At 45.8% G+C, this 1,153,433-nt stretch overlaps 3 protein-coding genes, 3 long non-coding RNA genes and 9 other non-coding genes across 24 annotated transcripts; 8 read left to right on the forward strand and 7 right to left on the reverse strand.

Moving 5' to 3' along the window:
• Window positions 1-161,994: 161,994 nt before the first annotated feature.
• Window positions 161,995-163,940, reverse strand: LOC114806378. Its single transcript, XR_003754405.2, has 3 exons — window positions 163,849-163,940; window positions 162,975-163,132; window positions 161,995-162,443 (listed from the first exon to the last, which is right to left on the reverse strand). It is a non-coding gene; the product is annotated as an uncharacterized LOC114806378 (long non-coding RNA).
• Window positions 163,941-164,032: 92 nt separating this feature from the next.
• Window positions 164,033-183,822, forward strand: LOC103170045. The gene is made up of 3 exons (XR_485935.3): window positions 164,033-164,116; window positions 171,872-171,995; window positions 183,597-183,822. It is a non-coding gene; the product is annotated as an uncharacterized LOC103170045 (long non-coding RNA).
• Window positions 183,823-191,461: 7,639 nt separating this feature from the next.
• On the reverse strand, window positions 191,462-191,599 carry LOC114806737. The gene has a single exon (XR_003754799.1). It is a non-coding gene; the product is annotated as a small nucleolar RNA SNORA7 (small nucleolar RNA).
• Window positions 191,600-287,607: 96,008 nt separating this feature from the next.
• Window positions 287,608-287,745, forward strand: LOC114806902. Its single transcript, XR_003754955.1, has one exon. It is a non-coding gene; the product is annotated as a small nucleolar RNA SNORA7 (small nucleolar RNA).
• A 60,031-nt stretch (window positions 287,746-347,776) lies between these two features.
• Window positions 347,777-478,908, forward strand: NR3C1 (nuclear receptor subfamily 3 group C member 1). Of its 3 annotated transcripts, none has more exons than XM_029050019.2 (9): window positions 347,777-347,885; window positions 351,916-353,108; window positions 448,095-448,261; window positions 455,171-455,287; window positions 459,739-460,017; window positions 462,026-462,170; window positions 468,830-468,960; window positions 472,337-472,494; window positions 474,389-478,908. In XM_029050019.2, exons 2-9 carry the CDS (start codon window positions 351,928-351,930, stop codon window positions 474,539-474,541), a joined length of 2,331 nt encoding a protein of 776 aa, XP_028905852.1. In that variant the 5' UTR covers window positions 347,777-347,885; window positions 351,916-351,927; the 3' UTR covers window positions 474,542-478,908. The 3 variants fall into 3 exon arrangements, with proteins under 3 accessions (XP_028905852.1, XP_028905854.1, XP_028905853.1); XM_029050021.2 differs by having other exon boundaries at window positions 347,780-347,885; window positions 448,095-448,258; XM_029050020.2 differs by lacking the exon at window positions 347,777-347,885 and adding an exon at window positions 350,110-350,308.
• On the reverse strand, window positions 437,856-437,988 carry LOC114806886. The gene has a single exon (XR_003754941.1). It is a non-coding gene; the product is annotated as a small nucleolar RNA SNORA7 (small nucleolar RNA).
• Window positions 475,085-486,445, reverse strand: LOC107547811. Its single transcript, XR_003754391.2, has 5 exons — window positions 486,299-486,445; window positions 482,515-482,728; window positions 481,310-481,493; window positions 479,669-479,788; window positions 475,085-477,091 (listed from the first exon to the last, which is right to left on the reverse strand). It is a non-coding gene; the product is annotated as an uncharacterized LOC107547811 (long non-coding RNA).
• A 12,395-nt stretch (window positions 486,446-498,840) lies between these two features.
• LOC114806962 lies at window positions 498,841-498,983 on the reverse strand. Its single transcript, XR_003755015.1, has one exon. It is a non-coding gene; the product is annotated as a small nucleolar RNA SNORA7 (small nucleolar RNA).
• Window positions 498,984-500,934: 1,951 nt separating this feature from the next.
• Window positions 500,935-973,228, reverse strand: ARHGAP26 (Rho GTPase activating protein 26). Of its 3 annotated transcripts, XM_029050708.1 has the most exons (23): window positions 972,918-973,071; window positions 845,482-845,577; window positions 841,542-841,603; window positions 838,011-838,082; window positions 828,270-828,371; window positions 817,341-817,451; window positions 810,810-810,914; window positions 809,232-809,361; window positions 806,844-806,944; window positions 796,753-796,847; window positions 770,560-770,638; window positions 716,240-716,276; window positions 692,365-692,430; window positions 690,016-690,090; window positions 676,878-676,965; window positions 673,721-673,779; window positions 671,922-672,027; window positions 616,215-616,374; window positions 600,790-600,928; window positions 579,731-579,884; window positions 522,290-522,400; window positions 512,942-513,033; window positions 500,935-505,470 (listed from the first exon to the last, which is right to left on the reverse strand). In XM_029050708.1, exons 1-23 carry the CDS (start codon window positions 973,069-973,071, stop codon window positions 505,382-505,384), a joined length of 2,283 nt encoding a protein of 760 aa, XP_028906541.1. In that variant the 3' UTR covers window positions 500,935-505,381. The 3 variants fall into 3 exon arrangements, with proteins under 3 accessions (XP_028906541.1, XP_028906542.1, XP_028906545.1); XM_029050712.1 differs by lacking the exon at window positions 522,290-522,400 and having other exon boundaries at window positions 505,382-505,470; XM_029050709.2 differs by lacking the exons at window positions 512,942-513,033; window positions 522,290-522,400 and having other exon boundaries at window positions 972,918-973,228.
• MIR7423 (microRNA mir-7423) lies at window positions 628,957-629,016 on the reverse strand. Its single transcript, NR_127410.1, is given in 1 exon segment — window positions 628,957-629,016. It is a non-coding gene; the product is annotated as a microRNA mir-7423 (primary transcript).
• Window positions 938,645-938,782, forward strand: LOC114806767. Its single transcript, XR_003754829.1, has one exon. It is a non-coding gene; the product is annotated as a small nucleolar RNA SNORA7 (small nucleolar RNA).
• Window positions 973,229-1,016,761: 43,533 nt separating the features above from the next.
• On the forward strand, window positions 1,016,762-1,016,899 carry LOC114806653. The gene has a single exon (XR_003754716.1). It is a non-coding gene; the product is annotated as a small nucleolar RNA SNORA7 (small nucleolar RNA).
• Window positions 1,016,900-1,038,310: 21,411 nt separating this feature from the next.
• On the forward strand, window positions 1,038,311-1,038,448 carry LOC114807193. The gene has a single exon (XR_003755246.1). It is a non-coding gene; the product is annotated as a small nucleolar RNA SNORA7 (small nucleolar RNA).
• Window positions 1,038,449-1,051,917: 13,469 nt separating this feature from the next.
• Window positions 1,051,918-1,120,774, forward strand: FGF1 (fibroblast growth factor 1). 6 transcript variants are annotated; one of them, XM_029051458.2, is made up of 4 exons: window positions 1,051,918-1,052,158; window positions 1,096,262-1,096,464; window positions 1,115,493-1,115,596; window positions 1,117,783-1,120,774. In XM_029051458.2, the coding sequence occupies exons 2-4, from the start codon at window positions 1,096,296-1,096,298 to the stop codon at window positions 1,117,975-1,117,977; spliced, it is 468 nt and encodes a 155-aa protein (XP_028907291.1). In that variant the 5' UTR covers window positions 1,051,918-1,052,158; window positions 1,096,262-1,096,295; the 3' UTR covers window positions 1,117,978-1,120,774. The 6 variants fall into 6 exon arrangements, with proteins under 6 accessions (XP_028907291.1, XP_028907293.1, XP_028907292.1 ...); XM_029051460.2 differs by lacking the exon at window positions 1,051,918-1,052,158 and adding an exon at window positions 1,052,251-1,052,505 and having other exon boundaries at window positions 1,096,262-1,096,425; XM_029051459.2 differs by lacking the exon at window positions 1,051,918-1,052,158 and adding an exon at window positions 1,052,252-1,052,505 and having other exon boundaries at window positions 1,117,786-1,120,774.
• LOC114806689 lies at window positions 1,089,582-1,089,719 on the forward strand. The gene has a single exon (XR_003754751.1). It is a non-coding gene; the product is annotated as a small nucleolar RNA SNORA7 (small nucleolar RNA).
• Window positions 1,120,775-1,153,433: the final 32,659 nt, after the last annotated feature.

Genomic DNA, 1,153,433 nt, shown 5'->3' on the forward strand with positions numbered 1-1,153,433 from the left:
AAGCTGATTATTTGGGAGTGAGTCGAACATACACTGTTAGGAAAAGGACAGTGGAGAGAGGATTCCCAATCAATCAATCGATGATATTTATCGGGTGTTTACTGTGGGCAGAGGACTGTACTATGTGCTTGGGAGATTACCATAGAGTTGGTAGACACGATCTCTGCCTGCAATTAGCTTGTAGTCTAGGAAGGGAGACAGATATTAAAATCAACTACAGGTAGGGGACACAAAGGAGTATAAAAATATGTACCAAAGTGCTGGGGGGTACTTATCAAAGTGGTTTGGAGAAAATACCTCGGTTTTGTGGCACTTTTATTGCCAAGGTGTCCTCACATTAGTGACCTCATTTTTGCCTTCTCACCAACATTGGGAGATAGGTAGAAAAGCCAGAATTACCGGCCCCATTTTTGCAGATGAGGAAACCGAGTTATGGGTAAATCAAGTGACTCTCCCATCGTCACAGAGAAGGTTGGGGCAAAACCTGGACTTAAACCCAGGTCCGCTGGCTAGCCGACAGGTGCTATTCCACTATACCACGCTCCCTTCCCTCTTTCTGCGTGGCTCAGTGGAAAGAGGCCGGGCTTGGGAGTCAGAGGTCATGGGTTCTAATCCCGGCTCCGCCGCTTGTCAGCTCTGTGACTTTGGGCAAGTCACTTAACTTTTCGGTGCCTCAGTTCCCTCATCTGTAAAATGGGGATTAAGAGTGTGAGCCTCATGTGGGACAACCTAATTACCTTGTATCTACCCCAGCGCTTAGAACAGTGCTTGGCCCTTAGTAAGCGCTTAACAAATACCAACATTATCATTATTATTAGTGAGGGAATCCTCATTAGGCTCCCAGCCCCATTTAATAATAATAATAATAATAATAATTGTGTTATTTGTTAAGCATTTACTCTGTGCCAGGCATTATACTAAGCTCTGAAGTAAATATAAGGTAACTGGGTTGGACCCAGTTCCCATGCCAGTTAGGCGTCACAGTCAATCTCCTTTTTCAACATGAGGTAAATGAGGCACAGAGGAAGTGAAATGACTTGCCCAAGGTCACACAGAGACAAGTAGCAGAGCCAGGATTAGAACCCAGGTCCTTCTGACTCCCAGGCCCATGCTGTATCCACTAAGCCTCACTGCTTCTCTTGCCTTCATGTCCCTTCATTTCCTCACATGTCGGCCCCCGCCCTCCCCTTCAAACCCCCAGACTCTCAGCCAAGCACACACAGAACTAGACTGTCTCACGATCTTTCAGCAGAAAGAAAAATGCAGGAGAAACAGAGTGGACTAATGGACAGAGCACAGGCCTAGGAGTCAGAAGGACCTGGGTTCTAATCCCTGCCCCACCACGTGTCGGTTTATGTGATCTAGGGCACGTCATTTGAATTCTCTGTTCCTCAGTTACCTCATCTTTAAAATGGGGACTGAGACCGTGAGTCCCGTGTGGGACATGGAATGTGCCCAATCTTACAAGCTAACCCCAGTGTTTAGTTCAGTGCCTGGCACATAGTAAGAGCTTAACAAATACCATTAGAAAAAAAAAAATGCTGGACCAATCGCCAAGTACATTCATTCATTCAGTAGTATTTATTGAGCACTTACTATGTGCAGAGCACTGTACTAAGCCCTGGGAATATACAATTGGGCAACAGATAGAGACAATCCCTGCCCAATGACGGGCTCACAGTCTAATCGGGGGAGACAGACGGACAAAAACAAGACAGCATAATCACGATAAGTAGAATCAAGGGGATGTACACCTCATCAACAAAATTAATTGGGTAATAAAAATATATACAAATGAGCACAGTGCTGAGGGGAGGGGAAGGGAGGGGAGAGGAGCAGGGGGAAAGGGGCTTAGCTGAAAGGAGGGGAAGCGGGGGAAGGGGGAGAGAGCAGAGGGTGGAGGGGGAGCCGAGAGGGAACAGAGGGAGCAGAGGGGAAAGGGGAAGCTCAGTCTGGGAAGGCCTCTTGGAGGAGGAAGTGTCAACCACCACTAGGATTTAACCAGCCACAAGCCCACGTGGTTATGCATGTCACAGTTTTGGAAATAGCTTCTGTCCTACTCCCCAAAAGTGAGTGACAGCTTAGCCCAGGGGAGCCAACGTCAGGCACATTCCCTTCTTGGGCTTCTAGTCACTCATTCATTCAATCATATTTATTGAGCGCTTACTGTGTGCAGAGCATTACACTAAGTACTTGGGAGAGTCCAGTACGACAATATAACAAACACATTCCCTGCTGGCGCAGGGAAACACTTCTGATCTCCCAGATGCTATATTCTTTCTGAAGACGAACGGAATGCACGCAGAGAGTACCGTACGGAGAAATCCCTAACACGGTCAACCAACAGGATTCCATGAATTCGGCCTTTCCCTCAATAACCGGAACGGCGTGGCCCTCTGTGCTCAAAAAGGCGGAGGGGAGGTGGGCAGCCAGCACTCGAACTGATCCAGAGGGATGTCAGATGTTATGATTCAGGCGGGTCGAGGGCGGTCTCTAAGCGGAGAACCAAACCTGGCCCCAGATGTACGAGCAGATGGGATCCTAAGGATAATTGGACAGATAATACGTGCTCACCATTTCCATCTGTGGGCCGTGAGAGGAGTCAAAGGGAATCTGTATTCTCAGACTCCATCACGCCTCCTTTCTCTGGCTAATGACAAACTCTGTCTGTTGGCCACCGTAGTAGCCTCCAAGAATGTTTTGGGTCGGTGGTCAGGGGGACTCTCTTTCCCTGCTCCTACAAGCTGCCTGCGGGCTTCCGGATGGCCGTCAGCTCATTTGGAAACCTCTTGAACTGTTGGCGAGGCAGGATGGTGTCAGAGTGGCCCTTTAAGGGGAAACAAAGCATTGAAAGAGGTCCATATCGTAACAACGACATCATCATCATCCGCATTCAGGTTACCGTTTGCGGAACGCTTTGCAAATGCTTTGGGAAGTAGATCGCTGTGGGCAGGGAACGTGACTCTTTGTTGTTGTATTGTACTCTGCCAAGCGCTTAGTACAGTGCTCTGCACATAATAAACACTCAATAAATGTGATTAACTGATTGACTACAGTGCACAAAGTTGGCAGAAATGTTCCCTGCCCACACGGAGCTTATCGTAAATCAGAAGACCAGTGTCATTTTTGAAACTGAAAGGGGTCACACACAGACATGAAGAGCAGACAAATGTTTTCGAGACACAGGGAAGGTCAGTCCCGTGGCCTAGTGGATAGAGCACGGGCCTGGGAGTCAGAAGGTCATGAGTTCTAATCCCCAATCGGCCACTTGTCCACTGTGTGACCTTGGGGAAGTCATTTCGTTTCTCTGTGCCTCAGTTACCACATCTGTAAAATGAGGATTAAGACTGTGAGCCCGATGTGGGACAGGGACTATGGCCAACACGATGTGTTTGTATTCCCCCCAGCATTTAGTACAGAGCCTGGCACATAGTAAGTACTTAACAAACACTACAGTTATCATTATTAATATTACGATGTGCAGAGTGGGGAAGTTTTGGGAGACAGCAGTCAATAATAGTGATGCTATTTAAGTGCCTACTATGTGCAAAGCACTGTTCTAAGCGCTGGGGGGGGGGATACAGGGTGATCAGGTTGTTCCAAGTGGGGCTCACAGTCTTCATCCCCATTTTACAGATGAGGTAACTGAGGCACAGAGAAGTTAAGTAACTTGCCCAAAGTCACCCAGCTGACAAGTGGCGGAACCCATGACCTCTGACTCCCCAGTCCGCGCTCTTTCCACTGAGCCACGCTCCTTGAACAGACCAGCCTGGTTAATGGCCCTCAAGAGCTGGGCTGTTCTCCTTGAACGGAGACTTCGGGAAAACTGAAGAACAAGAGGCCGATTAGACACTCAACGGACACTACAGGCGGCGAAGATTTCATCTCAGCCAAGGATAATTTTCCACACACAGTGTGTGGAAGGGAATCTTGGGCATGCAGAGGGCTCGATTAGGAAAGACTTTCTGGAGAAGGTGACTTTCGCAGAGGGTTATCATGAGGGGAGGGAGAGGTTTGGGGAAACTGAGGGACGAGATGCCGGGAGGGGGTGAGGGGAAGAGGAGGGAGCATTTGACCAGCGGTGAGAGAGTAGAGATCGAGGGGCAGTCACGAGGTTGGTTGTGTTGTACGAATCTATAACTGATTTTGGTGCCTTTCCGCTCAGGAGGCTTACGATCTAAGATCTTGAGAGGGGTGAGCATTTTCTTCAAAACCGAACACCGAAGACAAATGTCACTGAGGTTTTGTGAGATGGAGGATTCATTTTGTCCGATCTGACCGCGTGGTCATTCTCCGCTCTGAGTCAAGGAAGTCCTCCCCGTATGGGACACGAGAGGGTAAGTAGCCTTCTTCTGCCTTTCTATTAATAATTGTGGTATTTGTTAAGTTCTTACTAGGTTCCAAGTCTGCACTAAATGCTCAGGTGGAATCAAGATAATCAGGCTGGATACAGTCCCTGTCCCGCATGAGGCTCAAAGTCTAAGGGAAAGGGAGGACAGGCATCGAAACCCCATTTTACAGATGAGGAGTCGGAGGCGCAGAGAAATTCAGAGACTCGGCCAAGGTCACGCAGCAGGCAAGTAGCAAAGCTGGGATTAGAACTCAGGTCCCTTTTAGCTCACAGGCCCAAGCTCTTTCCTATGGGCAATGCTATTTCTCAATTCTCCTCTCCAGCACAGCGGCCTCCTAGCAGGGGGGAGGAGGACACTGACCATGGCTGTGACCAAGGGGAATAAGGGAAACCGAACCGATGACCCCATCCACACCTGGAAGCTGCTTTGTCTCCTTTAAGGAGGTGTCTAGTCCGCCGTTCTTGCCCCCACACTTTGGTCTCCTTGAGTGGCACGGTATAATGGATAGAGCAAGGGCCTGGGAGTCAGAAGGTCATGGGTTCTAATCCCGGCTCCGCCACTTCTCTGCTGTGAGACCTTGGGCAAGTCACTTCATTTCTCTGTGCCTAAGTGACCTCATCTGAAAAATGAGGATTGAGACTGAGCCCCAAGTCAGACAGGGGACTGGGCCCAACTGGATTTGCTAGTATCCACCCCGGTGCTTAGTACAGTGCCTGGCAGATAGTAATTATTCAAGTTTCTTTCCCGACCCCACCAACATCCCATGAGATTGTTCTTTCACTCCTTTTCATTATAAGGCTGGAAACTTCTCCAGGACAAGGGGGCATTCCCCAAGCCCTAATTCAGTGCTCTGCACAATGTGTGGTGCTCAGTAGAGTGCTATGCATACTGTAGGGGATCAGTACAAGGCTCTGCATGCATAGGGAAGCAGTGAGGCCTAGTGGAAAGAGCACTGAGAGTCTGAGGACCTGGGTTCTAATCCACAGCATTTATGTAATTTGATTTATTGATATTGATGTCTGTCTCCCTCGCTCTAGACTACAAGCTTATTGTGGACAGGGAATGTCACCGTTTATTGTCGTATTGTACTTTCCCAAGCACTTAGTACAGTGTTCTGCACACAGTAAGTGCTCGATAAATTTGATCGAATGAATGAATGAACGAATGAATAATCCTGTCTCCACCGCATACCTGGTGTGACCTTGGGCAAATTCTTTCACTTCTCTATGCCCCAGTTACCTCATCTCTAAAGTGGGGATTCAATAACTTTCTCTCTCCTACTTTGACTGTGGGCCCCATGTGGGACAGGCACTGGGTCCTACCTGATTAACTTGTACCTACACCAGGGCTCGGTACAGAGCTTGGCACATAGTAAGCACTTAACAAATACCACAATTATTATTATCATTATTATTCAATAGGTGTTCCTCACAGAGTATTATTTCAGCGCTCTGTGCGCAGTGGCCTTCGGGCAATCCTGTTGAGAAGATCGATACCAATTAGAGGCCGTGAAGGCTATCTCAGCAGAAATATAAATGGAGATACTTCACATCATCTCTTTGGAAACATCTTCTTTGTTGAACCTGGTCTCTGCTTCTTTTCCTGACAGCCTTTTTGGCTGCAAATAAGAGTGAGGCCGGTGGAAACTATGATATCCCTTCTGTAACGTCTCTCTGAGTGATCCCAGGATCTACAGTGATTTTGTAAGCTTCTTGTGGGCAGGGAACATGTCTACTAACTCTTGTATTATACTTTACCAGGCACTTAACAATAATAATAATAATAATAATAATGTTGGTATTTGTTAAGCGCTTACTATGTGCCGAGCACTGTTCTAAGCGCTGGGAATGCTCCGTACACAGTAGGAGCTCAACATCGATTGACTGAGTGATTGGAAGCAACGGTTTACATGTATTCCTTTTGCCTGTACCCCATCTGGTAGGCGAGGACGAGACATCTTATGGCGAATTTGGAGAGATGCGCCTCGGCCGTGAAATGTCAGAAATGACGCTCCCCTTGCCTGACGGCGGAACTAGCTTTTCCTGCTTTGCAGCGACAACAGCTACACAACTTACTGCAACATCAAAGTCCCCAGTGTTTTTTCTGAAGGATGGAAATAAGGAAAATGGGAGGAGGAAAGTCTGTTTGATCTTAGGTATTGGTGGGTATGGGAATTGCAACGCTCTTTTCCTGGTGTACCCATTTGTCTGGTATTAATAATGCTTTCAGTATTCAGCTGTTTGGCGCAGATTTTCTCCAGCTGTTTATTAGGGACCCTGAGAATGTTTCAGAGTTCAAATAAGTGTCATGCTCTTGAAGGTTTTCAGATGGAACTTCTAGACATCCCCCTCTCATCTTGGATTTCTTTGTGCTTTCTAAACCGGCACACCGTCCCGGGAGAAGCAGTGAGGCCTAACGGAGAGAGAGCATGGACCCGAGAGTCAGAAGGACCTGGGTTCTAAACATGGCTCCGCCACTTGTCCATTGTGTGATGCATGGCGAAATGGACAGAGCACAGCCCCGGGAGTCAGAGGGTCACGGGTTCTAATCCCGGGTATGCCACGTGTCTATTTTGAGCAAGTCACTTCGCTTCACTGTGACTCAATTACCTCATCTGTAAAATGGGGATTGAGACTAAGAGCCTCATATGGGACAGGGAGTGGGTCCAACCTGATTTTGTTTGTATCCACCCCGGTGCTTAGTACAGTGCTTGGCACACAGTAAGCACTTAACAAATACCATTGTTATGATCACTGACTTCTCTGTACCTCAGTTTCCTCATCTGTAAAATGAGGATTTAGACTGAAAGCCCCATGTGGGACATGGACTGTGTCCAACCTCCTTGGACCTGACCAACTGTACAGTGCCTGGAGCATAGTAAGCACTTAACAGATACCATTAAAAAAAAAAGTCATGTCACCAAAGGTCTTTTGCACCCCCACAGTGTTTTACCCTCTGTGAGAGTCTCAGCACCTAATGGGAATTGGAAAGCAAAACAAGGAAAAGTGTGAACTCTTCTATTCACTTGGCAACATAAACTTTTCCCCAGGGATCTGTATAGTTAAATAATCTTCAGTTGTTGTCAGAAATCCAACAGTCTGTTTCCAGCTCCTTTGCTTATAAATGTCAGCCCGGCCCCCTAACTTTTCTGAGGCTCAGTTTCCCTGTTTGTCTAGTGGGGTTTGGGCCTTTGTACTTGGAAATGAAAGAAATAGTCATTTAAGCCAAACGATATAAAAAACATGGCAAGGTTTCCTGATAGGGTTACATTCTGGAAATTATGTTAAAGCATTCTTACGGAAAACCAGAATTTAGCCAATCCACCTCCCATCTTAATTCTAGACGTTTTTCGGGCAGCACTGTGGCCTACTGGAATAAGCCTGGGCCTCGGAGTCAGAAGACCTATTCTAACCCCAGCTCCACCACTTGTCCGCTGTGTGACCTTGGGCGAGTCACTGAACTTCTCTGTGCCTCAGTTCCCTCATCTACAAAATGGGGATTCAATACCCGTGCTCCCTTCTACTTAGGATATGAACCCCATCTGGGTCCCGATTATAGTATATCTACCCCAGCACTTAGTACAGAGCTTGAAACGTCCTAAACACTGAAAGAATATTACACTTATTAAATCCTTTTTCCCTCAGGCCCCCTCGTCCATGCTAGCTTCGAGATCGCCTTGCCCGATATTAATCGCTCAATCCGCAGTAGAGAGGATGGAAGCCCAGCTATCAAATCCACCCGAGAAAAGGGGAAAATGTCTGCGGGTTCGGTGCAGATCGGGCCTTATTCACTCATCGGTTTGCCGGTTCCAAAATCAACCAGCAAAAACAGGAAGTGGTAAAATAGCTAAAAGTAGATCCCAAATGTCTTTTTGTCTTAACATGTCCAGTGCTTGGACAAGATGCTCAGCTTCCTCTGAGCCCCCGGGGACAAGGACAGTTGCCAGAGGTGCCGAAAACTTGTCCTCTGACAAGACCACTGGTTGAAAGGGATGGTCTCTCGGGGAATAGCCTACCCAGTGTCCCGAGAGGAACAAGTCCAACTCTAAACGTGGGGTGGGTCAGAGGCTGGCTGTGTAAGAAGGCACTTTCCACGAGCAAGGGGTCGGAGAAGGAAAAGCTGAGAACGAGACACACCGAGAAAGGTCATTTGGGAGGAACAGTGGGTACTAAATGGGGTGCAGTGGGAGAAGAGAGTAGACGAGTACAAGGGAGAGACCCGATTGAGTGCCTTGAGGCTGATACCTTTAAATATCGTCGATCGAAAGGAACTGATCCTACACAGTCGGAAGTTCAGACTTGATGCGTCTAGGAATGGGCCACAAAAAGACATTGTCCTTCCTCTAATCTAACCATGAACTTTGCTTATAGAGCAAATAACGGTAGATAGTAGTGGAAGGACCACGGACCTGGGAGTCAGAGGGACCTGGGTTCTAATCCCGGCTCTGCCACGTGTCCGCTGTGAACTTGGGCAAATCACTTCACTTCTCTGGGCTTCCGTTACCTCATCTGGAAAATGGGGATTAAGACTGAGACTCGTGTGGGATAGGGACTGCGTCCAACCCGGTTAGCTTATTAGTTAACCTGATTAACTTAGATCTACCCCAGCACTTAGTTCTTAGCACCTAGTAAGCACTTAACAAGGACTATTATTATGATTATTAAGACTGCAAGCTCCATGTGGGACAGAGACTTTGTCCAACCTGATTAACTTGTATTCACCCCAGCTCTTAGAACAATGCTTGGCGCCTAATAAGCATTCAACAAGGACCGTAACAAAAATAATGATAATTGCTCTTATAATTATTTTTTTCTAGACTGACAAAAATATACTTCCATTACTATCCAGAATGATGATTATTGATATCTAGGAATCGTGGCTCAGTGGAAAGACCACGGGCTTGGGAGTCAGGGATCATGGATTCGAATCCCGGCCCTGCCACTTGGCAGCTGTGTGACTGTGGGCAAGTCACTTAACTTCTCTGTGCCTCAGTTCCTTCATCTGTAAAATGGGGATTAAGACTGTGAGCCTCACGTGGGACAACCTGATTACCCTGTATCTACCCCAGTGCTTAGAACAGTGCTCTGCACATAGTAAGCGCTTAACAAATACCAACATTATTATTATGATTATTTCCAGTTGAAAGGAGAGTCCAGCAAGCCTCTCTTGCAGAAACCCAAACGAGCAAACTGGTTTTTCACTATATGATAATTACAGAGTGCTCCAGTGGGAGCTTGATAAGTTTCCATTCCATAACAGGACACATTTTCTGTCTTTTCCCTTGAAGCTCTCATCCGGTCAGAGTAATCTGCCTATGAGGAGAAGCAGGGGATGAGATTCTGTTACCCCCCAGAGCAGTTAACCTTCTGCCTGTTGAATGAGATGGCCTCAGGTCAGCTCTCCCTGGAGACCAATTTCAAATTCAATTAGCCCAGAATCGAAAAGCATGTCGCCTGGAGAGCCTGCCAGGCCATGGAGGAGAGAAAAAGGAGTGTGAAACATTTAAAATGATAATACCTAATACTTCAGGGTCCTGGAGAGGGGGCTGTGGTGAGGGTGGTGTTTTAAGTGTCCTGATTTCAGTATTAGCCTGAAGGTGATGATTTTGATTGAATATTTGCCAAGAGCCGCAGCGGCTGCAGGCCTGATGTATATATGAAAAACAAAACAAAATAAAGATTGCTCCTACATTAGAAGACTCCCCCTCCCCAAGAAAGACACACTCTTTCAAAAGAGGTTTTCTCTTTCTCTTTTATCTCCTATTTTCTCTCTCTTCCTTCAAAGTGAAAGTAAGGGAAAGATGGCTGTAGAAGGAGGAGGGGAGAAGAAGAAAAAGGATTTTTACCCACTCGATTCAACCCTCCCTCTGGCACCAACACTTCTAAACATATCTGTAATTTATTTATTTATATTAATGCCTAGCTCCCCCTCTAGACTGTTAGCTGGTTGTGGGCAGGTTAACGTGTCTACCGACTCTGTTATATTGTACTCTCCCAAGCACTTAGTACGGTGCTGTGCACATAATAAATACTCAATAAATACAACTGATTGATTGTTGATTGATTGATTGATCACTGAGGCTGGGGGAGACAGGTGGTCGTTCGCCCGATGACAGTGGCTATTTCCAATATGCCCTAAACAAACGGCGTAGCCTATTGGAAAGGGCTTGAAAGTCAGAGGACCTGCGTTCTGAATCTGACTCTGCCCGTTGCCTGCTGTGTGACTTTGGACAAATCACTTGACTTTTCTGTGCCTCAGTTCCCTCAACTCTAAAATGAAGATTCAAAACCTGCTCTCCCTTCTTTTTAGACAGTGAGTCCCATGTGGGAGAGGAATGGTGCCCGACCTGATTAACTTTAATCTACCCCTTAGTGCTTTGAAGAGTACTTGGCACATAGTAAGAGCTTTACAAATACCATTTAAAAAAAAACCCAATCCAAGTCCAAGGAGGGGTTTTTCCCCTCTGGCCCCAATGTATCTGTGACTGATAATAAAATGATAATTATAATTCTATTTGTTGAGCACTTACGATGTGCCCTGAGTCACCCAGATCAAGCACTCTCTCCTGTTGTCCAGGTCTTCCCAAGCCTTATTAAGGTTCCATCTCCTCCAAGAGGCCTTTCCCAATTAAGCTATCTTTTCCCTGACTCCCTCTCCCTCTGCATCAACTATGAACTTGGATCTGTACCCTTTGGATATTTGACATTCACCCCACCTTCAGCCCCACAACACTTGCGTATATAGCCGTAATTTACATATTTATATTAATGTCTCCTTCCCCCCCGGCGGACTGTAAGCTCCCTGTGGGCAGGGAATGTGTCTACCAACTAACTCTGTTGTACTGTATTCTCCCAAGCACTTAGTAAAGTACCCTGCATGCAGTAAGCACTCAAAAAATACCACCGATTAATGGATTGATTGGGTCCTCAGAACCAGCACAGGCTCACAGGAGGTGAATCAATTAATCAATCATATTTATTAATCACTTACTGTCCCCAAATAGGGAACCAGACCTGACTCATATCCTCCCAAAAGAAGTTCTTCAGGCCTAGACTGCTTTGGCAATGTCACGATACTGGGATAATCATGGAATTTGGGAATGTCAGGGAGTTTAGGAGTGGCTAAAGACTCCCACTCTCCCAGAGATAAATCCCAAAAGCATAGTGGAACCACCATCCATCGTTTGCCATTGTAAGAGCTTAGAAAATACCCTTTCATCAATCAAGCAGTGGTATTTATTGAATACTTACTATACGTAGAGTATTAATAATAATAACGATGGCATTTGTTAAGTGCTTACTACGTGCAAAACATTGTTCTAAGCGCTGGGGAGGATACAAGGTGATCAGGTTGTCCCATATGGGGCTCACAGTCTTAATCCCCATTTTACAGACGGGATAACTGAGGCCCAGAAAAGTTAAGCGACTTGCCCAAAGTCACACAGCTGACAAGTGGTCGAACTGGGATTAGAACCCATGACCTCTGACTCCCAAGACCGGGTTCTTGCCACTGAACCACACTGCTTCTCTTAGTATTCTACTAAGCACTTCAAGGAGTACAGTACAATAGGGTTGGTAGACATGGTTCCTTCCCACAGCAACTTAAGATCTACAGGGGGAGACAACAACATTAAAATAATTTACAGAAAGGGGAAGCAGCAGAGTATAGGGATATGTACATAAGTGCTGTGGGGCTAGAGATAGAGTGAGTATTAAAGTGCTTTAAAGGGTACAAATTCAGGAGCATAGGTAGTAAGCGCTTAACAAATACCATTATTAGTTTTATTATTATTATTAATGTAGAAGGAAAGGCAAATAGAGAGGGGAAATGAGGAGTTAGTCAGGGAAGGCCTCTTGGAGAAGACATGTTTTTAGTAAGTCTTTGAAGATCGAGAGAGTGGTGGTCTTTTGGATATGAAGAGAGAGGGATATTGTACTCTCCCAAGTGCTTAGCACAGTACTCTGCACACAATAAGTGCTCAGTTAATATGAATGATTGATAGGCTACAAGGAGGACATGGGCAAGGAATCAGTAATGAGACAGACAAGATCGAAGTACAGTGAGTGAGTAGGTGTAAGGGGAGCGAAGTGGGAAATCAGCAAGATAAAGTAGGAGGACGAGAGCTGATTGAGTCTCTTAAAGTCAATGGTAAAGGGTTTTGGGGTGACGCAGAGAAGGATGGGCGACTACTGGAGGTTTTTGAGATGTGAACTGAACTTTCCTTTTAGAAAAATGATCCAGACAGCAGGGTGAATTATAGATCATAGAGGGGAGAGACAGGAAGGCAGGATGTCAGTGAGGAGGCTAATGCAGAAGTCAGGGTGGATTATGATAAGTGCTTAGATCAGCATGGTAGCAATATGGTTGGAGAGGAAGGAGTGGATTTTACAAATATTGTGAAGGTAGAAGCAACAGGATGTGGTGACAGACTTAATATCCTGGTGAATCGAGGATAATGCCAAGGTTGTGGGCTTGTGAGCTAGACAGGTCGGTGGCGTTGCCTACAACCCTGCGAAGGATGGGGAAGGACAGAGTTTTCGGTGGGAAGATGAGGAGTTCCGTTTTGGAAATGTTAAGCCTGTGGTGTCAGCAGAACATCCGAGTAAAGAAGTCCAGAAGGCAGGAGGAAATGTGAAACTGCAGAGAAGGAGAGAAGTCGGGGCTAGGGAGGTAGATTTGGAAATCATCCATAAAAAGATTCATTCATTCAATCATATTTTCTGAGCACTTACCTTGTACTATACTAAGTGCTTGGGAGAGTACAATATAACAATAAACAATTGTTGTAGGCAATTCCCTGCCTACAAGAAGCTTACAGTCTAGAGGGGGAGACAGACATTAATGTAAATGAATAAATCGCAAATCTTATGGTAGCTGAAGCCACGGATGCAAATGAGTTCTTCAAGGGACTGGTCTAGGGAGCAAAGGAATTCTCCAAAGGAACGGCGTAGTAAATAGGGAATAGAACGGGAGCCAGAATGAACCTTAGAGATGCAGAAAAGAGTGAAAACTCTCTCTCTTTCTTTCTCTCTCTCCCTCTCCCTCTCTTTTTCTCTTCCTCCCATCGGGTAAACTCCCCCTCAAACCAGTTGAGAGCTGGGAAGTCAGAAGCCCAGTGGGAGTTGGTTAAAAATATGTGGGTAAGGGGAGGAGCTGGCAAATAGATATGACATCTGGCATTTTTGAGTGCCTGCAGTGGCCACCCTAAGGGACAAGTGGGGAAAATGAGGTTCTTTCCCACGTCCTCAAGGGAATCACTGGTTTAGGGGTAGTTGAGAAACTTGCTTTCAAGGTGGGCACACCGGGTATCTGGCATTTCCGTTACCGACTTTCAGAGCTGTTGAACGGGAACAAATGGGACCGATGCCTCGGGGGCTCGGTCCTGTGGGGCGGTGGGAGTTATGGAGAGGAACTACGAAGTAGTTCTACTCCTTTAAACCTTCCCCAACACCATGGTTTGGCCTGGAAGATGCACCAAGCTGCCTGATTAGGCAGACCAGGGGGCTCGACTAAAGCCCTTCATCTGGAACCGGCTCTGAGCAGAGTCACCGGAAGCTTCTCACCCACCGTCTGCCCTCGCCCCTGGGGAGCAAGCCGAGGGACGGTTTGCATAGATCATAGATGAGGCGAGCAAAGGCAGAGCAGGTGTTTGCACCCCAGCATCACCCTGACCACATGGCCCTGGTGGGGGTCGGGTGCTGCCATGGGCAGGGAACGTGTCCCTTTATTGTTATATCGTACTCTCCCGAGTGCTTAGTACAGTGCTTTGCGCTCAGTAAGCTCTCAGTAGAGAAGCAGCGCGGTGTAGCGGATAGAGCACGGGCCTGAGAGTCAGAAGGTCATGGGTTCTAATACCGGCTCCGCCACTTGTCTGCTGAGTGACCTCGGGCAAGTCGCTTCAATTCTCTGAGCCTCAGTTCCCTCATCTGTCAAATGGGGATTGAGACTGTGATTCTGGATCCCGGCGGAAAAACAAGCTAAGGGGTGTAGAACGGACGTATATATGCCGGTGGAGATTAGGATGCCATCACATTGGGCTGCATGCCAAGCAGAATGCATGTAATACCCATGTGTGTCCTTGCTTGGTTTACAGGAGGGCCATCAGTGACCTGCCCAGTGCCGAGGTTTGCTTTGGGCAAGACAAGGGAATAAACCAAATCGGCCCCAGTAGCCAAGGAGGTGAACACGCTTAGAGAGAATGACCGCAGATGTGAAGGAGACTCCCAGCCCTTTCTGTCACCACGCCCCCGGCTCAAATCTTCCCAAATCAGAGAACTTAATGTTGGTATTTGTTAAGCGCTTACTATGTTCTAAGCACTGGGGGTAGATACAGGGTAATCAGGTTGTCCCACGTGAGGCTCACAGTCTTAATCCCCATTTTACAGACGAGGTCACCGAAGCACAGAGAAGCGCCCGCAGTCACACAGCTGACGAGCGTCGGAGCCGGGATTGGAACCCATGACCTCTGACTCCCAAGCCCGTGCTCTTTCCACTGAGCCACGCACCTCTATGTGGATAACTCCCAGTTATACATTACTAACCCCGACCTCTCACTTTCCCTCTAACCTCACTCATCGTCCTGTTTCCGGGATATCTTTACGTGGCTATTCCACCGACACCTCGAGCTCAACATTTTCGAAGCTGAACTCCTCAGCTTACCTCTCAAATCCTCTCCTCATCCATGTTCCCTTTCACAGTTGACTACAGCACCATTTTCTCCTTCTCTAATCCTCATAACCCTGGTGATATCCTTGGCTCCTCCCTCTCTTTCAATCTGCATATCCAGGCGGTCCCCGAAACCCATCAGGTAGTCCTCCACGGCGGTTTCAGACCCACCCCTTCTCACCATCCAAGTGCCCGCTGATCTGGGTGCTTTTATCCCGGCTTGACTACGACCCCGGCCTCCTCCCTGATCTCCGTGCCACCAATCACTCCCCTCTCCAGTCCTTTCTTCACTCCGCTGCCTGAATCGCTTTTTCTAAAACATCTTTCTGCACACATCTCCCCACTCTTCAAGAACCTCCAGTGGCTGCCAGTTTCTCTCAGCATTAAGCTTTAAGTCACTCGGCTCTTTCCTTTCTACTTGTCCGCTTTCTTCTCCCTTTACACGCACTCAGATGCTTAATTTCTCTCAAGCTAAACTACTTGCTACGCGTTGCTCTCTATTCTGATGCCCAACTCTTAGAGAAGCAGTGTGGCTCAGTGACTTTGGGCAAGTCACTTAACTTCTCGGTGCCTCAATTACCTCATCTGTAAAATGGGGATTAAGACTGGGAGCCCCACGTGGACAACCTGATTCCCCTGTGTCTACCCCAGCGCTTAGAACGGTGCTCGGCACATAGTAAGCGCTTAACGAATACCAACGTTATTATCGGTATTATTGTTCTCGCTCTTGCTGTCTCTCTCTCTCACACACGCACACAGACACACTGCCTGGAGTTCCCTCACCCTACGCATGCCAAAGAAAACTGCTCTCTGAAATCACATCTCCTCCAGGAGGCCTTCCTTGATTCATTCAATAGTATTCATTAAGCACTTACTATGTGCAGAGCACTGAACTAAGCGCTTGGAAGGTACAAATCGGTAACAGATAGAGGCAGTCCCTGCCCTTTGACGGGCTTACAGTTGAAGAATCTTACCTCTCCCCATCTCCCCTTCCTTCCCAACTGTCTCCTCGGCATTTCTGCCTCACCTAAGCACTTGGATACCTCTACGTCTCTGTAGTACTCAGGTACTTAATATTTAGACTATTCCTTCTCCCTGTAATTTATTTCAGTCTCTGTATCCTTTGCTAAATTGAAAGCTTCTTGAGGACAGGGATCATGGGCACTGATTTTTATAATAATGATTATTGAAATGTATTCGAATGTTTACTCCGTGCCAAGCTCTGGGCCAGATACAAGATAATCGGGTGAGACAGAGTCCCTATCCCGTACGAAGCCCAAATTATGAGGAGGAGGAAGACGATGAATATGAATGAATGAACAGTTTACAGATGAGGGAACTGAGGCACGACGGAGCTGAGGGATGTGCCTAAAGTCATAGGACAAGCAAATGGCATAGCTGAGATCAGAACCACCGTGCTCTTGTCACTGGACTATGCTTGTGATGTACAACAAATACTCTTGATTGATTGACCGATCGATTAATCGGTCAGGGGATGAGGTCCAGGAGATTGGTTGTATCATCCAAACCAGATCAGGACTGGTTCAGTGCCAGCCAACTCCAATCCCCCAGGTCTTTAGAGCTAGGTTCATCCTTCACAGGGCCTGGGAGACACGTGTCTGCCCCTGGACAGGTCGAGGGTCTCCATGACAACCATGTGAAAGGGTCAGACCCGCATGAATCTAGTTTCCCATTTCCAGCATAATAATAATAATAATAATAATAATAGCATTTCTTAAATATTTACTACACGCCAAACTCTGAGATAGATACAAAATAAGCAGATAGGACACAGTCCCTGTCCCTCATGGGGCTCACAGTAAGAAAGAGAGCAGATATTAAATCCCCATTTCCAAATATAATAATGATAGCATTTCTTAAAAGGTGCCAAGCCCCGGGACAGATACAAGATGATCAGATCAAAAGGACCCTCAGAGTCCCTGCCTCATATAGAACCCAAATTATGAGGAGGAGGGAGAATAGCTCTTTAATCCCCATTTTACGGATGAGGAAACTGAGGCACCGAGAAGTTTTAAGTGACTCGCCCGAGGTCACACAGGAGGCAAGCAGAGGAGTCAGGAGGAGAACCCCGGTCTCTTGACTCCTCATCTCGTGCTCTCTCCGGCAGACCACGCCGCTCCTTGAGACGATTTAGCATCCTGCCGCTTCTAGAGTCACACTGACCTGCTCGCACAATCGAACAGCCACAGGACCTCTTCCAGCGCCCTGAGCCACAGCTCTGCTTGCCCATTTGCATCACCTCAGAGAAACTGCTCCCAGCACCAACCTTTCCGCCCGCAAAGGAGATTTGAGGCAGCTCAGCTGTGGCTAAGCCACTCGGCGCACACGGTATAATTAAACCACCGAACTTGTTCCTACGGCGATAAAACTTTATGCCCAGAAATCAAATACGAGCGGACCCTACACTGAGTCCCAAAGTGAAGCAAAACTGAAAATGTGTTCGGGGTCAAGGAGAGTTCATTTCCCTTTTCTTTTTTGCTTTTTCGGGTTCTGTTTGTGACCGTACAGGGCTGGTCTCTCGCTTGCCTCTGAAGCCGACACACCGAAACCCTCTGAAGCTCTCTTATCGCTGCATTTCTTGCTCTGCCTGTAGATCAGAGAGGCGCAGATGACTTCAGAGGACCCTGGGTAAGCTGACATGCAAATCCAAACCGCACCTCTCCGACTGTACACGATTTTCACACGAACAGGTGTCGCTGCGGTGAACGGAATGAACCACAGATTCTCTGCTGGCAGGGCCGCGACCAGGGAAGCGATGGGGCGGCCGGGGGTGGCGCGGGGAGAGAGGAGAGACGGAACGTAAAAACCGCCAGTTGTAACGTGTGGAAACAGCTCGAGCTTCCTTAACGGGGTAGGCAGTAGGAAAAGGGAAAATATCCTCGGAGAACTCTGTTGGGGCTTGTAGTAATGATGTCGGTGTTCGTTAAGCGCTTACTGTGTGCCGAGCACCGTTCTAGGCGCTGGGGTAGATCCAGGGTCATCAGGTCGTCCCACGTGAGGCTCACAGTGAGTCCCCATTTTACAGAGGAGGTCACTGAGGCACAGAGAAGTGAAGTGACTCGCCCACAGTGGCACAGCTGACGAGCGGCAGGGCCGGGAGTCGGACCCACGACCTCTGACTCCCAGGCCCGGGCTCTTTCCACGGAGCCACGCTGCTTCTTAAGAAAGAAGGGTACGTGTATGTGTATCTATTAGGCAGTAGAACAACCACGGTTCATAGCAGGTGGGTTTTATTCATTCAGTAGTATTTATTGAGCGCTTACTCTGTGCAGAGCACTGTACTAAGCGCTGGGAATGCTCAATTCGGCAACAGAGACGATCCCTGCCCAGCGACGGGCTCACAGTCTAATCGACGGGCTCACGGTCCATTCATTCATTCATTTTTTAATAATAATAATTATTATAATGTGTGTTAAGTACTTACGGAGTTCCAAGTCCTGTACTAAGCGCTGGGGTGGGTACAAGCTAATCAGATTGCACACAGTCCCTGCCCCGCATGGGGCTCACAGTCTAAGCAAGAGGAAGGATTATTTCCTTGGACAAAAAGACCAGGTGGGGAGGCCAAGAGGGCTGAACCTTTATTCATTCATTCATTCATTCATTCATTCAAACATTTGTTGCGCACTTACCGTGTGCAGAACACTGTACTAAACACTTGCGAGAGTACATTACAAAAATAAGCAGACATATTCCCTGCTCACAACAGGATTACAGTGTAGAGATGGTATTTGTTAAGCGCTTCCTATGTGCCAGGCGCTGTTCTAAGCGCTCGGATAGATTAGACTGTATGCCCGTCAAAGGGCAGGACAGTCTCTGTTACCGATTTGTCCATTCCAAGCGCTTAGTACAGTGCTCTGCACATAGTAAGCGCTCAATAAATACTACTGAATGAATGGATGAATGAATGATTGAATACGAGATAATCAGGTTGGATATAGTCCCCGTGCCACATCCCCATTTAATAATAATAATGTTGGTATTTGTTAAGCGCTTACTATGTGCAGAGCACTGTTCTAAGCGCTGGGGTAAACACAGGGGAATCAGGTTGTCCCACGTGGGGCTCACAGTCTTAATCCCCATTTTACAGATGAGGGAACTGAGGCACAGAGAAGTTAATAATAATAATGTTGGTATTTGTTAAGCGCTTACTATGTGCAGAGCACTGTTCTAAGCGCTGGGATAGATACAGGATCATCAGGTTGTCCCACGTGGGGCTCACAGTTTTCATCCCCATTTTCCATATGAGGTAATTGGGGTACAGAGAAGTTAAGTGACTTGCCCACAGACACATAGCTGACAAGTGGCGGAGCAGGGATTCGAACCCATGACCTCTGACTCCCAAGCCTGGGCTCTTTCCACTGAGCCACTCAGGCTTCTTAAGTGACTTGCCCGCAGTCACACAGCTGACAAGTGGCAGAGCTGGGATTTGAACTCATGAGCCCTGACTCCAAAGCCCGTGCTCTTTCCACTGCGCCAGAAGCACAGAGAAGTGAAGTGACTTGCCCAAAGTCACAAAGCAGACAGGTGGGGGTGGGGGAGCGGGGATTAGAATCCAGGTCCTTCTGACTCCCGGGCCCTTGCTCTGTCCACTAGGCCACGCACTACAAGTCATTGTCTCCTCTTCCGCATCCCCGTCCTCCTGTCCCAGGCGGCACCAAGGAGAGGAGGGCGTCCAACTAATAAAAAAAAAAAAAATGATGGTATTTGTTAAGCATCAATATGTGCAAAGCACTGTTCTAAGCGCTGGGGGATACAAGGTGATCAGGTTGTCCCACGTGGGGTCCGCCGTTTTAATCCCCATTTTACAGCTGAGGTAACTGAGGCACAGAGAAGTTAAGTGGCCCGCCCAAAGTCACACAGCTGGCAAGCGGCAGAGCTGGGATTAGAACCCGTGACCTCTGACTCCCAGGCCCGGGCTCTTTCCACTGAGCCATGTTGCTTCTCTATCACACCGCCCCGCCGCTGGCTCTGAAGGCCGATGGGCTGGGCTGAGGCAAAACTTCCTCTTCCCAAATCCTCATCCTCCTGCCCATATTCACACTGACCAAGGGGCCCCAAGATGGTGGGTGACTACTATTTGTCCAGTCATCCTGGATGTACAGGACGAAACTGGCTAACAGGATGGCCGGACAAAATGATATTAATGTCCCACGTGGGGCTCACAGTCTTCATCCCCATTTTACAGATGAGGTCCCTGAGGCCCAGAGAAGTGAAGTGACTCGCCCACAGTCACGCAGCTGACAAGTGGCAGAGCCGGGATTTGAACCCGTGACCTCTGACTCCAAAGCCCGTGCTCTTTCCACTGAGCCACGCTGAAATGAACTCGGCGGGCAGACCCACAGTTTGGGAGAGGGTGGGGCAGAGCTGGCCCACTGAATTTGGGACACCAGGCCTTTTCTTTTTTTTTTTTAATGGTACTGATTAAACGCCTAATATGTGCCAGGCACTGTTCTAAGAGCTGGGGTAGATGCAAAATAATCAGGTTGGACAAAGCCCCTGCCCCACATGGGGGGTCCCGGTCTTAATTCCCATTTTACAGATGACATAACAGAGGCACAGAGAAGTTAAGTGACTTGCCCAGGGTCACACGGTGGACAGGTTCATTCATTCAGTCATATTCATTGAGTGCTCACGGTTTGCAGAGCACTGTACTAAGCACTAGGGAGAGTCTCGCCTTACGCCGTCGAGTCGTTTCCGACCCATAGCGTCACCACGGATCCGTCTCTCCCGGAACACCCCGCTCTCCAACTGCAATTGTTCCGGTAGTGGATCCAGAGAGTTTTCTAGGTAAAAACAGGGAAGTGGTTTGCCATCGCCGTCTTCCATGCGGTGGCCCTCGACTCTCTCCGTTGCCGCAGCTGCCCAGCACGGACGGATCTTGACCCGTGGCAGACTGCCTTCCACTCGCCGGCCGCTGCCCAAGCTAGGCATGGAATGGATAGGCCTCTGCCTGACTGTCCCTCCTGCAGCCGAGACTGGTAGAGCACTGGAAACTCTCCGGGTGCGACCCCGAGAGGGGAGGGAGAGTACATTACAACAATAAACAGACACATTCCCTGCCCACAGTGAGTTTATAGTCTAGAAGGGTGGCAGAATCGGGGCCAGAACCCTGGTCCTTCTGACTCCCGGGCGAATGTTCTATCCACTAACTCTCTCGGAAACACAGAATCTTGAAATCGGGGCGCTAGAAGGAACCTTTTGAGGTCACCTGGACCAGCCCCCTGCCTCGACGCAAGCAACCGACTAACCTAAATCTGCTCTTTTCTTGCAGAACTCCGGGACTCGAGACCCCACCCTCCTTCGGGTCACGTTGGCTCTTTGCACACTAGCATGACCCTGCTGACTCATTTTCAGTATGCGGTTGACTCCGACCCCTGTTTTTCTGCTTCGTGTGTGCCCAGCTCATCTTTCCCTTTCCGCTACCTGCGCTGAACTTTGAAGACGTTCATCCCTCGGTGCCTCTCGTCACATTCGACCGACAGAACCGCTGAGTTCTAGGAAGTGAAATATTGCTATGTGTTTCTTTCAGGCTCTGATGTTTCATGCCCATAAAAGGACGAGTGTGAGCTTTTATTATTATTATGATTTTCAATATTAGTATCGTAATTGTATATTATTGTGTTGGTTAAGCGCCTACTGTGTACTAAGCCCCGCTGTTAGCATTGGGTTAGATGCAAGTTAATCAGTTTGGGCCCAGTCCCTGTTCCACTTCACCCTCCCAGTCCAAGTAGGAAGGAGAACAGGTTTTTGAATCTTTATTTTACAGTTGAGGAAACTGAGGCACCGAGAAGTTTAGTGACTTGCCCGTGGCCACACGGCAAGCAATTGGCAGAGCCATGTTTAGAGCCCAGGTCCTCTGACTCCCAGACCCATGCTATTTTTCCACGAGACCATGCTGCTTCTCAATTATCATCAATCGTAACAATAATAATAAAAGCTCGCACTTATTTTAAACAATAACAGTGATAATAATAATCATATTTTGGTTATTTTAGAGTACTTTAGTTTTTCCAAAGGGCTTTTTCTTTCAGTTATTTCATTTTATCCCCATAATAGCCCTGTCAGGAAAGGAGCAGGAATTATTACCTCCATTTTAGAGATGAGGAAACAGTCCCAGAGTTTTTAAATGATTTGCCCAAGGTCACATAGCAGGCCTATATATCATCAGTTGTATTTATCGAGCTCTTTCTGTGTGCAGAACACTGTACTAAGCACTTGGGAGCATACAACACAACAGAGTTGGCTGCACGTTGGCCGCCCACAATGAGCGGAGAGGCAGGATTTCGGCGATCACTGAATTGCAAACTCCTCGCTATATCGTAAACCCCTTGAGGGCAGGGATCATGTCTACCAACTCGATTGCATCGTACTTCCCCGGGTGCCTAGTGTATAGTGTTCTGCACTCGTAAGTGCTCAAGAAATATCATAGAGTGATTGATCTCTGTCTGATATTTACCTCTGCTGAAAATAGTAGTCTCTCAGACCGATAACTTTCCACTTTGGGTCGGCCAGATCACACACGGAAGGGCCAGAGGAAAGGATGAATGGACCCCTGTGGACCCCTCCCCCATCAACCAATCAATATTATTTATGGAGCACTCACTCTGTACACCACACTATACTAAGCACCTGGGGAGAGGACAGTAGATTTAATAGACACAATCCCTGCGTTTAAGGATCTTATAATCTAAACGGGGAGACGGACACTGAAATAAATTAGAGGTAGGGGAAGTAACGCACTGTAAAGATCAATCAATCGATCATATTTATTGAGTGCTTACTTTGTGCAGAGTACTGTACTAAGTGCTTGGGAGAGTACAATATACCAACATAGCAGACACATTCCCTGTCCGAGATAATAATCAAGATGGCCCCAAGATGGTGGGTGGCTATTGCTGTTCTCTCCCGATGATGATGACGTTGCTAATTCAGATCTTGGGAAAGTGTAAGGTGTTTTGGTGACACATTAGAGGAGGTCGCCCCCCACTTCATTTACCTCATGGAAGCGTCTTAACTCAGTCCTAGGATGTGGAGGAGTGCTCATCCGTTTACCAATGGGAGGGAATAGAGGGAGAATGGATTAAATGAGAAAATTCTACTTTCTTAACCTTATCGTCTCCCCGCCCCACAATCCCGTGGAGTGTTTGTCTTAATAAACAGCAAATGAAATGGTTCCTGAGTATCTGGGGAGGCAAAGGCAGGCTCTGACTGAAAAACACCACCTCGGGAACTCGTTTTTTTTTAAATTGAGAGATCTATTACAGAAAACCCAGGCACAGCTGGAGCTATAGAGCTGTTTGAGCTTTCTCTGGGAACATTAAAAAAAAAAAGGGTCCAGGGAAAACCCTCGCTCGCCAACCCAGAGAGCTTTCTAAGAAAGGCAGAGCAACTGTTCGTCTTGGATTCCTGTGGAATCAAATCTGGAGGGAAGAGGACTCAACCGGAAGCAAGAAGCTTGGCTTCGGTGTCTTCCTCTGATCCTGGGTACCCCGAGACAAGACACTCAAGTTTTTCTCACACCACTTTCCTCAATCGCAGAAGACCGTACCTCCCCCTCCAACCCTGACCCCTAAGATCTGAGAAGGAATATGGCCAGGTGTAAAGAGCGCGTGTCTGGGAGTCATAGGAACTGCTCCACTCCACTGCTTATCCTCTGTATGACCTTGGGCAAGTCAGTAAACACTCCCAGAGCGCACAGTAAGTGCTCAATAAACATGATTGAATGAATGAAACTGATTCTCTTGTACAGTGCACCGCACACAATAAGCGCTCAATAAATGCCACTGAGGATGACGATGCTAATTCAGATCTCGGAACTGGGTAATGCTGCAAGCTTGTTATATATTGTCCTGCAAGCTGTGTGCGAGAGCCATGTGGTTGTTCATATTTAGTCTTTGAGGGAAATAGCACTGCACACAGTAAGAGGGAAATTCCTCTTTCAAGTGCAATAAAAACGAGGGGTTTTCCCCTTTTAAGTGGACTGTGTTGAGGAGAGACGACGTTCCCTGTCTCCTTCCCTCCTCCCAGCATTCCAATTTAAACCTTCAGACAGCCTAACTGGGCCGTCAGCCCCGTAACTCTAGCCTTGCGGCCGACTCCCCTGGACAGTGATCACAGCAGTATGTCGTTAACACCCGGTCTGGCTGACGGGTGGCGGGAACTCCGACCAGATCAAAATAAACACGGTGATGTATAATCGGGCCTAGGTGGCTTGGGCAGGGGGAGAAATGGGTGAGGGGAAGAGTAACTGCAGAAGGGATCTCACAAAGAGGAGGTTGTTCTCGTGGCTAGAGGAAAGCAGGACGGATGGCTGAATTTCAAAGGTTTCCACCCCAGGAGTCGCACCTGAAGACGTGTGAGAATAGGATCAGCAGCTGAACCGTTCACGACCCGTCATGGCTTTATTGATGAAGGAACATGGGCCTGGGAGACAGAGGACCTGAGTTCTAATCCCACCTCTGCCAATTGCTTGCTGTGATCTGGGCAAGTCACAACTTCCCTGGACCTCAGTTTCCTCAGCCGTAAACTGGGAACGAAATACCTGTTCTTCATCCCCTTTAGTCTGTGAGCTCCTTGCGAGACAGAGTCTACGCCCAACCTAATTAACTTGTGCCTCTTCCAGCACTTAGAACAGTGTTTGACATATAGTAAGTGCTTAAATAGTCAGTGCTTAACAAATACCATACAAAAGGGCAGAAGTTCTCTGAAGAAAGAGCTTCAGGAGCTCCTATAGATGGTCACGCATTAACAGAATGTCTTGCCCTCTAGACTGTAAGCTCACTGTGGGCAGGGACCGTGTCTATTTATTGTTATATCGTACTCTCCCAAGTGCTTAATACACTGCTCTGCACATGGTAAGTATTCAGTAAGTAACAGTTGACTAATAGGTGGCTCTGCAGTCCTCCTCACCTTGATTTCCATTTCCAGGAGTCTCTGGACCTTTCCTTCCAGGTTTGGCCGCTTTGGCCTGGGACAGTGGGAAGTTGGATAATAATAATAATGATGATGATGATGGTATTTGTTAAGCGTTTGCTATGTACTAAGCACTGTTCTAAGCCCTGGGGTGGATACAAGGTAATCAGGTTGTCCCACGTGGGGCTCACAGTCTTAATCCCCATTTTACAGACAAGGTTTACTGAGGCACAGAAGTTTAGTGAATTGCCTAAATCACACGGCTGATGAGTGGCGGAGCCGGGGATTAGAACCCACGACCTCTGACTCCCAAGCCCGGGCTCTTTCCACTAAGCCACGCTGCTTCTCTAATGAACGAATAAAGGGGCTGAGGAGGCATACTGAGGTGTTCCAGGCTTGGGGTTACTGGCAAGAGACGAAGAGAGGAACAGAAAGAGACAGAGACATGAAAGCACGGAAAGGTAAAAGGAAGAGAGAGATAATAATAATAATGTTGGTATTTGTTAAGCGCTTACTATGTGCAGAGCACTGTTCTAACCGCTGGGGTAGACACAGGGGAATCAGGTTGTCCCAAGTGGGGCTCACAGTTTTCATCCCCATTTGACAGATGAGGGAACTGAGGCCCAGAGAAGTGAAGTGACTTGCCCACAGTCACACGCTGACAAGTGGCAGAGCTGGGATTCGAACTCATGACCTCTGACTCCAAAGCCCGTGCTCTTTCCACTGAGCCACGCTCAGAGATAGTGAATAAGTGAAATTCAAAAACTCAAACAATCCATGAAAGGACCATGGCCCACCCAAATCCTGCAGGGGAATAACAAGGATATTTCACGTTTAGAAATTTCACTTAGTGTTTCCATCTTCCCCCATTATTACCGTTAATCAAGTTCCAGCTTTCTCCTGTCAGCCCTTTCCCGGAGGCTGTGGCCCGATGGGAATGAAGCGCCAGCTGTGAGAAGAGAAAACTGCACCTCAGAGCAGAGGGCCTGGAGAGGAGTGGAGCTTCTGGGATTTTAGGCTCTTAACTTCTAATTGGCTGAAGTCTTGGGAAGACTAGGGATGGAATGGATGGATCGTGAATGAATGAATCCCATCTCCCCGGGATGGAATGCGATGTCTGGCAGGGAGGCCTGGAATGGGTCACTCCAAAGAAATTTTGCCCTTCTGTTTCTAAAAAGACACCATGGGGAAGGGGGGGTCAAAAACATCCTCCTGTGGGTTTAGGGTTACTGGATTTTGTGGGGTCCCTTCTATGCCACCTGACATAATGCCCTAGCCCTGTGCCGTGACTTGCTATTACTCTGTGACCTTGACCCCTTCTCCTCCCCTCCCTTTCTAACTCTCTCGTGGGGAACTATTCTTGCTAGTCCGAGGCTCTTAGCGCAGTGTTCCACACACAGTTAGATGCTCAATAAATTCGACCGAATCAATAAATACGACTGCATGGAATAGAGGACCTAAAGGCCTTGTGTTAATCCAGCCACAGGCATAAAACGGTTTAGCGCCATCTTCAACCGTTCACTCTCCAATGGCTTCTTCCCCACCGCTTTCAAAACTGTTCATATCTCCCCCATCTAAAAAAACCTCTCCCTTGACCCGAAAGTTATCGCCCCATCTCCCTCCTACCATTCCTCTACAAACTTTCTGAGCGAGTTGTCTACCCCCACTGCCTCGAGTTCATGTTTCTGCACTCCTCAAGAACCTCCAGTCTTGCCCATCCTCCGCAGCATCAAACAGAAACTCCTTATCATTGGCTTTGAAACACTCAATCACTTTGCTCCCTCCTACCTCCCCTTGCTGCTCTCCTACAAGGCAGCCTACAGATTTTGCTCCTCTAATGCCAACCCACTCACAGTACCTCGATCTCATCTGTTTCGCTGCAGACCCCTCACCCACATCCTGCCTCTGGCCTAGAACTCCCTCCCTCTTTCAAGTCCAACTCTCCCCACGTTCAAATCCTTACTGAAGGCAAATCTCTTTCAAGAGGCCTTCCCTGATTAAGTCCTTTCTTCCTTTTCTTCAGCCCCCTCTTGCGTCGCCGACTTGCTCCCTTTCATCATCCCCCCAACCAACCCCTCAGCGCTTATTTATGTATCCATAATTTATTTATATTATTGCCTGTCTCCCCCTCTAGACTGTAAGCTTGTTGTGGACCTGGAATGTGAGTGTCATATTTCGATACCGTACTCTCCCGTGCACTTAGTACAATACTCTGCACGCAGTAAGTGCTCAGTGAGTATGCTTAATTGATTTATTGACTGATAATAAGTACAAAAGTGAACCAGATCTCTTGCCCTATTGAACCAACGTTACTCTATGGGTTCAGTCAATCGATTGCATTTACTGAGCGTTTACTGTGTGCAGAACACTGTACTAAGCATTTGGGAGAATACAATATCACGGAGTCGGTGGGCCCGTTCCCTGACCGCAACGAGCTTACAGTCTGGAGGGATCATGGGTGAGCTTGTGATGTCTGCTGTTCTGTTGAGGAGAGAGGAGCACTAAAAGAGTAGAGGTTTTATGTGAAATCCTCCTTTATCTTCCTATTGACATCGTTCAGCGGGATTATCGTAATTGTGATCGTTGTTAAACACCTAGTATGTTCCAGGCACTATACGAAGCACTGGACAGGTTGGACACAGTCCCTGGCCCATGTGGCACGTCTTAATACCCATTTTACGGATGAGATATGTGAGGCACAGAGAAATTAAGTGACTTGCCCAGGTCACCCAGCAGACAAGACAGAGCCAGGATTAGAACCCAGATTCTCGGATTCCCAGGCCCGCGCTCTATCCACTAGGTCATGCTGCTGCTGCTGCTGATTCATTCATTCGATCACATTTAATGAGCTCTAACTACATGCAAAGCTCTGTTCTAAGCACTTGGGAGAGTACACTACTCCAATAAACAGACACATTCCCTGCCCAAAACGAGCTTAGGGTCTAGGGTCCATCTCACTGAACAGCCGCCGCTGCTTTCTTCCACTCCATCCTTTCAGGGGCCACCCTCCTCACCGGCATCCCCCACCGGGGTCATCACCTGGGTTCCCCACTTCTAGGGCCAACGGTCAGGTTTCCAGCTACGAGACCTTAGCTACTGCTTTGGAGCCGGACCCTCAGCGATGAACTCCCAGGCAAGACCCGAAAGCTCCGGAGCCTGGCTGACCCCGCTCTTCAAAGGAAGTCATTCCCAAGCTTCGTCTAGCAAGCTCCGCTCCAGGAATCCTGTCCCATTTTCCCCCTACACTCGGATGGAAGTGGTCCAAAGCCCGGGAGTCAGAGGATCTGTCTTCTAACCCTGGTTCCACTACTCATCTGCTGCGCGACCTTGGGCAATCCGCTCGACCTTCATGTACCTCAGTTCCCTCAACTGCGAAATGAGGATTCGATATCCGTGCTCTCTCCTCCTTAGACTGCGAGCCCCATGTGAGACTTGATTTTCTTGTCTCTACCCCGGCACTTGGTAATAATAATGTCGGTATCTGTTAAGCGCTTGCTATGTGCAGAGCACCGTTCTAAGCGCTGGGGGAGATACAGGGCAATCAGGGTCGTCCCACGTGAGGCTCACAGTTAATCCCCATTTTACAGATGAGGTCACTGAGGCACAGAGAAGCGAAGCGACTCGCCCACGGGAACACAGCTGACAAGTGGCGGAGCCGGGAGTCCAACTCATGACCTCTGACTCCGAAGCCCAGGCTCTTCTCCACTGAGCCACGCTGCCTCCCGGGTTTGACACATAGGACGGTGCTTGACACATAGTAACAGTGCTTGCCACGTAAGGATGCTCTTTTTTATGGTATCCGTAAAGGGCACACTGTGTGTCAAGCACTGTTCTAAACACTGGGGTAGAATCAAGTTAATCAGGTTGGACACAGTACCTGTTCCACACGGAGCTCCCAGTCTCAGTAGGACAGAGAACGGGTATTGAATCTCCATTTTACGGTTGAGGAAACTGAGGCACAGGGAAGTTAAGCGACTTGACCCAGGTCACACAGCAGGCAAGTGGTGGAGCCAGTTTTAGAATCTAGGTCCTTTGGCTCCCAGGCCCGTGGCTCCACTGGGCCACACCGCTTCCCACCCTGATTAACAAATACCATTACGATTACTATTGTTACTATTACTATGAATATTAAGTCTGTTCCTCCCTGAGGCTGACTGAATTGGTAGATGGCAATCGCCGCCAAGGACACCGAACTCTTCCTGCTAGGCTGGTCAATTGCATATCCCTCATTCACAACCGCAAGTGGGCAGCAGAGCCGTCCCGCCCCGTCCTTCCTCAGGGCTGTATTGAGCGCCCGGGGCTCGGGAAACCAGAAACCTCAACACTACCCGCTCAGACTCACAATCCTCATTCCCTCTGACAGGAATCCCCTTTGGAATCCCACCTGTTCCCTCCCAAATCCCGGTTTGGATCGACGACCTCTGTCTCACTTGTCGGGGGGGGGAGAAAAAAATGGTTTCGATCTAGTCGCAAGAAAGCGGCAGGAGATTCCCAAGTCCGAGAGAAATGAATCCATCGGAGATGATTTATTGAAGTAATTCAGTGGGAAGAGCGTCCGACCTAAACGAGGCTCGATTTCAGGTTTCTCTCGACAAACTCAACACCGCGGTGTCGTCGCTGTCTTCTCCGTCGCGGACAGGAATCTTTGTCTCTGTAACGGCAGGATGGGCCATACCTTCTTCGGAAAAGCTGCCCTAAACGGTGTCCTGCAAACTCAAACCTGATCCACCAGAGGACCATGCTTGACGTGACTTTATCTTGCCAAATGGAAAGGATCTCACCTACTCCAGCCCAGCCTGCACGCTTGGCTCTTCTAGCGCCAGCTTATTCACTGTGCCTCATTCTCATCTAGCGGCCCAGCGGAAAGAGTCCGGGCTCGGGAGTCGGAGGTCGTGGGTTCGAATCCCGGCTCTGCCGCTTGTCAGCCGTGTGACTGTGGGCGAGACACTTCACTTCTCCGGGCCTCAGTTCCCTCATCTGTAAAATGGGGATGAAGACTGTGAGCCCCACGTGGGACGACCTGATTCCCCTGGGTCTACCCCAGCGCTTAGAACGGTGCTCTGCACATAGTAAGCGCTTAACAAATACCAACATTATTATTAACTCCTCCAAGAAACCTTGTCATCTATGCACTTGAGCACACATCCTTTGGACATTTGCTAGTCACCCCACCTTCAGACACCCAGTACTTACGTGCTTATTGGGAATTTCTGTCTGTCTCCCCCTCTAGACAGTAAGCTCCTTGTGGGTAGGGAACATGTCTACCAACTCTGTTGTATTGTACTCTCCCAGGTGCTTAGTACGTGTGTGCTCTGCTCACAATCAATTAATCACTCAACGGTATTTACTGAGCACCTACTATGTGCGGAGTACCGTACTAAGCTCTCGGGAGAAGAGTACACTGCGACAGAATTAGCGAGACACGTTCCCTTAGAGGCAACAGAGAGCTTACAGCTTAAGTAGGAGGGAGAACAAGTATTCAATCCCCATTTTACAGTAGAGGAAACCGAAGCACAGAGAAGTTAGGTCACTTGTCTCAAGTCACACGGCAGGAAAGTAGTGGAGCACACACACCGATCGTGCTCAGTAAATACCATCGATGAATTGATTACCTTCTGGAACATCCTCTCTGTAAGTGAAGGGAAGCTATATCTCATACACATAGATGTATATAATTACAGTGAAATTATAATCACCTCCTTGCAGTTTCTGGCTTGCTACTCTACAGTTCTTTCCCGGAGGTTTAAGAAAGTGACCCCTTGGTCCCCATCATTTTCTTATTTTACCCCGTATTCATTCAGTCAGTCATATTTATTGAGCACCTACGTGTGCGGAGCGCTGTACGAAGAGCTTGGAAAGTACGATTCGGCAACAGACACAACCCCTACCCACAACGGGCTCACAGTCTAGAAGTGGGGAGACAGGCAACATATAATAACGTCATCCATTCATTAATTAACGGCATCGCCAACACCCTTCCATTAGGTATTCCATTCCGGCACAAGCAAGATGGTACGAATCAGACGAGAGAGCCGGCCCTTGCGGGCTAGAGGCCCACGGTGATGGATTGGTTGAGGGACGCCGATAGTTTGGTTAGCTTCTGAGCGACTCTGTAGCAGAAGGTCCTCCAGGAAAATAACGAAAACAATAAACCTTTTCTAGCTCAGGAACGAATCTCCCTCCCCCAACATTTCCCAGAATTCCCATCTTGAGTGATTTTGCTCTACCACCCATTTGGCCGGCCGCCATGAAGATGACGGCATCTTTACCCGCCCCAGGTGAAAGTTTTTGCCAGGCCCCTGCTGCAGATGAAGGCTCTATCCAGAGGGAGACACTCTCAGGTACAGGGAAGGCGGTGGGGGTACGTGGGAGGGGACCGGTTACTAAATCGCAACTTGTCACTCGAATTGCCGAGGATTATCCGGGAGAGAGAAGCAGCCTGGCCTAGTGGATAAAGCGATGACCTGGGAGCCAGAAGGACCTGGGTCGCAATCCTGGCTCCGCCACTTGTCTGCTGAGTGACCTCGGGCAAATCACTTAACTTCCCTCTACCCCAGTTACCTCATCTGTAAAATGGGGATTGATGGTGCCCCCCCTTGTGGGACAGCTAATCCAACCTGATTAGCTTCTATCTCCTCCAGCACATAGCACAGTACTGGGGACACAGTAAGTGTTTAACAGATACATTAAAAAAAAAAGTCAGCCCTTGCTAGCGTGCAGAAGCGGAATTCACGCTTCTTTCTCACTCTTCGGTTTGAATTCCAGAGGCCGCCATCTTTCGGGATCCGTCGTTCAGCGGGGCTTTCTGGCTCGCTCCAAACATTCCCCCGTCGACGCCGGGTGATTTCACAGATTGCATCCGTGTTCTCGGCCTCAAGCTCTACTAAAGAATGTGGTCTGGATGAGTAAACAACTCCTTTAACATGCTGGATTCGCTCCCGCTCCGGCCGGAATTATGACAGCTCACCTTGGCTCCCGCCCCGAGGAGCACCCGGTGTGGAGAAACCGGGGGTGAGGCCACGGCAACCTCTTCCCCGCGTCCGGACGCCTTCATCGCCCTCCCGATTCCCTCTCCTCCTCCCCCTCTCAAGGCGGGAGGAGGCTTTGCCCGGGACGACGGCAGTTGAACTTTTCGAGTGACATTTCGAATCCTTCCCATAGTTGCTCGAGGGGAACAAGGAAAGCAGTCTTCCCCTGAGAGTACACAGTGGCTTGTGTGGCCAACAGAACACCGTAGGAGTCTATGGGTTTAGGTGGGACCGTGCCTTCTGTTCTTTCCCTAAATTGCCCTTTCTCTTTTGTGTCTCTTGCCTCGGCGTGAAGCCCAGCAATGGGTGTCTGGCCTCAGAACGGTTTGCTTCCCCAGTGCATCTTCCAGGCAGGCATCCAAGGGTGGAGTCCATTTTGAGAATCAAGCAGGCTTCATTTTCCCCAGTCTGAGCTTCCTCGGTCTTTTCTCATCCAGAACCTTAGAGCTGCTCTTCTCGCATCATCCGCCCTAACTCAGCCCAACTCCCGTTCTTCCCTGGGCAAGTCCTTCCCACAGATCTCGATTAGACTGTAAGCCCATCAACGGGCAGGGATTGTCTCTTTCTGTTGCCGAACTGTACGTTCCAAGTGCTTAGCACGGTGCTCTGCACATGGTAAGCGCTCAATAGATACTATTGAATGAATGAATGAATGAATGAATGAATGAACGAATCTCGGGCTCCCAGTGGTGAGGAATGGGCACCCAGAAGGCTCCTGGCACCCAGAATGCCAAGGCCTGGATGGCTATACTAATAATAATAATGTTGGTATTTGTTAAGCGCTTACTATGTGCAGAGCACCGTTCTAAGCGCTGGGGTAGATACAGGGTAATCAGGTTGTCCCTCGTGAGGCTCACGGTCTTCATCCCCATTTTACAGACGAGGGAACCGAGGCACGGAGAAATGAAGTGACTTGCCCAGGGTCACACAGCTGCCAAGTGGCAGAGCCGGGAGTCGAACCCATGACCTCTGACTCCCAGGCCCGGGCTCTTTCCTCTGAGCCACGCCACTTCTCTAAAGCTTCTCCGAAGCTGCTATGACCATGAAGATCCGGCCAGGAGAAATAAACATTCCGATTCCCCTTTCCGTGGCCCAAAAATTACTAATACGGTTTAAGGAATAGGAAGTTTAGGCAGCGTAGATCATCAGTGAATACCAAGCAGATGACGCAGAATCATATGTAACTGGAAAAGGAGTTATGAAAGTAACCCCCCTCGGCCCTCTGAGGGTTTAATCCAATAAGAAAAAAGTAGAAAGTAAGAGCCGTGGACTTGACGGCCAGAGAGCATCATGAAAATCTGGAAGTCTTTATCTTTCGGGAGAATTTCGGAGCAGAGGGCGGGACTGTTACCAGAGTTGTGTCATCTTCCAGTGTGGCTCTGGACCCGGAGCCAATTTCCGGCTCCCCCCCGGCACGGCCTCTCTTCCTCAGAGTTGAGCATGGCAGATGCCAATCCGCGGGCCCAAGCTTCCCTTGATATGCCGCTCCTTCCGAGGCTCAGCGGGACGATTCGTTTGAGAAGGAGTCACTCTTCCACCGTACGTTGGCCCCCGTGATGTTCTGGACCCTGAGAAGCAGTGTGGCGTAGTGGAAAGAGCGCAGGCCTGCGAGTCGGAGGACCGGGGTTTGAAGCCCAGCTCTGACGCGTGCCCACCGTATGACCTTGGGGCAAATCACTTCTCTTTGCCTCCGATTCCTCATCAGTTGAATGGGGTTAAATTCCTGTTGCCCCTCCCACTTAAACTGTGAGCCCTGAGTGGGATAGAAACGGTTTCCGATCTGATTTTCCCGTATCCACCCCGGTGCCTGGCGTATAATAATAATAACGGCGGTACTTGTTAAGCGCTTACTATTTGCAAAGCACTGTTCTAAGCGCTGGGGGGATTACGAGCTGTCTCACGTGGGACTCACAGTTTTTAATCCCCATTTGGCAGATGAGGTAACTGAGGCACAGAGTAGTGAAGTGATTTGCCCAAAGTCACACACGGCCGAGCCGGGATTAGAACCCATGACCTCTGTCTCCCAACCCCGGGGTCTTTCCACTGAGCCACTGCATAGAGTAAGTGCTTAACAAATGCCATTATTATTATTATTATCGAAAACTAGGGTGGCCGTTTTTCCAGTTTTACAACAGACAGTCATGTTTTCAGCGGACCTATACCCTAACAGGCACCTACATGTTACTTGACCCTTAGAAACTCAGTTTCCCTCCCCCATCTCCTGACCCTGGATTCCGTGAATCGGACACGGTATCTGGGTTCTTGAGGACCTTATTCAGTCGTATTCATTGAGCACTTACTGTGTGGCAGAGCACTGTACTAAGCACTTGGGAGAGTAAAAAATAACAATAAAGAGACACATCCTCTGCCTACAATGAGCTTAGAGTCCAGGGGAAAGGGGAACGCCATAGCTCTGAAGTATAGGTAGGAAGGCTACAAGGTCCCCTGTGGAAACATTGTGTGTCTGGCCCAGTTCTGGTCAATCAGGCAGATTTCCCCCAAATGGCAGCCATACGGCACAGGGGAAGCAGCGTGGCTCAGTGGAAAGAGCCCGGGCTTGGGAGTCAGAGGTCACGGGTTCGACTCCCGGCTCTGCCGCCTGTCAGCTTGGTGACGGTGGGCAAGTCGCTTCACTCCTCTGTGCCTCAGTTCCCTCATCTGGAAAATGGGGATTAACTGTGAGCCTCCCGTGGGACGACCTGATCACCCTGTGTCTGCCCCAGCGCTTAGAACAGTGCTCTGCACATAGTAAGCGCTTAACAAATACCAACATTATTATTATAGTGTCTAGATACCGGGCCTGGGAGTCAGAAGGTCACGGGTTCTAATCCCTGCCCTGCCACTTGTCTTCTGTGGGACCTCGGGCAGATCATTTAACTTCTCTAGTCCTCCGTACCTTCATCTGTAAAATGGGGATTGGGACCGTGGGCCCCATGTGGGACAGGGACTGTGTCCAACTGTATTTACTTGTATCCACCCCAGCACTTAGCACAGTCCCTGGTACGTAGTAAGCGCTTAAAAAATCCCACAATCGTTATTATTATCCTATGACATCAGCACTTCACGCCACACGCATCTCAGAATGCGTTATTTTTTTTCCCAAAGGCCATCACTGGCCTCTCTAGCGAAGGCTTCAGCAAACCTACCGGGACTTTCTCCGAGTCTCCTCGGTGGGTCGACCAGAAGCCCCGGGAGAGGGGAAGACAACGATGCAAGGTCGCGCTGATGTTGTGATGGTTGGTGGCTGGTGGTGGCTGGTGCTGTAACCCCTCGGAGAGTTGCGGGAGTAAACCGAACCAATACGTCTCTCCTGCCCAAATTCCAACCCACGTGGACGGACTTGCCCGGTCCCCCATTCACAACGGAAGCCGGAATGCCTTTCGGCAGAGATGAAAGACTGAACGCTTACTGATCAAGAGATTCCAACAGCCAACCTTGTAAGAAGAATCTTTAAAACACACTCTGGCGAGGGTCCAGGAATGCTGATTTCTTTTTCTTAATCCATTAAATAAATCCTTTCATAAGATCTGCATTTACTGTAGCTCAGTGGGACAGAAAAAAATTGTGAATCTCAGAGACAACAATCAATGCCACCATTAATTTGGAGGCCTTCTATTTTGGCAGGGATACAAATCTAACACTAATCATTTAAAAGAATTTCGAAGTGATCGGGTCAAAAAAAAAAAAAAAAGGAAAGAATGGAGCAAGCAGAAAACACTCCGTGCAGCCTGATGGTCAAATCTGTTTTGCGACAAGATGTTTAAAAATGTCCAAGACTGAATGTCAACGGAGTGAGAAGACATTTCGGTAACCTTGTCGATAATGCTGGGTTTATATTGCCTTCGAGTAGCAAGACTCGTTTTCTTTGCTGCTTCCTCATTATGTTTCTATTTTCTAGTGCATTCTACTTTAGCCGTGGTGAGCCAAAACAAAACAGAAGGGTCCCGAAACCTCACGTGTTAGAAATCTAAACTCTGAGAATCTGCTTCACCACCGAGGTTCGGCATCCCATGACGGGATTATTCATCCAGGCAAAATCGGTAAGGGTTCATATTTTTCCATTCCATTTTCCTCCATCTAAAATCTAACCAAGTTATACCAAAAGGAAATCAATCAAACAACGGGATTTATTGAGTACTTACTGTGTGCAGAGTACTGTACTAAGCACTTGGGAGAGGACAACAGAGTTCTTAGACACGTTCTTCGCCCGCAATAAGCTTACAGTCTAGACAGACATTTAGATGAATAACGTACTTGGAAGATTTATTTTAGTGTTACTTTTTGGCGGGGGGAGTTGGTTTTTTTATTGCATCTGTCAAGTGTTCACTATGTGCCGGGCACCGGAGTAGATTCAGTGTGTAGTCGGATTGGATGTAGTCCATGCCCCTTATGAGGCTCGCGGTCTTTGCCCGCAGCGTGGCTCAGTGGAAAGAGCCCGGGCTTGGGAGTCAGAGGTCATGGGTTCGAATCCCGGCTCTGCCACTTGTCAGCTGCGTGACCGTGGGCGAGTCACTTCACTTCTCTGTGCCTCTGTGACTACCTCATCTGAAAAATGAGGATGAAGACTGTGAGCCCCACGTGGGACAACCTGATTCCCCCGTGTCTACCCCAGCGCTTAGAACAGTGCTCCGCACACGCTAAGCGCTTAACAAATACCAACGTTATCATTATCCCCATTTTACAGATAAGGAAAGGGAGGCGCAGCGAAGCTAAGGGACTTGCTCACGTTCACATAAGCAGACACGTAGAGGAGCCGGGTTTAGAAAGCAGGTCCTTCTGACTCCCGGGCCCGTGCTCTGACCCCTTGTCCGTGATGCTTCCTTGTCCCCGAAGTCCCTCCTGCCGGGTTTTTGTTTGGATGCTGGTGTTTCCGAAGACGGGTGTGAATGAGCAAAAGGCCTCTGTCGACCGGGTGCGACGAAGCAAAAACTCGAGAAGACTCCATCACAGATTTCCCGGGAGAGCTCAGCCTCTATTCCAACCCTAGCTCCTTCCTCGTCTCCCATTCCCCACTACACCTCAGCTGTGGGTTCAAATCCCGACTCCGCCGCTTGTCAGCTGTGTGACTTTGGGCAAGTCACTTCACTTCTCTGTGCCTCAGTTACCTCATCTGCAAGATGGGGGTTCAAAACTGTGAGCCCCACGTGGGACAACCTGATCACCTTGCATCCCCCCCAGCGCTTAGACCAGTGCTTCGCACATAGTAAGCGCTTAACAAATGCCATCATTATTATCCCACCCATCTTACCTGACTCTACCTACCCTGTAGCCTATGACTGTGGGCAAGTCACTTCACTTCTCGGTGCCTCAGTTACCTCATCTGTAAAACGGGGATGAAGACCGTGAGCCCCACTTGGGACAACCTGATTCCCCTGCGTCTACCCCAGCGCTTAGAACGGTGCTTGGCACGTGGTCAGCGCTTAACAAATACCAACATGATAACATTATATGTTGGGGGATAATGTGGGTAACATCACAGATATTTCCATTTATTTCATGGAGAAACAGTGTTGCCTAGTGGAAAAATCATGGCCTCGGGAGTCAGAAGACCTGGGTTCTAATCCGGCCTTTGTCAGTTGCTTGCTGTGTGAACTTGCGCAAGTCACTTGTCTTCTCTGTGCCTCAGTTTCCTCACTGGTGAAATGGGGATTACCTACTTCTGCTTATTCATTCATTCGTATTTATCGAGCGCTTACTATGTGCAGAGCACCGTACTAAGCGCTTGGAACGTGTGAGCCCCGTGTGGGACGGGGACTGTGTCCATCTGATTAACTTGTATCCACCCCAGCTCTTAGTCCAGTGCCTGACGCATAGTAAACGCTAAACGAACGCCATAAAATCGAATGTCTTGCCGTGCGCTGAGCACTCTTCTCACTGGAGCATGAGGCACAGAGGACTTAAGAGACTCGGCCTCTCCTAGCGAAAACGTTTGTGGTGGAACTAGGATCGAGCCCGTGGTTTTCCTGCCAGATCAGTCCTTCAACCACGCTGCCGAATTCCAGCCCGTGAAGCTCTCGGGTCCGGCCGCGTACCAAGACTTCAGAAGAGGTCACAGTGGCTCCCCGTTCTGGACGCTACCGCGGGAGCCGAGCGGTGCGAGTGTACGGCAAACTGACCTCGGGGAAGAGAGAGGAGAAAGAAGATCGCGCTGATGTCGTGATGGTCGGTGGCTGGTGGTGGCGGGTGCCGTAACCCCTCGGAGAGTTGCGCGAGTAAACCGAACCAATACATCCCTTGGCGTGGCTCCGCGGAAGGAGGGCGGGCTTGGGAGGCGGAGGTCATAGGTTCGAATCCCGCCTCTGCCGCCTGTCGGCTGTGCGGCTGTGGGCGAGTCACTTCACTTCTCTGGGCCTCAGTTACCTCATCTGTAAAATGGGGATGGAGACCGGGAGCCTCACGTGGGACGACCCGATTCCCCTGTATCTCCCCCAGCGCTTAGAACGGTGCTCTGCACGTAGTAAGCGCTTAACCAATGCCGACGTTATCATTATCATTCAAGGCAGTAATGGCGTAGTGAAGAGCAGGATGGCAGAGTGGATAGAGCATGGCCCTGGGAATCAGAAGGTTGTGGGTTCTAACCCCATCTCCACTGCTTGTCTGCTGCGTGACCTTGGGCAAGTCACTTCACTTCATTTTTCAGAATGTAAAATGAGGATTGAGTCTGTGAGCCCCACGTGGCACAGGGACTGTATCCAACCAGATTTGCTTGCATCCACCCCCGCGCTTAGCACGGTGCCTGGCACACAGTAAACGCTTAACAGATACCAATATTATCATTATTTTAACAGCAGCTTTGCCATCAGCCTGCATGTGGCACGTTCCGGTTGTTCCCTCTCCAAGTGGCTCTACGAGAATTTCCCGGATTCGAACGTTCTACAGCCCCCAGGGACCGGGGCCGGGTTAGGGGCGCTGACAGCCGCGAGTGGAAGCAGATTTGGGTTCCCCCGGGTGGGACCGGAAAGAAACGTGAGAGTTTGAGGGGGAAAATCCCCTCCCTTCCACCACTCTCCCAACTGGTCCCAGCAGCTCCTCGGCTTAGAACCGGGGAGCGCAACATGGGAAGGAAGCTCCTAATCTGGCCTAATCCAGCTCATACCGTCCACCAGGATTCTTCCATTCCCTGGGAACCCTAAGGACCCTACTGGAGCAGTTAGCCCAGGTTAATCTGGCTCTGCTAGCATTCCGTGCCGGAGGAAAGCCCGGAGATATGAAACCTGGGAGTCTGCCTCTTTTTAAAGTCACGGACGCACACGACATCACATGTATTATGAATGGCTTGCAGCACTGCAAGATGACATCATATACAACACTTTCCCGAGATCCACGAGAGCCCAAATGAATGCAGAGCATTTTTTCAAGAAAGTCCTTCCGAGGTTTCTGTCTCCCTTTCCAGATCCCTCTGTACGCGGGTGTCGCTTAATTCCGATTCACGAAATCCGACAGCCGGACCAAAACCGTATCTTTCAACTAAAAATAAACAAACATCTACATATGAATGCCTCTTTAACCTTAAATCGAGACTCAAGATGGAAAGGGACTGGGCTCGGGAAATCAGAGTTATAAAGGTACCCCGAGCCGAATCTACTAGCGGACAAGGGAGTGACTACCTGAAAGTTGGACTGTCCAGTTGTCATCTGCACAAATGGCCTTCCGATCTGTAAATCAGTGGCCAATCTGGGGCCAGGTCTATTACAAAGAAACCTAGAAAGCCATGGATTTTTGCCCGGAGCAGTTGTGCCATCAAGCCTAAAGATCAGTCTAGCAGGTAACATCGCCCTTTGCCTATCTAACTTCTAAATTTTGTGCCAGAGGCCTTAATCGCCACCTAACCGACGTGCAGAAAGGAGAGAAGCATACAGTGGTTGTATTTATCGGGGCAGGGCTCTGAACCTGAGTAAAGTTTTCGCAGCGTTCTCCGCTCAAGGCCATCTTGAGACCCGGAATCTGGAAAATGGGGACTTTTCCTGAGTCCCCTTAACATTCCAGAGCGGGTACGCCGGCTTCATCTTCAGCACGGAGACCCCTCTTAACAAATCTCCTCCCATGGAGGGTTCGTGGTTCTTGTCCCACCGTCCTTTTCAAGGAGATTACTTCTGACAGTACATCTCTTGCTTAAAAAGATTCCGCTGCCAAGCGTACGGCTTGGGTGTAGTCAGGTGAAACCACACTGAAATGAACAATTTTGAAACGCAGCCCCCGCTGTACTGATGTAGACCACCTACAGTGGAAAGAGGCCGGGCCTGGGAGTCAGAGGTTCTGAGTTCGCATCCCAGATCCACCGCTTACCCGCCGTGTGACCTTGGGCAAATCGCTGCACTTCTCCCTGGCTCAGTTCTTTCATCTGCAAAGTGGAAACTCAATACCCGTTCTCCCTCCTGCTTAGACCATGAGCCCCATGTGGGACCTGATTATCTTGTATCAACCCCAGCGCTTAGTACAGTACTTACCACATAGTAAGTGCTTAAAAAATTACCAGAATTATTAGAATTATGATTACATTTGAGCCCATTCACTGAAGACAATGATTAGCTATTTTTGGAGGCTCCCGAGGTAAACTCAGCTCCAACGCTCTGTCTTGGACTCCATTGGCAGTCAGGAGCATTAGCACCATGCCCACCAGTCTATAAACTCATTGTGGGCAGAGAATGTGCCTGTTTCTGGCTACACTGTACTCTCCCAAGTGCTTAGTACGGTGCTCTGCGTATAGTGAGTAATGCTTTCGAATCCCGGCTCTGCCACTTGACAGCTGGGTGACCTCGGGCAGGTCACTTCACTTCTCTGGGCCTCAGTTCCCTCATCTGTAAAATGGGGATTCATTCATTCATTCAATAGTATTTATTGAGCGCTTACTACGTGCAGCGCACTGGACTAAGCGCTTGGAGTGTGCAAATCGGTAACAGATAGAGACGGTCCCTGCCCTGAAGACCGTGAGCCTCACGCGGGACAACCTGATTACCCCGTATCCATCCCAGTGCTTAGAGCAGTGCTCTGCACACAGTAAGCGCTTCACAAGTACCAACGTTAATTTACCCATTCAGTGGAAAGGATCCACCTCGTGCCAGTATGGGCAACCTGCACCTCCCAATTCTGTCGAATCCCAAAGAATTCAGGAGGAGAACTGGGTGTCCATTTTGTGTGATGTTTGTTAAGCACTTACTATGTGCCAGGCACTGTACTCAGCGCTGGGGTAGATACACGCTAATCAAATTAGACGCAGTCTGTGTCCGACCGGGGGCTCACAGTCTTAACCTTAGCCGGATCCCGCCTGGGACACAGGCCGCTGCGTTGACCTCGGGCAGCCAAGGGAATCGGTAGGATTGGGAGACGTACTTGGCTTAACGCTCGGCTACTGCTGTCTCCGATATCTCCGAGGAGGCTCCAACCTGCTCCAAGGCTGAATCAGACAGGGGTCTCAGCCAGGCCGTGCTCCCTGTGGACAGAGCACGGGCCTGGGAGTCAGAAGGACCTGGATTCTAATTCGGACACTGCCACTTGTCTGCTGGGTGACCTCGGGCCAGACCCTTCATTTCTCTGTGTCTCAGTTACCTCATCTGAAAATGCACCCGTTCGTGCATTCGTTCAGTCGCATTTATCGGGTGTTCGCTGGATGCAGAGCACTACACTTCGAAGAGTAAAATCTAACAATAAACAGACACGTTTCCTGCCCGCAACGAACTTAGCTTGTATATACCGTAACACTTAATACAGTGCCTGGCCCATAATATACGTTTAGCAAATATAGTTATTAGTAGTGGTAGCATTTCTAATAATAATTGATATCATCTTGCATCTACCCACAGCTCTTAGTACAGTGCCTGGCCCTCAGTCCATGTTTAATAAATACCGCCAGTATTATTATTATCTGATATCTAGCCACAGCACTTAGTGCGGTGCTTGGCCCAGAGTAAGCACTGAACAGATACTCCGATGATTACATCAACGATAATAATTAACAGCGTGGCTCGGAGAAGCGGCGTGGCTCAGTGGAGAGAGCCCGGGCTCGGGAGTCAGAGGTCGTGGGTTCGATTCCCCGCTCTGCCACTTGTCGGCTGGGTGACTGTGGGCGAGTCACTTCACTTCTCTGGGCCTCGGTGACCTCATCTGGAAAATGGGGATCGAGACTGTGAGCCCCCAGGAGGGACAGCCTGAGGACCCTGCATCTCCCCCAGCGCTTAGAACGGTGCTCCGCGCCCAGTAAGCGCTTAACGAATACTGACATTAATAAGGATGGTATTCATTAAGCACTTACTATGGGCCGAGCACCGGTCTAAGCGCTGGGCTAGATACAGGGTGATCACGTTGGCCCACGTGGGCCTCACAGTCTTCTTCATCCTCTTTTAACAGATGAGGCAACTCAGGCCCAGAGAGGTTAAGTGGCTTGCCCAGGGTCACACAGAAGACAAGTGGCAGAGCCGGGATTAGAACCCACGTCCTCTGACTCCCAAGCTCGGGCTCTTTCCACTAAGCCACACCACTTCTCTAGGAAGAGGTATTGGATTTACCCAGTTGTTAGAGGAACCTTAGCAGCTTAGTATGGACAGACTGCTTGCCCGAGAGGATTAAAAAACAAAACACAGCCAGAAACAGCCACAGAACAAGTGTCTTCCTCTCTTGCTTCCTGCAGGAGTCTAAACTAGAAAAGAACGCAACCGGAAGAACCGAGTGGAGAAAGACTCGAAGCAGCGTGGCTTGGCGGAAAGACCCCGGGCTTGAGAGCCAGAGGTCGTGGATTCTAATCCCGGCTCCGCCACTTGTCTGCTGCGTGACCTTGGTCAAGCCATTTAACTTCTCCGCGCCTCAGTTACCTCGCCTGGAAAAGGGGGATCGAGACTGAGAGCCCCATGTGAGGCAACTTGATTACCTCGTATCTACTGTGGCTCAGTGGAAAGAGCCCGGGCTTGGGAGTCAGAGGTCGTGGGTTCTAATCGGGACTCTGCCGCTTATCAGCTGTGTGACTACGGGCAAGTCACTTAACTTCTCTGTGCTTCAGTTGCCTCATCTGGAAAATGGGGATTAAGACTGTGAGCCCCATGTGGGACAACCTGTTTATCTTGTATCTAGCCAGTGCTTAGAACAGTACTTGGCACGTAGTAAGTGCTTAATGAATACCAAAATTATTATTATTATGTGTTTGGCGCATAGTAAGGTCTTCGGCACTTAGAACAGTGCTTGGCACATAGTAAGTGTTTAACAAATCCCATCATCATTAATCTCTATGCAGATTCGAGTTTAGGATGAACACTGCTCCTCAGTGACCTAAAATTAAGTATTTCTAGCGTCCGTTCACTCGGTAGTATTTACTGAGCGCTTACCGTGTGCAGGGCACAGTACTAAGCATTTGGAGAGCACAGTTCCACAACAGATAGAGACAATCCCTATCAAGGAGCGGGCTCCAGTCTAGAAGGGGGAAGACAGACATCGAAACAAGTAAACAGGCATCAGTAGCTTTCCCTGTTCAAATAGTAGTTAAAATAGTAATGGCATTTATTGAGCACCCACTGGGTGCGGTGCACTGAGTCAAACGCTTGGGAAAGGCCTCGTTACCTCCCTCCCCGCCTCCTTTGGAACCTCCCCGGTGCTTTTCCTTTGTTTATGTGTGGGTTTTCGTTTCACAGGGTCTTGCCGCATTTGCTTTCCCCTCTGAAACCTCCGTTCTGCTCCTCAATAGCCAAGCGATCCCGGCTCTACCTCTTTTCTGCTGTGTGACCTTAGGCGAGTCACTTAATTTCTCTGTGCCTTCGTTACCTCATCTGTAAAACCGCGATTAAGACTGTGAGCTCCACGTGGGACCTAGACTGTGTCCAACCTGTCCATCCCGACTCTGCCACTCGTCAGCTGTGTGACTGGGGGCAAGTCACTTCACTTCTCTGGGCCTCAGTTCCCTCATCTGTCAAATGGGGATTAACTGTGAGCCTCACGTGGGACGACCTGATTCCCCTGTGCCTACCCCAGCGCTTAGAACAGTGCCCTGCACATAGTAAGCGCTTAACAAATGCCAACATTATTTTCTGTCTCCCCCCCAGTGCTTAGCGGAGTGCGGGTCCATACCATTCAAATACCATTAGATGTCGTTTTTATAAATGGGTGATTTCTGCCTTTTAGTGTAATTGACCGGAGGCACAGGCTGCCAACTAACCTGAAGCAGCATGGCAGAGTGGTTAGAACACGGGCCTGGGAGTTAGAAGGTCATGGGTTCTAATCCCATCTCCACCACTCCTCTACCGTGTGACCTCGGATAAATCACTTTACTTCTCTGTGCCTCTGTTACCTCATCTGTAAAATGGGGATTGAGACTGTGTGTTCTCTGTGGGACAGGGACTGTGTCCAACCTGATTTGCTTGCATCCACCCCAGCTCTTAATATAGTGCCTGGCATATAGTAAGTGCTGAACGAATATCACTATTATTATTATTATTATTAGCATCCTCCTTGATTGGAACTCTAGTCAGTAGCCCAAACTGTGTCTGGTCTCAGGCCATGGCCGGTTGGGATTTGCTCTCAGGAAGGGTGAAGGAAACGGTTTGTCCTTTCTTACTAACGGAGGGTTGGGTTCTTGCGGCCCTCCCACTGCCTCTGAATTCGGAAGCCCAACTGTCTGGCCACCGTCCCATCACTTGGCAACGTCCTCGTTCCTTGGGGCACAGCCAGGGTCGGGATGACCCGTCTGCCGGAGCCAGGGTCGTTCCAGCGTGCCAGGCCCGGGATGAGGCACCGGGAGGACTGGGAGAGGGAAGTGACCGTGAGGCCGTCTATTTAAAGCCTAGGGCACTGATTTCCCTTCCAAAACAAAGAAGTACGAGGGTTAAAATGGAGCGAAACCTCCGGCTCTTTGGGTGACGCGGGATCTGTCTTGGATTCATTACTGAGCCCAGAGGTGGGTCTCCTGAAACAGTCGCCACCCAGGCAGGGGCCACAGCTCCGAAGCAGCGTGGCCTAGTAGATGGAGAGCGGGCCTGGGAGTCAGAAGGAGCTGTTCTAGTCCCGGCTCTAGCCCCAGGTCTGCTGTGTGACCTTGGGTGAGTCGCTTAACTTCTCTAGGCCTCGGTTGCTTCATCTGTAAAATGGGGGTTCAGATTGGGAGCCCCACGTAGGACAGGGACTGCGTCCAACCCAATTTGCTCCTGTCCACTTCGGCACTTAGAACGGTGCCTGGCGTATACTGAGCAGTTAATAAATACCACGGTTATTGTTATTATGCCAGATGGAAAAAAGCATCGGGCGACAGTGGAAATGCAAGCCCAGAGCCATTTGCACTCCACTGGACTCCACTGACTAGGTCGTGCCCCCCATCTCACCAACCGAACATACGCACACAGTCTTCCAGAACTCCATAGACCTCTCCTTCTCTAGCTAGGAAGGCAGAGAAACACCATGGGCTACTTGAGTTCTTTTCTATTTTTAGGACGCTGGGAAGACTGTGGCTTGCAGTTGCTGTAGCTGTGACTGTAGCCACAGCCAAGACTGTCAGACTCTGAGTTGTGAAGAACCCAGAACACCGTTCCTTTAGCCACAATGCCCCATCCATTGTTGTCATCTTTCGTATTAGTGTAGTTTTGCTATTTCCTTTTTCCCGTCACGTCCGTCTCCTGTCTCTTCTGCCTCACTATATTTCTAACAGTAACGATAATCGTGGCCTTTGTTCGTCACTTACGCTGTTCGAAGTGCTTGGGAAGATACGAGGTAATCAGGTTGAGCACAGAACCTGGCCCACATGGGGCTCACAGTCTTGATCCCCATTTTTACAGATGAAGTAACTGAGGCCCAGAGAAGTGAAGTGACTCACCCAAGGTCACGCAGCAGACAGGTGGCAGAGCGGGGACGAGAACCCACATCCTCTGACTCCCAGGGCCGAGCTCTTTCCGCTAGGCTACGCCCCTTCCAAGATTGGGAGCATCCTTGAGACCAGAATCCATTCCTAATTTTCACCTGCGTGATTTTTCCCCGGGCTCAGTACAGGGCTCTGCATACAGTAGACGCTAAATAATAATAATGATGATGATGGCATTTGTTCAGCGCTTACTATGCGCAAAGCACCGTTCCAAGTGCTGGAGAGGGTACAAGCGTGGCTCGGTGGAAAGAGCACGGGCTTTGGAGTCAGAGGTCATGGGTTCGAATCCCGGCCCTGCCACTTGTCAGCTGTGTGACCGTGGGCGAGTCACTTCACTTCTCGGGGCCTCAGTGACCTCATCTGCAAAATGGGGATGAAGACTGTGAGCCCCACGTGGGACAACCCGATGCCCCTGTGTCTACCCCAGCGCTTAGAACGGTGCTCTGCATACAGTAAGCGCTTAACAAATACCAACTATTATTACAAGGTGATCAGGTTGTTCCACGGGGGGCTCGCAGTCTTCATCCCCATTTTACAGATGCGGTAACTGAGGCACAGAGAAGTTAAGTGACTTGCCCAAAGTCACGCGGCTGCCAAGCGGCTGAGTCGGGATTCGAATCCATGACCCCGACTCCTAAGCTCTTCCCACTGAGCCACGCTGCTTCTCAGTACTACTATTACCGCTAATAATGATATCGGCTAAGCACTCACTATATCCCAAGCACTGAGCTGAGAGTGTGTTCCAACTCTATTGCATTGCACACTCCCAAGCCCATAGTGATAATAATAATAATGTTGGTATTTGTTAAGCGCTTACTATGTGCAGAGCACTGTTCTAAGCGCTGGGGGAGATACGGGGGCATCGGGTCGTCCCACGTGAGGCTCACAGTTAATCCCCATTTTCCAGGTGAGGTAACTGAGGCACAGAGAAGTGAAGTGCCTCGCCCACAGTCACACAGCTGCCACGGGGCAGAGCCGGGAGTCGAACCCATGACCTCTGATGCCCAGGCTCTTTCCACTGAGCCACGCTGCTTCCCCAGTGGAGTACGGAGCTCTGCACGCGGTATCACTTACCGTGATATTTCCCGAGACACTAACTGTAGGCCAAATACTGAACTCCTAACTTGGGTCATTACAACGGGAGTAAGGCACACAGCTCTATCCCGTAGCTCTGTTTTCCAGCTCTCCTGCCCGACCTGCAATCGCCCTTCAGGTTTCTGAAGATTGCCGGGTTTCAACAACGCGGACGTCTTCATCGGTGGCATTTATTCAGCACTTACTGTGAGCAGAGCACTAGGCTGAACACTCGGGAGAGTACGATTCAAGAGAGTCGGTAGACTCGTTCCCTGCTCGCAAGGAATTTACAGTCTCGTCTTAAACTGTGAGCTGTATCACTCATTTCAGAACTGCCTTTTTGAGGAGTAGTCCGCTTTGGTTTTTAACTTCTAGGTATTCCTTCCGCTGGCCCTCTCTGACTTGGGGGCCTAGGAGACCATCATCTGTCCAGTTTTACAATGGCGTTTATTAAATGCTTACGATGTGGCAAACGTTGTTTTAAGCGCTGGGGTGGATTCAAGGCAATCAGGTTGGACCCAGTCTCGTATGTGGCTCAGCGTCTAAGTAAGAGGAAGAAGAGAGATTTAATCCCCATTTTACAGATGAGGAAACTGAGCCGCAGAGATGTTAAGTGACTTGTCCGAGGTCACACGGCACGGAAATGGCCGAGCTGCGTTTAGAACCCAGATCCTTTGACTCCCAGGCCTGTGCTCTTTCTACTAGGTCATGCTGACTGCAAGCCCGTCAAAGGGCAGGGACTGCCTATGTGTTACCGATTTGTACATTCCAAGCGCTTAGTACAGTGCTCTGCACATAGTACGCGCTCAATAAATACTAATGAATGAATGAATGAATGCTGCATCTCATACCAGACATTCCAGTTTTCTGCTGGTCTGCCTTCTGCCAGCCTAGTTGTGTGGCTGTAAAGCAGTGCCCATGCTCACAGGAGAAGAAAATAATAATAATAATAATGTTGGTATTTGTTAAGTGCCGAGCACCGTTCTAAGCGCTGGGGGACATACAGGGTAATCGGGTTGTCCCACGTGGGGCTCACACACTTTTAATCCCCATTTTACAGATGAGGGAACTGAAGCACAGAGAAGTTAAGTGACATGCCCACAGTCACACGGCTGACAGGCGGCAGAGCCGGGAGTCGAACTCATGACCTCTGACTCCGAAACCCGGGCTCTTTCCACCGAGCCAATGATTCTGGAGAAAGGGGAGGGAGTTCTATGGTGCCCCCAGAGAAGAGGCATAGATTGGAGTGGAATTGGGTCAACTTTTCTGAGGGACCTTGGTCGTTTTGGAGAAGCAGATCGGCCTAATGAAAGAGCATGGGCCCAGGACTCAAAGGACCTGTGTTCTAATCCCGGCTCCGCCTCTTGTCTGCTGTGTGACCCTGGGCAGGTCATTTAGCTTCTCTGTGGCTCAGTTCCCTCATCTGAAAAATTGGGATTCGATACTCATTCTCCCTCCCACTTAGACTGTGAACCCCATGAGGGACCAGATTATCCCGTACAATAATAACGATGGCATTTGTTAAGCGCTTATTACGTGCCAAGCAGTGTTCTAAGCGCAGAGGTAGTACCACGTAGGGCTCTCAGTCTTAATCCCCATTTTACAGATGAGGTAACTGAGGCACAGAGAAGTTGAGGGAGTGCTTAGAATTATGCTATAGTGAATGCTATAGAATAATGCTATGGTTCACATAGTAAACGCTCAGTCACTACCGCAATTATTATTATCCACTAGATCGTAAACTCCTTGTGAGCAGGGATCACGTCTACCAACACTATTATACTGTACTCTTCTAAATGCTTAGTACAGTTCCCTGCACACAGTCAGCACTCAATAAATATCACCGACTGATTGACCGATCGATTCTGCTAACCATTCCCAAGGCTGCGCCGCCAGCGAAACGCATGCAGTGTCACGGGCATCTCAGCGTGTGAAATCCTTCAGTGCCGTCACTCTCCCCCTCCGGACTGTGAGCTCATGGTGGGCAGGGAACACATCTACTATTATTAGTATTATTATCATTAGTATTAGTATCAAGTGCCATCGAGTCGTTTCCGATTCATAGCGGCTTCGCGGATATACATTCTCGAGAACATCCATCCCCTTCCATAATCCACAACCTTTCTAATGGTTCTTCCGTTATCGTTGTCACGGTCACTATCCGTCTAGCTGCCGGTCTGCCTCTTCCACCTCTTCCCTGGACTTTTCCTAGCTTTGGTGTCTTCTCCAGAGAATTAGTCCTCCTGATTACGTGCCCAAAATAGGCTAATCTAAGTTCAGTCATTTGGCCTTCCAAAGACCACTTTGGTTTAATTTGCTCTGTTATATTGAATTCTCCCAAGTGCTTGCTACAGGGCTCTTCACGGAGTAAGCACTCAATAAATACGATCGACTGATCGATTGGTCAACCTATGGAGGCCTGGGCTTGTAAATATATTGCCCTATTTATTCTCTTCATCTTGCTTAATTTCCCCCTTCCGGTCCACCACCCGGAGGCCCTCAACTAATTCCTTCTATCGGTAAGCTTCAGCTCAAGATGGGCCCCTGTCCCTGTCGAGCGTTCTGCTTTCTACCCAGGAAATTATCCCTAAAGCGGTCCAAGGCTCAGTTTGACAATCTGTCAACTGCTGAATTGTTTTTCAGCAGGGATCCGGGAACTTAAAGTTTCTTATCAGCCCAGATCCTGACCAAGGGTCCCTTTGGTGAGTTGACCTCATTCACCTTCCCCTCCTGATTTGAGGATTTCCAAAAATTGTCACCCTGATATTTTTCCCTCCTGTCATTTGAACCCTGACGCGTTCTAACTTTTCGTCTCCTCCTCCTTGCCCTTCGTCTCTTCTTCCTTTTCCTCCTCCTCCTCCTCATTAAATAGTTATGGAGCACCCCCTCAATCCACAACACTGTACTTGGAGCTTGGGAGGAACAAGAGTACAATTTGAAATGCAACTGATAAGAGAAAATGTATACCTAAAAGCGCATGAGGAACTGGAATAAATAACCAATATATGCGTGAGCACTAAGCATGACTGTTGGGCTGATATATCCAGGTGCGTTGGGATCAACTAGGAAATGCCTCCTGGGCGAGTTGAAATTTGAGAAGGGCTTTGAAGTGGAGATGGAATGCTTGTCTGGATTTGACAGGGGAGGGAGTTCTATTTGAGGAATAGTGTGTACAATGGGGCAGAGAGGGAGAGTCTCCGTTTCCCGAGTCTCGAGGTATATATAGTCGCTCTTGAGGTATAAGGCAACGCCATCTTCCTTTATCCCATCTGATTCCTCGGACTACCACTGCCCTTCTAGTGTACCTTAGTAATTTAATCATCTCATTTCCATCATCACTGAAGTCCTTTGCTTAGTTCGCTAGTTCCTCCTACTGATTTCCCTGGCTTCTTCGATTCGGTTCAACCCTTCCGAGGTGTCACGGGTTGTCCATTCAGTCGTTATGAACGGTTGTTCCTTTTGATTTTTCCTCCCAGTTTTGTTGCTGTTATCCACTCCAGCGGTCTTACCTTCCATTTGGTTTGCAGCGTGACCTAACGGAAAGAGCCCAGGCCTCGGAATCAAAAGACCTGGATTCTAAATCCCGCATTCATCAGTTGGTGGCTGTATGACCTTGAGCAAGTCCCTTAACTTCTTTGGGACTCTGTTTCCTCATCTGTAAAATGGGGATCCAATACCTGTTCTCCCTCCTACTTAGAGAACCATGTGGGACGGGGACCGTGTCTGACCTGATTAACTTGTATCTACCCCAGGGTTTAGAGCAGTGTTTGGCACATAATAAGTGCTTAACAAGTACCATAACAATAATAGTTATCATTATTTGAAGGCACCTCACCTGAGGGGGAGACTGCATTCATAGGTGCGATGTCTGTGAAAAATCATTTCTTGCCCACTTGCACACTCTGTCCATGAAACGTGGCTGTGCACCAGGAGAAGCAACATGCTTAGCGGATAAAGCGCGGGCCTGGGAGTCGGAAGGACCTGGGTGCTAATCCCGGCTCTGCCACTTATCTGCTGTTTGACCTTGGACAGGTCACTTCACTTCTCTGGGCCTCAGTTTCCTCAATCGGTTAAATACGGATTAAGGGTTTGTCCAACCCGATTAACTTGCATCTAACCCAGCGCGTCCCCTCTGAGTGTTGCGCTTGGAGCGTTTCCGGTACTCCACCAGGCTTGACTAAGGGAGGGAGAGTCAAGCAGAGGCCTACCCATTCCATTCCTAGCTTGGGCAGTGGCTAGCGAGCGGAAGGCCATCTGCTACGAGTCAAAACTCACCCGTGCCGGGCGGCAGCGGCAAGGGAGAGAGTCGAGGGTGGAGACCCCAGTTTACTGTGCGGAAGGAGACGACGGTAAACCACTTCCGCATTTTGATGGAGAAAACTCTATGGATACACTTCCAGAGCGATTACAGATGGAGATAAGGCGTTCTCGGAGAGATGTGTCCGCGGTGTCGCTTTGGGTCGGAAATGACGTGACAGCATAAGACAGGAGAAGGCCCCAGTGCTTAGAACAGTGTTTGACGCATAGAAGGTGCTTCACAAGTACCATAATTATTATTATTATTACTATAATCATCCTGGTCCCTGGCTATTCAGGTAAACATGGCCTAGATACCAAAGGTTAAGAGGGGAAAGGAATGTTCTACCATTATTCACTCTAGAATCTCCCAGATCTATACTAGAAATCTCCCCGCAAGTCTCCCTCCGCCTCAGCTATCTGCCCAGGACAATACAGTCGAGATCATTCGGGGTATTATGACAGAAAGAAAGTCAACAAACATACCTTTCTGAGAAAGAGGGGTCAGGAGGATGAAAGTGTCCTTCTTGGTGGTTTTGGTGGGTTGGTGGTTTTCTGGTTTGGTTTTAAGTGATGAAGGAGAAAGAAAATGTGGGTAAAGTGCTTGATCTTTCTATCAGTAGACTGCATCAGTGGAGCATGCACGCTGTGCGGAGCACCGTATTAAGCTTTTGGAAGAGTACTAGAGGAGAAGAAAACGTAGTCACTGCTACAAAGCATACAGTTTAGGGGAACAAATCTGAAATCAAGGTGGCAACTAAGACAGGAGACTAGAAACTGAAAAGCAGCATGGCCAAGCGGATAGAGCACGGGACTGGGAGTCAGACAGACCTGTATTCTAATCCTGCCTCCACTACTTGCATGTTGTATGACCTTGGGCAAGTCACTTAACTTGCCCGTGCCCCAGTTTCCTCATCTGTAAAATGAGGATTAAGACTGTGAGTCTCATGTGGGACAGGGGACTGTGTCCAACACGACTAGCTCGTATCTACCACAGCGCTTAACAGTGCTTGGCGCCTAATAAGTGTTTAATATATACCATAAAGAAAGGAAGAACGTCACTAAACCCCACAAACATCTGGAAATTCACCCTCAGCATATCTCGAGGGAAAACTACGCAGGCGAAGTAAAACGAGCCTGTAAATGGAAAGAAAGAAAAGTAGAATTAAGTCAATGTAAGATCTTAACACGACGAGAGAAGGCTCAGCATGGATAGAGCGTGGGCCTGGGGGTCAGGAGACCTGGGTTCTAACCCCAGCTCTGTCATTTGACTGCTGTGTGACCTTGGGCAAATCACATCACTCCTCTGAGCCTCAGTCTCCTCATCTGTAAAATGCAGATTTAAGAATGTGAACCCCATGTGGGACATGGACTGTGTCCCACTTGATTATCTTGTATCTACCCCAACGCTTACAACAGTGCCTGCCACATAGTGAGCACTTAAATACCATGCAAAAAAATCAATCATTTGTATTAAGTATTAAGAGCATAGGGAGTAGCTTCGTGGCATAAAGACGAGCAAAGTGAGTGGGCTGGTTTGTAGTGGAGGAGAAATTAGGAAAGGTAGGGAGGAGAAAGCTGATTGAGTTCCTCAAAGCTGATGGTCAGGAGATAATAATAATTATGGTATTTGTTAATAATAATATAATAATAATTATGGCATTTGTTAAGCTCTTACTATGTGCCAAGCACTTTAGTAAGTGCTGGGGTAGGTACCCGGTAATCAGGTTGTCCCACATGGGGCTCACAGTCTTAACTCCCATTTTGACAGATGAGGTAACTGAGGCACAGAGAAGTTAAGTGACTTGCCCAAGGTCACACAGCAGACAAGTGGCAGAGCCAGGATTAGAACCTATGACCTCAGACTCCCAGGCCCGTGCTCTTTCCACTAAAACATGCTGCTTCTAAAGTAAGTTTAGTTTAGTAAGTTAAGTAAGTTTAGTAAGTTAAGTGCTTACTCTGTGTCAGGCACTGTACTAAGCCCTGGGGTGGACAGGAGGAAATCGGATTGGGCACAGTCCCTGTCCCACATGGGGCTCACAGTCTCAATCCTCATTTTACAGATAGGTAACCGAGGCCCAGAGAAGTAAAGTGACTTGCCCAGGATCACACAGCAGACACGTGGCAGACCCGGGATTAGAACCCATGACCTTCTGACTCCCATGGACGAGTAACGAGTAGAGGCTTTTGAGGCATGGGGACGTGCCCAACCTATTTCTTAGAAAAAGGATCGGAGCAGCAGAGTGAAATATGTAATAATAATGTTGGTATTCGTTAAGCGCTTACTAGGTGCCGAGCACTGTTCTAAGCGCTGGGGGAGATACAGGGTCATCAGGTTGTCCCACGTGAGGCTCACCGTCTTCATCCCCATTTTCCAGATGAGGGAACTGAGGCCCAGAGAAGTGAAGTGACTCGCCCACAGTCACACAGCTGACAGGTGGCAGAGCGGGAATTCGAACTCATGACCTCTGACTCCCAAGCCCGGGCTCTTTCCACTGAGCCACGATGTACCAGGAGAGGGGAGAAGCTGGGGGCAGGAAGGTCACCAGGGAGGCTGACGCGTTAGTTGGGGCACAAGAATATAACTACTTGGACTAATAATAATAACGTTGGTATTTGTTAAGCGCTTACTATGTGCAGAGCACTGTTCTAAGCGCTGGGGGAGATACAGGGCAATCAGGTTATCCCCCGTGAGGCTCACAGTCTTAATCCCCATTTTCCAGATGAGGTCACTGAGGCCCAGAGAAGTGAAGTGACTCGCCCACAGGCACCCAGCTGCCAAGTGGCAGAGCAGGGATTCGAACCCATGACCTCTGACCCCCAGGCCGGGGCTCTTTCCACCGAGCCGTGCTGCTTAGGATGACGGCTTGGACTGGATTCTTAGATTTCTCCTTGTGCATGTCATCCGTGCCGTTTTAGGTCTGCGCAAAGAGCTTTATTCAGAGGGAGCAGTAAGCAGGTCAAGGAAGATGCAGGGTGTGCCTGCGTGTGCAAATTGGTGGGTGGGTGGGTGGGTGCGCGCAAATGCGTGTGTGTTTGTGAGGGACCATATCTGAGGCCTTTTTCTGCTATTTCCAATCATCAGCTTCACCGCTCCCGTCTGTGAGAGCCAATAATTGAGAGTCGACTGAGAATTTTACACTGTTGTTTGGGAAATGCGATGATTTGAAACTAAATGGTAGAAACTCAAAAATGGGATGGAATTAAGAACGGTCACATAAAAATGTTGCCTTTATATCATGAAATGTTTTCAAAGAATGTTTATTATGAATGTACTAGTGGGCTTCCTCAGGAAACTCCTTTATAAACAGAAATCTTTGAGGACGAAGCTACTTAGCAGCTTCAGAGGAGGAAGTCTGAGGAGTAGACAGCGGCTCGTACTCTAGTGGAGAGAGAAAATCACTCGCCAAAGATGCCCCAAAAGTACGTTCATAATGATTGGCCAATAGATACCCCGCCGGTGATTTCACCCACGATCTGGAAGGGCAATGCTGGCGGATAATGAATTCATGGAATAAATATCCGAATATTCACAATCAGTGGGTCGTATTTATTGAGTGCTTACTGTTTGCAGAGCACTGTACTGAGCACTTTAGGAGAGGACAATACAACGGAGTCGTTAGACGCATTCCCTTCCCGCAACCAGCTTACACTCTAGAGAAGGTGTAATATCCCAAGGGGCCTGGGAAACAGAAGCTCCACAGCAATACATCTACAGAACGCAAAAGAACTAAATGCTATTATCATTATGGCTGTATTAATATTAATCATGGCATTTAATAGCTTACTATGTGCCGGGGACTGTGCTAAGCGCCGGAGTGGATACAAGCAAATCGAGTTGGACACGGTCTCTGTCCCACATGGGGCTCACAATCTGGATCCCCATTTTACAGATGAGGCACAAGTAAGCGAAGTGAACCGTCCAAGGCGGAGTCGGGATTAGAACTCATGACCTTCTGACTCCCGGGCCCATGTTCTATCCACTACACCACGCTGCTTTAACCAGATATGCTTAGCACTAGGGTGAGTGCAAACTTATAAGATCGGTATTTATTAAGCACTTACTATATGCCAGGCCCTTTACTAAGTGATGGGGTCATTACAAGCGAATCAGGTTGGACCCAGCCAGTCCCACGTAGGGCTCAAACTCCTCATCCCCATTTCACAGATGAGGTAACTGAGGCCCAGAGAAGTTGAGTGACTCGCCCAGTGTCACACAGCAGCCAAGTGGCAGAACGGGGATTAGAACCCAGGTCTGACTCCCAGGCCTGTGCTTCATCCACTAGGCCACTCTGCTTCTCGATTTTTCTGCTGTCGTTCCATTTCAGCCTCGAAAAAAGAACCAGTTCAGAGATATGGCGGGCAGATTCGTTTCAATCATGGCCTCTGACCCTTTGGGGCTCGTTTTCCTCCTCTCCAGTTTTTTGGTCCTTACAGGGTGTTCACTGTGGTCTCCAGGAGGGAAACGGTGACCGGGGGAGAGAGCCCATGTCTAAAAGCACCAAGCGACTTCAGATTCCCTCCAGCATGGCCCTTGGGCTCCGACACCCAGAAATTCAAGCAAGGCCTGAGGGAAAGAGGAGAAGCTCCATCTGACATCCGTGTCGGAGGGGACTGAGGAGAAGAGCGAGAGGCAGGAGGAATCTTAACACGGGCGGAGCGGACGTCTGACTCGCAAGCCGGGGGGAAATACGGCAGGTCGGAAGATAAGCTGGCCGTATCGGCGAGACTCACTTGGGATCCGCGGACACATAGGAACTCATCTGGCAGATGAATATCTTCTAACTGCAGGGGCTCGCCAGCCTGCCAACGGAACCAGAGGTCACCAGTAAGTCACTTTTAATTGGGCTTCTTCTCCGTGACGCTTTTCCCGACACTCTGCTATTCGGCCTACAACGATCAGAGAGTTCATAAAGCAACATAAAACGCCGGTCGGCTCTGTAAGTCATCGAGTTTGGGGTTTGTTTGAGTTTTGTTGCTTTTTTTTTTTTTTTTCCAGGCACATTCTCTGAACACTGTCCAAGTTCTTCGCTTTCATGATGACTGGCGGGGCTGAACTCCCGCGAAGTCATTTTAATAATCTTGGGCTAGGGAGCGCCACTTTTGCATGTTACGCTTAATGAGGTATATCTTACAGATGTGGCAAGAACATTTCAGTATGAGTGGCTCAGGGGAGGAAGTATTGTGGGTTAACAGCCACGTCTGACGTGGCACTCGGGGCTGTTGGCGACAGTTGGGTGGTGGAAGATCCCTGCTAGTCTTTAGAGCCAGTCGACTTGAGGTGCTTTGGCGGGGGAGTGGGTGTGTTTGTGCGGAAGGAGGGTGTTGTCGATATCCTGCTGTGGGTTAATGCTTTTTTCAATGGTCTGTCCGTATTGCATCATTTCTTTTTGTTCACAGGAGGGCTGGAGGGCTCCTAGGGGGATTGGAGAATCATTACCATTCCTATTTGTAAGTTATTGTGTCTCTTGGACGAAAGGGAGCCCAAGGCAAATAAGTGTAAAACAGTTCTCCTTCGGTCCAATAATAAGAATAATTCTGGTATTTGTTAAGCGCTTACTCTGGGCCAAACCCTGTTGTAAGCACCGGGGTACATACGAGGTAATGGGGTTGTCTCACGCGGGGCTCACGGTCAATCTCCATTTTACAGATGAGGTAACTGAGGCACGGAGAAGTTAAGTGGCTCGCCCGAGGTCACACGGCAGCCAAGCGGTGGAGCCGGGATTAGAACCCGCGTCCTCTGACTCCCAAAGCCGGGGTCTTTCCACTGAGCCATGCCGCTTCCCAGATCTCCTTGCCTGCCTTGTTGTCTCCACAGAATCAGTCAGTCGTATTTATTGAGCTGTATTTATTGAGTCGTATTGACTCAATATGTATTGAGTCGTATTTATTGAGTACCTCGTATGTATTGAGCACATTGTATGTACGTATTGAGTCGTATTTATTTTAGAGAAGCAGCGTGGCTCAGTGGAAAGAGCACGGGCTTTGGAGTCAGAGGTCATGGGTTCGAATCCCGGCTCGCCCCCTTGTCAGCTGGGTGACTTTGGGCAAGTCACTTAACTTCTCGGTGCCTCAGTTCCCTCATCTGTAAAATGGGGATTAAGACTGTGAGCCCTACGTGGGACGACCTGATTCCCCTGTGTCTACGCCAGCGCTTAGAACAGTGCTAGGCACATAGTAAGCGCTTAACAAATACATTATTATTGAGCGCTTCCTATATGCCGGACACTGTGCTAAGCACTTAGGAGAATACAGCGTAACAATAAGCAGACACATTCTCTGCCCACAACGGGTTTATAGTCTAGAGGGGGAGACAGACATCAATATGAAAAAAGAAATTACAGATATGTGCATAAGTTCTGTGAGATGACATGAAAGCACTATTTGGCTGATACTTCAGCTCAGACGTCCAAAAAGTAGGAGTCGCTAACTACCCAGCTGGTGGCTGCCTTCTTGCTTTGGTCGGGAGGACATAGCGGTGAACCTAAAGGATAGAGCACAGGCCTGGGAATCAGAGGACCTGCATTCAAATCCCAGCTCCACCACTTACCTCCGTGTGACCTCGGGCAACACACTTAACTTCTCTGTGCCTCAGTTCCTTCATCTGTACGACGGGAATTAAATCCTACTTAGAGTGTGAGTTTCGTGTGGGACAGGGAGAGTGTCCAACCTGATTATCTTATACCTACTCAAATACTGTGCTCTGCATAGAGTAAGCACTTAACAAGTCCCTTTATTTAAAAAAATAAAAAATGAAATCAAGAAGGTAGGATTGTCCAAGAGTTTCGGTTTTACTTTCACTGAATTTTTTATTTATGGTATGATAGTTTGCTCGTCAGTCTACTCCAGTCAGATTCTCTCAGTGAGTAGACCTTCTTGGGTGTGATTTAACTCTCAAGCCCAAGCTGTCAAGGAGCATGATAAAGCCCTCTGAAAGTCTCACGCTCCCTGGGAGAGTTTCAGCTTTTCCAGGAGGACCACAGCCCCATTAATAATAATAATAATAATTTCGGTATTTAAGCGCTTACCATGTGCAGAGCACTGTTCTAAGCGCTGGGGTAGACACAGGGGGATCAGGTTGTCCCACGTGGGGCTCACAGTCTTAATCCCCATTTTCCAGATGAGGGAACTGAGGCACAGAGAAGTGAAGTGACTCGCCCAAGGTCACACAGCTGACAAGTGGCAGAGCCGGGATTCGAACCCATGACGTCTGACTCCAAAGCCCGGGCTCCTTTCACTGAGCCACGCTGCTTCTCTAATGCCATTAAGCCATGGGCGCAAGAAGGTTCGGCTAAAACGCAGGTGACTGCTGGAAGTTCAGAGACTATGGAAAAATATTACCTAAGAGACCCACATCAAACAGGGTCCCAGCAAAAAAATAAGCAGGCAACCGGACGGAAACTGCATGGCTAACTAGCAAGCTAAAAGCACTGTGAAAAGTACTCTGCAGACAGTAAGCGCTCAATAAATAAATAAATGAATGAATGGATGAATGAATGAATGAATGAATGCTCCAAGTGTCCATCGCATGAAAAAGGGCATCCTTTCCAAGATGGAAAGGTCACCCCGGCAAGGAGAAAAGGAAAGAAAAGAAAAGGAAAGATCATAAAAAGTGGCAGCTTCAGTGAAAGGGATCAAAGCGAATGACAAAAATTATTCAGATCTATCAACTGGAAGCTGAAAGGGAATCAGTGGTACCTCTTGAAAATCGTGAGTTCCTTAAGTCTGGGTCTTTACTGAGAAAGATGTTAGGGAGATTCCCAAGCCTTATTTGTTTTTGTGGCGGGCAGGTTAAAGGAACTGGATCAAATTATGGAGATACCACAGGATCCCTTGAGACTAAAATTATGGACTACATGTAAGGAAACTACCAGGACCAGATGGCATTCATCAGAGAGTCCCGACGGAATTCAGAGACGACGTTGCGGGACTCCAGGGAAGAATATGTAACCTGTCTTTTTAAAAATCCACTGGACTGTAGACTGGTGAATTGCCAACATCTCTCTCATCTGTGAAAAAAGGTTCCAAGGTGATCCTGGAAATTAGAGAATTAAAATAAATAATAGAAGTAAGAGAATTTAAATGATCTTTCTAAACGTGAAAACGGAGTAGAATCAACACTTCAATGCAGGATCAGTGATCACGTGGAGAAACTGAACTATGGAGGGAAAGAGAGCATAGTTCATAACTCGACGTAATCCTTGACATCTCCCTCGTTTAACCCACGTATTCATTTGGGAACCAAATCCTGTCTGTTCAACCGTCACGGTATTGTTAAATGTGCCCTTTTCTCTCCATCCAAACTGCTAACGTGTTAATCCAGGCAGTTGATGAGAAGCAGCGTGGTTTAGCAGAAAGAGCCCGGGTTTGGGAGTCAGCGGTCGTGGGTTCCAATCCTGGCTCCACCACTTGTCCGCTGTGTGACTTTGGACAAGTCACTTAACCTCTCTCTGCCTCAGTTACCTCATCTGTAAAATGGAGATTAAAACCGTGAGCCCCACGCGGGACAACCTAATCACCTTGTATCTACCCCAGCATTTAGAACAGTGCTTGGCATATAGTAAGAGCTTAGCAGATGCCATCATCATCATCCCACCTGGATTACTGCATCAGCCTCCTTCCCGACCTCCCTACCTCCTGTCTCCCCCGACGCCGATCCATGCTTAACTCTGCTGCCCGGATCATTTTTCTATATAACCATTCAGTCAGTGTTTTTCCACTCCTCAAGAACTTCCGGCGGTTGCCCAAGACAAGCAGCGTGGCTCATTGGAAAGAGCCCGGGCTTGGGAGTCAGAGTTCATGGGTTCGAATCCCTGCTCTGCCACTTGTCAGCTGTGTGACTGTGGACGAGTCACTTCACTTCTCTGGGCCTCAGTTCCCTCATCTGTAAAATGGGGATTAAGACTGTGAGCCTCACGTGACACAACCTGATTGACCTGTATCCACCCCAGGGCTTAGGACAGTGCTCTGCACATAGTAAGCGCTTAACAAATACCAACATTATTATTATTCTACATCAAAGAGAAACTCCTGGGCATCGGGTTTAAAGCAATCAATCATCTTGCCTCCTCCAGCCTCACCTCCCTGATTTCCTACTACAATCCAGCCCAAACCCTTCTCTTATCTTCTACCAACCTACTCACCATACCTCGATCTCATCTATCTTGCCACCGACCCCTCGTCCAAATCCTGCCTCTGACCTTTTCATTTCTAACCGACAAATGCTCTCCCCACCTTCAAAGCCTTATTAAAAACATATCTCCTCCTAGACGACTTCCTCGACTAAGCATTTATTTCCTTACCTCCCACTTCTTCTGCATCACTCTTAAACAAGGATATGCACCCTTTATTCACCCCTCTCAGCCCCACAGCCCTTTTGTACTTAACCAATATTTATCTATTTATTTATTTATTTGTTTGTTTTATTTATTTGTTTGTTTGTTTATTTATTCATGTATGCCAGTGTCTGTCTCCCCCTCTAGACTGTAGGTTCAGTGTGGAAAGGGAACGTGTCTACCAATTCCATCATGTTGTACTCTCCTAAATGCTTAGCACGATGCTCCGCACGCACACAGCAAGCTCTTACTAAATGCATTCGATTGGTCGGTCAATCTGCTGGAGTCCTTGGAGAGAGGAGATACAATATCAGAGGCATGGCATAGTGAGAGAGCACGGGCCTGCGAGTCAGAAGGTCATGGGTTCTAATCCCGGATCAGCCACTTGTCTGCTGTGTGACCTTGGACAAGTCACTTCAATTCTCTGTGCCTCAGTTCTCTCATTTGTAAAATGGGGATTGAGAATGTAAGCCCCACGTGGGACAGGGACTGTGTCCAATCTGCTCTGCTTGTCTCCACCCCAGTGCTTAGTATAGAGCCTGGCAACAGAGTAAGCGCTTGACTAATACTATAATAATAATTATCATTATTATTATTAGAGACACCGCCCCCTCACCCCCCGCCACCCTGGGTGCTAGTGGTGAGATAATCACTCCCACAATTGTTTGAGCTGGACTCTCGGTCCTGTCCATTCCTGGTCTCAGACAACATCTGAGAGTTTCTGTTAAGGACTGAAAAGGCCCCAAACGGTGACTTTTTAACCTGTCAACCCTTTGAATATTGCCCTCTGTCCTCGTCGCCGCTGAAATTCCCTGTTCGCACTCCCATTCAGAGTGAAAGCTAGCACCCGTGACCAGTAGACATAATATATTTGGATCGTCAAAAAGCCCTTAACAGGTTTCCACACCAAAATGTATGTATGTACGTATACATTTGTACGCATTCTATATCTATATATGTATTTAATCTGACTAATCATGAGTTGGGAGGAATGTTCTGTCATGGATAGAAAACTGGCCACAAGATAGGAAACTTCTCAGAACGGAGGAATGTAAATATGGGGAATCCCCAGAGATCAGTGCTAGGACCAATTTTGTTTAACGTCTTCATAAATTATTTGGAAGAGGGAGTGTGCAGAGAAATCTCAAGGTTTCCAGATGACACTATGCCCTTCTGGGTGGCAAGACGCCATAGAAATGAAATTAGACTCCAGGATAACCTCGTAAAGCTGAGAGAGGTCTGAAAATGACGGAAGAGTTTCCATGTGAGCCGGTGTAAATAATGCACCTTGGGAAAATTAAAGTTGCCACTACGTGATAGTAGGATCAAAGCTAATACTTGCAACACAGGATAATGATCTCGGAGTCACTGTTGCCTGTCATTTGAAGTCACTTGTTCAATACACAACCGCAGCCAAAAAGCCCGGGTGAATTCTGGTTGTCATCAAGAAAAGGACAGGAAATAATACAAAAAGAATAGTCTGTTTCTCTGCAAAACAAGAGAATAGTTCATGACGTTCTGATTGCCACATCATAGGAAAGAGTTGGAAAAAAGATCAGAAAATGGCAGCTAGAACGATCAGGGGAATGGAAAAGCTTTCAGGAGGGGATAGAAAGAGTTAGAATCCCGTCAGGTGATACTCTTTATTAAGCTCTTCATTCTTTCAATAGTATTTATTGAGCGCTTACTATGTGCAGAGCACTGCACTAAGCACTTGGAACGTACAATTCGGCAACAGATAGAGACAGTCCCTGCCCACTGACGGGATAACAGTCTTAATCTATGCAGAGTAATAATAATAATAATAATAATAATAATGTTGGTATTTGTTAAGTGTTTACTATGTGCTGAGCACTGTTCTAAGCGCTGGGGTAGACACAGGGGAATCAGGTTGTCCCACGTGGGGCTCACAGTCTTAATCCCCATTTTACAGATGAGGTAACTGAGGCACCAAGAAGTGAAGTGACTCGCCCAAAGTCACACAGCTGACAAGGGCCCAAGCCGGGATTTGAACCCATGACTTCTGACTCCAGAGCCCGTGCTCTTTCCACTGAGCCACGCTGCTTCTCTTGAGAGAGAACAACAGGGTCAGCTATAGCTCCGTCTGGCCTCAAGGAGCTTACAGTCTAGCAGAAGAGAAGACTCAAGTACTTAGGGGGTTAGAAATGTTGAAAGGACAGTTGGGGGAGGGAGTAATAAAGACAGGAGATTAACGATTTACCAGGGAAGGCCCCAGGAGGAGATGCAGGGTAGAAGACGTCTGAAGATGGGAAGAGCAGTAGTTTGCAGATTTGAAGGAGTAGGGAGTTGTAGGCAGAAGAGACAGCGTGAGCAAGAGGTCGTTGGAGAAAGAAACGAGAACAGGACCAAATGAGTAGGTTAGCTCGAGGGGAGCGAAGCATGATAGCTGCGTTGTAGAGGGAGTGAAGGGAGGATTAGTCAAAGAGAAAGACGTAGGCTGAGAGAGAACATGATTGAAGTCCAGGGTGAATGCAGAATTGTGAAATAAATACCCCAGCACCAAGATGAGGGGGTATCGACTGAAGCTAGAGGTGGGGAGGTTCAAAACAAACCAAAAGAAACCCATCTTGGCAAAGTGGGTGGCAGGCACATGGAATTCATTATTACACAAAAAGTTTTGAACGCCGAAAATGCCGGCACGTTGAAGAGGGGTTGGAAGTAAGATGAAGAACAGTCCAAAACAGGTCATTAGAAGGCATGTAGACAGACACAAGTTTAGGGCGTTAGAAGATCCATCTCTAACCAAAAGTCTGAATGTCAGAAGGGCGACCATTCCTCTAAGTGTCCTGTTCCCTCCGTTGCTAACAGAATGCCAGGCAACATGGACCCGTGTCCTTCTCCAGCAATGGCCTAGCTTATGTTCTTAATTTGCCTAGATCCTTTTAATTATAAATAATGCTATATTTTGTAACTCTTAAGTGAAATAAAATGATTTTAATTTTCTTTCAGCGCTCAGAACATAATGACTTTCTTTAATGGATTCTCTGAACTTTGAATCAATTGTTCATTGTTTCTTTCCAACTGGGCCAACGCCGCCCAGGTCACGATGAGCTCTTTTACTGCTGCTTTGTGTCTTGAAGCGTGGAGAGCGGCTGTTGTTCCTCATTACGGCCATGTCCGCATTGTAACAATCCCAGGTTTTCGTCGAATCGTTTCACAACACGCCTCCTTCGGAAGCCCTCTGCAGCACTAACGATCCCAGGTTTTGGTTGAATCACTTCAGAACGTGCTTTCCTTCAGAATTCCTCTGCAAGTGCCTGTCGTATTTAAAATCCGCAGAACCCAACGGAGTCTTTTTCAACTCAACCATATCTCCCCTGCCTCGGTTTTCCTCTGAACGCTCTTGGGATCCAGGACCCATGCTCTAAAAGGTGACTGCCATTGTCTGCTCAGCTTTCCGTCTTTCCACCCCACAATGTGGCTGACTTCCTTCTTAGTAAGTTCCTCTCCTGGGGATGGTTGTGTTCCCATTTCCTCCAGTGTGTCCTGACTCACCTCGTTTATGGAAGAATACCCGACGCAGCGTGAGGATGCTGAACTCCTATTTCATTTTCAGCAAAAGCTTTGAATCTGGGGAGAGGCTATTAGCTAAGGCACAATTCGCTTGAATGAACAAAACACTCCGATTCTTTTCGCAACCTTGACATTCTCGCTGCAGACAGAAGACTCTGTCCACCTAAGTCTGAACTCTGCCACGACGCCGGTCCTGGGTGCTCCCAGCAAGACACCTGCTGAACCTCACAGATACAGAGCTCACTCCGGGAAGACACACACGTCTCCAAGAGATACCCCGGTTTTTAAACATTTGAGAGATTTAGGCTGCCTTTTCAGCACACCATGAGCTGATTCTTTCAGAATGATGTGTCGAATGAAGCTTTGAATTGTGCCTCAAGGGATTGAAGATTTCCCCTAGCAAGACAAAGCAGCAGGTTTTAATAGAGCCTTCTCGGTTTCGTCTCTTCACCAGCTGGACTTGAGATCGTAGACATGAGTTCCATCCGGCAGGGCCAGAAAGAGTGGGGTACCCTACGTAAGGTAATTTAAACAATCACTCTCCCCACCTTCAAAGACTTACTGAAGGCACGTCTCCTCTGAGAGGCCTTCCCTGACTAAGCCCTCATTTCCTCTTCTCCCATTTTCTTCTTTATGGCCCTTGCAATTGGATTTGCTCCCTCTATTCACGCCTCCCTCAGCCCCACAGCACTTACATCTATATCTGGAATGTATTCATTTCTATTAATGTCTGTCTCTCCCTCTAGACGTCTCCTCCAAGAGGCCTTCCCAGACTGAGCTCCTCTTTTCCCTCTGCCCACTCTACCCCCTCCTTCACCTCTCCGCAGCTAAACCCTCTTCTCCCCCCTTTCCCTCTGCTCCTCCCCCTCTCCCGTCCCCTCCCCTCAGCACTGTACTCGTCCGCTCGACTGTATATATCTTCATTACCCTATTTATTTTGTTAATGAGATGTACATCGCCTTGATTCTATTTATTTGCTATTGTTTTAATGAGATGTTCTTCCCCTCGATTCTATTTATTGCCATTGTTCTTGTCTGTCCGTCTCCCCCGATTAGACTCTAAGCCCGTCAGAGGGCAGGGACTGTCTCTATCTGTTACCGATTTGTCCATTCCAAGTGCTTAGTACAGTGCTCTGCACTTAGTAAGCGCTCAATAAATACTATTGAATGAATGTAAACTCACTGTGGGTGGGAAGTGTATCACCAAATGGTATACTGTAGTCTCTCAAGCGTGGCTCAGTGGAAAGAGCACGGTCCTGGGAGTCAGAGGGCATGTGTTCGAATCCCAGCTCTGCCACTTGTCAGCTGTGTGACTGTGGGCAAGTCACTAAACTTCTCTGTGCCTCAGTTACCTCATCTGTCAAATGGGAATTACCTGTGAGCCTCACGTGGGACAACCTGATTACCCAGTATCTACCCCAGAACTTAGAACAGTGTTCTGCACATAGTAAGTGCTCAACAAATACCAACATTATTATTAGTAGTAGTAGTACAGTGTTTTGCACAAAGTAAACACTCAATAAATGCGATTGACTGATTGATTGGAAGTAGAATTCTTCCACCAGACTCATCCCTGAATGCCTTAGTAACTTTGGGGTCCTCTTTGCAACCCTGGGTTCTGTAGTTCTTCAGGACCTTTCCTTCCCTGTAGTTCTCTCAACAGTCTTTCTGCCAGGCCCGTTTGAAAGTGTTTTGAAGCACATCACTTCGTCTCTGTCCAATATTCCTGACACGGCCGGTGGTGTCGGGTTTCTTCTCCCAGTCTGGAACTAGAAAACAGAGCTGAGAAAAAGCAGCATCAAAAAGCAAAGCAAAATTGTTTTTTATCTTGAAACTACCTCCCCGGAGCTCCTCTGAGCAGGGACTGTAATTTCTTGTTGTCTGCAAATATGTGGCCTATCCCTTGCCATTTCATTCTCTTGAGGGGTCTCACCTTAGAGATGGAAATTCGTTAGAAAGAATAAGTGGAAAAGAAGCCGTGGATGGTCAGAGACAGAATGCCACGTTTTCAATTCACAATTCCTAAATCATTTTTCTGAGGTTTGAAGAATCTCCCGAGAGTCTCTCTGCCACTCTGCAGGGAGGCCGGCATGAGAACTGGATCCATGTTGCCCCGGTCATAACCCGAGTTGGGAGACGTGACCTTCATTCCCGCTTTTGAAAGCTTCACTCCCCCTAATCAGTACTATAAAAACAATGATAATATTGGCACTTAAGTGTTTACTAGGTGCCAGGCATTGGAGCAGATCGATCAATCAATGGCATTTATTGAGCACTTACTATGTGCAGAGCACTGTACTAAATCCTTGGGAGAGTACAACAGAATCAGCAGACGCATTTCCCTGCCCATAATGCGCTTACAGTCTAGCAGGACGAGCAGATATGGGATCATTATTCGATAGTATTTATTGAGCGCTTACTATGTGCAGAGCACTGTACTAAGCGCTTGGAATGTACAAATCGGTGACAGATAGAGACGGTCCCTGCCCTTTGACGGGCTTACAGTCTAATCGTTAGATTGGCTAATGATAGTGGTATTTGTTAAGCGCTTACTACGTACCAGGCACTGAATTACGACCTGGGGTGGTTACAAGGAAAGCAGGTTGGACACAGTCCCTGTCCCACATGGGACTCACAGTCGTAATCCCCATTTTCCAGACGAGATAACTGAGGCCCATAATAGTTAAGTAAGTTGCCCAAGGTCACACAGCAGACAGGTGACAGAGTTGGGATTAGAACCCAGATCCTTCTGACTTCCAGGCCCGTGCTCTATCCATTAGACCAAGCTTCTTCTTTACACTCCACTCCACTCCCACAGCACCTATGTACATATCCTGATTCTTTGCTACTTCCCCTACAGGTAATTTATTTTAATGTCTGTCTCCCCAACTAGTTTATAGACTCCTAGAGGGCAAGGATTAAATCTATCACCTGCATTGGATTGTTCTCTCCAGGGGACTTAGTACTGTGTTCTACACACTGTAAGCACTCAGTGGATGGACTATTACTCTGATGCAATAAATGGAAATTTCTTGCATTCTTATGTTCATTCATTCATTCAGTCATATGTATTAAGCCCTTACTGTGGGCAGAGAACCATTCTAAGCACACGGAAGATTGGTCATAGAACCCCAGACTGGGGCTGGGGAGCGTTCAAGAAAAAACAGGCAGCAGATCAAAAAGCCGTGAACCCCGAGACTGCAGGTGGCAGGTGCAGGTGCCCCCAACCCTGAAACACAGGGGTTGATAGGAGTCCCCAAACCACACTGAGAAATTCCAGGTCCCCTCTCCCCCGAGGTTTAATCAAATGCCTTGGGGTGAGCAGCAGAAATGAGAGCTCATGGGGTTTTAAAATGGTCTGTTCTTCATGTATTAGTCACAGGGCGAGAAGTTGAGGTTGCCATGCTATACAATCTTCCCAACACAAGGCTACAGTCACAACTCATATGCTAAACTGTCTGTTCCCACAACTCTCCAAAGGATGGATCCTATCCCTTTCCTCACGTGTCATCTTTTCTTCTGGCTGATTTTAACTCCTTTACTTCCTATCGCCCCAAACCTCCATTTCCTTCTGAATTTCCACCCCACCTCCCCCTTCCTCCATTTCATTCTGAGCTTCCATCTCCCAAGAGATTAGTTTATTGGTTATGTGGATGCCGTATCCCTTGCAAAAATCTCTCCTCTCTGTCCCAGTGCCAAAGAGCAGTTGATTACTGGGCCAGAAAGACACTGCGAGTGGCATCGATTTAACAATCTCTGTCACCGTTTTTCATCATTTGGAATCATTAACCTGAGCATTTTTCATGTACTCTTCAGTCCTCAGAACAGTATCTGAGATCCAGGAATCTCTATTATTAATTGGGGGATGACTGATGAATGAAGTCATCTCCAAAAAGCTTCTAGCTTAACGCTTGGTCGAGACAGAGAGCAAGAAATCTTGCAGCAGTTACCTGTCTGCCCTGTAATTATTAATTACCGCGGGAATATATATGGATTTCACCCCGTGGTCTTGAAACCATTCACACATTTGTTCCCACAGTATCTCCGGCCAAGTCTGTCGGGGGGCAGCCAGAGGAAATGAGTCCCTTTTAATGTAGACAAGGGGGCCACACATCTAGCTGTATACTGGACAGCCCAGTTTTCAGCTGGTCTTTATCACAGCTCACCTTCCACCTCAGCTCCTCCCTCCAGGTTCTGCAGCTCCAAAGAGGCATCTCTGGTCAAAGGAACTTGGAAGGGAAACGTGATGGCTCTGAAAAAATGGGAAATGTAAATGTTCCTTGTGGCCAGGAAACTCTGTTGTATTCTCCCAAACGCTTAGCACGGTGCTTTACATGCAGTGTGTCAGTAAATCCCATTGATCAATTTAAATCAAGAATCCGAGGTCTTCCCGTCACACAGGGTAAGTTCTAAGAATTTCTGCAAAGAATATTTTTGCACGTACTTATGATGTCATTAATAATAATGTTGGTATTTGTTAAGCGCTTACTATGTGCCGAGCACTGTTCTAAGCACTGGGGTAGATACGGGGTAATCAGGTTGTCCCACGTGAGGCTCACAGTGAATCCCCATTTTACAGATGAGGTAACTGAGGCACAGAGAAGTGAAGTGACTCGCCCACAGTCACACAGCTGACAAGTGGCAGAGCTGGGAGTCGAACTCATGACCTCTGACTCCGAAGCCCAGGCTCTTTCCACTGAGCCACGCTGCTTCCCATGTAACATAACGTGATTATGCATGAGAAGGTTCAGGCCCTAGTGGAAAGAACATGGGCCTGGGAGTCAAAAGACCTGCTTTCTAATGCTGGTTCTGCCACTTGCCAGCTGTGTGACCTTGGGCAATTCGCTTAACTTCTCTGTGCCTCAGTCTTTTCATCTGCAAAAACGGGGATGATATCTCTTCTCCCTTCCTCTTTAGACTGTGAGTCCCCTGTGGGAAAGGGACTGTGTCTGACTTGATAACTTTGAACCTCCCCCAGTGCTTAGAACAGTGCTCTTAGAAGAGTGCTCTTAATAAAGACTATTACTGCTATTACAGTCACTCCTTAAAACGTGGTGATGGGATTAGGGTGTGAGCACTTAACAAATACCATTATCATTATTATTATTATTACATGGCTTTCTCCCCACTCTGCTGCACTATAAGCGGTTTGGAATGAGTGAATAGAGCCCCGCCCTGGGAGTCAGAAGTTCATGGGTTCTAATCCCAGTTTTGCCACATGTCTGCTGTGTGATCTTGGGCAAGTCACTTCACTTCTCTGGGCCTCAGTTACCTCATCTGCAAAATCAGGATTAAGACTGTGAGCCCCACATGGGACATGGACTGTGTCCAACCTGAGGATCAGGGCTTAGTACAGTACCTGGCACATAGTAACTGCTTAACAAGTACCACAATTATTATTATTATTATTATGTACTAATTAAGCTTTAAGGCACTCAGTTCTCCTCCTTCTCACCTAACCCCTCTCCCACTTCCTCCCAGTTCACACACTTGGCTCTTCTAAAACCAACCCACTCACTGTGCCTCACTCTCACCTCTCTTGCCATTGACCCCTTGCTCACACCCCTCTACTCAGGAGATCTAGGTTCTAATTCCGGCCTGGCCACTGGGCTTCTGGGTCACCCTGAGCAAGTTACTTAAACTCTCTGGGCCTCAGTTTCCTCGCCTTTAAAATGGAATAAAATACACGGTCCCCTACCTCTTACACTGTGAGCCCCGTGTGGGTCAGGAACTAGATCTGATTTGATTAATTTATATCCACCCTAACATTCAGCACAGTACTTTTGCATATAACTATTACAATCTACTACAACACTTCACTTCTCTAAAGCTAATGCTAATCTCATTATGCCTCAATCTCAGCTACCTAGCCATGGAACCCTCGCCCATATCCCGCCTCTGGCCTGGAATGCCCTCCCTCCTCAAATCCGACAATTACCGTCCCCCACTTCAAAGACTTAGTGAAGACACATCTCCTCCAAGAGACCTTCCCTAACTAACCCCCCTTTCCTCTTCTCCCATTCCCTTCTGAGCCGCCCTGACTTGCTCCCTTTGTTCCCTCTTCCAGCCCTAGCCCCACTGCACTTATGTACATGTCTGTAATTTATCCATATTAATGTCTGTCTTCCCCCCGCCCCAAACTGTAAGCTCTTTGTGGGCAGAGAATATGTCTGTTTACGGTTGTATTATACTCTCCCAAGGGTTTAGTACAATGATCTGCACAAAGCACTCAGTAAATACAACTGAATGAATGAATAAAACTAACTATACTAGTCCAATGCCTGGCATGAGCTTGACACATAGTAAACACTTGACAAATACCATTATTCATTCATTCAAATAACTATCCATTCATTCATTTTTCTGGAAAAATAGTTCTACAAAGGCCAAGTTTGTGTTCTTCCTGATGTTTTAAATGCTACTAGATGGTTAGAGATTAATTATTTGATAGCGTGACTAGTGTATCCTGAGTATCCACATTAAGTTGACTGGTCTCTAATTATCAGATTCTTCCGTTTCCCCACAACATTTGCCCTTTTCCAGGCCTCAGGGATTTCTCCAGTCTTCCATGAGTTCTCAAAAATAATCGCTAGTGGCTGTGCAATAGCATCCACTAATTCCTTAAGAACCTTAGGATGTGTGCCAGGACCTGTCGATTCTAACGCATCCAGTTTTTTTTTTCTTTTAACTATTTCTTTCCTATTCTAGTTTGGCTTTCCAGCCCCTGATACTTGTTCTGATCTACCACTCACATTTACCTTTTTTTTTCCTGAAGTCAATATTCATTTCAAGAGTGAATCAATGGCATTTCTTGAGGGCAGAGCACTGTACTGTTTAGTAGAGTTCGATATACAGAGTTGGTGCACATGTTCCCTGCCCAGAAGAGTTTATAATCCAGAGGGAGCTGTGAAAAAACACTAAACTCCACTGCCTTTCAGCTGTTATCCACTTTACTTCCTGTTTATTTTGAGTGGGGCTTGGGCAAGAAGTTGAATTTTGAAGTCAGGGGGTATTTACCCTGGAGTTCCTATTTTAGCTTATGTAACTGAGTCTTTTTATAGTACCTGAGGCCACTCTTTCTGTACCTTTCCCATTTAGCCTACAGGAACTTCGAGGGTTGTCGATTTAGGCAGTGTTGCCCTTGTTCTTATTTTATCCCTGCCCTGATGGCATTTGTTTTTGAACCTGCCAGGCTGTCGGTTCAGAGAACAGACATCTTTTGGGTAGCCTTACCTTTAGGCTTCTCTGACATTGAGTCCTCCTACAAGCATCCTAAAAGCCATTTGAAATCGGGGCCCGAGTTCGTTTTCCATCTCCTTTCAAATTCTTTTCTCCCTCCTATAGCCTGTTTTTTTTTTTTTTTAAAAAAAGGTATTTGTTTAGCGCTTACTACGTGCACTCTAAGTGCTGGGGTAGATACAAGATAATCAGGTTGGTCACAGTCCCTGTCCCGAATAGGGCTCACAGTCTAAGTAGGAGGGAGAACAGTTACTAAATCCCCATTATACAGATAGGTAACAGAGCCACAGAGAAGTGAAATGACTTGTCCAAGGTTACACAGCAGACAAGTGGCAGAGCTGGGATTAGAGCTGGGATTAGAGCCTAGGCCCTCTGACTCCCACGCCTGTGCCCTTTCCATTCGACTACACTGCTCTTGAAATTCACCATCTATTTTGATCATTTCAGTTCCACAGTAGGAGAGCCAATTTCACCTCACGGGAAGTGAGAGAACTGAGTCAAACCTCACTGGTTACCCCGACCTGGTGATGGAACTACTCCCCATCATCCTTTCCGGCTCCACCTCCCGCCCCCTTCGAACGTTCCCCCTCCCCACACATACCCCGACCCCGTCACATTTGTAATATTTTTTCCCTCATGGTGGGCAGGGAACTTGCCTACTAACTCTGTAGTATTGTACTCTCCCAAGCGCTTAGTACCATGTTATGCACACACTATAAGCACTCAGAAAATAGTATTGATTGTTGACTGATTGATTTTCCCATTTCTCCCAGCTCTTGCACACCATTCCCTCACTTCCTGCACTCCGAATCCTCCCTCTCATCACTGCCTTCTTTCTTTGCCCTCTCCTACCTCACCTCGTTACTCTTCTTCTACAACTCAGCCCGCAAACTTCACTCCGCTAATGCTAGCTTTCTCACTCTACCTCGATCTCATCTATCTCGCTGCCGACCTATCGCCCACCTCCTGCTTCTATCCTGGAAAAGCCTCCCTACTCATATCAGACAGACAATTACTCTCCCCCATTTCAAAGCCTTACTGAATGCACATCATCCCTGACTAAGCCCTCTTATCCTTTTCTTCAGCTAACTTCTGCATCATCCTGAATTGTTCCTTTTATTCATCCGCTCCAACCCCACCCCACAGCACTTTTGTACATATCTGTAATTCATTTATTTATATTAACATGTCTCCTGCTCTAGACTGTAAGCTTGTTGTGGGCAGGGAATGTGAATGTTTCATTGTTATACTGTACTCTCCCAAGCACTTGATACAGTGCTTTGCACACAATAAGTGCTCGATAAATAGGATTGACTGACTGACTTTGTCTCTGCCACAGCCTCCTTTCTCCTCATCCACCTAGCATCACTTCTTGATTATTATTTTTTTTCCTGTTTCAAGGCTGGGACAACCCCTTCTCCGGCTGCATCCTCGGAATTGTCACTGCTGTGGGAATCGGGCCCTCTGAGAGTGGGGAGGGGGCCGGGGATGGGACTACAGCTACCCTCCCCTTTTCCAGACATCTGATCCCCACACGGGCCCCCAGGGAGGATTAACGCGACCTTTGCTTTCAATAAAGTAAAGGTTGAGTGCACTGTCTCACAACTAGTACTCCTAACAAAGTATCCAGAAGGCCCTAGAACCTTGACTAATTCTTCCTTGACAATAAGAATCAACTCAAGAAGGACCAGTCTCTACCCATTCCACTTCCCGCTGCTGCCCAGATCATTTTTCTACGAAAGTGTTCGGTCCAAGTTTCCCCACTCCTCAAAAGCCTCCAGTGGTCGCCCATCCACCTCCATGTCAAACAGAAACTCTGTATGATTTTTTTATGGTATTTGTTGAGAATTTACTATGTGTCAAACACTATTTTAAGCACTAGGGTAGGTTAGGATAAGGTAGCTTCATTAGGTCAGACATAGTCCCTGTCCCCCATGGACTCACAGACTACGTAGGAGAGGGAACAGGCATCTCCATTTTACAGTTTAGGAATCTGAGGCACAGAGAAGTTTAGTGATTTGCCCAAGGTCACACAGCAAGCAATTGGCAGAGTTGGGATTAGTATCCAGGTCTTTAATAATAATAATGCTGGTATTTGTTAAGCGCTTACTATGTGCCGAGCACTGTTCTAAGCGCTGGGGTAGACACAGGGGAATCAGGTTGTCCCACGTGGGGCTCACAGTCTTAATCCCCATTTTACAGATGAGGGGACTGAGGCACCGAGAGGTTAAGTGACTTGCCCAAAGTCACACAGCTGGCAAGTGGCAGAGCCGGGGTTCGAACCCATGACCTCTCACTCCAAAGCCCGTGCTCTTTCCAGTGAGCCACGCTGTCTTTCTGACTTCCAGGCCTGTGCTTTCTATACCAAGCCATGCTGTTTCTCTACAGTTGGCTTTAAAGCTCCTCTCCTATTTTACCAATCTGATTTCCTACTGCAGCCCAGTCTGCACCCTAAGGTCCTCTCTTGCCAACCTACTCATGGTACCTCGACCTCATGGTATCTACCTACCCAAATCCTCTATCGCAAATCCTGTCTCTGACCTGAACACCCTCCCACTTCATATGTGACAGATGATCACTCTCTCCACCTTCAAAGCCTTATTGAAGGCATATCTCCTCCAAGAGGCCCTCCCCGACTAAGCCCTCATTTCCTCTTCTCCCACTCCCTTCTGGGTTGCCCTGATAACCTGGATTTGCACCCTTTATTCGCCCCTCCCTCAGCCCCACAGCACTTATGTACAAATCCTCAAGCCCCTGCTTTTTCCACTAAGCCACGCCGCCTCCCTAGTTGAATCAAGTGAGCTGCGATGTTAGAAGAAGTGGCTTGGACTCAAGCACATGAAGTTGGAATGGTGAATGCTACAGAGAAAGGTTTCCTTAAAGGGGCATTTTCCCTATCCTAACCCACCCTAGTGCTTAAAATAGTGTTTGACACATAGTAAGCTCTTTATATTAATGTCTCCCTCCTCTCTGGACTGTAAGCTCGTTGTGGGCAGGGAACGTGTCTACCAACTCTGTTATATTGTTCTCTCCGAAGGGCTTAGTACAGTGCTCTGAACATAGCGCACAATATGTACAACTGATTGTTTGGGTGACCTCTGTTCTAGATAGTCTCTTTCTTCACTATGAGAGGTCCTCCATGGAATCCAAAGCCTGTGTGGCCATCTGAGATCAACTAAGGAGCAGATTAACCTAATGAAAAGAACATGGACCTGGCAGTCAGAAAACCTGGGTTCTATTCCCAGCTCTGCCACCTGCCCGCTGGGTGATCTTGAGCAAGTTATTTAACTCCTCTGTGTTTCAGTTTCCTTACCTATAAAATGGGGATTCAATACACATTCTCGTTCTCCCTTTAGACTTGGAGTCCCATGTGGGGCAGGAACTCTGACCGGTCTGGTTGTTTTTACCCCAGTCCTCTATATTGTACTTGGCATACAGTAAGTACATACAAAATATCATTATGATTATCTGGGACCCCACTGCTTTTCCAGAAGGTATGTACGTAGGTAGTTGAGTCTCCCATCACCACAGAGGTCTGCTTGCAACTCTCTTTCTTGAGTTAATTATAGAAGACTTCATCTACCTTCTCACCTACTCATCCTCAAAGGGCTTCTCCCTCCACCCCCAGGCTGACAGCCTTGTCAGTTGAATGGGAATTTCGGATGCATTTTTATGCATTTATTGTATTACTGTGCCCATCAATCATTTCCTTTCTTTCCACCCACTTCCGAGAATTCCTCCTGAGTGACAGTTCTGCCCAAAAAGTAAAACTCAGCAATAGGCTGAGTGTTGTGGGGGCTAAGGGTTTTAATTCTAGCTATCCAGAAAATACCTCTGGAACCATTTTGGCTACTGGAGGACTTTAGAAAATTGAGGAACTCAGATCCGGTACTTCAAACTGGTGATGAAGCCCAGGTGAGGGAGATGATGATGATGTTATTTGTTAAGCACTTACTATGTGCCAAGCACTGTTCTAAGTGTTGGGGTAATAATAATAAATAATGTTGGTATTTGTTAAGCGCTTACTATGTGCAGAGCACTGTTCTAAGTGCTGGGGTAGACACAGGGGAATCAGGTTGTCCCACGTGGGGCTCACAGTCTTAGTCCCCATTTTACAGATGAGGTAACTGAGGCACAGAGAAATTAAGTGACCTGCCCAAAGTCACACGACTGATAAGTGGCAGAGCCGGAATTAAAACCCTCGACCTCTGACTCCCAAGCCCGGGCTGTCTCCACTAAGCCACACTGCTTCTCTGAGTTGACCGGAAGTGTATCGAGTATACTTATTGAGAGTTTACTGTGTGCAGAGCACTGTACTAAGCATTTGGGAGAGTACCCTACAACTGAATTGGCAGACCCATTCCCTGCTCACAGCAAGCTTACAGTCTACCGCAAACTCCGCTCCTCCGCCGCCCACCTCCTCACCGTCCCTCGGTCTGGCCCATCCCGCCGTCGACCCCCGGGCCACGTCCTCCCGCGGTCCTGGAACGCCCTCCCTCCTCACCTTCGACAATCTAATTCTCTTCCCCTCTTCAAATCCCTACTTAAAGCTCACCTCCTCCAAGAGGCCTTCCCAGACTGAGCTCCCCCCTTTTTCCCTCTGCTCCCTCTACCCCCCCTTCACCTCTCCTCAGCTAAACCCTCTTCTCCCCCCTTTCCCTCTGCTCCTCCCCCTCTCCCGTCCCACCCCCTCAGCACTGTACTCGTCCGCTCAACCGTATATATCTTCATCACCCTATTTATTTTGTTTATTTTGTTTAATGAGATGTACATCACCCTGATTCTATTTATTTGCCATTGTTTTTATGATATGTTCTTCCCCTCGACTCTATTTATCGCCATCGTTCTCGTCTGCCCGTCTCCCCCGATCAGACCGTGAGCCCGTCAAAGGGCAGGGACTGTCTCTATCTGTTGCCGACTTGTACATTCGAAGCGCTTAGTCCAGTGTTCTGCACATAGTAAGCGCTCAATAAATACTACTGAATGAACGAATGAATAGAAGGGGAGACAGACATTAAATAAATGCATTGTTACATAGAATATACCGATATGCATATAAGTGCTGTGGGGCGATTACCAGATGCTCAAAAGTCACACATCCAAGGGTGTAGACAGAGCACAGAAGGGAGTGGGAGCTGGGAAAAAGAGGGCTTAATCGGGGAAGGTCTCTTGAAAGAGACGTGACCTTAATAAGCTTTGGAAGATGGGTGAGTGGTGATCTAGCATATTTGGAAGGGGAGGGAGTTCCAGCCCAGAGGGAATTCCAGGTCTTATAGCCAATATGAATTCCTCTGCCCAGCAGAAGGGTTTTATGAGGGGCTCACTAAAAAAGCCATATCCATTGTACTACCCTTCCCGGCTAGACAGGACCACCGAGAGAAGTGAGCCGATATAAGAAATGCTGAGCAGTATTTAATTCGCTGGTTTTCCGGTGACTGCGTTTTTTGACTGATCGATTCTTGGAAAAATCCCCCGTTAAGGAAAACTTGCTCTGTAGCATTCACCATTCCAACTTCGTGTGCTTGAGTCCAAGTCATTTCTTCTAACATCGCAGCTCACTTGATTCAACTAGGGAGGCAGCGTGGCATAGTGGAAAGAGAAGGGGCTTCAGAGTCAGAGGACGTGGGTTCTAATTCCACCTCCGCCATTTATCTGCTGTGTGACCTTGGGCAAGCCACTTAACTTCTCTGTGCCTCAGTTACCTCATCTGTAAAATGGGGATTAAAAGTATGAGCCCCACGTGGCACAACCCGATTATCCTGTATCTACCCCAGCGCCTTGAACAGTGCTCGGCACATAGTAAGCACTTAACAAATACCATAATGTTTAAGCAGCGTGACTCGGTGGAAGGAGCCCAGGCTTGGGAGTCTGAGGTCGTGGGTTCTAATCCCGGCTCCCCCACTTGTCTGCTGTGTGACTTCGGGCAAGTCACTTAACTTCTCTGTCCCTCAGTTATCTCATCTGTAAAATGGGGATGAAGACTGTGAGCCCCACGTGGGACAACCTGATTACTTTATATCTACCCCAGCATTTAGAACAGTGTCTGGCACATACATAGTAAGCGTTTAACAAATATCATCACTATCAGTCAAAAACGCACCCTGAATCCCTACCTACGTTCTAGGCAAAGCGAGTAATGGAAACACATTTTGTGGATGAATGGAGGGTGGTTGATTTGGAGAGTTTGTCGAGGCTCAGCCCCAGGAGTCTTGGGCAGATCCCTGGGAACAAAGAAGGGTCCACAAGAAGGGAACAAGGCCATCCCAGTCTGCCCTGCCTAGGAGCCATCATGAGTCACTATATATATTATAAATGCTTTACTTATTCATATTAATGCCTGACTCCCCCTTTAGACTATAAACTCCCTCTGAAGAGAGAACATTTCCACTAATTCAGTTGTACTGCACTCTCTTAAGCACTTAGGACAGTGCTCGGCACATAGTAAGTGCTCAATAAATACGATTGATCGATTGACTGATTCTCAAAGGTGGAGTCACTCAGCATCACCCCAGCAGACGAGGAATGGTGCTCGTATCTACCACGGCTCTCAGGTCAGCACTTGGCACATAGTAAGCGTGTAACAAATTCCATAATTATTATTATTATTGAAAGGCCTGACACCACACCAATCGCAGAAGTAGAGGGTTTGGGCTCCCTGGGTTTTCGCCGCTTCCCCAGAGTTGCAAGACATTCAGCGACTTGGAACCTTTCTGGGCACACTTCCTCTGAGCATTTTTCATAGAAATCCTGCCCTGTCTTTATTTTTAATTTACCACTCCAACCTCCAACCCAGGGTAGGGTTGGCTAGGATGTTCAAGGACTCCATTCCTAGGGGCATACGTGGCACCAGTTCCACCTGGGCCAGTTCACATTCCATCTATCACCTCGCGGATAAGATGACCACCCGGGACCCTCACAGATACCTGACATGTAGGTGCCCAGAACACCACATGCTTCCTGTCTCTCCCCACTCCAGTCCATATTACACTCTGCTGCCTGGATCATTTTTCTACAGAGCCATTCAGTCCATGTTTTCCCACTCCACAAGAAACTCCAGTGGTTGCCCATCCACCTCCACAGCAAAGAGAAACTCATTACCATCAGCTTTAAAGCACTCGATCACCTTGCTCCTTCCTACCTTACTTTGCTGCTTTACTACTACAACCCAGCCTGCACGCTTTGCTCCTCTAATGCCAACCTACTTACTGTACCTCGATCTCATCCATCTCAGCGGTGACCCCTCAACCGCGTCCTTCCTCTGGTTTGAAACGTGCTTCCTCTTCATACCCAACAGACAATTACTCTCCCCTCCTTCAAAGTCTTATTGAAGGCATATCTCCAAGAGGCCTTCCCTAAATAATTCCTCATTTCCTCTTCCCCAATTCCTTCTGCGTCGCCTTTGCGTCCTTTATTCACCCCTCCTTCAGCCCCACAGCACTTAGGAACATATCCGTAATTTATTTATATGATTGTTTCTCTCCTCTCCTAGACTGTAAGCTTGTGCTGGGCAGGGAACGGGTCTATCAGTTCTGTTATATTGTACTTTTCCAAGCACTTAATACAGAGCTCTGCACACAGTAAGTGCTCAATAAATACAATTGATTGATTGATGCTTTACGTCGGGTGAGCTACAAACCATAATGAGGTCATAGGTAACATTAGGGGGGCATTTTGCTGAGACACCTTGAACCTAGATCATTTATCTAGGGGTATGCCTGACCCCTTCCCCACTTGTTCCTGGTTCCTCTCCCAGGCTTCTCTGAACATGGATGTCATTTCCAAGCCATAAGAGTAAGTTGGGGGGTAGGGAATGTGTCTGTTCGTTGTGGTATTGTACTCTCCCAAGTACTTAGTACAGTGCTCTGCACCCAGTAAGTGTTCAGTATTTGCAATCAAATGAATGAATGGGAAATAAAAATACGGGCGTAAAGGTGTTTGACGCCATATCTGTCCTAAACAGAGGACAGATCAGCTGGAAAGAGAACACACGATACTCACCCCAGCCCCATAGCACTTATCCTTACACTCTACCTTTTCCCCTATCTACATCATTTTAGTGTCTGTCTCCTTCAATTGACAGAAAACTCCTTGTGGGCAGGGAATGGGTTTTACCAGCTCTTTTATGTTGTACTTTGCCAAGCGCTTAGTACAGTGCGCTGCACACAGTAAGCACTCAATAAATGTCATTGACTTACAGATTGTTAGATGGCCAGTCTCATCCTGACACTCTGCCATTACAGAATGAAGAGACCCGGACAAACCGACAGAGCAGAAGCGGTCCAGCCTAACGAGAGCATCGGCCAGAACTCCACCACAAACGTCCGCCATTTGGCTCCGAAAATAGCCATCCGTTCAGATTCCTTGGAAGGATCGTTGGTGTACCAAATTCGCTGTGTGATATTTTGTAAACGTTTTCTTAACAAAAAAAGTAAATCCTATTCTCCCCGTTGTCATGCACATCTGGTTTACCAGCTCTTTCAATGTTGAATCTAAACTGCAGAAAGCATGTCCGCCCTTAAAGAGGCGCTCGGCGTCCAAAACAAGTCTGCAGCAAACTTGCCTGGCCACCTGCCCCTCCTGAAAGGCAGCCAATCACAAGGAGAGGACGGGCTTATTTGTCCAGTACACTGATCGGCCCTGCTGAAAAGCAGCCCTCTTGGCAAGCAATTTACTGATTAGCAACTTCCCCTGTGTGAGGCTTAAAGCAGGTATATCTGGATGAGCTCCAGGCCTAAGGGGGGGCTGAGACCACATCTGTTCCAAGACCCTGCCATGTTTGCGGGGAAGGGAGAATCAGGAAATCTCTCTTGATTTAATTGTAAAAGCAAAGGGAACACCATTCCAAGTGCTAATAAAAGACCATTTGGCTTTGTAAAGGCTCAGAGGGGGTGGCTTGCTGGGCCAACGAGCCTTCTCTTCCTGCTCTCTCAGCACGCAGGCAACAGCTCTTTAAAAGTATGAAGTAAGACCTACAGGTTACTCAGAATAAAAACACGGGTTGGGAGATGTGTCCTAATGAAGACTATAATTAGATTACGGAGACGATTTGGCAAAATTTTCCCAGTCACCTCCTTAGCCTCCCCAAAATGAGTGATTCATTTCTTCCCCGAGACAAGGACGACCTGGCTTTCTTTCCTCCCATTGGCCGTGGCCGGACAGGAAATCTGGTCAGACTCTGATATCGGCTCTTGGGGATATAGGGAAGCCTCTGTGCTTTCAGGAAGGCTGGTAACTGCGTTCTATAGCAACCGACCCTCAGCCCTCTGTCCACGGGTCTTCTGAGGCATTTGAGCCAGTGGAGTCGAATGGTCTGGAATAGGTGGATCTTGCGCAAAGAGAACCAGAATGTCTCCCCAGGTTAGCCCGGGCAGGTGTTGCATGGAGGTGGTGCTCTCTATTCTATTGGAGGGCCAATTTTGGCCTTTCTTCAAGCTGCACTTGGCCTTGACAACCCGCTAGGGTGGCCATCTGTCTCATTTTATACCGGACAGTTCGGTTTCCAGCTGGTCTGACCCCGTCGGATACTATTCCAGCACCGAATGCCTTCGTGTCTGGTATTTTTATTTTCAGCTCCCAGTGCTCCTCTGTCGCGGCTCCTACCACCAAGTTCCAGAGCCGAGGAGAGGCTTGCCGTCGCAGAGGGACCTGGGAGAGGAACTCAAAGCTCTGGAGGAAAGGAGAGGGCTCCCCCCTACAGCGACATTCTCTAGGTCCAGCTGATTACCACAAGGGCTTTATATCTTTTCCTCATGATGACATCGCGTTACATTACATAACCTGCATGATGCGCATAACGGAATGTCCGTCTGCCGCCTCTCGGTCAGCAATTGGGTGTCCGGGATCCCCAAGGGCCATCGCTGGCCACTGCGCCACCACCACCACCAGCTTGATCATAAGAGAAAGACCAGATTTAGGTTTCTTATGTTGTCTCAGCTGGGAGCAGAGAGGGGTGGGGAAGAAGAAGTGGGGAGAAAAAGGGAAATCTCTGTTTTTCTCATTTCAGCATGACAGAACTTTTTTTCTTTTGAAATAAGGTTAAATGTGGCAAAAACCACAACCCCACGCCCACCCCAGTTTGGAAAAAATAAACTGCCCCGTTTTGTCAATGCTGGATTTTTCTCCCCAAAGATTTTCCCCAATATTTTAGAATCAAAAGCGGCTAAGCGTTTTGGTTTTCTTGCCAAATTTAGAGCCGAATGCAAAACACTAGTGATTTGTTTTCTCTTTCACTCGGGCCAAATATGAGCTCTGAACTGACGTATTTTTACATTTTTACATTTTTTTTCTATTTTATTCCCGGGGTAGTCCTAGAACCAGAGGCAAAAATGACTTTGACATAAAAATATCCATTGTTTGCATAGCACAGACTTCTATTTAGTTAGAAAAACATGTTTTCTTGTATTAAATTTCCCTTGAAAAACTATGGTTTAAGTTACAGACAAGCATGTTTCGTTAAGCCCCGCATTTTTAATCAGAAGTGTTCTGGAGGTATCAAAAAAACCACAAAAGCCGTTTAGTGTCCTAGTTGGATGGTCAGGTCTTCTTCCATTTCGCCTAGGTGTCTCTTTCCCGGTGAAGAGGCAATCGGCGAGAGAGGAAAAACAACTGAAGTGGAGAAAACAGAGCGGAGAAAACAGAGTTTGCCTGTTACCAGGGAAATCTACGCAAAAGATTCTATGAGAAGATTCTCAGAGAAGAAATCTATGAGAAGCAGCATGGCTTAATGGAAAGAACATGGGCTTGAGAGTCAGAGGTTGTAGGTTCTAATCCCTGCTCTGCCAGTTGTCAGCTGGGTCACTTTGGGCAAGTCACTTAACTTCTCTGTGCCTCAGTTACCTCATCTGTAAAAGGGATATTAAGACTGCGAGCCCCACCTGGGATAACCTGAAAACCTTGTATCTATCCCAGCACTTAGTACAGTGCTCAGCACATAGTAAGCACTTAACAAATACCATCATTGTTATTATTAGTAGTATTATGCCGTAATACATACTGGCCCAGCTGAATAAGCACTTCAGGTTTTCTTAATAGCCAAAGCAAGTCAGAAATGGTTAAAGAAACTCCTAGATCTTCTGGAAAACTAGTAAGAAGGGTTTCCATTAATCTATATTTATTTCTTGTCTTATAGATCTTATTACAAATGACATTTGCATGATTGAAAACAGGCTATTTCCCAGTAGTTCATTGTTTCTTGTTACTTATTCCCCATCTGAGTGCATTAGCCCTCGGTTTGTGACATCTAAGTCAGGGGCTGTGGAAAGGATTATAATGTCATAGAAGATTGTGGCTTCAGGGTGAGGTTGGGGGAGGGGAACGAACAGTAGGGGCTAAACCGTAAGACACGAAGGTAGAGATGTTCATGGAAATCTCATTAAGCCGGGAAGAAACCGAGCAAGGAAAATGACCCAAAATGATTTCAGAACGATTTCCTAGCTAATCCCTTTTTCCTATTCTCCCACAAGCTTTGAGCTAACACTCGTTTGCCAAGTAAACCGAAATGTGGAATTGTATCAAGGGCTGCTCTTGGAGTAGGAGGACTCTGGATTTAAGAGGCCTAGCAGTACAACCTAGTGGAAAAAAGCCCGGGTCTGGGAGTCATAGCTCCCTCGAGACTGTAAGTTCATTGTGGAAAGGGAACGTGACTAGCAACTCTGCTGTGTTATGCTCTTCCACGTGCTCAGCACAGTGCTCAGCATGCCATAATCGCTCAATAAATACCGCTGATGACACTGATCGTGATTATTATTATGCTGTGTATAATATATATTGGCCCAGCTGAATGTTAGCACTTCTGGTTTTCTCAGTAGCCAAAGCAAGTCAGAAATGGTTAAAGAAACACCTAGATCTCCTGGAAAACCTGTAAGATGGGTTTCCACAGGGCCACTGACACAGACATCCCTGTGCCAATCCGGAAGCCACAGACGTGCGTTACTTGTTTGATGTCGGTTAGATAGCGAGAAGCTATGGTGTTGTGCATAGAGCATGAGCCTGGGAGTCAGAAGAACACGGGTTCTAATCCCAGCTCTGCCCCTTTGCTGTGTGACCGTGGATGTCACTTCAGTTCTCTGTGCCTCAGTTACTTCAGCTGTAAAATGGGGGTTGAAACTGTGAGCCCCATTTGGAACAGGGACTGTGTCCAACGCAATCTGCTTGTATCCACCCCAGAGCTTAATTCAGTGCCTGGCACATAATAAGAGCTAAACAAATACCCCAATTATTAATAATAATGTTGGTATTTGTTAAGCGCTTACTATGTGCCGAGCACTGTTCTAAGCGCTGGGGTAGATACAGGGTCATCAGGTTGTCCCACGTGAGGCTCACAGATAATCCCCATTTTACAGATGAGGTCACTGAGGCCCCGAGAAGCGAATTGACTTGCCCACAGTCACACAGCCGACAAGGGGCAGAGTCGGGATACGAACCCATGACCTCACTTATTATTATATAATGTAGCCCTACTTAATAGCATCAAAAAATCACAAAGAAAGCTTTTTCTACAGAAATCCACATATCCTGAAGTGTGTCGCTGAGGGAAACGCTCGGCCCCTCCTCGTCTCTGGAGCCGTTGCTTTCCCTTCCCAAGTTCCTGTAACGCGGGCACGGCTTCCCAGCCTTGGAACTCGGGTGCAGGAAGAGAGCCACGGGGAGGTGGGGCACTGAGCACTTAAAATGACAAAAATGGACTGAAAGGTGTCCAATGCCTCCTTAATACCGGACAGGGCGGCAGACCAGATGATTTCTGGACAAATGGCCCCCCTGGATGTGAGGACAAAAAGCCAGTCACCTTAGAGCTCTCTTCTTTGGCAATGTGGGAGAGGAGTTAACTGACTCCAGACCGCCTCACTCTAGCAAGACCTTGGGCATCGCTAGGCCCAGTGAGGCATGTCTAACTGATTCAGGGTTATTCTTAGGGAATGTCATTTAACGTACAACATTTTCATTTCCCTCAGTAACTTGGAAAAGTTATCTGAATGCCCATTGTCTTACACAGAGAGAGATCTCCAAGCTAAGAGCTAATAGCATGGAATGCAAGATTAGAATTCCCAGTGGCTGTGACGGATCACTGTTTCAAAGCCAAACAGATTGAACTTCAACCGAAATAAATTTGAGGTTGTACATTTAGAGGGGAAACAATGAATTGCTCAAAATCAAGATAAGAAGTGACTATCTACAAGAAAAGGAGTTGTAATTAAAAAGCTAGCATGGACAGACACAAAGGCCTTATATACAGGAATAGAACACAGAAGAAATCTGCTTTCCTGAATAGATCAGGTATACTAGGAATTTTGATGTCTCCCATAGAGAATGCTGAAAGCCACCTATATCTAGCTTCCTATTGAAAGGAGTCAGTAAGTCAGTCAATTGTATTTATTGAGTGTTTACTGTGTGCAGAGCACTGTACTAAGCACTTGGGAGAATACAACAATAAACAGACATATTCCCTGCCCGCAATGAGCTTACAGTCTAGAGGAGGATACTGGCCCATTGTGGACCATATTCTCCGAAAGCAGAACTGAAGGAAGTCGATTTAAATCGAATTAAATTGCAAAATTGCAGCAGAAGGAATGTAGGTTCGTTCTGAAGAACTTCCTCAAGCTAAAAGTTGTTCAGCAGAAACGGAGGCTTGAAGACACCTACAGAACCGTGCGCTGCACACAGTAAGCACTCAATACATACTAATAACTGATTGACTGATACAGGAGAATGCACGCTCAAACTGACTGAGAGCAGAGAAATGAACTACTTGGCTCTGGAGAGGAATAAGTGCCCAGGGAGAAACTGGGCACCTCTCACCGGGGAAATGTAACCAGGAGGCAGAACCTGCACCTCGTTGCTTTCTCGGTTCGGATCTGCTTCCCTCCATTACTCTCTCACTGCGTGTGTTAGCCTCTAGACTAGATGGGGGTCTTCTCTCCGGTCTCTCCCTGCATCTTACAGAGGTAGAGGGCATGTGGAGCCAGGTGGGATGGGGAACTGTTCCATGTGGAGGATTCAGCTCTTTCCAGGCTCCCATCTCTTCTCCCAATGGTAGTGGATATTCCTTGGGGTGGGGGGGCAGGGAGGGGAGCAGCGGATGGTGTGTGTGTATAATGTTGATATTTGTTAAGCGCTTACTATGTGCAGAGCACTGTTCTAAGTGCTGGGGTGGATACAGGGGAATCAGGTTGTCCCACATGAGGCTCACAGTCTTAATCCCCATTTTACAGATGACGTAACTGAGGCACAGAGAAGTTAAGTGACTTGCCCACAGTCTCACAGCTGACAAGTGGCAGAGCAGGGATTCAAACCCATGACCTCTGACTCCCAAGCCCGGGCTCTTTCCACTGAGCCATGCTGCTTCTCTGATGTTGGGGGGGGGGGGCGGTAACAAACCCACAAGGCATCTTTCTGCAGTCCCTTCTCCCTGTGGAGAAAGTTATAATAATAATAACAATGATGGTACTTGTTAAGCGCTTGCTATGTGCCAAGCACTGGGGTAGATGCAAAGTAATTAGGTTGCCCCACGTTGGCCTCACAGTCTTAATCTCTATTTAACAGATGAGGTAACTGAGCCAAAGAGAAGTTAAGTGGCTTACCCAAAGTCACACAGCTGATAAGTGGCGGAGCGGGGATTAGAACCCACGACCTCTGACTCCCAAGCCCGTGCTCTTTCCATTGAGCCACCCTGCTTCTCTAAAGAAAGTTGTGGCCATAGCGCTGCTCCACCACTCCACTTCCTTCCCTTCTTCCCTCTGAAGCCGTAACCTCTTTCAAGAGGTCTTCCCTGATTTATCTCCTACCACCCTGGCCGTGCCATCCCACCAGCAATATCAAATAATCATACTTATTGAGCACTCACTATGAGAAGAGAACTATACTAAGTACATGAAAGAGTACAATAGTACAGACTTGGTAGAGATATTCCCTGCCCACGGCGAGTTTACGGTTTAGAGGGAGAGACAAACATTAATATAAATAAATACATTATGGTTATGTACCGCTATATCAGCATTAATAATAATAATGTTGGTATTTGTTAATCGCTTACTATGTGCAGAGCACTGTTCTAAGCGCTGGGGTAGACACAGGGGAATCAGGTCGTCCCACGTGGGGCTCACAGTCTTAATCCCCATTTTATAGATGAGGTAACTGAGGCCCAGAGAAGGGAAATGACTTGCCCACAGTCACACAGCTGACAAGTGGCAGAGCCGGGATTCGAACCCATGACCTCTGACTCCAAAGCCCGTGCTCTTTCCACTGAGCCACGCTGCTTCTCTGTGAGTCCCATTAAGATGACTATCCCTGTGTCTGCTTGCTACACCTAGATTGAAGTGATTTTAGATTTACTTTATCACTTTCTCTGTTTTTTCGTGAATTCTGTCTTTGCTACGATTATCTATTGTATAAAGAAAAATCCATGTAACCTCTTTTCTCCTATAGATAGCAAACTCCACTATGAGAGGGACTCATCTTTGACTTCTTCTGTATGACCCCAGGAAGGGATGGTCCCAATTCAAGAGAGTTCCAAAAGACAAACAGAGTCTAAGTCCGCCCTGCCGGTGCCAGAGAGCATCAGTGATCAAAGCAGAGATCAAACATGACTTGGTACGGCACTGAATCCAATTAAAGGCAGGGCTCAGGGACTGAAGAAGACAGAGCGAACTTGGAAAAAGTGCATGGGCCTGGGAGTTGGGAGATCACAGTACTAGTCCCACTTAGCCACTGGCCTACTATGTGTCCTTGGGCCTCAGCTTCCTCATCTGTAAATTGGGGATAAGATGTTTGCTCTCCCTTCCCCTTAAGCTGTGAATGTCGTGTGAAAAAGGGACAGCCCCACACCACTTATGTAAATATCTATGATTTATGTAGACTATAAGCTTATCGTGGGCAGGGAAGGTGTCTGTTTATTGTACTGTACTCTCCCGAGTGCTTAGTCTGCACACAGTAAGTGCTCAGTGAATACGCTTGACTGACTCGCATCGACCCTAGCGCTTAGAGCATAATAAATGCTTAATAAATACCATAATACCTGCGATTACCATTACTGAAGTGTGGTTGTGTCAATTCAGGGGAAGGAGAGTTCAGGTACAAGGAAGACACTGTTGACTCAAGTGAGAGGAAGGAGAAGCAGACGTAGAACAGAAGACGTGAGTCAGAGACACAGTCCGCTGGCTTGGAGAGACGGATGCTAATGATCAGCAAGGAGAGCCCTAATATCACCGGCTCCGGGAAGGAATGGCTGAAGGTGCGAGGGCAACATGGCTCTTCCCGTTTCAGGATGGCACAGCAGGACCAGAATACTGGCAGCCCTCTCATCCAAAGAGGTTAAATTTGACGGGAGGCCTCGGGCCTTCCCTGACTCCTTCTCCCACAGAAGTCTCTTTCCCAGACCTCCCACGGTTACATTCTCGGACCCAAAAGGATGTTACACAATTGTTTTGCAAGGCAAGTCCTTCTCCCAGTCCAGCTTCCGCCTCCGTGAAGTCAGTTCCTCTCATCCCGAGGAAGACGGAGAAGAGACAAGCTGCTGGAAGAAGCTTGGCCTAGTGGATAGAGCACGGGCCTGGTCATCAGAAAGACCTGGGTTCTAATCCCGGCCCCGACGCTTGTCTGCTTTGTCACCTCGGGCAAGTCCCTTAATTTCTCTGTGCCTCAGTTCCCTCAAATGGTGATTAAGACTGTGAGTCCCATGTGGGGCAGAGATTCTGTCCAGCCTGATTAGCTCGTACCTACCCCAGCACTGAGAACACAGTAAGCCCTTCACAAACACTTATACATAGTAAGCATTCAATAAATACGATTGAACGAATGAAAATGCCATCACCATCATTATTATTATAATTATTATCATTATGAAACAGGTCCTCCCAGGTTGTTGTGCCGGAAAGTAGACAGGAGGCCCCTCCAGCGATCCCAGCCTGTGCCTCTCCCACCTCCCGGCTCCGATGCCCAGACTCCGGGGTTCCCTCGGCTCTCTGCAGCCCCTTTTCCATGAGCAGACCTGGACACCAAGCCCAGACAGTCTCAGATGCCTATTCATCTAAAGTTCACTAAGCAATATGTCTGGTGACATCTGAGCTACCTGTTCCAGCTGCCAATTATTTTTAAAATGTCATGATCGCCCAGACTCTCAAATCCCATTACGAAACTTCTCATCCTCTCCTGAGGACCTTTTATCTGGAGCTTCAGATATATATGTTAATGTGTGTATATATATATATATATATATATAATTATAGCATTTATTTAAAATATCATTCTGCCAGTTCCGAGGGATTAAAGGAGACACATCAAGGAAACTTGGAGGAAATGGTGTGCTGGGATTGGGTGATGCGATAAATGCAATTACAAAATGACATGGAGCTGGGAGGGAGAGCGGGTGGGAGAGTGCTCTTCCCTCCCCTTTTTTCCTTCCCATCCCAGTCTCTCCCAATGTCTCCTAGCTCCAAGAGGGCCCCGGAGCTAGGGTGGGATGGAGAGGAATCCCCGCTGCGTCTGCCCTCCCCAGCCCTAGGTCAGATTCCTCCAGGAAGCCGGTTCTCTTCCCTTCGGGCGGCAGGGGGGCGGGACACCAGTACTGAAACATTCTACACAGATGACAACTCTCCTGTTATTAGAAACAGTTACCAGCCGACAACTGAGGATTGTATATTCTGCTTCGCTATGGTTACACATAACTTCAGGGTTGTAACATGAGCCTCTTGGAGCAACAGGAGGCTCTACAGTGATCAGAAATACAGTAAGGAAAAATGTTCGGCTCCAAATTAGCTCTGTGGATTCGGCAACACATTCCCACTAGGCCCGGCTCTCCCGGATTCAACCCATCTTGTTGGACAAATCCACTCTCTTCTCACACGGCTGGTCAGCCCCAACCAGGGGGGACTCCTCGAGAGACTGAGAGGTTCAGGGGTGGTGAGATTGAAAAGGGAATTTCGGGAAGAATCGGTGTGAGACGGGGGTCGTGTCTGAGTTCATTATCCTGTATCGTCTCCAGGTCCAGTGTGGTGCTTAGCACTTAGTAAACACCATAACTCGCATTGTTCTGATGCCGATTCCACTCTGATTTGCTTGGTTGGCACCGGGAATGGAATCTTGACCTCTCCAGGTTAAGGAGGCTCTCTCTGGGAAATGGTGGGGCGTGGGGGAGAAGAAAGATCTGTATCTGAGGGACGGGGGTGGGGGGGGTCATCAGACCAAGAAAAATTAATAACCACTGAGGTATTTGGTAAGTGCCTACTATGTGACATAAACTGTACCAAGCATTGGGATGGAAACAAGATAATCGAGATGGTCACGATCCCTGGCCCTCACAGGCCTAACAGTTTAAGTAGGAGGGAGAACAGGTGCCGAGCCACCATTTTGCAAAGAAACTCGAGCCCAGAGAAGTTAAGGATCTTGCCCAGGTTCACACAGCAGGTAGAGCCGATATTATAACTCAAGTCCTCTGACTCTCAGGCCCATGCTCTTTCCACTATATCCCCCCGATCGTGCTCCCTTTCTGTCTGCAAGGCATTTGCTGATTTTGTCTCTGGGTGTTGCACTGTTCTTTCAACTCTTCAGGTCTGGATTTAAGAGGAGTTGGTTGGGAGTGGTGGGTATTTAATCAGGAACAGGGCTCGGGGGGGGTGGGCGGAAACGCTCACCCAGGTCAAAACCCAAGGCCCTTGAGTGGTACTCTGGCAGTCTTAGGAAGCATGACTCTTCTGCCAGCCTCTTACACCGATCCTTTTAAGGAGCAATGAAGCTGCATATCTCCCAGCTGCGATTCTAGGGATATACTGTCTCCGGGGATTTGGGGCATGGGGGAAAAGAAATGGAAAAGAAAAAGCAGCCCGATGTGACTTACCGAACTAAATTAAAATTTGGAATTAAATAACCAGTGAAGTGAAGGAAAAGCTGACACGGAACGTCTTCCGCTATACGCCCTGCCCAGCTTCTAAGTCAGCACCCTATACCCAGGCAACACTGTGCTTGTGACCCAGCTTGGCATCTCACCAGCCTCCATGACGCCTGCTGTCCTGGTTCTCCATTCCCTATCACAGTTGCCAGAAGGGCACCTCGCCAGGTTGAGCTTCGGACCCTTGCGGGCCAAGCTGGGGGTGAGCTGGGGTACTGCTTGCCCGAAGATAAGCCCCCGGGAACCCCAGTCTGTGGCTTCCCGTTTCCATCCAGATGGGCTCAGCTCAGGTCTGCGAACACCCAGGGGAGTTTGCACGGCCCGATTCACGGGCCCATGGCGCATCTGAAGTCGTGAACCTGGGAAGCTCTAACCCTGATCCCCCTCGATTCCCCTTTATCCCCAGCTCTGTGCCAGGCTGGGGTCAGGTTACCAAGGACTCTGAGTAGAGGATATCTGGAGGCCCCTGGCTTAATTTCTCATCCTCTTCTCCTCCCTCTCTGTAGTATACATATCTCTAGTATCCTGCTTCCACCTGCTTCTCCAGCTGTCCTGGTCTTTTTTGAGAGCAACCTGCAGCCTTGCTGATGGGGGGATAGGGCTGTGTTGGGAGAGGACTGATCTTAGATTATAAACTCTGGGTGAGCAGGGGATGTGTACTTTACTCCTGCAGTGATTTCCCAAAAATCTAGTATAGTGATATCCACCCCTTCGTCAGTTCCGTGGCACCTGATTACTTAGCCATTTTATTAAAATCTCTGTCTTCTCCTCTAGACTGTAAGCTCCTAGTGGGCAGAAACTATGTGTACCAACTCTGTATTTTGCTCCCCCAAGTGCCTAGTATAGTGCTCTGCACACAGAAAGCACTTTATAAATACTACTGATTGATTAATTACTGCAACATTAGTGAGCTCTACTAGGTGCTGAACCCAGATATCAGCCAGTCTCCAAAGGGCCCACATGGAAACCAGCTTATCAGGATTTACCAGTATCCCACTGGGTCGTTGCAGCCCAGCCTGGAAGGTGAGGAAAGGGGGCAGAGTGAAGGAAGTCATCAGGAGGGGTGGTGTGCTTATCTCATTTCATTTCATTCATTTGACCAAGATTTCCTCTCCCCACCCCAGGCTGAGTGATGCACACCTGTCAGTTGAAAGGAACCAAGGAATTTCCTCTCCCCTTCCACCTGCCTTATCTAATCAAGCAGCATGGCCGGGTGGGTTGAGCACAGGCTTGAGAGTCAGAAGAACTGGGTTCTAATCCTGGTTTCACCACAAGTCCGCTGTGTGCCCTTGGGCAAGACAGTTTGCTTCTCAGTGCCTCAGTTACCTCAAATGGGGATTAAGACTGTAAGCCCCATGCGGGACAGGGACTGGGTCCAACCTGTTTAGATCATATCTACCCTAGTGTTTAGTACAGTGCCTGGCACACAGTAAATGCTTAACACACACCATGACAGAGGGCTGTTCCAGAAGCCTGGCAACTCTGTGGGCTCGGGATCCCCCGAGCTGCCTGACCACATAGAGGGTCTTTGCACGAGGGATTCCCCCCCACAGACAACCAAAGAGCCACGGATGGCAGGAACCCTGACAGTGGGCTAGAGGGACTGGTCATCAGTGGGCTACAGATAATAGCTATGTTATCTAAGGCAAAACCTGGAGATAGAACCAGTCAGGTGGCAATTTGAACCAGAGGTGGGCAAAGAAGTAGATTTGGGGGAACATCTAGGTCCTAGGCCATATGTGTGTCCACAGTGCGTATGTAAGTGTGTGTAAGGGACTGCCATAAACTCTCCTATTGGCTGACAAAGGCCGTTCAATCAATCCAACAATCATGTTTATTGGCTGCTTACTGTGGGCCTTCATTCATTCAGTCGTATTTATTGAGCACTTGCTGTGTGCGGAACACTGTACTAAGCTCTTGGGAGTATATTAGAGTATACACAGATACAGAATAACACAGTATAACAGAGTTGGTAGACATGATCCCTGCACACAGCAAGCTTACAGTCTGCCTTGTGAGTACTGTGACAGAAGGAACTGTGCTGTCGCGTACCTGAGACAGGACCCAAAGTAACACAGCTCCAACCTCAGGTTGAAGAACCTCTCAGACATGACGATAATGACCTGAAGCGAGACAGGTGCCTTTTGAGTTTTGACCCTCCATGCGGAGGAAGAAATTTGATTTCCACTTTGCCCAAAGAAGACCTGGATATTAAACTGTAGGAATAGTTCAGTTGCCAATCCAGAGAAGCCTTTGGTGTGCAACACTGAGGGTGCACAAATCAGTCTGTCAATCATATTTATTGAGCACTGACTCTGTGCAGAGCACTGTATTAAGCGGTTGGGAGAATACACTATAAAAGACACATTCCCAAATGGTATGTGGTCTCTCCAGTGGCCCGGGCCCTCAATAGCATGACACGTCTGCTATCGGGGCTGCAGGACGGGGACCCCACTCTGTTATATCCGTGTAGCACGATGACCCGTTGTCAAGGAAACTGAGCTCTTATTAGCCTCCACGGTGTCCTCCAGATGGGATGAAGGATTTTCAAGTCCCATTAACGCAGCTCTAATCTACATGAAGCCCCATTAATTAGTGCAGTTGGAGAAAGTCTCTTAAGGGCGTGGGATCGATCGGCCCACTCCCGGAGACGGCATGAGGATGGTTTCTGAAGGGAATCGACTCCATTGGTGGGGAAGACCGTAAAAGAAATCTCAAGTCGCGACTCCTGTTTGGACACATCTGACGAGGGTGATGCTGATGTTCGACCCAAGGCTGACAGGACTTGATGGAGGCAGTGAAGGACAAATAGTGAGATGAACACTGATCCCAGAGCCAAGCTTCTCCACAAGCAGCATAGCCAAGTGGATAGATCGCTGACCTGGGAGTCAGAAGGACCTGGGTTCTAATCCCCGCTCCTCCACCGGTCTGCTGTGTGACCTTGGTCAAGTCACTTCACTTCTCTGTGCCTCAGTTACCTCATCTGTAAAATGGATTTAAAGACCGTGAACCCCACGTGAGACACGGACTGGATCCAACCTGACTAGCTTGTATTTACCTCAGAACTTAGTACAAAGCCCAGCATATAGTGAGGGCTAAACAAATCCCAGAAGAAAAAAAAAAAAGCAGATATCCAAGAGGGAGGGAGGTGAAGGGAGTAGGTAGATACTCAGGAATCTTTCTTTGGGTCTGCTCGATTGGACAGGGAATGAGTCTATCAGCTCTCTTTTATTATTCTATTCTACTCTCCCAAGAGCTTAGTATAGTGCTCTGCACACGGTAAGCGCTCAGAAAATACAGTTGGTTGATCGATCGATCCATCGATCGCTCTTGGGTTATGTGGGACTGAAGCATCGATAAGTAAACCGTGTCAGGAAAACGTTAAGGATCCCTATCAGCCACTTTCTCAAAAACTGACTCTCGATGTGACGGAGGTTAGCACAGTTGTCAACCCAAAGGGGTTTGAGATGAATCAAACCAGGCGATTCTGAGGGCAACTAGAGGAAAACACCTCTAGGTGGAAACCTCTTCAATAACATCGCTGCAGGCTCAGTCCTGACATCATCACGGTCATCATACTCATCAGTGGCATCTATTGAGCTCCTAATGGGAGCAAGCACTGCCCTGAGCCCTTGGGAAAAGACAAAAGAAGCAAGATATTTATTCCATGTCCTCCAGGATCCTACAATCTAATGAAGGAGACAAGGAGACAATAGATAGGGAGACTGTGGGGCAAGGTGGGGAGAAGGGCAGGCTGCGGTGGAAAAATCCAAGACAGATCCCCAGTTATTTTTTTGGAACTGCACCCTCCATCCAGGTAGTTCTATGAGATGGAAGTAGGATGGAAGTGAAGGCAGCTAGAGGAAAATAGATCTACCTGCCACTGGGGATGGGCAAAGCTTCTATCTAAATATCATTGGTGATGCGCTCTGGAGTCCAGGGAGGACCACTGGCTAATAATTGAAGCAGCGTGGCTCAGCGGAAAGAGCTCGGGCTTGGGAGTCAGAGGTCATGGGTTCTGATCCAGGCTCCGCCGCTTGCCAGCTATGTGACTTTGAGCCAGTCACTTAACTTCTCTGTGCCTCAGTTACCTCATCTGTAAACGGGGATTGAAACTCTGAGCCCCACGTGGGCCAACCTGATCACCTTGTATCCCCCAGCGCTTAGAACAGTGCTTTGCACATAGTAAGCGCTTAACAAATACCACCATTATCATTATTATTAAACTTGACCTCTCGGGCCAATTTGGTTTGGGGCCGGGATCCGCGGGGTTTCAGAATTTTCTACTTTTGACTCCCCCCTTCTCAGTTGATCACTGTGGACAGGGAATGTGTCTACCAAGTCTGTTATATTGTACTTAACACAGTGTTCTGCACACGGAAAGCACTCAATAATTATGATTGATTGTCTAGAGAAATACTTTCTGGGGATATGCCATTGATGGTGATGGTTTCTGAGCAGAGGCTGACTTAAGGTTACTTGTAAGATGGTCTTCCCTGATTAAGCTCTCCTTTTTTCATCCAGTTTGCCTCTCCTTACCCTTCAAAGCCACTTCAGCTCTTCCGTATCATCTTAGCACTTGGGGACTCACCTTCCCTCCCCGCAACCCCCAACTCTTTTATGCATATCTTTAAACCACACTTTCTGCTAAATTGATTATATTGTCTGTCTCCTTGGCTAGATTATGACCTCCGGGGGAATAGGAATCATGTCTATTAACTGTTGTAGCCTCTTAAATGTTAAGAACAATGCACAGAGTAGGTGCTCGGTAAATACTATCTATGGATCCACTGATTGGACAAACCCAGACCCAGGAGGAATCCTGAAAAGAAGCTAACAAGGACAGCATAGACGTTAGCAGCTATTCAGTCAGTTACCCTGGGAAACTCCTGCCGGAGTGCAGTAAAAGTAAGAATAGTCATCGCCCTAGTAGCAGTAATAATAATAATAATAATGATGATGGCATTTGTTAAGCTCTTACTACGTGCCAAGCACTGTTCTAAGTGCTGGGGTAGATACAAGGTAATCAGATTGTCCCATGTGGGGCTCACAATCTCAATCCCCATTTTACAGATGAGAGGACTGAGGCACAGAGAAGTGACTTGTCCAAAGTCACACAGCTAAGCACTGTGATTATTTGTATATATTATTTATTACTCTATTTATTTTGTTAACGATGTGTACATATCTATGATTCTATTTATCTTGATGATATTTACGCCAGACTACTTGCTTTATTTTGTTCTGTTTTGTTTTGTTGTCTGTCTTCCCTGTTTAGACTCTAAACCCACTGTTGGGCAGGGATCGTCTCTATCACTTGGCAAACTGTACACTCCAAGCGCTTAGTACAGTGCTCTGCACATAGTGAGTGATCAGTAAATGAAATTGAATGAATGAAAGTGGCTGCGCCAGATGAGAATCCACGACCTCCGACTCCCAAGCTTCCAGTGGTAACAGTGGAGAAGCAACTTGGTTTAGTGGACAGCACGTGGACCTGGGAGTCAGAACGACCCGGGTTCTAATCCCTGCTCCTCCATTTGTCTGCTGTGTGACCTTGGGCAAGTCACTTTGCTTCTCTGGGCCTCAATTACCTCATTTGAAAAATGGGGATAAGAGTGTGAGCCCTATGTGGGACAGGGACTGTGTCCAACCTGATTAACTTTGTATTTACCCTAGTGCTTAGAACCGTGCTTGGCACCTAGTAAGCCCTTAACAAGTACCATCGTTATTATTAGGTACAGGGGTTATACTAGTAATAGTAGTAATGGAGGTAATAGAAAATGAAACAGTAGCAATAGAAATTAGTAATAGAGATAATATTACTAGTAGCAGTAGTAAATAGTGGGAGGAGGAGGAGGAGGAGAAATCATTAGACTGTAAGCCCGTCATTGGGCAGGGATTGTCTCTATCTGTTGCCGAATTGTATATTCCAAGCGCTTAGTACAGTGCTCTGCACATAGTAAGCGCTCAATAAATGCTATTGAAAAAATACTACTGAATAGTAGTCACAATAGCAGTAGTAGAGTGTCTGGCACACAGTAAGCACTTAAATCCCACAATTATTATCATTAATAATAATAGAAGGATTATTGGTGTTCATCAAGTTTCCGGTGCGTACTTTGTACTCAAACAAGCACCTAGGGAAGTAGAACACAAGAGGCTTTCGAGAAGGTACGTTCCATGGTTCCTGTTGCCGAACTGTACATTCCAAGCGCTTAGTAAGGTGCTCTGCACATGGTAAGCGCTCAGTTAATACTGTTGAATGAATGAATGGTACCATCGCATTACCAAGTGATCACTTGGGCCACAGATAAGTTTTGGAAGTAAAATTATCATGTGTCCTTTCAAACGTGCCGCTTCCCCGTCCACTCTTCATCGCATCCACTGCCCCACTGGGACACTGGCAGGCAGGGAGTGTGCAGGGGGTGTTGACCGGACCACTAGAACTATAATCCATCCCTGCATGAAGGTTCTTCGTTCTGAAATCTTTGTGACTGGACTGGATCTCATTTACGATGGCACACTGTCCATCATCTTCCTTTTTTCTCTCTACTTTTCTCTCTTGCTCTCTCTTTCTCTTTTCTCCAGCCTTTTGCCTCCGGGGACAGCACCAAAGCTCCCGTTTGTCCTTGTCATTTGTTTGAATAGTGGGTGGCTGTCCGTGCAGACAGTTTCATTACCCTGAACGGTCTCATTTTCTGAACGGGCGGCCCGGGGCAACCGACGAGGGCAGCAATTGTAAAAATCAAAATAAATGAATACATGAAAGTGACAGTCTAAATAAATGCAAAAGCCGATAATTAAAATGAGAGAGAAATGCCCAATAGCAGGAGCAGCAGCAATGGTCAACTCAGCCTTTAGCCAGTAAAAATAACATCCTGAGGTCCCCGTTCTCTCTGCGGAAGCAGCCTGGCATAGTGGATAGAGCACGGGCCTGGGAGTCAGAAGGTCATGGGTTCTAATCCTTGCTCTGCCATTTGTCTGCTGTGTGACTTAGGGCAAGTCATTTTACTTCTCTGTGCCTCAGTTACCTCATCTGTAAAATGGGGATTGAGACTGTGAACCTCATGTGGGGCAGGGACCGCTCCAACCCGACTTGACCGTACCTACCCCAGCTCTTAGTAAAGTGCCTGGTACATAATAAGCGCTTAACAAATACCATAATTATTATTATTATTTATAATCATTATTATTAGGTTTGCTCCCATATCCTGCTCAACCCTGAGCCCAATTCATTCCCAACTCACCAAGTTGGGTCAATCCAAAAGCCCCCTCTAGCATTTAGACATTTATCCCCCTCCTCAGTACATATGCATGTGTGCGTGCGCGCACATATTTTTAGTTAGGTGGCTCTATCTATATATGGAACATATTCATGGTATATTTAACTATCTATTTGGCTTCCATTATGTGTAAATATTTTATGTTTGCCGATTAGAATCTTAACCCCTCGTGGGCGGGGAATGTGTCACGTCATTCTGTTGCGTTTTCCTATTTGCTTAGAGAAAGGCAATGCTCTCCTTAATCACTCAATAAATATCATTTCTACTATTGAGTAATCCAGGCTGAGAAATCAAATAGGGGTGTCTTCCAGGGAAGAGATTTGGCTTTGACTCTCCATATTCTGAGTAATAAATGATCCCATATTTTCCCTTTCTTTCGTGGGCATTTACTCCCACAAATACACACATTCCATCCTACCTCTGCACCATACCCCCATCCCTTTTTTTCTCTCAATGAAGTGCTTCTTGAGAACAAAGTCTTCTATCTGGAAAAAGCAATGCACCCAGAATGGCCAGTCCTTAATGAGTTGGAGACATCCTATCCATTGCAAAGGGAAATATTCCTTCCCTTAGTATTTCTGATTTGGGGCATCCAAAATTTCATGACTCTAGGTTTTGTCAAGATCTCTGAGGTGAGATGGGGTTTCTGAAAGGCCCCTTTCTGAGCCTGCCCTGTTTCGGGTGGGTTCAGCAGTAGTACTGGTACTGATTACCTTGCATTTACCTTGCAGAAGGGAGTGGGAGAAGATGGAATGAGGGGTTAGTCAGAGAAGGCCTCTTGAAGGAAATGTCCCTTCAATACGGCTTTGAAGGTGGGGACAGTAATTATCCGTCAGATATAAAGAGGGAGGATGTGCCAGGCTAGAGGCAGGACATGGGCGAGAGGTTGGAGGTGAGATAAACAAGACAGAGGTAGAGTGAGAAGGTTGGCATTAGAGGAGTGAAATGTAAACTGGATTGTAGTAGGAGAGCAGCAAGGTGAGGTAAGAGGGGGCAAGGTGATTGAGTGATTGATTGAGCGATTGAGAGTACAAACAAAAGCCTGCCCAAAAGGAGCTTAATGTTTCCTGGGGAGAGAGAGACATTAAAATCAATTACGGGTATGAGAAATAATAAAGCATGAGGGTCCGAACATAAGAGCTGTGGGACTGGGGTGATTATCAAAGCGCTTAAGAGGTACAGAGTCAAGTCCATAGTTGATGCAGAGGGCAGGGCTGATAGGGGAAATGAGGGCTTGGTCAAGCAAAGCCAGGGCTAGAACCCAGTTCTCCAAAACCAAGCTCTTTCCATAGACCAAACAATGGAGTTGAACTTATAAGAGAAGCAGCAAGGCGTAGTGGATTTGAGAGTCAGAAGGACCCGGGTTCTAATCCCGGCTCTGCCATGGTGTCTGCTGAGTGACCTTGGTGGACAAGTCACTTAACTTCTCTATGCTTCGGCTATCTCATCTGTAAAATGGGTATTAAAACTGTGAGCCCCACGTGGGACAGTGACTGTATCCAACCTGATTACCTTGTACCCACCCAACACTTACTAGACCGCCCGGTACATAGTAGACACTTAGAGAAGCAGTGTGGCCTAGTGGATAAGTCATGAGCCCGGTAGTCAGAAGGTCATGGATTCTAGTATCAGAGTGGCCACTTATGTGCTGTGTGACCTTGGGCAAGTCACTTAACTTCTCTGTGCCTAAATTAGCTCATCTGTACAGTGGGGAGTAAGACTGTGGGCCCCAAGTGGGACACGGACAGTGTCCAACCTGATTAGCTTGTATCTACCCCAGCACTTAGAACAGTACCTGGCACAGAGTATGCTCTTAATAAATACCACAATTATTATTATTAAAAAATACCACAATTATTATTATTACAAGGATTGGTGAAATGTCATGCTAAATTTCATTTGTAAGACAATTACGTCCCCAAATTCATGGGAATTTTTCTCCTTAATTCATTATCCTACCATCTTATTGTCAACATGCCCATTAATAGCTTCTTAGATTATTGCCAGATAACTCAGAATTTTCTGTAACTTTTCTATAAGAGTCTGTAACTAGAAAATTCAGCATTTCTTTGTTCCGTTGCTCACTTTCAGTAACTGGATTGAAGAGAAGAACATTTTCTGCTCCCTCAGTATTCTGCCCAGTTGTTTCTCAGTATTGACTAATATCAGATCAGTTTGCTTTATCACCTTACAGGCTACAAACGGTGGTTAACACGGTCTGGCTATTAACATAAGTGCATGTTTCTAGTTTCCATTTAAAGTCACTCACTGTCCTCTTTTTTTATCTTTCTGGTTGGAGATGATTCAGGCATGACGGTTATTCTTACAGCAATCTCCCTCCCGGCATGTTTGGCTATGCTGAAAGGGAATCTATTTTGTCTCAGAGATTTTTGCTTCTTGCTAACCTAAAACCTGCACAATTCATTCAGTTGTATTTGTTAAGCACTTACTGAGTGCAGAGCACTGTACTAAGCGCTTGGGAAAGTACAAGTCCCTGTCCGCAACGAGTTCGCTGCCTAATTCATAAATAATTCACACTGATGGAGACGTAGTGGAACAGCATCCCTTGCAATGTTGTTGTAAAATTAGAAGGATTAACATGCATAACAATTTTGTTAAAGATTCTTTAAAGCCTATTTTCACACACACACAAGCTTTCTCTCTCTCTCCCTCTCTCCCTCTCATCCATTTCACTTCTCCCAGACCGAATAATTGGACAGCGTGGCTAATTAACAAAAGTCATCATTGTGTTTTCTGTTGTTTCTTTTTTAGGAAACACAGAGTTCCATCCCTGTGCTTTAAGACTGTTTGGAAACAGCTTAGGAAAGAGTGTAACCTGCTCCTTGGGGACAGAAGCTAATGTGTTACAGCTTTCCTCCACCCAAACAGTAAAGGAATTCTCAAACAAAGGGCCAACGGGGCATCACCGACTTCAGTTGGTCTGAATTACTTAGAAATGCTTTGCATTTGGGTTTTTTGTTTGTTTCTTTCTTTCTGGGAGGCTACTTGGTAGCTGTAAGATGCTTCCACATGCCTGTAGCTGAGTAGGAGGAGATTTAAGAACACTGTACTGAATTGAAGGCAGGGGTTTGATCCTGCCAAATGCTCAATGGTAATTTCAAAACTCGGGCCACCGTCCATGCAGTCTGACTCGGCTTCAAAATATCCCTCTGAGGAAAGCAGAAAGCTGGTACTGTACCAAAACATTGGTGTAGCGGGGTTAGGGGGAGGTATTTAAAGGCAGGTAGATAAGACAAATCAAGCATTCAAGTGGCAAATAAACCAAAATAAGAGAAGCACCAAGGCTTAGTGGGTAGACCAGGGGCCTGGGAGTCAAAAGGATGTGGGTTCTAATTCCGGCTCTGCCATATATCTGCTGTGTAACCTGGTCGAGTCACTTTTCTGAGCCTTAGTTACCTCATCTGTGAAAAGGGAATTAAGACTGAGAGCCTCATATGGGATATTATGTTAATGAGATGTACATCACCTTGATTCTATTTATTTGCTATTGTTTTAATGAGATGTTCATCCCCTTGATTGTATTTATTGCTATTGTTCTTGTCTGTCTGTCTCTCCCGATTAGACTGTAAGCCCATCACAGGGCAGGGACTGTCTCTATCTGTTGCCAATTTGTACATTCCAAGTGCTTAGTACAGTGCTCTGCACATAGTAAGCGCTCAATAAATACTATTGAATGAATGAATGATTATGCACTGTGTTCAACCTAATTAGCTTGTATCTACTGCAGAGTTTAGTACGGAAACTGGCATATAGTAAGTGCTTAAATACTTTAAAAATAATTACAATCTCTTGTAATTTTAGAGTGCTTGAATTTTTTCCAAAGCTCTTTCATTAAATCAATAAATCAATCCGTGGTATTTATTAAGAACTTACAGTGTGCAGGGCACTATCCTAAGCACTTGGGCGAGTGCAGTAGAGTTGGTAGACAAACCCAGACTTCAAGGAGCTAACAATCTAATGGGGGACACAGACATCAAAATTAATTACAGGTAAGGGAAACAAGGATATATTCGTAAGCGCTGTAGGGCACCAAAGTGCTTATTTCATGAGACTAAGTACATGGGTGAGGCAGTAGGGAGGGAAACAAAGGGATAGAGATGAGAATTTAGTCAGGGAAGGCTTTCTAAAGGTGGTGTGATTTCTGTAGGGCTCTGAAGATGGTTAAAGTGCTGGTCTATCGGATAGGTAGTGGAAGAGAGTTCCAGGCGGGGGGGAGGGTGTGAGCAAGGTGATCTCGCTTTATCCTCACGGTATTAGAACCTGGGTTCTAATTCTGGCTCCGCCACTTGTCTGCTGTGTGACCTCGGGCAAGTGACTCAACTTCCCTGTGCCTCGGTTACTTCATCTGTAAAATGGGGATTAAGGCTGAGAGCGCTAAGTGGGACAGGGTCTGCGAGCAACCTGACAACCCTCAGTCAGTCAATCGGATTTATTGAGCGCTTACCGTGTGCAGAGCTCTGTACTAAGCACTGGGGAGAGTACAATACCACAATATAACAGACACATTCACTGCCCACACAATGAGGTTATAGTCTATAGGATTTGTACCTTGTATCTATCCCAGTGCTTAGTACAGTTCCTGGCACATAGTAAATGCTTAACAAATACTATTTTTTTAAAAAAGTCCCTATTATAGATGAAAGAATTGAGGCACAGAGAGGTTGAGTGATTTGCCTAAGGACTTGCAGGAGGACAGTGTCTGAGCTAGACTGAGAGCCCGTTGTTGGGTAGGGATTGTCTCTATATGTTGCCGAATTGTACTTTCCAAGCGCTTAGTACAGTGCTCTGCGCACAGTAAGCTCTCAATAAATGAGACCCAGGTCTCATGCTCTGCCCAACGCATTCAACCATCCTGCCTCTCCAATGAGCCTATGTGGCAAACCTCCCCGTGAACCATCCAATCAATCAATGAATAAATAGATCAGTGGTATTTTAGTAGGGCTTTGAAGGTGGGGAGAGTTGTGGGCCTCCCCCCTCCCCACCCCGAGGGGTCCCTCTGTTTGGAAAGCAACAATCACTCAGTTCTCTCTCTTGTGGAGTCATCGCAAACACTGTGGTCAAGGCAGTTTCCCATCTGGAGCAGCAAAATGAAGCCTCCCATGCAACTTCCTTCGGGGAAGGTGTGCGCGTTGTGGGGCTGATCCCGGTCTTGGTACACTTCCCCTTTTTAACATCGCTAAAATCCACCCTTTCCTCTCCATCCAAACTGCTACCATGACATTATGATCACTCATTCTATCCTGCCCGGGTTACTGCATCAGCCTCCTTGCTGACCTCCCAGCCTCCCGTCTCCCCCACTCCAGTCCATACTTCATTCGGCGGCCTAGATCACCTTTCACCCCCTTCCTCAAAAATCTCCAGTGCTTGCTCATCCACATCTGTATCAAACAAAAACTCCTCACCATTGGCTTTAAAGCAGTCCATCACCGTGGCCCCTCTACCTCACTTGGCTTCTCTCCTTTTACAACCCAGCCAGCCTACTTTGCTACTCTGGTACAGTGCTCTGCACACGGTAAGCACTCAATAAATACGACTGAGTGAATTGCGCTAACGTTCTGACTCTGCCTCCATCTCACCTGTCTCACCACCGACCTCTGACCCAAGTCCTGTCTCTGGCCTAGAACGCCCTCCCTCCTCAAATCCGACAATTACTCTCCCTCCCCTTCCCCTTATTGAAGGCACCTCTCCTCCAAGAGGTCTTCCCAGACTAAGCCCCACCTTTCCTCATCTCCCACTCCTTTCTCTGTCATCTCGACTGGCTCCCTTTGCTCTCCTCCCCACCATCCAGCCCCATAGCACTTCTGTATAGATCTGTAATTTTATTCATCTGAATTGATGTCTGTCTCACCCGTCGAGACTGTGAGCTCGTGCGGGCAAGGAATATCACTGTTTATGGTTGTATTGTAATAATAATGTTGGTATTTGTTAAGCGCTTACTATGTGCAGAGCACCGTTCTAAGCGCTGGGGTAGATACAGGGTAATCAGGTTGTCCCACGTGAGGCTCACGGTTAATCCCCATTTTACAGATGAGGTCACTGAGGCAGAGAGAAGTTAAGTGACTTTCCCACAGTCACACAGCTGACGAGTGGCAGAGCCGGGAGTCGAACCCATGACCTCTGACTCCTAAGCCCAGGCTCTTTCCACTGAGCCATGCGGCTTCCCAAGTATTTTCTTTTTATATTATTAAGTATTTTATATTGTACTTCCCCAAGTGCTTAGTACAGTGCTCTGCACACAGTTAGTGCTTAATAAATATGATTGAGTGAATGAACAATGAATGACTCTTACAATCCTCCAAAGCCTCGTCTTCAGCCCACCCCGTTGAGTGACCCCAGCTCTGAGCTCATACTCTCCGGGGAGCAGGAACATGGGTTTGAAACAGTCAACTGCACACATAGCCAGGATCACTGATGGGAACAGCACGGCATAGAGGAGAGCACACGGGCCTGGGAGTCAGAAGTTCACGGGTTCTAATCCCGACTCCGCCACTTGTCTGCCGGGTGACCTTGGGCAAGTCACTTAACTTCTCTGAGCCTCAATTCCCTCATCTGTAAAATGGGGATTAAGACTGTGAGCCCCATGTGAGACAGGGACCGTGTCCAACCCGATTATCTTGCATTTACTCCAGTTCTTAGAGCAGTGCCTGGCACATAGCAAGTGCTTAACAAATACCTTTATCATTATTATTATTATTACTTCTAGCTTGTTCAGCTAGATGCACCCTAAGTAATAATAATAATAATGTTGGTATTTGTTAAGCGCTTACTATGTGCAGAGCACTGTTCTAAGCGCTGGGGTAGACACAGGGGAATCAGGTTGTCCCATGTGGGGCTCACAGTCTTAATCCCCATTTTACAGATGAGGGAACTGAGGCACAGAGAAGTTAAGTGACTTGCCCACAGTCACACAGCTGACAAGTGGCAGAGCTGGGATTCGAACTCATGAGCCCTGACTCCAAAGGCCGTACTCTTTCCACTGCGCCTGCATGTCTTGTGGGAGGGCGGGGGGCTGAACCCGCTGAGCTTTACCATCTACCAAGTCCAGCCCAAGCCCAGGAGACCCTTTGCCTCACCCCCACTCCAAAGGACCCTGAAGGAACCTTTGGTACAGATTTTCCTGGAAGGATTGGAGTAGGTGCTTCAGGATTGTGTTCCAGAGCCCATTTCAACATCCCCTTAGGGCACCCCTTGCCCCTCCGAAACACAACTCGATCCCTCCCAGAACAGTCCAGGATTTCCCCAAAGAGAACAGGAGTGGGATTGTGAGCCTCTAGCAGAACCGAATCCTTTCTCCCACTCCAGAGAGAGAGGTTCAGCCTAACATCCTTTAGCCCCCTATCTCCAGCCCCCAATCAAACGCGGCCGATCGGTGACTTCGATTGATAGGATCTTCCTTTCGACCGGAAGGACAAGTAGCCTTGCCTCCGGACTTAAATGAAATCAGGCTGGGTCCAAAAAAAGTTAGGCAGCCAGTCTTTCTCTGCTCTCTAGGACATTTTTATTTGACTTCGGTGAGAATCTGTGCCTTGCCTGGTTTTGCTTTGCTTTGGCAGATACAAAGGACCTTTTGTAAGCTGAAAGCAGCCTTGCAGACACAAAAATTTGACAGACCTGCAAACATGTTCACCAGTCTGTAAAACGTGCCTGGACTTTACCCACTCTGAGCAATTATTATTATTTATAATCGCTAACATAATGTCATATAAGCCCCAACTTTTTGTCGTACCATATTATAGTGATACAGTGATATATCTAGAGTGATCTAGAAAACCTTTAAATTGAAGACAGTTTCTGCCCAATGGATTTTTCAATCTAAGACTGGAGGAACTCATAAACTCAGAAAAATAACGTTTTAGCCCCAAATCTCCCCTTGCCCATCTCAGTCCAGTGATAGCAAAGCCTCAGATATTCTGAAGAGTTACAAAGTCTCCATCTTGAAGTCACCCAATCTCTCTGTTCCCCAGTTTTGTCATCTGTAAAGAGAGGATTAGCTGCCTGCTCTCCCTCCCCTTTAAATTATGATCTCCATATGAGGCAGGGACTGTGTCTGATATAGTTTATCATATCTACTCCAGGGCTTAGCATGGTGCTTGTAAGTGCATATAGTAAGTGCTTATCCAATACCATAATTATTACAATTATTGTTCCCCCACAGTCCGCACCAGCAGAGGAGTGGGACTGGGGCTCTGTAGTGATGGACAGAATTCCTGCCCGGTCAATCAGTCGGTTGTATTTGCTGAGCACTTATTATGTGAAGAGAACTGTACTAAGTGCTTGGGAGAGTAAAATACAACAAAATCAGCAGACACGTTCCCAGGGCCATAAGCTCCTGGCCCCAGTGGTGTGTCTTGGGGGTGATAGGAGCTCCAAAAGCTGCCCCTGTTTCTCCCATCAATCATTCAATCAACCAATCAATCAATGGCATTTATTGAGGGCTTACTATGTGCAGAGCACAATACTACCTCCGCTCCAAACAAAAACTCCTCACTCTAGGCTTCGAGGCTCTCCATCACCTTGCCCCTTCCTACCTCTCCTCCCTTCTCTCTTTCTACCGCCCACCCCGCACGCTCCGCTCCTCCGCCGCCCACCTCCTCACCGTCCCGAGGTCTCGCCCATCCCGCCGTTGACCGCCGGCCACGTCCTCCCGCGGTCCCGGAACGCCCTCCCTCCTCACCTCCGCCAAACTGATTCTCTTCCCCTCTTCAAAACCCTACTTAAAACTCACCTCCTCCGAGAGGCCTTCCCAGACTGAGCTCCTCTTCTCCCTCTACTCCTTCTACCACCCCCCTCCACCTCTCCGCAGCTTAACCCTCTTTTCCCCTCATTTCCCTCTGCTCCTCCCCCTCCCCCTTCCCATCCCCTCAGCACCGTACTCGTCTGCTCAACTGTTTATATTTTCATTACCCTATTTATTTTGTTAATGAAATGTGCATCGCCTCGATTCTATTTAGTTGCCATCGTTTTTACGAGATGTTCTTCCCCTCGACTCTATTTATTGCCATCGTTCTCGTCTGTCTCCCCCGAATATACTGTAAGCCTGTCAAACGGCAGGGACCGTCTCTATCTGTTGCCGACTTGTTCATTCCAAGAGCTTAGTACAGTGTTCTGCACATAGTAAGCACTCAACAAATACTATTGAATGAATGAATGAATGAATACTAAGTGCTTTCCAAAATACTAAGCTCTGAATGATCAATACAATAGTGTAAGTAGATGGGGAGCTGACAATTGGCCTTATCATTCTGTCTCTTTCTGCTAGTCCTGCCCACCCTTTCCTCAAACCAGTAGGACCAGGCACATCAAAAGGAAAGCCCTCCAAAGTCAAGAAGAGGGTGGCAAAAACCTATATTGCTCATGCACAAATCTTGAAAAACAGCATGGCCTAGTGGAAAGAGCACAGGTCTTGGAACCGGAGGACTTGGATTCTCAACCTGGCTCCACCACTTGCCTATGTGACCTTGGGCAAGTCATTTAACTTCTCTGCCTCAGTTTCCTCCTCTGTAAAAGGAGGATTCAATTCCTCATTCAACTCTAGACTGTGAGGCCATTGTTGGGTAGGGAATGTCTCTGTCTGTTGCCGAATTGTACTTTCCAAGCGCTTAGTACAGTGCTCTGCACACAGTAAGCACTCAAGAAATATGAGTGAAAAGAATGAATTCCTGTTCTCCCTCTTATTTAGACTGTGGGACCTGATTAACTTGAATCTACCCCAGCACTTAGTATAGTTCTTGGAACATAATAAGCATTTAATAAATACCACAGTTTTTATTATTACTGAGACTTGGGAAAGCAGGAGAGCAATTATCCACTTTGATGACCTAATGGTTGATTCCGCCCTAGTGCAACAATAAGACCACTGCAACGGGGTTTTTTAGAAAAATTCTCCAGTGTTAATTTATTAAGTGCTTATTGTCTGCCAGAGCACTGTACTAAGCATTTGGTGGAGTACAATACAATAAAGTTGTAATACCTTCCCACAGTAGGCAACCTTTTAGGCAAAGTAGGCCTAAATGAAAAGCACTTCAACTCAATCTTCCAAGGAAATGGTATTCTGAACTTCAGGACATTCTTTCAACAGATATAGGAGAAAACTAGTCTTCCGATGATCATAATGCATCCTTCTGCAGCATTTCTGAGGGAGTAAATGGTACCGAAATATCTTCTACATCCTTAGGCGGGCATGAATGAAAAGATGGGACCACTGTTTAGAAACTACAACCATTTTCTCTCTAAAGGATATTAAAAGACAGAGAACCCAGATTATAGTTCCAAAACAAAAAATCTAATTTTCAAGTTATTGGTTTTGTCATGCTTTAGAAGGCTGTGGCTGTTGTGAAAGATGAGATTTCACTTTCCTCTACCACGCTGGGCCGGATTCAATAAGATAAGCCAGCAGTAAGCAGCTCATTAACACACAAGCTTCAGGTACCTAAGTGAAATGCTCAATGTAAACCACCCACTGCATCCAGCGCTTAGAAGAAATCAGATAGGTCTGATGAAAATCGAGGAGCAGATCTCAAGGTTGCCTCTCCTTTCCATTTCTTAACGGTTGGTTCTCATGGGATCCTAGATCCATCTGGTCATCCTGTTGTCGATCCAGAGGAAAAGCACTGCCTTGCGAATCAGGAGACCCGGGTTCTAATCCAGAGTCTGGGATGATGCCATCAGAGGGAACCCTCTCTGACCAAAGCATCCTGAAGGATGTTTCCCTGAGACAGAGAGGCCCAGCAGGCATCCTGAGACAGGCAGCGTGGCTCAGTGGAAAGAGCCCGGGTTTGGGAGTCAGCGGTCATGGGTTTGAATCCTGGCTCTGCCACTCGTCAGCTGTGTGACTGGGGGCAAGTCACCTAACTTCTCTGTGCCTCGGTTACCTCCTCCGTAAAATGGGGAGTAACTGTGAGCCTCACGTGGGACAACCCGATTACCCTGTATCTACCTACCCTGTATCTGCACATAATAAGCGCTTAACAAATACCAACATTATTATTATTGACGATTAACGCGAGCCTACGGTGGCTATCGAGACAACCTTCTGGAGGTCGTAACGCAACATCAACAAGAAAGATCATTTCCACTGTAAATGGTTCCTGTACATTAAAATCCTTTACGTGTGCTTCAAAATGTGCTACACCCCTGCCTGCCTCCTCTCTTGTGGCACTCTGCACTCAGTGGGAGCATTCATTCATTCATTCAATCCGTTACTGTGTGCAGAACAACGTACTAAGCACGTGAGAGAGTACAAAATAACTATAAACAGACACATTCCCTGCGCATGACAAACTGACAGGGGCAAGGAAGTGTGAGGGGTCCTTCACAAGTCACTAGCACTAGAATCAATTCCTCCATAGAGGGTTTCTCTTCTGAAATCCCAGGATCAAAGTTCATCCGTCATTCCCAAAGAGAGGTTCTGTCATATCTTTGAGGGGCTCTGAGAGAGTCCCTGTAGCTGGTTGCTCTTCGTATTTTGCTACGAGGAGCCAGAAATGGTGGAGGTGACCAGGCAGGGCCAATGGTTAAGTTGGGTGACAAAGCGGGTGCATCTTGGGACTACCAATTTGTAGGCACCTTATTTTCCAGGGGTCAGCCCTCATGAGATGCAGAATTCCGAAGGGAATAAGCCCTGGTTTAAATGAGCATCCTTCTTATGCAGCCTGCCCCTTACTGAGAAGTGGAAAGTGCATGGACCTGTGAGTCAGAAGAACTGTGTTCATTCATTCGATCGTATTTATTAAGCGCTTATGTATGCTTACTGTACCGAGCACTTGGGAAAGTACAATACAACATTAAACAGCGACAATCCCTGCCAACAATGGGCTCACAGTCTAGATGGGGGGAGACAGACGCTGAAACAAACATCAATACAGATAAAATGACAGATATACACGTAAGTGCTGTGGGGCTGGTAGTGGTGGGGAAGAGCAAAGGGAGCAAGTCAGATTGATGCAGAAGGGAGTGGGAGATGAGGAAAAGTGGGCTTATTCTAGAAAGGCCTTTTGGAGGAGATGTGCCTTCAATAATGCTTTGAAAGGGCGGAAGAGTAATAAGTGGGTTCAAATCCCAGCTCTGAAACTTGCCTGTGTGACACTGGAAAGTCCCTTAACTTCTCTGTGTCCCTGGAGGGGAAAAAACACAGCATTCGCAGCGGCTCTTCTCTTCTCCCACTCCCTTCTGCGTCACCCTGTCTCCCTTTATTCTTCACCCCCCCACCCCAGCCCCACAGCACTTATATACATATCTGTAATGTATTGATTTATAGTCACGCCTGTCTCCCCCCCAGACTGTAAGCTCACTGTGAGCAGGGAATGTGCATGTCATATTGTTATACTGTACTCTCCGAAGGCTTAGTAAAGTACTCTGCACATAGTAGGCACTCAATAAATACGATTGAATGAATAAATGAATGAGGCCTCATACAGCCTGAGGAAAGTTAGTGGCTCTGACTCTGTGGACACTGAATCATGAGGAGAAAATCTGCTCTGCCACAGCTCCTACTGACTTGTTTTATGTTTTTATTGTGTATTTGTCCTTGTCCTTTATTCTGTTTTAAGGTTTTAGTGTTTCATTGCTCATAAGAAGTTTGTATCCAGTCCCCTACAACACACCTATATTCATAGCCTGCGAGCCCCTCAAGGGACAGTGTCCATGTCTAATTCCCACCTGTGTACTCTTTCCCCACACTTAGTACAGTGCTCTGCACACGGTAAGTACCTAATAAGCACTATTATTTCTATTTCTCAGGTGTTTCATCTATAAAATGGGGCTCAGTACCTGCTCTCCTTCCCCATTAGACTGAGCTCCATGTGCAACAGGGACTGAGTTCACCTATCCTGCTTTTATCTCAGAGCTTAGTAGAGTGCTTGGCACATAGAAAGCCCTTTCCAAATACCACAATTATTTTTACAGTCTCCCATTATCCAAGAGAACCCTGGGGTGGGAGATGAGAAGGACTTGTTATTCGGTGACAGAAGTGTCAAATATAGAAGTAGAGGACAGGCCAATATCCCATATTCATTCTCATAACTGAAATACGCCTGCCTCTCATTTTAACAAAGGACGTGACTATAATAAGTACCATAATTATTATTACTTTAGAGGTATTTGAGACTAAAGCTGTCTCCCTCTTCTTGCCTTCCCTTTACTACATCATCATTATTAGTTGTAGTAGTATGGCATTTGTTATATGCTTACTGCGTGTCAAACACTGTTCTAAGCACGGCAGTAGAAACAAGTTAATCGGGTTGGGCACAGTGCCCGTCCCATATGGAGGTCACAGTCTAAGTAAGAAGGAAAATAACTCTTTAATCCTCATTTTACAGGTGAGGAAACTGAGGAACAGAAAAGTAAAGTGACTTGCCCCAGGTCACCCAGCAAGCAGTTGGCAGAATGGGGATTAGCACCCAGGTTCTCTGACTCCTAGGCCCATGCTCTTTCCACTAGGTTACGTGGCTTCTCACTTTACTAAGAGAAAGGGAATTTGGTCATTGACATCATTTAATATGCAGCAATCATGTACCTATTTCATTACAAGCAGAGTATTCCCAACAGATCTGCTTCCCTGGAAGGATCTGTCATGAGTATCATATTCAAATGCAGACTGTAAGGCACTAATCTTCCTTTTTCTAGTACTTTCACTTGGTAGAAAAGTGAAATATAATAATTATTGTGGTATTTATTGTTTACTATGTGTCAGGTATTGTTCTAAACGCTGGGCTCGATGCAAAGTAATGAGGATGGACACAGTCCCTGTCCTACATAATAATAATGTTGGTATTTGTTAAGCGCTTACTATGTGCAGAGCACTGTTCTAAGCGCTGGGGTAGATACAGGGCAATCAGGTCATCCCACGTGAGGCTCACAGTTAATTCCCATTTTACAGATGAGGTAACTGAGGCACAGAGAAGTGAAGTGACTTGCCCACAGTCACACAGCTGACAAGTGGCAGATCCGGGAGTCGAACCCATGACCCCTGACTCCAAAGCCCAGGCTCTTTCCACTGAGCCACGCTGGGGCTCACAGGCTTAATCCCGTCAATGGGCAGGGATTGTATCTATCTGTTGCCGAATTGTCCATTCCAAGTGCTTAGTACAGTGCTCTGCACATAGTAAGCGCTCAATAAATACTACTGAATGAATGAATTTTCAGATGAGGTAACTGAAGCCCAGAGCTGTTAAGTGATTTGCCCAAGGTCACCTAGCAGTCAAGTGACCGGGTACGGATTAGAACCCAGGTCCTCTGACGCCCAGGCCCATGCTCTTTCCACTAGGCCATGCTGCTTCACAACTTCCTGTGTAATCGATCAATAATCAATCATATTTATTGAGTACTTACCGGGTGCACAGTACTGTACTTGGGAGAGTACAATACTCCAGAGTTGGTAGACTCAATCCCTGGTAATGGACACTTCCTTTTCTGAAAGTATGTTACAGAAGGTGTGCTTGCCAAGGAAGAGGAATTTTGGTTTAGTAATGGAGATAACAAAACTTTGGCAAGTGCTAATTTGCTAATTGTTCGCACAAGCATAGTAAGGGAAACAAGTGGTAAACACCAAGTCGAATTCCCTGCATTTTTAACTGGAGTGTTAACACAGTTTGAAGCTCTCATAAGGGGGTGTGTCAGAGAGAGGATAAACTACTGGCATGTGGATTTCTATTTCTCTGCTCTAGGAAAAGTTGGAGTGCTTTGCAAGGGCTTTAAGGCATAATTAACTTCCCCTATAATCCTCCTCTTGAAACTAGATATGCAAAATGGGTCTGCTAGAAGCGTTTATGCTTTCTCCAAAAGCAACTTCTGCTCTAGGGAAGAAAAAATCCTCTGCAAAATTTTGGGAAAGAGAGAAATCATTCTTGAGCTTGGAAATTTTATCCTTGGAACACGAACCCCAAGAAAAACGATTTTAAAAACTGACAGGGAAAGGGGGAGGGAAAGAGGGAAGCTGTCTGCGTTAAGTAGACAGAAATAGATCGAGCTAATGACATTAACCTAATAAAGCGAATGAAAAACCAGTGAGAAGGGGGAATGATCAGTCTACAAATAGCCTCCCTTTGTTCCTACTGAAATCCAATCGTCTTCCACTCCTGCGGGTCTTGGTCACATGCTGTGGGGCCAAGGGCACATTCTAGAAATAGGGGAAGCTGGCAGCAGCGGGGCTTCAGCCAAGTGACTTGAAATGTTAGTCTTTAGTTTTGAGTTCAAGCCCAGCCCCATTTTTGCCTCAGATCCCTTCTTCCAGTTGGTTTTTGAAGGAAAAAAAACCGCGCATTCTGAAGCAACTTAAATTGTATGTTTTTGATCCCCCTCCCAAAGCACCAACAATGCTAGGTAAAAACAAATTTGTTGTCGAAGCAACATCTGGGCCTTTGGGGGAAACTCTGACGTATATGGTAAAGAATTTTTTTGTGCTTAATACTATACTAAGCATCGAGATAGATAAGAGACCCTCAGGTCAGACACAGTCCTTGTCCCACATGGGGCTCACAGTTTAAGTAGGAGGGAGAACAGGTACCGGTTCCCCATTTTGCAGATGAGGAAACTTGAGACCGAGATATGTTTAGTGACTCACTCAAGGTCACGCAGCAGACAAGAGGCAGAGCTGGGATGAGAACCTTTGACTTCCAGTTCTGTGCTCTTTCCAGTGGATCACCCGGCTTTTCAAAAAGGAACAGATCGGGTAGAAAGGACGTCTGTTAAAAACCAAGGCTTCTTCACTCCAGCACTCTGCTTCTCACTGGGGTGGTCGGTCAGTCAGACAACTGTATTTATTGAGTGCTTACTGTTGCAAAGCTCTGTACTAAGCTCTTGGGAGAGTACAATAATAATGATAATGATACTTGTTAAGCATTTACTATGTGCCAGGCACTGTTCAAAGCGCTGGGGTAGATAGGAGATAACTGGGTTGGACACAGTGCCTGTCCCACAAAAGACTCACAGTCTTCATCCCCATTTTACAGATGAGGGAACTGAGGCACAAAGAAGTGAAGTGACTTGTCCGAGGTGGCAGAGCTGGGATTAGAACCCATGACTTTCTGACTCCCAGGACAGTGCTCTATCCACTAGGTCAGGCTGCTTCAACCAACAGGCACATTCCCTGCCCCTAACAAGTGAGCTCCATCTTGGACAGGGACTGCATCCAACCTGATTGGTGTTCTAACCCAGCTCTTAGTGAAGTGCCTGGCACATAGTAAGCACTTAATACCATAAAAAAAAAAACACCCTCATATCCCCAGTTCCCTTTCCCTTCTGCATCACCCTCGCATTCAGATTTGTACGCTTTGTTCATCCGACCTTCAGTCCCTCAAAACTTATGTACGCATGGGAACATGTCTATTAACTGCTATATTGTACTCTCCCAGACACACAGTAAGCACTTCATAAATATGAGTGATTGATTGATAGCTGTAGTTTATTTTAATGTCTGTTTCCCCCTCTAGACTGAAAGCTCCTGTGGGCAGGGAAAATGTCTACCAACTCTGTTACATCGTACTCCGCCAACTCTTCTTACAGTGCTCTGCCCCTAAAAAGTGCTTAATAAATACGATTGTCTGATGCATCTAGTTGTCGAAGTCGAAGAGGACACCAGCGGCGGTGGAGACCTGTCTATGCACGAGGTTGTGGCTGAAAGGGCGGATTCAGGGTCAACACCCCCCTCCCACTCTAATAGAGAGCGCTAGTTGCATTAATAATAATAATAATTGTGGTATTTGTTAAGCACCTACCATGCGCCAAGCACTGTACTAAGCGCTGGAATCGTGTTAGACATAGGCATCAGAGGCTGGTCCCCCACCCGGCCTCTCTCTGTTTTTGACTCAGCCCCCTTACATCCCAGTTTTCACAAACTCTTCATTCTTGGAGAGCAACACCCTCTTCCAATTTCCACCCTCCAGGCTTGTCTGTCTGCCTCAGCATCTCCCAGCCGTCCACTGCTGTGTCACGGTGTTTGAAACGGGGCTTCCCCATGTCTTTAAAATATTTCCATCTCCCCTCCAAGGTGGTGTGTCCCTTCTTTAAGATCCCCTTACTGCAACCGTTTGGTCGTGCTGCAGTCATCCTCTCTGGTCACTCGGACCCCGTAGCAGCGTTCAGTCAATCGCCGTCAGCCATCTAGGCAGGGACCGTCTCTATCCGTTACCGATTTGTCCATTCCAAGCACTTAGTACAGTGCTCTGCACATAGTAAGCGCTCAATAAATAGCACTGAATGAATGAATGAATATTTATTGAGCACATAGTGCATGTAGAATGCTATACTAAGCACTTGGGAGAATATAATCAATCCTATCTACTGAGCACTTATGGTGGGGGGGGGCACCATACTGAGTACTTGGGAGAGTATAAGAAGAATAAGAATAATTGTACTTGGTAAGTGCTTACTATGGAGAAGTAGCGTGGCTCAGTGGAAAGAGCACGGGCTTGGGAGTCAGAGGTCATGGGTTCGAATCCCGGCTCTGCCACTTGTCGGCTGTGTGACTGTGGGCAAGTCACTTCACTTCTCTGGGCCTCAGTTACCTCATCGGTAAAATGGGGATTAAGACTGTGAGCCCCACGTGGGGCAACCTGATTCCCCTGTGTCTACCCCAGCGCTTAGAACAGTGCTCTGCACATAGTAAGCGCTTAACAAATACCAACATTATTATATGCCAAGCACTGTTCTAAGCCTTGAGGTAGATACAAGATAATCAGGTTGTCCCAAGTGGGGCTCACAGTCTTAATCCCCATTTTACAAATTAGATAACTGAGGCACAGAGAAGCAGCGTGGCTCGGTGGAAAGAGCACGGGATTGGGAGTCAGAGATCTTGGGTTCAAATCCCGGCTCCGTCACTTGTCAGTTGTGTGACTGTGGACAAGTCACTTCACATCTCTGTGCCTCAGTTGCCTCATGTGTAAAATGGGGATTAAAACAGTGAGCCCCACATGGGACAACCTGATCACCCTGTATTTATTGAGGTGATCAATAGTATTTATTGAGCGCTTACTATGTGCAGAGCACTGTACTAAGCGCTTGGAATGGACAAATCGGTAACAGATACAGTCCCTGCCCCTTGACCCCAGTGCTTAGAGCAGTGCTCTGCACATAGTAAGCGCTTAACAAATACCAACATTATTATTAAGTGACTTGCCCGGAGTCGCACAGGTGACGGAGCGGAGCCGGGATTAGAACCCACAGTCTCTGACTCCCAAGCCTGTGCTCTTTCCACTAAGCCACGCTGCTTCTCGGCACTGGTGTATCGGAGTTGGTAGACGCGTTCCCTGATCACAACATTGTGTGGCCGGGAGGCCTGCTGTAATGCTGGCAGGCTTGACTGAATGTGGCACTAGAAGGAAGTGTTGGGATGGCATGGGAAGCAGCGTGGCTCAGTGGAAAGTGCCTGGGTTTCAGAGTCAGAGGTCATGAGTTCGACTCCCAGCTCTGCCACCTGTCAGCTGTGTGACTGTGGGCAAGTCACTTCACTTCTCTGGGCCTCAGTGACCTCATCTGTAAAATGGGGATTAAGTGTGAGCCTCACGTGGGACAACCTGATGACCCTGTATCTACCCCAGCGCTTAGAACGGTGCTCTGCACATAGTAAGCGCTTAACAAATACCAACGTTATCATTATTATTATCTCGAAATCAGGTTCATCTTTTCAACCATCTCTTGCTGCTCTAAATGAAGTTGGCCATCAGAGCCAGAAAATGCAAGCTAGTTAGCTATTCTATCAGAAGAAAAACCTTGAACACCAAAGATAAGTCACCCGGTTAAGATGACGGGATCAACACCATCAAACAATGACACAATACAAAGTTTCAGCATCAGTAGTAGATCATGAGGGGCTATTGGAGAGGAGAAGCAGCTTGGCTCAGTGGAAGGAGCCCGGGATTGGGAGTCAGAGGTCGTGGGTTCTAATTCCGGCTCCGCCACTTGTCAGCTGTGACTTTGGGTGAGTCACTTCACTTCTCTGTGCCTCAGTTACCTCATCTGTAAAATGGGCATTAAAACTGTGAGCCCCACGTGGGACAACCTGATCACCCTCTATCCCCCAGCGCTTAGAACGGTGCTTTGCACATAGTAAGCGCTTAACAAATACCACCATGTTAACTTCTCTGTGCCCCAGTTACCTCATCTGTAAAATGGGGACTAAAACTGTGAGCCCTATGTGGGACAACCTGATTATCTTGTATCTACCCCGGTGCTTAGAGCAGTGCTTAGCACATAGCGCTTAACAAATACCAACAGTATTATTATTATCATTGAGCAATGTATAACACTAAGCAATTGGAAAATGCCAGAAAAGTGAAAGCCGCTGCCCCACCCTTGAAGAGCTTCCAGTCTAACAGGAAAGTAGTTATAAATTAAAGGGTAGAAAAATATCCATTTTTCCAAATGATTAGCCTCAAAAGCATGATATGTGCAAATAGAGTCAGTCTCTTTCTATTCTTAAAATTTCTGCTTCAGCATCCTTCATCTTTCTGGACTGCAGAGAAATCGATCATTCAATCAATCAATCAAAGCTATTTATTGAGTGCTTACTATATGCAGAGCACTGTTCTAAATGACTGGGAGAGTGCAATAGAACATAATAAGCAGATATGTTCTCTGCTCGTAGTGAGTTTACGGTCTAGAGGAGGAGACAGACATGAATAGGAATAAATTTATAATGAATGATTTAAAGAGTTGTGGGGTTAGGGGTGGGGTGAACTTCAAATGTCTGTAGGCTACAGAGCCAAGTGCATAGATGACGCAGAAGGGAGAACGAATTGGAGAAAATTGGGCCTAATCAAGGAAGGTCTCATGAAGAAGACATGACCTTAACTATGCTTTGAAGGTGGAGAGAGTGTTAATAATAACAGTAATAATAATTACGGTATTTGTTAAGCGTTTTCTATGTGCCAAGCACTGTTCTAAGCACTGGAGTAGATACAAGATACTCAGGGTGTCCCACGTGGGGCTCACGGTCTTAATCCCCATTTTACAGATGAGGTAACTGAGGAACAGAGAAGTTAAGTGGCTTGTCCAAGGTCACACAGCAGACAAGTGGCAGAGCCAGGATTAGAACTCACGTCCTCTGACTCCCAAGCCTGGGCTCTTTCCACTAAGCCGCGTTGCTGAGTCTGGTGTATATGAAGTGGGAGGGAGTTCCAGGCTAGGGTAGTTAGAAAGACCTGGGTTCTAATCCTACCTCTGCTGCTTATCCGCTGGGTGACCTTGGGCAAGTCACTTCACTTCTCTGTGTCTAGTTGCCTCATCCACCTGATGTGTCCCACCCGATTAGCTTATCTCTATCTCAAGGCTTAGACTAGTGCCTGACAAAGTAAGCACTTAACAGATATCATCATTATTATGACAGAGTGTCACGATGAGACAGCGGTGTTTCAGGCGTAGTGTTGAGCTGGGTTAGACACACTGAGCCCCACTTGAACCCAGGACCCATTTGGAGTTCTACACCTCGTAATCTGGGGGTGGCCTAGAGAGGAAATGCTACCTACAAGGGAAGGCTAAGTTCCAGTGTCCTTTGTCGTACTGGGGCGAGGGTGGCCATTTGCCCCACTTTTAGTCTGTCCCGATGTGATGTGGATATAGCACAGGACGCCCGCCTTTAGATACGGCACTTTTAATTTCCACATGGGCCTCCTTCCAAGATGCTGGCAAGATGAAATGCTTGGAAGTGGTGCCTAGATTCCCAGGGGCCTGAGAGGGGAAGACAAAGGCTCCGAAGTGAGGACGGGGGAGGTTGAGGGTCCCGCTGGTGAAAAGCAGTAGGTTCAAGAGAACTTTTGCCATTTTTTTGTTATGACATCAATACGTTCCCGGTTAATGCGTGGAACGAATGTCACAGGGGCCCGGGTGTCTATGTCCCTAACGGCCATCCCTGGCCACCCCAAGCCAAGCTCAGGTGAAATCTCCAAGCGTAGCAGTGTATAAACTCGCAGGTTTATAGTCATGGAAATTCACACATTACAAGTGGATGGTCTGATGCTTTTGTTTCTCTGCCAGGATTCTTGTTGAGATTTTTTCTGACTCATTCAGGCCAAAGCACACCCTCCCAGACCCTTTGCTCACTTTCCATCAGACATTCAACGGGAAACGCAGTTCTCTTGCCCACAACCCAATCCCAGACCTAAATTCAGGGGGGGCTGGCGTGTGAAACGTTTGGGTCCCCGGGATCCAGTGAGGATAAGCAGCCCTACCTTGGGTAACTGGTGACAATAAACAGGTGAGTTCGGAATAATGGCAATCTTCAAGGGAAAGTTAAGATCTCCTAAATCCATAGCTGCCAGTGAGATATAGAGGCAAGACCAATTTATCACCTAAGTCCCACCCACAGTGAAATTGGTTAGATAACCGGGTCTTCAAGCTCAAAGGCCTAATGAATCACTATTTCTATGTTGAGACCTCCAGGATCACCCAAAGCACCACCTATTATTTCCATCTGCCTCTCATACTGCCCTTAGTTTAATAAGTCAACAGCTTCTCTGAAGAATTCCGGCTTCGTGTGAGATAACAGTATCAGTTTTCTTATTTTGCCAAGTGTTTTGAGGGGTGGTTTCTTCAGTTAGTCCCGCATTTACAGTCAGTGATATTTTGTCAACAAACGTGGTTAAGAATTGCCTTCCGACCCGCTGGCAAACAACACCAACAGTGAAATATGGCTGGGACTTTTTTCTAGAAAAAAATTCCACCACAGGAAGTTGTGTTCAAATTCCTATTCAGATATAAAATTGACTGTCTTGAAGAGTGGGGAATGACCCATATCAGACCCCTGGAAATCCAGAAATTTGATGATTTTGAATAAAACTAAATGTTTTGCATTGAATTCAATTAAACCCTTAAACTGCAATTGACTCATCCCCCAATTAACTTAAATCATTATGAATTCGAGTCACTAGGTAGTTAAACAAAGTTCACGGCAGGGAGGGGAGAGAACTTGAGTGACTGCCATATACAGACCACTGGATTGAATGGATTTTGGATTTGAATTAGAAAAAGCTTTTTCATGCCCTAAGTTCTAACTCCTCCGCATCTAACGGACAGGGAACATTCCACATGGAATGAAGGATTCAACTTTCCAAATGTTCATTCAACCAATCAATCAATAGCATTTATTTAGCACTTACTGTGTGCAGAGCATTCATTCATTCAGTCGAGAGCTTACTGCGTGCAGTGCATTGCTAAGCACTTCAGAGTACAGTCAATCAGTCAAAGATATCTATTTCTCACTTCCTGTGTCTTTCTTTGGGCTAGCACTGTCCTAAGCACTTGTGAGAGTACAAATAATCCATCAGCCGATCAATCAGTGGCATTTATTGAGCACTTACTGTGTGTAGGACTTGGGAGAGTGCATCGCAGTCGGTACGTACGTTTCCTGACCACAGGGAGCTTAAAGTCTAGAGGGGAGGATGGACATTAAAATACATTATGGATATGTACTTAAGTGCTGTGATGCTGAAGGTGGGGGGTGAATATCAAGTGTTTAAATCATACAGATCCAAGTACTTAGGTGATTCGGGAGGGTGAGGAAATAGAGAAAAGGATGCCTTGGAGCAGATGTGATTTTAATAAGGCTTTGAAGGTGGGGAGAGAGACGGTCTGTAGGGTTTGAAGGGGGAGGGCATTTCAAGCCAGAAGGGAGGACATGGGGCGGTGGAGATGTAGACGAGATCCAGGTAGATGAGTAGGTTGGCATTAGGGGAGCCAAATTTGCTGGCTGGTTGGTAGTAGGAAATCAGCAAAGTAAGGTAAGCAGGAGCAAGCTGATTAAGTGCATTAAAGCTGATGGAAGGAGTTTTTGTTTGATGTGGAGATGCATGAGCAACTATTGAAGGTTCTTGAGGAGGGGGGAGATGTGGACTGAATGTTTTTTTAGAAAAATCATTCAGGCAGCAGAGTGAAGTATGGACTGGAAAAGCAGCATGACCTAGTGGCTAAAGCACACGACTGGGAGTCAGAGAACCAGGGGTCTAATCCCAGTTCTACTACTTGTCTGCTGTGTGACCACGGGTGAGTCACTTAACTTCTCTGTGCCTCAGTTTCCTCAACTGTAAAATGGGCGTTTAATACCTATTCTCCTTCCTACTTGACTGTAAGTCCCATGTGGTACAGGGACTGTGTCCCACCTGATTAACTTGTCCACAGCTCTTAGAACAGTGCTTGACACATAGTAAGCACATAAATACCAAAAAACAAAACAAGCAAAAAGCAAGTAACACTTTAGTGTTACAACTCCACCAATGGTGATGGTCTTTTTTTTAATAAAAAAGGTATTTGTTATGTGCTTACTATGTGCCAACCATTGTACTAAGCTCTGGAGTAGATGCAAGGTTGATACAGACCATGGATCTCACAGGGAGCTCACAGGGAGGTCACAGTCTTAATCCCCATTTTCCAGATGAGGTAACTGAGGCACAGAGAAATTAAGTAAATTGCCCAAGGTCACAGAGCGCAAGTGGTAGAGCTGGGATTAGAACCCGGATCCTTTCGACTCCCAGGACTGTGCTCTATCCACTAGGTAGCATCTAGAGAAACCTCTCTCTCTCTCTGGAAAGGAATCCCCCAAGACCAAAGGCCTAAGAACGAAAAACTCTCATGAAAGTACGAAACTAGGAGGATCTGGGCCGGGTGATCTTACTGAATCGACTCCAGAGTAATTAGATATGACTGGAAAAGCAAATAGCCTCTACCTAGCCGTACCTGGTGAGCTTCAGGGAATTACCTCCTCATCTGTGAGCCGGAGTCACTAGATCAAAATAATTACCCAGGGAGTCCCGATTAAGTGTGTTTGTGGAGTCAGAGCCCGGCTCCAGACTCAGGAGTGAAAGAATCCAAAAAGACTTTTCTCTTGGCGACAGGAGTATTAAATAGGAGCACCACAACTTGGATATTATCAGATCTGGTTATCTGAATTAGAAAATAAATACACGCCTCTCGCAAAATAGCAGGCAATTACCAGATGGTCGGTAAACAAGAGCCGTGTTTGGCTGCATTTCCACTCCCCTAAATCAAGCCCGCCTTGGAAACCGGAAAAAGCAAGATGGTGGGATTTTCCACGGTGTCTGAGCAAAGAGTTGTTTTGCTGGATTTGAGTGGTGCTATTTTCCAAACTTCTCACATGTGGTTTTCATAGCTGTCCCAACTAACTCTTCGTGATTGTCTTTGCCCATAGCTGAGTCATATCAATATACCGATTCATCATCCCTCACCGGCTCTTATTAAATCTGCTGGAGAGGCCTGCCAAGAGATAGCATAGCCAATAAAGGACAGCGTACAGGCATTCAGTTATTTGTGTTTATTATTTTTCAAGACTCCCATCGCCTGGGATCTGGCCTGGGTCACCGAAATGAAAATAGTAATCAAATCAGAACTGGACGCAAGCCTCCGGGAAATGTATCTGCTCCAGAATCGTGGCCAGAAAGAAACATACCCCACAGGGAGGATGGCCAAGAGCTTCAAAGACACCCCCAACCCGAGAGCTAGGCGGGGACCACTGGCAGCATTGAGACTCACGTGAATCACGTGTGTTCCTCTGGGTACACGCAACAAAATGATGAGAACATGCACAGCACTCTGTGGTAGTACGCCAGAGTCCTCCAAAACTAGAATGCGTCACTGGGAGGTGGGGGAGAAGGGGCCCGAACCACTCACCACCTAGATATACGCACTGCTTCTAAAGCAAGGATCATAGGGGCAGAATCTGCCATGGAGGGAGGGTAGAAACACAAAGCGGATAGACCAGAAAGAGGTTTGGGGCCATAGCCTTACTATTCAGTCATTCAGTCATTAAATCGTATTTATTGAGCCCTTACTTTGTGCAGGATACTGTACTAGGCACTTGGGAGCATACAATAGAATAATGAACAGACACATTTCCTGTCCACAGCAAGCTAAACAGTTTGTTGCTGACCAAAGGACGGTCCATTATAAAGCCAGATGACTGTCCTCCCTTAATAATAATATTTGTGAAGTGCTTACTATGTGCCAAGAACTGAAGTAGACACAAGATAATCAGGTCAGACACAGTCCCTGATATGAGGCCTTCAGTTGAAGTAGGAGGAAGAACATGTAGTGAATCCCCATTTTACGTGAGGAAAGAGAGGCCCAGAGAATCAGAATGAATTACCCAAGATGACTTACCCATCTTGAGTAAGCGTGCAAGAGGAGGAGCCAGGATTAGAATCCGGGTGCTCTGACTCCCAAGCCTTTGCTCTTTCCACAGAATGTTCTGTTGCAGAGCTACTAGGTCAGGGTGATTGTGGATCTACATCCCAGGCATGTCCTGTTAAAGAAGGATTTCAGGTCTGAGCGCACTAGGAGGTGAATGTGTTTTTCACAATCACCAGTCTGTGAGAGGGAGAATTTGGCCTTTCTCACTTTCACACTCCGATTCCCAGTTTGCTTCAAATGGGTACACGCTCAGTGATGTAATGTTTCTGAGAGAATCTTGAAATGGATGGTTGGATGAGATGGTAGATTTTTTTTTCTTGCGTGAGCATAGACACCATTAGCATCACCTTCCTCTCAAAGACAAATGACTTCCTCCGAATATCTATTTCTAATCCTAGAGGATTTGGCATCAGACTGGATATGGAGGTTGAAAGAGAGTGAAGAGTCAAGGATAATGTTGAAGTGTGGATTCCAGAGATGGGGAATACGATGCTGTTGTCAACTATAATGGGAATGTGAAATGGAGGAGTGGTTCTGAGGAGAAGATGAGGATTCCAGTTTTAGATATATTGAACTTGAGGTGCGCTCACCTATTTCGTTCTGTACTTTTGCTTCATGGAAACAGCATGGGGCCGGGAGTCGGAGGATCTGGGTTCTAATTCCACCTCTGCCACTTGGCTGCTGTGTCACCTAGGGCTAGTCATTTAGAGAACCCCAGACAAAGCCCTTGCATAAAGAATGGACTCTGTATTTATCATGCTGGGCATGCTCTACGCTTACAGTATGTGAGTGTGTGGGTGCTGTGCTGCTTCAGAAATACCAGTCCCCAGAGGACAGGGCCCCTCATTGTCCTGCTGTCCTACGGCAGGAGCTCAGTAAACACTCAGGAAATAATTGGCGCCAGCAATGCCAATTTTGAAATTGCTGTCTCCACTGAAATAAGGGATGTTGTGTGTTTTCCACAACTGTCCTACTCCGGGGGGCTTCCAGGCATTCTCCAGTATCCGGGGGCCTACGCTTCTCCCAGAAAGTAGGACAGGAGGGGCGGAGAAGAGATAGGAGATGGGAGAGGGGATTGAGAGAATAGCGTGGACCAGCCACCAAAACTCACTGTGACTCTCCCCTTGCTTTCCCTTGAGCGAGGCCCCAGAAGTATTACTAAGCCCTGAAGCTCTGTTCCATGTTCCACAGTCCTGGTAATTTGACCGCCCTCCTGGGCAGAGCGCTGGTCAAGCCTGCTAAAATACTCTTGTCAATTTTTGGAAAACCCTGTATTTGGTGTAACCGTTCTGTTGAGTAATATTGGAATTTGGAGTAAAAGTGCATAGGAACCCAGACTACTCAGAAAATCACAAGGTTTTAGGGGCATACATATTATACTAGAGTATTTTCTGAGGTCTGGCTCCTAGGCACTTTTACCCCAAATTGACAAGCTGTGTGTGTGTGTATATATACACATAATGCTCCTAAAATCTTATTTTCTGAATAATCCTGGTTTCTAAGCACTGTATTTATGTGAATATATACAGAATTCTCCTAAACACACACACACACATACACGTACACTCTTGTATATCGATATAGGGAGAGATATAATGTGTAATTCTATTTCTAATCTATGTCTATGGACTCGCATAGTAATTCAGTAGAATTTACTGAGCACCTTCTCTACAGAGAACAGCTTTTAGTATACGAAAAGCATGGAGAGTACAACATAGCACAGTATAATCTTTTCAATCAGTCAGTAGTATTTATTGAATGCTTACTCCCTATTAAGTGCTTGGGAGAGTAAAGTATAGTTAGTAGGCAAGATCCTTAGCTTCAAAGAGTTTACAATCTAGTGAGGGGGACAGGTAGTGAAGTAAATTACAGGTAGGAAGAAATAATAGATTATGTAAGATGTGAACAAAAGTGCTGTGGAAAGTGGTGAGTGCTTAAGTGCTGGATTTTAAGCTCCTTGAGGACAGGACTCTACCAACTCTATCTTATTGTACCCTTCCAAGTATTTAGTACAATTCTCTGCAGTGATTAATGAGGAGGTTAGAAATTAATTGGGAAAAGCCTCCTGGAGATGTGAATTCAAAATGGAGAGAGCAGTTTTCTGCTGGATATGAAGGAAGAGGAAGTTCCAGACAGAAAGAAAGGTGTGAGCAAGGAGTCAGTGGCAGAAGAGAAAAGAACAAGGCAGTGAATAGATTAGCTTTTAGGAATGAAGAGTCAGTGTTGTGGTGTAGTGGGAGAAAAGCAGGAGAGTAGGAGGAAGTGAACTGCTCGAGTGCCTTAAAAGCAACTGTCAAGAGTTTCCGCCTGATGCTGAGAGGAATGGGCAACAATTTGGAAGTTTTTGAGGAGTGGGTAGATGCTGGCAGAATGATGTTTTAGAAAAATGATCTGGGCATCAGAGTGAAGTATGGACCGGAGAGGGGAGAGACAGGAAACAGGGAGGTTTATTGGGATAAGACAAGTGTCTCAAACATCACGGAGGTCATTTTGATGAAGAGGAAGGGGTAGATCCTGGAATGTTGTGGAGGGAGAACTGACAGGATTTGGTGACACACTGAATAAGAGAGTTGTAAAAGAGAGTGGGGTCAAGGACAATGCCAGGTTCAAAGCTTGAGAGGTGAGGAAGATGGTGGTGGTGTCCACTGTGATGGGGAAGTTAGACGGAGGAGAGGATTTGGGAGGGAGGATGAAGACACATTTTGAGCTTGAGGTGCTGATGGTCAACAGTGGAAGTAGGATTTATAAGCACTCTCTAAGTACATAGCACTGTTTTAAAGGCAGGTAAAAATAAATGGGTGTGAATTAGATCCAAGCCCTGGCCCTCAAGAAGCTCAGACTCTAAGAATAAGCGGGGAAGACTGGGCTGGCGCCGGATGCATAAAGAAAGATCACATATGGCTGGCTGTCTTGCAGACTTTTTTGTACACAAGGGCTATTAAAGACTAATTCAGCAGTTCAGTTTCAGACTGGTCTTACTCCTTGTAAAGATGTCCTGGAAGCAAGGGGAAATGCAAAATTGCCAAGGAGAGAGGACAGGGTTAGAGAGATGGATTTGATCATCAACCACATAGAGGAAGAACCTGAAGCTGTATGTTCTGTTTTCCTAGCTTTCCTGCCTTTAATTGTGCATCTTAGGGTCTTTTGGTAATAATAATAATAATGGTGGTATTTGTTAAGCGCTTACTATGTGCAAAGCACTGTTCTAAGGGCTGGGGGAATACAAGGTGATCAGGTTCTCCCACATGGGGCTCACAGTCTTTATTCCCATTTTACAGATGAAGTAACTGAGGCACAGAGAAGTGAAGTGACTTGCCCAAAGTCACACAGCTGTCAAGCGGCAGAGCCGGGATTCGAACCCATGGCCTCTGACTCCCAAGCCCAGGCTCTTTCCACTGAGCCACGCTGCTTCTCTGGTGTATTTATGTACTTTTTTGTACTATTTTGGTATATTTATGTACTTTTGTGTGGATATGGGAGTGTGTTTGGGGGTAGGGATGTCTCTAAATCAGTGAGTGTGTTTCCTATGTGCTTGTCTGTGTTTACTAGTGTGCTTGAATTTCTGTGAGTATGCATGTGCTTCTCTGTGTGTGTGTGTGTGTGTTAGTTTATCTAACTGGTTCCACTGCGACACAACACCACTTATGAATATATCCATCATTTATTTACTTATATTAATGTCTGTCTCCCCCTCTAGACTGTAAGTTTGTTGTGGGCAATCATCTTCTCTAACAACTTGTCTACCAATTATACTGTACCCTCTCTAGCATTTAGTACAATGCTCTGCACACAGTAAGTGCTCCCTGCCTACAGCTGAGTGACTGAGGGAGACCCAAAGTGATCTAGTGAAAAGAGAATGGACCTGGGAGGCAGAAGACCTGTGTTCTAATTCTCTCTCCACCAAATGCCTGCTGTGTGATCTTGGGCAAGTTACTTCACTTTCATGTGCCTCAGTTACCTCATCAGGAACACGGGGATTAAGACCGTGTGACCCGGGTCGGACCTGGACCATGTACAACCTGATTAGCTTATATCTACCCCAGCACTTAGTATAGTGCCTGGCATAAATTTCATGAAAACGACAACAAAAACAGGTATTGAATACCCCTTTTACAGTTGAGGAAATGGAGGCATAGAGAAGTTAAGTGACTTGCCTAAGGTCCCAACGGCAGACAGCTGGCAGAGCCAGGATTAGAACCCATGTCCTCTGATTCCCAGGCCCGTGCTCTCTCCACTAGGCTGTGGTGCACAGCTCGGACAAATTGGATGAGTCAATAATAGGGACACGAGCTCAACGAAACACTTAGAAATGAAGCCCAGAGACAGATGCAAATGAACCGGGCACGAGGACAGCGGCAGAAAGATGCCTGGGGTCCGAGTCGATCAAAAACTGAATACGATTTGGTAATATCAGGCTGTCGTTTAAGACGTCGCCATGCCCCTGGCCTATACTAACTGCATCGGCAGCATGGACGGTTAAGAAGCTGTCTTCAGCTCTACCCTACCTCACCCCAGCTAGACTACAGTCAGCGCCGGGGCTAGAATTCAGGTGATCTGATTCCCAGAGTAGTGCTCGTTGCACCAGACCAGACCAAGAGTTTTAGAAATCATGCTACGCTGAGGGCTCTTCAGCAAATAATAATACACTCAGAATGCCTCTAACATGAGATTAACATTCTTACAAAAATCCGCATTTAGGAAAACTCATGCTATAAGTACTTAGCAGTTTCAACCGGACAAACTTGCACGGAAGAGTCTCTTCTTATTATGTGGCATGCTGAGCCAAGAAGGATCATGCGGTCCGAAGATCATTCCCTCATTTCCGACCAGCACTCTAGCCAAAATAGGTAGTGAAAACATACGTTAGGGCAGAGCCAAGGGTACGATGTATTGCTATACTGCTTTTAAAAACATTTCCAAAGCACTTTCACACTGATTGGCTCATTTCCTCCTCCCACCATCCTCGGGAGGTAGGTATCATCATCTCCATTTTCCAGATGAGGATGCCAAGCCAAGGACCAGGCTGAGGGTCAGCCTTCGTTTAGGAAGCCCAGATGCGGCATGTCCTAGTGGAAAGAGCACAGGCCCGGGAGTCAGAGGACCTGGGTTCTAATCGCAGCTGTTTTTTAAAAAAAATATATTTGTTAAGCACTTACTACGTGCCGGGCACTGTACTGAGCAATGGGGTAGCAGCGTGGCTCAGTGGAAAGAGCCCGGGCGAGGGAGTCAGAGGTCATGGGTTCGAATCCCAGCTCTGCCACTTGTCAGCTGTGTGACTGAGGGCAAGTCACTTCACTTCTCTGGGCCTCAGTTCCCTCATCTGGAAAATGGGGATGAAGACTGTGAGCCTCACGTGGGACAACATCATTCCCGTCTATCTACCCCAGGGCTTAGAACAGGGCTCTGCCCGTAGTAAGCGCTTAACAGACACCAACATTATTATTATTACAAGCTAATCAGGTTTGACATAGTCTATAACCCACATGAGGCTCCCAGTCTTAATCCCCATTTTAAGATGCGGAGACTGAGGCACAGAGAACTTAAGTCACCCACCCAGGGTTATACAGCCGACAAGTGGCAGAGTCAGTATTAGAATCCATATCCTCTTCCTCCCAGGCCCATGTTCTATCCACTAGGCCACACTGCTTCTAAACTGGCTCTTCCAATTGCTTGCTGTGTGATCATAGGCAAATCGCTTAACTTCCCTGTGCCTCAGTTTCCTCACTCTAAATTAGGAATTCAGTGCCTATTTTCCCTCCTGCGGGATCGAGACTGGGTTCAACCCGATACACTTTGTATTCATCCAATCGTATTTCATTCCGTCGTATTTAGTGAGCACCTACCATGTGTGGAGCACTGTACTAAGCGTTTGGGAGAGTACAATACAACAGTAAACAGATATATTCCCTGCCCACATCTAACCTAGAGTTTAGCACAATGCTTGACACATAGTAAGCACTTAAATACAATAATAATGGTAATAATAATAATAATAACAAAGAGAAGTTAAGTGACCTGCACGTGATCAAACAGTAAGCTAGTGGAGGAGGTAGAACTAGAATCCATGTCTTTTGACCCAGACCAATACTTTTTCCCCTAACACAGCTCACTTAATCAATCATATTTATCAATCAACAATATTTATTGAGCACTTATTTTATGCAGAGCACTGTACTAAGTGCTTGGGAGAATACAGAGTTGGTAGATACATCCCTCCCCCAAGGAGCTAGTAGTCTAGAGGGGGGCATAAATATATGAGTTAGAGATATTCATTCAAATGTATTTATTGAGTGCTTACTGTGTGCAATGCACTGTACTAAATGCTTGCACTGTATGTACATAAGTGCTATGGGGCTGACAAAACAATCCAAGTGCAGGGTGGCAGGGAAGCTCTTTTGCTTGACTTCATCAGATTCCAATCAACGTCCCTCTCTCCTCGGCCACCTAATTTGTTCCATTCTCTTTCCACCATCAGCCTCAAGAGGGATCTAACATCTAACCGAGAGCCACACGTACAATCTCGCCCTCATTTCCACTGGAAAGCCTGATCAGTCTCCTCCAATCAACTAGACGCTCCGAAGTCAATCCGTTTCAAGGGAAGAGACACTGGATGAACAGCCCATTATCCACATGCCCCACATTTGGTTGGGTTCCTAATCTGGGGTTCTCGAGAAAACTGGAGGTTTGCTTTTGAATCATTTGTCGTTACCAGTTGGCATCTGATTTTCGTGCATGACAGAAGACGGCTGTTCTCCTGCCACTTATCGAGGCCAACCTCAAACATCTGGTCATTATTATGAGGCCTTGTAGAGACTGTATTTGTGGCTAGAAATTCCATGCCCAGAATTGGAAGAGAAAGTTTCAGACCCTCTCAATCTGTCAGTTTGGGAGCAAACTGATGTGTTGGAAAGTCACCGAGTACCGTCCAACTCGACACGTAGTACGCTTTAGCGGCATCATGCTTGGACTCTGGAACGTAAGGCAAAGAAATCGAACCCCAAACGATCTTAAACTAAGATCTCATGATAATCGAACACTGATGTAGTGTTCACATCACTTCAATGAAGGAGTATCAGAAAAGAATTGGATGGACCCTCCCTTTAAAACCAAACTAGTTTTGGGCCAATTCACACTGAGCTCTGTCTTTGGTTTCTGAAATCTATTCCCCTCTTTCCAACTCCCCCATACTCAGTGTTTAACCGTTTCCAAGAGCAATGTTGTCATTGAATCCCACTCGCTTCTTGCAACTTAGTCCTGTGAGCAGGAAAGTTTTTAAAGATTTCCTTTTTTTCTTTTTTTAATGAATTATACTAAAACCAGAAAGCTAATAGCTCCCTCCGTGCAATTGCTTGGAAAGCAACCATCTATGATCCAACATCTTCTGGCATCCCCAGTTTAACTTGCAAGGGATTTTTTGCCTGGAAGAGATCAGTCTGCATCAGTCCTTAATCACCTGCTTGAACAGAAATACCTGAAATACTTGTTCTCTGATTCCTTTAGACAGTGAGCCCTACGTGGGACAAGGACTGTGTCCAACCTAACTTAGTACGATGCTTGGACATAATAAATGCTTAGCAGATCCTAGCAGTCAATCAATTGATGGAATGTAATGAGCATTTGCTACATACTAAGCACTTGGGAGAGTATATTCCAACAGAATTAACAGACACATTCCCTGCCCAAAATGAGCTTAGAGGTTAGCAGGGAAGACGGACATTGATATGAATAAATAAGCAATTATATTCATTGTGTGCTTACTATGTGCACAGCACTCTACTAAGCACTTGGCAGAGTACAATACAAGAGAATAAGCAGACACTTGCCCTGCCCACAACAAGCTTACGGTCTAGAGGGAGAGACAGCAATTATTCATTCAATTAATATGAATAAAGCAGTAATATACATTATAATTTAAAGATACATTCTCAAGTGCTGGGAGGTTGGAGGTGGAGCAAATATCAAATACAAAGGCCACAGACCCATGTGTATAAATGACACACAATACCACAATTATCATCAATACCACAATTATCATTACTATTACTATTATCATTATTATTGCCCGTTTCCAGGGGATCTGTCTCTCTACACTGCCCTTCCTCTTTTATGTTTGTTTATTTTAGTGGTATTTGTCAAGTACTTACTACGTGCCAGACACTGTACTAAGTGATGGGGTAAGATACAGTATAATCAGGTTGGACACCATCCATGTCCCACATGGGGCGCACTGTCTTTAATCCCCATTTTACAGATGAGGTAGCTGAGGCACAGAGAAGAGAAGTAACTTGACCAAGTCACAGCAGACAAGTGGCAGAGTCGGGATTAGAACCCAGGCCCTCTGACTGTCAGGCCTGTGCTCCTAGCACTAGGCCATGCTGTTTTTCTATTTGCCCTCTGGCTGCCAACTTTTCTCCCCTGCCTCTTCCCCAGGTCTAGACCCATTGTCAAGCAGTCGATCGTATTTACTGAGCACTAATTGCATGCAGAGCACTGACCTACACGCTTAGGAGAATAAAACACAACAGTGTAACAGACACATCCCCCGCCCACCGCTAACTTCAGTCAATCAATCAATTCTATTTAGTGAGCACTTACTATGTGCAGACCACTCTACTAAGCACTTGGGAGAGTGTGACCCAGGTGTAACCCACATTCTTTTTTGTTTCTTCTTCCCTCCCACCCCTCAAGCGGAACAACCCATTACCAGCAAAAAGTAAGACGATGTGCCCGGTTGCCAAGTGAGTGTTTGAAGCCTAGTTTTTGATACTCTTCTAGGTCTCAACAAGCCACTCTGTCCTGATTGTTGCTTCTGCTTGGCTACCATCAAGTCGGGACCGGAGAAAGAAGTGCAGGAGATCTGAGCATCAGGCTACAAAGATCCCCTTCAATTTTTCTGCACTTCCTAATCAAGCTGCCTCTTATCCCACCCTCGTTCTGCTGCTGCTGCTGCTGCTGGCTAATCAGAATGATCCATTCTAAGGTTCCCCTCTCTTCTGCAGAATCAGAAGAGATCAGGGAGAATCAGCTCCACTGAGGGGAGCTTTCAACAGCGAAATAGCCATTTCTTACAATACTTGCCGCGTTATGCCCAGCCGTTCCTACAAGAAGTCTCAGCGTAAACTTGGGAAATGGGAACGAGGGATAGAGGAGACTAAGGTCGTGGGCTGGGGGAGAGTGTGAGCAGAGGAAAGAAATCTATCAATAGTGTTTACTGAGCGCTTACTGTATGAAGAGCTTGGTACTAAGCATTTGGGAAAATGGCCTCGTAGGGAAGCAGCATGGCACAGTGGATAAAACACGCCGCCTGGGAATCAGAAGGACCTGGATTCTAATCCCTGGTCGGCCACTTGTTTGCTGTGTGACCTTGGACAAATGATTTAATTTCTCTGTGCCTCAGTTCCCTTATCAGTAAAATAGGGATTAAGACTGTGAGCCCCATGTGGGACAGAGACTGTGTCCAATCTGATTGATATGTATCTACCCCATTGCTTAGAACGGTGCTTGACATATAGTAAGCATTTAACAAATACCATCATTAATTATTAACAATAAAACAGAGTTGGTAGACATCTCCTGCCCACTGTGAGCTTGCCATCTAGAGAGGGAGATAGACATTAACGTAAATGAATATTTTATAAGTATATACATAAGTGCTGTGGGACTGAGAGTGAGGTGAAATAATAAATGCACTAGGGGTAAAAAAAATCCAAGTTCATAGACATTGCAGGAGGGAGAGGGAGTGGGGAAAAGAAGGCTTAATCGGGGAAGGCCTCTTGGAGGAAGTGTGACTTTAATGAGGCTATGAGGGTGGGGAGAGTGGTGGTCTGCATGTATGGAGGGGGGGAGGAGTTCCAGGCCAGGGGGAGGAAGGAAGGGAATGGAAATCCATCGATCATAGACCACAGAAAACCACAGATTACCCCTCATCTTTTGAACCCAGAACATAGGCAGGCAGAAAGCAGAGTGAGGAGATCAAGCAGAAGGCCTGACAGTGCTGCTGGGCCCGCGGGAAATGAGAATGGAAGAGAAAGCAAGAAGAAATACATTGTCTAAACTTCAAGCTTCAATGGGTGCCTCCTCTTCCTGTTGTGGGCTTGGGTGAACCACAGTTTAGTGCTTGCCCTGCCCACATTCTTCATGATTTTGTAAACTTCAATCATGTCGCTTTAGCCTGTGTCTTTCGAGATTAAAGAGTCATAACTCTTTCAGTATATCCTCCACAAAAAGTGTTTCCTTCCCCTGGCCCATCGTGTCCTTCCTATGATGTGAAACAAAACAGGGACAAACACCCGGTTTAATCTAGTGGCAACCTAAGCTTTTTAATTTTGATTCCCCTTGTAAACGAAATTAGTGCTATTTATTAAGAGCTTACCAGGTGCCTCTCCCTCACGTTTTCCCAGCATCCCCTTGATCTTTTTTGTAGGCTATTACATACCGGACCAATGATTTAAAAGAACAGCCAGCGGTAGCTATGAGTTCTCTTTCCTGGCGCATAACTGACAATTCTACATCATAAACTAGTTTATGTTTGCCTCTCTCTTTAGTGTGAGCTCTTTAGGGGCAGGTAATGCGCCACTTCTTTATTCTGTACTTTTTAAGCTCCTTATATTCAGTCAGTCGTATTTATTGAGCACTTACAGTGTGCAAAGCACCACACTGAACGCTTGGGAGAGTACACTATAACAATAAATAGAATAAATAGAGACATTCCCTGCCCAGAATGAACTTACTGTGCACTTCACCAAGTGGAAGCTCAATAATCAATCAATCAGTGGTATTCATTGAGTGCTTACTACTGGCAGACGACTATCCTAAGGGTTTGGGCAAGTTCAGTAGTGCTTCTTATAGTAGTAACAAGAAAAAGAAGATTAAGAAGAGTAACAGTGCTACTTAAGAGCTTACTAGGTGCCAAGCACTGTAGTAAGCATTGGCATAGATACATAGATCATCAGGTCCCACATGGGACTCAAAGTTAAAGTATTCCCATCAAAACCCCATTTTGCAGATGAGGGAAGTGAAGCACAGAGAAGTTAAGTAATTGCCCAAGGTCAGACAGCAGACAAGTAGGAGGGTCGGAATTAGAACCCAGGTCCTCTGACTTCTAGGCCATTGCTCTTCTATAAATTACGATGAATCAATCAATCAGTTCGTATTTATTAAGTGCTTACTCTGTCCAGAACACTGTAGTAAGTGCTTAGGAGAAGACAATGCAACAGGATTGGTAGACGCATTCCTTGCCCACTACAGACTCACAGTCTAGAGGAATTAAATTAATTACTATTAGATAAATGAAATTACTATTACTCTTTGTCCATCATTAAATAGTTGCATTCTGGATCATTTTTTCCTAGGTACACTTCCTTACATTTGCTCACAATCCTTTTTACTGCCAGCATAATCTTAAAGCAAATGAAACATTAGAAGCTACATTATTCCAGCAGGGAGATTCAGCCTTCAGAATTGCCTCTTCATCAACATTTGGGCTAGTGGAAAGAGCATGGGCATGGGAGTCAGAGGAACTGGGTTCTAATCCCTGCTCTGCCATATGCCTGCTATGTGACCTTGGGAAATTCATTATCAGTTATCAGTTATTTCATCTGTAAAATGGGGATCCAATCCCTGTTTTCCCCCCTATGTGGGATAGGGACTTTAATCCGATTACCTTGTAGCCTCTTCAGAACTTAGAATAGTGCTTGATACATAGTAATCACTTAATTATTACTATTATTATTACTATTCTCAATAATAATAATAGTAATAACAACAATAATTTCCCCTTCACTCTCTCTTTCCCTTTCCTCCCTTCTCCATTTTTACGTGTGGGACCATGAGACACTACAAAAATTATTTTAGCATTTGTTAATCATTTCCTAGGTGAGAAGCACTGTACTAAGCCCTGGGGTAGATGATACAATTAAATCAGACATGGCCCTTGTCCCACATGGTACTCACAATATAAGGAGGGGAGAGAGAACAGATATTCAACCCTCATTTTATAGGTGAGGAAACCAAAGCACAGAGAAGCTGAATTGCACGAGGTCACACAGCAGGCAAGTGGAGGAGCCAGAATTAGAACCCAGTAGTCTCCCCAGTCTGACTACCAGGGCTCTTTCCATTAATAATAATAATAACAATGTTGGTATTTGTTAAGCCCTTACTATGTACAGAGCACAGTTCTAAGCACTGGGGTAGATACAGGGTGATCAGGTTGTCCCAGTTTTAATCCCCATTTTAAGATAAGGTAACTGAGGCACAGAGAAGTTAAGTAACTTGCCCACAGTCACAGAGCTGACAAGTGGCAGAGCCGGGATTCGAACCCATGACCTCTGACTCCCAAGCCCGGTCTCTTTCCACTGAGTCACGCTGCTTCTCTAAGACCATGCTTTTTCAATCAAAGCCAATCCTACACGTAGTCAATATTATAACATGGGGACTGTATTGCCGAAGAACCACGTATTACAGAAAACCTGGATATAGTAATACTAGTAACAGTAACAGTATTTATTAAGAATTCACTTGTAAGCTCACTGTGGGCAGGGAATGTGTCTACCAACTCGACTGTATCTTATCCTCCCAAGTGCTAAGTAAGGGTCTCTACACACCGTAAGCGCTCAGTAAACACCACTGATTGACTGATTCGTAATGAACACCATACTAAGTGCTGGGAAAGAATACACAGGTGGGAATTATACTGGTCCCTGTCCTTTAAGTCTTCATATCTTAACTGTGCACATGCTAAACCATTTTATCCAATACGGTATCACCCTCTAACCAGACAAATGTTGTTGTAAAAACATAAGAAGCAGAGTGCCTAGTGAATAGAGAATGGTCAGGCCTGGGGGTCAGAAGGACCTGGGTTCTAATCCCAGCTCTGCCACTTGTCTGCTGTGTGACCTTGGGCAAGTCACTTCACTACTCTGTGCCTCAGTTACCCCAGAGCTTAGAACAGTGCTTGGCACAGAGTAAGCACTAAAATGCCATTAAAAAAGATTCCTTAATTCAGCAGCCGCGTTCTATCCGAAAAAGTACATAATGAAAACCCATTGACTGTACTTGAAAGTTGAAAACCTTCCTGTGCCAGACTATTTGAAATCCCAAGTCTTTGTAACACACCCCACTGGAAGGGGAAGTGAGAAGCATAAACAGACCTTTTGGTCGACGAAACTACTTGAGTTTCTCTGTAAAGCAACCGGAAGCCAACCCTCATCTGGGAAGTGATCCTGTCTAGTTGGTTAGTTAGAGTCTGAAACCCGATAGCAGGCATTGAGGCCAAAGGATGATTATTTATCCAAGAAAGATTGGGAACCAGATGGAATTAATAAAAGAAATTTTGTCTCTAAAACCTATCACTTGGAAAAAATCATCTCTTATTTATCCGCTGAAACTTTAGGCTGATTGGCTTACCCAAGGATCTTGAGAAATCAGTTAATCTGAGAAGCAGCATGGCTTAGTGGATAGAACACAGACCTGGAAATCAGAAGGACCTGGGTTCTAATCCTGTTCCACCACCTATCTGGTGGGTGACGTTGGGCAAGACACTTAATTTCTGTGTGTCTCAGTTACCTCATCTGTAAAATAGGGATTAAGACTGTGAGCCCCATTGTAACAGGGACTGTGTCCAACCTGATTAACTCGTATTTACCCGAGTGCTTAGTACAGTGCCTGGCATGTAGTAGGCACATAACAAATACCATTAAAAAAGCCTTTTAAAACCAGGAGAAATGTTCATGGTCCAGGACAAGTCCCATGAGGTCCTGTTAGTATAATGCAGGGTGATTGTGAAATGATCTTTAATCTCTAGGATTTGATGGTCACTTAACTTCTCTGTGCCTCAGTTACCTCATTGGTAAAATGGGGATAAGAGTGTGAGTCCCATGCTGGACAGGGACTGTGTCCAACCTGATTAACTTGTACCTAGCCCAGTTCTTAGAACAGTGCTTGATACATAGTAAATGCTTAACAAGTACCGTGATCATTATTATTATGGTCAAGTCGAGATAAACTCAAATATCAGTTTGAAAATAATCTTAGAGAACCACATGCGTATTAAGGCCTCTGATGAAATCTAACTCAGCTAAAAAAAAATGAAGGATGGCCAACTTGTTCTTTTTGTAGTAGTAATAAAAGCATTTATTAAGCACTTACTGTGTGCAGAACACTCTCTCAAGTGCTGGGAGAGAATACACACCTAGGAATCAGAAACCATCCCTGTCCTTTGTCTTTAAAAGATTAAAAAGCAATAGGTTTCCTTCCTATGATTTGCCATTCTATCGTGAGTGTCTAGATTGGCCTAGCTGTCTGCTTGATTGATGGGTGCTGCAGTAATCAATCAAATCGTATCAATTGAGTGTTTACTGGGAGCAAAGCACTGTATTAAGCTCTTGGGAGAGTACAACAGAGTTAGTTGTACTAACTCTTTTCCCCCTTTCCCTCTGCTCCTCCACCTCTCCCTTCCCATCCCCACAGCACCGTACTCGTCCGCTCAACTGTATATATTTCCATTACCTTATTTATTTTGTTAATGAATTGTACACCGCCTCGATTCTATTTAGTCGCCATTGCTTTTACGAGATGTTCTTCCCCTCGACTCTATTTATCCCCATCGTTCTCGTCTGTCCGTCTCCCCCGATCAGACCGTAAGCCCGTCAAACGGCAGGGACCGTCTCTATCTGTTGCCGACTTGTTCATTCCAAGCGCTTAGTACAGTGCTCTGCACATAGTAAGCGCTCAATAAATACTATTGAATAGTAGACATGTTCCCTACCCACCATGAACATGCAGTCCCAGTGGGGAGACAGACATTTATTTAAATAAATTACAAATACGTACATAAGTGCTGTGGGGCTGAGGGCGGGGTGAATATAGGATGCCGTTCAGACTTTGAGCCCATCATTGGGCAGGGATTGTCTCTATCTGTTGCAGAATTCTACATTTCAAGCGCTTAGTACAGTGCTCTGCACCTAATAAGTGCTCAATAAATACTACTGAATGAATGCAAATCCAACTGCAAGTGCAACACAGCAACGGGCGGGAAAAAAGGAAAAAAGCAGTCGTCGTAAAAAGTATTTTTTAACCACCTACCATATGCAGAGTACTGTACTAAGCACTGTGAAAGAATACACACATGGGAACCAGACATGGCCTTTGTCCTTCGGGGGCCTCCCAGTCTAAAAATAAAAAGGGGGAGCGGAAATTGTGTCAGACACATAAGGAGAGGTGAAACAAAACACTTAGAAAATATGAGGATAAAGCAGATATGGGTAGACTGCTGTGGCTTAGAGGAGCTGAATATCAGACCCCTCACAACTCACAACTGCAGCCGGTGACCACTTTAGCAGCAGTCACTACAGTCTTCTAGAGGTCTTCTGGAAGTGGCCTGCTAGAACTGATCTCCTAGGTGATGTGGAAGAAGTGTTCCAGGAGAGGAGGACCTTAGACACCCTGGGAGCCCCAAAATGGACGTAGTTTGGCTGCCTAGTGGAGAGAGAGGCCCAGGGAATGCTCAGCAGAGGCTTAGGTCCATGTGGCTCGGGGTAGACAGGGCACGCTGGAAGCAAGGCCCTGGGAATCGCGATTAGGGGTGCGAAAAGGGTCTGTAGGGTCATGGGATCATCAGGTGGAAAGAGGCGGGAGGAACACTAGGCAGCGGCTAAGATCCATGCGCAGCTACGACGCTCAGCTGCCTGGAGGAACTGGTCGCCCTGCGTTTCCTCACCCTTGAAGGACGGCCGTGACAGCTGTGTAAACTATAAGCTTGTCGTGGGTAGGTAATGTGTCTACCAAGCAGCACGGCCTAGAGGATAGAACACAGGCCTGGGAGTCAAATAATAATAATAATAATGTTGGTATTTGTTAAGCGCTTACTATGTGCAGAGCACTGTTCTAAGCGCTGGGGTGGATACAGGGTAATCAGGCTGTCCCACGTGAGGCTCACAGTCTTTATTCCCATTTTACAGAGGAGGGAACTGAGGCGCAGAGAAGTGAAGTGACTTGCCCACAGTCACACAGCTGACAAGTGGCAGAGCCGGGATTTGAACGCATGACCTCCGACTCCCAAGCCCATGCTCTTCCGACTGAGCCACGCTGCTTAGGACCTGGGTTCTAATCCCAGCTCCACCACTTGTCTACTGTGTGTCCCTGGGCAAGTCACTTAATTTCTCTATGTCTCAGTTACCTCATCTGTAAAGTAGGGATTAAAACCGTGAGACTCACGAGGGACAGGGACTGTATAATAACGTTGGTATTTGTTAAGCGCTTACTAGGTGCAGAGCACTGTTCTAAGCGCTGGGGGAGATACGGGGTAATCAGGTCGTCCCACGTGAGGCTCACGGTTAATCCCCATTTTACAGATGAGGTAACTGAGGCACAGAGAGGCGAAGTGACTTGCCCACAGTCACACAGCTGACAAGTGGCAGAGTCGGGATTCAACCTGAATAGCTTGTATCTACCCCAGTGTTTAGAACAGTGCTCGACATATAGTAAGCGCTATCGTTATTAACTCCATTGCATTGTACTCTTCCAAGCGTTTAGTACAGTGCTCTGCACACAGTACTATTGATTACCGCTGATTGATTGATTGCCAGCAGGGTGGAGATAAAACCTTGAGGGCTGGAAATCTGTAATCTGCTAATCAGGTAGCCCACTGACATTAGGCTTGCTCTGGAGACACAAAGTGGTATATGGGTTCAGAAACATCCGTCTGGTCAATAAAAGGCATCATTAGGTTGGTACTTAATATTAGGTTTGTTCTGCGCTCACTGGAGTCAAAAAAGAATTTTCCCATTAGAAAACTGCTTTCTAAAAATACACCCAGCTCTAGTCATTCAGAGAGAACCATTATTACATTTAAACTTTGAAAATTAGGTGCAATCCATGAGTGGCTTGGGACAGCTCGTGGGTTGATCTTCGCGAAGTAGATTTAGGCCTCGAGATATGAAGTGCTGCGATCACATCTCATTATTTTTCCTGGTCTACCGGGATCCTGAGCAAATCACAACAGAAATGTCACATCTAAAATCAATTCTAAAATGGCCATTTGTTTAATTTTATACCGGGCCATCAGAGTCAGCTAGTTGGTCCCCTGGCTGGCACAGACACACCACCAGACACCAGTGCCCCATAACAACCCAGTCCACCTCTGTCCTCATTCCCGTGTCTTTGGATTGGATGGGCTGGAGAAGGAGTATGGCTTAATGGGGAAAAGTACAAGCCAGGGACTCAGGTGACTTGGTTTCTAATCCCAGCCCTGCCACTTTACCTGCTAGGTTACCTTGGGTAAATCACTGAACTTTTCTGTGCCTCGGTTTCCTCATCTTTAAAAATGGTGACAAGCTACCTGTTCTCCCTCTCCTTTGGCCAGTGAGCATCAAGAAGGACAAGGACTTCTGATCTTATTACTTTACATCTACTCAAGTGCTTGGCACACGGTAGGTACTTGCCTTGTCTTATGCCGTCGAGTAGCCTCCGACCCACAGCGATGCCATGGACGCATCTCTCCCAAAACGCCCCGCCTCCACTTGCGATCATTCTGACGGTGTTTCTATAGAGTATTCTTGATCAAAATATGGATGTGGTTTACCACTGCCTCCTTCCACGCCATCAACTTGACTCTTCGCCCTAGACTCTCTCCCAGGGCGTTGCTGCCCAGCACAGGAGAGTAGACCAGGACGTGGGAGTGGCCATGGTGATGGAAGGAGCAGTGTCATTATGGTTAAAGTGAAAAAAGAAAAAAATTAGATGTTGTGAGGGGACGTGGGAGAGAGAGGAGACAGAGAGGGGGGAAGTGACAGGAACAGAAAAGCTTCTGGGAGCAGGGAAGGGGTGGGTGAGATGAATGAGATGGAGGAGGAGAGGAGGGAGGGTGGGAATGTAGTGACGTGCAGCCACTGGAGGTGACAACAATCAGCCAGCAACTAGAATAAGTCATATCCCTAGGGCCGTTGTACTCTAGTCAATCAAGTAATCAATGGCATTTACTGAGTGCTTACTGTGTGCAGATCACTGTATAAAGCATTTGGGAAAGTACAATACAACATGGTAGACATGTTTCCTGCCCACAAGTAGCTTACAGCTTAGAGGGGGAAACAGACATTAAAGTAAATAAATGAATTTGGATATGTATGTAAGAGCCGTTGGACTGACGGTGGGGTGAATATTGAGTGCTTACAGGGTACAGAGCCAAGTGCACAGGTGATGCAGAAAGAAGAGGGAGTAAGGAGAAAATGGGATGTGCTCAGGAAAGGCCTTTGGAAGAGAAGCAACATGGTCAGAATTGGGGGTATTCCTGAGAACCAAGTGGTTCCGCTTCTAGAAAGTGCTGAGGAAAGAATTAGAGGCGAGTTTGCAAATCACACCCCCTTCCCACACAACTTCTCCTCCCCTAATTCCCTTCCCATCCCTCCTTAAATTTGCACAGCTGCCGAGACACCTTGACACACGCTCCCTCTCACCTCAAAATAGCACTGCCCTTCCTTGAACCTCACTCTCTCTTCCCGCCATTGTCTATTCTCTACAAGTTCCCCTCCTCCCGGCTTCCAATGATGCCACATGGAATCCAATTCGTTTTGTGTCAAGCCATTTAGTTGGTTCGTAGCAAGAGTAAACAGGCTGGGGTTGGGCTGGGGGTGGAGGGGGACAGGGAGTAAGAGGGGTAGGAGTCCCAGACTGAATAGTCAAAGGAGAAACAGCAGCTCCTGCCCAAGGTAATTTTGCGTCAATAGTTGTTGGGAGTCCCCTCAACTGTCATTCACTCATTCCATTGTATTTATTGAGTGCCTACTGTGTGCAGAGACTGTACTAAATGTTTGGGAGGGTACAATATAACAATGAACAGACATGTCCCCTGCCTGTGACGAGTTTACAGTCTAGAGGGAAGACAGACGTAATATAAATAAATTACAGGTATGTACATTAGTGTCGTGGGGCTCGTGGTGTGCCGGGGGTGAAGGAGGATGAATTAGAGAGAGCAAATTAGGGCAACGCCAACTCCAGTGACTCCTCCCTATTGGGTTCCCACGCTGACCTGATGGTTAACTTCCAAGTTATTGGAGACCACTGCATTGTTTCCCTGTCGTTACTCATTTTTTAAAGGTATTTTTTAAGTGCTACTATGTGCCAGGCACTGTATTAAGCACTGGGGTAGATACAAGTTAGTCACGTTGCACACAGTCTGTGTCCCACCTGGAGCTCCCAGGCTTAATCCCAATTTTACAAATGGGGTAACTGAGGCATGGAAAGGTTAAGTGATTTGCCCAAGGTCACCCAGCAAACAAATGCTGGAGAGAGGGTTAGAACCCAGGTCCTTCTGACTGCCAGGTGCTCTATCCACTAGGCCACGTTATGTCCACAGGACCGCTCTGTTCACCAAAACTCCCCTTTTTTCTTCCCAACTTTCCAGCGTTTGATTCCCCCTTGGCCTTTCTTAACTTCCCTCTTAGCAGTTTGAACAGCTTAGCAGTTTATTTGGGCCAATTCCCACGAGTCCTTCTCTCCAAACATATAATACTCCAATTACTCCGGCTCTCCAGTTGAAAATCCTATTTCATATTAAATCTAATCTATGGTTTGGTATTCCTGATTTAATAGATTGGAGCATACTTAAGGAAATCAGATCAAAATACCAGCTTATTAGGTTTCACATCATCAACTCTCTTTCAGCTAGTAATGTGGCAATTAATCCTCCTGAATAAATGAATAGATTATTTGATAGCTTTTGTGCAGTACTAATTCTCTCTTCAGGTAGTCTCGGCCATGAATTCTAGTGAAGGTTCCTGACTCTTCTTCTCTCAAACTCCCTGTTTGTGTGCAAGCCTGGAGGTGTTAGGCACAGATCCCAGTTTGGTTACTAATTCCTCCCGCAAAGGCCTGGGTATAAGCGCTCCGACGTGGGAGGAAGAGGAATCAGGAAATGCCCTCATTCTGCCTGTTGACTCTCTCCCATCAAAGTCTAACCTTCCCTCAACACCATCTTTTTCCTTTCCCACGGTGCATAGCCTTCCTTTCATTAATCAATCAATGGTATTTACTGAGTGCTTACTACGTGCAGAGCACTCTACTAAGCGCTTGGGAGAGTACAACGCAACAGAGTTAGCAGACATATTTCCAGCCCACAACAAGCTTACAGTTTAGAATTACAGTCTAGAGACTCTGTAGAGATAAAATAAACGATTAGAATGCGAAACATGGACACGAAGGAAAAAGTTACCAAAAGGGGAAGATTTGTAATTCTAAACTTAAGTAACATAAAATTTACAAATTAACAATAGAGATAAGATTATAATAATTATAGCATTTGTTCAGCACTCACTATGTGTTAAGCACTGTTCTAATTGCTAGGGTAAATACATGGTAATCAGATCAGACACAGTCCCTGTCCCACATGGGCCTCACATTCCTAATCCTCATTTTATAGACCTTTTCCTGTAGGCGATCTAAACCCCGTGGAAGCACTGGCCTCTTGCAAATAAGGAATCTCTCTCTAGACTGTCAGCTTCCCTCTAGGCTCTAAGATCACTGTGGGCAGAAACATGTCTACTCTCTAGACTGCAAACTCCCACTAGACTGTAAACTCGTTATGGATACAGAATGTGCCTACCGACTCGTTATTTTGCAGGTAAGTACAGTGCTCTGGACAGTAAGCGCTCAATAGATAATCAGCTTTGCTACGTGATTAACTGGTATCTGCTCCAGTGCTTACTATGATGCCTGGCACATAGTAAGCACTTAAAAAATACCTTTAAAAAAATGAGTAATGACAGGGAAACAATGCAGTGGTCTCCAATAACTTGGAAGTTAACCATCAGATCAGCGCGGGAACCCAAGAGGGAGGAATCACTGGAGTTGGCGTTGCCCTAATTGCCTCTCTCTAATTCATCCTCCCTCACCCCCGGCACACCACGAGCCCCACGACACTAATGTACATACCTGTAATTTATTTACATTATGTCTGTCTCCCCTCTAGACTGTAAGCTCATCACAGGCAGGGGACATGTCTGGTCACTGTAATACTGTACACTTCCAAACGCTTAATACAGTGCTCTGCACACAGTAAGTACTCACTAATTGACTGATTGACTCCCCTTTGAAGGACCTAACTGCTAGACAGTGAAATTCCCCAGCCCTCTCATTGCTAAGTAGCAGAACAGCCCACCCCCATCATTTAATCAATCATAGATAACATTTATTAAGCACATAACTAGGGCAGAAGAACCGCAAAGATATAAACACCCCCCTCCCCCCCAAAAAAGGTGGCAGGGGAGTGGTTAGCAGAAGAGAGTACAGGCAGATAGCCCAGATAGACATACAGAAATTAGAGAAGGGATGACTTTTTAGAACAGAATCTTCTAGATGATTGTGACACCAAGAGATAGGATCAAAGACAGGACCAGAGTCTATAGGAAACAATTAGCGTAGTGTAATAAGGGTCCGTCTCACCACTCACGCTACGTGGGACTGTCAGACATCCATTGCTCTTATCAGTCACACTTCTTCATCGGCAGCACCATCTTTGAACCTCAAAAGACAGTTAAGTTGCTATGCTGACACCGAGCTCCTCACGGTCCAGGTCATTTAAGCTGATGTTCTTTCCAATAAAAGCCAGTGAGGATTTTGAATTTGAGTGAGGTAAGATATATAATATATAATCAGACAGGGGAATGCCTGAAACAAAGGCAGCCTTCCCCAGTGGCCAATCCTGCCTAGAGAGAAACAAGTGTTGGTGTGAGATGAAAAATAGCAGAATCCAGATTTTTTTAATGGCGACAGTATTGGCAGTCCAATGGAATTTGCACCTTACAGAACCAGCTGTCAATCAACTAGACGCCCATGACCGGTCAGGAGACTTGGTAAAGATGATCCACAGAAAAACAAAAAAAGCCTATTTCTGTTTCACCTCACCATTAGGGTATTTTGGTCATAAATGTGGCCTTTCGGCTTAAAGACGACGTTACCAAAGGTAAGATTTTATCAGAGTGCCTGATTAGACTGACACACGGCTGACAATATCCCCACATCATACACATTTAAAGGTTATTCTGGGGATTGTGAACTTGCTGACCACAGTGCCGGAACCATTTTTAATTCTGCTTCTGGAATTCTGATCCCCTTGAAGCCCCTACTCTAATTGCTGAACCCCGGGCTGGCTGCCTTCTGCTGTTGTTTCAGTCGTCCATTGCTGTGATGCGTTATTTCAGATTTTGCTAAATTATACATTTGTAATATTTCTCCTGCTTTCCCCGTTCATGGTTTCACTCTTTCAGCCTGGAGTTTTTTTGCATTTTTTGTAAATGATATTTAAGCACTTACTTTGTGCCAGGCACTGTACTGAGCACCTGGGTAGACACAAGCTAATCAGGTTGGACAGAATCCCTGTCCCACACGGTGCTCACAATCTTAATCCCCATTTCACAGATGAGGTAACTGAGGCACAAAGTATTTAAGTGACTTGCCCAAGATCAGACAGCAGGCAAGCGGCGGAGCTGGGGTTAGACCGAGGTCCTTCTGACTCCACTAGGCCACAATGCTTCTCTATAACCACTGAGGGGATGTCCTTCTCTATTCCATTTTCCCTCACATGTCACTCCCCCCTCCCCAGGGAAGATGGGATGTTAATGAGCACTGCTTCGATGCTAGATACGGAACGCATCCCGATGCCTCATTGGTCAAGCATTATACATTAAAGGCTTAAACCAGCCGAGCCCCACGTTAAGCACAGGAAAGAATATTTGGCTCTCAATTCTAACACAGCCCCTGGCCACAGGGGCTTCTGACACAAGAGGGGTGAGAACAGAAACATCAAAAAAGATTTCACAATTCAGAAACAACAGTAATGAATAACAGTTTATAGAGGGGGGCTGGTCCTTTATGGGAGAGTGGAGGAAGTTACGGTCTGACACCATCCCTTGATCCAGGAGCCTGATGGAGTGGAGTTAGGGTCTGGTTGTGCCTTGGCTTCTCCGTTCCACCAATCCTGCTTCTCCATGTGATGTTAAATAGTGTGTCAAGGTGTCATTGGTGGAGGAATGTGTTAGAACCAAATCTCACAGATTTATCAAAGTTAGTGTCTACGATTGCTTTTTAAACTCTCAGTTGTGTTTTGGGTGTTTTTTTAACAGCATTTAATAATAACAATAATTGTGGTATTTATTAAATGCTTACTGTGTGCCAGGCACTGTAATAAGCACTGGGGTGGATACAAGCAAATCAGGTTGGACACGGTCCCTGTCCCCCAAGGGGCTCACAGTCTCAATCCCCATTTTACAGATGAGGGAACTGAGGCCCTGAAAATCCAAGTGGCTTGCCTAAGGTCACACAGCAGACAAATGGTGGAGCTGGGATTAGAACCCATTACCTTCTGACTCCCAGGCCCCTGTGCTGACTCTGAGCTGGCTGTAAGCTCCTTGTGGGCAGAGAATGTGTCTGATTATTATTGTATTGTACTCTCCCGAGCACTTAGTACAGTGCTCTGCACACCTTAAGCTCTCAATAAATACAACTGACTGATTAAAGCGAGTGGGTTTGTGGGTTCTCAGATGCTAAATGTTTGGAGACACTCCCTGGCTGGCTAGTAATGGGCTAGGACAATACTCTTCCTCCCCAAAGATCCCCTAGAGCAAGCTCACACACCATTTCCCGACTTGAGCCAACAAGAAGGAAAGCAAGGCAGTGTGACACTCCCTTGTGAAGTGTCGTTTGGAGGAAAAATGTGGCCAGACTTCACGATTGTTCATTAGGTAATGAGTGGGGGAAATGAACCTTGTTAACAATTCAGCCGCTTTTCCCAGGGAGAGGGGGAAAAAATGGTCCCCATGTGATTCAACCCTGCTGATCCCTCCTAAAGACAATTATAGAATGCAAATATTTATAAATCCCACATTTCATGTGCACTCTTCAAAATGCTGAAAACAAATACTGCATTCCCCACCCAAGACCAACAAAATACTGACCCTTAACTCCACCTCCACCACCTCCTATTTAAAGTAAGAAGAGGGAGGTCTAGGAAAGCTGGATGAATTTCATGCAGATAACTATTTCCATCTGAGGAGGCCGGGTTTCTTAGTGGAAAGAGCATGTCACTGAGAACCATGCCATCCAAACTCTGTTACTGATCACTCATGTGAACTTCAGCAAATCACAACTTCTCTGAGCCTCAAATTACTCATCCATAATATTGGAATAAGATACCTGCCCTGTATGGGACAGGGACTGTGTCTGATGTGATTTATCTGAAGTGAGCAAGTGCCCATTGCTCGGCATTTTGCAAGCACTTGATAAATATCACGTCAAATTAGATTCCTCCCCGACTCTTAATATTAATTGTAAAATAACTTTGTGTCTTTGTTTCTGAACCACTGAGAAAAGTGTATTGGAATTATTTCCTTGGAGGATGTGGGTATGGAACACAGTCCCTTGACCCCCTTCTCCTCCCGGGCTCCCATGTTGTGATGCCTGGCTGGTGTTGGTTCCACTGGAATGAGCCTGCAAAGGTTTTCTCTTTTTTAAAAAAAAAAAAAATGGTATTTGTTAAGCGCTTAATTTGTGCCAGACAATGCTTACGTACTAAGCGCTGGAGTAGATACAAACTAATCAGGTTGGACACAATCCATTTGGGGCTCACAGTCTTAATCCCCATTTTATAGATGAGGTAACTGAGGCACAGAGAAGTGAAGTGACTTGACCAAGGTCACACAGCAGACAGGTGGTGGAGCCGGAATTAGAACCCAGGTCCTCTGACTTCCAGGCCCATGCCCTTTCCAATAGGCCACGCTTAAGCAAGGTCCCATGGCGTGAGGATTGAAGGTGAGTAGAGTACTTGTCTCTCCGATAAGACTGAACATTTTTGTAGAAAAATGATCCGGGCAGCAGAGTGAAGTATGGATTGGAGCGGGGAGAGTCAGGAGGTCGGGACATCAGCAAGAAGGCCGATACAGTCTCAAGGTGGGATAGGATAAATGCCGGGCTTGACGGAGTAGCAGTTTGTATGGAGAGGAACGGGCAGATTTTAATGATGTTGGGAAGGTGGCACCGACAGGATTTAGTGACCGATTAAATATATGGGTTGAATGAGAAAGATGAGTCAAGGATAGCGCCAAAGACTCGTGAGACAGGAAGGATGGTGGCGTTTGTCTACAGTGGTGGATAAATCAGGGGGAGGATAGGGTTTGGGTGGGGAGATGATGAGTTCTCTTTTAATAATAATGTTGGTATTTGTTAAGCGCTTACTATGTGCAGAGCACTGTTCTAAGTGCTGGGGTAGACACAGGGTAATCAGGTTGTCCCATGTGGGGCTCACAGTCTCAATCCCCATTTTACAGATGAGGGAACTGAGGCACCGAGAAGTTAAGTGACCTGCCCACAGTCACACAGCTGACAAGTGGCGGAGCTGGGATTCTGGGATAACGTGTTCTAGACACGTTAAGCTTGAGGTGTCGGCAAGACGTCCGATAAGAGATATATTGAAGAAACCCTGTTTCTGCTTTGGGAATATGAGCAACTCGAGGATAGAGACGGCCAATTTCCCTTCTACTGCAGATTGACTAACGTGGAGACCGGCAGGAGGAGAGCACTGAAACCCAAGGGCTTGTTATCTGATGTGGAGGAAGAGGAGAGGAGGAGGAAGAGGGAAAGATGAGGAGGTGGAGGAGGGGAGGAAGAGGAGGACGGGGAGGCAGGGGAAGGAGAAGGACAGAGAGGAGGAGGAGGAGATGATGGAAACTTTTACTGTCTTAGCAGGCTCCCGGCTGAGTCTGTCAATCTCAGTCCTGGATGAATCTGTAAGCTGTCGAGTCATCTCCGACCCATAGCGACTCCGAGAACACATCTCTCACAGAGTGCCCCACCTCCAACTGCATTCGTTCTGGCAGTGTATCCAAAGAGTTTTCTTGATAAAACTATGCAAGGGGCTTACCACTGTCCTTCTTCTGTGCAGTAAACTTGAATCTCCACCCTTGACTCTCTCCCATGCCGCCGTTGCCCAGCACAAGTGAGCACTGACTTGTAACAGATCGTCTTCCGCTTGCTAATCACTGCCCAAGCTGGGCGCGGAATGGGTATGTGTCTGCTTGACTCTCCTTCCCGTAGCCGAGAGTGGTAGAATACTAAAAACTCTCCAGGTGTGGTCCTGAGATGGTAAGAAGCACGCATACCTGCAAGCAATTGCTGAGTCTTCACTGAATCAGGTGAGAAAATAATAATGTTGGTATTTGTTAAGCGCTTACTGTGTGCAGAGCACTGTTCTAAGCGCTGGGGTAGATACAGGGTAATCAGGTCATCCCACGTGAGACTCACCGTTGATCCCCATTTTACAGATGAGGGAACTGAGGCCCAGAGAAGTGAAGTGACCCACCCACAGTCACACAGCTGTCAAGTGGCAAAGCCAGGATTTGAACCCATGACCTCTGACTCCAAAGCCCTTGCTCTTTCCAGTGAGCCACGCTGCTTCCCTAATGGGGTTGTCACTCCTCCCCGCACCCTGAAAACTAGAGATAATTCAACAGAAAGCCTCTGGGGATCCAGGTGCCCATTAAGTCAAAAAGAGGTGGAGAAATATTTCCTGTATTGAAGAAAATGGCCCAGATACAGGAATTGATGTTTTCTTCACATTCAAATGGAGTCTTCTGATATCTAAAGAAATAGGTGTCAGATCTGAAATCGAATTTGGGGTGAGCCAGGTGACTGGGGTTCAGAGCTGAAACGTGGTTGGCATAACAGAGGTACCTTTGGGGGCCGGAAAGATACGATGGGTACTGAGTGAGGGAGATTATCCAGTTGGTGAGAGGCCACGCGACAATGGGAGGCCTTGGGAGCCTTGCGAGTGGAGCGACTGACTAACCAGCACTGACTCCCCTGGTCAGGAACCACAGCCTATTGGAAGGAGCACAGGCCTGTGAGCCAGAGGACCTGGGTTCTAATCCCACCTCTGCCACTTGTTGGCTGTATGACCTTGGGCAGATCACTTAACTTCTCTGTGCCTCAGTTTCTTCATCTGTATTCCTACTTCCTCCTACCTAGACTGTGAGCCCCGTGTGGAATAGGGACCGTGTCCACACTTGCTTCTACCCCAGGCTTACTTTAGTGCTTGACACATAATAAATGCTTACTAAATGCCACAGATTTTTTAATGATAATAATGGTATTAAGTGTTTACTATGTGCTGAACGAGGAGCAGCCTGGCCTAGTAGAGTGATCACGGGTCTGGGAGTCAGAAGGACCTGGGTTCTAATCCCGACTCGGTCACTTGTCTGCTGTGTGATGTTGGGCAACTCACTCAAAGTCTCTGTGCCTCTGTAAAATGGGGATCAAGATGGGGAGCCCCATTTGGGACAGGGACTGCGTCCGACTTGATGAGCTTGTATCTACCCCAGCGCGTAGTACGGTGTCTGGCAGAGAGTAAGTGCTTAACAAACACCATTTAAAAAATACATATAGTAGATAAAACAGTCCCTGTCCCACATGGGGCTCACAGTCTATGGGGAAGGGAGAACAGGTATTTCATCCCCATTTTTCAGGAGATGTGACTGAGGCACAGAAATGTTAAGTGACATGTCCAAGGTCACGCAACATGCAACAGACAGAGCGGGGGTTAGGGCTCAGGTCTTCTGATTCCCAGGCCTGTGCTCTTTCTCTGCTCTTTTTACACTGCTTCTGGTGCCTGTTTCGAGAGCCCCAGAGAAGAAGCACGGCGTAATGGATAGAGCATAGACCTGGGAGACAGAAGGTCATGGATCTAATCCCTGCTCTGCCATTTGTCTGCAGTTTGACCTTGGGCAAGTCAGTTCACTTCCCTCTCCCTCAGTTACCTCATCTGTAAAATGGGGATTGAGACTGTGAGCCCCACATGGGACAGGGACCCAACCCAGTGTATCCACCCCAGCACTTAGCACTGTGCCTGGCACATAGTAAATGCTTAACAAATACTACAATTATTATTATTATTATTTAGGGAAGCAGCGTGGCTCAGTGGAAAGAGCATGGGCTTCGGAGTCCGAGGTCATGGGTTCGAATGCCGGCTCTGCCACTTGTCAGCTGTGTGACTGTGGGCGAGTCACTTCACTTCTCTGTGCCTCAGTTACCTCATCTCTAAAATGGGGATTAACTGTGAGCCTCATGTGGGACGACCTGATGACCCTGTATCTACCTCAGCGCATAGAACAGTGCTCTGCACATAGTAAGCGCTTAACAAATACCAACATTATTATTATGATGATGATGATGATTTTGATTAAATAGTGTTCTTTCATATCAGACAGAGGAGATGCTTCAGAGGGCCAAGAAAGCATTAAAATATGCAATACAAATACAGTGTACAAACGTGTGATCACTTGAAATGAAAGAGTAATGTTGCTTAAGGAGTCCTGCCTCTCAAAGTCTCTGGCTGTCAAAGAGAGACAGAGAAAAGAGAGCCACACGAGCAGCCAATTGAGACCTTGGAAAGAGTTGCCTTCCCCAAGGAAATCCCTGGCCAAGCTGCTTCGGATCTTGCCAGGCTTTGACTGAGGGTCCGACTGGCTCTACGCGTCATGTGCAAATAAATCAATCGCCCATATGGAAGAACTTGTATCAATCAATCAATCACATTTATTGTGACCGTGGGCAAGTCACTTCACTTCTCTATGCCTCAGTTCCCTCATCTGTAAAATGGGGATTAAAAGTGTGTGAGCCCCACGTGGGACAACCTGATCACCCTGTATCTCCCCCAGAGCTTAGAACGGTGCTCGGCACCTAGTAAGCGCTTAACAAATGCCAACGTTATCATTTATTGAGCGCTTACTTTGTGCAGACCGTGGTCCGAAGTGCTTGGGAGAGAAATAACACAGTATAACAGAGTTGCTAATCAATCAACCACTCAATCTATTTGTTGTGAGTTTACCGTGTGCAGAACACTGTACGAAGTGCTTGGGAGAGTACGACACCATAGGGAGGTAGTCCGTAAATCCTGATGGAACTTGAGGGCTGAGGTAATGAGGAATAGGTCGCGGACAGTGGTAATAAAGAAAGACATAGAGCTGGAGGAAGAAGCACTTTGGCAGGGCCTTTTTAGACTGATTAGAGGGAAAAAAGACTAAACCAGTCAGAGAAACCAGGCATCCACCACACCCAGCGAAACATCCATTATTTCTGTACGTCCAAAGGCAGATACGCTTTAAAATTACCTCCAGAATCAGCATCTCCCCACGCTTTGTCTTTTCATGTTACTTGGTCTTGCAGTCTTTGAATCCCTTTCAGAATAGGCGGTTTCATTTCTGAAACATTAAAGCAATCTTATGTTTTGCATTTGTTTGTTTTTCGCCGAAAACACTCCATAAATCACCCTGTACTTTCTACTCCATTACTATGGAGCTGACACTTGATAAACATAGTTTGCTATTTTATTTTCCTCTCCCATTATTCATCCATCTCTTCTCTACGTATTTTTCTTGCACACAGACCAGAGGGCTAAAAATATGCAGCAGCTGTAGGTGCTGCCAAAATACTTTCAGGATGACTAATCCAGCTTGCCTGGGACCCAAAGAAGTGTGAAGATCCTGAAATAATTTCCTCTGAAATGAATGAACTAATTCATATGAGAAAAAGAAGGAAGGCGGGGAGGAGGGTAGAAGGAGGCAGAGAGGGAGATTTCCCTGCACGTGTCTGAGGGTGCTGAGGAAGACCGTTGATACAACTCCAATCCCAAGGAGGGTGACGTGTGATGGTGCAGGAATTAACGCCAATGTCCAACTGTCCAAACTCCTCATTCTGAACAATCTCGTTTCTCATCACCCAACTGTGGGACTTTTTTCCCCCAAGGCCGATACCCCATCAATCGAGCGGTCAATCAGTGGTACTTCTTGAGCATTTATCGTGTGCAGAGCATTGAATGAAGTGCTTGGGAGCATATTCGTTCATTCGATAGTATTTATTGAGCGCTTACTATGTGCAGAGCACTGTACTAAGCGCTTGGAATATACAATTAGGCAACAGAGTCCCATGTGGGACAGGGACTATGTCCAACCTGATTAACTTCTATCCACCCCGGCGCTTGGCACATAGTGAGTGCTGGGCAATCCCTGCCCGTTGACGGGCTTACAGTCTAATCATAATATGATAGAGTTGTTAGACGTGATCCTTGCCCACATGGAGCTTTTAGACTAGAGTCATCATCCGCAGTAGTATTTTTTGAGCCCTGAATGAGTGTGAAGCAGTTAACTAAACGCTGGGTCACACATGAAGCAAAGCACAAGATCACTCTCTTCCGAGGAGCTTACATCTAATTGGGTGGACTGACTGGCAAAAATGATCTATTAACAATAATGATGATAATGATGGCATTTGTCAAGTGCTTTCTTTATGCCAAGGCACTGTTCTAAGCGCTGGTTTGCGAACAGTGGAAGCGGGATGAAGAACAAGAAAACAACAAGAATGATAATACTTGAGCACTTACTATGTGCCGAGCACTGTTTAAGCTCTGGTAGTTACAAGCTAATCACATTGGACCCATTCCCTGTCCCACATGGGGCTCATAATCATAATCAGAGAAGCAGCGTGGCTCAGTGGAAAGAGCACGGGCTTTGGAGTCCGAGATCATGGGTTCGAATCCCGGCTCTGCCACTTGTCAGCTGTGTGACTGTGGGCAAGTCACTGCACTTCTCTGGGCCTCAGTTACCTCATCTGTAAAATGGGGATTAAGACTGTGAGCCCCACGTGGGACAACTTGATTCCCTTGTGTCTACCCCAGCGCTTCGAACAGTGCTTGGCACATAGTAAGCGCTTAACAAATGCCAACAGTATTATTATTATTATTATTATAATCCCCATTTTACAGATGAGGTGACTGAGGCATAGAGAAATTAAATGACTTGACCAAGGTCACACAGCAGACAAGTGGCAGAGGCGGGTATTTGAATGGTAGTTGCCCAGACCAAGCTAGACCTTCCTCCAGACCATCTTTAGTCTGCTGCTTTCCAGGCGGGCAGGGATTGCCTCGCCGGCTGCTTTAGTGTATCCCAGATTCCCCGGAATCATTCACAAGCAAATCATCTTCTTCAGTGGTTCAGTGGGGCAGGGGGGCTGCTTGAGTGTCTCTCCTCCCAACTCTTCCAAACCTAAATGTTTGAGAAGCAGCATGGGTCAGTCGATAGAGCACAGGCCTGGGAGGCAGAAAGACCTGGGTTCTAATCCCGGCTCTGCCACGTGTCTGCTGTGTGACCTTGGGCAAATCACTTAACTTCTCTGGGCCTCAGTTACCTCATCTCTAAAATGGGAACTAAGAGCGTGAGTCCTATGTGGGACAGGGACTATGTCCAACCTGATTAACTTCTATCCACCCCAGCGCTTGGCACACAGAGAGTGCTTGGCAAGTACCACAATTTACTCTCTGCAGCTAAACCCTCGTCTCCCCCCTTTCCCTCCGCTCCTCCCCCTCTCCCATCCCACCCCCTCAGCACCGTACTCGTCCGCTCGACTGTATAGATCTTCATCACCCTATTTATTTTGTTGACGAGATGTACATCACCCTGATTCTATTTATTTGCTGTTGCTTTAATGAGATGTTCTTCCCCTCGATTCTATTTACTGCCATTGCTCTTGTCTGTCCGTCTCCCCCGATTAGACTGTAAACCCGTCAGAGGGCAGGGACTGTCTCTATCTGTACATTCCAAGCGCTCAGTACAGTGCTCTGCACATAGTTAGCGCTCAATAAATACTATTGAATGAATGAATTACTATTATTAATTATTACGTTCAGGCCTCAAGCCCTGTCCTACCAAGGCCTCCCCAGTCAGGTCCAGGCTTATCAGCCCCAGCCCCGTTCCCATTCTCCCTCCACACCGGATTTCTCAAGGCCCCTCAAGTGTTTGATCGCCTGGGTCAAGAATGAGAAACTCTCCTTGGAAAAACAGAGGGAGGGAAGGGCCTTCTCTCTATGTTTGCTCGGCCAAACAGAGGGCCTTTCTTCTCTCTGGGGACTCCTGCTGCAGTCTTTGAAGGTTTCTACCTCCCTTCACTGCCCACTTCTTTCCATCTCTTCCCAGTGAGACAAAAGTTACGGAGGGTTTTAATGAGTGCAGGCTACCGGGCTATAAATGTGCTTTGAAATGTATCTCACTCTCCAATTCAAAGTCTCTTCCACCAGGACCTAAAAGTTGGTTGAGGGTGGAACGGGGCACTGCTGGGAATTGCGGACATGGAATTTCAAAGGGGGCAAACTCACTCGGCTGAAAGTCAAACCCTAATTTCTGGTTCCTTGGTTCATTTTGGAACCACCATTACTTGAGTGATTGATTGATTAACTCATTGATTGATCACTGGTTTCTGCAGCAGTCAGACTGAGCATAGGACAGTAATTGCCTTTCATAGAACCTAAGACCATCAACAGGACTAATTCAGGTTCCGACCAATAGACTATCAAAATTCACTCTTCCACAGTGCTAACAGGATACGTGGGGCATGAGTTTGGATTTATCCAAACCCTACGGATATTTTACATCTCCTCAAGGAAACTCACAGTGGCTCAGTGGAAAGAGCCCGGACTTGGGAGTCAGAGGTCATGGGTTTGAATCCCGACTCTGCCACTTGTCAGCTGTGTGACTGTGGGCAAGTCACTTCACTTCTCTGTGCCTCAGTTACCTCATCTGTAAAATGGGGATTAACTGTGAGCCCCATAGGGGACAACCCGATTACCCTGTATCCATCCCAGCGCTTAGAACAGTGCTCTGCACATAGCAAGCGCTTAACAAATACCAACATTATTATTACCCCACAATGATGGTGGAGATGTTTCCACTGAATACCAGAGTGAACAGTGACCTTGGGCACTTCACTTAATTTCTCTGTGCCTCAGTTACCTCATCCATAAAATGGAGATTAAGACCGTCATCCCCGTGTGGGGCATGGACTGTGTCCAACCTGATTACTTTGTAAGTGTCCCATTGCTTAGAAAGATGTCTGGCACATAGTAAGCCCTTAACGAACACCATTTTTTAAAAAGAGATGTAGACCTATAGCCCTGAAATGACTGTTTAACCATTATTATTCCTTTTTGTTGGAGCACCAAGAGGCATATTACTATCCTGGCACATTAGACAAACCAGGAAAACTAATCAGCGAGAAGCAGCGTGGCATTATGGAAAGAGCCCGGGTCTGGCAGTCAGAGGTCGTGGGTTCTAATCCCGGCTCTGCCACTTATCAGCTGTGTGACTCTGGGCAAGCCACTTAACTTCTCTGTGCCTCAGTTACCTCATCTGCAAAATGAGGATTAAGACTGTGAGCCTCACACGGGACAACCTGATTACCTTGTATCTGCCCCAGCGCTTAGAACAGTGCTCGACACATAGTAAGCGCTTAATAAATGGCATCATTACCATTATTATTATTATTAATCCATCCACTTGAGGAATTGACTTCCTGTCTCCAGGACTGAGCAAGAGAAAGCACTGGAATCAGAAATCTTGTCTTGGCCCTGAAGCTGACAGACGGATCGCAGGGTCCACAGTGAAACCCAGCATCTGAACACTGAAGGGACCTTACAGAGATTGACAAGAAGGCAGGAGGCAGTGGGGTTTAGCGGAAAGGTCTGCCTGGTGCCTAAGAAAGCAGCGTGCCCTAGTAGATAAAGCCCGGACCTGGGAGTCAAAAGACCTGGGTTCTAATCTCTGCTCCACCGCTTGCCTGCTGTGGGACCTTGGTTAAGTCACTTCATTCATTCATTCAATCGTATTTATTGAGTGCTTACTGTGTGCAGAGCACTGTGCTAAGCACTTGGAAAGTACAATCCAGCAACAAAGAGAGACAATCCCTGCCCACAAAGGGCACCGCTTCTCTGGGCCTCAGTTTCCTCAACTGCAAAATAGGCATTCGTTATCTGTTCTCCCTTCTATTTAGACTGTGAGCCCCATGTGGGACAAGAACTGTATCTTGCCTAATTAACTTGTATCTACCCCAGTGCTTAGAACTGCTCTCGATATATAATAAGTGCTGAACAAATGACATACAAAAAAAATTATAAAAGGCTAGGTTCTGCTTATCAGGGAACCTGGCTTCTAGTCTTAGTCCTGCCACTGGACTGCCGTATGACCTCATACAGGAGGCTTAACCTAACTGGGCCTATTCTTTATAAGGGGGGAAATTACACCCCATTATTGTGTTGGGATCTCGCGGGGGTAGAACGAGATGACTAATCTGAAAGAATTATACAGACTCATGGTATGATCAATCAGGATCTCCTGTATCGAGAAGCCCATTCTAATTCATTCAATCGTATTTATTGAGCACTTACTGTGTGCAGAGCACGGTGGCGGTGGCTACGGTGCTGAGCCCCATGTCAAGGACGAGCTATGCTCTAATATATCCACTTTGAGCCACTTGACGGGAACGTTTGGAACTGTTCCTCCCACTATCGGAATCTCTTATTACCCAAGGTAGGATCGCAGTGTCAATAGAATATTCCCAAATTCCCTAATAGCGGTCTACCCCAAACGCACGCATTATGAGAGAACTGATTAGACGGGAAAAACCATACTTGCGAAAGGATTGAGTGAGACCAATATTCGCAATAACACCCACATACAAAAAGGCACTTGGATTGGTGCCCTTTGAGCATTTGGTACTTGCCCCGCCCCCATCCCCCAGCACTTATATACGTATCTATAAATTATTTATTTATATCAACGTCCGCTTCCCGCTGTAGACTGTGAGCTCATTATGATCAGAGAACGTGTTTATCGACACTGGTGTACTGTACTCTCCCAAGCGCTTAGTTCAGTGATCTGCCCACAGGAAGTACTCAGTAAATATCACTGATTGACTGATTGATTGACTGGCAAATGATTTGACTTCTTTTATAGTTTCAGAATCAAAAAACAACCACGGGCTATTTACTGTGATGCTAGATTTTTGAGACATAAAAAACAAAAATCATAAAAGGCCTGAAAGACTGTCCACCAGGCAATTGAGGTAACAAGAAATCTCCAAGACCTAGAACATGTAGAAAGTGAGAAAACATTTAGAGTCTCAGCCCTGTCCCTTCCGGCCCTCTAACGTCAAAAGCTTTTGAGTGCACAGGGTGCTGTCTCGCTGTCTGCCTGACATTCCTTGTTCACCCAGTGCTTAAAACAGTGCATGGCACATTGTAAAAGCTTAATAAATACCTTTATGGAAAGCAGCATAGTTTAGTGTCAAGAGCACAGGCTTGGGAGGCGCATGACATGGGTTCTAATCCTGGTTCCACCGCCTGTCTGCCGAGTGACCCTGGGCAAGTCATTTTACTGCCCTGGGCCTCAGTTATCTCATCTGTAAAATGGGGCTAAAGACTGTGAGCCCCATGTGGGACAGGGACTGTGTCCAACCTGATTACCTTATATCCACTTCAGAGCTTAAAACAATGCTTGGCACATATTAAGTGCTTAACAAAATCATCATAATAATTATTATTAGCGTAATCCAAGAGACTTCTGCTCTACCCATTTTCAAAGCCCTTCTGAAATCACATCTCTTCTAAGAATCATTCTCGAATTAAATAATCAAATAATCTCCCACCTTATATCCACCAAATGCCCCTTCAGTTTCACTGCATACCTAAGCATTCACGTTCCTCCAAAGCCCACAGTCCCGAGACCACTTATGTACCCAGATTATATACTCTATTACAGCCCTATCTGTAATTTATTAAAGTGTCTGTCTCCCCGCCGGCTAGATTGAGACAATTCTTCTGTACTCTCCCAAGCACTTAGTACAATACTCTATACTCTGTTGGCGCTTAATAAATTCTGTTGATTGATTGTGGAGTCTTGTAGGGCAAATGATCAGGGCAGATTTTTGCTTTTGTTGTGATTAATGTTCAATTTGCATTGTTCAGCCACCAAAGAGACCCATTAAACTATGAGCTATGTCACCCTGGCTCTGTACATCTTCCAAACAGACTAGCAGCCCCAGAAGGCATTTGGAAAAGCAATCTAATGACCACCCACCTGGACATCTTTCCTCTTGGTTAGGGTTGGATCCTCTAACATCCTTGACTTTCCAAGTAGTAAGCAACAAATGTACCCAAGACACTCACTGACTCTATTGATTATTTGAATCCTGCAAAGTTTTCAGCGGGAACAGATTCCATTTGCTTCTCCATCGGATGAGTAGAGAAGTGTTTGCTTTGACTGTTTTGAACTCACCCATCCATTTCAAGACGACCCATTTTCCTGGAGCACAATAATTCTGCATTTTCCCTGTCTATAGCTTTCATGATTTTGAAGACGCCGATCCCATCCCATTCTCAGCCTGAAACTTTTCAGGTTTGCTGATTGTCAGGCTGTCCTTAGAATTGGCTCCATCGCCCTGATCATTTTACTTGCCCTACTCTCTACCCTGTGGCCAGAGAGGAGAGGAGAGGTGGCCATTTGTCCTGTTTAATACTGAACGGTCTGCTTTTCTAGTTCTGCAGCTCAGAAGCAATGCCCTTGTTGAAAAGGACCTGGGAAGGGAACCCAAAGGTGCAAGTTGGAGGGGCTTGCAGTCACTCCAGAGAAACGCTCTCGGTTCGCGTACTCAAGGCAGACTAGTGCATATGACTTCATCACACTGGGCTGTGCGTCCAGCTTAATGCAAGGGATATCACTTGCATCTGTGCTCTGTGAGGGCAAACTCCAGTGATGGTGCAGAACTGAAGCAGGTAACAGTTCTTACCTCTTACCTCTGCCATTATATAACAGCCTTCTGAGTAGAGAACAACTAAAAGGAGCAGGTGGATTCTAACTAAATAACCATCTTTTTTACCAACCCACCGGTCAGGAAGAGAGAAGCCCAATCTTATCCAGGATATGTCTACCCAATGCATCAGCTACTCAGCTCTTTGAAGAGAGTAGAGACCCAGAGGGTTTGTGGGAAAGAATATTCAACCCAGATCTTTCATAAGGGGACGAGAAAGAGGCCAGGAAATTTTAGACTTGAGAAATTTGCCTTTGAAGGAAAACAAGGAACTTAAATGAATAAGGGGTGAGATCACCAAACATCTGGGGATGGCTGAAATATTCCCGCTTTGCCAGAATCGCTTCAGAAATGGCAGATCTTGGCGGAAAACTAAGGAGGAGTTTTGTGCCGGGGATGAGGAACAAAAGGAAACGGCCAAGGCAGTGGACGATTGAGAAAGGACTCAACCCCAGGAGATTTGAGGTCTGAGGGCCCCATCTTGGAGTGAGAGAGAGCTGACGAGTTGAGTGAGGACTATGTGGTGAAGCCAGAGTCTAAGAGATCAGATTCTGTGCTTTTCCCATCTACTAGAAGCCAGTCACAAGATGCAGAGTTGTCTAGTGGAAAGAGCACAGGCCTGCAAGTCAGAGGATCTGGGTTCCAATCCTGAATCTGCACTTTCTTTGCGTGTGACCTGGGGCAAGCGATTTCACTTTTCTGTGCCTCGGTTTCCTCATCTGTACAACGGAGATTCAATATGTACCCCTTTATACTGGGAGTCCTCTGGGGGATGGGCCTGGTGTCTGACCTGATTATCTTGCATCAACCCCAACGCTCGGTATCATACTTGGCTTCTGGAAAGCTCTTAATAATAAGACCATTGTTTTTATTTTTATTTCCAAAGTTTCCCCAAAGTTTCCAAATGTACAGAGAAACCATTTAAAAGCCATTAGCATACGTCACTGACGCAACCATGTTCGATTTGTTTCTCTCTGACTAAAACCATTTTCCCTGGTGCTTTACCCCCATTCTTTCCTCATCCTGCAATCTCCACAGGAAGCAGTGACTCTGTTGATTTTGTTAACAGGGTAAACAAGCATCCTTTAGTGGACAGTTGTAGGGGAATCCCAGTTTTGCTTCCCTTCTCTCAACCCAGCAAGTGAACATGAATTTCACACACAGAGACCTGAGAGAAATGTGCTTTCTAAAGAAGTCAAAAACCATGGGAGGCATGTTGTCTAATCAAAGTGTGGAGTCTCAGACGCCTAAAGCTGGGTGCAAATTGATTGAAAAAAATTCCTGCAGATTCCGAAGGTTATCTATTGAGAGCAACAATTCCATGCCAGGGTTTGGGCAAAATGTTCTTTACGTGTTCAGCCGTCGTGAGTTTGGATAACGTTAGAAAGTTGACAGTGACAACAGCTGGAAAATGTGATCCCAGAGAACCTCCTCAAAGTCCCAAGTACAGATGTAGAGAAGCATCTTGGCCTAGTGGCTAAAGCCCGGGCCGGGGAGTCAGAAGGACCTGGGTTCTAATCCCAGCTCTGCCACCTGTCTGCCCTGTGACCTGGGGCCAGTCACTTCACTTTTCTATGACTCAGTTACCTCATCTATAAAATGGGGATTAAGACTGTGAGTTCCATAAGGGACATGGACTGAGTCCAATCTAATTATCTACCCCAGTGCTTAGAACAGTACCTAGCACAAACTAAGCACTTAACAAATACCACAAAGAGCAAAAAATGTTTCCAAGTGCTTACTACAGTGCTCTACATTAAAGAGATGCTCAGATGATGTTGACACTGATGACGGCGATGAAAATGATGATGATGATGATGATGATGCCAATGATGAAAGAAAAACTGACAGAAAAATTGGAACTTCAGATTCCATTGCAGGTCTACTTTTGATTTATATATATGACTATATATATGTATACATATGTGTGTGTGTGCATATGTATTTTTACGTATACATATATATATGTATATATACAGTATCCGTTAAACATTTACTATGTGTCAAGCACTGTTGTAAGCACTGGGGTAGATACAAAATAATCAGTTAAGTGTTCTAACATTTAAAGTATTAAGGTCTTTTCAGATCTTTTATGGGCACTTTGGAGGCATCCAAATCTCTGAATAGTTGAGGTAATTAATAGTAATGGTGTTCCTTGAGAGCCTACTGGGGCCATGGCACTGTACTAAGAACTTGGAATACTAGTGGTATGTGGCTTAGTGAAGTTGATGAGAAAAGGCAAACACAGACCAAAAAAGTGACTCTTTTTTTTTCCAAGAGGAGGAATTGATTTGGGCCCTGTGGAGAATTTGAAAATAACTGGGCTTAAGATCCTATGAAGTAAAGTTTTATGACTCTTACCACACCCTTCCTTCACCCTGACCCAGCCATCCACAAGCCTTCCGTTTCCCTATCCAGATCTTTTCGTTGTTGTTGTTAAACGCTTGCAATGTGTCTGGCGCTCTTCTCAGCGTTGGGAGGAATACAGAGTAATCAGGTTGGACACAGTCCCCGTCCCACATGGGGCTCACGGGAAATCCCCGTTTTACAGATGAGGTAACTGAGGCCCAGAAAAGCAAAGTGATTTGCCCGAGGTCACACAGTGCCAGAGCCGGGATGAGAACCGAGGTCCTTCTGACTCTTGGGCCTGTGCTCTATCCACTAGGCCCGCCTTCCAGCCTATGTGTACACAGCTCCACATCCCCCAAGGAACGAGACAAGTTGACTCTGCCCTTTGACCTGCAGCACCCGCTGCTCCACTGTGACTAACAAGTGTTGCATTTGCACAGCGGTGACCCAGGAACAAAGAGAGGGAGGCAGGGGCCCGTGAAAGGAAAAGGCATCAGTGTGCCGCGGACATAACGAGGCTCGGAGCACGAGCCAACAGATAGGTTTCACCATGGAGACTAGGTGGCCCGTGCTTAATCTCTTTGCCCTGCTGGAGGGCTGAGCTCATTTGTAAATTGTTTCGTCCCGGCCCTCTGGTTCATTCAGGGAATGGGATCAGAGTGCCGGGATGCCCCTGGAGCATTATCCGGAGGAAATTCATTCCGTCAACATCGTTTTCTCTGTGAATAAGCACCCCTAGGGGGGCGAGGTAACTGAGACAAAGCTTGGTCCACAGTCGTTTTTCGTCCTCGGAGTTTCTTTCTTTCTCTCGTTTCTTTTCAACAGTGCGTCGTCTGGAAAAATGAGAGCCAGGTGGACGAGAAGGTTAGGGACCATTATGTTATAATAATAATAATAGTAATAATGGTACTTCTTAAGCGCTTACTAAGTGCCAAACATGCTCTTGGAGGAGAAGGGAAGAGAGTTACGAGCTCCTTCCCTGATTGGCCAGTAGCTGGGCATCTTTCCAGGTGGGGAGGAAGCCCGCTCACCCTTCGGCCAGCCTCACCTGGGCAGTAGAGACCTTCTTAAGCCCCCAGGGTAATAGCAGGGTGGAAGGAACGGACCAAGACGAATGGGTAAGCTTGAAATGTGCCATCAATCCAACAGCCAAGTGGGTTAGGGGTTAGTGGATTAGAGGTGCAAGCTAAACTGTGTGGGACTCCCAAATCCCAATACTAGAACCAGAATTGTATTTTTGCCATTGCATTATGATTTCTAACTGGCACACTGCCTGCTTCCTTTCAGGCCCCGCCTAATTTCTCTCAAACCCTTATCCAAAGAGCTCATGCTAAATTGCATGAATGAATTACTTCTGCCCTCACCTCTTGGAGTGCCCTTTCGTTGATAGCTTAAAGATGACCGTCATTTCCGAAGTAGTTGTATTTTTTTTTTGCTTTCCAATTCTTTCTTTCTCCCTGTAGTCCTTCCGGGGTTGATTGATTTTCAGACAAGAAAGGACTCTGATCCAGTTTAGAACTGTCTGGAAAATGTAGATGACTGGTTCAACTGAGGTAAGTGGACTTTAAGGAAGGAATTTTCCTACAGGGCCCAAAGTTGCAAGGCAGAAATAGAAATTACAAAAATGTGTAATTAATTTTAGTCTGCCCTCCTTCCCCCATGAGGTTGTAAACTCCTTGAGGGTGTGGGTGTCTTGCTTCTGTAGCACTCTCAAATGCTGAATCTGATTTATTAAGTAGGCTTTTAGTAAATTCCACTGAACAGAAAAATAATAGTACTTGTTAAGCACTCACTATGTGCCTGGCACTGTACTAAGCCCTGGGGTGGATACAAGCAAATTGGGCTGAACACAGTCCCTGTCCCACATCGGGCTCACAGTCTTAATCTCCAGTTTACAGATGAAGTAACTGAGGCCCAGAGAAGTGAAGTGACTTATCCAAGACCACAAGCAGACAAGTGGCAGAGCTGGGATTAGAAATCATATACTTGTGACACCCAGACCGTGCTCCATTCATTAGGCCATGCTGCTTCTCATGATTGCTTGCTTGAGAGCATCCAGCACAAGTTAAAGTGGGTGGGAATTTTAACAAGTAACCAAAAGGAAAGAGAACTCTGGTCCAGAATTAAAAGCAGAGAGAGAAGACTGCTCATAGTCCACCAGGTTAAAGAAATCACCACAAAGACCACGGGGACCCGGCTGTTACCATGGGGACCCAGCTTGGCCTATACTTTTGATACCTGAGGCCAACTATGCGGCCATTTCACCCAGGGACCTGCGTTTCTGGCACAGCTACTTCTCTTTGCAGAGTCATCCGGTGGATTCCCTTAGTGAAGTTGAAACTTCTGACCATCACTATGGAAACGGAGAATTCTTCAGAGCATTGACATCACAGCAGTCCTATAGAGAAGATGGTGGGAAAGGAACGCTTCTACTAGCATTTTGTTTCGTTCGTTATTTTTTTCACGTCTACACTGTGCACGAGTTTCATCACCGTCATCATCAGTGGTATTTGTTGAGCTCTTACTTTACGTATATAACTATACAGAATGCTTGGGAGAGCACAAGACAGTTGGTAAACACATTCATGTGTGGCTCCCTCTTGACTGTGAGTTCGTTGTGGGCAGTAAATGTGTCTGTTTGTTGTTGTATTGTACTCTCCCAAGCGCCTAGTACAGTGCTTTGCACACAGTAAGTGCTTAATAAATATGATTGAAAAAATGAGTTTACAGTCTAGAGGGGAATAGATGCAGGAAAAAGCTCTGCGAGGAGCCCCTTCCCTTCCGTCAAGATAGGCCCTCATCAGATCTTCCTGCTGATGTCACCAGAAATGTGAGCCCATGTGGGAGAGGGACTGTGTCCAACCGGATTTTGCTTGTGTCCACCCCAATGCTCAGTACGGCGCCTGGCACACAGTTAGCACTTAGGCAAATACCAGGAAAGCAAACTAGGTGGCCAACTCTTGCGGACATCCCGACACCCCCCGGGGAGTGGAGGGTGCGGAAGGAGCATTCCTTTAGATATCCTGTCATTCAGAGGAGCCCCTCACCCGATCCCATTAGTAGGGACCCAACCAATCCAAAAGAAGGAATTAAGTCACAAAGAGAGTGTTAATCCACAGGTCAAAAAGGCTCTGCAGACAGGAGCAGCACCACCACCACCGTCGATGGTGTTTACCGAGTGCTCTCTACGAACAGAGCATTGTCCTAAGCACTTGGGGGAGTACAATATAACAGAATTAGCAGACCTGTTCCCTGCCCATACCTAGGTGGTCTCTCTTAACTTTTGCCGGGAGAAAAAAGCAGGGCCTCAGCCAGGATGGTGAGAAAGAAGGGCCCAGGAAGAGAAAAAAAGAAGTGGGCTTTTAATAGCAGACTGTAAGCTCTGTGTGGGCAGAGGTCATGTCTACAAGTTACAGCCTGGTAAAAGTGATAACTGGGTTGACGGGGGTGAGTTTGGCACAGAGCCGGGGAGCGGGATGGGGATGTTGGGACTTAAAAAAAACCCCAGCTGTGCCCCAGACAACCCAGGGAAGTGGGGAGCAGGAGCTCTGACCCCCAATACATTCCCCTGCGATGGCTTTAATCACTGCATGGATAGAATCCCAGGATCAAACCTAAAGAGATCAGAAATACCACAGGACAGAATGGCCCCAACTCAATCCCCAAGGCCATTCCTGAAGTTCAATCTATCCTTGATGCCTTTGGGGGTTATTCCGTGCTGATGAAGTCACAAGGAGAACTAGTAAGAGGGAGAATGGCAATGTGGCCCAGTGGAAATAGCACAGGCCTGGAAATCAGAGGACCTGGGTTCTAATTCTGGCTCTACCACCTGCCTGTGTGACCTTGGGTAAGTTGAGAAGCAGCGTGGCTCAGGGGAAAGAGCCTGGGCTTCGGAGTCAGAGGTCATGAGTTCGACTCCCGGCTCTGCCACTTGTCAGCTGTGTGACTGTGGGCAAGTCACTTCACCTCTCTGTGCCTCAGTTGCCTCATCTGTAAAATGGGGATTGAAAGTGTGTGAGCCCCACGTGGGAGAATCCGATTGCCCTGTATCTCCCCCAGCGCTTAGAACAGTGCTCGGCACGTAGTAAGCGCTTAACAAATACCAACATTATTATTATTATTATTTAATTGCTCTGTACCTCGGTTTCTTCATCTATAAAATTGGGATTCAATAGTTGTCCTCCGTCTTACTTAGACTGTGGGTCCCATGTGAGACAGGAACTTTATCTGACCTGATTATCTTGTATCTACCCAGCATATAGTACACTGCTTGGCACATACTAAGTGTTTTAACAAGAACCTCAATTACAAATAAGTGGGCCTCCAGCAGGGTGGACTGGCTAGGACCTCATACAGTCTTGCAGATGATCAATCTGCTTACATTCATTCATTCATTCAATAGTAATTATTGAGCGCTTACTATGTGCAGAGCACTGTACTAAGCGCTTGGAATGAACAAGTCGGCAACAGATAGAGACGGTCCCTGCCCTCTGACGGGCTCACGGTCTAATCGGGGGAGACGGACGGACGAGAACAGTGGCGATAAATAGAGTCGAGGGGAAGAACGTCTCGTAAGAACAATGGCGACTAAATAGAATCGAGGCGATGTACATTTCATTAACAAAATAAATACGGTGATGAAAATATATACAGTCGAGCGGACGAGTACGGTGCCGAGGGGATGGGAAGGGAGAGGGGGAGGAGCAGAGGGAGTTGGGGGGAAAAGAGGGTTAAGCTGCGGAGAGGTGAAGGGGGGACGGTGGAGGGAGTAGAGGGAGAAGGGGAGCTCAGTCTGGGAAGGCCTCTCGGAGGAGGTGAGTTTTAAGTAGGGTTTCGAGGAGGGGAAGAGAATCAGTTCGGCGGAGGTGAGGAGGGAGGGCGTTCCGGGACCGCGGGAGGACGTGGCCCGGGGGTCGACGGCGGGATAGGCGAGACCGAGGGACGGTGAGGAGGTGGGCGGCAGAGGAGCGGTATGCTTATTGCGTGCAGAGCACTGTACAAAGCACTTGGAGAAATACAGTAGAAATGAATACCCATTTTGAAAAATGTTTTCCAACCCTTGGCTTCACCCCAAACTCCATCCAGGCTTCAGAGCCTGAGTGGCAGATCTTAAAAGAAATCAAATCCACGAGTCCGACTCTCCCCTCCAGTCCCCTAAGGATGCGGCAAAATATCCTTGGGCGTTATTCAGGGACCCGCATCTTCCCTTTGCCCTGGCCTGGCTTTCTAATGGGAGAGGGTGGGTGTCTATTTAAGGGCAGCATCACTGCCTGGACACATTTGCCAACTCCTCCCCTGCCCAACTGGACACCAGAGCCTGACCTGAAGGCGCATCTCCTCCAAAAGGCCTTCCCTGACTTAACCCTCCTTTCCTCTTCTCCCACTCCCTTCTGTGTCACCCTGATATGCTCTCTTTATTCATCCTCCTCCCAGCCCCAAAGCACTTAGGTACATATCTGTAATCTATTTATTTATAATAATAATAATAATAATGTTGGTATTTGTTAAGCGCTTACTATGTGCCGAGCTCCATTCTAAGCGCTGGGGTAGACACAGGGGAATCAGGTTGTCCCACGTGGGGCTCACAGTCTTCATCCCCATTTTCCAGATGAGGTAGCTGAGGCACAGAGAAGTGAAGTGACTTGCCCATAGTCACACAGCTGACAAGTGGCAGAGCTGGGATTCAAACTCATGACCTCTGACTCCAAAGCCCGTGCTCTTTCCACCGAGCCACGCTGCTTCTCCGAATGTCTGTCTCTTCCTCTAGACTGTAAGTTCATTTTAGGCAGGGAATGTGTCTGTTTATTGTTATATTGTACTTTCCCAAGTGCTTAGTACAGTGCTCTGCATACGGTAAGCGCTCAATAAATACGATTGATTGACTGCATGGAGAAAAGAACCAAAGGCACGGAATCACGATGACCCTGCCGAAGGCTGAATCACCAGTGCCCATGCCATGCTGCAACTCCCCTTTGGGCAGGTTATTTGTTCACTCATTCGCTCGAATTTATTGTGTGCTTACTGTATGCGGAGCACTGTACTAAGTACTTGGGGGAGTACAATATAACAATAAACAGACACTCCCCTGCCCACAATGAGCTTACATTCATTCATTCATTCAATAGTATCTATTGAGCGCTTACTATGTGCAGAGCACTGGACTAAGCGCTTGGAATGAGCAAGTCGGCAACAGATAGAGACGGTCCCTGCCGTTTGACGGGCTTACGGTCTAATCTTACAGTATAGAGGACAAGTCTAGAGGGTCCCAAACAGTGCCTACTGCCTAGTAGCACAGCAGCCTTGTAATCCATGTTGGACGGGTATCCCTGGCCCCCAGTAGGCTCACAATCTCACAATTTCAGCAAGAGAGGGACAGACACCAGGAAGGAAACGGCAAGGTAAATACAGCCAGACTCTCTCTTCCCCCTCCTCAGGGAACAGAGTCAAGCTCCCCGCTAAGACACGTTTCCCCCTATCCTGGGCAGTTAACTAACTGCAAGGTCAAGATAGCAACTGTGAAATTACAAATTACAACCGCGTCTAATGCTACACAGGCTTCCCACGAATTTCCAAGCTTGCATGCACCAGATCACGAGGGTGCCGTCGGCCAAGAGAGAACTGCTTTAATTGGTTCTGCGCCCACCACACAACCAACTTTGGAGAAGAGGCACTAAAGCCCCTGTACTAATAATAATGATGGCATTTAAGCGCTTACTATGTGCGAAGAAGCACTGTTCTAAGCGCTGTAGCAATGTTGAACGCGCCTTTCTGGCAAAATCTTAGGAGTCAGAAGGATCTGGGTTCTAAACCCAGCTCGGCCACTTCTCTGCCGTGTGAATTAGGGTAAGTCACTGAACTTCTCTATGCCTCATTTACCTCATCTGTAAAATGGGGATTAAGACTGTGAGTCCCACGTAGGACATGAACTGGGTCCGATCGGATACCTCATATCCAGTCCAGCACGTAGCATAGTGCCTGGCACAAAGTAAGTGCTTAACAAATGCCTTTTTTTTTTAAAAAAAAAAAGCATGTAGGAGATGTGTTCAGTTAGCTAGGACCCAGCAAAAGTCATTTCTTAGTTCATGCACTGATGAGTGGAAAGATACACTAAGCCCTCATTTCCTTTTCTCCCATTGCCTTTTGCATCACCCTAACTTGTTCCCTTTATTCGCCCCCACACACCCAGCCCCACAGCATTTACGTCCATACCCGTAATTTAATTTATTTAATGCCCGTCTCCCTTTCTAGATTGCAAGCTCGTTGTGGGCAGGGAATGTGTCTGTTATATTGTTGCGTGGTCCTCTCCCAAGTGCTTATTCTGTGCACAATAAGTGCTCAATAAATACCATGGATTGATCGATTGATAGAATGAGAGAGTCAGTCACAGTGGCAAGGTAAGAGTGGTGAGCTACCTGCTCCCAAAGATAGAGGTGAGCGAGTTCTCCACGGGGTCCCATCTTCCCTCCAGAACTGACCCCAACAGCCACAATGCCGTAGCCTAGTAATTCTGACCAGGGTCCCGACACCTCGGCACAACTATTTCCTCCCCCAGGAAGGGGGAGAATTTCCTGGATATAAACCCTTCGATCAGCAAACACGCCCAGTTGTTTGTCGAGACGCCCTTCACTCATGAGGCTTTCTGAGAAGCGTAGATGGTTTGGAAACACTTTCAGCTGCAGAGGAGCATTTACTGTAAGTAGCTTCTTCATCCTCCACCAACCACAGAAAAGAGTTGGTAAAGGTCACCCCTCCCCTCCCGAAGAATCGCCGGATCTGGGGCAGGAGATGGTGGCCCACGAGATACGGTGGGTCTTCCCCTCTGAATTTGTCCCTTTGTGAAATGTGGTGACTTTCAAAGGATGAGGCCTGGCTACTTCTCCATAAAGCTGGCTAAAAATACCCGGGTGCAAGGTAAGAGGAAACAAAGATGTGGTTTCTGTTTTTTCCTGTGGCCACGAAGACCCGAGTTCTCCACCTGATCAGATGGGAAAAAGATCAGAAAGACTGAGTAGCGGAGGATTGAAATCAGCTCTCAGAATCACGTCTGTCTTGATTGAAAGTTTCTGAAGTTGGGGATGGCCGCTGAACTGCTGGGCCAAAGGGGGTTTCGGCCCAGAAAATGGAGATGGGGGTGGAAACTCACCTCTGGGGATTTTTTTAATGGTATTTTTAAGTGCTTACTATGTGCCAGGCACTGTACTAAGCAGGTTAGGCACAGTCCATATCCTACTTAGGGCTCACAGTCTTAATCCCCACTTCACAGATGAGGGAAATGAGGCCCAGAGAAGTTAAGTGACCTGCACAAGGTCCCGCAGCTGACAAGTGGCAGAGCCGGAATTAGAACCCAGGTCCTTCTGACTCCCAGGCCTGTGCTCTAGCCACTGTGTCATGCCGCTTCACTAAAAATAATCATCTAATTCTCTAAGAATTTTTAAAAATAAGATCAGCCAATTGTCTGTCCTGGAAATTTAGGTAGTCTCTTGCCTCAGTCAATCAATCAATCAGTGGTATTTATTGAGCCAGGTGTCTGGAGTCAGGGGGCTGGAATGGATGATTCCTAGAGATTCCTCCCAGGTCTGCTTTTTTTCTAGAATTCCCTAAATCATTAGGCAGAACTTTATCTGGGAGCTTCCAGCCGGCCTGATGGATCAGTGTTGGCCAGGGTCAGGGAAGGAATCAATATAAATGGGCTCCCCGGTGCCAGGGTCCCTTGGCTCTCTCACCACCCCTCTGCATTGCAACTTATCACAGAGTCTTCCTCCTCTGGGGTTCAATTTCCCAATGGGGACAAGGAATTCCAAAACGTCAGGATGGGAGAAACCACCCACCTTCATAGCTTGAGATGCCTGAATCTTTCCTGGGGGAACATTGTGGGGATGGAGCAGATTTGTGGCCGAGTGGAAAGAGTACAGGTCTGGGAGTCAGAGGACCTGGGTTCTAATATAAGCTCCGCCACTTGTCTGCTGCCTTGGGCAAGTCATTTAACTTATGTGAGTTTCAGTTTCCTCTTCTGTCAAATGGAAATGAAAAACCTTTTCTCCCTTCTTCTTAAACTGTGGGCCCCCTGTGGGAGAAGGAATTTGTCCAATCTTTCTGTAATGTATCAACCCCGGAGTTAAGTAGAGTAAGAGTTTAATAAGTACCACAATTATTATTCCTGACAGGATTACCTAGGCGGTGCCAGGGGGAGAGAACACCCCATCTGCCAGGGAGAGAAGATACCCCACCTAAATACTGTCAAAATATAGAGAGAGGAGTGGGGCAAGCTGGAGGGCCAGGGACACCCCCTCCTCTTGAGACCCTTATTAAACCCTTTCCACCAAAGAGACTTGTCTCTTGGATCAGTTCTCAGTGACGCTTTCTGATTAGCCAAGTTTCCTGAGGGTGAGTCACTTCTGTGGTTTTCTGAAAAGCGAACCGAGAGCTCAGAACTCTGCAAAACTGGGGCTCACAGTTGTGAAACTGATCCCGGACCACGGCCAGAGATTTGCTAGGAGTTAGTCAGCCAGCAGATGCCTGGCAACCGGAGGCCAGAGATACCTGTACGCATCAACCCATCAGGTTCCCTCTCCCGCCTTTCAGAGTCAGCGGGAGGCACTGTGGGCTCGGGGAAAGAGAACGAATCCAGGAATCATGTGTCCCGGCTTCTAATCCCAGCTTTGCCACCGGCTGCTTCGTGTCCATGGGCAAGTCATTGCATCTCTTGAAGCCTCAGCTTTCCCATCTGTAAAATGGGGCTTTCTTTGTACTTCTCCGATTGTGAGTCCGGTGTGGAACAGAGACTGCGTCTGATATGATTACTTTCATCTATCTCGGTTCTTGGATCAAATAAGCACTAAATATATACCATAATTATAGCCTGACAGAATATCTCCTGTCAGAATCCCCGGGTCCCTTTCCTGACCGGATAGTTGTTCGAAAACAAAACGCAGGTATTTTATTTGTAAATCAGACTGAAATTTGCGTCTTTGGACTTTTCTCTGGGCTTTTCTAGTCCTCTTTAAGCTGGAGAGACCCTTGTGGGCCAGAGACTGGTCATGATTGCCAGAACGGCATTTTCAACTCTTTCCCCTTCTGCTTGAGCGACAGACAGGTCCAGAAGCCTGAATGGGGGCTGTTACCGAATGAGGATAGAGAGGGGTCCGAGACCCAGTAGGGAGCTTGATTTTTCAGCTCCAGTCCTCCCTGTGCAGGCACAAAGGTTGGCTTCTCCCTTTCTAGCACAAAGTCTATATTTGTGTACTCAAACGTGTTTCCTCAGCGGAAAGGAGGGGCACTGCAGACAGAACTTCTGAGCTCCATTAGAGAGGACCAGACGGATCTCCAAGCCCTGGAACTGGGAATTCAAACTGTCCCGCGCAGGGGAAGGGACAAATCGCTCTCAGGTAAGAGGCAGGTTGACAGAATGGAGCCAGAGGAGTAGCCCAGCTGCCTTTTCACAGAGACATGATTTCTCCTTTGCTTCCTCGGCCCACAGACTGACTCTGGTCTCTTCTGTCTCCCTTTTTCTGACATTTAAAGAACCAGAATAAGGCCCGTGGTCCATCCAGCCCAGGGCTCCCTTTCCTCCAGACTTCCTCAAGGACACCAGTTATCATGTTTCCCCTCTCCATCTCTAACTTTCCCTCTAGGGAGGAGACAGGGAACGTGTCTACCGACTCTGTTCCACTCTACTTTCCCAAGTGCTTTTTTGAGCGCTCTCCATGCAGTAAGCGCACAGTAAATACAATCGATCGACTGAGACTAATCGGAAAACCTGTAGCAATGAACTCTGACAAATGAATAGCAACAGCCCAGAGGGGTTTTTTTATGGTACTTAAGCCCTTATTCGGTACCAGGCACTGTACTAAGCACTGGAGTAGATACAAGCTAATCAGGTTGGATACAGTCCCTGACCCACATAGGGCTCACAGTCTTAATCCCCATTCTGCAGATGAGGTAACTGAGGCACAGAGAAGTGGAGTGACTTACCCAAGGTCACACAAAAGACAAGTGGCAGAGTCAGGATTAGAATCCAGTCCTCTGCGTCCCAGGACAGTGCCCTATTAGCTAGACCACACTCCTGCCTGAGGAACACCCCGTCAGTATGCGACGTCCACTGCAGTGCATCACGAGGCTTTCCATTTTGCAGCTAACAATTCTGTAGATGGATAGTCTATTAATAATTCAGAGGTTGCAGGGTCCACGCACTGACCCTCTGCTTTTCTGGTGGATTCCTTTTATTGTTTTCTTTACAATGGGCCGAAGGGAAACTTTGAACTTCCCAAGCATTCTACCAGTTGGAACATTGACCTTCACATGTTGCTTAACCTAACAAGGAAAATTACACAATCATTTACAGTTAGAACCTTATCTCGGCTAGCCCAACGGACAACCTCGAGAATTGCCTTCTGTGAAAATACCCAGATCTCCCTCCCTGTGCCCCTATACAGCTGTCAAAGATCCATGGGAGGAGAAATTCGATCAGGACGATTTGGGGCTCTCACATCTCCCCCTCCGCACCCTTGTGGCTCCCAGCCTCCTTTCCCATCACCAGCCCCTCCCCACTGCTTATTTTCTCCAGAACGTTAAGGCTTCAAGGTGTTTCAGGAAAGTTGCTGTTTCTTCTCATGAACGGTCCACGAGGCGGTCGGTAAGGCCGAAGAAAACAACATGGCAAAGTGGATAGAACTCGGGCCTGGGAGCCAGAAGATCATGGGTTCTAATGTGCTGTGTCGCCTTGGGTAAATCACATCACTTCTCTGTGCCTCAGTTACCTCATTCGAAAAATGGGGATTAAGAGTGTGAGCCCCACGTGGGACAGGGAATTTGTACAAGCTGATTAACTCGTGTACAAGCTGATTAACTCGTATCTACCCCGGAGCTTAGAACAGTGCTTGGCACATAATAAATGCTTAACCAATACCATAGTAATAATGATAAAGCCATCTTCCTAATTAGAAGGGAGCCTAGCTTTCCCATCAAAGGTCAGAGGTGCTCTCGGTACAGCTGGCCCAGGAATCAATCCATCAGTGGTATTTACTGAGTGCTTAATCAATCGATCAGTGGTATTTACTGAGTGCTTACTGTGTGCAGAGCACTGTGCTTGGGAGAGCAAGGTGAGAGGACAGGGACTGGCACTCTTTCTTGGCTTCCGCCTCTCACCTCTGCGATTTTGCTCCTCCCAAGTTCACCTTCAACCCATACCTGACCCTTCCCTCTTCTGACTCTGACCCCCAGCTCACACTGTTCCCATGGTGATTTCTCTCCGTTGAGAACACGAGAAGCAACGTGACCCAGTGGAAAGAGTACAGGACTGGGAGTCAGAACAATGTGCTCTCTAATCCCGGCTCCATCATTTGTCGGCTGTGTGACCTTAGGCAAGTCACTTTACTTCTCTGGGACTCAGTTACCACATCTATAAAATGGAGTTAAGACTGTGAGCCCCATGTGGGACAACCTGATTACCTTGTATCTATCCCGGAGCTTAGAGGTCACACATTCTAACACAATGGGTGAGGTAGCCAGTTGCTTCAGAAGTCTGGGAATTAGCATTCTAAGACCTACAGAAACAGCAGGCTGGACCATTCATTCATTCATTCAATAGTATTTATTGAGCGCTTACTATGTGCAGAGCACTATACCAAGCGCTTGGAATGAACAAGTCGGCAACAGATAGAGACGGTCCCTGCCGTTTGACGGGCTTACGGTCTGATCGGGGGAGACGGACAGACGAGAACGATGGCGATAAATAGAGTCGAGGGGAAGAACATCTCATAAAAACAACGGCGACTAAACAGGATCGAGGCGATGTACATTTCATTAACAAAATAAATAGGGTGATGAAAATATTTACAGTCGAGCGGACGAGTACAGTGCCGAGGGGATGGGAAGGGAGAGGGAAATGGGGGGAAAAGAGGGTTAAGCTCCGGAGAGGTGAAGGGGGGGCGGTAGAGGGAGTAGAGGGAGAAGGGGAGCTCAGTCTGGGAAGGCCTCTTGGAGGAGGTGAGTTTTAAGTAGGGCTTTGAAGAGGGGAAGAGAATCAGTTTGGCGGAGGTGAGGAGGGAGGGCGTTCCGGGACCGCGGGAGGAAGTGGCCCGGGAGTCGACGGCGGGATAGGCGAGACCGAGGGACGGTGAGGAGGTGGGCGGAGGAGGAGCGGAGCGTGCAGGGTGGGTGGTAGAGATAGAGAAGGGAGGAGAGGTAGGAAGGGGCAAGGTGATGGAGAGCCTCGAAGCCTAGAGTGAGGAGTTTTTGTTTGGAGCGGAGGTCGATAGGCAACCACTGGAGGTGTTTAAGAAGGGGAGTGACATGTCCAGTTTGTCTCTGCGGGAAGATGAGCCGGGCAGCGGAGTGAAGAATAGACCGGAGCGGGGCGAGAGAGGAGGAAGGGAGGTCAGAGAGAAGGCCGACACAGTAGTCTAGCCGGGATATAACGAGAGCCCGTAGCGGTAAGGTAGCCGTTTGGGTGGAGAGGAAAGGGCGGATCTTGGCGATATTGTAGAGGTGAAACCGGCAGGTCTCGGTAACGGATAGGATGCGTGGGGTGAACGAGAGAGACGAGTCAAGGATGACACGGAGATTGCGGGCCTGAGAGACCAGAATTTCATTCATTCATTCAATCATATTTATTGAGCACTTACTGTGTGCAAAGCACTGTATTAAGCACTTGGGAGAGTACAATATAACAACGGACACATCCCTGCCCACAATAGCTCACAGTCTAGAGGGGGAGACAGACATTACTATGTATAAATAAATAGATAAATAAGTAGTACAGATATAGAGATATGCGCTTTGGGGATGGGAGGAAGGATGAATGAAGGAGCAAGTAAGAGCAGCGCAGAAGGAGTGGGAGAAGAAGAATTTTAAATCACCTTTGACACATTCTGAAGCTGTTGCCTTCATGTCTCCTCCTAACATTGCCAAACGGCACTCGAGGGCTGGGTGAAGACGCCATAGCAAACCTTCCCCAGCCCATTATGGGATGTGTCAGTGAAGAGGGGAGGGGTAGAGACACGAAATGGTACTGTAAAATTTTATGGCATGGGAGTCTTTGCGAGAACTCTACAGAAACCATCGAGGGGCCCTGCGAGAGCTGTGAAGGAACCCATCCCGGGGATGGAATAATAACAATAACACTTGGCATTTATTTCACTACTCATCTTCTCGGGGCTCCGACCGCCCTGTACTAACCCTCACAGCACTCCTCCGGGACTAGTAGGCAATAATATACCAGTTTTAAAAGAGGATGAGACCAGGACAGAGACATAGAGGCTGAATTTGAATGGAATAGAACTACTGTCGGTGTGAAAATATTTTCCACAATTCATAGGTTTGTTCAGGAAATCACAGAAAATTCTGCCCTAAAGCCAGTTAATTATTACTGGCACTTTTTTGTCACAATTCAGCACTGAAAGATTATTAAGTTTTAGTGTCGGTACCTGCGGACAAGTTCTTTTTCTTTTTTTTTTATGAAGATTTTGTTCTCATTCGTGACTCCTGATTAAGCCAGGAGCCTCTCTGATTGACAGTTGCTGCCTAAGGATACTGGCAACTGCACACATCTTTTCACTTCCCCTAGAGGCTAAGGACTCTGAGGTCATAGCAGGAATTAGAAGAGATAGGTCTAGACTGAGAGCTCGTGGGCAGGGAACGTATCTGTTTATTGCTGTATTGTACTTTCCCACGCACTTAGTACAGTGCTCTGCACACAGTAAACGCTCACTAAATACGACTGAACGAATACAAGCTGGAAAAGTCTCAATCAACACTTACGGATATATCTGGAATTTATTTCTATGAATGTCTGTCTCCCCTTCTGGATTTTAAGCTCACTGTGGGTGGGGAATGAGTCTATTATTACATTGTACTCTCCCAAGCGCTTAGTACAGTGTTCTGCACACGGTAAGTGCTCATTGAATACGACTGACTGATGGACTGAATGACTGAGGTCTGAGAGTCTCTGAGAGTTTCTGGGTTTCTGAGAGACTTTGAGGCTGAAGGCCACGCATATAGGCTAACTGAGATTCTTTAACTTATGAGAAGGAGCATGAAAGGAGCATTAGTCTGTCATCAGAAGTTCCAGGCTCTATTCCAAAGCTGCCCCTAGAATTACTCGTACTCTCCTCGGTACTAAAGAGCCCATCGCTGGGCAGGGATTGTCTCTATCTATTACCGAATTGTACATTCCAAGCGCTTACTACAGTGGACTGCACATAGTAAGCGTTCAGTAAATACTATTGAATGAATATGTACTCAGTGATTTGTTCAGACGACTCTCACTGTAAATATTCTTCTGTATGTCTTCCCTTTCAGAGGGAAAGCTAAAACACAGCTTCTATTACTACTCATATTATTACAGCTACTATTGTTTCTGATGTTCGAGTGGGAACATGTATGACATTTAACCTTTTTGTGCCTCAGTTTCCCCATCTGTAGAGGGAGAATAAGAATATTCATTCCTTCAGTTCTATTTATTAAGTGCTTACCGTGTGCAGAGCACAGTTCAGCTCTTGGGAAAGTAGGATGCAAGATAAATAGTGGCAATCCCCGCCCACAGCGAGCACACAAATGACCTATCCCTACTTCCCAGGGAGGTTGTGAAGATAAAGTGAGGTAATCGGTACGAAAGTGCTTTTGAAAAAGGAAAGCACCGTGCTATGTTAAAATGTTATTAATATTACATCTGCCCCAACCAGGCCTTACAATGATCACAGAGGTGGGAATAAGCCAAATTTCCTCGGTCTGTCTCTGACTCAATGCCAACCAGGTCGAACAGAGTGGACTCCACCTGAAGTCCACAAGACTCTTCAGCCATGCTACTCAGGTGTCACTGAAGTCCCCACCCTTCCGAGGACAAATTCCAGGAAAATCTGCAGAGGAGAATGAATTCACAAATACAGTCATAGAGATGGAGAATGCACAGTAAGACGCAACATGGCCTGGAGGATAGAGCAACTGGCCTGGGAGTACGAAGGACCTGGGTTCTAGTCCCTCCCCTGCCACTTGCCTCGTGTTTCACTTAACTTCTCTATGCCACAGTTTCCTTATCTGTAAAATGGGGATTCATACTGTGAGCCCCATGTGGGACACGGACTGCGTCCAACCTGATCTGCTTGCATCTACTCCAGTATTTAGAGCAATGCCTGGCACATAGTAAGTGCTTAACAAGTACCATTAAAAACTTTGAAATATTGATTGTAATTACACTGGATTGTAAAGTCCTGGTGGATCAGGCCTCTTTGACTCTCTTCTGACTCTTCCTTTTATTTTGTTTGTTTGTCTTTATGGTGCTCACTAAGCACTTCCACTTTACTAAGCACTGGGGTAAATACAAGATAATCAGATCGGACATAGTCCCTGTCCCACTTGGGGTTCATAGTCTAGGAGGGAATATTCTCTCCCAAACACTTAATACAGTGCTCTACCCACAGTAGGCACTCAATAAATATTACTGATCAATTAATGAGAAGCAACATGGCCAAGTGGATGGAGCACAGTTCAGGGAGTTCAGAAGAACGTGGGTTCTAATCCAGGCTCCGCCACTTGTCTCCTATATGACCATGGGCAAGTCACTTAATTCTCTGTGCCTCAGTTATGTCGTCAGTAAAATGGGGATTAATACTATGATCCCCATGTGGGACATTGACTGTGTCCAACCTGATTATCTTGTATCTACCCCAGCACTTAGTATGAATGGCACATAATAAGTCCTTAACAAATACCATAAAATGAAAAAAAAAAAGGTGGATTGATCTCTAACATTTTATTTCTACTTGGTGGGAATGAAAAGCCACCATAACTTAACACTTACTCACTATTAGAAGAGACTTTCTGTTGCTCATCTCTCCAGAGACACTAATGATAATTTTTTTAATGGTACATGGTAAGCAGTTATTATGTGCCAGGCAGAGTAAGTGCTTAACGAATAGCATAAAAAAGTTCTTACTTCGTTCCAGGCATCGCACTAAGCTTTGGGGTAGCTACAAGATAATCAGGTTGGACACAGTCCATGTACCACAGAATAATAATAACTGTGGTATTTGTTAAGTGATTACCATGTTCCAGGCACTGTACTAAGTGCTGAGGTAGATATAAGATACTCAGGTTGGACACAGTCTCTGTATCTTATGATGCTCACAGCCTTAATCCCCATTTTACAGATGAGGTAACTGAGGCACAGAGAAGTGAAGCGATTTGCCCAAGGTCATACAGGAGACAAGTGGTGGAGTCAGAATTAGTACCCAGATCCTCTGACTCCCAGGTCCATGTTTTAGCGACTAGACCACACTGCTTGGCTCACTGTCCTAATCCCCATTTTACAGATGAGGTAACTGAAACAGAGAAGTTAAGGGACTTGCCTAAGGTCACACAGAAGATAAGTGGTGGGGCTGGAATTAGAAGCCAGGTCCTCTGACTCCCAGATCCATATTCTTCACTAGGCCATACTACTTCCCTAATGGCAGTAGCCTCCTTCCTCTCTCTTCTCCCCCATTTTCTTCCCATCTATTAGCTCTTTCCTTTTCTCCATTGTGCCTTCCATCACCTGAGATACACCTACATCTAAAACCACCATATTTTTACATTTGGAGGTGGGGGGAGGTGTAAATTTCATGGGCTGACCCACCTAAATCAGGACATTTGGTCACCTTAGTCTAAATTATCTTGGAGAAGATTCATCCATAGAGAAAGCCAATCTCAAGTCAATTCCTTCTCCTGAGTCTGATTTCCACCTCAACCAATCAGCCCGGTAACACTATGGGAATTATCTAAGCTTTTCGATGTCTATTACCTGAACCGTCCCACCAGGTGGAAGCTTGCCAACTCTTTCCGAGAACAGGGACTTAAGACCTTTCGCTTTGCCAAGGGAGGTTCTGACCCCAGTGAGAAGAACATTTTTAATGTCTCACTGCCGGGACAAAAGAACATGTCTATGGAATAGAACTTAGAGGGTCACCCCTCAGAGGCTGACAGTGAGGAGCAGACTTGTCAGCCAAAAGAAAGTGCGATTCATTTTAATTATTTGGAGTGAGGCAAATCCTCTCAAAAGGGGGCATATTCTAGGGCTCACAAATCCAAATTCCCACCCAGGTATTAGGCAGCAACTGTGAATATATATTGCTGTAGAAACACTCTTGGGAAGTTCTACAGTTTAGAGGTAGGACTTTAAATAAAAACCAATGGATTTCCCAATTTGAACACTTACATAATCTCCCCAAATTCCCTCTTCTTATACCTCGGAAATCCCCTTTGCCATTGGATTGTAAACTCCTTGAGGGTGAGCATCACGTCTTTCATTTCTTGATGTTCTTCAAGCACCTAGCACACTGCTCGGCACATAGTAGGTGCTCGATGAACCCTGATGATGATGATGTAATTTTATTTATTTATATTAACCTCTGTCTCCCCCTCTAGATGTAAGCTCCTTGTGGGAGGGGAATATTTCTGTTATATTGTTATAATACACTCCCCCGAGTGCTTAGTTTATGTTCTGCACCCAATAAGTGCGCAATAAATACGATTGACTGACTAATGGGGATGATAATGACAGTTCTCCCCAAGTGAGCTGCTCAACTTGGGCTTCTTCCACGTATCCAGTGACTATGTAGTTATAGCTTTAACGCTCTCTGTTCATAGGCTGACCCCCTAGAACATCACCTCGTGATCTAGCCACACTCTTTAACCGTCATCATCATCGAATTTATTGAGCACCTTCAGTGTTCAGATCTCTGTTGAGGTACCTTGGGAATGTCCTGTGTATATAAAAGACCTGGTTTCTGCCCTCAAAAAGCTCACTGCACTGGGGAAGACAGGCAGACCCAAACTGCAAATAGACCAAAGGAACGAGATTTTAGACCTCGGGAATGATCAGAAAATGTGTCTAACTCTGTTATACTGTACTCTCCTGAGCACTTAGTACAGTGGCCTGCAAATAGTAAATAGTAAACGGAATCGATCAGCTGATGGAAAATGGGGCAATTAAATGTATCAATAAATCAAAATACAAGTGCTAAGGCTGTCAGATTTAATAATATGAACGAGGAGGTGGAGATGTAGCTGAAAACATATGTCTTCTGGAAGAGCAAATTTCAAAGAGGATTTTGAAGATGGGGAAGGATCTGATCTGGTGGATTTGTCGGAAAAGCATGTTCCATGCAGGGAAGTCAAGACAGAGGTACAATTCGAAGATTAGCGTGGGAGGAGTGAAGAGTGCTGGCTGGGCTGGGGTGAAACAGGAGAAAAGAACGGTTAGGTAAAAAGGAGATCATTGGGGGCGGCCCTTAAATCCAATGATCAGGAGAAGCAGAGTGACCTAGTGAGAAGCAGTGTGGCCTAGTGGATAGAGAGCAGGCCTGGGAGTCAGAAGAACCTGAGTTCTAATTCCATCCCTCCACTTGTCTGCCGTGTGACCTTGGGCAAACCACTTCACTTCTCTTTGCCTCAGTCACCTCATCTGTAAAATGGGGTGAGTCCCTTGGGGACATGGACTCTGCTCAACCTGATTAACTTACATCTACCCCAGTGCTTAGTACAGAGTCTGGCACATAGTAAGCACTTAACAAATACCACTATTATTATTATTGGATGCTGAGAGAAATAGAGAGCCATTAGAGATTTTGAGGAGGGGAGTGAAGTTCTCTGATCCACTTTTTAAGGCAATTCATTCATTCATTCATTCAGTCGTATTTACTGAGTGCTTACTGTGTGCAGAGCACTGTACTGAGCACTTGGAATGTACAATTCGGCAACAGATAGAGCAAATCCCTGCCCAACAACAAGCTCACAGTCTAAAAGGGGGAGACAGACAGCAAAACAAAACAAGTAGTCAGGCATCAATACCATCAAAATAGATAGACTCCTAGATATATACACATCATTAATAAAATAGAGTAATAAATAATATATACAAATATACACGTGTTTTGAGGAGGGGAAGGGGGTAGAGCAGAGAGAGGGAGTAGGGTCAATGGGGAGGGAAGGAGGGGCAGAGGGAAAGGGAGGGCTCAGTTTGGGAAGGCCTCCTGGAGGAGGTGAGCTCTCTCCACATTATTTTCATTACGATTTAGAAACCAAACAATATGGGAGGTGAAAGGCAGAGAGATATCAAAGTTGACAACAAGGTTGCAAGCCTCTAGGACACAAGGAATGTGGAACACCGAGAGGAGGAATCATTTTAGGAAGGAAGATGATGAGTTCAGTTTTTTGACATACTGAGTTTAAGAACCTCTCAGGGTTGCACCTGGAGAGTTTCCAGTACCCTACTAGTCACCACTAAAGGAGGGAGAGTCAAGCAGAGGCAGTGGCTAGCAAGTGGAAGGCAATCCGCAAGTCAAAGCTCCCCGGTGCTGGGCGGCAGCGGCATGGGAGAGAGTCGAGGGCGGAGACTCGTTTATTGTGCGGAAGGAGGCAATGGTAAACCACTTCTGGTTTTTTACCAAGAAAATTATACCAGAACGATTGCAGATGGAAGTGGGGCTTTCTGGGAGAGATGTGTCTATGGTGTCACTATGGGTCGCACACGACTCAACAGTATAAGACGGCAACAACAACAATGAGTTTAAGAAGCTGGTGGATCAACCACGTGGAAACAGCCTAAAGGCTGAAGGAAATGCAAAACTATAAAATGTAGCTGATGAGGGAGATGTGGGAGTCGCTCACATTGGGTTGAAGCCACAATATTCACTCCACCCTTAGGCCCACAGCACTTTCGTGTATAGACACAGTTTATTCATCTATAATCATGATTGTCTCCCCCTCTAGTCTATAAGCTCCTTGTGGACAGGGAACGTGTTTATCAATTCTGTTGGATTGTATTCTCCCAAGCACTCAGTACAGTGGTCTGCGCACAGTAAGCATTTAATAAATATTGACTGATCAATGCAAACGAATAGGCTTCTCAAGAGAATGAGTGTAGAGAGAAAACATTAGAATAAGGGTCCAGAAAGGAGCCTTTGGGGACACCCACAATTGAAAGTTGAGGAGGGAAAAAAGAACTCACAAGGAAGACTCAGAAGAAGGTAAAAGTGGGTGTGTATAAGTAGCCCAGTCAAGGAACTGGCTAAGAATGGGGGCGGGGAGGTGGGTTGATGAGTGAAGCATGTGGCAAGAGAGCTTTTTTTTTTTTGTCTAGGAGAAGCTTGAGCAATCAGTCAATCAACCAATCTATCATTATTTATTGAGTGCTCACTGTGTGCAGAGCACTATACTAAGCGCTCGGGGGAGTACAACACAGCAGCATTAGCAGACACGTTCCCCGCCCGTAACAAATTTACGGTCTAGAGGGGGAGACAGACATCAATATGAATAAATAAGCAATTTATAATATATTACTTAAAGATGTGTACATAAGTGCTATGGGGTTGGGGGTGGAGGGAATATCAGGGGTCTAAAGAGCATGTTTCAAGGGGAGAGAAAGAGATTGGAGATAGCACTAAGAGATTGAGGGTAGAATATATATGCTTGGGTGGGAGTGCTGGTAGGGGGGACTGGAGTCAGTGATACAGCTTGAGGTTGAGATTTTAGAGTCACACTGGAGAACACCCTTTGCAAGAAAGATGGGAAAGAGGAAATTGTGCAAGTGAGGACTGGAGAGATTTATATGGATGGTTGGTAGTGATGGGAGCTTATAGTCTCTCTAGACCGTAAGCTCATCGTGGGCAGGAAATGTATCTGTTGTACTGCTGTGTTTTGCTCTCCCAGGAGCTTAATACAGTGCTGTGCACAGAGTAAGCACTCAGTAAAAACGATTGATTGATTGATTGATTGATTGATTGGATTGGGTGCCAATGACACAGATGGAAGGTGAAATCTTAAAATCAGACTCAAGAATGTCTCTTGTGAGACAGCTGGGAAAGAGTAAATTGTGGGTGTGAGGGCCGGACGGGTTTGGGGAGGCGAGGGTCAAGTTCGTGTCTCTTGCCTACAAAGTATTAACCAGGTCATCAGGAAGGGAGGAAGGAGGTGCCCGGCTGGGAGACTATTTCAAGTCATTTTTCTGATCACAGGAAACAAAAGATCTTTCGAGACAGACCGGATCACTGACTCTTCGTTTAGGTGACTCACAGGATGGTGTCCAAGAGGAGACAGAAATACTCTGACAGTTGAAGACACAGGCCTCTGTAACCCATATTCATGGATCTGTTGCTCCTTGGTCTCGATGAGATAGGGGCACTGGGAAACAAACAGCACCCCAGTGCCTTTGAGCAGGAGAATAAAATGCCCCAAAGGAAACCATGCCAACCTCACTGCCATCCTACTCACTGTACCTCAGTCTCATCTATCTTGCTGCCAACCTCCGGCCTACATCCTGCCTGTGGCCTGAAACGCCCTCCCTCTTCATATCTGACAGATGATCACTCTCCCCACCTTCAAAACTTAATTAAAAGCCCATGTCCAGGAGACCTTCCCTGACTAAGCCCTCATTTCCTCTTCTCCCATTCCCTTCTTGTGTCCCCCTTGTGCTTGGATTGGCTCCCTTTATTCATCCATTCATTCATTCATTCTAATGTATTTATTAAGCACTTACAGTGTGCAGAGCACAGTAGTAAAGTGCTTGGAAAGTACAATTCAGCAATAGAGACAATCCCTGCCCACAACGGGCTTACAGTCTAGAAGGGGGAAGACAGACATCATAAGTAAGCAGGCGTCAATATAAGTAAATAGAATTATAGATATGTATATATATATATATATACATGTGATGCAGGCAGAGAGGGAGGGTAGAGGAAAGGGAGCTAATCAGGGCGACGGGGAGGGGACGGGGATCTGAGGAAAAGGGGGGCTTAGTCTCTGCCCAGGCCCACAGCACTTTCACACATAGCTGCAATCTATTTACTTCTTTATTTAGATTAATATCTGCCTCTCCCTATATTCTGCAAGCTCCCTGTGAACAGGGAACGTGTCTACCAACTCTGTGACACTGTCCTCTCCCAGGAGATTAGTACAGTGCTCTGTACACATTAATACAGTTGACTGATTAATTGATTGATCTGGGGATTCCCCAGCCTGGCAGAGGTTCCACTGAAATCATAGACTGCTTGATTTTTGAGGGGGGCTCCCTCTGTCCCTCTGTCCCAATTGGGACCCCAGTGCCCTATGAAGTAGGTTCTGATTGGTGGCTCAGTGGAAAGAGCCCGGGCTTTGGAGTCAGAGGTCATGGGTTCGAATCCCGGCTCTGCCACTTGTCAGCTGTGTGACTGTGGGCAAGTCATTTCACCTCTCTGTGCCTCATTTACCTCATCTGTAAAATGGGGATTAAGACTGTGAGCCTCACGTGGGACAACCTGATTCCCCTGTGTCTACCCCAACGCTTAGAACAGTGCTCTGCACATAGTAAGCGCTTAAAAAATACCAACATTATCATTATTATTATTATCCTTTCCCCAATACATCTTCAGTTTTTCGCTCGCTTCCTCCTAGTGTCTCTAATTTAGTTTGCGTCCACCTCCCCTGCTAGACGAAAGTATCATATCAGCACACGGGAATATCGTTCTCCAAAGCCGGGCAGTAACTTTAAGTTCTGTCTCTCTCTCTTTTTTTTAGTGGTATTTGTTAAGTGCTTACTACATGCCAAACACTATACTGGGGTATATACAAGCCAATCAGTTTGGACTCAGTCCGTGCTTCACGTGGGGTTCACAGTCTTAATCTCCATTTTGCAGATGAGGGAACTGAGGCACAGAGCAGTGAAATGACTCGCCCAGGGCCACACCGTAGATAAGTGGCAGAGCTGGGATTAGAACCCATGACCTGATTCCCAGGCCCGTGCTCTTATCCACTACACCACACTGGCATTATTCCCCTAGCGGAGTCCCTGGCTCCCAGGAATCTGAAAAAGGCCAGATCCTTTAGCCTAGTGTGGACAGGCTAAGTGGTGAGGATACAGTCCAGACTGGCAGATCCTTGCCAAAATCCATCACCTTTTACATATTCCAGGTGGAAGACAAATCCCCCTGGAATGTCTGAATCCCCGTCTTTCCAAGCAGTCAGTTTGCAGGGAAAATATCCGCTTGTCCCTTAGAGGAGCAGCGTGGCCCAGTGGATAGAGCACAGGCCTGGGAGTCCAAAGGAACTGGATTCTAATCCCGACTCTGGCTTTATCTGTTGTGTGACCTTGGGCAAGTCACTTCACTTCCCTGTGCCTCAGTTCCCTCATCTGTAAAAGGGGGATTAAGAGCGTGAGTCCAAAATGGGACGGGGACCGCGTCTAACCCGACTATCTTGCATCCACCCCAGCACTTAGAACGGAGGCTGGCACATCGTAAGTGCTTAACAATTACCACAGATATTACTGTGGGCTCGATGCGGTTCACTGGTTTTCTGATCCGGGGCCAGAGCAGAGGCAGTAGAGGATGGGTCATTGGGGCTGGATCACTGAACCAGACGCACCTAACTCAGTAGGCAGCCGCTCCGGCTGAGAGAATTTCATCTGCCCCTCCATGGGAGTCGGGGGGCCTCTTCCAGGAGATTGTCCTGATAGCATCATTTCAGCTCCCAGCCTCCGGCCTTCAAAGCCCGAGTGGAACCACAATTGGAGCCTTTCAAAGAGTTATTTGAATAAACAGACTGTCAGTTCTGAGCTATAAATAAACAAACTGCTATCAACTGTCTGGAAAAGGCAGAATGAATGCAGTGGGCAGAAAGGCAGGGGGCCGCAAGCCTTGAAGCCCGAGTTATCCCGACCAGCTGCCCGCCCCAGGGCGTGCACTGCAGAGAGCTGGTGAGGCGGTTGGGCTTGTTATCGTGAGTGGAGAAGCTCACCGGGACATGGCTCGGGGCACCTGAGGGGTCTGTCAGCAAAGAGAAAATGGGAAGGGGAAAGTGAGAGTCAGAGGGGGAACACTCTTTAGCCGGAAATTAGAGCAACACACATCGATTGACAAGGTGTGTGGAGAGAGTCAGGGGGAGAGAAGTGCAGGAAGGGAAGGAGACTGGTCAGTGCAGAGCCTAGGCAGGAGGAGAAGCCAGAGAGGGAGGAACACTGGGCAGGAGGGGAGGCCAAATAGAATTGGAGGCTGGGTAGGAGGGGAGGCTGAGAGAGAGGAGAAAAGCCAGAGAAGAAGGAAGACTGAACGGGCTGGAGAGGAAGAGATGCCCGGTAGGAAGGGAGTCCTGGAAAGAGCGGAGGATAGGCAGGAGGAATGACCAAGTAGAAGTGGAGGCTGGGAAGGAAGGGAAGCTGGGTAGGAGAGAGGTTATGGAGGAAAAGAAGCCGGAGGGGAAGGGAGACTGAGCAGGAGGGGATGCTGTGGAGGAGGAGAGGTTGGATAGAGGGGAATGCTGGGAGGAGCAGAGGATGGTCAGGCGGAAAAACATTATAGAAGTAGAGACTGGGTAGGCAGGGAGGCGGAGCGGTGAGTGAATCGGAGAAGAGAGGAGACTGGACATGAGGAGAGGCCAAGTAGAAGCAGAGCAGGAAAGAGAGGCCAAACTGAAGCAACCCTTCTGGATTCCTTGTCTTTGTTTCCCCACGGTCCAAACCTTCTATAACTCAGGTGGCTATCTCTGACTCACTTTCATCCACGTGCCCGGGAGAACAAGCAAGGCAAGCAAGAGAACAAGCAATTATTCAGGCCCATCTTCAACTCTAAGGCCCTGTCCTATAGGGTTCGTGGTCTAAGTAGGAGGGAGAACAGGCATTGAATCCCCATTTACAGGTGATGAAACTGAGGCACAAAGATATTAAATGGAAAGAAAAGCAATTGCCATTCCCTAAAGGTTCAGAGGGAGGGGCCTCCTCTCATCAGCCCAGAAAAAGGGTTTGAGAGACAGAAAATGCACTTTTTGGTAAATCCTTTTAACTTGCATATTTGCCAAACTCCACAGTGGAGTAGGATATCATTAGAGGCCTTGAAGGCCTTTCTACACTCCAATATAGAAAAATCAATTGATAAATCAGTAGTAGTTATTGAGTACTCTCTACAGAGCACTTGAACTAAGGGCTTGGGAGAGAACAGTAGAGTTAGAAAAGGTGATCCTTGCCTTCACGGAACTTGACATATAACTGGGGAGACAGACACAAGAGTAAATTATAAATTAAAGGAAAACGTGAATAGAAAAATGAATATGTGGAGGGTAATTGTTTAAATCATGGTGGTATCTGTTAAGCGTTTACTATGTACCAAGCACTGTTCTAAGCACTAGGTTAGATACAAGTTAATCAGGTTGGACACAGTCCCTATCCCATATGGGGCTCACAATCTTAATCCCCATTCTACAGATGAGGTAACTGAAGCCCAGAGAAGTTAAGTGACTTGCCCAAAGTCACAGTGCTGATAAGTGGCGGAGCCAGGATTAGAACCCACGACCTCTGACTTCCAAGCCTGTGCTCTTTCCACTAAGCCATGCTGCTTCAGTGAGTAGGAGCGTGGTCTAGTGGAAAGAGCACGGACCAGGGAGTCAGACGACCTGGGTTATAATCTCGGTTCTGCCAGTTCCTTGCTGTGTGACTTTGAACAAGTCACTGAACTACTCTATGCCCCAGTACTCCTACTCTCCCTCCTACTTGGGATAGGAACTATATCCAATACCTAATTGACTTACATCTACCTCAGGACTTAAAACACTTTGGTACCTAGTAAGTGCTTAATAGATGCCATAAAACAAACAAACGGTAAAGCTGGGAGGGCAAGGGGGAAAGGAGAAAGTGGAGGTGGGTCTTATCAGCCCTTCCTCACACCCGAAACCTTTCTAAAAGCCTTCCCTAGTGGAGTTGTGATGATTCTGCCTCCCACTCCTCTTCCAGAAGTAGGGGACTAGGTTGTCCCCTCTTCCTCCTGAGAAAATCCTTCCTCCTACCACTGTTAAAAAGTTTGTTGCTTGTGATACTACTCATTAAGTGCTTACTAGGTGCTAAGCACTTTCTGTGTGCTAAAGCCTTAACTCTGCTAAGGAGCTGAAGAAATGATCCCATAAACAGATTAGACACAGCCTTGTCCCATCTGGGCTTACTATCTAGATGGGAATGAAAAGATTCGGTAGCAGAGGAATGTAAAACAATAATAAATGGCATATGCAACCCTCCAAGATAACAAATTAGTTAAACACTGTTTTGGAGAGGGAATTCCTGAAGTGCCTCTGGGCTTCAGGCAACTGTGTTTTCTGACAAACCACTGTTCAAACGTTGTTATTTTTTTCTTGCACTGGTCCGACAGGAGGCAAGGAGGCTAGAATGGCAGTGGGGAGCTGCAGGAACCCAGAATTCCCTGTCTTATAGGGGGTCCGAGCAATGTGGGTCTCCTCTCGAGGGCCACCCTAATTTCTGAAGGAGTTGGAATGCCCCACTAGCAGCTTGGATGAGAGTTGAGATTAGAGTTACCCAGCCCAGCATTCTCTTCTCTAGCCCGAAAAGTCTTTCCTGGAGGGGAAAATCCTGTGAACTGGGGGAGCTGTGCAGATCACTCTTTCCACCTGGGACAAAGAAGAGGATACGGCATCAGTCCCCAGTGGAGGGAAAGAGGTTAATCTCTCTCCTCTCCCACTACAACCCAGCCTGCCACTTTACTCCGCTAACACCAATTTATTTACTATGCCTCCATCTCGTCTCTCAAGCCATCAACTTCTTGTTCACGTCCTCCCTCCTGCCCGGAACCTCCTCCCCCTTTTTATCCAACAGAGCACCACTGTCCCCACTTCGAAGTCCTACTAAATTCTTATCTATTCCAGGAGGCCTCTCTTGATTAACCTCTCATCTCCCCACTATTCTCCTTCCCTTCTATTTCACTTATGCCCTTGGCTCCGTATCCCCTAAGCACTTTGATATTCGCTTCATTCCCACAGCACTTACTTACAAATCCTTATATTAAGTTGCTTCCCCCTATATCATTAATCTTAATTTCTATCCTCAGGTCTGTATTATAAACTCCTTGAGAGTACAACTCTATTATATTGTACTCTCTCAAGCAATTAGTACAGTGCTCAGCACACAACCCTTATTTCATCTTTTCCCACTCCCTTCCAAGCTGCCCTTGCACTGGATTGGCACCCTTTATTCACCCTACCTCAGGCCCACAGCCCTTATGCCCATATCCATAATTTTATTTATTTATATTCATGTCGGTATCCACCTCGCGACTCTAAGCTCGTGGGCGGTTGTTTACCAACTCTGTTATATTATACTCTTCCAAGTACAGTGCTCTGCACACAGTGAGCACTCAATAAATGCAGTTGATTGATTAAGCCTTGATACATGCAATTGATTGATGATTGACTGAAGGAGGAAAATGACAAGCACTGTCGCTGTCATCGTTTGGTTGGTCGACTGAGTTACGGGACCACTTGCAACTTCAGGAAACAAGGACCATGGGCCAGAAAGTTCAGAGGAGGAGCAAGAAAGCAGTAGCAACAGCAAGGGAGAAGACAAGCTGGTATACAATCATTCCACAGCCTGGAATCACTACAGATAGCTTTATTGCTCTGACACATGGTGAACCAGTAAATGCCCCTGTTGTCAGGTGAAGTCATTCTAGGAAGAACTATTTATCCAGGAAATAACTGTGTGAGCAAAATTGCAGAGTGAAATTCTTGCACTCTGGAAGGGTCGGTGGCCTGGGCTCCCTAAAGCATGGACAGCTTTGTCAATATTTCCCCAGATCCTCCAAATCAGAAAGCAGTGTTATCCTGATGTTTACAGGGTGGACAAACTCCTTCGATGGAAGATCTCATGAGTGGCAGGTTGGAAGGCAGAATTTTCAAGTGAGAGAAGGCCAGTGCATCTTCAGAGTGGGAGGGTAGAGTTCACAAGTCTCCTTAATCATACTTCCCTTAAAGAATTTAAGGAAAAAAGAAGTCTCTCCATATCTGGGTAATACAGAAACAAGTTGAGTCTATACTGACCAAGTAAAGAGGAGAGTCAAGATAATCTTTCCATATGATCACTGGACTCTAACTTCCTTGAGGGCAATGATCATGTTTATTGACTATTGTATTCTTTCCCAAGCACTGGGTGATTTGCACATATTAAGGGCTCAAAAAATAAACTGATTGATTGACTGATAATTACAGCCAAAAAACCTTCTCTTGAGGAGAGAAGACTTGCACTAGCCCGATGGTTCAGATACATTAAAAATGAAATTGGTGAGAGCAATGTATTCCCTCTGGACTTTAAGCACAATCCAAATGCATCTTCTGGGGTCCAGAGTGGGTGATGTTTCCCAGGAAGGTCTCACTCATTCCTCTCTGCCCCCAAATCTCCAGTACCTTCCTGGGGGGTTTCCCCCCTAACTCTCCCTCCAGCAGGGAATGGTGGGAGGGGAGAGGGACTGGATTTTCCTTCAATCCTCCTCAATCTCAAGAGGTGGGAAGGCCCAGGTTTGTTGACTTTGGATGGTACAGAGCTACTGCTCCTGGACTTCTGAATTTCCCGAGGCTGGAAAAATGTGACAGAATGGCACCAGTTCAGAGTGGAAATGGGCTGGACCATCTCCGGGTGGGGGCAGGGGGAGAAATACCTATAGAAATATCTGTAGGCCGGGTAGCACGTATATGATCAGAGCTTTTCGTTCTGGAACTCTGACCTTTTCTGCCCCTAGCCCTCTGCCCCAGCAGGAGAACTCCTGGCTTTCAATCCTGCCAATGTAATTGCCGTAATAGAAGTAGTAGGAATGGTATTTATTAAATACCTATGCTGTGCAGAACACTGTACTTGTGTTGCCTTATGCTGTCGAATCGTGCCCGACCCAAAGCGATGCCGTGGACACATCTCTCCCAGAACGCCCCACCTCCATCCGCAATCGTTCTGGTAATGTATCCATGGAGTTTTCTTGGTAAAAATACAGAAGTGGTTTACCATTGTCTCCTTCCACGCAGTGAACTTGAGTCTCCACCCTCAGCTCTCTCCCGTGCCGCTGCTGCCCAGCGCAGGTGAGTTTTGACTTGTCGCAGATTGCCTTCCGCTCGCTAGCCACTGCCCAAGCTAGGCATAGAATGGATATATCTCTGCTTGACTCTCCCTCCCGGAGTCAAGACTGGTAGAGTACTGGAAACTCTCCAGGTGTGACCCTGAGAAAGTAGAGCACTGTACTAGATGGTGGGAAAATACAATGGTGAGAATCATACATTATCCCTGACAGCCTCGTTGGTACACAACCGAAGAATAATGTTGGCATTCGTTAAGCGCTTACTACGTGCCAAGCACTGTTCTAAGCGCTGGGGTAGACACAGGGAGATCAGGTTGTCCCACGTGGGGCTCACAGTCTTAATCCCCATTTTACAGATGAGGTAACTGAGGCACAGAGACGTTAAGTGACTCGCCCACAGTCACACAGCTGACAAGTGGCAGAGCCGGGATTCGAACCCATGACCTCTGACTCCAAAGCCCGGGCTCTTTCCACTGAGCCACGCTGTTTCTCATAAAAAAGAGGGAAGGGAGGATTGGTAACAGACACATAAGGAAAGAAGAAATCATAAAAATATGACAACGATACACACCAGAGGGACAAAAGCAGTTGCGGCATCGACTATAAGGACAGAGGACAGAGAGTAAAGGGCAGCGTTCCAGCTTTCGCACAGCTCTCTGAATCTGACTTCCAGATTCAATCAGTTGGAGGCAGTGCGATCTTGGGCACATCAGTCAACTTCTCTGTGCCTCAGTATCCTCAACTATAAATTGGGAATTCAGTACCTTCCCTCCTACTTAGACCGAGAGCCCCGTGTGGGATAGGGACTTGTCTGACCTGATTAGTTATTATCTATTCCAGCACTTACAACAGTGCTCGTTAAATAGTAACCTCTTAACTAATAGCATTAAAAAAATCAGTTAATCGAGGGTAATTATTGACGGCTCACTGCACACAAAGCACTGTATTTATTGTATCTGTTGGGAACAACGGCGCGGCGCAGTGGAAAGAGCATGGGCTTGGGAGTCAGAGGTCATGGGTTCTAATCCTGACTCCGCCACGTGTCAGCTCTGTGACTTTGGCAAGTCACTTAACCTCTCTGTGCCTCAGTTCCCTCATCAGTAAAATAGGGATTAAGACTGTGATGAGTCCCATGTGGGACAACCTGATCCCCTTGTATCCCCCCCCAGCGCTTAGAACAGTGCTTTGCACATAGTAAGCGCTTAACAAATACCAACATTAACAGTGCTTTGCACATAGTAAGCGCTTAACAAATACCAGTATTATTATTATTATTATAAACAAAGTATGAGCCCCAATCCTGGGGCTTCAGGAAAGAGATGCAGCATCGAGGAATTGATTATAATACCATGGCTTGCACATCTTAATTTTCCCACTCTCAACCCTGCCCATCTTATTCCTTCTGAGACACAGAATTCAGTATGCTGCTGAGAAGCAACATTGCCTAGTGGTTACAGCACGGGCCTTGCAGTCAAAAGGACCCGGGATCTAATCCCGGCTCCACCGCTTGTCGGCTGTGTGAACTTGGGCAAATCACTTCACCTCTCTGTCCCTCGGTTACCTCATCTGTAAAATGGAGATTCAGGCCGTGAGCCCCATGTGAGACAAGGACTGCGTCCAACCTGATTAGCTTGTATCTACCCCGGTGCTTAGTACAGTGCCTGACACATAGTAAGCACTTAACAAATACCAAACAAAAATATATACGAGCAGGCGGGCAGCGATGCGATACAGTGAGCAGTGGAGGTGCAGTGGTTGCCTATGTTATCCAGACACAGGACTGGGACCAGGTCTCCTGATTCCCACTGCTCTTTCCACTGAGAAGCATCATTCCCTGTCCTCCAGAAACTGACAATCTAACGTCTGAATCGCCAGATCTGGTCCTGGGCGTCGTCATTCTTTTGCATAACTGCCTTTACCCTGTTGATGTACAAATTCATTGGTCTGGAGTGATTGGGAATACACCTTGAGGGAGACGATTCCTCTTATAAGGAATCCTAGTGGAAAGAGCAAGAGTCTAGGAGTCAGAAGACCTGGGTTCTATTCCTGGCTCCGCCACTTATGTGCTAGGTGACCTGGAGGAAGTAATTTCACTTCTCTGGGCCTCAGTTCCCTCATCTGCAAAATAGGAATCCAATACCTGTTCTCCCTCTTACTTGGACTGTGAGTACCACGTGGGACCTTCATTCATTCATTCATGATTATTTTGTATCTACCCCAGGGTTTCAGACAGTGCTTGGCACACAGTGAGCGCTTAACAAATACCACAGACAGTATTCTGACCATCCTCTAAAAGAATCAGAATCGGACCCTGTGGGATCAGAAGGGGGCTGCCCTTGAGAGCGGTAATCTCAACCCAGCTTGGCAGGCCTTCGGGATCAAGACGTCACCTCAGCTGAGAGCTGCGTCTTCTCTCCTTCACCCACCCTTGTGCCCGGCTTTAGCGGGAAGACGCCATCGTGTCCGTGAATAGGAATATTCAGGAATGAGTTGTGTTTACGGCGACCGCACCGTTTACTTTAATTGTCTGTTAGAACAATCTGTGCTCTGGAGGCAAACACGTTGCATAATCACCAGGCAGGAAAAGAAAATGGCATAAATTTGCCTTCTCCTGAAGTAGCAATCAGTGCAGGTGCAACCATCAACCCAAGCCATTCAGTGAGCGGCCCGGTGGGTGTTCCCAAGCCAATCTTCCATCTCTGGCCTTATCTTTTCCTTGCCTTGACAGGCAGGACCCAGGACAGAGACAAGACACACAGATTCACTCATCCGTCAGATTATTCACGGTCCCAGGGATGAAATGGGCATCGGGGATAGTAGTATTCGAATTCAAGTGCCACATAGTAGGCATTTGGGAAGTATAGAATAAAGAAGTGGATAAACCACTGGTGTGGGAGTCAGAAGGACTTTTTTGGCATCAAAGCTCTCCATCACCTTGCCCCCTCCTATCTCACCTCTTTTCTTTCTACTGCCCACCCCTTACGCTCCCCTCCTCTGCCGCTCACCTCCTCATGGTCCCCCGTTCCTGCCTGTCCCGCCATCGACCCCTGGCCCACATCCTACCGTTGTCCTGGAATGCCCTCCCTCCTCACATCTGCCAAACTAACTCTCTTCCCCTCTTCAAAGCCCTACTGAAAGCTCACTTCTCCAGGAGGCCTTCCCAGACTGAGCCCCCCCTTTCCCTCTGCTCCTCCTCCCCTCCCCATTCCCCCCCTCCCGCCCTATGCTCTTCCCCCTTCCCCTCAGCACTGTGCATATTTGAATATATTATTTATTACCCTATTTATTTTGTTAATGACATGTATACTTTTATGATTCTATTTATCTTGATGATGTTGTCTTGTTTTGTTTTGTTCTGTTTTGCTTTGCTCTCTCCCCCATTTAGACTGTGAGCCCGTCACTGGGCAGGGATTGTCTCTATCCGTTGCCGAATTGTACATTCCAAGAGCTTAGTACGGTGCTCTGCACATAGTAAGCGCTCGATAAGTATTACTGAATGAAATGACCTGAGGTATTTGGTTTTTATGGCATTTGTTAAGCACTTACTATGTGCCAAGCACTGTTCTAAGCGCTGGAGTAGATACAAGGTAATCAGGTTGTCCCACGTGAGGCTCACAGTCTTAATCCCCAATTTACAGATGAGGTAACAGAAGCACAGAGAAGTTGAGTGGCTTGCCCAAGGTCACACACAGCAGACAAGTGGCGGAGCGGGGATTAGAACCCAGGTCCTTCTGACTCCCAGGCCCCTGATCTTTCCACTAAGCCATGCTGCTTCTGATCCCAGCTCAGCCACTTGTCTGCTGCATGACCTTAAGCAAATTCATTCATTCATTCATTCAATAGTATTTATTGAGCGCTTACTATGCGCAGAGCACTGTACTAAGCGCTTGGAATGTACAAGTCGGCAACAGATAGAGACAGTCCCTGCCCTATGACAGGCTTACAGTCTAATCGGGGGAGACAGGCAGACATGAACAATTACTTCACATCTCTTGGCCTCAGTTACTTCATCTATAAAATGGGGATTAAAACTATGAACCCCATGAGGGACAGAGACTGTGTCCAAACTGATTAGCTTTCATCTACCCCAGAATTTAGAATAGTGCTTGACACATAGTAAACCCTTATCAAATACTATCATTATTATTATTATTACTCTCTTTCTATAAGGATCTCATACTCACACAGGGAAGCGGGAATGAAAATATTCACAGTCAGAGTTAGTTAAAATAAGTTATGGAGTGTACAGTTGAGCAAATGTACACGAGCGCTGAGTTTAAGTGTAAATTGATTTCTAAGTCGGCTGATGGGTTGATATGGCCCAGGATGTTGGGAGGTTAATCAGGGAAAGCTTGTTGGATGAGGTGAGATTTTAGGAAGGCTCTGAATGTGGGGCGGGTTGTAGTCTGATGGATTTGTAGGCAGGAGAGAAGTCTCATGGTCCCAGGAATGAAATGGGCATCCATAAACTGGGAGACTAGTGTGAGTGTAGGAAAGGAAGCAGGAGAGATGAAAGTGAGGTGTAGGCAAAAAGTTATCTTGGGAGGAATAAAGAATGAGAAGGAGAAGGAATCAGCATGACCTAGTGGGTAGAGCATAGGCCTGGGAGTCTGAGGAATTCAGGTTCTAATCCCAGCTCCACCACTTGTCTGCCGTGTGACCTTGGGCAAGTCACTTCACTTCTAAGTTACCTCATCTGTAAAATGGGGAATAAAAGTGTGAGCCCTATATGGGACAGGAACTGTGTCCAACCTGATTGGCTTGTATCTACCCCAGTGCTTAGTAAAGAGCCTGGCACATAGCAAGCATTTAACAAGTATCATGAAAAATGAAGAGAGCAGGTTGGGGACTAACCGGTGAAGAGAGTTTATATGTAAGATGGGGTAAGCTGGTGAAAAGCTTTGGAGGTGATTGTGAAAAGTTTCTGCTTGATGTGGAGGGAAATGAGAAGCCAGGGGGAAAATAAACAGAAAATGAGATCCGTAACAAACACATTGGCTGAAATGAAGGTTGAGGTGACTGACCATGATTCCCCTCAGACTTTATCATTTATTTACTCCAGCCTTCTGTGAATCATAGCGTAGGCACCGATTTATACTGGCCAGATGCCCCCAGTAGAAGTCACGCTTTACTACTACTTCAGCACTTATCAAGCTGTAGATGCTTAGTCGGTGAGGGTGAGGGTGAGGATCGGGGTGAGGATGAGACTGATGAGGGTGAGGATGATGGTGACAGTGAGGGTGAGGGTAGTACTTCTCGAACACCAGACCTGAGTTCCAAAATCTGCAGTGACAGCTCTGCTTCACAGGACCAGAGGATTTTTGTAGGCACTGAACCCGAAAGCGAAGGGCCTGCTACTCCCAACACACCAGACAGGCCATCTTCAATGGTCCGGAACTTTTTAACCAATAACTTGCCTTTTTAATGCAAAGTCCCTTTCTTGTCCCCAAGAAAGCAGGCTGACCTTCAACTGAGGGGATCGGCCTCTGACCCTTTTTTTATTTAAATAGTATCTGTTAAGCTTTTACTATGTGCCAGGCTGTACTGGGGTAGATACAAACTAATCAGGTTGGACACAGTCCCCGTCCCCCATAGGGTTCCCAGTCTTAATCCCCTTTTTACAGATGAGGTAACCCAGGCACAGAGAAATGACTTGTCCAAGGTAACACAGCCAACAAGTGGTGGAGCCAGGATTAGAAACCGTGCCCTCTGACTTCCAAGCCCATGCTCTTTCTACTAGGCCACACTGCTTCTCATGCTGACTGTCTTCCAAGAGTATTTTGCAGGGTAGCAATAGCCAAGACTGGAAGCCAAAACTAAACAGAAACCTATGTGAAGTTGCTCTCAAGGTCCTCTGGCCCCTGCACAAGGTATCTTGGATTCTAGTATCACCTGTGAGGTTCTGTGTGGCAGAACATCTCCTGTACCTTTCTTCTTCATTCATTCAATTGTATTTATTGAGCGCTTACTGTGTGCAGAGCACTGTACTAAGTGCTCGGGATGTACACTTCGGCAACAGATAGAGATAATCCCTGCCCAGTGACGGGCTCACAGTCTAATAGGGGGAGACTGGCAAAAACAGGACGACATAATCATGATAAGTAGAATCAAGGGGATGTACACCTCATTAGCAAAATAAATAGGGTAATAAAAATATATACAAATGAGCACAGTGCTGAGGGGAGGGGAAAGGAGAGGGGGAGGAGCAGAGGGAAAGGGGCTTTAGCTGAGGGGAGGTGAAAGCGGGAAGGGAGAGGGAGCAGAGGGTGGAGGGGGAGCAGAGAGGGAGCAGAGGGAGCAGAGGGAAAAGGGGAAGCTCGGTCTGGGAAGGCCTCTTCGAGGAGGTGAGCTCTCAGTTTCTTCCAAACACATCCTTAAATAGTGAGCTTTAAGGTGCACAAGTGGAAGAGGATGCACCCAGGAAGAAATCCTCCTAAATAGATCTGGATGGTGATGGGCTCAATCACAAGACAGGAAAAAGATCTTGGTCGCTGTTGACTTACTTGAATTAATTGGTCCAGTGGATGGCAGCAATTAAAATGGTGAACTTGATCCTGTGTGTCATCAGGAAGAAACTAGAAAACCAAAGAAAAAGAATAACTTTACCCTTCTAGTATATCCGGGATAGCTATATTTGAAATATTTTCTGCAGTTCTGTTCCCTGGGTCTCGGGGAAAGTTAGAATTGTGAGGGAAAAGGTCCAGAGAAGGGTAACAGAAATGCCTTACCATCGGCTTTAAAGCACTCCATCAGCTCATCCCTCTCCTACCTCACCACTCTGATTTCCTACAACAACCCAGCCCAAACACTCCGTTCCTACACTGCCAACCTACTCACTATCCCTCGATCTCATCTCTCTCACTTCCCCCCCCTCGTTCCATTGGACATTCACTCTCCCCACCTTCAAAGCCTTATTAGAAGCTCTTCTCCGAGAAACCTGCCCCAACAAAACCCTCATTTCCCCCTCTCCCACTCTCTACTGCATTTTGCACCGATTCACAGCCTTTATTCAGCCCTCCCTCATTTATTCAATAGTATTTATTGAGTGCTACCTATGTGCAGAACACTGTACTAAGCGTGGGGGAGGGGGGAAAATGGGGTCAAGCCACTTTGATGGGAAAAGAACGCGGGAGTGCTTCCTTTGAAAGTGCATTTGATCCAGGTGCAAGGGAGTAGGGTCTTGTCTCTGTCCAGGGACTAATAATAATAATAATGGTGGGATTTGTTAAGAGCTTCCTATGTGCCGGGCGCTGTACTAAGCACTGGGGTGGAGACCAGCAAATTAGGTTCGATGCCCCATGGCGTTTACGTACAACTCCTTAATTGAATTTTTTCATTTATATTATTATCTGTCTCCCCCTCTGGCCTCCAAGCTTGTTGTTGAAACAGGAACATGTCTACCAACTCTGTCATACTGTACCCTCCCAAGCACTTAGTACAGCGGTCTGCACACAGTAAGTGCTCAATAAATATGATTGACTGACTGATAACCTTAGTCATCAGGGGAAGCTTCTTTTGTGAGAATGGAACGGAAAGATTTAGGACTCTTGAATCTGAAAAGACACAGGCTGCGAGGGGGCATAAACGATGTCTACAAAATCATGAAGGTTGTGCATGGAGAAAACACAGATGATCATTCACTAAATCCCACAGCACCAGAAAGAAGGGGCACCCATTGAGGCTTGAAAGCGAGAGGTTCGTAACAAACAAAGGGAAGCATTTATTCCCAGAATGTCTAGCAAGCATATGGAATGTATTACCACAGGAAGTTGTGCCGGCCAAAACTATCAGCAGGTTCAAGAGCGGTTTGATTAAATTCATGGGCGAGCTGTCAATAACAGGCTTTGAGAGGGAAAGCGAATGGTCTAGAAGGTAAAGACTGGAGGTGCTAGTCGGGTCATCCATAACCATTAAGAGAACAATCACCGTACAGTTCCTCTAAACATCTGATTGTCACTGTCAGAAACAGAAAATTGGATCGGATGGCCCAGCGGACTGACTGTGCGATTGTGTTTCCTATGTTCTTATAGTTTTATTTATGTGAATAATGGATGGATGAAGCAGCGTGGCCTGTGAGGAAACAACACGGCCTAGTGGAAAAAGCACAGGCCTGGGAGACAGAGGACCCGGATTCTAATCCTGATTCAGCCACTTTCATTCAATAGTATTTATTGAGCGCTTACTATGTGCAGAGCACTGTACTAAGCGCTTGGGATGAACAAGTTGGCAACAGATACAGTCCCTGCCGTTTGACGGGCTTACAGTCTGCTACGTAACCTTGGGCAAGGCACTTAACTTCTCTGTGCCTCAGTTACCTCATCTGTAAAATGGGGATTGAATCCTCCACCCTCCTACCTAGACTGTGAGCCCCATGTTGCACGGGGACTGTTTCCAATCTGATTATTTTGTATCTACCCCAGCGCTTTGTAGAGCGATTAGCGCATGGTAAGCACTTGACAAGTGGCGTAAACAAAGAGGTGCCTTTAAGTGTGGAAGCAACCTTTGGAGAGGACGTATAGCTCATCCCCTCTCAACACAGCTTTGGGAAGTTGTCCAACCTCTCAGGTTCCTCATTTGTCAAAGAGAGATGAGTCAGTTCCCCCTTGCCAGAGTGGGGTCGTGTGGACTCTTGGGCTAATGCTCGCAGAAGATCATTTTCTTCCCGGAATCGATTTGTTCAACGAGAACCCTGGCAGCCCCTTTTTTTATGGTACTTGTTAAGCACTTACTACGTGACAGGCACTGTACTAAGCACTGGAGTACAGACAAGATAATCAGATTGGACATAGTCCCTGTCCCACACAGGGTTCACAATCTTAATCCCCATTTTACAAAGGAGGTAACTGGGGCACAGAGAAGGGTAGTGACTTTCCTAAGGTCGCAGAACAGCCAAGTGACAGAGTTGGAATTAGAACTCGGGTCCTTCTGACTCCCGGGCCAGTGCTCTCGGCTTTCAGAACCTTTAGGGCCCTTCTGGCTCCAGTGTATGGGGGAATAAACTGATTCTCTCTCCCCACAAGAATCACTCTTCTTTCCCGATGTGGGTGCCATTTCCCAACTTCCCTGGCCTCCTCTCAACAGGGATTTATTTTCCTCTCTGTGTCTCCGGCACAGATCACAGAGGCCGAATGGCCGACTCCGGGCGGGGCCGTGGTTCCCGAGAACGCGGGCGATTGCTCTGTGGGTGGACTAGGCTTTCAAAAAGCAGTGTGGCCTAGTGGACGGAGCACAGGCCTAGGAGTCAGAAGGACCTGGGTTCTAATCCCAGCTCCGCCATTTCTCTGCTGTGTGACCGTGGACGAGTCACTGCACTTCTCGGTGCCTCGGTTCCCTCATCTGTAAAATGAGGATTAAGACTGTGAGCCCCATTTGGGACACAAACTGTGTCCAACTTTATTACCTTGTATCTTCCTCAGCGTTTAGAACAGTGCCTGGCACAAAGTGCTTAACAAATGAATGACTGTTGCTGTTCTGGACTCTCCCAAGCACTTAGTACAGTGTTCTGCACACAGTAAGAGCTTAATAAGTAAGAGTAAGAGCTGCTGAGAAGCAGCGTGGCTCAGTGGAAAGAGCACGAGCTTTGGAGTCAGGGGTCATGAATTCGAATCCCAGCTCTGCCACTTGTCAGCTGTGTGACTGTGGGCAAGTCACTTCACTTCTCTGGGCCTCAGTTCCCTCATCTGGAAAATGGGGATTAAGACTGTGAGCCCCACGTGGGACAACCTGATTCCCCTGCGTCTACCCCAGCGCTTAGAACAGTGCTCTGCACGTAGTAAGCGCTTAACAAATACCAACATTAAATATGACTGGATGAATGAATGAATGAAATACCATAAAGTATATCTCTGTCTCCTTTTCATGGCCATCGCTAAAGGCATGCAGATGGGCTTTGTGTTCAAGCTGGTGTTCCCCAAGCTAGGGTTCTTTGCTCCTCTGGGGCGCGCTCTCTTCACAGAGAGAACACAGTGACCAGCGGAGAACACCAAGAATGCGAGCTGGAAGCCCCTCTACCCCCCAATCCATCATGGCCTCTGCTGCTCGCCAAGCCAAGACAGAGGCCACACTGCGGAGCGGGGAAACGACCACCGCCCACCACCGCTCAGCGCCTCCAATCTAACTCCTGAAAGGTTCTTTCCTCTCTGCTTTAACTCTGACTCTCCCGATCAGCACCAAAAGCCCCCAGGCAGCTCAGCCATGGGTCAGGACGAACAGCCATCTTGACCCAAATGTGCCTCTTCGCTGACACCCCCGAAGACAGAGCCAACATTCATTCAGGCCCAGAAACGCCGTGAATGATTCACGCTCCTCCCGTTAGCATTCAAGGCCAAGAACCCATTTATACGCTACAAGAATATCACCTAAATACCCCGTCCCGCTAACCGGGCATCTGTGTTCGTTTCAGCTTAATCTCGGGAACAGCAATTATTCCTCTCCAGCACCGTTCTGCTTAACGACCTCCTAATGTGCCAGAGATAAATTACTCAATAAACAAATGTTTCAATCCATTGGCAGAGGCCAATAAAGTGTTGCATTACACTCTGGCCCTTCTGCAAGCCCCACATGAAGCAGCTAGCGGAATCTGGCCGGCACCCAACAGCCTAGGACGGAGAAAGCAGTAAATACAGTAAAGTTTAAACCGAAATGATACAGATAGGTCTGGTCCCCGACCACTGACTGGTACAGTGCAGCTAGGAATGCATTTTTGATCATGAACCAGATAACTTGAATAGCTCCAGAATGGAGAAGGGTTGATAAAAGGCACGTGGGGAATAGAGAGCTTAAAATAGCCCGAGATCGCATACCGAGGCCAGATTTGAATTCTAGCTTCACTGGGCCTTCTGTATATCAAACTGGGTCTTGGGAGAAATGGTCAGAGCGCGCTAGCGGGCTCAACCAACCAGTGGATTCGGGGGAAACTTGGTCTTTTCATGACTGTCTTTTGTTCCTGCGACACTGGGGACTCCCGGTTGGACTCTTCGAAGCGCTTGACGCAGTGCTTAGCACTCAGTAGGTGCTCCAGGAATACCACCGGACGATGGATCGAGGGAACTCAGATGGGCAGATAGTTCAGAAAATAATAATTATAATCGCGGTGTTTGTTAAGCATTTACTATATGCCAGGCACTTTACCAAGCACAGGGACGGATACAAGCGAAGCAGGTTTGACACAGTCCCTGTCCCACACGGGGCTCCCGGTCTTAATCCCCATTTTACAGATGAGGGAACTGAGGCACAGAGAAGTGAGGTGACTTACCCAAGATCACACAACAGACAAGTGACGGTGGCAGAATTAGAACCCATGGCCTTCTGACTCCCAGGCCTATGCTCTCTCCACTAGGTCATGCTGCTTCCCATCTGTTTTTACCTAGTAGATCGTTCTTCATCTGCCCAGCAAGTTATGAACCTCCACTGAAATGATGAGTCTTTCAACAGCTGTGCATAGAAGCCATCCTAAGCACACTGGAAGTCGCCATTTTCGATGAAAAGTTCTCTCTCGCCCTCACCTGGATTTCTGGTGAGGGAGGGGTGGGTTGGTGCTAATTTCCAGGTATTCCTTCAAACTTCTCCCGTCAGCTCATCCAAAGCAGTTTCCCAACCCACCCAATGTTCCCGGAGAGAGAGGAGAAAGCCATCCCGGCTGCGGGGGACTGTGGAAACGGCAACCCCGCTCCACCCGATCCCCACGGCCCCTACGACGGCACCAGAGCCCAGTCGATAATCCGGCGTTCCGCTAATGGATGGCCTGAGCCAGAACTCCAGTCTACCCTCAGACTCGTTATTGCCTCTGACATCTTTGACTTGGCAGTAATCTTCCTTAACCTCGTTGAGCTCCGAGTGTTTGACAGGCCCCAGTAAACGCAAGGCTAGTGCAGTGCTTCTGGTATTTCCTGTATATACACAGAGAGAGCGTGTGAGGGAGAGAGCTGACCTTCCTGCCTGCAGATGCTACTTGTCACATGGGTGTGCGCTTGGGCTGAACAGAGGGAGGGAAGTCAGACACCCCCGTCCCCCCCCCCCCCCAGAACAGCCTGGCACAGCGGAAAAGCACGGGACCGGGAGTCGGAACGTTGTGGGTTCTAATTCCCGCTCCACCACTTGTCTGCTGTGTGAACTTGGTCAAGTCACTTCACTTCTCTGGGCCACATCCGTAAAATGGGGAGACTGTGAGCCCCATGTGGGACAGGGACTGTGTCCAACCCGATTTGCTTGTATCCACCCCAGTGCTTAGTACAGTGACTGACACATAGTAAGCGCTTAAATACCACAACCATTATCATAGTAAGCACTCGATAAATCTCACTGATGGACTGACTGCTGTGTTAGTGGTTTGCCTCGTGCTGCTTCCATCCTGATCCGATTCAATTCTTCCCCAGTGGGTGCTCGCTAAGCCGCTCGGTCTCCTGTGGCTGATTCCCGGCAGTCTTCCCTTCCCCAAGTAAGACGGAAGTCCTTCACTTTACCCCGCCGGCAATGACTGGGTCCACCCAGTTGTATGCCTTCGAGCACCTAGGGACGTGCTCTGCCAAATTATTAACCACCACTCAGTCCATGGTTTTACTGAGCACTTATTGTGCTGCAGACACTGTACTAAATTCAGCCCTTCTGGACTCGCAGCCACCCGCAGTACTTAGGTACGTCTCGACATGCCTTCTTTACCGCCCTTATTCATTCACCCGCCCACCTTTAAAAGGTTTTGTTACTACCTCCCCTACTGAAATGCAAGTTCCTTGAGGGTAGGAATGTATTTTGTGTTTCTGTTTGTGCATTTCACCCACGGGTGCTCAATAAATATCGTTACTATTATTACTACCATCTGCTTCTGAGAAGCAGCGTGGGCTAGTGGAAAGACCATGGGCCTGGGAGTCAGAGGATGTGGGTTCCAAACCTGGCCCTGCCACACGTCTGCTGTGAGACCTTGGGCCGATCACTTCACTTCTCTTTGCCTCAGTCACCTCATCTGTAAAATGGAGATTAAGACTGAGAGCCACATGTGACACGGACTAGGTCCAACTTGAATACCTCGTATCTACCCCGGTGCTTAGAATAGTGCTTGGCACATAGTAAGTCCTTAACAGATACCACAGTTAAATGCTCGACACACAGTGAGCACTTAACAGATATTATTATTCATTATGATTACCATTATCACTGTCACCACCATCGCTACTATTACTTCTCTTTCCTACAGTCTTCCCACTGTTTTTCCGGCCATGTAAAAACCAGAAGGCTGTCGGGTTTACATATTTAACACCGAGCAAACTTTTCCAACCTCCATTAGCCTCCAGGAACCACAGATAATAAAATGTCAGGAGCTTTCTCCGAGTTTGCCCGTGTTTATCTGAAAAAGCAGCTGACTGGGAGTAGTAATTAAATTATCACTGAGGCGCGTTGCGGGATTAGATCACTTTAAGGGGCCTCGTTGGAAAGCCGGAGCTCTGCGAACAGAACATGCCGGCGGTTGTCGCGCCGTCCTCACTGGGGACAAGACAATCTGGCGGCGAGGTTGGTGGGGGGGCAAGGACCATTTTGAGGGGAGCTCTTTGTTCCAAGTGGCGGAGACCCAACTCGGACTACTTGGGGCTTCCTCCGACTGAAGTTCAATAACTTGGGCGGAAAGCCTCGGTCACAGGTGGCAAACAATGGAGCCAGCCGGGGATGTCAGGAACTGAGGCCCCACCAGATTGACATCTGGAAACACCCAGAAGGGGCCGTAGTCAGCTCTGCTGACCCAGATAACAGCAGGGACATGGGAAACTCCCCAACTGAAGAAGTAGAGGAGCCATGCGGGTCTTTGAAATAAACAAGAGTTCAGCGTGTATGTATGTGTGTGTTTGTGGTGAGCCCATTGTGGGCAAGGATTGTCTCTGTTGCTGAACTGTACTTTCCAAGTGCTAAGTACAGTGCTCTGCACACAGTAAGAGCTCAGTAAATACCACTGAATGAATGTTTACATATGTAAGAATCTACCAGCTCTGCTTCGCACACACCCAGCTCCCAACTCTACCCAGGGCCCTGGGCAGGCCAGGTCAGCCCGACTCCAACAAGTGCTCCGGTGGGAGGGAAGTCTCTCTGTGTCTTCATTCTATCATTCATTCATTCAACTATATTTATTGAGTGAAAGAGGCCTTCCCAGACTCAGCTCCCCTCCTCCAAGAGGCCTTCCCAGACTGAGCTCCCCTTCTCCCTCTACTCCCTCTACCGCTCCCCCTTCACCTCTCCGCAGCTTAACCCTCAAAATTTTCCCCCCCATTTCCCTCTGCTCCTCCCCCTCTCCCTTCCCATCCCCTCAGCACTGTAATCGTCCGCTCAACTGTATATATTTTCATCACCCTATTTATTTTGTTAATGAAATATACATCGCCTCGATTCTATTTAGTTGCCATTGTTTTTACGAGATGTTCTTCCCCTCGACTCTATTTATTGCCATCGTTCTCGTCTGTCCGTCTACCCCGATTAGACTGTAAGCCCGTCAAACAGCAGGAACTGTCTCTATCTGTTGCCGACTTGTTCACTCCAAGCGCTTAGTACAGTGCTCTGCACATAGTAAGGGCTCAATAAATACTATTGAATGAATTGAGTGCTTACTGTGTGCAGAGCACTATACTAAGTGTTTGGGAGAGCACAATATAACAATAAGCAGACACATTCCCTGCCCACAACAAGCTTACAGTCTAGAGCGGGAGACAGATATTAATGTGTATCGATACATTACAGATGTGGAACAGATGTGGACATAAGTGCCGTGGGCCTGGGGGGGGTGATGAAAAAAGGGAGCAAGTCAGGGCGACGCAGAAGGGGGTGGGAGAAGAGAAAAGGAGGCCTTGGTCAGGGAAGGCCTCTCGTGCCTTCATTAACAGAATGGTCCCCTGGTCCCTCAATCCCGGCTCAATCAAAGGGTAGGCATCTCCAGGACAAAGTTGTTCGGGACTCAAACTGGGTCCTCGTACTGGGATTTGTACCCTTTATTCACCTCTCCTTCAGCCCCACGATATTTATATACATATCTGTTAATGTCTGTCTCCTCCTCCAGGCTGAAAGCTCCTTGTGGGTGCGTAACGTGTCCACCAACACTCTTATATTGTATTCATTCATTCATATTTATTGAGCGCTTACTGTGTGCAGATCACTGTACTAAGCAGTTGGAAAGTACAATTCGGCAACAGATAGACAATCCCTACCCAACAACGGGCTCACAGTCTAGAAGCGGGGAGACAGAAAACAAAACAAAATGAGTAGACAGGCATCAATAGCATCAAAATAAATAGATTTATAGATATATACATATCATTAATACAATTAATGGAATAATATATACATATATACATAAGTGCTGTGGGACAGGGAGAGGGGGTAGAGAAGGAGGAGGAAGTAGGGGCGATGGGGAGGGGAGGAGGAGCCGAGGAAAATGGGGGCTCGGTCTGAGAAGGCCTCCTGGAGGAGGTGAGCTTTCAACAGGGCTTTGAAGGGGGGAAGAGAGCTAGTTTGGCGGATGTGAGGAGGGAGGACATTCCAGGTCAGAGGTAGGACGTGGACCGGGGGTGGACGGTGGGACGGGCGAGAACGAGGCACAGTGAGGAGGTTAGCGGCAGAGGAGCGGAGTGTGCGAGCTGGGCTGAAGAAGGAGAGAAGGGAAGTGAGGTAGGAGGGAGCAAGGTGATAGAGAGCTTTGAAGCTTTAGTGAGGAGTTTTTGTTTCATACAAAGGTTGAGAGGGAACCACTGGAGACTTTTGAGGAGGGGTATACTCCTCCAAGTGCTTACTATGGTGCTCTGCCCACAGTAAATGCTCAATAAATGCGATTGACCGATTGATTGATCAGGGTGTGCGGAGTACTGGTGGGGATCTAGGCTATCAGAAAGCCAAACTCACCTGCGAGAGAGAAACGGAACCGAGATGCCAAGACTCTTAGCTTGGACTCCCCACGGTTAATTACATATTGTGTTTAGTAGGGGCTTATTTGAAGTCGGATATTGTGCTAAGTGCTGGGGAAGATATAAGATGAACTGGTCGGTCACAGCCCCTGCCCACCCGGGACTGCCATTCTACAGGGTAAGGAAAGGTACCTATCACCCCCATTTTATCGATGCGGAAATGGTCGCAATCGGCAGATTCGTTCACAGGATACGGATCTGAGCAAAGACCTTCGTCTTCTTTTTTATGGCATTTGTTAGGACCTTCATCTTCTTTTTTATGACATTTGTTAGGTGCTTACTATGTGCCAGGAGCTGTACTGAGTGCTGGAATGGACACAAGCTAATCAGTCTCTGTCTCATGTGAGGCTCGCGGTCTTAATTCCATTTTACAGATGAGGTAACTGAGGCACAGAGAAGTTAAGTGACTTGCCAAGAGAGGTTCAGTGATGCCTGTGGAGTCCCTCCCATGCCGCTGCTGCCCAGCACAGTGGAGTTTTGATTCGCAGCAGATTGCCTTCCACTCACTAGCCACTGGCCAAGCTAGGAATGGAATGGGTATTCTTCCGCTTGACTGTCCCTCCTTTAGCCAAGACTGGAAAATCTCCATGTGCAATCCTGAGGGGGGAACTAAGAGCTTAAGAAGGCAAAATACAATGGAGTTGGCAGATGTGCTATCTGCACCCGCAGAGTAATAATAATAATAATACTGGGAATAAAGGTATCTGTTAAGCGCTTTCTACATGCCATGACAATCAGGTTTTCCCACATGGGGCTCACAGTCTTAATCCCCAGTCTGAGTAGTAGTGGAGGCAGCAGCAGAAGCACAATATAAGCAGGCCACACTCCGCAGATAACAGGAATAATAATAACTGTGGCATTTGTTAAGCACTTACTATGTTCCAGGCACTGCACTAAGCACTGGGGTGAGCCCCTGTCCTGCATGGGGCTCACGGGCTTAATCCCCATTTTATAGATGAGGAAACTGAGAAAAGAGAAGTTAAGTGATTTGCCCAAGGCCGCACAGCAGACGAGTGGTGGAGGCAGGATCACCTTCTAACCCCAGCTCAGCCACTTGGCTGCTGCATGACCTTGGGCAAGGCACTCAACTTCTTTGTACCTCAGTTACCTTCTCTGTTCCTCAGTTACCTCATCTTTAAAATGGGGATTAAGACTATGAGCCCCATGCGGGACGAGGATGGTTTAACCTGATTAACTTGTATCGAGCCTGGTGCTTAGTATGGTGCCTGGCATATTATTATCATTATTAAGGTATTTGTTAAGCACTTACTCTGTGCCAAGCACTGTCCTAAGCACTGGACTCGATACAGGGTAATCAGGTAGTCCCACGTGGAGTTCACGGTCTTAATCCCCATTTTAAAGATGAGGAAACTGAGGTACAGAGACGTTAAGCAGCTTGCTCGAGGTCACACAGCAGAAAAGTGGAGGAGCCAGGATTAGAACCCACGTCCTCTGACTCCCAAACCCATGCTCTTTCCACTAAGCCACGCTGCTTCTCCAGTAAGTGCTTAACAAATACCATTATTAGTATCAGTCATAGTAGCAATAATAATAAAAATTAGAATAAATACCATCTTTAAAAAAAAAAAAACAGAAAAGATTCAATTCCTGCTCTAAAGGAGCTTGGGTAAAAAGACATTTAACAAGTACAAAAGCAATCTCTCTTGACCAGTGTAATATGAATGAATGAATCAGCCATATTTACTGAGCACTTACTATGTGCAGAGCACTGTATTAAGCACTTGAAAGAGTACGATACAAGAGTGTTGGTAGACATATTCCCTGCCCACATTGAGCTCACAGCTAAACCTTCCGCTGAGGTGTTGCGGGGAATTGTTCAAACATTCCCCAAAAGTAAAATGGCTATTTACTATTTAGTTGCCATTGTTTTTACGAGATGTTCTTCCCCTTGACTCTATTTATTGCCATTGTTTTCGTCTGCCCGTCTCCCCCGATTAGACTGTAAGCCCGTCAGACGGCAGGGACTTCTCTATCTGTTGCCGCCTTGTTCATTCCAAGCGCTTAGTACAGTGCTCTGCACAAAGTAAGCGCTCAATAAATACTACTGAATGAATGAATGAATGAAAATGGCTGAGACTCACAGCTTCTCTGTTCTCATTCATTCGTTCAGTTGTATTTACTGAGCGCTTACTGAGTGCAGAGCACCGAACTAAGCATTTGGAAAGTACAGTTCAGCGATAAAGAGAGCCAATCCCTGCCCACACCGGGCTTAGAGTCTTCCGGCTTCATCCTCTGAAAGGAGAAGGGATCCAACACGCCACGGTAATTAAGACACTCAACACCCCCTTCCTCCCTAACCTCAGTCCCCTCCCACAGCAACCCAGCCTGCACATTTGGCTCCTCGAACACCAATCTACTCACCGTACCTCGATCTTGTCTCTCACCACCGACCCCGTAGCCACTTCCTCCTCTCCCATCTTCAAAGCCCTTCTGAAATCATATTTCCTTCGAGAAGGCTTCCCTGACTAACCTCTCAATTCCCTCTCCCTTCTACATCACTTAAACCCCCGGGTCTAGACCCCTTAAGCACTTTGTTATTCACCCCACCTCCGGACCCACAGTGCTTATGTCAGATCCTTACACTTTGCTCCTTCCCCTATTCGTAATTTATTTTAATGCCTGTCTTCCCCGCTAGATTTTCAACTCCTTGAGGGCAGGAATCGTGCCTATTACCCCTATACTATTAGTAAATGTACCATGGACAGATGTGGTATCCCTGTCTTCGTGGTGGTGCTTTCCAGTGTTTAGAACAGTGCTTGATCCAGAGTAAGTGCTTAACAAATACCATCACTATTATTAAGTGGAAGGGGCCCAAGCCAGGAAGGAATACAGAGGTTTTAAAGGATTTTTGCTAATTTGGAGGGAAAATTGGTTCTGTTTACAAGATCGACCAGAAAGGAGAGAAAAGGAGTCACCATTTGACTTGAAGAAAGCAGTTGGTTTTATTACCCTCCGGACTGTAAGTTCGTTATGGGCAGGGAATGTGTCTACTTATCCTAATAATAATAATAATTATGGTATTTCTTATACTGCGTGTGAGGCATTACTGTATTGTACTCCTCCAAGCACTTAGTACAATGCTCTGCACCTAGTAAATGCTCAATAAATACCACCGATTGACTGACTGATTGATTAGCATGAATTCAGAAGATGGCAAGCCTGTGTGACAGATTTAGGGTGGCCAACAGTGTCCAGATGAATCCAATGACAAGTATGCAGAAGTCCATGTAGCCTCTCACAGAGGAGACCGCTCGTTCAGGCTGGTTTAGTGCCACTGAGGAACCGAAGCAGCGTGGCTCAGTGGAGAGACCACAGGCTTGGGAGTCGGAGGACGTGGGTTCTAATCCTCACTCCGCCATTTACCTCCTGGGTGACCTTGACCAAGTCACTTTAAACGCTCTGTGCCTCAGTTTCCTCAACTGTAAATTAGGGATTAAATACCCATTCTCCCTCCTTCTTAGGCTGCGAGCCCCACGCGAGACAGGGATTGCATCAGGCCTAATTAACTTGTTCCTACCCCAGCGCTTAGAAGAGTGTTGGACAATAGTAAGCGCTTAACAAATACCCTGAAAGAAAGAGATAAAAATGGCAGTGGAGGTTTCTCAGTCCTGTGTTATTTCTAGACCCTGGGGTATGGGATACTAAGAAAGAAATGTATTGCTCTGAAATGTGTAAGGAGGAGTTCAGCGGAGAGGTCAAGCTGCAGTTTCCTGACTCGCATTATGGGACAAATGCCATTCACCAGGGGTCATGTAATGCACGCAACCAGCAACGGTGCAGGCTTATTGCATTCATTCATTCATTCAATAGTATTTATTGAGCGCTTAATATGTGCAGAGCACTGGACTAAGCGCTTGGAATGTACAAATCGGCAACAGATAGAGACAGTCCCTGCCCTTTGACGGGCTCACGGTCTAATCGGGGGAGACGGACAGACGAGAACGATGGCAATAAATAGAATCAAGGGGAAGAACATCTCATTAAAACAATAGCAAATAAATAGAATCAAGGTGATGTACATCTCATTAACAAAATAAATAGGGTAATGAAGATATATACAGTTGAGTGGATGAGTACAGTGCTGGGGGGATGGGATGGAAGAGGGGGAGGAGCAGAGGGAGAGGGGGCGAGAAGAGGGCTTAGCTTCGGAGAGGTGAAGGGGGGGGCGGGTAGAGGGAGCAGAGGGAAAAGGGGAAGCTCAGTCTGGGAAGGCCTCTTGGAGGAGGTGAGCTCTAAGTAGGGTTTTGAAGAGGGGAAGAGAATTAGTTTGGCGGCGGGGGAATCTAGAGTTTCAAGAAGACTTTTGGCAACATTTATCTGGACTTGGCCCAGAACCTGGTACAGGAACATTGCAGCATGGCCTTGTGGAAAGAGCACGGCCCTGGGAGTCAGAGAACCTGGGTTCCAATTTGGCTCTGCCACTTTCCTTCTCTGTGACCTTGGACAAGACACTTTACTTCTTTGTGACTGTGAGCCCCAGGTGGGATAGTGAATGTGTCTGACCTGATGAACTTGTATCTCTCCCAGCATGGCACATAGTAAGTGCTTAACAAATACCACTAATACTAATTTTTATTACATTCAGCATGGTCTAATGGAAAGAGCACAGGTCAGGGAGTCAGAGGACCTAAATTCGAATCCTGGCTTTTCCAGTTGCCTGCTCCGTGACCTTGGGCAAGTCTCTTAACTTCACTGTGCCTGAGTTTTCTCACCTGTAGAATGGAGATAACGATACCTGTTTTCAGTTCAATTCAATCATATTTATGGAGCGCTTACTCTGTGCAGAGCACTGTACTAAGCACTTGGGAGAGTACAACAATAAATAGACACGTTTCCTGCACACAACGAGCTTACAGTCTGTCCCTCTTCCTTAGGCTAATGAGACAGGGGCTGTGTCTTACCTGATTATCTCGTACCTACTCTAGTTCTCAGTAATATTCTTGGCACATAATAAGCATTTAACAAATATGACAACTATTTATCTTTTTTTTTATTTTGGCCAACTGAACATAGAAAAACCATATCATCATCATCATCCTCTACTGAACCTAGTTCTCCTATGAAATGAGGGTCGCTTTCTTGCATGACCACACTTTTAGAAAAACTCAGGCAGTACCATTAGCCCATTTGGATGCTATGCGCTTGCATGTAAGTCATTGCTTCCTCGGCACGTAGTACCCTAACAGGCTCACGTTACTGGATGTATGTTTCCTAATTTCCTAACAATGTTCTAGCTAAAACGCATGGGGGAAAGACATAAGAGCGAGACTGAATGTGTTTGTGTGTGTGTGTGCCAGCCTGCTAGTCTCTATAATGCAACATCAGGTCTCTTTATGGTGTTGAGAACTGCAGTCGAAAGATAAGGGCACCCCTTGTTGAATGTGAGCTAATCAGATATGGAATCAACGTTGTAACAGTAAGCGAAACAAGTCTTCTTGATGAGGGGGAACTCCCAGAAATGGATGTCAGTTACTTTTCTTTTTTTTCTGAATGAAACCTCGCTAGTGTAGTCTTTCGTCAAGATTTCACTTCTCTCAAGGCTTTCAAATCTGCTCAGAGGCATTGGCAAGCATCTAATGACCCTTGGCTTACTCATCAGAACATCCCTCAGGACCCGGGTTCTAACCCCACCTCTTCCACCTGCCTGTTGTGTGACCGTAGGCACGTCAGTTCTCTAAGCCTCACTTTCATCATCTGTATAATGGGGATTAAATCCTCCTCCCTTCTATTTAGACTGTGGACCCCAGCTGGGACAGGGACTACCTCCAACCCAATAACTTTGTATCTACCCCAGTGCTTAGTATAGTGCTCAACAAATAGTAAGCGCTTAACCAGTACATCATTATTATATGAGACCAGTCTCTGGCTGCCTATGTAAGTGGTAGGGAGATCAGCTGTCTCATTGCCATTTTTCAGAGAAGAGTGAAGCAGAGAGGTTAAGTCACTCGGTTCTACCAGTGATGTCGCCTTTGACTTCTAAAGCAATTCCACCATTACCACCTCAGTGCAACGCTTAACATCGAACGTCGTCCTGGAACTCAGTCAGGTTACCACTGTCGATCAAAAGCTTTTCCCTTTAGCACCCAGTCTCCTAGGTTTGCCCTCTTACCAAAGGTATAGGGAGAGTGTTGGCAAGTGGGTACAGCTGAGTCCAAATAAAGGACCCTGGATTAACCCCTGCCGATCTACCTCTGCCGCTGACCCCATTTTCCATTTCCATTCCCTTTCAAGGCACGTTCTCATTGCGACACTGACAGAGAGAAGGTGGAGATTTCCTATTTTTAAGACCCCACTCTGGCAGAGCTCCCCAAGGTAGTTATCTGACACACTTACCATCTGAAGCTGGCCCTGCTCACCAGTGTGACTGAGTACCTTGAATCTGCTTCCTTTAGCGACTAGAACAAGAGTTCTCTGAGAAGGTCTTTCTTAGATGCTTCAAGTGAATCAACCAACCAATGACATTTATTGAGTGCTCACTATGTACAGAGCACTGTACTAACTGCTTGGGAGAGTACAACATATCATCAAAGGTTTTGCTTAGTGCTTACTATGGGCCGAGCACTGTTCTGAGCCCTTGGAAGAGTGCAATATATCAATCAGTGGTATTGAGTGCTTACTTTGTGCAGAGCACTGTTCTTAGCAGTTGGGGGAGTACAATACAATATCAGTGGTATTTATTGAGTGTTTACTACGTGCAGAGCACTGTACTAAGCACTTGGGGGAGGACATTTTCCCTAAGCACTGTTGTGTTGTGATTCTGTACCAACCAAGCTGACACTTGGAGCTTGCCTAAAAATCATTTCACCACTTTTCAAGTGATGCTCCTGAATCTTCTACTTTGACTCAATTGTAATAAACCTTGTCGTAAGACTGTAAGCTGGTTATGGGCCGGGAATGTGTCTTCTAATTCCTTCGCACTGTACTCTCCCAAGCGTTTAGTACAGTGATCTGCACAAAGTAAGCACTCAGAGACGGAGACAATAATGATTGATAAGTTTACAGTCTAGAGATGAGCTTACAGTCTTGAGTTGACTACAGAAGAGTTGACGGGCCTGTTCCCTGTTATATGTTACACTCCCAAGGGCTTCATACAATGCTTTGCACACAGTAAGCGTTCAGTAAATATGATTGAATGAATGAATGAAAATGAGCTTAGAGTCAGGAGGGAGAGGTGCTTCTTAGCAGGTGGAGTTTGGTTTCTGTTTGGTCTTAGACCTGGGTCTGTGTGAGCCCCAGGGTCTTAATGAGACAATTTTTTTTTTCCTTTTCCTTTTTTTCTTTTTTTGACAAGCCAAGAGGCTGCCCAAATTAAATCCTCTGATGGATCGGCTGGGCTGAACGGGTTCATCCAGTTCATCAAATAGACAAGATTGGGTGTCTCACAAGCCTCCCCCTGAACCGAGGCTTTAGTTCTCCTGAAAGAGTTCCTCCACCAAATAAGTTTTTCAAAGTCTCAAGTGTTCTTTTTAAAAAAGTTTTATGGTATTTGTTAAGCACTTACCATGCGGTCAAACACTGTTCAGAGCTCTGGATAGATATATGTTAATTTGGTCAGTCACAGTTCTTGTCTCAAATGGGGCTCACAGTCTAAGAAGAGAGAACAGGTATTGATTCCTGATTTTAGAGTTGAGGAAATAGAGGCACAGAGAATTGAAGTGACTTGCCCAAGGTCATCCAATAAGCAGGTGTCAGACCCAGGTTTAGAACCCAGGTCCTCTGACTCCCAGGCTCTTTCCATTAGATTAGATCATTTCCTTACCCTCCACTCCAAAGTAGAATTTGCCTATTCCTCAAAACAGGCCTTTGGTCGAGCCATTTCCTCCTCTCCATCGTTTGCCTCTTCTCCTCCTCTCGCACATCCCAAGCCTCTTTCCCCTTCCTCTTCTCTGAGGCCTCACTCCCCCATCCAGGAAGCCTTTCTAGACAGATCCTACCTGGCTCCAATCCCTCCAGCCTACTCAGTGACTCTCCTCCGCTCCCATCTAGAGAGAGGATGCTGAAGATTTCTGAGTCGGTGGATGCCCCAGTCTCACACTAATAATAACTGTGGTATTTGTTAAGCACTTACTGTGTGCCGGGTACTGTACTAAGCACTGGAGTGGATACAAGCAAATCGGGTTGGACACGGTCCCTGTCCCACAGGGGGCTCCCAGTCTCAATCCCCATTTTACAGATGAGGTAACCGAGGCACAGAGACTTGAAACGACTTGCCTAAGATCACACAGTAGACGAGTGGAAGAGCCCGGATTAGAACCCTTGACCCTCCGATCCCAGGCCTGTGCTCTATCCACTATGCCACGTTGCTTTTCAGCTACAACGACCGGGGTCTCAGCCCACTAAAGTGCGAATTCTCGATTCTCCCCAGCCTGTGTGTAGGAGGCAGAGGGGCAGGGGGAAGGAGTGGGCTTCCCAGTCCAGCTCCGTAGCTGGCGGAGGAGGGCGTTTCCCTGTCCCTCCTGGCCAGTCAGTCAATCGTATTTATTGAGCGCTTACTGTATACAGAGCACTATACTAAGCGCTTGGGACAGTATGATACAACGATATAACAGACACATTCCCTGACCACAATGAGCTTACAGGCTCAGTAGCTTTTCCTAGTCCGCATCTCTCCTCCTTCCCCATCCCCTCTCCACCTTCTCATTTTCAGCATACTTAAATCAGTCTGCAGAAGTGGGGACCATCGCCTCCCCTGCCCACCCCCTCTGATGGGCTCTTCTTCAAGAGGCCTTCCCTGACTAAGCCCTCCTTTCCTCTTCTCCCTCTTCCTTCTGCATCGCCCTGATCTGCTCCCATCATTCATCCCCCTCTCCCGGCCCCACAACACATTAGCACATATCTATAATTTATCATTTAGATTAACGTCGGTCTCCCCCCCCAGACTGTAAGCTTGTTGCGGGCAGGGAATGCATGGCGCACGGTAAGCACATCACAAATACCATCATTATTATATCACTACACTGTACTCTCCCAAGTGCTTAGAATAGTGTTCTGAACTCACTAAGCGCTCAATAATTACACATGTCACAGTAATGTCACAGCATGTTCTTCCCAAGATTCCCAGCCACTGGAGACATGGCCTGGAGCAATGGATGCAACTGAAGATGGAGCAGGAATGCTGCCCGTGGGGAGGTGTGATTAGGGCGGAGAGGCTGCTTTCGGTGCCTAAATCCCAGGGCCACTCCTCCTCAGCTGTCATCGTCATCATAAATCCCACTTATTGAGCATTTACTGTGTGCAGAGCACTGTAATAAATAAAAATGATTATTATTAGGGTATTTGTTAAGCGCTTACTATGTGCTGAGGACTGTTCTAAGCGCTGGGGTAGATACGGGGGGGTAATCGGGTTGTCCCACGAGGGGCTCACACTTTTAATCCCCATTTTACAGATGAGGTAACTGAGGCACGGAGAGGTTATATGGCTTGCCCAAGGCCACGCAGCAGACAAGTGGCAGAGTCAGGATTAGAACCCACGTCCTCTGACTCCTGTACTAAGCTCTTAGGAGAGTACAACACAACTGAGTTGTTAGAAGCAGCGTGGCTCGGTGGAAAGAGCCTGGGCTTCGGAGTCAGGGGTCATGGGTTTGACTCCCGGCTCTGCCACTTGTCAGCTGTGTGACTGTGGGCAAGTCACTTCACTTCTCTGTGCCTCAGTGACCTCATCTGTAAAATGGGGATGAAGACTGTGAGCCTCATGGGGGACAACCTGATGACCCTGTATCCACCCCAGCACTTAGAACAGTGTTCTGCACATAGTAAGCGCTTAACAAATACCAACATTATTATTAGACAAGCTCCCTACCTATATACCAATCAATCAATGGTATTATTTGAGCCCTTTTTATGTGCAGAGCATTGTACTAAGCACTTGGGAGAGTACTCTTCATCAAAGTTGGCAATCACATTCCCTGCCCTAGGCACCCGATACCAACACTTCCTCCTGTAGGATGTCAAACTGTCTTTAAGGCCCCAATTTTGAATGTGAAATCTTTTGTTCTGCAGGGTTATGGGCTAGTGACAAATATTGAGCTCGAGATTGCTGTCTTTAGTCAAAAAGTGTGTGTATGAGCATGCATTTATGAGTGTGTGTCTGTGTGTGTCTGTGAAAGAGAGAGAGAGAGGCAGAGCCAGCTGACCACAAGCTGGAAGGAAACCAAAGTTATGTACTAATCCGTGCCAGGGAAACCCTCTTTCTCCATAAACCAAAGGTTTTAATAATCGTGGTATGTGGTAAGTGCTTATTGTGTGCCAAGCACTGTACTCACCTATGGAAAACTCAGCCTCCCAGACACAATTCCCAAAGTCTTTAGTAGACAAAGTCACTTCGTTTCACAACATGCAGAGGCTAAAATCATCGCAGTGCATGTGTGCGTGCATGCTTGCGTATGCGTTTGTGCGTGCTCAGAGCAAAAGAAGCCTGCATTTGGGGGTGCAGCTTTCAAAGACTATAAGCTTCTTGAGGACCCTATCAACCCTATTGTAGTATTCTCTCACAAATGCTTAGTACACTGTTTGATGCAAAGTAAGCGCTCAAAAAGAGGCCGCTTGAGTGCACTCAAGTGCTGAAGAAGCAGTGTGGCCAAGTGGCTAGAGCTTGATCGAGCCCCCAAGATCGATTGACCTGAGAGAAGGACCTGTTCTAATCTCAGCTCTGCCACTTGTCAGCTGTGTGACCTTGGGTAAGTCACTTCACTGTGCCTCAGTTACCTCATCTGTAAAATGGGGATTAAGACTGTGACCCCCCCCCCCCATTTGGGGCATTAACTGTGACCGACCTAATTAGAGCAGTGGCTTGCACATCATTATTATTATTATTACTACTGTTAATCGTATTTATTGAGCACTTACCGTGTTCAAAGCACTGCACTGAACAGTGTCCCTGCCCACAACGAGCTCACAGTCTTCAAACTGGTGGCAGTGAGAAGGCAAAGCAAACAAACATATGCACACAAAGGGTTTGGCCTCTGCTCCTAAATTCCCTTTAGACCCCTGAAATTAGCACTTAAAACTGCAATTCTGAAAAGGGTTTTATGACATCATTGAGCTCACATGTTAACGGTGGCAACTTGAAAGAAGAATTAATCAATCCGCCAGGAAGTTAACCCCACAACAGAGCGTTTTGAAAAATTAGCTTCCTCCTCCCCTCTCCCATGACATTGTCACTCCTCAAAGAGGTGTGGAACCTCCTCTTCTCTCCATCCTAACACGAAAGAGGTGATACGTCTTTAAAAAAACTCATTTGCTTACTCTACACCTAGTAAATGTTTAATACTAAAAAAAAAGAAATGTCATTCATTAATTGATTAAACAGCAGCTTTAATTTCCAGCTACAAAATTCCAAACAGAAGGGTTGAAAATCCATTTGTACTGTTAGTTCAGTACAAGTGTGTAGGATGGGGAGAGGGGTTGTTAGTTCACTCTGTGTGTGTGAGAGTGTAGTCATCCCTCATCTTCTCTGAGAGTGAGAGCATCTCCTACTGTGCAAGAAAGGCTGAGAACACTGACGCTCCATTGGTGATCCCGTCCCCGCTGTGTGTGGAAAGATTGACCTTTGCCACCTTGAAGTACTGGTTTTTTTGTTGTTGTTGTTTGGTTTTTTGTTTTGTTTTATTAAGATTGTTGAGGCCCCAAGGGCCTGTTGCTGTTTTCCACTTCGCCTTTTGGCCTCTTGATTTTCCTGAAACGTCTGCTCGCGGAGAACCACCCGTTTCCTGACTGCCGCACTCCAGGACAGAGAGGTTTGGGAGCAAACACCTCCTCCTATCATGAGGTCTGCGGAAACGTGGCACTTGCCTATATGACTCATCTGGCGTTAATCGATGTGAATCTCTACAGTTTCTGGGACGTGACAATTCTTTCCCGCAAGGGCCCTGTCAAGTGATGAAGGATGCTGGTGGGGGCGGAGGCACTGAAGGGGCAAAGGCAGCTGTCACACCCAGAAAAGATGCCAGCCCCAGCCCAGGGCACTTGCGAAAGGCAAGGCATGAGGGTCCCGAAGAGACAACCAGTTGTCGGTCAGTCATATTTATTGAGCACTTACTGTGTACGGACTGCCTGACTGTTTGTTTTGTTGCCTGACTACTTGTTTTGTTTTGTTGTCTGTCTCCCCCTTTTAGACTTTGAGCCCGTTGTTGGGCAGGGATCGTCTCTTTCTGTTGCCCAATTGTCCATTCCAAGTGCTTAGTACGGTGCTCTGCACACAGTAAGCGCTCAACAAATACGAATGAATGAATGAATACAGAACACCGTACAAAGTGCTTGGGAAAATACAATACAGCTATAAGCAGACACATTCCCTGCCCACCACGAGCTCACAGTCAAGAGTGTTGGGCCAGTCTCTGCCCAGCGGAGTGCTTTAGCCTAGGAGAAACTGGCAATGAGGAACCACACCCCCTGCCTCCCTCTAGCCCCCACCAAGGGGTCTCCCCCAGCATTTCCTCTGGATGGTTTCCCTTCTGTGCTTCCCTACAATGGTGTAACCCCCCATTCTAGACTGAAACCTTTTCACAGGTAAGGGAAGTGGCTACTAACTCTGTTGTATTGAATGCTCCCAAGCGCTTAGTACAAAGTAAGTCCTCAAAAGACACCACTGACTGATGGATTCTCTAAGATGGTCTCCCCCTCCACTTCCTTAGGATGGTCTCCCTCCTACTGTTCCCTAAGAAGGTTGTCTCCCCAACCTATCTGCCCATCCATGGCGTAGCGGATAGAGCACGGGCCTGGGAGTCAGAAGGTCATGGGTTCTAATCCCCGCTCTGCCACTTGTCGGCTGTGTGGCCTCGGGCAAGCCACTTCAGTTATCTCTGCCTCAGTTACCTCAATTATAAAATGGGGATGAAGACTGTGAGCCCTGTGAGGGACAGAGGACTGTGTCCAACTCGATTTGCTTGCATCCACCCTCAACGCCTAGTACAGTGCCTGGCACATAGTAAGCATTTAACAAATACCATAATTATCATTATTATATCCTGGTATGTGCATGCATCCTTCCTGCATTATTTATTTATTCATATTAATGTCCGACTTCCCCGTAGACTATTCATTAAGGTCAGGGAACGTGTCTGCTAATTATCTCGTACTCTCCTGAGTGCTTATTACAGTGCTCTTTGCCCACAGCAAGTGCTCAGTAAATGCCATTAATTGATTAGCTGGTCACTGAGCCCACTGGTAGCACAGGGTGAAAGAAAGTGACGGCAATTATCCACTTAGTTCAGTCAACAAAATTCCTGTGTTACCCAGAGGAAGGATTTTTTCCTTCACCATGCTTCCTCCGGATGATCCTGAGTTTCTGTCCCCCTTGAACTTTGTCCAGTATGCCACTCTGCCGGGAGTCTGAGCCAGCCAGGATGGGATGATGCCCACAGTAGGGCCCTGGAAGCATGGCAGCTTCCTAAGGTCCAGGGTGGCAGGAACACCCAAAAACCTCCTAATCCTTTGAAGGAACTAAGACTCTCCTCAATCTTCCACTAAATGCCCACCTGGGTGCAACCGAGACACATTCCGACATCAGATTTCTGGTCTTTCTAATAATCATTCGATCAGCGGAATTTCCCGAGTGCTATGTGCGGAGCACTGTACTGAGCATCCGGGGGAGTACAACAGAGTTGGCAGAAACGTTCCCTGCCTGCAACAAGCTAACAGTCTAGAGGGTGAGTCAGACATAAATAAATAAGGTATAATATATAATTTAAAGATATGTACTTAAAGTGCTGCGGGGTTGAAGGCGGGGTGAATAAAGGTCATTACTCTAGTGGTCTGAGTTGTATTACCGGCCAAGTCTTGGGAAAGTCATGCATACCATCTGAGGAGCATTTTTGTTCCGTTTATTGACAGCAGGGTTCAATAAAATTGAATTACATGTACTTATTAGAAAACTTGCATAGAATTTAAACTGCTCGTTAGTTGGGATCTATTGAACGTGAAACGTTTAACAGCTGGATCTGAGCTCAGACGACCCTTTGCGAATGCTAGAGATTCAAATGGCCATTAGAAACCTGCCCCCCACTTAGGGGTCAGGCAGTTTGAGGCCCCCAGCCCCTGAGAGAGCAGTGGGAAGAACACTCACCCCAAGTTCAAAGATGAAGGGTTATTCAATCGATTGACTGATCAATGGTATTTTTTGAGCGTACTGTATGCATTAAGGGCTTGGAAGAGTGCAGTTGAATAAGTCACATTTCGCTGCATGCTCCAGAACACTTGGTTTAAACCCTGGAGGCAGGAATGCAGGGGATTTGAAGAAAGGTGTATTGTCCTCCCTGCCCCCCATTCTCTTTTCCCTAATGACCTGGCCACATCATTTATTGATAAAATTGAAACCATCAGGCATGCTCTCTAAACTATCCCCTGCTCCTCTCCAACCCCTCCTTCCTCCTGCCCCTTCTCGTCAACTGTTCCATTTTTCTCAGCAGGATCTCAAGAGGAGAACTCCCACCTCCTCTCAAGAGCTACCCCCTCCACCTTCACCTCAGACCCCATTGCTTTGCACCTTATCAAAACACTCGTCCCCTCCCTTCTTCCCTTTCTGATGACCATCTTCAAATATTGTTTCCGATGACTTTCAAACATACTCCCCCTTCTTTAAAAAAGACTTCTTGATACCCCATCTCCCTTGGACCATTCCTCTCCAAACTCTTTGAACATCCCTTGCCTCCATTTCTTCTCCTCCTATTCTCTCCTTGATCCCCTCCAATTATCCAACCAACTACAGTATGCCCAGGGAAACCTTCTTCTCAGATTTCCAGGTATTCTGAGAGAAGAATTATCTAACTAGCAGATCCCAATGGTTTCAGGAAACTACCCTGGTTAACAACAGCCATTTCTGGACCCCAGAAATCTTGAGGGAGAGGTACAAAACTGCCAACCCTCCTTGGCTCCCTAAAGTTAAGACCTGGGCTGGGCCTCAAGCTGATCATTTGGAATAAATGACCCTAAAGGTAGGAAAAATGGATTTGAGAGCAAAGGGATTTTTTAATGACTTTTAAATGGTAGGAATTTGATATTCCCAGCTTTCGATCATTTGGTTGGAGTGTCCTTGCGTGACTTTTTGTGGGGGTAGCAAGGGGGGCTCCTGTATCCTCTGGAGCAGGAGTGAAAGATGGCAACAGGAGACAGTATAGGGAAGAGAAGGAGGGGCCCTGAGGTGGTAATAATAACAATAGTAATGGAACTTGTTAAGTACTTACAATGTGCCAAGCACTGTTCTAAGCACTGAACAAGTTAATCAGGTTGGACACAGCCCCTGTCCCACATGGGGCTCACAGTCTTAATCTCCATTTTACAAATGAGGTAACTGAGGCCCAGAGAAGCTGTGACTTGCCCAAGGTCACAGAGCAGACATGTGGCAGAACTGGGATTAGAACCCAGGTCCCTCTGACTCCCCGAACCATGCTGTATCCAGTAAGCCTCACTGATCCTACCAGGAGCAGATTGGGGGCCAGGATGGGGCAAAGAGTGCTTGAAGGGAGATTCTTAGGGGCAGTAATAAGGCTGATTCTCTTGTGTTCTCGGCCACCTCCCTCCCTGTTTGGTTCATCCTCCCTGAGAGGTCGCGAGGGACAGATAGATAGGGCTCGTCAAGGGAAACTCCTAGGCAGTCATTTCCTTAGTCCTTTAATTAGTCCCAGTCTTCCCCTCAGCATTGAATTGATATCCAGGTGCACATCAAAAGAGATCTCAGACTGTGAGGAGAAATGAAACTAATAAACCTCTGGTCTTGACAAGGTGCAAAAATTCTTCTGATAAAGGGGGTAGTTTATTGTACTAAGAGGACCTGGCTAGAGAAATGGAATTCATGTGGTGGGAACTATTCCACCCCAAACAGAAAACCATAGGATAGTGAAATACAGTTCCAAGGAAACAAGTACAATTCCCAGCGCTTACAGAATGGAAAACTCTTCAGTTCACTTCTCTCCTTGAAGAGTCTGAAAGGAATCTAGGATTGTGTTTCCACGGGGAGGAGTGACACTGCAGAACGTACCATCTGAGGGCTTTGGGAACATATTTCCCAGCATCTTCAGCTCTGGTTTAGACTGAAATCTTTATGGGAAGGGAATGTGCCCATTGTTGTATTCTCCCAAGCCCTTAGTACAGTGTTTTGCCCACAGTACGCACTCAATAAATACAACTGAATGAATAAAGTGAAAAGTTTAGGCCCATCCTCCCCTTCTTGCGACTCACCATCTCACTGTACAGAAGTTTCTTCTCCTTCCACCGGGTTCGCTTGAGTAGCAAAGGGCCATCTTGGGTCTGAAAGTGGGCTATCACTTCTTTAATTTAGTTGTATCGTATTCTCCCAAGTGCTCAGTACCCTCCCCTGTACATCATAAGTACTAAACAAATACAATTGTTTGATTGCATCAGTCAATAAAAGTCTACCCTTCAGCAAGACTATCCTCTGCAGAGGTGCTAGATGAAAGATTATTTGCAGCCAATTCTCAAATGGCTCCTCTTTTGCCACTCATCTAGCTCCACCCCTCCCCCAAGGGCAACAGGTGTAAACCCCACCTGTTCCACCTGTAGGAACCCAGCTTAAAAAGACAGTAGCTGTTCAGGCAACCAGAGTTCAGAGAAAAGTCTTTAAACAGGTGATCATTAATGGAAGCACACTCCCTATCGCTGCTCCAGATAAAACATAGTAAAAACATATGTTATGGGAAAACGGCAGCGTGGCTCAGTGGAAGGAGCCCGGGCTTGGGAGTCAGAGGTCATGGGTTCGAATCCTTCTCTGCCACGTGTCAGCTGTGTGACTGTGGGCAAGTCACTTAACTTCTCTGTGCCTCAGTTACCTCATTTGTAAAATGGGGATTAACTGTGAGCCTCACGTGGGACAACCTGATTACCCTGTATCTACCCCAGCGCTTAGAACAGTGCTCCGCACATAGTAAGCGCTTAACGAATACCAACATTATTATTATTATTCATGGGATCTCGAAGCAGCAGCGAGCATCCGGGGCCCGGTCACCTGCTTTGCTATGTGTTTGTCTCATAATCAATCAATTTATCAATCAGTAGTATTTATTAAGTGCTTACTGTGTGTGGAGCTCTATCCTAAGAGCTTGGGAGAGTATAATATAGCAGAATTCATGGACACATTCCCTGCCCACAAGGAGCTTACAGTCAAGAGGTGATATCAATCAATCAGTCAGTGGAATTTATCAAGCACTCACTACGTGCAGAACACTATACTAAGTACTTGGGAAAATATAATACAACAGAATTAACTGACACATTTCCTGCCAATAATGAGTTTACAGACCAGAGGGAGATACAGCAACTTTCCTTCAAGGGGAAAATTTGCAAACAAAGTGGGAGAGGAGACCAGGCTGGACTGAAGGTAATGGTTCCATGAGGGCGAGAGAGCCTTGGCTGGAAACATGTTGTCAGATATAACACGTCAAATTCTCTATTTCCGGTAGGATGGGGTGATAGGGAGAAACCGCATGGCCTAGTGGAAAGACCATGGGCCTGGTAGTCAAAGAACCTGGATTCTAATCTCTGCTCTGCCACTTGCCTGCCATGTGACCTTAGGTAAATTGCTTAATTTATGTGGGTTCAGCTTCCTCATCTGTAAAATGGGGATTCAATACCTGTTTTTCCTCCTATTTAGAATGTGGGACAGGGTGTGTATCCAGCCTGATTACCTTATATCTACCCCAGTGTTTAATGCATTGCTTGGTACCTAATAAGCACTTAAATGTTATTACAGTTATTCTTTTTGGACACTCAACCCTCCCTGCACCTTGAGGAAGAAGCAGGCTCCAAGACTTGGTCCTAGAACCTCTACTCTTCTCTCTCTACACTCAAGTGGTCAGAGAGCTCAATCAATAAATCAATCAATCAACAGTACTAATTGAGCACTGACTGTATGCAGAAAACTGTACTAAGCGCTTGGGAGAGTCTCCCCTCCTTTGAAGTGAATCTGTGCCGAGGCAGGTTTCCAACAGCTTAATATTCATAATAATAATAATGATGATGGTATTTGTTCAGCGCTTACTCTGTGTCAAACACTGTTTTAAGAGTTGGGGAAGATACAAGCTAATCAGGTTAGACACAGTCCCTGTCCCACCTGGGGCTCACAGCCTTAATCCCCCTTTTTCAGAAGGGGTAACTAAGGCACGGAGAAGTGAAGTGAGTTGCCCAAAGTCACCGAGCAGACAAGTGGTGGAGCTGGAATTAGAACCCAGGTCCTTTTGACTCCCAGGCCCATGCGTTATCCACTAGGCCATGTCCCTCCTTGCCCTGACACCAGGAAGAGCAGAGACAAGCTGCAGTCACCAAGGCCTTCAGTCCCACGCACCTGGAGTGGAACAGATTCCATCAAAGCCGCAAACCCAACTTGAACTCCTTGGGTGTTAAGTTTCAAACTGAACTTATACCTTTGGAGATTCGAGTTCCCTACACTCCGAACAAATCAGAAGATCCTCGTTCAAAGAAAATAAGCTTTCAGGGGCTTTTTAGAGCAACTCACATGGCATGCCGGACCTCTAGTAGTTCTAGCAAAACAGAGACTTGATGAGTTAACTGCAGTTGAATCTACCATATGGCTTGCATTTCCCCTGCAGTACATATGGGTGTATTTAAGGGCAGAAGTGCTTGGGGCGAAATACATTTTGGTCTTTTCAAACCCCACATGTTTGCAAAAATAAAATCACTCGAGTCATTTCACCGAATCCAAAGCATAGCCACTCGGGTCCATTTCTAGAGAAAGGTGGGGCCATCTACACTTCCCAGCTCCAGTCTTTCCCAGCACTAGTGGGAGAGTACAGTAATAATAATAATAACAATAATTGCGATATTTGTTAAGTGCTTACTATGTGTCAGTCACCGTATTAAACGCTAAGGTAGATATAAGCAAATCGGGTTAGACACAGTCCCTATCCTAAATCTCCATTTTACAGATGAGGTAATTGAGTCCCAGAGAAGTGAAATGACTTGCCCGAAGTCACACAGCAGAAAAGTAGTAGAGCTGGGATTAGAAACCAGGTTCTTCTGTCTCCCACAAGCAATGCAAGGGATGAGTCTCACCCTACCTCACTCCCAGTTTCCCAGGTCAGAGGGACATTACACCCCAGTAGCTAGCGATCCTCACGGCAATGACCGGCAGGTGCCCAAGGGCCAGTCAGACCAGGAGCAGCCTGGCGTAGTGGATAGAGCGTGGGCCTGGGAGTCAGAAGGTCATGGGTTCTAATCCCGACTCTGCCACTTGTCTGCTGTGTGACCTTGGGCAAGTCACTTAGCTTCTCTAGGCCTCAGTTACCTTGTCTCTAAAATGGGGAGTGAGACTAAAGAGCCCCACATGGGACAGGGACTGTGTCCAACCCGACTTGCTTGTATCCTCCCCAGTGCCTAGTACAGTACCTGGCACATAATAAACACTGAACATATACCAGTCATTACTATTATTATTATTGTTACCAGAACAGCAGCAGCAGAGGCCGGAAGGGAGCTGGGCAGCCCAGAGACTTTCCCAATTATTACCAATCTTGACCCCTGTCCAACATCCCATTCCCAAAACCCACGGCCATGTCAGGCCGAGGGAATGCCACCCCTTTGCTAAGGGACCCAGCTGGGCTGATTCCTGTGTCACCCACCTCGAGAGGTCGAGTTCTAGGATCCGCCCTGCGAGAGGGGAAGCCTGGAGTCAGAAAGGCAAAATTTATTCTACATGGCGACTTGAACTTCCCTTTCAAGCTGGGCAGCCAAGAGACTTTCCCAATTATTCCCAGTCTTGACCCCTCTCCCACATTCCATTCCAGAAACCCACGGCTGTGGCAGGCCAAGGGAATGCCGGCCCTTTTTTGAGGAACCCGGCTGGGAGGATTCCTGCCAATGAGAAGATTAAGAAAGGGGAGGATGGGGGGCAGATTGGGCCCAGAGGGAAAGTTGGAAGGGTTATCTCTATTGCATCGTACTCTCCCAAGCGCTTAGTACAGTGTTCTCTGCTCATAGTAATCACTCAATAAATACCACTGATTGATGGATTGATCTCAATAATCAAAGAGGGAATCAATCAATCAATGTTGTTTGTTGAATGCTTACTATGTGCAGAGTACTACACTAAGCGCTTGGGAGAGTACGACGCCTCAGAGTTGGCATTCACGTTCCCTGCCCACATTGAACTGACAGTCTAGATGGGGAGACAGATGTTAATGCAAATACCTATTTTCTAACATATCATTTAAAGGATAGGTGCCTAAGTACTGTGGGGTTGAGAGTGAGGTGAATGCCAAAGGTCACAGATCTGAAGTGCATAGACATCCCAGAAGAGAGAGGAGCTGGCACAAAGAGAGATTAATAAGGGAAAACCTCTTGGAGAAGATGAGAATCCCAGAATTAGAAAGGATTTCTGTTGGTTATGCTCCTCTTGGCCACTGGTCCAATGATTTGCCTTATTGGTACTCTCCCTTTAAGGGCACGTTGTCTTGGGGTACTTTCTCAAGGGTTTTGCACATTGCTGTAAACATGATAAGCACCCAGTAAATACCATTGATTGATCTCAAGAAAAAGCATCCGGGAGCATTGTTTCCTTATTTCACACGTAAAGTATCGCCTCTTTTCATCATTTTGGAATTTCAATCAAGAGGTAAAGGAGTTTCTATAATCCAGGAATAGCGAGGAGTGGGGAAGGAAGAGAAGAAGGATGAGAAGCAGCATGGCTTAGTGGATAAAGTATGGTCCCGGGTGTCAGAAGGACCGGTTCTAATCCCAGCTTGTCTGTTGGGTCACCTTGGGCAAGTCATTTCACTTCTCTGGTCTTCAGTTACCTCACCTGTAAAATAGGGATTAAGACCGTGAGCCCTGTCTGGGACATGGACTGCCTTCAACCTGATTAGCTTGTATCCACCCAAGACTTAATACAATGCCTGAAACATAGTAAGTGCTTAACAAATACCATAAAAAAAGCACTTTCCCCCAGATAGTCTCCCTTCCCCATTCGCTAGGAGTGAACCACTCCTGCTGTTTTAGAATACTGCAAAATAATGGCATATAAACCAGGTTTCTGCCCTTGTTCTTGCTAGAGTGCTCTCTGCCTAATTTTATTTCCTAATACTAGTGGTATTTGTTAAGCATTTACTATGTGATTAGCACTGTACTGAAACTGGGATAGATGCAAGATAATAGGGTTCTACATAGGGCTCACAGTCTAAGTAGGAGGGGGATCAGGGATTGAATCCCCGTTTTGTAGATGAGGAAACTGAGACCCAGAAAAGTTAAGTAACTAGCCCAAGATCACTCAGCAGACTAGTGGCAGAGCCAGGTGTAGAACCCAGGTCCTCTGACTCCCAGACCTATGCTATTTCCACTAGGCCACGTTGCTTCTCAGCAGAACAATTTCCTGATTGTCCTTTGGTGGACACAGGGCTATATACAGACTAGAGTACTGCTCAGTTAGGATTCTATTTTTATCCCCTCCATGAGAGTTGTGCAACATTATCTAACCTCTTTGTGGCTTCTCCCAAGAAACCTTTCTGTCTCCCTGACAACCCTTGCCATTGCCTTGGCCATCCTGAGCTTTCCATTTATAAAAAATAATCTGAGGCTCCTTAGGGTCACCTCTCTGGGGTTGATTCTCCAGGGTTGGCTCTCCCAGGTCATCTCTTCAGGGTCAGCTCTCCTGAATGGTCTCCCCCAGATTCTCTCTCCCGGGTCTTCTCTCCCAAGGCATTCTGTACTCTTCCTGCTTGCTCTTATTTGGGAGACTCTTCATCTGTCCGTAGAACAGCAAGGCTCCAACAAACCCTGTGGATGGTTTGGGATTTCCCAAGAGGGCAAATATTCATCAATCAATCAATTGATCGATCAGTTAATCATATTTTTTGAGAGCTTCCTCTGCGCAGAATACTGTATTAAGCACTCAGCAAAGTTGGCAATATAACAGATCCATATATAAATATATGTGTGTATATGTAAATTGTATATATAATGGAGAAGCGACATTGCCTAGTGGAAAGAGCATGAGCCCGGGAGTCAGAGGAACTGGGTTCTAATCCTGGCTCTGCCGCATGCTTGCTCTGTGACCTTGGGCAAATCACTTGACTTCTTCATGCCTCAGTTCTCCTGCTCTCCCGCCTACATAGTCATTCGTTCCTTCATTCATTCAATCATATTTAATGACCATTTACCAGGTGCAGAGCACTACACTAAGCACTTGGGAAAATACAGTATAAAAATAAACAGACACATTCTCTGCCCACAGTGAGCTTGCAGCCTAGAGAGGGAGACAGACATTAATATAAGTAAAGAAATTACAAACACCTATATAGTGCTGTGGGGCTGGGAGTCGGGGATGAATGAATGAAGGGAGCAAGTCAGGGCAATGCGGAAGGGAGAGGGAGGAGAGAAAAGGAGGGCTTAATCAAGAAAGGCCTCTTGGAGGAGTTGACCCTTCAATAAGGCTTTGAAGGGGGAGAGAGTAATTGCCAAATTCGAGGAGGGAGGTAGATTGTGAGCCGCATGTGGGACAGGAACCGTGTCCAAACTAATTCACTTTTACCTACCCCAGCACTTAGAAAAGTGTTTGAAATATAGTAAGGACTTAATAAGTACCATAAAAAAAGAGAGTTGGCTGACACATTGCCTGCCCACAGCAAGCATCTAGAGATGATAGATAGGATTAGTTTGTTGGCCAGGAGGTGTGAATACTTAAAACAGGTGGAGTGGGTCCAGAGTCAAAATGTAACAGGAAAGAATATGGATAGAATTTGGAGGTGAGGGGAATGGGGGAGAGGTGGCAAGTCAGAAGGTTGTGGTTGAACAGTGAGAGGTTGGAGTGGTGCGATCAGAGATGGAGTATTGTCTAGAGACGATTAGATCTACTGTATGTGCTGATGTATGGCTCAAGTGGGTGAAAAAAGAGGTCAGCAAAGGGATATCAAGGTCCAGGGAGTTGGCGTTAGAAGACCGATGTGTATTGGTTGGGATGTAGTAGGTAGTCAGTGAGGTAAGCTAGAAGGAGGACTGCTGATTGAGCTCTTTAAAGCCAATGGTAAAGAGTTTCTGCTTGATGGGGAACAGAGTGAGCTACCACTGGAATTTTTTGAGGAATAGGGAGATGTGTAAAGAACTATTTTTTTAGAAAAACGACCCAAATAGAGTGAAAAAAAGGGCAGGAGTGGGAAGAGAAAGGAGACAGGGCAGTCAGCGAAGAGGCTGATGCAGTAGCAGAGGTAGGATATAAGTGCTTGAACAATCGTGGTAGCAATTTGGATGGAGAAGAAGGAGTGGATTTTAGAGATGTTGTGAAGAAAGAACCGAAAGGATTTGGTGAAAAATTGAATGAGAGATATGAGTCAAGGATAATGCAAAGGCTACTTGCCTTAAAGACAGGAAAAATGGTGGTGGTGGTGTCTACAGAAGGTTAACAAGTGACTCTTGCTCAAGATCATTCAACAGGAAAGTGGTGGAGCAAGGATTAGAACCCAGGTCTTCTGACTCCCAGTGTTGTGTCTTTCCACGAAACCAAGCTTCTTCCCCCAAATTAAGTCACTGGGGACAATGTCGTGGGCAGCTTCTAAGGGGTGAACAGGACCCAGCACAGATTGCAAAGAGAGAGGAGAGAACTGATAGAGAGGAAATGGAGGCAGAGAGTATCTGCACCCCATCATAGGAGTTTTGGTCAGAAACAGGAAGAGCAAAGAGCCAGCAGGATCACAGATGCAATGCGGGATAACTTTTTCAGTAGTAGGACACTCGGGCTTCTTTTAACTCAGAGGGGGAGGATGCAAAGGAGAATGAGTGATTAAAGATAGAAACAACCTAGGTTGAAGGCTTATCGTGGGCAGGGAATGTACGAGAAACAGCGTGGCCTACTGGATAGCGCACAGATCTGGGAGTCTGCAGTATCTGGGGTCTAACCCTGGCTCCGCCACTTGTCTCTTGTGTGACCTTGGGCAAGTCACTTCACTTCTCTGTGCCTCAGTTACCTCATCTGTAAAATAGGGATTAAGAATGTGAGCCCCACTTGGGACATGAACTGGATCCAACCTGATTAGTTTGTATCTATGTCAGTGCTTAGTACAGGGCCTGGCATATAGTAAGCACTGAACAAATACTCTAAAAAAATACTCTAACTCCGTTGTATTGTACTCTCCCAAGTGCTTAGTACAGTGTCATATACACACAGTAAATGCTCAATAAATACCACTGATGATGAAAGAAGAGAGGTAAAGGTGGGAAGGAACAAGTATTTTTTTAAGAGGTGAGAAGGATGGAGCTCCATGGTCCAGATAGAGGAATTTGACTTTAAGAACAGGTGGGCCATCTCCTGATGGGAGAAAGCTGGGAAGGAGAAGAATATGAACATGCTGGGAAAAACACTGTGGAGGAGAAGGGGACCCTTGGGGAAGTTTCGGGCTTGTTTGGGGTTTTTTTGGCATTTGTTAAGCATTTACTATGTGCCAGGAATTGTTTTAAGCAGTGGGGTAGATACAAACTAATCAGGTTGGACATAATCCATGCCCCACATGGGGCTCACAGTCTCAATCCCTATTTTAGAGATGAAGTTTGAATCTGAGAGACTCTAACTTGTCGACAAATTAGTCTGCGAGGTCATGAGAGGCTAGATGGGGAGGAGTAGGGGCACTTGAGGCTTCAGGAGGGAGTTAAAGGTCTAAAATAATTGTTGGGGGGCGTGGGCGATGGAGATGATGAGGGAGGAATAGTAGAGTTGTTGTGCAGAGGAAAGGGCAGAGCTAGAGTATGACAGGGTAAATTTGAAGTGACAGAGGCCAAGATCTCTTTTGGAGTCACACCAACATCCCTCAGCTGCATGAAGGCAGAAGCGGAGGAAGTAGACTAGGGGAGTCAACAAGGACTGGGGTTTGGCAGGGCAACAGAGACAGAGAGGAAAGGGCAAGAGAGAATAAAGTTTACGGCAGAGGGTGGTGTTAGAGGCATGAAAGAAAGGGCTTTTAGAGAGACCAGGAGAGGCACAATACTTTGAGAAAGATGGAGAGAGCCCAGAGACCAGATTTCAGAGATATCTCCGGGAACCAAGGGTCATTTAGGAGGGGAAGACCATACCTTGAAGTGGCAGCTTATGAAGGTATGCTAATTATGGCTTTTATTACCTTCTTGCTAGTTGTCAAGCACTGGGGTAGATCAGACACACTCCTAGTTCCACAAAGGGGTCACAATCTAATAAGTAGGGAGAAAATGAATCTTTTTCCCAGTTTATAGATGAAGAAACTGAGATACAGAAAAGGTGAGTTGCTCTCAGTAGGCCAGGCAGCAGGTCACAGGCAGAGCTGGGACTTGATTTAAGTCATCTCAAGTCATAGAGATGCCATTTATGGCCTTTCGAAATGTACGTTCCATTTCAGCTTTTCATAAGGACTTGAGAATAATAATAACTGTGGTATTTGTGAAGCGCTTACTATGTGCCAGGCACTGTTCTAAGCCCTGGAGTGGATACAAGCAAATCGGGGTGGATCCAGTTCGTGTCCCATGTACTAAACTTGAAGTCACTAGCTCTGAGAGTACGGGTAGTGGAAGCAGCACACTGGAGCCAAAGGGAAATGAGGAAATAGTTGCAAAAACTGTGAAGTGGGGGGAGGGAGAGAAAATTGAAAATGAGCCCAAGGGAGAGTCAGAGTGGTTTCCTGATTGCCAGGCAGAGTCAGCAGAAAGGATCAACATGCTCATTTTTCTTCTGAAAAAGTAAAAATCAGCTACTTGGTCATGGACCTTCTCTGGCTCAATATAAACATATTAATGTAGCCACTTTACCATCTATAGTTGATCTAATAGACGGTCTTGGGTAATTGCGGTAAAAATAGGGTCTCCGATCTGGGTTTGGGGATCAAGTCTCCTTTTATAACCCTATTCCTATGAGAAAATCAGTTCTAGCTTACTGTGGTATTTGTTAAGTGCTTACTTTGTGTCAAACACTGTTCTAGGGCTGGGGTAGGTACAAGTTGACTCAGTTGTCCCGCAGAGCGCTTACAGTCTAAGTAGGAGGGAGAATAGATATCTAATCCCCAATTTACAGTTGAGGAACCTGAGACACAGAGAGGTCAAGTGACTTGTCCAAGAGCACACGGCAAGCATTTGGCAGAGCCAGGATTAGAACCCGGGTGCTCTGACTCTCAGGCCCATGCTTTTTTCCACTAGGATATGTTGCTTCTCTACTGTGTTTCAGTTGAAGATCTGATTTTTCAGGAACCAGGGACTGTCCTGAGGAACCCAGACTTCTTGGTTCCCAGACCCCCTTGCCCTTTCCACTGAACTCTGAGGTCTCTCTAGGCAGAAAGCAGTCATTCAGAGTTGAAGGTGGAGGAGATGGAATTTGTGATAGTAGATGTGGTGCAGGAGCTAATAATAAAGAGGTCCAGAGACGGTTTCGTTTCCTGGGTCGCCGATGGGAGTGGAGAAGCAGCGTGGCTTAGTGGAAAGATCACGGGCTCGGAAGTCGGTGGTCATGAGTTCTAATCCCGTCTCCGCCACCTGTCAGCTGTATAAACTTGGGCAAGACACTTAACTTCTCTGGCCCTCAGTTACCTCAGCTGTAAAATGAGGATGAAGACTGTGAGCCCTCTGTGGGACAATCTGATTACCTTGTATCTACTCCACCGCTTAGAACAGTGCTTGGCACATAGTAAGTGTTTAACAAATACCAACGTTATTATTAGTAGTACTGTTATTAATGGAGGCCAGAAGAGTTGTGTCACAGGCAGAAGCAGGAAGCCGGGGGGCCAGGGGATCATCAGTGTGGATGACTCCAACATAGCGGCCGAGACAGAATTAATAATGGTAATGGTACTTATTAAGCACTTACCATGTTCTAAGCCCTGAACTATGCACTGGGATAGATACAAGATAATTGGGTGAGACTCGGTCCTACATGGAGCTCACACTCTAAGGGGGAGAGAGAAGGAGTATTTCATCCACATTTAACAGATGAGAAAACTGAGACACAGAGAAGCCAAATGACCTAAGGTCACCCAGTAGGAAAATAGCAAAGGTAGGATTAGAACTCAGGTCCTCTGACTCCCGGGCCTGAGCTCTTTCCATTAGGCCACACTGCTTTTTGAGAGGAGATATGAGGAAAAGGTGTCAAAACCATCCAGAAATACAGGGTTGGGTTCTGGTGGTCGGGGATAGGAGAAGCCAAGAAGCAGCATGGCCTAGTGGAAAGTACAAGGGCCTGGGAGTCCGAAGGACCTGGATTCTAGTCCCAGTTCCATCACTTGTCTGCTGTGTGACCTTGGGCATGTCGCTTAACTTCTCTGAACCTCAGTTTTCTCATCTCCAAAATGAGGATTAAGACCTACTGCTTCTCATCTTGACCGTGAGCGCCATGCAGGACAGGGATTTGGTCCAAACTGTTAACTCCGGATCCACCACAGGGCTTAGAACTGTTCTTGGAACATAGTAAGTGCTTCACGAACAGCATTATTATTATTGTGACAAACAAACGCTCAGTAAATACCACTGATTGATTGACCACAGAAGTGGGTGGTAGAGGGAGATGGTGTGGACTTGGAACAACGTTGAAGTGGCAGGGTGGTCCAGAAATGAAATTGGGAAGTGGAGTAGTCTGATTACACCTTTCCCCATGACTTGGGATGAAATAAGGGAGACAATGTCAAAAGAGAGCCAGCTCTCGGTGAGGGTAAGAAGGGAGAGGGAGTGGGTTAGGAACGGTACCAAAATGAAGGGGTGTTTGCCCTTTTTGGACCAGGAGTTCCTCAAGGACAGGGAAACAGTGTTGTGGATGGGTGAATGGTGGTGAAGAAGTGCAGTGGGAAGTAAGGCACAGATGGGAATGACATGTCAGTGGGAAGGGATGGAGATGGGGGTTTTGGACAAGGGCAGTGAGAGAGGAGAATGAGGATATGGAAAGCAGAGGGTCGGGAAGGTGGGCCATGCCTGCTTTTTGCGCGGAATGTAGTATGATGCAGAATGTAAAGACCATGCAGGATTTCAGCAAAATAGACCACCACTCTTCCCATCTTCAAAGCCCTACTAAGAATCATTCCTCCTCCAGGACTCTTTCCCTGACAAACCTCTCATGTCCCACCCTGTTCTCCCTCCCTTCTGCATCCCTAGATCCCTAAGTACTTTGCTTCTCCCCACCCCCAGGCTTCATTTGCACAGCACTTAAACTCTTTATATTCTATTGCTTTCCCTATCTGTAACTGATTTTAATGTTTGTCTCTCCCACTAGACAGTAAGCTCCATGTGGGCAGGAGTGGTCTCTATCAACTCTTATATTTGTCCTCTCCTAAGTGCTTCCCAGAGTGCTCTGGACACAGTAAGTGCTCAATAAATACCTTGATTGATTAATGAATGAGTCTGTTACATGGCCAGAGGTGGTCAAGGAAGCCTTTGTGAATGACCAATCTAGGGGACACAGTACATATTTGTCGGGGACAGGGACAGGGACATGAAAATTAATAGTTGCCCCAGGGGAGGTTAATTTGGCGGAAATTCTGAAGACGTCGTCTGAGGTGAGGAGACAGAGCACATCCACAGAAGCGTCATATCACCAAGACAACGACCTTTCAGAAAAATTGGACTGTACACCCAGACAGATCTGTAATTCTAATTTCTCTGGACTGGAACCGAAACAAAAATGTCATTGTAGGAGCTGAGAGAGGGAGCTGGTGACGAGTTGGAGGAAATGGGTTGAGGAGTTAATGCATTATAACCATTCCTCACCCAAAGAGATCAGTATCCCTTGTGCTGGGTAAGGATAGTATTTCTGACAGTACAGACTATGAAACACCTTGAAACAATTATCAGATCTGCAGAAGCTGCACAGGAGCCTCATAGTTGAAGTGTTAAAACTTCCCCAAATGTCTATTACCGACAGCAGACTGCATTCAGAATCTGAGAAATTGCATTTTAGAATTCTGAAGGTCTTTTTGGAACTTCTGACTACACTCTGCCCAGTTTAAAAAAAAAAAAAAGTTTAAGTTCTTTGACCAAACCAGAGCTCCTAAAGAATCTGCCAGATTTAAAAGGAATACCCTGAGGGGAGGTTCTTTTTAGTAATAGTATCTTAGATATGTTTGGTTGGGGGGTGGGTGTTTTTCGAAGGTGCTTTCCCATCAGTTATCCATTCCATCTTCACAACATCACTGGGATGTATCGAGGGGTAAGGATTATATATCCCTTATATATATATATAAGGGATATATAGAGAAGCAGCATGGCTCAGTGGAAAGAGCACGGGCTTTGGAGTCAGAGGTCATGGGTTCGAATCCTGGCTCAGCCACTTGTCAGCTGTGTGACTTTGGGCAAGTCACTTAACTTCTCCGTGCCTCAGTTACCTCATCTGTAAAATAGGGATTAAGACTGTGAGCCCCACGTGGGACAACCTGATTCCCCTGTGTCTACCCCAGTGCTTAGAACAGTGCTCGGCACATAGTAAGCGCTTAACAAACACCAACATTATTATATCCCACTTTACAAATGAGGACCAGAGAGGTTAAGTAACTGGCCCAAGGTCACCCAGAAGACCAGTGGCTGAGCTGGGATTAGAACTCAGGCATTCGCACTCCCAGAACTGTGCTTGTTCCATTATAGCTCAGTGTCCTGGAAGCAAAGAGGTGACTCTGCGTTTAAAGACCAAAATCCGGTTTAAAAAAAAAAAAAGAAACTTTGCTAGGTTTGCTAAAAAAAACTCCTTTTTTAAACGGTATTTGTTAAGTGCTTATCAGGCACTATACTAAGTGCTGAGGTGGATACAAGGTTAGACACAGTCCATGTCCAACATGGTGCTCACAGTCCTAAACCCCATTTTACAGATGAGGGGACTGAGGCACAGAGAAGTGAAGTGAGTCGCCCAAGGTCACACAGGAGACGAGTGGCCGAGCCGGGATTAGAATCCAGGTCCTTCTGATTGCCAGGCCTGTGCTCTATCCACTAGGCCATGCTGCTTCTCCTTTGCCACATTCTTTGGAATGTAACTAATCTCTGACTACACTCTCTTGGGCAAGGAGCCCCAACTTTAAGATAGATAAATAGATTCGTGGGGGAACATAGCCTGTTTCTCAAGGCTTAGAGAAAACGCTGCGTCTCCTCTCAGCCTCAAGGCCTCTATCAGAGGCAAAAACTTTCACAGGCTCCCTATGTCTGTCCGACATAATCATGAGTCGTCCGAACTTGGGACCTCAGTCACTGACTGGAAAGGTACAAATGGCAATTAGAAAAGATATGCTCAGAAGAAGAGACGCTCTTTTTTGCCTCCCTTTCTGCATTCACTTAGCACATGGAAGTTCATAGTTCTAGTTAACAATGCTTAATTTGTGGTACACCTGCTGAAGGCACTCTGGGCTGAATGAATGGAAGGCAATCAATTGACAATGGGATTATTGAGCTGTCACTGCGAAGGCAAAGCCTCCTTTCAGTCAGCCTCCTCTCTCGACTTCAGCCACAGGGAGAGGAGAATTGGACTCACACAGCATGTTACTTTGTCCCAAATGCCTGCAAGATGGCGAGACTCTGCCTGGAAACAAATTAACCTGTCGGAAACCACATGACATGGACAAGGGATGCCCAGTTCAGAGTGGACAGGGCAAAAGGGGCTGGGGTGAGAGGGTGCGACAGCGAGGAGGGCAGGAAGCCAGCAATTTGAGGCCGAACCCATACTGACCTCCCAGTTTTTGACAAAAATTGGCACTGAATGTCATGTGGATGGGAGCTCCCACTGCAAGCCCTCAATCAGAGCCTATTGGCAAGAGCATGGGCTTGGGAGTCAGAGGATGTGGCTTATAATCCCGGATCTGCACTTGTCTGATGTGTGACCTTGGGCAAGTCACTCGGCTTCTCTGTGCCTCAGTTACCTCACATGTAAAATGGAGATTAAGACGGTGAGCCCCACGTGGGACATCCTGATTACCTTGTATCTACCCCAGCACTTAGACACATAGTAAACATTTAACAAATACCATAATAATAATTATTATTATTCCTCTCTGAGCCCCCTCGTAAGATGGGTCCTTGAAGAAGAATGGGCAAGCTCTTTGTGGGCAGGGAACTTGTGTACAAACTCTTTTTTATTGTACTCTCCCAAGTGCTCAATAAATATAATGAATTAAGTAACTCAGTGCACGGTCATTCCTATAACATGCAACAAATTCTTCCCCTTACCTTCATCACTGAGAAGCGGTGTAGCCTAGGAGAAAGAGTAGGGCCTGGGAATCAGGCAACTTGAATTCTAATCCCGGTTCCATGGCCTACTGTGTGACCTTAGGCAAGTCGCTTCATTTTTCTGTGCTTCAGTTTCCTCATCTATAAGTGGGGATTCAATAACTGTTCTCCCTCCCCCTTAGACTGAACAGCTTGTGGGAGAGGGACTCTACCTGGTCTGATGATGTTGTATCTTACCCTAGTGCTAAGTACAGTGCTTCGCACATAATAAAGAGGTTTACAAATACCATTATCATCATCGTTCTCATCATCATTGCTGCTCACGTCCCCACCGTGGCCTTTTGCTCCGCTACCAGGCACATCTCTCCGGCCTCATGGTAATACCTCTCCCAAAATTCCCTACCCATCCAGTATATCCTTTCATCCATACCCTTCTCCCTCCTCCTTACCACCCAGTGGTGTGACACGGGTGCTGGGAACACCCCCCTCCCACCCACCCCGCGTGTCCAGCCTCCGGTGTCCCCCGAGTTAATCACCCACCCAGCACCTCACTCATGAGCTTTGTACGATAGTCAGGATGGAGAGGCCTGCCCAAAATCATTCCTATAATCAATTGTATCTATTGAGTGCTTACTGTGTAGAGAAGCAGCGTGACTCAGTGGAAAGAGCCCGGACTTGGGAGTCAGAGGTCATGGGTTCGACTCCCCGCTCTGCCACTTGTCAGCTGTGTGACTGTGGGCGAGTCACTTCACTTCTCTGTGCCTCAGTCACCTCATCTGTAAAAAGCGGATTAACTGTGAGCTTCACGCTGGACAACTTGATTACCCTGTACCTACCCCGGCGCTTAGAACAGTGCTCTGCACATAGTAAGCGCTTAACAAATACCAACATTGTTATTGTGTGCCAATTACTGTACTAAGGGCTTGGGAGAGTACAGTACCGCAGAGTTGGTAGACACGTTCCCTGCCCACAGCGAACTTTCAGTCTAGAAGGGGAGGACAGGTAGTAATATAAATAAATACATTAAAGATCTGAATATAAGGGTGTGGGGCTGAGAGAGGGGTGAATAAAGGATGCAAAAGGGGATGCAGAAGGGAGTGGGAGAAGAGGAAATGAGGGATTAGTTGGGGAAGGCCTCTTGGAGGAGCTGTGATTTGAAGAAGGCTTTGAAGGTGGGGAGAGTGATCGTCCATCAGATACGAAGTGGGAGGGAGATCCAGCCCAGAGGTAGGATGTGGATGAGGGGTCGGCAGCCAGAAACACGAGATTGAGGTAGAGAGAGTAAATTGGCATTAGAGGAGCGAAGCGTGCGGCCTGAGATGTAGTAGGGGAAGCAGAGAGGTAAGGCAGGAGAGGACAAAGTAATTGAGTGCTTTAAAAGCAATGGTAAAGAAGTAAAGAGACCAGGTCTCTTCAGAAATGAATAAAAACAGTCTCATCCACATTATGCTGTGCCTCTTTCTGTGCTACAAACACATCATTGGTTATTGTAAGCACAATGACTTTATTTGAAAAACCAGAAAGAAGGTTTATTTTTATCTAAATGATTGGCTAAATTGGTTTATAGAATTCAAAATGCACATCCCTTAAAATAAAGCAGAAACAGCCCTACTGGCTGTAAACCAGGCTATCATTATTAGCGATAATGACTTGTATCGGTAAGGCAACCAATTCCAAGAAGCTCAGAGCCCTGGCACTAGGCACAGGGGCTGGCAGAGACATTCCCCAACCAGAGACGACCAGATAATAATGTTGGTATTTGTTCAGCGCTTACTATGTGCCGAGCACTGTTCTAAGCACTGGGGTAGACAGAGGGGAATCAGGTGGTCCCACGTGGGGCTCACAGTCTTAATCCCCATTTTACAGATGAGGGAACTGAGGCACAGAGAAGTTAAGTGACTCGCCCACAGTCACACAGCCGACAAGTGGCAGAGCTGGGATTCGAACTCATGAGCCCTGACTCCAAAGCCCGTGCTCTTTCCACTGAGCCACGCTGCTTCTCATGATATGTGAGCCATCCAGCCTCTCCCTTACCTCCACCCCCAGTCACACCTTCTCTTGCTCTGAGCAACGTCCCAAATATCCAATTTATTTTTTTTTATGGCATTTGTTAAGTGCTTGCCATGTGCCAAACACTATTCTAAATGCTGGGATAGACACCAGGTAATCAGGTTGTCCCACGTGGGGCTCACAGTCTTAATCGGTCTTATGAGAAGCAGCGTGGTTCAGTGGAAAGAACAAGGGCCTGGGAGTCAGAGGTCGTGGGTTCTAATCCTGGCTCCGCCACTTGTCAGCTGTGTGACTTTGGGCAAGTCACTTCACTTCTCTGTGCCTCAGTTCCCTCAGCTGGAAAATGGGGATTAAGACTGTGAGCCCCGTGTGGGCCAACCTGATTACCTTGTATCTACCCAGAGCTTAGAACAGTGCTTGGCACATAGTAAGCACTTAACAAATACAAAATTATTATCATTATTATTATTATTATTATTATTAATCCCCATTTTACAGTTGAGGTAACTGAGGCATGGAAAGTGAAGTGTCTTGCCAAGGTCACACAGCAGAGAAGAGGCAGAGCAGGGATTGGAACCCATGACCTCTGACTCCCAAGCCCACGCTCTTTCCACTAAACCATGCTACTTCTCATATTGTCTCATTAATTTCTGTCTCCCCCTCTGGATTATAAACTCATTGTGAGCAGGGAGTGTGACTATCTACTCTATTATATTGTCCTCTCCTGAGCGCTTAGTACAGTGCTCTGAACCCAATAAGCTCTCAATAAATATGATGGATTGATGGATTGATTGTCTTCCCCACTCTACTGTAAACTCCTTGAGGGCAGGGTCCATTTCTCATACTTCTTTTGAATGCTCCCACATCTCTCTGCGCTCAGAAGGAACTCAATGACAGAGATGAAAAGCCTTAATCCCCATTTTACAGATGAGGTACCTGAGGCCCAGAGAAGTGAAGTGACTTGTCCAAGGTCACACAGCAGTGACTTGTCCAAGGTCACACAGCAGACAAGTGGCAGAGACGGGATTAGAATCCAGGTCCTTCTGATTCCCAGATCCATCTATCTAGCTCTATCCACTAGCCCGTCTCGTTTATCTCACATTTTGTTTGAAGGAGACCCTGTAATTGAGGAAAGTCCTTTTCAAGAAGCCGTCCTTCATCTGGTGTTGGGACAATATAGTTCTCTGCCATCCTTCTGCAGCTGTCTTCCATTCTGTGAACGCCTCTATCCATTCTGGGCTCCTTCCAGAGATGAGATTCTCTGAATCCTCATCACTGGGTGAGCCATGTTCAAATAGTCTACCTGCACAAAGATCGGGAACTGAGATTTCTCTCCTGACTTTCCCTCTAGCAGTCATTCTAATGACCTTATTTATGTGGAATTTCAGGGAATAAATACGAAGGAGGAGGAGAAATGCACTTTTGAATTTTGAACAGAACATTATGTGTGTATTTGTATATTTTGTTCCATTTGTGCTTGTTGAAGAGCCCTGGTTAAGCTAAGTGGAGACTGAAATAACTGTAATGTTTTCCATTTACGAGGCAGAGCTGCCGTAGCCTGCTCTATAATAACATTTCTTTTCTTTACCATTGAACGCCACTCAGCTTCATTCCAGAGCCCAACTTAGCTCTAGGGATGGTTCTGTTGGTTCTGGCCCAGCTGTCATAGCTACAAAAGATTATTTTTATGTTCTTAGTTTAAAAAAAATCTCTTCTTATTCCTAAGAGATCATGAACAGCTCAGACTCTGCCATCCTGAGTGAGGGGGGATTAATTCATTAATCATGGTACTTGTTAAGCACTTACTATGTACCAAGCACTGCTCTAAGTGCTGGGGTAGATACAAGGTATTCAGATTGGACACAGTCCCTTTCCTACAGGGGACTTACAGTCTTAATCCCCATTTTATAGATGAGGTAACTGAGGCCCAGAGAAGTTAAATGACTTGCCCAAGGTCACACAGCAGGCATGTGGCGGACCCACGATTAGAACCCAGGACCTCTGGCCAATCAGCTATGACAAAGATCACCAGAGTGCCAAAAAGAGGAGCTACCACGAATGCATCTTAGCAAAATTTCATGTTTTATGACACCATGATAATAATTACGGCATTTGTTAAGTACTTACTATGTGTCAAGCACTGTACTAAGTGCTGGGTTAGATACAAGATAATCATGTTGGACACAGTCCCTGTCTCACACGGGGCACACACTCTAAGGATGGAGTTTGATTTAATCCCCCATTTTACAGATGAGGTATCTGAACCCTGAGGTAGTTAAGTGACCTCCCCAGATAACATATATTTGATTTGCCGGGAACAGAATGAAGGGAATCCGTAAATCTGCCTTATGGAACAAATGCGGGCTAGGAAGCCAACGGACGGCATAGTATCTAGTACAACAGTGTTTAGTAGACAGAGAAAGAGAGGGGCTCTTAATGAGCATTAAAACAACCAGAAGAAATTGCAAGGGAGTAATTACATGAGGCCCGGAGAAGATGGAGCAAGCTCTCCTTTCTCACTAATCAGGAGTCCCGCCGCCAAGGCACACAAGACGCCCACATGATCGAGAAGCCAAATGACTCAATTTCAGATTCCAGTATCTAGAAACGGGAGTGGGTGGCCCATTGTATTCTGAGGCAGAGCCAGGGCCTCACCTCCGACAATACCCCTGACCCTATCTTCCGGACGTTCTGGAGTGTATTACTGCTTAGTTCTCTGCTACCATTCTGTGAGAGGAGGGCCCAAGTGAACCTAAAGTTTTACCAGCCTCATTCAATCCCATTCAATTAATCGTATTTATTGAGCATATGCAGAGCACTGTGCTAAGCTTTGGGGAAAGTGCCAAAGAGAGCGAAGATAGAGTTCCTGCCCTCGAGACTACAGTCTAACAGGAGAGAGAGACACAGAATGATTTTCAGAGAGGAGGAAGATATAATAATAATAATGTTGGTATTTGTTAAGCCCTTACTATGTGCAGAGCCCTGTTCTAAGCGCTGGGGTAGATACAGCGTAATCAGGTTGTCCCACGTGAGGCTCACAGTTAATCCCCATTTTACAGATGAGGGAACTGAGGCACAGAGAAGTGAAGTGACTTGCCCAAAGTCACACAGCTGACAAGTGGCAGAGCTGGGATTAGAACCCACGACCTCTGACTCCCAAGCTCAGGCTCTTTCCACTAAGCCATGCTGCTTCCCTTATATGATATGATTCTGGGAGCAGAAAAATTAATCAGAGATCACCTTCTAGTAAAGGATTTTAGGAGAGTTTCGAAGACGAGGAGAACTATGGCCTGGTAAATTTCAAGGGGTAGGGATGTCCAGGCAGAATTAAAGGTGTGAGCGAAGGGTTTGGAGCCCAGAAAGTTAAGAATGAGGCACAGAGAGAAGGCAAGTTTGGAAAAACCTCAGAAGGTGAGCTGGGATGCAGTGAGACAAGAGAGTAGATAAACGAGTGGGAGAGAGTAATCGAGAGGTAATTGGATAGATTATTTGGTAGACTCAATCACTGCAGTTGCCTGAAGGAAAGATTTTTATTCTTAGAAGGATTAGGACCTAATTCTAAAATCGCTGATCTCCGGTCTGAGTCAGGTGTGAAGCTTTTTTGCAGAGTTTTGTAGACTCTTAAAAATATATGGGAATGTATTTAATTTATGTGATGTTCAGTTTATTCACACTGCTTTCTGCTATTTCCTTGTTCATTGGCTCCTGCTCCAACTATCTGTTGTGAACTTGGTCCTGGACTGAAAGATTAATTAATTAATTAATGTTGGTATTTGTTAAGCGCTTACTATGTGCAGAGCACTGTTCTAAGCGCTGGGGTAGACACAGGGGAATCAGGTTGTCCCACGTGGGGCTCACAGTCTTAATCCCCATTTTACAGATGAGGGAACTGAGGCACAGAGAGGTTAAGTGACTTGCCCACAGTCACACAGCTGACAAGTGGCAGAGCTGGGATTCGAACTCATGAGCCCTGACTCCAAAGCCCGTGCTCTTTCCACTGCGCCACGCTGCTTTTGAATTTTATTTCATTTTTATTTTACAGTATTTGTTAAATGTTTACTGTGTATCATTTGCACGAAGTAAATGTCCATCAGTCAGTCAACACTGTATGCTGAGAGCCTGCTACGTGCAGAGCACCATACTCAGAACTTGGGAGAGGACAAGAGAGGTAATGAATACAATTACTTATTTATAGATATTAATGTCTGTCTCCCCCTCCAGATTATAAACTCGTTATGAGCAGGGAACATGCCTGCTAATTTTGTTGTATTGTCCATTCCAAGCGCTTAGTACAGTGCTCTGCACATAGTAAGCGCTCAATAAATACTACTGAATGAATGAATGCTCTCCCAAGTGCTTAGTACACTGCTCTGCCTGTAATAAGTGCTTAATGAATACCAGTGACTGATTAATTGATTGATTTCTCTCCTAGATGAGTTTACAATCTAGTGGGGGGGGGGGGTCAGGGCCACAATAATTTACAGGTGTCGCAGTGTGGCTCAGTGGAAAGAGCACGGGCTTCGGAGTCAGAGGTCATGGGTTCGAATCCCGGCTCTGCCACTTGTCAGCTGTGGGACTGTGGGCAAGTCACTTCACTTCTCTGTGCCTCAGTTACCTCATCTGTCAAATGGGGATTACGACTGTGAGCCCCACGTGGGACAACCTGATTCCCCTGTGTCTACCCCAGCGCTTAGAACAGTGCTCTGCACATAGTAAGCGCTTAACAAATACCAACATTATTATTATTAGTTTGAAAATTGAAGTGTTACTGGTGGTTGTGAGTGTATAAATTCAGAGGAAGCAGCAAAGGTGGTCAGTGGGGCGAAGATGATTTGGGGAGAAGAAAAATGAATCGGGAAAAATCTGGAGGAGGTGGGATTTTAGAAATTTGAAACAGAATTTTAAATAGTAGTATTAAAAGTGAAGCAGCATGGTGCAGTGGAGAGAGCATGGGACCGGGAGTCAAAGACTTCTTGAGTCCTAATCCCTGATTGGCCCTTCGTCTGCTGGATGACCTTAGATGAGTCACTTCACTTCTCTGTTTATTGCTGTATTGTACTCTCCCCAGCGCTTAGTACAGTGCTCTACACACAGTAAGCGCTCAATAAACATGACTGACTGATTGGTTGACTTCTCTGTGCCTAGGTTACCTCATGGGGATTAGGATTGTGAGCCCCATTTGGGACATGACCCGTGTCCCACCTGATTAGCTTGTATCTACCCCAGTGCTTAGTGCAGTGCCTAGCATATAGTAAGCACTTAACAAATACCACAAAAAAATGAAGACAGAACTCCAATATCCTCCTCAGAACTTCCTTTTATTAGATTATTGGCTAATTCCATCTAGCCAATCAATCAATGAATCGTATTTACTGATCATTTACTGTGTGGAGAGCACTGTCCTGAGAGCTGGGGAGAGTACAATACAACAATAAACAGACAGGACAGGTGTCATTTGAACCAGTCAGATCAACATAAACCAGAGACATTTTTAGGAACGAAAGAAACTTGAATATCGACTGATTCAGGAAAACGTTGGTGTTCAGAGCACTGTACTAAGCTCTCGAGAGAGTATAACAACATAACATTATCTAATTGTTTCTCAGCTTCCGAATAGACATAAGAGTCTCAGGGGTCAGAAATTTGGGGCAAGTCTTCGAACCCTGCTTGGTATCCCTGCTCCCGGTTCCCTAAATTTGGAATATTAGTTTCTCCTGTTTCTCCCAGAGGAACGGCAGTGAGACAACCAGAAAGGCAGACTGCTCTGACATCGAGACAGCTTGTAAATCCAATCTTTCAGAGGTCTAGATTGCCTACCCTTCAAGCGCCACTCCTCCCCACACCCACTCACTCATGCGTGCACACACACACCCAGTAATATAAGTTATAATGCAAGAAAAGTGTTGGCTATGTATCGATTGAATTTGGTATGGCTTTCAACTTCATGTAAAGGAATGACTCTGGCAGCCTTTCACACTATAGGTATTTCACTCTTTGACAAAGACAGGTTACATAACTCAGTTAGCGATTAAATTATCCATGAAGTAGCTATTTGGAAAGGGTTGGTTCAAGGTTGTTTCTTCTACGTGAACTTTTGTTTAAACTGATTTGAAGCCATTCTTCTTTAACCTTCCGAGATAAAAGAAGAACAAAAAAAATCATGTTAGATCTTCATTAGACCATGTAAAAAGCACCAGGTAAACTATATTCATTAACCAGCTGACTCCTCGGCCACCTTTGTCAAGTGGGACGCTTTAGAACGTGTGAAATCATTATCGGTTCCATTCCCCTCCGTTATTAAATTTAAGGGGGCCTCCTTTAAATTTGATTTTATCCATTTAATTCAAACAAATTTCTAACTGCAGGCTAGAACGTACTTGATGAAATCTTATTGTTAGCGCAGCAATGGAGATAATCTCATTGTTTTGATTCCCTAATAGAATTGTGCGTTGATTACATGGGCCTGTAATATTCTCCATCTGCACCACCGTTTTCCTGAATCAGCCGATATTCAAGCTTCTTTCATTCCTAAAAATGTCTCTGATTTATGCTGATCTGACTGGTTCAATTTACACCTGTCCTGGGATTGAGCCTGATTCTGCCACCTGTGTATGGTGAGAGCACTCACTGCCTTTGGTGAAACCTGGGACCCCTGATTCAATTTATGTGGGAATTGGGGTGAAGAAGCAGGGGCAGGACTATTTTGGAGCAACAGGGAGTGAGTCCACGGCCTAGTGGAATGAGCACAAGCCTGGGAATCAGAGGTTCTGAGTTCTAATCCCAACTGCTTTGTGACCTTGGGCAAGTCACTTACTTCTCTGTGCCTCAGTTTCCTCATCTATAAAATGTGGATTAAGACTGTGAGGGACTGTGTCCAATCCAACTATCTTGTATCTACCCCACCACTTAGTAATAATAATTATGTCATTTCTTAAGTGCTTACCATGTGCCAGGCACTCAACTGAGCGCTACAGTGCCTGTCACATACTAAGCACTTAAGAAATACCATAATTATTATCGTTAGTGCCCAGAGTCTCACCAAATTGGCATCCAAGGGAAGGAGGTGGCCCCCAAAATACCCTCAGTCAGAAAATGTCAATCAGGCCAGTGGCCGGGCCAGTTAGAACACAAACACACAGGTGTGATCTCAACCTAATGCTTTTCAATGTGTCCATGCTAATTTGTGACAAAAAGAACTTTGGATCCTACCTTTGATGCCCTGTTATACCAAGTAGGGGGTAAAAGGAGAAGCTCTTGAATTCTTGGGAGTTGTAGTTCTGGAGGAGCTGGGAGCATTCATACCTGGACTCCAGCTCTGCCACTGCGCCTTATTCTCTGAACATGGAAACCCAGAATTTCTGGCACCATTCTATACCCGATGGTATCTGGAAATAGAAATCCTAGTGGAGCCAGATTGGTACCCAGGACTTTCTGACTTCCGGATCTGTGCTCTTTCCACTAGACCACGTTGCTTCTCTGCTGTAAATTAGTCCTAAGTGGGCAACAGAGAGGGCATAGATTGGAGTCTAGAAAGCCCAAAAGAAAATCTAGCAACCAGGAAAAGGTGCTGATTCCAGGGAGCCCAGTGCCAGATCAAAGACAGGACCTAAGAGCCTGCACCCTCATTCAAGTTGATTGGGCACTCAGCGTGGGGTTTGCAAAAATGGGCACAAAATGGACTTCTTTACAGGAAATCTCTTCATAAAGATGTCTTTGACGGACATAGGTACGATTAGAGCAAGCCATCTGTGCCATTTACTCGTCTACCTCACTGTGGGTGGGAGGACTCCCAGGAGATAATAATGAGGCTTAATAATTCAAAGGTTACACATCTCCTGTTGAGCTTCAGATGTCAGGTATTTATGTTTTAAAATAGGCAGACAGTATATCTGGTTTGCTGTAGGCTGATCCAGGCAATGATAGAAAAGCATTCCAGGAATTGGAACTGCCCAAGCTAACCCCGTCAGCCAAACTGCCAGCACCAACTACTGTCGGCTCTTTAAAAAAAAAATGGTATTTGTTAAGTGCCTGCAGTGTGTCAAGCACTGTTCTAAGCTCTGGGATAGGTAGAAGATAATCGGGATGGACACAGTCCCTGTCCCATTTGGGGCTCACAGCTTTAATCCATTTTACAGATGAGGTAACTGAGATACAGAGGAAGTGAAATGACTTGCCCAAGGTCACACAGCAGACAAGTGATGGAGTCTGAATTAGAACCCAGGTCCTTCGGCCTCCCAGCTCCATGCTCTGTCCATTAGGCCATGCTGCTTCTCTGAGGAAGGCTCCTTCTCCCTTTAAACGCTTAGATGTGAGTGTTTAGGCTGAAGCATGTTCAGGCTGTGCTCCTTTTAGGCCCCTCTATTTTCTGACACTGATAATGCAGACACCCGAAAATGTTGGGGGAGTTTCACCCCAGAATCCTTTCTCTCCTTCCCCATCCCCCCTCATTTTCCCAACTACAGGAAAGAAGGAGAAAGTGCCCTACCTCATTCATTCATTCATTCAATCGTATTTATTGAGCACTTACCGTGTACGGAGCTCTGTTCTAGGTGCTTAGAAAGTACAATTCAGCAACAGAGAGAGACAATCCCCACCCAACAATGGGCTCCCAGACTGAGGTCTGTCTATTTAGGGGACCCAGATTTAGGGAATATTGAAGCAGAAAGCATGTAACCATTATGCCTTACCTTAGGCAACCTTGCCACAGCCCTTCTGGAGAACTTGTCCTGTTTTCAGACCATGGAAAAGACTACTTCTGAAATCAGAGGAAGTCAGGGCTGCTTAAGGAGAATTAAACGGGGCCTTTCAAATGGTGCTTTTTCCTCATGTTGGGATCCAGGGAGGCACTTAGAGAAAATACGCACTGGTAGTCTCGGGGGGCCAAGTTCATCCCAACTTCAGGCAGAGGCGGCAAACAGGCTAAGGGAAAATTGCAGAGTGAAGGATTGGCCGACTCCAGCCATTTACCTGGGATGACCTAATGCTGGCTCTCCTATACTGTATGGCTCAGTGGAAAGAGCCTGGGCGTCGGAGTCAGAGGTCATGAGTTCGACTCCCGGTTCTGCCACTTGTCAGCTGTGTGACTGTGGGCGAGTCACTTCACTTCTCTGTGCCTCAGTTACCTCATCTGTAAAATGGGGATTAACTGTGAGCCTCACGTGGGACGATCTGATTACCCCGTATCTACCCCAGCACTTAGAACAGTGCTCTGCACATAGTAAGCGCTTAACAAATACCAACACTATTATTATTATTACTACTGCAGCAGTAGGGTTGTACAGCTTGGCCTTGAGACTGAATAAGTTTGTTATGGGCAGGGAACCTGTCTGCTAATTCTGTTGTAGTGTGCTCTCCCAGGTGCTCTTAGTACAGGGCTCTGCGTATAGTAAACGTTCAATAAATAGAATCGATGGATTGATTGAGACCCTAGTAGGAGCCCCGGCACAGAACCTGACTTTTGTACCACCTGAGGGGCATGGCAGAGGATGGGGCGACTCCCCTGGAGATGGAAAGATTGTGTACATTTTATTGTGCACCATGTAACTTTTTTAATGGTATTTGTTAAGCGCTTATTAGGTGCCAGGCACTGTACTAAGCACTGGGATAGATATTCATTCATCCATTCATTCAGTCGTATTTCTTGAGTGCTTACTGTGTGCAGAACACTGTGCTAAGCACTTAGAAAGTACAATGTAGCAATAAAGAGACATTCCCTGCCCACATCGGGCTCACAGTCTAGACAGGGGGAGACAGACATCAATACGACTAAACAGGCAGCAATATAAATGAATAGAATTATAGATATATACATACAGTGAGAAGGTTAGCACAGGAGGAGCAAACTGCAGGCTGGGATGTAGAAGGAGAGAAGGGAAGTGAGGTTAGATGGGGCCAGGTGATGGAGAGCTTTAAAGCCAATAGTGAGGAGTGTTTGTTTGATACGGAGGTGGATAGGCAATCACTGGAGATTTTTGAGGAGGAGGGTGACATGACCTGAACATTTCTATAGAAAGATAATATGGCCTGAAACGGGGAGAGGCAGGAGGTTGGGAGGTCAGAAAGGAGGCTGATGCAGGATTCCAGTCGGGATTGGAAGAGTGATTATACTAAGGTGGTAGCGGGTTTTGGATGGAGAGGAAAGGGTGGATCTTGGCGATGTTGAGAAGGTGAGACCGGCAGGATTTGGTGATGGGTTGGATATATGGGTTGAATGAGAGAACAGAGTCAAGGATGACACCAAGGTTACTTGCTTGTGAGATGGGAAGGATGGTTGTGCCGTCTACAGTGATGGGAAAGTTTGAGAGAGGGCAGGGTTTGGGAGGGAAGATAAGGAGCAAGATACAAACTAATCAGGTTGGATACGGTCCATGTCCCATATGGTGCTCACGGTTTTCATCCCCATTTTACAGATTAGGTAAGTGAGGCACAGAGAAGCTAAGGGACTGGCCCAAGGTCACAGAGCAGACAAGTGGCTGAGCCAGGATTAGAACCCAGGTCCTTCTGAATCCCAGACCCAAACTCTATCCACTAAGCCACGCTGCTTTTATACTTCAGAACTTCTATCTATATCCAACTTCTTAATTCTCTAACTTCTATGCTTCTATAATTTATATGTATATCCAACTTCTAACTTCTATACTCTATCATATAACTCTCTTATATGGTACTTTCCCATGCACTTTAATACTTGGGTTGGACACAGTAAGCACTCAATAAATATGATTGATTTATTGATTGAATGACTGCAGGGTTACAGGGGCAGCGATTCTTTCTCAGGATGGGACAAATACCTGGACCAGGCAGAGATTAGAGAGGGCAGAGTGTTCAGAGGGAGATGGCTAGGGTCACTGCCATAAGACCCACACAAAGCGAGGGCCCACATTTTGGAAACGCAGGAGCCAACCAGTCAACCGCATTTTCTCCTCTCACACACACACACATACACACACATTTACCTCTTCATAACCATTACTCTGGGCCTGAAAATATCCCTACACCTATCCAGAAAAGACCAGGTAAGCTAGATGAAATCAGGTAACGGAAATGTAGAAAACTGAAGTAGCCGCCCTTCCCCCCACGTAACATGGATCATTCCATAAAAGATCAGACTCCGGGAATAATTTTCTGGCTCTTCCTGATGAGAATTTCTGATGGCTTCCTACAGTCTTCCCCTCCTGGCGTACTGCAACCCTGCTTCATCAGGAAATCTTCTCCAGATGGTCCGGTTTCAGAGCCATTATTCAAATGTTACTGTGTCATGCTTGGCAATTAACTGTACTCCCCCTGTTTGGGGAAAGTCTTTCACCGACTTCCTACAGATGCTCTAGGAATGTGGAAAGTTCATTTTTTTCAGGGCAATCGCAGCTCCCGTAATCAGGACCATTTGATTCCCACTGCACCAAAGTGGTCCCCAGCATTCTTCTGGTCTCTGAGCTAAGGAGTTTAACAGACTTCTGTGAGTCACGCATTTCCAGCTCTTTTTCTTGGAAATTCAAGATGGAAAAGCGCCACCCGGTCATCGAGGCCCTCCGTGTGTGCGGAGTGGCCGCGGAATCCAGGGTCCTCCAGTGGTGCTGCCCGGAGCTGAGTTAAACCAGCTGGAGCTCAGAAATTTTTGCCGCTGGCTGGGCTGCAAGTTTAACAACTGCTGAAGCCTTTTTCCTGCTGCACAAATGGCACACGGCCAAAGGAAAGGAGAGAGATGAAGGTAAAGGACTTCCTTTAGAAAAACGGGGCCAGGGGATGACCCGCATCTGGAGCCGATGATGGAATTCCCACAGAGAGTTCAGATCTCAGGCCGAGATGGACCCTTAAGATGGTAGTCGGGATCTTATCAAGGAAGACCAATTCCAGTTAGTCACTAGGGCGAGTCGGAAGGAAAGCAGCAAAACAGTTGGAGCCAGAAGTTCCCTCCGGGTTGAAATTTTGCAGGGCCTGAGAAAAACTGCCTCAACTCTTTCAGATCAATATGGAAAGGTTTAGGGATATGAAGTTTCAATTCGCCACCAGGAGCTGTGGTCTTCATTACTCCGGTATAGAAATGGAACTTCTGCAGGTGGAGATGTTGGCTTAAAGACATGTTAGGCATGTCTTTTTTTTTTTCTCTCATATTTTTGATGGCGTCATTTTTTTTTCCACATTAAGCTGAGCATTTGGTCTTCAGAAAAACAGTGAGGCATGTGTGAAGTATATCTGGGAGGATGTCATCTTAAAAGAAAATGAAAGAGGAAATAGGGGTGACAGAAAGAACAGAAATAGCATCATTAACAAATATTCTACAAGTGCCTTCTGGGTACAAGGCATTGATTCAGTTCCACAGGAAATGTAGCAAGGGGAAGGACGACTCGGGCCTCAGTCTGATAGAGGAGGGGAGATGTCTATGAACGAAATACGTATATATCAAAACCAACATGTCACTGAGCACATAGTTCAATCGTGGTATGGACACATTCACTCCTCAAAACATAGAGAGCTTAGACCATAGACCAATATCTTTTTCTCTCTTCTATCTAGCCTGTAATCTCCATGTGGGACAAGAACTGTGTGCGATCTGCCCATACTGCATTTATACCGGCACTCAGCCCAGTGCTTGTCACAAAGTAAGTGCTTAACAAATACAATTATTAGTAAAATTATTGTAACATAAACATAGGAACATATAGATAAATGTTAGAGGGGAAAGACTGGTGTTGTAGACAGGCCTTTCTTTAGGATATGTGGGAGGCAGCATGGCCTCAATAAAACAGCACGGGAATGAGAGACAGACTGTTTCCTGATCTGCAAAATGGGGGTAAATGGCAATAATAGGGGTATTTGTGAAGAGCTTATTATGTGCCAAGCACTTGTGTAGATAGATGATAATCAGGATGTAAACAGTCTCTGTCCTGCTTGGTACTATGTAGGATAGGGAACAGGTAATTAATTCCCATTTTACAAATGAGCAAACTGAGATACATGGAAGTTAAGTGACTTGTCCAAGGTCACACAGCAAGCAAGTGCAGAGACAGAATTAGAACCCAGATGCTCTGACTCCCAGGCTCGTGCTCCTTCCACTAGGCCATGATGCTCTTCAATCAATCAATCATATTTATTGAGCACTTCCTGTGTGCAGGGCACTAGACTAAGCACTGGATAGCATTACTTTTTTATTTAAGATTCATGTATTTATTTATCTACAGTTATAACGACTATTATTACCTTCCAACTTTTTACTGACAGATCAAAAGAAGTGGAGATATCTGGCATTGGGCAGGATGGTGGCGTGGCATGGCAGCTATTAACATGAGAGCGGCCAGATAGCCTCACAACGGACTCCACATCCAAGCATGCACCACTCTAAAGGAATGACTGCAAACTGGAGAAAAGGAGGTGGTGACACCCCCAAGATTTCCCCCTGGCATTACTTCAGTGAGGGGGCCACCTAAATTTGCAGATATTTTCACTGGCGATTGCGGATGGGATCAATTTTAGCTCCTTTTTACGGCCCACCCGTGAATGTACAGTCGGCAACTCTGCTACTCTCCTTTTCTCTTAGACCGTGAGCCTCGTGTAGGACAGGAACTATATCTGAACTGATTATCTTGTATCTAACCCAGTGCTTAAAATGGCTCTTGGCACATATTAAGTACTTACTAAATGTTATTATCATTGTGATTGTTATTGCCGTTACGATTATGGGTTAAGCCGGATTTTAAATTATGGAATGTACACAAATTTGCTTCGCATGAGACAGTTCTGCTTAAAAGAATGCTAAGGCCTGCCCCCAGTCCTTAACAAGAAATACAGGCCTGGAGTCTCTAACAGGTAAGAAAAATGGGCTGAATGGAGATTTTCCTTCTCTGCCCCAAGGCGGGGAGCAGGAGGAAGAAGGAAGAGGAGGAGGAAACCCTGGGTCACTGGACCCTGAATCATCGAAAGTTGGCAGATAATGTGGAAAGAGCCTAGACTTGGGCATCAGGAGAGCTGGATTCTAAGCATGGCTCTGCCACTTTCCTGCTGTGTGACTTTAGACATGTTTTGGGGGTATTTTATGGTGTTGGTTAAGTGCTCACTATGTATTAAGCACTGTTTTAAGTGCTGGGGTAGATACAAGTTAATCAGGTCAATCAATGGTATTTATAGAATGCTTACTCTGTGCGGACTACTATACTAACTGCTTGGGAGAGAACAATACAGCATAGCTGGTAGACGCATTCCCTGCCTACAACGAGCTTACAGTCTGAGCCTCAGTTTCCTCACCTGTAAAATGGGGATTTAAGTATATCTTCTCCCCCCTCCTTAGACTGTGAGCCCTGTGTGGGACAGGGACCATGTCCATTCTGCTTATAATGTAGCTTCCCCACCACAGTGATTGAAACATAGTAAACGCTTGAGAAATCCCACCGTAATTATTATTAAAATGTAGTTGATATCTGCACAGCTGCACTTTGGGGCTCGCTCCGATTGTTTTCTGGCTTGACCTCCTTTCTAGACCCAAGTCAATTTACCCTCCTATCCCAGTAGAGCCCACACAGTTCCACAACAGTAGTAAATTTAGTAGCAACCAGCCTGTTTCCTGTCAAAATTGCTTTTGTCAACCTTTGTATCAAAAATGTAAGGATTAGGCATCTCAGGGCACCAGTATGAGAACACAGTTGAGTCTGTGTTGCGATCAATAATTTACAGGCCATAGACTGAAAGTTCAAGCTTATTCTTATCAAGGCTGAAGGAATTATCTCAGTTTCTTGGACAAAATTCTTTTTATCCTTCATTTTATAGCGAGGTGGCCTTGTAGGAAATCTGAACAGGAAGTCTTCGACTTAAGACATTTCGAGTTAGGTCAAAAGGTCCTTGCCAGAGACCCTTATTGAATTCATACTGTTTCAGCTTTACAACACGTTGGTTTTGACTTCTCAACACAATTCTCTTTAATGATGTTGACTGAGGTATTTGTTAAGCACTTACTGTGTGCCAGGCACTGTATTAAGCGCTACAGTAGATACGAGATAATGGAGTTGAACACAGTTCCTGTCCCACAGAGGGCTCCCAGTCTCCATCCCCATTTTACGGATGTGATAACTGAGGCACAAAGAAGCCAAGTGACTTGCCCAAGGTCACACAGCAGACAAGTGGCAGAGCCGGGATTAGAACCCAGGTCCTTCTGACTCCCAGGCCTGTACTCTATCCATTAGCCAACACCGCTTTGTCTTTAATGATACTGACTTTTGGGACTGAGGAGAGGTCAGGTGGCTGTGTGGGATTCAAGGAAATAGGGAAAAAACTTAAGAATTTTTTGAGGGTGTGGGGAAAAGTCCATTGTTGGGTAGAGATTGTCTCTATCTGTTGCCAAATTGTACTTTCCAAGTGCTTAGTACAGTGCTCTGCACACAGTAAGCGCTCAATAAGTACAATTGAATGAATGAATGGAAAAGAGGAGGGAAATTATATAAGAGGTCAGGGATAGGCCTGAAAGAGAAAGGCTTGAGAATGTTAGCTAGCGAGGAGGGGTGTGTTATCTGGTTGTCAAGCGGACTATCCAGGGAGAGTCAACCGATCCACGGAACCTCTCTGATGCAATACAAATCAATCAGTCAACCAATCAATAGTATTTATTGAGCACTTACTATCTGCAGAGCACCATACTGAGCTCTTGGGAGAGTACAATCCAACAAAATGAGCAAAAGTGTTCCCTGCCTATAATGAGTTTTACAGTCTAGAGATGAGCTTACAGTCTAGAAACAAGCTCCCAGTTAGTCTAGAGATGTAGTGATGTAGCTGGATTACTCACAGATAATTGTTTGAGTACACGATATTAGGTATTTTTGATAAAAGTAGAATATCCAATCTTGGTTCCCCCATCTACAGCACTGTCCCCATGAGAAAATTGGTTCAGACCTCCATTTCAACTTAAGATGGGGTTTTCATAATTCAGTGGTGTCAGAAGGGTGAGATCTGCCTGCAGCCTGAAATTCTTCTTTTTCAGGGAGACAGTCCTGGGAAATTTGTCTGAAGTTTCTCATCAGTTTGGACCACCAGAATCTGGCCTGACCAAGTTCATCCCTAGCCTCAGGGACAGTAGGGAAACTGGGTGAGCTCTGCCCCTCACTGTCTCCGACAGGATGTGGGCCAGAGGCCCAGCCTTCCGAAGTGGTCCACAATCCCCCGGAACCACCAATGGATCGGGGACAGGAACACAAGCCCTGAAGTGATGATGATGATGATGGTATTTGTTAAGCGCTTATTGAAGTGCTGAAGTGGGTCAAGGAAGGATGGACAGGTAAACCCAAGACACCTCAAACTTTCCAGGGGCAAGTTTTTTAATAGTATTAAGAGTTTATTATGTGCCCGGCACTGTATTAAGCGCTGGGGTAGATACAAGCTAATCAGGTTGGACACAGTCCATGTCCCACATGGGGCTCACAGTCTTAATCCCCATTTTACAGATGAAGTAAGTGAAGCCCAGAGAAGTTAAGTGACTTCCCCAAAATCACACAGAAGACGAGTGGCACAGTCAGGATTAGAACCCAGATCCTTCTGACTTCCAGTCCCGTGCTCTATCCTCTAGGCTGCCCTGTTTCCTGGCTTTAGAATCAGTTCAGGACCTCCCAACCCCTGATTAGTCCAGATTCCACAGAGCTGCCACCAAGGAGCACTGAATCCTGCGAGGCCCCAGACTACATGGGTCAGGCTGCAAAGCAGAGGGTGCTTGGCTGGAAGTGAACGGTGCTCAAGTACGCTGGGAGTAGAACAGCTATTTGATTCTGTCAGTCCCAGGTTCTATTTTGGGAGGGAGAGGAGGAGGACAGAGAGAGGGATGGGGGAGGAAAGAAGAGATGAGGAAAACGAAGGACCACAGGGAAACCAGGTGGAATGGGGGACGGGAGGTTAAAAAGCGTCAGTTGCCAGCACCCCAGTCCTTTAGCTTTAAAGACATAAGTTCTTACTCAGATCTTTGTACTTTGATTATTCCAGTTGCAAAATTGCTTCTATCTATAGATTGTCAAAGCCAGAAGGGGCGAACTGCACTAATTTGAATTTTCTGTGAGGGCAGAAGGGAGGAATGTAAAACCCAGGGTGATTCGAAGTGAGGCCATTACCTAATTTAAAGCTCGGTTCCTGCCAGGAAGGCTCTGCAACATCCCCTTCCTCCTCCACAGCTCCTCTTCGAAATGGTTGCCTCCAATTCTGTTGCATTGTACTCTTCCAAGTGTTTCATACAGTGCTCTGCACACTGCAAGATCTCAATAAATATAATTGATTGATTCATTGAAACAATGGAATCCACAAACACTTCCTGACACATTCCCCGTGTCCAGGACAGGCTGAAGGCCCTCTGAATGCCTGTCTCTGGGAATCAGGGGTTGGGGGGATGGAGAGGAGCTCAGGAAGAGGAAATCGGATGATGGAAATATTTGTTTCTTCCGGATACGGTCTGAATCTGGGATGTTTCTCTCCGAGAGGGGCAGGGCTAGGGGAAATCTCATTTCCGGAGAAGACCGCAAGTTGACGTTGGATCTCTGAAAGAGTTATCACCCTCGACAAACACTCTCCTTGCCTGCCCACTCTGAAGCTTTCCCATGGCACTAGCTCCACAGCTCGCCGAGGTGACCAGTCGCCAAGGTGGATTTCTGGGCTCAGTTTTAAGCCACTTGAAATTGCTGTGGATTCAGAAATTCTGTCCAAAGCTTGGCCTCCAAGAGCCAGAATGGCTCTGCTAATTCTGAAATGGTCACAATATGGTACCAGAAAGACGATACCGGGAAGAGGCATAACACAGTAAGCTGTTGTAGCCAGAACACTGAGAATCTCCCCGTCACTGCCAGCTGACAACCAGGGAAACCAATTTAATCTTTTTTTCTGTTCTCACCCCCGCTTTCCACACTTGTGCCTTGTGCCTTTACTCCACTGTCCTCTCAGCCCCTCTTCCCCAAATTCTGAGCTTACCCCAATTAATTAATGAATTAATTAAGGTCATCTATTAAGAGCTTACTATGTGTCAAGCACTGGGATAGCACTTAACAAGTATGATAAAAAAGGGTTCAGTGCCTTGCCCAAGATTAAGCCGTGAGTCTGCTCTTCCCTGCGGCCATCCCTAGAGAGGTATGGCCTAGACAAATCAGCTAATCTTGGCAGTCTGAACATCAGACTGACCATTAAAAGTGGCCACCCTACTACTATCACCTTGGTCCCCTCACGGGAAAAATGAGTCCTGAAACCTCCTGAGGCTAAAATAGAGCTTTCCCATCTCAAATTTGACCCTCTGTCCATGTGCCCATGGTAATCATTCGATCAATGGTATTCATTGAGTGCTTACTGTATGCACTCCACTAAACTAATTGCTTGGGTGAGGACAATTTAATAGAGTTGGTAGACACAATCCCTGCCCACAAGGAGATTACACTCTAGAGGAGCCAGACTACTTGTTTGGTTTTGTTCGGTTTTGTTTTGCTGTCTGTCTCCCCTGTTTAGACTGTGAGCCCGTCATTGGGCGGAGATTGTCTCTGTTGCCCAATTGTACATCCCAAGAGCTTAGTACAATGCTCTGCACATAGTAAGCGTTCAATAAATACAATTGAATGAATGAATGAATGAATGAATGAAAGGAGGAGCTTTGAGAAGCAGTTTAGAGAAGCGGAATGGTGTAGTGGATAAATCACGGGCTTGGAAGTCAGAAGATCATCGGTTCTAATTCCAACTCTGCCACTTAATAATAATTATAATTATGATATTTATCAAGTGCTTACCACGTGCCAAGCACTGTTCTAAGTGCTGGGGTAGATACAAGGTAATCAGGTTGTCCCACGTGGGACTCACAGTCTTAATTCCCATTTTACAGATGAGGTAACTGAGGCCCAGAGAAGTCAAATGGTTTGCCCAAAGTCCCACAGCAGAGAAATGGCGGAGATGGGATTAGAACCCAAGTCCTCTGATTCCCAAGCCCGTGCTCTTTCCACTAAGCCACACTGCTTGTCTGCTGTGGGACCCTGGGCAGTCACTTCATTTCTCTGGGCCTCAGTTACCTCATCCGTAAAATGGGATTTAGGCTGGGAGCCTCATGTGGGACAGGGAATGTGTCCTACCCGATTTGCTTGTAGCCACCCCAGCACTTAAAGGTACAGTGCCTGACATAGTAAGCACTTAACAAATTCACCAATTATTATTATCATTATTATTAGCTTTGGTAAGATGAGCCTTGACTTTAACAAAAAAGGAAACCATCCTAAGTAGACAGAGCCATGCTCTGAAGGCCTGTGAAAAAAGAAAAAGTTTGCTATAGGCATCTCGACGTCCTTCACGGAGAAACTGTTGGCAACCATTGGTGGGGTGGGCTGAATATGAGCCTTCCTACCACTGAAGTTCATTACATCAGTCATTTCCCTTAAAGCACTTTGGAGTTACATAACTTCTCACATGAATACAGGAAGGGCCCGACCTCTTATTCCATTCAAACGATCTGACTTTTCACCATAACGCCTGAAAAGAAGAACAAGGCTGTGGTGGTTTTCATTCAACTATCCCGTGTAGAGAAGGAAAGATTGACCGCGGTGACACTCTGAGTCGCCACCCGTGGCTCTGGAGGCTGATGGGTGGGACGATCGGATCTAGATAGGTTCCTCTGCCCTCCATTGTACAGTAGATGTAGGGAGGCCAAGTATTCCCCGAGAGGAGAATTTAGTGTCTGGAAGGATGAGATCTGTCAGCACTAGTAGAGCTGGTTCGGTGGGTTCTTCTTGGGTAGATCCTGGGAACTAATATGACTGGGAGCTGTTTATTATCACAAAACAGCCCGACAAGGTACAATGGAGGGGAATGCAGAAGCAGCAGTTTAGGCTGAAATTCAGCAAGAAAAGTAGTAATAGCACTTATTGAGCACCCACTGGGTACAATGTACTGTGCTAAGTGTTCTGGAAAGTACCAAAGAAGCAGAAGACATGATCCCTGCCCACTAGGAGCTTACACTCTAACGGGGATAGACAGAAAAAAAATATCACAAATAGTATGATCAAAATCGCTAACTGAGTAGTCTATTGAACATGTTTATGTACACACAATTGCTAAGAAATACCTCAGTGCTAGAGGTGGCTGTTGGTTTGAATCGCTTGAGTTCCACTGACCACTGAGATCGCAGCTTTGAAGTGTTTCAAAGAAAAACGCTTTGCAAAACCCCAGTGTTCTTAGCATGGTTGTGACATTGGTCTCACAGAGGACTGCTGAAAAAATTCCCAAGGAGGGTTTTAGCTCCAACCAGTTTCAGATACCTGGCTAAAACCCTCCTTGAGAATCTTAAATTATGAAAGGAATTTAGTATGTTTCTCCCATCTAAAGTTTCCCATTCCCCAATGACCTAGTTGGCTCATGTTTTAAGCCAAGAGAGCATAACAAGGTCCAACTCTCTGCCTCCAAGTTCTTTGTAGTTCCTCAGTTATGTTTCTTAAACATTTCTTGTATTAAACACTGGAGGACGAGCTCAGGGAAGGGAACCAAGCACAGTGGCCTACTGTTAGGACCACAGACCCGGGATTCAGGGGACCGGGATTCTAATCCCGGCTCTGCCACTTGTCAGTTGCGTGACCTCAGGCAACTCACTTAACTTCTCTGTGCCTCAGTTTCCTCAGCTGTAAAATGGGGACTAAATCCTCTCCTATCCAGCGTGCCCTGCAGCAGGAGCACAATTTGGAAGTGAATTCTTTACCGTTAGGACCTGGCTGTAGCCAATACTCAAGGGAACACCACAATGACGAATCGATATTTATCCTTACTGCTTCTTTCTTTTGTCCCTCCTGATCCCTACCTCTTACCTTTCCAAAGCTAGAAGGCCCTTCCCTCTTCCACTTAGCTAAATCGTGTCCTTCTCTTCCTTCAAAGGCCTTCTAAAAAGCAACCTCCTCCAGGAGGCATTCCCTGATTAATTGCCTCCAGTGTCCTGGACCAGTCATGTTGAAAACCGCCTCCACACTCATGTGTCACCTATTATTTTTATTTATCCACTTGTATGTGTGGGTGTGGGTGAAGGAATGTAGAAGGACACGAGAACCAGAGATGAGAAAATCTGACTGGTCTAATGCAGAGAAAGGTCCTCAGAGAGTAGGCTGGTCCTCTTTTCTGAGAATCTGTGTGCATGCATTCCCTAACTTTAGTTCTCCACCTCCTCTCTGCTCCAGGCCAGTTCAGTCCTCCTTGGGTTACTGACGTCTAGGAGGGAGCTTCCAAAAACACAGATTTAGTGTGTTTAGCACTACAAGCCTCTTACCAGATAGTAATAATAATAATGGTACTTGTTAAGTGCTTATTATCTTCCAAGCACCATTCTAAGCACTGGGGTAGATACAAGTTAATCAGGTTGGATGCAGTCCCTGTCCCACATGCACTCATTCAATCGTATTTATTGAGTGCTTACTGTGTGCAGAGCACTGTATTAAGCACTTGGAAAGTGCAATTCAGCAACAAATAATGAACAGGAGATGTATCTGCAAGAAACCAGTTTCTCCTTTTTTTTGTCCCTCAAATATTCTCTTTTGAGGCCTTGAAGATCTTAGGTGGCCACATAAACAGGAGAGTTTTTGCAGGAAGCAAAATTCTTTTTCTTGTCTATCCCATATATTATCTTTTCAGGCCTTGAAGGCTTTAGGTACTGAAAATAAAGCATGGGTGGGAGGGGGGTCACACTCTTAATCCCCATTTTACAGATGAGGGAAGAGAGGTCCAGAGAAGTCAAGTGACTTGCCCAAGATCACATAGCAGATATGTGGAGGACGTGGTATTAGAACCCAGCTTCTGGGACTCCCAGGTTCTATCCACTAAGTCACTTAACAAAGTAAGCCACTTCTGATTCTAAAGCAGAAGTTAATAGTGGCCCCTGAGTAAGCTGGTTCTGTCTTTATAGGGAGGCAGCATGGCAAAGTGGATAGAGCACGGGCCTGGGAGTCAGAAGGGCGTGGGTTCTAATCCTGCTCCACCACTTGTCCGCTGTGTGACCTTGGGCAATTCACTTCACTTCTCTGGTCCTCAATTACCTCATCTACAAAATGGGGAAGGAGATAGTGAGCTCCAAATGCGACAAGGACTGTGTCCAACTCGATTTGTTCGTATCCACCTCAGCACCTAGTTCAATGCCTGGCACATAGTAAACGCTTAACAGATATCATTATTATTTATTTATTTAGAAAGAGGTGGGGCAGAGGGCACTGTTCCAACCCTGGCCTGGGCACCCGGGACTTCCCATCACCTTTATCCCCCTGGTCTAAGCTCGTGTACGGTTCCGAAGGAGCAAGGGCCGGGCCAGGGATGAAGCAGGGCCAGGAAGAGCTCACTGTGGCCAGGGAATGTGTCTGTTTTTGGTTTTACTGTACTTTTCCAAATGCTTAGTACAGTGCTCTGCACAAAGTAAGTGCTCAATAAATATGATTGAAAGAAAGAGCCAGAGCCTGTCGGCCTACCTTGCATTGGAGCAGCCATTCTGGTGGGCAAAAGAGGAGGACAATAGAGGTTCCTGGAGTGGGGAATTGGTCAGAGGAGAAAGGGAAGCTGGGTGATGGAAGGTGGGTAGACTAGAAAACTGGAACAGGAAAGAGGGAGAAGATAGTGAGTTATGATTTCCGTCCCTTCCCCCTCCTCATATCCCAAACAAGATTACCCCTCCTAGAATACACACACCCCGAAAGTCACTCAGGGGGACACACCCATGCTTTGGAACACACTCTCCTCTCCCACCTGCCAGATTTCTCTCTCCCACACCCTCAGCTTTCCTCCAAGCTTTCCTGTCTATTTTGCCACATGACAATTAAAGAGGCTGCAATCTTCTAGAAAAAGACCAGAGCAGAGAATCCAGGAGACCAGGATTTTAGCTCCATCTCTATTACCGAATGTGTGACCTTGAGCAAGTCACTTAACTTCTCTGGGCCTCAGTTTCCTCACCTGTAAAAAGGGGAGACTTCTAGCCCCTCTATGCCTCCCAGAGATAGCGAGAGGATACAAGAATCCCAATTCTCCAGTCCTTTTTATTCCCCCCACCCCAGGGGCAAGGAGCAGGTCTACAGAAAGACATGCTGAGACATCATCAGCATCAGAAAATGATGGATTGTGCCATTTATCCCCTACCTCCGCCCCCCTGCAATTCCCTCTCGGTGAATTGTCCTGGATATCAGAAGAGGGAAGGGTTGGGGGAAATGGCCTGGGGGATGGAAGAGGTGTGGCATGTAGCTGGCATGTACATGCAGGCTGGAATTCTGCCACCCACACAGCCAGTTTTGTCTAAATCCAACCTTCCTCTCCCTGGGAGGGAATCCTTAAGAGCATAAGATCATGAGCAATCCCATTTCTGGATCAGGCCCATGGTTCACCCAATCCCGTGCTCTTCTTTCCAGTAAGGACCCGGAGATGTTCAGAAGAACTCCTCGTCAGCCAGCTTCATGGTGAGGGTGGACCACCCAACATACCTAACTTTATACCCTTCTAATTTCTTCTTAGTTTCACCCATTATGAACCTCTCAACCCTTGGCTTTCATAAGAACAAAGAAATATACCTATAGTATGTTAGACTCCTCGGCCTGACTACAAGCATAAGGACCAGGAAACCCTGATTCCAGAGCAGGAGAACTGAAATGCATGGAAATAGCCTCCCATAGTTTTTCCCTCTGCCTTTCCCCACCCTTCTGGGTAGGATTTTAAGCCGGATAATACCTGAGATAGGGACCGGTACTCAGAAATCAATCCAGAGGATTCTGTTCTTGTCACGCTGGATTATATCCCCCAAACGGCTTCATACACTATTTTGCCAAGTTGGGAGTGGAAGTTATTTAGGGCAAAGATGTAAGTGAACCAGCAGATGGGCTCAAGTTGAGGATAAATGAATGAAAAAGCTTCTAATAAAAGCAAAACTTTCCAGAAATGATATCTATCTTCCCCCAGAAGGAAGTTAGCTCCAAATGATTGATCTGAAATTGATTTTTTGAACATTTACAAGAGAGATTATTTTGGACAGCTTTTCCTCATCATTTTCAAAAAGATCCCCTGTGCTCTGGCCCAAAAGATGTGCTTTGTCTCAACGGAACTTTGCTTCATTCAGTTTAATTCATTTAATTTCTACTTGATGACGTCCTTCTGTCTTTTCCTCTCCAACAGCTTAAGCTTCCTGGCAATTTCATAGAGAAAATTAAAGTAATATTCTTTGTGAACTGAAATTGATTTTCCCCAGTTCTCTGTTGTGGACGAAATAATAGCGAAGAGAAATAATAGGCACGGAGACCTTGGATTTCACAGATTCCCTCTTGCTGTCTGGCTTTAAGCCAGTGTTTGCCCCTGTCAATCTCCAGCCTCTGAACAATAATCACTTAACTCCTGTCACTAGCTTGTACAACTTTCCGTTATTGTGGCTGCAAATAGATAGGTTCAAGGGCTGGTAATTAAATCATCCGCTTGTCTTGTCTTCCCTTAAAAATTACTCAGAACCAGAAAACATTTGTACTCCCTGGAAAAATATTACCTGCTACATTTGTCCAAGTCCAGACTTACTTATAAAGGGGTGAAGAGAGGCAACTACGCAGGCAGTTTGGATGTTTAAAAAAATCCTATTTTCACCGGTAATATCCAGATAATGGAAAAACTAGGAATAGGTGGAAAATTGGGCCTAAATTCCCCACTTCCCCTTGATAATATATATCTGACCTATATGTCTTGGGACTACTCTGTGAGCCCCAAGTGGGACAACCTGATTATCTTGTATCTACCCCAGCACTTAGGAGAGTGCTTGGCACATAGTAAGCACTTAACAAATGCCATCATAATTATGATTATTCTGATTATTCTGATAATCAAGTTTGGACCTGATCCCAAATGAGTGTGATGTGCATAATGTTCCCATCCGGATGCATTTGCTCTTCACTCTGGTTTTTGGTTTTTCCTGTTCTTGAGAATTCTTTCAGGATTCAAATGACTATGATAGAAAATACAACTCTTTTAAGGTGACCTGTTTTCCTTTCCACACCACACTCCTTTTTCCCTAGTTCATTCTCCTAAAGTGGTGTGTCTGTTTGTTATAATTACCAGACAAACATTTCTAATTAGCAAAGGGAACAGTTAAACTGAAGGGAAAAAAAAGGAAGTTTCTGCCATCATAGATCCCAAACTACAGGGTTCAACGAAACAGCGGGTAATGTATATTTGTTCTCATTCTGTAGCCCTCTATTTTTTTTTTTTAATGGCATTTGTTAAGTGCTTACTATGTGCCAGGCACTGAACTAAACGCTGGGGAAGATGCAAGATCATCAGGTTGGACACAGTCTATGTCCTATATAGGGCTCACAATCTTAATGCCATTTTATATACAAAGTAACAGAGGCACAGAGAAGTTAAATGACTTGCCCAAGGTCACACAGCTGACAAGTGGTGGAGCTGGGATTAGATTAAACATATTATGCACACGTATAATGATGGTATTTGTGAAGTGCTTGCTATGTGCCAGGCTCTGTATTAAGCACCGGGATGGATACAAGCAAATCAAGTTGGATACAGTCCTTGACCCTTATGGGCTCACAGTCTCATACAGATGAGGTAACTGAGGCACTGAGAAGTGAAGTCAGGCGTTCTAATCCTGGCTCTGCCACTTGTCTGCTGTGTGACCTCGGTCAAGTCACTTCATTCATTCATTCATTCATTCAATAGTATTTATTCATTCATTCATTCATTCATTCAATAGTATTTATTGAGCGCTTACTATGTGCAGAGCACTGTACTAAGCGCTTGGGATGAACAAGTCGGCAACAGATAGAGACAGTCCCTGCCGTTTGACGGGCTTACAGTCTAATCGGGGGAGACGGACAGACAAGAACAATGGCACTAAACAGCGTCAAGGGGAAGAACATCTCGTAAAAACAATGGCAACTAAATAGAATCAAGGCGATGTACAATTCATTAACAAAATAAATAGGGTAACGAAAATATATACAGTTGAGCGGACGGGTACAGTGCTGTGGGGATGGGAAGGGAGAGGTGGAGGAGCAGAGGGAAAAGGGGAAAATGAGGCTTTAGCTGCGGAGAGGTAAAGGGGGGATGGCAGAGGGAGTAGAGGGGGAAGAGGAGCTCAGTCTGGGAAGGCCTCTTGGAGGAGGTGATTTTTAAGTAAGGTTTTGAAGAGGGAAAGAGAATCAGTTTGGCGGAGGTGAGGAGGGAGGGCGTTCCGGGACCGCGGGAGGACGTGACCCGGGGGTCGACGGCGGGATAGGCGAGACCGAGGGACGGCGAGGAGGTGGGCGGCAGAGGAGCGGAGCGTGCGGGGTGGGCGGTAGAAAGAGAGAAGGGAGGAGAGGTAGGAAGGGGCAAGGTGATGGAGAGCCTCGAAGCCTAGAGTGAGGAGTTTTTGTTTGGAGCGGAGGTCGATAGGCAACCACTGGAGTTGTTTAAGAAGGGGAGTGACATGCCCAGATCGTTTCTGCAGGAAGATGAGCCGGGCAGCGGAGTGAAGAATAGACCGGAGCGGGGCGAGAGAGGAGGAAGGGAGGTCAGAGAGAAGGCTGACACAGTAGTCTAGCCGGGATATGACGAGAGCCCGTAATAGTAAGGTAGCCGTTTGGGTGGAGAGGAAAGGGCGGATCTTGGCGATATTGTAGAGGTGAAACCGGCAGGTCTTGGTAACGGATAGGATGTGTGGGGTGAACGAGAGGGACGAGTCAAGGATGACACCGAGATTGCGGGCCTGCGGGACGGGAAGGATGGTCGTGCCATCCACGGTGATGGAGAAGTCTGGGAGCGGACCGGGCTTGGGAGGGAAGATGAGGAGCTCAGTCTTGCTCATGTTGAGTTTTAGGTGGCGGGCCGACATCCAGGCGGAGACGTCCCGGAGGCAGGAGGAGATGCGAGCCTGAAGGGAGGGGGAGAGGACAGGGGCGGAGATGTAGATCTGCGTGTCATCTGCGTAGAGATGGTAGTCAAAGCCGTGAGAGCGAATGAGTTCACCGAGGGAGTGAGTGTAAATGGAGAACAGAAGAGGGCCAAGAACTGACCCTTGAGCGCTTACTATGTGCCGAGCACTGTACTAAGCACTTGGAATGTACAAATCGGTAACAGATAGAGACAGTCCCTGCCCTTTGACGGGCTTACGGTCTAATCGGGGGAGATGGACAGACAAGAACAATAGCAATAAATAGAATCAAGGGGATGAACATCTCATTAAAACAATAGCAAATAAATAGAATCAAGGTGATGTACATCTCATTAACAAAATAAATAGGGTAATGAAAATATATACAGTTGAGCGGACGAGTACAGTGCTGAGGGGAGGGGACGGGAGGAGGGAGGAGCAGAGGGAAAGGGGGGAATTAAGGGTTTAGCTGTGGAGAGGTGAAGGGGGGGTAGAGGGAGCAGAGGGAAATGGGGAGCTCAGTCTGGGAAGGCCTCTTGGAGGAGGTGAGCTTTAAGCAGGGTTTTGAAAAGGGGAAGAGAATTAGTTTGGAGGAGGTGAGCAGAGAGGGTGTTCCAGGACCGCGGGAGGATGTGGCCCACTTTACTTCTCTGGGCTCCAGGTACCTCATCTGTAAAATGGGGATTAAGACTGTGAACCCCAGGTGGGACAGGGACTGGGTCCAACCTGATTTGCTTGTATCCACCCCAGCGCTTAGTACAGTGCCTGGCACACAGTAAGTGCTTAACAAATAACACCACTGTTATTATTATTATAACAAAAGAGTAGGCAGACAGGGGTGTAGCAAGTTGTAAAGTGCACATTTTTTATTATTAATGGTATTTGTTAAGTGCCAGGCACTGACTGATAGAGTACAGTGTTCAAGTCTGTCTGAGATGGCCAAGGCTGAGATCCACAAATTCTGTAGAATTTCTCCCCCATAATAAAACTCTGTCTCTAAAAAGTCCCTTGGAGATTCCTATTAACCAGTCAATCACTCAATCAATCAATGGCATTTACTGAGCACTCAGCACAGTGTTTGGCACACAATAGGCACTTAACAAATCTTAGAATTGTCAGTAATCCCATTTTTCAAACCTCCCCCTACTCACCCAGAATGATAGCCTCATAATGAGATTCTTGCCCTGAACACAGTCTTCTCTAAGAACATGATAATGATTATAGGAATGGTATTTGTCGAGTGCTTACTATATGCCAAGTACTGTGCTAAGTACTCAAGCCATACAGGATAATTGGATTGGACAGAGTCTATGTCCCACAGGAGGACCAAATAGTAAGAGAGAGAGAGAACAGGGTGATTTGGTAAGTGGTTTTTCTCATCCCAAATTGTGCACCATTTACTTTGACTCCAAAGGGTTCATGGGAGGGATTGCCTCTGGGTAATCCTACTGTTTAAACTGAAGCTACACGCAGCTGTCAACTGCTGTCCAAGTAGCACTGTGGTCTAGTTCTCCATCTCTCCTCCTGTCTTGCCCCTATGCTAGGTCTCCTGGACTCTAGGGACAGTCTAGGTAGCTTGCTGGGGACTGAGATGGCCTTTCCTAGTATTGTGCCTGCTGTGCGGGGCAAGAATTCATTCATTCATTCAATAGTATTTATTGAGCACTTACGATGTGCAGACCACTGTTCTAAGTGCTTGAGAAGGGACGAAGACTGAGCTTCTGACAGCTTCATCCTATATCTGAGTTCCAGAGGCCCAAGGCATTCAGCTGCTCCCATGTGGTAATGTGGCCAAAGGGATGAGTTGACTGGAAAATGTCATCCCCAAATCCTTGTTCCCGGTGATAAATGAATTAGAATAACCAGAAGCTTGAAATAACAAATTCATCTTGGTTCCCTCTGCGGAAGTACCAGTAATTCCTCTTTTCACCCCTTCGTTCCATCCTTGCTCTTGGATGTTGCTTTAATTTCTTGATTCATGCTTTCCCAAGCAGGGCACAGTGATCATTGCCGTGAACCTTTGTTTCCTAGACCAAAATGATGTTTGTTTGTTATGTTTTTATAGTATTGGTTAAACACTAACTACGTGCCGGGCACAGTACTAAGCGCTGAGGTGTAGTCCAGCAAATCGGGTAGGACCCGGTCCCCATCCCATGTGGGGCTCACAGTCTCAATCCCCATTTAACAGATGAGGTAACTGAGGTCCGGAGAAGTGACTTGCCCGAGGTCAAACAGCAGGCAAGTGGCAGAGCCAGGAGTAGAATCCATGACCTTCTGACTCCCAGGCCCGTGTTCTATCCACCACACCACCCGTCTCCCCCGATTAGACTGTAAGCCCGTCAAAAAGCAGGGACTGTATCTGTTACCGATCTGTACATTCCAAGCGCTTAGTACAGTGCTCTGCACATAGTAAGCACTCAATAAATACCATTGAATGAACTATTGAATGAATGAATCGCTCTGTGGCTACTGTTCTGCTTCACCTTGTTCTAAAAACAATCCTAACAACACACCTGTGGCTGGTCTGAAGAGTAGACTAATCTTGTCATTACAAAAGACAAGACATCGCAAGTTTCCTGAATCTTGTGCCATATTGTGGTTAAATCTACAGTCTTGTAATAATAATAATCATTATTATTAGTGGTTACCATTACTGCAATGCAAAAGGCTTGTATGCTTTCCATTCAGCTGTAATAAAACATCCCCCCTGAAATGGTACCTTCATTCCACCTTTACTCTTGTACTCCCTTAGCCAGAGCATAAATGATCCATACCAGTATTCACATATTTTTATATACTGAGAAGCCTCAGGATGATTCAATTTTCATTAATAAATTAATGGAATTTACTGAGCACCTACCGAGTCCAAGGTACTGTACCTAGTGCTTGGGAGCGTAGAACAGGAGCAAAATACACATTCCTTGCCTTCCAGAAGCTTATGATCGAATGAGGAAGACAAGCAAATTGTCTGAATGGGAGAACAGGTGGAAGAACAGGGCTGTAGCAAGTAGTAGCGAATTCATTAGTCAAAATTTAAGACAAATGGTGGGAAGGGAATGAGGAGTCTTGTGGTGGTTCACCCAGCTTTACAGAGAACCCTTTGTCTCATCAGCTAGAACTCATAATGATTTAGAGAACACAGGTTCTATTGCAAAAGCTACGGATCGGTTCTAATTCCTACCTATACGCTCTTTCCCAGTGCTTAGTACGGTGCTTTGCACACAGTGAGGGCTTAATAAATATTATTACTACTACTATCATACTACGGTTACAAAAGTAATTCATATGAGAAAATCAGCTAGTAAAAAAAAAGTCGATCTGGAAATCTTTTGTTCTTATTTGCAATCCTGATAGTTAAGTGGCATTGACTTCTATTCAGGTAAAAATGTTCCGTTTCCATTAGAAGAGGTATAATCCTATTTTAAATTCACCCTGCCTTTCTTTCCCCTACACTTTTGGATACAGACTTACAAAGAGGCATGCTTTACGTCAAGAGGCATTCATGTGAATGTTGAAAAACATATTTCCTTCCAAAGTCTTGCCCAATCCATCACGTATGTAATTAAAATGGAAAAACTTATTTCTATCAAAGGAACTGCTCTCTTCAGTGGGTCTCTTGCTACGAAATAGATTTTGATGCTGATATGAAAATGACAGCTTGTGCATATTTAGAATACAAACACCTCTCTTCCCCCACCCGCCCAATCTTGGCAGTCAAAGTGAACGAGAGCTCAAGAGTGGTATAGCAAGTTTTCGCCTAGGAATGAGGTTATTGCTGGGTTATTTGAGACTCCCTACAAAAGCGTGTTGATTCTCAAAACTGGGAAAGAAAAAAAATTGTTTTCTCAGCATGCAAAGTTTCAACCTTAATGGATTATTATTTTGCTTGAGTTATGGCTGGTTGAAAATGTTGAATTTGCTGAGGGAAATAGATTTTCTTCACATTAACTGTAACTGTGCTGGAAGAACGCTAAAGGGATTTGGTTACCAAACAAATAGCAATGCCCAGAACTCATTTATGTTCCCCCAGAGGAAACAGGGCAGGGGTTTTGTTCTCCAAAATTCTCCAAAATATCTCACTCATTTTAGAAACATATTTTATTTGGCATCTGGATGAGTCCACACCAAAAGTACTCTCCATTATCAGTTAGCAACCACTTTGGTAGTAATAGTAGTCGGAGTATTGATTAAATACCTACTGTGTGCAAAGCACTTAGTAAAGTACTGAGAAACAGTTGCCAGATGAGAATTAGACTTAGTCCCTGGCCTTCAAGGGGCTCACAGTCAAGGTAACAGACACATAAAGAAGGATTAAATAATAAGACAAAAAAAAGAACAAGGATAAATGCAAAAAAAAAAAGAAGCAGTAGAGAACTATGATTAGAGAAGGAGAGTTTCAGGCACCTCTGCCTTGCTCTAAACACAATGTCAGTTAGTGGAATTTGGGGAGCTGGAAATTCTGCTTTCTAGCTTTAGAAAGATGTATCTTAAAGTCTCATAAATAGACAGTTGCAGGATTCATGGTTAGAAAAGGGGGGGCTTATAACAGAATAGTCTTCTCCTCTTTAGTGTCCTCGACCATGGGGAAGGTTGGCTTGGAATAGTTACAATCCCCACAGTGGCTAGTTAAGATTCCAGTTCAGTGAACTCATCCTTTTGTATTCCAAGATGGATACAATGGACACAGTGCAGTTTACTGTGAGTGAGGAGGCGGCACTACTGAAAAATGAAAACTTGACAGCTGAGGTTTCCCTGGGCTCCATGGGGGCCTTAACTGATTTTTCCAGAACTGGTTTAACCCAGTTTAACCTTGTAAGAAATTAGTACATTAGACCCTCCGGAACAGTTATGTTGATTTTACAATCACGGGACTGTTCTCTTCACTACTCCTGCCATCATTCCAGGAATCCATCTTTGGATGTGAGTTCCAAAGCCTTACCCAACTAAGAATGTGTGATTTCTCTGGACTGCCTTCAATGCTGAGGGATATTGGTCAGGTCATTTCAGGGAGATGTTTACAACCTGGGTGTTTTGAAGCATTGAAATTCAGCAACCCTTAGTAATTACAGTACTTGTTAAACACTCACTATGTGTCAAGCATTGTTCTAAACCCTGGAGTATATACAAGATAATCAGGTTGGACACAGTCCCTGTCCTACGTGGATCTCACAGTCTAAGTAGGATTTAATCCCAATTTTTGCAATTGAGGAAACTGAGACACAGAGAAGCTAAGTGACTTGCCCAAGGTCACACAGCAGGCAAGTGACGGGGCTGAGATTTGGATCCAGGTCCTCTGACTCCCAGGCCCATGATCTTTCCACCAGGCCAGGCTGCTTCCCCTTCCTAGGGATGTAAAATGGGAACCTCCCACCCAAAGCCCTCCATCCCTGAGGGTGAATCCCAGGAGATGAATAGACCCCCTTGATCATCCAGCGCTTAGAACAGTGCTTGGCACATAGTAAGCACTAAGTGAATATCATCATCATTATTATTATTATCTGAGCAGACATATTGCTGGTAGAGGGTTGGAGAGGATGCGATGGGGCAGATCTCCCACACAGAACACAGTTAAAACTCTCCAAAAAATGCCCTGCATTTCTTGGACATGTGAGCCAGCTGCCAAGGTGCCCTAGTTTCCTGTCCCTCAGTGCAAGATGATCCTTGTCTCCACCTACCGCTTCTTGTCAAACCTCTTGGCTCCCATTGGCAGCTGAAAACTGGGGTGTAGGATGGGCAGAGAGATTATGTATATAAATGGTAGGGGGGCAGAAATGGAGGGTACTTACCTTCATGCCCACCCCTCGCCAATCGTGCACCAGCTTCCCCAGCCCCAAATCCTGGCTTACACCCATGGTAGGCGAGACCTAGTGGAAAGAGGCTCTGCCATTTACCTGCTGTGTGACCTCGGGCAAGTCATTAAAATTCTCTGCATCTCAGTTCCCTCATCGGCAAAAATGAGGATTCAATATTTGTTCTCCCTCCTACTTAGACTGTGAGCCCTTGTGGGACCTGATTATCTTGTATCTACCAAAGAGCGTAGCATAGTGCTAGGCACGTAAGCACTTAACAAATACCATTATTATTATTATTACTATTATTATTACCCATCATTCCTTGATTAGCAGGGGAATCTCAGAGGCCGGATCCCTTGATTTTTTTTTTCCTTTTCCTCCAGCAAGAAGTGGATTAATGAGCTTCTAGTTTGAGTATACAAATAAGCCCTGATTGAGAAGTGTAAACAGTAAAGCCTCATAAACTTTGAGCTGACTTATCTAAACTGTGTTTCTAGATCCTCCCCGGGTCACTCTCCCAGAGACCCAGGTTTGTCTGTGCTTACCGGCCTCGGCCGTTTGAATGTCTGCCAAGGGGAGGGGTGAATCAGCCCTGGCGAAGGGCCAGGCCCGTTTTCTCCTTCCTCTAGAGGAGGTGAGGAGCAGTCTGCTGGCCACAGGTGCGGGGAGCCTGTAGCCTTCTACTGGCCAAACCACACTTCTGGAGAACTTCTGGGTCTGGGACTTCTCTTTATTTCAAGAAGAAATACACGAAGATTTTTCCTGGGTCCAGCTGCCCTCTAGGTTCTAAGCACAGCCGGAGATGTCTTAGAGAATTTAGAAGCACTGAAGTGGCCCACTCACCCCAGAGATTAGACCGTAAGCCCGTCAAACGGCAGGGACCGTCTCTATCTGTTGCCGACTTGTTCATTCCAAGCGCTTAGTACAGTGCTCTGCACATAGTAAGCGCTCAATAAATACTATTGAATAAATAAATACTATTGAATGAGATGCACCGTTAAGACCCCAAGAGCCTCTATTCCACTACTCACTGGTACCCCTCCTGGGAGTGAAATGCTACCCAGGCTGTTTAGCTCCTTGTAAGCAACTCCAGAGAAGCACTGTTGCTTGGTGGATAGTACACAGGCCTGGGAGTCAGAAGGACTCTGCCACTTGTCTCCTGTGTGACCATGGGTAAGTCACTTCGCTTCTCTATTTCTCAGTTACCTCATCTGTAAAACGGGGATTAAGACTGTGAGCACCATGTAGGACAAGAACTATGTCCAACCTGATTGACTTGTATCTTCCCCGGAGCTTAGTACAGTGCCTTGTACACAGTAAGAGCTTTGCCAAGACCATAAAAAAAAATCTCAAGTGAGGGTGGGGGAGAACCGAGGTGACTATGGGTTTGCCAGTTGATTTTATTGATGAGAATAATGCTTTCTGGGACCTATCATCATGGCTGTCTATATGCTATTTCTCCATCTCTGCCACACGAGACAACCTTAAGGACCCTTATGATGGGGAAGAGCCCCACCTCTATCCCACAGGAAACATGCCCTGGAAATTCAATCAATCGATCAATGAAAGTACAGAGGCCGGCCTTGGATTTATGATACAATTGGCTCCTGAGAGCTAGGTTTTAAAGTCGCACCCTTCTAAATCGGCACCAATTTTCTCAAGGGAACAATGCTATAAATAGAGATCGGTTCCTGAATCAAGGTTGGACACCCTATTCTGAGCAAAATTACTCAGAATTATGTACTCAGTCCATTTTAGATGAGTAATATAACTTAACTATTTTGTACTTTTTTTAAGAGTCAGGTGTATTTTTAAGAGTCACAGAGGTCCCACAATAGGGGAGGCAAATTTTACATCAGAAATGGAACAGTAGTGTTGGAGCTCCCTAGTAACCGCCCCCAAGGGGAATCAGGTAAACCCCCACCCCTCCACCCCGGCTTCTTCCTATCCCTTCTTCCCCCTCTTCAAACCTTTTCCCCACCTCCTAAGTGCTTTTAAAAAGGTTTAAAATGATTTAAATGATTCAAAATTGTTCCTTTAGACTGTATGCTCCTATGGGCAAGAAACGTCTACCCAAGCATACTCTCCTAAGTGCTTAGTATACTGCTCTGAGCATATAAGTGCTCCATAAATACCATTGATTGATTGATTGATCGTTTAATCTATTTCCTGGAGGCTCCTATATACACCCCACTACTAGTGCCATCAAGGAGGCAGCATAACCTAGTGGAAAGAGTGCAGGCCTGGGAGTCAGAAAACCTAGATTCTAATCCCTGCTCTGCCATTTGTCCGCTGTGTGACCTTGGACAAGTCACTTCACGTCTCTGTCCCTAAGTTCCCTCAGCTGTGAAATGGGGATTCATTCATTCATTCAATAGTATTTATTGAGCGCTTACTATGTGCAGAGCACTGTACTAAGCGCTTGGAATGGACAAATCGGTAACAGATAGAGACAGTCCCTGCCCTTTGACGGGCTTACGGTCTAATCGGGGGAGACGGACAGACAAGAACAATGGCAATAAATCGAATCAAGGTGATGTACTGTTCCTCATCCTACATAGACTCTGAGCCCCCTATGGGACCTGATTATCTTGTATGTACCCTAGCACTTAGTACAGTGTTTGGCACTTAACAAATACCACACGTTTTAGAGTGCCAGTGCAAGGTGGAGCTGACATTATGTACTGCTAGAACAGGGAATACATTTAGAAACGTTCATCTCAACTTGAAACATCTTAAGTCCAGATCTGCCACTATTAAATAACTCTTTAGAAGTCTGCTGTGCCAGCCTGAACCACAGGCAATCAATCAAAGACTCAGTCAGTCACTCAGTCAATAGTATTTATTGAGTGCTTACTGTGTAAAGAGCACTGTATTAAGTACTTGGGAGAGTGTGATACAACAACAAAAGGAGACATTCCCTGCTCACAACGAGCTTACAGTCTAGAGTCAAAGAATCATATTTATCGAATGCTTACTATGTGCAGAGCACTGTATTAAACACTTTGGAGAGTACAGTACATGCAAAGAACCTCAGCTGTAGCCACTCAGGTGCCTATTGTGATTTTACCGAGCTCTCCCCCTTCCCAACTCTCAAACTCGGGCTCTCTCCCAGCAGATCTTATGATCTTGAACTTTCCACCCAGGCCAATGGAGTAAGGTGAGTGGAGACGGATACGGATTTATAGTGCCTCTATTTTGACCCAGGCTGATCAAAGGGAAGGTCACAGGGCTCTTTCCATGCACCCCCTCATCTGTTTATTGTTTTCTGGCGCCATGTTGGGGACAGACTGAGGCCAGAGATGCTCTTGGTTTACTCTTGAACTTTTGAAGCACAACTTGTTTTCTTTTGCCCCTTTTTAGAGGTTTCTGGAGATGATGTTCTTTTGTCCTTTTTAGAAAAATTGAGGCCTTTGTATGAAAACAAGGTCATTGTTGCTGGAGAGCCCATTCCTCTTTCTTCTTATTTTCCTCCCTGGGACATAGTAATTATTTCTGTAACCACTCATTGTTTGGGCACAAATAGATGCTCATAAGTAGGCATGGCCCGGAAGGTTCAGACAGGAGACAGGCGGGAATCAAGAACAGAGGACTAACCTTGTGGATGCTTTTCTGGGTAGCCTTAGGCAAGTTACCTGCTGGCTCTGGCCCTCTGGGTCAAAGGAATTCCTAAGATTGGACTATACAGGACTATATTGTTTAAAATGTTTTACATCTGCCGCATGGTAAAACACAATGAATAGATCTGGGGAAAGATCCCCTCAGCTCAGAGAACTGTGCCTCAGTTACCTCATCTGTAAAATGGGAATTAAGACTGTGAGTCCCACGTGAGACAACCTGATTCCCCTGTGTCTACCCCAGCGCTTAGAACAGTGCTCTGCACATAGTAAGCGCTTAACAAATACCAACATTATTATTAACAGGGGAGGATTTTTCAAGTTGCCAGTCAGTATCAATCCAAGACCTGATCTGCAGCAGGGAAGACAGGGGAGGTTCCCACCTAGTTTTACTCCCGCCACGTCGTCTCCCTGCTTCTTCTCCGACTATGAGACGGACCAAATTGAATCCAACCGGTTGTCCGGCAAGGGGCTGTCACTGGCCTAGTCTCACTCCGATTCACTTTTCTATCCTTGTTTGGGGGACAGCCTAGAGATTGATCCCTTGGACCTTTCTGAGGGAAGACCAGCCACTCTCAGGGGTCACTGGAGGGCCCTGAGGGGCTTGAATTTGAACCTGGGTCAGCTGTAGACCCCATTAGGGTTTTATTGTTTCATCACTCCTGATTCATTTATTCAATTGTATTTATTGAGTGCTTACTATGTGCAGAGCATTGTACTAAGCGCTTGGATGTGTCTGTCTCTTTTCCTCTCCCTCACTTACATCTGTAGATTGCGAGCCCCTCTAAGGATGAGATCCGTATCTAATCCTCATTTCTGTACTCTTTCCCAGTGGTTAGTACAATACTCCGTAAACTATAGGCTTCATAAAAACTAAGAATATTAATAAGAAGAACTGTGGTATTTGTTAAGTGCTTAGTGTATGCCAGGCACTGCACTAAGTGCTGAGGTGCACACAGATAAATCGGGTTGGACACAGTCTGTCTCAAGTGGGGCTCACAGTCTCAATCCTCATTTTACAGATGAGGTAACTGAGGCACAGAGATATGAAATGACTTGCCCAAAGTCACACAGCGGACAGGTGACAGAACTGGGACCAGATCCCCTGGCTTTCCACAACACCGTGCTGCTTTTCTACTACACTTCCACCACCAATACTATCGTTTAGACTGTGAGCCCGTCATTTAGACTACGAGCCTGTCATTGGGCAGGGATCGTGTCTATCTGTTGACGAATCGTACATTCCAAGCGCTTAACACAGGGCTCTGCACATAGTAAGGCTCAATAAATACTATGGAATGAATGAATGAATACTATTACTACTACTATCTCAGACAAGGAGATAGATGAGATTTAGCCTTTCCAACTGACCAGCGTGGCAGGAGATAGTATAGCTCAGGGTGTGGGGAGGAGCAAGGAAAAGAGGGGCTTCCTCTGTCCTACCTGTCATAGTTGGTCTAGGCTCCAACCCTCATTATGAATATGCCTCTGTCCTGTCATATTTACTCTGATTATAAATTGGTCAGGTTGAGAGTACAGGAAATTCCTCCTACAATGAGTTGGTTCTGTTCCATCGAACCCCTGGGTTATCAAAAGGCTGTCTCAACGGGAAAGAAGGGGTTGGGGGAAGAGGTACGCAAACAGTTGAAATGGTTGTAGAAAATGAAAAACCCTTATTAAGCATCTTTCAAGTTGTCTGAACTTTTCTCTGACACTTATCTGACCCTTATCGGTGGCCGTCAGTAGCACGCAGGGAGCCAATCTGTAATGGCTTAAAGACAGCTTCCAGCAAACGAGGAATTTTAACTATTTGCAATTGGTTCCATCCGTCTTAATAACGAACTGATATCAGGTTTGCCATATGATACTGTCATCTGTTTGAAACAGCATGCCTGGCAGAGCAGCATTGGCTAAAACCAAATCACAGCTGCATTATGGTAACTAGGTCCCTTTTATTCTTCATTGCATTCTAGTCTAATCACACTCTAATAATAATAATTATGGTATCTGTTAAGTGCTTACTGTGGTCCAGGCACTGTACTGAGAGTAATGCAAGGTAATCGGGTTGGACACGGTCCTTGTCTCACTTAGGACTCACAGTCTTAATCCCCATTTTACGGGTAAGGGCACAGAGAAGTGAAGTGACTTACCCAAGGTCACACAGCAGACAAGTGGCAGAACCCCAGATAAGTCACATTCCGGCAGGAATGCATGAAGTCGTAACTAGGGCATCAGAATCAAGGGCACTAACCAAATTTCTGGAGCTGAAATGGCACAGCTACACAGTGGTGTAAGAGCAGCTTCCTCCCCCATCTTCATGACTGTCTTGCCGCCTCTTATTGGCGCTGCAGCTGGGATCTCTCTGGGCTGTTGTAAGAATGGTCACTGCTGCCAGGAAAGACAGAACCCTGCCTAGAAGTAGCATTGAGCAGACTCGGATGAGGGGAATGGGGATGTGGTGTTTACCCAAAGGTGTGGGCACAAGGATCAAACAGAAACTCCTCACTATGGACTTTAAAAGCATTCAGTCACCTTGTCCTCTCCTATCTCACCTCACTGCTCTCCTACTCCAACCCAGCCCGCACGCTTAGCTCCTCTAATACCAACCTACTCTCTGTTACCCCGATCCCACCGATCTCGCAGCTGACCTCTCACCCTCATCTTGCCTCTTCCCTGGAATGCCCTCCCTTTTCATAGCCGACAGATATCACTCTCCCTCCCTTTAAAGCCTTACTGAAGGCACACTTCCTCCAAGAGGCCTTCCCCGATTAGGCTTTCATTTTCTCTTCTCCCACTCCCTTCTGCGTCATCCTTGCGTTTGGATTTATTCACCTCTACCTCAGCCCCACCGCCCTTATGTACATAACCATAATTTATTTATTTATATGAATATCTCTCCCCTCTTCTAGATTGCAAGCTCACCGTGACCAGAGATCGTCTACCAACTCTATTATATCGCACTCTTCCGAGTGCTTGGTACAGTGCTCTGCACACAGTAAATAGTCAGTCAATATGATTGATTGATAATCGATTGAAGGAGGGGCAAACTGAGAAGGGTGGGAACTGGTAAGGAAATGTCTTCACCTCTGGAGTCTTTGCAAAGACTTTGAGAACAGCGGATGAGCCTTGGTCCAAACTAAAACTTTAGGACTGAGAAGCTGCCTGAAGGAACTGAGGCAGTATGACCTAGAGGAAGCAGCCCAGGACTGAGAGTAAGGAGACCCAAGTTCGAGTCTCAGTTCAGCCACAGTCCTGCTGTGAGACCTTGTACAAGTCACCTAATTTCTCTAGGCCTCATTTTCCTCGTCTGTCAAATGGGGATAAGATAGATTGTGTGCCCTGTCTAGGACCGGAACTCTGTCCGATCTCCTAACCTTCTATCTACTCCAGAGCTTGGCACATAGTAAGAATTTAATCAAAGCGATTGTTATTATTTTTCCATTAGTGTTTTTGCCCAGCATCCTCCTCACTCTCTCTTTCCTTCCATTCTTGTTCCTACTAGGTTATAGAGCCCAGCAGGCATGGGTGCAGTACATTACAAAGGGCACAGAAAGGTGTTTTTAAAATTAATAATAACTGTGGTATTTGTTGAAGATTATGTGGCAAGCACTGTACTGAGCAGTGGAGTAGATACAAGAGAGTCAGGTCCCTGGCCCACATGGGGTTCATGATCAAAGAGGAGGGAGTACAGGTGTTGAATCACCAAGAGACGAAGAAAAACTTCCCAGAGAAGTGAAATGACTTGCCCAAGATCATCCAGCAGGAAAGCAGCAGGGCCATGATTTGAACCCAGGTCCTCTGACTCCTAGGCCCTTCGCTCTTTCCACTAGGCCGGAAGCACCCATTTAGGGTTGACACAGCCACAGTGCTGGGCCATAGCTCCATCACCCAGCCGACGTTTGCCTCGTTAGCCACTTCGCCTTTCACCTTAGCCAGCTATTTTTCAGGATTCCATCTGGGCCTGTCCACCCGGCGGAATACTTCACGGATGGCATAACAACAACAGCCATATTCTCCTATTTCTTTTATTAGGAAAACTAGAACTAGAATTCCAGTCTAGTTCTGGGAAGCAGGGTGACCCAGTGGAAAAAGCACAGGCCTGGGAGTCAGAAGACCTGGGTTCTAATCCCAACCGTGCCATTTACCAGCTACATGACCTCGGGCAAGTTACTTAACTTCTCTGAGCCTCAGTTCACTCATCTGCAAAATGGGGATTCAATACCTTCCTCCCTCTATTTTAGAATGTGACTTCCATGTAGGACCTCATTATCTTGTATCTCACTCAGCACTTAGTATACTGAGCATGCCATATATTCATTCATTCATTCATTCGATAGTATTTATTGAGCGCTTACTATGTGCAGAGCACTGTACTAAGCGCTTAGAATGGACAAATCGGTAACAGATAGAGACAGTCCCTGCCCTTTGACGGGCTTACAGTCTAATATAGTAAGTGCTTAACGAAGAGCACAGTAACGATTATTATTAGGTCTCCAGGGCCCCATAATCTTTATCCTTTTATTGGATAGACCAACACCAGGGCTCTTTGCAAATAATTCATTTGATTTTTCCAGTACAGAAACTGCTTACCTTGAGTCAATCACCAGGTCTCCCATGACTCAGTTCCCAGAATGCATCTAGACGAACAAGAGGCAAGAAAGAAAAGGGCAAAGTATTCCTCGACCACATGTGCCCACAAATAAACAATGGGGAAAATGAAATACAGAATATGCGCTCTATAAGCTGAATTGTCTCTAAGTGGAATGTTTTTCAAAGCTTTCTAAAAGGAGTTAGTGAATTAAAAGGTTTATATTAAACTCATGTCATACTTCTTTTTGTTTACAGGAAATTGTTTTAATTTTCCGTGCCCATCTGTTTGATGTTTACTTCACTGTCTGAATTAAAGCTTTGCTCTATCATTCCGTTTTGGTCTCGGTTGCTTGGACAGATAAAAGATTTCTCTATTGATAGTTTATTAGCTGAACTACAATATAGTATTTTCAAAACTGGATTTCTTTTCATTTAAAGATGTGATCCCCTATTTGTAAGAGAGAAAAATATTTTCTAAAAAGAACATCCTGTTCGAAATACATCCCCATCAAAACATCTCTCTGTCCTTGTACTTTCCTACACATCTTCGTCGGTTGTCTAAATATAGAAGGGCTGCCATGTTGGATTGCCGATGGCTTTTCAATAGACCACAAATGGGCCATACCCCGCTGATGGAAGCCGGTTCTGGAGAGTCTCCTGGAAACAGGGCTGGCTTGGAAACTCCAACATCCGCTACAGGCATGAGACAAGATCCTAGGAAGGGCTAGGAGCTAAAGGCTAGAATCGAGACCTCCATTCCAATTCTCTCCCTGGTCTCAATAAATCAATCAATCAGTCGCATTTGTTGAGCACTTATCGTGTGCAGAGTACTGTTCTAAGCGCTTGGTAGAGTACAACATAACAGAGTTGGTAGACACGTTCCCTGATCATAACGCGCTTACAGTCTAGAAGGGGAGACAGGCATTAGTATAAATAAATAAATGACGGACATAATAAATAAATTACGGACAGACCACCAACTTCTCTGCCAACAGCTTCCGCTCCTCACCCAGAGCCGTGAAGGAGGTAGGCCGCAGCTGGGCCAGACTTCCTGGGAAATTTGGCCGAAACTCGGGCTGTGACTTAGCCGTCCGTCAGCTGGACTCCCAGCCCACACAGCAGCTCAGTGTGATATATTGAAATCAGGGCTGTGAAAAATAAATGCCCTTTAAAGGGGCCTTACATTTCGAAACCTAATATGTAGCTCAGTCATATCTGAACATAAGAGCTCCTTTCATTCAGCCGGGTCTTTGGGAAGCCTGAAGAAAAGTCTCCCTCAAGGTGACTCCATGCATCCCATTCCAAGGAGGAGACCAGTGGAAACTCCTGCCAGGATGAGAATCCAATCCTGCCCGAATGGGTAATTGTTTGCAGGCCTCGCCGGCTGGAGAGGAAAGGGGTTTACTGTATCCACTACCTGCTCTACGGTGGTAATAGCAACCTCATCCATCCCTCCACTGTGAAGGATTGCGGGTAGGAGATGGGGGGTGGACTGCAGGAAAATGGAAAAGAAGGGACCTGGGCCAGGAATAAAAAGAAAGGACAGAGGGCTGTTACGAGAAAGGCAGGGGCCAGGGCGGATTTCTCGACCTGTTTCTTCCCACCCTCCAATCTCTGAAGTATCCCTCCATCATCAAAGTTCTACCACTGGGAAGAATGTAGGTCTCAGGGGCTCTGAACTGTGAGGAACCCCGTCTAGGGACTGTTGCTTCAGATCAGACCAGTTTAAACTGCTTGGGACTTCTAGCTATTGTAAGCTATTCTGTCCCTGAACAGCTAAAGTCGATATTTCCCCCCACCCCCGTAGTTTCCCTTCCTTTAACTGAAAGTCTCAAAGGGCAGAAACCAAATGTGTAGACTGATTCCAAGGTACTCTTTGCTGCACCTAGAACAGTGCTCTGCACTCGAAGGGATTTGGAAGAATGATGGATTGGAGAATCCCTGACAGCCCTCACAAACACTGGATGAGGACCAGGAGACCACGATGTGAAGCAGCATGTCCTAGTGGAAAGAGCACAGGACCGGGAGTCAGAGGACCTGGATTCTAATCTCAGTTCTGCCAAGTGCTTGCTGCGTGACCTCGGCAAGTCACATAATTTCTGGGCCTCGGTTTCCTTATCTGCAAAACGAGGATACAATACCTGTTCTCCCTCCCCCGTAGACCGTGAACCCCGTGTTGTATGTGAGACATTGTATTGCAACTAACCCGGCACTGAGCATACTGTTTTGGAACTGGTAAGCACTGAACTACTAGGACATTTTTTACTGTCATGTCACATGTGTTATGGCAGGCATGCAGTGTAATACGATGATGACATACATGGCATTTTGCCAAAGTACTCTTACTGCCCCCAGACCTAGAGTATCTTTCTGGGTGCTTCTCTGACGCTTCAACTTGCTCCAGAATCATTGTATCCCTTTCGCATGTCCATATGGCCTCAGGCACCATTCATTCATTCATTCATTCATTCAATAGTATTTATTGAGCGCTTACTATGTGCAGAGCAGTGTACTAAGCGCTTGGAATGGACAAATCGGTAACAGATAGAGACAGTCCCTGCCCTCTGACGGGCTTACGGTCTAATCGGGGGAGACGGACAGACAAGAACAATAGCAAATAGATAGAAACAAGTTCGATTCACATTCGAGCCATAGAATTTAGCCTCAGGAACTGCAGCTTGGTGAGACTGGCGGCTGAAAATTAAAACACTCATCACCCAGCACCATATCTGAGGCCAGAATAAAATCAGATGATAAAGCAGCATGGCTTAGTGGATGGAGCATGGGCCTAGGAGTCAGAAGATTTGGAGTTCTACTCCCAGCTCCGCCACTTGCCTCCTGTGTGATCTTGGGCAAGTCACTTACCTTCTCTGTGCCTCAGTTACCTCAACTGTAAAATGAGGATGAAGACTGGGATCTCCATGTGGGACAGGGATTGCGTCCAACCTGAATAACTTGTATCTACCCCAGCACTTAGAATAGTGCTTGGCACATAGTAAGCACTTAACAAGTACCATAATTGCTATCATTATGAACAACCCCGTGACGGACAAAGATGATAATGATTAAGATGATGAGGATGGTCACAATGATCACGATCTTGATCGTGATGAAGAACAGGCACAGAGACTTCCAAAATGCAGATTGTTTGGGAGGTTTAGGCAACGGATTGGGACTTCGGCCAGAAGGACAACACTACTCTCCATGTGAGCTGGGAAAATGCGCTAATGTATTTCCATTTTGAGAGATTTGGGAATTGCAGGTTTTTTACTTTTGGCAAATGATATGATATTTTTATGAATGTTGTGGCAGGGCATTGCAGGAGATGGGCATGTAGCACACTGTATTCCACTCCAAACTGACTTCCTCCAACACTCCGGTGCTTTTATATTAGGCATTCTAGCAAAGCTGGGTTCTGAAGCTTAAAGATAACCCATTCTCTGGCAGACATCCTGTAATTAACTGAAGTTTTCATCTCTTCACAGCAAGATTCTGCCGCTCGACACAGAAAAGTTTCCTTTTCTCCACATGTTGTGGCCAGATGTTTCCATAAAATGCAAAGACAAAGTTATTTGTGTGCCCTGGTGAATGTGACTTCATCCTTAATGACTGTCTCCAAGTGCCACCGCCCCTTAAATTAAACCAATTAGTTCTTCTCCAGTTTCTTTATCAAGAATCCTTATTGTCTCCCTTTTCTACCCCTAAGCATTTCAACCATTTGTGCTTGTACCGCTTCCCAAGATTCTAAGATTCTTCTCTGGGCGACCATTGAACACAATTCGGTTATTGTGTATTTTCTGCTAAGTACACCTAAAAAAACATTCAAATTACGTTCTGACAAAGGAAAACTCAGTTATTTTCAGATCAACGGTTGACCCTGCGGCAGCGTTTCTAATTTTCCCTGCATTTTGCTCGATCGAACCGATTACTCTGTGACTGAGTATTGACACCCTGTGACAAACCTGAAGCCCTCTTAGCAGTAAAGATTCATGCCCTTTGATAAAGCTTCGACATAGCAATATCTTAAATTCTGCCCGCACACATTTTCCTGTTTCTGAAACTCTGTATCCTTTCCAGTGATCTCACATTTGCTGCCACTCTGGTTTAACATTGTAAACGGCTGTATAATCTCCATCACCCTCTTGCCCCACTGTCGACTTGACAGTCATACATTCTTCCTTATCAGATCCTCATCCACCCACTCCATCTCAGTTTAGGCATTCTTACCATCAGTGAACCTTTTCTATCATATGCCGATTTTCCCCAAACGTACCCCTGGCCTAACCAGTCTCGAGAGTGGGTGCATAAAAGAACATAGATACCAAAAGGCTCTAATCGTGAATTTTAAGGGAGCCAGAGTTTCCTGAGAACAGGGTCAGAGCCTCACCATTTTTCAAGAATTGATCACCCTCAGCCAATAAGATAGAGATAGGCAAATGAGATGACTGTGATCCACACCTGCACATTTGGCTTCTCTCCCGCCTATCTGCTCGCTGTACCTCGATCTCATCTATCTCACTGCCGACCCTTTGCCCTTGGTCCTCCCTCTGGCCTGTTCTCCCTCCCCCTTCATAATAGACAGGCCACCATTTTCTCCATCTTCAAAGTCTTATTAAAATCATGTGGCCTCCAAGAGGCCTTCACTAACTCACCCCTCATTTCTTCTACTCCCTTTCCTTCCCATGTCGCCAATGCACTTGGATCTGTACCCTTGAAGCACTTGATATTCACCCCACTCTCAGCTCCACAGCACTTATGTTTATACCCAGAATTTATTTTAGTGCCTGTCTCCCCTCTACACTGTAAGCTCCTTGTGGGCGAGGAATGTGTCCACCAACTCTGTTGTACTCTTAACAAATGAGAGTACAGTTTTTTGCACACGGTAAGTGCTCAGAGAATACCACTGATTGAAAAGAATTTGTTACAATTCTCCTTTTGAACTTAGACATGCAGAGGATGGAAGGTTTTTTTTAATGGTATTTTTTACGCGCTTACTATTCTCCCAGCACTGTACTAAGCATTGAGATTGGAGTAGATGCACAACTCCACCAAGAAGCATTCCCTGATTAAACCATCCTCTCCTCTTCTCCCACTCCCTTCTGTGTCGCCCTGACTTATTCCCTTCATTCATCCCTCCCCCAGACCCACAGCACTTATGTATATTTCTTTAATTAATCAATGTATAATAATGTCTGTCTCCCCCTCTAGACTCTGAGCTCACTGTGGGCAGAGAATGCATTTGTTTACTGTTCTATTCTCCCAAGCACTTAGTACAGGGCTTTGCACACAGTAAGGGCTCAATAAATATGATTGAATGAATGAATGAATGCAAGCTAATCAGGTTGGACACAGTCCCTGTCCCTCATGGGGCTCACAGTTTTAATCCCCATTTTGCAGATGAGATAACCGAGGCCCAGAGAAGTTAAGTGATTTGCCTGTGGTCACACAGAAGATAAGTGGTAGAGCTGGGATTAGAACCCAGGTCCTTCTGACTCCCAGGCCTATGCTCTATCCACTAGACCACACTGCTAAGAACAGCTATTTTGGACCCCAGAGTTCTCTGTAACCAGATTAGAGTAAACCCAAAGGTGTCAGAAGGGGCAGTGCCTGAAGTAATAGTAAAAGTAGTAATAAGAATTATGGTATTTGTTAAGCACTTACTATGTGCCAGTAACTGTACTATGCTCTGGAGTTAATACAAGCAAATCGGGCTGGAGCCAGTCCCTGTCCCACACAGCACGATAATAATAATAATAATAATAATGGTATTTGCTATGTGCCAAGCACTGTTCTAAATGCTGGAGTAGATACAAGGTAATCAGGTTGTCCAATGTGGGTCTCACAGTCTTAATCCCCATTTTTCAGATGAGGTAAGTGAGGCAGAGCAAATGGGGCCCACAGTCTCAATCCCCATATTACAGATGAGGTAACATAGGTGCAGAGAAATGATGTGACTTGCCCAAGGTCACACAGCAGACACAGGGCAGAGCTGGGATTCAAACCCAGGTCCTTCTGACTCCCAGGCCCGTGCTCTATCCACTAAGACATGCAAGGCCACTGGCACGCTTGAAAATTCCAGACATTGAGATTCATCTGATATCCCATTGGTGCTGGATATGGAAAATAATGTGATGATATCAAATGTTCCATTTTGTGGAAGTCTTCTGAGGTAACAGCCTGAACTGAGAACATTTCTATAGGAGGGTCCCCACTCTACCTTCTTGCTCCAGAGTGTGCCATTCCTAGGTCCTTTTGAACATAGACACTGCTTATAACCTCTCAGAGTCACATCTGGAGAGTTTCCAGTACTCTACCAGTCTCGAATTTGGGAGGGAGAGTCAAGCAGAGGCCTGTCCATTCCATTCCTAGCTTAGACGATGGCTAGCGCGTGGAAGGCAATCTGCTACATGGCAAAACTCACCTGAGCTGGGCAACAGCAGCACAGGAGAGAGTCGAGGGCGGAGACTCAAGTGTACCGCGCAGAAGGAGGCAATGGTAAACCGTTTCCATATTTTTACCAAGAAAACTCTATGGATCCACTACCAGAAGGATTGCAGATGGAGAGCGGGGTGTTGTGGTAGAATTCATTCAATCGTATTCATTGAGCGCTTACTGTGTGCAGAGCACTGTACTAAGCGCTTGGAATGGACAATTCGGCAACAGAGGGAGACAATCCCTACCCAACAAGGAGCTCACAGTCTAAAAGGGGGGAGACAGACAGCAAAACAAAACAAGAAGACAGGCATCAAAACCAGCAAAATAGATAAATAGAATCATAGATATAATCATTCATTCAATTGTATTTACTGAGCGCTTTTGTGTCCGTGGTGTCACTGTGGGTCGGACACGACTCGACAGCATAAGACACCCACAACAACTGCCTTTAAACTGTGGAAGTCTGAGACAGGAATCAAGGCAGAGGGAGGCTGTACACTTCAAAATAATGGACATAAACATGTTGAGTGCAATATCTGTACCACATAAGGGCAGACCAGCTGAAAACTGGACAACTAATCACCCTCGCTCAAAAACAAATGCCAATGATAATTCATAAAGAGGCAAAGGCTGCTAACATCGGGATTGAGAGAAGGGCACTGATTTTAAAGGGAACTTTCTTTCAGAGCCCTCATCAGTCAGGTTGTCAAGGTAACCTCTCATCATCCTTGGAATAGTATTATATTGACCTATATTGTCTCAAAATAATACATGAAGCTTGATGAATGCTTTCATTCGCCACTGTTAGTCTTCCAATCTAAGGGTTCAGTTTCTGCATTACAGTATTTCAATCAGGGAAGAGTTTTGCTGCAAAAGGAATGACAAGAGTATCATCCCATTTTGATCTCCTTGGGTTCTGAAAGGTTTAGAGCAGCTTTGCTTGAAACCGTGTGTCAGGTTTTGAGTACCTGCATATTATTCCAAGATTTGCCATGGGGAGATGGAACGGCCTCTTCTGAACCTAGACTGAGAATGCTTTATTGCTGTCTTTAATAGGACAGCTTCCAGAAATCCATCTTCAACTAAAGCCTTTTGTCCCAGGAAAAAATGTTTTCCTATCGAATTACCTTCATTTGGTTCTTACTTTCCACCTCCACATCCTCTCAGGCAGGCCTCTGACTGGGAGTAAGGTCAGAACCTGTGATAGAAGTCAATAAGGAAACTATTCCCTTTAAATTTCAGCTTTCGGAATCATAAGACGCAGGACTGGAAGAGAGCTGATCGCACACCTCGGTACAGTCAGGAAAGTCTGACTGTGGAGAAGCAGCAAGGCCTAGAGGATAGAGCGTGGGCCTGGGAGTCAGAAGGGCCTGGGTTCTAATCCTGACTCCGCCACTTGGCAGCAGCAGGAATCACATCGTAAGGGCAACAGCAAGGTAAGAAAGCAGGGCTGGTGGTGGGTGGAAATGCAGAAATGCAACCTGTCAGTCAAGCAATTGTCCCCTAGACCGTGAGCTCATTGTGGGCAGGACTGTGCCTGCTTATTCTTGTATTGTACTCTCCCAAGCACTTAATACAATGTTTTGTACACAGTAAGTGCTTAATCAATATGATTGAATAAATGAATGAATCACTAGATTGTAAGATCCTTAAAGACAAGGAATGTGACTTGTTCCTATCATACGTGCCCAAACTCTTAAGGTAATGTTCTCACTCGGCAGGCATCCAACAAATACTACTGATCAATGGATTTGGATGTGTCCCGTAGTTCCACAATCTGTATGAACGTTGTTATCGTCTTTGCTGATGTTTGCCTTCAGATGTTTGGTCCATCACCAGTTAAAATGGTTATTTCCCCCAGAAAAAAACCTCCCCCAGGGAAAGGGGATCTTATCTTGGAGCAAGTTTTCAGTTCTCCAGCGGTGGAAGGAAAGCAGAAGATGAGAAACAAAGATCGAGCCCCGGGAATTGTGGCCAGCCCAGTGGCTAGTTCGTTCTGGCACCAGGCAGGTGCCAGGAAGAGGATGTTTTGGGTTTTGCCCTTTTAACACCTGGGTATTTTCTTTTTCTCTTGCACAACAGGATTTACAACAAATCCTCCATTTACTGTAAATTTGAAGAGCTGCGAAACATCAGTTTACTCATGTTTTTTCCTCCAGCCGAGAAATGAAATTATGGGTGGCTAGTTGTCCTGATCCGACTCGGTTCGGAAGCACCCAGGTTGGACATGAGTTTGCTGTAAACACATTTGTGCTCAGTAGGACAAATGAAAGCTACATTCTATGATCATAAAGACATCCATTACCGAAAGCCCCACACTGGGCCAGTGCAAGACATCTAATCAGAAGAAATGTCTAGGGAGCTGAAACAGAGCAGACACTCTGCTTTTTTGGCTCCGGTGTGAAGAGTGCTGCTTACTGTATTCTGTTCTAATTAAAGAAGAACCTTTTAGTTCACTTTATTTTATTCCAAGGCCTGAAACCTTGTTTGACCTGTCGACCAGAATGATGTCACTGTTGCATAGAAAATGTCTGCGGAAATGGTACCTGGGAGGTCCAGCAGCTTCCCCGTCCTTCTTACCGGGAAAGTAAAAGCAGGATTAGGGCAAAAAAAAAAAAACATGTCAGATCATGCTTTTTATTGTTCTGAGAAATTTGGGGGCACTGAGCTACTGGAAACCCTAGCACATTCATAGTGATTCCTTGCCAAAACCAGAAAACTAGTGTTATTTTTTACTATAGCCAGAGACCTCTTTGAAAATAATTTATCATTTTTAATCCTTTAAAGTTAAACTTCCACTTCTGGATATCGGGATCCTTTTTTTTTTCTGGATAAGTCTAGCTCATGTTTATTTTTGAAACAATCATGTGAACTGGAATAGTGGGGGAATCAGCTAGCCGTTAACTCTTGGGAAAAAAATGTGGATTGACAATTTCATTCTGTATGAGTTCATCTAAAATCACGTCATCCAACTGAGGCCAGGTCTTTATTGTCAAAGTGAAGTAGAGAATTGAGGATAATAATAACAATCATAATAACAACAATAATAACAATAATAATAATATTTGTTAAGCACTTTAGTATAGGCCAAGCACTGAACTAAGAACTGGAATAGACACAAGATAAAGCTCTTTTTGCATGATAGGATCTCGAAAAAATGTTACTAAGGATAATTAGAATTACAAATACTTTTGAAACTAGAGAACAAAAGACTCATTAGTACACATCTATTTCAAAGAATCCAGCTTCTCGCGGACGCTTTCATAATGTCCTCGGGGGTGACATCTACTAATTCTATCACATTCTCCCAAGCCCTTAGTTGCTTTTCACATAGTGGATGCTCAGTAATCAATCAATCATGTTTATTGCATACTTACTGTGTGCAGAGCACTATACTATACACTTAGGAGAGGGCAATAGAGTTGGTAGACAAGATCCCTGCCTACAGGGAGTTTACAGTCCAAAGGAGGAGAAAGACATTAAAATAACTTGCAGAAAAGGGAAATGGCAGAGTATAAGGATATAAGCATAAGGGTGATGGGATTAAGAACTGGGTGAATATTGAGAGCTTAAGGTGTAAAGATCCAGATTCATAGATGACACAGAAGGGAGAGGGAGTAGGGAAATGAAGACTTAGTCAGGGAAGACCTCTTGGAGGAGCGGTGTCTGTTGGGCATGAAGCGGGAGGGAGTTCCAGGCCACGGGAGAAAACATGGGCAAGAGGTCAGAGAAGAGGAGACCGAGGTACATTGAGTAGGATGGTGTTAGAGGGGCGAAGTGTGCAGACTGGGTTGCGGTAGGAGATGAGCGAGGTAGAGTAGCAGAAGGAGAGCTGACTGCATACCTTAAAGCCCATGTAAGAAGTTTCTGGACGATGCTAGTGTCTGACTGAAATTCCACCCCTAACAAAAGAGATCTCTGGGTATCACCATACACTTGAGCAGCAGCTGTCAATCCGACCAATCAGGACAGCCCCAAGATGATTCAAAACTACAGTTGCAAAAACCCTGACCATTCAACCTCCTCCAGAGAAATTGCAGCTGAACTGAATAACTTGAAACAGAACCCACCATGCAAGTCCTTATTTGCATTTAAAAATAAGGTTGAAAATTTGTGGTTCGTGGAGGTGGGGGGTTTTTCTCCAAATACTTATTTTGCCTCTTTCAGATTAGCTGAATCACTCTGTAGGTGAATGATTTGATCTAAATAACTTTCTCTCTGACCAGAGCAATGGTGAGAATCAGTAGCATCGTACAGAAACCCTTATTTCCTAACCTTCACCAGATGTGTGCTCTCCCCACTAACCAATCAATCGATCATTCGGTGGCATTTATTGATACCTTACAGCAGGCCAAACATTGTACTAAGTGCTAGGGCTAAGCAAGGAATGTGTAAAGGTTCCCCACCTACAGTGATCTTACAATCTGATGCTGGAGACGGAGCAGTACAATCTCTCCCCTCCTCAAGGCTCAGTGTAACCAGCCCTACCAGGAAATGATTCCAGTGCATAAACCATCTTCTGGTCTTAAATGTCCTATGTTTACAGCTGTCTGTTCTTCTGTGTCACATGAAAATGATGTGGATTAGTGTGGAAACTGTTTAAAAATCTAAGAAATGCCAAATCAATAGCCCATCTAGCCCCGTATTCTGTCTCCAACAGTCACGACAGGCTGCTTGCCTTTCTAGACGTTCATCTAGGCAGGACGGTCATAGAAGTAGGATTGCCTAGTGGATAGAGCGTGGGCCTGGGAGTCAGCAGGACCGGGTTCCAATCCCAGTTCTGCTATTTGTCTGCTGTGTGACCTTGGGCAAATAACTTCACTTCTCTGTGACTCAGTTCCCTCAACTGTAAAATGGGGATTAAGACTATGAGCCCCAGGTGGGACAGGGACTGTGTCCAACCCAATTTGCTTGTATCTACCTCAGTGCTTAGTATAGTGCCTGGCACATAGTAAGTGCTTAACAAATATTGTTATTACTATTATCCTTATCTAACAAGCTTATATGTCCCTCGAATAACCAATAGTAGATCTATCAAGGATTACAGTCCAAATCCTTCTTGAAGCTTCCGGCATCCGGAATATTTCCTTCCAACCACCCTAACTTTTCCCCCAATTAACTGCCCGTACACCCCTCCTTTATGCAAACGTTTCTCGGGTCTCTGGCTATGTTCAATCTGAACAATTACCAGTGGAAAGGAATTCTCTTTTGAGAGAAATCATTTTTCTTGACCATTTCAACCTCAAGCTTTTGTCCTTCTTCAGGAGGATGGACTCCATGGGATTCCCTTCACAGGTGCTGGGTACTTCTCTTTAAAGCATCTACGGCCTCGCTCGGAGGGCAGGGGAATTTGACTATTAAATAGCTGTGGGGACACGTGGTGGGGCCTTTCTACTTACAGAGGCATTTTAATTATTAGTTATATAATAAGGTCTTTCAATTATGGTGCACCTTCCCCCAAGGAGCTCAGAGGACTTTACAGACACTGTCTCATTAAGCCCCACAACATGCCTGTCAGGTAGGGTGGGGAGGTGTTATTACCCCGGTTGTACAGATGGGTAAATTGCATCACAGAGAGGTTAAGTAACTTGCCCAAGGTCACTTAAAGGCCATGTCTTCACTAGCAAAGCAAAGCAGACGATGAGGCAATTAGCTGTTAATCTGGGCAAAAACTTGCTTTCCTGCGTTCAGATCCACACAGGATTCTAATCTGGATGAACTAGATCATTGTTTCGGCTCTGAATGCATCCTTAACTCCTGGAGACACAGACCAAAAGCACTGCCAGAATCAGAAATAGAATACAGTTTCCTGAGCTCCAATCCAATGAACTAACTACTCCCTCCTGACTCAAGGCAATGCCCCGCAAGCTTCAGTATAAAAGCAACTTCAAAGAAATCTTCTACATCGTGATTTTCTTTCGCCATGAAAACACAACGCTGGCATTACTTGCCATAAAAAATGAAGTCCTGAAATATCTAGCTCCAGCTCCAGCTAGCCCCACCATGGCCCCAGTGAATTTGACTAAATGAATGGGGAATTTTATATATTAGCAAGAAAATGGGAATTAATGGCCTCCTGGGAAGAATGTTTCTTCATCCTGTATTGTTAAGCAGAGTCCTGAAGAAACACTTTATCTTCCAGTCAATTCATTATCTGGAATTCTGAGCCATTCCTTATCATGTTGTTACATATTTGAGCAGCTATTAATAAGCACGCTAGCTTGGATCATAATGCAGTGCTATTGAACCCACACTTAATCGCCTTTGAGTTTAGTATCTCCCAACCATAGGGAATGCTAAAGTCCACTTCTCCTTTCAATTAATCAATCAATGGCATTTATTGACTCCTTAGCACAGAGCACTGTGCTAGGTACTTGTGAGAGTACAATGAAACAGAATTAGCAGACACGTTTCACACCATCAAGGAAAATAACAACATAGGCCACTGTGGTGGGACTTGGGCCCATAAATAGAACTAAATGGATTTTTCCAGTTCATACACATAGCTTTCACCACAGGCCTGAAGCAGAGTCTGGGGGGCAAGGGAGTTTGGCCAATGAAGGCCCTTGTTCACGTCAGTCATTGAGATGCACATAACGTCACATGTGTTATGTTACGTACACCATGTGCACATTCAAACGGCGAGCCCCGTGCAGGACAGTGACTATTAACTGATTAATTTGTAGCTACCCCAATTCTCAGAGCAGTGCTGGACACATAGTAAGTGCTTAAGAAATATCATTCAAAGAAAATGGGCATCATTTTGCATAAGTTCTTCCAAGTCCATTCATTCATTCAATCGTATTTATCGAGCGCTTACTGAACACAAAGCACTGTATTAAGCGCTTGGGAGAGTACAATGCAACAACAAACAGACATATTCCTCGCCCGTAACAAGCACATAGTCTAGAGGGGCAGACATTAATATACATAAATAAATGAATTATAGATATATACATATATGTTACGGGGATGGGAGGGAGGATGAATGAAGGGAGCAAGTTGGGGCAATGCAGAAGGGAGTGGGAGAAGAGGAGGAAAGGGCTTAGTCAGGGAAGGCTTCTTGGAGGAAATGTGCCTTCAATATTACTTTGAAGTAGGAGAGAGCAATTATCCTTCCTATACAGTGGTCTGCACACAGTAAGCGCTCAATAAATACATTTGAATGAATGAATAAGTCTACCCAAACATACTGTGTTTTTCCAGAAGATCTCTGATCTCCCGTACACTTGCTTCAGAGCCAAAATGTTCCCTTCCCAGGTCTCTATGACACAGGCGCTGTTTCTGACCTGTGGAACTTGAGGCGAAGGAAGACTGGGCCCCTAAAATAAAAGTACGGAAGGCACTGGGATTTTATCTGCACTGGGCTAGGGACTGACTATCTAAAGATTGGACTGTCTGATATAGACCAAGGCAAATGGGCACCCTAGAAAAAGACAAAGAAGCAGTCAGCACTTAGACTGGGATTAAAGATCGAGGAGAAAAAGATCCCACCTGAGAGACGACTTCCGCGCAAAAATGGTTAAGTTGCCTGGGTGGATCAAATTAGGATCAGTATGACTGGGAAAGAAGCTGGATGGGAAGGTTCAATCAATTCATCAGTGGTATTTATTGCATGCTTACCTGTGTGCAATCGATCGATGACATTTATTGAGTGCTTACTGTATGCAGAGCACCGTACTAAGCTCTTTAGAGAGTACAGTATAACAGAGTTGGTAGGAATGGTCCCTGCCCACAATAAGCTCACAGTCTAAAGGGGAAGACAGACATTAATTGTGGATATGTACGTAACAGAGCACTGTACTAAGCTCGTGGTAGAGAACAATACAACTGAGATGGTAAACACATTCCCTGCCACAACAAGTTTATTTGTCTAGAGATTCAAACACTCCCTTTTCTCTTTCCCTCTTCTTCCTCTTCTTTCTTCTCCTCCTCCTTCATTTCCTCTTTCTCCTCTTCCTCCTCCTTATTCTCCTCCGCCTCTCCTTTTCCTCATCCTCTTCCTCCTCCTCCTCACACCTTTCTTTCTTCTCCTCCTTTTTTTTCTCTTCCCCCATCTCCTTTCCCTTTCCCTTTCCTTTCCCTCTTCTCCACTAACCCCCACCCCAACCTCTCCCAGGCATTGATCAGTGTCCCAAAGCTGGGTCCTGGAATCTGCTCATCTCTGGGCTTCCAGAAGAGGCAACACTTTAGTTGAGCCTGAGGATTGTTGCCCTGAGGTTGATATCCTTGTGCTGATCACAGTGCCCGTGTAGTCATACAGGAGAACGTCTGGACCACTGACCCTTTCTCCACCAGTCCCAGTTCTACCGTCGCTTCTATTGGAGGAAATAGGTCCAGATCAGCGGAATACAGATCTAAGCCCCACTGCCATTCCGCTGCCTCCTTGCAAATGTGTCTGCTAATTCTGTTGCATGGTACTCTCCCGAGTGCTTAGTACAGTGCTCCGCACAGAGTAAGCACTCAATAAATACAATAGATTAATTGCAAATGAATGGGAGGGTAAGACATCACCTTTCCAAAGCTTCTGGGTGGATTCTGCCCAGGAAAAAAAAAAATCTTCTCCCGATTCACATGAGGCCTCAGGAAACTACACTAATCTTCACCACCTGGACCCCCACCCCCACCCAGATGCCTGCCCCAGGCTCTCTGCTGCTGACAAGATCCCGAGGGGAATGGGGGCACCCTCACAGGGTAAGTTAGAATATCCTCCTGGCAGGGACTGGCCATAAAGTTTTTAATAAAAGTTTTGTTTTTAAAGCACAGCTTTGATAAACAGACAAATTATCACCTGGGAGCTCAAATCTCAGTCGAAGGGGTCTTTTCTGCTATGATAATAGACTTAATAAACCTTAATGTCTCCTTTGAAGAGCCCCTAAGAGCAGGCTGGGGGGTACTTTGAAAATATGAATCCTGAAATTGCATGTTCCTTGTTGCTGGAGCTAGTTTGTCCCACGCCTGTTACCACTGCTCCAGGGAAAATAGAAAGTCTATAGATTTTTTAAACGACATGAGAAATGGAAATCAAGCAGAATGCCGGATTTTTTTTTCCAGCAGTGGCAGCTTTATAGTAGATATAGAATCAGAAAGGTTTTCAAGTCTATATTTTCATGATCACAATCAAGTAGCTTGTCAATAAGCTTCACTATAGTCACACTTGTAACCAAAACTATGAACAGTTTGCCCCCCACATCAGGCCCATCCATGAAGGAGTGCTAAATTCAGTTTCTGTTATTTTGACTAAATTGCCTTTGGATTTTCTCTAGGATTAGAGAAGCAGTGTGGTCTAGTGGATAGGGCACCAGCTTGGGAGTCAGAAGGACCTAGGTTCTTTTCCTAGCTCTCACTAGTCTGCTGTGTGACTTTGGGCAAGTCACTTAACTTCTCTGTGCCTCAGTTGCCTCATCTGTAAAATGGGGATTCACACTGTTAGTTCCATGTGGGACAGGGAAGGTGCCCAACTTGATTAGCTTTTATCTATCCCGCCGCTATCAATCAGTGTTTGATATATAATAAGCGCTTAACAGATACCATCGTTCTCATCATCATCAGAGAGTTGAGTGCCAAAATTTTAGAAAGATGATCCAGATGGCAGCGTGCAGTCCCAGCTGAATCCTCCATTCCTCAATCAATGGTATTTATTAACTGCACTGTAGCACTGTACTATATGTTTGGGAGAGTACAATAGAGTAGATAGACATGAACCCTGGCCCCAAGGAGCTTACACTCTAGCAGGACTGAAGGGACAGATTTGCAGCAGAGAGATCAGCGATGAAGCTGAGGCAAAAATCTAATCACGAGAAGCAGCATGGCCTAGTAGAAAAAGCACGGGTCTGGAAGTCCGAGGACCTGGATTCAAATCTTGTCTCTGTCACTCGCCTGTTGTGACCTTGAGCAAATCGCATAACTGCTCTGAGCCTCAGCTTCCTCATCTGCAAAATGAGGATTAAAAACCCATTCTTCTTCCCTCCAATCTGCTTCTAATGTATCAACTTCAGCACTAAGTATACTCTCCAACACATAGTAAGTGCTTCTTAACAAATACTACGATTATTAACCATGACATGACGAGACCTTGATTCTGGGGCAGAGTCACCATTTGGATGAATAGCAAGTGGTAAATCTATGAAAATTTTGGAGGAAGAACTGGCAGGATTAAACAATACGAATATGAGGGTTAAAAGACAGCAAGATGTCGAAGGTGTTACCAAGGTTGCAAACTTCTAGGATAAGAAAACAAAAATAATGGTATTTGTTAACCACTTACCATGTGCCAGCCACTGTACTAAGCACTGGGGTGGATACAAGCAAATTGGGTTGGACACAGTCCCATATGGGGCTCACAGTCTCAATCCCCATTTTACAGATGAGGTAACTGAGGCCTAGAGAAGTGAAGTGACTTGTCCAAGGTCACATAGCAGGCAAGCGGCCAAGCTGGGATTAGAAATCATGGCCTTCTGAATCGCAGGCCCTTGCTCTATTCAGTACTCCATGCTGGTGATGTTATCCACAGTGACAGGAAAGTGCAAGGAAGGAGTAGTTTTAGGAAGGAAGATAAGGAGTTCAGTTTGTACTGTGGATTTTGAAGTGATGGCGCAGAATATCAATGGGGAGATGTCCTGGAAGCAAGATGAAATGTGTGATAGATCATCAGAGGTGATGATACAGGTTTGGGAGCCATCCGCAAAGAGGGTGGAACTGGAACTATGTGAGAAAATGTGCTGAGCAAATGAGTATACAGTGAGAAGAATAGAGATCCCTAGAGAGACCCTTGCAGGACACACATGTTTAAGAAACAAAAGGCTGAAGATAAATCAGGGAAGGAGACAACAGAAAAAGAGCAGTCCCAAAAGTATGAGAAGAACCAAGTAAGTACAATGTCAGTGAGCTCAGAGTTGGATATCCTTTCAAGGCAAACGGACTCCTCTAGACTGTAAGCTCACTGTGGTCAGGGAACGTTTCTACCAACTCTGTCATATTGTACTCTCCCAGTAAGTGCTCAATAAATACCATTGATTGATAGAAGTAGTAGGAAGTGGTCGGCAGTGCTGAAGGCAGCTGAAGGTCCAAACCGGTGAAGGACAGAGTAACAATAATAGCATTATTAAGCACTTCTTTTATTCATTCATTCATTCAATAGTATTTATTGAGCGCTTACTATGTGCAGAGCACTGGACTAAGCGCTTGGAATGAACAAGTCGGCAACAGATAGAGACAGTCCCCGCCGTTTGACGGGCTTACAGTCTAATCGGGGGAGACGGACAGACAAGAACAATGGCAATAAATAGAGTCGAGGGGAAGAACATTTCGTAAAAACAATGGCAACTAAATAGAATCAAGGCGATGTACATTTCACTAACAAAATAAAATATATGCTAATAAAAGGTAATCATTTCAGACGGTCTCTGTTCCACACAGCCCAATCTAAGAGGAAAGAGAAGCAGAGAGATTCAGTGACTTACCCAAAGTCACACAGCAGTCCAGAGGCAGAATCAGAGGGAGAACCCAAGTCTCCTGACTCCCAGACCCATGAGCTACGAAGCCCAAGGGAATTGGCTAAAGAATCATTATGTACGGTCTCAGTGGCACAAAGAGGGGTGAAAAACACATTTTAGTTGATTGAAAAGAGAAGTGGAGGAGAGGAAGTAAAGTCAGCTGGCGAATACTTGGACTGTGTCCAACCCAATTTGCTTGTATCCACCCCAGCACTTAATACAGTGCCTGGCACATAGTAAGTGTTTAACAAATGTGAAATGCCATAATTATTATATTTTCCACTCCAGGAGTTTGAACAGGAATAAAAGGAGGGATTTGGGATGGTAACTAGAGAATGTGGTAGATTCCAAAGAAGACTTTTTTTTTTAGTATAGGAGAAACTAAAATAAACTTGAAGATGAAGGGGAAGGAGCCATAAAAGAGTAAGAGGTTGAATATGGCTGCAAGGGAGGGAAGAAGGATGGGAGCAAGTGTTTTTAAGAAAAGATAGAAGAAGGAATCCAGTTTCCATTTAGGAGGGGTGGGAGACTTTCTCTTGAACATCAGCAGGGAAGGAGGAGGAGGAGGAAACGGTGGTAGGAGCACATTGAGGAGATGAGGGAGGTGTTTGGAGACAGGTTTTTATGTTGTTTTTAGAATTTTTATGGCAGTTGTTAAGTGCTCGCTCTGTGCCAGCCCCTGGGGTAGATACAAGATCATCAGATTTTAGACACAGTTCCTATCCCCCATGGGGCTCACAGACTAAGTTGATGGGAAGAAAAATTAATCTCCATTATTCAGATGACGTAACTGAGGCACAGAGAAGTGAAGAGACTTGCCCAAGGTCACACAGCAGACAAGTGGCAGAGCCTGGATTAGAACCCAGGTCCTTTGACTCCCAGGTCCGTGCTCTTTCCACTAGGCCACACTGCTTCTCCATTTCATGCCAGAGGGCTTCTATTTTGCCAATAACAATAATAATAATAATGATGGTATTTGTAAAGTGCTCACTATGTGCCAAGCAACAGTAGCTGGCCAATTCAAAGACAGTTACAGAGGGAGGAGGTGGGGGTACCGAGGGCTCTGAAGCCCCCAAGTGCATCCACCTTCCAAATCATTCGGAAAAAAATCCAGGCTTGCTTCATTGTGTTTCCCAAGGACGACTGCAAATAAGTAGGAATGGGTTCACTCAAATGGAAATGTTGGAAGTGATGAAACTTCTAAGAGCTGCTCAGGGAGACTCATATCATGTCTGTTTTTCTTGGTGTTTCAGACCCCGGGGTGATTAATATCATAAATAAAAGGCTCATGAATAAATTAACTCTATATGAGAGATACTGGCAGCCTTAATTTGTATTCGGAAATGTGCCGGGAAATGGCAAACTGAAAAACTGGCAAACTGTACCCTCTCCCAGCAACTTGGGAAGCAGCATGGCTTAGTGGATAGAGCAAGGGCCTGGGAGTCAGAAGGACCTGGGTTCTAATTCTGGCTCCGCCACTTGCCTGCTGTGGGTGACCTTGGGCAAATCACTTCACTACTCTGTGTCTCAGTTACCTCATCTGTAAAATGGGGATTAAGACTGCGAGCCCTACGTGGGAGATGGAGTATGTCCAATCTTCTATCTACCCCAGCACTTAGGACAATGCCTGGTAGATAGTAAGTGCTCAACAAATGCCATTAAAACCAAACCAAAACAAACCAAAACAAAATAAAACAAAAACCCTATACTACCTTCTCCTGATTTAGGAGGCTTGGGAGCCGCGTGTGTGGGAGGTTTGAGTGAGACAGCTGCCTCATCTCCCAGGACTATAAAAGTGTCAACAACTCAGTACATAAGGTCTGAACAGACTACTTCCTGAATTCTGGGAGAATTTTAGCACTGGAAAGGAGGTCCAGTCCTTTCCCCAGAAAGTTTGGAGTTTGGAGATGAAGGGGGAGAACAAGGAATGAAGGAGTTGGGAGAAGGGAAGCAGCATTGCCTAGTGGATAAAACCTGGCTTCTGATCCCGGTTCCACCATTTGATTTCTGTGTGACCTTGAGCAAGTCACTTGACTTCTCTGTGCCTCATTTTGCTCAACTGCAAAATGGGGATTAATACTGTGAGCCCATGTGGGACAGATATTGTGTCCAACCTGATTAACTTTTATATACCCAGTGCTTAGAATAGGGCTTGACAAGTCATTTGGCCACCCAACATCAGGGATTTTGACATTGGATTCTTCTCCTTCGCCCCCAGCTCTACAGCCTAAGAAAACCCCAGTAAGAAAGCCACCCAACTCTGCTGAACTGTTTGGAGAGGCAGTGGTGACTGCAAGAGGAACAACTGCGAATCTCCTGCCTCCAAACCCTTGCTTGCTCCCTTCTTCCAACCTGGAAATCACTCCCCATTCAGATTTGCCATACCACAGCTCTCCCCATCTTCAAAGGCCTCATGAAATCTCACTTCTTTCATGAGGCTTTCCCTCAATTCATTTGTCTTCTCCCAAGCTATATCCTCCCAAATACCACAACAGCAATTAGGAATCCACACCTGCCAAAAGAACCACTTGTTTTTATAGATTTAGGTACTCTGTGACATATACACATATTTATCCACCACTGATCTACCTTTGTGTCCTCCTTTTCTTCTAATTTGTAATAATTTTACCTCATTCTCTCCCCCATTAGATTGTAAGCTACTTGAGAGTTGGGACTGTCTTCAGTCCCTCTTGTGACTCTCCCAACTACATAGTACAGTGCTATGTACTCAGTAAGTAATCAATGAATGCTGTTGATTGATGGTGTAGTCACAAGTTGGAACACCTTGAGGGCCAGTTTAAATTTGCACACCATCACTGCCCTCCCCTGTGGGCTCAATCCCATCATGTCCTAGGCTTCTCAGAACAGTCAAGTCTGCTTAGTGCAAGGTTAATTTTTTAAAGGATTCACCTGGGGCTCACCTCACCTCAGCTCCAACCCAGTATTGTGGAGAGCAGTCATATAGTCAGGGGTAGTAATATCTATTAGGTCAGTCAATCAGTCAGTCGGTCATATTTATTGAGCACTTATTCTGTGCAGAGCACTGTACTGAGTGCTTGGGAGAGTACAATACAACAATAAGCAGACACATTCCCTGCCCACATGAGCTTACAGTCTAAAGGTACTTACAGTGTGCAGAGGACTGAACTAAGTGCTGGGAAAAGACTCAGGGAGAGTTAGACACTTTCCCTGGCCCCCGATGTCTCGCAGGCTAAAAGTAAGGTGAGAAAGGGTGTGACAACAGATGCCAGAGGAAGATGAAATAATATAAATACAAAACTTAAATGAAAACATCTAAGTGAGGAGTCCATCAAACCTGGTGGTAAAGGGGATCTGTAGGGGCCTTCTAAAATTTGCAGAGGCTACAGGCTACCACTGCTTAAAATTCACTTGACAGTCCTGGGAGAAGAGGCCAAGGGGCAAGGTCAAAGGAAACTCTGCTGCAACTTAATTCCCCCATGGCCCAGCGGGCATAAGGGAAAGCTTGGATTGGAGGCCCTGAATGTCAGGGTGAGAAGGCAGGGAAGCAGATGGCCTAAAGGAAAGAGCACAGGCCTGGGATTCAGAGGACCTGGGTTCTAATCTCAACTTCACTCTTTGCTGTGACCTTGGGCAAGGCATTTCACTTTTCTGTGCCTCAGTTCCCTCAACTATAAAATGGGAACTAAATCCTACTCCCTCCTACTTCATTCAATCATATTTATTGAGCACTTACATGTGCAGGGCACTGTTCTAAGCTTTTGAGATAGTACAATATAACAGTAATAACCACTTAGACTGTGAGCCCCACGTCGGACAAGGAGTGGGTCCAACTTCATTACCCCAGGGCCTAAAACAGTGCTTGGTGCATAGTAAACGCTCTGCCACTAGTCAGCTGTGTGACTGTGGGCAAGTCACTTAACTTCTCTGTGCCTCAGTTACCTCATCTGTAAAATGGGGATTAAGACTGTGAGCCCCACGTGGGACAACCTGATTCCCCTGTGTCTACCCCAGCGCTTAGAACAGTGCTCTGCACATAGTAAGCGCTTAACAAATACCAACATTATTATTATTATTATTAAAACAAGTATTGTTGCTGTTATCATTATCATCATGGCAGGCGTTCCAAGAGTGAAGGAGACTGGTTGAGGGCACGCTGCTTCAGCTTAAAAGGATCCACAGGCTCCAGGACCCTGTCCTGGCAGAGAGAATCTTGGGCCCTGCTAACCTCCAACTCTATGCCCTAAATCCTTGTTATCCCTGACAGGTTCATTCAGGGCCATCCCTAGAGCTCTGGTAGTGGATGAAAAGGATCAGGGATCACTCGCCCTTCTGGACTGGTATGGCCCCGGTATGGGACAGGGTCTGAGTCCGCCCCGAGTGTCTTGCATCTACCCAGGATTTACTACGGTGGTTGGCACATAGTAAACACTTAACAAATACCACAGTTATCATTATTAGCTGCCATTTGGGTGAATTCCTAGCCAATCACAAAACACAGTCCCAAACTTGCACTCTCATTGCCAGAAATCCTTCAGCACACAGTCAGTCTAGTAGGTTTTAGCTTTTCCATGTAGATTTCAATAGAAAGAGACCTATTGAAAATGCCCTTTTAAATGAAGGAAAGGTGGCAATTGAGTTGCTTGACGAAGAAAAAGAGGTGACAGTAGTTGCAAATCCCCGTTTCATTGGGTTGGGCCATTAGGAAAATGCAGATTCTTGTTAATTTTAAATGGTGGCTTTGCCCAAGGAAGACATGGCCCCTACTTGGACCCGTTACAATCCGTCACCTTGAGAGATGCGTGGTCATGATGAAAAAATTACCTCAGGGAGAGATAAGCAGAAAAGTGCCAGCTTTGGGTCTCTCAGGGAATAACGCATTTGGCCTCAAAGTCTAATAGTTTCAGAACTGCCTGGGCATCTATCTACAGATGAGAGAGTCTCAAATATTTCACCTGACTTAGGACAAGCCATCTTCCCTCTTTATTTCTTCACCCGTAAGACGTATGCTCCTCCCTGCTTCCCGGGAAGTTGGCCAGACAGAGGTAATCATGCTGTCTGGGAGAGAGGACTTTGACCTCCTAGATTATGATATTTATTATGTAGCACATCCTATGTGCCAAACACGGGGAACAAGGAACAAGATCATCAGATCCGACACAGTCCTTGTCCCCCACTAAATTGACAGTCTGCAACTTAGGGAGAGCAGTGTCTTGTCCCCATTTAACAGATGAGGGAACTAACACCCAGAGAGGCAATAATAACAATAATAATAATAATGGTATTTGTTAAGTATTTGTTATTCGTTTGGCATTTGTTAATAACAGATAATGGTATTTGTTAAATAAGGGTATTTGTTAGAGAAGCAGCGTGGTTCAGTGGAATGAGCACTGGCTTGGGAGTCAGAGGTCATGGGTTCGAATCCCAGATCTGCCACTTAGCTGTGTGACTGTGGGCAAGTCACTTAACCTATCTGTGCCTCAGTTCCCTCATCTGTAAAATGGGAATTAAGACTGTGAGCCTCACATGGACAACCTGATGACCCTGTATCTCCCCCAGTGCTCAGAACAGTGTTCTGCACATAGTAAGCGCTTAACAAATACCAACATTGTTATTATTATTAAGCCCTTACTACATGCCAAGCACTGTTCTGAGCACTGTGGTAGATACAGCGTAGGCAGGTTGCCCCAGGTGGGGCTCCCAGTCTTAATCCCCATTTTACAGATGAGGGAACTGAGGCACAGAGAGGTGCAGTGGCTCGCCCAAGGTCACACAGCAGACAAGTGGCGGGGTCGGGATTAGAATCCACATCCTCTGACTCCCAAGCCCGTGCCCTTTCCACCAGTGTTACCCAGTCTATCCAGTGGTAGAACTGGAACTGGAAGCTGCGTTGTCCAACTCCCAGCCCTGAACCTTTTCCATTTGGCCACACTGTCTCCTTCACTATGGAAAGTGCACTAGCAAGAGAGATGGATGGAAAGATGATTAAGATTACTGTCCCGTGAAGCCGGAGGAGCCAGTTGGGAAGCAGGGGAGGATGGAATAAAGGAAAAAAAGCAGTTGGCGGCGAGGAAGGCCTTTGCGGGTCTGCCAACCAATGTCAGCCCAGTCAACACATCACTGGCCGACAGGGAGGCCAAGTTAAGAAGCTTCTGAGGAGCAGGCTTCACTGGGATGCCCAATGCATAGGTGCCAAACATCGCAGCCTTTGCAACACTGCACCACTGTTGGAATTTGTGTAAGTTACATAACTCTGCCAAGTAATTTATAACAGCGCTTAGGACTGCATTTTCAACATCCATCAAATATATATGCTGTAATTGGCAATGGCTCCAGGCCTGGGGCCTAGCAGGGCCGTCACTGCGCTGTCTGGATGTCACGACGTCACCTGACTAGGAGCAGGGCAGTGACGGTGGATTCAAAGTGACAACGTATCCAGCTTGGGGACATGCCATCATGCCCTCGGGGTGAAAGGTACAGCCATCTCCAGGCTGCTGCCACCCCAGCAGGGCACCCCAGCAGCCTACTTTTGGCCTGCCACGGCTGGGCCGTACCACTCCAGGATTAGAGGAGGCATATGGTGGAGGGGCACTTAGGCTAGGGGGGGTCAAAAGGGTGGCGGGGATCTGTAGCCAAGAGGCAATACTCCTCTTGGGTTTGAGGAGTTTTGGCAGTGCCATTTTACCCTGGACGCCCTGGCCACCTTCTCTGCTTTGAGCCATGAACCAGGGGACCCCAGGCCCAAGCCGGGAGGCGTCGGGGGGATTGGTTGGCTCCCGGCACTGGAGAAGGCCCCACGTCGATACCTTCTCTAAGTCAAACTGGTTGCTACTCCTACTTCCTCCAGGCCCGGCTTGTTGGGCTAGTCGTGATTTTTCTTCATCCTTTGAGAGGCTTTAATAAGAAGACGAATGATAATAATAATATTTGTTTAATGCTTACTATGGGCCAGGTGCTGCACTAAGTGCTGGGCTTGAGAGAAAATTTTCAGGTTGGACACAGTCCCTATCTAACATGGTGTTCACAGATTAAAAGGAGGAAGAACAGATATTTAGTGTCCATTTGACAGATGAAGAAACTGGGGGCACAGAGAATTTAACTGACTCGCCCGAGAACACAGTGTAGGTGAGGGGTAGACCTTGGTCACCTGACTCCCAGCTCCATGCTCTTTCCACTAGCTGTGTTGTTTCTTCCATGTACTAGGCTTGTTGTTTCTGACAATGTATCACTTATTTCAGTTTGTTACTATGTACTTTTAAAGGAAAAAAATATAATATTTTGTCCACTCATTTTCTCAATGCAAATTATACCATGAGCTCCATGTGGAAGAAGACCTGTGCTTGACCTGATTATCTTATATCTACCTCCCTACCGTATTACAGTACTTGGCACATAATAATCTCTTAATCAATCAGTGGAATTTATTGAGCACTTACTATGTGCAGAGCACTATGTGCAGAGTGCTTGGGAGAATACAAGACAACAGAGCTGGTAGACACGTTCCCTGCCCACAGTGAACTTACAGTCTAGAGGACAAATATCACAATTATTTTTTTTCTCCCTCCCCTATAGTCTGTCTCTGAAACTAGAGCATTTTGCCTACTTTCATCAGTGCACAGGCTCCCACAGTGATGCTTTCCCACTGTTCTAAGCGCTGGAGGGTATACAAGGTGATCAGGTTGTCCCACGTGGGGCTCACAGTCTTAATCCCCACTTTACAGATGAGGTCACTGAGGCACAGAGAACTTAAGTGACTTGCTCAAGGTCACACAGCTGACAAGTGGAGGAGCCAGGATTAGAATCTGTGACCTCTGACTCTCAAGCCCGGGCTCTTTCCACTGAGACACGCTGCTTCTATGCATATGTGCAGTACAACAAAACAACAATCCAGAAGAGAGATACACATATGTGTATAGTATCTGCATGTTTGTTTGTCAGTGTATAGACATATATGCACCCTGAGCTGAAAAAGAGACAAAATATATGTACATGGTCTTGTCCTTCTGGGATGATCCTTTCATCCATTTTTGGGACAGCTCAAGATACTAAAAGTTCTGCCCAAAGGCACGGCTGATTTTAGTTTAGGATTTGGGAGAGAGAAGAGCAGAGGGGCAACCCAGATTAAGCCTCCCTTTTCCTCTACTCCCGCTCCCCTCCCCATCATCCCAACTTGCTCCCTTGGCTCTACCCCCTCCCCACCCCCCAGTACTTGTGTATATATGTACGTATTTATATTTATAATTCTATTTATTTTTATTAATGATGTGTATATATCTATAATTCTATTTATTTACAACAATGCTACTGATATCAAAACAAGTAAATAATAATAATAATAATTTTGGTATTTGTTAAGCGCTTACTATGTGCAGAGCACTGTTCTAAGCGCTGGGGTAGACACAGGGTGATCGGGTTGTCCCACGTGAGGCTCACAGTTAGTCCCCATTTTACAGATGAGGTAACTGAGACCCAGAGAAGTGAAGTGACTTGCCCACAGTCACACAGCTGACAAGTGGCAGAGCCGGAATTCGAACTCATGACCTCTGACTCCCAAGCCCGGGCTCTTTCCACTGAGCCACGCTGCTTCTCAACAGCATCGATGTCTATTTATTGCTATTGTTCTTGTCTGTCCGTCTCCCCCGATTAGACTGTAAGCCCGTCAGAGGGCAGGGACTGTCTCTACGTGTTACCGATTTGTACATTCCAAGTGCTTAGTACAGTGCTCTGCACACAGTAAGCGCTCGATAAATACTATTGAATGAATGAATGAATGATATCTGTCTCCCCCCTTCTAGACTGTGAGCCCGTTGTGGGCAGGGATTGTCTCTATTTGTTCCTGAATTGTGCTTCCCAAGCGCTTAGTACAGTGATCTGCACAGAGTAAGGGCTCAGTAAATACGATTGATTGAATGAATGAATCCTACTCTCCGTAGGACAGGCATTTCATTTGTGCTTCCTGTAGTGGTGATGGACTAGGTGGAGTCAACCACACTCTCATGCCTGAGCTCCGTACAGCCAACAGCCAGTACTGTGAGATGGCTGGCAGGGGTTGCGGGTGCAGTCTCTATGCAGGCTCATAGAAAACCCCGTGTAGGCAATATAAAGGCGTTTACCCTGGAAACAAAGCAATAAAAGATCAAAAGATAATGTCTATCAGAGGGCACTTCAAGGCAACGATTCAGGAGGCACTGAACTGGAACTAGATGTAGTATTTCTGCCTCAAGAACTGTTGAAAGAAAGCCAGTTTTGTGGGTGTTTTTTTTTTTTAAAGTACAACGTAGGCACTAGAAAAGAGTAGTTATTTATTTAGTATTTACAATGTATCAGGTGCTGAGGTAGATGCAAGATAATCAACTCAGACACGGTCCCTTGCCCGGCAAGGGGCTCAAAATCTAAGTGATAGGGAGAACTAGTGTCTTATTCCCAATTTACAGATGAGGAAACTGAGATCCAGAGAGGTTAAATGATTTGCCCAAGCTCACACAGTCAGCTGTGACTGAGCTGGGATGAGAACTTCGGTCTTCTGAGTCCCAGCCCTGTACTCTCTCCACTAGGCTATGCCGCCCCCGATTATCTTTAAGACCACTGAAGGACTGAATAAACAAGTCAGATGTGCAAGAGATGAATCAATCAGTAGTATTTACTGAGTGCTTACAGTGTGCAGAGCACTGTACTAAACAGTTGGGAGAGTGGAATATAACTATATAACAGAGTTGGTAGACACATTCCCTGCAGACAACTAGCTTACAGTGCAGGGGGCCTATTTACTCCACTCAGCTTTGGGTCAGAAGGGAGTTGGTTTGTTTCACATCTTATTCACACACTATAATTGGGATGGTTGGAATTCTCCAAAGGCATAAGCAAACAACCAGGAGAGGTTTGGAGGATTTATTTTCTTATACTTGAGAAGCAGTGTGGACTGGTGGAAAGAGCACTGGGGGGGGGAGTCAGAAAACCTGGGTTTGAATCCCAGCTCTGCCACTTGTCTGCTGTGTGATCTTGGGTAAGTCACCTCACTTCTCTGGGCTCAGTTGCCTCATCTGTAAAATGGGGATTAAGACTGTGAGCCCCATATAGAAGATAGACTGTGTCCAACCTGATTAGCCTGTATCCACCCCAGCGTTTTAAACAGTGGTTGGCACATAAAAAGAGCTTAACCAATACCATCAATAAAAAATAGTCATGAACCTTCATTCATGAATTTTTCCAAACCCTTCTTGAGCTTCTTGATTCTTCCTGATTATACATAGCTTCAATCATTCTTCACAACTCACTGGGCAGGAAATGTTCTTTTTTGTTTGACTTGAACTTCCCACCCTAAAACTTTATTGGTCATCTTTATTTGTTTTGACGCCACACCTCTGCTTTCATCTTTCCAGTCATGGAAAGCAAAGTAGCTGAGCAGAAAGAGCACAGGACTGGTGTCGTCTAGACCGAGATTTGAGGCTCAGCTCTGCCACAGTAGCCAGCTGTGTCACCTTGGGCAAATCGCTTACCCTCTCTGTCTCAATTTCCTTATCTGGAAAATTGGGATAAGATCCCTTCACTTCCAACCTCTTAGACCGTGAGTCAATCAATCCGTCAATGGCATTTATTGAGCGCATACTGTGGGTACAGCCCAGTATAAAACATTTGATCTTGAACACTGTGTGGGACTGTGACTGCCTAAACTCATTATCTTATATCTACCCCAGTACATAGTGCAGTGCTTGGCATATAGTAGCGCTTCTCCTCTCTCAAGTGCTTAGAGCAGTGCTTTGCATGCTCGTTATGGGCAGGGAGCATGTCTGCTAATTCTGTTGAAATGTACTCTAAAAGCCCTTAGTACAGAGCTCTACACATAGTGAGTGTTCAATAAATGTGATGGATTAAGCCCTCAATAAAGATGATTGATTGATGGACAGATACTGTATTTTAAAAATATGCCAATCTTTTCAGCTGTCCTCATGTGAAAACTGATCCGTTCCCTTAAACATCTTGGTCACCTTTCCCTGCCCCTTCTATAGCTCTGCTCTGCTCATCCTAAGCTGCAGTAACTAGAGCTACAAGTATTATTCAGGGGTGGTGAATCCTTCCCTGAGGATGGCATATTCTTTGTGCTTTTAAGCTTTAGCACAGGGCTTGAGTTCTGGCAAAAACCTCCATTAAGGGCAATTTATATTACAGTACCATGTCTATAGCTGTGGGCATCTGCACAGCACTGCAATCTGCCCAGAGAGGTCCAAGTTGTCAGGCAAACAGTCCCCAATTCCCTAATAACTTCTAACCAAAAAATATATAGTGAAAACATGAATAATAGAGGAGTTAAGTGTCCTAGCCAAGTCCTTGTGATAGAGTGCAACAAAGTCCTGATTAGTCACCATGGCCAGAAAGCATTATGGTGTAGTGGATAGAGTATGGGCCTGGGAGTCAGAAGGTCAGGGGTTCTAATTCTAGCTCGACCACTTGTCTGCTGTGTGACCTTGGGTAAGTCACTTCATCACTTCTCTGTGCCGCATTTACCTCATCCCTAAAATGGGGATTGAGACTGTGAGCCCCATGTGGGACTGGGACTGTGTCTAACCTGATTTGTTTGTATCCACCCCAGGCTTAGTACAGTGCCTGCACATAGTGAGCACTTAACAAATGCCTCAGTTATTATTAATCAGCCCCTGCTGTGTCCAGTGTACTACTAAGCTCTCGCGAGAGTACCATAAAGATAATTGACATAACCCCATCTTCGAGGACCTTTAAATCTAACTGAGGAAGACTGAGAGACAGGTATGTGTAATCCTCACCCCTCTTGCGCTAATGTCCACTCAGATGAGAATCATCTGAGAATCAGATGAGAGCCATTAACTTAAGGTCTACAAGGTCCAGTATGTTGACTGGTAAAACACTTAAAGTTGGACTACCCAGAAACAAAGTCAACCCAGGACAGCGCCTCCTAAAATCAGGTGATTCAAAAGGAAAAAAAAGTATCCCTCCATTCCCTGTCTCACAATTCTCTCTGGATTCCATCACTGGTCTTCTCTTTTCTTTTCTCTTATCCCATTGGCCACGTACCTCTTTATCTTTTCCTCTTTTATTTCTCTTCAGTTCACATTTTACATCCCTTTTGCTTTTTGACTCACTTGTTTACAGCAATCAGAGCAAGGGGTGGGTGGAGGCTCAGCTTGCAGAAGATTCAGGAAGTGAATCTTCCACACAGATGAGAGAGAGAGACACACTCAGAGAGAAACAAAAAGTGATACGGCAAGACAGAAAGGGTCAGTTAGTGATGGAGAGGAGAAAAACATGGACACAGTTGCAGAGAGGAAAGTAAAGAAGAAGAGTAAATACTTTTTCTTTGTTCTTTCTCTAGCACTTTTTTCAAGGAAACGGAAGCCCTAGAAAGAACTCTTGGACCTTGTTCTTGGTACCAGATGGCTGCAATCAGTACTGTAGCCTAATGGAAGGGGCACAGAAACTATCATCATCATCATAAAGGTATTTACTGAGAGCCTACTGCCCTGCCACTGTATTAAGTGCTTGGGAGAGTACAATAAAACAGAGTTGGTAGATATATTCCCTGCCCACAATGAGCTTTCAGTCTAGAGGGGAGTTTACAATGAGAGTCAAAACACCTTGGTTTTAATCCTGGCTCTGCCACTTGCCTGCAGAATGAGTTTAGGCCAGTCACTTCTCATGGACTCTTCCCCACTGTTTAAAAACATGTTCACGTGTCCCTTATTCTAAATTACCCACCCCGTGACCCTATGGCTCCTTCGAGTGTCGCCTCGTCTCCCTCTGACTATTCCTCTTCAAATTTTTCGAGCGAGTTGTCTACACCTGCTGACTCCACTTCCTCTCCTCCAATTCTCTCCTTGACCTCTTCCAACTTGGCTTCCACCCCCTTCCCACCACAGAAACTGCCCCCTGTAAGGTCATCAATGACCACCTTCCTGCAAAATACAATACTCCATCCCAATCCTCCTCGACCTCTCAGTTGCCTTCGACACTGTGGGCCACCCCTTTCTCATGGAAACATTCTCTAACTTCGGCTTCCCTGACAGTGTCCTCTCGTGGTTCTCCTCTAGTCTTTATTTTTATAGTATTTGTTAAGCACTTCCTATATGCCAGGCTCTTTTCTAAGCACTTGGGTAGATACAAGTTAATTAGGTTGGATACAGTCCATGTCCCACATGAGGCTCCCTGATTTAATCCCCATTTTACAGATGAGGTAACTGAGGCACAGATAAGTTAATTGACTTGACCAAATGTCACACCTTGGCCAGGCTAATGAGCTTAGTTTACAAATACCGGAGGGACTGGTAGTGAGCGATAGAAAGACCTCCTGGTGTCCATTCATTCATTCAATCATATTTATTGAGAACTTACTGTGTGCAGAGCACTGTACTAAGCACTTGGAAGAGTACAATACGACAATAAACAGACACATTCCCTGCCCACAGTGAGCATACAATCTACTGACCCAGAGTGTTGGGCGAGCAATAAGGCTGAACAATTAGACTGGAATGAGTAAGTTCCGATGGGTCTTGTCATACGATCCTTTCCCCCCCCACCAAATATACCCAACTGAAGGGAAGAGGATCAGGAATTAGCAGGGTGTATTTGGGGAGGGGTCTCCACAAACTCCTGGTTTCCTCTCTCCAGTTGCATAGTCTTTAGAAGTCGTGGACCAGGACTTTAAATCTCAATAAACCTACTTCTTTCTGCTGCCTATAAGCCTAGAGTCTGTGAGTCCATTTCCAACCCTCGAATCCACAAACTCACAAGTTACCCTGAGGCTGGTTCCAGCCAGTGACACCAAGGTCACCCAGCAGAGAAGTGGCTGAACTGAGATTGGAACCCAGGTCCTTCTGACTCCCAGGACCGTGGTCAATCCATTAAGCGATGCTGCTTCTCATTCTCATTCTCGGTCTCTTTCGCAGTCTCTTCCTCTGCCTCTCAGCCTCTACCTGTGAGAGTCCCTCAAGGTTCAGTAAAATAAAAAATAAATAAATAAATGGTGGTATTTGTTAAGCACTTACTATGTGCAAAGCACTGTTCTAAGTGCTGGGGGATACAAGGGGATCAGGTTGTCCCACGTGGGGCTCACAGTTTTAATCTCCATTTTACAGATGAGGTAACTGAGGCACAGAGAAGTTAAGTGACTGGCCAAAGGTCACACAGCTGGCAAGCAGAGGAGCCAGGATTAGAACCCACGACCTCTGACTGCCAAGGCCGGGTTCTTTCCACTGAGCCACGCTGCTTCTCTAGCCACACTACTTCTGGATCTCCTTCTATCGCCCATCTGCATCCACTCCCTTGAAAAGTTCATCCATTCCCATGACTTCAACTACCAGCTCTACATGGTTGATTCCCAAATCTACCTCTCCAGGCCTGACGTCTCTCCTTCTCTGCAGTCTCGTTTTTCCTCCTGCCTTCACAGCATCTCTACTTGGTTGTCCCACCGGCACCTCCAGCTTAACATGTCCAAAACTGAACTCCTCATCTTCGCGCCCATCTTCCTACCCCAGTCTTTCCCATCCCTGTAGACAATACCACTATCCTCCTCGTCCCACAAGCTGGTATCTTTGGCATTATCCGCAAATCATCTCACTCACACAACCCACGTATTCAATCTGGCACCAAATCCTGTTGTTTCTACCCTCACAACATCACTAAAATCCGCCCACTCCTCAACAGCCAAATTGCTGCACACTGATCCAAGTACTTATCATATCTTCCCTTCGCTACTGCAACAGCCTCCTCACTGACCTCTCTGCCTTCTGTCTCTCCTCACTCCAGTCCATGCTTCACTTCGCTGCCCAGATCATTTTTCTAAAAAAAAAACCTTTCAGTCCTTGTCCCACAACAACTCACTTCCAGTAGCTGCCCATCCACCTTCACGTCAAACAGAAATGCCTTATCACCGGTTAAAGCACTTAATCCCACCCCCTCCTACCTTATCTTGCTGATCTCCTCCTACTGCTCAGACCTCACACTTGGCTCCCCTAAAGCCAACTAACTCACTGTACCCCAATTTCATGGATCTTACCATGACCCCTCACCCACATCCTCCTTCTGGCCTGCAACTTCCTCTCCCTTCATATAAGACAGACACCCCCCCCCCATCGTCAAAACTTCATTAAAATAACTCCTCCTCCAAAAGGCCTTCCCCAACTTTACCCTCATCTCCCCTTTTCCTTTGCCCTTCTGTGTTTCTTATGCACTTGGATTGGTACCCTTGAAGCATTTGATAAGCAGCCCATCCTCAGACCCACAGCACCTATGTATATATCCATAACTTATTTTAATTCCTGTCTCCCCCTCTAGACTGTAAGCTCCTTTTGGGCAGGCGACATGTCATACAACTCTGATGTATTGCATTCTCCCAAGAACTCAGTACAATGCTCTGCCCATAGTAAACACTCAATAGTTACCATTGATCCTCTGGGCCTCAGGTTCTTCTTCTGTAAAATGGGCTTTAAATAACATCCTCCCTCATACAATGTGAGCCCCTGGTGTGACAGAGACTGTGTTTGATCTGATTGCATTGTTCGACCTCAGCGTTTATTACAGTGCTTGGCACATAGTAAGCACATAATACCACAGTTATTGCTTTTAAGTTCTAAGTCAGTATCACTGATGATTATCAGGATCAATCTGTTCAGTGCTTAGGCCTTTCCCCAGCTGGCTTTGCTCTTTACTTCATCTTCTCACCTCCCTGCTCCTGATTCACTTTCCACCCTAGACTCTTCCTCCTCTCTCAGGTTTTGTTCCATTAGAGGAGGGAGGCGGAGAACAGGAGGAAAGGAGGAGAATGTGGCTTCGGCTGCCATTTTGGATAAGTTTGGCTTTTCGGTGTTAAAGGTGATGAGAACGAAACAATTCATGTTGGTTTCATTCAATCATTCACTCATTCGATCATATTTATTGAGCACTTACTGTGTACAGAACACTTTACTAGGTGGTTGGGAAAGTACAGTACAGTAATAAACGGTGACATTCCCTACCTGCAATGAGCTTACAGCCGGGGAGATGGACATCAACAAATAAATAAAATTACAGATATGTACATAAGTGCTGTGGGGCTGGGAGGGGGGAAAGAGCAAAGGGAGCAAGTCAGGCCAATGCAGAAGGGAATGGGAGATGAGGAAAAGTGGGGCTTGGTCTGGGAAGGCCTCTTGGAGGAGATGTGCCTTCAATAAGGCATTGAAGGGCACTTTAATACAGCCTTATAAAATGTTGGCCTATCTTCCTAGTAGGACTATCTCCAAAGTGTCAGCTCTAATGACTTTAAGCCTTTCTAAGCAGAATTCCTCTAAAGTAATGCTTTACCTATGACAGAGCACTTCCCTCCCTATGAATAGCAGCATGGCCTAGGAGAAAGAACATAGGCCTGGGAGTCAGAGGACCGGGGCTCTAATCCCTGCACTGCCACTTGTCTGCTTGTCTGCTGTGTGTCCCTGGGCAAGTCTTTTTCCCCATTTTTCAGATGAGGGTACAGAGGTACAGAGAATTGAAGCGTCTTGCCCATGATCACAGAAAAGACAAGTGGTGGAGCGGGGATTAGAACCCAGGTCCTTCTGACTCTCATGCCCGTGCTCTATCCACCAGGCCATGCCGCGTCTCAATTTCAAAGAAAAGGGGGGTAATCCATTCAACGGGACACAGGCTCAGGGTAGGAGAGTAAGGACTGAATGTGAGGCAGAGCAGAAGCCTAAGGGAGGTGAGAGTGGGTATAATTACATAATGTGAACAGGCCCAGCAGGAATTCTGAAAAACACCTGGTCAACGAGGGCAGCCCCCTCTCAGGGTCGCACCTGGAGAGTTTCCACTACTCAGTCTCGACTAGGGAAGGGAGAGTCAAGCAGAGGATTAACCATTCCATTCCTAGCTTGCTCAGAGGCTAGCTGGTGGAAGGCAATCTGCTATAAATTAAAACTTACTTGGGCTGGGCAGCAGTGGCATGGGAGAAAGTTGAGGATGGAGACTCAGGTTTACTGTGCAGAAGAAGGCAACGGTAAGCCCCTTCCGTATTTTTACTAAGAAAACTCTATGGATACAGTACCGGAATGATCGCAGATGGAGAGTGGGTCATTCTGGGAGAGATGTGTCTACGGAGTCACTATGAGTCAGAGACTACTCAACAGCATAAGACAAAGTCAACGTGGGCAGCAGAAACAAGAGTGGCTCCCCAGACAACCATCCACGGCACAGCCTTGGCGCTGTGCTGCTGACCCTTCGGCCATTAATGGGTCCTGCGCAGTAACAAAAAGCCTGTGTGCAAAAACAAAAATCCTTTCTGCATTTTGCAATAATAATAATACTTGCTAGGTGTTTACTACGTGCCCAGCACTTTACTATTACCAATAATAATTGTGGTATTTGTTAAGTGCTTACTGTGTGAGAAGCAGCGTGGCTCAGTGGAAAGAGCCTAGGCTTCGGAGTCAGAGGTCATGAGTTCGACTCCCGGCTCTGCCGCTTGTCAGCTGTGTGACTGTGGGCGAGTCACTTCACTTCTCTGGGCCTCAGTTCCCTCATCTGTAAAATGGGGATTAAAAGTGTGTGAGCCCCACGTGGGACAACCTGATGACCCTGTATCTCCCCCAGCGCTTAGAACAGTGCTCGGCACCTAGTAAGCGCTTAACAAATGCCAACATTATTATTATTATTATTCACTATAGTTAGCACTGGGGTAGATTATAAGCGGGTTGGACACAGTCTCTGTCCCATATAGGGCTCACAGTCTTAATTCCCATTCTACAGATGAGAGAACTGAGGCACAAAGAAGTTAAGTGACTTGTCCAGGGTCACAAAGCAGACAAGTGGTAGAGCTGGGATTAGAACCCAGGCCCTCTGACTCTCAGGTTTGTGCTCTTTCCACTAGGCCATGCTGCTTCTAAGCTGCTTTCCTAAGCACTGGGATAGATAATCAGGTTAGATGCAGTCCCTCTCCACACGAGACTCCCAGCCTAAGCAGGAGGAAGACAGGTATTTAATTCCCATTTTACAGGTGAGGTCACTGAGGCCCAGAGAAGTGAAGTGACTTGTCCAAGGCCACACAGCAGACAAGTGGTGAAATATAATAATATTGGATGAGGCAAATGCAGAAGAGGTGCATGGACAATCAGGCCTTTTGAAGCAGAAACTAAAAACTTTTATAAAGCTAAATTGCAGTTTTTTATCAGAGAACAGTATTTCCTGGGTAGGAGTTTCAGTTACAGCTTAAATTGTGACACATTTGAGATTTGAATCTTTTTTTTATTTCAAGGAATTAGCCATTAGTTAGAAAATGAACTCAATTTTTCCCTAGGTTGGAGGATATAGTAAATCGTTTTTGTCTGCCTCCCTCATTAGATTATAAACTCCTTGAGGAATAGACTGTGCGTTTTGCTTCTGCCGTATTCTTCGAAGAGTTTAGTACGGAGCTCAGCATTCAGCAAATCCTCAGTATCTATCAATGACTGACTTCAAGATTGCATGGGTTAAAGGGATTGAAAACACAAAGATTCACTGAGTTTTAGTTGCTAGCGCCTTTGCTCTAAACAACCCCTTGTCCTGTCTCGTCTTATGTCGTCGAGCCTTTTCCGACCCACAGCGACACCATGGACACATCTCTCCCAGAACGCCCCGCTCTCCATCTGCAATCGTTCTGGTGGTGTATCCATAGAGTTTTCTCGGTGAAAATGCAGAAGTGGTTTACCACCGCTGCCTTCCGCGCAGTAAACTCGAGTCTCTGCCCTCGACTCTCTCCCCTGCCCCTGCTGCCCAGCATGGGTGAGTTTTGACACGTAGCAGATGGCCTTCCACTCGCTAGCCACTGCCCAAGCTAGGAATGGAATGGATAGGCCTCTGCTTGATTTGCTCTTCCACAGCCGAGACGAATAGAGTACTGGAAACTCTCCAGGTGCGACCCTGAGAGGGGAAGCCACCCTTTACGGGTCTGCAGTAGAGCGGTAAATTTGGACCGACTGACATCACAACCAAGAAAGAATGGGGCTATAAGATAGGAAAAAGAAGAGTAGGCACAAGAAATACAAAATAGGAAAATAGCCAAGCTGCTTGCACGAGTAATCCCTGTAAGTGTGTCAGCAAGTATTTACTTATCAACTGGCAAAATTCCAACAACTAGATCATTTAAGTAACGTGGAGGAGCATTAGTGAGTCCAGTCTACCTATGGACATGTATTTAAGTACATCAGAACAAAATGCAGAATAAGAGCTAAAAATAATGGAAAATGCATCCATATTTATTCAGAACACAATAAAAAGACTCAGAGAAGATTATTGGATCGGTCTTGCACTTAGTACAATCAACTGGGATCCTTTTTTATAAACTGCTTATTCACCTTTTGAAATGAAGTATTTGCCTTCTAATGGAAAATCAACATATAGTTATGCTTCATATTTGAAAAAGACACTACTGATGGTGAAGATCATCTTTACAGGCATCTGTGGCTAAGAACAATACACAGGCCCCGCCTCACTGGGCACCCAAAAACTTGTCTCATGCTGTGTTGTTGTGCTTAATTTTTGTAGAGCCTGGCACTGTTTGCTCTTTTCCTTCTTCTGGTGAAGGTTTTGTTCAAAGACAGTTTCTTCCTTCTTGCACACACTAAGCATGCAATAAATACCACTGATTGATTCTGTGAGACATATCTGCAATTTTATGCATTTATATTACTGTCTGTCTTCCTCTCTAGATTGCAAACTCACTGTGAGCAGGGAATGTCTCTCTTACAATAATAATAATGTTGGTATTTGTTAAGCGCTTACTATGTGCAGAGCTGGGGTAGATATAGGGTAATCAGGTTGTCCCACGTGAGGCTCACAGTTAATCCCCATTTTACAGATGAGGTAACTGAGGCACAGAGAAGTTAAGTGACTTGCCCACAATCACACAGCTGACAAGGGGCAGAGCTGGAATTCAAACCCATGACCTCTGACTCCCAAGCCCGGGCTCTTTCCACTGAGCCATGCTGCTTCTCCTATATCTCTTATATTTTCATATTATACTTTCCCAAACACTTACTACAGTGCTCTGCCCAGAGTAAGTGCTCAATAAATACAATTGACTGAGTCACTGACTCTTAATTTTCAGCTGGGATGAAAATTGTGTCCTTAAAACCCTTCTTCTCCCCTCCTTGCTTTCGGTCTCCCAATTTCAGTTCTCCTATTGCCGCTCTTTCCCCTCGCATGCCCCGCCCAAGGAAGCCGAGTTAAGGTGAGCATAGTTTTGATGTTAAAAGACTGACTGCATTCCAGAACTTCATTGTTCATGACCTTGCCTTGCTAATTGATACTGAGTATGGAGTGTGAGAGGTGCTGGTGGAAGAAAGTGAGATGCAGTGCTCGTGTGAGACCCAGGTCTCAAAGCCACAGAGGAGGGTGGACAACGCAAGAGCTCCGTGAACCTTTAATTTGGTCTAGAAGCTGATATCCAGTTGCACCACCCTCTGTTTATGATTATTTTTGTAATCACTATTAAGAATAATGATAATGATGATAATAATTGTATTTGTTATGTGCCAGATACTGTACTAAGTGCTGGGATAGATACAAGAGGATCACATCCCACATGGGACTCGCAGTCTAAGTAGGAGGGTGAACAGGTATTAAATCCCCATTTTATAGATGAGGGAACTGAGGTCCAGAGGAGATAAGTGGATTGCCCAAGGTCACACAGCAGGTAAGAGGTGGAACTAAGATTAGAACCCATGTCCTCTGACTCCCGGGCCTATGCTCTTTCCACTAAGCCAAGCTGCTTCTCAGTCTCCCAAAGGATATGCTGGCCTTTGTGATTGTGGGTTTTTTTCCATTATTGATGAGTGTGTTGCCTAGGAAGCAGAATTCTATAACAGTTTTATAAGAGTTTTTAGCTCTGTGTTGCCAATAAAAAATTGGGGTTACTTGCGTGACTGGCCAGGTGCAAGTTGATACATCACTTAAATTTTCTTTAGACTTACTGCCAACCCCTATCATCTGGCCGATTCCGTGAAGCAGTTTAGAATCAGTTGCATATCTTCCTATCAGTCGATCAATCGATCAATCAAAGGTATTGAGCCCTTGTTGTTTGCGGAGCAGTCTATAAAGTGCTTGGGAGAGTAAAATAGAACAGAGTTGTTTCTAGGTGTTGGCCTCTGAGGCATAGGAATTCTTGAATAACTGTTTCCAGAACTTCGGATGACGCTTTAAGTTCGTTGAGATGGAAGAGTTTCCCAGAGGGGCGGAAGCGTATTCTAACACCTGCCTCCAGGTCTTCTGTCGCATCCTCCAACACGGCTGCATAGAACAGGTTGAACAGGACTGGACCCAGTGCACCTTCTGTTTTACTCAACCAAACAACCTATTGTATTTATTGAGTGCTTACTGTGTGCAGAGCACTGTATTAAGCACGAGGGAGAGTACAACACAACAATAAACTATCACATGCCCCGCTCACAACGAGCTTATTGTCTAGAGGACTGTACTAAGCACTTGAGAGAGTACAATATAACACTATAACAGAGTTGGTAGATACATTCCGTGCTACAGTGAGCTTACAGACTAGACAGGGAGACAGACATTAATATAAATAAATGAATTATGAATATATACATAAGTGCTGTGGGACTGAGGGAGGGATGAATAAAGGAAGCAAATCAGGGTGATGCAGAAGGGAGTGGGAGAAGAGGAAATGAGGGCTTAGTCAGAGAAGACCTCTTGGAGATGTGTCTTCATTAAGGCTTTGAAGGTGGGGAGAGTAATTATCTGTTGGATTCGAAGAGGGAGGGCAATCCAGGTCAGAAACAGGACGGGGAAGAGAGGTCGGCAGTGAGATGGCTGAGATCGACATACTGTGAGTAGGTGTGCGCTAGAGGAGTGAAGTGTGCGGGCTGGGTTGTAGTAATAATGATAATAATGATATATGTTAAGTGCTTACTGTCTTCCTTACTGTATTACTGTCTTCCTCTCTAGATTGTAAACTCACTGTGAGCAGGGAATGTCTCTCTTATAATAATAATGTTGGTATTTGTGAAGCGCTTACTATGTGCAGAGCTGGGGTAGATATAGGGTAATCAGCTGGGGTAGGTATAGGGTAATCAGGTTGTCCCACGTGAGGCTCAGTAAGAAGGGAAGAAGCAGCGTGGCTCAGTGGAAAGAGCCTGGGCTTCGGAGTCAGAGGTCGTGAGTTCGACTCCCGGCTCTGCCGCTTGTCAGCTGTGTGACTGTGGGCAAGTCACTTAACTTCTCTGTGCCTCGGTTCCCTCATCTGTAAAATGGGGATTAAAAGTGTGTGAGCCCCACGTGGGACAACCTGATCTACCCTGTATCTCCCCCAGCGCTTAGAACAGTGCTTGGCACTAGTAAGCGCTTAACAAATACCAACATTATTATTATTATTGTTCTAAGCGCTGGGGTAGATACAAGGTAATCAGGTTGTCCAACGTGGGGCTCACAGTCTTAATCTCCATTTTACAGATAAGGGAAGTGAGGCACAGAGAAGTCAAGTGGCTTGCCCAAAGTCACACAGCAGACAAGTGGTGGAACTGGGATTAGAACCCATGACCTCTGACTCCCAAGCCCGTGCTCTTTCCACTAAGCCACGCTACTTCAAGGAGGAGGAGAGGAGGAGAGTAATGAGGTGAGGGAGGACGGGGCGAGGTGATTGAGTGTTTTAAAACCGACGGTAAGGAGTGTCTGTTCGATGCAGAGGTGGATGGGCAACCACTGGAGGTTCTTGAGAAGTGGAGAAACATAATAATAATAATGTTGGTATTTGTTAAGCGCTTACTATGTTCAGAGCACTGTTCTAAGCGCTGGGGTAGATACAGGGTAATCAGATTGTCCCACACGAGGCTCACAGTCTTAATCCCCATTTTACAGATGAGGTAACTGAGGAACAGAGAAGTTAAGTGACTTGCCCACAGTCACACAGTTGACAAGTGGCAGATCTGGGATTTGAACCCATGACCTCTGACTCCCAAGCCCGGGCTCTTTCCACTGAGCCACGCTGCTTCCCAACATGGACTGAGTGTTTTTGTAAAAAAATAATGAGGAAATTTTCAGACAAGGCACCCTTTCCCAGCCAGTTTTACCATCGCAAAGCAACCTCAGAACCTTGGTGAACATTTCAGAGAAGCCACTGTACTTGCTAGCTTCTACAGAACCGATCTGCTCGTCGTACTAAATGGTTTGGTAAGGTCTGTGATGAAAACTCTGTGGAGAACGTGCTTGCTGTTCCATGCATTTCTGCTGTACCTAACACACAGCAAAGATCGCGTTCCCCATGCGATGCTGTCATCAAAAGCCACGCTGAGACTCTGGGAGCCTCTGACAATATTCTTTAGCAACCGATAGAGGAGGACTCGTGCTAGCAGCGAAGGAGAGCAATGAGGCATCTCGATAATTGCTGTAATCTGATCCCTAATGGAAAAATCTGTATTTCATACTAGGGGCAGAAAAAAAAATCCTTGGTTTAATTATTCTCCATGGAAGCAGAATGTGTGTGTGTGTGTGTGTGTGTGTGTTTGTATTGAATGCCTAGCATATTGTAAAATCGTGCATTTCGGAGCCTGGAAAGATCGGAGGCACACATTCATATAGATCAGGGGTGGGCAGTTATTGGACTGGAGGGACACTTAAGTTTTAGCAAGCTAGTCGAGAGAGAGGTCCGTGTAAAATGCCACCTCTGAGCCCAGTCCTCTGAATTGGACCACCTAAAAACCGTGGGAGGTGACTTCATAGAAATCATGATTCACAACCGAAAGATGTGCAGATGGAACAAGTCAAGAATCAAGTTGTAGTCATTTGGGGAAATGAGTGATTGACAAAATGTATTGGTAAAGAAAGGCTCCATCACCAAGGTGTAAATGAGTCAAGAGTAAGTTGATTAAACACTGTGCTATGGGGGGTTAGGTGAACAAACTCAGTGAAATGGCAGATTGAATGGAATCTCCTCTTGTTTTATGTCGGTAGCGATTCATTCATTGTCGTATTTAATAATAATAATGTTAATAATAATGTTGGTATCTGTTTAGCGCTCACTATGTGCCGCGCACCGTTGTAGACGCAGGGGAATCAGGTTGTCCCACTTAGGGCTCACAGTCAATTCCCATTTTACAGATGAGGTAACTGAGGCACCGAGAAGTGAATTGACTTGCCCAAAGTCACACAGCTGACAAGTGGACGAGCCCGGATTCGAACCCATGACCTCTGACTCCAAAGCCTATGCTCTTTCCACTGATCCACGCTGCTTCTGAGTGCTTACTGTGTGCAGAGCACCGTACTAGGGTCTTGGAAAGTACAATTCATCAGTAAAGAGAGACAGTCCCTGCCCACACCGGGCTTACAGTCTAGAATGAACCAGTCTTGTTCAGTCATGAAAACCTGGGGACCAAGATCCTGCTTGAGGGAACTGATCAAGCAATCAATGATATTAAGAACTTACTGTGTGCGGAGCACTGTGCTAAGTGCTTGGGACTTGATCCCTGCCCACAGAGAGCTTTCAGTTTTCAGGGATGAAAATAATGGTTGTAATTTTACAGTGCTACTCACCCTCTCTCGTCCTCTGTCAGTAATGTTCCGATTAGTTCAATGGGTACAGCAAGTCACTCTGCAGTCAGGGTAGCAAAATGCCAGAATTTTACGCACAGATATCATTTATAGCCAAAGGGACTATAACATAGCGTTGATGCTGTGCTACAGCCCATGGATGTGTTGGAGCAAACAAGAGAAGTGGAGGAAGAATCAATCAATCAGAGGCATTTACTGAGCACTTACTGAGGGCAGGACACTGTACTAAGCATTTGGGAGAGTTGGTAGACACAGTCTCTGCCCACAAGAAGCTTACAACCTAGGAGGGGAGAGAGTCATTAAAAGGAATTACGGATAAAGGAAATAGCAGCATGGCTCAGTGGGAAGAGCACGGGCTTGGGAGTCAGGGGTCTCGGGTTCCAATCCCGCCTCTGCCACTTGTCAGCTGTGTGACTTTGAGCACTTAACTTCTCTGTGCCTCAGTTACCTCATCTGTAAAATGGGGGTGAAGACTGTGAGCCCCACGTGGGACAACCTGATTACCTTGCATCTCCCCCAGCACTTAGAACAGTGCTTGGCACATAGTAAGATCTTAATAAATACCATCATCATCATTATTATTATTAATAGCAGAATGTGAAAGTATGGACGTATATGCTGTGGGGCTGAGGGTTGGTGAATATCAATGGTTAAGGGGTACAGAGCCACGTGCATAGGCAGTGCAGATGGATGGTCCAATGGGAGAAACGAAGCCTTAGTCGGGGAAGGCCTCGAGGGGAATATGTGATTTTAGGAAGGCTTTGAAGGTGGAGCATGTGGTGGTTTCTCAGATATGAAGGAGGAGGGAGTTCCAGGCCAGACAGGGGATGTGAGCAAAGGGTAGGTGGCGAGATAGACAAGATCGAGGTTCAGTGAGTGGGTTGATGTTAGAGGAGCAAAGTTGTGCGGGCTGGGTTTTTACTTGCTCTAGACCATCTCTGGGGCCATAGCACAGCATCGTGGTCCCTTTGGCCATAAATAGGAACTGTGCACAAAATTCCTGCGCTCTGCAACCCTGACTACAGAGTTATTTGCTGTACCTACTGTCCTAGTCAGAACAATCCAGTCTGCACACTTTACTTTTCTAATGCTAACCTTCTCACTGTACCTCGAGCTCATCTATCTCACCGCTGACATCTCGCCCATGTCCTGCCTCTGGCCTGAAACACCATCCCTCCTCACATCCGACAGACGATTACTCTCCTCCCCTTCAAAGCCTTATCTCCTCCAAGAGGTCTCCCCCACCTAAGTCCTCCTTTCCTCTTCTCCCACTCCCTTCTGCGTCACACTGACTTGCTCCCTTTATTCATCACCCCCCCAACGCCACAGCACTTATGCACATATCTGTAATTTATGCCGTTTAATGAATTAATCTGTAATTAATGCCTTTCTCCCTCTCTAGACCGTAAACTCACTATGGGCAGGGGATGTGTCGCTTTATTGTTGTACTCTCCCAAGCGCTTAGCATAGTTCTCTGCACACAGTAAGTGCTCAATAAATATGATTGAGTGAATTGAACGAAAGAATGAACATAACAGAGAAGCAGCGTGGCTCAGTGGAAAGAGTACGGGCTTGGGAGTCAGAGGTCGTGGGTTCGAATCCCAGCTCTGCCACTTGGCAGCTGTGTGACTGTGGGCAAGTCACTTCACTTCTCTGGGCCTCAGTTCCCTCATCTGTCAAATGGGGATTAAGACTGTGAGCCTCACATGGGACAACCTGATAACCCTGTATCTCCCCCAGCGCTTAGAACAGTGCTCTGCACATGGTAAGTGCTTAACAAATACCAACATTATTATTATAACTGGCAAGGGATGAGAGAGTAGTGCTGTTAAAACTACCAGCACAATTATCATCCCAAGTGTCTGGCATTCAGTAAGTGCTCAACTGATAGACTGATCAACTCTGTCAAGCTCGATCTTGGTCCCTAACCTTTCGTGATTCGACCAAGGTTGATCTGTCACCGGGACAAGCATAGAATAGGAGATTCCATTCGATCTCCTATTTCGTAAGCAAACTCTTCCTTGATTTTGTTCACATTTTTCCAAATTTGGGAAGCCCACCACAGTGGAGGAGAATTTGGGGGGGAAGTATATTCAGTGGCATAACTATGGTGAGGCTAGAATGGGGTTCAGAAAGTGGCGCCCAGTTCTGACTGATTTTGCTCTGGGCCTTGGGTAGGAAACCAGTGTGGAGTGTAAAAGCATCCGTGGTTTTCAGTAGCTTCTTAAGAAGGTTATCGATGATGATGTTAACAGAGCTGGCAGAATTTTAATTCAAATGGAAATGACTCAAGATCTAAGCATAACTAATACTTGTTTGACGGTACTTAGATTTAGATAAGAAATCTGTTAAATGTATCTGATTATGTCAGAGTCATGATCAAGAAAAATTTGCAGCAAAGTTTTATGAACACTTTTAAGAGAAGTAGAGTGGTTTAGTGGACAGAGCATGGGCCTGAGAGTCAGAAGACCGGGGTTCTAATCGTGGTTCTTCCCTGTAGCTGCTGTTTGACTCTGGGGAAGTCACAACTTCTCTGTGCCTCAGTTACCTCATCTGCAAAGTGGGGATTAAATCCTACTCCCTCAGACTTAGACTGAGAGCCCTATTGGAGACAGGGATTGTGTCCAACCTGATTGTCTTGTATCTATTCCAGCACTTACAACAGAGCTTGTCAAATAGCAAGCGCTTAACAAACGCCATAAAATAAAATAATAAAAACCTGCTTAGGTTATTTAACCGATGGAGCATCCAATATGGAAGGTCAGTAGAATAGATGTGGTTTGTGGTTAAAGGCAAGAATAATCCAGGAAAATGGATGGAATAGGATTATATATGTATTTGGATCCAGTATAAACAGATGTAACGCAGGTGCCTGAAGAGGATTCTTCACTATTTGGATGTGTTCATTTCTGTGCTGCATAACTCACTGACTCACACCAGAGAAGTGAAATTTGACAAAAATACTAAAATGACTGGCACAAACTCTTTCTCTGGGAAAAAAAAAAGTATGATGACAGTCTGAAGAAATGTTTAGAGAAAACTGCTTGGATGTCTTCATAAAACCATTTAATTTACTATTTTGTGATGATAATTGAAACATTTATCAGTCTAACCCAGAAGATTTTGATAGAAACATTAGATACTAGAGTAGGATGATTAAACAGTTTCAGAACAAATGTAATTTTAAATTTTAAACCTGATTGAATGCTCAATTGTTTCTAAAAAAAATAGCTCAACTACAGTATGCTAAAGCATAAGCAAATAAGTAAAATGGCTCCAAAAAATTATTTGAAAAATAATCAACCATTGCATTCCATGCCAAGCATTTTTGGAGTTTTTCTTGAGAGAGCACAAATTTTCATGTCATCACTCGTGTACTCCACTGTACAAATGCTTGGGGGAGCAAAAGAGAATTAGAAGGCATGCTCCCTGCCCTCAGAGTTCGTACGTTCACGGGGGAGACAGGCACGAAATAATTTACCGAGAGAAGGATGAAGAGATTGGAAGAGTAGATATATAGAGAGGTGTTTAAATAGTAAGCGTATGTAAATTAATATGTAGAAAAATGTGCCAGGTGGTTGCACAATGCTGAACTGGTGCAAAAGTGCTAAGATGGTAAGTCGGGAGGTTAGAACCTGAGAAGAAGAAAAATTAATTGGGAAAAACCTCATGGGATGGTAGAATTTCAGGAGGGTTTTGGAGATCAAAAGAGCTGTGGCCTGGAAGATTTGAACAAGGAGGGAGATCAAGAAAATGAGGAAAGTACATGAGATAAGTTGATTTTGTCCAAGAAGAACAGGATTCATGCCTTTTTTGGAGCAGGAGCACCTAAAAACTGTAAGGCAAGGAACCAGAAGCAAAAACAATTCTTGGTGCTATAAATGATAGTCATAACAACAAAAGGGGATAGTCTTGGTGTGTACACAGTGTGGTCAAGGCAGTGGGTCCCATAATGCTCTTCTCAGCCATAAATGCAAACGTAGAGCAATTTCACCAACAGTAGGGACTTCAAGAGCGAGGAATAACTATATATATATGTATATATATAAATACAGAAGTCTGCCTCCCCCACTCTACACTGCAAGCCCGTTGTGAGCAGGGAATGTGACTGTCTATTGCTGTACTGTACTTTCCCAAGCACTTGGTACAGTGCTCTTTACACAGTAAGTGCACAATAAATACGATTGAATGAATGACTATGTATATAGTTGGCATTCTTATTTGCATATAAGATGTGTAAGTATAAATATACATATTTACACATAAGCTCTCTAAATTATGAAAGAAACATTGAAGATAGCAGTGGGCAACAATTTAACATTCCCAGTTTACACGGGAATGCAAATTCCTGTTAACCAAAGAGAATTACAGAAATGCAGGGAATGCGTCTGTTATTATATCGTACTCTCCCGAGTGCTGAGTATAGTGGTCTGCACTCAGTAAGCACTCAATAAATGCAATTGATTGATTGATTGATCATTAAGTTTAAGATCCTGAAGTATGGACAGTGAAATGTTTATTATTGGCTAGTCGTACCTTACAGTGGCTTATGCAAAAATCAGTCTCTATTTCACCAGTTTTGCACTTGACAGATTTACTTTTTGAAACCAAAGATTCTCAAATACTGTGCAGGATTTACACGTGAGCGGTTGAGAAAAAAAAAACATGCTGTAAATCAAAAAGCTAATCTGTTTGGTTAAGTAATCCTTCAAGAAATGCTCAAGTGTATGTGTAGGGGGCTGGGGACTTTGGGGAGTGGAGGGAGAAGAAAGAAATAACTTAGGTTTCTGCCCACCTCCTCTTTGAGATGGTAAATGTTCCCTGAAATACCTCCTGGAATTCAGAGTCATAAAGAAGTTACACTCTATCTGGACTGTGTTACAATCTTTTTTATTTTTTTGTGAAAGGAAAATTGTTTCTCTGAGTCTTACTGGTGGGTAGGAGCTGGAACACTTTTCCTTTGTTTTCAGGTAGTATGTTGTCTAAATGAATGTTTTCTCTTCTCCTTCTGCCAGCTGGAAGCAGGGGAGTAAAGAAAGGACAAGGAGAGGGGGAGAGGCAGGGTTGCTAGAGAAGTCTGGCTCTTCAAATATTTATTCATTCAAGAGTTTTTACTGAGCTCTTACTGAGTGCAAAGCACTGTACTAAACACTTGGGAGAAAAAAATATAAGAAATAGACACATCCCCTGCCCACAATGAGCTTATGGTCTAGAGGGACTGTGCTTATCAAGGCACCTTCAACTGGTTATCAAAGCACCTTCTACTGGTCACCTCCAGGGTCCCAAAGCTTAATCCTCTAAATCAACAAAAGGAAGAGAGTTAAACTGGCAGAATAGGGCCAGAGAGGGAAGTGAGCAAGGGAAAAGAGAAGCAGCATGGTGTAGTGGATTGATCAGGGGACTAGGAGTCAAAAGGACCTGGGTTCTAATTCTGACTTCCCCACTCGTCTTCTATGTGACCTTGAGCAAATCACTTAGCTTCTCTGTGCCTCAGTTACCCCATCTGTAAAATGGGGATTAAGATAGTGAGCTCCATGTAGGACAGGGACCGTGTCCAACCAGATTAGCTTGTATCTGCCCCAGCATTTAGTAAAGTGCCTGGCACATACTAAATGCTTAATAAATAGTGTTAAAAGAGAGAGAGAGGGAGAGGCTAAACCAGATTGAGACATAGGTGGCCCATGGGTGAGGATGGTTGCCGTCCCTTCTGCCGAATGGACGCTCAGAGATCTGGGGCCCAGAGACAGATGGGGAGGAGCAGTAGCCTCAGATCCAGAGGCTTTTAATTCCATGTACTTTGCTCAAAACCAGACTGTGGCTTCCAGAAGGTATGGGAGAAATAGGGACTTTGGAAAACAGTCCCCTTTCTCCCCACATTAGCTTAGCCCAATGGATAGAGCACAGGCCTGGGAGCCAGAAGGACTTGGGTTCTAACCCCAACTCGGCCACTTCTGGGCCATGTGACCTTGGCCATGTCACTTGACGTCTCTGGGCCTCAGTTACCTCATCTGTAAAATGGGGATTAAGACTGTGAGCCCCATGGGGGAACAGGGACTGTGTCCAACCCAGTTTTCCTTGTATCCACCCCAGTGCTTAGTACCTGGCACAGAGTAACCACTGAACAAATACCATAATTATCATTACCATCATCATCATTATTATTATTACATGTCAAGACTCTACATCTCTCTTAGGAGTGCCTCTGAAGACGTTATGCCACATAAAACACTGCATAAGTATCACGGCACCGTGGGTTGGGTTTACAGCTAAGTATGTTGACTCACAAGCACAGGACATTGCTATAGAGTAACATCTAAGTTTATCTTATTAGGTCGGCAGTAGCCACCTCAGACAATGTCATACTCAACATCTCTATGAGGTCGTAAAACACCTTCAGTTCACTGGGGTTGAAGAAATGCTCACAGCTCCACAGAATCTCCTCAGTGGGAGATATGATGAGAACTGTGGACAGCAGGATTCCCAAGCAGCTGCAGTATGGGGGGGGGGGCTAAGCGGAGGTATATATAACCCTGGAGGGCAGAAAAAAATGTTTTAAAGCCATAGTGAAGCACAGTCTCCAACAATGTGAGAGTAATGGATTGTTGGAAAATGCCACAGTGAAAAGACAAGACTGGTGAACAGAAATCAGGAGAGGGGTTGCGCTATTAGAGCAAAGCCTTCACAAAGATTAGGATGTACAGAAGAGGGAGATTTTGAGAAGTAGCATGGCCTGGTGGATAGAACAGGGGCCTGGAAGTCAGAAAGACCTGGATTCTGATCCCAGCTCAGTCACTTGTCCGCTGTGTGATTTGGGGCAAGTGACTTCACTTCTCTGTGTCTCTGTAAAATGGCGACTGAGATTGTGAGTCCCACGTGGGGTATGGACTATGTCCAATCTGATTAGCTTGTAACTCCACCAGTGTTTAGCACAGTGCCTGGCATGAAGTAAGCACTTAACAAATACCATTTACCAAAAAAAGTTCCAGTGTGGAGCAAGTCTAATAGAACAACAAGGATTCATCTTCATTGGTAAACACTACGGGAGGGTGAGCCAATCTCTCAACCGTCTTCTCAGCCACATTCACGTGCCTGGATAGGACCTCACTAGAAGAACTGTCATCTTTGAATGAGAAGGACAGATACACCTGTGACGGGAATGGGCAGGAGAAGGGAAGAATGAGGTATCCCACAGCTGAAAGTGTTAGCTCCTTGAGGACAGGATCGTTTCGACCAACGCTATCGCACCGTATCCATCAACCATGGAAAATGGCGTTTTCTACTCCTTACGACGTATTATTAGGTTATCTGTCATCTGTAATAGAGGTAGGCAGGAGAAGGAGAGAAGAAGTGAGGCCTAGTGGAAAGAACAAGGGCCTGGGAGTCAGGAGACCTGGGTTCTAATCCCAGATCTGCCTCTTGCCTGCTGTGTGACCTTGGGCAAGTCACTTAAGGTTTCCGTGCCTCAGTTTCCTCATCTGTGAAATGGGGATTCAACGCCTCTTTCGTTTATTCATTCATTCAACCTTATCAAGCGCTTACCATGTGCAAGGCACTGTACTAAGCACTTGAGGGAGTACAAAATAACAATTTCCCCCCCATACTTAGACTATGGGCCCCTGGCAGGATAGGAAAAGGTCCGATCTGATTTTTTTATGGTATTTGTTAAGTGCTTACTATGTGCCAGGCACTATACTAAGTGCTTATGTTGTAACTATCCCAGCACTTAGCACAGTTCTTAGCCCATAGTAAGTACTTCACAAATACCATTAAAAAAAAAGAGCAACGAGCAAGGAATCCAGTAGTAGAGAGTGTAAGCTCCTTGAAGACAGGGATGGTGTCTACCAATTCGATTGTATTCTCCCAAGCATTTAGTACAGGGTTCTGCACACAATAAGCACTCACTAAATTCCTTTGATTGACTGATTGAGTGGAAGAGAAGGGTCAGGAAGAAAATTAGGTATAAATTGAGGAGCAAGAAAATGAAGGGAATAAAATAGGGAAGGGGCATTGCCTGACACCCTTTACAAAATCCACAGCCATTCACTCTGAAAATGCCGGTGTATGTCCTGGCCTTTTTGCTCCTCGGAGATTTAGAGCCCATTTTTTTTGTGAAGTAGGGCGCATCCCTGCTGGTCGGATAACATGAAAATCTTTCCCTAGCCTCCAAGGAAGTGGCCTGAGCCTGCTGATTGCTGGAATGCAGCTTCATTATCTTGATTCGTTTGGAGATTAAAGTAGTGTTGTTAAACCTAATAGCTATGGTATCAATACATAAATTAGAACGTTTTGCAACAGCCATTCAACACAATAAGTGGGGCTTTTATTTATTCAGTTAGGCCTGGCTAGAAAAACTATGCAACTAACATTCACCTTTAAGTTAAATGCCTTTTTTCATTCATTTATAAACTGTTAGTTATTTGGTTCATTTTATTTCAACTCTCAAATTGTTTGCTCATTGTTCAATTTATCCTTTCCTGTCTATCATTGTAATTAACAATGTTCTCAGGTCTTGTATTACAATATGACCATTACCCGTTATAACGTAATGGGAAGCAGCAGGGCGTAATGGATGGAGCACGGGTCAGGGAGTCAGAAGGTCATGGGTTCTAATGATCCATGGGTTCTAATACACTACATAACTGTAATGTATTTATTTTTTATTTGTCTGTCTCCCTCCTCAAGACTGTAAGCTTCTTGTGGGCAGGGAAGGTGCCCATTTATTATTGTATTGTACTTTCCCAAGTGCTTAGTATGGTGCTCTGCACAGAGTAAGCACTCAATAAATACAATTGAATGAATGAATGAATGAATCCTGGCTCTGCCACTTGTCTGCTGTGCTATGTAGGGCAAGTCATTTCACTTCTCTGGGCCTCAGTTACCTCATCTGTAAAACGGGGATTAAGAGTGTGAGCCACAGTTAGGACAGGGACTGTGTTCAACACGATTTGCTTGTATCCACTCCCAGCGTTTAGTACAGTGTTTGGCACGTCGTAAGCACTTAACAAATACCATATTTAAAAAAATAGAGAGCGAGAGACATCAGACAATTACTGAATTCTCTGTTGGTAAGATCAAAGAATATCCTGGATATGGAAGAGGTACCTGATATGCAGCTATGTGCTTTCACTGTCCTTCCACTGTCACTATTGAATAATAATAGTAATAGTAATAATAAATAATAATAATAATAACAACAGTAATAATAATGACCCTTTCAGAAGATGAAAAAGGGTTGCGTTTAATAACAATAATACTACTAATAATGGTATTTGTTAAGCGCTTACTATGTTCCAGGCACTGTTTACTGTCCCTTTAACCTTCTTTTAAATTCTATTTCCTCTTGTAAATTACTTAATTAGATTTTTATTATACTTTTAGTCTGAAGAATTTAAAGCACACTACTGAAAACTCCACTTTCACTCTTAACCTCATAAAGTTGAAGATGGGGGAAGAAGTAAGAGAGCAATGAAAAGAAAAAAAAATGGAAGAGGATTAACGGGGAGGGGGTCAGTGTTAGTGGTGGGCACAAAATGAAGTCCTAAACTTGTAATTTCTTTTAAACTTGTAATAAATTTCTTGACCGGAGGCACTTAACATCTACTTTCTACTTCTCTGGCATTCCTTATCTTGCCTCCATCACGCAGTATAATTCAACAGTTATAATTCAACAGTTATATTACACCCAATATTCCCTGGCTAGACTGTATAACCTTAAGGGCCAATATTCATGTCTACCGATTATATTGTAATCTCTTAAACTTATAGTACAGTGCTCTGCAAACAGTAAGCGTTCAGTAAACATCACTGATTGATTGATATGCTTTCAGTTTGATCCCTTCTGAATAAATACTAGCTTTTTTATCACTCCAAATGAATTTCAATTAAAGTTCAAGTGGCCCATTTAAGATTGTTATCATAGCATTTCAAAAATCCATTTAGTTATAACAAACACTCATTTGCAATAAAGACATAAAAAATAACCTTTCTTACAGAAAACGAGAGAAGGGTAGAGATTTACGGTGTCTTTAAACTAGACAGTTCTAATGTGTCAATTCTCTATAACCCTTCCTTAGAGGAGGGGGGGAAATATTGCCTCTCTGGATAAATAACGGGAATATCAACGCTGTTTTTTTTCACATGATATTTGTTAAGCACTCACTACGTACCAGCCATCGTACTAAGCGCTGGGGTAGATACAAGATGATTCAGGTTGCACACAGTCTAGGTCCTGCAAGGAATTCACAGTCTTAATCCCCATTGTACAGATGAGATAACTGGGGCACAGAGAAGTCAAATGACTCGCCTAAGGTCCCACAGCCAACAAGTGGCAAAGTCAGAATTAGAACCCAGGTCCTCTGACTCCCTGGTCCATGACTCTTTCCACCATGTCATTCTGCCACAGAGCTGCTACAAGAACATTTTAGAGCAGGAGGAAGAGAGATCGGAATGCCACATACAAAACCTTTTTCCTAAAATGTCTTAGTTGTGTTCATTTGCAATTAAGCCCCATGACATCCTGTTTGAGAATCAATCAAAATATCTGAAAGTCACTGCTGAAGCCAATGTCCGCTGAATGAAATACGCTGAACAAAATAAATTTCCCCAAAATTTAACCCTCTGAAAAACCATTGTTAAATTCAGCTTGGAGGGAGGGGATGGTTAGAGAAGTAGCGTGGCTTAGTGGAAAGAGCACGGGCTTGGGGTCCTTGAGTTCTAATCCTGGCTCTGCCACGATTGCTGTGTGACCTTGGGCAAGCCACCTAACTTCCCTGGGCCTCAGTTACCTCATCTGTAAAATGGGGATCAAGACTGTGAGCCCCAGGTGGGACAACCTGATTACCTTGTATGTACCCTAGTGCTTAGAACAGTGCTTGGCACATAGTAAGCGCTTAACAAATACAAAAGTTATTACATAGTTGAAGGTCTAGCCTCAAAGTTGATTTGGGGACCAAAATATCAACAAGTACCTCCTCCTGTCACCAGTTCTGCTGGAAGTCTCTTGGGCACTTACATCTGTTTCACCCGTGATCCATGTTTGGTAAACTTCACCCCTGTGTGAAGTTGCCTTGAATTCATGTTTTAATTGCTCTCTGATTTAGTGTTATTGCTCAAATATTAGAAAACAGCTAGAATGTAGTACCAAAAGTTAGAACTGCACTCTCCAGAACAGTAAGACTGTGAGCCTCATGTGGGACAATCTGATTACCCTGTATCTCCCCCAGCGCTTAGAACAGTGCTCTGCACATAGTAAGCGCTTAGCAAATACCAACGTTATTATTATTATTATTATTGTTTTAACTGCAACATTTGGCCCAGGACTAGAAGTGAAGGGTCCCGATTAGATATTATCTACTGATGATAAGGAGGCAAAGTCCGAAGCAGAACTCCTCCTCTTCTCATCTCAACCCTGTCCTCCCCACACCTTTCCCATCACTGTAGAAAACAACACTATCTTCCCCATCTCAGAAGCCTATAATCTTGGCATTATCCTTGACTCATTGTTCTTATTCAACGCATATGTTCATTCTGTCACCAAATCCTCTTGGTTCTACCTTCGCAGCATCACTAAAACCTGCTCTTTCTTCTCCATTCAAAGTGCTACTGTGCTGATCCAGGCACTTACACATCTTTCCTTGATTAACACTTTATCCTCCTTTAATAATGTTGGTATTTGTTAAGCGCTTACTATGTGCCGAGCACTGTTCTAAGCGCTGGGGTAGACACAGGGGAATCAGGATGTCCCACGTGGGGCTCACAGTCTTCATCCCCATTTTACAGATGAGGGAACTGAGGCCCAGAGAAGTGAAGTGACTTGCCCACAGTCACACAGCTGACAAGTGGCAGAGCTGGGATTCGAACTCATGAGCCCTGACTCCAAAGCCCGTGCTCTTTCCACTGAGTCACGCTGCTTTCCGACCTTCCTGCCTTCTGTCGCTCCCCACTGCGATACTTACCTCACGCTGGTCCTGGATCATTTTTTCTAAAAAAAAAAAAAAAAATGTTCAGTCCATGCTTCCCCAGTCCTCAAGAACATCCAGGGGTTGCCCATCCACCTCCACATCAAAGAGACACTCCTTACCATAGGCTTTAAAGTACTTAATCAGCTCTCCCCCTCCTACCTTACCTCACTGATTTCGTACTGAAATCTAGCCCACGTGCTTTGTTCCTTTAACGCCAACTTACTCACTGTACCTGAATCTCTCCTACCTCACCACTGACCCATTTCTGGCCTGGAACTCCCTCCCCCTTCATAAATGTTAGATTTCCCCACATTCCCCACCTTTAACACCTTATTTAAATCGCACCTCCTCCAAGAAGTCTTCCCCGACTAAGCCCTCATCTCCCTTTCTCCCTCACCCTTTTGGTTCGACTTTGCCTTTTTGATCTGTACTACTCTTTAAGCATTTGATATTCACCCCACCACACTTTTGTACAACTCTGTCATTTATTTTAATATTTGTCTCCCCTTCTAGACTGTAAGCTCCTCATGGGCAGAGAATGTGACTACCAACTCTGTTGTACTCTCCCAAGCGTTCAGTGCAGTGCTCTCATACACAGTAAGTACTCAATAAACATCACTGATTGATCAATTGATTGATGATGAAATCCTGACTGGTGAATAGGGAAAGTCTCTGTAGTAATGCCTATTTTCTGGATATGTGATGGGAAAATATGTCATAAACCACAGATTTAGGATGAATGTCAATCCCACAATTTCTGCCTGTGCTCTAATCAGTTTCATTTGCTCCCATATCCATTTGGATTCTCCAAGAGGGGACAAAAACCCCAAGCTATGGGCCAAGGGGAGTTTCATTTGCTCCCAAATCCATTTGGATTCTCCAAGAGGGCAGAAAAAAGCTCAAGCTACGGGCCAAGGAGAGTTTCATTTGCTCCCAAATCCATTTGGATTCTCCGGGGGGGGGGGGGCAAAACACCCAAGCTATGGGCCAAGGGGAGTTTCATTTGCTCCCAAATCCACTTGGATTCTCCAAGGGGGGGGACAAAAACCCAACCTATGGGCCAAGGGGAGTTTCATTTGCTCCCAAATCCACTTGGATTCTCCAAGGGGGGGGGGGGGGGGGAACCCAAGCTATGGGCCAAGGGGAGTTTCATTTGCTTCCAGATCCATTTGGATTCTCCAAGATGGGGAACAAAAACCCAAGCTACGGGCCAAGGAGAGTTTCATTTGCTCCCAGATCCATTTGGATTCTCCAAGAGGGGAGACAAAAACCCCAAGCTATGGGCCAAGGGGAGTTGTCTTTACCAAGATGGCAAAAGCAGACTGGGAAACTAAGGGGTCGAAGTGACCCTGATCCTTGAAAGGGACGGTTTAGGGCAGGACTTTTCGCTGAGGGAGGGCGGGTCCCAGGTCGGACGAAGCCGGGGGTGGCGCCCCTCCCGCCCTAGGGGAGGCGTCCCCTTTACCAAGATGGCGGGCGAAGGGGCAGGCCCCACTGGGGTTGCCTTTACCAAGATGGCGGCCGGGGACTTCCGGCTTCCTCGCCGAGGGGGCCGAGCTGCGGGTCGCCGCGCGGCCTCCAGGGGGCGCGGCGTCCAGGGGGGCGGGGCCCCGCCGACCTCAGGCTCCGGGCCGGAGAAAGCGGGCGGAGAGGGACCGGACCAAAGCGCCACGGGACCAGCCGATGCATTTGCCCTGCAATTTCCCCGAGGGAAAGACCCGGCTAAAAAGGGAGAGGCTGGGGGGGGGAGGGGGGTAGGACAGCGTTGCATTTCATTCATTAATAATGCTGGTATTTGTTCATAATAATAATGTTGGTATTTGTTAAGCGCTTACTCTGTGCAGAGCACTGATTCTAAGCGCTGGGGGAGATACCTGGGCCTCAGTGACCTCATCTGTCAAATGGGGATGAAGACTGCGAGCCCCACGTGGGACCACCTGATTCCCCTGGGTCTACCCCAACGCTTAGAACGGTGCTCGGCACGTAGTAAGCGCTTAACAAATACCAACGTTACTAGTGTTATTATTATACAGGGTCTCACGTGAGGGTCACGGTTAATCCCCATTTAAAGATGAGGTCACTGAGGCCCAGAGAAGTGAAGTGACTTGCCCACAGTCACCCAGCTGCCAAGCGGCAGAGGCGGGAGTCGAACCCATGACCTCTGACTCCCCAGCCCGGGCTCTTTCCACGCTGCTTAGCACTTCCTATGTGCCGAGCACCGTTCTAAGCGCCGGGGGAGATCCGGGGTCATCAGGTTGTCCCACGTGAGGCTCCCAGGCTTCATCCCCCTTTTCCAGATGAGGTCACCGAGGCCCAGTGAAGCGCCTTGTCCACAGTCACCCCGCTGCCAAGTGACAGGGCCGGGACTCGAACCCATGACCTCTGACTCCCCAGCCCGGGCTCTTTCCACTGAGCCACGCTACTTCTCTAAATAATAATGGGGGTATTCGTTAAGCGCTTACTTTGTGCAGAGCACCGTTCTAAGCGCCGGGGGAGATCCGGGGTCATCAGGTTGTCCCACGTGAGGCTCCCAGTCTTCATCCCCCTTTTCCAGATGAGGTCACTGAGGCCCAGTGAAGCGACTTGCCCAAAGTCACCCAGCTAACAAAGTGGCAGGGCCGGGATTCGAACCCATGACCTCTGACTCCCCAGCCCGGGCTCTTTCCACTGAGCCACGCCGCTTCTCTAAATAATAATGGGGGTATTTGTTAATAATAATAATAATAATGTTGGTATTTGTTAAGCGCTTACTATGTGCCGAGCACTGTTCTAAGCGCTGGGGTAGACATAGGGGAATCAGGTTGTCCCACGTGGGGCTCACAGTCTTAATCCCCATTTTACAGATGAGGGAACTGAGGCACAGAGAAGTTAAGTGACTTGCCCACAGTCACACAGCCGACAAGTGGCAGAGCTGGGATTCGAACTCATGAGTCCTGACTCCAAAGCCCGTGCTCTTTCCACTGAGCCACGCTGCTTCTCCGTGGCTGCTTCCACGCTGCTTCTCTTGTTAAGCGCTTACTATGTGCAGAGCACTGTTCAAAGCGCTGGGGGGGGATACAAGCTGATCAGGATGTCCCACGTGGGGCTCTCAGTTTTCATCCCCATCTTCCAGCTGAGGGAACTGAGGCACAGAGAAGTGAAGGGACTTGGCCAAAGTCACACAGCTGGCAAGCGGCGGAGCCGGGATTAGAATCCGTGACCTCTGACTCCCAAGCCCGGGCTCTTGCCAACTGAGCCGATTCATTCGATAGTATTGACTGGGCGCCTACTGTGTGCAGAGCACTGGACTGAGCGCTTGGAACGGACAAGTCGGCAACGGATCGAGACCATCCCTGCCCAACGACAGGCTCCAGCCTTGCGTTTCATTCACTCATTCAATAGTATTTATTGAGCGCTTACTAGGTGCAGAGCACTGTACTAAGCGCTTGGAATGGACAATTAGGCAACAGATAGAGACCCTCCCTCCCCAACGACGGATTCCCGCGTTACATTTCATTCCTTCAAGAGTATTTATTGAGCGCTTACTAGGTGCAGAGCACTGCGCTAAGCGCTTGGAATGGACAATTCAGCAACAGAGAGAGACCATCCCTGGCCAACGACGGGCTCCAGCCTTGCATTTCTTTCATTCATTCATTCATTCATATTGATTGAGCGCTTAGTCTGTGTGCGGAGCACTGTACTAAGCGCTTGGAATGGACGATTCGGCAACAGAGAGACCATCCCTGCCCCACGACGGGCTCCAGCCTTGCATTTCATTCATTCATTCAATGGTATTTATTGAACGCTTACTATGTGCAGGGCACTGTACTAAGCGCTTGGAATGGCCAATTAGGCAACAGAGACCATCCCTGCCCAACAACGGGCTCCAGCGTTGCATTTCATTCATTCATTCATTCAATAGTATTCATTGAGCGCTTACCATAATGATGTTGGTATTCGTTAAGCGCTTACTCTGTGCCGAGCACCGTTCTAAGCGCTGGGGGAGATACGGGGTCATCAGGTCGTCCCACGTGAGGCTCACAGTTAATCCCCATTTTCCAGATGAGGGAACTGAGGCACCGAGAAGTGAAGTGACTTGCCCACAGTCACACAGCTCACAAGTGGCAGAACCGGGATTCGAACCCAGAGCACCGTACTAAGCGCTCGGAATGGACAATTCGGCAACAGAGGGACGATCCCTGCCCAAAGATGGGCCCCAGCCTTGCATTTCCTTCCTTCCTTCCTTCCGGCGCGGAGAAGTGAAGTGACTTGTCCAAAGTCACACGGCAGACAGGTGGCAGAGTCAGGATTAGAACCCAGGGCCTTCCGACTCCCAAGCCCGACTCTACCCACTAGGCCACGCCGTCCCACCTTCCCCAGCACCGTGGCTTCGTGGAAAGAGCCTGGGCTTGGGAGTCAGAGGTCATGTGTTCGAATCCCAGCTCTGCCACTGAATGGGGGAGATACAAGTTTGTCCTAGGGGGGGCTCACAGTTTTAACTCCCATTTTTCAGATGAGGTAACTGAGGCATAGAGGAAGTGCAGCGACTTACCCAAAGTCACACAGCTGACAAGTGGCCGAGTGGGGGATTAGAACCCGCGACCTCTGACGCCCCAGGCCGTGCACTTTCATTCATTCGATCCTATTTATGCTTTCATTCATTCAATCGTATCGATTGAGAGCTTACTGTGTGCAGAGCACTTGTCAGCTGTGTGACTGTGGGCAAGTCACTTCACTTCTCTGTGCCTCAGTTCCCTCATCTGTAAAATGGGGATGAAGACCGTGAGCCCCACGTGGGACGACCCGATTCCCCCGTGTCTACCCCAGCGCTTAGAACGGTGCTCTGCACATAGTAAGCGCTTAACAGATACCAACATTATTATTATTATCACCGCGCGCCACGCTCTCCGCACGACGCTCTCACTCCGCGCGCGACGTCAGCACTGAGCGCAGCCATTGCACTAAGCGCAACCCTCTCACTCCGCGCAACGTTCTCCCCGCGCACCACACTCTGCGCACAATGTTCTCCCCGCGCTCGACACTCTCCGCACAACGTTATCCCCACGCGCCACACTCTGCACACAACATTCTCCCCGCGCTCAACACTGCGCACAACGTTCTCGCCACGCGCCACACTCTGCGCACAACGTTCTCCCCGCGCGCCACACTCTGCGCACAACGTTCTCGCCACGCGCCACACTCTGCGCACAACGTTCTCCCCGCGCTCGACACTGCGCACAACGTTCTCCCCGCGCGCCACACTCTGCGCACAACGTTCTCGCCACGCGCCACACTCTGCGCACAACGTTCTCCCCGCGCTCGACACTGCGCACAACGTTCTCCCCGCGCGCCACACTCTGCGCACAACGTTCTCGCCACGCGCCACACTCTCCGCACAACGTTCTCCCCGCGCGCAACGTTCTCCCCCCCCCCGCACAAGGTCGCCGCGCGCAACACTCTCCGCACAACGCTATCACCAAGCGCGACGCTCTGTGCACAACCTTCTCCCCGCACGCAACACTCTCCGCACAACATTCAGCCCGCGCGCATCGTGGTCACCGCGCGCAACGCTCTCCGCGCAACGTTCTCCCCGCGCGCAACGTTCTCCCCACGCGCAACAATCTGCGCACGACGTTCTCCCCGTGCGCAACACTCTCTGCATAACGTTATCACCCCGCGCAACGCTCTCGGCACGACGTTCTCACCACGCGCAAAGTCGCCGCGCGCAACGCTCTCCGCGCAACGCTCTCCGCGCAACGTTCTCCCCGCGCGCAACGTGGTCACCGCGCGCAAAGCTCTCCGCGCAACGCTCTCCCCGCGCGCAACACTCTCCGCACAACGTTCTCCCCGCACGTAACGTTCTCGCCGCGCGCAACACTCTCCGCCCAACGTTCTCCCCGCGCTCAACGTTCTCCCCGCGCGCAACACTCTGCGCACAACGTTCTCCCCGCGCGCAACACTCTCTGCACAACGCTATCACCCCGCGCAACGCTCTCGGCACGACGTTCTCACCACGTGCAAAGTCGCCACGCACAACGCTCTCCGCGCAACGTTCTCCCCGCGCACAACGTTCTCCCCGTGCGCAACACTCTCCGCACACCGCTGTCACCAAGCGCGACGCTGTCGGCACAACCTTCTCCCCGCGCACAACACTCTGCGCACAACGTTCTCCCCGCGCGCAACACTCTCTGCACAACGCTATCACCCCGCGCAACGCCCTCGGCACGACGTTCTCACCACGCGCAAAGTCGCCCCGCGCAACGCTCTGTGCACAACGTTCTCCCCGCGCGCAACGTTGTCACCGCGCGCAACACTCTGCGCCCAACGCTATCACCAAGCGCAACGTTGTCACCGCACGCAACGCTCTCCGCACACCGCTATCACCAAGCGCGACGCTCTCTGCACAACCTTCTCCCCGCGCGCAACACTCTCCGCACAACGTTCTCCCCGCGCGCAACGCTCGCACTAACCGCAACGCTCTCCCTCCGCGCGCAACGTCAGCCCAATTGCACTAAGCGCAACCCTCTCACTCCGCGCAACGTTCTCCCCGCGCGCAACACTCTCTGCAAAACGCTATCACCGCGCGCAATCCGCGCAACGTCAGTACTGAGCGCAACCACTGCCCTAAGCGCAACGCTCTCATTGCGCGCAACGTTAGCACTGAGCGCAACGCTCGCACCAAGCGCGACGCTCTCACTCCACGCGCAACTTTAGCACTGTGTGCAACGTTGGCACGGCGCACCACACTCTCCGCACCACGTTATCACCGCGCGCAACGCTCTCCCTGCGCGCAACACTCTCCGCACCACGTTACCACCTCGCGCAACGTTGTCACTGCGCGCAACACCTTTCGCACCACGTTATCACCAGGCGCAACGCTCTCCCTGCGCGCAACACTCTCCGCACCGCGTTATCACCTCGCGCAACGTTGTCACTGCGCGCAACGCTCTCCGCACCACGTTATCACCAGGCGCAACGCTCTCCCTGCACGCAACACTCTCCGCACAACGTTACCATCTCGCGCAACGTTGTCACTGCGCGCAACACTCTCCGTACCACGTTATCACCAGGCGCAACGCTCTCCCTGGGCACAACACTTTCCGCACCACGTTACCACCTCGCGCAACGTTGTCACTGCGCGCAACACCTTTCGCACCACGTTATCGCCAGGCGCAACGCTCTCCCTGCGCGCAACACTCTCCGCACCACGTTAGTCGAATCCCAGCTCTGCCACTTGTCAGCTGTGTGACTGTGGGCAAGTCACTTCACTTCTCTGTGCCTCAGTTCCCTCGAGAAGCAGCGTGGCTCAGTGGAAAGCGCACGGGCTTTGGAGTCAGGGCTCATGAGTTCAAATCCCCTCTCTGCCACTCGTCGGCTGTGTGACTGTGGGCGAGTCACTTCACTTCTCTGGGCCTCAGTGACCTCATCTGTAAAATGGGGATGAAGACTGGGAGCCCCACGTGGGACAACCTGATTCCCCTGTGTTTACCCCAGCGCTCAGAACGGTGCTCTGCACATAGTAAACGCTTAACAAATACCAACATTTTTATTACCACCTCGCGCAACGTTGTCACGGCGCGCAACACCTTCCGCACCACGTTATCACCAGGCGCAACGCTCTCCCTGAGCGCAACACTCTCCGCACCGCAGAGTAAGCGTTTATTACGTGCCAGGCACTGTACTAAGCGCTGGGGTGGATCCAAGCAGATCGCTAGGTCCCAGTCCTTGTCCCACGTGGGGCTCACGATTTTAATCCCCATTTTACAGATGAGGGAACTGAGACCCAAAGGAGAATTATGGTGGCATACGTTGTGCTTACTTTGTGCCAGACACTGTCCTAAACGCTGGGGTGGATCCAAGCAAATCGGGAGGGACCCAGTCCCTGTCCCCGGTGGGGCTCACACTCTCCATCCCCATTTTCCAGATGAGGGAACTGAGACCCAAAGAATCATAATGATAATAATAATTATGATTATGGTATACGTTGGGCACTTACTACGTGCCAGACGCTGAACTAAGCGCCGGGGTGGATCCAAGCAAATAAGGTGGGACCCCCCGTCCCTGTCCCCCGTGGGGCTCACACTCTCCATCCCCATTTTCCAGATGAGGGAACTGAGGCCCGGGGAATCCTAATAATCATTCACTGAGCGCTTACTGTGCGCAGAGCGCTGTACTAAGCGCTTGGAAAGAGAAGCAGCGTGGCTCAGTGGAAAGAGCCCGGGCTGGGGAGTCAGAGGTCGTGGGTTCGAATCTCGGCTCCGCCCCTCGTCTGCCGTGTGACCTTGGGCGAGTCGCTTCACTTCTCTGGGCCTCAGTGACCTCATCTGGAAAATGGGGATGGAGACGGTGAGCCTCACGTGGGACGACCCGATGACCCCGGATCTCCCCCCAGCGCTCAGAACAGTGCTCGGCCCGTCGTAAGCGCTTAACAAATACCAACGTTATTGTTATTATCCTCATTATAATTCGGCAGCAGATAGGGACGATCCCCCGCCCCGCAACGGGTAACGATAACGGCATCACGTTGAGCGCTTCCCATGTGCCAGACACTGAACTGAGCGCCGAGGTGGATCCAAGCAAATCGGGTTGCACCCCGTCCCTGTCCCCCGTGGGGCTCACACTCTCCATCCCCATTTTCCAGATGAGGGAACTGAGGCCCGGAGAATAACGATGATGGCGGTTAAGCATCCCGGCTCTGCCCCTTGTCAGCTGGGTGACCGTGGGCCAGTCACTTCACTTCTCTGGGCCTCAGTTCCCTCATCTGTCAAATGGGGATGAAGACTGGGGGGCCTCACCCACCCGATGACCCCGCGTCTCCCCCAGCGCTTAGAACGGTGCTCGGCCCATAGGAAGCGCTTAACAGATACCAACATTATTATTATTATCATTCTTGTTATCAGGGGTTCGAATCCCGGCTCTGCCCCTTGGCAGCTGGGTGACTGTGGACGAGTCACTTGACTTCTCTGGGCCTCAGTGACCTCATCTGGAAGATGGGGATGAAGACCGGGAGCCTCCCGTGGGACAATCTGAGCCCCCCCGGATCTCCCCCCAGCGCTTAGAGCAGTGCTCGGCACAGAGTAAGCGCTCAGCGACTACCGACATGACTATTAAGCGCTTCCTATGTGCCAGGCACTGTACTGAACGCTGGGGTCGATACGGACCGATCGGGTCGGACACAGTCCCCGTCTCGCGTGGGGCTCACAGTCTCCATCCCCGTTTTACAGATGAAGTAACTGAGACCCAAAGACTAGTAACGATAATAATGATGGTATGTGTCAAGTCGTGGCTCGGTGGCAAGAGCCCGGGCTTGGGAGGCAGAGGTCATGAGTTCGAATCCCGGCTCTGCCCCTTGGCAGCTGGGTGACCGTGGGCGAGTCGCTTCACTTCTCTGGGCCCTCAGTTCCCTCATCTGGAAAATGGGGATTGAAGACTGCGAGCCCCACGTGGGACAACCCGATTCCCCTGCGTCCCCCCCCAGCGCTTAGACCAGTGCTCGGCCCCGAGTGAGCGCTTGACAAATACCAACATCATTAGTAGTAGTAAGCGCTTAACAAATACCAACATTATTATTATTATTATCAAGTGCTGACTCGGGGCCAGACAGTGTCCTAAGCGCTGGGGTGGGGCTCCCGGTGTCCATCCCCATTTTCCAGAGGAGGGAACTGAGGCCCAGCCTGGCCCAGGGCCCCCCAGCGGACGCGTGGCAGAGGCAGGATTAGAACCCGGGACCTGTGACTCCCCAGCCCGGGCTCTTCGCCCTGAGCCACGCTGGTCCTCTGTGTACACACGTGCGCACACGTACACGGGTACACACACGCAGGTGTCCTGTCTGTGCCCTCCCCCCCGCCTCCCGGGGCCGCCTAAGGGCACAGTGCTTGGCGCACCATACTGTTGGTATTTGTTAAGCGCTTCCTAGGTGCCGAGCACTGGTCTAAGCGCTGGGGGAGACACAGGGGAATCGGGTTGTCCCCCGTGGGGCTCCCCGTCTTCATCCCCATTTTCCAGACGAGGTCACTGAGGCCCCCGAGAAGTGAAGTGACTCGCCCACCGTCTCCCAGCTGAGAAGTGGCTGAGCCGGGATTCGAACCCATGACCTCTGACCCCAAAGCCCGGGCTCTTTCCACCGAGCCACGCTGCCTGGGCGCTCAGCCAGCTCTCACGCTCCTGGAGGGCGCAGTGTTTAGCACAGCAGGCTCAGCGGAGCAGCGTGAGGCTGGGTGACTTGGGGCCAGCCTCTTCACTTCTCTGGGCCTCAGTTCCCTCCTCTGGAAAATGGGGATGAAGACGGTGAGCCCCCCGTGGGACCACCGGATGCCCCTGCGTCTCCCCCAGCGCTTAGAACGGTGCTCTGCACACAGTAAGCGCTTCACAAATACCGACATTAGTAGGGAAGCAGCGTGGCTCAGTGGGAAGAGCCCGGGCTGGGGAGTCACAGGTCCTGGGTTCGAATCCCGGCCCTGCCCCTTGGCGGCTGGGTGACTGTGGCCCAGTCTCTTCACTTCTCTGGGCCTCAGTTCCCTCGTCTGTCAAATGGGGATGAAGCCGGTGAGCCTCACGTGGGACAACCTGATGCCCCTGTGTCTCCCCCAGCGCTTAGAACGGTGCTCTGCACATAGTGAGCGCTTAACAAATACCAACATTATTATTATTATTATTATTATACGTGGGTGGGCAGGGCTGATGCTGACGGTGCACACGTGGAGCTGCGCGGGAGCTGGGGACGCCTCCCCCCCCCCCCCCCGTGTGCATGCCTGTGTGCACGTGGAGGGGGGTGTCTAATCCTATCTGTTACCGATTTGTCCATTCCAAGCGCTTAGTCCAGTGCTCTGCACATAGTAAGCGCTCAATAAATACTATTGAATGAATGAATGAATGAATGAATGACTGTGCACGCGGGGAGCTGCGCGGGAGGCGGAGACACCCCTCCCCCCTACCGTGTGCACGCCTGTGTGCACGTGGGTGGGTTTGAGACCCTGACGGTGCACGCGTGGAGCCGCGCGGGAGCCGGAGACACCTCCCCCGCCACCGTGTGCACGCCTGTGTGTACACGTGCGTGTGTGTCACCCTGACGGGGCGGGAGCCGGATACCCCCCCCCCCCACCGTGTTCATGCCTGTGTGTGCACGTGGGTGGGTGTGACCCTGACGGTGCACGCGTGTGGCTGCGAGGGATCCGGGGACCCCCCCCCCCCCCGTGTACATGCGTGTGTGTGCACGTGTGTGTGAGACCCTGACGGGGCGCCCGTGGAGCTGCACGGGAGCCGGAGGACCCCCCCCCCCCGTGTACATGCCTGTGTGTACACGTGTGCGTGTGTCACCCTGACGGGGCGGGAGCCGGAGACACCTCCACCCCCCCGCACACACCGTGTGCAAGCCTGTGTGTGCACGTGAGCGCGTGTGTGTGACCCCGACGGGGCACGCGTGGAGCCGCGCGGGAGGCGGAGACACCTCCCCCCCCATCGTGTGCACGCCTGGGTGCACGTGCGCGTGCGTGTCCGACCCCGACGGGGCACGCGTGGAGCCGGAGACACCTCCCCCCGCCCCCGTGTGCACGCCTGGGTGCACGTGCGTGACCCTGACGGGGCGCGCGTGGGGCTGCAGGGGCGCGCGTGTGCAGGAGCGTGTGCAGGAGCGTGTGTGCATGCGTGGGAGGGGGGTGTGGAGGGAGCAAGCCCCGCCCCCGGGCCCGGGGGGGTCGTGTCCCCGCCCCGGTGCCGCCGGCGCTGCACGGGCGGACGGGCGGGCGGGCGGGCGGTCCTGGCGGCGGGGCCTCCCGCTCCCCCCACACCCCTCCTCTCCTCCTCCTCGTCCTCCTCCTCCTCCTCCTCCTCCTCCATTTTGCTTGGTGTCGCCCGTGTGTCGGTCCCGAGCGTGGCAGCGGGCGGCCGTCGGGGCCGGGCTGCAGCGCGGGGAGCTCGGGCCAAGCCCGGAGGGCGGCGGGGAGGAGGCGGGCCGAGGGAGGGAGGGAGGGAGGCCGGCTTCTCCCTCCCCGCCCCCCCCCCCCAGCCTTTCCACGCCAGGGAGGTCGGGGGGCGCCTGTTTACTTCCCTTTCCCCTCCTGCCGCCGCCGCCGCCGCCGCTGCCGGTCGTGGTGGCCGCCGCCCCGGTGGCCGGTGGCCACCCCCAAGTAGCCGGTCCGGGGGTCCGGTCCGGGGCGGGAGCGGCCGCACCCTGGCCCAGGTAAGGTCGGGGGGGTCCGAAGGGCCGGGGTGGGGGGCCCCGGGCGGGTGGGACCCTCGGGGTGGGGAGCCTCGGGCCGGGCCGGGCCGGGCCGCCCCCCCCAGGACCGGCCCCGGCCCCGGCGCTCTGCCCTCTCCGCCCGCGCCTCCCCGCACCCTTCCCCGACCCACCGGGCCCCGGCCTGCTTCAGGTTTGGGGCTTTAATCGTTCTTACCCTACCCCCCCCCCCTGCATTTTCTATTTCATCACTTTCAGCCCCCCCACCCCCCCGCGTTTTCTATTTGATCACTTTTAGCCCCCCTTCACTTTCGAGATGATCACTTTTAGGCCCCCTGTTTTTCTATTTGATCGCTTTTAGTCCCCCTTCACTTTCTAGGTGATCACTTTTAGCCCCCCTGTTTTTCTATCAGATCACTTTTAGCCCCCCCCCTTCACTTTCTAGATGATCGCTTTTAGCCCTCCTTCACTTTCTAGATGATCACTTTTAGCCCTCCTGTTTTTCTATTTGATCGCTTTTAGCCCCCCTTCACCTTCTAGATAATCGCTTTTAGCCCCGCTTCACTTTCTAGGTGATCGCTTTTAGCCCCCCTGTTTTTCTGTCAGATCACTTTTAGCCCCCCCCCCTTCACTTTCTAGATGATCGCTTTTAGCCCCCCTCCACTTTCTAGATGATCACTTTTAGCCCCCCTGTTTTTCTATTTGATCGCTTTTAGCCCCTCTTCATTTTCTGTACGATCACTTTTAGCCCCCTTCACTTTCTAGATGATCACTTTTAGCCCCCCTGTATTTTCTGTTTGATCGCATTTAGCCCCCCTGCATTTTCTGTTTGATCACTTTTAGCCCCCCTTCATTTTGTGTATGATCACCTTTAGCCCCCCTTCACTTTATTTGACCACTTTTAGCCCCCCTGCATTTTCTATCTGATCACTTTTAGCCCCCCTGCATTTTCTATTTGATCGTTTTTAGCTGCTCTTCATTTTCTGTTTGATCGTTTTTAGCCCCCCTACGTTTTGCATTTGATCACTTTTACTCCCTTCGTTTTGCATTTGATCACTTTTAGCCCCCCATTTTGTACTTGATCACTTTTACCCCCTTCATTTTGCATTTGATCACTTTTGCTCCCCTTTCTTTTTGCATTTGATCCCTTTTAGCCCCCCTCATTTTATATTTGAGCGCTTTTAACCCCCTTCATTTTGTATTTGATCACTTTTAGCCCCCCCCCCTCATTTTTTATTTGATCATTTTCAGGCCCCTTCCCTATCTGATTAGGCCCTTTCATTATTTACTTATTTTTTATCTCCGGCCCCTTCTTTTTTTTTTTTTGCTTTCTTTAGACGGCTTCATTTTTTTATTTAATTTTTTTTAAGGCGGCTTCATTTATTTATTTCTTTAAGCGACTTCGTTTTTTATTTTCTATCTCTCTGGGCGGCTCCGTTTTTTTAAATTTTCTATCTCTTTGGGCGGCTCCGTCCTTTATTTTCTACTTTTTTAGGCGGCTTCGTTTTTGTTTTGTTTTTTGTCATACGTTTCGGGCGGCTTCATTTTTTATTTGGTGTTTTTTAGGCGGCTTGGGTTTCTTTGCCGTCTTTATTTACTTTAAAAGGCAGAGCAGAAAAAGGGTGTCCCAACTCTTGTTTTTCCCAAGTAGTTCCCCGCTTCGTGTCTCCGATCGATTAAAATTCCCGGCGAGGTTAAAACGTGTCTGCATTCTCGGGGCTGGGTTTTTTTTTTTTCTTTTTCCTATTTTTTTTCCTTTTCCCTTTTTTTTCCCCCTTTTCACCCCCCCCCCCCCCCTTCTCCGCCTTCCAGGGGCGAAAGGGGGCTGTGACAGCCTGAAAGTTGCAGACTTCTCAAAGGGGCTGGTGTTATCTTGCAAAAGTGGGCGTGTCAGAGAGAGCTCAACAGGTCTCGGCACATTTCTCCTTTTTTTTAAAAAAAAAAAAAGCACCCAAAAAACGCAATGGTGAGGGTTTCTAGAGGGCAATGTACACTTTGCATTTGATGTGTGTGCTTACTTTAAACTGAAAGAGACGCCTGCGGGGAAGGCTCTTGCAGTAGTTTAGACGCCCAGGATGATTCTGTTGCTGTTGGGGATTTCGATGCGGGTTGAAAAACGGCAACAATTCTAGCTCAAATCCTTCCCCCCGTCGTTTGGTGACTGCGGATTTTTTTTTTTTGCCCCCCCCCCCTTTTCCCCGACTGGCTTGAAAATGGTGACCATTATTGGTTTGCAACTTTGGAAAAGGGAGGATGTTGCTCTCCGACCCGTTTCGTTTTTGCACCGGGGATTGTTTTGGTTTCGGGTTTGAAGGCAGCTGTCAGGAAAGCGGCGTGCAAATTCATCAGGCCTCCCCCCTCCCCCCTTTTGATATTTTGTCTGTATTTGGAGAGCCTTGTCAAGTAAACAGCGGTGAAACGGGGAGGTAAGCTCTATCGGTTGGAGTTTTTTTCAATTATTATATATGCATGTATATTTATAGCGGCTTTTTCTCCGCTCGCTCCCATTTGGGTGCCTTAAAAAAAAGTTCAGGATTTTTAACTTCTTCCATCAGGAAGATCTCCATCTGTTGTGATGGGATTTAATTAAAATAGTTCGACTAGGAATGTCAAACTCTCGCATCTTTCACAAAAGGCTTGATTTAAGAAAAAAATGCGATCGTGACTTGGGGCTGTGCAGATGTCTCTGTGGAGGGCCATAACATGGTTTCTCTGCTGAAGAATGGGGTGGGTGAAGGTTTAAAATCCAATGACTGCTAAAGTGGGTCGTGGCCATCTTAGTGGACACTCCTCTTAATCTGTGTGAGGCTTGACGTTTGAGGCTATTTTCCGTCTTCCTTTGCCCTATCGTCTCGTTATTTTGGTACTCGTTTAAGAGGAGGAAGTTTGAGTCCTTGGGTCGTACCTGAGGTTGTATACTGTTACACGCCGTCATGCAGCCGCGTGCAGCCTAGATTGAAGCTAAATTGATGGCTATGCCTCCCAGAAAGTACACCCACCGAGTGACAATTCAAATACGACACTATAGCGGTGGAACCAGTTAGGTTCTTGAAATCAAGTGTCTCCTTGAAACTTGGTGCGGTAAGGCCTTTCGAATTAGATTATTTTGGGCGCTCCTCAGTGTTTTTGCACCATGTGAGACTACCTAGATATTATATTCAGCCTCCACCGAGAGAATCTTTTCTCTTAAACTCGCCCATCGGTCAGTTGAGAGGATGGCAGACCTAAGGGGTGATTTATTTTCCAAGCGAGAGAGTTGTAGAGTTACACCAGTAGGTAGTAGTCGGATGTTTGAATGTGTGACCGGCCAGTGGGTGGTGAATTTGTGAGGAATTAGCCTCGAGAATTCTGGCCCTGAATTTTCCAAATCTCCTAATGTGCCCTGGCTCTCCATAAAAGTAAAAAGCCCTCTAGACTGTAAGCTCGTTGAGGGCAGGGAACGTGTCCACCGCTTCTGTTCCGTTGTCCTCTCCCGAGTGCTTAGCACAGTGCTCTGCGCCCAGTAAGCCCTTAATGTAAGAATCACTGGTTGAGCAAAATGGTCTGGCAGAATTGAAAAGGGGTGGCGTTCCAGGGATTAGCTTGCCTGTTTTTTCTCTTTTAAAATGTTTGCACTGGCGGCTACGCGAAGCCCCAGCCCCCTCCCCCCCGAAATAATCATTTGCAACTTCTTGAAACACGGGGGTCGTCGTGAGATTTATTTTGATTTTTTGTCAGGGGCCAGGCGAATAGCAAGCGGTGGACTGTTAGCGTTTGATGCGGGAGGCTGGGCCGCTTGGCTGGGTCGTTCCGTTGTGTGCTTCATTAGCAAAAGTAAAGGAAATGACACTTTATCTTCTGTCGAAAAGCTACTCTTCTGATTATGAGGAAACAGATTAGTAGTTCCCTAAAGTGTTTATTGATGTTTGGCTTTAGAGAACAATCGGCCTCACTTCCAGGCGACCTAATCAGATCACCTGAGTTGTTTGGGGTTTTGCAGTTGATTGTGTTGACTCTTTATGGAAGTTATGGTGCTTTGTTTTTGTTTTTGTAGCTTCGTTAGCTAATGGACTCCAAAGAATCATTAAACCCCCCTGGTGGAGAAGAAACCACAAAAAGCGTGCATTGTCGGGACGGAGGAGGAGGAAATGTCATGAACTTCTATACAACCTTAAGGGGTGGAGCTATCGTGAAGGTTTCTGCATCTTCATCCCCACTGGCTGCCGCATCTCAGTCAGAGACCAAGCAGCAGCTGGTTTTGGGTGATTTTTCCAAAGGCTCAGTAAGTAATGCGCCACCCCAGCCGGATCTTTCTAAGGCCGTTTCTCTCTCCATGGGACTCTATATGGGCGAAACAGAAACAAAAGTGATGGGAAATGACCTGGGATTTCCACAGCAGGGCCAAATTGGGGTTTCTTCTGGAGAAACGGACTTCAGACTCCTCGAAGAGAGCATCGCCAGCCTCAATAAGTCGTCCGGCGTGCCGGAGAGCTCTAAGGGTCCGGCGCCCGCTGGGCCCGACAAGGAGTTTCCAACGACGACGGATTGTGATCTTGCTTTAGAGCAGCGGACTTCAGTTCAAGGCCAGACTGGCGCAACCGGTGGCAACGTGAAGCTGTATACCGAAGACCAAAGTACCTTTGATATTCTGCAAGATTTAGAGTTGCCCACCAGGTCGCCCGGCAGGGAGGCCAACGATAGCCCCTGGAGATTAGACCCTCTGCTGGAAGAGGGTGGTTTGCTTTCTCCTTTGGGAGCAGACGATCCATTTCTCTTAGAAGGAAGCGCCAGCGAAGACTGCAAGCCTCTTCTTTTACCGGACACTAAGCCTAAAATCACCGAGCATGGAGAGCTGCTTCTCCCCAGTCCCAGCGTGCAGATGCCTCAAGTGAAAATGGAGAAAGAAGACTTTATTGAACTCTGTACCCCAGGGGTGATAAAACAAGAGAAAGTGGGCACAGTTTACTGCCAAGCCGGCTTTCCCGGGGCGAATATTCTCGGTAACAAAGTATCTGCCATTTCCGTTCATGGTGTCAGTACCTCTGGAGGACAGATGTACCACTATGATTTGAATACTGCGTCCCTTTCTCAGCAGCAGGATCAGAAGCCTATTTTTAATGCCATTCCAACTCTTCCTGGTAGTTCAGAAAGTTGGAATAGATGCCAGGGATCTGGGGATGACAGTTTGACTTCCTTGGGAACTTTAAACTTTGCTGGTCGACCTGTGTTTTCCAACGGCTATTCAAGGTAAGAACAGTGGCTTATATTTCCTAAGGCTCAAACCACCAGCCCACTCTTTTGAGATGTACTCCTTCTTCTCCATTGTGTCCCCAAGGGGCAGTATCTTAATTCTGGCAAATCGGATTGCGATCGATTGTCGCCATGCTGCCTTATCAAGCAGACCGTTTTGTTCTTTAGATGGTGATAGAATTGTTCTTCAGTGAGAGCACCTTTCTGTCTCCCCCCTCCTCCCTGGCTGAGTCGCCTCCCCTCTCTCCAGCCCCAATTTTTCTTCTTAAATGGGTGACCGGCACCCCAAGCGAAGTCACTGAAAGGCAGAAAATCAGGATGCCCTGCAGCCACATGGCTTACAGACTGGATGGTGGTTAAAATTTTTTTAAAGTTGTCGGGCATATTTTGTACTTCAGATGCATTCTGGCGCTGGGCAGATAATACAGGATCAGGCACAGTTCCTGCTCGCCGCAGTCCTCACCATCTATATTAGACGAGGAGGTGGTTCAGGGGGAGGACTCGGTGTTGGCCTGATGCAGAGTGAAATGTTAAAAGATACTGCAGATTTTTCAAGTTATGGTTCATAACTCTGTCCGTGGAGTTTAGAGGCTAAGTCAAACGAATTAGATTGATCGATCCATTTTGGATCGATGGATTGGGTCTGACCTGAACCTGAAATCTGGGGTTTGCTGAAAAGTAATAACTAAGAATAGTTCTCCTAAGACCCGCACACATTCAGGTAGGGACATGGTTTTTTGCTCAATAACTAAATGTAGGAATTTAGAAAAGGCTTGGGTTTATTTTTTAAGGCCAAAGAAAAGTCGTGGTTGTGAATTGGAAGGAGAAATCATTAGCAGTGCCTACGGTAGAGGTAAAGAAAGAGCAGAGCACCTAAATGTTAATGGTTGATTTTTGAGAGCAGGTGTCAAACTCTGTTCTTAATTTTTTTTGGTTTTCATTTTGCTCAGAATTCACTTATTTCAAATCATTTAAGCTTTGTCCTTTTGAAGACGTGTTTCACTCTGCATGAATCGAACCATTGGCCTTCTTGAGATGAGGCCTCAGTGGAAAAAAAATTAGACTTTTAATTCAACCAAGACTTCTTAAAGGTTCAGGTTTTCCTTATTAGAAAATGGAGCCTCTGCACCCCTTTGTCCCTCTGTTTCAGAGGGATTAAATATTCTTTTTCTTTGAAAGGAAACAAACCTTGTTTTTGTTGACCTCTCTGTGCCTCTAGGATCTTACGATGTTTGTTTACCCTAAGTGCTGCATTTAGTTCTGATGATACAATTGCGGTCTGTGTTATCTAGCAAGTAGTTTTGTTTTGAAATAAGATTAAGTTGTTCATTTTAACCTAGCTTATTTTCGTCGTTTATTTTTAATTACGTATGCTTGGTTCTCAGAAGCTGAAAATAATTTGTGGGCTAAGGCATTTCTAGGAAACTATTAGATTGTTTGGGGGAAGCTCTAATAAATGCCCTGGAATAATAACGGACTCTGTAAAACCTAGGAATTTTTAAAGCTTTGGGGCATATGTTCAGCTTTTTGTTTTCTCTTTTCTTGGTTCGGAAAATTGTGTTGAACTAAATTTTTTCATTGAAAACTGGAAGAAAAACGCTATAAAAACTAAATTGTAAAGAACACACGAGCTCCGATCTGAGTAATAATTCTGACTTTAAGTAATCGAGCATCCGTGTTTCTTTAGCAGAATGTTTCTCGCTGGGGTGATCTATACCTGTGATTGTATTCCGTGATGAAAATTAGGATATTTTAGGGCAAATTCTATTTGAGAACCCATTTGATCCTTTTGTAGGAAGATTTTGGTAATTTTGTATCCATCCTACCAGCTTAATGGAATTCAGTCCAATAGATAACTGGAGGAAATTACCCCCAAGGAATAGAAACAAGGGGTTTTCTTTCTCCTGAATTGAATTAGTTTATTGTTTTCAAATGAGCAACATTGAAATGACTTCAGTTTGTGGCTTACAACTCTCCTGCTGTATAGGTTTCTAGCAGCTCTCCAGCTGTAGCTGTAATAGGATTCTAGCCAAATATTAGCCCTGACCATTGACCCTTATAAAACAACTAGTCCTACATAATTATTGAGGTGACAGCTGGGTTATTTGAGGACTGATTTTCCCACCTAATGTCACATTATCAAAAGTCAATAATGCCTATGAGGCCCAGGCGGGATGGATTTTATTAAAATACTACAAGTTATGTACATAGCTGAAGAAAAAAGGGAGGGGCGGGCAGTAAATGGGTAATATTTATCTGAGTAAAAACACACACAGCTACATTAAGAGATTCATCCAAATTTTAATCATAATACTACTAATTATGGTATTTGACACACGCCGTGTACCGGGCACTGTACTAAGCACTGGGGTGGATACAAGTAAATTGGGTTGGACGCAGTCCCTAACCCCCATGGGGCTCACAGTCTCAATCCCCATTTTACAGGTGAGGTAACTGAGGCACAGAGGAGTGAAGTGACTTGGCCAAGGACACACAGCAGACAGGTGGCAGAGCTGGGATTAGAACCCATGACCCGCCGACTCCCAGGCCCGTGCTCTATCCGCTACGCCGTGTTGGTTCTCTACAAATCCTTTGTGATCAAAATAGTGTTTAATGGGGATTATTAGTCCTCTGACTAAGAAAAGGTACAGCAAGCATCTCATTTGAGTGCAAAATATTAATCGCTTTGCTTTGGAGCAGTTGAATTGCTTCTGTTTATTTTGGCATAGGAGTCTCAAATTACTGTTATTGGGGGAGTTGCTAAAGAGAGAAATTCTGAAGAGCAATAAGAATACCTCTAAGTTGGCCCGATTGAATATCAGTTCAAAGATGTGAAACCACCTGCATGTCCTTGCTTCATTAATAGAATCACAGTCAATTGTTTGATTTAGAAATTATTTTGCTCTTGCACAGTTGGTTAGAAAAACTTTAAAAAGAAGGAAATACAGTTTTGAACTTTGAGCCCCTTTAGGCTAGTGATACTGCACCTTAGCTGGGAAATATTAATTGTGAGGAAGAGGAAAGCCAGTATGGGAAGGAAAAGTCATCTCTCTAGCCCTGTCTGATAATGCTTTTTCTGAGTTTTCCTTTGGAGGCAAGGGAGTGATTGAGAATCACTAATAATACGAATACCTGAGACACAGCGTGACCTAGTGGAAAGAATATGGGTCTGGGAGTCAGAGGACATGAGTTTTAATCTCAGCTCTGCCCCATGACTGCTGGATGACCTTGGGCAAGTCACCTAACTGCTCTTTGCCTCGGTTACCTCATCTGTAAAATGGGGATTGTGACTATAAGCCCCATGTGGAATGTGGTCTCTTTTCAACCTGATTAACTTATATCTACTCCAGCACCTTAGTACAGTGCCTGGCACGTTGTAAGTGCTCAACAAATGTCATTTAAAAAAAAAAAGTGTAGTGATTTGTTAGTTTGGTAGTACTTCTACTGGTTGTTCCTGTGCCTGATCTTAAAAGAGGAAGATGTGGAAGAAGCACACACACACCCACTCACCCACCACACACACCGAAGTAGTTCCTGTCAATATGCTTGCATCTCATTAGGCAAATAGAAGGCTTCTGCAAATCCTCTTTAGGTTTTGACAGTCATGAGGTGAAAAGGAAGGGGGGTGGGGTAGGGAGAAAATTAGCCAATACAGTACTTCTAAATGTCTGAACAATAATATATTGTAATTCTTTCATCATGAAATCTATCACAGTTTGTTTTGACTTTTTTTTAATACTCCCCCTAATATTTGCTATTGGATGCCTTTATCATGAGAGATTTGTTTCATGAATCTGCTGATTACCTAGGTAAAGGGGGTGTGTGAGCACAAGAAGGAGGTTGGTTTGGTTTGTTTTTTGGTTATTTTCATGGCAACAGTAAATCTCAAGAGAACTCCCAAGAAGATGATGAGGGAATATTTTAATGTAAAGTAGATCTTCTTCATCTTTTTACTACTTAGGAAATGAAATCTAAAGTAAATTAATTTGTTACGGAGGAAGCAAAAAGCTTGTCTGTCTTCCCCCAGAGCAGAGTCCCTCTTCTGACACAGTTCAACTTTACTCTCCTATTTCAGTTGGTGGGATGTCATGATTATAAGAAAACTTTTAGGATACAAGTTTGTGACGTGGTTATTGGATAGTGTATAGATGGTATTTCTGCTTGTGTGGCTCCTGCTATCCATTGGCTTCAAGGTTTCCATTGGTTCCTTACCTACTCAGTCGATCCCTCTTATTCTGTGCAGTGCACTAGCTTAAGCACTTGGGCAAGTAGAGTTAGTAGTCACAATCTTAGCCCACAGGCACATTACACTGTAGCTAGGGAGACAGAGACAGAAATAAATTGCAGGTAAGAAGGAGCAACAGAGTACAGAATCTGTAGAGAGTTCAGAGTACATAAGTGACGTGTATTTGTGTATGAGGAAGCCTGGGGGAAGAGTACTTAAAGGGTGAGGTTTCAAGTGCTTAGATGATGCAGTAGGGGGAAAAGGAAGTGAGAAATTAGTCAGAGTAGGCTTCCTTGGCGGGGTGAGGGAAAGGGGGATTTGATTTCAGTAGGGCTTTGATAGCCGGGAGTCTGCTGGATGTGAGGTTGATGGCAAGAGAGATAAGAGCCAGCCACACTGAGCAGCTTGGGTAGAAGAACAAAGAGTAGGTTGGATTGTAGTGGGAGAAGAGCAAGGAAATGTAGGGATGAGGGAGCTGAAAGAGTGCCATAATTTCTTTCTCTGCATCTCCCCCTGGGGCTCTTTCCAAACAAATATAACTGCACCTTACTTCAGACTCTCCCACTAAGTGCTTGGGAGAGTATAGTACGACAGAGTTGGTAACAAGTTCCCTGCCCACAACGAGCTTTAAAATCCTCCTAAAAGACACTGTAAAAGGCACTGCTTGATTAATCCCCACTGTCCTGATAGTACCATCCCAACAGCCTCCTAAGGTCTTATCCTGGATGTATGGTGTAGGGTTATGTTTGTATCGGTGAGTAAGGTTTCCCACCATCAGGATGTACTCTTACAATGTTGCTCCTCCTCCCCTCCTCTCCCCCTTTCCCCCCCCCACCGCTCTTTCTTCTTCCCCTCCCCTCAGCACTGTGCTCCTTTGTATATATTATTTATTACCCTATTTATTTTGTTAATGAGGTGTATAGCTCCTCGATTTTATTTATCTTAATGATGTCTTGTTTTGTTCTGTTTTGCTTTGCTGTCTGTCTCCCCCGTTTAGTCTGTGAGCCCATCATTGGGCAGGGATTGTCTCTGTCTGTTGCCGAATTATACATTCCAAGCGCTTAGTGCAGTGCTCTGCATATAGTAAATGTTCAGTAAATACTATTGAATGCATGAATGTTGATGATACGCACAATTAATCTATCAATCTGTAGTATTGAGCACTTATTTATTGGGCTTTCAGATGTGCCCATGTCTCCTCTATCTTAAAAAAAAAAACTCCCGAGACCCCACAGCTCCCTCCAGTTATCTCCTCATCTTCCTCCTGTCATTCCTCTCCAAACTCCCTGAGTGAGTTGTCTAGACCTGCCATCTCAAGTTCCTCTCCAATTCTCTTCTTGACCCCCTCCAATCTGGCTTCCGTCCCCTTCACTCCATAAAAAACACCCTCTCAGAGGTCATGAATGATCTCCTTCTTGCCAGTCCAGTGTCTTCTACTCCCTCCTCATCCTCCTCGACCTCTGAGCTGTCTTTGACACTGTAGACCATCCCCTTCTCCTGGAAACATTACCCAGCCTCGGCTTCACCGACACTGTCCTCTCCTGGTTCTCTTCTGATCTTTCTGGCTGCTCAGTCTCAGTCTCTTTCGTGGACTCCTCTGCCTCCCATTCCCTTCCCTGTGGGTGTCCCTCAAGGTTCAGTTCTGGGTCCCCTTCTATTCTTCATCTACACCCACTCCCTTGGAGAACTCACTCGCTCCCATGACTTCAACTACCACCTCTATGTGAATAAATCCCAAATCTACATCTCCAGCCCTGATCTCTCCACCTCTCTGCAGTTTCATATTTCCTCACACCTTCAAAACATCTCTACTTGGGTGTACTCCTGTCACCTCAAACTTAAAATGTCTAAAACAGAGGTCCTTGTCTTCCCACCCAAATCCTGTCCTCCCCCTGACTTTCCCATCACTGTAGACAGCACCACTATCTTTCCTGCCTCACAAGCCTGTAACCTTGGCATTATCCTTGACTCCTCTCTCTCATTCAACCCACAAATTCACTCTCTCACTAAATCCTATTTGTTCAACCTCCACAGCATTGCTAAACTCCGTCCTCTGGGCTCCATCCAAATGCTGCCACGCTGATCCAAGCACTTAGCCTTTCCCACCTTGATTCCTGTATCAGCCTCCTTGCTGACCTCCCTGCCTCCTGTCTCTCCTCACTCCAGGTGATACTTCATTCTGCTGCCCGGATCATTTTTCTACAAAAACATTCAGTCCAGGTTTCTCCACTCCTCAAAGCACCTTCATCGGTTTCCCATCCACCTCTGCATCAAACAGAAACTCCTCACCATCAGCTTTAAAGCCCTCTATCACCTTGCCCCCTTTTACCTCACCTTGCTACTCTCTTACTACAACCCACCCAGACACTTCTCCTCTAATGCCAACCTACTCACCACCTCATTCTCGTCTATCTCGACACCATCTTCTTGCCCTTGGCCTGCCTCTGGCCTGCAGTGCCCTCCCTCTTAATTTCTGATGGAAATTACTCTCCCCTCATTCAAAGCCTTCTGGAAGGCACATCTCCAAGAAGCCTTCTCCAACTAAGCCCTCTTTTCCTTTCCTTCCACTCCTTTCTGTGTTGACCTGACTTGATCCCTTTATTCATCCCCCTCCCAGTCCCACAGCACTTATATATACATAATTTATATATTTATATTAATTTCAGCCTCCCCCCTAGACTGTAAACTTGCTGTCGGCAGGGAATATGTCTATTACATTGTACTCTTCTTAGGACTCAGTACAGTGTTCTGCCCACAGTAAGTGCTCAAAGCTATACTTGCTTACTTGATTGCTTACCATGTGCCAAGCACTGTACTAAGCACTTGGGAGAGTACAAGCCATCCACCACCTCCCAGACTGCACCTGGGAGTCCACTACTTGGTGTTGCAACAGCAAAGATCCATTAGCGCAGCAAGTCTCCATCTTTGAGTGCAAACAGTCTTCTTAGCTACTCATTCGTGGAGAAGATTTTACCATCAAGAGTGACACTTTAGAAAACAAAGTTCAACTGAATATAAAAAACACATTGCTTTCTTGTTTAATTGCTTCCCCTTTTTTTACCATTTGTACAGAAAATGGATATTTTAGATTCAGTTTGCCTTAAGAGAAGCAGCGTGGTGTAGTGGATAGAGCAAGAGCCAGTGAGGCAGAAAGAATTGGGTTCTAATCCTGGCTCCAGCATTTGTCTGCTCTGTGACTTTGGGCAAGTCACTTAACTTCTCTGTGCCTCAGGTATTTCTTCTGTAAAATGGGGATTAATACTGCGAGCCCCTTGGGGACAGGGACTGTGTGCAACCTGATTAGCTCATATCTTCCCCAGCAGTTAGAACAGTGCCTGGCACCTAGCAAACCCTTAACAAATACTTTTTTTAAAAAAAGAGAATGAGAGAGAGAGAGAGAGAGATTGGGAATGAGAGAGAACTCTGTAGGTTCCCCTAGTGCCAAGTAAGCACTCAAATATTGCCGGTGATAATGATGATTCAGCTTTTATATTACTGGCAAGCTAACTCTTAAGAGCAGAACAAAGATTATGCCTTTACATTCTGCACGTACACCAGTTCAACTCTTGTTCATTTATTTAAAAATCTCTCTGAAAGGCATCTCAAAATTTTTCAAATAATACATACTTCAGCCAATGTTAGAGATAATGTGCATCAGTATGTATGTAGGGAAATAGCCAAAATTGTTGGGACTTTTGTCAGGATTTTGATGAGCCTAGTAGGGTCTGCTCTAATCCATGAGAGTCAGGGTATTTACAGTGGTTAGGAAGGTCTAAATTCACCTGTCTGTAGATGATCAAATTGAATGAAGAAAATCTGAGGAAGGCTATTTGAAATGCTGAATAAACCAATGCAAAGTTTTAAAAATTGTGCTGACTTCTCTCACTCTTGCAGGTAGTCATCCAAGTTTTGTTTAGGAGGCAGGTTATGTCGTTACCCATCATTGTTACCCATCATCATTTGGACCAGATGTATTGTACTGAATTTCTCTTTTACTTTGGGAATCATTTTAAAAGTATCAGTTAATTGTCTTGCCTGTTTTATAAAACCAGTTTTAAAATGAGATTAATGAAAATATTCCCCAAATTACAGGTGAAACCTTAATATAATAAGTAAAGGTTTATGAGACCCTCATTATTATAAGAAAAAACAGACAATCAATTTGATACCATGTATGGAGTGGGGGAAAAAAAAAAACCTGGTTACAGTGAGAGTTGTTTTGATTACAACTTGACTATAATGAGAGAAAATACATACTCTGAGCTTCCCTCTCTCCCAGCTGGTGTAATTCTAGGCAGTTTTCAGTGGCAGATTGTCCTGTTTATTGGGATGATATCTCTGCAGCTACTCCCATCCAAGCAATCAATCAATCTTAATTAAGGAGCCCTTACTGAGTGTAGAGCAGTGTACAGAGTGTTTGGGAGAGTAAAATATAGCAGAGGTGGTGGACATGTTCGCTGCCCATAATGATGTAGTCGTTTTTCTCCCCACTTTCTGTGCTCCTCAGAAAACTGCCCGTATTGCTGCTGTTTTGAAAGTTCCCTTCCCTCACTCATCAGATCCCTGCAGTGAAAACCTGAGCTGTTTGTTGCCGGTGGGGGGAGAGACAGACAGACCCTCTAACCAGGGGCGATTCCCCAGTACTCAGTTTCAACAAGTAGTTGTCCTAGAGGAGGTTCAGTAAGATGAGTTTGCTATCCATTGGGAACCCGTGTTTCAGGAAACACCCAAAATGACAGCAAACTCATCCTCTGTGTCCCTCATTCCAGCTTTTACCCCCAGTCAGTTCTTGGCCACATGCGGTATCCCTTCCAGGTTCCTTTGTTCCCTGCAGAATCCCAAAGAACACAAGCGCCTTTGCCTTCCTACTGTCTCCCCTAAGCGCAGATGGCCCTGGGCTGATCTCCAGTGGGTCGGGTCGTGACAAGGAACCCTTGACCTTCCTGGAGCATCTTCTGGAGATAACTGAGTCCTCACCTTCCTGAAGACTGCCAGGTCCTCTTGGATCCTGCTCCTTATGGCTCCCCAGACTCTGGGCTGGCCTTCCCCAGTCTTGTCCAGGGGTAAATGAGGCTACTCTCCATGTGTTGTGTTGGTTTCAGCGTCTCTGAAACTCATCAGTGCTTATGTCCTGTTGCCTTCTGAGACGGGGTGGTCCATGAGGCTGAGGACCTGTTTGGACTGTGCCATGGAGTCAACCTCCACTTACTCCAAGAACTTAGTACAGGCCTCTGCATACAGTCAGTGCTCAGTAAATATGATTGACTGACTTGACAGATAGAGCCCTATTTGTGAGGGAGATGCAGTCTCTGGCCCAAGGCTGGGATTCTGATGAGCTCTTCTTAGGCCCTTCCTGGTGGTGGTGATACATGGGGATACTGGCAGTCCAGAGTCATAATAATAATAATATATGGTGTTTGCTAAGTGCTGTGTGCCAAGCACTCTACTAAGTAAGGGGGTAGATACAAGCAAATCAGGTTGGACACAGTTCCTATCCCACATGGGGCTCACAGTCTCATTCCCTATTTTACAGATGAGCTAACTGAGGCCCAGAGAAGTGAAGTGACTTGCCCAGGGTCACACAGACAAGTGGAGAAACTGGGATTAGAACCTATGACCTTCTGACTCCCAGGCCCATGCTCTATCCGCTAGGCACAGTAGATGTTAGGAAAACCATCAGTGGTCTTCATTGAGGACTTACTAGGTGCAGAGTACCGTGCATACCCTTGGAAGAGCACACGTTCCCTGCCCATAACGAGTTTAAATCTAGAAGGGACACAGCCTCAATGCCCTTTTCCCATCCTTTCCTTCATCCCCCCTATTTCTTCTCTTCCATTTCTCTCCCCACTCTTCTTTTCTCTTGCCTTTTCTCACCCTTTTTTATCTGCCTCTGTGCCCCCCCCCCCCCATTTAGTCCCACACTCCCTTCAAAACCCTATCCCCTCAGTACTCCTCTTTTAAAGAAAATGCTGGGTTACCATCTTGGTCCTCAGCATGTGTATAACCCTGGATTTACAGGCTCCCTAATCTCTCTGGCTGCCTTTTGGAATTCCCCACATCCCTGGGCTTTTGAACAGGAGTAAATCGGGATAGGAATTACTTCCCTGAAAACCACAAGTTTGAGAGTGGGCCGGCCAAATCAGAGTATATGGTCACCGGGGTAGAATAATACATATTTGTGGAACATTTCAGTAAACTCTTATTTTAACACGTCTCAGGGAATTCTAGAATTGCATCAGTTAGGCTGAAAATTCGTTATTGAAACTGACAGTTTTACTGAAATTTAGTTTAGGTATACATACCAGAAATTTGCTCTTTAAAATGTTCTTGAAAATAAGGTTTTTTATTGTGGTGGTAAAATGAGAGTTGACAGAATGGAAGATTTGTCCAGAAAAATGTTTAAATGCATTTGAAAATATCACTTAGCTATTGACCTTTAGAGGCAAGTTTTAAAAATCAGATTTAGTATTAGTGATGTCTGCATGGGGCACCGTCTAACGTGGAGGTTAAACCCTTTTTTATGGACTTTTTATTCATCTTAATGTGTACCGATACTTCTTCATTAGCCAGTTAGTAAGAGCTAACTAACTCCCTAGTAATTCAGGTTGTAACTAGGAACAGGGGGACTTAGTGGACTAATATTACATCTGCTCCAGCCTTTAGTACATTGACTTGCACATAGTAAACATCAGCGCTTAGTACAGTGCTTGGCACACAGTAAGCACTTAACAAGTACCACCATTATTTAATAAATACCATTTGAGAGTGGTAGTTTGAGGTTGTTCAGTTGAAATGCAGGCATCATGGTTTCGTGCAAAAAGCATGAGTCTTGGAGAGAGGAGGCCTGACCTGGATTCTAGTTCCAGTTTTGTCAGTGGCCTACTATGGGACCGTGAGCAAAGCTTTTAATCAATCTGGGCCTCAGTTTCCTCATCCGTACCTCTCCTTTCTTTCCAGAGATACTGAGAGGATAAAATGACACAATGTGAAAGCATTTTGGAAATACAAAAGTACTGTGAAATAAAAGGTTATGCGAAGTTTGTTTTGTAGGATATTGCATCCCAGTGCAAGCCTTTTTAATTGGCTTACAAGTCTGCCTAGTTGAAAGCTCTTACTTGGAAGGGTCCAGTGGCCAGCGTGCTTGGATTCTGGGGGCTGACTTCCTGAGGTTCACTAAGATAACTAGATTTGCACTTGGGATTGTTCCCTTTATTCACCCCTCCCTCAGCCCCACAGCACTCAAGTCCGTATCCATAATTTATTTAAATTAATGTCTCCCACTAGAATGTAAGTTCGTTGTGGGCAGAGAACGTGTCTGTCAACTCTATTATATTGTACTCTCGCAAGTGCTTAGTACAGTTAATTCATTCATCAGCGTGGCTCAGTGGAAAGAGCACGGGCTTTGGAGTCAGGGCTCATGAGTTCGAATCCCAGCTCTGCCACTTGTCGGCTGTGTGACTGTGGGCAAGTCACTTAACTTCTCTGTGCCTCAGTTCCCTCATCTGTAAAATGGGGATTAAGACTGTGAGCCCCACGTGGGACAACCCGATTCCCCTGTGTCTACCCCAGCGCTTAGAACAGTGCTTGGCACATAGTAAGCGCTTAATAAATACCAACATTTCATCGTATTTATTGAGCGCTTACTGTGTGCTTTGCATAGTAAAATGATTAAAATCCATCAGTAAACGTGATCGATAGATTGAAATGAGAGTACCAGACTGGTGGTAAAAGAGCTGGAATTCCTGTTCCGCATATCAAACTGATTGATTGGGTTTAGGGGTTCTGAAGGATTTTAAGATGGGATAGACTAGTGGTTGGGGGCTATATGACATCTTGTCTGCTCATTTGGTAATCTGGTGCTTCATGTTTGGTCTGCTCTGTGCAGGTACGGATCAGAAGAGTAATTTTTCATCAGAAAATGTATTTTAAAACACCAAGAAACTAAAACTTAGTGGCTTGGGGAATGGCTTTACTTACAAAAAACTATTCAGTCTGTGAATTCAACTTCTTATGTATCAGTTTTCTTCTCTCAAGTACCTTTTAACAGATGTAATTCATAACATTTAAGTTCATGGTCATTGACAGGAATTACAGTTCCACAAAGCGTACCCATTTAAAAGATAAACCCAAGCCTTTTCAAAATGTGACCAAAAAATGACTCTTATCTTGTCTTATGTTATCGAGTTGTCTCCAACGTACAGCGACACCATGAACACATCTCTCCCCACCTCCATCTGCAGTCATTCTGGTACTGTATCCATAGAGTTACTAATATATCGTGGGAATAGATACGAACAGACTAAGGAAGGACTAACTGGGGAAGAGAGAAGAGGGATGGTAGTGAGGGATGCTGGGATACGGTTGTGACAGTTACCAAAACTGGGTTAAATTAAAAAATGTCAAAAACATTCTCTAAATCAGCAGTTTAATCTATCTGTGCCTAAAATGGGGTAAGGTTGGGAGAAAGTTTCAGCAAAAATTATTAATGTATAAAGGGGAAGATGAAGGACGAAAGTGGCTACGTGCCATACACATACTTGTAATTAAGTAGAAGCCTAAAACTACTGTGTCCTTTTCACCAAGTTGTTAAAAGTTCCAAGATGCTTATGCAGCTTCTGAATTTATACTGTGTATTTTTCCAGTACAGTGCAGAGCTTCCACTGGATGCTCAATCAATATTAGTTAAGGACCAAATACATTTCTTTTTTAATTATGTATGCGTAAGATCTTCAGAGAAGTGGAACTGCTGAAAACACTGTAATACGCTTTTGATGCTCTAGTGTTGTCAATTAAAAAATGGGTTGCCTCTAATTTTATCGGTAGGTCAGTTTAATTATCATTAACCTCTTTTCTTCATAAAGGTGTCAATAGAAATCACTTTCAGAAAGTGTTCCTGCTATTCACCGGACATATGTTGAATGTATTTTAATTCCACTTTTTAAAAATGCAAACCACAGAAATGAAATGGGTGCAGCATCTATTGTTTAATGGTCAAGTAGACCTATAGAATCACTCCGTTTTCATTTGACAGAAAAGCAGCATGCGAAGTGACAACAGGAAATTGAATTACAGATTAGTGGGCTTCCATTTTTGTCTTAAAATATTAGTAAGTAAAACACACTCATTTATGTAAGAACAAGCGGCATGGGTAGCAGATGACACTCAGGCTCGCTTGTGCCCCTCTCTCTTCTCTCTCCGCTTCCTGGTCAGTCCTGTTCCTGACCCAGTCCCTGCCCCAAACGAGTGGCTGCAAGAAAGGCAACCTGCGACATGGTGGGCAAAGGAAGGTGGGGCAAAGGAAGGTGGGGCAGAAGGGAACAACTTTGAGAACAACTGGGCATCAGAACTATGGGAAGAGGAGAGGAGGGAAAGAAAGCGAGACCCGTAGAAAATCAAGAATTGAGAGTAATTCTCTTGCAGGCCTTGTGTTTTTATAAGAAAATTAGCCTTTATTCCACTCTGTTTTGTAATTTGTAATGTCTATTTTGAAAGCTCGTATAGTGGCAAAATTTTGAAAGCTGTTGTGACGTGATATCCCATTTAGAAAGTGATTTATTTCTTGCGGATTGGAACGCAAAAGTGACTTGGGACCTTATGAACATCATGTGATGGGCATTACGGCGGTAGCAGATCTCGTTACGGACTTGCCTTTTTAATTTTTTTATTATTCTGGTCAGTCATTCCTTAATTTGAGGTTTTGTGTTTTTTTAATATTTTTGACAGTTCCGTTATTCATCCATGAACGAAACCCTTCCTGTTATTTTTCTTAGAAGAGATGGGAGGAAACAGAGGAGAGCAAAGGGTGTAGCTGGTATAGCATTTGCCACCAGTACCCACGATGAGAGGGGTGTAGACCCAATTTTCCTGCCCCTGCTGACAGCAGGTTTCTGCCACCATCAGAACTTTTTCCTCTCCTCCTTCTCAGACCCATTTTGTAGCTGGGATGCTGCGTCGGTTGACAACTGTAGTAGAAGATGCGAGCTCATCGTAGGCTGGGAGTGTGTCTCTTTGTTGTTGTATTGTACCCACCCAAGTGCTAGTACAGTGCTTTGCACACCGTAAGTGCTCAGTAAATACAGTTGAATAGAAATGAATGTGGGGGCACTCACTCTCCACACTTGCAATGTTTTTCTAAAATCAAATCTTAAAGGATCCTTTCCTAGGCTGTCATCCCTTACTATTCCTGCTCCCTTCAATGCACCTATGTACTTGCATTGTTCCCATTAGGCTTTTGATCTTCACCCCACTCTTGGCCCCATGGCACCTGTGTACATATCCATAATTTAGTTTCATGTCCGTCTCCCCGGCTAGACTGTAAGCTCTTGTAGACAGGGATCATGTCTACCAACTCGGTTCTATTACATTCTTCCCAGCACCCTTTACACAGTAAGTGCTCAATAAATACCACTGAAAGATTGATTGAAAGGTGAAGGTTACTGCACTCCCCAGCATAGGGAAAAGAGGAAAGGAAAGCTGTGTGTTGAGTCATCTGAAAGTTTGCCTTTTTATGGTATTTGTTAAGCACTTACTACGTGCCAGGCACTATACTAAGTGCTGGGGTAGATACAAGACACAGTCCATGCCCTATATGGGACTCATAGTCTTAATCCCCATTTTACAGATGAGGAACCTGAGACACAGAGAAGTTGTGACTTGCCCAAGGTCACACAGCAGACAAGTGGCGGAGCTGGAATTACAACCCACATCCTCTGATTCCCAGGCCCGTGTTCTTTCCACTAGGCCACACTGCTTCTCTAGATGCTCTAGGTTTCTGGAGAAGAGTCCTGAACTGACTTCCATTTTATGTGAGGTCCAGGCCCAGTGAGAATCGGGCCTGACATTTACAAGTCCTTCCATTCTCCCCACCCAAAATTCCATGTAAAGTTGGCCCAAGGAGTTTAAGAAGAGTATCCAGAGAGGGCTGGCTATATAGTCTAGGTTACACCTCCAAATGACTTGTTTCCATCAATAGTGAACCTGCCTTGAGATGGAGCTGAAGGGTTTCTTTAAAGATAAGCTAGAAAGGCTAAAATAGCTGCATGCCGTTATATCGTAATATCCCGAGTGCTTGGTACAATGTTTTGCACACAGTAAGTGCTCTATAAATATGAATGAATGCACGAATGCATTCTGGGATATGCACGTTACCCCTCTTCTTGCCCCACAGCACTTGTGTGTAGATGTACATATTCTGTTTATTTTATTAATGATGTGTGTATATCTATAATTTTATTATACTGATGCTATTGATGCCTGTCTCCTTGTTTTGTTTTGTTCTCTGTCTCCCCCCCTTCTAGACTGTGATTAGGGATTATCTCTATTTGTTGCCGAATTGTACCTTCCAAGCGCTTAGTACAGTGCTTTGCACACAGTAAGTGCTCAATAAATACAATTGAATGAATGAACTCTAGACTAATAACTGTGGTATTAAAGCGCATACTTAATTACAAGATAATCGGATTGGACAGCCGCTGTCCCACATGGGGCTCACAGTCTTTCTTAATCCAGTCCCCCTTTTACAGATGAGAAAACTGGATTAGAACGCAGGTTCTCTGATTCCCAAGCCCCTAACCTTTCCACTAGGCCATGACTGCATGCTCGAAGTTTCTTGCAAGATACTACCATTTTATTCCCTCGCTAAGGAGTAAACCAAATACGGCTTTAAGCAAGCCCAACCTTTTTTTTGTCAAAGGCCGGGAGGATTTTAGCCTGATGCATGAACCACTTACTATACTTTTCTCCTTTTTTCTTGACCCCAGTACCTGAGCTAGTGAAACCTCGGTTCCCCAGATTGACCAGAGGCTTGTGCAGATCTCCAGCTGGGCTGGTTATATGAGGGTTTCCTTCTTCATGCCGTCTTTCTATTGAAATCCACTCCTTGGGTTAGGTTGATCACAGAAATGGATTGTAAAATATCTATCTAACTTGTATTTACAAAAATACGGTAGTATCTAACATGTTCCCACAGGAGCAAATAAAACGTTTCACTTTTGGGTGGGGGAAATAGGTAGTGTACCATTCAGTTCGTAGAACCATGTATTACTTATTCACGGTCGCTGCATAGGACGTGTCTTTGCCAGTATGTAAGGTACTCTTGTGCCTGAGAGGAAAATCTAGCTGAATAGTTCAACAATGCATTTTTTCCCTTTGAGTAATATGCAGGATCCTTTAAAGCTATATTTTTAGCTAATGTGTATCTTATCCTTTAGCAAATGTGATAGCTGTATCCTTTCATCTTCCATTGTTTAATTACCTAATGGAAGGATTTGAGTTACAGTGCAGAACTACTTATTTGTGCAAATTTACACCCTCAGTTGGGTGGCCTGTTTCATAACCTAGAATTTCCTATTATTACTGTAATTAAAACAACTTGTTTTCTCAAGTACTGCTTCATTCTCAACAAAAAAAATAGTTTATGGTAAAGATGGAACCTGATCCACCTTTAGTAACTGGAAGTAGGTGACAAAAATTCAGTTATAAAAAGCTTTCCCTTTGACTCTGCTGCCTTTGATAGGCCTTTAATTACATAAGTTACTGCAGTAGCATTTTTGAAACCTCTAACAAGGTACCTGCTTGAGCGTTTTAGTTTGTCGAATGGTCTTTACCAGGATCGTTACTTTATATTTTCTACTTTGCTTTTAGAGACTTTAAATCTTCCACATAATTTTAACTTAAAAAGTTGGCATTGTCCTCCAACCATTTTTCTTTAACCCAGAAACTCAAGTGAGCAAGATTTAAACTTAAAATAAACAGGCTGTATGACTTTGCATAGAACATTAACTCACTTTTTGCATCATTGCCTGCTTGGTCCCAGCATGAATCCCAAAGGACTTTGAACAGATCCATATCTGTTACGATTGTCTTTTCGAAGCGACATACTTGGTCACGTGGCTAAACCCACTTTTCATAATACTCATGGGCCACTCCCTTTCTTGGCTTCACCCATTCCCCAACCCTTCTCCAGCCATTCCTCCCTGTTGTCTCCCTTTCCTTGGCTGTTTCCTACCACTGCTGCCCCATCCACACCTGCCGCTGATGTTCTATCTTGTAGCCGCCACCTCAGTCATAATCGCCATTATTATCATTGGCATTTTTTGAGCTCCTCCTAGGTGCTTGGAATATTCCAAAGAAGCTTCTGAACTGGACCTTCTTTGAGTTTGACTTCCTGCTGACCCACACTAGCCTATGGGCTTGGGTACCATGAGATCTACTAAGTGGACCAGGCCCATACCAGGATCTTTCCTCTGCTGCTTTTGGAGAGAATCCTTACTAGTGTTGCATGCTGTCTCTAGTCTGACTGCTCTTCCCAAAGTCGGGTCGCAGACCTGAGTGGTGACTACTAGAAAATTTGAGATCGGTTACGTAGTTTTGTAGCTCGTAGCCAACCCCTTACCCGTGTTCTCCCTCTGGCCTGGAACTCCCTCCCTCTTCATAACTGACAGTCCACTGTTCTCCTCACCTTCAAAGTCCTCTAAAAATCACATCTCCTCCAAGAGGTCTTCCCTGATTAAGCCCTCATTTCCTCTACCCCCCCTCCCCTCTGCATTGCCTCTGCATTTAGAGCTCTACCCCTTAAGCACAGGAAAGCAGTATTGCGTAGTGGATAGAAAACAAGCCCAGGAGTCAGAAGGTCATAGGTTCTAATCCTGCCTCCGCCTCCTGTCCTTGGGCAAGTCACTTCACTTCTCTGTGCCTCAGTTACCTCATCTTTAAAATGGGGATTGAAACTGTGAGCCTCATGAGGGACATGGACTATGTCCAACCTAATAGCTTGTATCTACCCTAGTGCTTAATATAGTGTCTGGCACATAGTAAGTGCTTAACAAATACTATTAAAAAAAAAAAACCTCTTGGTATATACCCACCTTCAGTCCCACAGCACTTAAGTACACAACCTTACACTCTGTCATTCCCCCATCTGTAATTCATTGAATGTCTGTCTCTCCCTCTAGCTATAACCACCTTGAGAACAGGGATCATGCTTACTAACTCTTCTGGATTATATTGCCTCAAACCCTTAGTACAGTGGTCTGCCCAAAGTGCTCAATAAATACCTTTGATTAATGGTTAAATCCTTGATGGCTTGTGAGAGGGAAAAGTCAGGCATGTTAGAAGGTACTTCCCCAGTCCTAAAAGTTGATAATGTTACTCCAGGTGTACTTCAGTGGCAGTGATGGAGACTACAAAACTGCATGGCTGTTCTCATTCAGTATTGAATTTCTTATGCTCTTGTAGTTTTAAGATGGTGAGAGGAAAAGAGATCCATTGGTAGATCATAATCTGTTATTGAAGTACTAGGTACAGAGCACTGTACTAAGCACAGGAGAGCGTATAATTTTAAAAGTTTAAGGGGAGAGTATTTTACAGTAAGAGACTTGGATCTCTGGTAAGAAGTACATTATTCTGGGTTCTTCACTTGCCTGTGCATGCAAAAACGTATTTAGGTTTTGACCTAATTTGTTTTAACGTGGAATGATCAGTTTTTCAGAAGTTTGTCAGAGCTGTGCTATATGCTTATTTTTTTAATGAAATACTTGGTCAGACATGCATAATTAGATACCTTTCTTTTTTTTATTTTTAAAAGTGGATGCACTTCATGGAACAATTTTCTTTTTAAAGTTTCCATCCCTACCCATGGTACTTAAGTAATTAGTAGAAAGTATGAGAGTTTCCATTAGGATAATTTGCATTTCCTAGAGTAAACTTATTTTCCCTTGTAGGATGCTACAGGAAAGAAAAGACTTGTATTGGCAGAAAGAGATTTTTATGCATAGTCATATTTATTTGCTAGAGCAGTATTTTGGAGACGTTAGAAAAAAAGCCACTCTCTAATGAAGGAATATAAAAATCCCAAGAGTCTACCCGCCCAGGCATCTAAAAATGTTGTCTTGGCAGATGGGGGACTACGGAAACACAACCTCCCCCCACTCCTCCTCTCACCCTCCACCCTTGGTCCCAACCCTGCTCCCAGGCATCTTTGGAGATTCATCTGCTTATGGACTAGGGAGCAGGCAGCACAGTGGTGTTTAGCAGGTAGCCAGGGCCTTCAGAGATCAGGAAAGAAATGGAGCCACAATATGGGTGACTTTCTCCACTTAGATTGGAGCTCCATGTGGGATAAGTACCTCATTTGCCCTAAGAAATGCTGAGCACACAGTTCCTTTTGCCTGGCAATGGTTTAATAAATGTCCATACTACTTCTACTAGCAGTCCAGGCCTTCTGACCATCTAGCCATAGTGCATGTTGAAAGAGAGGCGGCAGAACCCACCCACTATTACCACCCCCTCTGACTCTCCTCTCTGTGGAGGTAGGGGGAAAATGGGACACTGAGTAACAAAGGTAAAGGGAGGATAGAAAGGAAGAAGGAATTATTGCTACACAACTACTTCATCACCTCCCTTAAATGGACAGACAACTGGTATGTCTGCTAAAAATTTCTGTAGATAAGAGCTCTAATGCAGTGCCTCACAAATATGCACGTGTCTGACTTGACAGACTTATTTTCTTCTAGCTGGAATTAATATTCCATTTCAAATGTTGATCGTGTGCTCTAGCTAGGAGCTCCTCTTCCTTTTCCTCCTCTCCAAGTTATTACTATAACGTGCGCAGAAAAGTCAGTAAGCGCTTAGTACAGTCTGCACACAGTAAATGCTCAATAAATATGATTGAATGAATGAATTTTGGGAGTTAATCATTTATTTATACCTGTGTTGCAATAATGATAAGCTATTTTCCTCATTCTTTTTCCAGTCCTGTTGAGAGAGTAAATACAGAGTATATAAGATAGTATGTCCCTAGACGTACTTTTAGTTCATTTTATTGCCTCTTCTAGGCATAAAAGCAGTTATATTGTATTTGTTCAATTGTACAGTTGATATTTAAATTTTGTCATTTGACTTGGATGTTCTGCGTGAAACTAGCCCTTGCCGATGTGGAAAGAGCAAAAGGCCCCAAATAATGAATGGCTGGAAGATTGAAGTATTTTTACATGAAGGTTAAAGGAGTAACTTTCACTGATCTAATATAGTCTCTCCATTCTGTGGGAGAGTTAGCGTAAATCTGCCTTTTAATGTGCTATTATTCTAACCAAATTTCAGAGGCTCATCAATTCCAACAGGGTACAGTAGCAGTAATGCAGGAAGCAGAGCATAACGATGATTTGGTAGAAAAGATTAACTCAGGTTGGGATGGGCAAAGCTTAGTATGACAGATACAAATCAAAAAGAGGGAGTTTGATGGAAGGACATGGTGGCTAAAGTGGGAAAACCAAATGGGGCCAGTATTGAATAAATTGTTGTGCCGTAGACAGAAGGGAGGAGAGGACCAAGGACAGAGCTCTGGATGTCTTCCAAAGGGAATAGCCACTTTACAAGCTACTGAAAGAATAGTTGGAGAACCAGAAGAGAACAATTTCAAAAGCCATAAAAAATAAAGAACAACCAACGTTGTAAAATGTGGTAGTTGAGAGAAAATGGATTAGAAGTCCTTTAGCCTGTCAGGACTGTCGAAGCCAGTTAAAAAAAAATAAGATTTTTTAAATAAGTGGATGACCAATTAGTTAAGTGCGGGCAGCTAGCCATTGAGAGGATTATATGAATTAAACACCGGGATTCAGGGATAGTCAAAACTTACTTTACTCCATACCTGGGTAGTCAGTGTCTTCATGTAGTCTTTTGACTTACCCTTGAATTGCTGGGAACAGGTGAATGATACTGCAAAATTGTGGGAAGTGGTCGGGATATAGCATCAGCTAAATCTGTTACTTTCTATTGTGATGGGGTTGAAGCAGAAAACATTCTGGGATCTGGCTGTGTTGTGGCATTATTAGTCTGGAACCTGTGAAAGTATGGGTGAGAGGAAAACATGTCCTGGACCAGAAAATGCCTGGGTCCTGCCTCTGGAAGCAAGGCTAGGGATAGAAAGTGGTCTTAAATATGACCACAGAAAGGATAATAATGATGGTATTTGTTAAGCGCTTACGATGTGTCAAGCACTGTTCTAAGTCCTGGGGGAGATATAAGGTTATCAGGGTGTCCCAGGTAGGGCTCACAGTCTTCATCCACATTTTACAGATGAGGTAACTGAAGCCCAGAGAAGTTAAGTGACTTGCCCAAAGTCACTTAACTGTGGCAGAGGCATGATTAGAACCCATAACCTCTGACTCAGTAAGTAATAATAATGATAGTAGTAGTATTTAAGCATTTGCTAGGGGTCAGGCACTGTATTAGGTAACCGAAATAGATATAAAATAATCAGTTCAGACACAGTCCCCGATTAACAGATTAATCACTCTTTTTCAATTCTTGAAGGTCAGTGCACAGTCATTCTTGGAGGAGCAATTTGAATATAGTTCTGTTCACTAATTTAATTTCCTTTTGTTCACTTTAACTATCATGAATTGGATTGCTAACAGTTTTGTAAATTTTTAAATCATTTTCAGCATTTTAAAATCCCAGCTTCATAAACCGTCCATCAGCAAGGATGACTTTAATATGCCCCATCTAACCAAAACCATTTTTCAGGGTGGAAAATGACCCAGGGGCCTGACAGAAGCCCCACAGTAACCAGCCTGGGGTTGTTCTGGTCAGCATTGGACAGGTGGCTGGGTTGTTTCACCCTCTTCGTTCACAGGACAAAAGAGTTTCCCAACCCGAGAAGGAACTGAAAAATGCATTTGTCATGATTTCATTGCATTCTTCCAAACAAGTTTCTTAATTGAGAATCACCCTTTGGCTTTATAATGAACATTTTTAGCTCCTAAAACCTCTATTTAACAGCGAACTTCTTGTCTCCGTAGGGAAACAAATTTTCAGTTCCTTGCCTGATATGTGCTGTACCAGGAAATGATCCCTATTTATTTCTTAATTTGTAAGTCTTAACTCTGTTTTTGACACTTTGAGGATCGCTATGATGAAGGGACTTCCCAGAATGATAATAAATTTTACTTCTTCCGTCCTACCTGTTACAACTGCTGGATAGAGGTTGAGTCTTGAGACCAGCACACTAGTCATTCAGATTAATAATTGGTTTAAAACTGTACTAAACTGTTAGCTCTGTGTATTAGAGCTTGTGATTCCAAAGAAATAGATTGATGAGCAATTTACAAACTCCTTTAAATGATTCATCATTCATGTATATACAGGTAAATTGGTTGAAGATTCACTAGCATCCATATTCTAATATTTTTCATTGTTTTGCTTTCTTCTTATGAATTCACTGCCTGTTGTTGGTAGATAGTTTAGTACTATAATTTTCCTTATTTACTTTTTTCCATTTTTCAGGAAATTTAAGAATTCTGAGAGTTCTTAAATAGTGGTAATATTAATGTAACATGTTCTCTAATATCACTTTGCCCTAATGTCACATTCAAGCTAAGGAAGTTAAGGTAGTAAAGGAAATACACAAAACATAGGAAGAAAGGAGATAATTTGAAGTATAGAAAAACTACCTGTTTAAAAAAGCATATGAATAATGTAAGAGATATTCAATAAAAGATTAGACCTTCAACTTTTTAAAAAATCTACTCATTAAAAAATCAGTTCCTCTACTTTGTTAAAAATATCAACCCACAATTTGTAAACTCCTTGAGGGCAAGAGCATTTCTATTTACTCTGTTGTAATCTCCCAAGTGCTTACTACAGTGTTCTGTACATATTAAACTCTCAGTATCTACCATTGACCGATTGATTGGAACTCCTAGTGGAGTCCTCCCAAGCCAAGTACATTGCTGAAGAGAAAAAATGAGCAAAGAATGTCCAAGTAGTGACCACTCTGCATCTTTTTAAAGTGTTCTTGTCAAGTGAACACATTTTTCAGTTTCCCGCTAATTCCGAGCAAGTGTATTTTTTCCCGTGCTTCTCTTTTCCCACAGTATCAAAGCATTATCCTGGAGGGAGGCAGGAGTGGGTTTCTAGTCCTGACTCTCTTCCAGCATGTTGGTATGTGTGCTTTAGGGTCTCAACCCATCTCAGGGGCCACACTGGTAGGAGGCTTGGGGTGGATAGAGAGTAGCACTCAACCTCTTTCCTCAACCCTTTTCCCCCCTATTCCCCACCCATCTATCCCCAACTATTTTCTGGTCAGCCCTGCCTCTCTATTCTGGGCAGACAAGTCCTAAAATTGACATCAGGAAGCATATGCATGGCCTACTTATTTTTCCATGCCATTTCCAAATTCCTGCCTGAGAACGGAGAGGGATTTGGATGCTGGTGCCAATTTTTAGAATGGATTCAGCCTGCTGGGAACTAGGAACTTCCAGAAGCAGAGAGGAGGAGATGTGAAATTATGAGTGACCTGCTGTGTTGCCTGTGTGTTGCCTGTGAGCCTTTGGTTACACCACATTAGCCAGAAACACCCAGAAAGCTTTAATAAAGTAAGAGTTGATTATTTAAAATAGTTTTCAGCAAAATATCAGTTATAAATACTGTAAAACTCAGCAGTGCTTTCTCAAATATATGTAAAGAAAATATATGTTGCTTTGATGATGTCTTTTTTCTAATAAAGCGTTCACCTAGGCTTTTTAGGTAGCATTTGTAGTTTTGTCTTAATGAGTAATTTATACTAATGCCTGCATGGCTATATTCTCAGAGATTAGATAGTTACTGCATTATTAATCAGGGAAAACACTTTGCTGGTAAGGTGAAACGGACCATTTATACCTTTGCCCAAAGAAGATGGTGTAGCAGTACATAAAAATGCGTACTTTGTACAGCATGCCTTTTAAATTCTTTAAATAAAATTGGAGAAGTCATGAAGTAGAGCTGGGTTGAGTTTTTCTAGACCTGGATGCCACAGTAAATGGTGCCAAATAAAGTGCCTGAAATGGAGTTCAGGAACAGGTGGGCTGACACTGCTCTTAGCTGAAAAGCGCCTGTCAACCCTGAAGGCCTATGGAGAGACTATAGTCAAATATAGCTGTTGAGCTCTTCTGACAGGTTATTTCTTAGGTGCTTTAGGGAGAGCCATGTATTCTTGCTACTGGCTTTTACCTATTTTGATATCACATTGCAAATATTTTTACTTATTGTTTTCCTCCTCCATCTCCCATTCCATCACCATAAAAATTGTGAGGGTGAGGTCTCTGAAGGAGATTAGTGTTAGAGCTTCCAGGTTTCACCACAACTAGTCTGGGTATTCCACAGACCTGGGAGCTGGACTCCTTAGAATTTTAAATGCAACCTTGCCATTGATTATCCACTTTAAGTAAGATAGTTAATCCTCCCATTTCCTTTATTCATTTGTAAAATGTGCCTAGTTTGAGACAATTTAGTCTTGATTTGAAATCTACAAAAGCTCTATGGTAACTAAAGAAGTTTATTTTAAAGAAACTGATAAATTGTTCAATGGATGAAGAAGGAGATCCATGAGAAATTGAAGAGCGGGAAATGGCATATTGAGCTGGGAGGGAATTGAGTGTGAACTAGGTTTGTGAAATTCAAAACACTGTTGACAATGCCCTAGATATCAAGAGCATTCTGTGCAACAATGAAAACGGCACAAAGCGATATCTCCATTGAATACTACAGCCACCTCTCTCTTTGTAGTGTGCAAAAGATGATATGAGTGCAATTATATCATTATTACACAGTCCTTTATTTCTTTTTGTTCTGCAAAGTGGAGAAAATTGAGGCTTTTGTGCTAATTCAGAGTTTCAAGAAGCTTGGTTCAGCAGAAATATAAATTTCTCATCATTGCCTTCAGACTATTAGCTAATCACCTCCCACTGAACCTCAAAAGGAATTTCACTGTCAGCAATGAACATAAAATGCAGGTACACACACACCACACCCCCATGCACATTCCTTTCTTTACTGACTACCTCTTCTGAGTTGAGCACTGGCTATTATGCTTAGAATTCCTTAACTCCCATTCTCTCCTAGACCCCCTCCAGTCTGGCTTCCGTCCCCTCCACTCTACCGAGACTGCTCTCTCTAAGGTCACCCATGACCTCCTTCTTGCCAAATCCAATGGCTCCTACTCCATTCTGATCCTCCTTGACCTCTCTGCTGCCTTTGACACTGTCGACCATCCCCTCCTCCTCCATACCTTATCTCACCTTGGCTTCACGAACTCTGTCCTCTCCTGGTTCTCCTCTTACCTCTCTGGCCCGTCATTCTCGGTCTCCTTTGCTGGAGCCTCCTCCCCCTCCCATCCTTTAACTGTTGGAGTTCCTCAAGGGTAAGTTCTTGGCCCTCTTCTGTTCTCCATTTACACTCACTCCCTCGGTGAACTCATCCGCTCTCACGGCTTTGACTACCGTCTCTACGCAGATGACACGCAGATCTACATCTCCGCCCCTGTCCTCTCCCCCTCCCTTCAGGCTCGCATCTCCTCCCGCCTCTGGGACGTCTCCACCTGGATGTCGGCCCGCCACCTAAAACTCAACATGAGCGAGACTGAGCTCCTCATCTTCCCTCCCAAACCCGGTCCTCTCCCAGACTTCTCTATCACCGTCGATGGCACGACCGTCCTTCCCGTCTCTCGGGCCCGCGATCTCGGTGTCATCCTTGACTCATCTCTCTCGTTCACCCCACGCATCCTATCCGTTACCGAGACCTGCCGGTTTCACCTCTACAATATCGCCAAGATCCACCCTTTCCTCTCCACCCAAACGGCTACCTTACCGTTACGGGCTCTCGTTATATCCCGGCTAGACTACCGTGTCAGCCTTCTCTCTGACCTCCCTTCCTCCTCTCTCGCCCCGCTCCGGTCTGTTCTTCACTCCACTGCCTGGCTCATCTTCCCGCAGAGACGATCTGGGCGTGTCACTCCCCTTCTTAAACAACTCCAGGGGTTGCCTATCGACCTCCGCTCCAAACAAAAACTCCTCACTCTAGGCTTCGAGGCTCTCCATAACCTTGCCCCTTCCTACCTCTCCTCCCTTCTCTCTTTCTACCGCCCACCCCGCACGCTCCGCTCCTCTGCCGCCCACCTCCTCACCGTCCCTCGGTCTCGCCCATCCCGCCGTCGACCCCCGGGTCACGTCCTCCCGCGGTCCCGGAACGCCCTTCCTCCTCACCTCCGCCAAACTGATTCTCTTTCCCTCTTCAAAACCCTACTTAAAACTCACCTCCACCAAGAGGCGTTCCCAGACTGAGCTCCTCTTCTCCCTCTACTCCCTCTGACATCCCCCCTTTACCTCTCCGCAGCTAAACCCTCTTTTTCCCCTTTTCCCTCTGCTCCTCCCCCCTCCCTTCCCATCCCCACAGCACTGTACTCGTCCGCTCAACTGTATATATTTTCGTTACCCTATTTATTTTGTTAATGAATTGTACATCGCCTCGATCCTATTTAGTTGCCATTGTTTTTACGAGATGTTCTTCCCCTCGACTCTATTTATCGCCATTGTTCTCGTCTGTCCGTCTCCCCCGATCAGACCGTAAGCCCGTCAAACGGCAGGGACCGTCTATCTGTTGCCGACTTGTTCATCCCAAGCACTTAGTACAGTGCTCTGCACATAGTAAGCGCTCAATAAATACTATTGAATGAATGAATGAATATGTAAAAGAAAAACAAGACAAACCCAGCAGAGCAGGACCATCGCCACTTGGGCAGAGATGGAAGGGGACCACATCCCCAGCCTTGGAAGTGTTGTGATTGCTTTGTAATCTGGCCCCTTGAGCGTTACAGAACTCCTGCAACTGCTCCTAAGTGGGATTCATTCATTCATTCGGTGTCATATTTATTAGGCACTTACCATGTGCAGAGCACTGTACTAAGCTCTTGGAAAGTACAATCCGGCAACAGATAGAGACAATCCCTACCCAACAACGGGCTCACAGTCTAGAAGGGGGAGACAGACAACAAAACAAGTAGACAGGCATTAATAGCATCAAAATATGGATGGATATATGGTGGATAGACACCCACTTCTTTCCCAGATCAACCATTAGACTTCCTGAGCAGGCTGAGTCCATGGCAGGCCTCCAGGTCACTCCCAGTGGGTTCTGGGGCAAATGGGTGGGAGAAACCCCACTAGTAGACCCTCGATGGGCCAGGGGAAAATAATGGAGCCAACACTTAGGCTCTACTTCCAGGCCTCGAGGTGAAGGCGAGCTAGCTTTGGCTGCCCACCTTGTCCAAATAGTTGTGGTTTCCCCTCCCACCCTCATGAAGCAAGTTGCTGCAATTGAGGGCTCTAGGTCATACATCTCCTCTGTTCCTTCAGTTCACAGCTGCATATCAATCAATCTGTGGTATTAATATTACTACTAGTAACAATAATAATAATGGTATTTGTTAAGGGCTTACTATGTGTCAGGCACGTAGGTAGGGGTGAATACAAACAAATTAGGTTGGGAACAGCCCCTGTCCCATGTGGGGCTCACAGCCTTAATCCCCATTTTACAGAGGAGATAACAGGCCCAGACAAGTGAACTGACTTGCCCAAGGTCACATAGCAGACAAGTGATGGAGAACCCATGACTTTCTGACTCCCAGGCCCATGCTCTATCCATTATGCCATGATGCTGTGTGCTTACTAAGTGCAGAGCACTGTATTAAGTGCTTGGCAAAATACAGTGGAACAGAATTAGCAGATAAGGTTCCTGCCCATAACAAGCTTATAGTTTGGAGGATTTAATCATCAATTTCTTAGTTGAGAGTCCCCAGGCAAGGGGGTTGGCTTACCCAGGGCTCCATTGCTGATTTATTTTGTGACTTTGGGCAAGCTACTTGATCCCACTGAGCCTCAGGGATATCCTTTAGCCTCTTAGGGATATTATGAGGTTAAACAAGATAATAGCCTTGAAAATGCTTTGATCTCTAAGAAGAAAAATGTTAATAAATCCTATTGTTACTGAAGCAATCTGTAATGCTCTATGGAAATGGTTTCTTCTTTTTTTCACTTCCACTGCCTTGGAAATGTCAACAACAAAATCTGTTGCAAATGCACAAAGATGGATGGCTAGTATTGCCAACGCTTATTCAGTAGTATGAATGTTTGAATAAAACTTTCATCAACTTTTGCCAGTCCTGGGAAATTTACTTCTCCAAATTTTTAAGTTTATTGTGAAGTATTTGAGTGAACAATATCTCTAACATTCTGTGAAATATTAGGATTGTTGAAAGTTTTATAGATTGTATTTTCGTCTTCTGAAAGAAACTGAAAAGGAGTACATGGTAACCAAAACAGTCTAAATAAGCTCTTCTGCAAACATCTTGATATTTGGAATGTAGTGGGCATCAAAATGGGATGTTAAAAGAAAAATTAATCAAAATTCTTTTTTACAGTGGAAAATATCAGAACAATGTCAGAGTTGCTTTTTATGAGGCTTTTTTCATTTTTCTTATGGAAGTCATTTAGTGAAAAACAATGAGTGATGCAGGCAGTGTAGAAAATTTGCACAAGTACATGAACTAATTTTATTTGTCATACTTTGAACAAAGCAATAAAACACTACTCACTGTTTAGTTTTTACTTGTAGAGTTCTTTATAATGTAGGGTCAGTTTATTAATTACATAAACACGTTTTTTAATCTGTTATAATGGTGCAAATACAAATATAATAGTCCTTAATTATCTAGCATTCAGACCATCCTTTTCCCCAAACCATAAAAGTAGAAGGATAGGAACACTATTTAAAAGTTATTGGGGTGGCTTTTAAATTTCAGTAAATTCATTACTAGCTGTAACCCTTAGGGGCTAAAAGAGGAGTTCCCTAAAATTCCCAATGATTGCATTTGTTTAGAAGCTGGGGATGAACTCAACATAATTCACTCTAAACTAGCAAACATGTGCTTCATATATGTTGGGAACCAGTTGATGTAGAACAGTATTTTATGTATCTTGCCAAGTTATATGTAGTAGCCATTGCATCTTTGAATCTCTGCTTTGTCTTGTAGTTAAGAGCTTCCATTTTAGAGTAAGAACATTGACAGTAGAGAAACAAGAACAATTCCAGTATATTGGTCCATTATGGAACGATCTGAATTTTAAAGCTGGTTGCTGAAGGAAGTGTAGCAAGAGCTAGGCACATGATGAAAGGGTAGTGAGTCGATCATGATAACAATGAGAGGGACACTTCTTTCCCAGGAGAAGGGAAAATGAGAGTGATATGAAACTTTATGTAATTTATTCATTCATTCAATAGTATTTGAGCACTTACTATGTGCAGAGCACTGTACTAAGCGCTTGGAATGAACAAGTCGGCAACAGATAGAGACAGTCCCTGCTGTTTGATGGGCTTAGGGTTGAAGTGTGTTAGAGGCATGGGTTTGTTGTTATTGATAATAATTTGTGAACTGTAGTTAAACCCTTTAAAACTGCTGCTCTCTATGATGCTGTTTTGGATATACCACAAGTCCAGATTGTTCTCATTGGATCACTTGCTAGGATCTGGTGATGGTGACAGCGGTATTTTTAGACACTCTGTGCCAAGCACTGTACTAAGGATTTGGGTAGATATGGGATAATCAGGTCAGACACAGCCCCTGCCCCTGGTGGAGCTCTCATTGTAATCAATGGTATTTATTGAGCGCTTACTGTTCCAGAGCACTGTTCTAAGCTCTTGGGGAAGTACAATACAACAGAGATGTTAGTAAAGTTTCCTGCCCACAACCAGCTCACAGTCTACAATCTAAGTGAGAGTGTGAACAGGTATTAAACCCCCATTTTACAGGTGAGGAAACCGAAGCAAAGAGAAATTAAGTGATTTGCCCAAGGTCACCTAGCAGACAAGTGGCAGAGCCAGGATTAGCACCCATATCCTCTTCCTCCCAGAATGCCATACTACTGAGTATGTAAGAGATCCTTCCCAAAGGAAACTCATCCGGAGGCCCTTCTTCTCCTTGAAGAGCAAGAAGATGGAGGAGAATGTTGATCAGTAAACCAGTACCCTGGGAAATTCTGATGAAACCCAGGTGTTGGTCAGTGCTCCCATTTCTGTTTTCGGAATGGATTTTATGGAATTTCTAGGCTCTATATAGCACAGTGTGTGAATTGATAATTCTATATTCTACATCAGACAGAAATTGAAAATAAAAGAAACCTTTTAAAAAGCTCCTAAAAAACTCTGCTTGTTGAAAAATACTCATTTGGCTTTTCATTCTGGTAATTACAGGTCATACCCTCTGCTTTTTATAGGGTACTACTAATCCTTTTCTCAGAAAAGCGTCATATTGTTTGATAACCCAGTTAGCTTCACAGTGTAATAGTAGATGCAGAATCCATATGAACTAAATGAATGAATCATCTTTTTTTTTTCCTCCCTTTGGTTTGTTTTTAAAGACAACCACACAAGTGAGCCCATGAGCCAGGCCAGATGCAGATCTGACTGGATTCAAGTTGGACTCACACTTTTTCCACAGCTCTACTCCACGCCCAGTGCTCTTACCGTCTAGGTCAAAAGCGTTGTGACGTTGACTAAGGCTTGCGCCCAGCCATTGTACACCAGTGCATTTGTCCCAGTGGCCTGTAGGTAGTACAAATCCTGGGTCGTGTGTGGCATCACCCGCCTGGATGCGAGTGAGGCCTATTGTCCTAAGGTGCAGTTCTGACCTGACTAGCCCTTGGGTAGGCCAGGACTGACAAATTAATTTTGGCCCATGCAGGCCTTTACCCCCACAGGGCCTTTCAATCTGAAGCTATTTTTTTCTTTCCTTCTTTTCTTCCTTTCTCAGTTCAAGATTACTTAGCTCTAGGAGAAAACTACTAAAAGAGGAAGTTCCTTTATTTCCACTACAAATTTATAATTGGTTATGTTCCACTGATCGCAGAGTACATGCATCGCCTTCTAAAATGTCATAGATGATTATCGGACAGATAGTATCCCCTTTCACTGCGTAGTATATTATTTATTTTTATTCAACTTCCAGCCCCATAAAACAGAAAAGCTAACCAAATTTGTATGGCTTTGTGTATGGTTCACATCAAGGGGTCAAAAAGTGACATACCATGAATATTCTCACATCCATTTAAAAATCTTCCTAACTGCAACATGTTTTTCTTCTTTTCTGTAATATTGCATTTGTTTATTTAGTTCCCTCCGTTTTCACTTAATGGGCCTTAGATTACTTTTGTGTTTTCTAATTTATATGCAATTTTTTTCTTCTTAGAAATGATGGCCTCTCATGGGTTCTTTTACTGAGTGAAGTTGTGGAATCTCTTTCTCTTTAAATCATCTTATTCCTTTAATCCTCTTTTTAAAGATTTAGTCAAGCCTGGATGGACCCAATGATCTCTTAAGATTTATTTCACCCTATGATTCCATTATTTAAAGGGCTTCAATTTAAAGCCTACTTTTTATAATCAATTTTCTCCCACTGACTTTACATTATAAAATCCCATTACAAATTCCTGAGGCCATTTTAGTCACGAAATTGGCCTTTCAAAATCAGAAATATTTTTTGGTGTCTCCCAGCATTTATTTGCTCTACTCAGTGCAGCTTAGTGATCTTAATTAGGCTTGAAAGGATATAGAAGAATTTACCATTAAGTAGAAATGCAGTGAAGAAACAGGATATATAGATGTAGATTACTCTTAGGGATCATAAACCTTATTTTTGTGTAGAAAGAACTGTGCATATCATAGAATTTCCTGTTTTTTTAGTTGGTGATCAAATTTCTGCTGTCTCGACCCTTCCTATCTTTTTAAATAAAACTATATATTTGCTAAATACGATGCATCGTGTTTCAAGTAAGGCAGGTGGGAAGGAGACTGCGGAAGAGCCAGATCAATCAGTAGAACTTATTGTGCACCTCCGGGGAAGGAAATCTCAAGACCGAGGCCTGTCAGTCATTCCATAGATGTAATCTACATCTGTATACCCTGTTTCTTCACTACATTTCTCCTTGATGATTCTTCTATATCCTCTCAATCCTAATTAAGATAATTAAGATGCACTGAGTAGAGCAAATAAATGCTGGGAGACACCAAAAAATATTTCTGATTTTGAAAGGCCAATTGCATGACTAAAAATGGCCTCAGACTCAATCATCACCGTGGACAGGGCACCGCACCAAGTATATAGAAGACAACAGCAGAAGCAAAAGATCTGGACCCTGCCCTCAGGAAGCTTCAAATTTAATGAGTGAAGCTCATGTCCCGAGTGCTGTATTCGGCTTTTGGGAGAGTACCATACAGTAGAGCCTTAAGCTGCAGGTCTTGCCTGAGCTGAACCAAAAGTAGAGTAATGGCCCCAGCTCTGTGCCAAGTCCACTCAATCTGCTTTCCCCGAGCCGCATCCCAACGATTAGGGCTGAGCCTTTGCAGAGTCATGGAGTGCCCCTAAGGTGGATTCAAAGAAAGGGAATTTTCATCTTCTCTTTTAATATGGGGAACTGTCTCATTATAGGACATTTGTAACATAGAGAAAGGATCCCTGTTATGAACAAGTACAGAAAGTGCCACTGATTTTTATTTGGTGGCTCCTTTCCAAAATGCCATTTGATTTACTTGTTTTAGACTTTTATAGTGGTAGTTCAGTTGACAACTCTAGCTTAAGTAATTAATGGGAAGAAGGACTATAATAATGGTGAAAAGCAGGATTTTGCGGTTAACAACCGATAAATCCACTGACAGTTAAACTGTCTGTTTTAAAGTTTTATTTAAAAAACTAAATTAGGAATAGTAGCTTTCATTATATTAGATGACTCTGTTCTGTGGTTTTCCCGTACCAACTGAATGCATCAGAACATCTCTCTTCTCATTATTTTGCCTATTATATATTTGGTAGTGCGTTTTCACTTGTCTACACCATTGTATTGCAAACTCCTGAAGCGTTGGAATGATGATGTGGGTTACGTATGGAGCTGGATATTTAATAGATGGCAGTATGAATAGTGAATTAAATTAGTGAAAAATACTGTGTTTTCTTGTATCAAGTATAAGGTAATATGTGCTTTGCTGATGAAATATACTCAATTCTGGTGTTCTTGCTGAAGGCCAGTTGAAGGGAAACTAACACTATAAGTTTTGACTGATGCCCCATGCAGGTGCACAACTACTTCTTCGAACGCTACATTTATCCAGCTAGATGTGTGTTTTCGCAATAATTTTCCCTGCTCCCCTAATGGGATTCTCTTCAAAATGCATAGTTAAAATACTTGTTATGGGAGAACTGTGGATTTGCAAGTAAATGGATGTGAAAAAGATTTCACTTTAATGGTGTTCTCCTAAATTTTGCCTTCTCCATCCATTTCTATTTCCTGTTACTTCTTGACCTGGCCCAAAATTAATCTGGATGATATTTTGTCAGATACTTGCTAAATGTCAAGCAAAAGGTGGTGGTGTGTTTTAAAGGTCAGTTAAATATGAGGATAGGGTTGTGTGATAAATACTGTAGAATGTGACATGTTATAAGTGATATTGAAAACTAAGATCTTGCCCTCCCAGAGCATACAGTCAGAAAATATACAGTAAAGAAAAAGAACAGAACAATCACATAATTTTTTTGTATTCTTAGTGTTTGGAGTTAGTGATTTAAAAACCAGCAGTGACGCAATTATTGAGAGGGACTCTGAAGACAGTGGGTCAGAGTCCAGGACCCTGCTCTCCAAAGCAGATCCTTGGACAGTTTTGTAGCTCTTCTTTGTACCCAGCTGGACTCTTAAGCAACCGGACTTAAGCCATTTCATAATTAATATCTTGTTTCAGATGCACAGAGTGGGGGAGGGAGGGGAAGCTCAAGCACTGCAGGGAGATTGGGGAGATATTTTTTGAAGCTGTGATGGTACAAGGTGTAAGGGGAAGGATATTTTATAGAGGGCAGGAGTAGGAGGCAGAGAAGGTGAGACTAGGGTGCAGAATAATAACAATAATCATTCATTCTGTAGTATTTATTGAGTGCTTACTGTGTGCAGAGCACTCTACTAAGCACTTGGAAAGTACAGTACAGCAAGACAGATGGGCTTACAGTCTGGGAGGGAGGGGAGAGACAGACATCAAAATAAGTAAACATGCATCAATATAAATAGATAGAATTATAGATATATACAGAAGTGCTGTGGGGCGGGGCGGGGGGGGTAGCAAAGGGAGTGAGTTGAGGTGATGCAGAAGGGAGGGGGAGCTGGTATTAGGCGTTTACTATATGCCAAGCACTGCAGAAGGGGTTACCTGATCACCAGGTGGGGCCACCTGGGAAGGTCAAAGTTCCCATTTTTACTTCTGATAAAGTAAAAATCAACTACCCTGTTGTGGAACCTCTCTGTCTTGTTATAAATCAGCCAGTGGTACTGACTGAGCACTTACTGTGTGAAGAGCACCAAACTAAAAAGCCTTGGAGAGTGAAGTAGATTTAGAAGGCAGGATCTTGCTCTCAAGAGGCTTACATTCTGGTGGGTGAATCAGATACCAAAATAAATTACTGAAGGGAGGAAGACGGTTATGTAGATGTGTTAGTGTTCAGTAGGCATGTAAGAGATGTACCGAAGTACTATAGGAGGCTACGAGTATTTAAGTGCTTAGTGTGACCTTATTACTCATATAATTGAGTACAAAATTCTGGATAATTCTGGTAAAAATAGCATTTTTAACCCTGGTTCAGGAACCAATCTTACATTTTTAACACTGTTCCTGCTAGAAAATTGGTTCCAATTTACAATGTTTTAATAAGACACAGCTTTCAGCTGTCAAACTTGAGAGCTGCCTGAATTTAAGATAGTGGTTTATGTTTTCAAGTATTCTAATATCTTTGAGAGAAAACCCTTGAGAGAAAAGGCATTATTGTTTTTATTTTCTCTAGCCTGACTCTCTCTCCAACCTTCTACCTAAAAATCTTTTGGAAGTAATGGGCTTTATGTTTTTGGAGGTAAATGAATAATTGTAAAAACTTGGGATTGACTTCTACCTAATGAAGCATCTATCAACTTTTACTATTACTTTCTACTTTCATTTAATAATTGGGATTTGCCTGCTGGAGTGTGCCTAGGTTTAGATTCAATCCTAGTTTTTGAGATTGTTGAAACAAAGCTTTGTAGGTTAATTTTTGGATATTTCCTACAAGTTTCACATTTGAATGACATCAAGCAGGCAGTGAACCTAGACACTGTGGAAACATTCAATAGAAGGAAGATGAGGAAGGAGCCCCAGAGGAATTCACAATCTAATGGGAAAGGAATTTCATTTCATTTTTATAACACTCAGGAGTCTAAAAAGGAACTTTAGTTTGATATCTAGACCCAGAGAGGAACATCCTAAACCATCTTCCTGTTCTAAATACTTATTTCCTCTGAATTTACCTGCCCCTGTTAATAGCACCATTATCCTCCTTGTGCTTTGGAATCATCCTTTATGCCTCTCCCTCATGGGCCCTTTTCTCTTCCACGCTCCCCATCCAGTAAGTCACCAAATCTTTAGTAATTTCCATGGATTCACCCCCTTCCTCTCCATTTCCTCCACTACTGCCCTAATCCAGCCCAGAATACCTTTACACTTGGAATACTACAATAGATTCTTGGTTGGTCTCCCTGCTTACAGCCGCATCCATCCTCTAATCTATCCTAAATAGAGCTGAATACATTTAGCTTTCTTAGTCATTGATATGAGCACGTCAGGCCCCTGTTCTGAAACCTGGAGTGTCCCTCAGTTGTGGCTCCCATCAAATAAAAACATCTGACTTTAAGTTTCAAGGTGCTTCAGAAATTGGCTTTTCCTTATCTGCTTGCCTTGAGCTCCCTCTTCAATCATACTTATGCTCTCTACTTCAGCCAAGCTATCCAGCTTGTTCTTCATATGACTCTCTCCCCCCACCCCCCAAAGCAATTCCCTGTACCATACCTTTTCTCTGGAAGGTTCTCTTCACCAAATAATGCCTCCTCCTCCTTTGAGAACTATCAAAAATGGAGTTGACATGCTGTATGAAGCTAGATTAGCCCCACCTGACTCTATTTATGCTGCTCTGTCCAACCCATCTTGTGTGCCTCGTTAGACATAAAATGGCTAAGGAGGCTCACAGCAGGGTCCCAGACTCACTAACAAGATAACAATGCTTGTAGAATCACAACTTTTCTAAGCAGGTTCTGTGAGGCGGAGGTTGTCGTGTCTTTGGCTGTAAAAGGGTCTTGCCTGTAATCTTTACTTTCATTTGGCATTTTGCTCAGCCCCTGCCGGCCTACTTGGCTTGTTGCACTCCTGGTCCCATCAGAATTACGACAGGCAAGTTCTTGGACCTGAATTCTCAGACCGAAGCTCATCCATCATTTCTGACAGGAGAACCCATCATCGGAAGATTGGATTCCACCCTAACTTGGTAGACATTCAGTTTGGTATGAGTTTTGATATATTACATGCAGGAACTCCTCAGACTCAGGATCCAGTTGATTCCTAAAACCTGAGCTTTAGCTTGAAATATTCTGTCTTAACGGGTTTTCTCATATGAGCAATGAAATAAATGGGGAATCGATTCCTGAAGCAAGGTCGGGTATCCTGTTCTTACCAAATGACCTAGAGTTGTGCTCTGTCAGCTGTAGATTTGCCATATAGTCACATTAATGGATCTGTAGTGAGTCAGAGAAGTTCCACAATAGGGTAACTAGCCACTGGGAGTAAAATGGAGATTGGCAGTGAGTAACTTCCCAATCATTCCCCATCCCTGGCCTCTCCTGATCTTCGCCCATCTTTAAACTTTCTCCCTCTTTCCCTCCCACACCATGGCTTTTAGAATTGTTTACTCATTTCACCATGGCTCCTTCTACCCACTCATCTCCAGAGTGAGGTATGTGAAGGAGGATAGTGTTATCAAATGAGAACAAATGTATTGTAAAGCTGAAAGAGAGTGCCAGTGTAGAAAAGGTGTAAATCCTCTTTGCCTTAGACTTGAAATGCCTTAAATCAAGGAATTCCTGTATAATATATTTATTCAGATGTATCAGTTGTCTCATTTTATTTTCTCCAACTAAAGCATATCCACATGTGAATTTCTTTAGATATAGGATTTGAGAGACATTTGACAGGCTTTAAGTTGAGTGGAAGTCTGTTTTTCTGAGGCACTGTAAACTGTTTGTCAGATTCATTCTATTGCTTTGAATTTTTTTTAATATTCAACATATTTTATGAACTTAGTATTAAAGAAAAATTTTGTTTTCTTCTGCCTTGTCGTAGACCTACAAAGCATTTTCACCTGCTTTATCCACTATACCATGTTGCTTCTACACTCCACCCCAGATTAGAAAAAGCCAGGTATCACTTTGGTAGGCAAGTAGTGTAGGTATCAAGTTTTTCATTCTAAATAATTAGTTCCCTTTGTAAGCTAAAGGAAGGTTGCAAACTAGATTTCAATAGGAGGAAACCAAACAACTGTAAAAAACCAAACACCTGTAAAAATCTCTAAATCCTATAGGCTTTAAAATCAGTGAGTCGTGATTTATATGGGTAAACTATGAAACTGAAGTAATTTTATAGAATATTGAAGTGACAAAATCCACAGCTGATGGTCAGGCAGGGACTGTTTAGCAATTGTAATATTATAAAAAAACAAGTTCCCACCCGCATTACTCCTGGTTAAGTAGGTTGGAGGTGGGCAGAACTCTCAGCCCACAGCTTTTGGGTAAGGGGCTGGTCTAGTTGGGTAGAGGATGGGCCTGGAAGTCAGAGAGACCTGGATTGTAGTCCCAGCTCCACCACTTGTCTACTGTGTGACCTTGGGCAAGACACCTCACTTCTCTGTGCCTCAGTTACCTCAACTGTAAAATGGGTGTTGAGACTGTGAGCCCTACGTGAGACAGGGACTGCATCCAATCTGATTAGCTTGCATCTATCCCAGCGCTTAGTGCAGTGCCTGGAACAAAGTAAGCATTTAACAAATGCTGTAAAAGAAAGAAAGAAAAGATTATTGCACTCTGCCCTTGATATTAAAATTTTACCAAATAGACATATGTGGAACTTATCACTGTTCTAGAATCTGGGAACGTTCAGCTCATTAGCTTTCCCCGTCACCCTTTTTGGTGCGGGAAAGATATGCCTTATTTAAAGGGGGGAGTGTGTGATCAATCCTTAAGGTTAACAGAGCTTCAGTTAAGCTGTAAATATAGCTGATATATGGAAGCAACTGGGAGTCCAGAAAATGCCATGGGGAAGAGTTCCCTGAATCTCTTGTTGCCCTACCCAGATTTAAAGAGACAAGAAAATACTACTCAAGATATGCTTTAGGAAGCTAAAATGAAACTTAGTACATAGATATTCAAGGAGAAATAGATCCACAATACTGTGTTTTAATAGGTGATGTCATATGTAATGTTCCCTGGGAATATAATTTGTATTAATAATGATGGTATTTGTTAAGCACTTACTATGTGCCAGTCACTTTTCTAAGCGCTGGGGTAGATGCAAGGTAATCAGGCTGTCCCACGTGGGGCTCACAGTCTTCATCTCCACTTTAAAGATGAGGTAACTGAGACATAGAGAAGTGAAGTGACTTGCCCAAGGACACCCAGCAGAAAAGTGGCAGAGCTGGTTTTAGAACCCAGGTTCTTCTGACTCCTAGGCCTGTGCTCTATCCACTAGGCCATGCTGATTCCCAGTTAAAAATAACAGTTCAAGTCAACCATCAATCCTTTGAGAAATCTCTAACCTGCTTCTTTATCTCTTCAAATTTTAGTATGTAGAAGCATGGAAAAAAGCATCAACAATATTAATTGGCTCCCTATCCCTGTCTTCTTCATAAAATGCTTTGATTACTGTGTCACAAAAGATTCTACAAACACGGGTTAAAATTGGCAATGAAGTTTTGTCTCTAAAATAGAACTTTTATCCACTTTATATTGAGAATATAAAATCTGTGAGATCATGCAGAATGATGTAGTAACTTCAAGAAAGGGAGAAAATGTCCCTTCTCATGTTTCCTTTATATGATTTAATAATATCATGTATATGTATAGTTAGTTTTCCAAAACACTTTCATACCAATTACCTCATTCTTATCCTCCAAACCAACCCTGTGAGGTAGGGAGAGGAAGGTAGTATTGTACCAAAAGGTTCAAAATTAGCACCTTGCAAAACAGCTCATGATCTGCAAAAAATCATTTGCTGTGAGTGACCCAAAAGGCCCTCCTGCTATGTCAGGCCAACATGGTTTGTGCATGCCATGATGATCATTTTTCTTATTTCAGTAAAAAAGCATTCTTCCACCATGACTACAATTTGACAAACTCTAAGGAAGTCTATGGCTACAATGATTTCTCTGATTCAGATTATTTTATTTGATCAATTGTAGCTATCCCAACCTGAAAAAGCAGTGAACACTTAAAAAACCAATTGTTATAAAGCACTTAGCAATTATTAAGGTACAATATCCAGCTCCCCAGAACTGTTGCTTTACCCACTCGGACCACTGGAGGTCTTTCAGAGCTGAAACAAATCAGGAAATTTGGATTAACAAACCAGTCACATGTATGGAATGAGCAAGAAATGGTCTTAATTAGAGGGAGGCAGCCAGGGATAGGGTGCCTCTGGGTTAGAACCAGATTGCAGAAGAATTTAGCAAGCTGGAAGTGCTCTTTCCTGTAATAATAATTATGGCATTTGTTAAGCTCTTACTATGTGCCAAGCACTGTTCTAAGTACTGGGATGGATATAAGAGAATCGGGTTGGACATAGTCTCTGTCCCATATAGGGCTCACACTCTTAATCCTTATTTTCCAGATGAGGGGGCTGAGGGATAGAAAAGTTAAGTGACTTGCCCAAGGTCACACAGCAGACAAGTGGCAGAGCCGGAATTAGAATTCATGACCTCCTGACTCCCAGCCTGTGCTTTATCCACTAGGCCGTGCTGCTTCCTGTAGTTCATCTAAATATTTATTAAGGTTTAGAAAAACCAGTGCACTGAGGGGAGATGCAAAGATATACAGGAAAAGTTCATATTAAAAAAAAAAAACCTCTCATGCTACCTTATAGCTTTCTGTTTTGTTCATGTATCTCGGAAAAAAACCAGAGTTCATTGACCAGAATGGAGTTGGACAAAACAGTCTATTTCAGAAGTACATCATGAGGATGATCAAGATATTTATCCTGAATTCCAAGCTGTTCATAACACCTTTTAACACAGTTCTTATTAGGCCTGATATCATCCTGGTTGGATAGAACAAATATAATAATAATAATAATGTTGGTATTTGTTAAGCGCTTACTATGTGCCAAGCACTGTTCTAAGCGCTGGGGTAGACACGGGATTCAGGATGTCCCACGTGGGGCTCACAGTCTTAATCCCCATTTTACAGATGAGGTAACTGAGGCCCAGAGAAGTTAAGTGACTTGCCCACAGTCACACAGCTGACTGGTGGCAGAGCTGGGATTCAAACTCATGACCTCTGACTCCAAAGCCCGTGCTCTTTCCACTGAGCCACGCTGCTTCTCCCCATCATCACCCCAGTTTTGTATATTGGGAAATGGAGATCAAGAGTGATGAATAAGTAGCCTTAGGCTGTTCAGCAAATCAGAAGAAAAATAGAGAATAGAACCAAGGGTTCCTAACAGTTTAGTCGAGTCCTTCCTCCCTGATGCCCCATTGCCCAAACTGATCTGAAGGTTCTGTAGCAGTAGAGAGCTGGGGGGAGAAAGATAATTTGAAAGTTTTCTGTGAAATTCCCCCTCAGCATGAATAGAAAAGCTCCCTGAAACATGTGTCCAGTTGACATCTAGGTGTATGAATTTGGCAACAGGATACTTTGCCTAGCCAAAAGGAGGAAGCTGTGAATAATCTCAGAATTAAGGCCAAATACAGTAGTGAACCAGTGGGAATAATCCAGATCTCCCATTTTTCAGGTGTGTAAAGTGAGATGGTGGGAGAGAGTAAAAGATACCATCTAGTATCGGAACAGCAAAAGCATTATTAGAGGATCCAGTTTTGGTCTCCACTTTGGAATTAAGATTTTGACGTACTGGAGAGTGCCCAGGGTTGAATAACAGAATTGATTAATACCTGTTCTCCCTCCTACTTAGACTGTGGGACAGAGACTGCATCCAACCTCATTAACTTGTATCTACCCTGTGCTTGAAACAGTTCTTGACACATTGTAAGTGCTTAACAAGTATCACTAAAAACATCTATGAGGTAAGCAGAGTTGGTGTATATAAGGAAACTGTGGCACTGAGAGGTTAAGTGATATGTCCAAGGCTACATTCAGGCCAGTGGTAGAACTGGAAGAGTTGCGACTAGAGTCTACGTCTTCTGACTCGCAGGCCAGTGTTCTTTTCATTGGGCATTTCTGCTTCCCTATAATCAATCAACCAAATTTATTCATTCTTTCAGTCAATCGTATTTATTAAGCACTTACTGTGGGCAGAGCACTGTACTAAGCACTTGAGAGAGTACAATATAAGAGAGTTGGAAGACATGTTTTCTGCCCACAAAGAGCTTACAGACTAGAGGGGGAGGCAGAGATTAATATATACATAAATTACAGATATGTACATAAGGGCTGTGGGGTCAAGGGAGGGGTGAATTAAGAGTGGAACTCCAAGTGCAAGGATGATGCAGCAGGGAGTGGGAGAAGAGGAAATGATGGCTTAGTCAGGGAAAGCATCTTGGAGGAGTTGTGATTTTAATAAGGCTTTGAAGGTGGGGAGAGTGATCATCTGTCGGATATGAAAAGGGAGGGTGCTGCAGGCCAGAGACAGGATGTGGGTGAGAGGTAGGTGGCGAGATAGATGATACAGAGGTACAATAAGTAGGTTGGCATTAGAGGAGAGAAGTATGCAGGCTGGGTTGTAGAAAATCAGGGAGGTAAGGATGGAGGGTGCAAGGTGATTGAATACTTGGAAGGCTGTGGTAAGGAGTTTGATGTAGTGGTGGATGGACAGCCACTGGAAACATGACTGAACGGCTTTGTAGAAAAATGATCCAGGCAGCAGAGGACCAAAGTGGGGAGAGACTGGAGGTAGAGAAGTCAACGAAGAGGCCGATGCAGCATTCCAGCCATGATAAGATAGGTGCTTGATTGGAGAAGAAAGTGTGGATTTTAGCGATGTTTTGAAGGTTGAACCAACAGGATTTGGTGACAGATTGAGTCTGTGGTTTTGCATGGGAGAGATCAGTCGACAATAAGTCAAGGTTACTGGCTTGTGAGACAGAGAGAATGGTGGTGCTCTCTACAGTGATGGGAAAGTCATGGGGAGGACAGAGTTTAAGTGGGAATATGAGCAGTTCTCTTTGGATGTTGTTTGAGGTGTTGTTGGGACAGCCAAGTACAAGTGTCTTAAAGGCAAGAAGCAATACAAAACTGCAGTTGAGAAGGGAGATCAGGGTTGGAGAAGTAATTAAATTTGGGAATCATCCATAGATATGGGAGTTGAAGCCAAGGGAATGAATGAGTTCTTGAAGGGCCTAGGGGTAGATAGAGACTAGAAGGGGACTCGGAACTGAGCCCCAATGGGGCCCCTACAGTTAGGGGATGAAAGGGAGAGGAGGAGCCCGCAAGGGAGACTGAGAAGGAGTAGCCTGAGAGATAGAAGAACCCAGGAGAGGATGGTGTCAGTGAAGCCAAGGTTGGAAAACATTTCCAGGAGAACGTGGTAGTCTCCAGTGACAAAGGCAGCTGAGAGGTAAAGGAGGATTGGGTTGGAGTACAGGCCGTTGGATTTGGCAATAAGGAGATCGTTGGTGACCTTTGAGAGGGCAGTTCCTGTGGAGTGAATGGGGCAGAAGCCAGATAGGAGTGGATCAAGGAGAGAATTACCAATAGAAAAATATTTGGATTCTTTATTGACTTCCTGACTCCAATCTCTGTCCTTTCCAATCCACACTTCATTCTGTTGTCTGGGTAATTTCATTAAATTATCATTGTGAACATGATTCTCTACACCTTGAAAATCTTCAGTTGTTGTCCTTTATTATCCCCTTCAAGCAGAGACCTTGACCTTTGGTTTTCAGGCCCTTCATCAGCCCTCTCTGTGCTGTCAGTTCTTTTCCAGCACTACACCCCAACTCACAGTCTTCACCCCCCCCCCAAGCTAACCCTCTCATTGTGCCTTATTCTCTCTCCCTCCTCTTGTCCCCTGCTCCCACCTTTCCCCCTGCCTGGAATTCCCTCCTCCTTCAAATTCCACCAGACCACAGATCTCCCCTTCTTCATAACCCTTTTGATATCCTAGCTTCTCCACAGGATTTTTCCCAATTAAATTTTCTTTTCTCCAGGTCCTATCATTCCAACTATCACTTCAGCACTAAAGCTCTCACACCTATCTGTAGTACTTTGGTACCTGTCAATGTTACACATTCTTTTAAGGTTAATTTGTTCACTTATTCTCATTTCTATTCTCATTTTCTTCCTATCTGTAAATGATTTTGTGTCTTTCTCTCATGACAGATTGTAAACTCTGACGTCCTGGATTATTTTTTTTTGCCACAGTTGTACTCTCCTAAATGCTTAGTTCAGTGTTCTGTACAATGTTAGGTGCTCAGCAAGTACTGTTGATTGGCAATGAATAATTATATTTGAATACATTTCAATTTTAGACTTAATAAATATGATAAATTTCTGGGAAACATTACAATTTTTGTAAATTAAAACCAATAAATTATCTGAATTGAAATTCTTTAAGTGGCCACCTCTAGAAAATCAGGGTGCATGAAGGATGGGGATCCCCAAGATGAACTCCCCTTTCACAAGCTGTATTCTAATGTTGAGTCTGTAATGGAAACTGCCCATACAATCAGTCAATCAATGATATTATGAGTGCTTACTTTGTGCAGAGCACTATACTAAGCAAGCACTATACTAAGCATGTACTCTCTCAAGAGCCTAGTATAGTGCTTGCACACAGTAAGTGCTCAATAAATATGATTGAATAAATGAACTGAATATGCAGAGTACAATTCAGTTGCTAGATACAAGCCCTACCCTCAATATTTGAGGGCAAGAATTGAGTGCTTACTTTGTGCAAGCTCTCCCAAGCACTTTGTACAATGTATAATACAAGAGAGTTGGTAGATGTGTTCCCTGCCCCAAACGAGCTTACAGTCTAGAGTCAATCAGTAGTCTAAAGTCAATCAATAGTAATAATTAAGAGCCTGCTCTGTACTAAGTGCATAGAATTATACAGTAGACTTGATGGACATGATCCCTGCCCTCCAGGGATTTGCAGTCTATCTGGGAAGGTAGATATTAAGATAAATTACAGATAGTGGAAGCATTAGGTTATGTCCATGAGTGCCGTGGGGGTGGGGTGAGGTGAACATCCGAGCGCTTTCTGGGTGGGACTGTGTTTGGGAGGGAAAATAGAATGGTGCCATGAGAGTTTAGTCAAGGGAAGGTTTCCTGGAGGAGATGGGGAGAGTGCTGGTCTGTTAAAAATGGAGGGGTCTCTGGGAAAGCCCTTTAATCCCTTGCAGTCCGCCATCAGTTCCTGCATCAGTCATGCCTGATACAGATTCAATTTTTGGGTCAGCAACCAACACATTCTAGTTAAAACCAGATTGCAAGAGATTTAATAGAGCCCAGAAGTAGATGATTTCCTCAGTTGAACTCCCTTAAAAGGCTCCCTCTGAGGTTGGAGACACCTGCCCATGCAGTTCAGTCTTGACGTTGAATATAAAAGGTGAACCAATGTACTCTCCAAGGCAGGCCAGATATTTGGCAGCATCAATCAAAATATGGGTGAAAATTTTAAGTGGAAAATATATGCACTCCCTGGTGGGTCATAAAGTATTATGAAAATACTATTTTAGCCAATCAGTAGTAATTATTAAGACTCTACTCTGTATTAAGTGCATAAGCAAGTACAATAGAGTTAATGGGCATGATCCCCACCCTTAATAGTGAATTTGCTAGTAGACTTGTATGGAATATGCCAGAAAATGGCTAACCTGGAGTGGCTCTTTCCTGAAGGACACTAATATCATAATAGGAAGTAGATCGGAGGAAACTCATGAGCGTTGGCTGAATAGGACTATAAACAGGAAAGGAAGCCTCACTGAACCAAGGCATGTAAGTGTTGTTTCATATTGTACATTTGAACTATATCTGACAAGATATATTTCCATGGAATATTCATTTTCTTTGTGTCTACATCACAGCTTTGATGTTTTCATTTACTTTGATCCTCATTTTCAAGAGATGTTAATCTTCCCCTTCTCTACTTCGTAGGATTGGAGGCATGCTAAAGGAGGAAATCTGTCATAATTTACTGGTATAGTTGAAGGATCTTTAACTGAATTTTATATGCATGGCTTTAGCGGTTCTCAAACCTATAACTTTAGCAATATCCTTGACTCTTCCCTCTCTTTCAACCCTCATATTCAGTTTGTCACTAAATCTTGTCGTTTCTTCTTCCAAAATATTTCTAGACTCTGCCCCTTCCTCTGGTGACCACTAGTCTGGGCACTTGTTATATTCTGGCCTGATGACTGCCTCCGAGCTCCTCTATGATTTCCCGGCCTCCAGTTTTCCCCATCTCCCATCCATTCTTTGCTGCCTGTCTAAATTCTTCTTCTCCCCACATATCTCCACTCCTCTGAAAGCCCCAATGTTTTTGTATTGTGTGTGTGTGTGTGTGTGTGTGTGTGTGTATTAGGCATTTGCTATGTGTCAAGCACTGTTGTAAGTACTGAGGTAGATACAAGCCAGTCAGATGGGAAACAGTTTCTGTTCCAAATGAGGCTGACAGTCCAAGTAGGAGGGAGAACAAGTTTGTGTCTGAATCAAACTGAAAGTCTTGACCATTTGCTATAAGGTGGTCACAGCTCTTCTCTCCCTTCCAATTTATCCACTGTATTCTCCCACTACACATACTACATTCCCCTCAAACTTATCTGTCCTCTGTGTCTTGTTTTCATTTTGCCTGTCACCAGCATATTGTTCACAGCCTTCCTCCTACCTGGAAACAACCCCTCACCCCCCCCTTAACATTTGCCAAGCCACATCTCAAAGCATCTGCAAAATCTCTCTGAAATTATATCTCCTCCAAGAAGTCTTCCATGATTGATTTTTAATAATAATAAGGTCTCTTCACCTTCATGTTCTCCAGCAGCTACTTCTGCACCACCCAAGCATGTTATTACTCACAATTCCCGTTAGCCCTTGTGCACATATCTTTATATTCTATTCCTCCTCTTTGTAGTTTTAGTACCTGTCAACCCAGTTAGATTATGTGGTCTTAAATCTAAAGTTATGCTGACTGGTAGTGATTTTTCAACTTTAGTGACAAATTTGTGCCATTTAGGGGAAAGGCAACCTTTGTCTTAAGGAACTTATGGCAGGCTGAACCCAGTTGAACCCAGTTTGAGCTCCTTTCTCTTTTCGGGTCTTCTGCAATGATATTTATAAGTTAACCCTAGACTGTAAACCCATTGAAGGCAGGGGATGTGACTACATACTCTGTTGTATTGTACTCTCCCAAGCGCTTAGTACAGTGCTCTCCACACAGTAAGTGGTCAATAAATGCCATTGATTGCTTGATTCTCCCACTTTCTTGAAAATGAGGCAAGACTTATCAATCCCAGAATTTTAGCTGGTGATAGTATCTTGAAAATCAGACAAATTGTAGTCAGGACTTCTTCCAAGATCCAGTAGTTGTTGATGGATTTATCTCAGTGCAGAAAGGCAGGGGAGCTTGTCTGGAACAATGGGGTCTGTTGGATTTGCAAGGGAAACAGTCCATACAGGTTATTATTATGTTAAAGTGCTTACTATGTGCCAAACACTCTTGTAAGTTCTGAGGTAGATACATGTTAATCAGGTAGGTCACAGTCCTTGTCCCACATGGGACTCACAGTCTAAGTAGGAGGGAGTAGGATTTACTGGTCATTTTAGAGATGGGGTAACTGAGGCACAGAGAATTTAATTGACTTGCCCACAAGTTCACACAAGCGACAAGTGGTGGACTGGAATTAGTACCCAGGTCCTTCTGATTCCCAGGCCCCTGCTCTTTGCCTTAGGCCATGCTGCTTCTTTATAACTAGGTTATATTCCTAATGTGGTTATATTGTGGGGTACTCGTAACCTAGGCAAGGTATCCAACTGTCCCGGTAGTTTTATAACTCAGGGTAATTTTTTTGTTGGGTTTTGTTGGCAAACCTGGGGTTTGCCTGTACCACATTTAGGATGGAAGGCAGGGGTTAGGGGGACGTAGGCTGCCATTTGTTGGAGCCTTCTGTGGTGCTCTTAGCAATGATATGCACTATCAAATTTTATAGTAATCATAATTTGCTGTATTTGTTTAGTGCTTACTAAGTACTATACAAAGCACTGGAGTAGATACAAGACAGTCAGGTCAGACATAGCCCCTGTCCCACATGTAGTTCACAGTGTAAGTAAAGAGACTTTCTCTCACCTACCCCATAATTTTTGATCCAATTCTGGGGTGGGGAAAGATTCATCAGCCACATTCTTGAGGCATACTCATCATTTTTTCTCTCTCAGCCAATGCAGCTTCTCATTTCTAACCTCCCACCTTGCAAAAACATGTATTAAAGAACTCTCGCATTCCATTCTCTACCTCAGTGTTTACAAGCCTTTTTTAGATTGGAGCAACACTGATCCTGCCTGCCAAAGCCTTTGGTTTCCCATCACCTACACAGATGGCTTGGAAAACCGGGACACTGGCCACTTTTCTAGGTGCCCCCACCTTTGGTTTCCCCATGCATGGGTGGTGAAATCAAAGATGACAGTATGATGAAACTTCAGGACACATGTGGACACCCCCCAACATTACTCCGTTTGGGAACTTGCACTGACACAATCTTTTCCATTACAGAATAAAGTCTGCTTTTTTTCCCCTTGGCCCTAGGAGCCCCCTAGAAACAAGATTCAGAAATATTGCTAGTCTCTCTCATTTTCTAAGGGTTTTTTTCATAAGTTTGCAGCTGTTGTTTTTTACCGAACAAATTTGCAAAGCATAAAGTATACAACTCGAGTTGCTGTCACAGTGTTTGATGGGCTTAACGATCCAGTGGCATTGTGGAGTGGAGGGAAGGGAAAGGCGATTTGTAACGGAAATCCCAGGTTAACAAAGCTAAGACGAGTTACAGAACCTCAACTGAGACTTGGACATTGTTACAGCTCAGCTGCAGGCCTTGTAATTTTCATGTATTCCTTTCCCTACAAGAAGGGAAAACCAGCAAGAACGAAACTCTTACAGCTCTCACTCTCAATTAATCAGTGGTATTGACCACTTACTGTAGGCAGAGCACTGTACTCTGGGAGAGTACACTTGGGAGAGTACACTACAAGAGAGTAGGTAGATATTTTCTTTATTTAAGAGTACCATTTAGGTATTGCCTTAAAAAGCACTTCTGTGTTTTAATAATCTGATAGACAACCACTCTCCCCCTGCTGCAGAGCCTTATTGGTGGCACATCTCCTCCAAAAGACCTTCCCAGGATAAGCCACACTTTTCGTCATCTCCTGCTCCCTTCTGCATTGCCGTGACTTGCTCCCTTTCCTCTTCCCCCCCATCCCAGCCCCAAAGCACTTAAGTAGAAATATCTCATTTTATTTATTTGTATTGATGTCTGTCGCCTCCACCTTAGACTGTGAGTTCATTGAAGGGAATGTCACTGTTGATTGTTGTATTGTACTTTCCCAAGCACTTAGTACAGTGCTCTGCACACAGTAAGCACTCACTAAATACGATTGAATGAATGAATCAATAGTTATTATTGAGTGTCCATGTGTGCAGAGCAGTACTTAGGAGAGCAGGCATGATCCCTAAGCACTAAAAGCTTTCAGTCTAGTCAAGGAGACCAACTTAAAAGAATTTAAAAGTGGTAGGGTATGTATATAAATGAACAGTGTGTTCAGAAGTGCAATTAGAAGTAGAGAGAACAAAAATACAATTGGAAAAATATGTGCTGAATGGTTTTGAATGACGAACCTAGCATACGACTGGGGAACGAAGAGGCTGGAAGCAGGGAGGTCAGTGAGGAGGCTGAGACCCCCAACATTGCTCTAATTGGATGCCATGTAAAAATGGTATTTGTTAAACGTTTACTATATACTGTGTGCTGCGGTAGTTATAAAACAACCAGATTGCACACCGTCCCTGTCCCACATGGGGCTCAGAACGGTTACCATGGCTTGCACAACATAGCCCTTACCCTGTCACTTCCAATTGCGATGTTGTATTGGTGACGTATGCACACATTTGTTTTTACTGTGATGCTGTGTGGAAGTGGCAGGGGCCTGGGAATAAGAAAAATTGGGTTCTAATGGCCACTAACCAACTGGGGAGCCTTAAACAATCTCCTCTGCATCTGTGAAGCGGGATCCTGCCTCACAAGGATGTTTTGAACACAAAATGGATCATTTCTTCTTTGCATTCTTCCCACCATTCCCCTTTCCAATTCAGTTACTTCTTTTCATCTTCGCAATTCTAAGCTTACGCCATTTGGTTATAATATTTAAATTCTAAAGTTACTTTGAACTCTTCTCTCTGAGTTCTGCCCGGTAAACCAATCAGTGGTATTTGTTGAGGACTTGCAGGGCAGAGTACTTTACCAAATGGTTGGGAGAGTATAGTATAATAGAGTTGACAGACGTGTACTCTGTGATAAGGAGCTTACTGCCTAAAGTGGGAGACAGACTTTCAAATAAAATAAAGATGAGGGAAATGGCAGAATATAAGGAAATGTTCGTAAGTACATAAACCTAACAAAATACCTAATGGAGGCATTAACTATATTTTTTATAAAATATTAATACATTTTAAGTTGAAATTGTAGACCTTGGGAAATTACAGCACAAAATTTTGATTTAAAAAATTGAGAAAAGTGTGCAGTAAACTAAGTTGCAGCCTATTTTTTTCGATCATACAGAGGGACTTTTTCCTCTTTTTTTTTTTTTTTTCTAGAAGATACTTTGACTCTTATCTGGGTTCATGCATTCTTTCTCAGTAGATATCATTGGTGGACGGGGAGTAAACAACTTACTGTAAATGGGCCCTTTGCCAGCTGGCATCAAACAGCAACAAGCTTGTGACTTGCACTCAAGAGTTAGAAAAATGCCATTTAACTTGTTCATTTCCTTTTCTTTCAAAAACTAAAAAGAAAAATCTGGCTGTCATTCTTAGTTTAAATCATTGCATACTTTTCCTGACACTAATTAGTCTTTAGCACTCCTTAAAGTTTCCTAAATATTTTTGATTAAAACTCACTGATATACGTAAAAGGCCAATTTTGAAGGCAGGTTTTAATAAACTTGTTTTTGTGTATGTTCATGATTGCAATATTTGGGAAGTTTAGGTGGGACACGTGATGTAACTGAGTAAATATTATGCTGGGAATTAGGAGACCTAGGTTTTAGTCATTAGTCTGCCATTGACTTATTAGGTAATTGAACTATTTGGACCTCAGTTTCCTTTTTTGTAAAATGGGGGTTAATCAATCAATGGTATTGATCACTTACTGCATGCAGAGCACTTTACTAAGCACTTGGGAAAGTACAGCAGAGTTAGTTAATAGGATTCCTGCCCACAAAGAGCTTACAGCCTTTAGGAGGAGGTGGGCATTAACATTAATTAGGGATAGGAGAAATAGTAAAGCACAATCAACCAATGATATGACAACATTTACATAAATATTTTGGGGCTGGTGTGAGTATCAAACTGCTTAAGCTGTACACAGCCAAGTTCACATCAATGCAGAGGGGAAAACGGATAAGGAAAATAAAGGGCTTAGTGCTTTCTTCCTTAAAAAGTGATCTGGGGATCATAAATAAGATCATTCTTATTCCCGTAGCACTTAAACCCATATCTTTACATTCTTTTACTTCCTCCTATAGTAATAATAATTATTATGATATTTGTTAAGTGCTTACTATGTGTTATAAGAGCGGGGCTAGTTATAATTTAGGTTAGCGACTTATCTTCCCTGTTAAACAGTAACCTGTTTAAGGGCAAGGATCATGTCTTCTAATTCAGTTATATTCTCCCAAGTGCTTAGTACGTGTATTACACACAGTGTCAATAAATACTATTAATTGATTGCTTATGTAAGGTCTGGGGAAAATTAAAAACACTGTATAGATGCAAGGTGATCTACTGCTATGATTTTTTTCCAACTGTGTTTGTTTAGTGCTTACTCTGTGCCAGACACTGTACTTAAGCGCTGGGGTAGATACAAGCTAATCAGGTTGGACACAGGCCATGGCCCACATGGGGCTCACAGTCTTAATCCCCATTTTGCAGATGAAGTAACAGAGGCTCAGAGAAGCGAAGTGACTTGCCGACAGTCCTGTGCTCTATCCACTTAAAAATAACATATGGTATCAGTAGAGAAAATTACATTTGTTCTGCAGCAGTATCTATGAGCCACTGTTGTTTGTAGAGCATTGTGCTTAGGAGCCTAAAAAACAAGTCAGCGACAGGGAGGGTCCTGTCTTTGAGTACTTTACTGTTCTGGCAGACTAACAGACAAAATAGGAAACATTTAATAAGTAAAAGAATAAGGCCATAATACAAATGCTAAAAATAAAAATAGGTAATTGCATAAATAACAGATTAAGCATATTAGTATTAAAGAGCTGATGGGATGATGAGGGGAAAGGTGAGGACAAAACCAAATATCTGACCTGCAGTTTAGAAAGCTAGTGGGTCTCAGTCCATTTTAAATTGGATTATCATTTCTTTACCTCAAAAAAAAGCCACCAGTGTGTTTCTTGTACTGTTAACTTGTTTTGGTTTTTTTGCATCAGTGATGGGGATACAATCAATATCCAAGAAGATATTAGATTGAACAAACTGGTCTTTGTAAACAGTGTATACAAATATTTAATCATATCGTAATGTGCGTCATAAGAGAAGTCGGTGTCTCCAGGTCCAAATGCTCCTAGTAAATATGCTGAATAGAAATTCTTTAGCTCTTAGCATGAGACAGGTTATTGTGTATTAGCTTTTCTGCCCCATTCTTTAAGGCCCATTCCCTTGCCGGGAAGTTCTCCTTGCTACAGAGCACATAAGTGAAGACTCAGGGAGATAGCTGCAATAAAATTTTTCTTCCAAATCAGAGAGCAGTGGTATTACTTATAGTTTGCTGGAGGCTAAGTAGAGACTGTGGAAACAAATAAGTAACTGTTAGTATTTTATCTTATTTTATTTTTTATTTTGGGGATATTCATTAAGTGCTTACCGTGTTCCAGGCACTGTCCTTAGCGCTGTGGTAGATACAAGCCAATAGATACAAGCCAACCAGGTTGGACACAGTCCTTGTCCCACATGGTGCTAACATCTGAAACCTCATTTTACAGATGAGGGAACTGAGGCCCAGAGAAGTTAAGTGACTTGTCCTAGGTCACCCAGCAGACAAGTGGCAGAGCCAGGATTAGAACCCAGGTTCTTCTGACTACCAAGCCCGTGCTCTGTCCGTTAGGCTTTGCTGCTTTTACTGTTAGTAAAAGCTAATTCCTTTTTAAAAGATACCACCAGATGTGTAATTGTGTAATTACAATGTAGAACTTTTCTTTTAAAGGATTTTTACCACTTGTACCGTTTGTGTTGCTTTCATTGTTAGGGCTGGTTATTAGCGTATTCTGCATTTACTAAGGAAAATAAGTATAGCAGCTAAAATAGAGTAGTGATAATATACTGTTCAAAGAGAAAAAAATTAACTGTTAAACACCTTCCCTCAAATAATTTCTTAAACAAAGATCTATAATTTTGCTTTGTTTAGAAGGAAGTTTAAAGTGGATTACCCATCTATAGCACCTCAGTACACTAACTTTACAGAAATATTAAAGCTTAATGGGTTAAAAGTCACCAAGTAAATATTATTTGATGATAAATTTCAGTTATAAAGTGCAGGAAAGTCTTCCAAAGCGACACCTAAGTAATAATTTACCAGTAATCACCATGCACTGGTAATACGTTATGTCATGCCATTCATGTTAGCAGGCCTAAGTTTCTCAAGGGCAAGGTCTTTGTTTAGCATGTTTTATCTGTTGGGTGCTGAATAAATAACATTTTATGTACTGTAATGTAATTGCAAAATCCTGAATTGTAGCAATAAAAACAAACTTTAAGATATAGGATTAGTCATAACCAAGCTATTACCTAGTTTATGTTAGGTGCCTTTTTTCAATAGTTTAGACTAGCATTAACATCTGACTAAAGAGGTGTTTAAGCCTTTGAAATTGTTCCTTAGTAAATACATTAGCGTTGTAAAGTCACTTCACTCACCTTTTCTAGAAACTATATACAAACACTTTTCCCCCTTAAGCAAATGGGAGCCAGAGTAAAATTTAGCTGAGATGAGGTAGGGACAAAATTGGATCAGATCTTCAAATCGGGTCCCCTTTACTCCCTCCGCCTTCATTCATTCAGTAGTATTTATTGAGCGCTTACTATGTGCAGAGCACTCTACTAAGTGCTCGGAATGTACAAATCGGCAAAAGATACAGTCCCTGCCCATTGACGGGCTTACAGTCTGTTTGGAGGAGAGTGCTCTGCTTAGTATGTGCAGAGCACTGTACTGAGTGCTTGGGAAAGTACAATATAGTAATGCCTTCTTTCTCATTCTCTTGTAACTGCTCATAACAAGAGTGTGGTGGCTAGTATAGTGGAATGATTCAGCTCATAATGCAGAGAAAATGTTTTGCCTGATTTATATTTGCTAAATATATTGAATATTAAAACAGGGTGGGGCTTTTTTTCCATTGAGGCATTAAGCTATGTATCTCATGCCTCAACACTCCATTGGCTGACTCATCTGTCAAATACTGTTATTTGCTTTATAGTCTTAGAAATTCAAGAAATAATGAATATGCACCCAACCTTTGATATTTGATTTAAAATAAGCCCCTTTTTGCCTTAAGCCTGTTAAAATATACTTGATTCTAGGGCATTTTATTTAGAAAATCAGTACTTATGAAATATAGATCTTGCCTTTTATGTGGGGGTAGGGAAGTGGAATACTCCTAATTTCTAGTGTGCCTTGGACAGTGGGATTCATATGAATTTGAATTTCTGGTTGGTAAGGATTGAGTTTGGTGATCAATGAATCAATAGTAATTTTGAGGCTTTATGTTGGACAGAACACTGTTCTAAGTGCTTGGGAGAGTATACATACAACAAAGTTGGTTAGACACGTTCCTTGCTCACAGTTTACAGACTAGAGTGAGACACACATTAAAATAAATTAGGTATATGTAGGCCTGAGAGTTGGATGCTATAAGACTGAGGGTGAAATGCATATCAAGTGTTAGAAGGGTCCTCTAGATCGAAATCTCCTTGTGGGCAGGGAATATATCTGTTTATTGTTATATTGTACTATTCCAATTGTTTAATAGTGCTCTGCATACAGTAAGTGCTCAATAAATACAACTGACTGATTAACAGCAGATCCAAGTGAATAGGTAGGGTGTTAGTCTGTGCCAGGGCCTGTTACTTAACACTGGCCACCATTAATGTGTTTCCGAGTGTTTGACCTTTAAGTGGTACTTCAGTTGGGCTGTCTTTTTTGTTGTTGCTTGTTTCTGTAGAACGGTAGAAGAAAATGGAAATTTGAATAATGAAAGAAGCACAGTCTATGTAATTGCAATGAACTCCTCCCTTTTAATAAGCTTAGTTCGACTCATCTCTCAGGCTTCTACTTAACACATGAGATGGGAAAAGCCGGTTTTCTGAACACACAGTCACCTAAATTGTTGAACCGAATGGAGGCAGTGGAATGGCAAGAGGGGTAACAAGAGGACCCATTAGCAGCTGAACCCAGAACTCTGCAGAGACGTGAAAGGCAAATGGGAAAGCTGCAAAAAGTAGAATTTGACCTTATCATTAAGAGGAGAATTAAGCAATAGAACAGTGAAATAGGGTCACCATTAGAAGAGCTCAGGTGGGAAGGGAGAGGCTACTAAACATGAGACATGAAAAGTTAAAAAAAAATTATTTGGTTATATTAGATAAGAGGGGAACAGAGAAAATACACGAGGCATAAAAAATAAAAAAAATCACTAGTTATATTAGGTAAGGGAGGGCCAGAGAAAATGTTGTCCCCTGATAGGGGGGAAAGCCAAGAGTAACAGATGACTATAAAAAGACTGAGCCTTTTTTTTTCTTAAAACTATTGTTTTCCAAAGAAAGATCAGCAATTGATCAAAGGAAGTATTATTTTTAATGGAAGGGAAGAAAAGAATCAGTTGTGGAATATCTTAGGGAAAATCTGGGTGCATTTAAATCACCAGTTCCTGATGACCTGGATTGTAGGCTATTCGGAGAATCAATCAATGATATGTATTAAGCGCTTGAGAGAGTACAGTACTACAGAGTTCGCAGATGTGTTCCCTTCCCACAATGAGTGTACAGTCTAGAATCAGTGAATGTCATTGCAGAGCCACTAGTAGTTGTTTTTTGTGAACTCATGCTTGGTAGGAGACATCCCTGGGGATTGGAACAAGAAAATTTAATAATAAAATGATGATCTTGATGATCACATGCCTACCTGGGAAATTCAGGGCTGGAAGGGGGAAAATACAGTGAGCTTTTCCTTCTTCATATATTCTTATTGCACTTCAGAGATGTCTGAACTTTTATAGAAGAAAGATATTGATGGTATATTAATAATGCAGAATGTAAAACCCAAACTGGGTAAATGTTTTAGTTCCAAATACAAATCCATGTAAAAGGATATTTAATAAGTGCTTATCGATCCTATAATTCCTTTGATTTTTTTTTTCCCAGTAATTCTTAAAGGGCATCTTGTCAGATCGAGTGAGCGGAACTTCTGACATATTAAATTTGTTTAGGTTATGGAAAATCACTTCTTGGTTTTGTACCTACTGTCTATTTCAGCCGTAGCCAGTACTTTTTTTGTTGTTATGTCATTCCCAGTGCAGGTAGCTTGTGAAGAAGGATGTAGGGTGCTCCAGGGTAACAGCAGCTTTTTGATTCAGTCTCTTTCCCCCAGTTTTAAATTCTGTGGGATTACCTCTGCAGTCCACATTGGTCCTATTTTTAAGCCCTCCTCTCCTGGGCCCTGCTTCCCTGTCAATAGCAGGGGAAGTAGGATAACATACTTCAAGAGGAAGATTAATTTTTTGATAATAATGGTATTTGTTGAGCGCTTACTATATGCCAGGCACTGTACTAAGCCTGGGGTGTATGCAAACAAGTTAGGTTGGACACAGCCCCTGTCCCACGTGAGGCTCATAGTCTCAATCCCCATTTTACAGATGAGGTAACTGAGGCAGAGAGAAGTGAAGTGATATGCCCAAGGTCACACAGCAGGCAAGTGGCAGAGCTGGGATTAGAATTCATGATCTTCTAATTCCCAGGCTCGTGCTCTATCAATTACTCCATGCTTGATGATCCCTTCACCCTTCTGATTATATTTCTACCTGTGTACTTTTTTCTGTCATATCTGTTCTCATAATAATAGTAACAATTTCAGTATTTGTTAAGCCCTCACTGTGTGCCAAGCACTGTAGTAAACACTGGGATAAATACAGGATAATCATGCCTGACACAGTCTCTGTCCCATATGGGGCTCGCAGTCAAAGTAGAAGGATTTAATCCCCATTTTCCAGATGAGGAAAGTGAGGCAGAGAGAAAATAAGTGACTTGCCCAAGGTCACACAGCAGACAAGTGATCGAACTGGGATTTGAACTCAGGTCCTCTGTCTCCTAGGCCCATGCTCTTTCCACTAGGCCAAGTCGCTTCTAATAATTATATTTGCCTTCATTAGTATCTGGAGAAGCATTGTTGCTTATTAGAGCATGGTCCTGGAAGTCTGAAGGACCTGGATTCCAATCCTGGCCCCCGTCACTAATCTGCTCTGTGTCCTTGGGCAAGTCGCTTCACTTCTCTAGGCCTCAGTTATCTCAACTGGAAAATGGAGATTAAGACTATGAGCCCCAGGTGGGAAATGGACAGCTTCCAACCTGATTAGCTTGTATCTACCTCAGCCCTTAGTACAGTTCCTCACCGCATAGTTAAGTGCTTAACAAATGGCATACAAAGAAAAGGTCTAACTGATCAGATTGTAAATTCTGTGAGGTCAGAAGTCCTGTCATTTTCCTTTTTTGGATGTTCCCCAGCACTTAGAACAGTGTTCTGAGCATAGTAGGCATTTAATCAAATATTGCTAATTGAGAAACTGATAGGTATTAGGGAGCCTGGAATTGATCGTCATTCTTCAAATGGGACAGGGACCATATCAGATATGCTTATTTTGTATCTAGCACAGCACATATTAGCACTTTACAAATTCCAAAACTATTTGTGTTGGGTGAATTATCTGCTTGTCATTCTGAACTGAATACTATATATGAGTTTTCTGCAAGGACATATTTTAGTATGGAGATATTAGAACTATGTAGACTGTAAGCTCTGTCTGTAAACTGTAAACTGTAATCTTACTCTAAACTGTAAGGTATATGTCGACCAATTTGGTTGTATTGTACTCTCCCCAGTGCTTGGTACAGTGCTCTGCACACACTAAGCACTCAGCAGATACCACTGATCAAGATTAGAATGGAGTACCAAAACTCAGGACCACTTGTGACTGGAAGTGGGCATATTATAAACTCACCCTGGCATTATTCAATTGCTGGTATCTTCAAGATACCCATACAGTTTTCTTGGATGAAAGAAAATTCAGGCAAGTAACCACTTTCATAATTGCACCTCCCCTACCACCATTCCAGTCCTCAAACCATGCTAGAGCAACGACCCTATGTCCTGTCCAGTGACACGCAACATTTACACCCAGGCTGTTGTGATGGCATCTGGATCCAATTGAGACCTCTCCTCCAGCCTGAACATTTCAAAACCGAGAGCTGGAGAGTATCCAAAGGAAGAAACTGCTTCCTTGTTCCCCATCTACTTGGACTAGAAAGAGCTCCTCCCACATCAGTCAGTCAGCACCTATTTTCTGATCACCTATAGGATTCTACGTACTGTTCTAGGAAGAAATGTATCACTGTTCCAGTGCAACCAGTCCAGACTCTGCAAGGACTAGAGGAAAGAACTACACTTGTACATCTCTAGCTTCAGGCATCCACCTTGTCATTTCTGTATGCTGACAGTTAGCCATGCTTCGGCCAGGGACACTTTCCTTAACACTTTCCCATGACCTCTGACTCCCAATTATTTCGGGACTCGGAAGAGAAGAAAAGCTGTAGAATGGGTCACAATATAAACATATTAAAAGTCAGCCTATAAAGCGTAACTAGAGAGGAGTGAATCACTCCAAAATATTTCACCTTAGAGGAATTTTCATGCAATTAAGGTGATGCTGTTTGTAAAGTTCTTTCGAGCACCTTTGCATGTGTATGTGCATGTGTGCGTATTATTGCTCATTATTAGATGCTGCTATTAACCCTCTTGTGGTTAGTGACCTTTCATATGCCTAGACAGGACTTGAAGTTTGATTGTTTACCACGCCTAGCTTCTAAGTCATCGGCACTCAGGAAGCATAGGAGGAGAGTCTTATCCTGGCACTGGAAGAAAACTTGGTCATCTATTTAGTTCAGGCCAGTCACCTGACCCTCTGTTAGAGTTATTAGTGGCAACGGTGACTCTAAATTGCAAATTCTACTCCCGAGCATTCCTGTCTCAGTCATCGTACATTTTTGTGACCTCCGTACTGTGAGCATCCCCCTCCCTCCTCCTCTATCTCCTCAGCCCTTCCTCCCGCCCACTGCCCTTGACTGCCAAGGATGCACTCTCAGCCTTTCCATCCTCTTAAGACCCAGCTTGGTGGCTGTCACCTCTAACAAGCCTTTCTTGATTAAAGGAGCATGAGAGTCAAAGGAAGAGGTGAATTGAGGATTTTAAAGGATTCCTCATGCTTGTGGACCTGGGATTTTCAGATGTTTAGATCTACTTTTGTTGCCCTTTCCCTCTTCCCTAGCCCCTTTTTTCCTTCAGAAATTGCAAAGGGCAGTTTTATTCTGGAAAATTCTGGGAAGCATAAGCCCACCTACTAGCCTATTCAGAGTAGCCACATCTAATAATAATGGTGGTATGTGTTAAGCACTTACTATGTGCCAGGCACTGTACCGAGCACTGGGGTGGATACAAGCAAGTCGTGTTGGACACAGTCCCTGTCCCACGTGGGGTTCACAGTCTTGATCCCCATTTTACACATGAGATAATTGAGGCACAGAGAAACAAAGTGACTTGCCCAAGGTCACACAGCAGACAGGTGGCAGAGCTAGGATTAGAACACATGACCTTCTGACTCCCAGGCCCGTGCTCTACTATGCCACGCTGCTTCTCACATATCTTTGGTGAGTAGTTAAAAAGGACCACATAAAAGCTTTCCCCTCAGATAATAATAATGGCGGTATTTATTAAGCGCTTACTATGTGCCAAGCACTGTACTAAGCACTGGGGTAGATACCAGGTAATTAGGTTGTCCCACATGGGGCTCACAGTCTTAATCCCCATTTTACAGATGAGGGAACTGAGGCACAAAGAAATGAAGTGACATGCCCCAAATCACACAGCTGACAAGTGGCAGGGGCAGGATTAGAACCTATGACCTCTGACTCCAAAGCCCGTGCTCTTTCCACTATGCCATGCTGCTTTTCAAGGTCCACATTCAACAGAGGCACAAAAAGCAGATGAGGGAACAGTAGGCTCTGCTGTTTCAAAGAGCACATGGTTAAACTCTGCCCCATGAGTATTCTTGTAGTCTATTATTCCCCCTAGCCAATATCTCTTTTAATGTCCGTCTCATCCTGTAGAATATAAACTCCTTGTGGGCAGGGATCACATCTACCAACTCTGTTGTATTGTAGTTTCTCAAGCACTTATTACAGTGCCCCGCACAGCATAGGTGCTCAATAAATACCATCGATTGGTTGATTGAACTCCCATCAGCTGTCTTGCAGCGGCTCCCACTGGTCTCGAGGGGATCAGGTTAGAGAATGCAGGTTGTGAACAGAGAACGTGTCTACCAACTCTTTTTGGTACTCAAAAGCACATATTACAGTGCTCTGCACTCAGTAACTATTCAACAAATGCCATTGATTAGTTAGGACCGCTAATTGAAAAAACGGAAAGACCGCAACTCAAGACCTTTCAAAGTAGAACAAATGACATATTTCTAAGTTTATACTGTATTTCAGCTTTCTAATACATTGGTTTTGACTGTACCACACTAGCTTCCCCTTTATGGAGCGCTTAGTACAGTCCTTGGCACCTAGTGTGTGCTTAACAAATTCCACAATTATTCATATTATGGGTACTGGTCCCAGGGGTGTGGTGATGGAGGGCAGCACACAAGAGCCACAGGAAATGAGAACACAATTGCAAAAGTTACGATGTAGGGGGGAAAAGAAGGGGAAAGTTTAAAGAGAGAAAGATAAAGTGGAAATGGGGGTTGCCTGATCACCTGGCAGAGAAGGAGCTTGGCCTAGTTCATTTGATTGTATTTATTGAGCACTTACTATGTGCAGAGCATTGATAGAGCACGGGCCTGGCAGGACATAGGTTCAAATAGCAGCTCTGCCATTTGTCTGCTGTGTGACCTTGGATAAGTCACTTCACTTCTCTGGACCTCATTTATCTCATCTGCAAAATTAGGGTTACACATGACTGTTACACATTACGCAGGGACTATGTCCAACCTGATTTGCTTGTATCTACCCCAGCACTTAATACAGTACCTGGCACCTGGTAAGTCCTTAACAAATACCATAATTATTATTACCACCAACCAGTCAGCATTTTACTTCTGATGATATAAAAGTAGACTACAGTACCATGGAAGCTCTCAGATCATTTAAAGTCATTAATGTATACAATTCTGCCTAGTTTGGGGGGGAAAAGCATTTCTGACCTTAGTTCAGTTAATCAATCATTGGTATTCACTGACCATGTACTGTGTGCTGAGCACTGTACAAAGCACTTGGGAAAGTACAGAGAGTCGGTAGTCCCTATACCTGCCCACAAGAAGCTTACAGCCTAGCGGGGGAGACAGATATTAAAATCAATTACAGAAACAGATTGTAAGGATAAGTGCTGTGGGACTGAGGGTGGAGTGAATAGCTAATGCTTAAAGGGTACATTACAATGAATTAGATACAGAATTAAAGGATATTCACATAAGTGTTGTGGGGTTGAGGGTGGGGTGAATATCATGTTCAGTCCCCCAATTATAACATTGTGCCATGAGAAAATTGGTTCTGACTTGCAGTATTTCAATTTAAGATGCAGTTTTTAGAGACCAACTGTGTCCAAAAGTCAAGGATTGTCTGGAGTTTGATGTAATTATGAAGTCCTTTAAATATGTGGGAACTAAGGCTTTTGACTCCAGTTTTCCACTGTAGTTGTATTTACCGTATGACCTCAGGCATGTTGCTTTATTTATTCTTTTGCCATTATAGGGAGTGTGTCTGTTTATTGTTATTGTGTACTCTTCCCAGAGCTAGTACAGTGCTCTGCATGCATTAAGTGTGCGATAAATACATTTGAATGAATGAATTATGCCTCATGTCTAAATTAATGAAGGATTAATATTTAAGTATTTGAAAATTTCTGAATTAAAAAGAAGGTCAAATGAGCAGGAGTTCAAGGACTGGAGCTTTTGGGTGGGTGGGGAACCAGAAAGCCCAAGCTGCTAAGTGTTAGCTGCAGGCTGCTTGCCCTTCTCTTCAGTGGTATATCTTTACATTGCCCTCTTCATTCAGCCTTAATCCCCTGCCAGCCAATCCCCAATTACTGAGTTTGCCATCTGCCATTTCTCCTCCCACCACTCCTTCTCCCCGCAACCAACTCATAGCATATATGCAGAATGTGCTACATATGTGCTATTGTAAAATTTAGGGCTTTTTCAGATAATGAAGCAACATGTTGCTTTACAAATTATTATTCATTTGAAAAGGTGATGAAGAGATGCTTGACAATTTAACATGAGTGTATCAATCTGTGTTGAGAAGAAATTTTTTTTTTCTGGCATAACCTCAATTGGGAACAAAGGTTGATGGCTAACTTTATGCATGGCAGTTTCCCGTATTATATATAGCAAGAGGAATTAGTAGACAAACTGCTTGTCTGTACCCATTGAGCAAGGGACAGAAACGTGATGAAGCTTTGTGCTGGAAGTTGTGACTCATTCTAGAATATATTGCTTCCCCATCCTATTGTCATTAAGATGGGCCAATCTCCCATTGTAACATGGTTGAAGTAGAAAAAATCCAGATGGAGACCAGAAGCCAAATTTTCCCTCCTGTTGAGATAGTATTTCCCCACCAGTGATTTGTCTGCCAGGTGTTCAGTAGTCCTGTCACACTACTGGTCAATCAGTCCATCAAACAGTGGTATTTATTGAGTGCTTACTGTGTGCAGAGCACTGTACTAAGTGCTTGGGAGTGTTCAGTACAACAAACTTGGTAGACACCATCCCTACTCACCCAGACTCTTCTCCCATGGTTTTCTTTCAGCCCCTCTGGCTGGCTCTCAGCTTCACCTCCCCCATTTTTCTGGAGAAGGTCCAGAAGGGAAGGGAAAAAGGGAAGGAAAACAAAATTCAAATTATACCTACAGTGATCCAAACTCAGATCCCTATCAAATTATAAACAAGTTTCTTTGATAAAAACAAAACAAGGGTTTTAGCTCAAAAAAGGGTTCTAGAAGAGGATATACTCACAGAACATGGAAAGATCTTAGCCAAGGCTGCATCCTTTGGGGAGGTAACCAGTTTAGGGGTCTAGAGGCAGTAAGAAAGGGGAGAGCAAGTGGTCTCACATTTAATTTTGAAAAGTTCCTACTCCAGAGCGTTTAGCAGGCATAGGCCAGCTGCCTTTTTTTTCCTTATAGAATTTCTTAAGTGTTTATTATGTGCCAGGCACTGTACTAAGTGCTAGTGTAGGTAGGTATAAAGTGGGGCACACTCCATGTCCAATGTGGGACTCACAGTCTTAATCCCCTTTTTACAAATGTGGTAACTAGGGCACAGCAAAGAGAAGTGGGTTGCCTAAGGTCACATAGCAGACAATCCTTCTGATTCCCAGGCCTGTGCTCTATCCATTAGGCCATGCTTCTTCTCTTGGCTTCTGGGAAGTATAGTTCCCTAAGAGTTGGGTTTTTTGGGGTTTTTTTTTACATTCTTTTCCCTGCTTCTCAGTCCCTTAGTTCCATCTCCAAAGAAAGCCTGAACATTTTGAGAACGAATCTTTTGATAGTAGTGTCATTGCCACCAGATGAGAAATGGAGGAAAAGGGGAACAGATTTAAAAGGCAAAGTGAGAAGTTCAGATTTTGCCATATTCAGCGTTAGCTGTTATCGAATGATGTAATTAGATGTCCTGGAAAAGGGAGCAATCACTGACTGGGGAGCAGGTTGAGGCAGTCAGGACCGAAGTAGTCTTCTGCTCAGAGGTGATAGTAGGAACTTTATGAAGTGTTAAACTCAATTAGAGAGGGAGTTCACAGTGATTAAATCAAGAGACCCAGATTCAGATCTTGTAGGCCACCCACCGTTAAAGAGTGAGAGGGAGATCCTTAAGGAAGCCCACAGCTAATGATTTCGATCTCAAGGATAAAAATAATTTGCCAGGTCATTGGGATTAAAGAGGTCAAAAGAGGGAGTATCAAAAGTTAGAACAGAAAGCTGGAGGCTTCAAAGAGGTGGTGTGCACTTCGGGCGAGGCCTTTGGGCAGAATTGTAGATTAAGCAGGCAAATTAAGAATGGCTGTGTTGTTGGCACAGCCCTTGGATTTCTGCCAGGATGTGAGGCAGCAGATTAAGGGGTGATCCAGAGCTGGGCTGGGGCTGGTCAGGTGTGTCGGAGAGCAAGAGAGTCGAGAGAACCGGAGGGCAGGCTTCAGAGTCAAGCCCTCAAGCCTTCAGGGAGGGAGAACCGCTAGTGGATAAAGAGAGGAATTAGAGAGAGAGTCGAGAGAGTAGAGTTATTCCTGGGAGGGTAGAGTAGGCACAAGAGGAGAGGGGTGTCATGACAAGTGAAGGCAGTTCACATGGTGAGTTGAGAGTCCAAGGTGGGGAGGCAGAATTCACAATTTCAGAGGCGGAGCAGAATCTCCTAATAAAGAGGGCCAAGATGTGTCAGTGTTGTTGAGTAGCTGGTGTGTCAGCTGGAGATGGAGAGTTGCAGAACCCAGAGGAAGTGAAGAATCAGGAAATAGACTGAGAGGTATAAGGAGGCTGAGGGTGTTGTCTTAAATCTCTGAGGTTCAGATGGGAAAGAACAGGTAGGGGTGAATACAGTAGAGGAATCAGAGTTGCAGAGGTGAATGGATCTAGGAAGCTGGTGGGGCAGCAATGGGGACATTGGGTTTGAGGTATATAACATCAGCTTTAGACAATGGCATTTCACAGGATGAATGCATGAAAAGGGTGCAGAAGAAACATTGGGGGACAGATTGTAGGTTGCTCCTCCCTCCCCCCTCCAATTCCCATTTTTTCTTCTGTGAGCTGAGTGGTTCAGGGAGGGGAAATCTCTGGAACGAATTGAGGAGTTGAGGGGTGAAGTTTGAGGAGGTGGAATGAAGTGGAAAAACAAGTCCAGGGGATTTTGCCCAAAATGAAGCAGGCTTTCCATAGGGCATGTAGAATGGTTTGACAAAGAAAGTGCATGGTAGTAGAGGAACACAGGGTATTGATGGTGCAGGGAGGTAGAGGTCGGTGGCTTGTGTTTCCACCTTCCCGGCTACACTCCAGCTCTCGCTTTGCACCTTCTAAACAAGCCTCATGAAAATCTTTTTACTCAACTGTTTTGCTTCTGACCAACAGTTTGCTTCACTTCCCCTTCCTGAATCATCCACCCCCCTCTGCTTCACTCAACCGTGCTCCTTCTCCCTTTCACAGTTCCCTTAAAAAGTCACCTTCTCCCTGAGGAATTCCCAAATTAATCCCTCCACCATACCAGATTTAACATACATCCTAGCCACCTTAGCTCTTATGCACTTTAAAAAACCCCAAACACTTAACATTCTTAAATTATATTACTACTAATTAAGCAAGTAAGTAGTAATAGTGTTAAGCCCTTACTGTGTGCTGAGCACTGAACAAAACACTGGGAGAGATGAAATACAGATGGGAATTAGACATGGTCCCTATCCTTTGGGGGACTCAGTAGAAGCAGCATGGCCTAGTGGATAAAGCACTAGTGGGAGTCTGAAGGTCATGGGTTCTAATCCCAGCTCCGCTGCTTGTCTGCTGTGTGACCTTGGGCAAGTCACTTCACTTCTCTGGGCCTCAGTTACCTCACCTGTTAAACAGGGATGAGACTGTGAAATACCATAATTATTATTATTACTATTACTCATTCAGCTGTCTTTTATTTCTGATGATGATCATCTCCTGTCAAGAATGGATGAGCCTCGCTTCTGAGTCTTAGGGAGCGAGAACCTGCCGAAAAAATGTATTAACAGTGCTAGGCCCCTGCAAGGTGTCACTCACACTTTCTCTTTTCTGCCAGTCATGTTCCCTGTGGAGCATGGAGTGCAGTGTGCAAGGAAGCTGTCAGTGGTGCATTCTAAGGCAAACACAAAGGGCTTTATAATGAAGGACCCATTGTCAGCCAAAATGACCCCAGCATTGTTCCATCTTTCTGATGCAGTGCTGAAGCCCCATGAATGTGGTTGTGTTCATAGCTGCTCAAATCCTTGCAGTCCCAAATAGCTAGCTATATTATAAGTTTCTTGCTGGCTGTGTCCACCTACCTAGAACCCTCTCGGTGGTGTTTCAGTCAGAAACCTTCAGGACTAATGGCACAGCTCCAAAAGTTGGAAATGGGTCCAGAACTCGGGTGTTCTGATTCCCAGGCCAGATTTCTGCTGGATCAACAGCAGGGCTCCTTAAATCTTAGAGAAGCAGCGTGGCTCAGAGAAGCAGCGTGGCTCAGTGGAAAGAGCACAGGCTTGGGAGTCAGAGGTCATGGGTTTGAATCCTGGCTCTGCCACTTGTCAGCTGTGTGACTCTGGGCAAGTCACTTAACTTCTCTGTGCCTCAGTTACCTCATCTGTAAAATGGGGATTAAGATTGTGAGCCTCACGTGGGGCAGCCTGATGACGCTGTTACTACCCCAGCGCTTAGAACAGTGCTCTGCACATAGTAAGCGCTTAACAGATACGAACATGAATTAATTAAATCCCCCTTCCTCTTAGCAGCCTTGTATGATTTTTTGTATTTCGTGTCAGCTGTATTGCCTGTAAGACTGTACGGTTTTTGTATTCCCTGTAAGACTGTAAGCTTCTGAGGGCAGATCTCTAAGACTTCTAGGTATTCCCCAAATGCCTATTTCAGTGCTCCTCTCATCATATATGCTCTGTAATACCTATGATGATTATGACCTGAGGGAACCCTGGGTTGTTAGGTCCAGACAGGGGATGTGGGCCATGTGATGGAAAAGTTGGTGATTAGTAGAGCTCTCAGCTTCCTTACTCAGTGTGCAGCTCACTGCTGTGCATGGAAAATCTGGGGCCCCGTACGGTGGAGGGGAGCATTCCTTTCCCCTGCCTGACTTGGTTGGCCCACCTCGGTGTCACTACAGCATGGCATCATGGATAGAGCACAGTCCTGGGAATCAGAAAGTCATGCTTTCTAATCCTGACTCTGCCACTTGTCTGCTGTGTGGCCCTGGGCAAGTCATTTCATTTCTCTGTGCCTCAGTTACCTCATCTGTAAAATGGGGATTGAGACCATGAGCCCCACATGGGACAGGGACTTTGTCCAACATGATTTGCTTGTATTCTCCCCAGTGCTTAGTACAGTGCCCAGAACATATTAAGGGCTTAATAAATACCATCGTCATCATCCTTACGGAGGCTCAGGAGGAGTAGCCACCAGTGAGCACCACCAGTCCCCGAGCCAGCAGAGAGCAAAGATTGGGGCCTCCATCTTGATTCTCCCTTGGCCCTTATACAGCAGAAAGGGCCACAGAGAACAAGCTGCTTCCTGCCTAGGGAGTTGAGGGCGAAGGGACTCTTCTCACCCTCAGAATGACGAATCCAGCCATGGAGGGAGCACCTATTCTCAAGAACCACGTGTGATATCAAGAGGAGCCGTTTTTGGCTCACAACCTGTTTGAAAAGAAACCTCAGAGAGAAGGCCTCAGGCTGTCTGCAAGCAGTGGCCAGAGGGAAAGAGACAGACTGGCTCCCTGATGTCAGTTTTAGGGGCCCGTGGAAGCCATGGGAACAGATTCTGGAAGTAGACAATCAGTCCATCGGTCAGTGGTATTTACTGATCATTTACCATGTGCAGAGCACTGTACTATGCATTTGGGAGAGAACACTACAGTAGAATTGGTAGGCCCGATCCCTGCCCACTGTCAGTGACTATGACTATCCTGTTATTTTCTGGTTATCTCCTTTTTTAATGGCATTATTTAATCTTTTCAGTCTTCAGGTACTTCTGTGATTTGCCTTAAAGCTCACTCCCCATCTGCCAATTCATTAAATGCTCCAAGTTGCATATGAGTAGGCCCTACTGATTTTAACATATCCAGCTTTCTTAAGTACTGATCAGCCATTTTGCTATATAAACTTAGTTTGAATGGCACACACTTTGGTTTTCTGAATGGAGTAGCAGTGATGGTGTTCACTTCTTACGATGCCCAGAGCACTGTACAAGATGCAGAGAGAGAATACACACATGGGAATCAGACATGAGCCCTGTCCCTCGGCGGGGGAACTCACCTAAATTATTTTTTTCAGAAAGAAGGTTAAAAAAGAAGCATTAAAAGTCTTTTAGTTTCAACTGCTATAGGCTCTCCCTTTCTGTATCACAGAGGACCGATATTTTCTTTGGTATGGAAAAATGCTCTACATCTTTTACTACGGTCATTTTGATTCTTTGGTCTTACACAACGTTATCGGTAAGTAAAAGAGATTTATACTAAAAGCCATGTTAGTAACAAGGATCAAATGATGCTCTACAATTATAGCTTCAAAATGGGTGTGAGAGTTTGAAAACTATACCAATGGGAAAAAAGGAGTAAAATTGAGGAAGAAATGTATATCACGTGAAAACACCTTTCATTTTAGTATTCAAGATGGGAGACTAATATATCACTTTTAACATGGTGTCAGCTGAATCCCCTGTGACTCAATTAGCAGTCATGTCATCCTGGACCAATATCAAATGGATTTGGGCCAAGAATCTACGGTTATGAGGCATATTTCTTCCTTCCTCCCTCTAGTCCATTTGCTATGTAGTTGCACTGATTTCGAGGCAAGAAATTTACATTTGATTCCATAGTAGTTTGGTTGGGGGTGCTTAATTGAAAAGTTAAAATGTCTGTAGTAGGCTTAAAAATTCAGATCTGAGGCATAATGTTGCCTTTAAATTCGAATTCCTTTCCAAAAAATGTCCTCTGAAATATTTAATAATTAGAGTCCTGAGCCTTACCTTTGCAATTGTTTTTAAGCATCCTTGTTATATTATTCTTATAATTATACTATAGGTCTGTAAATTTTATTATGTTTATTGTGTGTTATAATTTGTTTTAAGAAAAACTCATGCATTTCTCTTAGTAATTTGTGTAATGAACTACAATTTAATTTTCGTGTGATCACAGTTTTTAAAAGTAGGTTTTTTTAAGTGATGAAAACTTAGATTGCATTTATTCATTAATCAAAAGTGTTGCCTTTAATGATTTTTCTTTGGCTTATTTTCTTTTTAAAAAGTAGTTGTGCTAACAGCCCAGTTACCTTTTTATGTTGAGACTTAGAAAAATTAGCTTTCTTTTTCTTGGTTTTAGACATGTGCTTCTCTAGTGACAGGTTCAAATTAACCAAACATATAATATGTTATAGCAAATATAATATCTCTGACAAATGTATCCCTTTTTTCCTTGAAACATCCCTTCATTTTGTTGCTTCCTGGCTGGCTGATTATCCGGACTTTGAGTTACTGTCTTTCAAATTTTGAAAATATTCTTCAGATCTAAACTACAACAGCCTACTAAAAACATCTGGTGGAAGAGGTCTTTTTGTGAAATCAATTCTGGAATGCTCACATGGTTAGGTGCATTGTACAACAGTTAATTAGGTCTCAAGAATTTATCCCACATTTCCAGCATACCAAGTATATGTAAGAACATATATTTTACAAATAATAGTATGGTATCAGTCACTCCTCTCAGTATCCTGGGAGGTAGACTGGTATTTATGTACGTGTCTTTTGTTTTTGAAGATGATACTATTGATTGATGGCAAGTTCCATGTTTGTGAGTAGCAAAAAACCTCTCCACATTGTGTGAACATAAAGATAGCTCCTTCCTGTGCCAATGTGTTTGACTCTGCATTATGTCTCAGTTTTCGGGTTTGCTTTTTGATATCCCAATCAAATGAATTCTTCAGAAGTGATTTTGGAAAGTGGGGAAATTTGGGAATTGGAAAATCCCTTTCATCCAGGGCCCTTTGACCAAGTTGGATACAAACAAGAAGTCTATTTAAAGTCTCCTGTCCATGTTCTGTGACTTTTGGAATCATATAGAAGGGAGACGGAGAGACAGATATAGCTTTGAGTTCTTTCTCGGCAGAAATGAAAGGAGGCTTGTATATTCCCGTGTATGAACAATCTCCAACTAAAGTCTAAGAACTATGAAAATGATTGCATTTTAAACTGCTTTTTTTCCTTCCCCTCTCATTTCTTGTTAGATTGCAAGCTTCTTGAGGGCAAAGATCAAGTCTGCTTAACTTTTTTTACTCTCCTAAATGCTTAGTTCTGTGCTCAGGTCACAATCAGCTTTCAACAAATTTTATTGATGGATTGCCTTGAAAAGTACTGATTTTGTGCCTGGAACAAGTCTTTCTCACATTCTGTATTTGCTTTAGTGACATAGTCTTAAGGCAGGAATAACCATAATAGCAAAGTTTTCTGCCCTTTCCTGCACAGTCCTTCTAATTATCTTTAGAAAGTGTCTTGAGTCCCAACTGGTAATTTTTCTGGATCGAAGACTTGTCTAGATCAGGCATCAAATTTTTATAATGTATATTTAGGCATCTAAACTCCCTTTACTGTTTATTATATGCGGGAGTTTTATAGTTTAGACCTGGTCTTACAGTTTTCTTGCCCCATCTGTATTTCATTCAGATCTGAAATAGTTTCAGAAATGTTCTTTGTCCTCCAAAAATGATTCTCCTAACTTTTCTACCCCAGTATAACAGTAAGTTTTGAAAATTCCAAGGAATAAAATTAAATGAAGCAGTTAGTTTTGTAAATACAAAAAAAGATCATGTTTCTTTAAAAAGATTTTATTTTGAAAATAATGTTTACAACAGCTTTGGGGTTTTTTTGGTTTTGTAATTAAATGGCTATAACCTAAAAATGCGCTTTGTAATGCTATCACTGTATTCCCAAGTTATATTTTTCTTCTCTGAAGATATATTGCCTTCATAATTATATTCTAAACCAGCCTGGGTTCACCTCTTAGATCATGAAAACATCAATGGGAAAAGGGTGTTACCTTTATGCTATATGGCTAGGTAAAGAGCTTAGAAAGAGTCTGTCATTTATTAAAAACGCCTTTTGTGTCTCGCGCAACGGAGATGCAGACGTTGTTCCAGGACTCAGCAAAATCTGCTGCGGAAAGGGTGCACCGCAATCCATCGTTCCACTGGGCAGGCTCTACGTGTGCCCTGAGTGCTTGCTGTTGGTCACAGGGAGATGGAACAAGAGTGTGGATGGCCCAGTGCAAACCAGAACCACTAGTGTAAAGCAACTCAAGCTTGTGGCCTGCCGGTGGTGGGATGCCTTTATACCTGCCCTCACTTAAAAGGACCTATGGGAGCAGGTGGTTCAGGATTATAATTATTATTACTATTATTATGGTATTTGTTAAGTACTTACTAAGTGCCAGGCACTGTACTAAGCACTAGGGGGATACAAGCAAATTGGGTTGGACACAGCCCTTGTCCCATGTGGGGCTCACAGTCTCAATCCCCATTTTCCAGAGGAGGTAACTGAAGCCCAGAGAAGTGAAGTGACTTGCCCAAGGTCACACAGCAGACAAGTGGCAGGGCTAGGATTAGAACCCATGACCTTCTGACTCCCAGGCCTGTCCTCTATCCACTACACCATACCACTTCTCTAGTGGTCACTAGTTTGCCAAAGAGCGGTGGCATTCAGCAGCACCCTGGAGGTCTGCATGGACCTCTTTAATAGTATTCTGCTTATTCTTGAACGCGGAAGAAGAGAAGATAATGTGTCACCAACACTAAAATGGGCCCAACAGTAGCCCGTGATTAGGGAGCCGTACATTCGTGAGACGTAAACAGATCACAGCCCCAGAGGAAGGAAAGGCCTTTGTGTGTGCTCCCAGTGCAGGTCGGAGTGTTAGATCCCCATTGGCCTTCTTAATCTGTACAAGCACCAAAAGTAAATTTCATTATCAGTGGTGTTTTGTAAGGGTACAAAGTTGGATACAGATCTATAATAACACTGTCGAAATGCCTCTCCATTGATTTCTGCGGTGTGGCGGTACTCTCAAATTTATTAGTTGGGAATTTGAAATAAAAATGAATTCCTACATTCCTGCGGAATGAGGGGAGCTTTCATTTAAAGTTTTCTTCCCTAGGGTAGTTTTCTACCCTATCGCCTTTGAAAACAATTTCAGCAAATATCAAGTGGAGCCTAGTATAGAAGTCTGATCCGAACTTGGGAGACGAAAACCCTTGGAAGTAGTCCAGCCAGTTGGAAATTTGAAGAATGAAGACCCTCAGTGCTGCTGAGTGGAAAAGGATAGGGCCAGTCTCTACTTCCCCATTCCTTGTTTGGAATAGAGCAGACCAGGAAGGTGTAGTGATTGCCAGCCAGAATACCAATTGTCTTTCACGCTGAAACTCAGCTGCCCAGGTCAGTCAATCAGTGGTATTTGTTGAGCGCTTTGCAGAGCACTGAACCACTATACACTATAACAGAATCGTAGACACAATCCTTTGACCATAATGAGCTTCCTTCCCCTCTAGACCCAAAGCTCACTGTGGGCAGAGAATGTATCTGTTATATTGTACTCTTCCGAGGGCTTAGTACAGTGCTGTGCACATAGTAAGCGGTCAATATATATGCTTGAATGAATGATTGAATGAGGGGGAGAACCCCGGCAGAGCACTCTGCGGTCCCTTTTGTGGCTATGTGGCTGTGCCTCCACTTCCTCCCCTTAAAAAGGGAGGTCAGGCCGGTTTGGGTCAGCACTCCTAGACTAAGCCCTTGAATGCTGAAGAGAGAGGCTTGTTTACTTTAATAATGTTGGTATTTGTTAAGCGCTTACTATGTGCCGAGCATTGTTCTAAGCACTGGGGTAGATACAGGGTAACGTTAATCCCCATTTTACAGATGAGGTAACTCAGGCACAGAGAGGTTAAGTGCCTTGCCCACAGTCACACAGCTGACAAGTGGCAGAGCCGGGATTCGAACCCATGACCTCTGACTCCGAAGCCCAGGCTCTTTCCCCTGAGCCACACTGCTTCCCGTGGCACTTTACCAGAGCAGAAACTTGGAGCTTACAGTCTAATGCTGCTTGGTCCAAAGGGGCACAAAAGTGTCTTTCATTTTGAGAGCTCAGTGCAGATATTTATATCTGGTGCATTTCAGGGGACATAATTAGAATTTGTAATTAGGTGCTCTTCGACCATAAATGGTCCATCTTGAAACGGAGCAATTCAGGAGAATGTGTATCCTTCAGGACTTCGGTGGGTTTGCTCTTTTAGGGTGGAGAAAATCTGTTCTCATAGACCTTATTAGTATGCCTAATAAAGGGCTTTGGATGCAAATGTGGGACAGTTTTACCAGAAGTAAAGTCATTTAGACTCTCCTTGACTGCTACAGGATAACTCCTCAAAATGTTTGGTTTGATGTAAGTATCTGAAAATTCCAGTCTTTCCACCCAAATGAAGCAGTAATGCGAATAGTCAATGAGGTGTTTTCAGAATCACCCAAGTCTTATATTTGGAAAGTAAGCCTGAAGAAGGCCAAAGGGGTGAGGGTGTGTGGTGGGGGGGGGAGGGGGAGGGTAGGGGTGTGTGTGTGTGTGTGTGTGTGAGAGAGAGAGAGAGAGAGAGAAACTTTGACATTTATTTGCCATTTGTCTGGGATTATACTAGGTATTCCAGTTCTCAGGTAATCTGTCCCCTGTCCAGTATGTTTATGGTTCCAAACACCTTTATGTTTAATATTTTTATTCTCAGCATCCAGCCTCCCTCCACTTAGGCTCTTGTAGCTGAGTTTTGTAGCTCAGGAGTGGCCCCTGTATTTCAACAGACCTGTTGAAAATGGTATTTATTAAACACCCTGTAACATGTGCCTTCCATCATCTATGCACTTAGATCTGTAACCTTTGGACATTTGATATTCAACCCCACAGCAGTTATATACATATCTTTAAATTACATATTATAAATTACTTATTTCTATTTATGTCGGTCTCCCCCTCTAGACTGTAAGCAAACAGGGAACATGTCAGCTAATTCTGTTGTATTGTACCCTCCCAGGCTCTCCATGTACCATTGATTGACTGATTGATGTGCTGTAGTTGAGTCAAAGTCATCAGGCTGGAAACCATCCTTATCCCACACAAGACTCATTCTAAAAGGGGAGAACAGTTATTTTGTTCCCCTTTTAGAGAAGGAAACAGAGGCATAGAGAAGTCAAGTAACTCACCCAAGGTCACCCAAGAGGCAAGAGGCAAAGCCAGAATTAAAATCCAGGTCTGCCTATTCCAATTCCTGTACTATTTCCACTAGGCCACACAGCCTCTCAGCCTCAACCTTAGAAGAAAATGGAAAGGTTTGGGAACAAGTAGAGGTGGGAAGAAATTTTGGTATCTCCCCAAGAGACGCACTCTAGGATCAGGTAATCTCTTCATAAATTGGCATAATTCTGTTGCCGAATTGTACATTCCAAGCTCTTAGTACAGTGCTCTGCACACAGTAAGCACTCAAAAAATACAATTGAATGAATGAATACATGATGTTGCAGTGCACGACCAATATACGCACATGTAAGATCACAAATATCTCCATGTTAAGTACCCTCCCTAGTTATATGGCAGTCTGCCTCCTAGCAAGCCCCTATACTCAGCCAAGGTTTTCACTCCGTGATGGAGTTGAACGCTCTCATTGACTTCTGCAACATGCTACCTAGGCAGTGATGAAAGGAAACTGACTCAAAAAGGACTGCTTCTTTCCGAGCCAATTTGTAGGGCCCATATGGGATTCGGGATTCAAGCCAGAGTGAAAGTCTATAAACCAGTTGCATTTAATATTCTGTTTGCCTGTGAGTTGTGGATATATCACAGCCTCTATATCCAAATTCCTGATAATTCCGTGAAGGCTTGGGAAGGCAGGCAGTTCACCAGCATCGAAGCAAAACTCATTGCATCTCACTTTCACTGGGCAGAGATTGTGGATGATAGCACGATACCCCTAAAGCAGCATTATGGCGAAGGGGAAAGGACCAAATTTGAACCAGGAGAACAGAAACATTTGAATTTCACAGTAAAGCAAAGCCCACAATGATATAGCCTAGCTGGGACCTACGAAGCCCGGAAACTCCACTGCTGTCGGACTCAGGGTCCTTAGGGAATATTTGTAATTTATGTAGATAACTGTAATTTATTTATATTAATGTCTGTGTGTGCCCCCTCTCCCACCTCCCCAGCTGTAATCTTGTTGTGGGCAGGGAATGTGTCTGTTATATTGTTGTATTGTACTCTCCCAAGGGCTTAGTACAGTGCTCTGCACAGAGTAAGCGTTCACTAAATGCGATTGTATGAATGAATGAACCCCCTGATTCCTCATGCAGCATGCTGTAGTGGATAGAGCATGGGCCTAGGAGTCAGAAGGTCATGGGTTCTAATCCTGGCTCCGTCACTTGTCTGCTGTGTGACCTTGGGCAAGTCCACTTCACTTCTGTGTGCCTCAATTATGCTCATCTGTAAAGTGGGGATTAAAACTGTGACCCCCATGCAAGACCGGAACTATGTCCAACCCAATTTGCTGGTATCCACCCCACAACTTAGTATAGTGCCTGGCAGATAATAAGCGCACTTAATAAATACCATAATTATTATGATTATCATTATTAGTGCAGCTTCCTATTTCTTCTGCCCACATATGGGCATTCATATTTATTTATAACCAGTACTTGGGGGAGTAGACATAGAAAAAGAGGTAACTACGAAGCAGTTTGTCACTGTACTTCTATCAGCCCCCACAGCACGTATGTAACATGTCCTTTTACTTTTTTATTTCCACTAATCATAATTTGTTTTAATGTCTGGCTCCCCCTGTAGGCAGTAAGCTCCTTGTGGGCAGGGATCTCATCTACCAACTTTGTGTGTTGTACTTTCTCAAGAGCTCAGTACAGTTTCTGCAGTGAGTAAGCATTCACTCAGTAAATGATATTTATTGAGCACTTACTAAGCACTTGGGAAAACACGATGCAACAGAGTTAACAGTAAATGCGATTGATTGATGGATTGACTGAGTGCCCTCCACTGAAAGAGGGAACCCTGTCTCCTCCAGTGCTAATGATGATAATAATAATTATGGTATTTAAGCACCCACAGTGTGCCAGGCACTGCAGCAAGTGTTGGGGTGGATACAAGGTAATCAGGTTGGACCCAGTCCCCCATGAGGCTCACAGTCTTAATCCCCACCTTGCAGATGAGGCAACTGAAGCCCGGAGGAGTGAAGTGACTTGCTCAGGGTCACACAGTATACAAGTGGCGGAGACAGGATTAGAGTCCAGGTCCTTCTGACTTCCAGGCCTGTGCGGTATCCACTAAGCAGTGACCAGACTGTTGCCACGCTTTGTAGCCAAGGACTTTTTAAGGAGCAGAGACTGCCCCTTCCAAGTACTGTGTGACTTGGATACCTTTACGAGGGACATTTTTGATTAATGTTAACTTAGTTAACATCTGCCTGACCTCCCTCCTCTTAAAATGCAAGTGCCTTGTGTTTCAGGGTCCCGGGTCCAAATTAATTTTATTTTTATAACTGTAGGGATTAGTACAGCGCTTTGCACATTGTAAACACTCAATAAATGTTAGTGATGATAATACTAATAGCCGTGAACAGTTAGGACACAGCAGCAGAAGGCTGATCATCCTGGCATGTCGCAATTAGAAACGGATGACTCTCAGGGTAAAGCTTTAGAGAAGATCACAACGCAAAAGGGAAATTAAATCAGCTTCGGGCACTTTTGACAACAAATGCAACAGCGCAGCAAAGGACATGCACATATGTACAATTAGTCACGCATTTGTACAGCTACCCTTGCGCACACTGATAAAAATCTTAGCAAATAGCTCATCACTGATCGTAAAGGATGTATTTGTGTTCTCATTCTCACAGGTATGCATGCGCAAGCCCACCCACGCGCACGCACACACACACACACACACACACACACTCAGTTCTTCTGTCATGTGGAGATTGTATTCCTGTCTGTAAATACTTTATATCCTTCTAGACTGTAAGCTCCTTTTGGGCAGGGAATGTGTCTGTTAATTGTTATTTTTATTGTTTATTGTTATTTTATACTCTCCCAAGCGCCTAATAGATTGCTCTATATACAGTAAGCACTCAATAAATACGATTGAAAGAATAGATATCACTCTTCCCTTGACCAGCACCATGCATACGTGCATGCCGTTTCGTTGTCACATCACAATGTAGCCAGACAGATGTTCATTGAGGGAAGAACACTGATTCCTCAACAGTATTCTATCTAAAACGTGATAAAAACAGATTTATAGTAATACATACACAAGTAAATGTGTTGACATATGTTTTATTTTTCTCTCATATACAAATGCATATATGTGTAAATATATACATATATATCTGCTTTTGTGTGTGTGTGTGTGTGTGTGTATAATAATTATGGTGTTTGTTAAGTGCTTACTATGTGCCAGGCACTGTACTAAACGCTGGGGTGGATGCAAGAAAATTGGTTTGGACACATATATATATATATATATATATATATATATATATCTCAGAGCACTGTACTTAGTGCTTGGGAAAGTACAATAAAACAGAGTTGATAGACATGTTCCCTGCCATGTGCCTGATAATTCTCTTGTATTGTACTCACCCAAGCACTCAGAACCGTGCTCTGTGCATAGTAAGCTCTCAATAAATACCATTGATTGGTGCCCAGGAAAAATAAACCACACCCTTTTCCACACTTAAATTAACATCTGACATCCAAACAGGATCACCTAGTCAAAGACTATCCTACTGTCACCTGTACTTGTATATAGTTATAAAGCAGCAATTTTTTTTTTCTCATTTGGGGCCTAGGGCTTCCTCTTTAATTGCTCCCAAAAATCCTATCCACTTTTCCTCTCTATAACCTCATCTGGTAAAAGTTGTCCAAATATCCCTATGGCTGATACAGGGAGACAACTTAATAACGTGACTCTCTCTTCCATTACACAGTATAATCTTGCTAATTTTTAGTCTCTGTAGTGATATGATCTGAGGTCACGTCTGATTTTGATTAACAGGAAATTATATAAAAATGTGAAAAATATAAGCATAAAGTTTTTATAGGGCTCCTAAAATAATTAAGCGTAGTACATTAAAGTTTCTGTTTTTTAATTACTTTTTTGTTGAATAGCTGGAGAAGTAACCTGCCCAGTGTCCAAGGTTTTTGTGATGATTTGGGACCACTTGTCTGCTTTCAGAAAGTTAAACATAGTAGTGGAAAATCATTTCTCTGCAATGAAATAGTGGATTTAGTGTTTTGTGATACTTAGGGAACAAAATTTGATGACGTGATCTTAAAATAACAGTTTTATGATTCATGTTTTGGCAGGTGGTAGATATTTTGTGTTCCGTTTCGAACTACACTTTATTAACATATTGTAACGTTCTACTCGATTATCAAAACACACCTTTTTTTTTTTTTTACTAACTGAACCCCAAGAGAAATTTTGAGAAGACCATTTACTGATAGGTAATCAAGGGCTGAAATGGGATAGTGACAACTCCCAAAAGAACTTAGTATTTAAAATTAAAGTCTTTAACTAAAAGTTGTACGGCCTGTCTGCAAAATGTAAGGGGCAGGTTGTAAGAGGTCAAGTGTGTGTATCTGTCTCGGACTTTGTTAACCTCATTCCGTCTCTGTCATGAAGTCTCTGTGAAGGCCAGGAATCAATTATCATCAGTGGTATTTTTAATCATCAGTGGTATTTTTAATCATCAGTAGTATTTTTAATCATCAGTGGTATTTATTGATGGCTTACTGTGCAGAGCACTGTTCTGTGTGCTTGGAGAGTACAATACTACAGAGGTGGTAGTTATGTTTCTTGCCCACGGAGAGTTTACAGGCTAGAGGGGCCCTTACGGTTTTGTGTCCACAGTTGTTGTCATGGTTCGCTGGCCAAACAAAACCACCACTCTCAAATGTTGTTTTCCCCTGCTTGTGTGCTATGTTTGTCCTATCTATTTGTATGTTTTTTTCAGTGTGACATCATCTCAGTATTTCTGCTGCTGTATTTGCTAGTTGTCCATAAGATTACTTGCTCAGCTATCTTGGTGTTTCCCTTCTCACTGGACAGTGCACAATGTTTTTTTGCAAGGCCTCATGATGACTGATGCTAACATTTGGACATAGAGACTTTGAAGGCAGAAGTTTAATTTCCAGTGTTGAAAAAGCTTCAATTTCTTTTCTTGTCATGGGAAAATTACTTAAATTGAAGGAACTGGGTTTTTTTGGAAACTCTTTGGAAAGAGTTTAGTATACACTTTGAGTTTTTAACATCTGCTGTAATTTTCGCTTAGAAAAATGAAAGATTAAAAGTAAAATAGAATTATTCTAATCTGATAATAAATATTGTAAGGCTGAAGTATGATTCAAATCCCCAGAGCTCTAACTACAGTTGCAGCTGCAACAGCGATTACCCTTTATCCATTCCAAGAAAGCTCTGCCTGTGCCCTTGAAACCTTTACATTCTGGAGAGTATCCAAAAAAAAAATCACATCACTCACTCGCTTTAGATGTTTGTCTTTTCCACTCCTGTGTGATTTCTAAAATGGTAGCAGACGCCATTTTAAAGAAATGTAAACTCATTTTCCTGATATAAGCTCTGAAGCGAACTACAAGACTATAGCTTTTAACTTAAAAAACAAAAAAAGCCCCTCCAGTAAGCCATTTCTGCTGCGGAACATTGCAAACCCAAGAATAAGATGAACTGTTTGATAGCTTAGGCTGGTTGTCCTTAGAGGGTAAATAATATCAAGGAAATACTTCCTATTGAACAGAAAAGAGCAATAAGGCAGATCGAATGTATTGATGAGCAATTACATGGTTCCTCTGTGTGGTCAGTATTGGCTCTGGATTGGAATGATGATCTGAGCAGATACAATTTAAGTATTTATATTGAAAGTAAAAAATTTTTGATACCATTAAGTCGAATCCATATTTCAAAACCATCTGTGCTCAACAGAGAATGCAGTTTCATTTCTAGCCTAGGGGATTTTGGATTTGGAACAATATCATGCCTTTTCTGTGTTCACTTTAATATTGTAAAGTCTTGATGCATATATTTGTAGCGGCATATTTGAATAAATAGCACAGACGCAGTTCTAAAAGTAACTATGGATCCATCAGAATCCTGGGCAGGCACTGGAAAAGAATATTCTACTACTGTAAATTGAACTAGCACCCATCTAAAATAAAAGGGGCCAAAAAAGCGCTTTTAATGTAATTAGCATATATTGAAATGCAGCATATCAGTATGATGTTTGTTATTATTGTAGTGCTTTTTCATTGTAATTAAAAGTCTGTCTACGTAAGGCTACCTCTGCTTCACTAGATGAGAATCATTTCTATTTCCTGTCATTCCCTGTGATCAGCAAAGAAATACCGGATGTCATGCCCTGAATTCCATTTATAATCCTTTCCAACCCTTCCATAATATGTCTCATGTATATGTATATGTGTACATATATAAATAAAACCATCCGTTGAGATGGCTGTTGGGGCCTTCATTACCGTGGCAGCAAAATGATTGGCATAACAGGTAGCTATGAAGCTATGAATCAGCTCCCAACCAAAATGTGCCCTCTTCCCACCCCCACCCACAAACAAACATACAAACTCATTCTCTGGGAGGAATTGGAGAGCTATAGCTGCTTGTGTTTCAGTCAGCGAGTTGCTGCCTCCTTAGATATTCCTTCCCCCAAACCAGAGCAGCAGCACCTAGCCAAGGCAGCCTCTCCCCCGTGGCATTCCCTGGTTGGTTTCAGTTGAGGTGGGGTGGATGAACCAACTCGCCAAGCTGTTGGGTAAGGGAGACCCTTTGGAAATTGGGAAGGACAGCCTGAGAAACACCAAAGGAGCAGGGGAGATGGGGAGAAGGAGAGTGGAATCTGGAGGCATTCTTCTCTCTTGGAGGAAGAGTGGCCCTCTTCCCTCTCCCTTCAGAGAGATGTGGAGGGATAATGGCAGCCGGGGGAAAGGGATAAAAAGTGGGAAAGTGGAAAGTGGCTGGAAGGCAGCTGAAAGAACAGCGCACAGGGACGCAGAGAAGACCAAAGGATTACAGGGAGGGCAAAATACAAAGAAAATTGAGAAGCTGAGGAAGAGAATAGTGAGGGAATACCATGGGTTTTAAGGCACTCAATCAGCTATCCCCTTCCCACCTTACCTCACTAATTTTCTACTACAACCCAGCCCACACATTTGGCTCCTCTAATACCAACCTACTCACTGTACCTCTGTTTCATCTATCTCGCCACCGACCCCTTGCCCACGTCCTCCCTCTAGTCTGGAAATCACACATTCAAAGCAGTATTAAAATCACATCTCCTCGAAGAGGACTTCTCTGACTAAGCCTTCATTTCCCCTGTTCTTCCTCTCTTCTACGTCATGTCCGTGCTCTTTGAACTGTACCCCACCCCATCCTCACTGCGTTTATGTGGACAACCTTATGCTCTCCCATTAATCCTATTTATAATTTATTTTAATGCCTGCCTCCCCCCCAACCTCTAAACTCCTGTGGACAGGAATTGTAGCTACCAACTCAACTTTATTTAGTGCTTAATTCATATCTGTGATTTATTGAATGATTGATTGAGAGGCATGCACAGGGACAAATAAATTGAAAGCCTGGTAAATTGAAATAGAATCAGACAGACTGGACTTGAGGGGCATAGAGGGAGAGAAGAGAGGCAGGGCAGAGCATCAAGGGGAGGATTATCAAGCACTTAGTACTGTGCTCTGCACACAGTAAGTGCTCAATAAATACGACTGAATGAATGATCCAAGGTGTACAAAATCATGACAGCTGTGGCTAGGGAGAAAGTGAGATTGTTCACCAAGCCCCCCCTAGTGAGGGGAATCCTCACTAGGAAGCAGCGTGGCTCAGTGGAAAGAGCACGGGCTTTGGAGTCAGGGCTCATGAGTTCGAATCCCAGCTCTGCCACTTGTCGGCTGTGTGACTGTGGGCAAGTCACTTAACTTCTCTGTGCCTCAGTTCCCTCATCTGTAAAATGGGGATGAAGACTGTGAGCCCCACGTGGGACAACCTGATTCCCCTATGTCTACCCCAGCGCTTAGAACAGTGCTCGGCACATAGTAAGCGCTTAACAAATACCAACATTATTATCCCAACTGAAACCTGAGGGTGGTAAGTTCAAAAGACATGAAAGCAAACAGTATCACAGCAGGTAGTAAGCATATGGAATTCATTACATCAGGAAGTTGTGCAGGCAGAAATACTAGTTAGTTCAAGAAGGGTTTGGGTAAACCCGTAAATGAGCAGTACATATTAGGTTTCTAGAGAGAAAGCTAAGGATATAGAGGGGAAAACTTGGGATATTTTACTGTAAATTCCTAAGCTAGATTGATATCAAAGGGTGGGTGGGTAATATCACTTATTTCCGCTAAGAATCCTGTCGCTACTGTCGGAGACAAATTTCTGAGCTAAATGAATCCTTGATCTGATCCACTGTTGGCATTTCTTAAATTTCTTTCTTCCATAAATAATCACTCTCAGTGGAAGAGAGTATGTGTCATTTGCGATCCACCTAATTATACTGCACATCTTTAATGTGGCCCTTGGTTTCGCCTGACAATCTGATCGTATATTGTTAACCAGGACATTCTTGAGGCACAAAAATCATAATTTTCTGAACTGAAAGGAAGCATCACAGAAACTTTTAATGGGCTCTTCTAGATTACCAATAGGACTTCAATCAATCAATTTTGTTTATTAAGCACTTACTACATGCAGAGCACTGTACTAAGCGCTTGGAAGAGTATAGTACAACATCATTAGCAAATATGTTCCCTGCCCATAATAAGCTTTACAGTTTAGATGGGGAGACAGACACTAATATGAATAAATATGGAGTTTTTAATATATAATTGAGAGATATGTACATTAAGTGCTGTGGTAAGCGCTTAGTACAGTGCTCTTCACACAGTAAGCGCTCATTGAAAATATCAGCAACTAACACTGTCTTCTAACACCTGTGGCAAAAGTGTTAATAGGCCCTATATGATTGGTTAAAAGATATCAAACTTTTCTTTTTGGAAGTTCATGGACTAAGCTGCCAGTGTTAAGGGCCATCTGAAATCATATTTTATCTTATCTTCTACAGGTCTTCCAAGTTAAGTGAGTGTAAAATATGTACAGGTTTGGGCAGTTATTATAGATTAGAATCACCAGGCGCTCAATTAATACGTCCTAGTAAACCTTGCTGAAGTAGGAGATAAGTAGTCTAGTTTCTGATCACCAAAGATGAGGGCTGGAATATAGATAGAGTTAATGGAAACATTGTGATAACCTTTTCCAAAGCGGTGGTGGTTTTTTTTTAACTTAATGTGAAAATTATTCTCTAGTCAGATATCAGACAATCAGTAATCCTTAGGTAATGTGGGGATAAGTAGCCAATCTAGAAAATGTATTCTGCTGGTGTGTGCAGTTCAGAGTTTTCATTGTTCTTATTAATCAAAGATAAGAAAAGACCAGGTGAGTGTGATGGACAGAAGTATAATTTCAAGTTAATAGTGGTTGGAAAATTAAAGTGGATCACTTACATAGTTAGATTTTTTTAAATGATATTTGTTAAGCATTTATTATGTGCCAGGCACTGTATTAAGCACTGAAATAGGTACAAGATAATCATATTGTATGCATTCCATGTCCCACAGAGCTCGCAGGCGTAAAACCCATTCTACAGATGACGTAACTGAGGCACAGAGAAATTAAGCTTTCTCGTTTCAGTTCTTCTGCCCCAAGACAAGCATTCAGTGTTATTTATTGAGTGCTTACTGTAAGCAGAGCACGGCTTGCTGTGGGCAGGGACCATATCTACCAACTCTGTAATGTATTCTTCCAAGTGCTTAGTACAGTGCTCTGCATACAGAAAGCGCTCAAAAAATGCCATTGACTGATTACAAGAAAATAGAGTAGGCAGACATGTTGCCTGCCCATAAGGAACGTACAGACTAGCAGGGAAGACAGACATTTAAATAAATTGCAGGTAGTCACAGTAAGTGTTAAGGGGTACAGATCCAAGTGTCTAGGTGTTGTAGAATAGGGGAGGTGAGAGCCTCTTGGAGGAGATATGGTTTTAATAGGACTTTGAAGAAGGGGAGAGTAGTGGTCTGTCAAATACGAAAGAGGAGGAGGTACCAGGCCAGAAGGAGGATGTGGCCAAGGGGTTGGGAGCTAGAAGGACATGATCAAGGTACAGGGAATAATGCTTTCTTCTACTTAAATCAGAGTGAAGATGATCTTTTTCATCCAGTTGGAACTGTTGCCTTCAGCCTGGAATTTGCAGCACTTTTATTTCCAGGTTATTAATGTAAATTGCCCCTTCTTTCATGGGGGGTAGGGAGGACGGGAGGACTGTAACTTCCTTCATCAAATTAATAGAGTATTAAATTGGGCTCCTGAGCTAACTAGAGTTGTTGCAAGTTCCTCGAAGTGTAATGGCTCTGATGCTTCCGATTAGTAAGAGAGTCTTCCTTTCATTTTATGCACCTCTAAAGCAGGAATGCTGTAAATCTCTCAGAGAAAAATCACTGGGGAGATCCGGGACTTTACAATATAGGGTTCTTAAACTTTAATATCTACTTTTGCTGACTTTATCAGTAAACTACTGATCTACTAGCATTTTTGAACCCCTCCGTAGGACTCGTGTACATTTATTCAAGTATTTTATTTTGACCGCTCTTGTAGATATTTTTCTGTCTTCCCTGTTCAAATATAAGCTGCTTATGGGCAGGGAGCACATCACTTTTTAATTCTGTACTTCCCAATGCCGAGTATAGTACCCTGGACCAAGGAGATATTCTATTAACACTACTTCTACTATTTCTCCTATTACTACACTGTTGATGACCATGAGAAACTGAAGTCTTGGAGAGGCTAATTAAAGATGAAATTAGAATCCTGTAAGGCTAGTATCCCTGCTTAAACTGAATTCAGAATACTGGTAAAAATGATGGTATTTAAGCACTTATTGTGTGTTAAAGCACTGTCCTAAGCCCTAAGGTCTTGTCTTATGCTGTCGAGTTGTCTCCGACCCATGTGACTCCGTGGATATATCTCTCCCAGAATGTCCACTCTCCATTTGCAGCCATTCTGGTAGTATATCCATAGAATTTTCCTGGTAAAAATATGAAAGTGGTTTACCATTGCCTTCTTCCACTCAGTAAAATGGAGTTTCCACTCTCGACTCTCTCCCATATCGCTGCTGCCCAGCACAGGTGAGTTTGGATTTGTAGCAGATTGCCTTCCACTCACTAGCCACTGCCCAAGCTAGGAATGGAAATGCCTCTGCTTGACACTCCCTCCCATATTCGAGACTGGTAGAGTACTGGAAAGTCTCCAGGTGCGATCCTGAGAGGGGAAGCAGTGGGATAGATAAAATCTAATCAGGTTGGACACAGTTGTGTTAGAAAAACAGGGTTTTGGCCATAATGCCTTTTGTACAAATTTAGCAGTTTCCAGTTATACCATTTCTTCCACCCCCCAAAAATCACATCACCCTGGATGTTACCATAGTGCCAGAAATGTAACCCAAGTGTTCCCTCGTGACCTCCCTTGAAGTTTCAGACTCTGAGTAGGAGCAGGCTAAAAATAGCCCACCCTTCCTCCCACTCAGATTCTGGGAATCCTGGGGAAGCCTACTTATGAATATTCTTTTAAGCCTGGAAAAATGCTGCATTGTATCAGAGTTTGGTGGTAAGGAATCATGCCTCGCTTTAAAACAGTTTTGAACACTCAGGTCACTGCATTTACAGCTCTTCACCCAATTCTGTTTTTCCCCCAAGACAGGTATGCTGCTTTTTTCTTTTCCATTTTCCCCATGTCTCTTCAGTTTTAGGTTTTAATAATAATAATAATGTTGGCATTTGTTAAATGCTTAACTATGTGCCGAGCACTGTTCCAATCGCTGGGATAGATACAGGGTAATCAGTTTGTCCCACATGAGGCTCACAGTCTTAATCCCTATTTTACAGATGAGGTAACTGAGGCATCAAGAAGTGAAGTGACCTGCCCAAAGTCACACATCTGACAGGCGGCGGAGTGGGGATTAGAACCCACGACCTCTGACTCCTAAGCCCATGCTCTTTCCACTGAGCCACGCTGCTTAGTTTTCTTCTATGCTCCTTTGGGGCTGCATATATATATATATATACATGAGAAGGAGAGAGCGTGAGAAAAAAACAACAACCAAAAAACACTGAGTGTGACTGTATACCTCTAAGTATCATGAGCAGGCCTGGGAGTCAGTGTTCTGGGTCCTAAGCCTGGCTCTGCCTCCTGCTGGCTATGACACCTCCTTAATTTCCCTATGCTTCAGTTTCCTCCTCTGTAAAATGGAGGTTAAATGCCTGATCTCACCCCAATTTGTAGTAATAATAATAATTATGATATTTGTTAATCACCTACTATGTGCCAAGCACTGTTCTAAACATAGGAGCAGATACAAGGTAAGCGGGTTGTCCCATGTGGGGCTCACAAGCTTAATCCCCATTTTACAGATGAGGAAGCTGAGGCCCAGAGAAGTTAAGTGGCTTGCCCGAGGTCACACAGCAGACCTTGGCGGAGCTGGGATTAGAACCCACAACCTCTGACTACCAAGCCCTTGCTCTTTCCACTAAGGCATTCTGCTTAGTGGAGTTTTTTACTGTAAACTCCATGTGGGATAGGGACTGTCTGATTACCTGATTTCCCTGTATCTCTCCCAAAGCTTAGAACAGTGCTTGGCAGTAGTTAGCACTTAACAAGTACCACAATTATTATCATTATCATTGTTACCATTTTTATTACTATCCCCTCCCATTTCCCAACAGAGAATGTGTGTGTGGGCACAAGCACATGCTCATAAAATTGGGGGGGGGGGGGGGGGGCGGAGGGGAAGGTTCAGCTGAGCCTCAGAGCCCTTGTGTTTCTCCCAATAGTGGAAGGTGAGATGGGGAGAGAATCAAGCCTTCAGATTACCCATGTGGTCTGCCTTAAATAGGGAAGGACCTTCCAACACCTGGAAATACTAACTTCCTCAGAATTCAGAAAAGAATCCCTTTATGTAGTTTCATCGACTGAAAGCGCCTGGAGGGACAGGCCGTGTATACTCCTACCCAGCACTTAGCACAGTGTTCTGCACACAAAGTGTCTAATAAATACTATTGCTGCTAATGACTATTATTATCGCTACTAGTCAGTCGATTGCATTTATTGAGCACTTACTGTGTGCAGAGCACTGTACTAAGCTCTTGGGAGAATACAACTACTCCTATAATGAGGAGGTGTTAGGCTCTTGATGAAATACCATTGATAAACCAGACATTAAGGAAAATTCACATTATAGTACATTATAATGCACTTTAACCAACACCACACCTGTGCATATAACTGTTTCTTCTAACCTCTCATTACATTCTGTTCTGAAAGAGGTCTGTTGTCAGAGGAATGTTCCCCAATTCCAGAAGATCTTTCTGTCGAAAACAGAGTGCAACCATGCATTATAGAAGAATGGCATACCAGTAAGACAGAAAAACACATTCATGAGTTCTAGAATGATGGGGCTTTAAATTGAGATATTTGGTAAAGTTTGATAATACCTATATTTTGGTCACTAGAATATACCTTAATTATTTTCTTCGATATATGGCGGTGGTTTGGGGTAGGTTTTTTTTCTCTTTATGATTTCTCCATTGTGGAGTTTCAGGTAAAGTGTCATAATGTTTCTGAAGACATAGTCTTAGAACATTAAAATAGACCTGGTTAGTTTATATCAATTTCCTAGCCTGGTGAAGGACCGTCTTCAGAACATGAAAAGCAGCGTGGCCTAGTGGATAGAGCATGGGCTTGGGAGTCAGAAGGACGTGGGTTCTAATTCTGGTTCTGCCACTTGTCTGTTGTGTGACCTTGGCCAAGTCACTTCACTTCTCTGTGCCTCAGTTTCCTCATCTGTAAAATGGGGATTAAGATTGTGAGCCCCATGTGGGACAGGGACTGTGTCCAACCCTATTAGCCTGATTTGCAGAGAACAGCGTTCATCATGTAGTAAGCACTTAACAAGTACCATCATTAATTTCACTGGTAGACTTTTATCTGGATCCCAAATCCAAACACATGCTCACATCTTGGCAATTCATGATCAAAAGGTAGGGCTCCTGGATTTGGTGGGGAGATAGATATGTGGTGGCCAGAGCCAGGCTGCAGTAATTCTGCTAAAACTTTCCATTGGCAAAACGGCCATGGAGATCTCGGAACCCAGGGAAAGTTCCTTGCTCTCCTGCAGGGATGCCAGGCTTCTGGATTAAATCCAGTACAATGGATTAAATCAATAGCTCTACATTCTCAAGTTTCAGCCGCGTGCATTTAAGGTTAGGAAAGCACAGTTCTTGCTACTTCCTCATGACAAAGGGCTTATTTTTCAGTAGTAGTTAAATTAATAGGGAAGTGACTGTGACATCACTAAGTGACTCCCAGAGCCCATGCATGCGCCTCCAGAATTACAGCTGAGAAATTCTCTTTAAAATATCTATTTGGCATGTGTCACTTGGACCCCTAACTGTTTTATCTAGAATCCTGGCCCAGCTGAGAATTTAAGGTTGATGAGGTAGGGCTAGGAACTTGTGCCTATTTTATCCAGGCCCTAATACAATTTGAACAATCAATAACTAGAAATGGGGATTCCGATTGAATAGAGACCTGTGCTTGGATAGAATCGGCTCATTGTTGAATGAGGATTTTCTTTGATGCTTTTTTTCCCAGGTCAGTTAATTTTGGATTGCTTAATTAATTATGGTATTTATTAAATCCATCCTATGTGTTAAAGCCCTGTGCTTTAAGGTTAAGGACTGAAGTAGATTCAAAATAATCAGATTGGACACAGTCCCAGTCCCAAATGGGGTCTTCACTCTAAGATATGTAGACAGCAGGTGTCTTTATCCCCATTTTTCAGGTGAGGGAACTGAGGATCGGAGAGGTTAAGTGATTTGCCCAGGGTTCACACAACAAGTAACTAAGATAAAACGTGGGTCCTCTGACTCCCAATGCCATGCTCCTCCCTCTAGACCACTGCTGTCTCCCCTTAGTGTGTCTTTCTCTCTACTTAAACCTATATCATTTCCTCTTCAGCATTTTAATATCACCGACTCATCAATTCACCCATTTGCAATCATTTCTAGTTTAAAGACGCAATCTTACATCTTTCCATTTCTTTCACAGTCTCTCATAGGCCATTATATTCTCCATATATGGATGACAAAATACAATTTTTTCCAATGTCTGTAGTTTCATCTGGCAGTTTTCCATGAAGTCAGTAAATAATGTCCTTATCTGATATAGCTTAGAATGATTGCCTGAAGGGATGCCAGAAGTCTAGGTTAGCTTCCAGACCCTTGACTACTGTTTTAACTGTCCATTTGTTCATTTATTTTTGCCTCAGTATATCCGTCCCTTTTTTTTTGTACTGTTCATTTGCTCTACATAACCATTCACTTCATAATTTTGAAATTTTTTTCTGTCACCTTAAATTTAATTTCTTTCTCAACAAGAATTTTTTTTTCCCAGTAGGGAATCATAAATGGACATGGTTTTGTCTTTGGTTAAAGGAGTGAAATTGCTACTCCTGAAAAAAGAATCTGAACATCTTGCTTTGAATATATTTCTTTTTACCGTAACGTTTGAAGAGTGGCCCCTCTTTTTGCCAGCACACCCAAAAAGGTACATTAGGAATTGTAGTCCACTCTTAAGGTCACACAATCATACATAGCTCTGCCCTAGATTGCACCAGCCATGGTTGAAGGTTAATTTGGTTACCGTGGCATTGAAATTTGCAATTCTATTATTCCTATGGATCCATGCAGAGAGACTCGGTTCATTTCTGACTCTGTCTTCAGGAGACCGTATATAGAATTTCACAGTGAGTTCAGCAAGGGTGATGAAAATAACTTCTGCTGAAGAACAGGGTCTAGGGGAAAAGTGAAGGTTTAGGATAAAAACACTTAAGTGAAAGAAATGAAACGATCAGCCTACTGCTTCTTCCCACTTGTAGCAGCGCTCTCTTACTTTAGGAGAAGTAGTGTGGCATAGTGAAGAGCATGGCCCTGGGAGTTGGAAGGTCATGGGTTCTAGTCTCAGCTTCGCCACTTCTCTTCTGTGTGGCTTTGGACAAGTCATTTCACTTCTCTGGGCCTCAGTTACCTCATCTGTAAAATGGGGATTTAGACTGTGAGCCCCATGCGGAACAGGGACAGTGTCCAACCCGATTTGCTTGTATTCATCCCAATGCTCAGTTTAGTGCCTGGCTCATAATGAGCGCTTAACAAATACCACAGTTGTTATTATTTTCATATCCTATCTTTGCAAATAAGTTTCCCCAGACTCCATGAGGACTTAGGTATAGGATGCAGGCTGCAGATCAGCAGCTGAAAGTCATTAAAAGGTGCCAGGGGAAGGGGGAAGGAAGAGTATCTCCAACTCAAAGCCGGAATTCCCAAGTGGCCTTCGGCAAGCTTGGAAGGAGACGAACCAGTGACTTGGCATCAAGGTGTGAGGTGTCTAGGAGCAGATCTGAAGATGTCTCCCTGGGACTGGACATGTTCCTCTAAAGTCAAATTAGGTGTAATAGGTAGTGATGGTGTCAGAGTTCCTTTTCCTGTGCACTCCTGAAGAACAGCCCCACATAAAGGAAAACCACACTGCAGTACTTGGGTCTTGATCCACGCTTCACCCATGTACACAACCTTTCCTTTCAACTTCCTATCCAGGCAGGCGTACCTGGTCAGGAAAGCGTTCTCTAATTCTTTCCTCAAATTTTGCTCTAACCAGCTAAGTGTAACCACGCTCTCTAGTAGAACTATGTCTGCATCCAGATTCCCTCAAAACACATATTGGTATTCACTTCTGTCTTCCTCTCTAGACTGTAAGCTTGTTGTGGGCAGGGAACGTGTCTACCAACTCTGTTGTATTCTCCACATGCTTAGCACAGCGCTGTGCACATGGTAAGCACTCAGTGCCATTGACTGATCTTGGGAAAAACACTACCTCATTTGGTGAAGGCATACCTCATTGGAGAGTTCAGATGTCTGTAAATAACTCATGTTTTGCCCGGCCTAGACAAAATAATTGAGAGACTAGCTCAGGTGAAACTAAATTGGTTAGACACCCTAACACCTTTGAAATGACCTCGGTAATTTAGAAAATGCTCCTGTGACAGCAGAATGAAACTCAGTGGGGACAAGTGAAAAGGTGTACACTTAGAGACTAGAAGTTAAGACATGTAAGATGAGGCAAGACTGGCTAGGCCTAAATGCAGCAGAAGATAAAATGAGATGATAGAGGCCCACAAACTGAATATGAGAGAGCAGTATAGTAGCATTAATTTGAAAGCTTGAATTGTGCCTGAGAGGGACTGCCTTCAGAGGCAGGTGGTCCTAGGGAGATCCGGACCGGGCCCTTGTTTTCAGGAGTCTACAGTGGTTCGAGCGTCCCTTTCTTTCCAATCGTTTAGTCTGGGTTGATTCCAGGATCATCCCTGCTTCCTACAGGCTTCCTAAAATGAGAACACCTGGTGCCTAGGTCAGATTCCCCTCAGGCCCCGGGAGGAACCCCAAGGCTGCCCCTAAAATTGGGGCACAGAGCCTCCATGCCCTTTAAGGGCACTGTACTGCATAGGGGGCCTACCGCACCATCTTAGGGCTATGCCACCCAATTAAACCACACCACTATGCTTGAGTGATGAAGGAAGGCATTGCAAGGAATGTGTCTGTTATATCGTATTGTACTTTCATAAGAGCTTATAGTACAGTGCGCTGCACATAGTAAGCACTCAATAAATATGATTGATTCCCTCAGGTTCTGAATTGGGGAAGGGGCATGGCAGAGCTGCCCTTCTTTCCTCCCTTTTGGACCACTCGGCTGTAGCTCTTGGAAGAAAATTTGGCTCTCTAACCTTTCATCTTGATAGTTAAGTCCCAGGGAAGAAATTTTTATTTCTGTCAAATAAGCCAAAGCAGTGACCATTGCCTAAGTTAGTCGGCTCATTTTGCAAATAGATCACCAGAGTAGTTATTTTTAAATTCTTATTGAAAATTCTGGAAATGTATGCTTGCCAGTAACAGACACACATTCCCAAATCCATTTGCCCAGAAATCAGAAAACTTCTTTGCGAGTGAATGGAATGTTTTTGAGAAGAGCGGTAGAGGAAAATAAAATTTTACCAAGAGGAATCTTTAGTATATGCATCTACTTTATGTGTTCTTTGTAAATTGTTCAGCGTGGCTCAGTGGAAAGAGCTTGGGCTTTGGAGTCAGAGGTCATAGGTTCGATTCCTGGCTCTGCCACTTGTCAGCTGTGTGACTGTGGGCAAGTCACTTAACTTCTCTGTGCCTCAGTTACCTCATCTGTAAAATGGGGACTAACTGTGAGTCTCACGTGGGACAAGCTGATTACCCTGTATTTACCCCAGCTCTTAGAACAGTGCTCAGCACATAGTAAGCGCTTAACAAATACCAACATTATTATTCACCAAAAGTTATATGTATATACTTTAGAGTGAAAACTTAAAATTAGCAGGGTAGCACCAGCCACATTTTTTAAAGTGCTTTTGGTGTTTGTAGAGTTCTTAATAGAAAAGGATCAAGATTCATAGCTTCATCTTCAAATGGCTTATCATTACTAAAGATTTGAAAAAAACACAGTCATCAATCAGCTTTGGGCTGGGGCATCAGAGGGCTGTTTGAAACTTGCCCCATCCTGTGCTAGGCCCATTTTGAGTTAGGAAATAGTAATAATAATAGTAATTATGGTATTTGTTAAGCACTTGCTACATATCAAGCACTGTTCTAAGTGCTGGGGTAGATATGAGTAATCAGGTTGTTCCACGTGGGGCTCACAGTCTTAATCCCCATTCTACAGATGAGATCACGGAGGCACAGAGAAGTTAAGTGACTTGCCCAAGGTCACGCAGCAGACAAGTGACAGAGCCAGGATAAGAACCCACATCCTCTGACTCCCAAGGCAGTGCTCTTGCCACGAGGCCATGATGCTTCTCATGCTACAGGAACACCTCCTGTCCAGCAGAGTACACCATGCAGGGAGATTAGCTTTCCCTTTCACCAGAAAACCATCCATGGAGGTATAAAATGCATACCTGGACTGTGCTGTCCACCCCAGCTGTAGACCCTCTTGCAGCTCCTAATCCTTCCTTAATTTTTCTAGGTGTTAGGGCTTGGGAGGAGCTGGGTGCAGTGTCTCCGGGAGGCAGGGATGCTGCAAAGTAAAATGAAGCCTTATCAGTACTGAATGGAGTTGCCAGGGTTAACTATAGTTCTTATCCCCTGAAATTAGGTCCTCATCAATTCTGCATATTTCCTGGTTTGGAATGGGATAAATAAAATCAATAAGCAACTGTGGAAGTGCCAGGTCTTCCTGTCCCTTAGGAGGACCAGTGTCGGTGGTGGTGTTCTAGTTACAATTTCATCTAATCAGTCATTTTCTTATTCGGTTCTGTGACTCTCCTGCCCTCTCGCCCAGCCAGTGTAGTTATTTCTTTCATTTGTGTATGAGCTCAGTAAAATTGAAATCTGGGGGAAGTTCAAAATGAAAGAGAAACCATGAAACCTAAAGTAGCTGAACTTAATGACATTTTAAAATGGATAAGCGTTCTTTAAAGGGATACTGCCCCCATTCCCTCTCTCTTGAAATCTGTAATTCCTGTTTCTTTTTCTCTGGAGTGACTCCCTCATAATTCTATCACTGTTCATCTCTTGTTTGCCTCATTCTGTAGTCTTAGCTCTCTTTCTAGATCTGCTCCCGGATACTGCTTCTATTTGGTTAGATCTAATAGTAATAATTGTGGTATGCGAGTGCTTTTTATGTGCTGACCACTGCAGTAAACACTGGGTAATTAAGATGATCAGCTCAGACCCGATGCCTATCCCACATGGGGCTCCCAGTCGAAGGGGGAAAAAGAACAGTTGTTTAATCCACATTTGACAGATAAGGAAACGGGGGCAGAGAGAAGTTAAGTGACTTGCCCAAGGTCACACATCAGGCAAGTAATGAAGCTGGGATTGGAATCCAGGTCCCCTGACTCCCAGTTCTGTGCTATTTCCACTAGGCCATACAGTTTCTCTAGCTCCAATCAGAGCGATACTTCCCCCGAGGGTACCCATATAATCCAGGAGCATCACCAACTCCTCCTATTGAGGGCAGAAGGTTAAAGGAAAATACGGAGCTCTCCTCTAATGATCCTTGACAAAATGATCGCCACATTAGACATGGATGGCTTATAAAGAATTTGCTTGGTTACCCACTTTGTAGATGTATTTTCTGCCTCCGATTACCATCACAAACCAGTATTTATTGAACACCTGCCTCCTGCACTGAATTATACCATGTACAATGGGGAAGATATAATTCTAAACCGTACATAAATATTTGTAAAAGATTACTAAAGGTAACGTGATTACAAGAGCTGGTTGGGCTTTAATCAGGGGACATTAAAGGGGAAATAGGATTATGGTTGGCAAGAGTGTGGAGAATATGGAAGAAGAGGAGTTTGTGATGCAGGACAACTGAGGAATCAGTGGAGGACCTTGAAAAGGATACAGTATTGCCATAGGTATTTTATGTCTTTAATTGTGGTAGCAGCAGGAAAAGAGGACAATGAGAGGGTCAGTGAAAAAGCCAGAAATGTTAGCACACTTACTTTCCTGGCTGAATTCTTTCCTGGATTCCTGGGGCAGGCTGAGCTGTCATGGTGGTTTATCTGCTTGGGGAGGAGGACTCAGAGTAATATAGAACAATATTTTTGTTTCTTCAGATATGGGTCTAAATTAGCTATTTTTATTTGAGGGAATTTTTTTAACAAAAGCCATTCAATTTTTATCACCTATTTAAGTATCTATTCCTCTACATTATCCATTTTTCCTCTCTCCTCTTGTCTGTAAATTATTTTGTGTCTGTCTTCCCTGCTAACTGATAGCTTCCTGAGGGTAGAGATCTTGCCTTCTAATTCTGTGGTCTTCCAAACATTTAGTCCAGTGTTCTGCACAAGGTATGAGTTCAATAAATACTGTGGGTCAATTGATTTATTGATTTACTTGTCCCTTGCAGACTCAGTCATTCAAGCTTAATGGAAGTCAGTGATTTATCTGAGTGTCATTGTTCATTTCCCCACTTTTAACTTGAGAATTAACTTTCAACTTGAAATTCTTTATTTAATTTAGGAGTTGAGAGAGAATGCTAGAGTTCTACTTTTCTATACTTTTAGGTTGAATAAATGAATATATGAACACCTTGGTGTTTAAAGAAGCTGTCTATAATAAACCCTTATCCATCATTGCAAAACAATATCAGGTATCAGGTGACAGTATGTTTCAACACAAATTAAACATCTAACAAAGCCAAAAGAACCCCCAAACTGGTTTATTTTAAATTGTATTTCTGACATAATTAACAATGCTTTCTCCCCCTTCTTAATTTGCTTTTTAGCCCCGGAATGAGACCAGATGTAAGCTCTCCACCATCCAGTTCCTCAACGTCGACGGGACCACCTCCCAAACTCTGCCTGGTTTGCTCTGACGAGGCCTCGGGGTGTCATTACGGAGTCCTGACCTGCGGGAGTTGCAAAGTGTTCTTCAAAAGAGCCGTGGAAGGTAGTATGTGTTTTGAAGAGTTTCATTATGTTTCTGACAATCCACGTGGAGTATTAGGAACCTCTGGGCGATTTACAATTGATGTAGGAGTCATAGACCAGGAAGAGCAAAAGTGACCAAGGATGGGAAGGTAAGATGGGAGGAATTAGAAAGGACTGCAGGGTCAACATCTAGACTTGGCCTACCAGGAAGGGAAATGAAACATGGAGGAGAGAAGGGAAATTTAGTTATAAATCTAAGGGGCAGGAAGTGAGAGCTATTCAATAGAGAATTTTTAGATTTCTTACAGCATCGATAAGAGCGTTGTCAATACAAGGTCATTTTATATTTTATGGTTATGCAAAGAGTTTGCAAATGGCACAGTCGGTACAGATTCCCTAAAGCAGTTGTTTTCCATATAAATACTCTGAGAAGGATTACTGTTTTGACTACAGGTCTGCTTGAGTTTCTTGCATCATTTTATGTTCCTTATCTCCTTTTCCTTGGATTCATTTTTTATGTATTTAAAGTATAAATTAGGAAACTGTCAAGGTAATGTTCAGGTTCCAGATGCCAAGATTGAATCAACATTTAGCAACACTTAGTTGGCGTGATTGTGCAATTTACTAAGTGGACTATAGACTGATCCACTAGCAGGCACTGGGAGTCAGAGGAGTTGGGTTCTAATTCCTGCTCCACCACTTGTCTGCTGTGTGACCTTGGGCAAATCACTTAGCTTCTCTGTGCCTCAGTTTCCTCATCTGTGAAATAGGGATTAATACTGTGAACCCCATGTGGGACAGGGACTGTGTCCAACCTGATTATCATGTATCTACCCTGGTGCTTAGCACGTAGTAAGCACTTAACAAATACCACAGTTATTATTATTGTTAGCAGCCCTCCGGCCTTATAGCAGAAGTGAAGGAAGGTGAGCCTTCAAAGAAGAATTTATGCTTCTCAGCCATCAGTCCTCCCATCACAGATGCAGTGGGAGGAAATCTAGGCTACTTATTTTCCTAAAGAACTTCTCCTTTTTGGTTCCTCACTTCCCTTCCATCCCCATCTTTGTGAAACATGGTAGGCCTTTCAGCGGTATAATAATCATCATGTCAATGCCTTGGTAAGATTTGCAGGACATGTTTCTGACATATTGCTATTTGGAAACAGTAGGATCTGATTTGATTGAGTCAATGCTCAGAGAGAAGCCGTTCCAAGAGAAACCTTTGCATTTGCTGATTCTTCAGCCCAGAGGAACCTGCCGATCACCTTGCCAGCGTGCCAACCCCTCCCCTCCCCTTCCTAACAGAGAATTGCTGTGGGGGCAACAGGAGGGTCTGCAGCTACATGACCCAGCTCCCTTCAGCAGAGTAGGGAAACCCCAACAAAGGTTGGCTTTATGGGAACAGCAGAGTCCTACCTTGCTCTGCTCCTATCTGGAAGGCCAGAAATGGCCTGCTCAAGCCTGCTACACCCAGGACCACCCTGATTTACAAGACTCTGTCCCCATCTGGCAGAAGGGAGGAAGACGGAGGTATCCCCCCCATATCACATCCATGGAGGAAGGAGAAGTGGGGCCAGGATTTTCCAGTAAAAGTATCTAGAAGAGAATGAAATATGCAGCTTTTTCATCTACGTTGAAGGTGATGGGGAGGGTGGTGGCAATGGCGCCTTTTGATTGGTGGGCAGGTCTTAAGGATACTTTAATCAAATATCTCATGCATAATTTTCAGGCTAGATCAATTTAAATATTATTGCTATTTGTGTCCAAAAGTGGAATCCCCAAATTTGAGATAAAAATTTTCCAGTTTACTGGATAAGCAGTTATTTTTTAAAGCTTCATTTTGCCTCATAGGCTGATTTTACCTCAGTTTAGTATAGCTGATTACATTTTTCCAACCATATCAAAACATTCACCATTTTAGGAGTTCAGCCATTCCAGCAAAGAAGAAGGCATTTTTTAAATTTACAATGTTGGAAGCTTGAAGCTACCCTGAAAGTTGTCTCTAACTCAAGGATTTGAAGCCCAGGCCAGACTGACCCCAAAATTCTCACCAGGATGTTCGAAGATGAATGTTGCAGGGGTGGCTTGGCAGGGGGAGAAGTTGGAAGAGGCGAATTTCTCCACCTTCAGCTGGCACTGGCTCGAAGAAACGGAAGGAAGAAAGGGAAATTCCAGGAGTCACATGGAGTCTGATGTGGCCCATGTGAGCCCTGGCTCCTGGGGATTCTTCTGCTCTCCCATGGCTCAATCCAGCCCTGGTTTTAGCCGTGCACACTTGCATAACCAAGCCCAGGAATACCCATAAAGCGAAAGAGCCACAAGATCTTGCAGAAAGAGAAACTTTGTCTTTAAAAAATTCTGGGTGATATATTCTGCTTTGTAAAAGAAAAAAAATTAAAAAGTTACCTCTCTGAGAAGATTTAGTTAATAGAAAAGAGTGTGGCCTAGTGGGAAGCCCAAGGGCCTGGAAGTCAGAGGACTAAGCTCCTCCAATTACCTACCGGGTGATCTAGGGCAAGTCACTTTACTTCTCTGGACCTAACTTCCCTCATCTGCAAAATAGAGATACACTATCTGTTCTCTCTTCTTCTTAGACTGTGAGCCCCATGTGGGACCTAATTATCTTGTATCTACCCCAGCGCTCAGTATAGTGCTTGACACTCAACCGCAATTATTGACAATACCACAATTATTATTATTTTTAGCTATAAAATCAGACCTCCTCCCCTTCTACAAGAGCAGTCATCTCCCTTTTAGCCAACAATTTGGGAAAACTCATTGACTTCATTAGCTTCGACCCCATCTTCAGGGATGACTCCTAAATCTACGTCTCCAGCCCCGACTGCCATCCTTCTGGCCAATCTCGCATTTCTTCCTGCCACATTCAGGACATCTCTACTTCGATGTCCTGCTGACACTTCAAGCTTAACATATCCAAAACAGAACTCTTCATCTTGGCATTACCCTGGCCTCATCCCTTTCATTCAATCTGCATTTTCAGTCTGTCACCAAATCCTTTCAGTTCAGCCTTCACATTGCCTCTAGAGTCTGCCCCTTTCTCTGCATCCAAACTTATACTACCCTGGTCCAAACAGTTGTCCATTAATGTGTCAGCCTCCTACTGATCTCCCTGCTTCCAGCCTCTCCCCTGCTGACGTCCATATTTCATTCTATTACCCAGATCATTTTTCTCAAAAGTCATTCTGTCATGTCTCATACTCCTCAGAAACCTCCAATGATTGCTCATCCATTTCCACATCAAATAGACTGTAGACTATAAGTAAGCTACAGTAAGCTCTAGAATGTAAACTTGTTTTGGAGAGGGAACGTGCCTATCGACTTTGTTGTATTGTAGTTTCTCAAGTGCTTAGTATATCACTCTTTACATAGTAAGTGCTCAGTAACTATGATTAATTGAAACAGAAACTCCTCTCCATCAGCCATAAGGTACTCACAGCTTTCACTCCCTCATACCTATTTTGTTCTCCCACTACAACCCAGCCCACACACTTTGTTCATCTAACACCAACCTACTTAGTCTCTTCTCAGTCTCAGCCTCAGTCTCTTCTCATGCTCCCTTGCTCATGTCCTCCCTCCAGCCTTGGACTCCCTCACCTTTCATATCCACAGACCCTTATTCTCCCCATCTTCAAAGCCCTACTAAAATCATACATCCTTCAAGTGGCCTTTCCTGGCTAATTTCTCTCCACTTTATTCTCCTTCCCTTCTACATTGCCTATGCTCTTGGGCCTGAATCTCCCTTCAAAATCTTACTAAAGAAACATCTCCTCCTGGAGCTCTTCCCTGATTAAGCCCCCCTCTCCCCCAACTCACTTCTGTCTTGCCCGCACTCTCCCTTTGTTTTTCCCCCTTCACAGCCCTTATGTACTTATATCTAATTTATGTAATTTATATTAATGTCTCTCTCCCTGCCTCTAGACTGTAAGCTCATTGTGGGCAGGGAAAGTGTCTGCTTATTGTTGTATCATTCTCTCCCAAGCATTTAGAATAGTGGTCTGCACATAGTAAGTGCTCAAAAAATATAATTTAATGAATGAACTATTACTTCCTCCAACCTGTAATCTTTGCCTGGTTTCCCAGATAGATTGTAAATGACTTGAAGGCAGGAATTGGGTCTCCTAATCCTTCTGTATTTTCCCAGGTACTAATACAGTGCTCTGTGCACAGTTGCCCAGTAAATGCTATTAATTGATGAACTGATTAAATAGCTTTTCCCCATCAGTCAGGACCAGTTGCACCTAAGTAAGGGAGTGAAGAGAGATCTTTTTTCTCTTTCTTGGTTGTGACTTTTCTTCTTTAAAAATATCCTGCTAGACTATCCCTATTCATATCCAGGATCTGTTTTTCATTTGTCTAGTTAGCTCACGAGTTCATTATGTCTAGTTTCAGAGTCCTTTTAAGTCTTCTCTGAAATTGAAGATCTTCCGGGTGTTTTCTTGTAGCTGTAAGCTAGTGCCTTACTGAAAAGTTTGTAAAAAGCACCCAACTTTTTCTTTTGGCTCCAAGATAAAATATCCTTTGAATTCCCTGTAGAATATTTCCAAGACTGAATTTGAAATCATATCTATTCACTTGAAAGAATATGGTCTCCAGCTCTGAAATTATTTGAAATTGGAATAGAAACTCCATAAATCTTTTTCTCATTTATAAGGTGCATTAAGCTGTCTCCTATCCTTCCCCAGGACACCTAGAATGGTCCATTTTTATCAGAACCTGTTGTTTTGGGGTTGAAACCAGGGCAGTCCAGCACTCCCTCTGTAAGGTCTTGGCTAATCGGATGCCTGGAGGGGCCTGGTCAACCTTGAACGACTCATTCATTCAGTCAGACATTCAATCACTTGTATGCATTGAGCAATTACTGTGTTTAGAGCACTGTAATAAGCCCTTAGGAGAGTACAATACAGTAAACAGACACATTCATTCCACAGTGAGCTTGCAGTCTAAAGTGGGGAGACAGGTATTAGTATAAATAAGTACATTACAGATATTAATTACCACTCCCATCTCTCCCAGCTCTAGCAGCTAAAGTCCTGGGTCTTTAGGGCTGGTCCAGTCCCCTGGGTTCCCCTGATGAGGCTCCTCTGGGCATCCTGATACCCAAGCATAAGTCAGGTAGAGGCACACCGGCCACAGAACTACAAGGTGAGAAACGAATAAGCAGTAGGTGCTCAACTCTCCCTTTTCTCCTCCTGTGTTTTCTCCTCACCAGATTGGGCATCTGAAGCATCTTATCCACACCATGAAAATCAGCCATTCGGTTCATTTCTTGAAGAGTGTACTTCATTTGTTAGATATTTATAAATAAACAGTGAAGAGTTATAATGATGCCTAATCAATCATTGGCATTGAGCACTTACTGTATGCAGAACACTGTACTAAGTCTTAATTCCTCACCACCATCTTAAGGCACTCGATCAGCCCTTTCCTTCCTTCCTAAACTTGCTGATCTCCGACAAACCAGTCCCACCCTCCGCTTCTCAAATTCCTATGTACTCTCTGTCTCGCCTATCCTGCCTTCAACCTGTTGCCTACATTCTCCCTCAGGCCTGGAACTCCCTTCCCTTTTGTGTCCAGCAATCCACTACTCTTCCCCATTTTAAAAACCCTCTTAAAATCACCTCTCCTCCAAGAGGCCTTCTCAGAGTGTGCCCTTTAATTCTTTTATAGAGAAGCAGCATGGCATAGTGGATAGCATGGGCCTGGTCATGGGTTCTAATCCCGGCTCTGCCACTTGTCTACTGTGTGCACTTTGGGCAGGTCATTTCACTTCTCTGGGCCTCAGTTACCTCATCTGTAAAATGGGGATTGAGACGGTGAGCCCCACGTGGGACAGGGACTTGGTCCAACCTGATCTGTTTGTATCCACCCCAGCACTCAGTATGGTGTCTGGTACATAATTTAGAGCTTTACAAATACCATTTGTTGTTGTTGTTGTTGTTGTTGTTCTTATCCTCCCTCCCTCTGTGCTAACTATGCACTTGGCTGAGTACCCTCGTGGCGCAGTGGAAAGAGCATGGGCTTTGGAGTCAGGGCTCGTGAGTTCGAATCCCAGCTCTGCCACTTGTCAGCTGTGTGACTGTGGGCAAGTCACTTAACTTCTCTGTGCCTCAGTTCCCTCATCTGTAAAATGGGGATTAAGACTGTGAGCCCCACGTGGGACAACCTGATTCCCCTGTGTTTACCCCAGCGCTTAGAACAGTGCTCTGCACATAGTAAGCGCTTAACAAATACCAACATTATTATTATTATTACCCTGTAAGGCCCTTGATACTCACCCCCGCCCCAAAATACTTCTGTAAATATTACCCTACTCTACTGTTCCCATTAACCCTAACCCATTCTGATGTCAGTTTCCTCCTGTAAACGCTGAGCTCCTTGTGGGCAGTGATCAAGGCCACAAACAGTACCGTGCTCTGCACAGACTAAGCACTCCGTGAATACTGTTGATTGCCGATCAGGCAGCCAATTTTATTGCTCTCCAGGAGATTAGATTAAATATGGCTTTTCTGTCACTTTATTTTAAAAATCAGTGTTGGATTCATTTACAGAGTGTTTTAATGGTGAATATGAATTTCCAGTTTCCCTCCTCTGACTTTAATACTTTGAAACCATGGCTATTTCTGTTTTTCCCTTTCTCAGTATTAACTGAAAGATATATTTTGTGGTCATTGGTTATTTGAAAGGGAATTTTATTTTAAAAACTTTTCAGTATTGTTCCTCTCATGACTAAGAAGAAGTTAGGATGTGTCATTTTACAAAAATGCTTGCTTTCAAGATATTCATTGCTGTATTCAGACCTCAGCATTCTCTGCCCATTTTACCTTTGCCCCAGAGAAATGCCCATAAAGTTTATCTTGAAATATCAGGGAAGAGTTGCAATGTTTTGATTGTACTCTCATTTTTTTCTGTAGGACAACATAACTACCTTTGTGCTGGAAGAAATGATTGTATTATAGATAAAATTCGGAGAAAAAACTGTCCTGCTTGCCGCTATCGAAAATGTCTTCAAGCCGGAATGAATCTAGAAGGTAATGTATAATACTTGAAGAGATTTTTTCCTCTGAATCATAAAAGAGACTCATTTTTGTTTTAGGTTCTAAGCAGGATAATAGCTTGCCAGGGTCAAAATATGTGATTTTAAACTCTGATGTCCATATTTTTATTGAGAAAAAAAGGATTTTTAATTGTTCTTGTTTCCCTACATCAGTCACATCATGTAAAATTTCCACCAGACTGCATAAGATCACAGTTTAATGTAACATGCAATCTTTACCAAATGTTTCACTTTCTATTTTACTTCAGTCCACCTATAAGAACTGAAAGAAAATCTTTAATGCAGCTTTTTTTAATGGTATTTGTTAATCGCTTATTATTTCCCAGACACTGTACTAAACTCTGGGGTAGATACAAGTACATTAGATTGGGCACAGACCATATACCAGATGAGGCTCACTGTCTTAATCCCCATTTTATAGATGAGGTAACTGAGGCATAGAGAAGTTAAGTGACTTGCCCAGTGTCACACAGCAGACAGGTGGCGGGGGCCGGGACTAGAACCCAAGTCCTTCTGACATCCAGAACCTTACTTTATCCAATACCCTATGTGAAAGACACTTTTTGAGGCACTTAACATGGAGAAGATGCTTTGTCCAATTTTTTTTATACCTTGAATGTATTTTTTTCCTCTTTTGCCCACAAAGGAAATCTGTCAAAAAAAGTTTATTCTCAAAATTGAAGAGTTTTTGCAGACTTAAGTGTAAAAGCCGCATTTTGATCTGAATCCTGTCTTTAATATATCCATTTCTCCTATAATGAGAGGATTGCGCTTTTGTAAAACATTGCTGTAAAGAAAATATATGTTTGGTATTTATTTGTAACTGCCAGGCACATGCAAGCAACTGTTTCTTCCAGATCCCCGTCACAGTGTATCCAAATAGGCTCTCCCAATGCAAACAACATTCCCTAATTCCTTTTTAGCATTATGTCCAAAATGCATAGTGAACACATCCAATGTGGATGATTTGAGTGAGTATAAATGTGTCCCTATTAGTAATTCCAGTTTTCATGCTAGGCATATTTGGCACACTGTGATATTTAAATGAAGTGTCAATAAGCCATATGTTTTACATCTATTCTTGTCCCTAATCCCAAGGCATATTTTCTCACTCATTGGTTTTCCTTTGATCTGAGCAGCTTTATGTAATGAAAGTTTCAAAGGAATTGTGTTAAAGACATGGAGTAACACATCAACAGGCAGTCAAGATGTATTTTGTCTTCAATTCTTTGCTACTTTCAAACTTCTGCCATGAGCATAGTTTTTCAGTCTGGTCTTGAGTTTACTGTCAGATTTTATTTTTAAAACAAGAGCTGTAATCTATTAGGTGTAGTGCTTCAAGTAAGTGAAAATATTTACTAGTTTCAAAGATTTATTGAGTAATCTTAGAGTATATGTATTTTCTAACATTTGTGTTAAACTGTTATTTTGTCTTCTTTTGGGGCAGTAGTATTTAAATTTATTTCCCAGTAATGGCAAATCATACACAAAGAAACAATTTCAGATTTTTCTCTGAAAGAACGTACGTGAGGCTACCAGTTATTTTCCATGGAATGGAATGTTTTATTTTTTAAAAAGACAACGGATAGGGTCATGAAATTGCTTAATATAACCCTCTTAGAAAAATCTTGACACGTTATTTGATTCAGTAATAAAAACTATTGATAAAATTAGTATTTGCCCATTTTTATCTTCGAATTTGACAGTTAGAATAAAATAGCAATTGACCTACTCTTTAAGCTCTGCTTAACCTCTACTAGAGAAGTTCAGTGAGGTTTCCAAAGCTTCAGAGAAATCTGTCGTTTTTCCAGGACGCCTCGATCACATCATTCCCTTCTTCCTTAACAAGAAATAAGGTTGCTTTTGAAGAATAATGAGCTTTTACTACCACGTATCTTAGTTGTCAATACTATCTTCTGATTCCTATAACGTGCATGGATAAGATTTTTTTCTACAGAATAAACTTTGCTCTGTATTCAATCATTCTATTCTTAATGAAAATAAAAGAATTGCAGATTTGGCATGTAGTATTTTATCCATGTCTTTTAGGATTTAAATATACTCCCTGGTGCCCTGCAGTTCAGAGGCTGTTTAGTGTTAAATAAAGCCCTGTTTTTAGCGCACACAGGTTGTCAGTACTGGCAGTCGCCTTGGGGGATCAAGAATTAATTATGGAGAATATTGAAGATTCCTGTTTGACTGTAAATAAGCAAGTAAGACAGAAATCATCTATCAATAAGTAGGTTTATTTTACGAAAGAAAACCCAGACAAGGTTGTCTTTTTGCCCTCTCACAGGCAGGTAGGCACCTGAGAAATTGGCCATAGATGACTCCTTTTTCTCCCAGCTTGGGCAGAGTCACACAAACAAGAGCTGAATATGCTCTGTCTCAGCTCCAACTCTTGACAGTGTGGACAGCAGTTGACCTAATGGTTGATGCCACTGGTTCCGGCCGTCTTTGCTTTATTGGTGTAGCATTAACATTGAATTTCATTTACTCTTTCTCTAAATTTTATTGCAGAACTTGAGGGAGCTTTCCCAGGGTGTTCCTTTGGATCGAACCTGACCTTTGTATGGGCAACCGATTCCAAAAATGTTCCTTAAGTTTCTCCCAAGGGGAGTAATCTAATACTGTAGATATTAACAACTCAGTTCAATGCAAGTTCCATAGGAATTTCTCAAAGGAAATTACAGGAAACTCTTTTCTAGCTGCTGCCGTCTGCATTAACATTTCTTTTAATGTTGTAGCTGTCCTTAATATTTAAGTTCCTAATAGAGCTCTACCTGTATGTAGCACTAGACTGTAAGGTCGCTGTGGGTGTGGACTGTGTCTGTTAATTCTTATATTGTGCTCTCCCAAAAGCTTAGTACAGTGCACTGCACACAATAAATGCACAATAAATTCAAATGAATGATTGATTAAATGAATGAATACCAGAAGCAGAGTGATTTAGTGGAAAGAGCACAGGCCTGAGACTAAGGAGACCTGAGTTCTAATCCTGGCTCTTCCACTTCTCTGCTGTGTTACCTTAGGCCAGCCTCTTAACCTCTCTGGGCCTCAGTTCCCTCATCTGTAAAATAGGGACTCAGTCCATGTTTTCCCTTCCCCTTGCAGTGTAAACTCCATATGGGACAGAGACTGACTCAATTACCTTGTATCTACCCCACTGCTAAGTACAGTGAATAACAAATACCACAATTAATATAGTCAGAAATATATCCTTTTTATTATTATTGCTTTCCTCTACTTTGGCGCCATTTTAAGTATTACTTTAAGTTATTTTGATGAGATTTTAAAATGTATTAAAGTGCCTGTTTTTGAACGGATTCATATATCTCACTTTTGAGTGCAAATGTGGATGGAACCTTAAAAGACATCTGTCCAGTCTCCTGTTGACAAACAGGAGAATATTAACCAGGCAGTAGAAGGATTTTCCTTTCTTTTTTTCCTGAAATGCCACTGGCCTTAATAATGTTGGTATTTGTTAAGCGCTTACTATGTGCCAAGCACTGTTCTAAGCACTGGGGTAGACACAGGGGAATCAGGTTGTCCCACGTGGGGCTCACAGTCTTAATCCCCATTTTACAGATGAGATAACTGAGGCACCGAGAAGTTAAGTGACTTACCCACAGTCACACAGCTGACAAGTGGCCGAGCCGGGATTCGAACCCATGACCTCTGACTCCAAAACCCGTGCTCTTTCCACTGAGCCACGCTGCTTCTTGCATTACCTCTGGCATTCTTGGAGTAATAGTACCCCAAAATTTGCATGCCTTTTTCTGGTAAGGGGGCTGCAGGTGTGCCCAAATTAGCTCATGTTAGAGCCCAAGCATAGAACTCTTGGCATAACTGTGAGGTCTCATAATTGGTCAGCTCAGTGACTAGAAGACGCAAACCAGAAGCCCACATAGACAGGGACTGTGTCCGACCTAATTATCTTGTCTCTACCCCGGCACTTAGCACGGTGCTTGATATATAGTAAAAATAATAAATTAGTATGACTGCATGCAGGAACTCGTTACCAAAGGAAGGTTATAGAAGCTCTCCCCTTCTCTAGGGTCTTTCCAGATTTAGAGATGATAATCTTTATGTGAGCACTTAATTGATTGCTAGCAGTGGGAAGACTGGAAAACACCTCTCTCTATGACAGGCATATTTTTTAGAGTTTCTGACTGTGTATTCATGACCATCTCCTAAAGAGATGGTCTTTTTTGTCTCCTCTCCCAAATAATTATCACTCAGGTTAAACATATCACCTGCCTTTAGCCTCAGTTATTAGGAATTTCCAAACAATTGCTGAGTTTTACTAATCCTTAGCACATTGTGTGCGTGTGTGTGTGTCTCTGTGTGCAAAGACAGAGTATGGAATGTCCAATCTATGGTGTTTAAAATGAATTCATTGTGAATTTTCCTTACCATGTGTAGCTCGAAAAACCAAGAAAAAGATCAAAGGAATCCAGCAGGCTGGTGCAACTGCAGGGAGAGAGGCTTCGGAAAGTCCTGTCAACAAAAACTTGGTTCCTGCATCCTTGCCCCAGCTCACCCCTACTCTGGTTTCATTGCTGGAGGTCATTGAGCCAGAAGTGTTGTATTCAGGTTACGACAGTTCCATGCCCGATTCGACTTGGAGGATTATGTCAACGCTCAACATGCTAGGAGGCCGCCAGGTGATTGCCGCCGTAAAATGGGCAAAGGCAATACCAGGTAAGCTAAAGGAAGTAAGTGGAAAATGGAGGTCTTAAGAGTACATATACATCTTCATTAATTCTTTTTTTCAAATAAAATCAGCATCTTTGGAAGTTTCACTCCCTTTGCACTGATTCCATCCATGGCTTTTGACCTTCCTCGAGGAGCATGTTAGAAATTATCCATTTATTTCTCTCCATCCTCCCCCTGGTCACCAAGAGTAGTTCTTCCCCATCTTTTCCATTCCGTGACACACTTGTTCCAAAAGCCAAAACTGAAAGGGGGTTTGGGAGCTTACGCACAGTACTCCCTTTGCCCCCAAGCAAGGGTAAGACTAATTGGGACGAGAAGGAAAAGGACAGGAAGCTGACTCACAGAAGGTTTATGGCAGAAACGAAGACTTAGACAACTGGCTCTACTATCCATCAAAAAGTCATTTGTATTTATTGAGCACTTATTAGGTGCAGAGCACTCTACTAAGTACTTGGGAGAGTGCAGTGCAACAGATTTGTAAGACTTTAAGGGTGAGGTGTCGGTGGCACATCCAAGTAGAGACATCTGGAAGGTAGGAGGAAATGCGAGATATCAGAGAATGAGAAAGGTCAGGGCTGGAGAGGTTAGACTTGGGAATCGGTTAACCCCTTAAGAAAGGTGGTAAAGGTGCCTGGGAATGTACAGAAGCAGGAAGGTAGGGGGTTTGACCCAAGAGAACAGAGGCTAGATGTCTAGCACACGAATCGGCAACCCAAATAGGCCCAGGTTAAAGTTGGTGCAACTTTGAGGGAGCTCCTCCTGCCTTGTGGCAACGTGGCAGAGTGTCTAGGCATTAGGAGCCACTGTGGGACATGTTTACCATGGGGGCACTTGGGAGGCAGTGGTGGGCAAGGTGATTGGATGAAAAATGGAGAATCACTAATCTATACCCTAGAGACCAGGGAAGGAGAAAAGAAGGCAGTGTGGGTATTTCCTCTACTCAATTTGGCTTCTCATTCCTCTTAGACTTTCCCACTTTGACATTGCAGCTTCAAAGTTGGGAGACTCTTCTTTTCCGTAGTTAAGCGCATTTAAAAAATGAGGACAGGAGAGGAAGAGTGGAAATCAACCAAGAATAGAGTCTGTTCTGGAGCAGGGAATAAGGGCATGGGACAGGGAACAAGAAAAGCAGCATGGCCTAGTGGGCGAGCACAGGCCTGGAAGTCAGAAGGACCTGGGTTCTAAATCTGGCTCCGCCACTTGTCTGTTGAATGATCTTGGGCAAGTAACTTCACTTCTCTGTGCCTGTTACCTCATCGGTAAATGGGAATTAAGACTGTGAGCCCCATGTGAGATGGGGGCTGTGTCCAGCTCAGTTTGTTTGTATCCATCCCAGTACAGACTTGCACAAAGAAAGCGCTTAACAAATACCATCATTATTATTATTATCATTATCAAAAGTGTACATTGCTCTTGGGTGCTGACTGATCTCACTTTCCTGACAGGCAGGCTGATTTTGGGGTGGGTTATTCCACCTGCCTCCTAGCACTCAGTAAACATTTTATTTGCAACGTAATTGACAAAAAGGAGTCAATTTGTGTTTTACAAGTGTTGGCTGGTGCCTGCACAAATGAAAATCAAAATGAAAATAAAACCCTGGAAATGCATTTGTTAGCTGAGAATCTATCCTGTCTCAGCTCTAAAACTCTAATGTTTCCTGTGTAGGCTAGGTTTACTCTTCATTTTGGCCTATTCCATTTCATTATTGCAGGATGGCTTATGTCAACCCTCTACCAAAATAATATTATTGAAAAATAAATGAAAACATCTTTGTTTTGACTTGAATGCAACTGACCATTATCGTAAACATTAACCATTTTAAAAGTGTGGAATGAAGATCATTCCCATCCACTTGTGCTTGCCGTGGGTGATACATGGCTTGGCTTTGGCTGCTAAGAGAAATGCCCAGAACCTCTGAAATTGAACCCCGTTGCTCACCACCTAACAGTCCCCTTCTGATTTTTTTTTTCCACTTGGTGGGGCTTTGTTTCAGGTTTCAGAAATTTACACCTGGATGACCAAATGACCCTGCTTCAGTACTCCTGGATGTTCCTGATGGCTTTTGCCCTAGGATGGAGATCATACAAACAATCAAGTGCAAACCTGCTGTGTTTTGCTCCAGATCTGATTATTAACGAGTAAGTAGTATGTGAGTCATTTTCCGTGTATCCAATGGCTATTTTTAGGTGCGTTCCGTCTTATTGATGGAGTACTATTGTGTTGGCTAGCAAGTGAATCCCAGCAGCCCAGAAAATTCAGCAATGCTCAGTTTATATTTCTCTGGCAGGTGATGTGGATGCCTTGGTCAGTCAGCTGCAAATCAGCTGTAAACCTTATAAAGGCACCCTGTACAGTGATGCTTGATGGGGTTTTTAAGGTGTGACTCGAGAGCTTCTCAGTGGTTTGTAGTTGATGGCAGAGAAGGTAACCTGTAGTTATCCTGTTGCCTCTATTACATAGAGAATACTGTACTGGATGGTCTGTTGATGTGACCCAGGCTCCTGGTCCCATGGCTTTGTGGCCTTATGTTCCTCAGGTGCCTGCACTAGCGTGGTCTGACATTTTTATCAACGAAATGGAAGCTGCTCATTGAATCTGTAGGTAACAGGCTGGAAAGGATTCAAATTCCAAATGACTTTATTCAAATGATGTGATGAGACACAATAACTCCAATAGCAACAAATTACAGGGATGAAAAGCGACCTGAGAAAATGCCAGCTGAGGAATGATTTTTGCCTCTTGTCACTGGTTATTTGTGAGCATGAGAGAGGAAGATGCAGGGTGCAGAGCAGACAGCTGAATCAGAGTTATGAAAGTATGGGCAATCTTCAAGGGACTCAGTAGGAACGAGAAATGGAGGATCTGTAAATTAAGTACCATCAGACCCTTTCTGTGCCCAGGATCTGGACTCTACCACAGTAAAAGGAATGCTAAGAATCTGGAATGGTATCAGAGAGAGAAGCAAAAAGCAGTGTAAAGAGTCAGAAAATGTAAATGAGGGAAAGCAAAAGATTATTCATGTGGGGAAGAGAATGTTGAGAAAGGGGCTTTGAAATATGTTAAGGGTTACTGTTCCAACAAGAAGAGGGTGACCACCTTCCAGACCTCTTGCCAGACAAGAGGAAATGGACCCAAATGACAGCAGGTGGCATTCAGTTTAGGTGGGAAGAAGAATTTCGTGCCTTTCCATGGCTAAACAAGAGAAGATCGGGGAATCCCCATATCTGGAGGCTCCGTCTGCCGGGAGAGTGTTCGAAAGGTGAGGTGAGGCAAGGCAAGGAGAGGTCAAGCCTTGCTCAGAGGAAGCACAAGTCCCTGGGCCCTTTGGTGGTGAGAGAATCAAGGGGTAGGGTACATGCCCAGGTAGTGGCTCTGCCTTTGTACTACTCCCTGACTTGTCGAACCCCATTCACGTATTCATTCGATCATATTTTTTAAGTGCTTACTGTGTGCAGAGCACTGTACTAAGCGCTTGGGAAAGTACAACAATAAACAGTGACATTCCCTGCCCACAATAAACTCACAGTCGGGGTAGGTGTGGGCGGGTCAAACATCAATACAAAAAAATAAAATTACAGATATATACCTAAGGGCTGTGGAGCTGGTTTGATGCAAGGAGAGCAAAGGGAGCAAGTCAGGGCGATACAGAAGGGAGTGGAAGATGAGGAAAAGTGCGACTTAGTCTGGGAAGGCCTCTTGGAAGAAATGCGGCGTCAGTAAGGCTTTGAGTGGGGGCAGGGCGGGGGGAGAGTAATCATCTGTCAGATTTGAGGAGGGAGGGCGTTCCAGGCCAGAGCTAGGATTTGTGCCAGGGGCCGGCAGTGAGACAGGTGAGATTGGGACACAGTGAGAAAGCACTAGAGGAGCTAAGTATGTGGACTGGGTTGTAGAAGGAGAGAAAGCGGTGAGGTAGGAGGGTGCTAGGTGACGCACTGCTTTAAAGCCAATGATTAGGAGTTTTTGTTTGATATGGTGGGGGATGGAGATCTCTGAGGAAGGGGGTGACATGTCCTGAACGTTTTTATAGAAAGTTGATCGGGGCAGTGGAGTGAAGTATGGACTGGAGTTGGAAGAGACAGGAGGTTGGGAGGTCAGCAAGGAGGCTGATGTAGAAATGGGATAGATGAGTGATTGTGCCTATTGGTTGCAGGACCCAAGTGATGCCACACCAGCCAGTTCCGCCTTTTGATGGTCAGGGTTGTCCCCCTGAGGCCTAACCACTGAGATCATTGCCCTGATAGACCTACCCTCACACTGGTCCTGGTTCAGGATCTCTCTTCTTTCCTTTCATCCGTGTGATCGTTTATTTCCATCTGGGCTTTTAGTAGAGGGATGTCGGAGCAGGGTGGTGGTTTGTCCATCATCGTCTTCTTTGGATTTGTTTGAGGCAGATGGATAAAGCAGTTTAGCTAAAGAGTGTCAACTCCACTTGGACAAGAGAGTGGTGTTGAAACAAAGATCCAATAGTGCATGAATAGTTTTCATGTTCTTAAAATGTTGATAAAGTTGAAGTCAGTTACATTACCATTCATCAGTGTATTGAATCCAGTATATATAGCTCACCAGTATTTTGAATCCCCGATCTGCCACTTGACAGCTGTGTGCCTGTGGGCAAGTCACTTAACTTCTCTGTGCCTCAGTGACTTCATATGTAAAATGGGGATTAACTGTGAGCCTCACATGGGACAACCTGATTACCCTGTATCTACCCCAGCGCTTACAACAGTGCTCTGCACATAGTAAGCGCTTAACAAATACCAACATTATTGTTATTAGAGTTGAGGCATGTTTTCCCATCCTAGTTAGAGCCAACTATCTCGGGCAGGAGCCAGCCACCCCCTTGACTCCAGTGCTAAGCACATGGGGGCAGAGCTTGGAAGAGTGTTCCATTTTCCAAATTCTGAAGCCAGAATTCCCAACCATTTGGCCTTCATGATAACACCCACAAAAATTAGTGGACATCAACCTAGGCCATGAGCACATCCCACCAGGGAAGGCTGATCAAGCTGGACTTAATTCCAACTAGGACTCTACTGAGGCCTGGGAGCTCATCGTCTTAGAACTGTCCATGATGTAGCTGCCGCCGTTTTGAGATTCTTTGGTGATATGCCTAGCTGAGGCTGCCATGTACCAGTGTCATTCACGCTAGGTGGAAAACCTTAAACTGTGAGATTTTTTTGAGAGCTGGTAGGGGGAAGGGATAGCAGTCAGATCCTTTCCCAGAGTATTCATTCAATAGTATTTATTGAGCACTTACTATGTGCAGAGCACTGTACTAAGCGCTTGGAATGTACAATTTGGCAACAATCCTTCTGCTCGATCTACTCTGGGACTTTCCCCTCTGAGCAGCCCCTCGGAGGTACTCTTGAAAGATCTTCCAAAGAAATGGAAGTCAAGTCCATATCAGCCGTTCTGAATTCAACTGTGTACACTCCTGGGAACATTAGCATTATTCTCAGAAGCCTCTGTTCCCTAGATAGTTGTGAACTCAAGTTCTCACCAGAAAGAGTCCGTTTTTGGTGGCCGTAACCTCTGCATTAATGATCTCCAGACATTGATGACCAGTTGCTTATCCGAGTTTTCTCTTCAAGATGATCTCCAGCCTCTACCTCAGCCAGGAACTCGTTTATCTTGTTTTCTTTTTTCCCCATTCTCAAGTCCCTAAGAAAAACTGCTCTTGAATCCTTTTTGGGAGTGCAGTTCTTTTTTGTTTGGGTCTCTCCAGAGCAATGGGACCCTGCTTTCATGGAAGAGAATCTCACAGAGAGACTGTCGAAGTGCCTTGTTTTGGATATGGACGGGTGGCGGGTCTCCCCCACCCCAGGGGGACCTGTGTTAACCCTCTCCATTGGAGATCGGGCAGTCAGCCTAGAGCAGGGAAGCCACATGGTTTACTCTATTCGGAGGCATCAGATATGGTGTCTCAGAAAGCAAAACATCGGGGAACACTCTCAACTCAGCAGACTCATAGATATCATCAAGAATCATGGAGAGAGTCACGACAAAAAGACTGCCCCTGGTTATGCTCCTTGCCGAGAGTCAGCACAGCTTCAAAAATCTTGGAGAGTCACGACAAAAAGACTACCAATGGTTATTCACCTCACGGAGAGAGTCAGCACAGCACTTTTGACCGATGCCTGTGAAGAAGGCCAAAATTATCTGCCAGTCTATTCTCAGCCTATCGCCTACGCACTCAGTAGTACCCATCAGCAACAGGGACTTTAATGTCGTCTCTGAATTCTGCTTCCTCGCAGTTTCTACTTTTGTCTCTCCGCATCGGTGAAGAAGGCTAGTACATCTTCTGGGAGATTTACTGGCCGAGCAACTGTACCACATTGAAGGTTTACAAAGTAGTAAATCTTCTACGTGGTTGTGAGACCTGGACCTACCACAGAAAGCACATCTGGTTTCTCAGTTTCATCTATGGACTATTTTCAGCAGGAGAGGATCGCCAACAATGAAGCCATGGAATGCAGCTAGTTCACCAGCAATGAACTCATGCTCATTGCAACACAACCTCACTGGGCAAGATGTGAAAGGTAAAGAGAAGCAGCTGCTTTAAAGGCAGTTCCTCACTGCCTCAGACAGAGTGGTATAGGGCATCGGTCGGCTCAGAAACTCACGAGCAGTAGACGACGCATCCTGGAGAAAAGTAATGCTTCAGGAGTAGAGGTTTCACAGCATTAGGGAAACCCGAGACGGAGCAGAGGATGGGAACAGGTGCTGCCAGTGGCAGATGCTTGTGCACAGCAAAGGACACTTTTTAAGTACACACAGTGTGGACTGGAATGGTTTTTGCAGAACTTCCTTGCTCAGTGACAGGCTCTCACCATCTGCAGTGTCATCTTCAAGTGCAAAAGACTAAGCTGTGATGAGATCCCATTCCGAATTCAGCTCCACCTAGAACCCCCTCACCTCTCTTCAGGATGGAGCATCCCTCGAAATGATCACTCTAGCTAAGGACGCACGTTTCACCATGCCTCGAGCAACATCCTGGGAGATACCCAGAATTCCTTCTTTGCAAACTCTAGAACATAAACCATCATTCTTTCTCACTTCCCCATCCCTTTCCTCATCCTTCCCCCCAGTCTCTTAATAATAATAGTAGTAGTATTTAAGCGCTTACTATGTCCCAGGCACCGTACTAAGCACTGGGGTGGATACAGGTAAATCAACTTAGACACAGTCCTTGTCCCACGTGAGGCTCACAGCCTCAATCACCATTTTACAGATTGGGTAACCGAGGCATAGAGGAGTGAAGTGACTTGCCCAAGGTACCACAGCAAACAGTGGCAGAATGGGGAACAGAACCCATGACCTTCTGACTCCCAGTCCCGTGTTGTATCCATTAGGCCATGTGTTTCTCCCTAGAGCATCCCTGGGCCTTCTGTACGCAAAAGAAAATGACATAGTCTTGTTGATTCTTTTTCTTTTTGCTTAAGAAGTCTAGTAGTAGTATTTAAAATAATACGTTCTTTATGCTCATGCTTGTTATATAATCTTCAGGATTATCCTGGTTTCCAGGTTATACAGAAAATACTGAACAGGAAATAAACTCCCTAATAAGCTTTAAAAGAAATTATCCTGCAAAATGATTGCCTCCACTAAGATATGTTCATTATGAAATAACGAAAGAGTTGGTCCACTTTGATCCAGACTGGTTTTTAATAAGTAGAGATTCAAACTTTGGCTGCAGCTGTTTCTTGGAAATACATATTTAAATTCTCGCTCTTCCTGAATTGTTTGTCATCTTCCTGAAAGAGAAATATGAGATTTTTGTTTATTGGGAGTTTTTTTGAGTTCTCGTGTTTCTCTTAAATGGGCATTTTGGGATTGTGTGAAACAGAGAAATGGGATGACTTTTGGAGTGTGATGAAATGCATATTCAGGTTTTATTCCTGTGTCCTTTAGGGTTTGGAGGAATTTAAATGGCTGAGAAAAAGCTACAATGGAAAGAAATGGATAGTGTTTTAAATTAAGAGATTTTTAAAACCCTAATATGTTTTGATGGTCTCAAGAAATACCATTGAGAATTTACTGCCCTTTCCTCAGGCAGGAGGTGGTTATTTAGGAAGTACAAAATAATATCTTTAATGAAGCAAAATGCACTCATCTCCTTCAAATCAGAACCATTTTATTAATGATCTTTGCAAGCTGAGCTCCCGTTTGGGCAGAATTGAATTTCTTTAATGTGGGAGAAAGGGCAGGGGTGGTCACTTCTGTCATCACTGTACACCCAGAGTAAGAGACTCCATATGAGGGTGAATCTTGTTGCCATGGTCCACCAGTCAGTTACCAATGAAATATAAATGATGAGGCCGAATGGAGGGCATCAGAGAAGGTGGGACCTGACATCAACCTAGTACCTTTTCATGCAAGGAACACATAATGAAGCAAGTCCATCAAGTTTAGAGTTGGGACAAAAGTATGTTCATGTGGCCTGAAACTGCCTTATTACAAGAACTATTTCAACAGGAAGTTCCAGAATAATTTTTAAAATGATTAAATTTTGTCTCTCCAGGACCTGTTCGCTTACATATTAGTTGGGTTAAGCTTTCTTCTCGGATTTCTGGGATTTCTGTACAGGTCTGCTTTCAACTTGATTTTTGTTTTTAAAATTTTAACGTGGGACTCACATTCTTCAGAGAATTTTAACTTCCATTTCCAAAATCAAGTAGATTGTTGATGATATGTTTCTTGGTTCTTCCTCCTGGATTTCTTGAGTAAGACCATTTTGGTTGGATTTGTCCTTGTTCCATTCCCTGTGACCCAGAGTGTCATTGTCTGCATTTCACAGGCAGAGAATGAACTTACCCTGCATGTATGACCAATGTAGGCACATGCTTCTGGTGTCCAATGAACTGCAACGGCTCCAGGTTTCATACGAAGAGTATCTCTGCATGAAAACCTTGCTGCTTCTCTCTACAGGTAGGCAACATTTTAATTGTTTAGCTGAAGGAAATGCATTTCTAAAGCTAAGCATCAGTTAGCTCCTGAAATCTCCTGAAAAATTCTAGAGTGTAAAAAAAATAGTACATCTGTTTCACTCTGTAGTAATGGTAAGAGAAAAAAATGATAATTTAGATAAATTGCCCTAATAATAATATCCACAGTTAATAGAAGTACCCTTTTACCATCCATTTTTATAGTTGTAAATGAATTCTGGGTAAAGCTTTTTTTTCTAGTTACAAAGTGGAATGTGTCTGAGATATTGGGCCGTTACGAAAGGTGGCCCTTCACATCCCACCCGATGTGAAGACTGCCTTTTTTCCAGAGAAGGTATCTCCGACTTGTCAAGTGCTATACCCCAGCCAACTCTGAGTACCAATGACCCATTCAAAGATTGGGGAAATGTTGATAGGAGTTTAATTTGGAGGTGGAGGGATGCCAAGAAAAATCTTCAAGCACATTTTTTCAGCAAGAGTCTGCTCAGTCAGCACAGATGGTAGAATTTCCAAGGGAGCTTTACCGGGAGAGCCCTGAGGAAGAGAAAAAGGGAAGAATGAGACATAATCAATTGTATTTTTTGAGGGCTTATTATGTGCAGAGCATTGTACTAAGTGCTTGGGAGAGTACAATATAACAGAGTTGATAGTATCACATTCCCTGCCCACAATGAGTTTATCTAGAGCTCTTTGTTGGTAGGGATTGTGTCTGTTTAATATATTATACTCTCCCAGGTGCTTAGTACAGTGCTTTGCACACGGTAAGTGCTCAGTAAATGTGACTGAATGGAGGACCGGTCATAAGCATCAAATCCCATTTACCATTTGTTGGTTAGGAATATCTGTCTTCTATCTCCAGCCCACACACAATGGGGTCATCTGTAAAATGAGAGCCCAGGTTCTTCTGAGAGCTGGCAGTTCTACTTTTGAACCTCCTCACAACATAGCATGCTAATCCTGTTGGTGTGGTGCGGTTTCAGAATATGTTTCTTGGTTAAATCAGATCCATCCATCGCATCTTCAGAACTCCATCTCATACCCAGACCTCTCAAGTTTCAATCTCCTCTCAAGATTCAATCTCTTACCCCAGGTCACCACCAATTTTCTGCCTGGGGCCCCCTCTCTTTTCCAATTTTCCCATCATGGGTGACAGTTACTGCTATCCTCTCTGACCTTCCCCATGCTTTACAACGTTGGTGCCATTTTTGACCTTCATCTCCCATTTACTCCTGCTCTCTCGGGTGCTCTTCCCCATATCTTCTCTGCTTCCATGTCCTACCAGTTATTTTTTTGTGATATTTGACCACACAAACCCATAACACCCTACTACTGCAGTAAACCCTCCCTTCAACTCCCCAAAGCCAAACCACTGGTTAAGTGATCACCCCTTCCTGTCCTCCCCACTCTGCTTCCCCAACCACACCCCTCCTTCAAGAACCTTCTCTCCCACAGAATCACAACATTCACCTCTGCTCTCTTACCTCTTGTACCCTTAAGTGAAAATGTACATGTTTATCATATTCCTGATGATGTTGTTTTCTTTTCAAATGTATATGCCCGCCTTCTCATTTCCCCCTAACACTGAACACTCCTTGATTAATAAGTAGCTTATGTGTGTCAGTCAATACCATGGATTATGATGCTGTGGGGCTCTCAAGTAGTTTGCATCTTCGGGCTCTAATTCGTATCCATGTATTCATTCATTTAATTGTACTTATTGAGCACTTACTTTATGCAAAGCACTGTTCTCAGCGCTTGGGAGAATACAATATAACAGACACATTCCCTGCCCACAGCGAGATCATAGTCTAGAGGGGCTAACAGACATTAATATAAATAAACAGATAAATTACAGATATATACAGATATATCTGTAAATACCTGTGTGTGTGTGTGTGTGTGTGTGTGTGTATATATATATATATATATATATATATGCTATGGGTGTGAGTGTATTGTACCCTGTTGCATCTGTGGGCAGCGGTACTGGTAGAAATTTAGCAAAAATATGTCCCTTCCATTATGTCAGTAAATAGAAGGCTAATGGTCATGGACTTTTAAAACGAGACAGTCTAGAAACTGTTGACTATCCTAGTGAGCTCATCTATTTACTTAGCTGAAGCACTAAATACAGTAGAAGCATGGTCCAACTCTAGTTGCCCAACAGTATTCTGACTTACATAACTCTGCTATGAGTTGTTCACCTCAGTGTCCTGGCAGAGGTCCCAATATGGCCTTTCTCTTCCCAGCGCTGAAATTAGGACAAACAGTCTTTTGATCAGAAAACATAGGGTCTCTAACTTAGCCGCTTCAAATCTTGGCATTTTCTATGAGTGGCAGCCACTGTGGAAAGGGCGGAAGAGCCAGGACTGGATGGGGTTTGCGCCCCAACTCCTGTAGGCGCCCCCGAATCTACGGCTCAAATCCTTTCCCGGATATACATGCACCGCCCTACCCCCAAGGCCTCCAAGTCAGGCATTTGAGCTACCGATAGAGGAGGTGGCGGCAGCCAGGGAGGCAGGCCAGTCTTCTGCTTATAAAGACCTCTGTTCCCTTGTTGACTGTGGTCACTTGGCTGGTGATTTTAGAGTTTCGGGGCCAGCCTATCACAGTGGCAGTGAGCTCGACCTGCAGAAACATCTCTCTTGAGAGAAATTGAATCAGATTGTTTCATCTCTCAAGTCTTCTCCCCATTCCCCTTTGCAGGCCCTGGGCCTCTGATTGTGACCACCATCAGAGACGCAATGCTGAACCGGATGGACCGTTTGGTCTGGACCGGTGTGACTTGTGCTCTTTTGCGGGGCATATTGATTGTGGCATTAGCAGTGCCTTTGATTTCACACAGTAGCGTTGTTGGAATTGTATTTCCATAAATGTCCCTCTATTACTTTAGGCACTTGGTTTACTGTACTAAGCACTGAAGAAAGGCATGGGCAAGAAATAGCAGCAGCAGGCTCTGTGAATAAAGAACACCAGCAACTGACATAAACGTTCAGGTCCACCACTGCAGAAAAGACGTTCCGAGGCCCGTCGGCACATCCAGCCCACAGTTCTGACAGTTGGCGAGGCAGGCTTCTCCCCACCTCTGCTCTTGGCAGGTGGTGGGGAGGAGGGAGAAGGGGGACAGCAGGGGGCATTCCATGAAACCCGGTACTCCCCCACTGAGGTCATTCTCCAGCAGCAATAGAAGCCACCCCGGGAGCTGAGGAGCCCCAGTTTCCCAGAGCAGCTAGCGAGCCCAACACCCACCCGCACGAGTAAACCAAAGTCTCGCAGTCGATTGTTTCCATCAGGTAGAGCGTGCCTGTGCGTCTGATTTCAGCGTGCAAAATTAACTTAAATTCCATTCATTCTTTCAGTTCCCAAGGAAGGCTTGAAGAGCCAGGCCCTATTTGACGAAATCCGCATGACTTACATCAAAGAGCTGGGAAAGGCCATAGTCAAGAGAGAAGGGAACTCCAGTCAGAACTGGCAGCGATTCTATCACCTGACAAAACTTTTGGACTCCATGCACGATGTAAGTTGGAGTCAATTCTAAGCCCGTGGAAGTGGCTGGGGGACTGGAGAACAGGCCACCTGTAACGCCAGCTAATGTAGACAGAGAGATGGGGAGAACCTCTTCCTTCTCCAAGGGCATTCACAGTTTAGCCCTGATTACATTGTATCTTGGGAACTGGGGTTTCTGCTCTATTTTGCCATATTTCCACATTTATTTTGATGGGTATGTATTTGTGCATATGTGTTTTCAGTATGTGTGGTAGGATATGATTACGTTAGGAATCATCAAAGTGCAATTCGTAACGGATAGAATGGCCTTTCATTTAACATATTACTCTCGTACAATCAAGCAGTATTAATGATAATCATAGTGGTATTTGTTAAGCACTTACTATGTGCCATGCACTGTTCTAAGCACTGGGGTACATACAAGGTTATCAGGTCGGACACAGTCCCTGTCCCACATAATAATAATAACTATTATTATTGTATTTCCGAAGTGCTTACTATGTGCCTGGCACTGTACTAAGCACTGGAGCTCACAGTCTTAATCCCCATTTTACAGATGAGGTAACTGAGGTCGAGAAAACTGACTTCCCCAGGTCACCCAGCAGACATGTGGTGGGGCTGGGATTAGAATCCCTCCTCTGACTCCCAGGCCCATGCTCTTTCCACTAGGCCATGAGGCATTGACCCAAAACCCTCAAAAAGTGCAAAACAAATTGTGTTATAAACTAAACTGAGGACATGTATCAGTGTCAAGGTATTTATTGAGCGCTTACTATTTGTAAAACACTATACTAAGCCCTTGATACTATACTGTGCTTACTATATACTAAATATATACTTATACTATACTAAGCCTTGGAGGAAGCGCAATCTCTGCCTGCAGAGAGTCAGCGGTCTAACAGGGAAGATTAGAGGCAGGATATTTGACTACAAACTCTAAGAACAGTGCAGGGTTGTGAGCTCTTTCCTTCCTTTTGTTAATTTTCCAAGTAGACCTGTCACATTAGTACATTCTTCCTACTACCATTCCTTGTGGATGTTGAATGGTCCCTCGTTTTTATTTCAATATTATTATTTTATTTTTTGGAATGGTATTCGTTAAGTACTTACTGTGTACCAGGCACCGTACTAAGCCCTGAGGTCTTATTCTGTCGAATCGTCGCTGACCCATAGAGATGCCATGGACACATCTCTCCCTGAATGCCCCGCCTCCATCTGCAGTCGGTCTGGTAGTGGATCCGTAGACTTTTCTTGGTCAGAATACAGAAGTGGTTTACTATTGCCTCCTTCAGCGCAGTCAACTTGAGTCTCCGCCCTCGACTCTCTCCCGTGCAGCTACTGCCCAGCACAGGGGAGTTTTGACTTGTAGCAGATTGCCTTCCACTCGCTAGCCACTGCCCGAGCTAGAAGTGGGATGGGTATATCTCTGCATGACTCTTCCTCCTGCAGTCGAGACTGGTAGAGACTGGAAATTCTCCAGGTTTGACCCTGAGGGGGGAAGCGCTGAAGTAGATACGGGCTAATTACATGGACACAGACCATTACCCATGCATGGGGCTCAAAGTTTCTATCCCCATTCTATAGATGAGGTAACTGAGGCCCGGAGGAGTTAAGTGACTTACCCAAAGTCACCCAACAGACAAGCGGTGGAGCTGGGATTAGAACCCAGGACCCTCTGACTCGCAGGCCTTCTCCAAGTCTACCTCTCCAAACAAGTGGAAATGCCGCTTCATTTAAGCATTGAGAGATTCTGTCTAGGAGCTTTCCTTGGTTAGTGGGGCCTCTGCCACCAGCCAGGAGAGGTTGTGAGGTGCTAATTTTTTAGGGTAGGATAAAACACATCACGATTGGTCTCTTGGACAAGCAGTGTTAAGATTAACCATTCTGTTTACCTCTCTTTGCAGGTAGTTGAAAATCTCCTAAGCTATTGCTTCCAAAGTTTTTTGGATAAATCCATGAGTATTGAATTCCCGGAGATGTTAGCCGAAATCATCAGCAATCAGATACCAAAATATTCTAACGGAAACATAAAAAAACTCTTATTTCATCAGAAGTGACCGCCTTAATATGAAAAGGTTGCCTTAAAGAAAGTTGAATTTATAGCTTTTATTGTACAAACGGATTCGCTCATTTCTGTCCTCGCAACGGTGTTTCTTTTGTAATTATGCACTACACGTGGTTTATAGAGGGCCAAGATTCGGGCTCTAACAGCCGTCGATTAGTCACTTCTCAGTGATTGGCAGGGAGTGGGGAGGAGGCGGGAGGGGAGGAAAGTCCTGGGAATTGGCCTGGCCCCCAGGCCTGCCCACGGAACCCCAGCTCCAGGCTCTGAGTGTGGAACCCTCTGCTCGATGGCGTCACGGGCGGCTGGAGAACATTTTCTAGAAAAATTTTTTTTTTTTTGGTCGTGGTTTTTTTTTTCCTTCTCCTGTATAGTTGAGATAGCATTTTGATTTATGCATGTAATCTGAAAAAGAAAAAAAAAGTTTACAAGTCTATATCAGAAAAGGGAAGTTGTGCCTTTTATAGCTATTACTGTCTGGTTTTAGCAATTTCTTTTACCTTTCTATACCGTGAACTGGCTTGGTCATTTTTTTTTCTTACATCATTTTTTGTATTCAAGTTGCCTGTTGTACAGCTGTTTATTTTCAAGGTGGGCAGCTAGCTCCCAGCTTTCCGGAAGGAACTCTAAACATGAATCTCGACGTATCCCGTGTGTGAAAATGGGTCGGTGCTTCTACCGTGATGGCTTTGGGCCGGCAGGCAAAACCACAGCCATCTAACCTGTCGGGAGACTTTGCCAGTCTCTGCCTATTAACTCGACCGAAAAGTCCCATTTTGTATATATCGGCATCAACACACTGAATATACAGGTCTGTGCAATGGAACTATCCCACCTGGCTGCTGGAGCCCAGAGCCGTGGCCAAGCCCCGGGCAGGCGCTCCGTAAGTAGACTTGTTGGTGGTGAATCTCTTCAAAGGACGAGCAAGCACTTAAAGCCCCAGCTGTACCAAGGCCAGCCTTGAGCCGGGTGACTAGGAAGAGCGTTCCGGTTGAGAACGTCCAGCATGACTTCAACGGAGTTATGCTTCCAAGCAGAGAACTTCAGTCTTATTCCATCCTTAAAGGCTCCCAGGCAGAGATCCAGTTGGAAAGGTCCCGCTCGCCCCTGGCACTTGTGGGTGTGACTCTAAAGGCCGTTTCCTCTCGCTAATCCTCCCTCCCCCGCGGTTGGCCCAAGCGATAAAGCAGGTCCCGGCTCCGTCCTCCAGGTCACCGGCTGGAAAGGTGTACCCGTGGTTAGGCGCCCATTTTCACATTCCCATCTGTCACTGATCAGTTCATCTTTCCTGGAGTCCAGGGAAGTTCAGCTACTGAGTTTGTGGTTTGGAATTGTGTCTGACTTCTTGTCTTTGTGAGGCTCCATCTTCTCATCGATTACTCTAAGTGTGCCATATAATTACCATAAGTCTTGTGAATTTCTCCTTGTCACCGTTGATAATTCTATTTTAAACAATTTAGAAGCTGTAGTAGCCCTTTCTGTGTGCACCTTACGACCTTTCTGTCAAGTCAAAACGTACATATTTACTAAAGCCACTCTAAATTTGATTTCTACTCAGTGGCCAAATTATCTGTGTAATAGAAACTGAAAAACAAATCATCTAAATAATATTAAAATATGAAACTTCTAATATATTTTTATATTTAGTTCTAGTTTCAGATATATATCATATTGGTATATTCACTAATCTAGGAAGAAAAGGGAAGGGCTACTGCAGCTTTAAATGCAATTTATTACAATGATTGTAAAATAGCTTGTATAGTGTATAATAAGAATGATTTTTAGATGAGATTGTTTTATCATGACACATGTTATATATTTTTTGTAGGGGGTCAAAGAAATGTGGAAGGACAGCGAGAGGCTAAGATTTTTTGGTTTGTGTGAGCGTTGATCTTGGAAACAAAGTGACCATTCTGGAGAGAGTGTGAAAAAAGGGGTGGCGAGATAGGCTGGGCCTGGCTGCGGTTGCAGGGTTTTGGTCCCCCCTCCTCAGAGCAGTGGGAGGGTCTGCATCCGAGCCCCTACCTGGAGAGCGGAGAGCCCAGCACAAGGTTGCGGGCACCGTCCGGACCCTGGAGTCCCTCTCAACATACAGCAGAGCAAAAACAAACAGCTTGAGAAGTTTGGCAATAAATAAAGCATACAGGTACCAGCAATATGTAAATATGGCACATCCTTTTTTTTTTTCCCCCATAGGTCGTCACAATACACTAATTCCTTTCTGGCATACCGCAGAGAGCTCATTTCCAAGAAAAGGGGCGTGGAGGCTGTGTTAACTTGGAATCTATTTGAATGCTATTCTCATAAAACGTTATCTTCAGGAGTTTGGAGAAACGATCATGTTTAATAAAAAAAAAAAGTAATCATTCTGTTCGCATTTTGAATGATCTCTGAAGGTTAAATTCACTGCAGAGTGCCTAAGATGGGTGTCAGAGTATTTTTTAAGTAGCTGCTGGTAACTCACCTGAAGGGGAGATGATTGTTCCAGGCTTGAGTAGGAGGTACTGTTCAAAGGCTGAAGGGACTCCGTTTCTCCCAAGAGGCTCTAGAAATGTAAATTATTTCTCTTTTAGGTAATGTTACACAATTGGAAATGGGATGTGTCACTTCTTTTCATCCCAGCAATCTCAGCTTGCCAAACCTTTCAGGCATTGGTCGGTAAGATGGGAGCAGAGTCAGGGTCCATCTAAGAGTCCATCTAAGCCTACGGCAAGCCCACAGACCTGTCTCAAAATCCACACGTCCCTTGAGGCCGTTTGCTACGGTGAGGCCCTGTTGCAGTCATGGCCGGGGTAGAAAGTATGAGGTTGGTTGCTCTTTGCAGATGCTCATGGCTCACAGTGAGGGACTGCGCAAGAATGTAGATATTTGAGGCCAACCTTCGCCCCCACCTCTGGGAGATTCGTTTTTGCCAACCCAGTCATTTAGCCCCCGTCCCCTTTTGGATTAGGGGGAGGTAGCCCTCGAGGTAAAGAAATACTCCCAGATAAAGCTGGGAGATTTAGACCACCCACCCCCACCACCACCAAGGCCTTACGTGGGAGGGGCAAGCCAGTAGGGGAGGTGTAACACATGCCGAACATGGGAAATGAGCTGCACGAAACCGCTTAGAGCACCGGACGGTGCTTAAGGTGGGCCGGAGGCTAGGAAGCTGACCCAAAGGCGAGGGCTAACTGACTCCGAGTCTCGAAGGTCAGAAATTTGGGAAATCGGACAACTCTCCCTGCCGTCCCTTCCCGTGGAGCCAAGGGAGAGCGTCCCCAGTGTGAAAGCAATCTGATCGGCACCTGGGAACCTGCCCTCCTTTCTTCCCCTTTCTTTAGGCCAAGCCAGGGAAGCGTGGGAATGTGAATCTATCGTGGCCCCTCACGCATTTGCCACATTGTGCCAAGATCAATGGCTCTTTCCAGTAACGGAATCAGCCCCAGGCCGCCCCGGGTCTCCAACTCCAATCGTTTGCCCCCTCTCCTCCAGACGTGGGATCGTTCACACGCTGAACCGATCCATCACAGGTCAGGAGTAAAAAAATGCGCGGAAACCCAAAGTAGGTTCCCATCGCGCTTAGTCGCCCGGAAGGGCTCTGCCCGCAGGGTCGGGAGTGGTGGGGTTGGCATGTCTAGCCAGGCCTGATTCCAAGGCTGGGCAAGGGGGAAGAGGCTTCAGAACAGGGAACGAGGCAGGGAGTCTGAGTCCTTTTGAAACAGTTTTTCAAAGTGGATCGCACGGTAGCTAAATGGTTCCAAATGCCATCACTTCACCCAGGGTCTGGCCCCAGGTTGGCAAACACTGTTGTGATGATAATGAGAACCAAGTTTTCCGGAAAGGAAAAGAGCCTCTTGACGAGTGCTTGGAATAAGGCTTTTGTTTCCTAATTCAAGGCTGTGTGTGTCTGAAATTACCCCTCCCCCCACACCCCTGGCATAACCTGCTAAGTACGTATAGATTCCAGTGTGTCAATATTCTATTTTGTATATTAAACAAAAGCTATATAATGGGGACAAATCTATATTATACTGTGTATGGCATTATTAAAAAGCTTTTTCATTATTTTTTATCACAGTAATTTTAAAACCGTGTAAAAAATTAAAACCAGTGACTCCTGTTTAAAAAAGAAAAGTTGTAGTTTTTTATTCATGCCGAATAATAACTCTGTAGTAAAAATGTCTTTTCACCTACTCAGTGAAATGTTGGACTGTAAAATCTTGTGTGGAACTGTTTAACTTTTATTTTTCATTTAAATTTGTTGTTCTGGTAATACCAAACCACACATTTGTACAGAATATGCAGTAAATGTTAGTCATTTACAGCAATGCCGAATTATTGGACAGAAATCATATAATAAAAACCTGCTTTTTTATTTAAGCGAGTCATAATGCTTTGCAATGCTCCCATCCCGAAGCTGAAACGGGTGCGTCCACCTCAGATCTAAAAATGACTTTCCAGGGTCAGTGGTGTTTTAGTGGAGAAGGAGTGTAGGGGCAAGTCTTCAGTATGGGACCCCCCCCCCCCCCAGGGGATTCCCATAGGGGAAAAAAAAATCCATAATTCAAGTCCCATCACTCTGCCTTTCAAACAGAATTTACCAGGCACACTGGAGGCCTTACCCCATTTATGCCTTTCTTTTTGGGATAGGGCTCTTTCCCTGGCCAGGTGCAGGGGAGAAGACATTTAATCTGAGAAGAGTAAATGTCTGCTTTGCTAGTGGAAACATTTCTCTTGGAGGAGGCAGCCAGAGAGATGAAACACTAAAAGCAAAGAGGGCAAAACAGACTTTTTGCTTTTCATTAACTCTTACTTCCCCAGGGCTCCACTGTTTCCCCCATGCTCCTTCCCTATGCACGGTCGGTCTGGCAGCAGTTCCCATATCAAACCCACTTTTAAATTACTGAATTCCAGAAACCACCAGTCACTGTCATGAAGTAGAATATAAATCTTTACTAGGAGCTACCAAACTAATGCTACTTAGATCCTAATCTTAACTTTAAAACCAAAGCTCCCAAAGGAGCCTATGATGCTGCAGGTCAGTAAGAATGATCTTAGATAAACAAGACACTAAATAAAAATGCTTCTTATCCACTTCAAATCTGGCCAAAAAACATTCATTATTCTATTAAAAACTCACATTTTCCAGCAGGGACAAAGATCCACAGGCAGAAAATCCTCCAGATGTGCCCATTCATCTACAGTCCAAAGGTGAGGGAGTCTCCTGAGGTTCGGTCTTGAAACGTCACACACTGAGAACCTGTGTGAAGGAATTGATTATACCGAGAGGGAGGTTCTTTCGTCAGAAAACTTCTCCCATTGATGCAGCGGGAAGATTTGGGACTAGAACCCATGATAACCGGATGCCCAGAGCAATGCTCTTTTCACTGAGTCTACAGCGAGCCAGGGCTTTGGCCTCTTTTCTCGGATAACTTCCCAGAGCAACTTCAGAGGTGATCTTGGTCCCGGCTACCCGGTCCCACCAGCTAGAAAGTTCTCTGTTTAAATAGAGTTTAACCTTTAAGCTATGCCCTCCCTGCTACAAGGCGATCCATCTAAATCGCCTTATCAGCATCACTGGGCCACACCAGAGAGCCCTCCCTACCCCCTTGACGGGCCTTGATTCCCTGTCCCAGTTCCTGGCCTGTGCCTCTCTCGAACCAAAATTCCAGCCAGGATGGGTCAGCGAGGGATTCCTGGCCACTAGCGCCTGCACCAACCAAAACTCAGTCATTGCTTGCCACATTTGACTTATGCCCCCCGGTCTGTAAGCAAGGATGGTCTTTGGTATAGATTTCAAGCTCGTTGTGGGCAGACATGTGCCTGTTATAAGGGAAGCAGCAAGGCCTAGTGGCAAGAGCATGGACTTGGGAGTCAGAGGTCATGGGTTCTAATCCCAGTTCGGCCACTTGTCTGTTGTGTGACCTTGGAAAAGTCACTTGACTTCTTTGTGCCTCAGTTACCTCATCTGTAAAATGGGGATTAAGCACGTAAGCCCCATGTGGGACAGGGACTGTGTCCAACCTGATTACCCTGTATCTTCCCTGGTGCTTAGAACGGTGCTTGGCACTTAGTAAGCACTTAACAAATACCATAAAAATTATTATTAAATGGTTATATAATATCTCAAATGTGCTTAGTACAGTGTCCTGCAAATAATAAGTGTTCAGTAAATACAATTGACTGCCTCTGGGCCCAGTCATAGCTTTCCATCCCGAGAAGTCTGGAAATTTGCTCTACTCCTGGTGCTGCTGACCTTTAGTAACTGCTAAGCCTGCCCCAGGTGATGATACGATTTCTCCAGTCAGCTCTAGCCCATCCTGGTCCTGAGGAGCCAAGAGCCACCTCTGGGCATAGCCAAGCCACTATGAAAGAGCACGGGCTTTGGAGTCAGGGCTCATGAGTTCGAATCCCAGCTCTGCCACTTGTCGGCTGTGTGACTGTGGGCGTCACTTAACTTCTCTGTGCCTCAGTTCCCTCATCTGTAAAATGGGGATTAAGACTGTGAGCCCCACGTGGGACAACCTGATTCCTCTATGTCTACCCCAGCGCTTAGAACAGTGCTCGGCACATAGTAAGCGCTTAACAAATACCAACATTATTATTATTATGTTATCCACCTTGCAGCTGTGCCTTTGGTTTATACAAAATGCCTGCACATTTGGCTGGCTAAGCAACTCACAGAAGGTGCACAAAGCACTTCCAAACGCTCCAGAAAAACTCCAGAATGATATTGCGGACAAAATGAATAAGCAAGACCAGAATGACTGTTGAAACTTACTTGGTCACCTTCCATACGGTCTGTGTGGCCTGTGGAAAGGGACAGCAGGAAATTGTGGACTGATTGGTTTTTTCCTGAGGTTTCCCAGTGAAATTAGAGCCCTCCAAGGGACTGTTTGAGGGGAATTTTCTCCTTTTCTGGGGGTGAAAGTCCAAGCAGAAATGCCAACTCCCATCCAGGAGACCTTAAGAAAAAGAGATGAGCAACAAAATGCCTCACATCCAAGGTCTAAAAGTCAAATCGACCAATTGCAAACACTTGACATTTCTCCCAATCTAATTCTGCCTGTCAATGAACGCAAATGTCCCAAACCCTGGGGCAACCATAGTACCGGACCTTTGCCTACTCACAGACTCTCCCTCCCTTGATAGAGACGGGGCAATTAGAAATCGAGCTTGGGTCTTGACAGGTCAGTGACAACCCGAATGCCTCTATGCCCACCTCCCAGCCTCTCCTCCAAGAGGCCTTCCCTATGCCCTCCTTTCCTCTTCCCATTCCCTTATGCGTCTCCCTGACTTTTCTCCCTTTATTCATCTCCCTCCCAGCCCCACAGCACTTATACCCATATCTGTAATTTATTTATAATAATAATAATGTTGGTATTTGTTAAGCGCTTACTATGTGCCGAGCACTGTTCTAAGCGCTGGGGTAGATACAGGGTAATCAGGTTGTCCCACGTGAGGCTCACAGTTAACCCCCATTTTACAGATGAGGTAACTGAGGCACAGAGAAGTTAAGTGACTTGCCCACAGTCACACAGCTGTCAAGTGGCAGAGCCAATTAATGTCTGTCTCCCCCGTCTAGACTGTAAGTTCTTGTGGGCACAGAATGTGTTTATTGTTGTATTGTACTCTGCCATGCTCTTAGTACAGTGCTCTGCACCCAGTAAGCGCTCAGGAAATACGATTGAGCGGCTACACCTTCCAGCCTCCAGAGGTTCAGCACGGCCATGGGGCAGAGGCCGCCACTGCCATTTCAGAAAGGACAGTTCTGCTTGGTGCCTTTGGCTGGACTAAAGGCTTGATGTCTGTCCGCACCCCATCCCGGGGCTAACCGGGGGTTTGAGGGGTGATTGGAAGGTAGAAGGCTTCACACCTTGTTTAGTTTCAGATTCTGCCTCGCTGTGCCGCCTCCACAAAGTGGGTCGGTGGTGAGGGGATGTCACGCCGTCAATCTTGGCGATATGTCCCCGGGCCCGCACTTACCTCTGGCAGCCTGAGGAAAGTCTCTCGGACATCCCCACATCACCCGATGCGAAGGAGGAACAAGCGATTTCTGCTGGGAAAGGGCTCAGGCTTTTCCTTTCAAAGGGAGGCAAGGGAGGAGGGCCCCGGCGTCTTTTCCTGCCTACGCTGGCCCAGGAGGATGTGCAACCCAGGATGTGGTAGGCGGACTGAAGTTGGTTACAACTGGAGTGATCTGAAAGAAGAAACAAAGTCATGGGTTTTAAAGCCCCCAGCACATTCAGGGTTTGACATGTGAATCCATCACCGGCATTCATTGAGCACTTACTGTGTGCTGCACCCTGCACTGTTAGGAAGAGTACAATACAATGGAGTTAGTAGGCATCATTCCTGCCGTCAAGGAGCCTGCGGCCCAGCGGGGATCTCAGCTGGTGGTGTAACTGCTAGTCACTGTCGGAGTGCCAATACAAGTCACACCTTCTGTTTCCCCAAAAGCTTGGCTTGGAGAGCTTGGGCAGGGGGAAAAATCTCTCAGCCGAACCCGGGCATTTCATTCCTTCAAACGTATTTATTGAGCACTTACTGTGTGCAGAGCACTGTACTAAGCGCACTCCAACATGAACCCACTGTACATCCATCTTGGCTCTCTGGCTCCACGGAATGATCAGTCAGTTCATCCCTTGTATTTCCTGAGCGGATAGTGTTTGCGCAGCCCTGTACTAAGGACTTGGGAAAGATCATCACAATAGAGTTGGTGGAATAAACACAGTTGGAGTCAGTCAGTCGCATCTATTGAACGCTTACTGTGTGTACAGCACTGTACTAAGTGTTTAGGAGAGTACACTATAACAATGAACAGGCGCAGTCCTGCCAACAATGAGCTTACAGTCTACAGTTGGAGAAAGTGAGTTGCTGGTCCCAAGTTACGCTGCAAAGTGCAGCCTGCTGAAGTCGCAGGTTTGAGATCCTTTCAGGCAGGAGAGCTGCTTGGTGCCCCACATATGGTGCTTGGCATTCGGATTTTTTATTCAAAATAAGTATTTACCGCAGTGCTCTGCACCCAGTAAATGCTCAATAAATGCCACTGATAAATTGATATTCCCTTTGCAGTAATCCCCCGGGTCACGAGAGTCTGTTGCCCGTGGGGCTTGCCCGTCTTAATACCCATTTTACAGATGAGGTAACTGAAACACAGAGAAGTGAAGTGATTTGCCCAAGGTCTCAAAGCAGACAACTGGTGGAGCTGTAGAGTCCTTCTGACTCCCATTCATGCACTATTCACTTGGCTAATCAAGCAGCATGACTCAGTGGAAAGAGCACGAGTTTGGGAGTCAAAGGATGTGGGTTCTAATCCTGCCTCCATCAATTGTCTGCTGTGTGACTGTGGGCAAGTCACTTCTCTGTGCCTCAGTTACCTCATCTGTAAAATGGGGATTAAGACGGTGAGCCTCATGTGGGACAATCTGATTACCCTGTATACCCCAGCAGTTTAGAGCAGTGCCGAGCACATAGTAAGCGCTTAAAAAATACCATCATTATTATCATTATTTATTTCCTGGGCCTGTCCACCCTGGTCCTCACCTGTCATCAGCTACATGAAATCAGGCTGATTTCCCATCCAGCACCTCAAGGGTTCATGATGCCACCACCTTTATTTGGTTCCTATAGAAACGAAATCTGAGGGTTGTTTGAGATGTCACTCAAATGGAAATGCACACGCTGCAAGCTGGTCCACCCAGGAAAATTTTCGGATAGGTTGGAGGTGGTGCCTAGAAGCAGCACTTTAGCCTACTGTAAAGAGCCCAGGTCTGGGAGTCAGGAAACTTAAATTCTTATCCCATCTCTGCCACCTGCCTGCTGGGTGACCTTGGGCAAGTCACTTGCCTTCTCTGTGACACAGTAAAATGGAGATTCATTACCTTTTCTCCCTCCCCCTTAGGCTATGAGTCCCCTAGGGGGCAGGGACCTTTTCTGATCTGATTGTATCTAACCCAGCACTTAGCTCAGTACTTGCCACCCAGTGAGTACTTAAATACCACAATTATCATAATTATAAACACCATAAATCCAAGTGGGGATGGACAGAGACCCACAGACCTGAACATCCAGAGTGGCAGCTCACGGAGAAAAGTCTGACAAGTAGCAACTCCTGAGTCAAAACCCAGACTGCCCGGTCCGGGATTCTGACACCGAGTGGCCCAGGTTGCTTGGTGGTTGTCTTTCTGAGCATCCATTTGCAAGATCAGGGGCAGATCATTTAACACTTTAAATCCCTAACTTTGCGTCCATGGCCCAGAAATGACCACTCGCCCGTGGATTCATCCCAAATCTTTGGAAGCTGTGGGTAATTCCATCCACCAAATTCCTGTGCTTGCCACCATGACTGGGGGCCTGTTTCCTTGGGATTATCCTTACCTGCTCTACTTGAACTCCAGTGGAAGCCCTAAACTCTGGGGGTCTCCCCTCAGCCCCTGAATCCCAGCTGTCCAGTGTGGCTCTGTTAAAAAAAGCTGGGGAATAGCTGGAACTCACAGATACTACTTCCTATATCTGACCTGGAACGCCATCCCTCCTCATATCCTACAGATAAATGCTCTCTCGCCCTTCAAAGGTGCACTGAAGGCACAACTCCTCCAAGAGGCCTGCCCTAAGTCCCCCTTTCCTGTTCTCCTACTGCCTTCTACATCACCCTGACTTGATCCCTTTATTCATCCCCCAACCCCCAGTCCAATAGCACTTATGTATGTATCTGTCATTTATTTATATTAATGTCCATCTCCCCCTCTAGACTGTAAGCTTATAGTGGGCAGGGAATCTGTCCATTTTTTGTTGTGTTGTACTCTCCCAAGCGCTTAGTACAGTGCTTAGTACACACAGTAAGTGCTTGGTCCCCCTGTCACCCATCCAGAGAGCTTCCTCATAAATGTCTGTGAGCTCGTGACCTCTCCCTGGGGGGGACAGAGGAAGAGCAAGAGGAAGAGGAGGAGAAACAGGAGGAAGGGGAGGAGGTGGGGAGGAGCAGGAGCAGCAGCTGGTGTGTGGAGATGAAGAGCTGTCAGGCCTGCACTCCCAGGTAGGTAAGGACAAAGTCCCCAAGGTCCCACTCACTGACCAAAGAAACTTGTGAAATTCAAGTAAGAGATTATTTTGAAGCCTGGAACTATGCAGAGAAAACGCCCTATGCCACCAACCTCTGCTCCCGAGCCAACCTTCCCCTGCCTCCTTCTCACTCCTCCCTGGCACCCCCCCACACCAGCTGGAGCGGCGACTGTACACAAATCTGCATCTCTGACCCCAAGAATCTGGGAAGGCTGTGGCAGCTTGTGTCTCAGGACAGTGACCCTACAGCTATCTGATAGGTTCTTTGAGCTTGACATTTTTATCAGTGAACTGTAACCTGCTTTGCATTTGGCTTCTTACATACTGTTCTTTTGCTCTGTGTCCTTCCTCCCTTAAACTATGAGCCCCTTGGGCTAATTCCTTAAGTTTCTAGAAGCTTAGTGCAGAGTTGTGCATATAATAACTACTTTAAGCTCAGGGTCCAGCAGTGCCCCGTCTGGAGAACCCTGCAGACAGATAGACCAGCCTGGAGGGCAGAACCCAGGACAGAGACTGCTCTCCTAGAGTGCAGACTTTGTGAAGACCGGGACATAATATGGCAGTCCTGAGGTGGGACAAACCCACTCATACGGTTCATTCAACCGTATTTATTGAGCACTTACTGTGTGCAAAGCACTGTACTAAGCACTTGGGAGAACAAACAGACACACTCCTGTACACAAAGAGCTCAACGACCTCTGCTTACCTGGAGTCCACATAGGAAGGCATGTGTTGGTGCCACATGGGTCTGTTTGGGCACACTGGCTGGCGTGGACAGGACCTAGTCATCAACAGGGTCATCCAAGAATATGACGGGCTGCTCCACGGTCAGAACAATCGCGGGAAAGTTTCAACGAAGCAGCCTGGCATGGTGGGTAGAGCACGGGCCTACAAGTCAGAAGGTCATGGTTCTAATACCTGCTCCGCCACTTGTCTGCTGTGTGACCTTGGCAAATCACTTCACTTCTCTGGGCCTCAGTTCCCTCATCCATAAAATGGGGATTGAGACTGTGAGCTCCATGTGGGACAGGTACTGTCTAACCCGATTTGTTTGTATCCTCACCCCAGCCCTTTGTATAGTGCCTGACACGTAGTAAGCGCTTACAAATGCCATAATTATTATTATTATTGCTAACCAGAAGCTGCAGTGGTCCCAGCCCAGCCTCGCAATGAATGGCTGTATGGTCCCCAAGCTCTTTGGCTGGGGGATTGATGCTGCCTGTCGCTTTGCCCAGCCTTTTTTATTTTTTAAATGGTATCTGCTGAGTGATTACTATGTGCCAGGCACAGTACTAAGCACTAAGATAGATACAAGATAATCAGGTTGGACACAGTCCCTCTCTCACCTGGGGATTCACAGTCTTAATCCCCATTTTACAGATGAGGCAACTGAGGCCCAGAGACATTAAGAGAAGTTAACATCTCTGGGCCTCAGTAACTGCATCTCTAAAATGGGGATTAAGAGTGTGAGCCTCATGTGGGACAGGAACTGTCCAATCTGATAAACTTGTAACTACCCCAGCTCATAAAACAATGTTTGGCATATAGTAAACTCTTAATAAAGTCCATAATTATTAATTATTATTAAGTGGTTTGCCCAAAGTCATACAGCAGACAAGTGGCTGGGCTAAAATGAGAATACAGGTCCTTCTGACTGCTTCTCATGACCTTTTGACGGGGGGCTGCTGCTAAGAGAGAAGGGGCATGGAATGAGGAGGGAGGAGGATTCCTTGCCCAAGAGACCCCTTTCTCCAAAAAGGAATGGCAAAGCAGAGCAGGTGTCCCAGAAGGCTGTGATTTCACATTCTATCTCTCCCAGGCCCACTGTAAGCTCCTGCAACACAGAAATCCAACATTTCAATTCAGAAAAGAGGCAAGGTTACTTTAGATCCCGTTGCCCAACCCAGCAACACCACAGACCTATTAGGTGAACTTAGTGAGCCTCGGTTTCTTCAATTGTAAAATAGGTTAAGGTACTTGCTCTCCCAGCCTCGTATGGGGCAGAGCCTGTGCCTGATCTTATCATTGGGTATCTATCCAGCATGAGCATTAATATTATTATTCGGAGTGGGCATTGCTGGGTGACAGTTGAAGACTTGAGTTGGACCATCCAAGTGGTAGATGAGCCCTTTAGTTCCCAGAGAGCCAAGCCTCCCACTCGAAGCCCTCCTCACACCCACGTGCTCCGGAAGCTGTGGAAAGCCAGAAAGAAAAGGCACCATCCCTAATGAAGGAAATGACCCAAAAGGCACCTTGTTGGCTCAGCCCTCCCCATCCAGCCCGCCCTCCCACCAGGAGCCCCTTGGTCTCGGGGAGGAGAGTGATATTAATGTTGGTATTTGTTGGTATTTGTTAAGCGCTTACTATGTGCAGAGCACTGTTCTAAGCACTGGGGTAGATACAGGGTAATCAGGTTGTCCCACATGAAGCTCACAGTCTTAATCCCCATTTTACAGATGAGGGAACTGAGGCACAGAGAAGTCAAGTAATAATGTTGGTATTTGTTAAGCGCTTACTATGTGCAGAGCACTGTTCTAAGCACTGGGGTAGACACAGGGGAATCAGGTTGTCCCACGTGGGGCTCACAGTCTTAATCCCCATTTTACAGATGAGGGAACTGAGGCACAGAGAAGTTAAGTGACTTGCCCGCAGTCACCCAGCTGACAAGTGGCAGAGCCGGAATTCAAACCCATGACCTCTGACTCCCAAGCCCGTGCTCTTTCCGCTGAGCCACGCTGCTTCTCAAGCAGCGTGATATCTATCTTGATATCTATCCAAACGCTTAGCACAGTGCTTGGCATGCAAGTTAAGCTCTTAATGAATGTAGTAGCTATTCCTGCAGCCCCAGTAAGACCCATCTGAGGATCCTGTTCATCCACTCTGCCTTCCCACTCCCCTGCTGACACAGGACTATCTACTTCAGCCTGGGATTTTTTTTATGGTATTTGTCAAGTCCTTACTGTGTGCCAGGCACTGTACTAAGTGCTGTGGTACTTATGCCGTCTTCAGGTTGGAGACAATTTCCGTCCCACGAGGGGCTCTCGATCTTAATTCCCATTTTACAGATGAGGTAACCGAGGCACAGAGAAGTGACCTGCCCAAGGACACACACAACAAACAAGTGGCAGAACTGCAATTAGAGAGCCCTGGTGGCTCCAGAAACCGGACTTTTGGGTCCACAGCCAAAGCTAGTGGAGAACTGAAGCAAGGGTTTGAGAACTTCAGAGGAAAACCCTTCTCTGAGTGATTCCTTCCACCTAGGCTGCTCATTTCTTAGGTTCTTCCCCTTCCCTAGTGGCATTGCCAGGCTGCAGCCCCTTGCACAATAATCCCCTGGGGGAAGTAGGGGGTTGAAATTTCAGGCTGGGGGTTGTTGTGGTCGGGGGTGAGATTGGGCAGGGCCCTGGCATTGGGACCAAAGGTCCATAGAGCCAAATCTGCCAGGAACAGCTGACAGACAACCTTTGGTGGCCATCTCTTGAGGCCACTGGGGTCAGGAGAGTGAGAGTGTGGATGATTTGAAGCTAGACTTCCTTATCAAAAGCAGTTCTTGAGCAAACACTGCTGGGTCACCACGGGAAAACCCACAGTGAATACAGGCTCCCTGTGGGAAGGTAACATGTCTACCAACTCTGCCTTACTGTACTCTCCCTAGAGTTTGGCACATGTTGATTGATTAATTGAACTAAAAGGTTCAAGGAAGCCTAGTTTAGCCAGCTGAATCAGCCCATTTCCAGAAGCTCTCTCCTCCCTACTGCAACTCAGGAGTCTAAGGAGAAGAACAATGGCAAGAGGGATCAGATAGATATAAGAGGGGCAAAACGAACATTTGCTCAGAAAGATTCTCAAAGGCACGGATATTTTCCACCACGTGCTCAATTTGGTGAAAGAAAAGTTCACAAACTGTAGCTTTGTTCACCCCGGACAAGGAATCCATCCAGAAGTCTCTTCTCTTGGGCTCCAGAAAGACCTAGGCTTCCGTGTGATTAACAGCCCGTTTGAGGTGACGACAAGCTGAAGGGTGCCAGGCTGAGGTGTGAAGCTTCTTAGACAAGCTGTACCTCTAAAACCGAAAAATGGGCAAATGGGTCTTCTGTATCCTCATCTCCTGAGGATTTGTAATTTGAGCTGGCAGAGTCAACATGGGGTTGCGGGTGGGCAAAGGAGAGAGGAGGCAAAGCTTGGGTTGGGCAATGGTGATGTAAGAGGAGGACAGGGATAGGGATGGATGGAAAAGCTGAAGATACACCCTGTTGACCAATTAGGTGGACAGTTCCTGGGTGGACAATGACTAGGGCTGTGAAACTCCAAGCCCCTTATCCTTAGCTGCATAGATCAGTCCTCAGAAAGTTGGAGTTAGTGCGGAGGGTTATTCTTACCCTGGGGCAATTGTTTTTTGGTAATGGTATTTGTTAAGTACTTATTATGTGCCAGGCACTGTATTAAGTGCTGGAATCAATACAAGCTAATCATGTTGAACACTATCCATGTCCTGCCTGGGACTCTCAGAATAAATCCTTATTTTACAGATAAGAGGCCCAGAGAAGTGTAGTGACTTGCCCAAGGTCACACAGCAGACAGGCGGTGGAGCTGGGATCAGAACCTAGCTCCTTGTGACTCTCAGTCTCATTTTCTATCCACTAGGCCACGCTGCCTGCTTCTCGTAGGTTGAAAATGGATCTTTCCCACAAAGAAAATCCTGTCCAAAGACCATCCCCAAACGATACAGGCCTGGCCCCAGACGGCCTGAGAGGCAGAGGAAAATGAAAACCGGGCTTGTTCTGCTCTCCTCAAGACAGGCCACTGAAGACCCAGACTCCTGCCGGAAAATGTCCCCTCCTCCTCGGAAAATGCAGGGCCCAAGCGTTGCTTTGGAAAGCCTCCAGACCCCTGCTGACCCGGGCATGCCAGGGAGTCAGAGGAGGGTCTGTACCCGCCAGGCCCACTGGGTTAGGGTGGAAGCCCTTGGATACCCTCCAAAGCAGGCAGTTGTGGGAATATAGGAAGGATCTCTGTAGGGAGAGAAGGTAGAACACAGATAATAACTGTGGTATTTGTTAAGTGCTTAGTATCTGCCAGGCACTGTACTAAACACTGGGGTGGGTATAAGCAAATCGGGTGGGACACAGTCCCTGTCCCACAGTCTCAATCCCCATTTAACAGATGAGGTAACTGAGGCACAGAGAAGTGAAGTGCTTGCCCAAGGCCACACAAAAAACAAGTGGTGGAGCAAGGATTAGAACCCATGGCCTTCTGACTCCCAGGCCTGTGCTCTACCCACTAGGCCATGCTGAGGTTTCTGGCTGACTTCCAGGTATATGGTGAACACAAGTCAGCCTCCCAAGACCCCCACCGTGGTCCTTGGTCTTCACATGCCCTTGTTGTGATGTGTTGTGCTTCAACACCAGTACATCGACTGCCTTCCGGGACGTCACCGCTGGGGATCCTGCGGTGTTGAGCAGGGCCGAAGGGGACCTCGATGCCACGCTTGAGAAACCGGATGTGCTTTCCGAGCTAATTCAGGGCTCAAAATCATCAAAGAAGACATTAATACAGCTTTCTAGCCTTCCAAGGCGGGTGCCCGTAATTATCCCAAAAGAGTGATGCCCTGGATTCCATTTTCTAGCTCTTTCCTTTCCACTGGGCCATGTGCTGCCTTGGCAGGAGCGAGAAGCTAACCTAGCATTGAGCTCTGGGGGCCACGTGGGGTCAGAAGAAGAGAAGGGAGGCAGCCTGAGGGTTGGGCTCCCCTCACCCCACCCTTTCATCAGCCATTAATTGGGGGGACCCCCACTCTAACAGAGGGAAGGGTGAGCAGAAGCCACTATGTGGCAGTGTAAGAGTTTTTCCATGAGGGCAGTGGTGGCGGAAGTGGTGAGGAGTCTGCAGACTGCCCCTTGTTTAACTGTCACATCTTTAGCTGTTGAAAATTTAGAAATTTTCAACTTCAACTGGTGCGGACAGGGAAAATGTACCAATTCTGTTATATTGCACTCTCCCAAGTGCTTAGTACAATGCTCTGCACACAGCACTCAATAAATACCACCTATTGATTTATTTTCTTGTTGACTGGACTGTAATGATAACAGTGGCATTTATTAAGCACTTCCTTTGCACCATGCAAAACAATGCAGTAGATACAAGATAGTAGATGCAAGATTGGACCTGTCCACTCGGATTCTGTTCTCATGGTTTTGAGTTTCCTCCCATCCAGAGACTTTTTCAGAATGTCCTGGGCCCCCAAATGCCATGGAGGATTTAAGGGAAATTCTCTCTGGGGCCAGCAAGGCGGTCAAATGCCTCCTGATTATCCCTTCCAGCTGAAAATTCCGAGTCAAGTTTCCAAAACCACCTGACGATTGGTTTCCCACTTTCACAGAGTAGTGTTTTCTGACAATACCACATTTCTGGGCCCCTTTCTCTCCTGGACCCAGGGTTCTGCCCACCCACTTGCCTGATGGGAAAGATTTCGTTGTGTGAGAAATAGTGATACAAGAGGGAGATAGGAAGCTGGGGAAGGGCGGCGCATTCATTGCCCCGAAAGTTGCCAACATGTGCCCATCTCGACTCAGGCCCTCCCTGGTCTTCCCTTCCAGGCCTCTCTCAGAAGTCTCTGAGCCTCTGTATAACATCCCTTCTGGTCTACGGTTTACTCTGTCTTGGAGGTCAGTGGACAGGGCACTAAGCAAACTCCTGTTTGGCAGGCCCTAACCAGGGTCAGAGTGGGCTTCATAGCTTCCTCATTTAGGCTAGAGAGGAGCCTTGAGGTAGAAAGTGGGGGACGGGGTGGGGAATCTGCAGATGGGGGGCAATCTCAATCTGCACGTGGATTTCCACCTTTTTGTATGGCACCTAATAAGCGCTTAACAAATGCCATAATTATTATTACTATTCTTATTATTTGCCCCTCCCTCAGCCCCACAGCACTTTTGTTCCTATCCATACTTTTTTTTAATGTCTATCTCCCCCTCTTGACTGTAAGCTCATTGTGGACATGGGACACGTCTACCAACTCTGTTGTAATGCACTCTCTCAAGCACTTAGTACAGTACTCTGAAAACAGTAAGTGCTCAATAAATACGATTGGAGTAAATCTCAAATTTCCGTTAAGTCGCTCGGTCCTAGGAGGCAATGTAGCCGGTGGAAAAAGCACAGGATTGTAGAGTCAGAAGAACTGGGTTCTAATTCCAGCTTCGCCTCTGACCTGCCATGTAACTATAGGCAAGTCATTTAAGCTCTCTGGGCCTCAGTTTCCTCATCTGTAAAATTGGAATAAGCTCTACTTCTCTCTGCTACAGATTGCAAGTTCCGTTAGCGACTGTCAGATCTGTGATCAGATCTGATTATCTCAAGCTGACCCCAGGGCTTAGCTTTGTGCTTGGTTCATAGCAAGCACTTAAATACGTAAACAATTCTAGTAATTAAAGAAGGAAGAGCCTCTCCGATGTCACCAGCAAGCAAGCCTGTCCATATTGCCTGCCTAACCCCGGGAGGCAAAATGAATCTTGACCTGCACATATCCAGATAGTGGAGGTCTCGAAATGCAAACTTCAGCCTGAATGATCTTTCAGACCTCTCAAGACAATGGCTGCCTGGAACAGCTGGATCACTCAACCCCAAGAGCATAATAATACTTATGGTATTCGTTTAGTGCTTACTATGTGGCCAGGCACTGTACTATGCGCTGGAGTAGATACAAGCTAATCGGGTTGGACATAGTCCCAGTCCCAAATAGGACTCAGCGTCTCAATTTCCATTTCACCGATGAGGTAACTGAGGCACTAGGAAGTTAAGTGACTTGCTCAAGGTCACAAAGCAGACAAGTGGTGGAGTCAGTATTAGATCCCAGGTCTCTGACACCCAGCCCGTATTCTTTCCATTAGGCCAAGCGACTTCCAAGGTCAGTCCTCAGAACCTCCTGTCAATTACCAGAAACAGTGACACTCCCACCCTTCAGCTTTTTAGTGTTTTCTTTTGTGGAGAAGCTAACAAGTCCTCTTATTTTGGCACCAATCGACTGACATTCCAGCTGCATCTTTTGGAGAGATGAAGCACCCTGAAGAGCTTCAGTTTCGCAAGAAATCCAGGAACAAAGTAAAGGGTGTTAAAGACCCGAACACACCCAAACTCAGCTGCAGTCTGGCCTGGATGGGCCCTCCTGGGGCCAAACTCCAGCCCCACCTTTTGCCAGGTGGCCAGAGGCTAATAATAATAATAATGATAGTAATGATGGTATTTGTTAAGCGCTTACCATGTGCCAAGCACTGTTCTAAGCATGGAGGTAGATACAAGGTCATCAGGTTGTCCCATGTGGGGTTCACAGTCTTAATCCCCGTTTTACAGATGACTTGACCGAAGTCACACAGCTGACAGGTGGCGGAGCCGGGATTTGAACCCACGACATCTGACTCCCAAGCCCGTGCTCTTTCCACTGTCACGCTGCTTCTTGGCAATTTACCAATTTACCAGCTCCTGGCTGTGGTCATAACAAACCAATGGCCAGAGGGGTGGGCCGGAGGGCGGCATCAGCAGGGATGCTGTGTTTCCAGTCCCATGCAATCTCTGCAGGCCAGCCAGAAGCCCCACATTCCCCGTGGCTACACCCGCCTCCGCTGACCAATCCGACACAATCATCCCGAGGGTCCTGCCGGTCCCGGTGACCCTGCGGGGTCCTCGGCAGTGCCGAACGGGGCCGTGAAAGGCATCAGCCAGGCTGAGGCACGCCTTCTCTTGCCTCCATCCAAACCAATCTGGGCTGGCCTCTGGGCTGGAACTCTGGTCGGACCGCTGCCTGAGCCTGGGGTTTCTGCAGTTGTTTTGTCTTGGAATGAAATCATCTTCACTGAGCTGCTGAAAGACGATCCTTCTCTGCCTCTTTTTCCCTCTTCAGCTGAAACTGCTCAGCTCTTAGACTCCCGTTAAGGAAGCACTGTGAGCTTGGAATCGGTTTCCAGGAGAGTACAGGCTGGGGCCGAGGTTTGGGGCTGGGCCCGGCGAGTGGATGGAGGCTGGTGGAGTGGGTCAATTGGAATGGGGATGCTAGTCCCCCAGGCATCGACCTCCACAGGTGCTCTGATTTCACAGATGCCTCTGGAGCGGCCTCGTGCCCCTCCTCATCACGTGTCTCCACCCTTTCCCCCACTCGGTCTTGGAGAGGACCTGTCAGGAGCTGAGCGAGAGCAGCAGCAGCAACCAAACCAAGTGGGAACACGCTGGCTGTGATTTTGTCCATTTATTCTCCAAGACGCCCTGCGTCCCTCCCTCCCACCACCCCCATACAGCTTCCTGCCCTGCCCCGCTCTCTGCCGCAGCTGCTCTTCATGGGGAGTGGTTCAGAATCTGAAGTTTGGCTAGGTTCCTGCCCTGACTGAGTCGTTTCTTGTTAAATAGATTTACTCTATCGCTGTCCAGAAGAACAGGAGGCCTCATCGCAGATTGAGGTGCGGAGCAGGGGCGTTAGGATTTGGGCTCCACTGTCCTCAGCTGCAGGTCCTTGGTCTGATCCAAGACATCTCAGGCCCGGATAGGTCCTTTTTTATGGTATTTGTTAAACACTTATTGTGGACCAGGTACTGTTCTAAGCACTAGGGTAGATACAAGCTAATCAGGTTGGAAACAGCCCCTGTCCCACATGGGGTTTACAGTCTTAATCCCCATTTTACAGATGAGGTAACAGAGGCACAGAGAAGTGAAGTGATCACTCAGCAGACAAGTGACGGAGCTGGGACTGGAGCCCAGATCCTTCTGACTCCCAGGCCCATGCTCTGTCCACTAATAATAATAATGTTGGTATTTGTTAAGCACTTACTAGGTGCAGAGCACTGTTCTAAGCGTTGGGGGAGATACAGGGTAATCAGGTTGTCCCACGTGAGGCTCACAGTCTTCATCCCCATTTACAGATGAGGGAACTGAGGCCCAGAGAAGTGAAATGACTTGCCCACAGTCACACAGTTGACAAGTGGCAGAGATGGGATTTGAACCCACGATCACTGACTCCCAAGCCTGGGCTCTTTCCACTGAGCCAGGCAGCTTCACGCTTAGCCACACTAGGCCATGCCACTTCTCTAGTTCAAAGCCCTTCCCTAGGCTTTGAACTAGTTCCCCTCCAAGGGCAGAAGGGTGGGTGATGAAGGTCCTCACAGATAGCAGACACCCAAATGCGTGCGACAGACCCAAAAGAGGGCAGACCCAATGTTCCGTGGAAGTTCTCTCAGGGCCGGAGCGCTTCCCCAGAGGAGGGCCCTAGCTTCAGTAGTACTTTCTGAGCCACCACGTCCCTCTCCGGAGTCCCTCTGAACATGCGGGCCCCTTCCGAGCCGCAGAATACAATCTCACACATGAAGGAGTCCGGTACCCTATTGGAAAGGCTGAGAGACGGATGAAGCAGCAGAAAACCAGCCTGTCCGGTATGAAAACAGACCAACGGCCATCGAACCAGGTGGTGATGGTGGTGGGCAGCGGACCGGGACCGAGGGGTGGGAGGGGAAGCTACCGATGAGAGAAAATGGGAGGAAAGAGGGAGAAAGTGCAGGAGAGAAGCAGCAGTGCTTAGTGGTTAGAGCACAGGCCTGGGAGTCAGAAGGACCTGGGTTCTAATCCCAGGCACTGCCACTTGTCTGCTCTGTAACCTTGGGCAAGTCACTTTACTTCTCTGTGCCTCACTTACTTCTTCCATAAAATAGGGATTAAAACTGGGAGCCCCATGTGGACCAGGGACTATATCCAATGTGACAACCTTGTATCTACCCCAGTGCTTAAAACAGTACCTGGGACACGGTAAGTGCTTAACAAATACCATAAAAAAGAAGAGAAAATTTATCCAAACTCCTCATGGTGTTACCCCACGCCTGGGAGAGACTGACGGGCCCGGTAGACAGAGTGGCCAGTGGACCCACTGAGGCCGGTCGTGAATATCCCCACAACCGCACCCCGCGATTCTTTCTGGGAAGCCCATATTCTGCGGGCAGCCTCCCTATGTACCCCTTGACAGGGTTGCTCCAAATGACCCTCCCCTTCAGCTTCAGCCCACGATGCTGCAGGCCAATGCTAAGATCTCCCAGGCTGTTCTCCAGACAGGATGTGCCCCGATCTAGCGATCACCGTACGGAAGATGACCTAAACATTTCCAAGAGACAAAGGGGAGAGACATGGATGGCAGGTAGGCTAATTCCCCACATTACTGCAAGCGGGAAACAGGAACGTGGGCCAGAAGGACATGGGTAGGTCTAGGAATGAAAGGCCCATGAGAGCTACCAGAGAGGGTAAAGTGGAGAAGGTATGTCCCTAATCTCCCTACCCATAAACACTAGGGCAGCCAACATGCTAGTCCTCCAAAGGTCTGGAAGAGTGTGGCCTAGTGGACAGTGCACGGACCTGGGAGTCAGAAGGACATGGGTTCTAATCCCGACTCTGCCATTTGTCTGCTTGTGACCGTGGGTGATTTGTGTGAAGTCACTTAACTTCTCTAGGCCTCAGTTCACTCATCTGTAAAATGGGGAGTAAGACTACCTCATGTGGGATAGGGACTGTGCCCAAACTGATTAACTTGCAATTTACCCTAGCATTTAGTACAATGCCTGGATTATAATATGTGCTTAACAAATACCATTAAAAAAAAAGGGGCCCTCAGGTGCCAGCATCAGAAGTGAACCCTGGCCTGGACAGGCCACAGATGTGACCCGGAGATGGTCAATTTGCATTTTAAGGTTTGAGGAAAAATTTCCTGCATTTAGAGCTGCTGTTGCTATTTCCTCAGTCAATCACGGGGAGGGGCAGCTCCTTTTCGATCAAGCTTAGGTTGCGTGCCGTGATCTTACCTGGGACATCAGGGAGGATGTGAAAGAGTCGATCGCGGAGGGTCCAGAAAGCTTCCTATCTTCCAGCCACCATCCATGCAGTCCTAGCCCTTGCTTGATCAATCTGGGGAGGGTATGGCCTGTTGTCCACACCCAGCCTGGGTGATTTCTTACCTAGGCCGACAGACAAGATGGTCTGTCCATACGCTTGCTCCCTCGCAGGTAGGGATATGGGGGTGGGATGTGCAGGGAGGGGGCCAGAGGATTAGAGGGGTGTGTTGGACAGCAGGGAGCAATGGAGGTACCAGGAGAAGGGTTAAATGAAAGCTTGGGGGATGGGGATAGGGGCTTGGGAAGGGCAGGGCGGGGCCAAGGCGGTGGGGTGTTTAGTTTCTGGTGAAAGTCTGTGACTTGACAGGAGGCCCCAGATAAGAGGGCAACCTACAGTGGTCCAGTGGAGACACCAGTTGGGTTCGTTCTTCCAAAGACCAGGTCTTGGTCTTGGAAGGAGGGAAGCACTTTCTCTTACTAGGCAGAGCTGGAAGAAAAAAGTCAGGCAGTAAAAGTGCGGAAGGCAAACTGATGGGGCAATTCTGAGTCAATGGGGAAAGACAGGGTGATTTCCCCAAAATTATATATATATTTTTAAAAATTACACTTTTTTTTCCAATAGTAAGCCATTTAGAGAGCACAAAAATCTGAAAATCTTCGTACTGGTCTCTAAGTCACCCTGAAGGGGCGCTTGCGGGCTGGTTTTGTGGGTCATTCAATTGTATTTATTGAGTGCTTACTCTGTGCAAAGCACTGTACTAGGAGCTTGTGGTTGAATTCAACACAGTCATGGATGGAAATAGGATTTCTCAATTTAGAAACAGAGCATGTCCTGCCCACGTCCTGATCTAGCCTGGAACAGCCTCTCTCCTCACATCCACAGACATTTACTCTCCCCACTCCCTGCCCCGCAAAGCCTTAATTAAGGCACATCTCCTCCAAGAGGCCTTCCCAGGCTAAGCCCCACTTTTCCTCCTCTCCCACTCCCTTCTGCGTTGCCCTGACTTGCTCCCTTTACTCTTCCCCCCACCCCCAGCCCCACAGCACTTACGTATAAGTCTGTAGCTTTATTTGCATCGATATCTGTCTCCCCTACTCTAGACTGTGAACTCGTTGTGGACAGGGAATATCTACATGAACCAAAACTTGCCCTCCCAGGCCCACAGCACTTACGTACATCTTGTCTAATGCTGTCAAGTCATCTCTGACCCATAGAGACTTAATGAATGCATCTCTCCCAGAACACTCTACCTCCATATGCAATCGTCTGGAAGTGTATCCATGAGTTTTCTTAGTAAAAATAACAGAAGTGGTTTACCATTGCCTTCTTCCACACAGTAAATTTGAGTCTCCGCCCTTGACTCTCTTCCATGCCGCTGCCGCCCAGCACAGGTGAGTTTTGACTTGTAGCAGATGGCCTTCCACTCACTAGCCACTGCCCAAGCTAGGAATGGAATGGAATGGATAGGCCTCTGCTTGACTCTCCCTCCTGTAGTCAAGACTGGTAGAGTACTGGAAACTCTCCAGGTACAATCCTGAGAGGAGAACTTATGCACATATCTATAATTTATTTATTTATACTAATGTCTGTCTCCCCCTTTAGACTGTAAGCTCATTCTGGGCAGGGAATGTCTCTGTTATATTGTGCTTTCCCAAGCGCTCAGTACAGTGCTCTGCACACAGTAAGTGCTCAATAAAAACAACTGGCTGACTGACCAGTCTCTGGCTCCCTCGGTCAAATGGCCAAATGGGAGATACTGGCAAAAATCCTATGCTGAAAGATCATTATGGGAAGGGAATGTGTCTAATTTTCTTGTACTCACCCAAGTGCTTAGTACAGTGCTCTGTACATAGTAAGCACTCAATACATACCACTGAATGATTCCACTCTACACCTTTTCCTCAGGGGCAGCATCATTCCCTGCTTCACACTAGTTTAGAATTGGTATAGACAGGACACAACAGTGAGATTTAGGCATTTAGGTAGAGAAGATATAGGGAGAATGGGATTAGAGAGTTATGTATCTAAAAATAAATCAAATATTTACAAGCTATTATTTTGTTCCCAATAGGGCAATCGTGCTCAGAAGTGGAGCAAAAACATCTCCCGATCCCTCCTGCCTATTTCACCAAAGTCCCAGGGTCCTGCAATGCACCCGAAACCTCAGTGCTCTTATTCTTCACAGAGTGTACCAACAGAATGCAGGGCACCCTACAGGATCACAGAATTAGGCTTAGTCCTGGCTTATCTCTGGGCTGCCCCTTCAAGGGGAAATTAAAATGCAAACCTGTTTTCTCTGTGCAAAATGATTTCCAAAGTCAAATAACAGAAAGCCAAGAACTCGACACTGGCCAGGGAAATGCCAGAGTCCATTTGGGGAACAAGGAGAACCCTCGGTCACAAAGGTCGGGATTCTCCATCAGGGCTGTGATTTACAATAATAATCATAATTATGGGATTTGTTAAGGGCTTACTACGTGCCAGGCACTGTACTAGGGTGGTGTGAGAGGACACACACTTATGGGCCCAAAAGCCTCCGGGGCCTGATCAAGTTGGCATTTTGTGATGCCGGGCAGGACGGGGAGGATGACTGAGAAATAGTTTGGCTTAGTAAAAAGAGCATGGGTTTGGGAGTCAGAGGTTGTGGGTTCTAATCCCAGCTCCGCCACTTGTCAGCTGTGTGACTTCTCTGTGCCTCAATTCCCTCATCTGTAAAATGGGGATTAAGACTGTGAACCCCACGTGGGACAACCTGATTACCTTGTATCAACCCCAGTGCTTAGAACAGTGCTTGGCACATAGTAAGCCCTTAAATACCACCATCATCATCACTATTATTATTATTAATTATAAAAAATGGCATGATCTACCACTTGGGGATTTTCGCTCCTGAGATGGCACCCTCCCCAGACAGAGCCTGGGCAAGGCTGAAACACCTCTCCCTCCCCTCTCCCAATATGCAGAGTCTCCTGCCTCACTCTGGGGCAGGGACTAGGCAAAGAGGGGAATTCCCAAAGTGCCAGGTATTTCCACACTTTCAGCAGCCCTAACTGCTTCTCACCCCCCATGAAGTGCAGGCTCCCCTGGGGCTCCCAAACTGCTGACATCGACCCCTAAAAATCACCCTGGGAACCGGTGCAAGTTTTCTCTCTTGCCACGAGTGGGAGGAGGTGAGGTGCGGATGTATTCAGCATTCATTCATTCTCCAGTTCTCCAAACTATGCTCAATGTTCAGTGAAAAAGGACAACTGCATTCGAACAAAAAATGCCACAAGAATCCATCCTGCCAGTGCCGCCCAGGTTTATGAGCCCCATCCTCCCCTGAATTTGACAGGGGACCACTGAAGACCAGGAAGGAGAGCCAGAAATAACAACTGTGCCTGGAGGACCCGGAACCCCACAGGACCAAGGCAGAGCAGAGCTTCTTGGAGGTGCCCAGAGGTAAAACGTTGCATAGGCAGAAACTTTTGAAGGATCCCACTCCAAGAAACAGGCTTACCACCAAATGGAAAATTCATTTAATTCAAAAATCATACTTCCACTCATTTCACTGGATTGTCACACAAACCAAACCAAAGAACAGAAGCAAAGGTTTCAAGGCCGCTTGGACAAAAATCGCAAAGTTTTTGTAAATGCTGCTGGATAAAGCAATAGCACACTTAAAAAAGGCCCAAACTTGGCAAAACTGTTTTTGCTTGAACCTGGAAAAACAACAATTACACCCTATCCACAGATTATACTTGAATTACTGAATCAGAATCTACACACCAGTCAAGACCAAATACTGGGTTGAAATTTAAAATAGTGCAATATATCGTGAAATTTTGAACATTAAGGTGCCATTTGTAAGTACTTTATTAATATTTATTATACCGCACAGCACTTTAAAACACATTCAGAAGTAGCCTAAATTAGGAATTAAACATGCATGTATTTTGCCGAGAAAATATCGACAGCTCTTTGAATCTGGTCACTTAGCCTTAGACGCTAAGCACGGCTAGTGGGTGTTTCGGAACACGGCTTTTAATAAGGTGACAGAGAACTCGGCTGCAGAGAGCAAATATCGATAAATAAGAACAAAGCGTTTAAAATGGCACTTAATTTACACCGTCAATCATTTTTATAGCTACTCAACTGCCCCTCTCCTTCCTTAAATTCTTCCCCCACAAATCTCAAACTCTATAATGGCTAGACAACGGCAGACTCAAGAATGTCCGTGTTCATGTGAGCACCTATACTTAATGTACAAACACACACACACACACACCACCCACACTCACACATGTACATAGGCCACATGTCTACATCTGCCTGATCTGTTGGTCCCACAGGCTGTGGAGATGCTCTCGGTGTGTGTGCCTAGGATCCCCAGCATTTGACTGCCTGAGGAATAATGGCTTTGGGTCTTCCCTGTGGGGCTGAAAAAGTTCAGTGCCAACGGTGGTCACGGACAGTTAAAACTCCCAGGGATGAATGATGAAGCGTGGCAACCCAAGGGATAAATTCCCAGAAAGTACAGCAGAGCAGAGTGCCACCTTCCTCAACATAAACTAGGAGGGTGAATGTTCCAAACCCTGTTCTCCTGGGCCCTGAAATAATAGCTGAATCATCTTTGTGAATGAATGATCTCTCCACTAACAGACACCCTGATTTAAGAAGTTACTGGGCTTCTCCCATTCCCTGGCATGTGGTAAAGACACTGAGCAACGTTCTTTCCTTGGGGAAAAAGACGCATCGTCCCAATCCACGAGGAAGACCCTTGGACGTGGTGGCAGAGGCAGGGCTTAGGGGTCTCCCCTCATCACGGCTCAATCCTCAACAAGCCTGAAAGGTGCTTAGCTTTCAAACTGCCCCATCATCACCCTTTTGGAAGTTCTTTAGATGAGCCCAAACTGAAAAAAGTCTAAGCCCAACCTCCCTGAGGGACTGATGACAGTCTCCAGGAAGCTAAGCTCTCCAGGTAGCTCAGCCCCCTCCCACCCTGAAAGGCCTGGGTAGATGCCAATCTCACTCAAACACTAAAAAAGAGAGGGAAATTTGGTCAACTCTAGTGTGCTGACTTTAGTGGGAGGTAGGACAGGGTCATTAGGAGGCTGAATACAGCAGAGCTGTTCCCAGGGCTACTGGTTCAACCCTGCGATGGCAAACTTTGAGCGTACAAGTCTTTTTCCGATTCATTTAAGTCCCAGAATCTACCCCTGGGTGGGCATTCCTAGATGGCACACCTTGCCACTTCCCTGGGTGGGCAGGCTCTGGAATTCCTCGGTCCTTCTCCGAGAGCCCGGGGACACCCACCTTGTCATCCTCGGTGACTGCTTACCCCTCTCCTGCAGCTCTTGGTCCTTCTCTTACTCAGAAGTCTTGCCCTCTGCTGCAGCAGTGACTTCCTAAGGCTCTGAGAGACCACGACTGTGGGACTGAAGAATTAGCAAAATAGCATGGAAAATCGGGCACTACGAGAACCATTCTTTCCCTTCGCACCCTGCCCTGCAGTTAAATCGCCCACAGGACTAATGGCTCTCAGGAAAAGGGGGTCTGTGGCGAACCACCCCTACTTCTGGGTACTCGGGGCTCAACAGGCTGGGTGCAGGAGGTGGGGGACGTGGGAAGGAGACCGGACAGAGTGAGAGGTGGGGTGTGGAGAGAAAGAGGGACAGGTAAGATTCCAAGATCCCAAGTTACGGCCTTCACAGTTTCCAGAGGTAAAAGATGACTGGGATCCATAGTTCCTAATCCTATAAAATCCTAGGCAATCAGGTCCCAGGTTCTGAGGGGGAATTCTCTTTGGGTGGAATGGAAGTTTCAGGACTGCAGAGGGAAGAGGAGGGAACGGGGCCAGGCCCGATCCCAGGATGCAGTGGGGAGAAACACTGCAAGAATGAAAATAACTAAAGACTCCAGGCCAACACCCACCCTGGTGCTATCCCATTCTCAGTCCCCAGACTTACAAACTGACCAATTGTGTTCATTCTTTTAACATCCCATCGGCCCGAGTGCCTCCTCCCTCTTCCACCACCGGGGCCCTAGAAGTGCTTTAACAATAAAAGGGAGAACCCCCTTCCACCAGGTAAGGACGTGGAGGAGAGGTGGGAGAAGAGTGAGATGGGACCTCTAAGCCATTCAGTGCTTACCTTCTGCCTCTCACTCGCTCTCTCACCCATCTTGCACCCGCACTCTCTCTCACCGAGCAAGCTGTATAGGAGTTGAGCAGCTAGCTCACTCCAGCCTAGCTAAAAAGTATCAAATATAAAACTTTACCGCATAGCATTTCAGATTTGCCTATTATTTACATGTTAATTCTTCATTAAAGAAGTGTATGGAAATTCAACAACTCTTTCATATATATATATGCGTATCTATAAAATGTTAATTCCCTCAAAAAGATCCCTGGGCACCTGGGATGGCAGAAGGGAAGATCCCCAGATGTCCCTGCAATGGGGGGGGAGCTGGGATTCCACATCCTCAAGTCCTTCTAGGGCAAGAAGGGGGTAAAAAGGAAGCCCTTCCTCCCCCAGGGGTCCAGAGTCCTGAATCCAAAGGTTTGCGGGGTAGCCTCCAGGCCTCCGCCCTTGGTGATTTCAGAATTCCAACTGGCCTCACTGTGGGAACTTCCTTGGTCTGAGTGGCTTGGCCCAGGCACCGCGTGACCCTCTGAAGGGGCCCGCAGGGCAGTGCCAACCCTGACCTGCAACGGCTGAGGACACTGTTGCAGGTTTGGACACCAGGCTGTGGAGGGCTCTTCTTCTACAGTGGGGACAGTGGAGGGCAAGTTGAGAGGGGTCTGCAGGGAAGGAGGAGGAGGAGGCAGGAAGACAGGATGCAATGAGAAGCAGCCAGGTGTGCTTGTTATCTAACAAAAGTGACATCTTCCCAGCAGGGGAGAAAAAAAAAAACGCCACCAGAAGCGCAGACGTTTTTTCTGGCAGCAATACATTCTCAAACGGTAAAAAGGCTTGCTCCAGATATATTTTCCTATTGGCAATGCCCAAGAGCAGAGGGTAGAGAGCCTCTCTGCTGCTCTCACGACCTGTGGAGGCCCTTCAGATTTCAGGCCCCTCCTCTTCCTCTGGCTCCCCATCGCCTGCTCCTTGGCTGTTTTGGCGATTAGGAAACAGACTCGAACCAGAATGGGGGGGGGGGGAGGGGGAAACCAGGTACATGGAGAGAGAGTGCGTTTTTTTCTGTTGTTTTCTTTTGTAGCAGGCCAGGTTGCTGTGGTTACCAGGTGATGGAGGCCCTCGGCCACAGCGGCAGCAGAGAGGTCTCTGCTGTGAGTGCCCGCGTGCGGGAGGAGTGGTCGGAAATCTGCTGAGGATGGGCAAAAAGGTGCCGCAGAGATGGTCAGTGGTTTGATATTATGTAAACAATGCCTTAACCCTTTGTCACCCCTGAGAGGCAATCAGGCAAAATCCTTGTCTGGGAAGCAGGCTGGAGTTGTACAGAGTGGGAAAGGTATGCTGTAAACAAAGCAAAAGACAGGGCTGCCGCTAGAGAGAGGTCCCTGCTGGAAAACCGGACTCGGCCCTAGGTCCTTTGGGGAGCTAGCTCTTCAGGGCGCCCTCTCAACCCTGGCCCCACCCTCGCCCCGAAGGGCCCTCTAATGGCTCCGAGCTGAGATCCAGGCTGCTCTGCCCAATGTGGTGATGAGAAAAAGACTGCCCGTTTTTCCCCAGCATTGCCGAAACGCAGGCGCTACCAACGCCTCCCCGGCCAGTTACAAATCTGCTCCCCACTCACTCCTGCAACCTCGTCATCCACCACCAGAGATGACTTAATGGAGACAGGTAACACCAGAAATCACAGAAACATTCATTTCAACAGGTAGTTGGACAGTACTTCGCCTTGCATTTCCCAGTGGCGAAAAGCAATAATCTACAACACTGATCAGCAGTTGTCATGGATACCATGTAAAGCTCGGGTGGGATCTTCCCGGGGCCCAGAGTTAAAGGAACTCCACGTAGTTTTGAGGGATCAGTCCTGTCTTTCCGTTCAGGGTTCCTTCCAACCAGCCTGGTTCCTGAGACGGATGAACTGCAGAGAAAAGAGAGAAGGCAGGTGACGTCCCCACCCTACGCCCGATGGATGTTTCCTGCAGAGGGCTTCCAACATGGGCTCCCGAGACTCGGCTCCCCGGCCCCCGTGGCTGAGGTTGAGAAAGGAGGCTCTGGGGATGGATACACTTCCCTCTCCACTGGGAGAAAGTCTCAACGGTCATAGCGCCACTAGCCAGCTTTCAGTTTCCCCCTCTAGACTGTAAGCTCATCATGGGCAGGGAACATGTCTACCAACTCTGTTGGACTGTAATCTCCCAAATGCTTAGTACAGTGCTCTGCACCCCGTAGGTGCTCAATAAATACAATTCAATTGAGTGAGGAGGATGTCCGCCTTTCTCCTGATCTGGCCTTGCCTCCCACTCCAACCTCCACACATCCAACCTGCTTTCTGGTTCTTGACATCTAGAGGCTTCTTCTTGGGTCCTCCTCCTCTTCTGCTCCTATACCTTTTTTCCTTCTTTCTCCTAGATACTCAGAGGTCTAAATGTTACCCTCTCCCTCATTCTATGGGGAGACTTCAAATTCCTCCCCATTTGCACCATTATATTCAGCTGCCCTTTGCTGGTTTGGTTGGTTTTGAGTTTTATGAGATGAAAACGCCATTCTATTTGTGACATCACAGCCACTTGGTCTGGAAATCCCTGTGGGGCTGAGAGGGCGATTATATAACCATAGTTGGACACGCCGGGAAGTCAGGGGCGGGGGGAAGGGAGACCTTGGCAGAGACCTCCGGAGGGGCTCTGGGATCGATGCCCTAATTGTATAACAGCCGCTCAGCGGAGGGAAAGAGGGTATTTGATCCTTTTACATTGGGAAAACTCCAGTTTTCTGAGATTGTTTTGAGAGAATAAAGTTTCCCTCATTCCCCTCCCCACCGCATTAAGCGACTTCCTGTGCTTGTTTTAGAAAAACACTTCCGCCACTAAGCTACTGTACAAGTTCTGCTTTGGTCTAGGAGGGAATTAAATGCAAACGTGGAGAAACAAAAAGATAAGGAGCCAGTGGGCAGGTAGAAAAGGCCGGGCCAACTCAGGGCAGAAAATCAAATGTAATAGTCCCAAAACCCCAACCCTTTCTGCAACTCAACGTCTTCCCTCATTTCCCCTTTCTTGGGATTCTGGGGGTGCCAGAGCCCACCTGGACCCCCCAATCAGAGTTGGTTCTATGAAAGTCTCAGCAGGAAGTGGCGTGATTTGGGTGCCAATGTGTGCCTACACAAGGAAATAAGTATAAAAGCCAAAACAGAATCCCCGGTTCTCCCTGGGGCTGGGAAATATTGTGTCTCCTGCTTCAGCCGTGGCACAAACCCAGGCCACTTTATCAGTCAGACAAAAGGGCTGCTTCAACCCTTCTTCCACTTGCCCCCTAAAACGTAACCCTTGCAACTTAACCCAACAATCGAAAATCTCCCCCATTTAGAAAACCGGTCGAACCCTTCAGCAGTCAAAGCCCGCCCAGTCTTCCAAGGCACAAGGAACACCCGCACACTCTCCCAGCTGCCAAACTGTTCTCAGGCTTCAAGCAGGCTCACCTCACCTAACCCCTGGGCTAGCTCAGCCCTGAGCCTGGCCCTCCACACATCCTTCTTTCCCAGATCCAGGCCCTACCTCGGCCCTATACCCAAATTCCGCTTCAGAACACTTCAAACCCACAGAAACACTTCATTCTTCTTCGTTTGATATCAAAATTGGCTTTTCCTGCTTTTGGCCAGGTTTTCATACCTCCATCTCTCAGGGATGGAAACCTGACCAAATGGAGTACTCTGGCATAGGGTCAGCAAGAGGAAGAGCCTTCCGATTGGAAGAGAGGTGAAGTGGCCCTTTGCTGAAGCCTCTGGCCTTTATAACTTGGCTAGAAAATGTGTTGCGCAAAGTAGGGATGAGGGAGCCACCCAACTTAACAAGACAGCTGCAGAAATCCTTACAACCTGAAAAGAAGTCCGATCCTGGGCCAGCCAAAGGCCCCCACAACGATGTAGCTGAAAATTGCTAACTGGGTGGGCTTGGGAAAGTGACTTTCTGTCTCTGGGACCCTGAGTCCCCATCTGAATAATCAGCACTGTTCTTCCTGGCCCTCCAGAGGTGGGCAAGGACACAGTGAGATTCGAGGTGAAAGGGTTTGGGTTTCTTTGGAGGAAAAGTACTTAAGGAATCCAAGGCGCTAGCCACACTGCCATCAGGTGGTACTGACATGATGGCTTTTCTCTTTGACAAGGGGGAAACTGAGGGCCTCTCCTTGGCTTCAAAGTCCTGGAAATAGGCCGCTCAGCTTCAAAGCATTCAATCAGTTCTCCCACACAACCAGTAGGATTTAGCGAGCATTTCCTGCATGCAGAGTACAGTACAACAGTTGAGACATGCGTTTCCTGACCATGAGGAGTATAGTCAGGGATTAACTTGCATCTACCTAGTGCTTAGAGCAGTTCTTGACACATAGTAAGCATTAAATAAATACCACACAAGCTGCAGGGAGGCAGGCATTAAATTATGGCTGTGTACATAAGTGCTGCGGGGCTGACGATGGCGGAATATCAAGTGCTTAAAGGGTTTAGATCCAAGTGCATAGGTGACACAGAAGGGAGAAGGAGTAGGAAAATGAGGGTTTAGTCGGAGAAGGGTTCTTGGAGGAGATGTGGTTTTAGAAGGTTTTTGAGGGTGGGGAAGAGTGGCAAGCTGTAAGGGGAAGGAGTTCCACGCCAGAGGGAGGGCATGGGCAAGGGATTGGCAGCGAGATAGACAAGACTGAGGCACAGTGAGCAGGCTGGCATTCGAGGAGCATAGTGTGCAGACTGGACTGTAGTAGGAAATCAGCGAGGGAAGCTAGGAGGGAGAGCTTCTCTTCATCCCAGGCACAGTCTCTGCTGCTCCTCACCATTACCATACACTAGCTCTCCCCAGACAACACTGTCTCTCCAGGAGAGCACTTAGTCTGGTGCTCTGCATACAGTAAGTGCTCCTTAAAGACTACAGATTGACTATGTGATTAAGGAGGAGGAGGTGGCTCAACTCAACTACAATCCAGATTTAAACAGGGAATTTAGGAAACCAACAAGGGAGTCATGAACACAGACACATACGAAATGGGAGCTGGTCTTCCCAAAATGTTACCCCTTCCTCATGCCCAAAAAATCTTCCAGAAGAGCAGAGATCCAGTACTGCAGGATTGGAGGTCAGGATGGAGGGAGGCTGATCCACACTGCTCTATTGCGGTTCCTGGGGTAAAGGCAGGTTCCTGGGATCCCAACCCGGGAAATGCTCAGGAATCTTTGCCCTCTTCTGGAACAGCGTTAGGGTAGGCTTGGAGGCTTCCGGCCCCGGAAAATCTGGGCGCAGCTGTTTTCTCTTGCTTATTTCCTACAGCAGGAGCCTTCTCATCCTGCTGATTTCAGGACTTGATAAAGCTTCCCAAGGCAATTCTTCTCCTGAACGTCAGATGATGTTTCTGGGTACTTAATAATAATAATAATGTTGGTATTTGTTAAGCGCTTACTATGTGCCGAGCACTGTTCTAAGCGCTGGGGTAGACACAGAGGAATCAGGTTGTCCCACGTGGGGCTCACAGTCTTAATCCCCATTTTACAGATGAGGGAACTGAGGCACAGAGAAGTTAAGTGACTTGCCCACAGTCACACAGCTGACAAGTGGCAGAGCTGGGATTCGAACTCATGAGCCCTGACTCCAAAGCCCGTGTTCTTTCCAATGAGCCACGCTGCTTCTCTAACTGCTTCTAACTGCTTTGCTTAAAGATGACTGGTGTTCCTTAGGAAGAGGACTGTTCCTCCTTCCGGCTGTCAAAGGTACACTTGGGAGAGCCATCCATCAGTTTCCCAGTAGGTTTGGAAAAGCTTGTGCTTTAGTTTCTGAGTATTGCCTATCCACTTCTGCTCTTCAAGAACAAACTGAGGGCTGCAGCTCCAAAGCTGCTGGATAAGGGAAGGGACTTACATCTTCAGGAAAGCCAGTGATTTTCAGATTTGTCATTGGGAAATGAGACTTGCCTCATCCCCACAACCTTAGTTATGTTTCTTTCCTCCTTGGAAAAACAAAAATAAGCCCCCCTCCTCCCCCGCACCACCCACACACCCACACACCCACTCCAAAAAGCCCAAAAAACAGAATTAGGACATTTTCTTCTGAGGGGCCTCCTGATTTTGTTTATCAGTCCAAGAATGCCAATCAAAAGAGTCCTTGCTTAATACCCCCAATGGTAAACTAACGAGGCATGTGTTCGTGTCGTGTCCAGGAAAGAGACTCGGCCTATAACAGTTAATGTTCTTCCCCTTTTCACCTGCTTTTTCCTGGAGGGTGGGGAGGGAGGAAGAGAGGGGGAAGAGAGAAAAGCTGCTGTGGGCCCCATCTGCTCCTGCATCAGATAGAGTGGCGGTATTGTCTCAGTTTCAAAAGTGAATGAAAATCCAGCAAATATGAAATCTTTCCTTGGGGTCCAATTTCTACCCTCTCCTTTCTCTTTGGGAAATCAGAGAAAAATTCCATCAACTAGTTGGTTAACAACAACTTTGGTAATCAAGTCCCACCCCAGCCTAAGCTTGCGAAATTGATAGTAAGACAGTCTTCTGAGCTCAGAAATTAAGTCAACATGGTCCCCTATTTCCCCCTCTTTTAACGTTTTCCAGGATAAGCCGTGGGTTGATGAATTGTGTGTGACAGAAAGGCTGCGGGGACCAAGGGGCCTGCCTGGAACTGGTGGGGGAGGGCAGAGGAAGGCAAAGGAGGCCAGGGAAGGGGAGTCCAATGGCTGGCTGCCTTTCTAGCTTTTCCAGTTGGACTCTGTGTGTGACTTTTATTGCTGAGGTCTCTCCAAATGAGGCTTGTTTTTAGGTCTCTAAATCAAGGTCTCTCTCTCTCTCTCTCTCTCTCTCTCTCTCTCTCACACACACACACACACACACACACACACACACACACAGCCTAGAGGGTGTGCCATGATCCCTATCCCAGGGCAGGTTGCCACTTCAATCCACCCAGTGGAAGGGGTTCTCAGGTAAGCAGGGCACTTTGACAGCATGCTCGCACAGGACCCGACCCAGACACTAAGCCATGTGAGCGGGGATTTGGTACGCTCAGCATTTGGACCTTTACACTACGAATACTCTTGTAAATACCTCAACCTTTTAAATCCTCGAGCTAATCTAGATGGCAGCTCCCTCCTTTTCTCGGATCGGGCCTTTGGGTTGCATGCACAGTTACACATACAGACACACACAATATATATATTGTTAATGGGAAGTATACATATTTTTACTTCCTATTAACACAGGAGCTGCCCCAGAAGTGGCAGCCAGACACTGTTCAGTTGCCAGGCTTCCCTCTTGACTGTAAGCTCACTGTGGGAAGAGAATGTATCTCCCAACTCTGTTCTACTGTGCTCTCCCAAGCGCTTAGTACAGTGTTCTGCACAGCAGTAAGCACTCAATAAATACAATTGATTGACTCCCAGGACCCCTTGGGCAGGCTGATCTCACCTGGAGGTTGGGGCTGGGAGGAGACTGCCAGTTGCCTCAGGGATTTTAAAGGGTGACTGGATAATTGATTTGGGGCTTTGGAACTTCCAGAATGGAAGATAACCACTGCCATCGAAAGCCCAAAGCAAAGTTCTAGGAGCTCGGGCTCTGCACTACTGTGGGATTTCAGTGCCCCAAAGAGGATAGTCAAAGGGAAACCTGCCAACCCATTTGCCAAGGTGGTCATCCCACCGGGCACTGGGCCGAGTCCTTCATCCGGCCCAAAAAGTGTAGTACATCAGGAGTTCTTTCCACACCTAGGAAATCCTCTCATGCCATGCCCCTAGATATAGGTCTAATCTATCTTGAGGTGCCCAGCAGTGGCCGCGGGGTTCTGAGGCTTTGACCACCATCCTTTGGAAGGTGCAAAAGCCAGCTAAAAATCTCTTTCACATCCTCTGAACCCCTTCTTCAAACCCATCAGCTCTATCTTTGACTAGCCCTGCTGCTTCTCTGGTGCTTAAGAGAGTGGGCTCTTTGGTGGTGTGCCCAGGGGTCCTGCTAGTCAGTAACATTTAGCCCTAGGAGCAACATGTGTTTGGTCAGATACACTGCTTGGCCTATCTCCCTCCCTGGTCTGGGTGGGTAGCATGCAAGTATGGCATAGTGGATAGGGCACAGGCCTGGGAGTCAAAAGGTCGTGAGTTTTAATCTCGGCTCCGCCACTGTCTCTGTGTGACCTTGGGCAAGTCACTTCACTTCTCTGTGCCTCAGCTACCTCATCTGGAAAATGGGGATTGAGACTGGGTACCCCTTGAGGGACAGAGACTGTGCCCAACCCGATTCGCTTGTATCCACCCCAGTGTTTAGTACATCGCCTGGCACACAACAAACACTTGAATACCACAATTATTATTCTTATTATTAATTAGGGTAATTATCCTGGGACCACAGGAGGGTGGGTCCCGCTGACAGCTGGAAATGAGACAAAATCAGAAGCTAGAACATGCCCCAGACACTGTCTAGGTTTCCACCTGTTTGTTGGGTTTTCACCCAAGTGGAACTATGAGTCTGTCCCTGCATCTGCCTAACTGCAACGGGGGGGCAAGACTGCTCCACTGACCCCGACAGAGAGCCTGCTTTCCCCCCTGCCCCCTGCCCTTGTCTCCACCCTGCTTTGCTCCTCCCTGAGAACACTCCCCATTCTTCTAATTGCCATGGTATTTCCATTGGCTTTTCAAACAGAATGCGGTGATCTTCTCCTGAGTGACCTCTAGCAAATGCTTGGACACCTAGATTATAGGAAAAAAAGACACAGACCCTGCCCTCGATGAGTCTGCAATCTAATTGAAGAGGTAAGCTGGCATGCAAGCTGGCATGTGAGCCAAATATGCAATAAAGTAGTAAAAGAATACATAAAGCTAAATAGGCATTTCAACAGAGAAATAAAAACCAGATAGGCACATAGGTACTGGGATAACTAACGTGGTAACAGGATCAGGAAACTGCCTCTATTGTCTATTTCCTGGTTCCTTTCTTCTTTCCTCTGCTCTCCAAGTGGCCTAATGGAAAAAGCACGGGCTTCATGGGGCAGAGGATCTGGGTTTTGATCCCAGCTCTGTGATACTGTACAACTCAACTTCTACGTACCTGTTTCCTCCTCTGTAAAATGGGAATTAAATAACCTGTTCTCCCTCCTGCTTCAACTGAGAGCCCCACGTGGGGCAAGGACTGTGTGTGATCTGATTGTACTGATTCCGCCCCAGTGCTTAGTACGGTGCTTGGCACACCATAAGCGTTCAACAAATACCACTAGTTTTCCATTCTGGATCCCTCCACATCCACAGTTCCCTCCCTCAGAGTCATTTTTTCAGCTCTTCATCATGAACAAAAAAGATACAAGCTCCCCTGAAGCCTCTCCACCTCTTCTTTGTGTGGGGCCTTTCGAGACACAGAGTGCTTCTCCATGTTCCCCTTGGACACTCACCATTGTCAAAGACGGTGCCTGCTGTGAAGGACAGCTCCGAGTCGTGTTCTGCCTTGCATGCATACAAGGCTTTTGCTTTCCGGGGTGGTGAGCTGTGTGAAAACAGGAGTTTATTTAGCAGAGTGAAACACCTTTACCCACCAAGATGCTTATTCTCTGCTTTTGCCCCTCCTTGCGAGACACCTCACGCCTCTCTCTTCTATGAAGACTTAAAGAAAATGATCAATCAGTGGTTTTTTATTGAGCGCTTACTATGTGCAGAGCGCCTGAAAAAGTACAATACAACAGAATTAACAGACATGCTCCCTGCCCACAACGCGTTTACAAGTCCAGAGGCAAGACCTAAGGCAAAATGGATGTGTGGATCCCATGAGAAAATTCAGAGGTATTTCTGATAAAGTGATGTGCTCTCAAAGAGATGCTCCATCCCCTGGATCTGTGTTCCTCCTAGAGAAACCCACAGTGCCCAACAGGGTAATCCAGTTGAGAGCTCATAAATGACTTCAATCAATTGTGTTTCTGGAGGAGCTCTTACTGTGTGCAGGGCACTGTACTAAGCGTTTGGGAGAGTACAACACAACAGACACACTCCCTTTCCACAACAAGCTTAGTATAGAGGTCAAACTATGCTGGAGAAGGGGGCTGACCCAGCCCAGTTGCGACATTTGGGAACATACTGTAAGTTAGGACATGTGAGCTTGGGGTAGGCCTTCTCCCTGGTGGAGCAGTAAGTTTAGTGAACAGGACCTAGGCAGCTAAGCAGAACCTCCAGAGGTTGCCCATCCACCTCCATATCAAACAAACTCCTCACCATTAGCTTTAGAGCACTCAATCACCTTGCCCCTTCCTACCTTTCCACTCTGCTGTCCTACTACAACCCAGCATTTTCACTTGGCTCCTCTTACCCTAAGCTACTCGCTGTACCTTGAATCTCGCCTATCGCCTGCTGAACCCTCACCCACGACCTGCCTCTGGACTGGAACGTCCCCCTTCATTTCGACAGACCATCACTCTCCCCACCTTCAAAGCCTTATTAAAAAATCACATCTCCTCCAAAAGGTCTTCCCTGATTGAGGTCTCATTTCCCTGACTCCCCCTCTCTTCTGTGTCACCCTTGCACTTGGATTTGTACCCTTTATTCACCCAAACTCAGCCCCATAGGATTTATGTATATATCATCAATTTACATTAATATCTGTCTCCTCAAGAGCTAGACCTTAAGCTCCTTGTGGTCTTCCAACTTCCAGAGTCTTCCAACTCTTGTTATGCTGTATGCTCCTAAGCACTTAGTATAGTGCTCTGAACACAGTAAGTGCTTAATAAATATGACTGATTGATTCCAGATCCACATTTGGCTGAGGCAGGGAGGAGAGACTAAGTGCTGGGGTAGATACAAGGTAATCAAGTTGGACACAGTCCCTGTCCCACATTCTTAATCCCCATTTTACAAATGAGGTAACTGAGGCACAGAAAAGTAAAATGATTTGCCCAAGGTCGCACTGCAGACAATTGGCGGAGCTGAGATTAGAACCCATATCCTCTGATTCCCAAGCCCGTACTCTTGCCACTAGGCTCTGCACAGAGCAAGAGCTCAATAAATAATAATAATAATGATGATGGTATTTGGTAAGCGCTTACTATGTGCAGTCTAATTGAAGAGGTAAGCTGGCATGCAAGCTGGCATGTGAGCCAAATATGCAATAAAGTAGTAAAAGAATACATAAAGCTAAATAGGCATTTCAACAGAGAAATAAAAACCAGATAGGCACATAGGTACTGGGATAACTAACGTGGTAACAGGATCAGGAAACTGCCTCTATTGTCTATTTCCTGGTTCCTTTCTTCTTTCCTCTGCTCTCCAAGTGGCCTAATGGAAAAAGCACGGGCTTCATGGGGTTCCTGTTTTAAGCATTGGGTAGATACACGGTAATCAGGTTGCCCCACGTCGGGCTCACAGTCAATCCCCATTTTACAGATGAGGTAAATGAGGCACAGAGAAGTTAAGTGACTTGCCCAAAGTCACACAGTTGACAAGTGGCAGAGCTGGAATTAGAACCCATGACCTCTGACTCCCAAGCCTGTGCTCTTAAGGGAAGCCAAAGTAGTGCTGGAATTGGATCCCAGGAGCAGAGGAAAAGCCTGAGCTCTGGGTTCCCTGGATGGAGAAGAGCTTGTTCAGTGCCAGCCATCTGGAACATCTGGATATCCGGCAAGGGAGAAAACTGCTCCTCTGAAGCAGACGGTGATCTATATCTGCAGGGAGTGACCAGTTTCCTACTCCCTTCTCCAAGGCTCAGGCTCCTGGGGCAGCTGAGCCAGATAATTGGGAATGGGATGGAAGGAGGTAGTTCATGTCCCCCTTCTCTGGAGAATACACACAACTCAGCCGCCGGAGACCCAGTCTCCATGTTTTTTCCCCTTAAATGCCCTGAGCCAACTTTCTCTCCATCACCTCCTGTTCTTTCTTATTCTTGTTATATACTCTAGGTTTTAAGCCCATTATGGGCAGGGAATGTGACTGTTTATTGCTGTATTGTACTCTCCAAGCACTTAGTACAGTGTTCTGCACCCAGTAAGTGCTCAATAAATATGACTGACTGACTGAATGAATGCAGCTGTTGTATAAGTGAGATGAAGGAAGGAGGGAAGGGCAAAGCCTAGAAAGCTCAAGTACCAATCTGAAAATAATTCTTCCTTTATCAGGATCCTTTGGTCAGGACAGAAGATTTATGGGACAAGGAGTTAATCACGCCCCATGATCTTTACCAGGGATGGGTCAAGCAGCAGAGAGGTAAATACAAACGGGGAAATTCCTCTGAGTAAGAAAACAGACCCTTTTTTTAAATTTAGGAAAAAGAAAAAGAGAAGGCAAGCAAGTAGTCTGACACAGACAGGGTAATCCGGTTGTGAAAAATGCTGAAGCAGCAAAGAATGGAAACTCCCGGGAAGGTGAAAAAAATATGTCACTCGACCACAAAGCCCCATGTGTAGACAAGTGGATGTAAGGGGGTTCCTCCCTGCTTGGCTAATGCTTTAAATACCAGGTTTCTGGGCTGGCTCCTGGCCCGGGGGAAGGAGGGTGAACAGTGAAACAAAACCAGGACTGTCCTGAATTGTACTCTCAGAAAAGTTACATATTAAACTGATTAAAACAAGAATAAAAAAGAACAGGGGGATAGGAAGGGACAAGGAGAAAGTTGTTTTGGGGCATTTGAGTCAAAAAAAATGAGCAGACTGGGTCTCTACGGTGCTGAGTTGTCTGTATTCCCCAGAGAATGGGACATATACTGCCTCCTTCTTCTCTCCCATGCCTTGATTCTGCCCTTTGGGCCAGAAAGTACCCCTGCCCCCCTCCCCCTCCCCCGACTCCCCCGCAGCCACATACATCAAAGCCAGCCCAAAGCTCTACTTCTTTCTCAGTTGCTCAGAAGGAGCAGATCCCTTGGTGGGCCTATCTTTCATGCCCCCCCTCCTCCTTCCCCCTCAGGGATGGGGCATCTGGAAAGAATGAAACCCCAGGATGTCTCCGGATGGACAATCTATCAATTAATCAATCAAATGTATTTTTTGAGTGATTAGTATTGCAGAGCACTGTACTAAGTGCTTGGGAGAGTGCCTAGTTGTAAGAGCACAGGCTTGGGAGTCAGAGGACGTGGGCTGTAATCCCAACCATCGCTTGTCTGCTGTGTGACCTTGGGCAAGTCACTTCGCTTCCCTCTCTCTCAGATACTTCATCTCTAAAATAGGGATTAAGACTGTGAGCCCCATGTGGGAAAGGGACTGTGTCCAACCTGATTACCTTGGATCTACTCCAGTGCTTAGAACAGTGCTTGGCAAAATAGTAAGCACTTAATACCTATATATATATATATATATATATATATATATATGTATATATATATGTAAAACATTAATATGGTAATAGAGTTAGTAGACATGTTCCCTACCCATAATGAACTGAACAGAGCCTGGTCAATTGTCCACCAGATTCTCTAGTCCAGCTGCCATGAGCAAATCTTCACTAAGTCTGTCCTTCTCCCAAACAGTGGATGTCTGAGGATTTAGGCTATGATTTTATGAGCCCTTGAGAGGGGATTGAGGGATAGGGGGCTTTTCTCTTAGCCCTCCTTTCCTCACTATCCTCTTTGTCCCCACTCCATTGGCTGTCTTGCTCAGCTCCCCTTCCACTCACCCTGGAAGCAGCGTGGCTCAGTGGAAAGAGCCTGGGCTTTGGAGTCAGAGGTCATGGGTTCGACTCCCGGCTCTGCCACTTGTCAGCTGTGTGACTGTGGGCAAGTCACTTAACTTCTCTGTGCCTCAGTTACTTCATCTGTAAAATGGGGATTAACTGTGAGCCTCACGTGGGACAACCTGATTATCCTGTATCTACCCCAGCGCTTAGAAAAGTGCTCTGCACATAGTAAGCGCTTAACAAATACCAACATTTTTATATTATTATGAAAAAGTTTAGTTGGTGCCAGAATGGTAGTGTCCTTCAAAGCCCAGCTGCAGGTCCAAGGACATTAACTGGCCCAGATACTCTTTGGTCCCTCTTTTTCAATTTTTGCCTCTGAGCATGGCAAGAGGCCAAGAAAGCACTGAGTGGAGATTCCCCTCATGTGCCCTCTCAGGGTTTGCAGAATAATACATTTTCCCTCTGTAAACCACACATCCAAGGGGTTCTGGCTAAATTTGCATGATATGCTGACTTGAAAACTTTACCTCTAAACTTTGGGTAACTTTTAGTCACAATGCAGGAGCTATATATGGTAAATGGAGCCTTTTAGGGCAAGGGAAGAACTTGGTGAGTTTGAGCTTTCATTAGATCATACAGTAAAATCTCCCCCTCTAGAGTGTAAGCTCATTTTTGGTTCTTTTAATGGCATTGTTTTTGGTCCTATGTGCCAGGCACTGTACCAAGCACTGGGGTTGATACAAGCTCATCAGGTTGGACACAGTCCCTCTCCCACATGGAGCCCATAGTCTTAATCTCCATTTTACAGATGAGGTAATTGAGGCCCAGAGAACTGAAGTGAGTTGTCCTAGGTTACACAGTAGACAAGCAATGGAGCCGGGATTAGAACCCAGATCCTTCTGACTCAGGCCTGGGCTCTATCCACTGGGCCACACTGCTTCCTGCTGTGGGCAGGGAATGTGTCTACCCACTCTGTTGGATTGTTTTTTTTCCCCAAGTTCTTAGTTCAGTGCTCTGTACGCAGTAAGTGCTCAATAAATATCACTCAATAACTGATTGATTAAACTCCTCCCAGGTTCACCAAATCTCTCCTGAGCATCAGATATTTCCTGATGTTTCTTGAAGTTTAGCGAGCCATATAGGCTAAGATGGTAGAGGGCAGGGAGTGGCAGGGGAGGGAGGGAGGGATGAGGGGAGGATTATTCATATTCCAGGCATCCTAAAGAAAGGAAGGTCATTTAAATAGGATTTGCCTCCTCAAGGGCCAGTCCTATCTACCAGGAGGCCAAAGGTTTTCAGGTAAGCCCTGGGGGAATTCACTGATAGCCATAGGTCACCACTTTTTGGTCACCTGCTGCCATGGCAGCTCTGTAGCATCTTGATTTTTGATCCGATGAGGGACCATCTGCTTGAGGAGTCACTCAGGAGGGCCAACCCCATCAAACTGCCTTTTGGAAGCAACAGCTAATCCAAGGTGGCATCTACCATACAGAGATTGCCAGGCTCATAGATCCAGTGGCCAACCTTTTATTTACGAATTTTTTTAAGCGTTAACTATGTACCTGAACGTGTACTAGAGACACGGGTGGATAGAAGTTAATCAGGTTGGACATAGTCCATTTTCCACTGGGGACTCACAGTCTTGGTCCCCATTTGTCAGATGAAGAAACTGAGGAGCAGAGAAATTAAGAGACTTGCCCAAGGTCCCACAGCAGACAAGTGGAGGAGCTGGGATTTAAATTCAGGTCCTCCTGATTTCCAGGCCTGTGTTCTCTCCACTATGCCACACTATTTCTACCGATGCTAGTCTTTTCCTGGCCAGTTCTAGATTCTCTGACACCACTGTTCCTCATACTATCCCAGATGTCTTCACAATGTTCCTTTTTTTCTCCCTTATTATGCAGATGAGGAAACGAATTAATAATAATTATGGTATTTGTTAAGCGCTTACTATGTACCAGGCACTGTACTAAGTGTTGGGGTGGGTACAAGCAAATTGGGTTGTACACGGTCCCTGTTCCACATGGGGCTCCCAGTCTCAATTCCCATTTTACAGATGAGGTAACTAAGGTCCAGAGAAGTGAAGTGACTTGCCCAAGGTCACACAAAACTGAGTTGTAAGTAGGGAAAGGAACAGCTCCAGGTCACCCAAAGGATCGGGGCAGAGCCAGGACAAGTACCTTCAGCCCCATTTGTCCCCTTAAACTCTGCTGCCTCTCTCTGAGTCAATCAATCAATCGTATTTATTGAGCACTTGCTGTGTGCAGAGCACTGTACAAACACTTGGGAGAGTTAGATATAACAGTGTTAGTAGACACGTTCCCTGGTCACAATGAGATTACAGTCTAGAGTCCTAACTGCTCCACTCAATTAATCAATGGTAGTTATTGATCTCTTTCTGGGTGCAGAGAGGTGTATAAAGTGCTTGGGAGAGAACACACTACAACAGAGTTGGTAGGCATGATTCCCTGTCCACAGGAAGCTTAAAGTCTACGGTGGGGAGACAGACATTAAAATAAATTACAGATAGGGGAAGTAGTAGAGTATAAGGAAATGTGCATAAATGGCTGTAGGGCTGGGGGGAGTATCAAGGTGCTTAAGGGGTACACAGTCAAGGGCATAGTTAACACAGAGGACAGGGCAGACAGAAGAAATGAAGGCTTAGTCAGGGAAGACAGACTAGAAAAGTAGCATGGCCTAGTGGACAAAACGCAGGCCTAAAAGTCAGAAGGACCTGGGTTCCAATCCCAAGCCCGCCACTTGTCTGCTGTTTGATCTTGGGTATGTCACTTCACTTCTGTGTGCCTCACTGGTAGGATGGGGATTAAGACGGTGAGCCCCATGTGGTACATGGACTGTGTCCAGCCTGATTTAGCTTCTACCTACCCCAGCGCTGAGTACAGGGCCTGGAACACAGTAAACATGTTAGTTCTCTGCTGTTGAACACGTCCCTTCCCCATAGGAAGCAGAGATTAAACTGTGAATTCTCCTTACTTTAGTTGAGTGATAACACTGCTTCATAATCTAGCCAGGGCTGTCTTCCAAGGTGTCTGCCTGCCTGGCTTTCAGCTGTTCAGCCGAGGTCTCCCACACCCTGACCCCCACCCCTTCAGTGTAATGATTTTGAAAGGCGCTTAGGGGATCACTTACTTCATTCTTTTAGACCACGACTGTACTGAAAACCCCTTCCAAAGGCTTCGAGCTCATTCCCAGTGAGTTCATCTGGCAGAAAACACTACTGAAGGGGCAGATTGAATCAAAATCCCCCATAGCGTTTCTTAAAGGGGAGAATGTTGGATATGGACCCTGATTCAAGGGATGAGGCTTGTACCTGACCTGAAAAATAGAAAAATGCTGGGTGCCTCAGGATCAGAAGAGGCTCAAGGAAGCTTTAAAAATGGCTTAGGCTCTGCTTCTTTCATCTGCCACGCCCCTTGCGGAGGGCTTCGGCTGGTCGCAACTGTTAAAGGCGAACAAAGAGGATCCTAGTAATTTAAATCCTTTAAAATGAAATGCCACACCCACCAAACATCCCCAGAAGCCGAAGACACAGCACAGAGGGCCTGAGAGGCACTTAGTGTTGCTCAAAGTCTTGTAGCTATGCTATGAGTTTAGATTTATGACTCTTCTGGTTATCCATGGTATGGATTGTCCCAGTGCTCCTGGGGCCATTTGTAGCTGTGGCCGTTTGTTATTATTTACAAAACACTCCCAGTTATCCATGGCACGGATTTTCGAAGTGTTCTGGAGCTGCTCACCTTCTCTTAGAAGCATGCTGCACCAAGAACTGTGGATTCTCAATTGTCCTGTACTTTGGTTAACTTGGCTTAGTGGAAGGAGCCCAGACTTGAGTCAGAGCTCGTGGGTTCTAATCCCGACTCTGCCACTTATCAGCCGTGTGACTTTGGGGAAGTCACTTAAATTATCTGTGCCTCATTTACCTCATCTGGAAAATGGGAATTAAGACCGTGAGCCCCAGCTGGTACAACCTGATAACCTTGTAGCTCCCCCAGCGCTTAGAACAGCGCTTAACAAATACCACTATAATTATTATTATTATTATTTACTCCTCCTAACTCTGAGTGATACTTCAAGGGGAAGCAATTGAATGCTGAGCAAGAGAGAAACAATTAAGGGTGAAAGATACAGGAATCCATGTGTTCATTCAGCTTTTGAGGTAGACTTTCAATCACTTCAGATTTTGGATGATCTATTTTTATAGATTATCCTTGTTCATCTTCCTCTCAATTAGCATGGATAATCTGCACTTATTTGCACTGCACTTATTTGCTAGACTTACATCATTCCTTTCCCTCAAAGATTCACCAAAGATCTCAGATTAACATATTATAGTCAAGGGCCAAGTATTATTGGGCTAATCTGAAAGGGAAAATCTCTCAAATCTCAGTTGGAAAATGAGGGGCCATTTTCATCAGTATTTCCTGCAAGTTGGCGTGACACTGAGTGAATCTAAATTTGGCATGAAACTGGAGAATCCTGGCTGTTGGCCGGCAAGAGGGCAGAGAGCTATCGGATTGAAGATCATTGTGTGTAGCTCCTATCCAAGGAGTCCAAAACACTTTAGACTCAGTATTTTTTCATTCCTCTTGAGTCTCACAATAGGCTGTATACTCCCTAAGGAGAAGGTTTGTAGTTAATCTGTGAATACAACCTTCAAAACTATCTTTGCTCATGGGACACTCCGTAACGGTGTATCCTTTCAATATCAATCATATTTATTTAGTGCTTACTGTGTGCAGAGTACTGTTCTAAGTCTTGAGAGAATACCATATAACAGTAAAACAATTATATTTCCTGTCCACAATGAGCTTACAAAGGCGAAGAGGGAGACGGGAGGGAGAAATGGAGAGCAAGAGAGAGCGAGAGAGAGCAAGAGACTCAGACAGCAAGAGAAGAGGAAAGAAGAAATTTGGAAAAGTATGTTCCCCATTTTATCCATGGAGGAGTTGAGGCCCAGAGATAAAATGCGTATCCCAAAAGAGCTCAGCAAGGTCAAGTCATAAACAAGCCCAAGTTAGGATTTCTGGGAACACATGTCAACTGGAGCCAAATTAAGAAGTGAATAGAAAAGAGGACAAGCAAATTAAAATAGAGCCGTGGCAACAGAAGACCAAACAAACCCTACAACAGACCTGATGGGGGATGAGTCGCTGGACGTAGATGAAGTGGGCATAGGGCTGGATGGCGCGGAGAACATGGGCCAGGATGGTGAGAGGGGTGAAGTTGGGCTTGGATTCTGAGGGCTGCAAGACAGAACCAGAAAACACATCAAAAACATAGGGAAAACACAAAGGTAAGAGACATTCACTTCAAAACAAACGGTGGAGGAAAACTGAGGAAGATTCAAGGGGAGAACACAGATGCAGGGAGGCAATTTTGTTTCCAAATTGACATTTTCCCAAGCTGAGCCATCAGGTCTTCTGGTTAAAACCTGCTCCGTGATTCCTTCATTGACAAATCTGCATTTTGGCCCTATAGGACAAGTACGTATAGGACCGATTACATGAAGTCCTGCTTTGTTGGTTCCCTTCACCTCTGTCACGTCACCAGATGCCGTTGATCATATTTCGGGATAGTAACAGCTCGTAATGTACTGCTCGGTCTTTTCTGTTCTCTTTGGTTGTGTCTGGACACAAACTGCTTTTCTCTGGGCCCTCATCCACAGTCCTGGAAAACAATTTCCTGTTTACATTTCTAACTAAATGGGCTTTGCACATTTAAGCCCAGAGTAATCCTGTGTTGGGAAAATGGCAGGGAAGACTTTCCAGAGCAAACGTGCTTTTGGGAGAGACAGAGAAAACACACCTAGACGGCACCTCACATTTTGCATGCCTGGAAGCTGGTAGATCTCTTAATACTAGATAAGGAGGAGCAGCGAGACCGACCGGAAAGAACACAGGCCTGGGAGACAGAGGACGTGGGTTCTAATACCACCTCCGCCACTTTTCTGTGTCGCCTTAGACAAGTCACTCAGCTTCTCTGGGGCTGTTTCTTTCTCTTTAAAATGAGAATTCAATACCTGTTCTCCCTTCTTCCTGGACTGGGGGACATGTGGGACAGGGATGGTGTCTGACCTGATTCTCTTGGATCTATGCCAAAGTTTGTACACTGCTTGACACACAGTAAGCACTTAACGAAAACCACAATAATTATAATTACTCCCGTCTACTAAGTCAAATCCCCATTATTAAGTTTGTGGATTTATCCACGTCCATTTTCCCTCCTTGTTCCTTTTGGCTGCCCGAACGTTTCGGCCATTTCTCTCCTTATCATCACCTCCATCAAGGGCAAGGCAAACAGGGATGAAATGGGAACCAGTCAATCTGGTTACTGGTTTGGTGGGCAAACTGGTTGCCATTAGTGGCTTACTTAAGACTATTCTATTTATATTTAGTTATATTTAGCTATATTAGCTCTGGTGATGTAAGCACAACATAATAGTAATGAAATAATGGCATTTTTTAAGTGATTACTGTGAGCCAGGCACTCACTGTACTAAGCATTGGAGATCATACAAGCAAATCGGGTTGAACAAAGTCCCTGTCCCATATGGGACTCACAGTCTCAATTTTCCTTTTACAGATGAGGTAACTGAAGCAAGAGAAGTGACTTGCCCAAGGTCACACAGCAGACAAGTGGCAGAGCTGGGATTAGAACCCATGACCTTCTCTCTTTTCCCTATCACCCCTGATAATTTGAAATTAACTGCACCCCCCCAAAAAAAACTGAAAGACAATACTAATAGTAGTAGTCATAATGATAAAAACAATAATAATAATATTTGTTAAGTGCTTACTCATGTGTCAAGCATGAACTAAGTGCTGGGGTAGATTCAGGATAATTAGGTCTCACATGGGGCTCACAGGCTCAGTAGGAAGGAGAACTGGCATTAAATCCCCATTTTGCAGATGAAAGAACTGAGAAACTGAGAAGTGAATTGCACAGTGTTGCACTGCAGGCAAGTATGAAGCCGGGATTAGAACCCAAGTCCATGAGATGTACATCACCCTGATTCTATTTGCTATTGTTTTAATGAGATGCTCTTCCCCTCGATTCTATTTATTGCCATTGTTCTTGTCTTTCTGTCTCCCCTGATTAGACTGTAAGCCCGTCAAAGGGCAGGGACTGTCTCTCTCTGTTACCGATTTGTACATTCCAAGTGCTTAGTACAGTGCTCTGCACAAAGTAAGCGCTCAATATATACTATTGAATGAATGAATAAAAGAACTGACTCCCAGGCCCGTGCTCTTTCCTCTAGGCCACACTGCTCCCATACACAAGTAGTCATAAGCACAACAGCACACTCCAGGTTCTTGGGAAATCCACTGGCACTTTGGGCATTAATGAGGAAGTACCCACTCTTTTGCCAGAGTTTATGGTTGGTGAGTTAAGTCCCAGTATCCTACAGAGCTGAACATGGAGGAAAGCACGTTCGATGGGAACTGTCTTTCTGAGAGGAGTGTAGGGATAGTGAGAAAAGCACTTCTTTGTGGGATTTCTGATTGAGCAAACACAGGCCTCTTATTCTCAGCACATAGCTACGACGACTGGTTTATATCCCCAATACAGGCAAATGATCACGGGGTATCAAAAACCCCTCTGAACAAACCAACTTAACACAGCACACTGAGCTTTCTGGCAAAGTAAAAGACCACGATCTCAACATGCCAATTCTATCCACTACTGATCAAAGCCCAGCAAGAGTTCTTCAGTCCCTTTGGGTGCCAGATCAGACTCTTTACTCATCCAGAGAGTTCTGAAATCTAAAGGCTATTACTTATGTCCCCGAGCCAGAATCCAACATCTCTCTAGGCCTTAAAAAATGTGCAAGAAAAGCAGGAACAAAAATCCCCATTACACAATCATACACAAAAACACACAAGACTTAATGCGTGAAATTGGGTCTTATATAGATGAAACAAATCTGAAATGTCCATTCAGTTACTTCGTCTGTTATTTGAATGCCTTTTTTTATGGTATTTGTTAAGTGCTTACTATGTCCCAGTCACACTTCTAATTAGCTGCATGCTAATCAGGTTGGACCCCACCAGTGTCCCACATGGGGCTCACATTCTTAATCCCCAGTTTATAGATGAGGCAACTGAGGCACAGAGAAATAAAATGACTTGACCAAGGTCACCCAGCAATAAGTGGGCCTGAGTTGGTTGTGGCAGGGGCTTATACCAAAATGAGACTCATTCAACTCCCACCCCACCGTCCCCATCAGGTGCCCTCTCTTTCCCTTCCTATTGTAAGGTTGGCTACGTACCAAAAAAGGTTGCTAAGAGAGACCATGGGATCTCCTTCTTTGAATATCTTTAAAAACAGAATGAAAACCCAAAATCTGGGGTGAGGAGGGCAAAGCCTCACAGGAAATGGGTGTTCTAAAAATATTTCCCAATTCAGGGTATCCCAAAAAAAGTACAATCAATCAACCGATGCACAGCACATGGATAGAGCCAGGGCCTGGGAGTCAGAAGGTCATGGGTTCTACTCCCAGCTCTCCCATTTGCCTGCTGTATGGCCTTGAGCAAGTCACTTCACTTCTCTGTGCCTCGGCTACCTCATCCATAAAGCAGAGATTAAGACTGTGAGCCCCATGTGGGGCAGGGACTGCGTTCAACCTGATTTGCTTGCCCCAGTGCTTAGCACATAGTAAGTGTTTAACAAATACCACAATTATTATTATTATTGTTCACTGAGCACTTACAATGAACAGAACACTGTACAAAGCACTTGGAAGAATACAACAGAATTAGGAGACATGTTCCCTGCTCATAACCAGCCTCCAATCTACAGCTCCCCAAGATATCCTGATTGTTTTCTCCTAAGTGATCCACAAGCTCCGGAAAACCCAGGCGAAACCATTAAAGATTTGCAAACGTGAAGCATGAACCTTTGGCTCTGGTTTGAAGCCCCAAGCGGGCTTTCATGGTTGGCCATCTTGATGTCATAGGGAAAACATCCCATCCCTTGCACCCCGACACACTAACATCTGCAGTGGTTTAAGAAGAAAAGAGAGATAAAAGGAGAAAAAAAGCTTCTGAGGCTTAGAGACGATCCGAGCCTTCAGCTGAGAGGGCGCAGGCAGTTCGCTGACAGGCTTCTCCAGCTGTGCTTGCTGCGCTACCGAGACGAGGGATTTGATCGCTGGGGATATTTGGGTGAGAGGGCCTGGATCTGCTGGGCTGGCAGCAGAACAGCTCACGTGGCTGCCTCCTTTCTGATTACTAACACAGCAGGGCCAGCTTCTGAGAAACTTCTTTCTTTACAAGGAAGAGGATGGAACCATCCAAGTTTACAGTTCTTGGGTTCCCCACAGCACTCTGATGTGCTTCCCTTACCTTCACTTGAATGGTTCTTGCAGTGGTTAAAAAAAAGCCACACATAATCCTAACCCTCCCCACAGTGTTCTCCGTGTCCATTTGGAAGCGATGATTACGGTGATTACTCCCCCGGAGTCCTGGAAGTTGTCTGAAGCAGGGTAGAGGGCAAGGGATTGCAAGACAATACTTGGCAAGGGAGAAGTGGCTGGACAGATGGAAGACGACGTCTTCCTGTGGTCCCTGAGGGCTACATGATGTGATGGAGCTGAGCAGCATAGAATCTACACTCTATCACTACTCGCTAGATGTCCCAGATCCCAAAAGGAAAGGAAATTTATGCCACAGGAAGTTGTGCAGACAGAAAATATCAGCACGCTCAAGAGGGATTTGGGTAGTGGTTCTTGGATGAGTGGTTCCTGAGGAGTGGAAAAGCTAGGGGTGTTAATGGGGAAAGGTTAAGGATGTTAGAGAGCTCACCCCTACTCACGAGAACAGTTTCCCAGGAGGACAACCATCACATGGTTAGCTATTATGTTATTTGTTAAGTGTTTACTATGTGTCAAGCACTGTTCTAAGCGCTGAAGTAGATACGGTGAATCGGGTAGGACACGGTACCTGTCCCACATGGGGTTAAGAGTCTAAGTAGCAGGGAGAGAACAGGTATTGAATCCCCACTTCACAGATGGGGAAACTGACTTACCCAAAGTCACACAGCAGGCTAGTGGCAGAGACAGGATTAGAAGCCAGCTCCTCTGACTCCCAGGCTCGTGTTCCTTCCACTAGGACACACTGCTCAAAGTACGGTTCCTCAAAGCATCCTGTTACCATTTTTGGAGATAGACACTGGATTGGAGGGCCCTTTGGTCTGAGCCAGAAAAGGCATTTCTTGGGTTCTTATAAATGGAATTCCAAGGCACATCGGTTTCCTGTGAAGGTCAGCTTTGGCTTCCATAGTAAATGGGCAGAGTCTAGGGATGGAAAAGGGTCCAATGGATCAGGTGAAAACCTTCTATTTCTGGGAAGTCTTAGGAGTGAGCAATCCCACCCAATTCCCTTTCAGACATCTAAGCAGTCCAGCAGTCCAGTGTGAGGGTTTCCAAGGAAATTTTTGGTCAATATTAAATGCTCATAATAGCATTTGAATTGCTTTTCTTAAAGTCTCTTGATCACATCCCTAGAGAAACAGATCTTCTGCTTAAATGACACATTCCTTCTCTTTAAGACTCAGAAATCCGCTACTAGAGTATCTGTACAGAGTAGCATGCAGAAGTAAGCAAAAATTATAAAATGGCTTCAAATTTTCTTCTGATGCTTTTGTGGTTCCCACTTTCTGAAAGGAAAGGGCATTGCTCTTGTGATATTAGCACTTTCAGAAAGAATAGATTCAGGCTACAACAGTCCAATGCTCCTATTGTAAACCATACAAGCAACATAGCCTAGTGAAAAGGGCATGGGTCTGGGAGTCAGAAGACCTGGGTTCCAACCCTGGCTCCACTGTTTGCTGTGTGAACTTGGGTAAGTCATTACACTTCTCTGTGCCTCAGTCACCTCATCTGCAAAATGGAGATTAATGTTGGGAGCCCCATGTGGGACACGGATTGTGTGCAACCTGATTAGCTAGTATCTATCCCAGCTCTTAGTACAATGACTGGCACACAGTAAGTGCCTAACAAATACCATAAAAACACCGAAATAAAACAAAAAAAATCATTTGAAATGGCCGCAGTGAAAGTCTCATTTGCTGTTGCCACCCTCTTTAAACACCACATTGAACTAAATACCTGGAAAAACATATAATTTGTTTGATCTAGAGGGAAAAAAATGGGAAGAAAGAGAACCCACCCTTATTCTCATATATTATTCCCCAACCGGGCAGGGGAGAGAGATGGAAACATTGAAAGGGAATCAACTTTAGAAATAGCTACCTCAGCACTTCATACGGTGTCTGGCACATAGTAAGTGCTTAACAAATACCATTTAAAAAAAACCCAACAAAAAACCCTTTGATTTTAAAAACTTCGATTTAAAAACTATCACTTGCTGGAAGTCTTTCTGAAGAGCTGTGGGTGAGTGTTCAGGATCTGCAAAAAGGTTGTAGTTGCTGTTCTCTTGGTCTGTTCTGGCTTTGAATGATTGGGAGCCTCCCAACTCCTCCTTCTTGGATACATATTCTCCATTACACCCTGACTTTACATCTACTTGCTGCTCAGCTGGTCCTTTCTGCCTTTTGGCCACACTGAGAGGGTGACTGAATAAATACACAGGCTCTTCTGGGACCCTTTTGAAATTTTTTAAAAAATTATTCCTGTAAAGTGATGGGGGAGCCAGAAGAAAGGGAAGGGGCTTCTTTAATTTGGACAATGAACTGGACCATACTTTACTCCATATGCTGAAAGTAATTAGCCATCTGGTGTCTTCTCCTGTCTACTTTCAGGGAGTACTTCCTGTTTGGACCAGGGAAGGAGAAATGATAGAATTTACTAGGAATCCAAACCATCCACTGCAGAAAACAAAAGAGTGGCTAAAATTAGAAGCAATGGACCAGGATGTTAGCCTTCCGCCTAAGAGCAACCATGAGGCAAGGAAGCAGTTGAATAAGAAGCCCGGAATATTTCACTGTTCTAAGAATTTGCCACCAATTGCATGTGTACTACTTAGGACAGTGCCCAGATGTATTAATAAAGCCAAAGTCAGGCACCTAAAAATAATGCAGGTCTGGGTTAGTTTTCTGGCAGGAATCCAGAAGCTGGGCCAATGCACAACTTTCAATTTTCCCCTCTCTAGCTATAAGTCTCCATTTCATCTGCTTGCCAATGAAACTACACCTCCCTCATTGACTCCTCCACGGACTATTTTAACAGTTCAATCTCTTCTGAAGCTCCCGGTGCCCCCACCTCCATTCTCGAACCCACTATAATTCTGTCAATTATTTTGTTCCTCTCTTCCTGTATCATGGGGCCCATCCCCTCTGGCCTCTGAAATAACACTTATTTTCACCATCTTTATTAATAATAATACTTTTAGTATTTGTTGAGCGCTTACTACATGCCAGGCACTGTACGAAGCACTGGGGTGGATACAAGCAAATTGCTTTGGACACAGTCCCTGTCCCACATGGGACTCACAGTCTCAATGCCCATTTTACAGATGAGGTAACTGAGGCCCAGAGAAGTGAAGCGACCTGCCCAAGGTCATGCAGCAGGCAAATGGGAGAGTCGGAATTAGAACCCATGACCTTTCCGACTCCAAAGCCTGTGCTCTATCCACTACGCCATATTGAGGGTGGGCTCCTTACTTATACCTTCAGCATCTGCTCTCCTCTGGCTCTTTCCCCCCTGCTATCAAACCTACTATAAAGACAGACTTCTCACTCCACCATACTCTAGCTAGCGGTCCATCTCCCCCCTCTAATTCCTGTCCAAGTACCTTGACTGCACCATATGCACCTCCCTAATCGAGTTTTTGCCCCCTTTACTCTACTGAGACTGCACTCAGCCAAGTTTCCAAAACCTCCTCTTGGTCAAGTCAAAAAGACTCTACTCTTTTCTAACCTTACTTAATTATTATGGTATTTGTTAATTAGTACCTGCCAAGCACTGTTCTAAGTAGTTCTAGGGTAGAATCAAGTTAATCAGGTTGGACAGAGTCCCTGTCCCATAAGGGGCTCACAGTCTAAGTGCCTCTGACACTGCTGGGTTCTAATCCCACGTCTGCCATTTGCCTCTCTAGAGGACAAGCCACTCTAAATAATAATAATGATTATGATAGTGGTATTTGTTAAGCACTATGTGCCAGGCACTGTACTAAATTCTGGGGTGGATACAAGCAAATCGGGTTGGACACAGTCCCTGTCCCATATGGGGCTCACAGTCTCAATCCATCCTCATTTTACAGATAAGGCAATGGAGGCACATCAAAGTGAAGTGACTTGTTCAAGGTCACACAGCAGACAAGCAGCAGAGTTGGGATTAGAGCCCATGACCTTCTGACTCCCAGGCCTGTGCTCTAGCCATTAAGCCATGCTGCCCTCCTGTTTCAGCTTGCAAAAATCAGGCCTAAAATTAGGGCAATTATGTGAGTAAATGGGGAAGTTTATTTCTCTCAAATCCTTAATTACTCTAAGGCTTAATCATGTGGGAAAATTTTCTCTGTGATTTTACTTCTGACCCAGCTTTAAAAATGTCTTCTGTTATAATGTTGGTATTTGTTAAGCGCTTACTATGTGCAGAGCACTGTTCTAAGCGCTGGGATAGACACAGCGGAATCAGGTTGTCCCACGTGGGACTCACACTGTTATCTTCAGTCCTTACAGGTTCTCATCTTTATATTACTTCTTAACTTAGACTTGACTTAGCTTGGTCTTGTCACTCAAGAAAGTCTTCAAACTTGGCTTCAAGGTAACATTTACCCCTTGTTCACTTGGTTCTGTGGAGTATATCAACTTTTCTGGAAAATATTTTTAAGTGATTTTCCAGGAATTGCCATCATTGCCACTGGAAAGCAATTTTAACATCTGCAAGAGAAACCTAGTGATGAAAAAATCCTTATGTAAAACTTCATCTCTCCTCCCTAAGCACTATGGTCATTTCTGTACTACAAAGGAAAACAATGTCACCTACTTCTACTAAACTCAGGCTTTAGGTTTTCACCTGCAGAAATTCAAGAAGATTTGGGCCTTCTGGAAGGATGCACTGGTTAATTGGTTAACACACTGGTTAGTTGATTAATGAGACATACTGTAAGTTAATTTTTTTGGGAACGTCTAGCTGCCCTCTTTCTAAAAACTTCAAAGGCGGGATAACCTGCCAGTTGCTAAAGTGGGGTCAAGCACAAGCTTGGACAGAAACCAGGTGTCTGCCTAGAAAGCTGGAAAGCAATTTGTCTGCTGTGTGAACTTTCACAAGTCAATTCACTTCTCTGTGCTTTGGTTACCTCATCTGTAAAAAGGGGATTAAGATTATTCATTCATTCATTCATTCATTCAATAGTATTTATTGAGCGCTTACTATGTGCAGAGCACTGTACTAAGCGCTTGGGATGAACAAGTCGGCAACAGATAGAGACAGTCCCTGCCGTTTGACGGGCTTACAGTCTAATCGGGGGAGACGGACAGACAAGAACAATGGCACTGAACAGTGTCAAGGGGAAGAACATCTCGTAAAAACAATGGCAACTAAATAGAATTGAGGCGATGTACAATTCATTAACAAAATAAATAGGGTAACGAAAATATATACAGTTGAGCGGACGGGTACAGTGCTGTGGGGATGGGAAGGGAGAGGTGGAGGAGCAGAGGGAAAAGGGGAAAATGAGGCTTTAGCTGCGGAGAGGTAAAAGGGGGGATGGCAGAGGGAGTAGAGGGGGAAGAGGAGCTCAGTCTGGGAAGGCCTCTTGGAGGAGGTGATTTTTAAGTAAGGTTTTGAAGAGGGAAAGAGAATCAGTTTGGCGGAGGTGAGGAGGGAGGGCGTTCCAGGACCGCGGGAGGACGTGACCCAGGGGTCGACGGCGGGATAGGCGAGACCGAGGGACGGCGAGGAGGTGGGCGCAGAGGAGCGCAGCGTGCGGGGTGGGCGGTAGAAAGAGAGAAGGGAGGAGAGGTAGGAAGGGGCAAGGTGATGGAGAGCCTTGAAGCCTAGAGTGAGGAGTTCCGCATGTCAGACATGGGCTGTGTCCAATCTGACTATCTTGTATCTATCCCAGCACCCGGTACAGTGATTGGCAAACAGTAAGTGCTTAACAAATACCATTAAAAGCAAACAAACAAAAAAGCAACAGGGGCAGATCAATCCAATTTGGCACCCAGCAGAAAGAGGCAGAAAGGCTCTCTTTGGAAATACCATGATTGGTACGCATCAAGGTAAAGATAAAGGGCCATACACACTGCCAGAGACTCTAGTTTTTAACTAAAAAGATCAGAGGTCAATACCAAGACCTCTGTATTCTATTAGTTGACTTTCCTTCCCAGCAGTATTTAAATTAATCAATATATTTATTGAGTGCTTACCGTTTGCAGAGCACAGTACTAAGTGTTGGGAGAGTACAATACAACAGAGATTGTAGACACTTCCCCTGCCTACAGGGAGCTTACTAGACCATGTAGTTTTCCCCATATGCTGTGTTCCAGCTTTTTATTTGATAAGTATTTACTATGGGCCAGGCACTGTACTGAGTGCTGGGGTAGATATAAATTAGTCAGGATGGACACAGTCCATGTCCCGCGTGGGGCTCATGTCCTTAATCCTTATTTTACAGGTGAAGTAACTGAGGCACAGAGAAGTGAAGTGACTTGCTCAAAGTCACATAGCAGACAAGTGGAGGATCCAGGATTAGAATCCAGGTCCTTCTGACTTCCAGACGTGTGCTCTATCCACTAAACCACCCTGCTTCTCAATACTGGGTTGGAGGGACCATTATCTCCATTATACTTTCCTGAGCACAGAATAAAGGGCTCTGCACACTCTGGATGCTCAATAAATATTGATTGATCAATCAATGGTATTTATTGAGTGATTACTTGGTGCAGAGCAGTGGACTAAGCACTTTGGAGATTACAATATAAATCCCTGTCCTTTAGGAGTTTACGATCTTGTAGGGGAGGCAGACATTAAATTAAATTGCAGATGGGGAAGCGGAAGAGTATAAAAATATGGAAATAAATTCTGTAGAGCTTGGGTGGGATGAGTATTACAGTGCTTGAGAGGTTCTGACCCAAGTGCATAGGTGATGCAGAGGGAGAATGAATAGGGTGGGGGCAACAGTGCTTAGTCGGGGAAGCCTTTTTGGAGGAGACATGACTTTTTTAGGGCTCTGAAGATGGGGAGAGTACTGGTGTGTCAGATGTGAGAGGGGAGGGAGTTCCAGGCCAATGAGAAAATGTGAGCAAGAGGTCAGTGGCAAGAAAGATAAGATCAAGGTACTTTGAGTAGGCTGGCATTAGAAGATTGAAATTTGAGGGTTCGTTTTTAGTAGTAGATCAGTGAGGTTAGGCAGGAGAGGGAGAGCTGAATGATTGCCTTAAAGCTGATAAGGGGCTCCTGTTTGATAGTGGAGAGGGTGGGCAACCACTGGAAGGTTTTGAGGAGTGGGAAGATGTGTGCAGAATGATTTTTTTCAGAAAGATGATCCATGTAGCAGAGTGAAGTATGGACTGGAAGACGGAGAGACAGAAGACAGGGAAGTCGGCGAGAAGCAGTTGCTAATACAGTATTCAAAGCGGGAGGATAAGTGCTTGGATAAAGGTGGTAGCAGTTTGGATGGAGAGGAAAGGACGGATTCTAGTGATTTTTGTGAAGGAAGAACCTACAGAATTAGGTCACAGACTGAATAAGTGGGTTGAATGAGAGAGATGAGTTCAGGATAATGCCCAAGTTATGGGATTGTGTGACAGGGAGGACAGTGCTGTTGTTTACAGTGATGGGAGAGCTGGGGAGAGGAGAGAATTTATGAGAAGAGGAAGGGTTCTGTTTTGGACATATTAATTTTGAGGTATTGGTGGGAAATCATCATCATCATCATGATAGTATTTGGTAAGCACTTAATTATTAATAATTATGGTATATATTAAGCGCTATGTGCCACACACTGTTCTAAGCACTGGGGTAGAAATAAGCAAATCGAGTTGGACACAGTCCCTGTCCCATGAGGGACTCATAACCTCAATCCCCATTTTACAGAGGAGGTACCTGAGGCATAGAGAAGTGAATTGACTTTCCCAAGGTCACACATCAGACAAATGTCAGAGTGGGAATTAGAATCCATGACCTACTGACTCTACTAAGCACTGGGGTAGATACAAAATAATCAGGTCCCACATGGGCTCACAGTCTCATGTAGGAGGGAAAACAGGTATTGAATCCCCATTTTGAAATGACAGAACTGAGACAGAGAAGTGAAGTGACTTGCCCAAGGTCACACATCCGGTAAATGGCAGAGCTGGGTTTCGAACTCAGGTCCTCGGCTCTCAAGCCCAGGCTCTTTCCACTTGGCCATGCTGCTTCTACAACCAAGTAGCGATGCCCTGGAGGCAGGAGGAAATGTGAGACTGCAGAGATTAACCGACCACGGGTCTGACCCAATAATAGCATTGTTTAAATTTTTATGTACTACTTTTTTTTTTTTACTCCAGAGCTTAACACAGTGCCTTGCTCATAGTATTACTGCTTAATAAATACCATTACAGCTATTACTCCTCTTCACCAAAAGTTCAAGCAACTTATTTGCTTTCAGTTTTCTGCTCTTCCAGAGAGCTAGAACCATCTCTTCGTGTGATGCAATGCTGTCATTGGCATTTTGTCAAGCTACCGTGCTGGCTCTGGTTCCCAGCAGCAGGCTGAGCCTCGGTCAGTCACCAGCCAACATCAGTGGCACCATCAAACCCTTAACCAACAAGAGGTTGTCCCCTTTTCTTAATAATAATAGTAATAATAGTAATAATGTTGGTATTTGTTAAGCGCTTACTGTGTGCAGAACAGTGCTCTGTTCTAAGCACTGGGGTAGATACAGAGTAATCAGGTTGTCCCACGTGAGGCTCACAGTTAATTCCCATTTTACAGACGAGGTAACTGAGGCATAGAGTAGTTAAGTGACTTGCCCACAGGCACACAGCTGACAAGTGGCAGAGCTGGGAGTCTAACCCATGACCTCTGGCTCTGAAGCCCAGGGTCTTTCCACTGAGCCACGCTGCTTCCCAAATTCTTAAGGTATCTATTAAGCACTTACTGTGAGCAGGCACTGTCCTAAGCGCTGCGGTAGCTACAGGCTAATGGATTGGACACGGCCCTCGTTCTCCATGGGCCTCACCATCATCCATTCGTTCATTCAATTGTATTTATTGAGTGCTTGCTGTGTGTAGAGCACTGTACTAAGCGTTTGGGACGGGACAATACAAAAATAGACAGACACATTCCCTGTCCACAACTTTAATCCCTATTTTACAGATAAGGTCACTGAGGCCCAGAGAAGTTAAGGGATTTGCCCTAGGTCATCGAGCAGCCAAGTGGTGGAGCTGGGATTAGAACCCAGATCTTTCTGAGTCCCCGCCCTGTGCTCTATCCATTAGGCCATACTGCCTCATGCCCTGGAATCACTTAGGACCACTGAAAGCAATCCAATCGTATTTATTGAGAGTTTACTGTGTGCAGAGCACTGTACTAAGCACTTAGGAGTGCAATATAATAAACAGATTCCCTACCTAAAACAAGCTTACAGACTAGAGGGGGAGATAAACATTAATACAAGTAAATAAATAACAGATATGTAACTAAGTGTTGGGGGGCTGGGAGGGGGGATGAACAAAGGGAGCAAGTCAGGGTGACACAGAAAGTAGTGGGAGATGAGGAAAATTGGGGCTTATCTGGGAAGGCCTCTTGGAGGAGATGTGCCTTCAATAAGGCTTTGAAGCAGGGGAGGGTAATTGTCAGATTTGAGGAGGGATGGCGTTCCAGGTCAGAAACAGGACATGGTCGAGAGGTCGGCAGCGAGACAGGCGAAACTGAGGTACAATGAGAATACAAGCATGAGGAGCGAAGTGGGTGGGCTTGATGGAGGAGGAGGAGGCAAGGTGATTGAGTGCTTTGAAGCCAATAGTGAGGAGTTTTTGTTTGATGCGGACGTGGATGGGCAAATACTGGAGTTTCTTGAGGAGTGGGGAAATGTGTCCTGAATGTTTTTGTGGAAAAATGATCTGGGCAGCAGACTGAAGTATGGACTGGAGTGGGGAGAGACAGGAGGCTGGGAGATCAACAACATGCAAATAAAGCACCACACAAATACCCTGTGGTGGTCTGGGAACACATCTACCAACTCTGCTGTTTTAGACTTATCCAAGTGCTTAGTACAATGCTCAGCACAGAGTAAGTCCTCAACCACTGACTGACTGGCACCCCAGATTCAGGAATTTGCTCTCTGAGGTTGCCCCAGTCAATTGGCACAGGAGTTACTGCCTCAGCAGAAAGAAGAGCTCTCTCCTGGCATCTGCAGGCCCAAGAAAAGCTTTGGGACAAGGGATTTTGCTCTTGGTGGAATGTAATAATGCATACATTTGTACCTGGTTCCTTACTGAAGTTTAATTTCACTGGAGTACCAAGGAGGCTCTCTTCAGTCATAGACAGTGTGGTCCAGTGGATAGAGCATGGGCCAGGGAGTCAAAAGGACCTGGGTTCTACTCCCACCTCTGTCACTTTTCTGCTGTGTACGCTTAGACAAGTCACTTAATTTCTCTATGCCTCAGTGACCTCATCTATAAACTAGGGATTAAGACTGTGAGCCCCATGTGGGATATGGACTGTGTCCTACCTGATTAGCTTGTATCTTCCACAGCACTTAGTACAATGCTTGGCACATAGCAAGCACTTTACAAATACCATAAAAAAACACCTACTAACTCCAACTAGTACTATTACGGTATTTGGTTAGCACATGCTGTGTCAAGCACTGTTCTAAACTCTGTAGTAATAATAATAGTGGCATTGTTAAGTGCTTACTATGTGCCAGGTACTTTATTAAGCTCTGGGGTGAGCTTAATAAAGCTCAAACAAATTGAGTTGGGCACAGTCTCTGTCCCACATGACGCTCACAGTGTCAATCCCCCATTTTACAGATGAGATAACTGAGGCACAGAGAAGTGAAATGACTTTTCAAGGTCACAGAGCAGGCAAGAAGTGGAGCCAGGATTAGAACCCATGACCTCCTGACTCCCAGATCTGTGCTCTATTCTCTAAGCCCTGGGGTAGATACAAGTTAATCAAGTTAGATCCAGTCCCTTTCATACAGGGGGCTCAGAATCTAAGTAGCAAGAAGTAACCAGTTTCTTGCCAAACAGCACTCACCAGCAACACCAGAAGCTACCAGTGTTCCCATGCTGGGCTCCTCCGATAGCTTTTAAAGGACCGTTTTCCTACCCCCCAACACCCAAACAAATTAAGACGACACTTTAGTCTCAAGACTAAAATATAGACTTTTTACCAATCAATTGGTTTTAAACCCAATACAGAGGGTCACCTACAGTTCAGTGTGCCAGGAGGAAGCCATCCAGTAGTACAGTGGGAAAGCTTAAGTAAACCAGAGACCAGCATCTTATTAGTGCACTCGTACAGGTTCAGCTTCTGTAATACACACTGCAGCTCTCTTGTATGCCTTTCCCAGAGCGAGACTCACTGATATATTGTGTTTGGTATTAGGAAAATGGAGGAAAAAAAAACTTTGGTCTCCTTAGGACCCATTGACAACAATATATACCTTCAACCATCCACTACTGTGTGTATGCTCAGAGGGATGACTGCACTGTCATCTTTTGCAAGAAAAGAAATGGAAAAATACCCCTCCCCTCATCAGATTATCCTGAAAATATTGCCCATCATGCCATCTGTTGTGGGAAACCCAAAACCTCTGTCACCTGCAGCACTGTACTCTTGCCAGAGGCCATAATTACCTCTCTGACACTGGAGCAGCAAGGTCACAGTAAAGCCCTCAATCAGCACACACCATAGTAGGAATTCATTCATTTATTCAATCGCTAATTATTGAGTGCCGTGTATAGAGCACTATACTAAGCTCTTGGGAGAGTACAATATAATAATAAATAGGCACATTCCCTTCCCACAAAGAGCTTACAGTCTAGAGGGGGAGGATGCCATCCCAACCTGAAATCACCAGCTCCCTCTGGAACCATGATTACCAACAACGCACCTGCCCGGGTCACTGTTGAAGCTTCTGTTTATAAGGAATCTGGTTGCTTCTTCCTTTTTGAAGGAGCCAAGTTCTGTACATTGTAAACCAAAAATGGATGCACACACTTTTTTTTCTTAGGCTGAAGGCCCATTCTAAAATGTTAATATGAGCCAAAGTTTTCCCTGAGATAAGATTCATACTATTCACTTTATTTGCTGGATTTTCAAAAGGGATGATTTAGACTATTTTACCAATTTCATTTCATGAAAATCTGAAATCTGCACACTTTGGAATCAGAAACTCTAGAACGTTTACCAAAATGGAGTCCACAGTCAATATCCTTCCCATTAAAAATACCTCTTCATGTAACTGATCAAATTTATCAAGTCACCCCTGAGACATCTCTTCTCTAGACTAAACAGTCCCAATTCCTTTAATACCTCTTCCAAAGATTTAGTTTCTAATCCTTTAATCATTTTTGATGCTCTTTCCTGATTTTTCTATATCCCTTTTAAAAGAATACCCTAATATGGCTATCTTCAGAGAAGCAGCATGGCCTAGTGGAAAGAGCACAGGTCTGGACCTCAAAGGACCTTGATTCAAATCTCTGCTCTGCCTTGCGTTTGCTGTGTGATCTTCACCAAGTCGCTTCACTTCTCTGGGCCTTAGTACCCTATAAAAAATGGGTATCCTGTACCTGTTCTCGCTCTCCCATATTGTGAGTCCCTTGTGAGATCGGAACTGTGTCCAACCTGGTTAAGTTATATCTACCCCAGCACTCAAAACAGAGTTTGTCACATAAGTGTTTAACAAATATCATTATTATAAGGGTCTGGACAGTGCAGAAGTTAGTGGAAGATTTACTTCTGAGCCCTTAACATGTCGGGCTGCTTCTAAAACATTATAGGACCATGTTGACAGCTTAAATAATGGCCCTGGATTACCAATTCACCTTCAGTTCGTGATCAACTATGACCTCAGGTTTTCGCCAGCTGCTCAAGAAATACCACTGATTGATGGATTGATTGTTCACGTTGCTGGCCAGCGTTTTCCCATAGCTATTGGCTGTTTTTTGACCTTAATATCTTCCAATTTGTCAAAGTCACTCTGAATTTTATTCCCCCTTCCGAAAGGTCCCATCCCCATTTCCTTGAGTAGTGCCAATTTGATGAACATATTTCTAAGCTGACAAGGTCATTACATATATCAAATAAAGCCAGGCCTAAGATTAAATCCTGCAGGACACCACTCAATTAATCCCACCAGGTAACAACAAGCAATGGGTGCTGTCAGGTTAGAGGCAAGACTCAAGCAAGCTGGGCACCTTCTTAATTATCTATTTTGTTGTTGTTGTTTTTTTGATATTTGGTAAGTGCCTACTATTTGCCAGGCACTGTACTAAGTGCTGGAGTAGATACAAGCTAACTGGGTTGGTTACAGTATATGTAGTCCATGTCCCATATGGGGCTCACAGCTTTAATCCCCATTTTACAGATGAGGTGACTGAAGCACAGAGAAGTTAGGTGACTTGCCCATGGTCACACTGCAGACAAGTGGTGGAGTCAAAATTAGAACCCAGGTCCTCTGATTCCCAGGTCCGTGCTCTTCCTACTAGGCAAAAATACCAGGGTTCCTAGTTTGTCAAGAAGGATATCACAAGGAACAGACTTAAATGTCTTTTAGCCTGTAAACTCGTTTTAGGCAGGGAATGTGCCTGTTGTATTGGCATATTGTACTCTCCCAAAAGCTTAGTACTCTGCACACAAATAAATACAATTGATCAATTTTGAAATGTAGAATTATATCAGTGGCTACTCTCTTCCAGGGTGTCAGACACTTTCATAAAAAGAAATTAAATTTGCCTAGCACTATTATCTCTTCTCAAAGCCATGTTATTGTCCCCCCTAGATGGTATATTTATCCTTATGCCATCAGCAGGAACTTCTGCTGGCCTCCAGTAATTCTTGAAAACAATCTGACCAGAGGTTCCCTAGTGATATCCAATGAATCCTTCAGTATCCTTGCTCCTTTAAATACATCCAGCTTAGTAAAAGATACACTTGCCATTTCTGCCCCTTTTTCCTCCATTCTCCTCACTTTCTGGTCACCCCTGAATACAACAACTGAATCTGTGTTGAATCATTCCTTCCTCCCACATAGGTAAATTGCAGGGGATGGACAATGAGTCAGATAAGTCTGTCCAACGGCATGGCATAGTGGACAGAGCATGGGGTTGGGAGTCAAAAGTTTGTGGGTTATCCCAGCTCTGCCACTTGACTTCTGTGTGACCTTGGGCAATTCACTTTACTTCTGGGCCTCAATTACTTCATTTGGAAAATAGGGATTGAGTCTGTGAGCCCCACGTGGGACAGGGACTGTGTCCAACCTAACTTGCTTGTATCCATTCCAGCGTGCAGTACAGTGTCTGGCACATATTAAGTGCTTTAACAAATACCAAAATTATTATTAACTGCCCTGTGAAAATCTGGGGTCTGGGATCCCATTAGGTGCTTATTTCCTCGGGTAGCGGAATGGCTTCTTGTTCCCTTCAGGCCCAAGTCCCATCCCCTTCATCCTATAGCTATTGACTTCACTTTCCTGATCTTCAAAATCCAACCTTCCTTCTCCAGAAGTATGGAGAGGATCATCTTCCTGAAGAGCCAAGGCCTTCCAGTGATTCTTACCTAATTCCTAGCTAGGGGCAGGTATGAAGCTGTGGTCCTGCTTATGATGACCATTTATCAGCCATTCTTCTGTTCTTCTGAAGGGAAGCCCCTCTTCCTACATCCTGTTAACAACATGCAGTCATCTTGGAGGTCTCCTGGGCAACTGGCTGAACAATTCTGCCACCTCAGAGAGTCAGTTTACCTCCACCTGGTGGGCAACCTACTGTCCCTGGAGGCTACAAACCAGGGCCCTCCCTTTTCTCCTCTGAAATGACCTGGGATCCTCATTTCTTGTAGATCTCCAGTCACTCCCTCCTCCCACCCCTTCTTCAACTCTCCCAATTCTTCCAGCAGTATCTCTAGAGGACATCTTCTGGCTTCTCTCAACATCCACTCCTTCCACCTGCATATCAAATCCTAACCCTTCACACCTTAACAAAGCACTTTCCTCTTCCCTCCTCCTGACCACTATCTTCAATTGTTTGCTCTGCATTGTCTTCTACCCTACTGCTTTTAAATGTCCTCATGTCTCCACTATCCTAAAAACCCCCTCCCTTGACCCCAAGACTCCCTCCAGTTATCACCCCATCTCCCTCCTATCATTCCTCTCCAAACTCCTTGAGCTAGTTGTGTACCCCCACTGTCTCAAGTTCTTCCATTCCAATCTGGCTTCCATCCCCTTCACTCCACAGAAATTGCCCTCTCGAAGGTCACAAGTGATGTCCTTCTTGCCAAATCCAAAGGCCTCTACTCCATTCTAATCCTCCTTGACCACTCATCTGCCTTCAACACTGTTGAACACTCCCTTCTCCTGGAAATATTAACCACCTTGACTTCACTGAAACTGTCCTCTCCTGGTTCTCCTCCTATCTCTCTGGATGCCCATTCTAAGTCTCTTTCATGGGCTCCTCCCCTTCATCCCACCCCTTAACTGTGGGGGCACCTCAAGGTTCAGTTCTGGGTCCCCTTCTATTCTCCATCTACTCCTTTGGAGAACTCTATGTGGATGATTTCCAAATCTACATCTCCAACCCTGATCTCTTGCTCCCTCTCTGCAGTCTTGCATTTCCTCCTGACTTTAAGACATCTCCACATGCATGTTCCACCAACACTTCTAATTTAACATGTCCAAAACAGAACTCCTTATATTCCCACCCAAACTCTGTCCTCCCTGTGATGTTCCCATCACCGTAAACAGCGCCACCATCCTTCCTGTCTCACAAATTAGACTGTAAGCCCGTCAAAGGGAAGGGACTGTCTCTATCTGTTGCTGATTGGTACATTCCAAGTGCTTAGTACAGTGCTCTGCACATAGTAAGCGCTCAATAAATACTATTGAATGAACAAATCTGTAACTTTGGCATTATCCTTGAATCACCTCTCTCATTCAACCCAAATATTCAATCTATCACTAAATCCTGTTGGTTCAAACTTTACTACATCACTTAAATCTGACTTTTCCTTTCTATCCAAACTGCTACCATGTTAATGCAAGCTTATGCTGCCTTGATTACTTTCTTTCCCTATCTTTCCCTACTCCAGTCCATTCTTCATTCTGCTGCCTGGATCATTTTTCTACAAAAACATTCAGTCCATGTGTCCCCACTCCTCAAGAACCTCCAATGGTTGCCCACCCACCTCCACATCGAACAGAAACTCCTTACAATCCACTTTAAAGCACTCAATCACCTTGCCCCCTCCTACCTCACCTCGCTGCTCTCCTACTACAACCCAGCACACACACTTCACTCCTCTAATGCCAACATACTCACTGTACCTCAATCTCATCTACCTTGTTACGGACCTCTCGCCCACATCCTGCCTCTAACCTGGAATGCCCTCTTTCTTCATATCCGACAATTACTCTCCCCCTTTCAAAGCCTTACTGAAGGCACACCTCCTCCAACAGGCCTTCCCTGACTAAGGTCTCATTTCCTCTTCCACTCACACTTCTGCATCACCCTGATTTGCCACCCCTTTATTCACCACCCCCATGCCCCACAGCACTTATGTACATATCTGTAAGTTATTTACATTAATGTCCGTCTCCTCCTCTAGGCTGTAAGTTCATTGTGGGCAGGGAATCCATCTATTAACTCTTTTATAGAGTTATATTGCACTCTACCAAGCACTTAGAACAGTGCTCTGCACACAGTAAGCCCCCAATACAATTGATCGATTGGTCCCAGATGGGAGCAAAGGGCTCCACCAATTGCAAGGATTTAAAATTCATTGTTTACTCAAAAATGATTTTAAGCTGTACAAATTGAGATGCTAAAGGCCACTGATATGTGCCAGAGAAATGTCAGGGGAACAGGTGAAATACAATAATTCACTTGAAGCTTGAGGCTTTATAAGGCTTTTTTGTCTTTCACCACCTTCTTGAATTTCCCCTGATGTGACAGAAGCCATGTGCTATTCTTGGATTGTGAGCCCCCCAGGGACAAGAACCATTTCTAAATCCCATCTGCACAGTCTCTTGTCAGTCAGTCAATTGTATTTATTGAGCGCTTGCTGTGTGCAGAGAATTGTACTAAGTGCTTGGGAGAGTACAATACAACAATAAACAGACACATTCCCTATCCACAATGAGCTTACAGTCTAGAGTGAACTACTAAACACTACTGAACACACTAAGTGCTTAATAAATCTATTACTAGTATTATTATTTGAACTGTTTGAGAAACATCTTCCCCCGATCCTCTATTTCTCACTGAAGCCACTGCTGACCCAACATGATTTTGGGCTCACAAGGAGCTTTATGGGATTGCAACTACCTTGTGATCAGAGAGATACCTATATAAAATACATAATACACCATAGAAAAATAATATTAAAGCCTCAGTTGCTTTGAACTGAGCAAGTTTGAGTAACTAAGGAAAACTGGGCTGCTTAACTGTTAGAACTACATCCTATTTTGCTCGGTCTTCTTAACTTCTATATCAAATAGCCTTAGTCTAGTTAGTCTGGATACCTAGCTCTCTACTGTTCCCCTTCTATTTAGAAAAGCTTCTCCTCTTTGCATGTTGGAGACAGAACTCCTTCCTCCTACCTCTGGGAGTCAGATGAGGTCTGTGGGAGAAATGTTATGCAAAGCAGGCCCAAAGACTCAAAGACACTTGTGTCACATTTAAAATGTTCAAAAAACATCCTGACACCTATGGGCCAAGCGTGAGCTGTATGGTGGCTTTCTTTGGTCTCATTAGAAATGAAGAGCTGAAAAATGTTAGCAGGTCAAGTGCCTTGTAGAGGCAGACAGCTTTACAACTTTTTCGAAACTTGAAAAACGGATTCACTTCAAGCTGTGTTCCAAATTTCAGAGAAGAATGTCAGACATGGGGTTATTTTGTGGACTGAATTGTAACTGGTCATGTAATTTCTTTGCCTGGTAGGTAGTAAGCACTTAACAAATAGCATTAAAAAAAACTCCATCATTTGTAGAAGGGGGAAAAGTGGGGCAAGGATCCCATCTTCTTGGGGTTTGCAAGGAAGGGAGCAGATCAGGAGGAAGCTGCCCCTGGAGGGACTTCCCTCCTCCCCACAATCCACCCACATCACCACTCCTAGCCCCTCTTTAACATCCGGCAACCTGTTAGAATCCTTAAGCCATGGGGACACCTCCCGTGATAAGACTCTCACCGCTTGTCTGCTGGGGATCATTTGTCAGGGAATTGTCCCACTTTCCTAATGCACTTCATGTCTAGGATAAATCAAAAGCAAAGACAATTGGAGTGGCTTGGAATGCTGTGGCCTTGAAAGCTTTCAAGCTTCTGGGCTGTAGTTTAGCCTGAGTCAGCAGGCAGATGGGACTATAAATGTCTGCACTTATATATATATATATATATATTAATGTCTGTCTCCCCCAGTCTAGACTGAAAGCTTGTTATGGGCAGGGAATGTGTCTGTTTATTGTTGTATTGTATTCTCCCAAGTGCTTAGGACAATGCTCTGCACATAGTAATAATAATGTTGGTATTTGTTAAGCGCTTACTATGTGCCGAGCACTGTTCTAAGCGCTGGGGTAGACATAGGGGAATCAGGTTGTCCCACGTGGGGCTCACAGTCTTAATCCCCATTTTACAGATGAGGGAACTGAGGCACAGAGAAGTTAAGTGACTTGCCCACAGTCACACAGCCGTAAGCATTCAATAAATAAGACTGAATGAATGAAATGAATGAATAGCTCTGCTTTGACCCTCTAGACTGTAAGCTCGTTGTGGGCAGAGAATATGTTTGTTCATTGATGTACTGTATTCTCCTAAGCACTTAGTACAGTTCTCTGCACACAACAAGTGCTCAATAAATATGACTAACTAGAAATTCCTCTGTTTTGACAGATGGTTGCTTAAACTTTCCTTCTGTGAGTATGGTCCATGACAACTTGGTGGGTATCAAGGACCCCAGATTGTGCGAGGGGAATAGGGAACAATTTCTGCCCTGGCCAACGAGCTGACCCTGGCCCCTGCTCTTTCTGGCTCCCTGTAAACTGAGGGAGTTCAACTCAACTCTAGACTGCAAAGTCCTTGTGGGCAGGAAACGTGTCTACCAACTCAGTTGCCTTGTACTCTCCCAACAGCTTCATACAGTGCTCTGTATAGAGTAAGTGCTCAATACTAATGATGATGACTTCCAAGGTTGGGGACTGGGCACTCCTTATAGTAGGTTTGAAGTATTATCTAGAATAAGTCATTTTCATATACAATTTTCCCAAATGAAAATTGTTTTTGGCTGGAAGACTCTGAAACAATCAATTCTATTAAGAATTATTGAGGCCAGGTGACCAGAAGAACCGAAAATCCCAAGGAACTCTGGATGTAACTTCCAGCTGCTCCCCCATTTACAATAAGAACAACTGGGATAAAGTAGGGAGGAAAGCACCAGGAGCTCAGAAAATGAGAGGGAATGTAGATTAGTGGGCTGGCCAAACAAAAAAGAGAGCCCAATTAAGACACACAAGACATATCATAAAATTCAAAGGAGAGAGGAAAAAAACCAAATTCTCCAAGTGCCAGGAGCTCTTATTCTCTGCATAATTTCCCCTCTTAGCACTGCCCCGTCAACTGTGTCTCCACACTAGCCTTTTCCAGTCCAGCAGGCCACTCAATTGAAAATTTACAAAGGCAAATTAACCGATACTCAGGATCCACTGCAAGGGCAACCAGACTGGAAGGGTCAAATGACTGCCCAGGCACCACATTCTAGGGTAAAATGGTGGGGTTACAGTGCTAGCTAATTTATGAATTTAATTAAGTGTCAGGGTTTTCTTTCAGCAGAGACAGATTGCAAGGCTCTGATTATGGGGCCAATTTTGCTTTGCACCTTGTAAGAAAAGGCCATTAGCCTTTCACTGAGGAACCATTACGGAATGCAGTGGGGGAAGAGGACATAACCAACAGGATGGTATGGAACATGCAGAAAGGAAAAGGAGATGTTTAGAGTATCTCTGGGAAAGGACAGTAGGCCAGTAGTCTCCATTCAGCCTGACTGGATCTAAACTTTAATCCAGTTCCTGCCGGCAGGCTAGAAATGTCTGCCACTTATTCAAAACAATAATTAGCCACAGAGGGATTTGTCGGGATTACAGAATGCCACCTTTTACTTATAAAGAGAAACTCCAAGTCATTTACAGACATGATCATTACACTTGAGGAGTAGTTTAAAACTTTGGCTGGGATACCTAATTCATTTTTACAACATCCCTCTATAATAGGGTGAGGGGGCAAAGATAAACCTTTGCCCACAAGCATAGCATAGCCTCCTGGCCTGGCTCTTCTGAAGTCTGCCAAATCTTTTGGAAAACACTGGATAATCATTAAAACACTCTTCACCTAGGGATCAATTGTATTTATTGAGTGCTTACTATGTGCAGAGCATTGTACTGAGAGCTTGGGACAGTACAGTATAAAACAATTGAGAAGCAGCATGGCTCAGTGGAAAGAGCACAGGCTTGGGAGTCAGAGGTCATGGGTTCTAATCGCAGCTCAGCTGCCTGTCAGCTGTGTGACTTTGGGCAACTCACTTAACTTCTCTGTGCCTCAGCTACCTCATCTGTAAAAATGGGGATTAAGACTGTGAGCCCCACGTGGTACAACCTGGTCACCTTGTATCCTCCCCAGCGCTTAGAACAGTGCTTTGCACATAGTAAGCTCTTAACAAATGCCACTGTTGTTATTCCCCCATTTAGACTGTGAGCCCGTAATTGAGCAGGGAATGTCTCTGCTGCAGAATTGTACATTCCAAGTGCTTAGTACAGTGCTCTGCACATAGTAAGCGCTCGATAAATACTATTGAATGAATAATGAATGAAAAGAATTAGTAGACATGTTTCCTGCCCATAACGAGCTTACAGTCCAGGCGGGGAGAAAGTCACTAATATAAATAATTTACGGATATGTTCAAATGTGCTGTGGGACTGAGGGAGGGGTGGATAAAGGGAGGAAATCCAAGTGCAAGATTGAAGCACAAGGGAGTGAGAGATAGAGGAAATGAGGGCTTAGTCAGGGAAGGTCTCTTGGAGGAGCTCTGCCTTCTATCAGGCTTTGAAGGCGGAAAGAGTGATTTTCTGTTGCATATGAAAAGGGAGGGCATTCCAGGACAGAGGTAGGAGGTGGGCGAGAAGTTGGCGGTGAGACAGACGAGATCGAGGTACAGCGAGAAAGTTGGCATTAGAGGAGCAAAGTGTGTGGGCTGAGTTGTAGTAGGAGAGCAGTGCGGTAAGGTAGGAAAGAACAGAGCTCTCAATTCTGAGGCCTCAGAACAGAATTGGGAAAACTAAAGGTGCCCTATTATTGACTGGAGAATTATGGGGGGCACCTTGAAGGCAGTTTCCAAGAAACAAGAAAATTGAGTGGTAGGAAACTCTCACATAGAGCATCGGTGTGGCATGGATGCTGAGAATGACTCTAAGAGGGGGCCTTTTCAGGAGATGGCCATAGTTCGATCTGCAAATGTCTCCACCACTGAGCTAAAAATTTTTAGCCCTTGGGCTGATGGTTGGGGGCCATCTGTGATGTCTGTAAACCACTGAATGAATTAACTTGTGTATAGTGTGTTCATCAATGCTGAGTATGAACACATGTATGTATAGGACTGGGCTAAATCTACCGTCGTAGAAGCTGTCAAAATATTGGCAGATAGAACGCTCTTTTATAACCCAAGTGAAATCAAAGGAAACATTATTAAATTTTATTGGACTAAATATGGAAAAAAGTACAACAAATTAAGCTGGGATATTAGATACCCAATGTGTGAGGTGAGTGGATATTGTAAGGACTGAAATGGAGGGGCTTTCTTTCTCTGGAAGGCAAAAATGGACAACTGGCATTTAAAAGTTCACAAACTTTTACTAAAAGATCAATGAAGCCTCTGTAATTAACAATTTGCTCTGGTCCAAGGGATACTTGTTGAGACAGATAATGTAATACTCCTAACTACAGCAGGAATATGTGTACACGCGCGCACACACACCAAAAAACCCCCCAAAAAACCCTCTAACTCCCTTCCCGGTCATCAAACGTCCAATTTTAAATTGCTATTTCCCTGTGCCAGAGGCAGAAACCCCCAAATCCTCCTGAAGGAACATCAAACTCAGTACCTGACACAAGAAGAGGAAGAGAAAGCCAAAACAGTCTTTGAAAATCACAACTGTTCCAAATTGCAGCCATTACACATCTGAAGCAAAAAAAGAATTTGGTCCTGGGAAAATGAGATCCTCCAAATTGCCTCTTCCTCTCTCCCTATTTCCCTGATACCCCAACTCTGCCTTCTCTCTTGCCATTCAAGACTCCCTGGAAGACAGCACCACTGCCCAAAGCTCTCTGCCCTCTGCGCCCTTAGAATTCTGAAGGCAAAATCTGTCTCCCCTGAAATCTAGGGCTCTCCCTATTTGCTGCTGACTATGGCCCACAACTCGAGGAGGTGATGCAGGGCTGTGAGCAGCAATCGGTAGCTGCCAAGAATATGTCGTTGGAAGAGGATACTCATACTCAAGATTTAGCTGCAATAAAACTTACAATTTGAATCCATGGAAACCTTACCCACAAACAAAGATTTGCATGGGTGACATATAAATGAAACCGATCACCAAATTCTGCTTCCCAGGCAGTCCACTGACCAATGATTTGCAGAGAAAGGGAAAAAAATCAGACAAAAGATTAGAATGACTTTTGGCAGACTGCAGTACAGAATGTAAGACTGGGGAGGCAAATTCCAAACTAAGTTGAAAGTCCAGAAGATTTGCTGTGGTGACCAATTTCATTTTTTTAAATGGCATTTGAGAAGCACTTACTATGTGCCAGACACTGTACTAAGTCCTAGGGTAGATACAAGCAAATCAATCATATTTACTGAGTGATTAGTGCATGCTGTAACAAGGGCTTGGGAGAGTACGTTATAACAGAAATATTCCCTGTCCACAACAAGCTTACAGCCTAGAGAGAGATATCAGGAGGCGCGTTTGAAAACAGCCCCAGATAAACCCATTGATGTAGGGAGGGTCTGTCCTTCTCTGCAAACACTAAGGGGAGACTGTTGGTCACACATCAATCTTTCTCAGTCATATCTGCATACAAGGAGAGGATCTAACTGCCAACAGCATCACTTGTAAAAATGAAGAAAACTTATGTGTGTTTGTGTGGGTGCATATATGAAGTGAGAAAAGCAGTGTTGCCTGGTGGAAAGGGCACAGGCCTGGGAGTCAGAGGACCTGGTTTCTAAACCCAGCTCTGCCACTTGTCTGCTGTGTCATCCTGGACAAGTCACTTTACTTCTCTGGACCTCAGTTCCATCATCTGCAAAAGGGGGATTAAGACTGTGAGCTCCATGTGGGACAGGGACTGTGTGCAACTTGAATAGCTTGTATCTATCCAACCCAGAGCTTAATATAGTGCCTGGCACATAGTAAGTGCTGAAGAAAAAAAATACCATTCGAGAGAGAGAGAGAAGGCCTATTGTTTATATACATTGCTGTACTAGGCTCTTTTGAGACTAAAATAAAAATAAAAGACATCTGGTGTTCTTGGGGAGCTCCCCATTAACTGGAGCTTACAATCTGGGATTTCTTTCTCCCTTTCCCTATCAGTAGCTTAATATGATGACTCAACCTATGTTTTTCTCCAGAACAGAGTATTGGCAATGAATATTTGGGGGTGCTGGACGCAGGGCCTACGCTTTCTTGGCTCCCGTGGATTTGCTCAATCAACAGAGCTCTAGATTTATGAACCTCATATGGAGAGCCCTGCCTTTTACCCTGTCCTAAAAAGTTTCCCTTCGGCTGCTCTCTAAAGAAATGGAGATGACTGAATAGGTTTCAAACTTTAAGAAAAGTGGAGGAAAAATGTGAGGCTGGATAAAGAAAATGCAGATGACTTCTTGGCATTCTTAAACTAATCTCTCAGGCTAGGATGAAAAGTTTCAGTCAATAAAAAACTCCCCATCAGTCCCTGGAAATTATTAAGACATCAAAACAATTTATTTTTGCCTACGGTATTGACCAGAGAAAAAAGGAAAGGGCAGACAATCAAATTCTACTATCTCAGGAAAGAAATCCTTGGTTATTGGTTTCCTTGCTGTTATGCATTTTTTTTCCTCCCACCAAGAGGTTCTGTGGGTACAATTAGGTACCAGGATACCATGACCTGATTATGAGCACCAACACGAAACACGATCAAAAGACAACAAGATTATCTTGTAAAATCTGGCTCCCAAGAGTGACTTGCTGAGAGGGAGATACAGCCTGGTGCCCTATACAATGTCACCTTAAGCAACTTAAATGCCTGGACCTACACATTAAACATTTAGCAGTGGATAACAGCCAAAGGCCAGGTGCTTCACTTCCCAGGACAATTAAACCAGCTGAAATGCACTAATGTATCTCAGGGTAACTGACTGGACTAGGGAATGGATTTTTAACCTCTTGGCCTTTCTAAATGAAATCAGTTCCCACTGCATTTGCCTTCTAAAACCCCTGATTTGCAGCATTTGCTACTCTGGAAATATCTTCAAGTTGTACCTGGTGCCCAAAACTTAGAGCAAGCCAAAGGGGGACGTGTCAGCTTCAGGATGGAGTCTTTGGAGGAAAGTGGTTCTCGACGGGGAGTGGAATGTAATCCTGAAAACCTGCCTGAGATATTGAACAGAACAACACAGGAGACTGGGAGAAGTGGTCGGGGGGAAGGAGAGAGGGGCTTATGAGGAATGTAAATTCAAAATATAAAAATTAACTCTATTCTTCCCCACAGGAGATGAGTCTTTTGCAGGGAGGTATGAGTCAATCAATTAATGGTATTTATTGAGCACTGACTTTGTGCAGAGCGCTGTACCAGGCGCTTGGAAGATACAACAGAGTTGGTACACATGGACCTTATGGTCTAGAGGGAGAAGCCTTCCTGACTTCACAACTAGGACATGGAAGTCTTCAGAAAAGTGGTTTCCAAAACATGTTTCTACAACATTTCCTAATCTTGTCTACAGACATTTTGAGGAGCAATCTGGGGCACTGCAGATGGGAGAGAAATGGCACAAACTTCCCTTTAACCAAAAGAGGTAAAGTTGATTCAGATACAACCCTACCTGCTTTATCGTCATCATCAACAATCTTCACTGTTACAGAGCGCTGCACTTTGCACCAGGGGAATCTACACAAGTAGGGTAAATTCCAGGCCCCACCCTTGAGCAGCTTAGGAGAAACCTCATGGAAGAAAGACTTTCCAAGTCAAGTCATTTGTTAAATACAAAGTAATCCTATGATTTCAATTTCCAGACATCTCTTGGAACAAACATCTACTGGCTCAGAATTAAAAGCTACAGCACATTTCCAGCAAGTCCAGCTCTGGGAACAGAGAGCCGTCAGTGAAAGACATAAAACACAGTTCTATCTCTCCATGGGCAGCGCTCAGGACAGTATATCCAATCAGTCAATGGTATTTACTGAGTGCTTATTGTGTGCACAGCACTGAACTGGATGCTTGGGAGAGGGACAATGCAACAGAATTGGTAGACACCATCCCGGTTACAAGGATCAGCCAAAGACACTGAAAGTCATGTGGTCTCAGTGGGCATGGGACTTGCTCGAGAGATTTAAGATGACTGTGCTTGCAACGATGGTGACAATTCTACTCCACAACCCCAAGCCAATATCCCCGGGAAGTGCTCTCAGAGGTGGTCTAGGAAAAATTCAAAGGTAAGCTGAGTTAAAGGTAAACTAGCTCTTCTCTCCCCTCTCAGGGTCACACCTGGAGAGTTTCCAGTACTCTACCAGTCTCAACTATGGGAGGGAGAGTCAAGCAGAGGCCTACCCATTCCAGCTGTAACTTGGGCAGTGGCTACAGGAGACTAGCAGAGTAGAAGGCAATCTGCTAGAAGTCAAAACTCACCTATGCTGGCCAGCAGTGGCATGGGAAAGAGTCGAGGGTGGAGACTCAAGTTCATTGCATGGAAGGCGGCAATGGTAAACCACTTCCGCATTTTTACCAAAAAAACTCTATGGATACACTACCAGAATGAATGCAGATGGAGAGCGGGGTGCTCTGGGAGAGATGTGTCCATGGTGTTGCTATGGGTCGGAAATGACTCGACAAAATAAGCTCTTCTCTTCCTAACCGAGACCCGTCTGAAACTTGGAATTTTTATTTTTTAATAGTACTTGTTAAGCACTGAATATATGCCAGACACTGAACTAAGCGCTGGAGTAAATATGAGCTAATTAGGTTGGACACAGTACCTGTCCCACATAGAGCTCACAGTCTTAATCTCCATTTTACAGATGGGGGAACTGAGGCCCAGAGAAATAAAGTGACTGGCCCAAGGTCATCCAGCTGATAAGTGGCAGAACCAGGATTAGAACTCGGGTCCTTCTGATTCCCAGGCCCATGCTCTATCCACTAGGCCATGCGGCTTCACAATCACAGTTCCCAGCTGAGTGGGTTTTAGGTGATCTGAAAGCTGTTCCAGAAAGGTGTCAGGCTCTGGTAATCACTAATCCTCAAAGAAGATCTCCAAGACTTTTATGCTGCTCCTCTGATAGATTGTTTAGTTAAGTCAAAGTTTAAGCAGATCATTTCCTGCTTCTTTTGGAAGTAAAACCAGGCCACATGGCAGGTCCAGGACTCTAAATTTTCTATGCAGCCATCCTTGAGGATTCATCAAGCCACCTTGAAGCAGAAGTCTGAACAAATCAATCAACTGACTGATTGATTATGCATAGCCTTGAAAACTTGCATTAGAAACCCTGTGATAAAAAAGGCCCAAAATATCCCTCTTCAATGGGAAGAGGATCATTTCCTTCAGCTCTCTCCAGCAATCAAGCAAAGGTATTTATTGAGTCCTCTGCATACAGTAAGTGCTGTACTACGTGCTTAGCAGAGTACAACATAACAGAGTTGGTAGACATGATCCCTGCCCACAAGGAGATTAAAATCTGGTTGGGGCAGACATTAAAATAAATACAGATACGGAAAGCCACAGAGTATGAAAATTTGTTCGTAAAAGTCTTTTTGGGGGGATGACTATCATTTGTTGATTCAATCATATCTCTTGAGCACTTACTGTGTGCAAAGCACTGTACTAAGCGCTTGGGAGAGTATAAGTGCTGGGGAGAAGTAGCATTGTGTAGTGGATAGAGCACAGGCCTGGGTTCTAATTCTGGCTCTGTCACCCGTCTGCTGTGTGATCTTGGGCATGTCACTTCACTTCACTGTGCTTCAGTTACCTCAACTGTAAAATGGAGAGCGAAACTGTGAGCCCCATGTGAGACAGGGACTGTGTCCAACCTAATTTGCTTGTATCCACCCCTAATTTGCTTGTATCCACCCCGGTGTTTAGTTCAATGCCTGGCACATAGTAAGCGATTAACAAATACCACAATCGTGATTATTATTTTTACAATGCAACAACAGACATGTTCCCTGCCCACAACGAGCTCACAGTCTGGAGGATTATCAAAGTGGGCATGTGGGATTATCAAAGTGGGCATGTGTTGCTTGTTGGTATACTTAGCCAGAGGAGAAACCATGAAGAATCTTGGAAACTGGCATACAGTGTGTAGCTGGAATTCAATAACCTGCCTGTCAAGTATAGACTGTAACTTCCCGAGTGAGGCTTTCAAGGTATAGCAGTGCGATAGCTCCGCTTAAACTTCTGTTCATAAATCACAAACTTAATCCAGTTGGCGAACCCTTTCCAATGTCTCTAGAGCTATAGATGACTTCCAGACTTCAGGGCTTCTTGTATTTCTCGAAGGACAAAGGTGGGACCCATCCCTGACTAATGGAAGGTGAAATCAGGCCTGTTAAAATTCTAGTTTCCATGATCAACCACGAGAACAAATGAATAGAACTTCAACAGTGGATGAAAGGGAGGAAAGTAGACTTAAGATGGGGAACTCCTCATACCTCTGTCCAAGAGACTGAAACAGACCAAGAATCAGGAAGAAACCTCAGGCTCACCTATGAAAGTGCCCCTCCAAGCCAGATTGACTCTGGGCACTGAAGGAAACTGACCACTCCCTACGGCAGACTCACAACGCCCATCCAAGTTATAAATATCTCCCACTGATTCAAAGGCCCAAAATACCCCTTCTTTAATGGGAAGCAGATCATTTCCTTCAGCTCTCTCTGGCAACCAAGTAATGGTATTTTTTGTGTGCTTACTCTGTGTAGAGCACTGTGTGCTTGGGAGAGTACAACAATAAGCTTACGATCAAGAGAGGGAGACACGTTAAAATAAATTGCAGATAGGGGAAGCAATAGAGTCTAAAGATACATATGTAAAAGTTCCTTGAGGGTAGGGTATCAAAGAGCTATGGGGTACGGACCCAGGAATAAAAATGATGCAACAGACAGGGATAATAAGGTGGGGATATGAGGGGTTAGTCAATGGAGGCTTCCTGGAGGAGATATCAGTGCTTTGAGGATGGGGAGAATGGTGGTCTGTCAGATATAAAATGGGAGTGAGATCCAAATAGGAGAGAGACTTTGGGCATGGGGTTGAGGGTGAGAGAGACAAGAGTGAGGCCCAGTGAGTAGGTTGGTGACAGGGGAGCAGCGTGGCCTAGGGGAAACAGCTAGGCCTGGGAGTCAGAGGGCCTGGATTGAAATCTCAGCTCTACCACTTACCTGCGAGGTGACCTCAGGCAAGTCACTTAATTTCTCTGTGCCTAAGTTACCTCATCTTATAATGGGGATAAAACACTTGTTCTCCTTTTTTAGATTGTGAGCTCCATGTGGAACAGGAATTGTCTGACCTAATTAACTTGTATCTACTGCAGCACTTATTGCACTGCTGGGCATATAGAAAAGATTTAACAAATAACACAATTATTACTATTTTTAGGAGGGAAGTTTGTGGGCTGGGTTGTAGCGAGAGAGAAGTGAGGTTAGGTAGGAGGGGAGAACTAACTGAATGCCTTAAAACCAATTGTGAGGAGTTTCTGACTGATGTGGAGATGGTGGGCAACCAGTGGAGGCTTTAGAGAAGCAAACGCTAATAGTTTGATACATTTTCTTCTTTTCATATTTCCAAAATTCCCCTCCATGCTTGCATAAAAGTCTGCTAAAGGGCTACAGGAGAACTTGAACTAAGCTCTAAGAGAATCACAGATTCTCCAAGACAGGACTATGTCAGACACATTTTTATCTGCTGTCACCACTGAGCCTCAAAGCAATTTATCTGCAGGCTCTGTTGAGAAGACTGCTTCTACTTCCCTTGAGCTGGTTTTAAAGACCTTTGTCAAATCCCTATGATAGAAATTTTGGGGAGTCTGTTACATGCAAACAAAACCTTGGATGGTTGGATTACAACTTGAGGAAATATTACTGCTAATAACTGTAACAAAAACCACAAAGTCATTTGGGAAACACCAGAAGTCATACTTCATTCCAACAAGCCTGAGAAGAGATGGAATTTTCTGGCAAATTTTCCCTCAAGAAGGAAAAAATCCTTCTATCTTTTTTCTTTTAGCATTTACAAGGTAAAGAGCAAAAGACTACCTATTCTGAGCATGTCGGCTCACCATTTACAGCCTCTCCAGGCTCAATATGAAATGCTCTAAATCAGAGAGGAAAGTATTTAAGTCTGCCTATCTATGCCGACAAGTTTACGCACACATGGAGGGAGCAGTCGCTAGGTACTTATCACTCATCGCTAGGTATTTATCACTCACCTATAAGAACAGCGCTCAGCAGGTGGATATACATTCCAATTTGGGCTTTGCCCCAAAAGAAATATAGATTTACCTGGGCAGAAGACGCTGAGTTAAGGCTAACCCTTGCCATAATCCCATGTAATTCCGCTTTGCCACAGGGCAACCTGGTTGCAAACTACACCTTAGAAAAATCCACATGACCGATTATAATTATAACTTATTTATTTATATTATTATCTATCTACCCCATAGATGATGGTAAGTTCATTGTGGGCAGGGAACATGTCTGCCCACACTGTTGTACTGTATTCTCCCAAGCGCTCAGTACAGTGCACGGCACACAATAAGCTCTCAATAAATACCACTGATTGACTGAGTGATATCCCCAAACGTGGCATTCGCCCCTCATGGAAAACAGTCCCTTGACTGATTTTGAAACAGTTTGGGCAGGTACTAGCCAGAGAAATGAAGGCTCGGAATGAACGTCTGAGTTTGACCCAACCAATTTCCAGAGGCTAGATGTTCAACAAGTGTGGCATATCAGTTTATCTGTTATGTCCTGTCCAGGCTTGCCTCTAATCAGCCACCGATCGGGCTTATCGAAAATGTCCAAGAAACAGACACATCAAAAGGAAATGAAAGAGGGAAGAAAAAATAATCTTTCCTAGGCATTTCAGTGAGTCCTGAAAATGCTAACCTGATTTTAGTTCTTGATGGCAACAGGAAATGAGTATGTTAGTGCTAGCCCAATATACAAGCCCCCAAAAGGATTTGCATGCAAAGTCCTCTTTCAACAATCCTATCATAAATCAGTATGGACCCCCGGGGAACATCTACTCCTGGCTCAATAGCAATTAAAAAGGGGGAGAGACACTAAATTGGAAGCCTTATTCCCAAATCCCAAATTTATCGGGAAATTAGAAATACAATCCTCGGGTCTTGGGCCCAGTCTCATGTCAGGGATTAAACCTGTGCTTTCAAGCATCTGCCATCGTCTTCACTTGGGCAGAAAGCACAGTTCCCACCTGAAATTAACACCTATGATGTGAAAGTTGAAAAAAAAAAAACCAAGAGAAGGAGAGAAACAGCATCAGGAGATGGCATGGGGGTGAAAGGGGAAATTGCTTGCTTGTAAGTGGAATGCTTTAAAGCTCTTCTGGAAAGTTACATCCTGGGGGGGAGGGGGGCGGCAAACCAGCCAGCTCACAGCTAAGGAGAGAGAGGGCCAACTTTCTGTAGAATGGTACAAGCAATTGGAAGAAGAAAGACCAGGTGCTCTGGTGGTAGTGAAACATCCTGGGAATTTTGGTCACTGTAGTATCTATTGGAATTGACAGTTGGAGTTCAAGTCCTCTTGGGAGTCTATGCTACTGTACTCCCCAACCAAGACTGTTCTAGTAGTTTGCTGCAAACAACCCAACTCTCTTGGAGTTCAGCTAGGGGTGGCACAGGAAGGATGAAGCAACAGCATGGGACCTTCCACAGTTTTGGAAGGTTGAGGCGTGGGTAGTTATGGCTGGTCTTAATAGATGGGGAGGAGCATGAAGTTGTTCTGTGTTCCTGACTGTCTTTTTATGTTGTGGTTTTTTGTCCATCTTTCCTTAGTTTCTGTTGCTACTGAGGGCAAGTGTTGCTACTAAGGTCTTATTCTTAGATCACAAGCCCCTTGAGGGCCAGGGATGATTTAATTCTCACCTGGGTACTTTTCCTCAGCACTAGTTTCAGTGCTTTTCACACAGTACTAGGTACAAAAGAAATATATTACTACTACTGTAGTCTGCTGTTTAAATATTGTTTTGACTGTAACTGCCTCACCCCAATACTAATGTCAGCTTTTGGCTATGGTTTCTCAGTTGAATACAGACATTGGGATATTGGACTACTGACCCTGGGAATTGATCTTATGGCCCCAACTCTTAGCAAAGGAAATTGGGAGATTTAGGAATACAGCTGTAATTTAGGATTTGGGATCATTATGGAGGAACTCAAGCTACACTCCACATTCCTCTCAATTCTCCTTCAATCAATCATATTTACTCAGTGCTGTGTTCACAGCACTGTACTAAGCACTTGGGAGAGTACAGTATAACAGATTTGGTAATCACATTCCCTGCCCACAACAAGCTTACATCTAGAGGGTTCAATACTTTTCAGCATCCTGATTGTTGCTACCTCCCTTCTTTGGCCTCCTTAGGCCTCCCTTCTCCTCAATATGTCTCCCACCCCTTTCCTAACTTGCTTTCCTAACTCTGACTCCCTCTTCTTCCATCTCCACATTTCTTACCAGTATCTGGCCATATATGCTGCCAATCACATGTGCTGCTGGAGTGTCAAGGGGTTGAAGAGGACAGGAAGGAAGAGAGAATTAGAGAGTTGTGGAAGAGAGTAATCAATCATTTGCATTTATTGAGTGCTTACTGTGTGCAAAGCACTGTAGCAAGCACTTAGGAGAGTTAAAATAATACTAATTATGGTATTTGTTAAGCACTTACTACATGCCAGGCACTGTACTAAAGGCTGGGGTGGACACAAGCAGATTGGGTTGGACACAGTCCCTGTCCCACCGGTGACTCACAGACTTAATCCCCATTTTCCAGATGAAGTACCTGAGGAACAGAGAAGTTAAGTGACTCGCCCAAGGTGAAACAGCAGACAAGTCAGATCTAGGATTAGAACCCAGGTCCTTCTAATTCCCAGGCCCGTGCTCTATCCCCTAGGTCATGCTGCTTCTTATAATAAAGTTGGTAGACATGTTCCCTGACCACAGTAAGCTTACAGTCTAGATGGGGAGACAGACATTCATATCAATAAAGGATATGTGCGAAAAATACATAAATCGTAAGATAGAGAGGCAGAGAGAGAGATGTGACTTGATTCCACAATTCATCTTCTGCTTCTGGGGTACCTTTTAGCAAGACCATCTGTGGGAATGAAGACTAGCCTTTGCAACTATTCCACAAATAACTCACTTCCTCAAGCTAATAATTTTGAAGTTTGCCATCAACCATCCTCTTACATCAACATCATTAACCACCTCCTATAATTACTGCTTCAACCCCCAGATATCAGTCTCATTCCTAGCTGTTCTTTGATCAGAGTTTAGGGGGCAAGGCTGACTACATCCTCCAAGAAGTATTTTCCTTACTACTCTCTTACCTTCCTGGCATGTTATCCTATCACCACTCAGCGCTTATTTGAATAACTGTTTTCTTAACTATTTCACTGATTACTTTTGTTGTCATCGGATCCCCCATTTATCTATTGTACTTTTGTCATTTGTGCCAGCTGGTCTCCCCCCATAGTTTTTAAGTTCCTCCAGAGCAAGGACTTTGTGCTTATTTTCCACTGAACAGCCAGGCAAATCTACCTGGAACATCTGCCACTTTCCCATTGTGACAGCCAAGGCCCCTGCTCCCAGTAGACCCTAGGCTTGCGGGGCTGTGGAGATTTAAATAGCAGCAGCGTGCAGCCTTTATAAATCTTGGAACCTTGGGAGTCTTTGGAAGCGACCGGCCGCTCGATAACTTGGGTGATAATACCCCAGGGCCCCTACAGGTCCCCTTTACCATTAAACCTGTTGGCCTCTGTACTTCTATGCTGCTTTTTTTATTTACACTATTTCATTTTTCCTTCGGGGTCTGTCAACAAACCATTTTCCACCTTATTGTTAGATTGTGAGTCCCTGGAGGACCAGGGATCAAGTCTAAATCTTACCTGTATACTATTTCCCCAATGCACAGTACAATGCTTTGTGCACTCTGAAGTGCTTAATAAGTATTACTACTTCTACTTTACTTCCATTGTTGCTCCCAAATGCCTAGTTCAGAGCTCTGTATCCAGCAGATGCTCAATCATTGCTGCCGGTGATGATGACTACGATGACGGGGACAATAAAGATACAGAAGATATCTCTCACAGTCCCACAGAGTTTGGGCAAATCAATGTGGAAGACTACAATTTGGGGAGGGAGATCATTCTTCTGTTGTTGCTATATCCAGCCTGATAGATTACTTAGTGGAGATTTTTCCAAAGAGCCTCCAGTGCTGTAGAAACAAAGACTACATTTCTCAAGGTTTGTGATTCCCAAGGTGGAAAATGGGAATCCTTTAAATCTTTTTACATTCTTTCCTTTATTCCTGGCAAACAAAATCTGAGGATTCACTCTTGGTAGTAGCTGGACCTAACAGCATAGGTAGGAAAATGCCAACTCTGAAAAACACCTTTCTGGGGAGAATGTCTGAAGCTACTAAAATGGGTTGCAGGGGAATCTACGGGGAAAGTGTCTACCAACTCTGTCATACTGTTCTCTCCCAAGTGTTCAGTACAGTGCGCTGCTCATAGTAAGCACTCAATAAATACGACTGATTGATTTGATAATGGAAGAAAAGCAAGCAATTTGAAGGAGGGACACTGACGAGAACAACTTTAAGAATGGAGAAGGCTTCGCAATGATGGGGGTAGTGATATACTTTAATAGGTAGGGCAACCAACTCAAAGTATTTAACCGGTTAGCCAAAGCACAGGAACTGAATGTGAGCAACTGAAACCATGTGTACAGAGTAAAAATACAGCAGGGATTTCTGTATCACTCTTTGATCTCCTATTTATCCAGTTTCCTTAATAAGCCCAATGTGGATCTGGCTTATCTCAGCTGTCTCTAAACTGTTCTGGCCCCTCTGATCTCTTAGGCAGTTCCTTAGCTGCTGCTAAAGTGCTATTAGAATACATTCAGACTCCAAAGTAAATATCCCTCTTAAAGGCCTAAGGTGTCATAATGCATTTGATGGTCTTGGGTGTGTCCCGGGTGAAAGGAATATCACTTGTTTTTACACCTATTCTCGCTGCTTTTTACAGAAAAGATAATGAGCATTGAGCGATAAGCAGAACCTTTAAAGGAAGCTGTAATACACTTGACAATGAAAAACACACTTCTTTACTTAGAAAACAAAATTTACCCTGAAAAACAAGCTGTGTTCCAGGGGGTGAGGTTTATCCCACTGGAGGACAGAATTGCAAGGCAAGTGGTGAAAACTCCCTAAGAAGCTATATAAATGGACAATATAAAGCAGGCGGATATGCAACTAGGAATTGACAGACTTGGAAATATGAGACAGATGAAATGATCTGATAAGTTGTTCCCAGTTGCAATTCTTAAATTTTTTTAAAAATTACATTGGTCAAGGAGACAAAACAAACTAAAAAACTAGTTTGCCATAAAGGACAGCTCTACTCCAGATTCAAGAGAGAAATAACCCTCTAGACTGTAAGCTTGTTGTGTGCAGGGCATGAGTCTACCAACTCTGTTGTATTGTGCTCTCCCAAATGCTTAGTATAGTGCTCAGTACACAGTAAGCACTCAATACATTCCATGGACCGACTGAGTGAAAATCACATTGGACACCAACCCTGTCCCACATGGTACTCACTACTTGTGATAGTCTAAGATAGTCTGTGACTCATCTCAAGCTTCATGACAAATTGGCCTATAGAGCTGCAGAGGTGTCCTACTTTATATACGGCTGTGAAACATGGACCTGTGATGGAAGAACCAACCAATTTATTGGGCATTTTACCTCAACATTTTGAACAGTTTAACCAGCATTACCAATATCATAACAGGACAAGATTACCAGCACCAAGTTCCTGGAATACAGGCAGCTAACCATCACTGAGGCAAGGCTCACAGAAACAAAGTTTCGCTTGATAGGCCATATAAGGGGAACAGAGGACATAAGATCATTCTTCACACATCATCCCATACCTCAAAAACCTCTGGCAGTTACTTATTCCTCTCAAACAGGAACTATTAACCATAGCTTTACAGCACTCAAATGACTCTTTCCTTCCAGTTTATCTACTCTCTTCTCTTCTAGTCCCCAGCTTGCACTCTTCGTGCCTCTCAAGTTAATCTACAGACTGCTTCACTCTTGGTTCTCCCAGCACCAACCTCTCATTCACACCCTGCCCCCGGCCTGGCTCTCTTTCCCCTTCATATCCAACAAGCCACAGTTCTTCGAAACCCTTCTGAAATCATATCTCCTGCAGGAGACTTTCCCCAATTAGTTTATTCCCCTATCTACCACTTTAGCACTTCTGTATCACTTTAGCACTTATGTTCACATAATTTACATATCTCACTACTTAAGCACTAGCTCACACATGTCCCCTTTTCCTTCTTCCTATTTGTAAACTATTTTAGTATCTGTCTCCCCAGCTGGAATGTAAACTTCTTGAGGGCAGGACCCTGTCTACTAACGTTACTGTGCAGTTCCAAGTGCTTAGTACGATTCTCTGCACATAATAGCTGCTCAATAAATACAGTTTATTGATCCATCCAAGCTGCAGCTGCATGTGAGTTGAAAGAGGGCGCACTTAAGTAGCATGGACAGAAAAATAAAAAAGACCTAGCAATGCTCAGTCTCCAAAAGCCACCACGTAGCAGTTGGAAAATACTGCAGCAGAGACATTAACCTGGCAAGCAGCAATTAGTAGATGGCTTGCACTCCTTGAGTGGAGACTTTGCAAAGATTAGGACACCGGAGGAAGTACGAAAAACAGAAAATGATTTCTATATAAATCTATCAGCACAGTAAACAGCAATCTTTGCATGCACAAAATTGAAATAGTGTTACTCTCATCAGTCTTTGAAGCCTCACATGGATAGAATTTCACCCCAAGTGGAGCGTTCTTGAAAATCAAAGGGGGGAGGGGGTGTGGGTAAGTGTTGTGGGGGGGTGGGGCGGGCAGCGCGTGCACACACTTTTAATAAAGTTTCCTGTTTAAGGTCCAATTTTGGATTTGAACAATAATTTTGGTCAGAACTAGACATGGATTGTGGACAAAATTTACTCCAGAATTTCCCCCATTAATAACGAAAAAAGCACAGGCAACTACACAGCCCTGAAGGGAATCAGCTGTCAGTTACAGGCACTTTCTCCACCCAACTGTCTCTCATTTCACTTTCCTGACAAAGATTCTGGCTATTCTGTTCCGAGGCAGAGAGAACTACCAATCCCCCAAGGCCTCTTCTTTTCCATTTAAGACTTGAGTTTAATACTTAGGGGAACGAGGGAAACTTCAGTCTAACAGAATACTTGGAATAAGGCTTCCAGTAAGAGATTGTTAAGGAACTTTTACAGTAGCATAATTTGTAAAATGCTGCTGCTTTACAAAAGTGCAAAATTGTTCTATAGAAAATTCTTCCTATTAAGAACCCAAACAACTTATTTTTTGCTTCTTTTGGGTTCTTTCTAACTTGGGTTATTTTTGCCAAACCATGTTCCGAAATCCAAGAGGGAAGATCTGGATCAGAGCATTGGCTCCATCATGATCCAAGCACTTATCCTACCCTACCTTCACTACTGCATCATTCTCTTCCCTGACCTTTCTGCCTCCTATCTCCTCCCATCTCCAGTCCTTACTTCATTCTGCTTCACAGATCATTCTTCTAAAATAATCTTCAGTCCACATCTCCTCACTCCTCAAAAAACTCCAGTGGCTGTCCATCTACTTTGCATCAAAAAGAAATTCCTTACCATCATATTTAAAGCACTCAATCAGCTCTTCCTCTCCTACTTTACCCTGCTGTTCATCTACTACAGCCCATCCCACAGAACTCCGCTCCTCTAACGTCAACCTACTTTCTGTACCTTGACCTCATCTGTCTCATCACCCATCCTTCCCCTCATTCTCCCTCTGGTCTGGAACTCTATCTCCCACATTTGACAGACCACCACTCTTTCACTCACCCTTCTGTGTTGCTTATGCACTTGGATCTGCAACCCTCAAAGACCTGACATTCAACCCACCGCAGCCCACTCAGCACCTTTGTACACATCTTTATACTCTCCTATTTTCCTCACCTAAAATATATTTTAATGTCTCTCTCCCCATTTGGACTATAAGCTCCTTGTGAACAGAGAACATATCTCCCAACTACATTCCTGAAGTCATGTGCTTAGTACAGTGCTCTGCACCATTGACTGATTCCATTGACATCCATTGTCAATACTCATTGTTCAGGGCAAGAGCTGAGGCAGCTCAAAGAGATTCTCCTGCACTCTACAAACTGGTCACCAAAAGCCATTATTGAGCTGTGGGCTCCTGATTTTCCTGGGATCTCCATATTCCTGAAAATACAGGATACAAGATCCAAGAGCCTGGACTGAAAAATCAGGGGAGACCCGACAGTTCAAGATAAAGGGTCACTGATCAGCTTCTGGATGCCTAAGGCCAATGACTGTTTTAAAGGTGCATTTCCTCTCAAAGATTTCTTCCATCTTTGGAGTCAGGGAACAAGTCCTGGCCAACAAGTTTCTTTTTATTCCAGAGAGGAGAATAATGCTGACGTTTAGGAAACCCCCACCCAGAACACAGAGAACACAATTCTCTCAATATTTTTAAGCTACAAAAGCCAGGTACACTGCCTTGTGTGGTGCAAAGTGGTGAAGCTAGAATACAGTGATGATCTGTGGATGTTTGGCTTTATTCAATCCCACAAAGCTGAAACATGTCCTTCACAATAGAGGACAACAGCACTCAGTCAAGAAAAAGAGGGCTGAGGGTACATCAGGGGCAATTCGACCTACTGTGCTGCTTTACCCTGCTGATAATCTCTGTTATTATCTTCTAGACTGTAAACTCATTTTGGGCAGGGAATGTGTCTATTGATTGTTGTATTATACTCTCCCAAGTGCTGAATGCAGCGTTCCACATACAGTAAGCGCTCAGTAAATATGATTGAATGTTATTACCATCCCTAGAGATAACAATTTGACCAAAGCTTCTCTGTGAGGAAGAAATATTTGAGAATATGATTTGTGATCTTCTGTCCATTCCACTGGCAGAGTCAATCGGTCATATCAGTGGCCAGCATACTTGGATGCTCTCTTTATTGGATTAGAGTATCCGGTCTTTCCCATGACTATTTCTTAGCCCTTGATGCCCTGCCAGTTTCCCTTTATGTGCCCCATGACAATTGGACCTCGTCAGTATTGCCATGCGATGACTAAGGACACATTTCCTAGAATTCCTCTTTCACACGAAGGGTCAAGAGGATATGAGTTGGGGGAGTGTCCCATCTCTCCCTCAGTGAAAACAACTTAATCTCCTGGGTATGGGAACACAAGCCTCGTCGTCTTCTGAGGGCCAGTAGTCAGGACCTTTGCAAACTCGGATTCGGGGGAATGGGAAGGGTAAAGAGGGGCCCTGAAGGTTGCCACAGTGATGTAGGCTGGGGTCCACCCTAAAGCCAACCGGGGCCCACAGAGTATAGCAGTTAGAGCTGACCAACTTCTAAATGGTGAAACATTCCCACAAAAAGAGATATCATCCCTTCCTCCAATCTACTCCCATACCGACGACATTTTCAGGAGCATTTCAAAAGTCTCGGGGAACCTACATAATCAGACTGGTTGTGGGGAGGGGATGAGAGGATATATGTGTTTGACTGATTTAAATGTTTTCTGCATGGATAGTTAATAGAAGGAACAGAGAGAACTCTTTCCAGCCACTTCAAACCCTGAATGGTTTCCACAATACCGGGTTCCAGCTGTGGATTTCATCCACTGAGTCATTTTAAAACTAACTGCTGTTAATCTCATTTTTAATCTATCCAATCACAAAATTTCCTGAACCTCGCCTCGACCATCAAGCGTAGTTTATGAAATTACTGAAACATCCCTTTTCCTATTAATGGTGGGCAGGTGGTGTGCCCTGTGATTGTTTGGGTTTATTTAGAAGATTGAGGATGGTAATATGAGTGAGTGCAGGTGTTTTGAATGTGGAGGCTGAGGTTTCCAGGACAACTACTAATTATTATGGAATAACTCTAGCAATGTCATATATACCCACTAAGGACCAGAATTAAGGTTGCCTTTAGGCTGGTCTGAATTCTGCTTCAAAGGGACTGAAGATTGAGGAGCTGAGCAACAGAGAACCACATAAGAAAAGCAGATGAAGTCTAATGGGTGAGGTGGGTGACGGAGAGAAACGTGGCTCAAGTAGGTTGCTCTGTGTCCAACAAACTGAGATAAATTATGAATAGTTGGATGAGGGGCTTGTGGTCTGTGAATAATGGCCCCTATGTCCAATATGGTACTTTTCAAACACTGTTCCTCAGGGCAGGATTTTCCAACTTTAACTTAAGTTTAAGCTTCAAGCAGAAGATGCATCCAAATAGTGAATTCTATTTTTTGTTCATTCCAGCAGTATATTTGCAAGAGACATTATTGAAAGTTGCTTAACAATTATAAAGCAGATTTTCTCTGATACTCAGAGTTATCATGAAACAGACTTGCAGTGTGTGTGTGGTAAGGTTGCATTATTGGGGCAGACTACATCAAAGAGAGAAACATTCTCCACTTCTGCCTCAGCAGGAATAATTCAAATGCTCTCATTTCACCTAAATTCACAAAAACAATTTTTCCCCCCACTCTGTTTTTCCCTGAACAAAATCAATTCAGTCTGATTACCACGAACTGCATAATGAATACTCCTTCATAGGGTTGGAACATAAAGCTCCATTTATGAAAGATGGATGAAGCAAAATGATTAGGGGAGAAGATATTGATAATAAAATATATATTCAATGCTCTCTCTCTCTATATATATATCATATATATTACATATATATGCACACACATTTATCAATCACTCTTGTGCTTCACTGCAAACAAGAGCCCAGAATGATGATTCTATGAACGCTTCATTCTTGAGTCACCTTAGATCTCAGGGATGAAAGGGGCTTCAGTAAATCAAGCATTTTCCTGGCCATCATATGACAAATTGGGACCCATAAAAATGTCACTTGGCACCTACAGCGATTTAGATGTGTATGGCAAATGTCTAAGTAATTACCCAAAAGAAAATTAAGCCCGAAAAGATATGTGATAGATCTTAATGAAGATCACAGATGGGTTACTGGCAAAAATGAGATCAGACTCTAGAACTCCCAACTGAACATTATTGCTTCATGAAGACAGAGGGGATGGGCAACCACTGGAGGTTTTAGAGGAGAGGGTTCACACGGGAAGATTGACATTTTACAAAAATGATCCAGGCAGCATATTGAGGAGCAAAAGAAAGCAAGCCTGACAGTGAGGAGGCTGTAATTAAGCAAGGATTCATTCATTCATTCATATTTGTTGAGTGCTTACTGTATGCAGAGCAGTGTACTAAACACTTAGAATGTACAATCCCTGCCCAGAGCAGTGGCACTTGGATGAAAAGGAAGTGATGGATTCTGGACACGTTCTGGAGGAAGGCCCAGCAGGATTTGGCAAAAGTCTCAAAATGGTAGTTGCCAACTGGGATGGGCAAGTTAGGAAGAGATGATTTTGGAGACAAGATGAGTTCAGTTTTAGACACAGTGACTTGAGGTGCTGGAAGAACACCCATGTAGAGATGTCCTGGAATCAGCAGTTGGTATGAGATTGTGGAGGAAGAAAGGTTGGGGCTAGTAACGTAGACTGGGGAATCAGTTGCGTAGATGTGGAAGTTAAAGTCACAGGAGTAGATGAACTTCTGAAGGTTGGTGAAGCGAAGATGGAGAAAAGAATGGGAGAGGTACAGCCTATACAAGAGGCTGAGAAGGAAGGTAGGAGATCCAGGAGAGGACTGTGTCATAAAAGGCTAGTGTTTCAAGGAGGAGAGGGGTCTACACTGTGAGAGACCACAGTCCGGTTAAGGAGACTTATGACAGATTAAAATATTTTCATTTGGGCAATAGAGATATCTCTGGTAACCTTAGAGAGAGAGAGAGCAATCTCTGGAGTGAAAGGAGCCAAAATTGGATTGTAGGTGGTCCCGGAAGGAGCTGGAGGAGGCAAAGTGGAGCAGCAATTGAATCCAAACCTGTTCAAAAAATTGGAAAGAAATTGGAGAACAGATGAGGTGATTGCTAGAAGGTGCAATGGGGTTTGGAGAGGGGAGATGTAGACATGTTTGAATCAATAGATCATATTTATTGAGGGCTTACTCTGTGCAGAACACTGTACTTAGCACTTAGGAGAGTACAATACAACAGAATTAGCAGACACGTTTGAGGTACAGTAGAAGGAGCCATTAGAGTGTGAATGGTTGAAAATGGTTGTCAGAGAGGGAGAAGAATGGGAGCAAGTGTTTTTTGTAAGGCAAGTAGGGAAAGGGCTTTGAAAAGTGATTCTGAAAGCTGATGGAAGATCTCCTATTGAGAAATGGCTGAGGAGGAAGAGAGCAATGAGGCAGATAGGAGGAGCTGGGAAGAGTTGGGGAAACCAAGCCTGAGAGTTTTGATTTTGTCAACATGGCAGTTAGCAAGGTTATCCAAAGAAACAATTGAGGTTTCCCAGGATGGAATGGAAATTCCACAGGGGACAACTAGATGAGGCTGGGCTCAGGGAGGTGCAGGGGGGAAGGGCCAAGGGATGATGCGAAGGGTGGGGACGGGCTGGATGGGACTGAATTAATGGGGCACGATGTTACGATGTTGGGAGCGGGTGGTGTGGGAAGATGGTGAGAGAGGAAGGGGATGGGGTGTACAGAGCGTGGAGTGGGGAAGCTCCTGGTGAAGTCCCAGTTCTGAGAGGCTTCAGCTTCCAGGCCTGAGAAGCCACAGTTCTCCAAAGCTCTGGAGACTCTGACGTATATGCTCCTGGCAGCAGGGGTGGGCTGAGGGTTGGTGGTGAGGGGGCATGGGAGGGACACGGAGTCCAGGAAAACAACTCCTGATGAGGTTTCAGGCTGGGAGGCTGTGGTGCACTGACTGGGAAGCAGGACTTGAAAATTCTAGGCTTTTATGCATTTTTGTAGAGGGTCAAGAGACTAACTCTAAGTGAGAGCTTCCAAGGGCTTGGGACCACGGGGAGGTCTGAGCTCCATTAGCATCGAGCACACCGCAATCTCTGGCAGCAGAGCACGGTCCAAAGCGGCCCCTCCCAAAGCGGAAGCAGCAGACTGGGAGCTGGCAGGAGGCCTAGCAGCGAACGCCCCCCTAGTCTGCTGACCTTTGGGGCCGTGTCCAAGAAACAACTTTTTCAAGGGGGTGTTTTAATGATTATGTTACACATCCTTACGGCTTCTTTTTTTCTGGGTTTCAATTTATTGTTACTCTTTGTACTTGCATCCTGTGGTGACTGGAACACCCAAGGTACAATTTTGGATGTCTAGCGAATAAACAGATCACCCGTCTTAAGCTTTCCCAAAAACATCAATATCGGGAGCTACTTCCCCAGACAGCTCAGTGCTGGGCAGCGGATACTATGAAGTAGTTTTACAGAGGGTCGGCGTGACGGTGCCCCACCTTAACCTCCTGGGCAGTAGATGTTGAGCATTTGGCAGGGGAATGAAACGAAAGGGCAAGAGCCTAATGCTCCAAGACAGAGACCTAATACACTGGGAGTTTCTGCTCTGAGGAGTGGCATCCCGTCCTGTAAGACCCCGCTGCTTTGGCTTTGGAGAATTTCGTCCTTTCTCTCCTGCAAGTGGATTCAAAGGAGGAGGAGGATTTGGAGGCTTCGAGGCCAGATCTACCCAAACCTTTGAGAAAATATAGAGTGAAAATAGATGTGTTCCTTATCACAGCACTGCACAGCTGAATTCTTAAAAATGATCAAAAATCCAGAGGATTCCAGGGCCTCTCTTGGCTTCCACCACAGATCAACGCTACCACAGTCAACTGCATTCAAAACTACTGCATGGCTAAAGCGATGTGAGCATTTTTGTGAACATTCTAAATGGACTAAATTCAGTTAGTCTGCTGCAAGGGCAAGCTGTGGGCAAGGAACGTGTCTGGCATGTTGTTCTCCCCAAAGTGCTTAGTACAGCGCTCTGCACAGAGTAAGTGCTCAATAAATACGACTGATTGACTGATATGGACCCTGATGATAGGCCTCCCTGGGCCCTCACTGTCCGGTGAACCGCCCCGAAACTGCTCCTGCAGAGACCGAGCGTCACCCTGCTGATGGGAAGAGTAAGGCAGATCAGCGAACATGGACAGTAGGCCCTGCAAAACAAAATCTCCCTCCCAGAATCATCATGAAGAAATTGGAGTGCCGACAATGCATTGGGCACTGGTACAAGACACAGATTGAGACATAATCTCTGCCCCGGGGCTTTGAGAACTAGGGGAAAAATCCTGATTTTTGCTCTTGTTACATGACTGCTGTTCCACAAGCACCATACCTCATGACTGCTCCACCCTTCAGACTCATTCCACATCGAGGCACAGAGTGTATATTTTCTGTCCTTTCCGACTCCTAATGCAATGATTGGATTTAAACCCAAGTCTTGTTGCAATTTGCATCTTTGTTGGTTTCTAGCTAAAAACGGGGGAAGGGGGAATACTTAGAAAAAAATCAGGGAATGCAGACACGTTTTAACACAACTGCTCAAGCAATCAATCAGTGGTATTTATTGAATGTTTACTGTGCAGAGAGCACTGTATTGAGTGCTTGGGAGAGTACAGTACAGCAGACCTTTATTTCCTATAAGCAGCCTGAATCAAAATATTCTGATTCAGGGCTTCAATCTGCACCCCCTGGAAAGACCCCGACAATAGGACAAGCAATGCAACAACTTGCAGGGTGACATGGAGGTGGGGAGTCCCCAGAGGGTCTCCTCGCAAAGCTGGATGGCACATGGTGTTATATGCCCAGCCAACTTCCCAATCAATCTAATCCAATCTGTGCTTCAAATAAGCACGACATCCCTGGCACAGTAAGTTTGAGATCCGGCACAGCCAAGCGCTGACCAGCATGTTTAAGGGGACATATTTGGGGACATAGCTCCCAGACCTCGGGAACAATTTTCGGTCACTGGAATAAACAAACGATCTGATCTGACAATGTGTTTCCTATCCTCACAGTATGCGGTTTCGGGGAGGAGGGAGGATTTTTCAGACAGTGAGCTCACTGTTCCTAAAGAATGGTTTCTTTACATAATAAGGGTGAAAATAATGGCACGTGAAGGGGAAGCATCTTTGGATGCTTGGAACTTTCATTGCGTTGAAGCTCCCGTGTTTCTCTGCCGCCCCCCACCCCACCCTTGCAAGCTCTTCTGGCATGGGAAAAAAATTCCTGCTGACTCATGAAGTAAGAGGGGCTCCTCCAGTGGTTTTTCCATAAAAAAAGAACTGCTAATAACCCAACACATACTTTCAATAAAAAATCTGATTGGTCATCTGGTAGGAATCTGTATCCTGGAGCCAAGTAAAGCGCAGCTGGCTTCCTGATTGGTGAATGTGACTGGCCTGAGAAAGGGAAAATCTGACAACAAGCCAGTCCGGGTAAAAAACATCAGCCACAACAAAACAAGCCCAAAAGGCACCAATTGCCTGGGTTCAGAGGAATTTGGTTGGGTTAGGATTGAGGTGGCTCCCAGGTCAATCAAGGAGGGAGGCTGGATCGCAGGGGTGGGAATGCTATCTGCATGAGCACTGAAAGGTCAGGGGAGAAACATGCAAAGGTTAGGTGAGGCTGAGGAGGGCAGACAAGATGACAACATGTTGTGGCCACACAGAGGGAGGCAGAGGCAGGCAGAAGCAGGGAAAGGGGCGAGAGGATCACACCCTCCCCCAGTGTGAATTTGACCTGAGGCTGGGCCATTTGTGGAGGATGGGGGTTGAGGAGGGGGCGGAATGTCTGGCTCAACCCAGCCTGGGTACCAGAGGGGTTCAAGGCTCTAAACCAACTTCACAGTATCTGGGGCTGGTTTTTGTGAGAGGGTAATGCTTAGTAACTGGGGAAACTTAAAGCATGTCCTGGAATGACTGAATGAGAAGAAACTTCCTGCTAGGAGAAGTTATTAAAAACAGCATGGCCTAATGGAAAGAGCACAGGCCTGGGTTCTAGTCCTGGCTCCACCACTTTCCTGATGCTTGACCTTGGGCAAGTTACATCATTTCTCTGGGCAAGTTACTTCATCCCTTGCTCCAAATGATCTGGCCATCTCCTTTATTAAGAAAATGAACACCATCAGGTGTGAACTCCCTAAATTTTCCCCTGCCCCTCCTCAGTCCCTCCCCCTTCCATCTCCTCTTCAACTCTCCCATCCATCCCAGCAGTATCCCTGGAGGAGGTCTCCTCCCTCCTCTCAAAAGCACACCATCCACCTGGGCATCCAACCCCACTCTTTTGCACCTTATCAAAACTTTCACCCCTTCCCTTCTTCACTCCCTAAGAGCCATCCATTTGTTCTCCAGTAGTTTCTTCTCCGCTGCTTTCAAACATGCCCTCGTCTCCCCTATGCTGAAGAAAACCTTCCCTTGGCCCCATGGCTCCCTCCAGTTACTGTTCCATCTCCATCCCCCCATTCCTCTCCCAACTCCTCGAGCACACTGTCTACACCCGATGTCTCAAATTCCTCTCCTCCAATTCTCTCCTTGATTCCCTCCAATCTGGCTTCCGTTCCCTTCACTTCTCAGAAACCTCCCACTCCTTCTTGGGAGGGCCAATCCAATGGCCTCTACTCCATCTTAATCCTCTTCAACCTCTCAGCTGCCTTCAACACTAGGGACCACCCCCTTCTCCTGGAAACATTATCCAACCTTGTCTTCACTGAGTCTCGTCCTCTCTTGGTTCTTCTATTATCTCTCTGGCTGTTCATTCTCAGTCTCCTCCTCTGCCTCCCACCCTCTAACTGTGGGGGTCCCTCAAGGTTCAGTTCTGGGTCCCCTTCTATTCTCCATCTATACCCACTCCCTTGGAGAACTTACTCCCCTGGCTTCAACTACTACCTCTATGCAGATGGTACCCAAATCTCCATGTCCAGCCCTGATCTCTCTCCCTCTCTCCAGTCTTGCATCTCTTCCTGCCTTCAAGGCAGCTTTACTTTGATTTCCAAACTTAATGGCAATTAAGAGTGTAAGCCCTATGTGGGACAGGGACTGTGTCCAACCCTATTACCTTGTATTTTCCCCAACGCTCAGTAAGTAACTGGCACATAGTAAGCACTTAAAACCACTAAAAAAAAACCCCAAAACTCCAGTAAACAAGCCCACAGAGAAAATGGCAATGGCTATAGAGGGCTGGAGAGCATTACCATGTCCCTCCCTACTCTACACTGCTGACTGAGAAGCCTCCTCCCACAGTGTCCCTTGTAATGTCTATAGGGTGCATTAATTCCTTTCACAACACTGTTAGAGTTGTCCACTGCTCAGGCAACTTCTGTTTGTTTTTCCTCAAGCAGCCCCTCAAAATATGGACAAGCAAGTAGACTGCATGTCACTGTGGATCATGAAAAAGCAGGAGGTAGTACCACAAATTACCTCCTGAGAAGTGTCTCTGGGAGATCTGCCTGGTGGAAATGTATCTGTCTGAGGCCATAACAGCTTTAATGCACCTCTCAAAGCCTATCTGGGCTCTTTGAGCCAAAAAAAGCACCCATGGGATTGAGACTAGAGGGGTTGAAATGTGAGAAACAGACAAAATACCTCTGGGCTCCATAAAGGATGTAAATGGTTCTGGAATGAAAGCAAGACCCACACCAAACCAACAGGTGACAGGAATCCAGTTTTCCAAAGATGGGGCATTGAATCCAACCACAACAAAATGTCATGGATTGTCCCAACCTAAGCAACAAAGGCAACAGGACCTCACTGAGGCAGGGAGAAGGCAAACTCTTTGGAAGCTTCTCTAGGTGATCTCCCTGGAGATTTTATCAGGGAGAAGTTGATGAATTAAGCCTCAGAAGGAGCCAGAGCAGCTCCCAAAAAAGAAGCAAGTTCATTTGAATCAGCTCTTGTTTACCTACCAAATTCCTGTTGCTCTCTGTGGCAGCTCTCTGGCCACTGAGATGTGAGGGGGCTGTTTGGTTTTGGCAGGTCCTGGGAGTATTTGGCAGATACATTAGTTTGATCAACAGAGATGACTTGAAAAATCATGAGAGAGAGCGTGCGAGTGAGCGAGAGAGATTGTGTGTGTGTGTGTGTGTGTGTGTGTGTGTGTGTGTGTGTGTGTGTGTGTGTTCATATGCACCAGTGTGAGGGGAGGAGATGTGTTTTACAGACGGGACTACCTGCCAGTTGAGGTTGGGATCAGTGGGGAAGAGATGGCTAGGTTTCACGGGCCGCGATTTGTTACAGAAAGTCTAGGCCTAGAAACTTTGGCATAGATGGTACATAGTGTAAAGCTCCAAAGTTTCTTCTTCACTAAACAATAGTTCCCGCTTGACCTCCCTGAAGTTGTTTCTTTTCTGCACAACCCCTTTAGGAGTTGAAGAATGTAATTCTTTATCTTGTGGTTTTTACATTTGGCAAATACTCTATCGATCCTGCTTAATCCCATTTCCTCTAGTGGCACCTAAGCTAACAAAAGACTTTCCCTTTGTTTACCTCCTTCCACAAAAATCATTATGTCCAAGGGAGGTACCAGTGACTCAATGGCAACTCTGCAAATCACAGCTGAAAGCCATAATTCTTCTCATCTTCACAGCATTTCCAGATCATGGCCTCAACAGCCCTATTTTTCTGTGGGAGCTGGAGGGACAAGAGAGCCACAGTCTATGTCAGTGTTGGCACCCAGATACGAATGAAGGACTGCATCCTCACTGTCTTTCCTAAGCCATCATCTTCTTTTCCTCACAACCAATAGCACTGGATTTGGTTCTTAGAGAATGAGTTTTGAGTTTTAAAAATAGAGCACAGAGGCTAGATCTTGCCTAGGAGATGCTCTCCTTGGCACTGAACAGACTGAGGAAACTCAGGGGGTGTGATCAACATTCAGAGACCGAGGACTGCAGAATCCAGGTTGACTTGGACCACCCAGACTCAAGAAAACTCTGAGGAGACTAGGGTATTTGTGGGCTCCCCTTAGAGGGAAGGGAGAGAAGAAGAGGCTCGGGCTGAGAAACCCTGAACCAAGTCATAACAGTTTCCACTGTGGGAGACCCAAATCAAGTGGATCCCCAAAGAACTTGGGTCTTAGCATCGGGCCCAGAACACCCACATCTGAGGGACAACTGGCTCACTCACATACAGACTGATTACTTGCTAACCTCCCTTGGGAAGCAGGCTCTTTCTCTGAAGATAGCGTAGAGAAGGATTGTGCAGCACTTAGAACAGTGCTTGGCACATGGTAAGTGTTTAACAAATACCATTATTATTACTATTGTGAAGCAGTGTGGCCTACTGGATGGACCAAGGGCCTGGGAGTCAGAAGGACCTGGGTTCTAATGCCGCCTCTGCCACCTGTCTGCTGTGTGACCTTAGGCAAGTCGCTTCACTTCCCTGTGCCTCAGTTACCTCAGCTGTAAAATGGAGATTTAGATTGTGAGCACCATGTGGGACAGCAACTGTGTCCAACTTGATTAGCTTGGATCTACCCCAGAACTTAGCATAGTGCCTGGCACATAATAAGCCCTTAACAAATACCATTAAAAAAATATGGAGTGGAAGGTCAGAGGGCAAGGAGAGAGGATATAACCATTCCTTCCAATAATCAATAATAATGATGGTATTTGTTGAGCGCTTACTATGGGTTCAGCATTGTTCTAAGCACTGGGCAGATACAAATTAATCAAATTGGACACAGGCCTTTCCCATGAGGGGCTCTCAGCTTAAGTAGGAGGGAGAGCAGGTATTGCTGTTGCCTTTTTGACTTCTCCCAGCTGACTCCAACTAGAGAAATTCCAAAGTCAAATAAACAGGATTTTAATAGGGGTTTATTTTTCCCCAATTCTAAAGCTAGCAACATCTTGGAAATCTAATCCACATTACTAAAGCACCCCACCTCTCCCACCACCCCCCAACCAAGCCACATCCAGACGGATGAGATCAGTGACCTGAGGCTAGTGAAAGGATTAAGGGGCCAGAAGCCTGGATTCAGAAAAGGGTCCTCGCCAACACAAAAGAATACCAATCCATGCCAAACGCACATATGTGAAAAGCAGCCTATATGAGTACAGCATATCTACCATAAAGGGTGAATGTAATACTTGCACCTTTATCCTGAGAGTCTCAAACATGATCAGTCAGCAAGTATATTTTGAGCACCTCTAGAACATAGTATTGTACTAAGAGCTTGAGGGTATTGGTACAAGAAAATTTGATCTTAACCAACAATCTCACAGGGGAGGCAAGACAATTCAATGACAAATATAAAACCTATAAAAAAGACAATAAGAGAGGAAACAGTGGGTCCCAACCTGTTCCACAGGACCGGAAAATGGAAAGAGTTAATCCCATAAAGCTTTCTGGAAGAGGTGACTATTAAGGAGTTTTCTAAATTGACTCATTTTTACGGCATTCTTATTTCAGAGAGGGCAGTGTTTATAGAAGGGCATAACCCAGGGTTACTGCTTACCCAGATGCTTCCAGGAAAGTCTAGGGGAGTTGTATATCAGAAGCGAGAGCTTTGAACTGACATCATCTTTGGCTTCTGAGGATCGCATCACTTTGGGGTTTGCAGGGGAAAAAAAATCCCGTGACCTCTGGGGCAGAGCTAAGCTTCCTAACTGGCGATGTAGTGGGACAATGGCCTCATTCAATACCCTGGCAAACTCTCAGAGGGCCACTCATTAGCAACCCGGACTTGAGACTGGGACAGGAAGGAACCATGGCTACTGTGATCAGGGTGACTTCTCCGCTGCCGGCAGTCTTCTGTGATGCCACCATGCCACCTAAGTCAGCCCACCCTAGCCTTCCAACTCACACTCCGGGGGGAGGGCGGGAAGGGGAGCTGCAGCAATGTCCACCTCCCTCCCCATAACTCCCGACCACCTCCCTCCCCATAACTAAACATGGCCCATCCACCTCCCTCCCCATCACTAACCGCACTGGAAATGGAAATGTTCCTTAGAGAAGCAGCCCGACGTAGTGGGTAGGGCATGGGCCTGGGAGTCAGAAGGTCATGGGCTCTAATCCCAGCTCTGCCATTTGTCTGCTATGTAACTTTGGGCAAGTCATTTTACATCTCTGTGCCTCAGTTACCTCATCTGTACAATGGGGATTGAGACTGTGAGCCCCATATGGGCAAGGGACTGTGTTCAACTCAGTTCGCTTGTATCCACCCCAGTGCCAGTGCAGGGCCTGGTACATAGTGAGCCCTAAAAAATTCATCATTATTATCATTATTATTATTATTATTTTCTCCATGACCATTTTGGTCCTCCAGATGCCTCCTGGATTTGTTAATCAAATTTCCTGTTCTTGGTGGGGTCTACCATTCATCTCAAGTTCTGTAACACCCCAGGCCCTTCAGCAAAAGGGGGACACACTCTTAGAAGGAGCTACGCCATTTGGCCTAGTGGTAAGAGCACGGGTTTGGGAGTCAGAGGCCGTGGGTTCTAATCCCAGCTTCGTCACTTGTCTGCTGTGTGACTTGGGGCAAGTCATTTCATTTCTTTGTGCCTCATTTACTTCATCTGTAAAATGGGGAATAAGACTGAGCTTCATGTGGGACAGGGACTGAGTCCAACCTGATTACCTTGCATCTACTCCAGCACCTGGAACAGTGCTCGTCACATAGTAAGCACTTAATTCCATAATTATGATTATTAGCATCATTGAGAGCCATCTCTGAATTCAGAGAGGAACTGAAATCAAATCTCAAGTGCGCACACACACACAAAATCACAAAATATGCTGGCATCCTTAAAATAATCAATCATATTTAATGTGTGCTTACTGTGTGCAGAGCATTGTACTAAGCGATGGGAGAGTACAATCAAACAGAGTTGGTAGAAATGACAAATTTTCCCCTCATCCCATCACAAGTAAACCTTCTTCTAAAAATACAATTCCTTTTCTCCTCTTGGTCATCAGAACAGCCTTTCTGTTTCACACACTGTACATGCTCAAAGGGCACCCTGCTCCCTGCAGCTGAAAGCCAAGATTAAGGACTATTAGCTGGCATTGACTGGCCCCAAATCAGTGTGTATTAGGCAACAGGGGCTGGAAATTCAACCCCTTGCCAAGAAATTAACAGCTAACCAGGGCCAGACCCAGCAGCTTCTAAAAAAAGAAAACAGAAAGCATGTAGGGGGTGGGGGGAAACTAAAGAGAAATCAAAATGCACTTGAAAGGGTGTTAGACAGTCTAGGCTTGCCTCAGAAATGCAGGCTTTGGGCTTGAGCAGGTTTTGAGTCACAGGCCACCATTCCGGCCACAGAGAAATGGAGGTTGCTTGCTGTCCATATGGCAGGCCAGGTTAATCAGAGTGTGTTCTCTAATCGTCAGTGAGGGAAAACGCACACATCATTTGCCAAGCAAATGGCTAACTAGTTAAACCTTCCGAAGCCGGGGATGAAGGTGCCACGATAGAAACGGCTAAGAGCAACTGATGCCACCATTCACTCCCCCAAACAGAATCCTTACTTAGAATCTTGTATTAATAATAAACCCAGCGACATGGCTCTCGTTCCCCCGGGAAAGGGATTTTGGCGACATCTGCCACGTGAGCCACGTGCTCCCCGGTGTCTCCTGGGCGGCAGATGTCACTTGGCCCATCTGTCAGATCGTCACCTGAGTAGTGACGAGGAGTCGGTCCAGAGCCCCCTCCGGGGTGATGTGGGCGGTGCTGGGAAGTGGGGAGTCGCCCCACAACTCTAAACCAGGGCGCAGCACGCAAGCTCTCGCCAAGGGCTCTGGGACCGGGTTTAATATAGCTCTAGCTGGGAGAAAGGGAGGCAAAGCGGGTGCGTCTTTCCTTTGGGCTTGGGAAAACTGCCATCTGCGAGCCCAGCCAGGCAGGTCACGGAGTCAGCCTTGTTCTACTCCTGCGGGCTCGGTTTGAGGACTCCGCTGACCCCATGAAAGGGTGGCTTGCGGAAGCTCACAGGGGAGCAGGGGATGAAGCCCTCTGGACCCGTCTGGCTGGAGTCGCCCCATTTCTGCAGGGCAGCTGATCAGACCGGGCACTGTCTTTCTGGGCTGTGGGAACCCCATGCTGGAGCCTGGGAAACAACCAAGGAAAATTTCCTCCTCCCATCCCCCCGGGCACTAGTGTGAGAACCCAGCCATCTTGTGGCTTGGGGAGAAGAAGAGGGAAATAATGTCCAGCCCTGGTCTCGCTTCTGGGACTGAAACCCATTAGTAGCACCACACTAATGAGAAGCAGTGCTGCCTAATGGATGGAGCAAGGGCCTGGGAGTCAGAAGCACCTGGGCTCTAATCCCAGCTCTGCCACTTGTCTGTTGGGTGACCTGGGACAAGTTACCTCACTTCTCTGTGCCTCACTTTCCCCATCTGTAAAATGGGGATTAAGACTGTGAACCTGAAGTGGGACATGGACTGTGTCTAACCTTGTATTTACCCCAGTGCTTAGTTCAGTGCCTGGTATCTGGCAAGTGCTTAACAAATACCAAACAAAAACACCAAAAAACACTGCCTCCCCACCACACCTGCCCCCCCGGCCCACCCCACCCCATCCCCCCAGCCTAGGGGAGGGAGAGAGAAATCACATAAACTGGGGTTAGCAGTTACGGAGATAGAGACTGTGCTGCCACAGGATGACCTTCCCCCGATTTTCCTTGACTCTGGAAAAAAAAAAATCATGCTCATTTCCCAGCAGCCCCAAGCCAGCTGCAAGGCTCACCGGAAGCAGCGCAGCAGGATGAGGGCAAGTTCAGAGTTAATTCAATACAGAATGACTTTGACCAAGCAGCCGAACATTCAGAATACAAACCAACTGCCCACGAAAATCAAATGAGGAGTCAAAAAAGCCAACAGGCTCGATAGACCACCCGTTCGGGATGTAGCAAGCTGTGCTCCTTGGGCACAGAGAAAGGGTGAGAACAGCAGCTCCCTAGGCAGGATGGCAGTGGGGCTGGGCATTAGGGGAGGGCATTTAGCATTCTACTTACAGTGAGTTAGGTCTGTTGGGTTTGACTGCTGGCAGGTCGGGGTCACTTGAGGTTAGGTTGGGCTGGAGGGCACTGTTGGAGTTCAGTATGCTGTTGGCATTCGATGAAATGACAGATTCCAGGCTAGAGTCAATGATGCTGTTCCTTTGCTCCTCTGGAAAAAAAAATATTCAAAATGATTCACGTTACCGGGTAAAAGTGAAGAATTGCTATCCTGTCGGCAGTTTCATGGTGCTTGAGCAAATGCAAGACTGAATACTGAGGGTAGGAGGGACTAATGGGAGAAAAACTTTCAGCTTGTTCCTTTCCTCCAAACAGGAGTATTTTCTTCCCCAACCCTACTCTTGGTGCTTGAATAACTCTTCTCAATACACACCATATTCATATTGTCTTGGAACTCCCCTCTTTGGATCAGAAGGGTCCCCTCCCCTGAGTCCTTCAAAACATTTCTTTGGAAATGGCTCCGGATGGTTTTCCTTTAATGGTAGCTAAACTCTTACTATGCATCAAGCACTGTTCTAAGGGCTGGAGTAGATACAAGATAATCAGGTTGGGCACAGTCCTTTTCCCACATGGGGTTCACTATCTAAATTAGAGGGAGGAGGATTTAATCCTCATTTCACGGATGAGGAAACAGGCCCAGAGAAGTTAAGGGATTTGTTCAAGGTTATACGGCAGATAAGTGGCTGAGCCGGGATTAGAACCCAGATCCTCTTACTTCCAGGCCTGTGCTCTTTCCACTAGGCCATGCTTCTTCTCTGGGCTGGGACACAAAGGGTCTTCACCTGGGAATGCTGTCCTTTGCCCCAACTGACTAAGCTATTCCTCCTCTCCATCCCTTCCCTTACCAATCTCCCTTCCCTCCTGCTCCTAGAGCCTCTCTGCTAGCATTACTGGTTTAGACCACACTAGCACTTCCAGTCAGGCTGTCTCCCTCACCCCAGGGCACTGCTTTCCTTGAGTCACCCCTCCTGCCTAACTTCCCCCTAAAACACCTTTCTGTTGAATTTCCAGTGAGTTCCTCAGAAAAGAGGACAGTCATTTTCTGCAGAGAGGAGTTAATATCGCCTGTCCTCAAATCATACGGACCCAATATAGCACTTGAGGCAAATTTCCCAGTTCCAGGCTGAAGGTTTTAATCACAGAATGCTCTGTGATGAGAGTAGCTGGATTTGAGGTTGTTTTGCGTAAGTTTTTCAACTTGACCTTAACTGCAGTCAAATTTATCTCCTGAGTTTTTCCACGAAGCGCTCCTGAATTTCCCCCTTGCCATGAGGTGACAGAATGCTAACCACACAGTTATTACTCAGTGAATTTGGATTCAAGTTTCTGGGAGTCAATTAAGGGCTCAGGAGAGTAATGTCATAGGTCCGGCCTGGCAAATCTTTCCCAGTCTTCCCTTCCGGGACACCTGGGTCACTGTGCCAGCGCCTCATCGATCCCTAAGGCTACTGGTTATGCCTAAGGCTACTGGTTATGCCCAACAGCACAGTGGTTTGGAGAGGTGGCAGGGAGGCCAACGGTGACTCAGTTCCTCATTTGAACCCAACCCTCTGGAGAAGGAGCCATAATCATCAGCCAAGTACGGACCAGGAAAACAAACTGAGACAACAATTCAAGTGAAATCAACTGTAGTACTCCTCTTTCTGAACATGCTCCCCTCCCAAAGTCAATTTATAAAGACCCCAGAAGCCAATTTAGCCCCTAAGTTGGTAAAAAAATATACGGTCTCTGCTGAAATATTTTGAAAGCCCTTACTGTACTCTAGCCTAGAAAAATGCATTGATAAAGTTTCAGGACTGAGGTATTCACTGACAAGTTTGAAAAGTGTTAGGAGAAGTTAAGCAGTTTAAGGACAAAAGCCAACACCATTAGGCAAAGCAGCAGAAGGAACTGTAGAGGCCATCAGGAGATGTATTACAGGGCCTTTACGGAAAGGAAAGTTACTGCTCAGCATGAATTAAGTTTTCCTTCTTATAATGGGGTCTGCCGGAGAAAGAGGAATGAGTCACTGGGGTACCATACAATAGTGGAAGGGGGTTGGCAAGGGGAAAAAATCTGAAGAACTGAGGGCTTTGAGTAACTGAGGAAATTCCCTCCTCCCACCTCTCTACCTTCTGTCTCTTGGGATTGTCTCATTCCCTCTCCCATCCCTCAGCCTTTCCATCCTTCTCTCGATGTGTCACCCAAAAGAGTTTATTTCTCTTTAATGCATGTTCAAGAGTATTTTTCTGTCCCTTGATTTTACTCTAATAGTCTGCTTTTCTTCGTCCAAGCTTGTTTTTGTATTGTACACTTCATGAGGACAGGGATCTTGCTCTTGGCATCCTAACTCCCCATAACCACTTGCTCTCTGCTCAGTAATGCTGTATGACTCCTGAATTTCAAGGAAGACAGATGTCAACTGGCAAAAAGGAAAAATCAAATAGGCCCTTACAAGTTAGATGATTTCAGAGAAAAGGGCAGATTAAGTGGCTGGTGAGGTCCAGAGTATGTGTTTGAAAGAAAAACACAGAGTGAAATGAGAAATGGAGAATTGGGAATTCCTCCAGGCGCCTACTCTAGACTTGAAAAGAGTCAGTAGAAAGTCCCTTCTGAAGAACTGCTAGCTATACCAACTGAGGGTGTGCGCTTCAAGTGTCAAGATGGATTTGGTTCTTTCTTTATGCGGTTGTGTTGGGGCGCTGTGATTTTTTGGAAGAAATAATTCACAGTTTCATTTTCACATGCTGGAAGACCTAACGCTGACAGCAACCAATAGGCAAGGCTGTGAAATGTGATGCAGTGTGCCTGGAAGGAGTTCAGAGAGAACTCAAGGAGGCTTCCCACCATGGAGACTGTTGTCTTTCCAGTTTAGATGAGTATGTCAGCCTTTCCCAAAGTTCTGTTTTAATCTTTTCTCCTCATGAGCTATGCAACAAATACTCAACTGTAGAGATGAAAATGAAGAGAGACTAAAACGAAGGCCAAATAGACCACAATAAAAATTCCACACGTTTGGAGAGTATCTTTGTAGCTGGCCTTAGGATGCCACTTTAGAATGTAAATTTATGTGACTATTCAAGACAGAATCTTGTATGCTTTAGAGAACATTGAACAACATCATCTGCAAGATCAGTCACCTAACATTCTTGATACAATAAATAAGATCCCTGATAACTATAACTCATATTCTCCATCTAAGAGACACAAGCTAGAGAAGACATTAGTCCGTAATCTATTGGTTTTACTGCTTTGTTTTTTAAACACTTAAACACACACACACCCACCCTTTCTCCCCTCCCCCACGGTGCAAACTGCAGAAAGGGGGATTTCTTTCTGTCCTCATTTATCTGGATCAGTTGAAAGTTGCTTGAGGCTGTGCATGTGGGGATCTTTTTCCATGAGACTGCACCCGTGGGCCTTGCTGCTAACTGACCCAGGGCCCGAAAGTTAGTCATTAGTTTGTGAAGTCTTACAACTGGTTTACTGCCATACACTGAGAAGGGAGTAGTGGCAGAAGGTGCCAAAAACATTCATTTTAACTTCCTGGGGACGATCGCCACAATTTCTGTCTGGCCCAGGAGGCTTGTTTTACCCTAGACAGAGTCTGGTCAAAGCTGGACATTTCCACTGGAAAAATCCTCTCAAACACTTGCTAGTTTCAGACTTGGCCCAAGTCTCCCTGAGATTTTCGGAGTCCACTAATGGCTCTGCCTTGTAACCACAGTCCTGGTAACTGCATTAAGGGGCAGAGATTTTTTTTTCCCCTTGCACAAATAGGAGCGGAAAAACATGAACACATGACAGGATCACAGCAACTAAAAAAAGAAAACCACGGAATAATGTGGTTGATACTGCACTTGTTCCGGAGGTTGTCATGGAAATGCAGGAGCTATGCTCCCTCCCTTCCCATATTTAAGGATCAACTCCCTCATGTTCACTCAAACAGCAGACCCTCAGACTGCAACCTGGAAGATGTCTCCAGTTTGGACTGAAATGGGATGGGACAGTGTTCAATCAATCAGTGACATTTATTGTTCTAGGTTCTCCCTCCTATTTAGACTGTGAGCCCCAAGTGGGAAAGGAACTGTGTGCGGTCTGATTAATGATAATAACGATGGTATCTTTAAGCGCTTACTATGTGCCAAGCACTGTTAACTCTTAGAACAGTGCAGCATGGCTTAGTGGACAGAGCATGGGCCTGCGAGTCAGAAGGACCTGGGCTCTAACCCTGGCTCCACCACATGTCTACTGTGTGTACTTGGGCCAGGCACTTCACTTCTTTGGGCCCCAGTTACTTCATCTGTACCACGGGAGCCCCACGTGGGACAGGGACTGTTTTCAACCTAATTTGCATGTGTCCACCCCAGAGCTTGGTTCAGAGTCTGGCGCAAAGTACTTAGGTATTATCATTATTATTATTATTATTAATAACAGTGCTTGACACATGCACTTAAATACTATTATGGTTACAATTTATTGAGCATTTATTGTGTCCAAAACACTGAAGGAAGCACCTGGGGAACGTACAATTCAACAGAAATGGTAGATGCAATCCCGGTCCACAAAGAGCTTACAGCCCACAGGAGGAGACAGACCTTAAAACAGATAAGGGATAGGTCTGAAACAGTTCATTAGCTGCTGCAGAAATGAATGTCACTCTCGCTCATAGATTCATAGAACTAGAAAGAGTGCGGTCATTATTGACCACAGAACAATCTAGGCTCCCACAAGCCCGGAAAAAGTTCTCAACTGGGGTTAGTCACGGTGAGGCTGTATGACGTGCAGAGTGACTTTGGGGAAGCTGTGTGGCCTGGGGATAGAGTCAGAAGGACCTGGGATCTAATCCTGGCTCCGCCACTTGTCTGCTGAGTGACCTTGGGCAAGTTATTTCACTTCTCTGTGCCTCAGATCCCTCATCTGTTAAATGGGGATTAAGACTGTGAGCCCCCTGTAGGACAGGGACTATGTCCAACCTGATAAACTTGTAGCTACCCCAGCACTTAAACAGTGCTCGACACCTAGTAAGCACTTAACAAATACTATTATCATTATTATTAATATTACTTGTAGAACTGATGCTCCAGCTGGGAAATAATATATAGTTCATTCCTGTTCTCCTCCTCTTGCTCCCATTCTCTGTCTAATGCTCCACCCTCAGAGAGATCTCAATAAATACCCCTGGTTGACCACCCCTCAGTCACACAGATAAGCCAAATCCTAATGCTCCAACAGGCCCGTGCACGTCCGAACAAATGCCGACAGCGTGAAGAAAGGTGAATATGAAACATGAACAGCAAACTTGCTTTTGGGGGGTTGTCTTGCCAGTACGACCTTTGGGATTTGGTCACACTCCTACATCAGCCTCCTACCAGGATGAGGTGAGGTGCCAAAAACAAACGCACCTTCATTAAGGACCAGCTTCACCTAGAGAAGCAAGAGAAGAGACACTGGAAACCCTTCCTTTCTTCTCAGATACGAAGCTGTGAGGTGAGGCTGAGAGCACAGTGGGTCTCTTTCAAAGTAATGTGCTCCTTTATTACTTATTAAAAATACCTTAGTTACTCATATTAATGTCTGTCTCCCTGCCTAGACGTTCAAATCACTAGAGACAGGGAAGCGTGTCTGTTAATTCTGTTGTATTGTACTCTCTCAGGGCTTAGTACAGTGCCCTGCACATAGTAAGTGCTCAATAAATATCACTGACTGATTGATAGATTGCTCCAAGCTTTCTGCACGACACAGTAGGAGAGTACAGCACAAAGCCCAGAGGCTCTCCAGGGCAGTGGTGAGGAGATGAACACTTGCTCCTCCTTGCTAGAGAGTTTCACAATGCAGACTGCAATGTCTCACCCTAACGAGATGGGACGATAAAGGGTCAGGATGGCAACCCAATGAATGTTGCAATAAAAAATGATGAGAAGACAACAATCCTCTTAAATTTCCCAACTCTGGGAAACACCCAAGAACATGGGAAGTTTGGAGTCAAAGGTTTTGGGGCCACCCCCAGTAGAAAAAAAACTAAACGCCCCACCCAAACCACCTGCCACTCTCTGAGGCGGCTGGGCCTGTTTGATGAAATCTCTCTCCCGTAATTCTGTCGTAATCTGAAACCCCCACCAAATCTAAAAATAATCCCGATGAAAGGTGCTGTGAATATTCTTCCCACCTTCTTCATGATCATCATATCCCCTTTCCTTTGCAAAGGAAAACTCTCCATGAAAGAGGCAGAAAACCACTCAAATGTCTCCAAGTTGGTGCAAAGGAATGAGATGTGGATCCCAGGAAGGAAACAAGGCCTCAGATGAACATTAATCCCAGACCTTACTGAGAGAGAGATATCTCTGATTTATGTTGGAATGGCAACATAACCTGCTGAATTTCCTTAAGGAGAGTCCAATTCTAGTTTTAATTCCTTCTCAGATCACAACGTACCAGGTTAGACATTCCACAAAACAAGTAGTCAGGCATCAATACCATCAAGATAAATAGAATCAGAGGTATATACCCATCACTAATAAAATACAGTAATAAATAATATATACAATATACACAAGTGCTGTGGGAAGGGGATAGAGCAGAGGGAGGGAGTAGGGGGAATGGGGAGAGGAGGAGGGGCAGAGGGGAAGGGAGGGCTCAGTCTGGGAAGGCCTGCTTCTGTTGTCTTCCCAAGAACTTAGAATGAACTTCGCATTCAGTGGATGCTCAATAAATACCACTGAGGAGGATGACTGGCCTACCTAATATGGCGGGGGGTGGTCCTTATTTTCATCACATTTTACCTTTGCATCTTAGGAGGAAATTACGGGAAAATAAAACTTTATGGGAGTTTGGAGAGTTAATAAATGAAAACAAGTGTCCTACAAATCCCGCGATTTGTCTTGAGAGAAGAACCAGTTATAAACTTATGGCCAGACATCTGGGCCCCAGTTACAAGTAACCTGAATGCAAGATCAAACACTGGTCCTATCTGCCTCCTCAAGAGAGAACCTCAAGAATATACATCCCCTGAACCTTGTTTGAACAGTTGGAACTCAGTTTCCAATGAATAAAAGTCACAGAAGAGGAGAAATATACTAATTGAATTATAATCATTACAGTTGGCCTATCTGGGAGACGGTCCAAATATATTAAATGAACCGAAAGAAAAAATAAAATAAGAGTCATATTTCTTGCAGCCTTTAACACGATCCAGGTCAAACAGAGCCAAACACCTCATCCCCCAATAACGCCATTAACCTCATTCAGTCTGCTTGCACAATAAAGCACTCTGTAGTGTCTTGACCTCTCAAGATCTTTCTGATTTTTCAGCCTTTCCCTTAGACTGTGGAATCTACAAGCTGCAAGGCCAACCAGGGTGCTTTCTTGGTAAACTGTGTACAGCACAGATATTATCTAATGGGACCACAAAGTCCCTGAATTCTCCCTTCAGGCCAGTTGGATTGAGACAAAAGCTCCCAAACTGCAGCTCCCAGGAAACAGTGCTGAAAATAAAAGAACTGTAAACTCGTCCTCTAGACTGTAAGCTCATTGTGGGCAGGGAATGTGCCTGTTTACTGTACTCTCCTGAGGGCTCAGTACAGTGCTCTGCACACAGTAAACATTGAATAAATATGATTGAATGAATGACATTTCTAACTGGAATGCCAGCGGTCCCCCTTCACCCTGGCAGTGGGTAGGTGTTGGGAGCATGTGGAGGGTAATGATAATTATAATAACTGTAGTATTTGTTAAGCGCTTATGTGCTAGGCACTGAACTAAGTGCTGGTGTGCATACAAGGTAATTGGGTTGGCACAGTCTCTGTCCCACATGGGGCTTACAGTCTTAACCCCCATTTTACAAATGAGAAAACTGAAGCAGAGAGAAGTGAAGTGCCTTGCCCCAGCTCACACAGCAGACAAGTGGCAGAGCTGGAAATAGAACCCAGGTCTTTCTGACTCCCAGGCCCGTGCTCTCCACCACGCTGCTCAACCAGAGTATCAACTAAGCCATGCTGCTCCACTAAGCCACTCTGCTCCTATTTATTGTTGTATTGTACTCTCCCAAGCACTTAGTACAGTGCTCTGCACATAGCAAGCACTCAATAAATATGACTGAATGAAGGAATGCTCCAAACATCAACCAGCCACTGAAGACGACACTGGGAATGCAGCCTGGGGCCCTGGGAGAGGTGGGGTTGTGGTTGCTGATGACAGAAAGTCCGAGGGCAGGGGTGGGGAGAGGGCCAGGCAGTGCAGTTCCAGCCTGGTCCTGCCCACGTCAGGGAGTCTTGCTCTGCTCCTCAGATCCGTCCAACCAGATAAGAGGCTTGCTTTCAGCACAGCTCCTAAACCAATGGATTCCCCAGCGCTACGGCATCCTGCTCCATAGGTGTCTGACAAAAACAACCTGAAAACTTCACCTTCCGGATTGGCTGGAAGAAACCCAATAGCACAAAGACCATGTCAATTTTCCTACTCCAAGCTGTTGCGGGTGCCAATAACAGCATGTGTTTGTTTTGCTCTCTCTCACCTGCCTGTCTCCGATAGGGCCATTTCAGAGGAGAAATAATCATCTCCTCTCTTTCCCCAACATGTGGAGGCTTCAGTTGAAAACCTTGTTCCATCTGTTCTCAGGAGCTTATAAGTGGAAGTGATTACCTTGCAGTCCCCAATTTAAAGCTATTTATGAGCCTACATTTCACACCCTGGCTTTAGCTCCAGGTGAAAGGAGTTTGAAATCAAAGCTGTAATGTGGTCCCTGCCAAAGTTACATGTGTAGAATTGATTGATAGAGTAGTCACTCATTAAATTCAGCCCACGTATAACCCACTACCCCTGCAGCACCCTCAAGAGAGGATCCTAAAGTATGATGTTTGGTTCAGATCTGGAAATCATGAAAATGGCATTTTGTATTTGGGGATCTCAACAGAGAGATAATGGAAAGTCACACCAGCAAAAAGCATCCTAGTCACAGACCCATCAAACCAGACAAGAGGCCCTGAAACCCTCATCCTAAGAACTAGTCAAATGGCTGAGCAGATTCAATGCATCTCACTCATTTTGGACTATCCCTGAAGTGCACATCCTTAATGCCTGAGGCTGGAAAAATCAGAAATCCACTTAACCCCAGAAAGAAAAAAGCCAGTCAAGATAGATATTTGCTTGCCTTAAATCCTCTCCCTTCCATTTGCTTGAGTGAAGACACCAAGTGGCCCACAAGCAGGAGATGAAACCCAGAACATGAAATGCAAATGGGCAGGGAAGTTGCAAAGCTGTCCTCTACCAAAACCTGTCACATCCCAGGCTAGATGGATAACAGTGGTACAAAGCTCAGCGACTCTCTTGTTTGCAAAGTCCTCCAGGATGAGCGGAGAAGTGGTCTTGCTGCATTCTCATCTAAGTGGTTTACAATACAGTGGTTGCCAGCCTAAAGGCAAGAACTGGGGAAATGGGGAAGAAGAAGGTGGTCCATTTGGCTCCCACCCCTCTTACAGTAGAATCTCTGATATCCTCCACCAACAAAACCCTCCCAGAACCCCACTCTGCCTCCTTTCTGCACTTATCCCCCAACGAGGAGTTGTAGTGGTGACATGACCCACCGGAACCACCTCCCTCTGCCCCTCCCCTCTGTGCCCAGCCAGGATGAGGTTGGCAGGGCAATGGGATGGAGATGGGAAAGGACACTTGTCTTTACAGAAACATTTTCTCTGTCTCTCCTCAGTCTCTGAGTCCCACTATGATTTCACTGCATCTGAAGACTGGCAGATCCTCCAATCAACCCCATCTTGTCTGCAGGAATCAAAGGTGGTGGCTCACAAGCGTGCCACAAATCAACCCCTTCGACGGGGAGGAGTATGATCAGATATAGGCATCCACGGTGACCCATAATCCAAACAAACATAGGTTACCCAATGCACACTTGTATCATGTACCCCCTGGAGCAGAGATATGCTTGGGTGTAGCATGGAAGACCTGATGCTCTGCCTAAATGACTTACTAAGTGAGAAGTAACATTCCAACTAATACCTACTCTTAGCATCCTCCCCCAATTTTGCCATGATGCAGTGGGGGAAGACAACTAGAACTAGGGGAATATCTGCAGAAACTATGCCATTTAGGAGCTGAGGTTTTGCTATGAACCAGGGGCTCAGCATGAATCCTGAAAACAGCTGCCTAATTTGGGCAGCAAAGACTGCAGTGGCTACCAAGGTAGTAAACTTGGCAACTTCCCGCTGATCTAATGGTGTTGATCTAATGAATGGCACCGGCCCTACGCTGTGGTCACTTTGGCCGTAAACAAGTTCTATATCTAAAATGCCTGCATGTCCTTCACAGTATGCTGCACCCTTGTCTACCTACTCACTTGTTGCACCCACTGCCCCAGTGTGAATGTGACCGGCAGGGATGAACGTGAGTAGAGCTGTGCGAAGTACCAGCACTAAAATCAATTCCTTCATACAGATTCTCAATCTCTAAGTCTTTGTGACTTGATCGGGAATCACCCATCATTTCTGAGGTGGACTCCATCAACTCAGCTTGATTCTGGAAATTATCACTTGATAGGCTTGGTTCAGAATGGTAAAACATACCTGCCTATAAAGACTGGCTGAGAAAAGATAGCTGCTTGGGATAGTTCTCAAAATGTGGGGAAGTAATATCAAATACATCCAGTTTGAGAAAATGTTCCTTGGATTAACTGTTCTTCTTAAGCAAACATGAAATAATTAAAATGATCAAACAACTCCCCTTCTTCCTCACTTAAGATTCCCACTTTTGAACCAATCTTCCTCAAACTCCGAGCCATTCTGTTCTCCAAAACTTGTCACTCGTTCAATCATATTTAGTGAGTGCTTACTGTGTGCAGAGCACTGTACTAAGCGCTTAGGATAGTACAATACAATAATAAACAGACACACTCCCTGCCCACAATGAGCTTCTTTCATCCATGTCGAAACCTTACTCTCTCTGTGCCCGCTGACCCAAGCACTTATCCTATCCTGCCTTCACCACTGCATCCGCCTCTTCACTGACCTCCCGGTCTCCTGTCTCTCCCCATTCCAACCCATACTTCGCTCTGAGGCCCGAATCATTTATCATCAAAAACATTCAGTCCATTCCTCCCCACTCCTCAAGACCCTTAAAGGCTGCCCATCCACCTCCTCATCAAACCAAAACTCCTTACCATCAGCTTTAAAGCACTCAGTTTGCCACTTCCTACCTCACCTCACTAATCTCCTACTACAACCCAGCCCACACACTCCATTCCCCTAGTGCCAGCTTAATCACCGTGCCCCCATCTTGTCTATTTCACCATCAGCCCCTTTCCCATGTTATTCCCCTAGTCTGGAACTCCCTCCCCTTCCTTATTTATCAGACCACCAGTCTCTCCACCTTCAAAGCATTATTAGGGTCACATCTTCTCCAAGAGGCTCTCTCTGATTAAATCCTCTTTTCCTCAGCTCGCTTTCCCTTCTGCATCATCTAAGCATTTGGATCTGTTACCTTTGGACATTTGTTATTCACCCCACCCCCAACTCCACAGAACTCACGTACATATCTTCAAATTATATATTATAAATTATTTATTCATGTTAATGTCTGTCTTCCCCTCTGGACTGTGAACCCTAAGTACAGTTCACTCTCAATGGCACCATCTTCAAGTATGAAGGATGATTTAGAGATATAAAATGCAATGCGATGTACACAGTTGGACATCCTGTCTTATAACCAAAAGAACCCTATATCACGGGGTTGTGTATTTGGAAACTGGCACAAGGAGACATAAGCCCCCCAAACATCAGGAGAAATCCTATTTCATACTGGGCAGAGATGCGTTACGAATTAAACAATACTCTCTGTATGAAAGCCTAGTATGAAATACTAGTCTGGACGCTCCCCACCGCCCCATGCCCTATGCACACAAACCCCCAGTAATCTTCAGAATTTCAGTCCCCAGATGGCAGGGTTGAAGCCCTAATGGTTTTGATATGGTAAATGCCTGGGCACTTTTACCATCAGCACAAGAGACACCTGGTAAATAGTCTTATGCCTTCAAAAGGGAGAGCCACCTGCTAACTTTACGGTGCAAGACTGAGCGTGAAAAGGCTTAGTCACAGCACAGACCACCTGGCTTGAGGATTATAACAACATACAGTTCCACACAATAGAAGAGTCTTTGTTAAGTGCTAACTGTGTGCAGAGCACTGTACTATGTGCTGGCAGAGAAAACACAAGTGGTAAATAGGCAGGGTCCCTGTCCTGTTGCGGGGGGTGCTCACAGTCTAAGAAGCACAGACTTTCTCAACCCATCTCTCCTGCATTTTGGTGGCAGCGTGGATTCTATTCTAGTTTTCCCAGAGCAGAAACAGCTTGGCTTAGGGGATAGAGCATGAGCCTGGGAGTCAAAAGGACCTGGGTTCTAAACCCGGCTCTGCCAACATGTATGCTGTGTCACTCATCTTCTTTATGCCTGTTACCTCATCTGTAAAATGGGGATAAGAATGTGAACCCCATGAGGGACAGGGATTGTGTCCAACTTGATTAACTTGTATCTACCCGAGCGCTTAGAACAGTGATTGGCACATAGTGTTTAACAAGTACCGTAAGTATTAAATCTACTTTGTGTGGGTTTTTTTTTTCTACACTTAAAATATTCTCTACCTGGGAAAGAGGGAAATATCCTGGGCATCTGAGTTCCATTTCCTGTCACCCCCATTATCAGACTGCTGCAAGTCACTCCGCCCTGAATCACATCCGTAAATGGTGACACATGAAACTGCCCTGTGTGCTTAAACAGTTCTCATTTCACATACCATCACCTGCATCTTTCGTCTCCCTACGATAAAGACTAATTCTAAACAAAGATGTTATCGAGCCTCTTAAATTTTCAGTTTCTCTTGATATGCTCCCAACATTTCCATTCTCGGCGATATCAAAGGGTCTAACATTTCAAGGCACAGAAAAATATTAATTATTCAAGGGGTCCTCCGTCCCTCCAGACAAGAACGTGCACTTCATTAAACTTCAGAGGAATTTGTAAGTCCAACCTGTCCCGATTGGCTTCGCTTTGAACAAAACATTAGGTGCCCGTGAATACGTTAGAAATCTGAGAAGTACAACATCGATGTAATGTGATGTGTTCTTCTAGCAGATGGTGAGGCAATGTTGTTCTAAATGTTCTAGGGTACATGTGTTGAGCCCTGTCCTGGGCCCACCAGACGCTCAGTCCTATTAAAAAATAGTAAACAAGATCTGCTTGGGGGCCCTTCCTGGTAGTCAATCTCTGTCTGAGACTGAAGCCAGGGCCACCTTCACGGAGAAGCCAACCCAGATGAGACTTATCACTGGCTGTGTGTTTCGAAAGCCTGCTTTATGCAGCACTGCATGAATCGCTGGCTGTACAAAAGAAGTAAAGGGCAGGGAGCGTGTCTGCTAACTCTCTCCCACGTGCTTAACACAGTGCTCTGCACAAAGGAAGAGCTCAATAAGTATCACTGATGATGGTGATGATGACGAAGTAATCTGTTCCTATGGAACTTTTTGATTTGTCTATCAATTAGTGGTATTCCTTGAACACTTAGTGCGTGTCTTAGTGAATATTAAGACATCCTGGGAAGACAGCATAATTGATAAAAATCAATTTGATAAACTGTATTATTCTAGTGAAACAGAATCAGTAAACAAACATCTGAATATGAGAGAGAACATGCAAGATAACAAGCATGTTGGAGTATGTGAGATGCTGGGGCTGGAGAGGAGAAACTAATTTAAAGAAGGAAATGTCTGAAATCTGGAGATAGTTTTAAAACATGGGTTTCTTATAATCAATAAAAATGATAATAATCATCGTTTTATTAAGTGATTATCATGGGTTAAGCACTAGGGTAGTTACAAGGTTATGAAGTCGGTCAGGGTCCCTGTTCCACACAGAGCTCACTTGCGATCTCATCACCACTTCAGAGATGAGGAAACCGAGGCCAAAGAGTTTAATTGAATTTCCCGAGGTCACACAGCAGGGAGGTGGCAGAGCAAGTGTTCTGACACCCAGTCTGATGCTCTTTGACTAGGCCGGACAAGTGCCTTCGGGGTGCTCCTACTCAAAACCAAGCTCTGAAAAGCAGAGAAAAACTCGCAGTATCTGAAGACTTAATATTTTCATCAACTGAAGCAGCATGGTCTAGTGAAATGAGCCTGGGTCTGGGTGTCTGAAGCACCTGGGTTCTAATCCTGGCACTGCCACTTGTCTGCTGTGTGATCTTGGGCAAGTCACTTCACTGTGCCTCAGTTATCTCATCTGTAAAATGGGTATTAAGACTGTGAGCCCCATGTGAGGCATGAACTGTGTCCAAGTTGATTAGCTTTATCTACCCCAGTGCTTAGTACAGTACCTGGCATATAGTAAGTGATTAACAAATACCATAAAAAAATAAAAGTTACCGCAGAGGTCAGAGCTGAGAGAAAGGGAAAAGCAACCCGACACAATGGCACACCCACTGGGAAACAAATATGGAGGGACTATCCTGCCTTACTTTTTAAAAAAAAAAATCACGGTATTTGATAAGCACTTGCTATGTAACAGACACGGTACTAAGCGCTGGGGTAGATACAAGCTAATCAGGTTGGACACAGTCCATGTCTCACAAGGGGCTCACGATCTATGTCCCCATTTTACAGATATGGGAACTGAGGCACAGAGAAGTGAAGTGACTTGCCCAAGGTCACGCAGCAGACAAGTGGCTGAGCCAGGATCAGAACTGGGTCCTTCTATCTCTCAGGCGTGTGCTCTATCCATTAGACCACGCTGCTTCTCCTCACCTCTTTGCACCGACTCTTCCTCGACACATGGGCCACTGCGGAAATGCCACAGGATATCAAAGATGCAGTCGACTTCAGGTAGAAAGACGAAAGATCAGATCATGGCCATTATCTTGGTATCTCATCTCTCTCCACTGCCTACAAGATTACAGCCAGAGTCCTACTCGATAGGCTAATAAAAAATAACGTGATCCGAGCGCTCCAGGAACCACGATGTGGCTTCAAACCACAATGTGGCACAAGTGACATGATCTTCTCTGTGCATCAGATAGAAGAAAAGGGGCAAGGATTGCACCAAGACCTCCACAGTTTTCACAGACCACATGAAATTATTAGGTACCATCAGTACATCTAGGCTTTGGAAATTAATAAGCAAATTTAGATGGTCTGTAAACTTCATCAAGGGTCTAAGTTCTTGATTATATGGTTGTCTGGGCCAGACTCCCGAGATGGCAGTCGAACATGGTTGCCTAGAGGGTCAGATCCTACACCATTTATTCTCTGAAACCATTCTGGAAAATGCAATAAGAGGTCTGGAATAATAATAAGAGGAATAGCATGGCCTAATGGATAAAGCAAGGGCCTGGGAGTCAGAAGGACCTGGGCTCTAGTCCTGGATCCTTCACTTGTCTGTGATGTGACCCTGGGCAGGTCACTTAATTTCTCTGTGCCTCAGTTCCCTCATCTGTAAAAATGGGGTTTGAGAGTATGAGCCCTCTGTGGGACATGGACTGTGTCCAACCTGATTACCTTGTATCTATCCTAGAACTTAGAACTGTGCCTGGCACATAGTAAGTGCTTAACAAATACATAAAAAAAGAAAGAGGCATTAGAATATACTTCCATACTTCTGAGAATCTCTTCCAACACAACAGACCTAGAGTATAATTGATAACCTAGAGACAGTCATTCAAGAATTACTGAATATAAATGACCACCAACTAGAAGACGTTCAGATGACTGTAAACAGATTAATCGAATCAAGCCGGCGTTACGGTTGAGGATGCCTAAAGAAGACCGAGGTGATGTATTAGTCCACACTGCTGAAGTCAAACCCGGAGATTTATACTAAGCCACACAGAGCTAAACCCTGTTAAAGAAGTCTAATCTAGGCAGCAAATTGACCAAAGAGGTGAAGAAGGCCATGATATCCTCTGGGAAATTGTCAGTATAGTGTCTGGCTCCAAACCAAAGTGAAGGTCTACAGATCCGAAGTGTAGCCCAGCCTTATCAATGACTCTGAAACAGATTCATTCGTTCAATCAAATTTACTGAGCACTTACTGTGTGCAAAGCATTGTACTAAGCCTTCAGGAGACTACATTATAACAATAAACAGACACATTTCCTGCCGAGTCTAGATCCAGTACATTTGACACATCTGGCTCCTTGGGCCGTTCCTTCCACCACATTTATCGCCCATGCTCAATATCAATTGGCAAGACAAAAACCGCAAATGATTTATTATCATTTATTTATATTCATGTCTGTCTCCCCCTTTAGACCGTAAGCCCATTATGGGCAGGGAATGTATCTGTTCTAATGTTATATTCTACTCCCCCTAACACTTAGTTCAGTGCTCTGCATACAGTAAATGCTCAATAAATATGATCGACTATCTGAAGCTCTGGAATGCTCTCAGTCTTTTAGCGGTAATGCTGTGTCACCTTAACAAAGCTGCCCTGGGTGGGACATGTGAGAAAGAAGAACAGCAGGATCCTCAGACAACTGTTGGCTGGAGAGTGGCAATTTGAAAACCCAAAAGCTGGGAGCCAGAGAAAACACTTTAAGGACTGTGTCAGCCTTCTCTCTGACCTCCCTTCCTCCTCTCTCGCCCCGCTCCGGTCTATTCTTCACTCCGCTGCCCGGCTCATCTTCCCGCAGAAACGATCTGGGCATGTCACTCCCCTTCTTAAACAACTCCAGTGGTTGCCTATCGACCTCCGCTCCAAACAAAAACTCCTCACTCTAGGCTTCAAGGCTCTCCATCACCTTGCCCCTTCCTACCTCTCCTCCCTTCTCTCTTTCTACCGCCCACCCTGCACGCTCCGCTCCTCTGCCGCCCACCTCCTCGCCGTCCCTCGGTCTCGCCTATCCCGCCGTCGACCCCCGGGTCACGTCCTCCCGCGGTCCTGGAACGCCCTCCCTCCTCACCTCCGCCAAACTGATTCTCTTTCCCTCTTCAAAACCTTACTTAAAAATCACCTCCTCCAAGAGGCGTTCCCAGATTGAGCTCCTCTTCCCCCTCTACTCCCTCTGCCATCCCCCCTTTACCTCTCCGCAGCTAAAGCCTCATTTTCCCCTTTTCCCTCTGCTCCTCCACCTCTTCCTTCCCATCCCCACAGCACTGTACTCGTCCGCTCAACTGTATATATTTTCGTTACCCTATTTATTTTGTTAATGAATTGTACATCGCCTTGATTCTATTTAGTTGCCATTGTTTTTACGAGATGTTCTTCCCCTTGACGCTGTTTAGTGCCATTGTTCTTGTCTGTCCGTCTCCCCCGATTAGACTGTAAGCCCGTCAAACGGCAGGGACTGTCTCTATCTGTTGCCGACTTGTTCATCCCAAGCGCTTAGTACAGTGCTCTGCACATAGTAAGCGCTCAATAAATACTATTGAATGAATGAATGAATGACACAGAAAACCAAAGCCTTTAGACAATACCGAATTCCAGTTGAAATCTGGGAATTGACAGCTGAGGACGGGCCAGCATGGGGCAATTGCTATCATGAAAGGAATGGCACTTTTTGAGCAAAAGCTTTAGATCTTCACTGGGAAGCAGTTTGGCCTAGAGGAAAGAGCATGGGCCTGGTAAGCCACTTCTCTGCTTTGTTTCCTTGAGCAAGTCACTTAACTTCTCTAGGCTTTAGCTTCCTCATCTGTAAAATGGGAATTAAATCCTAATGCCTTTTACACTGGGAGCCCCATATGGAACGGGGACTGTGTACAACCTGATTATCTTTTATCTACTCCAGTGCTTAGTACAGTGTTTGGGAGGAGACAAGGTCCCGTGAACATCAAACATGAATATACCACAAGGACAGTCTTTTTGTGTGCTCAATGCAGCCGGGACTGGGGATCTCCCATTGGCCTTTTCAACTAAAGATGCGATCACACCTAAAATTCCCCATCAGTGGTGTCTTCTAATATGAAGGATGATATACTGGGTGAACAGCACTGAAACAAGTGCTTGGGAGACTACAATAAAGGTCAAAGACAAGGATCCTCCAATCTAACAGGAAACATACATAAAACAACTCATAAATAAGAGAAGTACATGCTCAAATATTAGGGTATGTACATTTACGTACAAAAGTGTGACAAGACGCAGTGAGCACAAAAATGCTAAGGTGGAGTAAAAGTGCTGAGAGGATGTATCTTGGGCGAATAAAAAACTTTACCAGGAATGGGCTTCTAGAGGAGAAGGGATTTCAGAAGAGCTTTGAGGATTGGGAAAGTTGTGGTCTGGCGGATTTGAAAAGGGAGGGAGTTCCAGGCAGGGGAAAGAGCATAAGCCAGGAGTCCAAGGGGAGAGAGCTGAGAAAGAGGAAAAGAGATGTGAGCTTTGAAGGAAGGCGAGCTGGGGTATCATGGGAACAAGGAGAGAGCTAATGAAGTGCCTTGAAATCAATCTCGGGAAGCAGCGTGGTCTAGTGGATAGCGCACATGGGTCTGGGAGTCAGAAGGTCATGGGTTCTAATCCTCTCTGCTGTACGGCCTTAGGCAAGTCACTTAACTTCTCTGGGACTCAGTTTCCTCTTCTGTAAAATGGGATTAAGACTGTGAATCCAAAGTGGAACAAGAATTGTGTCCAACCTAATTATCTTGTATCTACCCCAGGGCTTAGAACAGTACCTGGTACATAGTATATACTTAATAAATACCATAATTCTTATTAATTTTTAAGAACCTGGGTTCTAATCCCAGTTCCGCCGCTTGACTGTTGTGTGACCTTGGGCAAGTGACTTCACTTCTCTGTGCCTCAATTACCTCATCTGTAAAGTGGGGATTAAGTCTTAGAGTCCCATGGGGGAAATGGATTGTGTCCAACCTGATTACCTTGTTTCTTCCCCAGTGCTTAGAACAATGCCTGGCATCATAAGGACTTAACGAACACCATTAAAAAAAAAGAGTTTCTCTCTGATGTGATACATGCAAATCGTCTTTAAAATGATCACCTAAGCAAGCAGAATGAGGAAGAGAGTGGGAAGGCTAGCGCCTGGGAGGCCAGTGAAGAGGCTGATATAACAGTAAAACAGGGATACAATAGTAATGATAATAATAATTGTGCTATTTGTAAGAATTTACTATATGCTAAGTGCTGGGGTAAGTACAAGATAATCAGTTGGACACAGTCCCCGTCCCACATGAGGCTCACAGATTACATCCCCATTTTACAGATGAGGGAACTGACATTCAGAGAAGTTAAGTGACTTGCCCAGAATCACACAACAGATATGTGGCAGATTAGAACCCACATCCTCTGACTTCCAGACGCGTGCTCTCTCCACTAGGCCACAAGCACCTAGTCCAGAGTGGGGGCCATCTGGATGGAGAAGGAGGAAGGGATGTAGGAAATGTTGAGGAGGAAAGATGATCAGTTGAAAGAGAGCAAAGACCCAAGGGTAATGCCAAGTTAGCAAGCCCTGGAAGCAATGAAAACAGTATTGTTGCCAACTGTACTGGAGACATTAGGTTGAAGAGAGGATCTGGGAAGGAAGAAGAGGAGTTCCGTTTTCAAGTTAAGCGTTAGTAGCAATGAATACATTTATTTTGAGCAACCACCGGGTACAACATACTCTGCTAAGCACTTGGGAAGTAGAAGACAAAAGAGAGATATAGAACAGAGGTCCGAGGAACAGCCAGAGTTAGAGGGTGAAGGATAGAAGAGGATCCAGAAAAAGAGACTGAGAAAAAATAGCCAGAGAAGGAGGAGAAAAACCAGGTGTGAATTATGATGGTATTTTTAAGGGTTTATTATGTTCCAAGCATTGTACTAAGCACTTGGGGAGATACGAGATAATCAGGTCAGAGAAACGGTCCCTCTTCCTCATGGATTCTCACAAATTGGAAGAAAGGACATATATTGAATCCCCCATTTTACAATTGAGGAAACTGAGGCCAAGAGAAGTGAAATGACTTGCCCAAGTTCACACAGAAGGCAAGTGGCAGAGTCGGGATTAATATTTGGGTGCTTTGACTCTCAGGCCAGTGGTTTGACTGGTGAAACCAAGATTAGGTAGCATTTCCCAGAGGAGAGAGTAGTCCAACGTGTTAAAGGCAGCTGAGAGGAGAAGGAAGATTAGTAGGGAGCAGAGCCCAATTAATTTGGTAAGGAAGAGGTCATTAGTGACCTTAGAGAGAACAGTCACCATAGAGCACGGGGGTGGAAACTAGGCTGTAAAGCTGGTAAAGAAGTGGGGGACTCCGGATGGGGGGTGGAGGGGCCTTATCTTTTGGATTTCTCTCTGTCTCTTTCTCTATCACTTTAATATTTGGAGGGATTGTGGGCTGGATTGACATACTTTGTCTCCCCTGCTGAATCCCAGTTGCCTTTGCATATCCTCAGCATTGGTTACCTGAGGTTCTGTTAACATTGCCAAATGATTCCTACTATACAGGGAAGAGTACCACAGCCATATGATCACAAATGTCAAATCAGTGGATCCCAGTGAGATCTCATTATTTAACCTCTCCGCTTGCTGATAAAATCAGGGTAAAAGGCTCACTTCCTGTGCCACAATCTGTACAGGGCATTTTCAGATCTCTAGAAAAAAAGGAGCTGCTAAATGAAGAAGGACCTCTTCAGCACATTTCAGAACTGGAGCCTCATTGTTGTTATTTCTACTTTTGGATGTTAAAAATGAGATCTGAGAATTATATGTAAATGTCTAACTTCCCCATTAGGGTGGAAATACCTTGTCGACAGGGAATGTGTCTCATGCTTCTTTTGGGCTTTTCCATGGGTTTAGGACATGCACTCTACTGCACAATAAATACCATTATTACTTATGACTACCTCCACCTCCAACAAGCAATGTCAGTTGGTGAAAGAGAAACCGGGGTCCTGTCTCCCGGGCCTTTATACAGTTATAATTGAACTTCCTCCACTTTCAAGCAGACTTTGGAACTGAACTAGAAAATGCCATGGTGAAAACGCACTGGGAGTACAGAAGCCCAGTGCCCCAGCAAAAGATGTCAGGTTTCTGTGCCCTCTGAAACATGGCTGGGAGCTGGAAACGCCTTAACAACATGCTGCATGCAAGAGGTGTACTTACGTTTCTCGGTGGACTGGCCCGTGGGAAAAAGCGTTAAGGGCCTTTCACTGCAAGATGGTGGCTTTGAGTCACTGCTTCTCTTCCGAGACAAATGCAGGAGCGCGTTTGTCTGTGGCATCTCGGGCACGGTGTTAAATATCTATAAATGAACAGATAACAAGCAGGTCACACACACTTCCATAAACATGGGAGAAAATTCAGAGCCACTTGGAACATCTAAGAAGTCACCAAGTTATCCAGAGAGCTGGAAAAGAGCTCAAGCACCCTTTCCCTGACCTCCAAGCAGGACCATACAAATTATTTAAGACAGGCCTCAAGGGCGTGGGATCCCACATTCTCTCTCGACAGCTGGTTCCGGTGCTTAGCAACTGGTCACAGATTGTCTATATTTCTCCTGCTGCAATTCAAGTTCATCTGATTTTTATTTTCAGGGAAGGTGAAGAATAACTGATCATCTTTTCTGTAATCACCCTTAAAAAAATCTTAAAGAAATCTAGCAAGCATATCACATATCACCCTGCCATCCTGCCTTCTTGCTCAACATTCCAAATTCCTTGAACCGTTCCTCTGTGAGTTCTATTTTCCATCTCTGGACTCCCTCCAATTTCTCCAAGACTTTCTTAAAACACTGAGCTCAAAATGGAGATATCTTTCAAATAAGAGCCTCACCTGCCACCTTGTTCCTGTCATCAAGAAGTCTTTCTAGAGCTGTGGATGAAGCTGAGGACATGATTCCTCATTTCCTTTACTCCCTCTCCCTTGTGAATCACCCTTGCTTTTGGAATTGTACCCCCTCAGCACTCTAGTGCATATCCACAATTTATTTATATAAATGTCTGTCCCCCCTCTAGTCTGTAAGCTCCTTGTGGGCAGGGAATATGTCTACCAACTTTGTTATATTGTGCTCTCTTAAGCACTCAGTACAGAGCTCTACATACAGTAAGCAGTCAAATGTGATTATTTTCTTTTTTTTTCCAATTAGACTCTCAGTGCTCTCAGGGAATTAGCATGTGGCTATGAAATCAAAATGTACAATCAAGAGGTTTTGGTGTGTTTTTTATTTTTTTTTTAAAGAATGAAATTGTTCAGAAACCCAATCATTTCAGCCAGAGCAGCTGCTTTCCAAAGGTTGGCAGGTCCTCAGATTCCAGTGATGCCCGCCAGCTTGTGAAGTTTATTGAAACTTTCAAACAGCTGTCTGCAAAAGAGTTATCATATTTTTCCTAAGGGGAATGGAATTTTCAACTGGATGAACTGAAGCAGTTACCCCCACCCCCCTTTTCATGGTTTCTACCTAAAAAAGGACTTAAAAATCTCTGTGCTTAAATGGAATTACTGCTTCCCTCTAGCTTAGTTTTTTAGTTCCTGACTAGTTTATATGCATTATGTGCCCCATAATCTAATTCCTGGTGAGAAGTAGGATGGCACAGTGGATAGAGCACAGACCTGTTAATTAGAAGGTCAGGGGTTCTAAACCTGGCTCTGCCACTTGTCTGCTGGGTGACCTTGTGTAAGTCACTTCACTTCTCCGTGCCTCAGTTACCTCATCTGTAAAATGGGGGTTGAGACTGTGAACCCCATATGGAACAGGGACCGTGTCTGATCCAATTTGCTTGTATCCTCCCCAGCGCTTAGTACAGCGTCTGGTACATAGTGAGCTTTTAACACTTACCACAATTATTATCATCATCATTATTATTACTATTATTATTAACTCTTGGACCCTTCATACGAAAGGGAGGCAACTGAGCAGCAGGTCAAAGCCATGGACGAGGGAGTGGTCCCACCTGACATTATTTGGGTGATGCAGGAAGGTGTTCAGTCCTTTTGGGAGGTGTCTCCCATCCCCTCAGTCCGTCTTCCCTGCTGCCTCCTGCACTCCAGAACCCAGGTGGACAGTTGTAGCAGAGGGAAGTGGTGCCCCATTCCAAGGTTTTGTGGGGGGCAAGGGGTTGAGGCTGTGTCTCTGGTACCAGCCCTGATGAGACGGTTGGCCATGGCAGGTTGCCAGATGAGGGGACACAGACTGGGACGGAGAAGCTCCCAAGCACGAGGTGAAAAATTGATTTGACTGATCAACCTAAACCAATAGTATTTATTGAGAGCTTACTGTGTGGAGAGCACTGTACTAAGCGCCGGGGAGAGTATAACAGAGTTGCTAGACATGATCCCAGTCCACAACAAGCTTTCACACACACTGTTGTCTCCTGGCAGAGTTCTCTCCAGAGATTTCCCAGCCTATTCATTTTGGTGTGAGATCAGCATGTAGTCTCTCTGCCTTACCATAAATAGCTGGCGTTGATCGACAGCCTCCTTGTCATTCATTCATTCAATGGGATTTATTGAGCATTTACTCTGTACAAAGCACTGAACTAAACACTTGGGGGAGTACAATATAACAATGAACAGATACATTCCCTGCCCACAATGAGTTTACAGTCTAGAAACGAGAACTAGGTTTGGCCTAGGATACAGAAACCAAAGGAAAACTGTCGGAATTTCTGGGCAATCTGCAAACCCCAGAAACAGCAAGCTGAGCTTCCATTTTCACTGTCAGAGGAATCTGGGTGGGACCGGGATTTTGTCCCATATGATGCCCTTTCATCTACCCCAGTGCTTAATATATAAAGAGAGCACTTGATAAATACCTTAAAAGAACCCAATAAGAGCATGAGACTAAGGGTCAGGAAACCTGATTTCTAATCCCACCTCTGCTGCTGGGTGATCTTGAGCAAGTCAGTTAACCTCTCTGTGCCTCAGTTCCCTCATCTGTAAAATGGTGAGATGATACCTGCTCTACAAAACTCCTAGCTTGCAAGTGCCAAATGGGACCAGAATGATATATCTGGTTATACTGTTTCTGCTCCAGAGCTTAGAACATAGAAGGGACTTAAATACATAACAAATATCCATAAATCAAGATTGCACCATATGGTTTCATGGGACAATTTACTGTGATATACCAAGTTATACCAATTTACTGTGATATACTAAGTGTGGCTATCTCATTTTAAAAAAGAAACTTGATGGAATAAGCATCCTCAGGTAATAAGTTTACATTAAGCAAATGTGGATGGAAAAATCAAATATAGGGACATTAAAGATGAAAGTAACTAACTTCACATGCTTGCCTTTAATCAACAGTGTTCTCAGTGACACCTGTCCTTCCTGGTTATTGAAGGCACAACTCCAAGAGATCTTCCCTAAGCCCTCCTTTCTCTTCTCCCACTCCCTTCTGCATTGCCCTGAGTTGCTCCCACCTCCTAGTCCCACGGCACTTATGTTCATATCTGTAGTTTATTTCCTTATATTAATGTCTATCTCCCCCTCTAGACTGTAAACGTGTTGTGGGCAGGTAATGTGTCAGTTCATTGTGTATTATACTCTCCCAAGAGCTTAGGACAGTGCTCTGCACACAGTAGGCACTCAATAAATACAGTTGATTGACTGGTTCCAACAGAGTGTATGGGTTGAGCAGAAGCACCAGAGGCTCAATTGCATTAAAAGAAGTTTCTCAGTGGGCCAAGGAGGAAATGGAGGCCAGTGCCAGGGACAACAATTTCCAATGCAACTTAAGAACTGGGAGAAAAATGCTTTCATTCTTTCACCACAGAGCAGTTTGCATGCACTCTCTCCTACTTCCTTAGTGAGAGGATCCTCGTCCCTGCAGACCCAGGAGTCCTCTCCAATAACACATGGCTAGTTCCCGGCAACATGGCGGGGTCATGAGGTTTAGCCTGGATTTTGACACTGACTGGCTCCATGACCTTGGATCGGTCCCTGACTCATCCCAACTCTCTGTTTGCTCTTCTGGGAAAACAGGCCTAGAAGAGCTTAGTGCCTGCGAGCAGAGTGCACATTAATTCCTCTCCCCCGCAAAAAAAAAAAAACCCAGGCTAGCAGCTGACAAGGTGTTTGGTATAGAATCTCTACAGAATGTCCATACTTCCTCTCTCTCTCTCAAGCATAAATGCCCATGGCACATGTGGAGGACACAAGTTGAGATGGGCCAGAGCTGAGAGGTTCTAGACTGCCTAGAGATCAAGAAGAAGGTCGTAGGAGGTCATGGGAAACCCGAACTGCAGAATTTTATCAGCTATCTGGTGGCGGCGGCAGCAAGTTATGTTGTCAGTAGTTGAATTGGGTGAGCCAGTTTCCTCCACCTCCCAGAACTCCCACTGTACTCTCTCCCACCCTGCTAATTGCTATGCTGCCAAGAGGAAGATCTGCTACATTGCCAAGAGGAAGACAGAGTGGAGAGGTCGGGAGAGGGATGGGAATCAGTAGACATGGTGGGTTTGGGGAGAAATATCCCAGGAATAAAAGTTTGCAAACAATGAGTGCCCTAGAGCCCACTGCTTTGACAGTGAAAAAAACGGGGCACAGGTTGCCTTTTCAGCGTAGCAAAGATGATGGTGATTGGCTACCAGAAGCTCCTGAGCAGCTTCTGCAAGAGTTTCTGGATAATCAAACAGTTTGGCCTAGTGGAAAGGGCATGGGCTTGGGAGTCAGAGAACCTGGATTCTAATCTTCACTCCGCCACCCGTCTCCTGAGTGACTTTGGACAAGAAACTTAACTTCTTTGTGCTTCAGTTTCCTCAACTGTAAAATGGGATTCAATACCCATTCTCCCTCTTACGTAGACCATGAACCCCATGTGGGACAGGAGCTACTATTGACCTGATAAACTTGTATTTACCCCAGCACTTTGAACAGTGTTTGACACATAGTAAGTGTAAATACAATAAAAACAAATCAATATCCAGCTCCAAAAAGCCCAGGGAAAGATCAGTTGGGAGCCATGGAAAGACCAATCACTCACACTCTGCTCCTTCACCATACCCTCCTTTGCTAGCTCTCTCTCTCTATCCTTACTGTCTCTCCAAATCATAAATGTGGGAAGGGCATTTTATTATTCTCTTACTCTTTTTGAGTGGAGTTTTAATGTAAACTTGATTCTCACTGAGGTCCGGGGTGGGGGGAAGGGGACTTTTTAATATGACTGCCTTATTGAACTATTCTTTAAACCGCTGTAAAATGCACATTAAATATGCCCTGGGGTATTTGCTGAAGACATGTTATTGAGTCCATCCTCTCATTTTCGATGTATTTTAAGATGCTGGGATTTTCCACCCTAGTACCCAGGCAAATGTTTATCAGAATACTTGTGAACTTAGCAACCATATGCCGAGTTTCGAGGACAAACGGTGGTGTGACCCAAAAATGGTACTGCTTTATGTTCTTGTGAAAGTGAATGCATATCTTACAAGCACATGTGTATGGATAACATTTTGTATGTAACACAAATCTATTCCTAAATGCTCCACACTTCCTTTTTTTCCAAGTTCAAAGACACTGTGTATCATGAGGGAACATAGTAAAAAACCAGCTTTAACTGCCTGCCAAACTAGAGAGAAGGCATCAATAACTAGGCCACATAGCTCCCAGTGAAAAAGGTCACAAATCAGTAATAGTTTTGACATCTCTGGATTCATATCAATCATTATTTATTGCACACTTTCTGCAGAGCAAGGCACTAAACACTTGAGTGAGTACAATATAACAGTTGGTAGACACTGTTCCTCTTCACCTCCACAAACTAATTCTCTTCCCCTCTTCAAAACTCTACTTAGAGCTCACCTCCTCCAAGAGGCCTTCCCAGACTGAGCTTCCCCTTTTCCCTCTGCTCTCTCTGCTCCCCCTCTACACCCCCCTTCACCTCCCCTCAGCTAAGCCTTCTTTTCCCCCTTTTCCTCTGCTCCTCCCCCTCTCCCTTCCCCTGCCCTCAGCACTGTGCTCATTCACTCAATTGTATATATTTTCATTACCCTATTTATTTTGTTAATGAGATGTACATCCCCTTGATTCTATTGATTGCTATTGTTTTTGTCTGTCTGTCTGTCTCCCCCCATTAGACTCTAAGCCCATCAATGGGCAGGGACTGTCTGTATCTGTTGCCGATTTGTACATTCCAAGCGCTTTGTACAGTGCTCTGCACATAGTAAGCGCTCAATAAATACTATTGAATGAATGAATGAATGACATGCTCCCTGCCCATAATGAGCTTAAAATCCACATCGGCGGTATCAAGAAAAGAGATGATGCATCAAGAGAATGGTGAAAATTGTGTCGGAGACACAGACACAAGGACCAAAGTCACCTAAGTTTATAATTTTCCATCTGGTGCCCCACTGCTGCATAAGAGCAAGAGGGTTGTGATATGTCTTCCAGACCAATAAGCGTTGCTTGAGCCATTTGTCCAAAATACCAGGTTAAAATAAATGATAGTAGCAAAAGTATTTATCAAGCGCTTACTGTATGCAGAGCACTGCACTCAGCATTGGGAAAAAATATGCAGGTGGGAATTACACATGGTTCCTGTCTCTCTGGAGGCTTACAATGTAGTTATTATTAAGGTCCTTAGGGATTTGGAGGTTTCAGGCCCTCAGTTAACATGTTGAGAAATTGGCCACAGTCTGTCTGGGCTCCTGGCAGCCATGAGGAGAGAGAAAAATGTGAGTCTTTTAGATAGAGAAGGCTTTTGAAGGAGAGTGACTTTTATATGAGATACATAATTAATATCAGTATAATGACAACATCCTCCGAGCCATGTGAAACTAAGGCTGAGTAGTGAATTAAAATGGGACACCTATGTGAAAGTGAACATCTAAAGATATAACAAAACAGTTGTGAACAACATGATCCAAGAGTGAACGGCTAGAGACCACCAGGGCAGAAATACTAGTCTTTTTGATTGGAAGTCTCATAAACAGAGAGAGGCATTGTAAGGAACACTAGTCAAAGCAGTATAGAGGTACATTCATGGGTATGCAATGCAGAATAGAGTACTGGCCACTCTCCAGTCTTTTCAGACACACACACGTTCGTGTGTGCACATAGGACTAAGCCATCTGAGGTGCCATCTTCAAAACTGAAGGGTAACTATACCCATATATAGACACTGCTACTAATCACTGGGTAAGCACTGCATGCTAAAATCCCCTGAATAAAAGTTTCTGATCCCAATTAGTATTTGGGAAGGGTGTCCATAAAAGGGCCTGGAAATCTAAACAGGATTTTATGTACGGATCTATTTGGGGAAGCTTCAAGTTCCTGCACCCACCAAAAAAAAAAAACCAAACAAAAAACCCCACAGTTTCACATGTAAAAAGATTTAAAAACCTTTTACTGATGTCGGAGAGCATCAAAGGAGTCTCACGATTGGGCCCTGGAGGAGAACAAATTGAAAAGAAATCTATAAAGTCGTTCTCATGGGATGTAATGCTTCTCGGGTGCTCTCTTAAAAAAAATAAACCTAATGTCACAGTGACCACAACGTGCTTTACAGCGTCATCTACCTGCAAGGGGTGGGCACTGGGCAATTTTAGCCAGGCAAACTCAGAACTGGTGACTCAGGTCCCAGGAAAGAATCTTAAAGCTACAAAGTAAAAAATGCACCACTAGTGGCTAACTATAACATAATCATGAGCATCATTTACTTTCTGCCTGACAACAATCCTATTACCAGAAGAGTCACTCCAAGTTCCAAGGGAAATGTAACACAATTGCCAAACATCTGTCATTTGCCAGGAACTGTTCAAATCAACTGCTTTTTATTAGGGTATATATATCCAGTAGCAGGCCAAAAAAAAGAGAAAAACCTAGTGTATTTCAACAGCAGAATAGGTGCAATAAACTTTATATACCTGGCAACTTACCAACATCTGTCAAAAGACTTCAGCTAAATCAAATCAGCTCAAATTAACACAAATGTAGTGCAGAGAAATATCATCCTAAGGAGGTTTGGGATTTGGCTTGAACAATGAATGTTAAACCGGTTTTTCTATTGTTGTTATCTTCACCCCAGAAAATTATTTGCTATAAAGTTTGGGGTTTGGTCATAAGGATCAAGTCACTAATTTGTTTAGAGGTCCTCAACTTAGTGGCACAAAACTACTTTAATCTTCACGGCGTTAATGGCTCAAAGGTTATCAGTGTCTACTCCTTTAAGCTGAGTACGCTTAGTTCTGCCAGAACACGTGTTTTCACTATGTGTTTTGGATAAAACATGGTGATAGATTTAGGGGATATTTCCTCAGCCCCAAAGCACTTATGTATTTGTCCCTGAACTCTCCCATTCTCCCTTTGTGCAATTTATTTTAAGTTCAATCTTTTCCTCTAATACTGTAAGCTCCTTGCGGGCAAGGATCATGTCAACCAACTCTGTTATATTGTGTTCTCCCAAGTGCTTAATTCAGTGCCCTGTATATTGTAAGCACTCAATAAATACCACTGATTGAATGTGCATGTGTCTAGCTACATGCAATGAGTACCTCGATGTGAGTTTTCCTTAATGCAGGGCACTGCAAGAATGCAGCCCTCTTGCAATTGCATGTTGAATTCCTATTGACAGACAGGATTAGTAAACCATATGTCCTTTTGTGAAAGCTCGATAGCCACTTTTAAATCAATTCTGGCAAAAGCATGTCCGTGTATACACATACAGCCCTCAACTGATTTAAGCAAGGAAGTAATTTTATGACAAATAAGTCATAGTTGCGACAGATCATCTGTGTCCTTCCCGACACTATTCTGCACTTGAGCTTGCGATGCAAAGGAGATTAAATAACTGCTTGGACTGAAATTTTGAATTCTCCCAACACTGTGAAAGCAAGCAAAAGGGACTTTTCGAAATGGCTCCTCTTTCCCCATCTCTAACTTGCCTATACCCTTGGAAAGCTATTAAAAAAAAATCCCCTTGCCTGAGAGGAAACCAAGGGTATCGTTGAATTGGGCAGAGGTTCTGATCATGGCAGGGTTGTAAATGTTCTACTTTAAGAAGCAGAAAAAAGTAGTTAGCAATAATTCTTTTTCCTGTCTTGCAAATTGGCCTAAATAGATTTCAAGAGAGTGAAAAAAGCTGGGGGACTTCTCTCTCCTCCCTGTGGCCCTGCTACAACTGCAAATCAGAACCTGTTTGCTTGAAGTATCTAATTCAGTTGGCAGCATGGTGATGTACCGAATCCTTGCATCCTAGTTTTGGAAGATATCCTAAACGATCAAATGGGTCAGGACCCCGGCTTCAAGGCTTGTGATTCCCTGAAGTGCCAATGTCTGGTGGAAATACCAGACATTCATTCATTCATTTATTGAGCACTTATGGTGTGCAAAGCACTGTACTGAGTGCTTGATCCACCCTCAGTAGCCTATTCCAGTGTTTTCAAACCCTAAGAGTCAAGATGCTCTTCCTTATTCCAATCCAAAATATTTCCTGCTTTAATGTAAACGCACTTACTCTTACTCAGTTTACTGAGGAATTAACATTCAACATCCTCTCCAAAGAAACCATTCAAATACTTGAAGACCACTTTGAGTCACTCCTTAGCCTTTTCTTCTCATAGAGAAACAATCCCAATTCATCATCAATTGTATTTATCGAGTGCTTACTGTGTGCAGAGCATTGTACTAAACACTTGGAAGAGTACAATACAACAGTGTTGGTAGACTCATTCCTTGCCCACAACAAATTCCTTTAACCTTTCCTCACTGGGCCTAACCCTTGAACATTCTCTGGGCACTCTGTTTCTCTACATCCTCTTCAAAAAAACAGAACCTGAAGGAAATGTCAGAGGCTCTCAAAGATGGTCATTATTTACAATTTTAATAATAATAATAACTTATTATTATTCTGGCACTTGTTAAGCACTTACTATATGCCAAGCACTGTTCTTAGTGCTGGGATAAATACAAGTCAATCAGGTTGGACACAGTCCCCAACCCACAGGGGGCTCACACTCTTAATCCCCATTTTATAGATGCGGTAGCTGAGGCTCAGAGAGATTAAGTGACTTGCCCGAGGTCACACAGCAGACAAGTGGCAGAACCGGAGTTAGAACCCAGGTCCTTCTGACTCCCAAGCCTGTCTATCCACTAAGTCGAAAGATCAGACTGTGAGAATTGTAAGAGTACCTCCCTGTTCTCCACTACTGACAAAATCCTAGTCAGAATCCTTCTGGGCCAAATACTGAATAATATTGTTAACCATTTCCTCTGAGAAGAGCAACATGGTTTCAGACCACAACATAGTACAGCTTCCATGTGCTGAGCAGCAAGTTAGATATGAAGACAGTCATTCAGGAATGGTTACATGGGGATAACTGTGCCTCAAGAAGAATGCAGGGAACTGTGAACTGTTTTAGAGACTCTGGAAAGTGTTTTGGACTAATGACGAGTCTAAATAAAACCAAGGTGGTGCATCAACCTGCAGCAGGGAAGTCTCACACTTAACGCTAAGCTTTAATCGGCAACACAGAACTGACAGCCACCAGTGGAAGTTACTGTTCAATATCATAATGATAAACAAGGAAGTAAAAAACTGAAGAAGGACAGCATATTGTTCTGTCAGATATGAGGGCATTGGGTTTCAGACCAAACTCAAATTCTAGAGTTTAGTGTTGTCCAACCTAAGAAATTACGAGAATGGGACTCACCACAAACTCCAGATCCGGCTCTTTAGAATGCTTCCATCAGCCTCACCAAGAGGTTCTACGTAACTCAAGTGGGAAGATGTGACCACAAACATCTAAATCCATCTACTAACATCAAAACTCTTTCCACATCAATAAAACGTCACTGTTGGAATATGTGAGGAGATAGATGACAACGAGATACCCAAACAACTGTTGTACGGGGAGCTGAAATGGCGCTTCAAAATGCAAGGAGTAGAAAGGGAATATATTAAAATAGTAGTACGTGACAATCTTGGACAACTGTGGCATCACAGCTAAAATGTGAGAGATAACAATGACAGATAAAACAGATTAAAGTAGAGAAGTCAAGAATGGAACAGAAGTTTCAAGAAGACCATAAGGCACAGTGGAAAAAACCAAAGCAGTGCCAGGAAATGCAAAGAGCAAACATGTCAAGGTGTGGTTGGTATTATCCACTGGCCTTTTCAACAACTTTTGCACCCATATATCAACTTTACTGTCTGTGGCATCACCTTTGAATACGCAGGATGAAGGCGTGGGTTGGGGAAAGGGGTGTATATCCCTACCAACCCGCACTCAGAAAACTATACAATCAAAAGTTTTAATCAGTAACATGGAACCTAAGCCGTCCCTAAAGTCTACTACTTGGAAAATTCCCTGTCTAATAATGCCCAAGTAGACGAAGAGGTAGAAAACAGAATCAAAAGGGCAGTATGGCTTTAGGTAGGCTGTTAAACAGAGCCAGGTAATGCCTGGACCTCAGGCTTCATACTTATCTGGTGGGCTATGAAATGACTGTGGAGTTCAACTTTCAGAGAGCACTGAAACTACTATGCATTTGGGAGAGTAAACTGTGGCAGAGTAGTACTCTATAACAGAATAGTACCGTGTGACTTGAGCAATGTTGGTATTTGTTAAGCACTTACTATGTGCCGAGCACTGTTCTAAGCGCTGGGGTAGACACAGGGGAATCAGGATGTCCCACGTGGGGCTCACAGTCTTAATCCCCATTTTACAGATGAGGTAACTGAGGCACACAGAAGTTAAGTGACTTGCCCACAGTCACACAGCTGACAAGTGGCAGAGCTGGGATTCGAACTCATGACCTCTGACTCCAAAGCCCGTGCTCTTTCCACTGAGCCACGCTGCTTCTCTGAGTAGTACAGTACAAAGTAGTGCAGCATGACAGGAGTGAAAAGTAATAATAATGTCGGTATTTGTTAAGCACTTAGTATGTGCAGAGCACTGTTCTAAGCGCTGGGGTAGACACAGGGGAATCAGGTTGTCCCACGTGGGGCTCACAGTCTTAATCCCCATTTTACAGATGAGGTAACTGAGGCACAGAGAAGTGAAGTGACTTGCCCACAGTCGCACAGCTGACAAGTGGCAGAGCTGGGATTCGAACCCATGACCTCTGGCTCCAAAGCCCGGGCTCTTTCCACTGAGCCACGCTGCTTCTCTACGACAAAGTAGTACAGTATGACTAAAGTAGTACAGTTTGACAGTAGTACAGTATGACAATATTCATTCATTCAATTGTATTTATTGAGCGCCTACTATATGCAAGGCACTTTACTAAGCGCTTGGGAGAGTACAATATCACAACAGACACATTCCCTGCCCACAACGAGCTCACAGTCCAGAGGATAGTGCGGTATGGCAGATTAGTACAGTACGCGGCAGAGTAGTACAGTATGGCAAAGTGTATACGGCTAAATTCTATGGCTTTGACCTATTCTTGATCACACATCCTGCACCTGGAGCAGTTTCCCCATTATCATCAGTATTTACTGAATCCTTTACTGTGTCCTAAGCAAAGCAGCATGGCATAGTGGAGACAGCAGAGCCCTGGCAGCCAGAAGGTCATGGGTTCTAATCCTGATTCTGCCACTTGTCTGCTGTGTGACGCTGGGCAAGTCCCTTCACTTCTCGGTGCCTCAGTTACTTCATTTGCAAAATGGGGATTTAAAACTCGTTCCTACCTAGACCTTGAGCCCCTTATGGGACCTGATGATCTCATAGCTACCCAGGCGCTTATTACAGTGCTTGGCTTTGAGTAAGCACTTAGATACCTAGACTAATAACTGTAGTATTTATTAAGTGCTCATTATGTCAAGCACTGCACAGAGTTCCAGAGAAGACACGAGACAACCAGGTCCCGCAATGGGATTCAGTATCTGTTCTCCCTCTTAGACTGTGGATCCCATCGCGGGATTCACAGTCTAGGTAAGAGGGAGAACAGGTACCGAATGCCCATTTTATAGATGAGGAAACTGAGGTACAGAACGGTTAAGCGACGTGCCCAGGGTCACACAGCAGGCATACAGCAGAGACAGGATTAGAACTCAGGTTCCCCGACACCCAGTCCCATGCTCTTTCCACTAGGCCAGACCGCTTCAGGCTTCTTCCCTACCAACTTTGGCGGTATCTGCAAACCTGACCCATATCTTGACCTCTCCTCAGATTTCCAATTAGCCTATCTTATCCCTTTGGTCCAAAAGGTACGAGGTCAGGCTCAATTGGGTTGGATATACGCAGAGGTGTTGGCTGGCCACGTGAGAGGAAATCTGTTGCTAAGTCTCAGAGTTCAGTTTCCATGGCCTTCTCCCATCTTCCCCATCTCCTCCTGAGATCTTTATTCCACAGGCTTGTGCCAATCCTCTCGCTCCTACTTCCCAGGCCCTGTCTGGGGAGATGAATGACAGCGCTTCCCTGCTGCCATGCCACGTGTCGCATGAGGTTGGTGTGCTCGGCTAGCCTGGCCAAGTGCGGGTCTGTGCGTGTAGAATTTGCTGAGCCTTCAATGAAAGGAAATGCGTGTGGGTTCGCTGGAAAAGGAGAGGCTCAGCAAGGGATTTGTACTGATCCTCAGGCACTGTCTGTCTGGAGCTGTGTGTGGATGTTCCAGAGGCTGCAAATAAAGTGGATCGTCTTCATTTAAAAGTCTACAGGCTGGATGTCTTGCGTTAATCCTTGATAAACAGGACTCAGTAAGAGAGCCTGTGGAATTGTGTACTTTGGCTAGTTAGAACATAAGGCTTTTGAAAAAAAAAACAACACTGTAGAAAGATGCTGGATGGGTATAAAGAACAGTGACATTTCTGGCTAACTAGTATGCTTCTGTAGCAAAATGTCAATCGGTGAGGTAAAGCTGCATTTCTAATTATAGACTATTGTGGGTTGATCCTCTAGAGACAGATACAAGGTATGGGCCTGAATTTCAAACTCATCAGCTTGCAGCATTGGGCCCCTACTGATATATGCATTCTCAGTTCGAGACCATGAGAAGAAAGTGAAATCTCGCAAAAAAGTGAACTAAATCACAAACTACCAGTTTCTCTGCTCATTTTTGCAGACATTAACAGGTTGGGCATTCTTGAGACTAAGTTTCCTTCTATGGGTCAAGCTCAGCCTGAAGGACCAAATACATACATAAATTCATTGATTTATTTTATATTAATATTTTATATTAATTGATATGTAGTGCTGGTAGAGAGAATACATCAATATGTAAGTGCAGCCGGTGGCCGAATAAGATCGAGGTGGGATTCTAATAGGGCTTTGACTTTGGGGAGAAGGATGATCTGTTGATTTGGGAGGGAGTTCCAGGACAGGAGACCAGCCGGAGCAAGAGTACTGAGGTGGGAGGGTTGAGAGTGAGGTACAGGTAGGAGGTGAGCTTGGGAGATACAAACAGAGTGAGCCGGAGAGTAGCATTGAAGTTGATCCTGAGTTACTGCTTGATTAGGAGTGAAATGAGAAAGCCTTGGAGGGTTTCGAGAGGAGAGGAGGAGCTATGATTACATTCAGTTGCTACTGAATTTTGCCTCCAGCTAAATGGATAAAGCAAAAGCACCAGTGGCCAGAGAGAAAGGTCAGGAGCGGGGAGGTAAAAATACCTTCCTCTCAACTGACGACCCATCTAGGTTCCTTGAGGGGGGGCAGGCTGGGGAAGCAAAATCGATGAATGGGGGCTTTTGATCCTCCCAGTGCAAAGGTAGTGGAGCTGCTCACCTCTGGAAGTTCCACCACCTCATCCCGGCTCAGATTTCCACATTGAGACATTTCCCCAAAGTTTACCAGCCCACTTAACTGTCACCAACCCCTCCCTGCCATGGCTAATTTGGCATCTACGTTACTCAGGAGCTAATCCACTTCCAAGGCATGAGCAAGATGACTTCTTATTCCTAGTGGAATCTGGCCCAGTTACAAAAGCATAAATCACCCAATGTTTAATTGGTAGTTTCTTAATCTAAGAGAAACTGATGGACAGCATGCCTGTTCTTCGGTATTGCACATGACTGCACTTTTTTCCACCTCTGGGGAAGAGAATTATGCCCTTCTGTGGGAGGCTCTTGGGAACTCATTTGCTTGGATCCACGCCAGCGCTTAGTACAGTGTTTTGCACATAGTAAGTGCTTAACAAATACCATAATAATTATTATTATAATTACTATTAACTCCACTGGCAACTTCATCTTGGTCAAAGTGAGCTTCGGGAGACAAACTACTTTTTAACCCCTTTATCTGAAGGGAAAAGAGAGCTTCCAAAATAAATTACTAGGCTTGGTTCTGCTGGCACTCCATGAGGTAGCTATGTTGCCACAGCAACCCTACAGAGTAAGCTCATTGCCTTCTGGACCACTCAAATTTGAGGTAAGCTACCGTTAGGCATTATTGGTGCAGGTGCTTGTGCCTGGTCTCGTCTTGACATCATGTGGAACGAACCAGCACTTTAGGCTGGGCACTAAAGGAAACACATCGATTTTCATTCTCAGATCCCGGGCATTTTTCTTTTTAGTGGAGGAGAAGCTAATTTCTGACTTTCAGGAGAAGATGAATCACCAACAGACCTGTGAGAGATTGAAACCTAAGCCAATTCCACCCGAAATTAATTTTCTAACGGAAATGAAGTCACACGGACGTTCCGGTTACCTTGTCGTGGTTTTCGATCAGGATCTCAATCACAATATTCTGGAACTTGATATCCATGATGGCTGCCACCGTTTCTTCTTGTGGTCGTAGCAGTGTGGGGCCAAACACCACACCCAAGTTGGCCACGGTCATTAAATTCTGCTTATGGTTATTAGCAACGCTGGGAGGAAAGAAAAAGAAAAATACCGATGAAAACAATAACATCCGGGAGGGAAACTCCCCCTCTCTGCCTTCCCCAATCTTGATTGGCATGAGGATGAAAGCCGGGTTTGCATTAGGACACTTGAACGGCAACCCAGTGCCTAGCCTTTGTATGCGGAATATGATTTTGGCCTCCGTGAGATTAAAGGGTGGGATCTCCATTGTTCCATCTGATTTCAATCATTAAGACTTTAAATTTGTCCCCAAAATATAACTCTGGACTTTTGGACAGTTTTCCTTCCTTCTCCGCAAGAACATGTGACTACTCCTGGAGATTGTTTTTTCTGGAGTTTACGTTCCTGGATTTCATATACATGACTCCCTTCACCTAAGATCGACAGCATTTTGGCCACTGCAAAATGCAAATGCAGCTGATGGAATTTTGGGGGGAAACACACAAAATACATATTCAAGTATACTGAGAATAAATTAAAAAATGCTACAGTGGGTGATTATTATGGGAAAGTTGAAGGTTTAGAAACAAGAGTCAGGAAATACATAATTTTAGGTTCCCACAGCACATAAGCTCCACCACACTGCACACATGGTTTAAATTAAGCTATACATGTAACTGCATAAACAGTAATAAAAGTGAACTACTGTAAATACATATGGTGTGGTGGCATTAATATCACCACATATCTTCGAAGTTTGACACATTCACATTCAGAGTCAGCAGGATCGTACTCTGAGGGATACACATTTTCTGGATAGATGGCCCTTGTTTCTGTCACCCAAAACAGCTACATAAACATTCATCTGGATCCCAAACTGTGCATCCGGCGAAGGGTCTATAAAACTCTCAATTGTTCATGTGCTGGCATTGCCTGTTAAATGTATAAACACCCTATTCGGCCAACAAAGGAAGGTTCTGAGCTCAAGTCATTTGGTATCGAGTTGGGAAAATACCAAAGATTGCCCCAAAGGCCCTGCAGAGATGGAAGAAGGAGGCCTTTCATTACGACAGTACTTTACAATCTTAAATCGGGGAAATCTGAGAAGAACAGCAGGCACTCTGCCCACTTGCTTGGCACCCAGAATTATCTTTACCAGGCATTTGTCCCAGGGTTATAAATCCCCTTTAGCGAAGCATTTCGCCACCCGGTAAAGCTTAGTGCCATCTGCAAATCTGAAGAGCTCATTGTGCACTCCCTTTTCCAGATCATTTATGAAAACGTTAAATGAAACCAGACCTAGCATCAATCCCTGGGGCACCCCACTATTTACACTTTTCCAGGAAGTGGAGTAGCTTCCGTATGAAGAGAGATTGAAAAGATTAGGGCTCCTCAGTCTGGAAAGACCAAGGCTGACAGAGGATATGTTGAAGGGCAAACACAGAATTGTTGTTACCCAAACTACCAGAAGTCATACTGGAAAAAAACATTAACAGATTGGAAAAGAGTGTCCATAAAAGCTTGGCGTTTAGGTTCATATTGGTTATTAGAGGGAAAAGTTTGGGCTATCAGAGGTACCTCCCTAACTGTGGGTTGGAGGTCATAGAGGGCAACTTAGCCCATTGCTCCTCAACTTTCTTTTGGCCCGTTATAGGTGGGTCTACCAGCTTGGATGATCCATTGGCCTGATTTAGTAAGGTGTTTCTTAAAGTCTCATAAAGGCACAGGCGGCAGGTGTGCTTGCCTTGCTTTTCTTAGTTGGGATGGGGTGTTGAGAAAATACCAAAGGACCTCAGGAAGTTAGAATACACCCAGTCAAGTTCTAGATTTTGATTTATGTCTAGTTGCTCTTACTTGCTTAGCACTTGAGTGTATAGTCACTGAAGTTGGGGATACACTGCTAGACATATCATTTGGGCTCTAACCTATTTTGTTTCTTCGTCTTTTCTTCCTTCCAAAAAATCTCATCTTCTACAGGTATAGATTTCTGCCTTGTCCTCTGTAATTACCCTCTATGCTTAGAACATTATTTAGCATACAAAACGTCCTTGAGAAAGGCTGACTAGCATATAGATGATCAAAAATTCAAAATATTTGTATCTATGTAATGTATGGGTCTATGATTTTTGTGGATTTTAAATAAGGACCTCAGTAAATCAGAGGCGCATTCTAAAATCTGCTTGTTACGTGTGCAAAATCATACGGATGGTACTACGTCAGCACAAGTCGGTGAAGGTTCTCTCATACAAAAAAAATATAGTGGAGCCTCTAGGTTTTGGATATTAGTGATTTTAGCTATGCGGGTTTCGATCTTCACCATAGTCTATGCCAAAATGCCAAAATTTTGCTTCTGTTATCAAAATATGCCAATTTGTTCAAAAACCAGAAGCCCTCTGAAACAGGTAGAGTCATGGGTATTTTCAACCTCAGAGCCAAATCCTTGACATTTCTAAAAAAAAAAAAATGATAAAACCACACTTACTTGATTGTCAGAAACCCCAATAAATCAAGGACCAGAGAAGAGTCCTCCTAGAAGTGAATGCAATAGCAGCAGTTCATGGAGCTAATCCATCAGTGGTATTTATTGAATGCTTACTATGTGAGAGCATTGTACTAAGTGTTTGGGAGAGTACATTACCACAGAGTTGGTAGACAGTTCCTTGCTCCAATGAGCTTTCAGTTTAGAGGACTGTTCCAAGTGCTATGAAGAGTACAATCCAATAAAATTGGTAAAAATGGACCCTGGCCTCAAGCAACTTAGAAGCTAATAAGGGAGATGGATGCTAAAATTCATTACAGATCGGGGAAGTGGCAGAGAATAAGGATACTGTTGCCAGCATGGTAGAGTGGATAGAGCATGGGCCTGGGAGTCAGAGGACCTGGGTTTAGGGTTTTGGGTTTAGGGGATCAGGGATTAGAACCCAGGTCCTCTGACTCCCAGGACTGTGCTCTATCCATTGGACCTCACTGCTCCTCTTACCTTATCCTTACCCTACTACTATTAGCCATCGTTCAACGAACCATTTCTTTCCATTTTCTCCTCCTTACTTTTCCCATTTTATCTCATTTGTGCATGTGAAACTTTATAGTGATGGACAGGGCCATCAATCTCCACCTTTCTTCCCTCTGCTTCTCATCACCTCAAATTACTCAATCCTGCGATTTTTCCCAGATGCCAAAAGTGATACAGTATCTTTCTCCCAGATGGTACTGAGAGGCTTCTTTGTCTATCGATTGTTGAGGAATGGATTTCTATCCATTTTTGGTATCTACTGAGCGCTTACTGCATGCGGAGCACTATATTAAGCACTTGGGAGAGCACAATACAATCAAGTATTTGTATTGATGATGGTATCAAGATGGTAGCTTCCCCTTTAGCAATGGTTAGTTTCAATGAACGATACTCTGATTTTCTTACACAGCTGACCAAAGACATTTGTTTTAAAGATATAGTAACAAGAGTTCAGCAACTTTGAAAACAAATGAAGTTACCCAACATAATTAATTTCACTTAATGATCCTTTGTATTTGACTAAACCTTGATTTTTTTTTTGAAAAAACATATTGCTCTAAGTGTTACAGAACCCCAAAAAGAAAACTTGCTCCCTTGATTAAAAATACCATGATCACTCGGTACAACGATGCAATTAATTTCTGTGTCACTTGCTTACTGCTGGGCAACATTTTATAGGTATGTTAATGATCCTAGACTGAATTATTGATGGTTCGAGAAGCACACACAATCCATCACGAGTCAAAATCTTGATGTTGTAGAGTGTTGGTTATTTGTAATGACTTGACAGAATCCGCAGATGCGTGAGAGAGTCAGACACGGCACAGCCGATCTAAGCTGCGTCCAAGTCGGCTGTAGGATGCTGCTTATCAACGAGGTCTTTAAAATGCAGAGAGCTTGCATTCTGTGTCGGTAACTGAGCAGCTCCAGGCTTCCTCCTACAACTCAACATGTCATGTTGAGTCTTGACTCATGTCCCGTGCACAGAAGCTTCTTGTGCATGGCACTTTCCAACCAGGGTGCTTGTGATTCTTGTCTTTCACATTCCAATTTTTCCACATGTACTTTTTCCCTTTAGTTTTCCGGATGACACCCTTCTTCACCAGCTGTCCTGGAAAATCATCCCATCAACTACTTTGAAGGTTTCAAGTGGTGCTTTAAAACTGTGAGCTCCTCAAGGGTCAGGGACCATGTCTAATTCCCACCCGAGTATCCTTTCTCAGTGCTTAGTTCAGTGCTCTTCACACAGTAAGGGCTCAATAAATGCTATTGCTATGACTACAACTCCTACTGCTAACTACTGGGGGACTTCCCCTTTACAGATATCCAGACTTTGAGTGTTGAACTGTCTTTTACGGGCTGACTGTTGAGCCCTTCTGTGTTCTTAAAATCACGGTGGTTCTGTTTTTCTATATAGATGCTCTTGATATTTTTTATGCTATTTGTCAAGCATTTACTGTGTTTCAGGCATTGTACTAAGCTCTGGGATAAACACAAGCTAATCAGGTTGGACACAGTCCATGTCCCATATGGGGCTCACGATCTTAATCTCCATTTAACAGATGAAGTAACTGAGGCCCGAAGAAGTTAAATAACTTGCCCAAGGTCACACAACAGACAAGTGGCAGAGGAGATACGAGAATCCAGGTCCTATTGACTCCCAGGCCCATGCTCTATCCACTACAGCGTGGCTCAGTGGAAAGAGCCCGGGCTTTGGAGTCAGAGGTCATGGGTTCGAATTCCAGCTCAGCCACTTGTCAGCTGAGTGACTGTGGGCAAGTCACTTCACTTCTCTGGGCCTCAGTTACCTCATCTGGAAAATGGGGATTAAAACTGTGAGCCCCATGTGGGACAATCTGATCACCTTCTAACCCCAAGCACTTAACAAATACCACTAGGTCTCCCTGCTTCTCTAGACGGTAAGATCGTTTTGGGCAGGGAATGTGTCTGTTTATTGTTGTACTCTTCCAAGTGCTAAATACAGTACTCTGAATACAGTAAGCACTCAATAAACATGACTGAATGAATTTTTTTTGGAAGAGACCCTATGTCCTGTGATCTGCAATTTGTCAAGGATACAGAAGGAGGACTTTGAGTATGAGAGTGGAGTACAGACATTTCTAGATGGTGAGCTCCTTCGAGGGATGGGGCCTCTGTCTAATTTCCAACTGCGTATTCTGTCCCATCACTTAGTACAGAGCAGAAGCAGCGTGGCTCAGTGGAAAGAACAAGGGCTTACGAGTCAGGGGTCATGGGTTCTAATCCTGGCTCCGCCGACTGTCAGCTGCATGACCTTGGGCAAATCATTTCACTTTTCTGTGCCTCTGTTACCTCATCCGTAAATTGGAGATTAGGAATGTGAGCCCCATGTGGGACAACATGATCACCTTGTATTCCTCCAGCGCTTAGAACAGTACTTTGCACATAGTAAGCACTTAAATACCATCATTATTATTATGATTACTTCTACTTTTACTACCCCAGATTACCACTACCCTACTATACATACTTCTAAAGTCATTGTGGTTTGACCTCTTATGCCAGAGAACAGCTAATCCATGAATCACACAACCCAGGAGAGCAGCCGTTACTGTGTGACCCCTTGACAATCCAATGTGCACCATGGCAAAATAGAGGAAGAAGATAAAGTTTCTCCACCAAGAGCTAAAGTTTTAGGATTAAGAAATCTTGCACCAACTTTTAAAAGAGAGGATACATTTATAAACATGCCTGAAGGCAACCCTGATGGAGAAGGGAGTTTAAAGATAATAATAATGATGATGGCATTTGTTAAGCGCTTACTATGTGCCAAGCACTGTTCTAATGGCTGGGGGAGATACAAGGTAAGCAGGTTGTCCCACATGGGGCTCACAGTCTTAATCCCCATTTTACAGATGAGGTAACTGAGGCACAGAGAAGTTAAGTGACTCGCCCAAAGTCACACAGCTGACAAGTGGAGGAGCTGGGATTAGAACCCATGACCTCTGACTCCCAAGCCAGTACTCTTTCCACTGAGCCACGCTGCTTCAACAAGGTGTGAAGAGATGTTCAGAAAGTGCTGGCCTACCACAGGGAATTTGCTAAATACAAGAAGTAGACTGTTTGATCTAAATTGGACAAATCCTTCATTAAAGTTGAAAACTCAATATCACAATCAGCAGAACTTTCACTCCTGCAGCTTCCTGAAAAGATTTATAAACATTATACAACTCCTCATTTAGCTAATTTTTTTTTGTTATTCTCTGACTGATTTAATGAAGATTAAACAGCAGTTCAGTGGTGCTTAATGCTCAGGCTCAAACTCCATTTTACAGATGAGGGAACTGAGGACCAGAGAAGTGAAGTTACTCACCCAAGGTCACACAGCAGCCAAGTGGTGATGTCAGGATTAGAACCCACAACCTTCAAACTCCCAGGCCTGTGCTCTATCCACTCTGCAATGCCCCTTCTCTGTCCTGCATCTGGGCTGCCGTTTTATCACCCGCTTTATCATAGGTGTGCAGCCCAGAGGATGGAGTGATCGTTCTCATTTCCTGCTCTGCCCACACCCTTTGCTGCGCCAGGTTGGCATGCACTGGTGTGTTACATACCCTTGGCATGACCATTCAATTGAGTCTCTTGCCACATGAAAATGGTCATCTTTGCCACTGTGCAAGTTTGACTGCTATGGAAAGGGCACAGGTGGGCCAATATGTGGTCAGCTCCGCGGCCATCCTAGCAAGATGTCTGGTCAATCACCAGCAAATCTATTTCAGTATCGTTTTAGAGCACTCTAGGATCTTCACCCATAATCCCATCCCAACCTTGGGGAGCTGGTTCCCCTAGAAACCATCCCCCATTCGAGGTAGCTCAACGTTAACCCTTTCCTCCTCTATAATGGGGCTCTAGAAATGCTTTGGAGTAGCACTACATCTATATCTGAACTGTCACTGATGCAAGATGGACAGTAAATGCCAAGAGTTCTTTTCCTTTGGTGATAACAATTCCCCAGGATAAATTATTTCATGCTCTTCAGGTGGCTTCAGTGGACGGCTGCCATTGCAATTTTATGTGGACATCCGGGTGGGTCCAGACTTGCATTATTATTACGCAGTGCTGGACCTCACCTTCCCCTGTCTCTTTCTTTCTCTGTAAAGACAGAGGAGATGCTCCTAGGCTGGAGAATAGGAAGGGGGCAGTTAGAGGTGCTCCTTCGCTAATCTTACAGTTGTGTCTATTTTGCGGACAGCCTGAGAACTTCAGTTTCCTGGCCCGTTCATCTGATTCCTTTGACCAGCTTAAATTCATATTTAAGATATAACGGGAAAAAACCCCAATGCAGCATATTTTGTGTTTTTAGATTATGTATGGGTTGCTTAGATACAGCCCGCCACACGGCAGAACCAGGCGTAACTGGATGATGCTGGGAGGCCCCTTTGCAGAGTAAGCACATCGCATGTCAGGAGCTTAAGTAGTACTTTGCGGGACTGACAAGGAGGGGGAATTGTGGGGCCAGCCGCTGGCTCCTCATTTTAAAACAAACTGCTCCTTTACCTGTGCCACTCCAAACAGCCAGCAGCTTTGGATTTGTTTCCGGGAATGAGTGCCCAGAAAGAGACAGTACATAAACCTGCATACAAACTACGAATCCATCCTGGGAGAAGATGGCGAGGAACCAATGCCTTTCTTGATGAATCCGTCGGGTGCGAAAGCCAATACTGGCAGCACTATCTCCTGGGGAGGGTGCGAAGTGAGGACTCAAAAATCTAAACACTGTCAACTCTGCTCTCTGCCTAAATCACTAAGTTGGCAAAGTACTTTATGCATTAAAGGGGAGGAAAAGAATGCGAAAGAAATGCCTCTGGCTTGGACTTTACTCACTTCTTCCTGTATGTTTGGCAACATGATGGAAGTAATGCAGGATCAAGCAAGTATCTATTTAGGTATTTATTTAGCGCTTACTGCATGCACTCAAGCTGTACTAACAGCATGGAAAAGTGCAACACAACAGCAATGGTAGATGTGATCCCTCCCCCACAAGAAGCTTACAGTCTGTGGAATCTCTGGAATTTAATGAACCTTCATTTATTTCCAAGGGAGCTTAGCAAGCAGCAACTACTTAAAGAAGGAGAGAATGCTGCTGAGTCAAGGAAGAATATTACACCAGAAGAAGGGGACAAAGAGGAGGAGGAGGAGAAGAGATGGAAGAGCCCTCAAAAGAAGATACAGTAAATGCCTTTTTACTTTGCATTCAGAATGGGCAGGGCTTTGATCCAAGGCCCAAACCATTATTATGCTTTATTTGAAGTCTTCCCTGTTTGCAGTGAAAGAGCTACTACTCCCATTTTCCTACTTGACGGCTCCAGCTCGAGAGCCTAAGAGACTCATCCAGTGTTGCCACATAAGGAATCAATCTTCTAGTTGAGCATTCGGTGTGTACAGGTTGAAATGGGATTTATGGAGCTTACAGAAAACCTGGACCCTGTTTTCCAAGGGTTTACAATTCCAGGAGTCAAGATATGTATGTTCATAATATGTGTGTGTACACATGTGTACTTACTAGGTGTCAAGCACTGTTCTAAGAACTGAGGTAGATACAGTTTGGATACAGTCCATATCCCATCTGAAGCTCACAGTCTTAATCCTTATTCTACAGATGGTAACTGAAGCACAGAGAAGTGAAGTTACTTGCCCAAAGTCCCACAGCAGAAAAGAGGCAGAGTTGGGATTAGAACCCAGGTCCTTTGGCCTCCCAGGCCCATGGTCTATCCATTAGGCCATGCTGCTTCCCCTAACTTACTTGAAAAAGATGGAACTGATGGATGAGTGTGTGGATGAAAAGGCCAATGCAGGACCCACAATCTGAACCATTATAAAACCACCAACGAAGGTTATCCGTTGTTGTACTGTAATTTCTTAGTTCTAACATTTGGTGCCGCATTCGCTTTTGTCTTTTTCTTTCATGATCCTTATGAAGTTTTTGTTTGAAGAGGCCATTCTTTCTTGATTGCAGCGTGACTGTGGCAACTGACTTCAAGTTTTCAGCTGGGATGCGGCCCTTAGCACAGATGAAGCTCTTTTCCTAGCACTAAAACACAAGGTCCACAGAGACTTGCTCCCCAAATCAGGAAGGAGTCTGATGGCCTAGGGCCCAGAGGGAGAGCCCTGCTCAACTGGGGGCCCTGAGGGCTTATCATCGACTCCACCTGACTGCTGAATTAGCTCCCTTAGTGATCTTCTGACTGCCGGCATTTATAGCTCTCCCTACTTTACTTCCCTGATCCCCTGCACATTTTGCTCGTCAAATGCAAACCTACTCATTCTATCTCACCCTTGTCTATCTTATTCCAACTCTTTCCTCATGTCCTCCCTCTGGCAAGGAGCTCATTTTGCCCTTCATATCTGACAATCACTCTCCTCCACCTTTAAAGCCCTACTAAAGTCATATCTCCTCCAAGAGGTCTTCCTTAACTAAGCCCTCATTTCATTCATTCATTGTCAGTCAATTGTTTCTAAGTGAGGGCTTACTGTGTGCACAGCAACTGTATAAAGCACTTGGGAAAGTACAATATAACAGACACATTCCCTGGCCACAATGAGCTTACAGTCTAGAGGAGGGGAAAGACATTGATATAAATAAATTACAGATATGTACATTAGTGCTGCGGGGCTGAGAGAGGAGATGAAGTCACCCTCCCTCTTCACTTGGCTACACACTTGTATCTTTACCCCTTAAACATATGATATTCAACCCACCCCTGCAGCATTTGTCCTATATGTAGTTCATTTCAATGTCTGCAGCCCCCTCTGGACTGTAAACTTCTTGTGCACATGGATGTTTTGTACTCACCAAGCATTTAGTACAGTGCTCTGCATACAGCATGTGCTTAATACATTCCACTGACTGATTGTTAGCCCATCCCTCTCTGTATCAAGAAGAAACTCCAGAGCACTGGATTTAAGACACATTTCGGCTCTCTCCCCTCTAGCTGTCCACTCTCTCTTCCACTATACCCCAGTTTGCACTATTCACTTCTCTCAAGCTAATCTCCTCATTGTGCCACAGTGTAGAGAAGCAGTGTGGTTCAGTGGCAAGAGCCCGGGCTGGGGAGTCAGAGGTCATGGGTTCGAATCCTGGCTCTGCCACTTGGCAGCTGTGTGACTGTGGGCAAGTCACTTCACTTCTCTGTGCCTCAGTTCCCTCATCTGGAAAATAGGGATTAACTGAGAGCCTCACATGGGACAACCTGATTACCCTGTATCTACCCCAGAGCTTAGAACAGTGCTCTGCACATAGTAAGCGCTTAACAAATACCACATTATTAATATCTGTTCCACCACTGACCTCTTACTCACACTTTCCTCTCTGCTTGGAACTCCTCTGGTCATATCCAACAGACCACTGCTCTTCCCATTTTCAAAGCCCTTCTGAAATCTCATCAATCAATCAACTGTATTCATTGAGCACTCACTGTGTGCCGAGAACTGTACTAAGAGCTTGGGAGAGTACAACAGGATTAGCAGATTCGTTCCTTGGCCATAATAAGCCAGGATACTTTCCTGATAGGTTTCTAATGTCTCCACCAAAGGCTATTTCAGCACTTCTGCATAGAGATGCTGCATGGCTCAGTGGAAAGAGCCCGGGCTTGGGAACCAGAGGTCATGGATTTGAATCCCAGCTCTGCCCCTTGTCAGCTGTGTGACTGTGGGCAAGTCACTTCACTTCTTTGTGCCTCAGTTACCTCATCTGTAAAATGGGGATTAAGACTGAGAGCCTCACGTGGGACAATGTGATTAACCTGTATCGACCCCAGCGCTTAGAACAGTGCTCTGCATATAGTAAGCGCTTAAATACCAACATTATTATTATTATAACCTAAGCAAATCTAGTCTGTGAGCTTGTTATGAACAGGGGATGTGTCTGTTTATTGTTCTATTGTCCTCTCCCAAGCACTTAATACACTGCTCTGCACCCAGTAAGCGCTCAATAAATAAGATTGAATGAATGAATTAGGTACTCATGACCCTCCCGTAGGACTTATGTATATTATTTTCTACCATTTAGTGCTGTAAGTATCCTATTTCAGAGTGTGTACTGCTAGATTGTAAGTTTCTTGAGGGCACGGATCATTCTAGAAATTTTACTGTCGTTTTCCAAGTTCTTAGTAGAGTGCTCTGGCCATTAGTAGGTGCTCAAAGAAGACCACTTATTGAGCTAAAGGATCAAAATCCCAGCGGAATTGAGTGACTTGATTTATAGTAGCTAAACAACCTAACTTGGGTCTCAGATCACGGCTCCCGAAGACAGCAGACCAGGCCTAACAGAAATCAGGAGGTGGACAAAGAAAAACTAGAAATAATAAAAAGTGAAGTCACCTCAAGGCAGAAGGCATTCTGCTTCTGACGCTGGTAGGTGACAGAAAAACTAGGGAAAATGTCTTCATTGGAGCCAGACTTGGTAAAACTTTGAAAGCAGTGGCACTTGGAGTCTAATCATGCCATTTTACAAACGCCGCGGGGAATACTATAGACAAGAAGAGCTCCTGACTAAATCTCATATCTGAATTGAAATCCTCATACAACTGAAGGCTTGTCTTGCCCTATAGGCTATTGAGAGTGTAGTCACCCATTAACAATGAGAGTATTAAACATTTACACGGCTCTTGGTGTTTTAAAGCATCTTACAAATGTTAATTAGTTAACCCAAACAGTATCCTTCTGAGGCGGGTCAGTATTATTATCCCCATTTTACAGACGAGGAAACAGCGACAAAGGAAAGTCACCCAAGGTTAAGAGACTGGCTCAGAGCCAGCTGGCTTCCCCATCACCACAAAAGCCACAGTCCAGAGGCTGAGCTAGGATTAAGCCACCAGAACTACTGGTCCCTCGGCTAATGGGAAAGCAAAGACTCTCTGACACTTGGGAAAAAATGCAGTTTAAATTAATGATAATGATGGTATTTGTAAAGTGTTAACTATGTGCCAGGCATTGTAATAAGCACTGGGGTAGACATAAGCAAATCATAAGCAGCAGCATGGCTCAGTGGAAAGAGCACGGCCTTTGGAGTCAGAGGTCAATGGTTCGAATCCCTGCTCTGCCACTTGTCAGCTGTGTGACTTCGGGCAAGTCACTTAACTTCTCTGTGCCTCAGTTCCCTCATCTGTAAAATGGGGATTAAAACTGTGAGCCCCATGTGGGACAACCTGATCAGCCTGTATCTCCCTCAGCGCTTAGAAGAGTGCTCTGCACATAGTAAGCGCTTAACAAATACCAACATTATTATTATTATGTTGGACCCAGGCCCTATCTCACGTGGGGCTCACAGTCTCAATCCCATGAGGTAACTGAGGCACAGAGAAGTGAAGAGACCTGCCCAAGATCCCACAGCAGACAGGTGGCAGAGGCAGGATTAGAATCCATGACCTTCTGACTTCGAGGCCCATGCTCTATCGGCTGTGCTGTATTGCTTCTCAAATCCTGCTGATCTGGGTTAAGGAGGGAGGCTGTGGAAACTCTCTTTGCTCAAGATTTTTGAAGGAAAAGTTACCTTAACCAAATAGACCAACAACAACAAAAAAACCCACCAAACCGCCAGCTCATTTAAATGTTTAGCTGTCTTCCTTGGAAGCCAAGAGGAATCAAAGACAATGCAAATGGCATTCTTTTCCACTTGTCCAGCATGTATTGTTAAAGCCTGGACAAGAGGACAAAAATAATCTGCAAGGTCAGTTTGAGTTCTCTTCTGCCACTAGACACACAGATAGAATCTGAGGATGCTGTAAAGCTTTGAGTTGATCAAAATTCATTACCTTTTCTTTATTGCTAATGTGAAAATTCCATAAAACCAAATGGACTGGTTTTAATAAAAGATGAACATACTTCTGCTCTTTGTGGCCCTGGGTCTTTGACTGTCATCTCCTAATTTATTACAAATTTCCAGTAATGAGCAATCAATCAAGTGTATTGAGTGCTTACTGTGTGCAGAGCACTGTGCTAATTGCACCAATCTTTCACAATGTGGCATTCAAACGATCTAGAGAGCTGGATGAAAAACTCCTTGAGAGGGCAGAAACATGCAAGAAACAATCAAAGGGCATTTATTAAGCACTTACTGTGTGCAGAGCACTGTGCTAAACACTTTTTTATGGCATTTGTTAAGCACTTACTATGTGCCGTGCACTGTTCTAAGCACTGGGGTAGATACAAGGTAATCAGGTTGGACACAGCCCATGACCATTATGGGGCTCACAGCCTTAATCCACATTTTACAGATGTGGTAACCGAGGCACAGAGAAATCAAGTGACTTGCCCAAGGTCACACAGCAGACACATGGAGGAGCCAGGACTAGAACCCAGGTCCTTCTGACTCCCAGGCCCTTGTTCTACCCACTAGGCCATGCTGCTACTCTGGGAGAGTTTAAAACAACAGAGTTGGTAAACACATTCCCTGCCCACTGTGAGATTCCCAAGCAGGCCCATTAACGGTCTCCTCCTATCTCTACCTCTGTGAAGAATGAATAGGGATCTCTACTCTCTACCAAGCCATCTTGAAGATTGAAGGAATTTCAACACCAAATAAACATTTCTGGTATGTTCCCCAATGCTTAGTATAGTGCTCTGTCCGCAGTAAGTGCTCAAAAAATACAACTGAAGGAATGGAGATGATTTCATGACCAAAGAGCTACTTGAGTTACTTGCAGCAAAACAAACAACACAACATCAACGCCACGCAGAATTTTGCAAACATGACTAAAGGGATGCTTATCAAAATTTACCCCTAGGGATAGGGAGCAAGCTAAGAAGCAAGCTTGACACAGCTGAAAAGACAAGATAATGCAGTTGGAAACCAAAACAAGGACTTCTAAATATCCTTAAAGAGGTTATATAAGCCATCTCTCCCTGGCTTCAGTTTTTCTACAGATTCTATCCATGGTTTCCACTTGGACTGGATTAGACAAGGGGAATTTCTAGGGCAGTGGGAATCCCTGGTCAAACCACATCTCCAAGCCCAATTAAACCCTCTTTTCCCCTATTCCCTCTCCCTTTTGTGACACCTATGCATTTTGATCTGTACCCTTTAAGCACTTGATATTTACATTACCCTTAGCTCCACATCGCTTATGTACACATCCGCAATTTATTTCTATCAATGTCTGTCTCCCCCTCTAGACGGTAAACTCAATGTGGAATGCATATGTTTATTGTTGTATTGCACTCTCCCAAGCACTTAGTACAGTGCTCTGCACATAAGTGGTCAATTAATACCACTGATTGATTGATTTAATAATAATGTTGGTATTTGTTAAGCGCTTACTATGTGCAGAGCACTGTTCTAAGCGCTGGGGTATACAGGGTAATCTGATTGTCCCATGTGAGGCTCACAGTTTTAATCCCCATTTTACAGATGAGGTAACTGAGGCACAGAGAAATTAAGTGACTTGCCCACAGTCACACAGCTGACAAGTGGCAGAGGTGGGATTCGAACACAAGACCTCTGACTCCCAAGCCCAGGCTCTTTCCACTGAGCCATGCTGCTTCTCTTGATTTGTCACTAGCTGGTTTTAACTTTTTCATTCCACCACTTTCACTAACTCAATTATATTCCTTCTGGTCTCCAACCACCTTGAAGAACCACGGTTTAGTGGATAGAGCACGAGCAAGAAGATCATGAGTTCTAATTCTGGCTCCACCACTTGTCTGCTGTGAGGCCCTGGGCCAGTCACTTCACTTCTCTATGCCTCAGTTTCCTCAACTGCAAAATGGGGATTAAGATTGGACAGGGACTGTGTCCAATCCAGTTTGCCTGTATCCACTCCAGGACTTAATACAGTGTCTGACGCATAATAAGTGCTAAACAAATATCACAATTATTATTATTATTATTAATAACATAAAGTCATTCTGAGGTTGTGCCTCAAATCAGCAGTGTTGTCTAAACTAGAGAAAAGTACAGGAATTCAGAGACAGTCTGAGCCCCATCCTGTTATCAGGATTCATATCAAACTGGGAATATTGAAGGCAAATGTCACATCCTACCTTCTTGACAGCCATGAGCCCTGGATCTACCATGGTCATCATATTCAACTTCTACTGCAACACCACTTACAAGCAATATTTATCAGCAGGTGGCAAGACTGAATCACAGAAAATAAAATCCTGTCATACAGTCAGACTGCCGGCATGGAAGCATGTCACACTGCACCTTCACCGTAAAGGCCATACAAAGAGAATGGAAGACAAGAGGCCCAAACAAATGCTCTACTTGAGCTAAAATGGAGTGACTAAAAATGGTGAAATGCAGAAACCCTTTAAAGGGCCAATGAAACAAAACCTCAAAGATCAGGGCATAGTATTGCACAGGTGGAAACCTCCCTGCCCCCACAGAAGACGATTAAAGTCAGGTTGGTGGACCGAAATCAGAAATGGATGAGAATCTGGGGGCAAAGGGATGGGGGGGGCTCATGACACCAAGAGGGAGAAATGAAAATGATAGGTAACAAATGCAACGATTCAAAGGACAATCTTTACCCATACCCATTGCAGGAGGGATTGACAGCCACGTCGCACCTGCACGTGCTAATGAAAATCATACTTCCAACGGCATCATTTTTTTGCACCTAAAGGACAGGTCCCTATATATCATCTGGATTTCTTGGGCCTTCTGAGTGTGAAGCACTGTTATTCGTTAAGTGCGGGATAGCACTGATGCCAGTGGGAAGAGACACCTGGACTGGAAGTGAGGTGACCTAGGATTTATTCTCCATTCAATCCCCAACTGAAGTCCTGTTTGCATGCCAAGAAATCATAATGCTTATGAACAGCAACTCACACCTATGGGTCACCTTTAACCTCAATTTCTCAAGTTTAACCAACTCCAATTTCAATGTCAAGTAAAATGAGGGACAGGCCAGGGAATTGACTGCTGGGGTCCTCACGTGCTCTTTCTTTTCTCATGAGGTTCTTCAATTATATTTCCACTTGGTCCAAATAAAGTAGAATGTAATGGGAAGAAGAAACTGGGGCTTCGATCCGTGACTTTAAAATCTAAATTCTAAGTGAAGCGAGATCAAAAACCAAACTTCATATTAGACAATTCTTAGTCTTACAGAAGGCAAGCACCTGTCGACAGGGGATTATCTATCACTTAGGCACCCTGACAACTGCTTTCATTAAAACGTCAAGTTCACCTGGGAACGTGGGGAGGACAAGATCCCAAGATCACGGTGCTATCCCTGAATGCCTGTGAAAATCTAATGCAGTTCTAGGGCTGGAGAATTACAGCCTCCACTAACAGCACAATCCCTGAGAAACAATAAGAACTGGAAATGGTGAACCAACACTCAAGAATCCACAGCTTGGATGAGCCCAGGAGCCCAGCTTTCAAATGAAGGTAGATGATTTTGAAATTGTATGATACAGGAATGAGAATTAAGGAATCTTCTTAAACTGACAGAAAAAGTCCTTTAAAACAGAAAGGATCAATCAAAGTGTGGCATTTTCTGATATCAGTGCTCTATGTAAACCATGATTAATGTAAATCGAGATTCCCTTGAAATTGGTAATCACCCTCAGCCCTACAGAACCTATGTACATATCTGAAATTGATTTCAATGTCTGTCTTCTCCTCTAGACTGTAAGCTCCTTGTGGGCTTAGTATCAGCTCTTAGTACAATGCTCTGTATACAGTAAGCTCAGCACATGTGAATATATCTGCAATTTATTTATTTGTGTATATTAATGTCTGTTTCCCCCTCTAGAATGTGAGCTCCTTGTGGGCAGGGAATGTGCTTAGTACAGTACTTTGCACACAGTAAATGCTCAATAAATAATAATAATAATAATAATGTTGGTATTTGTTAAGCGCTTACTATGTGCAGAGCACTGTTCTAAGTGCTAGGGTAGATCCAGGGTAATCAGGTTGTCTCACATGGGGCTCAGTCTTCATCCCCATTTTACAGATGAGGGAACTAAGCCACCGAGAAGTTAAGTGACTTGCCCGAAGTCACACAGCTGAGAAGTGGCAGAGTTGGGATTCAAGCCCATGACCTCTGACTCCCAAGCCCGTGCTCTTTCCACTGAGCCACGCTGCCTCTCAATTAAATACAATTTAATGGATGAATAAGCACTCGATAAATACCACTGATTGATTGATTTCATTAGAGACCTTCATATTAGCCCCATCTAAGGAAGCTATAGGAAAACGACTATTGATTTTTGCCCACGGGGGTGTGGGTGGAGGAGGGGCTCTCTCTGGTCTCTCTGGCTCAAAGTGGGAGTTTACTGTGTCCCACCTTTCACCTTTCAAATGGTAAGACAGAATTTAAAAGTGGGATCATTTTACCTAATCTGGAAAATTTGATCATCTCATGTCTGATTGGGCTGTGCCATAAAATCTCAGTGCTTATACATAGCCGTAAATTCATAAGATAAAGTGAGAATGAGCAAAGAGTGGTCACACATCTTGTCCACTTCCTAGCAGCTTAAATACAAGACGACTGATGTTTCTGAAGATAATTTCCCTGCCGAATAAAACGTGATTTCAGTGTCTTCCTTCAAGAGGTGGGAAAGGTGGTGGGAATGAATGTGTACAAAGGTGGGAAGAGGAACTGGAAAAGAGGCTATGGTGCAGGTGAAATAGATGTTCACCCCTTATTTGCAGGATGTTCACCGTTTGGAGCTTGGGTTACTTTTTGTTGAAAGGCTATAAGCCCACAAACGTACCATGTTGTTTTTCTTAAAAAATAAAGTATACTCAAATATTAAAAATGATAATTATAACAAGAAACCCCACAGGAAGCCTCTGCTGCTTATATGGTGATTACTCCAAACTCTTCTGATTCCTGTATGCCACTGAGCCACACAGCCCCATACAAAACTAGTCCCTGTTGCCATGGTAGCTGTTTTCCCCCTTTTATAAAAGGGCATGCTCCAAGCCATTACAAAAATAAAAAGCTTTTATGTTCCATGACCAGCTTCCCTCTATGTCCTTCCCCTTCTAGCCCAGATATTTTTCTGTGAACAACACACCCAGAACTGAAAAATGGAAATTCTGGCATTTTAATTACAGCATGAGCATAAAAAAATATGACACAGCTTCAAGATGGGGCGAAAACAACTCAAAACAGAGAGAATATGAGAGAGGAAAAAAGAGAGAGCTTGCGTGTGCTCCCTTGAATAAAGCAGAAATTCTACAGAATGGCTGCAGGGCTGATAAAAACTCTAACCTGGCCCAATGGATGCTAAAAGTGAAAACAGAGTGGCTGATGAGGTCCAAGAGCTGGGCCTCCTGAAGGCCAGCTAGGAAGGACAGACTTTTTTATTTTTGTGGGCAGGAACTGTGGCTGTGGCTCTCAGCCCAAGTCCAATGCTTAAATCAGAGGCCAGGCCGCCTCATCACCAGTCAGTGTCAGGCGCATTGCTCCACGTCATATGCCCCGAGACCAGAAAAAGGAGAAACTTTCCACTAGCTTCCAATCAATTATCTTTTCATGAAGCATTTCCCTAATGAGGCTTTACTCTCCATATAATAATAATAATTATTATGGTATTTGTTAAGTGCTGCCTAAGTGCCAGGCACAGTACTAAGCGCTGGGGTGGATACAAGCAAATCAGGTCGGACACAGTCCCTGTCCCACCTGGGGCTCACAATCTCAATCCTCATTTTACAGATGCCCAGAGAAGTGGAGTGACTTGCCCAAAGTCCCACAGCTGATAAGTGACGGAGCTGGAATTAGAACCCACAACCTCTGACTCCCAAACCATGCTGCTTCTCTACCATGCCTTTCTGATTCCCAGGCCCATGCTCTATTCACTACACCATGCTGCTTTTCATATGCACCAGAAGGGCAGACTCCACTAGACTGGAAGCTCATCGTGGGTAGGGAATGCTTCTACCAATTCTATTATACTCAAATGTGGAGTCCAGTGCTCTGTACACAGTAAGAGCTTAATGAATATGATTGATTGACCCAGCACCCATCTCAGCATTACATATAGAGAAGGGTGTGAAGAGGGAGAAGCAGAGATCAATTAAGTTAATCAACAGTATTTCTTGAGCGCTTACTAAGTGCAGACCACTGTACTAAACACTCGGAAGAGTACACTTCAACAAAATTGGCAGACACATTCCCTGACCATAATGAGCTTCCAGTCTAAGGGAGGAGACAGACCCTAACACAGATAATTTGTAACACGCAATTTATAGATACACATAAGTGCTGTGGGGCTGAAAGGGAAGAAAAACTCAACACAGCCAAACCTGAACCATAACCGGAATCCAGTCCAAATGGCAGGTTGTATTTTTAGTCCTTTAATTCACTGGAATAGATAGCGGAGACAGGTTTCATGCCAATCTCAAGGCAGAAGGAGAAAAAGTCGAAAGGTGGAGAGCTATCTGGTCATTATGATAATGACCGGACAGCCAGAACAATCAAAACCCCGATCTAGCCCTGTGAAAATGGCCAAGGATGCCCAGAGGAAGCTCTGTGCCATCAACAGCTGCTACGTGGAGGTGATCCACCAACACCCAAACATCCATGACCATGGCTGAGCAAGTCACTGCAAGATGTTTTCTAAAAGATATCAAGGAAAACAATGGGCACTACAGGCTCGTATAGGCTGCAGTGGGCAACTCTCTTTCATGACCTGAAGAAATGACTAGGTAAAACTTACAGCTAGAGGAAGCAGCAATCTCAGCCCGGCGGAAAACCTAGCTGTAAAGAAGAAAGCAGGTAGGCAGCTTCTATTATGCTGGATTAATTTAGATGGCTAACAGAGGCATCTCATTTTCTAATACTTTTCCTAAAAGGCCCCTAGGGATCGCTGATGTTCCTGGAGGAAACGTAAATTCCTGGGCAATCCCTTTTGGGGTATCAGGGAATTACCCAATTTAGGTTAATAAAGAATATATTTCTTTGTTTAACAAGGAGACAAGTCACCGTCAAAGGAGCCTCTCTCTCATTTTTGGTGCCTGAGTTCTTCCACAATGTTATAGTTCCCTGGGAATGCAACTTTTCCAAAGAACTAAACTCTGGATCATTTTTCAATAGCTAAATTGTATTTATTTACTTTCAATATACCACTCTGAGGGGGAGGGGAGGGGTTAAAACCATAGAAGCATAGTAAACATGGCTTTGTGGGGGGTGAGATATTTTGAAGAACAAGGCAATGTCTCAGCCTTCAAAGAATCTATAATGCTATTGTTGTGGTTCTGAGATGATCAGTCCCTCAATTAGTGGTATTTACTGAGCATTTACTGTGTGCAGAGTACTGTACTAAGCACTTGGGGAGGTACAAGACACCATTCCTGCCCACAACGAGCTTACAATCTTCATGCAACTAACAACACTTTTTATCTAGATGTGCACATGTGGCTAAAACAAGGACAATCCCTTGAACAATCCCTTGTACAGCACATACATGCAGAGATGACTGCTTGCTGCACTGTGGCATCTGCTACTGACAGGGCACAGTGCTGTTTTTGTTTCCCTCTTGTTGCCCTTTTCTCAAGGCCTCTAAGATTCACTCCATTTCTAATGGTTTATGGCAGCTGACCTGACGTCCATATTTCCAGAGCTATGCTATATCACCTGAAGTTTTGCTTCATTGAACATTTTCTCTTTTCATGCAATACGGTCACTTGTTCCAAAGTGATAGCTCTTTACGTGGAAAGGAAGAGGCAGATCCAAGAGAAGTGTAGGATCATTAGATGTGTGTATTATTATATCTATAATTCTATCCAGCACTTAGAACAGTGCTCTGCACATAATAAGCGCTTAACAAATACCAACATGATTTATCTGTTTTGATGTTAATGATGCCTGTCTACTTGTTTTTTGTTGTCTGTCTCCCCCTTCTAGACTGTGAGCCCGTTGTTGGGTAGGGATTGTCTCTGTTGCCTAATTGTACTTTCCAAGCACTTAGTACAGTGCTCTGCACACAGTAAGCACTCAATAAATACAATTGAATGAATGTAGGAAGAACCGGTAGGATTTGGGAGGAGTTTGGATGTGAAAATTGAAAGGCAATCCACTTGTCCATTATGTGACCTTGGGCAAGTCACAACTTCTCTGTAACTCAGTTTCCTCATCTGTAAAAAATGGGTTATGACTGTGAGCCCCATGTACGACATGGACTGTGTCCAACTTAATAATAATAATAATAATGTTGGTATTTGTTAAGCACTTACTATGTGCCGAGCACTGTTCTAAGCGCTGGGGTAGACACAGGGGAATCAGGTTGTCCCACGTGGGGCTCACAGTCTTCATCCCCATTTTACAGATGAGGTAACTGAGGCACTGAGAAGTTGTGACTTGCCCAAAGTCACACAGCTGACAACTTGATTACCTTGTATCTATCCCAGCCTGGCACATAGTAATTTCATGACAAGTACAAAAAAAAAAAATAAGAGTTCTAAGATGACACCGAGGTTTCAGGAAATTTAAGAGTAGAAGATTTGGAGAGAAGATGAGTAGGCAGGGCACAACCAACATTTGGACCAGCTGGGTCTAATGGATGGACAGGAAAGGGTGGATCCTGGAAAAGCTGTGTAGGAGAAACTGACAGAATTTGGGAAAAGACTGTGCATGGGGGTTGATAAAGCCAACCATGAGGACTTCAGCATTGTTGACTGTGATGTGAAAAGACAGATGGAAGGAAGAATTTGGAAGGAAAGACAAGTTCGGTTTTGGATATATTAAGCTTGAGGTCTTGTGGGACAACTGTCTAACGATATCCTGGAAGTAGAAGGAAATGCAAGACTGCAGAGAAGGGAAGCGGTCAAGGCTAGTGATACATGTGGGACTCATCTGCATAAGGGTGGTAGTTTGCCATGGGCACAAAAGGGGTCCACAAAGCAGTGAGGACATATAAGCAGGTTAACAGACTAAAAAAAAGATCTGGAATCTGGAGGATATGTTTTATGATACCCAGCAAATAACTAGGTTACCCAGAGAGACCTCTCTGCTGGAATTCCTGGACCTCAGAAGATGGCTGGATGCCCCTCCTGCTAGTCAAAACCGGGACGGGGGAATCATGCCCCATGAGGGAGTGGGGAGAAAACATGAGCCTACTGACCTCCCCAAATTTTACAGTGTCTGGCAGTTCTCACACACAAGCAGTGAGGTCTCCAAAAGCTCTATCTTCCATGTAATGTTCATATTTTACTGTTGATGCCTTTCACTTTCCAATTTTTCTTGGTGGATTTATATTCTTCCTCTCCTATGAGCCTGCCCTTGTCCATTTAGACTGTGAGCCTCTTGTGAAGGAAGGTCGAAGCCTTAAAAAACTTTGGGTAATTGCTTAGTGTAAATGCTTAATAAATGGCAATACTACTACTACTGATGGTGATCATCATCATCAATCTAAGGATTTTCAGTAATACCCACAGCTAAGGTTAAAAGATTATTTTTCCCAGGAGACCAGAATGTTATTTGAACACCACTTTCTAGATTCTTCATTGAATCCTCAAGTATGGCTGGATAGAATCAGTAAAAAAGACCGAACCCAACATACAGACGATCTGGGCTATGGGTGATGAGGCGAAAAAAGAAAAAGAAGATAATTCTGACATGGAAAACCATATCATTGACAATCTTGATATATTTAGGGCTTAAGCTCTTGATGCATTTTTCAGGCCAGGCACTTTGTTAGGGCCTGCCAAAATGCAGGTCTGCTGATGATGACGCAGACATATCTATGTTCTTTTCTTGCAATTCTCTTTTAGCTGACATGCAAAGGTTATGTGTGCTTAACCCTACTGTTATCTAAAGCTACAAAGGGATTCTAGGATATCATGATGAATGATATCCCCTGCTAGCTGGTTGAGAATGACTCTGGCTAAGATCTTGCTAATAATGAAAAGCAGTGAGATTTTACAATACTTTCCTGAAGGAACCTTCCTCACCTCTCTTCTTGAAGATATGCTAGCATCTTTGGAACCCTGTGGCATTTTCTTTAGACTCTGTTTATGTATCAAAGCAGAACAAGCCTTCCTTGCTCACGGTCCCCAGCAGACACCCCACCAGATCAGTCAATAGCATTTATTGGGCGCCTACAATGTGCTAAGCACTATATCAAGTGATTGTGAGAGTGCACTAGTTGGCTGACACCATTCCTTCTCTCAAGAAGCTTGCAATCTAGAACGGGAGAGAAATTATAAAATTATTTACAAATAGGAAGAAGGAAAAAAGGAGGGCATAGAAATGAGATAGTACTTAAGCAATAGGGTAGATCAACATGCACTGAAGGACGGTAGGTGATTTTGAGTTCACAAAAGCTTAATTAATAACGATAATGATGATACTGACTGTAGTATTTAAACACTTATTATGTGCCAACCACTGAAATAAGTGCTGGGGTTGATAGAGAATCAACAAATAGGATAACACACTTTCCTCCTTCAAAGCCCTACTGAAAGCTAATCTCCTCCAAGAGGCCTTCCCAGACTAAGCCCCCCTTTTCCTCTGCTCTTCCTCCCCTCCCCAATGCTTCGACTCCCTCCCTCTGTTGTACTCTCCCTCCCCGCCCCATAGCACTTGTGCACATATATGTACTTATTTATTATTCTTTTTATTTTATTAATGATGTGCATATATCTATAATTTTATTTATTTATATTGATGCTCTTGATGCCTGTTTACTTGTTTTGTTGCCTGTCTCCCCCTCTTCTAGACTTCTAGAGAAGCAGCGTGGCTCAGTGGAAAGAGCACGGGCTTGGGAGTCAGAGGTTATGGTTTGAATTCCGGCTCTGCCACTTGTCAGCGGTGTGACTTTGGGCAAATCACTTAACTTATCTGGGCCTCAGTTACCTCATCTTTAAAATGGGGATTAAGACTGTGAGCCCCATGTGGGACAACCTGATCACCTTGTGGCCCCCCCAGCGCTTAGAACAGTGCTTTGCACATAGTAAGCGCTTAACAAATACCATCATTATTATTATTAGACTGTGAGCCTGTTGTTGGGTAGGGATTGTCTCTGTTGCTGAATTGTACTTTCCAAGTACCGAGTACAGTGCTCTGCACACAGTAAACACTCAATAAATATGATTGAATGAATGAATGACTCAGTTCCTGCCCCAAATGGGGCTCACAGTAGTTGGCACAGAAGTGTTGATGTGGTAGTTGGAAGAGGTAATTTGGGGAGAAGAAAAATGAATAGGGGAAGGCCACCTGCAAGATAAACTGTAGGTCTGGAGAAATGGAGAGGATGACGATGCTGTCAACTGTGATGGAAAGCCTCCGTGGATGAAGGGAGGGAAAGTGAGTTTTAGATATCTTTAGCAGCATGATCTAGTAGCAAGAGCATGGGCTTGGGAATCAGAGGACCTGGATTCTAATCTTGGCTCTGACATTTGTCTGCTTTGTGATTTTGGGCAAGTCAATTCTCTGTGCCTCCATTACCTCATCTGTAATATGTGGATTAAGACTGTGAGCCTTATGTGGGACATGAACTGTGTCCAACCTAATTATCTTGTATCTAACCCACACTTGGTACAATACCTGGCACATCATAAATGCTTATCAAATACCTTTTTTTTTTTAAAGAAAAAAAAGGACTCTTTAATTGCAGTGGAGGAAAGAGGTTAGGGCCAGCAAGATAGATTTGAGAGTAATCAGCAGAGATGTGTCAGTTGAAGCCATGGGAGCAGATGACTCAATCAGTTAAAGGTATTTATTAAGCACTTCCTGTGTGCAGAACACTGTACAAAGCACTTGGGAGAATACAATGCAACAGAGTTGGCAGACACATTCCCTGCCCACAGACAAACTTCCCAAGGGAATGAATGTAAAGTAAGATAAGAAGAGGACCCAGAACAGAACAGTTGGGGGCTGAGAGGTGGAGCAGAAGCCAGAGAAAAGAGATTGAAGAGGAGGAGCCAGAGAGGTAAAAAGAAAACCAGGAGAGAACTGGGTCGGTAAAACCAGCCATCAGAGGGTGTTTCCCAGAGAGGGGAGGGGTCCATACTGTTCAAGGCAGCCAAGATATCGAGGAGGATTAGGAAAGAGTTATATTTGACAAAGGGAAGGGGGAGAGAGACTGTTGGTGACCTCGGAGAGTGAAATTTCAGCAGAGAGAAAAAAGCAGGAGCCAGATTGAATAAGGTCAAGAAACAAGTTGGAAGAGAGGAAATGGACACAGCAAAGAGCATGTAACCCATTCAAGGAATTTAGACAGGAATGGAATCAGAGAGATGGAGCAATAGCTCATGGGTGCAGCTGCATCCCAAGAGGGTCTTTTAGCAGAGGAGAGACTGTGCTTGCTTGAAAGAAGAAGGGCAGGAGCCATCAGAGTGTGAGTGGTCAAAGGTGGTGGTCAGGGAGGAAAGGAGAGTGGATGAAACTGCCTTTTTAGGTGGTGAAAGCTCTGCCATTATTCAATCAATCAATGGTATTGTGTGAAGGGCACTGTACTAAGCGCTTGGGGGTCTTGATAGACTGTAAACTCACTTGCTAGACTAAGCTCATTATAGGCAGGAAATGGGTCTGCTAATTCTTTAACACCATACTCTCCCAAGCACTTAGTATAGTGTTCTGCACATAGTAAGCACACAATAATAATAATAACAATAATGATGGTATTTGTTCAGCATTTACAATGTGCCAAGAACTGCTCTAAGCACTGGGGTAGATACAAGGTAATCAGGTTGGACACAGTCCCTGTCCCACATGGGGTTTACACAGTCTTAATCCCCATTTCATGAGAGGTAACAGGCACAGAGAAGTTAAGTGACTTGCCCAAGGTCACACAGCAGACTAGTGTCAGAACCAGGACTAGAACCAAATGCCACTGATTGATTGATTGATTGACTGAAGGATCTGGGAGGAGATGTGTTTTTAATATAGTTTTGAAAGTGGGGCGAGTGATTGTCACTGCTTTAATTATGGTGCTGATTTCATTAAATACTGGAGGGAAGGCCTAGTCTTTCTATGGCGGTAAAAGAACTGTTCTTCATAGGGCCACACCCTCAGGGGAGGTGAGCTGGATTAAGCTGTTACCACCTTTTTACCTCTCACCCTTTATTTGGGATGAGGATGTAACTAAATGCATTCTTCCATGAGAATGTGATTTAGCTTTGGTCGGTTCAGTTTTGGGTCCCGTCGGCCATGGCAACCCAGACTTGTTCCACTGATTCTGGATGCCCCAAGTGAGCTGCTAACCATCTATTTTTTTAGGATAATTAGGAACTCAACAGGCCCGCTCTTTGATCTCGTAGCGTCACTCTCATCGAACAATTCTGGAGCTGTCTGCTGAATTACTCATAGTTCTTCCTCCACAACATACCGGAACCCATCCCTTCACCACCATCAATCAATCAAAAGTATTTATTGAGAGCTTATTGTTTGCAGATCACTGTACTAAGAGCTTGGGAGAGTACAATAGAGTTGGTAGATCTGTTTCCTGCCCACAACAAGCTTACAGTTGAGAGGAAATGTGCACCACGTTGACCCAGACCCTTGTCATGTCCTTCCCTACCCTTCAGACTGAGAGCCCCATGTGGGACAGGGACTGTCTGATCAGATTCTATCTACCCCAAAGCTTAGTACATAAGTGCTTTAACAAATATCTCAGTTATTACTAATACCATTATTATTATATCTCAGCTTGAGTACTGCATCAGCCTCCTCGTTCATCTCCCTGACTCCAGTCTCTCCCTTCTCCAGTCCATACTTCACTCTGCTCCCAGATCATTTTGCTAAAACGTTGCTCTGCAGATGTCTCCCCATTCCTCAAAGACCTCCAATGGTTGCCCACTATTTTCCACATCCAAACAGAAACTCCTGACCTCAGGCTGTAAAATGCTACATCAGATCTCCCTTTCTTACTTACCCAGGCTCTCAATCTTCACTCCTCACAAGCTTACCAACTCACTGTGCCTCTGTTTTTCTCTCTCCTGCAGCCAATTTCTTGCTCGCACCCTTCCCTCCACCAACGGAAGCAGCATGATGTAGTGGAAAAAACCCAGGCCTGGGAGTTAGAGGACATGCATTCTAATCCTGGCTCTGCCTCATGTTTGCTGTGTGACCTTGGGCAAGTCACTTCACTTCTCTGGGCCTCAGTTACCTCATCTGTAAAATGAGAATTAAGACTGTGAGACCAATATGGGATAAAAACTATGTACAACCTGATTAAATTGTAACTATCTTAGCGCTTCAGGTAGTGCTTGGCACATAGTAAGCACTTAAAAAATACCACAATTATTATTATTAGAATTCCCTCCAGCTTCACTTCCAACAGGCTGCAGCACTCTCCAATTTCAAAGCCCTTCTGAAAGCCCATACCCTGCAGCTCTTTCCTCCAGCAGTCTCCAGTCTTTCCACTTATATTACCCAACAGCTACTTCAGCCCTTCTGCACCACCTAGCACTTTCATTCCCACAACTTCCATAACATTTAAGTACACAAGCTCCTCTGAGCAGGAATCAGGTTCTCTAATTATTCTGTATTCTCCCAGGTGCTAGGTGCAGTGTTCTGTACACAGTTGGTATGCAATAATTAAGAGAAGAATGAAAAGAGAAGGTTGAGAATCAGCCTGGCCTGGTGGAAGAGCACAGATCCAGGAGCCAGAAGGACCTGGGTTCTAATCCCTGCTCCACCACCTGTCTCCTGTGTGACCTTGGGCAAATACTTCACCACTCTATACCTGTTACCATATCTGTAAAATGGGGGTGAAATCTGTGAGCTCCTTGTGGGACATTCATTCATTCATTCAATAGTATTTATTGAGTGCTTACTATGTGCAGAGCACTGTACTAAGCGCTCGGAATGTACAAATTGGCAACAGATAGAGACAGTCCATGCCCTTTGATGGGCTTACAGTCTAATCGGGGGAGACAGGCAGACAAGAACAATGGCAATAAATAGAGTCAAGGGGAAGAAGATCTCATAAAAAACAATGGCACATAAACAGAATCAGGGTAATGTACATCTCATTAAAAAAAATAAATAGGGTGATGAAGATATATACAGTTGAGCGGATGAGTACAGTGCTGAGGGGGTAGGACGGGAGAGGGGGAGGAGGAGGAGGAGAGGGAAAGGGGGGAGAAGAGGGTTTAGCTGTGGAGAGGTGAATGGGGGGTAGAGGGAGCAGAGGGAAAAAGGGGGAGCTCAGTCTGGGAAGGCCTTTTGGAGGAGGTGAGCTTTAAGTAGGGATTTGAAGAGGGGAAGAGAATTAGATTGTCGGAGGTGAGGAGGGAGGGCATTCCAGGACCGAGGGAGGACGTGGCCCAGGGGTCCACGGCGGGATAGGCGAGACCGAGGGACGGTGAGGAGGTGGGCGGCAGAGGAGCGGAGCGTGCGGGGTGGGCAGTGGAATGAGAGAAGGGAGGAGAGATAGGAAGGGGCAAGGTGATGGACAGCCTTGAAGCCTAGAGTGAGGAGTTTCTGTTTGGAGCGGAGGTTGATAGGCAACCACTGGAGGTGTTTAAGAAGGGGAGTGACATGCCCAGAGCATTTCTGCAGGAAGATGAGCCGGGCAGCGGAGTGAAGAATAGACTGGAGCGGGACGAGAGAGGAGGAAGGGAGATCAGAGAGAAAGCTGACACAGTAGTCTAGCTGGGATATTATGAGAGCCCGTAGCAGTAAGGTAGCCGTTTGGGTGGAGAGGAAAGGGCGGATCCTGGCGATATTATAAAGGGACATGGACTGTGTCCAACCTAATTTGTTTGTGTCTATTCCAGTGCTTAGGACAATATGCGGCACAAATTAAGTGCTTAACAAACAGCATTAAAAAAAACTCTATCTATTGATAAATGCCTCCTGGGTAAGCTTAGCAGGGAGTACAGCACCTTAGAACTTCATCTGCCTTACTCCTGAGGATGCAATGCCATACCCATTGTGTGCTTTTATTGGCTAAATGCTGAAAACTTGAGGTCATTTCTACTGTGCCCAAACTTTAGCAATCCCAGGAGGGGATCCAAAAGAAAAGTGGTCCAGGGCTAACTCTAAAACTCAGCTCATAACTCAGGGCAATCAAATTTTGCTTTAATCGCCACTCAGACCGGCTCAACCAACTTGAGCGAAGCACTCACTGCTGCTGTCTGCTAAACCTGACCATAGACAAACAAGAGGAGACTAGAAAGGACTTTACTCTCTTGGATGCTCCATCTGGCATCGCTCTCTGGCACTAAATTAACTTTTTAAAACAAACAAAACTGGTTAGATACTCTTCCCTTTCTAGTTGCTGAGGGGCAAATTCCTTTGATTCCAAAGAAGGAAAGTTCTTACAGCCCACGTGGCACCAGCTCTGACTCCCAGCAGTGTAAGAATACAGTGCAGTTTTGCAGCCCTTTAGCTGGAATGCGGTTTTAACATTATGAGTGGCTCCTTATTTTCCGTCTTCCAAACTCCCCAATCACCAAAGGACTCTGGGCTCTTCCAGAGCAGGCCCCTTACCATGAATTCTACCCGCCTCTGACAAACATTGTCTCCAAACTCCACAGGAATAAATGGGTTACCTGAATAGAATATCCCTTGGAAACCACTTTCACTGCATGTCTTCCCTCTGGCCTGGAATTTCCTCCCCCTTCATATTCAACACACTACCACTCTCCCCGACCTTCAAAACTTTATTCAAATCATATCTCCTCCACGAGGTCTTCCTGATTAAACCCTCGGTTCCCCAATTCCCTCTCCCTTCTCTGTTGCCTATGCAGTCGAATCTGTACCCTTTAAGCACTTGATATTCACCCTGCCCTCAGTCCCACAGCACTTACGTACATATCCATAAATTATTTTAGTGGTTGTCTCCCCTTCTAGGTTGTAAGCTCCTTGTGGGCAGGGAACAAGTCCAACAACTCTGAGGTATTGCACTCTCCCTTTTAGTACAGTGTTCTGTAGACAATAAGCACTCAATAAATATCATGGATTGATTGCTTACGATTCTAGCTCTTATGGGGAGCAAGCTAGGGTGATCCCACAGCTAGCATCTGCATTGTCAATTCAAACAAAGATATTAATGAATATTTCAGAGGCAGGCGCAGGATCCAAAACTTTAATTTAGTTCAAGGCATTCATCAATGTCTGAGAAACAGAGAGATATGATAATACAACACAGCGATTCTCTTCTGTAAACTGAGTACAGTTGTACAAGGGGAGGGGGAAGAGGTGAGGGGAAAAAGGGAAAAGAAGGGGAAAGAAAGGAGGGGAGGGTGGAAGTAGGGAGGAAAGGGTGAAAGAAGGGAGGAGAGGGGAATGATATTCAAATGAATTTTATCACAGGAGTAAAATATATGTGAGGCCTCTATCTCACCAGCAGCTTCGGGGGAGAAGGGAGCATCATGATTACTGCAAGGGAGATTGGCTCAATCTCGAACTAATAAATCCTAGGGCAATGAGCATTTCACCCCAAAGACTAAAACGTCTTACACAGAGAATCTAGTTTCAGGATTTATGGTTCTTCAAGCTAATTTCAAGCTTCCTCATCACTTTAGAGACCCAGGTGCTTTGGCAAGAGTTGCAAGTATAAAAAAATAAAACCCAAGTCATGGAAATTCTATGGGATTTATTCCCCCTAAGCCAGTAACCGAGACAAACGACGGACAATGAGCTTGTGTCATTTTAGCTGCTTCGGGGAGATTGAAACTACCCCGGTTCTCTGATGGGATGGATCTGGCTTCCATACCCTCATTCCAGATCCTCCTGAGAGAAAACATTATTCCGACAAGATCGGCTCCCTGGGCTCTCACAGTTAACAGGAGCAGCCTCCATCTGGAGCTCCAAATGGCCAATGGCAACAGGAAAAGTCTAGTCTAAAAACAAGAGGGCTGTCTTCTATCTCTAAGTAGATCGCCCACGAGTAACCTAGTAGGCCTCATGAGGTTAAAAGTTCCCTTGCACAACTAGAACAAGTACAGCCAAAATAATTTAAACCTTCTGGGACACCATAAAAAGGAAAAATCTCTCAGCCGCGAAGAGGTCTTTGTCAAACGCATCTGAATTTCAGGGGATTCTCTTTGGAAAGGAAGAATGTAGGACAGGGCTGTCCTTCCATACAAGGCCAAAAAAAATTACCAACAGGCAATTTGTGTGTGTGTGTGTGTGTGTGTGTGTGTGTGTGTGTGTACGGTGGTGGGGGTGGAACTAGAAGGGAGGGTAGGGAAGAGACAAGAAAGAGGAATAATGGAGGGAACTCTCCACTGATTTCTGGATCCCAATCAAGCCTATCCTCAGTGGATAAATCCTGAGCTCAGCACGACATTTGAGAACCCCATGCCTGCCAACTCACTCACTCATTCGACCCAGCCCCCAAGCAGGCTGACTGAGCCTTGAAGTGCTAGTTTCCCCGATCTGGAATACAGACAGAGCCCTGCGTCCTCCTCCATGATTACAATGCTCAAGAAACAACCACCTCCCCGACCCTCTTCCTCCCCTTCGTTTTGACATCAGCCACCTATGATTCTGCCCAAGGGTGAGCTGCTTTTTCCCGCATTCCACATTCACTCCAAGTCAGGTATAGGCAGAGGGGGATGTGGTGCTCCTAGCTGGGCAGAGGCTGGCTTTCTCCCTCTTCATTCTCCTTTTCTTCCTCTAGCCAAATGGCAAGAGATTAAGAAAAATGAAAAAATAAACCCTAAAAACAAAAATGGAGTGGCATGAAGGTTTGGGGGGGGGGTGGCGGAGGGGAAGGTAAGGGAGGGGAGTGGGCATTATCCAGGAATATGGCTGAAATGCGAAATCTCTTGGAGGCTAATAAGCTCTTGCCAGGCTGATCAATCTGTTTCTACTCCAGCCCTTAGTCCAGTGCCTGGCACATAGTGAGTGTTTAATAAATACCCTAAAAACGAAACAAAAATGAGGAGGCTAACTGCTCAAGTTTGGCGGAAAAGTTTGACTTCTAGGAGGCATTTAAGCATTCATTTGAGAAGCTGCCATACTTCTTCCTCTCCAAAATACCAATCAATGCTATTTATTGAATGCTTACTGTGTGCAGAGCACTGCACTAAGCACTTGGGTGAGGACAAGCTACGCAAAATTATGGCTATTCTTTATGCACGATATGGGCCAATAGGCGGAAAATAGTGGACTTCCAAATGGCAGGCTAGTCATGGAAGGACTATGGCAACACCCTCCCCACCCTAGGATTGCTTACACCTACCTAGACTGGACGAAATCTGGAGAACAAATTCTAAGATAATATCCCTTTGGGTGAAGGACTGAACAGACCAGATCCCATTCAGATGGCCCAGTGGGGCTTTACCAGAGTGAAGCCCAAAAGGAAGTGCAGACTATTCAGCATCACTTATTTTGGTGAGCTCTGAGTTGGCGTAGGAACAAAAATAAAAGCTCTTAGCTATAGATATCCAACTGGAGATGTGATCTATGTCCTCTATCCTGCCTTTGAAAAATAATGGCGGAGGGGGAAAAAAGAAATAGAGCATTCAGAAAGGCCTCCTACAAGGAAAAATGATTTGGGATTTCAAAATGAATACCCATCTCTTGTGAACCAAGGAGCATATAGTGTGTAGCTGGATGGCTATGAGTTTGGATTCTGTTCGCAGACTTTGGCAAGGTCTAAAATCCTACACCTCTTTTTTCCTTTCCCTCTTCTCGTCCCCTTCCTCCTCCTCCTTTTTAATATGGTATTTAAGTGCTTACTATGTGTCAAGCATGTTCTATGCACCGTAGTAGATACAAGCTAATCAGGTTGGACACAGTCCCTGTCACACTAAGGGCTCTGGCTATGAAGGAGGGAATAGGATAAAATGCCCATTTTACAGTTGAGGAAATGGAGGCACAGAGAACTTAAGTGACTTGTCCGAAGTCACACGGCAAGCAATTGGCAGGTCTGGGGTTAGAATCCAGGGCCTCTAACGTCCAGGCCTGTACTCTGTCCACTAGACCATGCTGCTTCTCATTGTTCTTCTCCTCCCCTTACATTTTAGCTATTTTCACAGTCTCCCAGGCATCTTTTCTTTGCATTCTTCAATCAATTTGAAGGAGTAACTAGAAACTTTCTTCAGGGAGTAGGGATGAAAAGGCCAGTGAGAGTAAAACACCCATCCTTACACCTCTACTGTGAAGTGAAGAAAGAGTTTCCTGTACATAAATCTTAAGGACTCTGCGCTGAGACTTCTAAGAAGACACCCAACTACTGTTCTTTGTATGGTTGCGACGATGTGGCCAAGATAATCAAGTCACTGTCATCAAGTCGTAAGGCATGAGCTCATCTCTAGGGATAGCTAGTAGAAGTCAAACAAAACACAAAAACAGGCAAACACTCTCAACTTTGGGCCAGTTCTGACCTAGGCCCAGACCCCAGAGACATTCGCAATGAGATCTGCTCCAGCCCAGGATAAATCCTATGAGATCCACCCTGGTAAGTATTGGTAATAGTAATGACACTACTTATTAAGCATTTACTGTGTGCAGAGGACTATACTGAGCGCTGGGAGAGAAGGCACAGGTGAGAATTACACATGGCCCCTGTCCTTCAGGGGCCCACGGTCTAAGAGTATAAGTGGGGAGAAGGGACTGGAGACAGAAGTCAGGAACGATGAAACAGTAAAACATAACCGAGACAAGTACCCAAAATAAAACAACTATGGAGAGCGGGATGCTTTTTTTCTTTTTTCAAAATGGAACATCTTAAACACCACGTGCCAAGCACTGTGCTGAGTGCTGGGGGAGAAACAATCTGCTGTTTGACCTGGGTCAAATCACTTAACTCCTCTGAGCCTCAGTTGCCTCACCTGTAAAATGGGGATTAATACTGTGAGTCCCTTGTGGGACATGGACTGGGTCCAACTGATCAGCTTGTATCTACCCCAGTGCTTAGTAGAATGCCTAGCACATAGTAAGTGCATAACAAATGCCATAAAAAAACAAAAACTCAACAAAAAAAACAATAATAATAATAATAATGTTGGTATTTGTTAAGCGCTTACTATGTGCCGAGCACTGTTCTAAGCGCTAGGGTAGACACAGGGGAATCAGGTTGTTCCACGTGGGGCTCACAGTCTTAATCCCCATTTTACAGATGAGAAGTTAAGTGACTTGCCCAAAGTCACACAGCTGGCAAGTGGCAGAGCCGGGTGTGTCCGACATGGGGCTCCCCATCTATGTAGGAGGGAATGGGATTTAATCCCCATTTTACGGATGATTTAACTGACTCACAGAGAAGTCAAATGACCAGTCCTTCCGCACATGTCCTGCCTCTGGCCTGGAATTCCCTCCCTTTTTCATATCTGACAAATTACTCCCCCAACCTTCACAGCCTTATTGAGGACACATCTTCTCCAAGAAGCCTTCCCTGACTCAGCCCCCCTTTCCCACTCTCTTTTGCATCACCCTGACTTGCTCCCTTTATTCACCATCACCTCCCCAGCTTCACAGCACTTATGTACATATCTGTAATACATCTATTTATATTACTGTCTATCTCCCCTTCTAGACTTTAAGCTCACTGTGGGCAGGGAATGTGTCTTTCTCAGTGTTGTGCCGAGCCCTCCCAAGCACTTAGTACAGTGCTCTGCACACTATAAGCATTCAATAAATACGATCGATTAACTGCCCAAGGTCCCGCAGCAAACAAGTGACAGAGCTTCCAGCTCTAATCTCCCGTTGCGGTCTCCCTCCAGAGGTAGGTGTAAGGCACCAAGACTGAAATCAATACTTGAGACACAAACTCCTGAGTTTGCTCCCCAGATTGCTCCAGCTTCTTTGGGAGCTTCTAACCAGACTGAGGCTTCTGTTCAATATGTGTAGGGGACGTGTCTATCAACTCAGTTATACTGTACGCTCCCAAGTGCATAGTACAGGGCTCTGCACACAGTAAGAGCTCTGAAAATATGACAGATTGATTGATTGGGCCTTTTCCAGACACCTTGGGCCATGCCCACAGAGAAGCAGTGTTAGAGTAGGGAATGGTTAGAGTAGGGTCTGGGAGGCAGAAGGACCTGAGTTCTAATCCCTGTCTATTGTGTGACCTTGGGCCAGTTGCTTAACGTTTTTGTGCCCCGGTTACCTCAACTGTAAAATGGGTATTAAGATTGTGAGTCCCATTTAATTTAATGTTGGTATTTGTTAAGCGCTTACTATGTGCCGAGCACTGTTCTAAGCGCTGGGGTAGACACGGGGAATCAGGTTGTCCCACGTGGGGCTCACAATCTTAATCCCCATTTTACAGATGAGGGAACTAAGGCACCGAGAAGTGAAGTGACTTGCCCACAGTCAAACAGCTGACAAGTGGCCGAGCGGCGATTCGAACCCATGACCTCTGACTCCAAAGCCCGTGCTCTTTCCACTGAGCCACGCTGCTTCTCTGGGACAGGGGCTGTATCTAATCCGATTTCATTGTATCTACCCCCTACTTAGTACAGTGCCTGGTACATAGTAAGCATAACTATGTTATTATTTTTTATTAAGTCCTATCCAGACTGACTATAAGAGAAGAAGAGAGGTGACAGACGAACATGCAGCTGTACTATCCACCTAGTCCCCTTCACGTTTTCTTCTCCAAAAGGCACAGTAACCTTCCTGCTAATCATTTATCAGCAAACACCCCCAACCCTACTCTGCGTCAGCGGAGCAGTGAGCCCATCTCCAAAGCCGGCCAGAAGCGAACCCTGGCCTTCTCCCTTAGCCGGGGTCTCCCTCAGCCAGAGAGAGGAAGGGGAAACACAAGTGCTAACTCCAAGGCACGAACACTTCACATAGGTTTAAAATCTTGTCTGCTTAATCCAGCCTGACAGCTGAGAAGGGTCTGTCCGGGGCCCCAGCAAGACTAACCCGGCTGTGCTTTGTCTTCTCGGTCGCTGCAGGTGGTTTCAGTTAAATGTGATAATCGAATTAGTTGTGCAGCATGGTTTACTCTGAAATCGCAGACTAATCTTCACCAGAAATCTCTCCACTGCTGTGCTGCTCCCACAATAAGACCAAACTGTGCAATACCCGCCTGCCTCAATCTCAAAATGAGATAGAAAGGACTGAGGTTGAGTTAGGGAGGGGAGCGGGAAAGGATGCTTAAAGCTGGGCAGGGGATCATTGGGGGCAGGTAGGAGGAGAACTGAGCAAGGGTAAAAGCTTGTGGAGTCAATTTCTGCCTCTCGCTCACTCACATCTCAAAATGAGAAGTCACTTTGGTGCCCAGCAAGTCAAGGGAAAGCAATTATTTTCACAGCCCCATCCCAGACCATTTACGCTCCATCTTTTCAACTGCACAGGGCTCTCAGTTCTCATGTCACCTGGTTTCATCTGTCTCTTCCTCCCTCCTTAGATTTTTCCTGTTTTACTATTGTTCTTGGTATTAAAGCAGAGGGCAAGGTTGGGAGGTGTAGGGGACGACGCTGAGAGCCTTTCAGTGACAGCTAGCACTCACAAGCAATTTCAACCAATGAATCTTGGCAAAGGTGCTAACTCCATGCGGGTGAGGGGATTGTTGCTTCCTCAGCTGTTTCAGCTGGACTCTCTGCCTTGCTAAGCCGAGATCACTGACCAGTTGGGAGAGGGCCCAATCAGCGTTGAAGAGAATCCGAATGGTGGCCCTCTAGCCTGGTACCTTTTAGAAGCCTGATTTTTCTTACTGGATGAATTTTCCTCTTGAGGATCACTTGGGTCAAACATCTCTGCTCCAGACCCTCTCCCAGCCCTCAGATGGAAGAACAACTTCAACAGCCTAGTTGGGCAGTCCTACTAGACTGACATGAGGCCTATCTCTCGGCCTCACCTGGGAGGTAAAATGGGATAAACTGAACAACTCATCTCTTTGGCAGAAAGGTTTTCATATAAAACCTACAGATAGTTCATTATATTATTACTGTCATTTACCGGGGCGGTCTATCTGGGGCTCCAGAGTGAGAAAGCAGTACAGAGATTTGCCATGCCCAGTCCAACAATTTATAATGATCGCTCACTGTGAGGACAGTGCTGTACTAGGTTCTGTGGGGAGAAGCAAAGGAAGAAGAATCTTAGACCGTGGGTCCCATGGGGCTGGGTCAGTGCTTGATCTGATTATTTTGAATCTACCTCAGTGCCTGGCCAGGAAAATAAAAATAAAATTACAAAAAAATTTTAAAAAAACCTCCAGGGACTTCAAGCCTCCTTGACCCTGCTTATTGATACCTCCTCCCTTCTCCATTTGAACCCTTCTCATAATAGCTCGCTCTAAGGGCAGCTACCATGGATTGGGACATCAGTATGCTAGGAAATGTTTTCCAGAAAGTGAGAGCCTCTAGCTGAACTGAGAGAAGGGCAGAAAGGAAATGCAGGGGGGTCGAGCAGGGAGACTGGGACAGATGCAGTCAGCAGAGCAAGAAATGGCTAGGACAGGAGAGAGTTTTATGCCACATGAGATGCAAAGTGGTCCCCTGATTATATGTAGGGGGGTGAGACACCCATTTTTTTTTGGATGGGGGGGATTTCTAACCTAGGATCTATCATCAATTCTTCATTCATGGCCATGGAAGGTAAAGTCAGCTCACTGGAGTCTTCAGGGCATCCAAAACTCTGTTTGTGGGGTTCAACTTCCTTCTTTACTGAAGCTGCAGGCCGAAAACAAAGTGAATGATTGAAGATTTCCCTCTCCCTTATTTCTGGTGCCCACCCCTTGGCCCACTGAAGGAGAGGCTGATAGGCAGTGAAGTGGCAGTGGGCAGATGGAAGGCGGTGGCAATGTCACAAACTTGATTATAAATCAGTCCCTGGATATCAAGAAGTGACTAACTGCATAAGCCAAAAAGACACCTCTCAACCACCTGCGGGTACATCTCTGGACATTTTTGGCAATTTTGCTGCATTTCCTACACATGGGTTTTGTTTTTTTTTTTTTAATAACCTCCTCCTTATCTCTTCAGTGATAAATCTTTTTCTTTTAATGTATTAAGGTTGTCCAGAATTTCACGGTTGAGTCAGAACTTCAACTTCACTGAAACAGCTACCAGAGTGCCTATTAAAAACCATCAGACACTTTCCTGAGTCATATCAAGAGCCCCATGAATTATATGATGAGGAGGCAAGAGACAGGAAAGAGATGACATCAAATATCTACCCACCGCTCCCTCCCCCTTGCCAGCCATCTTGTTGTGGCTGGGCTGCTGAGTCAGGAAAGAAAAGGCAACAGGGAGAGAGGGGCTGCAAACCTGAGCTGGGTAAATAGCAATGCTACTAGGAAAAAACATTCTCCATCCTGAAAAGGGGGTGTATTCCTGCATGAGGCGAAGAGAGCTTCTACCTTCCGATCGGCAGAGGAGTGGTACAGGGGAGTGGACACTCTAGGTCTCATTCTCTTGGGAAGCATGCCTGGACCTGTCCAAGTAAGGTCAGACAGGCTTGGAAAAAAAAAAATAATTCATTTCCACACAATTAAACCCACTGGGATTCCCAGCTCTGAGGACAAGCCCTGGGGGGAGGCCGAGTGAATGTGGACAGCTACAAGGATGAAAAAAACCCCAATCAGGGCAATTAACTGTTTCCATGAAAACTAAATACTGGCTAAATGGCCCTACAAAATGCATATCTTTTTTAAAAAATGGTATTTGTTAAGTGTGCCAGGCACTGTATTAAGTGCCAAGGTAGATACAAGATCATCAGGTTGGACACAGTCGCTGTCCCACATAGGGCTCACAATCTAATCCCCATTTTGTAAATGAGGTAAATGAGGCACAGAGTTGCAAGATGCCCACATGAGATCATGTAAAGTACATTACTGTGTCCCCAAGATCCAAAAAATGGACCGGAGAATCATAAAAGACTTGCAAAATGGTAAGACTGTAAGCTTGTTGGGGGCAGGGAACATGTCTGCCAAACTCTATTCTAGGAAGCAGCGAGGCTTAGTGGTTACAGCATTGGCCTGGGACTCAGAAGGACCTGGGTTCCAATCCTGACTTCGCCATATGTCAGCTATGTGACCTTGGGCAAGTCACTTTGCTACTCTGTGCTTCAGTTACCTCATCTGTAATATGGGGATTGAGACTGTGAGCCCCACGTGGGACAGGTACTGTGTCCAACCCCATTGGCTTATATCCACCCCAGTGCTTAATACAGTACCTGGCACATAGCAAGTGCTTAACAAATACCACAATTACTATTATTATTGTACTCTTCAAAGCACTTAGTACAATGTTCTACATACAGTAAGGACTCAATAACTATGACTGATTGATTAAAAACCCAACAATTGTTTTTTGGGGGTTTCGTATGGTACTTAAGTGTTCACTATGTGCCAGACGCTGAGCTAAGCACAGAGTTAAATACAAGTTAATCAAATTGGACACAGTCCATGTCCCTCATGAGGCTCAGTCTTAATCCTCATTTTAGTGATGAGGTCACTGAGCCTAAGAGAAGTGACTTGCCCAAAGACACACAGCAAACAAGTGGAGGAGGCAAAATCAGATCCCAGAGAAGTTAACACTATTAACGTACAGGACTAAACAGCAAGAAGGGCATTCATGAGTGAAGAGAAATTATGGATTTAAGCTATTAAATGTTGACATACGTATACACGCCCACACAAAAATGCCCTCACCGAAAGCTCTGCACACCTCGATTTGCTGCTCTCCTGAGTCCGGGCCCTTCAGCACAACTCATTTAACTGCCTGACCAAATCTCTTCCAGTGCGTGCTACTTCTGGTCCCTGACTCCACTCAAAGAACTACTAAGATCCTGCATGCCTCACTACTGTTCCACTGTTTCTTTCCCAGCAGACTGCTACTATGTTGCAATATTTGAGCTTTGCTTTGATGGGGTGACTCCCGTGATGTCAATTCAAAACAGAGCGGCTGTATACCCAAGCACACAGAAGGCCCAAACATTGCTCTTAGCACACACATGACCAACGGGGGAGCTATTGCCAAGGGCTTACAATTCAATCCAGCTACCTGGAAAAGCGCCTAAGAAGAGCATTAAAATGGAGGGATGGCTGCCCTGAGAAGAGTGGGGCTAGCAAGAAGGTCTGGATCCTTTCCCAAACAGCTGATCCAGGGCTGCTACTGCTTTGCTACTGAACCTTGTGGTAGCTTTTTTAGGCTTCCTTTGCAACGTAGAACACACAGAGAAGCAGTGTTGCCTAGTGGAAAGAGCACGGGCCTGGGAGTCTGAGAACCTGAGTTCTAGTTCCAGCTCCTCCACTTGTCTCCTGTGTGACCTTGGGCAAATCATTTCACCTTTCTATGCTTTACAGTTACCTCATCTGCAAAATGAGGATTAAGACTGTGAGCACTTTGTGAGACAGGGACTGTGTCTGATCCTATTATCTTGTATATACCCCAGCATCTAATACAGTGCCTGGCATGCCGTATGCACTTAATAGATACCATTAAAAACAAACCAACACCACCAAAACACACAAACCAAAAAAAAAAAAAAAACCAAACCAAAAAAAAAAAATACAACCTTGCATCCTCAGTGCAGGAGGTGATGTGGGATGCCAGATTTCTGGGGATTTAATAGCCACTCGGGGTTTTGTGGTCAGAGAGTCTCTCCCTGAGAGACTAAGGATGGTTTCACCCATGGCAATTCTCTCTAGTTGGTTGTGGGAAAGAGCCTATTTTTTGCAGCAGGTGTGCTTATCAATCTTCTATCACCAATACCGTAGCAGTCTTAAATTGAGTATAAATGGTACTGGGTTTGTGGGCTGTGAACTCCCATGAACAGGACTGGAAACATGGTTTAAGGTTCTACAATTATCCACGCAGATGAACCAAATAAATCACGATTCGAGAGTTTCTAAACTCAGTCCTTTAGTAGGTATTATACAAGAGATTCTTTACTTTGTAGGAGACTGAAAATCAGAGTCCCAAAACTCAAAGACAAAAATCTAAACATTTGTCTTCTTCCTGGCTTCCTGGGGTACCCTAAATTGAAATTCTCACATGCTCAGTCAGGAAGGAGCTTAGGTCAGGACTGCCACAAAGATTTTCCCCATCTTCAAAGTCCTACTAAAATCACATCTCCTCCAGGAAGCCTTCCCTGATTAACCTCATTTTCCACCCTATCCTCCCTCATTTCTACATTTCCTGGGCAACTCAGGTCCATACCCCTTAAGCGCTCTGATTCTCATCATCCCCCCTTCCCCCCCCCCCCCCCCCGCCCAGCAGTAATATGCACATCCTTATACTCTCCTGCTTCCCCTTTATGTAATTTCATTATCTGTCTCCCCCTACTAGATTGTATTCTCCTTGTGGGCAAGGATCGTATTTACCAACATTACTGTATTCTCCTAAGAGGTAAGAACAATGTTCTGCAAGACTAGCAGCAAAGCCCAAGAAAGCAGAGGATTTGGATTGCCTCGATAAAGTTTGATGGTTTAGAGGGACCAGACCATACTCATGAGCGATGCAAGGGTCAAGCAGAGATGGCTACACTAGCGCCAATGGAGATTCTAATGTAAGTTGAACTAAAGGTGAGGTACAGTCTGGAGAATACTGAGAACACATCTCTCTCTCTCTCTCTCTCTCTCTCTCTCTCTCAGACCAAAGGTTGTTTCCAGACACTGCGGAGTAAAACTAGTTTGAATTAAATGACGCATAACTCAAAAAAAAAAACACAAAAAAGCCAACAAAAAACCAAACAGCACAAACAAACTGCCTGAAATGCAATCAGTTTTACAGCATCAAGAAGCAACAGCCTCCTCCCCCGGCCACACGCCAGGGGCAAGGGGAGGGAAAAAGTCAAAGCGAGCCTTTAAAGCATGGTGCATCCCAGCTCACATTCACAGACAGGTGCGCTGCTGGGAGTGGGAGGGTGGTGGGAGGGAGGAGAGACGCAGACCTCTTAAATAATGGAGCCTTCTGAAAACTCACAGGGAAGTGTGAAGCTTGATGAGGGTACATGACCTGAAATTCGATACGGATTCTTTTCCCAAGCTGGCCCCGGGAAGCCCATCCTCCCACAGCATTGAGAAATGCTGCAGACCTGATGGCCACAGATGAGAAATTTGAATGGAAGAAAGCAAAACGAAAATCCGATGCAAAATCCCTCTAAAAGCCATTAGACATTGCTGATCAGCAAGCTCCTCTGGCTAATGCTCCCTTGGGTAAGAAAATCCCCTCCAGATAGTCTAAGAACACTTGGTTTTTGTTTTACATCATGTGAACTCTGCCATTCTCCCTCCACCCCTACCAGCCCAGGCTCTGGCTTCCTCTCTCCGCCCTTCCCCTTTACCCCCCCGCCACTCACCCATCCCTCTGGCCAGACGAACCGCAATTACCTTGTGAGAAACGCTGCCCGCTGTCCGCAGAAGTCCCACTGACATTGGACCATTACAGCCTGGCAGAACTAGCGGGAAACTAGTCAATTGCAAACTGTCTGGGCTGCAGATAACGATCACCACTACTCCAGTTAGAGTATGCTGCGGGAGACTGCTTCTGCTCCCAGGGCACGGAGGGTGAATCAATTAGCCGCTAGGGTTTGGTCACAGAGATGACATTTCTTGCATGGATTAAAAGAATCGCAGTGAAGTTTGGGAGCATGAGAAAAGCCATGCTGGGCCAACTCCCACAGAGAGGGCATAATGGATGGATGGCCACAGAGAGGATCGAAAGGGAGCAACTAGTGACATCAACACCGCCATCGTCGAGGGCGCTGACGACCATGTACGGCATCCAGAGTACCATGTCGGAAGAATAGGAACACACAACATAAGTCAAAGTCACTGTCCCTGCTCTTTAGAGGCTTAGAATCTAAAGGGAGAGGTGAAAGCAGGCAGGGAACGGGGGAGGAAAGGCCAAAGAAAAGCATAAACGCCGACAGAAGTAGAACCACCTAAAAACAAACAGAACCAAAGCAGAGTGGTTCTAAAATCCTTTAGCACGAACTGCTTGAAATACACTCAGACACAGACTCATTTTTTATACATTTCCTCTTTCAGAAAACAAAATTTGATATAGCTGCCAGGATGAAATTTAGACCCTAGAACAAAACTTTTCAGACTAAGAACGGTTTCTGTGATTTTTCTGAAAATCTTCCGGATACTAAAGTAAGAGTAGGATGTGTCGTTCAGGAAGATTTCCACTTTTGCTAACCCAAAGTGGGGAGCTTGGAGCAGGAGAACCAGAAAGGAAAACAGACCTGCAAGTTCTGCCATCCACGCCATAAGGCCTAAAGAAAATGAGCAGAAGAAACAGGGGTGGAGGTGGCTTTCATTTGACTCTTCTCATTTTCATTACCCAAAGGAGCTAAGTGGTCTCCGTTTCTAAATATGGGATTGTCATCTTGACAAGGCCCTTTTAAATAGATTTTCCTTCAGCCCTGCCAAAAACAGGCTGGAAAAGTTCCTTTTGGATTCTGATGCCTTGTCAGAAAAAACAAACAGAAACCCCAAGCAAACAAGTTAACTACCCTGCCAAGAGCTTTCCCTACCTCCGGAGACCCTCTGGCCATGGCCGAAGCCCGTTGACCCAGTTGGGGGCAGCTCTGTATACTGGTCTAGTGCTCTAGCAACTCTGGAGAGGCTGAGGAGCCTGTCATCACTGAACAGAATGGCCTTTCCATGCTCCCTCTGGCAATGGGGTTCAAAGTAAGTGCCTCCCTCAGATTGCAAGCTGTGGGTGCTTGAGGGCAGACGCTCCCATGCGGCTCCCAGGGGTCTTGGGGAACCACATGATTAATGACTCTGTGACTTCATTCTCCACTCACCCTATTAGTCTACAGGGCACCTCACAGGAGAAGGGAACCCTCTGTTCAACCATGTCGCCCTAAGTATTACAGGCTGCTGATGAAAAAGACAGCTCCACATGATACTCAGAAAGCCTGTCTGCCCCACTAGCTCGAGGGGAAAATCATTTGCATCCTACTGATTGGCCTTCATAAGTGAGGTAAACACACCAATGGAGCCTAGGCTGCTAGTACTGCTGCTCCAAACCCTTCTCTGAGAGCTTCTGAGAACTAGGGTTCCCATGACCAGCCTCAGGAGACATCGCTCCCAACACTACACTCGCATCAGTTCCTTCGTCTTCGCGAGATCATCTGTGATTCTGGGGCTTCCAACTTAGCCCAGGGCTCTGAACTGAACACATGCACAGTGGAAGAACCAGACTGGTAGAGGAAAAGAGATTCCTTTTCCTTCTTCGGGTGCCAATTTGAAACCATCCTTACTGTCCCTTTCATCAACTTTGTCTTCTGGATAAAAGGAAGTTCTCAGCCCTTTTTCAGTGCCAGCCCACCCAGCCCTGTCCAAACTGGTCAGAGACTCCCCCCCACCCCCAAAACCTGCCTGGAGGGCCTAAATTAACAGTGCTCCCACTCAGCATCCTGCCATTAGCCTGGGGGCCAAGGGGACAATTGAGCCCCAGATAAGCACCAGACTGTTGCTGACTCCTCTGGGATATCCATGAGGAAGGGAAGTTGGTGGCCTTTTTTTTGTGGCATTTGTTATGCGCTTACTCTGTGCCAGGAACTGTACTAAGCATGGGGGTAGATACAAGATAATTGAGTTGAACGCAAACTGTGTCCCACATAGGCCTCCCAGTCTTAATTCCCATTTTATGGATGAAGTAACTTGGGCACGCAGAAGTTAGGTGACTTGCCCAAAATCACACAGCAGACAAATCATGGAGTCAGGATTAGAACCCAGGCCTGTGCTCTTTCTGCATCCCCCTTCCTATTATGTCTTGGGTGGCCATCAGCCACACTCTGGGCTCCAAGTCTCAAGCAGCATGGCCTAGTGGATAGAACACGGGCCTGTCAGTCAGAAGGACCTGGGTTCTAATTCTGGCTCCACCACTTGTTCACTGTGTGACCTTGGGCAAGGCGCTTAACTTCTCTGTGCCTCAGTTACCTCAGCTTTAAAATGGGGACTAAGACTGTGAGCTCCACGTGGGACAGGGACTGTGTCCAACCTGATGATCGTGTACCTACCCCAGTGCTTAGCACAGTGCCTGGGACATAGGAAGCACTTAAAACACATACTACAAAAAGAAAATCCCAAGGTCCATGTGAAAGCTTATGACACTATAAGCCACTGAGCTCCCATCACTGAGCTGATCAAACTGGGTTTGCTCTGTTTCCACAGGGGTTTGTAAATCCCTGGAAGAGCAAGTCCCTGCGCGGTGGGAATTCCAGGGAAAGCAGACCATTGACAGCAGATCCTTCCCAACACTAGGAGGGGTTTGCAAGAGACATGACGTGGACACTGAAAGGGAAGTTAAACGCTTTTCCTCACTGAAAGAACCCTGAGGTAGCTTTTCCTTCTCTATTTTTCCAGTTATCTTACAAGGGATATTTCTTTTACAAGGGCTCTGTAAAATTCCAAGTTTATCACCCTACCGGTTGAGTCATTTCTTGATGGTAAGGAAACTGTTGGCTCGTCCAAAAGTCTGAACAATTCGTCACAGTTAAATTTTGGCTGTCAAATACGGGGGACCGGGGAAGAAGGAAAAGGGGAAATGCTGCTGTGTTCAATCAATGTATGGAAATGACATGCACCAGAGCAGAGGCCACTTCTATTTCTCTAATACTTTATCCAGAAACTCCCAGGCCTACCCCTTAAAGGTACAAGGATGCAGCCTGTCAAAGGAGGCCCAGACTTCTTTGATTATTCCTTTCAAAGAAACAGCATGGCCTAGTGGACAGATCTCAGGCCTGGGATTCATTAGGACCTGGATTCTAATCCCACTCTGCCGCTTATCTGTGCAACCTTGGGCCAGGCACTTCACTTCTCTGTGCCTCAGTTACCTTATCTGGAAAATGGGGATGGAGACTGTGAGCCCCATGTGGGACATGGACCATGCCTGACCTGATTACCCCAGGTTATCCCAGTGCCTAAGTTAAAAAACCCAAACAGATCCAACCTCCCAAACTACATTTCCCTTGTTTCTCACATCATTGTCTGACAAAGAGAAAGATGAAATCCTGAGTGATTTACAAAGATGACTGAGCTATACCACCAACCTCCAGCTTCAGGAAAGCAAAGAACATTCTGCCAGTGTGTGTTTGGCAATGAATACAATTTAACCGCTGAGGTTGTTGTGTATTTTTTTATATATTGAAACTCTGCATTGGGACCAATTGTTTGGCCTGCATAACTCCCAATAATCCTTCTACCCTTTCATGGAAAAGCTGGGATGGGTACCAGATGCTTCAAATAAGCGACAGAGACCATATAATGAAACAGGAACGGGGACTTAGCAAGAAGCCTTAACTGGCGTTTCTTCCCCTTCCTGCCCCTCTAGTTTTCATATAAATAGACGTAAAGCTTGGGGACCTAGGACTGGACCCTGGTTTATGTGATGGCCCCATATCCTGAGAAGCAGCATGGCGTAGTGGATAGAGCACTGGCCTAGAAGTCAGAAGGCCATGGCTTCTAATCCCGGCTCTGCCATTTGTCTGCTTTGTTGAGCTTGGGCAAATCAGTTAACTTCTCCGGGCCTCAGTTATCTCCTTGTAAAATGGGGATTGAGACTGTGAGTCCTATACAGGACAGGGACTGTGTCCAATCCGATTTGCTTGTATCCACCCCAGCATTGTGTACAGTGCCTGCGACATGGTAAGTGTTTACCGAATGCCACAATTATTATTATGCTCCGCTCTCCTCTTTCCCATAAGCCCTGATACAAGAAATACCCACCGGAAGCCGTGTCCTTGCCTTAACTGCAAAATTACACTTATGCCAGATAAAATACCCCAGACACTCCCAGGGTACTAAGGAAGGATTGTTTGTGGACACCTGCCAAACTGAAGGTAGGTAATGCATCAAGGAGAGGTAAAGGTTGAACCAAGGACCAGGGCAGAGAAGCTCTTGTCAATGAGATTTCTGCAAGTAGGAGGCATGGCAGAGCCCATGGTGTGAATGAATAGCTTATTAACACAAGAGACAAGGTCTAAATTTTCCTTTGGACAAGTCACACCTGCCACCTATCCCTCAGTTTCTCTTCTTAAAACAGGAGTGATAAATTCCAGCCCCTAGTAAGTGTGGGGAAAAATCGTTGGAAATACTCAGGGAAGAGACTCACCATAAACTGTGGTAGCTACTGGAGTAACTGATCAGAAGCAGCATGGCTCATTGGAAAGAGCACGGGCTTGGGAGTCAGAGGGCATGGGTTCTAATCCCGGATCTGTCACTTGTCTGCTGTGTGACCTAGGGCAAATCACTTAACTTCTCTGTGCCTCAGTTACCTCATCTGTAAAACGGGGATTAAACTGTGAGCCTCACGTGGGACAACCTGATTACCCTGTATCCACCCCAGCGCTTAGAACAGTGCTCAGAACATAGCAAGCGCTTAATAAATACCATAATTACTATGATTATTATTATTGATGTAACAACAAACCAGTTTGAAAGGTAGAAATATGGAAAAATATTAGAAAAACAGAATAGAGTGATATGGAAAATTAAACCTGTCTGCAATGAGAGTTGAGTGTCTCATCTATTCACTTTGCTAACCACCTCTTGTTCTATTTCTTAAATGAGATTTAAGGGCATATTTTTTTCCTCTTTCAGAGTGAACTGTAACCATTGAGCAGCTGCTGTGTGCACAGCACTATGCAAGTATTGCATGACCTCAAAGACTTTTCAAATGCTCATCTTCTGCAAAGAAAAAAACAGAGAAAATCAATTAGTTTGTCTCATCACACTTTGCCCTGCTCCTAAACCAGAGCTCTCCACAGACCTAAATTCTATGGTCTAGTCTGACCCAACCTGGTCCAAGAGCAGGAACCAGGGCTTATATTCGGCCTCAGTTCCTTTTGGACTGGGGATGAGGCCTGATGGGAGATCCCAGTCCAGACAGCCTTTGGGCCACTGAGGCTTTCAAAAATGATTTTTTTGTGTAAATCAATTGTACTTATTGAGCACTTACTGCATGCAGAACACTAAGTATTTGGAAGAACAAAATAGAACAGAGTTTGTAGACCCGTTCCCTGCCCACAGAACTCCTGCTCTCTGGCTTTACTGGCTGATTCCATCTTCTTTCCAATAACTGAATAAAGCACTAAATAAAACCAGAAGGTGCTGAGGGTAGACTCAGAACCATGCCGGACATGTTCCCTGTCCATACGTCCTCCAGACTATGACACCATCACGCCAATCTGTGTGCAGAAAAGTTCATTCATTCATTCAATAATATTTATTGAGCACTTACTATGTGCAGAGCAATGGACTAAGCGCTTGGAATGTACAACTGGGAAACAGATAGAGACAATCCCTGCCCATTGACGGGTTTACAGTCTAACTGGGGGAGACGGACAAAAACAAGACAACTTAATCACAATAAATAGAATTAAGAGGATGTACACCTCATTAACAAAATAAATAGGGTAATAAAAGTCTATACAGATGAGCACAGTGCTTAGGGGAGGGGAAAGGAGAGGGGGAGGAGCAGAGGGAAAGGGGGGAAAGGGGGCTTAGCTGAGGGGAGGTGAAGGGGGGCAGAAAGGGAGCAGAGGAAAAAGGGGAAGCTCAGTCTGGGAAGGCCTCTTGGAGGAGGTGAGCTCTCAGTAGAGCTTTGAAGAGGGGAAGAGAGTTAGTTTGGTGGAGGTGAGGAGGGAGGGCATTCCAGGACAGAGGGAGGATGGGGGCCAGGGGTCGACGGCGGGATAGGCGTGAATGGGGGACGGTGAGGAGGTGGGCGGCAGAGGAGAGGAGGGTGCGGGGTGGGCAGTAGAAAGATAGAAGGGAGGAGAGGTAGGAGGGGGCAAGGTGATGTAGCCTAGGCCTTGTAGCCTAGAGTGAGAAGTTTCTGTTTTGTGCGGAGGTTGATAGGCAACCACCGGAGGATTTTAAGGAGGGGAGTGACATGCCCAGACCGTTTCTGCAGGAAGATGATCAGGGTAGCGGAATGAAGAATAGATCGGAGCGGGGAGAGACAGAAGGAAGGGAGATCAGAGAGAAGGCTGACACATAATCCAGCCGGGATATTATGAGAGCCTGTACCAGTAAGATAGCCGTTTGGATGGAGAGGAAAGGGCGGATCTTGGCGATATTGTAAAGGTGAGACCGGCAGGTACTGGTGATGGATTGGACGTGTAGGGTGAATGAGAGCTGAATCAAGGATGACACCAAGGTTGCGGGCTTGAGAGACGGGAAGGATGGTTGTACCATCCACAGTGACAGGGAAGTCAGGAAGAGGACAGGGCTTGGGAGGGAAGATAAGGAGCTCCAGTTCTACTACAAGCCCAGAGGCCCAAAGGGAAAATGGCATGAAGTGTTGCAATTCAATGGGAAGAGTAAAATAAAAAGGAAACTACAGTTTGAAAGCCTTTTTTTCCTATTTAAGACACTCAAAACTCCCCATTAACTGCCAATTCTCCTCCTGCAGATCAATCTACAGATTGATCCTGTAGATCAATCAGTCAATCAGTGGTATTTACTGAGCACGGACTGTTTGCAGAACACTGTACTAAGTGCATGAGAGAGTACCATTCAGCAGAGTTGGTAAACATGCTCCCTGCCCACAAGGAACTTGCAGTCGGAGGAGAAGACAGACATTAATGTAAATAAATTAACTGTGGACATGTAAGTGCTGTGGGACTGAGGGTGGGGTGAATGCTTGCAAGCAGATGCAAGGGCAGACCCCTCCTCAGAGTTCTGAGTGGAGAACTGAATGGGAATAGCTGATCTTGGTGCCTGGACAAGTCACGCCAAGCACTCAGAAGTTCCTTACTCTGCAGGGACAGGAGGTATGCAGGGGTTGAGAAACACATGGCCCAGACTCCCTAAATAGACCAGGAGCTCCAGGAGCCACCATCAATCCCCAGCACCATAGGACATCAGGGGCAGACTGTAAGCTCACTGTGAGCAGGGAATATGTCGGTTTATTGTCATACTGTACTCTCCCAAGCGCTTAGTACAGTGCTCTGCAAACAGTAAGTGCTCAACAAATATAATTGATCGACCATAACCTCATTACCTACCTTCACAATCTTAATAAAGCTGGGGAACTTAGGGGAGTTTGCATCAAAGACTGCTGACCTGGTGGAGGGAAAAGCCTACAATACCACCACTCATCTGAATTGCTTATTTCCTTTCTAAAATGCAGTTATGGTTGGCTGATCCTTATTTATTGTTATTCCTAATTCACTGTCACAGTCCTATCCTGGGGTAGGGATGAGTCTGATCTAATTATACTGGATCTGCCCCAGTGCCTGGCGCATAAGCAACCATGTAATAAATGCCATACCTAACTGAACTGAGAACTTCTCATTGTCAGATGTCAATGTGACAACTGAGAAGCAGTGTGGCTCAGTGGAAAGAGCACGGACTTTGGAGTCAGAGGTCATGGGTTCGAATCCCGGCTCGGCCACTTGTCAGCTGTGTGACTGTGGGCAAGTCACTTCACTTCTCGGTGCCTCAGTTCCCTCATCTGTAAAATGGGGATGAAGACTGTGAGCCCCACGTGGGACAACCGGATTCCCCTGTGCCTACCCCAGCGCTTAGAACAGTGCTCGGCACATAGTAAGCCCTTAACAAATACCAACATTATTATTATAGATGTCAATACGCTAAAATGTTGTTTACATTTTGAGCTCATTTCAAGTTTATCCGGGAAACAGCACGGAGCTGTAATTTATTTTAACATCTACCTCCCCCGCTAGATTGCAAGCTCCTTGAGGAGAAGGATCATGTCTACCCATTCCTATGGACGGAAGGATGGATGGAAAAAAATTAAATAACCTTAAAATAACCTTATATATTTACTCTTATACAGACTCTTATATTTGGTTGCCTCCCTGATCTATAATTTTTTTAAATGTCTGCCTCACCCACTAGATTGAAAGCTCCTTGAAGGTAGGGATCATGTCTATCAACTCTATTGTAATACTATTATTACTACCACCACCAATGATAATTGTGCTATTTGCTAAGTGCTTACTACGTGCCAAGCATGGTATTAAGTGCTGGGGTAGACACAAGATAATCAGGTCCCATATGGGGCTCACAGTCTAAGTAGAAGGGAGAACAGGTATTGAATGCCCATTTTACGGGTGAGAGTACTGAGGCACAGAGAAGCTAAGTCACTTTCTCAAGGTCAGACAGCAGGTACACAGTAGAGCCGGGACTAGAACCCGTGTTCTCTGACTCCCAGGGCTGTGCTCTTTCCACTAGGCCAAGTATTTACCTAAGCTCTTAGTTCAGTGCTCTGCACACAGTAAGTGCAAAACAAATGCCACACTGATTGACTCCAGATGACCTGAAGGAAGACACCAAAGGCGCTACAGGTTCCCTTTACCAGAGTGGCCCGAATTCTACAACTTCATCTAGTATGTGGTCTTTGCATTTCTATCATTCCACTTTCTTACTGTGGGCTTTATTGAGCGCTTAATACGTGCAGAGCACTTTTACCAAGCGCTTGGGAGAATACAGTACAACAGAATTAGCAGACACATTCCCTGCCCATAATAAGCTAACAGTCTAGAGGGGAGATCCTTGTATTTGTCACCAAACCTCCCCCCTCTTTATTCTTCAGCCGTGAGTACTAAGAAGGGCAGGGACCTTGTTGGATTCTTTGGCTTGCATTTCTGTCTCAACACTTATTCTGTACACCACAGGCACTCAATAAATCCTACTGCTACTACATGGGAACATCAGCCTGCAGTTTTTATGTTCCTTCAGAGACTTAAAGCTAAAGCAATATGTTTTCTGGACTGAAAGCACCCAACTATTGCTTTGGAGCAAACTTGTGTTTTCTTTTTGTTTGTTTTTGGGTTTTTTTTTAAACCAAGGGCTAATTCCGCTCACCTCCTCACCGTCCCTCGTTCTCGCCTATCCTGCCATCGACCCCTGGCCCACGTCCTCCTGCTGTCCTGGAACGCCCTCCCTCCTCACCTCCACCAAACTAACTCTCTTCCCCTCTTCAAAGCCCTACTGAGAGCTCACCTCCTCCAAGAGGCCTTCCCAGACTGAGCTTCCCCTTTTCCCTCTGCTCCTTCTGCTGCCTCTCTGCCCCCCTCTTCACCTCCCCTCTGCTAAGCCCCTTTTCCCCCCTTTCCCTCTGCTCCTTCCCCTCCTCTCAGCACTGTGCTCATTTGCTCATTTGTATATATCTTTATTACCCTATTTATTTTGTTAATCAGGTGTACACCCCTTGATTCTATTTATTGCTATTGTTCTTGTCTGTCTGTCTCTTCCCGACTAGACTGTAAGCCCGTCAATGGGCAGGGATTGTCTCTATCTGTTGCCTAACTGTACATTCCAAGTACTTAGTACAGTGCTCTGCACATAGTAAGCACTCAATAGATATTACTGAATGAATGAATAATTCCTCAAAATGCATTTCTATAGGACTTCAAACTAATATGCCTGAGAATTCCATCCGCAGCTAAACACATTCTGGAAATGCTTCAAAAACCCCTTTCTCAAATCCACATTATACTTCTTTCCTTTGAAGCAGAAGTTTGGTAACCATGGGACAGATACACTTGGTAATAAGAGACCGTAAATACCGCATGTGTTCCTACCGAGCCATCAGACTGACTGCAGCTGGGGAAGGAAGCTGCCTATAGGGGAGTTGGCCTAGAAAGACAACAGCTTAGGGATAGTGAGGGATGAATTGTTCCTGTTTTGAGTATCTAGAAAATGGACAATGCCATTTGACTCCATTTAGTGTCCCAAGAAATCTGGCAACGATCCACCTTTAATAGAGCACGGGCCTGGGAGTCAGAAGGTCAAGGGCTCTAATCCCAGCTCTGCCTCTTGTCTGCTGTGGGACCTTGGGGGAGTCACTTCACTTCTCTGAGTCTCAGTTACCTCATCTGTAAAATGGGGATTGAGACCGTGAGCCCCATGTGGAGCAGGGACTGTGTCGAACCCGATTTGCTTGTATCCAACCCAGCGCTTAGTTACAGTGTCTGGGTCATAGTAAGTACTTAATAAATACCACCATAATTATTACCATTATTAACTAGATTGTAAGCTTGTTGTGGGCAGAGAACATGCCCAACTGCTCTGTTATATTGTACTAACTAAGGTTGTCTGAGTCCCATTTCTGTTTGTGCTGGAGTCTAGCTGGGGAAACCAAATGTCCCCTCCACCTTCAAGTCTACAAAATAGAGCATGGGCCTCAAAGTCAGAAGGACCTAGGTTCTAATCCCTGCTCTGCCACATGTCTGCTGTGTGACCTTGGGCAAGTCGCTCACTTCTCTGGGCCTCAGATACCTCATCTGTAAAATGGTGATTAAGAGTGTGAGCTCCATGTGGGACAGGGACTGTGTCCAACCTGATTAACTAGTATTTACCCCAGTGTTTAGAACAGTGCTCGGCACATAGTAAGCACTTAACAAGTACAAAATAGAGAGGAGGTAATGCAGGAAGTGGGAGAATGCAACCTCCTAGGAGTCCCTCAAAACCAGGCTATATCATTGCATTACACTTCCAAAAGTCCTAAACAGATATAGATATTCTCTAGACTGTAAGCTCGTTATGGGCAGGGAATGTGTCTGCTAATTCTGTTGCATTGTCCTCTCCCAAGCGCTTAGTATAGTGCTCTATACCCAGTAAGCGCTCAATAAATACGATCGAATGACTGTCCGATAAGGCCCAAACTGCCCAATTCCTACTTCACTCCTCTCCCATTGTTCCCAGCCACTGCAGAGCAGAAGCTTAAAGTCTGAAGAAAAGAGTGGAAATGTGGATGTTCTGAGTTCCAATCTTAGTTCTGCCAAAAGTTCAGCTCAACCAGAAGTCTACATTTCATCTCCTAGTGGCTGTTTCCCTCGTGGCCAAGTGGGATGGCAACACTGACCTGCCTCCAATCAAGGCACAGAAGCCCTCACTACGAAGGCCTGAGAGTCAGAGGTCGTAGGTTTCAATGCCAGCTCCACCACTTATCAGCTGGGTAACTTTGGGCCAGTCACTTGACTTCTCTGTGCCTCAGTTACCTCATCTGTAAAATGGGGATTAAGACTGTGAGCCCCACATGGGATAACCTGATTCACCCCAGTGCCTAGAACAGTGCTTGGCCCATAGTAAGTGCTTAACAAATACCATCATTACTATTATTATTATTACTATGGACCGCTGAGCCCACAAAAATGCACCAGAAATGTTCAAGAAGAACCCCAAAGCTGGCCTGGATTGGTTTGAGGCAAACAATCTGGGGGCACAGCGGCCATTCAAGAGCCTCAAGTCATAGTGCTCCTTGACTCACAGACACCACGGGAGACAAGGAAACAGGAAATAAAGGCGCCCAAGAAACCCAATGAACCGACAGCCCACAGGGCACATTATTCAAACATCTCCATGAATTTTGTGATTACTCAGTCCTCCTTGGGTGCAATGCACTGTATTGAGCAGTTGAGAACGTTCAACAAAAGCGCAACACATGTTGCCTCACAAACCTGGAGAGTATACTGTACTCTGTGGACAGTGAAAGTGAATGTGGGTTTCTCTGGTCTTTTCTGTGCCACCAATTTCCTTCATCTCATTCTATCTATCCTCTTGCCTCACAGAACAAGGTTTTGTCTACCAGCTGATTCTCATTGCTCTTCCACTGCTGTCCCATGCAGGCCACAAGTGGCAGGGGAGCAGTCACAGGATTCTTGGAACATATTTGGGTTGTTGCATATACCTGGAACTTGCCTTTCCTTGGCAAGACTCTTTCAACTGCACCACGTTTGGCAACTGAGATCTAAACCAGCTTTTTGGGTTTAAAAATGCCTCACTTTGAATCACAAGGCACAGGAACAACTCTGTCATACCAAAGCATCTGGAGTTACTTTTTAAAGCCCGGTATGTATTCTGTTTCTTTCTTTTTCTCTCTCTTTTCCTTTCTCTCTCTCTCTCTCTCTCTGACGCATACATACACTCACTCACTCTTTGACTTTTGTGTTTCCTGCTGATTTTGTTAACTTCCATGTTCTCAGCAGGGCACCCAGAGCTTCCCTTATATAGAGTCTCGATGTGACCCAGAAGCCATCCTCAAAGTTACCCCATGCCTCCTCACTACCCTTTATAGGGATTTTACTTTGCACAAATCTCAGAAAGGTCAGGACCTCAAGAAAACAGGTGCTGCAAGTAGCCATGCACCAGTGTGGAAAAAGGACCATATTTCCTGGACCAGGTGAGGAGAGGAATGTTGGACACTCCGGGCTTTGCACCCATGCCAGAGAATCACATCTTCAGAAGCATTGGATTTTGACTATGGACAGACATATATACACAATATGTGCATGCACAGAAATCTTTCGGGCAGCACTTCCGACCCCTCTGCAGGAGCAAACGACAAGGGCCTTTCAGAAATCCCCATCCAGACTTGGGCCGCAGCATGCTATCGGCTCAGTCCAAAGCATGTCCTGAATTATGCTGGGCCGGGGCCAAATGCAGAACACATTAGTCCTCTCCCAGAATAACCCCGGACAAGTTAGCGACTCATTTTTTTAAAATAAGCTCCAGTACTTCTAGTCCTCTTCTAGCCTCCTGTCATCACCCGGACATATTCCACCGTGATCAATGGAAGGCAAGAAAACACTCAATCCAGGCCCAGTGGCAACGGGTAGGACCAGCCAAGCCCTAAAATACGGAAAAGCAAAAACAAGACACGAGGACCAATAAGGCTAAATCTCCCATCTTAGTCCTATAACAAGGGGCAAAACCCAGCTACCCTCTCTCTTCAGCAGTTAAATTTTGTGTTGTCCACATCTTTTGTTACCTTCAGCCTGCCTGATAATTCTCAAGAAAAAAAAATCAGCGAAACAAATGTATATGTACTAGATTGCTGGGAGGAGGCAAATAGATTACAGGAACCACTCAGAAACCTACTTGGCCAAATGGTTCATGAGCAACTGCAACATCTGCCGGTTTTTCTCCGGGAGCCGATGAACGAGGGTGTGGATCTCGGAGACTCGAGACTCTTGGTTCTCCAACTCTGCAGGAGAAAGAACATTCCTGCCGGTCAGGGATGTCTTACTGGAACGAAAAGCCCTGCCTCCGGAGTGAGGAGGCCGCTCTGCAGCTCTGGCTGGGATCTATCAATCGTATTTATTGAGCACTTACTATGTGCAGGGCATTGTACTAAACGCTTGGGAGAGAGTACACTACAACAATATAACAGGCATATTCCCTGCCCACAAGGAGCTTACAGTCTAGAGGACAGGCTCCCAGTCTCTAGGACAAGCTCACAGTCTAGAGGGCTGGAAGTGGACGAAGCTGTGTTTACAAGGGAGACCGATCCCAGAATGCTTCTCTCTGTTCCTCTGGTGACAAAGGCAGACACTCAATTCAGAAAACAGGGATAAGCAGGGATCTCAGGCCAAGAGAATGATGTAATGAAACAAAGATGGAGCTGGGCAGCTCATCCAGACATAGGAAAGAGGTCATGAAGGCAGCTGCTTCTGTGAAGAGGCTTCCCTTTTTCAAGGAAGTTAGGAACCTCGTGCCCTGGGACCAGAGATAAACAAACCTTGCAGAGGTGTCCAATATCAAAATACCTTGAGAGAACACATCAGAAGCAGGAGGAAGCGCTTCTGTCACTGCCTGAGCACTGCCACAAGTCTGGATTTAGTCTACTTCAGGAATTCAAGGCTCTTCATTAATCTGGGATTGTTGCCCTGCTCAAATTCTGCCTCTTTTGGGGATCTAGGGTGAACCCCTTGACCTGGCAGAGAAATAGGGCGATTCATACTCACCAAACACCTTCCTGGTTAGGTTCATTAAGCTCTTAATACAGCGCTCTGCACACAGAATGCGCTCAGTAAATACTACTGAATGAATTCATTAGAGGATTAAAGGATGTTCGCCGAGGCCTTAGAGTACTTCTGAGAATGGTACCTAAGGGAGCATTCCTCCCTCTCAAAGTCGCCTTTGCCCTTTGACTTATTCCTTCCTCCTCCTGGAGAGGACCAGTACTATCAAGCCCCAGGAACACGGACCCCCTAAGAGGCCAGCTACCACAGCAAAGACGATAAAGCAAATGCCGGCAAGGAGCTACCCCGGCCGGGGCCCCGAAGAACCCATCCGAAATCCGTGCCAAATCTACATCTGATACAGACTCCCACTGCCCATTCCCCGATGAGCCACCCATCCCACACAGAAGAATTCCACTGTCCAAGGGCAGCATGTACTTAATCCCCGTACACTTTACGATCAGTAACATGATGCTAGGGACCTGGATGATATAGCAGAAGATTGATCATGAGCTAGTGGTGGAAGATGTGATGGAAAAAGACCCGTGATATTGCACGGAGGGTGTCGTATTCTCGGAAAAAGCTTCCAGTGCTTAAGCTGGGTAATGTACAGTGTCTGATTCGTTTGGCAAAATGCAGCTTAAGGGCTGGAAAAACCCAAGTCTTCAGCTGCCCAAGAATTCGCTCTCGTGATCGCTCTTGGGTTTTTTCCCCCCACCCAGAGCCTCCTATCTCCCAGTGAATGTACCCCACATGGTCACATGCCTCCCGGGGTCAAATCTGGTTTCACTTTTACTTTATGACCCAGCATCTCATGCTATCCCCGGGGCTGCGTCTGGATCAGCTATACTAGGAGGTAGTTTAGAATTTTGACAGAGCACTGACTTTTGAAAAAACACAAAAGCTTTTGCACAGGCTGCAACGACACAAACATACTTGCTGCTTTGATGAAGCTTCTTTGAAACTGGTACATCATGAGGGGGCCAGGGAGCATTCTGGAATACAATAAGGAAACACAGTTCAGGCTTAAAATACCGCCATCCTCAAAGCTTACCCAAGAAGCATATGGAAACAAAGGTAACCCAACAGGAGCTTCTGGGGAGGAGGGTCCTGAGATTTTCCCTGCCACACTGCTCTGCTTCAACTGAATCAGCCCAAGAGACAAAGGCTGGGATTGGAGTCAGGTGTGAACCAAGATCTGCCCAGACAGCACAGAAGAAACAACAGAAGGGGAAAATGTGTCTGAGAAGCAAACCACCTCGCTAAACATTTCTAACTACCCCAGCAACGACACCTCTTTTCCAGCCAGATGATACACGGTGAAAGAGGATGAGGCTGGGGACACAAACAAGTCATTGTGGAACATAAACAGGTCTATTTTTCTTACTTTTTTATGACAAGTAATGTACGTTTTGGTACGCCTGAAGGTCAAGGACTTAGGACACCAGCCAGACACAGTGCAAGCAAATACTGTGCTAATTTCCCCACATGCTTGTCAATATGCCTCAGCCTTGAACCATAGCCTCCTCTGATATTCCATACCTGAATCTCCTCAGTGAGGGGGTCAGTGACTCCTGGTTCATATTACATACCATTCTCATCCTCCTAGCTCCACTCTAAACTCTGTCCCTCGGGACCAAACCCTTCCATCAGCCTCCACTAGCCCGTACATACCTCCTGGTCTCCTCTCACGTGGTATGTTCCTTGGGCTTCAGAAAAGCAACTGCAATTTAGCCCCCTTTGCTACCTTCTTTCTGCCAATTCCAAACCCAGGACTTTTCCTGTACGTAAATTGGTCTTTGAATCAGGATCTGACAAACTACTTCCCTTCTGGCCTGTCTTAGTGTACAACATAAAGTCCACCTTCTTTCCCCTACCGTGAAGCCCTCCTTGAGTGAGTGGAAGAAGGATGAGGCAGCCAATCAAGTTACCAATACCCACATGCATTTCCAGTCTTCAATAAATAGAAAGGATCTGAGTGCTACCCTCAGCCCCAGAGTGCTTATGTACATATCTATAAATTGCATATTTTAGATTGATTTATATTCATGGCTGCATCCCTCACTAGACTGTAAGTTCATTGTGGGCTATTGTACTGTACTCTCTCAAGCGCTTAGTATAGTGTACTCCACTCACTCAATAAACACCACTGAAGATGCTGCGTCCTTCACTGTTTTCCATTTAACAAAAGGCTGGATGCCGGAGGGAGTGAGGGGGCAGGCTAGGATAGGTAGAATTTTCTCCTCATATTTCAGAAAGATTCTCTTTGAGAATACAGAACGCTGGGTTTAGGCTTAACAAAGATCAAGTGGCAGGTCCGTGAGGTGTAATCCCCTTCGGCAAGCTTTCTGATTGACCCTGGAGTACGTCCGGCGGATGTCTCAGGGTACAGCCTTCTCAGACTCTGGAGTCCAACCACCTGTCCATCCTAAGGCTCTGGAGATCCGAGCTGGGTCAGGGGCACACAGGGCAGAATGGGGAAGGGGGGTGTGATGCTCACGGCCCGTCAGGGTGGTGGGTTAATGCCCCGTTTCCCTAGTGGGCCCAAGGCTGCGATTGGTGAGGCATTTCTCTCTTCTAGTGTTTACCATCTCAAATTCCAATGGTCCTGGCTTACCCCAACGGGAACTGGAAATGGGACAAATTTCACTTCGAAAGTTAGGACCTAGAGGCTGGGGCCCACGTTCTTGCAGGGTTGTTAAAATGGCTAGCACGCTGGGAGTGCCAATGCAACGATGACATCGGTGATGACGACATCCCCCAGAGAAACAGTTCTTGTACAATTGTTCTTGTTGGAGCTGTTTTGGGAACTCACAGCCTCGTACGCTGTGGGGAGTCACCAGTGGCTTGGTAGGTTAATTGCACCTACATGAGAGTCATTTCCAGACCTCCAACACCCAACAGCTTTTAAAGAGCTTAGCAAATGGCTAAAGTGAAAACACAGTCCTCTTTCTGCCAGTTTTAATAGTATTTGTGATGTGCTTACTGTGTGACGGGCACTAAGATACTAAGTCCTAGCTCCTAAGGTCACACACGTACTGTGTGACAGTGTTCTAAGCACTGGGGTAGATATAAGCTAATCAGGTTGGACACAGTCCACGATCCACATGGGCTTCACTTATTTTACAGTAACTGAGATGCAGAGAAGTGAAGGGACTTGCCCAAGGCCCCACAGCAGACAAGTGGTGGAGACGGGATCAGAACCCAGGTCCTTCTGACTCCCAGGGCTGTGCTCTACCCATTAGGCCATGCTACTTCTCATGCTAGAAAAGCGGTGCTCAGCAGGATTATACGCTAGGGTGGAAGGGAGAGAAGGAGCGGCACTGTGCACCTCAGCCTCCCGAACAAGTGGCCTGCCGAGCCCCGCACCGGGTCACCCCAAGGCCTCCTTCCCAACACGCCTTGCTCCAGCTTGGCGGGAGGGAGAGAAACAGCAGCAGCTATAGGCCTCCTCCAATACATGTAGAGGTCTTTGGGAAGGCCTAACCTGAGGCACTCGTTGTGGCTCGGACTGCTGGACTCTGAGCTGCGAGAAGCCTGAAATGCTGTTCTTCTAGCCACACTACCCTCCAGCTTGGATTGAATTTTGTAGTTATCCCTGTCCTCATCTTTTCTGTTCATTTTCTGCTTTATTTATACCTTATGTGTTTGGCATCAGCCTCCTCCCTCACTTCGTCATCATTATCATCAGTGGAATTCATTCACTCAATCTTATTTACTGAGCACTTACTGTGTGCAAAGCACTGTACTAAGCACTTGGGAGGGTACAATATAACAATAAATAGATGCAGTCCCTACCCACAACGAGCTCACATGGGCGGCTTATAATGTTCAGAGCACTGAACTAAGCACTTGGGAAAGTATGGTAAAACAGAGTCGGCAGCTACACCCCCTGCCCAGAACGACCTCCTTATTCTTAGAGGGTGAACTCCAGAAGGACCAGGGACCTTTTCTAATTTTCACCCAAGTATTCTTTCCCAGCCCTTGGAACCGTGCTTTGCATCCAGTAATGCTAACTAAATAATATTAATACTACTGGGACTCTCCCTTAGAAATGAAGTGTCGTCTACCGGAGATAGGATAACCTCCCTACCTCAGGTAAGTCTTCAGGGCACTGGTGATGGTCTTTATCTCCCACTCTGCACTGATATCCACTTCTATTTCAGAGGTTGTTTTGGGATCTGAAAAAGAGAGAAGAGACTGATTAATGCAAAATGGAAGAGTCATCACTCTGCACCCACACTTTCCTACCACCCGGCATGGTTCTGAGTCTTCCCTTCGCACCTCCTGGTCTTATTCAGTGCCTTATTCAGTTACCAGAAAGAAGATGGAATCTGTTGGTGAACCCAGAGAACAGGAGTGTTGTGGGCAGGGAATGTTTCTATCAACTATGCTATACTGTACTCTTCCAAGTGCTTAGTAATAATAATAATTGTGGTATTTAAGTGCCTACTATGTGCCAGACGCTGTTCTAAATGCTGGAGTGGATACAAGCAAATAGGGTTGGACACAGTCCTTTTCCCCCGTGGGGTTCACAGTCTTTAAATTCCATTTTACAGATGAGGTAACTGAGTCAAAGAGAAGGTAAGTGACTTGCCCAAGGTCACAGCAGACGAGGGGCAAGCCGGAACTAGAACCCAGGTCCTTCTGACTCCGAGGCCCGTGCTCTATCCACTAAGCCACGCTGCATCTCCAGTACAGCGCTCTGCACGTGGTAAGCGCTAAATAAATACGATTGATTGAGTGGCTTACCCATAGCTAAATGTTTCTTCATTGACGTGTGAGCAAGAGGGAAGCCCTATTCCAGAATAGAATGCATTTCCCTGGACAGAGACATCATCGAACACTTCAGGGTGGGTCAGGAAGCAGGGTCATGCAAAAATGGACCAGAGGAAAGTCTAGCGGGGGAGCAGTCAGAAGGTGGCTCATACCCTAGGAAAGGGAAGAGAGTGAAAGACAGAAAGAGAGATAAAGAGAGACAGAGACCAAGAGAGAGCACACAATCTTCTGCTCCCCTCTCAGGGTTGTCCAGAAATCTGAGGAGGGGCAAGAAATATCTAAATTTTCCTGTGAAGGATGGCACCAGAATGGCAAAACACTGTCAGCCTGGCCAGCAGATCCAAAGCTTAATAATAATAATGATGATGGCACCGTTAAAGAGCTTACTATGTGCCAAGCACTGTAATAAGCACTGGGGTGCCAAGCAAATCAGGTTGGACACAGTCCCTGTCCCAAGTGGGGTTCACAGTCTCTCAATCCTCATTTTACAAATGGGGTAACTGAGGTAAAGAGAACTGAAGTGACTTGCTCAAGGTTACACAGCAGACATGTGGCAGAGTCAGGATTAGAATCCATGACCTCCTTACTCCCAGGTCCATGCTCTTTCCACTATGCCATGTTGATACCCCTCTGGAACCACTGACAGCAAGCAGGCTGCCAAAGCCATGCTCCCTACATTGCAGGCAGAAAAGGGGAGACACTCACCTATAAAATTCTCCCCCGTTTTTAAAAATGAACTATCTGCCATTAAACTATCACATCCATCTCCGGTGAGCTGAGTAATAGGGAAGGAAGAAAAACAGGATTTTTTTTTTTTCCTCCCACTCATGTCTTGTTTACTGGTTGATTCCTGTCACCGAATCCTGTTGGTTCTACCTTCACAACATCACTAAAATACACCCTTTCCTCTCAATCCAAGCACCTATCCTATCCCCGCCTTGACTATGACATCAGCCTCCTTCCAGATCTCCCTGCGTCATGTCTCTCCACGCTACAGTCCTTACTTCACTCTGCTGCTGAGATCACTTTAAAAAACAGAAAGTTTAATTCATGACACCCTACTTTTCATTCATTCATTCATTCAATAATATTTATTGAGCGCTCACTATGTGCAGAGCACTGTACTAAGCGCTTGGGATGAACAAGTCGGCAACAGATAGAGACAGTCCCTGTCGTTTGACGGGCTTACAGTCTAATCGGGGGAGACGGACAGACGAGAACAATGGCACTAAACAGCGTCAAGGGGAAGAACATCTCGTAAAAACAATGGCAACTAAATAGAATCAAGGCAATGTACAATTCATTAACAAAATAAATAGGGTAACGAAAATATATACAGTTGAGCGGACGAGTACAGTGCTGTGGGGATGGGAAGGGAGAGGTGGAGGAGCAGAGGGAAAAGGGGAAAATGAGGCTTTAGCTGCGGAGAGGTAAAGGGGGGATGGCAGAGGGAGTAGAGGGGGAAGAGGAGCTCAGTCTGGGAACGCCTCTTGGAGGAGGTGATTTTTAAGTAAGGTTTTGAAGAGGGAAAGAGAATCAGTTTGGCGGAGGTGAGGAGGGAGGGCGTTCCAGGACCGCGGGAGGACGTGACCCAGGGGTCGACGGCGGGATAGGCGAGACCGAGGGACGGCGAGGAGGTGGGCGGCAGAGGAGCGGAGCGTGCGGGGTGGGCGGTAGAAAGAGAGAAGGGAGGAGAGGTAGGAAGGGGCAAGGTGATGGAGAGCCTCGAAGCCTAGAGTGAGGAGTTTTTGTTTGGAGCGGAGGTCGATAGGCAACCACTGGAGTTGTTTAAGAAGGGGAGTGACATGCCCAGATCGTTTCTGCAGGAAGATGAGCCAGGCAGCGGAATGAAGAATAGACCGGAGCTGGGCGAGAGAGGAGGAAGGGAGGTCAGAGAGAAGGCTGACACGGTAGTCTAGCCGGGATATAACGAGAGCCCGCAATAGTAAGGTAGCCGTTTGGGTGGAGAGGAAAGGGCGGATCTTGGCGATATCGTAGAGGTGAAACCGGCAGGTCTTGGTAACGGATAGGATGTGTGGGGTGAACGAGAGGGACGAGTCAAGGATGACACCGAGATTGCGGGCCTGCGGGACGGGAAGGATGGTCGTGCCATCCACGGTGATGGAGAAGTCTGGGAGCGGACCGGGCTTGGGAGGGTCCTACTTCCTCAAAAACCCCCAGTGGTTCCCCATCCACCTCCACATCAAACTCCTTATCATTAGCTTTAAAGCACTCGATCATCTTACCCCCATCCTATTGTATCACACCGATTTCCTACTACAACTCTGCCCACACACTTCGCTTCTCCAACACCAACCTACTCATTGTGCCTCGATCTCCTCTATCTTACTGCCAAGCTTTTACCCACGTCTCCCTCGGCCTGGTACTCCCTCCCTCTCGACATGTGACGGACCTCCGCTCTCCCAATGACTAAATCTTATTAGAAATCACATCTCCTCCCTCCCCAATTAAGCCTTTATTTCCCCTACTCCCTCTTCCTTCTGTCATTTATGCACTTTTTTATCTCTACCCTTTAAGCACTTTATATTCATTCCACTCTCGGGTCCAGAGCATTTATGTACATATCCATAATTTAAACTATGACTCTAGACTGTAAGCTCCTGGTGGACAGGGAAAGTGCTTACCAACTCTGTTCTCTAGTACTCTCCCTAGCGCTTAGCAAGGTGCTTTGTACAAAGTGCTTAATAGATACTATTGATTGGTTGAGTAATGCAGTGGGATTATGAAAGTCCCTCGTGGTCCCATTGATTTTCACTGGAAAGCATGCAAAAATCAGATGGCCTGCCGATTTCAAAACTATTGCAAATTGTAAACTTTCGCTCATTTTCCTTTTTGTCATCTCTCTCTCTTTCTCCAAGTGCATTCCCCATGTAGCATATGTGCTGAAAAGCTCATGACCCTTCCATTCCCTCCTCCCTCAAAATCGTATTGCCAGACGACCCAGCTCCTGGCCTCGAGACAAACTTCACTGTAAATTTCTCGGAGGAACAGGCAGCTTAAACCCAATACAGGAGAGGAGTGAGCATGATTTTAAATAAGCAGCAGTTGGCAAGTTTGGGAGTGGAGAGCTGTTCCGTGAACCACATTTAGCAAGCGAATGATTAGGCTTCACTTCTGCGGGCCCTGAAAACCAAATGAATATTATGCAACATTACAGTGCAAAGACTCAAATAACAGCTAGGGTGAAGAGCTTTTTATAGCCCAGATGGAGCAAGGCTGCCCTGGAGCTCCAACGCATCCATTTTAGAATTGACTCTGTTTCCAATCCAGTCCGAACACAGGATCCTAAATTACCATCCTTCCAGAGAATGCTGCCAATTGCCACACTTCACCATTAATGTTCCAGGCCTGTTTGCCCCTCTTGATTTTGCTGGGCTGCTAAGAAGCAACACGCTCTGCTGCAATCTTGGGCACCAGAGTGAAAATGCACATTATTTCCTAAGGCCTCAGATTCATTCCTTTTTCTATCACCACCTTATGGCCTGGGGCTGGTAGCATTATCAAATGAAGAGGAAAAAGCAATATAGCAAAGGATGGAACCCACTAGTTTCTGTTCTGCCACTTGTCTGCTCTGTGACCTTTACTTCTCTGTGTCTCAGTTACTTCATCTGTAATGTGGGAATTAAGACTGTGAGCCACCTATGGGACGAGGACTGTTTCCAATCTGATTTGCTTGTTTTCACCCCAGTGCTTAGTACAGTGCCTGGCACATTGTAGTTGCTTAACAAATAACATTATTATTATTATTATTATGTAAAGTGAACAGAGCCAACTTTGGATCATTCAGGGGCTGTGGTACAGCTAGAATGTTTGTTCAGGGCCACTGGTTCCCTCTGCCCTTTGGGCACATTTAAGATAATCAATTCTTCTTAGGGGGAAGGCAAGAGGAGAGGAGGAGGAGGAAACATCTGGATAACTGGTAGGTAGCTCAGTAAATGGTCCAGAACGAGAGGCAGTTAGGATGCAGAGATGGCACGGCAAACGGAGTGTCTCCCGGGAGATGTCCTCAGAGAAGGAGTGTGGCTTAGTGAATAGAGCACGAGCCTGTGAGTCAGAAGGACCTGGGTTTAATTCCAGGTCCACTTGTCTAATGTGTGACCTTGGGTAAATCCCTTCACTTCTCTGTGCCTCATCTTCTCTGTAAAAATGAAGATTGAGACTGTGAGTCCTATGTGGGGCAGGACTGTGTCCAACTGGACTATCTTGTATCTACCCCAGTGCTTAGTACTGTGCCTGGCACAAAGTAAGTTCTTAGCAAATACCATAATAAAGCAGTCTTCCCCTCACCCCAAAATCCAACCCCACCACCACGAGGGCAGACTCCAATCCCAACAGGAGTAGAAGGCTTTGGAACTATTAGGGTGCTACGGAAGGCTGAGGCCCTGTGGCCAAGAGTGGGAAAGGATACCAGGACTTCCTTCTTTCTTAATATGCTGTTAATTTTCGATTCTTCTATTTTCCCAACGGTCCCCTTGCCTGTAATTTGTGGGACAGGAGCTGTGTCTGATTGATTTATCTTGTATCTACCCAATTACCATCTCAGGACCCATGTATTCACAACTGTCCGTCGCACTTATGATCATACTGACTTACAAACCCAACTATCGAAGCACTTAGTCACCCACTTATCCCTCTCTCCATTCTCCTCTCCTTCCTAGGTGTAAATTTTGGGGGATCTGCCTTTCTGTAAGACTGTACTCTTGAAGGACAGGGATCAGGTCTCCCATTCTTAATGTATTCTCCCTATCAGAATACAGAGCTCGGTTCCAAGGAGGCACTCAATAAATTTGATTAACTGATTGCATTGGCACACAGTGAGCCCTTAATACATACCATAACTAAAAACCTGAGTCTCTTCAACTCCCACATCCATTCCACCCAACAATTATTCCAGCTTTTAACTCCCTCTTAAAGCCCAGTGCTCACTCCTTCTTACCCCTGAAAACCATATCATCTACTTCATTAATGAAACAAACCATTAAGCAAGGTCGTACTCACCCTCACAACCTCCTCAAGTTTCCCAGCCATGGCCCAAGGAGATATCAATCAACGAATCAACCATATCTAATGAGTTTTTACTGTGTTCAGAGCACTGAACTAAGCATTTGGGAGAATACAATGTATCAGAGTTAGCAGATACATCCCCTGCCCACAAGGAGCTTAGAGTCTAGAAGGGGAGTCAGGCAATATAAATAAATTATGGGTAGGTACACAAGTACTGTGGGGCTGAGGTAAGGATGAATAAAGGGTGCAAACTCCAGTGCAGAGGAAACATGGAAGGGAGTGGGAGAAAAGGAAATGAGGGCCAATCAGGAAAGGTCTCTTGGAGGAGATGTGATTTTAATAAGGTTTTGAAGTTTGGGAGTATGATTGTCAGATATGAAGGGGGAGGGAGTTCCAGGTCAAAGGCAGGATACGGGGGAGGGTTCAGTGGCAAAACAGATGAGATAGAGATACAGTGCGTAGGTTGGCGTTAGAAGAGCAAAGTATGCGGTCTGGTTTGTAGTAGGAAATCAGAGAGCTAAGGTAGAATAATAATGTTGGTATTTGCTAAGCGCTTACTATGTGCAGAGCACTGTTCTAAGCGCTGGGGTAGATATAGGGTAATCAGGTTGTCCCACGTGAGGCTCACAGTTAATCCCCATTTTACAGATGAGGGAACTGAGGCACAGAGAAGTTAAGTGACTTGCCCACAGTCACACAGCTGACAAGCGGCAGATCCGGGATTCAAACCCAGACTCCCAAGCCCGGGCCCTTTCCACTGAGCCACACTGTTTCTACGACAATGCTAAGGAGTTTCTGTTGGGTACAGAGGTAGATGGGCAAACTATCTTGAGGAGTGGAGACACATGGACTGGATAGTTTTGTAGAAAACTGATCCGGGCAGCAGAGTGAAGTATGGACTGGAATGGGGAGAGACAGGAGGAAGGGAGACCAGCGAGGGGACTGATGCAGTAATCAAGGCAAGAGAAGATAAGTCCTTGGATCAATGTTGTAGCAGTTTGGACGGAGAGGAAAGCACGGACTTTAGAGATGTTGTGAAGTTTGAGCCAACGGGACTTGGTGACAGACTGAATGTGTGGGTTGAGTGAGAGAGAGATGAGTCGAGGACAAAGCCACGGTTACAGGCTTGTGAGAGAGGGAGGAGAGTGGTATTATCTACAGAAATGGGAAAGGTGAAATTCCTTTAAGGCACTCCATCAGTTCTTTCCTTCTTTCTTTTGCACTTTCTTCCACTTCACCTCAGCTCTCCCTCTCAGCTCCTCCCAAGCTCACTTTCTCACTCTGCCTCTTTCTCATCACTCCACATGAGAGGTTTTGTTCAATATGGACAGGGAATGCGTCACTCTTCTTCATCCTGGACTTTCCAAGCACCTAGTACAGCACACTGCACCAAGAGGAGGAGGATGATAATGTTATTAAGCACTTATTATTTGCCAAGCATTGTACTAAACACTGGGGAAGACACAAGACAGCTTGGACACAGTCCCCATCCCACATGGAACTCACAATCTAAGGAGGAAGGAAAGTAGGTATCAAATCTGCATTGTACAGATGAGGAACAGAAAAGCAAGTCTCTTACTATAAATCACACTGCAAGCCAGTGGCTGAGTCGGGAGCAGTACTTGTTCTGGGAAGGGAACATATCTGTCAACTCTGTTATATTATCCTCTTCCAAGCACTTAATACAGTGGTCTACACACAGAGCAAATATGACTGCTTGGTTGATTGACTGCCAGGCCTTTGTTCTTTCCACCAGGACACACCGCTTAATAAATACTAACTATCCCATTTTTGAATTCTGGCTCATGCCTTTCCCACTGCCTAGATTTCCCTCCCCCTTCAAATCTGAAAAACTACAGTTCTCCCCATGCTCAAAGCCCTCTTGAGATCTCATTTCCTATCTCATTTCCTCCAGGAGGCTTTCCCTGATTAATTTTCCTTCACCCCAGGTCACATCCTCCCAGCTATCTTAGCATTTTTGCACTTACATCCTCTCACTACATTAAAAAAAAAAAGTTGATTTATACACTATTATTTGAGCACTTTTCTCCACTAGACTGTAAACTCCATGAGGGTAAGGATCGTGTCTTCCTTCTTCTATTAGCCCAAATGCTTAATATAGGGCTGTGCACACAATAGGTGCTCAATAAATACTATAAAATGAGTGACCAATCTATCTGGGTCCTCTTAAGCCCACTGTTGCACAGGGAATTGAGGCTACAATATTGTCCCTTTGCTGAATGACAAATATTCAACAGCCAGATTTCTAAATTAAATTACTGAGTGTGGAGCACTGCATTAAGCACTTGGGAGAGAACGACAGGAGCAAGATACCCCACTTCAACCCTCAAGGAGATTGTAAAATTATAGGGGAAATAGAAAAAAAACAGTACAAACGGTGAATGCCGGGAGAAAAACAAGAATAGGGCAGTAGCAACGACAGTGCACACTGCATGCCTTACAAGACTGTGAGCCCGTTACTGGGCAGGGATTGTCTCTATCTGTTGCCGAACTGTACACTCCAAGCGCTTAATACAGTGCTCTGCACATAGTAAGTGCTCAATAATATTACTGAATGAATGAAAGTATTCCACCGCACTAAGTGCTTGAGAAGAACAAAAGTAGCATTAGAGGCCAGCTCACTGGCACTAGGACCTCTAAGCAGTGAATCTCACACCCAGAAGTACACTCTCTACCCTCACAAGTGCCAGTTGAAAGGACCAGATCAGCCATGTACAACCTCCTAAGGGGTGGGGGGTGGGGGGGTCCTGGTGTGTATGTCCCCGTCCCTCTCTCTTCTTCCTTCACTCTTTCCCTCCCTTCTCTCCTGGTGCCCTCTCTCTCCATGCCGCCCCTCCCCCCAACAATGGTGATCCAAATTCCCAAAGGCCCTTCCCAAAGCAAAATCTTACACAACCCACCAAGCCCTTTGCCAAACCATACTCCTCCTCATCACTGAAACCAATTGCTAAAATGAACTTCGGGGGCTCGGGCTGGATTCTGCTGATCTGGGCCAACTCGCTATTCGCTATTGGCAGGATAATCCAGAGTTGGCTCTATGCAGACAGTCGACTTCATTCGCAGCACCTCACAGGACTTCCTTATATAGACTGCCATGTCTAAAAGTTGATTTCTGCTCTTTTTTTAAATGCTGTTTTTTAAGCACTATGTGCCAGTCACTGTACTAAGCGCTGAGGTAGATGCGAGCCAATCAGGTTGGACACAGTCCACGTCCCAAGTGGGCTCACAGTCTAAATCCCCAATTTAAAGATGAGGTAACTGAGGCACAGAAAAGTGAAGTAATTTGCCCAAGGTCACACAGCAGATAAGTGGCAGAGCTGAGATTAGAACCCAGGGCCTCTGACTCCCAAGTCTGTGGTCTTTCCACTAAGCCACGCTGCTTCATGCCAGTTTGAAAAAGGGGTGAAGAGAGTGGAGGAAAAAATTAGCGAAGGTCCTCACGTTTCATCGAGGCTTGGAGCCCCAGTGTTAGCTTGAGTGGAGAAGAAAATGGAAAGAAAGTACATTAATAGAATTTACTCTGGGCTTTTAAAGCTTGGCCCATTTCTCGGTTCCTCCGAATTCTTTCCATGTGCTCTCTCTGCTGTTTTAACATTGCTTTGATTTACCAATAAAAGTGACTGCTCCATGAATTACATTGTATATATTGCCCATAATACATGCTCTCTTTGTAGGCACAGACATGGGCATATACGCATATGCATGGAGTAACATCTGGTCAGCAAAAAACAAACACCAAGTGACAGTTTGGCAAGATACTTTTCTCTACATACACAAAGCTTGAAAAGAGCCTCCAGAAGGAGATTGTGCATTTCTAGGAATTTGAAAGTTTTGCTTGCTTCTTATCCAAGCTCAAAAGGCCAATGACCTCTGTTGCTAGGGGGACTGGAGTGGGTTAGCCCCAGGCTCGACATTAGCGTGCAAGGACCGCACACATAAAGCCCCATGTGCTGGAGGAAACGCTTCCAGAATATCCCAGTGCTCTCAGTCCGTAGAAACTCAAGTCATTTTGAAGACGACTTTCTTACAGGCTTCTACAACTCAGGAATCCTCTCGAATAAATTGGAGAACCCAGAGAAGCAGCATGGCGTAGTGCATAGAGCATGGGCCTGGGAGACAGAAGGACAGAGATCCACCAGATCCACCACTTGTCAGCTCTGTGACCTTGATCAAGTCACCTCACTTCTCTGGACTTCAGTCACCTCATCTGTGAAATGGGTATTAAGACTGTGAGCCAGATGAGGGACAGGGACTGTATCCAATCTCATTTGTTTGTATCCCCCAATGCTATGTACAGTGCCTGGCACATAGTAAGTGCTTAACAAATACCACAATTATTATTATTAGAGCGCTGCACACAGTAAGAACTCAATAAATATGACTGAATGAATGAATGACTATTATTATTAATAGAAAAGAGGCAGTGGAAGACGACCTACTCAGAGCCTCTGGTCCAAATGCAGATCTCCCTGAGGGGACCAATGGAAAAATGGCAGAGGGTGGATCTGAGCCAGTTTCAGACAGTGGAGAAGCAGCATGGCCTACTAGGAAGAGCACAGGACTGGAAGTCGGGAGATCAGGGCTGTAATCCCAGTTCTGCTACTTGCCTGCTGTGTGACCTTAGGCAAGTCACTTGACTTCTCTGGGCCTGTTTCCTCATCTACAAAATGGGGATTTAATACCTGCTCTTCCGCTCACTTAGACTGTAAGCGCTGTGTGTGAGAGAGACTGAGTCTGAGCTGATTATAGTACATCTATCCCAAGATGGGGCACAGATTTTGGCACATGATAACTGCTTAATAAATATCACAATAATCATCACTCTATTACAACAGGATCCAATTCTCCAAGCCCATTACCCCTGCTACGGTGTTATACATAATTCCCTGCCATCTTTGGCCTAGTGGACAAGAGCATTGGCCTGGGAGACAGAAGGACTTGGGTTCTATTCCTGTCTCTGTTGCTTGTCTGCTGTGTGACCTTAGGCAAATCGCTTCACTTCTCTTTGCCTCAGTTCCCGGATCTGCAAAATGTGGAATACTACTGTGAGGCCCATGCGGGACAAGGACTGTGTCCAAGTTGCTTAGCTTGTATCTATCCCAGTGCTTAGTACAGCGCCTGGCACATAGTAAAAGCTTAGCTAACTTAACTAACACCATTAAGACAAAAAATCAAGTCACGGTTGCAATGTCAGCAGTAAGTCATTCAAGAGCAGGGTCTCTGTCCACCTATGTGTTCCCAGAGTCTAGTATGGTGGCACAGAAGTTAATGCTAATAAGTGATGATGATCACCGTCATCATCAACCTCACCAGAAGCAGCGTGGCTCAGTGGAAAGAGCACGGGCTTTGGAGTCAGGGCTCATGAGTTCGAATCCCAGCTCTGCCACTTGTCGGCTGTGTGACTGTAGGCAAGTCACTTAACTTCTCTGTGCCTCAGTTCCCTCATCTGTAAAATGGGGATTAAGACTGTGAGCCCCACGTGGGACAACCTGATTCCCCTATGTCTACCCCAGCGCTTAGAACAGTGCTTGGCACATAGTAAGCGCTTAACAAATACCAACATTATTATTATTATTACCAGTGGTTGCTGGGAAATAAGAAAGGGCGCGCCCTTCAGTTCAGGAGGCCATCCCTTCAGCTCTTTGTTGTGGTACATTGGCAGCTGGTGATGACCTTTTCCCTTCCAACCCTGTGCCTACTGTGCTAGTCAGGAGATTCTGTTCATGGCCTGTGGCGGCCAGTCAGCCCTGAGTGCAGATCTCGCTGCCTCTATTTCCAGAGCCCAAGGAAGACGGAAAGGGCTAACTCTCAACCCAAACAGACTTGCTGTCTTTGGGCTATTTTCACTGACCTACATCGGAAACTGTATTTGACTGCTCGCTGGCTATTTCTTTTCCAGCCCTCCCTCAGAAGCAGATCTCCACCTCCATGGATTAAAGGAGGTGGGATGGCCTTGTTCGGGGATGCCCAGGGAGTAGATGATAGAAACCAGGTCTCTTCAGAACCATTCCTCCGCTGGGCAAACTGAGTTAGGCTGCCTCTTGACTGAAACAGAAAACTAGACCTGTTCCAAATTCCACTTTTCCTTGTCTAAGGCAGTCCTGCCCAATGCTTTCATTAAGCTTTAGTTCTACCAGTGAGCAGCTTCTGCAAAAAATATAATTTATTAGCATTTTTCCACCTAATAACCCCGTTTCCCGAATCCGTACGCAAAATATTGATATTGAATACGGCTCATAAACAAACACGAATCCAGTGATCACGTGCATTGTAAGTTAGAGAAGTAAAGAAGAGAGAGCTTTGCACTCAAGAACCCACACTTTTAAAAGCAGCCGATTTAGCTCTCCATGAGGCAGTAGCTTTTCCAGTCCACGCGAGATAATCGGCTGCTGAAAACGTGCATCCCGATGAGCTCTCTCATCCAGCAGGCTGGCAAATGAAATTACTGATTCTAACATCAGTGCCATCCCTACAGGGATACTCTGTCCAGGCCACCAGGCAGGGACCGCAAGCCACGGCTCCATCTATAAATGTGTCGCACCGGAGGCTTTCACCGTGATGACTAATATCAGTCACCAATCTCTGAAATCGGATCTGTTTGCCATTTAAACCCTTGTGACTCACTGGGGTTGACGGTGTTTGGGTCTAAAATTACAGGAAATCTGCAGGTTAAGCAAATTTGGCTCATTAACTCACAGGGCTTGGATCTGAACGCTGAACATTTATAATAGCACGGGGCTTCTGTTGTGTTCACGGCCGCCCGCCGGGCCAGGCGGAAATGGGGACAGGCCGGGTAGAGCTTTGCAGAGTGGGGACCCGGGTGGAAATCTGGAGGCGGAGCGTTCGGGCCAGAAGAGTTATTTCCCCATGCCAAGGACAGCTTCTCATTAAGGGAGGGTGGCAGAGAAGGCCCACAGTGAGGATCCTATCAAGAGCTGGGGCTGCACACTGGAACAGTGCCTTTGCCTGGGCGTGACCCACTAAATGCCTAACCTAGTAGTGGATAGTGAGAGTCATCGGCTAATAAAGAGGGAGCAGGGTGTGGCCACACCGGCTATGCACTATCACATGGAGAAGCACGAGCCAGGGGCTGAGTGCCTTCAACAGTGAGGGTGTGGTTCTCCTGGATCGGGTCCCTGAGCTCCAGCGGAAGGGAAAGGAATCACGATTCGGTCCCCTGGAACGTTAAAAGACGCACCTCCCCCAACCGGGAATGGCTCGAGCAGCTCAGGCCACTAAGGACTAGATGCCATGTGGGTCCTCCTGACCCTGTGGTGACTTCCCTGAGACCCCACCGGCCTTTGTTGGAGCGCCTTCCTGTTTCTCTAGCTCCCCTCGGGACCTAGCAGCCTTTCAAAGCAGATCCTACGGCAGTTTCCTTGCAAAACCAGGGGTAAAACACTCACCCATCAAAACATTCAGCAGCTTCTGAACTCGGGAGTTGACACCGACAATCCGATAGAGCCCTTGTTCGTTGATTCCTGGGAAAAGGAAAGAAAGAGTTTTTGGTTGAATTAGAGGACTGCTGATTGCATGAGCAAAACCAACCCGATGTGCTTAAAATTCTTCAAGCACTCCATTAGCTGGTCTAATTAGAGCAACTCATCGCTCATCCCCCTGCTTCTAAGAAAGAGACAGACTTTTTTTTTTTTTTATCTCTGCCTGGGGTTCCACGAAGTGCTATCCACTGCAATCTTGGTGTTGGCTCAAATGGAGGCTCCTTCCTCCATTCTTGCCTAGAGCAGTATCTGGACTGGAGGATGCAAAGCTAATCTTTTTTTTTTTATTACCAGCAACATAAAGAAATAATAATATGACAAATAATAATATGACAAATTTATACCAAATCTTTCAACTGCATCCACATACGCGATATTGAACTGCAACTGCATGGCAGTTAGAAATGGAGGCTACGGCATTCAACGGTGGGGTGGGCAAGAAGTCCAATCCTTTATTATATTAAACAAAGGTTTTGCTTTTGTAAAACAAGTTGTGGGGAGTAGGGACATCTATTAATATGACATCTTTCAGGTACCAGATTGTAGCACAATTTACTTTTTCCTCATTTAAATCTTTGTATTACCCTTATTTTTTACAGAAGAAAAATTCAGTCAGGGGTTCAGGAGAGCCACTTTATTTGGTGATGCTGCAGTACCTTCTTTCTGTAGGATTTCTGGCCCTTGCAAGATCAAGGCCCCTGGAAAACTCTGGGGCCAAAGACAGGATGGGATGTAGTTGTAAGAACGTTATTGAGGCATACCCTGAATTAGTCAACTTTCTAGAATGGGAACCTCTACAGGTTGGAGGAACCAGGACATAGAGTTTGACTGTTCAGTCTGACGGGGCTGTTTAGGTAACAGATTTATCGGAATGCTTTAAAAAGCCCAAGGGTCAGACCAATCTAGTGCTCCTGCCCTGTACTCTCTCCTCGATACACTAAATGAGCTTCCTGGGAGTCAACAGGTGTTTGAACGTACATGGGGGCAATGGGGACCACAGACCTAAGTGATTCATCAGGACCTTTAGGATTTGTAGCCCCAAAGGTTTTCAGTTGCGTAGCTCATAAAACAGCAGGGCTTAGTGGATAGGGCACGGGCCTGGGAGTCAGAAGGACCTGGGTTCTAATCCCAGCTCCACCATTTATCTGCTGTGTGACCTTTGCCACGCCACTTCACTTCTCTGTGCCTCAGTTACCCCATCTGTAAAATGGGGATTAAGACTGTGAGCCCCTTAGAGGTCATGACCTGTTTCCAACTTGCTTAGCTTGTATCTACCCCAGTGTTTAGTATAGTGCCTAGCACAATATGAAGCCCTTAAATACCATAAAAAATTAACAACAGAGAGTCAAAATATAGTATTAAAATAGTCTCTGGAAAACAAAATTACAGAAGGCCAACAGCTGAGGTGTAGAGAACAAACTGAGGAAAGAACCACTTGCTTTTCTGCTCTGGCTCAAATCAAGCCCAGTTACTAAGAGCAGTTGGACGACCTTTGCTCTAGCTTTCTGGTCCAAGTCCCAAACGGCATATCGTTGCCAGGTTGACTGGCACCTTCAGTCATAGTACCTGTAAGGAGGCTGAGAAATAACAACCGGGAACCTGGAAATTGCAGTTAGGCTAACCCTTGCTTCTTCACAGCACGTCCAGGATGGGTAAAAGGATGTGCTAGATGGTCTGAAGATACAAGGCACAGCTCTATCTGTACAAAAAGGGTGAACTAAAAGTTTCTGACCTCCACCGTCAATTCTACACCTCTCACCTATGTCGATTCCCAGAGGGGGTCCGGACCTATTGAAGAAATGGCATACAAGGGGCGTTGTTTGTTTGTGTTTCTCGATTTTGTCTTTTCTTTTTTAGGGTATTTAAGTGCTTACTATGTAGGCACTATGTACTAAGCACTGGGGTAGATACAAGTTAATCAGGTTGGACGTGGTCCTTGTCCCACATAGGGCTCGTAATCTTAATCCCCATTTTACAGTTGAGGTAACAGAGGCACAGAGAAGAGAAGTGACTTGCCCAAGGTCACACAGCAGCCAAGTAGAAGAGCCAGGATTAGAACCCAGGTCCTTCTGACTCCTAGGCCCATGCTCTATCCACTGGGCCACACTGCATAAGGACACTACACACAGGGTGTGACCCACGGAGAATCAATGAATCACTTTAATACAGGGAAACAGTGGGGAAACGATATAACGGATGCCACAAACAGATGTGTGACCTTCCCTGAGAACAATGCCATCTGGGGAACTTCCCTACCTCTGGTTTCAACAGCGTGTATGCATTTCCTGATGATGCTAAAGCCAATGTTGTCCAACTGGGCGGCTGAAAGAGAGAAGGGGGAGATGTTCAGAAAACCGGGTACGTAAGTCAAATGCATGATCAGTTTCCTTCTGACCCCGAGGAACCAGCTCCTGGTAAAATAACAATGCCCACTCCGTCCCACCAAGGAGAAAGGGTTGAATTGATTATCATAAAGCAAGTGCCAAGGATATGGGCTATGTTTTAATTTATCTGTATCTGCATCACTTAGGTCCCTACCCAATATCCCAATTCAGCGTTTCTCCAACACAGTCCATTCCTTCATTCAATAGTATTTATTGAGCGCTTACTATGTGCAGAGCACTTTACTAAGCGCTTGGAATGAACAAGTCGGCAACAGATAGGGACGGTCCCTGCCGTTTGACGGGCTTACGGTCTAATCGGGGGAGACGGACAGACAAGAACAATGGCAATAAATAGAGTCAAGGGGAAGAACGTCTCTTAAAAACAATGGCAACTAAATAGAATCGAGGCGATGTATAATTCATTAAAATAAATAGGGTAAAGAAAATATATACAGTTGAGCGCACGAGTACAGTGCTGAGGGGATGGGAAGGGAGAGGGGGAGGAGCAGAGGGAAATGGGGGGAAAAGAGGGTTAAGCTGCGGAGAGGTGAAGGGGGGTGGTAGAGGGAGTAGAGGGAGAAGGGGAGCTCAGTCTGGGACGGCCTCTTGGAGGAGGTGAGTTTTAAGTAGGGTTTTGAAGAGGGGAAGAGAATCAGTTTGGCGGAGGTGAGGAGGGAGGGCGTTCTGGGACCGCGGGAGGACGTGGCCCGGGGGTCGACGGCGGGACAGGCGAGACCAAGGGACGGTGAGGAGGTGGGCGGCGGAGGAGTGGAGCGTGCGGGGTGGGCGGTAGAAAGAGAGAAGGGAGGAGAGGTAGGAAGGGGCAAGGTGATGGAGAGCCTGGAAGCCTAGAGTGAGGACCAGACTGACGCCTGTCCTAATAGGCAGAAGGAGAGAAGCCTTGGGCCCACTGACTCCCGCTTCCCTTTCGTAAGAGGGGCCAGCAGGGCAGGCACAAGGCAAGCTACTGCTGCTGTTTTCTAGGAGTTGGAAGTGGGCTTTCTATGGATCTTTAAGACTTAGTTCCAGAAATGGCTAGGTTATGGAGGGTCTGGCTCAAAATTCTGCAATCAGCCCTAATCCCTCCAAAGAGCGGTGGGAAAAAGAGATCAATTAATGAGTGGTATTTATTCTGGGCTTATTGAGGTCTAATGGTAAGAACAGGGGACTGGAAGACACGAGACCAGTCACCTGCAGTGTGACCATGGACAAGCTACTTATCTTATTTGAGCCTCAGTTTCCTTAACTGTGAAATGAGGACCAGAAAGACGGCAAGCCCTGTATGGGGCAGGGACCGTGTCCAATTTCAAAACCCTATATCTACTCAATGCTTAGCACATAGTAAGTGCTTAAGAAATTACAAAATAATGGTAATAATAATAATAATAGTAACAGCATTTGTTAAGTGCTTACTATTTACCAGGCACTGGGGTGAATACAAGCAAATCAAGTTGGACGCAATCCCTGTCCCAAGTTGGGGCATTCGCCATCTCAATCCCCATTTTAAATATGAGGTAACTGAGGCACAGAGAAGTGAAGTGACTTGACCAAAGTCACACAGCACACAAGTAGTGGAGTCGGGATTAGGACCCATGACCTTCTAACTCCCAGGCTCTAACCACTACACCATGCTGCTTCTCTGATAATATTAATATTACTAATAAATATTTTACATAAAATAATTAAAAATAATGATAGCATTATTCTTTTCAGGTGAATGCTAGAAATCCAAAAGTTTTCATAACCTTATATTCAGTGGCTTTCTTTACCTGTAATTTATTTGTCTGTCTCTCCCGCTAGGCTGTAAACTGCTTCTCAGGCCGAGGCTCATGTTTATGGACCGTACTGTACTCTCCCCTGGGCTTAATATAGTGCTCTGTACCCATTAAGTGCTCAATAAATACTCAGGACTGATTGATTAAGCAAATAAGAGCCCAGACAAGGTCTGCTGCTGGGGAAGAAGCACCAACTATGTTCCACACTCACAAAAATGCCCATAACTCCAAACACTCAGTAAATCATATTTATTGAGCACCTGTGTGCAGAGCACTGTACTAAGACCTTGGGAGTGTACATTATAACAGAACTGGCAAACACATTCCCTGCTCACAATAAGCTTTTGGTCTACAGTTTAATCCAACCAGCCAGCTGCTTCACAACATGAGTCGTTGCCTACCTTGGGTACCAGGTGACTGTCATTGACTCCAGGATAACCCACCAACCCCAAAAACAAGTCACGTGCATGTCTTACCCCCCGTTCCCCCAACCCTAAGACCTACACAAATGTCGAGGGCAAAGAAGTGGTCCTAAAAATCACCTGGCTCAGTTAAAAAAAAAAAAAGATGATGGTATTAAGTGTTTACTATGTGCCAAGCACTGTAGTAAACATTGGGGTGAATACAAGCAAATCGGGTTGGAAACACTCTCTGTCCCATGTGGGGTTCATGGTCTCAATCCCCATTTTACAGCAAGCATTCAAATATGATTGATTGATTTTTTAATATATAGTCTAAACAGAGTTTTACATTTTCTTGGTCCTCAAAAAGGCCATGAAAATCTTAAAGAGCTTAAAAATCTCTGTAGACTTCATATACTTAGAAGGAAACCCTTCTCTCTGAAAAGGAAATCAAACCTGAACACTTGTAGGAAAGGTTCCATTACTAAGGGATTTTTGCATTACAAAGATCACCTATTCCCAAGAAGAAAAGAGAACTCTAAAAGAAGGAGAAAAATGACTTTCTTCTTGGAGGCCATTTGGAATAAAAGTGTCTGCAGAGAGTAATGGTGCTAACTGAAACCCTTTCTTTCCTTAGTTTAATATTTAGTTTGTTCTCTTACAGCTCAGGCATTCGATTGCAGGCCGGAAGTGAGTTCTGAAACAGTCTTACTAATGAAATAGAAAACTCAATTAAGTCATTGCCATTTTTCCAATTTAATTTAAGCGTGTTAATAATACACCAGCCAAATACCTGCTGGAATTCCACAGGGATTTTCATTCCCTCGTCTACTTTCAAAAAACAGCCTGCAGTCAGCTTTGTCATAGGGAAATTACTTCCTACATTTTCAGAGACTTCCAAAGTTTTTGGCCTGAAAGCCAGGTGAAGCCACTAATCATATTTTGGAGTCTCTCCCCACACAGACCCTTCCTACCCCCAGACAGTGGGAAACGAATACTAGGAGCTCAGCTCGGAGAGCTGCCGTTCTTGACTCTCCCAGTGCCCACAGACTTGAGAAGAGAAATGATGAGAAGAGAAGGTCATGGTGGTGATTTGACCCCTTCACTTACACATAAATCCCTCCCCGCCTGGGCAGCCCATAAGGAGTGGCAGCAGAGCTCATCCCAGGAATTTTTAGGGGATCTACTGCCACATGAGGTCAAAGGGGGGCAACTGAACCCCCAGCTGTGATGCCCAACACCAAGGACACAGAGTAAGATCAGGAAGAGTCAGGAGTCCTATCCAACTGGGAGAGAAGGCAGCAAAAGTTAAGAAAGCACCCAATGCCTCTGGCTTGTCACATCCCTGGCTTCCTTTCTGGAGATATGGAGACTTTTCCCCTGGACAGTTATTAGTGGGTGGATTTTTTGGATGAACCCCAAGGTTTTAAATGCAACACAAACTAGCAAAATGTTTAACAGCTGAAAATAAAAGAAATCCGCAATCCCACAAACACAAATTTTAATTTCCTGGAGAAAAAGGGCAACTCAAACACTGTATCATGTAATCATTATCATCACTATCTAAATTTACTGAGCATCCACTAAGGGCAGAGCACTATAGAGGACACTCGGAAGCAAAGAGACTGAATATGAGAGGCGAAAGTTAAGTGTCATTGACCGTGACAGGAGGTTAGGGGGACAAGGTTTAGGAGGGAAGATGAGGAGATCAATTTTGCCTACAAGACATTTATGAAGGAATGCCTTGGAGGCAAGAGGAAGTGCAAAATATTAAGGCAAGATCCAGACTGGCACGGTGGATTTGGAAGTCATATGCCGAGAGGTGGTAGCCATGTGTGCAAATGAGTTCCACAAGAAAAGGTGGGTAATCATTATAATCATGGTATTTGTATGGCACTAGGTGTCAAGAGCTGTTCTAAGCACTGGGATAGACACAAATTAATCAGGTCAGACAGGCCCTTGTTCCCCAAGGGGCTCATAGTCTAAGAATGAATAGAGAGAGGAGTAGGGGACTCAGAACGGAGACCTTGGGGAAAACACACAGTTAAAGTACAAGCGACTAAGAAGAAGCAGTCAAGAGACAGAGAACCTGGATAATACTGGATCAGTGAAACAAAGACTGGAGAGAGTGTCTAGGCAAAGGAAGTGATCAACAGCACTGAAGACAGACAAATGGTCAAGAAGCAATACAACAGAGTTGAGGGCATTAAGCCTGGCCAAAAGGTCATCATTGGAGAAACAGGGAAAACCAACTCGAGTTTTCTGAAAGGGGTGAAAACCAGACTGCAGAAAGATGAGAGGAGAGTAGGTGGGACTCGAGTATATAGAGCCCATGTGAGGAGTTTGGACAGCAACAGGAGACTATAGAGAGGTCAGGAGAAGACTATTTTGAGCATGAAGACTATTTTGAGCATGTTGGAAGGCAGAGGATATGCTGCCAGAGAATAGGAAGAGGCTGAAAAGAGCAATAAGGAGGAGAGGAGGATGGGAGAAAATGTTTTAAGAGAAGAGATGGGGCCCCAGGTAAATTTATAAGTTAGCTTTTATGAGGAGGTGGGGTTCATTTGGGAAAGAAGTGGATGTATAAGTGGTGGGAGAAGGAAAGCACTGAGATGATGAGGGCGGTCCTTGAAGAAGTTCACGTATGATGGCCTTTTTCTCCTGACCACTTTGCTACAATAAAGAGGGATGGGACACTGGGAATATGAGTTTGGGAGCTAACGAATGTGGTATAGCAGCACTGTAGAGAGGATGAAAGGGCAGAGTTATAGCAAGAGAGGATGGTTTCTGGATTTTCTCCAACAACTCTCAGCTGTATGAGGAGCATGGCCTAGCAGAAAGAGCAAAGGTCTGGGAGTCAGAGGATGTGGGTTCTAACCCTGGCTCTGCCACGTGCCTGCTGGGTGACTTTAGGCAAGCCATTTAACTTCTCTGTGCCTTACTTCCCTCATCGGCAGAATGAGGATTCAATATCTGTGCTCCCTCCCACTTAGACTATAGGCCTAATATAGGACCTGATGATCTTGTATGTACTCCAGTGCTTAGTGTAGTGCTTAGCACACAGTAAACATTTATCACAAACCTCATTATTATTATGATGATGATGAATACAGGAGAAGAGAAAATGAACCATGTCAGTGACCCGGTCCACAGAGACAGATGGAAAGGGGATAAGAGCCGAGTTTAATAGAGAGCCCAGTGTTGCTCATTATGGGCAGGGAATTACTCTCTCAAGTGCTTAGTACAATGCTTTGCACATAGTAAGTGCTCAATCAATACCACTGATTGATTGAGGAGGAGCAACAGCATTTCAGCGAACCCTTGGTGCGGTACAGAGTAGCAGCATGGATGCATCTATGGAGGAAGGAGTTGTTAGGAAGTCCAGGAGAAGCAGAATAGCTAGAGCTAGGGAGAGAGGGGGCTAGGGACTGGAGGTCTTCTAAGAGCCGAAAGGCAGTTTGGGGGAGGTAAGGGGGTGTGGGTGAAGTGGCTGGTTAGGAGATGAAATGTCAAGCAGCACTGAGAACCATTAAGACTGAATGGAAACGGCATGGGCCTGGGAGTCAGAAAGACCTTGGTTCTAATCCTGGCTCCACCACATGTCTGCTAGGCGACTTTGGGCAAGTCACTTCATTTTTCTGAGCCTCCATTACCTCAACTGTAAAATGGGGATTAAGAATGTGAGCCCCATGTGAGGCAGGGACTGTGTCCAACCTGATTAACTTGTATGTACCCCAGCGCTTAGAACAGTGCTTGGCACAGAGTAAATGCTTAATTCCATAATTGCTATTATTATTATTAGCTGATTTTCCTAGACCAGTCAACTGGCATTTCCTTTTCCCTTGGTGCAAATCTTTCCTCCTCAGGAGGGACCTAATTTTCTAATTATTAACTCTGCTCCTAATTGTATTCAAAAGGTACAGGGGTATGGACCACCAATGAAGTATATCAGGATGTACATTAAGTTTGGAGCTTTAAATCTGATTCCTGCCTACAGGGCACAGCCTAACTTGTACAGAGCCCCCTGAGATAAATTGGGCAGCTGAATGCGAGTTCCCATTAAAGGGTTTAGAACAACACTGAGCAGTGTTTGCTAATGACAGAGAAATTCTTAACAATCCCTCCAGATGGAAATGGCTGAACTTAATCCTCACAGGCAGGTGATTCAGCTCGTTCACTGAGCTGGAGCTCAGGAAAGGTCAGGGATTTATTTGCAATTTCTGTATCCTTCTGATCACCAGAAATAATCTCTCATTAAATATCTGCAAGGCTCACCTTATTCTTTAATTTGACTTGTGATGAGGTGTTGCAGGAGCGATGGCTTCGACCCTCAAATCGACCCACTCTCCTGGCAAATACCTAGCCTTATCTCCTCAGCCTCGTATTCAGCTCCATGCAGGTTTTGACACAACAGATAGACCGGTCAGCTGTTGTAAAAGCCCAGTGTCCAAGTGTCTGCACTTGGTTCATGCTAAGTGCTTCTAACTGTTCCTCACTTTTACCTCTCCCCTCCCCCAAGTGAGAATTTATTTATATTAATGTCTGTTTCTCTTCTAGACTGAGAGCTCATTATGGGCAGGGAACGTATTTGGTTTTCAACATATTGGACTCTTCTAAGCAGTTGGTAGTGTTTTGCACAGAGTAAGCACTCAATAAATACGACTGAATGAATGATGATGTCTACCACCCTCTCCCTGTCCTAATTACACAGTGAGGATCCTTCACACAGTGATGAGTTTGAGGGGGTGAGATGTTGGGGTGTGGTGGTCAGGTCATGCTCACCCAACCTAGGAACTGCCCAACCCAGATGGCAGCTCTTCAAGACAATACCAAGCACCTGGCTGATCTAGTAGTGCAAGGAAGCCCTATGGCAGAGAAGATGACAGAAGGGCATACATCCTGACTCTTCACTCTCTTTCAGAAATCAATCAGTTAAAAAATGTATCAAGTGCCTATTGTTCAGATCACGGTACTAGATGTCGGAGAGGAAAGAGATGAGGAGAAAGGGTGGGGTGGGGCTAGGATTTCCAAGAACCTGAGCCTTACAAGAAAGAGAAAGGTGACATTTCGTGAGCACACAACAGTCTGTTGATCATTAGGGCCCAGGGACTTCTGGTAGTCCAGGAGACCAGCACTCCTGAGACCAAGACCCTGACTCAAATGAAATCATCAGGGTCCACTTCCCTGACCCTTCAACTCATTTCAGGGCAGACCACAGACTTGACCTCATGTCCACACCCACTCTCTTCCAATAATATTATTCGCTAATGTCAGCTCCGCCCTCAGCTCTCCCTACTATCTACACAGAACTGGCTGCTGACAAATCATTGGTGTTTCAATGCCAGATAACTTTTTCAAAAATCTCCCAATAGAACAAGCTCCATCAAAAACCTAAATTTAATCATTGAGAAAAATCAATCTCTGACCAACCAGGGCGGCTAACTTTGGAGAAGGGATGGGGCTACGGTTTTTAAATTCAGGAATTGGTTTATGAGAATACTGGGGTATCGATTCATGTTTGAGGACTGGCTGAGTCTATTAATACTATTTTGACCTAACTGTCAATAGTTCTACCAAACTATTTGATACTTGGATTTTTGACAGGTCAAAATAGTATTAATAGACTCATACTCAGCATCATTTTTCCCCACAACCCAATGACTGGAAGCCACACACATTTTGGGGAAGGCTCGCTATGTCATTTCCACAAAATCCCTTAATTTTAGGGTCTGACCTTAATAGCAACCAAGAGGAAGAAGCTGGTCAGGCCCATATCACCTTTTGCCATGCCCCAGGAGCCACAGGAAAGCCCCCACTACAGCTCAGGCAGTCAAGGAAAAAATGGGATACCTTGGTTCTGCAGCTTGGGAGGAGGCAGATGATGCCTTGGGATAGACCACGGGCCTGGAAATCAGAAGGTCATGGGTTCTAATTCCGGCTCCACCACTTGTCTGTTGTGTGACCGTGGGCAAGTCACTTCATTTCTCCGGGCCTCAGTTACCTCATATGTAAAATGGGGACTGAATCTGTGAGCCCCAGGTGATGTCCACTCCAGCACTTAGTATAGTGCCTGGCACAGAGTAAGCACTTAAATACTGCAATTGTTATTAATTACTACTACTGGGTTCTCTTTTAAAGCAGCCTCCAAGACTCAGACTACAACTCCTCAACTACAAGAATCAGGAAGTCACACCACTCAATAAGAAGATCAAAGCTAGGCCATATGTTAGCGGGGAGAACCATGGGGGTGAAGGGAGGGGAAAAAATATGGACAGAAGGCGCTACATGGAAGAGAACTTTTGCACTAGAAATGCTGCTTGGCTCAGGATGCTCAGTTTCTTCCTCCTGAAGAGAGAGGGAGACAATTGGTTTCTGGGGAGATGGTGACCAGTAAACCAATAAATCATCACCTGGCTAGTTCCTTTCCTGAGATTCTGAGATTAGGTGGTTCTGCCCAAACCTAGAACCTGCCCATACTCCTCTGGAGGTACAGACCAGGTCCTAGGTAAACAAGGAGTACTGTTCCATGCTGGCCACTCAATCTCCCGGGGGTATGTGGATCTCTGTTTTCCAGGCTGATAGTGTGGTTTGGCTTACAACTCGGCAGACCTACAGCAACTTAATTGTGTCCCACACTCAGGGGCTGAGGGAAGGGGCCCGCAGAATCAACGAAGGGGCTGCCAGAGGTCCAATGTCTGTGGTCAAATACTCTCACTCCTGCAGGAGCCCTCAGGACTGGTCTAGTTCCCCCCAAATCCTTTTATCCAAGTTGAGATACAGAAAACAGCTGAAAAATTTTCACTTGACAATTTCTGATTTCCAGTTCGGCAGCGAGCATTCCCCGATGGGAGAAGGAGTCTGGATTTAAGGGATTTTCAATCTTCCAAAGGGTCAGAAGATATGCCTAGAGGAGCGGTGATAGGGAAGAGAGGGAATTTAAAGGCGGAGGTGGTAGGAGATTAGTAAAGTTAGGGAATTCTCAGGGCAGAATGTGGATGAAGCAAAGGCAATGACTTGTTCATTCCTGTCTTGGATACGAGTCCCTTGAGGGCAGGGACTGTCGCCTAAAATTCACTTTATTTCTCAAAAATGCCTAGCATAGCACCTTTCTTCTGAGGGTGCTTTCCAAACACCTCTGTACTGAGAAGTAGTGTGTCATGATGGAAAGAGCACGGGCCTGGGAGTCACAGGACTTGGGTTCTAACCTATGTTTTGCCACTTTTCGGCTATGGGAACTTGGGCAAGTCACTTCACTTCTCTCTGCTTAAATTACCTCGCCTGTAAAATGGGGATTAAGACTGAAAGCCTTCCTTTGTACATGGACTCTCTCCAACTTGATTATCTTGTATCTACCCTAGTGCTTAGCACATGCCTGGCACACAGTAATAAATACCAAAAAAAATAAGTGATAAATACTGAATAAATACCAAAAAGAAAGGGAGGGGAATGGAGTCCTGTGGAGTGAGACAGGGAGGCATGAGGTTAGTCTCCCCTTCTCTAGAATGTAAGTTCCCCTCAGGACTGTAAGCTTGCTGTGGGCAGGGAACATGTCTACCAACTCTGTTATACTGTACTCTCCTAAATGCTTAGTACAGTGTTCCGTACCACAGTAAGCACTATCCTTGGTGCTTCCCGGTGAGAAGTTTCAACTTTGGGCTGAGGGGAACCAAACTCCTGAGCAGACTCTTTTTCATCCTGCTTGAACTGCACCCTGAGCCTTCCTCCCCACCCATCGTAGCTGGACTAATTCACTGCTCTCCCCAGCCCATTTGGGAACGATAAATCAGGGGGTCAGGGGTGGAGCCAACCAGACAGCTTCATGGTGGCTCACCGGGAATCCTACTCTTCAGATCACACCAAGCTACTCGGATCCTAGCCGCTGCCTTACACATCTCTTGCCTGCCTCACTCATTCATTCAATAGTATTTATTGAGCGCTTACTATGTGCAGAGCACTGTACTAAGTGCTTGGCTTGGGGCCTTCGGGGCTTCGTATCTGTCAGTGTTGTGTGTTTAATGCCCAAAGTGGGTTTAAAATATTAACCCATTGGGTTGGCAGCAGTCTTTGTAATTGCCTCTACTGAGACAGATTTTTTTTTTCCTTTGGGCATTTCAAGGGCACCTTTACCACCTCCTGCTTCTTTCTTTGTCACAGGTCACAGCAGACCTCTTGTCTGCCCTTCCAGCTGGTGGACCTCGGCGGGAAGTTCCTGGGGCAGTAATACTGTCTTGGTCTCTCCATAGCGCCATTCCCCAGCATCTCCCTGAACACTGCAGAGAGCAGCATTAGTGGGTTTTTTTTTTGGGTCTAGGAGTCCTCTCTGCATCCATCCCCATGAGAGAAGTGAGGATGAGGTGACCGAATCCCTGTCTTGCAGAGTGAAAATTGCACTGTCCGGGAAAGCAAAATGACTTGACTAATATCATATGATATGCCAATGGCTGAGTTCAATCAGTTAATCTTACTTAGACTCACAGTCTAAAGGGGAGGAAGCACAGAAATTGACTCTCCTTTTACAGATGAGGAAATTGAGGCACAGAGAAGTTAAGTGACTTCCCCAAGGTCACACAGTAGCAAAGTGGCAGAGCCAGAATCGGAACCCCAGGCCCATGTGCTCTTTCCACTGGGTTACACTGTTTCCCTTGGGAAGACAAATATGCTCAATTTCCAAACTCCCCGCTTGTTCATTCCGGACTATCCACTGTAAAGACCTAGCTCAGTCAGCAGGGATAAATAAAATGCAGGGCTCTCCACTAGGCTGGGTTCAATTCCAACTCAGCCCATACCGGGCTCTTCCAAAAACCTGTATCCAACCAATGAGCCTGAACCAAATGATGCCCAGAATTTTTAAGACAAAAAAGGAACCACCTCTCCAATAGCTTCCAGCAAGTCATGGGAAAAGCCACCCCTTCCCAAAGTTTCCCACTCCCAGACAGGTTTGTCCTGTTCTGGTGCTTTTGTCTGTTCACTTTTCATCAGTTCGAATCCAAAGAAGCTGCTCCTGGAATATAGGGAATTCATGAGCTTCTGGAAGTAGCAAGAAAAACAAACACAAAAACAAAAACCTTAACAAAATTCCTGAATAGAGTGGAAGTGACAAAGAGGAGCTGCCCTGGCTCACTTGCTAGCTGATGCTGGGACTAAAGCAAACAGCTCAGGGCCGGAAATGGTTTGGTCATCTAATGACATGGGCGCCATCTCACAATCAACACCGGGGGCATGTTCTCACTACAGAAATGTAATCGATTTTTCAATGTGATTTGTTCTTTTCAATCTCGCCTCCCCCGCTTATTCTGAATGGAATTGATTTCGGCACCATTAAAAGGCATGGACACCACCCACCCTTAATCAGATACAAGGGCCATTTGGGAAATGGGCTTTCCGATTTCTAACACACCTAGATTAAGGACTCTCATCACCAGCCTCTAATTGGGTAAAGTTTGAGAGGACAAGCTACTTCTTTCTCCTGAGCTTTTTCTCTACAACTCCTGCTCGACCTTCCCCCCTCCCTCCTCTCCACCCCCCAGAACCCAACTGAATCTCTGGGCATTGATCGATGGATTCTGAGGGTGCCCTGGCTTGAAAACCTTCCCAGGTGTGACTTTTTTTTGCCGGTACCCAGGGCAGTGAAAAGGTCAGAAGATATGGAAGAAACCTGGATCGATTCACCAGAGGCGCCTAGGATGACCAAACCAGTAACGGTGGAGATGTGACATGGGTAGTCAATGGCAATTTGAGGGACTCCAGTCACCCCACTGGCCACTGATGTCAACTGCTACGGGACAAAGACCCAGGACCCCAAAGCGGGGGAAACCAGAGAAATATAAAGTTGTACAGGATTTAAGGTTGTGGGTCACCTAACATATTCCCCCATCTGCAAGCTGCAAAGTGTCCGGCCCATCAAAGCTCTTTCTCCACCCCCAAGACAGACAGGAACTGGGGCAGAAGGGAACAGTTAACAGAGGTTGAGCTAGTGCCAAGGGAAGCAAAGGAAATGGATTATAATGAATGGCCCGGGGGCTAGAGGGGGTGAGTGGGAAAAGGAACCAGCCATTGAAGGCAGGAAGGATGGTCCCAGTCAGCAAGGTGCTGGCAGGAAAGAAAGAAGAGAGTCCAAGGTCCTGGGCGTGGAACAGGGTGTTTGTGTGGGAGAGGGGAGAGGAGGTTTAACCCCCCAGGTTCTAAGCCTCACTTCAGACATTTGACAGTCTCCTGAACCACCTTAAATATTTGGCTAAGGGGCCATGGGGAACTGAAGGGCTTGGCACACTGCCATGATCCTAAAAAGCCAAGTGGCCTAATCAGGACCATTTGTGTCCTGCATAGGATGGCAAATACCTCAAGAATGAGTTTCACTGCAAACAATCTTGGGCTCTCATAAGTTCGTCTCCAAACCAAAGGTCTTTCTGAGATGGGAGGGAGGGGAGATTTGGAAATCTTTTCCTCATCTGTCCTCTGTGCCCAGGTCCCATGCAGATACCTTTGCCCTTTACATATGGAGAGTCTCGGGCTCCCAGCCTTTGGAATGACCAAATTAGATCCTGGCCAGAGGCAATTACCTAATTTCATCAGTGGCCTCCCTCATGATTGGGCCATAAGCATCTGGGAGGAGTCCTGAAACCTCTGCAGGGGTGCATTTAGATTAAATGCAATTGAAAGACTTTATCCGATGGGGGTGGAAGATAGGGAAACTGCCTCCTCCCAGCACCACCGGCCCCTTTTGACAGGTTTCGGCTGCAGATGAGAAGGCCGTATCTGTCTCCATATCTGTCCATATCTGTCTCCAGCCCAAACAGAGCTACAAGGGTGCAAACCTTATATTGTTCAGGAAAAGGTACTAGGATGCAGCTGATGGTCATTTTACTTGCATAAAGCATCATCAGAGAAGCAAGGAGGGAATGTGGCACAGGGGGTCCGTTGGGTTAAATAATAATAATCATGGTACTTGTTAAGCGTTTACTACGTGCCAAACACTGTACTAAGCACAGGGGAAAATACAAGTTCATCAAGTTGGACGCAGCCCCTGTTCCACATTGGGCTCACATCTTAATCCCCATTTTACAGATGAGGTAACTGAGGCACAGAGAAGTGAAATGACTTGCCCAAGGTCATATAGCAGACACGTGGTAGAGCCGGGATTAGAACCCAGGTCCTCCTCTTAGGCTCATGCTTTATCCACTAAGCCAGCCTACTGAACGTCCAGGGGGCTGGCCTCCTCAGCACTCCTGAGCAAAGGCAAGGCTTGCTGGAGGTCGGGGGAGAGGGGAGGAGGAAGTGAGGCATGTGTCAGTCCAGTCGCCACTGTCCGGCTGCCTTAATGGTGTGACTGTGGGCAAGTCACTTCACTTCTCTGTGCCTCAGTTACCTCATCTGTAAAATGGGGATTAACTGTGAGCCTCACGTGGGACAACCTGATGACCCTGTATCTACCCCAGCGCTTAGAACAGTGCTCTGCACATAGTAAGCGCTTAACAAACACCAAGATTATTATTATTATTATTAACCTCCCCCGTCGTACAGCTCCACTTTCAGAAAATCGAACTCCCGAGTCTCATCCTCAGGAACGGTTCCATAAACTGAAAACTGCAGGATGCACATCACTGAGATTCGGTTGGGGAGTTCTCCAGCCCACCAGACGTGCTAGGCAACAACAGCTGGGCTTCTCACACGGAGTGTTACCTCTCTTTTGCTTAAACATACCTCAAGAGCATCACAGACAGCAAGGATTGTGCTGAGCTTGCTCCTCAGAACAAGACACAGAGAGTTAGCCACAGGTTTGAGCTAGACTTACACAACCTCACATCATTTGTGGCCCTACAAATAACAACAATAATAATTATTGTACTTGTTAAGCCCTTAGTATGTGCCAGGCACTGTTCTAAGCACTGGGGTAGATACAAGTTAAGCAGGTTGGACACCCTGCCTGTCCCAAGTGGGGCTCACAGTCTTTATTCCCATTTTACAGAAGAGGTACCTGAGGACCAGATAAGTGAAGTGACTTGCCCAAAGTCACAAAGGAGTAATGTGGCGGAGCCGGGATTAGAACCCAGGTCCTTCCGACTCCCGGGCCCACGCTCTATCTACCAAACCGGGCAGCTTCCCATACTAGCAATGATACTGACAGCCTTGGAACAGGATGGGGAAAACGAGGGAACCCATCGACAAAAACGGGAAGGGAAAGTTTTAGGAGAAGGAGAAAGCCATATATGCCCTTTATCAGCGGCACCTCTGGCTGGGGAGCATGGAAATCAATCAATGGTATTTATTGAGCGCTATATGCGGAGCACTGCACTAAATGCTTGGGAGAGTATAATACAACAGAATTAGCAGACAGGTTCCCTGCCCAACAAGCTTAAGGTCTAGATGGGGGAAAAGCAGGAGGTGACAGGTTGCCGGCTCAGCTGACACGAACCTCTGAGTCACAGGAGAGAGGTTTAGGAAAGGCCAGGATGAAATGCCCATTAATGCCTCTGATCCGTCTCAAGTTCGAAATGGGGAAATATTCTATTTATAAACCACACACCAGCAGGAACCTGGCAGCGACCAGACTGTTAAGATCCCGGAGGGAAGGTTGTCGTGTCCTGGTTACCAGCAGCGTCACCCTCTCCGAACCCTCTCCCCACAAACTGGTGGGGTGTGAATTTTAAAGTGGCCAGGGGCTTATTTGAAAGACCGAATGTGACTAAATAAGCAAACGAAAACAAAACACAAAACAAAAAACCCCAAGCTGTTTGGTCTTCTGCAGTTTCTTTGCACCGGTCTCCAAGCCCAGCCAGGTCTTTGGGAATGCCTGGATATTATGCCCACCTCTTTTAAAATGCTCTCACGCTATTCTTCGTCTCCGGAAACCAACATTTTTCTCTTTGACACGTTACGGGGACTCTGAGACTGGATAATGAATGGGTTGTCCCAAGTTTTAATGGATTGGCCCACTTCTCTGTTTTCACACCCATCTCAATCTCTCACCAACCCAAGCCAGAGACCTGGAGAAACTACTTTAGTGTCCCGAGCCTGGCTGAATCACACCTCTGGAGAAGAGGAGCAGGAAGAGGGGGAGGAGGAAAAAGAGGAAAAGAAGGAATGTATGTTCCAGAAATACTCATTGAGCAACTTTCATTTTGTTACCCAGTCCCTATTAAAGAGGACAACAGGTCGGGTTTCGGGTTTGGGCCGGGTCTTCCAGAAGCAACTCCTGAGCCTCAGTGCCAGGACTGCCAGCTGGGCAAGAAGGGAAATAGCAGTGCCAGCGACTTTTCCTTGAAATGCAGAGGCTCACTGAGAAGCAGTGTAGCCTCGTAGAAAGAGCCCGGGAGTCAGAGGACCTGAGACCTAACCCCAGCTAGGCCAAATGCTTATTGTATGACCTTGGGCAAGTCACTTTACTTCTCTGGGCCTCAGTGCTCCTGTGCTCCCTCCTACTCAGAGAAGCAGCATGGCTCAGCGGAAAGAGCACGGGCTTGGGAGTCAGAGGTCATGGGTTCGAATCCCGGCTCTGCCACTTGTCAGCTGTGTGACCTTGGGCAAGCCACTTCACTTCTCTGTGTCTCAGTTCCCTCATCTGTAAAATGGGGATGAAGACTGTGAGCCCCATGAGGGACAGCCTGATCACCTTGTATCCCCCCCAGCGCTTAGAACAGTGCTCTGCACAGAGTAAGCGCTTAACAAATACCAACATTATAACATTATTATTATCTAGCCAGGAAACCCTCCCTCGCCCAATACCTGATGGACATTTCTTTCACTTCCATTAGCTGGTTGTGGACAGGGAACATGTCTACCAACTCCATTGTACTGTACTCTCCCAAGCCCTTAGTAGAGTGCTCAGCACATGACAAGTGCTCAACAAATACCATTGATGACGATGACACTTACCCCTGTGCCCCTCATTGAAGTAGTTTGCTCTGCTTTGAGAAGTTGGGGTAACTGTGTGATAGCAGCAGAATACTCAACACCAGACCCACCGTGGGGGGGGCTCCTTCCTCCTCCTCCCATGATTCTCTCTGCCCTAGTTTCATCCCCATACCCCAAGATGGGGTGGGGGAAGGGGCCAGAGGTCTGCTCCCATGCTCTGCAGTATTATCCCGGCCATAGCAACCTCTTCCTGGCACTTCAAAATTTCCTGGAGGGGGCCTAGGGGAAGCCCAGGCTAATAATAATAATAATACTGGTATTTGCTTAGCACTTACTATGGGCCAAGCCCTTTACTAAGCACTGGGATGGATATAAGCAAATGGATTGGACACAATCCCTGTCGCATATGGGACTCACAGTCTTAGTCCCCTTTCTACAGATGAGGCAACCGAGGCTCAGAGAAGTGAACTGATTAGCCCAAGGTCATACAGCAAACAAGTGGCACAGCTGGGATTAGAACCCAGGTCCTTTTGACTCCCAGACCTGTGCTGTTTCCACTAGGCCATGGTGCTGCGTATGTTTAACCCAGCACGATACACAGCATCGCCTCACCAAGAGGCCCTGGTGAAGGCTCCGCAGTCTCCCCAGATGCCGGCAGTGCTCCTGCAGCCTGGGGAGGCTGAGGCCCGCAGGAGAGGGAGGCTCTCATCTTGGCTCCGCCACGAACCTGGGCCCCTCTCTCACAGCGGTATTAAGAGAATTGATGACAGCAATGTATTTTACATCTTCCAGCATTCTACAATCACAAAGAATGATTTCTAAATGCTTTGGTTCGTGATCAAATACTAATGGAGAAATAATTAGTCAAAACGGAAGTAGGTCTCTTTTTGTTTGCAGTGAAAACATAGAGCACTTAGACTGTGAGCCCGTTGATGGGTAGGGATTGTCTCTATTTGTTGCTGAATTGTACTTTCCAAGTGCTTAGCAGAGTGCTGTGCACATTTTAAGCGCTCAATAAATACGACGGAATGAATGAAAGAATGAATGGAACAGGGCCTGTCTCCAACCTGATGAATTTGCATCTTGCTTGACACATAGTAAGCGCTTAACAAATACCATGATTATTATCAATTACCTAGTTTTTAGCCTTCCCTGATTAGATGGAAGGTAGTTTTAGTCTCTCCAAATTCAATCTGCTCCTTGACCTTCCCAATATATCATAAACAGACATTGAACTAACACGTGTCTAATAGGTCTGTGTGATCTACAGACATACACGGAACTAAGTGGAGGTTGAACTCCTTTGGGGTAGGGACCGCTTCTTCCAATAGTAACAGCAATGGATTTGTTAAGAGCTTACTATGTGCCAGGCACTATTCTGATACTGCACACTCCACTACTATAGCACTGACCCAGTGCCAGGCACCCTCTAAAAACTCAATAACTGTTGACTGAACAAAGAATAAAAATAATAATAATAATGTTGGTATTTGTTAAGTGCTTACTATGTGCAGAGCACTGTTTTAACTGCTGGGTAGATACAGGGTAATCAGGTTGTCCCTCTTGAGGCTCACAGTTAATCCCTATTTTACAGATGAGGTAACTGAGGCCCAGAGAAGTTAAGTGCCTTGCCCACAGTCACACAGCTGACAAGTGACAGAGCAGGATTCGAACCCATGACCGGGCTCCCTGACTCCCAAGGCCGGGCTCTTTCCACTGAGCCATGGCCCATTTTGGAAATGAAGCCTCTTGCTCAAGCCTTTCCTTTCTGGAACCAGAAATCCTGAGCCCAGATGCCCACTGAACACTTAACGGTGTGGAGAACACTGTACTAAAGCATTTGGGAGAGGCCAATAGAGTTAGTAGACACGATTCCTCCCCACAGTGAGCTTACCATTTAGAAGGGAAGACAGACATTTTTATAAATCAGTTAGGACTATGTACATGAGTACTGTGGGGCTGAGGGTGAGTTGCCTATCAAGTGCTTAAAGGGTTCAGATTCAGGTTCCAGCCTGCTTCTCGTTCCAGGCATCCAAGGCCTGAGCCAGACGGATGCGAGCTTGGATCCAACAGAAAGTGACCTAGGATTTTCTTCCGAGGACACTGCCCAATTTTCTTTATTGCTTTATGGGCTGCTGCCACCACACTGAGATAGTTCTATGGGCTGCTGATCCTAGAAGCTGAAAGGGCAAACTGTGAACATGTGGCAGAATCCTTTCAAGTATTTCTTAAGCAATCTTTTGTGCCAAAGCACTGGGCTAAGCACTGGGGCAGGCAAAACAATCATATCCGGCACCCTCCCTGTCCCACACAGGACCAACTCCAGGAAGTGAATTCTGAGCCACTTTCCATTCACTCCGGGCTCCTTTCTGGTTTGGCAACCCTCCGGCCACTACACTATGAATGGGGGAGGTTAGGGGCCATTGAATCCTGACCAAACGAATGGGCTTTGTGCCAAGACAGGCCCCAGCATTTAAGCAGAAACCGCAGCAGCCCAGGCGAGGCTCTACTTCTTTGTTTCTCTCATTCCCAATTAGTTCAGGAAGGAAGGGCACTAACATCGGAACGGGCCGAAATTCACGGTGGACCGTTCTAAACTCGATCCTAACGTGAATGAGGCGGCAGGCCTAGGGCAACGTGACATATTTCTTTGACTATAATCCGATTAACCTATAGGATTCTAGTTAAGGCCTGCAGTGAGGAGAGTTGAGCCGTGAAGCCAGGAATCAGGGATCACTTTTATTATTATTATTATGGTACTTGTTAAGCGCTTAGAATGTGCCAACTGCTGTTCTAAGCACTGGGGTAGATAAAAGTTAATCAGAATTCTAGTTAATGCCTGCAATGAGGATAGTTGAGCCATGAAGCCAGGATTCAGGGATCATTATTATTATGGTACTTGTTAAGCACTTTTTTTTTTTTTTTTTTTTGTTAAGCGCTTACTATGTGCCGAGCACTGTTCTAAGCGCTGGGGTAGACATAGGGGAATCAGGTTGTCCCACATGGGGCTCACAGTCTTAATCCCCATTTTACAGATGAGGGAACTGAGGCACAGAGAAGTTAAGTGACTTGCCCACAGTCACACAGCCGACAAGTGGCAGAGCTGGGATTCGAACTCACGAGCTCTGACTCCAAAGCCCGTGACGTGCCAACTACTGTTCTAAGTGCTGGGATAGATACAAGTTAGGTTGGACCCAGTCCCTGTTCCACATGGGGCTCACACTCGTAATCCCCATTTTACAGATGAGATGACTGAGGCACAGAGCAGTTAAGTGATTTGCCCGAGTTCTCACGGCAGACCTGTGGCAGAGCCGGAATAAAAACCCAGGTCCTTCTGTCTCCCAGGCCCATGCTCTATTTGCTAAGCCACGCTTCTTGGCTCTCTTTGAATCTCTGCAAAGGTGAGCAAACTGCAGCAGAGTCCATAGAAGTGCTACTGCTGATGGGGGTCGCTTCTGGAAACAAGCTAACGTCTTTGAAAACGGAATCAAGGTCAGTGGTGTCTCACCTCAAACACAAGGCCTGGAAGGGACTCTCAATCTTAAGCTTGCCCTGGCTGAATCCTCCTAGACTAACCCTATACTCTTCATCAAATCATTTAGCTGTTGGTCTGCTGTGTGACTTTGGGCAAGGTACTTAACTTCTCTGGGCTTCAGTTGCTTCATCTGTAAAATCTGGATTAACTCAGTGAGCACCATGTGGGACGTGGACCGTGACCAACCTGATTAGCCTGTACCTACCCCAGCTTAGTACAGTGCTTGGCACATAAGCGCTTAACAAATATCATAAAATGACTGCCTCTCATGGGGTCTTTAAGAAAGGCCAGTGGCCATTTCTTTGTTCCCTCCTCCTTCAAAGGAACTTAACAAAACTTAATCAATAATTCCTTTTAGCCTGGAGAAGCAAACCTTACCCCATGTTATGTCCAGGAAAACTGAGACAAGCTTGAAACTGACAGAGGAAGATGGTGTTACAGCCCAGACTGGTTCCTGGGTGCCCAGCCCACTTTTCTCTCCAGCTGAGAAAGCCTAAATCAGGTCGGGAGCTGATTCTAGATCACTGCTATGGGAAGGCATTTTCCCCTGCAGTGCGAAAGGCAGGAAATTATAGAGCAAACCTCCTCCCCATCCCTCACTTGCAAGTTGCTGGGTTTCTAACATTGCTAATTCAGGGTTGATGCCCCCTTTCTACAGCAGCATTTCTTGTGTGTGACTGACAGCAGGAGTAACGGTGCAAGGGAGGATGAAAGGTTTCGGGTGACTGCAGGCTCCTTGAGGGCAGGAATTGTGCTTGTCCCAAACTGTGCAACCTACCAAGTAAGGGATGACTTTGAATGGGTGGGAAATGCTTTTGTTCAGACATGTGTGCAGTCACAGCTACAGAGTCAGGGGTTTGCGATCAAAACAGGATGGTTTGCTGGATACAGCATGGGCATGGGAGTCAGAGGACCTGGTTTCTAATCCCAGTTCCGCCACTTGCACGCTGTGTGATGTTGGACAAGTCACTTCACTTCTCTGTGCCTCAATTACCTCATCTGTAAAATGGGGATTCAGAGTGTGAGCCCCATGTGGGACATGGATTGTGTCCAACCCCAGCTCTTGGTACAGTGCTTGGCACATAGTAAGTGCTTAAATACCATAATTCTTGTGCCAGGTAGTTTATGAGTCTTGAGTTCATGCTGGTTAATAATGATCGTCTCCATAGCTAGAGAAGAGAGAGGATGTTCTATCCTGGGCAGATTGAAAAACCAGCAGCTAATAGGCATCGTGACTTGATGGATTATGTCCACGGTGGAGGCCTGAAGATGAGATCAATCACTCAGTTGTATTTATGGAGTGCTCACTGTATGCAGAAAACTGTACTAAGCACTTGGGAAAGTGGAATACCGCAGAGTTGATGGTCATGATCCCATCCTAAAAATGAGCAAGGTATGGGCAGAACAGCCTGAAATCTGGAGAACGCCACTAAAGTACTGAAACATACTTATTCCAGGCAGACAAAAAAATTGCTAGCAGCTCTTTCTTTTTCACCCCCAATATCCAAACCCTAAAGAACTTCTTCCCCAGCATTGCAGAAATGGAAGTCTCATCTTGTCTTTTGCTGTCAAGTCTCGGTGTCATCCTTGACTCGTCTCTCTCGTTCACCCCACACATCCTATCCGTTACCGAGACCTGCCGGTTTCACCTCTACAATATCGCCAAGATCCGCCCTTTCCTCTCCACCCAAACGGCTACCTTACTGCTACGGGCTCTCGTTATATCCCGGCTAGACTACTGTGTCGGCCTTCTCTCTGACCTCCCTTCCTTCTCTCTCGCCCCGCTCCGGTCTATTCTTCACTCCGCTGCCCGGCTCATCTTCCTGCAGAAACGATCTGGGCATGTCACTCCCCTTCTTAAACAACTCCAGTGGTTGCCTATCGACCTCCGCTCCAAACAAAAACTCCTCACTCTAGGCTTCGAGGCTCTCCATCACCTTGCCCCTTCCTACCTCTCCTCCCTTCTCTCTTTCTACCGCCCACCCCGCACGCTCCGCTCCTCCGCCGCCCGCCTCCTCGCCGTCCCTCGATCTCGCCTGTCCCGCCGTCGACCCCCGGGCCACGTCCTCCCGCGGTCCCGGAACGCCCTCCCTCTTCACCTCCGCCAAACTGATTCTCTTTCCCTCTTCAAAACCCTACTTAAAACTCACCTCCTCCGAGAGGCCTTCCCAGACTGAGCTCCTCTTCTCCCTCTACTCCCTCCGCCACCCCCCCTTTACCTCTCCGCAGCTAAACCCTCTTTTTCCCCTTTTCCCTCTGCTCCTCCCCCTCTCCCTTCCCTTCCCCACAGCACTGTACTCGTCCGCTCGACTGTATATATTTCCATTGCCCTATTTATTTTGTTAATGAATTGTACATCACCTCGATTCTATTTAGTTGCCATCGGTTTTTACGAGATGTTCTTCCCCTCGACTCTATTTATTGCCATTGTTCTCGTCTGTCCGTCTCCCCCGATTAGACTGTAAGCCCGTCAAACGGCAGGGACTGTCTCTTTCTGTTGCCGACTTGTTCATCCCAAGCGCTTAGTACAGTGCTCTGCACATAGTAAGCGCTCAATAAATACTACTGAATGAATGAATGAATAAGTTGTCTCCTACCCATAGCACATAGCGACGCCATGCACACAACTCTCCCAGAATGCCTCACCTCCATCTGCCATCAAACTGGTAGTGTATCCTTAGTGTTTTTTTTGGTAAAAATATGGAAATGCTTTACCACTGCCTCCTTCTATACAGTAAACCTGAGCCTCCACCCTTGACTCTCCCATGCTGTTGCTGCCCAGCACAGGTGAGTTTTAACTAATAGCAGACTGCCTTCCACTCGCTAGCCGCTGCCCAAGCTAGGAATGGAATGGGTATGCCCCTGCTTGACTCTTCCTCCTATCGTCAAGACCGGTGGATACTTTCTGGGTGCAACCCTGAGAGGGGAGCAGAAATGGAAATAGACAGCAGTAAATCACAGACCACCGCATCATTCAGCTATCGGAAATGGGATTGATGTCTTAGCATGGGCTACGATCTGTGGAAAAATCATAACGCCAAGAAGCAGAAACAAAAACAGCACCAGACACTGTGGGCAACAAAGGCATCGGTGCAGTCAGGGCCGGCCCGTAAATGAACACAATGCAGAAGAGACTGTTGAGCACCTAACGGCCTTTTGAGTACCCTTTGCACACACTGACAAAAACCACCGACTGCAGATCATCCTCTAACCTGAAGGTGGTAGGAGAGATGGAAGAGAATTACAGAACTCATTCCCTGGGCTCGTTCTGAAGTGTTATAAATCCTTGCACTATAAACATAGTTTTTCACTGTCAAAAAAGGGGAGCATGGCCCAGTGGAAAGAGCACAGGTTTGGATGTCAGGTTACTTGGGTCCTAATCCACGCTGTGCCAGTTGACTGCTGTGTGAACTTGGGAAAGTCACAGTTTCTCTGTGCCTTGATTTTGTAAAATGGGGATTTAATGCCTTTTCTCCCTGTGCTCCATGTAGGACAGAGACTGCATCCGATTGGCATCTACCTCAGCATTTAGAACACTGCTTGACATATAAGCACTTGAAAACACAATAATTTTAATAAGAAGAATAATAATACATCAAGGGGTTTCAGAATAAATCCTCTCCATTTTCAACATGTATGGTGAGGAGAAGTCTGGCGCTTTATTTTGCGTCAGTTCTTTTTTCTTACTGACCTCCGGTGAGGGCAATAGTTATTTGGGTATAAAGTACCTGCAGGCCCGGAATAAGCAACCTAACTCAGTTTGGGGAGTGGGAAATGCAGAGGGCAAAGGCGGGCTCGGAACGTCTTACTGTTCCACATGTACTCACATGTTACAGTAGAGACAGCCCGTTAGGGTAGAAACAGCCAGAGGCTCGTCAAAGGACCCCTGGCCAACTGTCAGTCTCTACATCCTGGGACTGTGCCAACCTGTGTGGGGGTGTGGGGGTGTGCATTCACGTGTACATGCACCCATCTATGGTGGAGGTAGGTGGGGCCCATTTGGACATTTTTTCCGGCCCTTTGTAGAGTCAAAGAGACGTACTGGAAGCATCTGATGCTCTCACGCAAGGCGAGACACAATACGGCAAGTTCCGGTCCACTCCGTGACCTAATGAGGCACCAATTTTACCCTTTTCCCTCCCTCAAACCCAAGCAATAAAGACGTGTCAGACAAATTGTACTCACTTCCTTCACTCTGATTGTCTTTGTTCGAATTGTAGACCTGGAAAACAGAAGGGAAGTCTTTACTGCTTCATCTTCCTAAAGCCAAGTCCCCACATCTTGTTACCAGGGATGCCGGTCCCTCCTCCCTTTTGGAGTCCCCACTTGCGTTATGGCACAACCAGTTTGGGGACACAGTTTTGAAATTCCGACTCATGGGTGGAATACAACTCCACTCCGGGGGCGGCAGGGGAGGTGGCAAGAAACCTTCTGTGTTGGCCAGCCATCAAAACCAGGATGCGATTCCCTCTCTCCTGGATAGCAGGAAAACCACAGCACATTATGAAGCCCTTGTTTCAGCATAGCATAGTGGATAGAGCACAGGCTTGAGTGACAGAAGGTCATGGGTTCTAATTTTGGCTCTGCCACTTGTCTGCTGTGTCAACTCGGGCAAGTCGCTTCGCCTCTCTGGGTCTCAGTTACCTTACCTGTAAAATGGGGATTGAAACTATGAGCCTCACTCAGGACAGGGACCGTGTCCAACCTGATTTGCTTGTATCCATCCCTGCACTTAGTTCAGTGCCTCGTATGTAGTGAGCACTTAACAAATACCACAATTATTATTATTTCAGTGGGGAATTCAAAGGTGCAGATCTCTGATGGTTAAAGAGGAAGAAAGTGCTTACTTTCAGCACGAACTTGACAATTCCTGCCACATGAGTTTGGGGACTGAAAGGCTGGACCTTCATTAGCAGATGCAGTGAAAGAAAATTGCTTAGGGTTTAGGGGATTTTTCCCAGTAGCCCTTGGGCCCCTAAGATCCAGGAGGAGGACTGCCAATTTCCTCCTGCAGCTTTGAGAATCTAAAAAACACTGGTACATTTACTCAGGCCTGGGGAATAATTGTTTTTTTTTAAAAAAAAGGGACACTAAGGTAATTAGTTCTCAGCAATCTCAGAGACCTCAGAAGGGTAGACGGGGGAGGGCTGATTTCTTATTCAATTATTTCCTACTACCTCTGGTCTCAGGCAGACAAGTGCACTGCTGCTTAGGGTGCCTGCCCAAATACCCTCTTCCCCTATGGGTACGGCATGGGCACTAAGACCCAGGCCCACCTATCAAATGCGCCTCTGCCTGGTAACAGCTGGCAGAAAAGACTTGCGGTAAATGCCAAAATTGAGGGGGATGCTCACACTTTTGGGTTTTCTCTCCTTTGAAGTTTGTTGGGCCACAAGAGCCCGCAGCTGTGGCCAGGGGTTGGTGTGGAGGCAAATCTTGGTCTGGGAAACACAAGCCCCCAGGCCCTGGTTTGATAGGTTACCAAATGGTCAAGTCATTAATCTGGATCTCATTTGGGCAAATGGGCCAAGGAGAATGAATTTTGTAATGGAGCTAACCGAGCACGCAAACCAGTCTGCCTGAGACTGCAAGGACGAATGGATGTGCCAGGAGGAGCGGAAAGAGAGACACCTGCTGCTTTCAACAGTAGGTGAACTTTAGAAATCAATCAATGGTATTTACTGAGCACTTCCTGTGTATCTTCCTCTTCCTCTAGGTTTCCTCTCAGTTGATCAATGGAATTTATTGAGTGCTTCCTATGAGCACAGCACCGTACTAAGCACTTGAGAGAGTACAATACAACAGAATTTGTAGAAGTCTCCCCATCCTGAAGCTCACTTCGGCCATGTCAACAATGCTGCCCATCGAGGGCAGTTACCTAAGATATATAACTGTTATCTATGCTGTTGGAAGTCCCCAATCACCAGTTAGAAATGTAGACAAATTCATGCTGGGAACTCTCAGAAAGTAGCCTCCAGGAGGCAGCAGCTATAATCAATCATATTTATTGAGCACTTATTCTGTGCTGGGGACTGTACTAAGGGCTTGGGAGAGTACAACACAACAATATAAGGACACATTCTCCACCCACAATGAACTTACAGTCTAGAAGGGGAGACAGACATTAATATAAATAAATAAATTATGGCTATATAATAAGTGCTGCAGGGCTGCTGAGGTGGGGCAGGGAGATGAATAAAGGGAACAAGTTATGGTGTTGCAGAAAGGAGTGGGAAAAGAGGAAATGAGGGCTTAGAACTATAACCCAGGGAGTTTTTAGAGAGATCCATGAGACACATCTTAATATTAATCATTGCAATAATAATGACTGCAGTATTCAATAAGCATTACGTGCCAAGCACTGTACTAAGTCCTGAACCCTATAGACTATGAGCTCACTGTGAGAAGGGAATGTGACTACCCACTCTGTTGTATAAGAAGCAACATGGGTAAGTTGAAGGAGTCGGAAAGGAGTCATTTTCCTGTGAGTCGGAAAGACTTGGGTCCTGATCCCGGCTCCACCAAATGTCTGCTGTGTGTCCTTGGGCAAATCACTTAATTCCTCTGGGCTTCCATTATATCACCTGTAAAATGGGGATTAAGAGTGTGAGCCCCATGTGGGACGGGGACTGTGTCCAATCTGATTAACTTGTATGTAGCCCAGCACTTAGAACAGTGCTGGGGACATAGTAAGTACTTAACTACCAAAATTATTATTATTACTCTTCCAGGTACTTAGTACAGTGCTCTGAACATAGTAAGTGCTCAATAAACACCACTGTTGATGACTGATACAAGGTAATCACGTCAGACACTGTCCCTGTCCCACATGGGACTCACAGTCAAGGGGAGGCAGAACAGGTATTTAATCTCATTTAATTATGAAAAGAAGTTAAGTGACATGCCCAAGGCCACAAAGCAGGCAAGTGCCAGATCTAGAATTAGAACTCAGGTCCCTTGCCCTTCAGGCCAGTGCTCATTTTAGAAGGCCACATTGCTTCCCACTGCCTAGTCTTCTGGAAGACGGGGCTTTGAGACTGATATGTACTGCTTACGATCATCATCAGTTTAGGTGCTTAGATAATTTTTTTTCCCTTCAGAGAAGCTAAAAATGTTTCAGTTATAACAAGGAGTTCTGCAGATATTAGGCAAACAAAATATGATGTGCTAACATTGTTGGTGATCCCTCTAAACCTCCCCACCCAACCCCCACCCCAAGACATCTGCTTCTTTTCACCGGTCAACAATGCTGACCTCTTGCTTCAGTCCACATTATTAAATCTAGTCCCCAGGCTAATCTCCAGACAATAGTCAATAATAGTGATAATGGTATTTCTTAGCACTTACTATGTGTCAAGCACTGGGGTAGATAAAAACCATATTGGACACAGTCCCTATCCCACATGGGGCTCATAACCTAAGTGAGGAAAAAGATAATGAATCCTCATTTTACAAAAGAGGAAACTGAAGCAGAGAGATTAAGTGACTCACCTAACATCACATAGCAAACAAATGGTGGAGCCAGGATTAGAACCCAGGTCAATCTATCACATTTACTGAGGGTCTACTGTGTTCAGAGCACTATACTAAGCACTTGGGAGAGTAAGATACAATAGAGTTGATAGACACGTTCCTTGAGTGCAATGAACTTCCAGTCTAGAGGGTCCTCTGACTCCCAGGCCCATGTTCTTTCCGCCAGGTCATGCTGCTTCACATTTCTACCTTAACTTCCCGCTATCCAACCACACCCTTATAACCTGCCTCCTCCCTCACAGATTTCCTGCAAATTCGATCCTCACCCTCAACCAAGATCTCCATGCTCTGGACCCGCTCCACCTATCCCACAGCATCACACTCCCGGTGACCCCCCCAAACTATTCTCATCAGTAAAACGTATGCCATTAGGCACGAACTTCTCAGTCTCTCCATCACCTCTTCCCCAGGATACTACCTCCTATTTGCCTTTCTCAATAGGAGGTCTTCCATCTTTTTTCTAAATCTACTAGTGCATTTTACCCCATCTCCTTCCCAGTTCTTAAAAGTACTTGCTCCCAATCTCCTTCCCTCCCTTACTGTTACCTTCAGTCCTTCATCCCCTGATGGCTACTTCCCGTCTGCCCTTAAACATGCTCAAGTCTCCTCAGCAAGGCTCTGTGTGAGATCCCCTATTCTTTGTGCTCTATGTTCCTTCAGAGAACTCATTTGCTCATGCGACTTGGGCTACTACCACTTTGTGGATGACTCCCAAATCGACCTTTCCAGACGTCACCTATAAATCAACCCCCAATCCCGCATCTCCTCTCGCCTCCAAGACATCTCCACTGGGGTGTTCCACCGGAGTCTCAAATTCAACTGGTCTCAAATGGAATTTCTCATTTTCCTTCCTAAATCAATTGCTCCTTCTCCAAACCTCCCCATCTCTGAGCAGGAGATGGCATTGCCTGGATCAACCCTTCCTCTCACTCTAATAACCATACCCGTCCAAGCTCTTGTCAAATCACAGTTAGCTTGTCACACATTTCCACTCCTCAGAGACCTCTAATGGCTTCCAATTTCCCTCTGCCTCAAGTGAAAGCACCTCAGAGTTGCCTTCAAGGGTCTCTACCCACCCTCCCCATCTTATATAATGACACTCTTTCCTACTACTCCCCAGCTCAAACTCTATGTTCTTCCAAACTCACCATCTCACTGTACTTCACCCTCAACTCTCCAACGCCCATCGAACCCCTTGTGCTCTTGCTTCACCCCTGGCCTGGAACTCCCTCCCTCACAAATCCATACACGAACCTCTCCATCAATGGTATTAATTGCATGCTTACTATGAGCAGAGCATTGAACTAAGCGTTTGAGACAGTACAGTAGAGTTGGCAGATAGGTTTCCCCTGCCCATAACAAGCTTTCAAGCTAGAGGAATCTTCTAATGCAGCCTCAAATCTCATCTCTGTCAAGAAGCCTTCCCCAGATAATTCACAACCCTCATCTTGTCCTGTGCCATTGAGTCGTTTCCGACCCATAGCGACACCATGGACACATCTCTCCCAGAACATCCCGCTCTCCATCTGCAATCATTCTGGTAGTGTATCCGTAGAGTTTTCTTGGTAAAAATATGGAAATGGTTTACTATTGCCTCCTTCCGTGCAGTAAACTTGAGTCTCCACCCTCAACTCTCTCCCGTACCGCTGCTGCCCAGCATGGGTGAGTTTTGACTTGTAGTAGATTGCCTTCCACTTGCTAGCCACTGCCCAAGCTAGGAATGGAATGGGTAGGCCTCTGTTTGACTCTCCCTCTCGTAGCTGAGATGGAAAGAGTACTGGAAACTCTCCAGGTGTGACCCTGAGAGGGGAACAACCCTCTAGTCAACCCAGAAGACATCCTTGGCACCGATGTATTCCTCTCCTCAGAACGCATGGAGAAATGCCAATTTTCATTTGTATAGTCATTTATTTTATTTCACTCTCTTACCCCTGAGCTACTTTGGGAAGCCACTCTGTACTCTATATAACTCATTTTTATATGTCTAGCTCAACCTCTAGATGGTGAGCTTCTTGAGGAAAAAGTACATGGGTCTTCTGTTGTACTCTCCCAAGTGCTTCACACAGTGTTCTTTGTTTTGTTCTGTTTTGCTTTGCTGTATCCCCCGTTTAGACTGGGAGCCCGATATTGGGCAGGGATTGTCTCTATCTGTGGCCAAATCGTACATTGCAAGCGCTTAGTACAGTGCTCTGCACATAGTAAAGCGCTCAATACCATTCAATGAATGAACCCTTCGCAAGCACTTCAATATGATCCACTTTGACTGCTGATTCAAGTCTCCTGGTGTCACCAAGAGAATGTTGGATTCTCTGCCCATAATGAACACCTTAACCTTAGCTTTACTGAACTCATTGTGTGTAGTCATCTATTTCTGCTAAAAATTGTGCAATTCTCTTTTCGTGTTTGTCCTGCCAGTACCATCTATTTCAGATTCGGAGTTCCTTCAGGACAAAAGCTGTAAACAGCCATTCCAGAACGATCCACCCTAACCCTCCGCCTCAAACATTTTTAATGATGATGATGATCCACCGGAGGTATTTAAGGAGAGAACAAGGAGGGTGCAGGATTATTCTCATTTTATAGATGAGAAAACTGAGGTATTTAACAGCAAAAATTATTTATCCCCAATCTTTTAGACTAAGATCTTTGTGGGCAAGGAACATATCTATGAACTTTGTTATGTTGTACTTAAGTGCAAGTGCTTAGTACAGTGCCCTGCACACAGCAAGCGCACAATAAATATAGTTGATCGAGCAAGTGGGCAGCAAGGCCAGCAATAGGACCCTGCCACTCTGGTTTGTTGCCTAAGGCTTTCTCCACCCAACTGCGTCACAGGTCAGTAGCTAGCAAAGGAGCCCCTCTGTGACTCCGCCTGGACACTAGGCGAGATGACTGGTCCTGAGAGCTGTGCTCAAGAACAGGAGGGTGGGAGTACATTACCCAACCCCTCTGCGCTCAAGTGTTGGACACAGGAGGAACTGCACTGGAAGTGCTAGAAATGAAATTCACAGGCAATGGTGAATGTCTTCATGAGCTCCCTTTGTATAAGACTGTACATTTTGCAAGATCATGTGTTCATTGCTAAACTTGCTTCATTTACACCCCCCCCGAGAGAATGCACAGAGAATCCAAGATTAGTTTAAAATCCAGAACTTTTCCCCAGTCACCTTTATTTCTACTATCTAGACTTTATAGAAAAACATCGCACCCCGAACCTCTAGTATATAAATTAAAAGTGTAAAACGGGAAGAACTTTTTTTTCCCCTCTGTCTCTAGTTCTGTTTATTTTTATCTAGTTGGTGCTTACAACTAGGTTTAGTTAGTTATGGTATTAAATGCTTATTATGTGCTAGACTCTATGATGACTGTTGGGTGATGAAAGATAAACTCAGTTCAGGAACTGTCCCTGTCTCTTTCAGGGCTCAGAGTCTAAATCGGGGAGGATGGTTTTATAACTCGGTGGTTGGGTTCCCAAAGAACCTCGTGTTCACGAAAATCTCACATTGAAGCACTCGTGACTGGACTGCCACCACGTATTTTTACAGAGCTTTTTCTCCAAGCACTGCATCTCACTAAATCCAGACAGATGCGATTGCTAGGAAGAACATCCCCTAATTCCCTAAGTGCTTAGTACAGTTCTCTGCACACAGTAAGCGCTCAATAAGTATGATTGATTCCTTAATGTTACATTTGCTGGACGGGAGAAGCTATACCCGGCCACACATTCATCGGGGTCTGAAACGCTGGAAAAAGGCAGGGACTTGGGCTCCAGTAGGGTTTTCTGGTCTTGAGGGGGCCCAGGTAAAAAAAATGAAGGCAAATGTCAACTTATTTGGTTGTGGGGAAAGTAGCATTCCAGGTGTCCAGAGAAACCTGATATTAGAGTTCTTTGAGCATGTGGAAGCCACTTATCTCTAGTTAAAAATGATTTGAAACATGGCATTTCCTCAGATTCAGGCCAGCACTGCCAGTGCTGGGAGACTTTCCTCTGAAGATTTTGATTTGCTACCTCCATAGGGCAGTCTCTTCTTGATCCTCCCACATGGAGAACTAGGTGCTCTGGATGGCTCCATCTTGAGCATTAACAATGAGCAATAGTCATGAGGGGGTCTCATCCCAAGCATCATAGCTTAAATGGCTACAGTACAGGCCTGGGAGTCAGAAGGACCTTGGTTCTAATCCGAGGCCTGCTGCCTGTCTGCTTTGTGAACCTGAGAAAGTCACTTAACTTTTCTGTGCCTCGGTTACCTCATCCGAAAAATGGGGATTAAGATCGTGAGCCCCATGTCGGACATGGACTGTACCCAACCCGATTAGCTTGTATTTACTCCAGTGCTTAGTACAGTCCGTAGAGAAGCAGCGTGGCTCAGTGGAAAGAGCACGGGCTTTGGAGTCAGAGGTCATGAGTTCGAATCCCAGCTCTGCCACTTGTCAGCTGTGTGACTGTGGGCAAGTCACTTAACTTCTCTGGGCCTCAGTTACCTCATCTGTAAAATGGGGATTAAGACTGTGAGCCCCACGTGGGACATCCTGATTCCCGTGTCTACCCCAGCACTTAGAACATAGTAAGCGCTTAACAAATACCAACATTATTACATAGTAAGTGCTTAACAAATATCATTAAGAAAAGTCCTCAGAGCAGGCCTGAAGCTTCATTTTGAATTTCTTATTTTCTATCATCTGAGAATACCACTCTTCTTTCTTATCCTCCTCATCTCAAAACTGCGGTTAGTAAAATGTAATGTTCTGCATTTTCCAGAACGGGTTATTACCAGGAATGGAAGCAATCTTTTCCCACTGGTGATGCCCTCACACTTTGCCTGCATTATGTCCTGCACTGATGCTCCTGTCATTCTCCAGGTTAGGTCTGTCCTAGGGTTCCTTGTGGGCAAGGATTGTGTCTACCAAATCTGTTGTATTGTACTCTCCAAAGTGCTTAGTTCAGTGCTCTGCATACAGTAAATGCTCAATAAATATCATTGATAGGTTGTGTGGAGAAAAACTGCATTTTTTTGCTGCTGCTGTTGATTTGTTTTTCATTTCTTGTTGAGGTTAAAAAAAAAAAAAAAAAAAGGGAAGAGATCCCCCAATCCCCACCAACACACACACCTTTGCTGAGACATTCTAAGTGGCATATAATAATTGTGGTATTTGTTAGGCATCTATTATGCATGAAGCATTGTACTATGCACTGGGAAAGATACAAGATAATAAAGTCTCTTCCCCCCATGTTGCTCACAGTCTAAAGGGGAGGGAGAACAGGTATTTAATCCCCAATTTACAAATGAGTAAACTGAAGCAAAACTCATTCCAATACGGCTCAAAAATGGGTAAGAGTACAGTGGTGCCAGCTGCTTTTGAGTCTCTGGACCCACAGCCTGCACCCATCCTCTCTATCAGCAGCCCAACAATTCTTGCCTCTGGTCAAAGGGGAATGAATGCTGGGAAGTGGTGTGGTCTAGTGGCTACAGCACAGGCCTGGGAGTCAGAAGGAGCTGGGTTCTAATCCCAGCTCCGCCATTTGTCTGCTGTGACCTTGGGCAAATCACTCAACTTCTCTGTTTCTCATTTCCCTTATCTGGAAAATGGGGGTTAAGACTGTGAGCCCATGTCGGACATGGTCTGTGTCCCTCCTGATTAGCTTGTAGCTACCCAGTGCTTAGTACAGTATCTGGCACAGACTAAGTGCTGAGCAAATACTATTAAAAAAAAAAAAAAGAAAGAGGATGCAGGAGACTCCATTGCCTTTTCTCAGACATAGTGTGCAAGAGATTCTCTTGGTGACACTGATCCCCAGGAATACAATCTCACCATCAACAGTGTTACTACTTTCAAATCAGAGGACAACACACACATAAAAAGGAGTCAGTTCTTCAGGACAGTAGATAATGAGAGAGAGATGTAGGCTTTCAGCAAAGACGGATAAACAATAGGAGAGGAAATTGAAGGGCACAGTCACATACAGCATTTCCTCCTGACTTTTATTCACTAACCCAAAGACAGATTACCCCAAGTTATAGCACAACAAAGGACAGACTTTGGGTATAAGGCAGTGTGGCAGCTGAGGCTACGGGTCCCACGAAAGCCTTTTTGGCCAACGTGCACCCACTGTCACTGTCAGCGGCACCTCCTTTAAGCATGGAGGACAACTATCTAGTCCCGAGTGCCCACACTGCATAGCCACAGATCTGTGCTTTAGTGATTAAAGCCCTGCCACTGCCAGATCCTGCTTGTGAGTCTCAGAAAGGGGGACACCGGGTCCTAGACACTAAGTCGCTGAAAGATAGGAACTAACTCTGCCTTTTCACTCGTTTCAGGCCCGGAGCTCTACATATTTGGGTGCTTTTAAAAGTGACATTTGCTGATGATCTCCTCTCTTTTGGATTACATCATCTGCAGGGTATCAGCTAATTCCATGCCCAGTGCAATTGTAGAATGACTCACCACTTCTTCGGCAAGACAATTCTTGAATTTTAGGGGGAGGGGAGAAGGGGAGAGGGAGCTAAGGCCTAAAGGAAAGAAAGAAATCAGGCTGAGTCTAAGAAAGGAAATGCAGATGTAAGAGAAAGAAAATGAGATGTCCAACAGTATGGCAGGAATGTGCATTAGTCTCAATAACATCAAAAATCCACAGTACCCTTCCCAAAGCTCTCGGGGAGAGAAAGGAAAAATAATAGCACCAAACCCGCCTCTGGCCTCCAGACACTTCAGAGATTAATCCCCTCTCCTGCCACATATTGCTCGGCTTTAGTCTAAAAGACAGATTACAAAATGGTCCTTTGACCCATTTCATGGGGCAGCTGTAATTAGCTAAAGAAAACCTAAGTGTGTTTACTGGTTAGACAAACTATTGGGTGACTGCATTTCATGAAAAGAGATCAGAATATGGGGTGCCAAAGCTGAAAGTTAACAAGGCCTGCAGAAACCCATCTGCCTCCCCCGAAACTGGATTTGAGAAAACTGCCCCAGAATGCTAGATGCACAATGATTTAATTACAGGTTTCTAGGAAAAAACTGGGAAGTTTTATGAGTGTACTGAAATTCGGGGTCTTCAGAGCCAAGGATAACAAAGTGCATAGGATTTCAGTGACCAAATGGGGAAAGTGGGCCCATCCCCTTGCACTTCTTTCTTTCCAAATGAAACCAGGGGTTGAGCAAAGTTTGTAACCGGTAGATAGCCACCCCTTTTCTACTGCTACTGCCTTCAAGATCACCTTCAAGCAGATGATTGGTGAATGAGGTATCAAAACGGGCAGCCTCCATCTTGCCACGTTTTAAGTGCTGGTAACTTATTAGTAAGAAGGCAGCCCACTGTATCTTAAACCTAAATCAGCTGTGGGTAGACATTATGTGTTAGGGTTCTGTTTGCCGCCCGATGGGTGGTGGCAGCTCAGTGATATTTAACACGCCACCAATCCGGAAAACTGGTACCACAGAAAAGTCAACTGGCAAAGCACTGCAGTCGTGGGCCCTTGTCTCCTTGCCAGCGTGGAAGCACTCAGGCCCATCAAGTAGCTGGAAATACCCAACTCCCTAAATGGGATTTGGCTGTTGAAGACAGGGCTGTGAGATCTGGACCTGCCCCTTCTCCCTGATCTCTGGGAGGAGGGAGGGCTGGCACGTATCAGGAACCCCAGATTCTGTTACCATAGACCGAAGTCCAAATGGTCAGGAGAAGCACAATCGATCATCAATCAATCAATACTGAGCACTTATTGTGTGCTGGTCACTGTACTAAGTACTTGGATGAGTAAAATACAATAGGGATGGTAAAGCTGGCAGAGATGCACCAGGTAATCTGTGAGGGGACAGGAATTCAATAAGCAGCTTCCTTTTAGGCCCCGGTGGATTAGATATTGCTTAAATACCTCTGGGTTCGTGATTTTTTTTTTTTACTCTTTTTGATTTGTGCACTGCAAAAACACTGTTTCTATAGTTATTATACAGGAAGCTTTGTTATTTGACCCTGCAAAAAAATTCAACCTCAAATCAGGATGACTCTGACTCTGTAGGCCACAATAAGTTGTCAAGGGACAGGACCTGCCAAATTTTTTCAGGCTCTTAGAAGGAACTAGTATATTTTGGGTAACAAGCAAGCAACAAGAAAAGGAAACTCTGCAACATTATGCAATTTCCTTGCATTTCATATTCAGAAATCCTCAAAACCCTTATGATCAACTTCCCCAACTTTCAACTCAGGACTAGATCCGCAGCCAAAGAAAACAGAAACTGAATGCCGCAGAAACGAAAAGGGGGGGCGGGGGGGGGGGGGGGGAGAAAGCACTGTAATGTACAGATTAAAAATGTAAACCTCTCAATTCAGGAAATCCAAAAAGAAAGGCTTATGCAAGAGCAGTAACTCACCCACCCGCAAAGGCTGCAATAACTAAACTTGCACACTGGATTACGTGGGAGATGTGGTGAGCTAACAGGGGCAGCAAAGGACTCTGGGACTCTTAGCATTTCCTGACTTCATGCTGATGTAACGCTAACTTGTGGGTGTAAACCTACTAGTTAGTCTGCATTTCTTTCTGTGTGTGTTGGGGGTGGGGGGGGGGGTGGTCAGGGAGTGAGGGAGGGGGAGCAGAGGGGAGGAGAAAGACCACAAAAAGACCCAGAAACCTTGAACAGAAGAAGTCTTTATGCCCTGCTCCAGCAGCATGTCTCTGGAAACAGTTACACATCTCAGCAGAGCAGGAGAAGGGACCTTGTTCTTTTGTGCTTTGGAAAACTGCAAACCATAAATTCCTAAGTACAGTATGCACGTTTCCAAAGTCGGAACTCGAGAGCCTCGGCTGTTAGGCCAGGGGCCCTGCCCGGCAGAATCCACAATCGGTGAGTCACTCATACACTGTGACTCCTTTCACCCATTATCTCCCTCCCCCTTATTTCCACAGATTTTGAGGCACCTTGTATTTATATAGTGTCTTTATTATGATGATCTGAGGCTTACTCAGAGTCCAGCTCAAAGGACTTTCATATTTCACCTCATTAATCCTCACAATAGCCTTTTCAGATGGGTGGGAGGTAAATCTTAGCCGGTGCCATTGTGGGCCTGCAGTACCTTTGCATTTCAGGATTCCCAAATGGCCATGTTGCCCAGAAGGATGGTGCCGTAGCAGGAAGGGGCTACACCTCTGGCTATGTGCCTAAGATTTGTGGCTGAGTGGGAAACAGGAGAGGAATCCCTCCCCAGCCTCTGGTCTGCAAGGGATCCTTGCGAGGCATCCTGGGTTCTAATCCCAGTTCCACCAATTGTCTCCTGTGTGAACTCGGGCACATTACGTCACTTATCTGTGCCTCAGTTACCTCATCTGTAAAATGGGAGTGGGGAGGGGTTTAAGGCAGAGGAGGAATCCTAATCCTTCACTGTCAAATCCTGGCAGAACCCAGCCTGGGATAGGAAAAGCCAATGGCAACCAGGTCACCTATAATGTTTTGCACAGATTGGCACAAAACAAATCCCAGCTGGATTCAACCCAATGTGTTGGCCTCCTTCCCTGTCCCCATGGCAGGTGAGGGAGCCACAGTGCATCAACCCAACTCAAACTGAAAGGGGCTGGAAATTCGCTTCCAGAGGGTTTGCCAGACTGCTCCATGGATTGCTGGGACTTTCTTGTTCTGTGTTGAACACTTCCACTGTAGCAGCTAGCAGTATCTCAAGGGTAGAGCTTCCATCGACTCTCAAATTCTACTCCCTCCTCCTATGCTACCGACCCCATGCCTTCTCACTTGATCAAAACAATTGCCCTCACCCTCTTTTCCTCCCTGACTATCATCTTCAACCATTTACTTTCCAATGGCTCCTTCCCCACTGATTTTAAACATGCCCATCTCTTCCCTATCCAAAATCCTTCCTTGACCCAACAGCTCCCTCCAGTTATCACCCCATCTCCCTCCGACTATTCCTCTCCAAACTCCTTGAGTGAGTTGTCTACACTTCCTGCCACTACTTCCTCTTCATCTACTCTCTCTTTGACCCTTGCAATCTGGCTTCTGCCTCCTTCACTCCACAGAAATAACACTCTTTAAGGTCACTAATGAGCTCCTTCTTGCAAAATTCAATGGCCTCTACTCCATCCTAATCCTTCAACACTGTGGACTACCCCCTTCCCCTGGAATCATCATCTAACTCTGGCTTCACTGTCACTGTCCTCTCTTGGTTCTCCTCCTATCTCTCTGCTCCTTCTCAGTCTCTTTCATAGACACCTCCTCTTCCTTCCACCGCTAACTCCTAAGTCTCACTTCTGGGCCCCCTTCTATTCTCCTTCTATAACTACTTCCTCAGAGAACGCATTCGCTCCCATGGCTTCAACTGCCAACTCTGGACCAGATGATTCCCAAATCTACTTCTCCAGCCCTGACCTCTCTCCTTCTCGGCAGTCTCACATTCCCTCCCATCTTCAAGGCATCTCTAGTTGGATGGCCCATCAGCACCTCAAGTTTAACATGTCCAAAACAGAACTCATCTTCCCATGCAAATCCTGTCCTCCCACAACTTTCCTATAGCTATAGATAGCACTACCATCCTCCCTGTCTCACAAGTCTATAACCTTGGCATTATCCTCAACTCATCACTCTCATTCAGCCCACACATTCCATCCGTCATGAAATCTTGTCGGTTCTATATATCATTCCTATTTACTGAGCGCTTACTATGCTGAACACTCTACTAAGTGCATGGGAGAGTACAACAGAGACGGTAAACATGTTCCCTGACCACAAGGAGCTGACAGTCTAGAAAGGAAAACAGAAATTAATATAAATTATGGATATGTACATCCAGTGCTATGGGGCTGAGGGTGGGATGACTACAGGTGCAAATCCAAGTGCAAGGGTGATGCAGGAAATTCAGGGAAGGTCTCTTGGAGGAGATGTGATTTTAATAAGGTTTTGAAGGTAGGGAGAGTGATAGTCTGTCAGATATAAAAGGGGAGGGAGTTTCACATTAGAGGGAAGATGTGGGCGAGGGGTCGGCAGCGAGAAAGATGAGAGTGAGATACAGTGAGTAGGTTGGCGTTAGAGGAGCAAAGTGGGCGTGCAGGGTTGTGGTAGGAAATAAGTGAGGTAAGATAGGAGGGGGCAAGCTAATGGTAAGGTGTTTCTGTTTGATGCAGAGGTGGATGGGCGCCCACTGGAGGTTCTTAAGAAATTGGGAGATGAGGATTGAGTGGTTTTAGATAAAAAGATCTGGGGATCAGAGTGACATATAGGCTGGACTGGGGAGAGACAGGAGGGTGGAGAAGTCAGCAAGGAGGCTGATTTGGCAATAAAAGTGAAATAGGATAATTGCTTGGATTAACAAGGTAGCCATTAGGATGGAGAGGAAAGGGTAGATTTTAGTGACGCTGTGAAGGTTTAACCAACAGGATCTGGAGGCAGATAGAATCTGAGAGGTGAGTCCAGGATAATGACAAGGTTAAGGGCTTGTGGTACAGAGAGGATGATGGTGCTGGCTACGGGCACAGGAAAGTCAGGGGGAGGATATGGTTTGGGTGGGAAGAATGAGGTGTTCAGTTTTGGATTTATTAACTTTAAGGCTCTAACTTCAGAATATCACTAGAATCCACCCTTTCCTCTCCATCCAGACTGCCGCCATGCTGATCCAAGCACTTATTTCCCAACTTGACTACAACTTCAGCCTACTCTCTCCAGTTCATATGTCACTCAGCTGCCCAGATCATTTTTCTGAAAAACTCCTCAGTCTACATCTATCCACATCTCAAAAATCTCCAATGGTTTCCCAACCACTTCTTCATCCAAAGGAAACTTCTTACCATCAGCTCTCATCCAGCTCTCTCTCCCTCCTTCCTTCCATCATATTTCCTGAGTGCTTACTGTGTGCAGAGCACTGTACTGAGCACTTGGGAAGGGTACAACAATAAACACACACATTCATATACCCTGCCCACAATGAGCTTACAGCCAAGATGGGGAGACAGACATGAATATAAATAAATGATGTACATAAATGCTGTGGGGCTGGGAGGGGGCATAAATAAAGGGAGAAAGTCAGGATGACACAGAAGAGAGTGGGAGGAAAGAAGAAAGGGGGGGTCTTTGTCAAGGAAGGCCTCTTGGAGGAGATATGCCTTCAATAAAGCTTTGAAGATGGGAAGAGTAACTGTCAGATTTGAGGAGGGAGGGCGTTCCAGGCAGGAGACAGGACATGGGCGAGAGGTCGGCAGTGAGACAGATGAGATCGAGGCACAGTGAAAAGGACAGCATTAGAAGAGTGAAGTGTGTGGACTGGGTTGTAATAGGGGAGTAGTGGGTAAGGTAGGAGGGGGCATGGTGATTTGAGTGCTTTAAAACCAACAGTGAGGAGTTTCTGCTTGATGTGGAGGTAGATGGGCAACCACTGGAATTTTCCGAGGAGTGGGGAAACAAGTCCTGGATGCTTTGTAGAAAAATGACCCGGGCAGCAGAGTGAAGTATAGACTGGAGTAGGGAGAGACAGGAGTTTGGGAGGTCATCAAGGAGACTGATGCAGTAATCCAGGCAGGATAAGATGAGTGATTACCTCACTGACCTCCTACTACAACCCAACCTGCACCATTCTATTCCTCTGTCCCTTTATCTCATTCATCTATCCCACCGCTGACCCCTCGTCCATGTCCTCCCTCGGGCATGGAACTCCCCCGCCTTCGGCCCACTACTCTTCCCGCCCTCAAAAACCTCCGGAAATCACATCTTAATCATATTTATTGAGCGCTTACTGTGTGCAGAACACTGTACTAAGCAGTCGGGAGAGTACGATATAACAGAGTTGGCAGTCACATTCCTTGCCCACAGCAGTTAATATCTCCTCCAAGCTGCCTTCCATGACCAACCCTTCATTTTGCCTATTCACTCTTCCCTCTAGGTCAGCTATGCACTTGGCTACGCATCCCTTTAGTACTTTGATACACACCCTAACCTCTCAGCACTTATGTAAATAATCTAACACTCTATTATTTCTCTTATCTGTAATTTTAATGTCTGTCTCTCCCATAGACTAAAAGCTCCTTTTGGGCAGGGATTGCTTCTACCAACTTTATTGCATGGTACTTTCCCAAGCACTTAGCACACAGTAAGCTCTCAATTACCACTGATTGACAAGTACCAGGATGGGCTACGCACAACACAAGATCAATCATATTTATTGAGCACTTACTGTGTGAAGAGCACTGTATTAAATGCTTCAGAGAGCACAACATAACACAGTCCCTGCACACAATGAACTTATAGTCTAGAGGGGATGATGGAACCAGATGGAACAGTCATAAGCTCTCTGTACTTAGTGTTACTGATACAGTATTTTCTTTGCTTTCTCCCTACTTCTCTGACTGCTTCTTCTCAGTCTCCTTTGCTGGCTTGTCTTCCTCTCCTCACCCTTTAACAGTGGGTGTTCCTCAAAGCTCTATTCTGGGTGACATACGCTTCTCATTCTTGCCTCATTCTCTTTAGGAGTCATCCATTCACCTGGCTGCAGCTCTCACTTCCATGTGTATAAACCCAAATCTTCATCACCCAACCCAATCTCTCACCAGCCTACCAATTTTTCATTTCCTCAAAGCAACACAGCCAATTTGAAAGAGCACAGGCCTGAGAGTCAGAGGCCCTGGGTTCTAATCCCAGTCCCATACCAGCTGTGTAACCTGGACAAGTCACTTGATTTATCTGTGCCTCAGTTCTCTCATCTACAGAATGGGGATTCAATTCCCTCTTACTTAGACTGTAAGCTCCATGTGGGACCTGATTATCATTAATTTACTCCAGTGCTTAGTACAGTACTTGGCACAATGAATGCTTAACACATACTACAGTTATTATTATTTCCTCTGTTTTCCAGCCATCTCTGCTTGAATAACCTGAATCACAAAATCACGAAAACACAAAATGTCAAAATTTGGATTCCTTATCTTTCCTCCTACCCTCCCCTCAATTATTGTTTCCTCTTTGTATTAGACTGAGGGGCCCCTGAGGGTCATGAACCTTGTCTAATTCCCACCCATGTATTTTCCCCCAATGTTTAGCACATAGTAAGCACTTCATAAATCCTATTACAATTACTTTCCTCTCCCTACTGAACCATAAGCATTCTCCCTACCACAGAAGCTCATGACCTTGGTGTCATCTTTGAGTACTCCCATTTGTATCTCACATTGTGTCATTCTAAATCCTGTCCATTTTTCCTCTGCATCAGGGATCGTCCCCTTCCTCTCCACCACTATGACCCTATACCTTGGTTCACACCCTCATGGTCTCCCAGCAAGATTAGTATAATAGCCTTACTAGTCTCCAAACTCAAATCTCTCTCCTCCATAGACCTACATCCAGCTGGTCTTAACCTGTTAATAAAATGTCATTCGAAACAATATTCCTTTCCTCAAAAAACCTCCAATGTCTATTTCTTTTTGCTAAAAACAAAACTTTGTCTCCAATAGCTTCAAGGCTCATCCCCAGATGTTTCCCTCTGGTTTTTTTTTGGGGGGGGCGGTGGTATGGCATTTAAGTGCTTACTTTATGCCAGGCACGGTACTAAATGCTGGGATAGACACAAGTTAATCAGGTTGGACACAGTTCCTTAAACTAAAAATGTCAAAACTTGGATTCCTCATCTTTCCTATTAACCTAACCCCTTTTTCTTAGTTTCCTCTTTACACACAGTCTTAATCCCCATTTTGCAGATGAGGTAACTGAGGCCCTGTAGAAGAAGTGACTTGCTCAAGCTCTTACCTATTCATTTTCTTCTATCATTCCCCACATGGACTCACTCTGTCATCCCCGCAGCCCCAAGCTTACCATCCAATGAAACACTGCACACAACTCTCCTCCTGCTTCAGAAATCTCCACTTAAATCGGACAAACCTCATCCTTCCCAACTTCTGCTAAAAACAAACCCTTTCACAAAGTATGCCCTTAATAAACGGTTTCCCTTCCTGATCTAGCCACACCACCAGCCCCCTTAACACCGTGAATGTCCATCTCATTTGCTAGCTTTTGTTTTTCTTAATTACACCCGTGCTCTTTTACCTATTCTATTGCACGTGGCAGTTCTGTCCTCACATCTCCTCCATTAGTTTGTAAGCTCAAGACCAGAGTCCATGTCTTTCCCTCCTGCTCTCTGTTCTTGGGCACTCATCGTGCTGTGCACACCGGAGGTACTCCAGCAATACAGATGATGAGGGTGCCAGGTTTTTGGCCTGGGGAAGGCTGCAATTCTTACAGACCTGCTGAGATCCAGGGGGAGGGGCAGAGAGGGAAAGAGGGAGAGGGAAAGAGGGAACAAGCAACCCTGAACGCTAATGAGATTTGTTTTCGATTTTCTAAAATGGGAAAGGTGAGGGGGACCAGGGAGAAAGAGAGGAGTATTTGGAAGCAAAACTGTGTCCCAGCATCATAAACCCACTCGTACCACTTAGCCACACAGGGAAACCACTCTCAGAGCCTAGACAACAGCAAATATGGGCAGAATCACTCTATGCCCTTGGCATCAACTCATTCTTCTCTTGCTCCAGAATGGGCCCAGGCCCAGAAATGGGCCTGCCTTACAAAATCTTGCAAAGCCCAGCCACAAAATCCAAATTCTATGCCTTCCAGAATGGGACTTTTACTGAACAAAGCAGCACTAAACCAGGATGCATATTCCAGCAAGAAAAGATGAGATTGGGAGTGAGCAAAACAGAGTTTTGGTTCCAGCTATTGCAGACTCATTGTAGGACCATAACCTGCTACAGCCTCAGTTACCTCCTTTGCAAAAATGCTCTAACCACAATGATGCAACAATAAGTTAGATAAACCCAAACCCCGCGAAGTGCTTTGACCTTCTCGGAAAAACAAAAAGCCGAGGTATCACTGTCATTATCGTTTCTATTAAAGGCATTAAGACCCCTTATCAAAACCTCTACTGATGCATCTCCAGCACATGGCAGTTCCGGACCTACGTAAAAATGGTTACCAAGCTACTGTTGCTAGGATGCCCTATGAACACCATGGCAAAGGCTAGGGAACTTTGATGCACTGCCCAGTGGCAGGACTCTTTTTCTTCTCTGGTTGGAAAAATGAAGCCCTTCTTTCTCTACAGTTACCACCCTAATGTGAGATTTGAAAGGATACCCTATGAAAATAAAAATAAATACTGCAGCAAAGACTCTTAACTGCTGACACTGCATTTTCCAAATTCACTATCCATTAACCGAGGGGGGAGGAGAGCGGGGTTCCAAAAAAAAAAGTCCAGCCAATCAGCCGGGAAGGTTAGGTTACTGCAAATGAAGCTGAGGCTTTGGAGAGGGCTTCAGACCTGGGAAGTGAAAATTGCCATCTGTCTGCTGTTATGTAGGTCATAAAGATCTCGCCTCCGGCTGCACTCTTTCAGAGCTTACAGTGGTTCAATCAACTAATCAATCATATTGACTGAGCGCTTACCGTATGCACAGCCTTATACTATGCGCTTCGGAAAATATGACATAACAGAGTTGGTAGATGAGTGTCTTGCCCACAACGAACTTACAGTCTAGAGGGGGAGACAGACATTAATATATACAAATTACACAGAGGTACATAAGTGCTGTGCAGAAGCAGAGTCAAGAATGGAGCTGAGGCTGCCTGATCCTTCCTTCCTTCACGGATCCAACGTGCACTTACACAGTGGTTGTACCTTAGTGAAGCTTTCCCTCAATCAGTGGTATTTACTGAGGACTTTCCATGTGCAGAGCACTACTTTAAGCACTTAAAATTAGTGGGGATGATCCCTTCCTCAAGAAACTTAGTCTTGATCAATTAATCAATGACATTTATTTATTGTTTACACAACACTGTACTAAGAGCTTGGGTATGATAGAATAGACTTCCCTGCCCACCAGGAGCTTTCGGTCTACAGGAGGACAGAGACATTAAAATAGCATAGATAGGGGAAATGGAAGAATATGAGGAAAGGAATCTAGGTACGTGGGGCTGGGGTGAGTTACAAAGTGCTTAAGAAGTATTATTTATTTTTATTAACGCTTGTCTCCCCCTCTAGACTGTGAACTCGTTGTGGGCAGGAATGTGTCTGTACTCTCCTAAGTGCTTAGTATAGTGCTTTGCACGGAGTAAGTGCTCAGTAAATACGATTGAATGAATGAAAGCATATGCTCAAGTGCATAGGTGACAGGAAGCATGGCAAATGGGATGGGGAATAAGGGGTTACTCAGGGAAGGTCTCTTGAAGGACAGGATTTTAGTAGGGCTCTGAAGATGCGGGGAGTGGTAGTCTCTTGGATATGAAGTGGGAGGGACTTGACTCCCTTCTCCAACTTTATGAAGACTTAAAAAAAAACATTTTATCGTCTGTCATTCATTCATTCATTCAATCAATCGCATTTACTGAGTGCTTACTGTTTGCAGGGCCCTGTAATAAGCACTTGGAAAATACAATTTGGCAACAGATAGAGACTATCCCTATCCAACACTAGGCTCATAGTCTAGAAGGGGGAGACAGACAACAAAACAAATAGGCATCAATACCATCAAAATAAATAGAATTATAGATATATATGCATCATTAATAAAATAAATAGAATAATAAATATGTACAAATACACACAAGTGCCGTGGGGTGGGGAAAGGGAGTAGAGCAGAGGGAGGGAGTAGGGGGAAGGAGGAGCAGAGGAGAAGGAGGGGGGAGTCTGGGAAGGCCTCCTGGAAGAGGTGAGCTCTCTATAGGGCTTTGAAGAGGGGAAGAGAACTAGTTTGGCAGATGTGAGGAGGGAGGGCATTCCGGGCCAGGGGTCGACGGTGGGACAGGAGAGAATGAGGCAAAATGAGGATAGTGGCAGAGGAGCAGAGTGTGTGGGCTGGGCTGTATAAGGAAAGAAGGGAGGTGAGGTAGGAGGGGGCAAGGTGATGGAGAGCTTTGAAGCCAAGAGTGAGGAGTTTTTGCTTCACGCGAAGGTTGACAACCACTGGAGATTTTTGAGGAGGGGGGTGACATGCCCAGAGCGTTTCTATAAGAAAGATAATCCAGACAGCAGCGGGGAGATATAGGAGGATGGGAGAGCAGAAAGGAGGCTGATGCAGTAATCCAGTTAGGATAGGATGAGAGATTGTACCAACAGAGTAGCTGTTCGGAGGGAGGGGAAAGGGCCGATCCTCTATAAGAATATAAGTTCCCTGAGAGCACGTCTACTATCTCTACTGAACTCTCCCAAATGTTCTGCACACAGTAAGTGGTCAATAAATGCAACTGATTGATTGACTTACAACCTAGTTTTTAGTCAGGAACTTAAGGTAGTGGTTCTTTGGCCTGGATCCTGCTCATCTGCACTTCAGGTTTCGACAAAAGGATGGTTCCCTTTAAAAATATGAGCCCACCCTTTATTCCAAGTGTAGGTGTTCCCAAGAGCAACCAATGATGCTCTGCCACCTGGACTGCTCTGCCAACTTACAAAACCTGATAGGCCTTGCACTTTTGAAATTGAGGGGTGGGAGGTGGGGTGGAAGAAGGGAAGGGAAAAATCAGTTTAAGCCAAGCCTTCATCACAATATGGCTGAATGTTGCAAGAAAATTTCATCAGACACTTTACAGTCACCGAAAACAAGATGGGGCAAAAGCATTTCAGACAACACTGAAGTAGCCTCAGCATTAATTTGGGTCAAATGCTGGGAAAACAGATCTTCAGACCTCATTTAAAGCCTCACAGCCACTTTCCTACAGTGGAGGCACATACAAAACTCCAGCGGTGCACACACATTCAATCAAATTATGAGGTTTTCAGGATAATAGGGAAGCAGAGTTTCCCAGTGGCTAGAGCAAAGGACTGGGAATCGGAAGTACCTTGGTTCTAATCCCGACTACTCCACTTGTCAGCTGTGTGACCTTGGGCAAGTCACTTCACTTCTCTGTACCTCAATTCCCTCATCTGTAAAATGGGGATTAAGACTGTGAGCTCCATGTAGGACAGGGAGTGTGTCCAAACTTACAGTCATAGAAAACAAGAAAACAAGATGTGTTCTAAGGATTTAGAACACAGCTTGACATATACTAAGTACTTAAATACCATCATCATCATCATGTGGGTCAGCATGGGGACAATAGGGCATCTAGGCAGATTTACCTGTACAGTTACTGAATTTCTGGGAATGCCTGGACATTTTTAACGATATATTATGTACTGTGTGTCAAGCACTGTTGTAAGTGCTGGGGTTGATACTATTAAATCAAATTGGACAAAGTCGCCATCCCACCTGGAGCTCACATTCTAAGTAGGAGCGGGAGTAGATATTGAATCTCTATTTTACATAAAGTAACAGAGGCACAGAGAAGATAACTGAATTGCCCAAAAGTCACACAGAGCTGGCAGAGCTGGAATTAGAACCCAGGTCCTCTGACTCCCAAGCCCGAGGTCTTTCCACTGGGCCCTGCTTTTCTCCACTGCTTTCTAAAAGTCCTGGAGGAAACCCAGGCCCCAAGATGCTAATAAGCTTCCAACTTTTCTTAATAGCGTTTCATTAGCAGGGTGCTGCGGGAGGTGGGGAATCTGCCTAAGGTGGTGTATATAATTTAGAAGGGGCCCTCTTTTTCACTAAAATCTCCAACACTTTGCTGAGAGCCATTCTTGGAAGAAGGGGACATAGGTTACTCCCCGTAACACAGAATCCAGCAAAACAATCCTTCAAACATCAATTCACACTTCCCATAATGAATAAGGATTTACATAGCGATAATCATATTTACTGAAAGCACAGAGTACTGTAGAAAGTGCTTGGGGGAATGGATCAGTAAACCTCCTAAGGACTTACAATCTAATGAGGGAGACAGGCAGAGAAACTATTTTCAGATAGTGGGATGGCGATAGAGAAAAATGATAGAAAGGTAGCCCAGATAAAACAGGGTGAAATAAATAATGTGAGGAAAATGCAAACTAAAGGCAGGGAGAGTGTGTGTCTATGGCTGCATGCCCATAGGTATTAGGAGTGGGAAAATGGTGATTTAATTAATTAGAGGTCCAGGTCAGAGCCGATACAGGAGTGCAGAAGTTACTGGGTACTGGTCCTGAAGCTTGCTTCTTGAGAAGAAAAAGTAGGGTTCATGCCGCCTGAATTCCACCCATTCTCTACCTCGGATGGGTGCCTGACCACAGTATGGAGTGGGGTCAAACCTACAGCTCTCTCAGGATTAGCCTCGTGGGATGGGCTCTAAACAGACTCGTTTCCTCAAACTCTAGCATAAACATCCCCCTGACTCGGGTTGAAAAAACCTGACCTGACTAGCAATTTGGGAATCTACTTCTGACTTTTCTCCGCCATTTCACAGAAAACTTTGGAGGAATGCTGTAAAATATTCTGAAAGGGATCGCTTTTCTCTTCTCCCCTTCTCTGTGGGGCTTGAAAAGGCAGCCTTAGTGGCAGGCTCCTCAGTTCTCCCAAGACACGCCTGCTTTTGCCGAATGAATCCTAAGTGAAAACAATTCGGTAAGGAGGAACACATGCCGGGCGGGCTCCACCCCGCTTCCTCTGGCTGCCCCATGTCTCCCAAGAGACTCGAGTCTCACATCCTGGGGAGCTTTGTTGTTCCAGCCAGTCAGCAGAACCCTGGGTCAGATGCCCAGCTCCTCTTGGGGAGCCAGGTGCCAGTTCTTCTTTAGGACCCAGCTGGTTGCCAATGGAGTATGTGGGCAACACCTAACTCTCCAGGTCGGGTCAAGTGAAGAAACAGAAGGTGACAGAAAGGTGGAAAACAACCACCACCACCAAAAAAAAACAAAACAAAAAAAAAACCAGCCTTCGGAGTTGAATAATCCAACAAATGTATTTTTCTTTAATGAAAAACAAACCTAAAGAGGGAAAAAAAAAGGTCCCCTTTTTTGTTTTCTAAGCTAAGAAAAATAATTTTTCCCCTAGCCTTGACAGTGGTTCAAACACCATATAGAGGGTTCTCACCCATGGGAACTGCAAGAGATAGCTACTCTGGAGGCCCCAACTCCTTCTTCCCATCTTCCCAACTCTTGCCCAGGGCTGGGAGACGGGCTTTCTTTAGGACCCAGAGTAGCCTCCTGTCCATGTCCAGAAAGGTTACTGGAAAATTACCAGCTAGGAATAGGCACAAAATGAGAATGGACAAGGCCTTTCTCTGAGGACTCTGAGGCGATCAGACATTATCTCATTCCTACTCATCCCATCCTGGAGCGGAAGGGAGGGAGGGAACGGGTTTGTGTTCCTAGGTTTCTGGAAGGACCATTACAAAAAGAAAGAAACTGGGAGGCAGTGAGGTCTGAGGGGGCTAAGCCTTGGACATTGGACTTCGAGATGCATGAATTCTTGTCCTGGCTCCATCACTGATTCGCTCTGTGGACATGAAAAATTCCCTGGTCCAATGAGTGCTTCAGTTTCCCCATCTGAAGTGAGAATAATTCACCTGTCCCTATTTACTTTGCTTGGGTGCTTGTGAGGACAAGCTCAGAAGGATCAAATACCTTCAAGCTGCAAACCCACTCTCCTTGGAGTCCCCTAGGGTGTCAGGAGCAGAGTGAGAATGGGAGAGTCAAGTCCCCAGCCCATGGGTCCCCTCTATTTTACCCCAGAAAAACTCTTTACTGTGTCTTTAAGGCATTCCACCAGCTCTCCCGACTCCTACCTTATCTTGCTGACCTCTTGCTGGCAGCTGGCACACTTCACTCCTCTAACACCAACCTACTCACTGTACCTCAATCTTCTCTGTCTTGCTGTTGACTCCTTGCTCACCTCCTCTTTCCAGACTGGAACTCCCTTCCCCACCACTCTGTCCTTCTTCAAACCCCTTCTAAAAATCTCACCTCCTCCAAGAGGCCTTCCCCGACCAAGCCCTCAATTTCCCTATTCGTCCTACCTTCTGCATTACCGACGTGTTTGAGTTTGTACTCTTTAAGCACTTATTCACCCACCCCCCAGTGATTATGTAACTTATTTTAATGTCTGTCTGCTTCTCTCTCTCTCTCTCTCTCTCTCTAGACAGTAAGCTCTTTGTGAGCAGGGATCATTTCTACCACCTCTAATGCACTGTACTCTCCTACGTGGCTAGCACAGTGCTCTGCACACAATAAGGGCTTATAATTACCACTGATTGATTTTTTTAAATAGTATTTGCTAAGCGCTTACTATATGCCAGGCACTGTACTAAGCACTGGGGTAGATATCAGATAATCACGTTGGACAAAGTCCATGTCCCACATGGGGCTCACAGTCTTAATCCCCATTTTGCACATGAGGGAACTGAGGCACAGAGAAGTGAAGCGATTTGCCCAAGATCACAGAGTGGACAAATGGCAGAGCCAGGATTAAAACCAAGGTCTTTGTGACTCCCAAGCACATACTCTATCCACTAGGCCACATTGCTTCTTTTGATTGACTGACTGGGACCACTGGGCCCTCATGGGTTCTAATCCCAGCACTACCACTTGTCTACTGTGTGACCTTGGACAGGTCACTTGGCTTCTCTGTATTCAGTTACCTCATCTGGAAAATGGGGATTAAGACTGTGAGCCCTAAGTGGGACAGCCAGATTGCCTTGTATCCACTCCAGCCCTTAGAACAGTGCTTGGCACATAGTAAGCACTTAAATACCATTATTATTATTATTCCCATCAGCTGGGGGGCTGGCTGGCAGAAGTGACGGCAGGCATTTACCTGGGCGGGGAGCCAATCCAACAAAGGCCCAGTGGGTCCCAGAGGTATTTCCCTTATCAGGCCCATAAGGCTAGTCAGATGGCAGCTTGATCCGCTGACTTTGGTCCCCAAATAAGGACTTTGCCCCAAGGAGAACAAATCAACACTGGCTCAGTTCTGGCACCTCGATCAGAGTTCAGGGCAATGTGCAATGAGATTAGGAGTCAAGGAATCCTGAGAGGATCATAGAGTAATGATTATAAAATAACTGTATTGTTTGTTAAGAACTAATGAGCCAAGGACTCTGCAATGAGCTGGGGTTGTCACAATACACTTAGATCAGACACTGTCTCTGTCCCACTTGGGGCTCGCAGTCTAATAATAATAATAATGATAATACTGGTATTTAAATGCTTACTAAGTGCCACACATTGTTCTCAGTACTGGGTAAACACAAGAAAATCAGGTTGGACCCAGTTCTTGTCCCACAGGGCTCATAGTCTTAATGCCTATTTTATGGATGAGGTAACTGAGGCACAGAAAATTAAAATGATTTGCCCAATATCACACAGCAAACGAGTGGTGGAACTCGGATTACAACCTAGATACCCTAACCCTCAGGCCCATGCTTTTTCCCACTAGGCCATTCTGCTTCTCAAGGAGAAGGACAACGGGTATTTAATCCCCATTTTATAAATGATAAAGCCAAGGCACATAGGAATACCTTGCCTGAGGTACACAGAGGGGAAGTGGCAAGTGATTAGACCCTGGGTGTCCCAAATTAATAATAATTATAGCAATAATAATAATAGTACTTGTTAAGAGCTTACTATGTGCCAAGCACTGTTTTAAGTGCTGGGGTCGGTAGATGTTAATCATGTTGGACACAGTCCCTGTCCCACATGTAGCTCAGACTCTTAATCCTCATTTTATAGATGAGGTAACTGAGGCTCAGAGAAGTAAAGTTACTTGCCCAAGGTCACACAGCAGACACATGTCAGACCTGGGATTAGAACTCAGGTCCTCCTGCCTACCGGGCCTGTGCTCTATCCATTAGACCATGTGGCTTCCGCTTCCCACTAGGCCACACTGCTTTTCATCACCAAAAAATTAGCCAATCCTTGGAAGAGAGGGAGCATGACTAGGGTCATCGGGAACAGGATCACCGGGGCCAGTGGAGACCCATCAGGGCAGAAGGAAGGACCTCTGGTGTCCCCCACGTTCTCCACACGCTCGGGGTTTTGACTGGAACTGGGCCAGCCGTTGACCCATCACATTCAGCTCTCTGTGGTTTCTCTTCACTGGACGGACAGTGTTGATGTTTTCCACCCCAGAGCCTCTCTGGTTCTGACTCATCAGCTTCCTCAACACATTTTTGTGGTTGAGGGAGGATGAAAGGTCTGTCTTTTGGGAGGCAAAGTGTGAAATCCTCATACTCCCTGTTCCTGCCCCTTTTCCCTCTAGGGACTCGAGTCAGGCGGGCCCCATTGGTTATCGGCGAATGAGGGAGGCAGAGGCCAGAGAGCACTGGGCACCCATCAACAGCGCCAAACCACATCCCCATCTGAAAACCCAAAGTGGACGCCCACACAGCTGGGTCTGGCAAGCAACAAACGCAGGGGTTGGATAAGAGGAGGGAGTTTCCACTCCCTTTCAGAAGCCACAAGGTCTCAACTCGGTTTCTGAAACAATGCATCAGAACAGAAAGATTGATTCCATTGCAGGGGGCTTTGACCTGCTAACCCTTACCCCTTGCTTATATAATCTATGCTGCTGCTATCATTTACACTCCAGTAATTAGGCCGGGGTCATAGTGGATATATTCCCTAATCCTCGTTTGGGATAAATAAAGATCATTGAGAGTGCTGAAAATATCTCCTTCAGGGAACTGGAGATCCTGGAGCTCTCTCTGAATTCCTTGCTCACTGTTGTCCATTACACTAGATTTACTGTCCATCACAAAATAATGAGGGACATTTCTATTTCAATTGGCAATTCAATATTACCCAGGTTTTGGGGTTTTTTTTCCAATTCTTTAGACTGTTAGCTCACGGTAGGCAGGAATACGTCTACCAACTCTGTTGTGCTGTACTCTACAAAGCGCTTAGTATGGAACTCTGCACACGGTAGAAGCTCTCAAATACCATTGATTGATTTGATTTGGAATCTGGGTGCGGGAGCTATTTTTGCAGTGGTATTTTTGGGCAAGCATCCACTAGGCAAGGGGCTATCCAGTTCCCACCAGTGTTGCCCACCATGACTTGTAGCCATTCTGAAGGATGGCTCCCCCTTTTATTAATGGCATTTGGTAAAGGGCTTACTATGTACCAGCCACTAAGCGCTGGGGTAGATACAAGATAATCAGCTTGGACACAGCCCCTATCCAACATAGGACTCTCAGTCGATCCCCATTTTACAGATGAGGTCACTGAGGCCCAGAGACGTGAAGTGACATGCATAAGGTCACAGAGCCGACAAGTGGCAAAGCCAGAATTAGAACCCAAGTCCTCTCTCAGACCCAGCTCTTTTCACTAGAACAACACTGAACTGCAAGCAACAGTCTTTGCTTGACCAGCCCTGTACTTCCTCTGAATTTACATCCCTTATTCAAATCCCACTCCTCAGCCCAGCACCCCCTAGCTTATTCACTTGATACACTGCGCTTCATTTTTAAGCCATTTTCCTCTTCTCAGAGTTAAAAATTTTCTGCACAATATTTTAGCATGAGTAATCGTACATAATGGAATTGCCATGAAAATAATAAACTCGGCTACACTCAGTCTTTACTAGGGAAAAGGAACTTCCAAATCTTTGGAATCGTGGTCTAAATTTCCTGGGCTCTCCTACTGGCCCCGGCAAGGAGCCAGGCTGTAAAAAAACAGAGAGACAAGAAAGTGAAAAGGGGCTGATTTCCAAACTAGCCAAAGACGGGAAGAGAGGAGGAGGAGGGAGTGCAGGGATTAAAATCATTTCATTTTTTCAAAGAATTTGGGAGGCGTGGGGCGGAAGAGTGCCTTTCCCTCACAGCCCAAAATAAACGCAGCGCTTACTTCCCGTGGCTTTGAGCTGGCAACAATTCATTACGAGGGAGAGCACATTAATTAAGAAAAAAAATTTCGAGAAGCAAAACCTTAGACATGTAATTACCACATGTTTCTCAGTTGGGCGATGTAAAGGGGATTCTCTCTTCTACCTCGGTTTTGAATCACTCAAGAGAAATTATAATAATAATAATAATAATAATGTTGGTATTTTTTAAGCACTTACTATGTGCGGAGCACTGTTCTAAGTGCTGGGGTAGATACAGGGTAATCAGGTTGTCCCACGTGAGGCTCAGAGTTAATTCCCATTTTACAGATGAGGTAACTGAGGCACAGAGAAGTTAAGTGCCTTGCCCACAGTCACACAGCTGACAAGTGGCAGAGCAGGGATTCGAACTCACGACCTCTGACTCCCAAGCCCGGGCTCTTTCCACTGAGCCACACTGCTTCTATTATGGGTGCCTTTAGACTCTTTACCCTAGTCGTAATTTATTTTAATGTCGGTCTTCCCTTGTAGACCACGAGCTCCTCACGGTCAGGAATCGTAACGACCAACTCTGCTATATGGTACTTTCCCAAGTGCTTAGAACAGTGTTCTACCCACAGTAAGTGCTCAAATAGGGTCAGTTGATTATTGAGTACCTCCTGCAGGCAGATTACTGTGAGAGTTCAACAGAAGTAAATAGACACGATCCCTACCCTTGAGGATCTTACACTCTACTGGAAGAGATTCAAAGAGACTTCAGGCATCTTTCCATGCTGGAATTTTGCCAGAAAAGGATACACAGCTAAGGATTGTCTCTGTAACACAAGTTGTAGGCTTACCAGCCAAACCAGTAAATATGGAGCAAGAACACACCTGTTATGGGAGCTGAAATCTCCATGGGGAGAGGGATGCCGGTGCTGGTGAGCTTTGGCATTCCCTCTTCCTCCTGGGAACATAAAGGATATGAGACAAAGTCAATATGTTGTGCCTCTTGCTCCCTTTAGGGCTGGGGGAGGGTGAGGGGGAAAAGGGAGTCAGACGGATGATAAAAGGAGGAGAAAGAATTGCTGCTGCTTACAGGGGTTTGTTAAAAGTGGATACATCCCTCCAAACATATCCAACAGAAACAGGTGTGTGCACATGTGCGTGCGTCAACACACACAAACACACAGACACTGAGCTATATAATTTCTACAGAGAAAAGAATAACAGCAAGAATCTCTTGGCTTTGTTTAGCTCAGAGTGCTTCGGAGGAAAATTAAATTACATGGAAAAACCTACTGATTCACTCTTCAATCAATCGGATTGAAATCTTTCTTAGGGGAAAGAAATCAGTCATGCCTTGGATCAATCAATCAAATTACTGTGAGCAGAGCACTCTACTAAGCCCTTGGGAGAGTACAAGATAACAGAGTTGGTAGACACGTTCCCTACCTCCAACAAGCTTACAATCTACAGCCAAAGTCTCTCCCTGGACCTCTGCCTTTGAGTGCTGGGAATCTAACAGCTACTGCCCAGGCTGCTCAAGGTAGTTTCAATCGCTGAAATGGTGGGCGGGGAGAGAGAGCCAATGAAAAGTGAACAATCTGATCTGCGGACACGCAGAATATGTCAAATGATCATGGATTTCTTTTCTGGGGTCTGTGCATGTATTTGCTCAAAGACCCTGAGGAAACGAGCGTGTTTTATGTCTAACGGAACAGTACAACATATCTGTTTGCCTCACAGAGGTCAGAGATTTGTTCTTCAAGCAGGGTTCTCTCCTGGATCCCACTTTCTAGTGAAGGATGGTGGTTGAGCAATCTTTGAGATGAACAGTACCCTCCTTTTCCCAAAAAAGTTCTAGCCAGCCCAAGGGCATAATAAATAATAATAATAATAATAATAATTATGGTTCTTGTTAAGCACTTAATATGTGCCAAGCATTGTTCTAAGATCTAGTGTAGATTCAAGTTAAGACACAGTCTCTGTCCTACATGGGGCTCACACAGTTAATCCCCATTTTACAGATGAGGTAACTGAGGACCAGAGAAGTGACTTGCCCAAGGTCACACTGCTGACATGGGACAGAGACAGGACTAGAACTCAGGTCCTTCTGCCCCCAGGCCCATGCTCTAACCGCTAAGCTTTGCTGTTTCTCATCCAGACTGGTCCCTGAACCACAAGGAGCCCAGGGGGCAAGGTAGATCAGAGACATCCTGGGAATTAAAGTCCCTCTTGGGGGGCTTTGGGATTCAGTTTAGCCAGAATGTCCAGGAACAAATCCAAACCCCAGGACTCGCCCAAGAATTGACTCATCAGTGCTGGGATGGGGGCAAGGGAGTTAAGGAAGGACGAGACTAGGCCAGATGTTACCGACTCGAACTTGCTCAGAACCAGAGGGGTCACTGGGAGCATAGAGACTGGGGTTGCTGTTGTGACATGACCTCCTTGTGTGTCTGACAGGTGAGACTATTAGGAAACTGTGGCACTTTGAAAATCCCAGAGAAATCTACTGTGAACACTCTAGCGGCAGCGGAGGCTGACTGGGGAGGGAGAGGGAACAGTGGAAGATCTGGTGGACCCAGTCCTCTAACTCACTGACAGGAAGGCAAATAGGGGTTTCGATCATTTCAGGGACATGGAACCCCTGAAGCCAACCTGCTAGCGGCAGGCCCCATCCACCCTGCTCTCCGCCCCGCAGCCATTCAGAGTGGGTGATCACGGAGCCAGATGGAGCAGTGGTTCAAGAAGAGTTCAACGGGCTGTTTGGGTCAGAGGCACTGAATTAAACTGATATTCTATGAAAAACCGCTAAAAGGAGAGTGTGTGTGTGGCAAAGGGAGGGCAGGGAGAGGTGATGGGAATGAAGCAAACGGGTATACATACAAACACCAAAAAAAAACAAAAAACGGATCAGGAAGTGAGCCAGGAGAGAGGCACAAAAAACCCCACACTGATGTATACTGTATAAAGCTACTGAGAAAAACAGGAGCCAGAAAATCCAACTGAATTTAAACCCAAAAGACACGAAAATGATCCCCGAATAACCTACTATCCTACCACCATACTAGCTACTCTTAACTAATCCCGCCTATGAAAAACTGCCTTTGGAAAAGGAGACCCCACCCTAACAGAAGGCCGGATTCTAGAAAATCGTGAAGTAAACAATATCACATGCATCATCTCTGAGAGAAATCAAGGAAGCAACCCCACACCCCATGATCAACAACAATATAACAATGAGAGGCTTTCTCCCCCCCCAGCCACAGATCTCTCTAACAGGCTCCCAGAACACAATCCGAGAGGCCAAACAAGGAATGTGGCTCTTTGAGACCACTTTCCCTGGGGACAACAGGAGAGCAAGGGAAAGTTCCAGAGCTCGGGTGGTGGGAAATAGGTGAAACTTTCCCACTGATTATTCCTTTAAGAAGGAGGTTACAGTGTGAGAAATACCGGCCATCACAGCAAAGGTTTTAGTATTTTCCCTCTCCCTCCTGCAGATAGCGTCATTTTTCTGTGCATAGATTTTATCATAGCAGTGCAGGCGTACTCTGATAATCTTGCTTGTTCCCCATGACACATCATGGGGTAGTGTGAACTGGTGGAAAGAGCATGGGGTTGGGAGTCAGGATCAATCACATCAAGGGAATTTTACTGCGTGCTTACGGTGGGCAGAGCACTGTACTAAGCGCTTGGGAGAGAACCATACAACAAAGTTGGGAGACACGTTCCCTGCCCACAAGGAAGCAGCGTGACCTAGTGAACAGAGCACAGGCCTGGGAGTCAGAAGGACCCGGTTTCTAACCCCAGCTCCACCACTTGTCTGCTGTGTGACAAATCTCCTCGTCTCCCTTGCTTCCTTACTCCTCATCTGCAAAATAGGGAGATAATTCCCGTTCTCCCTCCTTCTCAGCAAGTCACTTGGGCAAATCACTTGCTCAGTGGAAACAGCCCGGGCTTGGGAGTCAGAGGTCATGGGTTCTAATCCTGACTCTGCCTCTTGTCAGCTGTGTGACTTTGGGCAAGTCATTTAACGTCTCTGTGCCTCAGTTACCTCATGTAACTGTAAAATGGGGACTAAGACCGTGAGCCTCATGTGGGACAACCTGATTACCTTGCATCTACCCCAGCACTTATAACAGTGCTCAGCACATAATAAGTGCTTAACAAATACCAACATTATTATTCTCTGTGCCTCAGTTGCCCCATCTGTAAAATGAAGATTAAAACTGTGAGCCCCATGTGGGACAAGGACTGTGTTCAACCTAATTTGCTTATATCCCCCCCAGTGCTTAGTACAGAGCCAGGCACATAGCAAGTGCTTAACATACACCACAATTAATAAGGAGCTTACAGTCTGGAGGAGAAATCCGGGTTCTATTCCTGATTCGACCAGCTACCCGTTGTCTGACTTTGGACAAGTCACTTAATCTTTCCCTGCAAAACAGGGAGATAATACCCATTCTCCCTACTTCTTAGGTTGTGAGTTTTGCATGGGGCAGGGACTGCGTACAATTTGATAATCTTATACTACAACTCCAGTACTTAGCACAGTACATAGAACCTAAGTGAACCAAGCTTCCATTGTTCGAAAGCATTCACCGAGTGTTTCTCCCCTCCTCCAATCGAGGCCAGATCACCGTATTACACAGGCCATTGAATTAAAGTCAACATTCTCTACGATCAATTGCCATAAATCATTGCTGGCCCAGCAGGTGGCCAACTGGTAAGGCTGATATATCTACCTCTTTATTGTCAGACCTAAGCCTCAACAGACTTCCATCAGTAGCAAAGGCGGGAAAGAGAAAACAGAAGAACATCTCCAGAAGGGCTTCAGTCATGGAACCTGAAGTAACTGCAGCAATAACACTGCACTAGAATCACAAAGGGAGGTGATTTATCCGTGATTATTCTGCCAAACTGCAAAGTTTCACTATTCGAAGGATCTCTTGGTGGTTAATGGAAGCTATTAGGGTGCAGTGTCCTTGCTACCTATACACACACACAGACACACACATTCTCTCTCTCCAGTAATGATAACTGTGGTATTTGTCAAGCTATTACTATGTGCCAAGCACTGTACTAAATACTAGGGTAGATATAAGATAATCAGGTCCCACATGGGGCTCACAGTGCAAGTAAGAGGGAGAACAGGTATTGAATCCCAGGTGAAAGAATGTTGCCCACTTTTATGCAACAGATGCTTGGCAGAGCCAGGATTAGAACCCAGGTCCTCCAATTCTCAGAGCTGTGCTCTTTCCATTTGTTACCTCATCTGTAAAACAGCGTGGCTCAGTGGAAAGAGCCCGGGCTTTGGAGTCAGAGGTCATGAGTTCAAATCCCGGCTCTGCCACTTGCCAGCTGTGTGACTGTGGGCAAGTCGCTTCACTTCTCTGTGCCTCAGTTACCTCATCTGTAAAATGGGGATGAAGTCTGAGCCCCACATGGGACAACCTGATTCCCCTGTGTCTACCCCTATCTGTTGCCGACTTTTTCATCCCAAGCGCTTAGTACAGTGCTCTGCACATAGTAAGCGCTCAATAAATACTATTGAATGAATGAATACCCCAGCGCTTAGAACAGTGCTCTGCACATAGTAAGCGCTTAACAAATACCATCATTATTAAAACAGGGTTTGAGACTGCGAGCTCCACGTGGGAGAGGGACTGTGTCCAACCTGATTTCATACTAGCTAATCAAGGTGGATACAGTCCATGTTCTATATGGGGCTCACAGTCTTCATTCCCATTTTAAACATGAGGTAACTGAGGGCCGGAGAAGCGAACTGCCCAAGGTCATACAGCAACCAAGTGGCAGAACCAGAACTGTATCCCCCCAGCACTTAGTACATAGTAAATGCTTAGTAATTGCCATTATTATTATTAGCAAGTGTGTGGCTCAGAAGGAAAAGCCCAGAGCTGGGTATCACCACATTCAAGTTCCTTTTCCAAGTCAATCTCTAGCTTGATATGAGAGAAATCCTTGAAACCTCCATTCATTCATTCAATCGTATTTATTGAACGCCTACCGTGTACAAAACACCGTACTAAGTGCTTGGAAAGTACAATTCAGCAACAAATAGAGACAATCCCTGCCCACAACAGGTTCACAGTCTAGAAGGAGGGAGACAGGCATCAAAACAAGTAAAGACACCAAGAGCATCAATATAAACAGAATTGTAGATATATACACCTCAATAATATAAATAAGTAGAATTATAAATAGGTACGTATATACCCAAGTGCTGTGGGTGGGTGGAAGGAGGTAGAAAAAAGGGAGTGAGTCAGGGAGATGAGGAGGGGGAGCAGAGGAAAATGGCGGCTTAGTCTGGGAAAGCCTCCAGGAGGAGGTGAGCCTTCAGTTGGGCTTTGAAGGGTGGGGAGGAGTGTGATTGGCAGATTTGAGGAGGGAGGGTATGCCAGGCCAGAGGTAGGACGTGGGCCAAGGGTCAATGGTGGGACAGGTGAGAACGAGGCAGAGTGAGAAGGTTAGCACCAGAGGAGCGGAGTGTGTGGGCTGGGATGTAGGAGAGAAGGAAGTTGAGGTAAGAAGCGGCAAGGTGATGGAGAGCTTTGAAGCCAATAGTGAGGAGTTTTTGCACTTCTCCATCCATGCAGGGGACAGAATATTCTCCCCCCTATTTCTCATTAGAGGTGGGAGGCCATGTGAAGCAGCATGGCTTAGTAGAAAGAGCACGGGCTTGGGAGTCAGAGGATGTGGGTTCTAATCCCAGCTCTGCCTCTTGTCTGCTGTGTGACCTTGGACAAACCACTTAACTTCTCTGTGCCTCAAGTATCTCATCTGTAAAATGAGGATTAAGACTGTGAGCCCCATGTGGGACAATCTGATTACCTTGTATCTACCCCAGCGCTAAGAACAGTGCTTGTCACATAGTAAGCGCTTAACAAATACCATCATCATCAACGGGAGATTCACGAGTGAATTAAACTGCAGGCAAAAATTAAAGAGTTAAGCTCGCTGTGGTCAGGGATAGTGTCTATCAACTCTGTTGTGCTGCACTCACCCAAATGCTTAGTACAGTTCTCTGCAAACAGTAAGTGCTCAGAAAATGCCACCGACTGACTGATCCCAGCTGGTTGTCACTGGCCGAAGCACTAGAATTCTCTCAGTAGCTTTCATTCATTCAATAGTATTTATTGAGTGCTTACTATGTACAGAGCACTGTACTAAGTGATTGAAATGTACAATTCGGCAACATATAGAGACAATCCCTGCCCAATGACGGGCTCACAGTCTAATCGGGAGAGACAGACAGCAAAGCAAAACAGAACAAAACAAAAGACAAGACAACGTCATCAAGATAAATAGAATCAAGGAGATATACACCTCATTAACAAAAGAAATCTGCCTGCTATCAAACAGGTAAGGCATTTGTAGGCATCTGTCTTCTCTATTTCAATCACTCAATCATATTTATAGAGCATTGTCCTCTTTCACCTACTCACTCTTTCCTCTTTTCAATTTGGTCTCGGGGCCCCCGGCTTTGGGGAAACCCAACCCCACCGTGCTGCATCACCTTGACTTGTTCCCGTTATTCAACCCCTGTCCCAGCCCTGCAGCACTTATGCACATATCTTTAATTGATTCATATTAATATCAGTCTCCTCCACTAGACTGCAAGCTCATCATGGGCAGGGAATGTGTCTGTTATATTGTGCTCTTCCAAGCGCTTAGAACAGTGCTCTGCTCACAGTAAGTGCTCAATAATTACAATTGACAGACTTCTGTCCTGTTCCAAAGCCCCAAGCCTGTTACCTGTTGGGTTCTACATTCATCCTACCCTCCCTGTCCCTAATATTCCAATCCTGTGCCAGCCTTTGATGCTCCAATATGAGGACAGGGAACAGGGAAGAGAGGGGGAAGGATAGAGACGCCCTTCTTACTCCCCTCCCCCTCCGTGCCTGAATGGTCTTGTTCCCACCGTTCCGCCACATTGCAGGATCAAAGAGTACTGGTGTATGGCGGATAGTGACAGCAGTAGGGGAGGCAAGACAAGTTTTTTAAAAAAATGAGCGGGGTGGGTTTGGAATGTAGGACTCCAGAGCACATAACTGACATTGCTGGGTTGGGGGAGGGCGGGTTAAGCTGCCAGGAACACAAATTTAAATGACAGAAAGAGTGGGGGTAAGCGATCGAGCAGAGAGCATGAGAAAATAAAAAGTGCCAATAACTTAATAAAAATAATAATAATTGTGGCATTTGTTAAGCACTTACTATGTGCCAGGCACTGCATTGAGTACTAGGGTGGATTTAAGCAAATCAGGTTGGACACAGTCCCTGTCCCATGAGGGGCTCACAGTCTCAATCCCCATTTTACAGGTAATGAAACTGAGGCACAGAGAAGTGAAGTGACTTGCCCAACATCACACAGCAGACAAGTGGTGGAGCAGGGATTAGAACCCATGACCTTCTGACTACCAGGCCAGTGCTCTATCCACTAAGCCATGGTGCTTCCATGGAAGGTGGCATGGAAAGAGCACACACATGAGAGTTAGAAGACCTGGGTTCTGGTCCTAGCTCTTCCATTTGCCTGTTGTGTGACCTTGGGCAAATGGTTTAACCTCTCTGTGCCTCAGTAAACAACTGCAAAATGGAGATTCATTCATTCATTCAATAGTATTTATTGAGCGCTTACTATGTGCAGAGCACTGTACTAAGTGCTTGGAATGTACAGATCGGCAACAGATAGAGACAGTCCCTGCCCACTGATGGGCTTACAGTCTAATTGGGGGAGAGACGGGGGACGACCGGACACCGGACAGAGAGAGGAACCTCTCTCTTATTTAGACTGTGAGCCCACTGTGGGACATGATTATCTTGTATCTACCCCAGCACTTAATACAATGTTTAGCACACAGTAAGCAGTTAAATAGCACAATTATTATCTATAAAATGAGGATATGCAACCTGCTCCCCTTCTCCTTTGGCTGTGCCCGAGGTGGGACAGAGACTGCGTCTGATCTGATTATCTTGTGGTCACTCCAGTGCTCGGCCCACAGTGTTTAATAAATGCCCTCATCATTATTTGCCCAAAGAGACAGTCAGTACATTAGAAAGGCATAGTAGAGCCCAAGGTCTGGGAGTGAGAAGGTTTTGGGTTCTAATCCTGGCTCTGATATTTGTCTGCTGGGTGACCTTGGGCAAATCACTTCACTTCTCTGTGCCTCAGTTAACCTCATCTATAAAAGGGGGATTAAGACTGCTAGTCTCATGCGGGACAGGGACTGTGTCCAACCTGATTTGCTTTTACCCACCCCAGTGCTTAGAGCAGTGTCTGGCACAGAGTAAGTGCTTAACGAATGCCACAGTTATTATTATTATCTTCAGACGTGGCATCTGTACTCCATCATCCAGCATCATCATCCACCATTTCTGACCTCCAACCCTGGAAAAGAGTTTTGGGGCTTCCTAGTATTTCAGTTCCTAATACTTCTCAAAGTCACCTCTACTATTACAGAGACTGTAATGAGAGACGACCACAAGGGCAGAAGTGAAATGATGTTTGGAGCCTTTCATTCACTGGATCAAGCCCATGGGTGTCTCGCAGGGTAAATGGTATGTTTTAACAACACGATACATGTTGAGGTAGAGAGCCCTGGTCAGAGTTCAAAAGACATGGAATTTCTACCAGGAAATTCATGTCCCCATTCTTGTGTGATCACACATTGAAATGAAAATTATTACTTATGATCTTGGGTACATTCTTGGCAACATGGCTCTCAAGAGCGACAGTTAGCAGCATAGTGGATAGAACATCGGTCTGGAAGTCAGAAGATCATGAGTTCTAATCCCAGCTCTGCCACTCATCTGCTGTGTGGCCCTGAGTAAGTCACTTCACTTCTCTGGGCCTCAGTTACCTCATCTGTAAATGGGGATTGAGACTGTGTGCCCCATATGGGAAAGAGAGTGTGTCCAACCTGGTTTGCTTGTAATAATAATAATAATAATGTTGGTATTCTTAAGTGCTTACTATATGCAGAGCACTGTTCTAAGTGCTGGAGGAGATACAGGGTAATCAGTTTGTCCCACGTGAGGCTCACAGTTAATCTCCATTTTACAGATGAGGTAACTGAGGCACAGAGAAGTGAAGTGACTTGCCCACAGTCACACAGCTGACAAGTGGCAGAGTCGGGATTCAAACCCACGACCTCTGACTCCCAAGCCCGGGTTCTTTCCACTGAGCCACGGAGTGCTTAGTACAGTGCCTGGCACATAGTAAGCGCTTAATAAATACCATCATTATTAACTACAAATTGGGAGTAAAGCTGCTGGTAATGTCATTGTCACATCAAAAGACAACTTTATTCCCACTCCTTCTCCCACCTGGCAGAGTTATGGGGTTAGAGTTCACCAAGCTGTGAGTTCAAAGCATGACTATTACACTATTTTGCTTACTGATAAAGACCAAGTCTTCTAAGCTCATTGGGCCTCAATCTTTTTATCTGTTAAGTGGTATCCCTGTGACATATTCCAATGAATAATAATTGCAATGGCTTGGAAAATAGAGAATGGTATGAATGCTCATGGTATTACAATTCCTCTTTTTTTAAATAGTATTTGTTAACTGTTGACTATGTGCCAGGCGCTGGGGTACATACAAGCTAATCAGGTTAGACACAGGCCATGTCCCATATGGGGCTCACAGTCTTCATTCCCATTTAAAGATGACATAACTGAGGCCCAGAGAAGTGATCATAAAGCAGACAAGAGGCAGTGCCAGGATTAGAATGCAGGTCCTGCTGACTCCCAAACCTTTGCTCTATCCACTAGCCCTTACTACTTCTCATCCAGAGATCAGCAGATGGAAGATGCCGCTAGTTTCCTGGCCTCTTTTGGGAGGCATTCAGTTTACCTCCTTGCCATCGCCTTCTTCATCTAGATGTCAGTCAATCCATCCATGGGATCTACTGAGCAGTTACTGGGTGCAGAACACTGTACTCAGCATTTGGAGGAGTGCAACACAGAGTTGATTGACATGATCTCTGCCCACAAGGAACTTATGGCCATGGGACCAGTGGGTTCATTGGACAGACTGTAAGCTCGTTGTGGGCAGGGAATGTCTCTGTTTATTGTTATATCACACTCTCCCAAGTACTTAGTACAATGCTTTACACACAGTAAGCTCTCAAATATAATTGAAGTTTACTCTTAGCAACCAAAACATGAACAGGGAAGGAAAAAAATATGTCCGAGGTACTGATTACTTTTTTTTTTTTTGAATGTCACTCAAGGTTGGAACCCCTCTGCCCGAAGGCCAAATTATCTGAGGTAAATTATGGGGCAAAATGTCATTTACATGATGTATTTTCAATACATTCAGTGCAGTAAAAGATTGTTATTTTTAGCTCCTGCTGCAACAGCACCTCTGGGACTTTCCCATCTCACAGTTAACCAAATATTGAGGCTTTTCTACATGGCTTATCTTGTGCACAATAGCTGAGTCAACACAGGCCTAGAACTGGCTTAAAATACTACCTGGATGCCAAACCGAGAAAAATGTCTCTAGGCGAGTGACCAAAACCCAGGGCTTCTTGGAGGCAAGGCAAGAGCTTGTGAACAAGGCCTACTTTCCCGACACACACAACTCCTAGACTTTGCTTCTTCCCCAGAATTACTGTAATGGACAGAACCCCAAAGAGTGAGACTTGTCCCGAAGCCAGCTCCCTTTTTTATTTTTTTTATGGTATTTGTTAAGCGCTTCCTATGTGTAGATAAAAAACAATCAGATTGGAGACGGTCCCTTTCCCATGTGGGGCTTACAGCCTTAATCCCCATTTTCTAGATGAGGTAACTGATGCACAGAGAAATTAAGTGACTTGCCCAAGGTCACAGATCAGACAAGTGGCAGCGCCAGAATTAAAACCCAGGTCCTTCTGACTCCCAGGCCCGAGCTCTATCCACCAGACCACTCTGCTTCTCCTTTTGCAGGGCTTCCAAAAACACATGGATCCTGAGTCACTCAGCTCAAGTTACCTTTGCTAAAAGGTAGCTGGCCATTCAAACAGATAGCTTGCCTTGGTTCCTGCCTTTTCTCACTCTGCAGTGGCAAAAGTTAGAAAAGCTGCTCCGCGGGTGGGAGAGGGGCTGCTCTAGCTCCATTCTTCCCTTCTGTCCCCTGGCTAGAGATGGCCAGTGGTTCCCGTGCTCTGTTATACTGCAGCCTAGGAAACCCCTGCGTGGACTCTTCCCTTCCCTCTGCGGCGAGGAAAACCCACACGCCGGTGGTGTCCTGCCTCTCTGCCCGCCATGGGGAGCTTCACCCTTCCAGTCAATCATTCATTCATTCAGATTTATTGAGCATTTACTATGTGCAGAGCACTGTACTTAGCACTTGGGAGAGTACCATATAACAACAGACACATTCCTTGCCCACAGTGAGCTTACAGTCTAGCGGGGGAGACAGACATTAATATAAATGAATGACAGATATGGACATAAGTGCTGTGGGGCTGGGAGGGGGGATGAATAAGTAGAGCAAGTTAGGACCCTTCCCTCTGTTGGTCTGGGCAGAGGCAGCCGGGGGACACGGCTCACAGTGTGAGGCTCACGTGTGCTCCAAACTCACCTTTGCCACTCCGGGGCCTCACTGCTTTCAGTCAATCAGTGGAATTTGCTGAGCGCTTACAGTTGCAGAACACTGTACCTAGCATTCGGGAGCTTGCTCACTGTGCCGCCAGCTCGACTATCTCACCGCCGGCCCATTTGCCACATCCTCTCTCTGGCCAGGAATTCCCTCCCCCTTCATATATATGCCAGACCACCATTCCCCACTTCAAAGCATTTATTAAGGTCACATCTCCTCCAAGAGGCCTTCCCCGATTAAGCCTGCTTTTCCCTGACTCACTCTCCCTTTTGCCTTCTCTATGCACTTGGATCTGTACCTCAGCCCGACAGCAGGTATGTACCTATGTGTAATTTAGTTATATTAATGTCTGTCTCCCCTCTAGACTAAGCCCACTGTGAGGAGAAAGTGTGTCCATCAACTCTGTTGTACTGTACTCCCCCAAGCACTTAGTATGGTGTTCTGTACACAGAAGCGCTCAATAAATACTACTGATTGCCTGACAAAGCAGAGTTGATAGACCTGCCCATAAGGAGCTTACAATCTACAGGACTTTGAAGTACACAGGTAGGGGCTGGAGGAACGTGCTAACAGTGATTGGGGATCGTGGGAGGGAAGGTTCTGGATCCCTTTGTAAACAGTGACGAGCATAGTCTCCCGACAGCTCAGCAGAGCAAGAGTGAAGCACTAGACTACCTAACTCTGGACAGGACCAGATTCCAACCGAAACTGGGATGAGAGATCAGCACATTCCAGTTAGTACTTCCTCATTGCTGAGCCCAAGCAGGTTCCACCGGCAGGGCCTGATGAGTTCTCCCCATCTAGACTGTAAGCACGTTGTGGGCAGGGAATGAATCTGCTACACTGACCTCTCCCAAACACTTAGTACAGGGCTCTGTACACAGTAAGTACTCAAAAAATGATTGACTAACAGGCTTCCCATAACCTTCAAGGTGCCCTTAATTAAGTACTGCTTCATTCATTCATTTAATCGTATTTATTAAGGACTTACTATGTGCAGAGCACTGTACTAGGCCCTTGGGAAAGTACATACAACTATACAAAGATAAACAGTGACATTGCCTGCCCACAACAAGCTCACACCGTTTTGCCAGTATGGCACAACCACTCTCTCCCTGGGAGAATGAGACCACACTAGCTCTTCTTTGAGCAAGGAAAGAGCTCAACCTTACTCTGCTACTTAAAAGGGCTTTAAGGGTTTTTATTCTTGCCCTCAGCCCTGCCATTAGACCCCAACGGTCCCTCCTTACCAGACTGTCTTTTATCCCTCAGATTCAGGGTGGGTTGTTTTTATTCCTGCAAACTCCCCACAAAAGTCGAGTTTTTCCAATAGGAGCCTAGTCAATCACCATGGTAACATGAAAGCCTGGAAATGCCTGAATTAATTGCAAAACTTTAGCTTTGAGCAGTTAAAGACTGCTTCACAGAACAGAGCTAAGGTTCATTTGGCTAGTGAGGCAAACTTTCTATTCTTACGAGAGAAACAACAACAACAATTGTGGTACGTGTTAATTGCTTACTATGTGTCAAGCACTATATTAAGTGCTGGGGTAGATATGAGATAAATAGGTCCCACATGGGGCTCGCAGTCAAAGTATGAGGGAGAACAGAATCCCCATTTTATAGATGAGGGGACTGAGGTGCAAAGAAGTAAACTGTCTTGCCCAAAATCACACCGCAGGCAAGTGGCAGAGCTAGGATTAGAACCCGGATCCTCCGACTCCCAGGCCCAAATGCCCTCCATCTCACTTTTTTCATCCAGGCTAGGCTCCTGTGCAGAAAGAGGCGGCGAGCCCCCTCCAGCCCGGAAGGGGAAAAGAGAGCCAGGAAGCAGAGTCACGAAGGGCCTGGTTTCGTCCTTTCTTTTTCAAAGTTCCTCTCTCCTTTTGGCTACTCACCAAAGAATTACTGCGTATCTCAGTTCTATGTGCACAGTAGCGTCTACCTCATTTTCGGATTTTTTTTAAATTACTTTCTGATCCACGGAAGCTTTACTCTAAGAGAATCTTTACAAACTGATCTTGTTCCAAGGTATAGAGGGGCATTGTTAAGCTTCCTACGAAACAAAGGATGTTGATTTAACAAAGGATTAGGTGGTGTTGGGCTTCAGCTCTCACAAGCGGTTTGAAAGGTGGTAACCACTGCTACACTGTGCTGTAAAGACAGAAGCGTTAGGAGTCATGTGAAGCAGCGTGGCCTAAAGGATAGAGCACGGGCCTGGGAGTCAGAAAGGCCTGGGTTCTAATACCAGCTCTGCCACTTGGCTGTTGTGTGATCCCGGGCAAGTGAAGTTAACTTCCGAACTTCGCTGGGCTACAGTTCCCTCATCTATAAAATGGAGATTAAGGCCATGAGCCCCATGTCGGGCACGGCGGAGTCTGCCTTGATTAACTTGTATCTACCCCAATACTTAGTACAGTGCCTGGAATAAGCACTTAAATACCACAAAAAAAGCCAAATCTCAGATCTTTGTCAACATCATCATCCAATTAGAAAAAACAAGTTAACAGAGGGTTCACTAATAATAATAATGATGCTGGCATTTGTGAAGCACTTACTATGTTCAGAGCACTGTTCTAAGCGCTGGGGTAGATACAGGGTGATGAGGTTGTCCCACGTGGGGCTCACAGTCTTAATCCCCATTTTCCAGATGAGGGAACTGAGGCACAGAGAAGTGAAGTGACTTGCCCACAGTCACACAGCTGCCAAGTGGCTGAGCCGGGATTCGAAACCATGACCTCTGACTCCCAAGACCGGGCTCTTTCCGCTGAGCCAGGCTGCTTCACTATAAGCAAAGAACTGTATTAGTGTGGAGGGGGCAACTTCCTGGCTACCAGGTCGCAGCTGGGTGCATTTCCAGACCCTAGCCAAGGTCTTCCAATATAAGCAATGGGACTTTTTGAGAGCAACTCTCCCCCGTTGAGGAAACTGGGTTCTCCAGAGGAGGTGGAAGGGCCCTTTGGTCTGAGGCCGCCATCTAGTGGGCCAACAAGACTAAATCTGCACTCCCAACCTGGATTTCCTTTCCTCCTCCCAACGCAGAGCACAAGCCCCTTCTCCGCAGCTTCTGGGCAGAGCCCCCTTCCTCATTTACCCTTGGAAGCTCTTCGGGAGTCCCCGTGAACTCAGCCGAAGTCCTCCCGTGGGCCTGGCTCACCGCTGCGTGTGGAGTCGGATTCAGAAGGCGCACACGCAGTATTGGCCGGCATGTTCCGAGCCTTTTTTCCGTCAGTCGATCCTATTTATTGAGTGCTTACTGTGCGCACGGCACTGTACTAAGCGCTTGGGAGAGTACGATGCCATCAAATGACACATTCCCTGCGCACAACGAAGCTCGCAGCTTGCGAGCTTCATTTCCTCACAATCAGGGCCACAGGCTTAGGCCCAGACTCACCTACAGGGGTATTTCGGTAATGTAGGGGGATCCAGATGAACCCCAGAGCTCGTAACGATTCATGTCATGATATGGCAAAACAGAATCACAATTTTTCTGGGCCTCGGCTTCCTCATCTATAAATTGGGGATTCGATCAGCCTATTTTCCCTCCTACTTAGGCCGAGAGCCCCACGTGGGACAGGGAACTGTGTCTGACCTGATTAACTTGTATCTCCCCCAGTGTTTAGAAAAGAAAGGATAGAATAGTGCTTTGCTGGCAGAGTAAGTGCTTGATAAATATCATATAAAAATTAGATAATGGAGAAGTGTCTATTTCATGGAGTATAGGAAAGATGAAGACACGATCCCCTAGAAAAGCCAAACAAAATGTTGCGGCTCTGCAAATCTCCCGGAAAAGCCTCTCTCTGGATCACTTCTCTAAAAAAGTAATTCAGTCCACATCTCCCCACTCCTCAAGAAGCTCCAGTGGCTCCCCAACCACCTCTGAATTAAACAGAAACTCCTTGCCATCGGCTTTAAAAGCACTCGATCAGCTCTCGCCCTCCTACCTTACTTGCCTGATTTCCTACTATAACTCAGCCCACACACTTCACTCCTCTAACACTGTACTTCAAAACTCGCCTATCTCACCACTGACCCTTTGCCCATGTCCTCCTTCTGGTGTGGGAGTCCCTCCGCCTTCATGTATGACAGACCACCTCTCTCCCCACCTTCAAAGCCTTATTAAGAATCACATCTCCTCCAAGAGGCCTTCCCCGGCCTCCCCTCATTTCCCGACTCCCTCTCCCTTCTGCATCACCTATGCAGTTGGATCTGTACCCTTCAAACACTTGATATTCAATCAGTGGTATTCACTGAGGGTTTGCTGTGTGCAGAAGACTGTACCAAGGACTTGGGAGAGTACAACAGAGTTGGTAGACAAGTTTACCCTACCCTCGGCCCCACAACATTCACGTAATTTTATTTATTTGTAATGATGTCTGTCTCCCCCCGACTCTAGACTACGAGCTCGTTGTGGGCAGGGGATGTCACTGCTTATTGTTGTATTGTACTTTCCCAAGCGCTTAGTACCATGCTCTGCACACAGTAAGTGCTTAATAAATACGATTGAATGAATTTACAATAATATCCGTAATGCATTTTAGTGTCCATCTCCCCCTCTAGACTGTCAGCTCACTGTGGGTAGGGAATGTGTCTACCAACTCTGTGGGATTGAACTCTCCCAAGGGCTTAGTACTGTGCTCTGAACATAGTAAGCCCTCAATGAATGCCAGTGATTGATTAGATCTCCAAAAACAAGTAACCGGTTTTGAAGAACTTGCACTAAAAAAGACGGTCTGTCTTCGCCGTCGCATGGGGGAAAAAGAAAACCCAGGAAAATATCCAGATAAGATAAATGTCAGTTCTGACAAGAAAACCACTTCCACAGTAAAACCCCAAACAGCTGGCTCCCTCTTTCTCTTGGTCCCTTCCCTTCTGTGGTTGGGTTTCTCCCTGTCTGGGTCAGTTGCACGCACACACACAGTTTAAAGCCTCTCTTCTTGCAACTCTGCTGCAAAGAAATGAGGCAGCATGCTATCCCTGTGCTGGATCCAAAATATACACAGACAGATGAGGGGTGGGGAAAGCGCGCTTAGGAAAACGGGCTCTCCAAACATTTCTGCAGATGGAGCCACAACTGCAATCTACTGTCACCCTGTAGTGATGCTGGCTCCCTAGGACCAGCAGAGATGTAACTATCTCCTCAGAGCTCCCCTAAAATGAGCCTAAGCATTGCTCTCCTGCAGGACAGGATGCCTTTAGGACTTCCCAAAAGCCCAATCCATTGCTGTTTTTCCATTATCCCCTTTACCTCAGACTCCTCCAGTTCCACCCAAACCTGTTTTTACACTGCCTGTTTTTTCCTCATATAGTCCAAGCCAACACGATTGACCCTATTTGGCATAAAGAATCGGGCACAGTGTCTGCCTCGGTGAGAACACCGAATTCCCATCAAAACATCCTGTCATTACGGCATCCATGATCTTAACATGGCGGGGCCTAAGTCTCAGAGAATCGGCAACAGGGAAAATTTTAAGCCAAAGAGTACACACAGAGAAACACTCCTGATTTTCTGCAGATGGAGGCTACTAAAATCTTAGGAGTAATGAAATTACTGGACATCCACTGGGTCTAATGGACCTGGGCTTGGATCCCAGGATCAAGCCCTTGCCAAGGAGCAGGAGTCCCATTCATTCATTCAATAGTATTTATTGAGCGCTATGTGCAGAGCACTGTACTAAGCGCTTGGGATGAACAAGTCGACAACAGATAGAGACAGTCCCTGCCGTTTGATGGGCTTACAGTCTAATAGGGGGAGATGGACAGACAAGAACAATGGCAATAAATAGAGTCGAGGGGAAGAACATCTCGTAAAAACAATGGCGACTAAATAGAATCGAGGTGATGTACAATTCATTAACAAAATAAATAGGGTAATGGAAATATATACAGTCGAGCGGACGAGTACAGTGCTGTGGGGATGGGAAGGGAGAGGTGGAGGAGCAGAGGGAAAAGGGGAAAAAGAGGATTTAGCTGCGGAGAGATAAAGGGGGGGTGGCAGAGGGAGTAGAGGGAGAAGAGGAGCTCAGTCTGGGAACGCCTCTTGGAGGAGGTGAGTTTTAAGTAGGGTTTTGAAGAGGAGAAGAGAATCAGTTTGGCGGAGGTGAGGAGGGAGGGTGTTCCAGGACTGCGGGAGGATGTGGCCCGGGGGTCGACGGCGGGATAGGTGAGACCGAGGGACAGTGAGGAGGTGGGCGGCAGAGGAGCGGAGCGTGCAGGGTGGGTGGTAGAAAGAGAGAAGGGAGGAGAGGTAGGAAGGGGCAAGGTGATGTAGAGCCTTGAAGCCAAGAGTGAGGAGTTTTTGTTTGGAGCGGAGGTCGATAGGCAACCACTGGAGTTGTTTAAGAAGGGGAGTGACACACCCAGATCGTTTCTGCGGGAAGATGAGCCGGTCAGCGGAGTGAAGAATAGACTGGAGCGGGGCGAGAGAGGAGGAAGGGAGGTCTCACTATAAACCCTACAACTACCTGACACTGATATGCCTCAGAGGATTCCTGCATCAAAAATTCTCAAAAAAAAAAAAGAAAAACAAACCCCAGTGACGATGCCCTCTGAAACTTCCTAACCCCTTCATCTATTTTCCTTGTTTGTCCCTGCTCCCCATCTACCATTCACCCTCTTGGAAACAATGACCCTGCCGTAATCAGTTTTGTTCTCCTTTCATAGCTCCACCAGAGAAGCCCCAGAAGACTATTTCCTCTATAAGTTTTCCAGAACACAGCGCTATAAACACGAGCCATGGAAATCACTAAAACATCCAAAGCTTTCCAAAGGTACTGGCAATTCACTAGGGTTCCTTGTCTTGGGATGTGAGGCAGCCAGAACCGGCCAAAATACCAGACCAAGAAAATCTGGAACACGTTTGCATCCGTAGTGCAGTTTCTGAACTGTAATTAATTTTCAAGTTGTCCCTACTCGGTCCACAGCTTGGGGATATGGATTTTAAAAATTCTAAATGGAAGTCTGATGTGAGGGGAGGGGACTACCTGTGGGAGAGAGAAGATGGTTGAGATTCCATGGGCCTAGTCTACCCTTGTCTCCTTGAGCAGGTTGCCAATGGACATGGTTTCTCTTATGTGGAAGCTTGACCACTAGGGACTATTCCTTTGACCACAGCTATGTTTCCCACAAGCCAAAGGAAAGCTAGCAGATGGCAAAGACCTCTGACCCCAACCCCACCCCACTGTTTGGGGGATGAGGGGAGAACCAAAGACATAAAGAGTTACATGCTGCTATATTTTCCACCAGCACCCCCCAAAAAATTCCATAGCCTAGGAAACCTAAAAATGAGACAGAAGACATATGGCTCCTCACACCGGTTTCTTGGTCCAATACCGTTTGCTCATCCTTACTGCGAACCCAGAAGGAAGAGAAACAGTAAAGCCCATAAATGGGTTCCAAATATTGTCCCTTTTTAGAAAAGAATTTCACCCTGCTTCCTAAGGAAAGGGACAAACCCAAGAATGTCAATGTGATTTCCTCGGTTTCACTGAGGGCATGTTCTTTTTAGATTTAAGGTTAAGCCTCATAGCGTCCACTGGGTAATCGCAGAAGGGCATTTTTCTACCTCATGGGATCTCGGCTCAATTTTCTGTTTTTCCTTCTTGCCTTCCAAAAAAATCCCAATTCATCAGCTTTTTCTAGGCATATGGTCAAGACCACACAACAACCGAGAGCGATGGCGACTAGTTAGTTTCTAACCCAGGATCACACCCTGGATACTGCTCAGCCCTTTCTTATAACCACTCTACTAACCCCATCCTACCATTTTTTGACAGGACAAAAGGTAGTGGTCTCGAGCCTTGTGTTTTAGGACGGGGAGAGGTGTTGTTTTTTTTGTTCGTGAAGCTCATTGAATAGAAACATTGCTGGGAAAAAAATCAAAGAGGAGAGCATGGCAACATGAATATTTGAAACTTTGGGCACTAACACCGAAATGCTTACTCCACATTTGACCAATTCCATTCCCAAATTTGATAAAATGCCTGCCTCATTCCACTCCTCCCCACAATGCAAACTGCCTGATTCTGGCCTCTCCTAAAGCTGGAACTAACACGGTTCCCTCTGGGGACACCAAAAAAATCCCATCTTCAGTTCTCCTGCTGATCAAGATCCCAAATTTCTGGGTTGTAGGACATTTTAATGATGGCACCTTCCCATAGGGGAAGTAAGAGGGAAGAAAAGTAAGGTGCTGATCAGTTATGACAATGAAGAAGTTGATTAAGGACCAAATTCAACCAGCTTTCAACATACTGAGACAAGTATTCGGAGGACCACTGTGGCCTGGTGGAAAGAGCACGGGCTAGGAGTCGGAGGACCTGGGTTCTAATTCCGGCTCTCTCAACTCCTTGCCATGTGACCTTGGGCAAGTCACTTAACTGAGGCATAGAAAAGTTCCTCTGTTCTTCCTCCTGCTTAGACTGAGTCCCATGTGGAACAGGGACTGTGCCCAACCTAATTAACTTTTACCTACCCCAGAATAGGAACAGTTTTTGACATAAAAAATGCTTAACAAATACCATTAAAAAAACTACAAAGAGCTCCCACATTGATCGGCCGCCAGCTTGGGAGATTAAAATCAAAGGAAGTTGGACTGGGATTTCTCTCCTTGATAAACACGGCAGGGTCACCTGGTAAGACAAATCAATTTTCTTGGGGCTGCTTTTAGAGACAGAGGTACACAAAACTGTAACAATCATTTCCTCAGAATAAGCCAGGCAACTGTACTTACTGAATGCCTGGGATGTGCAAAGCACTGTACCAAGTGCTGAGGCTAGACCAAAGCTAGTTTAAACCAGGGAGTTTCGTTGCTGTGCATGATCCTGTTGTTAGATAACTGCCAATTACAAAGCCCCATTTATACATGGCATACAACAACAACAACATAACTCTTGTCTTCCCCTAAATTAAAGCCATTCAAAATTGAGTACCAATCAATTAACGGTATTTTTGAGCACATCCTGAGTACAGAGCACTGTACTAAGCGCTTGGGAGAGTACAATACCACAGAGGTGGTAGACACAGGAACCTGCCCACAAGAAGCAGTCAGTGCAGCCTAGTGGATAAAGCCCAGGCCTGGGAGACTGAAGGACCTGGGTTCTAAACCCAGATGTGCTGTGTGATCTCGGGCAAATCACTAAACTCCTCTGGGCCTTGGTTCCCTCATCTGTGAAATGGGGATTAAGACTTTGAGCCCCATGTGGGACATGGACCTGATTACCTTGTAATCCAGTACTTAGCAACCCAGTACTTAGTACAGTGCCTGGCACATAGTAAGCACTTAAATACCTTTTTTTAAAAAGCCATTACGGCCATTAATTCTTCCCTCTCTGAAACCTTCTGTTCACGAGCAAGGGGAAAGAGTCAGTCAGCCAATAGTATTTACTGAGCACTTACTGTGTGCAGAGCACTGTACTAAGTGCTTGGGAAAGTACACAATAACACATTCCCTGCCCACAATGATTTTACAGTCTAGAGGGCTGTCTTCCATGACACCAATGTCTTCTAGAAGACTCTACCTGGCCTTTAGAAGATCTTGATGCCGGCCACAGTTGGGAAACATCTTGCATTAGATGACAATCACCAGACCCCAGGGGTGGTAGCAGGAATGAGCACCCCTTCTACTCCATCAGCAGAGACTGCGGTGGACGGCAGTCCCAGGAGTGAAGGTAAATAAATTCAAGGGATGGTAGGCATCCCACGATACCTTGAAAGACTCCTAAATTAGAACCAGTCGGCATGGCCTAGTGGATAGAGCACGTGTTTGGGAGTCAGAAGGTTCTGGGTTCTAATCTCGGCTCCTCCAAGTGTCTGCTGTGTGACTTTGGCAAGTCACTTCACTTCTCTCGGCCTCAGTTCCCTCATCTGTCAAATGGGGATTAGGACTGTAAATTCTTTGTGGGGAGGGAATGTGTCTGTTCACTGTTGTACTGTACTCTCCCAAGTGCTTAGTATAGTGCTTTACATGCAGTAAGCGCTCAGTAAATACCACTGAACGACTGTGAGCCCCATGTGGGAAAGGGACTCTGTCCAACTTGTATCATTCCGAGCACTTAGTACAGTGCCTGGCACATAATGAGCACTTAAATACCACAGCCAGTGGAGCCCCTAGCAGGGCCCAGCTCCAGACCCATTGAACTCCAGGACCACCCAGGGCTTAGAGGAACCCAGTAGCAAGCCACAGTCATGACTCCTCTGCCCCAGAGCCGACCTAATCTGGATGTTACGCCCCAGGGACCCAGGCCCGTTCCACTGCTTCGAGAACAGCTTGGAAAACAAATAAACGTCAGGACCCACAGAAATTTTGGTCGACAAAATTCCCATTGATTCATTCCCCCCCACTCATTTTCACATCCACATTAAGCAGCTAAAAGAAAATCGCGTGTCGGCCAACAGTCCCAAGTTTTTCAATTTCAAGGGGATTTGTTTTTCTGGGGTAAATGATGGGAAAGGCAAAGATTTATTTTAGGCCCTGAATATACTGGCATGCACCGATCTGTGTAACTGGATTAAGCCCATGTAAACACACACACATACACCTGGAAGAGGAAACCTTGCATCTGACATCCTGTTCTCATGACAGACAAAGAAGAAACAAAAACAAATAAAAGAATATAAAGTTATGATCCAATTTCCTGCCAGTTCTGGAGGGAATGAGAAGAGGAGAGATGATCTCACTTTCGCTTCAACAGCTAAATACGCTGTGCTACAAAGAACATTCTGGTCTGCAAGAGAGAAGGGGGCTCTACTTGAAAGGTGGAGAATTTGAAAAATTATTTTTCATGTCTTTTGGGGCAGTGTGGCCTAATGGAAAGAACACGAGCCTGGGAGTCAGAGGACGTGGGTTCTAGTCCCGGCTCTGCCACTTGCCTGCTGTGATCTTAAGCAGGTCACTTCACTTCTCTGGGAGTCAGTTACCTCACCTATAAAATGGGGATTAACCTGTTTCTATTGCAGGCTTAGTACAGTGCCTGATACATACTAAGTGCTTAACAAATGCCATTAAAAAGGAAAAAGCACCTGTTGTCCCATGAAAAGCATTACCAAGAATGGAAGGCTCACCCAGGATTATCTGTGCATGCTCAGCTAGACTGATGAGTGATTGTACATATGGGAGAAGAGTGCAGAATTTGACTCAGCTTACAAAACCAAAAGACTACTTCTGAGAGGGAACTCTTCTGCCAGTAAAATCAGAAGAAAGGAGAGAAAAGGCAATCCGCCTGCATTTTGGCAGCTTCCAGTCTTTTTAATCTCTGCCATCTGCAACCTTCTCACCTGGATGCAAAGACACACTCCAGTGACTGTTCAAATTAAGAATTCCTTAAGGGGGATTTTAATAACTCATAAATTACCATGTGTCATGGTGGGGGCTCCAGGAAGTCACCTTCAAGCCATCAATAGGTACAATGAGGCAAACGAGAACAAAGCTCTGGGCTTCCAAATCTTTAAGTTCTACAGATTCAGTGAGTCACCTTGGAAGTCTTGAAAAGAAATGCTGTCGATAAACCATTGGGCCACTACTAAATATCTTCCCCCTCAGCTAACCACGCCACATTATTGACAACATTCAGGGGTAAAGTCAAACTGAGGCCACGGTCATTAAGGCTTGACAACTGAAGGTTGGCTTTTATCTGAATCACTGTCCTAGGCTGACAGACTGTGGTTCCCAGGCCTGGGAGAAAGATCATTGTATGCCTAGGGGTAAGAGCACAGGCTTGGGAGCCAGAGGACCTGGGTTCTAATCTTGGTTTCATCTTATGCCTAGTGGCAAGAGCACAGGCTCGGGAGGCAGAGGACCTGGGTTCTAATCCCTGTTCCACCACTTGTCTGCTGTGTAACCTTGGGTAAACCACTTAACTTCTCTGTGCCTCAATTACCGCTCCTATAAAATGGAGATTAAGACTGAGCCCCATGTGGGACAGAGACTGTGTCCAACTTGATTACCTTCTATCTACTGCAGTGCTTAGAACAGTGTTTAGCACATAGTAAATGCTTAATAACATAATAATTACTATCATATTATTTCCAACACTGGATTGGGTGGGGGGGGGGTCAGTCATGGTAATACAGAGAGGCCCACTTTACAACTGTTTATATAGTTCAACCCCTAGTCCACAAAGAGGCAGGAAATTAAAATAAACCACTTCTGATGGCCTTCCCAGGACCTTCTCTATAGTGGCTTTAATTTGGATCTGCTTCTTCATAAGCACACTAATGTCCTAGGACATAGTCACTAATAGGCAAATAACTTCAACCTTCTTTCCTCCCAAACTCTTACCTACAGCTTCTAAAGGGAATGACCCTGATTGTTTTGAGTTCCACCTTGTTTTCCTTCCTCCTGCCCAGCCTCTGCTGGAGGTGCAGTGGCTTGGGGGAAATGGAAGAAAAGGCACAGGACTATCCACTGATTGGCTAGTCAGCCCCTTAATTATCATTAGCTCACTAACTCTTCAATTAAAGACAGCATCAAGTCCAAGATCAGAGCCAAAACAAAAATCCTCTAGTTCAAAAGGTCATTGCGAGCAGAGAACACATTTGTTAATTCTGTTGTAATCTCCCAAGCGCTTAATACAGTGCTCTGCACATAGTAAGCACTCAATAAATACCATTTATTCAACATTTTCAGGCCAATGTAAAGGGGAAGTAGGTTCCAGGTGCCGCTCTGCTAAAGAATCAGCGTAAGTAAAGGACTGTGGCAGAGGTTTGCAGATACAAGGAGATGAGGTTTCAAGTGGCGCATAATCAATTTTCCCACTTACGGGTTCTCGGCCATCCATGGCTTCCATCCACAATCTTCGGTCCTCTTCAGATATCGCCTGCATGGTAATGATGCCTGGCCTGCAGAGAAATGGGAGGAAGGGTGGTAAAAATTCAGAAGCAAAGAAGTAGATAATGGTAAAGGTAACCCTAATGGGGGCTGGGGAGCTTCCCCAAATGAGGCTCCGGAACAAGGAAAGAATTTGAATTAAAGGGTTCAGCATGGGAGCTAGGCCTGGGCTCTCTCTGTTATCCTGCACCTTTTTTCCCCAGGAGAACACAAAATCACATTTTAAGCTTACAGTAAGCCCTTCCATTTTACAGAGATAAGTGCTGCCAGCCCATTAATGGTCCCTGATTTACCGGGAGGGGAAAAAAAAAAAAGCTGACACAGGGAGGCAAGGAAAACCTGCCCAGGGTCACAGTGAGGGAGAAGTGGCAGGCAGATCCAGAAAAGAAACCCTGCATTCCTGACTTGCAGCCATCTACTTCCTCACTCTACCTCAGTTTGGGCAAAGGTTTAATTGAATTTTGGGAGGCATTCTACCAGATAGGTAACCCACACTTAAAAAGACTCTCAGGAAACCCAAAAGCAGCAGTGCTGTATCAACTGCTATACTCTGGGAGTATGCACTGTGTGGACATATAGTACCTGCACAGAAACAGGAATCAAGATTTTGCTAGCCTAGAAAGCACAGTCTGTTTTCACTGCTCCTAGAAGAACAAAATCTCTCCCTTCTCTCTTCTTCAGCTTGGCCACTTCCACCCAGAAGAGGCTTGGGAGAAAGGAGGAGGAGGAGATGTCTCTAACTCCTGGGCCACTGGATGTTTGGACACTTGGATACATACCTGCAAGTATTTTTGATGATCATGAGCTTCTCCAACATAATATGAACAGAACGTTACATCATCAGATTCATTTAGAAACAAGTTCCAGACACCCATATTTCCTACTTCAGTCTGACAATCTCCACCATCAACAAGTGTTCAACTCAGTGCACTGTGCTCAACTATTAAGGATACAAGTACATCAATCGTATTTATTGAGCACTTACTATGTACAGAGCACTGTACCAAGCATTTGAATATAAGTTGGTAGACATGTTCCCTGACCACAGCAAGCTCACAGTCTAGCGGGGGAAGGCGGGCATTAATATAAACGAATTACAGATATGTATATAAATGCTTTTGGGACTTGGGGTGGGGGGGATGTTTGAATATGTTTGAATAAAGGGTGCAAATCCAACTGCAAGAATGATGCAGAAGACAGTGGCAGAAGAGGAAATGAGGGTTTAGTCAGGGAAGGCCTCGTGGAGGAGATGTGATTTTAATAATGTTTTGAATTGTGGGGAGAATGATCATCTGTTGGATATGAGGAGGGAAGGCATTCCAGGTCCGAGGCAGGGCATGGGTAAGAGGTTGGTGGCAAGATAGACATGATCAAGGTACAACAGAGGAGTGTTGACATCAGAGGAGTGAAGTGTGTTGCCTGGGTATGGTAGGAAAGCAGCGAGGTAAGATGAGGTGGGCAAGGTGATTGAGTGATTTAAAGCTGAAGGCAAGGAGTTTCTGTTTGAAGCAGAGGTGGATTCATTCATTCAATTGTATTTATTAAGCACTTACTCTGTGCAAAGCACTGTACTAAGCACTTGGGAGAGTACAATATAATAACAGAAACATTCCTGCCCACAATGAGCTCACAATCTAGATGGGCAACCACTGGAGCTTCTTGAGGAATGGACAAATATGGACTGAACAGTTTGATAGAAAAATGTTCTGAGCAGCAGTGTCACATGGACTGAAGTGGAATGGATTAAAATCCATAATCTGACTTGAGGAGACTAAAAGACAATGGACACAAGATGGCCAAAGGAATCACCAGAATAATTGTACAGACTAAGTACATTATAAGAATTTATCAAAGGTTGCAAATTTTCCAGGTGGAAAGAAGATGAGTGGGATTAATTGGGGAGCACTTCCTGAAAAGGCTGAGCCTGAGCTATGATTTACAGGCTGGAAGAGAGGAGGTGGTATAGTAGTCGGGAGGAGCCTGGCTATTCTAATATGGCAAGGCCTGGGCAAGGGCACAAAACCGATCAGGGTTGAAAAGAGCTTGCCGGGAAGGGAGAATGTGAGCTGGACTGCAGCAGGAGATAAGAAGGTTGGAGTCTGCAGGTAGAGAATAGGGAAGGGTCCCACATCAATGCAAAACATCCCACCCTGCCCTCAACCGGATTGCCACTCAGTTGTCTGCTGTCACTGTTTTCCTGTCCCTCTCCTGTCTCTCCATTCCCTCTGTGGGGACCAGGTGGGCAGGAAATCTATAGGACTGGGTTTTGTATCTTGGAGGAGGCTGGGTTGTTAGCAGTATACAACCTCAATAGGAAAACAGGTTAGGGTCTTCATGTTTTAATAATGTTGGTATTTAAGCGCTTACTATGTGCAGAGCACTGTTCTAAGCGCTGGGGTAGATACAGGGTAATCAGGTTGTCCCACATGAGGCTCACAGTTAATTCCTACTTTACAGATGAGGTAACTGAGGCACAGAGAAGTTAAGTGACTTGCCCACAGTCACACAACTGACAAGTGGCAGAGTAGGAACCTTGGCTTCACGGACTCTGTCCTCTCCTGGTTCTCCTCTTACCTCTCTGGCCGATCATTCTCGGTCTCCTACGCTGGAGCCTCCTCCCCCTCCCATCCTTTAACTGTTGGAGTTCCTCAAGGGTCAGTTCTTGGCCCTCTTCTGTTCTCCATTTACACTCACTCCCTCGGTGAACTCATCCGCTCTCACGGCTTTGACTACCATCTCTACGCAGATGACACGCAGATCTACATCTCCGCCCCGTCCTCTCCCCCTCCCTTCAGGCTCGCATCTCCTCCTGCCTCCGGGACGTCTCCACCTGGATGTCGGCCCGCCACCTAAAACTCAACATGAGCAAGACTGAGCTCCTCATCTTCCCTCCCAAGCCCGGTCCGCTCCCAGACTTCTCCATCACCGTGGATGGCACGACCATCCTTCCCGTCCCGCAGGCCCGCAATCTCGGTGTCATCCTTGACTCGTCCCTCTCGTTCACCCCACACATCCTATCCGTTACCAAGACCTGCCGGTTTCACCTCTACGATATCGCCAAGATCCGCCCTTTCCTCTCCACCCAAACGGCTACCTTACTATTACGGGCTCTTGTTATATCCCAGCTAGACTACTGTGTCAGCCTTCTCTCTGACCTCCCTTCCTCCTCTCTCGCCCCGCTCCGGTCTATTCTTCACTCCGCTGCCCGGCTCATCTTCCCGCAGCAACGATCTGGGCATGTCACTCCCCTTCTTAAACAACTCCAGTGGTTGCCTATCGACCTCCGCTCCAAACAAAAACTCCTCACTCTAGGCTTCGAGGCTCTCCATCACCTTGCCCCTTCCTACCTCTCCTCCCTTCTCTCTTTCTACCGCCCACCCCGCACGCTCCGCTCCTCTGCCGCCCACCTCCTCGCCGTCCCTCGGTCTCGCCTATCCCGCCGTCGACCCCCGGGTCACGTCCTCCCGCGGTCCTGGAACGCCCTCCCTCCTCACCTCCGCCAAACTGATTCTCTTTCCCTCTTCAAAACCTTACTTAAAAATCACCTCCTCCAAGAGGCGTTCCCAGACTGAGCTCCTCTTCCCCCTCTACTCCCTCTGCCATCCCCCCTTTACCTCTCCGCAGCTAAAGCCTCATTTTCCCCTTTTCCCTCTGCTCCTCCACCTCTCCCTTCCCATCCCCACAGCACTGTACTCGTCCGCTCAACTGTATATATTTTCGTTACCCTATTTATTTTGTTAATGAATTGTACATTGCCTTGATTCTATTTAGTCGCCATTGTTTTTACGAGATGTTCTTCCCCTTGACGCTGTTTAGTGCCATTGTTCTTGTCTGTCCGTCTCCCCCGATTAGACTGTAAGCCCGTCAAACGGCAGGGACTGTCTCTATCTGTTGCCGACTTGTTCATCCCAAGCGCTTAGTACAGTGCTCTGCACATAGTAAGCGCTCAATAAATACTATTGAATGAATAGGAATTCAAACCCATGACCTCTGACTCCCAAGCCTGGGCTCTTTCCACTGAGCCACGCTGCTTTTGCCCAGCAGCTCAGTGAAATCTCACTGCACTGATGGGTAACTCTGGGAAGAGCAGTTAAGACTTTGGGTTTGATCTGCAGGACAAAAGGGAGTTCACTAAAGAGGTGAGAATGCAGAAGCCCCTTGACTGAAAAATTGTGGGCATTCACAGTTCCTACATTTTGATCTTCGGGAAAACCCAGGCAAAATGCAATCAAAAATCTTTTCCTGCTGTCCCTTAGTCTCTCGTCCTCTTCCCGCTGTACCTATTCATACCCAAAACGGGGAAAGAGAGTAGAAGAAAACTAGGAATATTGATTCCCAATTTTGATTTTACAACAACTACTGCATAAGAGATGTCAGTAATTCCCCTAGCCACTAGCTCTGTCTACTAGTGCCTGGCAACGCACTCTCTTTCCTTCTCAGAAATTATGCTTCTCAGAAGTCAGCCCCATTCCCAATCAGTCAGTGTTTGTTCAGTTGGGTGGACCAGTCTCGGTTGCCGCCGATAGGCACCTGGAGACATGTTACCATAATAATTGTGGTATTTAAGCATTTACTATGTGCCAGTCACTGTACTAGGCACTGGGGAAGATAATTGGGTTGGACACTGTCCCTGTCCCACATAGGGCACACATCTTCATCTCCCTTCTACAGATGAGGTAGCTGAGGCTGAGAGAAGTGAAGTGACTTACCTAAGGTCACACAGCAGAAAAGTGGCAGAGCAAGCAATGGAACCCAGGTCCTTCTGACTCCCAGGCCCATGCTCTATCCACTAGGCCATGCTGCCCCTCAGAGTCAGTGCTTCAGTCCCAGGGCCAGGAATTTTGTTTTCCTCTCTCCCCAACAATGAGCTTCACCAGGGTCAAATTACTCTGTAATGGGTCAATATACTCCAGCAGCTGGGTCATGAATCACCTTCAACACCAGCCTGTTTCCTTCTCTCTCATCCAGCAGTGTCTCTTCCTCGGGCATCATTCCTGCCCCAAACCCTTTCTAGAGGACAGGTCTGAAAGCATTTCTTGTTGAGTAGGCTGTATGACCTTAGGCAAGTCATTTAACTTCTCTACAGCTCAGTTACCTCACCTGTAAAATGAGGATTAAGGCTGTGAGCCCCACGTTGGATATGGACTCTGATACCTGATATCTACCCCAGCGCTTAGTACCGTGCCTGGCACATAGTAGGCACTTAAATACCATAAGAAAGTAGGAACCTTACTACGAAAGCAGGTCTATAAGCAGTAAGACATTAATGCCATCTATTGATGTACTAAGCACTGGAGAGAATACAGTAGGTGGTGTAGACACAACCCCTGATGTGAACAAGTTTACAAGCTAGTCGGGGGGACAGACATTGAAATAAATTACAGGTAGCAACAGTGTATAAGGACATGTGCATAAATGGCTGTGGGGTGAATATCAAAGTGATTAGAGGGGACACACAAATTTAAGTGCACAAATGACTCAGAAAAGGAGAGAATAGAGAAGGGAGGTGAGAGATTAGTCAGAAAAGGCGATAGGTGATATGTAGGGCTTGAAGATGGAAAAAAACAGTGGTCTGTCAGATATGAAGGGAGAGGCAGTTCCAGATTGGAGGGAGGGCATGAGCAAGGGGACAGTAGTGAGAGACAAGTGTAAGGGACAACACATCCTTTGGTGTTAGACAAGTGAAGTGTGACGGCTGAGTTGTAGTGGAAGAAGAGCAAGGTTAGGTAAGAAGGAGTAAGCTGAGTGTCTTAGAGCCTATGGTGAGGAATTCATGTTTCATGTGGACAAGGATGGATCACTATTTGAGGTTTCTGAGCAGTGGGAAGACATCTGACAAGTTACTTTTTAGAAAAATGATACGAGCAGCAGAGTGAAGTATGAAGTAGAGAGGAGAGAGGCCAGAGGCAAAGCAGCAGTGTGGCCTAATGAAAAGAGCACGGACCTGAGAATCAGAAGACCAGGGTTCTAATCTGTGTGACCTTGGGCAAGTAACTTCAGTTCTCTGGGCCTCAGCTACCTCATCTGCAAAAGGGGTATTAAAGCTGTGAGCCCCTTATGGGACATGAATTGTGTCTAACTTAAATGTCTTGCACCTACCCCGGTGGTTAGTACAGTGCCTGGCACACAGTAAGCACTTAAATATCATAATTTTTTTAAAAAATGGTCAGCGAGTCAAGACAGGATATGACAAGCGCTTGGACCCGTATGGTAGCAGTTTGGAGAGGAAGGGGTGGATTCCAGAGATGCTGTGAAGGTAGGACAGAAGGGATTTAGTGACTGACTAAATAGATGGGCTGAGGAGAGAGATGAGACAGGGATAATGTTAGAACTCTGGATTTGTGAGACCGGAAGGATATAGTGGTGGTGTCCACAGTGATAGGAAAGTCGAGGGGAGGAGAGAGTTTGAGTGGGAGATGAGGAGCTCAATTTGGGGCATCAGCACCTCTGAGTGCAGCCATCCCAGGGTGTAAGACAGGGAACACACTTTGGATACCAACTCAATTGTGTAGCATCCTGAAAAACTCCCTGCCTAGAAAGGGTTACAGATGAGATGAGGGTTACAGGGGCCTTAATCTGGGGTGGTGCTCTGTAGCCTGACCCAGGGCACTGGTCTATTGCTTAGAGCAGCAGGAGGAAAGGAGAGGCAGAATTTGTGCTTTAGAAGCAGGAGAACCACAGTGTAAGTGAAGGCTGCCACCAAGCCAGTTTTCCTGATAAAGACTATATTCTTCAAATCGCATCCTGCAGATGAGGTGTGCCTGGCTTTAATCTCATCTGCCCCCAAAACCACTCATTTCTGCTCTCAACCAATGGTCTCACTGCATTGACAACTCTGCACTCTCCACCCACATTTCTAAATATGCTCGGGCAATTGAAAGTATGTTTTGACTCATTGGGATTCAAACCACCGCTACACAAAGCAACTCGTGTGTGTACCGTGGACAGCCAAGACCCAGGGGACAAGTTCCTTCTATTTAGATTTGCAAACCAACATTCTCTTTCTCCTCCTACTCCTCAGACCTCCTTCCTGCCTTGCATTTGCAGCCTCTTTTTTCCTGGCTCTCAATTTCCTGTTTGAAATGCTTACTGCCCCATCCTCCAAACATGAGTTGAGGCGAGGTGGGATCAGAAGGAGAAGTGAAAAACAGGGAAAGCTGTGACCAAAGAAACAGGGCTGGAAGAGCCTGCCCATCCACCCGATTTGGCAGGAATAGTGGACTGCCCTCAGTCAAATAGGGACCACCCTAGGTAGGCACCCAATCCAAAAACAACAGTCAAGAACAACCCATTCCAACAGATGTCTCCTCCCTGTGGTCATGACCATCACGGTTGGAGGGCGGGAGAAAAACCGAGCATGCTGATAGCATGACCTTTTCCTTTCTCCTTCTGTTGAAAAGCATCAAACGACCCCACTTCCTCCTTTAGGAATTAATGCCTGATAATAGATAAGCCCTATGAGAGAACGGAGATTTCTAGCAGATTCTGGTCAAGAGCTCGCACTGCCCAACAGGCAGAGAAAGAGAGCAAGTTTGCAAGCACAACTCAGTCAGTCCGAGCATAGGGATATCTACGGCCCATTCAGAGCCAGCTATAACACTAAGTCAATCATATTTATTGAGCATTTACTGTGTGCAAAGCACTGTACTAAGCATTTGGGAGAGTACAGTACAATAACAGGCAGACACATTCCCTGTCCACAACAAGTTTACAGTCTGGTTGACTGTAACAGAGCAACGGAGTACAAGGATATGTACATAATGGCTATGGGGTGTATGTCGAAGTGCTTAGAGGGTATGTACAAAGTTAAGCGCATAGGTGACCTAGGAGGGAGAAAATAGATTAGGGAGATGAGAAATTAGTCAGCAAAGGCTTCCTAGAGGAGATATGATTTAAGTAGAGCTTGAAGACGGAAAAAAAGTGATGGTCTGTCAGACATGAAGGGAGAGGCAATTCCAGACTGGATGGAGGGCATGAGCAAGGGGATGATGGAAAGAATAATAATAATAATAAGAAAAATATATGGTATTTGCTAAGTGCTATGTGCCAGGCTTTAAGTGGTGGGGTAAATACCACGCAATCTGGTTGGACACAGTACCTGCCCCATGTAGAGCTCACAGTCTGAATCCTCATTTTACAGGTAGAGGAATTGAGGCCCAGAGAAATGAAGTGACCTGCCCAAGGACACAGAGCTGACAAGTGGAGGAGCCTGCATTAGAACCCAGGTCCTTCTGACTCTCAGGCCTGGGTTCTATCCACTAAGTCACGCTGCTTCTCATCTTGAGAGACAAAAGTGAGGGACAGTTCATCATTCGATGTTACAGGAATGACTTGTGTGGGCTGGGTTGTAGTGGGAAAGGAGTGAGACTAGATAAGAGGAGAGAGCCAATTGTATGCCATTAAGCGATGATGAGGAATTTACATCTGATGTAGACATGGATGGGAGACCTATTGGAGGCTCTGTGAGGATAGAGAAGCAGTGAGGCTTAGTAGATAGAGCATGGGCCTGGGAGTTAGAAGGATCTAGATTCTAATCCCAGCTTCATCACTTCCCTGATGTGTGACCTTGGGTAAGCCACTTCACTTCTCTGGGCCTCAGTTACCTCATCTATGAAATGGAGATGAAGACTGTAAGCCCTATATGGTACAGGGCCTGTGTCCATCCTGATTAACGTGTATCTAGCCCAGCACTTAGTACAGTGCCTGGCATAAAATAAGTGCTTAACAAATAGCATAAAATAATAGTAAAATAAAAATAAATTGGGGGTTTCTGAGTTGGGAGACATTTTCATTTGTCATCCTAATTAACGTGTATCTACTCCAGCACTTAGTACAGTGCCTGGCATAAAATAAGCGCTTAACAAATAGCATAAAATAATAGTAAAATAAAAATAAATTGAGGGTTTCTGAGTTGGGAGACAAATCTTCATCTGTCATTTTCATTTGTCCCCCCCCTAGAATCTACTGTGGAACCCCAGGGTGCGTCAGAGGTTAAATCCATTTCATGGATTTGCGCACATCTATTGGCGGGCAAGTCACGCCGCAGCCATCTGATTGCCATTAGCAACTCATTCAGGGGGCACAACTGTATGGGTGCCAGCTACTGCCAACTCACAAATCACCCGAAGACAGCAGGCTCAGGCCTGCAACTAGTTCACATAGAGTTTTCCTACTCTAATCTTATTCCTAAATCAGAGTCAACACTGATGATCTCAGTGGTTTGGCAATTTACCCATTTCCTACTGGACAAGAAAACTGCTTTTTCTCCACCCCACTGCAGGCGCACGGGTGCACGTGCGTGCGCGTGCACACACACACACACACACGTTGAATCTACTTTCAATTCTTTTGAAATCAGTTGTCAAAGGTCTACGGACTGGTTGTACCTGAGAATAAAGTACCTCCCGTTGGCACATCACAACCTCGCTTTACACTACTTTTGGCTGTGGGCCAAAGGTGATAACCCGAGAAGCTATTTGCTCATATTCTAGTGAAGCCCAGGAATGACTAGCCAGTGAGTGTCACATTTAGACTTCCCATGGGGTGTCGGGAAAAATAAGGAAAGCTTGGACTGCATGGAAATCTGTGTTTGAAAGGAGCTACACAAGGGTCTAGGGTAAATAATATTAATCTATCTTTCACTTCTGAATGCATTTCTCAGGCACCATTGGGAAAACAGTTTCTCAAAAATCTCTCTCCCTACCCTGGAAGGTAAGTATATTCGACGAGATGTCAGGAAAACTCTTAAAGCAAATGGGAAAAAAAACCAAAAAACCAAAACCCTAAAGAAAGTTATGAAACTACATACTGGAGTTTAAGTCCAGTGTTTTAAATAGCTCCTACATGATTCATGATTCTGGAAGAGTAGAAGAAACTGGAATTAAACCAAAAAAAAAAAGGGGGGGGGCAGAGATGTAATTACCAGTCCAATGGTGACTTTGGCAATGTTAAGATCACATAGCACTGTCAACATAAAGGTAGCCCAGATTGGTAATGGCACAGTGTTACACACTTGCATTTGCTTCTGTCCTCCTTTCCCTGTATTTAGACAGAGTCAATTCCAGACTGGCTGGTCCAGACCAACAATCTTTCTGTTCTTCTGTACGTGCACAGCCCAGTAAGGTTGGGGAAGGTGGTTGCAACACAAAGCCCGCCTATCGTGAATCTCTGTTAGGAGAGGCGTTAGTAAGCTGTCCTAGAACTATGAGAAGATGGCGCACGATGGAAGACTACAATGAATGTCTTAAGTACTATGTCTGGTATGACAGAGTCAGATGAGAACACGACAGACCTAAAGGAGGAAATATATACCATACTGTTTGGAAGGTCACTTATCCGTTTAAGGAAAGGGAAATAAAGGATTAAGGAATGAGCATCAGGAAAAAAAGCATTAGGGATGAAAGGAAAAGTCAGGGATAGATCTGTAGATCTTGGAATAATTTAGCAAGAGCCACAGACCCTGCACACATTAAGTGTTTAATACTATGGCGACTATTACAACTACTAATAACTGTTTAGCGCCAGTTCTAGGTTATCAGATGCTTCACTCCTATTGAAACCACTTGATTAACATAAGCTGTGAGGATCATCAACAAAGCAGCACCTTGAAATAAATCTGTGAAGGCACAGGAATATGACTTTTGCCAAGATAATAGATTGTTGTCTCTAAACTGTAAGCTCCTTTGTGTACTGTACTCTCCCAAGTTCTTAGTTCAGTAGTATTTAGCACACAGTAAGCACTCAAATATCGATGATTGCATTTGTTTCAGTGGTAGACACCATACCAAAGGCTGCCTTAATAAGACACCTAATTGTCACCACTCTGGGGAAAGATTTATTAGGGTAGACACACAAGTTCTAAACTGAGTAATCATGCTGCTTTGAGCTCTTAGAAGAAAGCTATCTCACAGCATTATCATCATTACTACAGATGCTTACAGCAGGAGAAATGTCTACCAATCTGATCCTCTCTTACACATAATTCCCAAGTACACGAAATCCCCAGGACTTTGAAGTCTCCCAAGAACACCCAGAGAAAGAATTTCGCCACACATTACAAATGGGCCAGCTCTAAAAGAATCTATCAAGAATTCCCTCCACGATAGACTATTCTTCACAGATCTCAGGCCTTGGAAAGAAGGTGGCACAAGAAAGAGAAAAAGTAGTGAGGGGGAATGAACTTAGTACTCATTTCTCCTTTTCCATATCTGGCAATGAGTCTGTTTTCATCTGGTTGTTCCAATTCGACTTGCCTATTTGCAAAGTTAGTAAATAAAGGGACAGGTGGACTCAGCTCTCACAAAATTTACAGAACTTCCTATCCAGGAGTAAACAGCAGAAACAATTTGCTCCCATGAAGCCCATCACCTTCTCACCCTTATAATCTTTTAGGGATCAATCCCAAATCAATCTTTTCAATATTAGAACCCCATGTAAGCCCCATGTGGGACACAGTCTGTGTCCACCCTGTTTACCTTGTATCTACCCCAGCGCTTAGAACAGTGCCTGGTACATAATAAGTACTTAGAAACCATTTTAAAAAAAGGCCGAGAAAGATTGAAGCTCCCGTGTCATTTCCCAAATTTTCTGACTGACTCCTTTCAGAGGGCCATGTAGGCGGGGTTCTGAAAATACAAGATTCACATCCCAATTCCATGGATGTTAGATCTCTGTAACACCCTTAAAGGAAGGAAAGGGCCATTTCCTTTCCTAAATGTCAATGGCTTTGAGTCAAGTGGATAGTCCAACCGGCATGAAGGCAAATCAAATATTCCAAACAAGAGGAGAGGAGGGTGGGGGGGAGGGGAAGTTTAGAAGGAAAATATGGATTCATCTGTTTGAAGAGATAAAAAGACACAACAAAAGAGGTAATGGTTGCTGCCTGCTTCTCGGTTCACATAAATGAGAGTGAAAAGAAATATCCAGCTTTCTAGATCAGAAGGAAAACTACATGTCTTTAAAATTTCGCATTTCCCGTGAGTTCTTTAACTTCTTTATAAACTTTAAGAGTATTTCATTCCAGGTAGAAGAGACCTTGAAATGGTCTTACAAGAAAATGGGATTTAAAAAAAAAATCTTTTTTAAACTGGAGCCATCCTATTTGGTTTTTCAGTTAAGTGAAAAATCACACATGAGAAAGAAAAAGGAAATTCTATACAAAGAATGACTCACTTTCAAAGCACTTCTGCTATAAACAGAATTGCCCCTACTATGATTTGTCCCACAGACCACTTCATAACACTTTCTCAAAATGCAACACGCAAGGGCCAGATGATAATTTTCCAACCAACACGTCGGTACAATACTATCAGGAACAAGGAAAGGCGTATGTAAAACTGCCACCTAGAGGCTGAACACTAAAAATAAAATCTGTTTTTCCAGCCCAGGCCCTGCTTTTTTGATCTCTCTTGGCAAAACCACCAAGAAAGTAGCTGCCATTTTACTCCTCAGTGAACTTCCCGGGTAATATCAAGACTCCACTATGACATTAACTCCAGACCAAACTAAACACAATGAAGTGTGACAGTGTCCGGCTTTTACAAGTTGGGAGAACTGATTACACTACAGGCAGCATGCCTGGCTTCCTGCATCACACAGAAATCATCCTTAACATTAAATTGCAAGAAGTCCTGAAACACAGTTAATTCATCAAGGTGAACGTTATTTTTAAAAATGATGCAACTGATGCAAGGAATGATCCAGGTGAACAGGAAAAAGTGAAAAAAAAATCCCTTGAGTAACAGTAGTAGTGATTTGTGTTATTAGCAAGGTACAGGGTTATATAGAAGATTATTAGATCAAATAAGAACCTGTCCCCTACAGAGCTCATAATTTAAGTGAGGAAAAATACCCATATTGGGGCTTCATCTCTCTCCCTATCATTTTGGTCCCTGGCTACTAGTTGTGAGTTTTCCGCCAAAATATGACCTGATCAGGGGTTGGAGTAAAGAGCAATAGCTGGAGCAGGCTGTTTTAAAATGGCTGACAGGAGGATTGTAAGGGAGGAAATTTGGATTACAAGCCGCAAGGCGTTTTGGCGCGGGGATGGTTTGCCAGAACCTTCTGGAACATTCTGAAAGGAGACTGGTTTCTCTACTAGCCGTCGGAAAGAGCAGAAACGAGTTCTGCTCAGCGAGATTCTGGAGAGGGGATTTAGTTTTTGTCATGCTATGCTCTGCTGTGCTAGCCTGCTCCCCTAAGAACCATCCAGAAGAGATCTCCACATGGTAAAGGATTCCTCTTGTCTAAAGCTTAAGAGAAGCAGCACAGGCTAATGGAAAAGGTACAGGTGAAGGAATCAGAGGATCAGGGTTTTAATCTCAGCTTTGTTTAATGATAATAATAATAATCAATCTATTATTATTTATTGAGGACTTATTATGTGCAGAGCACTGTACTAAATGCTTAGCAGAGTATAATACAACAGAATTAGCAGACAATGTCCCCTGCCCATAATGAGCTCACAGTTTGCAAGAGAAAAAGCATGGGGGTATTTGTTAAGCTCTTACTATGTTTCAAGAACTGAACTAAGTACTGGGGTAGATACAAGAAAATCAAAGGAGGAGGGAAGCAGCAGGGCTTGGTGGATAGGGCCTGGAAGTTAGAGAAGCAGCATGGCTAGGGAGTCAGAGGATGTGGGTTCTAATCCCAGCTCTGCCACTAGTCTGCTCTGTGACCTTAGGCAAGCTGTTTCACTTCTCTGGGCCTCAGTTCCTTCATCTGTAAAATGGGGATGAAGACTGTGAGCCCCAGGTGGGGCAACGTGATTCCCTTGTTATCTTCCCCAGCGCTTAGAACAGTGCTCGGAACATAGTAAGCACTTAACAAATACCATTATAAGAAAAAAAAGTCAAATGGATCTGGGTTCTAATCCAGGCTCCGCTACTTGTCTGCTGTGTGCTCTTGGGCAAGTCACTTTACTTCTTTGCACCTCAGTTACCACAAACGTAAAAATGTGGATTAAGAATGAAAGTCTCATGGGGGATGTGGACTGTGTCCAACCTGATGAGCTTCTAATGTACCCTAGTACGTAGTAGAGTGCGTGGCTCATAGTAAGCAATTAAACATGATTTTGTTTAAAAGAGGGAGAGGGTGACAGTTATTAAATCCCCTTTTTATAGATGAGGGAACTGAGGCACAAAGAAGTTAAGTGACTTGCCCAAGGTCAAACTGCAGGCAAGTGACTGAGCAGGGATTAGAACCTAGATTGTTTGATTCCCAGGGTCATGGTCTTTCCACTAGGCTATGCTGTTTCTCTAGTTTGCTGTGTGACCTTGGAAAAGTCACAACTTCAAGGTGCCTCGGTTTCCTCATCTGTAAAATGTGGATTAAATACCCATTCTCCCTTCCAATGAACCCCTTGTGTAACAGGGACTACATCCAACTGGATTATTTTGTACCTACCCCAGCACTTAGTATGGTGCTTAGCTCCTAGTAAGCCCTTAAAAATATCACAATTATTATTATGATTATTAAGCTATACTTTAGGAAAAAGGGAAGCAGCATGGCCTAGAGGAAAAAACAAAGGCCTGGGAGTCAGAGAACCTGAGTTCTAATCCAAGATCTGCCAATTGCTGGCACTGTGACCTTGGGAAAGTAACAACTTCTCTGTGCCCCAGTTCTTATGTTCTCCTTCAGACTTCGAACTCCATGAGAGACAGAGATTGTGTCCAACCAAATTACCTTGGCTTAGAAAAGTGTTTGACATATAGTACACACTTAAATACCATATTTAAAAAAGTTAGCTTGGGGATATTTTCTTCAAGCAGGATCATGGTTGACACACTTAGTGACTGACTTGAGTAAATCATATCATTGGCTCAGCCCTCATTTTAATCATCATGATTTGAGAAACTGGTTCAGTCCTGATCTCTCTCCCTCTCAACAGTCCCACATTTCCTCCTGCCATTAGGACTTCTCTATTTGGACGTCCCGCAGACTCTTCAAACTTAATATGTCCAAAACAGAACTCCTTATCTTTCTACTCAGCAGACAAATGGCAGAGCCAGGATTGGAATCCATGACCTTCTGACTCTCAGGCCCATGCTCTATCCACTGTGCAACGCTACTTCTAAGGAAGCTAAAAAATGGCACTGGGCTAAGATCACAGTGTGACCTAGTGGAAAGAGCACAGACCTTGGAGTCAAAGGACCTGAGTTCTAATCCTAGATCAGTCACTGATCTGCTGTGTGACCTTAGACAAATCACTTCACTTCTCTGGGCCTCAGTTCCCTCATCTGCAAAATGGGGATTCAGAGCCTTTTCTCCCTCCTACATAGACTGTGAGCCCCAGCAGGGAACTTGGTTATCTTGTATCTACCCCAGTTCACAGTGATTAGTACAGTGATTGGCACATACCAAGTGCTTCACAAATACATTATTTCCTTCAAGATGTTCAGTAGATTAGAAATCCTTCCAAGGTTTCCTTTTCACCCTTCTTTGTAGGCCCTTGCCTGGACTGCCTCCTTCTGGGTAGCGGGAGAAATCCAGATCGAGTAGAAAATAAAATCCCAGTCAGAGCCAGGCAAAGAGCCATCAATAACACAACTAGATCCAGAAGCTGAAGCTCACAGTCGAAATAATACAGCCTAAGGCTCTGATAGAGAAAAAGATTTCATTGCCCTGCCCTGGCCTTCTTTTCCTTCAAAGAGTACTAACTAGCTGCTTCTGAAAAGATGGCATCAGACCAGTGAACTTAATACAAGACTGAGGTAATAACGATTATTCATTCATTCATTCAACCGTATTTATTGAGCACTTACTGTGGGCAAAGCACTGTACTAAGCACTTGGAAATTATGGTAATTATTAAGTGCTTATTATGTGCCAAGCACTGTTCTAAGCACTGGAGATGGACTGGAGGGATCAGAAATCAATCATTCATATTTACTGAGTGTTTAGTGTGCAGAGCACTAAGTGCTTGGAAGAGTACAATACAACAGCATTGGTAGACAAGTCCCCTGCCCGCAACATGCTGACAGGCTAGAGGAAATGAAAGGTTCTTTCCTCTGTGTGAATTTTTTTGGAGAGGTGGCAGAAGGGGAGAAGAATAATTGGAGGAATGAATTCCAGGGACCACTTAAATCCCCAAGACCAATCATTCCACAGAACCATTTGACACTCTTTTGCTTGGAAAACAGCCAGGTTCCCTCATCTACCCCCACCTCACCACCACCGCACTTTTGCAGGGTCAGATGAAGGGGTCACTTCTCAAGGATAGCCAGGTTGATTGCTCCAGGGTCCCTGAGGAGGGGCCCACGTGAGGTGCCAGGAAAAGCACACCCCAGAAGGCTAGAAACCTTCAGAGCATTTCTCAGCTGACTCCTTCTGGACACCATACCAAACCTTGGTTTTTTGACCCAGGCCTCTCAATCAATCATATTTATCAAACACTTACTGTGTAAAGAGCACGTTCCCTGTCCTGGTTCTCTTCCTACCTCTCTGGCCGATCCTTCCCAGAATCCTTCGTCAGTTCTTCCCCTGCCTCCCACATCCTATCTATGGAGGGGTCCCTTAAGACTTCCCTTTTCTTCTCAACCTACACTTCCTCTCTTGAGGTGCTCATCTGTACCCCTAGTGAGATTGATTTGGGAGTCATGGTAGTCATGGAGTCATGACTCCCAAATCAATCTCACTAGCCCCGACCTCTCACCTCTGCAATCTCACATTTCCTACTGCCTCCAGGAAGCACTGTGGACACCTCAAGTTCAACATGTTCAAAGTAGGACTCAATCTTCCCTTCCAAATCCTTTCCACCTGTTTTCCATTTCAATTGGCAACATGGCCATTCTCCTCTCTCCAACCTATGAACTTGGCATTATCCTTGACTCTTCTATTTCAACCACCAAAAAAAAAAATATTGTCACCAAATCACAGTGTTTCTTTCTCCACAAAAACTCCAAAATCCACCCCATCCTCTGAATCCAAAATGCCACCATGCTGATTCTGGCACTTATGGCATCCCACCTTGATCACCTGCATCAGCCTCCTTGCACATCTCCCTTCCTTCAGCCTCTCCCCTCATCAGTCCATGCATCACTCTTTTAAACAGATCATTTTCCTCAATCAATGGCATATATTAACAACAATAAAAATTATGGCACTTGTTAAGAACTTACTATGTGCACCCTGCATGCTCCGCTCCTCCGCCGCCCACCTCCTCACCGTCCCTCGGTCTCGCCTATCCCGCCGTCGACCCCTGGGCCACGTCCTCCCGCGGTCCTGGAATGCCCTCCCTCCTCACCTCAGACAATCTATCTTCCCCTCTTCAAATCCCTACTTGAAACTCACCTCCTCCAAGAGGCCTTCCCAGATTGAGCTCCCCCTTTTTTCCCTCTGCTCCCTCTACCCCCCCTTTACCTCTCCACAGCTAAACCCTCTTCTCCCCCCTTTCCCTCTCCTCCCCCTCTCCCATCCCACCCCCTCAGCACAGTACTTGTCCGCTCGACTGTATATATCTTTATCACCCTATTTATTCTGTTTATTTTGTTTAATGAGATGTACATCACCCTGATTCTATTTAGTTGCCATTGTTTTTAGGAGATGTTCTTCCCCTTGACTCTATTTATTGCCATCGTTCTCGTCTGCCCGTCTCCCCCAATTAGACCGTAAGCCCGTCAAAGGGCAGGGACTGTATCTGTTGCTGACTTGTACATTCCAAGCGCTTAGTCCAGTGCTCTGCACATAGTAAGAGCTCAATAAATACTATTGAATGAATGAATGAATGAATGAATGAATGAAAGAGCCCGGGCTTGAGAGTCAGAGGTCGTGGGTTCTAATCCCAGCTCTGCCGCTTGTCAGCTATGTGACTTTGGGCAAGTCACTTAACTTCTCTGTGCCTCAGTTACCTCATCTGTAAAATGGGGATTAAAACCGTGAGCCCCACTTGGGACAATCTGATCGCCTTGTATCCGCCCCCAGCGCTTAGAACAGTGCTTTGCACATAGTAAGCGCTTAAATGTCATCATTATTATTATTACTGAGCACATGGGAGAGCATTCATTCAACAGTATTTATTGAGTGCTTACTATGTGCAGAGCACTGTACTAAGTGCTTAGAATGTACACTTCGGCAACAGATAGAGACAATCCCTGCCCATTGACAGGCTTACAGTCTAATCGGGAGAGTACAATCTAATAGAGTTGGTAGACATGTATCCTGCCTACAGTGAGATCTGTTCTATGGACACTGCTCTCCTCATTAAGCAGAAACTCTTGACCATCAGGTTAAGGGTACCTAAACAAGTCTCTCCTCCCTACTTACTCTTGGTCCTCTAGAGAGGCAGCGTGGCTCAGTGGAAAGAGCGCAGGCTTGGGAGTCAGAGGTCATGGGTTCGAACCCCAGCTCCGCCGCTAGTCAGCTGTGTGACCTTGGGCAAGTCACTTAACTTCTCTGTGCCTCAGTTACCTCATCTGTCAAATGGGGATTAAAAAAACTGTGAGCCCCACGTGGGAAAACCTGATCACCTTGTATCCCCAGCGCTTAGAACAGTGCTTTGCACATAGTAAGCACTTAACAAATAACACAATTATTATTATTACTATGTCCAGCTCCCACTTCATTCCTCTCGAGCCAACCTACTCCCTTTGTCACATTCACATCTTTCTCGCACCTGACCCATCGCCCTTGTTCCCAACCTCCCTTCTATCTGGAACTCCTCTCGGTCTTTTTTTAAATGTTAAGTGTTTACTATGTGTCAGGCACTGTACTAAACACTGGGGAAGATACAAGCTTATCAGGTTGGACACAGACCCTGTCCAACATGGGGTTCACATTCTTAATCCCGATGTTATAGATCAGGTAACTGAAGCATAGGTAAGAGAAGTAACTTGTCCAAATTCACACAACAGAAAAGCAGCAGAGCAGGGACTAGAACACAGGTCCTTCTCATTCCCAGGCCTATGCTCTATCCATTAGGCCACACTGTCTCTCGGTGGGTATTATGCAAAGGACCTCAAAAGGAGCTCTTGTGCAACTGTGTTTTGTGCCAAGATAGATCTTCACTGGACCTGGGGTTTAGTGTCCTCCTCAAAAAAAAATATTTCACATACGTGCATTGTCACCTCTTAGTCTTCTCTTCACCAAGCTAAACAACCCCAGCTCATCTGACTACCCATCTCCTGCCCTGTACCAATTTTTTTTATGGTATCTGGTATGCACTTACTATGTGCCAGGCACTCTTTTAAGCTCTGGGGTGGACACAATCCACATCCCACATGGGGCTCACAGTCTTAATCCGCAATTTACAGATGATATAACTGAGGCACAAAGAAGTGAAGTGACTCACCCAACATCCAAGAGCAGACAAGCAGAAGAGCCGGGACTAGAACCCAGGTCCTTCCAACTCCTAGGCCCATGCTGGAAGTCAGACTCTCCACCAGTTGCCTCCATCTTACATCTTGCCTCCATCTTACATCTCAGATCTCTTCACCCACTACTCCCCCATCCACAATATATTCCTACCAATCTCACCTAACTATATCTGCACTCAACCCTCTAGCCGACATTATTCCTCTTCCCCGATCAAAGTGGACAGATCCCAGCTCACCCCATCTTCAAGACTACTTAAAGTCTCTGGGAAGCCTTCCACAATTCAGGCAACATGCCATTACCATCCTAACTTCTCATCTCAGCACTTATATATTTATTATTATTCTTATATTCAATGGTTTCTTCAGCTATTCCATCCTGACATTTGTGCTACTTCCTGCTTTATCCTTACTCTTTCTCCTGCTCCTCTGAATAGTTTGAAATTAAACTTTTTCTGCCCTCCTCATTACATGATAAGACCGTAGAGGGCAGAGATCAGTGGTCTTTAGTACAGTTAGCCTTTAGTACAGTGCTTTACACTCAGTAGGCACTTAATAAATATCTCATAAACACTGTTTTCCTTCAGTTAATCATTTGTTGTGGCTTTTTTAGAAAACCTCTTTTCTACATACTTTCCAACCACTTTCCTTCCTTGTCCGCCTGGGTTTTCCACATTCTCACAACTCATCACGGTGGAATGCTTTTTGTAAAGACAGATTAAAAATACAGTAACAGCACCTGTGCCTTCTCACAACTGTCATAAACTTTCCTTCCCCATTTATCCAGGGGTGACAACTCTGTCCTTGTCCTTGACTTCCCCTCTATGCTGTAACCCCGCTGTGGGCAGGAAACACATCTACCAAGTCTGTTACATTGTATTCTCCCAAGTGCTTAGTACAGTGCTCTGTGCACAGTAAGTGCTCAGTTAATACCATCGATTGATTGACCTTCTCTAACTAAAGGATGTTTTCCTCTCACTTGCAAACTGCATCTCCTTTCGTGCTCCAGCCTTTCTGTTCTTGCTCTAATCATATTTCCTTTATTCTCAACCTCAACAACCTGATCTGATTTGTATTCTCTAGTTCTTTACTTTCAGGTCTCTGGAAAAGCCCAGTTTAGAATCTCGCTGCCCTTCCTTGGCAAAGGCAGAGTTTGTTTTGCAGAATTGCTTGGTTTAAACCGCCTTCCAGAAGCCTTTGCTTCTCAGACCATAATAGTTCATCATGCCCACAAAGGGCAGGGCACGAAAAAGTGTTCATAAGCAACTAAGGACATTAGAAAAGCGTTCAAATCTTTCAATCAGCTAGGACCTTAGAGATGATGGGTTTGCCCTTAAGTTTGATCTATTAAAAATCTAACAGGATGATCACGCTGTGCCAGAATTGAACTAAGAGGTCTTAAGATTCAGTCCGCTTTTGCTTCTCTCAAACTGGGTCTCACTGCTCATCCCTGAAAGATCCCCTTTCCAAATAAAACATGGGAGAGAGGTCGGTTGGCCATTTCAAACTCACTCTTTCCAATGTGTAAAGTTATGGCAGACAGGTTTTATAAAAAAATTTTCCCTGGGGGGAGAGGGGGTGGGGAGAGAGAGAGAAACTTTCTAATTATTTCCTTTCCTCCTTGCATAAACATTGCCCTAGGAAGACTACACTAATTCCATGCAACAGAAGGAGTTTTCTTTCTCTCATTTTCCATATAGTTTGACAGCCCCTTATGGAGCACAGTTGGGAGGAAAGAATGTCCACGTGTCACTTACATCTGTGAGATGTTTAAAAAAAATAAACAAATCCAGGGATCCTGCCTGATGACTGTTTGATTTTTTTAGCTTAAACAAATATTTTCCCAACAATGTATGCATTAATTCCCATAAGATACAATGTGGTGGAGGCAATTAAACTAAACAACAGATATTGGAATAAGGGTAACCGTTTAAGTGAGGTACCAGCAGTCCGCAAAGTTTCCTTTCCTTTTTAAATAAAGGGAGAGGGGGTCCTCTCATGGAATTCTACATATGACCTCAATGGAATAATTTTTACAATTTGAGACAGAAGATGTGGGTGATTATTCCCCACGGGGCATCACTAATTTCTCTTTACATGAGAATAATGGCATTCGTTTAAAAGTTTACCATCTCTGTTGTATTGTGCTTTCCCAAGAGCTTAGTATAGTGTTCTGCACACGATGAGTGCTCAGTGAATACCACTGATTGATTTAAGAGAAAAAACTCAGTTCCGTTGCATTACAAATCAACATAAAGCCAAGAAGAACAGAAAGGGATTACTACCTTGTGATGTTTTCCAAAGAACTGAACTCACTGATTTTTTAAATTATGTATCTTAAGAGGTTGAGGACAGGAGAAGAAATAGGGAGGACGTTGGAATAAATCTACTAAGACAGATGTGTTAAGGGGAAAGGAGGCTAGAGAGTATTTGAGATACAGCAGAGGAAGCTGCATGGCCTGGTGGATATGGGCCTGGGAGTCAGAAGGACCTGGGTTCTAATCCCAGCTCCATCACTTGCCTATTGTGTGACCTTGGGCAAGTCACTTAACTTTTCTGTGCCTCATTTACCTCATCTGCAAAACAGGGACTATGACTGTGAGCCCCATGTGGGACAGGGACTGTGTCCAACCTGATTACCTTGTATCTACCCCAGTGCTTAGAGATGGTGACTGCCACATAGTAAGTACTTAAATACCGCTAAGAAATGTGCAGCACTGTGCTAAGCACTTGGGAGAGTTCAATACAATAGTTGGTAGACATGATCCCCACTCACAAGGAGTTTAGGGAGCCTGTCATTTCCCGTCAGCCATTCCTTCCTTTCTTCCTAAGAGTAAGGACTGATAAAAAATCCCAGCATTGTTGAAGCCTCTGGGAAGAGAAAGATTTGGGAAATACAACAGTCTGTGTTTTCTCTCTTCATTCTCTTTAGGAACCTGTCTTACATGGGTTTATGCCTAAGTAGTCAGTGATTTGTTCATGGTCACATGGGGTCAGAGCAGGAATAGAATCTATTTTAGCACTCTTTCATTAGAACACATTAGAAATTAAAATTATTCTAGTGAGACAGCACTTTCCACTGAAATCACAGGCTCCAGAATGATCACAAAATGGAGACTCAAATGCAACTGCAGAAAATACTGAGATCATTATTGAGAAAGGTTTCCAAAAATGTGATTAAAAGGTCCCATTTTGGGGCTAAAATGCTAAGCGTAAGCAAATGGCCTATTCTGCCAATGACACTTTTCCGTTAGGGACAGTCTGGCTCGACGTGGCTCCAATCAAACAGTAATACCTTATCGGCAAGGAGAACAAGAATGAAGAAAGGAGATTAAGGCTGGGCTCTGAACAGCAAATTATCAGGGTTCAGGGCACCTACTGTATTTAATGGAAAAAGAGCTGACAGCCTTAAAACCAAATTAGGCAGAACATATGGAATAGAAGCCAAAGCGTTTTGGTGGTCAGTCTTGAGGAATTCAAAAAATATTTACATTAAGAAACAGTGTGGCCTAATGGAAAGTGCTTGGGCCTGAGAGTCAAAGGAGCTGGTTTCTAATCCCGGCTCTGCCCTTGCCTGCTCTGTGAGCTTGGGCAAGTCACGAATTCTCACTACCTCAATTTCCTCATCTGTAAAATGGGGGTTCAATGCCTGTTCTCCTTCCTATTCATTCATTCAATCGTATTTATTGAGCACTTACCGTGCACAGAGCACTATACTAAGCTATACTGAGAATGGTGGGTTGGACATGGTCTAGGTCTGACCTGATTAACCTGTATCAACCTTAGCACTTCAAATGGTGCTTGACATAGCATAGTAAGTCCTTAATAATAATAATAACCCAATGTCCAGAATCACAGAACTCTATATCAGCAGTCTAGCATTAATTATAGAAAGCACCCATCCTGCAAAGGTTGCAGATGGTTATTAACTACTTCTCAGAACTCATGACCACAAACCCTCGACAATAAATAGCTCCAGTCTAACCCTGATTAACAAATATGACAGGGCAGAAAGAGGAATCCTTTCACATACTCTGTTTGGAAGGGATTATCGGGTCAGGCATAGGTCCGATCAATCACCACCTCACAAAGACACAAGTCTTATAAATCGGCCATCATCTTCATCTTCTCACCTAAAGGAGAAGCTATGTAATTGGGACATTAGGAATTTACCTATTTAACACTGAAGGTCAGGCCATTTACGTAACTATCTCAGTTATAAAAGCTGCATTTGAGACCTTTCTATCACCTCTCTTCTGAGTCTCCCACTCCAGGTTCTAAATTCTAGATCGCTGCCCCGGGGTTCCTTGATAAGGTCTGGAAATATAAAGTCGATGACTAAACTCTGTGCGGGAGAGATCAGGACTGAGAAATCAAGAGGGCTCTGAAAGCTTGGCCGACAGCTCTGGTCTCCTGCCAGACTGTGCAGGAATTCATTTGGAAAAGAGGAAGACAAGCAGCCTGGTCTAGAGAAAGAGCATGGGTGTCAGAGTCAGAGGGACCTGGCTTCTAATTCTGGCTCTGCCACTTGTCTGCTGTGTGACCTTGGGCCAGTCACTTCAGTTCTCTGAGCCTTAATGGAATGGTTTTTTCTCCCTTCCTAGCCCCTTTCCAGACACGTGAGGAAACTACCCAAATATACTAAGGAAAAATGCAGCCCAAACTTCTGAGACCAAGGAAAACCACCAAACTGAAAATCTGGCAACTTGTGCTGAAACACAAACGCGCTACCTGAAAACTAGGGGAGGGGTGGCCGACTTCTTGGCTCCTACTAAAAGACCCTGCCAGGTCATGCTGAGAGAACAGGGGATAGGGAGAGAGAGGAAAATAGGTTTCACAATCCCACTGCGACATATTTGATTGAACACATTTGTTCTTGTTTTGTAATGGTGCATTTAGTGCTTTTAAGGGTATTAATGAGGGCTCAGCTCCGGGAAGAAGCTACTGGGAAGAACTGGCAAGGCCAGAAATGAGGTGGAGGTGCCACAAAGAGCTTTAATTGCACTCTCTCCATTCCCCCCCGCCCCGAAAAAACAGCCCTCCACAAGCTGTGGAAACTTTCAAGGGAAATACAGTATACAATTCTTATCCAAGCATCATCTATAAATTGGCTTTCCTCCACAATGCAAAGCCATGCATGATTCAATTAGCCATGTAACTAGGCTTCTAGGACATACAGGTGGAACCAAAATTGAACCACTGACTGGCAACCAAATGATTAAAGTAGGCCAGGTAACCTAAAATGGCCATGCTAATGCTTTTTAAAGCTAGATTCCAAAGGGGAGGAGAGAGTAGACTCCAATCAATTATTCAAAATACACTTTCCCCCATCTAGGAGCAAAGCAGTCAAATGCACAGGACTTGGGACAAGGGCTTTAGGGAGGGCAGAAGGATTCTAAGCAGGCAATGCGGGAACTGCTTTATCAAATTCACTTGGCTTTTCTTCTGCACTTAGGAAGGCCATCATTGCAGAGGGCCAAGGCACATGCAGGATAAAGTTTTTGAAAGAGGGTTGCCCTCCCCAAGCTAGTCACCTCTGCTGGAAAGAACATGCTTCTGTGTGAGGACTGAGGCTTAGAGAGCAGCAGACCAAATGGCACAGCATGCAATAAAACTGCATCTTCAAGCCTGCAAACACACTCAGGAACATACCCCAATCTTCACTCAGTTTCAGGACCCTCTGGAACTGGGAAAAGGTGGCAATTTTTGAAGTACTCACAAGGCTCCAAAGAAGCTACACACTCGTGGCATACTCAACTCAAATTATGCACAAATCTGGTTGGCTTCCAAAAAGGACAGAGACTATGTCCAATCTGTTTATGTTTTACCTACCCCAGCACTTTACACGATGCTGGGCAAAGAGTGAGGTCTAACAAATACCATCAATGATTCTAGTTTAGGACAGGATTTATATGGGAATGATAAAATAATATTTATGGTATTTGTTAAGTGGTTACTGTGTGCCAGGCACTGTTCTAAGTGCTGGGGTGGGTTGGACCCAGTCCCTGTCCCATATGGGGCTCACAGTCTCAATCCCCATTTTACAGTTGATGTAATTAAGACACAGAGAAGTTGTGCCTTGTCCAAAATCACACAGCAGAAAAGTGTCAGAGCTGGGATTAGAACCCATGACCTTCTGATTCTCAGGCCAATGCTCTCTCCACTACACCATACTGCTTCTCAACCCTAGACTGCCAGAGTTGATCTTCAACTGGAGTCCGAATAATCCTAACACATGGATTTTCTGGAGAGAATTAGCAGTTGCCAAGGGAGGTGGTATAAGAAACTGGAAGACTGACAGAGGAGTTTAACACTGTGGAATGGTGCAAAATTACAAGGGAATCTGAGAAATTCAACATTCTGCTCCACCAAAAGGCTGGGAATTGGTAAGCAGTCCTCTCTTTCCAGAGAACCAACAATAATAATACCATAAAAACTAGAGGCTGACTTTGGTGCTCAACATTCGGGATGGGATCCCCTTTTCTGGCAATGGCCCTTTCTCTATTTTAAAGAAAAATTAAAAACATAGCTGCAAACAGAAAAAAAAAAGTCAACCTTGCCCAGAGAGCACAACCACCTTACAAGATTGCTGGCTTGAGTCTGCAAAAGAGGAATTAAAAAATGCCTCACGGCCATGTCTTTTAGATAAACAATTGCATTGCCTTATCCTGGTGGATAAGGACAGAGGCGAGAATAGGGGGGAACAAGGAAAAAGCAGGAATCCCTCACAGAAAATCCAACTGGAAAACTAAGAAGTTAAACTTTGGCATTTTGTCCCTGCCTCAACCATGGGAAGAGAAGATAGACCATTCCACTCACCTGTCTACAGCTTCCACATCAAAGCAGAACCTCTTCTCGATAGAGTCTGTTTTTCTCCGGATGCAGGATTTGAGGGTTACTGATTCATCTTCCCCCTGAAGAGCACAAAAGCTATGAGCTAAACGTGAAGCCCTGATTTTACTCTTGAACAAACTGTAATTAATCAAACTAACAATGATAGTTATTTTCCATAAAATGTCCCCACCTCCCTCTCACACACACACACACACACACAAATATAAACTGGATAAATGTTTGAAAGTTTCTCAAGTTGGACCTATCCCCAACTTAACTATACAGATGCCATCGCTGATAGGATAAAGTCAAGTACCATGTACAATCACTCCTCACCATGGGGTTCCCACTCTAGACTGTAAACTTTCTGTGGGCAGGGAACCTGCCAACCAAATCTGTTATACTGTACTTTCCCAAGTGCTTAGCACAGTGCTCAGCACATAGTAAGTGCTCAATAAGTATGATTGATTGATTCAAAGTAACCAGACTCTAAGATGGCACCCAAGCAATGATTTGGAGATTCAATGCCCTGGTGCAGAGCCCCTTCAAAGGGAGCTCCTCACACAGTTTCTACCAGAATACAGATTCCAAGAAGCAACAGTCTCTCAGGTTAGGAGAATACCTTCCAGTCTGTCAGCCGCTCTCCTTTTCTCTCTGTTTCCTCCTCTTAAAATGTATCTGGAGGAAGAAGCCAGTCTGTTTTCCCACTCCAGAGTTCTGGGTGACTGCTGCTCTCTCAGTTAAAGAACTTTCCTAGCTCTCTGGCTCTAGCTCCTCAGAGTTCCTTCTTGGTGGGGCAGAAAGAACTGAATTGCTGCTGCTTCCTACTCCTCCCGCCCCCTCAGCAATGTTTTAATGGCAGACTCCTAAGAAGGCCACCTGTGCAACCCTCCTCTGTTCCACTTAAAGGACCCCACCCTGACACTGTGCCTCAGAGCACCAGAGAAACATTAATTACTCTTCCTACAATCATGCAAGAATAATTTTTGGAAGCCAGACACAGAAGGCACAGGGGGGAGACTAGGTAAGAAGAGGAGACCAGACAGTCCATGGAAATGAATGGCAGAGGCCCTGTTTACAAAGGAGCTGTTGATAGCAAACACGCCTCCCATGGGGCAGATCATATGAGGCAGCATAAAAATGACCTGTCAAAATTGTCTCAGTGAAAATAGCGGAAAAAGGACAAGATAATCTAGCATACTTGCCAAAATGAGAGGAAGGCTTTCAGAACTGTGCACCTCATGAAAAATGAGGTTTACAGCCCCACTAATACCTTTAGGATAGCTTGAAAACTCAGAAGGCACCAAAGGAAAAAGAACATGGACATTCTGCTTTTCTCCCAGCTTTTAAAAGCTTTTTTATGAACAAAAAAAAAAAAAAAAAGAGGAATTCCTCACCTGAATTGAAATCTGGTGGAGGGGAAAAGGAGGAGCGAGGTCATGCCCTCTGTTTCCCAAGGCTCTTTTATGATTCTCAGCAGTTCTTTAATTAGCTCAACTGTCCTTTAACAAGCCCGCGGAAAATAGCACCAATTCACTAACTACTAAAGAAAAGGATTAATAGCTGAGGTTTGAAAAATGGCTAGATTTTAAGGGTAATGGATTTAAAATCCCCGCTCTGCCACTTAATAATAATAATAATAATGTTGGTATTTGTTAAGCGCTTACTATGTGCCGAGCACTGTTCTAAGCGCTGGGGTAGACACAGGGGAATCAGGATGTCCCACGTGGGGCTCACAGTCTTAATCCCCATTTTACAGATGAGGTAACTGAGGCCCAGAGAAGTGAAGTGACTTGCCCACAGTCACACAGCTGACAAGTGGCAGAGCTGGGATACGAACCCATGACCTCTGACTCCAAAGCCCGTGCTCTTTCCACTGAGCCACGCTGCTTCTCTTTTGTCAGCTGTGTGACCTTGGGCAAGTCACTTCACTTCTCTGTGCTTCAGTGACCTCATCTGTAAAATGGGGATTAACTGTGAGCCTCACGTGGGACAACCTCATTCCCCTGTATCTACCCCAGTGCTTAGAACAATGCTCTGCACGTAGTAAGTGCTTAACAAATACCAACATTACTATTATTATTATTATTATTGTTAAAATAGCTTTCACTTCCTAACACTGCTCCATTGGTATGTCCCAGGGAAGGAAAACTAAAGCTCTATTACAGGTATGTAATGTGGGTATAAAATGGCAGCTAAAACTCATATTCCCTATACTCAGTAGTCTAGCCTGGGGAGGAACTGTATTAAATTTACCCAACGCAAAAGAATTTAGAGCCAGGAGAAATTTGCATGCTGAAAAGTTCTCAAGAGAGAGAAGGAGAGATCAGTGAGCGAAAGAGGTCCACTCTCTTGCAATAGTTTAATTCTAAAGGAGGAGAAAAAAGTATCATCACCACCAATAGAATGTATTACCACTTTGGGAATACTATCAAATTCAGAAGGAGTGTGGTCTAGTGGAACGAGCAGTAGCCTGGGAGTCAGAGAAACTGGGCTCTAATCCTGAATCTGCCACTTTTCTGCTGTGTGACCTAGTGCGAGTCACTTAACTTCTCGGTGCCTTAGTTCCCTCATCAGCAAAATGGGGGAACCATTCAATACCTGTTCTCCCTTCTATTTGGACTGAGAATCATATGGGACCCAATTATCTTATATCTACCCCAATGATTAGTTCCATGCTTGGCACTTAATAAATACCACAATTATTATCCTTATTATTTTTACCTGCGAGTCACTTTACAAAATGCTTGGGAAGAGTACATTAGATTTAGCAGGCACAATCCCTGTCTTCAAAGAGCTTACAATCTAGTGGGGAAGATAGACACCAAAATAATTTCCTGATATAAGAAGGAAAAGAGAACGTGTACATGAGTTATTACTAAGCAATTTGAAGATATTTGCAAAAGGAATACTGATGACTGTGAATACACAAGTGTTCAGGTACCACAAAACTGCTGATGGAATAGTCGGAGGGGATATAGCCAGACAAGATTAATTAGGGAAGGCATCCTGAAGATATGCTTTCAGAAGCTCTTCGAATATGGAGAGAGCACTAATGTCAGAAATGAATGGGAGGGAGTTCAGGCAGAGAGAATGGCATGAGCAAAGAGTTAGTGGCAACAGAGATGAGAACAAAGCACAGTAAGTAGGTTAGCTTGTGAGGAAAGAGGAGTGTGAGCTGGGGCGCAGTGGCAGAAGACAGTGGATAAGTGAAGGCATTCTTGATTTTTTAAAAAAGCAAATCTAGGCCATAACTCCTGCTTTTTTTTCTTTTTTTATATGATATTTGTTTCATGCTACGTGTCATGCACTGTTCTAAGCCCTGGGGTAGATACAAGGTAATCAAGTTGGACACAGTCCCTGTCCCACATGGAGTACTTTGTTGAACATTCAACATGGGGCTTGCAGTCTTAATCCCTGATTTATAGATGAGGTAACTGAGGCACAAAGAAGTGAAGTGCCTTGACAAAAGTCACACAGCAGACAAGTGTCAGAGCCGAAACTAGAACCTTGGTCCTTCTGACTCCCAGACCTATGTTCTATCCATTAGGCCATGCCGCTTCTCCCTTCAGTAGCAAGGGATCAACTGGCTTTCAGCGTGGCTCAGTGGTAAGAGCACGGGCTTGGGAGTCAGAGGTCATGGGTTCTAATCCCGCCTCTGCCATATCAGCTGTGTGACCTTGGGCAGGTCACTTAACTTCTCTGTGCCTCAGTTACCTCATCAGTAAATTGGGATTAAGACTATGAGCCCCACGTGGGTCAACCTGATTACCTTGTACCCCCCCTCAGCACTTAGAACAGTGCTTGGCAAGTAATAAGCACTTAAGAAATGCCATCATTATTATTATTATTATTTCAGGCACGGGGCTCGGAAGGCAGGAAGGGAGATTTTTGCTAGTAAAGGTAAGGTCAATACCCTAATTCATCATTTTGGCTCCCAGAGAGATTCTTGGGAGGCTATGAAGGAGGCAGATTCACATCAAGCCCCCTAAAAACATCTAGAGGACAAGTTTTTTGTCAGTCACTAAGTAAGGCCCAATCTTTCAGAAGACAGACTCTGTAGCTGGCAGATTGAAGTATCCAGAGAAGTTACGGGGTAGGCCAATTCCACCCAGAAAACTGGGTGTGGGGGGACAATAATAATAATTGTGGTATTTGTTAAGCATTTACTTTGTGCAAGACACTGTTCTAAGTGCTGGGGTAGATACAAGCTAATCGGGTTGGACACAGTCCCTGTCCCACATAGGGCTCACAGTCTTAAACCCCATATGTACAGATGAGGGAACTGAGGCACACAAAAGTGAAATGACTAGCTCAAGGTCACACAGCACACAAGGGAAAGAGCCGTGATTAGAACCCAGGTCCTGTTGACTACCAGGCCCATGCTCTAAACACTAGGGCACACTTCTTCAAAACCAACAGGTGCTCACTGGACACTCTCCCCTTCACCCCTGCCCTATATCCCCATTAAAAATGAAACTCAAATTGCTAAACTCAGAAGGAAATTAGCACAGGAGATGAATGGTTGTAAAGAAAACATGGTATTTTCTGAGCTCTAAGCACATGGCAAAAAAAATAGGTGGGGAGGGGAAAAAGGAGATGGTCACATCAAAGTTCTTGGCTAGAAAAGGAAAGGCTATCTTTTTTATTAAAGCTGAAATCTTTCTATTTATATCCATCGAGCCATAGTGAGCAGACCCCAACAGGTGTCCCCGCCATAGATGAAATTTTCCCTATTTGCGATCTGACTCGCCCAGGCTGGATTCCTTCTCCCTCCCCCAGCCACCTCTGTCATCACCCCAATGTGCAAAGCCCCTGCTGTCATTTGAAGTCAAGGCCACTGAGATAAGTAATGCTCTGTTGCCATTATAAGAACCAAAAAAACGAGTCCAGGCAGCAGTACATCCTTCAGGAAGCCTGGGGTGATTTTCTTTCCTCCACTTAAAAGGAGGCAGGTAAATCCCAATCAACAACGGCCAATTTTCCCATGGCCGTAGAAAAGGACAAAGGGAGAAGGTTAATCACAACTCTGTTCTCCAACATGTCGGCCACCCCAAATTCTCAACTCAAGCAATGTGCCCCATCCAACTCCCTCCCAAATTGTTCTTGCTCCCTAATCCAATTCCCCATGAAGACAAGTCTCCCACCTCAAATCCAACAATTACTCTACCCCATTTCAAAGCCTTATTGAAAGCACGTCCCCTCCAAGAGGGCTTCCCTAACTAAGCCTCCCCTTACCTCTTCTTCCACTCCCTTCTGCATCGCCCTGACTTGCTCCCTTTGTTCCTCCCCCACTCCCAGCCCGACAGCGCTTAATATGCATATCTGTAATTTATTTATTTATATTACTGCCTGTCTCCCCCACTGTAGACTGTAAGCTCACTGTGGGCAGGGAATGTGTCTGCCTACTGTTGTATCATACTCTCCCCCAAGCATTTAGTACAGTGCTCTGCACACAGTAAGTGCTCAATAAATACAACTGAAAGAATGAATGAATGACAGGTGTAGGGTTTACTAATCTAGGTCTTCCTCAATCAATCATATTTACTGAGCACTTACTATGTGCAGAGCACTGTACAATAAAAGGCTTCTGGGAAGCTTGTTTTTTTTTTTGGAATCCTCCAGTTAAAGAAAAAGCAGCATGGCATAGTGGATAGAGCACAAGTCTGGGAGTTGGAAAGACCGGGGTTTTAATCCCGGCTCCACATCTTGTCTGCAGTGTGACCGTGGACAAGTCACTTCACCTATTTGTGCCTCAGTTACTTCATCTGTAAAATAGGGATTAAGTCTGTGAGCCCCATGTGGGACAGGGAATTATGCCCAATATGATTACTTTGTATCTACCCCAGCATTTAGTACAGTGCCTGGCACAGAGTAAGCGCTTAAATACCATAAAAAAAATTTAAAGTAGTGGTTCATGATTTGCCCCTTCAGATCCCACCTCTGATTGGTTCCATCAGGCAGGATCTGCTTGGTGGACAAACCTGCCTGTTACTCTCCCAGGTGCTTAATACAGTGCTTTGCATATGTAAGCACTCAATAAATGTGATTAAATGAATAAATCCACCACACCAGTGATCCAAGCCCCTCTGGTTGAGCAGCAAAGGTGCCTAATGAAACAGATGAGGAGACGACGTTAATTCTGAACCCTAGAGAAGGGGAGGAGGGGGAGAGGGGAAATTCCATGCCTCCCACCATCTTCTTGTCTCTTCTCCTGCAGGTTGGATCTGGGATAGCCTATCATTCATATTGAGTTCTTCACTCCGTGCAGAGCATTGTACTGAGCACCTGGATGACAGTGTCACCCCCAAAACCCCCACTCTAGCTCTTTCCTCAACACATACAGTCAATGGCACTTATGCACAGAGCATTGTAGGAAGCACTTGGGAGAGGACAATACAATGGAGTAGCTATAGATGATCCCTGTCCACGAGGCATTCACAGACTAGAGGGGAATGAGACATTAAAATAAATTACAGATGGATATATATATTCGTTAAGTACGGCTGGTCTGGGTAAGGGGTGAATATCAGGTGCTATTCCCAATTCTCCCTCTATCATTCCCAGCATTCATTCAATCATATTTACTGAGCGCTTACTGAGGGCAGAGGACTGTACTAAGCTCTTGGGAGAGTTCAGGAAAGAGCACAGGATTGGGAGTCAGAGATCGTGGGTTCTAATCTCTGCTCTGGCACTTGTCAGCTGTGGGACTTCGGGCAAGTCACTTAACTTCTCGATGCCTCAGTGACCTCATCTGTAAAATGGGCATGAAGATTAAGACTGTGAGCCCCACCTGGGACAACTTGATTACCTTGTATCTACCCCAGCGCCTAGAACAGTGCTTGGCATATAGCAAGCGCTTAACAAATACCAGTATTATTCCCCCGATTCCCTCTGCTCCTCCCCCTCTCCCTTCCCCTCAACACCGTGCTTGTCCGCTCATTTGTATATATTTTTACTACCCTATTTATTTTGTTAATGAGATGTACATCACCTTGATTCTATTTATTGCTATTGTTTTAATGAGATGTACATCCCCTTGATTCTATTTATTGCTAGTGTTTTTGTCTGTCTCCCCTGATTAGACTGTAAGCCCGTCAATGGGCAGGGACTGTATCTGTTGCCAATTTGTACATTCCAAGTGCTTAGTACAGTGCTCTGCACATAGTAAGCGCTCAATAAATACTATTGAATGAATGAATGAATAAAACAACAAACAGACACATTCCTCTCCACAACAAACTCAAAGTCTAGACAACAAGCTCAGAGTCTAGTTTACAGCCCCCACTGTCCAAACAGTCACAGTGGGGACAGTCCAAGTGGACAGTGGACACTCCCTACCCAATCTTGCCTCTTTTGAAATACAAATCCTTGCCCTTAACACCACCCTCTCAACTCAACTCTACTCTAGAAGCAGCATGGCTTAGTGGAGAGAGCGCAGGCTTGGGAGCCTATGTCTGCTTTGACCTAGGGTAAGTCACTTAATTTCTCTGTGCCTCAGTTAACTCACCTGTAAAATGGGGATTAAGAGTAGGAGCCCCACGTGGGATAGGGACTGTGTCCAACCTGATCAACTTGTATCTACCCCAGCATTTAGAACAGTGCTTGGCACACAGTAAGCACTTAACAGATACCATAATAATAATTATTATTACTCCCTCATACCTCTGTCCTTCCATTGATCTTGCACCACCAATCCCCAGCCTACTTCCTCTGCCCTCACACTCAAGTCTTAGTACACTCAGGCCTGCAGAAATACAAGCATCAGGCTGACTTGGACCACTTCAAACTCATCCTTGCTTGCTATAACTTTGCCCTCTCTTCCACTCAACAACATTACTTCTCTTCCCTCAGCAACTTCTGTGAGCACTCTCCCCAACTACGATTCCTGACTTTTACTCCCTCTTAAAACACCAGTGCCCCCACCCCACCCCCTCACTCTTAATTACTTTGACAAGTGTTTTGTTGACAAAAATCAGAGCCATCAGGAATGCCCAGTCTCCCCCTTACTTCCCCAACTCCCTTCCCCTGATATCCACTCTCTTCCTCTCCAGCCACCTCTCAAGAGATCTGCTGCATGTTTTCAAAATCTTCCCCGTTCCTCCAACCCTATCCCTTCTCACATCCTGAAACCACTTGCACCCACTCTTCTCTCCCTGACTGCTACCTTCAACACACATTCTCTGAAGACTCCTTCCCCTCTCTCTTCAAACATAACCACATCCCCCTACCCTAAAAAATACCATTTCTGGATCACACTGCACCATTAAATTATCATCCAATCTCCCTTGTTCAGGTCCTGTCCCATCTTCTTTCCTTAACCCATAGCTCTTCTATCTTCACTCCACTGGGACCACTCTCAGCAAGGTCACCAATGAATTACTTTTTGAAAAATTTAACAGGCTTTACTCTGTCCTAACTCTCCTCAAACTTTCAGCTTCCTTTAACTCCACAAATTACTCCTTCCTTGGGAAACACTATCTAACCTTGGCTTTCCTAACATCTTTCTCTGTTCTCCCCTTATTTCTTTCCTCTCTGGCCTTTCAATCAATGTTATTTATGGAGCGCTTACTGTATGCAGAGCACTGTACTAAGTGTTTGGAAGAGTATGTGCCTTTAATAAGGCTTCGAAGAGGGGACAGAGTAATTATCTGTTGGATTTGAGGAGGAAGGGCATTCCAGGCCTGAGGCAGGACAGGGGGCTAGGGGTCCCCAGTGAGATAGGCAAGATCGAGGCACAGTGAAAAGATTAGCACTAGAGGAGAGGAGTATTTATTGATTGCTTACTGTGTGCAGAGCACTGTACTAAGCGCTTGGGAGAGTACAATATAACAGAGTTGGTAGATGCGTTCTCTGCCCATAAATAGTAATCACTTAAATACCATAAAAAGGAACAAACACCTGTAGCACATATTTGTGGGATCCTACATACCTTGCTATTTAAGCACCAAGTCACATGCCTATCCCCTTTTCTTTGTTCCTCCTTTCTGCCCGCCTTTTCAACCAGATTATAAATTCCTTGAAGGCTGGGACCATGGCTGCTGATTCTATTATACTTTCCCAAGAGCTTATTATAGTGCTCTGCACACAGTAAGTGCTTGATAAATACTACCAATTGAAGAAAGAAATAGTTCCTCTTACCTTACGGAAATTGCTTATGACAATTCTATTTGAAAATAAAATAAAACTAACATTTTACCCAGAAGAGAACAATGGGACATCCAAAACTATTTGCACAAATAAGACATTCCCAGATGAGGTAGTCTCAGTGAACACAATCTGGCTAAATCAACCTAAATACATACAATTAAATTTTAATTAAAGGTTTATCATTCTAATAGCAGGATAAGGGGTATCACTAAATCCTACATTATTGGGCATTTTTCTTAACCAGCCGATACAAGTTGTGGAATTACAATCACAGAGCTGATTATCTCAGATTTCTGTCTGCCTGGATTTTGGAATCCACAAGAAGGCAACCTCCCCAATTTTACCCACCTAGTGAGCAGGTCAGAATAATGCAATTATGCAAGTTAGTACAGGTGCAGAGGTAAAGTGTGAAAGAAACTGGGCCACTGCTAAAGAAAATCTTTTGGTAGGTCAGTAAGGAGGAAAAAAAGGGGGAAAAAAGAGGAAAAAGAGCAGCATAATAAGAATTGTTTTCCACTTGTCTATCTTTTGTCCTTAGAATATCAGCTTCCAAAGAATTGATATCCATGTCTTCTAAGGTTGATGGGTAAGTTCCTATCATATCCTAAGGGCTCAGGAAATATTAATGAAGAATTTTTATGTCAAAAGGTATTTGTACTGAAGGCCGAGCAGTGAAGGAATTATAAGAGAAGAGGGAGGGTGGGGAAAAGGAGTTTCAGAACCCACAGGGAGAGATCCAGATGGTGACAGAAGGATAGGAGGAATAGCCAGCACAAGATGCTTGAGAGAACACCGGAGATTCGCTTCATCAGCCTGCAGGGGCAGACGTTCCCTCAGGGATGGCAAGCAAACCCAGATCTTTCCATCGTCAACAGCCTCCAACCATTCCAACTTGAATATAGTTTCTAGTAAGCACGGTGACTCACCCCCTTTCCTCCTGATTTCTGGTCGAATGGAACCATGGTGATCCGTTTAGATTCCCGTGTGTATGTACAGTAGTGCTTGACCCAAGATGTCCCAAAGTGACCTGCAATGGAGCAATGTCTTGTAAAAATGAGTGAAACGTTCAATGCATCACATAAAGCCATCCTAGTAAAATGCACACCCTGCCACCAAACACTAGCACATAGCTCTCCCAGTTCAACTGCTGCCCCAGCTAGGAAAAAATGTCTCTTGCCCCAGAGCTGGACAATACCTACGATGCTTTTGCTTCTAGACTATTTCTCAGATCACTACTCTGACCATTAGCTTTTAAAAAGGCATGGGAGTGAGTCCACCCCGTAGCTCTCAGAGGACCCTCTCTGAATATCTAGATTCCCTTTCTCTTCCTCCAACCAAACAGGATAAGGACAAGAGTGGAAGAATTTAGAAGGGCCTTTAGAGCAAGTGAATCTTCAATGAATCTAGTTGGACAATTCAAGGAATTTGCTGAGTGCAAAGCACTGTACTAAGCATTTAGGAGAACGCTGGGCTTCTGGAACTTTAGTCAGCCCAATTCTATGTTCCCCAGCTTTCTATGGCAGGCTTTGGCAAGCTTGGAGGAAATCATTGGTGACCTTGGAGAGCCCAGATTCAGTGGACTGGAGGGGGAGGAAGCCAGACTGCAAGGGGCAGTGGAGGAAGGAGTAGGCAGTGGGAATACACAAATCACTGAGGAGTTTGGAGAGGGATGGTAGCAGAAGATGGAGTGATAACTGGAGGGTGCCACTGGGGTCATGGGAAGGTTTAGTGTCAAAGGGGTTGGAAGCTTTATCTGAAAAGATCCAGGATCAGGCACTGATACAGTGGCTTGGCTTTATCGGGCTTTTGGTGAGCAGGGAAAAAAGCTCAGAGTGTAGAGCCAACATGGTCAGGTTATCATCCTTCTGGCAAAAAGAAAACATTTGAAGGATTCAGCCAAGTATGCAGGTCTAATGGAGACAAGTAGTTAAAAAAAAGGGGGGTGATTATTATGGTTACTATAGCCCCTTTTAGCTCTATGTGTCAAGTATTATGTTAAGGGCTGGGAAAGATACAAGATAATCAGAAATTAAAAACTCCCTTTCAGCTCACCATTAAGGTGACATCGAGAAAACTGGGACACGATTTAGAAAGTGAATAGCTGATTTGTCTTTAGTGAAAACTTTTCAGGTGTGACCTAGACCCAGGCTGAAAGTCTCAGGGAGGAATTAGGGCCACTACCAAGATGGATCTGGTGTCAAGCTTGGGAGCCCCTTAGCCAGCTTTTAGTTATCCTAGCTCTGATTCTCAGGGCAGATGAAACTTAAAAGCCTGACTTTTGCCAAACTGTAATTCAATAAGAAATGCAGAATCTGGAAGGAGTCACAATTTCTAATTGGAAAAGGAAGAAAGAACCTCAGACCATTCATTACAAGTAACATTTGCTATTTCTTCATTCTTAGGGCTCCACTTTATAGGGGAGTCTGGGGGCACTTCCCAACCTGAAATAAACCTGTTCCCGGGGTTGAGTTTCCTGTGAGTTGGTGAGTCTGCCACTAAAAATTCTGTCTTGGCAGCCACTTGGAGTTTTTTTGTTGCTGTTTTTAAGAAAAGGCTCACTGGGACAGCAAATGTTCCCTTTCCCTATTTCTAAAAGTGAAACATCTATTTAAAAAAAAAAAGAGAGAGATGAAAAAAGGTGCTACCTAATCACTCAGGAGATTTATCAGCCATAACTAAAGCCAGGGACAACTTGAGCCACTGGGCCACAGGAGCAAACCCTAAAGTCTTGCCCAAACTAGAAATCTAGAGTCCAGCCACCTAGTTCCTGCCTCTGCCCCGCCAATGCCAGGGTCCTGATATAGAAATGCTTACCACTGAACAGGCTTAGGCAGGAAATACCCTTTAGAGGAGCTTGTGAGGTTGTCCTTGGGCTGCTGGGAATAAGGCCTGCCACCCTAACTCAGCTTGCCATTTTTTATGTTCTTATGAGGCCCCTAATTGGACACTAGGAGGGAAAAATCAAGGGGCTTAGGAAAACACTAGCTAAAATTCCCCCAACTATGAAAACATGTCAAGAGAAGTAACCATCATACTGTTTATCAAGCACTCTTTTGAGACAGCTGTCTGAGCTAGAAGTCTGGGCTTGTTGAGCCACTGTGATGGCATCCCTCATGTGTCCCAATTCAAGATCTCCAGGGCAGCTAAAGGTAGATTACCCTTCTTGCCAGACTTTCAGGTACCAAGACCAAAGGAGCTACTCTTTTTAAACGCTTAATAAATACCACTGATTGATTTTCACATTGAAAACTGTACTGTATTCAGCATTTCCCTTCCCACCTGCAGAAAAAGCAAAAGTGAACCCAGGCACCTACGTTTCTCCTGGACATATAGGTATCCCTCCATGGTATTGGGGTTGATATTCTTGTGCTCGTGGGGATTCTCTTTCATCTTCTTCATCAGCGACTCCACCTCTGACCTGGTGCCTTCAAAGCGATTCCTTGTCTGTAATGAAAGTGATTTTACCCCCTCAGCAAAATGGACACTTCTCCTCCTCTTTCCACCTCACGTTAAACTGATACTCCAGGAAGAGAGGGCCCTGTGAGCTAAAACCAAACCAAGGCACATCTGTTTGCCCAGGAGCTGTGTGCTTCTTTTCAGGAGATCATAATGTCTTGTCAACACAATAATCCTTAGAGTTTGCAGGCCTCCTGGACCCTATTAAGACACTGGGTGAAAGAAAGACCAGACTGACAAAAGCTGAACTGGAAATGCAAGTTGGAGTGCTCCCAATCACTTTCTACCTACAATTCCTTGGGAGCTACCACTCACTCAACCTATTAGCAGTATTTATCAAGTGTTTCCCCTGTGCAGAGACACCAGAATAAAAAAGAGATATGGGGTTGGTGTGGGGTGGTGGGAAGAAAACTAGCAGGGCACACCTATGAGAGTAAAGTGGGCTAAAATCCCAGCTGAATCAAGTCAGAGACAGGATTCTGAACACCACACGACTTTGCTGTTCAACAGAGTGAAAAGGGAGACTCGGGTGGAAATGTGTTGAGCTGAACTTCCTGGGAACTTCACTGCGTTAAGCCAAAAGTTTCAGGCTCTGAGAAAGAGGCAGGAGTCGTTTCCCCCATCCTGCCCACAAACCCACATCCTTGTTGACTGACAGCTGCACAGAGGCAAGGTTGATGTAGGAAATCCTGATCCCTGGCTACAGATTTCAAGAACAATCAGAAGAATCATATATTTTTATGGTATGTGTTAAGTGCTTACCATGTGCCAGGCACTGTACTAAGCGCTGGGGTAGATACAAGTTTGTTAGGTTGGAAACAGCCCCTGTCCCACATTCATTCAATCATATTTATTGAGTGCTTACATGTGCAAAGCACTGTACTGAGCGTGTAGGAGAACATAACAACAGGCAGACCCATTCCTGCCCACAACGAGCTCAGAGTCTTAAAACCCATTTTACAGATGAGGGAACTGAGGCACAGATAAGTGAAGTGACTTGCCCAGATGTAGTTCACACAGCAGAAAAGTGGCAGAACCAGGATTAGAACCCAGGTCCTTCTGACTCCCAGGCCCATACTCTATCCACTAGGCCATGCTGCTTCTCAGCTGTGTGCAGGGAATGTGTCTATGAACTCTGTTATATTGTACTCTCCTAACTGCTTAGTTCAGTGCTTTGCATGCAGTAAAATCACTCAATAAATACCATTGATTGACTGAAGAAAGTAAAGAGCAATTTGACAAATTGGCTAAAGGAAAAGCTCTGAACTAGCATTGCCAAGTCTCCCAGCTGGGTCTCCTCCTCCTCGGCTGCCCTCCGAGCACCAGAAAGCCTAGCACAACTCACACTCTGATTCTGGAACAGCATTACCCTTCCACCCACAACTGAGGAGACGACACCACCCTGACAGCAAGACCCCAACCCTCGGTCCACTCACATTTTGGATGCTAATTGTCAGCTGCGTCTTGAAGTCATTGAAGTCCTTGGCAAGCTCATAGCCATGATGATAGAAAGTGAAGAGTCCTTGCAGAAAAGCCAGCAGCTGTCAAAGGAGGAAAGTTGGTGGGGTGAGAGATACTTTGAAGTTTATAAGGCAGGGCAATGACATGCCCTATACTCCCAAACTTTCAGTCAATGGTTATATGGACCTATTAGTAATAATAATAATAATTGTGGTATTTAAGTGCTTACTGTGTGTCAGGCACTGTACTAAGTGCTGGGGTGGATACAAGCAAATCGGGTTGGACACAATCCCTGTCCCACATCGGGCTCGCAGCCTCAATCCTCATTTTACAGATGAGGTAAATGAGGCTCAGAGAAGTGAAGCGACTTCCCCAAGGTCACACAGCAGACAAATGGCAGAGCCAGGATTAGAATCCATGACCTTCTGACTCCCAGGTCAGTGCTCTAGCTACTATGCCATGCTGCTTCTCTTACCTTGCATCTACCCCGATGCTAAGGACAGTGCTTGGCACATAGTAAGCACTTAAATACTAAAATATTAATCCATATACTAGTAATAATGGAGGGTTGGAGAGTAGTAAAGATGATACAAAATGAGGGGGTGGTCTCTTGTGGGACAACAGAAATAGGGGGCTCCAGAACTGCCTGAGCGATTGGAAAAGTTGCCCGGTATTGTTGCGCAGGGATTGACTATCTGTTGCCAAACTGTACATTCCAAGCGCTTAGTACAATGCTCTGCACATAGTAAGCACTCAAATACAATGCAATGAATGAATATTGGTACTCTATGCTTGGGAAGTACAAAACAAGCAAGTGACAACTTTCTAGAATAAACTTAACTCTAATGGGAGCGACAGACATGAAAATGTTTCCTAATAGAGTAATCAAAATAAGGAACAGAATGCCCAATTGAAGAAACCCAGGTATATAAGTGCTGAGAAAGCATACAATTAGGTACATAAGGGCCAAAGAAGTAAATGAATTCTGAAACAATCGCCACTGCGGTCTCTGGGTGCCATGGTGAAGAAATAAGGCAGAGGGAGGACAGATTTGCTGGTGGGAGAATGTAATTATCTGTCCCAGGTCATCCATAAAATGCACTGATCCACCTGCATAGAGCCAAACATTGCCTGAAGCTGAAAAATTAAGACACAGTATGTATCTTGTATTAATCCAACTGATGTCATTCGACATTGTTTCTAGGAAACAATTCAGTTGAAATGCCCATAGAAGCATGGACTTTGTTGGGGCAGGGGAGTAGGAAGACTCTTCACTCTGTAGAATGACAGATCACAGACGACCCCCTCACAGCCTCCCTTGGAAATAATTGAGAGTTCTTCACAGCACTGCGTTCAATCAAGATGTCCTTTCTAATCCTGAATTCCCCAACTGATCTAATGTCAAGTAGGAGCTGAACTTCCCAGGCTGCAAGCAAAGCCAGTTCCCTCTAGACAAAGGAACAACAGAAGTGAAGCCCACTGCAACCCAGCCAAGATTCCTTGGCATGCTCAAATAATCTTCATAAAGTATACGAAGTGATAATCTTGAGGGACTCACTCTTAGATTTCATGATTTCAAGCTTAAATCAGCCTAAATCCTTTGGCCTTTCTTGAAAAAAATCTACATTTCTGTGCCTCTCCTCTGCACTTTTTCCTTATCTCCAGAATTACAGGTCCAAACCTGAGCATTGAGAAGCAGTGTGGTCTAGTGGATAGAGCAATGGGCCTGGGAGTCAGAAGGACCTGGGTTCTGATTCTGGCACTGCCACTTGTCTACTGCGTGACCTTGGGCAAGTCGCTTCACCTCCTTGGGTCTCAGTTATCTCATTTGTAAAATGGGGGTCAAGAGTCCAAGCCCCATGTAGGACATAGACTGTTTCCAACCTGATTAGCTTGTTCAGTTGTATCTAACCTAGCACTTCATACAATACCTGGCACATAGAAAGTGCTTAACAAATACCATAAAAGAAAACCAAAAACTACAACCCGGCGAGACGTAGAAGGAACATCACCTCAGAGTTCTTGAATGTTTTTACTCATTCACCAAAAACAATTCTTTCTTCTGCAACTCTAACAGCATATTAGGGGTTTAAATTTGACTTGTGCTCCCCCAGGGCCTGATCCTTTTCTGCCCTGCTACATAAAGTCACACTTACTTCATCTTGTATCCTACCATCTTTATTCCCCAAAGTTATCCTTCTTCACCCCAGCTGAGTATCATCTAAATTAAAGAGGAGAACCCAAAAACCATCAACTTTTCTTCCCTTACCCCAAATCCTCCTAAAGTATCCTCTTTCAAGACACCTGGGAGACTAAGCCATTCAAAGAGAAACGATGGCATTTGAGCCACTCTCCTGGACAGTAAATAAGAATGATGTTGGATAAGAAATGGGCTGGCCTCCCTAATTACATGGTATCTAGTGAGTCTCTACATTTATAGTAACACCTGCCACTGTTTTGTGGCAGAGGCAAAGAATTAGGAGTGATTCTTTAGTTGCAGGTGCAAAGTCTCAGAGCACACCCTATACTTTAAGGGAATAATGAGTGATTTTTAACATACAGAAAGTGCAATTTGGACATTAATACCTGCCTCGGAGCGCTGCCTTAATTCGACAATTGACGTTTTCCTTATCCAGACTCCGGGAAGGGCGTTGTCTAACTCTCCCTTCCAGTCTCAGCCAAAGAAATGACCTCTGGCACTAACTGTGGTGGGGGGAGAGGACAAGGAAAGAGGTGGGGCAATCAGGGAGCCTTTTCCTTTTTTCTAACATAAACAAACACCATGGCTCCAGCCTTCCAGAGAAACTGTCCATTTTGGGGAAACAAAATTGCTTCTTGCAGGGGACTGTTGTGTCAGAACAGGCCGGGTTGCTTAGCCCAACTGGCCTCCGGGCTCCCAGGCATCTTTATGGTTTCACTTCCCTTCTCCCCTCCTCTACAACCATGAATGGTTTGCCCCATCATTTTCCTTAGGGACTGGGTCTCCTTAGGGTAAATCAGACAATAAGCATCCAGCTCTGAGGTCATGCCTCCTATTAACTCTGATTTATCCTTCCCTGAAAGGAAACAGAGTGTCCCTTGCTAACAGCAAGTGTTATCAAATTGCTCAATGAGACCAGCACCTGGAAATGCACGGAGAAGCTCGGAAGACTGAAATTTCTGGATATTTATTTTGGTTTGACTTCCTGCGGTATCATTTCTTTTCATTCTATATTTTCATTTCTCCCCAGAGGGCCCAGTTCCCTCTAACCCTGCTATTATTGGCCCTCTCCTCTCCTTCCTCTTTCCTCACTGCCCCTCCCAGGGCTAACTCCATGGATGTTTGAACCTGCTCCTCTCTGGAAGGAAGCAGCCTTAACCTGGCCTTAACCGAGCAGGGGTGGGGGGAGTGGTGAGAGCATGGAAAGGAGGGTGGGTGCGGAGGGAGTTGGGAGCAGAGAAAGGGGAAGGCTTTGCCACAACTCTATAGAAAGGAGATTCTAGATGGTGGAAATTAGCTTTGGAGAGCTATCAATGTTGTATCATGATTGACATCTGCAAATCCCAAGGCCACTGCAGTATCCCAGAAAAAGTTAATATATCAGAGGAGATGACTGAAGTCACAAAAGGAGGATAAGTAAATATTCTCCTTTGCTTTCCCCTTGTCAGTATTTCCTAAGGCCAAGGGAAAATTCTAAATCATCATTGTTATATAGCAATCTGCAGGGCACTGTACTAATCATCTGGGAACATACAATAGAAGACAGGATCCCTGCCCCTGAGGACTTTACAATCTACTGTGGGAGATAGAAAAAAGATAGATTGCAAAGTTACATTAAAAATGAGAGGAAAAACAGATTAAAAGCCAAAATATGTTAAAAAAAATAAAGGCAATAGACAGATGGGCATTAAGTGCTAAAGAAGGTTGGAGGGATAAAACAACCAGAGAGCGAGGGAATAACTGGAGAGTACTTCCTGAAGGAGGTGTTCTTTTAGGGGAGTTCTGAATGTGGTGAAAGGTCCTGATTTGAAAGAACTGAAGGCAGGAGGAATCCTTTTTTCTGACTTAGGGCGGGAGATGGACTAAATGAACTAACCCCAGGGACTTTTCCAGTCTCTGACTTTAGTGAGGCCACAATTTCTCCCCTCCCATGCTAGCTGCCTGCTGAGAGCAAAAGCTATTGACTGAATCATTTCACTGTGTTGGATTCCAGAGGCTGGGCAGCCCCCTCCCTCCACCATCCCTCCTACCCCCAGTAGGACTGACAGCCAGAAGCTTGCATCCAGCTAGCCGAGGAATATGTTGCAACTTGTTTGTAAAGAACTCCGGATTCGGAGCCATCCTGCTGTGCCCCTGGTCACTTTCTACTCCTCCCTACATCCATAAGAGCTGTTGTACTACAGAGGACAAACCCCCTAGATCCTATTCAAAACAGAGTGGAAACAAACTGTGGGCCACCCTATCTGACCTGACAGGCCACATCTGCTCCTTCTCTTGCTACCTTGGCTGAAAGGTAAATAGAGAGGGTGGAAAAATGAATGGGAGAAAAGTTGAGCCCCAAATCCCTTCCGGGTACCTCCTCATATCAATTTAATGATAATAATAATAATTGTGGGATTTGTTAAGGGCTTACTATGTGCCAGGCACCGTGCTAAGCACTGGGGTGGACACAAGTTAATCTGGTTGGACACAGTCCCTATCCCACATGGGGCTCACAGTCTCAATCCCCATTTTACAGATGGGGGAACTGAGGCCCAGAGAAGTTAGTGACTTGCCCAAGGTCACACAGCAGACAAGTGGCAGAGCTGGGATTAGAACCCATGACCTTCTGATTCCCAGCCCAGGCTCTATGCACTACACCATGCACTACCCCAATTCTCCTACCCTTGGCAATCAATTGATTCTGGAGAAACATGGAAGCCTAGGAACCCAGAAATGTTAATAATTCAGCTTTAGACCTAAGTGAACAGGGACAGCTCCTGTGAGGGCAAGAGAGGAAGGGTAATGAGAAATTCCCCTCAGGATGGCACAGGCTAATTTGAAGTGTGGCTTCCCAACAAAGTCCATTAGCACAGCAAGCCAAGCCAACAAGCTCTCTTCCAAAGGTGTTGGTTTATGTTGTTGATTTTTCTTCCTATAAATCACTGCACAGCATCTAGCAGAAGTGAAAGATTTTTTATGGTATTTGCTAAGTGCTTACTGTGTGCCAGGCAGTTTCCTAAGCCCTGGGGGAGATACAAACTGATCAGTCTATGTCCCACATGGGGCTCCCAGTATTAATCCCCATTTTACAGATGAGGTAACAGGCACAGAGAAATGCCCAAGGTCACACAGAAGTGGCAGAGCAGGGATTAAAAACCTGGTTCTTCTGACACCTAGGCCCTATCCATTAGGCCATGCTACTTCTCTAATCCTATTTTTACGGGACAGTGAAGTAAGCCCCTAAGGGGAAATGTCCCTGGCAGATCATTCTCATAGACCCGAGGTTGAAGTCCTTATTTAACTGCCATGATAACTTTAATTAGGAAAACAAAATGCCTGATGTTCCCTTGAGCAGATTAGACTGACATCATTTCACTCTGAGGATGCCCTTTTCACACATGGCCTAATCCTCAATAACCATGTCAAAGAGACAGGAAGTCAGTTTTACAACTTCGTTAAGTGAGACAGTATTGCAACCCTTAACATAAAAAACCTTCTGGCCCTGGTTTATCCTCAGGGATTATGGCATGCCACATTCACCTAAAATTTGAAACCATCCAATATGAAACCTCAAACTTTTGGTACCATGTGACCCGAGGGCTATACAACCAATAACACTTGCAAATTGCCAAAATAATCATAGTGATGCTTCTGATAGGCAGTGTACCTGTGCTCTGCAACAAAGGCTCTAAACTCCTGTCCAGCACTGGCTGATCTCTCATTTGTATTTTTATTAAAGTTCCTCAAGACTAAAAGTCACCAGCCAGATCCACGGATAGTCCCTTCAGAGTTCGTTTGCATTACTAGGCAACATTGCCTGTGAATAAAATTCACCACCGTCCTGTGCATTCCCCCAATATGCAAAGTCTTCACTTTAAACTCCAGGAATGCCACTAACCGAGCCTCCTCTCCACCCTCTCAAAGACCCTTATCTTTTCATTGGCTTTCCGGTTGAGAGTATATGAGGAAAATGTGGAGAAAATTGTCTGCTTTCTTAAAAAAATAAATCCTGGGAAACAGTTTTCTGTCTTCTAGAGGAGGCACAGGGTATTGCATGGCAAATTGTTTCAAATACCAACTTGCAAAAGGGTTCAGAAGCTGAAACTTCTCACACCAGTTTGTAAGCTGAGTATATGGGCATGGCCCTATCCTCTTGAGAGTCTTGTAGCTTTAGCAGTTTGTTGAAGGTTCTGAGACTAAAGCCAACTCCTTACAAATACCATTGTGCACAACTTCAGGCCTTTAGTTCCTTAAACTGGGCACCAATGATGTGAAGTAACTGTAGTCCCTTGCGTGACAAATTCCATGGTTTTACTTTACTTACTGGTTCCACAAATTCAAACATCTTCCTCTCTTGGACTTCCTGCACCTTGAAGACATATTCCAAGGAGACTTCATAAAAATGCTGCCGGACCAGGTCCACCTGGCTGTCTGCCTAAAAAAAAAAAAAGAAAAAGGATTCAAGCAGGGATTAAAGTCAGTACACACCTCAAGCATTCCTCTCTCAGGTCAACAAGAACCTGGGCCAAATTGAAATCAAAAATCCCACAGGGCAGCAACCAAAAGGAGGGTTGGGTTAGGAGAACAACCTGACATTGCATTATGGGTCTAATGGAGGATCACCGTAAAAGAGAAATAGAAAATCAGTAGGGTAGGCTACATCATACCCTTGCTGGGAAATACTCAGCGGACTATCAGAATTCTTCAAGATGGCAGGAGCTCTGTTAATCCATCTTGCACAACTCCCTGAACAATGCAGTGTGCCTTCAGGCCCTTCCTAACATAACAAGAAGCTACTAGCCTATCAATAAAGTGCAAAGTCTTCAATAGCAGTCTTGGTATTTACACCCTTATTTGCCTGTTCTCTTACTTTCACTTGTAAGTGTTCTTTGTGTGAAGGGGATATACTTGCAGACTTGATTTTCCGCATTGCCTTTTCCTGCTCACATATGTCGGTTTGGATTGTAGGCAGTGATCATTTCGCTTCCACATTCTTTATGCTACCCTTGTGTCTTCCTTTAACCAAAAACTCCTTCTCTCTTGGCTTCCCCATTCCTAGCTGAGTCGTTATACAGGATGTCATACTCCTTGCTGACTCTTTTGGGTTTCGAAAAGCCCCCTGCTCTTCTTCACCAGGGTGCCCCCAGGGCCTACAAGTTGTGTTCAATGAATCAGTCGATTGAATTTATTGAGCACTGACTGTAGGCAGAGCACATTACTAAGTGCTTGAGAAAGTACAATATAACAGAAACATTCCCTTCCCACAAGTAGGTTACAGTGTACAGAACTGGGAAGTGCAACCAGAATCAATCAATCAATCACTGGTACTCACCAAGCACTCGTGTGCAGAGCACTGTATTAAGCCCTTGGTAAAGCACAACATAACAGAGTTGGTAGACATGATCCCTACCCACAGTGAGCTTACTGAACACCATCTAGGAAAACAGGTATCAGACATGTTCAATCTAATAGAGGCACAAGTTTGAACAAGTCACTTGAGAGGAAAGGCAGTGTGGAAAGAAGATAGAAGAAGTGGAAAGAATAATATTTTGGATTCTAGTCCTAGATCTGACACATGGACTTTGAGAATAAAAGTGCTAGATCTCACTTTCCTGTCTACCAAAGAAGGTTAAATTTGCCTCCTTTCTAGCACCCACAGGACAACTATTAGAAAGCACAGAGTAGAGAGAGGGGCAATGTGAAGTGCTAAGTGGCTATGATGACAGTCATTTGAATGTAACAGGCCTAATTTATTGTTCAGTGAACAATAGAATTACTTCAACTATAGCCTAAAAACTCTACCTTGTTGATAAAAACCATATTTGTGGCAACATCACTGATCCGCATATTTATTTTACTGCATATAATTCCTCTGAAAGCATATTTCATATCTGAAGAAGTAGAAATGTATGTTTAGTTGCTTAGATGCTAAGACCTGTGAATGTGCCTTCAATAGCACGCTTTTATGGTATTTGTTAAGCGCGTACTATGTGCCTGGCACTGTTCTAAGTAGATTGGACACAGTCCCAGTCCCACATGGGGCTCACAGTCTTAATCCCCATTTTACAGATGAAGGAACTGAGGCCCAGAAAAGTGAAGTGACTTGCCCAAGGTCACAAGGCAGACATGTGATGGAGCTGGGATAAGAACCCAGGTCCTTCTGTCTCCCAGGCCTGGGGTCAATCCCCTACACTACACTGCCTCCTACGCTGCTCTCACCTCCAACTGACTAGTTCAGACGGGGGACTAAATGGGGACTAAGACTGTGAATGTCATGTGGGACCTGGACTGTGTCTAACCTGATTAGCTTGCATCTACCCTAGTACAGCCCCTGGCACATAGTAAGCGCTTAACAAACACTCTTTAAAAAGGGAGGGTGGGAGAAGGTCCCCTAGACTACCTGATCCCCTGGGACTTTGAAAGTGGTTTGGTAAATCAGGCCCTGGATGGGTTAATCCTTTTGCCAAATAGAGGCTCCCAGAGAGGAGATAATTTCCTCAGCAGCCCCCACTCATCTAGGAACAGATGACTGCTGAGGAAAACAGAAAGGGGGACTCTTAGAATCAAGAGCATTTTCTAAACCCTAACAAGCAGGCATGGAGAGCTGTTTGAACACATACAAATATTTAGGAGAAGGGCCCAGAAAGCCCTGAAATTAGCTCCAAGAAGAGGCGCAGATCTGAGCCTGTTGTTATAATAACTGTGTTGACATGCCTTTCGGCCTGGCTCATGCAACCTGAGCTAACATCTGCTAACGTTGTCTTTTATCTCTCCAGAGTTAGACCAATACACTTATGCTCAACTTAGAATTTACCCCTCTCACTCCTTTCCTGTCTTCTTTCAGAGAGGCTGCCTGAAGGATTGTAAAATACAAAGAGTCATTCACCAACTGCCCCACTGGCACCTTTTACTGGAGAGAAGGAGCTGAGCTCAGAATTCAGATCATTGGTGGCTGCCCCACAGCATGGCCTAGTGGAAAGAGCACAAGTCTGGAATTCAGAGGGCCCGGGTTCTAATCCCGGCTCTGCCGAATGCTTGCTGTGTGACCTTCGGCAAGCCATTTAGAGTCCCACTTTAGAGTGTAAGCCCCATGTGGACAGGGACCATAGCCAACCTAATTCACTTGTATCTAACCCAGAGTTTAGGACAGTGTTTGTCACAGTAAATGCTTAAATACCATAAAAAAAAGGTCAGTGTTAGTCTGGCTAGAGTCTAGGTCCCCCAAGACCATGAGATTCCTAGGCTCCAAAACTGAATCTGAAGCTGTTAGAAGCAGTGTGGCCTAGTGGATAGAGCATGGGCCTGGGAGTCAGAAGAACCTGGGTATTAATCCCAGCTCCACCACCTGTCTGCTGTGTGACCTTAGGCAAGTCACAACTTTTCTGTGCCTATTACCTCTTCTGGAGCCCTATGTGGGGCATGGACTGTGTTTAACCTGCTTAACATATATCTACTTATGTATATTAATGTCTGACTCCCCCTCTAGACTGTGAGCTCATTGTGGGCAGGAATGTCTCTGTTGTTATACTGTACTCTCCCAAGCACTTAGTACAGTGCTTTGAACAGAGTAAGCGCTCAATAAATATGAGTGAATGAATGACTCTACCCCTTACTTGGAACAGTGCCTGGCACACAGCAAGTGCTTAATAAAAACCTAAAAAAAAAAAATCTGTTATTTGACTTTCAGTCACCAAGTGTCTGCTCTATGAATTGGACTCTCCCAAGTTCTTAGTACAGAGTTCTGCACATAGTAAGTACTCAATAAATACCATTGATTGATTGATCGATCCTTGGAGAGGTGACTGAGGAGGCCTTTATATCGATGATGAGCCCACAACCGGGAACATTATGGAAAGCGGAAACACAGTTGGAACCCATTTCTACTCGATGTCCTGCAAGTTAAAGGTGGCCAAGGGTAGTAATGATGAACCTGCCCTGTTCTGGGCCCTGGAATCCAACCCCTTAGGTTTTTTCCCCAGAGGGACCAGGGGACAGAGAGCTGGCAGGGCACAGAAGGGGCTAACTGTTGACAAGAGTCCGGGGAATTTGTCTGCTAACTCTGTTGTATTGTCCTCTCCCAGTAAATACCACTGATGGATTGATTCCAGGCAGCCCTACTGACTTATCTTCCCTCTTTTGACTATCTTTGTCTTGTGTGTTCCCATTCTCACCCTTATAGCACGATTATCTGTGTTTGAACTGCCAGCACAGGTGGCTTCTCCCATGGTTTTTTGTAATGGACTCCCATCCTAGCTCAGCCCAGGTCACTAAGAACTGCCAATGAATTAATCAATCTGTGGTATTTACTGAGTGTTTACTATGTGCAGAGCACTGCATTAAGCATACGGTAAATAGAATAGAGACATAAAATTAATCCTCCCATTTCCCCTATTCACTCTCCTTTCTGCATTACTTATGCACTTGGATCTGTACTCTTTAAGCACTTGATATTCACCCCACCCTCAGCCCCACAACACTTATGTAACTCTCTGTAAGCAATTTTAATGTCTGTCTCAGGCTCTAGGCTGTAAACTCGTAATAGTCAGGGAATGTGGTAGACATTGTATTGTACTGGTATTGTATTGGTATCTACTGTATTGTATTCTCCCAAGTGCTTTGTATAGTGCTCTGCACATAATAATGTCCTGGGAGTCAGAAGGACTTGGGTTCTAATCCCAGCTCTGCCACCTATCTGCTGTGTGACCTTGGGCCAGTCGTTTAATTTCTCTATAAAATGGGGATGAAGACTGTGAACCCCATGTGAGAAACGGAATTATATACTGAGTAGCTCGTATCTACCCCAGCGCAGTTCAGTGCCTGGCACACAGTAAGCATTAAAAAAAAATCACTGACTTATTGATTGAAGACAGATTCCTACCCTCAAGGAATTTGTGTTCTAGTGGGGGATACAGAAACAAAATACACTGCAAGCAGAAGGAAGAAGAGAATAGAAAAATGGATATATGGATAAGTGCCTAAGTAGTAGAGACCATAACAATACATACACAACACAACCAGCGGTTGTGAGTGCATAAGTGCTCAAGTGGTGAAAATTGCTGAGGTGATAGTTGGGAGGAGATGATCTGATAGTTTGTAATCAGGGTTGCTGTAGCTTGTCTCTCCACCACCTTCACAGTTCCCCCAAATTTCCTGGCCCTCTTTTGCCTCCCTCTCTCAAAATGAAAATTTACCACCTGCAATTGTAAGCCCAGTGGGCAGAACCCTAGATTTTACTACTTCTAGCGCACCACTGGACTCAACAGTTTATTGTTGGTCGACGGAAAGATGTATGACTCATATTCTCTTCTTCAAAGAACCACTCCAGTGGAGGAGAAATACAGTTAAACTAGTAGGATCTGAGAAACCCAGTAACCAGAAGCTAGAAGGAAAGGATTGCCCACAAGGGACAAGCCATGGCCTTTGGATGCAGAAATCAACCATCTGCTCCCCTAGAGCTTAAGCCGAGACAACATTTTTGGCCATGTTCCCTCCAAATCCCCTCTCGGGAGGTTGTCTATTTCTGTTTCAATCAGCTTCTGCTAGGATTTTCCCACTCCAACGGTCTGTGTGAGAATCAAGAAATGTGATATTATCACTGTTCCTGGCCCAGGACATTCATTCATTCATTCATTCATTCATTCAGTCGTATTTACTGAGCACTTATTGTGTGCAAAGCACTGTAATAAGCGCTTGGGAGAGTACAATGCAACAACAGACACATTCCCTGCCCACAAAGAGACATGTCCCAAGTGGCTCAAGTGAGGTGAGCCATCAACTGCACAGGGTGAGACATCGTCCACATCTTATCAACCAGTTATCTGAGGCTTCTGGCTCATGGCAGTCAAAGCAGGAAGAACCGCCGCCTCTATCTATTCCCTTTCCTGAGCACTCAGATTCACCACACTTCCTCAGTAAATAGGTCAGGGGAATCCAGCTATCTAATTAACACAGATCCAAATCCCCAAGTAAATCAGGCCATGAACAAATAAGAATGTAATAAATGAAAAATTGACACTGATACTTACCCAAGTGCTTAGTACAGTGTTCTATACACGTGCTCAGTAGGACTGACTGACTGACTGATTACTATCCACAATGTTTTGCTGCTGAGACAGTGCTTGGGAATACTGGGCAAGACAAGCAGAAATTTTGTGGAACAACGGGTTTCTTTTAATCCGGCTGCAAGGTTCTCCTCCCTGCATTCCAGAGTCAAGACTAGGCACATTGTGGGCTCAACACAAAAACACAGCTTGCTCAGCTATACCCGTAGAGGTAGAGAGGGCAAAGTTCATACCAAAGGGAAAGGTCCCAGTGTAGCAATTTGAGACCATGAGGACATCCTTCGGCATTTTAGCACCACAAAATGTATTGAAACAGCATGCACTGGGTCTCCTGACCAAAGTTCTAGTCCCAGCTCTGTCACTGGCCTGTCGTGTGACCTTGAACAAGTCATTTAACCTCTCTGAGCCTCAGTGTCCTCACCCGAAAAATGGGGATCAGATACCTGCTCACTTCTTAGTGAAGCCTCCTGTGGTCAAGGATTTGTCCAGTCTAATTATCCTGTATCCTCCCCAAGGTTTAGCACAGTGCTTGGCAGAGAATGGTAGCTTAAAAAACACTATCACTAAATATCACAAGGCTTAATCATGTTTGAGAACTATTCTTCATAGCTTCCTTTAGAGTTAGAGAATTGAAGCACTTTTTAAAGGACATATAGCAGAAGGATGGCACAACCAGGATTAAAACAAGTAACCCAAGCCCCAAAGCCACTGATTAGCCTGAGCCACGCCTGCCCCATTCCTTCTGAGAACAAATTCTATTGGTTTGAGAGCCCCCAAAAGACAACATTTGCAAGTGTTCTGAAAATATTCTGAGGAAGCCAGGTCCAAAGGACACCCTTAGCTCTATCCTGGACTTTAAATGAAGACACTCCGTAGAATTTATCACCTCTTTCCTCTCCCTCTCCCAGGAAGAAGTGATGGTGCAACAGAGAGATATATAAAGTGCTTTGAGCTTCCTGGGAGAAAGGGACATCCTCCGCCTCTTCTCTGGTTTCCTTGCTTTTCAGTCTCTTCCCCTGACCGTGCATACTTTCCTCTGGTTCCCTGGATAGTTTTTCTAAAATATTATTCTGCACACATCTCCACACTGCAAAACCCCTCCTTAGCAAGCAGAAACTCCTGAACGTTGGCTTTAAGGTACTCAAGCAGCTCTCTTCCTCCTACTTATCTAGTCTGTTCTACTATTCTCCTACTCCCACTGCGCCTTGCTATCACCCCTCTCAAATTTTGGTTCACGGCCTCCTCCCTGCCTGGAATTATCTCCCACTTCAAATCCAACATTATCACAAATCTTCTCTCACAGCCTTTCTGAAATCCCATCTCTTCCTCAACTCAACCAGCACACTTCCCACCTCTAACTTCAACCTACTCACTGAACCTCGAGTTCATCTAGCTCGCTGCCAACCCCTCGCCCACGTCCTGCAACACCCTCCCTCTTCATATCGAACAGACGGTCACTCTTCCCATCTTCAAAGCCTTATTAAAAGCACATCTTCTTCCAGAGGCCTTCCCCAACTCCCAGTCCACTCCATGTCACTCCGGCACTTGGATTTGCACCCTATAGTCACCCCTCCCTCAGTCCCCGAGCATTTATGTAGAGACCCATAATTTATTTATTTATATTAATGTCTATCCCCTCTCTAGACATAAGCTCATTGTGGGCAGGGAAGAGGTCTACCAACTCTGTTGTATTGTAATCTCCCAAGCGCTTAATACAGTGCTGTGCCCATGATAAGCTCAAAATAAATACAATTGATTGATCTCCTCCAGGAGGCTCTCCCTGATTAATTCTTAATCAACCTGCTTTATGTTTCCCCAGTGACCACTTCAGCACTCTGTGCCACCTAAGCACTCAAGTACTTTCAATTTCCCACAGTACTTATGTTCATACCTTACACTCCACTAAGCTCTAACTCATGCCAAAATCCATTTTTTCTTCTTCCTATCTGTGATATATTTTAGTGACTGTCTCCAATCAGGCAATTATATTTATCGAGCACTTATTTTGTGCTGAGCACTGTACTAAAGACTTGGGAGAACACAATACAAGACAGTTGATAGTCATATTTCCTACCTAAAAGGCTCTTCCTGTCTAGAGAGGGAGATAGATAACATCAATCTACCGCATTTATCCAGTGCATACTATGTGCAGAGTGTGTGTATTGGGAGAGTAAAATACAACAGAATTAATGGATACGTTCCCTGCCTATATTGAGCCTACAGTCTAGAGTGGGAAACAGGCATTGATATGAATAATTTATAATATATAATTTAAAGGTATGTACATAAATGCTGCAGAGTTAGTGGTGGGGCAAATATCATATGTCCAAAAGTCACAGATCAAAATGCTTAGACAGCGCAGAAGGGAGAGTGAGCCGGGGAGAAGAGGACTTAATTGGGGAAGGCCTCGTGGAGAAGCTAATAATAACAATAATATTGGTTTTTGTTAAGCACTTACTATGTGCCAAGTACACTAATCACTGGTATAGACACAAGATAATTGGATTGGACACAGACCCTGTTGCACGCAGGACTCACAGTCTTAGTCCCCATTTTACAGATGAGGGAACTGAGACCCAGAGAAGTGAAGTGACTTGCCCAGGTCACACAGCAGAGAGGTGGCAGAGCTGGTATTATAAGCCATGTCCTTCTGACGCCCAGCCCTAGGCTCTATCTATGTGATCTTAATAATGCTCTGAAGAGGGAGAAAGTGGAGGTCTCTCCCTTTAGAGTGGTGGTCCTCATCTAGACTGTAAGCTTGTTGTAGGCAGGGAATATGTCTGTTTATTGTTGGATTGTAGTATACTACGTGCGTAGTACAGTGCTCTGCACACAGTAAGCACACAATAAATATGACTGACTGGTCTGCCATTAATGGAAAGGGAGGGAGTTCCAAGAATTAAAGATATATACAGATATGTAGGTGCCTTGAGGACAGGTACCATGTATTATTCATTATACTCTTTCCCAAGTGCTTAGTACAGCATTCTGCACATATTTCAATTAATATTACCAAATAAAAAGGCCTCCCTCTTTTGAGAAGCAGTGTGGCTTAGTGGAAAGAGCACGGGCTCGAGAGTCAGAGGTCATGGGTTCTAATCCCGACTCTGCCACTTGTCAGCTGTGTGACTTTGGGCAAGTCACTTAACTTCTCTGTGCCTCAGTCACCTCATCTGTAAAATGGGGATTAAGACTGTGAGCCCCATGTGGGACAAGCTGATTACCTTGTATCTACCCCAGGGCCTAGAAGAGTGTTTGGCACATAGTAAGCGCTTAATACCATTATTATTACTATTATTATTATTTTGCTTTCCACAAGTAAAAAGTATGTAAAAATGAGGATAGTCACTAGATGGCAGTGATACTCAGCAAAACCCTTCTACATTCCAGGCTTCTCTTAGCCAACTGTGGCTTTTCGGCTCCTCATTCTAATCACAGACCGTTGGAATCATATAACCATCTCAGAAAGTGTCCTCACATTTGAAGGTCATCTTTCCTAGCCCGAAACCATGCTGTGCTGCTTCTTCATGCCATTTTAAAGGCAATAAAAAGATAATAATAATGATGTTGATAATAGAGGTATTTGTTATGCATTTACTACATGCCAGGCACTGTTCTAAGCGCTGGGGTAAATATAACATGATTGGGTTGGACACAGTCCCTATCCCAGCTGGGACTCAGTCTTAATCCCCATTTTATAGATGAGGGAACTGAGGCACAGAGAATTTAAATGACTTGCCCACGGTCACACGGCAGACAGGTGGCAGGGCTGCGATTAGAACTCAAGTCCTCTGACTCCCAGGCCCGCGCTCTTCCCGCTAGACCACACTGCTTCTGAAACACAAAGGAAAAACCCTCCATCTAATTCCCACTATTCCCCTTCCAAGGACTTCTATTCTCAATGGCACTGTCAAAGGTGCCCATAGAAAGAGCTCCTCATTTCCCAGCAACCAGAGCTGCACTGAGAGGATAAAGTGATAAGGCATATCTCACTTCCATAATATGACGACATCTCAATGATGCAAAAAAGTGAAAGGCAACGGTTTGGGTGATACTGGGAAGTGGCATGGCCAACCGCATGGAGTAAGGGCTTGGGAGTCAGAAGGACCTAAATTCTAATCCCAGGATCCACCATTAGCCTGCTGTGTGACCTTGGGCAAGTCACACAACTTCTCTATGCCTCAGTTACCTCAACAGTAAAATGGGAATTAAGACTGTGAGCCCCATGTGGAATAGGGACTGTGTCCGACCTGAATAACGTGTGTCTCCCCGAGCGCTTAGAACAGTGCTTGATGCATAATAAGCACTTAAAAAATGCCATCATTATTATTATTACTTCCGGGAAAAGAGTGATGCTCAATCATCTAAAGCATGGGACTAATAATTAATATATTGGCAATATAATATATAGGCAATTATATTAATATATATTTATATAATAAAATAAGGATCCACTGGTTGGTTCCCCTTGAGTTGTCCTCAGCCATAATCGAGTTGACAGCATCACAGGAAGAGGAAACAGAAAACTGAGCAGTGGGGAAAAGAGCATTTTGACCTTTTTGTAATGGTATCTGTTAAGAGTTTACTATGTTCCAGACACTGTATGCTTAGCACAGCTAATCAGTATGGATATAATCCATGTCCCACATGGGGTTTATAATCTTAATCCCCATTTTATAGATTAGGGAACTGAGGCCCAGAGAAGTTAAGTGACTGTCCAAGGTCACACAGCAGACATGTGATGGAGCCGGAATTAGAACTCAGGTCCTCTGACTCCCATGCCCATGCTTTCTATCCATGAGGCTACGCTACTTTTCCAGCCAAAGGTCTGCTGGAGGGATTTGGGGCATATCACTTAACTAGGCTGCACCTCGGTTTCCTCATCTTTAAAATGGAGATTAAGACTGAGCCCTGTGTGGGACATAGACTGTGTCCAATGTGATTAGCTTATATTTACTCCAGCACCTAGTACACAGGGCCTGGGACATAATAAACACCATATATATAAATCCATATATATCCCTATCTAAAAATATATATATATAAATCCATTTATAACTTTTTATATATACAAAAACACACATATATAAGGACTATTACTACAGGAAAATGCCTTGCTGCCCTTGACAGAACAGCTTAGAACCCCAACTCGGAGTTAAGGGCACAGTCAAAACGGCAAAGACACTCCTTACCTCATGAAGCTGGGCTTCCTTCTTTTTGGAAGACAAGTTCAGGTGTTTCTCCAAAACACCACAATATTTCTCGGTCTCCTTGTCATACTTCTTCTTGGCATCCTGTAAAAGATTAGAAGTATTGTTTAGGGGCCTATTTCCCCAAGATTTCCCTTTCCCCCACCTTCTCTTGGTCCCTCCCTTGATCCTCTCACCCAGAAATGGCATCAACATCAGGACCTGAACTCCAGGAACTGCCGGATCCCTGGTTTGGGAAACACTGCTGCACATTACCACAGGGACCTCCAAGTTCCTATCAGACCCCATTTCGATGTAACTTCCTCATTTCAACAGGTATCTTATGTCCCCATTCACAAATCCAAAATAAGACAAGAGAATTAATTTTCTCCAACACAGACTTGCGGGAATACTGACAGAAGCATGACCCATTTTCAATTTGGAGTTGGATGATGTCTTTAGGTTTGTCTGTGATACTGGTGCAAATAAAAGAAAAATGGAGTCCATCATAGGGGTAAAAATCGCATTACATTTTTAATTTATCATATACATCTGGTCTTTACACACCAGAATACCATGCAGATTAGCCACAAAGTCAAAGGCACTCCAACCAAGGTGCAGTGTTTTAAGGGGAAATGTTAAGAGAACACAATCCTGATCTCTGTCCCTCTCTGCAGTCTCTCATTTCTTTCTCCCTCATGACATCTCTAGCCTTATCTTTCCACCCAAAACCCTGTCCTCCACCTGACTTTCCCATCACAATAGACAGCACCACCATCCTTCCTGTCTCACAAGCCTGTAACATCTCCTTCCTGAGTCCAATCTCTCTCATTCAACCCACATATTCTATCACTAAATCTTGTCAGTTAAACCTTTACAACATTGCTAAAATCCACCCTTTCCTCTCCATCCAAAATCTACCACGTTAATCCAAGCACTTATCCTATCCCACCTTCATTACTTTATCACCCTCCTTGCTGACCTTCCTGCCTCCTGTCTCTCCCCACTCCAGTCCATACTTCACTCTGCCGCCTTGGTCATTTTTCTCCACTCCACAAGAACTTCCAGTGGTTGCCCATCCATATCTGCAAACGGAAACTCCTCAACATCAGCTTTAAAGCACTCAATCACCTTACTCCCTCCTATTTCACCTCGCTCCTCTCCTACTGCAACCCAGCCAGCACACTTCGCTCCTCTAATGCCTACAAACTCACTATACCTCGATCTCATCTATCTCTCCATTGACCTCTTGCCCGTGTCTTGCCTGTGGTCTGGAACGTCCTCTCGCTTCATATCCGACAGACAATTATTCTCCCTGCCTTCAAAGACTTACTGAAGGCACATCTTCTCCAAGAGGCCTTCCTTGACTAAGCCCTCATTTTCTTTTCTTCCATTCCCTCCTATACTACCCTAACTTGCTTCCATTATTCACTCCCACCCAGCCCTACAGCACTTAAATACGTACCCATATTTATTAATTTATATTAATGTCTCTCTTCTCCTATAAACTGTAAGCTCATTGTGGGCCAATAATGTGTCTGTTATATTGTTGCGTTGGTACACTCCTAAGTGCTTAGTACAGTGCTCCACACACAGTAAGCACTCAGTAAATACAGCTGATAGATAAGGGAAGACCAAATAATGCAGTGGTGAAATTGCTACAGCTGATACGGCTCGACATTCGAATACTTCGTTAAGTTCACTTTAATTGGAATCACAGAACTGCAAAGCAACACTATAGATAACTCATTAGTGTTGCTCAGGAAATCCATTTATAACTTTTTAAACTACACTGTTTACTAAAAATCAAACTTCAAGCAGTAACAAATGGAAGAATCTGGTTCTCTGTGCGGTGCTAATAAACTACAGATAAAGTGTCAGAGAAAATGTCAGACTAAGCAGACTGCTTGTTTTCCATCATGTCATTGAATTACAGCCGGCATGACAGAAGTCATGTACTATTTCAATTGTTTTTAAGTAATCTTCTGCACAACTCCCTATTTTCCAATGAAATAATAGCTCACAAATGGGGGTCTGAGGAATGGAACTACTGTGTTATAGAAGGCAAGCCAGTGTAACCATTTATGGTTCAAACAAAAATCTGGTTTTGACAGATTTCACACCATCTGAATTCAAGTCAACAGATTATGAGTCCCAGTTTCTTATGGTGTTTAACTAGTGTATGTGGAACAGCAGCAGTTGCCAAGACAACAATTGGCTTTTCTTTGCTGTACTTCAAGCTTCATATTTATTTCAGTTCTTTGACCAGACATGCATACTTATCTAACTTCTCAGTGTATGTTCTTGACAGTTCTGTTCTCTTAAGGAGAAGTGTTCCAATACACTCCACTGTTTTATTAAGTTTATCAAACACCAGAGGATCTTGTCTGTTGACCAGAATTCTTTGTTCTGTTATTCTGGCTCTGCTTCAGTATATTAATGAGCAACTGTTTTCCTATACAGTCTTATGCACCATATTTATAATAGGGTATGAGTCCATTCACTGTTTATTGCCATTGTTCTTGTCTGTCTCCCCTGATTAGACTGTAAGTCCGTCAAAGGGCAGAGACTGTCTCTATCTGTTACCGATTTGTACATTCCAAGCGCTTAGTACAGTGCTCTGCACATAGGAAGCGCTAAATAAATACTATTGAATGAATGAATGAATAGTTGATGACTAACTGTCAGTGTACAGTCCAGGCAACATAATTGAAACTGCTGGCATTATCTTTGTGCTCCAATTATGTGATCTATTGTCTAGTGAGTCACCGTATAATATACGTCCCCATCTTCAACCGAGTTTCCTTTCCTTAAGTATGTGTGGTATTTTTAGTGCTTATCACCAACTGGCATGACAAATCCTTCGATCTCTAACAGAAAAGTCTTCTTTAAACCATCACTTGTATCTACAATGTTAAGGGTAAGGCGATGCCAGTGATGCCTGAACTCGTTTTTGAATTCTTTGACGAACTGCTACTAGATAATACTTCCATGCTTTAATAGTATTCATATGTAATATGATTTAATGGTCAATTTATACAGGCTACAGTTGGATGTGCTGTAAAAATAATACCTTGGGGAAACCAAAATCCTCAAACGATTACATAGCTGGGGCAGTGAGGAGAAAGCACAGAAGAAAAGATCATTTTGGCAAACAACAATTAATCAATTTACATCTCCCCACAACTCAAAAGCCGCCAATTGTTGCCCATCTATCCAAGCGCTTAGTACAATGCTCTGCACACAGTAAGCGCTCAATAAATATGATTGAATGAAGAAATCCATCTCCACATCAAACAGATACTCCTTTAAGGCACTCGATCAGCTCTCCCCATCCTACTTAACCTCGCTGATTTCCCACTACAACCCAGTCTGCACAAGTTGACAACCTAACAACTGTTTTGGGGGCAATTAATCCTTGTACCCTAAGCGCTCAATAAATGCGATCGAATAAATGATCCCCATCCCCATAGTTAAGTTCTTCTCCTTATATTCTCCTTCCCCTAACCGAACGTATTTCAATGTCTGTCTCGCCCATTAAACTGTAAGCTCCTTGAGAACAGAAATCGTGTCTACCTACTCTTTAGTACTGTACTCGCCTAAGTGCTGAGTACACTTGCACACAGTGAGCCCTTAATAAATAGCATTGACGGATGAGGGAGATGGCTCTCAGACCAGAAGCTGCAAGAAAATTGTGACCAAATGGGAGCAATAAGTGTCCCCCCGACACTGCCAGTTGCATCTTCACATGGAACAAGATAAAAATAAGTTGGTAACACATCGATTTTAACAGTCACACCAGTCAGGTGCGCACACACGTGTGTGTATCTGGGTTGGGGGGGTGGGGTGTAATAAATATATTTACATGCCCAGAAGCATTATAGGCATCAGCTGTTTTCCTTTTCCCCAGTGTCCCACTGTCTGTGAGGAGACAGAACATCAGCGTGGGGTAGTGGATAGAGAACGGGCCTGGGAGCAGAAGGTCATGGGTTCTAATCCTGGCTCTGCCACTTGGCCTGGGGCAAGGCGATTCACTTCTCTGTACCTCAGTTACCTCATCTGGAAAATGGGGATTAAGACTGTGAGCCCCAAGAGGGACGGGGACTTAGTCCAACTTGATTAGCTTGTATCTACCCCAGCGCGTAGTACAGTGTCTGGCACATAATAAGCACTTGACAAATACCATTAAAAAATAGAAACAAAAAACAACAACAACCAAAAAAATGACAGATTGATAGTGTTTCAAGGAGGAGGGAGTGGTCCACAGAGTCAAGCTACCTCTTCTCTTCTCAAATGAGTAGCCTAAGGAGGAAGTAACTTTGTGCCTGGAGCAAGAGGCAGGCTCCACTTACAACATAATGAAGACTAAAGGTAGAAATATGGAGAAACCTCATTGCGAATGTTCTTCTCCCCAACCCTGCAAAGAGTCATTAAAGAACTCTCAGAATATGGCAGAGGAAGGAGGAGGCGGGGGGCACAGAAAAGGGGGATTCAAAGTGGGGAATTACTTGAGGGCTGAGAACAACTTCTTCACAGCTCAGCAATGTGACAGGGGTTGTACCTCTCTCTCATGCAGTACATATTCACACTCAGCATTTTCATAATGATAATAATTCTCCACTAACAATTTGTAAGTATTTGACTGGGAAACTTTTAAAATCTAAATAAAAGTCTAAGCCACACCAAGAACTTCACCCCCTGGACAGTAAGACCTTAAAGTACAACCATGGGGTTACATATTGTGAAAGAGAAAAGACCTTTTAGTTGCTTTGGTTCTGCACTGGCTGGAGATCAAAGTACTTGACCAAAGAAATCCCTTGCTTTGCCTAATAACAGGACCTCTCCACAACTCTGTGGCAGGTCAGCCACCTTGCCAATTCTTGTTTCTTCCAAATCTCTCCCCAACACAGCTGAATGCTTCCTGCCTCCTATCTCTCTCTACTCCAGTCCTTACTTCCCTCGCTGCCAGGTTCATTTTTCTACAGAAATGTTCGGTCCATATTTCCCCACTCCTCAAGAACCTCCAGTGGATGCTCACCTACTGATACATGAGATAGAAACTCCTTACCATCAGTTTTAAAGCACTCAATCAGCTCACCCCTTCCTACTTCACCTTGCTAATTTCCTACTAAAATCTAGCCCACAAACTTTCTTCTTCTAACACCAATCTACTCTCGGAACCTCGATTTCATCCCTTTTGACAGTAAGCTTGTTGTGGGCAAGGACTGTGTCTGTTTATTCTTATACTGTATTCTCCCTAGCACTTAGTACAGTGCTCTGCACACAGTAAGCACTCAATTAATATGACTGACTGACTGAATGAATCTATCTCACTGCCTACTCCTTACTCATGTTTTCTCTCTGGCCTGGAACTCCCCCAGCTTCATATATGACAGACCACTACTCTCCCTACCTTCAAAGCCTTAATAAAATCCCAACTCCTTCAAAAGGTCTTCCCCAACTAAGCCCTCATTTTCCCTGCACCACTTCACTTCTGCAATGGCTAAACATTTGTATCTGAGCCCTTTAAGCACTTGCTATTCACCCCCAACTTCAGTCGCATAGCTCCTATGCATATATCTGTAAATCATTTTAATGTCTGTTTTCCTCTGTAGAATGTAAGCTCCTTATGGGCGGGGAAAGTGTCTACCAAAACTTGTTCTCTTGTACTCTCCCAAGCACTTAGTAAAATGCTCTGCCCACAGTGAGAGCTCAAATACCACTGATTGATTGACTGTTGGGGAAAATAATAATAAAATTGTGGTATTTGTTAAGCACTTACTATGTGCAAGGTACTGTATTGAGTGCTAGGGTGGATACAAGCAAATAAGGTTGGACACAATTCCTCTCTCACATGGGGCTTACAGTCTCAATCCCTATTTTACAGATGAGATAACAGGCACAGAGAAATGAAGTGACTTGCCCAAGGCCACATAGCAGACAAGAGGGAGGCAGAGTGCTTTAGTGGAGCGAGCACAGGCCTAAGAATCAAAAGGACCTGGGTTCTCATCCTGGCTCTGCCATGAGTCTGCTGTATGACCTTGGGCAAGTCACTTTACTTCCCTGTGCCTCAGTTATCTCATCTGCAAAATGGGGATTAAGACTGGAAGCCCATTGTAGGACAGGGACTGTGTCCAACTCAATTTCCTTGTTACTACCCCAATGCTTAGTATAGTTCCTGGCACATAGTAAATGCTTAACAAATACCATTAATATTATTATTGTTAATAAAACTCCTTATTAGTAATAAAATTTTAACATCCTTTTGTCACCCAGGCCCGTGCTCCATCCACTATGCCCTGCTTCTCCTCAAGAGTGGCACAGGCACTTGACCTAGGATTCCCCAAACTTTGAGATTCTGTATTAGAGCACCAAGGGTCATAATTCAACATCCACCTCCTGCCTGGGGAAAAGGAGTTAGAGGCAGGCTTGCTTTCTGCCGAAGAAGGGAAGATATTCCAATAGCCGGCTTCTCATTTATCTGCCACTTGTCTGCTTTGTGATCTTGAGTAAGTTACTTCACTTCTCTGTGCCTCAGTTACCTCACCTACAAAATGGGGATTAAATCTGTAAGCCCCAAGTAGGACAGGGACCGTCTCCAACCTGATTACTTTGTAACTACCCCAGCACTTAGAAGAGTGCTTGGCATTCAGTAAGCACTCAACAAATACCATTATTATTACTCTCAAAACACCCTTAGGATGGGAGTCGGGTTCTTTGGTCCTCGGATATGCTACTACAAGTCACCCTGTCCAACCCAAATGTTCTGACCACAATGGGCTTGCCCCATCCCAATTGCATGCTCCAAAGTCATATTTTTTTCCTTTTTCTTTTTTTTATTGGTGCTTTTAAGCACCTACTATGTACCAAGCACTGTACTAAGAGTTGGGGTAGATCAAGAGAATCAGGTTGGACACAGTCCCTGTCCTCAGTCTCAGTCTGAGGGAGGAGGATTTAATCCCCATTTTACAGATGAGGTAACTGAGGTGCAGAGAAATTATGTGACTTGCCCTAGGCCACAAAGCAGACAAGTGGAGGACCTGGGATTAGAACACTAGGCCTGTGCTCTTTCCAGTAGACCTTGCTGCTCCACATCTCTGGCCCAGGAGATAACAACTCCTGATTCTGAGCTCTTCCCCCACCTTCCTACATCTAGCTACAATGAACCAATTTAGCCGGGACACCGACAGTGTCTTCTCCCTAACGGTGGAACCATTAGCATCAGGAGCTTATGGACTGCCTCTTCCCTGAGAGGCTTGATGGGAAGCCTCTGATTCTGTTTCCTGCAAGTAGCAACAGATTGTTATGGCAACTGAGACAAGTCACAGAAGGCAGAGGAAAACTGTGATTTAAGCATCAGGGAGGGACGAGCTCTGAGAACAGAACTTGGCCGCTTCCATTTGATCCAATTCAAGAAGACTGGCTCAGCTGCCCATTTTCGAGAATGGCCCTGACTGGATCTTTGGGTTCTTTTTTAATTCAAACATTTACAGATATGGTATAAGAATGTACGCAAAGAAGGGAGAAGGGGGAGGGAGTGAAGGCACTAAAGGGAGTACCCTGTTCCCTGAAATACTTCATCAGTTCTTTCCCTGAAAAGGAGAACTATGACAAGGGCTAAAGCATAAAAGTGTTTGGTTGGTTGGGGATGGGGATGGTTTCTGTGAGAATCACCTCCAGGAAAACCTGTATCCTCCCCACAAGCTGTCTGGAATAACCCTGAACCCAATGTCATGGTTTTCTGGTATTAATCCTTCTTGGGAGACGTGATCAGCCCACACGGTGCCTTTCGTAGGCAGCTGGTGATCGCAGGAGTTGATAAGGAAGGAACTGGGGGGCGGGAGGAGAAAGCTACCACAGCAACATCCCCTCATGCACTATCTGTTCATCTGTCTCACCGTCTTTAATGATCTCCTCCTACCACCAACACTTATGGGTGGACAAAAGATACCCCTGAAATACTGAGGTCAAAAGATGGGCCTGGTTGGCTCTGCAAACCCATTGGAAGGAGGGACAGCAGGGAATGTCTCTGTTATATGGTAAAATTGTACTCTCCCAAGCACTTAATACAGTACTCTGCACACAGTAAGCGCTCAATGAATATAAATGACTGACAACAGGGGAGATTAAACTCTTCAGTGAAAAACCCAACCCATGGAGTTCAACAGGTGTGCCCTCGGCTGGATTTCGAAAGCAGCGAGGTTTTGGGGGAGCCCGGGAAAAGGGTGCCCGATTCTGCAATACTTGAACCCAAACCCACAGCAAGGAGCTTGTGTCTTCTCTAACTGCACGGAATGAGTGAAGCTGGAAAGAAACCTGTGCTGCCTCAATCAAGTCCTATTCACCCCCCTTGGCTCTGCTTCCTTTCTTCTAAATCCTGCCAACCATTCTCCAAATTACCTCGGCAAGCTCACATTTCCCAGGTAACTGATTGCTTTGGAAAACAGGCTGATATCTGCTGCTTGAGAGCAAATGATCTCAGCTCGCTGAAGGAGTGAGCTCTTTACTCCCCTTCTGGGTTTCTTTTTCCACTCCTAAAACGTGCACAGACCACCCATCTCACTGCCTTGGCTGGAAGAGAAAACGATGCCTCCTAAACAATCTGCCCAGTGCAGATGAACCTAAATGCCTGCAGATGGTGCAATTGGCTTCATTTGGATCTTCCCTTTCACTTAACTGAAGGAGCTGCAATTTTAGCACTGAGGAAACGAGGAATCCCAATTCTGCTTTCTTTCAGTCGATAGATGGTATTTGTTGAGCGCTTACTGTGTGTAGACTGCTGAACTAACCAATCGTATTTACCCAACGCTTAATGTGTGCAGATCACTGTACTAAGCAATTGGGAGAGTACAGTATAACAAGATAGAGTTAATAGACAAATTCCCTGCCCAAACCGAGTTTACAGCCTAATTGCTTGGAAGATCAATTAATCAATGATATTTCTTGAGTGCTTACTATGTGCAAAGGACTATACTAAGTGCTTGGGAGAATACACCAGAATTAGCAGTACATTCCCTGCCCAAAACGAGCTTACAGTCTAGAGGGGAAGAAAGGCATTAATATGAAAGAGAGTTCAGTACATCAGAGTTGGTAGAGATGTTCTACTGTTGCCAGTGAAAACACCTTTCCCATCCCTCTCCCATCTTAGCCCGAGACCACTCTGTTTGGGCATGAAATGTGTCTGTATATTTTTATACTGCACTTACTGCACCCAGTAAGCCTCAATAAATACAATTGAATGAATGAATGAATCGCAGGGTCTTAGTTTACCTTAGGGGAAGGAAACACTGGGACAGTTTATTTTGGGCCTCTCCTACCAGAGCATCTGGGGGGGTTGGAAGACACTCATCCTAAAATTTCGATTCTCCGAGTTAGAAATGCCAGCTCCCCTATAATTAAAGGGAAACTCGGCTTGGTCACGGCACCAGAGTCAAACTCCAAATTCTAAACACGAACGTTTCTGGAAAGCCGACAGGATGCCTTGTTCTAGACACCCTGGGGAGAGATAATATAGCATGGATAAGGCAAAGCCTCGGAAGCTTACAAACTGGCATGGAGATGGTCAGGACAATTACCTAAGATGGTCAGACCTTGTGAACCTGAAAAGGGAATAGTAAAACGGCACCACCTCCTTTGAACAGGTCAATCTCGTGAATGGCTGGAAAAGCTTAGAGACAGGCCTACAGCTAGAGCGAGGCTGCCTAGCTGGAGAAAATAAAAGCAGCTGAATGCCAGAGATCTCACCTTGGCAGCCCCAATCTGCTCCTTGCGGAACTTCTCCAGGGGGGTTATGAGCACCTCGCTGGCATTCTCAATCTGGTGAGAGAAAACCACAGCCCAAACATAAACACATCTTATCTGGCCTCGGGTCCTCGGGCAGGAACCCATCCCATCCCTCACCTCGATACAACGGTTAGCCCTGATGTGAACTTAAATAAGCAGATGAGGATCCGACAGCAGGTATAGCGGCAGTCTGGCTTAGTGGAACACAAGCCTGGGAATCAGGACTTCGGTTCTAGTTCCAGCTCTGCCACTTCTCTGCTGAGAGACCGTGGGCAGGTCACTCAATCTCTCTGTGTCTGTTTGCTCATCTGTACAAAGAGGTAGAAATACCTGTGTTTCCCACTCCTAGACTGTGATCCCCCAACAATCAATGGTATTCACTGAGTACAGAGCACTGTACTAAGTGCTTGGAAGAGTGCAAGTCAATCGGTTTGCTAAATATGCTCCTTGGCCACAGTGACTTCCCAGTCTAGAGGGATCTACTATCTAGACACTGCTTGTGTGGGACCAGAGAAGTGTCTGATTATCTTCTTGTATCTACTTCAGCGCTTAGTACGGTGCTTGGCACATAGTGTTTAACAAATACTATCATTATTATCATTATTATTATTTAGTAAAGAGTGGTCTAATACATTTTACTTTTTTATTTTTTCCTCTCAGTTCAATAAATTAGCCCTGCCAGGATCGATTAAAAATGATAACTTCTCAGTGGTGCATTAGCACCTCAAAGTGCTTGAGTCATGAAGACACACCATCACCCAGGAAGAATTAAAAACAGGAAATGGATGACTAGACTCTCTGTTCATGGTAAGACCCAGCAGATCAGGTAAGCAGTTTCCCAACATTCCCTGGGTAAGAAATTCCTCCAAAGTAGAGCTAGATTTTAGCTTGAACAAGTGAAATACAGCCCTTACTTTCAGTGTGCACAAATCTTCCCACGCTGCCTAATAGTAATTGTGTTATTTGTTAAGTGCTTACTATGTGCCAGGCACTGTACTAAGCGCTGGGGTGGATACAAGCAAATAGGGTTAGACACAGTCCCTGTCCCACGTGGGGCTCACACTCTCAATCCCCATTTTGCAGGTGAGGTCACTGAGGCCCAAGAAAGTAAAGTGACTAGCCCAAGGTCCCACAGCAGACAAGTGGCATACGGGATTAGAACCCATGACTTTCTGACTCCCAGGCCCGAGCTCTATCTACTACACCATGCTGCTTCTCCACCTCGACGTTTACTGCTGTAAAACCTTTGGGCAAGGCTGCACAAAGGTTTCCCCGCTCCCTCTCCATTGCCCCAGAGTAACCCCATGGTGGTAACCTGATGTTGGACTCCTATGGCACTAAAAAGGTCTAGGTTAAAATGACAATCATTGGGAGAACATGCCCTCTTCCCAACCAGAGCAATAAGGCCAGGTGTGGCCTAGAATGTGGCCTAGAAGAGAAGCATCATGGCCTAGTGGATAGATCATGGGCCTGGAGGTCAGAAAGACCTGGGTTCTAATTCCTTCTCTGCCAATTGTCTACTGTGTGTGTGAGGCTGAGCAAGTCACTTCACTTCTCTAAGCCTCAGTTCCCTTATCTGCAAAATGGGGATTGAGACTATGAGCCCCATGTAAGATATGGACTGTGTCCAACCTGATTATCTAGTATCTACCCCAGTACTTAGTACAGTGCCTGGCAAAGAATAAGCACATAACAAATACCATTTAAAAAAAATTGAGAGGAAAAGGAAAGGAAGAAACAGGGGCCATCCAGAAGCGGGTTACAAGCCAAACTCTCCCCTCTCCGCCTCCCAGTCCCTGCCCAATCTGGAGACAAGTCTCAGCAGCCTGGCAGTGATGAAACGCTGGAATTGGAGGAGGATTCTTCCCCAGAAGGGCATGTGGACTGGGGCAGAGAGGGGAGAATTTTCCCTAATCCACAGCTAATGTTCCCTAGAAGAGGGGAGGGAAAAGAAAGGAATAAGCAGGGTTACATGACCAAAGAAGAGCCAAAGCCCTCAGATACTGCCAGTAGTAACTCCTGCACCCGGCTCACAAACACTAAAAACAAAAGCCCCAAAAAACCTTAACCCACTGGATAATAATAACAATGATAAGAATAATAATAATGGTATTTGTTAAGTGCTTACTATGTGTCAAGCACTATTCTAAGTGCTGGGGTAGATGCAAACTAATCAGGTTGGATATAGTCCCTATCCCCCATGGGGCTGACAGTCTTACTCTCCATTTTACACTTTAGTTAACTGAGGCCCACAGAAATTAAGCGACTTGCCCAAGGTCACACCGCAGACAAGTGGCAGAGCCGGGATTAGACCCCAAGTACTTCTTACTCTCAGGCCCATGCTCTATCCGCTAGGCCACGCTGCTTCCCAAACCTTGGTATTCTATAGGGCTTTTATTACGAAAGCGCTCTCACGTTAATTGGTTCATTTCCACCTTCACAATAACCCTGTGAGGAAGGGATACTCTTTCCATGTGAGGTCGCGTGAGTTGGGACGCAGCTCACTGGTGTTGTTCCTTCCTCAACCCACTCTGCCAAGACAATGCCCCAGCCAAGGGAGTCATCTCCTCTTGGAACCCCCAGGTCTCAGGCACACCCATGGCTCTGTGCTCTCTGCAGCTCTGGCTGCTCTGTCCCAGAACCACCTGGGAGAGCTCAGTTCAGGCAGGAGAAACAGGATTCCTGCCTTGGCTCAGGCGCCCGGGTGCTTCCGCCCTGCCTGCAGGAATACCGCTCGCTGAAAAAACAACCCTTACCTAGGTCAGAGGCAGTCACTGGGCCCACCGGCTACCCTGACCAGACCAGGGAAAGCTTCTGGAGGGAGGAAAGAAACATTCGGCCCCATCACCCGCCACCACGCCCAAGTTGGCCACCAGGCATAAACCCATTTTAGGTGGGGAATGTGTCTGCTTATTGTTGTATTGTACTCTACCCAGCACTTAGTACAGTGCTCTGCACGCAGTAAGCACTCAATAAATATAACTGAATAAACAATGAATATTGGCCATCATGCCACAGCAGAGGTATTCAAGTAGCATGGCCTAGTAGACAGAGCACAGTCCTGGGAGTCAGAAGGACCTGGGTTCTAATCCCAGCTCCACAACTTGTCACCTATGTGATCTTGGACAAGTCACTTTACCTCTATGTGCATCAGTTACTTCATCTGTAAAATGGGGATTAAGGCTGTGAGCACCACAAAGTACAGAGATTGTGACCAATCTGAGTAACCTGTATCTACCTCAGAGCTTACTAGAGTGTCTGGCACATAGTAGAACAGGAAAACTGAGGCACAGAGAAGTAAAGTGATGCAGTGAAGTGAGAAAGAAGGTCACGCAGTAAGCATGTGGCAGAGTCAGAATTAGGACCCGGGTCCTTTGACTCCTAGGTCCTTACGCTTTCCATTAGGCCACACGGCCCATGTCCTGCTGTGAAAGACTCTGTCACCACCCAAACAGAGGGGTCACCCGGGGCTCAGGTTTCTACCAAACATACCATCCTTAACCGCTCATCTTCCAGATTCCTGAGGACAGTGGCAAATTCTTGCAGAGACTTTGCTGCAAAAAAGAAATCCAATAGAGTTAGTACAGGAGGAGAGCCAAGGTGCTGGGTTTTTTATATCCCTCCTTTCCTAGCCTCAAGGGTAACCAAGTGCTTATAGTCATTTCACCCCAAATGTATCCATCCTCAGGTACCTCCAAGCTTTTAGATAATAATAATAATAATAATTGTGGCATTTAAGTGTTTACTGTGTGCCAGGCACTATACTAAGTGCTGGTATGAATACAAGCAAATTGGGTTGGATACAGTCCCTGACTCACATGGGGCTCCCAGGCTCATTTTACACATGAGGTAACAGACACAGAGAAGTTAAGTGACTTGCCAAGGTCATACAGCATACAAGTGGCCGAGCCAGAATTAGAACCCCTGACCTTCTGACTCCCAGACCTGAGCTCTATCCACTACACCATGCTGCTTCTCACCATGATCCTTCCAAGAGATCAAGAGTCAGTTCCTCCCCAGGGCCTCTATTTTGTGAAAATCCAGCAAGCACCAGTGGCCCTGGGAATTGACTTTTGATCTTTCACAATCTTGAGGCTGGGGAAGGGCTCCTTCAAGGAAGGAGTGGAGCTGAGTAAACAGCAATAGTTTTGAGGCCCCACAGGATAGCGGCCATGAGCTCTTGAGCGTGGTCTCAGCATGGTTGGGAGCCTGCCCAGCAGAGCGCATATTTCTGCTTGCGAGTTCACAGATAGCCTGCCCATGATTTGATCTCCTCACCCCACACTGCCAGAGGCAACTTCTTTTGATGTTGCGGGGAACTTCACCTTTTCCTTCAGAGATGGGGCTGACCAAAAAGTAGAGCGAGGGCAGACTGTAACCCTGGGCTCCCTTCCTACTCCTTCTCATTCTACAGGCTAGATCAAAAATCATTTATTCAGGAACTAATATTGTAACCCCTAGGCTTTCCCATGCTCACTGCTGGATGTCCCCAAGGGCTGAGGGCAGAAGGAGGAAGTAATTGGAGTGCATCTGCATAATATTGGTGGATTTTTCCACATGTTTTTAGTCTTACACAATTCTCATATCTTCCCTGATGGACGGTACTATGATTTTTCTATTTCCTTCTCCTTCTTCAGTCACTGTAATTTCCTCAGATCTCCTTTGGTGGAATTGTTCAACTGAGAGGTGAAAATACCCGTGACCCAGGGAAAAGAGAAAGAACTATGCAGTGACCCAAGAAAAAGGTGAGAGTCACCAGAAGTCATTACTGGGCCCCTAAATGTCCAAGGGACACTATTAACAAAAACCCTTACCTAGAATAAGGAGGGAAGAGGACGAGATATGACCCAGAAGATTTAGGGTGGTGCAAATGGAGGCGGGGGGGGGGGGGGGTGAGCTGGACATGGAAACCTGACTCCCCATCCATAAAGCCCCTTCTGCTGGTGGTAGGAGTTCATGCCAGGAATTAGAGTCAGTCAATTAGTCAATTGCATTTATTGAGCGCTTACTGCGTGCAGAGCACTATACTGAGCACTTGGGAGAGTACAGAGAAGCAGCATGGCTCAGTGTAAAGAGCATGGGCTGGGGAGTCAGAGGTCATGGGTTCAAATTCAGGCTACGCCACTTGTCAGCTGTGTGACTTTGGGCAAGTCACTTAACTTCTCTGTGCCTCAGTTACCTCATCTGTAAAATGGGGATTAAGACTGTGAGTCCCACATGGGACAACCTGATCACCTTGTATCCTCCCCAGCACTTAGAACAGTGCTTTGCACATAGTAAGTGCTTAACAAATGCCATCATTACTATTATTATTACAATATAACCACAAAAAGTTTATAGTCTAGATGGGGAGACAGACATTAATATACATAAATAACAGATATGTAGATAAGTGCTGTGGGGCTGGGAGAGAGGATGAATAAAGGGTGTAAGTCGGAGCAATGCAAGAGGGAGTTGAAAAAAAGGAAAAGAAGGCTTAGTTAGGGCAGCCCTCTTGGAGAAAATGTGCCTTTAATAAGGCTTTGAATGGAGCAGGGAGTAATTATCTATCGGACATGAGGAGGGAGGGCAATCCAGGCCAGAGGCAGGACGTGGGCGAGAGGTCAGACAACAGACGAGAGGGATTAGAGGCTGGGTATTTGCTGAAATTCAGGGGGCAACCCAAGCTTGATGTCCGTTGGGTCTACACAAGGTATAGTGTACACAACATGGGCCTGGAAGTCAGAGGGTTATGGGTTCTAATACTGTAACTACCTAAGCTGGTAGCTACCCCAGTACTTAGTACAGTGCCTGACACACAGTAAGTGCTTAACAGGTACCATCATTATCATCTACATGTGCTTTGCACTGCATGTGTGCAGGGGTTCCTGAACATTGCACCTGTCCAGTATATCAGAGACGTGTGTCCGTGTAAGTCCACAATTCCACATGGCTCTGGCCTGCCGGCAGGAAACCCAAAACAATGGAGTGGGCCACCCCCACCCCAGTGGCCACCCCACCACAAGACAGGCCAAAGGCTGGGTCAAAGAGTTCTACTCGGCTAGACCTCGTACGGTGGCCCATATACTGTACTTCACCTTCAGACCGCCCCTAGTTAGGAGAGGGGTTTCCCAAGCACTTACTACAGTGCTTACTGCACACAGTAAGGGCTCAATAAATACGACTGAATGAATGAATGAAAGAATAGCTTCCAGAAAACTTGGGGAGCTGGGATGGACTGCCTGCACCCAGTCATCTCTATCATTCAATCAACTGTTTTCATTGGAGACTTACTGTGTGCACAGCACTGTACTAAGTGCTTGGGAGAGTGCAATTACTAACCCCCCTTTCTAAGCCTTATCAAAAGGCACATCTCCTCCAAGATGCCTTGTGTAAATCCTCCTTTCCTCCTCTCCCACTCTCTTTTGTGTTGCCCTGATCTGCTCCCTTAATTCATTCCCCCTCCCAGCCAGCCCCACAGCACTTATGTCCATATATGTGATTTATTTTATATTAATGTCTGTCTCCCACTCTACACTGTTAACTCACTGTGGGCAGAGAATGTGTCTGTTTATTGTTACAGTGTACTCATTCATTCAATCGTATTTATTCCCAAGCGCTTAGAACACTGCTCTGCACACAGTTAGCACTCAACAAATATTGAATGAATGAATGCAACATAACAGGGCCGGTAGACATGTTCCCTGCCCACAACGAGCTTACAATCCAGAGAGGGAGACAGGTATTAATACAAATAAGTTATGGATATGCACATAAGTGCTGTGGGGCTGAGGGAGGAGTAAATAAAGGGAGCAAATCCAAGTGCAAGGGTGATGAAGAAGGGAGTGGGAGAAGAGGAAATGAGGGCTTAGTCAGAGAAGGCCTCTTGAAAGAGATATACCTTTAATAAGGCTTTAAAGGTGGTGAAAGTAACTGTCAGATATGAGGAGGGAGGGCGTTCCAGGTCAAGACAGGATGTGCACCAGAGGTCGACAGCGAGACATACAAGATTGGGGTACAGTGAGTTGGTTGGTATTAGAGGGGTGGAGTGTGAGGGTTGGGTTGTAGTAGGAGAGCAGTGAGATAAGGTGGGAGGGCGCAAGATGACTGAGTGCTTTAAAGCCACTGGTAAGGAATTCCTGTTTGATGAGGTGGTGGATGGGAAACCACTGGAGTCTCTTGAGGAATGGGGCAATATGGTCTGAACTGCAAACCCAAGTGGCATATGCAGGCAGCCCTGCCCCAAACTAGACTTGATTATGGGCCTCTTAGGACCCGGTTGGGAGGGGTCTGCACTCCCGGGACTCAAGCCAGGCCTCCCAGGCAGGGCCTACCAGGAAAACTCACACACTCCATAATTCCCACAAGGAATAGCCCCCAAAAGGAGCCCCTGAAACTGAAGAGGCCCAAACCACTGGTCTCCTTTTCCTTTCAGTGCAGCCTCTCAACTTACCTATGCAGATCTCATCATCTGTTTCTGCATCGCCTATGCACTGGAATTTAAATTCATTTAGAGAATCAGCAAATTTCCGCTTGGCTGAAGAGAGATCTATGAAAAAAGAGGAAGAATAGGATACACATTACTATTGTGATTAAGCCAAGAACAGTCCAATCGTTCTCCCAGTAACAGATTCTACTCTCGCTTTCACTATTATCCTATTGATTGATATTACGATCTGAAAAGTTTCTACTCTAATTTTCTTGTACTCCACCCTCTCCTTTTACTAGATGTAAATAGAAGGAGAGAGGCATTGGGAGTGTCTTCCCCACCTCGGAACACTCAGAGCATCAAAGGCAGTATAGAGATTCAAATGCACTGAATTTGAATTGCTGCCCCCGCCCCCTCTCTCCTCCCCCCCCCCGCCCCCTCTCTCCCCCCCAACATGGCCGATGGACTGCAAAAATAACAGAAAGAGGTTGTTGCTGCCCCCGATCTCATTACCCAGATCCATCAGTGGTATTTATTGATTGCTTATTGATTGCTTATTGTGAGCACAGCACCGTACTATTAAAAAAATGGTACTTAATAATGATAACAACAACAGTTAGGGTATTTGTTAAGCAGTTACTATGCATCAGGCACTGTACTAAGCACTGAGGTAGATATAAGATAATTGTGCTGGACACAGTTTCTGCCCCACATAGGGCTTGCAGACTTAATCCCCATTTTATAGATGAGGGGACTGAGGCACAGAGAAGTGAAGTCACTTGCCCAAGGTCACCCATCAGACAAGTGGCAGACTCAGGATTAGAACTCATCAGCTGCAGACTCCCCAGCCTGCTGCTTCTATAAGTTAATCAGGTTGACCACAGCACCATCCTACTTGGGGTTCACACATCCCCATTAGTTACAGATGAGATAACAGGCATAGCAAAGTTAAGTGACTCGCCCAAGATCATACAGCAGACATGTGGCAAGAGCCAGGATTAGACTATAATGGACACATCACAGACCCATAGCACTTAAGTACATATCTTTAAATAATAAATTACTTATTCATACTGTCTCTCCCTCCAGACTATAAGCTCATTAAGGTCAGGGAACATGACTGCTAATTCTGTTGTATTGTGCTCTCCCAAGTGCTTAGTACAATGTTCTGCACATAGCACATGCTCAATAAATATGATTGATTCCCTGCCCAGAGTGAGCTTACAGTCTAGGGGGTCTTAGAGTCTAACTTACAGTGTAGATGATAAGGGCACAAGTCCCATGTGGGACAGGAACTGTGTCTGACCTGATTAGCTTGTATTTACCCCAGCACTTAGAACAGTGCTTGACACATAGTAAGCACTTAACAAATAATAATAATAATGATGATGATGCAGTGGCCATCGGCATTCCTAGGAGTTCCACCCTGGCCCTAGCCCTAAACCTTGCCTCATTTCTAAAAAACATTGAGCCCCTTTCACCTGAGGTATGGTTCTACATTACCCTCATGGACAGGGATAACGTCCTCTTAATAACTCGTGTGCTTTCCCAAGGGCGTTCTGCACATGGTAGGTGCTCAATAAATGCATTTGACTGATCAGATGTCAGCATTTAACACTTCTTTCCAGCTGGACATTCTGAGCTCCACCATCATTTCATTCATTCATTTATTCAATCGTATTTATTCATTTATTCAATCGTATTTATTGAGCACCGTGTGCAGAGCACTGTACCAGGCCCTTGGGAGAGGACAATAAAGCAATAAACAGTCACATTCCCTACCCACAATAGGCTTATAGTGTAGCGTAGGGGATAAATAAAATTACAGATTTACTGAGAGCTTGTGTGCAAAGCACTGCATTAAGCATTTGGGAGAGTACAAAATAATAAAGAGACACATTCCCTGACCAAAACTAGCTTACAGTCTAGAAGGGGAGAAAGACATTAATAGAAATAACGTGGGGCAAAGGCCCTTGCGATGAGTAATACAAAGATCGAAACACACAGGCTTAGTTCATGAAGTACACTGAGAGCCTAGTGGAAGATTAAAATGCTGCTTCGGTTTATTACTCTAATAATAATAATAAAGAAAAAGGATGGCCTCTCACGGCTTCCGGACTTCGGCTCCGGAGCTGAGCCCACTAAGTCAGTGCTGAATGACCTGATGGATTCTATTATTAAATGCTAGGCTTTGTTGCTCAACTCCATACTCTGCCTTTTCTTAGATCACTCCAGTTCCCTTAATCTGGGTCCTCAAAGATGAAAAGACTGATATTTTGTTCAAATGTCACAATGATCTGTCTCCCAAAAGGCCCCTGCTTCATAAAACATCTCAACCTACCCAAGGACAGAAGTGCAGTACTAATTTTCTTGTAAGAAGCAGCGTGGCCTAAAGGGAGAGAGCATGGGCCTGGGAGTCAAAGACCTGGGTTCTAATCTGAGCTCTGCCACTTTTTTGTTTGATGGTATTTGTTAAAAGCTTAATATGTGTCAAAAACTGTTCTAAGCACTGGGCTAGGCATGAGTTAATTAGGTCAAACTCAGTCCTATCCCGTATGGGGTCTCACATCTTAAATAGGAGGGAGAAAACTCAGACACAGAGAAATTACGTGACTTGCCCAAGAAAACACAGCAAGCAGTTGGGAGAGCAATTGTCTGCTGTGTGACCTTAAACACGTAGAGAAGCAGCAGGGCACAGAGGAGAGAGCATAGACGTGGGAATCAGAAGGTCACAGGGTCAAATCCCGCCTCGGCCACTTGTCTGCTGTTAGACCTTGGGCAATTCACTTTACTTCTCTGTGGCTTAGTTAGCTCATCTGTAAAATGGGGTGTAAGACTGTGAGCCTCATGTGGGTCAGGGACTGTGTCTAACCCGATTTGTTTGTATCCATCCTAGCACTTAGTACAGTGCCTGGCACGTGGGAAGTGCTTAACACATACCACTGATATTATTACTAACTTTTCTGTGCCTGTTACCTAATATGTAAAATGGGGATTAAGACTGGGAGCCCTCAGTGGGTCATGGACTGTCACATCTGATTAGCTGGTATATACCCCAGCGCTTAGTACAGGGACTAAGCGACTTAGTGACTAACACATAGTACGCGCTTAACAAATACCATTTAAAAAAGAGAGAAAACCATGGTGTTTTCTCTAGTGGACATTTCCTGTTCATGCTATCTCCTCAGGACTCATTTATGTTTGTTTGCTTTTTAAATTATTTGTTATTGTAATAAAGCTGACCAGCTATTTCTGAGCAAAAACAACATCAGAAGCTGCAAACAAATATTCCTATTCCTATTGGACGGAATTGAACGGAAGCTGCGTTCACCTAAACAAAGCTATCCTGGGTGGGGCAAAAGTCAAGGGAAAGAATGACAACAGGGGACCCAAACTGTTTTATGGAGAGCTGTAACTGGGAGAAATGACAGCTAAGAAGGCAGAGAAAAAGTTCTGAGGACATAGGAAAACTAAGTTTCAGATAATGCTCTATCGTAGCAGAAAACTTAGTCTTTTGCTTAGGAGACACCCCAAACAATCAGTGGTATTTATTAAGCGCCTATGTGCAAGGCATAGTACTAAACACTTGGAAGAGTATGAGTTGATAATCAATCAATCATAATTAGAGAGTGCTTACAATACACGGGGCATTTTACTAAGTGCTTGGGAGAGTACAACAATATAACACACACCTTCCCTGCCCACAAGGATCTTACTGACTAGAGGGAGAGACAGACATTAATAGAAATAAATAAATTTTGATGGGAAAAGAGAAAATAAGGGCTTAGTCAGGGAAGGCCTCTTGGAAGAGATGCACCTTCAACAGGGCTTTGAAGGTGGGGAGAGTCCTTGTCTGTCAGTATGAAGAGGACACCTCCTCCAAGAGGCCTTCCCTGACTAAGCCCTCCTTTCTCTCACTCCCTTCTGCATGGCCCTGACTTGTTCCCTTTATTCTTCCCCCTCCCAGCCCCATAGCATTTATGTACATATTTGGGTCCAATTAGATTTGCATGTACCCACCTCAGCACTTAGTACAGTGCCTGGCATATAGTAAGCACTTAAATACCATCATCATCATCAGTGACTTGGCCCAGATCAAACACCAGATAACAGCCAAGATTAGAACCCAGTTCCCTCTGACTCCCAGGCTCCTCTCTATCCATTAGGCCTTGTGGCTTCTCATGACAGCAATCTTTTCTTACCCAGCAGCCTGGCACTTCTGCTTTTCAGAAATCTCAACCCGCAAGGGAGGGGCAAAGGAGGTTCGGCCCAGACCCCACCCAGCACCAACCGGAGGTTTGGCAAAATCTCTTCCTGTGAGGGGATAAAGCCATCCTGTTTCCCAGCCCCAGGGTGGCCTGTCTTTGTGCCAGAAGTTTTGTCTGGTGAACTCTTTGCCATACTTTTCTTTTCAAAGACAGGATTAGCGATACCCTGATGGTTGTGCCCCTCTACTAGCCAGTCGGGGCGGATCCACTCCAAGGTGACTTCAGTCGGCTGTTATTTGGGAAGGATGAGGCCCCCCACATTCCACCACGGATAAAGGGAAAGGAAGAGAAGGGAGGAGATGTTGGTGAAGAAAGATTGGATGCACACTAGGCTTGCACGGCCTCCTACTCAAACAATCCTGAGCAGGATGCCAGAAGGGGTCAACAGTATTTACTCCGCAAGAAAACCTGTTGCCAGGAAGCTAGGAAGCTACACTGAGTGGGCAGAGATAAGATGTTAATTAACCCGCATCTGGACTGGGCATCTGTTTCACAAAATGGGTGCTCGCTGTCTCTCTGGAAGAGACCAGACAAAACCAATAAAGAATTATGTAAGGAGGTGGTGGCAGTCTGGCTCTCCTCCTATCTGATGCTCAGTGGCACTGGGGTGCGTTTACTGTCACTGGGATCTGTTTATATTCATTTTCGTTTTCTTAGCACGGACACCTGCACAGGGTTTTTGGTTTGACTGATTATTTTTTAGGGTATTTGTTGAGAGCTTACTATGTGCCATGAGCTGTGCTAAGCGCTGGGATAGATACAATCTAATCAGGTTAGACACAGTCCGGGTTCCGCACAGGGTTCCCGGTCTTAATTCCCATTTCACAAGTGAGGTAACTGAGGTACAGAGAGTGAAGTGAATTTCCCAAGCTCACACAGCAGACAAGTGTGCTGCTTCAAAAGAAGAAGCATGGCCTATTGGAAAGAGTCAGAGGACCTGGTTTCTAATCCCAGATCTGCAAATTGCCTGCTGTGTGATCTTGGGAAACCTGCTGAACGTCTCTGTGACTCAGTTTCCTCAATTGTAAAATGGGGATTAAATACCTGCTCTCCCTCCTACTTAGACTGTGAACCCCATACAGGAGAGGGCCCATTTCCAACCTGATTAACTTTCATCTATTCTACTACTTAGAACAGTTGTTGACACACAGTAAGCACTTAAAGAAAGCTGCTAAAAAAGTGGGAGATCCAGGATTAGAACCCAGGTCCTTCTGATTCCCACGGCCATGCTCCACCCACTAGGACACGCTGCTTCTCTTCAACAGAGTTATGGTGAAAACCTAAGTCAATCGTAATGCATTTTTGATAGCTTCAAGGTCCACAAAGAGCCAATGAATATTAACACAATGGATTCATTTCATCCAGTTGCTGCCAGTTGCAGTCAAGGTAAATAAATTCTCTCTCCCTTCAGGAGAATTAAACGAGAGCTCTCCCCAGGAGGGGCAAAAATCATTCCCAGAGAGACGTGAGCTGCTAATTCGCCACTGAAGATCTTTTTCTGGACACTGGCAAGAGAGTTCTGCATTAACCAGGCTTATCCTGGGCTACTGAAAACCATCCTCCTCCTGGATGACATTTCTCATGCACCTGACTGCAGAGCAGAGCTTGATGAGGGGTCGGGCTAAGGGAGGGAGCCAATCACCACCACCTTGGACCTCTTCCTCCAGTTTGGGAGGTTGGTTGCAGCTATGGAAGGGGAGTGACGATAAGGGTGATAATCACTCCCAGCAAGTTCTGCAGTTGTGTCACCAACCAATCATATTCATTGAGTTCTTACTGTGTGCAGGGCACTCTAAGTGCTTTTTTTATGATAATTGTAAAGTGATTACTTTGTGTCAGGTACTGTATTAAGTGCTGGGTAGATACAGGGAATTAGCTAGGACATAGTCCCTGTCCCACATGGGAATGAATCAATCATATTTATTCAATCATATCATATCAAGCATTGTACTTGGCATTTGGGAGAGTACAACAGAATTAGCAGATTCATTTCCTGCCCATAACAAGCTTACAGACCAGAGGCTCACAGTCTTAATCCCCATTTCCTTGATGGGGTAACTGAGGCACAGAAATGAAGTGACTTCCCCAAGGTTACACAGCAGACAATCAATCAATCAATGGTATTTATTGAGAGCTTATTATGTGCAGACCACTGTTCTAAGGGTGTGGGAGAATACAATACAAGCAGCAGAGCCAGGATTAAAATCCAGGCTGTTGCTCTATCCATTAGGCCACACTGCTTTTCAGGAGCTTGGGAGAGTAGGTAGGCCCATTCCCTTCCCATTACAAGCTTACAGTCTAGAGGCAGAATACAGTCCCTGTCCCACATGGGGCTCACGGTCAAGTAAGAGGTTTTGAATCCCCATTTTGTAGTTGAGGAAACTGAAGTCCAGAGAAGTTAAGTGACTTGCCCAAGGTCACACAGGCTCCCAGGCCTGTGCATTATCCATTAGACCACTCTGCCCCTTCATGGGAGGGATGCCAAATTTCACTCTGCATTCCTGGGGTTTGGATTAGGTCTACCTCTATGGTTTTTTGTCTCCTTAACTGTTTCTTTGTGGATAACTCGTCAAATTCCCCTCCCTGCATCTATCCTTCACACTTATTCCCTCAACACTTTCAAAGTCACTCAGTTACTAATCAAACCCAAGTGTATACATAGTGCTCATAGACCACATGCATTGTGCAAGGCCTTTAAATGTCATAAAAATAATCTTAAAAACAGACATGACTCAGAAGTGAGGCTTGAGGACACCCACATTTGGGGGTACAAAAGGAGGAACAGCTGGCAAAAGAACCTGCGAAAGATTGGGCAGAGGTAGTAGAAGCAGGAGAGAACTCTGTCCAAAAAAAAAACCCCAAAACAAAGGCTAAAGAATGTTTCCTGGAGAAAGGAGTAGTCTACAATGATGAGAACAATCAAGAGGATTGAGGAGGATTATGACAGAGTAGAATATATTCCATTTGATAGGAGGAGGTCGTTATGACCTTGGAGAGAACGTTCTCGATGGAGTGAAGGAGGAAGAAAATTGATTGTAGAATGTCAAAGAGGGAGATGGAGAAGAAAAAGTGGAGGGAGCAGGTGGAATGCAACTCATTCAAGGAGTTTTGACAGGAATAGGAGAAAGAAGATGGGGAAATAGCTAGTGGTGTAGTAGGGCCCAGAGAAGGGTGGCACGGGGAAGAAGTGGTCTGAACACGTTTGAAGGCAGAGAGGAAGTAGCTAATAGAGAGACACCGGAATAAAATGGAAAATGCCCTCTGGAGGAGGTGGGTTTTCAAAATCACCTTGAAGATGGTAACGGGTATGGACTGGTGGATGTGAGTAACTGTATTTATTGAGCGCTTATAGTACTAAGCTCTTGGGAGAGTACAATATAACTGAGTTGGCAGATACATTCCCTACCTGTGACAAGCTTACAGATGGGGAGCCCAATATTAATAACATAAATTGCAGATATGTACCTAAGAGCTTTGGGGCTGAGGGTTGGGCGGTGAATAAAGGGTGCAAATCCAAGTGCAAGGGAGATGCAGAAGGAAGGGAATGCCAGGCAGGGAGAAGGCACATGTCACGGTCAGAGGAAGGAGAATCAAGAGCACAGTTGGCTTGAGAAGACCAAAGCAAGCAAGTTGAGGAGTGGTGGGAGAAGAGCGTGGGAAAAGATGGAAGCTGTGGAAAAGAGGCAAGAGATTTATGTTTGGGACATAGTGGGGGAATTTGGTGGGCAGTGCAGAGAACCCAGCCTGGAGTTGAGAGAGAAAAGGAATAGTTAGGCAAGGGCAGACAAACCTTGATACTAATGAGCAAGTTGTAATTTGATTCACAAAGCAATAGGGAAAGGATCACATCTACTTAATCTATTGCATGCTCCCAAGTGCTTTGTCCAGGGCTCTGAACAGAGTATGTGCTCGATAAACACTGCTGATTGGCTTTGAGGAGGCAGGTGACATGACCAGACTGAGCATTGAGAAAGCTGATTAAGAAGGACCAGTGCTCAGAATAGCAATTTGCTAGCTTCTCCCTAAGAGCTTTACCCCGGTCAGCAGATTCTGCTGGTGCCTTCAGACTGTTCCTGGGTAGAGCTGGCAATTGGTTAGACTTCCTCTGTCCACTAGCAAGTGTCATTTCTAAAACCTTCCCTGGATGGAGACATCCTGAGAAGGGATTTGAATCAACAAGCCGGCTAGTCAAGAGCACGAGCCTGCTTCTGCTGCCTTAATGTCTGTCTAACCCTCTAGACTGTAGGTTCATTGTGGGCAGGGAACGTGCCTACCAACTCTGTTATAATGGACTCTTCTGAGCGCTTAGTACAGTGCTCTGCACACTTGGGGCTCATATGGTATGGTGGATAGAGCACAGTCCTGGTAGTCAGAAGGTCATGGGTTCTAATTCTGACTCCACCACTTGTCTGCTGTGTGACCTTAGGCAAGGCACTTCACTTCTCTGGGCCTCAGTTACCATTACCAATTATCTTGTATCTACCCCAGTGCTTAGTACAGTGCCTGGCACAAAGTAAGTGCTCAAAAAATACCATAATTAAACAGTAAGCACTTTAAAAATACTTTTATCATTATCTTAAAACACCAGAATATTTGAAATTGTTTCTTCACTCATTATCCACAGAAGTTCTGCATTTTAAACATCTGAGAAAGGGAATAAAAAACGTGGATTCTTTTTTGGACATTTTCAAAGATATTTTCTGAACTGATTACCTCTTAAATACGGTACTGACTAGGGTTAAAGGTTTCCTGTCCCTAAGTCTTAATACCACTGGTTATTAGTCTCTCTAAGGCCACCAGGTGCCAATGTGCTGCATTAGAGATTTAGAGGCATTGACCAAAATTAAAACTAGTGGGGTCAGGGATCCAGGAACAGGGCTTGGGAAATGGGTAGATGCATTCAGTTGCCAAGAAGGGAAAAGCATTCCTTTCTTGGACTATGTTTTCCCTTTTTGTTTTAAAATGGCATTTCTTTAGCACTTTCTATATTCCAGGCATCGTAATAATAACGATGGTGCTTGTTAAGCACTTACTATGTGTCAAGAATTTCTGGGGTAGATACAAGTTAATCAGGATGGACACAGTCCCTGTCCTGCATGGGGCTTACAGTCTAAATCCCCATTTTACAGATGAGGTAACTGAGGCCCAGAGAAATGAAGTGCTTTGCTCATGGTGCCAAAGCAGACAAGTGGTAGAGCCAGGAGTAGAACCCAAGTCCTTCTGATTCTCAGCCCAGACTCTAATATTAGGCCATACTGCTTCTCATGTTGTTTGAACCATACTAGATCTGGGCAAAGTGGTAAGAGGATGTTTATCTTATTTGTATCTCTATCTGCTATACAATATGCACTAAAACCCCTCAACATAAGTCTGATTTCTACACTCCCTATTCTGACTATGGCAAGCTTTTCAAAGACACTTTTGCTGTTATAAATAAGTTGAAGGAAACAAACTGAGGATTAAGACTCATGGTCTCAATCCCCATTTTGCAGATGAGGTAACTGAGGCACAGAGAAGCAAAATGACTTGCCCAAGGTCACACAGAAGATACGTGGCAGAGCCGGGATTAGAACCTATGACCTTCTTACTCCCAGGCCCATGCTCTATCCACTACGACAGAATGTATGCGTGAAGAAACATCCAAGCTCATTCTACAACGATGTTATTTTGTCCAAATTTTGAATAGCACGTTGTATAAAAAGTCCTTCACGTTCTTATTTACCATGCACAACGCGGTCATTTTAGTTGCTATTTCATTATAAAACAGTATGGAGTATTACAAGTATGATCCCATTTTACAGACTTATAAATTGAGGTCCAGACAGGTCTCAAGGAAGACATTCTTAAGGATGCACTAAGGGAAACTGTCATTAAAACTCACTTCCCTTCCTCTAGCAAATTTATTTTTCAACTGGCAGAGCATCATCAAAAGTCTTTGAGTTAGTCATACGTGAGATACATTCAGATGGTTATGTTCTCAAAGCAAATTAGGAGGCACTTTCCAGAATCAGCAAAGGGATATGGATCAAAATTAAGTAGAAAGATAGCGGCTGGACCTGCCTGTCCCTTTAAATTATTTCTCTCTTGTGGGCAGGGAACATGTCTATCCAACGGTATATTTTACTCTTCCAAACACTCAGTACAATGTGCTTCACACAGTAAGCACTCAAATATAACTGACTGATTCAGCTAACAAGATTCTACTTGATTTTGCAGTCACTGAACACTTATCCAGACAGCACGCTGGTACCACCAAGCCACAGCAACTAAAATCCCAATGAAATGTTGCTTTACAAATTGATGTTCTAGCTCACCAGACTCAGCGGGCTACGTTACTAACTGAAAATCAATAAACAAAATGGGAAAAGGGAAGTCAAGAGGCCAAGAGATCAAATATAAGAGGAACTGCAATTCATATTGAAAGACCAGGCAGCAAGACTACAATCCAAGGAACAAATGCACTGATTGAAAACTCAGTGGAGCGAGTTCTAATTCTATCTTTCCCTCTGTCTTTGGGAGTGGCTTCCGGCAAGACTCTTTTTTCTGTCTCTGTGCCTTAATTTCCTCCAGTGTCAAATGAGATAAAACCACAGTGTCCCTTTGCAAAATCAATCAACGGTATTTACTGAGTGCTTACTGTGTACAATACAATAGAATCGGTAGACATATTCTCGGTCTACAAGGAGTTTACAATCTAGAGGGGGAGACAAAAACTAAGTTGCAGATATGTACCTAAGTGCTTTGGGGCAATTATTAAGTACTTAAAGTTCCTTTAAATGCCAATAATAATTGAAAATGTAAATGCACTCTAGCCAAGAAAAAGAAAAACCTATGCTAATACAAAACAAAACCTGGACAAGTAGACCAGGATTTAACATTTTTGTGGTTCTGTGGGATTAGGAGGGGCTTTTTACAAATAAGTACAAAGGGATGGGGGGAGGAGGGAAGGGTAGTACCTGGCATGAGTTAAATTAATTGAGAAATACATTTAATTTTTATCTTTTATGCTTCTCATGCTGCTTCTTACAATTCTGTTATACTGTACTCTCACAAGTAATTAGAAGCAACATAGCCTAGTGTATAGTTACCTAGTGGCCTACCACTTGTCTGCTTCATCACCTTGGCAAGTCACTTCACTTCTCTGTGGCTCAGTTACCTCATCTGTAAAAATGGGGATTGAGACTGCAAGCCCCATGTGGGACAGGGACCGGGTCTAACCTGATTATCTTCTATTTAAAGCACTTATCAAATACCTTTTTTTTAAAAAAAAAAAGTGCTTAGTACAGTGCTCTACACATGGCAAGCTCTCAATCAATAAGACTGATTCCTAAAGAGGATGGGCTTTCAGGAGTGCTTGAAAGCCGGGGAGAGCTGTGGTTGAATGGGTCTGACAGGAAGGGAGCTCCAGTTCAGGGGTGGAGGTGTCAGGAGGGAGGGGGCAATGAGCCAGAGGCAGGCTAGTCGACAGCAAGGCACGAGAGCAGAAGGTTGCCTTGGAAGGAGTGAAGAGAATGGGCTATGGAGCGGCAGGTGAAGAGAGCTGGAAAATGTCTGCGGATGGCTTTGAAGGCAGTGATCAGTGCTTGATGTGGACGGAACTGTCAGTCACACTTTTTTTTTTTTTTAAATCAGCCACATATGCTCACATTGACTTAAAAAATGTAAATAATACCATCTTGGAATTCAAAGGACAGATTATACCTACACATGCACACACCTGTCTTAAAAGACTGAAGAGCTTATTGTGGCAAATCAGACTAAAAATGCTCAAGAACATACAAAAGAAAAACTTATTAACAAGTTCAGACAGTGCACGGCAACTAGCAAAGTGGCAAACACAGTTTTGCTGCAATGGACTTGCCAGCAGGCACAATGATGTTAAACCCAGCTACAAGTTAGTAAATGGCTTTACACCTTAAAGCAAAAATCCAAGATGTGGTGGAAAGTAGCAGTTTTCAAACAGTTCGGGTTAGAACTAGGCCAATAGATTATTAAATCCTGACTTCTGCTTCTAGTTGACCAGACCTTCTGCTTCCTGATTAACGCAATAAAACAAAGGGGCCTTTTGATAAAGCTGTTACCCTAAATGGAATATTCCTAAAACATTCATTGAGAACAAAAATAGGTATAGGTATGCAAGTATAAGAACACCATCTCTCTGCCAATTATTCCCAAATCTGTATCTTCTGCCCTAAGATGCAGCATGGCTTAGTAGACAGAGCATGGGCCTGGGAGTCAGAGGACCTGAGTTCTAATCTTGGTTCTGCCACGTCTGTTGTGTGACCTCAAAAAAGTCACTTAACTTCTCTGTGCCTCAGTTACCTCATCTGCAAAATGGAGAATAAATCCTACTTCCTTCTACTTAGACTGTGTGCCCTATGTGGGACAGAGACTGTGTTGAACTTTATCTATCCCAGCACTCAGAACAGAAACTTGGCACACAGTAAGTACTTAAGTACAAAAATAATTATTATTATTATCTATCTCCTTCTCGGCAGTCTGGCATTTTCTCCTGCCTTTGGGGCATCTCTACTTGGAAGTCCCACAGACACCTCAAACTTAATAAGTCCAAATCAGAACTTCTCATCTCCCTGTCCAAACCCTGACCTTCCCCTGACTTTCCCAACTCTGTACACAGCACCATCATCCTTCTTGTATCACAGGCCAGTCACATGCCGGTAACTTGGCAATATTTTTGACTCATCTCTCTCAATTGGTATTTGTGGTATTTGTTAAGCGCTTACTATGTACAAAGCACTGTTCTAAGTGCTGGGGGATACAAGGTGATCAGGTTGTCCCACATGGGGCTCACAGTGTTAATCCCCATTTGACAGATGAGGTAACTGAGGCACAGAGAAGTTAAGTGACTTGCCCAAGGTCACACAGCTGACTAGTGGTGGAGCCAGGATTAGAACCCATGACCCCTGACTCCCAAGCCCACACTCTTTCCACTGAACCATGCAGCTTAACCCATATAATTCAGTGTCACTAAACCCTGTCTGCTCTACCTTCACAACATCACTAAAATTCTCCCTTTCCTCTCTGTATAAACTGCTACCACATTAATCCAAGCACATCCCCTATCCAATCTTGACTACTCCATCAGTCTCCTTGCTTATCTCCTTGCCTCCTGTCCCTTCTCACTCCAGTCCATACTTCACTTTGCTGCATGAATCATTTTTCTAAAAAAAATCCTCCACGCCTCAAAAACCTCCAGTGGTTGCACAGCCACCTCCACATCAAATACAAATTCCTTCTATCAGCTTTAAAGCATTCAATCAGTTCACCGGCTCCTACCGCACCTCACTGATATTGTACTATAGCCCAGCCTGTACACTTTGCTCCTCTAATACAAACTTGCTCACTTTGCCCCAGTCTCGTCTATCTCACCACTGACCCCTTTCCTATGTCCTTCCTCTGGTCCAGAAGTTCCTCTTCAATCATATATGACAGACCACCACTTTGCCCTCCTTTAAAGTCTCATTAAAATCACATCTCCTCCAAGGGGCCTTCCCCTCAATTCCTCTACTCCCTCTTCCTTCTGCTTCACCCTCGCATTTGAATTTGTACCCTTTATTCACCCCACCATCATCCCCGTAACATTCATGCACATATCAGTAATCTATTTCTAGTAACATTTGACTCTCTTTTAGATTGCAAGGTCTGTGTGTGCAGGGAACATGTTCAATAACTCTTGTACTCTCCCAAAAGCTTAGAACAGTGCTCTGCACACAACAAGGACTCAGTAAATACCACTGACTAGCAGTCTGGTAGAGGAAAAGAAATACAGCAAAGACAAACCAATTACCTTGAAACTGAGGGGATTTCACATGAGTTTTCCCAAGAAACTGAGTCTTTATTATTGGCCTCAAGTCAGAAGGCAGAGCACTTCTGCATACCTACCACAGAATGAGGGGGATTTTTTTCCCCCAAAAAAACAAGCATTATAATATCTCAGTCAAAATCCCACAGTTTTAATGTGTGAAAATCAAGTTAACCTAACAAACAGGAATGAATAACAGCCATCTGATTAAAAATCTCCTTACCCATTTGCCTCTGCCCACATTTTAACCATGGTAACATAAATGGAAGGAAAGTTAAAAGGGTAATTGTGCTTAATAATGGTGCTTCTTAAGTGCTTACTCTATGCCAGGTGCAGAGGTGGATGTCACATAAGCAAATTGGACACAGTCCCCGTCCCACAAGGGGCTCACTCTATATGATGGAGGGAGAACAGGTATTTTATCCCCATTTTGCATATGAGGTAACAGGCAGAAAGAAGTTCTGAGCTTTGCCTAAGGTCATACAGCAGGCAAGGCAAGTAGTGGAGCTGGGTTTAGAGCCCAAGTTCTCTCACTTTCAGGCCCGGATCTTTCCACTGGCCAAGCTGTTTCTCAATGAAAAGAGCAGGAAAAAATGTTAACTCTCTATATGGTAACACCTACAGACATGCACATAGCCTCACAAATACACACAAGTTGCCTGGGAATAGCAGTTTCAAAACTGGAGCATTTCAGGATGGCCATGGGGGCAGGGGGTGAGGGGAAAAAAGATTGAGATAATAATGATGATGGTATTTAAGGACTATGTGCCATGCACTTTTCTAAGCATTGGGGTAGATGCAAGGTAAACGAGTTGTCCCACGTGGGGCTCACAATCTTAATCCCCATTTTATAGATTAGGTAAAAGAGGAACAGAGAAGTAAAGTGACTTGCCCACAGTCACACAGCTGGTAAGTGGTGGAGTCAGGATAAAAATCCATGATCTCTGACTCCCAAGCCAGTGATCTTGCCACTAAGCCATGTGGCTTCTCAAGGTAAGGAAATTGTCCTTCCCCAACCAGAGACCACCTACCTCCTAGTTTCAGGGATTGTTTCTTCACAAAATGTTTTTTCTTCATGAAACTCTGCCTGAAGATAATTTCTTTTTGATGGTAAGAAAGGTCCTCTCAAGTGGCCTTCACTCATCTCTCTCTCTCTCTCTCCCACAAAACCCATTTATCTCTTCCATCCTAATCCAACCCTATTCTGTATTATTAAAAAAACAAAACAACAACAAAAAATCAAAAGCCCTACTGCAACTCAAAAAGCAATTATCATTATTAAGTGCTGTCGAGTCATTTCTGATTCATAGAGACTCCATTGATATACTTTCTCCAAAATGTCCTGTCCTCTGCCATAATCTGCAACCTTTCTAATGGTTCTTCTGTTATTGTTAAGATCTCTATCCATCTAGATGCTGGTCTGCCTCTTCCATGTTTTCCCTGGACTTTTCCTAGCATTAGTGTCTTCTCCAGAGAATTAGTCCTCCTGATTGTGTCCAAAATATGCTAATCTAAGTCGAGTCACTTAGCCTTCCAAAGACCACTCTGGTTTAATTTGCTCCAAAATCCATTTGTTTGTTTTTTGGGCAGTCCATGGTATTCTCAAAACCTTTCTCCAACACCACATTTCAAAAGAATAAATATTCTTTCTATCCTGCTTTTTCACTGTCCAGGTTTTGGATCCGTACATTGTTATCAGGAACCAAACAGGCTGCTAATAGGTCAAAGCAAGGTGGTGACTCCTCAATAACAGAACAAGCTCAATTGAGCAAGGAAAACTTGCTTTGATATCTCTCTGGTTAAATGAACTGTTCCCAACAAATACCTGGTCACTCAGAATATTCTCTCATATTCATATTTTCTCTCTCTCTCATAACTGCAGAGAGAGATACAGAGAGCACACATCAAGAAGACCGACAATTTTTATTCATGGGCAACCAAGAGTCTTTTGAAAGAGCATCCTAGGGACTCTGAAGAATAGGACTGTTGGACTGTGATGGCCACACAATATTAGTTACAAAGGGCAGGACTGTGAGAAGAACAAAGATTTAAGAAGCAGCATGGCCTAGTAGAAAGAGCATGGGCTTGGGAGTCAGAAAACCTGGGTTTTAGTTCTGGTTCCACCACATATCATCTGGGTGACCTTTGGCAAGTTGGCTACCTTCTCTGTACCTCAATATCCTCAACTGTAAAATGGGGATTCGATGCCTTATATCCCTTCTAGTTAGGCTGTGAGATGGAAGACAGGGACTGTGTCCAATCTGATAAAGTTCTATCTACTCCAGAGCTTAGAATGGTGCTTGACACAAAGCAAGCTCTTTACAAATAGCATTTAAAAAAATCAGAATACTCAAGTGTACAAATATACATAAATACTGAGGATGCGTATAAATAAACGCTCAGGGCGGCTGCCCTCCAAGGGACAGGGCCCTTGTCTAATTCTCCCTCTACAATGTGAGCTCTTCATGGTCATGGAAAGTGTCTATTTATTGTTATACTGTACTTTCCCAAGTGCTTAGTACAATGCTTTGCAAGCCATAAGCTCTCAATAAATGCAATTGAACAAATGGATTCTCATCTGCCTACTCTCCCAGCACTTAGTACAGTGTTATATACACAGTAAGCCCCCAAAACTATTACTACCTCCTTGCTCCCACCCAATTAAATTCTAAGAATTTTTTTTTTGATGCAGCCTACAAGGTAAACTTTGTCCATTTACAATGGAACATGACAGACTGTGTGATCCTACCGCTTTGGTTCAAGAATTGGTTCGATTTACTCCAGCCTCTAGCATCTCCTCCACCTGCTGTTAAGGATCACATCCAGATTCAAGGGCACTACCAAGACCCAAGCACTCCCTTCCCCACTGGGGAGGGAGAGGAGACAGAGACAGAAAAAGGATAAAGGTCAAATCAATTCAACTGGGTAAGGAATATGCTTACTGACTCTGTTGTACTGTACTCTCCCAAGAGCATAGCACAGTGTTCTCTCTATACATGGTAAGCACTCAATATGATTGATTGAATGATCAGATTAGTAAGGCTTTTCATTCTTTCAGTTGTATTTACTGAGTGGTTACTATGTGCAAAGCACTGTACTAAACACTTAGGAGAGTACACTATAACAATAATTATTATAATAATGATCATACTTGTTAAGCGCTTCCTATGTGCCACATGCTGTTCTAAGCACTGGGGTAGATACATGTTAATCAGGTTAGACACAGTCCCCGTTCCACTTGGGGCTCACACTCTTAATCCCCATTTTACAGATGATGTAACTGAGGCCCAAATACAGACACATTCTCCGTCCACGGTTTTTAAATGTCAGCTCTTATTCTAAGGCCTATGCAAACTACCAACATCTCTTCCTCCCCGCAGAATTGATAAACTGATTCCCCACCCCCATCCCCATGTCACCCACCTAGAAACCAGCTTCTCCACAGAGGTAAACAGCTCCCCAGCAATTTATCTAAATGTGGCGGTGGGACGGAAAACACTCTTGGACCACAAACGCGGACGGGAACCACCAGGGCTGGGCTCAGGGTCACAAACCACTTCCAGGACTGTGAAAGATCAATCTGGTAACAAGAGATGAGAGGAAAATGCTGTAGAGGAGGAATCAAGGGCCAACAGGGTGGCTGAGACCTGCAGGTGGATGGACTGAAATTCTTTTAAGACTTGGTCCCTCTTTCTTCCCCTCTTCTCCCTGCCAGCTGGCCCCAGAAGATCTAAAGAAGGAGTCTTTCATCTGGAGAGCTCAAAGTACTTTATTTTAATCCTCACCACAGGCCAGCAAGGGGAGGTTCCAAGTCTCGCTCTCCCCATTGTGCAAAGAAGGAAAAGTCAGTGGAAATGGCTTCCCAGCTCCAATTCTCACAACTGAAACAGAACCTGGGCAACTTCCAGGTCAGACTGCAATCCCCAAACCACCCTATTTCTTCCCCACTTCTCTCACATTCAGGACAACAGTCATTACATTTCTAAGGCCAGCCTTTTTGTTTTTAGATGTGCTTCACATGAGCAGGTTAGCTAGCCTTCAGAGTGGTGGGAATATACAGTTAGTGTCTTCATGGATGGCCGCAATATACCTGGCTGGGCACAAGTCTAACAGATTGCACAATTACATGTATTAAAAAAAAAAAAAAAACGAAAAACCTCCTCTTCCAAAGGCACCAGGTATGTGTGGCAGCAATAGACCAAAAGGACATGTATGCTAGGAATTTACACTGGATGAAACTGAATTTGAATAAAAGGGTGGAGGAGGGAGAGGGAAAAAAAAGGAAAAGGCATATCCTGTAGATATGGAGAGTCCCTGGCAAGGGGCCTTTAAGAGGACAGTGAAGGGATAGAAAAACCCCAGCAAATACAGAGCCAGTTCAGGCACCCATGGACTTCCTTTCCAACTACTCCCCCATTCAGCTCCAGGTTCTCGGGAATTCTCACCCAGAAGGGCATTAACGATCTCTCTTCTGCCAGGAGAGGACAGGAGAATGAAAAAATGGGGGTGGCACTGGCAACACACACCTTCCTCTTGGCACCGTGAAAGCATCAGCTTTCTCAAAGCCCCAGATTGAAAGTCTGAAATTTCAGCCTCCATGCCCTGGCTCTCTTCCTTCTTCCCACATCAATACCAGTTCCCGTTCTCCCTGGCACAGAGCCCCTGATGGTGGGAAATGCTCCAGGCACAGGCAGCTAGCACCACACAACACCCTGTTCCCTTGACTAACAGGTACTTCCTGTAAAAGGAATAGAACCAGTCAGCATTTGATGCTCTCAAGACAATGGAGATGGAAGAGTCTGGACTAGACTAGGGTCGGCAATAAACGAACTCCCTTAGAACTGCTCTCCAGACCTTCAAAGGGATCACGAAGCGAGAGAGACGCCAAGAAAATGCTTCCACACTTCCCTCTCGCACCCCCCACCCTCCATCCACCACCACTCTGTTCAGAGGCCACACAAACTAGCCGAGTCTCCAAGGGCACCACAAGAAACTCCCAACTGGTTTTGGGTCCCAAACCATTCCCCAAGCACCAAGCCACTAACACTCCCTCTTCCAGTTTCCCACCCCTCTTTCTTTTGTCCTCTAATGGGGCATTTTAATTCCTAGTTTTGCCAGTCTCTCCTTCCTAGTTTAAAACCTACACTTAGTGTATTTACCTCTATTGTTCAGTAATATTAACAGCACGCCAGCCAAAAAGCACATCACACACTACCGCCTGCTTGTGTCATATTTAATTGTTATTATTGCTACTGCTCTTGTATCTACTGCCTCAGAAACCGAGCTGACCACAGATTTTTGTCATCTGGGTCTCAGAGGGCACAAATAGGGCTCTGGGATGTTTTTGGTAACATTTTTTTAAATGGTATTTGTTAAGCGCTTACTATGTGCAAAGCACTGTTCTAAGCGCTGGGGGATACAAGGTAATCATGTTGTCCCACGTGGGGCTCACAGTTTTAATCCCCATTTTACAGATGAGGTAATAGGCACAGAGATGTTAAGTGACTTGCCCAAAGTCACACAGCTGGAAAGTGGCAGAGCCGGGATTCAAACCCATAAACTCTGACTCCCAAGCCCGCGCTCTTTCCACTGTACCACGCTGCTTCTCTTTAGACTGAGAGCCTGTCAGTGGGCAGGGATTGTCTCTATTTGTTGCCAAATTGTATATTCCAAGCGCTTAGTACAGTGTTCTGCACATAGTAAGAACTCAATAAATACTACTGAATGAATGAATGAGTAGATACAAGGTAACCAAGTTGGACACAGTTCCTGTCCCATATAGGGTTCACAGTCCATCACCATTTTACAGATGAGGTAACCGAGGCAAAGAGAAGTGCAGCGACTTGCCCAAGGTCACACAGCACACAAATGGTGGAGTCGGAATTAGAACCCAGGGCCTTCTGATTCCCAGGATCATGCTCTAATCTAACAATCTTATGACAGCTCCAAACTATTCCCTCTGCTTTGGGGAAGAGGATGGACAACATGGGGAAAAGGAATATTAAACCTCAACAGGGTTCATCGCATGTCAAAACATGGGCAAAAATGGAATGGCATGGTTTGGGACTGGAGGGATTGTCAGGAAGTGCTCTGCTTCTGCTCTTCTGACGCAGCTCTCAGTGCTTCCCTTAAAGTGTCTGGCTTTTGTCACTCTAATCCACCTTCTGTGACAGTGTCTGTTGGCTCCAAAGAACAAAAATCAGGCCAAATACACCCTGGTTCACTGATTTGGCCAACGCTTCTTTCTCCCCCTGATCTGGCCTGAGTTGGCTCACCTTCAGCAATCCAAACATAACTGACAGTCTAGAGCAGGGTCACGATCCTCTAAACTGCCCCTGTGCAGGCACACGCCCGCTCTAAATCTCCGTTTCAAATACGCTTTTTTTTGGGCCACTGTGCACGAGGAGACTCCTGGCATTCCTGAGGCAGTTTTAAACAACTCCAAGCAAATGCCTTCCCAGTTGCTCCTGTTCCTCCACTACTACCCTCACTAGCTGGTGCCTGCTCTGCTGGGGGGGGGGGGGGGGGAAGGGGAGGAGCGGGGAGAGAAGAGTGGTTCTGTCCCGGGGAGCCTCTTCAAAGGAAGCCTTTACCTGCAATCATTATTATAACAATTATGGTAATTGTTAAGTGCTTACTATGTGCCAAGCACCATTCAAAGTGCTGGGACAGATGAAAGCAAATCATGTTGGACATAGTCCCTGTCCGACATGGGGCTCACACTCTTATCCCCATTTTACAGATGAAGTAACTGAAGCAGAGAAAAGTAAAGTAACTTGCCCAAGGTTACAGAGCAGACATTTAGTTAGAACCCAAGTCCTTCTGACACCCAGGCCCGTGCTCTATCCACAGAGCCAAGCTGCTTCAACAGCACACTGATATATCCCCTCGTCTCCACACTTCTCCACTTCCTTACATTCATCTTATAACGATTATGGGCTTCAATACCCACCCAACACTCCAGCCCCCTGGACTAATCTCTTATTGGAAGTAGTGTTATTTGAAGAAATTATGTTATTGGCAGAAATGCCAGCAAACTCACTTTAACCAAACTACTACCGGACCAAACATCTTACCTGGGTTATCAGATATCTCCTGACTTCTATCATTTACGGTACCCACTTTACAAAGAGGACAATCAATCAGTGGTATTTATTGAGCACTTACTGTGTGCAGAGGACTGTACTAAGCCCTTGGGAAAGTGCAATACAGAGTTGGTAGACCTGTTTGCTGTCCATAGCAAGTTTATAATCTAGAGGGGGAGACAGATATTAATATAAAGAAGTTATGGATATTTACATGGGAGGCAACTTCTCCAAACCCACAGCTATTGTTCACAAAGTGAGGGGAATACAGTCTTCTTCATTGTTTGCCAACTTTAAAACCACAGTCCCCCACTTGACTGGTCTTGGGATTTAGCACCTTTCTTTGCCAAGTTGGAGTTCTCAGTTCCTAGTACCTGGCCAGGAAGAAAAATGACCCTGTGATTTGAGCAGGTTCTTCTTCACTCCAAGAGACTTGAAGCTCCCCAGGAACCTCCTTCTATTCCTCCAAGACATTCACATGAATCAATTTGGGGAATCTTTGACCTGGGAGACCCTAATAGGGGACTACAGGACTTCACCAGGTGCCCAGAAAACTAGTCACTACCCTAAGCCCAGGACAGGGTCTCCTCTTCCCCATGCATTCGGGCAAGCTGTGAGGCTGTTGCAGTTCTGACTTTGCCCGAGCAACCAACCTTATTGTGACCCGGAATAAACATTTTCAAAACCCACATTATCATCAGGCAGCATCCTGTCCTGCCTCAGAACAGCTGATGGGTGTCCTCACGGTTTGCCCTTAGGGCAGAGGTGTTCTGTTCCAGGTGCACCCATGCCAGTGACGTTTCCAGAAGCCTCTCCTGTTTTCCCCTAAGACACAGCCCTTCGCAATCCCTCAGGTTTTAGAAGCTGCCCAAGCGATCGCTCGGCTCCATTCCATTCATTCATATTAATGGCTGTCGATCTCTCTAGACTGTCGGGAATGTGTCTGCTACAATGTTAAATCGTACTCTCCCAAGCACTTAGTACAGTGCATTGCCCAAAGTAAACACTCAATAAATATGATTCACTGACGGATTCTTCCATCAACAAAGTCACCACCTTAATAATAAATAAATAATGTTGGTATCTGTTAAGCACTTACTATGTGCCGAGCACTGTTCTAAGCGCTGGGGTAGACATAGGGGAATCAGGTTGTCCCACATGGGGCTCACAGTCTTAATCCCCATTTTACAGATGAGGTAACTGAGGCCCAGAGAAGTTAAGTGACTTGCCCACAGTCACACAGCTGACAAGTGGCCGAGCCGGGATTCGAACTCATGACCTCTGACTCCAAAGCCCGTGCTCTTTCCACTGAGCCACAAGTGACCCTTCTCCAGGGCTCTTCTCTTTCCCGTTTCCACCTCAAGGAGATTATTTTAATCAATCTCTGGAGATAATCACTGCTTAAATACAGATGGGACTCCTTGCAAGGTGAAGTGAACAGGGCCTGCTCCACAGAATCCACCTACCTCAAGTACCCCCAAATATGCATCATGCCAGAAAAGTTTGAGGCCAAGAAGCCTAGTGCACTTGGCCTTCCCTGAGCCCCAAGGCAAAATTGTACTTCCTCCAGTTTTCAGTGACTCAGAGGTAGGCTCTTACGGGCCCCCTGACATACTGGCACCCACTAACAGGTGATCTTCGCAGCGCTGTCTGTGGGTGGAAGAAGCCCCGGCAACCTGGGGCTTGTACAAGCATAGAAAAGTCTGGGCATGGGCAAGGTAACAGAAGGAAAGAAAGCCAACAGGGCAGCTGTCCTTCCTGGAATACCACCACCACCACCTAGGAACAAGGACTCAACTTCTCGGGCTTCCAGTTATCGCTAGTGAGGAAGTGGGAGGGGAAGGCCTTGGGCGCTTCAGTGCCTTCCCTCCAGAAGCTCTCTCATACTTCACCAGGCAGACATCACCCTACAGGGCTCGGCCTCTAAGTGTAGTTGGAATTTTCCTTGGCAAGTCTCCACCTTTCACCCTATCTCCCTAAAGTGAACAGTTTATCCTTTCACCCTTCCTGGGGCTCACTAAAGCCCAATCTCAGAAGCCTTTGGGGACACCTAGGCTCCGGGGCAACAGTTTTTCTCCAAAAGGCAGGGCAGATAACTGAAATCTACCAATGCCACAGGAAAGGCCCAAAAGTCCCAGCAATTCATTTTTAAAAACACAAGCTGGAAACAATCTCAATGAGAGAAATCATGGTTGTAACAATGACCGGGAGAGGCAGTTCCTCTGCAGCTAAGTGCTTTCCCATTTGCTCACCTTCCAAAATGAATTGGATGATCACTTAAAATTGTAATCCTTCAGATCTCTTCATTACCCTTCAAACATTCAAACATTCTATTCCTGTGTCATCATTCCACTGCTTCCCAGGTGACTCCCCAGAGATCTACCACCATTTCCTTAAATCTACCCCATCCACCTTTGCCTCTCACCAAATCACCTCTCGCCTTCTAAAAGCACTTTTTTATGGTAATTGTTAAGTGCTTCTTAGGTGCCAGACACTGTACTAAGTGCTGGGATAGATACTAGATAATTAGGATGGACATAATCCATATCCCACATGGGGCTCACAGCCTTAATCCCCATTTTATTGAAGAGGTAACTGAAGCACAGAAAAGTTAAGTGAATTCAGTTGGACTCAGCCCCTGTCTCACATGGAGCTCACAATCTAAGTAGGAGGGAAGCCAGGTACTGAATCACCATTTTGCAGTTGAGAAAACTGAGACCCAGAAAAGTTTAGTAACTTGTCCAAAGTCAAACGGCAGACAAGTGTCAGAGGCAGGATTAGAACCCAAGTCCTCTGACTCCCAGGCCTTTACTCTTTCCCCAAGGCCATGTTGCTTCATTTGCTCCCACTCTCCTCCTTTCCAACACCACCAATTTCAACCTCTCACTCTCCAACACCTCCTTTCCCTCGGCCTTCAAATCTGCCCGAGACTCCTCCATTTAAAAAAGCCCTCTTCCGACCACATGATCCCCTATTAGCTAGCACCCCAGCTCCCTCCTACCTGACTTATCCAAAGTCCTAGAACAAGTCATATTCACTCTCTTCCCTAATTTCCATTTAAGTCTGCTCCTTGTGATATTCTCCTTGACAAACTAGGAATGTTTGGCATTAAGGTATCCTTAGAGAAGTAGCATGGCTTGGTGGATAGAACATGGGCCTGGGAGTCAGAAGGTCATGGGTTGTAATCCCAGCTCTGCCACATGTCTGCTATGTGACTTTGGGCAAGTCACTTCACTTCTCTGGGCCTCAGTTCTCTCACCTGTAAAATGAGGACAGAGAGTGTAAGCCCTATGTGTCCAACCTGACTACCTTGTATCTACCCTAGGGCTTAGACCAGGTTTGGCACATAGTAAGTGCTTAACAAGTACCATTACTGTTATTATTAAGGAGCACATGCCTGGGAGTCAGAGGATCTGGGTTCTAATCCCAGCTCCACCACTTGCCTGCTGTGACCTTGAACAAGTCACTTAACTTTTCTGGGCCTCACTTTCCTCATGGGTACAAAGGGGATTCAATCCTTGTTCTCCCTCCTACTTAAACTGTGAGCCATGTGAGGCAAGGACTCATCTGTCCAAATTGATTACCTTGTCTCTACCCCAGCACTTTGAACAGCACTTGACACGTAGTAATTGCTTAACAAATACACTTCCCCAATTCATCTTCACTCCTCCTAAACCAACCTTCTAGCTGTACCTCAGTCTTAGCTACCTCACCTTCACCTCCTGCTCACATTGGTCCCCCAGCTTGAAATTCTTTCCCTTCCCACATCAGATAGGCCCCCACTCATAGACCCCTTATTCAAATCCCTCCTAAGATCCCAGCTCCTGCAACTAACTTTCTCCGCTTAATTTCCCAGCACTCTGGGCCAACAAACCCCTTAAGCCAACTTTAACATTTATGAACTTATTTACAACCTTAGCTCCCATGGGTATGTACCTGCATGATTTAATTTTTACCTACTCTAAGCTGTAAACGAAACAAGTTTGCCTTCCTCATGGAAATGTATGCTCCTTCTGATTGGGGAATGTGTCACCTTGTTTATCTGTATCAATCAATCAATCCTATTTATTGAGTGTTTACTATAGACACCACTTGGGAGAGCACAACAGAACTACCACATATGTTCCCTCCCCATAATAAGGTTAGAATCTAGAGGGATGTACTTCCCAAGTGCCTATTACAGAGTCCTGCCCCAAGTGGGGGCTCAATAAGTACTACCCCAAGTGGGGGCTCATTTGCTTGTCTCAGGACTCTACTCCAGGCATGCCCTGGAAACCCCTTGCTACCACAGGGACCATCGAGCCTTGGGCCGCTCCACCAGCATCATCCCAGTGCTGTCTGCCCCCCGATCACAGCTCTCAGAGGCCTTGGCATCTTCGTCTAGCAGACCACCCTACCATCTCCCCAGGATCCCTCACTGGTTCTTCTCTGTCTCACCGAGGACCCTTCATTCTGATTTGCCTCCCACCACTCTGCTCCAGGTTAAAGAGAAGTAGCCAAAGCCTGGCAACCGCCTCCACAGAACTTCGGGAAGGCTGTGGCGGCTGCTGCTGTAGCACGCACTGTGGTTGCGAGTGTGACTATAGACTCTGAACCATGGGGAGCCTGAAATTCTGCTCCTCTAGCCGCAGGGCCCCCCGATCTTTGTTTTTGTTTTCATGTTTTCTTAGTGTTTTGTTTTATCTGTCCTTATGTGTCAGCCACCAGTCCCCTCTCCTCCTTTTCATTTCATTGTGATCCCCGAGTGGGATGGACCTAGTATTTCCCAGCTCTGTATTTCCAGTGCTTAGTACAGTACTTTGTCCATAGTAAGAAATTAATATTACTACTACTGGATAATCAGGGTTTCAAACTGCAGCTAACAGCTAGAATGCATCAAGGGAGGTGAAAAGAATGTTTCCATGGCTGAAAGTCATGGACATCAACATTAACACGTCTGCTCTCATTAGAGTGCTTTCCAAAAAAAAAGAAATCTGCTCAGAGGCCAACCTCCCCCTGCCCCAAACAAACCATCCAGATTTCATGAGCTTCACATATAGCTTGATGAACTCAGATCCGATAATATCAAGTGGGTGTGTTTGCCGAATGCAGTGTTAGTAATATGATGGCATTTGTTAAGCGCTTACTATGTGCCAAGCACTAAGTGCTATAGTAATAGGGAGTGCCTCTTTGCTCTGCATCTGGACTCAAACCTGGGAGAGGAGACCACCAGTTGTGTTCCTAACCTGCACAACTGAAAATATTGGGGAGAGAGGGGGAAAGTGCTATCTTCAGTGTACTAAACACCCCAGAAGCGGGATGGTTCACAGCTCCTCACTGTGTCACTCATTATCCAACGAAGAGGTATATTCATGCAAGCGCCTCAGTGGTCCTGATAAAAGACCTTCAAACAATGATCATGTCTCTTCTCAACTCAGCTAAAACATTTTGCCAGATACAACTGTCCATTCCTCTGCTTCCATTAAGTTTCCAATCCTAGCTATATGGCAGGAAAAGAAGTCAGAAGACTCTACTTTGGGAAAATTGGATGATTTCTCCCAGTAGAGTATAAACTGCTTATGAGTAGGGATCCTATCAACTCTATTGTATTGTACTTTCCTAAACAGTTGGTATAGTGCTCAGCACACAGTAAGTGCTCAATAAATACCATTGATTGATTGATTGTAGGCCCTTTCTCAAGCAGCCACCACTCTGCTACCTTCAGCTGGGAGCCTAGAATCACTAATTTCCAAATACCATCCACACTTGTTTCCCCATCATTCAATTTCTCCTTTTCCAGCCATGGGTGAGAGAGCTGGGGAGGCTAACTTTCCCAAGGGAAGTCAGGGCATTTTCACAATAACTTCTCATTTTTTGTTTATAGCATACGTTAAGCACTTACTGTGTGCCCAACACTATACTAAGCGCTGATGTAGATATAAGCTAATCAAGTTTCACAAAGTCCCTGTCCCACCTAGGTCTCCAGTCTTAATCCCCATTTTATAGATGATATCACTAAGGCATAGAGAAGTGAAGTGACAAGCCCAAGGTCACACAGCAGACAAGCAACGGAGTGAGGAATTAGAACCCAGGTCTTCTCATTTCCAAACAGTATCAGTCCAAGCTGCTCTAAAATATCAAGAGAAGGATCTTGGAGAGTCTAAATTGTGAGCTACCATAGGAGAAGGAGCCACCCAATCAATTTGACACCTACTGTGTGCAGAGCACTGTACTAAGTGCTTGGAAGAATACAATTTTACTCTGTAAAATCCCCCATGATAATTTCCAAAGTGCTGTCTGCCTAGTGTACAGACTCCCATTACACAGAGTTTGCACATGTTCATTAAAAATTAATCCTGTTTCCAGGAAAGTTTGAGCTCCTTAGGGAGCTGCAAATCCATGCTTTTAACCTCCACATTCCGGTTTACCTTTGAAAGTCATGGCTTTGCCTTTTCCCACATCCAACTAGCGACACTTACCAAAGGAACCCTATAACTTCTAACTAAGATCAGAGGACATGGGGGCTTCCAACTACTAGTAGCAATTTCTAAATCATTTCTGAGGTTAATTTGAGGTTAATCATAGTACTAAATTGTATACTTTAAACTGGGGATGTTGCTATGAGGCTGGAGCAGTAGGGAGCCAAAATGCTAATTATAAACAAGGACATATAACTACAGTCTACATCTGTTACTAATTACTTGTTCTTGTTCTGTTGGCAAGCACCTACTGGCAATATTTCACAGTCTCCCTCTTCATCCTGACCTTAGAAGAGTACCTATAGGTACTCCTTTTCAGGGAATTCTATTCCTTCCTAAGTCAATATTCATCTTGAAGGTGCAGAGATGGGCAGAGAGAGTTTTGGTTTTGTTGAGATGAGAGAAGGAGCATGGGCTAGTGGATAGCCCACCACTTATCTGCGGTGTGACTTTGGAGAAGTCACAACTTTTGTGTGCTTCAGTTACCTCATCTGAAAAACAGGGATTGAGACTGTGATCCCCATGTGGGACAGGGACTGCGTCCAACCTGATTAGCTTGTATCTACCCCAGCGCTCAGTCCAGTGCCCGGCACATAGTAAGTGCTTAACAAATGCAATTAAATTGAATTTAAAAAGGCAAGGTATGAGTGAAGATGTGCATGCTTGCCTATTCTGGAGACTTAGCTGGGCTGTGGGAATTCTCTTTCACAGAGACCAATCGATTTTATTATTACCATTAAGTCCCGTCGAGTCATTTCCACTTCACAGCGACTCAATGGATACACTTTCTCCAGAACATCCTGTCCTCTGCCATAATCCACAACCTTTCTAATGGTTCTTCCACTATCTTTGTTATGGTCTCTATCCATCTAGCTACTGGTCTGTCTCTTCTGTGTTTTCCCTGGACTTTTCCTAGCATTACTGTCTTCTCCAGAGAATCAGTCCTCCTGATTATGTCTCCAAATACGCTAATCTAAGTCATTTGACCTTCCAAAGACCACTTTAATTTGCTCTAAAATCCATTTGTCTTTCAGGCAGCTCATGGTATTCACAAAAGCCTTCTCCAACACATTCAATCGATAGGATTTATTAATCAAATCAAACCATGTTATTCACTGAGAGCTTACTGTGTGCAGTAAGCACTTGGGAGAGTACAATACAAAAGAATTGGTAGACACATTCCCTGACCATGATGAGCTTGCAGTTTTCAGCACTTACTTTGGGAAAAGCCCTGTGCAATAGAGTGAGATACACAATCCCAGCCCTCTAGAAGCTTATAACCTAGGAGACCACAAAACGAGTCAAATACATTTCACAGCAGAAATACAGTGCTTGTTCTGGGCAGGGAATGTATCTATTACTTATATTGTACTCTTCCAAATGCTTAGTACAGTATTCTGCACACAGTAAGTTCTCAATAAATACGACTGAATGAATGAATGCTTGGCACATAATAAGTGCTTAACAGATACCAAAATTAAATGTACTTAACGACAGGTGGATGAGATTTGCTCTGGCCAAGATATAAAATATCTTCCAGGCAAAAGAATTTCATGCTGAGACAATTAAAGAAAATTTGCAGAATTTAATTTCCTGAAAAGAAAAATTGGTTTCTGATGACTCTCTTGTGGTTGAGAGAAAAGAATTATAAGGTCTGGGTGGAAGCAGGGGACATTCGGTACAACTCACAGTGACTAACTAGTGCGACTAGCACAACCAGTGCAATTAGTACAACTCACTAACTAGTGCAACTCATTATCAAACTACTGCAACTCAATGACAATCCAGTGTAACTCACTAACTAATGCAACCGAAGCCTGAAAAAAAGGGTGCCAATCCAAAACACTACTTCCAACATTAATCAAGTTGAAATGGGAGGAAACTATTCACGTGGTCTTGCAAACATTCAAATTTACCTACCCCATGCCAATCTCTGTACAGAGAGAGCAGGACAAAATGAACGGAGGGCAATGGTTACTTCTCTGAGAAGCAGCATGGCATAGTGGATGGAGCACGGGGCTGGGAGTCTGGAGGTCATGGGTTCCAAACCCGGCTCCGCCACTTGTCTGCTCTGTAGCCTTGGGCAAGTCACTTCACTATGCCTCAGTTACCTCATCTGTAAAATGGGAATTGAAACTGTGAGCCCCATGTGGGACAGGAACTGTGCCCAACCCAGTTTGCTTGTATCCACCTCAGTGCTTAGCACAGTTTCTGGCACAGAGTAAGCACTTCATAATACCATTATATAGGCCAAACCCTCTTGAATTGGACTGGCTACCAGAGGGCAGAGTTAAAGCAGGCAAGGAAAAATCTGAGGTGGACAAGGTTGGCCTGATATCTAGATTTCCACAGTCAAATCGGACACAGTCGCTGCCTCAGAAGGGGCTCACAGTCTAAATGGGAGAAGGGACGGGTACTGAGTCCTCATTTTACAATTGAGGAAACCGAGGCACAAAAAAGTGAAGTGATTTGCGGAAGGTCCCACAACAGGCAACAGAGGGAGCTGGAAGTAGAGTGACATAATGGATAAAGCATGGGCCTGGGAATCAGAAGGACCTGTGTTCTAACCCCAGCTCCACCACTTGTCTGTTGTGTGACCTTTTCTGTGCCTGTTACCTCATCTGAAAAATGAGGACCAATACTGTGAGCCCCATGTGGGACATGGACTGCATCCAACCTGACTGTATCTACTCTAGTGCTTAGTACAGTGACTGCCACATAGTAAGCACTTACAAATACCATAAAAAAAACTTCTCTGTGCCTCAGTTACCTCACCTGAAAAATGGGGATTAAGTCCTACCCCCTCCTACTTTGATTGTACACATTATGTGGGACAGGGACTGTGTCCAAACTGATTAGCTTGTATCTGTTCCAGAATGTAGTTATATGCCTGACACATACTAATAATAATAATAATAATAATGTTGGTATTTGTTAAGCGCTTACTATGTGCAGAGCACTGTTCTAAGCGCTGGGGTAGACACAGGGGAATCAGGTTGTCCCACGTGGGGCTCACAGTCTTCATTCTCATTTTACAGATGAGGTAACTGAGGCAGAGAGAAGTTAAGTGACTTGCCCACAGTCACACAGCTGACAGGTGGCAGAGCTGGGATTCGAACTCATGAGCTCTGACTCCAAAGCCCAGGCTCTTTCCACTGAGCCATGCTGCTTCTCAGTGGAAGTACTAAGTACTGAACAGTATGAAAAAGAGCTAAAAATACATGAAGTGGATTGTGAACATTCAGAATGTGCCTGGAAAGTCCCGAGCAAACTTTTCCTAGGACCGAGATTTCATACCTTCACCTGAGAATGTTCCAAATGTGTCTTTTACTCTAATCTCTCTGAGTGCTCCTCCATGCAACATTAGCAGGACTGAATGCAGTCACTTCTCCTATAACAAAAGGGGCTAGGTTCCTGTTCCAGATAACCTGTGCTATAGGATTCATTCCTTGGCTGACACACACACATGCAAAACGTCTTCTTCTGAAACTGCAGTGCTTTGTATCAAACCAGGCATGCATTGCCAAAAGAACATTCCCTAATTCCTTAATAGCATTCTATCTAAAATGCAGGTAATGAAAACACATATTATAGAAGAACTGACTGTACTAGCCAAAAGCTTCAGAGTGATTAAAGTGCTAACAGAAGAAAAACATTTAGCAAAAACCAGAACACCCTGTATCAGGATATATGTGCGGGTATTTTTTGATGTTGTTTTTGGGGGGGGGGGGTGTTGCCTTAGGGGAGGGGATTAACAATATTTGGCTATAGAATTCAACAATTTCTGATCTAGTATACCACCTTTCTCCTCTTAGCTCAAAACTCTTTATCCAGATCCAAGGAGAGCCGGGCACTGGTCTAAGACTCCAACACTCTAACCATGCTGGGCAGAGACTTCCAAGGTGGCATCCTGAAGGGCACAGCTAACTGTGCACCTGGATGGAACAAGAGCCTCCAGCCCCCAACCCCAGCTGACACCTCTATTCCAGATCAGCCAAAAGAAAGCTGTAGCTGACACTTTAGAGAGGATATATTGAAATCTTCCAGAGCGGCTTGTATAGCTGGTTTGCTTTACCAACGATTATGGAATGAAATACAGGTGCCCAGCAAAGGAACAAGGCTAGGTGGTGAAAGAAATGGCATCACTGTCTAGCCTAAGGAAGGCCAAATGGCAGTTCCATCAGTTACATTGTTCTTCATGATGATTTGGTATTGACCCCCCAAAAAACACATGTTGGGTGGAGATTTGCCAATCAGTCAAGTAAGAATAATAATGGTATTTATTAAGCACTCACTTTGTGTCAAGGATTAAGAGCTGGGATAGATACGAGATCATTCATTCATTCGACTGTATTTATTGAGGGCTTACTGTGTGCAGAACACTCTTCAAAGTGCTTGGGAGAGTACAGTGCAACAACAAACAGACACATTCCCTGCCCACAATGAGCTTACAGTCGGGAGCGGGATGGGGGGCAGACTCGATCCCTGCCCATAACAACACTTTAGAGGACTGAGTCATATTTAAGCACAGGTCTCTACAGCTACCCAAGAAACATGTCTTTGGACTTCTCCCTGAGCATCTAAAGTAAAAAATCAGGTTCCAGCGTGGCTCAGTGGAAAGAGCACGGGCTTAGGACTCAGGGGTCATGGGTTCTAATCCCGGCGCTGCCACCTGTCAGCTGTGTGGCTTTGGGCAAGTCACTTAACTTCTCGGTGCCTCAATTCCCTCATCTGTAAGATGGGGATTAAGACTGTGAGCCTCACATGGGACAACCTGATTACCCTGTATCTACCCCAGTGCTTAGAACAGTGCTTGGCACATAGTAAGCACTTAAATACCAATATTATTATTATTATCTGACCAAAGACAACCACATAAAACCAGTCTTCAGCCCTCAAATGGCTCCATGGGGGAGCCTAACAATAATGATAATTGCAGTATCTGTTAAGCATTTACTATGTGCCAAGCACTGAACTAAGTACTAGGGTAGAAACAAGATAGTCAGGTTGGATGCAATCCCTGTCCCACATGGAGCTCACAGTCTAATGGGTAGGCAGAACAGGTATTTCATCACTATTTTACAGATTGGGTACAGATTAGTGAGGCACAGAGAGGTAAAATTCAGAGTTAGATGAGTTTCCAAGTGGCAAGGTCAAACAAAGCCCAGGTAGGGAATGACAAGAGAATACAATTGATATTGTACCGGCAAAATAAATTGTGTTACATTATTTCACTTCAGAGAAGTTGAACTTGTTCTAAGTTCCCATAAAGGAAGTGGCTTTCAGGTAGTTGCCCAACAGCCTATATATAAATCTAAACAGGACACCAAGAAATGGATGTGTCTGAGTGCCTTTCAAGACCTTGTCTTCCTTCCTCAGTGCAAAGAGGAAGAAGATGTGCAGGGACAAGCAACTGTAAGTGGAGCGGGAATGACACAGCAGAGAACCAGTCCAATTCCCCATTTAATCATTTTGGAATTTATTTCATTTTTATCACATTCTATAGGATGGGGAATATACAAGGCTATGAGATTGGACCCAGTCCCTGGTCCATACAGGGCTCACAATCAACCCCAATTTTACAAATGAGGAAACTGGGGCTGAGATAGGTGAAGTGAATTATCCTAGACCATACAGTGGGCAAGAGCCAGGATTTGAACTGGGTCTCCCGACAAGGGCTGGATTAGTACGGGGCTAACAGGAATTATGCGCAGGACTTTAACCACCCTCCAAAATCACGCCCCCTCCAGACCTTAATAATAATAACTATAATATTTGTTTGTTGAATACTAAGTATGTGCCAAGGACTACACTAACCACTAGGGGAGATACAAGTTAATCGGTTCCAACGCAGTCTCTGTCCCAAATGGGATTCCCAGTCTAAAAGGGAGAATAAGTATTTGATTCCCATTTGACAGATGAGGAAACTGGGGCAGAAAGGTTAAGTGGCTGGCCCAAGGTTACCCAGCAGGCAAGGGACAGAGGGAGTACAGAATCCAGGTTCTCTAACTCCTGGGGCCCCTGTGCTTTCCACTGCTGCTTAGCCTCTGCTTGGGGCATTGTGAAAATGATATTTCTTTCTAAAACTGCCTCAAGGCAGCTCAGGCAAGTGTTTCTAGTTCTTGAACCCCCACCCCCTCCCAGACAGAAGGTCCACCCCCTAGCTCCTGAGGCTGTCCTTGGCTCCCCTGTATCTCCGCTGTCACTCTGGTGGGTGGTAGTCTTACAATTCTTACGGGGAGAGTTATTAGACAGTCCAGCTGTGGGCCAGCACTTCACGAGAAGCAGCGTGGCTCAGTGGAAAGAGCATGGGCTTTGGAGTCATAGGTCATGGGTTCGAATCCCAGCTCGGCCACTTGTCAGGTGTGTGACTTTGGGCAAGTCACTTAACTTCTCGGTGCCTCAGTTACCTCATCTGTAAAATGGGGATTAAGACTGAGCGCCCCACGTGGGACAACCTGATTCCCCTGTGTCTACCCCAGCGCTTAGAACAGTGCTCGGCACATAGTAAGCGCTTAACAAATACCAACATTATTATTATTATTATTTAATAATAATCTGACTTCTGACTCCCAGTCCCTTGCTCTTTCCACTAGGTTCTGGACTGAATCCTCCCTGAAAATGACTGGCAAAGAAACTGTGAAACAATTCTACCCCGAGGGTACTTCTAAATGTCCAGAGAAATAGGAAACCCACCTACAGTCATCATATACACTCCCTGAGTCCTCGCACTAGTCAAAACCTGAGATCGTGATCGCCAAACCTCAGCACAAACAAGAGTTGTAACAATAGAAAAAAAAGACAACAGACTCACTCTCCAACTCCAAAGAGCCTGATGCCAGAGCTTGGACAAGATATCTGGGTTTGAATACATTGAAATTTATGGTCCTTCTTTCTAATCAACTAATTGTATTCATTGAGTACTTACCACGTGCAGAAAACTGTACTAAGCTCTTGCAAGAGTACAATATAACAGAATTGGTAGGCATGTTTCCTGCCCACAATGCTGCTGCTGCTTTCCAAGTAAATTCTAATTTCGGCAACAAAGATAGAAACGGGCTTCTGGGGGTTGAAGATGGTCTAAATGCAATCAGAAATCTAGTTATCACATGCCTATACCAGCAAAAGGCTTTAGTACCTATCTCTTGAAGAGACTCCCAAGAAAAAAAAGGAAGGGAGAATAGTGAGCAGAGGAAGGCAGAAAAGAACCGGGTCTGGGTCTGAACAAGACAGCAGCAGAAACTTACAATCGATGGTGCTTACTGAGTGTTTGTACTAAGTGTGAGTGTACTAAGTGCTTGAGAGAGTACAATACCATAGAGCTGGCAGATGTTTCCTGCTCACAACAAGCTTACAGTCTACCTACATCTGCCAAAGCTACTCCTGGGCTGGGAATAATAATAATAATTGTAGTATTTGTGAGGCACTTACTATGTGTCAGGCACCGTACTAGGCACTGGGGTGGATACAAGCAAATTGGGTTGGACACAGTCCCTGTCCCTCATGGGGCCAGTCTTAATCCCCATTTTACAGATGAGGGACCTGAGGTGCATGAAGTGAAGTGACTTGCCCAAGGTCACACAGCAGACAAGTGACAGAGCCGGGATTAGAACCTAGGTCCTTCAGACTCCCAGGCCTGTGCTCCATCCACTAGGTCACATGGCTAGAGGAGGTGAGAAAAGAATTTAGTATCTATTTAGTACACACTATTTAGCAATAGTTATTTAGTATCTATTAACTCTACTGCTAAATTACAAGCTGGAAGCCAAGCATCTGGAGCTACATATGTAAGACTGTCCATCAGGAGTCAGAAACAGTGAAGAAAACTTTCAGGATCCACATACTCCTAAACAGTTACCCTCTGTTCCCCCCTCACCCCCGAAAAACACTTGCCTCAGCAATTTCAGGTTGGGGAAAACATTCCTACAACTTGTTACAAAAGCGGAATCTGCCAGGGTGTGACCTCGCTGACCACAAGGAGTTAAAGCATTTCCTTTCCCAACAATAAAGGGCCCACCAGCCTGCTCTTTCTTGCACATCACAGCCTTTTCCTTTCCACTCCCCGATCCCCCATCCTTTCTTCCGGTGTAAAGCCCCGGCAAGAAGAGGAGTGGGGACAGGCCAGTCAGGACAACTTCCTTAGTGTGCTGGGAAAAAGGCGCCCTCCGCTCGCTCCGGAGCACTGTCATTCCCCAGACTGCCAAGGCAACGGCATTCCGAGGGTTGTCTGTGGGCAGCTGAAGGGGCCGGAGGTCAGGCTGTTGGCTGGCAAGCTACAGCACCAAGTCTGAGCTTGATTTCCTGATCTTTGAGGCCAAAAAGGGAAAAGAAGATGGCTAACGAGACCTCGTTTCCCATGACAGTCACGGGGAAAGTGACAACAGGGCGAACGTAGGGCCTACAACATGGACACCCAGGGAGGCCCTGAATATGCAGGACCCCATGAAGCTATAAATACCCCAAATTGCTTATATACTGCCTTATTCAGAGTTCTGGAGTTGTGATAGAGTAGTCAATCATATTTAGTTATCACTTACTGTAATATAGATAATAATAATGGTATTTATTAAGCACTCGCTATGTGCCTGGCACTGTTCTGGGGTAGACAGATGGACATCAGGATGGACACAGTCCAGGTCCCACATGGGGTTCACACTCTTATTTCCATTTTACAGATGAGGTAACTGAGGCCCAGAGAAGTGATTTGCCCAAGGTCATACAACAGACGAGAGGTGGAGTCGACATTAGAACCCAGGTCCTTCTGATTACCAGGCAATATAACAGTCACATTCCCTGCCCAAAAGGACTACATAGGATTTAGAGAGTTACACTTTTTCTATATCTGACATTGTAAAGGCTCTTTTATGGGTAGGGATCTCATCTGGAAATCCTTGACTTATTTTTTCCCAGACCCTAGTACAGTGTAAGGTATGCTGTAAAGCTCTTCATGAATCATCACTATGACAGTGATGAAGAACCAGCAGCAGTGGCATCAGAAAAAGATTAGGACTGTCTCCCTAAATTACAGAGACTCAGTATGTCTGCATTTCAGCCAAACACACACTTCTTCAGTGTGTGGCTCAGGAATCACAGTGTCAGAGCAATAGGTTAACACCTCTTCACCCTCTCAGTTGGGATCTTCAGTCACTGGGACCCAAATGTCCCATCAGCAGCTGCTCTGGGGCTGGCAATTCAATCCATCAAGGGTATTTATTGAGCACTGACAGTGTGCAAAACACTGTACTAAATGCTTTGGAGAGTTCAATATAACAGACTTGATAGACACATTCTCTGCTTATGAGGCTGTCCCTGTCACAAGCTACCCACAAGCTGTCCCTAAAGGTTATTCGATGCCCATTAAGGGCAGGGATCGTCTCTCAATAGATTGTACTTTCCAAGCGCTTAGTATAGTGCCCTGTGCACAGTAAGCACTCAATAAATATGATTGAATGAATGAATGAATCTAAACCATTAGCTTCCTGTAAATCTCCCTCTAAACTGTAAGCTCGTTGTGGGCAGGGAGTGTGTCTGCTTATTATTACCCTGTACTCTCCCAAATGCTTAGTCCAGTTCTCTGCACACAGTAAGTGCTCAATTAATATGATTGAATGAACCTGGGTTAGAGAGAAAAAGGGGTCACTGGGAGAGAAAAAGAAGGAAAATAAAGCCCAAGTGTTTCTTCAAGGGAGAGGGTCTCAATGTTGGTCATCACAATCCCTGCCTGAACCCTATGTCTGGACCCCATTGCCTCCTTTCCCCACAAAAAGTCAAATGCATCTGTAGCAAACAGCTAAAATAGAATTAAAAGAAAAAATCTTAATTCCACCATTTTGACAACCAAAGCCATAAATCTGATAGGTTTAGACCATTCCAATGGCTCTACAAGAAATAAAGCTCCAAGGCCACCCTGGAAGGCATTGGAAAACATCATTATCAGTTAAGTTACATAATATTTGATAAAAAAAAAACCCCAAGTGTGCCAGGCACTACTTACTAACACCCTGCTCTCGGATTTTATTTTCCCAAAGCTTCTCCATAGTAATCGTATTTTCCCCTGAAAGACTGGGAGAGGCAAGTTGCATCACCACTTTGTACATAATAATAATTGAGATATTTTTTAAGCCCATACTATGTATGAAGCACTGTACTAAACACTGGAGTAGATTACAAGATCAGCAGGTCCCACATGGGGCTCACAATCTGAGTAGGAGGGAAAACAGGTATTGAATCACCATTTTGCAGATGAGGAAACAAAGGCCCAGAGAAGTTAGGTGACTTGCCCAAGGTCACAGAGCAGTCAAGTGGCAGAGCTGGGATTAGAACTCAGGTCCTCTGACTCCCAGGCCCGGCTCTTTCCACTATGCCACGCTACTTCTCTATCATAACACCATTTGATCATTTTACTAGCTGATTATTCATCTTTAATAATTCTCAATTACTCTCTCCCCTATGAAACTACTTTGGACACTCACACCTCCCTGATCTAATACAACCCAGCTTTCTTTCCTTTGGTTTCAGTGTTCCTTGGCTGAGCAAAATCACTGGGAATGGGAAGAGAAGTATCCATACTTGACACCTGTGCACCACCAGCCTCTTTAGCAAAACTCTGCTTCTTCCCTACATAGAGTCTTTCCAGGATCCGCATCCTGGAAATAGGAAAATTCATTCACTCATTCATTCAGTTGTATTTATTGAGGACTTACTGTGTGAAGAGCACTAGGGGAAGTACAATATAACAACAGATTCAATCCCTATCCACAAGCTTACAGTCCAGAGTGGAGGTCAGACAATAAAAATAAATATAGACACGCATAAGTGCTGCAAACAAGATTACTGTCAATGAAACCACTCACCGCACCCCCACCCCCCGCCCAAAAAAAGAACTAAGGGATGAGGAAAATGGAAACAGAAGATCCTACAATCTGATGCCTCCTACAACTACGGATTTGGCTGTAGTCCTTCTACTCCTCCCATCCTCCTCTTACTCCCCTTTGTCTCTCTCCACCACTGACTGGCAATTATCAAAGAGCATCCAATCACTCATTCATGAATGTGATGCATTTGGAAATGTCCTCTCCCAGCTCCCTCTGGAAGAGCTAGGAGAAGCAGAATAGTGAGCAAGATTTTGAAGGCTGCCAAGAGGTCAGAACCAAACACAAATCTGCACTTTCAGTGGGTCTCCAAGGCTAGAATTAAGTCACAGGAGGTGAGGACCTTAAACTTCCACTGGTTTCTCAGGATGAGGAGACATTAACGTGGCGAAGTTGATAGAGCATGGGCCCGGGACACAAGGTCATCGTTCTAATCCCAGCACTGCCATTTGTCTGCTGTGTGACTTTGGTCAAGTCAGTTAACTCCTTCATGCCTCAGTTCTCTCCTGTGTAAAATGGGGATTGAAAGTGTGAGCCCCATGTGGGACAGGGTCCATGTCCAACCAGATTTACTTGTATTTATCCAGTGCTTAGTACAGTGCCTGAGACATAGCACTTAACAAGAACCACAGTTATTATTATAAACCACCACCACCCGAAATGTTCATTAGAATTCCTAGTCACAGCATCGGAACCAACCCCTTAACACAAATCCTAACGATCTAAACCAAATGTCTAGGACATTTGACTCCCAGGCCCGTGCTCTAGCCACAAAGCCACACTGCTTCCAACCTCTCTTTCCTTTGATGTTGGTAGGCTGAGTCACCCACACTTCACACTCAGTGGATGAATTAACAGAGTTCACACTACACTCCAGCATTTGAGGCAGGGATCTTGTAAAGGAAGTGCTCGGCTCTCTGACTCTGCTTTAGTCTGGTGTCACCTTACATCAGAGCAGGCAGAGCCTCTAGGACCACAACAAACTGAAGCCTACTGCAAGGACCAACTCGGGGAAGAACTGTTCTATCTCCTGACTCTAACCAAGACTTTCTTTAAGTTTGTGACCCATTCCTAGGGAGGTGTACGTTTGAGAAAGGGGGGCTTGGTGAGAAGCTGAAGGGGCTTTCATTTCCCCAGTCTGGCCGCACCACTTAGACGGATAGCTCAAAATAGTTCTGCCTCTCCCACTCGGGAATTCATCTAAGAAGGCAATTCTGTAGGTTATCCTCCAGACTCTGTGTTGGTCAAAATTCTTAAAATCATTTTGAGAAGCAAACCTCCCATAGCAAGTTAATCATGTCTAGTGTCATGAAGACAAATGTAGGTCAATAACTCTTTTGGATTGTGAGCCCCATGTGGGACAGGGACTGTGTTGGACTTAACTTGTACCTAGCCCAAGACTTAGAACAGTGTTTGACACATAGTGAGTGCTTAAATATCATAAATAAGAAGGTTTCTGCAACAGTGCTAGCCCACTAACATCGCCATCTTTGAAGTGTCAAAAATTAGGTCAGAGTCAAGTAAGCCATCCAAGAGTTGACCACTAGCCCGAAGCCAGGGACTTTTAAGGCAGTCAACCATATTTATTGGGTGTTTACTGTGTGCAGAGCACTCAATGTTTGGGCAAGCACAACAATAAGACCCATTTCCTGCCCCCAACCAGCTTACAGTCTAGAACTATAAGACTTCTTTTTAGACAGATAAAGCTAATCAGCTCTAAGCTGTAAATTCATTGTGGGCAGAGAACACACCTACCTTCTTGTCATATTGTGCTCTACCAAGCACTTAATACACTGCTCAGCACACAGTAAGTGCTCAACAAATATGATTGATTACTCCTTCTTTCAGCATAGCTTCCCTAGAATCCTGACCAGCTATACTTACCTCCAGATCTTCCTTCACCGGACCTCAAAACAGAATTACAGATTAGAGAAGCAGTAAAGTCTAGTAGAAAGAGTACAGGCCTGGGAGTCAGAGGACATGGCTTCTAATCCCAGCTCTGCCACTTGCATGTTGTGGGACCTTGGACGAGTTACTTAGTCTAAGTAGGAGGGAGAACAGGAACTTAATCCCCATTTTACAGTTGAGGAAACTGAAGCTGATTGCCCAATGTGGGGCAAGGACTGTGTCCAACTGGATCACCTGGTATTTATCCTAGCCTTTGTACAAAACCTGGCACATAATAAACACTTAATAAAAAAATATTTTCAAGCCAGAGCACTGCCGAATATCTGAAACTCTGCTCTTAGTGATGTGTGGTTTAGTGGGTGCCCCATCTGCCCTTTAGAGCAACCAGGACTTAACACCCACATCCAACCACTGCTAAGCCCCTTGCTCAGTTTGCAGGCAGCTGGTACCAGATTGAGGACTGACATCAAGCAGATCCTGATCCTCTACAGTCAGTCCCTCTGTTTGAGCTTCTGGGCCTGTAAAAAGTAATATTCAATTAACCCAATCATAGTGCTTGGCTCATAGTAAGCACTTAAATACCATAATTATTATTATTTATTGAGTGCTTACTGTGTGCAGAGCACTCTATTAAGCACTTGGGAAAGTTCAATTTAACTCTAAAACAGAGTTAGTAGACACATTCCCTGCCCTCAAAGAGCAATCGAACAATCAGTACTTACCTGAGTGTCTACTCTAGTAATAGTGGTCCTAATCCCTACTTTCAGCAGTTACTGAAATGTCTTGCGTTTCCAAGTATTTCCCAGACTCTTTCTCCCTAGTCCACTGCATGAACCACTGTTGAGCTGACAGTGACACCGGGGCAGGGAATGTGTCTGTTATACCGCTATACTGTACTCTCCCAGGTGCTTAATGCAGTGCTCTGCACACAGTGAGTGCTCAATAAATTCAATTGACTGACTGACCTTATAATGTCACTTTAATTGCTTGGAACTTTCATCCCTTGGAACTCTCTGTACTCTGGTCTAAGCCAAGATGTGATTTATTGACTTATGTAAATTTGGGTCACATCTTTCCAACCAATTCTTTAAGTTAACTGTAATATTCAGTTCTGCAAAGTCCTCCTCCTTGGGAGCCCTGGAAGGAGAATGAAGTCATGGTTTCCATTTACTCTGAGGCAAAAGGAAGGGAAAAAAAGTGTTTCAGACAACAAGTATTAGAAATGTGAGCCTATAAATCAGAGATTGCCAGCACATATCCCTTTTAGGGATGGAAAAACGGGGATTGATAGGTAGGGTGTGAAAATAAGCATAAGCCCCACACTTGAGAGTCCTTCCAGAGACAAATGGATGGGCAGAGAGCTGCTCTGGGTGTGATAGAGTTGATGAAGAGGTCAGGGAAGCTTTGAGAAGCATCTAGAACTTGAAGATATGTCACCTCATCTCTTATTCACAGAGGGAATGCAAAGTGGAAATTTGGGCTCTTGTTCTCCCATTTGACTGATTTCATTTGATTTGGCTCAAAAAATCCAGGGCTGGTAGTAACAGCCACAAAGGACACTTAATCAAAGGTTTTGCATGAAGATGGTGCAGGGGTGAAGGAGGGAAGTCAAAAAAAACCTGAAGGGTTAGGTCAGTGGGAGGTGTTTGGGAGACTGTGTGAAGATTTTTCTTCCTGGCTTAATTCCCCTCCTGGGAAGAAATTAACTTTCCAATCGAGTTTCCTCTGCTGAGCTCAGGGATGCATTGGGAAATTTTCTCATGACGTCTTCCCTTTTGTTTACCCTTACCCAGTGACTTGAAGGGAAACTAATCCTGGCCTTCTTTCCTTCAAACAGCATTACTTCATCCCTGAGGCTCTGGGAGGAAGATGAGAATCAGAGGCTGAGCCTAGCTAGCTCTCTAAACCCAGCTCTAGAGAATGGATGCAGGAGTGGAAACTCTGTGGAGCTGATTTTGAGAGAGACCTGGGCAAAAATTGGAGGAGGACCAAAGTGTGAGCAATTTAATTGGTTTCTAGTTTCCAAAGTCTTCCGGGCTTCTAACTGCCCGAGGGGAAAAGCACTGAGGTTGTCACCGAACTGGGCACCCTCTCCACTTGTCCTGAGTGCTGGCTCCCCAAGAGTTGCTTCTCTGGCCAGTTGAGGGGTTGGTGGGAGGGGAGGGGAGATCAGGATGGCTTAAGAGAAAAAGCATGGACCTGGGAGTTAGGGGACCTGGGTTCTAATTCTGCCTCTGCCACTGGCCTGCTGTGTGACCTTGGGCAAGCCACTCAATTTATCTGTGCCCCAGTTTCCCCATCTGTAAAACGAAAAGTATTTATTAAGCACTTATTGCATATAGAGCACTGTACCAATTTCTCATGAGGCTCTTGGACTGTGAGTCTCATGTGGGACAGGGAATGTGCATTCCCAACCTGATTATCTTGTATCTACCCCAGCATTTAGTAAGGTGCATAGCACCTATGAAGTGTTTAAATATTATCATCACCAACAGGCTCCAACTCCTTAATATGATGTGCTGTCACTCGCACTGAATTAATCAAGGTTCCCCTTGAGGGTAGCTCCTTTCTGGCATGGATGTCTCAATAGAGGCTTTCTAGATTTGGCTAGAGGAGATTAGTCACATACCTGGGTCCTTTTTTCTCCAGGGAGCTTTGGGCTGTCGATGCCCAATAGGGTCCTGACAACTGTCCCCCATCCAGTCAGCCCTAGGTTCACCTTCACGCCACACCTGCTTAGAGGAATGAAGGCAGCCATGCCGTCTTCAAATCGCTCCTCCCACTCCGAGCTCTACTTGGCCTCAGGGTTCAAGGCAAAGTTGCTTATGGAGAGGAGGATGAGATGCAAGGGAGATACGTTTGGAATTGGAGTAAGGAAGGAGCTCTCTTCCCAGCAGGGCCAGGCTGCTGGGCTATTCCAGCTTCCAGCTAAAGTTACTCACATTCTCCGTAAGACTCTGTAGATCAGCCTGATTAGCTTAGAAAGACAGCAATGGCCTGAGAAGCCACCATGAATAGTGCCACCATCCCAGGAGTTACATGAGAGTGTATTAATAGGGACTGGATGAGCTTGCATTATGTAAACATCTAACCCTAACGCTGATTTTCCCTCCCGCTTTCTCTCTACTCTGTAATAATGATAATATGAAGATGAAGAATGGTGGTATTGGTATTTTCTGAGAAACAGCATGGCCTAGTGGAGAGGGCTGAGGCCTGAGAGTCAGAAGGACTAATCCCAACTGAACCACTTGTCTGCAGCCTCAGTCAAGTCACTTCATTTCTCTGGGCCTCAGTTACCTCATTTGTAAAATGGGGATTAAGACAGTGATTAAGATAAAGATAGGGACTGTGTCTTACCTGACTAGATTGTAATTTAATTCCCACCTGATTGAACATTGCTCCCTTGATCCAGAGGATGGATAGGTTTTGTGGTCAATTGCTTGCTTGCTTGCTTACTTGGAGGCAGATCATAATGAAAGGGTCTTAGGCCATTTAGTAGGGAGGTAATAATAATAATGTTGGTATTTGTTAAGCGCTATGTGCCGAGCACTGTTCTAAGCGCTGGGGTAGACATAGGGGAATCAGGTTGTCCCACGTGGGGCTCACAGTCTTAATCCCCATTTTACAGATGAGGAATCTGAGGCACAGAGAAGTTAAGTGACTTGCCCACAGTCACACAGCCGACAAGTGGCAGATCTGGGATTCGAACTCATGAGCCCTGACTCCAAAGCCCATGCTCTTTCCACTGAGCCACGCTGCTTCTCACAGGTAAGAGGTTATGGGTTAAGCTTCAGGCAGTGTAATAGCCAAAATCAAAAGGGAGTAGAAGATAGTAACCATTTCTTCCACCCCTTTGTTTAATAGTATTTATTAAGCGCTTCCTATATGCCAGGCACTGTAGTAAGCACTGTACTGAACTGTCCAACACTGCACAAAGATAATCAAGTTGGTCACAATCCATGTTCCACATGGGCTTCACAGTCTTACTCTCCTTGTGGGTGGAGAATGCATCTGTTATCTTGTTCTCTCCCTAGCTCTTAGCATAGTGTTCTGCACACAATAAATGCTCCAAAAATACAAATGATTAATCCTCATTTTACAGATGAGATAACTGTGGCCGGACCGAGGACACACAGCAGACAAGTGGCAGACTTAGGATTGGAAACCAGGTCCTTCTAACTGCCAGGCCCATGCTATATTCACTAGGCCATGTTGCTTCCTTACTGTACTCTCCTAAATGCCTAGTACAATGCTCTACACAATCAGGGCTCAGTAAACACTACTGATTGAGAGGAAAGTTTCCCCTCCACCAGCTTTGTGGTGATTCCTCTAGAGCCTGCACTTCCTGTCCAGAGTCACTGACTCCTGGGCAGTGCTAAATCATGTCCTGCCCCAGCTCCCTTGACTGTCACCATATTACAAGGGTCTGGATCCTCCTGGAAAATGTCAAATGTACAATGATCCCATCTGTGGGGCAGACAGGAGTGAGTCAGGAAGAACAAAGGGATTTAAAAACCTGTACACATGAGCAGCCATTCTCCAGTCAGGGTCCCCAAACATGGCCTAGTGGCAAGAGCACGGGCTTGAGTGTCAGAGGACGTGGGTTCCAATCCCAGCTCCCCCACTCATCTGCTGTGTGACCTTGGGCAAGTCACTTCACTTCTCTATGCCTCAGTTGCCTCATCTGTAAAATGAGAATTAAGACCGAGACCCACATGGGACAAGGACTACGTCCAACCCGATTACCCTGTATCTACCCCGACACTTAGAACAGTGCTTGGCACCTAGTAAGCACTTGACAAGTACTATAATTATTATTATTATTTTGATACACCAATTAACAAGAGTGTTTATTTCATAACATTCCAGTCTGCTATTTTCCATGAGTCAGGGATTTTTATTGCTTCTGGACCTTCGACAGTGAATTTGTCATTTCGATGAAGGTTCCAGAAACTGAGGGCCATATGAACCACTATCTCCTGGATGTTTTTTTCACTACCCAAAGAGTTCAGGACCAAAAGAAAATACGTCTATAAACACATAAAAGAATAATAATAATTATGGTATTTGTTAAGCCCTTAATATGTGCCAAGCACTGTTCTAAATGCTAAGCACCATACTCAATAATAAGCATTTCAATCCTGCAGGAGGGAAGATCAAGAGTCTGGACCAGTGAGTGGAGCAAATGTAACACTGCTAGTGTTACAAAAGAGGAACCAGGGCATTGCCCGCAGAGACCAGGGTTATGTAAGAGATACCTGGGCAGTGCTCACAGAGACTGGGGTTATGTGAGAAGTACCCAGTTTGGGCAAGAGGTGTTGGTGAGATGCTCACAGATTCTAGAACAAAATGAGAGCTGTGGGAGTGGTGCAAGTTTCAGGGTGAGGAGAGGGGAGGGGTAGGAACACTACCTTAAACTGAGCTATCAAACTCCAGAACAAATTAAGCCTTAGTAGAGAGGGACTCCATGGCTTGCATTCCTCCTTGCACCTGCCAACTGGGCAAGCAATTAGAGGCTCCTATGCTATAATAATAACAATGTTGGTATTTGTTAAGCGCTTACTAAGTGCAGAACACTGTTCTAAGTGCTGGGGTAGATACAGGGTAATCGGTATGATTAAATACCTTAGAAGTCTTAGGAAAAAAAGTCTTAAAATGTTAATGTTCTCGATATTCCAGCGAAGGAAACCTCTCTTTTGTTACTGAATGTGTTAAGAGTTTTCTTCTTGAATGTGTTGGCTGGTTATTGCTCAAAAAAAAATTTTCCTGTATTTCTGACTTTCTCCTTAGATTGCAGGTGCCTTGGCAGCAGAGACCTTATCTGAATACCTACTTTGAAGTCCTCAAGGACGTAGTGCAGTGTTTTGCTCAGTGTACTCACTCAAGTAAATATTTGATCGGGGAAAGGAAGGTTAAGGTTTTACTACCCACTAATTACAATAAAAACTTAAGAAGGAAACCTTTCAAATTTTATAGCTTCCAACTCCAACCAACTCTGCAGAGGGAATTACATTACTAGGTCATTAACTTGACAACAGCCACATTTTAAAGGTGAGGCAGATAAGCCCTTAAAGGCACTAAGTGTTGAATACAAATCAGGAGCTCAAACGTCTTTATTCTAGTCCACTGCTCTGTCCCCTCCCCTGACATATGCAAAATGTGGCCCAGAAATTTGCTTACCCCAAGGCTAAGTAGGCCAGAAGATATTTATTCATTCGTTCATTCATAGGATTTATTGAGTCCTTACTGTGTGCAGAACACAGTACTAACTGCTTGGGAGAGTACAATGAAACAATAAACAGACACATTCTCTATATTCTACGATGGCCTCCCTACAAAATCTTGCATATGTATATTGTCAAACACAGGTTTTTTGTGAAGAAAAACAGTTATTTTCTGTTCAAGAAAAAAATAAATCCTCATATCAAATATATTTCTCCAATCAAGAATTATTAACACATGAACAAAGAGAATTTGGTTTAAAAATTTAGAGACTTGAATAGTGAATCAGTTTCTTTGCCAAAAAAACATGATTTTACATCATGATTAAGCTTTTGGGGAATTTGAGCATTAAAGCTGGCTGGAGAATTTTGAAAATTAGACAAGAGTCATAAGGTCTTTAATCTAAACATTACAAATTTCTTTGGTCATTTCAGGACCTGCCAAATGGATCAGGAGAGGACATATGACTGAGGCATGTGAAGATTTATGGTACTAAGTGCTTGGAGAGTATAATTCAACAGAGTTGGTATACACATTCCCTGCCCACAAGGAGCTTAAATATCTTCCACACAATATCCAACTCGCAGCAGGCCTGGAAATAGTATTATGATATTCATTAAGTGCTTACTACAAGCAAAGGACTTTGCTTTGAACAAGGGTGGCTACACAATGACGACTATTATTGTTTTTGATAAGTGCTTACTCTGTGTCAAATGCAGTTCTAAGCACTGGGATAGATACAAGTGCATCGGGTTGGACAGAGTCCCTGTCCCACATGGGGTTCACAGACTAAGTAGGAGAAAGAACAAATATTTAATTACCATTTTTCAGTTGAGGAAACTGAGGCACAGAGAAGATAACTGACTTTCTCCAGGTCCCACGATAAACAATTGGCAGAGTTAGGAGTAGAACCCATGTCCTCTGACTCCCAGGCCCATACTTTCACTGCTTCTCATCAGCTCATGGGATCTGAGGTAGCATAGGGCTCACAAAGCTAAGAGGTAGGGAGAACAGGAAATGGGTCCAAACAGCAGAATAGTGTTAGGGAGTACAACACAAGAACCCTTTCCCCTCCCCACTGCACTTGTGTCTACTTGTATATTTTATTTATTACTCTATTTTATTAATGATGTGCCTATATAATTCAATTTATCTATTTTGATGGTATTGGTGCCTGTCTACTTGTTTTGTTTTGTTGTCTGTCTCCCTCTTTTTAGACTGTGAGCTCATTGTTGGGTAGGGAATGTCTCCCTCTGTTGCCGAATTGTACATTCCAAGCGCTTAGTATAGTGCTCTGCGTAGCTCAGTGGAAAGAGCCCGGGCTTGGGAGTCGGAGATCATGGGTTCGAATCCCAGCTCTGCCACTTGTTAGCTGTGTGACTGTGGGCAAGTCACTTAACTTCTCAGTGCCTCAGTTCCCTCATCTGTAAAATGGGGATTACCTGTGAGCCTCACGTGGGACAACCTGATTACCCTGTGTCTACCCCAGCACTTAGAACAGTGCTCTGCACATAGTAAGCGCTTAACAAATACCAACATTATTAAATACAATTGAATGAATGAATATATCTATGATTCTATTGATCTATTTTGATGGCATTGATGCCTGACTACTTATTTTGTTTTGCCATCTGTCTCCCCCTTCTAGACTGAGAGCCTCTTGTTGGGTAGGAATTGTCTCCCTCTGTTGCCGAATTGTACATTCCAAGCACTTAGTACAGTGCTCTTCACACAGTAAGTGCTCAATAAATACGAATGAATGAATAAATGAATGAAAGAACAAATAAGGCATTAAGCTTAGTGGCTAGGTGAGATGAGATATCAGTGGTTGATTTTGAAAGAGACAGAAGCAAATGAATTCACCTTGTAGGCCTGGTTTTGCAGCCACCTGAGGTGACTAAATAAGCCTCTGAAAGCATAGGGCTAAACACTTTTATGGTTTGCTTTTTAAAATTTAACTCATTCATCTGATAGAGGCTCTCCTCAGATTTTGCACAGATCACCAAAAGCTAGATGAGAAGCTTGCTGAGGTGAGTGGTTTGTGAAGCAAATACTGAGTATCTGCACAAAAGAAAAATGAAGGAAAGAGCCCAAGGTCATTCCAGTCACCTCTAAGTAGTAAAAGGAGAGTCACTGTGCAGCCATGGGGCTGCTGCCTGCATGGATTGCCCCTATTTGTCATGTATTTTCAAAACTTGTTTCCCCCTCTAGACTGGAAGCTCCTTGAGGGCAGGGATCTGTGTCTACCAATTCCACTGTGTTGTGCTCTTCCAAGCGCTCAGTACAGCATTCTGCACCCAGTAAGCACTTAATAAATTCCATTGATTGACTGAGGGCTGTGCATGTGTGCTCAGGGAGAAGATGTGAAGGGGGTGGGAGGGAGGAGGGAAAGTGAGGGAGATTAGCCTCTTACCCAGAGAAAGGTGAAAAAGCACCACCTCTCACTCCATATTCAGTCTCTTGCCCTCAGCTTCTAAATCACCTCCACATCCACAGCTGGGAATGAGCCTGATTTGGACAAAGTTATTTAATTTGTTTTAACTATTTAATTCTCTGGGGAAGACACTAATGCTAAGAAAAGTCCAAGGAAAACGTGGAGGAGGCAGATCAGCAGCTGGATAGATAGAAACCTTAACCTACAACAGAAGATAATAAGGTTAATAAGGTTATGGATTATGGCAGAAGTTACAACAGTCTGGAGAAAATATGTCCATAAAGTTGCTATGAATCGGACACTACTCGACAGCATTTGAGATACATATATATATATATAGAGAGAGAGAGAGAGAGAGGGAGAGAGGGAAAGGGAGAGAAAGAGAGAGAGAGAGAAAGAGAGAGAAAGAAAGAGAGTGAGAGAGAATGAATACAGGCAAACTCAACCTATCCATCCCCAGTAGCCTCCCAGTAAGAAGCCTAGCAATTCCCTTCTACACTGCAAGCTTGTTTTGGGCAGGGAATATAGTGTTGGTATTTGTTAAGCGCTATGTGCAGAGAACTGTTCTAAGTGCTGGGGTAGATACAGGGTGATCAGGTTGTCCCACATGGGGCTCACAGTTTTAATCCCCATTTTACAGATGAGGTTACTGAGGCACAGAGAAGTGAAGTGACTTGCCCACAGACACACAGCTGACAAGGGGCGGAGCCGGGATTAGAACCCATGACCTCTGACTCCCAAGCCCGGGCTCTTTCCACTGAGCCATGCTGCTTCTCTGCATATGTCTCTGAATATGTCTACTAACCCTGCTATACTGTATTTTCCCAAACGCTGGGTACAGTGCTCTGCCCACAGTATGCCCTCATTAAATGTCTTTCACTGATTGCTTTTATCCCCCATGCTAATTTAGTATGGAGTGAATAAATCAATCAGGCAAATCTGAATGGATCCACCAGATAAAAGCCTGTGATCTCTTTTATTGAAAGAGAAAGTAAAACCCAATACAATGGCTATGTATTTCTTCAAGCTTCTGGGATTAACTACCACCCTGGGATCAGCACTTGGCATTTATGAAAGTGAGAAGGTAAATATTTCTAAAGTTACAATGAATTCCAAAATTATCAGCATAGGTAAATAAGTATATTAACAGGACAAATAGATAAAACAGATTATTTTCTTCCAGTGACTCCTTTATTCACCTCTACCTCAGCCCCATGGCACATATGTTCATATCTGTAATTTATACTCACGCCTGTCTTCCCCTCTAGACTGTAAACTCCTTGTGGTTAGGGAATATGTCTATCAATTCTTATAATGTAAACTTCCAAGCATTTAGTAGTACACTGCTCCTCACAAAGTAAGCACTCAATAAGTAAGATTGATTGATTCATGGGGAGAAATTAGTGCCAAAAGAGGAGGAGCTTGGAATATAATATTCATTTGTTTCCAACTCAATCTCTTCATTGAAAAAAGTTATTTCCCTTACCTTATCTAATTCTTGTTGCTTGATTTTTGGTTCTTTTTTTAATGGGACTTGTGTTTACCATGTCCCAGACAGTGTACTAAGCGCTGAGGCAGATACAAGGTTGGACACAGACCATGTCCCACATGTGTGTCAAGGTGGACCTGGGCACTGGCTACCCCAAGGTCAAAATGCCACCAGTGACGTAACTCTCTGGACAGAGGGGGCCGGACGGGAAGATAGGTGCCCCTCACCTCCGTGCTGACCCAATAAGGCATGGAAGGGGATGGAGCAGAAGGGGCGGAGATTGAATGGGACAGAGGTTGGGACCACCCAAACCACAGGTAATAAATACCTGTCGGCTCTGGTGCTCTGGTCTCTTGGAGGGTCACAGCGGTAGCAACAGCCACCCACATGCCTTTCCCTGCCCAGAGCACCAGACGCCCATTCTGCCACCAGGACCAACGCACAGAGACAGGGGTCATGGGACGGGTGAGTGTAACTCAAAACTGGGTTTAATGCATAAGTGGGTAACGTATAAGTGAATGTAACGCATATGTGAGGTTAGTGCATAAGTGGGTAATGTATAAGTGAGTATAACGCACATGTGAGTTTAGCGCATAAGTGGGTAGCGTATAAGCGAGTGTAATGCACAAGTGAGTTTAACGCATACGTGAGTGTCACGCACAAGTAAGTCTAAGGCATAAGTGGGTTCGGCGCATAAGTAGATTGAACATTTAAGTGGATTCCTCCCAAGTGGGTGCGCACGTGGTGAGAGCTAGCCGCCTCACCACGTGCAAGTAGCACATACGTGAACTTAATGCATAAGTGGGTTTTAACGTACAAGTGGGCCTAACGCATAAGTGGGTTTTAATGTGCAAGTGGGTTTAACACTTAAGTGGGTTCCTCCTGAGTGGGTGCGCACATGGTGGGAACTAGCCGCCTCACCACGTTGTGAATAAACCATAAGCGAGCTCTGCCTGGGCGGGCCCTGGTGTCCACCCACACGCTAGTAACATACCAGTGTATTCCTCCCATTAGGGAAGCTCTAACACCATATTCCTCCCAAAGGGGAAGCTTTAACACCATATTTCCCCCAAAATGGAAGGCCGATTATCCCGTCTAAATAATTAATTCAATTCGCCTCGCGGAATAAATTCTATACAAAACTCAGGTTTTCCATCCCCGGCCTCTCTCTCTCTCTCTCTCTCTCTCTCACCGTGCCGATTCCGAAAGAACCTGTCCCCGGCGACGGGTGACAACATCTGGTTCACACTGACCCAAACACAAGATAGGCCCATAAACATACTTTTTGACTATTAAACTAGGTTGTGGTAAATCATTTAATTCAAATATTCAATAGTATTTATTGAGCGCTTACTGAGCGCTTACTGTGCAGAGCACTTTAATAAGCACTTGGGAGAGAAGATCAACAATAACCAAACATATTCGCTGCTCATTCTGGGGGTAGTGTAATTTATTTGGCCAGCTCAACCCTATATTATCAGCTTGGTTCTTACAAAGGACCTGACTAAATAAGCACCATTTGCAAACCAATAAACCCATTATTCCCAGTATAGTGACTTTAATCCAGACCATTTTTCAACATGCTTGAAAAACTAATGAAATTTACTGAGTGCTCGCTATGTGCAGAGAATTATCAGACACAATCCCTGCCCAAAATGAGCTTATAGTCTGGAGGGTCAGACAGGCATTAATAAAAATGAAAATAAAGAAAATATTCATTATAAAAACAAGAAAATATAAATACATAAATCACTTCTCTTCAAAGTATGCAATGCTTTTCCTAATTGCAACATGCCATGCTGCTTTATCTGTGGCAGCGGACTCCCAGCTCACACCTGGGAAAGCTGCTTCGGTAACATGATTAGTTTTGAAACCACCACAAAACTTTTCGCTCCCCCTTCTCAAATTGCCAATGCCACCATACATTTCCCTAACCCTCTCACTCCCTTGTTCTCACAATTCTGCTGGGATACAGGGACACATCTCTTTGCCTGGAACCAGACCCATTCATGGTCCACTTTCTACACTTCCCGCAAACCTCCTCCTTCACTCCCCCACAACCCCCCCGCCAAACACACAGAGAAAAACAACTCGGAGTTATAGCCAACATAAGCAGACTTTATTAGATTTCTTGTCTCCCTTCTCTCCTGATTTATGTTAGGCATCTGGATGGTACTCATTTGCACTGCTGATTTAAGCCAAGTGGAGTGTCTTTTTTCTCCTGTGAAGAGTTTCCCCCGACACACCCCTTCTAGACCGTGGGATGGATTGTCTCTCTTTATTACCGTACTGTACTTTCCCAAATGCTTCATACAATGCCCTGCACACAGTAAGCGCTCAATTAATACGACTGAATTGGAAAAAAGAGTGGGCACTCACCCAGCTACCACAGAGGAAGGCCCTTAGTGACCCAGACTGAGCAGATCATGGTTGCAGGAAAACTCTCCATGCTGCCACTACCCCACAGGGTAAGATATGCAAGTCAACATCATGAATGACCTCCACCCCACCCCACAATCCCACCCCACCAGGACAGGAGGGAGCAGTGAAGGACTCAAATTTCAATTCAAGGACGGATCACCGGAATGGATCATCTGACTACAGTGAGAGGCCAATTTAGAGCAATTCCTCACCAAACCAAATGCAGTTCCCTCCTTCAGCCCACAACTCTCTGATGACAAGATGGAGAATAACAGGACAAAAGTTAATATTATATAATTTATCATTTTAAGGAGCAGAAAGTGATACCGGACTTGTAACATTTGGCTAACACGTGACTGGCCCTTTCCAGTAGAATGACTGAGAGAAGCAGCGTGGATTAGTGGATGGAGCACAGGCCTGGAAGTCAGAAGGAACTGGGTTCTAATCCCAGCTCCGCCACTTGTCTATGTGACCTTGGGTTTAATTCTCTGCCTCAGTCACCTCATCTGTAAAATGGAGTTCAATACCATGAATCCCATGTGGTATATGGCCTGTGTCCAACTTGATTAGCTTATATTTACTCCAGGTCTTAGTACAGCGCCTGGCACACAGTAAGTGCTTAATAAAAAAAAATTAGATTGAGTGCATTATCTGCATTAATCAATGAACACACTTCTTGGATCTTGAAGGTAAATATTCTCATTTCTACTCAGCACCTACAAGAATATCCCACAATACAGCTACATTATGTTCCTCACAAACAGCTACATTATAGAAAAGGTTTTTCCACGGACTTGCAGCCATTTATTAGGTTCCAGTCCAGAAACTGCTCTGACAAGATGGGCAGACCTTGGGTAGCAACTCCCTTGAAAATCCCCCTCTCTTCTCATTTAGTCTCCTCATTTCTAGGGGCTTTCCTATCCCACTGTACCCCAAATTCACCCCCCTCCTCCCATCTCCCCACCCCCACAATCCAGGGTTTTTTTAGTGGTTGTTCATAGCTATAGGGTTGTTGCCAACTGAATCATCCCTCCTCTCAGGCCCAGTCCCAGACCAAAAGGGAAAGGAGAGAAGAGGCAATGTCATAGCAACAACTAAGAAACAGTATGGCCTAGTGGAAAGAGTACAGGCCCGAGAATTAGAGGAACTGAGTTCTAACCCCAGCCACCACTTGTCTGCTATGTGACCTTGGGTAAGTCACTTCTCTGTGCCTCAGTTCCCTCATCTGCAAAATGGGGATTAAGATTGTGAGCCCTACATGAGAGGGATTGTGTCCAACCTAATTATCTTGAATCAACCCCAAGACTTGGTACAGTGTCTTGCACATCATAAGCACTTAAATACCATAAAAATACATTTTAAAAAAACTAATGCCTCCAATCTGTACTGGTCTGTCCTTGCCTCCATTCTTACAGCTGGGTCACAGAAGTGGGAGGTAGAAAGTGGGTGTATGTGGGGGTGGGTGTGGGAGGGTGTGGGGTGGGGGTGGGGTGTGTGTGTGTGTGTGTGCGTGTGTGTGTGTGTGTGTAGGTGGCTGGATGTGATTGTGGGGAGAGAGGACTGGCTCTAGCTATGGTTTCTGGCCAAGGACTGGGGGAAAGCATGTCCAATCCAGCCATGTTTGCAGATAGGCTTCAGTTGTAGAAATAATAGCACGCGAGGCTAAAGGTAAGCGGTGGTGGTCACACATCAACTTTGAATCATTCATTCAATAGTATTTATTGAGCGCTTACTATGTGCAGAGCACCATACTAGGCGCTTGGAATGTACAAATCCGTAACAGATAGAGACAGTCCCTGCCCTTTGACAGGCTTACAGTCTAATCAACTTCCCTGCATCGACTGGACCCGTCTAGATGGGTTTTACGTACTCCAGGGAACACCAGCAGGGAGTGAAAACCCGTCTCTAGATTTTACATATTATGAGGTACCCAAAACCTAGGGCCCATCCATATTAAAAGGACCAAACTTGGATCTCCAGACCTCTAATGCTTTTGCCAAAGACTTCAGAGCCTACAGGAGGCTTCATGCTAGCGTTGGTCGATGAGACATTACCTGAGTATGGATTTCACAGCCCTACCCACTCCTCTACTGCCTTCTGGCACCTAGGAGAAAATACTCCAGAGCTTAAAAGCTTCTGGTGCATGCTGACTGGCTGCTCCAAAATCAGGGAGGACATTTTCCTTCCCTTCTTCCTCTTTATTCCATATTATGTCTCATGCACCTCTTAAATCAACTTCAGAAAACCTAGTGCCAACATAGAACACACCCTTATTTAACTGACCTAGAATTTAGCTGCAGCACTAGATAAACCCAGGGATTCAAACGTTTTCCTCTTTTCCTTGCACGTTGTTAAGTGTGAACTTATGGTAGAATTATTATGTAGCTCACCAAAGGGAAATATATTTTTCCATGGGTGCTACCTAGAGGGGAAGGGTAAAAATAAATGTGTGTGGCACTTTTTCAAAAGGCTCTGGAAGAAAATGCTTTCCCTTTCATCATCACCTTTTCCTCTCTGGTAAACGACAGGGTCGAACTCCCAAGCTGTTCAGAGCTCGCTATGGAGAATCCTAGGCTCATTTCCTCCTCTCGAGTGTTCAGGGCAGAGGGAGGGGAAGAGAAAAACCTTTGTGAAAACCAAAAGCTTTGTATCATCTCTCTCAGAGTGTTCCAAAAGCCCTATAATTCACCTTTTCTACCACCATGCAGATAAAATTTACCAAGTAGCTGACGGGTGATGGGAAAAGAACAGGAAATTAAATCCGGAAAACTGCACTAATAGCTAAGCAGCTAAGAAGATGGGGTTGATCCTTTCTTTAAAGCTGATGATGCGAGTTAAAAGCTCTGCCCTGAGTCTGGGAGGGGCAGACTGCACAATATTTCACAAAGTACAGCTCCACCCCCGCCCTATTTTACTTCCCCAAAAGAAAGTGACCCACATAGAAGATCCGCCACTTCCCAAGTTTCAGTTGGCACTTTCGATCTGAGCAAAAACGGCGCAGTTCAGTAGCAGTTAGTCTTCCATGTGCACATGACCATCTGCTTTCTTTCGGTTTGCACCCTGGATAATGGAGACCACAACTTAGACTCATCAGCCAGGCTTCTAGCTTCACCTCTAGACTACGAGCTTGTTGTGGGCAGGAATGTGTCTGTTATATTTTACTCTCCCAAGTGCTCAGTACTATGCTTTGCGCACAGTAAGCACTCAAGAAATACAACTGAATGAATGAACGTATGTTTGCTTCAGTAAAATGGACCTGGCTTTCTAGTGTCAGTGTAACTGTTTACTATGCCGCCTTAACTGTTTCGTCCAAAGTCTTCAGAAGGATGTGACTACCTGCTTAACTCTGGCCTCTTCTGTTGACTGTCAGAAGAAGCAGTAAAGGGGAGAGGCAGCCAAGGGGTAAATATAACATATAAATGGCTTGAGGGGAATTTATCACGCATTGGAGAGGTAACTCACCCCTACACCTGGAGTGGCGAGAAGCTGCCCCCCTCCACCCCTTAAGCCCTCTAGGAACATATAGCGGCATGGTGTAGTGGAATAAGCAAAGGCCTGGGAGTCAGAAGGTCATGGGTTCTAACCCCTGCTCCACCATTTTCTGTTGAGTGACCGTGGGTAAGTCACTTAACTTCTCTGTGCTTCAGTTACCTCATCTGTAATATGGAGATTAAGACTCAGTACCATGTGTCCAACCCTATTTGCTTGCATCCACCACAGTGCCTGGTACACAGTATGCGCTCAACAAATTGTACTTTCCAAGCGCTTAGTACAGTGCTCTGCACACAGTAAGCGCTTAAATATGACTGAATGAATGAATGAATGAAAGGGGATGGAGTGAGCAGGGGGTGGGATTGTGGAGTACAGGGCAGGGTTTTTTTGTTGCTGTTGTTTAAAACTAGGGGATGGTATTGGTGCCTGTCTACTTATTTTGTTTTGTTGCCTGTCCCCCTTCTAGACTGCATGCCCGTCATTGGATAGGGATTGTCTCTATCTGTTGCCGAACTGTACTTTCCAAGCGCTTAATTCAGTGCTCTGCACACTGTAAGCGCTCAATAAATACGATTGAATACCACAATTAATCAACACCCTCCCATCTCACCAAGCTACTCTATTACAACCCAGCCCGCACATTTCACTCTTCTAATGCTAACCTTCTCATTATACCTCTATCTCATCTATTTCACTGATTCCTGCCTCTGGCCTGGAACACCCTCCCTCCTCACATCTGACATACAATTACTGTCCCATTTTTAATGCCTTATTGAAGGCACATCTCCTCCAAAAGGCCTTCCCTGACTAAACCCTCCTTTCCTCTTCTCCCATTCCCTTCTGTGTTGTCCTGACTTGCTTCCTTTGTTTATCCCCACTCCCAGCCCCACAGCACTTAAGAACATATCTGTAATTTATTCATTTACATTAATGTCTGTCTCTCCTTCTAGACTGTAAGCTCACTGTGGGCAGGGAATGTCTGTTTATTGTACTGTACCTTCCCAAACACTGAGAACAGTGTTCTACACACAGTATATGCTTGATAAATATGATTGATTCAGGCAGGCTAGAGTCTAAATGTACAATAGCTGAAGGACTCATGCCTGGGATATCCTAGACTTGGTCAGGTCAGGTCCCATAAAATCCAGACAGAATGGAGTGGGCCAGGGGCCTAATTTCCAACTCATGCAGTGATCTCCCTTACCCAGCACTGGCATCTCTCCCTCAGGCCCTGACAAGACCTATGATACAAGTCTGCAAGCATCTAAGCCTTGAGCTACAAGCTAGATGCACTACTAATACAGTGGGACTGAAAAAGAAAGGGATAAACCACAACCCCTGATGTGAGAAAAAGATTCACACCTAAAACCCTAAGTCATTTGAAAAGCCTACTGAAGCGTTGTATTCATTCTAAGAACAAACCACACATCAGAAAGGAGTGTGGGCAAAATGTCATCCTTAGTACAAAGGATAAAAAAAGCTAAAAAGCCGACAGCTAAAATGCTTAGGAAACAAGGACGACATGGCCTAGTGGAAACAGAATGAATATGGGAGTCAGAAAACTCCAGTTTTAATTCCAGCTATGCCTTGGCCTGCCAGTAACCTTGGACAAGGCACTTAATCTCTGTGGGCCTCAGTTTCCTCATATGTAAAGAGAGGATAAAATGCCTCTTCTCCCTGCTCCATGTCAGATAGGGTCTGGGTCTGATCCAACTGTCTATTATCTAACGCAATGCTCAACACAACAGGTGGTACCTAGTAGGAAAAAGATATCCAGAGATCAAGTTCAAAATTAATGACATAAGGGTGGCATTTAATGAGCACTTTAATGGGAAACTACCACAAAAGCAGTAGACAGCTTCCCAGTCCTCAAATAACTTACATTCACAAGGGGGTGGACCCCACCAGACCAAAGCCATTTCCAAATAGTGTGCATAAAAGGAAAACAGGATGCCATTCAAGGTATGGTTATATCATCTAAGTATCAGTAATTGAATAAACAAATAAAAATCTAAACACTACTTAAAATTCTAAAGCTAGGAAATAAATTAAAACACACAAGTTCCATGGATAACTTTTGAGTTGATATGACGAAGGTGTTACGATTCATCAGGGGCAGGTTTCCTAAAGGAGATGGAATTTTAATAGGGCTTGGAAGGTGGGGAAGAGTAGCTTTCAGGTGGATGTGGGAGACAAGAAAGGGGATGTTCCAGGTCAAAATTAACAGCGTGAGTGCGGGGGTAGAAGCAGGAGAGTGTTGAGTGAGACACAGGTAGAAAGTGAGCTTGGAAGGAACGAAGGGTTTGAGCACAGCAAGAGTGAGTGGGTAAAGGGAGAGAGATGCTAAATTTAAAAATGAGGAAACAGCACTGTGGTAGAGATGTGAGTTGCCTAAGATCAGTCAGCAAGCTGTTGGTGGTAACAGAATCAGAATCCAGGGTTCCTGATAAAGTTCAGCACTCTAATATCTGGTCTAAACTTCCTTTTCCCAATGCCAAGACAACTTTGGGGCCTCTACGCCCCATTTTGCAAGAGAAGGGAAAGAAGGAGAGCCACATTCTTTTAAGGGCAAAAGTCTTCATATGTGTTGGGACTTTGCTTCCATCAAGGACAGAGATAAATGTAACTTACAGACTGAAGAAATTTCTCCATGGCCACCTCCTCATTGAATTCAGTGTGGCTTAGAGGAAAGAATACAGGGTTTGGAATCAGAGGACCTGGTTTCTAATCCCAGCTCTGACACAAACCTGCTCTGTGACCTTGGGCATGTCACTTGACTGCCCTGTACCTCAGTTCCCTCATCTGCAAAAATAGGGATTCAATACTTCTCCCTCCTACTCAAACTGCGAGTGAAACGTGGGACCTGATTATCTTGGATGTATTGCAGTGCTTAGTACAATTCTGGCCACATAGTTAGCCCTTAAATACTGATTGGGGTTTTTGTTAAGTGCTCACTATGTGCCAGGCACTGTACTAAGTGCTGGGGTAAATACAAGATAATAGGGCTGGAAAGAGTCCTTGTCCCACATGGGACTCACAATCTTAATTCCCATTTTATAGATGAGGAAACTGAGGCACATAAAAGTTACATGACTTGCCCTAGGTCACACAGCAGACAAGAGGAAGAACTGGAATTAAAGCTCAAGTCCTCTGACTCCCAAGCCCGGGCTCTTCCCATTAGATCTCAATTTCATCCAAATTTCATCCAATTTCATCTTAACTGTAAGAAATTAACACCTCCCTCTCAGTCATTTGGATGAGTTAATTCACATTTTCCTGCAAAAATGTGGTTTCTTCTAGAACCTGAGAAGCAGCATGTCCTACAGAATAGAGATCGGGTCTGTGAGTCAGAAGGAACTGGATTCTAATCCCAGCTCCACCACTTGCCTGCTGTGGTGGACAAGAGCTCACAGTCTTAATCCCCATTTTTACAGATGAGGTCACTGAGGTCCAGAGATGTGAAGTGACCCCAAGGTCACCAGCAGACTAGTAGCAGAGCTGGGATTAGACCCAAGTTCTTCCGACTCCTGGGCCTGGGATCTGTCCACTAGGCCACTCCGCTTGCCTGTGCTTTGTTGATGCCTGCTGTCTCCATGCAACCATTATCTTGTTCACTAACTCCAACACAGTCGAATAAAAAACTTGCCACCGAACCTCTGAAGAGTGTAAATTATTGCTTTGATTCAATTCGGTGGCTAAATGAACTTATCCAAGAAAGATCTGCATTTAAATAACCTGTTAGCCAGTCATGAGGTGCCAAGAGCAATTATTGCTGTAAGACATTTAGTAGGCACACCAGGCCATTAACATTAAAATATCACTCCAGGTTTTTAAGCCCACCCCCATGCCCAAGGAGGTGGAAGGACAAAACGAACTGGATGCTTTGTCAATTTCGTTCCATTTGGATTATTTATTCATTAAACTAATTAGATAATAGCAAGTCTAGTGTTTCAGCAGGGAGACACAAGTTCCAAAATATGGAGGGCTTTGTCCTTAGGGTCCCAGGATCAAAACAAAATGTTCTTCAAGAAACCACCAAAAACATAGCTTTCTATACACCTCAGCCAAAGATTCCATGTCACCTTAGGCATGTCTCTCAAATACCTCCTGCTTTAGTTTTCTCAGAACAAGGAGGATGACAGAGAGTAGAAGAAGATGAAAAAGGTTGAGTAAGAAGAAATGCAGTTTTATGGACACATCTAAGGATTGTCTCTGTTGACGAACTGTACTTTCCAAGCCCTTAGTACAGTGCTCTGCACACAGTAAGCGCTCAATAAATACGATTGAATGAATAACTCCTAGGGCAGATCTAAATTAGGCCAATAATTCATTGTAAAACCATTCCTTTGTCATCTTTACCCAAAATATTAACATTTGAGATAAGGCTTAGTACTACAACAGTGTTGGGCAAACACTAAGCACTCAAAACATTTGCTGATTAGTTACCCAGTGTGAAAAACGTCTGAGAACTGAATATCCTTTCAAAATAAAGGATTCATAAGCATTTGGGAAAACAGCCAATAAATTACAGAAGGTGATCAACCAATCCCAACTGAGGAAAGGGAAACAGGACTGTGATGAAAAAAATCAACACTGTATTCTAGTTTAGTCAGTCAGTCAATCGGATTTATTGAGCACTTACAGTGTCCAGAGCATTGTACTTGCTCTCCCAATAACTTGGGAGAATACAATATAAAAATAAACAGACATATTACCTGCCCACACAAGCTTACAATCTAGAGGGGGAGACAGACATTAATATAGTTTACAGATATGAACGTAAGTGCTGTGGGCTGGGAGGGAGGATGAATAAAGGAAGTAAGTCAAAGCGAAGAGAAGAATTTGGAGGGGGGGAAAGAAGGGCTTAGTTAAAAGAAGGCTAGTTTACTTTCACCTAGCCCTGTTAATTGAACTATTAGCACCTAATCCCCAGGTGTAGATCAAGCCCTACAGGATCGAAAACTCCTTGTGGGCATGGAACATGTCTAGCAACTCCGTTGTATTCTTGTCTCTCAAGCACTTAGTAAAATGCTCTGCACACAATAAGCACCCAACAAATACTACTGATGATGATGATGGTGATATGAGAGGAAGGCTCAAAAAGCTTCCAATAATACAGCCTTCCAGGGTAGGGGACAGGAGCATCTACATATAACCAAAAATGTGAAATCACAGCCACACTGATAATGGAGACTGAAATGAAAAAGAAAATAGGAAGTCAGCAACCACGCCTTGGATCTTGGCATTCACTGGAAATCAAGTCTGCCACAAGTAGCCCACAATCCCCTCCCATAAGTCTCTCTTCCTTAAAAAGGTCTGGGTGGATGGATTTTGGCCTTAGCTTGTGGATTTTTAAAAAAATTTATTACCCTACCAAATATTATCAGGTCATTTATCATTTTACAACAGGAGGAATCCAGGTGAACTTAAAAAACTCCAACTGCTAAAGAAGGGCAAAGGGCTCGATCTAAACCTTAGGGATATCTGTTGTCAGCAGAGGCATCAGGAGGTAAAAAAATACCCTTCACCATGGAAAAAAAAAAAAAGACATGGAATTTTCCCTTGCAGCATCTGCAGCAAGGGTGGTATTTCATCTCGGCACAGACCTCTCGCCCACGTTCTGCCTCCGTCCGTCCTCCCTCCTCCTATCCGACAATGACTCTCCCCCTTTCAAAGTCTTACTGAAGGCACATCTCCTCCAAGAGGCCTTCCCTGATTAAGCTCTCCGTTCCTCTTCTCCCACTCCCTTATGTGTCAGTCTGACTTGCTCCTTTATTCATCCCCCCTCAGCCCCACAACACAATGCATATCTGTAATTTATATTAATGTCCATCTCCCCCTCTAAGCTTGCTGTGGGCAGGGAATGTATGTCTTATACTGTACACCCCTAAGCTCTTAGTACAGTGCTCTGTACACAGTAAGCACTCAATGAATACGATTGAATGAATCTCTCCTCGCTTCTCAAATTGGTTCAGGAGGTCACACACAGACACACACACACAGACTCTCTCTCCCTCACTGCCCCCTCCTTTCCTGCTCTGAAATGACCACTGAACCTGTATAGAACCAAGGTGGGGATAAGGGAAGGGAAAACTTCACTACAGTAGAGGTCAAATCTGCCAAAGGTTTGAAGACAGTAAAACGCTGACCAGAATAAAGCCAGCAAACAATGCTTTTGGCAGGCACCTGGAATTATCATCTAGTGAGCCCTGTATAAAACAGCGTCTGTTCAAGCAGCATCCTGATGGGTTTAGGGAATGACTAAATGCCTTTTTAATGTTTCCTAATCTCATCAGTAACCATGTCACCTTAATTGGGTCTTTCTGGTCTATGTCTCTTGGCTAGATGCGACCTAAATACACAGCTTGAGGCCAGCTCCACAGGAAATGTATTCCTTTCCCGCTTGAACTGAGAAATGTCCAAAACACAACCCACCCACCTAGAAAGTTGAACAGCCTTGTGCCTCCCACCCAGACATCAAGCAATCTCCTGAAGGGACTTAGCCTCTGCCACCTACCACCAGGCCCTGAGTCCCGACCACTGTTGTAAACCGGCCCCTCTGAAATACCATTAGCAGCTCTGCACTGAACAGCATTCTCCAAAGGCAAAACCCCTTTGATTCTAACTCATCAATACCTGCTCATTCCTATCAGCCCTCTAAATCCTTCTCCTAAACTTCCAGACAGGTCAGAAATGCTACAAGTCATTGGAGTTACTTCGCACCATGGGGAATAAGACCTAGTTCATTCATTCATATTTATTGAGTGCTTAATGAGTGCAAAGCATTGTGCAAAGCACTTGGGAGAGTACACTATAACAATAAACAGACATTCACTGCCAACACCGAGCTTACAATCTAGAGGGGGAGCCAGATAATATAAATATATTACAGGTATATAAATAAATGCTGTGGGTCTGGGGGTGGTGGGCATTGAATAAAGGGAGTAAGATGCAGAGGAGAGTAGGATAAGAGGAAAAGAGGGCTTAGTCAGGGAAGGCCTCTTGGAGGAAATGGGTCTTCAATAAGACTTTGAAGGGAAGAGGGTAATTAATCATCAGTTGGGTATGAGTTCAACCTAAACTTAGAAGAGGAGAATTGAAAAGATGGAAGAGACTATCTCTCAAATTTATATAGGTCATGCCCTCTGACAGATCTCAAAGCAATTAACTGACGTTTCTTCACTTAATGAGATCATGGTAATCACCACCACACAACCAACTTGAAAAGGGGCAGGAGTAGACCTCATCTAAGTGTACAAAACTTGAGGCCCAGATAGGGTTAATTAGCCTTAATTTTTCAACTCCCATTAGACCTTCATATCTCTTAAGTAGTTGGGAGCATGTCCTACTTAGATGTCCTCCTCAGACTGTGAGCACCAAGTGGGCCCTGATTATCCTGTATCTATCTCAGTGCTTAGTAGAAAGCTTGTCAATTTAGTAAACACTTAAGTACCACAATTTTGTCAAAAAATTTACAAGGCTACAAACCAACAAATACCATAAAAAGGGCCCTTGCAAACCTAAGCTTTGGCATCTGAAAAGTCACCATACTACATATTGTCACTAGCAGAGGAAGATTCAAATCCACAAAGAGCAAACAATAACCCACTTAAAAGCCACAAAGAGAGATGTTTCAACCCAGTAAAGTTTTTCCAGGGACATTTTAGGGCAAAATGCAGCTTTTGGTCATTCCTACCCTGACCCATCTTTAATGGCCAGTCTTGGTGCGATATATGGAAATAGGTAATGAGGGAGGAGTCAGTTGACTTATTTTTACCTGGCCTTTTTTTTTAACCTGGAATTCAGAGTGGAGCCAAATGGTATCAGATGCCTACCTTTCTCACGAGTTGCATGAGAGTCTTTCTGAAAAGACTATCACCACATTCAAAGAAAAGGTTTGCTCAGCTTGCTGAGCTGACAAACATCCTGGTAGACTGGAGTTGGAAACAGGTGGCACAACAACCAAAAAAGTTGCTAACTCTCTCACTGTTCCTCGATCTCATCTTTCTCGCTGCCAGCCTCTCGCCCACATCCTATCTCTGGCCTGGAATGCCCTCCCTCCTCATATCAGACAGATAATTGTTCTCTCCCACTTCAAAGCCTTATTGAAGACATCTCCTCCAAGAAGCCTTCCCTGACAAAGCCCTCCTCTCCTCTCTCCCACTCCCTTCTGTGTTGCCCTGACTTTCCCCCTTCATTCATCCTCCCTCCCATCCCCAGAGCACATATGTCTATTTCTGTATATATATGCAATTTATTTAAGTATATTAATGTCTGTGTCCTCCTGTAGACTGTGAGCTCTTTGTGGGCAGGGAATGTGTCTGTTTGTTGTTATATTGTAATAATAATGTTGGTATTTGTTAAGCGCTTACTACGTGCAGAGCACTGTTCTAAGCGCTGGGGTAGACACAGGGAAATCAGGTTGTCCCACGTGGGGCTCACAGTCTTAATCCCCATTTTACAGATGAGGTAACTGAGGCACAGAGAAGTTAAGTGACTTGCCCACAGTCACTCAGCTGACAAGTGGCAGAGCTGGGATTTGAACTCATGACCTCTGACTCCAAAGCCCGTGCTGTTTCCACTGAGCCATGCTGCTTCTCCCAAGCGCTTAGTACAGTGCTTTGCACACAGTAAGTGCTCAATAAATATGATTGAATGAAAAAGGTCAACAAACTTACAAAGCACTTGTAGCCAGCGACCACTGGGAGCAAATCAAGCCAGAAGGAGAAACACATTTTAGAATACCAGAAAGATCTCTGGTTTTCCTGATTTTAGATGATGTAATCTGGCCGTCTCCCTCTACTTCCTCCTTGCCACTTCCTGAGTAATTCTCAGAGGAGCTACTCACCTTTCTTCTCATACCCACTCCTCCCCATTCACAGAGCCATGGAAATCAGCCACGTAATTTCATGAAGCCTTCACTAGCAACAGAAGGGACTAACCTCACAGGCAGCCTCATTCACCTCCTTGATGGTTTGTAATTCCGGTTCCCCAGCCCAACAGTGAGAGTGCCAAGAGGGATTTTCAAAGATATTTGGGAATAGCAATCCAGAGCCCCTTTGCCCTGGGCTGTGTGTGGGCTCCGAACACACCAGGCACAACCTGTAGTTTACCTTCTGCCTTTCCTAAAGAGAGCCCTAGATTGGCCTTTTTTAAAAAAAAAGGTATTTGTTAAGCACTTACTATTTGCCAGGCACTGTACTAAGCACTGGGGTAGATAAAAGCTAATCAGGTTGGACACTGTCCATGGCCAACATGGGTCTCTCAGTCTTAATCCCCATTTTGCAGACAAGGTAACTGAGGCCCAGAGAAGTTAAGTGACTTGCCCAAGGTCACCCAGCTGATAAGTGACAGAGCCAGCTTTAGGACACATGTCCTCTGACTCCCAGGACTGTGCTCTTTCCACTAGGCCAAGCTGCTTCTCTCCCTTCTGACTGTAAATAATTAGTCAACTTTAAGTTAAGGATGAGGGGCAACACCACCATGAGTTGGAGTCAATACCCTTCCATGACCTCAGCCTTCTGCCTCTCCTGCCAGTCAATCAATTGTATTTACTGAGCACTTACAAGGGTAGAGGACTGTACTAAGCGCTTGGGAAAGTACAAAACAATGATATTACAGACACATTCCCTACCACAACAAGCTTACAGCCTAGAGAGGGAGACAGACACTAATAGAAAGAAATAAATGACAGAAATATACATAAGTGCCGTGGGGCTGCGTAAGGGGATGAATAAAGGGAGCCAGTCAGGGTGACGCAGAAGGGAGTGGGAGAAGAGGAAAGAAGGGCTTAGTCAGGGAAGGCCTCTGGAGATGTGTCCGATGAACCACACCACTGGGAACCCCCCCGCCTCCCCAGCCCTCCAGGTTCTGCTCCCAACCTACCCACAGCAGGCCGAAATACACTTTAAACAACTGGGGAGGATTATTGGACCTCAATCTGCCTAGGCAGTTAGAAGCCTGTAACCGGGTTCTTCAACTGCAAAATTTTGCTACTCTCAGGCGTTGATCATTGCCTCTGTATTCCTGAGCATTATTATGACCTTCTTCATGTGCCCTGTGGCCAAGTGGATAGAATCGGCGTGGTCTAGTGGATAGAGCCAAAGGCCTGGAAGTCGGAAGGACCTGGGTTCTAATCCCAGCTCCGCCAACTGTATGCTGTGTGACTTCACTTCCCTTGATTTAGTGACCTCATCTGTAAAATGGGGATTAAGACTGTGAGCCTCATGTGGGACATAAAGTGTGTCCAAACTCACAATCTTGTATCTATCCCAGAGCTTAGTACAGTGCCTGGCACATAGTATGTGTTTAACAAAATACCATTAAAAAAGAGTATCACACTGTCCCTCCAAGCAAGTAGAGAGAGTGAGACAACTCATGTAAGAGCTCCTTGCAAAAATAAGAGCTATACAAATAAAAAGTCAAAATTCTTTACTATCTGGCTCGAGCAGGCTGCATGACTAGTGCAGGGGATGATTGGGGGAAGAAATGGGCTAGTATATATTGTGTATTTGCAAGTCTAATAGGATCCAAAGTTTTTTAAAACTTTTTTAAACCTCTCCCCTACCACCACCAAGTTCCTTATGACTACTCACTCTATTGTACTCTCCCAAGATATTAATACAGTGTTCTGCACACAGCAATCACTCAATAAATACCATTGATTGACTGAATCAAGTTAGGTCAGAGAGAAGCTGCTCTTCCAGGCAAATAACCATCCAGGCAAATAACCAGACAGAGCAGTCCTCTGGAGCATCTCAAAGGCAGAAGGAGAAATCAAGGCTTAGACAGCAACTGCTTTGGGTTTATGGAGCCCTGGAGAGACACAGTGACACAGCAACTAGAATACCATAATAATTATAAGCACTTACTAAGTGCCAAGCACTGTTCTAAGCTTCTAAGGGGTTGATACAAGTCAATCAGGTTGGACACAGTCCCTGTCCCACATGGGGCTTACAGACTTAATCCCCATTCCACAGATGAGGTAACTGAGGCCCCGAGATGTGAAGTGACTTGCTCAAGGTCACATAGCAGACATGTGGCGGGGGTTGGGATTTGAACCAAGGTCCTTCTGACTTCCAGGCCTATGCTCTAACCACTAAGCCACGCTGCTGCTAACTGCAGCAGGGTCTGGGTTCAAAACAAACCGGCTACAGTCAACATGGCATTAGGAAACAGTCATCTTTCACAACTCCTATTACAGTACAGGTGTAATAATAACAATAATAATAATGATTATTAAGTATTTGTTAAGCATTTACTAAGTGCCAGGTATTATACTAGGCACTGGGGTGGATACAAGCAAATTGGACTGAACAGAGTCTCTGTCCCACGTGAGGCTCAGAATCTCAATCCCCATTTTGCAGATAAGGAAACTGAGGTACAGAGAAGTGAAGTGACTTGCTTCAGGTCACACAGCACACACCCAGCATGCAAAAGGGGAAGCCAAGTCAGGTGCTCTTGTCCCTTAAATATTTTACAGTCCAACTTGGGAAGGATTAAATAATCTGTTGAAATAAAAAGTTTTTAATTTTCTCAACATCCTCTGATTATTGCTACACACACAGACACACACACAAAGGCCATGTTCATGAGCGATATTATGAAGTTACAACAGTGCTTGACCTGTTGATTGAAGTCACTGCCCCCTGCCTGGATAGAACAGTAACACAAAGTTCCCATTGATAGGCTCTCAAATCCCACACTGGCGCTCGGATCTATTATTTTATGTCAAGTTAGCTCAGTTCAGCCATGTAGAAGAGATTGTATTGAAGTCACTGGGATCCACTCCAGTAACAACAGACAATGGGCCATTCTCCCTTCTCTATAGCAGACAACCACACCCTCTCCTGCCTTCTCCCTGTCTCTCCTCAAATGGGAAGCCTGCCGCTGAGAAGAATTTAATGGGCCAAATTCCACCCAGCATCCTCTCCCCCACTTCAAACCCTTAGTGAAGGCACATCTCCTCCAAGAGGCCTTCCCTGACTAAGCCCCTCTTTCCTCTTCTCCACTCCCTTCCGCATCACCCAGACTTGCTCCCTTTATTCTTCCCCGCTCCCAGCCCTACAGCACTTATGTACATATCTGTATATAATTTATGTACATAACTGTATATATTTTCATTACCCTATTTATTTAGTTAATGAAATGTACATCGCCTTGATTCTATTTATTTGCTATTGTTTTAATGAGATGTACATCGCCTTGATTCTATTTATTGCTATTGTTTTAATGAGATGTACATCGCCTTGATTCTATTTATTGCTATTGTTCTTGTCTGTCCGTATCCCCCGATTAGACTGTAAGCCCGTCAAAGGGCAGGGACTGTATCTGTTACTGATTTGTACATTCCAAGCGCTTAGTACAGTGTTCTGCACATAGTAAGCATTCAAAAAATACTATTAAATGAATGAATGAATATCTGTCATTTATTTATTTATATTAATGTCTGTCTCCCTGCATCTTGAGACTGTAAGATCGTTGTGGGCAGGGAATGGGTCTATTTATTGTTACATTGTAGTCTCCCAAGCACTTAATACAGTGCTCTTTAGTGTTCAATAAATACAACTGAATGAATAAACGAATCCTCCCCTCCCAAGATTGGTCCAGTTCTGGCCAAAGCCCAGTAATACGGGTCTGGTCTGGTGTGGCTTTAGGAGATACAGTCCTTTATCCTTGATTGGCATTTCCCGAGAGCAGAGCATGCACTAAGTTGTTAGGAAGAGTATAACAGGAAAAAAAAAGCCATATTCCCAGAAGTTTGGGATGCTTCCACATCAGACTTGGGAGCTTGGTGATCCCTCCAGGGCAAAGCACCAGCATCACTACCATTACTACCCTACTTCTTTGAGTCATGTATCAATCTTTCATGCACTCATTCAATTGTATTTATTGAGCACTTACTGTGTGCAGAGCGCTGTACTAACTGCTTGGAAGAGTACAATATAACCATAAACAGACACATTTCCCTGCCCCCAGTGAGCTTACAGTCTAGAGGGGGAGACAGATTTCAAAATAAATAAATTACAGATATGTACAGAAGTGCCATGGGGCTGGCCGGGGAGTGGGGGGAAGAGATGAATAAATGGAATAAGTCAGGGCAACATAGAGAGGAATGGGAGAAAAGGACGGCTTATTCAGAGAAGGACTCAACTGTGAAGCAGTGTGACCTAGTGGAAAGAGAGTCATAGGACCTGAGCTCTATTCCTGGCTCTGCCACTTACCTGCCGTGTGACCTTGGGCATGTCACTTGACTTCTCTGGGCCTTACCTGCAAAATGAGGATTCAATACCGGCTTTCCCTCCTACTTGGACTGTGAGGTCCTTGAGGGACCTTGTATCTACCACAGAGCTTAGTGCAGTGCTTGGCAATTACTAAGTGCTTAACAAATACCATCAGTATTATCAACCATTCAAGGTAGACAGGCCACCCCACTGTGCACCCTGTGACAAGGATGATTCAGGGAGGGGGGCAATAATGGCCCCCCTTGCCCAAGCTTGCTCGATTATTTCATGTCCTTCCACTATCTCGATAGTTGCCCCTGAGAAAATCCATTTGTAGTCAATAATATGCATTAAGCGCTTACTGTGTACAGAACACCATACTAAGCTTTTGAGAGAGTACAATATAACAGAAGTGGAAGATACATCCCCTGCCCACAAGCAGCTTACAGTCTAATAGTCATCACCAGTCACTCAAGGAAAGTCAGTGAGGCAGAACTTAAGTTATGGGCAAGAGTTACATTTATTAACAGTATGTTCCTTTACTAAGACAGCAAGGTATATGCTCCCTGACACTCTCTAGATATTTTTTTTATGGTATTTGTTAAGCACTTACTCTGTGTCAGGCACCATCCTAAGCACTGGAGGAGTTTGAAGCTCATCAGGTCGCACACAGTCTGGGGCTCACAATCTTAATCCCCTTTATACAGATGAGGCAAATGAAGCACAGAGAAGTGAAATAACTTCTCCATTGTCACACAGCAGACAAGTGGCAGAGCCAGGATTAGGTCCTTCTCACTCCCAGGCCCATGCTCTATCCACTAGACCACTCTGCTTCATGTGTTTGGACTTCATGGCTCTTGTCCCTAAGTTTCTTTAAAACCTGAAACGAGCAGAAAACACTGACATTACAAAACACAAACCTTTGGATCGATGCCGTGCCTTCGGAGTAGTTCAAAGTCCTTCACGTGCTCCACGTTATCTCAGGTTTTTATTGAAAAACATTTCCTGCATATTTAACAGAGTCCCCTTCTGGCATTTCTCAGTCTCCAATCAATGCACTTGGCCATTTTTGCTTAATTATGTTTTTCCTATTCAGTTCTTTAAAAGCACGTTTCAAATGTCTAACTAAGGAAGTCTTTTGCAAGTAGACTGCCACCACCTTGGATTTCCTTGAGCCCCTATTTTTCCTTCTCCATTTTGATTCTCACCCCAGTCCCGGGAGTACTTATGTAAATATCCTTATACTCTACTATTTCCCCTTTCTGTAATTTATTTGAAGCAGCGTGGCTCAGTGGAAAGAGCCCAGGCTTGGGAGTCAGAGATCATGGGTTCTAATCCCGGCTCTGCCACTTGTCAGCTGTGCGACTGTATGCAAGTTACTTCACTTCTCTGTGCCTCAGTTACCTCATCTGGAAAAGGGGGATTAGAACTGTGAGCCCCAGGTGGGGCAACCTGATTACCTTATATCTACCCAGCACTTAGAACAGTGCTCAGCACATAGTAAGTGCTTAACAAAAACCAAATTATGAGAAGCAGCATGGCTCAGTGGAAAGAACACGGGCTGGGGAGTCAGAGGTCATGAGTTCAAATCCAGGCTCCACCACTTGTCAGCTGTGTGACTTTGGGCAAATCACTTTACTTAATAATAATAATGTTGGTATTTGTTAAGCGCTTACTATGTGCAGAGCACTGTTCTAAGCGCTGGGGTAGACACAGGGGAATCAGGTTGTCCCACGTGGGGCTCACAGTCTTAATCCCCATTTTACAGATGAGGGAACTGAGGCACAGAGAAGTGAAGTGACTTGCCCACAGTCACACAGCTAAGTGGCAGAGCCAGGATTCGAACCCATGTCCTCTGACTCCAAAGCCCGTGCTCTCTCCACTGAACCACGCTGCTTCTCTGTGCCTCAGTTACCTCAACTGTAAAAAAAAAAAGGGGGATGAAGACTGTGAGCCTCACGTGGGAAAATCTGATTACCCTGTATCTACCCCAGCGCTTAAAACAGTGCTCGGCACATAGTAAGCGCTTAACAAATCCCAACATTATTTTTATTTGAAATGTTTGTCTCCTCCTATAGACTGTAATCTCCTTGTGGGCAGGTATCAACCCTATTATATTATACTTTTCCAAGCGCTCGGTACAGTGCTCTGCACACTGTAGGCACTCAATGATAATTGATTGCTTGATCCATTCCCCTGATAACACTGTTCAATAATCCCATTTTCTCCACCAATTTTTTCCACGATGTCTGTCTTGTCTTAATTTTTTTTTTTAGAGTATTTGATGAGCATGTACTAAGTACCAGGCACCATACTAAGCACAGGGGTAGATACAAGCTAATCAGGTTGGACACAGTCCCTACTCTACATGGGGCTCACAATTTTAATCCTCCCAGAGGAGTTAAGTAAGGCACAGAGAAGATAAAAGACTTGCCCAAGGTCACAGAGACAAGTGGCAGAGCTAAGATGGGAACCCAGATCCTTCTGATTCCCAGGCCCGTGCTCTATCCTCTAGGCCACGCTGCTTCTCACGTCTCTGAATAGTGGTCAGTTCTCCAAGCATGCCGGGGTAACATTCCTGACAAATCCCTCATTAAGAAAATCGCACACCGTCATACTTCTGCCTTGATTGGAGCCCTACGCATGTGCAAAATCACCTCTTCCAACACTGCACCGTGTTCTATCCAGAAAGGTGCATTGTCAGTCAAATGTTCCCTGATCCCCTAACAGTATTCTATCCAACAAGTGTAGTGAAAACACATGTTATGGGAGAACCAAGTGCTTTGTCACTCCTATGCAATCCTTCCACTCTGGTTCACCTTTTTACATAACTCAGATAGACTTTCCACATTCACCGGGGGGCAGGGATCATTACCCCACTTCACAAACAAGAAGGAGAGAGGCAAGAACCAAGTCAGGGGAGGCTTGGTTCGATAAACCATATTTCCTCACCCCTGCACCTTCCCTAAGAGTCTGGATTTGCAGACTTGGAATTCGCCCTAGTGCTTATCCACCACTACTACTCTTCCTGGTCCTTCACAAAAAACAAAAGAACAAACAAAAAAAACCCAGAAACAAACCAGTTCTCAGAAACAAAGAGCAACAACCTAATCCATACCACACCCACAAACTAGTGCACAAAAGAGCCGGGTCTTTGGAAAGCCTGCCAAGATCTAGAAAGTGAAGATTCCCCATGAGCGGCTCAGGCCGAGGCCTGGGCGGACCAACTTCCTCCCGTCAGCACCGCGGCGAGGCAGGAGCAGGGTGAAGTGGTCGGATTCCAGGCCGAGGCAGCTCTCCTGCTTCGGATCAGGTGCCCATTAGCATCATCATGATCTGGATCCCATTCAGTATGTGTCTATGAGAAGGACCAGAGGGGTCAGGTAGCTCAGTGCGATGGCATTCCTGACATGCGATCAACATAACCGTGTGAGGCAGCATGGAACATGTCTATTTAGTGCTAAATTGTACTCTCCCTAGCTCTTTAGTACACAGTAAGCACACAGTAAGCACTCAATACACCTGTATGAATGACTAGGGGAAAGAGCACAGTGCTGGGAGTCACAGGAGCTGGATTCTAATCCCGACTCTGCTGTGTGACCTTGCGCAAATCACTTTGCTTCTCTGGGCCTCATCTGTAAAATGGGGATTAAGACTATGAGCTCCAGTGCAACAGGGACTGTGTCCGACTTGATTATCTTGTATCACCATCACCGATATTTATTGACACGTGCAGAGCACTGTACTAAGCTCTTGGGAGAGTACAATACAGCAGAATTGGCAGACACATTTCCTGCCCACAACGAGCAACAGCCTAAGAGGCACAAGGTCTAAGCATGTGTTTTTGCAGAGTCCTACAACATCCAACCAAAAGGTGTTCCACAAACAAAACCACCAGAAGAAAACTAGACAACAGAGCTGGCCCTTAAGAAGGAAACTGATTTCATCAGGACCCTTGGTGAAAACAAAAAGTGAAAGCAACACTGGAACAAGATTGGCAGCTATCGTAAAGCTGTTGCTGAAAAGGCGGGCTCTGGCTGCAGGCATTTTCCAGTGCCTGCTGGATTCAGTGGTACAGAAAAATGTCACAGAGGGCAGTCGCTTCTTGCAAATGCAACCTCCTCTTCCACACCAAGAAAGAAATAGCCACTTCACAGAGATTTGTTTCTCCATTTCATCACCAGGAACCCCAAAACTGCCTGATTTTGTAGTGATACTAGATTTTGGTTGTAAGACACTGTCAAAGTGCAAGCACTTAGGACAATGCTTTGCACAAAGTAATCATTCATAAATATGACAATGAATGAATGAAAGGGATATCTGGGCACTAGAAAGAGAGAGCAGTGTCACTACACAGGAGCAGAATCCTAGTTCACTCCTACGATTGACCCTACAATACCCCAAAAACATTGAAACAAAAGCTGATTTGTGATTTCATCCCCACAACAGGGGAAAGTGTGGTGGGGGATGTGAACACGGAGGAGGGGCAGTGGAGGAGGAGAAGGGAGTAGACTCCATCTCACCTACGGGCTCCTGAAGAAAAACTGAATAATAGCTCATAAAGACTTTGAGAGAAAAGTGGTTGAGACAAAGCATAGAAAAAATTCTGTTGGAGGGGTCTTGGAAGAAAAAGGAAAAAAAAGCCAATTATGAACCTGGTTCATGTAGCCTGTACCCTTACAGTGTAATGAATATGAGCCTTATTCCCCAAAGCAACAGAGTACTACAAAGGACATATAGTATTCCAGAGGGATGCAAAGAGTTCCCAAAGAACAGAAATTCCTTTGGGTTTCAACACCACCCACCCCAATCCTCTAGAGTAGGATCAACCATGGGCCTGGGCGTCAGGAGGACCTGGGTTCTAATCCTGGCTCCCTTGCATGCCTGTGTGACTTTGGGCAACTCACTTCACTTCTCTGTGCCTCAGTTCCCTCAACTGTAAAATGGAGCTAAAAGTGTGAGCCCCATGTAGGGCAGGGACTGTGTCCAACCTGATTATCTTCTATCAACCCCACTGCTTAGAACAGTGCTTGGCACATAGTACACACTTAAGAACTACCATAATTATTATTATATCTTAGTGTACAAGTCGTTATGAGAGATACAACCATATCTGAATGGGATCTGTTCCTGCATTTGACATTCATCCCACTCTCAACCCCACAATACTTATGTACGTATTTTGTAAATTATAAATTACTTTTTTTATATTAACAACTGTCTCCCCCACTAGACTGTAAGCTTGTTATGGGCTGGGAACATATCCACTAATTCTACTGCACTGTACTCTCCCAAGTGCCTAGTACAGTGCTCTGCACATAGTAAGTGCTCAATAAATACCACTGAATGATTGATGTAATAATAATTCTGGTATTTGTTAAATGTTTACTGTGTGCCAGGCACTGGGGTGGATGCAAGAATCAGGTTCAATTCAGTCCCCTATCACAGTCTAAAAGGGAGGGAGAACAGGGATTTCATCCCCATTTTACTGGTAAGGAAACTGAGGCCCAGAGAAGTCAAGTGATATGCCCAAAGATACAGACCTGGCAAGTAGCAGAGTCAGGAAGAGAACTCAGATCTCCTGACTGCCAGGCCTGTGCTCCATCCACTAGCCCATACTGCTTCAACTTCTGACAGTTTTCAGAATTAAATTTTATCATTGCTCACATTAAGGCTGTCGCTCTTTTCTGGTCTCTTCCTTTTCACCAACATACTGCTGCTAAGCGTGGCCTGGTAGAAAGAGTATGGGAATGGGGAGTCAAAGACGCCTGGGTTCTACTCCCAGCTTTGCCACCGGCCTGCTACGTGCCCTTGAACAAGTCACTTGACCTGTTTGGGCTTCAGCTTCCTCATCTGTAATACGGGGATATGAGACATCGCGAGCTCCATGAGGAGCAGGGACTGATCTGATCATCTTGAATCTATCCCAGGATTTAGTATAGAGTACCAGCTTAATAAATACCACACAAACGGCTCCTAGGGAAGGGTAAATTGGTCAGTACAGCCCAACAGTGGTCAGTGCTCACATGCTAACAACTAAAAACGGTGTTTTTCTGTTCCTATCCTAAAAATCAGGAAGGAACGTCAAGCTCCTCACTTCCCTTGCTGAAAATTAATAACAACAATTGTAGTATTTTTTAAGCACTTGCCATGTGCCAGCCACGGTACTAAGTACTGGGGGAGATACAAGGTAATTGAGTTGGACACAATCCCTGTCTCACATAAGGCTCACAGTCTTAATCCCCATTTTACAGATGAAGTAACTGAGGCCCAGAGAAGTTAAGTGACTTGTCCAACGTCAAACAGCAGAAGAGTGGCAGAGCAGAGATAAGAACCTCGGCCTTTATGACTCCCAGGCCCATGTTCTATCCACTAGGCCATGCTGCTTCTCTAGGCCACAAAGTAATTTATAACAGGAGGCTACTGCAGTCACCCGGGCCTCAAATCTGCCTCTGACACTGTCTCCAGGGCGGCCGACTCCGGTGTCCTCCAAAGATAGCTCTCAGAAGTGACTATTGGAAAAAAGAGCCCCTGCAACTTCATCCTGGGTTTCAGCAGTGACCACACTTTTTTTAATGGCATTCATTAAGTGCTTACTATGTGCCAGGTACTGTTCTAAGTGCTGGGGATACAAGTTAATCAGGTTGGACACACTCCTCGTCCCACATGGGGTGCTCAGCCTTAATCCCCATTTCACAGATGAGGAAATTGAGACCCAAAGAAGTGAAATGACTTGGTCAAGGTCAGACAGCAGATACATGGCGAAGCCAGGATTAGAACCCAGGTTCTTCTGACTCCCAGGCCTGTATTATATCCGCTAGGCCACGCTGCTTCCTGCGAGCGGCTCAACGAAAGGCTGAGACTGTGTGATGCAGCTTTCCTATTGGCTCCAAAAACAAACTGCAAAAGACAACACTCTTAGCATTAAGTTTGCAGACTCACACATGAACTTGTAAACACGGCTTCCTTTGGATTTAAGTTAATAGAGTTTCTAAGAACAACAATGATGGGGGGGGGGGGGGCGGCAAGTGTTAAGGCATTTCCTAATTGTTAATGGGGAGGCTAGTTTGTAAGTGTCCCTGGCCAGTCGTTTGTTGTCAGGAAATAGCCTCCCTTATTGGAGATTATTGCTTAAGGGCAAGGCGGCACTCTCTAATTCGGCTCAGAGACCATGGATCGAGTCCAATCCATGGACAGGAAGCCACTATTAAACAACAAACAAGCAGCTTTCCAGTTAGGGACTCCTCAGATACTGAACCCAGGCAACTTTGGAGCACGGAATGAAGCCCTCCAAAGTCACATCGCTAGCCTGGTGAGAACCATCTTTCTTGCAACTGAACTGCAGAGAGCCTCAATGTAATTGTAGGACTCACTTCTTGGATCACCAAGGGCTCGGCAGTATACTTAAGCAGGATAATAATAATAATAATAACAATGGCATTTGCTAAGTGCTTAGTATGTGCCAAACACTGTTCTAAGTGCTGGGGTAGTTACAAGGTAATCAGATTGTCCCATGTAGGGCTCACAGTCAATTCCCATTTCACAGATGAGGTAACTGAGGCACAGAGTAGTTAAGTGGCTTGCTCAAGGTCACATAGCAGACAAGTGGCAGAGCCGGGATTAGAACCCACGTCCTCTGACTCCCAAGCCCATGCCCTTTCCACTAAGCCGTGCTGCTTCTCTAGCCTGTTCAGGAGGAGGCAAGGATTAAGCATTCTCTACAGAGATTTGGATGGGTGTAGGGGGAGCTTATTTGGAAACTAAGATGTTGCCTGGCAACCTGTATTTTGGTTTATGAAGGTACCATTCTTGAGAGACTGTTTCTCCTGGCAACTGTAAAGGATGGATTCTCCTGGGGCAAATTTAAATAAAAATCACATACTTACACTCTGAGAAAGTCAGGCTTTCAATCCCTTACACAACTTGGGATGAATGCAAAAAACAGGTGCCCTGGCAAGGAGTATAAGTTATAAAAGCTTTCCAGCATCCCTGGCCCTCTTACCCACAAACAGAAAGTTTTAAAGGCCCTTCTCTTTTCATACATCAGCTCCTCAAGGGCAGGGATCATGCCTACCAAATTAACTGACTCAACTGTTCTCTTGCACACCTTCAAAACTCAATAAATGTCACTGAGTCAGTGATACTTGTAGATTCCCCGCCTCTGGATTCTAAGCTCACTGTGGGCACAGTACATGTCCATTATATTAGACTGAGCCCTTCCAATTAGACTGTGAGTCCATCGTTGGGCAGGGATTTCTCTATCTGTTGCTGAACTGTACATTACAAGCGCTTAGTACAGTGCTTTGCACTTAGTAAGTGCTCAATAAATACTATTGAATGAATATACTCTCCCAAGTGCTTAGTATAGTGCTTTGCATACAGTAAAGTGCTCAATAAATACGACAGTGAATGGATGAATACTACCTACTCCAGTGTGTGGTTTTTTGCTAGCCACTTGGAAATGACTTAATAATAATAATAATAATGTTGATATTTGTTAAGCGCTTACCATGTGCCAAGCACTGTTCTAAGCACTGGGGTAGATACAGGGTAATCAGGTTGTCCCACGTGAGGCTCACAGTTAATCCCCATTTTACAGATGAGGTAACTGAGGCACAGAGAAGTTAAGTGACTTGCCCACAGTCACACAGCGGACAAGTGGCAGAGCCGGGATTCGAACTCATGACCTCTGACTCCCAAGCCCGTGCTCTTTCCACTGAGCCACGCTCCCTCTCTGCAATTTCTTGCTGATGGGACAATAAATTCCCAATCTTTCTGGCCTGGGAAAAGGAACTTCTCAGTGGAAGCTCATGATGCCTCAAGAGTCTACACACCCCATTCGCTCCAAGGGATAGCTTCTTTCCATCCCCACCACCAGACCTGAGTTTTTCTCACTCAGAAGTGTCCCAGCAATTCTAGTTCATTCAACCATATTTATTGAGCACTAAATAGTACTCATATTTATTGAGTACTAAGCGCTTGGGAGATTTTATTGCCATTGTTCTTGTCTGTCTCCCCCGATTAGACTGTAAGCCCGTCAAACAGCAGGGACTGTATCTGCTGCCGACCTGTTCATTCCAAGCGCTTAGTACAGTGCTCTGCACATAGTAAGCGCTCAATAAATACTATTGAATGAATGAATTGAATGAATAGTTTCAGCAGCACAGGCCTTGTGCCATCCCTACCTCTCAAAGAGACACACCAGACCACTGTCCTTGCTAGGCATTGCAGCCACTCTTTGTTACAGTCAATTAGTGTCAGAGGAGGAGCTTTTACTAACCCATACTCTCCACTGCCCCTTCACCTTTAGTTTAGCTCTCCTCTCACATGACAATTTTTAACAAGCTTGTTTTCTCCCCAAGATCATGCCTTTAAAAAGAAAAAAAAACCATCACTGACACTCTAATTTCTAGCTCTATCACTCCAGTCCACTCCTTCCCATTGCAGATCTTTTCCCCACCTTTCCCCAAGTCCACTTCCATCACTGTCTCCGTATCAGTCCCATCCCAAAGCCCCGGGTAACAGTACTAACAGAAACAGCACTTATTGAGCAACCACACGACTCGACAGGATATGACAAGACAAGACTGTGGACAAAACACTGTATTAAAAAGTTGGGAAGTATAAAACAAAAAAGTGGTCCATTTCCTGTCCACAAGGAACTTACACTAGATTGTAAAATCCTTAAGATTCTCAGTGGAAGCTTCATGGACCAGGGAGAAGGATGCCCCAAGAGACTCCTTAGAGATCCTGCCTACCAACTGTCTGCTTCTCCCCCAAGCACTCAGTACAGTACTCTGCACAAAGTAAGCACTTAGTAAATACCAATGATTGCCTGGTATTTGTTGCTTGCTGATTTGTTCCAGTGAGTCACGGTGAGGTCAAATGATCAAGTCCCTTCTGAACTTTTAGCCCACTGGGGTTGAGTTCTTGTAATTGCAAAATTACCCCCCACCCCCACCACCCCACACACCCCAGAGCACTTAAGTACATACACTTACACTCTGCTGCTTCCCCTATGTGTTATTTATTTAAATGTCTGTCTCCCCCAGTAGATTGTAAGCTCCTTAAGGGCAGGGATCATGTCTACCAAGAAGTTCTGGCAAGTGAGGCTCCATTCCTGGAACCCAATGCTGACTCCTGTTACCATGAGACCACTTACAAATCAGTTGCACAGATCCTCTAGACTGTGAGCTCATTGTGGACAAGGAATGTGTCTGTTATACTCTCCCAAGCACTTAATACAGTGCTTTGCAAACAGTAAGTGCTCAGTAAATACATTTGAATGATTGAATGCCCATCCCCACAAGAGATAAAACATGACTTTGTTCCAAATTTATTTTTGGCAGAAAGTCTGTTCCAGTTTATTTATTTTCAGTCAGGTAAAATGGGAGCGCAGATTTCCAGATCATCAATAAAATTTACACCATGATTGAGTGGCAGGCACTACAAGAACATTAGTATCTATTGAGGAGGTTCAGTAAACAGGTATCGGTTAAGCCCACAGAAAAGTTCCAAATACAGTTCCATTACTATTAATAATGGCTATAATCATCATTATTATGGAAAACATTAAATGCTTACCAGAAGCCAAAGCACTGTGCTAAGCCCTGGGGTAGACAGAGCAGGAAAGCAGCATGGTCTACCAGAAAGAGCACGGGCCTAGCAGTCAGAGGACTTGGGTTCTATTCCTGTCTCCACCACTTACCTGCTATGTGACCTTAGACAAGTCACTTAAGTTCTCTGTGCCTCAGTTCCCTCATCTGCAAAATGGTAATTAAGTACTTATTCTTCCTCCTATGTAGACCGTGAGCCCCAAGTGGGACTTGATTACCTTGTATCTACTCTAGTGCTTAGTACAGTGTTTGACGCATAGGAAGAGCTTAACAAATACCACAATTATCATTCAAGGTACTCACATCAGACATGGTCCCCATCCCGTAATCATTTAGAAGGTAGGGAGAGCAGTATTTTATCCCCAGTTTTACAGACGAGGAAACTAAGGTCCAAGAGGTAAGTGATTTCCTAAGGTCATCCAGCAAGTTAGTTGTAGAAAATGTTTGGACTTGTTACTAATTTCTTTCCAATAGAGAAAGGGGTCCAAAGAAAAGATAGCACATTATACCACTGAACTAATAATGATAATAATAATAATAGTGGTACTTGTTAAACACTTACATTGTACCAAACATTGTGCTCAACGCTGGGATAGATACAAATTAATCAAATTAGACACAGATTGAGACTGTGAGCCCCATGTGGGATAGGGACTGTGCCCAACCAAATTTGCTTGTATCCACCCCACCACTTAGTACAGTGTCTGGCACATAGTAAATGTTTAACAAATGCCATGATTATTATTATTATTATTATTAAATCACACCTGGCTCTTGTGGTCATTTAAAAACATTCCACTGCACTCTTCTGGTACTTCATAGGGTGCTTGACATAAAATAGGAGCTCAATAAACCTAACTTACTGATGGTGTTGATGATGATGATGGTGAAGGAATCCCCAGTCTGCCTAAGGTACTAAGACTTCAGGACCAAGAACAGAGAAAGTAGGGAGAAAAGTCCTTTTTTGCCTTGTCTGTATGACTGCTGGGAAGAATGGCTAGAAGGCCCCTCCAGCCTTGAATTTAAGCACATCCACAGCAGAAAGCCATCTTGGGATACGTCACTGAGACTTGGGGAGGACTTGGTTTCCAATGAAAAGAGCTCATGATAAGGCCTTTTCATTCTCCTCCCTGGGAAAAGAAAGGAGTTCAATATGTTGGCGTCCTTTGCATTCAAGGGTAACAGTGGACAAATTTCTAATCGCTTTGGCTACTGAGGGCAATTCATCTCCTAGGTAACAGTCCTAAAGAGACAAAAAAAACACTGCTTCTTCAAACTCAGAAGCTTCCCAGCACATATCCTGCCATGCAAGGAAAAGAAAAAAATTTTTCTCTTCTTTTCCAAAAGATGTATCCAGGTTCCCTGTGTAGCTCTTGACTACTCATGCTCTGCAGGGGTCTCTGAATGAACACAGAAACAACAGGAGGCAGAACAAGGCCACGGGCAGGGACTTAGAGCACTGAGAATTCCTTTGGAAATGTTACAGTCCATGACCAGAAGGAGGGGGAGCTGGGCGGGGTGGGGGGGTGAGGGGAGAGAGAGGGAAAGAGAAAAGGGGGAGGGGAGGCGGGACGGGGAGGGACAAGGAGAGAAAAGGGGGAGGGACAAGGAGAGAGAGAGAGGTGCCAATGCCCAGAAAAGAGGAAAGATCAGATCAGAATTGTTCATCCAACACACACAGCACTGCAAGGAAAATGCCCCTCATGCAACTGGTCATGGAAGAACAGGAAATTGCATCTGCAGGCTGACAGATCGCTTTTGCACACAATACACATACAGTCACACACATCACCATCCTAGCCACCATCCCATCTGTGACCCAACTTCCCCAGCTGTGCAAAATGCGGGAACCAGATGCTACAGAGGTTTGGTTACTTCGCATAGACTGCAGCAAGAAGTGAGTCCAGCATTATTTCAGGGTCATTTTGCCACAGGCCCCTGCTTCTCACCCCACTGAGGCTCTAAATCATGGCTCCCAGAACTTTAAAGAAGCTATGTACTGGGCACGTCCACTCAACACAAATACTGAGCAAGAAGCAAGAGCAAGAAGATATGCTGAATGCAGGTAGCAGAATTCATGATTAAGGAGTAGTGGAAGACTGTAATCATTACTAATGATAATCATGAAGGCATTTATTAAGTATTTACCCTGTGCACAGCATTGTGCTAAACACTGGAGTAAATACCGGATAATCAGATCAGTCACAGTCCCTGTCCCTCGTGGGACTCACAGTTGAAGAGGGAAGGAGAAAAAAAGGGAGAAGGCTAGGAATAATGCTAGACACATAGTAAGCATTTAACGAATAAGATTTTTAAAAAAATAGTTTTTCCCCATTTAACAGTCGAGGAAACTGCAGCACAGAAGTGACTTGTCCAAGATCACACAGCAGGAAAGTGGCAGGCCGGGACTAGAACCTGGATCTCCTGCTCTTTCCACTAGCTTAGTACAGGGCTCTGCACACCGTAAGTACTTGATATATGTCACTGTTGGACTGACTGACTTCCACAAGCAAGTCGAGGGGCTCAGGAGAAAAGGAGAAAATGTGTACGAATCAATGATAGTTACTGAGTATTTACTGTGTGCAGAGCACCTTACTACAATGTTGATTGGCAGGATCCCAGCCCATAAGGGGCTTACAAGAAAACTTCCAATGTGTCCAAATAGCAGCAGGGGATAAATTGGGAAGAGACCTGCAAGAGATTTTTTGGCTTCAATAAATTATGAGAATTGAGTTCTGAGACTTCTGATAATCGGAGACCAGTTCCTCAGTAGGTACCCATTTAACAGTAAAGAGTGGGCAAACACTTAAGTTGGAGGGGAAAAAAAAATGGAGGCAAGGGGTTCTACCAAACAGTTCTTTAAACACACTCAGATTCTCCGTTGTGCAGACCAACATACCATCCCCCCAGAACGCATATTCTTCATGCTAAACTTTAAACTCCCTGGAGACAGGGATCATGTCCTAGGAAATGCCTGATAGATCCTACTGCTGGATTCTTGTTGAAATCTTGTCCCAGGCTCCCAGCTTGAGGTGGGTAACTGTAGGCCTTTTGCTTAGGGGACAAACATCACACACTAGATAAAGGATTCAAAAAAGGGGCAGAAGCAGTGTTGCCTAGTGGCTAGAGTACAGGCCTGGGAGTCAGAAGGAGCTGGATTCTAATCCCAGCTCTGCAACAAGTCTTGTGTGTGACCTTGGGCAAGTTACTTCACTTCTCCTTACCTCAGTTCCTTCTGTAAAATGGTGATTTACACTAAGGCCCATGTGGGACAAGGACCATGTACAGCCTGATTTACTTTTATCTACCCCAGCACGTAGTATACTGCCTGGCAAATAATAAATGCTTAAATACCTTTTTTAAAAAATTACTTTAAAAAAAAGGATGGGCAGCCTTACAACCTGGTCCCATTCCCATTATTCCCATCCTTTAATCAATCATATTTACTGAGTGCTTACTAAGTGCAAATCACTGTACTAAGCTCTCGGGATAGTATAATACAACAAAATTAGCAGACACATTCTCTGCCCAAGACAAGCTTACAGTCTAGTTACAGCTTACGGACATTAATATGAATAAACAAGTCATTTACAATATACAATGTAAAGATAAGCTCATAAGTGGTGAGAGGTTGGGGCAAATATCAAATGTCCAAATGGTCACAGATCAAAATGCATAGATGACACAGAAGCCAATATAAATGTAATTATAACTGCAACAGTCACTTGTCCAACCTGGCTGGATTTTGTAGCAACTCATTCTGTGGCTCAATACTTTCTAAACCTAGGTAGAGGAGAATAAAAAGATGGACATACTTTTTCAGAATAGACTTTCCCAGAGCAAGGATAACACCAGACTATCACAATAATGATGATAATAATAATAATAATGGCATTTGTTGAGTACTTACTATGTGCCAGACTATGTACTAAGCATTGGAGTGGATACAAGCAAATCAGGTTGGACACAGTCCCTGTCAGTCTCAATGCCCATTTTAGAGATGAGGTAAGTGAGGCACAGAGGAGTGCAGTGACTTGCTTTAACACAAGATTGCTGACGAATCATGCTAAACTTCTCCAATCCAGCCACCTCTCATGTAAGACTACTGACTCCAGGGTCTGTCTCCAATAGTGGCCAAATTCAACTGGCACTGGTTGGTTAACTGAGGTTCTTCTTCCAAAGAGCTGACCAAACGGCCTTCTGTACTTCAGTCTTGCAGCATACTATTAGAAGGTGTAGGAGCCTAGGCTACTTTGCAGCCTTACAAATGAAAAAAATCTGGCTCTAAACTTCATTCAAGTTGCTGAGGGAGTAGTACCTAGTGGGAAGAAGGAATTGCCTTGGTTTTCTTTATGTCCTCTTCCTCCGCCAACCTGGAACTGCCAAATACAGACTCACCACTTTCCCCTTCCAAGCAGAAATTACTTTTTTCAAAATCAGCTCTTGGGCAATCCACGATTTCCTAAAACATTGCCCAATATGCCAGCTGAAAGTATAATTAGAGCCCAATTAAGCAGGTTTGACAATGCCCCAGCCAAGCCTGCCCTTCTTATTAGGTTTCCCAGTTTCTCTCTGCAAAAGGAAAGCACAACCCATTGCCCAAATGAGGCTTGGAGGTGACTGGAAGCAATTCAACTCCTTAATTACCTCCATGCTCTTGGAAAAGGCCCTTTTGACAACCTAGGGCTGTAGGGGCACAGTAGGAGAAAAGACACAGCAGGAGCGAGCTCATAGTCAATAGAGAGAGAAAGGCCCCAGTTTCACAAACAAGAAAATGGCAGACCAAAGATGATGATGGTATTTGTTAAGCACTTACTATGTGCTCAAGCACTGACTAGAGACACTGCAGTCCAGCACAGAGCAGGGAATCTCCAGTCTCCAGAAGACAGTGACCAGTCCACTCATGTGGGCAGGGAATGTGTCTGTTTACTGTTATACTGTACTCTCCCAAGAACTTAGTACAGTGATTTGCACACAGTAAGCGCTTAATAAGTACGATTGACTGCCTGACTGAGGGGGGCTACTCGCAGGACCCACAAAAGGGAATGTGAATACTGAACTACTTTTTCGTGTCCTCCTCTTGACACCAGATTGTCACCATCCTTCCTTCCCTTCTTCTGCCCAGGTAACACAGCAACGGTCAGGAGCTGTAGGAAAGGATCGCCACTTCAGGCCACAACCACAGCTAGGAGAGGATCCCAGTAGAGGGAGGCGGAGATAGCTGTTGGACACCCAACCTCCCATCCCAATTACCCCCAACTGGGAATCCTTTGGAGATTGCTAATATCAGGAAGCCCACAGTGAGCCAGGGCTCTAGAACTAATAATTCCTGTACTACTTCAGTCTTTGAAGATTTACCACGGTATAATTCTTGGCTTTATGTTTAATAGAGTGGGCTGAAAATCTCTACCATCTTCTCCCTAGAGTTTCAAATTATTTGGTTTGGGGTGGAAGGAAAATATAGCGGGGGCGGGGGGGGAGTTCCCCTGAATCCTCTTCACCCTAACACCTACCAGTGAATCACTAGACTAGAGAAGTACCTGACCTCCTTAAGCCTTCCCTACTAAGCAATACAATATTCTACAGCAGATTCAGGGAGAAGACAAAGTTTTTTCTCCTCTGCACCCAGCCAGCAAGAAAAATACTTCTCTTGACCTTCAGTGGGGCTCAGTTGGAACTTAAGCAGCACTGGAGACTCCACCAAATTCCTCAGAGATGTCCACAGGACACCCTTAGAAGCTTAAGATTCCACAGCTCAAGACAATAATAATACATATGGCATTTACTAAGCATTTCCTATGTGCTGAGCACCGGGGTGGATCCGAGGTTATCCTACCAGACACGGCCCCTGCCCCACAAGAGGTTCACAATTTTCTCTTATCCACAGTTTACAGACAAGGAAATGGCTTCAAGGTTTCACTGCAGGACAATGGTGGAGCCAGAACTGAAACCTGGATCTCTTGGCTCCCAGTCTCACGATCTTTCCACTGAGTCATACTTTGGTAAAAAAAAAAAAAAAAAAAAAAGGTAGAAATGTTTCCTTTGAAACATTTTTACAACATGTTCTAAAAGAATTGGTCAGGATTCTAAGGCAGATTCCATCACTGACTTATTAAAGCCCTTTGCTGGTCATCGCCTCAGTTTCTCCATTTTCTTAACTTGTAAGCCCATCATGAAGGCTGAGTGGATGAGCTCTGCAAAGCACCCATAGGTTCATTTTACTGTGGGCCTCCACGGGATTAAGATATAGAATTAGCCGAGGAATTGGGGAAACAGCTGGAGGGAGCTGGCCAAGGAAAGGTAATAATTATGGTATTTATGAAGCACTTACTATGTGCCAGGTACCGTACTAAGCATTGGGGTGGATACAAACTAATCGAGTTGGACGCAGTCCCTGTCCTACGTGGGGCTCACAGTCTCAATACCCATTTTCCAGATGATGTAACCGAGGCACAGAGAGTTAAGTGACTTGCCTACGGTCACAAAGCAGACAAGTTGGGGAGAGGGATTAGAACCTTCTGACTCCCAGGCCCATTCTCTAACCACTACACCAAGGGGCTGCAGGGTCAAAGAAAGATCCGGTTAAGGGGGCTTGGCTCTGCTGACCCTTCTCAGGATCCCATGGCCAAGTCTACCCCAGACTCCTGCCACTCTTCCAAGAAACTCCAATGAGTTGGTTTTCTCCCTCTGGCTCTTCTGTGGTTCCTCAGGAAGGAAGTGGAGGTGGGGGCGGGGGGAGGTCGGGTGGGGAAGGGGCTGTAAGCTCCTTGTGGGCAGGGATGGTGTCTATTAACTCGGTTGTACTGTCCCAAGGGCTTAATACACTGCTCTGCACAAAGTAAGGGCTCAATAAATACCACTGCTTGAAGAATACTGGCTAGTCAGGAATTGCTGAATCAAGCTCAGAAGTTAACCGACATCCTTGCAGGTCTAATCTATTGAATGTAATAGTGTGAGATTTACAGTGAAGGGGAGTGTAGATGGGAGGATGAAAATACAGTTGCCGTTTTTTCTCAGCCTCCACTCTATTACAAATAGAATGTTAAATGTAGTTGATTTTTTTCCTCAAAAGCCTCTGGGAATTTTAACAATTAAACTATGCACATTAATATTTTAAAAGTTGTACAAATTAAAGCAGCTACAGCAGTTTCCTCAGCTGCCTAAAAAGCCACAAGGTTTCCCTGTATGAAAATACGGCCAGTAATTTTGGGGAAACGGGCCTCTTTCACCATCACCACCAAGTCTCTGCCTTGGAGAGCTGCTTATCACGAAGAGACATGATAGGGCTTCAAAAAAAAAAATCTGCCCCAAAGAGCAGCCAAAAATCTTCAAATCTTGTCATGTTTTGGAAAATAGCTGGAGAAAGTCAAATTTTAAAGTCCAAAGTCAAATAACTGCCATTAAGCCTGAGATCATCTTAAGGCAGAGGAATCTCTCTGGAACTGATCCTGGCAGAGGTTTCCCAGCTCCCATCCATCTGCCTGCAGATTGTTCTCAATTGTTGAGAGTCTGAGGGACAACAAATGGTGCTTCCTATTCCTCTCAATTTGCGCTAAGTTCAAGGCATCAAGTCCGACTCTTCAAAACCAAGCTCTTCTGCTATCAACTCATCCTGTCCCCTCATTCATTGCTTTTCAGCTCTTCCTCCCCACACACCTTCCCACACCCAAATCTCCCTCTGATCAACTCTACTCCAGGGGTCCTCTGGGTCCACTAATAATAATTACGTACTTGTTAAGTGCTTACTGTGTGCCAAGCACTGTTCTAAGCGCTGGGGTAGATCCAAGATCATCAGGTTAGACACAGTCCCTGTTCCACATGGGGCTCCCAGTCTTAATCCCCATTTTACTGATGAGGTAACTGAAGCCCAGAGAAGTGACTTGCACAAGGTCACACAGCAGACATGTGGCAGAGCTGGGATCAGCACCCACATCCTTCTGATTCCCAGGCCTGTGCTCTATCCACTAAGCCATGCTGCCTTAAGTGTCAGTCAACCATATTTATTGAGCACTTATGGCACGCAGAGCACTGAACTAGGCACTTGGGAGAGTACAGTATAACAATAATCAGACACATTCCCTGCTCACAACAGTTTAAAGTGGGGAGACAGACATTAATGCAAACAAGCAAGCGATCAAGGAGCACGGGACTGGAGCTGCATCAGCTGTAGGTGTGGTTGTGCGGCCCCTTCCTCCCCGGACCATCCTGGTTCAGCCTTGGATTCCTGGACTCATACTGCCCTGCAGTATGAGCCTCGGGTTGAGGAGAAGTTGGTGGCAGGAGCTGCCCAATCTAGACAAGAATCTGGGGAAACCGGACAAGACAATAACAAATAACCCAATGCATCCCCATTAACTCATCTGTAACTGACAGTATATGATACTAAGTAATTTTAGTGCAAGTAAGGAACCACCTGGTTCAAGAAGCCCATTTACAATGTTGTTCTTTGCAGGAAAAATTGAGCAAATTACACTGTGGTCAGAGAACATGTCTACCAACTCTGTCACGTTATACTTTCTCCCAGGCACTCACTACAGTGTTCTGTACACGGTAAGTGCTCAATAAATACCATTGATTGATTTCAACTTAAAATTTCAGGGACCAATTGTGTCCTAAGGCTAAGGACTTCCTGAACCCCCAAAATGCAGCCATTTCTAGGACAGGGATGTGTCTACCATTAGAACGATATAGGAAACTAAAATGAACGTCACCTAAATTGGGGAGAGAAAAATACACTTTTCTGCAACACAGATGAAGGTGGTTCCAGAGCCCCCACTCCTGAAAGAGAAGCAGCCACACCTTGAAGGGGAAAAAGCACTCCCTCCAACATCCCCAGCAAAACAAATAAGCCTCCAAAGCTTTGAAAGTCTCTCTGATAAAACAGAAAAACCTTCCCCTGGCTTTAATGAGAGCCCTTGATGAGAAGATAACTGGCCAGTTCCACTTACAATGGAGAAAGGACAGAGATAGAATTACAAGCTGGAAGCAGAACAAATATTCCGCATTTTGCTAAAGAACCACTTCAGTTTGTTTTGGCAACTACTAGGAATGGGTTTTGGTTGCTTCCTGTACACGGGAGTAATGAAACTGAGTGGTACTAATGTAGAGATGAGCTACTCCAAGCAGAAGAAAGGAGGGAAGAAAACAGGAAGCCAAGTAAATGCACAAAGCACCTCCCACCCTGCCTCAGGAACCTATTACTCCTTTTACAGACCTACTTGGGCTCTAGAGTCCTTTCGGGCCCCAAACCCTCCTTTTATTCCCAACCTCTCCTGGAGCCGCCATCTTCAGACCCCTTAAAAATGCTACCTCCTCCAGGAAGTTTTCTAAGTTTCATTCTCAACACCTCAAGTTGTAGTAATAATAATAGTATTAATTAAGCATTTACTGTGTGCAGAGCTCTGTATTAAGTGAAAGAGTGGGAATTAGACACAGTCCCTGACCCTCAAGGGGCAGTTACCCTGAGCGCTTATGTATTTATATCCATCCTCAATAATTGTGATATTTGTTATGTGCTTACTGTGTGTCAAGCACTGCTCTAAGCACTGTGGTAGATACAAGATAATCAGGTGGGACCCAGTCCCTGTCCACATGGGGCTCAGAATCAAAGTACAAGGGAGAATAGGGATTGAATCCCCATTTTACATATGAGGAAACTTGGGCACCGGGAAGTTAGGTCACTTGCTCATATTGCAAGTCACTTTACCCAGGTTCTCTGACCCCCCAAGCCCGTCCTCTTTCCACTAAGCCTATGTATATCTGTAAATTCGAGTATTATTTCTGATACCCGCTCTTGGTTCATTGTACTTACAGTCCCACCATTTATAATTATAATAATAATGATGGTATTTGTTAAGTGCTTACTATGTGCCAAGCACTGTTCTAAGTGTTGGAGTAGACAAGTTTATCAGATTGTCCCACGTGGGGCTCACAGTCTTAATCCCCATTTCACGGTTGAGGTAACTGAGACACAGAGAAGTTAAATGACTTGCCCAAAGTCACACAGCTAAGTGACGGATCCAGGATTAGAACCCACGACCTCTGATTCCCAACTCGTGCTCTTTCCACGAAGCCACACTGCTTCTCATTATATGTCCATCACCCCATTGGATTGCAAATTTCTCATGAACAGGAAACATGTGTCAGGCTTTTCTTGAATTCTCCCAAGTGTCAAGTGCAGTGCTTTTGCGTTCAGTGGGCTCTCAGTAAATTCCACTGACTGCCCATTTCAAGGTTCCCTCTTCCCGAAAAGCTTCACAGAGTGACTTGTGCCATCACCCCGGGCTTCTCCGGTAAATCCTGCAAGAGGTTTCTTCACCTTGGCATTTTCTAGGGATGGCAGGGAGTTCCTTTCTCTCTCTCCTGACCCTCAACCATTCCTAAAATCATCGCAGTGCAGCTGATCGGCAGAGCTATTGCCCCAGAAGGTCACAATTTAGTTTCTAGCATTCACTGAGGAATTCAATGAGGATTCGGCTCTGCATTTGGCAACATGTTTTACAAGTGACTGCAGCACATAATCCCTATCCAATGAGTACAGTGAAGAGGAGTGGGGGAGGGAGGAGAGTTGATATGTAGGTCAAACAATCCCCCAGGCATACCCACACTCTTTGCCTGATTCAGAAAGGCACTCTTGGGCCTAAACAAGTTAGGGGAAGAGGATGCTGATCCATCTCCACCCACTGGTTCTTGAATAAATAAGAAGTACCGAGAATAATGGCTTCCCTCAGCTTTACAACTAATCTTCGGGAGAATCGACGTCAGCCAGCCTCCAGGAACCTGCTAGGATGTCACCAAGAAGGCACTGGGAGCTCAGCTAGCCTTCTAATGTGTGGCAGAGTCCTCTTGTCCTAGTTAAGTCAGATTTGCTGAAAGCATCAGAGAAATAATGAGGTTCATGAGATGCAAAACTAGAAAGAGAAGGAGCTGTATGAGGTCTCTCTCTTTCAGCCCCAGAGAGTCTTGCAAGCATACCCTAAGCCATAAAGTTAGATGGCCTTACTTCATTTTGCATTTCGTCTCTTCCACCCCCTTTTCTTCTCCTTCCTTCCCCCTTTATCCTCCCCACACACACAAAAAAAAAGACGACATTGCTAAAACTATGTTTGGCAAGACTTGGGGACTAAAAATAGAGTGGCTGTGCCTGTGTGGGGCTGGCATATTTGTTGAAAGGAATGTTCCTGTCAAAAAGTCCACTTCCCTGAATTTGCACCAGGCAAATCTAACACCATACATCAACCTTTGATCAAAGAAGTTACAACCTTGGCTTCACTAACACTATCCTCTCCTGTTACCCCTCTTATCTCTCTGACCACTTCTTCTCAATGTCTTTGGCCAGCTCCTCCTCTGCCTCCCACGCCCTGTGGGAATCTCTCAGGGCTCAGTTCTGGGTGCCCTTCTATTCCCCATCTACTCCCGCTCCCTCAGAGAACTCATTTTCTCCTATGGCTTACTCCTACTATCTCTACACAAATGATTACCAATTCTACCTCTCCAGCCCCAACCCCTCTCCTTCTCTGAGGGCTCAAATTTCCTCCTGCCTTCAGGACGCCTCTACACAGATGTCCTGCCTGACACCTCAAACTTAACTCCTCTCATCTTTGCACCCAAACCCTCTCCTCCCTCAACTTTCCCATTTCTGTATAGATCACCACCAACCTCCCTATCTCAAGCCCTACTCCTTGATTCATCTCTCATTCAATCTTTACGGTCAGTCTGTCACCAAATCTTGTTAGCACTACCTTCACAACATCTCTTGAATCTACACTTTTCTCTCCATCCCAACTGCTATGCTGGTCCAAGCCCTTGTCATATCCTGCCTTGATTACTGCAACTCCCTCCTTGCTGATCTCCCTGTCTCTAGTCTCTCCCAAATCCAGTGCATACTTCACTCTGCCACCTGGATCATTTTATTTTCTGTCCATGTTTCCTCACTCCTCAAAAACTCCAAAGGTTGTTCATCGATCTTTTGCAACAAACAGAAACTCTTCAACATCAGCTTTAGGGTGCTCTAACACCTCTTCCCCTAAACCCAGCCCACACATTTTGCTCCTCTATTAACTCCTAATTGCCTTGTCTCTCTCATCATCAACTCTTTGCTTTCATGATCTCGCTCCTACTTCATATACAACAGACCACCACTCTCCCCATCTGGCACTCTCTCACACAGTAAGCACTCAATACCATTGATTGATCCATAGCTCTACTAAAATCCTATCTCTTCCAAGAAGCCTTCCCTGACTAATCTTATCTCCTGACCTCATCTCCCTCCCTTCTGTATCACCTATGCATTTTCGTGGGCAGCCACTTTGATACTCACCCCCAGTCCCAGAACATGTATGTCTATAACCTTATACTCTGTTTATTAAAATTTATTTTAATGTCTGTCTCCCCTACTAGATTGAAAGTTCCTTGAAGGCAGGGACCATGCCTACCAATTCTTTCATATTGCATTCCCTCAATCACTTAATATATTGCTTGGTACCAGTGAGTGCTCAATAAATACCACTGCTTGACTGAAAACCAATAGTTGTAGAGCCACAAATCACCCTTACCACCTCAGAGCCTACTCCAGGATCTGTTTGTAGCCTGAGGACAAGTAGTGGTGGTGCTGATGAGAAATCTCACAAAAATCTCCCTCTCATCACCCTAATTCTCCCCCTCTCCCCAACATCCAGTCAACTAATGTGCTATAAGAATTGCTTATGCAATCTTTCATGATAAATCCAAAGCTTGGTCCAGGGTAGTAGGTGTCTGGATGGAGTGGGCCCAGAAAATGTTGTGCCAAAAGATCCAAAAGGATTTGGCAGGAGACTGAAAGTGAGAGCTGAAAGCCAGTGAAGAATCCAGGGATACAAAACCTAGGTAGCAAGCTTCTCCCCTCTCAGGATCATACCTGGAGAGTTTCCAGTACTCTATCAGTCTCAACTACAGGAGGGAGAATCAGGCAGAGGAAAATCCATTCCATTCCTAGCTTGGGCAGTGGCTAGCAAGTGGATGGCCATCTGCTACAAGTGAAAACTCACCTGTGCTAGTTACATACTGTCGTATAACAAAATAACAGACATTCCCTGCCCACAATGAGTTTACAGTCTAGAGGGGGAGACATACATTAATATAAATAAATACATAAAATACAGATATGTACATAAGTGCGATGGGGCTGGGAGAGAGGATGAATAAAGGGAGCAAATCAAAGCAACAGAGAAGGGAGTTGAAGAAAAGAAAAAAAGGGCTTAGTCAGGGAAGGTCTCTTGGGGGAGATGTGCCTTCAATAAGGCTTTGAAGGTGGGGGAGAGTACCTGTGTGTTGGATATGAGGAGGGAGGGCATTTCAGGCCAGAAGCAGGATGCAGGTGAGAGGTCGGCAGAGAGATAGATGTGATTGAGGTACAGTAAGAAGGTTAGCATTAAAGGAACGAAGGGTGAGGGCCGGATTATAGTAGGAGAGTAGTGAGGTGAGGTAGGAGGGGGCAAGGTGATTGAGTGTTTTGAAGCCAGTGGTGAGGAGTTCCTGTTTGATGCAGAAGGTGAATGGGCAACCACTGGAGGTTCTTGAGGAGAAGGGAAATATGGACTGAACCTTCTGGTAGAAAAATGATCCGGGCAGCAGAGTGAAGTATGGACTGGAGTAGGGAAAGGAAGGAGGCAGGGAGGTCAACAAAAAGATTGATACAGTAAGCAAGGCGGGATAGGATAAGTCATTGGGATTAACATGGTAGCAGTTTGGATGGGGAGGAAACGATGGATTTTAGCGCTGTTGTACACACACACACAAACACACACACTTTGTTAGGCAAACTTCTTACCTCCCCTGCATTCTAGCATTTCCTCTTGCCTATAGGATATCTTCACATGGATACCCCACTGGCACCTCAAGCTCAATATGTTTAAAAGATAATTCCTCTTTCTCCCCCAAACCCACTCCTCCATTTACTTTTCCCACCACATTCAACACCATCATCATCCTTTCCATCCCAGAAGCTCCATCCTTGGTATGACCCTTGACTCTTCACCGCCTTTCAATTCAGGCTTTTAAGTCAACTGCTAAATCCCGCCAGCTTTTCCTCCACAACATTTCCCAGACCCACCCCTTCCTCTGTATCCAAAGAGCCACCACCCTGGTCCAAGCCAACATATCCTGGCTAGGCTACTCTAACAGCCCCGCACTGGTCCCCGCTCTCTCGCCTCTCCACTCCATAACCCATTTTGCTGCCTGTATCATTTTTCTATAACATCATTCTGCAAAAGGATTGGTGTGACAGAATAAGGCTCTCTGTACCAGCTTCATCTAGTACTACCGCATCCTACTCAGTTGAATCACACCTTAAAGGGCAGATGTCAGATCTACTCTTTAAGGTCTCTAAAGAATGAGGTATCATTAAATGTCAATTTATTTTCGTTCAATCTGCCAGCAAGTTTACCCCACGCAGACATGGTCAGTGGGTGCTTGCATGTTCTACATCTTCTTGTTTTCCTGAAGGCAACTTTTAAGTGAATGAGAAGTGAAGTGAGATTAAATCCATCTTCTAAAGAGGAGCCTTAGGGACTGGCAAAAATCTCCGAGTATATCAGCCTCGCTGAGCTCCCCCCCCAAAAAATCAGGAAACCTTGTTTGGGTTCAAAATGACTGTCACAGTACTTTTGGGTGATGGAAGAATTAATTAAGGATTTTGACTCTTCCAGTCCCACCAAAATGAGGAATAGGAAATTTTATTTAGGGAAAAAAAAAATCCCCCACCTTCTAAAAGGGAAAACACTCCACAAATATTCATCCCACCATTTCGCTGTGGCCTCACGGCTTGCTCATGCAGGCAAATGACAGTTATTCTCAGTATTTATATACCAAAGCATATTTTAATTTTTCACATTCCACTGTTTTTTCAACTATTTCACTTAGACACATTTGTATTGCATATTTTTATATCTTTGTTCTTCCTCCCTGTGGCCCACAATTTGTAAATAATTTTTGTCTTTCTAACGACTCCCTTAGGTTGTAAATTCCTGGAAGGCAGGGATTTTGAAGCCACTCAATCAGCTCTCCCCCCCATTACTTATCATTACTCCTCTCCTACTGTACCCCAGTTCACACACATCATTCCTCTTAAACCAACCTATTGACTGTGCCTCATTCTCATCTCTCACCACCGATCTTTTGCTCATGCTCTCCCTTCCCCTAACATCTGGTAAACTTTGACTCGCGCCATCTTCAAATCCTTCTAAATAATCACTGCTCCTCCAGGAGGCCTTCGGTGACCAATATCCAATCTCCACCCGATTTTCTGCCCCTATTGCCACTTCAGCACTTCCACATCACTTAACTACTTGGGTACTCACCCCACTCCAACACGGCATTTTTGCACATATTTACACTCCATTGCTTCCTCCTACTTGCAATTTATTTTGGCACATCTCCCCTGGTAGATTGTAAAATCCTTGGGGGAAGGAATCATGTCTGTTACCTTCACTGTACCCTTCCAAGTGTTTAGTCCAGTGGTCTGCACAGAGTTAAGTGCTCAGTTAATTCTATTGACTTAGAGAAGCAGCAAGGCCTAGTGGATAGAGCAAGGGCCTGGTTGTCAGAAGGACCTGGGTTCTATTCCCGGATCTGCCACTTGTCTGCTGTGGAACCTTGGGCAAGTCACTTCACTTGTTTGGGCCTCAGTTACCTATCTGTAAAATGGGGAACAAGAGTGTGAGCTCCATGTGGGACAGGGACTGTGTCCAAACTGAATGACTTGTATCTACCCCAGCACATAATAAAGTGCGTGGCTTAGTGGAAAGAGCCCGGGCTTGGGAGTCAGAGGTCATGGGTTCGAATCCCGGCTCTACCACTTGTCAGCTGTGTGACTGTGGGCAAGTCACAACTTCTTTGTGCCTCAGTTACCTCATCTGTAAAATGGGGATTAACTGTGAGCCTCACGTGGGACAACCTGATTACCCTGTATCTACCCCAGCACTTGGAACAGTGCTCTGCACATAGTAAGCGCTTAACAAATACCAACATTATTATTAAAGTGCCTGGCACATAGTAAGCACTTAAAACACCACAGTTATTATGTGACTTGCTTATACTCTCCTAGTTGCTTAGTAAGTGCCTCACACTCAGTAGGTCAATCCTTAAATAATGATAATGACAAGATTCAAAACAAGCATTTTTCTTTTCCCTTCAGTGATGAGGGATTTCATCCACGAAAACAGAAGAGAAACACTCCTTTGCCGAGTAGATTGAGAGGTTTTCAGGATACGATTTATGTTGCAAATGTTTAGGTAACAAATGCTGAAACAAAGGAAATATGGGTTTATCTCTCTCCCCATTAAACTTCTCAAGAGCAGGGATTGATTGCCCAAGTGCCTCCAACAGTGGTCTGCACATAGTAGACTCATAATAAATGTTGCAGCAGCTGCTGATTCCAGCAATGAATCAATGGTATTTATTGAGCACTTACTGCGTGCAGAACACGGTACTAAGTACGTAGGAAAGTATAACACAAAGGAGGTGGCAGTCAGGATCTCTGCCCACAAAGTTTACAGTCTAGTGGATTATTATCCTTAATAATGATTAGTCTTATCAATCTATTTATGTATTTTCATTGTCTGTCTCCCCCTCTAGACGGTGAGCTCACTGTTGGCAAGAAGTGTCTCTGTAGTTGTATTGCACTCTCCCAAGCGTTTAGTTCAGTCTTTTGCACACAGTAATCACTCAATATGATTAAATGAATGAATGAATGTAGAAGGGTAAGGAAAGGTTGTGTAGCATTGGTCAATTTCTGATTTTTACTTTCTGTTCTTTCTGCCAGTTCTTTCAGTGGATTACATTACATTTGACTGGGCATCAGGGAATAAAAAGTCACAGCTACTGCTCACATTTTAAAAACAAAACAAGATCTCTCAAGATGTGAGTTAAAGTGAGGGACTGTTGTGGGTGTTACCATCTTGATTTGCTTTAGAACCCAGAGCTGGCTTTCAAGTCCTTAAGAGCAAAAACAATTTTCAGCTGCCGTTTTGGATCTTGCTCAATTTTCAGATGGAGAGCAAGTGTATGAGTACAATTCCCAGAATTGATGTTTCACTGAACTAGAAACAATTCAGACCCAGATCCAGGGACCTAGAAGATGCTGTAGAAAGCTCTCGCTTTGCTTCAGAATGACCAGCCCTGGTTTCCAGGAGCTTTCATGCTGGATTTAATCTTTCCAAACACCAAATTTCCCTATGTCCAAATATTTGAAGGACAGGTATCTGTGTACTACCAGTAGTGTGTTAAAAGAAGGTCAGCGTGGCTCAGTGGAAAGAGCATGGGCTTTGGAGTCAGGGCTCATGAGTTCGAATCCCAGCTCTGCCACTTGTCGGCTGTGTGACTCTGGGCGAGTCACTTAACTTCTCTGTGCCTCAGTTCCCTCATCTGTAAAATGGGGATTAAGACTGTGAGCCCCACGTGGGACAACCTGATTCCCCTATGTCTACCCCAGCGCTTAGAACAGTGCTCGGCACATAGTAAGCGCTTAACAAATACCAACATTATTATTAAGTTCTTAGAGCAAGCCAGTGGCAGAACTAGGGCTAATAATAATAATGTTGGTATTTGTTAAACGCTTACTATGTGCAGAGCACTGTTCTAAGTGCTGGGGGAGATACAGGGTCATCAGGTTGTCCCACGTGGCTAGAACTTAGGTTCCCCCAACTTCTACTCCAAGCTAAGTGAGAAGAAAATCAGACAGCAAAGAGTGATAAAGGCTGAAACTAGAACCAAAGTCTTCAAACTCAAGGATTCATCTTCTGTTTACTAACAACTGACATATAATAAATGCTTTGAAATCCATTAAAAAACTTCCACTAGTGGCAAAGCACCTTCCTTCCCCAAAAGCAACTTTTGACTCAGGGGAAAATGGGAACTAATCCACAGCTCATCTCAATCTGCAATCGTTCTAGCCACATTCAAACCATAATTCAATAACGATTTAATAGCTTCTAATATTCACAGAGCTATCAATGGACAATTTAAAGATCTTCAAATCTTTGCACAAGGACTCCTGCCCTCGCTCAAGTCTTTGAATGTCAATTTAGAGGTATCATAAATCAATGTTTTTCAGGCAGTGGCATTTCAGCGAACCACATCATAAAGTCGGTAAAGTGTTATGAACCGGCAAATAGCCTGAGGACAGACCAAGGTTATGTAATCAGCCTGCTTTGGGAAAGCCCTCCACACAGTCAAACATTTTCATTAACGACACAGAACTTATTACTGTGTCACTCAATTTTACTGACCAGAGAGCACATTGATGCATTATGAACCAAGAAGTAGAAAAAGTCATCAAGAAAGTCAAGATTTCTACGACTGTGGCAACGTGGCATCAAGCTTCAAACCAAACTAAAAAAAACTAGAGCAAAAATGTGCAGTTTTCTATGCCACTGAGCTGTCATTTCCTTTTCTCCCACTCCTTTTGCGTCACACTTGCATTTGGATTTACACCCTTTAGTCACTCCTCCTTCAGCACCACAGAACCTATGTATGGATCCAAAATTTATTTATATTACCTGTCTCTCCCTCTAAACTGTAAACTCATTACAGGCAGGGAACATGTCACCAACTCTGTTATACTGTCCTCTTCCAAGCACTTAGAACAATGCTCTGCACACAGTAAGTGCTCAATAATTAAATCCTGCTGCAATCACCATGTTCTTGATGCATTACTTGGCCTGCATCTCACCACACCTCAAAAACCATCCACTCACTTCCCTTACGCCTCCGCAAACAAAAACCCCTCACCATCAGCTCACCACCGGCTTTCCCCACCTTATATATCTGCTCTCTCGACTTGCTACTCCAACTCACTCTCTTCAGTGCTACCGAGATAGTTTATCTGTACCTTGCTCTCTTCCCCCACCTAATCCTTCCTCTCACCCAGCTCCCCTGCCATAAAACGGCCTCCTCCTCAAATCTCCCCATATTCAAAGTGCTCCTAAAAACCCCCTACTCAAAGCTTTCCTGATTCACTTGTGGCATCCCAAATCATAAACACGTCAGCCATCTCAAGCACTGAGCACTTATTTATACCCATCTTCAGCAATTTGGTATATCTAATTATTTCCTTTGATGACATTTTATGAATGGTTTTATCCCTGTTCCTCCATTAGAATATCAGCTCCTTGCGGGCAAGGAAAGTGTCACTCCTTTGCTCTTCTCAAGTGCTTCATACCATGCAATGCATCTAGCAGGTGCTCAGTCAAAACTATTTCGATTATGTCTGTCTCCCTCTCTAGGCTGTTAGCTCAAGATGGACCGGGAAGGTCTATCAACTCTGTTGCACTGTACTCTCCCAAGTACTCAGTACAGTGCTCTGCATACAGTAATGCTCAAATACCATCGATGACAACCTCTACTACCTGGACTGGGCTGACCATACTACCTTGCTAATGGTGAGGGGAAAAGGGTCAAGCAGAGCCTCTGACAACTGACCATAACAAAATGAAGTGCAATAAATATGACTGATTGAGTACCCTCAGGATCTGAGTGAACCTCTCAGAAAGATCGTATTTACTTAACAGTTGTCAGAAGTCAGGCCTGCCAATGTTATCAAATATTTCTGTACCGTCTATACCTAGCATCTGGTCTTGGTGCTGCTCCCTGTTTTTTTCTGTATCTGTAGGCTGAAAAGATCATAACAGCTGGGCTAAGTATCATTGCTCTGCTACGAAACGGCATGGCCTCGTGGATAAAACACAGGCCTAGGAATCAAAGGGACCTGGTTTCTAATCCCAGATCCACCATTTTGTCTGCTGTGTGACTTTGGGCAAGTCACGTCACTGTGCCTCCATCTCCTCATCTGTAAAATAGGAGTTAAGACTGTGAGCTCCATGTCGGACGTGGACTACGTCCAACCTGATTAGCCTGCATCTACCCGTGCCTTGGACAAGTCACTTCACTTCTTCGGGCCTCAGTTCCCTCATCTATAAAATGGAGATTAAGACTTGGAGCCCCATGTGGGACATGGATTGTGTCCAACCTGATTAGCTTGTACCTATCTCAGTGCTTAGTACAGGGTGCAGCATATAGAGCACTGTGGGCAGGGAACGTGTCTGTTCATTGTACTGTACTCTCCCAACAGTTTAGTACAGTGCTTTGCACACAGTAAGCACTCAATAAATATGACAATGAATAAGTGCTAAACATATACTATTTAAAAAAAAAGTGATGGCTGGCAAGATCCACTTCTGCTACAGAAAAAATAAATCAAGTACATGCTTTTCTGTCAGTTGAATACCCATTCTTCTTTTCCCTCCACAGCTCCCACTACGTAAGTCCTACATAAAGATCCTTGTTGGGGGCTCTCCCATAGTGGTTTCTCAACTGCTGAAGAGGCAGCCCAGATGGGGTCTGAGCAGTCCAAGTGACAAATGTCCTGGCCTCCCCTGGTGAATAAGCGGTTCATTCCCATCTCTATGGACTTTCAGTGCGGAAGCAACTTTCTCGGTCACAATCAGCTGAAGGCTCAGACTTCAACGGCAGTATCATCTCTGAACTTGAACAGGAGCTACGTGCTCTTAATTCTCCATTTGAGGTTGATCAGCTGAATTCGCCCTCCCCTGGAGAACATCTCTGGAGACATGACCAGTGCTGGGTACCACCTGAGTACAATTTTCTCCAAATAGAAAACCTATTAAATGCATAATTATTTTGGACATTGTGAAACTAACCCAGATATGTTCATGTTCTCATTTAGCCCTCAACTTAATTTTAAAGTAAAAAAAATCAAAGTATCTTTAGCATGATCCAATTAATAAAAGAGTTCTAAATATTACCAAAACTGTGGTAATGACTTTAGACCTGAGTACCCCTGGTACCCTGGCAGCTGCTTAGACTTGAAGGAAGAAAAACCCAGTAGGGTAAATTACCCTCATTCTCTGTAGCACCAAACTTTAGCTTCCACCTAAGAGGAGTTCAGGGAAGTAGATCAGTACAAGAGACACAGACATTTGACTTAGGAGCACCCCCCCTCCATACCAACACTCTGAAAACCTAAAGTGGGGGGAAAGAAGCCTTTCTATGTGGGAAAGGGTCACCCTCTTCCATCTTTTTTTAAATGGCATTTGTTAAGTGCTTACTATGTGCCAGGCACTGTACTAAACAGTGGGTAGATATAAGCAAATCAGGTGGCACACAATCCAAGTCCCCCAGGAGGCTCAGTGTCTTCATCCCCATTTTACAGATGAGCAAACTGGCACAGAGAAGTGAAGTGACTTGCCCTAAGTCACGCAACAGACAAGTGGTAGAGCTATGACTAGAACCTAGGTCCTTCTGATTTTCAGGCCCATGCTCTATCCACTAGGCCATGCTGCATCTCCAATCCAACAGGAATTGTTCATGAATGAGTTTACCCAAATGCACCTGACCTAAGTCAGAAATACTGCCCACTTGACATTTCAAACAGGAAAAAAAAAAAGTGAAATCCCCACCAACCAGACTTTGGACTCTAGAAATAAGAATAACATACATTCCAAGTGCAAAGTTCTTCCCGTCCACTCAGCCAGGCACCTCCCCTAGACATTTCTGGCTTAGCCTGACAACTCTCTTCCACACGCCTCTCTGCCTACCAAGAACAGGCCATTGGTGCATTCGGCCCAATCGATCAATCGTGTTCATCAACTGCTTACTGTGCACACAGCACTGTATGTGCTAACAGATTTTGGTAGGCTTGTTTCCGGCCCACAAGGAGCTTACAGTCTAGGAATCCAGTATTGTAACTCTAATGATGGCACCGGGATGCTTAGCAGAAGCCATGTGGTGGTTGCTCTCTTGGAGGAAGGAGAAAGAGGCCTGGAGAAGTACTCAGGAGGGAAAAGAAATTCTGTTGAATATGTCAAACACGGGAGAGCAAAATCAGAGATTCTCTGAACTGAACGCTCTCTGATACGGAGCCATCAAGTGCTGTTTCTGAGCTGCAGCAATGGGAAAGTCTGTTTAAATGCTGGCAGATTGAACGACCAAGGCAAAGCTTGCCATACCACCGATAGAAGTAGCACAGAGTGGTGGACAGGGCACGGGCCTGGGAGTCAGAATGTCACTAGTTCTAATCCCAGCTCCACCACTTGTGTACTGTGTGATCTTAAGCAAGTCTCTTCACTTCTCTGTGACTCAGTGGCCTCATCTGTACAATGGGGATTGATGAAACCCCCATGGGACAGGGACTGTGTCCAACCTGATTTGCTGGTAACCATCCCAGTGCTTAGTACAGTGCCTAGCACATAATGAGTGCTTAAACACCGTAATTATTATTATAATGATGATGATGATTACCTCAGCCATTCACTGAGCATAGAAAAAGACCATGTTGAAGAACAGAGTCTCTTTTATCTTTTAGAATACGTTCACTGTGGACAGGGAATGTGTCCACAAACTCTGTGGTATTGCAGTGTCCCAAGAGCTTAGTACAGTGTTTTGCACACAGAAAGCACTCAATAAAAAATGATTAAATGATTTTCCTTTTGAGCCTCTACCTTTCATTGCTTATGTCTTCTTAAGAAAACCCAAGAAGAAATGTAGCTGTTTCCCTAGGAAGTGCTCAAAAAATACCACTGATTGAAGATGAAAGGAACTAGACTCCAAAGACCAGATGCCTGGGTATAGGAAGCCCAGAAACAGGAGAAGCCTAGAAAACAAGTGAGGACAAAGTCCCAGCTCAGGTAGCCAAGAGAGCAACCATCACAGGGCTCCCACAAAGCATCCTGGTGCCACCACTAGAAAGCGAAATACTAGGGCTCTGGTCTGTAAGCTACTTGTGGACTGGGAACATGCTTATCAAATCTGTTGTATCATACTCCCCTAAGCAAAGTAAGTGCTCAGTAAATACAATTGGTCGATTTGATTTAATTGAGCACATACTGTGACTACTTACTGGGGTGAATGCACCACCAGTCTGAACCGCACAGTCACCAGGCTCCATGCACTTCCCAAACTCACCCAACTCTCAGATGATCTAAGGCCGAGAATCGTCATCTTTCATGGAATTGACAAATAAGATTTTGCTGCTTCGTGTGCAAGTTCCCAGCTCCCACTGTTTTATTTTCAATGCCATGCGTTTACAAGCACGTACAATTCAAAGCCACACTGCTAGAGGAAAGAAGGGGCAGGAGGGGAGAAGCGGGAAGCTCCCGCTTCTGGGAAGTAGAGTGACTTAGAGGAAAGACCCCAGGCCTGTGAATCAGAGGACCTGTGTTCTAATCCCAGCTCTGATACTGGTCTGCTGTATGACCGTGGGCAGTTCACTTCTCTGTACCTTAGTAACTTCATCTGCAAAATGGGGATTAAGACTGCGAGCCCCATTTGGGACACGGACTGTCTAATCTGATTGGCTTGTATAATACTCCAGCTCTTAGCACAGTGCCTGGCACATAGTGACTGTCTTAACAAATACCTTAATTAAGAAAAAAAAAGCCAACAGACCTGCTGGGATTTCAGGCAGTACCCTATCCAGTTCACTTGATGCACTAAAGCACAGTATCCCTGGGAATCTGATTAAAAGCACACTGATTGGGCTAAAGAGAAATGAGTGTCATGCATTGTACTAAGCGCTGGGGTGGATACAAGCAAATCAGGTTGGACACAGTCCCTGCCCCACATAGCTAACTGTTTTAATCCCCATTTTACAGATGAGGTAACTGAACCACAGAGAAATGAAGCGACTTTGACAAAGTCACACAGCAGACAGGTGGCAGAGCTGAAATTCAAACCCCAGGACCTTCTTACTTCTTACAGGAAGCTGTTTGTTTAACCTGGGTGTCTTTTAAAAAGAAAAAAAAGGGGGGGGGTGGGGGCAACCTCTGAAACCTCCAAGCAATCCTGACCCTTTAAAAGAGATTCAAGAACTCGCTCTTCTGAAAAAACACTCAATCACTGTCAATTTCCTGCAAAAACAATCAATGATTGACTATGGACAAAGGGATCTTCTTGAGGTGTCTACAGTGACAGGCTTACATCATCACCATCACCATCATCATTGGTATTTATTGAGCGCTTACTGTGTGCCGAGAAGTGTACCAAGCGCTTGGGAGAGTACAATGACAGAGTTGGTAGATTTGTTCCTTTTCCACAATGAGGTTCCAGACTAGAAAGGGAGACAGATTGTAATATAAATAATTTATAAAATAGAATTCATAGGTGTGTACCTGTCTTGGATGCCAAATACATAATGATCCCCAGGATTCCTGGCCAGAAGCCACCCAAATTAACTCTTGAGGGTCACAGAACTTTTACACTTGAGGGTTTGACCATCACCCATTCCCTTGCCTCCTATCTTCCCAATTAACACTCTTCTCAATTGCTTAACAAATGTTCAACCCCTGAGGCAAAATTTCATATTTTCTGGCCAACAGGTACAAAGAGGAACAGACTGAAGCCCTAGTTCTACTAGCAGGATCTAGGCCCTGTTTTAATCGAAAGCAAACACAGCAAATCCCTTCCTGTTAGCTATGATATTTATTATGCATTTACTAGGTGCCAAGTACCATGCTAAGCACTTGGATAGATTCAAAATGATTAGACTGAACACAATTTATAAGAGAGCTTCTCACCATTTTAAAGCTGAGGAGACAGATACAGAGAGGTGGGTTTTTTTTATGGTATTTACTAAGAGCTGAGAATTCCAGTGCTCTGCCAGGAAGGACATAACACCATATGTAAAGAAATGGAAGTCAATAAAAATGTGGGCGGACAAGATCACTATTTCAGAAGATTAAGGAAATTAAGGGAACATTTTGTCCTTGGACTGGCTTTGTCAAAAGCAAAGATGGACTGACAGTAAATGATGCCAGTGGAATCAGAGATGGAACTATACCAGAAAGACAGCAATATACAAGAAGTATTAGAAAAAGTTCCTTTAGAATTACAGCCACTCATCATGGAAAGTGAAGTTAGATCAACTTTACACTGTCTTGCTAAAAATAAGGCACCTGGCTTTGATAGGCTTCTTACTGTTTCAGGCGGCTGGAGAGGAATCGGTTAAAGTCCCTGCCAAATTACGCCAACCGGTATGGCTAACCACTCAATGGCCATTTGAGTGGAACAGATGAGTTCATGTTCCAGTAATGAAGAAAGGAGATACAACTGTGACAATTATCATACAGTTTCCTTGATTTCACATGCCAGCAAGGTACTGCTAAAAGTTATACAGTGTCAAATGGAGACCTACATGGAACACGAACTGCCCGATATTCAAGAAGGATTCCAGAAAGGACGAGGGATGTGGGATATTATTGCTGATGTCTGTTGGATAATTGAAAGAACAAGAGAATATTAAAGGAAGTCAGCCTGTGCTTTATTGATTATAGTAAGGCCTTTGACCGCATGGATCACGATTAACTCTGCAGCACATTAAGGAAAACGGGCATGCTGGACCATTTCATTGCATTAATACAGAACGTTTATGACAAACAGGAGGCTACAATAAGGACAGATTATGGAGAAACAGATTGGTTTCCCATAAGTAAGGGTATAGACAAGGATGTATCATCACCTTATCTGTTCATCCTCTACACCGAATATCTAATGAGAGAAACCTGATTGGATGAAGACAAGTGAGGAATAAAGACTGGAGGAGGGAATATAAACTACCTTTGTTATGCTGATGACACGACTCTACCAGCAGAAAATGAAGAAGATTTTGAAGAAGGGCTTGTTATAAAAACTTAAGGAACGGAGCAAAAAGATGGGCCTACATATAAATATTAAGAAAACAAAGATCATGACAACTGGAAGTTTTAACACAATTGTAGTGGATGGAGAGAAGATTGAAAGACTTGACAATTTTTCTCTCCTGGGATCAATAATCAATAATAGAGGAACTAGTAGCTAAGAAATATGCCAAAGATTAATGTTAGGAAGACATGCTATGAAGAGCCTGGAAAAAGGAATGAAATGTGTTGATGTAACAATTGCCACAAAAATACAAACTGCCAACTCTATGGTGTTTCCAGTGACAACGTATGGACCCAAAAGCTGAACAGTGAAAAAACAGGATAGAAAGAACATCAATTCTTTTGAAATGTGGTGTTGGAGAAGGCTTTTGCAAATACTGTGGACTGCCCAAAAAACAAACAAATGGATTTTAGAGCAAATTAAACCAAACCAAAGTGGTCTTTGGAAGGGCAAATAACTTGACTTAGATGAGCATATTTTGAACACATAATCAGGACAACTTATTCTCTGGAGAAGACACCAAAGCTAGGAAAAGTACAGGGAAAACATGGAAGAGGCAGCCAGCAGCTAAATGGATAGAGACCATAACAATGATATCGGAAGAATCTTTAGAAAGGTTAAGGATTATGGCAGAGGATAGGACATCTGGAGAAAGTATATCCATGGAGTCGCTATGAATCAGAAACGACTCAATGACACAATAATAATAATAAAAATGTCAAGCACTGTTCTAAGCACTAGGATAGCTACAAGGATATCAGATTGGACAGTCTCTGTCCAGCACGGGGCTCACAGTCTAGGTAAGAGAGAGTGGGATTAAATCTCCATTTTACAGATGAAGAAACTGAGGCACAGAGAAGCTAAGTGACTTATCTAAGGTCATACAAACACTTGGAGGAGTCAGTATTAGAACCCAGGTCCTTTAACCTCCAGGACCTCAGTCTTTCCACTAGATTCTCCTCATTGACTCAGGGTTAAGTGACTTGCACAAGATCATCCAGCAGGCCAAAGGTAGAGCTGAAATTAAAATCTGGGTGTCTCTCCATTGGATCATGCTCCTTCCCCCATTGTGCTTTCCTGAAAGAAGGAGGCATTATAACTTTCTGGAGAACTTGTTCCACTAATGGCAAAAAAATAAAATAAAATCTGTTGGCTCCTCTTTCCCACCTATTCTTCTGTTCTTCCCTTCTCATAAGAGGCAGTCACGTGGCATGACCTCTTCATTTGAATGAGTCCGGCTGCTTGGGTGTGCTCGAAGCAACATTGTAAAGAGACAGAATCAAATTTCAATGCAAGTACCTTGCTCTGAAAAGGAAAACCACATAATATCAGTTTTGCTTCCGCCCCAGTCCACAGCCATGATTAGAAATTAACTCCAACTTGCTTTACACTCCTCAAGACGCTTCTGACTTCCAAGTTCTCTCGGTATTTGGGAAAATAATACAACAGCACAAAGTCTGGCGAAGAAGATTAAGCCCTAGGCAAAACCTGGGGAGAACCCAGACTAAAGTTAGCACCTGTAAAACTTTCTGGAGAATTTACACATTGCTCAGCAGAGACAAAAAAAAACCCCAAAACTTGGCAGACAACAGCCAAATAACCAATATGATGGACATAACTTGGATCCAAGTCCCCGGCGATTTCTATGCATTCCTTTGCTTAACTGATGGAAGCACGTTCTGATGAAACACAAGCAGACAAGATTTTACCCAAGTTTGTTCCTGAAAGAGTCTCTCCCAAAATAGGGCAGATTCTTGACCATCTCTGTAACATGGAAACAGCAGCAAGGTAATGAACATAGACTGCACGCCCACTGACTTTATTTACACTATCCCAAGAGAGTGGGAGGAAGGGAAGGTGTTCATGACTTCAGCTGACATATCTTTCACCTTAGTCTGCAGCATGGAGGGCACTTTAGTGAAGTCGGAAGCACGGCCATGTAACCTGGAGGAGATTAAATGCTTGCACTGGTCAGTCATATTTCTTGAGCAATTACTGTGTGCAGAGCATTATACTAAGAGCTAGGAAGAGTCCAATATAACAATAGACAGACACATTTCCTGCCCACAGTGCGCTTACAGCCTAGAGGGGAGGAACTTACAGACAAGAGCTACTTGGCCTAATGGAAAGAGCTCGGGCTTTGGAGCCAGAGGACCTGGGTTCTAATCCCAGTACCACCGCTAACTACTGTGTGACCTTGGGCAAGTCACTTCACTGGGCCTTAGTTTCCTCATATGTAAATTGGGGATTCAAAACCTGTTCTCCCTCCTACTTAGGTTGTGAGCCCCATGTGGAACCTGGTGATTTTGTATCTACCCCAGCACTTAGAACAGTGCTTGGCACACAGTAAGTGCTTAACAAATATCACTTTAATGTGGGAGAAGGGGAGACTTTGGCTTTGCCTTTCGCCCCACTCAGTCCAACCTGCAAAAAGAGCCCCTGCAGTCAGCCAGTCAATCATATTTCTTGAGCACTTACTGTGTGCAGAGCATTAAACTAAGCACTTGGGAGAGTACAATTCAACAATAAACTGACACATTTCTGCCCACGAGTCAGTTCAGCCAACGTGAAGCCATTGCTTCCTACCCCACCTAACGCACTTCTATCCACCTGGTCAGTGTAAACCCCAGGCTTCTCCGTCTCCTCAGGCCTGGGCTACCAGACCCACAGAACCCAACAACCTGGGCAGCCTGGGTTACCTGGCTTCTCCTCCTCCCTCTCCCCCTCTGCAGGTGATACCTCTTTTCTACCAAAGTGAAACAAGACAGACACAAATTCTGAGTGACAGTAACGATAACACTGCCAAGCTGTTTTCCTTACCATTTCCTCTCTCTTTTAGCTCTGATTGCCACAGGAATTTGTAAACACTTCCTGCTCCTAAGTTTATAAACATTTCCTTGGCTCCTTTCCTCTATTTACCCATTTTCCATTTCCCCACCTAACTGACACACATCTTCTTTCTGATCCCTCTGCTAGTACTGTCTCTTTTCTGCTCATTTCCATCCCTAGGTCCTTTGCCAAAAGTCTCAGGAGTCTTCTTGGAGTAATAGAAATGATTGAGAGGGCAACGCATCAAACGAAGTATAACGGCGGCTATGGGTCTGAAAATTGGCTTCTTCCTACCACATCCTCAGAAATGACCAGGGGCAGAAGTTAAGAGCCACAGTTGTAGGAGTTAGGTTTAGCCCATAAAGCCACACGGCCCCTAAGTAGCCGTTAATCAATCACATTTACTGAGCACTTACTGGGTGTAGAGCACTATACTAAGTGCTTAAGACAGTACAACATAAAAGTTGTAGACATGTTCCCTGCTCACAAAGAGTTTGCAGTCTAGAGTGAGTTTATAGTCTAGAGAACTACAGATTAAATTAATCTACAATTAATTGGCCTAGTCACCTTCCTGATGGGGTTCAAAAAACCAGGTTAAAAAGTTCAGTCGAGAAGAAGCATGTTTATAAGCCACTGCAAAAAACGCTATGAAACTAAGTGTACTAAGTGACTGGGAAAATACAATAGAAAAAGTATATATAATCCCTGCCCTCAAGAATCTAGCAGCGGAGACAGACACTCCAATAAATTACATACAGGAGGAAGCTAAAGAGTAAATGTTACATACATAGAAGCAGCGTGGCCTGATGGATAGAGTACAGGCCAGGGAGTAAGAAGGACCTGGGTTTTAATCCTGGCTCTGCCACTTGTCTACTGTGTAACCTTGGGCAAGTCACTTAACTTCTCTGTGCCTGTTACCTCATCTGTAAAACGGGGATTGAGTCTGTGAGACCCCTGTGAGACATGGACTGTGTCCAAACTGATTACCTTGTATTTACCCCAGCGCTTAGAACAGTGCCCAGCGTATAGTAAGTGCTTAATACCATAAAGAAAAAGTTACCTCATCTGTAAAATGGGGATAAAGAATGGGACCCAAATATGGGACATATTCTGAGTCCAATCTGATTAGCTTGTATCTAACCCAGTGCTTAGTATAGTGCCTGGCATAGAGTAAATGCTTAACAAGTACCATTTGAAAATCTGAACATAAGTGTTAAGGGGATTTGTGGGTACTTAAATGCAAGTGATGACATGGAGCTTAGAGGGATATAAACTGAAAAGATTAGAAATTAATCAGGGCAGGTTTTCTGGAGGAGATATGACTTCAGAAGTGTGTTGAAGATGGGAAGAGCTGTGGTCTCTCACATATAAAGAGAAAGGGAGTTGGAGGCAATAGGGAGAGCCCAGGCAAAAGGTCAGTGGGAGGAGAGCCAAGAATGAGGGACATTGAGTAGGTTAGTTTAAGAAGAACCAAGAATGCAAGATGGGAAATAAGGAAAGAGAAAGAGAAAGGATAAATAGGAGGAACAGGGCTAATTAAGGACCTGAAAAGCCAACGAATAGTCTCGAGTTTCTGCATGATATGGCGAGAATTAAGAAGCCATGCGGTGTGGTGAGATGTGTGCAGAAGGACATTTTTAAAAATGTCACTGATCCAGGCAGCAGAGTGAAGTGAAAACTAGAGGGAGGAAGCTGGAGGCAGGGAGATCAGCAAGGAAGTTGATGCAGTAGTTAAGCAGGTGTGTGAAATGTACCTAGGCCAGTAGAGTGGCCTCTGGATGGAGAAGTAGGGATGGATCTGGGGAACTGTTATATAGGAAAAAAACATCTAACAGGGTTTGGCAACAGACTGAATATGTAGCCTGAAAAGGAGGGAGGAGTCCAAGGTAATGCCAAGGTTATAGGCTTGAAAGACATGAAAGATTGTGGTGGTTCATATTCAATCTTATTTACTGAGCACTTACTCTGAGCAAAGCACTGTTATTAGCGCAAGGGAGAATACAACAATAAACCAACCCATTCCTTGCCTACAACAAGACTACAGTCTAGAGGAGGAGAGGACATCAACAATGTCAGAAAAGTTGAATGTAGGAGAGGATTTGGCAGGGAAGATGAGTGTAGTTGTAGACATCCACAGAGAGGTGGGCAGGAGGAAACAAGGGAATGCAGAGAAAGAAAGGGGTCAGGGCTAGACCTTCTTGAAGCTTTTTGGGATAGAACTGAATGCTGCCTGCTAGTTGTGGTTAGTTCTATTTAGAGTAGTAGTGGGTTCTTGTGGAGGGAACAAAGATTTGAGGGCCAAGACCTGGGTTCTATTCCTGATGGTTAGGCTAACTCACTTGGAGCCTCACAGAGCCTCTCTGAGAGCCACCAGTACAGAGAAGGCCTTGGAAGCCATGAGGATACCCCTTCCCTGAGGTCAAGCCGGCAGTCCGGGAGTTCTGTCGGCACCTGACTCAAAGTCCTGGCCCAGAGCTACTGGGGCCCACGGCCCCGACCTCACCAGCTCTGCCTGAGTGGGGGGGATTCGAGGAGGGCAGTTCTTGGGCCCTGCTCCCTCCTGCGGCCCCTAATCATCATTAATTATTATTATGGCATTTATTAAGTGCTTACTATGTGCCAGGCACTGTTCTAAGCACTGGGGGTAGATACAAAACAATCGGGTTGGACAAAGCCCCTGTCCCACATAGGGCTCCCAGTCTTAATCCCCATTTTACAGATGAGGTCACTGAGGACTGGAAAAGTGAAGTGACTTGCCCAAGGTCACAATAGCAGACAAGTGGCAGAGACAGGATTAGAACCCATGACCTTCTGACTCCCATGGCCATTAGGGCATACCCTACCTCCTCCAGGCTTTGCTGGATGCTGCACCAGGGTTTGAAAGTAAAGCTTAAGACAAAAATATATTCATCAAATTTTCATTACATATTTTACCGAGAATTTTGGTACCTCAGAGCCCACTGTATATTAGGGTCCTATAAATACGGGGACTTCCTCTGTGGGCATGCAATCAATTTTTTTATTGAGCACCTACTGTGTGCAGAGCACTGGACTTCAGCGCTTGGGAAAGTACAACACGACAGAGTTGGAACAGATTTCCCTGCCCACAACGAGCTTAGTCTACAAAGGGAAGCAGAAGTTATTTTAAATAAATTACAGACCTACTAAATTACACCTAGAGGCTCTGCATGCCATTCTGCAACTAAGCAAAGCAGGGGTGGGGTCTAAAGAGATGGACTACAAAGGAAACTCCCCTCTTGATAACTTCTGTGGCTCGTGTGTACAGCTTTATGATTAAAACATTTAGCAAATATTTGACAATCGCTATTTGACAGTCGAAAATATTTGCAAATTGGAGGAATCGCCCAGCACTTCAACCAGACCCTTAACAAAAGAACTGAAAACATAATTTAACAATCAATTCAATCACACAGACAGCCCCCTTAATGGCTCTCACTCTCAGCTTAATTACTACTCATCAGAAGACTATTAAAAATTGTCTTATTTATGAAGTTGGTTCCTCCGAGAACTCCAATAGCTGTCATAGATCCTTTATTTTCAGATTTTTTATAAGGGTGTTTGTTAAGTGCTTACTATGTGTCAAGCACTGTCCTAAGCGCTGGGGTAGATACAAGTTTATCAGATGACAAATTGATTTTCAAATCAATCCATCGATGGCATTTATTGAGTACTTACTATAAGAATAATTGTAGTATTTAAGTGCTTTCATTGTGCCAGGTACTGTACTAAGCACTGGAGTAGAGACAAGCAAATTGGGTTGGACACAGTCCCTGACCCACGTGGGGCTCACAGTCTCAATCCCCATTTTACAGAAGAGGTAACAGAGGCCCAGAGAAGTGAAGTGACTTGCCCAAGGTCACAAAGCAGACACGTGGCTGAGCCAGGATTAGAACCCATGCCCTTCTGACTCCCAAGTCCCTGCTCTATTCATTGATGTCTGTTCACTTGTTTGATGCCATTGGATTTGGCAAGAAGGAGGTCACGGGTGACCTTAGAGAGAGCAGTCTCGGTAGAGTGGAGGGGACGGAAGCCAGATTGGAGGGGGTCTAGGAGAGAATGGGAGTTAAGGAATTCTAAGCATCGATTGTAGACGACTCGTTCTACGATTTTGGAAAGGAAGGGTAGTAGGGAGATAGGGCGATAACTGGAGGGGGAAGTGCTCCTACTCCATTCTGATCCTCCTTGACCTCTCTGCTGCCTTTGACACTGTCGACCATCCCCTCCTCCTCCATACCTTATCTCACCTCGGCTTCACGGACTCCGTCCTCTCCCGGTTCTCCTCTTACCTCTCTGGCCGGTCATTCTCGGTCTCCTTCGCTGGCGCCTCCTCCCCCTCCCATCCTTTAACTGTTGGAGTTCCTCAAGGGTCAGTTCTTGGCCCTCTTCTGTTCTCCATTTACACTCACTCCCTCGGTGAACTCATTCGCTCTCACGGCTTTGACTACCATCTCTACGCAGATGACACGCAGATCTACATCTCTGCCCCTGTCCTCTCCCCCTCCCTTCGGGCTCGCATCTCCTCCCACCTCCGGACGTCTCCACCTGGATGTCGGCCCGCCACCTAAAACTCAACGTGAGCAAGACTGAGCTCCTCATCTTCCCTCCCAAACCCGGTCCTCTCCCAGACTTCTCTATCACCGTGGATGGCACGACCATCCCTCCCGTCTCTCGGGCCCGCGATCTCGGTGTCATCCTCGACTTGTCTCTCTCGTTCACCCCACACATCCTATCCGTTACCGAGACCTGCTGGTTTCACCTTTACAATATCGCCAAGATATGCCCTTTCCTCTCCACCCAGACGGCTACCTTACTGCTACGGGTTCTCATTATATCCCGGCTAGACTACTGTATCGGCCTTCTCTCTGACCTCCCTTCCTCCTCTCTCGCCCCACTCCGGTCTATTCTTCACTCCGCTGACGGGCTCATCTTCCCGCAGAAACGATCTGGGCATGTCACTCCCCTTCTTAAACAACTCCAGTGGTTGCCTATCGACCTCCGCTCCAAACAAAAACTCCTCACTCTAGGCTTCGAGGCTCTACATCACCTTGCCCCTTCCTACCTCTCCTCCCTTCTCTCTTTCTACCGCCCACCCCGCACGCTCCGCTCCTCCACCGCCCACCTCCTCGCCGTCCCTCGGTCTCGCCCGTCCCGCCGTCGACCCCCGGGCCGCGTCCTCCCGCGGTCCCGGAACGCCCTCCCTCCTCACCTCCGCCAAACTGATTCTCTTCCCCTCTTCGAAACCCTACTTAAAACTCACCTCCTCCAAGAGGCCTTCCCAGACTGAGCTCCTCTTCTCCCTCTACTCCCTCTACCACCCCCCCTTCACCTCTCCGCAGCTAAACCCTCTTTTCCCCCTTTCCCTCTGCTCCTCCACCTCTCCCTTCCCATCCCCACAGCACTGTACTCGTCCGCTCAACTGTATATATTTCCATTACCCTATTTATTTTGTTAATGAATTGTACATTGCCTTGATTCTATTTAGTTGCCATCGGTTTTTACGAGATGTTCTTCCCCTCGACTCTATTTATCGCCATCGTTCTCGTCTGTCCATCTCCCCCGATTAGACCGTAAGCCCGTCAAACGGCAGGGACCTTCTCTATCTGTTGCCAACTTGTTCATTCCAAGCGCTTAGTACAGTGCTCTGCACATAGTAAGCGCTCAATAAATACTATTGAATGAATACCTGTCTCTCCACTTCTAGACTGTGAGCTCATTGTGGGCATAGTTTGTCTCTCTTGCCAAATTGTACTTTCCAAGCGCTTAGTGCAGTGCTGTGCACACAATAAGTGCTCAATTAATGATTGAATTAATACATCCTGCTGCTTACTATGAGCAGGGCACTATACTAAGCATTTCAGAGGGTATGACAGAACAGAGTAGGTGGACGCCTTCCCCACCCACAGCCAACTTGCAAATAAAAGTACATATATATAATAATGTTGGTATTTGTTAAGCGCTTACTACATGCAAAGCACTGTTCTAAGCGCTGGGGTAGATACAGGGTAATCAGGTTGTCCCACGTGAGGCTCACAGTTAATCCCCATTTTACAGATGAGGGAACTGAGGCACAGAGAAGTTAAGTGATTTGCCCCAGTCACACAGCTGACAAGTGGCAGAGCCGGGTTTCGAAGCCATGACCTCTGATTCCCAAACCCAGGCTCTTTCCACTGAGCCACGCTGCTTTTCTCTATATATGCTTCTTTATATATGCCCCTGGGGTGAAACATCCCTACATTTAACATTGAAGCAATCATTAAAGAGACAGAGAGAGGCACTGCGAGTCTTCTTCAAGTGAGTCAGCCTAAAAACCGGGAATAGAACCCAGTTCTCGGCTCTCAGTTCTTTGTTCTCTCCACAAGAACTCACTGTCACTCTAAATAGAACTCACCACAACCAGCAGGCAGAATTCAGTCCTACCCCCAAAAGCAAAACTATCACCATACAAGGCCAGAGCACATTTCCCTCCCAGTGGTTCCTCTCAACGTGTGGAGGTCCAAGACTTCACACATTTTAAACGCTCTCCATCCTATAATCTTAGGTATACTTTCAGATCCCCCAGCTCAGGAGGAAATGAAGCTGGGAGAAAAGTCATCGATTACACCTTTTTCTCTCTAGAGTGGAAGAAAAAAAAAATCTAAACGTCTGTATCTTTATTGCCAGGAAGTCTAATAACTTTGTTCTTACTGCTGTGAGATTAGGAGGATGATGGTTGTCTTGGAGAAGAGGGAGATGACAGAGATATTGGAAGCACTAATTGCCAAAAATGCAAAAGGATGAGCACAAACATCTGCATCTTTGGAAATGCAAGTTAGCACAAACTATAAATCACTCAGCAGTAAAAGAAGAACTGAACACGGCTTCATCCTTCAACTTTCAGGTTGGGGAGGGGTGGGAGGGGGTGGGAGAAACGTCCGAGTTTGTCGAGGATCAATAATTGACTGTAAGCTCCTATGTAAGCAGGGAAAATACCTATCAAAAATCTGTTATATTGTACTCTCCCAAGTGCACACTGTAAGCGCTCAATAAATACCATTAACAAGACTATGTCTAGAGGGCCTCACAGGAACATGAACTCCAAAGTAAGCACTCAATAAAGATCACTGATTAACAAGATTACATCTAAAGGAGCTTACGGGAACATGAACTCCACCGCTTTGGAGCAAAGAAGTTTCTTCCCAGCACACCGCCTTCTCGAAACACAAGTCAAAGACTTTGTACTTAAAGCAGACTTCCAGGATTGCACTACCTTCTAAGCCTCACTGACAAAACTGACAAGTAGGATAATGCCGGCCTAACACAGCCAGCCACCCACTATGCAAGGGACAGGCAAAGACAGATTCTTGAATTGCTAAAGGCTATTTCTGGGTCACCTTTAAAGGGGCGCTGAACTGACTCCAGTTACTGAGTTTTGAGGAATGGAGTTCATTTTGTTTACAAATAACTGACCTGAAAGAGAAACAATTACGGAAGACACTCGAAAAACCTAAAAATCAGCAGTTCAGCCCTAACACCTCCCCCCTTGACCCTGTATGAGCTACAGTGGACCCTGTTACATTCATTCATTCAATCATATTTACTAAGTGCTTACTGTGTGCAGAGCACGGTACTAAGCGCTTGGGAAAGTCCAATACAACAACAAACAGTGATTTTCCTGCTCACAAAAAGCTCACAGCCTGGGGCGGGGCAGGGGGTGAATGGGACAGATATCAATACAAATTGGTGATTAGTTCTATGGCAGCCTGATGATCAATTTTCCAAATGTTTCCTGGAGGGAAAATAAATGGAGAAAGGCAACAAGCATGGCTTGGACAGGGAAAAGTCATTCCAACAGAACAGACCGCAATTTCCAGCTTCCAAGGGGCTATTTAGAAAAAATTAAATTTTGGAAGGTGTGAAGTGGTAAATGGTTTAAATGGATAACTACCCCTCAACTCTGCCCTTGCACAAATAGCCTACCAATGAAATTATCAATCAATGGTATGTATTGAGCCCTTACTGTGAGTGGAGCACTGTAATAAGCGCTAGGAGGACAGTACATTACATTAGAGGTGGCAAGCATGATCTCTGCCCTCAAGGAGCTTCCAGTCTTCCCCAGCCTCACTCACCAGTAGTTGATAATAATAATAACGATGGTATTTGTTAAGCCCTTACTATGTGCCAAGCACTGTTCTAAGCACTGGGGTAGATACAAGGTAATCAGGTTGTCCCATGTGGGGCTCACAGTCTTAATCCCCATTTTACAGATGAGGTAACTGAGGCACAGAGAAGTTATGTGAGTTGCCCAAGGTCACACCGCAGACAAATGGAGGAGCCGGAATTAGAAACCATGACCTTCTGACTCCATCCACTACGCCATGCTGCTCCATGTACATGTACAGAAGTTGGTGATTTACAACAATTCCTGCCTTGAGGAAAAAATGCAAGATGGAGCTCTCTTTCACCTCTTCCTCTGAAACTGAGAAGTTGTGTTGTTAACTCCTTTCTTCTGAAGATGACAAAGTCAAGTGACCCAGCTCTTACACTCCTCTCCCGGGACAGATAATTTTCATTCCTGACTGCCAAAGTCACATCAGGTCATCAAAAGAGAAACCAATAAATTCCAACACACCTGATTCAAACCAGTGTCTTGGACTCAGAGCCATTTCTAAAAACACACAACACACACACACACACACACACGAGGCCATTTTCATAATCCAAACCTCAGCTGACAGCTCAAGAAGACTAAGAAAGCTCAGCAATGTGACGGAGTCAGGGAAAAATGGAGAATTGTCTCTGATAAAGGTTAAAGCATTTTAGCGTATAAACGACTTGAGAGCTAGTTCTCCCTTCTACTTAGACTGTGAACCCCATGCGGGACAGGGACCATATCCAACCTAGTGAACTTCTATCTACCCTAGCAACAGTGCTTGACAATATAGTAAGCGTTTAACAAATACCATAAAAAAGGGCCAGGGTTCACATCTTTTACCTCTATTACAGTCTTGCAAGTGCTTATTATGAACCCCTGCACCCCAGGAGATGTCCAGTAGATCGTTAGAGTCAACACTACAGATCGAATGATTCCAGAGAAGGCTTAGTGGATGGAGCACAGGCCCACGAGTCAGAGGACCTGGGTTCTAATTCCCACTCTCTAACTTGCCTGCTGTGTGATCACGGGCAAGTCACTTCACTTCTCTGGACCTCAGTTTCCTCATCTGTAAAATGGGCATTCGGTCCCTGCTGTCCCTCTTGCTTAGATTGTGAGCCCCATGTGGGACAGGGACTGCACCAACTTAATTACCTTGTATCAACCCCAGCAATTAACATTCATTCAATCGTATTTATTGAGCACTTACTGTGTGCAGAGCACTAAACTAAGCACTTGGGAAAGTGCAATACAACAATAAACAGTGACATTCACTGCCCACAATGAGCTCACAGTCTCAGTTGGGGAGACTGGCATCAGTACAAAGAAACAGAATTACAGCTATGTACATAAGTGCTTCAGGGCTGGGAGGGGGGAAGAGCAAAGGGGGAAAGTCAGGGCAATGCAGAAGACAGGGGGAGATGATGAAAAGTAGGGCTTAATCTGGGAAGGCCTCTTGGACGAAATGTGACTTCAATAAGGGGAGAGTGGTTGTCAGATTAGAGGAGGGAGGGTGTTCCAGGCCAGGGGAAGGACGTGGGCAAGGGATCGGCGGTAAGTGCTTAAGAGATATCACCGTCATTATTATTAAAACAATAAATGCGTCAATAATGTTACATCATGCCGCTTTAGCCAGTTTTCAGCTTGCAATCCAGTTTGGAACCTCTCAACTTGAGCGCCTTGAAGACGACAACCCCACCTTCATATATTATCTCAGTGCTCTTCCTCTGGGGATCCTGCCCACCTGACAATCAGTGTCCAGGAAGCATCTTAAACACCCCTGTCTGACACCCAAGGAAACTGAGCTTCCAAGGAGAAAAAAAAAACCCTCAGCTCATTCTACGCACTTATTCCCCTCTCAAAAGCTTGTCCACTGTGAGCCTTGTATGAGATGGGGACAGTATGTCAGATCTGCTATATTGCTACCCCAGGACTTGGTTAAGCATTTACTATTTGCCAACCACTGAACTAATTCCACAGTTTATTATTTTATGCCCACCCTAAAACCGTGATCCACCCCTAGGGTCCAGTGGATGCAGGGGTGGGCCTAATCTTCAGGTCTTTCAATGGTTTGGATCTGCTCTACAGCAGACCAGGAGGGATCCCAAGAACACTTCCCTGAAATAGACTTCTAGTTCCAATTATATTGTTAAGCCCCAGAATCACCTCAGTCACTTGAGCGTTCTCTAGACTAGGGAGAATCAATCAGGCAGTGGTTTTTATTGAGTGATTACTGCGTGCAGCACACTTAATAAGTGCTTGGAAGAGTACACTAGAGTAAATACACACAGTCTCCACTCTCAAAGAGCTTACAATCTAGTGGGGGAGACCGAAATTAAAATAAATTACATGTAGGGGAAGCAATAGAGTATAAGGCGAGGCAGCATTGGCCCAATGGGAAGAGCACGGGCTTGGAAGTCAGAGGATCTGAGTGCTAATCTCAGCTCTGCCACTCGCCTGATCTGAGACCTGGGGCATATCATTTAACTTCTCTGTGCCTCAGTTTCCTCACCTGAAAAATGGGGACTAAATACCCGAACTCCCTCCTACTTGGACTGCGGGACACCGACAGCGTCCAATCCGATTATCTTATATCTTCTCTAGCCCTTAGCACAGTGCTTGGCACATAGTATGCCCTTAATTACCACAGTTACTATCATTAGGCTATGAATATAAGTGCTGTAACAGGTAAGTGGGCAGGATGGGAACCAAAGTGCTTAAGGGGTAGGGATTCCAGTGTGTAGGTGACAGAGTAAGGAAGGAAAATAGGATGGGTGAGAGAAGTAGTCAGGGAAGACTTCCTGAAGGAGACTTCAGTTCTTTCTTCATAACATTATTAAAATTTGCCCTTTCCTCTCCATCCAAATGCTACACACTGATCCAAGCACTTGCCCTATTCCACTCTGACTACTGCATCTCCCTCCTCCCTGACCTCTTGGCCCCTCCATCTCTCCCCCTTCCAGTCCAAACTTCACTCGACTAAATGGATCATTTCCTTAAAAAAGCTGAGTCCATGTCTCCCACTCCTCAAGAACATCCGGTGGTTGTCCATCCACCTTCACATCAAACTCCTTACCACTGGCCTTAAAGCACTATCAGCTCAGCCCTTCCTACCTCACCTCACTGACCTCCTACTACAGCCTAGGCCACACACTTTGCTCCTTCAGTGCCAGCTTACTCTCAGTGCTCCAATCTCATCTATCTCACCATTGCCCCTTTCCCACATCCTCCCCTAGCCTGGAATTCGTGACTCCGTGGAAAGAGCACGGGATTGGGAGTCAGATCGTGGGCTCTAATCTCGGCTCCGGCACTTGTCAGCTGTGGGACATTGGGCGAGTCACTTAACTTCTCGATGCCTCAGTCACCTCATCTGTAAAATGGGGATGAAGATTAAGACTGTGAGCCCCACGTGGGACAACCTGATTACCTTGCATCTACCCCAGCCCCTAGAACAGTGCTTGGCAAATACCAGTATTATTGCCACTTACAGCGTGGCTCGGTGGAAAGAGCCCGGGCTTGGGAGTCAGAGGTCGTGGGTTCGAATCCCAGCTCTGCCCCTTGTCAGCTGTGTGACTGTGGGCGAGTCACTTCACTTCTCTGTGCCTCAGTTCCCTCATCTGTAAAATGGGGATAAAGACTGTGAGCCTCACGTGGGACAACCTGATTACCCTGTATCTATCCCAGCACTTAGAACACTGCTCCGCACATAGTGAGCGCTTAACAAATACCAACATTATTATATACCAGACCACCATTTTCCCCACCTTAAAAGCATCATTAAGGTCACATCTCCTCCAAGACGACTTCACCATTTGAGCCTTTTATATGGTGTTTGTTAAGTGCCTACTATATGCCCGGCGCTGTACTAAGTGCTGGGGTAGAGTGAGGTTGGACACAATCCATGTCCCAAATGAGACTCACATTCGTAATTCCCATTTTACAGATGAGGTCATTGAAGGACAGGGAAGGGACTTGCCCAAGCTCACACAGCAGACAAATGGAGAAGCTAGGATTAGAACCCAGGTCCTCCTGACCCCCCCAGGCCCATGCTCTATCCACCAGAACATGCTGCTTCTCAGCGTGTTCTCTTTTCCACAGCTTCCTCTCCCTTCTGCGTCATTTATGCACACGGACTTGTGACCTTTGGGTATTTGATATTCGCCCCACCCTCAACCCCACAGCACTTAGGTACACATGTTTAAATTGCATACATTATAAAGTATTTATATTAAATGTCTGCCTCCCCCTCGAAGCTCACTGCGGGGAGGGAATATGTCTGCCAACTCTGCTGTATTGTACTCTCCCAAGCACTTACTACAGTGCTGTGCACACAGTAAACACTCAAATATGATTGATTGATTGATACGCGGCTTTAGTAGGGCTCTGAAGTACTGGTCTGTCAGATGGGAAGCGGGAAAGAGTCGCAGACAAGACGGTGGGAGTAATCAAGGGGTCGATGTAGAAAGAGACGAGAGCAAGGCACAGGGAGTTGGTTGGTATTAGAGGAGCAAAAATATAAAAATAAAAATCCAGGGCTTCTGGGATTTGGAAAAGGTTCACTGGGTCATCCCGAAGCTATGTTAGAGTTGGACCAGCCTCTGGGATAAAGGGGACAAATTGGGGTGGGGGGTGGGGGAGGGAGACACAGAGGGGGAGAGGAAAGGGGAGAAAATGCCCATTCTCTTCGCTTCTTTCTATTCTTAGTCACCCTTCAGCTGCCAGAAGTCTGCCCCTCTCTCTGCCTGGCTCACTCAGTGCTCTAAAAACAGATGCCAAGGCTCTTTCATTCCACCATATGGGACTTCTCAGAAATTTGGCATATGAATATTTGAGGGTGTAAATACCCTGGGGGGATTCCACTCCGTCAAGCCTTCGTCTAACCAGGTCCGGCTCCGTGCTCTTTGCCGGTTCCTCCTGCCTTAGCAATAACGGGTCCTGGCCCACGGATCCCACAACAAATAGGGAACAACTGGAGTCTCCAAGATTTACCGCCCGTTTTGGTGATATTATCCTAACCATCTTCCCAAATAAAGTGGGAATAAAATAAAAAAAGATAAAGTGGCTACTACATTCAAAAAAAAATTGCTAATCCTTTTACAACATTTGCTCCAAGTGACTATTGTTCTTGTCTGTCCGTCTCCCCCGATTAGACTGTAAGCCCGTCAAAGGGCGGGGACTGTATCTGTTACCGATTTGTCCATTCCAAGCGCTTAGTACAGTGCTCTGCACATAGTAAGCGCTCAATAAATACTATTGAATTGAACTTGAACTAGAGACTCTCTGGCATGAGCAAAAACCACGGCAAAGTCACAAACAGGGCACACATTTCTCTGGTGGACAAAGAGCCTTCGCTATCACAAAAGAGGTGCAAAAAGTCATCGGGAAGAGAGTAAACTTTCCCACCGACTCTGAATCAAAGCGGCGGAACACTCAGAGCCACTGGGATTTCAGGGAGAGACAGGGACAGAGCCAGAGAAATGCGGAACCTATTTTTAAACCCTCAAACACTTTAGAGAAGAGGAACACTCTGTCTGATTCCAGTACTCCCACCCGCAACACCTTCTGCTGCACCGCAGAGTCAGAACCTGAAACCGACTTGACGGAGAGTGTCTTGTTTCGCTGGTTACCTCACCTGCAACTATTCCGGAGGCAAGAACGGACCCGAAAGGAGAACAGCCGCCCCTACTGTCCCAGAGGCCAGATTCTGTGCCTCTGGTGGAAGGAGTGGAACCCAAATAATGGCCAAGCTATCCCCGAGCAAAAAAAAACAAGCCCAACCTATATTTTCCAATTTTACATTATATTTTACACGGGCCTCAAACCCTACTTCGGAGGGCCCGGCGACTCCGGCCGAGGGGCACCCACATTTTGAAGCCGGCTGCAACACGGCGGGTGACGGATGGGAGGGAAGCTCAGCACACGTTTGAAACTCAGATCAAATGGTGGAACCAAGAGGAATGACTTCCAGGCCGCCCCCCGCAACCTCCACTCCACTCACTTCTGCACTGCTTCTTCATCGGGTTGTATTTATCGAGCGCTTACTGGGTACAGAGCACTGCACTAAGCGCTTGGAAGGGTACGATCCAAAAACAGACATGCCCGGCCCACAGGAGTTTACAGTCTAAAGAGGGGGGTGACAGACATCAATACAAATAAATTACAGATATGCATATAAGCCTGTGAGCTCCTTGTGGGCAAGGGAATATGTTTGATTCTTTCGATCATATTTATTGAGTGCTGACTGGGTGGAGAGCACCGTACTAAGCGCTTGGGAGGGTAAGATCCGATAATAAACAGTCACATTCCCGGCCCACAAGGAGTTTACAGTCTAGAGGATGGGAGACAGACATCAATACAGATAAGTAAATTACAGATATGGATATAAGACTGTGAGCTCCTCGTGATTAGGGAATGCGATTCACGCGATCGTACTTATTGAGAGCTTATTGGGTGCAGAGCACTGTACTAAGCGCTTGGGAGCATACAATCCAACAATAAACAGATACGTTCCTGGCCCACGAGGAGTTTACAGTCTAGATGGGGGGAGACAGACATCAATACAAATAAATTACAGATATGCACCTAAGACTGTGAGCTCCTTGTGGACAGGGAACGTGTCTGATGTTGCACTGAACTCTCCCAAGCGCTTAGTACAGTGATTTGCACCCACTAAACGCTCAGTTGGATTAATGAATAAGTGTTGTTCTGGCACTGGTGAACTTCCCTCCACTAACACCTGTGCACCCGTACAGCCACCCACATTCCCCACTTGGCGCGTCCGTTTTCAAACTGCGGGAGAAAGTGTGAGTAAACATGGAATGGAAATGGCTCTTTTCCATGATGCGTTTTCCACATCTCCCGGAGAGACCCCCCCCCCCCTTTTTTTTCCCCTGCTTCCTGCCTCGTGCCACAACATTCCAGGTTGGGAATTCCAGGGAGGGGGATGGACAACACCTGCAGCTGTGAACACCTGAGTTCCCCCTCGCCCTCTTTCTCCATTATTAGGCAGCGTGGTTTAGTGGAAAGAGGCGGGCTTGGGAGGCAGAGCACATGGGTTCTAATTCCAACACGGCACCTTGTCTGCCGTGCGACCCTGGGCAAGCCATTTCACTTCTCTGGGCCTCAGTTCCCTCATCTGGAAAATGGGGATTACGACTGTGAGCCCCATGTGGGACCACCTGATTACCTTGTATCCATCCCAGTGCTCAGAACAGTGCTTGGTACATACTAAGAGCTTAACAAATACCATAATTATTATTAATCGTATTTATGGAGCACTTCCTCTGTGCCAAACACTGAGCAGTGCTTAGTAAGTGCTTAATATCATAATTACTATTATTAGTGGCATTTAGGGAGAGCTCCCTATATGCCAAGCACTGTTCAGTGCTTGGCACATAGTAAGCGCTTAACAAATATCGTTATTATTAATCGACTTTGAGCGCTTCCTGTGTGCCAAGCACTGAACAGCGCAGGGCACAGAGTAAGCGCTTAACAAATATCATTATTAGTCAAATTTATTGAGCGCTTCCTGCGTGCCAAGCACTGAACAGCACAGGGCACAGAGTAAGCGCTTAACAAGTGGAGAAGCAGCGTGGCTCAGTGGAAAGAGCATGGGCTTTGGAGTCAGGGCTCATGAGTTCGAATCCCAGCTCTGCCACTTGTCGGCTGTGTGACTGTGGGCAAGTCACTTAACTTCTCTGCGCCTCAGTTCCCTCATCTGTAAAATGGGGATTAAGACTGTGAGCCCCACGTGGGACAACCTGATTCCCCTATGTCTACCCCAGCGCTTAGAACAGTGCTCGGCACATAGTAAGCGCTTAACAAATACCAACATTATTATTATTAAGTACCATAGTTATTATTATGAATCTAATTTATTGAGCCCTTCCTCTGTGACAAGAGCTGCAGAACACAGAGCACAGTAAACGCTTAACCAACACCATAGTTATTATTATGAATCGAATTTATTGAGCGTTTCTTCTGTGCCAAGCACTGCAGAGCGCAGGGCACAGAGTAAACGCTTAACACTGTGAGCCCGTCATTGGGCAGGGATGGTCTCTATCCATTGCCGAATTGTCCATTCCAAGCGCTTAGTACGGTGCTCTGCACATAGTAAGCGCTCAATAAATACTATTGAATGAATGCTTGAACAAGCATCATAGTTATTATTACTCATCATGTTTCTTGAGCACTTCCAGGGTGCCAAGCACTGGACTGAGCGCTGGGGGGGGGGGGGGAGAAGTGCCCTAATAACGTTGGTATTTGTTAAGCGCTTACTATGTGCAGAGCACTGTTTTAAGCGCTGGGCTACATAATAATAATGTTGGTATTTAAGTGCTTACTATGTGCAGAGCACTGTTCTAAGCACAGGTGTGGATACAGGGTCATCAGGTTGTCCCACGTGGGGCTCCCAGTTAATCCCCATTTTCCAGATGAGGGAACTGAGACCCAGAGAAGTGAAGGAATAACAATAATAATAATGATAATAATGTTGGTATTTGTTAAGTGCTTACTAGGTGCAGAGCACTGTTCTAAGTGCTAGGGGAGATACAGGTCATCAGGTTGTCCCACGTGGGGCTCCCAGTTAATCCCCATTTTCCAGATGAGGGAACTGAGATCCAGAGAAGTGAAGTAACAATAATAATAATAATAATAATAATAATGATGTTGGTATTTGGTAAGCGCTTACTATGTGCAGAGCACTGTTCTAAGCAGTGGGGGAGATACAGGGTCATCAGACTGTCCCACGTGGGGCTCACAGTTAATCTCCATTTTACAGATGAGGTCACTGAGGCACAGAGAAGTGAAGTGACTCGCCCACAGTCACCCAGCTGCCAAGTGGCGGAGTTGGGATCCGAACCCACGACCTCTGGCTCCCAAGTCCGGGCTCTGACCCCTGCTTAGAAGCAGCGTGGCTAGAGAAGCAGCGTGGCTCAGTGGAAAGAGCCCGGGCTTGGGAGTCAGAGGTCATGAGTTCGGATCCCAGCTCCGTCACTTGTCAGCTGTGTGACCGTGGGCAAGTCACTTCTCTGGGCCTCAGTGACCTCCTCTGGAAAATGGGGATGAAGACTGCGAGCCCCACGTGGGACAACCTGATGACCCTGGATCTCCCCCAGCGCTTAGAACGGTGCTCTGCAGAGTAAGCGCTTAACAAATACCAACATTAGTATTATTACTTCACTTCTCTGGGTCTCAGTTCCCTCATCTGGAAAATGGGGATGAAGACTGGGAGCCCCACGTGGGACAACCTGATGACCCCGTACCTCCCCCAACGCTTAGAACAGTGCTCTGCACATAGTAAGCGCTTAACCAATACCAACATTATTATTATTAAAATGGGGATGAAGTCTGGGAGCCTCACGTGGAACACCCTGATGACCCTGTATCTCCCCCAGCGCTTAGAACAGCGCTCGGCACCCAGTAAGCGCCTAACAAACACCAACATTATCATTACCTAGCCCAGTGCTTAGAACAGTGCTCTGCACCTAGTAAGCTTAATAAATGCCAACATTATTATTATTATTATTATTACAGTAAGCGCCTAACAAACACCAACATTATCATTATCTAGCCCAGCGCTTAGAACAGCGCTCTGCACCTAGTAAGCGCCTAACAAATACCGACATTATTATTATTATTGTTGTAGTAAGTGCCTAACACCAACATTATCGCGCCCAGCGCTTAGAACAGTGCTCTGCACCTAGTAAGCGCCTAACACACATTCATGGGTTCGAATCTCAGCTCTGCCACTTGTCAGCTGTGTGACCGTAGGCCAGTCACTTCACTTCTCTGTGCCTCAGTTCCCTCATCTGTAAAATGGGGATTAACTGGGAGCCTCACGTGGGACAACCTGATGACCCTGTATCTCCCCCAGTGCTTAGAACAGTCCTCTGCACCTAGTAAGCGCTTACTAAATGCCAACACTATTATTATTATAGTAAGCGCCTAACAAACACCAACATTATCATTACCTAGCCCAGCGCTTAAAACAGAGCTCTGCACCTAGTAAGCGCTGAATAAATGCCAACATTATTATTATTATAGTAAGCGCCCAACAAACACCAACATTCTCATTAGCTCGCCCAGCGCTTAGAACAGTCCTCTGCACCTAGTAAGCGCTTACTAAATGCCAACATTATTATTAGAGTAAGCGCCTAACAAACACCAACATTCTCATTATCTCGCCCAGCGCTTAGAACAGTGCTCTGCACCTAGTAAGCGCCTAACAAATACCAACATTCTCATTATCTCGCCCAGCGCTTAGAACAGTGCTCTGCACCTAGTAAGCGCTTACTAAATGCCAACATTATTATTAGAGTAAGCGCCCAACAAACACCAACATTCTCATTAGCTCGCCCAGCGCTTAGAACAGTGCTCTGCACCTAGTAAGCGCTGACTAAATGCCAGCATTATCATCATCACGGTAAGCGCCTAACAAACCCCGACGTTATTATTCCCCGCGGCCCCCGGGTCTCGCCCTTACTCTTGAGGGCGCCGATGAGGGTCTTCCCGTCCTTGATGAGCTCCTTGATGAACTTGTTGGTCTTGTCCAGCTCGGCTTCGTGGGACTTGAGGGTCTCCCGAAACTGGGGGCTGTCCAGGCAGCAGTCGCTGAACTCCAGGGCGGGGAGACCCATGGCCCCCGGGCTGGGCGCCCCCTCTAGCTCCCTGGCGTGCGCGCACGATTCGCACCCAGGCTCCAAAGAGCCGGCTGCTTTTTTTTTTTTTTTGGCTCCCCGCAAGGGCGTGCGGGGCAAAGTGGCCGGGGCGACGTCTGCAGCCCTGAGCTGGGGAGCCGCTCCCCCACCCCACCCCCCCCCCCCGAAGGCTGAGATGGCGAGGGCGTCTACGACGTGCTGGCGGCGAGGGGCGCTCACTGCAGAGCTCCGCTGCAGCTGCAGCCGCGGCCGGTCCTCGCCGCCCTCTCACAGCAGCCTGACCCCCCGCGCCCCCCCACCCCCGCCGCGGACGAGCCTACCGAACGTGCTGGCCCCGAGCTCATCCGCCGCCGGCCAATCGGAGCGCTCCGTCCGCCCCGCCGGAGCGACTGCACGGGGGGAGGGGGCGTGGCCACGCGGAAGAGGCGTGGCCGGAGGCTCGAGGGCCAATCGGCGGCTGCAGGGGGAAAGAGGGCGTGGTCGACGGGGTGGGATCGGGGGGCGTGGCCAGGGGCGAGAGGGCCAATCGGCGGCTGCAGGGGGGAAGGGGGCGTGGCCGTGGAGAGGGAGTGTGGCCAGTAGGCGTGGCTAGGGGGCGAGAGGGCCAATCGGCGGCTGCAGGGGCAAGGGGGCGTGGCCATGGAGAGGCAGAGTAGCCAGTGGGCGTGGCTAGGGGGCGAGAGGGCCAATCGGCGGCTGCACGGGCACGGGGGCGTGGCCAGGGGAAAGGGGCGTGGTCAGGGGGGACGTGACGGGCGGCCAGCGGCTGCACGGGCACAGGGGGCGTAGCCGTGGGAAAGGGGCGTGGCCAGGGGACGTGAGGGCCAATCAGCGGCTGCACCGGGGACAGAGGGCGTCGCCCATGGGGGGCGTGAGGGCCAATCAACGGCTGGACGGGGCGTGGCCACGGGACAAGGGGCGTGGTCTGGAGTCTGAGGGCCAATCAGCGGCTGCACGGGCGCAGGAGGCGTGGCCATAGTGTAGGGGCGTGGCCACAGGGTAGGGGCGTGGCCAGGGGACCTGAGGGCCAATCAGCGGCTGCACGGGGGAACAGAGAGCGTGGCCATAGGGACGTGAGGGCCAATCAGCGTCTGCGCTGGGGCCAGGGGGCGTGGCCGACGCTTGTCACCGTTTGGCGGGCCCCCTTCCTTCCTCAGGGTGGTGGTGTCAAGGATGCCCCTTGACTAGGGGATGGGGCTTTCATTCATTCATTCGTTCATTCATTCATTCATCCATTCAATAGTATTTATTGAGCGCTGACTCTGTGCAGAGCGCTGGACTAAGCGCTTGGAAGGGACAACTGGGCCACAGAGAGAGAGACCATCCCTGCCCCATGACGGGCTCACGGTCTAAACGGGGGAGGCAGATGGCAAAGCAAAAGAGAACAAAACAAAAACAAGACCGCCTCATCAAGATAGATAGAATCCAAGGGAATGTACACCTCATTAATAAAATAAATAGGGTCATCAATAATATATACAAATGAGCACAGTGCGGAGGGGAAGGGGGAAGGGGAGGGGGAGCAGAGGGAAAGGGGGGGCTCAGTCTGGGAAGGCCTCCTGGAGGAGGAGCCTTCCCAGGTGGCGCTCACAGTCTTCATCCCCATTTGACAGATGAGGTCACTGAGAGAAGTGAAGTGACTTGCCCAATGTCACAGAGCTGACAAGGGGCAGAGGCGGGATTAGAACCCACGACCTCTGACTCCCAAGCCCGGGCTCCTTCCACAGAGCCACGCCGCTTCTCGACTGGGCGGGGGTCGTCTCTATCTGTGGCCGAATCGTACATTCCAAGCGCTTGGTACAGTGGTCCGCACATAATAAGCGCTCAATAAATACTATTGAATGAATGAATGACTTCTCTGTGCCTCAGTTACCTCAACTGTAAAATGGGGATTCAGATCGTGAGCCCCCACGTGGGACAACCTCATTACCTTGTATAATAATAATGTTGGTATTGGTTAAGCGCTTACTATGTGCAGAACACTGTTCTAAGCGCTGGGGGAGACGCGGGGGAATCGGGTTGTCCCACGTGGGGCTCACAGTCCTACCCCACCTCTTAGAACAGTGCTCGGCATTCAGTGGATCGTATTTATTGAGCGCTTACTGTGTGCAGAGCACCGTACTAAGCGTTTGGAAAGTACAATTCGGCAACGCCAACGGGCTTGCAGTCTAGAAGATAGTAAGCACTTTACAAATACCATCATCGTCGTAATAATAATCATTAATGTTGGTATTTGTTAAACGCTTACTATGTGCAGAGCACCGTTCTAAGCGCTGGGGTAGCTACAGGGTCATCAGGTTGTCCCACGTGAGGCTCACAGTTAATCCCCATTTTACAGATGAGGGAACTGAGGCCCAGAGAAGTGAAGTGACTCGCCCACGGTCACACAGCTGACAAGTGGCAGAGCTGGGAATCGAACCCATGAGCTCTGACTCCGAAGCCCAGGCTCTTTCCACTGAGCCAAATGTCGAAGGCCCACCTCCTCCAAGAGGCCTTCCCTGGCTAAGCCCTCCTTTCCTCTTCTCCAGGTCCCTTCTGCGGCATCCTGACCTGTTCCCTTTATTCAACCGCCCCGCTCCCAGCCCCACAGGACTCATGTACATATCTGTCATTTATTTCTCTACACTGACATCCGTCTCCCCCTCTAGACTGTGAGTTTTTTAAGGTCGGGGAACGTGTCTGATATACTGCACTCTCCCAAACACTCTGTACAATGTTCTGCACGCCATAAGCACTCGATAAATTCAACGGACTGCCTGACCCTTGATCATCGTTCACGGATTCATTTCTGGGGCTGGAAGGCGGTGTTTCCCCGGGGCCCCGGGGGGATGGGCAGTGGCGGGTTGTTGCGGGCAAACAGAATCCCCGAGAACTGGGATTTTTGTCTCCTCGTCCGGGGATGGTCAGTGTTGGGGGAGAGCGGGTCCCTCGATAAGGAGCTGAGAGACAAGCCGTTGTCCACCACTGAAAGGAAGATCGTTCAATGATTGGCATTTGCCGAGCGCTTACTCTGGGCAGAGCTCTGTAGTAAGCGCTTGGAAGAGTACAACAGAATGAGCAGGCACGTTCTCTGCCCGTGACGAGCTTGTAGTCTTGCGGGGGAGAGAGACGTTGAAATGAATAAATAGGTAATTTATCATATATAATTTAAAGATATGTACATAAGTGCTGTGGGGTGGGGAGGGGGGCAAATATCAAATATCCAAAGGTCACAGATTCAGATGCATAGATGACTCAGAAGGCACAGCCAGCTGGCAGAGAGAGGACTTCATCCGGGAAGGCCTCTTGGAGGAGGTGTGCCCTTGATAAAGACCCAAACCGAGTAATGGATAGAGCGCTCACCCGGCTCTACCACTTGTCTGCTGCATGACCTTGGGCAAGTCACTTAACTTCTCCTTTGCCTCAGTTCCCTCATCTGTAAAATGAGGATTAAGACTGTGATTCCAGGGTAGGACGTGGAATGTGTCCAATCTGATCAACTTGCAACTACCCCAGTTCTTAGTACAGTGCTTGGCAAATAGTAAGCATTTAACAAAAAAAACCATAAAAGAGGGGTATAAAGAGGCATTCGTTCAATAGTATTTATCGAGCGCTTACTATGTGCAGAGCACTGTACTAAGCGCTTGGAATGGACAAATCGGCAACAGATAGAGACGGTCCCTGCCCATTGACGGGCTCACGGTCTAATCGGGGGAGACGGCCGGACAAAAACAATAGCAATAAATAGAATCAAGGGAATGAACATCTCAGTAAAACAATAGCAATAAATAGAATCAAGGTGACGTGCATCTCATTAACAAAATAAATAGGGTAATAAAAAATATATAAAATTGAGCGGACGAGCACAGTGCTGAGGGGAGGGGAAGGAAGAGGGGGAGGAGCAGAGGGAAAGGGGGGAAAAGGGGGCTTAGCTGAGGGGACGTGAAGGGAGGGGTGGAGGGGCAGCAGCGGGAGCAGAGGGAAAAGGGGAAGCTCAGTCTGAGAAGGCCTCTCGGAGGAGGTGAGCTCTAAGTAGGGCTTTGAAGAGGGGAAGAGAATTAGTTGTGAGTCAGGGATGCAGCCATCTAATTTGAGAAAGACGGAGACTTTAATGCATCACGTTGCCTAAAGAGGCAGCTAATATACAAAGGTACCAGAGATAAATGTCACTCCCCTTTATAAGAGGACCATCAAATGATGTCAGCTGTACACTCTGGGTGAAAGAAGGGAGAGTAACGGATGGGCCAAACCCAGCACACTTTTTAGCAGACCCAAGGATGGCACAGAAAGGAATTGACTTCCTGTTTCCCCCATGGACTACACAGGACCGTTCACTTCTCCATTTCTCGTCTGGTGCCGCTGATCTACTCCCGACACCTGTTGCGCCACACACACCTGCCCACAATCGCCACTTAGTGCATTCACTTTCAAACTTCCAGTGAAATGAATTCCAACAAATTGAAGTTCATCACTGAGATTAGAGTTGGGGCTCCTGAGAGCAGGACTTTTTTTTTTTAAGTGGTATTTCTTAAGTGTTTACTATGTGCCAGGAACTGTACTAAGCGAGGAGAAGATGCAAGATTGTCAGAGTGGACATAGGTCCTGTCCCACATGGGGCTCACAGTCATAATCCCCCTTTTACAGATGCGGTAACTGAGGCCTAGACAAGTCAAGTCTACTTGCCCAAGGTCTAGTGGCGAGCCAGGATTAGAAGCCAGAGCCTTCTGACTCCCAGGCCCGTGCTCTATCCACTAGGCAAGGCTGCTTCATGGTTTTGATAATAATAATAATAATAATGTTGGTATTTGTTGAGCGCTTACTATGTGCAGAGCATTGTTTTAAGTGCTGGGGGGATACAAGGTGATGAGGTTGTCCCACATGGGGCTCACAGTCTTCATCCCCCTTTTACAGATGAGGTAACTGAGGCCCAGAGAAGTGAAGTGACTTGCCCAAAATCACACAGCTGACAGGCGGCGGAGCCGGGATTAGAACCCATGACCTCTGACTCCCAGTCCTGTGCTCTATCCACTGAGCCACGCTGCTTCTCTTCTTCTCACTGCAAGTGTTCCTTGCAAGGAACGGAACTGCTTAACTGTGCCGTAGTTCCGTTCCGTAAACTAGAATAAACCCAGCCTCTGTTCCTTCCAGGGATCCTGCATAGATTTCTCCTACATTTGTTTATATATATGTATATATATATATAATATATATTTGTTCAGTCACCCCCCCAAAATTCTCCAGCCCCAGGCAAGCACCGCTTTGTCCACCCCCAAAACTAACTCCGGTTCAACTCATTAACCACCCTGGCAGGAAGTTCTCATGGTTCCTCTAGACTTCAGGTCACTATAAGCAGGGAATGTGTCTGCTAATTCCGTTGTATTGTACTCTCCCAAGTTCTTAGTACAGTGTTCTGCACAGAGTAATCACTCAGTAAATACCACTGATGGATTGATTGATTTAATACTTGTAGCAAAGTCTACTTGAAGCAGCATGGCCTGGTGGAAAATGCTTTGGATAGGGAATCAAGAGAGCTGGGTTGCAGTCCCAGCTGCCATTAGCCTGCTCTATGACCTTGTGGACAAATCACTTTTTTCCCTGGATCTCAGTTTCCTCATCTGTAAAATGGGGATTCACTCATTCATTCATGCAATAGTATTTATTGAGCAGTTACTATGTGCAGAGCATTGTACTAACGCTTGGAATGGACAAATCGGTAACAGATAGAGACAGTCCCTGCCCTTTGACGGGCTTACGGTCTAATCGGGGGAGACGGACAGACGAGAACGATGGCAATAAATAGAATCGAGGGGAAGAACATCTCATTAAAACAATGGCAACTAAATAGAATCACGGTGATGTACATCTCATTAAACAAAATAAGCAAAATAAATAGGGTGATGAAGATATATACAGTTGAGCGGACGAGTACAGTGCTGAAGGGGTGGGAGGGAGAGGGGAGGAGGAGAGGGAAAGGGGGGAGAAGAGGGTTTAGCTGCGGAGAGGTGAAGGGGGGTAGAGGGAGCAGAGGGAAAAGGGGAGCTCAGTCTGGGAAGGCCTCTCGGAGGAGGTGAGCTTTAAGTAAGCTTTCGAAGAGGGGAAGAGAATCAGTTTGGCGGAGGTGAGGAGGGAGGGCGTTCCGGGACCGCGGGAGGACGCGGCCCGGGGGTCGACGGCGGGACGGGCGAGACCGAGGGACGGTGAGGAGGTGGGCGGCGGAGGAGCGGAGCGTGCGGGGTGGGCGGTAGAAAGAGAGAAGGGAGGAGAGGTAGGAAGGGGCAAGGTGAGGGACAGCCTTGAAGCCTAGAGTGAGATGTCTGCTCTCTCTATCAAGTAGTTTGCAAGTTCTGTATTGGGGAACTTCATAAACTCAGCAGAATGGGTCAGTGAGGGAAACTGAGTGGACTAAAAGACTCCTCACTGGCACACCTCCTGATGGACCACATTACTAAACGAATGCCCTTTTTATTATTATTCCCTGCTGGCCTTGAGCATTTATTTCATGCAAGGTATTTTTTATGGTATTCGTTAAGCACCTTCTATGTGCCAGGCACTGGACTAAGAGCTGGGGTAGATACAAGATAATCAGATTGGACACAGTCTTTGGAGAAGTAGTGTGGCTTAGTGGACGGACCACAAGCCGGGGAATCAGAAGGACCTGGGGTCTAATCCCAGCTCTGGCATGTGTCTGCTATGTGACCTTGGGTAAGTTGTTTCATTTCTCTGGGCCTCAGTTTTGTCATCTGGAAAATGGAGATTAAGGCTGTAAGCGCAAAATGGGACAGGGACTATGTCCAACCCAATTTCCTTGTATCTACTCCAATGCTTAGAACACTGCCTGGCACATAATAAGTGCTTAATAAATACCACAATTGTTTTTATCTTTATTATTAGCATTGTTATTATTATTAGGTCCCGGGGGGGGGGGGAGGTCAGAGTCTTCATCCCATTTTACAGATGAGGTAACTGAGGCACAGAGAAGTTCAAGTGACTTGCCCAAGGTCACACAAATAACTGGTGGGGCCAGCACTAGAACCCAGGTCCTTCTGACACCCAGGCCCATGCTCTCTCCACTGGGCATCATGGCTTCCTGTGGTTCTAAGCACTGGGAGGAAGGGTCAGGAACACAGGATGTAACCGACATAAAGGAAAGCATAACTTAAATTTAACAAGACAGTAAATTAACAATGACAACAAAAACAATGACTTGCTTTAGATGACTTCTCAAGAAAATTTTCAGGTTCTTCACCACTCTGGCAGGTCTGATCGATCACCACACGTAGGTGCACTCTCAGATATCTCAAATAATCAGACCTCGTCAGATCTCAAAGTACTCAGCTGCTTCCAAATATATACAGCACGTCCGGCAGTGCAGATCTGGATTTGGTATCAGGAAAGGCTGACATCATTTTATCTGTGTATTCCCTGAATCTCTCGTGTGCACAACGCTCCCACCTTTAAGTAGGTGAAAGATCACGGGCTTGGGAGTCAGAGGTTGTGGGTTCTAATCCTACTTCTGCCACTTGTCAGCTGTGTGACTTTGGGCAAGTCACTTAACTTCTCTGTGCTTCAGTTACCTCCTCTGTAAAATGGGGATTAAGACTGTGAGCTCCACATAAGACAACCTGATTACCTTGTATCTACTCCAGTGCTTAGAACAGTGCTTGGCGCATAGTAAGTGCTTAACAAATGCCATCATGATGATGATGATGATGATGATGTTGTTGATGATGTTGATGATGATGATTATGTAATCACAGTAAGAGCCACTCTTCCACTTTCCCAATATGAATAGAATCTATGCCAGGCAAGTTGTTATATATTTTAGGAGCCCTTTTCAGTTGGATGAAAATAAATTTAGTCCTGGTTAAAAAAAATGTTGAGCTTGTTTGTGAGGCCGCTTCATAGACTTCCACAGAATATTTTTCTCTCCCAGTTCTCTACAGTATCCTGAGCAGAATTGACATGCTGGGTACAAAGAGTAACAATAAAGCAGCTATGACTCAACACCAAAAAAAGGAAGGAAATTCAAATGTTCTGTTGACTTCATCTTTAAATCATGCTACAATGTCTTCTGGGGTTTCTTTTGTTTTTTTAATGGGAAGTGGCATGAGTAAAGAGCTGTTTAACCTCTTCAGATCCCCACCAGCAGAGCGCTGTCATTCTTTTCGAATTAGGGGATTTTTATTCGTCCTTTGCCAAGAACATGGGGCAAGTGCTTTTGGGAGGGGATTTTTCCAATGGAAATACGTGTTTTTGTCCTGAGACTGCATGGAGCGAAACAGAGAGCAAGAAAATGGCTTCAGAGGCACAGACCGCTAGTCCCACCGAATCTGACAAGGAATCCTGATGTCCAACCACCCCCACCTTGTTGCCATCTTATGCCACCCCAGGAGTCTTGGGCCAGTTCAGAGGGTTTAGGCAGCAGGGCAAAGTCAGAAGCAGAGCTACAGCAGCTCTGGGGAGCAGTTGTCAATAAAACTCCCAGGCTACCCAGAAGGCACACAGAAGGATGGAGACTCTCAAATTAAAAATGTCTCCCTGTGCATTTCAAGTGACCCACATAAACTGTGACAAAAACCAATGTCACAATGAAACCGGAGCTAAAAACAAGTCTGACATTAAATAGCACGTCGATTCATGGTTACTCTGATGGACTTCTGTTCTAACCTGGCCCAATTTTGCCTTAGATATTCCCTTCTATAACTTGGCTGCCTACAGGATGTTTGTTTGGTGTAAGTCTCGAAATGAGAACAGCTTCCTAGAGATCTTTAAGGATAGAATGAATATGTTTCTGGGAAGGGTTAGCGGGTCATGCTGCTTGTCGTCTATGTGACCTCTGCTCATTTGATATTCTCCCCCGCCCCAACCCCACAGCAATTATGTACATATCTTTAAATTATATATCATTAACAAATTATGTATATTAATGACTGTCCTCCCTTCTAGACTGTAAGCTTGTTGCAGGCGGGGAATGTGTCTATCAAGTCTTTAGTATTAAACTCTTCCACGCACTTAGTAAGGTGCTCTGCACAGGCTAAGTGCTCAATAAATATGATTGAATGAATGAACTTTTCTTCCTCAGTTGCACCAATGCATCTTTGAGGGAAGTCTAAGACAGTGCTCCGTGGGATGACCACAGAGCCAGCCACAGAACAGGTGCTGGGTAAGTCCCAGGAAAACCTTTTGTTTTAGGGTTCCCTTTCTTTAACAACTGAAAATGTCAGTGGCGGGATGAGACGGGAAGGGAAAGAGAGCTTAGGACCCAGGGATTTTCCCAGATTCCTCGGCCCAATGCTCAAGCGTCCACGTGGAGGGGTGTCTAACCAGTAATAATAATTCTGGTATTTGTTAAGCGCTTACTATGTGCCAGGCATTGTACTAAGCACTGGGAGGATACAAGCAAATGCGGCTGGACACAGATCTTGTCCCACACGGGGCTCACAGTCTCAATCCCCATTTTACAGATGAGGTAATTGAGGCAAGGAGAAGTTATTGCCCAGCAAACAAGTGGCGGAGCCGAGATTAGAACCCATGACCTTCCGACTCCTAGGCCCATGCCCTATTCACTACACCATGCTATTTCTAAGGACATAGAGTTTGGGTGTTTTTAGAGCTACGTGAGGTAAGTCTTTGTGATACATGGCTCCCAGAGGACTGCAGAAGGACCCTCTTTTATGAAGGTTGGTCCTCTTTTTTCAACATTGTTTGTTAAGCACTGACTATATGCCGGGCACTGAACGAAGCTCTGGGGTAGATACAAGATAATCGGGTTGGACACAGTCCCTGTCCCATTTAGCGCTCACAGTCTTAATTCCCATTTTACAGCTGAGGTAACTGAGGCCCAGAGAAATTAAGTGACTTGCAAGGTCACATAGCAGACAAGTGGCGGAGCTGGGATTAGAACACAGTTCCTCTGATTCCCAGGCCTGTGCTCTTTCCACTAGGCCTGGCTGCCTCTCCCCCTTAAATCCCTTGGACCTGGGATAATCTTTCCATTCATTCAATAGTATTTATTGAGCGCTTACTATGTGCAGAGCACTGTACTAAGCGTTTGGAGCTACCCATGGTAGTTACATCTCTGCACAAAACCTGGAAGACAGGTGCTCTGTACAGAAATAAGCAGCGTGGCCCAAGGGAAAGAACATGGGCCTTGGAGCCAGATGACCTGGGTACTAATCCCAGCTTCACCACTTGGGCAAGTCACATCATTTCTTTTTGCCTGTTTACCTCATCTGTAAAATAGGGATTAAGACTGCGAACTCTGTGGGACAGGGACTGGCTCCCACACAATTATCTTATATTTTCCCCAGTGCTTAGTACAGGGCCTGCCACATAGCACGTAGTAAGCGCTTTAACAAATACCATAAAAAATATTCCCACGGGGAAGGAGAAAGAATTCCTGTTTCTGACATGGAGATCTAGAGCACCCATTTTTCCCAAAGATCATTCCTGCTGGGTGCAACAAGTGTGAAGTGGTTATTACCCCTTTCTTCAGTCCTCTAAACCAAAAAAAGAAAACCAACTCCTCACCAGATTCTCTTGTCGTTGACCAACTGACTTCCTCTGGCTTTCAGTACAGGACTTTGACTAATTCATTCATTCAATAGTATTCATTAAGCGCTTACTATGTGCAGAACACTGTACTAAGCGCCTGGAATATACAATTCGGCAACAGATAGAGACAATCCCTGCCCAGTGACGGGCTTACAGTCTAATAATGTGTGAGGGTTGGCTTCTTAAAGAAGATTCTTGGGAAGCAGCATGTCCTACTGGATAAAGCGCAGGCCCTAGAAGCCAGAGGATCTGGGTTCCAATCCCAGATCTGCCATTTGCCTGCTGTGTGACCTTGGGCAAATCACTTTACTTCTCTGTGCCTCTGTTTCCTCAACTGCAAATTGGGGATTTAATACCTGTTCTCCCTCCTACTTAGACTTTGAGCCCCATGTGGGACAGTACCTGCCTGATCGATTAGACTGTAAGCCTGTCAAATGGCAGGGACTGTCTCTATCTGTTGCCGACCTGTTCATTCCAAGCGCTTAGTACAGTGCTCTGCACATAGTAAACGCTCAATAAATACTATTGAATGAATTAACTTGTATCTACCCAGTGCTTAGAACTGTGCTTGACACATAGTAGTGCTTAACAAATGTCATTAAAAAAAATCATCTTATGGGAAAATCGTATTATAGCTACTATAACTTCAATGGAAACTAATGAGCTAAGGGATAGAGAGTTTGACGATAGTACAGTGGCTGATATTTTCCAACACAGAGTCCTGTATTACTGATGTGTCCACCATTATTAGGATACTGTACAAATATACTTACAAAATATAATAGTTATATCACATTACTTTGTTAAAACACAAAGTATCGTGCATACAATCCATTGGAGGAATTTGGACGGGAATGGGATGAGGAAGATGGAGAGACAGAAGAAGTTAGGAACTAGAAATCTTTCCTTTTTGGCTTAAGGGTCTACGGAATTGCGAATAATGTGGTCATAGTTAATCCACTGATGTTCTGCAAGCTCGTTGTGGGCAGGGATCACATCTATTACAATTCTATTATACTGTTACATTGTACTCTCCCAAATGCTTAGTACAGTGCTCTGCATGCAGTAAGTAATAAATATGATCGATTGATTGATTAATTGGGATAAAAGAATTTTTGAACATAATGATTGGAGTATACAGAAGAAGAAGCCTCTCTTCTATCTTCTTCAAAAACACTCTGACCCTCCCCTCACCTACGCTCTATTCAGTGTTCCATGTGCAAATTACAACTCATAGAGCAATTACTGTAGTTAATTCCTTTGGCTCTGACTCACTTGAGATGCAAAGGGACTAATTATCAGAAAAGAAAAAAGAATCAGCATGGGTTGTCATTTTGTATTTTCCTTCAGGGGAAGATCAGACCCAGTATATGCTACCCAATGTCAGCCATCTATGTCTAAGCCACTTTTTAAAATTTCAAGACAATGAATGTATTTTCTTGCCAACATTGGGAAGGATTAAGACTAGGATGTCCTAACTCAAATAAATGATCAAGAAATGCTTCTTAAACTCGTGTTTTTACAATTTCTACTTTGAAAACAAATGTTTAAGTACCTCAGTCTGCCCTATAACCCCAGTGGATCTGGCATTATGGGGTTCACCTTATTCAGTATGCCTCCTCCCCACCCCACATGGCTCCACCTCCTCCTCTTGAAGCTGGAAAGGGGCTGGAGGTGGAGCCAGTATGTTGAGACTACTCGTTGGCTCTACTGGCAGAACTTGGCCTCTGACCAGATCCCAGTAGGCAGAAAACTCTATTAAGCATTTGGTAGAGGGCAACAATAATAATAATAATAATAATAACTGTGGTATTTGTGAAGCACTTACTATGTGCCAGGCACTGTTCTAAGCACTGGGGTAGATACAGGCCAATCAGGTTGGACACAGTCTATGTCCCACGTGGGACTCACGGTCTTAATACACATTTTACAGATGAGGTAACTGAGGCACAGAGAAGTTAAATGATTTACCCAAGGTCAAACAGCAGACAAGTGGCAGACAAGGGGAACTAGAACCCATGACCTTATGAATCCCAGGCCTGTGTTCTACCCACTAGGTCATGCTGCTTTTCTGTCTTCATTGTCTTCAGTAGCAGGCCCTGGAATATAAATGCATTTTCTGAAGATGATATTATGATAGAGAGATCCATGTTTGCCAGAATCTTCTCTGGGGTTCTAATCCCCACCCCACCACTCCTTGCTGTGTGACCTTGAGCAAGCGACCTTCTATATGCTTCAGTTTCCTCATCTGTAAAATGTTTTGGTCCTATAGTATTTGTTAAGTGCATTCTGCTTGCCGGGCACTGTATTAAACCCTGGAGTAGATACAAGCTAATCAGGTTGGACACAGTCCAGGTCCCACATGTGGCTCACAGTCTTAATCCCCATTCTATAGCTGACATAACTGAGGCCCAGAAAGATAAAGTGACTTGCCCAAGGTCAACCAACAGATAAATGGCAGAGTTAGGATTAGAACCCTGGTCCTTCTGACTCCCAGGCCCATGCTCTATCCACTGGGCACATTATTTATCTTCTGTCAGTGCTCATCCAGCCTTGCAGCCTCCTGCCAGAACACCTGAGAACAGTAGTCCACTTAACCTGCAGGAAAATTCAGATCTGAGGACTTCTTCCTCCAATAATAACAACAATAATAATAATGATGATAAATTACATAAATTACTATGTGCCAAGTACTGTTCTAAACTCTGGGGTAAAAACAAGTTAATCGGGTTGGATATAATTAATCAGGTTGGGGCTCACAGTCTAAGTAGGAGGGATTAGGATTTTATCCCCATTTTACAGATGAGGTAACTAAGACACTAAAGTTAACTCACTTGCCCAAGGTCACACGGCAGACAAGTGGCCAAGAAGGGATCAGAACCCACTTCCTCCGACTCAGGTCTGAGCTCTTTCAACTAGGCCATGGTGCTTCTCCTATTTGTTCAAATGTTTACCATGCATATAATTCTGGGGTTGATTCAATGCATTCCCGAGCCACACTGTCCCTGTCCCACAGGAAGCTTTGAGTCCATGGTTAAGGGATAAGGCAGAACAGAGAGAAGCAGTGTGGCCTAATGGATAGAGCATAGGCCTGAGAGTCAGAAGGGCATGGGTTCTAATACTGACTCTGCCACTTATCTGCCTGGTGGTCTTGGGCAAATTACTTCACTTTCCTGGGCCTCAGTTACCCAAGCTGTAAAATGGGGATTAAGATTTTGAACTCTATGTGGGCCTGGAATAGCTTGTATCTACTCCAGGGTTTAGTACAGTGCCTGACAAGCAGAATGCACTTGACAGATACCATAAAGACAAAACATTTTACAGATGAGCAAACTGAAGTACATAAAAGGTCACTTGCTCAAGGTCATACAGCAGAGAGTGGTGGGGTGGGGATTAGAACCCAGGTCTACTTGTTCCTTGTCCTTTACTTTTTCCACTGGGCACTGATGGGCTTAACTAGTTTGTTTTGCATTGTTATCTTGAATGGTTGTTTTCTTCATTCATTCTTGTTTTGTTTTTCACCTTATTGTTGATGTTTTTGTTTACCCCTATTTAGATCCATCCTGAAACAGTCTGTTTCCCCTGAAATTGCCCTAGGACTTTACACAGTGATTATGACATTAGTGTTTAATAAATACTATTACTACTATGGCTAACTCCTTGACTGACAAACTATATTCCAAAGTTTTCCTCCCCCAAGTGTAGTAGTAATTGTATTGGAGTGCCCACTAAACAATGATAATGCTACTAATGATAATGGCAAAAATAATAACGGCACTTATTAAGCACCCACTCTGAGTTAGGAACTGGAATAGATACAAGGTCATCAGATTAGACACAGTCTTTTTCCCATATGGAGTTCACTATCTCTCTTAACCTGTCTGGTCCTCAGTTTCCTCATCTGTACAGGGGGGATAGGAACATAATAATAATAATAATTTAATAATAATTATGGTATCGGCATTTTAAACACTTACTATGTGGCAGGCACTGTACTAAGCACTAGGGTGGATACAAGCAAATTGGGTTGGACACAGTCCCTGTGCCACATGGGGCTCACAGTCTCAATCCCCATTTTTCAGATGAGGTAACTGAGGCAAAGAGAAGTGAAGTGACTTCCCAAGGTCACACAGCGGACAACTGGCGGAGCCAGGATTAGAACCCATGACCTTCTGACTCCCACGCCTCTGCTCTAGCCACTACACCACGCAGGAAAGAGATCAATGTAATAGTCTAGCAGCAATATGAACCATGCTTGGACCAAGGTGGTAGAGTTTAGGTGGAGAGGGAAAGGCAGATCTGAGAGATGCTCCAAGAATCAGCAGGATTCGGCATTAGACTGAGTGTGATTGTTGAAAGACAACGATAAGTCAAGATTCAATTCATTTTAATTCAATTCAATTCAACCGTCTTTATTGAGCACTTGCTCTGTGCAAAGCACTCTACTAAACTCTTGGGATAGTACAACATAACAATAAACAGATACTTTCCCTCCCCATGACGAACACAGACGTTTGTGAAGGATAGTGGTCTTGTTGACTGAGTTGGAAAGTTAGGAAGAGCAGCAGCATGGCCTATTGAAAGGAGCATGGGACTGGGAGTCAGAAGAGCTGGATTCTAAGCCCAACTCCACCACTTGTCACATGTGTATTCTCAGGCAAGTTGCTTAACTTCTCTGTGCCTCAGTTTCCTCATCTGTAAAATGGGGATTAAATCCACCTCCCTCCTACCTAGACTATAAGTCCCATGTGAGACACGGACTGTGACCAATCTGATAAACTTGTATTTACCCCAGCACTTAGTCCAGTGAATGGCCATAGTAAACACTTAAGTATCATAATCATAATGATAATTATCATTAATAATAATTGTAGTAATAATAATTATTCATTCATTCAATAGTATTTATTGAGCACTTACTATGTGCAGAGCACTGGACTAAGCGCTTGGAATGTACAAATCGGTAACAGATAGAGACAGTCCCTGCCCTTTGACGGGCTTACGGTCTAATCGGGGGAGACGGACGGACAAGAACAGTGGCAATAAGAGGAGTTGAGAAGCAGAGCGGCTCAGTGGAAAGAGCTCAGGCTTGGGAGTCAGAGGACATGGGTTCTAATCCCGGCTCCACCACTTGTCTGCTGCGTGACCTTGGGCAAGCCACTTAACTTCTCTGTGACTCAGTGACTTCATCTGTAAAATGGGGATTAAGACTGTGAGCCCCACGTGGTACAACTGATTAACTCGTATTTACCCCAGCTCTTAGAACAGTGCTCGGCACATAGTAAGCGCTTAACAAATACCATCATTATTATTATTATTACATTAATAATAATATAACTGAGTCTGTTTTAGATACATTGGTTTGTTGTGGGCAGGGAATATGTCTACCAACACTGTACTGTCCCAAGTGTTTACTACAGTACTCTGTAAATAGTGAGCGCTCGATAAATATGATTGATTGATATTGAGCTTGAAGGAGATAGTAGGACATGCAAGTGGAGAGGTCCTGGAAGCAAGAGGAGAGATGGGCTTGCAGGTAAGATGGGAGGTCAGAACTAAGAGAGAGAGCTTTGAGAGATATTCACTTAGTGATGGTAGCTTGAACCACGTGAGCAGATGAGTTGTCACGGGGACTGAATGTGACAGGGGAAGAGGAGGAGCTGCCGAACAAACCCAGCCTTCTCCCTTACCTTGCTGCCTTCTTGGAGAGATTCAGAATCCTGGAGAGATTCAGACCAGTTCTCCAGGTGCTGCCATCCTGGAGAGATTCAGAACAGTTCCCAGGATCCTGCTAGCCTGAGGAAATTCGGAGCAGATGCCAGGCTCCTGCCAACCTGGAAAAATTCACAGCAGTTCCCAGGGTGCTGCCAACCTGGAGAAATTCAGAGCAGATCCCAGGGCCCTACCATCCTCCTGGTAGGGAGAGAGGGAGAGAACAGAACTCCCAGGACCCCCAAGCAACCGGTGGACTTTTTTTTAATGATGTTTGTCAAGCTCTTACTATATGTTGAACACTGTTCTAAGCACTGGGGTAGAGACAAGTTCATCAGTCCTCGCTCCATGTGGCAGGTGCCATGTGGTCAAGAAAGAAGGAGAACAGGTCTTGAATCCCCATTCTGCAGTTGAGAAAACTGAGGCACAGAGAAGCAAAGTGGCTTGCCCAAAGTCACACAGCAGGCAAGTGGCAGAGCTGGGATTAGAACCCAGATCCTCTAGCTCCCAGGTTGGCTTTTATCCATTAGGCCACAGATTCTTTCCCAGTGCTTAGTACAGGACTTGGCACACAGAAAACACTGAATAATACCATTACTATTATTTACAGAAAAGCTATTGCTTATGTAATACGCCAGAAGCACAAAAACCCATTCCCAACCCTCAGAGAGTTTACATTCTATTCAGGGAAGCAGTGGAAGCAGAAAAAAATTGAATATCCAATCAAATGTACATATAGACACAAGTACAGAAAATGGGCAGAAATAAATGCATTAGTCCTAGAGGCAGCAGGAGGTTTGATAAGATACTGTTTAGACACGAAAAGATCAGGTATGGATAACTGACTTGATAGGTGAGAATTAATCAGAAAATGCCTCTAGGAAGAGCTATCTTTTTAGGAGAGTTTTGCAGGTTTGGAGGGATCTAAGGGCAGATTTGAGCGGGGAAGGGAATTCCACAGAGAGGGAAAAGGCATGAGGAATGGGACAGAAACCAGGCAGTCATGAACAAGGTATAGTTGAGTGGGTCAAAGACTGGGAAAACAAGAAGTGTAGCCAGAGAGAAGACTGGATAGGTAACAGCGGGGTAGGTGATGGAGACCCTCAAGTTCCTTTTGCCTCAGTTCCCTCATCTGTAAAATGGGAATTAAGTCTGTGAACCCTGTGTGGGACAGGGATTGACTATCTTGTCTCTATCCTAGCATTTAGTACACTGATTGGCGCATAGTAAAGCAATCCTGGCTCTGCCACTTGTCTATGGCGTGACCTTGGCCAAGCCACTTTGCTTCTCTGTGCTTCAGTTTCCTCATTTGTAAAATGGGGATTCAATCTCTGTTCTCCCTCCTACCTAGACTGGAAGTCCCAACAGGGACTGGATCTGACCAGATGCTCTTGTATCTCCTCCAGCGAAATACATTGCTTGGCACCTAGTAAGCGCTTAATTAATAACACAATTATCATTATTAAAACCTGCTCCCAGGAAGCATCCATTCATAGCACTGATTGATCATGAACCCTTTGGATGTAAGGGACAGTGTCTAATTTTCCAACTTATACTTCTTCCCAGGGCTTCATAAAGTGCTTTACACAGAGTGGGTTCTTAATCAGTACTACTATTCCTATAGCTGGCAAAAACTCAGGCGACCTAGAAGAGGGGAATCTTGCTGTGTCCCAGAGATTGAACCTCTTATGTACACACTGATATCGAGCTGTCTGCTGGCTGATCCGCATTAAGCCTTGAGGCCTACATTCCATTTGCCAAAGCCAGGGTTTCCCTGACATTCCTGTTGTTTTGTAACTCCAGGAAAGCAGAGGCAAGTCAAAAAGACTGCATGAACCGGCATGAATGGGTCAGAAAAATCCCCTGAGACTTAGAGAAAAGGCGAGTCATCATTCCTATGTCTCCCTTCAGGTCGCTGCAGCAATGTGACGGAAAAATTGGTTTATTTCAGAGCCTTACAGGGTGCAGCATGCAAAACCTACTCCACATAGATTACACTGTTATTTTTTCCCTGTTATTTCACATTTGTTCATTTTAGCTTGGGTTCCCTCTCTTTCCCCCATATTATTATTATTATTATGATCACTATCATCATCACTATTATATTTGTTAAGCACTCATTATGTGTCAAGCATTGAACTAAGTGCTGGGGTGGATGCAAGATAATCAGGTTGGAAAAAATCACTGTTCCATAAGGGGCTCAGAGCATAAATAGCTATTGAATCCCCTCTTTGCAGATGAGAAACCTGAGGTGCAGAGGTGGGAAGAGCAGGTATCCCCATTTTATAGAAGGGCAAACTGAGATACGGTGAGGGTAAGTGACTTGCCCAAGTTCAACAAATGTCTGTTTTAGGACCTTTACCTGTTTTAGGCCTTCACCTGACTCCTTTGCCTCACAGCGTGGCTTAGTGGAAAGAGCACGGGCTTGGGAGTCAGAGATCATGGGTTCTAATCCCAGCTCCACCACATGTCAGCTGCGTGACTTTGGGCAAGTCACTTAACTTCTATGTGCCTCAGTTACCTCATCTGTAAAGTGGGGATTAAGACTGTGAGCCCCTCCTGGGACAACCTGATAACCCGTATCTCCCCTAGTGCTTAGAACAGTGCTTGGCACATAGTAAGTGTTTCCCAAATATCTCCTTAAATCGCTACTAAGGCAGAGTGAAGCAACAGGTAATTACACCTTCCCTCCACACTACCAAGGGCCTTCTGACATGCCACAAGCTCAGCGGACCACAGGATAAAAACTTTTGCCACACGTGCTCAGCGTCCCCAACACCTGAAAGCCAGCCATGCCACCTCCAGAGAACCGGCACTGCTCTCCTCCTCCGAGACATTAAGGAGAGTCCATCCCTTCCTGCCTCCCGCCTTCCCATGGGAAAGAGGAAAAACCCTCACAGCCTGAGGGCTCCATAAAACCTTCCAAAGATCGGTAGGGGTTTTAGTAGCAGTCCCTGTGGCTATGGGTGGGCCTTGGACACTGAGCCCCTGGGTATCTGAAATTCTACCCCTGTAGCCACAGTACCCTACTTGTTCTGTTTCTATTTTGTGTATTTGCCCTTGGTCTTTTAAACTGTTTTAGTGTTTTATTCTGTCTCCAGTCCCCTCTCCTCAATTTATATTCTTAGATTGTGAACCCTCTGAGGGACAAAGATCACATCTAATTTTCTCTTGTGTATTCTTTCCCACCACTTAGGACAGTGGTCAGCATACAGTAAAAGCAAAATAAGTAATAATAAAGATAATTATGACATTTATTAAGAGTTTACTATGTGCCAGGCACTGCACTGAGCACCGGGGTGGATATACGCAAATTGGGTTGGACACAATGCCTTGGGCACATGGGACTCACAGTCGCAATCCCCATTTTACAGATGAGGTAACTGAGGCACAGAGAAGTGAGTGATTTGCTCAAGGTCACCCAGCAGACAAGTGGCAGAGCAGGGATGAGAACCCAGGTCCTTCTGGCTCCCAGGCCCGTGCTCTATACATTAAGGCCACATTGCTTCTCAGCACTTCCCAATTCCCAATTCTGAAACTTGACTGTTGTGGAATCTTGAGCCAGTCACTTAACTTCTCAGTTCCTCAGTTTCTTCATCTATAAAATGGGGAATAAATAGTGTCTCAGAGTCAGAGGACGTGGGTTCTGAGCCCAGCTCTGTCAACTACCTACTGTGTGACCTTGGGCAAGTCATTTCACTTCTCTGTGTCCCAGTTCCCTCATCTGTAAAGTGGGGGTTCAACATCTATCCTTCCTCCTACTTAGACTGAAAGTCCCATGTGAGACAGGGACGGCGACGAGTACGATTAACTTGCATCCCCAGTGCTTAGAACAGTGCTAGACATATAATAATAATAATGTTGGTATTTGTTAAGCGCTTACTATGTGCCGAGCACTGTTCTAAGCGCTGGGGTAGACATAGGGGAATCAGGTTGTCCCACGTGGGGCTCACAGTCTTAATCCCCATTTTACAGATGAGGGAACTGAGGCACAGAGAAGTTAAGTGACTTGCCCAGAGTCACACAGCCAAGTGGCAGAGCTGGGATTCGAACTCATGAGCCCTGACTCCAAAGCCCGTGCTCTTTCCACTGAGCCACGCTGCTTCTCCGTGCTTAAGTGCTTAACAAATACTATCATTATTAAAACAGGCACCAGCAAGGTTTTTTCTTTGCTGGGTTCTGCCTGAAGGAACTTCAGAAGGTTTGGAACACACACTGTCTCCAGAGTGACAGCTTTGGCTCCTACTTTGTTACTATAACAAATTGTCTAATTTCTCCCAATTAACGGTCAAATGTTGACAGAGGCACTCAGATAATGTGAAGACATCGACAGCCCCATCATCAATCCAATAGGTCTTCGGTGCAATAGGAAAGGCGACAGCACAAAGCAAGCCCTCTAATCAATTGATCGATCATATTGTTGAGCGCTTACTATGTACAGAGCACAGTACTAAGCGCTTGAGAGAGTACAACGTAGTTGGTTGACATGTTCTTTTTCCACAAGGAGTTTACAGTCAAGTGGGAGACAGACAATATAAATAAATTATGAATATCAACCTAAGTGTGGTGGGGCTGAGGGTAGGGGTGAATAAAGGGTGCAAATCCAAATGCAAGGGTGATGCAGGTGGGAGTGGGAGAAGAGGAAATAAGGGCCCAGTTGGGGAAGGTCTGTTGGAGAAGATGTGCCTTCAATTAGGCTTTGAAGGTGGGGAGAGTGATTGTCTGGGGGATATGAAGGGGGAGGGTGTTCCAGGCCGGAGGTAGGATCAGAGCTCTCCTCCAGGAGTGAGGGTAGACTTGGATCCAAAGGGCAATAACATAACCCCCAGAGTGCCAACTCTGATTGGTCCGGGCTTTATTTCTGACGATTTCTCTTTGGCCTCTGCTTGGAAGCTTCTGGGCCTCTTGGAGCTCAGGGCTCTGTTGTGTTCAGTCCTCCCAATCTGGCTTACTGCCCTCCAAACCCTCATTCTTCCCAAGGTGCACAGGTTGAGTTGCAGAGAGAAGACCAGAGATGACTTGGTTGGCACCTCGCTACTGTCCTAGTACAACCCAGCCCGCACACTTCGTTCCTCTAATGCTAACCTTCTCACCGTACCTCGATCTCATCTATCTCGCCACCAACTTCTGTTAGTAAGTGCTTAGGAAATACCATAAGAAAAGTGCTTAGTACAATTCTCTACACATAGTAGGTGCTCCGTAAGTACCTTTGATAATGACTGATGATCCCGAATCTACTTTATTGTCCCTCCTTTCCCTGAAGACTCTAAGGTCCTTGTGGGCAGGGATCATGTCTACCAACCCTGTTATACTGTATTTTCCCAAGCTGCTCTGTACAGAGTAAGCACTCAATAAATGCTTACTAAAATTAATAAATCCTTCTCCTCCCCCTCTCCCGTCCCATCCCCTCAACAGTGTACTCATCCGCTCAACTGTATATATCTTCATCACCCTATTTATTTTGTTTAATGAGATGTACATCACGCTGATTCTATTTATTTACTACTGTCTGAATGAGATGTTCTTCCCCTTGACTCTGTTTATTGCCATTGTTCTTGTCTGCCTGTCTCCCTCGATTAGACCGTAAGCCCGTCAAAGGGCAGGGAGTGTCTCTATCTGTTGCTAATTTGTACATTCCAAGTGCTTAGTACAGTGCTCTGCACATAGTAAGCGCTCAATAAATACTATTGAATGAATGAATGAATAAATGTCACTGATAGGCCGATTACCTCTCTGAGTATTGAGAGAAGGACTTAATACACTTAAAGTGCTCTGAGGTTCAGCTAAAAAAAATCCTCAAGACATATACATTTTCAAAATGCTTCCAAATTTAGTAATTATTTTAATAAAAATAATTAGTATAGACATGATACTCTGGCCTGAGAGTTGTTCTAATTAGCCAAATCATTCTTTCCCCCATGGCTGTGAACAAGCTCAACAAATGTTATCATCATTGTCTCAGCATTGAGAGGAAGGATGCCAGAGAACAACGTGTCTCACCTAAGGCTACAGGAGGAGTCCACTGACTCAGAAGCTGAGATTAGATTGCCAGAGCAAGCGGGGGTTGGAGAGACTGAGGGATGATTAGCCGATTTTAGTAATACTATTACTTTTCTCTAGAATGCACTGTACCCTCAATTCTGCCATAAGATTTGTTTCGCCTGTTTTTAGGGACCAACAGCAAGGTGATAACGTGATTACGGTGCACTGCAGCATCAGAAGAAATGGAGCATATGTGGATGTTGGAACAGGTGAGTATTTTGGTCTGAGGTTTCCTTAAAGTGGGGTTTTGTGTTTAGAAGAACTGGGTGCATCGCAGTTAACGGAACTGCCCTTCTTAACCTGGGACGAGGAAGAAATAGAGGGAGATGGAAACACAACAGTCACCATCTCTCTCTTTCTCACACACACACACACGTTCGTACACACACACTTACATTCACTGAAGATGATAATAATAATAATGATGGCATCTGTTAAACACTTACTATGTGCCAAGCACTGTTCTAAGCACTGGGGTAGATACAAGGTGATCAGGTTGTCCCGCATGGGTCTCACAGTCTTAATCCCCATCTTACAGATGAGGTAACTGAGGCACAGAGAAGTGAAGTGACTTGCTCAAAGTCCCACAGCTGACAAGTGGCAGAGCCAGGATTAGAAGCCACGACCTCTGACTCTCAAGCCCGTGCTCTTTCCAATAAGCCAGGACAAAGCAGCAGCTGAATCTGATAACTGTTAGAGACTCCAGTCCCAGCCATGATGAAGTCATATAATAAAAAAAGCAATAGTGATATTTATTAAATGCTTATTATGTGCCAGGCACTGTTCTAAGCACTGGCGTGGATACAAGCAAATCGGGCACATCGTCTGTCCCACATGGGGCTCACATTCTTAATCTCCATTTTACAGATGAGGTAACTGAGGATAGAGGAAGTGAAGTGACTTATCCAAGGTCACACGGCAAATGTCGCGGAGGCGGAATTAGAACCCCAGTCCTTCTGACCCCCAGCCCCATACTCTATCCACTAGGCCATGCTGCTTCTCATTATTATTATTATTATTATTATATATGGAGTCCTGGCAGTAGTCTCTATTCTTACCAACTCCAGTTCAGGGCATGGAGACCCGGTCTTGAAGCCAAAGGATCTGGAAGGCTCAGGAGTGCTGAGGCAATGCGGTGCTTTCCCAAAGCTGGGGAAGCAGATATCTATCAATCAGTAGATCAATTAATCTTTGATATCTATTGGGTACTTTGTGCAGAGCACTGGAGGAAGGGCTTGGGTGTACACAACAAGGAAGACATGATCCCTGCCCTTAAAAGTTGACCATCTAGCATTGAGCAACTTGCCCAGGTCACACAGCACACAAGAGGAGAAGGGATTAGAACTCAGGAGGAGAGGGCTTTTTCTTTCATTCTCATCCTGAGATTCAGGGAAACCTGAGAGATTCTAACACAGCCCTGAATGGGGAAAAAACAGCAAATCGACCTAAGGAGACCCTTTCTACCCTTCTTCACCAAAACCACCTACCTCTCCTCCCCTCTCCTGGAGATTCCTTGGACCCAGAAACACCTCTTCTCTCTCTCCTTCTTCTCTTTCATCTCTCCCCTCTAGACTGTAAGTTCTTTGGGCAGGGAACTTGCCTACCAACTCTGTTGAATTATACTCTCCCAAGTGCTTAACACCAGTCCTACTTTTAAACACCTCTAACCATAATGTTTCCAAGCTCAGAGACATTCTGAGGCCATTCACCAGTTAGTCTTTCACAAGAAAAACACATCAGTAATACCACTTGAACAACTCCTGGCAGTATTAGACTGCAGTATTTTGTGGGTACTTAAAGAACTTAGAATTAAAAGCCGATGGAGCCTTCTCCAATCCACACATTCAAAAGCAATAAAGGAGATAAGGAATTGGATCAGAATCAGAGAGAGAACCCTGTCTGAACCTACCCAACAGCGGTATCCATAATTATTATTATTAATTGAGCAGCTACTATACGCAGAACACAGTACTAAGTGATCGGGAGAGTACAACTCAACAGATTTGATAGATACACTCCCTGCCCTCTGAAGAATTGTAAAACTCTGATTACACTTGTCTACTAACCAAAAATATTCTCATCATCACTGTCTATGGTGTCTTTTTCAAATTTGAAGAAATTTCTCGAAGATAGGAATCGTATTTACCAACTGCATTGCACTCTCCCGAATGCTCAGTATAGTGTTCTGCACAAAGTAAACAATCAAGAACTATCACTGATTGATTGATTGACAATTATATAATATTTTAATTTGAGATAGAATTGAAAAAGAATACACGAAAGTCAGTTCGATTAGAGATTTAAAAATCAAAAACTGTCACATCTGAAAACCCAAAAATAGATGAACACCCATTTCCTTCAAACTCATTCCCATAATAATGATAGTATTTATTAACCATTTACTATGTGCCACACAGTGTACTAAGTGCTGGAATCACCCATCAGTTAAATTAGGGGAAAGAGACTTTTTACTCATGTGGAGCTGGTTCCTCAGATCTCGACATAGAACCTCCTCTTTCTTCCAGGAAGACAGAGAAATCAATACATTGATTATTAAGCGCTGACTGCGTGCAGAGCACTGTGCTAAACACATTCCCTGCAGGATTTTCAGAGGTCTTGGCTCCATCCATGACCACCCTTTATCGCAGTGCAAACCAGTAATGTTAGCCCTTTTGCTTCCACAGAAATATAGTTTCTCCTTCCCTTCTCTGCAATTCCCTTGGCAACCTACAGCAGATGTAGGATGGATGTTCTAAACTTAGACTGTGAGCCCTACGTGGCACAGGGACTGTGTCCAAATTGACTAACGTATATATACCCCAGCAATTAGAAGAGTACTTGACAGATAATAAGTGCTTAACAAATACCATAAAAGAAAAACATAGCCCTCATTAAAGACTGACAGTAATATAGCACAGCCTAACCTATTGGGAGACAAAAAACACAGGCTCAATTTTCACCTCTGCTTCTGATGTTGCTGGACTTTGGGCCTTCAGTTCCTCAGTTTCCCCTTTTGGTTTCCTGCTTTTTACTCTCTCCTTCCCAGGGGAATTGAGTCGATGGCTGGAAAATGTTTTGAGAAGCAGCTCGGCCAAGTGGATAGAGCACGGGCCTGGGAGTCAGAAGGACCTGGATTCTAATCCCAGCTCCACCACTTATCTCCAGGGTGACCTTGGGCAAGTCACTTCACTTCTCTGGGCTTCAGTTACCTCATCGATGAAATGAGGATTAAGATTGTGAGCCTCATGTGGGACATGGACTGTGTCTAACTTGATTAGCTTGTGTCTACCTCAGTGCTTAGCATGGTGCCTGACAGATAATAAGTGCTTCAACAAATACCATTGAAAGAGAAATGCTTTGAGCCGCTGTAGCCTTTCAATAGTGGTGTGACCCCGGCCCGATATGGAGAAACAAAACAGTCCCTGTCATACGTCGTGTGGAACATAGCCCCTTCCGTCCCCAGCAGGTCAACTTTACCCACCCGATTTCCACAGGCTCATAGACCCAGGGTCTGAATCTCTCATGTGAAAGTTCAGGGCAGTAACAACGTTTTAGTTCCCATTTTTATCATGCCATAGTGAATGATGTTCTTTTGGCATTTGTAATTAACTGGGCTCGCAGGGCGGGGCAGAGAGAGTAATTTACAGTGCCATCTTTGTGCAAAAAATCCAGACAGCCTGGGGATTGTTTCCTAGAACAGGGGAATCATTCACCGGGGCAGGGTCTGTGCTGCATTGAAATACCTTGGAGTGAAACAAGACTTGGGGAAATTTTCTCGCTTATATTATTTATTCCTATCAGTGTCTGTCTCCCCCTGTAGACCATAAGCTCATTATGGGCAGGGAATTTGTCCGCTAATTCTTTTATATTGGACTCTCCCAAGACCTTAGTATAGTGCTCTGCACGTAGTAAATGCTCAATAAATACAATTGATTGATTGAAGGGGATTTGTAGCAACAAATCTCAGAGGAAAGAAGGGACAAAAGGGTTCAAGATGGAGGCTCGTCGAATCAATCAATCGTATTTATTGAGTACTTACCGTATGCAGTGCACTCTACTAACTTCTTGGGAGAATGCAGTATAATAGAGTTGGTAGACACGTTCCCTGCCCACTATGAGTTTTCAGTCTAGAGGTGGAGACAGACATTAATATAAATAAATAAATTCTTGATATGTACAGAAGTGCTGTGGAGGTGAGATAAGTGAATAAAGGGTGCAAATCGAAGTACAAAGATGATGCAGAAGGGAGTAGGAGAAGAGGAAATGAGGGCTTAGTCAGGGAAGGCCTCTTGGAGATGTGCCTTCAATAAGACTTTGAAGGTGGGGAAAATGTCTTTGGGTTATGAAGAGGGAGAACATTCCAGACTGAAGCAGGACACGGGCAAGAGGTCGGCGATGAGATAGACGAGATCCAGGTACAGTGAATAGCTTGACATTAGAGGAGCGAAGTGTGTGGGCAGTCACTGGAGGTTTTGGGGAGAGGGGAAGAGTGAACTCAAAATGATCTGGGCAGCAGAGTGAGGTATGAACTGGCGTGGGGAGAGAGAGGAGGTAGGAAGGTCAGCAAAGAGGCTGATGCAGTAATCGCAGTGGGATAGGATAAGTATTTGAATTCACGTGGTAAGAGTTGGGAGGGAGAAGAAAGGGCACAGTTTAGCGACATTGTGAAGGCTGAACCCACAGGATTTGGTTGCAGATTGAATAAATGGGTTGAATGAGAGATGAGTCGAGAATAATGCCAAGGATTAGCTCCCTCCCTTCCCCAACCCGTAGTCCCAACCCTGGTTGTCCAAATAGGAAACAAAATGGAGTTCTTGGAGGGGCAAACCAGGACCAGGAGTTGCCTGTATAGTGGCTTCTGCAGAGCTGAGAAACAAAGCAAAAATAACTTTCCCCTATAGCCGAGTGACTGACTGACTGATTGATTACTGGGGCTCTTGCAACCATGTTATAAATAAAGTCGGTATTTGTTAAGCGCTTACTATGTGCAGAGCACTGTTCTAAGCGCTGGGATAGATACGGGGTGATCAGGTTGTCCCATACGAGGCTCACAGTCTTAATATCCATTTTACAGATGAGGTAACTGAGGCACTGAGAAGTTAAGTGACTTGCCCACAGTCACACAGCTGACAAGTAGAAGGGCTGCAATTCGAACCCATGACCTCTAACTCCCAAGCCCGTGCTCTTCCCAGTGAGCCACGCTGCTTCTATAAACGCCCCTCACACCCCACCAGAATGTAAGCTCACTGTGGGCAGGGAGTATGTCTGTTTATTGTTATACTCCCAAGCATTTAGTACAGTGCTCTGCACACCGTAAGCGCTTAATAAATACGACTGAATGAGTGAACGGGCTACTAAAAAAGGCAGAAGAGTGAACCAAATGGTGGAATTGTAGGGACCCAATCGCGACAGCCAGACAGACAGCGACTCTGGGTAAAGAAGCCACCCCACCCTCACCCCTTTGGGACGTCCCATCAGCTTCTGCTCCAACACGGAAAGGGTGAGGAGCTCTCAGCAGCAGTAGATTGGAACCTCAGCTGTGGCCTTACCTCCTGACCGGATGCCCCCAGCCTGGGAGAGAAGCTGTTCGCGCCTGAACGCCTGGGGACTCCCCAACAACTCCTGCTCCAGCCTGGGAAGAGGGAAAAGCCATCAGCAGCAGCATGATTTTTCACTTAGAATATAAAGAAGACTTCGGCGCTGGCCATGGCTGTTGCGTCTCGGACCCTGAGAGACAAGGAGTCCGAAACTGTGTTCCTCTAGTTACAGTACCCTAGCGATCTCGCAATTACCACTGTCCTTGTGCTTTATGATATTTTATAATTTTATCGTTGCATCTTTCCTTTTTGTCTAGCGCCAATTTCTCCTCCACCCTTTATTTTTATTCTCATCTAATTCTTACCTGTAGTAGTAATAATGATAATAATAATACCTGCTAGGCACTTACTATGTGCTGAGCACTGTGCTAAGGCTTGGGGTGGATACAAGATCATCAGATCCTCGCAGTCCCTGTGAGGTCCCACATGGGGTTCACAGTTGCAGGAGGAAGAAGAAACGGGCAGTTAATCCTTTTTTACAGACGAGAAAACTGAAGCTCAGAGAAGTTAAGCAAAGTTAAGAACAAGGAGCAGCACTGGAACTAGAACTCAGGTCCCCTGACTGCCCCAAAGACATGCCTGTGCTTGGACACAATAGCTGCTTAATAAATAGTAATACTAATTCAGAAGTGCAGCAGATGAAACTATCAATCGATCAATCAACCAATCGTATTTATTGAGCGCTTGCCGTGTGCAGAGAACTGAACTAAGTGTTTGGGAGAATACAGTATAACAGAGTTAGTAATGTTCCCTGCTCACAGTGAGCTTAAAGTCTAGAAGACATTGCTAGAAATACATATATTACAAATCCATACGTAAGTGGTGTGGGGCCGAGGGAAGGGAGAATAAAGGGTGCAGATCCAAGTGCGTATGATAAGGAGAGATTGAGGTGAACCTCGGGAAGATGTCAGTGAAGTCGAGGTTGGATAATATTCTCGGGAAAAGTGGGTGGTCGACAGCGTCGAAGGCACCCGAGAGGTCAAGGTGCACTTATGTACATATCTGTAATTTTATTTATTTGTATTCATGTCTGCCTTCCCCCTTCTAGCCTATGAGCTTGTTGTGGGCAAGGAATGTGTGTGTCTATTGTTGTATTGTACTCTCCCAATCGCTTAGTACACTGCGCTGCACACAGTAAGTGCTCAATAAATACAATTGAATGGATGAATGATAAGTTAAAGGAGATGAAAGTTGGAGGTTAACTTCAGTTCAGCTTGGCCCACATTTAGGAAGATTTGAGGGAGAAAGATGAAACTGTTGTATCTGGGATTCGTGGATTTTACCTGTAGATTCCATCATTCCGCTCACCTTGATCCCCTCTACTCCCCTCTTTACGTGAGGCTAATGGAGACTTATCTGTGCCATACTGAGTCCAAGCACTTGTCAGATGTAGTCTGATTCTGTCAGTTTCTGCAGCTGATGCAAAGCTGTCGGGTTCTTCTCAGCTCCTCACCCTCACTCTGGAAGCTCTCCTCCTCTCCCCTTGAAGGATTAATTTGGATTTCTAGGGTAGAACCAAGGTCAAACAGGCCCAACGTCTCTGAACGGCACCAGGTTTTAGGAGCCGATGTGGAAAATGGCAGCCGAACGGCTGAGGTACAGGATGTTATTTGTTACAGAACGGATTTGCTTTTAGGAGTTAAACTATCACCAAGCCCTGATAACATCAGGAAGCAGCTGTCCTGTTCTCTCCACTCTCAGAGAGACCAGGTAATATCATCTGCTCATCTGAGTTAATAGCTGTGAGCAGATACACCCATGTTCTTGGACCACCTGCCTTGACCTTGCATGACCTCGTGTTGGTATAAAGCTCACTGACAGTCTTGGACAATTTTCATGGTTTTTGTCATTCTGTACCACCAAATGCTTAAGAAGATAAAATGGGAACACTAACATGACCAGCATGGCCTTGTGGAAAGAAGCAGCCTTGCACAGTGGATCAAACATAGGCCTGGCAGTCAGAAGGTCATGAGTTCTAATCCCAGCTCTGCTACTTGTCTGCTATGTAACCTTGGACAATCACTTCACTTCTCTGGGCTTCAGTTACTTTTTCTGTAAAATGGGAATTGAGACTGTGAACTCCACGTGGCACAGGGGCAGTGTCCAACTCGATTCGCTTGTATCCACCCCAGTGCTTGGTACAGCATCTGACACATACTAAGCACTTAACAAATACCAAATGAAGATCATCATCATCATCAACACAGGCCTGGAAGTTAGGGGACCTGGATTCTAATCCTGACTCCCCCACTTGCCTGCTGCGTTACCTTGGGCAGATCACTTCACTTCTCTGTTACCTCACTTTCCACATCTAGAAAATGGAAATTAAATATCCCTTTTCCATCTCCTTAGCCTGTGAACCCTATGTGGGATAGAGACTATGCCCCACTAATAAACTTGTTATCTACTCCAGCACTTAGAACAGTGCTTGACATATAGTAAGCGTTTGACTAATACCCCAATAATTATAAAATAGGACTAATAACAGATTTTCCTAAGAGGCTAGAAGGATATTTTAAGCCCCTTCTTTAAGACCATGTAATAAACCACATCTGCCAGCTCAATTTTTTACATTTTTTAATAAGGGTTTAAACAACTCAGCCTTCTCACCCGCCCAAAAAACATCAGACAAACTCTGGAGTCAGGCTATGCGGGAAAGCCCGGTGGATGAGGGGAGCAACTATTTTTTAGGAATTTTGCAGAACTTGTCCATCACTGGGTTCATCGATTGTATTTACTGATGTCCTGATAATGATAATTACTTAAGCACTGAAGAGTGCTTTTGTGAGATGATCTAATGGGGTGAGGCAGACAGACAAATATGATTTACAAATAGTGGGAGCAGGAGGAAGGGCATGGATAAAACAGGATGGAGAATAAATGTATCAGGCCAAAATAGCTAAATTAATATTTAAGCACACAAATAAAACCCTGCATAGGTACATAAGCACTGAGGAGAAGAATGAAATATAATCCGGCTGCGGATGGTGATGGGTCGATGTGATTGGGACATTGTGGATTACTCAGAGAGGGCTTCCTGGAGGAAGTAGGATTTAAGGGGATGGTGAAGATGGGGAGAGCAGTGGTCTGAGTGGGAAGAGAGTTTCAGGCTGGGGAAATAATGTGAGCAAGAGTGAGAGGCGAGGGGGTCGAGAACGAGGTACAGTTAGAAGATGAGCTTGGGAGGGGTGAATGCAAACAGGGGAATGGCAGGTGAAGAGAACTGTTCTATACATGGTGGCAAAGTCTGAAGCCAACCATAAGGCAATTTAGTTGAGGCAGAGAGAGAGGGGTAGTCACCAGAGGTATCTGAGAAGCGGAAAGGTATGTGTCGAGCAAGGCTTCGCAAAGATGATCCGTACAGCAAATTGCTGTTTAGACTTAAGAGGGGAGAGATTGGAGTCAGGGAGATCAGTGAGGAGGTCGAGATAAGAGTCAAAACCATGATCTGACAAGAGCTCAGACCAGGGTGGTGGCTGTTTGTGTGAAGAGAAAGGGGTAGAAACTGGGAAGTACCGTGGAGAACGATGAACCCCAGGGTTTAGCAGTTGATTTGGTGTGAGAACTGCAAGACTGTTAAGATTCCAGGGTGACCCCAAGGTTGTGGACTTCTGGATCAGAAAAGACCCAGCTGTGAGGGACAGGTTGAGGCAAAAATTGAGTCCATATCTGCTCATAGGTTCAAATACTGGTTCAGGACAAGGGTGTTCAAAAGCAAAGCCCAGCAGACATCCTACAAGGCCCCTTTCCTCATCATCTTCTGTTCTCCCATTCACAGACTACTAGAAGACATTGTCTCCTACAACTTCATAAATCAGTCTTGCTGGTGCAAGAGGTGTATGTAGTCTTAGGGAAAAATGTCTGTGTCATTGTGGGAAATAAGGCCACCTGGCTAGGGCATTGAGAGATGCTAGAAGCACAAGATTGGATAGCAGGAAGATGGTCGAAGGATGAATATCTTCATCTTCCTTGTCCCCCAGAGGAGTCAATTTTTTTAAATTTATTTAAGCTCTTACTATGTGACAGACACTGTATTAAGGGCTGGGGTAGATACTAACTAATCAGTTTGGACACAATCCATGTCCCACATGGGGATCACAGTCTTAATCACCATTTTCAGATGAGGAAACTGAGGCACCGAGAAGTGTGACTTGCCCAAGGTCTCACAGCAGACAAGTGAAAGAGCCGGGATTAGAGCCCACATCCTTCTGACTTCCAGGCCCAAACTCTATCCACTAGGCAACACTTCTTCTCAGTTGGCAGGACTTCCTCCATGGCAAGAGGTAAAAGGGAACCACTACAGGATACCACATGTCATGAAAAAGAACTTTCCTTTATCTCTGAACTCACAGAATTTCCCTCCCAAAACAGAGAAAGTTTTCCAATTGCCCCATCTGCGTAGTAGATACAGCATGGGCCTGGGAGTCAGAAGGTCTTGGGTTCTAATCCTGGCTCCACCACTCATCCGCTGTGTGGCCTTGAGCAAGTCGCTTCACTTCTCTATGCCTCAGTTACCTCATCTGTAAAATGGGAATTAAGACTATGAGCCCCACGTGGGACAAGCTGATAACCTTGTATCTACCCCAGCGCTTAGAACAGTGCTTGGCACATAGTAAGTGCTTAACAAATACCATTATTATTATTATTATTATCATCAGGCACAGCAGCAGCAGCAACAACAGGAGAAACATCAAAGGCTACTTAATTATATGCCTGGAACATGGATTTGCTCACTAGACAAGAAGCTCCACAAAGCCAAAGAAGCCCATCCACTGGAAGCTCTCTGGAAAGGAAACACCTGGGGCCTCCAGAGGCAGGAAGGAAGGAATTAAGGCCCAGAGGTTCCTTGGGGTCATGAGCTTTCCTCTGAAGATCCTGCTTGGTGGGAGGGGCCCCGGTTTCCTGTTGTCCCCTCCCCACCCAACTAGGGTCTGTGTTTTGGAAACCCTAGGACCGTGGGCTCCTACCCATCCAAGGGAAACATCAGACTCTGCTTGGCGTCAGAGGGAGGATGAGGCTTGGGAATGGCAGTGAAGGGAAAGTGCCAGCAGCGCAATCCCAATCATGGTGATTAAAGGCCAGTCAGATTGGGCCCCGCCAGTGGCCCTGGTAAGGTCTCATTCATCACCCGAAAATCAAACAGTTTTGCTGATCACTGTCTGGGGCAGCTTCAGGTGCTATGTCCTTAAGCCCAGGCCTTTCCACTAACTCCATACATAACAACAACAATAATAATAATAATAATAACTGTGGTATTTGTTAAGCACTTACTATGTACCAGCCACTGAACTAAGCACTGGGGTGGATACAGGCTTATCAGGTTGGACACAGTCCCGGTTCCACATGCGGCTCACAATCTTAATGGTGACCTAGTCCCCGCCTGGTCTGAAATTCGAACAGGACAATAAAAGGGAGAAAATTAAACAACATCCAACCTTGCCTTCACTGACAGTAGTTTCTCTTGGTTCTTCTCCTACCTCTCTAATGGCTCCTTCTCGGTCTCTTTCGCGGGGTCCTCTTCTGCCTCCCATTCTTAACCTTAGGGGTCTCTCAAGCCTCAATTCTGGGTCCCCTTCTATTCTCCATCTACATCTACTCCTTTGGAGAACTCATTCACTCCCATAGCTTCAACCACCATCTGTACACAGCTAATTCCCAAATCTCCACTCCAGTCCTGACCTCTGTCCTTCTCTGCAGTCTCGTATTTCCTCCTGCCTTCAGGACATCTCAACCTGAATGCTTTGCTGACCCTCAGGTGAAATATGTCCAAAGCAGAACTCCTCATCTTCCCACCCAAACCCTGTCTTCTCCGATCTGTCCCATCACTGCAGACAACACTACTGTTCTCCCTAACTCACAAGCCCATAATCTTGGCATTATGCTTTACACATTCAATGCGTGTTAATCAGTCGGTCACTAAATCCTGTCTGTTCTACCTTCACAGTATCGCTAAAATCTGCCCTTTCCTCTCCCGCCAAACTGATACTATGCTGATCCAGTCACTTATGCTATCCCAACTTGACTATGGTATTGGCCTCTTCACTGACCTTCCTGCCTCCTGTTCATTCCTTCCTTCATTCATTTAATCATAATTATTGAGTGCTTACTGTGTGCAGATCACTGTACTAAGCACTTGGAATGAACAATTTGGCAACAGATAGAGACACTCCCTGCCCAACAATAGGCTCACAGTCTAAAAGGGGGAGACAGATAGCAAAACAAAACAAAACAATTAGACGGGCATCAATACCATCAAAATAGATAAATAGAATCATCGATATATACACATCATTAATAAAATAGAGTAATAATATATACAAATTTACACAAGTGCTGTGGGGAGGGGAAGGTCAGAGGGAGGGAATAGGGACAATGGGGAGGGGAGGAGGGTCAGAGGGAAAGGGAAGGCTCAGTCTGGGAAGGCCTCCTGGAGGAGGTGAGGTCTCAGTAGGGCTTTGAAGAGGCTAAGGCAGTTAGTTTGGCGGATGTGAGGAGGGAGAACATTCCAGGTCACTGGTAGTACGTGGGCCAGGGGTCGACGGCGGGACAGGCGAGAACGAGGCACAGTGAGGAGTTTAGAGGCAGAGGAGCACAGTGTGCGAGCTGGGCTATAGAAGGAGAGAAGGGAGGTGAGGTAGGAGGGGGCAAGGCGATGGAGAGCTTTGAAGCCAAGAGTGAGGAGTTTTTGCTTCACGCGGAGGTTGATAGGCAACCACTGGAGGTTTTTGAGGAGGGGAATGACGTGCCCAGAGCATTTCTGTAGAAACACCATCTTGTCTATTCCTATTCCAGTCCATACTTCACTCTGCTGCCTGGATTATCTTTTTTTTAAAAAATAATTCAGTCCACATCTTCCCACTCCTCAAGAACCTCCAGTTGTTGCCCATCCACCTCTGCGTCAAACAGAAACTTCTTACTCTCGGCTTTAAAGCACTCAATCAACTCTCTCCTTCCTACATTGCTTCTCTGATTTCTTATTCAAACCCAAGCTGCAAACTTCTTCCAATGCCAATTTATTCACTATACCTCTATCTCACCTATCTCATTACCGATCCCTTAACCGCATCCTCCATCTGACCTGAAACTCCCTTCTCCCTTAATACAGAGCACAGCTCTCCCTACATTCAAAGACTTATTAGAATCACATCTCCTCCAAGAGGCCTTCCCTGATTAAGCTCTCTTTTCCCCTACTCCCTTCCCCTTCTGTGTCACCTAGGCACTTGGATCTGTACACTTTTAGCATTTGGTATTCACCCCACCCTCAGCCCCAGAGCACTTATTTACAAATCTGGAATTTGTCTATATTAATGTTTGCCTCCCCCTCTAGACCGTAAGCACCATGTGGGCAGCAAACATGTCTAACAACTCAGTCGTGTTGTACTCTCCCAAGCACTCAGTACAGTAGCCTGCACAACGTGAGTGCTCAATAAATAACCATTGATTGACTGATTGGTGAAAATATTTTCTGATATCCCAGAGAAAGTTTGCAAAATTCCACCAGCCACTATAAGGAGCAGCATGACTTAATGGATAGAAGATGGGCCTGGCAGTTAGAAGGTCATGGGTTTTAATCTTGGCTCCACCACTTGTCTACTGTGTGGCCTTGGGCAAGTCACTTTGCTTTTCTGTGCCTCAGCTATCTCATCTGTAAAGTGGGGATGAAGACTGTGATCCCTAGTTGGGACAGGGACTGTATCTAATCTGATTTGCTTGTGTCCACTCCAGCACTTCGTACAGTGCCTGGCACACAGAAAGCGCTTAACAAATATTATTATTATTAATAATGAATTTAAAGGTGGATTTCAAAGAATTAGAATGAGAAAGTGTCCAGTATCTTTGGACCGAGGATTTCCAGAAAAAGCTGTCATTCTTTGGTGCCCGGACAAGATAAAGGGGAGAGGAGTTATTTGCTATTGTTTTAATGAGATGTTCATCCCCTTGAGTCTATTTATTGCTATTGTTCTTGTCTGTCTCCCCCAGTTAGACTGTAAGTCCATCAAAGGGCAGGGACTGTCTCTATCTGTTACCGATTTGTACATTCCAAGCACTTAGTACAGTGCTCTGCACACAGTAAGCACTCAATAAATACTATTGAATGAATGAATGAATGAAAAGGAGTTACAGGGAGCTTATGCCCCAGAGCTCCTTATTATTAGGCCTCAGGTCCATGGAGATGAGGAGGGTCCAGGGTCCCTGAACCCACATAAAGGCAGAAGGGGACCCTGATGTCAGCTGTACTTTTTGACCGATAAATAATAATTTATCCTTAAATTGTACATTGTAAATTATTTATTTAGATTAATGCCTGTCTCGCCCTCTAGTCTGTAAACTCATTGTTGGCAGGGAACATGTCCACCAAATCTGTTGTATTGTACTCTCCCAAGCACTCAGTACAGCTCTCTGCACATAGTGCTCAATAAATACCATCGATCAATTGATTTTTCTCCCACTGGCAACATGCAGCTGCCTGGTCCTTTAGGGTTCTATTTGGGCTCCCTGACTGCATTGCAGGGAGGTGGGGGGGACCTTCTTGACCCGGGAGGTCCTGGCAGCCTGTCAAATGGCCCAAGGGTGAGGGAAGGGCCAGGGTCCAGGAGGCCGGACCCAAGAGGCACTGCAGACCCTCTGTAACCCAGAGGGGTTGGCCCACAAGTTAATACAGTTCCCAAGGCCAGGACCAGTCAGTCAGGCAGTTAGTCAATCGTATTTATTGAGCACTTACTCTGTGCAGAACACTGTACTGAGCACTTGGGTGACTTACAATAGAGTTGGAAGGCACAATCCTTGCCCGAAGGATCTTACAGTCCAGTGGAATATAATTCAGCTAGCCTGTCTTGGGCATCCCCTCTCCACCATTTGTCTGCTTTGTGACCTTGGGCAAGTCACTTTACTTCTCTGGGCCTCAGTTATCTCATCTGTAAAATAACGATTAAGACTGTGAGCCCCAGGTGGGACAGGGACTATGCCCAACTTTATTAGCTTGTGTCCAGTGCTTAGTACAGGGCCTGACACAGTATAAGTGCTTAACAAATACTGCAATTCTCATTATTATTATTATGCCATACCTGCTGTTAGTTAACTGGTAATGGTGATGACAATGAAGCATGACAGAATGGAATTAATTTCCTCTGTCTTTTACACTCTTCCCCCTTGTCCTAGCTCCTCTCTGCTTCCTTCCCAGATCCTTATTTCTTTTTGTCTCCTTCCCCTCTCCCCACAGAACTCACCAATTTCACACGGCCCTGACTCCAGAGCCTTAACCCAGCCCTGCACACAGCCCTGGACAGGAAAAGGCTTTGGCCCCCGCGAGGTCACGGAAAGGAAAACCTGCCCTCTCCCTGCCCAGTCAGAGCCTGCCAAGCAAAACCCTGGTCAATAGACTATTCTTTCCATCACAGAGGGAGGATGGGGCGGGGGAAGGGGAATGTTCAGTCGGATTGTCTCTTTGACCCCAGGAATAGCATTTCACGAAGAGCGGCTGAATCCCTTCACCTTGTCCTTGTTACATCGTGAGGCTTCAAAAGCCTCACTGAGCAGCTGGCTCTGGGGAGACTCCAGGTAATAGTAATAATAATAATAATGTTATTTGTTAAGCACTTACTATGTGCCAGAGACTGTACTAAACTCTGGGGTGGATAAAAGCAAATCAGATTGGACACAGTCCCTGTCCCATGCGGGGCTCACAGGGACTATATCCCACATAGGGCTCACAGTCTCAATCCCCATTTTATGCATGGAGTAAATGAGGCACAGAGAAGTTAGGTGATCTGCCCAAGATTATACAACAGACAAGTGACAGAGCTGGGAATTAAAACCCACGACCTTCTGACTACCGGATGAGATGTAGAACAAAGTGAGACCATTCAGAAGGAGTTCAGAAACTTGATCTTTCCCTCCTCTCATTGTGCCCGACAATCTGAGTTTCTCAGTCAGTCAATCACATTTATTGAGTCCTTACTGTGTGAAGAGCACTGTTCTAAACACTTGGGAGAATACTACATAACAATGTAACAGACACTCTACCTACCAAACCACAGATTCAATACAATTTAACAGCAGACACACATTACCGGTGTGCTCTTTCATTCTCCATGTCTGGAAGACACCGCCTTTCATCCTTATTCATTTAATTAGAAATAAAAACTTCACAAGTTACAAAGAGGATTCTGAAATTCACTTGTTATTGATTCACCATGAGATTCTCGGAATCGAAGAGGGTGTCTCCCTCCTGCCGGAGCCTTGGCCCGGAATCCTCTGGTTTTCCTGGGCTTGGGTCAATTCCCTAACCTGATGAGGCTTATCGTGCTCGTCATAGTTCTATACACTGGTAAGCGTATGCCAGGAGCTACATTTGCCAGGATCTACATTCTACCCCCTCTGACTCATGCCCAAGGAGTGATAACACAGACAACGTCAGATATATGGGGGCCAAGAAACATGGCATAGTGGATAGAGCATGGGTTTGGGAGTCAGAAGGTCATTGTTTCTAATCCCAGCTCTGCATTTATCTGCTGTGTGACCTTAGGCAAACATTTCCCTTCTCTGGGCCTCAGTTACCTCATCTGTAAAATGGGGATTGACATTGTGAGCCTCACATGGGACAGGGACTGTGCCCAACCCAATTTGCTTGTATCCACCCTGACCCAGCCTTCTTGATTAAGGTTCGGGGAGTCCACAGATATCTGCTTTGGACTGCGGCTGGGGACTCCTCCAGGCACAGTCAAACTCTCATGAGTGCCTGTAAGCGGTGGCTAAACAGGCCTGCTCCATCTGAGGAAAGTCAAGCTCTCCTGGCAGCCGTCAGTAGCACCTGAACAGATGACACACAAATACAGCCTGAGTCACGCCCATTTGGGTGCCTGCCCTTCTCTCACCAGTTAGATGGCTTCAGATGTCCGGCTAGAGGTCCAGAGGGCTCTGCAAAGTCACGCAATTCTTTGGCTTCATCGGCTGTGGCTCTAGAGAATTCAGCTGGGTTCATCTGAGTCCTTCTCCTCCCCTTCTTGCCCGCTGGGCTGCAGTCGAGATGGGGCATGGCCCAGATCAATCAATCAATCAATTTGGGTACACTCTCTGGGTACAGAGCACCGTACTGAGAGCTTGGAAAGTACAATATAACAATATGAGGAGCAGTGTCACCTAGTGGAAAGATTACGGGCCTGAAAGTCAGAGGATGTGGGTTCTAATCCCCACTCTGCCTCATATCTGCTGTGTGATCCCGGACAAGTCACTTAACTTTTCTGTGCCTCAGTTACCTCATCTGAAAAATGGGGTTTAAGACTGTGAGCCCCTTGTGGGACAGGGACACTGTCCAACCCGATTAACTTATATCTACCTCAGTGCTTGGAACAGAGCTTGGCACATAGTAAGGGCTTAAGAAGTACCATAATTATCATTATCATTATTAACTCACTATCAAACCTGAACTCAGTCAAGCAGGAGGTCATGCTGACGCTGCCATTATGGCATCTTGGGGAGCATGTGTCTGGAAGTCAAAAGGTTATGGGTTCTAATCCCAGCTCTGCCGCTTGTCTGTTGTGTGGCCTTGGACGAGTCACTTCACTTCTCTGTGCCTCAGTTACCTCATCTATAAAATGGGGATTGAGATTGTGAGCCCCAGGGACTTCATCCAAGCCAATTTGCTTGTATCCACCCTGGCTCTTAGTACAGTGCCTGGCACATAGTAAGAGCTTAAAAAATACCACAGTTTTTATTATCATTATTATTATTATTGTCAATCAAGGTATTTACGGAGTGCTTAATGTGTGCGGAGCACTGTACTAAGCACTTGGGAGAATACAATGCAACAGAGTTGATAGATATATTCCCTCCCCACAATGAGTTTCAGTCTAGTAGGACTCAGGAGTGACTTTTCGAACTGATGTCCTCTCCAAAATGGGGCCAGAGAACAGACGGCCTTTCCTTGAATACAAATCCCCCACCACATTTTTACTCGGCCGCCTGCCCCTTCTCTCCGCTGTTGGAAGTCTGCCCACGGCCATAAATCAGGATTCACACACCCAAGTCAGAAAGACCTGGAGCTTTGCCTTTTCCTCGTTGTGATGGCAACAACATGATTACCTCATACAGTCCTGGCGGCCTCTTCCAACCTCCCCACCCCTCACCTTCCCTATGTTCCACAGAAGAACGGGCCCTCAACACCTGTTTGTGTTCTTCCTGCAGTGCAGAGGAGCCTGGAAAGTTAACTAAAGAAAAACAACACCGAGAGACAGAAGGGGAAAAAAGGGAGGGGAGAGGGTTATTTTCCTCTTTGACAGTCCTGTGTGACTAATAACGAATTGTGAAAGAGCAAAGTGATCTAAATTGACAGAGCCACCCTGTGCATGAGAGCAAAGGAAATACAGGAGAATAAAAGAAGAGAGAGGGAGAGAGGGAGAGAGAGAGAGAGTGTGTGTGTGTGTAAGAAAGAAAGAGAGAGACACAGAGACCAAATCTGAGACGAAGTCTGACATGAGACAGAGACTAAGCAAGAGGCAAAGATCGAGAGGGAGTCAGGCTGTAGCCAGGAAACACAAGCCAGGAAACAGGATTTCTTCTTTCCAAGGTTCAGGAATTCCATAGCAAAGCTGATGAGCAGTTTGGCAGGAAAGAGGGCCGTCTCCTCAATTCTCTGGCGGAAAAGGGAAGATGTCTGAGAAAAGCAAGATCAGGATTTTCTTTTGGGGGTAGGGGGTAGGGACTGTGACTTCTCCACTGAACAACCTGATATCCCAGCAGCCTCCCTGCTGCTCCACCCAAACCCAAACAACCTCCGGAGAACAGGGTGGCATTTTGGCTTAGTGGAAAGAGCACCGGCTTGGGAGTCAGAGATCATGGGTTCCAGTCCTGGCTCTGCCACTTGTCTGCTCTGTGACCTTGGACAAGTTACTTTATTTTTCTGGGCCTCAGTTACCTCATCTGTAAAAGGGGGATTAAGACTGTGAGCCCCATGTGGGACAACCTAATTACCTTGTACCTACCCCAGTGCTTAGAACAGTGCTCCGCACATGGTAAGCCCTTAAGCAAATACCATAATAATAATGATTACTATTATTAAGGCTGGAGGACAGGGCAGGGGCTGGCACAGATAGCCTCAGGTTAAGGTGGGTAAGCCCGTCAATGGGCAGGGATTGTCTCTATCTGTTACCGAATTGTACATTCCAAGCGCTTGGTACAGTGCTCTGCACATAGTAAGAGCTCAATAAATGCTATTGAATGAATGAATGAATGAATGAATGAATGAATGAATGAATGAATGAATGAATGAGCCCTCAGCAGAAGCTGCTCCAGAGAGAAATCTGTTGGCGAATCCATTTCGAGACGAAGGCCTACACAGAAGGTCTGGATTCAGGGAAGATGCTACTCACTGTACTTTGATCTCATCTATCTCTCTGCTGACCCTTTGGCCACATCCTCCCTCTGGCCTGGAACTCCCTCTCCTTCATTTACTACAGACCACTATTCTCCCCACCTTCAAAATCTCATTAAAAATCACATCTCCTCCGAGAGGCCTTCCCTGACTACGGCCTCATTTCCCCCACTCCCTCTCCTTTCTGCGCCACCTATGTGCTTGGATCTACACCGTTTTAGCACTTGAGTTGCCCTACCCTCAGCCTCATGACAAGACTGTAAGCTCGTTGTGGGCAGGAAATATGTCCTGTAATATTGTACTCTCTCAAGCACTTAGGACAGTGCACAGAGAAGCAGCGTGGCTCAGTGGAAAGAGCCCAGGCTTGGGAGTCAGGGGTCATGGGTTCGAATCCTGGTTCTGCCACTTGTCAGCTGTGTGACTGTGGGCAAGTCACTTAACTTCTCTGTGCCTCAGTTCCCTCATCTGTAAAATGGGGATTAAGACTGTGAGTCCCACGTGGGACAACCGGATTACCCTGGATCTCCCCCAGCGCTTAGAACAGTGCTCTGCACATAGTAAGCGCTTAACAAATACCAACAAATACCAACATTATTATATATATGATTGATTGACTAATTGACTTACGTACATATCTGTAACTTATTTTAATGTCCATCTCCCCTTCTAGGATGTAAGCTCCTTGTGGGCAGGGAACATATCCACCAACTCTGCTGTATTATACTCTTCCAGGTATTTAGTACAGTGCTCTGTGCACAGTAAGCACTCAATAAATATGATTGCTCGATCAATCGCGGAAATCTTTGGAATTCTAGACTTGATTGCCACCCAGGGGTTTATTTGTTCTGAAATACGCACATGCTAATTGCACTACTTAGTGTTTCTCAGGAATTTTTTCCTGCTTAAGTGTCCCACATGATTCAGAGGCAGGACCCCATCTTGCTCATTTGCATTTCCAAGGCGCATTTCTCCGGATGAGCTCACAGCACTCCTGGCCATGTCTGTCTGCTTTGGCAAACGCTTTGCAAACACCACCTCTGTTTCAGAAACAAATGTTTATTTGGGCACGGCTGAACAGTCACAAAAGTTGTTTCTGTTGGAAATATTTGAGACTGTTAGGATTTTGGCGCTTTTGCACATTTTCAGCTTGTGACTTCAAAGGGAATGTGTCCCACGGGGGAATCGCTGACAACCTGCTTGCAAGCTCCTGGAGGTCCAGCAGATGAGCAAAAATCACTGACAAGAAAAGCAGTTGCATTTGAGGCACAACCTGCCACCTTTAAGCAGCAACCCATACCATTTTACCTATTAAACATCATCTCTCTATAATGACAGTCTATTTTTTAATACTGATCTCCCCCACTAGACAGTAATCTCCTTGTGGGCCGGAGTTGTGTCTTCCTACTCTTTTGATTTGAACTCACCCAAGTGCTTAGTACAGTGCTCTGCACCCAGGAAGCACTCAATGAACACCACTGATTGATTGGTTGATCGACGAGGGAAGCAGCATGGTATTGTGGATACAGAACAGTCCTGGGAGACTGAAGGTCGTGGATTCTAAATCCAGCTCCTCCATTTGCCTGCTGTGTGGTCTTGGGCAAATCACTTAACTTCTCTGTGCCTCCTCTGTAAAATGGGGATTAAGACTGTGAGCCCCATGCGGGACAGGGACTGTATCCAACCCGATTTGCGTGTATCCACGCCAGTGCTTAGTACAGTGCCTGGCCCATAGTAAACACTTGTCAATTATCATTATTATTATTATTATTTGATTGAGTCATGAGCAATGAATACACAATAAGCAATCAATAGTGATTGATTGATTGATAAGCAATCAGTAGTGTCAACTGAGTGCTTACTCCTTGTAGAACACAGAACTAAGCCTTTGGGAGAGTACAACAGAGTCAGTAGTATTTATTAAGTGCTTACTGTAGGCAGAGCATTGTACTAAGCACTGGAAAAGAATATATGGGTGGGAATTAGCATGGTCCCCATCTTTCAGGGGGTTTACAGTCTGACAGTGGGCACAATTCCTGCCCTCCAGGAGTTTACAATCCGGCAGAGATTACTAACAGTAGTTGCATTTTTGTTCCTCTTCTTTGGGGGCAGGAGTGTGTCTGCTTTATTGTGGTGTTGTATTCTCCCAAGAGCTTAGTAAAGTGCCTTGCATGCAGTAAGCTCTCAATGAATATGACTGAGTGATTAGTAATTGTAGTATTAATGTGATTCACTGAGCTCCCACTAGGTGCAATGCACTGTACTAAGCACTTGGGAAAAAACAACAGAAGCAAGAGACCCTGCCCACAGGGAACTTACATTCCAATGGGGGTGACAGATAACATTATACTTATAAATGGAGGTATCAGAATCAGTGCTTGAGCAATCAGTCAAATATAAAAATGTATAGGTGGGCCATCCCCTCTCAGGGTCCCACTTGGAGAGTTTCCAGTACTCTACCAGTCTCGACAACAGGAGTGAGAGTCAAGCAGAGGCCTGTCCATTCCATTCCTAGCTTGGACAGTGGCTAGTGAGTGGCAGGCAATCTGCTACAAATCATAACTCCCCTTCGCTGGGCAGCAGCGGCATGGGAGAGAGTCGAGGGTGGAGATTCAAATTTACCGCACGGAAGGAGGCAATGGTAAACCACTTCTGTATTTTTAGCAAGAAAACTCTATGAATACACTACCAGAATGATTGCAGAGGGAGGTGGGGCGTTTTGGTGGAGATGCGTCCATTGAATCTTTATGGGTTGGAGACGACTTGACGGCACAAGACAAGACATAGGAGAACCAAGGATGAGTAGTCGGGCTGTTGAGGCTCGCTGAGAAGCAGCACAGGCTAGTGGATAGAGAACGACTTGGAAGTCAGAGAACGTGGGTTCTACTCCCGGCTCCGCCACTTACCTGCTGTGTGACCTTGGGCAAGTCACTTAACTTCTCTGTGCCTCCGTTCCTCATCAGCAAAATGGAGATTCAATGCAGGCTCTCCCGCCTACTTAGAATGTGAGCCCCATGTGGGACCTGCTGATCTACCCCAGCGCTTAGTATAGTGCCTGGCATATAGTAAATGTTTAACAAATAGCACAATTATTATTATTACCATTATTAGTATTACTGTTCATTGTCTTTTTTGAAGGCAGGCAGCAAGGAGGCCACAGAGCTGGGTATCGATGGAGGATTCCTGACCTGGTAGTGCCTACCCAAGTCTATGTCATCCTACCCCTGGAGCCGAATGCCAGATGGGAGCAGGAAGAAGGCAGGAAGCCAATATGTCAAATGGATCCCGAAGAGCTGCCCGAGGAACGAACTGCAGTAAGAGGACGCCTTCGTCAGAGCCATCCTGTCCAGATGGCATTTAGTGGGCTTAAGCTACCCTAAGAAGGAGTCACATTTGCAGGCAGAGGAAGCAAAAGCCTAATTATAATTAGAGGATGTTGGGCTTAAATATCATTCAAAATGACCCATCATTAAGCCAAGAAGGCAATCAGGTTTGGAATGTTACAGAGACTATGCCAGCGACGTCTACTTGGCTTGCAAGCTGTTAGCAGGAATTGAGTTCTGTGCTGTTGGAGTTGGGATAGGGGCTTTAAAATCAGGTCTGGGCAGCTTCACGCTCAGTCCAAAGGTACCTCGCCCCTAAGGCTTTAGTCCCGCTTCCGACGGGCAAGGACTATGCTCATTTACATCATATTTTCACATTCATTGGATGTCAAAATACCCTCAGCCCCTCTGCCTTCTCTTCATTTGGGCACCGGGCCCAGTGGGGTTACCCTGTCCACAGCTGAACCCCCTCTGGGCAGACTCTTAAATCCCAGTGTGATTCGATGGGTCCCACGCTCAATCAGTCAGTCAGTCCTATTTGTTGAGCACTTACTGTGTGCAGAGCACTATACTAAGTGCCTGGGAGAATAAAATACAACAAAAAATAGACACATTCCCTGCCCTCAGTGAGTTTACAGTGTAGAAGATTAGTTTACAGTCTAGGAGATTAGTTTACACGCTACACCGTCATTCTAATAGTCTTACAGTCCTATACCCTCATCCTCGGCCCAGAATGGCAGTGGCAAGGAACCTGGAGCAGCAGAGTCACGGTCCCGCCGGGGCTAAGAACGGGAAAAGCTGGCTTGGGCTACCATCTTTCACGTTAGCTGGTGAGGCAGGACATTTCCCAGCTCCTTCTCCAGTCTCCACCCACAACCAAAGCTCTGGAGGGAGACTCAGGGACAACCTGCCCAAGCCATGACCAGGCCTCATCCCACTCCCCGGAGGCCGCAAACAAGTTGGAGGGCAGGTTGGGTTCGAATTCTGGCTCTGCCACTCGTCAGCTATGTTTTGAGCAAGTCACTTCACTTCTCTGGGCCTCAATTAAAATAGGGATTAAGACTGTGAGCCCCAGGAGGGAGAGGGACTGTGCCCAACCCAGTTACCTTGTATCTACCTCAAAGCTTAGTACAATGCCTGGCATATAGTAAGTGCTTAACAAATACTGCAATTTTATTATTATTATTATTTTTACTTTCCTAAGCACTTAGTCTTGTGCTCTTCACACAGGAAGTGCTCAATAAATACCATGATTGATTCTTTGGAGGATCAAGTCCTTCAGGCTTTTTCCATAAGGATAGGTCTCCCTCTTAGAGGTTAGGCAGAACTTTGGAGAGAGGGGCTCCCCCAGGGCTGTACCTGGCACTGGGCCACAGGGACAGATTGGCTAGCAGTCACCGGTAATAGCACCGGAAATCCTCCTGTTGCCGTCAGCATTGTTGGTAGCTGCAGGGCGGCAAACGGGGGCAGAGACAGGGAGAGGGCTGCCTTCATACGGGAGATGTCAGGAAATTATTACTATTATTATTACTACTACTGCTAATAATAATAATCATATAGGTAAAGTGCTTACTATGTGCCAGGCACTGTACTAAGCACTGGGATAGATGCAAGATAATTAGATTGGACCCTATGGGGCTCATAGTCTTAATCCCCATTTTACAGATGAGGTAACTGAGGCACAAAGAAATTAAATGACTTGCCCAAGGGTCACACAGCCCATTAGTGGCAGAGCCCAGAGTAAAACTCAGGTCCCCTGACTTCCAGGCCCCGGATAGGCCATGCTGGAATTACCTCAGGGCACATCATCTCCCAGGAGGCCTTGAGCAGCATGAGGAGTGGGGAGGGAGGCAGTTAACTATTTAAGAGCACTTGCCCGGCCGTTTGGGGAAAGAGATCCGAGAAGAAAAAATCATGACTATAGAGCAAGGGGCACCCTCTCAGGGTCACAGCTAGAGAGTTTCCAGTCCTCTACCAGTCTCGGCTACGGGAGGCAGAGTCAAGCAGAGGCCTGTCCATTCCATTCCTAGCTCGGGCAGTGGCTAGCGAGTGGAAGGCCATCTGCTACGAGTCAAAACTCACCTGTGCTGGGCAGCAGTGGCATGGGAGAGAGTCATGAGTGGAGACTCGAGTTTACTGTATGGAAGGCGGCAATGGTAAACCGCTTCTGGATTTTTATCAAGAAAACTCTATGGATCCACTACCGGAACGATTGCGGATGGAGAGCGGGGCGTTCTGGGAGAGATGAGTCCGTGGTGTCATTATGGGTCGGAAACGACTTGGCATAAGACAAGTCAAATAGAGAAAGGGGAGTGGGTCAAATGTTCCCCTAGAGAAATGTTCTAGGTTTGGGAGTTTGAATAGATATCCACGTGACATCATGTTAAATAATAATGAGGATGATGGTACTATTATTACTATTACTATTAAATTATCACTATTATTATTACTACTACTGTTAATAATAATAATCATATAGGTTAAGTGCTTACTATGTGCCAGGCACTGTACTAAGCGCTGGGATAGATGCAAGATAATTAGATTGGACCCAGAAACTTTATAGTGTCTCCTAAATGCCAAGGACTGTGCTAAGTGCCGGGGTAGATTTTTTTTAATGGTATTTGTTAAGCACTTACTATGTGCCAGGCGCTGTAATAGATACAAGTTAATCAGGTTGGACACAATCCATGTCCCTTGTGGGGCTCCCACTCTTCATCCCCATTTTACAGAGGAGGGAACTGAGGCATAGAGAAGTGAAGTGAGTTGCCCAAGATCACAGATGGGACAGGTGGTGGAGTGGGATTAGAGCCCAGGACCTTCTGATTCCCCACCTCATGCTCTATCCAGTAGGCCACGCTGCTTCTCTGGATTCAGTGAAATCAGATTGGACCCAGTTCCTGTCCTATGTGGGGATCCACTGTATTAGGAGGAGGGAGAACAGGCATTCCGCTTCAGCCACTTGTCAGCCGTGTGACTGTGGGCAAGTCACTTAACTTCTCTGTGCCTCAGTTACCTCATCTGTAAAATGGGGATTAAGACTGTGAGCCTCACGTGAGATTACCTTGTATCTCCCCCAGCCCTTAGAACAGTGCTCTGCACATAGTAAGTGCTTAACAAATACCAACATCATCGTTATTATTATTATTTCATCCCCATTTTACAGATGAGGAAACCAAAGTACAGAGAAGTTGAGTGACTTGATCAAAATTACACAGTCAATCGTATTTGTTGAGCACTCACTGTGTGCAGAGCACTGTACTCTGCTCTGAAGCATGCTTGAAGGAGCATGGTATAGTGGATAGAGCACAGGTCTGGGAGTCAGAAGGTCATGGGTTCTAATCCAGACTCTGCCATTTGTCTGCGGTGTGACCTTGGGCAAGTCACTTAACTTCTCTGTGCCTCAGTTACCTCATCTGTAAACTGGGAATTAAGACTGCGAGCCCCACATGGGACAACCTGATTACCTTGTATCTACCCCAGTGCTTAGAACAGTGCTTGGCACATAGTAAGTGCTAAACAAATCCCATTATTATTATTGCATTATTATTATTACTAAGCACTTGGGAAAGTACTATATGCAATATACAGACACATTCCCAAGCGCCAGAGCCAGGACTGGAAGTCAGGTCTCCTGCTGCCCAGTGCCACGCTCTTTGCACTCAATCATATTTAATAATATTTATTGAACTCTTATGGTGTGCTGAGCACTGTACTAAGCGCTTGGGAGAATACAAATATAACAAGAGTTGGTAGATACTTTCCCAGCCCTCAAGGAGCTTACAGTCTACAGACACTAGAGTAAGAAAAAACACCACTTCCCATTAACCCCCAAACTTTCTCCACCCTGCTCCTTCCACGCAGGCAAATGGTGTTGAAGATTGATGTTCCTGCAGAGTGCCAGCAGGAGAACCTCATCAGTCCCTCCAAGTGTTTCCCCATCAGTCAATCGGTGACATTTATTGAGCATTTACTATGTGTAGAGCCCCTTACTAAGCACTCGGGAGAGTTACAATACAACAGATTTGGTAGATATGTTTCCTGCCCACATTGAGTTTGGACTCTAGAGGGAAGGCCTGCCATCCTGCCCACGGTAGGGACATTAGTCCACGGTCCCAGGGTCACTGGAAAATCTCCACAATCCAGGGCTGGGGCCCAGAGGGGAGGCCTTCTCTCTGTTCCCCTGTCCCTGCACTCTCTCAGCCTGAGCAGGACAGGGTGGGGGACCAGGCTGAGAGCTTTGGCCCCCCACTTGCCCATAGCTCTGGGCTGATTTGGGGACCCTGGCTTTTCTCCGACACTCTCTCCAGTTGCCCCTCCTCTCCGGTTCTCAGTCCGGGCAGCCTGGGGCCTGCAAAATTTCCCAGAGCCCTGTGATCGGACCCCAGTTCCCTCTTCTACCCAAGAGCCTCCCAGAACTGTCTTGCCCTTCTCTGGGGACCCTTACTCGACCCCTCCCCTAGCAGGGGGATGTCTGGGAGCCTGCTGACTTCAGGGTAACCGTTGGACTCCACTGCTCGCCTCCAGCAGGGCTCGGGGAACATTCCCGACAGATGATAAATACCGGATTTCTCCACTGTGCTCCATCTTCCCAAAGTACCTTCTCATCGGTTACCTCACTCGAAACTCACAACATCCCTGAGAGGCAGCATTATGATTTCTATTTTACAGATGAGGATATACAAGTCCAGAGAGGTTAAGTGACTTGCCCAGGGTCATTCACCAAGGCGATGGTAGAGCTGGGAGTGGCACCTAAGTTTCCGCTTTCCAGGCTGGACTTTTCCCACTAAACCTCACTGCCTCCCAGCTGCTTAGCCGGAACGCAGCCAGGGAAGACAAAATCAGGAATCCATAGGAGGGGGTTTGGCGGGCCAAATCCAGGCTGAAACAATAACTGTACGTTTATAGCCGGTCCTTGGGGGTCAGTGCTGAAAGCTGCAGACAAGATAGAATCACTCTGCCCTGGAGCTGACATTGTTTTCCATCCAAACTCCCACCCACTCCTCTACTCTGCTCAAACTCCTGTCTGCTCACACCCTGATCCTGACCAGGGAGGGATTCGAAAACCCGACTCTCTGCGCCAGGAAAATGGGAAAAACCTCAGCCAGTGGGGTCAAGAAGAAGAGGAACGACCAAATTCCCATCGCGGCCCCGGGGCTAATGGCTGGTTCCAGGTGCTGGGCTGCTAAGTGATCCCGTCAGAAATTCCTGGCTCAGCAGCGGGCAGATTCATGTGACATCACTTTTCCACTTTCTTTGTTCCTCTGGACTGGGCCCCTCTGTCTGATGGGTGTCTGCTTGGATCGGCAGAGCCCCGGTATCTGTGAAACAGGACGGGCTTCCTGATCTGGGAGCCTGAGAGCACCTGAAGGGAAAATTCAGGTCCTGATCCCCCTCTAGACTGGAAGCACGTTCAATCATTCAATCATATTTATTGAGCGCTCACTGTGTGCAGAGCACTGTACTAAGTGCTTGAGTAGTATACTAAGCACAGCGTGGTCAGGGCACAACATAAGCTCACTGTGGGAAGGGAATGTGTCCATTCATTGTTGTTTTGTAGTCTCCCAAGTGCTTAGTACAGGCTTTGCACACAGTAAGCACTCAATAAGTCCAAATGATTGAATGAACATCTGACTTGCTCCCTTTATTCACCAACGCCCCCCAGAACTTCTGTATATAACCATAATTTATTTATTTACATTAATGTCTCTTTTCCCCTCTAGACTGTAAGCTTGTTGTGAACAGGAGCTTAGTACAGTGCTCCACACACAGTAAGCGCTCAATAAATGTGGTCGACTGACTTACTGACTCCCTACTGCAGCTCTTCTAATAATTATAACAATGTACTTGGATCCTTCCCCCCTGAGCATTTTGGTTGTTTCCCTACTCCCACCCACACAGCACATATGTACACAGGCCTAATCCTCCTGCTTTCCCTACCTGTAATTTATTTTAATTTCGGACTCACCTGCTGCACTGAAAACTTCCCTGGCAGCAGGGATGGTATCTACCCACTAGCTTGTTCTCTCCCAATCATTTAGTACAATGCTCTGCACGCAATTAGGACTCAGTAAATACCACTGATGTATTAATTACCAATTGATAATTAATTATGAAAGGTAATTGATAGGCTCAATTCTGGGCCTCCTCCTATTCCCCATTTAAACCCACTCTATTAGATAACTCATCCACTCTAATGACTTCAAATACCATTTCTGTGAGCATGGCTCCCAAACCTATCTCTCCAGCCTCAATTTATCTTTCTCTGCAATCTCCTATTTTCTCCTGCCTTCAGGACAACTCTACTTGGATGTCCCACACTGACACCTCAAAATTAACACATCCAAAACAGATCTGCTCATCTTCCCTTCGTGCCCAAGCTCTATTCTCCCTCCATCTCCCGAATCCTGATTTTCCCATCACTGTTAACACCACCACCACCCTCCTTATCTCACAAGCCTTCCAACTTGCCATTAGCTTTGACCTGCCTTTCTCTTTCAAACCAACATATCCAGTTAAATAACTTAATTCTGTCAATTCTATCTTTGCAACATCTCTAGAATCTGCCCCTTCCTCTTTATCCAAATTGCCATCCCACTAATGGAAGCACTTGTCACATCCCGTCTCAACCACTGCAAGCAGCCTCCAGACTCTCCCTTCTCCAGCTTCATTCTGCTGCCTGGATCATTTTTTTCTAAAATATAGTTCAGTGCATATCTCACCATATCTCTGCATGTGTCCTTACAGGCACAGTGGAGGCAGGGCCCAGACCCACTGGACCAAACAGTGGCTACTGTTTGGGGGTCGCCCATGCCCATGCCGAGGGGGATTTATGTTTTCTTGTTGTTGTTTTTAAATAAAAAGATAACATACATGAGGCTTGTTGTTTTATCTCCTTGGCCTGCCCTGGGGTGGGGCCGGGCATCTGGTGTCTGGTGAGAAGCCATAGGTGCCTTCCTGCTTTCCCCACTCTAGGTTGAGGAATCGGGAGACCACTTAACTCACTTAACTCTACTCTGCCCCTACCTAAGCGGCCTCTCTATCACCCAGTCCAGTGGAGGAAACTACACATATGACAGTTCCTCTTCACCCACCCAGTCCCCTCATATAGCTCACCTCTCAGCCCTCACACACACACGTCTCCCTTCACTCTTCAATCCCCCCATCCAGCAGTGGAAACCACACCCTTGTGTGTCCCCCATCACTCACACAGCCTCTGCCTCCTCTCCGTTCCCTAGTCCAGTGATGAACACCATACAATGACAAGAGTCCCCCTTTACTCACACAGCCCCCCTTCTCCACCCTGTCAGTTCCTAGGGCTTGGGGATACAGAAGGAAAGCTACTCCTATTTGAGAGGAAACCGCATCCCTATGGAAAGCCCACTCTCCACACGGACAGTCGCTCCCCATTCCGGGTGCCCACAAGGCGGCCAGAGTCCTTTCCTCCTCCGGAGAGTCACGGAAAGTCTCTCCTCCCCCTTCCGGGCCTTGTCCCCTGCTAAGAAGATGGGGCGACCTCTTAATTGAAACTATGAGACGACCAATCAGAATCCACTAAAACTCCTTGTTCAACATCTCATCCTGAAAGATTTCTCTCTTTTAAAGGAGAGTAACACAAAATGTGCCAATCCATCGTGGAACCCTCTGACTCCCAGTGCTCTCTCTCTTTCTAGCTGAGGTTTGATGCCCTGAATAATAACTGTGGTATTTGTTAAACTCATCCTAGGTGCCAGGCACTGTATTAAGCACTGGGGTAGATATAAGCAAATGGAGTTGGACACAGTTCTTGTCCCAAATGGGGCTCACAGTCTAAATCCCCATTTTAGAGACAGAGGACAGAGGACAGTGAGACCACTTATCCCCACGTTCAACTGGACAAACTGAGGCAGAGAGTGAGTGGCTGAGGCCTCAGGGTCATGGGGAATTTTGGGAGATGCTCTTACTAATGGCAAGTTTATTGATTCTTTAATGCTATTGTTAAGCACTTACTTTGTGCCAGGCACTGTACTAAGCACTGGGGTAGATACAAGATAATCAGGTTGGACACAGTCTGTGCCCCACATGGGGCTCACAGTCTTAACCCCATTTTATAAATGAGGTAACTAAGGCACCAAGAAGTGAAGTGACTTATCCAAGATCACACAGCACACAAGAGGGGGAGCTGGAATTAGAACCCAGGTCCTCCTGTGCTCTTAAGAATGAATTTGATGTCCATCCATTGATGGTTGGAGGTGAAAGGGGATTAGGAGACTGTTGTTCAAGGAAGAAGACTGGGATTCAGGAATCTGGGGGGAGTGTGGGTTTTTCCCTAGAAAACCCCAACCAGGAAGTGTCTCAAGTAATGTAGCCAGCCAGAAGTTCAAGATCATTTTACAATGGGAGTGTTTGTCCTTCGTGGTTGAATGACCTGAAGAGAACAGCACTGTTGCCCCGCTATTGAGATACTTTCCTTCTGATCCAGGGAGGATGACAAGAAGATGGCTGTTTTGGGGGCGAGAAGTGAGGGAGATCCTGTAATGGTTTAATGGGGGCAAAAGCGGACAGCCCATCAATGGCTGCTTGAAACATGTCCCCCCACTCCTCTGGACACATTCCCACTACAGTTCAGGGGTCCCTGAGGTCAATAGAGGCAGGCTCCATCCGTGTAATGTGCTGATCTTGTGGAAAATATACCCCTGCCTCCACCCCCAATCCTGCTCCCCAGTTGATGATGGGATCAGCTGGCTGGGGGAGTTAGAACTTTGAGCATCCATTTGGGGTTCCCGAGGCTCCGGAGTCAAAGCCAATGAATCATTAGGGAGCTACAACCAATGTGGCTGGCAGAGGGACCTGGCTCTGCTCCACTTATGGAGGATGATTTGGCCCATCTCAGAGTGAGAGTTGGGGATGCTGAATGGCAGGAGTGAATTGTGAACTTGTGTAAATGGAGACGGGGGACAGTGGCTTCCCAAGGGCCGGAGAGAGATGTGACCTTAGGGTCCCAGGGGGCCACCGGCCCCGATGAAAGCCCGGGGAGATTCGCAGAGGGTGGGCTGATGGGAGACTCAGGATGTGGAGTGGAGTCTCCAAGCAGCATGGCTTAGCGGATACACCACAGGCCTGGGAGTCAGAAGGACCCAGGTTCTAATCCTGGCTCCACCACGTCTGCTGTGTGAACTTGGCAAATCACTTAACTTCTCTTTGTCTCAGTTACCTGACCTGTAAAATGGGGATTAGGAGTGTGAGTCCTATGTGGGCCAGGAACTGCAAGCCCGATTAACTTGTGTCTGCCCCAGAGCTTAGAACTGTGCTTAACACATAGTAAGCACTACCTTTACAATATCGCCAAGATCCTCCCTTTCCTCTCCACCCAAACGGCTACCTTACTGCTACAGGATCTCGTTATATCCCGGCTAGACTACTGTGTCAGCCTTCTCTCTGATCTCCCTTCCTCCTCTCTCGCCCCGCTCCAGTCTATTCTTCACTCCGCTGCCCGGCTCATCTTCCTGCAGAAACGATCTGGGCATGTCACTCCCCTTCTTAAACACCTCCAGTGGTTGCCTATTTACCTCCGCTCCAAACAAAAACTCCTCACTTTAGGCTTCAAGGCTCTACATCACCTTGCCCCTTCCTACCTCTCCTCCCTTCTCTCTTTCTACCGTCCACCCCGCACGCTCCGCTCCTCCGCCGCCCACCTCCTCACCGTCCCTCGGTCTCGCCCGTCCCGCCGTCGACCCCCGGGCCGCGTCCTCCCGCGGTCCCGGAACGCCCTCCCTCCTCACCTCCGCCAAACTGATTCTCTTCCCCTCTTCAAAACCCTACTTAAAACTCACCTCCTCCAAGAGGCCTTCCCAGACTGAGCTCCCCTTCTCCCTCTACTCCCTCTACCACCCCCCCTTTAACTTTCCGCAGTTTAACCCTCTTTTCCCCCCATTTCCCTCTACTCCTCCCCCTCTCCCTTCCCATCCCTTCAGCACTGTACTCGTCTGCTCAACTGTATATATTTTCATCACCCTATTTATTTTGTTAATGAAATGTACATCGCCTCGATTCTATTTAGTCGCCATTGTTTTTACGAGATGTTCTTCCCCTCGACTCTATTTATTGCCATCGTTCTTGTCCGTCTCCCCCGATTAGACCGTAAGCCCGTCAAAGGGCAGGGACTGTCTCTATCTGTTGCCGACTGGTTCATTCCAAGCACTTAGTACAGTGCTCTGCACATAGTAAGCGCTCAATAAATACTATTGAATGAACAGGTACCATTATCTAAGTATCTTTCTGGATGAAATCACCAAACACCTGAAGACGGTGAGCCCCCTGTGAGACAGGGACTGTGCCCAACCTGATTAGCTTGTATCTACCCTAGAGCTTAGTACCATACCTGGCCCAGAGTAAGCGCTTAACAAATGCCATTTTTTAAAAAAATGGAGGTGCTTCCCCAACAAAAGTTTCAGCCAGCATCCAATGGACCCAGACCACAAACTGGGTCCTCCTGGCTGAGACTTTCCAGCAGCCAAGGAATAACCCAGGCGGGGTCCGGTAAATCTGGCTGAGACCCTTCAGGGGCCTAGGAATGACCCCACTGAGGCCGGATCAACCAAGCCGAAACCTTCCAGGGCCAAGACAGGGATCTCCAATTTCACCGTCCCCATCCACCTCTGCAAAAGGGCACGGAAGTGAGTGGAGATTGCTCCTTTTTTCAAGGAGTCGGTTGTATTTATTGAGCGCTTACTGTGTGCAGAAGGCTCTGCCGTGTGTCTGCTGTGTGACCTTGGGCAAATCACTTCCCTTCTCTGGGTCTCAGCGCCCTCATCTGTAAAATGGGGCTTGAGACCGTGAGCCCCATGTGGGACATGGACTGCTCCAATCCCACTTGCTTATATCCACCCCCGCGCTTAGTACAGTGCCCGGCACCTAGTAAGTGCTTAACAAATACCACGATTCTTATTATTCTTACTAAGAGAAGTGACAAAGCAGCTGACTGGAGCAGGAGTGGAGATGTGAACCCCCGAGGCCCCATCACTATACCTGCAGCGGGAACTTTGAAGGAAAGCCGCTGCAAACGACTTTGGCCAATTTTGCAGGGTGGATCCTTGGATTGGGCGATCGGTGGGTCGGTGGGCGCCGAGCTCCCTCTGCTGCTCGTTGCTGAGAGAGAAGTACACTGCATTGCGATTGGGAATAACGTGGGTCTGGTGGGAGAACTTTTTTTAAAAAATGGCATTTATTAATTGCTTACTAGGGCCAGGCACTGTACTAAGTACTGGGGTAGCTACAAGATAATCCGGTTGGCCACAGTCCCTGTCTCACGTAGGGCTCATAGTCTTAATCCTCATTTTGCAGATGAGGTAACAGGCACAAAGACATTAAGTATGAATAATAATTGTGGTAATTTTTAAGCGCCTACTATGTGCCCGGCGCTGTATTAAGCACAGGAGTGGATACAAGCAAACCGGGTCAGACATAGTCCCTGTCCCAAGTGGGGCTCACAGTCTCAATCCCCATTTTACAGATGAGGTAACTGAGGCCCTAGAAGTGAAATGACACACCCAGGGTCACGCGGCAGACAAGTGGCAGAGTCGGGATTAGAATGTAGGTCCCTCTGCCTCCCAGGCCCGCGCTCTTACCACTAGACCGTGATGCTTCTCCGAGGGGTCCATAAAGGCACAGGCACCCACGAAGATGGCCGAGGTGTTAATGGGGGGACTCCTTAAAGAACCTGAGATGAGATCACCAGAAGGGGATACTCCTACGGGGGTGCTCAACAATCACATTCCGGGGAGGCAAGAGATAGCTCCCTGTCTGTCTCTCGGGAGGGATTGCAGCCCAGATTTCACACCGTGTGTGGTCCTAAAGCTGGACCGGAGAGGACCCTGGCTCCTCTGGATCTCGGCCTGCCCAGCTCTGCTCAGTCCAGAGCTCGGAGGTCCCAGGATTCCGAAGCCCAGTTCACCCAACATTTCACCCCAAAGACGTAGGTGTTCCTTTGGAGTCTAGGGGCAAGCGCAGAACCGTAAAATGGAGAGACCCGGCCCCTGCCTCTCCTTACCTGCCAGGGCGGTTGAGAAGACATCTGAGGCAACAGCTGTGACAGGAAAACCAAAAGATCCATGTCCGTAGGGTCACACGCATGTCTGGTTTGGACAAGAAATAAAGTTCATTTGAGGAGAATACAGTATTTGGTGATTTCCTTGATTCAGGAGATGAATAAGCACCTATAGAACCTGGCTTGACCTTCTGTTGGCCCTGGGCCTCCCCAAAGCACGTGGACAGCGTGCACTGATCACGGCAAGAGTACGCTGCATGCCATGGCAGCGGGCAAGAGCAGTCCCTCTACTAAGTGCGTAGGTAACTAACAACTACCACATAATTACATTATTATTAATCCCTCCGCCTTTTATTTAGGTTTGTGCTTCTTTGTACACCAACCACTCCAAGATTTCATTTTGTTTCACTATTCTACACAAAAATGTTGCCAAAACATGGTTCAGCACAAACCATTATGACTACTGGGAAGACAACTTCGATTAATTCCGCTAGCGGTAGGACATACCTTACCTCTCTGACCCACTGGTTTCTGAGCAACGCTCACCCAGATGGCAAGGGAACATTTATTCATTCATTCATTCATTCAATCATATTTATTAAGCACTTACTGTGTGCAGAGCACTGTACTAAGCACTTGGGAGAGTACAGTTACGACAACCAACAGACACATTCCCTGCCCACAATGAGCTAAAAGGTGCAGCACCGTAACTTGAGAAGCAGGATGCCCTAGTGGAAAGACCATGGGCCTGGGAGTCGGAGGACCTGTTTCCAATCTTGGCTCCACCACTTGTCTGCTGTGTGAACTTGGACAAGTCACTTTACTTCTCTGTGCCTCAGTTCCCTCAACTGTAAAATGAGGATTGAGATTGTGAGCCCCAAGTGGGACATGGACCGTGTCCAATCTGATTATCTTGTATCTACCCCAGTGCTCAGTATAGCGCCTGGCAAGTAGTAAGTACTTAACAAATGCCATTCAATTAGCAAATAATTTGGGGGGCACAATGGGCATATATGCAAAAGATTCTCTCTCATCTTGGGGTCGCCCACACCACAGATCCGGTCTTGTACAGAGTTCTGTTCAGAAGGCTTCTTGTCCTCTTGTGTGTAGGGTTGGAAATGACGCCCTGGTGACAGATCAACTGGGCTGGGGGCGGAGCTCCAATGAACCCCATCAGTCCCCTGAAGAGATGATTAGACAAACATCCTCCAGCTCTTCCGTGCTCCCACCCTCGAGTTTCCGCACCAGCCCCTTCTCCTGGTGCTGATGTGGAGAAAGATGGAGACGCGGTCTAAAGGGCGGTCTTGTTTCTTTCATTGTTAGTTGACTCCCATCCCCGGAGCGGAGGAAGAATGGGTTGGGCAGAGGATGGAAATTTTAACTTTTTTCTGGGCGGAGAGGGAGAGGAAGGAAGGATTTCCAAAATGCATTTCATCACACGGGGTGGCATGAAGGGACGATCTAAATTTAATGTCCTCAGCCTGTGTCCCAAGATAAAATAGAGGGTTTGATAAGTGTATCACCTTCTGCTGCACACCCAATTCTCATGCCTACTATCTGAAAAACCCAATAAAGACAAGAGCAAACTCCTCTCTGCCCCTTCCCAGGATGGTTCTGGGGCAGCCCAAGTGGAAAGTAGAAGGCAGAAGCCATGGCCAATCAATCAACAGTATTTATGGAGCACCTTGCATGTGCAGAGCCTTGAACTCAAAGCTTGGGAAGGTACAACAACAACAACACAACAAATGATAACAACAACAACAATGGTAACTTATAACAATAAAAATAAGACATAGTCCTATCCTCAGAGAGCCCTCAATCTAACATTCCTGAGACTCCTTCAGTGGACACTGGACCACCTTCCCTAAGCCTCCCACAAACCCATTCCAACCATCTTCTTCCCAATTTTGCAAGATGGGAAAATTCACAGGATTCCAGGCCCACAGGGCAGAGGGAAGAAGTTTCTAGAGTTGGCATTTTGGGGGTTTTTATCATTTCATCCTTCCTTATATGTCTTTTGCCACTCCATCTCCCCTCCCTTTGCCTCATATTGTACATCATGAGGGCCAGGATCATGTAAGCATGGAAGCAGCATGGCTCAGTGGAAAGAGCACGGGCTTTGGAGTCAGGGCTCATGAGTTCGAATCCCAGCTCTGCCACTTGTCAGCTGTGTGACTGTGGGCAAGTCACTTAACTTCTCTGTGCCTCAGTTCCCTCATCTGTAAAATGGGGATTAAGACTGTGAGCCCCACGTGGGACAACCTGATTCCCCTGTGTCTACCCCAGCGCTTAGAACAGTGCTCTGCACATAGTAAGCGCTTAACAAATACCAACATTATTATTATGTAAAAGTCAAACTTTCCCACATGTAATTCTTTCTCAGGGTTAGTACAGCAATCTGCACAGCATGCACTTAATGAATAAACATTACTACTATTAGTCTCCTACTTCCTTCTGTAACACCCTTGCACTTGTATTTAATTGCATTTATTGAGCACTCACTATGTGCAAAGCATTGTACTAAGCACTTGGAGAGTTCAACAGAACAACAAACAGATACATTCCCTGCTCACAAGCAGCTCACAGTTTAGAGGGGGAGACAGACATCAATATAAATAAATGAATACATTATATATATATATATATACACTGTGATGATGGGAGGGAGGATGAATAAAGGGAACAAGTCAGGGGGATGTCGAAGGAATTGGTAATGTCTGTCTGCCCCTCTAGATTGCAAGCAGTCTGTGGACAGGGACTGTCTTCCAACTCTGTTATGTTGTGCTCTCCCAAGAGCTTAGTATGGTGTTCCGCACACAGTAAGCGTTCAGTAAATACGATTGCTTGATTGACTGATTGATGACAGTGTGTGGTGTCGGCAGGGGTGGGAGGGAGGTGGAGTGGACGCTCTCCCAAATCCACCCACCCGGGGAAAGTCCAGGTCCCTGGGTGGCTTCCAAGGCAAGCCCCAGGGGCGATCCAGCCCAACTGCCCCCTTCCTTGCCCACCCTTCCCTTCTCCCTTGTCTGAGGCCTGCAGCTGCAGACGCAGCCTCACTTTCCCACTTTAGCCTGGAACTGCAACTGGGGGGGCAAGGACGGGGAGGGTGGCGGTCATCTGGAGAAATGCACCGAGCCGGGCTGCAGGGGCCAGTGTTGGACAAGCTGTTTGAGCTCGACATCCTCTTCCATCCTGCAGCCTCTCTCTGCGGAGAAGCCTCATCTGCATCAAGAAGAAACTCCTCACCATCTGCTTTAAAACACTCATTTAGCCTTCTCCCTTCTCCCTCACCTCATAGATAATAATAATAATGTTGGTATCTGTTAAGCGCTTACTATGTGCCGAGCACTGTTCTAAGTGTTGGGGTATATACAGGGTAATCAGGTTTTCCCACGTGAGGATCACAGTCTTAATCCCCATTTTACAGACGAGGTAACTGAGGCACCGAGAAGTCAAGTGACTTGCCCAAAGTCACACAGCTGACAGGTGGCAGAGCTGGGATTAGAACCCATGACCTCTGACTCCTAAGCCCATGCTCTTTCCACTGAGCCATGCTGCTTCTTTAGGATCCCCTACTGCAACGCAGCTCTCTCACTTCTTTCAACTAATGCCAACCTTTTCACTGGACCTCGATCATGAGTCCCACCTTCAACTCCTTGCCCACATTCTTTCTCTGGCATTCTCCCTCTGGCCTGGAACTCCCTCCCCCTTTATATCAGAAAAACTACAACCCTTGCCCAACTTCAAAGATCTTCAAAAATTCCGGCTCCTCTCAGAGGCCTTCTTTGACTAAGCCCTCATTTCTCCTATCCTCCCTCCCCTCTGCACCTCATCTATGCACTTGGCTGTGTACCCCTTAAGCCCTTTGATTCTCATTGCAGCCCCACAACACTTACATACTTACAGAGAAGCAGCGTGGCTTAGCGGATAGAGCACGGGCCTGGGAATCAGAAGGTAATGGGTTTTAATTCTGAATCTGTCACTTGTCTGCTGTGTGGCCTTGGCAAGCCACTTCTCTGTGCCTCAGTTTCCTCATCTGTAAAATGGGGATTAGGACTGTGAGCCCCATGTGGGACAGGGACTGTGCTCAACCTGATTTGCATGTACCCACCCCAGTATTCAGTAGAGTGCCTGGCACATAGTAAGCCCTTAACAAATACTACAATTATTATTTATTGCCATTGTTCTTGTCTGTCCGTCTCCCCCGATTAGACTGTAAGCCCGTCAAACGGCAGGGACTGTATCTGTTACCGATTTGTACATTCCAAGCGCTAAGTACAGTGCTCTGCACATAGTGAGTGCTCAATAATTACTACTGAATGAATGAATGAATTATTATATGTACGTACTCTACTATTTCCCCTATTTGTAATTCATTTTAATGTCTGTCTTCCCCTGTAGACCGTATGCTCCTTGTGGTCAGGGATTGCATCTACCGACTCTATTGTACCGAGGGAAAATAGTACAGAGTAGTATAGAGGGACAATAAGTGCTCAATAAATACCATTAGTGGACTGATGGTAGGTGCCTCCACCCACAGAGCTGGTTTGAGAACAGCAGGAGACAGGTCCAGTCAGCCCCCCGGGGAGAGCTGGGAAAAGATGTCCCAGAGGCTGATTGGGGAGTTAGGTCCAGCACTGCCTGGGCCCCAGTAGGCAGCCCCTAACAAGCCCCGGAGACTGAAGAGCTGGGGAAGGGCTCCGCAGAGGGTCAGCCGCAAGACCTTGAGCAAATTAGCTCACTTCTCTGAGCCTCAGTTTTCTCATCTGCAAAATAGGGGTTAAAATGGTAATTACTTCATCTCTTCTTACTCCCCCTTTATACAGTTAGCCCCATATGGGAAAGGTTTGATATGATTGTATCTATGGCCCATGCTTAACAAAGTGCTTGGTCCACAGTAAGCACCGAACAAATACCACAATTAGTATTACAGGGCGAGGGGTGAGCCAGTCAATTTACCTTATTGAGCACTTAGTGTGTGCAGAGCACACTTTACTAAGTGCTTGGGAGAGTACCCAGTAACAATATACCAGACTCACTCCCTGCCCACAGCGAGTTTACAGTCTAGAGGGGGAGACAGATGTTAAATAAAGAAATTACAGATATGTACATAAGTGCTGTGGGGCTGGGAGATGGGATGATTAAAGGGAACAAGTCAGGGCGAGGCAGAAAGGAGTGGGCGAAGTTAGAGTGGCCTTTGGGGCTCAGCTCACTATCTCCTGCCAGAATCGACTCCCACAGGTTGCCAGATGCCATTAGGCAGGAGTGCCCCAATCCCTCTGTCTAGACTGTAAGCTTGTTGTGGGGAGGGAATGTATCTGTTTATTGTTGTAATGTACTCTCCCAAGTGCTGAGTACAGCGCTCTGCACATAGTAACCACTCAATAGATGCAACTAAATGAATGAATGAATAAGCCCGCCCAAGGGGTTGGGGCTACTGGGAACCTCAGCAGCTTTTAGCAGCCTTTCCACTGACACTTTCCATGCTGCCTTGGAAATAGGCACAAACCTACGTGCCCGGATTACTCTAACTGGGTCCCAGCAGAGCGGATTCCGGGAGGCCTTGGGGTAGGGCGGGAAAACCGATCAAATGGGAGCAGCGCCAACAGTGCCCCTCCGGCACCCACTCAGCCAAGCTCCCCGAGGGATGCTGAGGAGGGGTTGGAGGGAGGGAGGCCAGCTAGAGGAAAGTACAGTCTACAGTCTAGAGGAGAGCCAGTCCTTTCACCCGGGCAGCCGGCCAGCCTGCGGATTGCTCTTGTGTCCCATCCAAAAGCCAGATCACATGAGGGGAAAAATAAATAAGCCAATTTTGTGTCCTCCAGCCCTCTGAGGGTGCTCTTCATTCTGCCGCCCCCCTCCCCTGGCCTGGGGCTCTCTTCACCCCCCAAGAAGGGTGATCAGGATTGGTGCTGCTTTTGCAGGCCCTGCACCCCACAGAAAGGTCAGGTAGGGGTGTGTGTGTGTGTGTGTGTGTGTGTGTGTGTGTGTGTGTGTGTGTGTGTTTTCTCACTTGGATCCCCACTTGCGCCCAGGGAGGGAAAGCAAAAGAAACGTGGCACCCCCAACCTGTAACTCCAGGGGGGCCAGCAGCCTCAGCTTCCATCTCTTGAAGGACACTGGACATTACAGAAGCAGTGTGGATAGAGCATGGCCCTAGTAGTCAGGGAACCTGGAGTCTAATCCCGACTCTTCCACTTAACAGATGCATGATTCTGGGCAAGTCACTTCACTTCTCCGTCCCTCAGTTCCCCTAGTGAGGATTCGATATACATGTCTTAGTGGAGAGAGCATAGGCCTGGGAGTCAGAAGGTCATGGGTTCTAATCCTGGCTGCGCCACTTGTCTGCTGTGTGACAGGTGGGTGAAGCAACCGAGGAGATAGATCCATTCATAATAGGGGTTGGGTACCTAATAGTAAAAATAATGATAATTGTGGTATTTGTTAAGTGTATTACTACATTATATTGTATGTATATACTACTATATCATTTATATATATATGTATATGTATCTATCTATCTATATATAATGATATAGTAGTATATACATACAATATAATGTAGTAATACACTTAACAAATACCACAATTATCATTATTTTTACTATTAGGTATATATATACTATTAGGTATATATACACAGATAGATAGATACATATATATACCTTACTTAAAAATCACCTCCTCCAAGAGGCGTTCCCAGACTGAGCTCCTCTTCTCCCTCTACTCCCTCTGCCATCCCCCCTTTACCTCTCCGCAGCTAAACCCTCATTTTCCCCTTTTCCTCTGCTCCTCCACCTCTCCCTTCCCATCCCCACAGCACTGTACTCGTCCGCTCAACTGTATATATTTTCATTACCCTATTTATTTTGTTAATGAAATGTGCATCGCCTCGATTCTATTTAGTTGCCATTGTTTTTACGAGATGTTCTTCCCCTTGACTCTATTTATTGCCATTGTTCTTGTCTGTCCGTCTCCCCTGATTAGACTGTAAGCCCGTCAAACGGCAGGGACTGTCTCTATCTGTTGCCGACTTGTTCATCCCAAGCGCTTAGTACAGTGCTCTGCACATAGTAAGCGCTCAATAAATACTATTGAATGAATGAATGAATGAATATAGATATAGATATATCTATATTCATATATATATATATATACTACAGGCTACTATAGGCTAAGTGCTGGGGTAGTTACAGGATAATTAGGTCAGATACAGTCCCTGTCCCACATGGAGCTCATAGTCTAAGCGTAAAGGAGATCAAGTTTTCAATCTGCATTTTATAGTTGAGGAAACTGAGCCGTGGAGTAGTTGTGACCTGCTTGGGGTACCTAAGTGCTGACGAGGTACAGACTCAAGTGCAAGGATGATGCAATAGGGGAGAAATGAGTGGGGGAGATGAGAGATTAATTAAGGAAGGCCTCCGGGAGGAGATGTGACTTTTTTTTTTAGCAGGGCTTTGAAAATGGAGAGAGCAATGGTTTGCCAGATGTGAAGTGGGAGGGATTTCCAAGCAGGAGGAAGGGTGTCAAGGGCAAGTTTATGAGAGTGAGTTGCACAAACTGGAGTTAGGGGAGCAAAGCGTGTGGGCTGGGTCGTAGTGGGAGATCAGTAAGGAAGTCTGTGATTCTAACGTCATTGTTTCAGAGTGGAAATTCAAATTCTGCTTTCTCCTACTTCCCCTACGTGCTTGGTGTCAGGAGGCTTGGGTCTCAGAGGACTGAGGGAAGCTGGCCTTGATGTTAAACATGGATTTTGGGGGCTTGGAGGAAAATCTGTTTGGCCAATTTGGACAGTGAGGGGTTAAATTGTCATCTGGTGGCTTGAAATGAGTTTTAACTTCAGTCATCCTTCCAAACAGCAAATTGACTTGTCTCTATAAAACCTACAGCACTGCCCCCCACCCCACCTCCAGGATTGGCTTTACTGGGGGTCTCAGGTGGTAGATCTACTTTGAAAGGTCAATTTGTGGAGATTCCGAGGCAAGGTAAGTCTAGTAAACTTTCTTTTTCCATCTGTTTTGTTACAGTGTGGCTTTGTGTTTATGATAGAAGGTTTGTCTTCATAACCTCCAGGCTGTGCCACATCTCCTGAGGGGAGAAGAAGAGACCTTGTCATCCCAGCTCACCCATCCAGTAGCTCAATCCTCCTCCAGCCTTTGCCAGAACAAGACCTTTCCATTAGTATAGCACCTAGTACAGTGCTCTGCACAGTAAGCGCTCAACAATTACCATTGAATCCATTGGTAATTTGGAGTTTACTGTAGCACGTCTTCCAAAAATGTCAAAGTCCTGTATCCTCCCAACCTTCTTAGGAGAAGCAGCATGGCATAGTGGATAGAGCACAGGCTTGAAAGTCAGAAGGTCATAGGTTCTAATCCTGTCTCTGCCACTTGTCTGCTGGGTGACCTTGTGCAAGTCACTTTACTTCTATGGACCTCAGTTACCTCATCTGGAAAATGGGGATTGAGACTATGAGCCCCACATGGGACAGGGACTGTGTCCAACCTGATTTGCTTGTAACCACCCCAGCACTTAGTACATTGCCTGGCACATAGGAGATGCTTAACAACTACCATCATTATGAATATCTAAATATCTAAATGTCTTATACATGTACATCCTTTCCCTATCAGGGTCATATCTGGAGAGTTTCCAGTACTCTACCAGACTTGACTATGGGAGGAAGAGTCAAGCAGAAGCATATCCATTCCATTCCTAGCTTGGCCAGTGGCTAGCAAGTAGAAGGCAATCTGCTATAAGTCAAAACTCACCCGTGCTGGGCAGCAGTGGCATGGGAGAGAGTCGAGAGTGGAGACTCAATTTTACTGCATGGAAGGAGGCAATGGTCAACCACTTCTGTATTTTGACCAAGAAAACTCTAAGGATAAACTACCAGAATGATTGCAGGTGCGGGTGGGGCGATGTGGGAGATATGTGTCTATGGCGCCGCTATGGGTCGGAGACAACTCAACAGCATAAGACAAGGCAAATATATATCCTATCCTATTCTTTGTGACTGAAAAGACTGATTTGAATCAATCGATCAACCAATCCTATGTATTGATTACTCACTGTGTGCAGGGCACTGTACTAACCATTTGGGAGAGTATAACACAATAAAATAGACACATTCCCATGGCTCAGTGGAAAAAGCATGGGCTTAAGAGTCAGAGGTCATGGGTTCTAATCCTGGCTCTGCCACCTGTCAGCTGTGTGACTTTGGACAAGTCACTTAACTTCTCGGCATCTCAGTTACCTCATCTGTAAAATGGGGATTAAAAATTGTGAGCCCCACGTGGGACAACCTGATTCCCTTGTATCTACCCCAGAGCTTAGAACAGTGCTTGGCACGTAGTAAGCGCTTATCTAGTACCAACATTATTATTCCCTGCCCACAACGAGCTTACAGTCTCTGTGCAGACAACAAAAGGACACCACATTGTTTGCCCTTAAAGATGAACCTTCTGAATTAGTGAGTTTATTCATATTAATGTCTCTCTCCCTCTCTAAACTCAAAGCTCAACAGGAGCAAGAATAAGTAGAGGAGAGCTAATTAAATACCTTAAAACCATCTGTTATAAGTTTCTGCTTAATGTTGAGGGGAATGGACAGTCACAAGAGGAGCAGTATGGTCTAGTGGATAGAGCATGGCCTGGGAATCAGAAGGACCTGGATTCTAATCTCAGAGCCACGACTTGTCTGCTGCTATGTGACCTCGGGCAAGTGACTTCCACTTCTCTGAGCCTCAGTTACCTCATCTGTAAAATGGGGATTAAGACTGTGAACCCCAAGTAGGACAAGGACTGTGTCCAACCTAATAAGGATGTATCAACCTCAGTGCTTAGTATAATGTCTGGCATATAGTAAGTGTTTAACAAATACAAAAAAAAAATTAAAGTTTTTGAGGGGTGGGAATCGTACGCCAAATGATGCTTTTGAAACATTATCTAAGTGGTAGAGTGAAGTATGGCATGGGGAGGGGAGATACTAGAATCAGGGAGGTTTGTAAGTAGGCTGATGCTGTAGTGAGTTGGGATAGGACAAGTGCTTGGACCAGAGCGGGACAGTTTGGATGGAGAGGAAGGAGCAGATTCTGGAGATATTGTAAAGAAAGAACTAACAGGATTTGGTGACACATTGAAAATGGGTTGGAAAGAGAAAGATGGGCATGCCAAGACCGCATCCACCTTACCAGCAAACAGAAACTCTTTACCGTTGGTTTTAAAGCACTCAATCACCTTGCTCGCTCCAACCTCACCTTGCTAAGCTCCTACTACAACCCAGCCTGCACACTTTGCTCCTCTAGTGCTAACCTTTTCACTGTACTTCGATCTCACCTAGCTCACCACAGACCTCTCTCCCACATCCTGCCTCTGGCCTGAAATGCCCTCATATTTGACAGACAGTTGCTCTCCCCATCTTAGAAGCCTTGTTGAAGGCACTTCCCCCCAAGAGGTCTTCCCTGACTAAGCCTTCATTTCCTCTTCTCCCACTCCCTTCTGCATTGCCCTGTCTTTCTCCCTTTACTCACCACCCACCCACCTCCAGCCCTGTAAATATCCGTAATTTATTTATTTATATTAATGTCTGTCTGTCTCCCTGTCTAGACTTTAGATCACTGTGGGCAGGGATTGTGTTATATTGTTGTGTTGTACTTTCCCAAGTACTTAGTACAGTGCCCTGTACATAGTAAGTGCTTAATAAATAGGATTGATCGATTGATTGATAGGCTTGATTGACAAGGAAGATGGTAATGTATCGACGGGCCCAGACTAGTCAGACTAGAGTCCCCTTTCCTCTTCTCCCACTCCCTCCATGTCTCCCTGACTTACTCCCTTTCCCCCCCCACCCCTCCGCCCCACCAGCCACACTGCACTTGAGTACATATCTGTAATTTATTTATATTAATATCTGTCTCCCTCTCCAGGCTGGAAGGTCATTGTGGGCAGGGAATGTACTGCTCAATGTGCATTCAAGAAATATGATTGAATGAATGAATGACAGTGATGGGAAAATTAGGGAGAGCAGGAGAGGATTTGGAAGGGAAGATGAGTAGTTCAGTATGGGATGTGTTGAGCTTGAGGTGTTGGGGTTATCCCTGAAGAGATGACCCCAAAGAGGCAGGAGGAAATGGGAGGTTGCAGAGAAGGGAAGAGGTTTGGACTACTGAGGTAGGTTTGAGCTCCCGCTAGATTTTAAATTCCCTCTAGACTGTAAGCTCATGGTGCGCAAGGAATGTGTCTGCCAACTCTGTTGTACTGTACTCTTCTGAATGTTTTAGTGTAGTTCTCTGCACATGGTATTGTACATTCCAAGTGCTTAGTACAGTGCTCTGCACATAGTAAGCACTCAATAGATACTATTGAATGAATGAATGAATGAATGAATAGTAGATGCTCAACAAATAGCACTGATAATGGAAAATAGAGGGGGACAAATCTCAGAAAAAATTTTGAGGGACACCTCAATAAGGGAGTTGGAGGCAGAAGAAGAGCAGGTGAAAGAGGCTGAGGAAGAGAGAGGGCAGAGAGGAGGAGAGTTGGGACTCTGTTAGACAAACCAAGGTTTTACAGCATATTCAATAGGGGGTGAAAGGTGGTCCATGGTGTCAAAGACAACCAAGAGATGAAGGAGGATTATGACAGAGTAGAGTCCATTAGATTTGGGGAAGAGGAGATCAGTGCTGACCTTGGAGAGGGCAGTTTTAGTTGAGTGGAGAAAGTAGAAGCTGGATTATAGAAGGTCAAGGAGGGAGTTGGAGGAGAGGAAGTGGAGAGAGCTAGTGTAAACTACCCATTTGAGAAGTTTGGACAGGAATGAGAGAAGGAAGATGGGACCATATTGTTGGGATGGTGCAGTGGGGTCAAGAGAGGATTTTTGATTTTTTAGCGAGGGAGACTAAAGTGTTTGAAAGCAGAGGGAACGAACCCACCATTAATTTATTAATTCATTCAATCATATTTATCGAGTGCTCACTGTGTGCAGAGCACTGTACTAAACCCTTGGTAGAGTATAATACAACAGCAAATAAACACATTCCCTGCCCGCAGAGAGCTCACCGTCTCTCGTGGTTGTGGTAGAGCGTGAGTGATTGAGGATGACTGTCAGGAAAGAAAGAAGAATAGGGTAAGTGTTTTTATAAGGTGTGAAGAGGTGGAGTCAGAGGCTTAGGTGGAGGGGATTTCTTTTGAAAGTAGCGGAGGTATCGCTTCTTGAGAGAAAGTATTTTATCTCCAAGTTTACACAAGAGGAAAAGGGCCTAGAGAGAGGTAAAGTGACTTGCCCAAGGTAACAAAGCATGCCTTTGGCAGAAGTGACAGAACAAAAAGCAGTGTTGCCTAGTAGAGAGAGCACAAATTTGCAAGTCAGATAGACTTGGGTTCTGATTGGGGTAAATTTTGTATTTACTCCAGCACTTAGTATAGTGCTTGGCACATAATAAACACTTAACAGATTCCACAATTATTATTATTATTTACATTTACTCCATCATCCCTTCCTATAGCCTGAAGTATTAAGCTATTCAGATGATTCCCAAAGCACCACACTCTGACCTCCACTGCTCTTAAGTACATATCCTTATACTCTGTTGCTTCCACTGTCTGTAATATATTTTAAGATCCGTCTCCCACATCAGATTGTAAGGTCCTTGAGGGTAGGGGTCGTGCCTACCAACTCCAGTGTACTTTCCCAAGCATTTAGTACAGTCCAATGCACATAGTAAGCACTCAATATATACTCTTGATTGATTGATTGACCTTGCTTGCACCTACCTCTCACCATCCTGCCATCTTGCATTTCCTCTTGGCTCCAGGACATTTCCACATGGTATCCCACTCTGCTGCCAGCCATCTTCAAAATATCCAAAGCTGATGTCATCTTCCCTCCTAAATCCTCTCCTCCACTTAACTTGCCCATCTTCTACACTGTAAGCCCAGTGTGGGCAGGGATTGTCTCTCTTATTGCTGAGTTGTACTTTCCAAGCACTTAGTACAGTGCTCTGCACACAGTAATTGCTCAATAAATATGATTGAATGAATGAATGAATGAATCAGAGGTGACAACCCCACCATCCTCCCCATCTTTCAAGTGTGTTTACTGGGTACTGTCCTTGACTCTTCCCTCTCTTTCACGTACCATATTCAGTCTCTTGTTAAATTAAATACTGTCAGTTTTTCCTCTACAGCATTTTCAGGATCTGCCCCCTTCTCCCTCAAACTGCCACCAAGCTGGTCCAAGCACTCATTTTTTGGGCCTTAACTATTACATCAACCTCCTTTCCCCTCTCCAATCCAAGTGTCACTCTGCTGCCTAGATCAGTTTTCTAAAACATCATTCTGTTCACGTCTTTCCTCTCATCAAAAACTTTCTATAGTTAGCCAGGTCCTCCCTATATGATGCAGAACTCCTTACCATTAGATTTAAGACACTTAGTCAGCTCTCTCTCTCTCCTACTTATCTCCTCTCTTCTCCCATTATCCAAGGTCACCTGCTTCATTTCTCTCAAACTAAACTGCTCACTGTGCCTCATTCTCATCTCTCCTGACTTTGACTTCTTGCTCACATCTGTCTCCTTGTCTAGAACTTCCTTCCCCTTCTGATCCACCAAGTCACAACTGTCTTCGTCTTCAAAACCCTACTGAAATCACACCTCCAGGAAGCCTTCCAAGATGAATTTATCTTTCCCTCCAGATTATATTATGATGATAGTGATGATACTGCTAATAATAATAATAACAATGGAATTTAAGTGCTTACTCTATATCAAGCGCTGTACTAAGCACTGGCATAATAATTATGGTATTTGTTAAGTGCTTACTATGTGCCAGGCACTGTACTAAGCACTGCATTCATGATAATCAGGTCCCACATGTCTAAGTAGGAGGGAGAACAGATATTGAATTCCCATTTCACAGATGAAAGAACTGAGGCACAGAGAAGTTATGTGTCTAGCCCAAGTCACAAAGCAGGTAAGTGGTAGAGCTGGGATTAGAATCTAGGACCCCTGACTCCCAGACCCATGCTCTTTCCACTAGGCTAAGATGATTCCTGAGCAGTATATCCCACTAAAGCACTTTTGCACCAGCAATATTCTTCGTATTTTTCAAACATTGATATCTAATTACACTATTTAAAAACTAGCACCTATACACAGCCACTTTTCCCACCTATCTATAGATTATTTCGGTATCTCTCTTCACTGCTAGTTTGTAAATATCTTGAGGACAGGGATCTTGTTTACTAAACCTATAGTACTCACCCAGTAGTGGAAACAGCTAGAAGCAGCTTGGTGTAGTAGATAGAGCACGGCCCTGGAAATCAGAAGGTTGTAATCCCAGCCTTGCCACTGGTCTGCTGTGTGATCTTGGGTGAGTCACTTCACTCCTCTGTGCCTCAGTTACCTCATTTCTTAAATGGGGATCGCGACTGGGAGCCCCAAGTGTGTCCAACCTGATTTGCTTGTATCCACCCCAATGCTTAGCTCCTGGCACAGAGTTAGCACTTAACAAATACCACAATTATTATTATGATCCATCACTTAGTACAGTGCTTGGTTCATAGTAAGCACTTAAAAATACTAATAATAACAAGAATAAGAGACAGTGATTATATTTAGCTAATTCAAGGAGAAAGCAGGGTAATGGGGAGAAAACCAGAAGTTGCAGTGGGATCCAGTGAAAGTATTTTTTAGTATAAAGGAGATTTGAGCACATCTGAAAGCAGAGGAGAAATATTGGAAAGTAATAGGTTGAAGATAGTAATTAGGGAAGGCAGGACTGTGGGAGCAGAAGTTTTTATGAGTAATGGAAAGACCACAGGATAGGGAGTCAAGAGACCTAGATTCTGACCCCAGCACTGCCTTTTGGCTGCTGTGTGACCTTGGGTAAGCAGCATGGCCTAGTGAATCGAGCACAGACCTCAAATTGGAGGACCCGGGTTCTAATCTCGGCTCCACCACTTGTCAGCCATGTGACCTTGGGCAAGTCATTTCACTTCTCTGTGCCTCAGTTACGTCAGCGGTAAAATGGGGACTGAGACTTTGGGCCCCATGTGGGGCAGAGACCATGTCCAACCCGATCTGCTTGTACCCATCCCAGCGCTTAGTATAGTGCTTGGCATACAGTAAGCGCTTGAGAAATCCCACAATTATTATTTAACTTATCTGTGCCTCAGTTTTCTAATCTGTATGACATGGGGATTCAGTACCCGTTCCCCTTCCCTTTCAGACTCTGAGACAGGTAAAGGATAAGGACTGTGTTCAATTTGATTCCCCTATATCTAACCCAGTGATTGGTACAAAGTAAGGGCTTAGGAAATATCACAGTTATAATTACCATTATCTGAGAGGGGTTTTGGCCTGAGATCCAGATAAAAGGGGGTAGATTTTGAAGGATAAGACCACTTGAGAGATATCTAGGAATGATGACAGAGTGGATATTGGGATATGATTCAAACTCTGGCCCAGTGTGTCATAGACACTTCATGGGTGGCTCCAGAGAAGAAGCATGAGAGAGGAAGGTATCTCACTAGAGGCCCAAAATTGGAATCCTTAAATGTGACTGAGCTCCTGGAGAATTCCCATGGGACCTGTACCCAAGTGCCTTATGGGACCACCACCAAGGTAGTACCTGGGACTGGGTGACTCTTAGATCTGACCCTGGAATTAATTACCCAGGAATTAATCAATGGGTTTGTGTTCTAAACCTTATAGTTTTAGGGTATCAATCAATCAATTGTATTTATTGAGCACTTACTCTGTGCAGAACACCGTACTAAGTACTTGGGAGAGTATAATGTAATAATATAAGAGAGCTGATAGGCTTGTTCCCTTCTCACAATGAGCAGGACTCAGGACTCCTCCTAGAAGACAACTGCTTTCCAGGAGAGAGAAGAAGTGGTGTAAATTGAATACATACAGTGGGAGCAGAAGGAAATAAATAACAGCAAGAGTATGGCTAAAATATATTCAAGAAAAAAAATCAAGTATGTTCGTTGGTATGCACATAGGGGTCAAGGAAGACTGTGGAGATTATGCAATCAAGGGTGATGGAAATTAGTTAGGGACACCTCGTGGAGGAGATGGGTTTCCAGGTGGGCTGTGAGCTGGCAAATTTAATGGGGGACCTTCTTGGAGGAGGAAGAGAGTGAGCAACGGGTTAAAGACTGGGTTGCTGAGAGTACAGTAAATGGTTTGTTTGGAAGAATCAAAGAGCTTGTTAGCAGTCACTTTTTCCTTTGCTATTCAATCGGTCACATTTATTGAACTCTTACTGTGTACAGAGCACTGTACTAAGTGCTTGGGAGAGTAGAATATAAAAGAGTTGGTAGACACATTCCTTTCCCACAATGAGCTTACAGTCTATTGTCCATCCTCTTCACTGGGCCTCCCTAAAGGGAAAGAAGCACTCTTGACCATAAGCTTTCCATGAGCAGGCTTTGGGTATACTTGGCACTTGTCGACTATGTATCTACTCTCAGTTTTGCCATAATGTATATTTTCATTCTGCATTTTGGCCCGGTTGCTGTTAGGGTATTAGGGAATGGTCTTCTGACCCCCATGAGCCTATTGGGATGCAGAGTCAGAGGAAATAATAATAACAAAAACTGTGGCATTTGTTAAGTCCTTACTATGTGCCAGGCACCGTTCTAAGTGCTGAGATGGATACAAGCAAATATTCATTCATTCACTAAATCTTATTTATTGAGTGCTTACTGTCTGCAGAGCACTGTACTAAGCTCTTGGGAAAGTACAATATGACAATAAACAGTGACTTTCCCTGCCCACAATGAGCTTACAGTCTAGAGGTGAGGAGGCAGACATCAATGCTAATAAATAAAATTACAGATATGTACCTAAGTGTTGTGGGGCTGGGAAGGAAGAAGAGCAATGGGAGCAAGTCGGGGAGATGCAGAAGGGAGTGGGAGATGAGGAAAAGTGGGGCTTAGTCTGGGAAGGCCTCTTGGAGGAAATGTACCTTCAGTAAGGGAAAGTAATTGCCTGTCAGTTTTGAGAAGGGAGGGCATTACAGGCCAGAGGCACAGCATGGGCTAGGGGTTGGTGGTGAGACAGGTGAGTTTGAGGCACAGAGAAAAGGTTAGCATTAGAGGAGTGAAGTGTGCAGGCTAGGGTGTAAAAAGAGAGAAGCACGGTGAGGTAAGAGGGGGCAAGGTGATGGAGTGCTTTAAAGCCAATGGCGAGGAGTTTTTGTTTGATATGGAGGTGGATGGGCAACTACTGGAGTTTTTTGAGGAGGGGGATGACATGTCCTGAATGCTTTTGTAGAAAAATGATCTGGGCAGCAGAATGAAGTATGGACTGGAGTGGGGAGAGGCAGGAGGCTGGGAGGTCAGGAAAGAGGCTGATGCAATAATCCAGGTGGGATAGGATGAGTAATTGTATTAATATGATAGAAGTTGGATAGAGTCCTTGTTCCTCATGGGGCTCACAATCTTAATGCCCATTTTTACAGATGAGGTAACTGAGGCTCAGAAATGTTAAATAACTTGCCCAAGGTCACACAGCAGACACATGGCAGACTTGGGAGTAGAACTGTAAGCTCTAGACCGTGAGCTCGTCTGGGCAGGGAATGTGCCCGTCTGTTGTTGTACTGTATTCTCCCAAGTGCTTAGTACAGCTCTTTGCACATAGTAAGCGCTCAGTAAATACAACTGAATGAATGAACCCAGATCTTTCTGACTCCCAGGCCCATGCTCTATCCACTAGGCTAAGGAAATTGTTGTCCATCCATCCATGGGCATGCATATGGTGTGCAAAACCATGAATATTCCAATACTAGTTTATCTCGGTGTGGGGCTTCAAGAATGCAACCTCCATGTTACAGAACCCCTAATGAAAGATTATGTTTCTTTGGCTCTTGCAGATTATATGAGTAGGCCCATCGGATCTGGCGAAGGTTACACGTCAACAGGGAGCTCTCAGATGGGAACTAGTAAATGAATTAACACCGTATTATAATCTCGAACCGAAGAATACGATGGGAAACAGCTGCTCTGTGCAGTTCTGGGGCAGAGCCAGGATGACAGACCAACAACGGCCTTGACCGTCTCCTTTTAGTGACCCGCATAAATCAGCGGGGCTAATTGATGAGGCTGGTCCCCTAGGGAAGATAGTCCAGGAACATTTGCAGAGAAGATAAATCCGGATGTGGGACTGGGAGAGGGAGCTGGGCCCGAGGCCCAGCAGTGGACCTGAGAGTCTCAGAGCCTGGCGGGGGTGTTCTCATATCCTGGATGGGGACCGAAAGAACGGGGAAGGGGTAAATTTGGTTCCTGTTCAGGTGGCGGCACTCCCGGTACCTATCCTGGTACCCAGTCCCCGAGCATCTGACTACCCCCAACAGTGGACGATTGCGATCCACTTGGCCGGGCCTGTGTGATTGTAACTTGTCAGGACCAGATGGATCAGAGAAATACAAAGAAAGAAGGTATAACCACGAGGGGAATGTACGCCCTCTAAATGGTCTGGCTCCTGGCGATAGAGTGACGGCTTAATCGCTGATTTGGGGGCCTTCTCTGTCACTGTGGGCCCTGAATGGCCACTGGGACCGCTCAAGAGGCCCTTCCCAGGGCTCTCGTGTCACCCCCCAGCAAGGTGAAGGGGCTCAGCGGCTTTTGCCAAGGGCTGCCCGAACCTCCTCCATAGTAGAGGGAGAAGCAAAAATGCCTTTCCTGTTCCAACAGGTCAGTGTGCATGGGCTGAGTCATCAGCAGGGTAATCAGTGGGCACATGAACACACACACGCACACACACGCACGCACGCCTAGCCTTCCACATCCGATTTATCCCACCAAGATAATCTTCTGGCCGAATGGCTTCCTGGAAATTTCTTTCTGATACTCCCTCCGTTCAGGGTCTTCCCCGGGGCCAGCGTGAACCGGCCCCCTCCTCCCCCAGACCCCAGGAGACTCCCCAGAAGAGCCTCTGCAGAGAGAGGAAGGGTAGCCCCACCAGGGGATTCCTCTCAATCGGGTCGTGCAGCCCCCAGGGGCTTTTGTGGGGAACTGGGGAGGAGGGGTCATACCTCTCCCCTCCGCTCCCTGCCTCTCCCTGTTGTCATCACTGTTGTCGCCGTTGTCGGTGAGAACACAGTGTGCCTGGACTGCAGGCACAGGCAACACAATTTGGGCTCCAGGAAAGTCCTCAATATGCTAAGCAGAATTCTCCAAGGAGACACACACACACACACACACACACAGAGTCACACACACACACGATTCCACACTTGTGTTCACATAGATTCCCTCACTTACACAAACTTCCTACAAGCCTATAAAGAGATGACCACATGCACAGATCCTCCCCACACACACCTTCAGGCACAAACACACACATACACACACACACCACACCTTCAGACCCCAGCATCTAGAGTCACAAACACAAACACATGCATATACACTTGCATCAGACACACCTGTATAGACAGACACATGTCCACTCAGCCAGACCCCAACACCCCTTGACAGACAAACACACACACCTCCACACTGACAGTTACAGTCACATACACCTACACACAAGCTCACCTACAATCCCAAACATAAATACCTGCATATACACTTATGTATATGTAGGGAATGTGTCTGTTTCATTATATTGTACTCTCCCAAGTGCTTAGTACAGTGCCCTGCACATAGTATGCATCCTATGAATATGATTGATTGAATGCAACACACCCCCACAGACACAAACACATTCACCTGCATACACTCACTCTCCAGACACAAACATATGCACTTGCATGTACCCACACACCTGCAGACACTAACATATACACCTACACAAACACCAAACAAATGCATACATCTGCCCCCCCCACCGCAAATACACACACCAGACACACCTACTCAGAGAGACACAAGCCCACTCAGTCAGACCTACCCCCCCCCCCCCCCAGACAGACACAACACGCACACCTCCACCCACAGATACAGACATACAACCCAAACACACTCTGACTCGTAGGCTCATGCCCAAACCCAGCCCGGAAAAGCGGCGGGGAAGAAAGAACAGCCCCCTTTGATGATCGCCGAGAAACCCTTGAGCCGTGACCCACCGTTTCCCAGGTGACGGAAGCCTCAAAATAAACAGGAGGCACTGACCGCTCCACTGCCCGCGGTCAGTCCCCAGACCTCAGCCCCGTGGCAAACCGCTGGGAGCAGCCACCCCCAGGTCCCGTGGGGACTCTGCCTGCCTGTTCACCCGGCCTGCCGGCCATCCTCCCACCCAGACTGCCAGCCAGCTACCCGTCCTCCTAGTCTGCCAGTTTTCCTCCCACCTAGTCACCCAGCTACCAATCCTTCTAGTCTGCCAGCCATCCTCTCACCCGGTCAGCAGCTACCCATCCTCCTAATCCGTTAGCCATCCTCCCATCTAGCAGCCAGCTATCCATCCTCCTAGTCTTTCAGCAATCCTCCTACCTAGCAGTCAGCAACCCATCCTCCAAATCTGTCAGTCAACGCAATCGTATTTATCGAGCGTTTATTGTGTGCGGAGTACTGTACTAAGTGCTTGAGAGAGTACAATATAACACTATGACAGACACAATCACTGCCCACAATGAGCTTACGGTCTGGAGAGGGAGACAGAGATTAATATGAATAAATAAATTACAGATATGTACATAAATGCTGTGGGGCCGGGAGGGGGGATGCACAAAGGGAGCAAGCCAGGGTGACGCAGAAAGGAGTTGAAGTTAAGGAAAAGGAGGCTCAGTCGGGGAAAGCTTCTCGGAGGAGATGTGCCTTCAATAAGGCTTTGAAGGGTAATTGTCTGTTAGGAACAAGAAGGGAGGATAGGCATTCCAGGCCAGAGGCAGGACGTGGGCGAAAGGTCGGAGGCAAGATAGATGAGACTGAGGTACAGTGAGAAAGTCAGCATTAGAGGAGTGAAGTGCATGGACTGGGTTGTAGTAGGAGAGTAGCCAGGTGAGGTGACTGAGGCTTTTAAAGCCCACCCTCACAGCCAGCCAGCCACCCATTCTCCTAGCTTTTTTATTTAACTGTATTTATTGAGTGCTTACTGTGTGCCGAGCACTGTACTAAGCCTTATCAGCCATCCTCCAAGCCAGACAGCTATTCATCTTCCTAGTCTACCAGCTATCCACCCACCAGCCAGCTACCCATCCTCCTATTCTGCCAGTTGTTCTCCCAGCCAGCAGTCCACCCAGCCTCCTAGCCTGCCAGACAGTTACCCATCCTCCTAGCCTGCCAAATCACCCATCCTCTTTGTCTGCCCGTCATCTCCCCACCCGGCCAGCCGGGCACCCATCCTCCTATCCTGCCAGCCAACCATCCATCCTCCTAGCCTGCCAGAAAGCTACCCATCCTCCTCGTCTGCCAGTCATCCTCCCAGTCAGACAGAGAACTACCCATCCTCCTCGTCTGTCAGTCATCCTCCCAGCCAGCCAGCCAGCCAGCCAGCCAGCCAGCCAGCCAGACATCCTCTTAGCCTGCCAGCCAGCCACCCATCCTCCTAGCCTACCAGCCAGCCACCCATCCTCCTAGCCTACCAGACAGCCATCCATCCTCCTAGCCTGCCAAACTACCCATCCTCTTCGTCTGCCAGTCATCCTCCCATCCAGCCAGCCACCCATCCTCTTAGCCTGCCAGCCGACCTTCCATCCTCCCAGCCATCCAGCCAGCCACCCATCCTCCTCATCTGCCCGTCATCTCCTCACCCGGCCAGCCGGGCACCCATCCTCCTATCCTGCCAGCCAACCATCCATCCTCCTGGCCTGCCAGAAAGCTACCCATCCTCCTCATCTGCCAGTCATCCTCCCAGTCAGACAGCTACCCATCCTCCTCATCTGCCAGTCATCCTCCCAGTCAGACAGAGAGCTACCCATCCTCCTCGTCTGTCAGTCATCCTCCCAGCCAGCCAGCCAGCCAGGCATCCTCTTAGCCTGCCAGCCAGCCAGCCACCCATCCTCCTAGCCTACCAGACAGCTACCCATCCTCTGCGTCTGCCAGTCATCCTCCCGGCCAGCCAGCCACCCCCCAACCTTCCATCCTCCCAGCCAGCCAGCCAGCCACCCATCCTCCTCATCGGCCAGTCATCCTCCCACCCAGCCAGCCGGGCACCCATCCTCCTATCCTGCCAGCCGCCCATCCATCCTCTCAGCCCGTCAGACAGCCGCCCATCCTCCTCGTCTGCCCGTCATCCTCCCACCCAGCCAGGCCCCCGTCCTCCTATCCTGACAGCCGACCATCCGTGCTCCCAGTCTGCCAGACAGCTACCCGTCCTCCTCGTCTACCGGTCACCCACCCAGCCAGCCAGATAGCTACCCATCCTCCCAGCCGGCTACCCATCCTCCTGGCCTGCCGGTCAGGGAGCCATCCTCCTCGCCTTCCAGCCATCCAGCCTGGCAGCCAGCCACCCGTTCTCCCATCCATCCGTCCCTCCGTCCATCCATCCCGGGAGCCGGTCACCCAGCCAGCCGGCTGTCAGGTGACGGTGGGCAGGTTATTTTTAGGGCCGGGGCCAGGCGGCGGGCGGGAGGAGGGGCCGGGGAAGGCGGGGAGGGCAGGGGGGCGGACCAGTCGGCCAATAGCCGCAGGGCGAGTCCAGCCGGGCGCTGTCCTCCGGGCCGGCCAGGAGCTGGGGGGGCTTCCCGCCAGCCCCTCTCACCGCTCCGACTGACCGTCCGCCCAGGGCCACAGCCGCCCCGGGAGGAGGAGGAGGAGGAGAAGGAGGAGAAGGAGGAGGAGGAGGAGGACGAGGACGAGGAGGAGGAGGAGGACGAGGAGAAGGAGCCCAGCAGGGGGACAGAACCCAGGGACACCCCGCCCGGGACGGTAAGGGCACCGCAGTGCCACCGCTATGCGCGGCCCGGGAAGGACGAAGAAGAGAGGAGGGAGAGGAGGAGGAGGAGGAGGAGGAGGAGGAGGAGGAGAAGAGGAGGAGGGGGAGGAGGAGGAGGAAGGGAGGAGGGGAAGAGGAGGACGGGACGAGGAGAAGAGAAGGAGAAGAGGAGGCGGGGAAGGAGAAGAGGAGAAGGAAAAGAGGAGAGGAGGAAAGGAGGAGGAGGAGGAGGAGGAGGAGGAGGAGGAGGAGGAGATGGAGAGGAGGAGAGGAGGAGGAGGAGGAAAAGAGAGAAAGAGAAGAAGGAGGAGAGGAGGAAAAGCGCAGGAGATGGAGAGGAGGAAAAGAGGGGGAGGAGATGGACGGGAGGAGGAGGAGAAGAGGAGGAAGAGAAGAAGAGGAGAAGGAGGAGGAGAGGAGGGAGAGAGGAAAAGGAGAAGAGGAGGAAGAGGAAAAGAGGAAAGAGGAGGAGGAGAGGAGGAAGAGAAGAGGAGGAGGAGACAAGGAGGAAGAGGAGAGGAAAAGGAGAAGAGGAGGAGGAGAGAGGAAGAGAAGAAGAAGGACAGGAGGAGGAGAGGACGAGGAGGACGAGGAGGAGGAGGAAGGCGCGGCAGGGGTAAGGGGATGAGCGCCCTGGCTCCGACCCCTCTCCGAGGAGGCCGGGGCTGGGCAACGGCTCTTGGGGACTGAGTCGGTGAGAACGTGCTGGGGGGGGGGAGGGGGGGGCGGGCATCGCTCCAAGACGGGCAGCGCCACCTCCAGCCCCGCCGTCGCCCGCCGCCCGCCGCCCGCCGCCCATGGCGGGGTCGGGGGAGAGGAGGAGCGGCCGGGCGGCAGCGGGGATGGGGTACCCACCGCCATACCCACCGCCATCTCCGGTTCCCGGGCTGCCCGCCTCACCGAGGTGGGCAGGACGGCGGGAGGGGCCCGGGGCTGCCAGCCCAGGGCTGTGCCACCCGAACCCCCTCCCCGACCCCGACCCCGACCCCGACCCCTTTGGGAAGGAGCTGGGGCGAGGGTCCTCCCTGCTGGCCGCGGTCGTCGGGGGAGACAAACGGACACGCCTGGGAGACGGGGTGGACGTGGGCCAGGGTCGCCTCGAGGCTTTAAGGGGTGCCAGTCCGTTCATTCGTTCGATCGTATTTATTGAGCGCTCAGTAAATACTAATGAATGAATAGTATTCATATTTACGGAGCCCTCACCGTGCGCAGAGCACCGTACTAAGCGCTTGGAGACTACAATCCGGCAACGAACAGAGACGATCCCTACCCGACAACGGGCTCCCAGTCTAGAAGGGGGGATAACAGTAATAATAATAATGATGGTAGCTGCTGAGTGCTTACTGTGTGCCAGGCACCGTTCCGAGCGCTGGGGTGGATAATAGGGTAATCGGGTGCACGCGGTCCCTTGTCCCGCATAGGGATCGCAGTCCCCCATTTTACAGATGAGGGAACTGAGGCAAAGAGAAGTTAAGTGACCCGCCCAAGGACGCACGGTAGACAAGCGGCGGGGCGGAGAGTAGAACCCATGACTTTCCGACGCAGGCCCGGTCACTCCCCTTCTTAAACAACTCCAGTGGTTGCCTATCGACCTCCGCTCCAAACAAAAACTCCTCACTCTAGGCTTCAAGGCTCTCCATCACCTTGCCCCTTCCTACCTCTCCTCCCTTCTCTCTTTCTACCGCCCACCCCGCACGCTCCGCTCCTCTGCCGCCCACCTCCTCGCCGTCCCTCGGTCTCGCCTATCCCGCCGTCGACCCCTGGGTCACGTCCTCCCGCGGTCCTGGAACGCCCTCCCTCCTCACCTCCGCCAAACTGATTCTCTTTCCCTCTTCAAAACCTTACTTAAAAATCACCTCCTCCAAGAGGCCTTCCCAGACTGAGCTCCTCTTCCCCCTCTACTCCCTCTGCCATCCCCCCTTTACCTCTCCGCAGCTAAAGCCTCATTTTCCCCTTTTCCCTCTGCTCCTCCACCTCTCCCTTCCCATCCCCACAGCACTGTACCCGTCCGCTCAACTGTATATATCTTCGTTACCCTATTTATTTTGTTAATGAATTGTACATCGCCTTGATTCTATTTAGTTGCCATTGTTTTTACGAGATGTTCTTCCCCTTGACGCTGTTTAGTGCCATTGTTCTTGTCTGTCCGTCTCCCCCGATTAGACTGTAAGCCCGTCAAACGGCAGGGACTGTCTCTATCTGTTGCCGACTTGTTCATCCCAAGCGCTTAGTACAGTGCTCTGCACATAGTAAGCGCTCAATAAATACTATTGAATGAATAATTAGGGGGTTCTTTGCCCCGGCTCAGAGATCCAGTGTCCCCCTGAGGTATCTTCACTGGGGCAGGGGACCGAGGGCAAGTGATCACAAGGTCTACGCATCCTATCGCGGGTGTCCGGTCCCCGGGACCCCCTGGGACCTCCGCCTCGGTGGCCGGTTGCGTGATGCCTCGGGGGGACGCTAGGACACCGGGGGCCGTTTGGAGGACCAACTCCTCTTCTGTTCTCCTCCCTCCAAGCTTGCTGCCAACCGGGCCTCCTATCCACTGGGTCCTGGGGGGAGGACTGCCGGTCTCCCTTCCAATCAGTCGGTCGATATGGGAAGCAGCGTAGCCCGGTGGATAGAGAACTGGCCCGAGAGTCGGAAGGACCTGGGTTCCAATTCCGTCTCCACCACTTGTCTGCCGTGTGACTCCGGGCAAGCCGCTTCACTTCCCTGGGCCTCGGTTACTTCATCTATAAAATGCGGATTAAGACTGTGAGCCCCACGTGGGACATTGTCTGTGTCCAACCTGATTAGCTTACATCTACCCCAGCACTTAGTTAGTGCTTAACAAATACCATTTTAAAAAATGGTATTTATTGAGCACTTAGTCTGTACCGATCACAGTATTAAGCATCCGAGAGAGTACAACGCAGTTGGTAGACATGATCCCAGCCCCCAACGAATTTATTATCTAGTTAGGGAGAAAGACATTAAAATAAATTACAGATAGAGGAAGCAGTAGAGTCAAAGGATACGGACATCAGTGCTGTGGGTTTAGGAGGTGGATTTTTACAGTGCTTTATGGGTAGAGACATCATGGCATAGGCAGTGCAGAAGGGAGGAAGGGAGGAAGAATAAGCTAGGGACAGAAGAAGTTAGTCAGGGAAGGCTTCCTGGAGGAGATATGATTTTAGTAGGGCTTTGATGATGAGGAAAGTAGGGGGTCTGCTGCCTATAAAGGGGGAGGAAAGGTGTGGGTGAAGCATCGACAGTGAGATAGACGAGACTGAGATACAGTGATCCGAAGAGTAGGTTGGCACCAGAGGAGCAAAGTGCGCGGGCTGGGTTGTAGTAAAAGATTAGGCGGGAGAGGGGTGAGCTGATTGAATGCCTTAAAGCTGATGGTCAGGAATTTCATTTATTCACTCATTCAGTCATATTTATTAAGCGCTTACTGTGTGCAAAGCACTGAACTAAGCTCTTGGGAAAGTATTTGATGCAGAGAAGGATGGGCAACAAGAGGAGCAGCGTGGCTTAATGGAAAGGGCACAGGCTTGGGAGCCAGAGACCGTGGGTTCTAATCCTGGGTCCGCCACTTGTTTGTTTCGTGACCATGGGCACTTAACTTCTCTGTGTCTCAGTTACCTCATCTGTAAAATGGGGATTAAGACAGTCCCACGGGTGACAACCTGATTACCTAGTATATACCCCAGGGCTCAGAACAGTGCTTAGCACATAGTAAGTGCTTAACAAATACCATAATAGTAATTATTATTATTAATAATAACTCCTGGAGGTTCTTGAGGAGTGGGGAGACTTGAGCAGAATGACTATTTAGAAAATGATCTGGACAGCAGGGTGGAATAAGGAAGCAGCGTGGCTCAGTGGAAAGAGCTGGAGCTTGGTAGTCAGAGGCCATGGGTTCGAATCTCGGCTCCACCACTTGTCAGCTGTGAGACTGTGGGCAAGTCACTTAATTTCTCTGGGCCTAAATTCCCTCATCTGTAAAATGGGGATTAACTGTGAGCCTCAAGTGGGACAACTTGATTACCCTGTATCTACCTCAGCGCTTAGAACAGTGCTCTACACATAGTAAGCGCTTAACAAATACCAGCATTATTATTATAAGGACTGGAGAGGGGAGAGACTGGAGTCAGGGAGGCCAGTGAGGAGACTAATGGGGAACCGTCAGCCTAGCTATTCATCAAAAGGGTTTGGACTGGATGGGGTGGCAGCCAGGCTTTCTGGAAATGGCAGAAAGGAAGCAGCTACCCAGCTTGGCCTAAGCCAGGGCCGAAGTGCCAGACGCCGGGCCCCCAGCACAAGGGCCCATGGGGAATTTCATGTTGGCCAGCTCAGTGTTGCTGTAACTTGCCCCTGGGATACACAGTATGGGGCGGAAGAGGCAGATGTATCCTCAGGCTTCTGTCTCTGTCTCCTCCCAGTCCAGCCCTGAGGGCCCCAGTTTAGGGGGCTTGTGGGTGTGGGTGACAACCCCCTCCCAGAGCCTTGTTTCAGGGGTTCATCTGAGACCATCCGGCAGGCTCCTGGAGCCTGTCCTCCGAGTCCCCGAGATATCATTATTGGTGACGGACTGCAGGGACCGTGTTCGGTTCCCAGGCCCGGCATGTTTACACTGAGTCAGCAAACAGCAAGAAATAATTCCAGAGAGGGGAGGAAACCAGCAGCTTCCCTGCACTCCCTTCAAGGTTCCTGGCAAACCTGGAGAAATTCAATGTTCTCTGCTTGCGGAGTGGAAACACTGGGGGGTCCAGTACAGCCCCCGGGGTTGAATCGGAGTAGCCCCCGAGGAAAGGGAGGGCATAGGGGACGTTCAGTCAACACTAGACCTCAGGGAGCCACCGCCTCCAACACTTGTCTGCTGTGTGACCTTGGGCCAATCATTTCACTTCTCTGTGCCTTAGTTACCTCATCTGGAAAATGGGGATCGAAACTGTAAGCCCCAGAGGGGACAGGGACCGTGCCCAACTCGAGTTGCTTGTATCCACCCAAGCGCTTAGTACAGTGCCCGGCATATAGTAAGGGCTTAACAAATACCAGCATTATTATTGCTTCCAGAAGCCAACACAGCTGCCCCATAGATCCAATCGTCCTTGTCCATGTGTTTCGGGGCAGCAGCGGTAGCAGCAGCATTATCGAACCAATTTTGCTATAAACTGTATCCAGACAGTTAAATAATAGGATTGTCCTGCCCCCACCCCCACACGATCTCCCTAGAAACAGCCTCCTTCCTCTGATTTTAATGACGACGGTTGAGCACTGGGCAAAGCCCTTGACACGACATAAACCCTGGAGGTTGGGCAGGTTTGGGACACTGGTCTGGGTTTGGCCCCTCCCAGCACTCTGCAGGCAGATCACCAAACACTTAATACAGCTCTGCCCCCAATCAGCACTCAAAAAATATGATTGATTCATTAATTGATCCTAGTGGGGCTAATAGCAGAGTTGCCACCTCCCCTCACCGAACCCCCATGCTCGTACTGACCAAAGCACTATGTTTCTGAAAGAAACCCCTCACTGCCCCTGAAAAAAAGCCCTTACCCCTCAGCCCCGTTTCTCCATCAAGGTGCTCAGAGAGGGCTCGGATATCTACACCCCTTCACGGAGGCAGTGGGGCTGTAATTAGTCCAGCCAACCAGTTTCCTAAACTGTTCTGAGGAATATTTTGAATCTGACTTGTTTTGGGTCATTTTTAATTTTTTTTGGTGTAGACATGATGGGGAAAATGTTGAAAATGGATAACCACGTTTCATCAGACTCCCCAGGCAGCCGGTCAGCCGGCCAGCCGGGCAAACGGCCAGCCAGCCAGGCCGCCCGCCGCCAGTCAACAATCTGCACTGAGGGTCCACTCTGAACAACCAGCTAATGCTGGAAAGCTCCTTTAGAGGCTGAAGTGGCAGTGTTCTGCTCAGAAAGGTCCCCGGGACCGCCACAAAGACCAGACAGGAATGTAGTAGTCTCCAAACTGTGGTCTGCCGGCCAGGGCACCCGTCTGGGCAAATGTTTTCGATGGCCTTTTTGTCTGCCTAGTCCTCCCTCCACCTCACTTTTCTGCTGGCTCTCATGACTCCTCCCTTGTGTTGGGTACAGGGACATTGCCCAGGATCAGTTACCGAGGGCAAATGAGAAAAGAAAGCGAGAGAGAGAGATTAGGAGAGTGGGAGAGGGAGGCATTTTGGGATATCAATCAGATCTCTTTCCTTGCAGTGTAGACACTGACTGCCACAGGCAAACCAGTATGGACAGTGCACAAATGAAGGATTTTTCAAATCTCTCTTTCTCTCTAGCTATATATAATACTCTCTAATAATAATAATAATTATGGCATTTGCTGTGTACCAAGCACTGTTCTAAGCACTGGGATAGATACAATTTAATCAGGTTAAACACAGTCCCTGTCCCACACTGGACTCACAATCTTAATCTTAATGTTTTACAGATGAGGTAATTGAGGAACAGAGAAGTTAAGAGACTTGCCCAAGGTCACAAAGCAGACATGTCAGAGCTGGGACTAGAACCCAAGTCCTTCTGACTTCCAGGCCCATGAACTAGCCACTAAGCTATGCTGCTTCTGTGTTATATATATATTCTCTCACACACACACACACACACACACACACACACACACCCGCCTCCCCCCCCCCCCCCGCCACCAAGGATAGCCTGCCCTGGGAGAAGTCCCTGAGGAGGGGCTCTTGGAGGTGGGCAATCCCCACCCGACTGGGGTTCATACATAGCTGCCTCTGGGCAGTGTGGGACTGAGCCTGCGGAAAGCACCTTCTCACCTGGCTCTTGTGACCCACTGACCATTCGGCCTCTCCCCGCCCAGCAGCAGAAATAAGTCCCAGTTCTGAGCCTACTGTGGAGGCTTCTCCGTTGGCAGCCGAGCCGATCTCGGATGCCTATTCCAGTCCATTCCGGGAGCGGGGCGGGGTGGAGGCAGACCTGTTACGCAACCCCCGAGAGCTCCTCTCTGCCCTCCTTCTCCCTTCCTCCTTCTTTCCCCATCTCCTCCCTCTCCAGGGGCTGGAACCAAGCCGGCCACTGTATCTACTTGAATCTGTATCTACTCGATTCCCCGCTGACCATTCTGTTGCCCCGACTTCCAGAAACTACTATCTGCCCCGTATTCTGGCTAAAACCACATCCGGTCCCATCAGGGTTCCCGGCTCATGACTCTGGCCAACTCTCCTGCAGCCTGCTGGGAGTATTCCCGTGAGAGCCAGGATCAGAGGCTGAAGGATGACTGTTTTGAAACTCCTAAGTGAAGGGCCACCCAGGGCAGTAATAAATATGGTATTTGTTAAGCGCTTACTATGTACTAGGCACTGTACTAAGTACTGGGGTGGATTCAGCTTGTCTACTGGGTGACCCTGGGCAAGTCACTTCATTTCTCTGTGACTCAGTTACCTCAGCTGCAAAATGGGGATTGAGACTGTGAGCTCCAGATGGGACAGGAACTGCGTCCAACCTGGTTTGCTTGTCTCCACCCCAGTGCTTAGCGCTCACAGTCTCAATCCCCATTTTTACAACTGAGGTAACTGAGGCATAGAGAAGTGAAGTGAGTCTCCCAGGGGCTCACAACAGACAAGTGGCGGAGCCAGGATTAGAACCCATGACTTTCTACCAGGCACATGTTCTATCCACTACACCATGTTCTCCAAGACTGGGATCCTGGACACTTGACTCCCTTCCCCAGGGGCAGCCCGCCCAGCCCTGAGGACAGTCACTGATCCGGGCCCTGGCTGGCCAGAGAATGGAGCCTTCATGGATTGACATGGGAAGGATTGTCTCTCCCATTTCCTGGCCCCCTTCTCCTGAGGAGGACAGTGCTTGGTGGCACCCAGTGTCTCTGCTGCCCCCAGGCTGGGGCAGCATTGTTCATCATAGGGAGCCCCAGGGCGCCTCCTGGATTGCCTAATCATGATAATAATTGTATCTGTTGAGAGCTTACTTTGTGCCGAGGACTGTACTAAACTCTGGAGAAGAATGAAGATCATCAGGTCCCACATGGGGTTCACAGCCTCAGGAGGAGGGAGAACAGGTCTTGAATCCCTCTTTTGCAGGTGAGGGAACTGAGGTCCAGAGAAGTGAAATGACTGCCTAAAGTCATACAGCAGACAGGTGGCGGAGCAGGGATTAGAACCCAGGTCCTCTGACTCCCATAGCTGTCACAGGCCTTGCTGCGTCTCAATAATCAGAGCATGAGGCAGGAGAGAAGCTCAGCCCTCCTGACCCCTTGGTCCCCGGGAAAGCTTCCAGGACTGTGACAACTGCCGTCCTGATACTGACACCTCAAACCTCACCTCGACCTGCTTGGTGGCCTTGCACGGGGATGCAGGGAACCCTGATCCGAAGCAACATTTCCCTCTCTGCCACCCTCCTGCATTATGGCTCTGGCAGAGCCCCAGGGAAGGAAGGCCAAAGTCTTGTGAGGTTTCCAGCCCTACGGGAAGCAAAAAGAAAAAAAGCCGAAGTCCTGGTCTTGTTAGAACCAGCTTCCTGCTAGATCATTCAGCCTCCGCCAACAACCCTTAGTGGAGGGGTGTTGGCAGGGGCACTGGTGACTTGGGTGTGCAGCAAAGGCCTGGGAGGCAGAAGGATCTGGGTTCTAATTCTGGCTCTGCCATGTGATTGCTGTGTGACCTTGGAACTTCTCTGGGTCTCAGTTGCCTATCTATAAAACTCATTCAATCATATTTATTAAGGTCTTACTGTGGCAGAGCACTGTACTAAGCGATTGGAAAGTACAATTCAGCAATAGAGACAATCCCTGCCCACAACAGGCTCACAATCTAGAAGAATGAGAATTAAGTCTAAAATGGGAATTTAGAGTGTGAGCCTAACGTGGGACAGGGACTGCGTCCAACCTGATTGACCTGTATCCATCCCAGCACTTAGAACAGTGCTTGGCACATAGTGTTTAACAAATACTGTCATTATTATTATCATCCTCCATTCTCTCCCACCCTCCCACCCCAAGTGGCAGCGACGGGGGCCAAACGATGGAAAAGTCGGGGGGAATACAGAGTTTGGGTGGGAAGATAAAAAGCTCTGTTTTGGTCATGTTAAGATTGAGGTGATGGAAGAACTTCCAAGTAAAGATGTCTTGAAGACAGGAGGAGATGCGAGACCGCAGAGAGGAAGAGAGATCAGGCCTGGAGATGTAGATTTGGGTAGAGTGCACAAAGAGCCGGTAGCTGAAGTCATGGGAGCGAATGAATTCTCCAAGGGAGTAGGTGAAGATGGAGAATAGAAGGGGGCCCTGAACTGAACCTTGAGGGACCCCAACAGTTAGGGGGTGGGAGTCAGAAGAGGAACCCGTGAAGAAGACTGAGAGTGAATGGCCAGAGAGATAAGAGGAGAGCACAGAGTCAGTGAAGCCAAGGTTGGATAACATTTCCAGAAAAAAAAGCAGTGTGGCTCAGTGGAAAGAGCACGGGCTTGGGAGTCAGAGGTCATGGGTTCTAATTCCGGCTCCGCAGCTTGTCAGCTGTGTGAATTTGGGCAAGTCACTTCACTTCTCTGTGCCTCAGTTACCTCATCTGTAAAATGGGAATTAAGACCTTGAGCCCCACGTGGGACAACCTGATCACCTTGTATCCCCCCCAGCGCTTAGAACAGTGTGTTGCAGGTAGTAAGTGCTTAACAAATACCGTCATTATTAAAAGGAGGTGGTCCACAGTGCCGAAGACAGCTGAGAAGTCGAGAAGGATCAGGATGGCGTAGAGGCCGTTGGATTTGGCAAGAAGGAGATGGTCGGTTACCTTTGAGAGGGCGGTTCCTGTTAGAGAGTGAGAACAGGGAACATGTCATTTCTTCATTTTACACTTCCCACGCTCTTAGTCCATACAGTGCACTGCACCCAGGGGATGCTCAATAAATGCTATTGCTACCACGAAGACTCCTCTTCCTCCTCCTATTATTACTTTTTCGACTCCTACTATTTCTACTAGTCCTATTACTACTACAGATCTGGCTAGGGTCAAAGGGTAGGGGAGGAGAGAAGAAGGAAGTAAAGTGGGATTAGCCCAGATTTGGGCATTTGCACTTTTTGTGTTTTGCCAGAGGGAGGGTAGGGAATATTGGAGCCTTGCCCTGCCTTGCCCTGCCCCTAACTCTACCCTAGAGGTTCATTCATTCGTTCACTAGTATTTATTGAGCGCTAACTATGTGCACAGCACTATACTAAGCGCTTGGAGTGTACAATTCGGCAACAGATAAAGACAATCCCTGCCCAGTGACGGGCTCACGGTCTAAACGGGGGAGAGAGACAGCAAGGCAAAATAGAACAAAACAAAAACAAGGCAACATCATCAAGATAAATAGAATCAAGGCGATGTACACTTCATTAACAAAATAAATAGGGTAATAAATAATTTATGCACATGAGCACAGTGTTGAAGGGAGGGGAGGGGGAGCAGAGGGAAAGGGGGAGCTCAGTCTGGGAAGGCCTCCTGGAGGAGGTGAGCTCTCAGTAGGATGCAGCATAGGGGACTCCCTGGAAGTCCCGGGAACCGCCTGAGGAGGAAGATCAGGAGGGAACACTTGCCCTTGGATTGACTCCCTCTCTTCACCCTCAGCCCCACAGCACTTTTGCATATATCCATAATTCATTTATTTATATTAATGTCTGTATCCCTTTCTAAACTGTAAGCTCACTGTGGGCAGGGAAGCAGCATGGCTTAGAGGAAAGAGCCCGGGCTTGAGAGTCAGAGGTCGTGGGTTCTAATCCCGACTTCGCCACTTATCAGCTGTGAGACTTTGGGCAAGCCACTTAACTTGTCTGTGCCTCAGTTACCTCATCTGAGGGATTAAGACTGTGAGCCCTATGTGGGACAACCTGATTATCTTGCACTTAGAACAGTGCTTGGCACATAGTAAGCGCTTAACAAATACTATCATAATTATCATTATTAATGTCTAACAACTGGGTTACAGTGTACTCTGCCAAGTGCTCGATACAGTGCTCTGAACGCAGTGAGTGCTTGATAAATGTGTTCAGTAAGTGTTCAGTAGGTTTGATCTGGGTTCACTATGGCCAGCGTCTTAGGGTTCAGAAGCACACAGGGGAGCTGTTTGAGGAATCCTAAATCCTGACCCATATGCTGGGTGTCTTTTGGACTGGTGCTCTATGAGGTGACCTAGGGCAAGTAGCATATCTTGGAATGTCTTGGAATCCAGAACTCTGAAAGGAAAGTCAGCTGAGAGAAACAGTTCAATAATCCCAGTGGGAATGGCATCCAGTCATTATTGCAATTAGGAGCATCTTGGGGTGAGAGGTAGATAAATTTAATTCTTAAATCCTCCCTTCCAGGATATCTCCAGGTAGTCTCTGTACCCAGGTTCTATGGGGCCCCTCCTTTAAGCTCTGGATATTCATCCCATTCTCAGCCCCACAGCACTTACGTACACATCCATAATTCATTTCATTATCTTTCTCCCCCTCTAGACTGTCAGCTCCTTGTGGGCAGGGAACAAGTCTACCAACTCGGTTGTATTATACTTTCCCAAGTGCTTAGCAGAGTATTCTGTACATAGTGAGCACTCATCAAATATCATTGACTGATTGATTGGGATGGTGGAAAGCTGTCACAATGTGGGACACTGGGAGGGGGAGGGTGGCCATTTGTCCACTTTTACAACTTGAAATTCAGGTTTGTATTCTCCGTTTGGTGTGTATCAAATACTGGACACTTTTATATCCACTACTTAAATCTGAGCACCTGGCTTCCTTCCATCTCAACTCCTTCTGCTGAGTTTAGCCCCTTGAAAGTGGCATTGGACTTTCCCCAAACCTGGTAAGGAGATATTAAGACACTGGAGCAGTCAGAAGGAGCAGTGTAACCCCAGAGAAATGCTCTGGTTTGCATCGATTAGGGTAGAATTGAGAGGAATTCTGAAAAATGGAGGCCTTTTGACATCACCATTCGTTGCATGCTGGTGTAGCTTATGATGTCAAGTGTCTCGGGGTCTGGTTTTTGGAGTTACATCACAGATCATTTAAGAGAAGGGGTGTTGTCAGGCCCACTGGTGACTTGGGTATACAAATCCTCCTCTATCCTCTTCCACCCTCCCACCCCAAGTGTCAGCCTTGTCCGGCTCTTCGGGAGGGACAGGGGTCCTAGGGCTTGGGGCCTCGGCTGTTACCCTACTAGAGTCCTGTCCAGGGGGTAGCTTTAGTTATTATACCTGCTACTATCCATCCCACAAGTTTGAAAAATCAATTTCCTTTTCATCCCCACTCAGGTCTCAAGATAGTTGGCCTGGAAATCTCCTGAAATTCTTGGCTCAATCAGTCATTCAATCATATTTATTGAGCACTCACTGTGTGCAGAGCCCTATATTAAGTGATTGGGAGAGCACAGTATAAGAGAGTTGGTAGATATGTTCCTGCCCACAGCGAGCTTTCAGTCTCGAGGAGGAGAAAGATGTTATTAGAAATAAATGAATTATGGTTATGTACATAAGTGCTGTGAGGCTGAGGGAGGGGTAAATTAAGGGTGCAATCCAAGTATAAGGGTGTTTCAGAAGATCGTGGGAGAAGGGGAAATGAGGGCCTAAAAGAGGAAATAAGGACAGCTTGGAGCAGTTTGAGGAGTGAGTTGGATCCCTTACCTCCAGAACTGTAGACAGCGACCTTACCATCACCTCTTTCAGAGCTCAGAGGACAGACTCAGTAGGGCCAGGGGCAGTGATAAAGAAGGAAACGGCCATTTAGATCTCCTCCCAGTGGTGCTGGCAGTTTGACTAAGGTCATAGTGGAGAGGAGCAGGGAATTCTTTATTATTATTATCATTATTATTAATAATAATAGTAGTATTAATACTGGTATTTGTTAAGTGCTCTCCATGTACCAAGTGCTGTTCTAAGTGCTGGGATAGCTATAAGGTAATCAGGTTGGACACAGACCCTGTCCCACATGGGTCTCACAGTTTTAATCCCCAATTTATAGATGAGGGAACTGAGGCCCAGAGAAGTTAAATGATTTGTCCAAGATCATACAGCAGACATGTGGCAGAGCTGGAATTAGAGCCCACGTCCTCTGACTCCCGGCCCGTGATCTTTCCACTACGCCACACTACTTTTCGCTGCTTCCAAGAGATCTCCTAGTTCCACCTAATATAGGAAAATGAGAAGCATGAAAGGGACCAGGGATAAATACTAAGGAGCAAACCTGTTTGGAGCAGGCAAAGGGTTGGGAACAAGAGAGGGGAAGATTTCTCTTTTGATTCTGTAAGTTAACACTAGTGCCTTAGTCTGATCCAACTGGGGGTAATTGCCATATTCATTTTTTTCTTATGGTATTTAAGTGCCAGGTATTGTACTAAGCGCTGGGTTAGATACAAGCTGAGCAGGTTGAACCACATGTGGTTCACAGTCTTAATCCCCATTTTATAGTTGAGGAAACTGAGGCAAAGAGAAGTTACATGACTTGCCCAAGGTCACACAGCAGTCAAGTGTCAGAGCCTGTATTAGAATACAGGTCCCTCTGTTTCCCAGGTCCATGCTCTATCCACTAGGACCTTCCATCCTGGGTTACCAATGGGCTGATGGCACCCTCAGCTCTGGGGAGGGATGAGGTTGCCATTTGGGGGGCAACACTAACCCACTCTTTTTTCCTCCATGATGTAACGAGGCCCCCAGATCCAGGGGTGGATCGTGGAAATAATGTGTAGGCAAAACTGACATGATTTGGTGACAGACTGAATGTGGAGTTTGGAAGAGGGAAAGATCAAGGATAATGACACGGTCATGGACCTCAGAGATGGGGAGGATGGAGGTGTGGTCAACTGTGACGGGAAACTTGGGAAAAGCAGAGGATTTGAGTGGGAAGATGAGTTCAGTTTGGGACATTCTGAGCTTAAGATGTCGGTGGGACATTCATGAGGAGAAGTCTGGGAGGCAGGAAGAAATGCAAGATTGAATAAAAGGACTGTAGTCAGGCCTGGCAAGGTAGACTTTTTTTCTCTCAAACCTAAGCTCAGAGAAGTTAAGTTACTCACCCAAGGTCACACAGCAAGCAATGGACAGAGGCAGGATTAGAGCCCAGGTCCTCTGACTCCCAGGCCCATTCTCTTTTCACTAGGCCAAGCTGCTTTTCAGGCCATGCTGCTTTGGGTATAGAGCTGATAGTTGAACCCAAGGGAGTGGCTGGGAATGAGTGTAAAGTGAGAAAAGGCAAGGACCCACAACAGAGTCTTAAGGAACACCCACAGTTAGCGAACGGGAAGCAGAGCCAGCGAAAGAGACTGAATTGGAGCAGCCAGAGAGTTAAAAGGAGTACTGGGGGGAGCCACACTAGTAAAACCAAGAGTAGTTTAGTGTTTCCAGGAGGAGGGAGTGGTCCACAATGTTGAGGGCAGCCAAGAGATAGGGGAGAACTGGGACAGAATCCATTAGAACTCAGATCAGGTCATCTGTGACCTGGGAGAGAGAGGTCTGGGTGAAATGGAGAGGGGGAAGAGGTTGCAGAGGGTCAAGTAGGGAGTTGAAGGAGAGGAAATAGAGGCAGTGGGTAAGTTCAGCTGGTTCAATGAATTTGGACTGGAATGGGAGAGGGGAGATAGAGCGGTAGCCGGAGAGTGCAATGAGCTCTAGAGAAGACTTCTTTTTAGGATAGGAGAGAGCTGAGTGTTTTGTGGCCGAGGGAGAAAGGAGAGTGGTTGATAGTGGGGAGTTAAAGATGGCGGTCAGAGAGGGAAGTAGGGAGGGCTTAAGTGTTTTTGGAAAGTGAGAAGGGCTGGGGTTGGAAGTGCGGTGGAGGGGGAAGATTTTGAAAGCAGGCACAAGATATTCTCTTGAGGGACGACCGAGAAGGATGAGAGTGCTGGGATGTGGTGACAGGATGGAATTAGAGAACTGAGGGGAAGATAGAGAGGGCCTGGCCAAGGGCCTTGGTGACACTTCACGAGTGGCCATGAGTGGGAGCAGGAATCAGGCAGACTTTTGTGTTGAGCATCTTCCCAGCATCTAGAACCCAGAAAGGCAGGGGTCTCACGGGAGGGAAGCACAGAGGAGGCAGGAGGGGGCCCGACAAAATTCACTCCCGGCAGATAATTCTTCGGTCCCCCTCCAGCGACCTCCACTGACAGGAGGAGTGGGGCTCCATGTAACACTGGGGCTCAGGATGTGGGTGGAGTCAGGGGTTGAGGTGTAGCCGAAGCTGGTGGTGCTGGCTTGGATGGGGAAACCTGAAAAGGATAAGCCAGTGTTGAGGCGATATTTTGTGAATAGCCATGCAATTGTGAGAAACTGTTTGTCCTAGTGGATAGAGGCCCGGGAGTCGGAAGGGCCTGAGTTATAATCCTGCCTCCACCACACTTATCTGTTATGTGACCCTGGGAAAGTCACTTAACTTCTCAGTTACCTCATTTGTAAAACAGGGATTAACCCTGTGAGCCCTATGTGGGACAAGGACTGAGGACTGTGTCCAACCTGACTAACTTGTATCTACTCCAGCCTTAGTACATAGGTAAGAGCTTAAAAAATACCATTTAAAAAACCCTCACAAAACTCTGCAATATTGCTTGCCTATACACATTGCACCTATCTTAGTTTCCATTATGTGAAGAATGTGGGTGGGGGGAGGTCATTTTACATCCAAAGCGGCCTTCTTCCATCGGGCCAACCCCATCCAGCTGGATGACCTGATCTCAGTCTGGCAGATTTTCAGTTTTCTACAGCCTGGCCGGTCCAGTACTTAATAAATGAGACTGTGCTGCTCTGAGAATCTCCCAGCAACCTGAAATGCTAATATTGGGAGCAGTGTCTTTGGGGAAAATAGACTCATTTAAGGGGAAAAGCTAACACTTTCAGCCCACCATAATTTTAACCTCTTATTTTGGTTCCTAGGGAACGAGTTGTTTTGACCAGACTTCGTCTTTTTGTAGATGAGGTAACTGAGGACCAGAGAAGTGACGTGATTTGCCCAAGGTCACACAGCAGACAAGGGGCAGAGCCAGGAAGTGAATCCAGGTCCTTCTGACTCCCAGGCCTGTGCTCTATCACTAGGGCCTATCTTAGGTAGCTTCATCTAACAGAGACACCTTGCCTAAATGAGGTTTTCTAGAAGGAGCAAAACGGGATTCCATCATGAAGGACAGAGGACGGAGTTCATCCACCATATAGTTCCTCCAACAATCTGAGAAACAGGGACGCCTAGTGAAAAAAGCATGGGCCTGGGAGTAAGAGGACCTAGACTTTGAGCCCGTTGTTGGGTAGGGATTGTCTCTCTTTGTTGCCGAATTGTACTTTCCAAGGGCTTAGTACAGTGTTGTGCACACAGTAAGCGCTCAATAAATACGACTGAATAAAATAAAATACATGTGGGACGGGGACCGTGTCCAACCTAATTATCTTATAATCCCAGCGCTTAGTACAATCAATGATATTTATTGAATGGTTATTATGTGTACACTTGGGAGAGTACAATACAACAGAATTAGTGGACACATTCCCACAACCAATTGCTCCGGTCATGGCCTGATCCTGAGCTGGGTGAGCCATCGGGTCAAGCTTGTTGTGGGCACGGAATGTGTCTGTGGTATTGTTATATTGTACTCTCCCGAGCACTTAGTACAGCGTTCTGCATGCAGTAAGTACTCAATAAATACAACTGACTGACTGACTGACTAATGGCCACGGATCAAAAGGTTAGCAGACGAGGACTGGGAAATGCCCCTTTCTCTCTCCTGGCTCCTGGTTTGGGGTTGTTTCCTCACAACTCAGATGGGATTGGGTAGGCAATCGGATAAACCGCTGTCCAGAGCTGAAACGCTATTACATCTCCTACAGGATGTGCCAGGTTTTATCCACTGACGCTGCAAATATGGCAAGAATTCAGAGCCTCTTTGTATGCATAAATCTGACCCCCGGGTCCCAACCGATCCCGGAAATTAGTCCCTTCTGATCTTCATTAAGCACTCAGTATGCGCCAAGCACTATGTTAAACTCTGGGGTAGCTATAGATATCACAGATCAGACTTGGGACCCCTGTGGAAAACCACAGACTGGGGAGGGTGATGTCTTTTTCCACAGGAAAGTTATTTATTATTGCGAATGTCAGATGACAGGAAAAAGTCCTCGCTGCGACCTTGGGCAAGTCACTTAACCTCTCTGTGCCTCAGTTACCTCATCTTTAAAATGGGGATTAAGACTTTGAGTCCTATGGGACTGTGTCCAGCCTGATTAACTTGTATCTACCCTGGCGCTTAGGACAGTGCTTTACCCATTACAAGTGCTTAACAAATACCATAGTTATCTTTATTATTAATATTATCATCATTATTATAATACCTTCAGACCAAGCCCCAGCTAGAACACCTCTTCTTCCCTCACCAAGCAGCTGCTTCTCGGCCAGTGCTGGAACAGGAGAGATTGGATTAAAGAAAGGCTTCCTCCGGTTCTCTCCTCTCCTCCGTGTGCTGGCCTGGTCCAGCCTGGACCTCTCCCAGACTAAGGGTTATTGGTGTCCAGCCGGTTCCCTCCTTGGTCTGGACATTGTCCTGTTCGGTCTCCAGACAGATCTGGCTTGGTGAGCTCCTGGAGGTGAGGTCCAAGTCTGCGCTAGACACTCTGCAGAGCCTCCTGTCAACAGTAATGGGGCCCAGGGCCAGGGGAAGCAGAGCTGGGCCAGGAATAGAGGGGGGCTGACTTTCTGGGCCTGTAGGAGATGGGGGGCGGGGAGTAGCTACATAGGAGCTTTATATAGGGAAGGGGACCAGGGTGACCAGGCCTTTTCCAGAGAGTAGACTCCCCGGGCAAGGATAGCGAATGATAATTATAGTAGACTGTGAGCTCACTGTGGGCAGGAATGTGTCCGTTATACTCTCCCAAGTGCTTAGTACAGTGTTTGGCACACAGTAAGCACTCAATAAATACGACTGAATGAATGAATAGTAATAATACCCTGAATTTGAAGAGTGCTTTCTCATCTGTCCAAAGTGCTTTCATACCAATGATCTCTGTGTAGGGACTGCTAATTCTATTGCATTGTACTCTCCCAAGTGCTTAGTACAGTGTTCTACACAGACTAAACACTCAGTAAGTAATAATAATAATAATATTGGTATTTGTTAAGCGCTTACTATGTGCAGAGCACTGTTCTAAGTGCTGGGGTAGATACAAGGTAATCGGGTTGTCCCACAGAGGGCTCACAGTTTTAATGATGAGGTCACTGAGGCACCTAGAAGTGAAGTGACTTGCCCACAGTCACACAGCTGCCAAGTGGCAGAGCGGAGATTCGAACCCAAGACCTCTGACTCCCAAGTCCGGGTTCTTTCCACTGAGCCAGGCTGCTTCTCACCATTGATTGATCTCTATCCCCATCATTTGTGTGAGTTGGGAGGCAGGTATTAATCCCATTGACAGGGATTGTCTCTCTCTATTGCTGTATTGTACTTTCCCAAGTGTTTAGTGCAGTGCTCTGCACACAGTAAGTGCTCAAAAAATACAATTGGATGGGTGAATTTTACAGGCCAGGTGACTGGCTCAAGACCACACGGTAGGCTGGAACTAGAACTCAGGTCTCCTGCTTTCCATGAGACCACACCTCACCCCTGCTAGGGTCCAAGAGCAGAGTGAGGCGGGCAGGGCCGGCTCTCCGAGTACACTGTTTCCAGCTCAGGGACTGAGAGGAGGGACCGAAAGGCCGGTTTGACTAGGGATGGGAAGCAGAGGGACCTCTAGACTGTAAGCTCATTGTGGGCAGGGAATATGTCTGATATATTGTTATATTGTTATATCGTACTCTCCCGAGCACTTAGTACAGTGCTCTGCACACAATAAGCACTCAATAAGTACATGGCTTAGTGGAAAGAGTATGGGCTTGGGAGTCAGAGGTCGTGGGTTCTAATACATCTTATCAGCTGTATGACTTTGGGCAAGTCACTTCTCTGTGCCTCACTTACCTCATCTGTAAAACGGGGATTAAGACTGTGAGCCCCACGTGGGACAACCTGATTACCCTGTATCTACCCCAGTGCTTAGAACAGTGCTTGGCACATAGTGCTAAACAAATACCGTCATTATTATTATTACAACTGACTGACTAGAGGAGGGACAAATTGCAAGACCCCCTTCTTGCCCCAGCTGGATGCACTTAGATCTGTACCCTTTAAACACTTGATATTCACCCCACCCTCAGCCCCACAGCACATATGTACCACTTACAACTTACATTAATGTCTGCCTCCTGCTCTAGACTGTAAGCTACTGTAAGTTACTTCCAAGCACTTACTCCAGTGCTCTACACACAGTAAGAACTCAATAAATACCATTGATTGATTGACTAGATGTGAGGCTGGACTCTTCGAGCCTCCCTTGTGCCAGGGGAGACTCAGCTGGCTGGGATGTATCAGTAAGGAGGTTGGATGTGGCTCCACTGGAGAGGCTACTAAGCAAGCAGGGTGACTTAGTGGAAAGAAAATGGGACTGAGAATCAGAGGACCTCAGTTCTAACACCATTCTGCCACTTGCCTGCTGTGTGACCCTGGACAAGTCGAGTAACTTTTCTGAGCCTCAGTTTCCTCATCTGTAAAATAGGGATTTGCTATCTGTTCTCTCTATCCATTAAGCTGCGACTCCCATGTGGGACAGGGGCTTTGTCCTAAATGATTATCTTGTACCTAACCCAACACCTAATCCAGTTTTTGGCACATCGTCAGCACTTAACAAATACCACAATTAGGGGGCAGGAGACCAGGAGTTGAGCTGTAGCTGCCAATTCCTTTCCCAACCATCCCAGTTCTTGGCATGGGACTAAGGCATCTATTTATAGAAGGAGAGGGCCAGGCAGCCCCTCCTCAAAAAACTTCTCCCACCCCTCTGCTCCACCCCATTTTCCCACTTCCTAATGGGAAAGACCAACCAACCCTCACAGACAGAATAAAGAGGGACAGTAGGGGAGGCGGGACAGAATCAGCTTGCTTGTGCACAAGGAAAAGTTTCCTCATCATCACTGGGAATTTCTTATTGATTCTTCACAGCTGCCCTCATACCCTCTTAGGAAGGTACTTAGAGGGTCTATCAAGGAGAGGCAAGGACTGGAGTAATGATAATAATATAATTGTGGTATTTGTTAAGTGCTTACTATATATTAAACACTATTTAAAGTACTGGGGTAGATACAAGGTAATCAGGTTGGACACAGTCCCTGTCATATGGGGCTCACTGTCTTAATCCCCACTTTACAGATGAGGGAACTTAGGCACAGAGAAATGAAGTGACTTGCCCAAGGTCACGCAGCAGACATGTGGCAGAACGGAGATGAGAACCCACAACCTCTGACTCCCAGGCTCGTGCTCTTTCCACTAAGCTAAAGTGAGGAGAAGGCAAGCTGAGGAGGGAAGGAGAGGCAGGATGCTGTAGAGACTGGGGAGTGGCAGGAAGATGGAGAGGAGTCTGGGGAAGGGAACCGAAGCCTCCAGGTGGGAGTCAAAGACTTGCTTAAGGGGTGGCCAGCAGAAGAGCTCTGTCCAATGAAAATAGGATCCTGAAGTTCCCCCCAGAGTTTCCACAGCAGCCGGAGGAGGAACAGAAACCACAGATAAACAGACAGGCAAACTAACAGAGACTGGGGCTGTCAGGACACACTGAAGTCAGGGTTTCACCACCCAGCAGGATGGGGAGAACCGAGGCCAGAGAGGAGAGGGTTGAGTTCAGCCGGGCCTTTCATCCTGGGGGTGGGAGGGGAGCTAGAGAAGGAGCCCAGCTCCAACCTCCCAAATTGAACCCGCAACCCCAATTTTGTGTAGGTGCAAGGAGGAGGCCAGCTATGAGCTCAGAGAGCAGCATTCCTCACGGGGAACCCTATGTGTACTCACCAATAATAATAATGGTATTTGTTAAGCACTTACTAGGTGCCAAGCACTGTTCTAAGCGCTGGTTCTAAGAACCAGTGGGGGATCCTCATCCCCTTTCTTCCCCATGGTCACAATCCCACCCTGGAGCAGGGAAATGGGGGCACACAGCTGCCTACCTGCTGCCAGGTGGTTCAGAAGACCCCCATCTTCTTCACCCCCTGCACCCCACCCCTGGCCCTGGCCTCTCAGGGCCCCTGAGACCCTCTCTGCCTCCAACGCTGGGTGATTCTCTTGTAGCGATCCAGCCAGCCCAAACCCATCTGAGTCAGCGGGCCCGGGCTCGTGTCGGACTTCTCATGAACAAGTCTCCTTTGTCTCTGGTCCCTCTGATGCCTCTCTTCCTCTTCCCAAACTCAGATGTTCCCGTTTCATCACTATCTAGGCCAGAAATTTCAGCATCATCCTTGACCCTGAACTCAATTCCTCCCACATCCCACTCGCTTTCTGGTCCCCACCTCCAGCTCGGGTCCCTCCAGCTGACCCTTGCTGGGCCAAGAGCCTTACACACGCCTTAATCATCCTTGGCTCCAAGCACAGTTCATGCAGGATGGGGGTTGGTGGAGAGGGGGAAAGACTGAAGAGGGGGGCCGGGGTGGAAAACCCCAGTCAGATGATTCTCCGACTTCCCAACCCTTGACCCATGAACTCTGCTCTCTCCCACGCTGTCCTCTTCTCCCTAAACTGATCCTGGAATGTGGAGCTTTCTCTCAGGCCCTGTGTGCTCAGCCTTCCTGCCTCCCTCACCTGCCTGCCTCAGCCCCACCCCGCCTCCCCCTCTCAGAAACATGCTCCCTCCCTCCCTCACCACCCCAGCCCACTGGCCTCGTTTTCTGGCCTTCCCTCCCTCCCAGAGAACAACAGTGTGTGGAGACCCGAGGGGGATGAGCATGTGGAGGCCCGCATGTTTGGGAGGGCTGGCTGTTGGGGGACTTGAGCAATGGGGGACGTGAGGGTGGTGGCACAAGCCAGATTCTGGCATTCTGGAGTGGGATCTTTGGTACTTAGGACAAAAATAATTTCATCTGGATTAGAAAACAACCCCCCCAAATCTTGGAAAACCGTTTCCTGGAGGAGTTCTGATGGCGGGCTCAACTGGACCTGGGGGATGCTCCTCGGGAGAGACTTACCTGGTTCTCCACCCCTCTGGAGCATCTGTCCTTTTCTCCAGACCCCACAACCCTCCCTACCCTCTGACCAGCTGCTTCACAGACACTCCACACCTCTCTTCCTTCCCCTTGTACTGCCTTCTCAGCAAACCCTCTTGTCAGTGGCGGCCGCCCACACCAGGTCCTCCGCCCACACCAGGTCCTCTAGACTGTAAGCTCATTGCGGGCAGGGAATGTTTCTATTTATTGTTGTATTGTGCTCTCCCAAGCGATTAGTCCAGTGCTCTGAACACAGTAAGTGCTCAGTAAATACCATTGACTGATTGGAAAGGTCAGGTCTGTTCATGCAGTCCGACACCACAGCACAGGTCACCCGAGGCACAGCCATCAAACCTCCAGCCCACTGAGGGGCAGGTGATGTTCATTTCTGGGAACCAATCAATCGTATTTATTGAGCGCTTACTATGCGCAGAGCAGTGGATTAAGTGCTTGGGAGAGAACAGTATAACGGAGTTGGTAGACGTTCCCTGATCTCAGTGATCTGACAGGGTAGAGAGGGAGACAGACGTTAATATAAATAAATAAATTACTCATATGTACATAGTGCCGTGGGGCTAAGGGAGGGGTGAATAAAGGGAGCAAATCCTAGAGCAAGGGCCGCACAGTAGGGTGTGGGAGAAAAAGAAATGAGAGTTCAGTCAGGGAAGGCCTCTTGAAGGAGATGTGCCTTCGATAAAGCTTTGAAGATGGGGAGAGTAAGCCTTTTGCAGGCACGGAATGTGTCTACCAACTCTGTTATATTGTCACAGTGTATTCTCCCAAGCGCGCTGCATGCGGTGAGTGCTCAATAAATACAATCGATTGATTATTTCAGAGCAATTCTAGCCATGAAACTGTCAGCTTTTAGCATAGTGTCAATGGGCAAGCTGTGGCCGTGGGGAGAGGGAGGTGGGAGCGGAATTAAGCGATTGGGAGAGTAGGAAGCGCTTAACAAATACCATTATTATTATTACCATTATTATTAATTATTATCACAAACAAAGAGGCCCAGCGCAGGCAGGGAGAGGAGCCTGCGGCTTGGAAAGATGGAAAAGATCCGCCCTCCAGCCTCGGCACCGAACCCACGCGTTGGATTGCATTTCTACAGAACATTCCCTGGCACAGAACTACACTTCCACCTTTCCTCCCCGGGAGCTCTTTTTTTAATTAAAAAAAAGAAAAGAAAGCAGGGCTGGGAGGATTCTTTTCCAGCATCGTCCCCCGTGTCAGGCCTGCGGGGCTGATCGGTGAGCTCCAAGCTCCCTCCTCTGGTCGCAGCCCGCCTTCGTCGCCATTAGTTACACTGTGCTCTCCCCACCTTCACAAAGCCTTCTTGAAGGCAAATCTCCTTCCCGGATGAAGAAGCCTTCCCGGATGAAACCCTCATTTCCTCTTCTCCCACTCCCTTCTGCGTGTCACTTGGATTTTCTCCGTTTATTCACTCCTTCGTATTCATTGAGCGCTTACTGTGTGCAGAGCACTGGACTAAGTGCGTGGGAGAGTACAATGTAATAACAGATTCCTTACCCACCACGAGCTTACAGGCTAGAGGGGGAGTCTAGAGTCTACGGTCTAGAGTCCAACCCTAGTACCACTTCTTCAAGACCCCCGGGGCTATTTTCTCCGGATTTTTATTCTCAGCAGTCCAGGGAGGGGCCCTGATTCATCTTCAAGCCCCTTCCCACAGTTCAGGCCTCCAAAACCTCCCCGGCTATAGCAGGGAACATCAGTCAATCATATTTAATGTCAGTTAATCAACTGTATTAATTGAGTACTTACTGTTTGCCGAGCAGTGTACTAAGTACTTGGGATAGTACCATATAACCGATTAGACTGTAAGCCCGTCAAAGGGCAGGGACTGTCTCTATCTGTTACCGATTTGTCCATTCCAAGCACTTAGTACAGTGCTCTGCACATAGTAAGCGCTCAATAAATACTATTGAATGAACGAATGAACAATAAACTGATACGTTACCTGCCCTCAACAAGCTTACAGTCTAGAGGATAAGCTTACAGTCAAGCAGAATGTGTCTGTTATATTGTATTTTATTCTCCCAAGTTCTTAGTACAGTGCTCTGCACACAGTAAAAGCTCAATAAATATGATTGATTGACTGACTGACTGACTCCCAGCCTCCTGTCTCACCTAGGTTTCCTGGCCCAGGGATGAGCTGGAGTCATAGGACTAGGGGAAGGAGAAGCTCAAGAGTTGCCTTCTCACCTGGGGTGACCCATTGCGGGAGAGCTGTGGGTGCTTTGAACCGTCCTTCTCTCCTCTCCCCTGGCCTCCGCCTCCACCAAGACCCTGGGGAGTATGAGAGGACTTGGGCTAAATGGGAGGATTTCTGTCTGACGCTGGAGAGCAGATTGAGCCCAAGACTCAGTCTCAGATGCAAGCAGACGGACCAAAGCCATTTTCTGGTAGTTTTGAACTATAAAATGGTCTGGGAACTTCTTCTCTTTTTCTTGCCATTGCCACATCAGTAATAGTTTGGGTCTTCCTACTGGATCTGCCATGTTCTACCGAGAAGCAGCGTGGTTTACTTCATAGATCATCACCCTGAGTCAGAAGGGCCTTGGTTCTAACCCCAGCTTTGCCACTTGTCTGTGTGACTTTGGGCAAGTCACTGAACTTCTCTGTGCCTCAGTTACCTCACCTGTAAAATGGGGATTTACTGTGAGCCCCATATGGGGCATGGACTGCGTCCAACCTGATTATCTTGTATCTACCTCAGTGCTTAGTATGGTGCCTGGCACATAGTAAACACTTAACAAATGCCATAAAAAATGAACAAATAAAAATGCCTGGGGTTTAAGGTCCTTGGACTCCCAAGTCCTCAATCAATCAGTCAATCAATCATATTTATTGAGGGCGTACCGCATGCAGAGCACTGTACTAAGCACTTGGAAGAGTACAGTATAACAATATAACAGACATATTCCCTGCCCACAACATCCTCCCGGCCCGAACTTCAGTGATGCCTGGCCCAATTCTCTGAGGAACGTCTTCCTAATCTGGGGACAGGAAGGGGGTGGCAGCTTAGAAGGAGATGGTTTTTTTCAAAGAGCAGCTTGTTTTCCTTGGACTCCGCACCAGTGCAGCTGTGGCTGGGCCCTGCTTGCTGATGTGACAAGGGAGGCTCTTGGAGCCATGTTCTTCACAAACACTGGGGAGGGAGGTGGGACACTAGACGAGTTAGTCCCCGTTTGAGGTGCGGGCTGGGGTGGAAAGTGGTGGTGGGAAAATGGGAGTGGAGTAACCTTAATAATAATACTAATGGTATTTGTTAAGTGCTTATTATGTGACAGGCACTGTATTAAGTGCTGGGGTGGATACAAGCAAGTCTGGTTGGACAAAATCCCTATCCTACGTGGGGCTCCCAGTATCAATCCCCATTTACAGATGAGGTAACTGAGGCACAGAGGAAGTGAAATGACTTGCCCAAGATCACACAGCAGACAAGTGGTGGAGCCAGGATGTGAACCCATGACCTTCTGATGCCAAGGCCCGCGCTCTTTCCACCACGCCATGTTACTTCTCTTGTTACCTTGTTGGAGAAGTGAAACTTTTGCCCCAAGCAGGAAAGCCTTTGCTTTTTCCAGTGGGCAGTGCCCATGGAGGCTCATCTCGCCTAGCCGTAGATGGAGCCCCATGAGAGGACCACAGTGCCAACCTAGGGCAGGGGCAGCAGGTAGCCCCCCAAAACTGCGAGAGAAATCAAACTAAAACTGGATGTCCAAGGGATGTCTAGGGAGTAGGGTGGCTGCTGATGGCCCTAGACTGTAAACTTGTTGTGGGTAGAGAATGTATCTGAATGGGTAGAGAATGTACCTGTTTATTGTTATATTGTACTTTTCCAAGCACTTAGTACAGTTCTCTGCATACAGTAAGTGCTCAGTAAATACGATTGACTTACTGACTGCCTGAATATACATTCCAAGTGCTTAATACAGTGCTCTGCACATAGTAAGCACTCAATAAATACTACCGAATGCATGAATGAATGAATACTGATGAGGATTCCTCGAGACATCAAGCATGTAATCCCAGGTACATATGCGGCGTAATGGCATGGTCAGACCCTTTTTCTTTAAGGCATTTGTTAAGCGCTTTCTATGCACCAGATACTATACTAAGCGCTGGGGTAGAGATAAGATAATCAGGTTGGACGTAGCCTCTGTCCTGCATGGGGTCGCAGTCTTAATCCCCATTTAACAGATGAGCCACAAAGAAGTGAAGTGACTTCCCAAAGTCACACAGCAGACAAGTGACAGAGCTGGGATTAGAACTCAGACCCTCTGACTCTTAGGCCGTTATCTTTCCAGGCTGCTTCCTCTGCCATTTTGCAGAATTATACCAATTTTGAGAGATCCCCTCGAAGACCCCTGAACCCCTCTCTTGCTTCAGACCCTTTGAATCCTTTCACAAGACTGGGATAATTCCAATGCGGAGGCTGAACTGGAGAACTAGGTGGCAGGAGCCATGGGGGAAGGGCTGGAAATGTTAGAAATGGACATAAAAATAACCAGTACCATATTGGGCCCGGACAGGGGACAGACCAGGTGGAAACCGGACTGTCTGGTGCAAAACCGGATGACTAGCCACCAGGGAGACTTGAATCGTTCTAAAACGGGTTCCTGTGTTTTAGCCTTTGTTGTTCCTGAACTCCAAATGAACCCAGAGACCCTTTCCTGATCGTGTGGGATCTGTGGTTGCCGAAGGAGATTATTCTGTGTGCCTAGCCCTTCCTGACCCAGGTCCTTTCCCGGCAGCAATAATCCTCTTTCTAAGAGGGTTCATGTCTGCCCGAGTGGGCGACAGGATGAGGAGGCCGGTGTTCTCGGCAGAGTGAGGAGTCCGGAGGGAAGTGGTGTGGCCTAGTGGAAAGAGCACAAGATGGAGAATCAGGAGACAAGGGCTCTGCCACTTGTCTCCTGCCTGACCTTGGACAAGTCACTTAACTTCACTGTTCCTCAGTTTCCCCCTGTATAATCGGGATTTTAAAAACCTGTTCTCCCTCCCACTTAGGTTGTGAGCACTTTTTGGAACAGGGTCCATGTCTGATGAGTTTATATTGCATCTACCCCAGGGCTTAGCAGCATGGCTTAGTGGAAAGAGCATGGGTTTGGGAGTCAGAGATCGTGGCTTCTAATCCCACCTTTGCCACCTGTCTGCTGTGTGACCTTGGGCAAGTCACTTAACTTCTCTGTGCCTCAGTTCCCTCATCTGGAAATTGGAGATTAAGACAGTGAGCCTCATGTGGGACAACCTGGTTACCTTGTATCTACCCCAGCGCTTAAAACAGTACTTGGCACATAGTAAGAGCTTAACAAATACCACCATTATTATTATTATTAATATGGGAATTGAGACTGTGAGCCGCATGTGGGACAGGGACTGTGTCCAACTTGATTTGCTTTTATCCACCCCACCATCTAGAACAGTTCCTGGCACATAATAAGCGCTTAACAAATACCATAATTATTCTATAGTAAGCATTTAATAAATACCACAATTATTATTAGGGTAGTAGGCAGTGTGTGCCATCTCAAAGAAGCTGTGGGGTGAAGCTTGTTTTGGGCAGGGAATGTGTCTGTTTATTTTTACATTGTACTCTCCCAAGTGCTTAGTACAGTGTTCTGCACAGAGTAAAAGCTCAGTAAATATGACTGACTAGTATTTATTTATCATGGTGTTTATTGAATGCTTACTCTGAGCAGAGTACTTTACTAAGTTCCTGGGAGAATACAACAGCATAAACGGACAGGATTCCCTTCCCTCAAGAAGCTTTCCGTCCTCTACACTCTGAAGAGGTTTGTTGGGTTGAGAGCCACCTTGCTCTGGGCTGGGGTCAAGGGGACCCCCAGTTAGAGTGCCTACCATCCCTCCAAATCTGGATCGACCAGGCCACATTCATTCATGTTTCCCAGGCTCAAGGTCACACCGCAGACAAGTGGTGAAGGCAGAATTAAAACCTTCTGACTACCAGGCCCATGCTCTATCCACTAGGCCATGCTGCTTCTCAACTTCTCTTCTCTACTGTGCCTAAGTTCCCTCATTGGTAAAATGGGGATGAAGACTGTGACCCTCCCTGTGGGACAGGGCCTGTGTTCAACCTAATTATCTTGAATCTAATCCAGCACTTACTACAGTGTTTGACAAATAGTAAATGTTTAACAAATATCACTATTATTATTATTATTATTATTGATCCCAACCTGAGCCTCTGGCCTAGTTTAAACCATTTCTTTGCATCAGTGGCAGGAGGCTTCTTGGAGCTGCCCCGAGGGGCAAGCAGGGCGGCTGACCACAGCGCTGAAAACCACCACCCCGGATCGTTTATCCCAAATACTCTGAGATGAGGAGGAAGGAAGAGGGTCGGCCCCTCCAACGTGTGCACTGCTATAAATGGAAGACCAAAATTTTAAAAAGTGTAAAAAATCTCGTTCCATATGAGTCCATCCTACCCTTCAGAGCAGAGGGTAAGGAAGAGGAGAGTGAAAGAGAAGTAACATGTGTGTGTGTGTGTGTATGTGTGCATGTGTGTAAATGACTATGTGTGCATGTGTGTGTGTGTGCATGTGTGCACAAGTGTGCAGAATCACCCTGCCAAGTCATCCCTGCTTCAACTGTATTGTTTAGTGGCCTGCCACTTCGCTCCCAGCCAGTCAATCTATTTATTGAGCACTTACTGTGTCCAGAGCACTGTGCTAAGCACTTGGGAGAGTACAAAATCACAATAAACTGCCACATTTTATAGGTAAGGTAACTGAGGCACAGAGAAATGAAGTGAGTTCCCCGACATCACACAGCAGACAGGTGGCGGAGAGGAATTAGAACCCAGTTCCTTCTGACTCCTAGGCCTGTGGTCTATCCACTAGGCCACGTTATTTCTCTAAATTTCAAAATGAATAGTGCAAGAACGGTGCTTGGCATACAGTGAGGGCTTAACAAATACAATAGAAAAAACTTGAGAAGTTTAAGGGATAGGACTCCACCACCTCACCCCCTCCTAGCTCACCTCACTTCTCTCCTACAGCTCAGCCCACACACTTCACTCATCTAGTGCTAACCCCCTCGAGGTGCCTCGATGTCGCCTGTCTCGCTGCCAAACCCTAGCCCACGTTCATTCTTTACATTCATTCATTCAATCATATTTATCGATCGCTTACTGTGTGCAGAGCACTGTACTAAGCGCTTGGAAGAGTACAAAACAACAAGAAACAGACACATTCTCTGCCCACAATGAGCTTACAGCCTAGAGGCAGGGAGACAGACATTAATATAAATAAATAAATTACAGATATGTACGTAAGTGCTATGGGGCTAGGAAGGGGGATGAATGAAGGGAGCAAGTCAGGTTGACCCAGAAGGGCGTGGGAGAAGAGGAAAGGGGGGCTTAGTCAGGGAAGGCCTCTTGGAGGAGATGTGCTCTCAATCAGGCTTTGAATGGCGGTAGAGTAATTGTCCATTGGATTTGAGGAGGGAGGGCAGTCCAGGCCAGAGGTAGAACATGGGCGAGTGGCCAGGGTGAGATAGACAAGATCGAGGCACAGTGAGAAAGTTAGTATTAGAGAAGTAAAGTGTGTGGGCTGCATTGTAGTAGAAGAGTAGCAAGGTGAGATAGGAGGGGGTAAGGTGATTTAGTGCTTTAAAGCCAATGGTGAGGAGCTTCTGTTGGATGTGGAGGTGGATGGGCAACCGCTAGTGTTTCTTGAGGATGCCTGCCTCAAGCAGATAGAGGATGGGTCACCACCAGAGTGGGGTTGCAGAGAACTCCCTCCCCTTCCATCTGTTTTGTGTTGGAAACCAGCAGCTGCCTCGAGACGCCCTCACCCAAGATTGAGCCGATCTGCTCCAGCAGCCAGAGCTCTTTACTTGTGCATTTCCGGACCCCAGCCCGGCCCCAGGAAACCAACCCCATCGGCCGCGTTCAGGACTTCACCCCAGACCCGGGGGACGTGGGAGGTGAACTGGAATCCAGTTAATAAGGAATAGCGAGGGGAGAGCTGAAACATCTGGGTTCCCCCCCACCCCCTCCCTGGCCTTCCCCCCCCTCTCCCCGCCTTGGGGGAGCCCTTCTGCAGCAGGCCGTCCTGGCCAGCCTGTCACGAGCCTGCTCCTTCTTCTTCTTCGAAACCAAGAGGCCCCATAAACAATCCAATCCACGGTGTTTACTGAGCACTTACTGGTACAGAACACTGTACTAAGCCCTTGGGAGAGTACAGTAGAAACTAGTAGGTTTAGACTAACCCTGCCCACAAGAAGCTTACAGAGTACAGGGGCTTATAGCCCATAGGTTAACTGAACTTATTTGGCATGGCATATTGACAAGGGCAGAGACTTGGGAGCCAGAAGGTCATGGGTTCTAATCCTGACGCTGCCATTTATCTGCCGTATGACCTTGGGCAAGTTACTTAACTACCCTGGGCCTCAGTTACCTCATCTTAAAATGGGGATTGAGACTGTAAGCTAAATATGGGACAGGGACTATGTCTAACCCGATTTGCTTGTATGCACCCCAGCACTTAGTACAGTGCCTAGCATACAGTAAGAACTTAACAAATACTATAATAATTATTATTATTTGCCCTTTCTCCTTGGCTGCAGGATGTGAGCTTATGCACAACCTGAACGTATGTAGAACCGGACTGTCCACAAACTTGTGTATATAGGACTTGGTTGTATGCGGAACCTAAATGTATGCAGAACCTGAGCACATGCAGAACCAGGCGTATGCAGAACCTGAACATACACAGAATCTGGGAATACGCAGAACCTAGGCATACACAGAACCTGGGTGTACACAGATCTGAGCATACGCAGAACTTGAGTGTACACAGAACCTGGGAGTATGCAGAACCTGAACCTAAACTGAACCTTGGCAGACGCAGAACCCGGTTGTAAATCAGAACATGGGTGTACACAGAACCTGGGCATATGCAGAACCTTGGCATATACCGAACTTAGACATTCACAGAACCTGGGTGAACGCAGAACCTGGGCATATGCAAAACCTGAGAGTACACAGACCTGCACATTGCAAAATGAGTTACTACAGTAATTCACAGCAATTAAACACTCAGTGAATTCAGCTCCTCCCCTCAGGGAGGTTTGTGGCCGGGGTCCACGGGTTGCAGTGATCTCTCACACACTGGCCTTTGAGCCGGTCGAGTCCACTCTGCCCTGCAGGAGCATGTCCAAGTCCTCTCCGGAGGGCCCAGGTCTTGGCCTCTGGAGAATGGCCTGCTTTTCCTGGCCAGCTGCTCAATGCCCAGCTTGTCAGCCCCTCCCCAGAGGTGCTCCGGGAACCCACAGAGGTGCTCTGCCAACTCTACTCTCTAAAGGAGGACCTGGATACTTTGGGCCCAGGGGTCAGTTTCACATTTGGCACTCAGCCTATCTCCTCTCCTCTGAGGCTCCTTACCTGGGAAAAGGTGAGGGTAGAAGGTAGGTGGGCTCCCAATTAATGCTGTGACCCTGTTGAGGGACCGACCCTCTGATCTCCAACTACAGTGTCCGGAGAGCCCCTCATATTGGCCTAGTTTGGCCAGTCCAAGTGCCCGTCCACTTTTCCATCCCTACTGTAGGCTAACTGACCAACTGACCCTGCAGGAAGGCTGCCAAGTCCCAGACCCATCCAGCCAAACCCTGGCTCTCTGCAGCCATAGACAACCCCCATTTCAGCCCCATTTTCCTCTCTCCTAAAGCATCATCATCATCATCATCATCATCATCAATGATATTGACTGAGCCCCAAACGCGGGCAGAGCACTGTAATAATCACCATCTGGGTGCAGAGCATTGTGCTAAGCATAGTCCGTGTTTGGAGCACTCTACTAGAAGTTGGGTTATCTATCTGGGTTCTCTAGGTGAGTCATGGGGGCTAAGTGGAATAGCCCCTGGGTGCTCTGTGTTAGGGACTGATATTCCCCTATAAATGATATAGAACATAAAGTTCAGAACCTGTTGCCAAGTCTCCCTGGCCTTCCATCCTTCAGGCTTGATGACTCAGCTGGTGAAAGCCCTAGAATCACTTGAATCCAGGCCACAACGCTGGGCCCCATTGAGCTATATCCGCGACTTCTATTTGTCTTTCAAAATCTGATACGATAGACTATCTTTCAACTTGTCCAAAAGAATACCTCCCTCTTTTTGATGGGGTAACCTGGGGAGGACCACTTAGCCCCTCTAAGCCTAATCAATCAGTCGATCAATTAATCATATTTATTGAGCACTTACTTTTTGCAGAACACTATACTAAGCACTATAAAATAATAATAATTATCATTATGGTAGTAAGCACTTACTATGTGCCAAGCATTCTTCTAAGTGCTGGGATAGATACAAGTTAATCAGGTTGGACCCAGTAGCTATCCCACATGGGGCTCACACTTTTAATCCCCATTTTACAGATGAAGTAACTGAGGCCCAGAGTAGTTAAGTGACTTGCTCAAGGTCACACAGCAGACATTTGGTGGAGCCAGGATTAGAACCCAGGTCCTTCTGACTTCTAGGCCCATGATTTATCCACTAAGCTATGCTGCTTGTCTGTAATAGAGTTGGTAGACAAATTCCCTGCCCACAAGGAGCTTACAGTATATCAATTAATCGATTGATCAATCATATTTATTGAGCGCCATGTGCAGAGCACTATACTAAGCATCTGGGAGAGTACAATATAGCAGAATTGATAGATATGCTCTCTGCCCACAGCAAGCTTACAGTCTATCAATATATCAATCAATTGTTCATATTAATTGAGCGCTCACTGTGTGCAAAACACTTTACTAAGTGGTTGGGAGAGTACAGTATAACAGAGTCGGTGGACGTGTTCCCTGCCGACAATAAGTTTACTGTCTAAAAGGCAGCTTTCCATTGTTTACAATGTGCCAAACACCGTTCTAAGCACTGGGATAGATACGAGGCATTCACTTCCCACTTGGGGTTCACATTCAAAGTAGGAAAGAGAACAGGTTTTGAATCCCCATTTTGCAGATGAGAGAACTGAGCACAGAGGGTGAAATGACTTGTCCAAGGTCACACAGGAGATGAGTGGCAGAGGCAGAATTAGAACCCAGGTACTCTGACTCCCAGGCCCATGCTCTTTCCACTAGCCCACCCTCAGAATTATTTTAAAAAAACCCACCTACCAGCAGCTCTGAGATTCTCAGCAGGAAAGCCTGCTTTCTAAAATTCCTTTCCCATTGAATCCACAGCCAGGCCTAAATCAGATGCCTTCAGACACTCCCTCCATTCCCTTCTCCACCCCTTCACCACCACTTTATTAATGGATAACCAGAATTTCTAGCTTACGAGGATTTCTGGTGGATAGAACACGAGCCTGGGTGTCAGAAGATCATGGATTCTAATTCCGGCTCTGTCACTTGTCTGCTGTGTGTATGGCCTTGGGCAAGATTCTCTTCTCTGGGCCTCAGTTATCTCATCTGTAAAATGAGGATTGAATCTGTGAGCCCCACTGATTTGCTTGCATCCACCTCAGCACTTAGTACAGGCCTCGCACAGGGTAAGCGCTTAACAAATACCGCTAATATTATTATTATTCTCCCTCAAAGCTAGCCCTTGTGAGTTTGTAGAGGCCCTGGAAGGAAAATCTCAAGGAGTCTTTGAAAAATGACATTTGTGGAGAGTGATTCACCTCTGGGAAACCGTGCATTAATTTCCAGCCCTAATCCAGTCGAAACGGATGTGGTGATTGATGATGCTTTGGAAGCTGGCTTTTCTGGTCGACATGTTCCCAGTTTCACCCTCCACTCACCTTGAGCCAGCCCCCGTTTCAAGAACAGGAACCTGGAGAGCTTTCCTCACCCCTTGTGAAAGCTCCAAAACCCAATCCCAAAATGCTCAATGTAAGCGGGAAGATCTTTCCTCCTGGAGTATACATACAGTTGTCCTTCATATTTTAAAAAGTCCCGTAGACTGTAGGCTTATTATGGGGATGGAACATCTCTGCAAAATCTGCTTTATTGTACTCTCCCAAGCACATAGTGCAGTGCTCTGAATACAGTTGGCACTCAAATACCGGTGAGGATGAAGACACTGCTGATGGTGGTTTGTCTATGAGTGCGTACATGACTGTCCATTGTGTTGTGTCTGTTTCAACCACTGATGCTGTTTCCTATTTTGCTTCAGTTATGTTAAAGCCAAGTTCAAAGCTCTAGACTGTAGACCCTCTAGACCGTAAGCTCACTGTGGGCAGGGAACGTGCCTGTTATGGTGTTGTATTGTACTGTCCCTAGTGCTTAGTACAGTGTTCTACACACAGAAAGTGCTCAATAAATACTACTGACTGAATGACTGATAAAAGTCTGTTGATCACCTCACCTTCTGGCAGTTCAGACCCAGGCCAGATCTCCACGGGCCAAGCTTACAGTGCCAGATTATGCAGGAGAAGGTTCCCCCGGGGCAGAAACCCCCCAACATAGGGGAGAGGAGATTCAGGGGACTGGGCAATCCTACTCAAACTTGACTGGGTTCAGCCTAGAGTCAGCCTGTCTCAGCTAGGTAGACGTGAGGCCCACAAGCCACGTCCAACCAACGTAGGACTCGGCTTCAAACGCTCTAGACTGTAAGCTCATTGTGGACAACCAGTGTGTCCGTTATATTGTTACATTTTATTGTTATATTGTTAATAATGTTATATTCTACTCTCCCAAGCGTTTAGTACAGTGTTCTGCACACAGTAAGTGCTCAATAAATACGACGGACTGAAGGACTGACTGATTTCAAAGCAGGCCAGTGAGCTACCCAATCGGGGAGTCCACCTCAGGCATCCGACTCTCAGAATAAAAATAAGACTACACAAACTCAACCTCGACCCACTGCTGTTGGGCCACCGCAGAGCAGGATCGAATGCCCCAAATAGGACCCGGACAAGCCTCTGGCGACTCTGAGCTTTCCCAAGATGCACCAGGAGTCTGTGGCCGGGCCTCCCCGGAACCCTTGTCCCCTCTTAGGGTGCAGCAAACACCAGCAGGGGGAGAGGGTGATGTCCCACCTCCCGACAGGGACACACAACAATTCTGGGAAAGGAATATGAGTAATGGAAAGGAAAAAGAAAATAAACATCTCCAACTGGGCCGTATCCCCAGAGCTGAAAGTCTTTAGAGAAAATAAGGACACAGGATCCACCTCCACTTTCTTGCAGAACTCTCTAACCCTTGCAGAAATCTAGTTTCCTCAGGGAAACTAAGGAATTTCAAACGAGTTCCAAGGACACGCTCCCCAAGTACCTTCTCCTTCCTCTGGGCCTTCAGGTCTCCCTAATTGACACCAAAGGGAGACAGAGGTGAGTCCGATCTGTGGGTCTATTCCAACTCTTCCTCATTCTCAATCTGCTGCTCTTTTCATCCTACCCATCTTCGCGTGGGCCCGAACCCACTGTGCTAGCCACCCTCTGGGGGCTGGGGAAGAGGTGTTCCTTTGTGGTTGTGGTTGTTGTGGGCCACAGCCAGGGATCAGTAGCTGCCCCCGCATTCCCGTGCTGTGGGATTTGGGGAGCAGCAATTCCACTTCCGTCCCCCTCGCATCCTTGAGGGGTTTGCGGACTTCAATCATGCTCCCTCTCAACCTTAATCTTGCCTCATCTTCGGAGCCTGTCTTTTGTGAGAAGCTGCCTCCATCTGTCTGTCTTAGAGAAACAGCACGGCCTAATGGACAGAGCGCGAGCCTGGGAGACAGAAAGACCTGGGTTCTAGTTCCAGCTCTGCCAATTGTCTGCTGTGTGATACTGGGCAAGTCCCTTCTCTTCTCTGTGCATCAGTTATCTCATCTGTAAAATGGTAATTACAACTGTGAGAACTATGAGGGAGAGGGATTGTGTCCAACTTAATTATCTTGTATCAACCCCAGTCCTTAGAACAGTGACTGACACATAGTAAGTGCTTAGCAAATACCACAACTGTGGTATTATCCATTTATCTTCTCCTTGCCTTTTCCAGATCTTATATGCCCTTCTAAGCTACTCCATCAGTCTGATGATCCTCTCTAAATTCTTCTTCTCTGTACCTGCTCCAAACCTTATATGCTTTGCCTGGCCATAGGCTTTTCAGCTACTGGAAAAACTAAGTATCTTCCACTGGTTCCTTGGAGGGTTTACGGGGTTGGGGGATGCACTGGGGGATGGCCGCTTGAAGGATTTTCTGGGGTCAAGACTTGATCTAAAGGCCATTCACACACCACTACCTGCCCTGACTCCCAACTCCATCAGCTCCCAGCTCCATCTGCCAGCCACGAAGGCCAATTTGTCCAGTGCACCCTGCTCCCAGCCCCAGGCGGTTGGCCAGTGCAAAGCAGGGCTCCCTCTTGGCAAAGAGCTTGGGAAACTCAACTCTCAGGAGTGGTCCTTTCCCCCAAAACAGAGATGTTGGCTTTTCATGGCCACTTTCTCCTCCCTTTTGGTCTTTCCTCAGTGGGAGGGGCGTTTGAGTGACACAGAACACTGCCCCTCCCAGAGTCTTGTGTCTGCTGCAATGCCCACTCCCTTCTGCCCCTGTGTAGGTCTCCTGTGTCCCTAGGAGTGACCAGGCCCACATGTGGGGGGCTGTTGCTTACCTGGTAGGATGGCGAGGTGCACCCTCACTCCAGCAAGCTCCGGGGGAGAGGGCCCTGGGGCTGAGTGACCATCAAGCCAACGGGAGAGGGCATCTGCTTTTACAACACCTGACAAAGGGAGAGGTTCGCCACTCCCTCCTATTATGCTACCAAAATGCTTTAGACAATAAGTTCCTTGTGGAGAGGGAACATGACTACCATATCTGCTATCTTGTACTCTCCCAAGCGCCCAGTACAGTGCTCTGCTCAAAAAATACCTTGATCGCTTTATTGATCGTAAGATATTATCGCTTTTAGCTGTGTGCATGTTGACAGGAACCCTTGAACCTCAGAGATGTGGTATGGGGACCACGGAGTGCATGACCTTAGGCATGTCCCAGGACTCTGTAGTGCCTTAGCACCCCCTGCCTTCCCCTGACATTGAGAGGTAGACACCGGACAGGGACCTCAACTAAAAATTTCCACCTGTAGATTCTCTCCTCCCTCTCAGGGTCACATCTGGAGAGTTTCCAGTACTCTACCAGTCTCGGCTACAGGAGGGATAGTCAAGAAGAGGCATATCCATTCCATTCCTCGATTGGGCAGTGGCTAGCGAGGGGAAGACAATCTGCTACAAGCCAAAACTCAACCATGCTGGGCAGCAGCAACATGGGAGAGAGTCGAGGGCGGAGACTCAAGTTTACTGAGTGGAAGGAAGTAAAGGTAAATCACTTCTATATTTTGACCAAGAAAACTCTCTGGATACACTATCGGAATGATTGCAGACATAGGTGGGGCGTTCTGGGAGAGATGTGCCCATGGCGTCACTATGGGTTGGAGATGACTCAATGGCATAAAAGACAAGATTCTTTCCCAGCACTTAGCATGGTCCTCTGCAGTAGGTACTCAATAAATACTATTAGTATCTATTAATAGTATATTAGTAAATATTAATAAGTTAGAAAAGATTAGTAAATAATAGTCTATTAATAAATATACAACTACAATGAGGGAAGATGTGAAAATGGCAGTTGTGCAAATTAATCAACCAATCAATTGTATCTATTGAGCACTTAATGTATGCAGAGCACTGTACTAAGTGTTTGGGAGAGTACCATATAGAAGAGCTGGTAGAGATGTGTCCACGGAGTCGCTATGACTCAGAGACAACATGACAACATAAGACAAGACTTGTCCTTGCCCACAATGAGCTCACAGTCTAGACAGGGAGACCGATATTATCATAAATAAATAAACTACAGATACCTACATAAGTGCTGCAAGATCTTTCAAGAAAACTTATCTCCCCTTCTTGGTATCCCACAGCACCTAAAATAAAGCCATGCACTATTGAAAATACTGCCAAATAATTGTGTGGATTGAGGGATTCGGAATGGTTTTGATGATGGAACCACAAAGGAAGTAATCACGGGAATAAGTACAGTTCCATGTGCCCAGTGGCCGGGAGGGTGGGGGTGGGATTCCTGTTGTCTCCCTTGTGTTCCCCTTCAAACTTGGTTTTTATGGGGTAGTGCTGTGGGGGAGGGAATTGGGGAACAGGGCAGTAGTTTTGGCAGGGCTTTATGAAGCATCCTGTCGATTCAAAGTATCATTCATGTGGGTTCAGTGTCATTTGCTGGGAGAGAGAAGAAACAGGATTTGACATCTTAATATTCTCAGGGCTGCTGCTGCTGCTGCTGCTGCTGCTGCTGCTGCTGCTGCTGCTGCTGCTGCTGCTGCTGGCAGTTTAGCAGTTTAGGGCTCCATCTGGGTTTGTTTTGCCATTGTTTGCTTTGTTTTTTAGTGGTATTTGTTACGCACTTACTACGTGCCATCCTTTGTACTAAGTGCTGGGGTCTTGTCTTTTGCTGTCCCAAGATAATCAGATTTGACACATGGGGCTTACAGTCATAATTCCCTTTTGACAGATAAGGTAACTGAGGCACAGAGAAGTGAAGTGACTTGCACAAGGACACACAGCAGACTCGAGGAGGAGTCGGAATTGGAACTCAGGTCCTACTGACTCCTAGGCCCATGTTCTATGCCCTAGGCCACACTCTTTCTCAATCTGTTTTCTTCCCTCAACTGTTTAGGTCAGAATATTTTCCTGTTGTTTCTGAGCCCTTGATGGGGGCCCCCTGGAAGGCTTAAGGGGAGAGGAACGTTGGGATGAACAACATTGAGGGCGGCAGCTGAGGAGGAGGGAGCTTGGCAGGGGCAGCGGAGGTTGAGTGCCTCAAGACAGCCCACCTGAGAGGCTCAGAGGGCCAGGAATCTCTGGCCTCAGATCCCCCACACAACTCGGGCAGCTTTCTCTGGGCCTGCTTCCCTAGGGGCCAGATTCTTTCTGTTTGGACATTTTATTCTCCCCAAACACTCCCAAGCAGATGGATCTCTCAACTCATCCTCTCAGATCCAGCCCTAAAAGGCAGCATGTCCTAGCATAAAGAGCACAGGTCTGGGAGCCAGAGGATCTGGATTCTAATCCTGGCTCTGCCTCTTATCTGTTGTGTGACCTCGGGCAAGTCACTTAACTTCTCTGTGCCTCAGTTACCTCATTGGCGAGGGGAGATTAAATACCTGTTGTCCTTCCTCTTTAGACTGTGAGCCCCATGGGGGGCAGGATCTGGGGCTTATCTAATTACACAGCACCTACCTTAGAACTCAGCCCAGTACATGGTACACTGTGAGTCCTTTATAAATATCGCTATAATTTATTATTATTATTAAGTCAGGCTTCTATCCTGAGCCATATCAACCTGCTGCCAGACATGGAGTAAGTAGGCTTCGGTGGGCCTGAGGATTGGGCCACACCCCCTCCATACTGAGAGGACCCCGAAAGCCACAGAACTCCTGCAGCATCCGGGAGACTGGAGGGGAGAGAGAGAGGAGGGGACAGAAACCTTGGAGATGAAAAATGGTCTCCACTCGACTTCCTGGCCAAGTCCAGGGCAGCTGGCAGGCTGGAGGGGCTCTAAAAATAACCAGAGCCTGAAACAGGAATGATGTGACACGAAAGAAGCGATTTCTCCAGTTGGTCTCACAGGCTCCGCACGGTTCGGGCCGGCTGGACTGGGCTGGATTGTCCGGCCGGGTAGGTGATTACCCAGGATGGCTCCCTGCCCGCACTTTGACTCCCACAGCCACTGGGCCTCGCTTCCCCGATCCTCCCCCCGTCTCCCCACCTCCAGTCGTTTTGGGCCTCGGCTCTGCAGGACTGCAGCTCTCCGGCGGGGGCCGCTCGCCTCCGTGGCCCGGTCGCGAGGCTCAGAATAGGCTTTGACCTGTGGAACAGGCTCAGCGGGTGCAGATTCTTCCCAGGACCCAGGCGTCTTTGGGCACCCAACCCAGTAGCAGAACGGCTGGCCGCCCCTCCCGCCACGGCTCCTGGCTGCACTCTGGCTGGCACAAAAGTGAGTTCTCCCCGAACCCACGCCGCGTTTCTGAGTGGGGAATGAATCAAGGGGCCTGGGAGGGAGACGGAAGATGAGGGGGGCCGCAACCTCACGGCTGGGCAGGGGCTTGGCACCCTTGGTCTCTCTCAAGTGCGCACACATCTATGGCCAGGGTATTCCTTCAGGGCCCTTGAGGGGATGTTAGGCCTTGCATGCCCCACTTATCGGGCTGATTCAAGTTTCTCCCCTGCGGAAGACAGATGGGGACAGTTCACATCCTGGGGCTACCCTCTGCCACTTTACAGGGGGGCAGAGCAGCAACCTACCTGAACCTTTCTGTGCCCCGAGCCTGAGAATTGAACCTGCACCTTGGCCTGCCAGGGTCCCCGAGGAAGCCATCTCATGCCCAGGGCACTGGGGAAACTGGACCTGCCTAAAATCGGCCCCATGTCGGGGACCTTTGTCAAGCCGGTTAGACCCCTGTTTTGGCAACCCCTCGGGGCTGGGGCTATTTTCTTGGAAATCGTATGGGCTCCCCTCCAGATTCCCCTTCCCCCTTCTCTCAGCCCCCACCAGTACCCCGGGACACCTGCAGCTGGAAGCAGGCTCTGGCTGCTTAAGACGGACCTGGCCGGCAGGAGCCTGCTTCCAACAGAGGATTGGGGTGGTGGGCGGGGAGGAGGGACCCTGGAATGGCCAGCTGTGGCTTCAGGCCCAGCTCCGGAAGGACCAAGGTCAGCCAGTATAAAGCAAACAGCCAGCGGAACTCACGATGACCGTTGGCTGACAGAATTTAGATCGAATGAGTAACTTGATCTCGATGGTTTTTGAGGGAGAGGTGAGGTGAGGAGAAAAAGAGACACGAGCAGGGAGCCAGAGACAGAGAGGGAGTTAGAGTCACTGAGACAGAGACACAGGAAGTTAGAGATGCAGAGAGGAACCCAGAGATGCAGAGAGAGACAGTGACTGAGAGAGATAAGGGACCGGACCACAAGAGGGAACCTTTTTCTTCTTCTGGCTGGGCCATAAACTTTCTGTGTGACAGTGGGCAAGTGACCTAATTTCTCTGGGTTTCAGTTCTCCAGATCATAAAATAGTCTTCTCACTGGGTTGGGATAGGAAATAAGAAAGAAAGACAGTTGTACTCCCCTTCCAAAATTCACAGGACGTCATGGAAGTTCAGGGAAGCAGTACGGCATAGTAGAGAAGCAGCACGGTGTAGTGGATAGAGCACGGGTCAGGGAGTCAGAAGGTCATGGGTTCTAATCACAGCTCTGCCACTTGTCTGCTTGTGTGCCCTTGGGCAAATCACTTCACTTCTCTGTGCCTCAGTTACCTCATCTGTAAAATGGGGATTAAGACTGTGAGCCCCGTGTGGGACAGAGACTCTGTCCAACCCAATTTGTTGTATTCACCCCAGCACTTAATACAGTGCCTGACACATAATAAGCACTTAAATACCACAATTATTATTATTATTATTATTAATTCCCAAACAGCCCCTATGGGTGTATTTGAAAAGTTCCAAATACCTAGTTCAGGGAGGAGGGAGACGCAAACCTCGGAAGGGCCCGCTGGGGAGGATCAGAGAATGCAGTTTGGCCAGGTCTGGAGATTGTAACTTTCACAGCAGATTCCAATAGGCTTCTGGAGGCCGCCGGGACGAAATGGCTAAAGCAGGAAAACAGCACTGTCAGACACACTGCCCTAGAGCTTGGCCTTGAGCGTTCAGTCCCGGTGATTTAATCCACTGGTTACAGGGAAGATATTTGGATTGGTGACGTGGGCTGGCTCTCATGGTGGATGAGCACCTTCCAGAAGTCGAGGACTGGATTTCTCCGTTTCGAGCTCAACCCTGTCCCTCGGAACAGGCTGGGAGGAGGATTCAGCTTTCTGTCTCCGAAGGGGGATTGTTTTTCTCTAAGAATTAACCCAGAATTCCCTGTCTCTTCTATCTGGGAAAGACACTGATCAGTGAAAGCTGGGGTTGTGACATTCACTGATCAGTGAAAGCCCAGGTGCCCAAGGGCTCTGACACTCTAAAATGGAAGCCAGAGGCAAGGAAAGAATGTAGAGGATTTGTTTGAGTGGGTGAACACGTGTGCCTGTGTGTGAAGGTGTGTTTGAGTGGGTGCTTGTGTATTTGTGAGCAGTGCGTATAAAAGTGTGAGAGTATGAGAGTGTGAGACCTAGGCACATGTGTGAGTCAAGTGTGTGAGTCGTGTGAGTGAAAGTAGAGTAGGAGTTAGCAGGTAAGGGTGAGTGGCATGTGTAAGTAAAGAAAAAAATAATATATGTGGTATTTGTTGAAAGCATACTAGGTATAAAGAGCTGAGCTAGATACAATATAATCAGGCTGGTCCCAGGCCCTATCTTACATGGGGCTCAGAGTCCTAGAGAGAGAGGAAATTTAAATGTCATTTTATAGATGAGGAAACTGAAGCCCAGAGGAGTTAAGTGATTTGCCCAAGGTTACTTAGCAGGCTGGGGGATGGGGGTTCTCTAATTCCCAAGCCTGTGTTCTTTTCTCTAGGCCACTGTGTGTGTGTGTGTGTGTGTGTGTGTGTGTGTGTGTGTGTGTGTGTGTGAGCACGGGCCTGGGAGTCAGAGGCTCCAAGTTCTAATTCCAGCTCTGCCACCTACAGGCTATGTGATCTTGGGCAAGTCGCTTAACTTCTCTGTGCCTCAGTTCCCTGATCTACAAAATGAGGACCCATTATCTGTTCTCCCTCCTGCTTAACCTGTGAGCCCTATGTGGAACCTGATTATCCTGTATCTACCACAGTGCTTAGCATACAGTAAACATTTAACAAATGTCATTATTATCATCATCATTAGATCAATACTAGTCTCTTCACAGTTCAGCCTCTGGGGATTCTTTCTCCCAACTTGCCAGCCTTTCCTCTCTAGTAAGTCAGTGCATCTAGAGATTTTAAGCTCCTTGGTAGTGGGTCCTGATCCTCTTGAAGGGCAAAGGGCATCCTGCTTTCCCTCAGGCTGACCCTATGGGAGTCAGCTATCAGAATGATGCACCCCTGCACCACTAATGTGCCGTGTCACACACGTCGAATCCCTTAGCCTCTCTGGGCTTCGGTTTCTTTCCCTGAACAACGGGGATATCGGTCCCTGCCTCATCCTTCTCAGGAAGTCTGGAGAGCCTGGAGAAAGGCACTCAATATGTTGTTCTTTCTACATTTGATTGGGAATGTTTCTGCTTATTGTTATATTATACTCTCCTGAGCACTTAGTACAGTGCTCTGCACTCACTAAATGCTCAGTAAGTACAATTGAATGAATAGTGAATTCCCTCTGGCACAGAGTTTCTTCTAAAGGGTTCCGTCCAGGGCTTTCAAGTACAGTGATTTCCACTCTTAATGTTCCCTACCCTTTCCCTTCCCCTCCCTACAATGGGCCCACTAAAACCCTAGCTATCGGAGAAGGTCTGAGGGAGTTTCAGGGGGGCTGCTGGTGATTTTCTTCCGCCAAAGGACTGACTGGCAGTTTGTAGAGACAGCTTCCGAGGGCCGAGGAGGGTGCAGTGGGAGGACTGTGTGGTGGAGAGGGTGGGGAGGGGCCCCCGACCTTGGAGGAGTCTTCCCGGGAACCTATACTTCGACTCCCACCTTCTTCGCCCTTGGGCTGGGAGGCCTCCCCGCAACCCCCCCCCCCCCGCCTTCACACACCCTCAACCCCGGCACCTTCCCCACCCCCCCGTACCCGCCTCCCACCCGGGCCACCCCCGCTGCCGCTGCTCTGACTGCTACCGGCCTGTTGAATTTCTTACAGGCTTGAGGGCCCATCCCCCAGGAGCAGCTGAGCCATGGCGGAGGGTGAAATCACCACGTTCACAGCCCTGATGGAGAAGTTCGACCTACCCCTGGGCAACTACAAAAAGCCTAGGCTGCTCTACTGCAGCAATGGCGGCTACTTCCTGCGCATCCAGCCAGACGGTAAAGTGGACGGGACCAGGGATCGGAGCGATCAGCACAGTAAGCCCTGGCCCCCCTGCCTACTCTGCCCCCTTCCTTCCTCAGCGCTTCCTTTGCCCCATGGGTAGACCAGAGGGGGCTTGGGAGGCCTGTGCAGCCGGGAGAGAAACAGTGGCTTCCTCCTAGGTCAGATCCTCCCCTCTCCAACATTAAAGCCTAACCCCAACACTGTGCCGGAAAGAACCGGGTTCCAGTTCCAGTCCCCAACCCCCTCTCTGTGTAACGGAAGAGGCTGGAGGCGCTGGCGGCCGGGAAGGGGAGCATTGTGGCAGCCCCCAGGCCCAGGGCTCCAAGGAGCTGGCTCTCCGGGTCCTGCATCCTCTGGGTTGGGTTAGTGAGATTCCAGGATTCAGTCCTGGACCCGCACATCATAAATTAGCCAGCGCCTCGTCCCCCTTCCGTGCAGGTGGGGCTGTGGTCACCCTCCACCGGGAAAGTGCTTCTCCAGACGTGCGGCCCCTCGGGGGCTGGGAGGAGTTCTAGCCAACCCCGGAGTGGAGGCCCCTGCCAAATCCTCCTGCCTCGCGGCCTCAGAGCTGCAGCGTGATCCTGGCTGGGGCCTGGGAGGGGGCTGGGGTGGGGGACCGGGCTGGGGCGGATCCTGGCTTCTCTCCCCAAGGCACGGCATTGGAATCTTGGCACGTCCTGGCCTGTGGGTTGCCTTGAGGGCTTGGCCCGTTGACCCCCATTTACTGAGGCAAGCTGCTCTCGGGGCCCAGTGGCATGCTGGATACTGCTGGGTATCCCGAGGCAGAGATGGCCCTGGCCTGAGTGGGCAGGCCCAGGGACAGAGAAGGGAATGGGGCAGTGGGGGAGCACAGCAGACTGGCTGCAGAAGCAGCGTGGCTTCGTGGAAAGAGCACCAGACTGTGACTCGAATGACATTGCTTCTAATCTCAGCTCTGCCAGTTGTGTGCTGTGTGACCTGAGGTAAATCACTTAACTTCTCTGAGTCTCAGTTTCCTCATCTGTAAAATAGGGGGTCATTACCTGTTCTTCCTCCTACTTAGACTGTGAGCTCTATATAGGACAGGGCCTGTGTCCAGCCTGATTAACCTGATTAATCTACCCCAGCACTTAGAAGAGTGCTTGACACATACCGTAAAAATTGTTATTGTTAAATGCCCGAGCCCCTGCAAGGTGATGGGTGTTAAGAGAATCTCCACAATTCGCCTCCTACTTGGTACCATGGACCGCTTCCCCATCTCCTCCACCTCGACCCCGGGCAGCGTTCTGGTTGGTGGAGGTACGGTACCAAGACCACTCTGGGGCCACTGACCAGCCCTTCATTTTCCTACCTTTAGCTACGGACATCCCCTGTTAGAATACTTTGCTTTTAGGGCTCTTTATTCATTTAATTGCATTCACTGAATACTTACCGTATGCAGAGCACTGTACTAAGTTGCTTGGGAGAATACAATATAACAATGAAAGGGCATGTTCCTTGCCCACAACAAGCTTACTTTAGTGGTGACACTTCTGTATTTTACAGCAAAGTTTACTTAGTATAAACTCCTTTCCTCCTCTTTTCCTCCACCTTTGAGTAATTTTGACTGACTTGAAAAGAGAGAATAGAGTCCATTTCAATTTAGTATAAAAAAAATGACAGATCCATTTGATGATGATGATGATGGTATCTGATAAGTGCTTACTATGTGCCAAGCCCTGTCCTATGCTCTAGGGTAGATACAAGTCAATCAGATCAGACAGAGTCCCTGTCTCTCATAGGGCTCACGGTCTAAGGCAGCTATTTAGCATAGATAACGGTATCTCTAGTCTATTAGCACAAGATTTCCTTTTACTGAAAAAGGTGTGAAAGAGAACACTTGGAAAATGAATCTTTACATTTGTACCTATATTACAAATATTTTATTGGTAATACATACGTACATCGCTATTTGATCATATAACTCCGGGCTTTGTCTCTGTTTTTGAATACATACACATTGTTTTGACCAATATTTTGGATCTTGGGAATGTATTAGGGCACTTATTGTCATCTCCTAGAGGAAACTCTATTTTGTTTAAAATCCTTCATTGGACACCCTATTTTCATGGAACCAATTAAGAACACTAATTTGGGTGAAGTGTTTTTCAGTGACTAAGGCAAACTCGCTGAGCATGGAAGAGCAGCTAGGAGCATTTAGCTGGTGGGGACACACAACATCACTAAAATCTGCCCTTTCTTCTCCATCCAAACTGCTATTATGTTAATACAATCACTCATTGTATCTCACCTGAATTACTGTAACAGCCTCCTTGCTGACCTCCCAGTCTCCTGTCTTTCCCCACTCTGGTCCATACTTCACTTTGCTGCCTGGATTATTTTTCTACAAAAATGCTCAGAACATGTCACCCCACTCCTCAAAGAACTCCAGTGGTTGCCCTTCCACTCCACATCAAACAAAAACTCCTCATCATTGGCCTTAAAGTACTCCATCACCTTGCCCCCTCCTATCTCACCTCGCTTCTTTCCTACTACAATCTAGCCTGCACACTTTGCTCTTCTAAGGCTTACCTTCTCAGTGTGCCTCCATCTCACCTATCTCACTGCCGACTCCTCATCCACATCCTGCTTCTGGCCTGGAACGCCCTTCCTCCTCAAATCCGACAGACAAATACTCTACCCCGACCTTCAAAGCCTTACCAAAAGCATATCTTCTCCAGGAGGCCTTTCCTGACTAGCCCCCCTTTTCCTTTCTCCCACTCTCTTCTGCATTGCCCTGCCTTGCTCCCTTCATTCTTCCTCCCTCCCAGCCCCACAGCACTTATGTACATATCTGTAACTTATTTATATTAATGTCTGTCTCCCCACTCTAGACTGTAAGCTCATTGTGGGCGGGGAATTTGTCTGTTTATTGTTGTACTCTCCCAAGTGCTTAGTACAGTGCTTTGCACACAGTAAGCACTCAATGAATATGATTGAATGAATGAGTAAATGAATGTTTCATATCAGGAGCCCCTTCCAAATCTTTGGGGGATTCGTATCCAACCCATTTGGGTTTGGGGTATTAGAAACTTCCAGCACACGTGCGCTCTACCCGGAATGCAAGTTTCTGGAATCCCCGGGGCATTCAGGCCCATGTTCTTAATCTGCCAGGAAAAGTGAATGTACAGGGAGATAGCAATGTGTGGCCTCACCTTACGCCTCCTCGTGGGTCTCTGCACTCCCACCCCACCAGAAGGCTCAGTGGAAAGGGCCTGGGCTTCGGAGTCAGAGGTCATGGGTTCGACTCCTGGCTCTGCCACTTGTCAGCTGTGTGACTGTGCAAGTCACTTAACTTCTCTGTGCCTCAGTTACCTCATCTGTAAAATGGGGATTAACCGTGAGCCTCACGTGGGACAACCTGATTACCCTGTATCTACCCCAGGGCTTAGAACAGTGCTCTGCACATAGTAAGCACTTCACAAATACATTATTAGCACCAGATCCCCTTCACCTTTCTAAAGGCAGAGGGTGAGGTCTCCATATCTCCTTCTTGGGGACCGGACTGGACTCAAAAATGAACCGTTTGGGCCCCCAGAGTGTGCTAAAGAGCCAGCACAGCACTGTGGGTTGATGATTAGCTGGAAGAAATCAGGGTTCTGTGCCAGCTTGCACTAAGAAAATCCTACAAGGAACCAACGCTTTTCATGTGCGACCCAGAGCTTCCTGTTGTCCCTGAATTTTGCCGCATCAGCCGACATGCTCTATTGTGGACTACGAAGTAGAAAACAGAATAGAGAAGGCCAGAACATCCTTAAGGCAGTTGTCCAAGTGATGTGCCGATGTGGCATCGAACTCCAGGCTCACTGAAGATCTGTCAGTCAACTGAAGCTTCAAATCCTCTTTACAGGGGTGAGACCGGACCAACTGCCAACATTACATCTGATTTCTCAAAAAGTTTCATGACTGTCATTTAAAAGGCACACTCAGTAATCATAATTGTAAACATAAGGGTTTCTCAGTGCCAAACACTGTACTAAGCACTGTTAATCGGGTCAGACGGGGTCCCTGTCTCATGAGATCATCAAATGGCCAGGCAGGATCAAGACTGGAGTCTTGGCACACAGGCTGGTGAGCAGCTTGGCCCTGTGGATAGCGCACAGGCCTGGGAGTCAGAAGGATCTGGGTTCTAATCCTGGCTCCAACCCCTTGTCTACTGGGTGTCCTTGGGCAAGTCGCTTAGTTTCTCTAAGGTTCAGCTACCTCATCTGTAAAATGGGGATTAAGGCTGTGAGCCCCATGTGGAACAACTTGATTAGCTTGTATCTTCCCTGGTGCTTAAAACAGTACTTGACACATAGTAAGCACAGAATGAATACATTATTATTACTATTATTATTATTATTATTAATCAGCACTGCAGCATTGCTCATCACACAACACCTTTACTGGGCAGAACAAGTTTGCAGGTTGAAAAGAATGGCTTAGTGGATAGAGCACTGGCTTGGGAGTCAGAAGGACATGGATTCTAATCCCAACTCTGCCACACGTCTGCTATGTGACCTTGGGCATGTGACAACTTCTTTGGGCCTCAGTTACCTCATATATAAACTGGGGACTATGAGTGTGAGCCCCACGTGGAACGGGGACTCTGTCTAAATTGATTAATTTGTATCTACCCTAAATCTTTGAACGGCGCTTGGCACATAATAAGCACTTAACGAGTACCACTATTATTATTATTGCTCACGCTGCTGCCTAGTGGTGTGCCGAAATGGGGCTGCTAAAAGCATTCATTCATTCATTCAATAGTATTTATTGAGCGCTTACTATGTGCAGAGCACTGTACTAAGCGCTTGGAATGAACAAGTCGGCAACAGATAGAGACAGTCCCTGCCGTTTGACGGGCTTACAGTCTAATCGGGGGAGACGGACAGACGAGAACAATGGCGATAAATAGAGTCGAGGGGAAGAACATCTCGTAAAAACAATGGCAACTGAGCAGAGGGAATCCTGAAAGAAAGAAAGACACGTTCAGAGTATACAGCATGCAGCTGAAAACTGAGGTACAACTGCAGCGGACAGACCGGCCTGCTGAGCTGCGACCCATGAAGAGGTGGCTCTTTCCCCGCAGGAGATGGGAGATCACGAGCACAACTGAAAGCCACACCAGGCACTGCAAACCACAAGCCCGTTCCAAAGCACAGAAGACACTCGGTTGTGCACGCATGGTGTGGCCGGGACATTCTGGCGGCTCTCCACACCCGTGCCTCTGGGTAAAATTCATCCATAGTAGCATCATCGCCGCTAATGAAGAGCTGAACGTTCTGAACTTGGGTTGCAGCTCTTTCATAGAAGAGGGAATGAGCTGAGCAGAACTGAGGAGAGAAGCAGCGTGGCTCAGTGGAAAGAGCACGGGCTTTGGAGTCAGGGCTCATGAGTTCGAATCCCAGCTCTACCACTTGTCGGCTGTGTGACTGTGGGCAAGTCACTTCACTTCTCTGTGCCTCAGTTCCCTCATCTGTAAAATGGGGATTAAGACTGTGAGCCCCACGTGGGACAACCTGATTCCCCTATGTCTACCCCAGCGCTTAGAACAGTGCTCGGCACATAGTAAGCGCTTAACAAATACCAACATTATTATTATTATTATTATTATTAATGTCCAGGGAAGAGCCAAGCCGGGCCTTCCCGCCTGCTGACCTCACCTCCAGAGTCTCCCCAGGACATAGTAACACTGCCCTCTTCTGCCTAGTGTCGAGGCTGCACTCTGCCCTCCCCTCAAATCCTTTTTTTTTGGTTTTTTGGCTTTTTTTAAACTGGCATTTGTTAAGTTCATTCATTCAATGACATTTTTTGAGCTCTTACTGTGTGCGGAGCACTGTATAAGCACTTGGGCGAGTATAATAGAACAATAAACAGACATTTCCTGCCCACAACGAGCTTACTCTAAGTCATATTTATTTAGCGTTTATTGTGCGCTAAATTGATTAAATTGCATCTTAGGGGAGTACAGCTCTTAGGAGAGTACAGTACAACAATAAGCAATATAACAATAAAAGGACAAATTCGCTCCCCCAACGAGCTCATTCTTGCTCTCTCATTCATCCTCTCTCCCTTCCCCACGGCACATATGTATATATCTGTAATTTATTTATCTATTCATTTATATTAACGTCTGTCTCCCCCTCTAGACCATGAGCTCGTTGTGGTCAGGGAATGTGTTTGATGTTATCTTGTACCCTCCCAAATGCTTAGTACGGCGCTTTGCACACAGTAAGCACTCAATAATCGTATTTATTTATTTAGTTGTGGGCAGGGAATGTGTTTGATGTTATATTGTACTCTTCCAAATGCTTAGTACAGTGCTTTGCACACGGTAAGCACTCAATAAATATGAATATTATTAATAATAATAATCTATCATACTGAGCTTACAGTCTAGAGGGCTAGCTACTGTGCTAAGCATAAGAGTTGATACAAGCTAATCCTTTCGCATACAGTCCCTGTGCCACATGGGGCTCACAGTCTTAATCCCCATTTTACAGATGAAGTAAGTGAGGCACGAAGAAGTGAAGTGATTTGCACTAAGTCACACAGTAGACAAGTGGCAGAGCCAGGATTAGAACCCAGGACCTACTGGCTCCCAAGCCCGGACTCTACCCACTAGGCCACTCTGCTTCTCGACGGCTCCTGGCAGGGTCCAGGGAGATTGGCAGAGGACAAGAGCTATGTCCACACTCCCTGAGTGTGATGGCCGTGCCCGGCCCAGGCCGGAAAGGGGGAGCTGGCATCCCTCCACATTGGGTTTGGTCTAGATCAAGCCCTGCTCCGCCCGAGCTAGATCAATGAGTCACAATTGTGTAAGGACAGTTAGCCAAGGGTTCCCCGTCTATCCATAATTGCCACTCAGGGCACCTGGGCAGCTCTGCCCCCACCCAAAAGGGGTGAGTCCAGCCCCCACACTCGCCTACATCATCTTTCGGCTCCAGCAGGGTCCCTCTCAGTTCTGGAGGAGTGACCTGGCCCCTGGACCGCCCCTGGGCCTCACCAGCCAGAAAGGAGAGATGAGCCTGGTTAGACCTTCCCTTGTCCCCAGCCGTTTTCTAAAGGCTCGACCGATCAGTGGTGTTATTGAGCACTTTTTCTACTAAGTCCCATCCTGTACTTAATGCTTGGAAAAGGGCATTAGAGAAAGTAGACACAATCCCTGCCCTCCAGGAGCTTGCAATCTAGCTGGGGAGACAGACATTAAAATAAATCCCAGATAGGGGAGGTAGCCAAGTATAAAGATGTGTACATATGTGCCATAATGCTGGGATGTGGTAGGTCAGCTGGCAAGTACAGTGCTCTGCACATAGTAAGCGCTCAATAAATACTATTGAATGAATGAATGAATGCTTTAGGGAAGACCTGCGCGTCAACCCTCAACCCCGTGCCCAGGAACAAAGAAGTGGGGTAAATATCATCCACACAACTCATATGACGTAGTAGATAGAGCACATCCCTGGGAGTCGGAAGGTCATAGGTTCCAGTCCATCTAATCCATCTAATCTAATCCACCTCCACCAGTTGTCTTTTATGTAACCTTGGGCAAAACACTTCACTTCTCTGTGCCTCAGTTATCTCATCTGTAAAATGAGGACTGAGACTATGAGCCCCACGTGGGACAGGGACTGCGCCCATCCCAATTTGCTCATATCCAGCCCAGCGTTTAGTACACTGCCTGACACTTAATAAGCTCTTAACAAATACCACAATTATTAATTATTAATATAGTATTTGGAGAAAACAGAGGTCGTCATGGGATCTGAGCAGGTTTTGGAAATTCACTCTTAGCTATCCCAGAGACATTGTGGCTGGCTCCAGCTAGCTCAGCAAGGCAGGCCCCCAGTCAGCCTTCCCTTTCACTCTCTGGTTAAGCTGCCTTCCTTTGGCCTCTCTTCTGGATCTGGGAACTTAAGCCAGCCATCGGGCAGTCAGTCAGTCGTATTTACTGAGCGCTTACTGTGTGCAGAACACTATACGAAACATTTGGGAGAGTACAATACAACAATAAACAGACACATTCCCTGCCCAAAACAAACTTACAATCGGAGGGATCAGGATTGACTGGGGACTTACTGCTGTGGGGAGGGAGCCATCTTTGAGAAGGGAAAGGCACGTGTCAGGATTTCTGGGACATGTGGTTCCAGCAACATGGCCACCAAGGCAAGCTTCCTTGCCACCCTCTTCATTCATTCATTCATCCAATCGTTTTTATTGAGCACTTAATGTACTATGCGCTTAGAAAGTACAATTCGGCAACAAATAGAGACAATCCCTAACCAACAGTGGGCTCAGGCCCGGGGTGAAACCCAAGCAATGCAGGCATCTCTTATAACAGCGGGACCTCGTTCAAAAGAGACCAGGGAGCCACCTGAGCCTTGGCTGAGCCATAACCCAGAGTGTGCCAGGCCAGGGCCAGTGGCCCATCGAACGGAAACCAATTTAGCCGGACGTGGCCACGGGTCCTCAGAAGAAGGAAACAATGAGGAAGATGGAGTGAGAAAGGGAGTGGGTGAGAAAGCAGCCTAGTGGAAAGAACAGCCTAGTGGAAAGATCATGGGCCTGGGAATCAAAGGACCTGGGTTCTAATCCCAGATCTGCCTAATGCTTGCTGTATGACCTTAGGTAAGTCAATTAACTTCTATATTCCTCACTTCTCCTATTTTCCCTTCCATGTAGATGGTAAGCCCTTGTGGGACAGGGACTGTGTCCAACCTAATTAACTTGTATCTAACCCCAGCATTTAGAACAGTATTTGATACATAGTAAGCACTTAACAAATACTGTGAAAAAGAAAAGAAATAGAGGAAGAAATAGGGAAAACATGAAGGAGGGAAATAGAAAGGGCAAAAATTAATGAATTGATTGGAGGACAGGACACAAGTCTGGAAAGGCAGAAAGAACTGGGGAGCGATGGGGGTAGGAAAATGCATTAGATGAGAGAGAATTCATTGGGAGAATTAGAAGGGAATCCTCCCTGTGAGATGTAAGGGGATAAAGGGCTGGCCCTGGAGTGACCAAGGGAGAAGTGGCTGAGTGGGCAGGTCAGGGCCGGCCCACGAGGGCCAGGGAGAAGGGGAGGGAAGACCCAGCATTTCAGCCTATTATCATGGCAGAAGAGTTGGTTCTGTGGAGAAGTAAAAACAGAATAACAAAAGCAGTCATCTGAACCGGGTGGGATCCCGGCCAGCCAGGCTGAGTGGACAGTAGGCTGGAAGGGCTCAGTACACTGCTCTGCATACAGTAAGCGGTCAGTAAATACTGCTGATAAGGTCCCTGAAACTGGTGTTTTCCATTTTTATTGATATGTGATTCCAGCATTGGATCTCTTGTATACTGGATGCAGTTTGAACAGCATGTACTGAGAAGCAGCATGGCCTAAGTTGATAGAGCACGGGCCTGAGAGTCAGAAAGACCTGGGTTCTAATCCTGGGTCTGCCACTAGTCTCCTGTGTGATTTTAGGCAAGACACTTAACTTCTCTGTGCCAGTTACCTCATCTGTAAAAAGGGGTTCAAATTGTAAACCCATGTGGGACAGGGACAGTGCCAACCCGATTTGCTTGTATCCACCCCAGTGCTAAGTAATAATAATAATAATGTTGGTATTTGTAGAGTGTATGCCACATAGTATTGTTGCATTGTACTTTCCCAGGCACTTTATATAGTGTTCTGCACACAGTAAGTGCTTAATAAATATGATTGAATGAATAAACATAGTAATAAATACTATTATTATTATTATTATGTCCCTACCATGGGCAGAGCCCTTATCAGACACCTACTGTGTGCAGAGCGATGTACTGGGGAAACATACTGGAGAAGTGAAAGGTAAACCTCCTGCCCTGGAAGAGGTTACAGTCTAGAGGAGGAGTACATAGAGGGATGAAAGTAATAGAGTTAAGAGTGAAAGAAGAGAGAAAGAGAGAAGTAAATACAAATAACAAGGTAGTCACATGAGATGTGAGGTAGGCACCTGAGTGCCGGGACGGCTGATGGGATGGCGTTCCTGCAAAGGTGGGAGAAATCAATCAAGGAAGGCCCCCTGGAGAAGGTGGCCCTTTAGAAGGCTTTGAAGGAGGGATGTGATTTGGGGAAACAGTAGAGAGGGCATTGCAGAACAGGGAGTGGTAGGGGGAGATCAGAAGATGGCAAAGAAATTAGAGTCCTGGAAATTCAGGATCAGGGCCTGCTGTCCTTGCCAATGGAGGGGAAGGGCTGAAGGAGGCAAGGAGCCCATGTGACCTCCTTGCTCAGCCAGCTGCAGAGTCCAGGTCTCACCTGCCTTCTGTATCCCATCTCATAGCCAGGCCCCCCCCCATCCCCAGATCCATTATTTCTAGGCCCCGCACACAGGGATCCCCTGCTCCAAAGTCCAGCTCAAACAGATGCGCCCAGTTGTCCCAGAAATGCCTGGAAAAATGAGTCTCCTCATCCACAGAATCCAGAAATGTGAATCGCACTGTGATGAGGAGGAGGAGGTGGAGGTGGTTGCTTCAGTAATGCGATTTCCACAAGTTTAAATCCATCCAGAGAAGCCCCGGGGAGTCCCAGAATAACAGCCCCCGGATTCGTTCCAGCTCCGGTTTCCAAGCCGCTGGCCCTCAGTGGGGCAGATCTGGACAGCTGGGGGATGGGCCGGGGGAGGTGATGGGGGGGGGGGGGAAGGCTCAGGAGAGGGGCGGGTGGAGTGAGGAAATGGAGAGGAGGAGATGCGGCTTGGAAATTCGGTCGCCCTCAAGCTGGACCGCTCAGACATCTGTCTGCAGCCCTGGGGACTCCCTTGCATCACTGAGTTCTCTGCTCGGCTGAAATTGGATTTTCACTTTATCCCAGCTGCATGTGTTAGATGGGAAAATAAGAAAACATCCCTAAAGCCCTCAGAAGGCCTGGGATTGGGGGCGGCAGCGGCTACAGGCTACAGGTCTGACCGGGGAGCGGGGAGGGTGCGGGCCAAAGCTGAAGGCAGAGCCTGCTGTGGGCCGGCCTCAAGCCTCCCCGAGACGGATGGGGTTATCAGTCCGGTTCTACACCAGACAGTCCGGTTATCAGCTGGCCTCTCCTCTGTCCTCTGTCCGATTTCGATCCAGAGCCGGAAACCTTACGATGTCCATGATTTTATTTTTTTGCACCGAGCATCCCGCAGCCCCAGCTCCTTTGTTGAGTTCTGCAGCTCAGGTGCTGCATCGGGCTTCACTTCAGTCATTCATTTATTTAATAGTATTTATTGAGCGCTTACTGTGTGCAGAGCCTGGGAGGGTATAATATATACACATATATATAATATACGCTTGGGAGAGTATAATATAGCAATAAGCAGACACATCACCCGCCCATAATGAGCTTGCAGTCTAGAGGGGGAAACCTGGGAGGGGACACAAGGGCTCTGAGCAAGTAGGGGGATTTGGGGATTCGCCCAAGAAGCACTCTGGGATTGTGCACAATTGGCCCAGTTTCTCAAGGTGGGGGCTAGGACATCATTACGGTATGCCACGTGTCTGGTGAAATGCTGTGATGTCACCAGTGTCTCCTCGCCAGCCTTCGGAAGGGCTATCAATGGCCACCCTTGGAGCTGGTGAGGATCGGGGGACTTGGGGACAGGATAGTCTGTGTCTGAAGGGACCCAGGCTCCCCTTCTCCCCAGCAGAGGGAAAACACTTGGAGGAGGACGGCAGAGGGAGCCAAAAGCTGGAAGAATGTAGGATCGGGGAAACGGACCCCAGCTCTAGGAATAATAATAATAGTGATAACTGTGGTGTTTGTTAAGTGCTTTCTATGTCAGGCACTGTACTAAGCTATGGGGTGGATACAAGCAAATTGGGTTGGACACAGTCCCTGTCCCGTGTGGGGCTCACAGTCTCAATCCCCATTTTACAGATGACATAACTGAAGCACAGAGAAGTGAAGTGACTTGCCCCGGGTCACATGACTTGCCCCAGGTAACACAGCAGACAAGTGGCGGAGCCGGGATTAGAACCCATAACCTTCTGACTCCCAGACCTTGTGAGCTATCCACTATGCCACGCTACACCGTCCTGCCAGTGGGGTGCACCTAGTTGGTGACAGGCTGGGCCGAAAACCCGGGACACAGCCGAGTTACAGCGGGCCATGGTGATCAGCGATGGAGCAGAGGGGCAGCTCTGCTTTGGAGACTTACTCGTTGGTCACCATTGCCACCTCTCGTCGGAATCTCAACCGAACCCAGATTCCAGCCGAGTGGAAAAGTGACCCTTCCCTGCCAAGTCCCTGGGGTTGGTCTGACTAGGGCAAGGTCATGGTCAGGGCTTGTCTGATTCCTAGGCCTTTCACTGCTGCCTCCCTATTCCTCTCTACTGAGCCCGACCTTCCCCAAGGTGGGGGGATTCCTCCCACACCCTCAGCAGCGCAGGACTGGAAAGAGGCATACTGGGTAACAATAATAACAATAACCACAGTAATTATATTTGCTAAGCATTTATTATATGCCACACACTATACTAAGCACTGCCAGATGATACAAAATCATCAGATCAGTCTCAGTCCCTGTCCTACGTGGAGCTCATAGCCTGAGCGGGAGAAAGAACAGGTATTTAAGTCCCCATTTTACAGATGAGTAAACTGAGGCCCAGAGAAGGGAAATGACTTGCCTAAGATCACCCACCAGGCAAGTGGTGGAACTAGGATTCAAACCCAGGACTCCTAGTGCTGTGCAGTTGTCCAGGGCTGGCTTCCACGCCCTAATGGATAGAGCACGGGACTGGAAGTCAGAAAGACCTGGGTTCTAATCTCAAACTCCGCCACTTGTCTGCTCTGTGACCTTGCACAAGTTCACTTCTCTGGGCCTCAGTGACCTTATCTGTAAAATGGGCTTTGAGATTGTAACACCCATGCGGGGCAGGGACTCTGTCCAAACTGATCATCTTGCATCTACCCCAGGGCTTAGAACAATGCTTGAAACATAGTGAGCTCTTAATAAATACCATCATTATCGTTATTATTCAGCAGGTGAGAGAGTGAAGCAGAGCAGGGCTGGCTCCTTTGGGCGAGGGAGTGAGGCAGCCTCCAGCCTCCCACCGCCTGAGTCAGAAGCTGCCCCTACATTAACAGGAACGTAGGAAGGAGGCTCAATGGATCTGGAGAAATGGGAGAGGGTCAGGGTCCTCCATAGAGGGTTCTAGGTGCTGGGGCTCATCGGTAACAGGAATAGGTGGGGAATTTTTCCCACCTAAGGGCCACCAAGTGTCTAAAACCAACTATGACAGGAGGTGAAATGGGGGAGTCTTCTCCAATGACATGGCACCTGGGGCAAAGAGCGGCTCCTTCCTTCCTTCCTCGCCTCCCAGCCTGGAAGAGAGACCCACCGTCCCAGAGTGTGGCTTCCCTTCTAGACTGTAAGAGCATAGTGGGCAGAGAAAGTGCCTACCAACTCTATTGTTTTGTACTTTCCCAAGCACTTAGCACAATGGTCTGCGTTCAATAAATACCATTGATTGATTGATTGATTGAGGATCCCCTTCAGCTCTGCTCTCCAGAGCAGCCATTCACAAGACTTACAGTCCAAATACCATCATCATTATTATTATTACAATCCGTTAGATGGCAAACCCCAGAGGGCAGAGACTCTGACAGTGCCCTGCCCCCAGTAGCTGATCAATAAATACCATTGATGATGACCTCAAACAGGCAGACAGCTTTCATGTTCTAAGTCTTTTTTCCCCCTTCTTTTAAACAAACATTTGAATTTCCCCCTACCAAATTAGCCTCTTTCTCCCTCCCTCCCTCTCTCCTTCTCTCTTTTCCTTCTCTCCCTCCCTTCCTCCCTCCCTTTCGTCCTCTTGCTTCGCAAAACCTAATTTGTGGCCACACTTTAATTATAAAGGCTTTGACACAAAACCACCTCACAGCCGACGGACGAAGATGACTTCATTCTGGGTAAACAAGGCCAGGGACGGGAAGTCTCTAGCCCAGAATAAACCGGGCACTGATTCTACCCAGCCCCTGAAGAGGGAGCGAAGGTGGAAAAGCAAACCCGGAGGCCACGGGGACACTGCGGAAGCAGGATCCGGTTCTCGGCGTCTTTCTTACTGAGCGCACCAGCCTTAACCTTATTAAAAATATTCCCCGGGGGGAGACGGGATGGTGCGGGGGGGCTCGTACTCCCAACAGGATGTGCCGGCTACACTCACAGGCTTTACTTGTCTTGTCCCCAGGGGGCCGGCTGCCTCACAGCGGGCCCGTGCGGGGCCCCTCTATCCCCATGGAAACCGAGGACCAGGGCACTGGTGATCAAAGATGAAGGGAAACTAAGGGCTGCCGGCGTCAGGGGGTGGGGGGTGGATGTGGAGGTCATGTCCTGGGGTGTTGGGGAGGAGAAGGGGGAAAGCACATTTCCAGGGCCTGGATCCCCACGTGCAAGGTTTCAGATCTCCGGAGCAGACGTGGGCAGGGAAAGTGGCTGCTTGTTGTTACATTGTACTCTCCCAAGAGGTTAGTACAGTGCTCTGCACACAGTAAGCGTTCAATAAATACAAATGAATGAATGGGAAGGCCGGGAAGGGTGGCTCTGAGGACCACTATCCCCTGCCCTCCTCAAGCCTCCTGGGGGCTGAGGCCTGGGAAGACTGCCAGAGAGACCAGTTGAGGGTACTGAGAATAGTGGGGTGTGGAGAGAGGGCCTTGCGTTCCACCCAATTTCAACGTTTTTTAAATTAAATTTTAGGTTGAAGACAGGAGCAGGAGAGCTGTCTAGTAAGGGTGTTATAAGGGACTGGAAACAAACTGTCATATTTATTAGATGCTTTCTAAGTGCTAAGCACTGTGCTGGACCAAGGTGATCAGATCAGAGTCCCTGTGCCATGTGGGGTTTCCAGTCTAAGAGGTCAGAAGATTTGATAGGTGAGAGGATTGAGGCCCAGAGAGATTAAGTGATCTCACCAAAGTCACAGAGCAAACCAGGGGCAGAGCTAGGATGAGAACCCAGGTCTCCTAGCATCCAGTCTCATGCTCTTTCCATTGGACCACGCTTCCTCCTCAGCCTCCGAGACCCCGTCCTGGGCTGTGTAGGCTGGTCATTACAAGGAGTCTCCGTCAGGAGCCTCCGTTCCACTTTGGAAGAGGGCAGCGTGACTTTGTACCAGATGAGTCCTCTGAATCTTAAGGATGACGTGGAGTTGGGAGAGTTTACGAAGAAGATTTTGAAACATTGAGAAAAATAGAAGGGAGGGATGGGGGTGGGTGAGGGTGAGTGTTTCTGAAAACCCTGAGATTAAGTAAATACAAAGCAAGGAGGTATGTATTGCTATACACAGATGGAGCAATAGCAATTAACTCTCAAGAAGCAGCCAAGCGTAGTGGATGAGCACCGGCCTGGGAGTCAGAAGGTCATGGGTTCTAATCCTGCCTACTATTACCACCACCAAATACCACTATTAGTAGTAGTAGAGATAGTACTCTACTAACCACCTTGACGACTTCTACTACTACTACTAATAATAATAACCATGGTATTTATTAAGCTTTCACTACATGCCAAGCACAGTGCCCAATCTACCAAGAGGTCAGAGCTTCCAAGAAGTGACTGCTGGGAATTTCCCTTCCTCTCCCTCTGTACAATCTTCCCTCTTTCTTCCGATCCGCTCTTCCCCCGGGGGTGTCGGAAGGGTGCAGAAAGGAATCCGACCAGCCCGGACGGAAGGGCACAGCCAGTCAACGGGGGTGATTCACAACAGAGATCCTTCCTCCCTGACCCCGCTGAGGTCACCGGTCCCGTGCCCCAGACCCGAACGCAGTTGAAGTTGTTCTCAGAGAACTCGGACGGCCCCAAGTCCAGCAAGAATGGGCTATTGAGACTGGATATCCCAAAGTTCCAGTGCCGTATTTACAGAGGAAACTCCTTCCACGGACGCCTGCCAGCAGAGTCACGTCTGTGCTCTGAAGCCATCTGTTTATTGGCCTGGCGTCCGTCTCTCCCCCTGCTGGAGAGCCCGTTGGGTCATAGGATTTATTAAGCGCTTCTGTGTGTCAAGCACTGTGCTAAATACTGGAGTAGATACCAAATAATGGGATAATACTACTACTACTAATAATAATAATGAATGGTATTTATTAAGCTGTCTCCCCCGATTAGACTGTAAGCCCATCAAAGGGCAGGGACTGTCTCTATCTGTTACCGATTTGTACATTCCAAGCCCTTAGTACAGTGCTCTGCACATAGTAAGCGCTCAATAAATACTATTGAATGAATGAATGAATGAATGAATGAATGAAGTGCTTACTACGTGTCAATCTCTGTACTAAGCAGTGGGGTAGATGCAAGCTAGTCAGGTTGAACCCAGTCCTTGTCCCACATTAACAGTCATAATCCCCATTTTACAGATGAGGTAACTGAGGTACAGAGAAGTGAAATTACTTGCCCAAGGTCACCCAGCAGACAAGTGGCAGAACCGGGATTCGAACCCAGGTCCTTCTGACTCCCGGGCCCCTGCTCTATGCACTAGGCAATGCTGCTTCTGTATCTTCTTGCACGGTTCCTGGCCCACTTGGAGCTTAGAGTCTAAGAGGTAGAGAGAGCAGGTATCAGAGCTATATTTTACAGATGGGGAAACTATGGGCTAGAAATCTGAAGTGGTTTAACCCAAGGTCACATAAGCAGGGCAAAGACAGAGCGGGGATTAAAAACCAGCTCTCCTGACTCCTAGACCCATGTTTTTTTTCAATTTTTCCCTTGGAAGCAGTGTAGCCTAGTGAACAGAGCACAGATATAGGTTCTAAGGCCGATTCTGTCATTTGCCTGCTTTATGACCTTGAGCAAGACACTTGCCGTCTCTGTGCCTCAGTTTCCCCAACTGTAAAATGGGGATTCAATACCTGTTCTCCCTCCTACGTAGACTGTGAGCTCCAAGTGGGACAGGGACTGTGACCGACCAGATCAATTTCTATCTGCCCCAGCGCTTAGTACAGTGATTGACACGTAGTCAGCACTTAACAAATACCACAGTTGATACTATTATGTGTCTGTGTTTTCACCTGGCAGCAGCTGCCACGTGGAGTTTCCCTTCCGCCCAGGGCCACAGTCACATCGCCACAGTTAAGACCACCCAGTGGGCAGTTTCTCCAAGCTCCATTGAGGAAGGCTGATCCAGCCTGGCCAGAGACCCTTAAACCTGACGCGGCTGAGCTTAGCAAATCCAGCCCTTCCGTGGGGCACAGGGACGGGCCCGCTGGATGGACCTGACCGCGTGTTCATCCCCCAGCACAGCCCCTGTCCAGCTGCTGCTGTTCATTCTTTCATTCATTCAGTCAGTCATTTATTGGGTGCTTACTGTGTGCAGCTCACTAAACAAAGCACTTGGGAGAGTACAACACAGTAAGAAAGTCACATTCCCTGCCCACAGTGCCACTGTTGCCCCAGATGATTCACTGTCTGCCTCCATTAGCTGCCCTAGCAGAGGCAGCTGCCATTTTCTCAATCCTGTAGTTCCCTGAGAATGGTATCCCACAGACAATTACTATTCAACAGACTATTACTCTCCCCCAATTCAGGGTCTTATTGAACGCATATCTCCTCCAGGAGTCCTTCCCTGACTAAGCCCTCCTTTCCTCTTCTCCCACTCCCTTCTGTGTCACCCTGACTTGCTCGCTCTATTCATCCCCCTACCCAGCCTTTCAGCACTTATGTACGTATCTGTAATTTATATTAATGTCTGTCTCCCCCTCCAGACTGTAAGCTCGCTATGGGCAGGGAATGTGTCTATTGTTGCACTGTACTCTCCCAAGCGCTTAGTACAATGCATAGTAAGTGCTCAATGATTACGATTGAAAGAATGAATGTATTTACCGAGCACCCACTGGGTGCCATGCACTGTACTGATCACATGGGAAAGTAAACAGGAGTATGGGACGCATCATCTGCCCACAAAGAGCTTACCCTTAAACAGGGAAGGCAGACATAAACATGCGAACAGATACTGAAATCAGAATGAGTAATTAATTTAGTGCACAACTGAATAGACCTGTTTACACATTGAGGATGGGAGTGAATAAACAGGTAATTGCTGGAAAAACAGGAAAGAGCCCGAGTCCAAGGGTCAGAGGACCTGGATTCTAATCCCGGCTCCGCCACCTGCCTTCTGCGTAACCTTAAAAGAAGTCGCTTCACTTCTCTGTGTCTCAGTTTGTTCATCTGTAAAATGAGGACTCAGTACCTGCTATCCCTCCTATTTAGATTGGGTGTGCTGTGTGGGACAAGGATTGTGTTCAAACTGATTATTTTGTATCTACCCCAGCACTTAGTGCATCTAATAAATGCCAATAATATTATTATTAGACTAGTAATAGTAATAGTATTTATTAAGCATTTGCTATGTGCAGAGCACTGTACTGAATGTTGGGAGAAAATACAAAGGGGGGCTGGGGGAATTAAACCTGGTCCCTGTCTCTCATCCGTCTCACAATCTAAAAGTTTAAAAGTTAAAAGTGGGATCGCAGACAGATACAACAGGGGTTATCAATCAATCAATGTTTTTTTTCCTGAGCGCTTACTATGGGCAGAGCACTGTACTAAGCACACACTGTACTAAGTACTTGGGAGAGTTGGTAGACATGTTCCCTGCTCACGACAAGCTTACCATCTAGAGCTTGAAATGTTAGAGTGATGAAACATTAAAACACGACACAGAGAGAAAACTGTTGGGCTGATAAGACTTGGGGAATTGAGAATGAATTGGGGAATGCTTTTTGGAAGGTTTGGAAGAGACCCTTGGGTCTGAAAAACTGTACTTTCCAAGCACTTAGTATAGTGCTCTGCACACACAGTAAGCGCTCAATAAACACGATTGAATGAATGAATGAAAGAGGCAGAGACAGGGGATTTTCCCCCAGGGGGTCAGTTTGGCCGTGGCAGAGGTTTGGTCCAGGGCGACTGGAAGCTTCTCTCTCGGCAGAGTCATTTGTTTGTTCTCTAGGAGCCTCGGTCCCGGAAGCAGCTTGCTTTGGAAGGGAAGATGGGGCCGCTACTCTTATTCCTAGTCTCATCCTCAGCTGCTGTTTGTTTACTTTTCTCGTTTCATTTTATTTCAGTTCAACTGCAGCTAAGCGCGGAAAGCGTGGGCGAGGTGTATATAAAGAGCACCGAGTCTGGCCACTATTTGGCTATGGACACCGAAGGACTTTTATATGGCTCAGTAAGTATGACGTTGTACACGTTACCAGACGCAGGGAGGTTTTTGAGGTTTCCAGAAATCTTGTAGCACAGGGTAATGTAAACTAGAAGCAACAATTAGGCTCCACTTTTTATTTTTTCAGTTGGATTCCCCACCCTCTGCCCTGCTTTATTTTGGGTCAGAAAATAAATGAAAGGGTTTTCGGGGCTGGCTGAAAACACGCAGGTAGGTATCGCGTGTTGACTGGGCGGAGGTCCGAGCTGCAGGAGAGATCTCTGGGGGTAGGACTCACTTTGGAATACTCATTCTAGGAGGGCACCGAGGCCTGCATGTTCACCCTTTCATCACTCATCTCTCATTTCCCTGCTTTTTCAATATCCAGGACCAGCCTCTTTTCATTCTCAGTTTATGATGTTGATATTGACGACAATGGTGGGGTGCTTATTATGGGCCAGACACTGTACTAATCACTGGGGTGGATACAAGCAAATTGGGTTGGACACAGTCCCTGTCCCATGTGAAGCTCACAGTCTCACTCCCCATTTTTACAGATGAGATAACTGAGGCCCAGAGAAGTGAAGTGACTTCCCCAAGGTTACACAGCAGACAAGTGGCAGAGCTAGGATTAGAATCCAGTTCCTTCTGACTCCCAGGCCCGTGCCCTATTCCCTATACCAAGCATTCCCTATGCTGCTTCCCACTATACCATGCTGCTTCACTCCCGGCCACTCCCAAGCCTCCTTACCCTGTCCACTTTCTTCTCCCTTAGACGTGACAAACTCTCCATTACCCAGCTCATAGATTATTTAGACCGTCAGCTGCCTCTTCCTGTCCCATGGGCAACCATGAGACAATGCAGGAACAGAGACTGCATGATCCTTATGGGCAGGGAATGCATCCGCTGGATTGTACACTCCCAAGTGCTTAGTACAGTGCTCTGCACGGTAAGCACTCAATAAATACTTCTGATTGATTAATAGAGAGAAAAAGGAGCTTCCAACCGGCCACTATTAATGCCTTATCTACTCTTCCCTATCCCCATCACAGATCTCTGAGGTTTAGACCCCAAGGCCCAGACTGAACACTTTATTCTCTGATCACCCCACCTGACTCCGGGTTCAGCCCCCAGAAGAAGCTGTCAAAAGCAGGGACCATTTTGGGGATGGGCATGGTTGATGCTGACATACTGCAGCACCATCATAACCCTGACAGTTCTGACATTTCTTTATTGTACTTTCCCAAATGCTTAGTAGAGTGCACTGCACACAGTTAAGTGCTCAACAAATAGGATTGACTTGTCACTCGGAGGCCACAGAGAACCTACCATGACCCAGAATTCCACAAGTCGTTTGGGGACTTGGCTAGAGGGGGTCCACCTCTGGCGGTGGGGAAGGGGTCCATTAGGCTCTGAGGTCTTCAAAGCCCACCCTCCCACCCAGTTGAAGCCCTCAAAATAGTAGTCTTCCACCATCACTATAGCATTCCGAGGGAGGAGTTCCTGCAGGAGAGGAATAAGTGCCTGTCCAGTTTACAGGGACGGTTCAAAAGGTGTGTGTGTCTCAGAGAGAGAGGTCATTCCACAGAGGCCCAGGAAAACACCAGGAAGGGAGGCAGGGATCTTAGCATTTCTGACCTGTTGCTACTGAGGTTCATGCTCCCCTTTTCCCACATGCTAACTGTACAATTCCCACCATCCGTAGCAAGCCTGTCTCCAAGCTACCCAGCCCACAGAGAACACAGATTTTATTGTCGGTACTGGGGGTCTGCCTAGAAGTCAAAGGTAAATGTAAAGGACTGGTATTCCTGCTTCTCTGCTCACTCCCCTGAGGTCAGACACAGCACAGAGTCGAATAACCAAACACCAGTGTCCAAATTACCAGTTACCCTAAAAGAAGTGACTGTAAATTATCTTAAACACCCTCAGGTCACGCAACAAAATCAGGCCAATCGGGTGGATCCCTAGAACTTTCCCCATTCGTTTTTCACTGATTATTAGGAGATGGAGGAAAACAGACCTACAATGCAGGGGTCATCAGAAATTCCAGGCCAGGCCGCTCTTCTCCGAATGCAGTAACTTTTCAACCATGATTCTGGCCCATTCACTGGCACATGCTCCAGTGATCTGTGGGCCCAGAGCTGGGCCTGTGGTTTTCCCATAGAGGGGTAGGCACACCCTAAAGGAGCCTCCCCGTCTCACCTCTGTCCAGCAGGCACCCAGTGAAGACTGCTTGTTCCTGGAGCGGCTGGAGGAGAACCACTATAACACGTACGTGTCCAAGAAGCACGCTGAGAAGAATTGGTTTGTCGGTCTCAAGAAGAACGGGAGCTGCAAACGAGGTCCCCGGACTCACTACGGCCAGAAAGCCATCCTCTTCCTCCCGCTCCCCGTGGCGTCCGACTAGCCGCCTCTCCTCTCGGTACTGGGCCCTTCCAGAACCCCTAGAACCTGAGACACCCGCCTGTTGCCTGCCCTCCTGCTTCTCCCAAACCCACAAACCACCGCAAACCATCAGGCTTTCAACTCTTCCTCCCTCATCGGCCACTTTCCCTGTCCCAGGGCTGTTTGGCAGAGGTGGGTGGGTGATCCTCAAGATGGGTTCTCAGGCCAGTCTCTCCGGGGCCTACCAAAGGGCGATCCGGAGGATTCCCGGGGAATCTCACATTCAGAGCCACGTGTGATTTCTCTCCTATTGGGCCAACCATCACTGACCATTTCCCTAGACCCTGGGCCAAAAATCCTTGTTCAACATCTAGCCATGCGGCAGGTGAGAACAGAACCATTCTTAGTGAGAGGACAGGAGGGAGACAGTGAGAAAAACCGGGGCCACTGGTGGGCTGTGGGACAGTGGGAGCCAGGCAGCCCCAGAACTAGGGAAAAGCAGGACAGGACTGTTGAGGAGGAACAGCTTCTAGGGGAGGAAAGGAAAAAGGAGGGGCCGTCTGTGCTGAAGGAAGAAGGGAAATCTCTTAGTTCCCTGACTGTTCCCAGAGTGCCTCGGGCCTGATGGGAAGCAGAGAGAGGAGGGAGGGAGAAAAGATGGGGGAACGGAGGGAGGCTAGAGAGCTCCTCTAAGGGATGGAGCCCCAGAGTCACCGATTGTGCTCTCAGTGGGCTGGGAGGAGAGATTAGACACCACAACCAGAGACAGAGCGAGAGAGAAAGAGAGAGAGAGAGCGCGCGCAGATTTGCCTGGTCGTGTCCAAGGAAGATCAGTTACCAAGGCAACAGGGATGGAGCGGGGGAGTCGGCTAGAGGAAAAGAGGGATGTGAGAGCTGACACATTCCCTGGCACAGCGAAGGCAAAACTCCTGAAACCTCACTGATTAGAGATGCCCCTGGAGATGCTTCATTCATTCATTCAATCATATTTATTGAGTGCTTACTGTGTGCAGAGCACTGTACTAAGCACTTGGAAAGTACAATACAGCTAACATGAATGCCACCAATTTCTCTCACTGAGTAAAAATTTGGGTTCCAATTAGGAAAACACACCTCTCACCCTAAGTAAACCTGCCCTATATTCCCAGTAAGGGAGAAACAGAGCCCATCTTTGTCACAACTAATACTGACATCTTGTTCATGTCTTTCGTGTGCCATCTTCGTTCATTGGGTGAAAATGCAGGTATTGCAAACACATTCTGAATTTCCACCTACAGGCAGTAGGCCAGTAAAGTTAGCTAGTCTGTTGTCCCCACCCTAAATCCACGGAGGGGCTTCCCAGCCATTGACCTTATCTTGCCACCCAGACCCACTAAAATGGTTAATCCTGGGCAAGACTGGTCACTTTGGGTTTCAGAAGCAGAGTCACTCCAGTGATTTCAGGAAGGACGTGTCAGCTGCGGACAGGCTTTGACCTGGCCTGCCCTGCAGCAGCTGTGACTGAGAAAGAAAGCTCTGGAATGCCTGAGGGAAAGGGAGGGCCGAGAGCATGCAGTGAGGTGGCTTAAAGTGAGGCGAGTTGCTGAGGTGTCACATAAGGAGGTTTAGGGGGTAAAGAATACAGCTCAGGATAAGACCTCCTTATTAGGTGTCTTGTGGAAAAGTTTATGCTGGGTAAGGGAGGGAACAGAGCAGGGGAAGAATTCAAGAGACTTATAATGGTTAACAGCTGAAGTTAGTTCAAGTTTAGCTGGGGCCTCTTGTTATTGGCCCCATTGCTCACCGATGGGAGGGGTTGGTGGTCTCAGAGAGCAGGTCACATGTCCTCCTATGGGACCACCTGGAAGCTTAACCCTGGGCACCAGTGGCAGGGAAAGGGGAGAGTTGGGGCATACTGAGTAAACCAGGGGATGCACACTTGGGAGAGCCAGAAGGCACATGAGACCACCATGGTCGCACACCCATCTTCTCCCCCTCCCCAAATACGCCACGGCTCAGCTGGGAAGGAGAGGGTGCAGAGCACCATTTGTATTAATGTTGGGGGTCTAGTTGTGCATGGCGAGGAAGAGGAATGGGCTAGGAGATCAGAGACCTAAAAACACCACCTCAGGCCTCAGATACCCCTCAGTGTGCAAGAGCTGCAGCTGGCAGAAAGGGTCCCCTTCCCTACAACCTTGCAGCCCTGCAGAAAGGAAGCATCTCGGGAGCTAGGGGCAGGATTTTCCTATACATAAGCTGGTGTGATATACTTCCAGAGTTCAAATACCCTACGGGATCGACAGGGTGCTGAGCGTTCGCTAAGTGCCAAGGTTTGGCTGAGCTGAGGCTGGGATTACTAACTCCCCATTCAGGCTACCGCTGAATTGTGCAATCATCCGCTTTCCCTTGGGTACACTGTATATTTGTTTCTCTTCAGGGGTAGAGGGAGCGGCAAGGGTTCCGATCACACTGAGGGAGAGCCGGTCTGACTGGGACCACCTGGCCCAGTATGATCCTCAAGCCCCTCGAAGGGTGGATCAGCTCGGTCAGCCATGCCCTTCCACCAACCGAGCCAGAGGCGTGCTCAGAGAGATTCTACTTTCCAATAGAAGCTGGGAATTTCCAAGAATCTAATACCGAGTGAAGGAAGGCCTCTCTGTTCTCTCCCCCCGGGGATTCAGACATAGTCTGGTTTTGCAAAGCTGGATGGCCGTCGTCCCATCTCCCTCTGTGTTCGCTTTGCGTTTAGGTCAGAAACCCAAGAGAGACCTTGTGTAATTCTACCTTCTGATGAGTCCCTTGCACCTTCCTGGAGACCAATAAAGGTTCCCTAAACCATATTGAGTTCATTCATTCTCCCTCTCTCTTAGACTGAGAGCTTCATGGAGGGTGGGGACCATGTCCGATCTGATCGTCTTGTACCTACCCCAGTGCTCAGCATGGTGCTTGGCATATTGTAAGCACTGAATACCATAATGATCATCAACATAATCATCATCATTATTATTAATGCTGTTCCTGGTAACACTCTTCACATCCCTGGACATAATATCCTATAGTAGCATCATGAGGGTTAGACTTTTCTGGGTATCACAGGCCAGTGTGAATGCTTTTGTGATTAATCAATTCATCAATCATATTTACTGAGTGTTTACCAAGTGCAGTGCACTGTACTAAGCATTTGGCAGAGTACAATATACCAATATACCTTTCCACTCTCATTAAAGGCTGACACTGAATACTATCACGAGGAAAACCTTTTCCACTGATTTCAAAAATGAAAAGCTGCAAGCTGGATCATTCTAGGCAGCTATTCTAGAAAACTAAGCTGGGGCCTTCCCCACTCAGAAGGAGGAACGCCAACTCAGTTTCTACCCTTTCCTCCGGCAATAAATCCTGCTGCATCATCGGGCTGACTGGTTGACCAGCTGGGCTGAGACTAAGAAATGTGTCACTTTATTCCCTATAAAAACAAAAAGAAATATATCGAGAGAAATATTAATCAAAGTACATGACACGAGGAATAGGTCACGCCTCTCACAGTCTGGGATATGAGGCCTGTGTTTTGCTCATCAAACTTCCCAAATGGCCAATGTCACTGAAAATAAATCCAGGCCCTATGCCACCTGTTTTCCGAGGAACAGCTGGCTTTGCGAGGGTCACTGTGCCTCAGAGAAGGACCTCAACACCGATAGTGCCCCTCGGTATCACGATCACCGCATGCTCCGATCGTCCGATACTGGAATGACTTTGCCCTCAGCGTGATCCAGAGCAGCAGATCCTAGGTAAAGAGTTCAGATCCCAGAGATTCCAACTGGGATCCTAGGAGGACTCTAGAGTTTTCCAAGACACCAGTGTGTTTCTGCCCAAATCCAGCGATGGAATGTTCCATCACCCAAGAAACATCTGTACCGGAGACAGCAACTTGGGTGGGGAAATCCTTATAGACCATTCATTCTGAAAAGCGTGAAGAGGATGGGAGAGTGCCACAGCAAGGCTCAGTGGATAGAACACAGGCCTGGAGCATGGGCCTGGGAATCAGAAGGACCTGGGTTCTAATCCTGACTCCGCAACTTGTCTGCTGTGTTACCTTGGACAAACCACTTCACTTCAAATCACTTCACAGTTACCTCATCTGTAAAATGGGAATTAAGACTGTGAACCCCAAGTGAGACAAGGACTGTCTCCAAAGTGATTATTAGCTTGTATCTACTCCAGTGCTTAGTACAGTGGATGGCACATAGTAAGCACTTAACAAATACCACAAAAAATGTGCCTCCAGGCCATCATTCATTCATTCAATTGTATTTATTGAGCGCTTACTATGTGCAGAGCACTGTACTAAGCACTCGGGAAAGTAGCCACTGCCAGTGCTGGACTCGGTGCAAACCTGCCCTCAGGGATCCTCCATCTTTATAAGTTTTCTCCCCTTTTGCAGTTCTCCTCAGAAGAAAGCAGACCTCAGCCCTTCCCCCTTGCAAAACCCCTCAATTAATCATTCATATTTATTGAGCACTTACTATGTGCAGAGCACGTTATACTAAACTCTTGGGAGAGTAGAATACAACAGAATTAGCAAACATATTCCCTGCCCATTACAAGCTTAATCACGAGCAGTCTCACGGAGTAGAGGGTCGCAGATCTGGAAAAGCTTACAAATGTGGAACGTTGAACCCCCTTTCTGGAAAATGTCTTTTGTCTCTCTTCAGGAAGAGCACCCTTTTCCGTAGGTATTATCCATTCCGATAACAGCTATTGCAGCTGGGGAGCAGACGATGGGTTTGTGTTTCCCATCTAAGTGGAACATTCTTGGAAACCTAATTCTTCCCCCAGATGTTCACAGGGGTGTGGCGAAGGGATGTTGGGAGGGGGGAGAGAGACAGGCTGAGGGCAGAGGGCAGAAAGGGGCCAGGGAGTGATGGATTGTACCCAAGGGAAAAGTCAGATGAGGGTCCAACTGGGAATATGTTTCTGAGTTGCATGGCATCTGCCTGGGGAGAAAATTCCTTCTTCTTATGCACCACTGGGGCCAAAGCACCACCCATTCTTTCATAATGACCCTGGCAATTATTACTCACAGTGACCAGGTAACTACAATGAGCCAAGCACGGTCCAGTACTTAGTGTTTGGGAGATGAATGGAAAATCAATTCAGACCAAGACCCTGACCCACAAAGGGACTTCTGGTCTAAATGAGGGGGACACGCACAGCCACCTATGAAAATCGAATCCTGTCGACAATAAAAGCAAGTTAAAATTCAGCAATCCGAAACAGCCCCAGTAGAAGTCCCTTAGTAAAACTCTGCTCAGAGGGAGCAACTGTCAGTCAGCTCAAATACGCTCCCGCCTAATAGATGTGGGATTTGCTAAGCGCTTACTATGTGCCAGGCATTGTACTAAGCGCTTGGGTAGATACAAGATAATCGGGTTGGACATAGTCCCTGTCAGTCAATCGTACTTACTGAGTGCTTACATGTGCAGAGCACTGTAAGAAGAACTTGGGAGAGTACACTATAACAATATGAGACACATTCCCTGCCTACAGTGAGCTGACATTCTAGAGAGGGCTCACATGAGGCTCACAGTCTTAATCCCCATTTTACAGATAAGGCAACTGAGGCTCAGAGAAGTTAAGTGACTTGACCAAGGTCACAAGGAAGACTTGCTATGAGCCAGGAATAGAATTCAGATCCTTTTGACTTCCAGCCCCGTGCATATTCCACTGGGCCATGCTGCTTCCAGAGAAACTTGGTGAAAAAAAATCTGATGCAAGAAAGGTAGAACTCCATTTAATGCCTTATATCCTTGAGCGGGAGAAAAACCAGAGTTCAGTGGAGTGGGATGAGGAGTTTTTTCATTCCCTCCAGCTTTCCCCGTGAATGCCAGCCATCAGGGGAAAAAGGCTTCCTTGTGCTTTAGCTATTGTGGAGGGTGTTGTGTGCTCCAAACACCTACAGGATACAGGGGGCCAGGGGCAAGGGGCTTCTCTTCTACAGTGCTGTTAGACCATACCCATCTTGCAGCCGACCCCTCACCCATGTCCTGCCTCTGGCTTGGAACGTCCTCCTTCCTCATATCTGACAGACAATTACTCTGCCCCCCTTCAAAGCCTTTATCGAAGGCACAGCTCTGGATGGCAAGCTCGTTGAGGGTAGGGAATGTGTCTGTTTTCTGTTATATTATCCCTGTCCCACATTGGATTTACAGTCTAAGTAGCGGGGAAGAAGGATTTAATCTCTATTTTACAGATGAGGTACCTGAAGCACAGAGAAGTTAAGCAACTTTTCCTAGGTCACAGGGCAGTCATATGGTAGAGCTAGGATTAGAACCCAGGTCTCCTAACTCCCAGGCCTGTGCTCTTTCCACTAGGCAATGCTGCTTCTCCTTCTAAAACTCCTTGAGAGCAGGGATCATGTCTTCTAACTCTGTGCACTTTGTTCAGTCATCTGAACACAGTAAGAGCTCAATAAATACTACTGAGGGAGGCGAAAGGGACGGGCTGTTCCCCATTTGCATGCTAATCTCTATATTGTCCTACAAGCTAGAATTTTCAGTTAAACCACTAAAATTCTGCAAGCCCTGTTCCATAAGCAAGCAAAACCCCAACATGGGACCATTACTGTTCTCAGTTATCATCCTTTTTTATAGTATTTGTTAAGCGAGAGCTTACTATGTGTCAAACACTGTTCTAAGCGCTGGCATAGGTGCAGGTTGATTAGGTCAGACACAGTATTTGTTCCTCATGGGACTCACAGTCTAAGTAGGAGGGAGAACAGGAAATCCCCATTTTACAGTTGAGGAAATGGAGGTGTGTAAAAGTGAAGTGACTTGCCCAAGGTCACACAGCAGAGAAGTGGTGGAGTCAGAATTAGAACCCAGGTCCCCTGATTCCTAGGTCGGTGCTCCTTCCACTAGGCCATACTGCTTCCACACAGCCGAGTAGAGGTGACCAGGGGCAGGGGTCACCCTGGTCCCTCCTAGGGCAGTTTGTTGTGGCAGGCTAGCCCCAGATTAGACCAAAATGAAATTTCAGATTCCAGTTTGCTTCGCCACAATGTTCAGTGATTAAGATCAAGTCACGTCGTTTGGGGCCCCCAGAAGCATCCTCTGTGATAACATCAACCATGTTCCACCTTGTATCTATCCTAGTGCATAGTAAGCATTGATACCATCAAAAACAAAACAAACAAAAAATTCCCAGGGAAAGCTTTCCTGCCTACAAAATCCATTTTTTCCCCTCAACCTGAACGGAAGAGCCATAGAGCTATGCTGCCCCTTTGCCTCCGCCCCAAGACTTGTTTGTTTATTTATTTACATTAACATCTGTCTCCCCTTCTAGACTTTAAGCTCATTGTGGGCAGAAAATGTATCTGTTTATTGTTATATTGTCCTCTCCCAAGCACTGAGTATAGTGCTCTGCACACCCTAAGTGCTCATTCAATATATACAATTCAATATATACAATTGAATGAGTGAATGTGTTTATTCAATCAAGAGTCAAAAATCCATGTTCCTTAAAGGCCTCACTGCTTATTGATGGTGATGGTATTTGTTAAGCACTTACTATGTGTCAAGCACTGTTCTAAGCACTGTGGCAGATAAAAGCTAATCAGGTGGGACCCACATAGGGCTCACAGTCTTGATCTCCATTTTACAAATGAGGGAACTGAGGCCCAGAGAAGTGAAGTGATTTGCACAAGGTCTCGCAGCAGACAAGTGGCAGAGCCAGAAATTGAACCCAGGTTCTTCTGACACCCAGGCCTGTGCTTTATCTACGCAGCCACACTGCTTCTCCCCAGGCTTACTGCTTAAGCTTCAGATGGCTCTGGGTTACAGATGAGCAGAAAAGTGCAGGCTCGGAAATGTCAGACGTGTGAAGAGTTTGGGCTCCCTGGGGAAGTGAACATTACGACGTGCAGCGTTTGCACAGCTCAACATCTGGCTTAGAAGGGGAGCTAGTTTTCAGGGAGATGGGGGAGGGGGGTTCAGTGCCTATGCCTGGTGGCAGGGTGAAGGCCGGGAAGCCCGTTCCCTACTGGAACTCAAGCCAGAAAAAGCAGAAACTCCAGGTTAAAGAGCTCAGTTCTCCCATCGACCAGGGTCGGGAGACCCGGCAGGGGGCGGGATTCGGGGATTTGGGATTGACCCAGCCAACAGCTATAGACGAGTGACCCCAGAGAGCCACCCTCGACCCTAGAGCACCCCCCATCCCTAAACACGAGTGGGACTTCCCTGGGCATGGGGAGAGTTGGCTGAACAAACCGCTTCGGCCTCAGCCACCAGGAAGTTGTGAGACTTGGCCTCTGAGTCTCAAGATCCCCATCCTACTTGCACCCATCAATCAATCCGTGGTATTTATCAAGCACTGTACTGTGTTCAGAGCACTGCATTAAGCTCTTGGGAAAGTACAACAGAATTGGCAGGCGCAATCCCTGCCCACAAGGAAGTTACAGTCTGCAGGGGATTCCAGTATGCATCTTCACTGGCAGCATCAATCTTGGTCTTCCCCAGCCAGGCAGGGGACCGGATATTGCAGGGGGCCGCTCTCTAAGCAGGGGGCTAACAGGAGAGTGGGGAAAAGGCCGGGGAGGGGAGAGGCCTGGGCTCTCACCATCTGGGTGTAACCAAGTAGAGCTATCTCACCCACGTTACCTTCCCCCATCGCCCACCCTCTCCCCCTTGCTCAGGGGCCAGATCCTAACACCTCTCTAGACCTGTTGCCAAAGGACACAAATGATAAATATGGAAATTCACGTTTCTGGCCAGGACTCAGCTAAGAGCCCTGAGAAACACATTCCAGCCGTGAGGTTTCAGGGGCTGAGCCCATGCTTACCAAATGTTTTAACCCCTGAGGTTCACCCATGGTGGATTCACTCCTTTATCCAGTTCACCCAGTGGGGAAGCGGTTGGGGGGAGGAGAGGGAAGAGGAGGAAGGAAATTAGCTCTGGCCCCCAATAACTCCCCTTCTGCATCAAGCTGCCAAGCACGGATGACAGGAAAGGCGAACAGTTATTGGGTATTTAGGCCTCATTAATGTTGAAGCGTGTTGTAATTAACCACTAATTGTTGAAGTGCCAGAATCTTACTTTGACTATTTTCTTCCAAGAATTGCTGGCATCATTATTAATTGGTCCTAAAACAGATGAAGCAACTTGTCCTAAAACTTCCCCCTGCCCAGGTCAGAAATGAAGTAAATGCTGTAAATGCTTCTGAGGTGATGCCAGAGCCTGACTTTGGGGATGGTGGAGGGAGTTAAGTGCCCAAGGGGAAGAGTAGGCAAAAATCATCTGAATTTTTCAGATGAGAGACTTCAGCGGCCATGAGAGCCTCCATCGCTGAAGATCCTTAGGAAAAAAAATTCAGCCATCCAACCTTTTTATAATGGAATTTGTTAAGTGCTTACTAGGTGACAAACACTTTTCTAAGCACTGGGGTAGGTACAAGTTAATTAGGATGGACATAGTCCCTGTCCCCCTGAGGCTCCCAGTCTGAGAAGGAGGGACAACAGGTATAATAATAATAATGACATTTGTTAAGCAATTACTATGTGTCAAGCACTGTACTAAGTGCTGGACCCCATTTTATAATTGAAACTAAAGCAAGAAAAGTTAAGCGACTTGCCTAAGGTCACACAACAAGCAATTGGCAGAGACGGGAATAGAACTCAGGTCCTTCCTGAGGGGCTCCCAGGCCCCTGCTCGTTCTACTAGGCCACACTTCTTCTCTGTGTCCTGTATCAATTTACCAATCATCTGTTGTTCTGTTATAGTTTACCCTTCCAAGCGCTTAGTACAGTGCTGCACACACTATAAGCGCTCAATAAATAACATTAATTGATTGATTGTTTGGAGGGAGGTGGGTGGACTGGGCCTTTTATAATCTGGTGGGGTTTTCACACTTCCAAGAAGGGACTCCCTCTTGGGGTGCAAGCCCTCCAGAGGGACCTCCATCCTGAGGGGAGCCAGAGTGAGCAGTCATGGCTCCTGGCAGGGTGATCCTCTGATTTCATGAAGAAAAGCATCATCAGCATTTATCCTCTCACTATCCCCTTGGGCTCATCTGGCTCCTTTCAGGGACCCGGTTTCATGCCTGGACCGGCACAGAAGGGAAATGGAAGCCTGGTGAAATTGGTCTTCTTGGCCTGACGTAAGTCAGACCCATGCAGGGCTGGGGGTGAAGATTGCCCAGGCCCAAAGCCACTGCCATTCTCTCAGGCTGTCTGTGCAGGCAAGAGTGAGAGTCTACTAATGGACAATATCCATTTTTACCCCAAGTGTGCTCAAGATAAAATAAACTTCGGGCCCTCAACAGATGGACCCCAATAGGAAATGGACCACAGAGTTCTCAGGAAATGGACACCAAGCACTCTCACCTGGCTGGTAGGAAGCATATTGGATTTTTCCACCCATCCCCAAGCCCTGTTACCTCACCCTGCTCTCTGTTGCTCCCTCCTGAAGAAACTGAAAAACCAAAACTGCAGTGACTGTCTTCCTTCTGTGTGGGTTTTTTTTAATAGTGTTTGTAAAGTGCTTACTATGTGCTAGGCACTATACTAAGCACTGGGGTAAATTCAAACCATTCAGGTTGGACACAGTCTATATCCTACAGGAGGCCTCACAGTCTTAATCCTTATTTTACAGATGATGTAGCTGAGGCACAAAGAAGTGAAGTGACTTGTCCAACATCACCCAGGAGAGAGGTGGGGGAGCCGGGATCAGAACCCAGGTCCTTCAGAATGCCAGGCCCATGCTCTATCCTCTAGGCCATGCTCCTTCTCTGTCATTTCATCCAGCAGGATATGAATACCCTCTTCTGCTTCAGTAAGGGCTAGGACAGTGACGCTGTCTTGGAGCAGCAGGGTTTCCTGGGAAAACTAGTAATTCCCAGTGTGGCTGTTGCCAAACCAAATGTCCACATTATTGGTAAGTAAAGGGAGCAAAAATGAGAGGACTGACCTCCTTTCTGGATGGCAGACCCTGGGTTAATCAGAAGGCTTCACCCAAGGATCCATTTCATCATCAAAATGATTCTCTTGCTTTATGATATGTGTTAAACAGCATAGCTCAGTGGAAAGAGCAAGGGCTTGGGAGTCAGAGGTCATGGGTTCGAATCCCAGCTCTGCCACTTGGCAGCTGTGTGACTGTGGGCAAGTCACAACTTCTCTGGGCCTCAGTTACCTCATCTGTAAAATGGGGATTAAGACTGTGAGCCTCATGTGGGACAACCTGATTACCCTGTATCTACCCCAGGGCTTAGAACAGTGCTCTGCACATAGTAAGCGCTTAACAAATACCAACCTTATTATTATTATTAAACACTTACTCTGTGCCAAGCACGGTATTAAGCATTAAGATAGAATCAAGATAATCAAGTTAAACATGGTCCCTCTGCTTCATGGGACTCACGGTCTAAGGGGAAGGGACAAATCTTTCTGAACAACCACAAATCCACCCACCCAAATCTATCGGTTCACTGCCACGGACAATCCCACTCTCGTCCGTGGACATTTCATCACCAAAGTCACTGACGGTGCTGTGATGAGAATTTCTCCTCAGAATCGTTGCTGATTCAGGCCCGGCTTGAGTTTACTCTGCCACACAGAGCCCAACCCTGGAAGATGCTGAAAGGTATATCAGGTTAGCCCAGATCACCCACTGGGAATGAACAAGGTCCTGGAGGCTCTGGGTCCCTCTGATACCTCTTTCAAACCTATCACTTTCTCAGTGAGGTATTGTGGGGGACCACTGACAGTCGTAAAAAAAACCTGGACTCCCCTGGAAACACAACAAAATGAGAATAAGCATGGCCTAATGGAAAGACCCTGGGCTTGGGAGTCAGTGGTCCTGTGTTCTAATTTTGGCTCTGCCACTTGCCTGCTGTGTGATCTTGGGCAAATCATTTAACTTCTCTGTGTCTCAGTTTCCACAACTGCAAAAGAGAGAAATAATACCTATTCTCCCTCCTACTTAGTCCGTGAATTTCATTTGGAATGGTGACTCTGTCCGATCTGATTATCCTCTATCTACCCCGGTGCCTAGAACAGTGCTTGACACCTAGTAAGCACTAACAAATACCATACTTATTATTTCAATTATTATTAATCATCACAAATAGAGTTTTAGAAATAAGTACTCTGAATAAGTACATATCCATAAGTGCTGAGGGTAGGTATGAATAAGTACAGAAGTGCAAGGGAAAGCTAATAGTTTTATACAATTTAGGATGCTGGGAATGAGGTGGGATCTGAGGAGATAAAGGGAGAGCTGGAGGTCTGTTGGATTTGGAGAGGGAGGGTATTCCCAGCTGGGGCAACTTTGGAAGCAAAGGGATGGAGGAGCGAGATTTGGGATTGGGGAATGGTTCGAAAGTTAGTTTGAAAGGAATGAGAAGAATGAGGTGGGGAGGATCGGGTGAAGAGAGCAGATATGTAAGGGTGGGGAGTTGGTGGAAAGCCTTGAAGTTGAGGGTGAGGAATTTCTGCTCGATACAGAGGGGCACGGGGAGACAGTGGAGGGTTTTGAGGAGTGGAAAGATGCCTGCCGGGTGTAGCTTCAAAATCATCTATGCAGCAGTGGATGGGGGAGGGTAGAAGGGGGGAAAACTACTGATGCCAGTTTGGGATGCAGGATAGTAATGATGATGCCATTTATGGAGGGCTTATTGAGTATAATACGCTTGAGTACAATTCTACTTATGGTATTTTTTAGGCGTTGGCTATATGTCAAACATAGATCTAAGTGCTAGTGTACATGCAAGTCAACAAGCCAGACACAGTCATTCAGTCAGTCAATCATAGTTAATGAGTGCAGAGCACTGTACTAAACACTTGGGAGAGTACAATATAACAGACACATTCCCTGCCCATAACGAGCTTACAGTCTAAAGGGAGAAAAAGACATCAATACAAATAAAGTTACAGATATGTATATAAATGCTGTGGATTTGGGGGGCAATGAATAAAGGGAGCAAGTCAGGATGACGCAGTAAGGAGTGTGAGAAGAGGAAAAGAGGGCTTAGTCAGGGAAGGCCTCTTGGAGGAGGTGTAATAATAATGTTGGTATTTGTTAAGCACCTACTATGTGCAGAGCACTGTTCTAAGCGCTGGGGTAGACACAGGGCAATTAGGTTGTCCCACGTGGGGCTCACAGTCTTCATCCCCATTTTACAGATGAGGTAACTGAGGCACAGAGAAGTTAAGTGACTTGCCCACAGTCACACAGCTGACAAGTGGCACCTTCACTAAGGCTTTGAAGGGCCGGAGGGTAATTGTCTTCCAGATATGAGAAGGGAGGTGCTTCAAGCCAGAGGCAGAACATGGGCGAGAGGTTGGCGGTATGACAGATGAGATCGAAGTACAATGAGAAGGTTAGCATTAGAGCAGTGAAGTGCTCCTCATTGGGGAGGAGTTTCTGTTGGATGCAGAGGAGATGGACAACCACTGGAGTTCACGGACTGTGAACCCCATCTGGGACAGAGACTAAGTGGGAGGGAAACAGGAATTGAAACCGCGTTTTACATTTGAGGAAACTGGAGCACAGAGTTCATTCATTCATTCATTCAATAGTATTTATTGAGCACTTACTATGTGCAGAGCACTGTACTAAGTGCTTGGAATGTACAATTCTGCAACAGATAGAGACAGTCCCTGCCCACTGACAGGCTTACAGTCTAATTGGGGGGGAGAGGGCAGGAAGGGAGGTTGGGGGAAGGGTGACTGGCATAAATCATAGAGGGCAAGTAGCAGAGCCAGGACTTAGAACCCAGGGGTCTGGCTCTCAGGGCCAGGCTTTTTCTACTAGGCCAACCTGCAAAGGATGAGACTGTCAGCTCCTTGAGGCGGGGATCATGTTTGCCTCTCCCGAGCACTCAGTACATTCAGTACTACACACACAGTAAGCACTTAATAAGCACCACTGATTGACTGATTGATTAAAAACATACATTCCCTCTTCACAGGGAGTTTACAAACTCAGGGTCAGTCCTGTGCTGCGTTTAGAGGCCTTTGCTTCCAAACTATTCCCGTAGTTTTGGTTCCTCTTGATTGGATTCCTCTCCTTTCCAGGACTCTGCATATATAGAACCATGTGCTCAGGGAAATGCTGCTCTCTAGTTGGATCAAATAGACACCATTCTTTCCTTTTTTTATATGGTATTTGTTAAGCACCTACTTTGCACAAGGTACTGTACTAAGTACTGGGGTAGAGACAAGCTAATCGGATTGGACAGTCCATGTAATAATAATAATAACGATGTTGGTATTTGTTAAGCACTTACTATGTGCAGAGCACTGTTCTAAATGCTGGGGGAGATACAGGGTGATCGGGTTGTCCCACGTGAGGCTCACAGTCTTAATCCCCATTTTACAGATGAGGTCACTGAGGCACAGAGAAGTTAATTGACTTGCTAAAGGTCACACAGTAGACAAGTGGTGGAGCTGGTCTTAAAACCCAGGTTCTTCGGATTCCCAAACCCATGCCCTAAGAGGCCATTCTTCTCTCTCTCTCTACCCCTGCCTCTCTTTGTTTTATATTTTTAAAAGGTATTTGGTAAGAGCTTATTACATGCCAGGAATCAGGTTAACAGGCTAATCAGGTTGAACAAAGTCCCTGTCCCATATTGCTCCCGCCGTCTAAGTCAGAGGGAGGACGATTTAATCCCCATTTTACAGATGAGGTAACTGAGGCACAGACTCTCAGGGTCACACCTGGAGAGTTTCCAGTATTCTACTAGTCTCAACTATGGGAGGGAGAGTCAAACAGAGGCATATCCATTCCATTTCTAGCTTGGGCAGTGGCTAGCAAGGGAAAGGCAATACGTTACAAGTCAAAACTCGCCTGTGCTGGGTAGCAGCGGCTTGGGAGAGACTCAAGGATGGAGACTCAGGTTTACTGCGTGGAAGAAGGCAATGGTAAACCGCTTCCATATTTTCACCAAAAAAACCTCTATAGATACACTACCAGAACGATTGCAGATGGAGGTGGGGCGCTCTGGGAGAGATGTGTCCGTGGCATCGCTATGGGTCGGACACGACTCGACAGCGTAAGACAAAAACAAACTGAGGCACAGAAAATTTAAGTGGCTTGCCCAAAGCCATACAGCAGACAAGTGGTAAAGGCAGGATTTTAACTCAGGTCCTCTTATTCCCAAGCCTGAACTCTTTCTGCTAGGCCATGCTACTTCTCTTCTGATGGTTTTGCCTGTCAGCCTTTCCCCCTCTCTTTTTATCTGCCTCTGTTTCACTGCTCCTCTAATTGTCCTCCTCTCATCGGCATTTCACCCTCTCTCTTGTTCCCTTCTGATACTGCTCCTCAACCATTCATTGTCACCCTGGTTCCTTCCTGGTACCTTTCCTCAACCATTCACCACCATTCCTCTAATTCCTCCTTGGTACCTTTCCTCAACCATTCGGTACTCTTCCTCTGGTTTCTGACTGGTAACTCTCCTCCCTTCCTCCTGTCTCTCCCCACTCCAGTCTATTCTTCATTCCGCTGCCCGGCTCATCTTCCTGCAGAAACACTCTGGGCATGTCACTTCCCTTCTTAAAAACCTCCAGTGGTTACCTATCAATCTCCGCACGAAACAAAAACTTCTCACTCTAGGCTTCAAGGCTCTCCATCACCTTGCTCCCTCCTACCTCTCCTCCCTTCTCGCTTTCCACTGCCCACCCCACACGCTCCACTCCTCTGCCGCCCACCTCCTCACCGACCCCCGTTCACGCCTATCCTGCCGTCGACCCCCGGTCGACCCCCGGGCCACGTCCTCCCGCTGTCCTGGAATGCCCTCCCTCCTCACCTCCGCCAAACTAATTCTCTTCCCCTCTTCAAACCCCCGCTTAGAGCTCAACTCCTCCAAGAGGCCTTCCCAGACTGAGCTTCCCCTTTTCCCTCTGCTCCCTCTGCTGCCCCTCTACCCCCCACTTCACCTCTCCTCAGCTAAGGCCCCTTTTCCCCCCCTTTCCCTCTGCTCCTTCCCCTCTCCCTTCCCCTCCCCTCAGCACTGTGCTCATCCACTCAATTGTATATATTTTTTATTACCCTATTTATTTTGTTAATGAGATGTACATCACCTTGATTCTATTTATTGCTACTGTTTTTGTCTGTCTCCCCCGATTAGACTGTAAGCCCGTCAATGGGCAGGGACTGTCTCTATCTGTTGCCGATTTGTACATTCCAAGCGCTTAGTATAGTGTTCTGCACATAGTAAGCGCTCAATAAGTACTATAGAATGAATGAATGAACCACTGTTCCTCTGGTTCCTCCTTGGTACCTTTCCTCAACCACTTACTACAGTTCCTCTAATTCCTCTTTGATACTTTTCCTCAACCATTCATCACTGTTCCTCTGGTTTCTGCCTGGTATCTTTCCTCAACCATTCACCTCTATTCCTTCGGTTCCTGCCTGCTACCTTTCCTCAAAAATTCACCACTGTTTCTCTGGTTCCTCCTTAGTGCCTTTTCTTAACCATTCGGAGGCCCAACCAGAGAAGCTGCTTGACCTAGTGGAAAGAGCACAGGACTGGGTGTCAGAGGACCTGGGTTCTAATCCCAGCTCCACCACTTACCAGCTTGGGCAAGGCACCAGTTCTATGCTTTGCCTCACTTCCCTCATCTGCAAAATACCTGTTCTCCCTCTTACTTAGACTGTGATCCCCATGAGGGATCTGATTATCTTGCATCTACTCTGGTGTTTAGTACAGTGCTTGATACATAGTAAGCACTTAACAAATACCACCATTCTCTATCCTTCTGGTTCTCATGTGGAGCCTCTCTTCAACCATTCACCATCCCTCTGGTTCCTGACTGGGGACTCTCCTCAACCATTCACCATCCCTTTGCTTCCCACCTGGGTCCTCTCCTCAATCATTTACCTTCCCTCTGGTTCTCGCTGGGGTCTCTTCTCATTTTCCCCACCCAGTCACCAGAACATGCCTCAAGGGGCCATTGGGACTGGATCCCCCTCCTTGACTTCCTGCCTCCTAGCTTTATCCCCTCAGAATCGAGGCTTTCACAGCCCAGTGTACTCAGATGGCTTAATTATGATGGATAACCACTGAAAAGCTTTGGATTTAAACACTGTAAGCACCTGGCGGTAGCTGGCCTCCCAAAGGCCAAAATCTGCACTCCGTCTAATAAACACACTGAAAATTTGTGGGAAATCCTGGAGCCGGACCAACGGGCTGCAGAAACAAGGCCAGAGAAAGATCCCAGCCATCTCAGGTTTCCTTGCTAAAGCATGCTGCCTTGGCAGCTCCGACCTCTGGAAAACCCTGAGATGTTATTTATGGCAGCCCCGGGGCTGGAGATCCGAGCCTGGACACACTGGGGTGAAGCGGACAGGGAGGGGCAGGCTAGCTCCCCCCTCTCCCACCACAATTCCTCATCCCTCCTTCTTCCTGGCCTCCCAGCTGGCCCAGGGAATCACAGGAGAGAGGATTGTTTACAATTGAGCGATTCATCAGAGCTCCTAATTAGATGGAGGCAGGTTGGAGGAAAGGGATGGGGGAGGTGGTGACACTGGTGTTGGGCTTGCTGTTGTCTGAAACCTAATTAACCTGAGGGCTGTCCAGGGCAGAGAGCACAGGGGGACATATCTGTAATTTATTTGTTTATTTGTTCATTTATTTGTTTATTTATTCATATTAATGTCTGTCTCCCCCTCTAGATTGTAAGTTCCTTGTGGGCAGGGAATGTGTCTGTTTATTGTTATACTGTACTCTCCCAAGTACTTAGTACAGTGCTTTGCACACAGTAAATGCTCAATAAACTGAATGGGCAACTGAATGAATGGATGACCCTAAGACGACCTCCTCCAACAGATCCTTTCTACCGGAAACCAGAGCTCTTCGGTGCTACGGCCTGAAAGATCACCCCTGAGCATTCCTGGGCATCGCTCCCCCATGTTGGTTACAGGCAGAGAGACATTTATCCCATGCTGTGTTTAGAAGTTTCTGTCCATCTTCAGAGGCAGTGGGAGCAGGGAGAATGGGAACAGGGAGAATAGGTGGCTCCTCTGGAAGTCCAGTCGGGAATCCAGGACTAACCTATTCTGAAGGTCGGCCACAGGAAGCCAGGGAAGGGGGAGGTTGTTGGAGAGGGAGAGGGAGACACTGAATTCTGGGTCAGAGAAGAACGAGCATCCAGGGTCAGTGATGTTTCTGTTGCCGGTGAGAGCTGGTGCTGGCCAGGGTCTGTCTCTAGACTATAAGTTCATGTGGGCAGGGAACATATTTGTATTGCTGAATTGTAATATCCCAAGCCCCTAGTACAGTGCTCTGCATACAGTAAGTGTTCAATAAATATGATTGAATTGAATATATAAATGACCGCAGTCTGGGGTCTGCTCTGCCCATTCCCTAAGAGGGAAGAGAGATTGGTCTTGTCTGAACTCCAGGCCCAGACAGGAGGATCAAACCCTCGATGCTGGACAAGACTAAGACATCCAAAAGCAGGATGGATAAGGACAGGGCTTGTTGGGGGCTTGATTAGAGGAGAGGGCAGAAAGGAACTCCGAGAGAGAACAGCTCTAAGCCCCTTGTAGGCAGGGAATGTGACTGTTTATTGATGCACTGTGCTCTCCCAAGCCCTTAGTACAGTGCTCTGCACACAGTAACTGCTCAATAAATACAATTGAATGATTGAATGAACATTGTCTTTGTGGGGAGCTAGTCAGATAAACTCAAGCACCAAAAGCTCTGCTTCAAGCTCTACTTTAGTTTACTGTGTGACCTTGGACAAATGACCCAACAACTGTCAGCCTCCATTGCTTCTTTCAAAATTGAGCTTGCTTCTCTTACCTGCAATTTATTTTAGTGTCTGTCCAACTGATTTTAAGCTTCTTGAGGGTAGGGACCAATTAATCAGTAGCATCTATTGAGGACTTGCTGTGTGCAGAGCACTGTACTAAGCACTTTGAAGAATACAAATAAACAAGAACCATGATCCAAGGAGATTACAGTCCAGAGATCATGTCTACTGTCTGCTGCATTGTACTCTCCCAAGCACTGAGCAGAGGTCTGCACACAGTAAGTGCTCAATAAATACTACTGATAATTGACTTTTTTATGGTATTTGTTATAAGTGCTTACTATGTTCCAGGCACTGTACTAAGAACTGGGGTAGATAAAAAATAATCAGGTTGGACACTGCCCTTGTCCCACACAGATCACACAGTTTTAACCCCCATTTTACAGACAAGATAACTCAGGCACGGACAAGTGAAGTGACTTGCCCAAGGTCACTCAGTAGGTAAGTGATGGAGTCGGGATTAGAGCCCAGATCCTTCTGATTCCCGGGTCCGTGCTCTATCCATTAGGCAATGCTGCTTCTCCACTGATCGCTTGATTTTCTAGTCCTACCTCTGAAAGCACTGCAGCTGTGCCTCCAAGAAGGTTGGGTCCCTCAACTCTCAGAGGATCATTCATGGTCTCTCCATCCTAACTCTGTCAGACCCCTATTTCCACCCTCCTTGAACTATGAGCAAAGGCCCTGAAGCTCCCCACCTTCCACTCTCCCCTCAGGCCCCTCAGTTTGGGGATGGGGCCAGCATTCAAGTCAGGAGGGGAGAGTACAATATAACAGTATTCATCTGGCCTGCAGAGTCCTCTGGTAAATTAATAATAATAATAATAATGTTGGTATTTGTTAAGCGCTTACTATGTGCCGAGCACTGTTCCAAGCGCTGGGGTAGACACAGGGGAATCAGGTTGTCCCACGTGGGGCTCACAGTCTTCATCCCCATTTTACAGATGAGGTAACTGAAACATGGAGAAGTGAAGTGACTCGCCCACAGTCACACAGCTGACAAGTGGCAGAGCTGGGATTCGAACTCATGACCTCTGACTCCAAAGCCCGTGCTCTTTCCACTGAATCACGCTGCTTCTCCAACCACGCTGCTTCTAGCACTCACTACTCTGGCCATCTCCCTCGGGGCTGAAGGTGGGAAAGGCCTGAGGGTCAGAATGAAGCTTCTGCCGGCTGTCCGTCCTTGTGAAATCTTTGTTCAGGCCCGCAGCCAGACAGCCAAGCTTTTTGTCCCTCAACCGAGAACCCAAAGAGCACCATTACATTCCATCGTATTTATTGAGCGCTGTGTGCAGAGCACTGTACTAAGCGCTTGGGAGACTACAATATGACAATAAACAGACACATTTGTGTAGCGATCCTCCTGGCCTGCTCTGTAACCATGGCCTGGAAAGCAAATCTTCCATGGAAGTTCGTCCTCTAGACTGTAAGCTCATCCTCTAGACCGTAACCTCATTGTGGGCAAGGAATGTGTCTGTTTATTGCTATATTGTACTCTCCCAAGTGCTTAGTACAGTGCTTTACATCGAGTCATTTCCTACCCATAGCAACTCCATGGACACATCCTCTCAGAACATCACATCTTATGTCATGTCATTCTGGTATGTGTGTCCATAGAGTTGTGAATATGTGTATACACAGTGCTCAGTAAATACGATTGGCTGATTGACTCTCCCAAAACTTCTGGTCTCCTGCTGACTGGAGTGGAAGGAATCGAGTCCTCGCCTCCTCTGAGTGGAGCCTGGCTGGAGAGACGGAGAGGAGCCAGATCCCAGGGATTACCTGGGCAGAACGGGACAGCGTGCCTCCAAAGCCCCAGCCGGGCCCCAGCTATCTGTAAAAATATTTGGGCAGGGTGTGCACGGGAATGGATTTTGCAGCCCCGGGGTGAGCAGGGAGGCTATTATTTTTCCCCCTCTCTGGCCTTAGGCCATGATGAATGAGGGTGCCAGGCAGGCCCGCTGATCACCCTGTCAGCTGCTTCCTCTAATGATGATTTCATTTTCAGGTCCCAGACTCAGGAATCTTGGAAGGCAAGCAGGACGGGGGCCTTCCCCTCCGGGTGGAGCTGAATTCTCCACCCGGCTGCTACAGAACTTAAAGGAGTTGGAGGTAATCACGTCTTCCTGTGCTCTCCCTGCTCCAGAAGCCTCTTTCCCGGCTCCGGTTCATAGAGCCCCATCCCTGGAGCTCCTGGACACATTCGAATTTCTTTGGAGTTGGAGTCGGTCCTCTATTAGCCACGGGATAAGAAGCCTTCTGGCTAAGTGGAAAGCACAGGGGCTGAGGGTCAGGAGGCCTGGGTTCCCTTGCCAGATCCGCCACTTGCTCACTCTTTGACCTTGAGCGAATCACTTAACTTCTCTAGGCCTCATTTTCCTCATTTGGAAAATGGGAATAAGATACTTGTTCTCTCTCTCTCTCCCATTTAGACTGTGAGCCCCGTGAGGGGCAGGGACTGAGTCCAAGCTGATCATCTTATATTTACCCTAGTGCTTAGTATGGTGCTTATGCACAATAAGTGACTAACAAATAAGCTCTCTAGGGCTGCCAGTCCAAGTTGAGGTTTATCCAGCTCCCACCCACAATCTGCATTTTGTTTATTTCACTGCTGCGAGTCAGGAGACCTGGATTCTAATTTCACCTCTGTCTCTTTCCTGCTGTATGTCCCTGAGCAACTTACTAATATTCTCTGGGTATCACTTTCTCTCCCTCCTTCTTAGACTTGTGAGCCCCACTGCGACAGGGTTTGTGTCCAGTCTGAATATCTTGTGTCTAGTGCTTAGCACAGTGCTTGACACATAGTTCATGCCAAATCAATACCATCATTACTATTATTATTATTCACTCCCATACTGGGCAAGTGCTGAGCAATTAACTAGTGATGCTTCCTGGGCAAAGCACTGTACTAAGTGCTTGGAAGAGAATAATGAAGGTAAGAGACTCAGTTCCTTCCTTCAGGAACATTATACTTTAATGTAAATAGTGGGAAAACAATCTGTGGGGGAAGAGAAGTATAGTTGCCTAGTGGAAAGAGCACAGAGTCAGAGGACTTGAATCCAAATCTTGGCTCTGCCACTTATCTGCTGTGTGACCTTGGGCAAATCACTTCACTTCTCTGTGCCTCAGATACTGCATCTGTAAAATGGGTATTAAGACTGTGAGCCCCACGTGGGACATGGACTGAGTCCAAGCTGATTAGGTTGTATCTTCCTCAGTGCCTGGCACATAGTAAGCACTTGACAAATACCATTTAAAAAAAAAGAGTGCTTTAAATCCAACAGTCATGAGTTTCTGCTCAATATATGGAAGCTTCTTGTGAGCAGATGTCGTGTCCACCAACTGTATCATGTCGTACTCTCACAAGCACTTCAGCACAGTGCTCCGGACATAGTGAGAAACACCTTGGCCTAGTGAAGAGAACATGGGCCTCGGGATCAGAGGACCGGGGTTCTAATTGCGGGTCTGCCAATTGCTTATTGTGTGACCTTGGACAAGTCACAACTTCTGTGTGCCTCAGTTTTCTCAACTGTAAAAAGAAGATACCTACTTAGACTTTGAGCCCCATGGAGAACAGGGATTGTGTTTGATCTAATTAACTTGTACCTATCCTAGTACTCAGAAGTGTTTGACACATAATAAGCATTTAACCAATATCATTTAAAAAAATGTTCAATGATTATCTCTGACTGATTAACTGATTGAGAGGAATGGGTACAATTGAGGGTCTTGAGGAGTGGGTGATGCGTACGGAATGACATTTTAGAAAGATGATCTGAGCTGCAGAGGGAAGGAAAAAGGTGGTAATTGAAGCCATGGGAGTTGATGAGCTCTTCAAATGATCCCAGAAGGGATCCAGAACAGTGGCATGAGTGGCACATACAGTTAGAGGGTGAGAGATGGAAGAGGAACCAACAAAAGAGCATCCAGAGAGGAAGGGCGAGAGCCTAAAAGCTCCAGCAGGAAAGAGAGCAGAGTAAAGCCTTGGGGCTCTTGCCAATCTCTTCTGTTTTTTCTCTGCTTCAGGAAGGGGGGCATGGAAGCCCACCAATTCCTGCCCTATAGGGTCCAAAACCTTTTATTCAAAATTGTGCTTTACAATAAACAAACACATGTTCTGAAGCACTGCGATTTGCTGGGGAAGAATGTAAAATTGGACTTGATTGGCCCTAGCTGTTCTTAGGACATGGTCCATTCGTGGCTGGGGGGGTTGGTCAAATCTTAGTCGAGCCAAGCCTCTCTCTCCCTTCATCCACTACTCAAGCATTCATTCATTTACTCATTCAGTTGTATTTATCGAGCGCTTACTGTGTGCAGAGCACTGTACTAAGCACTTGGAAAGTACAATATAGCAATAAAGTACAATACAGCAATAGCACATTGGAGAAGCAGCATGGCTTAGTGGAAAGAGCACAGGCTTGGGAGTCAGAGGACATGGGTTCTAATCCTGCACTGCCACTTGTCTGCTCTGTGACCTCGGGCAAGTCATTTAACTTCTCTGTGTCTCAGTTCCATCATCTGTAAAATGGGGATTAAGACTGTGAACCCCACGTGGGACAACTTGATTACCTTGTATCTACCCCAGCGCTTAGAACAGAGCTTTGCACATAGTAAGTGTTTAGCAAAAACTATCATTAGTATTTATTATGAATACTGCTAGTTCCGGTTCCAGTCGGGATCCGGTTCTTTCCTTCTTCAAGATCGCTTTCCTTGGCTACAAAATGCTGAGGTCACAGTGTCAAGTTGTGGGAGGAAAGTCACAGTAGAGCTTTCTCTGGTATTGTTTTTTGTTTTGGATTTTTTTAATGGTATTTATTAAGCACTTACTATGTGCTAGGCACTATACTAAACACGGGGGTAGATACAAGATAATCAAGCTGGACACAGTCCCTTTCCAGATGGGGTTCACAGACTAAGAAAGAGGGAACAGGATTTAATCCCCATTTTTTAGATGAGGTAACTGAGGCACAGAGAAGTTAAGTGCATGGTCTAGTGGATAGAACACAGGCCTGGGATCAGAGGGACCTGGGTTCTAATTCTGGCTCCGCCACTGGTCTTTTTGACCTTGAGCAAATCACTTCACTTCTCTGGGCCTCAGTTACAGCATCTGTAAAAAGGGATTAAGATTGTAAATGCCATGTGGGACAGGGACTGTGTCAACCTGATTACACTGTATCTACCCCAGCTCATAGTCCACTCCTTGGCACAGAGTAAGCACTTAAATACCACTATTATTATTATTACTATTAAGTGTTCAAGTTTACAAGGCAGACAAGTGGCAGAGCTAAGATGAGAACCCAGACCCTCTGACTCCCAAGCCCGTCCTCCTTCCACTAGGCCTCACTGGAGGGGGCAGGAAGGGGAACTGGAGGGAGAGCCAAAGTTGTGGCAGTTCCTCCTGCACCCACACTCTTGTACCCTGTGGTTTCTGAGACCAGAAACTGGGCTGGAAAGGTGTGGACTGCCTGCTCCCTCGTGGAATGAGAGGCCCTGCAGCAGCAGCCTCCCCCTTGGCTGTTGGACGTCCAGGTAGGCCTGGCCTGCACCACCCCAAAACCTTCAAAGCTCTCCTTTCAGATCAGGTAGCAGAGCTAGAGGCAGCTGATAAAAGGATGTCTGTATGTCTATGTCTCCCTCCTTCTTTCTCCTCTCCCCTTCTGCATGGTTTCCTGATCTGAAGGAGAACAAAATCAGAGGTGAGTGCGGAATGACAGCAGGTTCTGGGAAAAGCAGACCAAGCTGAGCCAGCCCATACCAGCCTGAGCCAGCCCGGGCCAGCTCGCATTCATTCATTCAATCGTATTTATTATTGTGCACTTACTGTGTGCAGTGCACTGTACTAAGAGCATCGATTGAGTTGTCTTGTTTTTGTCCATCTGTCTCCCCCGATTAGACTGTAAGCCTGTCAGTGGGCAGGGATTGTCTCTACCTGTTGCCAAATTGTACATTCCAAGTGCTTAGTACAGTGCTCTGCACATAGTAAACGCTCAATAAATACTCCTGAATGAATGAATCAGCCCACATCAGTCCTCATCAGCCTGCACCAGTCCTCACTAGCCTGCACCAATCTGCACCAGTCCACACCAGCCCACAGAGGCTTGTACCAGCCCACAACAGCCTCACTAACCCGCAACAGTGCACATCAGTCTGCATCAGCCTAAACAAGCCCATACCAGCCTGCCTCAATCAATTATTGATCAGTTGTATTCACTGAGCATTTACTGCATGCAGGGCACTGTATTCAATTGTATTTCATTCAATCTTATTTATTGAGTGCTTAGTGTGTACAGAGCACTGTACTAAGTGCTTGGAAAGTACAATTCAGCAAAAACAAGAGACAATCCCTGCCCACATCACTTGGGAGAGTATTACACATTCCCTGCCCACAACAAGCGTACAGTCTAGAGGACAAGTTTACAGCATCAGCCATCACCAGCCCATCTCAGCCCACATCAGCCCACGAGAGCCCACCTCAGGCCGCATAGGGTTTCACCAGCCCGTCGCTGCTGGCAGAGCATCGTCACAGAGGATCCATGAAAAGCCCACCCTCCCAAGGCAGAGCCCACCCTCAAGTGCCCACACTTGAAAAGGAGCAGAGTGATTAGGAAGTGTGTCCTCTGTCTTCGACCTCTTTGGCCTAGGGGCCATGGGGCAGGAAGGAGGAGATTAGCAGAGCCTGTTTAGGAGGAGGCAGGAATGCAGGCAAGAACACAGGCAGGAATGCAGGCAGGAATGCAGGCAGGATGCTGCTGCTTCTGTTGCTTTCACAAAAACCAACTGACAATGGCACTTGAAGGGGAGCCAAGTCTGTGTCTTCCCCAGACAGTAGCCTCACTCCAGCCTAGGAGGGTTCAAACAGTAGCCCTGCGTAGGGATAGGCCGGTCTCTGGGCACCATGAGAACTGGAGCTGATTGTGTGATCTGCAGTCCAGCCAGAACACACATGTCCTGTCCTTTTCCTTAGTTTCCTCCACTGAATTCACTTTTAGGGGACACACACACACGAACACACATCCCACCCCCTTTTCCTTTAGTTTTACCTTCAAGATTTTTTCACAAGGAATACCAGGCCAAGTCCCTGTGGTGAACAACCCTTGACTGGGGATCGGGAGACCTGGGTCCTAATCCTAGCACCACCACTTGCTACGTGAACTTAGGTAAGTCATCGAACTTCTCTGTGCCTCAGTCTCCTCATCCGTAAAATGGGGGTTTGATTCAGTAGAATTCAATTCCCTCCCCCTTAGACTGTGAACCCCACGTGGGGTAGATATTGGGTCTGATCCGATTGTATCACAACTGCCCCAGAGCTTAGTACAGTGCTTGGCAAATAGTAAGCCTTCAACAAACACCAAACAGATAAACAGGGTCCCAGTTTCAAACTCTATTAGTAGGCCAAGGGTTCCCTTCCTAAACTCTGCAGTCTCCTGGGTGTGGCCTTGGATCAGATCCTGGAGGGGATACTATCCCATGCTTCGGACCATGCCTCCATTTCAAATAAAATTCTTATTTGACTACAGCCCAATTTCCTTTGGGTCCAGTCTAATTTCTTCTGGCCCCAAATCAGAGTTAACAGGCCAAGATAAATGAGCATGTGTGTGCACCTCTAGTTGAAAGTCCCAGCTGGGAGTCCAGGCCATGACGCTGAGGATCAGAGCCCCCCCTGAGATGGGATCAGTAGGGATAGTTGCCTCAGGTCCCCTGTCCTAGGGGGTCCCCACTGTTCCAATTGCTGGGGTTAATCAGGATGGAAGCAGGATGGATACAGTTAATATAACGAACGGTTAATTGAGATGGATACAGTCCGAATCATAGTCTAAGAAGGAGGGAAAGCAGGTAATGAATGCCCATTTTACAGCTGAGGCACAGAGAAGTGAAGTGGCTTGCTGTCACCTGTCGACCAGGGTTGGGTTCATTCAGGAATCAGTGTGGCAAGAGACAGAGAGAGGGGGAGGGACAGAAAGGCTGAATTTCATACAAAAGTTATTCCATGAGGTAAATTGAATTATTTGACTATTTTAGATGCGGTGAATTGAACTTCCCTTTCAGGAGGCCCCTTTCAGGAGGAATATGATTATTTAATGATACTAGAGCTTCTCTATCGGGAGGAATATGCTTATGTGTTACTCGCCCATGGAGAAACGCCTAGATCCCGCCCATGAACACTTCCCACCCGGGAGGAATTCACTTATGCCTTGTTCACACGTGGCGAGGCAGCTAGCTACCACCCATGAACGCTTCCCACCTTGGAGGAATCTATTTATGCATTACACGCCCATGGCAAAGCAGCCTAGCTCCCAATCCCACAAGCATTCAGCAGGACACTCACCCATCCCAAGGCTCCTCATTGCCTGCAGAGGAGCATTCTACACTCTGAGCAGAGATGACTCGTAACCAGGTGCTGCAAATCTCAATCCATTACCCAGAAGGTCAGGGACGCCAAGTACTTATTACCTGTGCTCCTATGCCACATCAGCTTCCTGCCTCACTTTATCCAATCACCGCCTTCCCCCTTCCTCCATACCTAATTGATTGGCACAGGGGCGAGGGTCACCTTCTGTATTCCCAGCTCGGGCTGTCAATCTAGCGGTTTCAGGTGCACTTCCCACCCGCACTTCCGAATCCCACCTTGCTGGCTCGAGCAGTCACGAGATAGCAGTTGAGCTTGAGACGGTGGGGACTCCACTTCTCTTTGGGACGCTTGCCTAAAGTCACCCAGCAGGCAAGGGGTGGAGCCAGGATTAGAACCCAGGTCCTGACCCCCCAGGCCTGTACTTTATCCACGGGATTCTGGATCTCCAAAACGTGACTACCACACTGGGCAACAGTCAGCCAGAGGCACTGGCAGCAAAGTGTCCACTGGACCAGCAGGCTTGGGGGAGGGATGACTTAAGTACAGAAGTTCTGCTCTTTACCCTCTCCCATCGCCCCAACCCTTAGCACCTAATAATAATGTTGATATTTGTTAAGCGCTTACTATGTGCAGAGCACTGTTCTAAGCGCTAGGGTAGGTCCAGGGTAATCATGTTGTCCCACGTGAGGCTCACAGTCTTAATCCCCATTTGACAGATGAGGTAACTGAGGCCCAGAGAAGTTGAGTGACTTGCCCACAGTCACACAGCTGCCAAGTGGCAGAGCCAGGATTCAAACCCGTGAACTCTGACTCCCAAGCCCAGGTTCTTTCCACTGAGCCACGCTGCTTCTCATAATGATACTCTGGCACCAAGACCGCATTCCCCCTGCCGGGGTTCCGGACAGCTCTGGTTCAATGGCTTAGTCTGTCCTGCTCCTCCCCGGAAGCGTAGCTCGAAGACCTGCCTCACCCCAAGGGGCAATGGAAACTGGGAGGACCAAGGGAGTCCTGAAGGGTCAAGTTAGAAACCTGCCTCACTGGCATGCCCCCTTGCCCACGAGGGTCCGGAGTCCTTTTCCTGCCCAAGAGATGGAAGTCCCCCAAGACCTGCAGGTGGGAGCCGTTGGGGCCCCAGCAGGAGGAGAGGAGGGTGAGGAGGGCATGACGGTGTCCTCCCTGTGCAGGGGAAGCTGGGGTGCTGGAAGTCATAGCCGGGAACTCTTTAAATCCTTTCCTTCTCCCTTCTATCCCTAGACTGATGGGTCCCGCAGCAGCTCAGTTACTTTGGGCTGACCTTCCACCTCTCCATATGTTCTTTTATGGTATTTATTAAGCCCTTACTATGTGTCAAGCACTATTTTAAGCACTGGGGTTCATCAGGATGGGAGCAGGATGGATACAATTAATATGGTTAATGGTTAATCAGGATGGATACAGTCCCTATCCCACATGGGGCTCCTAGTCTGAGTAGGAGGGAGAACAGGAATTGAATCCCCATTTTGCAGTTGAGGCACGGAGAAGTGAAGTGACTTGTCCAAGGTCACATAGTGGATAAGAGATGGAGCCAGGATTAGAACCCTAGTTCTCTGACTCCCAGGCTTGTGCTTTATCCACTAGGCTGCGCTCCTTCTCCTTCCGAGATTCCACCCTCCAGATCTGTAGATAGACGGAAGGCCCTGTGTCGGGCCCTAGGGCCTCCCTCCTCCACCTGCTCCTCACCTACCCCAGGGAGGGAAAGACAGAGGAAGGAGTGTATGGGTGACTTGCAGGCTCACTCAAAGACCCCCTCCACCTGCCGCCCCTGCCCACCGCCCACCTCATGCCACTAATGGATCGATCAATCAATGGCATTTATTGAGTCTTACTATTTGCAGAGCACTATTTTAAGCACTTGGGAGAGTACTAAATGATAAAATTAGCAGACATGCTCCCTGCCCATAACAAGTTAATCAGTGGTATTTATTGAGCGCTCACTATGCGCAGAGCACTGTTCTAAGCATTTGAGAGAGCACAACACAACAAAATTAGCAGGCACGTTCCCTCCCCACAGTGAGCTTCAGGCTAGAGGGGAAGAGAGACATTAGTATAAACAAACAAGTAATTTATAATATATAATTTAAAGATAGATATATATATAGCGAGAGAGATGTGCTATGGGATAGCGGGGTAGTGGGACAAATACCAAATGCCCAAAGGTCACAGATCCCACGGCAGGGGATGAATGCTGTTGAACCAGGCCCAAGTGCTAGAAAGCAACGTGGCTTAGTGGATAGAACCCGGGCCTGGGAGTCAGAAGGAGCTGGGGTCTAATCCCGACTCCGCCATTTTTCTGCTGCTTGGGCAGGTGACTTCACTTCTCCATGCCTCAGTTATCTAATCTGTAAAATGGAGATTAAGAGCCCCATGTAAGACAGGAACTGTCTAACCTGACTAACTTGTATCTACCCCAGCGCTTAGTACAGTATCCAGCACATCATAAGCACGTAACAAATACCATAAAAAGTGGCTTTGCTCACGGTATCACTGACTGGACCTGCCCCGCAATTCAGTGCTGGGGTTCAAGCAGTGGTGGGAGCCATTTGGATATCAAAGAGCAGTGGAAGGGATGAGAGCAGGAGGAATCACCATTAAAACACCAAATGTTTCCCTGTAGCAAGGACCGCTCCCCTAGTCCCCCTCTCCCCAACCCACTGGGCCTCTCCCGAGCCCCCAAGATGGCAAAGGATGATGCTTCCTGACCCGGCTAGGGGTAAGATGGGGTCCTCTCCAGGGGGGGACAAGTGAAGGCATTTTACAGAGAAACCTGCCGGACTTGCTTCCCGGAACCGGTCGACCCCAGGCCTCCGGGAGAGTCCGGCCTACCACCCCTGTCTGCATGGCTGAGCTTCCCGGCAGAGCTGCCTCCAGACAAAGCCAGGATGGGGTCCCCGAAAGTCAGGGAGAGAGGGGGCGTCTTCTACAATGGGGGCTGCAGCTTTCCGACAAGGAGCAGGCGGCACCAGGAGAGGGCAGTGCTGAAGCGGAGCGCTGGGCGGCCTCTGATGGTTGTCCCTGTGGTGTGTTGTGTCCACAGCCTCCGGCTGCTGGGAAACAATCCTGGGCCTCAGCCCAGAAGAGGGTGCCACCTCCCTCCAAGACAGCAGTTCCGCCAGGGCCCAGACGGCACGCTTCCCTCTCCTCCCCTCCTCCCTCTGCCATCTCCGGAAGAAAGGCTTTCACCCCCCACAACCTCCCCCTTCCTTCTCCCCGCTCCCCCTGCACAAAAACCGAGGGGGTGAGGGGATGGATCCGAGCAGCTGCGACCAGAGGGCCAGAGGCAAACCCCGGCAGATGCCACCAGATGCAGGGGGCTTGGCTCCGAGAGTTTCCCGGGTGGAGATTCCCCCGGCCGAAGCCGTGAGGAAGAGGCATCCGCAAATCTGCGGAGAGGCTTTCCCTCCTGGATTCTGGAGGCAGGGGGACAGGGGCCTCAAAATCAGACCCAGTGTTCTCCCGGCCCGGATGGGAACCAACATGTGCAGGCCCATTCTCAATCAGCCAATCGATCAATCGGGAGTACTTATTGAGTGCTTACTCTGTGTAGAGCAAGGGACAAAACAGGTGGGAGAGTAAACTAGAGCTCGTAGGCCCAGATCCCTGCCCTCAAGGAGCTTCCAATATAGCTTCCAATCTCTCCGCTCTCCTCCTTTTCCCACTCCATTCCTTATTTACCTTCCAAACCTCCCAGAGACATGGGAAGAGAAAGAAGTCTGAATCTCTGGGCCTCCTAGGTGAGGGGCGGGATAGGAGCCATGTTCATTCATTCATTCAATCGTATTTATTGAGCACTTACTACGTGCAGAAAACTGTACTGAGCGCCTGGAATGTATAATTCGGCATCAGAGACAATCCCTGCCCAACAACGGGCTCACAGTCTAAACGGGGGAGACAGACAACAAAACAAAACATGTCTGTAGAAGAAGCTGAAGCTCTACTTGAAGTATTATCCACTGAGAAGTAGCATGGCCTAATGGATAGAGCTTGGGCCTGGGAATCAGAAGAACCTGGGTTCTAATCCCGGCTTCACCACTTGTCTGCTGTGTGATCTTGGGCAATTCACTTCAGATCTCTGGGCCTCAGTTACCTCATCTGTAAAATGGGGATTAAAACTGTGAGTTCCACATAGGACACGGACTGCATCTAACCTAATTAGTTTGTATCTAATAATAATAATAATGGTACTTGTTCAATTCTTACTATGTGCACGGCACTATACTAAGCGCTGGGGTGGATACATGTAAATCTGGTTGGACACAGTCCCTATCCCATGTGGGCCTCACATTCTCAATCCCCCATTTCATAGATGAGGTAACTGAGGCCCAGAGAAGTGAAGTGATTTGCCCAAGGTCACACAGCAGACAAAGGGCAGAGCCGGGATTAGAACCACGACCTTCTGACTCCCTGACCCAAGCTCTATCCACTACACCATGCTTCTACCCTTACTACAGTGCCTGGCACTTAGTAAGTGTTTAACAAATACCATTTTTTTAAAAAAAAAAGTATTTTCTGTTGCCTACTAGCATTTCCCCAGCTTGCTATGTGACACTGGGCCAATCACTTAACCTCTCTGGTCCTGTGTTTCATCATCTGTAAAATGAGGAATCAATACTTGTTCTCCCTCCCACTTTGGCTGGGAGCCCCATGTGATAGAGGGATGATGTCCAACTTGATTAACTTGTATCCACCCCCGTGCTTAGGACAGAGCCAGGCATAGAGTAAGCACTTAACAAATACTACAATTACAGTTGTTTTCATTGGTATTATTATTATCATTAGATCTAGAGTTGGGATCTAGAGACCCTTAAATTGTGGAGAGACTCTGAATGTTAGGCTGACCACATAGCCCAGCACCAACTTTCAGCTTTGGCTGCTGAGGCCTGGGTAGAAAGTGGGAAGTTGGTTCTAACAGGTCTCCCCTCCACTGTGGCCTCCACCCGCTGCCATGGATGAGGGTTTCCATCACTGCAAAAAGCTGCTTTACTGAATCATCAGGGAATGGTATCTCTCTCCAAGGCCACACCCAAAAGCGTGCGGGATGGATGTTCGATGGATGAGGGAGAGAACAACCCCGTTCTCAGAACTTCCAGGACTTCATTCCCCAGAAGCACTCAAGTCTGAGAGTGTTGGCTGAACCAACGCATGCTGTCTGGTGCAATATTGGGGTTCCACCTCTCTGAGGACCCTACATCGGTGCTGTATCCCCACATATCTGTTACCTCTAACCCCTGATCCCCTTCAATCAATCAATCATATTTATCGGGAGCACTTACTGTTTGCAGAGCACTGTACTAAGTACAGCAATACAGAGTTGGTAGACACGTTTCCTGCCTACAGTGAACTTACAGCCTAGAGGGGGAGAGAGATATTAATATAAATAAATAAATTACAGATATGTTCATAAGTGCTGTGGGGCTCAGGAAGGGGTGAATAAAGGGTGCAAATCCAAGGGTGAGGGCAATGCGAAGCGGAGAGGGAGAAGTGGAAATGAGGGCTTGGTAGGGGAAAGCCTCTTGGAAGAGATGCGGTTTTAACAAGGCTTTAAAGTGTGGAACCTGAAGGTCTGTCGGATATGAGAAGGGAAGATGGTCCAAGCCGGAAGGCAGGATGTGGGCAAGAGGTCGGCGGTGAGATAGTCAAGATCTAGGTCCAGTGAGGAGGCTGGTATTGGTCCCCTTGTCCCTGGCATCCTCACATCAGTCAGTCAGTCAATCATATTTATTGAGAGCTTCCTGGGTGCAGACTACTGTACTAAGTGCTTGGAAGAGTACAATATAACAATAAGCTGACACATTTCCTGCTCACAACGAGCTTACAATCTAGAAGGGGAGATGGACATTAATATAAATAAACAAATGACAGATATGTACATAAGTGTGGTGGGCCTGGATGGGGGGATGAATAAAGAGAGTGAGTCAGGGAGACGCAGAAGGGAGTGGGAGAAGAGGAAAGGAGGGCTTAGTCAGAGAAGGTCTCCAGGAGAAGATGTTCCTTCAATTAGACTTTGAAGTGGGGGAGAGTAATTGTCGCTGTGATATGAAGAGGGAGGAAGATCCAGGCCAGAGGCAGGATAAGGGCAAGAGGTCAGAGGTGAGATAGAGGAAATCAAGGTCCAGGGAGAAGTTTGGCATTAGAGGGACAAAGTGTGCTGGCTGGGCTGTTGTAGGAGAGTCTCTCCAACTCTTTACAGCCGGGCAGCACTGTCAGCCCTTCCTCCCCACTGCTAGGAATTTAAGCTGGAGGGTGGAGGGTGGGAAAGGCAGCATGTCGGTTAAGCCTGCCAGTTTAATAATAATGTGGGTATTTGTTAAATGCTAACTATGGGCCGAGCACTGTTCTAAGCACTGGGGTAGATGCAAGGTAATCAGGTTGTCCCACATGGGGCTCCCAATCTTCATCCCCATTTTACAGATGAGGGAAATGAGGCACAGGGAAGTGAAGTGACTTGCCCAAGGTCACACAGCTGATAAGTGGAGGAGCCGGGACTAGAACCCACGACCTCTGACTCCCAAACCGGTGCTCTCTCCACTAAGCCATGCCGTTTCTTTAATAATAATCATGATATTTGTTAAGTGCTTACTGTGTGCCAAACACTGTTCTAAGCACCGGGGTAGATACAAGGGTATTGAGGTTGTTCCACGTGGGGCTCCCAATCTTCATCTCCATTTGACAGATGAGGGAATCGAGGCACAGAGAAGTTAAGTGACTTGCCCAAGGTCACACAGCAGACAAGTGGCGAAGCCTGGATTAGAAGCCACGTCCTCCTACTCCCAAGCCCGGGCTCTTTCCACTAAGCCACGCTGTGTCTCTAAAGTCTGTTTACTTCTAAGCAATGTGTTCAAAGGTCTCTGTCTCCCTGGGGCTGGGGGCAGTTGAAGCACAGTGGCAAATTTTCACACACTACATCTGCCAGGATGTGTGTTTTCATGCCTAGACTGCATCATTCTTCTGATAGTCCACATCTGTCTGCATTCAGCACAATACGGTGCCGGAAAAAAACAGTTGTACACATTCATGAGGTATCAGACATGCCGAGTACTACAGTGAGTACTATGACAGGAGTTTTCTTCATCTTGGAGTTCCACAAGAGCTCACCATTTTGTAGGGAAACTGGATGTATTTGGCTTTCAATGCTGTGGGGCACGGGAATTAAAACACCACATTGATTCTGGAAACTTAGACTGGGTTCCTGCTAAATCACTTGTTCCCCGTTAAGGGCTGGCCCGAGGTCCTGGAATTTAATTCTCTGACCTTTTCCCCAGATCCCCTTCACTCCTGGGGGATTGGATCAATCTTTCATAGTAGAAAACTCTTTCCCTTCAAGGCAATTGATAGCCCAGGAACCAACAAAATTGGGACTGCCTCTCCTGGGCAGGCTGGATCTGAAGATGGTTCATTTTGCCAAACTCTTTTCCCCAGTCTCTGAGCTAGCCCTGGTTCTTTAACCCGCCAGACTAGATAACTGACACCCCATAATTGAAACTATCCCAAGCACTTATCCTAACCTGCCTCAATTACTGTATCAGCCTCCTTGCTGACCTCCCTGCCTCCTGTCTCTCCCCACTTCAGTCCATACTTCACTCTGCTGTCTGGATCATTTTTCTACAAAAAATGTACAGTCCATGTTTCCCTACTCCTCAAGAACCTCCAGTGGTTACCCATCCACCTCAGCGTCAAATAGAAACTCCTTACCATAGGCTTTAAAGCACTCAATCACCTTGCCTACTCCTATATCACGTCGCTGTTCTCCTACTACAGCCCAGCCCACACGCTTCACTCCTCTAATGCCAACCTACTCACTGTACCTCGGTCTCATCTACCTTGCCGCTGACCTCTTGCCCACATCCTGCCTCTGGCCTGGAACGCCCTCCCTTTTCGTATCCGACAGACAATTACTCTACCCCACTTCAAAGCCTTTTTGAAGGCACATTTCCTCCAAGAGGCCTTCCCTGACTAAACCCTCCCTTCCTCTTTTCCCACTCCCTTCTGTATTGCTCAGCCCCATAGCACTTACGTACACATCCACATTTAATTTATTTATATTAATGTCTGTCTCCCTCTGTAGACTGTAAGCTCACTGTCAAAAGGGAATGTTTTTGCTATACTATTGTGTTGTACTCTACCAAGCGCTTGGTACAGAGACCTGCACATAGTAAGCACTCAATAAATTTGATTGATGGATTTATTGATCCTAGGGCCAGTGGTCCAAGTGCTGGATCAGTCCAAGTGCTGAATCCTCAGCCAACTGTACCTAGAACAGGGTCCGTGGAGGCCCGGTGGATGTGAGTGAAGGGGGCTGAGTGGGCCCATGATG

This window comes from Ornithorhynchus anatinus, chromosome X1, assembly GCF_004115215.2.
Source record: "Ornithorhynchus anatinus isolate Pmale09 chromosome X1, mOrnAna1.pri.v4, whole genome shotgun sequence".
Taxonomy (NCBI): domain Eukaryota; kingdom Metazoa; phylum Chordata; class Mammalia; order Monotremata; family Ornithorhynchidae; genus Ornithorhynchus; species Ornithorhynchus anatinus.

Coding starts and splice junctions, on each gene's coding strand:
- NR3C1 (XM_029050019.2), top strand. CDS start 351,928: ATGGACTCCAAAGAATCATTAAACCCCCCTGGTGGAGAAGAAACCACA. Junction 455,288..459,738: donor AGCCGGAATGAATCTAGAAG/GTAATGTATAAT, acceptor TACCATGTGTAG/CTCGAAAAACCAAGAAAAAG. Junction 462,171..468,829: donor CCAGATCTGATTATTAACGA/GTAAGTAGTATG, acceptor TGCATTTCACAG/GCAGAGAATGAACTTACCCT.
- FGF1 (XM_029051458.2), top strand. CDS start 1,096,296: ATGGCGGAGGGTGAAATCACCACGTTCACAGCCCTGATGGAGAAGTTC. Junction 1,096,465..1,115,492: donor GGATCGGAGCGATCAGCACA/GTAAGCCCTGGC, acceptor ATTTTATTTCAG/TTCAACTGCAGCTAAGCGCG. Junction 1,115,597..1,117,782: donor AAGGACTTTTATATGGCTCA/GTAAGTATGACG, acceptor ACCTCTGTCCAG/CAGGCACCCAGTGAAGACTG.
- ARHGAP26 (XM_029050708.1), bottom strand. CDS start 973,071: ATGGGTCTCCCCGCCCTGGAGTTCAGCGACTGCTGCCTGGACAGCCCC. Junction 809,362..810,809: donor TGACAATTAGCATCCAAAAT/GTGAGTGGACCG, acceptor CTTTCATTACAG/ACAAGGAATCGCTTTGAAGG. Junction 513,034..522,289: donor AGCGACTCATCCCCCATCAG/GTCTGTTGTAGG, acceptor GTTTTCACACAG/CTCACCACCCCGGAAAGCAA.